The sequence below is a fragment of the Homo sapiens genome, chromosome 7, assembly GCF_000001405.40.
Source record: "Homo sapiens chromosome 7, GRCh38.p14 Primary Assembly".
NCBI classification, from domain to species: Eukaryota; Metazoa; Chordata; class Mammalia; order Primates; family Hominidae; genus Homo; species Homo sapiens.
The window spans coordinates 14099372-15108957 of record NC_000007.14 but is presented as its reverse complement, the minus strand read 5'-3'; the positions used below and the strand labels follow the sequence as shown (position 1 = coordinate 15108957).

The 1009586-nt window shown below is 35.2% G+C and overlaps 1 protein-coding gene, 1 long non-coding RNA gene and 2 pseudogenes across 28 annotated transcripts, besides 7 other annotated features; 2 read left to right on the top strand and 2 right to left on the bottom strand.

Moving 5' to 3' along the window:
- GTF3AP5 (general transcription factor IIIA pseudogene 5) lies at nucleotides 122833-123778 on the top strand (annotated as a pseudogene).
- Nucleotides 134100-963909, top strand: DGKB (diacylglycerol kinase beta). Of its 26 annotated transcripts, none has more exons than NM_001350722.2 (26): nucleotides 134100-134262; nucleotides 267508-267764; nucleotides 351227-351268; nucleotides 355010-355030; nucleotides 372764-372917; nucleotides 390273-390416; nucleotides 407228-407277; nucleotides 410789-410863; nucleotides 414764-414883; nucleotides 423596-423713; nucleotides 426117-426205; nucleotides 426289-426405; nucleotides 435931-436029; nucleotides 478687-478722; nucleotides 487464-487580; nucleotides 495545-495618; nucleotides 501450-501524; nucleotides 525821-525906; nucleotides 528007-528096; nucleotides 534586-534746; nucleotides 630733-630797; nucleotides 763567-763657; nucleotides 770248-770443; nucleotides 930807-930927; nucleotides 932059-932119; nucleotides 959720-963909. In NM_001350722.2, the coding sequence occupies exons 3-26, from the start codon at nucleotides 351248-351250 to the stop codon at nucleotides 959825-959827; spliced, it is 2289 nt and encodes a 762-aa protein (NP_001337651.1). In that variant the 5' UTR covers nucleotides 134100-134262; nucleotides 267508-267764; nucleotides 351227-351247; the 3' UTR covers nucleotides 959828-963909. The 26 variants fall into 26 exon arrangements, 25 of the variants coding, with proteins under 25 accessions (NP_001337651.1, NP_001337636.1, XP_011513456.1 ...); NM_001350707.2 differs by having other exon boundaries at nucleotides 351227-351303; nucleotides 478690-478722; XM_011515154.3 differs by having other exon boundaries at nucleotides 351227-351303.
- Nucleotides 368455-368971: an enhancer, noted in NCBI's record as "H3K4me1 hESC enhancer chr7:14779612-14780128 (GRCh37/hg19 assembly coordinates)". NCBI's record gives its function as "activates a minimal SCP1, AML or CMV promoter by ChIP-STARR-seq in primed H9 embryonic stem cells {active_cell/tissue: H9 hESC(primed)}" and the evidence as "EXISTENCE:reporter gene assay evidence [ECO:0000049][PMID:30033119]".
- Nucleotides 394448-394507: an enhancer, noted in NCBI's record as "active region_25668". NCBI's record gives its function as "activates an Ori minimal core promoter by ATAC-STARR-seq in GM12878 lymphoblastoid cells {active_cell/tissue: GM12878}" and the evidence as "EXISTENCE:reporter gene assay evidence [ECO:0000049][PMID:35858748]".
- LOC105375164 (uncharacterized) lies at nucleotides 722147-733203 on the bottom strand. Of its 2 annotated transcripts, none has more exons than XR_001745100.2 (3): nucleotides 731946-732059; nucleotides 727957-728160; nucleotides 722147-726209 (listed from the first exon to the last, which is right to left on the bottom strand). It is a non-coding gene; the product is annotated as an uncharacterized LOC105375164 (long non-coding RNA). The 2 variants fall into 2 exon arrangements; XR_927053.3 differs by lacking the exon at nucleotides 731946-732059 and adding an exon at nucleotides 733102-733203 and having other exon boundaries at nucleotides 725796-726209.
- Nucleotides 767843-768956: an enhancer, noted in NCBI's record as "VISTA enhancer hs816". NCBI's record gives its function as "enhancer in: hindbrain (rhombencephalon)[9/10]" and the evidence as "EXISTENCE:transgenic organism evidence [ECO:0001131][PMID:17130149]".
- Nucleotides 776487-776687: a silencer, noted in NCBI's record as "peak6405 fragment used in MPRA reporter construct". NCBI's record gives its function as "represses an SCP1 promoter by STARR-seq MPRAs in K562 erythroleukemia cells {active_cell/tissue: K562}" and the evidence as "EXISTENCE:reporter gene assay evidence [ECO:0000049][PMID:32103011]".
- Nucleotides 839369-839868: an enhancer, noted in NCBI's record as "H3K27ac hESC enhancer chr7:14308715-14309214 (GRCh37/hg19 assembly coordinates)". NCBI's record gives its function as "activates a minimal SCP1, AML or CMV promoter by ChIP-STARR-seq in naive H9 embryonic stem cells {active_cell/tissue: H9 hESC(naive)}" and the evidence as "EXISTENCE:reporter gene assay evidence [ECO:0000049][PMID:30033119]".
- Nucleotides 839869-840370: an enhancer, noted in NCBI's record as "H3K27ac hESC enhancer chr7:14308213-14308714 (GRCh37/hg19 assembly coordinates)". NCBI's record gives its function as "activates a minimal SCP1, AML or CMV promoter by ChIP-STARR-seq in naive H9 embryonic stem cells {active_cell/tissue: H9 hESC(naive)}" and the evidence as "EXISTENCE:reporter gene assay evidence [ECO:0000049][PMID:30033119]".
- On the bottom strand, nucleotides 916841-918223 carry EEF1A1P26 (eukaryotic translation elongation factor 1 alpha 1 pseudogene 26; annotated as a pseudogene).
- Nucleotides 997327-997527: a silencer, noted in NCBI's record as "peak6403 fragment used in MPRA reporter construct". NCBI's record gives its function as "represses an SCP1 promoter by STARR-seq MPRAs in K562 erythroleukemia cells {active_cell/tissue: K562}" and the evidence as "EXISTENCE:reporter gene assay evidence [ECO:0000049][PMID:32103011]".

Sequence of the window (1009586 nt, the reverse complement as noted above, 5' to 3'; positions counted from 1 at the left end):
TGTCTTAAAAGAATAACAAAAGTTCTATGAAGTTCCTAAAGAAAGATACATTGCATAATTGGCATGAGAACAAGAATTATAAAATGTTTGTTTGTTTGGGAGGGGCCATACAATTTGGGCACCTGACTATATTTTGATCAGTCAAGTTGATAGATGAGATTTTTGTAAGCTAAAGAAACTGAGTAAAATGGTATAGATTTAAAAAAGGTATGTTAATAAAAGTGAAGGATAAGTTTGTTCCGAAGATTACGTGTGTGTGTGTGTGTGCGTGTGTATTTGCATGCACATGAGCAATGGAAATTCAAATAGAAATGTATATTTAAGCAAATTCTAGGAAAACAAGGGAGAAATAGCCATAGGTGAGTCTGAATTTGAAAGAGTAGATGAGTTTCCCTCTGTACTTGGAAGATCAATTCAAATTTCAAAGTAATATATAGGTGTACTAGGTGAAAGAGAAAAAGAGGAATGAATACATTGAAAGTTAATGCATATTAGTTGGTGCCAGTTAGAAGAAATTGAGATGGGATGTTTGAGTCACTGAGAAAGTTAAATCTGTATGATTTTATAATAATTTCAGGTAGGTTGTTGAAGATAGTAAGATCACGGACGAAAAGGCTTTACAAAAGAAATATTGAAAAAATAATAAATAGCATTCACTTTTCATATACATATATTTTCATTTGTGAAAGACACTCTGCAGGCATTGGAGATACAGAAATATGTATAATGTGTAATCTCTGCTCTTATGAAGCATAACATCTATTTAGGAAGATGGACAAATAAGTACGAGGCAACAAGGCCTATGAAGAAGGTATGAAGAGAAGACTTTGGAAGAACAGAGGCACGTATCTAGTTAGACTAGGGGACCAGGGAGGGTTTCCCAGAGGAAATGACAGAATTATTCTCCAGGTAAAGATGAGGTTGTGACCAGACGAAATTTTGTGTCAAGCTTTCATGCAATTGTATCAAGCAATTTTGTGCATTCTGTGCCTAGTAACATCAAGCAATTACATCAAGCAGTTGTACATCTGGAAGAGCTGAAGCATTGTTTCTTAACAGATAGATTCTGTGAGATGAGTAAGGTAAGGCAAATGATAATCAAATTATCAAAACTTGTATATTTAACTAAATATATGGGCTTTGCTATATGTGGTTTTTTTTTTTTTTTTTTTTTTTTTTGAGACGGAGTCTCGCTCTGTTGCCCAGGCTGGAGTGCAGTGGCACGATCTCGGCTCACTGCAAGCTCCGCCTCCCGGGTTCACGCCATTCTCCTGCCTCAGCCTCCCGAGTAGCTGGTACTACAGGCGCCCACCACCACGCCCGGCTAATTTTTTGTGTGTGTTTTTAGTAGAGACGGGGTTTCACCGTGTTAGCCAGGATGGTCTCGATCGCTGACCTCGTGATCTGCCCGCCTCGGCCTCCCAAAGTGCTGGGATTACAGGCATGAGCCACCACGCCCAGCCTGCTATATGTGTTTTAAGCAGGAGAGGCACATGATGAGTTCTTTATTTTCAAAGACTACTCTATGGAGGTTCCTCAAAAAATTAAAAATAGAACTACCATATGATGCAGCAATTTCACTACTACATGTATATCTAAAGAAAATAAAATCAGTGTGTCTAAGAGATATCTGCACTCCCATGTTTATTTCAGCACTATTCACAATAGCCAAAATATGGAATCAACGTAAGTTTCTATCAGCAGATGAAGGAATGAAAAATGTGGCATATACACAATGGAATATTATTCAGCCATAAAAAAGAATGCAATTCTGTCATTTGTGGCAACATGATGAATCTGGAAGGCTTTATATTAAGTGAGATAAGCCAGATATAGAAAGAGAAATACCATATGACCTTACTCATGTGGAATCTAAACAGTTGATCTCATAGAAGCAGGGAACAGAACAGTGATTACCAGAAACTAGGGAGAATAGAGGGGAGGGGTAAAAGGAGGGAGAGTGGTCAATGGGTACAAAGTTAAAATTAGGAGAAATTAGTTATAGTGTCCTATTGCACATTAGGGTGACTATGTTTAATAATGTATTGAATATTTCAAAATGTCTAGAAGAGAGAATTTTGAATGTTGTTACTACAAAGATATTATAAATATTTGAGATAATATGCTAATTGTTCTGAATTGATCATTACATGATGTATATATATGTGTTGAAACATCACATTGTACCCCACAAATACATACATTAATGTGTCAATTGAAATAAAAATAAGGAGTACTTTCAAAGAGTGGTAAGCTTGGAAAGATGAAGACCAATTGGAAATGTATCATGTAAGTCAAGGGTCATGCTCTGAAGATCTGAATTGAGGCCAAAGTGTGAATAGAGATATAGGAATAGATTTGAAATGATGATTATGATAATGATGATGGTGCTAACGGGAGTGATGCTGATGTTGATGAGGATGTTGATGCTGTTGCAGTTGCTGCTGCTGCTGATTACAGGAAATATCTTTGAGCACTTACTATTTTACATGTACTGTGGAAAGTTTATTACATAGATTATATCAAATAATCCTTATGGAAGCCTTCTAAGGTTAAATTTATTTTTATCTTCATTTAAGAGAAGAGGAAATACATCCTTTAAAATTTGAGTATTTTGTTCAAGATGATAGAGACACTAAAAATTGTATGTGGATTTTAAGCCAGGCCATCTAAAGTCCCTCCTTTAGGGCCACTTTATGATTTTCCTTCTCAGCAAATATTTAGGAATGAAAATGGTCAAGTGGAAGGTAGGGAATGAGTTTGAATTAGAGAATAATCTAGAATTTCTCTCAACATTCTAACTTAGGTAATTAGAATAATAATATTCCCATTTATTGAGACTGAGAGTGCTAGTGGAGGTACTAGCACTAACATTATCAGTTGTTGCAATAGCAACAGTATGGTGAGATCTCGCCTGAAAATATATTTGAATTTATCTGCCTAGAGAGATAACCACACCAGGAAATTTTCTAAAGAAATACTGTAGGGTAAAGGAAAATATTCTGCAGATGTGCACAGCTGGACCAGGAATTGACCATTACTGTATTAACAGTGTATTTTGGCGTTCTTCCTGTTCTTCCTTTTTGTCAATGCCTCATATCTTTTTCATTATTCTGTTGGTCATTTCATACATTTTTAAAAACCTGAATAAATTTAACTCAACATTGATTTATGAGTAGCTGCAAAGTTAAAAACAAAATATTATCAGAATCACAGAAATATGTATCTTCAAAGAACACGTATTCTGAAGAAAATTATTTACAGTATGACAAAAATGTCTAGTCACACTACAGTTCCACCTGAAGAAAATAGATCCCTGTCCCTCTAATCTAATTTGGGTAGTAACCTCTGCTCTTGTACTGACACACTATGATAATTGTGCTGTCTCTAATTTTACATCTTTATTAGCTTTTGTGTGAAGCCACCTTGTCTGGTAATTACAAAAATTCTATTGCTTTTTTCATGGATATCACTTTTCACATTAAAACAACAATAAAAAATACTGAGAATGCCCCTTGAAAAGCTGCATTCCTTGTAATAAATCTTACCTATAAATAGTTACATTCCTTGTAATAAAACTAATTTATAAATTTTCATTATTTGTATTGTTAATATTTATAGTGATTAGGCTATAAAAGAAAAATATCAATACTTTCTCAGGTAATTTTTCCATCATCATGTTTAAAACTTAGGGAGACTGATAATTATAAAGATTAAAAACTTAAGGAGACTGACAATATAAGATTAGAAATTAAGGGAGACTGCTAATTATAAGATTGAAAACTTCCACAGTAAAAAAATATAAAACTTAGGGAGACTGCTAATTATAAAGATTTAAAACTTTCACTGGAAAAAATACAACTGTAATGCTTTACTTTAATGGTTTCTTTCATTGCACTGAGTTGTTCCTTTCTGAAAGTGTGGGTAAAAGTCTGTGCATCCCTGCAAGCTTGTTAATGGTATTCTGTCACCATAGAGTACATGAGGTGAATCCCCTGGGGGGAAAAACAGAATGTCTTATCCTAAATGGACAGCTAATGAGATACTTAAAAGCACAGCCAGTGAAATGTGTTACTGGAATAGGTCTGTACGAATTTGTTTGAGGCTTCCAGTTCATTGATTTGTTTATAGAGATCTCTTAGATTCATATCTCTTTCACTGCTATGGTCTTATATAGACTGAGGTCATAATGAAAATTTATTTGGTGAGAGTCCCCAGAGGGAGTACTAAAATTAGCAGCCTCCATTAATAATATTTGAGGGTCTTCTGCTTGATTAAAAAACACTAATTTAATTAGTGATTTATTTTCTTCTCTAATGCTGTTTGCATTGCATCCAATTCTGATTGTCAGTAATTTCCTGTGAAGAAACAAACAAAAACCACATGTTCTTAATATTGTCATTACTGTCCATTTCATTTGTAAGTAATTTAGCTGTGTGTAAACAAAGAAAGAAAATGAAGAATTAGGCAATTGAGGAGGGAATTTATTTTCAACTTAGCCAGACTAGATCACAGTATTTTTCTCAACTTTTCTCAATAATAGCATTGATTCTCTACTTTCATATCCTATAAGTAAAAAGGCAAACTAAAACTGAAGCATGTGTTTATACAACCTATGCGTTTAAGAAGATATCTGAATAAGATAGTATAGAGCAGGAAGTGATATCAACACTCCTAGAGGGGAATGAACCCAGTTCAGTATATCTTTTGAGTGGGAATCTGAGAAAAACTGAAGTGGGTAAATATGAAAATGTCACTCCCTGGTTTTCAAAGAGAAAAATTGACACTTAAAGAGATAGTACCAATATAAATTTTAACATAAGTACTACTAGAATGGAGATTTACCAGAATCATATTATAGAAAAACAAAGATGAGAGATGTTTAGCCAAACATAAGGAGTTCAAGAAAAGTCTCCTTCACACGCACACACACACACACACACACACACACACACAGAGAGAGAGAGAGAGAGAGAGAGATAATCTATATGTATCTATCTCCCTAGATATATATGTATATAAATGTAATTTATGTATATAATATATATTATATATACATTATACATTATATGCTTATAACAGTATATACATATATACAATATGTAATGTCAAATATTTATCATTTATTTGTCTTGGAAACATACCAAATCTATTCTTCCACTTAATTTGAAATATACAATAAATTGTTGTTGACTATATTTGCGCTATTTGCTACTGAACACTAGAGCTTATTCCATCTGTCTAATTGTATTTTTGTACCCACTAACCAACTGCACTTTATTCTCCCTCCCCACTACCATTTCTAGCCTCTGATAACCAGGATTCTATTAAAGATCTTCCATGAAATCAATTTTTTTTTGGCTCCCACATAAGTGAGAATGTGCGACATTTGCCTTTCGTTGCCTGGCTTATTTTGCTTAACTTGATGTTGAGTTACCTTAATCAGTATTTTTCCTCATGTTTAGTATTCACAGTAATTATTGTAAGTATTGTCCCGATGACATTAATTATTTCAACCATTTTTATTATCTTATTTCAAACTCATTACTTTTGTTAATAGCATTGCTTGCTTCATTTGGTTAAATTCTTCATAATTCTTTCACTACCTAATTTAAGTCTTGTTTATCTCCAGAACCAAGATTTTGTTTCAGAGGTGTGAATTGTATGTTATTACTGGTTTTCTAAGAGGCTGAGGAGGTGCATTGTGTGTATGCGTAGGTGTGGGGGAAAGGTCAGAGTGGGATAGAGTCAAAAGTGCTAAGTTAGAACGACTTATTCAGTAAGAAAACTAGCTATTTTTCTAATAGTTTGGGTATAGTACCTACACCGTCTGGTTGGAATATATATGATCACTTTTTTGGAATAATCTTCAGCTGTGAATTTTTTCCCTGGTTGTATGGGATACTTTCATTTCGTGAAAACATGACAATTCAAGTGTCCTCATGCCCTACTTTATCCGTATCTACAAAGCTGTCTATTTATACTCTTCTTATAACCATTTAAAGACTAGAAAAAATAATTAATGAATTTTAGCCATGATTTTTATTTATCTGTCAGAGCATAGGGTAGCATTTTCCCTAGGCTTTCCTTCATGTGTCTTTTCTAGAACAGTCAAATGATCCTGTCTTTTGTCTTCCAGTTTGCAAAATGTCATGAATTTATTTCTTAACTGTAAGTAGCTCTAGGAAAACAGGATCATTGTGCCTTTCCCATATAGTTTTCCTCCCACAAGAAAAACTGTAATGCTAACCTGTACTGGTGCTTCCTTTCACATTGAGGCATAAAGAGTATTTCTGTGTGGATTCTTAAGACAGCACGTACCTTTTAATTCAAATTAAAAGAAATTTCAAAATTTTGTGTGCATACTGGAATAAGAACTATGCCAATCTTTTTCTAGTAGTGCAGGTTATGAGAATCTTCTATCTCTCCCTAACTATATTCAATATTTTAAATTGTAGCACAATATTTTATTCCTTTTATGTCTATATGTGTGTGTGAAGGGGCAGGTGGGATGCTTTCTGGGTTTACCTATCTTTTGTTAATTTTTTTTAATTTTAGAGACAAAACATTCTATGGTTACCCAGTCGTTATTCTGCTGTTTTATTCAGAATGTTAGAAACTATTATAAATGTTTTAGCTTTTTCAATTCTAGAAATACTTCAAATCAGTTTGGAAGGAAGTAACATATAAATAATAAATGACAAAAGTATTAGTTCTAAATAGTTGGTGACCCCTGTAAATCTGTATCAATAGCAGGAGAATGTGGCTTCGGTTTTGTCAAAGAAAATATTTTGAATGAAATTTAAGTAGATTTCTAGCTTCATTTTTTCCTTTTATAATCAGTTTCACTGCCTAATCTGAAAGAGAAGAGAATTTTAGCTTGCAAGGTATTATATAGTTATTGTCGAAAGTTCCAAATTGAGTCAAATAGATGGGTTTGAACCCAGCCCTGGTTTTGTTACTAATTGAGTGATTCTGTGCATATCACTTTACCTCTCTCCCTTTGAGTTCCCTCTTATCTATATCTTTGGGTTTGCGAATTTAACTGTAGGTGAAGTGCCTAGTATAGTCTGGCATACAGAGTGCTCAATAAATAGGCGTTATTATCATTAGTTGATGTTTTAGTGTTTTTTTCAATTTTAATAGAAACAAAGTGACAATTACACTGTGGCTTTGTCATAAACATAAAAACAGATAAATCTATGTAAATGTTGTAGTTACATCTTAACACAATAAGATATGAAAAATTATTTTCTAAATTCCTAAGGAATTTTAGAATAAAATTCCTCAAAAACAAAACATATTTGTTGAAAGTTTTTTGTATGCTTGCTTAGTAGATCTGAGATATAATAGCTATGAGATCAAGCACATCTCATTTTACATCAGAGTCAATAATTCTTTAATTTTCAGTTATTTTTAAAGTTTTTTCCCTACTGATTGTAATTTGTCATCTTTCTGTTTCATTTGGCATAATAACTTCAGTTTAAAATCTCATAACAAATTTATATCCATTTTAATTTAGAAAGCTAAAACACTAACAAAATATGTCTTCTGGAGACCTATGTTTTCCATCTTTTCTGCTTTGGTAATCAACTTTCTCATAACTCTTTTGGGGAGAGAAATCTAAGATTGCTATTTAATAAATGAAGAGGTGGTACATGGATTGGTTAATGCAAATTAAATTAATGGATCCTATTGTCTATTGTGCTCTTTAAAACTCATTGACATCTATCAAAGAAAATTTTGAGAAGAAGCATGTTTTAATAGGCCAGTTTTGTGTCTAAAAAAGTTATGTTTAATGACATTACATTTTTTAGTGCATTTGTTAGTTTCCTACCAGCAGGATACTCAGAGAAAAAGCATATGTTGATTATGTGTGCGTCATGTTTTCTCCCTTATATTTATTTTTAACTTCTACATTTTAAAAATTAAGAGAAAATCTTTTTAAATCAAGAGCAAAATTAATTTAAAACTGGTTCTATAGGGAAAGCACTTAAAAATCAGAGAAATATCTATACAAAATTTTGGGGGCCTCAGGAAAAAAAGTTCCATAAATGAATCTCAGCTATTTTATTATTTCAATGTTCACAGCAATTATGTTTTGTACAATTTGTTCATTTGAACCACTTTTTTTGTTTTGTTTTGTTTTGTTTTGTTTTGTTTTGTTTTGTTTTGTTTTGTTTGAGACGGAGTCTCGCTCTGTCTCCCAGGCTGCAGTCCAGTGGCACGATCTCGGCCCACTGCAAGCTCCGCCTCCCGGGTTCATGCCATTCTCCTGCCTCAGCCTCCCCAGTAGCTGGGACTACAGGCACCCGCCACCAAGCCCGGCTAATTGTTTTGTATTTTTTAGTAGAGATGGGGTTTCTCCGTGTTAGCCAGGATGGTCTTGATCTTCTGACCTTGTGATCTGCCTGCCTCGGCCTCCCAAAGTGCTGGGATTACAGGCATGAATCACCACGCCCGGCCTGAACTATGTCTTCTAAGATAGCCATTATACACCAACAAATCTATTTTATATTCTTTTAGTATCATCCTGGTGATCAGCTAAATCAAATTCAGAAAGACAACTGCTGTGAAATTTTCATAAATTTTTTGAACTTGAATAGCTTTTTCAGTCTGGCTGTGGACATGTAGACCCTTAATCCATCATTTGAACATTAAAATCACTCTACATGTATATTTACATTTTTCTCAATTTTTCTGAAAATAATTTATTTTCATATAATTATGCAATAATAAAGGCTTTCTTCACTATCAAGTATTACTTTATTTAAGAATTTTTCTGAGGAAATTATTTCCAGGATTCTGATAAATGATTTGCTTATAAATAGAAAACTTTTATGGGTAGTTTTTCCATAAGTACTAATTTCACAAAACAAGACAATCTGTACTTGAACCTCTGAGAAATGATTCTACTGATCACATTTCAATATGCAAATATTTCACTCATGCTTATCATTCCACAAACGTGCAAATATTTCACTCATGGTTATCATTGCCTTCAAACACTAAGTTCTATTAAGGACGTCACTGTCTTTCGCCTGTTTAGCTTCTATAGCACAGTTAAGCTTCTTAAAAATCCAATTCCTATACATTAAGTGGTGTGTATGAAAAGAGAATGCAGGTCTACTTATTTACAGGGTCTTCAGACTTTTTTCATTACCTCCATCTTTGTCTTTTCTCCTACTTCCTATAACTGGAACATATTAAATGCATTCTGTGATGGAGAGACTGTGAGTAGCATTCTCACAACCATCATTCATTTACTTTACATCTTGACACCAGAGATGAAGCTCAATTCATTATCTGTGGAAATAGATAAAATCTCTCGTATTATTTATGTTCAACTAACTAAACCCAAAATGTCACCATGAGAAAATCCATTTTCAGATTGAAGAGCCATTCTCTTTGAAGGATCAGCTAATGACTACTTTTCCTATTCCTCGTCTCCTTCACAGGACAATTATGATGGGGCATGGGGAAAAACCAGTCCTCTCTAAAATGACATGTGGCATTTAAAAACAAAAATCTCTATTTTCAGTGCTTGCATAAATCTGATGATTTTCTCCTCTTGAGCAAAGAAACTGTAATGGCTTCCTGGTGTGTTTTGCAGAGCATGGGATCAACATCACACATGGAATATATTTGTGAAGAGACAGACAGAATTATGTCATACCCAGAGGGGAAAATAATCAGATATCAACCCTGCATTTGCTGCATTAATCATATTTTTGTGACTAAGAGAAATAAGAATAGAGCTGGTTATTAGACTCATGATGACCTTGTTCCCAGTCTCCAATTTTGGTGTGGCAAATATGCTCATCTGTCTGCACATTGGGTTATTGGTAAAGTAAGGATAATCATGCATAATACTTCCTTATTGGCTCAGAGCTTTAGAAAGTGATTTCACATTTTCCTGTGTTACTTGAAAAATTGTGTACTATTCAGGTGCTAATGGCTCTCCTTGGCAAAGAAAACTAAGACATACTCTCTTATAATTTCAAGAGAATTTTAAGTGTATAATTACATTAATATCGAAAGTAAATTGCATCTCATTTTTACATCATAGGAATTAGGATTATTAGCATTAAGTAAAATTCAAAACGTAGGAATTAAGGATATTATTACTGGGGAAAAATAACAGCATGAAATTTTAAAGGAAGGATTTGGTTTTAGGTAAGATAATGTTACTTCGTACCTGGTAAAAGATAATTCAGTAAATATTTTTGAATATAAATTAGCTTCTAATTGAAAATGGTAGTGATTTTAAGTGTTGAAGTTTACTAGAAGCCTTTGGGAGAAATTTGATGTATTGAAGAAGTTAAAATGTATACAATTTTACAACCTATAAGATGTATTGCTAATATGATAAAAGTCTATGTGACTATTTTGAACCTTAAAATATTTATATAAGAATGGTAATAAGTGAAAAGAAAAGAATTATTTCTGGAGATTAAACTGAACACTTTAAGCTGTAGAACTGTGTTTTGTGTTTTCTATGTATCAGTCTTCAGTATTGTGCAGGCAACTCAATTTTAATGTATAAAATAGTCTGGGTGATGATACTCATGCACAACAACCTATCAGTTGGATTAGAGTTAAAAGCACTGCACTAATGTTATTAATTTATATTTGTTCATTTAGAATCATGTAAATATGCTCACAGCTTTTCTGATAAAACTCTAGTTAAAAAGCCATAGATGGAGAGGAAGACAAGGCTTCCAATTGGAGAATGTCAATATTCTAAATATCTCATTGCCAACAATTTTACGTGTCTGTCTATGTCAACTTAGAGAGAATAGAATAGAACCTAGATTTCAAGTAAGGTAAGGTAGAACTGACAGCCATTTCTCCTTTTTTTGTTGCCAGAACATTAGTCCTGCTTAGGATACCCATATACTAAAGATTATATTTCAAAATTTATATACCAGAGACATAATTTTGCTCAGCTAAACCTATGATGGCAATTTCAGTCATTATGCCAATGACTGAAAGATGAGGAAAAATCTACAGGGGGATTTTGGAAAAGACTACATTATTCTCACTGATAACAAGTAAAAGATGAGGAAAAACAAAAAGTCTTCTCTTTGTTGGATTTTTTTTTTACACTTGAAATTTTGGCAGTCATTTTGGGAACATAAGTAGAGTGAGCATAAGATAATTAGCCAACACACATGTAGGCAGAGAAAATCATAGAAAGAACGTGAGTCATTGTGATGTAATTTGTACACTAAATTAATGCCTCTGATCATTTTATAAGCAATGTTAAATTTATATATTGTCTAGTCATTTTGTTTGGCTCTTCTCTTGTGTAAGGGATGATACTTGTTATTTAAGGCATGGAAGTGCCTATTTTATAAAATATTATTTCTATCTGAGATGAATTTCAGAGCATTGAGCATGTGTTAGTGGCCCAGGTACTGGTATGACTGGGTTCATCTAAATTTGTGGGATGACTTTTAGCCAACATTGTCGAAATTTAAAGCAAAAGAGGACCTCTGATAACTTTACCCCCATTTTATTTTCCCGTCAACATTTTACAAACAATACGCTGAACTCCAGAAATATTAATTAGCTTACTAAAGGCAGCCTAGATCTCTGTATTTACGAAAGCTTTATTTAGAGCTGTATTTAAAACATGTGTCTTTATTCCTAGTTCAATTTTCTTTCCATTATACTATGCTTTTCCTAAAGCCTAGAAACTAAGTCAATATCTGATTTTAATTATCACCTGAAAAGTGTTGTTATGTAGTTGACCCATCTTTATAAAACCTGTGGTGTTTATGAGCTTTCCAGATTAACTGATGAACTGGGCTTAACTATTGGGGCGGGGGGGGGCGGGGGGGGGGGGGGTTGGTGAGTCACTGTCCATGGTGCTATAATAGTGGAGGCGGGGGGCGCTTTCCAGTTACTGTTTGACCCTTACTTTTTGATAGTAGTCATAGGTGCATGATATCATCCAAATGTAAAATTTATCCTCTGATTATTGCCCATTTAAAAAGTAAGAAACATACTGTTGTCTTGGAAATTAAGAATCTCAAATTTCCCTTATATCCTCATTAATCTGGCTTTAGTTTAGATGAATATGTTCTTTTTCTTCTTCTTCCTCTTCTTCTTCTTCTTCTTCTTCTTCTTCTTCTTCTTCTTCTTCTTCTTCTTCTTTTCTTTTCTTTTTTTTGGAGGGGGTGGGGAACAGGGTCTCAATCTGTCATCCAGGTTGTAGTGCAGTGGTGCAATCTTGACTCACTGCAACCTCTGCCTTCCAGGTTCAAGTGATTCTCCCTTCTCCCATCTCAGCCTCTTGAGTAAGTGTGTTCTTAATATATTAGATACTGCACGGTCTGCAGTAAAGGAGTTTTAAAATATAACAGGATAGTATAGCAATGAAACAGTTGACTTTTCTTAGAAGACCACAGCACTGGGTTAGAACTGGTAAAGTCATTGTTTTTCTTTTTTTTTCAGATAAATATTGCCATCTCATAGTGCCATATCATAGCATTATCCAGAATAAGTTATAATGCAGACACTTTTCTCTGAGGACGGAGAATCTCAGCACAGTTGGCTGATTAGTGGGTCATCAAAGAGAACAAGAAATTCCATACAAGTGCTTTCTCTAAATGGTCTGCAATCAGGCAACAGAGATTTCACCTATAAAAATATTGACTGGTTTATATTTCCACTCGCATCTATGAAAGTTGCTCATGTGGGACTCTCACTCACTTGTGTGAATAAAGCCTTTCATAGGCCTCGGTATTTCCAGAAGAATAGGTCAAGACATGGTTTGAGCATTCACAATAAAACCACCCATCAGGCCGGGCGCGGTGGCTCACGCCTGTAATCCCAGCACTTTGGGAGGCTGAGGCGGGTGGATCGTGAGGTCAGGAGTTTGAGACCAGCACAGCCAAGATGGTGAAGCCCTGTCTCTACTAAAAATACAAAAATCAGCCGGGTGTGGTGGCAGGCGCCTGTAATCCCAGCTGCTCGGGAGGCTGAGGCAGAGACTCGCTTGAACCCGGGAGGCAGAGGTTGCAGTGAGCCAAGATCGCACCACTGCACACCAGCCTGGGCGAAAGAACGAGGCTCCTTCTCAAAAAAAAAAAAACAAAACCAACCACCCGTCTCGTGTCTTTCCCATCTCAATCAGCTGGAATCCAAAGAGCACTGTGTATTTGGAGTACGACCACCTCTCTTTTGACTTTCTCACCTTAGAGTCAAGTGATCGGCCTCATAACTTGTTCAAGTTCATGACAAATGTTTCTTCTCTTTTTCTTTCCTTCCCTCAATGCTTCCCACTTACCACCTTAATCTGCCTTCAAGCCATTATTTCTTATTTCATCATATTATTATTTCTTGTTTTTGTTAATCAGTTTCAAAAGCTCAATCTTCCAGTCCATACATCATTTCCTTGCTCCAAATCAGGAATCTGTTCATTCCTTTATCTCCCATCCATCACTAACGTCTGATAAGCTCCAACAGTTTCCTTGTGTTGGATATTACCAAAATCCTCCCTATCGGACACTTCTTATTGAGTTTTTATTTTAACTTCCTGTTTTAACTGGTATATGGCTGTCTTCCACAGCTTCCCCTGCAGCCATCCCAGTGGTATTTATCCTGTCTCATACACTCATCATAGGCCAGGGCATTCAAGTGAGGTAGTTGTTTTCCTTAATCCTCATTACCACATCCAAAATATTCTCCCTCCTTCCAACTTAGAAACCCAAACTGTGGATCTCATATATGCATACTGTAATACTCCTCATATGTGCATACTGTAATACTCCTCATATGTACATACTGTAATACTCCTCATATGTACATACTGTAATACTCCTTACTGCTGTCATTTACTTACCACACATTTACTTACATCATTTCTCTTCATTTCCTGAACATTTTGACTCCTGGATAACTTTTGTTCTTTTGCCCGCTAATCCTTTAAAATGTGGCCTCTCCTGTCTCTGATATCTTATTCTCCAGTGATCCTGTCCTCCACCTTGCCACATCATGGTGGCATTTTCTATATTTTGCCCTTAACACTAACTCCACCTCTCCACGATATCAATCGCATGCCACCAGGAATCCAAGTGCCTTGTCTTATCTTTGTAGCCCACTCACAGTTTCTTACCACTGATGATCTCACAAATATACTGAAATCTACAATTCACTGATTCTATCACTTTTTAACCATTTGTCACATCCCTTCATGTTCACATTTTTCTCTATTCAAATTACTCAGCCAATCATCATATACTCCCCCTTGCATATACCCTTAACTCATTTTGCCTACTCAAACTTTGTCCTCTTTACTTGGGACAGTCACAACCTTGGTTGCCCTTACTTGCATGTGCACTAATGAAGCTAAAATTAGATGTAGAAGCTGCAAAGTGATCATACTGTATTTTATTTGCCCGTTTACTTTCTCATCTTTAGAACAAGGGTTAACAAGGTATGTCCCATAGGCCAAATTCAGCCCGCTGCTTGCTTTTCAAAGTAAAGTTTTGTTAGAACACAATTATGTTCATTCATTTACATATTGTCTATTGCTACTTTCATGTTATAATGACAGAGTTGAGTAGTTGCACAGAGATCATATGGCTCCCAAAGTTTAACATATTTACTCTCTGGTCCTTTATAAAATAAGTTTTCTGATTGTTGTTCTAGATGACTATGCCGTTACCTTTCACCCATCCTCTTACATCTAACATGTTCTCCCCCGTCCTCACTTTTGGTTGGTGAGATTGCTTCCCACTGCAAGAAAACTGGAACAGTATATAGATACGCCTTAATGCTCACATCATATATGTAGGTAGGTAGTATGTGTGCTACCTACCTACATAAGTAAACCTAAGCTGAAAAATGTTGCCTTCTCCCTTGATACTATAGGCATTATTATATACATGCATTAGATTTTTCACATGAGAATCAGCTCTTATAACTTCTCATCTACTAAAGGACATCAATTTAACAATTCACTTCTCTCTCTTGAATCATCAATTTCCTGATTTCTCTTTTTGTTATATTGTTATCATGAAGATACAGACATGCTTTTATATCTTCTCTTTTTAAGTAAAATCTTCTCCTGATAACATCTCCCTCTCTAGCTTCTTCAGTAAAACCCAAAAGTATTTTCTACACTTACTGTTCTCAATTTATTTCCTGTCATTCTCCTTCTAATGCATTCTCATCAGTCTACAAACGACATACACATCGCAAAATCCAGTGACTGGTTCTCAGTTTTCATTTTCTTTTACCTATTAGTAACATTTTCATTAAACAATTACTTACTAAGTACTTATGTATGTGGGCACTGTTTAAAACATTAGCCAAAAATGAAAAAAGTCAGGTAGAAATCTTTGCCTTTAAAAGGTATGTATTTCACTAATTAATCATATTTAATCATGCATTCTTCCTTTCTCCCCTCCAGCCTAACCCTCCACTTTTTCTCAGTCTGCTTTCTAGTTCTTTCTATTCTCCATGACCATTTAATGTTGCAGTATTCCAAGGATATGCAATTGGATATTTTTATTTTCTACCTGCAGATACTAACTCTATGACCTCGTTCATTCCTGTGGCTTTGAATTTATACTTTTTGAAACTTTAAATGTGTATCTCTAGCCTGTATTTCTGTCCTGGACTACAGATTTATATATAATATATGCATATATGATTTATATATATATTGTCTATTTAACTTGGATGACTAATAATCATCACATACATAACATGTTTTCAGATGAACTAATGATCTTCTCCTCCAACCCTTCTGTATCTCAGTTGATGACAACCCCATCCCCAGTGACCAGCGTCCTGCAAGCAACCATCTCTTACTTGACTTGTCACTATAAACCCTTAACAGGTCTTCCTGATGTATTTTTGTCCTCCACCATCTATTTTCAACACAACAGCCAACTTGATACCTGTAAAATGTACACCAGACCATGTCACTCTTCTCCTCCAACCCCACTAGGGGATATCATCTCATTCTTAAACAGTAATGTCCTTACAAAAGCCTATGAGGCACTATATGATCGGGTCCTCCCTAGCCTCTTTCACCTTCTGCTTATCTCTTCCTCTTCCACTTGTTACAGTAGTTGCTTCCTTGATGTTCCTGAAAGAGACCCAACATGCTCTCATTTGCAGTTTTAGCTCTAATTGTTCCCCCTCCCTAAAAAGCTCTTTTCCCCATATATCCACTGGACTTACCTCCCTCCAGTGTAGGTATAAGTGGCACTTTCTCAGAATAGATGGCAAAAAAAAAAAAAGAGCAAATAAAATTGGTTAAAATACTGACAGCATGATATTACTTGCTCATATGATAAAAGGCTCAAGGAACCATATTCATAACTTCCTTAACTATTTTCATGTTTTTATAATATATGCACAAGAAGCTTTTATGACCCCAATAGCACAAAATAGCTCTCTTTGTAATTATATATGTAACGGAGGCATTAAATTTTGGTATAGTTTTTCATTTAAACAGCTTAATACAAGGACTAATAATATATTTCTCACATTCAAGATAAAAAAAATGACCAGATAAATTTTCTGAGACCAACTAACTTGAGAGTAATAAAGCTAGAAAAATACAGGTTTTTAATTAATACATTGTTCAAACATCTACAAAGCATAATATTAATTTAAGAACATTTATAAAAGTAATAGTTGAGCATTCCTTTACTTTTTGCTTTTTGTTCAAGAGCTTTCTATAGCTTTTCAAAGATAATGTACCTTATTTTTCTTTCCCTTAAATTATTTTCAAGATAAAAGAATCTTTATCCAGCCATATGAAAAATGCAGTACATCATTATTTTCCACTAAAAAGTAAGATTTTTATCATCCAGATCATAAAAATCTGTAGAATTTAAGCCAGCATTCTCGAGTCCCAAAGACTTTTTTATTTCACCCTGATCCTGGACCCTAAATTAGTTTCTGCTATGGCTCTATTCCTTTAGGATTTGAACAAAGCAATTACATAAAAGAGAGTAGACTACAAGAATCTCCAATAATCTTAGAAGAGAAATTAAGTAAACCATGAAAATCATGTCTGTCTATGACCCCAGTGGATCTAAGAAAATATTCATGGTCACATGGGAACTTTTGAGTATTTCTGTATATCATGAACAAAGTGACAGCAGCCCAGCCAGTTTAGAAACTTCAAATGCCTTGAATCAATGGATTTTATTAAAAAATGACAAGTTTGCACTGTGATAATTCAACCTGCCTATTAAAATTACTTACATTAGCCCATGATTGCATACTCTGTTTGCCCACAAATATAAATAGTTATTTGAAACACTGTAATTTACTAACCCTGAAATGAACATTTAAAAGAATAAAGAAAAAGAAATCAAAATTAAAAAGGGAGAGTGAAAGAGAATTTTAAAATTTAGAGAAGATCTGTTATCAGGACACTAGGGCAGGTACCGCAATAAGAGAGGTGGTGGGGGGGATTTTTATAGGAATTAATTACTGAGAAGCATATGCATAGATGAAAACAATACTTGTTTTCCTAAATTCCATCATCATTGACTGTGAGAGAGAGTTACCAGTAGTTTTTTCCCCATATCTGCCTACTCTTATACATCGTTTTTTGAATAAGCAGTTATGTGCAAAACAAATGGTCTTCTGACCATGAGCCTGCTAACTTGGGTATAATTGTTCTGCCGCAATTTGTTTTTACACTTCATTCTACATTATCCTTTTGCTGCTGCCTTTTAACCTTCCTGCCTCTGTTTGCTAAGGTGGTTGATGACTAAAATGTCTAGCCCTGAGGAGACAATCCTGAAATAAAATAAAGCATGATATACTCAATGCCTGCAAGTAAATCCAATTCCTAATATTTGAGCTGTTTCAGTCTAAGTGTAATAAAAATAGCAGTTGGTCTTAAAAAAGCAAAACAAACAAACAAACAAAACCTTCATTAACCTTGCCAAAAAAGAAAAATGACTTCATTATTCTGATAGAATTCTGAGATACTCCCCCAAAAAATCTCCTAAGACACTGTCTATTTGTACCATAGCAAAGTGACCTCTTTGATCTAAGATAATTAACTCCTCAGTTGAAGTTTCAATTATTTTTTCTGACATCTGCTAACATTGATGGTATTCCCAGAATCTGTCAGCATTACAACAGTGTGCATTAGTATAGGAAAACTTTTAAATGAAAAATCTATATTACATTTTAGTAAACACTTTACTAGCACTTAGGCCCAATTATAAAATATCCTATTGCTTTCTTTTCCTTTTCTTCTCCTTTTTTTCTTTATTTTATTTTTATTTCTTGCATTACTATAAGAAAAAGCTGAAATCACTTAGGCCTTTAAATACAAGAGTGTTTAAGTATTACTATTGTCAAGAAAAGTTATACAACTGAAGGGTGCATTGGAAAGGTATGAAATACAAAACTCAGGAAACCAAGTTTCCATCAAGGGGTTCGTAATTTCTGTAGTCAAGTGCATTCTAGGTAGCTGTACTTGAATTTTCCATTCTTTGTAAAGCATGTTTTCGCCATTTCCATCATCTGTCTTCCCTTGCTGCCACATATATTCTCCATGAAATATTCTACTTCCTCCATACTCTGGGTTACTAGACTCAGAACTCTACCTTTTGTAGTAGCATGGTTAGCTCCCTAAATTCAAATTTTATATTCGCTTTTGCTATACGAGGAAAAAAATCTATGGAGGCAAATTTTATTTTAAAATTTTATGCAGAAAAACAAAACTTCTGTGCAAGTTTTCAAGATCTTAATCACCCCTAAATCTCTCCCCTACTTCCCACGACTATAACATGGCACATTATGTAATGAACACATAAAATCTTTAAATTGGAAAACAGAGTGGGGTTTTTGATATTTATTAGCGTCTTTTCTTCCCTTACTTCGTCATTGTCTATGCATCCTGCTATCTCCAGTCTTTCTAGCTTTTTGGACTGTCAAAACATTTGAAATCCACATGTGAGTGATTATCATTCAGTTTACCCATGACAAGTTTGTGTCTGTTCCACTGAGCTCACTAAGCTTAGTGTTTTGCTCTCCTCGGGAACCTCAGCCCGTCACATGACTTCCATGTTTTATGTTTCCCAAGGTAGAGACATGGGTACCGCCTCTTTCTGGACATGGCTCACATGAAGGTTAATGGCTTCCAGCAGCAACTGACATACTAATAGTTGATCACTGTCTCTTTTTTGGAACACTGACTTCTCTAATTTACAAGACACAACATTTTCCTGGTTTTCTTATTTCTCTGACTTCCTTTTCAGTTTCCTTTTTGCTGATTCCTGTTTCTGATTTTACCTTCTTATCTAAACATGGAATGTGTCTGGCCGTACTTTAGATTTTTCTCTTTTTATACATGTCATAATGTGTCTATGTACATGATATATCTTCGTTCTATATATGTTCTACATATATCATCTCTCTATAGAGATCTCCTTTATATATAGTAATATATCAGTTATTAAAATACTGTTGAGAAAAGAAATATTTAATTATATTCAAAAGATTCATGGCATATTAATTATAAAAACATGGAATATAATTTGTGATCAATTAGCATGATATTAAATGGAGATATGCTCTGTATTTTTTTTTACAATCGAGAGATGTGATAACTATTTTTCCTATATAAACTGTTAATTTGATTACTATGTATGTAGTAAATATAATATAGGTGGCATAAACATATATTATAATTCATACAGGTGTGAACCATCTTGCTGCCTAAACAATGTTTGTTTGTTTATGTGATAGTGTCAATGCATAAAACAATTCTTAAGATGTGTACACATCTGGCCGGGCACGGTGGCTCACGCCTGTAATCCCAGCACTTTGGGAGGCCGAGGCCGGCGGATCACGAGGTCAGCAGATCGAGACCATCCTGGCTAACGCGGTGAAACCGTCTCTACTAAAAAAAATACAAAAATTAGCCGGGCGTGGTGGCGGGCGCCTGCAGTCCCAGCTACTCAGGAGTCTGAGGCAGGAGAATGGCGTAAACCGGGGAGGCGGAGCTTGCAGTGAGCCGAGATCTTGCCACTGCAGTCCAGCCCGGGCGAGAGCGAGACTCCGTCTCTAAAAAAAAAAAAAAAAAAGATATGTACACATCGGCCGGGCGCTGTGGCTCACGCCTGTAATCCCAGCACTTTGGGAGGCCGAGGCGGGCGGATCACGAGGTCAGGAGAAAGAGACCATCTTGGCTAACACGGTGAAACCCCGTCTCTACTAAAAATACAAAACATTAGCCGGGCGCGGTGGCGGGCGCCTGTAATCCCAGCTACTCAGGAGACTGAGGCAGGAGAATGGCGTGAACCTGGGAGGTGGAGCTTGCAGTGAGTCGAGATGTCGCCACTGCAGTCCGGCCTGGGCGAAAGAGCGAGACACCGTCTCAAAAAAAAAAAAAAAAAATATGTACACATCATTTGCTCCATTATTATTTAGTTTGTTTTTAGATACAGAATTTGCTAGGTTCAATGGATATTACTGTGACATTTATGAGGAAATAACAATGAATTAAAGTTTTTTACTATATGTATGATGTGCTAATTACATTTGGTGGTTCAAATGACCAAAATTACCAACTTGGAATTACTGTGTTGCATTAGATTTTCTAAAGAATTGTAATTGGAACCATAAATCGAAATCAGCCTACGTAACTTATTGCTGGAAGTGGTGGATTTTCTAAAGAATTGTATTTGGGTTTTCTAAGGAATTTTCTAAAGAATTGTAATTGGAACCATAAATCGGAATCAGCCTAAATAACTTATTGCTGAAAGTAGTGTATCAATTTTCTTTTGACACTGTAATGCTGCAGAACAAAACAGCTGATAGCTCAATGGCTTTAAACAATGGCCATTTATTAACACACGAGCCCTCAGTTCAGTGACTTAAACTGGGCTAGATCGTTTTGGCTGGACTCACTCACAGGGCTGAGAATCTATCAGCCAGCTGTAGGCTGATGCGGACTGGCTGTGGAAAGACTGAGGCAACTAGTTCTGCCCACATGTCTTTAATTGTTTCTGCTCCACTTGTCTTTAATTGGCTAGCCTTAGTCTATTCTCATGTCAATGACAGATACAAGGGCACAAATGAAAGCTTGAAAATATTTTTTAAGCCTCTGCTTTTGAACAGACACTCCACTGACCAAAGCAAGTCACCGAGCCAGATCCAGAGTTAGAGTGGGAGGATACCACAAGGTTTTAGGTCAAAGAGCACGAATACAGGGAGAGGAATAGATAAAGGACAATAAAGAAATCAATGTACCACATATGCTATAAACACATTGAATGTTACCATAAGGGGTCATTATCTTCTGTGGAATATTTTAACCTACACATACATTGTCTCTGCCCCTCAAACCTTCTCATTCAAGGTGCCTATATATTCAAAAATCCAGAGACTTGTAACCTGCATACTCTGGGTTACTAGACTCAGAACTCCACATTTTGTAGAAGCTCTGGATTAAAAAGAAGTGATTGAAGTGTATAACCTGATTGAGAATGATTAGGCTAAACTAATGCCAGAAGCTATGGCATGGCAATTTGATTGGCTTAAGCAGAGTATTATTCTATTTTAGGAATTGTAAATATACCAGCTTCAGGCCATCACAAAAACTCTAGGAGAAGAAAGCTATAAATACAAAGGAAACTTCCTTAGATGTTATGATTTGCCCCATTGTTCTTGCTTTTCAGTATATAAAAATCGAGCACAGAAATATGTCTAGCTTCAATAAAAAACTCTTCTTAGATTCCCTGTCTTATGTTTTCACTTGGTCTTTCTACCTACTTCATTTTCTAATCAAGTTTTTCCACTTTATCTAGATTTCCCAAAGGATCTATCTTCATCCTGTGACTCGCTCTGATTCAATGGACTATTCTAATAATAACTTAGCAATAAACTGCGACTAAATCCTGTGTCAAAAATCATTTTAGCCTTCACTCTTTTCATAACAATTAATAATATGAGAGAATTATTTCCCACTTCCTTTGTAGAACATGTTATTTTATGATAAATATCTTGATATACCATAAATCAGGTTAAAATAGAGAAAGAAGAAGAATGTAAGTGAAAATTGACTCATGACTAGACACAATACATACCAGGACTCTAAGTTTCAGTCAGACAGAAATACACACAACCTTGTTCTTTTGTTTTGTCTATTTTTTAATGTCCTTCATTGGTTGACTTTTAAAATAATTCCTCATCAAAAAATCTTCACTCTTGTGAAAAAATAAAGTTATGTTTGATGATCAAGAATATTATGGGGTTAAAAATTAGCATTTAATACCTTATTGAAGGAAGCAATTTAAATGCATGGTCTACTTCTTCATGATTTCAACCTGGGTTTCAGAAAGTTGGGCCAGAGAAACCCTCTGAAATGCTTGAGGAATGTTTCCTGGCTATGTCTTGCATCACCTTTTCTGACTTTGTAGCCAAGTCTTATAGCTTCAAGAGTTGGATGTTGATTGTCAATGTGTTACTAATAAAAAGTTAAGCTCTCAGATTTTTAAACCAGACGGATTTGCAAAAACTATTGCAATTTCTTAGTTTTCTTTCTGTATCAGCTATTCATCTCACACTCCTAAGAAGCAATACATGACTTCATTCATTATGATCTATGCTTCAGTCTGAACAATTCGGGAATATTCATCAGGATTTGCCATTAATCAGTTAAAGATGTTCGTAAACAAAGCCAATGAATAATTCATATAAAACCCAGTACATGTGCTCTAATGATGAATAATCATGAACTGATCTGGAATTTGTTAATGACTTATGAATATTTATCTCTAGATTGTACTCCTGTGCAATTCACAATTCCACAAAATCTTTCCTTTTACATTTCATCCTGTACTTTTGCTGAAGATGCCTTTGGGACCATTAAATAGTCTTCCTAGAGGGCTTTAATATGACAAAAATTGTGAATATGATGTCATCTGAAGACCTTACTAAACACACCAAAAACTGCTCCTTTTTCCATAATCTTGATCTAGCAGATTTTTCTTAGATAATATTGCGTTTCACCATATGATGTTTGTGTATATGACAGAAAGATGGCCATGCGGAGCCCACTTAACTAGTCAGATGTGAAAATGTAAAAAAATTAAATGACCTGAAAGCTGAATGCCGGAAATAACGTTTTCCTTAAGCAGCTACTAATCTTATGCCAGGTGCAGGCTGTGACACCCTTCAATGAATGTCTTCTTAGTGTGCCCTCTGGCCACTCAAAAGTTGGAAATTTCACAGCAACTTTGGGCTGAGTATTTATATGAGATGAGACACTTCAGGCTAGGATTGTCATCAGCTGGCCCTTCACAGGATGAGAATTAACAAGCAACATTTTTGGAACTCTTCAAGTGTTCTGAGTGCTTGGCAATCATTTACCAGTTAATCCTCCTTTGAGGGAGGTCAGTCCTCTGCTTGAATTTTCACATGAAGTATTTCACACAGATGTGAAGTGATCTCTAAAGGCCACAGTGCAGCAAATCTGGGGTAATAAAAATAATCAGAGACAGACTTGGACAAAATTGGAGAGTAGGAAATTGATAGTTTGGGTTGCCCAGTTGGAGCTCTTTCTGAATGCTTCTCATAATGAAAGCAAGTTATCATTTGCTATGTATCAGGAACTGTTCTAAACACTTACAAGCAGGAGTTAATTTAATCTTCGCCACAGTCATACAAGGTGGGTAGTATCATTATCTCTATCACGCAGATGAGGAACTGAGGCACAACGTGGTCAAAACAATCGTCCAGCACACAGATAGTAAGTGACTGAGCTGGGATTCAAATCTATGCATTGGGGCTCCAGGCTGGGCTTGCAACTTCTTCCCTGAGATGCCTCTGCTGCCCCATTCTTATCTTGCCAATCACAAGCATCCTACCTTAGCTTGTCCACCCCAGCAATTACCTGGATTATACATTTCTGTCAAGTCTTTGCAAAAAATAATTGTTTTATGTCCAGTCACCCTCTGTCTTTTCTCTGGTAGGGAACTACTAAATTATCTCTACAGTGGGCCTGTATTTGATCGCTGAAGTGTTTTGAAAGAAAGAAACATTCAAAAGTTCTTTTAAAATATCATTGAAGTAAATACATACTGTGTTCCTTTTACAGGACCACCTCTGCAGGAAAATGTGGTGAAATTTTATATCCTTTTTTTTCTTTTTTCAGAAGATCTTAAAAGTTACCGGGTCACTTAGTGGGATGCTCGTGCGGTTAAGCCAGGGAGGGGTTCAAAACTAACTGGTGTGCACACAGCAATGATTAGTGAGAGATTGAACCAGTAAAGTAGAATGCATCTTTGCCCAGACGTTTTATCTACTCTGCCAGAATATATTCATAAGCATAAATGGTTTTTCGGGTGTGTTCAGACAAATTACTTTGAGACTGTAAATTCCATTGATGTCACACAGTGGGTGGTTAAATTCCTCAGTTTATAAGGAAAGTTAATAGTTTCTATGAGATCAGCCTCTATTTATAAGTATTTCATTTAGGGGGAGAAAGGGGAGTCCGTGAACTACTTTGCTTTCTTTAAAGTTCAGGACTGTTTTCACACACTTTTAAGTGTTTATCTTTAGACTAAGCTTTTAGGTGTATATGTATATTTTTAAGTCACTTCTTCATGAACCCCTCCCCATTGCATCCAAGGATATTTATATTTGAATTACCGATCACTAATTACAAATATTAATGGTAAAATTAGATTCATGTCTGATTGCTTAAATAAAAGGGGCTGCGAAAAGGCAATGGTAAAGACAATGATTCAACAAAGAAAGAAATTTTGAAGTCTGTGTAAGAGGCTGAATTGAAAAAGGCATGCCTTAGGGTCAGTTTGAAAATTTCAAAAAATCCTGACGTTTGCAGCACCTCTTCCATTTATAGAACAGGTTTAACACTTTCTCCATAAGAGATGGCCAGTTGCTTTTCTAAATGTCTATAAAGTGTTATGACATTTATTTTGTTCCTCATGATATGTATTTATATCTAAATACAATTAAGCAGCATGAAAATATATCTTTATTAGAATTAATACCAATTTTCAATGGAATAATTTTATATTCAGAATTTTTCAAAACTTTTATCTCTCTCAATTTGCTAATACTTTGTACAGGTTTTATACATGATTAATATAAATTATTCATTTGTAAATGTATTATTGTCATCAAGAGATTTTCTCATTTAATATTTCATATTATAAAAATCATAATTGCCACTTTTTATAAAAGTGATATATGTATTTAAAATAAATGCCATTCATGTATTAGTTCATTTATACTTTTATGCCTGCCTTAGGTAGTTACCTTCATTATCCCTATTTTCATAAGGAAGAAAAGATTGAAACATAGAGGTTTCTTGAGTTATGCAGAGTCCCCACAGTTAGTAAGTGGCCAAATTGGGGGCTAAACGTAAGCCTTTTAAATACAAAGTATTGCTTAAGAGCAATACTCCATTTTGTTTTAAAATATCTAATAATATTCCATTTTGTTTCAAAATATCTAATAATATCTCAAAGCTGGTAATAAAATGCCCTTTCTATGCCGTCATTAATTACTACTTCCTTTATACACTCCATCGTCCTCTTTTAAAAAATACATATTTCCAAATTTCTAACTAATATAGTTTATAGAGCTATTTGTTTATTTTTCAATGTTAGACATTACTTATTGACTTACATTACAGAAGAAAAGTATTGCTCACAGAGTTCTCCCCTTTGGCACTTCTCCTACTGTCATCCTCCTGAAATACTAACATCCCACTTTCTAGTTAGGTCAAATTTCAGAATTCACATTTTATGGTTTTGCAAATACTACTGTTAGTTGTGCCATTGACCGAACTTTCTCACGGTTTTTTATTGAAGACACTTACAGTTTATTGGATACATTATTTTGTTTGTTTATCCTGGGGTTACCCATTCTCTTCAGTTGCTTTTCTTCCTATGTACCTGTCATTAACTCAGCACACAAACTCACTGACAGAATTGTAAAATTATCCTCAATACCTCTCTGTTTCTCTGTTCTCATGGGAACTTTTTATTCAAAAAGTCTATTACACATCTGGCTTTGGAAAATTACCATTTTCTTCATTATCTTGGGAATTTTCTTTCCCTCTCCTCTCTGTTGAATCCCATTTATCTTCATCTAGTATCTTCCTTTCTGGTATTTACTCTCCAGTTTTGGTGGAGTATATTCTCTAAGAGATCAAGAGTTAAGAGTTTAAAGACCTGTACTTATAAGCATGACTTTATTTCACATTGAGTATATTGAATTGTAGTAGGCTGGGTTTATTTTACCAGCTTTTAACTTTGGACTTTTTAGGCAAAGTAATTCAGATAGATTATTTGCATAAATTAAAAAAATTTAAATTCTTCCTTTTCATCTGTATAACACTCTTTTTTGGAGGAGGCAGTAGATGTTCAAAATGAAAAACTAAATAATAATATTGACAGTAGCTTTCTAATATTAATGTGAATGAATTCAGTATCCTGTTAGCCCTTAGTTTAATATTTTTTTTTATTTTCCAAGTAATTTTAACTTAAGAACAGTTTAATTGAATTCTCTAGAGATATCTGTTAATGTAATTGTGAACATTTTGTTTCCTAGTGGCCCAGGATGTGTGGAGTGATTTTATAATATAAAGTATTCTTTAAGAGAAAAATCTAAGTTCATCTTGGTGTTTGATTTCAGTTCCCTGGGCATTTATTTAGGATTTTAACATCTGTCTTTATCTTTTTGTTCCTATACAATGTTTTTGAGTCTTTTATAAATATATGTATATGGCTAAACTTTTACTACTGATTTAATCTATGCTTTGTGCATATGAGCCTATATGAGAAAACATTAATGCTATTCAATCTAAGTGAGCAATAATAGATGCTGACTTAGCAAATTAGTTATGTCCTCCTTTTTTTTTTTTTTTGCCTTCTCCCTCCATGAGGCATTGACTTTATAGCTTCCAAAAAGTGAAGAATAAGACAAAAGTAGATTTTTTAAAAAACCTAAAGTAGTTGAGTTCCTTTAGATAAGAAGTTCTAGATTACGTATCAATATATGTCTACCAGTGATGGGATAAAATTAATTGGCCAATTGAGCTAATACTAATAGTTTTATGCTGTGTATTCTTCCAGCTCTTATTCTTTCGTGAGGTTTGATTGTTCCGCTGTTTCAATTTCTTTTAGCCTCCTCAGATATCCATGTGCTAAATTCCTAAGTCCGGAATTAAACTTTAGATATCTTGGCAACCTAAGGGAAACATTGAAAGATTATACAGCATTGAGTTATCCATTCTTTGAAAGCTTGAGGGAACTCACTGGTAAGTTATATTATCCGAGAGCTTTACTTTTAAATGTAATTATTGAATTTTTATTACATTTTCTGGTAAGTTATATTATCCGAGAGCTTTACTTTTAAATGTAATTCTTGAATTTTTATTACATTTTCTGCAATTATCTATGTATTCATATTTTCCCTTTCTTGAGTCAACTTCATCTGTATATATATTTAGAAAAATATTAACTTATTATAATTTCTAGTTAATTAACTTATAAATTGACATAGTTTTGCTTTAAAATATTTTTAGTCTCCTTTACATATATTGGAAGTATTCAACCATGTAAATTCCTCAAAGCTGAAGAATTGCTATAGGAGATGGGAATAAAGAATGACAATAGTTTTTATTTGCTGTGAAAGATAAAATATTCAGTCACCTGCAAACGTTGCAAAACTTTTTGGAAGGTTACCTCATCAGATTACTTCAAACTGGAGGGTAGTTTCTCGATTGTTATTTTGCAGATAACGATAGCATTTTTGACACAAACCTAAGTCAATGTTATCTAATTGGCATAAATACAAAAGCAACTCCAGCATAAATTCACCTGGAAAATTGTCAGTGAATTATGGTGTTCCTTGAGAAACACAGTTTAGATATATTTGTTGAAGTGAGCTAAGAAAACCTTGATTTTTATTTTATTCCCTCATGTATCTATGAGTTTGAATTTTCTGCACGTATAGCTATAAAAAAGTGGTTATATAGTAACAATTACATGTGCCTTGTCATTTCTCAAACACTTCCACATTTCCAAATGCTTAAACTTCATTTTAGCATCAGGTATTTTGAAAATCACTTCTGAGAATAATTAGAGAATACTTTTGCTTTATTATACAACTTGTATTAATTTCCCCTTTTTCCTGAAATGGTAATCAACTGATAATAAGGAAGGTATATAAGGAATATATCTTTGAAGTACTGTTTCTATATTATATGACAATAATAACAAATAACTACATAAATAAATAACTAAATGAATAACTAAATTTCAAAAGGATAAACTATATTTCATGCTAAATTTTGTGACTTTGAAAATCTATCTGACATTTTTCCTCAGAGATGAATAATAATTATCAAATTCTCAAAGGATATTGACTCATGAAAAGCCTCAGAATTAATGATTTACTTTGTGAGACTAATAATTTTTACATTGCTTAAAATATGTTAGCACTTATTTTGTTCTCTAATCTATACTAGCTAACACTTTCAGGTAAACAAAAGTATTCCTAACAGAAGTTATTGTATTGTGTTCAAATTAATAGAAATGTCTCTCTTCTCATCAGCCAGAACTATTTTGTCATTTGATGCTAAATTATATTACATTAAGGAATATTGTTCTACTGATATTTTGCTAAGAATTTTGTTTGTTTGTAATCAGGAATGAATGGTGGTTATTTCTAGTTTACATATTTGATATTTATTTCTTTTTTCTGTTTTGATCTATGTAAGTAACGAATCTTCTTCATAGATTTCTAATAGATGTTCTTGAGTTTCTAGAATAAAGAACATAGAGATCATTAGAAGGTAATCATGAAAAGAAATGGAAGTGATGAGTCATCTTCATAGATTTCCAATAGATGTTCTTGAGTTTCTAGAACAAATAACACAGAAGTCATTTGAAGGTAATCACAAAAAAAGTAATTAACGAGTCATCTTCATAGATTCCTAATAGATGTTTCTGAGTTTCTGGAATAAAGAACACAGAAACCACTAGAAGGAAACCATGAAAAGAAATGTATTTACAATAGACATATGGTCTATTCCTTTAAGCAAAGGATTAGTGTTCCTGTATTTTTATATCTTTTACAGTACAAAACAAGCTAACCACTAGCTAAACTAATAAAAGAAAACAGAAGGCATAAATATTCAAAATAAGAAATAAGGACGAATAAATATTTAAACATGAGATGTTTAACAGGACTACTTGCAGACTTGTATGAAAATTAATTTGAAAACTTAGATGAACCGGTTAATTTCTTAAGGAAATACAGATTACCAAATTAACCCCACAGAGTTAGGAGGCTTCAACAGACCAATTTTCTAAGAACGAAAATTGTTAAGGAACTGCCCCAGAAGCATCAGACTCAAATGGCTTCACAGAGGAATTCTACCACATTTTCAAAAACCAGATTAATGCTCTAAAAATCATTGCAAAGCAATGAAAATGGGGGAAAGTGATCAAGTTCCTTTAAGACTGGGAGTATAAAATCAATAACTTAGGCCACTTCTTCTGGGTTCCCTGCAGTCTTTCATCATCTGCTTTTTTTCCCTATTGATGGGGAGGCAGTAGTGTGGTAGTGTGAGAGGTCACATGCTGCCATTTGATGAATTCTTTTCTTTTTTTTTTCTTAAGTTATTTTAACATCTCAGCATTCTCTGTCATCAAATTATACTGAGGGCATAGATTTATGTAGAATATAATTTTCCATTCTTGTTTGGTTGTTAGTCGATTATTACTGAATGGAATTTCCTACATTGAATCTGCACTCTTGTTCACTAGGTATACCATGCTATTGCTCCATTGTTGGTACATGCTTTTAGCCCTTATGTCTTTGTAATATACACACCTGTTTGAATTATTGTGTGACTTATTTTCCCATTTACTCATTTTTGCCTTGCATGCTACATTGTCCAATATTTATAGTTCATTGTCTTTCATTTTTCATAATTTTCTTATATATAGTTTTCTCTCCTTTTATTTTTAAACTTTCTAGGTCATAGTACCTACCTCATAGAGTTTCAAGGGGATTAAATGATCTAATATATATAAATCACTTAAAATACCCAAAACATACTAAGTATATAGTGTTTTTGTTTGTTTGTTTCAAGTAAATATACTCAGATTTTTAAATTTTTTTGTGAGACTAATTTTCTTAAGGATGAGAACTGGCTGTCTCATGCACATCCTTAGATTGCTTCAGTCTTATCTGACTCTTGGGCTTTTAGCTGCTTGCTATACTGGCTTCTACCAAGACCACCAATTCCATTTGCAATGATGTTCTTCCTACCTGAGACTGATGCTCAGAGTCTTGTGATCCTCCCACCACTTCCAGATGAAATACTGCACCACATGGCATGGAACCGACTTCCCCAATGGCTGTCAAAGGGTCAGATAATGCAGCCTAAAATTCAGGGATAGTAACAATCCATGGAATGAATTTTGACCGTTGAGGGAACGGAAATGCAGAGAAGATAAACTTCCCTCTCCGTGCTTCTCAATTCACTTTTCTGAAAGAAAGTATTTGAATATCTTCTTTAGAACAGTCATTTTCTGGAAGAGTTAATACCCATGTCTCTTGGCGGAACAGTGGCAGTTCATGAACTTTACTCATGCTGCTCGAGCTTTCGTGAGTCCTGTCCTAATTGTACAATTTCCATTTCATGATGAATTTCTGAAACATCCATGAACTCATGACTTAGTAACTCAATAATATGCAGCTCATGAACGGCCATTTAAACTCATAGTTACTTATCGTCCCATGGTCATTACCTTTCTCTAGAAAAGACCGGTAGCAGATGGAGAGATGTTTCTCAAACTAGAATTTTTTCTCTGTCATGGTGAACATGTTTTTGCTCCAGATTCCAAGGGATCTGTATTGCAACTCATTTGTTAGGTCTTATCAGAGACCCCATTCAGCATCTCCATTCACAAGGAAAACTCCAGCCCTGTCAGAAGTTTTGGATAATATAGCTCAATTGGCATGGAAACTTAAACCATAGTTTGAACTTGCTTCAGAGCCCTCTCTTCCCCTGGGACCTACTTATAACTAACAGCTTTTCACAGCTTGTGATAAATGAAGCAGAATAGTATTCCCAAGTGTACTATATGCTGCTTTTAAAAGTCCCCAAAGACCCGAAACTATTGTGCTTATTTCTGAGAAAGAATGAGGTTCAAAACTTGCTCATCATCTTAAAAAGGATGTCCCAGGCCGGGCGCAGTGGCTCACGCCTGTAATCCCAGCACTTTGGGAGGCCGAGGCGGGTGGATCACGAGGTCAGGAGATCGAGACCATCCCGGCTAAAAAACGGTGAAACCCCGTCTCTACTAAAAATACAAAAAAATTAGCCGGGCGTAGTGGTGGGCGCCTGTAGTCCCAGCTACTTGGGAGGCTGAGGCAGGAGAATGGCGTGAACCCGGGAGGCGGAGCTTGCAGTGAGCCGAGATCCCGCCACTGCACTCCAGCCTGGGCGACAGAGCGAGACTCCGTCTCAAAAAAAAAAAAAAAAAAAAAAAAAAAAAGGATGTCCCAGAACACTCCGGACTATTGGCACTTTCTACCCCTAATTTGCATTAATGCAGTAAGTTCCCCAATGTTTGTAGAATTTCTCCAGTGCTGTTCTGGTAAATTAATGTTTAACAGCCAGCTCTCCAGGTAAAAAGAAAAGGTCCTGATTTTTAGCTGTGTTATTTTTTAAAATATAAATATTCCCACCACGGCTGATTTCAAAGTATTAATTGGGCACCCCTGAATGTATCCTTGGGAAGAGATATGTACCCCCAAGACTCAGAAAATATAGTAAACCAGCCCCTAACAATGTCTTTTACACTCTGGCACATGTGAATTACTAGAGCACCTAGGATACTTGCAGCATTCTGCTCATTGGGAACAATATGGTGTTATTGATAGTCGAGCATGGATGATCATCTATAGGCCATGTATGGATCACGTTTGTTGTTTTGTAGCATATCAAGAAAAATCAAAGTCTCTATGGTTACATTAGATACATGGATACATTATGGATACAAAATCTCTATGGACAGAAAAGAGTAGAATTAATCAGAGTTCTATGTTTAAGTTGTACTGCTGGTCTTAACATATAAAGGCAAACTGTTTGACCTCCCATCTTGGGTACCAAGAAGACATACTTTCCAAATGAATTTCTGCATACTAAAAACCAGAGGCTGTATTGATTCGATTCAACCCATTCCATGTCAGACACAGCAGTTTCAATTGATATTACTCCTTTAATAACTTTACAGTAGGTCACCATTATACACCATGACCTGTATGGGTTTTATCAGAGGCCATGCAGGTGAACTGAAGGGTAAATAATGGAGCCTAGATCTCTGAATCCTTCAAATCTTTTTATGTGTGTATAGTGCTAATATCTATATTATATATTGATATATTTTATAAGTAAAACCAAATATAGGTACAATACAACTCTGATACTTACTTTAATTATGAATGGCAATTATTAGGAAAGAACCCTACGGTTCAAAAAGTTTATTATACAGATACCTTTGAAATAGTAAGAGTTATACATAAATTATTTTAAATAATTTTTGAAAGATACAGTTCTTTCCAAAATATATTATCTTTATTAATTCAAATGGAAGCATTCAGAAGATAAGGTTTCATGTTTCGACCCTTTGTTAAGTATAATATTTATCAGCAAAGAACATATCTGAAGTGTCAAACTCAATAACTATTCAAACAATTGGACACAACCACATGACTGGCACTCAATCAAGAGGCAGAGCATTATCAGAACACCAGAAAACTACCCTGTGTACCCCATTTCACTTAGCACCCCCATAAGGATGCTAAGTGACTTGAATATATAGGTTAGTTCTGTCTTTTTTGTCCTTAATATAAATGGAATTATACATTTTGTACAAGATTGTGTTTGCCTTCTTTTTCTCAATATTTTATTTGGGAAATTTATCTATGCTATTGCATGTAGTTGCATATGATTATTTTTATTGCTGAGTAATATACTATTGTTAAGAATATTACATTTTAGTCATTCTAGTGATTTAATAAGTAACATTAAAGAAGGTCAGTACTTTTTCAAATATTTATTGGCTTATTAAATAGTATCCTGTGTGAATTGTCTGTTCACATTATTTTTTCTTTTTTCTTTTTCTTTTTTTTTTTTTTTTGAGACAGAGTCTCACTCTGTCGCCCAAGTTGGAGTGCAGTGGCCCAATCTCCGCTCACTGCAAGCTCTGCCTCCCAGGTTCACGCCATTCTCCTGCCTCAGCCTCCCCAGTAGCTGGGATTACAGGTGCCCGCCACCACGCCTGGCTAATTTTTTGTATTTTTAGTAGAGACAGGGTTTCACCATGTTAGCCAGGATGGTCTTGATCTCCTGACCTCGTGATCTACCCGCCTCAGCCTCCCAAAGTGCTGGGATTACAGGCATGAGCCACCGTGCCCAGCCTGTTCAAATCTTTTGTACATTCTTCTTTTGGGTTTCTTTCTCTAATAAATAAATTTAGTTGTAAAAGTCAATTTTTGTTAGATGTATATACTGCAAATATTTTCTCCACTCTGTGGGCTGCTTTTGCACTCTTTTACTTGTGTCTTTTGACAAATATTAAGATTGTAATAAAAGCTTGGTCAAAAGAGGATCCCTTAAAAATTGTATTTATGTGTATTCCATTCTACCCTATCCATTTCTGTTTCTTTTTTTTATTTTTATTTTTTCAGACGGAGTCTTGCTCTGTCGCCCAAGTGGGAGTGCAGTGGTGCAATCTTGGCTCACTGCAACCTCTGCCTCCCAGGTTCAAATGATTCTCCTGGCTTAGCCTCCTGAGCAGCTGGGATTACAGGCGCATGCCACCATGCCCAGCTAATTTTTGTATTTTTAGTAGAGATGGGGTTTCACCGTGTTGGTCAGGCTGGTCTCGAACTCCTGACCTTGTGATCCGCCCGCCTCAGCCTCCCAAAGTGCTGGATTACAGGCATGAGCCACCGTGCCCAGCCCTATCCATTTCTTTAAAAAACTCACCCTTTGATGAATTAAAGGATAAACATTTTTTTTCAGTTTTTAAATTGAAAGGTTTTTTTTGTTACTGCCGGCTTTCCACTACCTGAATTATCAGGTTGATTTGCACAAGAAAGGCCCCTGGCATACCAAACTGTTTTGCACCAAATAGATGAAAAGTTAAGATGCATCCATATTTAGTGAACCACCATACGGTTGATATTGTAATCAGTAATTGTATCAACTTGTTTCTAAATGTCAACATTTTAAACAAATTATTTAAATATTAAATTCATTTTTTCCAGGAGATATTTTAACGGTTTCCTGACACCTTTTTATCAGTAGATGAATTGACAATTCTCTTATGTATGAATACATGCATGGATATGTGTATATCATGTAAAGATATACACGTATTATAACAGTTTATATGTAATTTAAAACAGTCGTTTATTAAAGGCAAAGAGGCAAATTATGTTTTAGGCCTGAAGAATATTTAGGTTGCAGGTAAGAGTTTGACTACACTTATTACTGTGATTTGCAACAAGTGTGCAGGATTAACTTAAAGTATAAGGATGCTGGATTTCTTCTAGGAAAAGTCAGTAAAATTAAAACTTTTGACTTCTTATATACATATACATGTAACTATTTTCTCCTTGAAAAAATAGGTTGGGAAAATGTTGGAAGGGCCAACTGGGGTTATTTCTTATTAAATACTTTAAAGCACTAATTTCTTTTAAAGTATGCTTTAAGAACAATCATTATTAAACAAAATCATTTGCCCATAAGCAGGAGTGAGAACACAATATAACAGAGAAATAATAACACTATTATTATGGAATTATGATTTTCCAGTTTTAAAATTCCTACCATCGTTCAAACTAGCCTAAGGTTTTCTGCAGATTGCATTGAAGTAATTTGCATGGTGTATTTTCTTCTTCTTTGACTTGTTTTCTATGACTGGTGATTAAAGAACAAGAAGAGAAATGTTTCTTTGTATTAATTCTCAGGTTCAATTGATTCCTTAGAAGACATCTTTTTTCGCTTTCTCTTTTGCTTGAATTGAAAAAAAAATTAATCTAACTCGAAATATGTTCTCTGGTGCATTAGAAACTTTTCCCTTTTGTTTTTGAATTTGCCTCAAGGGATAAGATAAAGTCATGAAAATTGACACATAAGCTTTCTTTTTAGCATTGTCTAACAACGCTTATTGTTAATATAAAACAGCATTGCATTTAAGCTACAGCTACTTCTTCACATTGAAGGCATCCTTCCAAATAAAATTATCTACACATACTCAGGAATATAAATCAGCTAAATAAGCCACACGAGGCAGATTTTTTACTTGAAATTTTATTTCACAAAATTAAAAAATCTGGCTAGAAATAAGTAGATTTCAGAAAATACATAGCTTATTTTTTGTCAAACTCATTCAAGCCAAATGGCTAAATGAAGCCAGCACTCATCAAGGGGAAGACAGAGAAGTAAAGAAACAGAAATATTTACGGCTCATTTGCAAACGACAGAGAAATATGATGAAAGACAAGTGAACGCGTTCTGCTGAAGGACTCCTTTTGGAGTTGAGGAGGGGCACTTGCCCCTCTATTTTATAGAAGAATATGACTGAGCTTCCAATCAGCTCCTTTGTGCTTGTTGCTCTTACGGGTGGGAGATTTCCTAATCTTGGCTATATAAAAATGTCTGTGATAGTGTCCTGCCGGGAGCAAAAGTATAAATGTCCAATGACATACTAGTCTTTAGATTTTTCACACAAAAAATATTTTTGAATATTTCATTCTGATGAGTCTGTCAGAACGAATACAGGTGTTTTTATCCGAACACCTAATGGATTATCATATTTAAGTTAATCTTCTCATAGTTTAATAGCTTTCTTCTCTAAAGTTCCAAACAAAGACTCCTAAGTATGATGATGTATTTCAGAAATGTATAGCCCTATAGAAACAGTTTAAGTTTGTAGATGACATTAATGTCTTTGAAATATCATATCAAACGTATACTTCCAAAGCATTAACAACATATTATAATCTCATTGTTCAACGCAGCCCACTTTCCCTTCCTAAGTCAATACTTCGGAGGTAGGACACACAATTATCTTGTGTTTTTCTTCAAACTTTTAAATGCTATATGAAGACAATTTCATAGAAGTTCACTGGGGCTGAAAGTACTTTTTGGGTAAATTTTTTTTTTTTTTTTTTTTTCTGAGACGGGGAGTCTTGCTCTGTCACCCAGGCTGGAGTGCAGTGGCACGATCTCGGCTCACTGCAAGCTACGCCTCCCGGGTTCACGCCATTCTCCTGCCTCAGCCTCCCGAGTAGCTGGGACTACAGGCGCCCACCACCATGCCCAGCTAATTTTGTTTTTGTATTCTTAGTAGAGACGGGGTTTCACCACATTGGGCAGGATGGTCTGGATCTCCTGACCTCGTGATCCACCATCCTTGGCCTCCCAAAGTGCTGGGATTACAGGTATGAGCCACCGCGCCCGGCCCTTTTTGGGTAAATTTTTAACATTTCTCTAATGTTTGCTACAAGTTGCACTGATAGCAAGTATCAGCAAGGAAAAAGATTACTAGCAAAAATCGTCAAAGCCCAGAAGCAACCTGAGATACACTCTGTAAAAGTTAATTATACAAAATGGGTCATTCTTGTTATACCTAGCCAAACAGAGTTGAGGGGAACGAGCCCTCAGGGCACACACACACACTGCTCCAAGAATATAACTCTTTGCAAGACTAACTGTTGAAACTGCCTGCTGTAACCCAAAACAAGTTTTATCTAATGTCTTATGAAACAACCTGCAGCAATTCTAAGACGAGTTTTACCTGCCACTGTTACTCACCAATCAGAACTTACCGGTACCTCAGAACTTTACTAGTGCCGATGAATTTTCTCAAATAGCGATACTAACATTCTCCTTTTTATAAAACCTCTAACCTCCTCTGTGCCTCACACATACAGAAGACCACCCAACGTGTGTGGTCTGTGTGTATGCCCTGAATTGCAATTCTTTCTTCCCAAATAAAATGTTAAATTTAGAGATTTGTCTGTACATATTTTATTTGAATTTGACAAGTCTCTTAGTCTAAAAACCAAATTTTCTTTATTTTAACGAATCCGATTTTAACTGACAAATTTATCGCCACAGGGAATTTAGATTAAAAAGTTTTCTGCAGTCTCCCATTCACAAATTCAATAGAAACGTAGCAAAAAATGAGATTTCTTTTTCCGTTTAGTGAATCATTACTTGATGTAAAATCCTAATACATCCTTTTTTTCTTAGAGTTTTACTTTCTTTTATAATTCACTCAAAATAACATCAAAATAAACACAGTTTTATTTTCTGGGCAAATTGTGATTGCCTTTATGTAATTCGGCTTTCATTGTGATATAATATTATGATATTATGTAGGACAAGGGTGGGTATCTAGCTCTTTCCTCCAAGGGAATTTTCAGTGTGTGACTAGAAAAGGGTGGGAGAGTGGTGCCGGGTTTCTATTTTCAGAAAGTTTAGCACATAGCATTGGCCTGTCTGTAGTTTTTCATCAGTGGCTTGCAGAGCATCATTATCTGATAGACTCAGTTCATATAACTTAGTAAAAGGGCATGGCCAATAGTGTTGGGGAGGGTAAAGGTAAAAATCCTTCTTATCAGTGCAAGTGAACAGTGGTGCCCTTGAGCATATATTGGAGGGACTGCATGCCACTGCTGAATCTTAGCTCTGTACATTATATATTTCATAGATATTTCAGGTGGACTTTGTGTTCACTGCCCTGTGGCTATTGATATTTTGGAATATGAAAGAATAAAAAAAGAATCGATTTGTCTTAAAATATTATTACATGAGATAGTTTAATAAACCCCCACAAAGTAGCTTTGCTTGATCAGACACAAAATAATCTATTTTAGTTCTTTGTCACACATTTTTTCTGATGATAAGGTAATATAAAATCAATGTAAACATGTTAAGCAATATGGAAATTAGACAGCCAAATTTGCCAGGTGCGGAGGCTCACACCTGTAATCCCAGCACTTTGGAAGGCCAAGGCAGGTGGATCACCTGAGGTTGGGAGTTCAAGACAAGCCTTACCAGCATGGAGAAGCCCCATCTCTACTGAAACTACAAAATTAGCCTGGCATGGTGGCGCATGCCTGTAATCCCAGCTACTCAGGAGGCTGAGGCAGGAGAATAGCTTGAACCAGGGAGGTGGAGGTTGTGGTGAGCCAAGATTGCGCCATTGCACCCCAGCCTGGGCAACAAGAGTGAAACTCCATCTCAAAAAAAAAAAAAAAAGAGAGAGAGAGAAGACCAAATTCCCCTTCTTAAAGTAGATTTTTCAAAAATATGAAAATTTGACTCTTATACACATATATATACATGTATAGAATGAATCTGTATCAAAGATTTAATTCATTAGTAAAGGTACTTGGAAGATGTTAAAAGTAGTTGTCAGCACACTGAGTATTAAAAGGTATTTTTTAAAAGGAAACGTTGGAATAAGTTTTCTAGTTTAGATATAAAAAATCATTAATGTCTCACAGAGCAATAAAATCAAACCCTTTGGGTTTATTTTTTCTGTCAGACAGAAATCTAAAAGTTACTATATCACTTCTTTGTTTTTTGAGCTTTAATCAAGTAGTAAAGAACAACATCAAGCACAGGTACATTATCCTAGAGGATTTAATAACCCTTAACTGGACCTGTGAAAACAGCTCCAATATAATATTGAAAGAGCGTCATGTACTTTCTTATGTCTTTCATCCTACTTTTTAATAGTTTTTCTCACCAGTTCCCCCATTTTGATATAAAATTTCCAAAGGTTATTCTTGAACACAAAGTTTGTACCGCCTATTTGTATTGTTTCAGCAAAAGGTATTGATTAACCAGATATGTTTTCTTGAGTGCTGTGCTCTGAATGTGGTATGGTTTTGCTCTGTGTCCGTACCCAAAACTCATCTGGAACTGCAATAGCCACATGTCAAGGGAGGGACCTGGTGGGAGGTGACTGGATCATGGGGGCAGATCCTCTTATGCTATTCTCATGATAGCGAGTGAGTTTTCATGAGATCTGGTAGTTTAAAAGTGTGGCACTTCCTCCTTCTCTTCCTCTCCTGAAGGCTTGTAAGACATGTCTTACTTTCCCTTCTCCTTCTGCCATGATTGTAAGTTTTCTGACGCATCCCCAGCGAAGTGGAACTGTGAATCAGTTAAACATCTTTTCTTTATAAACTCCCCAGTCTCAGGTAGTTCTTTATAGCAGAATGTTTATGTCCCCCTTGAAATTCATTTGTTGAAATCCTCACTCCTAAAGTGATGGTATTAGGAAGTGGGGCCTTTGGGAGGTGATTAGGTTATGAGGGCAGAGCCCTCAAGAACAGGATAAGTGCCCAGATAAAGGAAGCCTAAGAAAGCCCCCTCGCCCTTTCTGCCATGTAAGGTTAGAGTGAGAAGCAAGCTGTCTAAGAGGAAGCAGGTCCTCACCAGACAACAAATTTGCCAGCACCCTAATTTTGGACATCCCAGCCTCCAGACTGTGAGAAATGAGTTTTTGTTGTTTATAAGCCACCCAGTCTATGATATTTTGTTATGCTAGCCCAAAGGGACTAAGATATTAAGCAAACAGTTTTGATGAAACACTAAACATCTACTAGAAAATTAGCTTTGTCTACAAATTCTCATAAAGAACCTCAGTTTGAATTTGTATAAGTATGTATTATTTAATTTTTTATACCAAGACCAGGAAACCAAGCCCAAGAAAGTTTTTCCCTTAACATTGGGGAATTCTACTTTGCTTGTGATGTGTAAAATCTGCTAAGATCTTTGGTCTGTCAGGACGGGTATTCCTTACTGATGAAGCTAGAAATATGTAACAGGTAACGTGGCCAGTTTCGCTGAGCGTTTTCTCCGAGCATTGGCTCTCTATGCAAACGTATTTCCTAAGTGTGAGCTTGGTGTACCTTGACTAAATGAGAAGCATTCTCAATATGACACTGTAGGTATAATCTTGGATTTATGATTAATATTTCCAATTATATCTTAGTAAAAGGAAAACAGATTTTTACTTAACCTATGCAAATGACTATATTAACTTAAAAAGTACAGAAACTCAGTAGAGGTGTTTGCTTCTGAATTATGAGGAGTAAATGAGACTTGGCAAATTGAGGGTTAGCCTTAAATTAAGAAAGAAACAAGCTTCTTTTTAATATACCAGCCAGAAAATAGAACTGTAAAATTAAATCAACAATACTGTAAACAAATAACCACAATTAAATTTCCCTCATTAATTCATTCAGTCCAATGGAATTAATTCCTTTACTGAGTCATAGGTCATCTGTCTGTTATTAATGAAGTTTTCCGCTTCTAGTTTTAAAAAAGACCTAGCTGTCCTGACTCAGTCTGCTGGTATGATCTGACACTTGTTTAAATATTGTCAGCTTTAAGCTCCAAAGCCTATAACCATGAATGTATGCTGTGAAGCATCAATAGGTAAAAGTCCCAGTATATTGCTTTCCATGAGTCTGTGAGTGCAGCTTTCTTTATTGAAGACAAAAATTTACTCTGTAATTTACAACAGAGCCTTCAGGCAAGCATAAGATGACAGCAGCAAACATCTGTAGATGAGAGTCAATAGTTGTGGTTATTTTGTTATAGAAATGAATGATATTAGTTTGGAGAGGAATGAAGTTGTTGAATGGAGTACAATAGATAACACTTTCATAAGAATTGTATCAGTGTTGCCTCTGATAATATATTACAGGCAGAGAGAGAATTGACAACTCTTGAGGGCCTTCAAATCCATTTTATAAATTGTAGAATCCTGGAAATACTTATATTACTCACAATTCACTTGCATAAAATCATAATTTGGCTTGGAATCTCTTTCCATGCAGCACCTTTTTTTAAAATAGTGTGAAATAGTGTGAAGCAAATCAAGAAATGTGCAGCATTCCCAATGAATCTGGGTTTTTTTTTTTTTCATTTTTTGGGGAGTAAGGTGAAAGACCTTTGTGACTCCCCAGAAACCCTCTGAGAAACTCAGACTTTAGTTGTAAAAGACATGCGCTCTTCCTCACTAAATTTAGCATCTGATTTGGTAGAAGACAAAATTTAAAAGATTAGCTGAGGAGATTTGGTCACTTGATTAAAATAGGAATATCGATGCCTAAGAACAATTACTCAATGTGACAATATAATATCTTAAGTAAACATAGGAGAAGGAAACCCAATAGTTAGGAACCTCAGCTCCTTCAGATATGAACAATATTTCATCATCGTTTAAATCTCAAGAACATGATAAAGGCAAAACAAAGCACTGAGGATGATTCAGTTAGTCTGATGAGGAAGTTGTCCGGTCATACCATTTAAATACTCCTTGTTAGGAAAAGACTAGATACATCAATTATTACTTATGCATTAATATAATATGCATTAGTAAAAAAATTCTACTTTCATTTAAAAATACATTATTGATAAAGCCATCAAAAATAAAATTTTGCCAAAATTTTAATATATTTTGTTGCTTCTTTTCAGGCTCATTATTTGCAAGAAACCTATTTCCAAGCAAATGAAATTAACATCTGCCAAATTTTCTAAAACTTGATACACACATTTAAACATTTTCTTTTATTTCACTTTTGTGTATTCTAAAATGACCTGACAAGTTTACATTAAGACAAAACCTCTTTTTTCTCTTAAAATGAAGACCTTTTCTGTTATAGAAAAGAATTGCTTTTCTACAACATTAGCATTCCTAGTATAATCTCAAACATCATTGTTAGTTATAACTTTTAATGAATGTAACTTCTACTACACAGAGAAAACTGCAAAGTAGTAACTGATACCTGACCGTCAATAGCAAGAATGTTGGCAGACAGCAAAGGCTCATGAGAACATCACTGATCACCTACTGAGACCTACCTCCCTTTCACTCATTCTTAAAATGGCTAAATATATATGTTCATTAACTTGAGCCAAATTACAGCCATTATGTAACATACTAATTGTTAAAGAGAATATACATAAAATTACCTATATATGTAGTTAAAGCTAATTAAAGTTACAATATCCTGTCTTATTTTTCACTAGAAATCTATATATTATTTACTAATCCATGGTTAAATAATAGAAAAGTCTTTGAGTAAGGACATAGGAAATGATTTTAAGATCATGTACCCAAAACCATATAGAGTTTGGTTGTTAGTAATTATTAAAATATTAGTATATTTAAAATGTTGTTATTGCAGATGTTTTGTTTCCCTGGGAATTCTTGATTTCCCTAAAATTCAACTTATGTTACCCTTGTTGATCTCTATTAACTAATTAAACAAAGTTCCCTCAATTTAAGAGACTTTATAATCCAAGTGATTGATATACTCTGAAGGGAAGAAAGTGTTTTAAACTCACCAGAAGATGTGTAGGTATTTCCCAGTTATAAACACACAGATATAGAAAGAGCTTGCAGTTTAATTGCCACAACCTCAGTCACAAGTTAAACACAGAGGAAAAACTTTACTGTTGAAGATCTCAAAGGGCTGCTCTGCTTTCTAGTGTGCAAGAAATGTTTTCTTCATTGAGTTAAGCTCCACAATAGAAAAGCACACAAACACAATAAGGAACCAAATAACCAGATTTCTTCCATCTCTTAACTGCCAAAAACAAAGTTTTTACCATCTCAGTAGAGATCATCAAATAGTCAGATCATAAAACCAGTACCCTTCTCACTGTTATCTCCAAATGGGGAATAACTTATTGGACACATACGAAACAGAAACGGAACCAAACTTGATCAAGAAATTGAAACGAAACCAAAACAGAATTGAGAGACAGAGAGAAAGAGAGGCAGAGAAACAGAGAGATGGGGGAAATTTCTATTATCACTTGGGAATAACTCTAGGGTTCCAGAAATATATATAAGTCATCAATGAGGAAATCACTAAAATGATAAAGCTGATTTCCTGTAGCACTTGAGAAGCTGGGCATTTATGGGTATACAAAGAGAAGGAGAAGGAAGAAGAGTGAGAATAGAAGAATGATGTAAGGATAAGATTGTTAATTAGTTACAATCCTGGTTAATGTCCTACATGGTAATAAAACCATAATCTTTGGGGCTAATCTATCAGATAGAAACCTACAGATTAATATATAACATTACAGTGGGCAAAATTACATAACAAGTAAGTACGTCGAAAAGAGACACACTGCCCTAGGATCTAGAAATAATTAAGTGATCTTTTTTAAAAAGAATCGTTTAATAATATCCTTATTGATTTGCGTATGTTGAACCAGACTTGCATCCCAGGGATGAAGCCCACTTGATCATGGTGGATAAGCTTTTTGATGTGCTGCTGGATTCGGTTTGCCAGTATTTTATTGAGGATTTTTGCATTGATGTTCATCAGGGATATTGGTCTAGAATTCTCTTTTTTTATTGTGTCTCTGCCAGACTTTGGTATCAGGATGATGTTGGCCTCATAAAATGAGTTAGGGAGGATTCCTTCTTTTTCTTTTGATTGGAATACTTTCAGAAGGAATGGTACCAGCTCCTCCTTGTACCTCTGGTAGAATTCGGCTGTGAATCCATCTGGTCCTGGACTTTTTTTGAATGGTAGGCTATTAATTATTGCCTCAATTTCAGAGCCTGTTATTGGTCTATTCAGGGATTCAGCTTCTTCCTGGTTTAGTCTTGGGAGGGTGTATGTGTCCAGGAATTTATCCATTTCTTCTAGATTTTCTAGTTTATTTGAGTAGAGGTGTTTATAGTATTCTCTGATGGTAGTTTGTATTTCTGTGGGATTGGTGGTGATATCTCCTTTATCATTTTTTACTGCGTCTAATTGAGTCTTCTCTCTTTTCTTCTTTATCAATCTTGCTAGCGGTCTATCAATATTGTTGATCTTTTCAAAAAACCAGCTCCTGGATTTATCGATTTTTTGAAGGTTTTTTGTGTCTCTATCTCCTTCAGTTCTGTTCTGATCTTAGTTATTTCTTGCCTTCTGCTAGCTTTTGAATGTGTTTGCTCTTGTTTCTCTAGTTCTTTTAATTGTGATGTTAGGGTGTCAATTTTAGATCTTTCCTACTTTCTCTTGTGGGCATTTAGTGCTATAAATTTCTCTCTACACACTGCTTTAAATGTATCCCCCATGCTCATGGATAGGAAGAATCAATATCGTGAAAATGGCCACACTGCCCAAGGTAACTTATAGATTCAATGCCATCCCTATCAAGCTACCAATGACTTTCTTCACAGAATTGGAAAAGACTACTTTAAAGTTAATATGGAACCAAAAGAGCCTGCATTGCCAAGACAATCCTAAGCAAAAAGAACAAAGCTGGAGGCATCACGCTACCTGACTTCAAACTATACTACAAGTCTACAGTAACCAAAACAGCATGGTACTGGTACCAAAACAGAGATACGGACGAATGGAACAGAACAGAGCCCTCAGAAATAATACCACACATCTACAACCATCCGATCTTTGGCAAACGTGACAAAAATAAGAAATGGGGAAAGGATTCCCTATTTAATAAATGGTGCCGGGAACACTCACTATCCTTATGTAGAAAGCTGAAACTGGATCTCTTCCTTATACCTTATACAAAAATTAATTCAAGATGGATTAAAGACTTAAATGTTAGACCTAAAACCATAAAAACCCTAGAAGAAAGCCTGGGCAATACCATTCAGGACATAGGCGTGGGCAAGGACTTCATGTCTGAAACACCAAAAGCAATGGCAACAAAAGCCAAAATTGACAAATGGGATCTAATTAAACTAAAGAGCTTCTGCACAGCAAAAGAAACTACCAGCAGAGTGAACAGGCAACCTACAGAGTGGGAGCAAATTTTTGCAATCTACTCATCTGACAAAGGGCTAATATCCAGAATCTACAAAGAACTCAAACAAATTTACAAGAAAAAACAAACGACCCCATCAAAAAGTGGCCAAGGATATGAACAGACACTTCTCAAAAGAAGACATTTATGCAGCCAGCAGACACATGAAAAAATGCATCATCATCACTGGCCATCAGAGAAATGCAAATCAAAACCACCATGAGATATCATCTCACACCAGTTAGAATGGTGATCATTAAAAAGTCAGGAAACAACAGGTGCTGGAGAGGATGTGGAGAAATAGGAACACTTTTACACTGTTGGTGGCACTGTAAACTAGTTCAACCATTGTGGAAGACAGTGTGGCAATTCCTCAAGGATCCAGAACTAGAAATACCATTTGACCCAGCCATCCCATTACTGGGTATATACCCAAAGGATTATAAATCATGCTGCTATAAAGACACATGCACATGTATGTTTATTGTGGCACTATTCACAATAGCAAAGACTTGGAACCAACCCAAATGTCCATCAATGATAGACTGGATTAAGAATATGTGGCACATATACACCACGGAATACTATGCAGCCATGAAAAACGATGAGTTTATATCCTTTGTAGGGACATGGATGAAGCTGGAAACCATCATTCTCAGCAAACTATCGCAAGGACAAAAAAACCAAACACCACATGTTCTCACTCACAGGTGGAAATTGAACAGTGAGAACACTTGGACACAGGAAGGGGAACATCACACACCAGGGCCTGTCATGAGGTGGGGGGAGGGGGGAGGGATAGAATTAGGAGATATACCTAATGTAAATGACAAGTTAATGGGTGCAGCACACCAACATGGCACATGTATACATATGTAACAAACCTGCACGTTGTGCACATGTATCCTAGAACTTAAAGTATAATAAAAAAATAAAAATAAAATATCCTTAAAAGGGCATGCTTTTTATTCTGTTGGAATTTTTTTCTACTTGCAAGTTTGTATTCTATTTCCTAATACTCTGTAATTTCAGTGTTCAGAGATAACTTTCTTTCTGCACAGATTTTCTATATATATACTTATATTTGGGAACTTAACATGGGCTCTTACAGTATGAAATTTACTAGCTTCACATTTTTTTCATGGTGGAGTATAAGCTGCATAATTAATTTTAGATCTCCTAAGTAATTAAAATGGCCCAATGATATATTCTTCCCCTTTTATCCTAACATATGCCTTCATTGATTATATTAAATGATTATATCAAATTACATCGTAAATTTTAAACTCTTGGTATTTTAATCTTACATTAAAGAAAAAAACCTTTAGAACACATTTCTAAATTTATTAGTAGTAAAGTGTTTGGGAGATTTTGTGCTATTTTTAGTTCCCAATGGTCAATGAGGAAATAATTTCTTAATATATTAGCTTTGAACCAAGTTCATTTTATTTATATTTTGTATAAAATTAACGAATATTTGTGTCCCACTGGTTTCTCAATAATGTTTATCCACTTACTTTTTCTTTAGATTGCTTCCTCTACCAAGCAAGAGAGGTCATGTCTAGTGATATTTTATTATTCTCTACAAAGACTCTGTATATTCTATCTAGTTTTCCTCAGGTAAACCCTGAAGGCTACCAGTAATGCTTTGATAACTTACATTTCTTGAGATGAATGAGGATGTTTTGAACGTCAGAAAAGGATGTGGGGTACAGGAGTGGAAGGAGAATGGAAAGAGAAAACGAAGAAAAGAAATACAAAAGATACTTCAAAATGTAACACCTCATGAAGAAGTAAAACCCCATATATAACATCATACATATTTTATAAATATATTATAGGTACATTGTAGAGTTATCTTGCTTTTCAATTTCTGTAAATAATTTCAATATTGAAAAAATTCATATTGAAAATAATTATCCTTTATTGTACCCCTTTAATTTACAAATGAAAACTTTTTTTACAAATAAAACCATATTTATATTTTCAAATATTGTCCAAATTTGAATTGCCACAATTCTTTAAAATTTATAAAGGTTTATTTCCCAATATTCCCCATATTTGAAGGATACTAAATCACTGAATTTTTGTAGTCTCTTCTCCTAAATTTTGCACATTTTTTTTTCATGTTGCAGAGCTTACCAGAACAGTCTTTTCCATTCAAATGTATCATACTCTTTTTCTCCAGACATCTGTATACCCACTGAGTTACTGGGTTTGGCTGATTCTAGTTCTCAAAATCACCAATTCCATCTAAAATGTATGTTCTAATGCTAAGTTGGACTTCTGTGCCAGATATTTTTCTTTATGATGAATTCTATCAAACACCTAATTAGTTTCCTACAACTTGATTTCCATTTGGGCCTCCAAATCTGTCAAAAACATATGTATATGTCCTCATGTCAATTACAGATTTGGTTAAAAATAATTTTCCCCAAGGAGTTCCCCAGAGGTTGCCATGTAAATGAGCGCACACTACTATTCAATACTTTTAAGTTCACCTGTCAGGTTTATTCTCTTTTAACCCTCACCTAGAGTGGGCACTTTGCTACTTGTACATATAACACAATATAATTCAAGTTTTTGTGAATTTTAATATTAGTAACTTTACATGATATATTCTGAGATATTATTGTTTAATATTTTATAAGTAAAACAGAAATGTATAAAAGTTTTCATATTATTTCTTGGGAAAAATTCAACCTCCACACAATGTATTGTAAATTTATAGCTTGACACATTTCACAAAAACTGACCGAAATCATGGATGTCAGGGAGCATAGAGCTGATTACTAAATATCTGATGAATATCAATAGGCTTATTGAATGCAGAAGCAAATTAACTAAACAATTTTCCACAGAAAAATACATTAAATAAAATTATTTTTATTTGAGCAGTGTATTTTTAAACGAAGTGTCATATTATTTTTCTAAACTTTAGTGACACTACTTTCCATGTACTTTTATAATTTCAAAGTTTTATTATTATTACTGTATTTGTATATGTTTAAGTTTCAATGATAAGTAGTTTTCCAAAGACAAAAAGTATAACTGTTAGAATGTAGGCACATTGGGTTTTAGATGGTATACATTGTATAGAGATAAATAAATACCAGTACACAATTTTTCACATCTATCTAGTACCTACTGTTAATCCCTTTGGGAGTCTAAAATGAGCTTTCCAGACTTTTTTACTTCTTTCTTCATGCTATAGAGTTTGTTTTACTTTTCTGCCCCAAATTGATACTATAAATATAAAAGTGTTTAATTTTATTTAAATATATGAATATACTATTAATATGTTATCCAATTTAAGAAAAATATTTCATAAGCCTGCTATGTGCTGTCAGTGTTAGAGTTTTTAATGGGACTGAAAAAGAAAATAAAACTTTAGAAACACATAAAATGTATTAAATACAATTTCATCAATATAATTTTTAATACATAAATATTTTGAGTTCACATTTGCCAAATCAGATATACATGACTTTAGGAATGCTGAATACCATTTACAATGTCTTACATTTTTCAGCACTCAACAGATTTCAAGGAGCTTCAAAAAACATAATCTTATTTAATTATTGTAACTTTATAAAGGAAGGTAGGCAGAAAAGAAACAGATTCAGGTTCATAAAGCGACTTGTTTGAAGTAAAAAATGGAGTAACAGCTGCATATGAATATGCCTTTTAGACTTTTGATTGTAAGCTCAGGTCTTTTCTCATTATAACTTTAGCTCATTTTTCAGGTATACATTATTTATCCTAAAAATGAAACTGTTGCCTTGATGCGTGGGACTAATTTGCTTTTTCACTCTCACTGGCATCTTTTTGCTTCAGTAGAAATATCACTGACCTGCTTGAATATGTGTGGTGTACAGCACATAGATTTGTGGGTGTCCAAAATACAGATTTCATTTTTTCTCACACACTAATATTAAAAATTTGAATGAGTGTCAATTTCTCTGGTTATAGTATTCTGTGAAATGAAGAATCATATTAAATATTTGCTCAAGTCCATTCCAGCCCAACTGTTCTGTTCTACAAGCTGGTTATTACTCTACTAGAAGACCGAGCTTGGTAGCAAAATGATGTTTATTTGTCAAGAAGGAGTTTCTAATTATGGCCCAGTACAGCTAACTCTTTACTTCTATATGTTTCACTATGCAGACATATGTCTAGTGTGTACTTAATAAAATGACAAACCTTCAGTTTGGATGGAAGACCCTATTAGGAGAAAAAAAAAGTCGTTATAATCACAACACTTAAGTATACTGGATATCATCTCAAAATACATGTGTAATTAGTTAAAAAGCAATGTTAGCCTTCTCTAAGGATACTCTTTCTCACACAATAAAGAGGCAATGATTTATTACTAATACCTAATATACCACAAACATTGAGTTGTATTATTTTGTTATAAATTTGAGAATACAAATCTTATATTTTCAACTTCTAGAATTGTTGGCCTTTCGAACAAGAGTGGTTCTTTTCAAAATACTCTCAGCCTGACATTCTGTTACTGTTACATGTCAAATTGAGTTACATCATGTAATAAAACATACTCAGAAAGGTGTACAATTTTAAAGAACCCTTCCAAGGCTCAGAACAAAACATCTTGTATACATTTTTCCTATGTGCGTTTTTTTCAGCAAATAGAAAAATCAAAATGCCATAATTATAAAAGCAAATCATAAACCAATTGAGGCATCATGTTAGTATAGCTTTATCAGGCTTTTGAAAACATTACTGTAAAGTTGTCTGCATAAATATTTTTCTTTGAACATACAAGATTTTGGTAAGGAACATTTGGAAAATTCATTGCATCAAAAAAGTGTCATCAGCTTCATTCACAACGGATACTTGGTATCAACAAGAATGAGTTTTCATCCCTCTTTGACAGCCGGTTAGTCCTGTCTTCTCTACACGGTAGAACAGTTCTACATGAAGCCAATGAGGAAAGGTACAAGCTTGTATTCAGTGAGGATTTAGACACGATTTCTTGGCCCAAATTTCTAATTTATCTGACGAAGAAACTTTATCTCTGACCAGATATTTTTCACATGAGGCCAGTATGTAAAAAGATTATACACCCACTCAGTCAAATTTAAATTTCTATTACTTGGAGGTATATTTGCAATGTGTTTGCCACAGTCAGATTTTAGCTTTGTAAATACTTCTGTCAACACTTACATTTAAGGACACAAGTATAAAAATTTTGAGAACTATTGGCTGGGCATGGTGGCTCATGCCTGTAATCCTAGCACTTTTGGGGGGACGAGGCAAGTGGATCACGAGGTCAGGAGATCGAGACCATCCTGGCTAACACGGTGAAACCCCGTCTCCACTAAATATAAAAAAAATTAGCCAGGCACGGTGGCAGGCACCTATAGTCCCAGCTACTTGGGAGGCTGAAGCAGGAGAATGGTGTGAACCCGGCAGGTGGAGCTTGCAGTAAGCCAAGATGGTGCCACTGCACTCCAGCCTGGGCGACAGTGTGACTCCGTCTCAAAAAAAAACCAAACAAACTGAGAACTATTTCTAGAAATATAAAGTGTATAATATTGAAATAGTTTGGAATTATTAAATATAGAAAACACTAATAAGTAATTTTATTAATGCTGTTAAAAATTCAAAAATTATAGTGTAAGACGGAGAAGGAGAGGGTCCTTTTTATCAGTTGACTCTTTCATCTACCAGAATGTTGGCTTCTCTAGTGCTCTAGTCCTGGTCACTCTCTTATGCCTTCAAACATACAGTTTTGTTTCTCTTTTTTCAGCTTTGCTACTTGTTCTTGACAAGAAAATTGGTCTTACATATTAGCTAATCCCTCATAGAGGAAAGCATATGGAGTTTTCTGAAATGTAAAGATAAAATATTAATTATAAAATGACTTGAAAACTTGAAATATATAAATAAACATGCACAATAAAAGCTTCTAGTGTAATAATGAATGAAATTGAGTAATTCATTTAACGTGAATCAGATACATTTCTAATGCACACAGGGAAAAAAATCATATTCTCATTATTTTAAGCTACATCATATTTTCCCCTCAAGGCATTTGTGGATCATAAAAAGAATACTACATAATAATAAAATAGAATTTGTAGCCATTTTAGATATGTATGCCCAGAGCAAAATAGTCTCAAAATACATAAATATTTTCAAATGTTGAAACAAACTTGAACACCTGGAATAAATCCCACTTGACCATGCTGTATAATTATTCTTATGTATTGTTGAATGTGATTTGCTAATATTTTTTTGAGGATTTTCATGTCTATGTTAAGACAGACATTACTATGTAGTTTTTTGTTCTTCACCTAGTTTGAGTATTAGAGAAATACTTACCTTATAGAGTGGATTACAAAATGTTTCCTCTGCTTCTATTTTCTGTAAAAATTGTAGAAAATTTACACCATTTCTTCCCTAAATGCTTGCTAGAATTCACCAGCAACCCCGTCTGGGCCTGGTGATCTCTGTTTTAAAAGGCTGTTAATCATTGATTCAATGTTTTGAGCAAGTAGTACATTCTGCTTGTGTGGTGACCAGAGTAAAGTTAAAAGTTTATACACTTGCCAGCATTCCTCCCCACACAGCTCTACTGATGGTCTGTTCTGGTTACCAGATACTTGTTTTGTTTCACGGTTGGACGCTCCTAGAGTCTGGGCAGGAAGTTGTAGTCCGCAGGTTTCCACCAGAGGAAGAGCTGCAGTGGCCACTGGATCTATGGAAGGTCTACCAATGACCACAAAAGCTCTTTCCAGCTACTCGTATGGCCACTGCATGGTGTGCTGGTGGTGTCATTTGAATTACGGACACAAGGCTAAGTCTGTTTGGGATTCCCTTGAAAATTTTGGTGTGTGCTGCTTTGTTTTTATTGTGAAGAGCCAACATGACTATGAAGGGAAAGGAGGTAGCACAGAGACTTGCTGACTGAGTTAAAGAGAGAAATGTAAAGACAGCGGGAATATTAGACTCATTAATAAAGCTTTTGAGTTGGCCGGGTGCCGTGGCTCACGCCTGTAATCCCAGCACTTTGGGAGGCTGAGGTGGGCGGATCACGAGGTCAGGAGATCGAGACCATCCTGGCTAACAGGGTGAAACCCCGTCTCTACTAAAAACACAAAAATAAAATAAAAATTGGCATGGCTGCGTGCGCCTGTAGTCCCAGCTACTCGGGAGGCTGAGGCAGGAGAATCACCTGGGCCGCGGAGATGGAGCTTATAGTGAGCTGAGATCGTGCCACTGCATTCCAGCCTGGACAACAGAGGGAGACTCCTCAAAAAAAATAAAAATAAAAATAAAAAAAATAAAGCCTTTGAGTTATCTAGTCACTTGCAGTGGTGGTCAGTCCTCTGATGTTACAAACTCTGTGTTTGGCAATACCTACTAATGGTACAGACAGGTCCATCTTTTCACTGGGGGATACAGAAGAGCCTCATGACCAAGAACAGAAGAGCCAATTCCACAAAATTTTATTTCCCGGAGTGATAATGGCTCGTCGGAGTGAAAGATAGACACAGTCATTCGAAAGAGGCATCACAATCCCAACAGTGCCAAGGAACTGAGGCCAAAATATATTAATGTCATTTCAGAAGACTATAGGACAATATCAGAGAAAAGTTATTAATGGTTTTGATAAAAAATGTTCAGCTTCAAGAAGCTCTTTGTCCGAGAAGCTGCTGGAAGAAAAGAATGTGGGACCTAAAGGGACAGAAAATGTGTTAGAAAACATCAAAACACAAAGGGAAAAAGAGGCCAATTGTAAAGAGAATCAGTAAAAATCTCTAATGGACTCTGCGCTGAAGATGATAAACTTATCTTCTCCTTTTAGAGAAGATTACACAGATGATGACAAATTGACATCTCCTTTTAGAGAAGATTACACAGATGATGACAAATTGACATTAGACAAAAAGGGTTTCAGAAAATGGAAACCAAGATTATCAGTCAAATATCAATTTGAAGAAGCTCGTTAATGCTGTTAATTTAAATATTTTCTTTAAAAAAAAACTTAAAAGAGAAAAACAAGCAGTATTTTAAGAATTCCCAATTAGAGCAGTGCAGTGAGAAATGCACTATTTAAAATTGAGATTCAAAAGCTTCCTTTGAAACTCCAGACACTGCTTGAACTAAATCAAGAATGTGAAATCAAACTTTGCAGAAAATCAATGGAGGAGGAAATGTATCACTTAGAAATAGAGGAGAAACTTCCCAAATTATATGAAAGCATCATCCTTTTACATCAAAACCCTGACTCCTATGGGAAGATGTCTGAAGGCTTGGAGAAACAATTGGACAGTTTCATTTAATCAAAGGTGGATCATCTCTCATGAGAAAATAGCTCAAGAAAGCTTGTTAGCTGTTGTTATGACCAAGAGAGTGCAATGATCTAAGAAAACAAGATGGTCACAACATGCAAAAATTGTCTGAATTAGAGTTTGAAATCCAACTTTTCCCAAGTGACCTCTTTGCACCTACTGTTCCACGTGTAGCCCAGTGTGGTGGCCAGAGAGTATCAGGTCGGCTCCTGAATCTTCAGGTTCCCTGAGGAGTAGGAGGGGTGAGATGTGATAGCTCAAGGATGCAGAGTGATGTGCAGATTTGACTGAGGTTTCCAGCAGCTAAATCCTGAATATCCACATACTTAGCCAGATATCTGATATATTGTATCCATTTAAATTAATTCTGATTGACACCTTTTGATTTAACTTCTTACTTAATTGATGCTGCATTTTCTCTATTGAACTTTTATGTATTAATAATGATAAAATATTGTTTTCAGAATATAGATGGTTTCAATATAGTTCTTAAGAGCATATTATTTCATTTTATCATACTTTCTAGAATTGGATCATATAAGTATTGCACTTTAACTTACTTAAACTATAATTGAAGTTGAACCCAATCAGGAAACAATGGAAACATTAAAGATCTTTTCCATATGCTGTGAGATGTGATAACAAAAAGTAATATTTACCTCAATAACTGTTGATTGTTGTTAAACACGTCAAGAAAACAAAGAAGCTAAATTAAACACAACCAAATCCCCAGCCTAATTTGTAAATACTTGTGTTTATTTATTCCTAATTTTATAAATTAAGTTTAGGAAGTTGATAGTGTTGTAACTGAGCGAGTTAGAAAAACGCCACACTTTGAGATGAATTAAGAGTCCTTTATTAGCCGGCGACCGAGAGACGGCTAACGCTCAAAATTCTCTCAGCCCCGAGGAAGGGGCTTGATTAACTTTTATACCTTGGTTTAGGAAGGGGAGCGGGTGGGGTGGGGGGGTGGCGGTCTAGTTAAAACAATTTTACAGAAGTTAAGTAGTCAAAAAGTTAAAAGGATAAATGGTTACAGGAAAGTAAACAGTTCCAGGTGCAGGGGCTTTAAGACTATTACAAGGTGATAGACGCGGGGCTTTGGGTGTTATCAATCAGACGAATTCTTGGGGACTGCGGATATAGCTTGCCACAGTATCTTATCAGTTAATTGCATTCTTGGGTGTGCTGGGAGTCAGTTTGCACAAGTTAAGTCCTTGAGGAAGGGGCTGCCAGTGAAGGAGCCAAGATGGAGTCTGTCTGGCTCTCTTAGTTAAGGGAGAGTCAATGCAGGTGGAAACAAGGCTAGATGATTAAAGGAAAAGGGACAGTCTAAAAACAGGGTTAGTAAAAACAAGGTTGGGCATTACAATAGTTGTTGATATGGTTTGGCTCTGTGTCCCTACCCAAATTTTGTCTTGAATTGTAATCCCTGTGTGTCTGGGAGAGACTTGGTGGGAGGTAATTGGATCAAGAGTCCTGAGGCAACCCCTGCCATGAGAAACTGTGAGTCAATTAAACCTGTTTTCTTTATAAATTATGCGTCTGAGGTAGTTCTCTGCAGCAGTGTAAAAACAGACTAAAACAGAAAATTGGCACCAGGAGTGAGGTGCTGCTATAAACATAACCATAAAATGTGGAAGGGCCTTTGAAGCTGGGTAATGGGCAGAGGTTTGAACAGTTTGGAGGGCTAAGAAGAGGACAAAAAGGTGAGGGAAAGTTTGGAACTTCCTAGAGAGTTGTTAAATTGTTTTGATCAAAATGCTGATAGTGATGTAGACAATGAAGTCCTGGCTGAGGTGGTCTCAGATGGAGATGAGAAACTTATTGGGAAATGGAGCAGAGGTTACTCTTGCTATGCTTTAGCAAAGAGACAGGTGGCATTTCCCCCCTGCCCTAGACATCTGTGGAACTTTAAGCTTGAGGGAGATGATTTAGGGTATCTTGCAGAAGGAATTTCTAAGCAGCAAAGCATTCAAGGGGTGACCTGGCTTTTTCTGAAAGTGTACAGTCATATGCACTCAGAAAAAGATTATCTGAAACTGGAACCTATGTTTAAAAGGGAAGCAGAAGATAAAAGTTTGGAAAATTTGTAGCCTGACCTTGCAGTGAAAAGAAAAACCCATTTTCTGGGGAGAAGTTCAAGCCATTAGCTGTAGAAATTTACATAACTAAAGAGAATCTAAATGTCAATAGCCAAGACAATGTGGAAAATGTCTCCAGGGCATTTCAGAGATCTTCATGGCACCCCATCCCATCACAGGCCCAGAGGCCTAAAAGGGACAAATGGTTTTGTGGGCTAGGTCCAGGGCCTCACTGCTCTGTGCAGCCTCAGGACATGGCACCCTGTTTCCCAGACTCTCTAGCTCCAGCTGTGACTAAAAGGGGCCAAGGTACAGCTCAGGCCATTGCTTCAGAGGATGTAAGCTCCAAGCCTTGGCAGCTTCTGTGGGGTGTTGGCCCTGTGGATGCACAGAAGACATGAGTTGAGCTTTGGAAGCCTTCACCTAGATTTCAGAGAATGTATGGAAATGCCTGGGTGTCCAGGCAGAAGTCTGCTGCAGGAGAGAAGCCTTCATGGAGAAGTTCTACTAGGGCAATGCAGAGGGGAAAATGTAGGGTTGAAGCCCTCACACAGAGTCCCAACTGGGTCACTAACTACTGGAGTGATTAGACAAGGGCCACCATCCTCCAGACCCCAGAATGGTAGATCCACTGACAGCTTGCACCATGCACCTGTATAAGCCACAGAAATGGCCGGGCATGGTGGCTTGTGCCTGTAATCCCAGCACTTTGGGAGGCCGAGGCAGGTGGATCATCTGAGGTCAGGAATTTGAGACCAGCCTGGCCAACATGGTGAAACCCTGTCTCTACTAAAAATATAAAAAAATTAGCCAGGCATGGTGGTGAACACTTGTAATCCCAGCTACTTGGGATGCTGAGGCAGGAGAATCACTTGAACCCAGGAGGCAGAGTTTGCAGTGAGCCGAGAGTGCACCATCGCACTTCAGCCTGAGTGATACAGTAAGACTATGTCTAAAAAAAAAAAAAGAAAAGAAAGAAAAAGAAAAAAAGCTACAGAAACTCAACTCCAGCCCAAGAAAGCAGCTGTGGAGGCAGTACCCTGCAGAGCCACATGGGTGAAGCCCACCTCTTGTATTGAGCATGCCCTGGATATGAGACATGGAGTCAAAGGAGATTATTTTGGAGCCTTAAGATTCAATGACTACTCTGTTGGGATTTAGACTTGCAACAGGGCTATTGCCCATTGGTTTGGGCCAATTTCTCCCATTTGGCATGGGAGAATTTACCCAATGCCTGTACCCTGTGGACACTAATGTCCCCCAGAAGCCCTCTTTATTTTCAACCCACATGCATGCAATCAAAAGTAACTAAGTTGCTTTTGATTTTACAGGTTCATAAGCAGAAGGGACTTCTCTTGTCTCAGATGGGAATTTGGATTTGGAGTTCAGGGGACTGTTGAGAAGGAATAATTGTATTTTGCAATGTGAGAAGGACATGAGTTTTGGGAGGGGCAAGGGATGGAATGATATGGCATGGCTCTGTGTTCCTACCCGAATCATCTTGAATTGTAATCCCCCTGTGTCAAGGGAGGAACCTGGTGGGAGGTAATTTCACGTGGGGGTGGTTCCCCCATGCAGTTCTGGTGATAGTGAATGGGTTCTCAGGAGAACTGATGGTTTGAAAGTGTGGCACTTCCCTTTGCTCTTTCTCTCTCCTGCCACCATATAAGGCATAACTTGCTTCCCCTTCACCTTTGGCCATAATGGCAAGTTTGCTGAGGCCTCCACAGCCATGCAGAATAGTGAGTCAATTAAACCTCTTTTCTTTATAAATTACCCAGTCGCAAGTAGTTCATTATAGCAGTGTGAGAATAAACTAATACAGTTGGCAACCATTTGTTTCTTATTTTGTTTGTTCTTTATAAGCTTTGTTTTGCTGTTTATAATATTGTTTACTGTTTAAATATTTCTAATTTGTATGCATCCAGAATAAAAGATAATTTGATTGCATGACTCCTGCGCTTCATTTTTGACTTAGAAACAATCTTCTTAATCTTTTTTTCAAAACTTCTGTTTCTCTCTGGTATATTTATGGTACAATTTTTTACATCAAACGTTTGATCTTATTCTGCTTTGCATAAGAAAGAAATGATAAATCCAACATCATTTTTCCTGAAATCTTTATGAAGTTTTTCTGAGAAGGATAACGAGACAGTTTGTGCTCTCTAATTAGTTAACATGTCACTTTGGCCAGGTATTAAATTCCCATATGGTTTTAGATCTATTACTACTGCTTTTTAACAGTGATCATAGAGTTTTTAAAACCTCAAAAGGATAGTGAGCTCCTCATTTAATTTTTTTTTTCTTTTTACATTTCTCTTGGTTGCTTAATATTTCCTATGACTATAATAAAATTCGGTCAAGTTCTCACCTCAGTCCTCAAAACACAAAATGTATAGATTAATTTAGGAGAGTTGACATTTGTCTAATGTCTTCCTATCTAAGGACAAGCACATTTAATACTTACTCATGCTGTAATTTATATACTAGAGTTTTCCTCATCTATGAACTTCACATTTATTTTTAGGGTTGTTGGTAGGCCTTTAAACTTAATCATAAGTATTTAATATTTTGAGATGTTAATACATATTTTCTTCATTCTATATTTTCCCTTTTTCTTCTCTTTTTCATTATGCACTGAGTATAAAGCCTGAGGAAGTGGATATGATGGGAAGATAAATCCAAAATGTCCAGAATATTCTTGCCATTTATGTGGCAAATCTTAAACCCTAGGATGGAGAGAGGATTTGGAGAGTAAAGAATGTGCCTCGATAAGAAAGATGGCAATAGTAGAATGCTCCTCTTCAACTACTACTTCACAAAAACACAGAAACACATGTACATGCCCCATTCAGACTCCTCTAGAATCTGAGAAGACAGATGAAAGAGAGGCGGGGCTGGATTTTCTAATGTTCATTCTATTTCCAACCTTATTTGGGACACTTAGAAACTGTCTTCAGCAGCAGGCTGAGGGACCTAACAATCCTGATTGATTAAGACAATGTCACAGGAGATCATAGAAGCAGATTTTGCTTTCCTGACAAAACTTTGGCAATACAAGGTCACTCCCTTAATAACCACACATACTAATGTCCCCCAGAAGCCCTCTTTACTTTCAACCCACATCCATGCAAAAAATTCAATTTCTTATAATCATGGTATGTTTTTTCATTAACCCCCACCCCCTGTGATTTTGTGGAGTCCTTTGAAACCAGAAATGCTTCCACATCCCTTGATTTTGTCATTTCAGGAGAGAGGTAATGAGCCCATGCTTCAGTTGCTGCAATTTTTACAGAATTCCATAGGGTTCTCAAAATGTAGAGAAATATGTTTCTCTTGAACTCTTCCCTTAATTTAGTCTATATTGTACTAAGTTTGGGATGTAGTTTCATAGTATAAGACTTAGGATTGCAGTTGTTTCCAGGTTTGATTTTTTTTTTTTACTTTTATAAACATTTAAGGTCAAATATATCACACAATATAAAAGTTAAGAGTGAGTATACAGTCAGTAATTACAAAGTGATCTCCTCTATCACAGCATGATGGCCAAAAAAAAAGTATCTGTAGTATTCCCAAGAGCCACCTTCCATGGCTTGCAGGACCAGGTAGCTTAACGACATGACATTTTGTTTTCTTAATATGAATCATTAATAAGGCTGGTGTTTTTTAATATATATTTTATATTAACATGGAATTTACACACAAAACCTTTCACGCTTTCTGTGTATAGTTCTGTGGATGCTGAGAAACGTGTACAGTTGCGTATCCACTACCACAACCAAGATATGGAACAGTTCGTTTATATTCTAAAAATAAACCCATCTCCTTCAAAATTGTCTCTCCAGCTCGTGGTCTCTGGCATCCATACATGGGTTCCATGTTCCCACAGTATTGCTACTGTAAGAACATCATGTAAATGGAATCAAACAGCATGTAGCATTTGAGTCTGACTTCTTTTACGTGAGTTTATCCATTTGTTGCATGTGTTAGCGCTTTGTTCTTATTATGAGCAGTACTCCATTTTACAGGTGTACCACAGTTAATTTAACGCTTCATCACTTAAAAAATATTTGGCAAGTTTCCAGTTTGAGGGGATTAGAAATATAGGTACTATAAATATATGTTTATGAAGGTAATGCCAAGTAGGCTGGATCATAACATAAATAAATGTTAATTAGACATTACCAGATTGTTTTCTAAACTGGGTATTTTGCATTTCTTCTACCAATGTATGAATTGTCCAGTTTTGCATTCTTGCCAGCACTTGAGGTTTTTTCCTTTTTAAAGAAGCTATTCTAATAGGTATATGTTATATACATGTGGTTTTCACTTGCCAAGTGACTAAGAGATTGAGCATTTTTATATTCTTGTCATATATATGATGTCTTCCTTGGTGAGATGTGTTTAACTCTTTTGCCTACTTTTTCATTACTTTCTTAGGAGTGTTCGAGAGTTGTTTGTATATTCTGCACACAAGTCCTTTATCAGGCATATGATTTGAAAATATTTACTCTAATTTTTTGCATTGAGTTTTCAATATCTTAGTAATTTTCACAGAGAAAAAGTTTATTTGATAAAGTACAAATTATTCTCTCTTTCTACATATCTATATAAATATATATAGATATGTAATGTATAATGATGAAAATCAATTGAGCATATATTCGTGTGAACGTGTTTCTGGACTCACTCCTCTGTTCCATGCATCTCTCTCTCTATGTATACGTACATCCTTTTCAAAGACCACCTGATGTTGAGTACTATTATTGGTTCATGTTAAATCTGAAAATATGGCAGCAAGAATTCTCCAACTTAGTTTTCATTTTAAAAATTATTTCAACTATTAGAGTTCCTTTGTCTTTCCATATAATTTTAATAATAAATTATTAATTTGCCCACAAAATCCTGTTGGAAAATTTTTTTATAATTTTATTGACTCTACAGAAGAGTATGAACAACTGTAGGCTGTGAGAGGTAGGCTCTATAGAATCACGACAACAGAGTGACCTCTCCTCCCAGGCAGAAGATGTGATTAATTTGTTTGAATTGAGTGGGTAGCAGGTAACTAAAACCTGCTAGTCAGAGATGAGTTCATACAATAAGATATTATTTAGCCTTAACAGAGAAGCAAATCCTGTCATTGGTGACAACATGGATGAAGCTGGAAAACATTATGCTAAATGAAATAAGACAGACACATGACAACACGATTCCATTTATACGAGGTATCTACAATAGTCAAACTCAGAAGCATCAAATGGTGAATGCCAAGGACAGTGGGTAGGAGGAAATGGGGAGTTAGCCAATAAATAAAAGTTTCTGTTATGCTAGATGAGTAAGTTCTAGAGATCTGTTGTACAACATCGTGCCTATGTCTAACAATACTTTATTGCACACTTAATTTATTAAGAGAGTAGATTTCATGTCAAGTGTTCTTGTTTTAAAAAAAGGCAAAAAGAAACATTTGGAGGTGATGTATATGTCTATTTCCTTAATTTTGGTGACAGTTTCACAGGTGTGTGCATATGTCCAAGTCATGGAATTGTATACATAATTTATGTGCAGTCTCTGAGAGAGAAAGAGAGAACCCAAGCCTAAACAGGAACTGTGCCTAGTTCCTCTGAAAAGAAGGGTGGCTTGGCTGTGGACCTTATCTTTGGGAGGAGGGGTCAGAGGAGAATTTGCAGTTAGGACATCGTGGCATACCTATTTATTCTCTATTTTATATTCAGCGTTTTTTCTTAAAATTATAGGAGTTGTCATGTTTAACTTTAGTGGAATCTTCAATTATAACTATAATTTGAATCCTAGTATTAATTAAAGCTGTGAAGGTTTGTGCAAAATGCTATTAGTGCATTTTAGTAGATGGTAAAGTTAATTTGGAACCTATGTTGTAGAGGTGCAAAAGCTAATCAACTCCCTTTTATATTTTTGTTGTACAAATTATTTTAGTAAAGTTTGGATTTCCAGTTGGGTCAATGTGTGCACCTATTTTTTCTAGTTTTTTTGTTTTCTCCTTCTTTATCGAGGTTTCTTCCTCCTTTCCCCTCGTCTTTCATTCCTTCCTTTCTCTTTTTGTTGTCCATGTTTGTCACTGTATTTACACGAGTGTGTGTGGGGTGCAGGGTTCCTTTCTACTCCACTCATACTGATAAATGTATTCCTCCAGAGAGCCTCAAATCAGTATCATTGTGGTTAGAGACTTCTTTGGTGGCAGTAGTTGCTTTATAGGGATGAAGGACCTCGAGCTTAAGTCAAACTAAAATGAACTCTTATTGTGCCTCAGTGGTGTCTGGGGTGTTTTCCCTAATACCCAGAGAATCAGGATGTTTGTTGCAAGAGAGACAAAGGCAGCAGAGTGGCACAGTTAGAGTGCTGGGCTCATAAACCAGATATTGATGCACTGTAACCATCTTCTGCTATGGCCTCGCCTTTTCTGCAGTGCAGGCTTCCTTTTCTTCCTCTCTTTTCTCTCTGTACACATTCCTTCAGAGTATTTTGAATTTCTAATCACATAAATCATGACTTTTAGTTTCTATTTCTGTCTGATTATTCAGGGTGCAAAGTGCATTGTGGGTGGTTACAGGGAAAAACCCAGGAGCCCAACAGTTGCCCTCATGAGTGCCTCCCTCCTTCTCCAGGGAGTGCCAGTCAATCTTCCCAGGTAAGAGCTTCACAGTCATAATTTCATTTTGTCTTGCTGGGGGTGGCAGCCATCGAGCTTGTGACTGCAAGATTATTCCTTTGGTCTGCTGGTAAGCAGCACTACTAAGCAAAGCCTAGACACACTGGCTAGGGGTTGTGCATTCTCCTTCCCCTTTTCTCATCAGTGTCTGCGCCACAGGTTTCCATGGTTGGGCACCTCATTACCCTGGGAGGTCAGGGAACAACACAGGACAACAGCAAAAGAAGCAGAAGCACCGAAGATGAGCAAAGCCACTACCCTTGCCTGAACATCAATGGCTCACATTAGGCAATGAAGTGCCACACTTAATTCTCTCTGGAGTGGTGGTCACCTTCATTCACACAAGCCTCACAAAGGTCCATTACTGGTCCTATCCCCACCTATCCACCATCCCATTCTGTTGGGCCATTCTGTTTGTAATGCCAATTGATATGGCTGTCCCAAACTGCCACTGACCATCACCAGGACAGATGCAGTGAGCAAAGAGCTCCAGTCTGTCCTCTGTTTAGTGGGACTCAAGCACAGGTTAGTCAAGGCCCTGTGTTATCACTGCCTTTCTGACTTGCCAAACATGTGCTCAGTCTGACATTAGGCTATGTTAAGGTATAGTCAATTAATAACAATTCTGGTCTTAGGGAGAAGAGTGTTTTAGGGTGGGAATTGATGGAAAAACTCAAAAAAGGTAACAAACTGCACAGACAAAAGCATAAACCGACCAGTAATTGGCGATTCTGTCTCTAAAGGCTTCACCGTATCACAGAACAAGTTAGTTAGCAAAGAACAGTTAATTAAAGCTGACCAGGTGTCCTAGGTTATGGTTGGGCCATCCTGTTCATTATGCCAATTGTTTTAATTGCCTCAAATTCTTCCCATTGGTGCGGGATGGATTTCACCCTAGGGTTAAGCAGATGGCCAAACACATGCCACCTGACACTGGACAGATGCGATCTACAGCACTTTGTTAGTCACGTATACTCACAGCCTGTGGGAGGAGGACCTGCTTGCCACACAGGGTTTACACTTGGGAATGGAGTGAACAGGCAGGGTCTGTGGGAGGCAGGCTTTGTAGTATCAAGAAGGTGAGATGACCCCTTGTTTCCACTAAAGGATGTGATTGACCTGTTTGAATAATTCCGTGGGCTGGCAGGGAAATGAAATCCCCTATTCAGAGATAAGCAGGAATTCTGCCTGGTCCCCTAGACTAGGAAACTTATAGAAAGGGGAACTTGCAGTTAAGCCATGCAAGTCTTTATTTTACCAAAATGTTATGACGGCACATATGAATAGTTTTTTGGGTCTTATATCTGGGTCCTGCACCACATATATGTTCTGTCCATTTTTGCTGAATATATTTTGAAACTCTGTTCTTAGGTACATTAACATGCATGTCTACTTCCTCTTCTTGAATCATGGATCCATTTATCATAAATATTTGAAAATCATATATTTGATAGGGGATTTGTATCCAGAATGAATAAAGAAACAAGAAAAAGACAAATAACCAAGTTTAAAAATGAACAAAGGGTTTGAATAGACATTACTCCAAAAAGAGCCAATAAGGACATGTTCAACATTTGATTAATCACACCAATGCCAATCAGAATCACAAGGAGATATCAATTCACACACTCTCGGGTGACTATAATCAAGAAGAAAAAGTACTAAGTTTTGGAGAGGATGTGGAGAAGTCAGAACACTCATAAATTGCTGTGAGGATGTCAGACAGTGCAGCCACTTTGGAAAACACTTTGACAGTTACTCAAAAGGGTATGCTTAGTTAGCATAAAACCAAGCAGTTTTACTCCTAGGTATATACCCAAAAGCAAGGGGAAAATATATGCAAACAAGAACTTATACATGATTGTTAATAGCAGCATTATTCATATTAACCAAAAAATTGAAACAATCCAGCTATCTACCAGCTGATATATATATTAATAGTTAAATACAATTTGGTATATCCATACAATGTGATATTATTGGGTAATAAAGAGAAAATAATTAGTGATACATGCCATGACATAGATAAACCTTGAAGACATTAAAATGATAAGATTCCAGTCACAAAAGATCATAATTTGTATGATTTAAATTAGACGAAATGTCTAGAATAGGGAAGTCCACACATTTGGAAAGTAGATTCATGGTTGTTTAAGTTTGGAGGAGTTGAGGATAAATGGGGAGTGACCGCTAATGGATATGGGGTTTCTTTGTAGAATGATGAATATGTTCTGAAATTGACTGTAGTGATAATTATATCACTCTAGAAGGATACTGAAAACATTGAATTGAGTACTTTAAATGTGTGAATTGTATGGTGTGTGAGTTATGCCTCAATAAAGTTGTTATATTAAACAAACAGATGCCTGCCTCTCTACAAAGAAAACAGCAGACTAGAGGACTTCATTGGTAAGTCAAGAAGTACCAAATTTACACAAGATATTCCATGTGATAGAAAAAAAAAAGAGTACTCAAACATATTTTATGAGGCCAGCATAATATTGATATCAAAACTGACAAAGGCTGTGAAAGAAAGAAAAGTTGCAGGTGGATCTTCTCATGAACATAGATATTAAGATCCTTGCCAACAAAATCCAAAACATAAAAAAGGCATAATACATCAAAACCAAGTTGGGTTTATTTCAGGGATACAGGCAGATGCTAACAGTCAAAAATTAGTGTACTTAAAGCCCCTCCCAAGTGCTGGCAGACCACTGCACATGCGAACAGCTCACCCAAGGAAACATCCAGGGAGGAGAGACACAAATCTCCAGAACCATGCCGGGAGGAGAGACACAAATCTCTGGAACCACGCCAATATATAAAACCCCAACTAAAGGGCTGAACAGCACACTTGGATCTCTCAAGTTGCCCGATTGGCTCTCTTCCAACTGTGCTTTACTTCATTTCATTCTTGCTCTAAAACTTTTTCATAAACGTTCAGTTCTGCTCAAAAACTTGCTTCGGTCTCTCACTCTGCCTTATGCCCCTCAGACAACTTATTTCCTTTGAGGAGGCAAGAATTAAGTTGCTGCAAACCTGTGTGGGTTCACTGCTGTTAACACTAACACAGATGTTTTATTAGGATTTATTTTTGACATTTCAATAGGTTTTCTCAAAAAGATCATAGAAAATTCCAAGTATTCCATCATCCATCTTGACCTATGTATTTCATTATTATACAGTTGTTATCTAAAAATATGACTGCTGCACAAATTAATTTTAGAATCATGATAAAATTCCTGATTCTCAACTGTTGACTAATGGTCAATAGAATAACAAAAGATAGAGTGAAACTGTCTATATTCTTTAAAAACATTAATGACTTTCCCTGGTTATTGGGAGCTTTTATTAACATGAGCTTCACACTAAACATTTTTTCATGGCTAATAGAATTAAGCATCTCATATTTTATAAAACAAAACTTTCAGTATAGTATGTCTAATTTGTGTACCTATTGATTTAAGCTTTGGAATTTACTATGAATACAGCCAAATATAAGTGAGCATATCCTGAACATTATGAAGTGCATTTATGCATTTTTATGAATCGGCTGCTTTCTTAGCTGGTTGCATAACCTCCATAAAATTGAATACCTGAAGAATTTAAATAGCAAATAATTGACTTTCCACTCATTTATTGCTACTACTCCTCATTTCTGTTTTCTTGGCACTAAATAACCTAAGCTTAGAAGCATGTATCGAGTAGTTTTCACGTAAATGGAAAATTGACATTGTTTGCTAAAAGAGAGCACTAGCCAGTTATAATAAAAATATTGGACTGCCCTACTTGTTAAATATAAATGTTATATGTTCTCATTCAAACACCCTTTAATATTCTTGGTTCTCTATCTCCATTGTCACTATCCCACTTTAACTCCAGTTATTTTCTTGCTGGATCCATATACAGCCTCCTATCTGTTCTACTTACATCCACCCAACACAATTCCAATCATTTTCCATACAGTAGTCAGAGAGATCCTAATAATGGGACAAATAAATTATGTCATTTTTCTGCTTAAAACTCTTCAAAGTTTGCCCAGTGTTTCCACCCTTTTCATTATCTCTCTTCCACTCACTGTGGTTTTCTTTTAAACAGCTTCTTCATTGAGATAAGACTCTAATGTGTTTGGAGTCTTTACATGTACACTATTTCCTCTGCTTAGAAAATACTTGGTCTTTTACTTCACAACCAGATTAGTTTCACATTTATATTTTATTCTTTATTCATTCAGGAAACATATTTATCATGTACAATGTGCCAGGTAACTGTGATAATACTGGGGAGTAACTTCAGACATGCGCCCTGGCCCTCAACAATACTATAGTCCAAGGACCAAAAAAACAAACAAACAAACAAAAAGCAGCAAATTATTGCACAAATTAACTTGCAATTCTGAGAAAGTGTTCCAAAAGAAAAGCATGTGGTGGTATGAAAACATATCCTAACAGTGTAATAAAGAGATTTCATCTAACTATAGAGGACAAAGAAACTTTCCAGGGAGAAAGGATGATTAGCTGACCTGTGAATGAGTAGCAGTTGACTAGGCAAAGTGAAGGAAACTGCAGCAGGAAGGGTGAGATCAAGAGTGAAGACCTGAATTTCCCTTCCTAGTGGAAGGCCTCCCAGACACCCCAGATGACAACAAAGTGCCCTTGCAAAGTAGATCCCTTGCAATCTGCTCTCCTCTTGATCTTCTCTGTCACGTAGTTCCATTTCATTTTCTGTATTGCTCCCCATCATTGACATTCATCTACTTTGTGGCTTGTAATAATGGCTGTTCCAAGTTCCTTGTTTACAAAGATTAACATCTAGAACAGAAATATACTCCTCTTTCCTTCCCCGACCCCCAGAGGCAAATTCCAGGGAAGGGCATTGATTGACCCTGCTGGGTCACAGGCTTGGGCATTATTGTTGGCTATCCCTGGATTCTGTGATCACTACTGTACCCAGGGTCAGGGCTTTTTGTCAGAAGGTGCACAGGGGAGAATCATGCTGAACAACAAGAAACAATCACTGTGACGATTCTCAACCACACTCAAATTTTAGCCCCCTCCACTAATTTTTTTTACTCTCATTTACTTATTTGAGAGTACTTCACTTTGAAAGGTGGTTCAGTCTTCTTTAAATATTTAGAAAAATGACAAGCTTAAAGAAGTCTAAGAAACCATTTACAATGTGACTAATGTAAACTTTTTTTTTTGTATTAGTAAAGTTGTTATAGTGGAATACTTGAAAGTATATCACATGCTAGAATTCGGAAGCATTTTATAACCACAAGAGAATTAGAAAATTTTAAGCCAGTTGTTTCAGCTTTCATAAGAGCTAAACCTTTTTCTGTACTCACTCATAAGGTAAGAATTGATTGTATTAACTTTTCCATTATACTGAAAATTACGATCTCACCCATGAAAGCCCTCAACACCTGGAAAATTCCTCCAAAGAGGAAATAATGCATCTAACATGGAAATATTTCACCATCCTCGATAAAATGTAATATGGATGAAAATATAAGTGAATAAAATAAACAGTTTATAGTAAACTCACCAAGTTGGAATGTTAACTGTTATTTTAAGAGCTGCCAATCTACGTTGCATATCATAATAAATTCCAGAGTAGAGAGTGGTGTTTTGCTTTATCGTTTGGGATCCCCGGGACTCATTCAAGGGTACAAAGAAAATAAACCCATAGTCCTAAATTATCTATAGTAATATGTTTGTCTCTATGTATGCTAAAATTATATATAGCAACAATTTCATTTAATGAGAGTGAGCATTTACAAATTTATTGAATGCTTACTCTATGCATGGCACTGTTCTCAGTATTTGGGATATGTCAGTGAATAAAGTCAAGTCCTCTGAACTTAAAGAATTTATGTCCTAGAAAGTTCTAGTAATTATTTATATTAATAGTTATGTGAAAATTTCAAAGATGTCTCACAATGTAAGGAGTAAGGAATCTAGGATGGCATGCTCCTCAGACCCTACAAATAGGAATTTATCTTGGAGAAATCAGTGTGTTTCATACACTGGCTTTGATCCAGATAGATTAAGAAATCTGACATTGAGCACATCAAATGGCAGGATGTCTCTCACAGGTAGAATCAATTAGCTAAGTTTACAGACGTCAGTGACTATAACAAAAATACTAATTTATTGGCTTACATTGATAACTATGAAGGCTGTTATTCAGGGACTAAACAACTTTATGCCTTCTTTATGTCTGTAAATAGTTTCTGAGAAAAGCCAAACTGTAATAAGAAAATTGCTTGTAGAGCACGATACTAACAACATTGGAGCTGAAAATAGGTTTCAAATGTTTGCAATATCAGGCTGAACATATATGCTAATGTGAGCATTCTATGAAATATCTAGCTCCAAATTTCTGTTCAAATTATTTTGCCTTCTCTGATATTACCCTAAAATCCGCCCATAGAGAAACAGAGATGCTCATACTTCTCTGTGGCTGATTATAAAAAGAGCACTCTGATTGTCTGATTAGAAACATTATATCCCAGTCTTCCCGTTGATTTTGCCTCAAATCCACCAACTTGGGAAAATAAACGGAAAAACGTGCAGAAAACACACTTGTCTCTGCTTTTGTTAATTGCATGATCTTCCTCCTTCCCAGGTGACCTGTCTTAGCAAACATAACACTGGATTTCAATTTATAACTCCCTTTCTCTAAATAGACAATGATATTCTCAAATGACTTTTTTTTTCTACATGGTAAGCTCTCAGTCTGTGACACTCTCTGTTTCTGGAGTTACTCTCTAAAGCTGCGTTTTATGCAGTCTTAATGATATTCCTCACTTCTTCCCCACCAACCACAAGTATATTATTTTAAACTGTCCCTTGTCTGCTCGCTGTAAACATCTGTTTTTTATTTGTTTGTTTGTTTTGAGACGTATTCCTGCTCTGTCGCCCAGGCTGGAGTGCAGTGGTGTGATCTCAGCTCACTGCAACCTCCGCCTCCCAGGTTCAAGTGATTCTCCTGTGTTCAAGTGATTCAGCCTCCTGAGTAGCTGGGACTACACGTGTGCCACCGCACCTGGCTAATTTTTGTATTTTTATTAGAGAAGGGGTTTCACCATGTTGGCCAGGTTGGTCTTGAACTCCTGACCTCAAGTGATCTGCCTGCCTCAGCCTCCCAAAGTGCTGGGATTACAGGCATGAGCCGCCGCACCTGGCCTGTAAATGGCTCTTTAAAATTGTTTGGCCTTTCATGCTCCTGGTGCATCCTCTGTAGATGAGTTTATTAACTTTCTTACTCATTTCCCCAATTGCTGTGTCCTGTGTCTCCATGAGGAGTTGTAAGTCTGGTTTATATATATATAACACAAAAAGTGCTCCCCACAAAAACAGTGGCAATTGTGCAAAATGTGGTACTTTCAATGAACTGTAACATTGAAAAACAGCACTTATGATATTGAATTACATATAAATAATGTATATACAACAAGACCAATGGTGTGCCTGTTCTTAAGGATCACTCTGAAAATGGCTTCTAATTTGCCATATAACCCATGCTTCTCTAATTAACATCAGGAGATCTGCTTCTCTTCATTGCACGAAGTCGTAATGTCATGACCTATAGGATAAATCTAATTTTATCTTTGGTCATTGGTATGTCATGGAATTACCCAGGACATGTTCCTTTGCTAGTAAAATCATTGCTGCTGAAATATTCATTCGTTAATTCATTCATTCTTTAGTTGGTTAGTTAGCTATTTATGGCAGATATAGAGATTCACCACTAAGATCTTTCTTCCTTCAAGCATTAGACTCATTACCCAGCTGCAAGCACTATAGGTAGCCCTACAGCTTTAACTCGTTCATGGTTTGATGGCTGTCCTTGCCCACTCCTGCTTCTTCTTATTCCCTTTCCCAGGTGTGTTTGCCCAATATAACTTTTGTAGTCCTAATTTCAGTCAGTATCTGTTTCCAGGAGGATGCAATGATACTAGAACTGAGGTTTTTGAATTGGATCACTTAGTGCCTAACTGGGAATGAGAACCACATATCGAGTGAACTGTGAGTTATGGATAGTCCCCAGCTCAAGCTTGCAGTCCAACTGCTAACATTTCGCCATGTCACTGGTGCAATGACTCAGGTTATTAAAAATGCAGAGAAAACAATGCATACAAGGTAAAAAATGGAATTTGTTATTAAATTTCATTGCTAACCTGCAGAAAGATACTGAAAAGCTAAAAACTGTGAATACTTGAAAACTAAGTGTAAAAGCCAGGACCCCTAATATTCTGCAGGGACAGAAAATAAAAAGCTAAAGACAAACTCAGAATTTAATAGAATGGCCAAGCTTGAATGACATTTGAATATTCAGCTAAAGCAGGTCTATTATGCCAAAGCTATGGCTGTGATTGAGAAAACCTAGGTCTCTCACACATGGGATCTGGGTAAATGAACCCAAAGCTATCAACTTCCCAGATGTCTCGGAATCATCAGAGACTGTATAGGTGGCCCATCCTTCCCCACTAAGAGTTGTGATTTCCCTGTGTGGGAAGACACTGCAGAAGCCTCTCTCAAGCAAAGTAACAGGGCTAACCTTGTTAGATGGTGAGGGATCTGCCCTCACTATCTGTCCTGTCTTCAAAGCCAGTGGCTAGAAGTAAGTAGCAGCATATCTTAGCCGAGAGCCTGCTACATACCCCTACAGAGGTAGGGGACTCTGTCAGAAGAGCTATAATTAGCTGGCAAGTAGTGGCAGGAGCTGGAGGAGTATCAGTGAAACTAGATTTTGAGAAAGTTTGATAAAGAGGATATATAAAAAGATTAGATAAAGGAGGATTTATTGAATTTGGACCTCCTTGGGATACGCAATTTAATATCATAGCAAGCGCCCCAGCAAATTTCCTCCTAGAGTGGTACTAAAAGCCTGAAGAAAATGATGGTTTTGTTGAACCAAGCTGAAATGTCAGATGCCTTGGCAGAAATGGAGAAATGGATTAAAAGGCTCAGGAAGGTGAGCGAGAAGAGTGGATATATTCTATGTAAAGCCAGATGCTCCACCAAAAGATGACATTTCTGAAAAAGACAGACACACAATTCACCAAGACCACCAACAATGCAACGGTAAAAAGGACACTAATATTACTAAGAAATTCAGTGATGCCTCTCCTTTGCACTTCCAGGGCTACAAAAAAGGCTGTCACAGAGTGTGACTCATTTAATAATGATGAGGATGATGAGTTTGTGAAACGATAGAGATCCTGTTGTGGTGCTTAATAAATAAAGCTGGGTGTGAGGGGAAGCAGAGGTGTCACAATTTTATAATTATTTACAAGGTTGGAGTGCAGCCTAGGGTATCTGACATTCAGAAAGTTATGGAGACAATTAAGTTAATATGGTGCCCCTGGGGGCAAGACAGAGGGGCTATTAACAAGGTATTGCTTAATATATAGAATCTAAGTAAAGCAAGAATAAATCACAAAAGCACTGTACTGCTAAAATGTAACCATCCCTTGTCAATTTTCCTGGACTCAAACCACTTTTCAGACTTACAACCTGTTGACTGAGGAGATGAATGGTTCCCCAGGAAGAAGGACCCTCTAAAACTGTGAGTAGTATGTACTGTAATGATTCCCGTTAGTGTTTGTGTGTGTGTGTGTGTGTGTGTGTGTGTGTGTGAATGTGTGTGTTTGCTTTGTTGTTCTGGGTTTTTGTTTTCATGTTTTAAAAAAAGCTTTCTTGACCCACTTTTGAAGCTCTGGTCAGTATCCCTTCTTGAGAAGCTGATTTAAGTTCATATGCCAACCACTGTCCTTACTAGGCTCTTAAACTCTGGGCCACTATTCAGTCCCTAATTGTCCCAGAGCCAGATGACAGACAATTAGGGACAACACCTATGATCCAGAGCCTGCAAAATCATTCAAATTAGCCAATCTAGAGAGAGCCCAGAAAACCTAACTAACCCTACCACACTTGCTGTAGGTAAGCTGCCCTGTAGAGCCCGAGCTTGCTGTTACAATGTCACTGGTGCAACCCCCTGTGTGGCTCTTCCTGCAGCCTTGCTTTGTATGAAGCTGTAAGCAACAAAGAGTTCGCCTTCACCTGCAGTTTTATTTATAGTTTCATCTACAGTTTCATCAATGGCATCTGTGGTGTCATCGTGTTGTGTTCCACCATCAAAATTGTCATTAAATCTTATAAAACACCCAGATTTTTTCCAGTGAGACCTATGGAATTTACTAGGGTAACTCCACATGGGGGAACAACGAGTTAACATACATATTTAGCAATCTGAAATGTTATTCTAGTTGGGGGATGAAGGGCTTAGGTAATATGTAGAGTCTGGTTGAGGTTGAGTTTATGGTAGATCCACTGTGTCTATAGACCCAACTAGGGGCCATTTCCAAAATTCTGGAATGTAGAATTGCTACAGACACATACCACAGCTGGAGTAACCACTATATTGGTTTCTTAGCCTGTAGATTAAGGGCTATCATAGTAGCAAAAAACAAGTCGAATTATCTGAATTATACTCCAGCCATTATCTCTATGAGGATATTAGCAGAAATATTTTTAAAAATACCGTGGCAGTTGTCTCTATTATATATTTCCATTACATTAGTAAGTATGGTTTCTGCAGAAGCTAGATAGATCTTCAAGTATAACTAGACTACCAAACCCCTCCAAGAAGTAGACCTGCACCCATGCTCATGTAGTTTATTGCTAGAGCAGATTAATGTGTCTTAGGTATGTGGTACATAGCCACAGATATAGTAAATGAGTTATTTTCTATCCCAATCGGGAAAGGGGATCAGTTTACATTATTACGGAGTATACAGGGCAGCAACTGAGAAGGTATATCATCAATGGCTCAGACCACTCTACTTAACTCTTTTTTACAGGAAGATTAACTTGTGATTTATTCTGATAATTTGGTAAAGGCTTTGCTCTCTAAGCTCTCCTGTGAACTGTTCTCCTGTGAACTGTTCTGTGGTTGGTTTGTTTTGTTTTTCTAATCAATTTTAGATGACATCTAGTGCTCTATTTCTAAAACTGCTTACAGTGTTACCGGAAGTAAGTTACATCTTTTGAACAATGACTGGTCAGTAAAGGCTGATATAGTTAAAAAGAAAAAAATCTTTTAAATTAATTTGAATCAATTATATTTTTAAGAGGCAATCAGAATAATTTTATTGATTTACTAACTACAGATTTAAATTGTGAATACATTTTTTAAATTTTATTTACTTTCTGTGTTTTGTAATGTACTATATTTTTGCACAAATTTTTAATTGATTTTTTCTTAGGTTGTTAAATTTAGTGTGCTCATATTACAGACATTTTAGAATTTTATACTTATATTTAAAATTCAATGATACAGAGAAAAAATAATAATTAAGCAGTTTTTGAGGAAAAAATGATAGTTTTATAGTTTATGGTTTCCTAGTTTTAAAGAAAGAAAAACCTCAGAACCTTAAAGGGTGGAGTTTCAGAAACTGATGAGAAGTTATGAAAGACAGAAAATGTGTGAGATATACAGATGAAAGGGCTGATAAAAAAGAAAGAAGAAAAACAACTTTCTTAGAATGGAATGATGATGATATCCAGAGATTTAGAGGAGGTAAGATTAAAAGAATTTAAATTACTTGGTCTTCATCCTCTTAAATAAAGTAAAAATTGAGAAGGAAAAGTGAAGTCTATAGTGATTTCTACATATATTAATCCATCAATTTAACCTAGTAATTCTAAAATACTTCAATGTAATTTTATTTTATATTATGAAACTACCACTGTATCCTTGTATCAAATTCTATCTTTTCTAATTTTTTTTTTTGTTCTCCATTCTTCCGAATAATTTTCATCTCATGTTTTGTATTTGGGCTGCGTAGTTATACTCCTGTTTCCATTTATTCTAATCCTCATAGATGTCTCACTAACTCTTAATTTAGTTCTGTCAGCTACACATGCAGAACACTCTAGTATAATAGCAAAGACTTGCTGACGTATGTGGATATGTAAATCTGTCTTAACCCTCAACTGTTGTTATCCTGTTTGTTTCTTAGCTTGTATTGTTGAGCTCCATATAATATTCTGTAAGATCTTAATTATTTTCCCATTATTCATTTGTTTATTGTGTTTATTTTTATGTTTCCTTGGCTATGTCAGTCATGGGTAAAAATATCCAAATGATACACTTTTCTCTTTTATGTAGAAAATAACCCCCTGGGTATTCATTAGAATTTATTATTAGAGTGTTTTTCTAGATGGCATATACATCTTTTAGTTTAGGGTTCTCAATGTTACTTATATGCCAACATTATTTAAGAACCTGCAGTAACTGAAATAAGAATAAACAGTAAGCATGTAATTTCTGAATACACTACTGAATAATTCATTTCAAAATTCATTGCTTTGGAAATATGCCATCTATTTAAAAAGCTTCAGATAGAAACTAAAAAAGTGGAATATACTTTTTAAAAATGGGCTTCAAGAGATATTTGCAAGTATCTTAAAATTGTATCTTTATTTTCTTAGAGCTGTTTGATAATGAGAGATTTAATCTAGATTCAAAACTCTTTATAAAAATTCTAAGGCAATTTATGAAAGAAACATAAAGGGAAAAAGAATGATCTAGTGAGCAATCAAAATAAAAGTGAGGATATATTCAGGAAATTGTGATTACTCACACATCACTTATGACTATTTTCTTATTCCAAGTAAATGGTTATTTGGTCATTTCATTTAAAAGTTTAAAAAAATCTTGACTAGTTGTCCAAAGAGACTTAATCAATTTCCCTAGTATATTATTTTTAGAATTATTGCAACTATCTTTTAACAAGCTTTTATATATTTTAATGCAGAGTGTGAACATCAGCCTACTTCTTTATTATAGCATTATCCAGTTCTTCCAAATGTATTGATACTAAAGCAAACTTAATTATGTGATGAATATGACATTTTTTTCTCTTCTATGTTTTTCTATTTCATTTCACCCAATGAAACACTTTTGTGAACAATTTCCAAATTATCTCATCCATGTTCTTCCACCCTAGTCCCTCTTTACCTTCTTCCTTATTTCTTACCATTTTTTCTTCATATACACTACTAGTTTCTACTGGCATCTAGATACCGTGTTCATTTTAAAATGATCCAGATTTTTAGATTTGTGATTGCATTTTGTTGGCTAATTTATCAAAGTGCTTTTTCCAGTCCATGTCATCTATATCAGAAAAAGTTCTCCTGGAAGTTCAATTGCAGAATTCTCCAACATGGAATTTCAAGCAAATTAAAAGTTTTCAAAAACAAACAGAATCTCATGATCCTAGGTATGCAAATAGAGCTACACCCCTGTAGTAGGTTTCTCTAGAGGGACAGAATTGATAGGATGATGTATATACAAAGGGGAGTTTATTAAGGAGTGTTAATTCGCATTATCACAAGGTGAGGTCCCACAATAGGCTGTCTGCAAGCTGTGGAGCAAGGAAGCCAGTCTGATTCCCAAATCTGAAGAAGCTGGAGTCTGATGTTCCAGGGCAGGAAGCATCTAGCACGGGAGAAAGATGTAGGCTAAGCCAGTCTAATCTTTCCATGTTCTTCTGCCTGCTTTTATTCTGGCCTCATTGGCAGCTGATTAGATTGTGCCTACCCACCTTGAGGGTGGGTCTGCCTTTCCCAGTCCACAAAGGCAAATGTTAATCTCCTTTGGCAACACTCTTGCAGACACACCCATAAACAATACTTTGCATCTTTCAATCCAATCCAGTTGACATTCAGTATTAACCATCACAAACCCCCAGGGCCAGCTGTTAACATCTGTTATCACACTATTGAGTCTGTTAACATTACCTTCCATTTGTAACTGAACATCCCCCAAATGGTGCCTTATGTGTGCTCTCGATCCACTCATCGGTGCAAATCTCATTAAGTCTTTCATGAAGAGATAGTTCTATCAGTTTCTGGTCTTCTATCTTAAGGAAACACAGGCTGAGCATGTATACCATATCATCACTTCCGCATGCATTTATTCTCCATACCCAAAACCTGTACAAAGTAGGATAACAGAGGAGCAGGAACAAATAAAGCATTGCCCCACTGCTCCCAGAAACTGAGCTACAGCTAAACTAGATACAGATTTTTGTTGGGTCTCTGTTTCCCATGGGACTAAAAGCTTCTGCAAGAGAGCAAATGAGGAAATGTGATGCCCCACCATGAACAGCAGGGATCTGGGCCCATGTTGACCTTTCAGAAGAGCAGTTGATATTCCAAAAAAAACTTAAATGAGGAAGTATATATAAAGATATTTTTTGAAAAGTAAGCCCAAGTTTCCCATTATTATAAACACAAAGAATAATGTTAAAATGTGTAGTTGTTAGGAAGTTCTTTTACTTGTATGTAACATATAACAACTGATACATTGTTTTCAAGCAACAACGGAAAAAAATAGCAGAATTTATATGAAATATAAGAGAGAGAAGAAAAAAACACAACAGATGGCTTTTATAAAAATATTTATTTTTCCTTTCATATTAGCTGGCAGCCGGCAAAGAGGCCAGTCAGGGTGTTCTGCCTCTTGGTAGTTCAATGGGTCATCAAAGAAAACTATTTTAACTGTTTATGGATTCTCTTGACAAGCTTTGGTGCACCTATAACGGGTTGTCCCTGTATAGTATCTATCAGGGTCCTTTGTTAACACTTCCTTCTTAGAATAGTTATGCACATGGTCTTTATATCAGAATTCCTCAAACTAGAGGTGGGAATCAGGCGACATGGCTAAAATTCCTCAGTGAAAAGCTGTACCACCTCTGGAAACAACATAACCTTTCATTTATTTATTTATTCTTTGACTATATTTTTAAAAATCAGCATGTGTTTCCACTTTTATCAGCTTACTGTTATGGTATTACTATGAACTAATAAATATTTCAAACTCCCAATTGCAAAACAAAAGTTCTGAATGAAATATCCACCACCATCAACAACCTGCACATCTCTCAGTCTCCTCCATTGCAAACCTTATTTGTTCAGTTGCCTCAGAAGAAAAATTTAAATGTGAAATTCCTGGTCCTAATGGGCTCATCAGAAGCACAGCAAGTAAGCCTGGGCCTGATGGTAGTAGAAAAGCAGCAGGTGTGGCTTGTAGAGCTCTTGATCACGTGGAGTTTTGAGGCAATTATAAGGACTCCTGCTTTTACTTGGGAGGATTTGATACAGTTTACATTTTAACAGGAGCCCTCAGTGTGGGTATTGAGAAAACAACGCTTGGTAGAAATGGTGAGTACATGAACTCTTTTAGGTGGATTTATTGCAATAATCCAGGCAAGAATTGATAATGACTTGGACTAAAGTGTATCTATAGAGATGTTGAGAAGAGTTGAGATGCTGGGTAAAAGATATGTTTGTAGAAAGCATGTGGGATATGAGAGAAAGAGGGAAATCAAGATCGACTCTAATTGTGTTGAGCTTGAACATTGTACTGAGGAAGTTTTATGCCTTGAACATTCTACTGAAGTCGTTTTAATAGGGTTGTGTGTTTGTACTTGTGGAAATAACTGAAGAATTAGAACAGCTGCATTTCATAGGATTATTTTGGACATCTAGATATGGGGTAGAGTTGTGAGATATTGAAAGGATGCTCGACCCCATTCATGGCTAAATAAATGCAGTAAAAACACCAAGGAGATATTTTTCCCTTATCAGTTTGGCAAAAGCACAAAGTTTAATAGTACACAGAATAAATATGTGGGAAGGAAGGGATTTTCATACACAAAATGAAAGTGGGAAAGTAATTTGGTAGGACCATGGATGAGGGTGATATGATATCTAGATTTTAACCAGAAATTTTACTGCTCAATATTTAGCCTACGGATAGATTTGTAGATATGTTTCATACGTGAAGACATGCATGGTAGCTCTTTGTTTTTTATTTCTATTTTTTTTTGCAATAAAAATCTAAAAGCAACCTAACTGCCCATAGGTCACTGATTGAATAAATCATTTCTCTCTTCTGTGTACATTCGTTTGAAAGATTACTATGCAATAACTTTTAGAAGGTATGTAATTCACCTCTATATTCTCAAGTAAAAAGTGGAAGGTAGATAAAGGTTTATAATATATTCTTTTAATATAAAAAGGATATGTGTATGTATTGGTATATAATATCTATGTATATATGCTTTTCTATACATAGAAAATGTCTTGAGAATATAAATCATTTAAAAAAGTAGTCTTTGTGAAGAAACTGTGTTACTTACAAACAGAGCTTTATGCTGGGCCGCTTTTGCAGTGCTGGGTTTTTTTTTCATTTGCGTGTAATACATACTTAATTAATTTTTAATTGTTAAAAATATAAAATTTGACTACTGTTCTCCTCTATGTTTCCAGATGCTATCAACATTTAGCTTAAAGACACTAATGCCATAGGAATATTTAGGACACTGCTTAGCATGTTGCAAATTTGACATTATTACCTGTTTATTAATTAACTATCATTTAATAATTCTGTCTTTAGTTCATGAAAAACACCAGGACTATGTTCTATGTTTCACCTTCTGATTTGTTGCATGCCAAATTTGCCTATAATTTTAGTTTCAGAGGTTCTGAAATAAGTTAATTTCTTATTGTCATCAAAATCCTATCAAAATCTTATTAATCTAAAAAAAAAAATTGACTATCACAGTGAAGTGGTATGACCTAGTATAGACCACAGTAATGTAAAATATCCATTTTTTTACCTTTTGAATTGTTCTAATTTTAATGTATTACAAAATATCTATTAAGTCTCATGTATATCGTCAAAATTCCCTGAGTAATTACTTTACTAAATATCTCTTAAATTCTATTTTGGACTCAAAGTGAGCATTGAGTTCTTCTTGTGTACTTGTGTAGAGACTGGATCAAGGAAACACCAGTGACTTCCTGATTGATAAACTTAATATTTGCTTTTCAACCTTTATTCTATTTGATCTCCTTCAAGCATTGCATTGCATTGTCAAACACCTACTGATAGATAACTGTATTCTAACTTTACTTCAAGATATTATGTTCTCTTGAATATTTTTCTTTTCTACTATTTCTCCCCAAGTACTTTCACTGGTAGCTCCTCCTCTTGTATATCACCCTGAAGAATTCATTCTCCCCAGGGTCTGTTACTCCAAGTCAAACATTCTTAACTTGAAGGTTCATAGGCTCAAAGTTGTTCCTCGAATTCAAGGTACCTAGAAACTTGGCTAAGAAAAAAAAAAATATATATATATATGTTATATTTTTATTAACTTATAACTTAAATTTTGAATATAGACAAGAAGCCACAATAGTATTACAGTACGTATATCTGTCACTGATAGAAATTGAGTATGTTGATATCATGTGATCGTTATTATAGATACTCAGTATACCTTTTACACCCATCACTAGTTTAAAGTTATAGTAGTTTGATTTTCCACAGAGCTTGTTATTCAGGTTGTTAGTAAAGATGCAGATGTATGATCATAACTCAAATATGTTTATAAATATTTTGGTAATTATATTTTAATAAATGGTTTTCTTTCAGACCCTATATATTTAATATGACACATTTAGAAGATTTATCTAAGAAGTTTTCAGAGACTTTTTCCATTTTATCAAAGTTGCCAATAACATAGAAAAGTGAATTCTTTACTTGGGTTAGTTCACCACTTCCAAGACTTCATTAATCACTAAAATGCAAATAATCCTTTAATTTGTACCTTCAATAAAGACATTTCTCCTGAATTAGACCATACGCAAGTCTCATAAATTCAACTCTTACAGGTTGAGACTCTATTTGTCCATCACTTCTTACTTTCTCCATCTCCACCTTCAAACCTGAACCCTCCTATAATCCCTGTATTTGATCATATTGCCCACATCAATCTAGTTTTGTAAACCAAAAATCATACAATCATTCTCTCTTCCTCTGGCTTTATTAAAAAATAGAAAGATTCCATTTGATAATTTCTGTGCCAGGAGTTATTCAGGATTTGCATCTCAATTTCATTTTATCTTCCCAACAATCCTACACACAAAGACAGTTATTGATCCCTTTGTAGGCAGGAAGACTAATTAGCATAATAAACGATATTACTAACTGACAAAATTAGGATTCAAGCCCAGATTTGTCCAATTTAAAAGCCTATGCTCTCTCTATCACACAGGAGGTGAATATAGTTCATTATTGTTTTTCTTAGCCCACCAGGAACTCAAGGAAGCAGGACCCACACCTCTTCCATTTATTCATTCTTCAAACATTAATTGATCTTATTCTATGCTTTAAAGAGCCTAAGCTCTTTGTTCAGAGGAAACATAAAGTTATATGAGACAGACTCTCAATACCTTACAGTTTACTTTTTCTGCAATTTAAACATCACCTTCAGGCAAAGCGATTTCCATGAATTGGAAGACATTAAACATTGCCTTAACATTTGGATAGTTTAATAATGAGGATACCGAATATGATTGTTAATGCCAACTGAAATAATGAAAAAAAATAAGTATGGCTAAGGATAGCTTCCAAGCAGCAGTTACAGGATTTGTTCTGCTGTCTTGCATTTGTTACCCAATCACATTCTTTTTGGTGAACATATTCCATGCAAGGTTTCCAGCACTGTCACAGATAACAAATTTGCTTACAAATGTGTAGACTGCTGTGACAGAGACCATATATTATTGTCAGTGATAAAATCTGAGTTTCCACATTTTTTAATTTTCTCACTGTGACTAAAATAAATAGGTTTTGTAGGTTCTTGAGAATTTTCACCATAAGAAATATGACTATATTTAAATATTTGAATAGTGGTTTTGGAATGACTGATTTAATTTTTTGAAAAATAATAAATGGTTAATTAAAATATATATATATAAATTCAAAAGAAAAAGGTAGTAGATCATCTAATATCTTATATGCAGATAAATATGATTGATAGATTACCATCTCAGGCAACTCGATCACTTGCACAAATGGAAGAATACATAGATAGAGACGATGGAAATTTTTAAATAAAAATTTGATTATACATGCCATTTTGATGCAAAGCTTAAATAAATAGTCTTCTTTTTTTTTTTTTTTTTTTTTTTTGAGACAGGGTCCTGCTCTGCTACCCAGGCTGGAGTGCAGTGGCATGATCACGGCTCACTGCAGCCTCAACCTCCTGGGCTCAAGTTATCCTCCCACCTCAGCCTCCTGAGTGGGTAGGACAACAGACACATACCACCATGCTCAGGCTAATTTTAAAAAATTGTTTGTAGAATCAGGGTCTCACTATGTTTTCCAGGCTGGTCTCAAACTCCTGGGCTCAAGCTATTCTCCCATCAGGGCCTCCTAAAATGCTGGGATTAGAGGCATGAGCCACTGTGCCTGGCCAATAAAGTCATTTAAAAAGGAATATATGGCCAGACGCAGTGGTTCACGCTTGTAATTCCAACACTTTGGGAGGTTGAGGCGGGTGGATCACGAGATCAGGAGTTCAAGACCAGACTGGCCAATATGGTGAAACCCCATCTTTACTAAAAATACAAAAATTAACCAGGCTTGGTGGTGCACGCCTGTAGTCCCAGATACTCGGGAGGCTGAGGCAGAAGAGTTGCTTGAACCCGGGAGGCAGAGGTTGCAGTGAGCCGAGACTGTACCACTGCACTCCAGCCTGGGTGACAGAGAGAGACTCTGTCTCAAAAAAAAAAAAAAAAAAAAAAGGAATATATTTTGCCTCTCTTGGCAAATTTTAATTTCCTAAGTGTTTTCAAACAAAGGAGAAAAATCTGGTTCAGAGTCTAAAAATGTGTTTAACTTCTCAATTGAGTGAAGCAAGTCTGTTGTAATTGCTTATTTGACAGCATTAGACATTGTTTATGAGGCAACCGGTACAATTAATTAAAGAAGAAAACATTAGCATAGAGGTGGTCCTCAGTAGTTGGGAGGAAGAGAAACCTTGCCGTCAGAAACAACCTGGAGAGCTGTTCCATTGTAGTAGCTAGTAGCCGCCTTCATGTGCTTTCCACAATCACTTTGGCTTTTGAGCCTTACTTAACCTTGCTGGTTGGTCTTTCTCATTTTGTCTCCTACAATGGTTACTTTTGGACACAAGGTCATTATTCTTGGATTTATCTATTTTTATCTCTGTGCTGCCTCGCCTAATGTTCTCCTCCATTCCCAGCTTTGTGTTTTTTAGTTTATTTATTTACTAGTCTCACAAATCTTCAGAAGGAGTTAAGTTGTATCACTCTGTTTTAAAGGAAGAAAGAATTGAAAGAGTAGCAGTTTTATGATTTACCAGAAGGTATAAAATGGATTATAGCAGTTATAACTAGAGCCTGGAACCCAGTGTCCTGGTCTCTAAAACAGGACATTCTCTACTACATCAAGACATACACCTTAATTGATATTACCAGTGAAAAAGAAAATACAGTCATCACTTGGTATCCATCATTCCAGGACCCCCGTCAGATACAAAATCCAGGGATATTCCAATCCCTTAAAAGAAATGGTATAGTATTTGCATGTAACCTATGCATGTATACTTTAAATCATCTCTAGATTATTCACAATATCTAATACAATGTAAATGTTTTGTAAATAGTTATCATATATTATTCTTTAGGAAATATTAACAAGAAAAAAGTCTGTGCATGTTCAGTAGACACAATTATCTTTTTATTTTCCCTGAGGTTAGTAGAATCCATGAACATGGAACTCACAGTTACCAAGATTTAACTGTAGTAAGAAATTCACAGAAAAGTACAGTGGGAATATTGCCTATTGGATTTTAGTATATATGAGCTATTAATGTTATCACAAACTTATTCTAACTCCAACATATTATGGTTAATTTGATTCTGGAATCACATTTTACTTGATTTCTTTTAACTCATTGTAGTCATTTCCTTTGAGAAAGCTCATTAGCTGAACCAAAAATAGAAGAGTAAGTTGTTCCATGCAATTTAGAACATCTGTAACTAGGTGCAATTTGTGTGTGTGTGTTTTAGTCTTAACAAAACCAAATATAATTATGCCTGCCAGAATAAGAATTTGGGGTAGGCAAATTGGGTATCTTAAGTTTGATTGACTATATTTTTATGTAAGGTTATATTTTTCTTCCTGAGCTAAGATGTGAATTTTAGAGACTTAAAAGCTGAGCAGTTTAAGTATCAAATCATAGGTCGGTGAGCCCCGAATATCTGAGACAGGTCTTAGTTAATTTAGAAAGTTTATTTTGCCAAGGTTGAGGACGCGCACCCGTGGCACAGCTTCAGGAGGTCCTGATGACATGTGTCCAAGGTGGTCAGAGCAGTTCGGTTTTATACATTTTGGAGAGACATGAAACATCAATCAACGTATGTAAGATGAACACTGGTTCAGTTTGAAAAGGCGGGACAACTCAAAACAAAAGTGGGAAGACTCATGCAGGGAGGGGGCTGCCAGGTCATAGGTAGATAAGAGACAAATGGTTGCATTATTTTGAGTTTCTGATTAGCCCCTCCAAAGGAGGCAATCAGATAATGCATTTATCTCAGTGAGCAGAGGGGTGACTTTGAATAGAATGGGAGGCAGGTTGGCCCTAAGCGTTTCCCAGCTTGCCTTTTCCCTTTAGCTTAATGATTTGGGAACCTCAAGATTTATTTTTCTTTCACAGGTCCTTAGTGCTAACTTCCAATGATTACAAGGTATTTGTCATTCCTGCATATAATAATAAGCTCAGAAAAAAATTAATGTTGGAAAGTCATTCTAATGGAACCCCAAACTCCTCTTTCTTGGTTCCCTTCTTCAGCTCTTTGTGTCCTCCAGGGCCTCTATATTCATGGTCTGGCTTCCCTTCAAGATCCATTAAGGCCAAGCTATTGTCCTCAAAGGTGATGATGATTTATCTGACAACAGGACTGGTTGATTGACAGAATTCATTTTACTCTTGAGTTCTATTCATTGTGATTACTGTGTTGAACCAATATATGAAGGGAAAGTTGTTCCTTGTGGCTGCTAACCCTTTGGCACCTCCATACCTGGCTTGAAACACATTCAGCCAGCTGAAAGCTAGAGTTGGGTTTCACAAGCTCAAAAGGATTGTCTTGCATCATTATTTTGTTTCAGGTTTATAATCCTTGCACAGCTACATACCATTCACTATAGCAGCTGAGGGACATATCACTAAGTTTTATATATTGAATCCAGGGGACTAGAATGTCAAAGTGTGTGGCCTTGGCAACACCTGGCCCTTCCATAATGGAATGAGAATGGCTTCCGCAGGTCTGGCCCTGACTCAGCTGGGAAGCTTTTTCATTTTACTGAAGCTCAGACCCCACCGCTAGATGTTTGATTTAACTGGTCTTACATGATCCTTAAATGACTCTAATTTCCAGCCAAAGTTAAGGCCTACTGGTATTGCATTGGTAATCAGAAATGTTTACCAGCTGGGTAGGAGACTGGTTGCCAAGTGATACCTTAAGGTAGAACCCAGTTGCTTTACCTTTGCTATGATCTTGATTTCACAGCAAAGCAAACCCATGACAAGGTAGATCTCATAATCATTATATCTAAAAATATGAGAAAAATAATTGATGCCAGTTATTTGACTGAGGATTACTCCTTTGGTTTATGGTTAGCCTTAGCATAGAATATATATTCAGTCCATTTATATACCCACAATTTGGCTCGTTTTTCTATAAATAAATTTAAATTGGCTTTAGTGGCTTTGGTCTCTAGAACTCTACTACGTCAAATATTCAGTAATAGAAATACATATATAATAATTTCAACTACTCCTGTCTTTGTTTTAAGGATAGCTCTACTAACAACTAATGTGAGCTAGGGCACTTGGGGCATAATAATTATGATTTCTCAGTGGTATCTGGCTTCTGTAGCTGACAGGCAATTGGGGAGCTATGATTCCAATATCCACTGAGAGGTATTAGACTCATTGGCTGATGTCAGTAGTTTTGGGAGCATTTGCAATTTTCAACCTTCCTGGAGAATCAGAATCTTAGTGTGGAAATTATATATGGACTGCATAGTAACAAAAACATACCTTCAACAAAGGCAATTAACAGAAAAAAGCAACTATACTTATGTTGGAGTTCTATACAATGAACTCACAAACTAAGCAAACAAATCTGAGGTTTTGAGGTTGTAAGAATATTGGAAAATTAAGGAATGGAAAAGACACCAAAGAAAGGATAGGAAAGTAGTTGGAAAGTCAAAGTGTAATAAAATATCTCAGTTCCATTAGAGATGTGTGTAAATGTGTGTGTGTTTATGTGTGTATGTTAAGCAAGCTTTCGCCAAGAAGGAAAATATTTTGTTAAAAAGGTAATATTTTTAAGTATTGAGTGAAATATAATAATATAAGTAGAGCACAGCATATAAGTTGTATCAGCCCTATTTAACACAAGGGGGTTGTAAAATAGATAATTTGATAGTTAAATACAATCAATCATGAAGTCACTATAACCTCATGTGTCCTTAGAACAAAGCACTGTAATTTTTTCAAACTGAGATTATTTTTAGAGGGTATATTACTGCTAAATCTCTCCTCTTTCCTTCTCCCTTCCCTAATTGTACAGTATCTCATGCTAAGCAGATGTGGAGTTTCCTTTTGGTGCCGTAAAGGAATAATACCTACTGTTTTCAGTCATACAAAAATGCCTTTAAAACAAAAATATAAACAGTTTTCTGATGATTGTAATAGCTGTCTCTTCTTGAAATATATTTTAGGAAAGTTCAGCTAGTAGGTATAAAGTTTTCATGGAGGAATTATAAAGTTTTTATATTTAATGAATATATATGTATATTTCTGCATGATTCTTTCTTGGTGCCTTTCCTGTCTAGAAAGAAGCACAAGTTCATTGATGAATAGTATGGGTTATGCCAGGCTTTAATGCTGATGTCACTCAGCTTGTTGGGGGAAATGGTGTGAAACTGGAGGAAAGCTGTGAAATAGTTACTATTATTATTCAGTAATGACAGTATCACACAAGTCACCACTATACAAAATATTAGCAGCTGTCACTGATGACTGGGCATTTGACTATCCTCAGGGGATGGGTCTAGCTGGGGACTGCCTTTGCCTGCCCCGCTAGTATTTGAATCTCAAATAACAGGTAAACCAGTTTTCCAAGGCAGTTTTGGAATCAGATGAACTCTGCAATTTAGTACATGCTCAATGAGAAAAAGTGTAATTTGCTCTCGAAAACTGACATAGGTACAGATACCCATGTCAATATATACATGTTTATAAATCCATTTACTCTTATTATAATTTATAGCTGGTCTTATTTATAAACTTAACCCAGTTTAAATCATATTTCTTATGCCCCAAAGTCTTCTACTCCAAAGAAGAAATTGTCCTTAGTTTGCCTTCTATTTATTGTGGAAATGGATGTCACTTTAGGATTGTCCCATATTGATCACAGAAATGTTTCCTAGAAATGCTTTCTCTACAATGTAAAGTCGGATACTGTGAAAAAGGAAAGAGATACCATTAGCTGTTTTTCTCCTAGTGTGGATAGTTCCATGGTCTAATCAATGCTGAAATGAGAAAATTACTTTTTCTAGATCACAGCTGTGCATAGGCATCTGGCTTAGAATTAGAAGACCAGGTGTTATTTCTGGCACACCCATGTAGTATTCTGGGCCCGTCATTTAGCTTCTCTGATTCTCACTACTCATTTTTAAAGTGAAGGTAATACTTTTGCCTCAGAGAGGAATTTTGAGGATTCATTTTTAAAAAGTCCTTTGTAAACTTGTAGTGAGTGGATTATGCAAATAACTGCTAATTGTTTAGCATAATTTATGAAGGATATATGAGGTAGCAAACATGTAGTGTTTCATACACTTTATTTTGGTTTGTTTTCAAAACAACCCCGTTGCATAGTGTTTTGGTTATCAATTGCCACATAACAACAAACTACCCCCAAATTAGCGGCTTAAATCTTTTTGCACAATTTTGTGCATCAAGAATTTGGAAAGTCTCTGCTGGAGGGTGTGACTCAGATTACACTTGTGGTGTCAGCTAAGACAGCTGGGACCAAAGGCTCCAGCTTTAATACGCTTCTGGACTCAATGTGTGGTGTCCCAGGGCCCCTTAGGTTCTCTTTCTCTCTCTACCTGGCTTCACATCCTTTATGCCTTCTCTATGTGGCTTCTCACAGCATGGTGATCTCAGAGTAGTCACTCTTCTTATGTGGTTTCAAAAGAGAGGAGCAGTCGAGCTCAGTTAAGGGTTGTTCTTTCCAGAATTCGTAGCATCATCTCCACTGGAGTCTTTCTATTGGTCAAAAACAGTCATAAGGACTATGTGGGTTCAAGGGTCTGGAAATATCTATTCACTTGAAAATTGCACTCTTGTTACACTGAAGATTGATAGTTGTATAATTACTCTCAGATGCTGAAATTTTGTTTGTCTGATACTGAAAGATAGAATATTTACACTTTATTTTGGCCAAGTCATGAAGGCAACTACCATCTCTGCATGAGAGCAGTCATGCTGTCCATAAGTTTGAAGTGTGAAAATACATTTGAGGTATATGTGGTATATCAATGGGACTTATATCACCACTATTCCTTAGAATAGTTGATTAACTAGACCACCACATTCCTTCATGAAGTCAGAAAACAGAAGACTTGTTTTTCTAAAATTGCCGTGAGTTTAGAGCCATAATAGCATGACCTCTATAGGGAGCTTAGTTACCATGGAAAAATCCTACTGTGGTCATTCTTCAATATTGTGAACTCGATGTTGAGGGACAGTTTGCTTTCTGTGTTTGTTTGTTTTTAACCTCATTATTTTCCATCTATTCTGGAGTAATCTCAATATCACTTTTCATCCCCTATCCTTTGTATCATCTTCTTGGCATCTGTTCCTCTGACTTTCTCCTCTCATTCTCTGCTTGCTCCCTTTCTAAAAGGATTTGGCCAGGCACGGTGACTCACACCTGTATTCCGAGTACTTTGAGAGGCTGAGGTGGGAGGATTCCTTGAGGCCAGGAGTTCAAGAACAGTCTGGACAAGATAGTGAGATACCATCTCTACAAAAAATAGCAAATAAAAAAAATTAGCGGGGCATGATGGTGTGCACCTATACTCTCAGCTACTTGGGAGGTTAAGGTAGGAGGATGGCTCGAGCCCAGGAGTTCAAGGCTGCAGTGGAATATGATGCCACCACTGCACTCTAGCAAGGATAACAGAGAGAGACTCTGTAAAATACATAATACTTAAAAAAAAAAAGGATTTGGTTATTCATCACAGTGAAGTAGACCCCAGGAAGAGTCACACCATTTATAAGCATCAGGATCTTAAACTGTATTATGAGCCCTCTTCTCACTTATGTCTATGATACAGGTTGGACACAAGAGAAATTGGGCCTTCAGGCTTCATCTATTTTTCCCTATTTTTCTCCTATTTGTTTACCCTCTTGCGACATGAGTAAACAAATATTTCTCTACTATAAAAAAATTTCATCTATAGTAGCTGATACTCAGCCTCATTGTGGAGGAGACAATGAAGTGTGGTGAATACAACAAGTGCAAGGATATAAGCCCTATGGAAGAGGCACAGGCCTCACTGAGCTCCAGGTGACTTGAGGTCATGTGAAAATGCAGAGCTGCTATATTAGTATCAGATCTCATTTTAATATGAATTCTCCTGATTTATAAAAGTTGATGACTATTTAAAAATTAAAAACACAGCAACATATTATATAGCCCAGTGGGACATATCTATGAGCCAGATTTTCCCCACGGACAACTAGTTTATAAATCTGTTCATGACTCTAGACTCTTATCCTCCTCTTGAGCTCCAGATTCACATTCAACTGCTCCTAAATTTTCACCAAATATCTAAAACTGATCATGCTTAATATATCTAAATCAGAGATTTTACTATTTTCCTTAATTTTTCCTATCTCAGGAAATGGTTCCATTATCAACTTAATAATCACTTAATTGTAACTTTTTTCTATTCTTACCCATAACTCAATCCACCAACAACTTATGTCACTTCTAATACTCAAAAGATAGCTAGAATGCATCTATGTTTCCCTGTCTTCACTACCACTAATCTTTGCTATAATTTTATACTCCTAGATTAATACAATAACCTTTAGATTGGTCTCTCTGCTTTGATTCTTTCTCCTTTTTGATCTACACTCTGTCAGCAGTGGAGAAATATTTGACAATAGTAAGAAAAACAACAGCAACAACATTTTTCCTCCATATATCAGTGACTTCCATTGCTGTTGAAATAAATGCCATAATTTTCTCTATGGCCCACTTCTTAGTAACTCACTATTACCACCATTCACTATTCTTGAGCCACATAAGCCTTCCTTCTGCTATTGAAGAAGTCAAGCTGTTGTACCTCTCAGGATCATGGTGTTCGCTTCTCTCCTGGTGACTGGCTCCTGCTCTATTTCATGTCTCAGCTCAAACGTTTCCGCAGCGAGGCATTTCCTGACCATCCTATCTAAAGTAACCCCCTCCACTCCGTTTCTCTCTGTAACATCGCCCTATTTATTTCATTATTCTATTAATGAATATTGATAAAATTAATATTTACATTGTATTTATATTACAGCTTTATTTCTTTCTTTACCAGCATTAACTCTTCCCAGCCCAGCCCTTTGCAGTGTAAACTCTATGAAGGCAGAGATCTCATCTTTCTGTCTTGTTTGCTATAGTAGCCATAGTATCTAGCCTGGCACGTGGTACTTTCAGAATAAATATTTGCAAGAATAAATGGTTTGAATATCTATGGAAACACACTTAGCATGAGCACCTCACTATTTTGCAATGAGTTTTAAATTTATAGCATGTTCTATGTTATCTGGACCTGCCTACATTCATCATGTCAGTCAGCACCATCCTTCTGCTCTCTTTTGAATGAGTCATGTAACTCCCTCACTCAGTGTCTTCATAGATGTTGTTTCTTCTGCCTTTAGTGATCTCTTAACTCACGCTCCTTTTAGCTAAGTCTTCCTCATTCTGTTATCCCATCAAATCTCAACTGAAAGTTATTTTGTCAGTGAAGCTTTCCCTGCCTGACTTCCATCCCACCTCCTGAGTCTTGCGTAGGTTTCCTCCAAAATGTGTTTTTATGTACCTTAAATTTGTATCTCTATCCAATTTATAATTAACCTATCTTATTGATAGCAGCATTTGTTTACCATCCTTAAGGACCAAGTCTGTCAAATTTACTGCAACCTTATCAGCTTCTTACAAACTTTCTAGAGCAGAATTGAGACTAAATAAGTGTATTAGTCAGGTTTCTCTAAAGGGACAGAACTAATAGGATAGATCAATATATGAAGAGGAGTTTATTAGGAGAATTGACTCACACAGTCACAAGGTGAAGTACCACAATAGGCTGTCTGGACACCGAGGAGCCAGGATGCCAGTCCGACTCCCAAAACCTCAAAAGTAGGGAAGCTGACAGTGAAGTCTTAAGTCTGTGGCCTAAAGCCCGAGAGCCCCTGGCAAATCACTGGTGTAAGTCCAAGAGTCCAAAAGTTGAAGAACTTGCAGTCTGATATTTGATGGCAGGAAGCATCTAACCTGGTAGAAGATGGAGGCCAGAAGACTCATCCAGTCTACTACTTCTATATTCTTATGCCTGCTTTTATTACAGCTGCACTAGCAGCTAATCAGATTGTGCCCGCCCAGATTGAGGGTGAGTCTGCCTTTCCCAGTCCACTGACTCAAATGTTATGTCCTTTGGCAATACCCTCAGACACACCCAGGAACAATACTTTGCATCCTTTCGTCCAATCAGGTTGATACTCAATATTAACCATCACAATAAGTATCCATTATGTGTTTGCAGACAAGAGGCAAATGCAAATTTAGAACTCATGAATCTGTCATTCCTGTTCTCCCACGGTACAATTAATTAACATTAACACAAATCAATTTGTATGACACCGGCTGTTATCCTCACTTACTAATACAGGATATTCATTCTCTGAAAAGTTATCTTCCATTATTTTTTGGAGGTCTTGAGGGATTTGCATGTGTGATCATGAGCCATTTTCATCAGCCATCATGAAGTCGGCTGTTTTGTCTCCTCCTCTTTGACCCATTGCTTTCTTAATATTTGTCACCAGCAGTCATGTGTAGATACCGTGCCACTGTCTTCCAAACTCTCAACAAGACAGACTTCCATTTGTTACCCTTTAATAACATCACCAATCTCTGCCAACCTCCATGCCACTGCTGCTCTGGAAGTGTTGGGTGAAACATTTTGTGTAGACTCACTCTGTTGAGTAACATACAGAAAAAGAGGGAGGGCTCCTTCCTTTCTCCTGAATTATACCTCATGAAATAATAACACCTTGTATTCCAGTGTTCTGAAGATTTTTTAGAGAAGAGTTTGATAATTTATTCATGTTATTTAAATTCATGGCTACCTTTTTTTAAATTGAGGCATAAATCCATGAGGCCCTGAATGAGATACAAGTCTAGAGACTGTTCCATGCTTTTCTCATAATTACTCTACCCTTCTGATAATTGAGGCTTAGACGTGGTTCAAAAACAGATCTCTCTCCAAGGAGAGTCTTTTTACATCCCTTAGACACATACATATCTAGAGAACAATTCTCAACTGTTTTCTGGACTTGGAACACAACTGAGGATTCCCACACCTCCAAATTTCAGTAAGGAAACAGACATGGCAGCCAGGCAGTTTCAGATCTGTGTTCAGGTCTAATGGGAAATGTTTTGCAATTCAAGCATGATGATCCACCTGGCATTGCTGTGTGTTGTGACACTGTACAAAGGCAAAACAATTAGTGTGGTTTTTGCATCACAGATGTGGCAAGGGGCCTAGGGTACAGATATAGCAAATCCATCAAAATCATCAGGGATCCCAGCCAAAACCTCTTTCTTTCTCCTTTTTCCCATACCACCACTGATGATTCCAAGGAATTTCATATGCATATAAATGGAGAAAACACTAGTGTGAGCCTAAGGACTAGGAATGATGAGGAGTCTGTATTTCTGCAGGAAACGTTCTTTCAATGTGCACAGTGACTAAACTTTTCCATTGAAAAAATTTTCCACCCGGATAAATCTGCCACACTTTATGAGCAAATGCAAAACAGGATGATAGACACTGAACAGCCTAGAGACAGCCTGACCTGCCTTTTATTGCCTTCAAGGAGCCAATTTGAGCTCTGAGCAATGAAATGAGTCAGTGCTTGAGAAATGTAGAAACACCAGGTGAAACTTCAGAAGAGGTTTTTTGTTAAAATGCAAAAGGTTTTTTTTTTTTTTTTTTTTTTTTTGGTAAAATCAAAGTCTTATTCTTAGGAAAATTAATAGATACAGAACCACCCTGAGAGCAATTGTTTAATTCAAGGAGAATAAAAATCGTTAAGGAAAGCATAGACTGAAGAAAGACTTTACCATTTCTTAGACTTTGTTTGTAAAGAGGAACCAAAGGGAAGAATGAATATAACTGGAAACAAAAAGCATTGCTGTGAACAACTTACTTTAGCACAGAATTTCTATGTATTACTTTTAAATACTTAAAATTATAGTAAGATTTAAGAAAGTATCCACATAGCAATTACAACTACATGCGTCGCAATGTCTTTGCTGATTTTTATCACATGCAACAGTGCTGTAAGCTAATACTTCATGTCAGTGATGAGAGATTATAAGACAGCATTATTTACAGTAGGTATCATTGTATTTATTCGGATGTGCACAGAAGCTGGGACTCTTGTTGTAATTAAATAGAACTCCCACTAGGGGGGGCAAGAAAATAAAGCTCAAGGCCCTGTGTACAGGCACCTTTCCAACCAAAGGTACGCTAGATACCAGACGAAACTGCTCAGTATTTATTTATTTATTTTTCTTCCTGGTGAATCATTTGCAGCCTGCTTTTCACTGTGGGAAGTTTCTTTCAGATTTATTTTCTCTGGTTTTTCAGCAGCTTTCTTTGGTTGTAAATCCATGCTGTGGTTGAACAGCAAAGCAATATTCCAGCAAGCTCCAACAGGGATATATTTTTCTACAGGATTTTTAAAACCTCGCACACTCAGTTTCAGCACAGCCTTCCCCGGTTCCTTGCCAAAGGTAGCACTCTGGTAACTGAGCCTGAAGCTGATAGAGGGATAAAATTAGATGAGGAGGGACACACTGCTAAGGGAAGCTTTTGGAACTGCTTATTGACTCAGAAAGATAAACCGGGGAAGCAGGCAGGTCAGCACAATAGAATGTAATTAACAAATGCAATTAGCATCAGCGCATAAATCCCTCCCCCTTGACATTCTCCTTTGTATTGCCAAGGCAACCCAGGCAGCCTCCTCCTTTCCCACCTCCTCCATTCCAGCAACTCCAGGCTCCCCGCCCTTCTCACTCACTGACTTTGCCCTTGGAGTTAATTTTAAGTAGGTCGCACCTGGATTAACATGTGTGTGGGTGGAGAATGGGGAAGATGGAGGAGTGAAGGAAAGGTGAGGAGAGGGTTGACCTAGGTTTTGCAGTTGCAATTTTTATTTTTTGCTGGTTTACACTGTTTTTGGAATATAACCCATGCCAGTTTGGGAATATTTTATTACTATTTGTGACCATCAGCTGGTTTGAAAAATGCCTATCTTGTCATCTATCCAGTTTGCAAATGGATAGATGTACACTGAGGCACTTCACTCTGTGCTCTAAGTGTACATATTCTACACTTTGGTGTGTCATTTCAGCTAGTTTTTTGTCAGAGAAACAATGTTTCAAGTTAATTTTCAGAGCCACTAGTAGCCAGAAAAGAAATGAAAAGCACTAATATATATATAATTTATTATATTAATATTTAATGTTGAATATATCTATATAATATGTATATTTGTATATGGGCAGTAGTAATATCTGAGTGAGAGGTGCTGTTGAAGGCAAAAGTGGGTACTTTAATTTTTATTTAAATAGTTTTGTTTTTTATCATTTTAAACAAACACATGATGCTTTTTAAAAACACAAAACTAATCCAAAAATTAAAATAAAATGCCTTTAAAAATAAAGATATTATGATCAGTTGGGAAAAAAAGTTATAGAATATGAATGAAGCAAATAACTCCAATAACTACAGAAACCTTTATTGAATGTTTTCTGAATGCCAGGAAGTATTTAAGCACTTATTTGAGTCGCAAAAAAAAAAAAAAAAAAAGGAAATAAGTATTTTTATCCCATTTGTTTTTCCAGAGAAGGGAGCTGAAAAACAGATAATTTGTCCAATATTTCTTAGCAGTATAAACCACCATGTCATAATGCCTCTCATATTAAAAATTATATTACAATTTGCTCATGACATTATATTAGTTGTATATTCCTTTAAGAGAGAAATTACAGAGGAAAGGTAGGCAGCTTGATAACATTAAACATAATAAACCCTCATGTCAATGTGACTTTGGTGTCCTGAATAATCTTATGGATTTTGGAGTCAGCTAGAAGTGAGCTCACATCCAGGCTTGACCCCTTAGGCTTGGTAGGCTGCAATCTGAGCCTCAGTTTCCACATGTGAAAAATGATCTAGTAATAGGCATCTCTCTTCCCATGTGCCCACTTCCCTTTAGGACCTCATTTCACCCACACCCACCACCACCCTGATTTTAGATACTGTCTTCTTTTTGATGAGGAAGGAAAGACCTGATAAACTCATTCAGATAATACTTTAGTTTCATAATGCCTTCTCTAGAGTATTGGCACTAGTTAAAAAGATCCAACCAGGAGTAAAAATACTTATACCAAAGGCATGGTTTATTTATGAAATATTGTGCCTTCCCTAGAGTATTGACACTATTTAAAAAGATCCAACCAGAAGTTAAAATACTTATACCAAAGGCATGGTTTATTTATGAAATATTGTGGGGATGAGATCCTTAATGCAGCTACACCCTGATTTGTACTCTCTTAATTATTTGCATTTTCTATTTGTTCTGTGGTAAGCAGGTCCCAAAGTTAAAGGAAGCTGAGAGGCTGGAAAAAGAGAATGACAAGTCTAGTTTATGAGAAATAAACATTTAATAGAGACTTATGAATAGCAGCCATAGACTTGGGCAGCGGTGAGATACGACGATCTGCCTCACTATCCCCGAGACTCAGGGCTTATATACTATAGGGAAAGGGATATGTACAGCAATTGCTTAAGGGCTAAATTTATGGTACATACACTAACGTCAAAGTTGTTTTGACCTAAGGGCAGGAATTACAATAAGTAGTACATGCTGTTGCACGAGGAACAAGGGATAGAATAGAAATCTTAGAGGCATTCCTGGAACTGAGGTTAATCAGAAGTCAACATGGTGAGGCAGGGCAAGGTGGCTGACGCCTGTAATCCCAGCATCTTGGGAGGCCGAGGTGGGAGGATCACTTAAGCCCAGGAGTTTGAGACTAGCCTGGACAACACAGGGAGACCCAATCTCTAAAATATTAAAAAATAAGAAGAAGTCAGCATGGCAGATTAACATCCAAGATGGAGTTGCTTTAGCCTCCCCACTACCTAGGACTTAAATGTAGTTTTCCAAATTAGTCATATATGTATAGCACATGCAGAGATTTAGAAATGCTGGGAGACTTTGCAGCACACTTCACATAAACGCAAAGCCTTTCCATAAGGACAAGTTCACGTGGATGACGCAGCCACAAATCAGGCCCCTCAAATTTTTCAGCTGCTTTTTCCTCTAGAGGCTATTTTATGAGGAAAAATTATATATCGAAGACTCCTGTTTCATTTTATATGGTGCCCTTGAATGTGAGGTTTAAATGGCTTATATAACTCAAAGAAAAACCTGCTGTCCTCAATGCAGACTCTGGACTTGAGAAGTAAACAGCTATTAGTCCAAAAGGGACCCATATCGCTTTCCTGGGTAGGATACCTGCTTCCAGACTCCAGGAATCGGAAACTTTCCTTCAGCTATGTTCAGGCTACCACTTGTTAAACACCAAAAACAACGTGTTAAACACCCAGGAAAAAAAAAAAAAAAAAAGTAAGTGGGACCTTCTGTGCAGACAGGGAATTTGGTTGTATGCCCCAGCTGCTTGGTTGGTGCCACAGGGTTTGGCAACTTCCTGAGAACAGATTGTAGGAGAGGAAAGTTTGAATCTGGAAGGGACCCTCCCACACACACGCTTGGGAATCCATCTTTTTAGCTGGCATTTTCAGTGAATATTAACATGACTAAGGGAATAATATCTCGACTTATTAGAAAATGGTAGCCAAATGGGGTAGAGCTAGAGGGTTTTCTGTCCATGAGAATGATTTTGGCTTCACCTAAAAGAAAACTTCAACTCAAAATGTCTCAAATGATTAAGAAAATGTATTATTTCACATTGTAAGGAGCTTGGCAATAAGCCGATTCAAGGGTGGAATGAATGAGTGAACAACAATGTAATCAAGGACAGAGTTTCTCGCTGGCGTTCCCTTCTGCCATCCTCACAACGTTGGCTTAGATCCTTGGCTTTGTCCCCTGGCTTTGTCCCCTTATGAACACAATATGGCCTTGCACTTCCAAGAGTCGCATCCTCAAACAAAACATCCAATGTTCCAAAGCAGGAGCAGGGGGCGGTGTGTGGGGAGGAGAGTGCGACCTCCTTGTACACTTTTGAAAAGCCTGGGAACCCTCCTGGCAGCTGCTTCAATTGACTTGCCTCTCACCTCTCATGGGCCCGCATCATGTTCCTATTTCTGAATCAGTCATTGGCAAGGAGAATGCCAGTACTGTGACTGGAATAGAATAATTAAGGTCCATCCCTGCCTTATCCTGAGATAATAGCCACATCTCTGGAACCAAAGCAGTTCCATTAGCAAGGAAGTAGATGAATGTCAGCCAATGTTGTCTGGGCAAGGGCCAGTGAGCATGTTTCAGAGACAACCTAGGAAGTTAATTACAAATTATCTCCTCTGCTGTAACTCTGATCTGTTAACCTTGAACCTTGAATGATATCTGGACAACCTTTTTTCATTTAGCTGTGAGCCTTACAGGAAAGGCCTGTGGCACACCTGAGCCAGAAAGGTAAGCGGAAAGTGGCATAACCTGGAACCTTCAATGTCATGGCAGCTGTGCTTAGTAGATCCACAAGAGAAAAAAGAATCTGGGGCTAGGAGTTGGGGCTTCGAGATCCATCTGCTCTTTCTCAAGTGGATATTTCTGTCCCAATTTTCTCCTTGGAGGATCCATTTGCTCATTCAACAGATTTTATATGAACATCTAGCATATAATCAGGCTTAGTTCCAGGCACTAGGGATACATCAGCAAACAAAACAGAAGTCCATGTCCATGGTGCTTATGTTTTAGTTAGGTTAGTGGGGAAAGAAACACTGAAAAACAAAATAAACAAGGAAATCGTTTAGTACATTGAAAGGTTATAAGCCCTATGGGGAAAAAAAAAAAAAAAAGCTGAGAAAGGAGCAGAGGGGACTGGGAAGTGGGCAATTTTAAACACGGTAGTCAAAAACAATGACACTGCGAAATAGCATTTGAGAAAAGTCTTGAAAGAGGTGGGGGAGTGACCCATGCAAATGTAGTTGTGAGAAGAGCATTCCAGGGAGTAGAAACAACGCATACAGGCCCCACAGTGTGGGGATGCTGGTGCCTCCCAGTAACAGGAAAGAGACCAGTGAGGCTTGGGGGACAGACTTTGCCTATAAGAGCCACAGCAAAATGAAACAAGGTTGTCAAGAGGCCTGGCTTTTGTCAGTCTAAATTTTTAGGGCACCAGCCACTGAATCTAAGATGGGTAGAAGAAAAAGAGAAAAAAATACCCTTTTTATGGGTCATATTTCTATAGTGATTGGGTCCTCCAGGGCAAAATGGGTTGAGCACTTGCCTCCAATCCTGACTCTGTTAGTAGCTCACTTTCTCACCTTGGGCCAAGCCACGTCATCTTTCTGGATCTCATTCTGTTTCTTTTATAAAAGTAAAGTGCCTTCACCAGATTATCTGAGGTTCGTTTCAGATTCAACATTCTATGATTCTTTGTGTCTATTATCTGATAGAGCCAACAGCTCACTCTTCAAATGTAATTGAGAATAATTGTAAAAATGTCACACGAAAGATGGTCAAAACGACTTTCTAAATGTGTTTGGGAACGATTTTAATTCAGAAATGAAGGCAGAATTATTTTAAGGTATTATTAGTATATAAATCATAGATATTTCTAAAGGTCCAAATATTTGAGCATCGGAAATAATTGTTTACGAGTAAGATAATATCAAGTGAGATAGTATATTTTTGTAAGTTTGAATGAATTGCAACGTTTCCTTCCCTCAAGAGAAGAGTCTTCTATTGGTCTTTGTAGCTTGGTTATAAACCATTTAAGAAACGTCAATTAAAACCAAAGGTATGCCTCAGTAAAAGTTACAGAAAATATCATACCAAATAAGTTGATTGTTGACAGATTCCCAAGTCTGCATTATCCATCCATTTATTTCAATAACATTTATTTTTAAATTAATCCATGATTTAAATTTGTTGAGCATGAAGCCTTTATTCTATGGCCCAAATCACCCTTCAATGAGTCATTTCAAATAGTCATTCAAAATAAAGCCATTCAAATAGTCATTTCAAAAAAGTCCTCTCAAAGGGTCTTATTACAAATTTTGTGGGAAACTGAGATTCTTGTATAAATTATTCTCATAGGTTGACTGTTCAAAAGCTGTTAATTATTTCATTCACTCAGTAGACATGTAAAGAGCCTATTATGTGCTAGGCACTACTTTGCTTCTTGGAGACAGAGCTATAAAAATAGTTCCTCGGCCTATAGAACTTTACTTTTAGTTTATTCATGTTTATCTTTTACATGTGAAATGGAATAACTTAGAAGAAACTAGGGCGCAATATTGAGTATTTAGAGATATAATTCTTAAACAAACGTTGCTGCCTCATATGTTTAACTTCAATTATTAAATATTGCTTGCAATTTTTTTAGTTTTTAACTCTTAGTAGTGCTGCCTGGCACTGATAAGTAAGCTGGAATTTTTAATAGCTTTTCATAGATGAAGGATTTTTCAACTAGAACAAAAAAGCGTACTTGTTTGTTTCAATAAATACAGGTACAATGATTCGGAGTGAAGAAATTGTTTTTAGAATCAGAAGTTTAAGCTCTAGCTCTGTCACGTACTGTGGACTCAAGCAAATTGCTTAACTTGTCTGAGCTGAGGCCTCATACATGAAATGGAGCCTAGGAATGGGTGCCTCTCAAGGTTAAATCTGCAGTAATATGAAATAGCCTATTATTCTAAACTCTAAAAGCATATCATATTATGCAAAAGTGAAACACTAATTTTTATTTAAAACCATAACAACTAAATTTATTGTAGACCTATAATACACACCCATTAAAAAGAATAAAAATACAAATAGCATTTAAATAACTTAAATTTTATCACATCACTTCATTTATTGAATATACCAGATAAGTCCTAAAAATGTATCAATGCATTTCTATTTTTTTAACTTAGATCAGAATAGCACACTCAAAACAGTGTGACAGAAAATATGTTTACCTCTGCTGATCTAAAAAAAGACGAGCAAGTATAATTCATTTTAAAATGAGAGTTTTGTGCACCCAAATAGCACATACACATGACCTAAGAGAACATTTTTCTCATCTCTAGTATCATATCACCCTTCAGAGATTTACTAAAGGTGTAAAAAATATCCCACAGGTACTATTGATTAACTCTCCAGGATTTGTTAGACTCAATGAGATAATAAGATAAGGTACCCACTGAGAGAATTTAGAATCTCAGTAGAGAATGGAAAATGAACAGCACCAACCAAAAGTATATCCCTACAGATAAGTTAAAATGGTCTTTTAACCTTTCACAATCAATTTAAAGACTCCAATGAGCAAAATATAAATAATGGCAATGCCCTGTCTGGAATGAAGCATAGGTTATATACTAAGTGCCTATCACTCATCTCAAGCAGAACAAGCCATCATTTTCAGCCAAATGTCAGCCTCATATTTTACTCTCTATGTCTCCAAGAATGTCCTAGTTCTAGAGCCTTGCTAAGAAGATGTTAAATATTTTAAAATATATACCTAAATATTTGCAGGGTAACATTTTATCGTTATTCACTTAGCATTTGTCATAAATGTTGTAAGACTCCAAGATGATATCACAGAAACTAATGCTTGGAAAAAGAAAAAAAAAATCTAAGTGTGGTGATGTATATTATTAACTAGCATTTCTTACTATAAAATAATCTGGGAAACTCAGGAAGCTGAGGCAGGAGGATTGTGTGAGCCCAGAAGTTCAAAGCTACAGTGAGCTATGATCCTGCAACTGCACTGAAGCCTGGGCAACAGAGCAAGACCCTCTCATTTTGTGCCTAATCCTGTGATCCACATTTTACAAATCACTTATTTAATTTTCATGTTTGCTTGATGAAGTTCTAGACATAGTCTTTGTGGACCCAAGGACTGGAGCAGGAAATAGACTTAAAAAAATCAACATTTATGTGATATTCAGAAATTGAATAAAGAAAATTTCTTTTAAATCCTACAAACATAAATGATTGTTTTATATTATATCACCATTTAAATAAACGATTCAAGTTGTAACAGTTTCTTTTGTAAACTAAATGCACTTGCAATCATATATTAGCATGTGATTTGTGTCCCACATAAATTCCCCTGAAGCTGTTCCCTTCCTCTATGCAATAGCAATAGAATGGTCTATGGAGAAAATTTAATAGCTATGCTGCACTTGGTACACCACTTGTCTCATGCAGCTTCCCACCAATTTTGAGTAAGGAAAAGAACAAAATTAGAACTAAACTGTTATGCCATTGACAAAATAATAAGTAGGAACCCAATAAAATATAGTGAAAGAATAAAGGCATGAGGAACCCATTACTGAAGACATTGATTTCACCCCCACATAAACCTAGTTTAATATTCCAAAAAGTAAATACAGATCAGAAAAGTGAGGTAAAAACTACATGCACGAAAGGGATGAGTAATTAAAGAAAGTCTTAATATTAAGTTTAATAATACAGACTCATTCAAACTCCTTTTCTAAATAAATCTTAAATTAATATTTAACTTTGCTTACATTTTCAAAGGTCAAATAGAAGCTCAACAGATATCATGTCCTAAAAACACAACGGTAAATAAATGTGTCAATTCGCTGTAGTGAATTCGCTCCTTTAGAACCAAAGCCCTAGTTTCCCCAGGTGCTGGGAGTGATGCCTGGCTCACAGCAGCGTCCTTCCCCAATAACTGCTTTCCGCAGAAAGGAGTGATCTCTCTGCACTGGTCCAGGAGTGGAAGACTATAAAGGCTAAGCCCTCTTGACTCAATCTAGGAAAATTCTGAAGGGCCATACCAACTCCAGAGCTCCCCCTGCAGATCAGCTAAGTCCTGTTTCAACTCTATCGCTCTTCACCTTCTCTCTCTGCCCAATTCTGTATTCTTCACTCTCTTCCTGGTGTTGCTCTGAAGAGCTCCACCTGATAAAACAGATGCATGCAAATATAAAATCTCAGAGTTGGCCTCTGGACCTTGGCATTGGTCTCCTTTCTAATTAATAATATTTTGAAACTGCACACACTGTAACAGGAAATTGAAAAATCTATGCCTGTTCTCATTATTTTGCCATCATTTTATTAAAATATTTTTCCTATCTGTCTCAAAAATCCTTATAATGCTTTCCTCTTTTTCCTCTATTACATCCTTGATCAAATTCTGATCATATCAAGAATGCAGGACACTGGCTTTTTCTTTTCTAGATGATAAAAATCATAATTTAATAAGGACAAAGAAATTTGAAAGGTCTTTGAATTCAGTTTTAGTTATAGTTTTTAAAAACCAGTAGACTGAACATTTTATTTAGTCCTCCAAATTAGCATTAGTCATTGCTATTCAAAAACGCCCTTGTCTGATAGTTCAGATTTGTATTTGCAGAAATTGGGCTACTATGAAAATTAAGTTTAAAAGAAATAAACCAGAAGTTATATCCAGAACACTGCTATATTTCTATTAGGGGCAATGTATATTTTTTAAAAAACATAAATAAACCCAATGTAGTGATTCCTGAAAGACCTAAACACAGAGCTACCATTTGACCCAGAAATCTCATTACTGGGTATACACCCAAAAGAATAGAAGTCATTCTGTTATAAAGACATGGGCATGAATACGTTCATTGCAACACTATTTACAATAGCAAAGGCACGGAATCGACCTAAGTGACCATGAGTGATAGACCGGATAAAGAAAATGTGATACATGTACACCATGAAATACTATACAGCCATTAAAAAGTACAAGGTAATGTCTTTTGTGAAGACATGGATGGAGCTGGAGGCCATTAACCTTAGCAAACGATTACAGGAACAGAAAACCAAATACCACATGTTCTCACTTGCAAGTGGGAGCTAAATGATGAGAACACATGGATGCATGGAAGGGAACAACACACACTGGGGACTATCGGAGGTTAGAGGCTGGGACAGGGGGGAGGATCAGGAAAAATAGCTAATGGGGACTAGGCTTAATATCTGGGTGACGAAATAATCTGTACAACACCCCTGTGACACAAGTTTACCTGTGTAACAACCCTGCACATGTATCCCCGAACTTAAAAGTTAAAAAAAAAAGGTTTGACAGGAAAAATAAAAAAGTTAATAGCTAAATATATATAATACTTAAAAGCAGAGCAAATAAAGGTCTAGAAAATCCCTCCAAAACCCGTAAATCTATTAATTTTAAAATGATTTATTATTTACTGACAGTTTATATCTACTATGTATCATACTGGGTACTTTTTATATACCTTTGCTAGACCTCTCAACAAACTGATATATATTTATATGCTATGTATTTATCAGTATTATACAAGGAAAAATAAGTGAGGTTCATGACTATTAAGTAACAAGGCAAGACTACATGTTTAATTAGTGGTAGTCTTGAAGCTCATTGGCCAAAGGCTGCCAGGGATTCATCTGTAGTCATACAATGTCAAATTTACTGAGCTTGCTGCAGCAAGGAAGAACACTCCACAGGCAAGTTTTAGGAGCTTCTGAATCTGAGGAAGCCAGGACAGGCTTTTTAAATAGGGTCTTGGGGCTTGGCTTAAGTGGCTTTAAGAAGGGTTGTGCAAAACAGAGTGGATTAAAAATGATAAACTGAGATAAGCAAAGGATATTTGCTGATCTCAGCTTATAAGCAGAATCTATTCACCGCCTTCTGCACACTTTACCTGTAAGGGAACTGAGGATGTTTGAAAGGCTGCACTCACTAAACGTCGCCCATCCTGAACCCTTCCGGTACCTTTTGCTGAAAATATATTATTTGACCTCATCATAGAAAAATGTAGCTTGGAAACAATTTAGAGTGCTCACGTTCACCAGTTCTCAAAATAATAAACTTTAGTTATGATGTAGATAGCTGGAACTAGCAGAAACTTCTGACAAAGATATATGTTTAGACAGGACATGAGCTCTGCATTTAATTTTTCTAGGTCATATAATCAGTATATATACACCTTTTTTTAATTTAAGAAAAATTATTTGAATTTTATATACATAGCTTACACCAAACTCAAGTTTGAAAATAAGTTGGATTCTTAAATGGGACTTTGTTTTTAAAGAAGATTTTTTTTCCTTGGAATATTATTTACTTAAATAGATTTCCGAAGCAAGAATTTCATTATTATCAATTTGCACATTTAAACAAAATAATATATCTAAGATTACTAATTAAACTAATAGTGAAATACATGTGTTCTTTTTTCAATCAACAATTCATGAACAAGGGCATAAATTTCAATGTCTGACATCCTGAAAATCATAAATTAAGACCTGCTGGTTTGTAAACATGTCACCAAGTAAAATCATCATTGTAAACTGTATAATTGGCAGTGAATTACAACTAGAATAATTTTGTAAAGTTTAAATATCACCACTGGCTTTACTTTTAATAAAACTGTTTTATAAATTATCTTTATTATTTGGAAAGATTAAAATATTTAATCTAACTATACCTGAAATTATTTCCTATTTTCATAACTATTATTTTATGAGATTTATAACTTTATTCACTTGATAAGCATTAATTGCACTTCGACTCTTGTCAGACCGTTATAGGGTTATAATAATGCACGAGACCAACTCCATCCCCGTTGTTCTGAAACTTACATTTTTTTCTGAATGATGCAAACAAAAAAAAAAAGCAAAATAGCTAAATATAATATAACATAGGAATTAGTGTCATAAAAAGTTAAGTCAGAGAAAAAGACACAGAATAAAGGGTAGAGTGGGCAGGGATACTCTTTCAGGTCACTTGGTCTTTTTCTATGTAGGTGCCATTTGCAGATGGTAATAAACTGAGAGTGAAGCATGCATGACTCTGCATCAAATGATCTCTCCTTCCCTGACTAGATTGCTGAACTGTTTTATGGTACTAATTAATATCTCATTATATATGTACCTATTTTATTATCTGCTCCCTTGGAATGTGAGCTTAAGGATGACAGAAGTTAAATCAGTCTTATTCATCATTATATCTTCAAAGAGAGTACTATACATATATCTAGTTTTACAGATGAGGCAGCAAAGGCCCTTTGGCAATCAAGTGCCTTAACCAAAATATCACACAACTTAATAAATAGGATGAGAAGTTAGGAAGAAGAACAGAAAGTATGTTAAGTGCTCATATGTGCCAGATATCATGGCAAGTACTTAATATTATTAATCCTCAAAGCAAGTGTAGCAAGCTGAGTAATGACCCCCTAAATATCAACATCTCAATCCTTAGAAACTGTGACTGCCACCATATAAGTAAAATGTGTACCATATAGGTAAAATGTGCAGATGTGATTTAGCTAAGCATCTGGAGATAAGGAGACTGTTCTGGATTGCCCACGTAGGCCTGGTGTAGTCACAGCAATTTTATAAGAGGGAGGCAGGAGAGCAGAAAGGAAGTGACTTTGGAAGCAAGAAATGGGCATGATGGGAGGAAGAAGCAGGAGCCAATGAAGACAGGTGGCCTCTAGAAGCTAGAAAAGGCAAGGAGATGGATAACCGACTAGAGTCTCTAGAAGGAAAAAGCCCTGTCAACACCTTGACTGTAGCCCAGTGGAAATGATTTTTGACTTCTGGCCTGTAGAAATATAAGATGATTCATTTTAATTTTGTGTTGTCATAAGCCACCAAGTTTGTGGTAATTTGTTATAGCAGCCAAAAGAAATTAATACAGCAGCCCAGATGGGGAACTCGGGTAAAGGTTAAATAATTTGTCCAACATTACAATACCTCTGTAGCAGAAAGTTAATGTTATTTTCCTGTATTCTCAGCCAAAGACTCAAGGCTGATAATACTCGGCAGAAATTGCCCCTATATTTTAGAGTGTCAAGTAGTTACAAGTAACCCTTATAGTATTTAATCAAAGATTGCAGGGTAAGTCTTTTGACACTCATACCCACAACCCATCCAGACTAAGTAAGGCCAGGTCTAGAGGGGTTTACGTATAGAGAGAATTCATTTGGATTGTTGGCTTGTCAGACCAGAGGAGAGTAATGGGGAATGGAAGCTTTTTCTCTCCCAAGGCAATGTAACCTTAGAAAAGCATGCAGAGAGACTGGCAGTGGTTTTAAAAGATGTAGACTGTTTCTCACACCATGGTTGAATGTTTATGAGCCACAGATTCTCAGTCTCATCTTGGGGCATTTCTTAGAGGAGAACACTAGACAGTGCTTAACCGAGTCCTCTAAAGGGTGGATGCATTTATGCATATGAAAGCTTAGACCTCTTTACTGCATGGAATCTTCTATGGGTGAGAATGTGGCTTGAGCAGCCCACTACTGCACAGGAACGTGTAGGGAAAAGAATAAAGGGACTTGCACTTCCACCATTGGAGCTGGCAAAGGTGCATGGGCCAATAGAGGCAGAATAACATAGCCCAGCTTAAGTCTTTTTGAATGTACCCTAAGAAAGAGGGAAGCCTACCAAAAGGAGAGTCTCCAGGGCCTGACACCCATGTGACAATAGTGTGCATTGTAGAGGTCCCTACAAGAACTCTTTAAATATTCACATACATACCTTACCTAAGCAATCATATATGAATGCTGCCAGGCAACAAAAACAAAGGCCTAACTATAAAAATAGGGGGAAGGAAGACATTTGTATCTCTTCCACCAACTCTCCTTTCTCACCTCATTCTAGAAGGAGGTAGAAAAATAAAGAAAAGGATGATGGAAAGTGAAAAAAAATGTCAATATGCCTTTTGTCACTAGAAGCCTTTGAGCCACGGATCAATCTTGAGTTGTGCAGAAGAGAGAAACTTTGAATGGAATTAGAGTTTGGAGCTCTGATTTAGATTGGAAAGAACATCTGAATAACAGAGAGTGAGTCATAATGATTGAAAAGAAAATAGAAGTGACTTGAAAGTTATGGGATGCTCATAATGTGCTATCAGGGGGTGGAAAGATTTTGAAGAGTTCATGAAAAATAAAGGGGCTTCTTGAAAACATTTTTAAGTTTAGCTCACTCAATAACCAGTTAACCTTGTAAGGTATGGAATGGAGAAGCTGGGGCTTGAGAACAGACGTCTAATATTTTTGTCAAGTTTTCTACACCATAATTGGTTTCTACTCCTCCTAGAAATCATCTTAATATTAAAATATAATCTCTTATGGATTTTACTTCCAGTGAATGTGGCTTTCTAATACATTGTACAATGTACTGATTTTAGTAGTCATCCATCACTTCTCTTCCTGCCTTAAAGAAACCATATGAACTTTACACTTCCTCAGTAGGATGTTTCTCTTTTTCTTACTAACTTATCCTTTCATTTTCAGGTTTGCCTAACTTACCACACTTTGTTCTTCCTCGGAAATTTGCCCATTTTTTATATGGTAGCCAAGAAGGAGAGAGATAAAATTATAAGGAATTAAAAGATTTGTTTCCAGGAAAAAAAAGATTAGGTTACCTTTATTAACCTGGGGACAATTTCAGTGTAACCTTTAGGATTTATGATTAAAATGAAAAGAATGAAGAAGATAAAACAAAAATAAACAAGAAAACAAAAAACTGGGGAACATTATTTTGTCTAAGTGGTTTCTTGAATAATTCAAGGTGTCTTGAATATCAACCAATCAAGAGACTGTCAATTTGAATAACTCAATTCTGCTAGTAGAAAACAAATAAATAAAAATGAGAGAGAGAGAAAAAAAATCTGTGTTCAGTTATTAAACAGCCTAATTACATTTATGAGATAATTAATGAAGCCCCTCTTGAGACAAATTAAAGCACAAAACATTAGTAAAGCTGCCAAGCTTGTCCAACCCAGGGCCCGTGGGTCGCATGCAGCCCAGGACAGCTTTGCATGCAGCCCAACACTAATTTGTAAACTTTCTCAAAACATTATGAGATTTATGCATGGACCTTTTTCTTTTTTTAAGCTCATCAGATATTGTTAGTGTTAGTGTATTTCATATGATGTGGCCCAAGACAATTCTTCCTCCAGTGTGGCCCAAGGAAGCAAAAGATTGTACACCCCTGTCAATTATACAAATTTTCTTTGGAAGAGTGAAAGCTCTCTTCTTTGTCCCTACTGCTTGAAAATTGCTAAGACTCTACGTTTCTCAATTTTCTGTTTCATACCATGAAGCTTAACACTATGGTATTTAAACTGACATATATTAAGTATAAGCCTGGATGGCTCCTTCTATTCTACTTAAACATTGTAAAATATATGTGTCTATCAAAAATGTTTCAGCCTACTATGTATGTATTATTACAGTATTTAATGGTCGTATTCTTTCCCTTCTTACAAAACAAGCAGTTAGTTATATAGTTACAAATTGTCAAATCTAGTTGGCATATTAGCGCTTGTCTAGATTATACTCCCCTCATGGTGGAAGTCGGTTGTGCAAGATTTCTCACCTAATCACTTGTAGAACTTGAATCAGTGAGCAATTCCACTGAGTGTTAACTCCTATCCAGTTCATCCACACTCTCTGAATAGCATTTTTTCTTTCTAAGCTCCAAACAGCACATATATTTGCCATCCCCACCCAAATAATACAAGATAAATTGTGGGACAAAATATTATTTGCTATTTCCTATTTTCAAAATGCAAAACCATGTTGTTTTGTGAAGTGCCTTTTCTCCTCTTTTTTTGCCTCCTCATTTCTGTGGCTCTAATCCTTAATACTTTTAATTACTCATGCATTTGAACAACTTTGAAGTGGAAACTGCTACCTGGGACCTGGGGAATCAGTTTTAAGAGAACAGCACAAAAAGTAGGAAGATGACAAACCGGAGAACATGGATACAGTAGTTTGACCCATTTTCCAGTCACTCAATGTTACCTTATAAGGGTTTGCTCTATTTTATGCCAAATTAAGTGCGCATGACAGCATAAAAATAAAATAATTCTCATCAAGTTTCCATAATCATTTCCGAATGAAATAGGGAAGACTAAAGCTCTTTAACAATAGACTCAAAATGTAATGGCTCAGAAAAATAGACATTTGTTTCATTCTATGCCATAGTCTAAGGCAGTGCTCCCCAAAGTAGGATCCCTGTAGCCATAACCTGGGAGCTGTTAGAAATAAAAATTCTTCAGCTCCACCCTCTATCTGTTGAGTCAGAAACTGATACTGAAGGCCAACAATCTGTGTTTAAACAAACCTTCCTGGGTGATTCTGATGTAAGTCAAAGTTTGAAGTTCACAGAGCAATCAATCCAGAAAAATGTGTGTGCACAAGGATGAGAAGGAGGTTGTCTCTACTCCATAGAGTCATTCAAAGACCCAAGCTGACTGAATCTCTGTCATCTTCAACATGCCCCCATGAAAAAGGAAAGTATAAGTATATGTGGGACGTTTTCTAGGACAGTTACAGTGCTTCTTTATAAGAAATTCAGCACATGGTCACAGATCCCTGCAAGGGAGGGTGAAAAATGTAATAGAGTTTAAAAATAACATGCCCATCTACTGTAAAAGAAAGCAGAAAGGATTTTGGTAGTCAGCTGATAGTCTCTGCAATGATGACATAATTATCTGTGGATGATCAAGTCTGCTGGTCATGTGTTGTATTTCTTTGTTTTCTTACATTCTCATTGTTTTTGCTTTAATTTGGGTACTTGCTTTAATTCTGGCATTGGTCAAGTATACTGCATAAAGAGAGCTGATGAGTAAGCTGATGAGGTAACAAGGTCTATTAGTCTGTTGGTGTTGCTAAAAAGGAATACCTGAGACTGGGTCATTTTTTTTTTAAAGAAGTTTATTTGGCTCATGTTTCTACAGGCTGTACAAGAAGCATGGTGCCCGTATCTGCTTCTGGTGAGGGCTTCAGCCTTCTTCCATGCCTGGTGAAAGGTGAAAGGGAGCCAGTAGCATGTTCAGAGATCACATGGTGAGAGAGGAAGCAAGGGAGAGGGAAGCGAGGTTGCAGACATCTTTTCACAAGCAGCACAGGGGCCGTGGGGCCTGGGGGACTGAGAGAGGACTCACTCATTACCACAAGGAAGGCACCAAGCCATTCATGAGGGATCCACCCCTATGACCCAACACTTCCCTTTAGGCCCCACCTCCAACATTGGATATCAAATTTCAACATAAGGTTTAGAGGCTCAAATATCCAAAGTATAGCAGAGGGTAGTTCAAAAAAGAGGAAACACTGTCAGATGTTGCTGAGAAATCAATTAAATGGAGACTAAAAATGTGCCTTGGATTTGGCAAAATGGAGGTCATTGATGACTGTAGGAAGGAATGTTCCATAAAATAATGCTATAGAACCATGTTGGCATGGAGTGTCTTAGTAATTAGAGAACAGAGACAAAAAAGTGTAATTTTTTGTTTTTTTTTGAGATGGAGTCTCGCTGTGTCACCCACGGTGGAGTGCAGTGGCGCAATCTTGGCACACTGCAACTTCCACCTCTCCAGTTCAAGCAATTCTTCCTGCCTCAACCTCCCGAGTAGTTGGGATTACAGGCACCCACCACCACACCCAGCTAATTTTTGTTTTTTTTTGTTTTTGTTTTTTTTTAGTAGAGACAGGGTTTCACCATGTTGGCTAGGCTGGTCTTGAACTCCTGACCTAGGAGGTGTTCAAGGTCTTGAACACCTGCCTTGGTCTCCCAAAGTCCTGGGATTACAGGTGTCAGCCACCATGCCCAGCCATAAATAATTTTTAAAAGATTATCTACAGAGTGGAGGACAGATAGGGCTGTAAGTACAGGAAGATATGGGATAGGGGCCTGAAGATTAATATATTTGATGGAAAATATTAGTTGAGAAATTGTAGTTGAATACTCCAGAAAAAGAAGTTGGCTACTATTCCTGAGAAAGTATAATGGAGCACAAACATACCAATGGGAAGGATGATGGAATGTAACAGGAAGTCAGGAGACATTCACAGATGTGGAGAAAATTGAAGCAATCATTGGGAAAATTGAGACAAAGTTTATAGAGTAACACAGATGGATTGCTGAGCAGTAATAAAGAACTATTTGAAGTTACCTTGCACAAATCTACACAAAACCATTACAATTGCACATTCAAGTTCAGTGGATTGCTATATTAACTTGGATGTCAAAAAGCCCTAAAATTACATCTATTGTAGTTTCTGTTAATTTTTTTGTTTTATAAAACATTTTACTGGCCAAGATTAGAAAAACTATAATTTTATTCTGCCTAATCCTGCTTAATTAATCATTGTTAGGAATGCTTTAGTCAGTAGGTTTATGATAAATACCAAACTGTATAAATTAGTAACTCTCCCAAGGCTTCAAAATTAACACTCTTGTAAGAGGTTTTAATAACATGACATCATTTCTCTTTTATTGGAATTACAAAAAATTCTAAAAAGAAACTCATCAAATAAGCCAATGCTTCCTGTTTATTAAAAATAATTAAGAAAATTGAGTACACATATTAACATTCAGGTTTTTTTCCCAGGATGAAAAACAACATGCATTTCTCAATCATTAAACATATTATTTCAAAAATCAAGTCTCTAGGTGCTTACAGATTGTGAGCTGGGCACTTATCTAATGCTGTGCTTTCACCCTAGCAGTGGGACTTCTTTAGACTTCTGAATGTGTCATGCACTTTGCTAAAGCTCACCATGTTGCTCTGAAAAGTTGAGTCAAGCCTAGGTATTCTCTGAGAGCAGATTCAGAGATTCTAACTACTGCTTGAGACTTAAGATTCACCACTTACCTACAGGTTGAGTAATCCAGGATGCCCTACCTCTCAAAGCACAATACTCTAAAATCATATAGAGATTATCTTGATAATTCATTGTCAATACATTCACATACAGTTTCCAACATTTATTAGGAATTGAAATACTTAATTTGATCCATTAAACTGTATTTGCATGGACCATGTTGCTTATCTTTCTAAGTAGGCATATAACCTATTTTTGAAAATAATTTTATCATGGTTGGTGGTTAACAGAGGTTTTCAAATAACATGGGTCTCCTTTGAGTCATTTTTGATAAAGGCATATGTAATTATCTTTGCTACCTGAGATCTCTGTGATTTGTATCTAGTTCTTTTTCTACCTGGTTTCTACCTTTAAAGGTGGGTATCATGAGAGGACATATTTATGGTTGGCCTTTATAGGAACATTTTCCCACCTCTTCAGCAGATGTGAGAACACAAATGGGCTTTATCAAATTAGATTGTCATAATTTTTACAAATTTATATTGGATGATTTGTTTTTTGATTTATGCAAAGCAAAGCCTGGTTTCATCTGACTGTGAATGTTGAAGAACTTTGTAGAATTATCAGTGCTTTCTAGAAGTGGTATAATTTTTAAAATGTTTTTTACTGTCTCAACTACAATAAAGGAATCCAGGAAAGACCACAGAATCCGAAGAACTATCAGTTCTTTATCCATTTAGATAAATAGTTTAATTTCTATAAGTGAATAATACTTTTAAATAATTTCAACATATATAATGCTGTGGTCAACAAGTTAAATATCCCACCCTCAAAAAAACATTAAAGAAAACAAAATGAAAGAAATACAGGCGGATGGTAATTTGGCATAATTGCATTCCATTTTTGTGGAATTGCATTCCACATTAATTTCATTTTTATATTCCTCGCCATTAGTGAAGATGGATTATGTATTTATCCACGTAACCAATTATTATTTTGCAATTATATTTAAAAGTTTAGTAACAGGTTTCTCTATTGATTATATACTAAATTTTAGTTGTTGCTGCATAACAAGAGAGCAAAAATGTCTATTTTCAGGTTCACATCCTTACTGTCTTAGTTGACAATGCTAGGTTCATGAATAATTGGTATTTTTATTACTTCTCTGATCACTTACTCATTCAGCAAGTAGTTATTAAGCTTCCTATCATTTGAGAAGCATTTTATAAGGATTGTGGATACATACAGGAAAAAAATAGACAAGAGCTCTGCCTTCATGAAACTGATATTCTGGAGAAAGCCTTGAAGTAAACAAATTAATATATATTTGGTGATGAAAACTGGAAAAGAAAATAAAGCAGAACAAGAAAGCTAGAAAACACTGGGTTTATTTTATACAGGACACTCAGGGAAGATCTCTGATATGGTAACATCCGAGCAAAGACCTGAGCAGGTGACTTAATTGAGGACATTTTGAGGAAAAAGAATTACACTGGAGTGCATTCAAGGAAGTTCAGAAAGGCCAATGAGACAGAAGCAGAGTAAGTAAGAGGGTGATACAGGTATGGCCAGATGGTTAGCAGCATCAGATAGGGCAATTAGGGATTATAGGCCATGGTAAGGACTTTGACTCCTACTCTAATTAAGGTGAAGGCCCACTGTAAGAGCTGAGTGGGGAAAAGACATGCTCTGATTAAGTTATAAAAGGATCATTATTATGGCTTATCTGTGGAGTATATTCTTCAGAGGGATGAGTGAAAGCAGGGAAGCCAGTTAGGAGGATATTTTAATAATCCAAGTAAAATATATTGGTGACTTGGACAAAAAAGAGGTGGGATACTTAGAAACATAGTAGGTATATTTTGAACATGAGTCGGCAGAATTTGCTGATGGGTGGTTGTGGGTATGAGAAAAATGTATGAGAAAAGAGTCAGTGATGACTATTCCCTATCTTCCAGCTAGTGGAAATTGGAAGAATAGCATTTCGACTTATTTGTATAAGCAAGAGTGCAAAATGTGAAAGTGAGGTGGGTGGGGGCTGGAGTTTGGTTTTAGATATGGTTAGTATGACTAATGTAGACTGACATTATTTAGAATTACAAATGTAAAATAGATAATTGAATATATGAACTTGGACTTAATTGGAGAGTACCACAGTAGAGATAAATTTCAGAGTTATCAGTGAATGGATGGCTTTTTAAAGACAGATTTTATTAGCTGAGATCATCAAGGGAATGAGTGTACATTGAAAAAAAAAAATGATGTTAGGGCCAAGGACTGAGCCCTTCGACATTTAAGGATTAAAGTTGGAGAAATGAGGGAAAGCCACTTAGAGAGACTAAAAGGAAACCAGTAAGTTGATAAAGCACCCCGAAGAGAGTGATAACCTTAAAGAAAAAGGGGGGCATTATCAACCAGGTCTAATATTGATATATTAAGAAGGAGAGGGACTAAGAATGGGTCATCAAAAGTGCGACTGGTAAGTCACTGCCTCCCTTAAAAAAAATCACAAATAAATCCACATTATTTTATTTTTGTTATTAGTGTACTTGCAGTCTTGATGTATTTCACCTTAGTTTTCCCTCTAATTTAACATTCCTTATATTTTGATGCTAAATTATTTTCTATTAAAAATGCAAACAAAATATTTAATATCTCATATTTTGATGCTAAATTATTTTCTAATAAAAATGCAAATAAAATATTTAATATCTCTTTTCTTATTCCCAGATCTATTATTTGGTATTACATTTTGCTTTGGAATATAAAATCGGCAGCAACATTTTAAACATTTCATACTTGTGGTCTGTATTAAATGGAAAAGAAAGTTTTACTAGCAAGCGAAGTATCACTTATTGGAGTTTTACTCTAAAGTTAGTTGTTCATGTCAAGGAGTCATAGTCCCTGATAGATTGAGTCAGTTATCTTTATTAATTTATGGCTGAATAATGCTTGGAGTTAACTTTTGTATTAGACCATCCTCACCTTAAGTGAATGATAAATTATACACTAAAACACAATATAATAACATTTACAGTACTAGCAAGATATCTTTGAGGTAAAAACACCTAAACCATACATCTCATTACATAATACAAAACACTTTACCCAATATTGTCACATGAATTCATAAAATAATTAACATCAAGTTTTTTATTCCTTCATAAAAATACCATATACTTGTTGAATTTTTACTAGAGTACAATGTGTTTTTACAGCTATACTATATATAGTATACCCATACTGTATTATATGTATATCATGATACTGTATTTTTATTTGCAGCACTTATCAAAATTATGACTACACAAAGTTTTGTATAATTATGCAAATTCTTCATAGATCATATACTCACGCAATTCAAAACATTCATGCAGTTTAAAGTTTCCAACCTACCGTGGGTGCCTTCCAATAAAATTCACCCACCTCTATCCGTGACTTGCATTTACCATCATAGTTAATTATTAATGTCAAATTTTTAGCATATATACACACATACACGCACACACACACAAACATACTTTGCTTATCAAGCAAATACAAATAGGATTCTTATTTTCTACCTTTTTTTTACATACAGGTTGTTTTTAGATGCATTGTCCTATACTTTTTACTTAACAGTGTACTCATAAAATAATATAAAGCTTTTTGTATTACTTCATAAAATAATAGTACTATATATTTGTTGAGTTTTTACTAGAGCACAATGTACTTTTATAGCTATGCCATGTACTGTATATGGTATATTCATACACCTATGGCGTTTCAGGTGTATTAACTATTATTGAGTACCTACTGTGTTTTGGGTGTTGTTCTAATAATTGGATATACAACAGAACACTGTAGTTTAAAAACTCCTGCCTTTGTGGCATTTACCTTCTAACATGAGATAGCTTGAAGATATTGTTGTTGTTAGGGTTTTTGTTTGCAGTTTGTTTTTTCTGTACTTACCATTTCGTTGAAAAGATGGTTCATAATTTAGGTAACACTTACTGCTATTACCAATAATTAAACTGTCACATTTATAGTTTTAGCATGGCTTTAGAGATAACTGTAGAGTAAATGTTCCACAGTGGGATGCCTAGATTAGAGGTATTTGAATTATAACTTTTGTACATTTTATCAAATTGTCATCCATAGGATATATAAGATGCTTCTATCTATTCTTCATTTATGGAATATTTTTATCAAGAATGATTGCATAAATTTCCTGATGTGGAGTTCATTCTCACATTGTTATGCAGAAAATCCTATAGAATCCACAAAAAAGCTATTAGACAAATAAGTGAGGTTAGTAAGTTTTCAGGATCATATTGTCTGTGGATAAAGACAGTTTTATTTATTCTTTATCCTTCTGGATGCCTATTATGTATTGATTGCCTTATAGCACTGGAAAGAACCTGCAGTACAATTTTGATGCAAACCAAGCCCAGACAAAATCATCACAAGAAAACAATCTAACAATATCACTTCATGAATATAGATATACATATTATAAACAAATCAAATCTTACAATATAAAGAAGATCATACATCATGATCAAATAGGTTTATCCCAGGAATGCAAGGTTGGTATTTGAAACCAATTAATGTAATACACCAATATTAACTAAACACAAACTCGTATGGGAATAAAAAATTTTTTTGAAAACAATTTAAATTCCATTACTAATAAAAATCTTCTTAAAACTAGGGATACCTGTATAAGGGAAGCTCCTTAACCTAAGTAACAGCATCATTGAAAAACCTAAAGCTAACATTATGCTTAATAGCAAAAGACTAAATGCCTTTCCTTTAAGTATAGGAAAAAGACAATGCTGATTGAGACATGAAAGACTTGGAAAGAACTTCAAAATAGTTTTTTTTTGTTTGTTTCCACTTCCCAAAATTTCTCGTCTTCATTATTTGTGTCTAGAATTTCATATTTTTGATGCTACTGAAAATTTTAATTTCTAATTGTTTATTATTAGTATATAGAAATGAAATAAAATATTTGTATGCTAATGTATCCTGCAACCTAACTTATTGAATATATAGGCATATATATATTCATAATATTCTCTTATTTTTTAATTTTTCAAGAATTTTACTGATACAGCATTTCTCATTCTTGATATTGGGAATTTGTGTCTTCTGTATATTTTTTTCTTTTCAGTCTTGCTAGAGATTTACCAGTGATATTGACAATCTCACAGAACATGATTTTAGGTTTATTAATTTCGTGTATTCCTTTCTGCTTTGTACTTCATCAATTTGTGCTCTGATCTTTATTTTTTTTTCATTTACTTCGACTTTGCATCTCTTATTTTTCTAGTTTTAAAAAGTGGAATTTGAAGTCATTTATTAAAAACTTTTTTTAAAAATTTTAAGTTCAGAGGTACATGTGCAGGTTTGTTGCATAGGTTAACTTTGTCATAGGGGTTTGTTTCATCACCCAGGTTTTAGGCCTAGTACCCATTAGTTGTTTTTCTTGATTGTGTCCCTCCTCCTAGCCCACAGTGTGTGTTGTTCCCCTCTATGTGTCTATTTGTTCTCATTATTTAGCTCCCACTTATAAGTGAGCATGTGGTATTTGGTTTTCTGTTCTTGTATTAGTTTGCTAGGGATATGGCCTCCAGCTCCATCCATGCCCCTGCAAAGGACATGATCTTGTTCTTTCTTGTGGCTGCAGAGTATTCCATGGAGTATATGTACCACATTTTCTTTATCCAGTCTACCATTGATGGACATTTAGGTTAAGTCCATGTCTTTGCTATTGTAAATAGTGCTGCAATGAACATATGAATGCCTGTGTCTTTATAATATAATGATTTATATTCCTTTGAGTATATATCTAGTAATGGGATTGCTGGGTTGAATGGTATTTCTCTCTTAGGAATCACCATACTGTCTTCCACAAAGGCTGAACTAATTCATACTTCCACCAACAGGATATAAGTGTTCCTTTTCCTCCACAACCTTGCCAGCATCTTTTATTTTTTGACTTTTCTGTAGTTGCCATTCTGACTGGTGTTAGATGGTATTTCATTGTGGTTTTGATTTGCATTTCTCTAATGATCAGTGATGTTGAGCTTTTTTTATATGGTTGTTGGCCTCATGTATGTCTTCTTTTGGAAAGTGTCTGTTCATGTCATCTGCCCACATTTTTATGGGGTTGGGATTTTTCCTTATAAATTTGTTTAAGTTCCTTTTAGATCCTGTATATTAGACCTTTGTCAGATGTACAGTTTGCAAAAATGTTCCTCCATTCTGTAGGTCATCTATTTACTCCATTTATAGTTTCATTTGCTGTGCAGAAACTCTTTAGTTTAATTAGAACCCATTTGTCAATGTTTGCTTCTGTTGCCATTGCTTTTGGCTTCTTTGTCATGAAATCTTTGCCCAAGCCTGTGTCCTCAATGGTATTGCCTGTGTTGTCTTCTTCCAGGGTTTTTATAGTCATGGGTTACATTTAAGTATTGAATCCCTCTTGTGTTAATTTTTGTATGTGGAGTAAGGAAGGGGTCCAGTTTCAATCTTCTGCATATGGCTAGCCAGTTGTCCCAGCACCATTTATTGAATAGGGAATCCTTTCCCCGTTGCTTGTTTTCGTTAGGTTTGTTGAACATCAGATAGGTGTATGGTCATATTTCTAGGTTCTCTATTCTGTTCCATTGGTCTATGTGTCTGTTCTTGTATGAGTACCATGCTGTTTTGGTTACTGTAGACCTGTAGTATAGTTTGAAGTCAGGTAACGTGATGCCTCCAGCTTTGCTCTTTTTGCTTAGGATTGCCTTGGCTATTTGGGCTCTTTTTTGTTCCATATGAATTTTAAAATAGTTTTTTCTAGTTCTGTGAAAAATGTCAATATAATGGAAATAACATTGAATCTATAAGTTACTTTGGGCAGTATGGTCATTTTAACGATATGGATTCTTTTTATCCTTGAGCATGTAATATGTTTTCATTTGTTTGTGTCCTCTCTCATTTATTTGAGCAGTGGTTTGTAGTTCTCCTCGTAGAGATCTTTCACCTCCCTAGTTAGCTGTATTCCTAGGTATTTTATTCTTTTTGTGGTAATTGTGAATGTGAGTTTGTTGGTGATTTGGCCCTTAGCTTGACTGTTGGTGTATAGGAATGCTAGCAATTTTTTTACACATTGATTTTGTATCCTGAGACTTTGCTGAAGTTGCTTATCAGCTTAAGAAGATTTGGGCTAAGATGATAGGGTTTCCTGGGTGAAAGATCATGTCATCCGCAAACAGGGTCAATCGTGTGTGTGTGTGTGTGTGTGTGTGTGTGTGTGTGTGTGTGTGTGTGCTGAATTGCATCCCTCCAAAATTCATATGTTGAAGTCTTAACCCCTAGCACCACTTCAGAATGGGATGGTAATTGGAGATGGGGTCTTTAGAAATGTGATTAAATGAGTAGGCCCTAATCCCATATAACTGGTGTCCTTATAAGAAGAAGAGATTATGACTCAGTAAATACAGAGGGAAGAGCACGGGGAGAACAAGGTGGCTATTTACAACCTAAAGAGAATGTCTCAGGAGAAACCAACCCTGCTAATGCCTTAAACTTTTAACCTCTAGAATGATGAGAAAATAAATTTCTGTTGTTTAACTCAGGTTGTGGAACTTTGTTATGGCAACCCTAGCAAACTTATCTATCTATTTATCTATCTATCATCTATTTACCTACTCTATTTTTTATGTGTAACTATGTAGAGATGTATACTGATATATTTGGTTAAAAAGTATAAAATTTGTTACTTTAAATATAGACAGCTTATTTTATATCACTTGTACTTCAGTAAACCCACTTATTTTCCTTAAATTTGTGCAATATACTTGTGAAAAGGCATAGAATTTATTGTAACTGTCACTATCATTTATTCAATATAAGAGATAGAAATTATAGATAAGTATATTAATTTATCATATTTGCTATATATGCAACTTTTGAGAGTCATCAACAGAACAAAGAAAGCATAAATACCTGTTCTTTTTTCTGAGATGCTTTTTGTTTGGGCTTATGCTGTTGTTTTAGCTAGTAATTTATGTCTGTAGTTTCTTGGGAATTTAGAAATGGAAAAGACAAACACTTTTTTTCTTCCTGTCTCAGGAATGGAAATTTAAAATATGTAGGTAACTTTCCTAATTCAATCATTTTAGAATAAGACTTTTCAAAATGAATTTAAAAAATTAAAAATTATTACCACTATTAATTCATAATCCTGTTTTACCTGTGGTATAATGTAGACATATAGTTTTTGGTTTGGGATTTTTAATTTTTTAATATCTTTAGTCAATTTTGAGGTTCTGGTTAGAGACTGGTCAATTGCCCTTTCTCGGAGCCTGATTTCTTCCACACTCCAACCACTTCCTTAATCAGGTTCTCATACTGTGGGTCATTATGCACAAGCCCTAATTGCCCCAGGCCAAATCCCAGACAATTAGGCACAGCATTATAACCAACCAGAAGGCAGTCTGAGAAACCTAGCTAACCCCACCTTGCTTGCCATGGATACCCTAAATAGCTGCCTCCTACAGCTCTCTTTTGCTGCTACCCTGTCCCTGAGTGCAATTCCCTATATGGCCCTGCCTGGCAGCCTTCTCTTATTAATAGCTGAAAGTAATAAGAAATTCTGCCTTTCATGTATTTGAGTGACAGTGTGTTGTATCCTTCCATCAAAATAATCCTTAAATCTTATAAAACAATTTGCACTGTGAGCAGATAGCATGGCCGTGACTGCTGACTCTTGGATAGCTTTTCAAGAGGCTGCTCTTGGCTTACTAATTGGTTCCAGACCTCTATGAGAGTGACTTGGACAGAACTGGAGCTTGTGCTTTAGCCCTGTTGCCTGCTGCTGTGTCTGTCTGTGTTTGCCATGTATCCCCACATCGCTCAGAATATTCTAATGAACAGTGCTAACAGATTAAACTCTGGAGGCTCAATAAAAGCCTTGGTGGGGGCCCACCCCATGGATATGGGAGTGATGGGCCGCTAAAACTGCACTTTCTGGCGTTGGGCATTCTATCCTCTTTCTAGTCACTGTGTTCAACAGAGGCTGACCCCAGATGCCCTTACCTCTTTGTTTCCTTTTTTATTACATATACCAGAAATAAAATTCTAAGCCCACTAACTGACTGACAGACCATCTCCATGGCCAACAGCATTCCAAAGTTAACCTGAAACACTAGTTCAGGGCCACGATGGGAAGTAAGGGCTGGACATGCCTCATTATACTCTCCTCCCTTTGAAATTCAGGCACAACTGACCAGCATTGACATTAAAACAGAGACCCTATGACTGATAGAACAGACTCTTTCAGTCTGATCGGAAACATTTTCAATCTATTCTCTCTGAAGCCTGCTACCTGATGACTTTACCTGCGCAATAGGAACCTTGATCTCAACAAACCCTTATCTTAATGCAGTCACTTTCTTCTACTCCAGATCTTTAGATAAACTCTTTCAACCAATTGCCAATCAGAAAATCTTTGAATCTACCTATGACCTGGAAGCCCCCACCACTTCAAGTTGTCCCACCTTTCCAGACCAAACTAATGTACATCTTACATGTATTGATTGATTTCTTCTGTCTCCCTAAAATGTTTAAAACCAAGCTGTAGCACAACTGCCCTGCATATGTTGTCAGGACTTCCTGATGCTGTGTCACAGGCATGCCCTTAACCTTGGCAAAATAAACTTCTAAATTGATTGAGACTTGTTTCGGATACTTTTTATTGTATAATCATTAATTAGGGCAGAATGATGATTTGTCCATGTGTTTCAGGCAACCTTTGTGAAAAAAGATGTTGGCTGGGGTCCCCCATGGTAAAGAAATGGCACCCCTGTCTCATAGTCAGTGTTGCTCTGGTCGGGTAGCCGTCGACCTGCCTTCTTTGCTGCATATTTTGTTGCTGTTTTTAGGGAACTTCAAGTTCCCCAGATCCTCAGGAATATCATGGGCTGCCCCGTTGGATACCAGCCATTCAATGTTTAACCCAGAGAGGCTGTCTGTGGCAAGGAAACAAATATCTCACCCCAGCAACCCCCTTCTGAACACCTGCAAAAGTTACCCAGTTGCTTAAATGATGCAAGGCCCCTAGCCAGTGTGATTGGGCTTTAGTAAGTGCCCCTGCAGGTCAACATGCAAAGGGAAAAAACTTAAAGGAACTTATTGCCTGTCCCAAGGACAGGTGACTGCAGCTCTCAAGTGAAATCCCATTCTTTCACAGGTAGACTGGGAAGCCTTAGGATGAAGAATGGCTGCCTACAAGGCAGACCACTGGGCCGCTTCCCCAACTCCTTTCCTGTAACCACCCAGGTTTGAATTATGAACTATTAGATACAGATGGAAACTAAAAACCATGACTTCAGGAGGCTAGAAGCCCAAAACAGAGGAGAAATAATGGAATAAAGAGAAAACTTTGATATAGGAGAAGAAATTTAAAAATAAATAGTATGTGTATATATACACATATTTATTTACTTATATAACTCTGTATATATACGTATACACACAAAAAAATTTGTACATAAATTAACCTAATTAGAAATCCAAAAATCTGCTAAAATATTTTTTATAACACTAATATGAAATGTGTACTGATTGGGCTTTTCTGTCTGTAAAAGATAGGTTCTAACTTAACTTTAAGATCTGCTAAAATACACCAAACGACAAAGCTTTACAGACTTAATCAGACTGGGTCTCAACTTAGAGTTTTACTCAGGGATCTTGCTAAATTTAAACATAATACTTCCGATATTCTTGGGAGAGTAACTAAATATAAAATAGAGCCTGGTCCAGTAGTACATGCCTGTAGTCCCAATTAATCAGGAGGCTGAGGAGGATCACGGTTGTAGTGAGCTATGATTGCACCTGTGAATAGCCACTGCACGCCAGCCTTGGCAACATAATGAGACCGCCATCTCTTAAACAAACAAACAAACAAACAAAAACTTAAAAAAATTTTAAATAGAGAAAAAATAGGTATTCTTTACTTTACTTATAGGGTTTTCTAAATTCCATTTGGAGCATATGTGTTCTGATACAATGAGCAATGCATTAAAATTAAATAAAGTTTTTGGCACTGAAAAATAAGCCTGAGAAACAAGACCCTGTGGGCCCCCTTACTAAAACAGTTAAGATGTTCCAATGTAAATTTTAAAAGGACCTTCAGGAATTCAAACTTATTTGTATAAAATTTAACTAATATTTGCAAACCTCAAAAAAAATAAATAAAGACAGACGCCTCAGGGTGGTTTATTACAATGCTGCGGTTTCATCTGTTGTGATCCTCATGCGTAATACCTAAATTATTAAAATTACATCATTTAACTAATAACCAGTAAATACTTTGCTATTATAGATTTTGCTAATATTTAACTTTGGTGGCTATTTCAATGGCCTCTTGACTGTATTTTGCCTTTATCTCCAAGGAAAAAAGTATGCTTTTCCTAGTTCGCCTTATAGGGCACCTCAACAGTGTTGCCATTGCATGCAATCTTTGCAGACAAGAGCTTAACTGCACCCACCTTTCTCCAGCAGCACAGGTTTGATATTAAGTTGATAACATCTTCCCCTAAGGAGTTTTATTTGACATACTCATTATAAACATAAACTTTCAACATCTTTTAGTTCTTTTTTTCATTCTGGAGGCAATATATTCCCATTTACAAATTCTACTTAATGTCTCTGATACTGCTGTTTCCAAATAAGCTCACCTTAATTGGGGATCACTCAAATAAAAGGCTCTAAATTCTTTCCAACTTAAATTTAGCTGATCCTGCAGAGGCCTGTGACTATAAAGGGTGTGTCAAAGCCTTCATCAGGAGCTACCTTCTGAATCGCCACATCCTGATTCACATTGGAGAAAAGCCTTTTATTTGTGCAGCTAGTGGCTGTGATAAAAAAAAAAAAAAGAATCCCACAGAAAATCCAACTGGAAGAAACATTTTGCATGCAAACATGAAAATCTGCAAAAGCAATATGTATGCAATTTTGAAGGATGTAAGAAGACCTTTAAGAAGCATCAGCAGCTGAAAATCCATCAGTGCCAGCATGAAAATAAACCCCTATTCAAGTTTAACCTTGAAGGATGTGGAAAACACTTTGTTTCACCCTCCAGGCTGGGAGGACAGATGCAGGTTCATCAGAAAATTATATGTCAATAGGGATGTTCTTTTGTGGCAGAAACATGGACAGAGAGAAATCCATAGAAAGGAAATAACATGATGTATGCCAGAAAACATTCAAATGTGAAGATTATCTCAGATAACCTGTGAAAACTCATGCCTCAGAAAGAGATGTATGTCAACATCCAAGAGAAGACTGCAGAAGAACTGTATTTAATCTCCAGAGCTGTCTTCTTTCTTTTCATAAGGAGAAGCACCCATTTATGTGTGAACATGCTGGCTGTGGCAAAAGGTTGGCTATGAAACAAACTCTCACAAGACATGCTATTGTGTATGAGCTTGACAGGAAGAAAATAAAGATCAAAGTAAAGCTATCTTCTGAAAAATGAAATTTGGCCTCTCATCTCAGTAAAATATCCCTCGTAAGAGGAAACAAGAACGAGGTTTATCTTTGCATTGAAATGGAGAGTCATTGAATTGTATTGATCTCGACAGCTTTAATACTTACTCTCAGCTAAAAATCAAATTTCTTTGTTTGAAGGACTGCAGACCAATGAGCTCAGTTATTTTCCCTCAGAAGTATATTTTTTGTTATTAAAATCATTGATTTAGGAAAAAAAGAATGACAGACACTTGATAGATTCACTATAGAAGATTTAGCAACCTCCTTTCATGCCTCCTGAAGTCTCTGGACAACCTATGATGGCCATAGGTAGCCCATGGACTTTTAAAACAAGAAACTGACCTTCCTGACCCTGTGCTATATATAGCATTAGAGCAAAAAATGTTGGCCACATACTGGAACCTCCTGGAAATAGAGGCCCTTGCAGACCCTGAGCCTGTGATTCTCCATAACCAGTTGCCCATTATGCCTTGGATCATAAAAGCAGCATCCCAAAAACTCAGCACTGCTACTGAGGCCTCCTTAATATAATATGGAGCCGAACCTAGTCCCTCTGGATAATTAACCTGGAAGGGGTGGTCTCCACTGTCAATTCCTTGACAGATGCAATGGTGTTAAATGAAGTCACCTTTCCCTCAAACCCGTTGGCTATATGAAGAGCCCCTTGGGATTAACTGAGTGTTCAGCAATGGGAGTTTGTAGGCTGTATGGATGGCACTGTCACCATTGTAAGTGATAGAACTCACTGAAATTTTGTTGTTTTACTTCCTGACAAAAGGACAGAACCCCAGGGTCAGCATGATTGGCCGGACTTCAGGTAGTCATCTTAGCACTGGATGCCCTGGTCAGCAAATTGCCTCACAAGCAAATGTTCGCAAATTATTTGGTCATTGCCTAAGAGTTGTCCCTTCAGAATAAAGAACTCTGTGAATCCCTTGCTTCACAGATATCCAAAATATAAATAAAAATCGCACATATCTCTCTGTATACTAAGGCTGTAATATGAAGCTTTTCTAGGACACTCCTTTTTCCCCTTGGAGTTCCAGACATTAGTGGTAGTAATCAAAGCACACATTTCATTTCTCAGAATCACACCAGGCTCTCAAAGAAGGCATTCAATATAACTTTCATATCCCAAATATGTCCAAGAAAACTGGTTTAACTGTGAGGCCTAATGGGCTCCTCAAAGAACTTGTATTTAAGTTGCAAAATAACCAATTAACCCCTAAATGGATATCTCAGTCCTGCGCCAGGCATTAATATCTCTCAACTCAAGGCCCCTCAGCCAACTCACACCCACTTTAAACAAACCTTCTTTTGGTGTTTTACTCATGAAGTCTTTGCCCATGCCTATGTCCTGAATGGTATTGCCTAGGTTTTCTTCTAGGGTTTTTACGGTTTTAGGTCTTAGGTCTAAGTCTTTAATTCATCTTGAGTTAATTTTTATATAAGGTGTAAGGGAGGGGTCCAGTTTAAGTTTTCTACATATGGCTAGCCAGTTTCCCCAACACCATTTATTACATAGGGGATCCTTTCCCCATTGCTTGTTTTTGTCAGGTTTTCAAAGATCAGATGGTTGTCAATGTGTGGTGTTATTTCTGAGGTCTCTTTTCTGTTTCACTGGTCTATATATCTGTTTTGGTACCAGTACCATGCTGTTTTGGTTACGGTAGCATTGTAGTATAGTTTGAAGTCAGGTTGCACGATGCCTCCAGCTTTGTTCTTTTTGCTTAGGATTGTCTTGGCTATACAGGCTCTGTTTTGGTACCATATGAGATTTAAAGTAGTTTTTTCTAATTCTGTGAAGAAAGTCAATGATAGCTTGATGGAAATAGCATTGAATCTATATATTACTTTGGGCAGTATGGCCATTTTCATGATATTGATTCTTCCTATCCATGAGCATGGAATGTTTTTCCATTTGTTTGTGTCCTCTTTTATTTCCTTGAGCAGTGTTTTGTCGCTCTCCTTGAAGAGGTCCTTCACATCCCTTGTAAGTTGTCTTCCTAGGCATTTTATTCTCTTTGCAGCAATTGTGAATGGGAGTTCACTCATGATTTGGCTCTCTGTTTGTCTATTATTGGTGTATAGGAACCGGGATCTAATTAAACTAAAGAACTTCTGCATAGCAGAAGAAGCTATCATCAGAGTGAATAGGCAACCTATAGAATGGGAGAAAATTTTTATAATCTCTCCATCTGACAAAGGGCTAATATCCACAATCTGTAAGGAACTTAAACAAATTTATAAGAAAAAGACAAACAACCCCATCAAAAAGTGGGCAAAGGATATGAACAGACACTTCTCAAAAGGACATTTATGTGGCCAAAAACATATGAGAAAAAGTTCATCATCACTGGTCATTAGAGAAATGCAAATCAAAACCACAATGAGATACCATCTTACACCAGCTACAATGCCAATCATTAAAAAGTCAGGAAACAACAGATGTTGGAGAGGATGCAGAGAAATAGGAACGCTTTTACACTGTTGGTGGGAGTGTAAATTAGTTCAACAGTTGTGGAAGACAGTGGCCATTTGACCTAGCAATCCCATTACTGGGTATAAACCCAAAGGATTCTAAATCATTCTACTGTAAAGACACATGCACACATATGTTTATTGCAGCACTGTTCACAATAGCAAAGACTTGGAACCAACCCAAATGCCCATCAATGATAGACTGGATAAAGAAAATGTGGCACATATACACCATGGAATACTATGCAGCCATAAAAAAGGATGAGTTCATATCCTTTGCAGGGACATGGATGAAGCTGGAAACCATCATTCTCAGCAAACTAACACAGGAACAGAAAACCAAACACTGCATGTTCTCACTTATAAGTGGGAGTTGAACAATGAGAACACATGGACATAGGGAGAGAAACTACAGACTGGGGCCTGTCGGGGGATGGGGGCTAGGGGATGGATAACATTAGGAGAAATACCTAATGTAGATGACGGGTTGATGGATGCAGCAAACCACCATGGCACGTGTATACATATGTAACAAACCTGCATGTTCAGCACATGTATCCCAGAACTTAAAGTGTAATTAAAAAAATTAAAAAATAAAAAAAGCTTTCTTATCACCCTCTGCTATATTTAAAGGGAGGGAAATGTCTCATTTCCATTATTATGAAGACTCATTATATATGTGGCCCCTTATTAATGTCTCCTCCTATCTTTTTAGATTTTCTATTTTGCTTCTACCCCATAAAGGCAATACACCATATCTAATCAGAAACTCCTTTGAAACCCATTAACCATTGATTGTCCCATAGGCCAGAACACTACCCATGTGCTATGGGAAGCATCTGAGTCAAAATTTCCACCATCCAATTGACTTTCTTTAATATTTACATTGTACGAAGTGGATGATTACTTCAGGCTCTCCCTCTGATTCTCTGTAGAAAAATTAAAATTGGTTTTCCAGGGCCATTCCCATAGACAGTGTGGACTACCAAGAAAAGAGACAGAAAACCACACTTACTGAATAAAATAAAAGTAACTTTCAAAGGTAATAGTGAAATCAATGTCATATCTCACAATGACAAAAGCAGACAACACCTCACTGGCAATAATATGTCCTGGTGGAAAATCAGCATCAGATAACAAAGTCCTGTCAGGTGCAGCTACACACCATTCTGTTAACCACTGGTTTCACTACTATAGGTCTGGATACTTCCATTGGTTTGCAGCCCAGAGGCTCAAACTCTCCAAGTTAGCCATTGTTTGACCACAGCAAATGCTTAGGTCCATATTCCATTGAGTTTGGCAAGGTGAGTAGAAGCCCTACAAACAAAATACTCACCTGGTTTGCTCATCTGCAACCAAACCAGCAACTGAGGCAAAAGGCCCATTGGCTAAATTGGAGGGCTTGCCTACAGGCTAATGCTGATCCTCCAAGCTCAACCACAGGTATTTTAATAGGCAAAATTGTGACACCCTATTAACCACATGCATGCAAATCTGGCCATATCATTTAAAACCTATTTGCAGCAAAACCCTCCCCATCACCCATCCAGACAAAACCTTGGACTATTGGGGGATTTTTGGTTCAGCCACTCTTAAGGCCTTAATTGTGCCAGCCAGGTTACAGGGCTTTGGTTCAATTACAACAACATCACAAATGCCAATATCACCATTCTTAGCTATGTACTCATAAAACCTTGTCTTAAAAGATATGTATAAGTCAAATTCCCAGGTGCAAGGTTGCCTTAAAATTTCTCAAGAGGCTCAGTCTTACCATAATATGGTGAACAAGACCCACAACAACTCAAGTGGGTAACTACTTATGAAAGTACCTACTATGGAACCCTAGTTTCATAGACCAGATCACGTTGACCTGTCCTAGGAGTTCACTGTTGGGGATGACATCACCTCAGGCAATGTCAACCCAGCCTGAGACCACAGAATTGGCGATGGCTTCATCCCCTGTGCCAAAGACAACTTCATCTCAACACCAAGACCGCCACGTCAACAACACTCCCAGGATACCTCCCCTGACGTTCTTTCAAATGGAACCCTGGACATTTATTACTAATTTTTTCTTTTGATATTAGGTTTTATACTACATTTCCTGAGCTTACTGTTTGCTTAGCGCAGAATCCTGGCATGTTCCTTGCTCTTTATCTATACTCCCATTCCTAAAAGGAAACCTTGTGAAGTTGCTACTCTCTGTGCCATTCTAAAATTAATGTATGTTATTGCCTCATACTGGTCCATACTTGGACTGGACCTCTCACTCCTCAGAAAACTTCTCCTACCCTCCTGCATCCTCCAGGTTGCCACTGCAACTTCCTGCCTTGCTGATCTGACCATGACCACCACAACTACTCCTCCCCTCGGTTACAAATACTGCTAGCCTTTACATACACCTTATTAAACTTTCAGTTCATATTCTCCAACAACAAAACTGCTGTACCTGCCACCTTGATTCGAGAAATACACTGTTATTATTACCACAAAAACATAATAAAACTCATAATTCAAACATACTTTATTGGAAGTCTCTGAGCCTACTCTGGCTTAAGGGGCTTTCAATATACAATAATAGTGAAAAGAAAACACAATAACTCCAACAAGATACTGTTAGAGACCCCAAAATTTCAGACTTTTTTGCTATATACATGGGAAACTTGGTAACAGGATGGCCTGCAAGGACTCCTTATATTTCTACTTGTTTCCTTCCTTTCTACTCTTACACTAAATGTTTTTGTACACTGCTTAGGGGAGCTTATACCCTACTGTTTAAAAGTCTCCATTACTCTTTGGGCCACTGTAATACCCCTAATAATTGAGTTTGTCACTAATGTCAAGACAACAAGGGGTCCAACTAGGTATCTTAACCTAGTTTTGAGTCTCTGGCTAGAGGCCAGTCAGTTCCCCCTTCTGAGAAGTTAATGACATCCACACTCCAACCCCAACTTATCAGGCTCTTATACTCTGGGACCAATATACACCCCCTTATGCCCAGAGCCTGCAAACTTATTAGCCAGCAAATTTGCAGGGGGCCCATGTAACTAGCTAAACCCATCCTACTTGCCCCTACAGCTATAGATTGTCATTACCCTGTTCCTACATACAATTTCCTATCTGGCCCTACCTGGCATTCACATCTTGGTTCGAGCAGTAAATAGCAGAGTTCTGCCTTTATCTATCCTAGTATCAATGTGCTGTGTCCCACCATCAAAAAAGTCTTTATATCTCATAAAACATGTAACTTATCCTCTTTTACTATAAAGCAATTACAGGAATGCCCTGCCCAAATCTGAAATTTTCTAAATGCTTAGAATTGTCCTCAAATAAAAAAAAGTCATGTCATTTAAACAGAAATTGATAATATGACATTTCCACCTTAATAAGGGCATGTAACCCAAATGTCAAAGGAAGATTAAACTGATATTGACTTTTCATAAATATTCTTTTTTTGTCTCAGTGTTTATTTTTTTCCTTCTGTTCAAATCTATTGTATCTGTTTCTTCTGGCCTCATTTTTTTTTATCATTGGTATTCTAAATTGCGTTCTTCAATACAGTAGCTACTAGTCAAAATTAAATACAATTAAAACATTTAAAATTTTAAATTAACCGAAAATTAATTTGTAAATAAAATTAAAAATTAATATCCTAGTGACTAGCTGTATTTCAAAGCCTCAATAGGCACATATGACTAGTTGCTATGATATTAGCCAGTGCTGGAGAGCCTTTTTTTTCATAGCAGGAAGCACGATTGGAGATGTTTTCTCTAGAATATGTGTGCCTATTAATTCCTTCATTTACTACTGGCATTATTTGTCAGGAAGAGTTTTATGGAGTATACCAGAGATATTTTATTTGAATATATGTTAACCTAAGTGTAAGATCAGATAGTCTGGGAGAAAAAGTTATGGGAAGTAAGACACAAAACACAGCAGAAACATTTTTTTCATTTTTTTAAGCTAAAGAAAACAGAGATAAAGTGTCTGTTATGATAGACCAGAAATGACACATTATCTTAGATTTGACCTCTACTCTTCTGGGTGGTGACGGTTTTCCTTAACATGTTTGGAAAAAAGAAAAAAAAAGAAAAATCAAGCATATGCTGTTTCACAAAGCCAAGAAGGCTTCCTTGGATGGCTCTGAAAACGTGTTCATCACAAGACGGTTAGCCCTCCAGATATGGCTTGTTCATAATGTAAATAGTCCATCCTTTGGGATTAGACTTTCTGGCAAGGCCTGCTGAATTGAAGGATGGTTACTTTCCCAATTATATATGCATTGCAGCCAGACATATTCACTTTGATTCAATAAATTACATGCCCATATATGTCTTATATAACCTATAAGAAACAGTGTTCAACACTGGTACTGGTTTTGAGGTAGCCTAGTTTTCATTGTCTGAAAACTAGGATGGTGCGTCGCATGCCATGTTTAAGATTAAGCTTTGTTACATTAACATCCTTATAAGATGCAAATGATCCAATCTGCTCTTTAGAGTTAATGAATGTGGCCCTGATTATCATTCAGTTTTATGTATCCTGTATGTGTGTGTGTATGTGTGTATGTCTATAGCAGTGTTTTCCAGCTTTGGCACTGTTGATATTTGAGGCATTTGAGACAGTATAATTCCTTGTTGTCAGGGTCATAATGTCCTATGTATTGGAAGATGTTTGGCAGCAACATGGCCTCTAGCCACTAGACGCCAGCAGCACCCCTCCACCTCACCCAGTCGTGACAATGAAAAATGTCTCTGGACATTGCAAATGTCTCCAGGAGGGCAAAATAATCTGTATTTGGGAAGCACTGATCTATGGTAACCTTTTAAAAGTGAGACTGTAAAAGAAGTGATAATGACTAAACACAAATGATGCAAAAAAATTACATTTTATTAGACAGTATAAGTATGTTTATAAATACATTTCTATAAATGAAAATATAATGTGCTATTAGTAACATGTATTTAGTGCTGCTTTTCACCCTCAATACCTCCTTACTAACAATGTAGTAAAGCTACTAGGGCTGGGAGGTATTTATTTAAGGTCTGGACCTCAACTTTCCATTCTTTCATGATAATTTTTTAAATTTGCTAAAAATATTATATAAGTCACGTAATATTCTTTACTACATGGTCAAATCTCTGTATTAGATCTTTTAATAACAAGGAATAACCATTTCAATCTCACTTTAAGCATAGTTGCATGAATTTGTAGTCAGGATTCTACCTCTGTTTTTAGTTATCTGGTATGAACTTGGAAATAGTAGGAAAAAACAAAAAACACAAAACAAAAAACCCTTAATCCTTTGCTAGGCTCATAGAGGGATGTCTAGTAGGTCTTTTGGTTTGAGTAGAAGGAAAGCACACTCTGAGTTGAGAATCCTAGGTCAAGATCTCTTTTGCTATGCAAAAATCATTAACTCCTTGATGCCTCCTGTATGGCAATAGCAAATGTCTCTCTTGAGTATAGCCACACAAAGTTGTACTGTTTAAAGCAGACATGGCTGCACATTGTATGGCACAGTATTATAGGAGAGTAAAAAGTGATTTTTCTTTATGACTTCAGAGCTTTACTCATCTACTTTTTGTTTAGTTACAATAATGTACTGACTTAGACATGGTTTAATCAGCCTTCTCTAATTCTGTATGACATTGGGCTGGGCACATTGCAATTAGAACTTTGTTTTCTTGCATATAAAATAAAAATCAGATACCTGTTTCTGAGGTTGTTAGGATTTGAAAAGCTAGCCCTGGCCTAGTGGCATTCAGGGAAGGTCGGGTCCTTTTTCCTAATAAAGGACAGATAGAGAAAGTAGTTCTTATACGTTATGCTCTAGAAGTCCCTTCTTGGACTCTGATAACATAAGGAAGCAACCCTCCTGTCTGGCTGAAATAGACCTGGACTCAGATTTCATAGCAGTTGTAGGTAATAGCAGAGTAGCAATGGTTGCCAATGAACCTCATCTCTGGCTCAACTCTATTGGAAACAGTTGCAACTTTCTGCTTCAGTGGCAGCCCCAACAAACATTAAGGTAGGAGGATCAGTTCTTAGGAAATGTGAGAGACTGGCAGGGATTCAGGCTGTACTGGAGTGTCAGATCAACTAAGAAAGAGATGGTGCTTAGAAGCCAAAATAGCCACACCATCTTCTGCCTCTTTTGTCTCAAATGGCTCACACTAAAACAGTCTGGGACTGTGTGGCATAAAATACATACTCAAAACATCATATGTCAAATCTGTGGCTTGTGAAAATTTCCTGTACAAAAAGAAAATTCTTTATTAACAGTATGGAATCAAAATCAGCTCTATGAAAACCTTTCTTAATAGAGCCCTTAATAAACACATTGATTTTTTAATCATCTCAAAGATGGCCTTTTCAATGCAGACTATTATATATGATCATATCTAAGTCATTATTTTTGAAGTAAAATTACAAGGGTGACAAAGGAGCAATGCTACTTTTCAGAGTCCAACCAGTGAGAGTGATAAATGAGGCAAATAGTTCATTGAAAGTAGTCACGTTGCCATTCTCGTGGTTTGTCTTCTACAAACTGAGAGTTTTAACACAAATCAAAAAATATTTATGAAAATAATGTTACTTTGCCCAGACAGCCTCTGATACACCTTTATTTAATTATAATTAGTTAAAATTATCTTAACAGATAAGGAATTGATGTCTGGCCAGATTCACACATTCATGAACGACATAATGGTCTTCTCAAAATGAGGCTGCACAAGCCGTCAGAGATATGCCTCCAAGACTAGAACAGGGAGTAACTTTCTTCCAGATGTCATCATGGGACCAATATGACCAAAATCCATGATTGATGCAGTTTGAATATTTGTTCCCACCTGAATTTCATGTTGAATTGTAATACCTGCTGTTGGAGGTGGGGCCTGGTGGGAGGTGTTGGATCATGAGGACGAATGCCTCATGAATGGCTTGTGCCATCCCCTTGGTGATAAGGGAGCTTTTACTCTGAGTTTACATGAGATCTGGTCATTTAAAAGTGTGTGGCCCCTTCCTTCCCATACTCTCTCTCACTTGTTCCTGCTTTTGCCATGTGACGTGTCTGTACCCCCTTTACCTTCCGCCATGATTTTAAGCTTCCTGAGGCCTCCCCCAAAGCCAGGCAGATGTTGGCACCATACTTCCGGTAAAGCCTGCAGAACCATGAGCCAATTAAGCCTCTTTTATTTATAGATTACCCAGTCAGGTATTTCTTTATAGCAATGCAATAATGGCCTAGCACAATGGTTCATTATTAATTATTATTTCAAAAATCTTAAAACATTTGTCTGAAAAGCTCAATTATTTTGTATTATAGTTTAGTGTTAGAATAGTTTATAGAAAAACATTTAAATATTAAAAAAATTATAACACTTTTTTTTTAATTTTTGATATGATGGTGACCTAAAAATTGGAGCTTTCTATCTCTGAGAGGCTCTGCTAATGTCATTCTTACTGTTTATTGTAATGGCAACCTGCATAGCACCAGAGCGAGAGGTAATTGGACCACTGAATAACATCTGAAGTCTCAGTAACAGTCCTTTGTCATGAAAGATGATGACTGAAAGCATTTTGTCAATGTTCTGTAGGACAGAATCCAGAATTCTGGACTATCACCACTCTATCACTCCTGGAGTCCAAAAAACATTAAAAAGGATTTAACAAAATAATTAAATTGAGCTCATAACTTGAGGAGATTTTGTATTTGGCAAAGGCACTTGAGAGCAAAATCTTCCTTAGCAACCAGTTAATTATGATCTCTTGGCTATGTTCACCAATACCCCCATCATCCATTCAGACACTGTTTTTGTCCGCATTTCGCAGATACATATAGCCCTCAATTCATCTAAAGTCCTGGGTGCTCTACTTAAGAAACCAATTTACCTGTAGTAGATTAAATAGTATACTTGATGGCATTTTGAAATGTAAAATACACTAGAAATCGGTGCTGTTATTTTTCTCAGATAAATCGCCGCACTGATTACCATGAAGTACATTGATGTCACTATCACTATGACAACATTGTGACAAGAACTAGTCACTCTAAGCTACCTAGTAAAAGGAAATGTCATCTATATTTCTGAATAAAATGTAACACACAGAACCTCTGCTTTTGTACATAAATTAGTACCTTACTGGCTAGGGAATGTTGAATCACAGTTGGATGAAGAAACAATTCATGTTAATGTTTCTCTAAAGGTAAGATTTGAATATTTGAAAAATGTATGCTTTAACTTTTTGATCAGTTAAAAGGGAAGCATGGTTTTATCATTATAACATAAGGATCTATTTGATGGAATAAATGCCCTTCTCTTTATTTGCTTATATTTTGCACTTAAAGTACAATTCAGTTATAGGAACAAATAGTCTAGATAGGTGAGTTTTGAGATATATTTGAAGATTATTATGTGAAGTAACATTTGAATCAGTCTTTATACTTTTAGGATATTGCATAATTTTTAATTTTCAGCTTTTAAAGATAGAAGTGAGTCATCTACTTGTACTATTCCTTTTTTAATTAAGCAAAGATTTAAAATCTTTTTGTTGTTGTCAACTTTAAAAATAACTTGTCTCTCATGTGTTTTCTGCCCCCTTTCCCCAGGGGTGTCCTATAGAAAATAAACGCAGTGTGTTATAACCACAGAAAGAAAATATTAGTCATCACAAACACCACTCGTTTACAAATGCACAGCTGCCAGTATTTTTGGGTTATTTATGCTCAATTTTGTACTTGTTTTAGTTTGTACAGTATAGTGTCAGTATTCTGACATTTGGTGTTTAAAGAACTGTATTACCACATGATATGACATGGAACAGTTGACAAATGGCAATTTTCCCAGTAATGTTTGCCTTTTTATTTGATCTGAGCCAAATCTGAAACTCATAAGAGGAATTCCTTCCTGATAACACTTGTTTAATTTAAATAATATATTTTAAATAGTATGTTTTAATTTTATTTTAAATAATTTTAAATTTATATGTTTTAAATTTATTTTAAATATTTATAAATTTAAGTATCTTAAATTTATTATTATAAAATAATATATTTTAGATTTATTTTTATATGTAATTTATATATACACAACCTATCTGAAATTTAAAATTTTACTATTTATTTTGGTCAATTAAGACAATGTGACTGTTATGCGTCATATATAATATGGGCTGTAATCTCAGAGATGGTCACTTTGATGTCTTATAATTTCTTAGTTGCATAAACATGATTAAAAGGCTATTTGTTTTCTAATGCATAATTTGGTGCTAGAGACACCCAAAGAAAAACAGAAATATCTTTGGTGAAGGGTGTGTTGTTCTGAGTGTATTAACTAACACAAAAACAAAAAAGAAAAAAAAAAGAAAAAAAAAACAAAAAAACAAAAAACAAACAAAACAAAACAAAAAAACAAAACAACAACAACAAAAAGAAATAGTATGATTAACTTAATTTTCAATCCATATGTTATTGTATCAATTTCTGTTTTAGAGTCCAGATATACATATTTTGATTATATTAATTTTAACTAAACAGTATTTTCTAACTTATACTGACTGTGGCTATAATATACACAATATAGATGAGGAAGAAAATACATTTAATTTCAATTAAAAATGTTTTGAATATTCCTTAATAGTATTTTAAATAAAAATTAAATAGAGGTAAGCATAGAGATAAGTAGAGAAGAAATATATTCAGAAGTCTATTGGATATGTAGAAACTTCAAGACGGGAGGATTTCAGACTTGTATTTTTAGTGAAAAAACTTCAAAATTGATTGCCTTGTAAGAGATTTATTTTCAAGAGGCATACTTCCCCTACAAATTATAGTTTCTATTTTAAAATAAGCCTTTAGCAGAGCATATTGTATATCATGAAAAAAATCTGTTCCAAACCATCCATCTAACCTATTTTTATCATATAATACAAGCATTAGTTGGATTTCCTAGACCATATATAACGTTAACCCACTTTCTGCAAGCTCCCACCTATATGTATGTATACACACATACGCAAACACACATTCACATGCTTTGTGTTTAGAGTGGAAAGATAAGTATCTGCATATTCTTCTCTGTAATCCAAATGATATATTTCGCTATAACTACATTTTAATCTCTCTGTTAAAAATTTTGAAAGAGGCAAACAAACTTAGAATCCAATTTCCTAAGAATGATTTTTTATTTGAAGATTTAAGCAACAGCAGATTTTGTCTTTTTTTTTTTTTTCAACAATCTTTGAGAGGACATCAGCAATCATCTTCTTATAAGAGGCATTCAAATATTAAGAAATTGAATTCAGATCTAATGGAATACTAGTCATATCTTTAATTCATCACTTCAATGTGATGATTACTCCTTCATCTAATGTTTTAAATTTATTTAAGTTCAGTGATTTTATAGCAAGACAGAAAGAGAAGATAGCAAGTTATTTTTTTCTTTTCCTTTCCTGTGGATTTGAAAACAAACATTTTAGTTAACTGATCTGGAAATGAATAAAAATTGTTGCTTATAAATTTAGGATAAAAGGAGAAGCATAATCTCTGTTAGTCACAAAATTATTTAGTCCAGTTTGCCAGCAAAAGTTACATCAAATAGCTTTTAGAGTACATGAGGAATTCTAAAATTTAGAAATATATTAAATCTAAAATGGAGATTTTTACTAGTATTTATGTTATAGTATGATGATACATTAAGCTTTAGTTTATTTGCAATACATGGTGAAAATGGCACTTGTGAATAAAATAGACATTCCAGACTCTAATTTTTTTCACAACTAGAACCTAATGTAAACTGGCCTGCCATTATTTTCTGTAGCAATATAATCTTGAGTTTCTTTAAAAATGCCTTCAATAGGTCAGGCATGGCAGCTCACACCTGTAATCCCTGCACTTTGGGAGGCCTAAGTGGGCAGATCACCTGAGGTCAGGAGTTCAAGGCCAGTCTGGCCAACGTGGTGAAACCCCATCTCTACTAAAAGTACAAGAAATTAGCCGGGTAATCACAGCTACACAGGATGCTGAGTCAGGAGAATCACTTGAACCCCGGAGGCTGAGGCTGCAGTGAGCCGAGATTGTGCCACTGCAATTCAGCCTGGGCAACAAGAGTGAAACTCCACCTCAAAAAAAAAAAAAAAAATGCTTTCAATATCCTTTTGTAGGCAAGTTTAGGTATTGCTGTGACTTTTTGAAAAAAATAAAAATAAAAGATTTTCATCTATCCAGGAATTTTTCCACAGTGTTGCATTTGATACGTTTAATTTTAATGTACTTATTATTTCTTTTTTCATTCTTTTTCCTAAATAAGCCTAGTTGGTTTCAGAAATGTTGCTTTAAATTCAATTGACTGTCTTGCCGTTAGAATATGAAAAATTGGCTAGGTATTTTTACTCAGCTACAAATCTTGAACCACATAATTCTTGTAAAAGTACTGTATTTAATGTTCACACAGACAGCTATCTTGTGGCTAGAGTTTTCCGCCAAGAATACACCACAAGCTTTTTGTTAATATTATTCAGAAGTGGAAACGGAGGTAGGAAACTTGATTTCCTGCAATATGAATGAGATTTTTTCCTCTAATATCTCAGAGCTCAGTCAACACAGGGGCACTTCGAAATATATTTATTTATGACTATTGTTCCTTTCATGAGCCCAAGAATTCTCCAGCTTCTGAAATACACATCTTGTTTACTTGCTATCACCATCTGTCAGAAAATATTTTGAGTTGAAAAAAGCAGCAGCAGAATAATCCCACCTGCAGATGCTGTTCAACTGAGAAATTAATCCCAACAATTGAAGTCATCAGGAAGAGAACTCTGACTTAGTTCTGTTTTCATTGTGACACAAAAGTTTACCTTATTTGACTCCTTGGGAAAATGAAAGTAAATGCTAATTATATTTCATTCAGATTTGCGTTTGAAACTTTAGGGCTTTACAAAAAAATGGTTCAAGAATTCTGTGACACCTTCCCTGCCACTTCCTGACCTTATTTCCCTGGTATCTGTGCCATCCTAGTGTACGCTGTCCATCTGCACTCCAGCCTGCCGTTCAGAAATGGTGTCTATGGCTGGGGAAGAGTGTGGGGTTAACATTTGAAAGAGAGATTCAAAGAATACTACGCAGTGTATTCCCAGCTTCAAGATTTGCATCCCTGTTAAAGCAAGATAAAAGTATAGCCTTTGGGAGTCAGGGGGAGAATTACAGAAAGGCAATCATTCACTTTAGGGGAAGGGGTATGAAAACAAGAGGGCAATTTTACCCGCTTTCACTTTGTGATTGATGACACGGGAGCATTCTGAGGATATGCTATGTGTTTTTTTCTCCTCTGGTTTATTTATTTATTTATTCCTTCATTTTTCCTATGAGCAACTCATTTTTTTCATGTATTCAATCGACTAACATTTATTGAACATTATAGCTTTATAAATCTTTTTTTTTAATTTTTACTTTATTTGCCAAACCTGTTTCTGCCTCAAGGTTTTACAGTTTTACATTACCCTGTTTTACTTCTTTATAGCACTTGTCACTTCTGGAAACCATACTATTTGTTTGCTATATTGTCTAGTTCCCTCTTAGGAAGTGTTAAGTTTCATGAGTAAAGAAACTCTATGTTGTTCAATGCTGAATTCTCCAGATGTAGCAGGATGCCTGGCATGTGATGGTGATAGTTCATCATCATCATCGTCATTATCATCATTGGTAGCAGCCAATCTCTACAAAACTTTTAATATTTTTTCAGCAAATGAAATAATGAATGATTGAAGTCATGTCATATAATTTATTGGGATTAATTAAGCCCAACCCATGTTACTACACTTAATGATCTATTGATCCCATAAATTTTCACTTTCAAATACAGTCACATGCCACATAATGATGTTTCAGTCAAGGATGGACTGCATGTACAAGGAGGTCCCATAAAATTCTAGTGAAAATGAAAATTTTCTATAGTCTAGCAATGTCTTAGACTTCATAATGTCATAATGTGTCAGTAGAACACATTGCCTTTTCTATGTTTAGATGTGTTTCAATACACAAATACTTACCATTGTGTTATAATTGCCTACAGCATTCAGTTTAGTAATGTGTTATACAGTTTTGCAGCCTAGGAGCAATAGGCTATAACATTTAGCTTAGTCGTGTAGTAGACCAATGGTCCAAACCGTTTTGGCATGAAGGACCTGTTTCATGAAAGACAGTTTTTCCATGGGGGTTGGGGGATGCATGGTTTTGGGATCATCAGGCATTAGACTCTCATAACGAGCACACAACGTAGATCCCTCGCATGCTTAGTTTACAATAGGATTCATGCTCCTGTGAGAATCTAATGCTGCTGCTGATCTGACAGAAGGTGGAACTCAGGCAGTAATGCTCATTGGCCCACCACTCACCTTCTGCTGTGCAAACTGGTTCCTAACAAGCCACAGACTGATACTGGTCCCTGGCCTGGGGTTGGGGACCCCTGTAGTAGTCTGTGCCATCTAGGTTTGTATGAGTACAGTTACGACATTTACACAAAGAGGAAATCACCTAACAACAGGCTTCTCAGAAAGTATCCCCATTGTTCATTGAAGCCTGACTGTAACTCAGTTTCCTAAGCTGGAGGGTATCTGCAATCACCCTTCTTTAGTATCACCCAGGCATATTTGTGTTACACAGGGATTAGCATCAGTATTTTGCAAGATCTGAAAGTATGAAGTTGATATTCATTTAAATTTTTTGCGATACTAGAAATCTTAAGAAAAACTGACAGACGGTAATATCAAGATTCTACCTACCTTTGGTTGTTCTCTGATATCACCATAATCTGTTGCTGCAATTGTTATGATTGTTTTTGTTAACTCTTTTACAAATAGCATAATGCTGGTCAAGACAATAAATCATCAAAATAAATGACAGACTGGAAAACCAGTAAGATGAATTCTGCAAAAGTGAATGGACTCTCTTATATTTAGTTTTAAATATGTAGCTGATAATACATAGTAAGAAAAAGCCCAAAATAACAGTATTAGCTTTTAAACAAATACATCACATTATTTGCATGATGCAAATGTATGGTCAATATGCTAAAAACATTAAATTACCTGTGATTTAATCAATGTATATGCTCAAATAAAGAATGCCATGTACTACATTTCAAGAGAAATATCACATTTTGCTTCCATTTTGACAGGGTCTGCTTTTCCAGAGCAAAGGGCCTGAATTTAGTCACTGGGAATTTTTGGGTAAAGAATGAGTAACTCTCTCCCTGTGGCCTTGTAAGGAGAATCCAAACAATGGCTAATAGAAACAGCTGGATGACACTCAGGTTCCTTCAAAGTCTGAGATTTGGTTATTAGGTAAATTACTCAAGGCAAAAAAGGAACCCCAGGAAAGTGAATGGGAAAAGACAGTTGGGATTTTTATATTTCCAATCATCAAAGAACTTATTAAATTGTTTTTCACAAAGAGCCCTCTTGAAATCTTACAATTTTGATTCCGTCTATATTTAAAGGAGCCACAAATATGTAATTTATTACCATAGATTTTTTACTGTGAATACAATATTACATTTAGCTTGATTCAAGTAGTCATGTACACAAACACAATAGATCAAAGATTATTCAAATCAAATGTTCTAAAGCCTCAAGTTAGAAACTAATTTAAAAAATTGTTCATGTTCTAATTGTTACTTATCACCTAAAAGCTAGCTTTTTTTTTTATAATCTCCATACTTTAATGTTTTGTTGAAAAAAAAGACAAGAACAAAGATCAAACTTGTCTTGAGATAAAAAGATGTAAAGAGGATCATATAAATATTTATTACCTATTTGCAACCGGTAGCATTAAGGAGAAATGGACAAAGGTATTTCAGTTTTGAATTTCTCTACTATATGGAGTGTGGCTGAATGAGCTGTCACTCTTTTTACCTCACTATATGTTTGTCAGAAATAGAAATACTCATTAATCCTCAGTAATTATTAGAGTAGGTTATTGCTTTGCACTAACTTTAGGTTGCTTTCCCTCTCTCTCTCAATCTCTCTAATACATTTTGCTCTAATTATTTTATCTGGCTAAAATTTTCTACTGCAATTCATTAGTCTTACATAAGTTACTTACTTTTAGCATTTTAAACAATTCAGTAAAAATATTTCAAGTTTTTTAAGCTCTATAATTACATTTTTGCAGAAAAATATGTATAAAATTAGGCCAAAAAAAATAAAGTTTTGTTTTTAATTATGAAAGACTTTTTTTTTTTTTTTTTTTTTTTAATAAATCACATGCTTGTAAAGTCAGAAAACGGGCTGGGCGCGGTGGCTCGCACCTGTAATCCCAGCACTGTGGGAGGCCGAGGTGAATGAATCACTTGAGGCCGGGAGCTCAAGACCAGCCTGGCCAACATGGTGAAACCTCGTCTCTACTAAAAATACAAAAATTAGTCAGGCGTGGTGGTGCATGCCTACAATCCCAGCTACTTGGAAGGCTGAGGCAGGAGAATTGCTTGAACTCAGGAGGCAGAAGTTCCAGTGAGCTGAGATAGTGCCATTGTGCTCCAGCCTGGGCAACAGAGACTGCATCTCAAAAAAATAAAAATAAAAATAAAAATAAAAATAAATCAAGTCAGGAAACACTTGTTCTTTAGGATGTGCTGTGAATGAAATAGTTTGTTTGCATTCTTATGTAGGAGTTTTGAAATCCTCCTAGATTTTCTCCAGCACATATGGATTAAGGTTTTCATTTAAAATTTTCCGTCTTTCAAGTAAAAAATTCTGCAGCTAACCAGCTAAAGTTTCAGTCTAAAAATAAAAGTTAAAATCAATTCAGTAGTTAAAGTGAACCAATAACTACCATAAACCATTTCACTAAATTGGTTCATTTCAAATAACTGGCTTATTGCAAAGGTTTGCATTATATATAAAATGAATAAAATACATCAAAATATATTGTACAATGTACAATTCATGCATAATATTTCCTTAAGATGAAATTTGAAAGAGCTTTAGATATTAAGCATCTTGCATTATTTTATTTTTATTTAACATTCTGCAATGTAGATTTTATATGGTATGTAATGAAATATTCTCAGTAATTATATATAGCCCCTTCTCTGATTCTCAATTATTTATCTTTATAGTGTCTCTATATTTGAGCTGACAAAAAAAGGAAAGAAAATTAAAAATTAATTAGATTGCCTGAGGTTATTCCATGGAATGGGGCCAAAAATAAAAATCCAAACAAATCTCTCATCTGGTCAGTCTGTTCTAATGGAAGCAGCACAAGCTCAGGCAGTAAACAACTTTGATTGAATGTTCCCTTAAAGGCCAGGCATGGTGGCTCAAGCCTGTAATCTCAGCACGTTAGGACGCTAAAATGGGAGGATTGCTTGAGGCCAGGAGTTCGAGACCAGCAGCCTGGGCGACATGGTGAGACCCTGTCTCTATTAAAAAATAATAATGTACATATATATATATATATACACACAAATATGTGTGTATTCCCTTGAAACTTCCACCATTTCTATCTAATTAGAATTTTTCCTTGAATAAGGAAAAGGATGGGAATCCATTCTGATAGTACCAGCTTGAATCATTAAAAATTATTTAGTAAGTTTTTATTATGTCTTTCATGTTGTGCTATGTGAGGTATAAAAAAGCCTCTTAAGACTGGGTTCATCAGTGTACTATATGTCTAACTAGGGGGACAAATTTAAGAGTCAAATTGTATTTTTCTTTTTAGCCAGTAGAAAACAGGAGAAGGAAATTGTTAGCATGGACTGTTGTAATAAAATTTTTATGGATGAAAAAACTTCAACCAATATTAAGATTTTATTTCAACCATTAAACAGAAGATTTTAGACATTTTAAGTTTAAGAAATTTTGAAATTGTTTTAGAATATTTATAAAATTATTGTCAATAAACCTATTCTTAAAGAAAAAAATCTCCAACCAGGGTATCAGATTTGGGAGGATATAGTTTTTTTTGACAGAAGTATAGATTCATATCATGATGTACAAAAATGTAATGAAAAGAGCAAAATGGAAATGGCTATTTTAGAGTATGCCTATGTGTGAATTGAAAAATGGTTTTCATTATGTAGGACCAGTGCCAAATGAAAGAGAGCATTGAGGGGCCAAACATGTCATTTTTGAACTAATGAGACTTCTTTTTTAATAGTTTTATATTATTTTGATGTCAGGCCAGTGTAAGTTTAACAAGGCATGAAGGGTGGTTTTGCTATATTATAATCACTCAGTTCTATTTCATTTCTGTGTGTTAAACCAAATTATAATTTTACTTATGAATGTATATGAGATTAGTAATCATTAATTGATAACCATGAATATACACTGCTACCAATCCATAAGAAAAAAGTGTTTTATTTGTTTTGTTTAATATTCTAAAACTTGGTGTACATTTTTCTTAGAAACCATGCTATAAATGATGCTCAAGTTTCTGTTAGCAATTTTCACAAGAACTTCTTAATAAATTCCATCTACTTGAGATGAGTTATTCATATAAAAATATGCTCTGAGTTCTACTTGGGGTATTAAAAACTATTCCCCTCCTCGTACTTGCATATTAGTTCCATACTAATTTTTATAACTCCTCTCATTCTTAACTATATACTTATGGCAATATATTTATTTTCAAAGTACAGTGTACACAACCATCTCCCAAATCTATGTCTTTAAAATGACTTAACCCCATTCAAGTATAAACCAATATAACCTACTGCTTCTAGGATTTTTCTACTTGCATATCTAGGGTATATTCAATTCTACATATCAAAATAAAATGTATTCTCTTCCAACTAGCCCTGTACCTTATATTCTTCTGATCCTCCCAAATGAAATTTGTGTTAACATCATAAAACCAATCATGAAGAAGGAAATATTGTGAATCCATTCCCTCTACCTCTGCTTTTTTCACTACTCAGATCTAGTCAATCCATATCCCTTATTTATTTTATCTTCTTTATGCTATTCAAATTGTAATCATTGTTGGGTTATGATCCAGTACTATCTGTCACATAAGCCATTCTTAGTTGGGTTTCAGTCACTTGCAACTAATATAACCCTGAATACCATAAAAGCCTATAATGTAAATCTTGAGTGTCATTGATTTGGTTCAAGAAATTATCCCTTTTGCATCTTATCTCATTTAATGACCAACAGTCAATTCCTCCTCAATATTTCCTCCTCAATCTTGCCAGCAAGATCTCTTAAAAATGAGAGCTTGATCTTCTCACTTCCCCCTAACTAGCCCAACTCCTGTTTACAAACTTCCAATTATGATAGATTAAATTCTAGTGCCCTCTGCATAACCTGCAAGATCATTGATTTACTGGCCTTTACTAACCATCTAAATTCTGTCTGTAATACTCATGTGTTTTATTTTCCATTTATCTTATTTATTTATTTTTGAGACAACGTCTAGCTCTGTCACCTAGGCTGGAGTGCAATGGTGCGATCTTAGCTCACTGCAGACTCTGCCTTCTGGGCTCATGTGATTCTCCCACCTCAGCCTCCCAAGTAGCTGGGACCACAGGTGCAATCTACCCAGCTAATTTTTATATTTTTTGTAGAGATGAGGTTTTGCCATGTGGCCCAGGCTGATCTCAAACTCCTGAGCTCAAGCCATCTGCCTGTCTGGCCTCCTAAAGTGCTGGGATTACAGGTGTGAGCCACTGGGCTGGGCAATCTTAAATATTTATAACTCTTCAAAATATGATGTCATTTTGTGACTCTATGCCTTAGCACATATTATGTGACTCTATTCCTTCTTCTTACTCATAACTCAACTGATAAGGAGATTGATTGTTCCAAATGTTCACTGGGCATCACCTCCAAAGTAAAACCTCTCCCTATTCCCAAACTTCCACACTTTTTCTTATAAATAATTTTCCCACTGCAAATTTTTCTGAATATCTTTATTATAACAAATATCATACATCTGTGTATATATATATGTATGGATAATTTTATTTTTACCTTTGTGTCTTCCTAATTGTGCTATGTGCAGCTACAGAGCAAGATCTGTGCTATATTTATTCACGTTTGCCAGTGCTTGACTGTAACGTGGTCAATTTTATTAATATTGATCAAATTAGAGCAAATCTCCCACCTACTACAAGGAAGACCAAAAAATCTCAAGAAATGTTAGCTGAGAAATGGGAATTTAGCACATACTTAAAACCAGGAGCGCTACAACAAACCTATCTGGCAATCAAATCTTTCTCCATCACTCCCTAGCGTATCAAACAATTGTCCAACCATTGTCTCTGAATTTTAGTAAGTGAATTGATTCTCAACAGGCAGACGACCATTCCTCCACTCCAATGTGAATTTACTTTTAAGGAAACACCTGATTAATTATTCATAAAAGGGTTAAACACTTTTTTGAATTCTCAAATATTTGTTCATCTTACCATTTACAAACTAAATAAATTGAATTCTGACTGTTCCACTGAACTTTTATTTTGGCAAATTTGATTACTTCAATCAAATACTTAGTAGGAACTTCCACTGAAATAGATCAAAGGAACAAATGTGCACATCAACTGATTTTCCCTGGCTACCATACTTCCCATCTTTTGTTAGACAATGAAAAGTACATTTTGTGTATTTGTGTATTTATTTTGTCCTTCCAAAGCTCAGGGTTTCCAGAGCAACTATTTAGTTTTATATAAGGTTCTCCTTTTAGTAACCCCCCTCTTGGCCACAGAAGAGAGCATCCACCAAGCAAAATAACAAAACGTTTCTGCTCATGTATTTTTAAAGCTGGGGTTATGGGATAAGCATCCTTTATTTTGGAATGGAAATCTAAGAGGGGAGAGCCTGAAAACTGTCTGGTCAATGTTTCTAGCTTTATAAAGACAGTTTGAGAGAATAAGACAAGCAGGGCAAGGGAAACAAATATGAGAACGGAAGAGAGAAAATGAAAGTGCTCAACTGAGCAAGTGGCTTATAAATTTTTGGCTCTGGTTGCTTTGAGATCTGTAGTTTAATTAATGAGTCAATATAGTTTATATCTTGCCTAAGCTCATTTTTGTTGAGTTTCTGTCACTTGCAACTGGTAGAATCCTGAATCATATAATAGCTTATACATTAGTAGCTGTGACATTGTATGTTTAATGAAAATATTAAAATGGAAAAGGAAAAATTGTATCTCACTTGAAATCATTGTAAGAAACTTTATTAGCCTTGCCAATTTTACTAACATGTTTTCTGGTCATTTGCCTGTATACGTGCTTACACACACACACACACACACACACACACACACAAACACACACACACACACAGCTATAGCTATTTACAAAGCACTCCATAAATATTAATCTGTTATGTGAAAGCACAGGTAGATATTTCATTACATTTTGAATGAGTAAAAAGAAAGAGACAAAATTTGACCTATCAGGATCATGATGAAAAGCGTCTATTTATAAATATGAACACATACTCTATACCTCAGAATAAATTATTTCATTCCAAATCTAAAAATATTAATGCAATTTTGATCTTTAAAAAAGGCAACACAATGCTTATGTTGTTGCTATTACTTTAATCACTACAGTAGGAAAGGTCGGATATCTTTTAAAATTCTGTTGCTGAAGTAAAAAATGCAAATAGATACAGCCATTCTCACACTGAAAATTACCTTATTCACTTCTGAAATTGAAGAAATGGTACTCAGAATATGGATATACAAGATTTTTCTCTATTTTGAATATCTGGAAATGCCTCATAAAATATGCAAACCATTTCATACATAATGAATTAAACTGATGATTGAGAATTATACACTTGTGTCACATACTATTCAAAGTTACAATTTTTTTAAAGTTTTAGACAAACGGTTTTATGGCTGGTGATATTGTAATTTTAAAGAATTCGTAAATATATCGCCCCACTTAATATCAAGGCTGAGAGGACATGTTTTTACCCATTGGATAGATAACATGGTTAATTAGTGTGCAATACTTTGGGCTGTGTTACTAGTAGATCATTTCTGCATTGTGTGAAACTTAGATCCTCTGAGCAGCAGAGGCTGAGACTGAAGTTTAGAGGGGCTAGCAAAGTTTATTGGAGAGTAACACCTATTAAAAAAAGGGCTGTGGGTGGGGTGAGAAAGAAGCAGGATTGTGTAGGAGGAACTTTCAGACCACAGTTTGGATTTTATAAAATCTACCAGCCCAACAGGGAGGTCTGAAAGAAACATTGATGGTTAGGAGAGTTCCGTGTGAAGCAAAAATGGCCCGACATTTGTGTCATAGTTTGCTCAATTATCTCCTGTGGCCACTTCAAGAAGAGTGACCCCAGCTCAAAAGCTGTGATGAAACAGAAGGAGCTGATAGGTGGAAGCTGTTGCTCCCAACCACACTTTTCAGATCTGGGCAGGTGGTTCTCCCTTGCATCTCCATAGGCATGGCCCTGACTGCCACATGTCAGCCACATGAGGCTAATAAAATGGAGTGCACTTTAATCAACTTACTAAACACAATTCATTGAGACAGAACCCTTTAATAAAATCCTAAATTATATGTGCTTAAATTAGAAAGGTTTGGTTACTAAAGAGTCTTGGCGTTATCAGCAGGGTGTGTCTGAAGAGAAAATGGAGGAATATGGAAATAAAATCAATGTTTTGTTCAAAAAACTTTATTATGTGGAAAAAAATAAAAGCTAAGCTTCATGCACACAAGTCTTCAAAACAAATACAATAAAATGCAAATATTTTCAAAATATGTTAAAAATTCAGGAAAAAGCAGAAATAGAAAGCATTATGACTGAACATATGTCAAAGATGGATGGAATGGAAGGCTCTCCTGTATACACATTAAATAGATTTGTATGCTTTTTCTCCTTAGTCAGTCCACCTCATGTCAGTGATTTTTAGTGAGCCTTTAGGGAAAAGAGCCTATAGCCCTCACAATAACCTGTAATAAATCTTTAAATTGAGATGTCATGTTCTCTGATGTTTGTCCTAAGCCCTCCGCCCACGCCCGAGATCATGGGTAATAAAACATTTACCAATGGCTTATCTTTGGCTTAATTTGACAAGAGAAATATTTGTTAGTATAAATTATAACATCTGGGAGGAAGATAAGATAAATGTATTCACAGTACAAAGTATACAGTATTCACATTGATGTCAGAATGGGCAAAAAGATGATCTGTGATGTGACATTAGTAATAATAACACAGATTGACCTTAGTTGGTAGCAAATAAAGTTTAGGGAAACCCCTCACTTTCATTGTCAGTTTCACTGTTTGACTGGATTTTCTCTAACTTCATTATACAAAATTATATTTGTATAATAAATTTTTCTCAAATTACAATATACAGGAGCTTATATTTATATACTTCCTACTCTTATTTGCCTTTACCACAGCACTATTTCTTTATTGATGATACTTTCAAAATATATTTTATTTAAAAAAATACAGTTCTTAGGTCCATCTTGTAAAACAGTAAAAAATAAAGTCAGAGGATTGCCTGTAGTTTTAGTATATAAATGTAAGTCCTGGTAATATATTTGGTTCATTAAAAAAACTTTTTAGGTGAAAACTTCATTTCTGTAATCAAGTAGTATAAAAAATTCAGATTTTGCTTTTTTAAATAGATCACAATTTTCCAAGCTGTTATATATTCTTTAAGTACTGTTTTGAGTGGCAGCAAAATTTTCAAAGTAAACTAAACGCATTCGTCACACCTCACGCTTGATTCTTATGTTTCACAAATTGATCTTCAAAATGTATAAATACATCAAAGTTAAGAGGCTGATCTTAGTTATCATATATCTGTAACTTCGCAGTTGTCTTCCAAAAGTCACACTGAGGTACATTTCTAATTTGTATCTCATGCCTGTGTTCTTAAATGACTGACGATGAAGTTGTCTTCCCTGTAAAAATACAGCCAGTGTGACCGCTTTGTGCAAAAGTGATGAAAGAAAATGTTATGTTTTCCCTCATGATTGAATATCAGAATCATTTTGCTTAAGGAAAAGCATGAATAATTCTTATAAATAAGTATATGTGTACATATTTAGATATTTTTAGGTATATAGACATTTTCATATGAAGTGGGATAAAATCTTTTAGGTAAATGGATTTAAAGTGAAGGATAAATACTATAGAAAACTGCCTTTTTTTTTTTTAATCTCAGTGGTAAAATCTAATGTTATAGAGCTTTTCACTCACTTCTCCCCACAGATATGATTGTGGAGGAAATACATTCACCTCTCCAGAAATGAAATTCTTAAATTTACTGAGCTTTCCAGTTACTTCTTTCAGGCACACTGAAAGAGCACACTGGAGCAGTTACTTAGTAAGCATGGCAATATGTAATTTGGTGACAAACATGGTTACTAGGCTACAAATGAGTTATGTTGTCCTTAGTGAATCCTAGGGCTGTAAATACCCAAATTTAAAAATATTAAATTCAAGAAGCTGGATTATGATGTCAGATTGAAGGAACAAAGGCATATAACTCCCCTCCCATCTAAAATGCCCTGAGGATAAAACACACATTTAAAAAAAAAAAACTCTATTTCACTGAAAATTGCAGGTATAAAATTAGTCAGCTAGGTATAAAATCAGTCTGTCAAAATCAGTAGCTTTCACATAAACCAGCTATAACCCATTAGCAAATGTAACTGAAAAAAAACTATAAAGTACCTAGAAATAAACTTATCAATAAATGTACTAATTATATGATGAAATGTATAATATTTTTTTCTGAAGAATATAAAATAACTGAACAAATGGTAAAATATTCAATATTCCTAAATGAGAAGACACATTTTTAAAGATGTCACGCTTTATCCAACTGTCCTCCTGTTGATCTATACAACAATAAAATCCCAAACAAAATATCATATAAAACACCAAATCAATATCAGTCATGATTCTTCAACCAAATGACAGAGATGAATTCCAGAATAAAACTTTGGAATCATGTGGTTAGCTTTTTATTTGGATTCTGATATTCTGAATCTGGATTATTGATTCAGAAATAAACACAGTCATTTTCTCATATATAGGATTTTAATCCACCTAAAGGCTTTTGTTCTTAAGGGAGGCTCCCACGGAGGAGAGAGAGATTCCAGCACGCTATGTGGGGACAACATCCTCACAACATCCAGCTCTGTGCCCAGCAGGTGTCAGGAAACTTGCTTTATGAAAACAGTTACATTTACATCTAAGGAGGTGATAAAAACATGGCCAAGGATGTGCATAATACTCCCGCAGTCATATGCCACAAACAGGCTAGAGTTGAAAAGGCTTGAAGCAATGAAAATACTGGTTACTTTAAGAAAAGGAAATGGCATTTTTGGGACATTTGGTCATAAAGCCAATAATTAAAGGAAGAATATTGAAAGAGAAATTTCCCGAAGCTTAGGCTTCTTCTTTGTTTTTCTGACTTTATTAACATCTCCTGGACGGGGTGTGTGTGTGTGTGTGTGTGTGTGTGTGTGTGTGTGTGTGTGTGTGTGTTGGGAGAGGTATTGGTGTGGGGTTTGGGCTTAACAGGAAAACTAGTAACTGTGTAACACATTCACTGTCTGACATCTACTCCCTTTATTTGTCTAAAATAAAACCATTGCGTTGTATGCAGATTTCCCTCAAGGGATGAGCCCTTCCTCATGAGACCATTCAGGCCTCTCAGAAGTTTTCTTCATTCTATCCTGGAAAACTTTGCAGCTCTTAGAAAAACTAACCTGTTAGATGTGTGAGTTTCCTCTATACAGTAATATGGACACTAGGATTGACTGGATGTTGACTTAATTTTTATAAACCGATGCTGCCAAAATTGTTTGAATAAGAACAATCTAGAATTTGTATAAGGGTTACAAATTAATGCATTTAAATTGTACATATAAGATATAACAGATTCTACCCTAAACTGATTTTACGTAAACACAATATTTATCAAGTAGTTATTTGTTAACAAGGTTGTATTTCTATTAAAAAACATTTTAAAGAAATACTTTTAAAATTTATGATTTTATAGTGCTACGAGAGTCAACTAAATTTTGAACTTTCACTATCTTTTTATTTGTATCATTCATTTAAGACTCTATAAATGAATCCATTTACTTTATTGCCAAATTAAATAATTTCAGGTACACTATATGAAATACTTTGGGGCAAGTAAGAAAAAACCATGAAAAAAGTAATAAATACAAATGGTAATACAGAAAAGTAATTACAGAAAAAGTAATAAATAGACATAGGCATGGTTACACATTGTGGCAGTCTTATATGAAATAGAAACAGTTAACAAAGCAAGATACAGTATATAAATGGCAATATGTAACTTATAAAGAAGGAGTTTCAAGATCATTGTTAGGTGCACAAAAGCTAGCCTCAGGAAATATATTCATATATTCCTCCTGATTGTGGCACACTTCTGTAGTCTTTCTTCAACTTCTTAGTTGAAATTTTTCTCTCAGCTTCTTATATTATCATGCTCTTTTGTACCTCAGTTATCACATTCTGCTTTGTATTATAGTTGGCTACATAAGAAACTGTCTCCAATGCTAGATCACATTATTTATTGTATCACTCCCATTGGTACCACACAATAAATAACTCTTCAAATAGACCAAAGCAGCATTCTAAGTCTTTCTTCTTGGTGTATCACTAGAAAACTCCATAAGTAATGTAGTCTTTTTAAACAAATGATTGTTAGGGATGTTCAAATTCTGTCTGGGGAACCCTCTTTTTAGTCATTGAATCAGGCTAAGCATTTTAAAGATTTTTTATGCCCTTTTTTTAAAAAAACTGGGATATTCGATTTAATTAGATGCTAAACTTTGAAACAGAAAATTTTCAACCATGAAACTAGAAAGCTCAAAAGGTTGGCAAATTCCTATTTGGGCATTTGATAGCCTCTGAAAAATGTTTGTGTATGACTGACAGGCTTTAAGTGAAAATTTCAATTCCTCTGCAATGGATATGTGAAGGTTGGGTTGGAGGGAGGAAGCCGGGAGGTAGCAGACAGGAAGAAAGGCTACAAGAATGTTTAACTTCATGTTAACTGCTCATTTGCCTTAAAAAAAAAAATTGAAACGACTTTTCCCTCTAGTAGAAGTATCACACTTCAGATACAAACAAAAATTCACCTTAATGCTGACACCTACGGATCTTTACATCTGCTCCATTGCACTCATGGTTATATTATCTTCTTCTCCTCAAGTGCCTGTATATTTATATGCAACCACATTGATCTTTGATGTTACAATAATATTTCTTGTATAGACAATGAAATTTTGCTGAAAGCTAAGAGCTTCTAGAGGTTAAGAAGCTGTCTTATTCATGTAGCCTCTTTGATACTAATAGAATGTGTATGAATTCTTGGTTAAAGGAAATTAATTAGCAGTTCATTTTCACATCCCCTAAAGATATGAGCCCATTAGTAAATTACTTACTACTTTGCAAAACCTTTTGATTTTTAACAAAGGCTTCCTAAAATCCTTACCAAATATTGACCAAAACTTTAATTTATTAAATTGCAGCACATAGTTATGTGCTGGTAGTGAACTTTGCTGAGTAATAGAACTCAAACTTTTAACAAATTTATTGAGTCCTTTACTATGTGGACATAGGAGTCATTGTAGGGGCAAGATTCATTCTGGTTTGGGGAGGATTCTACTATTCAAATGCACTGCATTTGAAATTATCAAAATGTGTGAAATCTCCTTTATGCATAAATGGAAAAGGCAGTTAGTTACTTTAATTTCCTAATCTCTATTTGAAAAATTTTTACATCTATCGGTTATCATTTTTCTTAAAGTTACCCTGAGATGAGTCTTAGCATATTTTGAATTGCTGTTTATTTGTTTTATATTTTGATACACCTTGTTATCACGAGTTTTGCCAATGTTATTTGTATATCTGTCTTAGAATGATCATATTTACTCCATGACAGGTGCTACTCTCATTCAGGCTACACATACCTCATGCCTACCTCTTCAATGTCATTCTAGTAGTTCTTACAAGGTAGTTAATCTCCAATGGCCTGAAATCAAATTAGGTTATGAGGATCCTTCAAATACGCTGTCTGTTTATATTATTTGTAACAAGAATTACTTACATGGTGATTACCTATATACTTATGATTCCACATATCATCTGTGAAGTTTTCTCTAAAGAGAGCAGCTTCGTTTATCAGCAGCACCATTGTTTCAGCCAGATATTTTAACTAGGTTTATCATTGCTTTCCTGTTTCTTTTGTGTGTTCAAGTTTTCAAGCATTTCTTTCTATTCTTTCAGCTACTTCCTTCTTTCCTTCCAGCATCTTGTTGGGCAGGGAGCTTTAGGCTTTGCTTAAACTGAACGTTTACATCAATGCTGTTAGTTATTTCTCTCTGAGATGACTACATTCTTCTGAGATGCCTCTGAGATATGTTTATCCTCAGTCACTTGAGGCTTCCAGAAGGAAGTTAGTTGAATATAAATAGCTCTGAGGACAAAGTTTTGCTTAAAGGAAAGCGTATAGTTCAGATAGCTTAGGAAAAGTGTATACGATAAGAGAAAAAAGAGAGGAATCCCAACATTTTAGAAATTGAAAGAGAATGAGATTCTTATGAAGGAAATTAAGAAGCACTAATTTTGGCAAGAATTGTTCACACACATTTTATTTCTTCTCTTATTCACTGTGAAACTGGAACAATGGTAATACAAAATCTTGGTTCTGCCCTAAATTTTTCATTAGATTTGTTCTTGCAAATGATTTTTGTTAAATTAAATGTCCACATTTATCTCCTAATTTTATTCTATTTCTCAGCAATTTTTTTATAGTGTTGGTCTCACCATTATTCCAGAAACTTTATTTGCTTGCCTTTCACAACCCTACAGTCAGCTGGGAGCTCTTCCAGACTCCTTAGCTGATTCTCTTGTCTCCTCTATTGTACTCTTCCTTTTCCAAATCTCTTAATGTTGAAGTTTGTTCAGGCTCAGTTGTAGATCAGTGTATCTTTGTATGCTCTATCTATAGTTTGTCATTGATTTGGAAAAAATATATACATAAAAAGGATATGATATGTAGACTCTCAAATTTGAACTTGAACCTAAACTTCTCTTGAGCATTTCAGCTCTATGTAACCAACTATTTACTGGTTATCTCCACTTGGCTATATAGTAGGTATCTACAATTTTATATATTTTATCACACATATGTCTTATTTTCCATATCTCCTTTTCTTTCACCTTATATCCAACACATAAGTAATTATTTGTTCTTCCTGCAGAATGCATCTTAAATATGTCCACATTTGTATATCTTGCCACCATATTTGTAACCCCCTCCCCCCAAAAAAATCACACTTGCCTGGATGTCTATAATAGCCTCCTAATCTTCTAACCTTCAAATTTGGTTTCTTTCGAGTTTATTTTCAATTCAGTGGCTGGAGTAATTTTTTAAAATGCAAATCAAGTCAAATCACTATACTGCTGAAATCATTAATGATTTGCTTTAACTTAGGATAAATTAGAGGCCTTGCAAGGCTTTGCATGATTTTGCTTTTTTTCTTTTTAAAGTCTTATCCCATACCTCTCTGACACTTAATGTATTTCTCCAAGCATTTTCATCTTCAGTGCTCACCTGCCTGAAATGCTCTACATCCCCTTTACCAAGAGACTGTTCTTAACGGTCAGCACCATGGACATCAGTTGCCAGCTTGTTAGAAATGCAGAATCTCAGCACGGAATGAACCATTCAGTTTGAAGGTAGAGAAGACAGAGAGGATGTCAAGGTTATTGACTTAGGCAAACAGGCCCACACCTCCTTCCCTTTCTACACCTACTGTAAGCCTCAGAATAGGTAAAACATCTTCAAGAAAGCCTTCTTTGATCCCCTAATAAAGTGATTAGACCGGTACCAAAATCACCTGGAGGGCTTAGTAAAACACAAATTGCTGGGCCCCAGTCCCAGAATTTCTTCTTCAGTTGGGCTGGTGGGAAAGGCTCAGAATTTGCATTTCTAACAAGTTTCCAGGTGATGCTGAAAGCTGCAGGTCTGGGGGCCCATACATTAAGAACCAGTGGTGCTCTCATAAACACTTCTTAGCCTTTGCTGTGCAGTAGAGTCAACTGGGGGAGGATTTTTATTTTAACCCTAACATTTGGATTCTTTACAGTTCTTGTTTAGTATGAATAATGTTACTATGAACATTTGTGCACAAGTTTATGCATGAGCATATGTTCTCATTTTTCTTGGGTCTACACCTAAGAGCAGATTTGCTAGGTGAACTGGTAACTCAAGGTTTAACTCTGAGGATCTGCCAAAATGTTTTCCAGTGTGGCTGCACTGTTACATGTTCCCATCAGCAGTGTATGAGTTTTCTAATATCTCCATTTATGTCAACACCTGTTATTACCTGTCTTTATTATAATCATCCTCGTGTGTGGGAAGTGATATCTCATTGTGGATTTGATTTGCATTTTCCTGATGACCAGATATTTTGAGCATTGTTTTATGTGCTTATCAGCCATTTGTATATATTATTAGGAGAAATGTCTGTTAAGAGCTTTCTCCCATTTAAAAATGATCAGTCTTTTATTATTGAGTTGTAAGGGTTCTTTACATGATCTTTATAGAATTCCTTTATCAGGTAAATAATTTACAAATACTTTATCCATTCAGTAGTTTGTGCTTCAGTTTTTTTGATGATGTTCTTTGAAGCACAGAACTTTAAAATTTTGAAGTCCTGTTCACTTACATATTTTCTTTTTTTGCTTATGTTTTAGTAAAGTATCTAAGAAGCTATTGGCAAATCCAATGTCAGAAATTTTACCCTGATATTTTCTCTAATAATTTTATAGTTTTTATACTTACATGTAGGCCTATGGTGTATTTTTAGAAAATTTTTATGTTGGGTGTGAGGTAGGTAGGGGTCTAATTCCATACTTTTGCATGTTCAATTGCTAAAACACCATTTGTTGAAATGACCGTATTTCCCCCACTGAATTGTTTTTTCACTGTTGTTGAAACAAATTGTAAATGTGATGGTTTATTTCTAGATTTCCAATTATATTCCATTGATTTATATAATATCCTCATGCCAGAACCACTTTCTTAATTACTGTTGCTTTGTGGTAAGTTTTGAAATCAGGAATTATAGGTCCTCAAACTTTATTTTATTTTATTTTTGTTGATTTTGAGACAGAGTCTCGCTTTGTCACCCAGGCTGGAGTGCAGTGGCATGATCTCTGCTCACTGCTGCAACCTCTTCCTCCCAGGTTCAAGCAATTTTTGTGTCTCAGCCTCCTGAGTAGCTGGCATTAGAGACGTGCGCCACCATGCCTGGCTAATTTTTGTATTTTTAGAAGAGATGGGATTTCACCATGTTGCTCAGGCTGTATTTTTTTTTTAATTTTGAGGATTATTTCAACTCTTCCAGCTTCCTTGAATATTTATATGAATTTTAGAATCACTATATTAATTTCTTCAGAGAATCCAGCCAAACTTCTGAGTTCTTAGATGTCAGTGATTCTGTAGATCAATTTGGGAAGCATTGCTATATTAGCAATATTAAGTCATTCGATCCATGTACGTGCGATGTTATATCAGTTTGCTATGACTGTCATATCAAAGTACCATAAATTGGGTGGCTTGGGCAACAGAGATTTATAGTCTTATAATTTTGGAGGCTAGAAGTCTAAGATTAAGGTATCATCAGGGTCTTGCTCCTCTGAAGGTGCTGAGGAAGAATCTGTTCCAGGTCTCTCTCCCGGTAGTTCCTTAAATTGTACCAGTATAACTCCATTCTTCACATAGCATTCCTCTTTGTATATGTATGTGTCCAAATTTTCCTTTTTTGTAAGGATAAAGTCATACTGGATTAACTGCAAGCAATTGTCTGACCTCATCTACACCTATAATATCCTTAAAAACCCTATTTCCAAATAAGTTCACCTATTAAAAGTACTGAGAGTTAAGACTTCAGCATATCAATGGGGTAGGGGGACACTCTAACCTATAGCATATCTTTCCTTTTATTTAGATCCTCTTTAATTTGTTTTAACAATGTTTTATGGTTTTCAGGGAACAGATTTTTTTAACTTGTTTTGTTTTTATTTTTAATAGACTTTATTATTTGAGCACTTTAATGTTTATAGGAAAAATGAGTAGAAAATAGAGTTCTATATACCCCCCTCAATGCCTCTTCTCCCCAGTTTTCTCTATTATTAACATCTTGCATTAGTGTGGTAATTTTTTTATAATTGATGAGCTAATATTGATAAATTATTATTAACTAAAGCACATAGTTTACATTGGGATTTGCTCTATATTGTACATTCTTTTGGTTTTGACAAATATATAATGATATGTATTCACTATTATTGTATTATATAGAATAATTTTACTGCCCTAACAACTTCCTGTGCCTCGATTGTTCATCTCTTTTTCCTCCATCTTATCCCCAAACCTCTGCAACCCACTGATGTTTTTACTGTCTTCATAGCCTTTTCCGGGATCTTATATAATTTGAATAATATAGTATGTAGTCTTCACAGATTGGCATCTTTCACTTAACTTACATTTAATGTTCTTCCATGTCTTTATGTGGCTTTGTCCATTCCTATTGCCAGTGTGTTTATCCGTTCACCCGTTAAAGGATATCTTGGTTGCTGCTAAGTTTTGGCAATTATGAACAAAGCTGCCAGAAACATTTCTGTGAAGGATTTTGTGTGGAGTAGAAGTGGAAACAGCAGACACCCTTGTCTTGTTCCCATCTCAGGAAGGAAAAATTTAGTCTTATCACTATTAAGCAGGATGTTAGCTGTGGAATTTATAGATGCCCTTTATCAGACTGAGGAAGTTACCTTCTATTCCTAGTTTTAGTGATTTTTCCACTAATCATGAAAGCATGATTAGTAGAATTTTGTCTAATGTTTTTACTGTGTCTATTGACATGATTATATGCTTTCTGTTTTTTATTCTATTAATATGATATATTATATTAAATGATGTTTGGATGTAAACCAAGCTTACATACATGGAACAGATCCCACTTGAGCATGGTGTATAATCAACTTTCTGTTTTACTGGATTTGATTTGCTAGTATCTAGTTGAGGATATTTGTATTGATATTCATAAAATATATTGGGCTATACTACTTTTTCTTGTGGTATCTTTGTCTAGTTTTGTTATCAATGCAATCCTGTCTTAATTGAATGAGTTAGAGAGTGTTTATTTCTCTTCTATTTTTTGGAAAGGATTAATATTTATTCTTTAATATTTGGTAGAACCCACCAGTGAAGAAATGCATGCCTGGACTTTTCTTTTTAAGTAATTTTTGTACTTGATTTAACCTGTTGCCTTATTATAGGTCTATTTGGATTTTCTACTTAATTCTTGATTTTAGTAATTTGTGTCTTTTTCCTTTTTTCTTGATCAATCCAACTAAAATTTTGTTAATACCTGATCATTATAAATAAAAAAGTTTATGGATTCATTAATTTTCTCTACAGCTTTTTTGTTCTCCATTTCATCAATTTCTGCTCTAATCTTTAAAATTTCCTTTCTTCTGGCTGGTGAAGCTTTAATTTTTCTCTTCTTTTTTACTGGAGACTAAGCCGAAAATTTAGGTTATTAATTTGAGCTATTACTTCTTTTTAACGTAGGAGTTTACAGCTATAAATGTGACTTTAGACATTGTATTAGCTGCATTTCATTGGGGTTTCCTTGTAAGAGATGAGTAAGGGATGAGTCATGTTTTTCTATCTGCTTTCAAGATTCTCCTGTAATCCCAGCATGTTGGATTTTCTCTTTGTCTTGGTCTTTCCAACATTTTTTTTCTTTTTTTTTATTATTATACTTTTAAGTTCTAGGGTACATGTGCACAATGTGCAGGTTTGTTACATATGTATACGTGTGCCATGTTGGTGTGCTGCACGCATTAACTCATCATTTACATTAGGTATATCTCCTAATGCTATCCCTCCCCACTCCCCCCACCCCACAACAAGCTCCTGTGTGTGATGTTTCCCTTCCTGTGTCCAAATGTTCTCATTGTTCAATTCCAACCTATGAGTGAGAACATGCAGTGTTTGGTTTTCTGTCCTTGCAATAGTGTGCTGAGAATGATGGTTTCCAGCTTCATCCATGTCCCTATGAAGGACATGAATTCATCCTTTTATATGGCTGCATAGTATTCCATGGTGTATATGTGCCACATTTTCTTAATCCAGTCTATCATTTTTACTATGGTATGCCTGTGTTCATCTCTTTGCATTTATACTATTTGGAGTTTGTTGTACCTCTTAAATTTGTAGATCAATGTTTTTCATCAAATTTAGTAAGTGTTCAGGTATTATTACTTTGAATATTTTATTGCTTCTAAATCTCCTCCACTCTTATTACTTCTGTTATACATATATTGATTTCCTTAGTGAGATACCACATTTCTCTGAGCATGTGTTAATATTTCTTCTTTTTCCTCTTTATTTTTTGACTATAATGTTTCTGCATTATGTTTACAATTTTCTATATGATGTGTGTAATTTTTCTGTTAAAGCATCTCTAAGATAAAACTTATTAAAAATACAGTTAGAAGCGGTTTTCCAAAATACTCGTACCAATTTAATACAATCATATGCTACAATACAACCCTTTGCTATAAGTCATCTCCAACATGTGATGCTGACACTTGCTTAGGCGATGAGTGTAAATTAGCATCTTATTGCTTATGTAATTTGCATTTCCTTATTATAAATGAGATTGAATATTTCTATATAGATTTTTTTATTAATGTTTCTTTTGTAAAATACCTGTTTTTTCGTATTTGTAAAAAATGTTGTTTGGCTTGCAAAATTTCACTTTGTATACTGAATATAAATTCTGTGTTGCTCATATGAGTTGCAGATGTCTTTTCTCAATTTGTGTTTTGTTTCTTCATTATTCCTTTTTGTATCTTAAATCACTCATCTGGGTTCACTTTATTATATCTTGCAATATATCATTTAGTTGTTTCTTGTTTTCTGATTTTTTAAATGCAAATCTTTTGGCATATTTCTATTTCTTTATTTTTCTCTTTTTAAGGAGTTTGTTCTCTCTTTATTGAAGATATTACTCCCATATCTTCTAGATTCCCTTTTTGCTGTTGAGAAGTCTGATATTAACTTATTATGTTGTTAATGTTTTTGTTGATTCTCCTTCTTAGTAGTAATTTTTATTATAGCTCATATTTTACTAAATGTAATAGAGAACACCACAATCTTAAATTGGTAGTAGATTGGAAATATCTACTTCCTGACAGAATTTTAGTCTGTTTCTGATGATGACCAGAGATGCTACTGACAAGTTTTATCTTTTTCATGGTCTTTAGATTAATGTGAAAGATTTAACTTCAACTTCTTCACATTCCTGGAAGATCTATTTTTTAGTATACAGATCTCTGATTGCTTATATCTTAAGGTGGACCATTTTATGTTTTATATTTTTCTTGCCTTGTATCACTGCTCAATTCGTTGCCGTTGTTTTAAGCTTCAGAAATTTCCTTAACATTCTAATGAAACCAGTAGTGCATGACACTTACTGTATGTTGTAGTTCATGCAGAGGCTTAGTTGTGTCTGACAAAACATGATTTAAATGTCATACTTCTAAATCTGAAATTTTACAAGGAAAATTCAGTGCAAAGACAAGGGCTAAGAGTTGTTAAACATTTTTATAATAAATAAAGTTAAAATAAATTATCCCTTAGTACAGATTAGGAAAAGAAATCTGTTAAGATTTGCTATTCTATTTCAGATGCTTTGTTACATTCTTGCTCCTGAATTTCATTCTCAGTGTGCCATAAAAATTGTTTGCTTTTGTTGATACGGCCCCCTTCAGATAAGGAAAATAAAATCGCCAATATATTAACTTTAAATTTGTGAAAATATAACCATTCCCTCTGAGCAACCACGTAAACTGTTGCTTCAGGTGTGTTGGTTCAGTGAATGTCTGAAATCCATTCTCTGAAGGGAGGGATTGTTTATTTTTTTCCTTTCAATCATCACAATATTTTGGTTTGGTGTGGAAGTCAATTAATTGGAAAGAATAAGAATAAGTAAGGGGAGAAGTTCTGCAATGAAAGTAGTAGACGAATGATAACGGATATGTTGGAATTATGGAACGTGTTGCTCTGAGAAAGAATAACATGCTTGGACCAAAAAGGTTCTGGGGAACTGAGTATATACCACTCATCTAATGCAACTCTTTCCCCAACTTCTATTTGAACATACATGTTAACACATACATGATACAAATTAAGACACCTACACACAGAGACACACATAAAAACTTTCAGGTTTGTTTTTAAAGCTCTTCATATATCTATATGAGGAAGAACATTTTTCTCCTATGAGTATCATTTAATATATCCTATTGTACAACCATATAATTACATTAAATTGACTCTTTTATGACTTTGTTTTAACATAAATGCTTCAGTTAAAGATATGTATAATTTCTATGTATGTTTCAAAAAATTAAGGATTGAAGAATAAATCTTTTAAAGTAAAAGTTTACATGTCGACAATAATTCAACCAGAAACAAATGGAATGCCAGAAACATAAATTAAAAGATCCTTAACAGAACAGTTTTGTTTTTCCATTTCTATATAAAGAAGTTTGTTTTACAAGCAAAATAACAAATGGCTTAAAACAATCTTCTTGTTGCTAGGCTCTCAGATACCTAAACAGACCTTATACTTTTTAGGTTTAAACATAACAAACTGAAACATTATAAAGATACTTAGTAAAATAAGAAGGTGAATCATCTCAAAAATTAGAATTTTGCTTTCCTAGTAAATGTCCTTGATATTGTGTATAATAAATATTGATTTCTTTTTTTTATTTTCTCCCTTTTTAATTCTTATCTTAAGTAAAACAAACTCTCTATGCTAATTAATCTTTTAAAAAATACAACACTTCTTAAAATATGTTCTTAGAGTATGACTTATTTCTTAATTGTTATAAATAAACTATTTCATTTTGAAGTGTTTTAAAATTATTTATATCAGGTAATAAATGTGAGTTTGATGATTTGTTGGATTATACAATGTCAAATATAATATAAAAATAGATTGAAGAACTTGATTCAAATGTTAGAGGAATCTTACTAAGTAGTACAGATACAGTGGTAAATAATATTGAGAAATGAGCTTAAAACTACACTTTCAGAAGACCGAAGAGGCTTTCCAGTTTCTATTCTTCAATGGCTAGGATATTTGGTACAAGTCACATTCCGTTTGAAAACTTCCTTGTTTCCCACTCATATAATGACAGATTCCTTTGTGGTGCAAGACATTTGGAAACATGAGGGCCTGATATTTGTGTGTATGTGTGTAGTTTGTAAGTGGGGACAAGGATGCTGTTATTGAACTATGTTATCTTAAAAGGTAGGATTAAATATCTTATTGTAGATTTTATTTTATTCTATATGCTGTGTGTATATATGTTGGATGAGGGGATTCAGTTTGAATAAAATAGTGCCATGATTACGATGCAAAGAAATATATTAAGAAGACAGTGTAAAAACAAATGGGAGTTTGGTTTGGATAGATGTACTTAAGGAAATGGAGGGTCCATTCATTTTCTCTTCAAGCCTTGGTCTATGATTTCTTTTTTTCCTTAAAACTCTGTCAAAAGTCAAGATTAAATTCTACTGGAAATGTTAAGCAGATTGTGAAAAACCAAAAGCACAAATGCTGTAGAACCTATATGGAATAAAACTACAAAATCAACTGGGAAAATTATGGAAAACTTAGCAAGAAACCCTTAATACTAAGCAATATATATATTCTCAACAAATCAAAATGAAAGAGATCTCAAGAATACCCATATATTAATAATATTTTATCTATTAATGTCAAAATAATACATTAGATGTTTAATATATATTCATTTTGAGACATCTGAAAGGAAAATATTTAATTACGCAGCATCTCAGTAATATTAGTAATGAAATATTCTCCCCTTGAAATTCAAGATTTTCCTTTTAGATTATAGATGTAGAAAACTTCAGGAAAACGTTGTGACTTGTCTACTATAAATAAAATTTTTTAATTTACCTAATCATATGATGTTGATAAGTAATCAAAGAATAGGAATTTTACTAATTCTAAATAATAACAAAAGTACAATAAATAAACATAAATTGCTGGAATATTGATGTTTGATTCTACCTTGTTTTTTCATTTATCTTCATTTTAAAAAGTTATATTTCTATTAATAGAATATTTGTAATAACATCTGTTAGTTGCCTCTGTTTAGTGGCATGTGTTCTGATATAGTTGCTTCTGATATGTGCAGTCTTGTACTTGTGCGTGTGCCTGTGTGTGAATGTACAGGAGAACAATTACTACAGTTGCTAACATTAATGGATATTTATAAAAGATCTGATTGTGTATGTTTATTTGTAACCAGATCAGTTTTTAATATTGTAAGTACATGTTTAATTGATAAAACAAAGAAAGTGGGCAAATTGTAAGTGTACAGAGCAATACATTTTTACAAATGAAACACACCCATGTAACCAGAACCACATTCACGAACTAGAACAGGACAAATGTGCCTACTTCCTTCTGGTTACTACCGCCTCTCCAAAGACAAGCACACCTCCACCTTCTAACTCTATTGATGAGTTTTGCCTGCTTTTATGTTTCATGTAAACACAATTATATAATATATACATTATTATTATCTTTCTCAGCGTTATGCCTGTGAAGACTTATACCTGTCATTGCTTGTAGTTGTAGCTGATTGCATTTTTGTTGTGTAGTATCCATTATGTGAATTATACCGCAATTTATTTTTCCGTTCTTCTGATGTGAATATTTAGGTTATTCCCACTTTCATGTTATTATGAATATGCTGTTATAAACACATGTATATGTCCTTTAGAGAACACATGTAATTCATTCTGTTACATACATACTTCAATGCTTGTTATTTTTCTACTAGATTATTTTCAGGTGATAATCATATGATTATGGTATGATTATCGCCAGACAAAATTATTCTGATTCTAAGATTTATGCTTCTAATATTACCTTATGATATACTTATGGTATATACAAACCAAATAAAATGCAGATTTTAATTCATTTTTTTTCCATCAGTCTTAGCATTATTGACATTTTTGATAGCATATCTATTGATTGTGGGGGTCTGTCCTGTACATTGTAGGCTAGTTAGCATGGCCTCTACCTATGAGATGTCCCTATGAGTAGCAACTTCCTCACACACACAGTCATGATCAAAATTGTCTCCAGAAATGCCAAATAACCTGGTCAAGGAGGGGAGAAATCACCATCCATTAGGAGTCACTGGGATGAAATTTCCAGAAAAATTAATAAGTAATAGCGGTTTACGTATTACAGAAGAGAAATTATGTGATTTACTTCTCAAGAAAGTTCATAGAAAAGTTCTCTAAAAATTTTTTATTGTAAAGGCAAATGTGATTATGAACTTCTAATTTTCAAAAATAATTCCAAAAGAACAATGTTTAGTTACTCTAGATTTCAAAATCCTTTGTCATCAGCTGTTACTGCCTTCTATTCTCTTCACGAATATCACACATTCCTATTTCATTAGGTAATTTCAATACTGACAATTCTATTACTTGCTATTGGTGTTAAATGATACAAAATAAATTCGTATTCCTGGATCTATCGTTTACTAATTTTATGATCAAAAGTGAGCTGGTTAGTCTCTGCAGTTCTCAGTTCTTCCACCTGCAGAGCATTTTTGCCACTAGCAGGTAGAATTATGACAGCTAAGTGTAATTCTGTATGTAAGGTATTGGGATAAGCAAAACAACACTAATTAATTTATTAGGTAATAGAATGAAATATTATTATAACAATGGGATCGATGATGAGCTTTAATTCATTTATCAGCTTGCAGAAAACTCCGCTGTGTTAATAAATTGGCCTGTAATGAACACACTTTTCAAGAGGGTGAGAAATAGCCTCGTAGGGTAGTGAGTTAAGAGTGATCCATTGCTAGAGAAAACAGATGAAACCTTAAAAGAAAATAAGGAGTTGTGGGGACCAGGTAAGGAGTTAATTGACTTAATAATAGTGAAATGTAGTAAAGAATTCAGAAGTAATAGATTTTTAATATTCATTCCATTTTATTTTTAATATAACTAATATGTTATTTTAATTTTAATGATAGCTGTGTTTGACAACTGCATCACAAAATTCTTGAAAATTTAATGATCGGCTCTTGTCTCTTCTGAGTAGCTACTGTGGAAACACAGGAGATATATATATGTGTGTGTGTGTTTCACTTCAAAACTGGTTATTACAAATCAAATTTCTTTATAACAAATGTCTGGCCAAAAAATGTCTCTGGATTATCAAAACATCTAAAAACCCAAGTTTAGGACTTATATTCATTATTCTAGAACAATAAAAATAATGAGGACAATTTCTTCTCAGAATTGTCTGTTTAAGCTTATCTAGTGGAGTGGTCCATGAACACAAAATGTGTCTATTCAATAAGTGTCTGGAAGTAATCATTTTATCTATTGTACACTTCGTTTGTTTTATTATGTCAATATGACTTTTAATTATAGAGGTTTTTTTCTTATGGCATATTATGCATACTACTAGAATTCAAGAAAGAAATTAATTGATGTATATGAACATGATTTTTTTCATTATAAAACTGGGACTTCATTAACTTTAGTAATGTGTAATATTTGTATCTAGGAACAATGTTATAACACAACAGATAGACAGGTTTAAATATATCTCAAGTGAAGGAATGCAAGCATGACATTTTCAAAACATTTTTCCATATAGAATATAAAAAGAAAGAAAATAAAGCACACCATTATCAGTAAGTCAATCAGTCATACAACGAATATTTAATGAGCAATTACAACATGGTCATTTAATTATTCTACGTATGTATGAAATAGACTACATCCCTGTACTCAAAGAGATTTTATTCTAGGGATAAAAACAGACAATGAGCAAATGAAAAAAAAAATCACATATAATGCTAGATCAGGCTTTGAGACAAATTAAGTAAGTGCTATGAAAATAAAATAATTCATGATATGAAGATTGCAAGTGAAATGCAAAAGGTATTTTAGGTAAGGGGATAAGGAGAAGACTTTTGAAAAAAATATTGAATTTTTATTGAGGACTAAATTAAATAAGGAATTGAGTCATGCAAATATCTGGGGAAAGAAAATTCCAGAAGACAAAGTGGAAAAGTCAAAGAACCTGAAAGGGAAGCATGTTTGGAGAGTTCAGGGAACAGAAAGAAGTGAGCCGGAGCGCTTTAAACTGGAGGAAGAGTGGTAGATGGAAGAGATACCAGGTGCAAAATCACAGCCTGAAGCTGTAATTACTTCAGCACTGTTAGAATATATCTCACTATTAAGCCACAAATGAGGAGACTATGACCGTAATCATCCACTTGTAAAAACATAGAAACATAAAAGAACTTTAAAGTAAGGTTAAGCGATTAATATTAATAATATAAATATAATGTAATAATGTAAATGAACAGGAATGGAAATAATGTTCTTACTATTAAATTAAGATGTATCCTGTTGCTGAATATATCGTGTTTTAAACCAGCCTAAAAGAGAAGTAAATTATAATGCATGCCTTTCTCGCCCCTCTTTTTCTTTTGAAAAGGGATGAAGACTTCTCTTCATTTCCAGTGGTAAATTAGTCATTAGCAATAGTCAGATTACCATTTAGCACAAATCTGATTCAGGATCCGGAATGAGGAAGAGAGGCCACCTTAATTAAACAAATTGTTTTGCCTAATCTAAAAAAAAAAAGTTTTTTTAATCTGAGGTCTGCTAACAAGCAGGGATTGAATAAAATAGTGGTTGAGTGGACAAACAATAAATCTGCCATTTTATATTACTTAATTTACTTAAATTGACAAGACTTTCATTCGGTTGCAAAGATAGGTTTATGAACCAATAAGCAAAAATGAATGAGGCTCCAAATATATGATTACTTACTGAATTCTAAAATTAACTGTTACTAAAGGTTGAGTTGAAAAGTAATGATTTAATATTTTTTGAAATTATACCTTATTATGCCTGTTTTGCTTCTAATCATCCGTTTTATTCATCTGTATCTAAATCATTTAGCATAATCTTTCAGTCTCTTTCCATTATATTCAAACCTGAAATCTAGTACCATTAAAAAATTTTGTGTAATCTTATTGTATGATTAGGAACTGACTCCTTTTGCTACCCGGTTTCTCAAAATGAGTAGATCGATTGGTTTTTACATTTAGTACCATTCACCAATATTTAAATCACCCTCATTAATTGTTTGAGTGCCATTTCAAGAATTTTAGGTAAACTGTAAACCATCTTCACAAGTAACTATATATGTTTACAAATTATGCATACAATTTTTGGAATGAACACTGACTTTGTATGAAACCCATTTAATTATGCTGAAAGTCCATGGACCTCAGGATAACAATCTTAATGTAAATTAATATTTGAAAAACATATCTTCTTCCTATTCAATTCATTCAGCTAATTTTAATTAGCTGGATCCCAAAATGATACAGTTCTATCCAAAAATCACATATCAAATACTTCTGTGGATAAGGCTGTCAGTTTGTAAGACCAGACTCCACACAACCTCAGATTAAGATCCTGTTTCATCACATAGGCTGTTTTAATAATTTATTTTTTTTGCAAGCACTTGAAAAGTGGTCATTTTTAATGACAAAATCAGTTCTATTTATATTCATTCCTGCTATCCATGCCCTACTGAAGTTAGCTGGCTTTGTTTTCAGCAAGAATAAGTAATTCATCTCATATATTTTTATGAAAAAATATAACTCTGTCTTCCTCACATCTAGTATTTAAATGATGGTCCTTACCATAACAAGAAGTATGATCTGTACACTTTGACAATTCAATAATACATTTATATTCTCTCCTATCAAAGTCGTATTTCAGACCTAAGCTATTTGAGAGAGACAGTCTAATAAATTATTAAAAATCAGTAAATATCATGCTGTGTCTTCATAAAATAAAATACTTGGAATCTCATCTCACTGTCCAAAGCTACGTATCTAAACTGAAATAAAGTTTGTCAATGTTAATAGTTTTTATAGAATAATAACACAAAAAATAAAAAATAAATAAATAAAGGAAGAATAAAGAGGAAACAAAAGAAATTATAGTTGGTTTTGATATAAAAATACACATGTGCTAATATACACATTCTTATGCATGTAAATTATTATATTATCTGAGTATATAGTCTTTCCAATTTGGCCTTATTGATCTATTTAACTAATAGAACAAAGGTTGGCAAACTGCATATGGCCTGTGGGCCAAAACTGGATCACCAGTTGTTTTTGTGTGACCTCAAGCTGGATATGGTTATTAAAGGAAAATTTTTGCAGTCAATTTTGATGATGGGGCACATTAACTTTCAGCCCAATTAAGTGAAATGTTATCCCAGAAAAAAAGAATTCTGTTCTTCTCAGCAGAATTATAGTACAAAAAAATTGTACTCAATTATTACATTTTGAATTTTGTCAATAAAAACTTGTAGAAATTAAAAAAAAAAAAAGGCTTGAAGACTCTGGAGGTATCTGTCATCTTAAAAAGGTCTTACCTGAAAGTACATTCCCTCTTTGAGATTAAAAAACTGTCACATGCCCTATTTGTGTTCTTGTGAGAACACAGCGACTTTGGCAACTCATAATTACATATAAAGCCATTCATTAAATATTTGCTGAGTGTGTGTAAGGCACACAGTACTGAAATGAGCACATTTGAATTTTTTATTCAAATAAGACCATCATTTTTTAGCAGGTTGAGGCTTAGTGTGGAGACTGTGTATAAGAGAAAATTCAATCTAAAGGGAAATTTTACTCTGGCCTGGTGCAGAAGCCAAGTCACCACACAGTGTTTTTACATCCCTGTTCAGTAGTAAAACCATAAGAAAAAAGAAGTCAACATTCAAATTAAATAAATTTTTCAATTTTATAAATATGAATTGGCTGGGTGTGGTGGCTCACGCCTGTAATCCCAGCACTTTGGGAGGCCGAGGCGGGTGGATCACGAGGTCAGGAGATCAAGACCATGCTGGCTAACACGGTGAAATCCTGTCTCTACTAAAAATACAAAAAATTAGCTGGGCGTCGTGGTGGGTACCTGTAATCCCAGTTACTCAGGAGTCTGAGGCAGGAGAATGGCATGAAGCCGGGAGGCGCAACTTGCAGTGCCATTGCACTCCAGCCTGGGCAGAACGAGACTCCGTCTCAAAAAAAAAAAAAAAAAAAAAAAAAAGTATTATATTTTCATGATAGCAGTTTCATTTACTTTGTGCTCTATTTCCTCAAGTATGTTTTAAACTTCTAAAAATGGCAGGGAACATGCTTTCAACTTCTCTGAACCTCTATTCTACCTGTCAGAGTGCTCAATTTCCAAGAGTTAGAATGCCAGGTCAAGATGCCACCTAAGTGATGGAGTTGGAGCCATCACAACAGGAGAGGGGATTTTGTCTACTCTCTAGTTAAACTTCACTGAGAAAGGGTATTTCTATTTGATAATGCGATAAGCACTACTTTTTTCAGCACTCAACAAACATTTACTGAACATCTATTGTAGGCTTGGCATGCGCTAGACTCTGGGCACGAGATAAATTCTGTAAATCAAAATTTGAACTTATAAAACATATACAATAAGAAATTCATTTTTATGTATGTCAATAGATATTTATTGGGTACATACTATGTACAAAGTACTAATGCAAAGCCTAATTTAGGGTAATATAGGCAGAGGCACCACAGGTAACATGATATTAAAGATAAAGAGAAATAGAAAAAACAGTTTAAGAAGAGAAAAAAAATAGAGAAAGGCTTATGGTCTTTATAGGACAGCAATGTGTGTGAATCTGGTACTTAAATGCCTTGCCTCCTTTTATTCTCATAGTAATGTGTTAGGTGGTCACTGTGATTAACCTCATTTCATAGAGAATTAAAGAGGTTAGATCACATGACCAAGGTCATACAGGTATTAATTACATGGTAGGACCAGGATTTGTTTAATGCTGACACCTATGCTTTTAATTTTTATGATACTATACTGGAAATGAAGAATAATTTTTTGAAAGGAAGAAATATAAGCAAATAGTTACACATTACATTTCTCAGCAAGTACAGCACTAGTAACCTAATACATTGACTTTTAACTCACAATATGTTTTCAATTCTGTCTTTTGCGAACTATTTTTCCTTTGGAATACACCTTTACTTTTAAAATAAGAAGCAATGAGAAAACTAAAAAAAAAAAGAAAGAAAGAAAAGAATAATAATACAAGAAATGTTAGATTTTGAATAGTGATTTTGGGTTCTTGATAAAATGTGGTCCCAGACAAATGTGTCTTACAGAGAATTCCAGAAATATGTTTGTCTGTCTCTCTACAGATTTGTTTATACATTTTATCAGATAAGAAAAATAATGCAACTGAAAGTTTTCTTTATTTATTTTAGTTAAGAAGGAAACTCAGTGCCTAATTGTGTGCTTATCTGTTATCAGTCCATCTTAAACGCCTAAACATGTTTACTCTCCAGCTCTTCTTACTTGCTCTGTATTCTGTTTAATCTCTTAGATACCACCTTTAAAATTATATTCAGAGCCATTTCAGCATCAGTAGGCAACATATGCACATTTTTAAAGCACCCTGATATTTTGTGTGTTCTGAGACTAGGAGACCAGATGCAGAATATCCATAGTTTTCTAGATTCCTCTTTGCATATGGGCACACACAGAGATGTGTACCTGCTTAAATACTTGTGTATTTGTATGCACATATTCATATACAATTGACACTTAAACAATGTATGGGTTAGGGGGACCCATCCGCAGCACAACAAAATATTTAAATATAACTTGTGACTCCCCAAAACCTTAACTGTTGGCCAAAGCCTTAATAAACAGTCAACTAACACATGTTTTGTTGTATTATATACTGCATTTACGACAAAGTAAGCTAGAGAAGAGAAAATGTTATTAAGAAAATCATTAAAGAAGAGGAAGTGTATTTACTATTCATTAAGTGAAAGTGGATCATCATAAAGGTCATCATCCTGTTGTCTTCACAATGAGTAGGCTGAAGAGGAAGAGGAAGTAGAAGTATATGGTTGTTTTTGCTGTCTCAGGGGTAGCAGAGGCAGAAGAAAATTGCATATGAGTGGACCTGCAAAGTTTAAACCTGTGTTGTTCAAGGGCCAGCTGTATATTAGAGCAGGGAAGAGGGAGAAACCACAAAAACAGTAGGGAAAAGAAAAGTCAAGAAACACATACATATTTCTCATTGTGTTTCAGATGCTAAGATTACTTCCTTTAATATTAGCAATGATGCTTTAAAGCTGCTATTAATCATCTTCCTATTTTGCAAATTATACATATACACACAGACTATATATAGTAATGTTATTTAAAAAAATAAACTTGGAGTCTCCATTAATATGTACCTGTGAATGTGATTGTTCAGTGGTTGGAGCTGATTTGCCCATATTATGCTGAAAATATGCAATGTACCTGGATTCTTGTAAATATAGATATACATGATTGTCTCCTTTCTTTGAAAGGAGAGCGTCTTTTTATAGGAGAGTCTTCATATAAACTTTATATAAATCAGAATTTGAATACACTTAAAAAAACCAACCTATATTTAGAAACATGAAAACTTGTTTTTATTTAAATTCTATTAGTAATAGATTAATTGATTAATACGTTGATAGTATATACATTGTAAAAGCCATGAAGACATGTATTACATGGACAATAAAAATGAAAAAAATGTAGCAAAATTATAAATTTAACAAAAGATGTGTGTGTGTGTGTGTGTGTGTGTGTGTGTGTGTGTGTGTGTGTGTGTAGTGAATGGACATAATCACATCAATAGCTGGTTTTATAACCCTGAAGCAGAAAGTCATTACAAGGAGATATTTAATCATTTACACCATGGGAGAAACAAAGACGGGGCAGGGACCACCCTGATATAAATGAAAGCCTAGTCCCCTCCAAGTGTCACCACTGCAATGATTTAAGTATTCTCTGCCCTTTTGTAACACTGCTCAAGGTTCACATTCCTAGAAAGGCAAGTTTTATTGGCCTGGAAACTTGGAAGCCTGAGAAACAACGCAGCAGGATGACATGGGAATGGGAGAGTAATCATTTACCAAAGGAAAGTCTAAGTCTGCTGCCAAAAGAAGGCGGGGGTGGAGGATGCCGAGCCCGCAAACAGGCCTGCCCTGTGTTTCCCTGCAATCCTGAGCTATGACCACCTCCATTCCTAAGTCTTTTTCCTTCCTTTCCTGCTTCTTTTTGAAGACATGAAAAATCATTATAGACAAATCAAAGCAAGGCATTTGAGACATTTAAGGATTGGTAAAGAAATAGAAAGAGTACTTTAGAGGTATTTGTCTGCCGCTATATGAGTTCCTCCTACTGTACCCTTCAGAAGGTTCCAAGCCCTGTCTTTAATTACTCTCTAAAACTGGGGACAGTGTACAAGGAAATTATGTACCTCCCATGTTAGTTTCCAAAAAGTAATGACCTCATGCTCAATTTTAGCCTCCTTTTCATTTTGCTCCTGAAATAGGAGTTTCTCTTCATTCAAATGCAATACTTCTATGTGTGATTTTGATCCAATTTAGTCTATTTTTACAAAGACAAGTTCTTCATCACTTTTCTACGTTCTTGTTTGTACAGTCCAATCTCTATCCAGTGACCTCACTTTGCTCTGAAAATACATTAGAGTTTACCTATATAAACCATGTTAAAAACCTACAGAGGCTCCTTATTGCTCAAACTCAAGGCTCTGAAAAATCATGCATCTTAGTTTCTTCTTTCTGAGACTCATAGTCAACATCCTCTGATTAGCCACCCATTCATTACTTGCTGCCTGGATTAGCATTTCCCAAACTGAGTTCTATAGTCTTGCTACTCAAAATGTAGTTGATGGACAACCAATGTGGGCATCACCAGAGAAGTTTTTGGAAATGAAAATCCCTAAACATTTAGAATTAGAATCTACATTTCAACAAGGATCTAGGATGACTTGTTTTGAGAAGCACTTTTATACAAAATATTAGTTCCATGAGGTTTTTGGGAGGAAATGGGGAGAAAGACAGAGTGAGAAAAGAGATAAAGGGAGAGAAAAGAGAGGAGAGGAAAGGAGAGAAGAGGAGAAAGTGTTACTTGCTTCTTGGGTATCCACAATGTAATTCGTCTGTAAAGTCTTACCATACAGAAGTAGTATTCTGCATGTATATACATTGAAGATCTTGTAAAGATCATCATGTACATAGTAACTATTTTACATTCACTCGTTTCCTCATTTTCTATAAAATTACTGCTGCTATTTATGATTACTATGACCTGACTGAAAATAACTAATGAAAAGGTTTATTTGCATGCATTCAGTAGAAAATGCATGTGATAGTTTCATTTATTTTATATAAACTTCTTTTTTTGTCAAAAATTGTCTGATGGGATATTTTAATTAAAAACAAAAACCATTTTGGTTGGCATTCTAATCATTGACGCCTGTTATTAAGCCTTGGCGAAACTCTTGTAATTCAATCAAAACTCAAAGAGTTCATCTTGCTGTTGCTATAAATGTTTTTCTCCTTGATAAATAGCTCAGTGTGACACACCTACCTCTTTTACAATAAATGCTCTCTTTTTTGTTAGTTATTCCCTTTAAAAACAGCCACAATTCACAGATCGATAAGCCTGCCAAAGCCACTTTAAATTGGAAAACCATTTGCGGTCTCATTAGAACACATAAAGAGACAGGCCCCAGCACCACGATTTGTCAGCTGATATTCTCAGAAAGAAGCAGGCACTTGAATGCTTTCCTGTACAGTAATACTCAAATTAGCTCTAAGGCTTCTCTCAATGTTAGTACATAATGTGCTTTCAGAACCAGGAGCCTCTAAATGTAACATTAGGCTGTAGGTAGAATTATGGCTGCAAAGAAATTCAGTTATGTGGGTTTACTTTCATTAGTTTCAGTCACTGATAAAAATGCATTAAATTTAAAAACTTGGACAGATGTCAAAGGACAGATCAATAACCACATGGAGTTTTAAATCAAGTTAGGGGATTGATTGAAATAGACATTCTTTATTGTAAGCATTTGACTTTGTTTCTCACCTGCTTCAGTATTAATTCTTAAATATACCCTTCTTTGCATTTTAATTTTACATGATAAATTTTATTGTGTCAGGTAGAATATTATTTTAGAGTTTATAAACCAAACAAAGATTGGTAGAATGTATGTATAAAGATCACTTTTACTTGTTGAAATTAGTATCTGATGATTTCTTGTTGCTTGTCTCTTCTCTAGTTTGAAGTCTACTTTGTACATTCAGAAAGTAATAGCTTAACCCTAAAATGATTAAAAATAAATAAATGAAAACCAATTTTTAATTCAATGAGATTATAGTATGTCAAGTACTCCAGCACTCACAGAATTGATAATCTAGCATATTTTCACATAATTGCTTGCTTTTCTCTATATCACACTTGTAATTCATATTACAAAGACTTATTTAGACCATCAACACAAAAATACATAATGTTTCTGTTGAAAATTTTTAAAAAGAGATATTTCTCTCCTGTGAGCAATTTATTACATAAGTAATTTTGGATATTAGTGAAGTCAAGAGGGAAACATAATTCAAATTATTTCTCTGCTGATCAAATAAATGGAAGGTGAAATTATTCACGAGGTTTAAGCACTGAAATCTTGTTTATTGAACCCAGAGCTGACAAGTCATTCAAATGCTCAGTTTTTCCTGAGGGAATTGATCTTCTGCAGAAATAAAACAACAAAAGGGTATTCAGGCCCATAGTATTTTGCTATGCTATGGAAAAAATTTTTCACTGACAGATTGTCATTTTTCTACAGACTCAATGGGTGGATTTCAGAGAGGAACATATTGGGATATATAGTCAGGAGCACAAGCTTTCATGATTCTTGGCTTATGTGCTATAATTGATTTAAAAAAAAGCAATTTTTTGTAATTTTCAGATATCAACCAAACAGAGGAACTTCTAGGGCTGTTGAAAATTAGATATTTTTAATATCTTAAATATTAATCATAATCGAAGAGCAGCAAAACATAAAAGAGACAAACGAGGAAATTTGTATTCTGTAGAAGCTTGTTAAACTTTACAGGTTCCTAAAATTTAAATTCATGTATTAATAAGACCTTAGTTGCTTTTTTATCTTTGTATACATTAGTTTTGGAAATTGAATAAGTTAAAAAACATTTAAATTCTGAGGACTGCAGAGAGGAGTAAGACATAATTTTTATCCTGAAGGAAATTTTGGAGTGATGCAATTAGCACAACAATAATTGTTTGAAGAAAGAGGCAGAAGAGAGATACAAATGTCAATGAAAAATGCATTCTATTCATTCAATACATAGAGTACACATATATGATATGCAAAGCACTATGCTAAGAGTAAGAATTTAATTGGGGGCAAAGGGAGAATTTTTATAGGCCCATCAGATTTAAGAGAGGAACTGAAGGATTGATAGATCCAATTTGCAGTTACAGAGAAGGAATAGGACATGTCCACCAGCGATACGAAATGGTTGTGATGTAATGAGCATTATGGAAAAGTTTAAGTATGTTCTGTTGATAGAAAATAATCGAATAGAAAATAATTAGTGATGTTTTAGTAGTAGATTAACAGGGAAACAAAGATTTATTGTAAGGGAGGGAAATTCTGGTAGTTAGTGCCTCTCAATGCCAGGTTCATCATTTTTATAATATGCTCTGTGACAACAAAGGTGGGAGTTTGCAAACCCATCTCTAAGATTCCCTTACCATCCAAGAGGTAATAGTGTGAGATTGAAAGGACAGAGGAGCAGATAGGAAACTATTCTTGCCCCCAGGTTATTTCAGCTTCAGCAGACAGTAGCAGCTCCAGTGCCATTTGGTATTACTGGACCGACCAAATAGCAATTTCCAAGGTGGACGAAGACCATCCATAAAGTTCCTATCACTCACTGCCTCTTTTTTCCCCCAGCCTCCCACTAGGTACCAACACCAGTTGCCTGGAAGCCCTTTGGTGGTCAACAGATTAGCTTTGATAAACTCCTAGTTTCTGGTGACCCTTATGATACTTTGGTTCTCAAGCCTTAGGTGCTATAGCTGCTTCTTTTAGATCCTATATTGTTTTGCGTTATTAATACCTGAGGAACCAATTATTTACATTAAGTGACTTATGTTTGAAATTCCTAGCATGATGTCTATGTTTTGAATGTGCCTTACCTGATATGGAAAGCATTGAGATATTTTGCCCATAGGGGTGGCATAAAGTAATGTACTTTTAAAAGTATAATTTTATGGTTTGCAGTATTAACAGAATGTACAATAATCTGACTAATGATGTTCATTACGAAGAACTATTAGTAGTTTAGGTAAAGATAAACAGTCTTTATTTTTTCCAAAATGGCTGAGTGGAAGCATTTCCATCATGCTTCATCTACTTAAAAGAACCAAAACAGTGTGTGGTCAATCACACTTTCAATACATTATCAAAGAGCAAACATGGGAGTTCAACAGAAAAGCAAAGGGAAGATTTGAAATCTGGGATGAAGAAGGAAAATAGGTAGCCTGAGTGTCTGGGACTGGCTGGGAATCAGGAGTAAATCCCCACCACAGGAGAGAGAGAGTGAGTGCCTTTCTGCAGCCCATCTTCCCACATGGGATTTGTACAGTCCAGAACATGGGAGAGCACCTTGACCCTCCCAAGCTATAAGCCTAACTTGGGTAGCAGCTGGGAGACTGTGAAAAGAAACTTCTCCAATCTAGGCAGCTGTTCTGGAGTGTCATTTTCAATCCTAACTCTTGGCAGTCTGTCCATGGTCCTGGGAACCAGCAGCATTGATTGCAGCTGTTGGAGAAACTCAGGTAGTACTTGCAAAACCAGGGCTTGAGCAGGGAATGGACTCCTGCAGCCAGTTCTGAGAAGTGAGTGTGGAGTGGGCTCCAGAAACTGGCAATGAAACCAGGTATCCCCACCCCCCGACCCACCCCGCTCCCTGGGACCTGAACAGTTGAAGAGTTGCTCCTGAGGCTTAGTCTTGAGCCAGGTGGTGTATCTTATAATCCAGGACTTAGCTTCAGAAGATGCACAAACTGCTGGAAGTGACTGGTTGGCAGACTGTCTGCCACAGCCGTGGTCTGAGAGGAATCCATGTTGGGACTAGGTCATAAGAGGAATGCAAGTTCCACTCCCTCCAGCCAAAGCTGTGGCTATGGGGACTGTTCCACCCTCCGCATTCCAAGATCTCAGCACAGCAATGGTCACTTCACACCCAAGCATTTTCACCAAAGGTCTGAGGACTGCCCCACTCCCCCTATCTAGATACCAAAACCAGACAAGGACACAACAAAAAATAAAACCCTACAAACCAATATTTCAGATCAACATAGATACATAGATGCTTTTAAAATACTAGCAAACTGCTGGGCACGGTGGCTCACGCCTGTAATCCCAGCACTTTGGGAGGCCAAGGCAGGTGGATCACGAGGTCAGGAGTTTGAGACCAGCCTGGCCAACATGGTGAAACTCTTTCTCTACTAAAAATACAAAAATTAGCTGGGCTTGGAGGCGCACGCCTGTAATCCCAGATACTCAGGAGGCTGAGGCAGGAGAATCGCTTGAACTCAGGAGGCGGAGGTTGCAATGAGCTGAGATAGCACCACTGCACTCTAGCCTGGGCGACAGGATGAGACTCCATCTCAAAAAAAAAAAAAAAAATACTAGCAAACTGAATCTAACAGCACATCAAAACGTTAATACACTATAACCAAGTAGGTTTAATACCAGTGATGCAAGATGGTTTAACATATATACAAATTAATAAATGTGATACAACACATAAACAGAATTAAGGACAGAATCATATGATAATCTCAATAGACAAAGAAAAAGCATTCTATAAAATTCAACATACCTTCATGATAAAAATACTCAACAAACCAGACATAGAAGAAACATCCCTCAAAATACAGAACGTCATGTACAACAAACCCACAACCAACATCATACTGAACAGGGAAAAGTTGAAATCATTCCCTCTAAGAACTGGAACAAGTCAAGGATGCCCATTCTCACCACTCCTATTTAACATACTACTGGAAGTCCTAGGCAGAACAATTAGGCAAGAGAAAGAAATACAAGGCATACAAACTGGAAAAGAGGAAGAGAACCTATCCCTGTTTACTGATGACATAACATTATATCTACAAAAACCTAAACACTCCACCAAATAACTTTTATATTGATAAATGAATTCAGCAAAATTTCAAAATAAAAATCAACTTACAAAAATCAGTAGCACTTTTATATAATAATGACCCTAGCTGAAAACAAATTCAAAAAGGCAATCCCATTTACAATAGCTATAAAAAACTAAATACTTAGGAATATATTCAAACAAGGAATAAAAGGTCTGTACAAGAAAAACTACAAAACACTGATTAAAAGAATTATGGATTACACAACCAAATAGAAAAACATCCCATGCTTATGAATTGGAAGAAATACTGTCATTCAAATGACCACTCTGTCTAAAGCAGATTTAATGCAATCCCTATCAAAATGCAAATTTCATTTTTCATAGAATTAGAAAAAAATCCTAAAATTCATATGGAACCAAAAAGACCCAAAAGACCAAATCAATCCTGAGCAAAAAGAACAAAGCTGGAGGAATCACATGACCTGACCTCAAATTATGCTATAGGGCTATAGTAACAAAAACAGCATGGTACTGGTGTAAAAAATAGACACACAGATCAATGGGACAGAATAGAGAACCCAGAAATAAAGCCACATATTCTCAGCCAAGAGATCTTTGATGAAGCTGACAAGAACACATATTGGGGAAAGGACACAGTTTTCAATAAACGATGCTGGAAAAATTGGATTGCTGTAAGCAAAAGCATGAAACTGAACCCCTATCTCTCAACATATACAAAAATCAACTCAAAATGGATTAAAGACTTAAACGTAAGACCATAAACTACAATAATACTAGAAGAAAACTTAGGGAAAATTTTTCTGGACATTAGTCTAGGCAAAGAATTCATAACTAAGACCTCAAAATTATAGGCAACAACAACAAAAATAGATAAATGGGACTTAAGTAAATTAAACAGCTTCTACACAGCAAAGGAAATAATCAACAGAGTGAACAGACAGCCTGCAGAATGGAGGAAAATATGTGCTAACTGCATTCTACAAGGGTCTAATATCCAGAATATACAAAGAACTCAAATAACTCAACAACAACGAAACAAATAATCTTATTAAAAAGTAGGCAAATAAGATGAATAGACATTTTCCAAAAGAAGGCATACAAATGGCCAACAGGTATATGAAAAAATGCTCAACATCACTAACCATCAGAGAAATACAAATTAAAACCACAACCTTACTCCGATCAGAATGGCTACTATTAACACATCAAAAAATAACAGATGTTGGTGAGGATGCGGAGATAATGGAACATTTATACACTGTTGATGGGAAAGTACTTTAGTACAACCTCTATGAAAACAGTGTGGAGATTTCTCAATTAACTAAAAATTGAACTCCCAATTTATTCAACAATCCCACTATTGGTTATCTACCCAAAGGAAATAATATCGTTATACCAAAAAGATATCTGCACTCATATGTTGATGACAGCATTATTCACAAGAGCAAAGCTATGGAATCAACCTAAGTGTTTATCAATGGATGACTGTATAAAGAAATGTGATGTATATACACAATGTAGTACTAGACTGTATAAAGAAAATGTGATATGTATGTGTGTGTGTGTGTGTGTGTGTGTGTGTGTGTGTATACACAATGCAGTACTTTTCAGCCATAAAAAAGAATGGAATTATGTCTTTTGCAGGAACAAGCCATTATCTTAAGTCAGTCTCAGAAAGATAAATATTGCATGTTCTCATTTGTAAGTTAGAGCTAGATAATATGTACAGATGGATGTCAAGTGTGGAATAATAGACAATGGAGACTCAGATGGATGAGGGAGTAGGAGGGGGATGGATGATGAGAAATTACTTAATCGGTACAATATACATTATTCTGATGATGTATATCCTAAAAGCCCTAACTTCACCCCCATGCAATCTACACATGTAAAAAAGTATTGCACTTGTCCCCCATAAATTTATGCAAATAGAAATATTAAAATAAAATAAATAAAAAATGAACATACACACAAAAAGAAACTGTGTGATTCTGTTTTGACAGGAGGTCACTGATGACATTCTTAAAAGCAATTTCTCTGACAAATTGCACACAGATTGCAGATAACAGTAGGATGAGGCACTGGAGAAGTTAATATAGCATGTGTATATCACTAATTAGGGAAAAAGTATTTATTTGTGAAAGAACAGAGAAATTCTGTAACATAAAAATATGTGTGATCAGAGATTATTTTTGAGTGAACAGAGGAAACAAGATATATATTTGTTCATTATTTTGAGAAACTAAAGTGAAATTCTGAGAAAATTTTAGTAAAATCAATGTATCAGTAGGATAACTAGGTATTTAGATGGTTAAAGTTTTTTGAATATTTGAAAATTCCTTGTGTCTCCATGATTACAACTAAATAGATTTCTATAAACTCATGCACTAGGATGCAAGCTCTACAAGTTCAGGGCTGTTTGTTCACATCTGCTCATTAAATATCTGTTGAAAGAATCTATATTTTAGCATATTTATCTTAAATCATAAATAGAATTTTAAATGTATTTTGTTTTCAAGTTGAAAAGACTTATATTTAATTAGATTTTTCAAATTCACAGACTATTTCATTAGTTACACTTCTCATGTCATCTAGATGTAGCACTATGAAGGGTACATTTGTAGTAACTATCTTGCCTTTTTATAGACTTGCTCAGAATTTACTATAAATTGCATCCAAGATACTAGCCAATAATGTAATTCTTGTAAATTGAATCTTAACTGAGATCTCAAAATCAGAAATTTTAGAGCAGATTTTGCATATAAATATTTAGGAAAAAAGAAGATGCAAAATGTAAGTCAGCTGCTACTTTATGTACAACTTGTTATCATGTTTTGAAATATTCTTTTGATGATCCTGAGTTTGTTTTTCATTCTCTGATATTTTTCTATGAACATAGATATTGTAGCTTAAGGAGAAAATGAGGAAATGGTAATTGAAAAAGGTATATTTTTCTTCATAAAAAGCAGAAAACAATACACCTTTTTAAAAGTATATATAATTCAACCTTTATTTTAATATTTTTTGACCATGACTTCTGTGTTTAATACTGCCAGATTTGTGTAGGAGTTTGCTTTTTTTTGTATAGTTTTAAAATGTTTCAATTAGAGAGCTGATATAAAGCAAAGCAAAACAAAACCTACCTAGCATCCTCATAGATCAGGATGGATATTTTTTAAAAGATAAGGATAATGTGTGGTAGAACAGATGTTTTGCCATACCCACTTTCAGAAAGCAAACAAACAAAAAAGTTAAATAAAGTGTTTCAAACTTAAATCAATGAACTGGAAATAAAATTAATTCTTAGTGGTTCAAACTAAGGAAAGGGAGGAACTTCAAACTAAGGAAAAGAAGGAAGTCATAGTTAAGGAGACCATTCTAATGAACTACTGTCTCCTTATCCCTTAATAAAATCAGACCCCACAAATTCTAAATCATCATTTATATAGATAAGTAAAAGTATCTACCAGCCAACCACTCCAACAAGAAACTCCGAGAAACATGGCCTGTCTTGAAAGTTGATGCTTGGTGTAGACAAATAATCATCATCATCATCATTCCAGTGAATCTGTAAAAATAAACATGCTCCTTCAAGAGTCTGCAGCCCAAATTTTCACTAACCTGGTATTTCAAAACCGAAAGCTCAGAATTATATTCAAATGAAAGGGTCACCAGAACCCTTCCAACCAGATGGAAGCAAATACGAATCTTCTGTAGGGAACCACATTCAGCAAAGCATCAAAGGATTTCCATGGTAAATTTTAAAGGAAAATGAGCAGATTGCTGAAACTTACAAAACACAAAAAAAGAAAGCAGGCACTACCAACAAGAGCTAGAAGAAATAATTAATACCAGATTCACTTTCAGAGATATTACATGTTGGGTATATCAGAAATAAAATATAAAATACTTATGTTAAATATATTTAAAGAAATAAAAATAATTGTTGAGAATATGAGACAGCAGCACAAGACATAAAAATTGACCAATTAAATTTGTAAAAACAAACCAAAAACATAAAAAAAATCTTGAAATATGGGACTTCTGGTTCCATGACGATAGAGAAGCTTATTCTTCACAGATCCTCCCACTTACCACTAAAAAAAAAAACAAAAAACACTAAACATAATGCAAAGCAATGAGAAAAAAATAGGAAGATTCCAAAAGGTGGAAAAAAAGTAGGCTAGCTGTCTAGGAACAGCAGGACTTGAAAAATGAAACATTCGAATATTCAATCAAAAATGACTCATTATATATCAAAAGCAAGGGAAATCACAAATTAAATGAGAAAAGAAAGTCAACAGATGCCAATATGAAAATGAATCAAATGGTGTGGTTGTCTGACAAGAATTTTAAAGCAGCCATAATAATTTCCTTCAAAAAGCAGTGATAAGATCTCTTAAAACAAGTGAAAAAAATGTATGAAATGTAATCCATCACAGAAACAGTTTAAAGAAAAATCATGATTATATTAATAGATGCAAAAAAAGTGTTTGAAAAAAATCTATTCATGATAAAAACTCCCTGCAAACTAGGATTATAGGATTTTTCTTTCAATTTGGTAAAGAAAATCTACAGAAACCTACAGTTAACTTCATACTCAACGGTGAAAAACTGAATGTTCAAGATCAGGCAAGGATTTCTGTTCTCTCTACTCTTATTCAACACAATATCAGAACTTTTCTACCCACTGTGATAAACTGAAGAAAAGAAATAAAGACATGCATACTGGAAGTGGGGGGGGGACCCAATTATTCCTATTTGCAAATGACATGAAGGTCCACATAGAAAATCACATAGAAACTGAAAAACTAAACCAAACAATACCTTGGAACAATAAGTGAATTTTGCAAGGTTATAGGATGTAAGATCAAAATATAAAATAACTTGCATTTGTATATACTAATTATGAACATATGACAACTGAAATTAAAAACACAATACGATTTACAATTGCTCTAAAGAAGATGAAATATTCAGGTACAAATCTCACCAAAGACGTATAGAATATATATGCTGAAACTTAAAAATTTTTGATGCAATAAATCAAAGAAGACCTAAATAAGACATACCATATTCATGAATTAGACAACTCAACATAATAAAATCTATCAATACTCCATAAATTGACCTATAAGTTTAATCCCTTTCCTATAAAAATTCAAGCAAAGCCTTGCATCTGGAATACATTTTAAAAATCTCCAAACTCATCAGTAAAAATCAGGCAATCTGCCTAAAAATATGCGCAAAATACATGAACAGATATTCATCAAAGGAGATATACTGATGACAATTGCCATGTGACTCAATGGTTTTACTCCTCAGCATTAATCCCAGAGAAGTAAAGCACATGTTCACACAAAAACTTTTTCACTGATGGTCACAGTAGCTTTCTTTGTAATAGGCAAAAACTGGAAAAAACTTAGGTATCCTTCAGTGGACGAATAGTTGAACAGACTTTGGGGCAACCATATCATCAGATACTACTGGGCAATCAAAATGAAAACATTATTAATACATAAAAAACTTGAGTGAATCTATAGAGAATTGTAGTGAGTGAAAAAAGCCAATCATTATAAGTTACCTATTGTATGATTCTATTTATATAACAAATTTAAAAAGACAACATTTGAGAAATAGAGAAAACATCTGTGGTTGCCAGGTTGGGGACAGGGGAAGGAGAGAAGCTGTGCAGCAGGGAGGTTGATGTGATTATCAAAAGGCAACCTGAGGAATCCCCGTAAGTATATATAAATGTAATAAAATTGTAAAGTTTCCCATGAGAGGAGCTGGGTAAAGGGTACTTCAGTGTTTCTGTATTATATCTTATTACTGTTTGGGACTCTACAATAATCATAATAGAAAATTTAATTTTAAAAATATCATGCTGTGCCAAATTACACAAAATTCAATGATTACTATTGAAACAAAACAATCTAGAAATAAAAAAAAATTGGAAACCTTTGATGGATGAATTTTTATTAGATTAAACCTATCTGAAGAGGGCACTAGTGAACTATTAAGATAGATCTGACCAAGTCATCAAGAATGCAGCTCGGAGAGGAAAAATATGAGTTTCAGGATTGTAGAGTGAGAAAGAGTCTAATGGATATATCTGATTAAAACTGCAAAAGGAGAGAAGAACAAAAGTACCACAGAGGAAATCTCTGAAGATATAACACCTGAGAACTTTTTATAACTTTGGAAAGATTCAGGAACTCCATAAACTAAAAAGAGAAACCAATTTCATAGTGAAATTAGAAAATACCAAAGAAAATAGAATTTGCCTTCTAGGAAATCACAATTTGACTGACAGCTGAATCAATAGCAATATTAGAACGCGTAGGACAGTGGAATAAAAGCTTCAAACTGCCCAGAGAAAATACCTGTTTAGAACTGCATACCCAGCAAAAATATTTTTAAGAACTATAGAAAAATAAATACAATTCTATAACAAAAATAGAAATCCACAAAACCAAGAAACTAAACAGTTAGAATGAGGAGAGTGTCATTAGAGCTCAGTTACAGGTAGTTAGTAATCAAGACAGACCTGCCTTCTGCCTTCAGGTCATATTCAGAAACTTTATTGTGAGAATAGGACAAAGCTTTTTTTTTTTTTTTTTTTTTGAGATGGAGCTTCACTGTGTTGCCCAGGTTGGAGTGCAGTTGCTCACTGCAACCTCCGCCTCCCGGGTTCAAGAGATTCTCCTGCCTCAGCCTCCCAAGTAGCTGGGATTACAGGCATGCACCACCACACCCGGCTAATTTTTGTATTTTTAGTAGAAACAGGGTTTCCTCATGTTGGCCAGGCTTGTCTCAAACTCCTGACCTCAGGTGATTCGCCCGCCTTGGCCGCCAAAAGTGCTGGGATCACAGGCATGTGCCACCGTGCCCGGCCAGGACAAAGCTTTTATATAGAGGAGTTTAAAAAGATTTTGATGGTTGCTCCATGGAGAATGGATTGGAGAAATGCAAGAATGAATGCCAGATATCAAAAGGGATGAATACAATGTTTCAAGGAGGAAATAATGATGGTTTGAACTACAATACAGAAAAGGAAAAGGAGAATATATTTGAGATTATGAATTTCAAATAATTTTAGATAATTTGTCTTCTAACTTGCATATTCTACAAATAAGGAAACAGAGCTTTGAGTGGAAAAGTGACTTGTTTAAAAATCACAAAAGCATATAATCTCATTTATATGTGGAATCAACAAAAGACAATCTCATAAAAATAAATAGAAAGAGTCTCATAGATATCTGATTGGAGCTCCAAAAGGAGAAAAAGAACAAAAGTGCAATAGGGGAATAACTGAAGATATAACACCTGAGAACTTTTTATAACTTTGGAAAGATTCAGGAAGTCCATAAACTAAAAACAGAAATAAATATTATAGTGAAATTAGAAAATACCAAAGAAAATATAAATTGCCTTCTAAAAAATCACAATTTGACAGACAGCTGACTCAATAGCAATATCAGAACCCATAGGAGAGTGGAATAAAACTTCAAACTGTGTACCAAAAATACCTGTTTATAATTGGATACCCAGCAATTCTAGAAGAATGGTTACCAGAAGCTGTGGTGGAAAAGGAGGGATGGAGAAAGGGGAGATGTTAATCAAAGAATACAAAGTTTCAGTTAGACTGAAGGAATATATTTTAGTGCTCTATTGACTGCATAGTGATCACAGTAATAATATGTTGTCTATTTCAAAATTGCTGAAAGAATAGATGTTTCAATGTTCTCATCAGAAAAAAGGATGAGTTGGTGAAGTGATGGGTATGGTGTTTAGCTTGACTCAATGTATCTTCAATTTACACAGAGCTCAAAACATAACACTGTATCTCATAAATATACTCAATTATTATTGGTCAATTTCATAAGAGTTTTAAAATCACACAACTATTTAGTAGCAGAGAGAGGATAAAAATTCAGGTAACAATACTATCCTAGCTAACAACTTAGGATGTTCTTGGCTACACCATGCTGAAATGAAGCAAGTATATATGCTTCTGCCTCCTGTCTTCTAAACCCTGCTGTTATTCTATATCATTTTTGTAAAGAATTCCCCAACTTCTCTTTCTCAATCTCCATACCCACCATCTTTGAGTGACGGCACTATCTAAAGCAATGTAGTATGACAATATTTATTTTTATGAAGAGCCATACTACTCCCCTAATAAGTCTGATACACACACACACACACACACACACACACACACACACACACGATGGATACACATATATATGTAGACATATATACATACATAGTCTTCATGTTATACTAGAGACAGTGGGAGTATAGACGTACATGGCACCCCATCCCTGGAATCTATTAAATTAATCACCTACTCTCCCTTCCCTTTGTAAATGTCGTTGCTCTGGTTTAGCCTTTTTAATTATCTGCTTTGGTCATGGAAACAGTTTGTAATTGCTCTTCCATCTTGCTTTTCTTTCCATTTTTTTTCTACATCAATATTTATGAACATAATTCTACCTCTACTAAACAGCATGTTGCATAACATTAAGGAAAGACGCTCTTTGTCGAAGTCATCATTTTAGCATCTCTTCTGAAAAATGCACTTATTGTAGGGTTTTGGTAAAGATTTTTACAGTTCTGATTGAATGATAAGTAACAAATAGTTTGCAACATACCTCCTAATCAGAACACAGTGGATTGGGAAGATACTGAGGTTAAGAAAAGCTTTTCTATACTGCTACTGAAATGACTGTTTTAAAATGTAGATTTAATCACATTGTATCTTGCTAAAATTCCTTTGAAAGACATCCACAGTTTTTAGGGTAAGTTTCAAATTCCTTAGTATAGTTGTCAAAGTAATCTCTGGTTTAAGTCTTGCCTTCCACTCTTGGGCCCACAAAACACATTAGCCCAAGTTTTCTCAATTTCTGCCATGTTGACATTTTGGGTCAATTATTTTGAGGAGCTTTCCTGTGTATTATAGGATGGTTAACAGAATCCTTGGCCTTTACATATTTTATGTCACTAGCACTGCCTGTGCCCTAGTCATAACAATCAAAAACATTTGCAGACATTGCAAATTTTTCCTGGGGAGCAAAATAACCCTTGGTGGAGAACCACTGTGATACACAAACAACTTACATTTTTCACATGGGTTATGTTATTTTTCTAATGATGTTCGGTTTGGTATAGACATCACCTTTTAGGAATTAATACCTTTCAGTTTTTAGGACAATATTACCTTTGCAGAAAAATTAAGCAAGTAGTTCCGAATTTGTATATACCCTTCTCCTTCTCCATTTTGCCAGCACACATCTTGCATTCGTGTCCTACATCTCTTATAATTAATGAACGAATATTGGCACAATGTTATTTCATGCATCCACAATTACAGTTTCATGTAGAATAGTTTTGACACCCTAAAAATCTCACCTACTCACCACTTCCCCTCTCCCTCCAAAACCTCTGGAAACCACTGATTATTTTACTATCTCTCTAGTTTTGCCTTTTCGAAATGTCAGATGGGAGGAGGTGAGGATTGAAAAACTACTTATTGGGTACTATGCTCATTACCCAGGTGACAAAATAATCTGTACACCAACTCTTCACAACACACAATTTACCTATGTAACAAATCTGCACATGTGTCCCTGAACCTAGAGTGGGAATGGAAAATTTAAAGTGGGAATGAAAAAAAATTAATTTAAAAAGAAAATGTAATTTAGTATGGGAGTCTTTTCAGGCTTACTCAGAAAAATACATGTAAGTTTATTTATGTCTTTCCTTGGCTTCATAGCTCATTTCCCTTTATCACCAAATAATATTTCATTTTAGAGACGTACCCTAGTTTACTTATCTTTTCCTCTGTTGAAAAACATCTTGGTTGCTTTCAGTTTTTTGCAATTATGTATAAAGCTGCTATAAACATTCCTGTGAAGGGTTTTGTGTGGACATAAGTTTTCAACTCAGTTGGGTATATACTTAGGAGTGTGATTGCTGGATCATATGATAAGACTATGTTTAACTTTGTAAGAAACTGCCAAACTGTCTTCCAAAGTCACATTTACATTTTGTATTCCCACTAGCAATGAATGAAGTTCTGGTTGTTCTACTTCCTCACCAGCATTGCGTATTGGAGAATTTTTGGATTATAGACATTCTAATAAGCATATCATGGCACCTTATTGTTCTTATAATTTGCAGTTACCTAATAACATATGATGTTTTATATATTTTCATGTGTTTATTTGCCATCTGTATACCTTCTTTCATGAGGTGTCTTTCATATATTTTTCCCATTTTTAAATTGTTTCCTTATGATTGAGTTTCAAGAATTCGTTGTATATTTTTACTAAAAGTGCATTATCAGATATGTAATTTGCAAATACTGTCTTTGAGGCTGTAGCATATCTTTTTATTCTCTTAACAGTATCTTTTGCACATAAGTTTTAAATTTAATGTCCAAATTATCATTTTTCTTTTCTTGTATGGATTTCACTTTTGGCAGTGTATCTAAAATCTCATCAGGAAACACAAAGTTACCTAGATTTTCTATGTCATCCTCTACATGTTTGTATTCATTAGTTTGTTTTGTATTGCTATAAATGAATACCTGAGACAGGGTAATTTATATAGGAACGAGGTTTATTTTGGCTCATGGTTTGCAGACTGTACAAGAAGCATAGTGCTGGCATCTACTTCTGGCGAGGGCCTCAGGAAACTTACAATCATGGTGCAGGAGGAGAAAGCATGTCACATGGAGAGGAAAGGAGCAAGAGAGAGGGGAGGAGGTTAAACAACAAGCTCACATGTGAACTAATGGAGTGAGAACTCACTCATCATGAAGGGGATGGCACCAAGCCATTCATGAGAGATACACCCCATGACCCTAACACTTTCCACTATGCCCCACCTCCAACACTGGGGATCACGTTTAATAGCTCATTTCCCTTTATCACCAAATAATATTTCATTTTAGAGATGTACCATAGTTTACTTATCTTTTTGTCTGTTGAAAAACACCTTGGTTGCTTTCAGTTTTTTGCAATTAAAACCTTGCGATTGGAGGGGACAAATATCCAAGGGATATCAATGATTTATAGTTTTGTGTCCTACATTTATTCCTATAATCTGTTTTGAATTATTTTTTGTGAAACATGTAAGGTCTCTGTATAGGTTTCTACATGTATGTATGTATACATTTGCATATGGATATCTAATTTTTCCAGCAGCACTTGTTGAAAAGACTATTTTTTCTCCATTGAATTTCCTTCACTCTTTTCTCAAATATCATCAGTTGACTATATTTCTGTGGGTGTATTTCTTGGCTCTCTGTTGTATTCCATATCTAATTTGGCTATTCTTTGTCAATAACGTGCTGCCCTGATTACAGTAGCTGTATAGTAAATATTGAAGTTGGGTGGTGTCAGTCCTCCGACTTTGTTTTTCTTCAGTATTGAGTCACCTATTTCTGGGTCTTTTTTGTCTTTCCATATAAACTTTGTGTGTGTGTGTGTGTGTGTGTGTGTGTTTGTGTGTGTGTGTGTGTGTGTGTGTGTGTGTGCGTGTGGTGGAGTCTCACTCTGTCACCCAGGCTGGAGTGCAGTGGCATGACAGCTCACTGGAACCTCCGCCTCCTGGGTTCAAACGATTCTCCTGCCTCAGCCTCCTGAGTAGCTGGGATTACAGGCACCTGCCACCACGCCCGGCTAATTTTTTGTATTTTTAGTAGAGGCGGGGTTTCACCGTGTTGGCCAGTTGGTTTCAAACTCCCGACCTCGTGATCCGCCCCCCTCGGCCTCCCAAAGTGCTGGGATTACAGACGTGAGCCACCATGCCCAGCCCCATATAAACTTAAGAATCATTTTGTTAATATCTGAAAATAACTTGCTGAAATTTTGATTGGGATTGCATTGATTCCATAGATCAAGTTGACATATAGATCAATATTGACATCAAAACAATATTGAATATTCCTACTATGGATATGAAACATCTTTCTATTTATTTAGCTCTCCTTTGATTTTTTTAGGACTTTGTAAATTTCATCATATACATCCTGTATATATTTTGTTAAATTTATACTTAAGAATTTGACTTTACTATTTCACTGATTTTAGAGTAAATGGTATTGTGTTTTAAGATTCAAATTCCAGTTGTTCATTGTCAGTGTATAGAAAGGCAATTTAATTTTATGTATTACCTTTGTATCCTGCAACCTTGCTACATTTGTTTATTAGTTTCAGGAAGCTTTTCCTTTGTTTGTTTCATTTTTGTTGTTCTTTTTTGTACTTTTACACAAACATGTCTCCTGTAAGAGTTTTGTTTTTTACTTCCCAGTATGAATGCCTTTTATTTTCTTTTCTTATCTACGAAGTTACCTAGAACTTTTAGTACAATGTTGAGTAAGAATGGTAAGAGGAGACATGTTTTTATTGTTTTGGATTTTAGAAATAAGCACTTATTTTCTCATCACTAAGTATGATGTTACCTGTAGATTTATTGTAGATATTCTTTATCAAATAGGGGAATTTCTCTCCTGTTAGCAATTGAGATTTTTCATGAAGAATGGGTGTTGAATTTTGGCAAATGCTTTTTCGGTATCAATTAATATGATCGTATAATTTTTTCTCCTTTAGCTTGTTGATGGGATTGATTATATTATTGATTTTCAAATGTTCAACTAGCCTTGCATTCCTGGAATAAATCGCACTTGGTGGTGGTGTATAGTTCTTTCTATACGTTGTTGGATTCAATTTGCTAATATTTGGTTGAGGATCATTTATGATATATAATTGTCTATAGTTTTTCATTCTTGTAAGGGTCAGATTTAGATATGAGGGTAATGCTAGCTTCATAGAATGAGTTGGGAAGTGGTCTTTCTGCTTGTATTTTTTTGCAACAGATTTTAGAGAATTGGTATTATTTCTTCCTTAAATGTTACAATTCAGCAATGAAACTGTCTGGGAATGGTGTTTCTGCTTTAAAAGGTTAATCATTGTTCATTTAATTTCTTTAGTAAATATAAGCCTATTTGGATTGTGTGTTCCTGCTTATGTGAGTTTTTATAGATCATGTCTTTCAAGGAATCAGTCCTTTTTAACTAAATTATAAAATTTGTGAGAATAGAGTTGTGTATAGCATTTCTTTATTATCTTTTTATTATAAATGGGATCAGTGATGACCTCTATTTTGCTACAGATGTTAGTAATTTGCATCTTCTCTTTCTCTCTCTTGTTAGTGGCCTGGCTAGAAGTTCACTAATTTTATTGCTCTAAGATCTAACTTTTGCTTTCATTGATTTTTTTGCTATTGATTTCATGTTTTCCATTCTGTTTATCTCTGCTCTAACTTCTATTTTTTTATCTGATTGTTTTACATTTATATAGCTTTACTTTCTCTAGTCCTAAGATGGAAGACTTGATTGTTGATTTTTAGATCTCTCTTCTTTTATAATATATCAATCAGTGCTACAAACTTCCCCTCTCAGCCTGCTTTTGTTGTGTTCCACATATTTTGACATAAGTATTGTTTTCTTAGTCATTTAGTTTAAAATATTTTAAAATTTCTTTGGAGACATTTTATTTGACTTATGTTATTTAAAAATGCTGTTTAATTTCTAAATATTTTATTATTTTCTAGCTATCTTTCTGTTATTGATTTCTGCGTAGTTCCATTTGAGAGCATACTTTGCTTGACTTATAACCTCTTAAATTTGTTAAGGTGTGTTTTAGGGCCCAGAATGTGGTCTATCTTGGTGAGTGCCCCATGGGAATGTGAAAAGAATGTGTATTCTGCTGTCATTGGACAAAATCTTTTATAAATGTCAATTAGATATAGTTGATTGATGGTGATATTCAGTTCAATTGTATCCTTACAGATTTTCTGCCTGTTGGAGCTGTCAATAGCTGTTATAGAGGTGTTGAACTTTCCAACTATAATAATGAATTTTCTATTTCTCTTTCTATCATTTTTTGCCTCATGTTCTTTAATGCTCTGTTTTTAGGTGCACACACATAAAGAACAATTATGCCTTCTTAGGGAATTGTCAACTTCATCCTTATGTAATGCCTATTTTATCCCTTATAATTTTTATTGCTCTAAAATAGACTTTGTCTGAAATTAATACAGTTAATCCAGCTTTACTTTGATTAGCATTAGCATGGTTTATCTTTCTCCATCCCTTTAATATATTTGTTGAATCTTTTTTTACATGTCCTCTGACAAGTTTTTATTGTATGTATTTAGATCAATCATATTAAAAATGACTATTTATATAATGGGATTGGTGTCTAGCTTGATTGTAACTTCTTACACATTGCACTTGCTCTTTTTTTAAAGTCGTTCCCTCTTTCACTGCTTTCACTTCTTTTAATTAACTATTTCATATGATTATATTATTTTCTTCTATTTTATTATATTATTATACTTCTTCAAAAATGTTAGGGGTTATCTCAGAGTTTGCAATATGTATTGGCAGCTAATCTGTGTTCATTTTTCAGTATAGTATACTGTTTCAAAGATGGTACATGCATGTACCGAATAACAGCATATATCTTCTTTTTCGCTTTTATTCCATATAACATTGTTGTCATCCATCTTACTTATCCATAAACTATAAGCACTCCATACATTATTCTTATTATGTTGAATAGTTATCTATTAGATTAATTAAGAATAAGAAAAGCAAAACATTTTATTTTACCCTCATTCATGCCTTCTCTGATACTCTTTCTTTGATAAATTCAAATTTCTGAACTATATATTTTTATTCTCTCTGAGGAACTTGTTTTAACATTTCCTGCAAGACAGTATTACAGGTAACAAATTCCCTGTTTCTCTTTTGTTTGTTTGTTTGTTTGTTTTCTGAGACAGTCTTTATTTCTTCTTCCCCTTTGAAGGATAATTTTACTGGATATAGAATCCTAGGTTGGTGGGTTTTTTTCTTTCCACACTTTAAATACTTGTCTCCACTTTCTTCTTGCTTGCATTGTTTCTGATTAGAGGCACAGTGTAATTCTTATTCTTGTTCTTCTATAGGCAAAGCATTTATTTTCTCACATTTGTCAATATTTTCTCTTTGTCTTTGCTTTTCTGCAGCTTGAATATAATATGCCTGGAAATATATCCTGCTTAGTGTTCTCTGAGTTTCTTGGATCTGTGGTTTAGCGTCTGCCATTAATTTTGGAAGACAGCTGTTATAACATCAACAAATTTTTCTTGTTCTTTCTTCCTTTTCTTATGGCGTTAGGGTCACATTCGGTGATTCAGGCCAGGCTGGAGTGTGGAGGCTTGATCATAGCTCACTGAAGCCTCGAATTCCTGGGCTCAAGTGATTCTCCCATTCCAGCCTCCCAAGTAGCTGGGTGGGACTAGAGACATGTGTCACCAAGCCTAGCTAATTTTTATTTATTTTATTTTTTGTCAAGACAGGGTCTTGCTGTATTTCCCAGGCTGGTCTCAAACTCCTCAGCTCAAACAATTCTCTCAACATAGCCTCCCCAAATTGTGGAATCACAGGTGTGAGCCACCATGCCTGGCCTCTTATTCTTTCTTATTTCTTCTCTTTCAGATGATGCTTATGTTTGTAATTGTCCCATAATTCTTGGTTAGTCTGTTATACTTTTTAAATTATTTTTGCTCTTTATATTTTATTTCAGAAGACCTTATTTTCCTCCTGTGTTCAAGCTCATTGATTCTCTCCTCAGTTCTGTCCAGTCTACGGATGAGACCATCTTAAATCTTCTCCATTTCTATTACAGTGTTGGTGTTGTTTTTTTTTTCTAATTTCTAGCATTTCCTTTTGATTCTTTGTTAGAGCAGTCTTCTCTCTGTTTACATTCATTGTCTGTTCTTGAATGTTGTCTACTTTTTCCGTTAGATCCTTTAACATATTAATCCTAGTTATTTTAAATTCCCTATTTAATAATTTTAAAAATCTGTGTCATATCTGAGTCTAGTTCTGATGCTTGCTTTGTCTCTTCAGACTTTGTTTTTTTCTTGCTTCTAGTATGCTTTACAATTTTTTGTTGAAACCCAGACATGCTGTATTTGGTAACTGAGGTAACTGAGCCTTTGGTGTGATCATTTATGTCAATGTGGCTAGGAGTGAGGGTTGTACTTAATATTTGCTATATTGTATGTGCTAAAGGATTTAGTTTCTCCTAGATTCATTTTCTTTCGTTTTGTTATTGGGTTTCCCAAAGAACTTCTTCTTAGTTAGAGTCTGTATCTTGTAGCTCTTTCAGTGGTAAGCCCTGTTGATGAAGTTCTAAGTATTTGGGCGTGTAGTTTTCTATAATCTTATGATTAAATCTCAGTTTTCTTAGTGGATCTGAGTCCTTTGGCAGAGACCTCAGATGGGTATATCAGCCTTTCTTTTCCTTCCCCTTATGTGAAACAAGAAGGAATGATGGAGCTGAGCTTTTTAATTGATGCTTTTCCAGGTCAGAGAAGGCTCTGGCAAGGTATTTCTCTTGAGAGCAATTCTTCATTATAAATACTATGGACTTATTTCAAAATCATTAATTTCCCCTGTGATATTTTAAAACAATTACTTTTTCCCTTCCTCTCCCTAAAGCATGAGGGAAAGTAATTTTTCTCCAGTCTTCACCATGAGAACCTAGTAGGGCTACATTTAACTATTAATACCAGTTACTTGCTCAAGTGTTTTTTCCTAGGTAAGCTGATCTCGGCTGTGATTCTCTATGTTTGCTTGTCTCTTCGATTTTGTGGGTAGTAGTTTACTCTGTGAACTCCATTTGCTGATTAACCTAAGAAAAGTTATTGATTAGCTTGCTTAGCTTTGTCTTGATGTGTGGATGAGAGTGATGACTTCCATGCCCTTTATATGTTGGAGTGAGTTGAAACTATAAGTCAAAAGATTTTACCATTATTTTTTATCTAGCAAGTCATCCTTGAAAATTCTTCCCAAATGTCAACTACCCCAGGAAAAACTTCCGTGTCATTTTCTTCCCATTTCAATTTAGTTTGCCTCCTTCTTTGCTCTTCCAGACCTACTTTTCCTATTATCACTCTCCTCTGAAATATTAGAATTGTTTCTTGGGTTCCACCTAGTTAAAGGTCCTTAATGTCAGAGAAATATATGGCATTTGTGTTTGTATTTACAGTGATTAGCACAATATCTAGTATGCAGGACACAATTTTCTTACTCAAAGGTAATAAATATTATGATGATTAGGATACATAACCTCAAGAAGTTACATGTTTTAGTGAGAGCAACAGGAGCATTCATAGAAATTTTCTAGAAAATGTAAAAAGTGCCATAATGGTGGAAACAGAATAACTGCTCAGTATGCATGTGCAAAGGTAGTCAACAGAGGGTGAAATCGTATATTTTCCAGAGGAGAAGAGAACAGAGCGGAGTGTGAAATAAGGGTTTACTGTGTGCCAAACAAAGCAAGGAAAAGGTCACATCGCCATCAATCTTTCAGGGCAGAGAAGACATCTTGAGTACTGACAGGACAGTAGTATGAAGACTCACTGATCCACAATGCTGGAACATTGTGAGTGAGGCTGGCGAAGCTAAGAAGAGTGCTAACCAGCACCACCTTTCTTGATGAAACTGAAGGAAATGACATCTTCTATGAGAAAGAAAGTTGAACAAAGTGGGGCACTTGACGAGAACCACAAAATCGGAAAGAAATGGTGGAGAATAATTACCTTTGACAAGTGAAATAAGGAATATTCATTTAAAATAATGAGGGATAACTTAAAAGGAACAGAGAAGTGCTTTCTGTACGAGACAATATGAAAGATGGTCTATCTGTAGGTAAGAGGTAGACGTATGGGACACTCATATGTGTGGGAAACTCTGCACCCTACAAGAGAAATGGAGCCTGGAGCCACAGTTAACATCATAAAATGACATAAGCGATAAAACCTATGATGATAGATTTTCACGACAATATTTAGCCTTGACACTGGCGTCCACTTAGTCCTACTTTGTTGCAGCTAAGGAAAGAAATAATGATGAATTTTGTGGCTGAATCTACATAACACTAAATACTTTTTATTTTAACTCCATTAAAACAGTTCTGACTTCTCATGTAAGCTATTCAACAGCCTCCTGCGTGGTCCTCCAGGTGCTTGTCTCATTTTGTTCCAGCGCATTCTACCTATTACTATCAGATAAATTACCCCAACCAGTCCCCCAGTGAACTCATTCCTCTGAGGCACACTCTAAATGTTTCATTGTTGCTTGATCTAACTGTTAATGTTCTTATTGCAGGAAAATAAAATGAATTCTGCTTACCTGATGCAAAATTATAATATTCAACAAATATGAAGTAGTTGACTAACTAAAAGAAACCACTATAGGACTGGGCTTAGAAACATTAGGAAATAGGCCTATTTGGAGATCTAGATATGAAACATATGAGGATGTTTCTTGTGGAATTTATCACCTCCAACAGCTTTGCATACTTTAGAAAGCTTAAATTTCTAGAGAGAGATTCCGGTTCATCTAATATATGTCCACTTGGCCTTGGAAACAAAGTTGCCTCTATTTATATTCCAATAAAATTGTATTCAAAGAAAAATCAGAATTTGTTACCAGAAGAAGGGCGCAGGACACTGAGTAGAAGCAAACAAACTAAAACAAGTACAAAACAACCAGAACTCTGATGTGTTTTGAACATAGTCCAGACATTTTAGATATTAGCCAGACTTTCCTTTTTTCTGGCATCTGCATACTGTTTTATTGACATATAATATTCTAACATGTTATTATGTAAACAAAGTTAGAAACTCTATAACAGAGAATGGTCCATTAATTTTACTAATTGCCTTCATTTTTATTTTCACATCTTTGGTCTCCCATCTGAAGTCAAATGAAACAGCGTTGTCGCAGTTTTGCAGTTTTGGATCATAGTACCCAGATGCTTTTCCTATAGCTAAGGTACTTGTGAAAACCGCAGGTGGACACATACATCTTTCTCAGGTGATATAGATTTGAAAAAGCCAGTCTGTTTTTTAAAGGGAAACACAGAAAAAGAAGAGATTTATCAACAGTTCCTGAATTTGTTAATTCAATTTACACTTGAGTAGTTAATAAATCATTAAACTTCAGTGACAAAGCACCAGACATTGAGCTGAGTGTTGGAGCCATAGTGGGAGGAAAAAAACTCTGAGAGTCCTGGTACTTATAGAGCTTATAAGTTAATAACATTGAAAAATATTTAAAATAATAAATATACTGTATAATTAATTATCCTAAGCCCAATAAAAAAATGAAAATAGAAACACTTATACTCCAACACCAGAATATGAAATAACTTAAGATCAATTATTTAAAATATTTTCAGCATTTGGACAGGTCCTTACACAACTACACTTATTGATACAGTGATAATTTTGGTAGTGCTTCTGATTCCATTATTTTTTTCAAAGAACTAAAGATAAGCAAATAAAATATGGCCCTTCTGTCAATGAGTTCATACTGTAATTGGAAATCACTACAAAAAATTGATAACTATAATAACATGTTTTACTACATGTATACATTGTAAGGTCAATATATATATATTAAGATTAATGAGTTAATGGCTGTATACAGTTATTTCTTACTTTGGCATAAAGCATATGATACATACTATACATTGCAGTAAATATGCATGTGCTTGAGATAGATTACAACATGAAAAAATGAAAGAAAGCTTGAATTTGGAGTTTAATTAGGTTATTAAATTATCACCCCCAGGTCATTTAAAGCTAATATAAAATATCAATATTTCAAGCATTAGTGATATTCTATACTGATTAAACATAGATTAATCAACTAACTGTTGTATTGCCCTCAGCATTCAAATTTCAAATCTTAAATAATATTTGTCTCTTTAAAGTGGAGAAGCAATGTAGCAGAGGTGTTAAGAATAGGAACTTTGGAGCCAGATTAGAGAGATTCAGTGCTTTTGTCATTCCCACAGGTTGTATATCTTTGGATAAATTAGTTAAGTTCTTTGTACTTCTGATTGTTCATGTGAAAATTGAAAGTAACGAGAGTATCTTCTTCGTAGGATAGTTATAATAGTTAAATAAGGTGTTATTTGTTGATCATATATCTTAGATTAAATCCTAACATAAAAGTATTTTTTCTCACTAAAATGAACAATTTTGGTAGCCAAAAAAAGAAAACCAAAAGTTTCCATAAAGGTTTATGTCTTCCAGTCTTTTTCTTTTAATATGTTTTGGAAGAAATCTTTTCAATGCATAATAAATTACTTATCATAGGTGTGTTTTTTGTTTTGTTTTGTTTTGTTTTGTTTTTTGCCTTCTCCTAATATATAAGGTTCTTTCTTTCTTTCTTTCTTTCTTTCTTTCTTTCTTTCTTTCTTTCTTTCTTTCTTTCTTTCTTTCTTTCTTTTTTTGATGGAGTCTCGCTCTGTCACCTAGGCTGGAGTGCAATGACGCAATCTCGGATCACTGCAACCTCTGCCTCCCAGGTTCAAGCAATTCTCCTGCCTCAGCCTCCCAAGTAGCTAGGGACTACATTAGTCACTAGTCCCAATTAGTTGAGACTACAGGCATGAACCACCATGCCTGGCTAATTTTTTGTATTTTTAGTGGAGGCAAGGTTTCACCATGTTAGCCAGGCTGGTCTCGAACTCCTGACCTCAAGTGATCCACCCACCTCGGCCTCTCAAGGTGCTGGGATTACAGGTGTGAACCACTGTGCCCAGCTAATACATGATTTTGATTATTTAAAGCATCATTAAATCACAGTGTCCCAAGATTATCCCAATGGAACATAATTTTCCCCTCTTAATTTTGATGTCAGTTTCTATTGATGTAAAAGTACACATTATGTGCTAATGTTTTATAAAAAAAACTATTCCACCTCAAAAGCCATTTTTAGATAAATCACCCAAGACAAATATGGTTTCTGAATTCGGGTCATCCCAATTGAGGAATAAAGTGACTGATTTTTAAATATATATTTAATCATTGTTTTAATTATGCAATGTATTCTTATTTTGCAATCTGACATGTGATAAAGGCCATTTGCAGATTTAAATTTTTATACTAGCCAAGAAACCTCAGTTTTAAACATTGGGCTGGGTATAACTATTTTAAACATGTTAAATGAAAAACATTTTTTTTTCAATTTCTACAAATTATTAAAGTGCTTCTTAACAACACTCTACATAGACCTATGAAGCTAAATCCCAGTAATATAGTGCGTGCATAATATTGATATTCATAAGGATAAAGAGGCTATTAAAAGCATATAAGAATGATTAGTACAAGGCAACATTGCACAAAACAACCCCTCTTTCAGCATCTTTCTTTATGCTGAGTTTTTTTGAGAATCTGACATTTTAAAATATGGTTATAATATAAAGATAAGACATTATTCACCGTAGGATGAAACGAATTGGCTTTAACAGACATAGCTGTGTGAGCTGCACAGTACATACATGATGAAGTTTTTCTTCTTCAATTCTTCAAGTTGGATGCAGGAAATGTACAATAGAAAGCCATCGCTAAAAGCATAAGAGTTAAATTTTAAGGACATTTAATTGAGGCTTAGAATGAGCCTTTCTATTTTACCCACACATTTTATTATTTTAATATCCATATTTATCTTCCAGCCAGTCATAGACTGAGAAAGTTAATTGAAGAAATGCATCCTTACTTTTTCAAACTAACTTCAAGGACAAATACCACACAGATGGCTGATTTACAACAGTGAAGATAATGATAATGAGTTTTGTTATTACATTTCCACAATTATATAGCATCTGTTTTTTCAACAAAGTGCTTTGTTAAAGTCACCCCAAAACCAGTCTATATGTATATGCATTTTGATGCATACTGCATGAGGCTATCATTACTGTTACAAATTTTTCCACTCTTCCTTTCAAGTTACCTGTCTTTATAGAAGTTACAGAAAGGTAAGATTTCATTTAATAAAAAATAGCTCTAAGGTTAAGTCACATATAAGATATGATAGAAAGCTATTCAGGCCCTCCCCAACTCAGCCAAAAAAAATAAAATGCTTTATCTTAAGGCATTCTTCTCTAAATTGTAAACAATATAAACAGATTTAATCATTTAGATGGCTTAAAGCTAGTGTATTTATTTGCAGTTGATAGCATGGTGTTTTAAAGATTTAGCTATTAGATGGAGGTTTTCTGTTCTCTTTCAAAACTGACATTTAAAATGATTATTTGATACAAGTCCATATCAATACAACTGAAAATCTTTTCAGTGCCTTCTGTGTGCAGGGCTCTGTGTAAATATGAATATAATTTGGCCTCTAAGTCTAATGTAGAGACACCTAAATGGCCTCCAGCGTGTTAGAAAGAGTGATGGGATATTGCTCAAGGGTTAGAGTGGGTATAGAAGAACTAGTTAAATTGGCCTATGTAGTTTCTCAAAAAAATAAAATAAAATCACAATATGTATGCCTTCTCTTTTTTTAAACAATTGGTCTAAATAATAAAGTGAGGTCATGCAGTATAAAACGTGGACATTTTCAGGAACACTGTGTGGATGACCATTGCTAAATCAATTATAGTTTACTCCACATCCATCACTGAGACAGCCAAATAAATGGCTGGGCTATATTACAGTCTGCTAATTTTCCACATAAAACTTCAGTTGGACAACTACAATTTCTCTGTCACAGAATTTCTATGCTGTGCTTTAAATCGTGTTTTGCTGCATTTTCTGTGGTTCCTTAATTATGTGTCCAGCTTAGGACTTCACACATTGTGGGTGGCTCAGAAAGTTTGACTGAATATCTTCTCCCCTAATTAATATTACTTATCATTGCTCAGACCACTTTATAATACCAGGTACCTTCATCGAAGCAGAGGAAGAATTGCCTTTCTGATTTAAAATTGCCTACTAGGTCAACAATAAGCTTGCTGCCCCTAAGAATCATTCAGATTCTGCCATCACCATTCAGTTACATATTCATGTATAAAGAAATAAGAATAATTTGAAAGTCATATACTTAAATATTAACCTCAGAAATTATGGTTTCAATGAAGACAGGGCACACAGTTATGGAAACCATTACCCCTGTGCACATGTGTGTGTGTTCATGCACGTATACATGTAAGCGCACATGCAGAATGCTGCCAGGCACTGTGCTATGTGCTTCACACATGACACATTATTTGATTCTCTCAACCACTCTGTGGGGTAGGTGCTATGGCATCCTCATTTCATAGGTGAGAAAACTAAGGTGTAGAAAAAAATTATTTTCCCAAAATCATGGAGCCAGTAATTAACCTAGCTGGGAATTGAAGCACGTCTGTTTTGTGACAAAGCCAGGAAGTCCAGTGGAAAGGCCTGTAAATGGCCTGCCCAGAAATTAGTGATGGTGATCTATTTTGTTAGTTTCCTCTCCTGTAAAAGAGGAGAATTGGACCCAAAGAGATCTGAAGGCCTATCAAATCCCATATTTTATGATCATTATTCTTTTCAAGGGGAGTGCAATAATATCATGTCTTTTCTGAATCTCTCCTAGCCTTCCAGCTTATGTCCCACTGATTCATTGATTTAAAACCAGTGGAAAAGCTCCCGTATGGCACTTTGTTAAATTTAGGAAGTAGCTATCCTCTCATGATTAAAGCCAAAGTTGGTAAGGATTTAAATTATTGAGCAATTTATTTTTTTTGAAAGATAAAATACTTATATAAAAAATTTAAAGTGAGAATACCTTTATTTATGGGATTGTATATTCTTTAAAAGATAAAGCTATATCCTATTGAACTGTTTCTTTTCCCAATGCTTTGCAGATAATAGATGTTTAATAAATGTTTGTTGAAAAACATTAACATGACAAAGTAATTTTTAAGCACCAGTTTACATACAGTGCTGTGATTAAAGATGGATTTCTGGAGGCCGGGCACTGTGGCTCACGCCTGTAATCCCAGCACTTTGGGAGGCCAACGTGGGTGGATCACGAGGTCAGGAGTTCGAGACCAGCCTGACCAACATGGTGAAACCCTGTCTCCACTAAAATACAAAAATTAGCTGGGCATGGTGGCATGCGCCTGTAATCCCAGTTATTTGGGAGGCTGAGGCAGGAGAATCGCTAGAACCCGGGAGGCAGAGGTTGCAGTGAGCCGAGATCACATCATTGCACTCCAGCCTGGGCAATAGAGCGAGACTCCATCTCAAAAAAAAAAAAAAAAAAAAAAAAGACAGAAAAAAGAAAAAAGATAGATTTCTATCTAATGTCAATAACTTCTGATACTTCACAGTTTAAGTGCTGTCTCTCATCATTTATTTTGTTTGTTTAAGAATTAATTTATTAAGAGTGATGAAAGGTAAATGAAAGTTGTCTTGCTTGTAATCCTTGATATAAGGCCAACATTTTAGGAACAAGCACACATAAATGTGTAGCAATCTGTTTTTGTTTTTGTTTTTTTTTTAAGGCTCTAGTCCAGTAATCACAAGACTAGGTAGGGATTTAGAAGTCAAAAGGGGAGTAGAGAGAGAGCTGTGAATTTCTTAGGGATTAAATAGGACCCTGAAAGCCCCCTCAGGAAATTAGATTCTAGATAACTTTATTGATTGAGTTTGTATAGTAGAAAATTCATTTTGGAGGAATCTTAAGGACAGGCATTATTGTGCAGTTCTGTGGAGCCTGTGAGTGATAGATATGAAAGGACACTTAGAGACCCTGAGAAGTGAGTCACATCCTTAAAGTGCCAGTTATTTAGCAGCAGAAAAAAGACGAAAAGAATTCAAACACCCTTATTTCCAGCTCACTTATCTTCCCAATGCCCTGCACTCACAGATTAATTCATTCACTCACGTATTCAAACGTTATTTTACTGTGCACATACCACTTTCTAAGCACTTTGGTAGATGCTAGAGACGCATGAATGAACTAAGCAAACATGGCTTGCTTTTGCTGTTGTACAGTTTGCAAACTTTTGGGTTCTCTTCAGTAAATGACTATCATTAAATTACAAAATTTAGTTTGGGAATACTTGTTTTGATGATGAAGGAGATGTAGATGAAAATTAATATGATTCGTTTCTATATATTTTCACAAATTGATGATTATGTTGAGGAATGAGTATAGAGCAAGTTCATTTTTCTCTTATTTTTTAGATTGATGAATGATAAACAGATTCCCATGAAGTTTCTGAAAATCTAGTGATGGGAGCAGAGAAGCATCTTGGAGAAATGGGCACAGTGTTGTAAGGGAGTGATTTGTAAGTTTTACCACAAAATGGAAAATCTTGAGTTATGAGTCAGGAATAAGATTCAATCACCAATCCTTAACTGAAAATTTTCTTCCTCCATTACCAAACCTTGTAGTTTTAAGAGAGTGGTTTTTTCTTAAAGTGAATCTTAGTAATGCTATAAGCTGTTAAAAAAAAAAAAAAAAAAACTAACAAGATGGATGTTAAATACTCATTACCAATTATTTTAACATCTTGTAGTTCTTCCAGCTCTACCCAGACCAGATGTTTAGACTCCTTCTTATTTATAATGAAGATAGCTAATAAATTATGTCTCTCAATAATGTTTAGAGTGTTAGTGCTCTTCCTAAATATGATTTAATTTCAAAATGGGAGTAAAGGTAAAACAAAAAACAATAACCAAAAAGATCAAAAAGAAAACCCTGCTAAACTACAAATGGCAAGATCCTGCTAGTTATAGTAAGGGATGAATTTGTTGAGCAGGGCAAGTTTAAAATCATACCATTTGTGGATAAAGTTGGCCTTTTGTATCAAAATGTATTTCTATGTGCTAGAGACTTCTTGTGCCTACTTCCTTACACTGCAGTGTACACAAGTATAAAAAAGGTACTCTTCAGACTGTTAATAATATTAATTGTGTGATACAATAATTATTTAATGGACAGACAACAAATGAAGAGAAAAATAGCTATTTGGCATCATGTTTAATTAGAATTTTGACGTTAAAAAATTCTGGATGCTATTCGCATTTAAGGTATTATATGATTTTTAAAACAAAATATTAGCCTCTGATAAAATCTGTTAAAATTGAAGTTAGGCTGGCTTTGGCAAATTGATATTTGTTGGATAATTGATAAATGCTTTGCTCATTAACTGGTCTTTGTTTAGCTAAAGGCAGTATAAACACATCAGGGAAAGATGTATTATTTAATCCTTTTGGGTTATTTTCTTCCTTCTGGGTCTTTTCTTATATTTTCTTTCTTCCGTGTTCCCCCTCTGTTTAATTTAACCCTGATTAACCCTGATTACACAAGCCCTAACAACTGGGAAAAAATATGGCCAATATGAAAAGTACTCAGAGGCAGAAATAATTAAAGGCGTGCATTACAAATAAAATCAAAAGGAATTAAGTTTATTTTTAGCTCAGACAACTGGAGGCTGAAAGTGGATTAAAAGTACTATTCAATTAAGTGATGTGTGTGTGTGTGTGTGTATTTAGGAGGGGTTGTTCATGATTACTCAATCTACAGAACAAGAAAGTGAAGACAGACTATTACTAGAGCAAATGTTACTAGTAATTAAGAAGTATTCTATTCTTTGGGGGATTTGAGAACGTCTTCCATTTCTAAGTTCTGCCGAATGTCATATTTTTTATGAGAATATGTTGGAGATTAATGAGAGCAGCCAATAAGGAGAGCAAATGAAAGTTAATAGAAGACAGAATCAAGTTGGTTTTACCAGAGTCTGTAGCTGACAGAGAGATGTTAATGCATTGAAATCATTGAGAATATTATATAGATAAGTTAAGAGCAACCACGGGACTTCTATGTCAAGATACCCCGTGTATAAGCTGGTAAGCACACTGCTTAATAACTGTCTGGTTTTGTACACAGTCCACAAAAATCTTGATTATTGACTTACTTACATTTTTCTTACCCTAATACACTATTTTACACACGTGCCTCAAAATTGTTATTTTTATCTGTGCCCTGATTGGTTACACATACATAGAGTTTCTCCCAATATTTAACTGCCTTTCTACTTCATCCATCCTCCAGTCACCTGCTCCGAGGTTACCAAGCCGGAATGCAGCAAGAGCGTCTGCAGCTGCTACAATTGGTAGAAGTGGCTTCGGCAGATGGTTGCTGAACAATGACCCACCAAGGACTACAGTTGTAGAAGGGAGAGGGGAGACGGGTATCATATTTCCTCCCTGAGATGTATAGTGAGTGGTAGTAATTGCAGTGAATCCAGCTCACTGTCTCAACAGCCTCTCACCTGCACCGTCTCCTCCCCTGTCTTATAACTGGACCAGCAGTTAAACAGCTGTATAGCCTTGTCTCCCTGTCTCATTTTCCCCTGAGCTCCATCAGCAAGAGTAGCAATAGCAGCTGGAGAAGCGGCAGCCAGAGATAGGCAGGGCTGGTGCTTGCAGCCGCGCAAATCGCCTCCTCCTCAACACACACACACACACACACACACACACACACACACACACACTGCACAGACTTCCAATATCAACGCGTCTTGACATAAATCAAGGACTAAGAGAGACTGAAGAAGAGCGTTAGTCATGGACAACAGGTATTTCATCTCTGACAAATTGTTTCCTTCAGCTGCTTACTGGTTTGGATGATAAAATAATCATTTGTGATAGCTAGCTTGAGTGGGAGTCTGGAGGACTGGGGGTGGACGCGATAGAGGAGCGGGGATGAAGTGGGAGGAGTGAGAGGTGGGGAAGGGGGACGCCAAAGATGACTTTCAGGCTCCGGAAACCTACGTCTTTCAGCCTCCGCTGTTTTTTAGTTGCAAATGATCAGAGACGGGTGAACTGCAGGCAGCCTGTGTTGCTGCCTGGAAGTAGATTTCCATCTTTCAGACACTAGTTCCAATGGGCCGGGTGTTCTGGAAGGGGGTGGCAGTGGGGAGGAGGATGCTGTGAGCAGAGTTCTTGAAGCTCCACTCCTCTGGGGAAGCCGAGCTGTGTGGGAGCCTTCTTACTGTGCCGGGAGCGTGTGAATTGGAAAGGATCCTGAGAACTGGCTAGTCCCAGTTCCTCTCCGGAAAAGCAGTGGCTCTCGCTTCAGAGATGCGCTCAGCTTTCGCCTGCATCACACTGCAGTAAGTTAAACTGGACATGGTTGGCAAATTGAGTGGCTTCTGGGTGTGTGGTGCGGGGGAAGGGAAGCTGGGAAGAAATGGGGAGGAAAGTTAGAGAAGCATAGCTTTGAATTCTCCATGAAATGTTAAATCGGTTCGTCTCCCTGACTCCTGTCCTAGTTATGCTATAGTAGGGGTGCTCTGTGATTTGCAGGCGGATGCCGCTTGTGTATTAGCTATGCAGAAAGTGCCCTGTCCATTGTGATTTTGGGCAACATAACTGATAAATGTTTTCTAAATTTAATTCCAAGAGTGGTCTCCTGAAAGTTACCAATGAGATAGCAGCTTGTCTTTTCAAAATGTAATTCATAAAGAGGCTGGCTTGGACTTTCAAATGCCCTAGTTAATTGTTACAAGTTCCAGTCCAGATTTATTCCTAATCTGTGAACTAAACAAGCAAGCAAGCAAACAAAAGTCTTCGATTTACCTTATTAAATTAAAATAAAACGTGAAGTAGGTCTCTAGATAACTGCTAGGCAACAGCCTAGGCCACACTGATGATATGATAAACATTCAAATACTCTTCAGTGGGTGCCACATGGAGGGTCCCCTCAGTTTCTTCCTGCTGCAATAATCTCCTCCACTTGCTGAACAGTCTCTTTCTTGTGATTTTAAAGTGGCGATTTTTACATAGATGGCTCTATACTTAGAAACCAAGCAGCATTGTGTTCACTGGCAGAAAATGAAGGCTTAAAACTTTTATAAAACAACTTCAACTGGTTGCTCAAATTGCAGATAACCAACTCTTTTAAAAACAGGTCAGCAAGGACCAGTCCATTGTAAAGCAAATGACCAAATAAACATGAATGCAAGCAGAATACTGAAGGTCTTTTCTAGAAAATAAATCAGAAATAATTAATGTTAAAAATGTTGGGGTACCTAACCAGGTCCTCTTGCATTGACCAGATTTTTACAGTGGTGGTGGGGCAGTGGGGGGTGGGGGGGGGTGGAAATCCCTCAAACAGAAAGCATATATTACACAAAAATGTTAGACTTAGTTGGAGGATCATTGGAGAAAACACTGTATTAGTACATTTTTCTCCAAGAAAAATTATTGACAAAACAGAAATTACCTAAAAGAGAATGTAAGATTTTAATCTGGATACGTCCATAGGCTAGCATATATTCCATAGGAGAAGAAGCTTCAAAATTTGTGAAATAACAATTGTGAAAAACAAAGTAATTCTGAAATCCTCTGTCTTTAGAAAATGGGTAACCAAGGACTACTCTTATCCTATAATTTCAGTTTTAAATTGTGCTACTCTTTCTCTAATCCACCAAATCTTCATGCTTTTACCAAAAATAAAACACGTCAAGAATGTCATTGGAATAGTCTTGGCTAATTTTCTACTCATCACGGGGATCTCCAGGTATAAAGGCTTACTTAATATTTTTTGGCATTGTTGGAGTGCCCAATTTGTTATAGGCGATCCATGCCACACACATACATAGTATCCCTGTGCATAAAGTCTACATGTGACCTTGTGAATCACTGAGTAAAATATAATGCAGGGAATATATTTGCTACAATAGTGCATACATGAGGGTGGTTAAAAATTTTTGACAGCAATGAGAAAGAAAACGAAAAGTCTATATGAAGAATAGAAGAATATGGTTGGAGCAAATTTGCAAGCAGTTCCCTAATACTCTAGAGTCAACTATTATTACCTGAAATCTTTATGTAGCTAAAGAGGAAGAAAATTAGGTTAAGAGCACTGATAAAAATTTGACAAAATTTTTTTAAATCTAGAAACTTATGTAGTTGGAGTTGAGCGGTGGCAATGCCTTTGCTTCATACTTTCTTGTCCTACTGGTAAGCAAAGCTCAAGTTATGACTGGGAAGATTATAAAAATCATTTGTGTAATAAAACAATTATTTAAATTGTTTTAACAATTTAAAACCATTGGTAAGTTTTGCTGGGATAGTGTCTGAACTAGTATCCTATGACTGATGCTTTTTCTTGCACACTATTGAAAGAACGGAGAGTTGTAGTCAGACAAGCCAGATGAAGATAGCTGCTGATCGCGAAATCTAATTCTGCCTACTGATAACGACTATGATGTGATCTATAGGCTTGAAATGACATTTCAAGATGATCCTCTCCTGGATGTTTCTTCTGGCTGCCTTCAGGAACAGAGCTGTATTTATATATGCACAATACTGTTGCAGTATTCTCTAAAGAGTAGTACCTCTAGCCGAGGAGCACTTGCCCAGAGCAAACTCCAGGAAAAATAGTGAAGAAGCCTATTCCTGTTGCCTCTCTTCCAGCAATAGCATTCTCTTTCTCTTGTAAAACACCAACGCAAATTCTGATCAAGTGAGTCACATATGTTATGTCCCAATACCATAGTCAATATCTTGGGTATTTACTATGAAGTAGGTTCAACTACTTGATAGCCCTGGATTATTTTCTCATGTGCTTTGTTCGTCACACAACGAATGAGTAGTAGTGGGCAGTTATTTTGAGTGCAGCAGTTGCACATACTGTGTCAAGAGCTTTACATATGCTCTCTCATTTACATATGCCCCTCACAGGAGGGAGACGGCATTTTCTCCCCTTTAGAAAAAACTCAAACTCAGGGGGAATAAACAAATTTCTGAAAGCAACGTATTTAGTGAATGCTGGGTTAGAATTTACCACTCGATGTGACTAACTCTAATTCTTAACTGCTTTGCTACTTAAAAAAAATTAAAATGGTACTCTACTATGGATCAGGGTGGGGTTGAGCATATTATTTTGTGGATGCCGTGGGTGGATAGTGCTTGAGAGATCTTCCTTCTCTGATGATACCCAAAATTGGATCCACCTAAACTGGAATCCACCTGCATTGACCCCAGATCCAAAGTTGGCACACTCACGATTCCAATTTCAGGCTTTGCTTTGGCTACCCAAACTCTGAAAATGAACATGGGGACATTTCCAGGAAGGAAATGGAAGATAATGCAGTTAATATGAGAGGAGAAAAGTTGGAAGATCTAAACACAGAGAGGTATAAAAAGAAAATAAGGGAATCATATAGTGGAAGGCTGGTCCAAAAATATGTCCACACTCTTTGTCCTGAGGGACACTAAATAACAAACTCTTTGGGGTGTGTGTGTAGGGTAGAGATCTTTAGTCACAGATAAAGTGCAGACTCAAAACATCTCTTTAAATAGCTGTAAAGTCTTATTATAAAAATTAGATTATGCTAGTCATCAGATAATCTCCTTTACATACTCTTTTTAAAAGTGGAAAAACAATGATTCAAAGACAAGTGGCGGAGAAAGGCCAGATGCTGACTGAAGAGGTAAAAGAGTAGTTGGACATATCGCTGATTCTTGCACAATCACTTTCTGAAAATTTGCCAGGAAGCAAAAGCCATCTTTAACTGGTGAGGATAAAAACAAAATGGTTCATTTAGGTAAAATGTGAAGTGTTACAGAGACTAACATGATTACTGTCACTTGTCTTATCACAGAAGACAAACACTAACAAAGAATAAAGTGAAAATGTTATGGGCGTAGAGCCAAACAATATTTTAAGATTGGTCTTTCTCAGCATGCTAAATTTAAACAGCCGAAATTCTTTTTTAAGGATATTCTGAGTCAACAATTTGAAATGAAGGATTTGCCTTTTAACAGGGAATTTGTATTGCATTGTAAACTTGAAACACAATGTCCCCAACTCAGTTATTTTTGATTGGCAATATGCCGATCACTATAGATTCAAGGAGCACAAAAGCTGTTACCTTCAAAATCAGAGAATAAATGGACTCGCTCCATAAGCGAACTGGATGCTCCTGAGCTATTGTCAGATGTGTATGTGGTGACAGAGCTTTGCAAATACATTCACATTGTTGGCCCTGATTCATTCTCTTGTCATTTGTGACACTTCAGGTTGGGGTTGGGAATAGAGTTAGTTTTCAGGATTGATTTTTGAATGTGGTGCTAAAATCAGCTCTCTTGCTCATTGGCTCCCTTCCTCTTCTAGTTTAAAAATAATGATAGTAACTTTCATTGAGTGCTTACTACATGGCATTTGCCTTTATAAATATCTTGCATATTTAATCTTGATCATACCCTTATGGGATAATTATTATCCTCATTCCCGTTTTATAAAAGAGCAAACTGAAGGACAACAGGGTTAAGTGACTTGTCACAGTTACAAACTGGTAGGAATAGAGCCGGGGTTTGAACCCAGGCAGTCTAGCTCTGGAGACCACTCTTCTAACCAAAAGGATCTAAATCCACTATTAACCACAACTGGCTTATTATAACCCTCCACAGTTCGCACAATGTTGCACCTTCTTTGTCTCTGCTTACATTTGGCTCTCTGTAATTTACTTTTGGACACCCAAACTCCTCTGCCCGCTCTCCATGCTAATGTGTTTCATTTGATAATGTGTTTTTGTCCTTTAATCTCCTACTCTAGTATCATGACACTTTGAGGTATCTAGTTGGATTCTACCACGGGCCCAACAGTCTTTCTATATGGTTCCACTGAAACTTGTGCTTGCCTTTATTATTGAATATGCCACAGAGAATTGAAATAATCTGTTTTTTACATTGAGGAAGGGGTTCAACCTTATTTATCTTTGGAAGTTTAGTGCTTAACACAGTGTCTAATATAATATTGGAGCTTAATAAACACTTCTTTTAATGAACTGTATTACAGGCTCTAATTCTATCCGCTGAAGGAATAGGTAGTCCCACTTCCACAATATTTTGCCTTTGCCCCCTGCCCACCAAAGACTAGAGAACTGGCTTTCAAATAAAAACTATGATGTCTGAGAGCAAGTGTGTATTTTAATAAGTAGAAGTCATGATTAGTATAAAATTACTCAGAACACATTTATTACCTTCTGTGGTGTTACATATTTAGAATACGTGGGGCAATATTTTGGAATATGATGGATAAAATATTTATTTCCATATCACAAAATTAAAATTTTTACTGATACCTATTTTCTGGTTTCAGGTTATTAACATAGATTTAGGGAGGGAAAAAAACCCAAATAGTAGAATAAGTGGTTCATCAAAGATGTTTTGCTCTTGTGGGACAATAGTGTGAAGTTGTGAAAAGGTGATTTTTAATTGTTTCTTAAACTCTTATTTCCCTTTAGAAAAAACACACTGATTTTAATTCAATCATAGCTCATAAATAGTGAATCATATCTGCAAGCAGACATTCAAGACTTCACTACCACTAGAGAAGAGTAAAGTGATGGTTGATGGTGGGAAATTCAATCCAGAAACCCTGTCCTACAAATTATCAGGTTATGTGATAATTAAAATTCTAATTTTAAATTCTAATTTCAAATTCCATTTTTATACATTTATTTCATTTAGTATTCAAATATTGTATCTATGTGAACTGTATAACACGTAGGGCTTTCCAAATACAATTTTTTTTAAAGTACCATCTTAGGTCAAACTATCCTATTTTAGTCTTCTTTCTAATCCACATGAATCAGTTATCAAATAATCAGGGGAAGGACAGATGGGATGAGAAATGCGCAGCTATTTAAAATGTCTTTAGAGTTCCATCAATAGAGTAATCTCGGAATGAGTTTCCCCCAGTGAGGCAGCTGGGCCATGCTTTATAATACACTTTCTTTTAGAATCCCAAGTTGTGTATTTTGTTCTGATTGTTCATAATGAGATGGAATTGTGAATAAGGTTATGGAGAAGTCAACTCTATATATAATTTCTCAATATGAAAAGAAGTTTTATTGAGTTTCATCATTTTCTTAGGTTTGATGATATAGGACTTGAAACTTACTTTCTGCGTTCAAACTGTCTGGATGTAAAATCCTTACTATTTGGATGAATTTAAGCAAGTAACTTAAATTCTATGCTTTAGACTTCTCCTTGTAAAACAGGAATAATGAAAATACAAGCCATTTCATAAAATTAAATGACGTAATCATGAATGTAAGGGGCTTAAACAGAATACACATAATAAACATTAAAAAATATTAGCTATTATTTCCAACTTACTTGGAATATTGTCTCAGAGAAAAAGTATCAGTAGTAAAGAAAATGTTCTAAATGAAATCTAAATCTAAAAATATTCCTTAGTTTTATATTAATAAAATATTTATTGAGGCTACAAAATTTATTAAATATTATTATAAACACTTTGTAAGATTTCATTACTTACCGTTGTGCCCCAAATATTCTTATTAAAATATAAAAAGAGGTAACTATTAACATAGATAAGTTAAACAACACACATAAACTACCCAGAAGAACATCTGGCATGCAATTAATCCTCAGAAATTTTAACTCCCTTTCCCTTACCTAAAATGATGAGGAAAGGTCTTTCATTCTTTCTCCTCTGATCTTCTGAAAACATAGTCATAGCTATCATCCTTTAATATACAAAAGGATATTCTGTTTTGCTTTATATTGGCTACTCTGCTATTTGTACCTAAGCATGTTGGGGAAATATGATCTCTGATGTGAGGAAACCTATTAGTTTCTAGATCAAACTCCCTTTGGATTATATGAACTGGAAAGGAAGAAGAAACAGAGGTGCTATAGAAAAGCATGACAAGATCCTTGACCTGAAAACAAAACTTCACGCAGAAAAGATGAGTTTGTAGTTTATTCAGTAACTTGTTTTGCTGAGACAGAAAATATAAGGAAGTGTTTCTTGTTTGGCTCTTGACCAATGAATCTGTTTGTTGGTTCCTTAATGAAAAGAAATAAGGGCTGGAGAATTCTCACTTGTCTTGCCTTCCCTAGTGTGTATGGAGATTGTCAGTCATACTCAGCTAGTTCTGGGAAGTCTAAGATTCATATAGAGATATGAAAACTATCCCTTAGGAGACAGAAGTACTTACTTATACCACGGTCCTGTATCCTATTCATCCTTTAGTCATTGACGGGCTACTCTGTGTCAAGCATTCTGCCAGGATCGGTGAAAGAAGAGGAATGGATGGAAAAGTTCCTACAGTACTAAAGGTTGCACTTTGGTGAAAGACGGATATGAACAGACCTAAACAAGGAAACAAGTCCATGATTTGCTGTTGTAATAGTGCTGTGAAAGGAACAAAGAGCTGATGTTTAGATGAGCAGAAGATCCTATTTGCATAATAGGAATAATATAATTAATAGGAGAACAAGCTGGTTTCAGGAGGCATAAGGACCACTCCTGCCCCACCTGCAAACCTCCATTATGTTTTTTTCATTGTAGACCTGGTCTGTCTTGTTGACAGTGAGTATAACAGGTGGCAGTGAGTAGAAGAGGCTTATACACCTGAAGCAATTTTTAAGACTAAAACAGATGAACTCACAGTGAATCAGAATTTTAGAATTATTAAACAAAACATTTTCATTCAGTCAAAAACATAACTCCCACATTGCTTTTCCTGTTACCTGTATATTATAGGATTATTCTGCTTTGGACAGCTTTTAAAGATTAGAAAAATGCAAGTACTTAATGTTGCTTAGTAACTTCTCTTGCCTGTCATTTTGGGCTGCACATAAACAACCTGTAACTTCCTCACACTTGTCCCACATAGAAAAACAGCACAAAAAGCTGATGAGTCATTTTGCTATCATGTTGTTCTTCATGAGAATTCTGATCACTAGGAGGGGTGCTCTATTGTTATATAATGTTGTTTGTCATGATATATATTAGAAGTTTCTATTTGGCAAATAGAGATTTCTTCTTTGTTACACATTAAAGATAACATAGCATAAAAGCCATTTATGGGAGGACTGTTGTTTTGGGTGTCTGGCTTTGAATGTACTCTATCCAAACTACTAGACCACATATTCTGAAAGTGAAGTGATAAGGCTTTTGAGCTTCAAGTGGAAATTTTGTTTTAGAGCTATTAATGCTTTTTTTGTCCAAGGTACCTGCATAACTGCATGGTGGTACATTTGGTGCTTAGGCAACTATATTATCAAAAAGATAATATCAAAAGTGAAAGAGCACTTTCAGTAAACAAAACAAAACAATGGCTTGAATGTGGCTGTAATTATATTGCTATTCTTTATGGCTAGGCAATGTCCTGAATTAGTGACTTTGTAGAAAACAAAACACAAGAAGAATATGTTAGATTTGATGTATTTGTCAATATATAGCAATGCCATATTGATAAAAAATTTTTCTCCACTAAGAAGTTTCAAAGCTACATTAAAGAAATTAGCGCCTGTGTCTTATCACCATGGAGCATCCTGATCAAAGAGAAGGTGCCATCCTCTCTGGTTCTCTAATATGCGTTTTGCTGATCCTCATGAGTTAAAATTCAAACTATGTTAAGAGATAAAGAAAGACTGTTTGAGGAATGCTAATACGTATGTTAAAAGAGGAAAAGAGAAAGACATCTTCCTTATTTAAATATTAAATAAAGTTGAACAGTTTTTTATTTTAGGAACTTCTTATAGTCCTTCACATGAGAATCGGCATCTCTAAAACAGGATTTAGTATAAACTTCCCTGGCCTTATTTAACCACAGAATCCCTCCTTCTGGGAGCATCTATTAATATATATTTGGAAACCCTGGAGCACATTTTAGGAAGTACTGGTCTATTGGCATTTAAATGTTCACTTAAAATTTTTGAGCACCTACCATACATCAGAGTAGTAGGTTCTGGAAAAAAAAACTTATGAACAGAACCCGATTTTGACATTATGGAGATCCTATACTGGGATTTGGAGGAAGACACATGTATAAATTATAATACCATGGGCTATGTGCAGTTGTAGAAGTAGGCACATGTTGCTATAGGAGATGGGGAGAACAAGAGACTCAGGAATTAATCACAGATAATTTAGAATTTGAGTTAGATCTTGAGGGAAGAATAGAAATTTACTCAAGAGGGGAAAATAAAAGCAATTCTCAAGATATACCTAGAAATCATTATTCTTTTATCCTCCTGTGAAAACGAGTATTTCTTTCATTTATTCAAGTGTAATTCTAGAGTGAACAGTTGGCTATATGATTAAAGAGATAACGGCAACGAACTAGGAAAGAGATATAAAAATTTGGTGGCATAGATGGGGAATGAAGTCTTGGCATCGCTACAAATCCCTGGGAAGAGAACGTAGAGTGAAAAAGGAGGTAATTTTAGGAACAAATCTTGACATATCCTAATACTTTTAAAGTGCATTGGAATAGAAGAGTTTGCAAAGAATGAAAACAATTTGTTATAGAGGAAGAAAACAGCAACAGAAACCTGGAATGTTCTAAAGACCAGGAAAAAACGTCTTTTAAGGATGACAAAGTAATCATCACTGTTGGATGTTGCTGAGAGGTTAATTGAGATGAGAACTAAAACATACTCATTGGATTTGAACACTGGAAGATCACTGGTGATTATAGCTAAACATGTATTGCTGGAGTGATGAGGGGTGAAACCCAGACAAAAACTTGTTGAGTGAGTAGGAGTTCAGGAAATGGAGACAGAGTGACTCATTCAAAGAGTTAATCTATGAAGGTTTAAAGAAAGGTAGAGCTGTTTCTGGAGAATAATAGAAGTTTGAAACAGCTTTTATGTTTCTGAATTGGGAATTTTTGATTATGTTTAAATATCTACGAAAAGTGTATATACACATATATACATATATACATACATCTATATATGTATGTATATATACACACACATATGTGTGTGTATATATACACATAGATATGTATATGCGTACATATATACATATACATATGTGTATACACACACACACACACACACACATATATATATATGGTATTAGTTGACTTTGACCAGAATGTACACTGCCTATAAAGAAAAAGCAGAGAAAAGAAAGAATATAACAATTTGAACAGGTATTTAGGTTTTATAGTCATAAGTTAGGGATATTTCTGGATTTTAAATTTTCTCTGTAGAGTTTGAACAAGGTGGAGAAAATTTGAAGTTTATGGATAAAATTAGACAGGTTTTGGACCAGAGTCATGTACTATGATCTAGGTTGTATTGTGGGGGCAGGTGGAGATGGATATTTGACAAGATAATCATGAATTTATAATGATAACAATTTACCTTAATGTGTAAATTTATTCATATGTATTTATATATACACATTTATTTATATGTAAATATATATGTATATGTTTTTCATTTTGCCTTGATTACATTACCACCATCTACCCCTCAGTGTCATCTATTATCTTCCTTATTACTCTTTCTGATTTAGAGGTCTGTATGGCAATTTTCCTTTATTTATACCTCTTGTCATCGTTAGGATTGGTTAGAGTACATAGGTAAGGTAAGTCAATTATCCTTGGCAGAAATCCCTTAATCGCCTTACCTTCGCTGACATTCTACTTCTTTCCACGTTATCCACTGGGCATTGCCTCCATTCTGGATCTTGGTATTACCTGGAACTTCTCCACTTTGAAATCATGAGATACACTAAGTGATAACATTGCTCTCTCTTCCTCCCACCAATATCCAGTAGCTTGACCCACCTCATTTTCTTCCATGACTTTTTTCTCATTCTCCCTTCTCTTACTGTCCAAAGAAGACCTAGTATACAATATAAATAGCTCTATTGCACAAATCTTTATTTTCCTGTATTACTCTTTTCCTTCCTTTTTCTGTCTGGCAAAATCCTTACCCTTTCTCAATGGCTTTGCATTTTCAATTGGGGTATTGAATGCTATTGAAAATCACAAAACTATGAAAACTGGTGTCATAATAAGTCTATGATCTCTCATCTCAGTCTGACCCTGGTAATTCTTCTAAATGTCCATGTTTTATTTTTCTTTTCACTGTCCACAGCAGTTTTCTTACAGAGCCCTGCCACCCAGGTACTTCATATTTTCTTATGAAAAGAGAGATAAGTATTTTGACTTCTTCTTTGTGTCATTTATTTTTATTTTGGGTACTAGCATTGAGGCATTTGAATTAAATTTGGATTTTAATTTAAAAATCATTAATATCCTCAATGACGTTAACCCTACTTCTCTCTACTCACAACCTTCTCTGTATCCCTTGCTTTTACGCAAAGCTTCATAACATGGTCCCTCTTTATCTCTTCAGCAATACCTATTGTCACTTTGTTCTCTTCCAATCTAATGTTCCTTTGACATTAAGCTGCTTAAAGTATTCATTCTTTCAGTGCTGCTTTTCCGCTTTACTTGCACTCCTATTGTGTCTCTGGTTCTTTGTTTTTTTCCAGTGGTTTGAACATTGCCTGGCATAAAACAGGTACCTAAAAAGCACTGAATAAGTAGGTGAACTCTGATAATGCCCCTTTCTTGATTAGGGATGATGAGTTATCTCATAAAGCATCTCTCTGGGTCAACAGTGTTTTTATCGTTTTGTCTACGTTATTAAAGAGGTAAGTGACTATCTTCTTCATTCTCTGAAATGCACTATATTGTAGTATATATAGAGTTTGGTACTATTAGCGGTTTCGCGCATCTACTTGGTGCTTTGGAACGTATTCCCTGTGGATAAGGTGGGAGTACTGGTACCTCCTCTTGGTCCATTTATCAGTATGGTTTGTACTGATGCTGAACAAGTACCTGTACGTTACCATATTTTCCTCTCTTTTATGTTTAACAGTAATACTTATATTTTCTTGTTCTGGAGATAATACTCAATAATGTTATTCTATTTTGAGAGAATGAAATTATTTTTAATTCGACTAAGTGTAGTCATTGGAGCTTTCTTTAATCAATTTCAGAAGCGTAAGTTAGATTTAGGGATTTTTTTTTTTTTCATTTGTGGCATTCTGTGAATTGGTCATGGGTATTCAGATTGTGAACCTGGATATAAAGAGGAGGGATGAACGTTATTTTCGGTGTCTGACAAGAACAAGCATGGAGTCTTTGAGGTCTTATAGGAAGTAAACAGAAGTCTAAGAGGTCACACACGTGAGGAGAATAGGTGATTAGCCGGTGTATTTTCCCCAGTGCTATGTCATTTTCTCGGAGTCTCATTTAAAGGATAATATGCCCACAGTAACAGAAAGAAGATGTTTTTCTCAGACACATCCCATATTTACTATATGAAGTGTGGAGAAATGCTTATTAAAGATTTTTGTCATGATTTCCAGGTTCAGTTCAGGAGTGGGTGGTCACTTGTGCTAGGACTTCATTTCTTACAGCCCTATCCCCACATCATTTTTCCATGGAAGTAAATATTATCTAATGAGATAAGCGAAGGCATGTTAGAGGAAAAGCATGATTTATAGCAAACTGTAGCTTCAAATGGATTTATCCATAGTAGTATACTAGTCTATTTTGCAAGTGTACATTTCTCATCTATCAAAAATCATGCTATTTAGCTTCAGAAATCATAAAATGAGATTGTCCCTGGAATAACTTTTAAATATCTGGCATTTCTTTCCTATGTAATTTTACGTAAGCTATATAAATAGGGTTAGCTGTGACCTAAAAAATATACTCAGTCATTTTGTCTGGAACACAATATAGCATGTGCCCTCATTAATTTTATCTGTGGGATTTTTAATGGTATAACTTTGCAAGATAATGAAAACTGTATGGAATGAAAAGACTCTCAGACTGAGGAATATCATTAGATTTTATGATTAGGTAAATTCTGACAAGTTGATGCATTTTTTAATGCATACATGTTTTACTTTTCCTCTTTTTCATTGTTTTTATACATCACCCAAAGGGGTTAATGTATTTCTGTATTATATTTATCCCAGGCCAATCAGAAAAATAATTGAAAAACTTATTTTGACTTTGCAGAAATACTTCCTTGACAGGTCTGGGTTAAAAATTATGTCTACTTCTATCAAGTCAAAGTTGTCCCTATCTTATGCTGTTCAGATTCCAATTCCATACTTTTTGTTTTTGTCAGTTTGGAGTGGAATTTTATGTCTTTATTTTAGGACTCTTTTCCTTTCCATTTCTACTTTAGATTGCTTAGAGATTGAATATAAACTATTGATCCCTATGAAACTTTTTTTTTCTTTTACAATGAGAAAAACTTTGGTGGTCTGTTACTATTCAAGGATTATTTATTCTTTGCTAGCTGGATACACAACTTCAGTTTCCCAAACCAAGCAGTGATTTGTGAGATGAGCTTCCTCTCCCATCTCCCATCTCCTTTTCAAGTGGGTTTTTTGGTGGGCCATAACCAGGCCTACTACACTGGAAGTTTAGATGGTCTAAGAAAGCACTAAGAAATAAAATGCAGAGGTGTTTATCTGAAATGCCACAAGAAGCTCCCCTAAAGGGGCTAGCCCTTTAGTCCTGACACAACCTCCCATTCAGATGATTATAAGAGATCAAATTCCCATATTCTGCACTTTGCTGACTGAGAGGATTGCTCCCTCTACATGGAATGCTGGTAGAGCTGAACTTTGGATATGCCCTTGTGTGGAATAAAATAAAGCCTCAGGGAGCATCTATTCACTTGCATTCTTAATCTTGTGTTTATTCTTCACAAGGATAATTTGCTGATATGATAGTAAATCAAAGTGAATGCTAAACATAGCTGAGTCATGGTCCTCATTCTTGCCAATGCTGGAACCTGAACAGCCTTTTTATTCTGACCAGCGTAGAGTCTTTTGTGGACTGGCTCCTGCACTTCTAGCTGCTTTTTTAATAATGTAATTAACATTTCCTGGCTGCTACAATCCATGGTGTTACTCTTTTACCCAGAGTCAAACACCCAGATGCAAGCTACAAAGTCCAGCTAAGAGTTTTCAAAATCATTAAACTTAGAAAATTATGACAGGCCAGGAAATATTACACTTACCAAATCCTTATGTACTTATACTTCCCAATTTCAATATTTAAATAAGAAGCTTCAAACACTACCTAAATGTAGCCAACTTTGAAACTTAATTTCACAACAATGTTCTACCCTGACAATTTTCAGATATACAAAACCTTCTTTACACAAAGATGAAAGTGAAGGAATAGAACCAAGGGAAACTTTGAAGAATTAACAAATATTCTCTTTTAGATTGCTCAGTCTTTTATTGGTATTCCAGTTTCACTTTGCTTTTAAATCTACCAGTGGCATTTTATTTTCCTTACACTAACAAATAAGTAAGGGGGATATCATTTATATTTTCGCTGTAAAGTCTGAAATGCAACATGAAATGTAATGTATTCTAAGCAATGATCAATCCTCACAACTTTCCGATGTACGGCTCCTTATTCACACAAAGAGGAAAATGAAGAGGGACAATCCTTTAGGATTTAAGATGCCCAGTAAGGAAGAGGACTTTTTAAGTATGTGTGAGAGGGGTATGGCTATGTTTGTGCAGGAAATTTCAACACTGGTGTATGGAATGAAAAGAACCCGTGTGTTTAGAATAGTATCTACTGTATCATGCCTACCTTTGGAGCCTCTGTCTCTGTGCCTCCCACTACTTCCTTAGCCATTACCATCTGCTATCAGTATGCATCATACTTAAATTGGCTTTGAAATGATTTGATAACTTCCTAATTATTAAATATATTTTCCTTCTACCAGTTCTTGTCTTTCTTGCATTTCCTGTTTTTACTAGATTTACACCTTGTTGCAACTCTGTCCTCCTTTGTCATTGGTAAGATTGCACTACCCTGATATTATTTCTACTTATTCAAGCAGCCAAAAAGCATTTAATAACTCCCATTCAACAGGTATTGGGAAAACAATGGTAATTAAACACATAAGAAGTTTATGTCTCCATTGAGTTTTCAGTGTAGCGACAGTGATTGATATTATCTGTGACGTAATTTCACAAATATATTTTGAGCAGCTACTTGATGCCAGGTGCTGTTCTAGACATCGGAAATGCAGTTTTAAAGTAGCATATTTTAAAATTTTCATTTTCTTGGAGAAGATAGAGAGTAAAAATTAAATATATGATACAATTTTATATATATGTCATGAAGAAAATAAGTCAGGGCAAGAGGAACAAGAGTGATGGAGAGTGGGTGCTGTTTTAATTAATGTGCTATTTTAGATTTATTTTTAAAATGTGTTCCATTCCTCTATCGACATAATATATTTGAAATGTCTCTAAGATCTCCAAGTGATGATGTTAAGTAGACAGTGGTTATATGAGGCTGAAATTAAGGGGAGTTGTTGGAGACAAAAATCTGGGAGTTGTTTGTAGACCTGTAACCAGAAGAGACCCCTTAGGGACTGAGTGTACACAGAGAAGAAGGTCCAATGCTAAGCCTTGGAGTAAACCAATTTTTTTGCAATAGAGAAGAGGTAGAGAAATCTGCAGAGTAATTAAGAAGGAACAGGAAGAGAAAGCCAAGAGAACGCACTGCCTCTGCTGCCAAGAAAGGAAACGTTTCAAGAAGAAAGAGCTGTGTCAATTGTTGCTGAGAAGATCAGCAAGATGATTGCAGATCAACTACAGGATTGGGAAAGATGGATCTTTGCTGGCCTTTTAAAGGGGAATTTCAGTGGTGTGGTGGAGCAAAAGCCTGATTGAGGCAGGTAAAGTGTGAATTGTTGGTGTTAAAGTGGAGAGAAAACATATATAATAACCACACAAATAAACAGGAAATCACACCAGAAATCTTTTAAATATGACACTATTATCTGACCTAGTCAAGAGAATCTGAAAGGCTTTTTGAAGAAATAATTATAAATTGCGATTTGAAGGATGAGTCCGTATTAACGAGATAATAAAGAGAATGCAGAAAAGCATGTAAAAAGGCTTTATTGCAAGGCTGACTTAAGAGCTAGAAGTCCATTTTGGCTGGAGTGGGTATGATAGGAGATTAAGCAGGAGTCAGATGGCGCAAGGCTGTTTTATCTTTAACCTTAGAACATTGGAAATAATTGAGGATTTAAGGGAGGTGAGGATATGTGGACAGCATAATTTATGTTTCGATGGGATTACTCTAGCTGCAATGTGCTGGATGAACTGCAGGTGGGCCAGATGGAAGGTGGTAGCCAGCCAGCTATTGTGGTAATAAAGGTGAGTGATTATTTTAGCCCAGATTACTGCAGTAATGGTGTCAACGGTGAGAAAGAGAAATTGTAGTGATATTTATGAAGTGAAATTGACAAGACTTGTGATAGTCTGAAATTAGTATATGAGGAAATGATGTAGAAAAGTCAAGAGTGGCCTTTAGCCTTCTGGTATTTGCAACAGGGGAGCCAGTGCCTTGTACCATTTGAGAGAGAGAGTTCGAGCAGGAGTCTTTGGTTTGCTGTTATTTTTGTGTCTCATGAATTCAGTTTAAACATGTTGAATATGAAGGACTTTTGAGCCGTCCTCATCTCCTACTAGATTTTTCTGTGTATGTATCTTGCTGTCACCTCAAGAATAGTATCAAAACTGAGCTTATCTGCATCCTTCCAAACACTTCTTCCCATGTTCAGATCTCCGTCAGCTTGAAATGGTCCCTCTTTCTAGTAACCTCCCAGCTTCCATATTGGCTAATTGAAATTCTATCTTTTAATCTTTTCTGTCTCTGTTGCCTCTCACATTTGTCCTTTTCTTTCAATTTCTGCCCGTACTAGACAATTACAAACTCTTACATTTCACTCAACTGTATTCTTAACTTGCTATATGGTCTTTTCATTTTCAATCCATTCTTGCTTAATACTTGTATTCCATCCTCCTCACTATCAATTTTCTTGTATAGGGTTTTGATTTTCCCATGTTCTTGCTCAAAATAATTCAGTAGATCCTTCCTTTATTTTTTTCTAAATTAGCCGTAGATTCACCTTGGCCTGGCATTCAAGCAAAAAGAAAAAAAATTCTGTAGATTTAGCTTGCTACAATTGTTTAGCACAGTGATTAAGAACTACTTGGTTTAAATCCTGACTTTAGCACTTACTAGTTGTCTGGTTTTCATTAAATCATTTAATCACAATGTTCAGTTTTTCAAATGGGATTAATAATAGCAACTCATTTAAATGATTGTTTTAAGGCCTAAATCCATGGAATTATCTTAGCACAGTCCATGGTACAAAATTACCATCAATTGACGCAAGTCCTATTATTATTCTATTAATAATAGAATAATTTTTAACTGTGCCCCATCCATGTATGTAGGCACGTTTAATCGCTTAATGAAGCACACCTTTTATTTTATCTCTATGTGCCACTGTACACTCCTTGCATTCTCCTTCTTCTCTCATAGCAGTTGACCCTCCTCACGAGTTTCTTCCTGTCTAATTTCTTCCATCTTTCCAGGAGCAGCTCTATTCTCACTCTCTCCAAGAAACATTGCTTTCTCTCCCAACCTTTTCTTCATCCACAACTCCAGGTTCTGTTATTCCACCTTTGTATGTATTTTGATGTTAATCTTGTTTGCCTCCTATATGTCTGTAGCTTTCTTAGATCTTCTGCTACATGGTTGTCCTTGAGTGCAGGAAATTTATTTGTGTAGTGCCCATAGTTATACAATATTTGAGAATAAGTGATTGCAGTGTTAGCAATCCCTTCAGTTACATGTAGATATTCTCTCCTTTCCTTCCTACACAGACTGATTTTGGCTCTACTCATCATTCAAGGAACATCAAGTTACCTCGCTCAGATGTTTCTTAAAAATAGGAGCTTTCAAGTCAGCAATCGTCTAAACCAATCAAGGCTAATGCATTTTTCTGTGCTCCCAGGAAGTCTAAGAGCATTTCAACTAAGCCCTTCTGTCAGTGATGGGCCTGCTTTTGCGTTCTAAAGTCCTTAGTTTTTTGTTGTTTTTCATTTTCTCTGAGTTTTACGTGATTTAAGGAAAGCAGGCTTAGGAGAAATCATGAGGTTAATATTGTTTCACTCAGAGATATCTAATCATTGGCTTCTTAACAAAAAGTGGCATGAAAGAGAATATTTAGTATCTTTTCTGTTTCCTACCTAATTTCCTCTGGTCTAAATTCTGACAATGGCCTTTGGAGCATGAGTTGCCGTTTTGTAGGATGTTCTAAAACATGAATCAGGATTGATTCTTATTTTATTCATGGCTATACTTGGTGGTAATTTACAGAGCCTGAGATGAGGGTTTATTTTTCCCCTCTGAAGGTTTCAGGGATGTTTTTGTCAGGATTTGGAAAATGTGCTCAAGGAGCAGAGTGATAAATTGAGTGCTGCCTCAGAAAAAGTCAGGCTGTCAGGGAAGATATTTATCTCCATGTTTGGGAAGCAGAGCAGGAGAAGTACAGATATTTTAAAAAGCTGTGTGAAAACCTTCCAAGGTAAGGGACAAGGTCAATCTTCCATGGCTTCCTATCCATTTTATTTATAACTAAAGGCTGCCTGGAAATAAAGAATGAACTGAAATTCACAATCATTCAAGGATGGACCTTTTCTTTTTTTCCTGTAATACTGAGGGAAAATGGATAGTTAAATGGTTCCGTTTCAATAATGGATATAGTATAAGAGAAATAAATAATTATATTAAAAATTCTCTCAGTGTTGCCTAGAACAAGGGTCTGATTGTATTTGTAAATAAAGTTTTATTGGAACATGGCTGAATTCTTTCGTTTGCATATTTTTAGGGCTGCTTTTGCACTGCAACAACAGAGATCACTAGTTGCAACAGAGACCTATTGGCCCACAAACTCTAAAATATTTTCTACCTGGTACTGTAAGAAAAAGTTAATTGACCACAGGCCTAGAAGGACACCTTAAGATTCAGAGATGTTTATTCCTTTTGGCTCACTTTGTTTTCTATAATGACATTAATACAAAGTTGGCTGTCACTGTGATAAGTGACGGAATGGTGATGGAAGCACCTATTTATTAATTGGTGGTCTTATTCTACTAATCCACTTGTTTGTTGGGTATCATTGGGTTTAGAACAGGGATAAAAGTGAAAAGAAAAAAATGTATATGTGCTTCTTTCACTACAGCATTTGTTATGACCTTAGTTAAATGTGGCACATAATTAGGTATTATTTGCAGAGCTCCTGAATCCACTTATGTGTGCAAAATGCCAATTAAGCCTTTAGGTTCAGGTTTCTTCTTTTCATAAAGGTTCCGAAAAAGGGACTCTCAAATTTGTTCAAAAGTATGAATAGTCACAGTGGTTAATACAAAACCACATGGCTCTGAGTGTACACTCCAGCTTGCAGCTATCTCAATCTCCATACAACTAACTCTATCATCTCTATATCTCTATCTCTATGTATATATGTGTGTATTCTCCCACTTTAATATTTATTTTAAAAAGCTAGAAAATTTGATTTCATTCAATATATTCTAGATCTACATATTTTGTGTTACAATGTGCATTTGTTTGTGTTTCACTGGCATTCAGTGATAGTCATTTAATCAAACATTACCACTGTGCTCCATCCCAAAGGGGAGCAAAATGGCTTGCTTCCTAATTTTATTGAGGCTTCATACTTTAGGGGAAGATAGACCCTTAAAACTTTGCAAACAAATATATAGGTATATATTGTATATGTGTATACATATATGTATATATGTAAAATGTATAAGTAAATTACAAATCTAAGTTAGGCAAAGACAACAAAGGAGGAGGAGAAAATATATCCCAGAAAATATCTTTATACATTCATGATTACAACCAAGTACTCCACTGTAATAATGCTACATTTTTTCTGGAAAGCATGCTTTCATGTCATCAGAAATGACACAACTTTTCTATTCTTCTTAAATCTTCAGCCATTACCTTTTACCCTACTCTCAGATAGCCATATTCCATATTTCATATAGAAATATAAATGAATAATATGTCAAAAGATACCTGCACTCCTGTGTTTATTGCAGCACTATTTAAAATAGCAAAGATATCAACCTAAGTGTCCATCAGCAGATGAGATAAATAAGCAGATAAGATAGGGTAAGATAAGATAAGATAAGATAAAGAAAATGTGGCATATATACACAATGTAGTACCATTCAGCCACAAAAAAGAATGAAATCATGTATTCTGCAGCAACATAGATGGAACTGAAGGTTATTATCTTGAGCAAAACAAGCCAGACATGGAAAGGAAAATATTGCATACTCTTACTCATAAGTGGGTGCTAAAAACTGTGCACATGGGTATAAACAGTGGAATGATAGACAATAGAGACTCAGAAGGGAGAAGGGATGGGAAGAGGATGAAGGATGATAAATTATGAATGGGTCAATATATGTTGTTCTGGTGATTGGTACACCAAAAGCTCTGACTTGACCACTACACAATCTATGCATGTAACAAAATTGCACTTGTATTGCAAAAATTTACTTAAATAAGAAAAAGAAAGTAGAAGTTCAAACATTAAAACAAACAAACAAAAAACAATACTACCTACTAATCTATAATCCTACCTCATCCCTACTCTCTCTCCTTTTACTATTGTGAGCAAAGAAGATATGGTCCTTGTGTGAAATCCAAGACTCTGGTATAAACTCTGACTGTCAAAGACTGCCCTTTTGTGGACTACATCCTTCAGGTATTCATTCTCTCCCTCTTTCTTTTTCTCTTATCCTCGATTTCTCTTTCAGACTCCCAAATATATCCATATTTACTTTCTCACTTTTTTAACTCCAAATTTTCCTACTCTCTATTAATCTTTTTGAGACCATGAAAATCTCTTGCCTGGGAATGTTCTGTTGAAGTAGAATTTTTTTTTAAGTTAAAAATATAACTTACATAAAAAATACAAAATAAGCTTATTTCAAATATGTTATTTGGCTCATTCCTTAGTAAAGGAACTAGTAAAATAGCAGGACTGATTAAAAAAAATTAAGAGATGTGAGATTTATAGAGTTGAACAGTTAAAGGAATGCAGAAACAAATTTGCCAAAAGTTACTAGAGTGGTTAATGGTGTACAAGGCAATATATACTAACCTTTAGGTTATGGTATAAAAGTCATTTGTTTTTCTTTTGGACAAAAGTTATTTAAATTTTTCTGAAAGAAGAATCATTAGCATTTCACTCAGTCTTCTACAGGTTAACTACGGCTCTTAAAGAGTTCAACATATTCAGGTCAATAGTAAATAGGAAGTTGAAGAAAGGTACACAACCCTACAAAATCAGAAATCTGCACCACAGTGTTCCTGGTACAAAACAACTAGCATTCTACACACATAATACCTAGCAATCATTTTGCCTATTTCCTAAAGTTAATAAATGTTTATGACTTAATTGTTCTGCATACACTCTTAATTCCCAATTTACTCTTGAGAAAATGGCAAGAATGTTCTTTTGGCAATTTTGTTATATAGAAATTTAAAATATCTTGGAAAAGTTATCTTAATAAAAATCAAAAGCAAATGACTTGTTGAGAGAAAATACTTGTTGTCATAATAGGCAAAGGGTTAATTTCCCTAGTGTTCAAGGTTGTACTAAAATTGCTTCAAAAATGGTGACAGGACTATGGAAATAATTCAACAGAATAAGAGCAATCAATTTATAGAGGTGACTCTAATGGCCAAATATGTGAAAAGATGCTCAACTTCAATAATAGTCATTGAACTGAAGTAATGATCACAATACCAACAACAACATTATAAGCCAAAGTTCTCTCATCAGATTGGCAAAATTTTAAAACATTTGGTAGCATCTAGTCTGGCAATGGTGTAAGGAAATGGTTTCTTATAAATTGTCATAACTCTGTAAATTACTGTAAAATATTAGAAATATATTTTATCATAACTTATTAAAATTCAAATTTCCTATAATCTTTGGCCTAACAGCCTCATTGTTATTTATTTATTCAATAAAATAGACACTTGAATAGAAAGACATATGACAAGGAATTTTTATTGAAGCCTTGTTTACTGTAACATAAAACTGGAAACGAGCAAATAAACATAAGTAGGAATATGGTTGAATTAGTAGCAAAACATTATTCCCTATATATTATGTAGTTGTATAAGCAAATATAAATCTATACACTAAGTTTTAATGGTGATTAAATTAAAGTTACGAGCTTGGTATGAGGCTCCTAGAGACGTCGTTAGTTTTGATACTTAAGCATTTTGTTAAAAAGAGCATAAACTTCACAATTATAGCTACGAATAATTATAAGTTATTATACATTATTGTATCTCAGCTTCCCTGCTCAAAGTCTTGAGGGGCTTCTTATGGCATGAGGATGCAATCCAAACCTCTTCCATTTGTAAGTTCCTTGCAATTCAACTAGCTATTGTTCCAACTTGATCTTGAGTAACTAGCAATCCATTGCTTCATCTAGAAACAATATGCAACTTTTATTTGCTTTATTTATTTATTTATTTGAGATGGAGTCTCACTCTGTTGCCAAGGCTGGAGTGCAATGGCACGGTCTTGGCTCAGAGCAACCTACGCCTCCCAGGTTCAAGCAATTCTTCTACCTCAGCCTCCCGAGTAGCTGGGACTACAGGTGTATGCCACCATACCTGGCTAATTTTTGTATTTTTAGTAGAGACAGGGTTTCACCATGTTGTCCAGGCTGGTCCTGAACTCCTGGCTTGTGATCCGCCTGCCTTGGCCTCCCAAAATACTGATGAACTTTTATTTTATTTTGAAAGAATGCAACTCTTTCTTACCTTAGAACCTGCCCTTTCCTGACTCACTACCTCTGGCTGGATCCACTTTTTCCATATTCTGCTACTTCCCTTTAAATGTCACTTTCCTGAAATTACCACTTTGATCCTTCAACTGAAATTATTTCCCCCAGTTATGAATTCTCATAAGGATTCTTAGGGACACAGTTTTTTAAATAGAAACCAAATTGTCATCTTGTGAGGCTGAGAAATGCTAAGTAATAGGAAGATTTTGAGTATGCTGGGCATGATGAACTAGAAATTATATATAATTTTTTAAAACTAGATTCCTATTATGAGAGAAAACAAGAATCAGACATACAATTGTCATTTATTAGTCATTTTGCACAGTTTCTGGATTATTTCACTTTAAGAGAATTTTAACTTGTCATACAAAAGTCTTATAAGGAAAGATTCTTTCAGCATTGAGGTATTTTACCATGGAGAAGAATGAATGGCTTGTTGATTATTCTTCCCAACTAAAGGGACTGTTACTACGAATGTTTTTGTTGGGTCAAAGAAAAGGGTTTTACAAGTTTGTGTACTAACAGAAATATTAAAGATCACAGGGAGATACTTGGGGCTTCATAGCCTTAGGTCATTTCAGATATTTTAAAAAAGTTTCTGCCACTCAGGTTAGTACCTTTTAAAGACATAAATATTTACATAGAAAGCAAGTTTTACTTTAAGAGAGCCTGACAAGATAACGTATGAAATAGCCAAATAACCTGAAAGAAAAGCAAAGTGTTTTTTTATATTTAAAGAGCAAACTCACATCTGAAGTGATAGAAACAGTCGTTCAAATGATACAACTGATCCTGACCGCATTCATTTACTGAATGCAAAGCATGGAAGTTTACCATATTAAATATTTTTTTAGATAGACTGGGCTCCCTAACATAGACAAATCAGGAATCTAAACAGAATATTCTATACCTCAGGTCATGAATATTTTGAAATACACTAAAGTAGATTATTTTTATTTGTCATTATTTGAGAAGAACTACTTTACCTTAATCTGTGAATCATTGTCTTGATATACATTAGTTCTTTGCTAAAACAAATATATCAAGGATCTGTGTGACATTTTCCTCTGTCTAGTAACAAGACCATGAGTATTTAATTTACTATAACATAAAAGCATGTGTTTTTGAGCACCAAAATATAACAATTTATAGAGCTATAAAATTTATTTTGGTAGTGATGTTTAAATAGATATTGATGACTTTTGATATGAAGTAGAATGGCCGGCAGATCTTGTAACCTATAGCCTATATGCTAAAACATATGCAAGATTTGCAATGGATTCAATAGAAGGAAAGAAAAATTAGTTTGTGAGATGTTTTAATAAATCACATGATATAAATAATAAATATTTAAGTCTTTGGTTTTTTTTTTTTGTTTTTTTTTTTTTGTTTTTTGAGACGGAGTCTCACGCTGTTGCCCAGGCTGGAGGGCAGTGGCCCAATCTCGGCTCACTGCAAGCTCCGCCTCCCGGGTTCACGCCATTCTCCTGCCTCAGCCTCCCGAGTAGCTGGGACTACAGGCGCCCGCCACTACGCCCAGCTAATTTTGTTTTTGTATTCTTAGTAGAGACGGGGTTTCACCATGTTAGCCAGGATGGTCTCCATTTCCTGACCTTGTGATCCACCTGCCTCAGCCTCCCAAAATGCTGGGATTACAGGTGTGAGCCACGGTGCCTGGCCAACTCTTTGATATTTTTAATACCCAAATAAAATTATAGTTTATAAGTGACTCTTCACCTACTTTCGAATTATGGAGTGAAATGTATAGTCACATAAGTGCTCTGGCTGCTGACAGTCTTTTAAAGCTATGATGCAGAGACATTAGAACAATTGCAAAAGAGAAAGATAAAGCCGTCAGTAAAAATTTTACTCTACATTTCCATTTGTGAATGCAGATAAAATCAAAAGGTGGATGTAAAAACTATTGTTAACTTGTGAATTATTATTGCCATGAATATTTTCTTGCCAACTTGGTTTATAGATTTATATGTGCAAGGGTAATACACAGATAATTTTTGTGGACAGGCTCTATTTGTTTATGTACATATTTCACTGATAAAATGCTGTTGGCTTTTTTTTTTTTCTGTTTTGGGGCAATCCTAAAGTCACCATAAGATCGATGAATTAAAAGTGTCTATATTTGTCCTTCTATAAGAATTATTGTCACAAATAGAGATTCTTTATTTGAACAAATACATAAAAATTGGCACTAAAGATATAAAAAATTTATAACATGATAATCACTCCCTCAAAGCTGGGAGTTTGATTTAATTTTTCTATATACGATTTTTCCTAATAGCAAGTCAGTATATTTTCAAAAGCTTCAAGGAATTATTGTTTGTGGAACTTAGCATTGTGAAGAATTATTTATTTCTTGGTAAAAGGTTAAAATTTGAAGTCAACTTGGTAAATAAACATTCCTCAAGCATTTATCACAAGCTCAGTTTTCTGCAGAACATTTGAAAACAGAGGTTATAAGTTATAAACCATTTATTTACGCAAACCTCACAGGGTGATGGAAATGCAATGCCAGAGGGGTCACCCAAAATAAAATTTTTCTTTACTTTTCTTTCTGTTTTTTGTTTTTTGAGACAAAGTTTCGCTATTTTTCCCCGGGCTGGAGTGCAATGGCGCTATCTCAGCTCACTGCAACCTCTGCCTCCTGGGTTCAAGGGATTCTCCTGCCTCAGCTTCCTGGGTAGCTGGGATTACAGGCATGTGCCACAACACTTGGCTAATTTTTTATTTTCAGTAGAGACGGGGTTTCTCCATGTTGGTCAGGCTAGTCTCAAACTCCTGACCTCAGGTGATCCGCCAGCCTCAGCCTCCCAAAGTGCTGGGATTACAGGCATGAGCCACCACACCCGGCCATAAAATTTTTCAAAAGGATATTTAAGTAAGAATGAGACCAAAAATTTGGCCAGCTCTCAGCAATCGTATAATAGGGGGTAAACCACATGTGAATTCTGAATTCTCTGAGATTAAAAAGAGAGACAACATGTGGTATATAGTTATAAAACTTCCCTAGCATCTCAGCATTGTTATATGAGAAAAAAGTTCTCGATTAACTGTGGTTATATGAGTTCTTTTATGTATTTTCCACATATTTAGTGCTTCTTCGTAGCACTAAACACAGTTTTAGCACATAAAATGTGCAAGATATTGAAATCACAGGCATGGTCTAATTTTTCTTTTCTGTAAACAGAATTTGGAGGATATTGCTAATCTTGTTTAGTAAACAACATATAAGAAAAGTAATTTGGAATATAGGTTATTTATAATTTGATTCAACTGAATACAAATATTTACACTGAATGTATGATAATTTTGCTAGGCACAATATACTTTTAACATACTTTGCCTAGTTAGTTGAGGAGGTATATAGAATTTTGAGTCTATGTCATTGATTGACAATATGTAGCATCAGATGATTGAGTCTCAACATCAGTTGTACAGCTAACGAGTCCAGGAAAGCAACCAAGTTGCATGAGCTGAATTTGATGCTACTTGTAAAAACAACAATATAAAACTTACACCATAGAACTCATAGTAAATAAGCAACAAAATCTAAGAAACCTAAGAAGTTTAGGAAAGTTGATTGAGTGCTAGCTTGATCAGTAACCAAGTTGATGCTGCAAAGGCGAGCTCCAAAGTGAGGCTTAGCCCGCGAGTGTTGTTGGCCTTGCCCAGGAAAGAATTCAAAGGCAAGCCAGAGGCAGAAGAAAACAGCTTTACTCAACAGGCAGTGTTATGTTTGTGGCCTTGTTACGGCTCTGTGCCTGCTCCTGCAGAGCAGGGCTACCCCTTAGGCAGAGAGTAGCAGCTCACTGTAGTTTTGCAGTCATATTTATATCTCCTTTAATTACATGTAGATTAGAGGCTGTTTATGCAGAAATTTTTTTAAAAGGGGTAGTAACTTTTGGGTCGTTGTGTCACTGCCATAGAAAAAGGCAGTAACTCCCTGGTGTTGCCATGGCAATGGTAAACAGACATGGCACACTGGTGGGCATGTCTTATGGAAAGCTGCTTCCACTCCGCCCTGTTTTAGCTAGTCCTCAATTTGATACGGTGTCCAAACCCTGCCTCTGGAGTGGAGTCCTGCCTCCTACCTCAAAGGCAGAAATGTAGACAGGATAGTGATAAAGGTCTTATTTTTTACCTGAATAATGCTCAACCGTGTAAGGAGATGATTTCCTTTTATCCCAAGAGTGTCCAATCTTTTGGCTCCCCTGGGCCACATTGGAAGAAGAATTGTCTTGGGCCACACATAAAATACAACTAACACTAATGACAGCTGATGAACCACAACGACACAAAAATCACAAAAAAAAAACCTCATAATGTTTTAAGAAAGTTTACAAATTTGTGTTGGGCCACAACCAAAACTGTCCTGGGCCACATGTGGCCCAACGTGGGTTAGAAAAGCTTGTTTTATCCTAATCTGTTCACTGGGATTAAAATGTCACAGGCACACAAATACGCAAAGTGTTCAACATGTACACACTTATTAATTTTCATGAATTTCATAATGATCTTCACTGATAATTACTGAGCAAGAAGATCAACAGTAGTCCTAACAGTTTTGCGTTATCTACTTTTACCAATAAATAAACAAAGGTGAAAGCAAAAGACATTATATTATGCTTGACACAGGCATTCTTATTTCACAATGTTGCAAATTGGTATATTTCAGATTATAGTGTTTAATTACCTATGTGGCTTAATTTTTTAAAAAAGCATGGTGACTCCTGAAAAGTGAATGATTAAAGTACTCCCAGATTTTAAGTTACAAGCAGGTAGAAGCAGCAGAATTTTGTTTTTGAATTAAACAAAATAGCATTCGGCAGTCAACGAGGATGTTAGAAACAGCCAGGTGGCAAATAAATATAGAGGTATGAAACTTATTTTGTTTGTAGTTTATAGAGACAGCTTCATTTCTTCATAATCATTTATCTTACTGTGATATTGATCAAACTGATCAGTTATTGTTATTGTTATTATTATTATTATTTTGGTATTCTCCCTATGGCTTTCAGGGGAATTCATCTTAGCTCCATCACATCTATTTAGTGGTACACCAAACTTCTCCCTAAACAATGGGTATTTTTTTCTCACAGAAGAAAAACTCCTTACCATGTAAAGGCCCTTGTGGAATTATGTAAAATATCTAGCTGTTTAATTCTTTTTTACTTCCCCGTTACGCTAGCAAAATAAAAAAGAGTTTGGGAAGGGAAGATACTGTAAAGCTGTTTTTTCCTACTTCTTTTGGAAAACCAACTTGAATATTTACATGCAGGGGACTATGTGATCTAAAACTTTATATTGTATCTACTAATAAATCTGTGTGGGGGAATTGATTTGGAATAATGCCTAGAAGATCGGCATATAATTTTGTTGCAGTTCTTGCTTTTTTCAGTTGTTCCTGTAAAAAGCAGTATTTCAGATGGCTTTAATCTTTTATAGCAATATTCCCCCACTTCTTTTATTATTGTTTTTCCATACAGAGGAAACATATTAACTACCCCATTTATATATAGATATGTGTGTGTGTGTGTATATCCTTCTATATATAGAAAAAGAGAGAGAGAGAAAATTATATGATATGTGCTTTGTAAAATATTGTAGTGGACTTTCCTCACTATAATCTCGTAAGATTTTGTAGATACAAAAATTGGGATTCTCATAGATTATGTTCATCTGATAATATTAATACAAATGAATGAAAACTATACATTAATGTTAGTGGATTAATCTGAAATGTGGAAAATGCATGCTGTTTCCAATGCTAAGCTATCAACTAACTTGTCTCTCTAAAAATCGTATTTTTGTAAATGTATGTCTGCTTAAATTATCAATCAGTTCAAGTGTGGTTTAGTAACTCCTAATTAAAGAAAAGTGAGAAAGGCAGCCAAAGAGCCTGAGACTTACCAGAGAATATCAGGCTCTGAATTTGTACGTATTTTAAAACAAGTTTCTCAAGGAAATGTTTGTCCTTGTGTATGTGTAAGTGGTGCTGCTAGATAACTGAGTACATCCCTTCTTCATCTTCAACTGGAGAAACTCAACCTTTGTTTGATACATAGGTGTACTGGTAGAATTTTATTTAAAGACAGATTACTGTTACTAAAAATGTTTTAAAATTAGTACTGCATATTATTTGTTTCATTGTTAGTAATACAGCATTCTATTTTTATGTTTTGATTAATAAGATTGTTATTCCATATTTTATACCAACTGCTTATGTAATATTTTACAAAGAGGATACCAATGTAATACATACAGCCATTACTAAATTCTAACTATTATATTTATTTTTAGAAACTGAATACTTTTAAAATAATTTTCACTTAATTCAGACTTTTGGCAATCGTGAATCTATAATTTTGGAATATAAGGGCAACTTTGCTAGAAACAGTGGACTCAAAGTTAACTATAAATTGTTGTGTATGTACATATTATTGAAAAATGTGCATACATATGTATGTGTATATATATATAGTATATGTAAACTTCTATAATAAGAAGTTAATGGAGATTAGGTTGGTAATATTTATCTTTATTCTTTTGATTTGAATCTTTTTCCACCAAAATTATAGATACATTGTTCAAAATAAAAATCTAATGTTCCTGAATTTCTATAGTTTGTTATACTTGAGTAAATTTCTAAACTTATAGCAGCCTTATTATCTTCCTGCCTTATATCTTTACTCTGTGATCAGAATATAGAAAAATTAAATTCCATGTTTTAAGACGTTTTCAGTTATGGTACTATTAAACAGGCTATTATCATGATTAAGAACAAAATATGAAAATGCCTATTTGTCTTTTATACATGAACAAGTAAAAATGGGCTAAACTAAGTGAGTATTTGAATGCAAGACCACAGAAAGTGTAATAGAAAGGGATGCTAGCCCCATTGACCTTATGTCAAGAAAGTTATTACCAGACAAGAACTTCCCAAAGATAAAAAGTTATTCCTGAGAAGTTTAACGAACATTCATGAAAATTCTATTTCTCAGCCAGGATGCCTTTTGATAACAAAATATTTTAGGGTAGTTTGAATTTCCCATTACCTAAGTCAATTATTGTAGATTATTTTCGTTTCTGGTTACTTTTTAGAACTTACACTTTGGCATCGGAGGCAAGGGATTACATTTTAATGTGTTATGATTATCATTAAATATTTGTGTTCTTACTCTCTTGATTATCAAATAAAATGTTGAATTCTTAGCTCCTTTTGTATTGGCTCTGATTTTTAAATTGGAAAATCTTTTTAAATTGGAAAATATTAAAGCTTTATGAAATATATTATATACATTATAAATATAAATTATATTATATACATATATGTTACATAAACAATCAAATTTAGAATTTTAGGAAGCAGGTCCCCTTTCCCAGAATCCAAGAGTGAAGCTACAAGAGTGTCCTTGAGTAAAGAAACCTTGAGGCCGCACAGTATCTAATGTCTGTGAAACAAGCTTTGATTTCAGAATTTTTGCAACAACTTAGTTTCTTTAAACAGTGAGTATAATGGTGTCACTGTGCTTTATAAACATTCACCAAAATACTACATTATTCGTTTAACCAAAATTTATCCAGTATCTACCTTAAATAGGACCTACGTTAAGCATAGAGAGTGCATATAACATAAGGCAGAAACTTAGCTGTGAAGTTACTTTCTGTAAATTCTGCAATTCTAGAGCAGGTGTTGACAAATAGTTTTCATCACATATGCCAACATCAGTCAACCGGTAGTATTTGCCTATAGTGTGCTCTGCGGAGATCCTGAGTCTGCTGCCTCTGGAATCATCAGCAAAATGTTTTAATCATTTATTTGTGATTGTTGCTAGTGGTAGCAGGTATAGCGTATGTTTGTTATTCCTGTTCTGCCGCTCTTATTTAGAAATAACATTTCATTGGAGAAATTGGTGTCATTTATAAGTTGCATATTTACGCAATGAGAAATATGAACAGATTAATATATGACAGGTTCTTATTAAACCCTAGAGATGACTTATGATGCTTGATCCTTCATCTTTGAAAAATTCATATTTATTTTTAGATCTAGTGAATCACCACTTTGCCCTTTGCTTCACAAAGAACTTGTAGAGGTTAATGTTCCTGAGAATCCCGGTTCTGTCTTGAAGATCGCTGTATTTAGGGCAAAGTGCCGTATAAATCATAGAAGCTTTAGCAAAAAACTTCAGAGAATACTTGTATTTCAAACTTCTAAAGGTTATTTAAAATAAAAGTATGAAAACTAAATGGGTAAAATTGAAAATTCATTTTAATTATAATCCACTAATGTCTGCATGATGCCATCCATCACCACACCTCCCCATATATAGCAATCTGCCTAATAAATATGTTAACATTTTTGTAAAATATAAACAGTGCTAGGCACTTAGAAAAAGCTCACAAATGCTTATTAATGATTTGATAGATGAGTGAGCTGCGTGTTCCTAATATATTTTCTCAGCATTGTGTTACGTATGTTTTATAAGAAACAGAAGGCCTAATTCTTCTCAGTCAGTCTAAATTCCAGGTGATCATAGCATACCAAGTATCTAGGCGTATTAGCATCCCCATACCAGAGAACAGCAACAGCTTCATAAGTAAGTGATAAACTGTACGAGATTGACTCTGTGGATAGTAAATTGGAGTAGGGTGGATCATGGTAACTAAAGACAATCTTTTTCAAAGTGATTAGACTATTTACTCTTTGACCAGCATCTCCCCTTTCCCGTCACATTTTGTCAACCCCCACCAGCCTCTGATAATAGGAGGAATGAGTTCTGGTGACCTATTGCACAGCATGGTGACTATAGTTAATAAAAATGTATTATGTATTTTGAAATTGCTAAAAGAATGGATTTTAAGTGTTCTCAATACAAAGAAATGATACATATATGCGGTGATGGATATGCTAATTAGCCTGATGTGATCATTCCACAGTGTATATGTGTACCAAAACATCACATTTTACCCCATAAATATATAGTTATTATTTGTTAATTTTCTTTTTTTTTTTTTTTTTTTTTTTTTTTTTTGAGACGGAGTCTCGCTCTGTCGCCCAGGCTGGAGTGCAGTGGCGCGATCTCGGCTCACTGCAAGCTCCGCTTCCCGGGTTCACGCCATTCTCCTGCCTCAGCCTCCCGAGTAGCTGGGACTACAGGCGCTCGCTACCACGCCCGGCTAATTTTTTGTATTTTTAGTAGAGACGGGGTTTCACCGTGTTAGCCAGGATGGTCTCGATCTCCTGACCTCGTGATCCGCCCGCCTCGGCCTCCCAAAGTGCTGGGATTACAGGCGTGAGCCACCGCGCCCGGCCAATTTTCTTTTTTTTAAGACAAAGTCTCGGTCTGTCACCCAGGCTGGAGTGTAGTGGTACTATCTCGGCTCACTGCAACCTCCCCCTCCTGGGTTCAAGCGATTCTTCTGCCTCAACCTCCTGAGTAGCTCAGATTACAGGTACACGCCACCATGCCCGGGTGTTTTTGTATTTTTAGTAGAGACGGACTTTCACCATGTTGGTCAGGCTGATCTCAAACGCCTGATGTCGCGATCTGCCCTCCTCGGCCTCCTAAAGTGCTGGGATTACAGGCATGAGCCATCACACCTGGCCAATTATTTGTTAATTTAAAGTAAAATATAATGTTAACAAAAGTTCGTACTTAAGTCTTTGTCAGGATTTCCATAATTAGAGAAAACAGGAAAATAATTTTTCAGAGATGGTTGGGAAATTTTTCTGAGCCAGAAGGCAAAGGTATTTTCTACAGAATTAACTCATTAATTATGTGTTTACTCTTTTCATTTTACTCATTTATTCAATATCGTTTGAGCACATAAAATGCAGATTACAGGAAGCTACAAGGTAGAAGAAACAGGAGAGTGGAGAGGGCACTTTATCTGAGGTATCTGTAGGCTACGTAGTTAAAGATCTCCAGTGAGTATATGGCTCTGTGGGCCTGGGTGTTAGGTGAGAATGGTGGGCTGCAGTTAGGTTTAGAAAGGTTTTTCATACAGGTGGCAATGGAATCCATACATGTGAATAAGACCACTCAGGGAAGAGCATCTAGAGCCAAGACACCCAAGATGCAACTCTGGGTCTCAATATTTAACATGTTGATAGAAAAAACTGCTAAATAAAAATTTTAAAATAGAGAGGTTGGAGAAGTCAGGAGAGAGTGTAATAAAAAAATCGTGGGTTATAAAACATTATTTAAATTGTCTTCCAGATCATAAACTAGATCTGGTATAGCATGAGCATTAGCGAGTCATCTCTTGTTTGTTTATTACTGTGTCATAACCCATCAATACTGACTGGATATGTGTAAATATATGTAAATATAAACAAAATTAATTTAAATATATGAATATATATTGTGTATATAACTGTTGAAAAACATTAGTAACTTAAGTATAGAATAGAGAAGTGCCCATGCATAGTAATTATGTATAATATATTCTTCCCTATTAATGGTCTATTTTCACATAGTTCAGTGAGAATAAACTGACAGAAAAGCTTTTGTTGAAGTATGATTGATTATATTTCATTTTAAAAGTAAAGCATGTAATTGTTTGATATGAATTATTTTATTTTTTCAAGAATGAGCATTAATAAAAAATACCATGATAGCACATGAGTTTAAACACTTTTGTAAAAATACAAAGAATGTTTCTTAATTGGAGGAGTGTATATCGATTGTAAAGTTGTAATACAATGTGTCAGGAAAAAATAAAAGAAAACCTTTAAGCTTTAAAATATACAAGAAATTACGGACCCAGTTAAACCTTAAGTGTATAATCCTGTCAAAATCTGACAGGATTTCAAAGTCTCCAAGGTAAACCCCAATGTGAAGTAAAAGGCAAGGCTAAAATCTAAATTGAATTTTGTTTTCTAAGAACTGCAATAGATTATTTTTAGTTTTCATTACTCATTTTGATGAAGAACAATTTTTTTTAATGTAATATTCCCTTTGGCAAGATGCCATTCCTTATCTGTATGGGCTTGGTTATTTTATAGATTGACATGCCAGGTCAGAAATGATAACATTTAGTCATGAAGAATTCTGACAATGTTTGGATTAAAACACCTAGAAGGACTGTCCTTAGAATTTGAAAAAATGTTCTATCTTTACCTCTAAGACAAACAGTGGTGAGGATTTCTTTCTCCAAGTGTCTTCATGGAGCTGTTTTATGTCTTGATCTTCCCTGAGGAATTTAAAATTTGCATCCATGCAAGGAAGCAAAGAACTAACAGTTTACTAACACTGATTTAGTGCTTAAATATGCAACAGAATCTGCTAGATTCTGAAGTATTGCCTTTAATTTCACCTCAGCTTTGAGGTAGTCACCATTTTCCCACATTATAGTTAAGAAGGAAAATTTACCTTCTCTTCCATTTCTAAAGAGGAAGAATGGAAAGTGGAAAATTGGAGAAATTGAGGAGAAGGGCAATTTCTCATTATAGGTAAAATGATGGGGAGAGTTAAAGGGAAGAAGTGAGAAGAAATTGGGATGAGGGGCAGAGCTAGAGCTACTATTCCACATAGAAGGTCTGTGAAGTCCGAGGTTAGGAGTTCGAGACCAGCCTAGCCAACATGGTGAAACCCCATCTCTACTGAAGATACACAAAATTAGCTGGGCATTGTGGCACACGCCTGTAATCCCAGCTACTCAGGAGGCTGGGGCAGGAGAATCGCTTGAACCCAGGAGATGGACATTGCAGTGAGCCGAGATCCTCCACTGCACTCCAGCCTGGGTGACAGAGAGAGATGCCATCTTAAAAAAAAAAAAATGAAAAGGAAAGAAAAAAGAAAGTCTGTGAAGTCTGACTATAGAAAAAAGTGGCAAGAGGCAAGCATAGGGGGCAGTGACAGAAGGGGCATTTTGCTTTGAAGAATGTGTACCATAGCTGCTGCCTCTGTATTTTTCCACAAAAGCATCCACAAAATTCACATTATTGTCAGTGAAAGACTGACCCTAGGAGGGTTCTTGGTTACATCAGAGCCAGAAGAAGAAGGTCTAGTTACATGGACATATGTTGATGATGAAATGGAGACGCAGAGGTGTTAATTAGGATTAAAAATTGGGATTCAATCCACGCCGGTCTGACTTCAAATCTCAATTGTTTTGTTCCCGTATCTCTTTTCGTGCAATTTGAAATCAGCTGTAAATCCAATGGGGAGCACCTCAAGAATGCAGCAGGATTCTTCGCTGAAGCTACCTTAATTAGTGCTAATGATGTTTGACTGGGACAGCTGATTTGATTGTTTTGGCAGATACCTCAGTTAAAATTAGACATAGGTTAAGGAATCCATGCTAATTGTTTTTACATGCATATGCTAAGGAACCGTATTTTCGCTGCTCGGCTAGTATATTTATAAAGAGCGCTCTCAAAGGAGTAAACAGAAGCTTAAATTAGTTTTACGATATATTAAAATGAAAATATGATTAGGGATATTTATATGAGTTAATTACATTTATATTTTAATAATTTATACATATTTAGAGGTTTATAATTAGTTTTCACAAACAGTATGCAGCAAATGAGGTTGAAAAAAGTTGTGCTCCACTATCAGGAAACACAAAATCAGTTTTTAAATGTAAGAAGTATACATTGGAGCAAAGATAGTCTTTCAACAAATGAACATCCACATTAAAAAAATGTGGAACAAGTGAACATCCACATTTAAAAAAAAAAACAGAATCTAGACATCTAGACATAGACCTTACATTCTTCACACAAATTAACTTGAAATTAATTGTAGACCTAAATATCCAATGCAGTAGTAGCAAAATCTTAGAAGATAAGAGAATACTTAGATGACCTTGAATATGGTAATGACTTTTCAGATACAACACCAAAGGCAGAGTCCATGAAAAAAATTGATAAACTGAATTTCATTAAAATTATAAGAAAAACTTCTGTGAAAGACAATTATCAGTGATTGAGAAGACAAGGCACAGACTGAGAGAAAATATTTGCAAAACACACATCTCATAAAGGACTTTTATCCAAATTACAAAGAATTCTTAAAACTCAACAATATGGAAACGAATAACTCAATTAAAAATGGGCCAAAGACTTTAGCAGACACTTAACCAAAGAAAATATACAGATGTTAAATAAGCATGTGAAAAGATGTTCTACCTCATATGTAATCAGTGAAATGCAAATTAAACATCAGTGAGATATTACTACACACTTATTAAAATGGCCAAAGTCTGGAACACTGACAACATCAAACGCTATTAAGGATGTGGAGAAACTGGAACTCTCACTCATTGCTGGTGGGAAGCAAAATGGTGTAGTCACTTTGAAAAACAGTTTGGTGGTTTCTACGAAATGAATCATATTCTTTCTATATGATCCAATCATCAAGTGCCTTAGTATTTACCCAAAGGATATGAAAAATTATTTCCACAAAAATCTGCATATGAATGTTTATAGCAGTTTCATTAATAATTGCCAAAACTTGAAAGCCACCAAAATGTCCTTCTAGGGTGACTAGATAAATAAATGATGATATATCCAGACAATGGAATATTATTCAGTGCTAAAAAGAAATTAGCTATCAAGCCATGAAAAGACATAGAGGAAACTTAAATGCAAATTACTAAGTGAACAGCTATATACTATATGATTCTAAGTGTATATAACATTCTGAAAAAGGCAGAATTACAGAACAGTACAAAAGATTAGTGTTTGCAAAGGGTTGTGGGGAGGGAGGGATAAATAAGTAGAACAATAAGCATTTTTAAGGCAATAAAACTACTCTATAAAATGAAGAACATGTCATTATACATTTGTCCAAACCCATAGAATGCGCAAGAGAGATCCTAATGTAAACTATGGACTTTCGGTGATTATGGTGTCTCATGGTAAGCTCATCAGTTGCAACAAATGTACCACTCTGGTGGGGAATTTTAAAAAGAGTGGAAGCTAGGGATGTATATGGGCAGGGATATGAGAAAAATCGCCGTACCTTCCTCTTAGTTTTGCTATGAATCTAAAATTGCTCTTTAAGAAAAATTAAGTCTTTAAAAAACAAGTCTATGCTCCTCTTAGCCAGGACTCTTGTGTTGGAAGTAACCTTCCTCTATTACCACTTCTCATCTCCCTTCTATTATGATCTGTATTTTTGTATTCATCTCTGTGTCTTTGGTTATACAGTGAAATGCCTTATTTTCCACCTTAACTCATGAAAGTTATATTTTAAGTGGTCTCTTTAGGTTTTACTTTTTCTCAAGTACATTTCAAGTTATTCTGAGCCATACAAAGTCCTCTATCCCTCAACCTTACCTCTCTCATTTTAGCTTAACTCTATTCATGGTCTTCTTTTTACTCAGCACGTGCTTTCGGAGTAATTATCTCTCCTATGCACATGATGACTCCCAAATCTTTAAATTCGACTTCAACTCCACCCTGGATTACCACTCTGGCATTTACTCATTCTCACTGTATATGATGGCTTGAATATTCTACAGAGAATCCACCAAAGTTCAGCCAAGATACAGGAACCATTTTAGGCATTTGGTAACAAAGACAATGGAAAAAGGAAGCCAAACGGAGAATAGCAACAGCAGGAAGCCACTACTACTTTAGAATTGAAGACGGTAAAGAGAAGTTTTAACAATAATCCAAATGTTGAAGCTGTCCTGGGGGAGCTTAGTCCACATTGGGATGGCCAATAAGGTGAGGAGCTAGAATTATAAATGAGATGCAGCCAACTGCCAGAAATAGCACTATCCACATGCAGGCAGGGCAAGAGAGAAGAAATACCTTGAGTACTCCTACTTGCTTCATTCCTATGAGATAGTTTGGTAAACCCAGATGGCAAGGGCGCCCAGGAAATGTAGTAGGAGAAAAGGCAATGGAACTGAGGATAAATAAGCAAGAACTGGGATTCACAGATAGAGAAATGCAACATAATTTTTATTCAACTCATTTTTTCTTAACCCTAACACAAGTCTGTTGCTCCTCCAGAGTTCCATTAATGGAATTAACATTTACATGGGTCATCTTGATCACATTTTGTTCACCAATAGGTCATCAATTCTTTACAATTTTAACTCTGGAATTGCCTTTTCCTCTTCATCCCTCATCTCTGCTGCTGTGACTTTTGCGTCTACTCTTAATATGTCTCTTCTAGTACCCATGCAAGGCATTCTCATTAGCAGCTCCACCTCCAGTCTTTCCTTAAATGTTAGCAGAATTCTGTCTGGAAAATGAATGAAACCATGAAATTCTCCCACTTGTATTTTAAAAATAGTTACCCATCCCTAAAGGATTAAGTCTTAAGACCTGATCTGGCTTCTAGCCCCATATTTTTTTTTTTTTGTCATCATCTCTTATCCCTTTGTCCATAGCCTCTGCTCAGTCCTATTACATGGCTTGTAACACCCCGACTGTTGTACATTTCTCTGTCTTTAAGTATATTGTTCTTTCTGCCTGGCTAATCGCTGCTGCTTCTAGAGGATTCTGCTCTGATATCCTATTTTCTGCAAAACCTCTTCTCTAAAGCCCGGAATCAATTGTTTCCTATCACTCAATATACCTGGGCATAACTCTATTTGTATTTTTCTTTCTATATTCAAAATACATACATAACATTTATTTCCAATCAGACTGTATAATTTTCAAGGGCAAATATTGTGTTTCATTTACCTTTGTATCACTAGAATGTGGTAACATGCTAGGCCTATTGTGGACGCTACATAAAGACATATTGATTGAAGGATGGTGCATTTCAAGTGCTCATATGATCCACTAAGTTAGCTCTACTCTGATTACATGGGTGTGTTTGTATGTGCATGTGTATGTTTGTTTTTATTGTTTTTTGGTGAATATTTGACATAGATTCTGCTATTTAAGTGATTTAAACACAACTAGGAAAACACAGAAAGTTATCTGTACGAAACTATTATGTAAAATAAAAATCATATAATTATAAAATAACAAATACAATTGGTTATAAATTTTCCAATAATTTCAATTTTCCAGTGTCAATGTTCCCTTTTTTTTTTTTTTTTTGAAACAGAGTTTTGCTCCCGTTGCCCAGACTGGAGAGTGCAATGGCATGATCTTGGCTGATCGCAACCTCTGCCTCCTGGGTTCAAGTGATTCTCCTGCCTCAGCCTCCCTAGTAGCTGGGATTACAGGCATGTGCCACCACGCCTGGCTAATTTTGTATTTTTAGTAGAGATGGGGTTTCTCCATGTTGGTCAGGCTGGTCTCGAACTCCTGACCTCACATGATCCACCCTCCTAGGCCTCCCAAAGTGCCAGGATTAGAGACATGAGCCACCACACCCGGCCTCCATTTTTAAGTTAATTTTTTTTTAATTTAACATATACTGCCCCAGAATCATTCTTACCACAAAAAACATGAAAAGTTGATGTGGTGATGGATGCGTTAATTAGCTTAACTGAATCTTTCTATAATGTACATGTAGATCAAAACATTTCATCATATCCCATAAATATACACAATTATTATTTGTCAATTACAAATAAATTTAAAACTTTAAACTATATTTTAATTCATATTACAGCATTCTTATTTAGGTAGCACTGTAAGTATGTAGTATATGCCCATCTCTATTATGTTTACAGTGATTTTCTACTTTCTCCTATATTAAAGTGATGTGGTTTAGAATTAATATAAAGATGAAATTTTCCAAATAGTGTATTGGGAAATTTTAGTTTTATAGTTAATTTAAATTATTTAATTTTTAATATAAATATTATTACCTTCTTGACCATAGTTTAAAAATATGACTAATAATTTTTAAATCTAAATGAGAAACATATTTATAAAACATAAAAGACACAGATGGTTAGTACCTAATATAAACTATTATATTAAGAAAATTGGTAGAAAATACTCAAAATTTGAAGAGACAATTCACACACAAACTCACACACACACAATTACAAATGCTTAATAAATATGGAAAGTTTCACAACATCTCTAAAATTTAAGGGGATACAATTTAAATGGTTTGGCACTTTACCACATAAAAATAAATTAAAAATAATATTATTAAAAATGATATCAAGCATTTAATTTCAGCCCTCCACCATGACCAAATTTACATTTCCTGACTTTTTATACAAATGTTGCTATTGTGACCTCTTACAGTATCTAATATAAAATGAGTTCTGTCGAAAGGCATTTAAAATAATCATTTCAGAGGGAAAGCAGAGAAAAAAAATCAAAGGTTAGTATACTAAATTTTGTGGCTATATAATATGTTTAACACAGTAGAATTAAAGTGGCTGAAATAAAACACAAATATCCAAAATAGTGAATGTTGAATGAAGTTGTAAAGTTGCATTATATGTTAAAAAACAGTGAACAATTTGTACAGAGAAGTTATAAGCGTTCTTGATTCTTTTCTTTTGGCTTTTTTCGCTTTGAATTCTGTACTTTTAAGTACAAGCAAAAAACATTTAGTCCGTATATAAGGGAGGCAACAGAGTATAGTGTAATTACAATTGGCTAAGAGTTGAGGCTCCTTTATTGAACTCCAAGAGTTTGAATTCTGGCTTCATTGCTTATTAACGGTGTGACTTTTGGCAAATAATGTAAACTCTTCATGTCAGTTTTCTTATCTGTAAGATGAAAATAATATTATTATAATACCTCACCCAGAAAGTTGTTATAACCACTAAATAAACATAAATTCTAAAAAATGTACTTAGGTTATAGAGAACACTTAAAAATCATTAGCAGCTATTGTAGTGTACAGCATGGTAATTATAGTTAAGAACACTGGATTATTTACTTGAAATTTGATAAGAGGGTAACATTTAGTGTCCCTATCATGTACATACACATACATACACACAGTGGTAACTATGTCTGGTGATGAATGTGTTAATTAATTTGATTGTGGTCATCATTTCACTATGTGTATGCATATCAAATCATCTCCTTGTATGCCTTGAGTATACACAATTTTTATTTGTCAATTTTACCTCGGTGAAGCTGGGGGGGAAAGAAAATAAGATTCTCAAGTTCATTAATAGTTAAGGAAGCAAAAATTTAAAATCACAGTATCGTTTCATATGGATCATGTTGACTAAATATAAGAAGTCAGATATTATCAAGTATTGATGATAATGTGGATCAGTGGTAAGTGCTGGTGGTCATATAAATGAGAAACACTCTTTGGAAAACGGTGACGCATCACCTTACAGGTATAAGAATATTCCTAACAGCATTTCCATAAGAACAAATCTTGCAAGCAGCTCAAATGCCCTTCAACAGTAGAAGAGAATAATTAAGATGTATTCAGACAATGGAATTGTCACAGCAGTGAAAATGAAGGAATTCAGTTCTATGCCTCAATGTAGATGAATCTCAAAAAACATAATACTGAGGAAATGAAGCAAGCACAGACAAATAAATAGAGTATGATTTCATCACGGTAAAGTTCAAAACAGGCCAGGCCATAATAGGTGGTAAAACTATATAGATAATCATAAAAACATAATGAGAAACAGTGTGAAAGGGAGTGCTTTAAGAGACAGGCAAACAGGCATCTAATGTGCTGGTAATGTTCTATTTCATAAACTGCATAGCAGGTACAAGGGAGGGTACTTTATTATTTTTCTTTCAACTTTTTATATAATCCTATACATTTCCTATATGTACAATGTATTTCACAAGTGAAATGTTTAAATAATGAAAAAAAGATCAGCTATGTTTACTATATTTGAAAGCTTATTGCTAACAATTTTTTTGGTTTTTATTTTTAGCTATATCAGAAACTTCTTAAATATGGATTATATTGAAAGTCATATTTTAATACGTTTTTATACTCAAAAAATCTATGTAGTAACGGTATTTTCTTTTTGAACATATAACTGAGCAGAAATAGTTTTGTACATCTTATTGGATGCCTCAAGTTTAGAGAATATGAAATATAAAATATAAAATACTCAAACAGTATGAATTATATACCAAGTATGGTGGTCAGAGAATTTCAGTGGTCTAGGATTTATTACACACATATGCCAGATACCTGGAAATACAAAGAGATTGTGTGAAAATCACTTAGGTTTTGCATTCTGAGTCTGAATTCTCCCTATATTGATCTCTTACATCACTGCTAAGAAAGTGATTATTAATAGCAACTAATTGCCAGGGATATAGTGTGGCATGCAGTGTTTATGAAGGACATACATTGTGTCTTCTTTAATTCTCAGAAAAATCTATTATCTTAATATTTATAATTGTATTTTCCTAAGAAAATGTCACAAAATCTATAAATTTTCTAGGTATGCATCCATATTTATACAGTTTTGCACATAAAATCAGGTTGTTCAAAGACCCCCTGAAAATATACATGAACAACTTAATGCCCTAGGGAAAGACTCAAGCCAAGGAGGTTCTTATTACAATCCTCTAAACATAGTATAACTGTGTGCTTTGAAACTCCAAAATCAATAACTAACTAACAGTAAAAATCATCTAATTAAAATTTTTCTCTAGATAAATGTTCGGCCACTGAAATACTCGTCTCTTAGGATTTACATATTATTCATTTATAAGAGGTGACAAAAACAGAATGGAGCATATATCTTTGGGAAATTACAGTAAAATACCATTTTTAAAATCCTCTTTTCCTTACCTACTTATCTTGGGTTTTGTCTGCCCTTCATGAAATAATTTCCTGAATATTAATTTGTTAGGCATCAAGCACACATACAAAAGAAATAAACAATGGAAGACGTGAATGTATGCAATTGTCATCAAAATTCAAATTTGATCTAAGAAACACTTATGTTACAAGGCAGGTGATGAATTAGAAAGAATGAAATAAATTTTTGTAAGAAAATGCTTACTTCTTTATAGATTTGAAATCTAAAATATTTTTAAGTAAGTGATTTATGCTCTGAAATTTCACAATTTCTAAAATGGTAGATATTTTAAGTTTATATTATGCTGTCCTTTTTAGTCAAAGACAGTATTGAACAAGGAAAATACTTGGCATATTGTTGTTAGAGTGTATCATGTAAGTATGAAAATACAGAGCTGCTTTTTCCATTATTTCAGTGCTTAAAGAAACTGTTTTCTTTTTGTCGTTTTGTTTTCAACAGTGAAAAATAAGTAAGTAGGTATCATCAAATTGCTTCTTATTTCTTAAGAAGAAAACTTTCTGGGTCATATTGCCTAACTTTTTATTTCTGGGCTTTGGGTACAACTTCGGTGAAAGTTGGTGCTGTGTCCAATCAACTGCCCATGTTGTGTATTATAAAGTGACATTATAACATAGATGGGATCATTGGCTTTAACACAAGCTATTGTGAGACGCAGAGTTATGCATTTCAGATATTTGCATTTAGTCAGGGAAGGAGGTACGGGGAGATAGGAAAATATTTATTAAACAACAGGTAAGTTTCATAATTAAAGTTCCGAAGTAAATGTTGCATCAAGATAATGTAGTTACTTTCAGAGGGTTGGATAGAGAATGGAAAAGAAAATTTGTGAATTCCAACAACAAGGAAAACGAAAACCCTGAAAATGTGTATTTTCTCCCATTCTCAGCTTTTTCTTTTATGCCATTGCTTCTATATCTATTGTAACCCACTAGTTACCTCTGTCACTCTTGCACATTCTATAGAGTGCAGTGTTCCCCTGTACTTGAGCTCTCTGCTTCACCTTTTGAAGTCATTTTCTTATCTTCTTTCTGACTCACCTATATAGTCCGTTTCTGACTCTGAACAAATATATCTAATGAAGTAATAACATTTTGTGGCTTTCACATATAACTGGGAAATCAAATCTCATTACTGAGACTGACAAAGGAGCCTCAGACTTTGACTCTGCCTCCCTTTTTACCTTCCTCTTTTCTTGATATTCAGGTCTTTTGTCCAGGTACAAACTGCTTTTTTTCCCAGACCTCAGTTTCTATTTCCAACATCCACCCACACCCCATACTCTCTGCCTCGATCATTTCTTGATTACTGATCATGACATTTCTGCTGCCTGGAATTTGCCTTCTCTCCTGTTCTCTCTTTTGCTCCTGGTGAACAACACATAATCCCAGGTCAGACTTTGATTCCACTTCCTCTTTCTTGGTTTCTCTACTGACTCCAGTTAGAATCACACTTTCACCTCTATGCTTCCCAAGCATTCTGTTATTTATCAAGCTGTCTCCTATGAAGATGAATATGTTTGTCTGTTTTCCCTAATAGACTGAGATTATTGAAATCTGAGGCACTGCTTAATCATGTTTACTTTTCCCGGAACCTATGACAGTGACATGCACTTGTCACTCAATAAATGTTTGGTTAGAATATCTGTAATCTGTTTTGCTGGCTAGTCTTTATCAACTGCCTTGATGATTTACTTTGTCTCTATATTTTGGTCAATTACCTAAAGCTCCTACTCATATCTCGGCTTTCTGCTGATCTGGTTGATCTTTCTCTTTTCCTTTACTCCTTGATCTCTTGCCATTTGACACCGTGACAACTTAATATCCCTCACGGTGCTCTGCCACCTAATGATAATCCACCTTCTGCAGACCCAGTAATTACTGCATAACCCTTTGAAGCTGCCATCCCACTTAACAAATCTTGTTTGTTCCTGCTCCACAGGGCAATATCTTAATCAAATATGGAGGTTACTGTACCCTTTCACAAAAGTCTTTCATTGCTTTTTCATATATTCATATTTTTCTGTACATATTTTCTATTTTATTTTCTCAGAAGAAATACATTCATATCCTAAAATAAGTAAGAGAAAAGTATGTTCATAATTTTTCTTTGATGTGTATTACTATTTATTTTCAAAGGCCTACAGTTAAATTGTAGTCATTCTTGAACTTAGATATCTGCTGTAGACAATTTGGTTGTGGCAAGAACATAAATACGTTGAAATACTGGCTGTTTCCAGCGAAGCAGCATTGTATTGTGGCAATTTAAAGCAAAAGAGAAGCCCTAAAATTGGTTCCAGGGTATGTTTTTAAACTGCTGATTGTTAATATTGGAAAACAATTTTACCATCAAATACCCGTTCCTCACTCCTGTCATGAATATCCATTTGCATTACAATGAAAAATGCTGTTATATGTGACTGGAATATAAGCCTTAATAATGGCTGAGAACTACTATCCTTTGAGCATTAATTATAAAGGTTCACCAGTCAAATAAATAATTATCCATATGGCCAAAGATACATTCACATTGGACACATATTTTCTAGACTTCATGTTTCTTAACTGAGATAGTTAAAACTGAATGTGGTATGAAAAAAGTGTATAATAAATTATAAAATATGTATTGATACATTTAAATAAAGTAAAATTTAAAATCCTAACAAAAAAGGCACCAACTAGTACCACCAACTGAAAAATGCTTTAAACAAAGAAGCTATATATGAAAAACCCCTATATATAAAAAAGAAAAAGGAAAGCATCCCAATAGAAACATGGAAAAATGATATAAATAGGCAGTTTATTGAACAGAATATTTGATGTTTCAAAAAGCACATAAAAATATGTTTAGTGTTTTAGAATTTTAAATATGGAAAATAAAACAAAAATAAGATGCCATCTCATAAACATTCTATTACTTTATGTTTTAACAAATTACCACAAATTTTGCAGCTTCGAACATCCGCTATTTATTATTTCAGTTTCTGTAGATCAGGAATCTGAGCCTGGTGTAGGTGAATTCTCTGCTTAACGTCTCACAAGGTTGAAATCGAAGTGTCTGTGGGTTGTATTCTCATCTGAAAGTTTGACTAGAGAAAGATCCACTTTGGGGGTCCTTCAGGTTGTTGACAGAATGTATTCCCTTGAACCTGTGGAATTCATAGAAGCTTGCTCCTTCAGTGCCAGCAACACACACACACACACACACAAACACACACAGCAGGGGGTTGGGTGGAAGAGAGAGAGAGAGAGAGAGAGAGACAGAGAGAGAGAGATCTTCCTTGCTGCTTCAATTCTCTTACCTCTAGACCTTATTTTTAAAAATTCATCTACTAGATGGAGTTCACCCAGAATAAGCTTCTTTCGATGAACTTAAAGTCAACTGACTAGGAATTTTGATTGCACCTGAGGTTGGACATATAATGTCATCTAATGTAGGGAATGACATCCCATTCATGTTGCCATGTTCTATTGGTCAGGAACATGTTTCAGGTTTTACCCACATGCAAGGGGAGGGGAGCTGAGGTTAGGGGTGACTCATGGGTGCTTACCCTAAGGTGTGTTCCCCATACTCATTTATGGGCAAATACTTAAGAAGCTGACTAAAGTAAGTCCAGTTTGGGAGGAATTTGGCAGCCTATAATAAAGCATACCCTAAAACCCAGTAATACAATGCATAATAATGTGTCCAAGAGAAGTGTGGGTATGTTTTTGCATTATTGGTTTTAATAATGAAAAATTAAAAATAAAGCCTAAATCTTCATTAATAGAATACTAGATGAATAAATTTTATATATATATACACACACACAATGAATACTTTTACTCTACAGCAGTGACATCAATGAGACAGAGCCACGTGCACTAATATGAATACATCTGAAAAACTTGAGTAAAAAATGCAAGTTGCATTAAAAGGCCATCTGATACAAGTTTTATAAAAGTTCAAACATGTAAAATGGTACTATAATGTGTGGATACTATATATATTTCACATTCAGTAAAAGAATAAAAGAAGCATAGAAATAATAAACAGTGGTATTAACATCTGGAATTTAAAAGGTGAGTTTTCTGTGAATGTGGAATAAAATATAGGCTTACCAATTGAAAAAACATCAATCATAGTTGTATACTTTTATTTTTGTATTTCAATGAGAATCTTATTTCAAAGGATAGTTCAGGATCTTTGTGTTTTCTGTTCTACTGAGGTAGTTTTCAAATTTTAATCTGGAATTTTACGACTCTTAGAAATAAGCCTCAGGAGACTAATAAGGAAACATTCATAAGTTGAAAGTGATTCACTTATGGGTTCCTTATAAAAAGTATTCTTAATGCCATTAGACTTATATCTGACTTTTAGATCTGATTTTATCTGTCATTAAACTTGATAGGCATATGTGCTTCAAAATTCAAGTGCACTGTAGAGGTTTAGGAGTATGTTAATTATGTGTGTGTGTGTGTGTGTATATATATATATATACACATTATCTAAATTAGCATATTGTCACTAAATACTACTAGTATTACTAGAAAAGTAGCAATATTTTAATATAGTGTGTCCTACATACTTCATGTTAAAGTTTTATGTTTCTATTATTTATGATAAGTTAATCAGGATAAATATTTTTCAAAGATATATATGAGTTGCTCTTTACAGAAATAGAATTGAAATTATATCAAAAGTCCTATCTAATCCACATCAAATAAGGTGTTAATATTTAGGAATGAAAATGAGGACAAGAAATTAAATATGAAAAGAATCTGGGCTTTCCAAAAACATTATGATCAAAAGAATTTTTGGTAAGTAAAGCAATAACTGAGACTTTCCTTAAAGAACTTACTCACCTATAACCTAGGAAGGCAAAATGCTGAATCAGCATCTGACAAAATGTGTGCATATGCATGGGGGTATGTATGTATTGTGTGTGGGTGTGTGTTTGTGTGTGAATGCACGTGTGCTTATTTGGGTTGGAGGTCAGCTATGTCTGTTGGTCAATGCAAATACAGGTTTATGTAATCAAATTTTCAGTTCTAGATCTTTTTTCTAGTATGTCCTACTATGTTATATGTAGCACATATTTATAATAAATACCTCAAGATTAAAACTATATACCTAAGTAGAAGGGATATATATTTTGTCTCTGAAGGAACCTTGAAGAAGGAATCTGTTAGTTGAAAGTCAATGTCACTGTGTGATTTAGGCTCTCCCTGGATTTCCAAGTGTTGCTAAATTTAGTTCATTCTAACCAGGAGAGGCTGAGGCATGCTATTTCTCTGCTGATCTCCAAACAGCTGCTGCTGTTCACCAATCTTTTTTTGAGATAGACCTAATTTAAAATATTACAACCTCATTTCACACCTTGAATTTGTCTTAAAAAGGAGTAATTTATTTCTAGTAGCTTTTTTTAGAAACCTACATTAGAGCCTTTATAATATGGTTCAGTTTTTTTAGAGTTTCTGTTCATTTGAAGGGTGTCTCTTGGGTTCTCTTGAATGCATTACATCTCATCATGCAATTATTCCAGTTCAGAATTTGTTCATTTTTTTAAATCATTCTTTGGTTTTAAGAGCTATTACGTGTCTATTTCCCTTCATATAGGCCACGTAACACAGAGTAGACCAATTTTATTAATCAATCAGTTATTTTGTAATTCTGTGGATAAACTTCTATAGATTAAAAAGAAAATCATAGCTCGTACTAACAACCCCTCTTTCAGTTCAGTCATCTACTACAGGGGTCCCCAGCCCACAGGCCTCATACCAGTACTTGTCTGTGGCATGTTAGGAACCGGGCTGCACAGCAGGAGGTGAGCAGTGGGCCAGGAAGTGTTACCACCTGAGCTCCGCCTCCTGTTAGATCAGCAGCCGCATTAGATTCTCATAGGAGCACAAACCCTACTGTGAACTGTGTATGTGAAGAATCTAGGTTATGTACTCCTTATGAGAATCTAATGCCTGATGATCTGAGGTGGAACAGTTTCATCCCAAAACCATCTCCCCCACTCCATAACCACCTGCCTCCACCCCTCGTCCATGGAAAAATTGTCTTTCACGAAACCGGTCCCTGGTGCCAAAAAGGTTGGGGACTGCTGATCTACTATAATAAACGTTGTGGCAGGTATTAAGTGTCTTACACAACAGATTTAGTCCTCCTGAGATCATTTATATTATCCTTTTGCTCACCATGAGAATCAGGTATAAAGAATTTAAATATCAAAGTGACAGTTTTAGGCAGATTAAGCTCCAGAGTTACCTTACTGAAATGTCACATGCTAATCAGTTCAGAGTGTATGGCTAAATTATATACGTTTAACTTGGCAAATCGCATATAATCCTATGGGTAATATAAAATTATTAAAAGATGCCAGATGAGGAAATCATATGCAGATAGACTTTTGGAAACAGTATGTTGATCTTACCGCAGATAATGAAATAAAGGGAGCTTACTGCTAATGAGTCAGGCAAGATGTGATAAAGGTGTGAAGTAATTCAATGACCAGAGGGATAAAAGCAAAATATATTTTACTAATAGAATGTCATGTGAGGTTTCTACCAATTACCATTTTATGATAAATTTTTTTTTTTTTTTTTTTTTTTTTTGAGACGGAGTCTCGGTCTGTCGCCCAGGCTGAAGTGCAGTGGCCCAATCTCGGCTCACTGCAAGCTCCGCCTCGTGGGTTCACGCCATTCTCCTGCCTCAGCCTCCCGAGTAGCTGGGACTACAGGCGCCCACCACCACTCCCGGCTAATTTTTTGTTGTTGTTGTTGTATTTTCAGTAGAGACGTGGTTTCACCGTGTTGGCCAGGATGGTCTCGATGTCCTGACCACGTCATCCGCCCACCTCGGCCTCCCAATTACAGGCGTGAGCCACTGTGACCGGCCTGATAAATTTTAAAGAATAATTATATTTCAAAAATGTTTTAAACTCACTTCTAAAAGTGTTTGCAATTTATGGCTTAAACATTCCTAGTCATGTATAATTTTTAAACAAAGCACACTTAATATTCTATCAAGCAGAAAAAGGCAATATTATAGATTTTAGTAGTAGCAACAATACAGAAAACAAGTGAGAAAATGATATTGTAAATGTTTCTTAGTGGTATATTTGGTGAGCCAGTATGTACATGAAAGGTATAAGGCAATGCTTTCAGAAGAAAATAAAAGCATATACAGTCAAAATATGTATTTTTCTATTGGTGACATCTATGCTGTGTAAATTGAGTCCATTTCTCTGTTTTTATACTGTGAATTTACTACAAGCATTATTTGTTTCTCAGTGCAGACATCAAATATCGTTTGGTAAAAAAGTCCCTCGCGTGCTTCAATAGTGATTTTCCTTAGGCAATTTTGTACTCTGTTTTGAGGTTGAATAACAGCATTAGAGTAGATTATTTTCCAGGGATTAAAGGTTTGAAAGATATTAGTTCTTTGCCCGCAATCATCAGTTTCCAGGAAGTGCTCGTTACTGAATTTATAATTTTTTAATTAATAGAAAAAATTGTATAATTGGTTAGCACATGAATTCCTAATTCAATACAAAGTCAGAATATGTATTATATCATAGTGTCCTTGGGAAAGGAGTTTTTCACTGGAAAATTATTTTTGGTAAGTTTCTGTTTTCTTAAGCTGGGGATGGAAAATAAAGATAAATTTATCAATTTGCAATAATCAACATTCTAGGAAATATCTGTTTCTGTTGAAAAAGCCCCAGGTCAGATAGATTGAGAAAGCCATTCAACTGCATTCTTCTTTAATCGGTATTCTATCCTGGCGGGGAAGGAAAGAGTTATCCTTTATTCGTAGTCATTTTTCTCCTCTTCGTTTGGGCTCATATTTGTATTAGGAAAATTTTTATGAAAGACAAAAACAAATATAACAAAAATAACAAAACATGTCCTACAAAATGGATCTTTTCTTTTTCTGGGCTTAGAACCTTTTTCTTTTTCCAGTGTACTATGCTTGATTTCTGTTTTTTTTTTGACTTTCACTATTTTAGCTATTCCTCTTTGCAAAGTCCAAAGCAAGAAGAAAACTTGGATTAAATATTTATATTCAACTACCAAAGCCCTTCCTTATTATTCACTTCAGAGGGAGATGAGAATTGATAAACAATATGCACCTGGCTATATAATGTAAGAATGGTAAATTAAATTAAACACACACACACAAACACACACACACACACACTTCTTTCAGCATATGCTAAAATGTAAAAATGGTAACAATAATAACTTAATAAATTAAGAGTTAAACATACACACACATATACTTCTTTCAGCATATGTTAAAATATAATAATAATAACTGGAATAGTAACAGTATTTTAATTTCATTTTATATGTGTCAAATGTTACCTGAAGTAACTTGTTGTAGTTACTATTGCATAACCAACTACCAATAATTAGTGCTGTAAAATAATCGTTTTACTGTGTTTATAGATTTGGTAGGCCAGGAATTCAGAATGGGCATAGTAGAATTGGCTTGTTTCTGTTCTATGGTATCCTGGTAGCTCAGCTGAGAAAACTTCAAGGTTGGAGAATGGGGCTACTAGGCAGACAGCTTGGGCTGCAATCATCTGAAGGCGTCTTTACTCATGTTTGGGGGTGGAAGCTGGCTTGCTGACTGTGACTTCATCTGGGCTGTTTCCTGTTACACTTATACATGGCTTCTTCAAGTGATCTCTTCACATGAGCTACTTTGAGCATTCTTTGGATATGTTGGCAAGCTTCCAAGAACAAGTATCCCAAGAAAGAAAGGCTGAAGTGTGTGACAATTTATGATGTACATGCAGAGCATCACTTCTGCTATAAGGTATAGCTTCAGAAAGTCACAAAGGTATTAAGTGCAAGGGGAGAAGCCATAGACACCACCTGCTGAAGAAGTATAACAGTGTTCCTGAAGACCATGTGAGATGAAAGGTATCGTATCATCATTCTTGGAAAATAGGATCTATCATAGCATTTTACATTATTTCATATTGAGAAGATTCTATCCCTATGGATAGAATCTATCTTTATTTTCACCTAACCTGCCAGTCTCAATACTAAAAGATATTTTAAAATCATAAGTGAAAAGAAAGAGAATAGAAAATTCACTTGAAGGAACTTTCTTAACAAGAATAAGATAATAAACCAAATTCAAAATCTTAACTTTAAAAACATACACAGTACAAAGCTTGCTATATTTTCCTCTTTTGCATCACCAAAGATTTCCCTTGAATTTTTTCTTTTAGATTTTTTGTGTCAGCAGAGTCCAAAAATAACACAATTATGAATTTTATATTAAGCCACCCACATACTCCTCTAAAAGAGTTTAGATTTCCAATCTTTTCCCCCGTATATGTACTGTATATATGTCCAATTTCAATTCTACTAATAAAAGCAATTCTACTTGTAAAAGCAAAGAGAAAATAACCATTATTGAGAGTCTCTTATTTGTTATGTACTGTGCACATGCTATTTCTTTAAATGCTAATGCTCTGTGAAGTGGGAGATATTATCTACTTTTCATGAGAAAGGAAAGTGAGGCTCAGATAGATTTAATGATTCACTACACAGTGAAGACACATAGCTCAGAAACTGAATGAGGATGCAGGTCTATCTAACTCAAATGTGTAAGAATATGATTATTTGTCCTTTAGATTCCTTAGTCTATAAATTAATAATTAAGAGGAAGCTGATTGTTGTAGCTCTAAGTTAATGAATAGTAATATGCAATTGGCTTTTAACTCTGCTGTTTTTACTATGTCTTTAGTGAGATCACTTCACCACATTTTTAGGTAATTTTTTCATATATTCACACTGTTATTTCCCTCTTCCCCCATCATTTCCTCCTAACTCAACTCTCAGTTCATCACTAAGACTTATACATCATTGAGAAAACAGAAGTAATCAACCAGACATCCTCCATTTCCTAAACACTAAATCCACAAAACTACTTGCATCTGTATCCATCCTTAAGATTAATTTTGGCCCTCACAGACTTTCTGGGACTTATCTCTCCCTCTTTTCTAAGGAGTTTAAAACACTACTCAGCTTCTCTCTCCTGAAGTTTGAACCAGTCTCACTAATAAACTCTTCTCATTAACTTTAAAATCGATTCCAGTAATTTCTACAAGAAAAAAAAAGTCTCTCGATTTCATATTTTTTCTCTGGATAACTACTTCTGTCTCTCTGCTTCTCACAATCATACTCTCCAAGGGTTGATGAGTCAGTCTTCACTTCCTGTACTCAGTTTCATCATGCCACCTTTACTATCTAACTTGCCCAGCTTCAAAGAAATTGCTATTGCTAAAGTCACCAGTGGCCACCATGTTGCCAATGGATGCTTCAATTGTCATTTAATTGCTCAGAAACTTTTGAAAAGTGTCTTCTAGTCTCTCCTTGAGGGATTCTTTTCTTTCTCTTCTGTTGTCTTTTTTGACACCATATTCTTTCACTTGTTTTTAGGGGATGGGTTGAGGTAGGATAAAGTGGGGGAGGCTTTTTCCACCTCTAATCTCTAAATATAAGAACTCGTCTCCTCAGAGCTTTGTTCTGTGTCTCCTTCTTCCACTACACTCTTGCCCCATATGTGATGGATAGTGTCTATTTTTCCCCTTTAGATCCTCCCTTTATCCTTGTCTTGAGGCTCTGTGCCTCTTGAGATTGTTTGAAATTGGTGAGACTGATCAGTGGTGGTCTGTGTCCTCTGGCTTATGGTGAGGTTTGGTCAGTGTGAGGCACTGGAGGAGAATGGAGATTTGGAGGATAACATTAGGTAATTTATTACTCCACCTCATGCCCAGCTAGGTCATCCAAAAAGAAATGTGTCCTGTTATCAAAGGAAATGACTCCTGTCTCAGTCCGTTTTGTGCTGCTCTTAACAGAATTACTGATACTGGGTAATTTATAATAAAGAGAAATTTATTTTATAACAGTATTGGAGGCTGGGAAATCCAAGATCTAGGTGCCAGCATCTGGTGAGGGCCTTCTTGCTGCATTGTCACATGGTGGAAGATGGAAGGGCAAAGGGGCAAAGGAGGCTGAACTTGCCCTTTTATAAAGGCATTAATCCCATCTAGAAGGGTGAAACCGTCCTGGCCTAAATACCCCTCAAAGGTCCCACTTGATAATATTGTTACAATGGCAATTAAATTTCAGCAGCAGTGAGGGGGACAAATATTCAAATTATAGCTACTCCTATCAGATGACCCTCTATATACAGCTACTCTGGGGTTTGTTAGCTAAAACATCCTTAGTCCCTTCAGGATGTTCAATAAGTTGCCTACTATTGCTAGTTCAGGATACTGCATTAGTCTCCAATAGCTTTCCTTACCTGTCCACATTTCCTAAATAATCTTTTCATTAAACTCTTAATTATCAATTTTAAGTGTGCCATCTGTTTCCTACTGGGATCCTGACATGTGGGATTCTTCACTAGGAAACAAACACCAATATGGAGATAGGGATGCAAACACATATCAGATAATTATTCCTATGAAACACAAAAAGGGGAAAAAAGCAAGCAGAATTGGGCAAGGAAAGCTTTCAGATTGTAATACAAAACTGATGCTTTTGAAAAGAGAAGGGGATATGCAGGGTTGGTCAGAAATAGCCTCAGACCACAGTGCAGACCTGATAAATTCTCAACCAGCCCATTGGGGAGCTCTGGAACAAATATGGACCATTTAAGGGGTCTCCATTGTACAGAAATATCATGGTCCTAATACATCCATCATCTTTTTGTTATTGATTCTTGTCTGGGAAAAGTGTGACCTCAGTTCAAAACCTAAGTTGACTTCTGAAGACAAGAAGAAGTACAGGCTCTAAGAAGTACAGACTGCTAATTGCAGTCTTTGCCCTGAATGGCAAGTTCTATTTTGAAGCAGAGCTTAGGGGAATAGCTTTTTGTCACCACATCAGGCAAACAGCCATTCCCAATTCTTGAAATATCATCTATATAGAAAACTGATAATATTATACCTCTTATCTCTTATCTTAGCTCTAAGCTTAACTCAAAATCTACTAGTACATTCAATTCAGATATATGATAATCATCTCAACTTAATACATCCCAAAACAACATAGTGATTTTTCTGTTCTCATCAATCCTGGTTCTATTCTAGTATTTGGAAATTGTTTAAATTCTACCTTTCCATTTCCTGCACTCAAGCCAAAATACAGGAGTCATTCTTGATCCCCTCTTTCTGCACAGAACTTATCCTATTCATTTTCAAGTCCTACTTCAAAAATATGTCTTGAGTTCAGTTTTCAACCTTGATCTTTATTGCCATTCCCTAAAGCCACCAGCTCTCACACAATATTGGAACAGCCTCTTAATTGGTCTTCCCCCTTCCATTCTTGTCCTATTCATATCCACTGATTAAAGTGGACTTCTTAAAATATAAATCAGTCATGTTAATCTCCTGCACAAAAATATTTCAATGGTTTCATAATTTACTTATGACAAATTGTACTGTCCTTAACATGGCCTCTAATAATCTCAATTATGTAGCTCTTTTTAATTTTTCCAGTCTAATCATGTGCTCCTTTACTTCTTGCTTACCAGGATCCAGTCATAACTGACTTCTTTTGAGATTTTATAATATTTGTAGTTTTTTTCTTTACTTCTAAGTTTCTGCTCAGGATGTTTTTAATCTTCATTCAAGTTTAAAATTATTTAACTTTTGTCAGTTAGTTTAAATAAACCTGGCTTTCTGAATTGCTCTCTGAATCTCTTAAATGAAATCAGGACTTCCTGTTGTAGTTTTATAGACTTTGTTGCCTTTTTTCATATAACTTATCACAGTTTGCATTTATTTATGGGTGTAGTTGGTTTAGTTATTGTAGCTCTTTCCCCCTAAACACAATTTAATAGCTCACGTATCATATCTGTTTAGCATAACACTACATCCCCAGTGTCTGGCATGATGCCTTGCATCTCATTCATTGGGTCTCAAATTTAGACTTCTTTTTATGGTTAAATGAACAAGCAATTATAAACCAACCTATAGAATTTATATTCCATGTAATTTCATCCTACTTCTTCAGCAATTCTGTAGTTTTTATTTTGGCTCTGCATCCTTTCCCATCCCTAGGATTTTTTTCTGTTGGAAATCTTACAGTTTGGAGTTTATGACCTTTGAGACCCAGTATACGTATATTCTTCAGTATGTCTTTTTTTTTTTTTTTTTTTGAGACGGAGTCTCGCTCTGTCGCCCAGGCTGGAGTGCAGTGGCGCCATCTCGGCTCACTGCAAGCTCCGCCTCCTGGGTTCACGCCATTCTCCTGCCTCAGCCTCCCGAGTAGCTGGGACTACAGGTGCCCACCACCACGCTCTGTTAATTTTTTTGTATTTTTAGTAGAGACGGGGTTTCACCGTGTTAGCCAGGATGGTCTCGATCTCCTGACCTCGTGATCCGCCCGCCTCGGCCTCCCAAAGTCCTGGGATTACAGGCATGAGCCACCGCGCCCGGCCCAGTATGTCTTAATGTTTATTAACTTCTCTTCAATTATTGAAGTCATGAAATACTGACTTCTAATAATTACTTATAAATCTACACTTAATGTGACTCACAGATGATGCGTCCAACCCAATAGATTGACTCATCTAGATATTGCCGAATGGCGTCTTCACGAGTAGGTTGATTTCTCGCCTAATTATAGGGATTGTGCTTTAGCCCAGGTACAGTGGCCCAAAGAGCTTTCTTCAACTCTTCCAACGTAGTTATTTCCTGCTACAAACTAAGCAAAGTGGCACATCCACTGACTAGAAGAGAAAGCCAGAATTAGACTGCTTGCTAAAAGCCAGCAAAGTGGATCCCTCCTGACACTCATTTTATGTGCCTAAAGAAAGACTTCTGCAGGGGAACAGGAAACTTGTGAATGCACCGCAGGGAATCTCAGCTGAATATTGTCACATTCTTTCTACCCATTTATGAAGAGGCGGGGACTATAAGAATGTGCTGCCATCATTTTCATTACCTTCTGAGGCATGAGATATAGCTGTGCCTCTGTATTTGAAATTACACGTGAAACATTTCTTTTTTCATAGGCTTGTGTATGCCAGTTCAGCTAGTAAAAAGATTTGACTAAGAAAAAATTCCTCACTTGTAACCAACCCTTATTTTTACTATTTAGCTACATGTCATATCACGTGATGAGGGTTAGAACTATGAGAATTATGAGAAACCAATGGCTTACACTAGAAGAAAGGTGAGAAAGAGAGGATTTATTCAAAGCATTTTGGTATTGGAATAAACCAAATCCAACAGCCAAAGTAAATTTACTTTGAGCCACTCAGAGATACCATTATTTTGTAAATATCACTTGTCAAAATGCAAATAGGGGTAGATCAATCCAGAGAAGCTGTCCTTGTTATAAAAAGTGAAGACCTAAGTTGACCAGGTCATGCTAAATCAAAGAAAGTTAAGTGGTGTTTTTGTTAGATATTGATAAATAAAAATATACTTGGTGGTCATGTGTAAGTGTTGTTATGGTAAATTGGTTAGCTGACATCACAAGGCATCCCTTGGGAATGATGCTTATTTATATGGAGTTAGTTTTACTTAAAAAATTCACAAAATGTGTGAAATAATGCCACCCATTTTCAACTGTAAAAGCTTTGTACCTGAAAGTGCACTTCTTTTTTTTTTTTTAATGCCCATTCAGTTGAAGAAAATGGATGTAGTCCCTAGGAAAACTGAAACCCAGAGTGACTTCTGTTCTTGTCTCCTTTATGCACTATTTTCTCTTTCTCAACCTCAGGGCCTCCTTCTAATTAATTCTTCCACTCAACCTTTTCTTTATGAACAAAAAGGAAATAAGTGAATTCATTCAAGAAATATTCATTGACCTGAGACTATATACCAAGCACTCTTCTAAGCACTGGGAAAACAGCAGTGAACAAATGAACAAAAATTCCTGCCCTCCATGGGGCTTACATCGTGGAGTGTAGCGCAGGATGGTGATGCAGAATCTAATATATAGGTTGGATGAAAATCAAGGGCAAACCTAGTACTTTTAGGTGTTTTGTCCTTTTTGTGAAATTCCATCAGGGCTCAAAACAACTTATATTTCCCCTAATTGTAGTGTGTGGAGACAAATGTTAAATAATATAAATAAATGAAGTATTTGATGTTAAAATGTTATATTCAAAACAAATGTAAAAAATGAATGAAGGGATGGTCTGTATGAGTGTGCAATTTTAAATTCAATAACCAGGTGAGCCTTGATACATGGTTAGCATTCCTGTACAGATCTAAGGATGGCAGTTCACCAGTCATTTTAAATTTGAATTTCTCATAATGAACTGGGGGATATTTTTCTTCCTTTTTTTCTTTCTTTCTTTTTTTTTTTTTTTTTTTTTTTTTTTTTTTTTGACACAGGGCCTTGCTCTGTCACTGAGGATGGAGTACAGTGGTGCAATCAAAGCCCACTGCAACCTCTACCTCCTGGGCCCATGCAATCCTCCCACCTCAGCCTCCTGAGTAGCTGGGACTACAGGCACATGCTACCATGCCCAGCTAATTTTTGTATTTTTGGTAGAGACAGGGTTTCTCCATGTTGCCCAGGCTGGTCTAGAACTCCTGAGCTCAAGTGATCCACCCACCTTGGCCTCCCAAAGTGCTGGGATTACAGGCTTGAGCCACCGTGCCCAGCTGGGGGATTTTAATTAATTTCAGAGCAGGTAGGCAGGTGGAAAGATATAATTAAGATAATTATTACAATTATAACTTATTAATTAACTTGTTGTTGGTAATTTGTCAGACAGGCCTCAGGAATCATCCTAGTTCATGACCATCCAAGGACACCAAGGGGGTTTGGGAAATGGCCATGTTAAGAAAGGGAGAGAGCTCAGGGAGCGAGTTAAGAAGCTATCACAACAATGCAAGTGAGAGAGAAAGGAACTCAATGAAGATACTGACATTTCAGAAATGTAAGAGTGATCAGGTTTCTGGGTTTTTTTGTAGTCCTTTTGTTGTATCTTATTTCCCTGAGGATAATGCCCAAGCCTCTTTATTTAGTATTGAAATCCCTTCAAAAACAACCTATTGCTGTGTGCTCCAATCACCTATATTTACAAAAACAGGTGGTGGACCAAATTTGTTCCCTGATTAGTTATTTGCTTACCCCTGTCTAGTTTATGTGGGCTTCCTATCCCTAACACATAGCCTCCATATTAAAGTTGTCTATTTAGTACAAGAAACTTCTGGGTTTGCAGCCAACATGTCACCATTTCAGGTGGTAAGGTGGAGGAAAAGAATAAAAGGTTGAAAGGGCACTTGCCAGCAACTATTTCCTCTAATAGAACTTTTCTATATGCTTCACCAACATCTACTTACATCTCATTGGCCACTTCTTCATGTAAGAAATCTAGGGAATGCAGTCATTTAAACAGATTTATTTTCACTATCTTTCTTGTTACCAAGTAAGCAAAAGAGAATGGATACTGGGTGGGCTTGGAGCAGTCTGTGCTACACCTACCAGATTCAGTCACCAGTGTCACTTTCTCTATTTGTCAAAAGGGGAGACTATTAGCACCTACCTCACAGAGTTGCTTTCTGAAGATTGAATGACCTAATACAGTCATGTGATTAGGAGACTGCCTTTCGTGTAACTGTAAGCTCTCAATAAAGCTGACACATTGTTGGAATAGCATTATTTTCATCTTTTTATGTTTTGATCTTTGCTCTAGCTTCATTGCCTAGAAAGCTTTCTGGCAGACAGCAAGGCTCAACAAATATTTGAATAAACAAATAAACCGTTGTTATTACCAGTTAAGATTTTTGCCTTGTTGGCAATTAAAAACTTATTCTGGCTCACTTAATCCTTGACTTTAAAAAAAGTTATTGGCTGGGCGCGGTGGCTCACGCCTGTAATCCCAGCACTTTGGGAGGCCGAGGCGGGTGGATCATGAGGTCAGGAGATCGAGACCATCCTGGCTAACAAGGTGAAACCCCGTCTCTACTAAAAATACAAAAAATTAGCCGGGCGCGGTGGCGGGCGCCTGTAGTCCCAGCTACTCGGGAGGCTGAGGCAGGAGAATGGCGTGAACCCGGGAAGCGGAGCTTGCAGTGAGCCGAGATTGCGCCACTGCAGTCCGCAGTCCGGCCTGGGCGACAGAGCGAGACTCCGTCTCAAAAAAAAAAAAAAAAAAAAAAAAAAAAAAGTTATTAAAATTTAATTAACAAATAATAATTGTATGTATTTATAGGGTGCAGTGTGATGTCTTGGTATATGTATACATTTAATCCTTTTTTTTTTTTTTAAGACAGAATCTTGCTCTGTTGCCCAGGCTGGAGTACAGCAGCATAATCACAGCTCACTGCAGCCTCAGCCTCCTGGGCTCCAGTGATTCTCCCACCTCAGCTCCCCCACTATTCCCCCTGAGTAGCTGAGACCACAGATGTGCACCACTACATCCAACTAATGTTTTTTTTGTAGAGATGGGGTCTCGTTATGTTGTCCAGGCTGGTCTCAAACACCTGGGCTCATTCCATCCTCCTGCCTCAGCCTCCCAGTGTGCTGGGATTATAGGCATTAGCCACCTGCCTGGCCTTAATCCTTTATTAAAAGAATATCACAAGCTTCTGGAAGTGACAAGATAGCTGGAGAGTCAGGTTTAGACAGGAATGAGTATCCAATTATTTCTGTTATGATTTAGGTACAGCTGTTTTCACCCTGTCATTGAATCACTCCACTCAACATTTAAAGCCCTGGGAGACAGGTGTGTAATGTGCCAATGTGACAGAATCATCTGTCTCCCTTTGGTTAGAGGAGGACAGAACACATCATTTCACAGTCCCACCAAAACTGCCTGTAACCAGAGAGAGACAGACAGTTAGGATGAAATTAGTGTGAAAGATGAAATCAGCAGAAGGAAACTGGGTGGAAGATGTCCACAATTGTCATTGCATATTCCCATTCTCTTTCACTTGTGTTGCTTCCCCAAACCCATGGTTGCCCTTGGGAGAGAAAAGAGAAAAGATATCCAGCAGTTTGGTCTCTGTGAGCACATCAATATCATCATTTCCCCATTGTATATTAAACTACCATATTGTAAAACAGAGTACAGGGACGTGACCCCACGAGACCAAAAAGAACAGTTTTTAAAGACAAGGATGACAGGATTTGACAGTGAGGTCCTGGGGTTGATATTGGAAGACAGTAAAGAGATGTTGAAGAAAGGCAAGGCACTAAGACCAAATGAGTCTTGTCTGTAGAAGTAAGGTGACTTTAAGTAATGACATCTGTATAAATAAACCTTGCAATGATTACAATTTTACAAAAAAGTAACTCTTACTAAATACTTCATTTTCTGTAAAGAATACAGTGCCAATCTGGCTGATTATTGAGCAATTGATTATAGTCTCTGATAAAAATGTTGAAACCAGATGGTTTTTCATTTTGTTTGCCTTTACAGATATAGCCAGTGAATGTAGGTCCATGACAACCTAGAGATTTATTTTAAAGCGTGATTCACAATAGAATCATCTACTGTCATTACACAAGTCTTTCAGACATTTGGAATTGCTTTAATTTGGCCAATCTTTTGAATTTTTTTAAATCATAAAACTAAAACTTAATCTTTATTTGATTGCTAGAACAAATTATATGACTTCTCCAAAATTAATTCATATGATTGGAAATATATATGCTAGTGCTGATGAACATTCCAAGCAATTATTGGCAGTCTATACTGTAAACTAGCAAATCATATGTATAGGGAGCTAGAGAGCTTATTTTAGCCTCCTTGGATAATTTAGGTCTAGATTTTATATGTAATGTTTACATATTAAAAAATTGGTACAGACTGATAAAAATGATACCACTGTCTACTCGTGGAATGTGGAGTTTGTAAAACTAGACATAAAAATGTACATTTATGAAAATGTGCTTTATAAGATTCTTCTCACAATTTGTACTCTTAATTTATATGATTTAAAAAGTATTTAACATTCAACACCTTGACATTTTTTTCCTTTGTGCAATCATGTTAATCTTTTGATCTTGATCTGTTTTTTTTTTTTGCAGTTCTTTAACACATTATTGAAATTACAAGCATCCAAAGCAGTTTCATGTGGACAGATTGCATATTTTGAAAGCCTGAGGTATTTTATCATGAAACATGCCATGTGGAATCTTTGAAGCATAGACCTCTGCGCAACACCTGAATAAAGAATCTTTTACCTGGTATGTGACAGAGCTTCTCACCACCACCATGACAAACCAGGAAAAATGGGCCCACCTCAGCCCTTCGGAATTTTCCCAACTTCAGAAATATGCTGAGTGTAAGTATTCATATTGATATTATGAGATTATTTGACATTTGTGCTAGACAAAGTATCATTTATTTATAAGAATGGATCATAGATCCTGTTCTTCATGGGGATAGATCCAGCTCTGCCTTTTGTGTTTACAAGTCAGGTTGACTTGAGACTACCTTTTTGACACAAGAGAAAGGAAAAGGTAAATTAAATCAAGTATTACATCTTGAAGGAAAGGAACTAAAATGTTAGGTGCACAATTAGGCTTGGAAAACACTCTAGCTGTAATAGAAATAAAGCAGAGGATGAGACAGCCTGGCAAAATGGAGAGTGGTAATACTGTAACAGACAGGGAGAAGGACAAACGGGCGCAGAGAGTGAGAAGGAAGGAAAAAGAGGAGAAAAAAGCAATGCTGTGCTTGAGACAGTATGGTCTGACTCATAGATATCAAGAGGGAGGGAAAAGGGAGAGGTGTGTGTGTGTGTGTGTGTGTGTGTGTGTGTGTGTGTGTGTGTGTTAAAAGAGAGTAGGAAGCAGGGAGTCATAGATACATTATGGAATTAGAATCAGAGGTTGTAAAAGAAAGAGGTGTCAGGACCTCAAGTTAGGACCGCACAACTCTTTTAGTGTGTGCATTGATACAAGTGATAGGCTATGATCATTCACTTCACTGTAAGTTTTAAAAAGAAAATATTGTTTCTTTGCATATGTAGAGTAAGATTTTATTTATAAGAAATTTGTTTTTATTCTAGATTTTCAGGAATATGTCTATTTCATAAAGTGACTTTCAACTATAAATATGAACAGCAGTTGGGTCAGGTGTTGAAGAGAGAAAAAGAAACAACTAATTAATAGCAGGCACCAAAAGACTTGGAAAATGATGAGTACAGAAAAAGCAATATATAGAGAATGCAATAAGAATGATAAGAATGGAAAGAATAACATGGTGACAGGGAGAATAAAATGCAAGAAGTGGAAAGGAGAAAAAGAACCAAACAGCACGTGATAGTGAACGAGGTAAAAATTAAGGCATCTGGTCAACTTATGCAGAAAGATGTTGTGGGATATAAGAGATGTGTATCAGGAATTAGTTGGATGATATTATAAAGTAGAAGCAGAGAAAAGGGTTAAACACATATAGGGACTTAGAACATGAAGATAGATGTGATGGTAATAGCGAATACTATCACTCACATTAATTATAGAGTACATATTATGAGCCAGGAACACTAATAAATGCTTCATGTATATTATCTGAAAAGACCAGTTTCAAAGGTATTCTAGAAGCTTCCTAGTCTGTGGATTGAATGAGGGTATGAGAATGCTGCTGGGTATTTGTAAGGAAGTTCCAAATCTATAATTTCATAGGCATTTTAAAAAACTAAAAAAAGTCTATGACTATTGACTGAGTCAATAATAATAAAAATATGATTACAAAATATATGATATTTGGAAATTTTGACATAACTTATGGTTCTCACACTCAAAACTGTGTAGAGCCTCTGAATGTACAATATATGCATTTATCATATTACGAATATTTACATTTAGGTTTTGGAGGTGTAGGCAGAAGGATTGCTTGAGCCCAGCAGTTCATGACTAGACTGGGCAAAACAGTGAGACCCTGTCTCTATGGAAAAAAAAAAAATTAGCCCAGCAGGCTGGCATGCACATGTAGTCCCAGCTACTTGGCAGGCTGAGGTGAGAGGATTGCTGGAGCCCAGGAGGCTGAGGCTGCAGTGAGCCATTGTGCCACTGCACTCTACCATGGCTGACAGCCAGACCCTGTCAAAAAAAAAAAAAAAAAAAGAAGAAGAAGAGTAAAGAAAATTTAGTTCAGAATGGCCTACTTCTTCTTTATCACTTGCAGTCTTATACTCAATACTTTCTAAATTGGTTAAAAATTGATTTGCCTATGATTTCAAATTTCCATATGCTCTGCTCTTTGCTGCTGTGGTAATCCAATCATTAAGTAAATATTTCTGAGCATCTTCTTCAGAGTGAGTTTTCTGCTTGGTGCTGCAGGAGATGCAAATATGAAGAGATATGTGTCCTCCATTCAAGGAATTTATAGTTTAAAGAAGGCTAGAAACTAATAGATAAATAATTCTATGTCTAGCCAGAATATTGTATGTGATACAAGCAGACTTTAAGGTTATATGGGGTTTTACAATTCCATTGGAGATAGGAACGGAAAGGGAAGTCTTCGTACAAGAGGGAGGATTTGAAACAAATATTTAAAAATTAGGTTTAAGGTAAATGACAAAGGAAATGATATGGATAAAAAGGAAAATTTGGCATAAATTTGAGGAAGGGAGGTGAGGCACATTTAGCCCATCACAATTGAAGGGAGTGAGTGAAGTCTGTAAGAATGCAAGCATATCAAAATATGCCGTACTTGAGTCAAACAATGAAGTCATTGTACAGTTATAAGTGGTAGAGTGACAGAAGCAATGTTATGCTTCGAGAAGTTTACTTTGACGACTGAGAAGATGGTATATGGTGATGGAAAGATGCTAGAGACTAGAGACTAGTTAGTAGGGTATTGGTGTAGACTGCATAACGTAGATCATGAAAGACGACTGGAAAAGTGGGGATTCAGATTTTATAATATTGAAATTAACAGAGGATATCTTGGAAAATAATAAAATACAACAACTGACAGAGAGAGAGAGAGAGGGGAAGAGAGAGAGTGATCTGAAATTTTCCTCCAGTTTTAAAAGAAGGGATTATGGTGATATCTGTCAAGTAAAGAAAGCATTGAGTTTGGCTTAGGTTATGTTGAATTTGGCTTGTTTATTAAAATATATTTTCCAGTGTTTAAGTACTTATAAGAAAAGTTCCTGTATTATATGAAACATTACTATAAAATATATAAATTATTGCTATGATAGCTAATGTTTTATTCATAATTGCTATTGCTCAGATATAGAAATTCCATTTGAATTGATTAGAAGAAAGACATTTCTACTAAATTCTTCAGTGTATTATAGGCTGCTACTTGTATTTCATTGGCTAATGAATATGGAGGTACATTTAATTATATCATAAGAATACACAAATCAGTAATAAATTTGTGAAAATTCCTAAAACAAGTGGTAATAAAAATTATCATAAATATAAAATCCATAATATACTGAGACAAAGATCAATGGTTGTTCAGTAAATTGGTAGTATGAAATGTCACACTGAGTGTAAGAGCATTATTAAAATGGATTCTATGAGAAGACAAATTAACAGATTAGCTGTGACTTTTAAAGAAATAGTGCCAATTCCATGATTATTACGCTATTTTTAAATAACAAAGACAACATGAAAAGTGCTAGATTTCCTGCTCCAAGGACTTTCCTGAATAATTAGGAAGCAAAGAATATCATGATTAGAACCTATTCTTGTGTAATAAATTGCCAGTGCCAAAATATAACAGGAAACAAACATCATCCTGAAGATTATAGAAGTCATTCATTTTTCATGCTGTTCAATATGCATGATCAGTTTATCGGGGGCTTTAAAGATTAGATTTTTCATGTTGCAATGCAGTATTGGTAAGTGACATTCCTCCATACTCTATTAGAAAAATGATACAATGCATTCACTTTCTTGAGTTTGATTTGTATCTTTTAATAAGAATTTCTTTATGTACATTAAAGAAGTATAAAAAATCAAGTTATTGATTTAAAGTTAAATTTGCAACATGCTAAGATTATATTTGGTATATATCAAATAAGTATTTTATTTGCTTTCTTGGAATAAGGTGGGGCTGTGGAACTATTGGGCAAGATGAGTGAGCTCATGGGACACCAATTCCAGCAAAACCAAATCATTCAATGTTGGACCTAGAGAATACCATAAAGATAATTGTCTCAAGTTATCTGATTTTACATTTCCTCCACAATTGCCAGAATGCACCCTGTAACTATGATTGTTCTCCTAAATGCTAGGCTTTTCTTAAAAATAATTAAGGATAAGTAGGGTGATACTGGCACAGTATTCTTGGATAGGTATCTAGCATACCAGACAGCTTGTGTTTAAATACTGATCCTACCATACTTCAGATATCTGACTTTGGGTAACTTAATATATCTGTGTTTTATATGGAAAAAAATATGTCCAGTGCTATAAGTATTAAGTTGAATGAATCAGTATATATGAAGTATGAATTAGTATATATGAAGTAATGAGAGCCGTGCCTGGCAAATTGCTAGTGATATGACTGTTTACAATTATTATCTTACTAGAGAGGGAGTGTGTTCTTCTGGCTGTTTGAACATATTGTTGATGATCAAGTAGAAAAGAGCCACAGTTTGGAGCATGAAGAGTCAGTGTCTGTTTTTCTTCCACTAGATTAGACTCTTCTCACAAGGTAGAAGCTTCTGGTGTAATTGGCAGCCTCCGCTCTGTGTTGTCCCTACAAATGCCGAAGGCAGCTGATACGGAGCCTGCTGTGACTGCCTACAGCATGCTGTGACCGTGCTCCGGTTTAGGGTTTCAGGCTGAGTCACTCCATGGGAAGCATTTCCCTTGATATGTGGGAGAGGAGTATAATTTTCTTCCTCACTCTTGATATAAAGTCATCCAAACTGTTGTTATAGGATAGAAAGCTCTCACTCCTGCCCTTTAGAGAATTAAGCTTATCACATTATTGGTCTGTCGGTGCTTTCTGCTGTGGTTCCACGTCACAGCAAAGGGTTAAGAAACTCCTGGGCTTTTCATGGATAACAATATTTTCTATGTGAAATCTACGTGATATTTCCAAATGATTCATTATCTGCCCACGTATTGTCACTTAGGGTTAGCTTTTTATTTGCTATATATAATGTGTGTTATATAGCATGCAAATTATTTTCGAAAAATACTATGTTATTATGGTGGGAACCTTTCCAAACTTTCATAAATTTCATACAGTTTATAGCAGCTGGCATTGTGAGGAGTTGCAAAATTACAGTGAATTTGTTCTTTTCAATAAGGACGAATGTGCATAATGTTTGGACCTGGTGTGCAGTTTCTTCCATTGCAGTGAGGCATGTGGTGTGACTTAGTGGAAAGAGCTTTGGTTTTGCAGGCAAATATTTGACGGTGTGGAATCCCAGCCCTGTTTTCTACTTATTAGTGGTATGGCCTTCGTAATGTAACATAAACTACCTGAGCCTCAGCTTTCTCACTTGAAAAAGTAGAATCCCACCTCAAAATCTTGTTGTAGGATTTAATGAGACTATAATCAGCGTCATACTAAATAATGGATTTTCAGTGCCTTACTGTAAATAGTATACAAGTGTTAACTCATTTAATCCTCGCAGTAAGCCTCAGAGGGAGACAAATTATTGCTGTTTATGGCAGAGTAGCTGGACCAGAACTGTGGCACAATAAGTGATAACAAAGGTCAAAACAGGAATAATTTGTTTATGTTTTTCATGAAGATTGATATGTTAATAAACAGGTTCTTAGTCATGTTTCCAAAATAGGAAAAGCTAGAATCCAGGATTCAGATAATACGATATCTCGGTCCTGAAAGGGGAGAGAGAGAGAGACTTGACCTCCTCACAGGTGTGTAGTCAATTTATTTTTAGGCAAATTTAGATCACACGCTAGCCCTCTTGCCCGTTTGTCATGCTGAGATTAGCTTTTACTTCTGTCCTGAGCCCTGTGTTAGATTGGCTCTATTTTGGGAAGCCCAGCCACTTATTGATAATTACCCTCTTTGTATGAGACAGAAGGATAAATGGCACAGGGCCATTTCGCAGTGTCTGAGAACACATAATTTGATGTCAGACAAAACTGGGTTTGAAGGCTAGTGCTGTGATGTATACTTCAGTTTCCTCATGGAGTTGCCTTGCTGATTAAATATGGAAATGTATGTGAAGTGCTTGGAATTTAATATATTACTGTTATAATTAGGATTGTGATAGTGGTGGCTGAGGCAGTTGAATATGAAATGTGGACTTTTAAAATATTTAAGCCTTTTCAGTTAAAACACTTATCTGAAATGTTTTGACTTACCAGAAATGTCTTGACTTTACCCTGACACTTGGTCTGAAACTTGAATCTGCAACTGTTTTAGGTAGTGCATGTCTCTCATTTCTGACTCTTTCTTCTGATTCACACTGATTAACTCAGCAGTTCCTGGCTCTGACCCAGATTATATTTCTAGAATATATGTTGGCTTCATATATTCTTTTGCCTCATCTCTGGCTCTGGTTCCTATTTGTTGTACTGCTTCAGACACAATTTCCTGTTGGTGGCTTCTCTGTGTCCATATGTCTTAAATCTTTCAATACCTAAGTTTTGCAATAGTAAAAGAAAAAAGTAACTATGAACGTCTAAACTCCCATAATTTTCGTACCCTAAAGATGCAAAACTTTGGGTAAGCTCTTTTCAGACTTGACCTCCCCCCAAAAAATCCATTTGAGTCCAATTTATGGTCAAGCAAACATTGATACTGAAGTAATGGCATCTGTGGAATGTTGGTCAAAGTGAGCCAAATCATGCCATGTCTGAAAAATGTACGAAGTCTTAGTGGGCTAACACAACAGAAGTTCATTTTTTGCTCATATTACATTTCCAATCTGAGTCAGCAAGTGGTTTCATCTCACATTGTCTACAGTGAAGTCCCAGTCAGATGGAGCAGCCATGAGCTTTAAAAATTGGCAGTTGCTGTGACAGAGAGAGAAAGAGAGAGAGAGAGAGCACTCGTGACTGTGTGCTGGCTCTGATACCTTCTCCCTGCAAGTGATACGCTAATATTTCTTTGGCCTAAGCAATTCACATGACCATATTTAACTTCAAGGGAGTAGCATTTCTTCCATCTGCCCAGTGCCAGGGGAGAACTGAGCTATTTGGTGAAAACTACTAATTTGGCCATTATCACAGGAGTAAAATAGAACCTACCATTTACCTTGGGACATTAGCCAAGTCATCACAATTTCTTTATACTTTCATTTCATCCCCTCAGTTTATACTGAAGATAATAATCCCTACCTATAAAATGATAGCTCTTATTTTTGTTAGTAATATTATTATAACAATTTATAACAAAAATTATCACTAAGGCTTATGTATCTTAAGTTGATACTTTATCCTTAACTCAGTGATGGTTTACAGGTTGTGATTCACTAGAATTTTCCAAGTTTCCTTAGTTACCACTTTCCACATTATTATAGGAAGTGCCACAGTAAATAATAAATAGAGTACACAAGCTAGAGGAACTTAACTGTATTCATTATTCAGCAGCCTGTTCGGAGAGACAGATCCAGTGGCAAATGATGACAAAGCAATGAAATGCATTCTCTGAATGTTACGTATGCAAGATTCTTGGAGAGATTTTAACTCTGCGCATATGGATAGAAGTTGAGAGTGGAATGGGGTTTTAATTTGAATAGAAAGTATTGAGTAGAGGTGGGGGAAGAAAAGAAACTCCAAGCAGTTATCAGAGCATGTGGAGAAGCAGGAATGACTGTTACATATCAGGGAAGAACTTGATGTGTGTGTTGGTGTATAGACATATTTGTGTATGAGCATGCATGTCATGCATGTGTGTACATGGGCATGAGTCTAAGCACTGAAGGTAAGGCTGAAGAATTTAGCAATAGTCACAAAAAGTGGGTCTTTAGATGCCATTGATAAAATATTATCCATCAACATTGCCTAACAATGAAATGAATACACTCCTGAGAAGAAGTCAAGCCCCTCTCCCCTTTCCTTGTGGAGATGTTAAAATCCAAATCCTGGAGTCTAGCTTTTCCTATTCCTGAAACATGATTAAGAACCTATTTATTAACAAATCAATCTTCATAAAAACACAAACATAAACATAAAAACAAACATAAATCTTCATAAAGACATAAACATAAATCAATATCTTCAATATTAATTTTGGAGGTAGTAAAATATCTGAAGATATTGAAGATTTTAATTCTGGAGATAGCAAAATTGTAAGATTTAAATTTCAGAAAGAAGTAAATAAATTGTATCTTTGATGAAAAGGAGACTAAAAACCTATTAGGAGATTATTTTACTAGGGCAGCCTATTGAATATGTGGGGTTCCATGAAGGTTAAGGCATTGTTAACAGAGAGATAAGCACATGTTACAGGGAGTATCTAGAGGCAGAATGAACCGAATTCAATCACCAACTGAATATGGAGACTAAGGAAGAAGGATGGGGCATTTCAGCTTTTAGAAGTAAGTCAGTGTGGCTCACCCAATCCAGGAAAGGAAAACAAAAAGAAATAATTTAGAGGGAAAGTAGAGTGGTTTGATTTTGGACATATTGAACCTTAAGTTCACAGGTTATCAGATTGAGATATAAATTCGATACTTGGAAATACATATCTGGAGCTCAAGAAAGAAATCAGAGCCAGACATATAGAATGGGTGTGCCTTTGCATTGTGAGTAGTTATCAAATCATGGGCATAGATGAGATGTTTTAGTGGAAGCAGATTGAGCAAGGAGAGAAGGATGGAGATGAAACTCTAGAAAGATTTATTTATAAGACAGTTGGAAGATGAGATCTCCATGAAAACAACTGAGAAATTGTAACCAGAAAGAAAGAAGAGAATAAGTGATTGAAAGTATTCCACAATCCAAAGAAGAAACATGTTTTCAAAAAATGAGATTGAACTTGAGATAATAACCAAAACGCATCCCGAGTCTTTATCATTTAGAATGCCACTGGTGATTTTAATATGGATTTTTTTAAAAAACAATAATAGATGAAATGGATGGAAAACAGGAAAGACAGAGAGAACACATGTAAGCTACTCTTTATATAATTTCACCATGAAAACAAAGTGGAAGGATTATAACTAAAGTAAACAGTGTAAATAGAGGGATTTTGTTCTTCTGCATAGGAGAGAAAGACATGTTCACAGGGGACAAGTGGAAGATTTAAAACAGAAAGGAAATAATTTGTGACAAAAGATTGTGATCCTAAGGCCAAATCTTGATTTTTGTTTTTGGTTTTATTCAGTTTGCTTGAGTCTATATCAATTGTTTATTTCCTTAACTTGTTAGTTTTGGCCGTCAGCAACTTATGTAACCTTTTCTAAACTTTAATTTTCTCAACGGTGTAATTAAGAAAATAAAAAAGACTATTTCAAAGGTCGTTATAAGACCCAAATAAAATAATGTGTGGAAATGCATTGTAAACTGCAAACCACCATATGTAAGTTAATTATTGCTTTCGTTGTTATTATTAGGATGTACTGAGTTATTGTTCTACTATCTTTTCTTTTTCTATAGTTCTATATCTTGGCTTCTCCGAGATATATTCTTTATTGAATTTTGCAATTTGCTTTGGTGAGACTATGTGAGAAATGTCCTTCTGCTTATAGTGGTCTGATTTTCTTCTTTTACCTCTTGGAACGTAAATAAGCGTAGTTTATCTTCAAATCCGTTAGGAGCAATGATTATTTTCTGATACTCAAAAAGGCATTTTACAACAAAGACCATTGCCCAGACTGTGGAAGGTCTGAAATATTTCTGTAATAACTGTGTAATAAGATAGCCTGCTGCAGATCCTCGGATGCTAGGAGAAGACATGAGACTCCTGGCTCTGAGACAAAGAACTGTATTAATTATGTCATAGCAAACAGCATGTACCTCATGTTTTTTTTCTGTCCCCCTACTTTAGTTTTATTGGGAAACATGAAAAGGGCCAGGTCACATCTGCACAAGCAGAGAGTTGTGTCAGGAGGAAATCCCCAAATTTAGGGAATCTGAGTCTTTTATAAAGCACAACAAACACATCTTCTTTTTGCTCAAAGGAGAGTTATAATCTCTGTCTCCCAAGGTTGTCCACTACAAAAACATCCTTGGAATGACAGTCTGGAACATAGGCTGTAGATGCTTCTGCTTGTGAAATGTACAGAAACATGAAGGAAACATTGAGAATTATCTTTCAATAAATATTAGCATATAGTAGCCATTAGCATCATTATCAGTGTCCAGAAGGTAATCAAAATACATATTTCCCCATCAGGTTGCCTTTTGGTCCATGTAAATATATCCTCAGATTTGTGCACAGAAGTCTCCTTGTCTTGGTCTCTCACCGTTTATTTTTCTCCCTTTGCCCTATGACTAGGTTCTCAGATACATCTTATTTGTGCCCTACTTTTTCAAAGTAGGAGATTTACTCACTTTTCTATATTTATCCAGGAAGAATGAAGGGGAATTCACGTAATTGCTGTGTTTAATAGAACCTAGCCATGAAAAATAGTCTTAATTCTTCCATTTCATTTTAAAAAACTAAGTCTCTTAACACACAGATATTCACACACATACATGCACACATGCACACACATGTGCATGTGTGTGCACACAGTTTTTCTTACAAATATTAGTTATCATTAAGTTATTTTCAGTACTTTATTATAAAATGAACATAGAAAAATAAATAATTTGGGGCAAGAGGTCAAATGGCCCTAATCTAGCTGCAGTAACTTCTTTTGTAAAATGCCTTGAAAACTCTTGCAAGTGAATGAAACTCCAGCATGCCATTGATATCCCACATGGTGTCATAGTGTCTTTAGAGCAGGCTGTGTTGCTTTTTGAGTGACTGCAGCTGCCAAATGATGAAAAACTTCTAGAATATTTTTCAGGTTAGTTTCTTACTGAATCAAGGCAATCCATTGTCTCTTGAAACATACCCCAAAACTGAGGTCAGTGGAAAATGAAAGCTTTGGGGTAGGATATCAGGAAAGGAATAAAATGCTAGTAACTACAGCTTTGACTTTGAAAGGAGAGTTCCCCAGATATTTACAAAGTTCTGCTAAATATTTCTGGTTTACAGCCTCACTATGGATATTAGAGAATAGTCATGGTATTTTTTTTGAAATTTCTGCCTATTAAATTATTTCTCTAGAAATGGGCTCTTAAAAGCTCTGCCTTGGTTAGAAGGAATTCAAAGAGGAAGTCTGTAATGAACAAACTCCCACAGCATCCATGGAACAGAGAGAATAGATTCTGATTATTCATAGGATATGATTTGGTATGACTGCTGTAAAACTCTCTTACTAATATCAGATTAGCTGTTTCTAATGGGAAAAAAATCAACACATACAATTTTTTTTAAAAAGTACTGGTCAGATGCATTTTACATAAACCTTCCTGGAGGGCACATTTTACTTTCCACTCTCCTCCCCATACTCATCTTTGCAGGTGCCAGAATTAAAGATAATGGTCCTTAAACATTTTTTATTTCTGGGGCCAGAAATACTGCCCAGTGATCTCTAGAGCCTTCTCTCTTCCTAGGTATCAGATGATATCCAGTGCCTTCTCCCTCCCTTGGTTTCAAAGACATGAGGCATTGCTCTCAGCATTTCTGGGAAGTATTTCCGAAGTAGCAATAACTGTAGCCACAAGCCACTTATGAGGCACTACTCTGTGATACCCCTCAATTAATAATATGTTTTGTCTTTTCCAAAGCTGCTTTCTAGTGAAGGCATCTTGAAGGATTTTTTCTTCTCCTATTGGCTGCCATAATCATAGAGTTCTGTGTTAATTTTCCTCTTGTTACCTTATCTACAGTATGATCAAACAAGCATGGAGTTCAGAATTTAAAAATAACACCATTAACATAAGGATTGCTTCACGCAATCCCTCAAAGAATCCATCTTGGAGAAACAGACATTCCTAAAGTGTTCACTGATAAAACTCCAGGTGTCCTAGAATTGCATATTGCTCCACTGTTCCTGAGTCTACATTTCGCAAAACATGAGAGAGCTTTTCCTCCTCCCTTCTAGTTTCCCTGTCACAGATTCTTTCAAGTGCTTGGGTATCTAAAACCTTCCAGTGTCAAAGAAGCTTATACTTTGTGTGTGACTTCTTTTCCCGACAGCCTGTAGGCTGAGATATCTGAAAATTTTCTCATGGTACTTTCTGACTTTTATCTGATTATACAAGTAGGCACAAAGGCATTTAAGGGGAGCATGATAAGATGTCAGACACTTTCTTCCATAAGTGGTAATGAATAATGGGTCAATACCAAAAAGTAGTTAGAATTTGCAGACAGCACTGGTAGCAGAAGGTGGGGCGCCTTTTTGAGGAGAATGGCATGAGCTTGCCCATGATGCACCCCTACCCATGAAGGTAAAGATTGGAAATTCTCATTCCAACCATCTAACACTTCCACCCACCTGTCAGCTTTCAATAAGACACATCATCTGAGTTGATTTATGATCTTTGCCTCGTGAACCATTTCTATTTTTTTTCTAGGTTGTTGATAAACTTCTGACTTACATTCTTGCTTAGCAACATTAGTCTGGTTGCAAGTTCTGGCTCCACATGTGTCACTTCTCTGATCTCCTCTGGCAACTTCAGGGGCTCTTCAGCACAGTTTGCCCAGATGCAGATAATGTCCTACATTCAGACTACTGAGTGTTATGTCAATAATCACTGTGGGAAAATGTGGACGCTGATGCCCAGAAATGGACTAAATAATAATGGTGACTTGAGAGTCTTTGTCCAGAATTTGTCTTCATCTGTTAATGCAGAAACTTTAGACTGCTTACACTTTTCTCAGAGTATTGCAAGATAGGAGCTCTAGTAGTATGTTACTGCCAGAACCCAAGCAAATCCAATACCATGACATTTTGTCCAACTCTAGGAAGTAATTCCTTAGAAGTATAATTTACTAGTATGTACTAAATACTCTCTCAGATAGTACTGGTAGCAGGAGGTGGGGTGTCGTTTTGAGGGGAATTCATGAGCTTGCCCATGTTGTTACGCCCCTTCCCGTGAAGGTGAGGATTGGAAATTCTTATTCCAACTGTCTAAGGCATCTACCAATATGTCAGCTTTCAATAAGACACATCGTATGAGTTGATTTATGATCTTTGCCTCTTCAACTATTTCATTTTTTTTCTTGGTTGTCAGTAACCTCTGACTTCCCATCTTGCTTCTCTTTGAATTAATGGAAATCACAGGGATGCTCAGACATCTTGGAGAGATTTATGTTGTCGGGCAGAGCTTGGCACTAGGCTATATATTACTCCCACCAGCTCTTAACTGAGTCTCAATTGGTTCCATTTTCCTAAGCCTTCCTCTCTAATGTCCTTTTAAAAAACTTTCTAGTATATCACAAAATTGCATTTATTTTATCTGCTCTTGTCTAGGTTGTTAAGAACTTGCATATGTATCTTGGCATTTTCTAAACTACTGAAGATTTACTTTATAAACTACTGATCACACAGACCTCAGCAAAACATTGGTGCTGCCACCTTCCCCAAGTTTCTCCAGATTTTCCTCCATAAGCCACCTTGAAGCTGACATTCCAGCCTCCCACATTTCACATTCATTTCGGAGTTCATATTTCTGTTGTCTATCTACTGCTTGTTCAAATTTTCTTTCCCTATAACTTTCTCAATAGCCTGACAAATATTTTGAGTTTTCAGTGCCTAGTGACATGTAGCAGAAGCTATGCTACTTATGCATCATTGTCTACAACACAGGATCTGTGTGGAGATTACCCAGATATTATGTAGACCACCAAACTAAACCATACCCCCCATAAGTCTTTCTTCTCCATAAGGCGTCTCCACATTTCAAAAATAAACAATGCACAATAAATAAGGGATAAGTTATTCTGTAACAGTCTCCTTGACCCAATATTTCCTGGAAGAAATTTCTTTGAGGGATAAATCTGATAAACATACATAATATGGGTTAGTTATGACTTTGGAGTAGAAACAGCATTTTCAAAGAGTAGTTTCTTCCATCAAGTCCACTGCTAGAGGTTGAGATTTCTCCGTGTAGTTAGTCTGTCTGTCTGTCTGTCTGTGTCTGTCTCTCTCTCTCTCTCTCCCTGTCTTTCTGCCCCGCAAATGCTCTAGGCCTCTCTATTATTCAGTTTAAATGCCACAGAAGAGGCTTCTGAAACTTTCAGTGGCATACTTGGATTCAGGTGTGACCATTCCACAGGTCAAAAATTCTGGGTAATGCCTTATCTAGTTGTTCTCATGCTATTTATTAGTTCACACAATGTTTTAAAGGTAGTCCCTGTACAGTCCACATTCCACAAATAATATGATAATATGAGAAGGTAATCAAAAATACACCTAGAATACACAGGATGGGTGAAAACACTTGTTTATTGGTTGGGTGGTCTTTCTTCTGTTTCCCTTCCTTCTTTCTTCTTGTAGACCATTCTTAGTCTTTTGACTCCATTCTGCCTGAGTCCCACAATGTTAAAACTGGCAATGCCATTGTTTTAGCATCACGTACCTTCAGGGCTAGCCATTATTCATGGATGTACCCCTAAGAGCAAAAGATGGCTCACTAGGCTATTTTAGAGTATTCACAGTAGTGCATTTTTAAGACAAACAGTGTTTACATGCTGATATTTATCATCACTCAGAGCATATCTTAGATGGCAAATATAATATCTAACACTTATAAAGAGCTTATTATTATAGGTCACATTATGCCTAAATTTTAACTATGTTAACACATTTAGTCTCCATAGCAACTCTACCAAGCCAGTACTTATTATTATTATTGCCATTTTTCCGATGAGGAAATTAAAGCCCAGAGAAGTTCAATAATTTATTTGCCTAAGGTCAAAGGGATCTTAAACTACAGGGTCATGGTTCAAATCAGATGGACTGTTTCCAGAATCCATGCTCTTAGTCACTCTGCTATACTGGCTCTTGATATATTATCTTTTAGGTGATCATTATAATAAAAACAAACTACAAACTAGCAAAACTGCTTTCCAACAGGAATGCAAATAGAAAGAAAGAAAATGAATATAGGGACCAGGAAGCCCCATTCTGCTTTAAGTTCAAATTATTCATGAAAGGTGAAAATGTTTGATATGACTAAGACAAAATATAAAGTATGGTAATTCCTGGAATCAACTGGTCCAAGAAAGGATAATTTTGAAAGTGTTTCCTTTAAGAGAGGTTTAAGATAGTTCTGATTGACGGGGAATATGGACTCATTTTGAAAGCATCGAGAGTCCCACGGAATAATTAGAAGTTATAGGCAGAAGCTTCCACGAAGAAAAGGATCTATTTCTCCCAGGCCGAATCCATTTCCAGGTGTTAGTAAGAAGAAGGATGATGAGGTCAGCCAAGTTGTTTGAGTAGGCACTTAAAGGCTTGGCTCACTTTCACTGCAAGTTTAACACTGCTACTTCGTGCAAGCCCCAGAGCGATGTAGGCAAAATCAAATAGGCTGCCTCAGGCAGCAGCAGTAAGGAGAAATGCTGAAGTTATAATCCCATAAGTGGTCAAAGGGAACTTTGGAGAGTTAATGCAATTGACAAAAATGACAAGAATTAGTCAGAAAGCCCAAGGGACCTCCGTGTTTGTGTTCCTTCAATCCTCCTCCTAATAGTTTATCATTTGTTGATATAATACAGAGGTAAGAGCTCACTTGTAGTTTTGTTTTGCATAGAGAGTTAATTTTAAGGAAGGGAAAAATTGCCTGGATCATTTGCTTAAATTGTGAACTTTTTCTAACGTATTTATGGAGAGCTTAGTTGATCTAAAACAGGGGTCCTCAATACCCCTGCCACTGACCTGTACTGGTACCATGGCCTGTTAGGAACCAGGCTGCACAGCAAAAGCTGAGAGGCAGGTGAGCCAGTGAAATTTCCTCTGTATTTACAGCCACTCGCCATCGCTTGCATTACCACCTGAGCCTCGCCTCCTGTCAGAGTAGGGTGGTATTAGATGTCACGGGAGCACAAACCCTATTGTAAACTGCACATGCAAGGGACTAGGTTGTGTGCTCCTTATGAAAATATAATATCCGATATCTGTCACTGTCTCCCATCATCCCCAATGGGACCATCCAGTTGCAGGAAAACAAGCGTAGGGCTCCCACTGATTCTATATTATGGTGAGTTGTATAGTTATTTCATTACATATTACAATGAAATAATAATAGAATAAAGTGCACAATAAACGTAATGCACTTGAATTATTCCGAAACCATTTCCCCACTCCCTGGTCCATGGAAAAATTATCTTCCATGACACTGGTCCCTGGTGCCAAAAAGTCTGGGGACCAGTGATCTAGAAGACAGCCCTGCTCTGAAGGGCAGCTCCTCAATTCAAGCCAATTGCATGCCAGACATTTCACACCACTCAGGAACACATATAGAACAACAGTATTGATAAATTAATGCTCTATATATCTCTGCTTACCTAGTACATGTGATATATATATATATATATATATATATATATATATATATATACATACACATACATATATATATACACACATATATGAGATAAATATGTATATATGGATTTAGGTACATATTAGTTTGTTAGTTTGGCTTCAGTTTATGTGTCCAGCAAATCAGCTATTTTTCTTGGTACTGGTCAATATGGGATGGATTATATTATTACAATAATCAAAAAAATCTAAAATTATGTAACATTGTAATCAATAAAAATAGACCTCTAAATGACATTTTATACAACTTCATATACTATGATCTTGAAAGACAAAGACTAGATCAACTTAATAATTTTTAAAAGGGTAAATGTACATAAACAACACATTTTCTAATTTCTCATGTAACTCACCTTGGATCACAGCTCAGAAAATATGTTGTGACGTGCTGTGACAAAGCAAATCTTTACCAATATTTCTTTAAGTCTAGGCTAATGAAAACATTTTTCAGGATCTTGATTATTTTTTCAACTATATTATATAATGTAGCTTTCTGAATGCTGATTAGGAATAAAAATAACTTGGTAATTTCATTTCACAAAATATCTAAATTTGATCTATCTCCCACTCTCTCTTTTGCTTAGTCTGTCTTCTCACTTATTTCTATTTCTCTCCTACTTTTTCTCCCTTACACGTTCTAGGTCCTTACCCAATTCTAAAGCCAGACAGAACAAAACAAGTATTCTAAAAGGCAAAAACAAAATTATTATATTTTTAACGTGAAAACGTAATTTATCAATTACTGTTTAGAGAGAAAAAAAATGAGGAGAACAAGGTTATGCAGCGATATGGTTTGTCTGTGTCTCCACCCAAATCTCATCTTGAATTGTAGCTGCCGTAGTTACCATGTGTCCTGGGAGGGACCTGGTGTGAGGTAATTGAATCATGGGGGGTGGGTCTTTCCTGTGCTCTTTCCCATAATAGTGAATAAGTCTCATGAGATCTGATGGTTTTATAAAGGGGAGTTCCCCTACACAAGCTCGCTTGCCTGCTGCCATGTAAGACTTGACTTTGACCCTCATTCACCTTCTGCCATGATTGTGAGGCTTCCCCAGCCATGTGGAACTATGAGTCAATTAAACCTCTTTCTTTTATAAATGATCCAGTCTCAGGTATGTTTTTATTAGCACCGTGAGAACAGATGAATACATAGAGCTAAAAGAAAAGTCAATGGTGATACAGGTCATGTTAATATAGATTAGTAGGCAAGGGCAACTGATGAAATTACATTTTATTTTTAAAAGCTATATGAATTCCTTTTAGGTAACCTGCAGTATATGGAGAAGCAGGGAAAAATGTAATACCTTTAGCCTCACTTTCTTCTAAGATGTTTTCAATCACAGTTTCATTGCTGTGTTTTTTAATTGCTGTTATTTTGTTTGGGGTAACAAATTCTAAACATTGTTTTTTTCTTTTTCCCAGTGTCAAAAATAATGATGTCTTTAGTGCAGAGATAGATTTTAAAATCTGACATTTTAAAGCATGGATAGTCAACTCTTTCAATTAGTTCTCTCAGTTTTCCCAAACAGTTCTCTCAGTAGAAATTAGCAAAAAAAATCTGAAATTCTCTATGTCTTAGTGATTTTTACCTTGAATAATATGTTACAATAACTGTGTTTTCTCTCCAAAGGCTAATTTCTAACAGAGCAAAAACATTCTATGTTTAGTTTTACCACAGAGATCAAATTTTTAAATTGAGAAAATATTTTTAATCTGCTGGTTTTAGAAATAAAAAGTAGTAATTAAGCAGAAATAGGTCTTAAAAATCAATTAATAATTATATATTGTAGCTTATCTACATATTTCAATACTGTATCCATTAATTTGCCTAATTGTATACCCTACCTAATTTATTTTATATAGAAATCTCACTGTTTCTTTACAAATTTTGAATAGTTTTTTTAACTTAATTTTCTTTTAACATACAAAGATATCTGAGACTCTTTGTAATTGTATGAGATGAGATAATTAGACATATATGTAATTCTTAAATTTTTTTTAAAAGTACTATTTACAATAGAATAGGTAAATTGGGTTAAATGCTTGGTAAATTCAGCTGAAAATGGATTGAATTATCCAATTATAATTAAGATATTATGTAGAAAAATATATTTGAAGACATCTCTGATTTCTGAGATGAAAGAACAAGGTAAGTAGAAATAGATTGTCATAATCAGAAGTTCAAGTCTTTAATTTGCAATTTTGTGTTTGTTAGAACAATTGTGGAAGAAACTAACACTTTGATCTGTTATTTCGTAGTTAATATTTAACCTTCTATCAACTCACTAGCTCTAAAGTTGATTGATTTCAAGGATTTCCTCTATTCTGTAGACCCACACCTACAATTCTTATTTTCTCTATGATTCTATCAACCTCTAAATACACTGTAGAATAGCCTGTCATATAACAACAGCTTGACCAAACATATCTACTCCCTGTTCTACTTAGCTGTCTGGCTTCTGCTCTTAACAATCTCTAAAACTATTAAGGCTAAGGTTCTAATGGTCAATAGTTTTAACTTCATTACCTGAGCTCTTCAAATTATTTGACTTAGTAACCAATCATTTCTCCCCCAAATCCTCAACTGTCTCGCTTCTAGATCCATAATTTCTTCTTTCCTACCCTATATCTGATTATCCTTTTCATTCTCCTTTTTAAAGTCTTCCTTCTAAACCTGACCTCTAAATCTTGGCTGGTTCCTGGATTATGTTCCCTTTTAAAACTTAACTTTCATTTCCTCTGTGATCATCTGTTCCAAAGCTTTAAATATCACATGTGTGACAATGACTTCCAAATGTATATTTCTAACCCAAACCTCTCCTCTCAATTTCAGGTTTGAATAAGCAGCTGTCTAATTGACATCTTCAATTGGATGGCTCACTGGAATTACACATTTAACAGTTAAAAAATGCATTATTTAATCCCTTTCTGCCCGATTAAAGTAAACTGAAAATTAAATACATCTCTGTCTCTCCCTTAGGCTATTGCATTTTTAATTTGTGCTACCATCATTCCATAACTTTGGGGGAAAATAAAGTTATGACTCAACCTTAATGCATCCAAGATGACTTGTCCTCACTCTCAACATACCAACTACCAGCAGGTCAACTATCTAAAATAATTTCACCATTTCTCTTAATTTATGCTGTTCCCACTGTAAGCTCAGTCACCAGTCTTTCCTGAACTACCACAGGATCCTCCTTCTTGGTCTTCTTGCCTCTTCTCCATGTCTCTCTCCAACATGTCCTCCACACAGAGAGGCCAATAAATTCCTTGAAAAATATAAATCCAACTATGTCATTCCCCTGCCTAAAATCTTGATGTCCTGATGTACATAAAGCACTATTCAGAATCCCTATCATGTCCTGTAAGACGTATGTGGATGTTCTCTGGCCCACCTTTCAAACCCATCTGAAAACCACTTTCTTTTGCCTTCTACGATCAGCCACACTAGTCTTGTCGTATTCTGCTCCCTTTTTCTGAATATATTTTTATTTTTATTTTTCCCAAGCTTCCTTTTCACCTTTCAGTTTTCGGCTGAAATGCCAGCCCCTCTATGAGACCTCTCTTGGCCACTTGAAGTTCCTCCTCTCTGATATTATCTACATCAATACCCTGTTCATTTTCTTCAACACAGTTAATGTGATTGGATTTGTGTATTTCCTATTTAAATTATTTGTGTTCATCATCTTTAGTTTCTGAAGATAGTTTACTTATTCACAAATATGTATCCAATGTATAAACATGGCATTTAATATATAATAGGCACTCAATAAGTATGGGTCAAATGAATCAATGTCACCTAGGGTAAATAGAAAAAATAGCTATAGTCTTCATATATAGAAAGAAACTTGTTAGGGGATAAAAGATGCTTCGATACAAAAATAAACTCTTCTAACTTTAAGATTTTACCCTTTTTAGTCAAAGGTATGTTATTGACTTAAATGTGAATAGACCTTTTTTTATCTCTAAGTGATTAAGTGATTATGGGGTAGGAGCATAGACCTTTCTGGAATCTGGTGAAACATGTTCCTAGAGAGGACAGACAATTCAGTATATTTACTGTATATACCTAAGTTGTTTCTAAAAAGCCTGGTCTAAGATAATAACTATGAAATTTGGCCCAAAAAGTCTTCTGTGGACCCAATGCAGTTCTCTGGGTCCAGCTTGATTTAATTACCGAGCCACATTGTGCTGCAGAATTTTTCAAAGTTCTGTCTCTGAGAAAACACACTATGTTAATTTTGGGTTAACATAGTCAGAGTTTCTTGCCTTAAACCCAACAGAATGGACATGTCAAGGAAGGAGCATTATCCTCCATAGCATTTCATATATAACACGCTTACATGAAACATTCCCCAACTATCCATCCAATGACATTTAGAGCATTTGCTGTTTTCTTGTACTTTTCTTGATTTAATTTGAAATAGTTTGAAGTTTGCAATAAGCCTAGCTAATGTAAAACTTTAATTATTTGGAAACTATAAATGGTAAAACACAATTTCCTGATTATATTTGCAGTTTAAAATGATTTGAAATGCCCAACCCAAGAAAATTGTTGCATGCACTGTAATAAGAGGCACTGCAGAATACCATTGCCAGGGGTTGCATAGGATTTTAGCATTTGGCACACCATACTATAGCGTTTAAACAATACACTATGGCACAAGCAATTTGGAAAATAATGAAAAAACATTACTAAATTCCAAGTTTATTTAACACGAGATTGCCTAGATATTATTATAATAATAAAGGAGTAGTATTTTCTAAAAGGTGTTTTTAAAAAACATGAATTTAAATTTGGTTTAGAGGGTTTTTTTATTGATCTAGGATCTATATTATTTATATAAAAGGTGACCAAGTATGGCTTAAAGCCATAAAGCATCATTAGATGATTGAATGTTACTAGGTAATTCCTACTACAATGAGCTAGTCTCATGCCAGTACTAAAAAAGAGAGATAAAAAAATTGTAATTTCTACCTCTCTTTTCTTTACCTTCTCTTTTATTCAAAAATCTCTCTCCCTAAAAGAACCCAAAACACAATATGGATTGTGTGTTTGCTGGGGCGGAGGGTGGCTGTTAAAAAACCTCTCTGAATATTTATACCTATTCCAATCTTGGTCTCTGGAATTCATTGCATTTCTTGGCTATGCCATTTATTTGACCCTTCTATTAGTTTTAATATTTTACCTAGTGTGTTTACTTCATATACTTTTTTTTGACTCTTAAAGATATATGGTATAGATATTAAGAACATGGGCTTGGAATTTAACTGCCTAGATTTAAATTTTAACTCTACAAACCATACAACTTTGTTCAAGTTTCTTCATCTCTGTGTCTCAGATTTTTCATTCGTAAAATGTGGGTAATTATAGTACCATATGTGTGTCATAGGGATGTAGTACTAGCAATTATTATTATTATTTTATTTTTACATTTTTTAGACTGTGTCTCACTCTGTAACCCATGCTGGAGTGCAGTGGTGTGATCTCAGCTCACTGCAACCTCCGCCTCCCAGGCTCAAGTAATCCTTCCACCTCAGCCTCCCGAATAGCTGGGACCACAGGCATAGGCCACCATGACTGGCCAATGTTTTTTTGTATTTTTTGTAAAGACGGGGTTTCCCTTTGTTGCCCAGGCTGGTCTTGAACTTCTGGGCTCAAGCGTTCACCCGCCTCTGCCTCCCAAAGTGCTGGGATTACAGTCGTGAGCCACCACACCCAGCCAGCAATTATTATCATTACTCACTATTGTTATATACTTGGAAAGTTATTTATTTATCCAGAAAGAACACATATATCTTAAATGCAGGGACCCTATGTCCCAATTATCCAGCAGGGTTATACACACTAGGTACTCTGTATGTATTAGATGAATGGAAGAGAGTGGAAAAAATAAATAGAATATGAAAAGAGAATGAATCATTGGCATCTGGAAAGGACAGGGCGTAGACTAAGAGAAAACCAGCAGGAAGTGGAAGGTGGACACAGGAGTTGTGTAGAGGAGAGAGCAAATAGCCTAAAGATTTGATACGCTCAGTTCCATAATCAATAACTAAATATTTGCTATCATATTCATTCTTAGATTGCAGAGCTATGCCTATTTGTGTAGTAGACACTTAAATCAGACTTCAAACCTCGGTGCTTCCACATAACACCATCCTCTCTATCGTTTTTTCTCTCCTCCTCAAATCCTACCACCCCTAATATGTAGAATTTTGAGCATACAGCAGTCCAAATATAGATTCAGCTACAATTAACATATTATTGCCTTTATCCTCATTCCCTTCTCCTCACTAGAAAACTTGCATTTCACAACTAAAAGTTGAATTTAGAATCCTGACTGATAAACTAATCTGACTGGAGGTGATTGTATTCTTCAGTTCTTTTTCTTTTCCAAACAGCCATTGCTTCATTTCTGTTTCCATTATGTCGTAGCTGTTCTATAGTTCCTTTCTTCATGTCCTCTACTCAGAGTTTTACCCAATTTTTGGATACTGTGGCAATAGGGCAGGAAGCAGAAGGGAAAGGGTACCTGCAGAAGTATAGTGGGCTGTTTCTCCTTTCCGCTGGGGAACACAGTGGGCCACACAGCCTGGCTATTTATCACTCACCCTTTATGTTTGCAGGCTGCCATTCCCATCAGAGCCTGCTGGTTCAAGATTCTAGAACTGTGTGCATTAGAGGAGGCAGAGTTAAGTATCTGAATTAATAAAGAATAGAAATTCGACCTCCCTTGACTTAGCCATTTTATTTATATTTCTGGAAAATACCTTTAAACTACTTTCAATGGTCACTTGTAGGAGGATTATTCAATGGCCCTTGATGTTTTTGAAATAAATGTATCTTAGTTGTTAAGGGGACCCCTTCAGTGAGCATATACAGGTATAAGGCTCTTAAGAATTCACATTATAATCTTCTGGGATTTTGTTATTATCATGGTTTCCTAGCAAAAGTCATAATTTGTGTACCCAAGAGAAAATCTGGAGTTTTTCCCAGTTGGTATCTGGGTTGCTTTCTCTTATATTAGCACCTAGTAGAGAAAGTCAGAATTAGGCTTGGCAGATACATGAAACGCCTACTGATTTTTTTTTTTGTCACCAGAATTGATTCTTGCTGTCAGCATCATGCCATAATTTGTGTGCTTCTATATGCACATGTACATTTGCTTTAATATGTTTCAATAGGAAGCATTTAAAAATAGACTTCACTTTGCGCTATATCATTATTGTCAATATCTGTGGCAGGGATATGGAAATAGACACTAAGTAGACAATTGGTTTTGACAATATAATCTAAACATTGTGTCATTTGTGCTTATTTTAGATGAAAACATGCATTTCCCTGGCAAGAAGGAAAAATGTATGTTAATTAAAAGACCTAACTCTTATTCAAATTCTAAAAATGAGTAAATTACTGTAGAAGCATATATATGAAATGCCTCAATAAAGAGAAAAATTTTTACAACCTTACAAATCAAAACCCAATGTTTACTTCATTTTTAAATTACTTTGTTACCATTCTGATTGTTTTTATCGTCATCAATACCTTAGAAGCTTTTATGTTTTTATTTCTATTTGGTTTTGTTTGATTTTTTAAAAAATATCATAGCATCTGGCTAGATTTCATCTTTTTTGTTTGTTGTTTTCAAACTAAAACCAAATTTTGAGCCTAGACACTTGCCAATCAATTCTTATTCTGGTGTAACTATACATGTATTATGATTGACAAATTAAAACTTTACAACATTCCTCAGACAATGGGATGCACTCTCAGTGGAAGAAGTAACTAAAATATCTCAATAACATCTAGTCAGATATATGCATGTGTTAGGGGCAACCATAACGCAATATTATCAGAAGTGAAAGTCAAGATCCCCGAGGAAGATGATCTTCTAATCAAAATAACCTGGAGATGGACTTCAGGAAACTATTAGCCCTTATATAATATAGTGTAGACTATTTCCTGAAATCTCAAAAACTGGAACTGGATCTGAGCTTTAGAAGGGATTAGAAAGTAGGAAAATAAAAAGATAAAATATTAATGCATATTATGAAAAGAAACATCTTACATACAGAAAACTGTGTTAATAATCTGCAAGTTTTTATATTAGTGTGTCCAACTAGCAGCAGAGAACACAAACTCACCAGCTTATCCCTGAATAACATTACATAAATATGTTGGGTACCTGGAGAAAGTCAATGTTATTTTCAGCATATGTTGGTTCACAGGTGGTTTTATTTTTGCTATTACAAAGTGTTGACAGAATGTAGATATCATCCTATTGGAATAATTAAATTCGTGCATATGTAAAAAATCATGTTAAATCCTTTGCTCTCGTCATCTCATTTAATCGTTACATCAAATGTACGAGATAGTATTGTTTTTGCTATTTTTTTCAACCAAGAAAATTAAGATTTAGAGAGGTGGCACAGTTATAACATGCAGTCAGAAGTGTAAATCTGGTCTGATTCCATAATCCATGCTCTTTATTCACTTGCTATTCTGATGAGGAGCCGCAAATCCTTTTGCCTAACAACAACTAGAGACTAAAAGCAATGATCAAGGATTGTTTCAATAACTTCCAGGATTCAACATGGAGAAGAGTTGAGAAAAACAAACAGCAAATTGGCAGTCTGGGTGGAGAATGAAAAGGAACATGAGGTTTATTTCTTTTTTATTTTCTTTTTAGACTGAGTTTCACTCTTGTCACCCAGGCTGGAGTGCAGTGGCATGATCTCTGCTCACTGCAACCTCTGCCTCCCAGGTTCAAAGATTCAAGCGATTCTCCTGTCTCGGCCTCCAGAGTAGCTGGGACTACAGGACCATGCCACTATGTCCAGCTAATTTTTGTATTTTTATTAGTAGAGACGGGATTTCACCATGTTAGCCAGGCTGGTCTCGCCCTCCTGACCTCAAGTGATCTGCCCGCCTCGTCCTCCCAAAGTGCTGGGATTACAGACGTGAGCCACTGTGCCCACCTGAGATAATTTTTAATGAAAGAATAGGACTTTGTGGTTACTCTCTACAGAGATAAAATATAGCAATGCCTAGTATTATAACAGCTTGCAGCGTGAGCCATTTACATTTAAAAGCTGCATATTCTTCCTTCAGTTTCACCTGAGCAGTTATATTTTATCCATCCCCTGGTACCCAACAGATCTGGTCCAGGGAATGCTTTCCCCCAGTGTGTTCCCAGCAATGTGTTCTTATCACGATTGTACACAGTCTGTGACCTCCTCATGACCTCTTTTTGTGCTGCTGTTGAATAAGGAAATAATCAAAGGGAGGAAGAGGGAGTTCTGAACCCGCTTGGTGGGTGGTTCTGTGGTTTGAAGTTCTCTATCCCCAACACTAAACCCAGGGGATGGGGTCACCAAGAGAGCCACTCCTAGAGATCAGGATGGCTAGAAGAGAACAAGGCACATAACTCTTTGTCAGATCTCTGGTTAGACTTAGGTAATGTGCCATAGCACCTATGTAAGCAAGAGAAAAAAATAATCATGTGGAATGAATAGCTGCAAAAAGAGAGGGCAGAAATGGGGCAACCTGTATCTCATCTTTTGGCATGGCAAGGATGTGTGAGTTCCCCATAGGTTAAATGGATTTGCCAAAAGATATCCAGACTTGAGATATTTTGTGTGTGCCATAATCAACAGGGAGACCTGCTGTAAGGGGACCTGGGAGCAAGGACTCTACTAATTTAGGATGAGCAAGAGAGGATGAGCTGGAGACACATTTTCCGTATCAGGGTCTGTGAATGGGATGCGCTGGATGCAGACTTTACTTACAGAAGAGATTGCTGACATTTGATACCTGTCCCACAGTGAATAGTGACAGCCATCACTCACAGTTAGATAAGCAGCCACTATAAAGATGGAAACAAGGAGACTTCAATAAACATAAAAACAAAGTGGAACATGTTTTCTTACTTTCTATATCAATCCATTTCCTGTTTATACCCCTCTGTATTCATTCACAATTCGTAATATTTCATGTGTAATAATGTAGAATGACAGGAAAAGGATTAACTATTAGAAAAAAGAAGAAATATGGAGGTTAGAGAAACTATAAAATGCTGTAATTAAAATGCCAGAATAAAAGAGCAAAAGGAATAGATCACAAATATTAATTAGTTATGTATTAGAATAAAACTTTTCTGAGCTGAAGAAGAGCATAATTCTGTTGATCAAAAGGGTTAAATGAATAAAGTTACCTAGAGTATGTTCATAACATTTTAGAATTTGAAGGATAAAGAAAACATTTACAAGCACCTTAAGCAAGTAATCTAAAGGAGGAATATTTGGTCAGATTTCATAATTTACCTCTTCAGAACCAATTTTCAGAGAAAAATAACGTTTGTCAGTTGAATGTTGAGTGGGAAATGAGTCCAGAATTCTTAGCTCAATCACATTTCCATTCATAAATGAATGTAACAGATACCAATACCCAAACATTTATATAAGTCTTTCGATCTTGAAGATTACTCATTTTTAATAAAAAATTAATTTAAAAAATTCTTATTGTAGAGAATGTTTTCAGCCACAATAACAGAATTCCTGACTCAAAGTGACTACAATACATATCTCTGTGTTTTTTCATACAGCAAGAAGGGAGAGGTAATGTAGGCTTCAGGCTTGATAAAAACAGCTCAGTGTTATCATTTTAAAAATCCCATTTTTTTCCATCACTTTATTTTGCTGTTCTTGGTACTGGTTTGACCTCACTCTGGTAATAAAGTGGTTGTAATGGTCGTAGCCAATGTCCAGAGAAAGAAAAGAGCCAACTTTTCTTGTGGTTATATCTTAAGAGAGAAGACACTTTTTCTGGAAGCTCTCTGAAGGATATCCTTTTATATCCCATTAAATAGAATTGGGTCACTCACCATGCCTGAACCAGTCTCTAGTTGGCTTGGATTACCCATCTTGGGTGGAATAAATATTGAGGAATCAATTGTAATGTTCACTATGGTCTTCCAACAACTAGAAAATAAACTAAAATACAGAATTGAGAAAACGTATGGAATATAAGATTAATAGCAATTACTAAAATTGAATATAAATAGAATGCATTGTAAATATTTGTTTAAAATATGGCGATAGAATAGAAATTTTCAAAATTGTTCATCAAAAGCAAACACATAATATAAAAACACAAGCAAATAATTTCATTTCTTAGTTTTCAGATAACACCAATGAAAATGTGTAAATAATATAACAAATGGATCATAACTACTGAAGTTAATGAAGGATTTTAAAAAATCACTAGAGTAAAAGATTCAATGAAAGAAAACATTATATATCACAAAACATATAAAACAAAACAGCTTAAAAGCATAAAGCAAGATGACAGGAGTAAGTTATTACAATAAATATAAATATATGTAATTTTTCTATTAAATGGCATACAGTTTAATTTTGAGTTAAAAATAACATACAGCTATATACAGTCTACAAGAGACAAAGGTAATACAAGGTGAAGCAAAAAGGTTAGATAAGAAAGAGGAGAGAAATGTTCTCTGGGGAGAAAATATCTGGTGGCTGCTAAAGGGCTCCACAGCCATCAATTCTGGTGGCTCTCAGGCACACTCCGCTAGCCTGAGGTTGTGCTGCAGATTACTTTGTTTCCATGTTATCTCTCTCATTGGTACTCATTTATGTGGTTGCTTGACATTCCCAAGAGCAATCCTCATAGGTATACTAAATAGGAGAGTAGTTTATTTATTGAAGTTGAAGTAAAAATTAAATGTTGCATTATTTACTACTGCTTATCTATATATCTCTTCCTTTTTTTCTAAGACTTGCAAATAAAAATAGCTTAAAGCAAGGAACGCCGAGTGTTAGAAATTCAGGTGGTGAAGGTCCTTTGAATAGTTCTGGTTATTAATAAAATTACTGAATTCCTCTCACACATCTTTGAACATTCCAAATATGGCATTGAAAAAGTTAGAGAAAAGTCTACTTTTTCTCAGGATTTTAAGAGCTTTGCTCTCCTATTTTTAGATCGTATTTGTTGCTTCACTGTTTTTATTTGTTTTTCCTTGGTTTGGATCATGTGTTCTCAAAGTCATATTTACTAGAGGGGAAGGAATCACAATGGAAAGTGAGTTGTGGATTGGGAATAAAAGGGAATTGGAGATAGAGGAAGCACTTAACTGATGCTGCAAAATTGCTAAGGTGCAGTTTCATAGGGCTAAATTTACCCTAATCAAGCACACATGGTATTTTAGTTGTTGAAATTGTATTGCTTTAAAAATGAGTTTTTAATACCAAGAATAGTTCACGTGTGGGAGCTAAGAGAAGAATTAATAGAGTGAAGAGGGTTGAAAGATTGAAGCCTGGGATATTTGACAAGATAAATTCTGACAGAAAATGTGACACTGGGATAATTTATCTGGGACCCTGGGAGCTGTAGCTTAGAATATTCTAGAGACATTTTTAATTTTTGGAATTCAGTATGCTGATATTTCTACAGGTGAAGTGGTTTAATATTAAAGAAGAATGACTTTAGAAAATATGGTGGAATCAGAACTAGAAAATAAGGGGCAGAAAAAATTTAAATGTCCACGTGAGTGAATGTATCTGTTCTATTAGGAAGAAGGACTATAAATACTATCAAGACACACACACACACACAAAATGGCTTTATTTTATTTCATTCTAAAGTGAAAGAAAACTTCAATACCATTTTAATGAGACAAAAGCATGAAAAATAACTGGGCCCCAAACTAAAGACAGGTAATAAAAGTGAAAGCCCATGACTCAAACAGATATTTGGAAATTATGTTCAAAGCAGCATTATTCATAATAACTAAAAGCTCCAAAAGCAACCCACGTGTCCATAGAAGCATGATTTGATAAACAAAATGTAGCTTATACATGTAAAGAAATATTAGCCTTAAAAAAGAAGGAAATTTTGACACATACTACAACATGAATGAAGCTTGATGACCTTATGCTAAGTGAAACAAGCCAGTTCTCGAAAATACAAATGTATGATTCCACATACACGAGATACCTAGAGTCGTCAAATTCGCAGAAACACAGGTAGAATGGTGGTTGCTAGGGCTGAGAAGGAGTGGAAGAGAGGGAGTTAGTTTGATGAGTAAAGAGGTTTCAGTTGGGGAAAATAAAAAAGTTCTAAAGATACATAGTGCTGATGGTTAGACAATAATGTGAATATACTTAATATCACATAACTGTACCCTTAAAAATGGTTGTGTGTGTGTGTATATATACATATATATATTTATGTTACATATATATATTTACTTACCTCAAAATAAGGGATAGCCCAATTTTTAAAACTCTAGTGACAGGATAAATATGATCAGCTCAGGGAATTCTGACATTAGAATATTGTTTTAATTAATTACATAAGTAATTTGAATTATCACCTTCACCTGAAGTTGATATGATATACTCATTTTTCCATTTCCATGATTATGTATTTGGAATAATTACAAATCATATGAAAAGAATTTCACGTTGAATAACTTGAATAATTTCACGTTTGAATAATAAGAATTTCATGAGAAGCATGGGTTTTCATCTAGAAAAGCCAATGTTTAAAAGCATGTAATCTTTCTTATTTTGTAATTCTGAGTAAATAATTTAAAACTGAGAGCAACTTCAGTATTATTAAAACTTCCTGTTACTAGGCCAGGTGTGGTGGAGTTCTCCTGTAGTCCCGGCTACTCAGGAAACTGAAGTGGGAGGATCACTTGATCCTGGAAGTTTGAAGCTGCAGTGAGCTATAATCACACCACTGCACTCCAGCCTAGGTGACGTAGCAAGACTACATCTCTAAAATAAATAAACAGATAATTTTTTACAGGGATTATGCTCATAAATATTGAGAAATCTGGCGTATTTCAGCGAGATCTATTCTGAGCTTCCAGAATGCCACTTTTTAGTTATACCATCAAAATCAAAGAGCATTTTAATAATCTTCAAGCTCATGGTGCTCTGCTTGGACTGTTTAAAACATCTGAAACTGTAACTTCATTGTCTCAAATGGTAGCCACTAGCCACACATGGCTATAGAGGTGAAAGGTGGCTACTCCAAATTGAAATGTCCCATAAATATAAAATGAACATCACATGTCAAAGACTTTGTAAGTAGGCCGGGCGCCGTGACTCACACTTGTAATCCCACCACTTTGGGAGGCCAAGGCAGGCAGATCACTTGAGTCCAGGAGTTCGAAATCAGCCTGGCCAACATGGCGAAACAGCATCTCTACCAAAAATACAAATGGTAGCCTGGCATGGTGGCGCATGCCTGTAGTCCCAGCTACTTGAGAGGCTGGGACACACGAATCGCTTGAGCCTGGGAAATGGAGGCTGTAGTGAGCCAAGATCGTGCCAAGATTGTGCCACTGCACTTCAGCAGGCTGCATGACAGTGTGAGACTCTGTCTCAAGAAAAAAAAAGAAAGGCTTAGTAAGAAAAATTTATTCCTTAGTGTTTTAAAAATATAAATGACATTTTGAACTGTTAATATATGGGGTATATTGAATAAAATAAATTATTAAAATTAATATTATGTTTTTATGTTTCTGATATGGCTACTACAAAGCTTTAACTTGACATTTGCAGAACACATTTGTGGCTTGCATTATATTTAAATGTCAGAGAGCTATCCCATAATGTTGTAGTCTAAACATGGCTGAGAATAACAATGAGAGTCAAGTTTAAACCAAGATCCAATCAGTCTGGGTATAGATTAATTGCCATGAGTGACTAGGTTTCACTAGATTGGTAGAAACTAGACAATAGGTCACTTGTTTCCAAATCATTGTAGCATCTTGAGAATGGCACCATGGGTGCTTGTGTCATTGACCTCTGAGCCTAGTCTTTAAGGATCATATTTCCTAGTTTCAGGCCAATTCCCAAATATAAAAAGTAATTCGTGTTTGCAACGTGCACGAATTCTTTCAAGTCTCCAGGAAAAACTTAGATAAATTAAAGGACTAAATGAAGAATCTGATTTGAAGGAGTTAATGCAGAATCCGAACATGTTTAACAGTGATTTGCTTGTGCATCAGATTTAGTGGAAAACAGGGAAGTAAATGCAATCCTGAAAGTTTCAGATTGAAAATCAACAGAAATATATTTTTCTTGTTTGTGCAAACACCCTGATATTCCTAAAAATTGCTAGGGGATGCTGAATAAAGGACCTATTGCTCACTTTTATACATGTAGTTTAGAGCAACAAGACTACAATTTTCTTGAGGTAACAACTACATTCACCATTTTTAATGTTCCCCATTCCTTGCACTTTTATGGTCTAAGCCACTGCTACACCATTGGCACTGAATTATTATACACATTTGATTGAGATGTTTGTCAGGCAGAGATTCAAGTTAATTATGCCAAAGATATTAAAACTTAAGAAAAATACTTTGGCAAAAAAAAAATATTGTCCCAGTGTTATGCGTTCTTTACTCATAAAAACTTAGTAGGGGACTCCAAATTTCTTACATGTCTCTTGGAAAAGCCCTGCATTTCTTACATGGATGCTATTAAAATATGACCTCCATGTTCTTGGGGATGGTGACATCTCCTACATAATCTGTACACTCCTTGGTCCTAGCTTCACTTGAACTTGAAGTCTTTAACTTCATGACTTCCTCCCTCCTTCATGTTTCACTCCCATGTTTCATAACCTTGAAAACATGGCCTCTATTCATATTTGACCTGAAATGCTAGAGATTGAGGAGCACTAGGACTATAGCAGGAGTCCAAGTGCTACCAGGTGAGTAGTTAAAACTATCGTAAATTAAATCACAGTCTGTACATATAAAATACTATTAAGTGCCTGATATAAATAATATAGTTAGAATTCTTAAATTTCGGGATAGAATTTCTTTTGAGATATTCTGATCACATGTTGCTTTTTTAAACTTGTTTTATAATGCAGTAGCTGTAAAGATAATACTAAGAGAAAACTCAACCTACATTAAAGTTATCACTTTCTCATGATTTGTTTCTAGAGTTCTCTTTAACCTCTGTTAAAAATAAATGCTTTTATTTCTACAATATTTGCAAAATTCAAGCAGCTCCAAGTATAATGGAGGATGGCTGATGTGGCAAGGTTATTCTGGAATTAGTAGGAATTTAGAGCTGTACCTTAGTTGTCATCTATTTCATTCCTCTATTTTCAGTTGAGGAATAGACCTACTTCTTGAGTTACACAAGGTCACACAGCTGATTACAGATCTAAGATAAGGACTTGGAGTACCTATACCCTAGTGTGTTCATTCCACTGTTTCATCAAGAGCCTCTTGGCGTCTGCTGGCCAAATGACACCTATGAATTAAAAGCAAACATTCTATTCTCATCAGTTTCCACCTGGGTTACTGTAACAGCCTGTGTTTTAATTCTTTTTTTGCAATCTCTTCTGCTGCATTCATTTTTTACCCAATTATTATTTCCATCAAGTCTTTATCTTGTGCAAAACTTCTTCACTAAAGACAGATTCAAGTTCAGTGTCCTTATTCTATCCTTGAAACTCTTTACAGTGAAATCTCTCTTTTTTTCTAGTTAATCTTATCTTATTACATTTCATTTGGACTCTTCGTAGTTATAGTGAAGGATGATGAACATTTAGGAAGCATTAATGTGTGATTTTTGAATAGTTTGGGATATTTTCTACAACTACCTCAATGTGCAAGTTTGTTTACCCTTTTCATATTTCTAAGTATTTATTAGTTTTGTATAGGATTTTCTACTGTAAAAACTTATTTGCTTCATAATGCTATTTTCTGTAGAGCAAATATTGTCACCTTTGGGATTAGTATTTTGGGGAACATTCAGGAAATGATCATCTAATCTATTTGTTCATATAAACATCACTTACAAAAGACTTGTTAGTCTATAATAAAACAACAATTTGCAGTACTTCTGTCTATCTAAAAGAGGAACCTCTAAAGAGCATTCTTATGACAATTGAAGATATTAGAATATGGGTTGGATATTACATTGTAAATGGTTGACAATTATTTTAGTCATTATAATGACATCTTAGCTTTGTAAGAGAACATCTCTATTCCTAGGAGTTATGTATTAAAGAATTTATGATGAGACATCATGATATCTATTCCTGGCTTTAAAATAACACCAAAATATAAATGACCACAAATGAAATATAAACAAATATGACAAAATATTAAAATTGTTAAAGCTATTTTGAGGACATGCTTTTCATAATACACAATTTTTTAGAACAAAAACAAATTTAAAAAGCCCCAAAAGGAGATGCTTTAAAGAGCAATAATACTCAAAATTATTCTACCATAAAATGTCTGGTTGATGACATCATCATCGAAAGCAAGAGCTTCTGTGGCAGAGAAGAGAGGATGCATGTTGAGCTATTTCCAGGACTATATGTTCAAATCTATCTCTTTCTACGTCGTTTTATATCACTTGTGAAACACAACAATACTGATCTTATTTAATCAATATGATTTGACACCATAGTTAATAACTATTTTTCTAATTTGAATTCTAATTCTTCATAATGATTTCCCATGGGACAGAGTAGGAGAAAAACCATGTTTATTTTCTGCCAACTTAATATATTGAGCTGAGAATTATACAAAAAATTATCTAATGATAATTTTACTTAATAACTACAGTAATATATCTATGGAAATTTGTGTATTTATTCATTCTTTATTTATTAAAAATTTAAGTTGGTCATTAGGATAAGAACTGTGCATAAAACAGATAATAAGAAATCATCTCAGTTCTCAAGAAACCTAAAATATAGTAGGTGAAACAGAGGAAAGACCAGACAATTATATGTGTGAGGTAGAACTCCTGCAGTTAGAGAGAAACAAAACTCTAATTGACTACTATAGAAAGAGACACGGAGGGAATTTATAGACTTAACTGAAAAATACCAGAACTGTTACAGCTTCAGGCATAGTTTCATGCCCTCAGGAATTTGTCTTCATCTCTCAGCTTTTTATTTTTTTTTTCTCCAAGAACTTCCTTGTCTCTCCTTCTGACAACAGGATTACTCCAGCAGTGATAGATGAATACCCAACTAGTTTGCAAACTTGGCAGAATAGGCTATCATGTTTTTAATTTTTCAGGGAAAGTCCTGAAATTGGCATCTCAGCACACTTGCTTATCCCTACAACAAATGCCCTGGCTCTAATTTTCTGGGCCTAGGTTATATTTATCCCTGTTGCCCTGTAATAAAGGAGACTTCTGGAGCAAAATGATCTGAGAATAGCAGCATCAGGGATTCTTAAAGGAAATTTATATGTTATCAGGAAAAGGAGGGCAGCTTATGAATACCAAATAGGCAAATATAACAGATATTCATTGTCTAGAAAAAGAAGATGTGACTGTTACAAGGTACTACAGAAAAATATAAAAGACACACTATATATCCATAAAGGAGGTGCCACATGAGTTAAGAACATGAGTACAATGCCTTATTTTAAATATTTTCACGTTAAAATCTAAAACAATATCGATGCTATTCACATTTTTACAAAATAGAGAATAATTATTAATTGCCCATTTATGTTTACTATTTTCTCAATTTGAAATTACATATTTACATCACTAGCAGTAAAGAGCTAGGTATTAAATGTTATGAGCTTAACTAAATTTTAATTTATACGTATACAAGACCCAGATTATTTTTACCAATTTTATTGTAGACTCTATAGCCATATAATGTATATATAGTACAATGTGAGGTAATAATCCTAACAAATATATGAAAGTATTAATTGAAACCATTCAAATATCAATTGGATGAAGAATATATTTTGATCTTTATAAACATCACAACATAGCACTTTGAGTGAAAGTTAGGTCTTCATGAAGACTGCAAATTAAGCTAGAGTCATAACAAGAATAGAAACTAAGCTTCTCTGCAAACCTACGACGCGGGAAGCAAAGAATTTTATGCCATTTTGTAATGTAAATTTATAAAAGAAAAGATCTCAACTACTTTCTGAGTAAAATATGAGGAACTGTAATCTTAATATCCTAGAATATATATAAATATTCGTGAAATTATTACTTGAAAATTTTTAGAAAAAGAATCAAAGTTAGAATAATCTGAAACCATTTGAACTGGTCTAGGATATTTTCTAAAATATTATTATAAATATAAAATATATTTTAATTAAAGGAAATATACTTTAGACTCAAATTCTCTAAATTTTTGGTAAAATTACTCTATATGGAAGTTTTGGCTTGGAAAATTTGAGAACCAGAAAGAAGCATAAGCATAATTTCCTTGGGATTCTTGCCAAGATAGAATTGCAAGTTCATATCATTTTATTATAAACATTTACTATGTTGATAAACTAGATATTTTAAAAAGGAAAAAAAATTCTCTAAAGATTAAGATAGACTTCTCCATGGACTAAAAATTGGGAGGAATAAAAAGTAATATATGTAGCCAAATACGCACACATGTTGGACTTTGCTTTTTGTTCAAATAAAAGAGGCTGAAGCTTCAGTTGCTTTAAATCCATGGCAACTGAAAAAAACCATGAAAAGTGAGACACCAGAAGCAGGTTCAAAGGTCAGATCCAGGTACTATGATGAATTTAACCAGTTAATGAAAAGAACTTTAAAAATGAAGTGCCTGCTGCTTGGGACAGTATATACAGAGAAAAAGAAAGAAGCAGCTAGAATCTTACACTAATCCACTCACAGGTTTATTCCCACTTTCACTATTGAATGGTGTCCCCTAAGGCAGCAGCCTGCAATGTGTAGATGGCATATTGCACAATTCTCTGGGCTATCACTCACTTTGGAGTCCAATGAAATGGGTCCATTGGAGTTGTGTAGTGATAGCGCTATGCTGCACTCCTGGAAATAGCAATTCACTAACATAAATTTTGTTTTTTGGCAGTTGGATTTAGGATTGAATGGAGACAACTAAAAAATTTCTATAAAGGAAGAAGTGAGAATAATACAAGGAGAAGAACATCTTCTACTCAAAATGTGCCTAAAACATCAAAGCACAATAACTAATAAAACCAATTGAATGAAAATCAGACAATAAAAATCAGCTCTAAGACCAGAATTAATAATTATATAATGACTAAACATTATGAGAGGTAGGAAAGAAAACATATAAATAGATAACAGCAATAAGAAATAATGAATTAAACAGAAATGAAAAAAATAACAGGTGTACTTGAAAAGAGACAAATCTAAGAAAATATAGTCATTGAGGTGCTGTAACCTCATTAGATGGGAAAAATGCCTATATTGGAAACAATCAAAGAGATTAGTGGATTGAAAGAGAGTAGAGGATTATTCCCCAAAAGTAGCATAGATGAAGTTAAAGTAACAAAGGAACAGTTAACAGATACCAACAATAGTTTGAAAATAGGCAAAATAAGACTGTTAGGAGTGCCAAGTAAAGAGAATGGAGGTTGAGAGTTGATATTTGAAAGATTATTTCCATGAATTGTCTAGAATTGAAAGAGGACACACATTTTCTACCTAAAACTGAACACCTAGTGCTGACCTGGAAAGACAGACATGCATGGACAAATGATGGATGGATGAATTAACAGAAATAGGTCGAAATAATAATACATACGTACATAGGTATTTATGTTTGTGGAGAAATAGATAAAAATATAAGCATAGAAAATAAATACTTAGACTATCATGCTGAAACTGCAAAATATATAGGATAAGGAGAAAAATCTTAAAACCGACTAGAGAAAAAAAACATGTTACCTATGTTTTTTAAAGATAGAAGATATCCCATGCAATAAGAGACATCAGAAGACAATGGAAAAATAATCCAAAATTGTCAAGCAAATTAACTGTAAAATAGAATTCTATAAATTGATAATAACCAGTCCAGGAATAGAGGGAAATAAAGCATGCAGTCACAAAGTTCAGTACAAATAGGCTCTCAATGAAAAAAATTACTAAACACACACACACACACACACACACACACCCAAAAAGTGAAGTCAATGTGAAGAAATAACTCACAAATGAAATGAGTTATTGAGTGGTATAAATAATAATAATAAGTAATTTCTTTATGTTTCAAAAGAAAGTACTAAAATTCTGGATAATGATTCCACAGAAACTAAGGGAGATGTTCATTTTTGAATAAAGCATGCTAAGTATCTTTTAGAACAGTAATAAAGATATTGAGCTACGTTAGACTTCGTTGAAAATTATATTGATTATTTGTATTAAGCATATAAGGGTAAGTAACTTGAAAAATGGTATACACAGTTTTCAAAGCCCATAGTAAATACTAAGAAAATACAGAAAGCTTTATCTATCCTCAGAAGCCAGAGAGGAAAATCAAATGAACGAGGAAAGATCTTAGTAGACCAAAACGCATACACAACAGGTGGCAGAAATAAATTACATTAAAAAGCAATCATAATAAATTCAAACATACCTAACTCAGCCCGAAAGGGACAGTGTCTAACAGTGTTGAAGAAACAGAAAGCCATTTGATTCTTTAAAATCGACCAAAAATTTACAAATGAGAAACATACAATTAAAAATAAACAGGTAAAAGTAAAATAATGGTGAGAGATGTTTAGTTACATTGTAATCACTTTTTACACTTCTTACATCTTACACACAAACACACTCACATAGAATTAACTGGTATAATAATATTAGTATTAGATGCAAGGATTAAAACATAAAAGCATCACTAAGGAAAAAGAGGGTTTTATCCTTGTATCTGGAGACCCAGACCAATGTAATAATAGATGAGGAAAATAAATCACTTTCTCTCTTCTCCTTTAATTGTTTGCTCAAGACTGGTGCTGTGACTCACACTTATAAGCTCAACTGCTCCAGAGGATGAGGCAGGAGGATCGCTTGAGGCCAGGAGTTCAAGACCAGCCTAGACAACATAATAAGATCCTGTCTCTAAAATAAGTAAATGAGTAAATGGAAAAAAAAAAAAGTTTGTGCAAATGACACCAAAAGGCCTACATTGACATCTCTATTTAAACTGCAACCTACTCCCAGTTCACCTACTCCAAATTTTCCTTACGTGCTTTGTTTATTACAGCACTATCGTTTTCTAATATTTTTTAATTATTTTTAATTGTATGAGTGAGATAAGTTTTTGAAAACTTTTATAACCATTTATGTAAATATTAGAAAAATAAGCATTCTCTATGTGAACATATAAATATGCAGTAAACGTATAAAAAATTAGCAAGGCGAAGAGACACTTTACTTTCAGGAATGTAGCTATTTTCAGGGAAGGTAAGAGGAATGTAGGTGCAGATTTTAGTAAATCTGTGATTTTTATGTTGATTTTTATAAATGAACTGAAGAAAATGAAACATTTAACATTTGTTAAATCTTTGTGGTAGGTTCACAACTATTCATGGTTTTATTCTCTAAACTTTTCTGTATATTTGAAATATTTCTAATAGGATGATAATTTCATCTACCATAATTTGGTAAGACTTCAATTCAGCATTGGTTTATAAATTGAATTATATCAAGAATGTTAACAAAATTTTTAAAATCTTCAGAGACATTGCAGAAATTAAAAATAATACTTGCAAAATCTTCAAAAAATAGTCTGAGAGAAGCCAGAAAACATACTACTGACCTTATTAAGCTGAGTAGCTTTTAGTGGGCCTACTAATTTAAATGCTATAACACTCACTGTTGCCTACTGTTTGCAGTGGACATTTCCAGAAAAATGATTGCTTTTGTAAAATTAATAAGAAAAGAAAACATGAGAAAGCCAAAAGTGAATTATAGACATAACTACTACTTAAAAAATTTGATATCAGTATTAGTGGTGGCAATAATTGGAATCATTGGAAATTAAATCAAGATTAGCAATGATTAAAATTATCTTTATAGTTTGTAATAAAAGTTAAAGTAAGCCCACTCTTAATTTAAAAGGACTATAAATAAGTGGGACAATTCCCAGACTTGGACAGCAATCGTAATATTACATATTAGTCAGGGACTTCTGGAAAAACTGAGCCAGTAGCATATATTTGTGTGTTTCTCTCCAGGAAAACAAAACCAGAAACATATATACGTATGTGTGTGTATGTGTGGGGTATATGTGTGTGCGTGTGTGTGTGTGTGTGTGTGTATATGTATATATGTGTGTATATGTGTGTATATATATATACACACACACATATGTATATATATACATGTATATATAGATACACACATGCACATATACATATATCGGGGGGAGAGAGAGAAACTAATTTATTATGAGCAATAGGCTAATAAGATTATGGAGGTTGTAAAGTCCCTCAATGTGCCTTCTACAAGCTGGCGATCCAGGAAAGATGGTGGTGTAATTAATTCAGATCCAGTTCAAAATCCTGAGACGGGGGGAACTGATAGTGTAACTGTTAGTCCCAGGACTAGAGAAAATGAGAGAAGATGTCCCAGCTCAATCAGGCAGGCAGAAAAAAAAGGGACAAATTCTTCCATCCTACACCTTTTGTTCTATTAAAGCTCTGAGTAGACTGGATGATGCCCACTCACATTGGGGAGGGCAATCTATTTTACTAAGTTCACCAATTCAAATGCTAGTCTCATATGGAAACATCTTCACAGACACACTCAGAAACCATGTTTAATTTGGGAACCCCATGCCCAGTCAAATTGACACACAAAGCTAACCATCAGATGTCCACTCCTTGTCAGCTGAGCACCCATGCACACCCCTTAAACCATTCTTAATCTCCAAACAAAGACAGTAACAAGATCATAATTCTGCCTAACATGATGCAACTATCCTGCATACAACTGAAAATGCGCTGGTCTTTTCCCAGAAAAGGAAGTAAAGTTCGTGGAGTGATGTCTACTCTTCTCCTTGGTATCCTGCAACTTAAGTCCTATGATGTAGAATTAATACGTCTTATGCCACATGATAAGGGAATAAAAAAGGGAAGGAATCAAATATATATATGCACATGCACATACACTTATTCATAACAAAGTAAGGAGGAAACACTTATGACCATTACAGTCCTTTTTTCCTTGTTTCTATAGCTGATCACATGGTTTTAGGTGGTGTTTATAGCTACCTTCTTCTGCTACTCATGCTGTATTCTCTTGCTTTCAACATGTACCTCAACTGGTCATGGCTCTTTTCCTGGCGGGGTGACTCACACCTCCATTCCTGAAGGATTGGGGCCATTACTATTTCTGCCTGGTTGGGATTGTTGTAGTTTTCCATTGACGGGCCATGGTAATACTAAGCCAACATTGTAACTCAATTCTTTGCCTGTTGATTCAAAGGCATGAAAAGTCCAAGTGGCCTGGCAGTCTTAACTTCCAGTTCAGTAGAAACATTGGGTCTCCTGATAGAAGCATTTCTCCCTCTAGAACCAAACCTCTAGACAAGCATAGCATATATAAAAAGGTGAGTTTACTAAGTATTAACTTATACAATCACAGGGTCCCACAATAGGCTGTCTGCAAGCTGAGGAGCAAGGACAGCCAGCCTGAGTGCCAAATCTGAAGAACTTGGAGCCTGATGTCTGAGGGCAGAAAGCATCCAGCACGGGAGAAAGATCAAGTCTGGGAAGCTAGGCCAGTCTCTCCTTTTCTGCCTGCTTTATATTTGCTGACAGCTGATTAGATTTTACCCACCAGATTAAGGGTGGATCCACCTTCCCCAGCACACTGACTCAAATGTTAATTTCTTTTGTCAACACCCTCACAGACACACCCAGGATTAATACTTTGTACCCTTCAATCCAATCAAGTTGACACTCGGTAGTAACCATCACACTGGGGCCTAGTAGCAGGACCATAGCTGTTTTTGAAAAGGAGACTAGACCGAGCGCGGTGGCTCACGCCTGTAATTCCAGCACTTCGGGAGGCCGAGGTGGGCGGATCATGAGGTCAAGAGATTGAGACCATCCTGGCTAAAATGGTGAAACCCCATCTCTACTAAAAACACAAAAAGTTAGCCAGGCGCGGTGGTGTACACCTGTAGTCCCAGCTACTCAGAAGGCTGAGGCAGGAGAATCACTTGAACCCAGGAGGCGTAGGTCATAGTAAGCCAAGATGGCGCCACTGCACTCTGGCCTGGGCAACAGAGTGAGACTCTGTCAAAAAAAAAAAGAAAAGAAAAGGAGAATAATTATATGCAGGCCCTTGCATCAAAATACTAAAAGTCCACACTGTGCTTCACCAATAGAATTCTACCAAAGGCTCCTCACACCATCCCAATCTGCTGGTTCATATGGCCCAATTGTCATGGCAGCTCACACAGCAGCCTGTACTTGCTGCAAAGCCTTCTGTTATTCTGGGCCCCATTTAAAACTAGCAGCTTTTCAGGTCATTCATTAAATGAGCTGAGGTAACACATCCAAATGAAGACTATGTTCCTTCTAAAATCCAAATAGGCCCGTTAGAGGTACCGCTTTCTTAGTTGTAGGGAGAGCCAAATGCAACAACTTTTTCTTCACCTTAGAAGGGATATCTTGAACTTCCCCACACCACTGGAGCTCTAAAAATCCCATTGAGACAGAATGATCTTGAATTTTAGTCAGATTTACTTTTTACCCTCTGAAATACAAGTGTTTTACTAATAAATCTAGAGTAGCTGCTAATTCTTGCCTCCTACATCCAGTTAGCATGATGTCATCAATGTAATGGAATGCTGTGGTATCTTCTAGAAGGGAAAGGTGATCAAGATCCCTGTTAACTAAATTATGAGGCAGAGTGGGGAATTTATCTATCCCTGAGGTAGGACAGTGAGAATGTATTTCTGGCCTAGCCAGCTAAATGCAAACAGCTTCTGGTGGGCTTTATGGACAGGGATGGAGAAAAAGGCCTTTGTCAGATTAACAGCTCTATACCAGGTACCAGGAGATGTTTTAATTTGCTCAAGCATTAAAACCACATCTGGTACCGATGTTTCAATTGGAGTAACCACCTGATTAAGTTTATAATAATGCACTATCATTCTCCAAAGTTCATCTGTCTTCTGCATGAGCCAGATACACAAATTGAATGAGGATATGGTGGGAATTGCCACCCTTATACCTTGCAAGTTCTTGATGATGGCACTAATTTCTGTAATCCCTCAGGGACGCAGTATTGCTTTTGATTTACTATTTTCCTAGATATTGACGGTAGTATTGTCTTCCACTTGGCCTTTGCCACAATAGTAGCCCTCATTCCATAGGTCAGGGAATAAATGTGGGGAGCTGCTGACTATATCTGTTACAATTAGGCATTCTGGAACTGGGGAAATAACCACAGGATGGGTGTGGGGACCCACTGGACCTGCTGTGAGATGAACCTGAGCTAAAATTCCACTGAGAACCATAAGTCCTGTTATAACTGGTGGGCCAAAGTGATGTTTTGGGTGTCCTGGGATTAGTGTCAATTTAGAGTCAGTGTCCAGCAGTCCCCAAAAGTCTGATTATTTTCTTTTCCCCAGTGTACTGTAGGGACCAAGGGAAAACTCCCCCTTTGCTCTCTAATGATTCACTGAAAAATCAACTGAAAAAAGTCAGCTTAACAGGATGGAAAGTATACAAATTTATCAACATGTAAAGGAGGTTTACAAAATATAAGAACTCAAAAGGCCAGGTGGTGGACACTTTTATACTCATCTTGTGGTTACAGCAATAATGTGGAGCTTGAAGCATGGCAACACAGGTTATACGGGCAAAATAGCTTATGGGAGAGGGAGAAGATGCCTGACTAACAAAGGTAGTCTTATTGATAGCGATAGGAAACAGACAAATTCCTAGGCAGACAGGGACAGGTCCCTGGTAAAAACCCAGTCTTCAAGCCAAGGACAGTTTAAATCCTGAAAACACAACTGACAGTTCCGGATAGAGTCCAAGACCAGAGTGAGAACTTCCATCCCCATCGTACCCACTCTCTCTTGATTGCTCCCTTCTGAATTATGGCTTTTAACTAATCGAATGATGCTCTTTCCAAGACCACCCATGGACCAATCAGCACACATTCCCCCATTCTAAGCCCATTTAACTGTGGACTCGGCCTCACAGACAGCAACCTGATTTCGGGTCCCCTCTCCCTGCTGAGAGCTTTCTTTCTGCTGCTCAATAAAATTCCACTCTGCCTTATTCACTCTCCGGTGTCCATGTACCTTATTCCACTTGGTCATGGGACAAGAACCCAGAACTTGCCAAGCTGCGGGCAGTGGGAGTAAAATAGCTGTAACCCTCCTTCCTGCTCTGTGAAAAACAGGAGAAGGAGCCACTGAGCACCACTCCCTCCCACTCACCAAACAATGGGAGAGAAGAAGGAAAGCCACTGGATGCTACTCCCTTCCTCTCACTGAACTACAGGATAGAACAAGCTCCAACATTATTATGTAGATGAAACCTCACAGATGGCAGCCCTCAGGAAAAAAAAAAAATAAATAGATGGTAAATATTCCTTTCAGAATTTTAAAGGTTTCAGACTCTAAGTTATAACTTTCTGAGATCCAGACAAGGAGAGCCTCTGAAAAAGCCTGATTTTATCCATGCAGATTTGGATATATATTTCGTGGAAATATATTCCACGAAAGACAGCTTTTCAGTTATCCTTATATTTGTAGCCCTTCTGGATAAGCATCTTGAAATATGTCAAAGAAGTATATTTGTGAGTGAATTATTTTGGTTTCCTTGAGTATAATTATCCTGATAAAATGCCATAGGTCCTTTGGGAAAAGGCTAGAAGAAATATTAACATTATAATATTTTGGAAGTGCATTGGGGTCCTTCCTCAAGAGGACCTGGACTACCTTTCATTCAAGGAGTTCTAGGTTTGTAAACTGGCTCAAATATGGGAAATGATTGAGGGGCCATGACTCAGGTGAGACTTTTGTTCACTTGACCTAGAACTTTGCTGCTTGCACAAGAAGACTTCAAAAAGATCATGAAAAACATGAAAGTAAAAAGTAAAAAGTAAAAACATTGACTTTATTTTTCAACATAAACTCCACCAGTCAAGTTGCACTTGTAAGCAATGATACCAACCATTTAGTCCATCCTTAAAAGACTGAGGGTTTTCAGAATTTAGCCATGTCAGTATAGTCTCTTTGCATTATTAATTAAAGAAAAGTGAGTAATTTTGCCTTTAAAGATTTTTTTAAGGTTTGGAAACAAAAAGATGTCAAAGGAGCCAAATCAAGACTATAAGGTGGATGATTAATGATTTCCTATCAAAATTCTTGCAAAATTGCCTTTATTTAATAAGAGGAATGACCAGGAACATTGTCATGGTGGAGAAGGACTCTCTGGTTAAGCTTTTCTGGGAGATTTTTTGCAAAAGCTTTGGCTAACTTTCTCAAAAATTTCTCATAATAAGCAAATACTTTTTTTTTTTTTTTACTTTCTAGAAAGTTTACAAGTAAAATATCTTCAGCATTCCAAAGACTGTTACAATGATCTTTGCTTTTGAGCAGTTCACTTTTGCTTTGACTGGACCACTTCCACCTCTTGGTATTCATTGCTTTGATTATGCTTTTGTCTTCAGAATTGTGCGGGTAAAGCCATGTTTCATCTCTGATTACAATTTTTCAAAGAGATGCTTTAGTATCTCTATCCCACTTGTTTAAAATTTCCATTGAAAGCTTTGGTCTGGTCTGCAGCTGATCTGGGCACAACAGTTTTGGCACCAATCAAGTGGAAAGTGTGTTCAACTTTAATTTTTTAGGCAGAATTGTGTAAGCTGAAACAATTGAGGTGTCTATGGTGTTGGCTACTGTCTTTGCTGTTAATTATTGATCTTCTTCAAGTAGAGAATGCAAAAGATAAATTTTTCCATCAAAAATTGATGTGTATGGTCCTCTACTGTGGGCCTTGTTGTCAAAATTGTCTTGCTCCTTCTTAAAGCAAGTTATCTGTTTGTAAACTGCTGTTTTATTCTGGGAATTGCACCCATCAACTTTTTGTAAAGCATCAGTGATTTCACCATTCTTCCACCCAAGCTTTACCATAAATTTGGAGTTTGTTCTTACTTCCATTTTAGCAGAATTAATTTTGAGAGCAAAATTAATTCCTATTAGAGATAAGGGTTATTTTCAAACTGATGTCTTATCCTCCTTAGTGCCTCAAATTAGATCCTGTTAAGACATGTCATAACATTAGTACAAGTTTATTTTGGTGCAAACATTTTTGAAATTCATGCATAGTTTTTCATAATATGCTTTTAAATAAACTTTTAAAAGACCCCTTGTACAGATTAAGTAACAATTTGACAGATTTTCTATTTCACGTCTAGAAATGCCATAATCAGTAAGCCTAGTCCATAGGTCCATAGGTCAACATATCAGACTCTTCTGATTGCTGCTTTAACTCTACTGTCCATTACAGTAGCCAGGTAACCAGCTCTACCTTGTATGTGGTGACTGAGTGGCCCCTCCCACTCCAGGATCCAATTACTCCAATTGCCTTTAGGCTTCTCAATGCAGTGACTACAGTTCCCACTCTGAGGTCTGGCCTACAGACAGTGATCACAGAGATCTTTAAGGATGACAGGGCTCCACTGACAAATTTATTATTCACAGTATTGGTGAAAGGTATGCCTTCTGGACTCTCCCACTATGGGTAAGTAGGCCTTAAATGACAAATCTACCCTAACATTACAATATATCCCTAAGCCTTTGTATTTCTTCTACATTGCAATAAGGCATGCCAAGTATTTTCAACTTTCTCATGCCGGACTACCTTTTGGTCCATATCTCAGCAGTTAACCAACCAACCTGTTAGAATCAAACTCCACAAGCTGCAACATTTAATGCAGAACCTTTGCTTAATGAGTCCATGCCAAATTCAGCCTGATCCAACATTAAGTTCCTTCCACCATTATCCCACATCCTTAGTTATCAATTTCGTACATGTTCTCCAGATTTCTGTCTGTATAAATTAAAAACTCAAGTAGTTTGTTTGAGTTTAACATACCTCCTCATGGGTCACACATTGTACCTCACCTTTAGGAGACTGATGAGACTTGAGTCTAATTATAGGTCTAGAAGCAAAGAGTCGGTTCTGCAGAGAATCAGCATTGTCTTGTATGGCATCTGCCTTGGGGGAGGTCATTACAGTTTCCTTAGGCAATGTAAGGCCAATCTTTTATAACTATAGAGGCAGAGATGCCAGTACCACTATGGGTGGGAATACTGCTGTCACTGTGGGTAGAGGAGGCCAATTCTGCTGGAGGTTGGGGAGATCTCTTTTACTGGTAATGAAGACTCATCAGAACTTAGAGGCTCAATGTCCACAGCTTCATCAGGATCTATCCCACGTGTTCCCTTTCCAACTTAGAGGATCCCATTCTTTTTCAATTAAATGCCTTCATTTTAACTGTAGACCTCCTGCCAGACCGAAAGCTCAACTTGCTTTGTAATTCAGCCAGTTGCAAGATAATGCTCTGCTTTGGATTTTTGACAATTTCAGTCCTGCAGCTCTAGGAGATAAGGCTATACTTCAGGGCATACATGGAAGCTCCTAAGTCATTTATGCAGCACTTGAGCTGGGAATTCAAATCCTTAGCTTATGTTTTTCTTTTACCACTTGATCAGCAACATCAGGAACAACCAACCAGTGTCATTTTATTAGTTAGTTTTCTGAAAATCTTCAAAAGTATTTTATACAGAGGTATCTAGCTCTTTACTTCTTGTAAGTAGTTGATTAGGAGTATCCAATGCAGATATTTTCTATATCTCCATAAAAATTTTAGGCCCTAGTCTATCAGTGCTCCCTTTACTCCTGAGAATAGAGTTATTAGTGTCTTGAAATATTATCAAATACAGAATCAATTCTAGAAACTCCAGAACCAATTTTGAAAACTTATCTTTAAAATTACGTTCCTCTAGAACCACTCTTGGTTCCAAAATCTGTGTTAGTGAGGGTTCTTCAGAGAAACAGAACAGATTTATTGTGAAGAATGATTTACAAGATTGTAGAGGCTGAGAAGTCTCACAATGTGCTTTCTGCAAGCTGTTGACCCAGGAAAGCTGATGGAGTAATTCAGTCCAAGTCTGAATGTCTAAGAACTAGTGGAGTAGTTGGTGAATTCCTATCTGAGGGCTGGAGAAAATAAGATGAGCTCAGTCAGGCAGGCAGGAAGCAAAAAGAAGCAAGTTCTTTCTTCCTGTACCTTCTGTCTTACTCAGGCCCTCAGTGGATTGGGTAATGCTCACTTACAGTGGGGTGGCAATCTACTTTATTGAGTCCACAGATTTAGATGCTAATCTCATACCAAAACTCCCCCACAGAGACACCCAAAAATAACGCTTAATCTGGGTATTCCATGGCCAGCCAAGTTGACATACAAAACCAACCATCACAGATGTAATAGGATAATTTCTCATAGAGATAGTTAATTTCATCACAATTTTTCTGTCAGCTTATGCATATACTCTTCATAAACACAGAGAGGTTTATGTACATCCTTCTCCTCCTGGCAAGCATTATTGATTATCATCATAAAAACTGTTGAGTATTAATTACAGAAAATATTTGAGTGATACTTTAAAAAGTATGTAGTCATCCCTGATTTCTAACAGCTGAAGATCCTGAGGCTCAGGAGCCTAGGCATAGAATACAAAGCAGACAGAAGGCAAAGCATCTTCAATCCTTTCAGGAAATAGAAAGGAGCAATATGGCATTTAGAGTGTCCTAACTGAGATGCGTAGGGGAAAAGACAGGAATGTTTTCTTGGGGTAGCTGTGGTAGGAATGCATGACCCAATCAGGCAGGATTGGCGGGGGAGCAATTCAACCATTGTCTTTTCTGAATCTAAACAATTTTACATGACATTTCTATCTTACAGAATGCATTTCTAATAGTCTTCTATGAGAATAATGTCAGTATTTTTCTTAAGTGTCATTATAATATTTATGTAGAATTGTTATTAAACCCATTAAGCATTCTAAGAAGTCTGTGGCTCCTGTGTTTACCTTCTTTCCTCTAAAATGTGTATTACATACGCATATGTTTGGTAGGGGCAGTCTTTTTGCAAAAATCTCATTTGGTGATTTTGCCTCAGACGACTTTTTTTGTCTGTGTATATCTTCACATACCTGTGTTTTTCTTCTCTATTTAACTCAAATATTAGTCTTTCTGCCAAAAGAGCATTTTTATAGAGTTAATCTGTATGTTCATTAATTGACGAATTCAATGAATTAAAAGTAGCAGTAATTTCCTATAGAATTTCCTTTTATGGGACTAGTATTATGAGATACATTTCTTCAAGTGGATTGAAATGGAAGTATTTGAATAGAAAAAATGTCAGGGGATAATAATCATACTGTAGATATGGTGTCTTTTCCTAAAAGATTATGCAAAAAGATGAAGTGTAACTATATTAAGCAAGCAAAACATATTTTAACTTACGTTTGCAAAATAATCTTCAAACTTTGCTCAACAGATATTTTTTTGTTTGGTTTAGTGTTCCTCTTTTCACTTGATTCTCTGCCAGCTTATTTTTACTGTAGGTATGAAGATATTTCAGGGAACCAGGGTTGTCATTTACAGAAAGATTAGAAAAAAAAGATTCATTTTGCCCAAAGCAGATGAGTACCTTTTCTTACTTCTGCCTATCACTGTCCACCTACTTGAGTTGAGACTTGCCTAGTCCCAGGCCTTCCCTGAGTGGCTTCCAAGAGATATTATCTATTCCCTTTCTACTTCTATTACCTGAATTTATGAATAAAGGATAAGAGTGCTGGTGATAATAAAGGCTATTTTAAAACACGAATAAAGCACTTAATATATACCAAATACCTTACATTCATTATTATATTTAACTTTCATTACATTCTTTTGAATTCAATAGCATAATTACTGCAAATAATACAGCTGAAGCTCACAGAGATGCTGAGTAACCTGTAGATGTCATGTAGCTAGAAAACACAAAAGGTAGATTTTGAATTAAGCAAACTAAATTGATAATTTAATATCTTCCAAAAAAGAAATCCCTAGGCACACATGGTTTCACTGAGGAATTTTATCAAAAATTTACAGAAGAATTAATACCAATTCTACACAGTCTCTACCAATTAATAGAAGGGAAGGGAATACTCAGCAATTCATATTATAAAGCTTGTATTACCCTGATACCAGAACCAAAGAGTAAAAATATGGAAAACCACAGACCAGCATCCCTCATGAACACAATGAAAAAATGAAGACCAAAAAAAGGAAAGATGGATGACTTTCAAAAGGATTTTGAAAGATGTAATAAAATCCCTAGTGTAGAATTCAGGAATACATAAAATGATACGTCATGTCCAATTATGGTTTAGTGCAGGGATATGAGGTTAGTTCAATATTAGAAAATCAATCAGTGTGATCTTTCATATTAATGGGATGAAAATAAAAATTTCATAATTATATTAACAAGTACAGAAAATGTATCTGACAAAATCCAACACCCATTTGTAAAATAACAAGAAACAAAACTTCTCTGATAAAACAGAAAAAGAAGGGAATTTCCTCAACTTGACAAAGAGCATCTATACAATACCCACAGCTTAACATCTACATAATGGTAAAAGAAGGCTTTTCTGCAAACATTGGGAAGAAGAGAAAGATGTCCATTATCCCTTTTTCAATTCAACATAGTGCTTGAATTTCTAGCCAGTGCAATAAGACAAGTAAAGAAAATAAAAAAATTATATCAGAAATAAAGAAATAAAACTACCACTGTTTACAGATGACATGATTATTTTGAAAACCTCCAGCAATCTCCAAAAACAGCTTCTTAGAATTACTGAGTTTAGAAAGTTTGCAGGATAGAAGATAAACATCCCAAAGCCAATTGTATTTCTATATATTGACAATGAAATTCAAAATACAATATCATTTACAACTCCCCAAAATACTTAGATGTAAGTCTAACAAAATATGTACAAGACTTGTGTGGTGAAAACTAAAAAATTCTGCCAGGCACAGTGACTCACGCCTGTAATCCCAACATTTAAGGCGGCAGAGGTAGGAGGATCGCTTTAGCATAGGAGTTCAAGACCAGCTTGGGCAACATAGTGAGACCCCGTTCTTTACAAAAAGAAAAAAATTTTTAAAAATCTGATGAAGGAAATATAATAAAATCTAAATAAATTGATCAATATACAATTCATGGTTGGGAGTCTAAACATAGCAAAGATGGCAGTTCTCCCTAAAATAATATAAAGATTTTAATGTAACTGTAATCAAAATGCCAGGAATTTTTTTTGGCAGATATAGACAAGTTTATTTAAAGCGTATGCTAAAAAGGCAAAAGAACTAGAATGGCCAAAATTATTTAGAAAAATAAGAATAAAGTGGGAGGAATTTGTCTACCCAATTTTAAGACCTTACTATATACAAGCTACATTAATGAAGCCTGTGATATTTGCAGGATTAAAGCATAGATCAACAATGACAGAGAGAACCCTAAAATAAACCCATAAAAATATGCCTAAATAATTTCTGACAAAAGGACAAGAGCTCAATATTAGAAAGATGCCCTTTTAAACAAATGTGCTTGAGTAATTGAACATCCATTAAATAAATAAACCAGCCAACAACAACAAAAAAAATGAGCCTAAATTGTGCACCTCAGAAAAATTAAACAAAATGGATGTGGTCTTATATTTAAAACATAAAACTGAACAGTTTTTGGGTGAAAAAAATGTAACATAAAAGAAAATCTTTGGGAACTAACGCTAGGCAAACATTTCTTAGACTTGATATTGAAAGTGCAATCCATAAAAGGAAAAATAAATTGGACTTCATCAAAATAAAAAACTCGTGGTCTTCTATAGATTCTGTTAAGAGAAATGAAGAAAAAGGTAGACAGTGGGAGAACATACTTGGAAAACACATATAAATCACAGGACTAGCATGTAAAATATATAATGAACTCGCAAAATTCGAAGTAAAAACAAAACAAACAATCTAATTAGAAAATGAGCCAAAGGCATGAACAGATATTGTCCTGAAGAGAATATTCAGATGGTAAATAAGCACATGGAAAGCTATTAAACATCATTACCCATTAGGGAAATGCAATCAAAACCAAAAAGAGATATCATTATTCAGCTATTAGAATAGCTAAACAAAAATTGGTAACGACATCAACTACTGGAAAGGGTGTGGAGACACTGTATCAGTCATCCTCTGCTGGTGGGAATTCAAAATGGTTTTTCAGCACTCTGGAAAACATTTTGGCCATTTCTTAAAAAACTAAACATGGCACTACTATATAACTCAGCAAATGCATTCCTAGGCAAATGCACTCTGGGAGGAATGAAAATATGTTCATATAAAAGCCTGTATGAGACCATAACTCTGCAAAATTTTTTTTTAAATTAGCCAGATGTGGTAACATGCACCTGTAAGTCCCAGCTACTGGGAAGGCTGAGGTAGGAGCATCACTTGAGCCAGGAGGTCAAGGCTTCAGTGAGCGAAGATTGTGTCTTTTTTAATGAGACAGGATGAGACTGTCTCATAAAAAGAGAAAAAGGCCTATACACAAATCTTTAAAAGCACTTCATTCATAATAGCCCAAAACTGAAAACAACCCAGATAGTCTTCAACTGGTGAATGCTTAAGGACACTGTGGTAGCCCTATACCACAGAATAGTATTCAGTGATAAAAAATGGATGGATCAATAATAAATGCAACAACATGGATGCACATAGCATTTTTGAAAAGACACAATTATAGAAATGAAGAACAGATGAATGTTTGCCAGAGGTTGAGGAGGAAGTGAGAGACAGAGGGAATTGTGTATGATTACTAAAGGGCAGCATGAAGGACCTTTGTGGTGACAGTGTTGGTCTGTTTATTGATCATATCAATGTCAATATTCTGCTTGTAATATTGTACTGTAATTTTGCAAGACATTACCATTTAGAGAAAATGAGGAAAGGACACACGAGATCTCTATGCCTTATATCTACAAGTGAATCTGCAGTTATCTCAAATTTCAACATTTAATTAAAAAAAAAATTCCTCCAGTGGTAAGCTGCAGCTTTTTTGTGCTTAAGGTTGGGTCTGGAGTACTGAATTTTTCTGTGTTTCTGCTCCACTGTTTTCCTTCGGCACGCCTGGAGTGCCTGTGACACAGAGGGGGCTTTATCTGTGCTGCCTCCCACCTTTGGGGAGAAGACTGCTATTGTATTTTCCTGGGCATACGGTTTTTTTAAAAGCAGGTTTTATTATTTAGGCATCACAAGGCCAACAGATTAGGAACTGACTGCCATTGGGAAGGTAGTTTGTTGCACTCACGAATCCCGAGAGAAAGGAACCCACTGTACCATGGGACAGGCAGTACACAGGGAAGCATTAGGGGAGACCAGGAGGAGAGAGGGTGAGAAGAAAAGGTGGGCAAGAAACTTGATTGTGTTTTCCAGGGGAAGTAAGAGGCTCATCAGGCTTGGGATGGGCTAGTTTAAATAATTTCTGCAGGTTCTGAGTGATATGGGCTACCCATAGTTGTCTGTTACCTGGCCCTGAGGTGATTAGGGTAAGTGGATAGTGGCACAGAGTATGAAAGCTCAGTTAAAAAAGGTGTTGGAGTGTAGACTGGATTCATTGGTTTGTGTTTGATAGGAATGCTCACAGACAACTATTTTGCTGTCCCTAGGAATTAGCTAACCTGAGAGGAATACTTCCTCCAGCATTAGCAAGACCCCAAGATGTCAAAGCATGAAAACACAGAAAATAAAAGGCATAGTTAATAGACAAGGCTTTGGTGGATTTTGAGGTGGTGGTGGAAGCTTTCAGATCTTCTGCTGCATCCTCAGGCTTAGAAAGATTCTGTACACCTGAGCTTCAGGGATGGGGCTCTTTCTGTGTTCCTGATCCTTCTCCAGACGCAAACAGATCTGTTTTGTATCAGGGCAATGCCATGGGCATTAGAGCTATTTGTGCCCATCCTTCAATAGCAAGAAGGTTTTGTCTGGGATAAAGGTACCAGAGGATACCCTTTCCCAACAGCCACCTTGCTGTGGCTTGTTACTCAATGGGATGCTGCAAGGGGCCCGGGCCTTGTCTTTACTCTCCTGTCATAACCTCAGTCTTAGCCAGGCCCTTGGCCAGGCCCTATGTGCCTCTGCCTCAAAGGCAGTCAAATGCTGACCTGTAATGGTGGTGGATCTTGGGTGAGAGGGAGTTTCCTCCTCTTTGCTAGCAGCAGAAAACTGCTTTGTTTCATTGCAGGATGCAGGCAGGAGAGGTTTTCCTGTCCCTTCTCCAGCAACAGACAGCTTTGCTCTGTGTGAAGAATCTATGCAAAATTTGTATTTGATTCCCAGCAAAAGCCAATCACTGGGGGTATGCTCACGTCACCTGGAGGAGGGAGGCCTCTCAATCACTTGCCTGCCCACATTATTTCTTGTCAGCACCTTCAGAGAGGGGTGGAGAAGAGCTGGTGACTCTTAGTTCTCCAGACTAAACTGTTACCCCGACCACACTTCACCTTTAAGAATTTTAAAAATGTATCTGTTGTTTTCTTTTTATGCATCTCTACGTCTATCACCCTTTCTTCTTGGCCTCTGTCAGTGGTGAAACAATGCATGTGTCCTTCAAGGATCTTGTCACTCTCTGGAATTAATTTCACCATATTGCTTTGAAGTCTCAGCTAACTTATGGAATTAACATAAAAGATACATAGTGTTTTAGATTAAAAGGCTTTTTATTCTGTTTGATAGGGGTGACATTCTCTTGCAGATTTCTGTGTAATAAGTAGGACTCTGAACTTAGCTTTATTTCTAAATAATTGCATTGCTTGTGAAATGCTAATTAATTTTTAATAAATTGCTAATATATAAAAAATTAAAATGGTACATCTTCTGCCCCCACACTCCGCTATAAAATTGTGTCCTACTGTTGTTGCTTAAGCTGGTCCTGAGTTCTTGGCCCGTATCTGGGAAGAATGAGGTGTGCAGATAACTGGAGGGTGAGTAAGGTGAAGAGGTGCTCTATTGAGTGACAGTACAGCTCTCAGGACACCCAAACGGGGTAGCTCCTATCTACTGGCAGGTTGTCCCAAAATCTGCTCAACTCTCAGCTAAGAAGAGACTTACAGTGGATAGCTCCTCTCCACAGTCAGATCATCCTGATATTTGCAGCTCTCAGTGGAGAGGAGATCCACAGTGGGTAGTTCTTCTCCACAGGCAGTCACCCCGTCATCTGCCTGAGTCTGACTGAGTCTCGGGTTTTTAGCTGTTCATGCAAAGGGGCACCTGCGGGCCTATGCCGAGCCATCCTCAGTGGCCCCTTGGCTTCCCTGCCGTGCTCATTGGCACCCAAAATCTGGAGGGGGCTGAGGTGACAGGGGGCTGATGTGTCAGTGTCACCCCAAGTGCATGCACATCTGGCCAGGTTGTGACACAGGCTCAGCCACAACTTTGCTCGGAAATCACAGTGGGTGCCAGGAGCGAGGAGAAGCCAGGCAGTGAGAGCAGGTACTTCTGAGCACAGTGTCCGCAGCTGTGCCTGGGAGTGCAGGGCTCCTGGCCCACCAACTCTTAAGGGGACAGGCCTTCCGCCTGTTCCTGGTTCCCCCCGGCTCCAGGGAATACACAGCCCTGGCCATGCCTCCCCACTGCAGCCAGCTCTTTTGCAGCAGCCACTCCAGATGGGCCACAGCTGCCATCAATTTTACAGGAGTTGATCAGTCTGTTTTGGGAAGTAATTGACATGGTCTTTAGGTATTTTCAGTTTAAATATGGAGGAATGGCAAAAATGTTCCAAAGACATTACAACCTGATTGGTAAAATATAAACACACACACAAACATGCACACATTCAACCGATTATAACCAGTTAGGATTAGTTAGAAATTAGTTATTTGTAGATATCCAAGTTCGTAGGAAACTAGCCACTACATACTAGAATATAATATCTTAAGGCTGTGTGCGTGTGTGTGTGTGTGTGTGTGTGTACATGTTCCTGGAAATTTTTCTAATCTTTGATTCCTATGAAGTTTGTGACACAGGAAATCTCTGTACAATTGCTTGCAAATGTCATGAAGACGAAAAAAAGGAAAGATGGATGACTTTCAAAAAGGATTTTCTGCCAAGGAATATAAAAACTATTTTGTAAATAATTCTTTAAGCTTATGGAATAAAAACTTGAAAGATGACTTTCTTTATCCGTAGATCTTACAGCTCTTGCAAAAAAAAAAAAAGAAAAACTTCTTCCTTTAATGTCTGAAAATTGTACTTTCTAATAGTATTCAGATAAATTTGATGTAGTCTATATTGTGGAGTGTAAAATAAATGGTTAATTTCACGTGGTGTTTCAGAAATAATGGCTCTCATGGCTTTTGAATGTACAATGGCTGTGTATTTCAAGGTTATGTTTCAATATTTAATTTTCTATTTTAGAATTTCAGCTTGGCAGAGCAGGCTTACAGTTCTCTGTGACATGCTTTTCCAGTTATGTGCTTTCTCCCACATGTTTTTGATGCAGGTGGTCTTGAATTTTTAATTCGGTTCTAAGGAATCCTCTGTCTCTTTCAGTTCTGCAGACAAAAGTACAGCAGTGAATGGATATAATTTAATTTAATTTAATTTAGTCATGACGTTTGAGGTTTATGCCATGTGTGCACAAAATTATATACATATACATGTATATACATACATGTATACATATGATTTTGATGAACTAATCTATAAGTGAATAGATATTAAGAGCCAAAGTAAATCAAATGACAAGGCAAGAAGATTAGAAAATGACACTGAAGCTATTTTAATGAGCTAGTGAGTTTGCCTGCCGTTTTCTATACTTTTTACAAAATACTTATAATAAGATACTTGAAAAGAATTTTAAAATGCCTATTTGTTATTTATAAACCTTTAAAGTGCCATATTTTATATAACATTACTTTTTCTTTATATTTTTTCCGAGACTTTGAAAGTCATGTGATAAAATAAGTGTAAAATGTCAAGGGGAAATGAAAAATACAGATAAAATTGTTCATGATATTTAGTTGACTCTTTATTGCCCTTTCTTTATAGAAAGCACGTTGTGACCTCCATCTCACAGTTGACAGAGATAATGGACAAGTTACTGTGATACATACATAACCTTAGTTTATAATAGCTGTGCTATCATAAAAGAATGAGAGACCAGTAGTGTGGCAGACTAGACATATTGAAAAGTATTTCAGCAACAAATACACATAGAATATATTGTAGGGATCACAAGAAGTATAAAAAATTCCCAAAGGCCAAAAAAACATTAAAAAAAAAAACAGCAGTTGACACAGGAGGTAAAATAATGAAGCCAGGTTGCCCTGGGGCAAACAAAATTAAACAGATCTTAGGTGCATAAGTAATTGTAATAATTTCTAACAATGACTAAAAAATAGATAACAAAAATCCTAATCAAAAATAGCATATAAACTGGGTGCGGCAGCTCACACCTGTAATCTCAGCACTTTGGGAGGCTGAGGTGGGCAGATTGCTTGAGGCCAGGAGGTCGAGACTAATCTGGCCAACATAACAAACAAAACCACATCTCTACTAAAAATATAGAATTAACTGGGCATGGTGGTGTGCACCTATACCCAGCTACTGGGGAGGCTGAGGTGGGAGAATCGCTTGAACCTGGGAAACTGGGAGGCAGAGGCTGCATTGAGCCAAGATCGAACCACTGCCTTCCAGCCTGGGCTACAGAGTGAGACTCCAGCTCAAAAAAAAAAAAAAAAAAGCATATAATTTGGACGGATGGTGAACATGGTCAAAAAGGTGTTTATATTGTTCTGATATGATTAAAACTAGACTTTAATAACATAAGAATGTATGTTGTTCTCTCTAGTATAACCAAAGAAAAGCTTAGACGATAGAACACACAGAGCAGTAAAGTAAAAGAACAAAAAAGAGCTTCAGCTGAAAAGGATACATCAGTAGATTGTAGTAAAAAAAAAGGCAATATATATCATAATCTAATTATATTTACTTCAAGAATGCAAGAATCACAATTTACATTAAAAGATTCATGTTTAAAAAATTAAAAGCATTCAGTAAAACTCAACATTATATTTATGATTCAAAATTCAATATTGAATATTTATGATTCTTGTAATTCTTTGTAAACCAGGAAAACAAGAAAATTTCCTCAAATCAATTTTAAGTATTTAACAGAAATTTAACAAGGGATCATTTTTGTGCTTATTCTTTTATGTGTGTGAAATACTCTATAATAAAAGTAATTACTTACTATGAAAAAGATCCCATCTCTTTCATTCTCTACTTTAGAAGCCATCAGGAAAGCATTGAATCTATCAAGGCCTGTTCTCTCATCTGAAAATAAATTGCACTAAACATCCTTGGTATTTACTTTTTCCCTTTCTTTATAAATGTACAGTCTGTGGAGAAAGGTAATTGCCAAATTTAATGATGACAAAAGGAAGGCCAAAATATTTGCACTTGTCAATGTCAATAATAATTCTTGTATTGGAGTTTTATAATGAGCAGAATTTATTGAGATAGAAATGACCATACATAACCACTCCATTAATTGCCTAATGTCAAACAGCAAAATCAGGCAGCGAAAGCAGGATGAAATGGCTTCAATAAGTGAGAGGAAATTCAGGTATAAGGGCAAGTTGCAGTGGGAAGGCAAATTAACTTTATTCCACATTCATACTTGCAAGTGTTTCAAAACCTTCAAAAATCTTTGAAATATCTTGTGATCAGTAATTCAGGAGTACATATTTCTTCCTCTTTCATTTATGCGGTGTGACAAGTGAATCCGAGTTTTGAAATTCTTGCTTAATGTATTCTCTTTGGTATAAGAATGAGCCATATTTTGAATAACCATATCCTGTAGATGTGCCTAAAATTCACGTAATTTGATCAGGTTGACAATCAGCTCTTTTATTCATTATTTCAAGTAATATTTAATCTTGTTACTATATGTTTATTACTTACCAGGGATGGTGAAAAGGATTGAAATGATCGAGCCTTCAAAAAACTTATGGAAGACTTAGATAATAGCCAAATGGAAAGTTAAGAAAGGCAAAGTTCATAAACTCTTACAGAGAATAGTATAAAATAATATGTTCACATAGCCAGATATGTGAGCCAGACAGGCTCACATCTGTAATCCCAGTGACTTGGGAGGCTGAGGCTGGGGGATTTCTTGAGCCCAGAATTTCGAGGCAGAAGGGAGCTATGATCATCACTGCACTCCAGCCTGGGCCACAGAACAAGACCGCATCTGTCTTAAAAATATATATATATATATAATCATGTGAGCAAACTGAGGTACAATCACACTAGCCTCCTTACTCTTCCACTTTGCCTTTACACTAACCTCGAATAGACTTTCCCATCTTCTATGGGGCTTTCTCATCTAGATCTTTGCTGAATTGTCACTTCTTCAGAAGGACATTCTCCAACCCTCCTGTTTAATTCACTCTCTCCTTCATCACCTGTAATTCTCTATTACAATTTTATCATTATTGGTGTAATATTTGTCTTCTTTTTCCTCTGATCCCTTCGCCATGAATTTTTCCAAGAAGTTAATATTTCTTTTGGTTTCTTATGCTTTTATTCCACATGCCTAGAGCAAAGGACAGAGTAGGCACTGAATAAATATTCTTGAAAAAAATAAAATTATCACAAATGAGATATACCCAGTTAGAGGGTGAAAGTTTTTTTTCCAAGGTTGAAGAAACAAAATATTAAAGTCTAAGTATAGTGCAATCATAGTATTCATTACTTAACTCATTCATTTAAAAATTCAGGCCGGGGGCACAGTGGCTCACACCTGTAATCCCAGCACTTTGAGAGGCTGAGGAGAGCAGATCACTTGAGGCCAGGAGTTCAAGACCAGCCTGGACAACAAGGCAAAACCCATTCTGTACTGAAAATACAAAAAATTGCCTGAGTTTGGTGGCACAGGCCTATAGTCCCAGTTAGTCAGGAGACTGAGGCATGAGAATTGCTTGAGCCTGAGAGGGAGAGGTTGCAGTGAGCCGAGATCTCACCACTGCACTTCAGCCTGGGAGAGACAACAAGATTCTGTCTCAAATGAAATAAAATAATTCCATCAATTATTTTTTTTAAAAAAATGCTTTCTACTTTTGGCCAGATATTGTGCTAAATACTAGGGATTAAAGATGGCAAAACTCTGTGTCTTCCTGGAAGGAAGGAAAGAAGAAAAAGAAGGATGGAGAGAGGAAAGAAAATACCATTTTCTGATTTAGCTGGTTATGGCCTTACACAAAAACTGCATTATTCAAAAGGATTGTAAGGATATAAACTTGTGAAATATATTATCTTAGGGTACAGTAATGAGGATAAGCCCAGAGTTATATGTTATAATACAAATATTACATATAAGAATGGTGCGTAAAAATAACTACATAGTTTTCAAGTAGAATAGTTTGTTTGAATAAAGACAGACAAGCTCAAATTTCCTGATTAAGAACAAGTCTCTGAGTAATTTCTATTACAACTGCAAAGTAAATGTGACTTAATTGACAGCCCAGAGCAAAGAAAGGAAAACCAAGGAAAAATTGTGATTAAGAGAAAATGAATATAGAAACCACTGGCTTGAGACAGAATATTAGCAGGTGAGGAGAGCTGTGGGGAGGCAACCAGAATAGTTAGTAGAAGAGATAATGGTGAGTGAGTTGCAGCAGTTTCTTCTCTTCTAATATACTCAAAGATGTTGGATGTGTAGTATTTGCATTCAGCTGGTGTAAAGAATACTAATTTCTAATTGAAAATCAAAGTGTACTTATGGAGGACCCAGAATGTGAATACTGAATTGAAAGATAAGCAGAATAAAGCAAATCCCATGTAGGAGTGAAATACACAAAAGCACTTTATACCAGTATATTGCCCTCCACCCTTGTTATTTTTGAAGGCTGTGAGTTAGTCGGCCCCTTGCTCAACCACACATCTTAAGGGAAACGTTACCTTTTGATAGAACCAGGCTTTTATGGTTAAATAGACTTACAAAACTGTGAAAGAAATCAACCATAGGTACTTATTGCCATCAAGTTGGAATGTTTAATCAAGAATCACAAGATATTTGAAGAAAATGAACAGCCAGGAAGAGAAACATCAAAATAAGAAGTGACACAAATGAATCTGAACAAACACATGACAACAAGGAAAAGAAACCATTGGGAAGCAGAATGCATTTCTATGTATTATTGTTAGAGCTACATCATAAAAAAAGGCAAGTAAGTGTATGCTGAGGTGGGAACAAAGAATAGCAAGCCTTCTCAGAAACTACGTTATGATGCCAGCATAAAGAATGTTAAAAAGGCAACTTATATGGGTGAATAAGATCTTAATTATCTAAATATAAAACCCTGGATCTATTTTGCACATAGAGCAGAATATGAGAAGTATGGAAGGTCTAGTGTTCATATAGTAAGCACCTCAGTAAGAATAAAGAAAGGCACATAAGCAGTGTGAAAAAAAAATCTGTGGAACATCATGCTCAAAATGCTATGCAAACTAAAATACAGCATGGGTTGAGCTACTGATTGAATATAAGAATAAGAAAATGGAATTTACCTGATGCTTGGAACATTCTCCAAGTGGCATAGAATTAACCTAGCATCACAACTGCTCTCTCAGGGGCCAGCCACACTATTTGGTTAAGAAATAAATAACACTATTATATGCCTATTGTTGTAAATGGTGCTAAGTGGTTTTGAAACTGTAGAATAAAAAAGTAGGCAAAATACGGAAATGTGTTTTTTAGGGTGGGCGAAGATGCTAAAGCACAGAGACCAAAAATTCCTAGATTTAAAGAACAAAGACATTTATATCCTTCCTGCACAAAAGAGTCAGCTGGAGAATTTTCCAGATCTGTGGGTGGCTCTCCATCACAGGGTCATTTATAGACTCATGTTACTTTCATCATGTGCTTTAGGCTGGGTCTAGGTCCCGCTCATTTCCCAGCTGGCAAAAGCAGGGCAGAGAAAGCATGCAGAAGGCACATCACTGTTTAAGTGTCCCAACATAGAATCAGCATAGATCACTTCCATACTTTCCATGCCCCATTTCTACATCTTAACTGGCCATGCACCCAGCAACAAAATTAAATATAGAAGAAGAGGAATCTCCATGGAGGAATACAAATGTAAAAATAAAGGTATAGTTAAGAAAAGGTGGAAAAAGAGTGGTGAGAGAAAGAAAAAGCTAGGTCAAACCATTTTTTGCAGAGTTGGTAGAGAACAGACAATAGATACTCTGGAGTTGAAGAATTAACAAATAAAGTTCTTAGTAAAATATTTACAGTTATAAAGTGCCAATCAGAAGACTAAAACCAGAAATATAACCAGTAAAATTTTGAATCTCTCTGTGTATGTTGGATGTATATTTCTCACCTTTTATAGCAGGAAATAAATAGATATTGTGACAAGAAACAGATGGTTAAACAAAACAGAAGTGGATAAAATATTCAGTTCTGGAATTTGTGGGAGCCTTTACTTTTTATTTTATACCTTTTGTTATTTTTTAATATTTTGATTATTTTGCTTAAACTAGCTGAATCTTAATTGATGGTTATAATCATATTCTTTTTTTTCTGTTGCCCAGGCTAGAATACAGTAGCATGATCTTGCCTCACTGCAGCCTCAAACTCCTGGGCTCAAGCCATCCTCAGCCTCAACCTCCTGCGTAGTTGGGACTATAGGCATGTGCCACCAGACCCAGCTAATTTTTGTATTTTTTTATAGAGACCAGGTTTCACCATGTTTCCCAGACTGGTCTTGAACTCCTCGGCTCAAGCAATTTGCCAGCCTTGGCCTCCCAAAGTTCTGGGATTACAGGCATGAACCCCACCCCTCTCCACCTGCTTTTACAATTAAAAATAGAATAATGTTAAAACAGGGCAACTATGTGTCTTAAATAAAGATGACAAACTTTTCATATTTTATTTATTTATTTTTGAGATGGAGTCTCACTCTGTCTCCCAGGCTGGAGAGCAGTGGCACGATCTTGGCTCACTGCAACCTCTCCCTCCCATGTTCAAGCAATTCTCCTGACTCAACCTCCTGAGTAGCTTGGACTACAGGCATGTGCCACCACGCCTAGCTAATTTGTGTAGTTTTAGTAGAGGTGGGGTTTCACCATGTTGGCCAGGTTGATCTCGAACTCCTGACCTCAGGCTTTCTGCCCACCTCAGCCTCCCAAAATGCTGGGATTACAGGTGTGAGCCACTGTGCCTGGCACATAATTTATTTTGATTAATTTAAGCAATTGGCATAAAAATAAAAAGAAATATTTTCTCTTTCTACTATGTAACTTATACTTAAAAGTCACAAAAATGTGCTAAAAGCTACATTTAAAATGCTTGGTTATCTATAAGGGTCAAGGTTACAAGTCAACTCCCTCTTCACCTCTCCCTTCTAACTGAATAAAACCAATCGTTTCTTAGTTTAGGTATGTTTTTCTGTTAGTAAACTTTGCATGAGACCTCAATTAACTAGTTTACCTTTACCTTCTAGTTTCTCTTTACCTTCTAAAAAATCAAGCAACTGGAAGAATGATTCCATCTGCCAAGGGCTACAGAGTAATTAATACTGGAAAATCAATTATCATTTTATTTGTACAATCCTATGAAATGAAATCTGATTAATAAGCAGCCTAGCATGCTCATTTAAAAATATATTGTAATGTGGAGCGTGTAGCACATAAAAATGACTGTTTTGCAAGTTAGTTTATGCACTAGGTTCTATGAAAAAAAAACAAGAAAACAGGTCGTGGGTATTAGCTTAATGGAGACTGCAATATAGCATACAGGGAATGTTTTAGAACTGGAAAAGCCTTGAGATTGCTCAATCTGTCATCTTTATTTACAGATAAAATAACAATAAGTTCCAAGGAATGTATTTGCCCCACTTGCACAGGTCTTTTAACTCTGAATCCTGTTCTCTTTCTGCTTCAAAGCAATTTTCTTCGTCAGTCTTTTATCTTTAAGAACAGGGTGTTCAGTAATCACTCTACTACAATGCAAGTAAGTCAGAAAATTTACTAATACTGATGTCTCTTTAATTAATTCACGGTGATATGAAATCTGAATTAATGTGACATTTTTACTGAAGCATGTGATTATTGTAGCTAGATTTAAATAGATCTGCTTCACATTAGAATTATTTCCAGATTCTATACACAAGAGCCAACACTTCCCTCTAATACACTGCTATGACAAATTAAATTAGTTCAAACTTGCTCAAGGGCAAATTAAGCAGGATATTAAAAAAGAAAAAAAACACCTTAAATTCTGTGAGCCCGTTGACCCGTTCACACTACCTTTAGGAATTTATGGTAAGGTTCAGATGAAATATGTTCTAAATGTGTATGTATTAGTCCATTGTCACACTACTAATAAAGACATACCTGAGACTGTGTAATTTATAAAGGAAAGAGATTTAATGGACTCACAGTTCAGCCTGGCTAGGGAACCCTCAGGAAACTTACAATCATGGCAGAAGGAGAAGCAAACATGCCCTTCTTCACATGGCAGCAGTAAGGAGAAGTGCAGAGCAAAGAGGAAGAAAAGCCCCTTATTAAACCATCAGATCTTTTGAGAACTCACTATCATGAGAACAGCATGGAGGTACCTGCCACCATGATTCAGTTACCTCCCACCAGGTCCCTCCCATGACATGTGGGGATTATGGAAACTACAATTCAAGATGAGATTTGGGTGGTGACATAGCCAAACCATGTCATTCTGCCCCCAGCTCTCCCAAATCTCATATCCTCACATTTCAAAACACAACCATGCCTTCCCAACAGTCCCCCAAAGTCTTAACTCATTCCAGCATTAACTCAAAAGTCCAAGTCCAAAGTCTCATCTGAGACAAGGCAAGTCCCTTTTGCTTATGAGCCTATAAAATCAAAAGCAACTGAGTCACTTCCTAGATACAACGGGGGTACAGGCATTGGGTAAAAACACGTCTTCCAAATAGAAGAAATTGGCCAAAACAAAGGAGCTACAGGGCCCGTGCAAGTTTGTATCCAATAGGGCAGTCATTAAACCTCAAAATTCAAAAATGATCTCCTTTGACTCCATGTCTCACATCCAGGTCATACTGATGCAAGAGGTGGACTCACAGAGCCTTGGGAATCTCCACCCCTGTAGCTTGCAGAATACAGCTTCCCTCCTGGCTGATTTCATAGCTAGCATTGAGTGTCTGTGGCTTTTCCAGGCACATGATGCAAGCTGTTGATGGACCTACCATTCTGGGGTCTGGAGGATGGTGGCACACTTCTCGCAGCTCCACTAGGTTGTGCCACAGTAGGGACTCTGTGCTGTATAAGGGCTCTAACCCCACTTTTCCCTTCTCCACTGCCCTAGCAGAGGTTCTCCATGAGGGCTCTGGCTCTGCAGCAGACTTCTGCCTGGACATCCAGGCATTTCCATACATTCTCTGAAATTCAGGCAGAGGTTTCCAAATCTCAATTCTTGACTTCTGTGTACCCACAGGACCAACACCACATGGAAGCTAACAAGGCTTCGGGCTTGCACCCTCTGAAGCCAAGGCCCGAGTCATACCTTGGCCCCTTTTAGCCATAGCTGGAGCAGCTGGAATGCAAGGCCCCAAGTCCCTAGGCTGCACACAGCAGGTGGGCCCTGGGCCCAGTCCAGGAAACCATTTTTTCCTCCAAGGCCTCCTGGCCTGTGATGGTAGGGCCTGCTGTGAAGGTCTGTGACATACCCTGGAGTCATTTTCCCCATTGTCTTGGTGATTAACATTCAGCTCCTTGTTACTTATACAAATTTCTGCTGCTGGCTTGTATTTCTCCCCAAAAAATGGATTTTTATTTTTTTATCGCATCATCAGGCTGCAAATTTTTCAAACTTTCATTCTCTGCTTCCTCTTGAATGTTTTGCTGCTTAGAAATTTTTTCCATCAGATACATTAAATCATTTCTCTCAAGTTCAAATTTCCACAGGTATCTACAGCAGGGGCAAAATGCTGCCAGTCTCTTTGGCTAGCAAGAGTAATCTTTGCTCCAGTTCCCAACAGTTCCTCATCTCCGTCTGAGACCACCTCAGCTTGGACTTCATTGTCCATATCACTATTAGCAATTTGGTCAAAGCCATTCCACAAGTCTCTGGAAAGTTCCAAACTTTCTCACATTCTTCTGACTTCTCTGAGCCCTCCAAATTCTTCCAGCCTCTTCCTGTTACCCAGTTCCAAAGTCACTTCCACATTTTCGGATATCTTTACAGCAGCACCCCACTCCTCCCATGACCAATTTACTGTTTTAGTCCATTCTCACACTACTAATAGAAACATACCTGAAAATGGGCAAATTATAAAGGAAAGAGGTTTAACTGACTCAAAATTCAGCAGGGCTGGGGAGGCCTCAGGAAACTTACAATCATGGCAGAAAAAGAATCAAACACATCCTTCTTCACATGGTGGCAGCAAGAAATGCAGAACGAAATTGGGAAGAAGCTCCTTATAAAACCACCAGGTCTCATGAGAACTCACCCACTATCACAAAAACAGCATGGAAGTAACCATCTCGATGATTCAATTATCTCCCACTAGGTCGCTCCCACAACATGTGGAGATTATGGGAATTATTAGGTTGGTGCAAAAGTAATTGCAGTTTTGGCCTTCACTTTCAATGGCAAAAACCGCAATTACTTTTGCACCAACCTAATATAATTCAAGATGAGATTTCGGTGGGGACACAGCCAAACCATATCAACGTATGTATATCACATTTATTTTACTGTTAACATGAATACAAATTTAACAGTTATTTAAATGCTCAAAATAAGAGGCTGCTTGAAAAATGAAATTGTGGTACAGCTATAAAAGAATTACCATTCAAGCAATACTGTTGATAGTATGAATATATATATATTAACATGAAAATAAATTTAAATATATTAAATTAAAAAGTAGCTTCAAAATGCCATGTAATCCCTAATTCCATTTTCGTAATTTTGGATCCCAATTTTCTAAATATGTATTTATGCTCACGAATTCAAAATATTCTAGAAGGATATCACTGCAGTGATAATAGTAGTCATTTCCAGGTAGAAAAATCATGGAAGGTTATATATTCTTATATTTAAGTGCTTTTAGTTTTTATGAAATGGGCATTTTTAATTACACAATCATAAAAAATGCAATGATCTTGCCTGTAAACATAAAAGCCACTTCAGCTTAATAGCAAAGAAACACATGCCACTTAATATGATGTCAATCTGGACAATACAGCCAAGGCATGCAAAGAAATCTGTGATGGAAAGAAGATTTAAGACAGGGAGGAAAGAAATTAGAGAATTCTAAAACAATAACACATTGTTTTTTAAAAATCTCAAAAATTGAGATAAATTTGCTGCCAATTTCACTTAATTCACCATCTGTCTTTATTAACTTGGATTTCCTGAGAAAATCGAATAATTTGGAGAAGACTGTTGCATATGACTATATATATTCTAAGGTTGAGAAAAGAATAATTGATATTCAATTATGATCCAAGTTTTAAATAACATTTTCAAAGCACCAGTGGTTTAAGTCATCAATGAGATACCCTCATTCATAGCAACATTCAAGTAAAATCATCAGTATGCTATAGCAAAGTAATAGTGATAATAATATGTGAATAAGAGGAGACCTAAGATTTTTGACATTTTCCATTTCATACAGCCTCTATTTGGCTTTTCCGTAACTTCAGATTTCAAGTGGAACAAATATCCAATCAAGTTAGAATCTTCTTTATACTTCTGTAGTGCTTGGACAATGTGCCTTAGGCAAAGTTCTTGCAAGGTAACAATCAAAGTTTATGTAATTTCTTGAAATATTCTTTATTTAGATAGCTTTTCTCCAAATCGACTGTAACTTTGGAGGAGATACTTTCCAAGTGTTTTCTCAGGCTCTTCCCATTAGAGAAACAACAATGCCTAAGACATTTCTCTATGGCTTGAAAATCTTTTCTGCCCAGTCATTCAGACAGATTTTTAACTTGTCCTTGCACTCCTCCCAAGCCTATGAGTGAGAATAAATAACACTAATGGAGTGTCAGGGCAAAAACAAACAAACAATCAAACAAAAACCAAGGCAGCTGGCTGTCACAAATTCTAGTAATTTAAGTCCATTTGCAAAAGCCACACCCTCAGGAAAATGAGCTTATTGTGTAGGAGCCTTTTTCCCCCTTTGCCGAGAGACTACAAAACACTTAAAAGGCAATGTGGGTTCATGGAAATGTAACTGTTTAGCACTAACAACACAGGATGTAATGTAAAAGAATTTCCCACAAAATGTAGGCCAAGTATATATATATATTTATTTATGACCCATCTACATGTCCTGGTGATCTCAGCTTTTGCCCACAGCAAAAGCCATCCCATTCTTCTTTCTGGAACTTTTTCTAAGGTAGAGGGTTTTGATCATGTGTTTTTGTGCCCCTCATTGTTGATTATATTACTATATATGTGAAGATAGAACCCCTTATTTAGAGCAGCTAACAAAGGGGACTACACTGTTCCAGTTTAGTTGGACTGTCCCATCTGCTTGGTTAACTTACAATGCTATTTTTTGCTTTTCTCACTCTTGTGGTCTCTTCATTACCTTCTCTGTCATTCTTCATTTACTTTAAATTCACTGACTCTGTACCTTTTAGTTCTACATAATAAGTGTAATGCATATATCCTTCATTATCTGAATCGAACACATTATTGTAAACATGTTAAACATTGATTTTTTTAATAGTAGGGGCCTGTATGCTGTTATTTTTAGTAGGGAAAATAAGAATGCATTCTCAACCTATGAAAACACCCAACCAAATTTTCCCAAGTAATAATAAATACTGAAACATGTATATAAAACTCAACAAAGACTTTTTCGTAATATAAAGCACTAAAGTATCAATTATTTAATCATTTAACACCTAATTATTTAGCACTTTATGTGCTTATTAGTACATATCCATTCTATATACAATGATGCTGTCTTGTAAAGTATTAGATACAAATTACATTTTTCTTCTAAGCAGAAGCTTGAAGAATAAATAATATGTTAAAAACACAAGGAATAGAATTAACTCTTAACAAAGCAACATAGGAGACAAGGCATGTTTTGTTTCTTTTGAAGATTAAAGCATTGAAGATAACCCAATTGAGGTACAGCGGTGAAAAGAGAAAGCTGGAAGATGTAGTCAGTGCTGCTGCTTGCTGAAGGGGAAGGATGAGCAGGAGGGAACTGGTGAGGGGTGAGAAAGGCAGAAAGTAAATGCCTGAGGTCTGGCTATGTCCAAGTACAAGAAAACAATGGATGATTTCCTCCTGGTGGTTTTGACTCTGGAAATGGATGGCTGTCCATCCTCAACTATCAGCTGATGCCATAGACAGCAACAATGGGAGGATTAAAATTCACATTGGATATCTCTTTCCATTCACTTTCTTGGTGTCAGTGTAACAGATGATAGGAAGAGTGTGTGATGCATTCATGTCATAATCATATCCAATAGCTACATTATTTTATCTATGTGATCTAAACTTTAAAGATTTTCATCAAATATGCATGCTTTCTCTTCTAATTCATAAGAATTAAGTTTAGTAATTCTTTTCTGTAAGTGTATTTCATAAAAATTCTTCAACATTTTTACTATCCAATGTGGTAAGACAGTCCTCCACACCAGATTAACATATCTGTTTTGTGTAGTTCTCTTCAAAAAAATTTTGGAAGTTTAGCGACAAACTGTAGAACCAGTTCTTTTTTCATACTTTATTTATTGTTAGGCATGAGATTCTTTTCATAGCCCAGTTGACCAATTTGAGTACCTACTTGCTGTCAATGAAAAGAGTCAAACTCTGTAAAATGTTTTAAGAGATTTATTCTAAGCTAAATATGAATGACCATGGCCCTTGACACAGCCCTCAGGAGGTTCTGAGAACATATGCCTAAGGTGGTTGGGGTACAGCTTGGTTTTATATATTTTTAGGGAGGCATGAGACATCAATCAAATACATTTAAGAAATACATTGGTTTGGTTCAGAAAGGCGGGACAGCTCAAAGCCGGGGGCTTCTAGGCTCTAGGTAAATTTAAACATTTTCTGGTTGACAATTGGTTGAGTTTATCTGGAGACCTGGGATCAATGGAAAGGAGTGTTCAGGTTAAGATAAAGAATTGTGGAGATCAAGTATTACTGTGCAGAGAAATCTCTCAGATATCAGACTTCAGGGAGACAGCAGGTTGTAAAATGTTTCTTATCAGACCTAAAAGGGTGCCTGGCGCTTAGTTGATTATCTCCTGGATCTGGAAAGAAAGGAAGGAAAACAAAGGGGGAAGGGGATTCTCTATTGAATGTGGATTTTTCCCAAAAGAGACTTTGCAGGGCATTTTCAAGGTATGGCAGGGAAATATATTTTGGGGAAAATATATTTTGATTTTTTCCCTAGTTATGCCAGAATCAGACTGGAAAGTAAGTCACAATATACAGGGTTAAATAAAACCCATCTGATGATGAGAATTTATGATTTGTAAGGCCCAATTCCCTAGACCCCATAGAAAAGAATTTGGGCAAGAAAAAAAATCAGAGCTTTGTCCTCATTGCTATCAAGACCATTTAATTAATCCTTCATCAAAGCAAAGTCATCTATATAAGCACCCCCTTTAGATACTACATCACCAGCATTGGGTAATATTGTTCCCAGACTAAAGTGAGGGTCAGGCTGCTTATTCTTGCCGCCCAATAACGAGATGCAGACAAACTGGGAAAGAAGAGAGTTTATTTCTGTTACCGGGTACAGGGAGAATGCTGGGAAAATATCACCAGACCAACTGAAAATTACAGTTTCCCAGAGCTTGTATACCTTCTTAGCTATATGTCTACATGTAAGTTTGTATTTACCTAAAGACATATGTGATTAACCTCTAATCTATAACTAAGGTCTGAGAGTCCTGAAGACCTTCCTCTGGAGCCTCAGTAAATTTACTTTAACCAGATGGGTCCAGGTGCCAGGGGTGGCTACCCTTATTTTGCTCATGCTAAATCAAAGAGATTTGGGGAGTTCATTTAGACCCCAATAAAACTTGTTAGTGGAGGTGTGAGGAGTTCCTTCAGATACCCCCAATAAAACTTATTTAATTCTAAACATATCCTGTGAAGAATTCCTTCATTATCTTCTTACGCTTCAAGGCCCAGGAATGGTCTAGGCAAAACTCTTGGTGGGCTTTTGTTACATTCCACCCTTTGTATAAGAGCACTGGCTCTATCCGCTTTTAATATTTAAATTAACAACTCAGTCAGTGCTAAAACAGTTGTCATGGAGGCCTGTCTGTTCAGCTGTTAGTGAAAACTGGCCTGCCACAATATGCCTTCAAGGTTGCCAATACCTCTTGGCTCTAATCATAACAGTGGTGCTAGGAGGCATAAAGATCTCTTGGATATTGTCTCACAATCACCAATCCTAGAATGATGTCCTGGGATGTTCTAGAATTCCCTAGAGATATCAAAGGAACTATATTTGCAAAATTTTCCTTCTTCAATTTTTCTTGGAATTTTGATGAATGGTTACAGAAAACTTCTCTCATGAGCTTTGACTATCTATTCTTCATTTAGGCATGACACTTTAGATTTGCTACAGTTCTGACATGGAGGCATGCTCTCCCTGGACTGCTCCCAGGCAATGACCAAATGCAGTTGTGATGGTGAATCCAGGACATTTCTTTATAACAGAGAATCCCAACAATGGATGATGTTGCTGGAGAACTCCTTCCTGGCCTAGTGGAGACATTCTCAGAGCTATACCACAGTATGAAGCCTTGCAACCCGATTCTTGACCTTCTTGTCCCCTCTCGCTGCTGTTAGACCAGTGTCATAGTCTGAAGGCGCTCCTTGCCTACTCCTGCTCCTCTTTATCCTTCACAGGTGTTCCTACCAGCTTCTTGCAACTTAAGGCTTCTCAGAGGCCCTAAATGAACATACCACATAACAATTTTACAAAATTCCATTAGGATTTTAGGGCTATGCATCAGAGAAGGTTTGTTTGAACATCACCTTTAAAGTTTTGCCTACTGAGTTCAATTAGTTTCCACTTTAAAATAGATATGTCCAAATCCTAAGCCCTGGATACTGTTAAGGTGGCTTTATATTTGGGAAAAGTAATGTAAATTATTTTGTAATTACATTTGATGTGATTTGTAAGTATAATCAAATTAAATATATCACGATGAGATTATCCTGGATTTCTGATAGGCTCTAAGCCTAATGTGAAAGACAGAAAGGGAGAAGATCATGTGACGACAGGGCAGAGATTGGAGGGATGAGTTTGCAAGCCAAAGGTTGCCAGGGATTTCCAGCAGCCACCAGAAACTAGAGGAGAGGTGTGAAACTAATTCCTATGAGAGCCTTCAGAAAAAAACAACCCTGCTGACACCTTGATTTCAGACCTCTGGCCTCCAGAATTATGAAAAAGTAAATTTCTGCAGTTTTAAATCACCAGGTTTGTGGTAACTTTTTATAGCAGCCCTAGGAAACAAATAAATAGTGTTCGCTTTCCTTTGGCAGATTTTATGTTTGATGTTCTTGGCAGTTTTTTTTTTCATTACTAAATAAATTTATGAGATGGTGCTTGTTAAAAAAAAATCCCAATATCAACATGACTGAGAATGTTCTTTGTAATATAAGCACATCGGTCAAAGGAATTCTACAATTCACTTTGAAGACTGCTTTAGCCTTACACATTGCAACTGCTCTTCTTTGATTTTCAGATAGTGCAATGTTGCATGGACTATAAATCTCTAAAACCATATCAAACTGGCTTTGTAACTAAACTCCTTTACAAAATCTTTCTTTCTTTCTTTCTTTCTTTCTTTCTTTCTTTCTTTCTTTCTTTCTTTCTCTCTCTCTTTCTCTTTCTTTCCTTTCTTCCTTTCTTTCTTTCTTTCCTTTCTCTTTCCTTCCCTTCCCTCCCTCCCTCTTTCTTTCTTTCTTTCTCTCTCTCTCTTTCTTTCTTTCTTTCTTTCTTTCTTTCTTTCTTTCTTTCTTTCTTTCTTTCTTATCTTTAAAAATGTTTACACAGTGTAGGGGTAGCTTTGTTTTTACCAGATGAATGTCTGAAATACGGCTAAGATACATCATAAATCATCTCGTTTAAAATACCCTACACATTTAGCTAGTATTTGAACAGGTATTTTTTAATTTGATAGCAAATTATGACAAAGTTTGTTATAACAAATGTTCCAATGTAAGAACATAGATTGTGAAAGGTGCCATTTTGTACAAATCAAGATTATAGATTTCCCTTCTAAATACTATTTCACAGGGATTTTCAGAACTAAGAAACAATATGCATACTTGCAGTGTTTTGATTCCAGTCAGTTCTCCTCCCCTAAATTTTTTAAAAAATGTAAAGATTGATTGTCACATTGTAGGCAATGTTCACAGCTTAATACAGTCAACATAAACTTTTAGAGAGCTTGATCAAATGATTATTTTTAGAGTAATAACTGTAATTCTGAAGATATTCCTGAATTATAACACCAGTGCAAATATCACTGGAGGTACTGATACCATTGGGGAATTTGATGTGCTAGAAAATTATCTCTTTCTGAATTGGGAAGGGAATGTTTAGGAGATGTGGGGCTGCAAGTTCTAGTAAGTATGTGGAGATATGCACTATCATAGAATCAGAGAATGCTGTACCTGGAAGAGTCCTTAAGTATTGTTTCTTTGAAGTATTAGAAAGAGAAAATGAAGGTCTACTTTGTGAGAAGAATATCCTATAGATCATCTAAGAGCCAAGATCTGGAAGCAAATTCTTCAACTACATTTAATTATGTGTCCAGTTAGTTATAGCCTCCTTCTCACATTAAAGCTTCATGCCTCCGGACATACCATAAAGATGAGTGGATGCATAAAGTCACAAGGTAAATATGACACATTCCTGAGTTTTGTTCTCAATGTAAGATTTGGGAACAATATTTTGGAGTTTTATGTTCTTTAAAATATGTATGTGAGCAAATAATATTCCTTAAAATGTATATGCTCACAGGATAAATAGACTTTGGTTTCTCCACATTGCCTAATATTGTGTTTGTTGGTAAGTGTACAGAGAGCTGAATCTTTTTATGTTCAGAAACTAATTGTCAACTTTAATGATTTTGTATTGTCTTAAAACAGGATGTTATTAGTGTTGTGACTAGAGAATACAGAATTGTTGCCAGAATGTTTGGTTTGCCAGTAAGTGTTTTGCAACCCACATAAGAACTTAAAAAAAATAAAATGAAGTTGTCATCTTCTGAACTAGCGTGGGTTTAAATATTTTTAATGTACACATTCAAAAATGTAACTCATACTTGCATTTCCTTAAACATTTTGATTTACACACATAAAATGTCTGCATTTAATTCTATTGCCCACAAAAGTGAATTTTACAACACAAAAAAATATACAATTTCTATTTTACATATAACTTTAAGACATCTTATATTGTATTCAAGTTGTTGGTTAAAGAGAGGAAGTTAAAAGCATCTAGTGAAAATGTAAAAGAAAATTAAGAAAATTGTGAATAATCTGAAATTAAGGTTATAGAAAAATGAAATCCCCGGAGCTTAGCTTAAGCCTGATGGCACAGATGATGATGATAAGGGCTCACTGTCAATGAATATATACTATGCACCAGCTACTAATCCCAGCCTAAGGACAAAGAAAACATTATTATTATATCCACTTACCAATAGTAATGATGTCATGACAAATAGTGAATGGTAATTAAGCAGCACTTGTCAATCTGCCTTCCTACTTAGGTAAACTGTCCATGCCTCCACTCTAAGCCAGACCTTCTGCTATGAAGAAGATTGCATTCTCTCTTACCCACTAAAGGACAACATTCTAGTGGGTGTTTAAAAATTTTTTTTTTAATTTTTTATTTTTTTCTCTCTCGACTGAATAATTTCTATTAGAATGCTGTTTTTTTTCTCTTTTTTTAAAAAAATTTATCTTGCCTTCACTTCTTGCAGTCCAGCTACTGCCCAAATTCTTTCCTTCTATGGCAAAAAATTGTTTTTGAATGAGTTGCCTATATTTGCTGCCTCCCATTCCTCTCATCATATTTTCTCTTAAACTCACTCTGGGTTTATTTTTTTTTTCCCAGCTACTGAATTGAAACAGCCCTTGAAAGGGACACAAATGATTTCCTTCTGGCTAAACTTAAAAGTCTTGCTAAATCTGCTCCTCATTTAACTTGATATTACATGACACTTTGCTTTTGGGATACATTATTTTTCCTGGTATTCTTGCTATTTCACTAGGCATTCATTCTTAGTTTCCTAGCAGATTGCATCTCTTTTCCTGGTACTTGAACTGCAGAGTGAACTGAGACTCAAAACTCAGTCCTTGCTATCTTATCTATCTACAATCACTATACATGTGATGTCATCCAGTTAAATACTGTTTATATAGAAATTATACTCAAATTTCGTTCTTCAGCCCAGGCTTCTCTATTGGGTTCCACACTCATAAATAATTGCTTTCCTAATGGCTACACTTGGATATCTAATATATTTATGAAATATAAAATGCCTAAAACTAAAATTGAAGACTCCTCATTCCAAACATGCTTCATCTGCAGTGTTCCTCATTTTACTTATTGGCAAGTTTATCCCTCCAATTGCTCAAATCTACAACTCTGGGACTCTTGACACATTACTGTCACAACCCATATCCAATCAATAAGGAAATTCTTTTGGCTCTACTTTCAAAATAATTCATCTTTCCTACTCCACCACTAACACCTCCATGCCATCACATCTCTATACTGCATTGATATAAGATTGTCTTAATAATGTATTATGTTTGTAATCTATCTTCTTGCACTAGAATACAAACTATAGGATTAGGCATATTTTCTGTTTTGTTCAATGATATATTCCAATAGTTGGAACAGTACTTGTTCTAAACTCAATAGGTGGCTTGAGAATATTTGAAAGAATGATTAAGAAGTCATAGCTGCAGGCTTTTTATTTCCGTTCTTTATCTCCAGATTTGTCTTTAAAGACCTATTTATTGTTTCTAAAGTACAAATAATCACATATAGATTGATTCATTAATTATTGCTTATCAGAGCTGAATGTTAGCATTCTTTCCCAACTCCACATTAATGATGTCATGTGGGAGGCTTGAAATTGTCATGGTGGAAATATTTACAAGACAGCAATTGGCAAACACTACAGTAGGCACCCTTCACATCCCAAAGAGTTGTTAAACATTTACCAGCACACTATTGGTCCACACCAGTCAATTCTGTCCCTAATAGTATCTCTTAATTAGCAATTATGTTTTCAATAGAAGTTTTTAGTTATAGTATAGATGAGTGGCTCGAAGGCAAGTATACTCTTTTTCTTAATGTATTTTCTACACAATAAAATACGTATAAAGGTGGAAATTATTTCATAGGTTCCTAGTGTCTGGATAGGGTTGCTGGCTAAATTAGCAGATATTTGTCTATCAAAACAAATGACTCTTACAAATATTTTGTGCAAGGCATTGGATTAGATTCATACATCAAAACATTAGATGTAGATAGATGAAGGAGTAAAAATTACCAGCAAATACAAGAAAGAGTTAATAAAAACTGATGTTTAAGAGGATTAACAACGATAATAAATATGAAAAGGAGAAAGGAAATTTTCTTCATGTTCTCAAATCTGTAGTCATTTTGGAATTAACTAGTTTTTATTTTTGCTAAGTAGAAATACTTATTGCTATATGTGTAACAGGTTGCTCAAAGATATTATGCCCATTATCTTTTTAAGCTAACGATGATCCCAAATGCTTAGCAGGAACAAGTAGAGAGTGACTTGCACTCAGAGCAGCTTAAAGGATTTTCCCAGAATCCTGTGGTGAGCCTGGAGCAAAGACCTGAATAGAGGGTTTGGTTTTTGTACAGCTTTTCCCACTGTAGCAGTATCATTAGAATATTATTTTTAGGATTTTAAAAAATCCAAGTGTATAGATTTCAAATAGCATATAAACTGCTACAATATGGCTGTTATTATTTTTAACAATAGTTCCATATTTCTTTTTCAATCTCTTTGTACTTTTATGAAAATTCTCACACAAGTAGATAAAAACTTCTGTTTCTTATTGACTAGTTCTCTAAATCTCTTATTCTATAGTCCTGTAGGTATTTATTTTCTGCTGCTGGCTCTAAGTAGAACTTCTTTTATATCATCTGGGGAATTTCATTTAATGACAATATTATTTTCTGGATCTCTCTGCTGGATTCCAAAATGCTATTTTTGCTATTGTGACCTAAGGTGAGAGTAAATAAATCTTTAAATAAAATGTTCTCATGAGGTTTTTTTTTTCTTCCCTAAAAGAAGTTCCCCGTGTAGCAATCAGACAAAATATATATTCATACATAGGAAAATTTAGCAGGATAAAAATTGCTGATTAACTCTCACTTTCTTTATGCATGTATTTAAGGATCAGAGCAGTGATTAATTCCATCTCAGCTGCATATAAGACTCAACTGAGAGCCTTTTTTAAAGGTCCTCATGACTAGCCAGTCATGGAGATGTAGGCTAATTAAATCTGCCTCACTGTGTTTTGAGTGCAAACATCAGTGTATATTAAAAGATCCCCGGATGATCCTGATATGGATCCAGGTTTGAGTATTACTGGGTTAAATGAAGATAAAGCACTATTTCACTACTTTTAAGTACTATGTAGCTAAGGGAAACTTTATGAAATGTAACATTGGACTGAATGCTACTATGTTGTCTGCACAACAATTAATACAATTTAACTATACAATTATACAATTAAATTATATAAATTAATTATAACTTTAACATTGACATAATTGATAAAGATTTTTCTAATTTAAATACTTAGCATTAATGCGTCTGCACATTAATGCTAGCTAAGTATTTAAATTAGAAAAATCTTCTCTTTAAACAGTTGAAGTTGCAGAGCCCTCTCTACTACAGGGTTAATATAGTTCCTGAAAAAATGCTTTTTTGCTGAGCACAGGAAAAGTCTTCTATACCACGAATATCTTTTGTGATAAGAGGAAAAAGCTATGTGGGGAGGCTTAGATTTTAAAGGAAACTTTTGAAAGCACTGAATTGAGAGACCCGAAAGATGACTTTTCCATGGTCCCATTGAGCCTCTCTCACTTTGTAAAAACTATCATATTAGCCTGGAAAACCAATATCTCTACTGAACGTGGGAAACATGGCACTATTTTGGTTAAAAACAAAAACACCAGATAATGAACTTACAGTCAGTCCACTAAAAACACATTATTTACAAAAATGACAAATGCATTTTGTAAGTTGGGTCTTAGCTTTAACAGTAGAATATATGATAGTCTTCTCACAGCAGCTATGACTACTATTTAGGTGGCAAAATTATTGGCCTTGATCTTTAAAATATATTTACTGTATAGGAGTTTGAATCACTACTGTACATTCTTTTGGCTGTGTGATTTTAGCTGTTGTAATAATGAGGTTCCTAAGCCAAATTATAAACTTGTATTTGTTCTTTTTCCAAAGTGACGAGAATGGGTTTGGGTCATATACAATAGCTTGAATCATTATGTGAAACTTTTTAGCTGTGTGATCCTAAGTAGGTAATAATTTCCTTAACTTTGATTTCTTCATGTGTTAAGTGGAGTGAATATTTGTTAACATTATTGTGAATTTTAAATGAGATAATAGAACACTTTGCAAACTCTAAAATGCTCATGCATTCAAGCTATAATTAATAGTGTTACTAGTGCCCAATGCACAAATGAGATGTAGATTCTGAGAGAGTTATTATGGGGTGTCCCATGGAGGATGAGTTACAACCTACTGTGTTTGAGGAGGTCCTGAGAGATTTTGTGGATAAGTTGACAGATAAACCATGCCATACATTATGTTGAACTTCACTCAACATTGGCGGGATTCCTGAGGAAAAAAAAATCATCAGCAAAAGAAGAGCTCTAAAATCATGGGATGATGGGATGCCTTCACAATTGGATGAATGGATATTGAATAGTAAATATGGAAGATACAGAAAATAACTGTTGGAAGATAGATTTGGATCATATTTTGACACACCTATGGTGCCAAGAGGAGGAGTTTGTGCTTCAATCCAAAAGCAACAGGAAACAGTTGAAGGGTGATGATTTGTTTAAAGTCACATTTAGGATGAAATAAAGGAACAAGGATTTATTGGGCACCAGACACTTTGCTAGACACAGTATTGCCAGATCCCTATCATTATTCTAATTTTAAATATTAGAAAACTGAACCATAGAGAGGTTAAAAATATGCCCAGGGACATTCAGCCAAGCATTCTGGAGCCAAGATTCAAATCTAAATCTAGCTGGCTTTAAATCTCTCCGTTACTTCATGGGGCCTTTGAGATTAATCTGACAAGTATGTGTTGAGTTTTTTGGAATAAAGAGACAAAGAGGCAGGAAAATCACAAAGGAGACTCACTCAAGATGTAACAGATGCCTAAAGAGATGTGAGAGGAACTAAGTGTTTCATTTTTCATGTAGTACTTTTTATGATCTATTTGCATTTTCTAAACGTTACCAAATGCTATTAGTCATTTATTTATTTTCAATTCAGACTAATGTAAAGGGTCTTTAATTTTTCTTGAAAATCGTTAAAAATTCTGAACATTTTAAAAGTAAATAAAAATTTAACGTTGATCCCTAAAATGTAGTTCATTTAACTCTCATGGCATTGTTTATTACATGACTCAGCCGAAATGAGAAGATTGACAGGGTGTGTGCATTTTGGGGGGCCCCTGGAATTACTCAAGTACCAGAGCAGGTGATAGAAAGGTAAAGTATAGGAGAAAGTCAACTCATCTCCCCATAAACATTTTCTTTGTTCTTTCCCAGCTCATTCCAAGAATGTTTGCTTAATAAAACACCTCCCGCTTTCATGCTCAGTACCATTTTCAGCTCTAAGTTGATTCTGACAGTGATGAAAAAGACAGCCCATTGTCTCAGCTGTAGTTATTGGTATAGTATTAAATTACTTGCTGGGAAAATGGATATGTTAGTCAAAGGGCAGTAATTTGTATTCACTGTTGTTTTCCAAGTATCCTGCCCTGCCAGTCAAGCCAAGCATAGGAACCTCTGAAATTAGCCCCATGTTTCAGAATTTCCCCAAGTCATACCCCTCCTTTGCTTTCCAGGAGACCCAATCTTTTGTGCTGCGCATCTGTCCAGCTCCCTTATCCCAAGAACTAAACCTGCTGTTTTCAACCTGGCTGCTCAGCACTGGGCTGCCTAGCACTTCACTGGCCAATCTTCCAGGTTCTTTCTCCCATTACAGACATGTATTTACTAAACTGATCTCCAAGCTCACAGCTGCCTGCCTGGCTGGCTGCTTGCCTGGATTTCTCAGCATTGCTCAGCCTAGTATCTGTCACTGTGCTCTTTCCCGAAGCTCTATTATTAGCTGAATTATGACTGAGGCCACGTCTTACTATCTGTTCATCCAGGTATAACTTCCTCTGTTTATTTTGTCCTAGAAGGCAGGTCAGGCCTAGTTATAGATCCTTTCCCCTCTCCACTGCCCCAGTGTAGTTTTGGACAGAATGTAACTCAGAGTTGGCACAATAAAAAAGATAGGAATGTTTATGGTGATAGGCCATAGGAAGAAATTTGGACAAGCAGTTAACTTACAAATAAGATAAATGTGTGTTCCCCCCAAAAGAAGGTAAAACATAGCAGTAGGATTTTCACAACCTAGTGCAATTTGGGTGTCCAAGAAGACATGTAGATAATTCATGTAAAAACAATGCTGTTGAAAGGTTATGGATATCCTGAACTCTCTGGTGTTCCATGCGCAAATCCTTATCTTTAGAAGATTGACCGGTCAAATCAGGGCCTCAGCCTTAGAGAAACTGGGCCCAAGAAATGTTATTGAGACAGGAATACAAAAACAAGATAATGCTCCAGTTTCCAAACTAGATTGTAAAGTGGAGATCAGGTCATAGTTAAACTTCAAATATTAAGATATTAGAACTGGAACTTGAGAATTGGAGAGGCAGTGAGTTGAATTGATAGTGATTCATCTGAATATCAACTAGAGCACTTTAAATTGTCTCAGACCAAGTCATTGTTGAGCCCTAGTTCATGGAAAGGGCAGTCATATATCTAGAGGTTTTTGGCTGTTAATTTAGCTCATGATTTCTCTACTAAGAATATTCAGTATAAACTATGACCAGTACACTAATAAAATATTGTAGGAATAATTTTATGAGCTTTCCCCTTCTCTGAGTCATTTATAAATAATTACTGAATATGTTTTTTACTCTCATAGAAACCTGAAACGAAAAGGCCATCTAAGCAGTGTCTCTAAAGTTGTGGGGCAGGCCTATGTGGGAGAAACCAAAATTGTTTTCTCCGCCTTCCATTTTATCATTGGCCTAAGATATGGTTAAAATAAACATAGTCTCTCGAGATATGATATTCCAGAATGTATGCATCTGTGTATGTGTGTGTCTCTGTGGGTCTGCACAGTATGGGTTGCATCTACGATTATGGATAAAAAGAAGTAAAAGCAGTTCTGCTAACTTAGAATAGTGCCTTATTACCCACAAAGAAGAATTTGAGAATAAGGGGTCAGCTTCATGTCTCTTTTTGATATGCAGTTTGGTCTCTCTCTGCAGTGTAAGTGTCTAACAAAGTACATATAGAAGCAATTATTGTAATTTTTTGCCATTTAGGAATAGCTCTGATTAATTTAATCTCAATATTTATTGCAATGCTATTGTTTCAACTTTGTGATGAAGTTGAAAGTTGTGCTAAAATGAAAACACACATTTTCTGCCCGAGAACAACCTCCAATCTAGCAAGGGACATGACATAAAAAATTAACTCTGATCACAATATGGAAAATGCCAGCAAATTATACACCAAAAAGGAAATACATAGGAAGCTGTATAGGCATCAAGCAAATGTGCGTACACACACACCCCCCAGAGGATGTCCACAACAAAAAGACAAACCGTCCAATTAAAAAATGGTCAAAGAACTTGAATAGACATTTTGCCAAAGAATATACAAACGACCAATAGGCATATAAAAAGATGCTCAGCATTATTAGTCATTAGCGAATGACTAATCAGATGTGAGTCGAATCATTTCACATCCACTAGGATGGCTGTAACAAAAAAAGGGTTAGAAAATAACAAGTTTTGGCAAGGATATAGAGAGACTGGAATCCTTACACCTTACTGGTGGGAGTGTAAAATGGTGTAGCTGTTGTGAAAATCAATTTGGCAGTTCCTCAAAACACTAAACATAGAGTTACTGTATGATCTGGCAATTTTACTATCAGGTATATAGCCAAGAGAATTGAATTATATGTTTATACAAAAACGTGTACACTTGAATGTTCATAGCAGAATTCCTAACAGCCAAAACCTGGAAACAAGTTGAATGTACATCAGCTGATAAATAGATTTATTAAATGGAGTATATTCATTATAATGGAATATTATTCAGCTATAAAAAGGAGTGAAGTACTGATACATGTTATAACATGGAAAAACCTTGAAAACACTAAGCTAAGTGAAAGAAGCCAGACACAAAGGAAACATATTATATGATTCAATTTACATGAAATATCCAGAATAGGCAAATCCATAGACACAGAAAATAGGCTAATGATAGCCAGAGGTTAGAGGGGAGAAAATACAGGGAGTGACTGTTTAATGGGCATAAGGTTTCTTTACAGGGTGATGAAAATGTTATGGGATTAATCAGAGGTAATGATTGCACAACATCATGAATATGCTAAAAATTACTGAATTGTACACTTTGAAATTGTTAATGTCAATTTTATGTGACACGAATTTTATCTCACTTAAAAGTACTGTTTCACAGGCTGAGCACGGTGGCTCATGCCTGTAATCCCAGTTCTTTGGGTGGCTAAGGTGAGTGGATCACCTGAGGTCAGGGGTTCGACACCAGCCTGGCCAACGTGGTGAAACCCTGTCTCTACTAAAATTATAAAAATTAGCCAGGCATGGTGGTAAGCCCCTGTAATCCCAGCTACTTGGGAGGCTGAGGCAGGAGAACCGGTTGAACCCAGGAGATGGAGGTTGCAGTGAGCCAAGACTGTGCCATTGCACTCCAGCCTGGGTAACAAGAGCGAAACTCTATCTATCTATGTATCTATCTATCTATCTATCTATCTATCTATCTATCTATCTATCTATCTATTGTTTCACACACATACACAAACCCACAGAATTTACAATATAAAGAAAGGAAATGGTACATTCCAAGTAAAAGTACAATTCACAAAATATAGGCATTATATATTCAATGGGCATCTATGAGAGAGTTTTCTAGCAGGATGTTTCAAAAGCTAATTTGTGAATTAGTTTTCTGGAACTGGGAAATATTTTGTGGTAGTCCAAGTATCACTGACTCTTAGGGAAGGTCAACAAGAATTATATTCAATTGGTAGCCAATAATTTTCCATGCTCTGTTCCATAAAAGAAAACTGGGAAATCCATGTATTTCCTACATTTTAATTTTGAGGTTTTTTCATTATTATTCAAACTTGATTAAATATTTAGATGACTTACCCATATTTGTTAGCTATTATTTCCTTCTAACTTAAAAATGCGTTGTAATTCTGAGATTTCTAAATCAAAAATTATATTTCAATAAGTATAATGAGCATATTTTAGTAGACTGAATGTATATATCTATATCATATTAATGTATTTAACTTTAATTGTAATACTGATAATTCTTTTATGACATTATTTTATTAACTTAAAATTTCTTGTCACCAACTAATAAGATGAAAGGTTTAAAAATAATAGTACTTTTGAAGAAAATAATTTATAATTCTTTTGGTAATATGTCTAAGCTTTGTTTCTTCATTGAATAGGGTAAGCTTTAATTTATACATAACAAAACTAAAATGTTATTCGTAATGCATATATAGGGTAAAATATGTGACACAACTAAATTAAAGCTTACTTACTAAAACTTTAATTACTAAAGTAGGCTTTAGTTTAGTTGTGTTATGTATACAGAGAAAATTCTCCTTAAAAATATCTACAGATACTAAAATCTATAGCGTCCCTCTAAATGGATTCACCATTGAGGCTTAGCTACCCATATTTTTCTTATCCAGCTGTATTGTTTTTATTTAATGCAGTGATCTTTTTGCTCCTTTGCAATTTCTTTTCCAATTAAATAGCCTTTCAAAAATGGCAAGAGATATTTTATGTGTTGGTTTTTAAATTTAGTTTCTGCTGATGCTTATTTACATTTTAAGTGGTCTCTGTTTCTGGACTGGGCTACACAACCACAGTATGTGCATATAAACAATTTTTGTGTTTTCTGTTTTTTATAGATTCTACAAAGAAATTAAAGGATGTTCTTGAAGAATTCCATGGTAATGGTGTGCTTGCAAAGTATAATCCTGAAGGGGTAAAACTTCTTTTTCTTTATATCAGTTTCGTATATATGCTTGGAAGAGGGTATTTCTTAATAAACAATTCTTGGAAAAATGTATGTGTGTGTGTGTGTATGTATATGTACACATATACATTATATATGTATGATACAGATGTATGTATATGTGTATGTGTGTGTATATATATATATATGCACACCATAAACCATTTACCATGTATCATAACATAAACAAAATGAAGTTCATAATGCAGTGCTATTCTAGAAGATATATTAAATGTTGTACATTTTTCGTTCAAATAACTCTTCTATATTGTATGCTTGAAAGAATATGAATCATTTAAGTGTAGCGTTGGTTCTTTTCCTAGAAGTCAGGAAACAGCATTGGATAAAATAGAGAAGGAGTATGCTTGGCTCTCAGTCTATGACCCACGAATTTCAATCCAAAATGGATATTGGTGTAGGGGTAGGGAGTTACCCCTTTCAGGCAATTATTTCCTTGACCAAAGAAGGATTTTGTGTTGCTTATACCTGGTCCGTCACCTTAAGGAACCAACTTGTACAAAAAGGGAGGAATTTTTTTAATCTTCTATTTTACCTTTTACCAGTAAGCTTAAGATTTCTTTAAGATTTTCTTATGAAAACTTTGCATGTCTTGTCAATTGCTTTTGAATACCATGCTGGAATGAATGCCTTTTCCTTCCTAATTGCTTGTTAAATAACCTATTTAATATTAGTTGAGAGATGTTACATTTTAAATGTTCGATCATCATTACTGTTAGTTCATTTGCAGCTTCAGAAGGCAACATTTACGTTGCTTCATACTTCTCTTTGCAAAAGACCCTTTTGTCAGGATGTATTAACTAGATAGATTTGTTTGCTGACTAAAATGTGACTTATTTTTTGCTATTATTGTTTTTTTTTTGTATGTTTGCAAGAGCACACTTCTTAGTTATCTTTCAATATTGTACTTCCCTGGGATTTCTAGAACTTAATTTTAGTTATCATAACCCTCAAGATATTCAAATTGTTTTGAAATTTCCTATCAGTATTTCTCGTAGTTAGCTATTTTTCATGTCATATTTTCTTATTCTCTCTACATTCTGGTACATTACTGTAACTTTTAAAACTCTTTAGCCTGGAATTTATTTTCTTCTTAAAAAATAAAATTAATATTTGGTGCCTATAAATGATGGAGAAAATAAAGGCTATTTAAAGCCGTTCCCTTTTTCTGTATTAGAAAAAAAATAGATGTTTGACCTACATTTCCCTTGTATTTTTCTAGATGCCATAGAGGAGGAGGAAAAAAAAATTAGCAGCTAAACTTACAAAACTGAGAATCTCAAAGCCTAAGAAAGCAGGGTGGGAAACGTAAAGATGAATTATAGCACTGAATTGCTATAAGACACAAAAATTGTCATTAATATTTATATTCACAACAATATTTGAAAACTTACATGCTTATCTAATCTATATACAGAGATAAAACCTGTTTTTCTCCATAATGATAGCTGCTGGCTACAAACTCAGTTAAGTGATCTTGTTTGCAAAGCAGCCTTTTTGCTTCAATTATTTTTTATTTATAGGACTCTCAAGACTTAGTCTTACTGTAATTATATATTTCATGAGAATTATCAGTCACCATATGCTGCATTTTTTGAGGTAGTTATTAGATCATTATTAGACACACATATCACCCTTTTCAACAATGTAATACATTTCATAAATGTACAGATCTATTGTTGAAACATGTTATTAAAATAACGAACAGTTGAAAAACAAAAAGTTAGATCTCATTACAACCCAAGAACAATTCTAAATTAAGAGCAAAACCACTCTCTGATCTTAGTTAATTTTCATAAAATTTTTCCTTCGGAAGAAAATTTTAAGGCTTATATAACCATTTAAAAAACTAGTATGTATCTTCTAAAAGCCAATTGAAAATAATTAAGAATATCTAATGATGAGAAATAAATCTTTATGCCCTTAAAGTTCTCTTCAATACATGACCTCATCCAATTTATAAAAAATTACTCTTACAATATGGCAGAATTCCTAATGTCAATTCACATGTGAAGTTATCACTCTGCATTGGCTGGTCAAGTTGACCCCAAAGTTGTTTGCACTGATGACTAGTTAATGATGCTGAATTATACAAGAAAAAATGGACAATTGAGTAATGCAACCTGAATTTGGAATGAATAATTAATTCATCGTTTTCTAAAAGGAACATAGCTTGTATCATTTACATAAAATGTATTTGCAAAAATTAAATTGCTTATCCTCCTACAACATAAAGCTGTTTAAATCGTAGATGTACTATTTTGCTTATAATTCACTTGAATTACTGAAGTTTTAAAGTGCTGGGGATAAAAATTTAACCCAAAAAGATATGACCTGTTGAAGTCTATTTTAATAGAGAAAAAATATTAAGTATAATATGTGAATGAATCATTTACTTTTAATTCCCATCTTTTAAAGATCATTTGATAATCATTCCTTGAAGAAATGAATAAGAGAAATCTAAACAATAGCCTTAAAGATTCTGTAGGAATAAAAACCATTCAAAGGTCTTGAGATTCCCAAATTAATAAAATTACAAAGTTTTTAAATAAAGAAACTATTTTAAGAAAAGTGAAATGATTTGTCCAAGATTCACCAGCTAGCTTGTGACAGTAACCACAACAAAAACCTAATTGACTAGAATCCCAGTTTAAGGCTAATGCCCTGTGCTCTTCACTTCATTGACCAAGCCATAGGGGAGAGGAACATCCTCTTAGATAGGAAGGAGAAAGGTTAGGGGAAGGCATGGGAAGACATTGCTTTTGTAGTGAGTGTGGCACTTCCCAGTACACATACATATTAATGACTCATGCCTGACAAGGGGAGAGAGTCTTATTAGCCTCCACCTACTCTTGTGTAAATAATATAATGTTAAGAACGTTATTACAGCTAGTTTGTAGCAGAGATCCAGTTTCAGTGAGGTTATTCTCAGTAAAACATAGTCAGGCCATGTAAATAGTCTCCTGAGAGCAGTAGAATTTGGTAGTATGAGGGGAAACCAGTTTAGCATTCCACACATTTTTTTTTTCTTTTGATCTTGGACTTCAAGTTCAATTCCAAATTGTTCCACTCACAGCTGAGATATGGGAAGAAAGTGGCAGATGTGTATAGAAATATATTTTAATCTTTAAGAGTATGGAGAGATGCTAGGCGTGACGCTAATAGAAGGATATCTTAGGAATGGGAAATACATATTCAAAATCTAATATACCTTTATATAGATGGTTATATTTCTGTTAATCCTCTAAAATATTTTAATCACACTGTATGTGTTACATATTATATTTATCTAATGTCAGAACAGTTTGCTTATTATATACAAAGATTGATCTAGTCATTGATTCTGAAATTTTAGTGTACCTCAGAATCAACCGGGGGGCTTGTCAAAACATGGATTGCTGCCTGCCTCCCCCCGACCCCACGCAGTTTTAGATTCAGTGTTTCTGAGGTGGGGGTCAAGAATTTGCATTTCTATCAGTTTTCTAACTTATGCTGATGCCACTGTTTCGGAACCACCTTTTGAGGCCTATGGATCTAGGGTGTGTTTTAAAATCAACCTGTAAACTTGAACTTTTAGCTAAATAATCAGAGATATGAGATAATGAGTATAAAGTATCTTACATTAACACATGTATTCTTTCTTTCCTTGCATGCACAGAAACAAGACATTCTTAACCAAGTAAGACATTTTCTTTTCTATTAAAGTCTGTCTTTTCTTTCTTTATTCTGATATGATCTATGAATTTCTCATCCATATCACTGAACTATACTTCTGTACCAATATGATTTCTATAGTATACAAGGTTGCCTATAATACTCATAGGTTATAACTAAGCTGGATGTGACAAAATTTTTAATCCATCAAAGGATTTCGTGCCTTAATAGGAGCTGGTACCTTAATAGACAAAAAGGGTCTCAAGTGTGGCCTTCAGTTTTGTAGACTCTGGAATTTATTTTTCTAATTTCATGAAGATATATAAGGCTGTGCTATTATATTTTATTTAGTAAAAGTCTTAATTTATTAATTTACCATGGGAAATTTTAAAATTGCATTTAAAATGCAATGATAAGGCTTTGTTTTGTTTTGTTTTGTTTTGTTTTGTCTACAGTGCTGTGATAGAATATGTGGGGGAAACATAAGCAAAGAGTTGTTGATTTTGCCCTCCTGGGAAGATTATTCAATCTGTTGCTTCAACCACTCTCCCTGAAAATCTGTTTTGTAAATTAAGTTTTAGAACAGTAGTTCAGTTGGGTGCACAGAATTACAACACATTTTCAGGTGCTCTAAATGGACATTTTTAATCACACTAGAGTAGCTATATCAATTGTCTTCGCCACTGTAGAAATATTTCTTGCTAAAATGTATGAGTTATCTAAAACCGTAATATTGTCTCCTTTGGGCAATCTTGGATATGTACTAGCTTCTTCTTATTCTTAAATTGTTTGATGCTTTTAATGACAACAGCCACTGTAATTTCATGTCCAACACGTAAAGTACAATTATAACATCAGAATGATACTGGTGGACTTAGATACAGATCCTACATCTTACAATATTCTATAAAGAGACATTGGTAACATGGCAACTCATTGACTGTGGCGAGATTTACTAGCCTCCATTTCAGAGCATGGCCTTTTCCTGATTTCATCTCTGACTTTTCTGGAAACTTGTTTCCCCAAATATGGACTAAATAGGCTTTATGACACTTAAGAGGCAATCCCTTGGAGTAAATGATTTGTTTTCATTTACTCTAATGTAGTCATTCAAGAATGTCTACATTTTCAGGACTCGGCTATTAAATGACTTTTGTTGAGCACCCAACAAACACACCTTTCTCCACAACCTACATCCTTACTAGAGGCTGTCTGAAAATTCATGTCAAAATAAGCTCTAGCTTTTTGGAGAGTCAGCAGAGTGAGTTTCTTCCTTCCTTTTCCTTGCCCAGTCTTTGTTTCATGTGCAGTGGCTTAGTAGGCAAGCAATTGCAGTTACAGAATAGAAAGAATTGACAAAACTGAGGGTGTTCAAGGGGAGAAGAATGACAGCCTGCACATATTACTGCTCTATGTGTGCTCTTTGTCTATCAGTGTTCTCTGAGTGTAGGATTTCCTCCGTACATGTTTCCTGTCAGTAGATGTTCCTTGGCCTGAGGCTGAGTTACGCTTTCATAACTCCACAGGGGCTTGCTTTATTTTCGCACTTTGTACTCTGTATTGTAGTTTCTTTTAATGTGTATACCCTTTGCATTCAGACAATATGCTTTTACCCTTAATAAGGAACCTGGGGATTCAAAACCTACCTTTTGTAGTGCTGCTGCCTAAAGTAATATTTTAAATGTCTTTAACAAGGATAATGACACTGATATAATTATTAACAATGATATAAAAACCTTTTTACTGTAATCTATAATTATCCTTCTAGAACCAAATTCAACCCTTTCCATTATGGAAAGGATAAGGAAAGTATAACAGAGAAAATATGGTCTGAGGAGTCTGACTGAACCGAATTCATCTTAACGGATCTTGGACAAGTTTTCTATCTTTAGTTTGTTCACTTATAAAAGGAAGAGAGCATCAGCCTTATTGGACTGTTAAAAGGGTTAGGTTCTAAAATGTATGTATAATAAATAGCTCTGTGTCTTGCACATAAAAGGTGTTCCACTAATGTTTAGAGACAGTGGCTGTGGTCATACTTTAATGACCAATGTGATTTCATAGAAAAGTTCTAGAGAACATGCCAAAGATGAAAGTGAGAATATTGGAGATATACCACCAACAAATTCTATTTCCTTTATTTTCTCAGGACCTCATTTTCTCATTTTAAATTGAGGAACTATAACTCTGATGTCTTCTGCATTCAAAAGTAATTTCCTTCCACCATGTGGTAGGAGTGGGGAACATGACGTGTAATTTGCTTCCCCTCCCAAACCTGGCCACAATCCTGAGTGCTGTTCTGATAGCAGAGCTATTGTCTGTTGTATTGCTTCACTTCCTACAACTGCATGGTGCTAGCACAGTTAGTTAGCAAGGAACAGAAATAGTATGTTAACCAGTATTTCTGCTTCTCTTCACTATTACCATCAATATAGTTTCAGTGATGTTCCTCTTCTTATCAAATCTACCTACAATTATAAAATACAATTATACCAATTGTGATCAATTGCTTTCTTTACAAACAAGTTTTGAAATCAAGCATAAATACATTTGGGAAATAAATAAACAAGTAACTCTCCTTAGTTTAATGATAAATTCCAACTTTGAAAAGTGGTATTTAAATTCACACTGTAGAATGTTTGTTCTTTCATTTCTTTAATAACATTTATTAAACAATTGATATAGAAGTTAAAAACTAATGCTGGGGTTTTTAGGTGATCTTTTTGTACTTTTCCAAGTATAAGTTAAAACCAACATTACTCTGTCACATCTAAGTTTTATTTTTAGGGTTTATCTGTTGTTTTTACTTGTGCTTTTTCATCATTAGAAATGGCTTTTTTGGCCAGGTATGGTGGCTCACACCTGTAATCCCAGCACTTTGGGAGGCCAACGTGGGCCAGTCATTTGGGGGTCAGGAGTTTGAAACCAGCCTGCCAGCCTGGCCAACATGGTAAAATACTGACTCCACTAAAAATACAAAAATTAGCTGGGTGAGGGAGTGAGCGCCTGTAGTCTCAGATACTTGGGAGGCTGAGGCAGGAGAATCACTTGAACCCAGGAGGTGGAGGTTGCAGTGAACCGAGATCGCGCCATTGCACTCCAGCCTGGGCAACAACAGAGTGAGACTCTGTCTCAGAAAAAAAAAAAAAAAAAAAAAAAGAAATAGAAATAGCTTTTTCAAGGGAAAGAACACTGCAGGGTACTAAAGGAATATAAATCTAGACATTTTGGTAAAAAGGCTTAGAATGTCTACGAATTTTAAGTTTTATAGGTGAAAGAAATTATAAATCATATTTTTAGGTGAACAAGTTAAATTCTCTATTTAGAAAAATACCTCCAGTAGCAATGTGGGGCATGGACTTGGGTAGAAGAGAAGACTAGATATGAGTTATGGAAGCAGTCCAATCAAGTAAGAACACTAGATGACAATGGGCATCAGAATGGAGATGGAGGCGGGCAGATTTGAACACATTTCAGGTATACGACCCAAAGTAATAGGTTGTACTTTGAACATCGAAGGTTACAAAAACAGTTACAGTCAACACAACGTTTTCAAGAGTGGGAAACTGAATAATCGTACCATTACTTTTAATTGTTATACCTTATTTGTGTATATCTTTTTTTTCTCAAACGGCAGACCAATTTGACACAGCAGCAAATGCATCTAATACTGATAAACCAGTGGGAAATTACCTTATACCATGTGTTAATATTGCAAAATCTGTTTAGAAAATTATGCTTTAACTATAACATAATGTGCATTGAAGCTAGAAATATTTATGTCTTCAGTGTCAATTAGAAGCTTGTGGTGTTGGGCAATTTAAGGAACTTTTCTGAGCCTTAGTTTCTTTGTCCATAGGTTTTGTGATGACTAAATGATAGCACACATATAACATATTTAGTGCAGTTCCTAAAACATAGTAACATTTGGATAGTGTTACATAATGAGGACCTGTAAGGTAAAAGACTGTGTCATACACTTAGTGATGCAAAGTCGTGTTGGATCATATAGCCCTTCAGGAAAGAGAAGTTTTGCATGGAATCTGTCTGCTCATATGTGCATTATAAAAACCCCCTGTGGAGATTTTCTTTAAAAGTGAACATACAAGTAAGGAATAATTAAAAACTGATCTTATTAATTGAAATTATATATACAAAGGTTTCCAAGACATTTTTATTGGGTTTTATTTTTCAAGGAGAAAATGTTAGAGGATTTATGTGTGTGTTTCAGTAACACTCACTCCTGTCCTAGTGACAACACCAAAAAATGTTTGGTGTGACAAGACAGTGTCACACCAGATTAAAATAGATTTCAGCTGAAGAATAAAACAGTTAGCTATAGATCCTTGATTAAAAGACATACTGAAATCATAGTAAAAATATTCTGCTTAAACTTTTTCGAATCCATTATTTGCTTTTTGTAATTAGTAGAATGTAGTAGCATTATCTTTCGGCCATTTCCTATTTTTTACTAAAATAATATATTTCTAATTGTCTTTCTACTGAGTCTTCATAATTCTAGTCTTAGGTAAAGGTAGAGTTAATGGAGTATGTGACTCTGAAGTGCTAAAATAGTTTTCATTTGCCAAAACTAATTTAAAAATTAAAATTCAAGGTTTTCACACTTTGTACTCTTTCTCTTCAAAGGAACTATCTATATGACAGCTTTAGGGGACTATCAAGGAACTCTCTGAAATTTGAAATAATGAATAGTCAATTGCAGTGCAAGATAAGCATAAGAAATGCAATATTTAAAATATAAATTTTTCTAAGTGAATTTTAACATAAAAAATTGTATTTTGAAATCTCAGTAAGATAGCCATGCTGCATATTTAATCAATATACTTTTGCTCAGTGACCTTCATATCAATTTTTGAGTTTGATATAATTAGTTAATGATATAAATTAGAATGCGAAATAGAAATGGAACTGTAAAAAAAACTCTGATTAATTTAAATTATTATCTAGTTAATTTCATCAGAGTTCTTTGCCCAGTAAGCGCATAGTATTTTACACATATAGGTACTCAGTCAACATTGGTTGATAGATAAAGTGATTTCTTTGTGGTTTCAAACAGTTGCTTTATCTATAATAGTTGAATGATTCATTTTTGTGTTTTAGGAGTCACTTATTAATTAGTGGTGAGCTAGTTAGAAAAACATAAAAACTGATGATAGGCTATCTTTTGTCTGATACAAATAAGTGTTATAATGGTCACATGGTTCTGTTAAAATATGAGTCAGATCATGGAATTTCCTACTAAAAACTCACTCCACATTAAAGCTATAACTCTCTTTTGATGATCTAATATCCTGTATGCTCTGCCCAGTCCACACATTGCCACAGCTTGAGTCTTTGACCTTGTATTCTACTACTCTGGTCCTCCCTCACTCCTGCTCCAATTTCCTGCTCCTCCTCACTGGCTCCAGTGGAAATTTCTCTAGCACAGGGGCATCATTATACCTCAGGGCCATTGTACTAGCTGTCTTCTCTGCCTGAAATGTGCTTTCTCCAAATATGTGCAAATATGTGCCTCATCACCTTTAAATCTTTACTCAAAGAATAGCTTCTCATTTCCTGATAATTGGATTTAAAAAACTGCAAGCACATTCCCCCAAGAAATCTTTTTCTTCTTTATTTTTTTTCTATAGCATTTAATACCATTAGACATTGTAGATTGAGCACATTAATGTTGTTCTTATTCCTTTCATTAGAAGATAAGCTCCCTCATGGAAGGAATTTTGTGTGTTCTAGTAACATCTTTACCCAAACACCTAGAACAGAGCCTGGTGCAGAGTGGGTGCTCAAAGAACACTTTCTGAATATGAGAAAATCTACAACCCAAAACTACCAAAAGAAATTAAGGATAGAGTGATGACATTTATTTTCATTCACTTTGAATCTGCATGGATGAATACTAGTGTCTTCTCTTTAGTATTAACAGGGATTTAAAAACAAAGGATCCAGATGGTCAGAAATAATAATGAAAGGCATATAGAAATGTGCCTTGAATCTGTGCCAATTTGGCAGCGACATCTGAGCAGCTCCCTCAGTCAGTCTTCTTTACAAATTCTCTGTTATCTCCCTAAATAGTCTGTGGCTGTTCCTTAAGGAAAAAAATGAGAAAGCAGTTTTTAAAATTTTGAACATTTGTGTGTGTGTGTGTGTGTGTGCGTGCGCGTGGATGTGTTTGAGCCCACAGCAATTCAATTTTTGAATAGTCATTCAGTTAAGTCTGACCCAATTTGTATCATTAATGGCTTCATTGATATGCATATAAATGATCTCATTCTATTTAAAGGTCACAGTCTTCAAAAAGCAATTCTAATGCTGTTACATGACAGCAATAGAAACTCTGATGCCTAAATTTGGAAATTTTCTTGTAAGTCATGATCTAAGGAAAATGTACAGATGAAGATATCATCCATTTATCAGAAATGTCTAATAATGTGGACAACATAGAATTTTAGGAGATATTTGAAAAGATTTTACTAACAAGAGAAGAAAAGGGACGGGTTAACCAGGAAACACATTGAAGAAACATTTCTCAATGAATTGAAAACTCTGAGTTAGAAAATTAAAAAAAAAAACTATTAGCCAGGCATGGTGGCACAATCCTGTGGTCCCAGATACTGGGGAGGATGAGGTGGAAGGATTGCTTGAGTCTGGGAGATTGAGGCTGCAGTGAGCTATGATTGGGCCACAGTACTCCAATCTGAGCAACAGAGAGAGACCTTCTCTTAGGAAAAAAAAAAAAAAAAAAAGAGGTTTGTGTTTTCCCACATTGCAAGCCCTATCTAATGCCAGAAAATGTGAGATAAATTAATTTTGCTCCAAAGAACACAGTGAAGAAGTTTGAGAAACAAGCTTACATTGTCAGTAACACTTCAGCAATAAATAATGTGATGTCATCTTGTAGAAATAATTTAAGAATTGAGGAAATTTTTACTCCATTCTTATATCTGTAATAGGCTTTTATTTTTCAAAGGAAGATTTTTTTTTTAGAATTATTGCCTTATAAAAGTTGTTATTTGTCTCTGTTATCTGACACAGAAATGTTATAGCAAAGTATTTGAGACACACAAAACCTGAAGTTTTTATTCAGAAAGATGCAATGAATTTTACAGTTTTCTGTACCAATAAAAAGGCAAATTGGCTGGGCATGGTGGCTCACACCTGTAATCCCAGTATTTTGGGAGGCCGAGGCAGATGGATCACCTGAGGTTAGGAGTTCATGACCAGCCTGGCCCACATGGTGAAACCCTGTCTCTACTAAAAATACAAAAATTAGCTGGGCGTGGTTGTGAGCACCTATGATCCCAACTATTCGGGAGGCTGAGGCAGTAGAATTGCTTGAACCCAGGAGGCGGAAGTTGCAGTGAGCCAAGATCACGCCATTGCACTCCAGCATGGGGTGGGGAAGAGCAAGACTTTGTCTCAAAAAAATAAAAAAAGGAAAATTAAAGTAACTTAAAAATGTATCTAAGCTGAGGACAGTTCTTCCTTTAACCTAATCCTTTTATTTATTTTATATATTATGTGCCCAAGTGTATGCTAAGTGCTTTACATCAATTTTTATCATATTGGGACAACTCTGAATGATTGATTCCTTTTTTTTGTATATGGAGTCTCACTCTGACACCCAGGCTAGAGTGCAGTGGTGTGATCTCAGCTCACTGCAACCTCTGCCTCCAAGGTTCAAGTGATTCTCCTGTCTCAACCACCCAAGTAGCTGTGACAATAGGCACATGCCACCATGCTAATTTTTTTATTTTTAGTAGAGACGGGGTTTTGCCACATTGGCCAGGCTGGTCTTGAACTCCTGACCTCAGGTGATCTGCCTGCCTCAGCCTCCCAAAGTGCCAGGCATGAGCTAGCATGCCCAGCCTGAATGAATGATTTCATATACCACTTTATATAGAGGGAATTAAGGCTTAGAGCTGTCAGAAAATAAAACAGTATTTTGCTTGCTGAGCCAGAGAGAACTATACTTTAGAAATTTCAGAAAGTTTTCCTGCATGCTGAAAAAAGAAGAGTCAAGAAGAAATGTGTTGCTTATTAGGAGAAATGCCAGTGATGCAGGAATTTTTGCTCCTTAGTTCAGCTAAATCCAGGTTCTTGTCTCATGACCAGGAAAAATTAAGCATGCGACACATTGAAGGCTGAGGAGGGCAGAATTTATTAAGTGAAAGGAAAGTGCTCAGAAAAGAGAGGGGTCCTGCACACAGGTTTTCACCTCACAAATTGAATACCAGGCCACCACACATGAGCTGAAGAGGTCAGGCTCCTCCCCTGCATAAAGCACAAATTTTTGGTGGCTCTGCCCAATCATTCCAGTGCACATGTGGGCCCTTAGTCTGAGCCACTACACATTGATTTATTTCCCTACTGAGCATGTGTTAAGGGACAGAATTTTTCTCTGTGACCATGCTTAGGCAAGCCCCCCTGTGCTCAATAACCTGAGTGGGTCAGAGGTTCTCTGTGGACCCTCCTTTATCTGCCTAGGCATTTGCCTCCTACTTCTATTATTCTTCCCTCTAAAGTGGTACACAAGAGGTACTGCAGTTAGAATAGGGACGAAGACTGATCTTAACTGCTTCCTGCTCTTAGGGGGCACTGTTTTGGAAATATGGCAGTCATAACTCTCTCGAAAGCCTATTTAAGGGTCTCTGTTAAAAGGGGCCATTGTTTGAGACTCTGGTTGCATGATCGCTTGGAGTTTGATGGCCTGAAGGTGAGAAGAGACAAACGGAGTTATTAGAAGACATATATTAAAACCAAACAAAGAGGGATGGGTAAGGGCAGCTGAAAAATCCCAAGGCTGTCAGCATGCCCAGATAACTGGTGGCTATAATTATGCCTGCTAAGATTGGTTGCATGGGGCTTGGCTTTGGTTTGCTCCTTTGGTCTTATTTTCCCAGAGGAACCTCTGGGTTATGGGCACCCTATTTACTCCTATCAGATGTCAGGATTAGCAGGATAACTGCTCAGAATTAAAATATTGATCCAGATTATTACATTACCCATGCCTTTTGTTTCTTCTGAGTTGTAGCCAGAAATTGCTGGTTGGTTCACAGGAATAAGAGGGTTAATGTAAAATGTAGGCAAAAAAAAATTCAAAACAACTAATGAGACTAGAATTTAATGACAAATGTGTGGTAAGTTTTGAAACATAATTTTTATCTCCCCAGTCCTCATTTTTGTTAAAAACAATTCATGATAGGACTGAGTTGTTTGCAAAATAGACTTCAGTCTTATACTTGGCCTGACAGTTTGCATAAAGTGCAGCAAGAATAATTATTCTTACATACACTTTTAAAATTGCTTTTGATGGAATTCTGTTCCATAAGGAATCTCAGATAGGACTTTGGAAAGCCCAGCCCAGCCATGGGTTAGCACCCTCAAATACCTATGAATTGGGTGAATTCCTCTCTTCTTGAGGTTCCTAGAATATAGAGTTCCTGGGCCCATTAGAAAGTGACATTCTTTACTCATTACAGATTAGGAACCCTGTATGAGGACTGTGTAGACAAGGTATGAGGCCAGTTTTCCCAAGGGGCTTTTATTGACTCTGCAACTCAAGCTTGATTCCTTAAAAGGAAGTACACCTCTCCAGTCAAAGCCTTGGTAAAACAACCCATCTCTCCAACTGTGTACTGTTGCCAGAGAAAATGAATTCCTATTGCACTGATGCAAATAACCATATTGCCATAAGTTAAGAATACTCACAGATAGTTTCCAAATTCTAGAAGAACCAGGCAAAGAGAAAGAAGTATGCTCCAAATTTTGTTCACATGAGTATAGCTTACTCAATTATTAAAGACTGTAAATAGCTCAAAATAAAAGTTTTCTTGACTCTGAATAACAAAACAAGGACCAGCAATGTTTCAAGCAAAAGGTTTTAAAAAAAGATTACTTCAGTTTTCTATTAGTTCAGTCCATTCAGTTAACTCATGCTCTGCTTGATATTCGTGAATGTTTCAGCTCTTTCATGAGTCCTGTACGTTTTCCCTTTAGTCCAGTGTTAGAGTCTCCAAAGTTATCAGAAACTTGTATTGGAGAACACCCATCAAACTTTTATAGCTGATTATTAACCATCTTTTGAAGGGGATCAAAAGAAGACAATTGTTTATGAATAACAAAATGACCAGGGTAGTTACAGTCAGAAATGTGATTGACAAAATGTGGTTATCTCTGTGGCTTACAATAACTTAATATAACAACCTTAATTGTGATTGATAGCATACACTCAAACATTAGAATTTTAGAAATCCCATAAAATTCTGGAACATATGTTAGCATTATTCACTAAAATATAACCTGAAGAAAATTAAACATCATTTTGGAGATCCCATGTACCTAACCATGTTAAATTATTCTGTTTACCTCTCTTCTTCTAGATGCTCTAGGGACCCTCTGTAGCATCCAAAAGCTAGGGGTCAGGAAAGACAACCTTGAAGCTGAAATTTGATTTGGGGAAGCCTGTTAAATGTTAGAGGTTTAAAACACTTGATAATTTGAAATACAATCCCAGTTGGTTATTTTGTTAAAATGATGACTCAAAAATTTTAAAATAGGGAAAACCTTTACTCATCAAGAGGAAGGACTTAGCTTTCCAAACAGTTTGTCTCCTGTCTTCTCTTTCTTTTCCTTGGCAGTCTATTTACAAGGCACATGAAAATCTTTCATTATTCATTAATATTACATAGAAATCTTCAACAAGGGAGAGAGAGAGCCAAATTTTACCCTTACATTAGTTTACTATTAATCCCAATTTTCTAATGAAACCTTATAGACAATTCTATCCAATCTAAGCCAGTTGGACCATGAGGTAAGATTCTTAAAAACCTTTTATAACCCTTTACACATTTTGCTAAAGAACAGATTAGTACCTTAAGAAAACCTTGTTGTGCTTTTATTTCATTGCTCAGTTTACAGAAAAAAACATATAATATCCTTTGAGTTTAGTCAATGTTCATACACAGGATTTCTTTTGCAATATTAAATTTAGAAACCTTCCACAACTATTTAAACCTTTAGCTTGACCTTATCTAATTTAAAACAATCCTTTAACCCTAGGCAAAAAGTTACTTGGATTTCCATGCCTTCTTACAATCTTTTCCTGAAAACACATTTTACTCTTCTTACACACCTTGCATGTCAATCTATTTTCAGTGGTGGTCTCAATTACATGTTATAATGGTAACTCTTAGCAATTTTAAACTTTAATGTAAAATCTGATAAGTTGTTTTAATTATGTACTAGGCACCAATAAAGTTTGATTCCTTCTAGCCTGTTCAAGGGCTTGGTTAATTCAGTATGTCCTCAGGCCTTACCAAGTTGTAAAGCAGGCAAGTTGAACAGTTCTCTAAGGCCAAAGAAGCAGTTTACAACCTTAAAACATTTAGCGAACCTAGTATCTGACTTCCATAATGTAGACCACCTATTTAAATTTTAATGACATTTGAATTTTACCAATAATCTTTAAGACTTTTTATTTCTCAAAGATTAAAGCTACATGAACTAAAAGTTACTACAGCTTGTATTTTCCTTGAAAAAATATTTGATCTAATGCTTATTTTTCTTTAGGCCAATTAATTAGAGTGCTTTTATATAAAAATCACATATATAACTACATAGACAGACAGAAGAAGATCCAGTAGTTGTAAGATTTTTCATTTGCCAATCTCCTAATTGGATAATTGGCCTGAGGGTGGAGCCCTTCAAGAAACAGAGGTAACAGTACCTAATAAGCAGATACAGGTGGAAGACAAAAACAGATTTTGAAAGGGATCTATCTGCCTCTAATTACTGGGGTTCCATGAGGAAAACAGAGGTTTCTCCAAAAATGGAATACATTATATCTTTTCCATTTTTCCCAAGTAGTCTCTGTTCATCAGAAATTATCTTAGGGTCTCTCATGAGTTCATTAAGAGTGGCAAGATAAAATGGAGGAAGACAATTCAGTTGACTGGGGAAAAAACCTTTCTCAGAAAAACAAGATCCATGAAGAAAAAAACATAAAGGTCTTTTAAATATACCTATAGCTTGGATATCCACTTTTAATTAACTTGAGCGTTCTTTAAGAAAATCCTTTTAAATCCCTAGCTACCCAACTTTAGCCATGCCAGATGACTCATATTTCTGGCTTTTGAACTTTACCAACAGTAACCTTACAGGTGAAACCAACAAGCCCCAAAAAGTTATGATTTAACTGCGAGTATACAAGGTATTTTCAAAGGGGTGGTAAGCAGTTTTTACAAAAACTAGAACGTCTAAGTGTAGCTCAGAGAAAGGAAGATTCACAAAAGAAAGCTAGAAGCTGTTCATGGAGCAGGAGAGAATCAGCAAATGGTAGAAGTCACACAGGTATTTGCCAGAAACTACTCATTCCCTAAGCCAGGATTGATCCCAGGCTGCCACCGTAAAATAGCGGAGACAAAAACAACATACTAGGCAGTTTGCCAGGCTGACTTGAATAGTGGGCTATGGGGTCCTAGGTCCTTATCCCATCCTAAGGTACTCCTCTTTCTGACAGAACCATATAGAAAGACATGCAGAGCACAACAGATTGGCTACAGCTTGAGACCAACCTCATAAATACTTTTTGATTAATCAAAACTTTACGGAGAATATATCCCTACCATTCCTTTTACTGGTTTGCACAGGGAGAGGGAGGCCAAAAGTCTGACTGTTAAAAAATATTTTATCTCTTTGCCAGCATGTCAGCCTTCTGGGTTCCCCTCCCCTGAGCTCAATTCTAAGCCAACCAGTTTAAGGGTTGAGAAATAAACTTTTCACAGTTTGAAGGATGCATCCGAGAGGAGTGTCCTGTAGTATGGAGACAGGATTAACCATCTGTGAAGAGAGGACCAAGGGGGACAAAGAAGGCATTTTTTTCAAAGGAGCCCCCCAGCTCAGAATGCATCTGTAAGGTGCACAGACTGAAGACGAATGGCTACTCATCTAGAAAGAGGAGCAAGGCATCCCTGGTTCCTTTCTCTTCCTATCGAATGCCCAGGGTACATGAGAGAGAGAAGGAAAAAGCTTCCTCTTTCCTTCTTTTATCCTTATATCCCTGAGGCCTGGTGACCACAACAGGGTGCCACCCATGGGTGTCAATGCAGCTTTCACTCATGTTAACAGTTGGGCCTAGGGGGTGGGATTATCCGCACTTCCCCGTGCACTCACTGCCTTTCCCCCTGCTATAAGTAGCCTTTGAGTTCCCTACACCTAATTTATGCCATGGATACTAGTATGACCTCTATCCATGATATGGGAGGCTTGGCTTAATCAGCAGGAATTAGTCATGCTCATCTGTGGTGTTTGCCTTTTAACTTCCATTGTTGTCTGCCTCTGGATCCCTAAGATCCAGTTTTCTTTCCTAGGGCTTCAACCCAAAGCTTGGAATTGAGTTTGGGACAAAAGAATTGCCTCCTTGTCATAAGCCAAATGCTAAGGTGAAGCTCTAAAATTGGGTCCTCTCAAACAAGGGAGAGAAAAGGGTGTCCTGTGAATTGGAGTCCTGGCCTAATAAAACACTTTTCAAGAAAAATCCTCTGGCATTGAGAAGCCCCCTGTACTCACAGGGCTGTGTTACTAGGTTGGTGCAAAATCAACTGTGGTCCCTGCCAATCTAGGTAATAGCAAAAACTGTAACTACCTTCACACCAATCCATCAACTCCTGACCTTGTGGAGAAAAAAAAAAAAAAAAGGCTTAAGCGTAGGGCAGGGAAATGCCTGGGGAAGAAACCTCTTGTTCTTATGCAAACAGAGAGAAACTTAATTGTTGTCCCACTGAGCTGGACTCCTTGGCCAAGGGAGGGGAAGACTGTATGGATGCATGGCGGGGAACGCTGGCCAGCTGTCTGCACGGGGCCTCTAGCCCCCAAGATTGCCCTGGGGCCTGGGCAGCAGCTGCGGCTCAGTCCCGCCCTGCATGGCTGTTGGATGCCGAAAGTACATACAGCAGACACGCAGACACACGGCCATGTGCCCCAGCACGGCGGGAACGTGGGGGAGGGCAGGGAGCCACCACTTCCGCATCTATCCTATGTGGCAGCAGTTGGGGTTGGGGTGGAACACTCCTGATATTGTAAAAGAAAAGATAGGTGCCATTACAGTCCTGGGAAAAAAAAGAAGAAAAATGCCATAGCAAAGACTGGGTTGGACTGAGGCCGACATTCCCAAACCCAAGAGTGACGCAAGGGGTGCAGTTTCCTCTGCCTTCAGAAAAAGTCTGAGGACTGGAAGGCCCAGAAACGAAAGTGAAAGAGATTCTTGGGTTCGCATTTTACTCGCTCTTCCTCATATCCCCATATAGGCCATCAAATGATGCAGGAATTTTTGCTTCTTAATTCAGCTAAATCTGGGTGCTTGTCTCATGATCAGGAAAAATTAAACATGCGGACACATTGAAGGGTAAAGAGGGTGGAAGTTATTAAGAGAAAGGAAAGCTCTCAACAAAGAGAGGGTCCTGCATTCGGGTTTCCACCTCACAAATTGAATACCAGGCCACCACACATGAGCTGAAGAGGCCAAGATTCTCCCCTGCATAGAGCATGAATTTCTGGTAGCTCCACCCCATTTTTCCAGTGCACATGTGAGCCCTTAGTCTGAGCCACCCCACACTGATTTATTTCCCTTACTGAGCATGTGTTATGGGACAGAATTTTTCACCATGGGCGTGTTTAGACAGGCCTCCTGTGCACAGTGACCTGGGCAGGTTGGAGGTTCTCCGGGGACCTTCCCTTACCTGCCTAGACATTTGTCTGTGTCCTGCCTCTATCGTTAGATATTAAAGTTCATTTTTCCTTTTGGTTGGTTATTTTTCTGGCTTTCATCGTTAAATTACAGGCAGCGATTTTAATGAGCATCGACATGGGTTCTGAAAGGCTCTGTAAAGAGCATACACTTGGGACTTGGCATATTTTTCCTTCAAAAGAGCAGATAAATTCTTTGCCCCTTATCAGTTAGGTGGTGAGTGGAAGTATTAGAATTTGAAACACAATTGCTTTATTCTGAACTCTTTGTTTTTGTTTGTTTTGTTTGTTTGTTATGTTACCAAGTTAAAGTCTTGGCTTGAAAGAGCTGTTTTAAGGTATAATTATGGTCCAAAAGCAGATCCAGAGAAAAACTTTCACCAATTTCTAGTCCTTTACTACTTCTGGAAGTTCACATTTTATTACCAGCTTTTAAAGCAGCAACAAGGACAACAATGAACCATGCATGGTTTGTTAAATGCATATGAAAACATGTGAAGTAATGTGGCTTTGAGGCTTCTTCTTCAAATATTGTTTCAAATTATGAATTTTTAAAATGGATATTCTTTACACAAAAATTTATTTAATTACATACAATGTTTACTATGTGCCAGATGTCATTCAGATGCTTTAAAAATAGTAAATAATATGTTCCTCCTAACAAATCAAGAAGTAGGTGCTATTATTCTAATTTTATAGATGAAGAAATTGAGGCACAGAGAGCTTAAATTGTCCACAGTGACACAGCTTGTGTTGGATTCAAGAGTTGATCCAGGTAGTCTGACTTCAAAGACCATGCCCCTTATCATCTGTTATGTTGCTAAACAAAATACTGATTATGGAAGACCTAGGAACAGAAGGAAGCGCTACCATAAGTAACTTTGCTTCTAACCACAATGCTTGTGAATATTTTCATCCCACAGACTTCCTGCAACTTTGCAATAAAATCAACTCCTGGTTCCTCATGGGCCTTCATACATGTTGAAGATTAGCTATCAATTTTGGTCACTCACCCAAATGAATGTGGAATACTTCTCTTTAATAGGTCATCTCTAAGGAGCTCTCTTAGTAAGAGTAGGTGTTCCTTTTCAAGGAAACTATTTGGATCCCATGTCTGACTGTTGGCCTAATCGCCATGTTTTTAAGTGTTGGCTGAATTCATTGTAGCAAATTGCTTTTTTGGAAGTACTTCTCCTACCTGAGGCTATTCTTCACATTTTTTATATTACTCAGAGTTTTTAGTTATATAGTTCACTCTACTACTAGAATTGACAATATTCTTTTTTTTTTTTTTTTTGAGACGGAGTCTCACTCTATCGCCAGGCCGGAGTGTAGTGGCACAATCTCAGCTGACTGCAACCTCCACCTCCCGGGCTAGAATTGACAATATTCTATGGTGGTGGTAGTAATTTATGAAATATAGAAGAAAATGAAGTCTTTTTACTGCCAGCAAAATAAATATCTGAAGTGTCCTTGTGAGAATCAATAAGCAAAGTGAAACTAAATAAAAAAGTTAGATTAAGGTATAGGCAGAATCTTGGGACTATTGATAAATAAAGTGTTTGGTTTTATTGCCTGAGATTCTATTAGGTAAAAAGCAAACATCGTATGTAAACTTAATTGGCACATGATCAAATCTATAAAAATTTACTATGTCTAATGATATTCCTGAATGTCACATTTAATATTAGGTTTGTCCCAAATAATACAATAATAAATTCGGTCAATCTCCATGTCTTTCCCCCAGTATTATTACATAGGAAAAACAAACTTTCTATTCCAAAGTTAATTTTATTCTTACCTGCCAGCAATGTGAACAAAACTAAGAGCATCAGCCAGCCAAATTTCCTCTTGCATCTCAGCACATTAAACTGGGTAAAAAAAAAAAAAAAAAAAAAAAAAAAAATTGGCCTTCAAGGGCTACCTATAAAGCCCATCCCTTGCACTCTCTTGATCTGGACATATGTGGCTTTATTCCAGCCTCTTCTCTGTAGGTCTTCTAGTCCTTTCAAATGCCCTACTGGATAGAACCCAAGACCACTCCACTGGCCTTCTCCTCCATGTGGTCTACATCTGTTTCCCAGAAAATACTCATGCACCATTGTTCCTGCAGTCCAAAACGAGGAGTTTTGGCCAACTTAAAATAGTACCATTTTCTTGCCTTTGTCCCCAAAGCACCCATGTGCTTGTCCTCAATTTCCTAGGCAGAGTCAAATCCTGGTGCACTGCCTTCATCTGCAAGGAGAAACCAAGCTCTTCACTATGGCTCCTGTGAAACGCTCTCATTAAGCTTGAGGTTGGAAGTTGTCTTCCATCACCATTTCCGCTAATGGGCATGGAGAACCTTAACACCACCACAATTCTCTCCAAATAAATGTCTAATCATTTATATAGTTCTGCAATGAGTATCAGAGAGTAAGATCTTAAAATATGTTTCTTTGGAAAGTCTGCGTATGAAGTTTTAGGTTTATCAATAGAGCTTGGCATTTAGTTGAAACATTAAGGTTAACCTCTTTTTACATTGTCAAAAGCGATAATCACCATTAGTGACAAGCAAAAAATATGGAAAATTCCTTTCTCTCTGAGTGCCTGCTGTGTTTATATGACTCTGTATTGGCTTGTTCACAGTGATCGCCTGATTTAATCACTGCAACAACTATGTGGGGTGGGATTATTATTCCCAGTTTAGAGAGGAGCAAACTAAGTTTCAAACAGTACATTTTTCAAGGCATTACAGATACTGTGGAAATAGAAATATCTAACTAGAAACTTCTTCCTCTTCCTGCTATGCCATCACAGGTAAGACAAACATATCCCATTGCCAGTGTTAGCCCAGGACGGCCCACCCTATTTCTCAAATAGGCACTTTCCATTTGTTAAACTTGGATATAAAAATGGTTTGAGGTCATTTCTACTTCTAATGATTTTGAACACAGCACAGAATTTTAACATTTGGTTGGATCTTAAAATACATGTTTACATTTTTTTTTTCCAGACAATAGATTTTGAAGGTTTCAAACTATTCATGAAGACATTCCTGGAAGCCGAGCTTCCTGATGATTTCACTGCACACCTTTTCATGTCATTTAGCAACAAGTTTCCTCATTCTAGTCCAATGGTAAAAAGTAAGCCTGCTCTCCTATCAGGCGGTAAGTTTACTTACTTTAAACATTTATATAGTACAAATTTCAAAGGCTAAATAAATATCTAGTTATCATAAAAGATGAATGATGATTTGCATAAAAATTGTTTTGTTACAGGGTTTAGACTTTTACAATAAGATTGTGTGACTCATTTAAAATGTTTCCAGTAAAATTATAGCTAATTAGAGAAAATATAATTTATCCTTATCTATCACTTGCTTTAGAATTCTATGTATAGGTAATAATTTGAAGACATATTTCCATCAAATTTGGAAAACTGCTCTTGTTAAATAACTAGATACGTATAGATTGCTGAGTATTTGAAAATGTGGTCACAAAGCAACTATATCTAAAAAGGTATAATATTTAATATCTATTTTGCTAATTGCCAATATACTTTCACATGTTTAGATTTGTAAGCTCAGAACAGAGATTTGATTTTTCTTTTAGATACTGTAAATTTGTGTCACCGTAGAGATGGTGATTCTCTCATTATGGGTAGCTTTTTAGAGATGCATACTTACATTAATACCTGTTGTATCAATCTCCCTCCAGTCAAGAAAACAGAGATTTCACTGTATTACCCAATGTAAAACAGTGTAATTGGTTAAGCTGTTTCAAAGGATTGAAAAAGCAAAAAGAGAAGACAGGTGATGTAGATAGACTCAAGGAAACATGTGCTGCCCTTAGATGGCAGTAATCACCACCTAGAAGCCCTGAGGAAAGGATTCCTTGGAGCTAGGATGAAATTCTGAGGTGAGGGGTTGCCTAGCAAACCTAGCCCTTGGACTTTTGTGGAAGTGATACTTCCTGGCTGCCTCTGGTAACTGGGGAATTCAAGACTAGTCTATAGCCCAGGAACTCAGACCTCTGAGGAGGGTGCATCACCGTGGCCTGTCCCAGATTGCTTAGCAGGGAGCTCATTGTGCTTTTGTTGGTGTGGACATGAGCTAGAGACTAGAGCCTACACTGCTTTAGAGTCTGCAGGTAGAGACAACATGCTACCGCCACCGGGCTGAAACGCTGCAGAGATTCAACAGGAGCAGCAGGTTCTCTTGCTGGGTCCAGCCCCTTCTCCCGCGACTCCCCACCCCACCGCCCCAACCCCTGTGCCTTCTCGTCTCTCTCTAGCGCCCTCTATGGATAGAACAGGAATCCACTGGCAATGAAGAAATGTCTTCAGCAGTGTTTCTCACTCTTTGATCACAGGACTCTGTGAACTCTTAAAAATTGAAGACCTGAAGGAACTTATGTTTATGTGGATGATATCTATTGATATTTGCCATATTAAAGATGGGACATTCCAAAAATAACAAGAATCAAACCACTACCTGTTAACAAAAAATAACCCATTATTATGAAAAATAACTATTTTCAAAAACAAACAAAAAATAGTAAGAAGGGTAGCATTGTTTTGCATAATTGCAAATCTCTTTAATGCCTGGCTTCATGGAAGACAGCTGGGTAAATTACATCTGGTGCTATGTTTCTGTTACTGGATCATATGTCATATAGCCTCTTGAAAACTTCACTGTACATTCAAAAGAGAATAAGAGTAAGAAAAGCAAATAATATCTTAATACCGTTATGAAAATTATTTTGACCTTAAAAATCTCCTGCAAGGAGCTCAGGGATCCCAGGAGAGCCACAAGTCTAGCGAGTCCCAGCTCTAGTATCACAAAGTAGAATATAGAATTGTTGGTATAGAGGCCGGACACGGTGGATCATGCCTGTAATCCCAGCACTTTCGGAGGCTGAGGTGGACAGATCACAAGGTCAGGAGTTTGAGACCAGCCTGGCCAACATGGTGAAACCCCGTCTCTACTAAAAATACAAAAAAAAAAATTAGCCGGGCATGGTGGCAGGCGCCTGTAATCCCAGCTACTTGGGAGGCTGAAACAGGAGAATCACTTGAACCCAGGAAGCAGAGGTTGCAGTAAGCCGAGATCGCATCACTGCACTCCAGGCTGGCAACAGAGCGAGACTCCATTTCACACACCACACACACACACACACACACACACACGTGTTGGTATAGAGATAAGTTCAATAATGGACATTCTGATAAATAAAAATGCAAGAACATGTAATTAAGAAATAGATGGTTGAGCCATAAATGAAACTTAGACAATATGATGAAGAGTCCATAATATTAAGCCTTATGTTGTACTGCTTCCCTTCCTTTCTTCCTTCCTTCTTTCCTTCCTTTCTTCCTTCCCTCCTTCCTTCCTTCCCTCCTTCCCTCCCTCTCTCCCTTCTTTCTTTCTTCCTTTCTTTCTTTCTTTCTTTCTTTCTTCTTTATTTCTTTCTTCTTTATTTCTTTCTCTTTCTCTCTTTCATTCTTTCGTTCTTTTGTTCTTTCTTTCTTTCTGACACAGGGTCTCAGGCTTGAGTGCAGTGGCATGATCTTGGCTCACTGCAACCTCTGCCTTCTGGATTCAAGAGATCCTCCTGCCCCAACCTCCCAAGTAGTTGGGAACTACAGGAGCATGCCAAAATGCCCAGCCAATTTTTGTATTTTTAGTAGAGATAGGGTTTTACCATGTTGACCAGGCTGGTCTCGAATGCCTGGCCTCAAGCAATCTGCCCGCCTCAGCCTCCCGAAGTGCTGAGATTACAGGCATGAGCCATGGCGTCTGGCCTTCCCATCTATTAATGATGTAACTTATTTTTCATAAAGTAATCACATGTTGATAGAAGCTTTTTTAAAGCAAGTGTACATATTCCACATGATAGCCCTTTAAGATGTATGGTGACTAATATGTTTATCATCATTTTTCTCTTCTTAGAAAATATTTTTAGATTCTTAAATAATTCTCTTTCAATCATGAATTGAGAGGCCTCACCGCACTTGCTGTTTTTCTCGGAATGAGTTTCAGTGGATCTATTCTTAATGTGTAGTATTACAGTTTAATAGTGTTTTGGGTTGGACATTTTAAAATGATTCTAGAAATTAAAACTTCCTTGTTCTCTGCTGCATGCTATAAATGTATCACACACATACCTTAAATTGAATTAAATAAGAAAGTTGTCCTGTATTTAATTCTATAAGATACAATATTGTCCTTGAGTTTTGAGAAAGAAGAGAAAATATTTCTGGATAATGTTGTCTGTCTAAATAACTGTATCACATATGGAAGAAAGAGAACAATTCTGATAAATTAGGTGATTTTGTAAGAAATTCAAACCTAAAACTTCCTTTTCTTCTAATAGCCTATATTATCTACTGAATAGAAGATGCCAGATTTATTAGGGGTAAAAATCAAATCAGGTTTCAAAATGGAAAAAAAAAGGAAAAACAGATTGTACTTGAATTTGGGAAAATTACGCATTCTACACAGACTACATGAAAGGAATATGGGCTATGTAGTCCTCATGCAGCAATGATTAATTAAACTCTGATTCCTTTTCAAAGCTTGGCCTCCACATTTTACAACTAAGTACATAGTGTCTTGTCCAGGACTATATCTAACCCTATTTTTTTTTCAGACCCACCTTTGATAGTTATTTTTTTTTTTCCTGAGGAAGAAGGAACAATAGACAACAATAAAATTTTCAAGGCTGAAGTAGCCTTGACTCAGAAACTGACAAAAGAAATGCCTTTCCATTCATAGAATCTTGCTTTGCAATAATCTGTTATCTAATGTATAACGAGGTGTTTTTGTGGCTGAAAAATAACAGACTTTTGAACAGAGAGGGGCTACAATCTGGTTTGGTTTATGCTGTTATAGTTCACCATATTTCATTACCACAGTTCCAGCAGGAATAGAGTAGGTAGTCTTTTACTCTATACAGCAACTAAAAAATAAGGGCTTCTCAAGAAAAAACAAAACTGAAAAGGAAAAAAAATTATGCTCACTACTGAATGATAATCAATTACAGGATACATAGTAAAAGCAAAACATTTAGTTTTTATAGAATAAAAATTTAAAAATAATTATAAATAGGCATAAAGGTTGTATGTATTTATACATATGCATATGTATAGCTGGGTTTTGTTTGACTGTAATATGTAATGATCCATTTGGCATTTCATGAAGAAGATGACTTATTTTTGTAATATAATTTGTTGTAATATAAGTGCCTCTTATCACCTATTTAAAAATGATGTCACTACTACTGTTTCCATATTTGACTTTTGATTTTTGAAGATATCGCTAATGCATTATCTCTCCAGCTTTTTCATACCACTTCTGTGTCATTGCAAATGTCAGGTCTCTAATCTCTCGTCTCTGCCAGTTCAATGACCAATTTCTGATATTGCTTCCATCCTTGGGGCCCACCATTTGTTAATTTCCTTCTTTATACACTTTTAAAATCAGTTGGAATCTTTCTTTTTCTACAACATGGTTGCAGAAAGATGGTTGAGGCTCACAACCTCAACCGTCAATCAAAATTGTCATCTCCCATATCAGTCCCTACAACTTGAACACTCAACATAACCTAAGAGAAATTTAATAAATATGCAGATATCTGTCACTATAAATTCCTACTACCCGATGTTTATATGACCTTAACACTTCTTCAGTTTTTTTAAAACAATGTAAAAATTATTTATTATTGGCACTGTATCCGAGATCAATTATGTTGATTTTTTAAACTTTTTAAAGTTTATCTAAATGTCTTCTCATTTCAACACATGACTTTTTTTGCATCATATAACAAATTGGCACTGTCAGACATAACGTACCTCAATTACTCCCCACACAACCTACACAGCTCACAAATAATATTTACGTACTGTATTTTAGATGGAACACTTTGTCTGGATGTCCAAATCTTTCAAACAGTTAGATACCAAACTAACTGTGTTTGAAAGTTCATTAATTAGATTCTGCACAAACCTGCTACTATTCCTACCTTCTATTTTGGTGAATAGCATCCAAGAATCTATCCACTTCCCAGTCCTAAAATACTGGAATCCTCCCACCTTCCGCTGCGTCACTTCCCATATTTAGTTAATCACAAAATACTCTCTAGTACTCATTGTAACTGCTTCTTCCCAAACGTTCTGCCAGTGTCATAGTTTAATTCATCATAAACTATCAATTAGCAGGCTCTCAGAGCAGGCCCTGACTTCCCATCTCCAAAACGTTCTTTCAAACAGAAGCCTGATTATATTACTCCTGGGTTTCTAAATTTCAGGCCTTCACTGTCAACTGTCAGAGCATTTTTTAATTAAACTTATTTTTCAAGCAAACTTAAATCCTCAATATGTAAAGCTAGCTAAAGCAGAGTTGCTTTAGTGAAGGGCATGGGTGCTGGAGATACATGAGTACATGGAGTTGCAGTCATCCCCACCTTTTGAGACATTCATTCCCACCTGAAGTAACCTTTATGAGACTCCAGGATCCAGAGTCACAGTGAAGAAGGTGATAAAATCAGAGTTCCATGGCCATGAAGCACCATGTCACGTAGGCTATAGCATCTGCCTACAGCCCTATTCGCTCCATCTCCCTGCCCTATGCACCCCATATCCAACTATTTGCTGTGACTTAAACCTGCTTTTCTCACTCAGGACTGAGTTTTCTTACATAATGTTTCTTTGCCCTTATCGCATGAAAACCCAATGCTTCCTTAAAGCCTCAGCTAAAGTGTCAGTCTTAATTAAATAGCACGCGGTGTGTTCCATACTAGGAATTCAATGATTAATAAGATGGCACACCTGGAGTGTGCAACTGGGAAGAAACCCTGGCACTCTGGTACTTTTACAAGACACCATTTGTCCCTTGTAGCATCCCTGTCCCTTCTCCATCGCCACCCATGCCAACTCCAACCATTTAGTATTCATTAACTGAATTAACTGCCTTCAGAGAAATTACCTTTCTTTACATATAAGATAGCAATCAACAGCAATTATTAGTAACTGTTAGTTTCTTTAATAATATAGTAATTAAAATAGGACGTAATATAGTATATTAACTCATTTAAACACTCATACTGTTTGTTTCTGTTGGACTACACAATGTCCAAAATGTTGCATCTGTAATAGAAAATGTCTGGTACTTGTTGCAGGTCAGCGTAACAGTTTTTGTTGTTGTTTCTTCCTAATTGTTTTATAAGAAAGAAAGAGAAGATTTTCCTAGCCCCCTTTAAATAATAATAGGCACTCAATTGATAGGTGTGCCATTTAGTAATTTATTTTATTCATTCATTAATTCATGCATCCTATCTATTTATTTAAACTCATTATATGCTAGAACTTCCACAGGAAAGCTGAGGATCCTTTAAAGTCAAGCAAAAAGATGAACAATTATGTGTTCAGTTATATTATAATAAAATAAATATTGTAAACCACTTTTGAACTGACTATGTGGAGAAAAGAGTGAGGTGCCTACAGGAGCCCAAATAAAACTAGAGGAAAAGAGGAGGTGAACCGTTGCAGGAGTCATCCAGTGTAAATTGGAGTTATCCAGGTAAAGTTGGAGAGGGGAGTAAGTAAGGGTGGGAAAGGATGTGAAAGGAGTTCCAAGGAGAGAAATCAACATACACATTTCTATTCAAAAATTTTTTAATGTCCCATCAAAGGGCAATGTATGAACTGTAAGACATTCAGTATTCATAGATTCAAAATTCATCACTTATAAATTGATATTTACTGTTCAAGTTGTTAGGGATACATCAGTGAGCAAAATGATGGCTCGTGCCTGTAATCCCAGCACTTTGGGAGGCCAAGGTGGGCGAATCACAAGGTCAGGAGATCGAGACCATCCTGGCTAACACGGTGAAACCTGGTCTCTACTAAAAATACAAAAAATTAGCCGGATGTGGTGGCAGGCGCCTGTAGTCCCAGCTACTCGGGAGGCTGAGGCGGGAGAATGGCGTGAACCCAGGAGGCGGAGCTTGCAGTGAGCCGAGATGGCGCCACTGCACTCCAGCCTGGGCAACAGAGTGAGACTCCATCAAAAAAAAAAAAAAAAAAAGAAAGAAAATGAAACCCGTTTCCATTCTAGTGGGGAGAGGCAGACATACAGAAAAGTAAATACGTGTACCATATCAGATGGTAGTAAGTAGTATTGGCAAAAATGTATACAAAAAGAGGCTGGAGCCTTGGCACAGTGGTTCATGCTTGTAATCCTAGCACTTTGGGAGGCTGAGGTGGGGGGATCACAAGGTCAGGAGTTTGAGACCAGCCTGGCCAACATAGTGAAACCCGTCTTTACTAAAAATACAAAAATCAGCTGGGCGTGGTGGTGCACACCTGTAATCCTAGTTACTCGGGAGGCTGAGGCAGGAGAATTGCTTGAGCCTGGGAGGCAGAGTTGCAGTGAGCTGAGATGGCGCCACTGCACTCCAGCCTGCACGACAGAGCGAGACTCCATCTCAGAGAAAAAAAAAAAAAAAGGAGGCTGGAAAGTGCAGCTTGAGGCTGAAGATGACTGGGAATGTGGGATCCTCATGATTCACTTAAACTAAGATAGGAGTTCAAAAAGGTCATTTCTGTTCATCCCAGAGCAGATGATGCTCATGACCTTGTAAGTATCGGGCATGGCCTGGAGTGGAATGAGGAAAGAGGGCCTGGCAAGGTCAAAGCCCCAAGGACCTTAGGAGACTGGAGGAAGATAGACTTGTTAGGAGCACTGAGAGGTCTGGATCTGGCCTGGACTCCAGTTGTGCTTCTGCAGAAGAGGCGAGAGAGGTAGCCAAGGCCAGGTGGGGAAGAGTTTTGCCTGTCATGCTAAGTTGTGAATTTTATCCAGAAGAAATCGGAAAGCCATTATGAGATTTTAAGCCAGAAAATAATTACACTGCTAGTGAGGTGGCAGCTATCATGAAGGAGAATGAGGCTGACGGTATAAAAGGGTCCAGAAGATATTTCAGATTGAGAGTAGTAACAGCTATCTCTGAAAAAAATTAGATGCCTTATCATTGGTCCCCAACTCTCCCATTGCTTGTTTGATGAGGCAATGGTTAATTTGCACTGTGATGCTACACATATCAATAAGCTATAATATCAATAGGAGGATTATGTCATTTTATGTTTTCTGTGCATTTGAGTCACGCCCCAAGTACTTATTTTAGATAGAAAAGGAAAATGTCTGTCAGGAAGTTAATCAATTAAGAACAGAAAATTGTACAATGAGAATGAGATACTTGAACCTTGGGAGAAATGTTCTTTCACCAAATAGACTTACTGAATGTTCTTGCTGAAAGGTATACTTCATTAATTGTGCTGAGAAGATATTTCTCTTATTAGGACTGTCTTGAGGATATTAAATATATATGTGTGTATGTGTATTTTTTATTACTGTGCTGTACCTTAACAGGTCTTTTATAACTGATCAGTTATTTCAGTTTCCACAATGCAAACAAGGAAAGTCAGGGTCCCCAAAACACAAACTGAACAGACTACATAGCTTGTGTGACTATGAGATAGGGGAATTCCTGACACATAGTAGATATTTAAAATATATTGGTGTATTTCTTAATGTCGATATACTTATTACTGTTGAGGTAATAAACTTACTGACACAGAAATGCTCCAGGAATACAGATGAAATAAATTCTGTCTACTGGCCAATTCATATTTATTTATATCAACCTTTACATTTGATGTACCTCTGTAGTATTGAATTCATACTTCTAATTATTGTCATTAGAAGTAATGATCCACAGATTATTTTACTTCAAAAAATATTTTATCCTGCCAACCTCTTCCTTGCAATAATTTTGTGGTCCTGTTTTTAACATAATTACTGCCAGTAAGGGATGATTTCTCTTCAAGTCTCTCCTTTAATCATTAAATGGTTTTTAATATGTTAGACTTGAATAATCAGGTTTCTTTTTTCTTCCATCTGAATATTCCAAGTAAAATTTGGTCCTCAAATTTTCCACCTTTACTTTATTATTAGATTTATTCACCCAACACACAGGAGTTTCTGTATTTTCATTTTCATCTTAATGGTTGCATACTAAATAATAGTGTTGTCTTAACATTTTTGTACTTTCATGTTCAAAAATATTTATTTACAGTTTGTAATATTCTAGCAAAAGGAAATAAGAGATTTAATACCCTGCAGAGGCCCAAATCCATCATAACATTATTTCACTCATAAAAACACCTAGTCATAGCTAGAAAATATGCAATGGTGTTGGACACTTGCTTTGATCCCCTGGAATGAAAGCTCTGTGGAAATGGGATTTTCCTGCTTTGTTCCATGCTTTATCCTCAGTACCTGGGGTCTGGTTTTACATGACTAATCTTAAGGGTCCTGAATATTTATTGTGTTTATGATTATAAAGGGCTAGTTGTATATCTATCAAAAACACAGATGAGCAATAAGAAAAATCATACGTAAAGATTTGGCAAATATATGTGCATGTTTACACATGCAAGCACACATATAAATACATGTTCACAAACATATTATGATGGATGGCCCAAGACATGGGCCAAATGGAAGATGAAAATTTAGAGTTCTTAGCTCTGGCTATGGTTTCTAATTTTCTTTCAAATGTTTATGATTTAATCAATGTATCCACCCTTAAGAGTCTTGAAAACCAGACTCTTAAAACAAAGGTCTTTTATTGAGAGGCAGAAGACAGTTTCCTCTGATTTATTTTTCTCTGTCCAGCCTCACAGAATCATGCTTAGAGTATAAAACTCCGATTCTGGCCGGGCACGGTGGCTCACGTCTGTAATCCCAGCACTTTGGGAGGCCATGGATCACCTGAGGTCAGGAGTTAGAAACCAGCCTGGCCAACATAAAAAAACCCCGTCTCTACTAAAAATACAAAAATTAGCTGGGTGTGGTGGCAGGTGCCTATAATCCCAGCTACCTGGGAGGCTGAGGCAGGAGAATCGCTTGAACCTGGGAGGCAGAGGTTGCCATGAGCCCAGATTGCGCCACTGCACTCCAGTCTGGGCGACAGAGTGAGACTCCATCTCAAAAATAAATAAATAAATAAATAAAAATAAATAAATAATAAAACTCCAATTCAGACTGCATTTTGAGTCGTACCTGTGCAACTTGTTCTCTCCTCTGTTTTCTTAGATGTAAAATGGGGATAATATGTGTATGTATTTTATTAACTATTGTGAGACTGAAGAAAAACAGGATACATGTACTTCATTTGAAATAGTATTGTGTACATTATAAATGCTTAATAAATGCCAGTCATTACCATTATTCATTAAATAAATTATGTTTCAATGTTTTGGTGTGCATACATAGCATAAAGTTCAATTTCAACATATTGGTTGCGCGTGGTTGCTCACCCCTGTAATCCCAGCACTTTGGGAGGCTGAGGTACAGAGATCACTTGAGGTCGGGAGTTTGAGACCAGCCTGGCCAACATGGTGAAACTCCGTCTCTACCAAAAAATACAAAAATTAGCTGGATGTGGTGGCTGACACCTGTAATTCCAGCTTCTTGGAGGCTGAGGTGGGAGAATCTCTTGAACCCTGGAGGTGGAGGTTGTAGTGAACATGCCACTGCACTCCAGCCTGGGCATCAGAGAGTGAGACCCTATCTCAAAAAAAAAAAAATCAACATATCCTTTTTGTTTTAAAGATATTATACATTCTGAACAATATCTGTACAGTGAAATTTAAGGAGATTATTGGAATTTCTTTTCATGTGATAAATACAGAAAATTTGGCATCATGGGCTCTTTTAATATGTGGTGGTTTAATTATTTTTGTCCCATACTTATATATATTCAAATTACTGAGAATAATTTAAATAACTTTCAATTATCCATCTGCATACAGTATAGAGCCTGCACAACCTGATATGGTAGCCACTAGCTATCCACTGCTATTTAAATTTAAATTCATTAATAATTTTGGTCAAATAGACATAGGTAGTTAATTTTATTGTATTGAAGAGTGCAGAAAGTTTTTTTGTTTTTTGTTTTCTGTTTTTTGTTTTCAAGAGACAGAATCTTGCTCTGTTTGTTGCCCAGACTGCAGTGGTGTGATCATAGCTTACTGTAACTTTGAATTGCTGGGCTCAAGTGATCCTCTTGCTCAGCCCCCTAGGTAGCTGGGACTACAAATGCATGCCACCCCAAATGGGTAATTAAAAATTTTTTTTTATAGAGATGAAGTTTCCCTATTTTGCCCAGGTTGGGCTCAAACTCCTGGACTCAAATGATCTTTTTGCCTTGGCCTCCCAAAACACTAGGATTACAGGTGTGAACCACTGAACTCAGCCTTCAGAAAATTTTATTGGATAACACTGGTGTAGACAGATCTCATTTTTACTGCTTTTAAAAAGAGTCCAAAGTTTGGAATGAGATGATTTGTCTTCACCTTTTTGCTCCGTTGACTGACTGGTATATGATCACGAACAGTTTACTTACTGACTTTCCACTTTCTCATCTTTAAAACAGAATTGTAGGGTCAAATAAGACCACTGTACAAAAGTATTGTTTGCACACAACCAGAGCTGTTATTAATGTTGTTCCTTCACAGAGGTTACTCTGCTCTTAAAACGTTATCCCCAAAGACCTATACTTTAAGTCCTTCTCCCTGTAATTGCTTGTTTGGGGTTTTTGCCAATGTCCAAACAGATGAAAACCAGAGTATGTTCTCAGAGAGGTTTGTCTGATCCCAGTTTCATATCAGGGACTGTATCTCACAGTCTGTCTTCTCTTTATAAGGAATCACCATCTCTATTACATTTCTTATTCACTGAAAATGCCATCTACCTAATTTTGCTGCCGGTTTGGGTAAACATAAAGAATGAAAGATAATTATAATATACTACAACAAGCATAGTTGAAAGATTAAGTGTAAAAATCATGAAATATATGACAATACTAATATCAACTATTTTTATTCTGATTATCTATGCTACTCATTATGACCAATAGTATGGATGTTGGAAATATAATTATACTATGTGATAAATAAATCTGATACGTTTCTGTAAATTGAACCAATATTTTAAAAGAAAAAGCTAAATTGCCAGTGTTGTATTGCCTTATAAATTTAGAAATGTGATCCATGTTATTGTTTTTGACTATTTCATTAAGAAATAGAGAAAATGTCACTGTTTACATTATATGAAATGCAAGTGTTTGAAAATGAAACAAACTGGACCAGAGGCACTAATTTAACAGCTACCCAAAACTTATCTGCTAATAATTGAACCTGAAGCTGGAATTAAAATTATCTATTAAATACAACTTTTGAGGTTATTGTTTCAAGAAATGAAGTGTCTAGATTGGAGTATAATGAAAATCATGTGCTTAGAAATGTGATAATCATAGGCAACATTCGATATGACTAATGCTAACTACTTTTTATAACTAAAGCTTTGAAGAAAAGAATGTGTATGTGTGTATGTATGTATGTGTATATATAATGAACTTATTTTAACAGAAATAAATGCTAAGTACAAGATAATTATTCCTAAAAGACTAATACGCTCTAATTACAATGCTTACTTTTCACTTTATTTTGTACTATTGTAGTATATACATACACATATATATGTGTGTGTATGTGTATATACACACACACACACATATATATACACACACACACATTTGCTTCACTTTTGTGATGAAATATTTAAAGTAGTATAGCCTAGGGCAAGTAGAAGAATCTGCAGATTATACTACTTTAAGTGTCAATTGCAATATTTACTCTGAAGCAATATTTAGCTCTGATCACTTGAGGCCAAAAAACAAACAAACCCTTTTGTTTTGCCCAGCTTTATGTTTCATTTTAGTTGTAAAGAGAGAATTTCACTGATGACTGGGTGTGTAAAATTGGCCTTTGTTAATTAAAAATAGAATTTTGAGCTTCCTCACCAGAGGCTATTGCTGCTAGAAAGGATCTCACTTACTATTTCATGTTATCATTTTACCATCTCAGCTGTAGTCAAGAAGTCAGGCTTGCAACTTTTTGGTTGCCGTACATGTTGTCTCCTAAGCTTCTGAATAACCATTAGATTAGTGCAAACTTCTTAAAAGGAAAAAGGACTTTTTTCAGGGTAGTGAACTGCAATCGAGGAAGATAAGTAGTGAGCTTCAGCCAGATTTAGGGAAAGGGCAAAAGAAAAAAAAATGAATAAATAAATAAATAAATAAATAAAGGGTAGAGTAGGGTGTAAAAATAACTCCTGTGGAGATAGATTGAGGACCAGGGTCTGCTTTCAGAAAACTAAATGAAAATATAATATAAAGAAACATTTAAAAAAAGTGGGCTGATCTTGGGGAGGTGGTAGGAGCAGGAATAAATCTGTGAGTTTTTTTATTTTTATTTATTTATTTATTTATTTTTGAGACAGTTTCACTCTGCCGCCCAGGCTGGAGTGCAGTGGCATGATCTTGGCTCACTGCAACCTCCACCTCCTGGGTTCCAGCGATTCTCCTGCCTCAACCTCCCAAGTATCTGGGACTACAAGCATGTACCACCGCGCCCAGCTAATTTTTGTATTTTTAGTAGAGACGAGGTTTCACCATGTTGGCCAGGATGTTCTCGATCTCTTCACCTTGTGATCCTCCCACCTCGGCTTCCCAAAGTGCTGGGATTGCAGGCATGAGTTCCGGTGCCTGGCCAAGCTTTTTTATTAATTAAACACCTCAAAATTTAATCAAGTTGATGAATGCATAAACTGTAGTACATCCAGACAATGCAATGTTATTCAGTGATAAAAAGAAATGAGCTATCAGGCCATAAGAAGACATGGAGGAAATGTAAATGCATATTAATAACAGAAAAAAGCCAGTCTAAATAGCCAGTCTGTATGATTTCAGCTCTATGACACTATGGGAAAGGCAAAATCCGGGAGAAAATGAAAGGTTCAGAGATTGTTGGGAGGGCAGAGATAAATAAACAGAGTAGAAATATTTTAGGGCAGTGAAACTTCTCTGAAAGACACTATAATGGTAGACACTTCATTATACACCTGTCCAAACTCATAGAATATACAACAAAAAGAGAACCCTAATGTATATTATAGAGATTGGATAGTAATGAGGTGTCAATGTAGTTTAACCAGTTGTAACTAACGTACTACTTTGGTGGAGAATGTTGGTAGTGGGGAGGAATATGCATGTGTAGTGGGTAATAACTTTATAAACAGAAGTAGAATTAATGTGAAACACAGAGAGATATTTGAAGTAAGCAAGACTTGAGTGAAGAAAATGAAGGAAAGATATAAAGCAGTGTTCAATCTCTGTACAGTCTCAATTTTGTTGTGAGCCTCAAACTTTTTAAAAAAGAATAGTTTTAAAGAATTAAGTCCTGTTCTACAATTTTCTTTTTATCAAGTAATAATAATAAAAGGTCTTTGACATTTTATCTTCTTCTTCAGTGCACTCTATAAATCATTCCAAAAATATATATTTTACCTCTCAAATTTGGCTGCTATTGGACTTAAGGAAGAGTTGATTAGTTCTTCAATGTATAGATTGAATATATGCCCATATTTCTTTTATATAAGCTTTAAGCTATTTAAATGTAAAACTGTGACACAATTAAATATGTGATACAGCTTTAATATTCAGTTAATAATATTTCATGGAAATAAATACATGATACAGCTTTAAATATTCATTTAACCGTATTCCATGTGATAAATACATGATACAGCTTTAAGTGTTCAGTTAACAATATTTCATGAAAAGAAAATGGAAAATATTACTCATTTTTCCAAACAAAAATAATTTTAGTACAGTAGCATATTCCTTCAAAAACGTGATGCTAAATACAAATTATATGTGTACATTCATACTCGATTTATACATTACATACAGAAAAGACAAAATTATGTGATCCTTACGTTCTCAATTGTTTGTGTTCAGTATGGTGAAAGCTGATAATTAAACACCATCTACCTTAGTTGTATAAGTACAAATGGTCATGCCATGTTCTAAATAAGTGAAGATCTATAATATATTTGGCTTTCTTTCAAATAAATGTCAGAGCATATTCTTTTCTTTCTTTTTTGTTTTGTTCTGAATTTTTCTATAAAGGAGTTAAATCAAGCTGATTAAATCATTTCAGTACCACAGGGGGAAACATTGGAAAAGAGGATTAGCTCATCAGCAGGATGAGTTAGGTCATAGCTTATCCGACCATAATTCAAGTGCTGTGTTCTCCAAGTCTGAAAGTTATGGTCATGTCAAGGGTCAGCGCCAAAATGTTTTTTATCATAAGTTGGAACTGCTTATTCCTGCAGCTGGCTAAGCTTTAGTTGGCTAGTTTCAATTATTCCGGTCTTTTTTTTTTTTTTTTTAAAGCTCAGGATTGTCTTCAATTCCCTGCCTTCTTTGGTTCATAAATAACTATTAGTTTGTATTAGACATACACTGATACTTCTATTAAAAAGGAAATTCCGTTTACAATATATGTCTCTGTTGATAACTTTATAAACAGAAGTAGAATTAATGTAAAACATAAAGCCACATTTGAAATAAATAAGACTTCATTTTAAAAAGAAAGGGGCCGGGCATGGTGGCTCACGCCTGTAATCCCAGCACTTTGGGAGGCCGACGTGGATGGATCATGAGGTCAGGAATTCGAGACCAGCCTGACCAACATGGTGAAACACCATCTCTACTAAACATACACACACACACACACACACACACACACACACACACACACACACAAATCAGCCGGGCGTGGTGTCCCGCACCAGTAATCCCAGCTACTCAGGAGGCTGAGGCAGGAGAATCACTTGAACCCAGGAGGCAGAGGTTGCAGTGAGCCAAGATCGCACCATTGCACTCCAGCCCCTGGGTTACAGAGCGAGACTCCATCTCAAAAAAATAAAAAAAATTAAAAATAAAAAAGGATGGAAAGACCCAAAGCCGTGTTTTTTCAGACTGTGATTTTTGATCCATTGGTGGCTAGTAAACTCAATTTAGATGGTGTTTGAGAAAAATTTTCAGAATAGGATAGAATATGAGTAGGTTAATATAGAAAAGAAAATATTTGGGCAATTATGAATCCCACTAATGTGTGTGTGCGTGTGTGTGCGTGCGTGCGTGTGTGTGTGCTGTGTTAAGATGTAAATTATTTTTCTTACACTTTTATGATTGGCCTTGAACAAAAATAGTTTGTAAGCTACCACTGTAGAAACAGGAAGATGGATTTGTCTTGCTGGTTATGAAACTCTGGGAAGTTAAAATCTGTAAGACGGTCCCTAATCTGTAAAGTGGGGAAAATGCACTCTACCTCACAGCGTTCACGTAAGAATAATGTGAGATAATATGTGTTAAAGCTACTACCATGATTTCAGCCACATATTAGGCACTCAGTAAATAGTTCCCTTTATTAGTGACAACATCACCAATGATAAAACTAACTTGGGACATATCACAACACATTGAATTATATGCCTGGGAATCTTGAGATGGCTTGACGAGGTGATAGGTATTCATGGAAAGTTACAAATTGAAAAACTAAAGTAGAGTGAGACATACGCAGTCAGGTAGATCTGTGCTAAGAACAGGGTTCTAGAACTGTGTTTGGTTCAAATTATTCCTTACAGTAGCTCCTGGTTGATTAGGAATCTAGTAGCCACTCAACCCATTAGTTATTTCTCCCAAATACCTCTAAAAATGCCATATATCCCTCAAGGGATAATTGCGGTTTATCTTCAGGCCTTGTCAGATACACACAATCTGACTTCAGTGGCTTCTGGGTAAGACAGAACTAACAAGTTACTGTGAACATATTTCGGTTAGATTATCACCAGACAGGTAATAAGCAACCTATATCCTTGTGATAGAACAGACACAGATAATGGGTTTCAGAAATAAAGTCAGAACCATTTAAAAACCAAACCACTCATATGTTTTTACCTCTCTAATATCCATCATGTTTATCCAGAGTTTTGCTTATGTTCTCTTTATTCTTACTCCTGGGCAAGTCCCTTGATGGTAAAAAAGGATGTCTTCTTCATGGTATTGGCAAATATTTGAAACAAATATATGACTTTATGAATGGATGATTACTTATTATGAATAGAGAAATTATATTGTGAAAGACTGACATTTTTTTCTTTAGTATTTTGTGAAAAAGTCCATTTTAAATATCTTCCCAAATGATTTATAGCTGTCACTACCTAAAGCACAGAAAAGTGGAATAGGGAAGTGGGTCTTCAAGCATTCAAATGTGTACCAACTCACCTAGGGTAATATTATTCTGACCCAAATACCATCCGTGGCTGATAGGGCAGTGCCATGTCTGTGGATCCCAAAGAACTCTCCTTCATCTACAACAGTCGTAGGCTATGTCTAGCTGCTGTACCGATCTTACAGAGAATTTGGTTATTCTATGCCTAAAAAATATAAATTTCTATGTAGCCTGTGTGTTCTCTATTTTCTTAATTTGTTTTCTGTTTGAGATCACTGTAAATAATTAACAAAATATAAAGACAATTTTTTTTCCAGGTCTGAGAATGAATAAAGGTGCCATCACCCCTCCCCGGACTACTTCTCCTGCAAATACGTGTTCCCCAGAAGTAATCCATCTGAAGGACATTGTCTGTTACCTGTCTCTGCTTGAAAGAGGAAGACCTGAGGATAAGCTTGAGTGTATGTGTTTCTTCATTTTGTTTACTTATCGTGATTGGGGGCAGGAGAAAGGACTGGATATTGATTAACTTAAAATTGCATTAGTATAGTTGTATAATTTTTGTTGAATAAAGTGATCCTGCTTAATAGTAAAAATTTCCTCCTGCTGAGGATCAGACAAAAGATATTAAGATCTATTAATTTCAGGTTCTTATTTATCAAGTTCCATTTACTACTGATTATTTCCTATGTTTGTCATATGACTTTAAAAAGCTGTTCCTCAGTTCTCTGGAGTTAACAAGATGCTATTAGAAAATAGCCTTTGTGTTGTTTTCATAAAGCATGTATTTCTAGTGTGTGAAGAAACCTTCCCATTAGTGAGTAAGAAAATTGCCTGTAAATATGCAACCTGCACCTTTTCCCCAGTGGAAATCTCCCTTGCAATCTTCAGCACTAACACTCTTGTTGGCAGAGACACATTATTCCTCAAATGCTAAACCTGAAAGTGTCATTTATAGTATTTGATTCTGGATATTATAAATCATTAAACAATAGCTTTGTTTCTTAAATTTAGGACATGGCGGATAGAGAATTTCTATTCAGTTGAAAGTAAATAATTACTGTCTTTAATAAAACATAGTGACTGAGCTCTCTCTGGTGGCTAACTATACTCATTGCAATATAAGAAAATATTTTTCAAGCATTTACTCTAAACCTGATCATTTGATCATCTATTCTATCTCTGAGGTTCTTTCTAAATATAGTCCTGGCAGCTTACTCAATAACCTGATAAATTTGATTATATAAGATATGGTAAATTTAATGAAAAATGCTTGCTACTAGAATGATAGTGAAGATAACAAATCTAAACTTTAACACTTCTGAAGCAAATGTAAATAATCATGACGTCTCAGAATTATTATTGGGGGGCATTTTTAGTTAAATTTAGTAGTAACTTTTTGATAATATTTCTTCTTCCCATAAAGGATTTACTGTAATGTGATTATTTAAGAGTCACACATGCTTAGGTTATGAATAAACCATATGAATATCATCTTTAAATATATATTTATTATTCATAAATGTTCAATATTTGCATTTCAAGATTTATTTTGTATTCCTAAGAACTTACAGAAATCTGTCTCATTCCAAAGTAAATATTAATGTTCAGTGAATTTCTATTGAAGTGACAGCCAGAGAGAAAGTTTGCTCAGGTGTTATCAGGAGCACATTTGGGATGATTATAAACATATAAAGACAAACATTTTTTCCACATCTGAAAATGAATAAAGGCCCCATCCATCCTCCCCAAGATGGTATTTAGTCTTGCTGTTTAACTATTTCTAGGTCAGCTGGATGTATATTGCTTTTTAGGTGGAATTCCTAAGAAGAATGCTTTTGAGTTTTCCATGTGCATCCTTGAACCCACATAGATTTTGTCTACAGTTGCAGATAGAATGTTGACTCACCACACTATTCAAAAAGACATGATGAATCTCATCCACTGACCTGCCATTTACTTTTCTTTAGTGTTCTCAACCCCCTTCTCTCTGTTTTTTTCTTTGAGTTTCCCAGCTTTTTTTCAAGCTTACACTAGATGCATTGCCTTTTCCTTTTGTTTTAAACCATTTCTTCAGACTCTTCTTATAGGCAGTCTTGTTATGGCCCAGAATTATCACTATCATTTTCACCAAACTCTTCAAAATACATGATGCCGTAGGTCTCTTTTCTCCTATCTTCTAATCTGGTGATTCTTACCCTGGCTATACATCAGAATCATCCGAAGTTTGGTTTTCTTTCTTTTTCTTTTTTAATGCCAATGCCTGGCTCTTTCCTGTGTCAATTAAATAACAATCAATCTTCCTCATCCACTTTCTTAACAATTTACCACATATGTTTACCCTTCTAAAATTGCATATGTAAAAGTTACTAACATGTATTATTTTACAGTTACAGATTTTTAAAAACAAATTGTCAGTAAGACTTCAAAAATTTGTGTTGATTGTTAGTTTAATAAATACTCCAAAAGGATTACAATTTACTAAATACAATATAGACCAGAAGAATGAAAATAAGAAAAAGCAATTATAATTAACACAGAAACAGATGTGAACAAGTACCTAAAATTAACTTTTGCAGGTCAATGTTGAATTTGGCTCATACTTCCAGGGTAGCTAAGCAGAAAGAAATTTGATTTAGGTTAGAGGTTCTCAAACTTTATCACACATCAGAGTCACCTGCAGGACTGGTATATCTGATTCAGCTGGCCTGGGGTGGGATCTGAAAATGTGCATTTCTAACAAGTTTCCAGGTGATGCGGATGCTATTGTTCTAGGGATCACATTTTGAGAAGCACTGGCTTATGCAATTCCTTCTGTCCAGTGAAAACACATATACACAAGGAATTCACCTGACACAACAGTTGTTTTTCCTGGAGTTGATGAATAGTGGCAGTATTTGTTAGGTATTTTACCTGGGTTATTAGATAAACGAATTACACTGTTGTCAATGTTTATATAAGTAATACTTTGTTTCCCCAAATATTTTTAAAATCTATTCAGTGCCTCCCGCCACTTTCCATTGCCTGTCTTTTCTGCCAGGTATTTACACCATGTTTATTATAAAGCTTATTCCGTTAAAGAATAACAAACAAAAGTTCCCAAATGTTTTACTGATTACAGGAAGTCCTCACTTAACATCCTCAATAGGGTTTTGGAAGCTGTGACTTGAAGTTGAGAAATGTATATAACAAAACCACTTTTTGCTTATCAATGTTATAACAAAATGTCATAGAAGGAAAGGGTGTTATTCGAGAACCCTCTGTACATTGTTTTGCTTGAAGTCACAGTTTCCCAGTATCTAGCAATCATATTGAGGACTTACCATATAAGCCATGTCTTCAGCTTTATTTCCTTTATGCAATCCTAATTCTTCTCTCTGAGGACCTTCCCGTCCCAAGGCTCTATCAGGTAGAAGGTGTTTGTTACCCTTGGATGTGTGCTTTTGCATGCATGCATACGTGCATGTGTGCCTGTGTGTGTTGGGGTTGTGGGGAATTCCATTTTTATCTCTCCTTGTTGGTACCAATTACCAACAGCCTCTGTGAATGAACAAGGACATGGTCTCAGGGCTGATTTGCCCTTCTAACTTCAAGTGCTCCATAGTACTTTAGGGAAAGTCAACAACCTCTCTTTTACCCTCAAATCCTGTGGCTTTGCCTCCATTTTCTTTCAGCCATTCACTTCTGTTACAATACTCCAAGCCTTGTAACTGTCGAGAACTGCTATTATTCCAAAACTAAACTGTCAATTTTACTTTGATCCCAGCCTATGTTCACTTAACTTCTCACTTTCCTACTTTTAATTTAATTATTGCATAGTACAATAATTAAAAACCTTGACTCTTGATTTATAATGATTGAATGCAAACCCTAGGTTGAGAATTCACTGTCTCAGTGATCTGAGTTCATTTTTAAAACTTCCTCAGGACTCAGTTTTCTCAACTGTAAAATTGAGATCATTAAATAGTCTCTGTCCCATGGGATAACTATGAGGATTAGATTAAACTAGTATTTGTTCACATACATTCCTTCACACTTATTACTTCCCATAAATGCATGTTAGGTGAAATAAAAGTAAATTAAAACTGTTTTACTCTTGCCCACTTTACTCCCTCTTGAATTTGCTTGCTGACTTTTGGTTGCCCATCCTTTCAAATTTAAACTGATCTCATAATCCATGATGTCAATTAGTTTTTCACACTTAATTTCAGACATTCAACTTATTTGCTCCTATACTATACTGAGTGGCAGAGACTTAGTGAAATAAAAATATAATTCTTTGGGTTATAGCTCTACTCAAAACCTCAGCTGGCCTTCAGTGCTCAGTGTTTCTCTTGTCTAGTTTTCTAGTTAAAAATTAATCCAGATAATGTTTTTTTTTCCAAACACCTACCTATTTAATCATCATCTTACTCATTAAGTGTATGTTCTTGCAACTTCCTTTCATCTTACTTAAAACCTTATCAACTAACATACTTATTTTTTTTCTGTTTCTCTTCTGATTCAGAGTGAAAAATCCCCTTTGATAGTTCCTGATTTCATAATGCGTAAAATTGAAACCCTTAACTTGGCGTGCATACACCGATCTGACTCCACAGTTTGACCCCAACCTACTCTGCCAGGCTTGCTTTGGCTGTGACCTGCACACATATGCACAAACCATGTCCTAGTCACAAGGGTTAACTTTTCTATCATCAGACAAACCCTGAACTTTTCCACTTTGATCCCTTTGATTACAATGTGCAATTGCTGGGTTTCAACCCCCTGCCTCCCCACAGTGTATATTTGATTGAGTCTAGTCCACATTTGAGGCTTACCCTGCATCATGAATCTTCTTGCCATCTCCTAATTGGATTTATTTTGCTCTCTTTTGTACCCTTGCACCTACATCAGTGTGTGTGTGTGTGTGTGTGTGTGTGTGTGTGTTTCAACAGGTATATGCTCAATAAATGATAGTTAAATGGAAGTGTATTAAAGTCAATGGGTAAAAATAAAGTCAATGAGTGCTTGAAAATATAAAAATAACATCAACTATTTAAGATATTGAATAATACTAACTTTATATTTTTGACTTTAAAATACATGATATTCACTTTTGAATTTGTGCTTATCAAGTTATCAATTATTTAACAAGAATTTTTTATATTATCTTACATTTCCTTAAAATGTATCACTAAAGAGAAAATCAATAGGGAATCAATATTCAGAAAGTAGATAACTGACATATGGAGACTGAATAGTAAGCTACATGTTAAAAGTTACTTCCCTGTGCAGTATTAACCTTAGAAACTATGAGATTTAATAATGAAGAGACCTTAAAGACCATCTAGTCAACTTTCCTATAGTTTGACAATGAAAAAAAAAAAAAGACCAAGAGAGGGTGGTTATTAATTACACCACCAGTTTATCTAGCTATTACTAAAATCCATAATTTCTGAGCTACTTTATAGGGCTCTTTTTATTTTGAAAAGCTGTCTTTTGTTGTTCTTATTGTTGTTTCTCTTATGAATAAAAGGCGAAAATCTCTCTCCATTAAACTGGATGTCAAACACACCTAAGCAGCTGATTTTTTTCACCTCTGCTTTTAAAGTTTATTAAATCAGTATCAAAATATACAAGAGTGGAAAAAAGTGAATTAAAGAAATTCCAGCTTAAGTGCCTTTTCTAAATATATTTTACATTGTTTATATTAATAACATATATCATATAATGCTCATATCAACAACACATAATGGCAAGTGCAAAACACCAGAGTGTGTATAGTAGGATATATTCATTATGAAAACAGATAGAAACTTGCAAATCTTTTGGAAGGAAAAAAAATTTGGATATAAAAAATTATCTTGCATAATATGCCTTTGCTCTGATCTTTTAACTAAATACGTGTGTGGGCATAATTGTTTCTATATAAAGTGAAATGACATGAGCATAAAAATAGGAAAAAATGTGGGTTAAACTAGTTTATAACATTGAAGCAGGTATACCCATATTTGGAAGCTGTCGTGTTGTCAGAATAATTTTAACATTGGGCTTTTTAAATTTTTGCAGCCAAACAGCTATATATTTATTTTGTTTTTAAAAATATGATCCTTTTGTTCAGTGATTCCCTTGACCTTTGGGCCTGACTTTACTTTTGAATACTAAGAAATAGTCTTACTATATAATTTGAAAATTCAATATTAATAATGTCTATATTATTTTTAAATATAGTTTTAAAAGAGAAAGGTTTTATAGGCTCACCAGGCCAAACAACTTTTATTTTCCATGGAGTTAATAATTGCCTTTTTTCTTACTTAATTATTTTTCTTTCTATTTATTTATTTATTTATTTTGAGACACAGTCTCACTCTGTTTCCCAGGCTGGAGTGCAGTGGCACAGTCTTGGCTCCCTGCAACCTCTGCCTCCTGGGTTCAAGTGATTCTCCTGCCTCAGCCTCCCTAGTAGCTGGGATTACAGGCATGTGTCACTATGCCTGGCTAATTTTTGTATTTTAGTAGAGATGGGGTTTCACCATGTTGGTCAGGCTGCTCTTGAACTCCTGACCTCAAATATCCGCCCGCCTCATTTTCTCTATTTCTATAACTAATCAATTCCCAAATTCTCCACCATAAATTTATGTTCATAAACTTGCGTTCTTCATTTGTTCTTGAATATTTTCATTGATAATCACTTTCACCCTTTATTTTAGTTGTTCTCTTTCTAGAACCAATATTATTTGGATGCTGAACATCCAAGACAGAACTCTGAATTACTATTTTTTCTTGCTTTTTCTATTTTCCATCTTCTTTTCTTTCTTCTTATGTTTTTCACTCCATATCTGGGACATCTTTTATACCTGGTGATGAGATTTTTCCCACTTTTTCCTTACATTTAACTTCACAGAGAATCCATTTTATTCTCAGCTTGATCCTTATGTGTTCCTATTTGTATTTCATGGATTGAAACTTTCCTTTTAGTTATAAGGTTTCCCCTCCTCCCTGCTTTGTTGTTTTCTTCCAAACTACTTGTGTTGAAAGAACTTTTCTGATGGTAGTAGTTGTATAGGTGAGTATCCATACGGATGGTATTGACTTACTGGGGATAAGGAAAAGGACTTATTCTCTCAATATTCGGTATATTCGCTTTCACATAATTACCTTGTTTTGGTATTGTATCCTTATACTCAGAATTCCTGAGTACCTTTAGCCCAGAATTCCTTTCATTTCACTTTTGCAGAACTCAAAGATCTAGTCTTCTGTTGGGGAAGAGAGCTTACATACTCCCCAGAGATCATCCTGTGAAGATAATCTGTTAATTTTCCAACTCACCACCCTTTCTAAGCAAATCTATGCTTCTTCTCCTCTGCCAGCTTACATTTATATTTCTAAGACCTCTAAGTCAATATACATGTGTACATATTTTCTCCAGCTCCTGAAAATTGTGTTAGTGTTTTCTCCTCTCATATTTTATTTCTGCTTATAGATTTATACCTATTTCATCTCTTACTGTTACTATAGTGGTACTTCAATAGAAAACCAAGGTAAATATGTGTGTTCAATACTTCATGTTTTGCATTACCTAGCTACAATTTTAAATTAGAAAAGTAGACTTATCACTGAAAATTAAAGTCCTTGAATTTCTCTTTCTTCTTCTGGATGAAAGAAAAGTTCTATCCTTGACCTTGACTTGGTAATATTTAGAGTATATGGTACTTGGTACTCAATATATGTATGATATTTTTATTATTGTTATTATATTAACTAGAGCTTAAAACTCTCCAAACTTTCTTCCTTGATGAATTAGACAGGATTTATAGAGCATTAACTCTTGTTAATGTGTTTAGGAATAAATTATTTAAAATATTAGTTTCTTCAGTCACTAGTGAAGTAGGGATTTTCAGACCAACCTTCCTACTGGAATCAACTGGAAAATTTGGAACGAATGTGTATTTTAAAAACCTGTTCAAAATTTTCAGGGAAGTATCAAAGCAACTTGGATTTTTAGGGCAAATATTTGGGAGAAGGAAGCATGGCTTTTTCCATTTAATTAAAGAAATTAAAGTACAAGCCATTCATATATTTTTCCAGATAACAAGCAGAAAGGAAACAAGATATTAGCAATCAAGTACAGTTATATATGTAAAGTAGCTAAAATAACATGTCCAGGTTCAATTTGGGATTATTACAGGCATTTAAATTTGACTTAACTTTAGAAAATGAAACAATGTATTATGCCACATTAAGAGAATAAAGAAGAAAATCATAAAAGTATTTTATCACATTCCATATGCATTCTATTCATGATTAAAAACAAAACAACTGTAATAGCAAAAATTCTTAGCGAAATAAAAGTAGTATAGAACTCCATTAATCTAATAATGTGTATATATAAGAAACACCCATCAAACTTTATATTTAAGAGTGAAATATTGAAGTTTCTCTCATTGATATTGGGAACAAGACAAGAATGGCCACTACTCTAAGTATAGTTCAACTTTCTGTTGGAGATCATTGCTCATGGCAATAAGGCAAGAAAAATCCATGAAGTTTATGAGAATGGGAAAGAAGAAATTGAAATTCATTGTTTATTATAGACTACCCAGTAATCTATAGATAGATCAAGTACTTGAATTAATAAGTGTGTTTAGCAAGATCTATGCCTACAAGGTAGAAATAAAAATCACTTGTATTTCTGTATGACATCAACTAATAATAGGTAAATAAAATTTAAGAAATTTTACCATTTATCAAATCAAAATTTTTAAATACCTGGAAATAAATCTTTAAAAACTATTTGAAAGGTCTCTATACAGAACAATATGAAATATTATTGAGAGAAATTAAAGCTCTAAATAAAGAAGAATATAATATGGTTGTAGATTTCAAGACTCAGCATTTTAAAGATTCTCCCCCAAACAGATCTATAGGTTCAGTACAATCTCATTAGAAATCCAGCAGTGTTATTTTGGTTTGTTTTTCATTTTGTTTTGTAATAGGAGAAGAAAAGATTGGCAAACATTTTCTTTTTTTTTTCTTTTCTTTTCTTTTTTTTTTTTAATTATACTTTAAGTTTTAGGGTACATGTGCACATTGTGCAGGTTAGTTACATATGTATACATGTGCCATGCTGGTGCGCTGCACCCACTAACTCCTCATCTAGCATTAGGTATATCTCCCAATGCTATCCCTCTCCCCTCCCCCCACCCCACCACAGTCCCCAGAGTGTGATATTCCCCTTCCTGTGTCCATGTGATCTCATTGTTCAATTCCCACCTCTGAGTGAGAATATGCGGTGTTTGGTTTTTTGTTCTTGCGATAGTTTACTGAGAATGATGATTTCCAATTTCATCCATGTCCCTACAAAGGACATGAACTCATCATTTTTTATGGCTGCATAGTGTTCCATGGTGTATATGTGCCACATTTTCTTAATCCAGTCTATCATTGTTGGACATTTGGGTTGGTTCCAAGTCTTTGCTATTGTGAATAATGCCGCAATAAACATACGTGTGCATGTGTCTTTATAGCAGCATGATTTATAGTCATTTGGGTATATACCCAGTAATGGGATGGCTGGGTCAAATGGTATTTCCAGTTCTAGATCCCTGAGGAATCGCCACACTGACTTCCACAATGGTTGAACTAGTTCACAGTCCCACCAACAGTGTAAAAGTGTTCCTATTTCTCCACATCCTCTCCAGCACCTGTTGTTTCCTGACTTTTTAATGACTGCCATTCTAACTGGTGTGAGATGGTATCTCATAGTGGTTTTGATTTGCATTTCTCTGATGGCCAGTGATGATGAGCATTTTTTCATGTGCCTGTTGGCTGCATAAATGTCTTCTTTTGAGAAGTGTCTGTTCATGTCCTTCGCCCACTTTTTGATGGGGTTGTTTGATTTTTTCTTGTAAATTTGTTTGAGTTCATTGTAGATTCTGGATATTAGCCCTTTGTCAGATGAGTAGGTTGCGAAAATCTTCTCCCATTTTGTAGGTTGCCTGTTCACTCTGATGGTAGTTTCTTTTGCTGTGCAGAAGCTCTTTAGTTTAATTAGATCCGATTTGTCAATTTTGGCTTTTGTTGCCATTGCTTTTGGTGTTTTGGACATGAAGTCCTTGCCCATGCCTATGTCCCGAATGGTAAAGCCTAGGTTTTCTTTTAGGGTTTTTATGGTTTTAGGTCTAACGTTTAAATCTTTAATCCATCTTGAATTGATTTTTGTATAAGGTGTAAGGAAGGGATCCAGTTTCAGCTTTCTACGTATGGCTAGCCAGTTTTCCCAGCACCATTTATTAAATAGGGAATCCTTTCCCCATTTCTTGTTTTTCTCAGGTTTGTCAAAGATCAGACAGTTGTAGGTATGCGGCGTTATTTCTGAGGGCTCTGTTCTGTTCCATTGATTTATATCTCTGTTTTGGTACCAGTACCATGCTGTTTTGGTTACTGTAGCCTTGTAGTATAGTTTGAAGTCAGGTAGTGTGATGCCTCCAGCTTTGTTCTTTTGGCTTAGGATTCACTTGGCGATGCCGTCTCTCTTTTGGTTCCATATGAACTTTAAAGTAGTTTTTTCCAATTCTGTGAAGAAAGTCATTGGTAGCTTGATGGGGATGGCATTGAATCTGTAAATTACCTTGGGCAGTATGGCCATTTTCACGATATTGATTCTTCCTACCCATGAGCATGGAATGTTCTTCCATTTGTTTGTATCCTCTTTTATTTCCTTGAGCAGTGGTTTGTAGTTCTCCTTGAAGAGGTCCTTCACATCCCTTGTAAGGTGGATTCCTAGGTATTTTATTCTCTTTGAAGCAGTTGTGAATGGGAGTTCACTCATGATTTGGCTCTCTGTCTGTTGTTGGTGTATAAGAATGCTTGTGATTTTTGTACATTGATTTTGTATCCTGAGACTTTGCTGAAGTTGCTTATCAGCTTAAGGAGATTTTGGGCTGAGACAATGGGGTTTTCTAGATATACAATCATGTCGTCTGCAAACAGGGACAATTTGACTTCCTCTTTTCCTAATTGAATACCCTTTATTTCCTTCTCCTGCCTAATTGCCCTGGCCAGAACTTCCAACACTATGTTGAATAGGAGTGGTGAGAGAGGGCATCCCTGTCTTGTGCCAGTTTTCAAAGGGAATGCTTCCAGTTTTTGCCCATTCAGTATGATATTGGCTGTGGGTTTGTCATAGATAGCTCTTATTATTTTGAAATACGTCCCATCGATACCTAATTTATTGAGAGTTTTTAGCATGAAGGGTTGTTGAATTTTGTCAAAGGCTTTTTCTGCATCTATTGAGATAATCATGTGGTTTTTGTCTTTGGCTCTGTTTATATGCTGGATTACATTTATTGATTTGCGTATATTGAACCAGCCTTGCATCCCAGGGATGAAGCCCACTTGATCATGGTGGATAAGCTTTTTGATGTGCTGCTGGATTCGGTTTGCCAGTATTTTATTGAGGATTTTTGCATCAATGTTCATCAAGGATATTGGTCTAAAATTCTCTTGTTTGGTTGTGTCTCTGCCCGGCTTTGGTATCAGAATGATGCTGGCCTCATCAAATGAGTTAGGGAGGATTCCCTCTTTTTCTATTGATTGGAATAGTTTCAGAAGGAATGGTACCAGTTCCTCCTTGTACCTCTGGTAGAATTCGGCTGTGAATCCATCTGGCCCTGGACTCTTTTTGGTTGGTAAACTATTGATTATTGCCACAATTTCAGCTCCTGTTATTGGTCTATTAAGAGATTCAACTTCTTCCTGGTTTAGTCTTGGGAGAGTGTATGTGTCGAGGAATTTATCCATTTCTTCTAGATTTTCTAGTTTATTTGCATAGAGGTGTTTGTAGTATTCTCTGATGGTAGTTTGTATTTCTGTGGAATCGGTGGTGATATCCCCTTTATCATTTTTTATTGCGTCTATTTGATTCTTCTCTCTTTTTTTCTTTATTAGTCTTGCTAGCGGTCTGTCAATTTTGTTGATCCTTTCAAAAAACCAGCTCCTGGATTCATTGACTTTTTGAAGGGTTTTTTGTGTCTCTATTTCCTTCAGTTCTGCTCTGATTTTAGTTATTTCTTGCCTTCTGCTAGCTTTTGAATGTGTTTGCTCTTGCTTTTCTAGTTCTTTTAATTGTGATGTTAGGCTGTCAATTTTGGATCTTTCCTGCTTTCTCTTGTGGGCATTTAGTGCTATAAATTTCCCTCTACACACTGCTTTGAATGCGTCCCAGAGATTCTGGTATGTTGTGTCTTTGTTCTCGTTGGTTTCAAAGAACATCTTTATTTCTGCCTTCATTTCGTTATGTACCCAGTAGTCATTCAGGAGCAGGTTGTTCAGTTTCCATGTAGTTGAGCGGCTTTGAGTGAGATTCTTAATCCTGAGTTCTAGTTTGATTGCACTGTGGTCTGAGAGATAGTTTGTTATAATTTCTGTTCTTTTACATTTGCTGAGGAGAGCTTTACTTCCAAGTATGTGGTCAATTTTGGAATAGGTGTGGTGTGGTGCTGAAAAAAATGTATATTCTGTTGATTTGGGGTGGAGAGTTCTGTAGATGTGTATTAGGTCCTCTTGGTGCAGAGCTGAGTTCAATTCCTGGGTATCCTTGTTGACTTTCTGTCTCGTTGATCTGTCTAATGTTGACAGTGGGGTGTTAAAGTCTCCCATTATTATTGTGTGGGAGTCTAAGTCTCTTTGTAGGTCACTCAGGACTTGCTTTATGAATCTGGGTGCTCCTGTATTGGGTGCATGTATATTTAGGATAGTTAGCTCTTCTTGTTGAATTGATCCCTTTACCATTATGTAATGGCCTTCTTTGTCTCTTTTGATCTTTGTTGGTTTAAAGTCTGTTTTATCAGAGACTAGGATTGCAACCCCTGCCTTTTTTTGTTTTCCATTTGCTTGGTAGATCTTCCTCCATCCTTTTATTTTGAGCCTATGTGTGTCTCTGCACGTGAGATGGGTTTCCTGAATACAGCACACTGATGGGTCTTGACTCTTTATCCAATTTGCCAGTCTGTGTCTTTTAATTGGAGCATTTAGTCCGTTTACATTTAAAGTTAATATTGTTATGTGTGAATTTGATCCTGTCATCATGATGTTAGCTGGTGATTTTGCTCGTTATTTGATGCAGTTTCTTCCTAGTCTCGATGGTCTTTACATTTTGGCATGATTTTGCAGTGGCTGGTACTGGTTGTTCCTTTCCATATTTAGCGCTTCCTTCAGGAGCTCTTTTAGGGCAGGTCTGGTGGTGACAAAATCTCTTAGCATTTGCTTGTCTGTAAAGTATTTTATTTCTCCTTCACTTATGAAGCTTAGTTTGGCTGGATATGAAATTCTGGGTTGAAAATTCTTTTCTTTAAGAATGTTGAATATTGGCCCCCACTCTCTTCTGGCTTGTGGGGTTTCTGCCGAGAGATCCGCTGTTAGTCTGATGGGCTTCCCTTTGAGGGGAACCCGACCTTTCTCTCTGGCTGCCCTTAACATTTTTTCCTTCATTTCAACTTTGGTGAATCTGACAATTATGTGTCTTGGAGTTGCTCTTCTCGAGTATCTTTGTGGCGTTCTCTGTATTTCCTGAATCTGAACGTTGGCCTGCCTTGCTAGATTGGGGAAGTTCTCCTGGATAATATCCTGCAGAGTGTTTTCCAACTTGGTTCCATTCTCCCCATCACTTTCAGGTACACCAATCAGACGTAGATTTGGTCTTTTCACATAGTCCCATATTTCTTGGAGGCTTTGCTCATTTCTTTTTATTCTTTTTTCTCTAAACTTCCCTTCTCGCTTCATTTCATTCATTTCATCTTCCATTGCTGACACCCTTTTTCCAGTTGATCGCATCGGCTCCTGAGGCTTCTGCATTCTTCACGTAGCTCTCGAGCCTTGGTTTTCAGCTCCATCAGCTCCTTTAAGCACTTCTCTGTATTGGTTATTCTAGTTATACATTCTTCTAAATTTTTTTCAAAGTTTTCAACTTCTTTGCCTTTGGTTTGAATGTCCTCCCGTAGCTCAGAGTAATTTGATCGTCTGAAGCCTTCTTCTCTCAGCTCGTCAAAGTCATTCTCCATCCAGCTTTGTTCCGTTGCTGGTGAGGAGCTGCGTTCCTTTGGAGGAGGAGAGGCGCTCTGATTTTTAGAGCTTCCAGTTTTTCTGTTCTGTTTTTTCCCCATCTTTGTGGTTTTATCTACTTTTGGTGTTTGATGATGGTGATGTACAGATGGGTTTTTGGTGTGGATGTCCTTTCTGTTTGTTAGTTTTCCTTCTAACAGACAGGACCCTCAGCTGCAGGTCTATTGGAATACCCTGCCGTGTGAGGTGTCAGTGTGCCCCTGCTGGAGGGTGCCTCCCAGTTAGGCTGCTCAGGGGTCAGGGGTTAGGGACCCACTTGAAGAGGCAGTCTGCCGGTTCTCAGATCTTCAGCTGCGTGCTGGGAGAACCACTGCTCCCTTCAAAGCTCAGATGGAAATGCAGAAATCACCCGTCTTCTGCGTCGGTCTCGCTGGGAGCTGTAGACCGGAGCTGTTCCTATTCGGCCATCTTGGCTCCTCCCCCTTTTTTTCTTTTTTCTTTTTTTTTTTTTTTTTGAGATGGAGTCTCGCTCTGTCGCCCAGGCTGGAGTGCAGTGGCGTGATCTCGGCTCACTGCAAGCTCCGCCTCCCTGGTTCGCGCCATTCTCCTGCCTCAGCCTCCCGCGTAGCTGGGACTACAGGCACCTGCCACCACACCCGGCTAATTTTTTTTTTTTTTTTTTTGTATTTTTAGTAGAGACGGGGTTTCACCGTGTTAGACAGGATGGTCTCGATCTCCTGACCTCGTGATCCACCTGCCTCGGCTTCCCAAAGTGGTGGGATTACAGGCATAAGCCACCGCGCCCGGCCGGCAAACATTTTCTAAATGTTATATTCAATTCAATTCAAAAGAAAAGATGTAGAAGTCAAGATAATGGGTGTCTTTGGAGAGAGAAGAAAAAATAATGATGGGGGAGGATGAAAGGGGTTCTGATTTGTTAGTAAGAATTCTATTTTTCGATTTAGAGGTAATAGTTACATTGGTGTGTACACTTTAATAAGGTGTTAAATAATACGTTTATCTGTAAGTGTAATATTACAATAGTAAGTTCATTTTTAAAACCAACGTTAAGTACACACTATCCTTGGGAAAGACATAGAAACGGGTTTATTTCAACTGGTTGTTTTTAATAAAGCATGTTATTATTTTTAAGCGATATTTAGGAGCATGCAGAATCACTGGGAGAGGTAGAGAACAAATTCTAGAGGCTGCCTTTTCAGGAACGATGACCAAATGAAGTATTAAATTGGGCTGGGATGGTTGCCTCGAAACACCCCTGACTCATCCAGAACCCTGGATATTCTCTCTGAAATCACTGCCGCCTCCCATCACCAGAAGGGATTCTGTGCAAGCTTCTTTTGCTTAGGTCACTAGCATCTGATTGATAACCTGGGACTGTGCTTCTGTGTGGTGGAGCCTGGGCCATGCACACAGTCTAGCTTCAAGTCAGGCTAGTAAAGAAAAGGTATCTAGAGTTTTCATTTTCTAATGCTCTTCATAAAGTGTGATTTTCAGAAAATAGGAAGAAGTTTCAGACACTGTCAGTAATGAATGCCCATTATCTATATATATCCTACCCATGTGTGTTTCTTTGAGTTCATGTTCCCATTAAGGTCAACAAATCAGAACAGGGTTTCCACAAATTTGAGCGACGTGAAATGGTCATTTTGCAGTCATTTACTCCAGTAAGGGTTAACAGAGTTATAAATGTCCCTCAATCTGAAATATATTTAGGCTTTTCTAGATATTTGCCTTATTCCTGGTAGTTAATCATTTCTCTGAGTAGTCCGTCAATTCTTGCCACTTACAAAGATATTTTTCACTATTTGCTGCTGCACTACAATCTCTTGAAATGCCTAGTATCCACAATGTTGTAAGTTGCTGTTTCCTTCTGCATTTTATTTATTGACTGTATGAGAAGGAATCATTACCATGATTTACAATACAGATATTTAAGTCTTTTAGCCAGTTTAGTATTATTGCCCTTAAGTCAATAGACAGACATTTGTTTTCTTACACTTTAACATCTTTAACATTTGTTTGCCTCTTACAATAAATATAATATTATAGTGACATGGCTAACTTTTTTTCTTTTTAGCAATATATAGACTAATTATGCATCTTATTAATAATAATATGTTAGAATTGGTGAAATGCAGTAACCATTAAATACAAAAATAATCACCTACAAATAGACCATCAGGGTCATTATATAATTATGCTGCTTAGTAATCAACATCTTTATTAATATTATAGACTTCAGACATCAAGATCATTCAGGAAATTATACAAACCCAAGACAAACCCGTACTTCCATTCTTCTATTTTTACAGCTGTGTCTGTCTTCTCTATTTATCTCAAAATGGCACCTGTGGCCTCCTCCACAGCCTCCTGGGGATGTGTGAATTATACAAGGGAATCCTCAGGCCCATCAGGGACCTCTGTCATCTGCTTTCCTGAACCCCCTAACAGAGACCCAATGTTCTCCTTTCCCTTACTTGATTAGTTCAAACATCAGTTACCCTCTGAAGCTCCACCTCAGATTTAAACAAATAAACCATGAGAGCCATGATCATAATGCAGTTTTTCTGTGCTGGCTTCCTCCATCAGAAAGAACCTGTTATTTTGCACTCCGCCTTCCTCGCCCATACTGCTTGGGGATCAATCCTAACAATGGCATCTATTTGTATCATGATCTATGGCTTACATTCACTTTTGTGTCTATCACCTCCCTTAACTTTCACAGTTAATATGTGTTATGGTAGAATGATTATTCTCACTTTACAGATAAAGAAAAGTTTTTGACCAAGCTCTTATAATTGTGAATAGTGGATTTCAAATTATAGTTGATTTCTAAATTTCACATTTGTTGTTTTTCCTTATGCACTCTGCTCTTTAATACCCAGGCTTTGAATATTTCAACTTCTTCTCTTTTAGTTTTGAGTTGACATTTAATGATCTTGTAATAAAGAGTTTAAACAAATAATAGTACTTTTTAGTGTCTTCTAGAAACAAACAAAATTTGATAGACTTTATGCTATCCAGTATTTCTATTAACTAATTAATTCATTTTCAATTTAGTTTGAGAAATAATCCCACAAATTAATTGTTTGGAGCAGGAGAGGAATTTAGTATTTGTTTTCAACACAAACTAAATTTTAATGAATATACTTTAAACTAACATTGATCTTATTTGCCTATAATCTTGTTTTCAACACCTCTTTCATTCTAGTTATGTTTCGCCTTTATGACACGGATGGGAATGGCTTCCTGGACAGCTCGGTAATTTTTTTCTTCAAAGTTTCTGTGAAAACTTCAAAGATTTTCTTCTGAAGAATGCAATGAATAAATTTGTAGTTATTACCACAGAAGGCACACTTAATGTAATTTACATCCACTCATATGGCATTTTTATCTTTTTGACTTTTTGCGAGAGAGTGATCTGAGGAAACTGTTGGGATTACAATTGTTCTACTGAATAGTTTTGCATACCACAGCATGACTTTTTTAATTTTATTTTTCCTGCACTGAAGTTAGGTAAAAAAAAGAAAGGCACCAGCCTTGTCTGAATAAAACATAAGATTAAGTTGAAACCATTGATTTAGAATGAGGGAAAAACTATCTGTAACATTTGGCATTAAGGAAACTTGAGACTATAAGTAGAATTTTAAGGATGTATAAAGTCAGTTTAATTATCTCATTATTTTCCCAGTTTTACATGGTATCTTTTGTCCTATATGCGGCTGAAATAGGTAAATGTATTTACAGATTGCTTTCACAAACTTTGCTTTTAAAATATCTCATCCAGTTTAATATTCATTTTACATTGTATAGTTATAGTCATAAAAAATAAGAAAATACCATCTTTATATGATTAACTGAAGGGAATAATTAAACGTTTATTTGTAATATATGGAAATCATTGCTAGCTTTCAGAGAAATAGAAAGTAGTTCTTAGTCTTAGTGCACAGATCAGTACCATGCATGAAATTCCATCTCAGGTTCTATCCAATAATCTACCTTATGTTTGGTAACATATTTTGCATATTATATTATTTCTTGTTCTATCAAGGAAATATAAGAATATTAATAGAATAAGTGTCATTTGGAAATTTTGAAGTGTACCATTTTTAATGTATTTAATATTATTAAAAACAAATGTTTTGATATATTTAATAATGACTGAAATAGACATGATCTCTGAAAATGAGTGAGTTTTTCTCGTCATCTGATAGACCACCCTATGGCAGCTAAAATAGACTTTTAAAAGCAAAGCAATGAGGTTGGAAGCCTATTTATGTAACTTTGAGTAGGATAATGGTACATTAGCTTCTCCAGAGAGAGATTAAAATATATAACTCCTACTCTAGGAAATGACCATCACTCTGAATTGATGCTGTGATTGTGGGATTTATTATCTGTAAGTCTCAGTAATTTTTCAAATGCTGGCTGGGTGTGGTGGCTTATGCCTGTAATCCCAGCATTTTGGGATGCCAAGACGGGCAGGCGATCACCTGAAGTCAGGAGTTTGAGACCAGCTGGCCAACATGGTGAAACCCCGTCTCTACTAAAAATACAAAAATTATCGAGGCGTGGTAGTGGGCACCTGTAATCCCAGCTACTTGGGAGGCTGAGGCAGGAGAACCGCTTGAACCCGGGAGGCGGAGGTTGCAGTGAGCCGAGATCGTGCCACTGCACTCCAGCCTGGGCGAGAGAGCAAGACTCCATCTCAAAAAAAAAAAAAAAAAAATTTTTTTTCAAATGCTATTATTTTTAAGTGCCTAGTGGTCTTCAGTTTCCCATTAGAAATACCAAGCTACATAATAAATTTGCTCATTTTATGGTGCCATTTCACGACTAGAAATTTTAATTTCTTCTAGATACTTTAATATGCTTAGTATAGCACTTGTGACTACACTAATGCAAATTCTATTTTCAAGGAGAGTTGTTTTATTTAATGTTTCTTTTTTAATTAAATTAAAATGATGATTCTTTACTAGGCTTTAGCCATGGGTTGGCAGTTGATTTGAAAATTCAGTCAAATAGTCCTTTTTTTTTTTGTCTCTGCCCATTTTTTGTTAGCATATACAGTAGACTACTAGCAATATTTAGAACTATAGTCCCAATATTAAACAATGAGTTGGGGATAAATATATTTAGTTTTGATTAAACTAGTCTCTATTTTTTTGTAATTAAAGGCCTGGATTTCATTTCTAGGGTTTTCTCCACAATAGCTACTACTCCAATATTTTTCCTTCGCTGTCAGGTTTAAATTGTACCTTCTGACATCATGTGTCTTGGTACCTTTAAGGTGTAGCAGTTCACCTACTGGAGGCAAAACAGAAAGAAAATGATAATTTGAAAATTGTCCACTATTTCTAATAATAATAGTTAAGATTTGTTGATCATTTGCAATACGGCAAACAACAAAATAAATGCCTTTTGTATAATAACATGTTTAACCTTTGAAGCAATTCTATGAAGGAGGTAAAGTTAGAGTAGCTATTTTACCAACGAGAAAACTGAGTCTTAGGTGGGGTGGCTTACCTAATATCACATGCCTACGTAACAGTCCACCAAAAATAGTTTCTGTTCTTAAAAGATATCCGGGAACTTTAACACTTCCAAACCATTAAGGCATATGTAAGCAAAGATGGAGTAGGTGAGAGATTAGTAATGCATGTGTGCATACACATGCACACTTTTAACCTATAATTCAAAGGGATTTATGTTTTAAAATTTGTTAATCTGTAATAAATACATTTATCTTTGTATTACTTCTGGGGCAGCCTGTCTTACTTAAGTAACATATTCATAATTATATTTTTTTTTTCTGGAGAGAGGGAGTATAGCTTTCATTAGTTCCTCGGAGGGAAACACGGCTTCCCAAAAGAGAATCTGTTTTATCGTATTTCTTCTCTATTCCATGAACATCGACTACATATATTAGATTAGAGATTTGAGTAGAATACTCTTTGACTATTGCACTTTCAAGCTTTATTCTTTTATACTTCTTACATTTTAAATCATACGGTAAAACACCACTTTTCAAATTATGTAATGTTTTCATGTGAAATTACAAGCATTTCACAAAGCCATGTTTAATCTTTTCTGTAGGTAGAGAAAAATTAAAACATTAGATAAATAGGCAGGAAAATGTTTTAATTAATTTAGCCAGGTCATCTGTATTAACTTGCAATTCTTCAAAGAGTTGATAATTGAGCAGAATAATATGGAAATTCAAACTAAAATTTCATCCTCTCACAAAATAAATGCTGCATATACTTGTCCTGCAAACCTTGGCCCTGAACACTCTTCTTTCAAGAGCAAATTATTCAATACATGACTAAAACAGTCAATGTATATTCTCAGTGTATCAAGATAAAAATAGACTTCTCAGTTGTCCTCAAATGATTTGTCCACCCTTTCACATCTATTTTCAAGCCAAAGGTTCAGGGAATTCAGTGTCTTAAAAATCACATGTGACAGTATGTATTTGGTCCTGCTTTCTTCAGACACTCTCTTTTAGTAGAAGAAAATGTATTTTTTGTAAAGTTGTGCCCTCTCCTGGTGAAAATTTCTAGACAATGTACAAGATAAATTTATATTCAGGATTCTTTTTTCTTTATATAGTTAATTAGACCTTTAAAAAGGATTATGTACATATATATATTCCCATAGAACTCATTTAACTTTTTTAGCTACACATTGAACAAAACAATTTCTGCAAGTGAAAGATTTAAAACTCACTAAGATCTTGTATTCATATTTTTTATCTCTCTTTCTCTTCCAGGAGCTAGAAAATATCATCAGTCAGATGATGCATGTTGCAGAATACCTTGAGTGGGATGTCACTGAACTTAATCCAGTAGGTATATGAATGATTTCACTATTGGCTAAATTCTGGAAGGCCTCTTTCTTTCTTTTCTTTCTTTCTTTCTTTCTCTTTCTTTCTTTCTTTCTTTTTTTCTTTCTCTCTCTCTTTCTTTCTTTCTTTCCTTCCTTCTATCTCCCTTTCTGTTTCTCTCCCTCTTTCTTTCTCTCTCTTCCTTCCTTCTCTCTTTCTCTTTCTTTCTCCCCTCCCTCCCTCCTACCTTCCTTCCTTCCTTCTCTCTCTCCCTTCCTTCCTTCTCTCTCTCTCCTTTCCTTTCTTTCTCTTTCTTCCTTCCTTCCTTTCTTTCTTTCTCTTTGTTTCTTTCTTTCTTTCTTTCTTTCTTTCCTCCTTCTTTCTTTCCTTCCTTCCTTTTCTTTCTTTCCTTCCTTCCTTCCTTCCTTCCTTTTCTTTTCTTTCTTTTTCTTTTTTTTTCTCTTGTCTGGGACCCTGATATATTCCTGTCATTTCATTTTATCTTTTGATAACTAAGTTACTATTTCTAATCAGAAGTCAAAGTGGATTCTGAATAAGATAACAAGGTATATGTGGGGTTCTGAAGCTGTTAACAGTAACTTTTGCTTTCTTCCTCGTGGAAGTTATTTTGAATGGTGGTCTTACATACATGTGGATAAGCAGAAGGTCCTGATAGACACTGCCAAGGCCATGCCATGCCATAAAAGAAGATGGTAGTTTTCCATGCACAGTGCATCATGTTACCTTGTGTATATGTTATATATTGCTTTCAACTCTCTGAGGTAGATACACTATTTTTTTTCCCTTTTGCAGAGAAGTAAATTGAGACCCAAATATGTTAAAATTACTTGCCCAAAGCTCTTCAGCTAGTCAGGAATTTTTAATTAAATTGTTTAGAGAAAGAGTATCTAAAAATGCTTTTAAGAATATAGAATTCTTATTTTGAATAAACATCAAAATTTCAACATTATTAAAATACATATTAAAATATACTTGACTTGAAACCATAACTTTGGCCACAAAAAATATTTTGGGGAAAGTTGATAAGAGATATTGAGTTTATATTATTTTTAAAACCTTTAGCAAAGTGTATATGAATAAAGCAATGCAAATAAATTTTATTTAAATGATTTTACATTTTATGCAAATTCAAGAAGTGTATATTTAACCTCTGTTCACATCTATGCGGTAAACAACAGGATAATGGCATGAGTATATGCTGCAAGAACTCTGATAGCATTTTCCTGTCTTACTGGGATTAGGATTTTTCCAGTTTTAAAGCAGCTATTGGGAAATGCATATGCTGTGCTTCTAGTGAGTGGCAGATGTCATTAACAGGTTGTCATTTGTATGTGGAATAATAAAGTAGATGGTAACATGTATTTAATTTATTGTTTGACTCACCTTAATATTTTCACTGAAAGCCAGGAATTTCTGATTATTTCTGTTGCCCTTGTAATCGACAACAGCTTTCTCCTCTCCTACTCACCTTTCTACCTGTGCAGATTAGTCATCTGTCAATCAAGCCAGCTTGTTATTAGATGGAGAGTGGGAGGGGGATTTGTTTTTCCATTCAGGTTTCTTTTTTTTTTTTTTTTTTTTTTTTTTTTTTTTGAGACGGAGTCTCGCTCTGTCGCCCAGGCCGGACTGCGGACTGCAGTGGCGCAATCTCGGCTCACTGCAAGCTCCGCCTCCCGGGTTCACTCCATTCTCCTGCCTCAGCCTCCCGAGTAGCTGGGACTACAGGCGCCCGCCACCGCGCCCGGCTAATTTTTTTTGTATTTTTAGTAGAGACGGGGTTTCACCGTGTTAGCCAGGATGGTCTCGATCTCCTGACCTCCTGATCCACCCGCCTCGGCCTCCCAAAGTGCTGGGATTACAGGCGTGAGCCACCGCGCCCGGCCTCCATTCAGGTTTCTAAACAGCGGGCACTAACACTTCTCAACAAAAGCATTTTTGGTGTGTGTGTTGGGGGGTGTGTTTGTAGATTTGAGAAAAAGGACATCAGGATGCTAGGAGGAAGGGGAAAGCTGGTGGCTGAGTAGTCTTTCTACAACAAATACCTAGTGTATTTGTCAGATTATTGAATGGAGAATACAAGTAATAAACTATAGCATTATTTGACATGTGTGTTACTGATAAGTCTGCTACTATTCCAGGGAGCTGAAATGGTACAAAGTTGTACATTATGTCTGCTGTCATGGGAACTGCCTTGTCATCTTGCCTAAGGCTTCAGTAGTTCTCATTGTAAACAAATGTACACATCAGCAGGCTTCTCATAGGTTTGCATATATAAATAAAGAGAAATGGGCCGGGCTCGGTGGCTCAAGCCTGTAATCCGAGCACTTTGGGAGGCCGAGGCAGGTGGATCATGAGGTCAGGAGATTGAGGCCAACCTGGCTAACATGGTGAAACCCTGTGTCTACTAAAAATACACACACAAAAAAAATCAGCCGGGCGTAGTGGCGGACGCCTGTAGTCCCAGCTACTCGGGAGGCTGAGGCAGGAGAATGGCGTGAACCCAGGAGGCGGAGCTTGCTATGAGCCCAGATTGCGCCACAGCACTCCAGCCTGGGCGACAGAGTGAGACTCCATCTCAAAAAAAAAAAAAAAAAAAAAAAGAGAGAGAGAGAGAGAAATGAACATTTGAGGTTGATTACAATAGTAGTAGGGAAGACTGGAGCGTCCCTAGAAGTTTTTATCAAATTAACTCAGGCTCTACACTCAGTTCAATCTTATTTTTTTATGAGGCCCATGGGATTTGAGACACGGTCAGAGGATGGCTTTAACATGAGATTTATTAGGTACAAAAAGGAAAGCATCACCCATCTGAAACAAATGTCATTGTTTTATTTCTCTTATGATTGATACATTTCTACTAATTCATCAGCAAGCTCTTGAGAGGCAAGAGGAGAAAAATAATCTAATTTTCAAATACAATACTTCCTGAGTGAAGACACCAAGCACAAGAGTGTCTAGGCAGACAATACTTCTACCAACAAATCAAATATTTCATGCATTGCATCTTTTCCAATCTCTGTTCCAATGCTCTCTGCATTTCTCTTTTTTCCAAATTGATTAACATTTTTGTATTATATAAAGACGTGAGTTCCTTTCTTCATTAGAATTCTTACCATGTTTGCCATCTTGACGCCATTAGATGGGAAGTACTTTGCTTTCCCAGCAACCAAGGGTAATATGTTTGGAACTTATATATAATTTCCATTAATAATAGCACAAACAACACTATATGACTCTGACTCTGTATGCCAGGGGCTCGTCTGCTTATAATACGTTAGCTTATTTAATCCTCACAACAGCCCTTCTAGGTAAGTACTGATATTGCCACCATACCACAGAGAGGTAAATGTATTGCAAACAAACACTGCAGAGAACATTTTAAGACATTACGTGCAAGTCATCTTTAGAAACGAAGTTTAATTAAACTTGATTTGATCCTTTAACTTCTCGACTCTATTAAATTCTGATAGGCAATTAAAAGCAACTAAATTCCTTCGCCCCTTACTACTTAGCAAAGAATTATATGAGCTCTTTGCCATGAAGTTAATTTGTTCAGACATTTTCTGGCATATATATGAATCTAAAAAATAATATGAAGAAAGTAATTAAAGACCACTTTCACACTTATTAAAGATTCTTCTTGTTTTAGCTGTGCTGTTCATGGGAAAAATATTGAAAAGTTAAGCACTTATTTCTAAAAAGTGATCAGTGTTAAGTGGCCAGGTTTAGAAATGCTAACAAAGTCGCTCTTCATCAGTAATAGAATTAATGTTGTACTGAGTTAGCAAGACAGTTATCCCAACTCTCCACTTAGCTGTTAGTCACAATTTCATATGTTGTAGCCTATGAAATTTATTTTATTGGTTGACCACCAATTTTCCCTTATCTCCTCTACTCCAGATCCTCCATGAAATGATGGAAGAAATTGACTATGATCATGATGGAACCGTGTCTCTGGAGGAATGGATTCAAGGAGGAATGACAACGATTCCACTTCTTGTGCTCCTGGGCTTAGAAAATGTAAGCATTTCCACAGAGGAGGGTGGCCTGGTGGTGAGTCAGTGGGGCTCTCTATTACACATTTTGATTACAGATTGATGTGACCATTTTCTACCATTAAGCATGCAGTGAGTGCCTGGAACTTTTAATAAGTATGCCACGGTGCAATTTGACAGTAACTCCTTGTGTAGTAATACTTGCCACACACATATTGATTCACTCCAGGTATTACTTCAGGATTAAAAATATATTCTCTCTCTTTTGTTTTCCTCTGTTGAAGGTGCAATCTAGTGTTTTTAAGTTACTGACCTCCTCATATTATCTAAAGCAAGAGGCTCTCCAGTATTATTGTATTTTGCAGTTCTTTTGGTGCTTCATTATTTCAATGTTCCTCCTACCTATAAAGGTAATCTATTTTATTGAAAACTGATACTTGGAGGAGGCAGTTAAATATCTCCAGTGGTTTAAAGATTAGTGGTGCCAAAAGTCATTGCGTTTTCTGCCATTACCTTTAATGGCAGAAAACGCAATGACTTTTGCACCAACTTAAATAAACGTAAGTTTTTCCTGTATCAGCAGGAGCCAGGTTCTTATTCTATCGCCTGTCAAAAGTTTTCTTGGAGTAGTTCCTCTAGTTGCAATTAAATACCATTGTGAAGGAATAAAATAAATCAACCTAAGATGAGAATGTAATATAATAATGACTTTGAAAGCAAATCTTGCTGACCCAGACTTGAAGCAGATTTCAGTTATTTTTATTCTAAAAATCTGATGAAATCTATAGTGTATGCCAGATTTTTAAATTCAGCATTAATAGTTATGCAATAATTAGATATACTATGTATAGAATAACATGTCTACTTAATTTCAAAGAACATTAGGGGTGGAAAGAACAATGAAATTGTAATATTTAGAGTTTTAAGGTGTAAGACCATAGTATTCACCACTTTGCTGCCAAACCCAAAACTCTTCATACTTCTTATTACCAGCTGAAATATTTTTACAGATTCAAGACTATATCATAGTTATTCAAGACACCAAATTTTTAAAAGTCATTTCTCAAGATAACTTACTGTCTGTGTTTGTGAAACATATGAGTATATATAAAAATATGTTGGCACATATGGGTTTAGGAATATATAAATGGGCTTTAGGAATATACAAATGAGCTGAGGGTTAAGGAATATGTATAAGTTTAGGAAAAAATAATAGGTTTCAAGAGATTACTATTTGTTTTCTTTTTTACCTGGGTCTTCAAATTTCTTCTAAACTCAGTTGAAGCTTACCTTTCATGAGGCCCATGGGATCCAAGACATGGTCAGAGGATGGAAAACAATAAAATACTAATAAGTGATATATGGAAAGTTACCCTTAAACTAATTTATTTAAACAAAATATAATATATATATTATTGTTAATAAGTATGTAGTTCTACACTTAAAAATTTTGTGAAATAGTATTTTCTTGTACCTGAATTTCTTATACTACACATAACTGAGTATTTTTTTATAATACCATATTTAGCTCTATATTATCAATATTTATTTAATTGTTCATGTACCTTATGACAAAAACCATTATGTAAATCAGACTACTGGGAGAAAACAAAAGAAAAATTGACAAAATGTTGACATTTTAAGGTTTAATGTATACTTTATCCTGAAAAATTGTCAGATAACTTTAGTCAGGAAATTCCAATAATAATGATTCCCGAGAAGGACATTTTATGTTTGTAAAGCTAAACTTTGTATATTCTAAGCATCTATGTAAATTCTAGGATGAGAGAAGGAGGGAAGATGCAGGAATGAGCAAGTAAATCATCTGGTAGTCGAGGGTGAGATAGAAAAGTGCAGAAAGGGACAGTCAGTTGCCCGTATTTTAAATGTCACAAGAGATTTTTTGAAATGATGATTTTTTTTGGAAACTACTGCTGATATATTATTTATTATTTAATTTATAAATATAGATATTTGTGAAGTTATAAAAATTATCACAGGTAATAGAGTCCACAAATCTATATGATTTAACTCAAAGTATTTTAAACCAATATAATACCTCATTAGTTTCTAGTGTAGTATTATTTCAATTGTAAGGCAATTCTATGCATTTAATGTGCACTCTATTAACTGTACATAATTTACTTTTTAATAGTATTTGTAAACTTATTTTTTATGTTTTTAGTAAAAGGGAGTGTCTGGAGCTAAATAGGAGAAATCTAAGGTTTTATTATAGCTATCAGAGCTGTGTTCCAGAGTTGTGTTACCAGTGACGGCCGCTAGATGGCAGAGGCACCTTATTTAATCTCAAGAGACCACCTTAAATCTGAGACTAAATTCCGCCCCCCACCCCATCTCTGTAAAGAACAACTTTAAAAGAAGAAATTTCCCTTTTCTTTCATTTTTGTGAAAAAAGTAAGCCACCTACATTTTAAGCTGTCTTTTAATAAAATGTATAAGCCATATAATCATGTGTAATGATCACAAAATACAGCATCTATTTGTTAGAAAGAGCTGTTGAATTCTAAGGCATGGTAATTGTTTTAAAAAGCAAGAATGACACCAAGACAACTGAGTGATGAGAACCTTTTTTAGCAATTGAGATTTATTTCCTTTCTGTAGGCAGTTAATGTGTTACATTATTACCTGTAGAGAATTTGATCCATGAATCTATCCCCTCACCTTTGCTTATTTAATTGAAAATCTAGATACTGCAGTTTGAAGTTGGCCATTTGTTGTGAAGCTTGTCTTGTTAGGTTGTCCTATATGTTATTGTCTATTGTCAATTATGAGCTCGGGGAGTAGGTTCTAATTGATGGTGCATGTAAAATACCACAGTGTATTTGAAAGTGACTGTGGTGTCCTAGTCAAATTACACAGAAAAGGAAGTAGTCCTGGGAGAGTAATCTTCACTTCTAATGTAAGGCACAACATTTACGATTTCAATGCAATTTATTTTTCTCCAGCAACAGCAGTTTAAAAACTAGTCTATTTTAAAGAATATCTATTTTGGTACCAAAATCAGAAATGGAGTTGATGGGGACCAGATTCTATACCAAATAGCAGAGAGCAAGAGCCATATCTTTTCTCTTACAAGAGGCTCTACAAACTTTACAAAATACAAGATGAATGGGTCAGAAATGGTATAGAGTGTTAGTGTCTCTTAGATTTGAAGGAAAATTGAGAATTTGGATGGCTTTGTGATTCTGATTACCACAATGAAAATTTATACCTGAGACTTATTCATTCTTCCTTCAGAATTCATCTCATTGGAGAATTGTTTTTTAAAAAAATCCAATGTAATTAAAACACTTTTTTTGTTGAATAACTTTATATAGAGGTAAACTCTGTTCCAGTGATTGGAAACTGTCTGCAGAGGGAGAGATATTAAGTAATTTTGGCTATGGGGCCATAAGGTCTCCGCCTTAACTGCTAAACTCTGCTGTTCCAGCACAAATGCAATCGCAGAAATTATGTAAATGAACCACAAAAGCTATGTTTTAATAAAACTGCATGTGCAAAAACAGGTTGCTGGCCAGGTTTGACTCAGTGCCATAGTTTGCCAACCGCTGATCTGTTCTATCACTCATTTCTCAGATTAAAAAACAGAAAAAGTTTTAATTTATTTTAATTCATTTGGAAGAAAGGAATCTAATACCTTTTACTTGGCACAATCGGACAACCACAGCAAGACATGAGGACTAATAGACAGAAAGCATAGGAGCAGTGAACGTCATCAAATTGATCAGATAACAGACCTTAGCTCTGTTATTAACTAACTAGGTCATTTTTATACCAGGCAGTTGCTGTCTCCGGAAAAACGAGAAGTTAGCCAAGAAGAGAAGTTAGTGTTTCCTAATACTCTTTCAGTTTGAACATTTCCTTTTCCTGCATGAACAAGATAATTAATAAGGCTTCAATTTCTGAAATCTCTAACTTTGGATCGTCATTTAATTTTTTCAAGGAAAATTCCTGAATTTATATTATAGGGAAAAGAGAAATGTACATTTAAGCAGTAGACTAGCTTGAAATAGCGATACCTTAACTTGTTATTGTGGATTGTTGTACCCACATCTAGCCTGCATGGTTTCTGGATGGTTTATACTTTGGTCTCACTATATGTGTGCCAAAAATCCTGGTCTTCAATTCTTATAGGTCATTTAAACTTTGCCTTTGACTGAGATTGTTTAAGACACATTTTTTTCTTGACTCTCAGTAAAGTAATATGCAGTGTGTTCTCTGATGAAATTCCTGAGTGATGGAGAATAGAAGACTATGTATTATATTTTGGGAGCTGATGTTCAGCACATCGATTTTTAAAAGTTTTTAATTTGGTTAAGAGTTTTTGTTCTGCTGTCTATACTTTGCTCAATGTAGAAAGCAGTTACAAAACTAGATGAATGCAAAAATTCTTGAGATTCCAGATTGTGTCATTTAAGAAAAATGACTACGTGGTGTAACCTGCTGTTGATTTTGCATTTGAGCCTCAGGAATGACAGGTGACCTTACAATGTGTGGTCTGGAGATGAACAGTTGATGACAGCTCCACTCAGAATTTTAAAACTTTTCTCTGCATTCTCTTTGCCCAGGCCTAATAGAGCTCATCTTTTTGTCTAAAAGAGAAGTTTCGGCCGGGCGCGGTGGCTCACGCCTGTAATCCCAGCACTTTGGGAGGCCGAGGCGGGCGGATCACGAGGTCAGGTGATACCATCCTGGCTAACACGGTGAAACCCCGTCTCTACTAAAAATACAAAAAATTAGCCGGGCGCAGTGGGTGAAGGCAGGAGAATGGCACGAACCCGGGAGGCGGAGCTTGCAGTGAGCCGAGATCGCGCCACTGCCCTCCAGCCTGGGCGACAGAGCGAGACTCCTCTCAAAAAAAAAAAAAAAAAAAAAAAAATAAGAGGAGTTTCTGTCACATTGTCATAATTTTTTTTTTGGAGACCTTGGACAAAAAGTAAGGTAATTTAATGTTCTTTGTTATTTAATGAGTTGGAAGTAATTATTTGTAACATTAGCTCCTCTCTCTCTCTATATAAGTTAAGTCAGTTGAAACATAACTAGGTGTGGGGAGAGAAGCATGTGGGTTAGGACATCAATGAAATTTCTCCTTGAGGTCTTCTGAAAAAAAATTATTTATAGTAGCCCTAGTTCACTTGAACATTTTATGTGATCTTGGAAGTATTTATGGAAAAACTAAAACTTTAGAATCACTAGGATAAAGATTTTTATTTATGGAAAAACTAAAACTTTAGAATCACTAGGATAATGATTTTTATTTATGGAAAAACTAAAACTTTAGAATCACTAGGATAATAGGTTTTAAAAGTTCTGAAGAGCATTATTTCCTTTGAAACATCCCTTTGCCTTGTAGGCAACTAAGAGTTGGGGAAAATGTAAAGTTCCTTCTCAGCATGGAGTAGCCTAGGATTCATTAAGCATTTATCTGTCATAAACACGGACCTGAACAGCTTCATTACAATACACAGTGTTATGTCTGGTGATGAAAAAAGAGCACATTTTAATGAAATAAAGTGAAATTTTAGGTATCTTTCTCAATTATTTTGACTGAAAAATTGGGATGTTACACAACACAACCCAATGAGGGTGATAATATTTGCTGTTTATATAACACCCGTCTTCTGAGAAACCAAATTAACTTCACAGGTGTTGTATAATGAAACCTCACACCACGGCCTGGAAAAGGGAAGTGGGTATTTTCCTTTCATTCGAGAGGAAAATAGGAAGAAATAGGAAGAAAGGTGAAATGGCTTATTCACATTTTCATAGTAGGCTAGGAATCAAGCCTTTCTGGATGCCCTGCTTATTTTTGTTTTATAAAAAATAAATTCCCTTTTTTGACAATAAATATATATTTGCAGTGGAAGGACTAATAGGAATGTGCTCTACTGGCTGATAGAAAGAAGGGACAGATTCTTTCCCTCCCCCATTAAGTTTACGATCTAAGTAAGATAAACAAGACAAGACATGAAAATAGAGAGTTGGAGTATAATTTGCACTGCTGAGAAGTAATTGGCTCCTGGTTTCAATTTCTTCTCTTAAAGAAGTCACATACATATTTCATCCCTTGCATATTTTGGCAATGTATCCAGCTAAGAGCTATAAAGCCATTTAATTTGTTTTTTGGTAAAGCATTTTATGCCTGGGTAATGGATTTGTACATCAGTTGCAGCCTGTAACACGGCTAAGTGTTCTGATTGACAGAACACCCACGTTCAGACTTGTTTATTTTTTGATAAGGAAAATGCCAGCTAACTTACTCCATATGTGCTCTTCAAAGGATGAAGCTTATTCACATGTAATGGACAATCATTTAAAAATAAAACGACAAGAATTACAAGAACAGTAATATATACGAAAATTAGCTTTTTGTCCTTTTTATTTAAAAATGTTTTTAAGCACTTAGCTACTACTTTTAATTTTTTAAATATTAATTTAGTTTTTTAAAAATTAACAACCCCATATTTAACCTTTCCACATAAGGATGTTTAAATATTATTTGAGGGGATATAAATTTTAAAATGTAGGCAGTTTTGAAAATATAGCAAAGTTAAATATATAAAGTATTCTATTCACGTGATAAAGCTACTAGAAATCTATGACTCACCGAAACCAAAATAGGAAATTCAGAAATTAATACAAAGCCTATTTCTTAGGTTTTGAAAGAAAATTAAAACACCTGTGTTTTCTGAAGTTTTCTGTATGACACCTGCGTAGCTGTATTTGTTGAGACTTTGTTAGCCCCTTGTCAGAAAGGTAAATCTGAGCAATGTCAAGAATTGTAAAGGGTCCAAAATTTACCCTATTGGAAGTTAATGTATTAGCTTGCCACAGTTTTATGGATGCTGCCAGAGGACATGAGACTCCTGAGTCAGAGACAATAGACTTTGTTATTCACAACAAAGAGAGCAACAGGAGCTTCACGTTTGAGTTCACCTTGCCTCCAAAATCTCATGGGAACGACAGAGTGGGACCCAATTGATGATTGTGCACAGCATCACGTTTTGGAAACCCTGACTTAAGAAAACTAAATGAATTATAATGTGTAGGAAACAAGCCCATTTCACCTTTGCCTACAAGGGAGTGATTATTTTTATTATACTGTAAGTATAGTAAGCAAACTGGCCCTCTCCTCTGGAGGGAGACATGTCTCTATTGTCCAAGGCTAGGCTGTTTGTTACTCAAACATCTTTGAAAAGATAGTCTTAAGAAGAAAAAAAAGAAAGAAAGAAAAAGAAAGGACAGTGCTTCTGTTTGCAAAACATGAAGAAATTCAAGAGACCCACCAAGAATTATCGCCCAGGAAGCATTTCATTAATGTTTCATGTTGTGAGGCAAATTTGACATTTCTGGTTCTAATGTAAGAATTAGTTACTGTAGATTTTCTCTAGTATTACAAATCTGGTGGTTTATCCCTTGACTGGGAATAGGAAAGGTAGTTAGGAGCATTATTATTAATATTTTATTATCAAGAGAAACAAGATGATCTGAATATATTTATATTGCCTCACTACCACAGGAGTAACGTTAATGCCCAAGCACTTAAAACATGCTCAGAAATTATTAGGTGAATGTGTTCCAAGAAATATGACAACTTGGACAACCTGGAAAGTTATGGCAAATAATGTTTTCAATAGAATACCAATAAATGTTAATCTGTTTGATATAATTTGATGATTAGACTACAAACAGTACATGTTAATGGAGAAAATGATGGTAGCAAAAGTAATAATATATAATAATTTCATTTAATATCTTGACCTTCTTGTAAGGAGTTCAAGAAATTCCTAAGCATCATATTATTTCATTTTATTTTAATCTTGAACAATGCAGCTGTGATTAAATACCTACAGGAGTAGCTATTATGATATAGAGAGTTTTACTGAGAAGAGAAAAAAATAAAGTGTTTTGCTAAAGTGGGAATTAATTTAAACCCAAGGTTGTATTGTGGCAAATAACCATAGTGATTGTTATAAATAAAAATATTAATACAGTTTTAATATTTTTACCATCTTTCTGTGAGATTAAAACTACTTATATTTTATAAGGGGGTAAACAAAATGGTAACATAATGAAATCCTTTAAAAAGTTTGCCTTTTAAAATATACTATTTGTGGCATACTCAATGTATTAATATAAATTGGAATATAGTATAAGGACTCCTCGAATGAAGCCCTAGTATGTCACCAATAACTTACCTTTTAGTATTAGTTTTCCATCCCATCCCATTCCTCTGCCACCTTACATGACCTGATCACCATCATGAATTTTGTATATTACTACTAGTAAGCAAGGGTTAATGACGTCTTTGCAGGTTTTTCTTTGTCAGGCTGTTCCACTGAAGGGTATTTTCTCTTTCTCTTTATTTATTTATTTGTTTATGGAATTGTGCTAAGGATAAAGTATTTAAAGAAGAGGCAATCACGTCCCTGATCCATTTGGCAGGTCATGACGATGGCTTGGGGTACGCTGTTGAGCTGTTAATATTAGACAAGGATTTGTGGGTTGCTATAGCATCGGTGATTTGTTAGCACTATCTCATTTCACTGGAGCACATGTGTTTTTCTAAAGGCTCTGCGGTGATCTTGGAGAAAGTCAGGGATGAAATAACAGATTGTCTTCACATGCTTCAGTCCAGCTCTGAATTTCATTGGCACTTACATCTTTCACTGTTTATTTCATTAAGTGAAATCTGTTTCTCTTACGTCCCATGCAGAACGTGAAGGATGATGGACAGCACGTGTGGCGACTGAAGCACTTTAACAAACCTGCCTATTGCAACCTTTGCCTGAACATGCTGATTGGCGTGGGGAAGCAGGGCCTCTGCTGTTCCTGTGAGTACATTTGCTCTGCCTGGACATCATCTCCTCAAGTGAGGAAAGGTTGATTTCATGGAATAGTCTTATTTGTAAATGGAGACCTAAGATCTGATCTGGACTGTCTCTGTACATGTGATTTATATTTTCCTGTAGTGTGTTTTTGAATATTTAGGTTACTCTAATTTCTTCAGTTTTGGAAAAACCTACCGTTGGAAAAAAATGAAGGACATTTTCCAAGTCTTCAGCAATTTTCTTTCCACTGTAGTTTAATTTATTCATGTTTCCCATTTCTTCAGGGATTATTTTGAATATTTCCACTAGTTTTTCATACTTACATCTTATTCATATTCATCCCCCCCTCCCCACATGTTAGTGACTTTATTCACATGAACATCTTATAATGAGTTGATTCCTTTGGGTATTTTGTTTAAGTTACATTAATTGATTAAAAATAGATTTGCATTAAAATTAGGAAATCGCAAGATATACGAACTAATTTTACACCTCAAGCCTATTATTTTCAATGCTAACAGAAAGAAAATCTTCATATATGGTTAATAGACATTGGAATGCAGAGCATTGATGATTAATGAGTCGTGGCCATTTTAAAAATTTCAGTTCACCCATCTTTGCAATTTTCATTTTATTCTGTTAACTCAGGTCTGCCAATTAGAATGTTCTTATAGTGTATATAACAGTTAGTTTATAAAATCACCTAAGTAATTTTAAATCTACAGCATATCTACCTGAGAAAATTTTACAATCCATGATAGTCCTGATAAAAAAGGGTAGATATTATAACCCCTTCATTTAAGTTCTCCATTAATCCATCAATTTATCTCTCCCCAACCTTTTCAGCTTGTACAGAATTACTGAAACTGTCAAGTTCATTAGATACATTCCATTGTTGTGCATTTCATTAAATCTAATTTCTTACTGGCTTCCAATACCATCCATGGTTTATAGGTTTTTTGTTTGTTTGTTTGTTTGTCGTTAGCTAGCAGCTTCTTTGGTAATATGTTTGAGAATTTCCTTTCTCTCAGCTGTGTTACTTGAAATTTAATACCATGTTTTAATGCCACATATGCATATGATTTCTGAACTATTTACGAATTTTAATAAAGTTACCTGAAATTTGCCATGTGTAACATAGTCTCTGACAGCTACGTTTGAAAGTTTAGTTACATGTTAGTTACACTAGAACATTCTCCCTATACAAAGGAAGTACTTTGTTTTTAAAGTTCTATTATATTTAAGAAAAGGAATTTTTATGGTACAGTCTGTTAACAAGAACACATAAAACAAAATGATAAGTCTCAAATAAGATGAGTGATATTATATGAGGAATGAGAATTTTGCTCATAAGTTTTTACTGATTAGTGTGGTGAATGCAATATTCAATATTATTTTTAATACGGAGGAGAAGAGAAAACATGTTTTCTCCCTCAATGTTGCCAAAGAAAATCACAGATATGAATATTTTGGGAGAGTTTTACTATATAAATATTATTTAGATTTAGTGTTTTTCATTTTAATTTGAGGCAGTGGTTAGTTTTTTGCTTTTGTTTTTATTGAGGAGGCTATATGTTTATTTTTAAGTACTGTTTTATATATTTATGCATTTAGAACCCTTAATCTGGAACCAACATTTTATTAAAAGAACACATGTAGTTGACCCTAAATCATATTCAGACTCAAACCATAAAGAATTTGAAGATGCCAAAAATGTATGTCTTGGTTTTCTGACACGTATTATATATATACATAGATACATATATTTGCTTATGTGTAGGTATACATTTGCATAGTGACATAAATTTTTCCATATGTATACAATATGCCGCCCAGCAAAGGCTGTTGCTTTTGGACAAACGATGCCATGATGGCAAGTGAAGGATGAATTTTCACCAAAGGCCTGGCATGTATGATGAAATCTCTTCTCTGGAAATAGACTAATCAGCCATTTAAGATTTAGATAAGAGACAAAATAACATAAACTCATGGGCTTTTATTCCCATACCCGCCAGCTGCTCTCATGCCTATACTTTGTAAAATATAGATCTCTTCCTTCTAGCAAATGACACCAAGCCATTTGGCAGTCATCAATTTGTCTTTAATATTTTTGTCATCTGGGAATTATTGTGAAAAATTTGAGTGAGGACTGATTTAATTAAGCATTTCCTGCTATGCCATGATAGAGGAGCCTTGGTTTTTCACATGCATAATATTTCCTGTACTAATTGGCCTTTTATATTCCATGGTAAAAACAGTCGACTTGGACTTCTCCTTGATGTGGCTGATTGGATTGATTAGGGAGCAGTGGATATGAAATGAGGTTCTGTTAATGTCATTCTTTCTCTATAAAATTACAACCAGGACCAGGATTAGCTCTGAATTTGTGTACCTGTTTCCTTTCAGTCTGCAAGTACACAGTCCATGAGCGCTGTGTGGCTCGAGCACCTCCCTCTTGCATCAAGACCTATGTGAAGTCCAAAAGGAACACTGATGTAAGTTTGTGTGCATGCTTGCTTTCTGAAGGTGGCCATTATGTAGTGTGTCCTCTTATCACAATGTTGTCATTCTGTTCTAGGTCATGCACCATTACTGGGTTGAAGGTAACTGCCCAACCAAGTGTGATAAGTGCCACAAAACTGTTAAATGTTACCAGGGCCTGACAGGACTGCATTGTGTTTGGTGTCAGATCACAGTGAGTAAAAATTGGAAAACAAATCCCAGCATTCACCCACACTGAAGACGTGTATATCATACTCTCTGAAAGTCCTACCCTAGAAGGGCTTCCTGAAACTGAGTGTAAGCATAAAACCATGGAAACTTCTCATTTCAGCTTGTTTGCAAAGAGATAGGCTCAGGGTCAGATTTGTCCCCATAGAGTCCTGAATTTTAGAGCTGGTGACAATCTAAGAGATGATACCATGGTATGGTTTTTAAACTGTGTTCCATGGAGTGTTAGAGGTTCCCAGGAAGGTAATCAGAGGCCATGGCTAGGAGTAAGCAATAAGAATAGGATACTGTTTGGGTAGAACTCAGCTCTCCCTTTACTCCACAACCCTGTTTAATAAGGGTTTTCTGGTTTGCTTATTGTAAACTTATTTTAGTCATAAAATCTATGGGCTTAAAAGGGTTAGAAAAATGAACAATGAGCTTCAATGATTTAAGTACATAGTGAAGACTAAGACCAAAAAAGTTAAGCAGATTGTCCTTGACCACGTGACTAGATAGAAGGGCAAGTAGACCGTGTTTTATTCAGGTCTTGATGCATCTAAAAATTCATCTTACGCTTCTTCCAACATATTGTTGCCTTCCTCTTTCAGTTAAATCATGCATTGGGGTATAAGAGAGACTGATGTAAATGCTTGTCTTGATGGTGTTCACAATTAAGTAAGAAGAGATAAATTGGTCTTTTCTGGGACACTTGGGAATTTCACCTGGTTTGAATGACTGTCAAATCTAGCTTGAAAAAATTTTTGGAATGAATGCAGTTGTTAGATGGTACTTCTACAGTTATATGTGTAATTTCTGTAAGTTAATTAGAATCACACATTTTCAATAATAGCTATTTTTGATAATGTAGTACAAAATATTTATGGGGCTGAGGTTTTGTTTCCCAGCTTAGAGTGAGTATTCGTGTTACAGGACTAAAGTTTTTACTTTTGTCAAAATAAAACAGTAGGAGGCACTGAATCAGTTAAGTAAATAACTGTCTCCACTGTGTCCCCAAGTGCCCCACCCTCAACCCAGGGCTTAAACAATTCTCTTAAATGCTCTCTTTTTCTCTCTCTCTCACACACACACATACACACACACTCACACACACATGCACACTCATACAGAATGATGAGAAAAACAACTGACTTACTTTTCAAAAATACAATTAAGTACTTTCCTTTAAATGAATACATTTTCTGCAATCATTTTCAGCTATTAGTTAAATTATGTTTACATTTGAAATTTTCTCATTATGAAAGATAGTTTTTTAAAAGTGTTTGGTTAGTATAATAAAATGTCTAACGATGATTCAAATTTTACACATGAATTACTCAAACATTGAATTCCCAGTTTTAAGAAGATCATAACTACTTCATTTTTAAAAACATTCATGTAGATTTTTAAAAACCAGTTTTTTTTTTTGCTAAGCATTTACAAACATATGTCATTTTTGTTTCAGACCTTGCAGGGAGCTTCCTCTTATTTTTTTCATATAGTGAATATTTCACTGGTTATATCTTAACTTTAACATAAGCTGAGATTAGATAATATTAGAAATAATTTCTTCTTTGTATCTCCAATTGTTTACCTATTCTTCATAAATTACAAACTTATTGTCTTAGGTTTATTATTCATATTTTCTTTTTTAGTTCTTAAAAAATCAATGTTTTTAAGTGTGTACTCAGTTTGAACCCTCTAAAAACATGCATTGCTGCCTTTTCTAATGGAAAAGCTTTCAAAGCTGTTAGAATTTTCTGTATTTGAATCCTCTCATTCTTTCTCTATTTAATCTCCATGAAGTCTGTCTTCTACCCTTTCCAGTCATGAGAACCACTGTCCTCAAAGTTACCATTGCTAGTGGTCTCTTACTGGTACACAAAGCATCTTAAAATTCTTCCTTTCCTTGTATTATATTCCATTTTGTTTTCCTCATGGTTTTGCTTTTTGTTTTTCTCATTGTTTTCCTTTTTGTTTTAATGGTTCTTCTTATCTGGTACTTCAGAATCCACACCTAGCCCTACCATTCACAAGTTATTCATTTTTCTTTGGTCTTGATCCTGACCCTAGCCTTACAGGAAAAGAGGCAGTTTCTTTTACAGGAAAAAGGATATCACTTTTCAATAGACTGTACTTTTAAAAATCTAAATATCATATGTCTCAAATCAGATAAGACAATATACCCTTAACATTTTATTCTTACACTAAATACCATTGAATAGCTGAATGTGATTTTGTTTGTCATTATGGCAAAGCACAACATAAACAGCAAATGTCTTAAATCCCCAAGTTCAAAATTATTAATAAATAAGTCAATTAATCAATCTCAAAGCTCTATTTAGGAAACAAGGCTAACCAGGGATCTCTGGTGGAGTTAAGGCAGAGTCAGAAAGAAAAAAAAAGGCTGCCCTCTTACTAAACTCTCTAAAGTCCTGAGACTTTTATCCATCCTCAGCCTTATTTTCTATAAACAATGAGCTTTAGGGGTCTTATGGGTATTAAGTTCATAAAACACAACTTGTGCAAATTTTTAAAAAGTTATCATATATCCAGGAGACTCTATCAGTTTCTCAAAAGTCACTTCAGCCTCCATCCAGTTCCGGATTTTTAATTTTAAGCAATTTTAGGGACACATTTACTTAATTATTGATTTTGTGCCTTGGTTAAACAGGATATATTTACCTCAGAACATTTATGTATTTAGTAGTATTTATAGTTTTCTATTGAACCATTGCATGAAAATTTCAGCATAAAATTGATCTGCTCTTGACTGATGAGTATCTACTACTACTGCTTGCCTTTAAACAACTGAATGTACTTTCTTTTGCTCTTACACTTTCCAGAAAGTACTATGGACATAACAAAGAGCTAGCAGAAGTTATGGGAGTAATGGGATATGGCACTGCCAGTGCTGGCTTCAGAAAGGCCTATCTGAAATTCGGGTTCCGTGAAGAATATATTGTAGAGAGAAACAGAAAGAATGATGCTTGGCTTTCTTTCAGGGTTTGTCCAAAAGCCATTACTTCCTTTTATATATGACTTTTGGAAATGATTTGACTGTTGCAACTCAGACCAACCAGATTCTTAAGATCGTCTCCTCACTTACTAGTTGTGCCATCTTGGGCCATTTATGTAACCAGTTTAGACAAATTTCCTAATGTGTCAAATGGAGTTAATGATACCTAAGTTATTAGATTATTATGAGGATTAAAGGGGCAAAAAATTCTCTGTAGATATGTTTAGGACAAGACCTCATACATATTAAGTGCTTAGTAAGTAACAATTATATTTGTGGGTATTATGAAATACATAAATACATTTGGGTGCACATAAACCAATCCCTGGTTTTCCAGAGGGCACTCCATGAAGAACACTTACGTCATTTCTCTCTCTCCTGTAGAAGGATGGATAGTTGTCCAGTCTGAGTCAGAACAGCACCTGCATGCACTCAAAAAAACATCCAGAATCCTGTGGTCCTGAATCTCACTAAATCCTAAGCCCAACTGACTGATTTTTATTCCCAAAGACTGTTACTACAACTCTCTCATTCTATCAGACCTGGTATTGTCATGCTTCCAGTCACTGGAAAAAAAGTTTGAAGTCAATTTTTTTTACTCTTGTCTTTTACCTTTATCTCTTGTACACAACCTGTCACTGAGTCTTGTCATTTCCTACTTAAAATATCTCTCTCAGATTTGAGGTTTTGTCTCCACATTCGCAGCCCTAGTGCAAGCTCTTAGCACCTCTTGACTAGATTAGAGTCAAAATCTCTTGGCTCATCTCCCTAACAGAAGGTACTTTTCCTATAATGCAGGCTGCATACCACCTCCAGAAAGATCTTCTGAAAATACTAGTTTGTTATATGCCTTCTTTAGCAATCTATAATAGTTCTGTGATAATAAATGCAGCCCTCAACACCCCTTGCATCAAGTTGGTTTTTAGTTCTTTAGAAATCAGAATCAAACCTAAACATAACTGTATATAATATTCCTCTTCTACACACACCCTCTGCCATAGCTGTGTATTTCTGTTGGCAGTCCCTTGGGGAGGCCATGTTTCCCTCATGCCTACTATTTTGTTCATCCCGGTCCCTTGAATGCACCTGTCTTAAATTCTAATCATACCTTAGGAAACAAGTTAGGTTACCTGTCTTCCTTGAAATTTTTCTTGACGCTAATATATCTTGATTCTGAATAGTTTCTGTACTTACATTCCACATCCAAAGGAAAAACTCAAATGCTCTCCATTGGTTTCACACCATAGTCTAACATCGTTTGCACTGTTAACTGTGGCCCGCTCCTGTTGCTTGTCCATGTCACACATTTTTTCCTAATCACCTGAAGTTCTTGACAAAGTACTGAGTGTAGAAAAGTCTTCAGTAAGATCACTTTAATCTCTGATATGCTATTCTTACAGTAGAATATTAAATTTCAAACATATGTACTATTTAAGTTTTGTTTTATAATATCATCCTGTAATACTCAAATCTCCATCAGATATGCAAGTAAACTTAAACAAATACTTAAGAATCAATTTTCACACCCATTTTTCAGTTCATACTTGCAGTTTCTTGATTTACTAGTTGGCTATCTTGTAGATATAAAGTTAGGCTCTTAGAATGAAATTTTCTGTTCATTTGTAAATCTAGCCACTTCAAAATTAAAAATACGAAAAGCTTAGGAAAGATCAGTGGAAAACTGCCTTCTGATAATTAGGCAACCAGTCTCTGTGTTTTATATTTCAATCCTCTGTGACAGGCAAAATATTCACCTCAGTTCTCTTTTCTGTCTTGATTACTAACATCCTTAATATCCCACTGCTTATACCTGTTCATTTCTTCTGAAACTGTGTTTTCTTGACCTTCGTTGTATAACATGTTGTGAATCATTGCTTGTCAAGGTAAGCTCTCACTGGTCAGGCAGGACTCACCAGGATGGGAAGTTGAGGGATTTTATTTAGGCTTGAAAAAATAACACCTATTTCATAAAAATGAATTACTAACTTTTGCTATGATATAGAGATAATATTGTTTATTAAGATACTAAATTCCTAACAGTAATGTTTAAAGGTTTCCAATGCCATGGAAACATTTCTGCTTCAGTAAATGCCAGTCTTAGGAAGTACCCCAAACTGCAAAATATTAGGGGCCAGTGTAACAGGTGAACCAGTAAATATGTGCCTCCAAATCAGGTCTTCAAATTTTTCTTTAGAAAAGTAGCTTATTTCTCTTCTTATTTTCCTCTAAATTCCTATGAACACTTATTTTCCATTTTTCCTCCTTTTGACTTCTCAGATCCCATTTTCTTCTCTGACCAGCGCAGCCACTCTTCCTAACTCCATCCATAGAACTATATGCTGGCACACATGCACACAGACATCCACACACTTTCTTTTTCTTTCTATCTTGAGACAGCTTTTTCTAATAAACATAGATCTGGCTCTAAATTAGGTGCTACTGGAAGTTGTCATAAACTCTGAAATTATTTCCAAGTGTTTAATTCACTTCCAGGAAAAGCTGGTTTCTATTATATGATTTTCCTACATATGGCACTGAATCCCTTAACATGAATGGGAATTTCTGGATGTATATTTAAAAATGAGCTAAGGATTTCTATGCCTTGGCTTGAAAAAAATACAAAGATAACTGAACAAAAATGTTTTTTTAAATTTTAAATAGTAAACATTTGATTTTCTCTGGTGCGCTATTGGTTATTTTACTAAAGAGGCAGCATCTTCAATGCTGTAGTTCATTTCTATTCTTGATGAGGACCCTGGTGTTTAGGATTTTGCTGATTTGGGATATAGGTTATCTTTAAAACAATAGTCAGCCTTCAGCATCTTATTTACACTGAGAAGGACCCAGCTGTGTCTTTTTCTTATATTCTTGTCCACGAAATATGATGATAAGTTTAAGCAACTTTCTATTGTTGATGATATTCACTTATTTAATTTTTTTATTTTTAATTTTGTGGGTACTTAGTAGGTATATACATTTATGAGGCACATGAGATGTTTTGATACAGGCATGCAATGTGAAATAAGCACATCATGGAGAATGGGGTATCCATCCTTTCAAGCATTTATCCTTTGAGTTGCAAACAATCCAATTACCTTCTTTTAGTTGTTTTAAAATGTACAATTAAATTATTACTGACTGTAGTCACCCTGTTGTGCTATCACATAGTAGGTCTTATTCATTCTTTCAAACTATAAAAAGCTTTTCATTGAAGGAAAGTGTACATACAGAAAGGCATTTATATCCAAAGGGCAGAGCCCAATGAATTTTCCCCACATGAATGTTCTGTAAGCAGTACCTGATCAGGAAACAAAATATTACCAGTATCTTAAAGAAAAAAAATTTGTAGCTTTTGAATTCTATTGTATAATTTTGTTGATTTTTGCTTTTTAAAATAGACTTTATGATTTAGAGCAATTTTAAGTTCACAGCAAAGATGATATTCACTTTTACACTTTATAGGTGGTCCTGAAAATGATACACATTTTTCACATTGGCTTTCACATTGTATATTTTTTCCTCAAGTATATCTCCAAGAAATATGATGCATAAACTAAACCTGTCATACAAATTTGATTCACGACTTGTAAAATGATCCGTACTCCTAACATGATGCCCTCAGTTTTAACACTCTTGGCTACAAACAACGTCATAATGTTGATGGTTAAGAAAATGTATTTATTAGCTGCCAGATTCTAGTCTTAATACAAGCATAAGGTATTCCTGCATATTATCAAATATAGACTTCTTGGTTAGGAGAATTTTCTTGCATTGTGTGACTCTGTTTAACAGATGATAGTATGGTTACTAAACTTATAGATCCTCCTATGTCTTGGGGAGTGCCTTACGACCGCCTAGACAAAACTCAGGACCACAGCGGCAATCAAACTGGGAAATCCCATACTAGATTTATTTGGCTCTGCAAAGACCAGAATTTCATGGAATCAACTGTCAGTACCTATGCTCTGAAACTCCCAAATCCCAATATACAGAGTTGCCCCTTCACACACACTCTGGTAAGCTCATCTATTGCATGATTCTATCTGAGTCTTCGATTCTTTCCTTCCTTCTGGGAAACTAGCCTAAATGCCCCCAAACTATCATCAAATTAATTTTATTTTTGTCATCCTTTCTTACATCAGTAACCCTCAAATAACTATACAGAGAGCTTAGTCGTCCTTTACCATGTCAGTTGCAAATTGTTGGAAACACATGGATGGAGGTGTGGAGGAGGCTGAGGCCTCTGACTGCATCTGTAGTCAGCGTTGGCATAAGACTCAGTATGTCCTGCCCCTGTGGCCTTCAGAGTCACGTGTTTAGCTTTACACTGTAATCAAGAATAATATTTCAACACTTTCTTGCTGTAAACACAAATAGGTTTTTATCTCAGATCTGTTTTTTGTAGAGGGTTCTTAGCGTCTGTTTTCTCAGTTTTAAGGAAGTTGCCCAAGATTAAAGAGCCAAAGCTCTTTCTCTGTGACATCCATAGTGCAGCAGAGTCTTAAGACCCATAATCTCTCTTTGGTTTTAGTGCCGTTTTCATAGTACTGGGTTTATTAGTTTCCTAGGGCTGCTGTAACAAAATGTCATATAATAGGTGCCTAAAACAACAAGAATGTATTCACTCATAGCTCTGGAGGCTAGAATTCCAAATGTCAGCAGGTCATCCTCCCTCTGAAGGCTTTCTGGAAGAATCCTTTTCTGCTTCTTCCTAGCTTCTGGTGGTTGCCAGCAATCCCTGGAATTCTTTGTCTTGTAGTGCATCACTCAGATATCGACCTATGTTATCAGAGGGACTTCTCCTCTCTGTGCCGTTGTCTCTCTGTCCAGATTCCCCTCTTCTTATAAGGACACCAGTCATTGGATTAGGGTCCAGCTAAACCAACATCTTAGCTTAAATACATCTAGAAAGACCGTATTTCCAATTAAGTTCACATTCAAAGGTCCCAGAAGTTAGGACTTCAGCATATCTTTTGGGAGAAATTGATCCATCCCAACACTTGCTAATCTGTTAACTCTAAATCCAAACATCCATGGCCATGGCAGATTCTAAGAAAGTTAATTACTAGGTCCAATAAATTAATAATACATTTTAAACAAGTCACTAATTTTATTTTGAGGAAACTATACCTTTTAATTTGCTCTGAGTATCAGTTTATTTAGTTCTATTGTGCATTCAGCTGCTTCTCTATCTTCAACACTTCTTGCCTCTTGACAAAGACCAGTAGTGCCTAATACAATTAAATCACTTTTTTATAGAGAAGTTTATATGCCCCTGAGAAGCAGAGCTGCTAATTATGGATGAACATGGAAAGATACGTTTATTTCATGTAATGTAACCTAATGGGCATTAATTACAGTACAAGTCATCTTAACTCCAATGCAGGGAGTTAGCATGACAGCAGTGTTAGATTCTAGGACCGCAGAAATACCTCTTTGATACTGTTCTATTACTAAAAATAAATCAACTCTCATTAGACTCCTATGCTTAGTTGATAATTAACTGCTCACAAAGGTATGTATGTTGTGGAAATTAATGCAGCCAAGGCTTAAATGAGGTAGCTTTTGATTCAAAATGGAAAAATAATGTGGCTCTTTTTTGTTTTGAACATAACATGTTATCTTATTGAAATGTATATTTTTTTCTAAAGTATGAAGAGTTCATATCAAATTAATGCATAGTGCAGGAGGGAGAAATCTCTAGATGCCCTCAAGCAAGTATTATTTTACCAAATCTGTGTAATTCTTTAAAAAACTACCATCTCAGTTTTAAAACATCACTATTTAAAACACCACGTTGTAACACCTTAATGTAAACTTATGACCAGGTTAATAAAAATATTAGTTTGGGCTCATACATATTAAAAAATAAATAGGACATTGTATGATTATATACTAACTTAACGTTGAGCTGATAAATACAATATACAGATAAATTTTTATAATCATAATCATCTTCTTTTATTTATATCCTGCTCCTACTGAGATGAATCTCTGGTTACATTTACATATTGAATTACAAAGTTAAAACTAATGATGGGATCAATTATGCCCCATACTGAGCTGTGCACTTTGGAATGACTTTGAGAAAACAGGAGGGTCAAAAAAAAAAAAAAAAAGCATACACAGGCACAGTGGTTTCAAGATTATGCTAACAGATAAGCAAAGGAAGAACTGTAATGGACAATAATTTGTGTTTGTCAAAGAAATCAGGGTTCTTTGGTGTAAAACCTAAAGTACATTTTTAATATAAACATTTCTGAGAATTATAAAATGTATAGAATGGGTCACAGAAGCTGCTAGATGGTTTATTTAGGGTTCATATATAAGGACAAATGTATTATGAATTCCTTTATGACTCTGTTTATTTGTTCTTATAATTTCTTTATTGTACTTTTAATGTGTTTGCTGTATCTCGATTGAAATATAATCTCCCCCATGTTAGGCGTTGTCATGTAGAATTTGATACTATCCCCCTTTCTGTTTTTCTAGCTGCATAATAAATGTGCTTCTCATCTAAAACCTGAATGTGACTGTGGACCTTTGAAGGACCATATTTTACCACCCACAACAATCTGTCCAGTGGTACTGGTGAGTTTTTCCTTATCATTCTACTATAACTTAGGATTGCTGTGACTTATCAGTATCGTATACCATTAAAAGCTTCTAGAGATAATTTTTCATCAATCAAGGTAGAAGTATATAGATCTAAAATACGTCGTTACTCTGAAACAGAACACCTTTGTCCACTATATTTCCTTTTTCCTTCTGTCAAAATACGCTTTCTAGAACGATATGCTTGAAATGACGCTGACTCAGGTTTTATCACTTAGTCGTGCTGCTACTTACCAGGAATTGTAAAGGCAGAAGACTTCAACATTTTATATATTTTATAGATCTAGCTTCCCAGAATAATGAAGTTATTCTTATGGGCAATTTTGCTGGAGATGCACATTATATATCTGCAATGTTGAGGGCTCTCATCTAGGTTAGAGGCTACCTAAAATGATGACACATCCATGAAGAAAGTTATGCACTGCTATTAGCTGTTTTTTAAAAAAAAAATTTTATTGAACAATAAATTTAACTACCTGCAAAATAATTACTTAATTCAATAAGTATAGAAATGAAAATGCATGAGTAAAGTAACTATGAAAAGAACGAACCTTGGTAGGAAGAGAAGCAGATATTCAAACAATATTCATATTCAAAACCCAAATTACTTTGAAAATTAAAGTTATTTTAAAAAACAAACTATTTTATATCCATGATGCACTTCTCATTTTGAAAAACAACATGGAAATTAAATGGCTGGAACTTCCATTTGATATAATAAAATTATAACAACTAAGAAATGATAGAAAAATACTTTTCTAAAGGTCAACCTAGAAATTAATCATATTACTCATTTTGTACCACTTATGATTCTAATTATCTGTAAAATACTGGTTGTATTTTAAATGCCTTTATTTCACAAAATTATTAAAAATGCTTCATTTTCTCAAACTACAAAAATAGAGGAAAAGAAAATACCTCCATATTGCTGAGTATAGCAATAACTAATTCTAAATTTCCTTTCTTCATGTAAGGTTTATTAGACATCCTATGGTAAATAAGATTAATTAAATAAAATGAGAGCCATATAAAAATACTTTACATTTTAGGTTAATTTAAATGTTGTTTTTATTCATTTAAGTGTTGTCTTGAAGACTTCTAGAATTTTTGTATTATTTATATTCTTATTTTGAAATATGGCAATTTTACTGGTTTAGATGCATTTTTGATCTCAGATTTTAACTCTAAGATGAGATCTATGATTTCTTCCTACTACCCATCTGTCTGTGCAAGACCCCACTCAATTCAGTGAGCCTGGGGTCTGCCTCCTTGGCCCACTTATGTCAACCTCTAGTTATATAAATTCAAACATAAGGTGTATTCTTTTTATTATGCTATCACTTCTTTTTTTGAGAGAATCAAATGTAAAGAGCGTGTGTTACGTGAATTTTCTTGTCTTTGAACAATCTTGAAAAATCTTTCATTGCTGTTTTTAGACAGTTTTTATTCTGAAGATTCATCTCTAATCATTAAATATCCCCACAGTTTTAATAATTTATATCTCAGCATTTGTTGTTTACCATTTTTGTGGTACTATCTACTCTGAAGCGTGTGATGACTATTGAGCATTTCGTCCTTCCAAAATGTCTACCTTTCATTGACTTCCATTATACCTCACTCCTGGTCCTTTCTCTGTTTCTCTGGATACTTGCTTTCAGTATCTTTCCTGGGTTCACAATGTCGACATGCCCATGTCGGTGCATCCCTGGATTCTACCCTCCTATGTCATGGCATTCCTCTCTTAGTATTCTTCTCAATGAGATCTTGTTTATTCAGTTGATTGCATTACCATGTTAATTTATGTTCAGCTCATTATCCTAAATTCCAAACCTAGAACTGCCACCTGCAGGACCCATATTATTTTAAGTGCATATACCCGATATATTATTATTTACTACTGCAATAATTATAGCTCTTTTGATTGAGCATATATGCTATCCCAGAGACTATGCTAAAATATTATTTAATTTATTCAGTAAATATTCATTGCATGCCTAGTATGTGCCAAACAGTATTATAGGTAGGAAAGAAAACATTAAAACAAAGACAAATCTTTGCTTTTATGGAGTTTACATTCCAGCAGGGGTAATGTAGACAATAAACAATAAAACTAAATAAATTATTTAGTACCTGGTTGTACTAAAATACATAAACAGAGTAGAATGTTGATCCCTGAAGATATGAAGAGGGGAGGAGTGGGGAGATGTTGGTCAAAGAGTACAAAGTTGCAGTTACATAAGATGAATAATTGTAGAAATCCAATGTACAGTATGATGACTATAGCTAATATTGTACAACATGGCTGGGCATGGTGGCTCACGCCTGTAATCCCTGCATTTTGGGGGGTCGAGGTGGGTGGATCACTTGAGGTCAGGAGTTCAAGACCCCCCCTGGCCAACATGGTGAAACCCCATCTCAACTAAACATACAAAAATTTAGCTGTACGTGGTGGCAGGCACCTGTAATCCCAGCTACTGAGGAGGCTGAGGCAGGGGAATCGCTTGAACCCTGGAGGCGGAGGTTGCAGTGAGCCAAGATTGCATCACTGCACTCCAGACTGAGTGACAGAGTGAGACTCTGTCTCAAAAAAAAATGTGTGTGTGTATATATATATATATATAGTATAACATACTGAAAATCTGCCAAGAGACTAGGTGCTCTTAACACACATACACACACACACATGCACACACACAAGGGTAACTATATGAGGAGATGTGAGGAGATGGTTATGTTAATTTGCTTAACTATAATAATTATTTCACTATGAATATTTACACTATTGAAAACAAAATAACAACACATTTATTTATAGATCAAATAGGCCTTTATTCATGAATTAGGACAGCATCTATTCTACAGAGTAGAATGAGAGCTCCCACTAGACATAGAACAGTGGATTTTGTAAGGTGGGAACAAGAAAACACAATAATACAAAACAAAAGCTGATTGTTTAACATCATGTTACTTCAGGTTACTCTTTGGGTAAAGAGTTAAAGGAGAGGTTACATCCTTATTATCCCAAGTCAGGTAGACTTGAATTTCACATTTTTAGAAACAACTGATGTGTTCTGGGATTCAGTTTGCTTCCTTAAAATTTCAGCTTGATTATGTGACACTTTAGTACAAGTTGTTTGTACTAAAGTTTGGTTTCCATTTTGGTTTGGTCTGGTCTGGTCTGTTGGGGCCTCCTGTAGGAGCTCAGTCCAAAACAATGGACTTTGATAATTTTTGTTTAACAATATCAAAACATTAATTGTACAGTAATCATATGCCTTAAATATACACAATAAATAAGTACTGGTTTTGTTTTCAATGTCAAGGGAAAAATTAAAGCAGAGAAAGAAGAAATGTTGGGGCTGCAGTGATAAAAGAGGCTGTCAAGATGTTCACTGAAGAGACAGTTGAGTAGAGTTGAGTGATTTGAGGGAGTCACCTCTGTGGCTATCTGGGGACAGAACTTCACCAACAGATTCTGAGGCAGTAGACACTTGACAGATCTCAAAGGCACTGGGGGGATTAGTGGCTAGCCCTGAGTGTATAGGAGGAAAAATAGAAGTTCAAAGATATCATACGATTTTTATATTGGGTGGGACAATTTAGGTCGTTGTAAAATCTTTGGCCTTTACTCTGAATAAAATAGGAAGCCATTAGAGGATTCCGACCAGAACCAGAAATTATCTGACTTATATTTTAAAAGGAACAATCTGTGTAGTGTTGAGGGGCAACAATGGCAAAAAGATATAATACTTCTGTTTTCTCAAAGAAATAGAAACCTGGGTCATTAGCTAGAGTGAGGATGGTGCAAGATGTGTAAGAAGCCTGTGTCACCTAGGAAAGTGGGAACAAAATTGTTCAAAGAAACTGTGATTTTCAAGGAGAAAAGAGCAGCTACCTCTAGTTAATAATCATCCATTTAGTATATAATTCCAGTCGGCTTGGATGAATATATTTCTTTACTCACATTCAGTCATATTTATCTAGTTACATTCCAGCTTTATGAATGGAATAGGCACAGCCCAGTCTTCATGTGACCGTGTCTTTTGGCAAATGTGATGTACAGAGAGGGCAGCCAGAGAGTTGAGAATATATGCAAAGGAGTAATTGTAAGGCTTAATCGTGGAATTTGAGCTGGAAGTGAGGGAAGTAAGAACATTAAATATGAGGTACAGTAATAGATTTTAGAAATAGTACATTGTAAATTACAGTGAAGTCAAAGGTTGTTGGAATCAAGGTAAATGGTGTCAGGTTGAGAGTGAGTGAGGTAGGAATTGAGATTATGAAGGGGTATGGTTATAAGTAACACAATATATAAATTCATTTTGTTTTCAAAGTGACAACATAAGATAAATATTATAATTGTTCCCATTTTACATATGAGGAAACTGAGAAACAAAGAGGTTAAGTAAATTTCCCAGTGTCCCATGAATAGTACATGGCAATTTAGAAGTGGAGCCCGAGTGGTTATCACTCCAGAGCTGTGCTCTGAGATTTTCTCCAAATCCCAATAGAGAGATTTTATCTGTTGTATCTCAGCTACTGAAACCTTCACACCCCAACTTTCCCAAACTAGAAACCTAAGTAGCATTTTTTATTTCTCATCTGGAATATAATATTACTCAATTCTATTCTAATGTTCTTAATCCTGTCTCTTTACTTCAGCCCAACTGTGACTGTCTTGTATACCAGCCTCACAAATTTTATTCTAGGATTGTCCCAGTAGCATCCTTGTGAACTACCTCCTTTCTGTACACCCCAACCTGCTTCCTGGGTCAACTTTCAAAAAATGCAAATATTATAAGTCCCTCTCACTCTTAAAATATTTTTGGTGATTCCCTATTTGAATCCCAAACACTCTATTACAGTAAACAAGGGTCTTTAACTGGATCAACCTACTCATTCTCTCATATAGTACCTTATCCACTAGAAATCAAGGATAATTGAACTGCTTGTAATTCTTTAAGTGCACTTGTTGTGTCAAGCCCTTCGGGTCTCGTATGTGTTAATAAATCAATTTAAATCACTTTGCTTTAAAATTTTGCCCACCTAGCTAAGTCCGAATTAAAAGGTTACTTTCTTGTCACGGAATAAAAATATTGACTGTTGTACACATTAACTATTTAAGTGATCATACTTCAAACAAATTAATGAAACTGTTCTGCCCACAAAATTGCTTAATCAGCTCCAGCTGATAGGCTCTGAGCCTTTTCAGTCTGCGAACTTTCAGTAACTTTCCAGGAATAATTTCACACTGCATGACCTGTAGCCCTTCATTTAAAGCAAATCGTTAGTCCTCACATATATCATGTTGTTTTGGTTTTTATTATTTAGTACCAGTTTCCTCTTTAAGAAATTGTATGCCCCAGTTTCTTTGGCTAATCTTCTCTAAGAGGAGCAGATGAGGTTCAGACTCAGTTAATACAAAGTGGATATTGATATTATCTCTATCACATTATAAAAAATATTAGAGAACTTAAGATGTCTAGTTTTATTTTTTCCTTAGTCGTTGACTCTGTAGTTAGGAATTGGTTATTGAATGACCTCTATAAATACAGCGTGGATCCTTAATTTCTGGTTGAAGCTCACATAGCCTTGTATCTTAATGACATACCACAAGGTCAAGATCCATAGCCATTGTCTTCTCATATTTTAGAACACCTTCTCCAGGGTCATTAAAAAAAATTTGTACCACCCTTCTCAGCCTTCCCATTCCTCCCCAATCGTTGTTATAAGCTGTAGGTTAATGATTCAGTAGATATATGCTCACCATTTCCAGAGATTAGCAAGGTAAGCATCTCCTCTGCACTGATGAAATGCTTTTTATAAGCATGCATTACAAACGGCTTTCACAGATAATTGGCCTTGATAATGGCTGTTGCCATAAAAATGGGTTAAAATCAACTACTCTGAAATTAAAATTATTATCATATGGTGTTTTCATTCAAATAAAAATTAAACAATGATTCCCTACATCAGATATAATTAGTTTTCTGAGGTTGCAATTGGCATCCAGTATCTTTTGAAAGTACTATCAAAAATCTATATTACTTAAAATTTATTTAATGTGTGATTTAGTCAAGATTTTCCCATGACTGTGTTTAGGTACTTAGAATGCTTTTTTTTAAGAAAAAAAATGTTCTGGTAACAATTATAGCTATAGTTCATTTACTGCCATATTGAAGAGAGGTCAGAAACTGTTTACAAAGGTAGATTTCCTTAAATCCTCCCCTTATTTTACTTCCAAAAAAATGTAGGATGAATCCCAACTCATCGAGACTCATGATAAGCTGCTTAATTTATAAAAGGCCATTAACCCTTCCCAACTGATTGTCAAAACAGATGTTCTGCCTTTAATAGAATCTATTAAAAAATGCATTCTTGGTTCTTGCTGCAGATAACACACTGAAATCTCAGCTGGCCAATCCAAAACAAAGTGACATTGCAAATAAATTTTAATAATCTCATATGGAATATGGCCTAATGAGGCCATATGCAAGCCACTCACTCTTCTATGTTCTAATTTACCCCTAACTCAAGACAGATGTAGTCTATGTTGTTTTAGCCCTTCTCAGTTTCTCTTAAATTAAATTGGGCTTCAGCAATTATGTCATCAGCCTGCATTGAAAGGGAGTTTTAAAAATTAATCATATAAAACTCCCTATTTTAACAAAAAAAGATATGTTGGAAATGTCCTTCATTACCTGACAAAAGTTCTTCTCAGTTCTGTTTATCATGATGTTATCTCTTAGACTTCATGTGTCGTTGCCATCATGCTTTTATTTTTGGTACTTAAGAAGCTTATAATTAAATTTATACTAACATTGAACTATGATGTTGGAATATAAGTTGTTTATTTTTATGTGTTTATATATACCTTTATCACTATTCTATTCATAAATTTCTCTTCTGTTTCTCTGCAATGGCTTAAGTCCATACTTTTGAAATTATTTTGGGTAGTACATAAATTTGTGAGGTCACAGAAATCGATAAAATAGGCCTATAGAATCCCTTTGATTTTAGAGTAATCTCATATAGGAGGCTACAAATCTGATCAATTTCTCTAGAATTATATTTTAGTTTTACATTCATTCTAAGTTTTATATAATTTTTATGATGAGGTAAAGTGGCTCTTTAAGAGTGCACATATTTATGTAATTATTTTTCAGTTTTGGAGGGGCTTTTATTCAATTAATTCTGCCACCATCAACAAAAGAAGACTTGAGATATCTCATGAGAAAATCACATTTTAAACTTTGAAGAGTAAAATCAAGCAGATTATCACAAAAATCATTTCTGTTGTATTCACCTCCATGATTTAGTTTTGTTTTCTGTATGTACACATTTTGTGTTATAATTTAGAAACAATATTCCTTATTTTAATTTAACTTTTAGGTTCAAGGGTCCATGTACAGGTTTATTATATAGGTAAGCTTGTGTCACGGGGGCTTGTTGTACAGATTATTTCATCACCCAGGTACTAAGCCTACTATGCATTACTTATTTTTCCTCATCCTCTTCCTCCTCCCACCCTCCACCCTCTGTCGTTGTTGCCCTCTATCTGTCCATGTGTTCTCATCATCGAGCTCTCATTTATAAGTGAGAACATGTGGTATTTGGTTTTCTGTTCCTACATTAGTTTCCTAAGGAAAATGGCCTTTAGCTCCATCCATGCTCTTGCCAAGAACACGATCGATCTTGAAGAGCAAGGTTCTTAATTCTCTAACAAAGGGGTTAATTACCTAGCCTTTTTTTCATATCAATATCAATATTTTATATTGATAAATTGGAATTATGAATGACATAGTGTTAATATGCTGATTATTTAAAGTTGAAGTTGTATGATACATAAGTAACCATTGTTTTATATGAATTGTTATTTTTATTTCTTAAAGGTACCTTTAAGATCATTGCATTATTTTTATACACAATATCTGCAGTGCTCGCTTTCTACTGTTTATTTTTCCTCTCTTTCCTCTTTTCTTCCTGCCTTCTTTCCTTCCTTCTTTCTTTTCTTCCTTTTTCTTCCCCTTAATTTTTACTAAAGACAATGGAGCTAAAAATCCAGATAAGAGCAGTTGTCTTCTTTCCTGCAATTCAGAGTAAATTAGATGAAGCATCCAAAGAGGTTAAATATTAGGGTGTGATACATACTCACTTACAGGGGCTCTAGAGGTGGGAATCTTAATCCATCCCAAGGGAAAACAGTAAATTAAACTTTTTCTTAAAGAAATGATGTCTGAGCATAAATAGGTATTTTGAAGGAAAATGTAAAGTGATGTTTATATAAATAGTCTCAGTGACAAGAGAGTACATAGTGTGATCATGAAACTCCAAAATATTTTTTAAAGGGCATGTGTAAGGGTGAGGCTGGAGAGGGAGAAAATACAAGGTCCAAGATAATGGCTTCCTGGCCTGTCTTGTCAAGGAGATCGGCTTTATCCAATATAAATATGAGCTTAAATGATTAACTTTGTGTTGTAGAAAGACAGCTTTGCTAGCAGTGTGGTGTAAAAGAAATGTAAAGCAGGGAGCAGAAGAGATATGAGAGTATCACTAGGAGACTGCAATGTGAATAGTCAAGAGACACCAACAGAGAAAGAAAATTAGGCAACCAGGAGAGAAAACTGTAGCAGAGAGTAGAACATTAGGATTTGATGTGATTTCAAAATAGATTATTTTCAGATGATGGTAAGATCCAATATGCAGCCATGAATCTGGGTGGCTCAACTGATGTGCAGGGGAAGTTCATTAGATGTTAGAAAGTAAGGGAACTCTGAGAATGACTTATTGGATATTATCCTTAAAACCATCCAGGATAGTTGCAGAGTTTTAAAAATAGTTATTACTTGACAGTAATGAATAAGGGTAGAGGAGAACTATTAGATTTCATGAACCTCAAGTGTAAAGATTTCATGAACCTCAAGTCCAGCTTTGTAGCTGGACAAATGGTAATTTTGATGGAAGGCCAAGAGATTGCCCTTAAAACTATAGCAGTTGTAAGGATTGAGAGAGTGAGCTGCCTCTTTTCAGAAGTGTTATTAGCAAAAGTGGCAATCATTTAGAAAGGAAAAGGATAATTTGTTTTTTTTTGCACACTGGTTCCAGGGAGCCCAGTTAAAAGTTTTAGAAAAGAGGAGAAGTGTGGAAGATTTATGAGACAGAGAGAGAAAGGAAGGGAGGAAAGAAGGAAGGAAGGAAGGAAGTGAGGGAAGGGAGGGGAGTGGAGGGGAGGGGAGCGGGAAGGAGGGAAGGAGGGAAGGAAGGAAGGGAGGAAGGGAGGAAGGGAGGAAGGGAAAAGAAAAGAAAGAAGAGAAGGAAAGAAAAGGAAGAAGAGAAAGAAGGAAGAGAGAATAATGATAGCCAGAAAGTGTGGAAGACTAGAGTCCAGAGTTCTTACATGAACTCCTGATCTGTGGGCAAGTCGTTTCCATCCAGTAGTTTCAAAATGGTGGCAAATGACTTGTATGTGAAATATAAAAAGAATTGATATAGATCAATAATAAACAAACAATTCAGTTGAAAAGGGCAAGAGACCTAAACAGGCATTTGAACTAAGTCTATTGATAAACCACCTATAAACATATGAATATGCACTCACCATCATTACTTATCAAGAAAATTGATGTTAAGTATCAGGAGATAACACCAGACACTGAAGAGAATGATACAAGCACGTTAAAAAGCCTAAGCTTTGTTAAGATTCAGCCAAATTGTTCATCCATTGCAGGTGAGAGAGTAAATTGGTTCAGTTACCTTAGAACTCTGGCAGTATACCATTTGTATTTTAATCCTGGGTTTTTCACTAGTTTTGTGATATGAAGCGAGCTATTAACATTTTGTCCCTCTGTATTCCATTTGTAAATAAAATCAAATGAGTTAATTCATGAAAATTGCTTATAACTATGCATAGCTGATGGTGAGTGCTAAGATGATATCATCTAATATTACTATTATAAGTGTTATGCTGTAATTTGAAAAGTGAATTTTAACATTTTATCATACCATAACTATGTAATCATACAAAATTTTAAAATAATAAAGAAAAAGAATTTAAACATTTAAAAACCTGTGATACAGTTATATAAGAAGAATTACAATTAATATATAAATAGAAACACTATTAAAATTACCTTCCTGATTTTTAGGTTTTTTTTTCACCTTTTTAAAGTTAACCTGAATATACCATGTGGCATTATATTTTAACACTTAACTTGATATCCTTAAATTTTTATGTATTTCCATATACTATGGGACATCACTGTTAATGCCTGTGTAATCTCATTAAGTAAAGAAGTCATATTTTAGTTGAAACTGTTTTTGTCTAGCATCTTTTCAATTCCTCATTTTGTTATTATAAGTAACATGATAGTGAACATCTTTATGAAGAATGGTTTCTTCTGGCTGTTCTCTACTCAGAAGTGCAAAGGATCATTTTCCCCATACTGTGTTATTTTGTCCTACAAATGAGTCCGCTTTTATGGTTGTTTAATTCTTTCTGTACTATAAACCCATTCCTAATGAAGAAAATAATGATTAAATATTTCCTAAAACAGAACATTTGTCTTAGAATAGAAAATTATTTAAAATTTTAAAATCATTTTTAGATGATTATTTATCTCACTTTTTTTTTAAACTGGATTTCTAGCCCCTGCCAACTCTCATATCTCTTTTTTTATTTTTATTTTTATTTTTTTTAATTATTATACTTTAAGTTTTAGGGTACATGTGCACAACATGCAGGTTAGTTACATATGTATACATGTGCCATGCTGGTGCGCTGCACCCACTAACTCGTCATCTAGCATTAGGTATATCTCCCATTGATATCCCTCTCCCCTAACCCCACCCCACAACGGGCCCCAGAGTGTGATGTTCCCCTTCCTGTGTCCATGTGTTCTCATTGTTCATTTCCCACCTATGAGTGAGAATATGCGGTGTTTGGTTTTTTGTTCTTGAGATAGTTTACTGAGAATGATGCTTTCCAATTTCATCCATGTCCCTACAAAGGACGTGAACTCATCATTTTTTATGGCTGCATAGTATTCCATGGTGTATATGCGCCACATTTTCTTAATCCAGTCTATCATTGTGGGACATTTGGGTTGGTTCCAAGTCTTTGCTATTGTGAATAATGCCGCAATAAACATACGTGTGCATGTGTCTTTATAGCAGCATGATTTATAGTCCTTTGGGTATATACCCGGTAATGGGATGGCTGGGTCAAATGGTATTTCTAGTTCTAGATCCCTGAGGAATCGCCACACTGACTTCCACAATGGCTGAACTAGTTTACAGTCCTACCAGCAGTGTAAAAGTGTTCCTATTTCTCCACATCCTCTCCAGCACCTGTTGTTTCCTGACTTTTTAATGATTGCCATTCTAACTGGTGTGAGATGGTATCTCATTGTGGTTTTGATTAGCATTTCTCTGATGGCCAGTGACGGTGAGCATTTTTTCATGTGTTTTTTGGCTGCATAAATGTCTTCTTTTGAGAAGTGTCTGTTCATGTCCTTCGCCCACTTTTTGATGGGGTTGTTTGTTTTTTTCTTGTAAATTTGTTTGAGTTCATTGTAGATTCTGGATATTAGCCCTTTGTCAGATGAGTAGGTTGTGAAAATTTTCTCCCATTCTGTAGGTTGCCTGTTCACTCAGATGGTAGCTTCTTTTGCTGTGCAGAAGCTCTTTAGTTTAATTAGATCCCATTTGTCAATTTTGGCTTTTGTTGCCATTGCTTTTGGTGTTTTAGACACGAAGTCCTTGCCCATGCCTATGTCCCGAATGGTAAAGCCTAGGTTTTCTTCTAGGGTCTTTGTGGTTTTAGGTCTAACATTTAAGTCTTTAATCCATCTTGAATTGATTTTTGTATAAGGTGTAAGGAAGGGATCCAGTTTCAGCTTTCTAAATATGGCTAGCCAGTTTTCCCAGCACCATTTATTAAATAGGGAATCCTTTCCCCATTGCTTGTTTTTCTCAGGTTTGTCAAAGATCAGATAGTTGTAGATATGTGGCATTATTTCTGAGGGTTCTGTTCTGTTCCATTGATCTATATCTCTGTTTTGGTACCAGTAGCATGCTGTTTGGGTTACTGTAGCCTTGTAGTATAGTTTGAAGTCAGGTAGTGTGATGCCTCCAGCTTTGTTCTTTTGGCTCAGGATTGACTTGGCGATGCGGGCTCTTTTTTGGTTCCATATGAACTTTAAAGTAGTTTTTTCCAATTCTGTGAAGAAAGTCGTTGGTAGCTTGATGGGGATGGCATCAAAATTGATAAACCGCTAGCAAGACTAATAAAGAAAAAAAGAGAGAAGAATCAAATAGACGCAATAAAAATGATAAAGGGGATATCACCACCGATCCCACAGAAATACAAACTACCATCAGAGAATACTGCAAACACCTCTACGCAAATAAACTAGAAAATCTAGAAGAAATGGATAAATTCCTCGACACATACAGTCTCCTAAGACTAAACCAGGAAGAATAGACCAATAACAGGATCTGAAATTGTGGCAATAATCAATAGCTTACCAACCAAAAAGAGTCCAGGACCAGATGGATTCACAGCCGAATTCTACCAGAGGTACAAGGAGGAACTGGTACCATTCCTTCTGAAACTATTCCAATCAATAGAAAAAGAGGGAATCCTCCCTAACTCATTTGATGAGGCCAGCATCATCCTGATACCAAAGCCGGGCAGAGACACAACCAAAAAAGAGAATTTTAGACCAATATCCTTGAGGAACATTGATGCAAATATCCTCAATAAAATACTGGCAAAACAAATCCAGCAGCACATCAAAAAGCTTATCCACCATGATCATGTGGGCTTCATCCCTGGGATGCAAGGCTGGTTCAATACACGCAAATCAATAAATGTAATCCAGCATATAAACAGAGCCAAAGACAAAAACCACATGATTATCTCAATAGATGCAGAAAAGGCCTTTGACAAAATTCAACAACCCTTCATGCTAAAAACTCTCAATAAATTAGGTATTGATGGGACGTATTTCAAAATAGTTAGAGCTATCTATGACAAACCCACAGCCAATATCATACTGAATGGGCAAAAACTGGAAGCATTCCCTTTGAAAACTGGCACAAGACAGGGATGCCCTCTCTCACCACTCCTACTCAACATAGTGTTGGAAGTTCTGGCCAGGGCAGTTAGGCAGGAGAAGGAAATAAAGGGTATTCAATTAGGAAAAGAGGAAGTCAAATTGTCCCTGTTTGCAGACGACATGATTGTATATCTAGAAAACCCCATTGTCTCAGCCCAAAATCTCCTTAAGCTGATAAGCAACTTCAGCAAAGTCTCAGGATACAAAATCAATGTACAAAAATCACAAGCATTCTTATACACCAATAACAGACAAACAGAGAGCCAAATCATGAGTGAACTCCCATTCACAACTGCTTCAAGGAGAATAAAATACCTAGGAATCCACCTTACAAGGGATGTGAAGGACCTCTTCAAGGAGAACTACAAACTACTGCTCAAGGAAATAAAAGAGGATACAAACAAATGGAAGAACATTCCATGCTCATGGGTAGGAAGAATCAATATCGTGAAAATTGCCATACTGCCCAGGGTAATTTATCTCACTTTTGAACTTAACCATATTATTACTGTCCATTAGCAGGAAATGATAGGATGTGAAACAATGAATATGTTCAGCACCATAGCCCTTTAGACCAGTTATGGTGTGTTCTTCCTGGAATACACTCTCTTGTTATAATATCTGATGAGCCTTTAAGAATAGAGTTAATACAATGAGAACACATGGGCACAGGGAAGGGAACATCACACACCAGGGCCTGTCGAGTGGTAGGGGGTTAGGGGAGGGAGAACATTAGGACAAATACCTAATGCATGTGGGGCTTGAAACCTAGATGATGGGTTGATAGGTGCAGCAAACCACCATGGCACATGTATACCTGTGGAACAAACCTGCACATTCTGCGCATGTATCCCAGAACTTTAAAGTAAAGTTTAAAAAAGAAGAATAGAGTTAATAAAAATACCATCAAGATAAATTATGAAGCTTGTTAGTTCACAGAAAGGACAACAAAACTATTTGAAAAATGTATATTTAAAAAATATTCTTTAGTATTAAAATTAATTAATCCTGTTTTATAAACGTAATTTTTAAATCATATTTATTAAAATTATAAATATAAAATATGAATTTTATTCTGTATTGATATATAATATTTGTACATGTTTATGGGGTACATGTAATATTTTGTTACATGCATAAAATGTGTAATGATCAGGTCAGGGTATTTAGGGTATACATCACCTTGAGTATTTCATTATTTCTTTATGTTGGGAAGTCCTCTCTTCCAGCTATTTTGAAACATACAATGTGTGAAACTATCGTCATTCTACTCTACTATTGAACATTAAAATTTATTTCTTCTATCTAACCTCGTGTTTGTATCCATTAACCAACCTCTCTTTATCCCCCTACTCCACAAACATGCAAACTCTTCCCATCCTCTGATAACCATCATTCTACTCTCTACCCGCATGGAATTAACTTTTTAACTCCCACATATGAATGAGAACATGTAATATTAATCTTTCTGTGCTTGGCTTATTTCACCTATCATATTGACCTCCAGTTCCATCTATGTTGCTGAAACTTAAAATGGTCCCAGTTCTGCATCTCTTTTTTCTTCACTGTAACTCTGAAAACTTGGCTAAGTTGTGATGTTGCTGAAGCAGCAATCTACGTATCTCTACCTATAACACCCTCAGAAAACCATATGTCATATTAACTTCTCCTCTTCTTCCGATCTTGCTTGCTCTTCCACAATTTTAAGAATTCTACTAAATTATGCATTGTAAATATGGTGATTAAGTCTTAAATAGCATAGAGTATGTTAAATCTTTCCTTAGAGCATGTGTTGAACTAAGTCATTATTTCTCAGCAATGTCAGAAAGTTTGTTAGGAAGTAGAAGTATGGTGTGTGTCTCTTTCTCACAGCTCCAGTAGTATGGAAACTTTCTGTAGATTTTTTCATCTGACTTTTATCGGCAAGAGTTAATAATGACAATCCCAATGCTACACATCAGCTAATTCAAGGAGGGTGGGAGATATTCAAATCTTCTGTGATTCTGAAATTTGAATTTTGAATTCTCTGTAATATTATTCCTAGGCTAGTTATAAAACTTCCAGAAATGCAGAGTCTGGTGGGGAGGTGTGAACATATAACTAACTAAGGATGTGTCTTGCTGCACTGAGCTTCAGCTTTTATTTCACATCATTATGGCTGTTTCACCCTTCTTTTAAATTTACCTCTTTAACCTTTAAGCAAAGTTACTGAAGTCATCTATTTCCTTGAAATCCTATGTCATCTACCAAAGGTTTGTGCCTATGCAACGTTCTTTTTTGTTGAAAGAGCAGGGATAAAGCATATTGTCAGCTCTCAATAAATGTTTCATCAGTGTCATTACTTAATATTCATTTAATTAATATTCATTATAGATCAATTCATAATTGTCATCATAGTAATGATAGGCAAAAAGAAACCTCATTTTTCCATATTTTGGAAATCTAACTCAGACTCAATTTCATGGTATTATTCATAAAGGATAGCTGCCTTTTATTTATTTAATTTTTTAAATGTGTAGGATTACATTCTCACTATTCAAATTCTGATGAGGAACACATTAAGAACTAGGGTGCTATAATATTTATAAAACATGTGTACATCCATTTTGGTTTAAAATATTCTTCATGTACATGTATTTTAAAGAGTCATAGCATGTCCGTGTATTTCTTCATGTACATATATTTTAAAGAGACATAGCATAAGAAAACTGGAAGGGACCCAGCCTCACTAAGTGATTTCATAATCTTACCCTTGGGAGGTTAACCAACCATTTATCTGTTACATTGTCTCAGATTGGCTGTGTGCTGTTGCTTTCTGACAAACTGTCTTTACATTGAACTAGTTTATATTATGTAGAACGTGTATAATTATAAACAGGGTCTAGTCTAAAAGAAAAAGTTCAAGTGTTGTAGACAATTGTTTTTGTTTCTACCTAAATGCATAAGGTAGAGTTGTATACTTAAAGGGATTTTTTAAACAGGGATATGTATATATATACCATATATATAGGATATGTGTGTGTGTGTGTGTGTATATATCCTATATATATACTGTATATATATCCTATATGTATAACTGTACCCAGGGTAAGCAATAATAATTTTTTTCAAAAATCAAACTTGTGCCACATTTGGTTTGCCATGATTTATGGAAAAGCCAAACAAAAGCCCCATAAGACATGAATTGGAAGTTCAGCTAAGAAGAAATCTGATGAAAATCTTTTAGTTTAATATATGAACAATTGGGAAGTTAATATATTCAGGATGCAGTGTCCTATGGATTGACTCTTGACACACAGGAGTTCACTGTCAAGAAGATTAATTAGGCCATCATTCCTATATTAATTTAAAATGTCAATTTTCTTCGCTGACCTCAAACCTAGAAAAAAAAACCAAAATTTAAATATCCAAAAACCTATTATAGGTAGAAATCTTCTAAAACTTTAAGTTCAGATCATAGGTGTCTATATAATATCTAGAAGGTACATTGAAATTGCTGTGAAATATATAGTCCCACAAATCAAAAATAATAATGAAGTCATAAAAATTCTTTAAAAATTGTATTTACATGATTTTGGTTGGTTTTTTGCATTTTTTGTTTCCTTCACTTTATCTATAGTTACCATAATAATTTTACATATTTATAGGATGCAGAATGATATTTTGATGCCTGTATGAAATATGCAGTGATTAAATCAGAGTAATTAGTATAACCATCACCTAAAACATTTATCATTTCTTCGTATTGGAAATATTCATAATTCTCCAGTCTAGCTTTTTGAACATACACAATAAATTATTGTTAGCTCTATTCACATTATAGTGCTATAGAACATAACTTATTTATTATGTCTAGCTGTAATTTTGTATCAGTTAACCAACTTCTCTCTTTGCCTTTCTCATCCCTAACTTCTCAGCCTCTGAAAACCACAATTCTACCCTTTTATTTCATGAGCTCAATTTTTTAGATCCCATATATAAGTAAGAATGTGGTATTGATCTTTCTGTGCTTGACTAATTTAACATAATGCCCTTCAGGTTCATCCATGTTGCAAAAAATGACAACGTCCCATTTCTTTTTATGGTTGAATAGTATTCCATTGTGCATATATACCATAATTATTTTATCTACTCATCTATTGATGGACATTTAGGTTGATATCACATCTTGGCTATAGTGAATAGTGCTGTTATAAACATGGGGGTGAAGATGTCACTTTGATACACAAGTTTCCTTTCCTTTGGCTAAATACCCAATAACAGGATTGCTGGATTATATGATATTTCTATTTTTAGTTTTTTAAGGAACCTCCATACTGTTTTTCATAATAGTTGTACTAACTATAATTCCTTCCAACAATGTATGAATTCCCTTTTCTCTGCATCCTAGCCAGTATTTCTTATTTTTTGTCTTTTTGATAATAGCCATTCTAACTGGGGTGAGGTGATATCTTATGGTGGTTTTGATTTGCATTTCCCTGATGATTAGTGATGCTGAACATTTTTTATATACTTTTTGGCCATTTGTATTTCTTCTTCTGAGAAATGTCTTTCAGATTCTTTTCCACCTCTTAATGGGATTATTACCATTATTATTATTGCTGTTAAGTTGTTTGAGTTCCTTGTATATTCTAGGTAAAAGGCCCTTGTCAGGTAAATAGTTTGTAGATATTTTCTCCCAATATACAGATTGTCTGTTCACTCTGTGATTGTTTCCTTCGCTGAGCAAAAGCTCTTTAAAAGTTTCATATAGTCTTGTTTGTCCATTTTTCTTTTTGGTACCTGTGCCTTTGTAACCTTATCCATAAAAATCTTTGCTCAGACCAGAGTCCCAAAGAAATCCCCCTCTGTTTTTTTCTAGTAGTTTTATAGTTTTGGGTCTTACATTTAAGTTGTTAATATATTTTGTGTCAATTTTTGGTTCTGGTGAAAGATGGGGATCTGGTTTTATTCCTCTGCATATGAATATCCAGTTTTCTCAACACCATTTATTATAGAGGGTGTCTTTTCCCCAGTGTATGTTCTTAGAGCCTATGTCAAAAGTGAGTTGACTGTAAAATACATAGATTTGTTTCAGTGTTCTCTATACTGTTCTATTTGTCTGTGTGTCAGTTTTTATAGCAATGCTATGCTGTTTTGGTTACTATTGCTTTGTGATATACTTGGAAGTCACATAGTGTTATTCCTCCCTTTGCTCAGTATTACTTTGACTACTTGTATTTGTTTGGGTTCAATACAAATTTTAGGATTTTTCCCTATTTATTTGAAGAAAAATGTAATTGCAATTTTTAATAGGGATTACATTGAATCTATAAATTGCTTTGGGTTGTATGGTCATTTTGACAATATTAACTGTTCTAATCCATGAGCATGGCATGTCTTTTGATTTTTATGCCCTCTTCAATTTTTTTCATCAGTGTTTTGCAGTTTTAATTGTAGAGATTATTTACCTCCTTGGTTAAATTTATTCCTAAGTATTTTATTATTTTATTTAAGCTATTATAAATGGGATTTCCTTCTCCAGTTCCTTTTCAGCTAGCTTGTTTTTGGTAAATAGGAATGCTACTGATTTTTTTGTATGTTAATTTTTATATCCTGCAACTTTATTAAACTCATTTCTTAGTCATAAGAGTTTTTTGTGAAGTCTTCAGGTTTTTCTATATGTAAGATTATCTCATTTACAAGGAGGGATAAGTTGACATCCTCTTTTCCAATTTGGATGCCCTTTATTTCATCCTGTTGCCAAACTGCTCTGCCTAGGTCTGCTAGTAGTATGTTGAATAAGAGTGGTAAAAGTAGGCATACTTGTCCTATTCCAGTTCTTGTAGAAAATGCTTTAAGCTTTTCTCTGTTCAGTGTACTGTTAGTTGTGGGTTTGTCATAAATGGCCTTTATTGTGTAGGGGTATATCTAATTCTATGTCCAATTTTTGAGAGACTTTATGATGAAGAAATTTTAGGATGAAGATTTATGAATTGCTTTGTTTTGGTTTCTATTATGATGATCGTAAGACTTTTTCCTTTATTCTATTGATGTATTATATCACATTTATTGATTTGCATATATGAACCATCTTTGCAACCCTGGGATAACTCCTACTTGATCATGGTGAATTATCTTTTTTTTTTTAAATTATACTTTAAGTTTTAGAGTACATGTGCACATTGTGCAGGTTAGTTACATATGCATACATGTGCCATGCTGGTGCGCTGAACCCACTAACTCGTCATCTAGCATTAGGTATATCTCCCGATGCTATCCCTCCCCCCTACCCCCACCCCACAACAGTCCCCAGAGTGTGATATTCTCCTTCCTGTGTCCATGTGATCTCATTGTTCAATTCCCACCTATGAGTGAGAATATGCGGTGTTTGGTTTTTTGTTCTTGCAGTAGTTTACTGAGAATGATGATTTCCAATTTCATCCATGTCCCTACAAAGGACGTGAACTCATCATTTTTTATGGCTGCATAGTATTCCATGGTGTATATGCGCCACATTTTCTTAATCCAGTCTATCATTGTGGGACATTTGGGTTGGTTCCAAGTCTTTGCTGTTGTGAATAATGCCGCAATAAACATACGTGTGCATGTGTCTTTATAGCAGCATGATTTATAGTCCTTTGGGTATATACCCAGTAATGGGATGGCTGGGTCAAATGGTATTTCCAGTTCTAGATCCCTGAGGAATCGCCACACTGACTTCCACAATGGTTGAACTAGTTTACAGTCCCACCAACAGTGTAAAAGTGTTCCTATTTCTCCACATCCACTCCAGCACCTGTTGTTTCCTGACTTTTTAATGATTGCCATTCTAACTGGTGTGAGATGGTATCTCATTATGGTTTTGATTTGCATTTCTCTGATGGCCAGTGATGATGAGCATTTTTTCATGTGTTTTTTTGGCTGCATAAATGTCTTCTTTTGAGAAGTGTCTGTTCATATACTTTGCCCACTTTTTGATGGGGTTGTTTGTTTTTTTCTTGTGAATTTGTTTGAGTTCATTGTAGATTCTGGATATTATTAGCCCTTTGTCAGATGAGTAGATTGCGAAAATTTTCTCCCATTCTGTAGGTTGCCTGTTCACTCTGATGGTAGTTTCTTTTGCTGTGCAGAAGCTCTTTACTTTAATTAGATCCCATTTGTCAATTTTGGCTTTTGTTGCCATTGCTTTTGGTGTTTTAGACAGGAAGTCCTTGCCCATGCCTATGTCCCGAATGGTAAAGCCTAGGTTTTCTTCTAGGGTTTTTATGGTTTTAGGTCTAACGTTTAAGTCTTTAATCCATCTTGAATTGATTTTTGAATAAGGTGTAAGGAAGGGATCCAGTTTCAGCTTTCTACATATGGCTTGCCAGTTTTCCCAGCACCATTTATTAAACAGGGAATCCTTTCCCCATTGCTTGTTTTTCTCAAGTTTGTCAAAGATCGGATAGTTGTAGATATGCGGCGTTATTTCTGAGGGCTCTGTTCTGTTCCATTAATCTATATCTCTGTTTTGGTACCAGTACCGTGCTGTTTGGGTTACTGTAGACTTGTAGTATAGTTTGAAGTCAGGTAGTGTGATGCCTCCAGCTTTGTTCTTTTGGCTTAGGATTGACTTGGTGATGTGGGCTCTTTTTTGGTTCCATATGAACTTTAAAGTAGTTTTTTCCAATTCTGTGAAGAAAGTCATTGGTAGCTTGATGGGGATGGCATTGAATCTGTAAATTACCTTGGGCAGTATGGCCATTTTCACGATATTGATTCTTCCTACCCATGAGCATGGAATGTTCTTCCATTTGTTTGTATCCTCTTTTATTTCCTTGAGCAGTGGTTTGTAGTTCTCCTTGAAGAGGTCCTTCACATCCCTTGTAAGGTGGATTCCTAGGTATTTTATTCTCTTTGAAGCAATTGTGAATGGGAGTTCACTCATGATTTGGCTCTCTGTTTGTCTGTTATTGGTGTATAAGAATGCTTGTGATTTTTGTACATTGATTTTGTATCCTGAGACTTTGCTGAAGTTGCTTATCAGCTTAAGGAGATTTTGGGCTGAGACAATGGGGTTTTCTGGATATACAATCATGTCGTCTGCAAACAGGGACAATTTGACTTCCTCTTTTCCTAATTGAATACCCTTTATTTCCTTCTCCTGCCTAATTGCCCTGGCCAGAACTTCCAACACTATGTTGAATAGGAGTGGTGAGAGAGCGCATCCCTGTCTTGTGCCAGTTTTCAAAGGGAATGCTTCCAGTTTTTGCCCATTCAGTATGATATTGGCTGTGGGTTTGTCATAGATAGCTCTTATTATTTTGAGATACGTCCCATCAATACCTAATTTATTGAGAGTTTTTAGCATGAAGGGTTGTTGAATTTTGTCAAAGGCCTTTTCTGCATCTATTGAGATATTCATGTGGTTTTTGTCTTTGGCTCTGTTTATATGCTGGATTACATTTATTGATTTGCGTGTATTGAACCAGCCTTGCATCCCAGGGATGAAGCCCACTTGATCATGGTGGATAAGCTTTTTGATGTGCTGCTGGATTCGGTTTGCCAGTATTTTATTGAGGATTTTTTGCATCAATGTTCATCAAGGATATTGGTCTAAAATTCTCTTTTTTTGTTGTGTCTCTGCCTGGCTTTGGTATCAGAATGATGCTGGCCTCATCAAATGAGTTAGGGAGGATTCCCTCTTTTTCTATTGATTGGAATAGTTTCAGAAGGAATGGTACCAGCTCCTCCTTGTACCTCTGGTAGAATTCGGCTGTGAATCCATCTGGTGCTGGACTCTTTTTGGTTGGTAAGCTATTGATTATTGCCACAGTTTCAGCTCCTGTTATTGGTCTATTAAGAGATTCAACTTCTTCCTGGTTTAGTCTTGGGAGAGTGTATGTGTCGAGGAGTTTATCCATTTCTTCTAGATTTTCTAGTTTATTTGCGTAGAGGTGTTTGTATTATTCTCTGATGGTAGTTTGTATTTCTGTGGGATCTGTGGTGATATCCCCTTTATCATTTTTTATTGCGTCTATTTGATCCTTCTCTCTTTTTTTCTTTATTAGTCTTGCTAGCGGTCTATCAATTTTGTTGATCCTTTCAAAAAACCAGCTCTTGGATTCATTAATTTTTTGAAGGGTTTTTTGTGTCTCTATTTCCTTCAGTTCTGCTCTGATTTTAGTTATTTCTTGCCTTCTGCTAGCTTTTGAATGTGTTTGCTCTTGCTTTTCTAGTTCTTTTAATTGTGATGTTAGGCTGTCAATTTTGGATCTTTCCTGCTTTCTCTTGTGGGCATTTAGTGCTATAAATTTCCCTCTACACACTGCTTTGAATGCATCCCAGAGATTCTGGTATGTTGTGTCTTTGTTCTCGTTGGTTTCAAAGAACATCTTTATTTCTGCCTTCATTTCGTTATGTACCCAGTAGTCATTCAGGAGCAGGTTGTTCAGTTTCCATGTAGTTGAGCGGCTTTGAGTGAGATTCTTAATCCTGAGTTCTAGTTTGATTGCACTGTGGTCTGAGAGATAGTTTGTTATAATTTCTGTTCTTTTACATTTGCTGAGGAGAGCTTTACTTCCAAGTATGTGGTCAATTTTGGAATAGGTGTGGTGTGGTGCTGAAAAAAATGTATATTCTGTTGATTTGGGGTGGAGAGTTCTGTAGATGTCTATTAGGTCCACTTGGTGCAGAGCTGAGTTCAATTCCTGGGTATCCTTGTTGACTTTCTGTCTCGTTGATCTGTCCAATGTTGACAGTGGGGTGTTAAAGTCTCCCTTTATTAATGCGTGGGAGTCTAAGTCTCTTTGTAGGTCACTCAGGACTTGCTTTATGAATCTGGGTGCTCCTGTATTGGGTGCATATATATTTAGGATAGTTAGCTCTTCTAGTTGAATTGATCCCTTTACCATTATGTAATGGCCTTCTTTGTCTCTTTTGATCTTTGTTGGTTTAAAGTCTGTTTTATCAGAGACTAGGATTGCAACCCCTGCCTTTTTTTGTTTTCCATTTGCTTGGTAGATCTTCCTCCATCCTTTTATTTTGAGCCTATGTGTGTCTCTGCACATGAGATGGGTTTCCTGAATACAGCACACTGATGGGTCTTGACTCTTTATCCAATTTGCCAGTCTGTGTCTTTTAATTGGAGCATTTTGTCCATTTACATTTAAAGTTAATAGTGTTATGTGTGAATTTGATCCTGTCATTATGATGTTAGCTGGTGATTTTGCTCGTTAGTTGATGCAGTTTCTTCCTAGTGTTGATGGTCTTTACATTTTGTCATGATTTTGCAGCAACTGGTACCGGTTGTTCCTTTCCATGTTTAGTGCTTCCTTCAGGAGCTCTTGTAAGGCAGGCCTGGTGGTGACAAAATCTCTCAGCATTTGCTTGTCTGTAAAGTATTTTATTTCTCCTTCACTTATGAAGCTTAGTTTGGCTGGATATGAAATTCTGGGTTGAAAATTCTTTTCTTTAAGAATGTTGAATATTGGTCCCCACTGTCTTCTGGCTTGTGGGGTTTCTGCCGAGAGATCCGCTGTTAGTCTGATGGGCTTCCCTTTGAGGGGAACCCGACCTTTCTCTCTGGCTGCCCTTAACATTTTTTCCTTCATTTCAACTTTGGTGAATCTGACAATTATGTGTCTTACAGTTGCCCTTCTCGAGGAGTATCTTTGTGGCGTTCTCTGTATTTCCTGAATCTGAACGTTGGCCTGCCTTGCTAGATTGGGGAAGTTCTCCTGGATAATATCCTGCAGCATGTTTTCCAACTTGGTTCCATTCTCCCCATCACTTTCAGGTACACCAATGAGACGTAGATTTGGTCTTTTCACATAGTCCCATATTTCTTGGAGGCTTTGCTCATTTCTTTTTATTCTTTTTTCTCTAAACTTCCCTTCTCGCTTCATTTCATTCATTTCATCTTCCATTGCTGATACCCTTTCTTCCAGTTGATCGCATCAGCTCCTGAGGCTTCTGCATTCTTCATGTAGCTCTCGAGCCTTGGTTTTCAGCTCCATCAGCTCCTTTAAGCACTTCTCTGTATTGGTTATTCTAGTTATACATTCTTCTAAATTTTTTTCAAGGTTTTCAACTTCTTTGCCTTTGGTTAGAATGTCCTCCCGTAGCTCAGAGTAATTTGATCGACTGAAGCCTTCTTCTCTCAGCTCGTCAAAGTCATTCTCCATCCAGCTTTGTTCCGTTGCTGGTGAGGAACTGCATTCCTTTGGAGGAGGAGAGGCGCTCTGCTTTTTAGAGTTTCCAGTTTTCCTGTTCTGTTTTTTCCCCATCTTTGTGGTTTTATCTACTTTTGGTGTTTGATGATGGTGATGTACAGATGGGTTTTTGGTGTGGATGTCCTTTCTGTTTGTTAGTTTTCCGTCTAACAGAGAGGACCCTCAGCTGCAGGTCTGTTGGAGTACCCTGCCCTGTGAGGTGTGAGTGTGCCCCTGCTGGGGGGTGCCTCCCAGTTAGGCTGCTCGGGGGTCAGGGGTCAGGGACCCACTTGAGGAGGCAGTCTGCCCGTTCTCAGATCTCCAGCTGCATGCTGGGAGAACTACTGCTCTCTTCAAAGCTGTCAGACAGGGACATTTAAGTCTGCAGAGGTTACTGCTGTCTTTTTGTTTGTCTGTGCCTTGCCCCCAGAGGTGGAGCCTACAGAGGCAGGCAGGCCTCCTTGAGCTGTGGTGGGCTCCACCCAGTTCCAGCTTCCTGGCAGCTTTGTTTACCTAATCAAGCCTGGGCAATGGTGGGCGCCCCTCCCCCAGCCTCGCTGCCGCCTTGCAGTTTGATCTCAGACTGCTGTGCTAGCAATCAGCGAGACTCCGTGGGCGTAGGACCCTCTGAGCCAGGTGCAGGATATAATCTCATGGTGCGCCATTTTTTAAGCCCGTCAGAAAAGCACAGTATTCTGGTGGGAGTGACCCGATTTTCCAGGTGCTGTCCGTCACCCCTTTCTTTGACTCAGAAAGGGAACTCCCTGACCCCTTGCGCTTCCCAAGTGAGGCAATGCCTCGCCCTGCTTCGGCTCGCGCATGGTGCGCGCGACCACTGACCTGCGCCCACTGTCTGGCACTCCCTAGTGAGATGAACCCGGTACCTCAGATGGAAATGCAGAAATCACCCGTCTTCTGCGTCGTTCATGCTGGGAGCTGTAGACCCGAGCTGTTACTATTCGGCCATCTTGGCTCCTCCCCCATGAATTATCTTTTTGATGTGATGTTGAATTTGCTTTGCTATTATTTGGTAGAGGATTTTTACACCCATATTCATCAGGGATATTGGCCTGTAGTTTGTTGTTGTTTTGTGTCTGTGTTTCGTTTTGTTATCAGGGTGATGCTGTACTTATAAAGTGAATTAAGAAGTATGGTCTATTTTTTTGTTTTTGGAGTAATTTAAAAATAATTGGTTTCGTTTGTCTTTAAAAGTTTGGTTGAATTCAGCAGTAAAACTCTCTGTCCTGGGCCTTGTTGTTGTTGTTGTTGTTGTTGTTTTCTTTTTGGGAGACTTTTTATTTCTGATTCAGTCTTGTTACTTGTAATTGGTCTGTTCAGATTTTCTATTTCTTCTTGGTTCAATTTTGGCAGGTTGTAAGTTTTCCAGGAATTTATATGTTTCCTCTAGATTACCCAGTGTGGTAGTGTATAGTTGTTCATAACAGTTTCTAATGATCCTTTGTATTTATGTGGTATCAGTTGTAATGTCTCCTTTTTTGTTTCTGGTTTTATTTATTGAGGTTTTCTTTATTATTTCTTAGTCTAATTGTCGTTTTAGTTTATCTTTTCAGAAAACTAACTTTTCATTTTGTTGACTGTTTGTAATTTTTTAGTCTCTATTTTGTTTAGTTCTGCTTTGATCTTTATTATTTTTTTCTTCCATAAATTTTGAATTTAGTTTGTTCTTGCTTTTCTAGTTTCTTGAGGTGTATTGTTAGGTTGTTTATTTTAAATATTTTAATTTTTTATATAGGTGTTCATTGGTGTAATCTTCCCTCTTAGCACTTCTTTTGCTCTATCCCATAGGTATTTCTATTTTCATGTCTTCAAGAATTTTTTTTACTTTCTTCTTAATTTCCTTATTGACCTGTTTGTCATTCAGGAGCATGTTGTTTAATTTCCATGTATTTGTACAATTTCCAAAGTTCTTCTTAATATTGATTCTGATTTTATTTTATTGTGTTCTGAGAAGATGCTTGAGAGAATTTTGATGTTTTAAAATGTTTGAGATTTATATTGAGGCCTAAGATACAGTCTATCCTTGCAAATGTCCCATGTCCTGAGGAGAATAATGTGTGTTCTGCAGCTATTGGATGAAATACTCTGTAAATATCTATTGGGTTCATTTGGTCTATAGTGCAGTGTAAGTCCAATATTTTACAATTTATTATCCTTTTAGATTATCTGTCTAATACTCAATGTGGGGCATTGAAGTTCCTAGCTATTATTGTATTATGGTCTCCAATGTTGAGTGTGTATATATATGTTTATTTACTTTTCTATAATTGTTATATCCTCTTACTGAATTGACCACTTAATTTTTATCTAATGACCTTCTTTGTCTGTTTTTATGTTTTTTGACTTAAAGTCTACTTTGTCTGATACAAATATAGATAATCCTGCCTACTTTTCGTTTCAGTTTGCATTGGAATATCTTTTTCTATTCCTTTGCTTTCAGTCTATGAGTGTCTTTGCAAGTGAAGTGAGATTTTTGTAGGCAGCATATAGTTGGATCTTGTTGTTTTTTAATCCATTCAGCCAAATCTCTATCTTTTAATTGGTGAATTAAACCTCTTCATAGTTGTTGATAGGTGAAGACTAACTACCCATTGGTATTTGTTTTCTGATTGTTTTGTATTTGTTTTGTTTCTCTCTTTCTCTCTTAAGTTATTTTTTGCAGTTTGCTTGTTTTCTGTAGAAATAACATTTCATTCCTTGTCTTTCTCATTTGTTATCATAATGGCAGATATCATCCTTTTGCCTTCAGATGTTGAACTCCCTTATTTCTTGTATATCCAGTCTGGTGATGATGAATTCCCTCAGTTTTTGCTTGTCTGAGAAAACTTTACTCTTTATTTCTTTAAGATAGCTTTGCTGGGTATTGTATTCTTGGCTGACAGGTTTTTTTTTTTCTTTTAGCATTTTGAATATATCATCTCATGCTCTTCTGACCATATGGTTTCTTCTGAGAAGTGTGTTGTTAGTCTAATGGGGACTCCCTTGTATGTGACTTGATTCTTTTCTCTTGTTATCATTGACTGTTGACTGTTTGACTATAATGTGCCTCAGATAGTGTTGTGGCTTTTTCGCTTCCACAGTTCAGTGAGTGAGAGAAAGGGCACCCAGTGGCTCTTTGCTGCCATTGTTCAGCAAGCAGGAGAAGGTGGCACCCAGTGGGTTTTTCTGTCCTGTTGTTCGGCGAGCGGCAGAGAATATTACCACTCTTTTATTCTCACCACCTATAGCTCAGCAAGCAGGAACATTACAGCTCTTTTGCTCCTGCAGTTCAAGGATTTCCAGTTTCTTGTCCGTGACCAAAAGGATCAAGGTATGTGCACACCAGAAAGTGAGTAAGATATAGTAGAATTGTATTGAGTCACTGAAGGAAAGCTCTCGGCAATGAGAGAGGACCCCTAAACAGGTAGCCATTTGTGAGTCTGAGTCTGGGGTTTTTATGGGCTTAGAATCGGGGAATGCATGCTGATGGGTCCATGGTTGGTCTTGAAAAAAATATCATTTGATTAGTTAAAAGGCATCATTCAGAAGGAACCAATCAAGACTGAGTGGGTGAGATGGAGATAGAAGTTCTCATGCCAGTTGTGGAGTCTATCTGGAACTGGCAGCTTGGTTTTCAGGCTTTAAACTGTCCTTTGCTGGAAGGTTGGGTTTCACTGGAGACCCATCCCTGTCTGCCTAGGAATTTGTCTGTCCCCTGTCGCCATCGATAGGACCTTTTTAATTTAAGTCTATTTGAGGATTATTGAGTGTCCTGTATCTGGATGTCTATTTATCTCCCAAGACATAGGATATTTTCAAGTATTATTTTATTCAATAGGTTTCCATGTCTTTCCCCATCTTTTCTTTTTGGAACTCCCAGAATTTAAAAATGTGTTTGCTTAAAGTTCTCCTGTATGTACATAGAGTTTCTTCACTCTTTTTAAAAATTCTTTTTCTCTTTTTTTTGTGTGTGACTAGGATACTTCAAAAGATCTGTCTTTAAGCTCGGAAATTATTTCTTCTGTAATTGTTGAAGCTCTCAACTGTACTTTTTATATTTTCATTGAATTCTTCAGTTCTATGATTTCTGTTGGACATCTTTGTTGAATTTCTCATTCAGATCATGAATTCTTTTCTTGATATCACGGTATTGCCTATCTGTGTTCTCTTGTATTTCACTGAATTTTTGAAAGATAATTATTTTGAATTCCCTTTCAAGTAGTTTATAGATTTTCTTTTATTTGTGGTCTGTTACTGCAGAATAATTATTTTCCTTTAGAGGTGTTATGTTTTATTGGTTTGTCATGTTTCCTGCATCCCTACACTGATATCTACATCTCTGATATAGCTGTCACTTCTTTGAATTTTCTGAAGTAGCTTTCATAGGGTAACACTTTTTTTCCTGTAGATGTATCTATAGAGTCAGTTAGGTAGAGTGCTTTGGTTTTAGTTCTAGGTAGGTACAGTAATGTATTCTCCATATGATTTTTTTTTTTTTTGCCTGTAATCAAATCAGTAGCATATGTGATTTTCTCAGTAGTTTAGGCTGTAGTTGTTTGTGGAGGCTCTGTCATAACTTTCTTTGGGAGAGCCCAGGTAGGCCAGTCTTCAGGATCCTGGGGGATATTTGTAGGCATGGGTGTTGGTGGCAGTAGACCCTGGTTGGTCCACTCCTCTGGCTCCTAAATGGTGTGCAAAGGTGCGCAGCAGCCCCACTATTGGAGAGGTCAGTTTTTTGGGCTTGAAGTGGTAGCAATTCCTGAGGAGGATGGCCTCGGGCTCCTGGATGGCACACATTGGGGCACTGGCAGTGGACCCCAGTTAAACTGGTTTGCAGGTTATTGACATTGCACATGGACATGTGGTGGCCCCACTGCTAGAGGGGGAGAGGTCACTGTTGGTGACGGCAGATAAGACAGGTGGCTCTCAAGCTTTGGTGTGCACATGCTTCAGCTACCTGTGTCCTGGAGGCAGACTTCCTAAGGGTTTAGATCACCTATTTTCTGGAGTACAGGGAGCTACATGGGCTCAGATGCTGGGAACACAGTTGTACCACCAGTTCCAGTTGGTTTCATGAGACTGTAGCCTTCTCAGTGGATGTAGGGGAATATCAGTGGAATACTATGGATGTGGAGATACAGGGGCTATTTGGCCCAAGTCAGAATGTATTCTGGTGATGGTTCTTCCCTCAAAATAATGCCATGATGCATCAGCTTTGGTCCCAGGAGTGTAGGGCACCCAGTTTGATTTTCCTCTCTGGAACAATACAGTCATGTGAACTCCAGGAAACTCTCTGCACTAGGCTCGGGGTCTGTGAGGGCAGAGGGGCTTTTCTCTCCCTAGGATTCCAGACATCTCTGATGGGAATGTAGATGGCTGGGGAATCTCCCACCTACCTTTTTCCTGCAATGGAGAGTCTCTCCTGCCTCTATGCTGATCCTGGCTAGCTGCTTTGCTTTTATTTTTATTGTGCCATCAGGAGTTTCCATGTCTTAGAAGGGCTTCATCATTTTCTTGCTGAATTTGTGTTCTCCCTTAGATGCTCCATTTGATTTGTGGTTATTTATTTGCTGTTGTGGCCCTTCTTTGTTTAAGAGATGAGTGCTAGGTTCCTCTAGTCAGCCATCTTGATGGTGTCGGGAAATCTTAAACATATAGCCATACATGAGCATTATCCAAAGAGAGATTACAATGTATTAAAAGCTAAATTTTAAAAATAGACTTAAAACAAAGAGTATTATATATGTCTGATTCTAAAGTGAGGATGGGAAATTATGTATTCATGAATGATTTAAATTATTCTACAAGTTATTGCTAACAGTATTCAAAACAGCTTATGTAATATACCATATGCAGCAAAATAAAATGTAGTAAGTTTGTGCCAAAATTAAGTTAAAACTCAAATTTATTTCACAATACCATTCAAAGTTAACAGAGGTAATTTTTCAGAATTTCCCTGAGTTTCTTGGTAGCCTTAGCAAAAATAAATATTATAGGCTTGATTGTATTCAATTAGAGAAAATATTTTTTATTATTTTGTGGTTACTGAGACCTTAGATTAATTTTTCTGTGTGAAGTTGTTTCTGTATTGGACAGTACCTAAACAATATTGCAATAATCGGTGTAGTTGTATTTGTTTCCTTTGACTTTTCTATCAACTGCCAATGCAGACTGATGGTTTATGACCCAAGTGCCTTTTGGTATTAAAGAGTCTACCTGTTGCCAAATAAAATACTAATAGTTATGCAACTCAAAAATAAAGAAAAAGGATGGCAGATAAAAGTTAGATGAATGCCATACATAAAGTTTTATTGCATCAAACAGAAGAAGACATCAATAGCAATAGTTTTAGATGGTCAAGAATACTAAAGAAAACATTTACTTTATAATGCACTGACTTGAAAGAAACAAAAGAATTAAGAAAGAGTATAGAAAAAAATAATGTTTTAGCAGAAACTAACTATATCTGTATTAGAATAAGGCAAAAATCAACACTGAGGACAACAAAATAAGTAATCTGGAGAAGAGGATTACGAAAATCTCCTTTTACTACTGTAGAGAATGGCAACAAATTGAAAAGAGATCATGCTATCCCTAAGCAAAACAGACAGACAAACAAACAAAAAACTAAATTGTTCTCTTAAGTGTAAAGAAAATTAAACTGAATGAAAAAGAACCTACGTCACTTCAAATTAATTTATCTACTTGGTGCAATTTGCATGCAATTTTTTGGCTGGACAAAATGATTTCTAATTTTGTCTGGAAGAATAAATGTACATAAACATTATAAAATCTTAAAAACGAAGAGTAATAAAAAAATGCTTATTCTAACAAAAAGTCTTAAAAATATGTTTGTTAAATTTTCAGTGATCAAAATAATATGGCTCTAAAAGTTGTAAAGATGTGATAGAAAGTCTAAAGACATATTGAACTATATGTAATTATATAGTCTATAATAAAAGTCACAAATGAAATCTGGTGGAGCATCAAAGGCGTCAGGATTATTGTATAACCACGTGAAAATAAAGTAAGGTAAATTCTACATTACATCTATTACAAAAAAATCAAACATGAATTCAGGGTTTAATTTTTGCCTAGGCACAGCCTTTTTTTTTTTTCCAAAATGAGAAAGATAAAATGTTAACTGCCTTGAGCAATGAAAATTTATTTTAAAGAAAATGCTAAATCCCAAAACTTACAAATCAAGTTAAAGATAAGGATCATAATAACAGTAACAACAGCAACAACAAATCTTTGTATTGTAAAATGCAATCCCTATATTGTAAACCAAATCCCTATATTGTAAACCAAATCCCTATATTGTAAACCAAATCCCTATATTGTAAACCAAATCCCTATATTGTAAACCAAATCCCTATATTGTAAAAAGTAATGAAGAAATATAAATTAAAACAATGAGATTTAATTTTTCTATCCATTTTGGAAAATATTTTTAAAATGATAATACCCAGTGTTGGCAAGAATGTGCAAAATTTGCTATTCTCATTAAACACTGGTGAAACTAAATTGCCACAAACTATGGCATAAAAGCTCCCAAATATGTGAACTTCTATGTTGATATTTCTGCTTTCACCTTTCAAAGAAATTTGGGGTTGGGGCAAGGCATATATCTAGAGCTAATAGCATTAGAGTAGAGACAAATGCTTTATATCATTTTTATCTTTTAATTTTTACATTTTGAATGCAGTCAAAACCAGACATTCTTAACCACCACTAGACATTAAGGGATAAATTCCACCTTGCAAAGGTAATCTGTAGTTTTAATGATTCCTGCTGAAACAGTGGTGATCAGAAAGTATTTATGTACATGACTTTCTCTGTTTTACTATTAAATATGGCTTGTTTATTCTCAACTTTTACTTGAAACCTGGTGAAGAATTAAGTCACATATAACTTTTGGTCCACACATCAATTTTGTAAATACTACCATGATCTCTGTCTCATTGCCTGTCTTTGTTCCCTAGTTCAACCCATGTTCCCCTTTATGTGGAATAAGGATAGTTCTCGAGCTTTCCATGACCACTCCTTGCTGTCCAGTCCAGTTGATAAAAATCTATCAGTTGAAATTCTGTTGCTAATACTCTAAAGAGCTTTGACTTATTCAACCTCATTTGCCCAAGGAAACCCAAACCCTGGAAGATTACGGCTCTGTACCTAGTGATCTATTCTTCATTACATTACTCTCATTTTATCTTGACCACAAATATTTTTAAATTACTTCCTTTGATTATCATTTCTTCAACATCCTTGAGCCACCCAATGCGTATATTCTTTCAGATTTCTTTCATTCTAGTATTCTCTGCCTTAATTCTCCTGGAATTCCACATTTTTCTCCTTTCATGGCATTTGTCACAGATCTTTAATAAAATATCAATTTCCTAATTTACAATAGGAAAAACCCAGACAAGGTATAATCCAGCACACTTATGTAATTTAGTACTAAACAGCATCATGATTTGAGTCCAGTAGGTGAATATTGTTTTTACTATTAGTGTGTTGTAGAACTCATTCCAGTGAAAGGGCTGTTTGTCCTTCTCCTGTGCAATTCTATTTCCTGTATTTGCATGCTGACTCTTGTCTGGCTCTTCACATAACCATAAGTATGTTTGTGCAGGTGTGTAGATAACACCCACTGTGTCACATTCCTCTCTTCCTTCTCAACCCACTTTAGTGTAACTTCTGACTGTAACATGGATATGAAATTGTTCTTGCTATCCTTACTAAATCGAATTGCACTCTTTTAGGTGGGTTCCTAAGGAGTAGAGCATTAAGCCAAGATTTGGCTTTGTGTGATTTATGGAGGGAGAAAAAGTTCTTTAGAAAAAAACAAAAACAAAAACAAAACAACCTATAATGAAGGGAGGGAGGCAGAAAAAGGAAGAGGCAAGCTCTAAGCAAGAATGTTGATCATAGTGATAGTTTAGCCTTGGCCCGTACCTTTAGGGCTTTGCAGCAAAAATCCAATCATAGGATTGTTCCTAACTTAAGGCAAGAAGGCTGGCCTTTCCTCACCTATGTGTCAGTCATTATCTAGGGCCTCCTGGCACAGCCTATTTCTGTGGATAAAGGTTAATTCTTAGGGACGGCTGCAAGCTTTCAGAAGTTAACACTCATAGCAGCTGGTGATAGTTGCTCTGGCAAGGTAGCAAAGGATCTGCTTTGAGCTACCAACAGCATCTACTGGAAACCCTTTCCAAGTATAATCTGTTTTGAATGCTCTACAGTGTTTGACACTGAGATGCTTACCTTTGATAGCCTCTAACACTCATCCAGTGCATTTCCACTAGGTTTTCTTTTACCTTTTAAGCCACACTTTGTCAATATTACTAAATCCCTAGTCTTCCTTTCATTCTTTAATATGTGTAAAACTTCAGTTTTTTCTTCAATTCTCATCTTATTACACCCACACTTTATAAATTATGTTATCCAGTTCCAGAGCTACAGCTACCATGTTTGCATGTGTCTGTATGAGCCCATTCTCCCCACATACATCTAGATCGAAATGCTCACTTCGTGTTTTTTTTAATTTAATAAATAAACTTATTTATTTATTTTTGAGATGGAGTTTCACTCTTGTTGCCCAGGCTGCAGTGCAGTGGCGTGATCTCAGCTCACTGCAACCTCCACCTCCCGGGTTCAAGCGATTCTCCTGGGTCAGCCTCCTGAGTAGCCATGATTACAAGAGCAAGCCACCATGCCGGGATAATTTTTGTATTTTTTTAGTAGAGATGGGTTTCACCATATTGGCCAGGCTGGTCTCAAACTCCTCAGATGATCCACTTGCCTCAGCCTCCCAAAGTGCCAGGATTACAGGCATGAGCCACTGCACCCGGCCCTCACTTCATGTTTTAAGTTTCCTCTCAGATATATCCCACAGAAGCTTAAAGTCAACATAGCAGGAATTGAACTTGAAACATTTCTTGTGAAACTGTCCCTTATGCTCATTGACTAGCACCCCCATTATTCTTATCACTCCCAGCAAAAGGGTGTATCTCTTTATGTCTAGTGCCTAATTTGATTTGGTCATAGACTAGATGCTTAACAAATATTTGCTGAGTGAATGAATAGCATTCAGTCAGCTTTTGAAAATTCCCATCATTTATCACTCTTTTCCCTGAGTCAAGAAAAAATATATCAGACAGTAACATATATATCAAGTAAAAATTAAAACAAATATATAACAAGGAGGCTTGGTTTTAAAAAATCATTGGTAACTCATAATTAAATCATTTTGTTAGAAGCTAATAAAATTGAGTTTAAAGTGTGTGATGATGAGGAAATGTTAGTGGATACCAAAGTAGCATTGTATTTAGTTTCCGGAATGGCTCTTGCAGCTTCTTATAGTTACTACTAAATTTCGAAAAGCTGGTGAGTTTTATGTGTTGTAGTTATATAAAATATCCAATAGATGGTACTGTAAAATGCCTCACATGTAAAATGAGGAGTTACAGCAGGTAGAGAATATAAAGGGAACATTTTCAGAATTCTGAGGAGAATTGAGATGTTTTTCTCTGGATATTAAATTGTATTTAAAAATCTGATTTTTAAATATAATTTAAGCAATATAGTTTTCCATGTAAAATATAATAAATAATCATTCTTCTTTGTGTTCAGAAAATGAAAATTGATGTTTATTATAGAATGGAACTTCAAAAATATTCACATTCTCTTGTTTAGAAATTGTGGCTTTTTGGTAGTAATTACTCTTAGTTAATGTGGCATTTTAGTGAATGTTACTCCAATAGAATATTTTCAGCAGGCAACTGTAGCTACATGTATTTATTACTGAAATTCTAAAAAAATTTTAGGTTAAGAATAAAGCAAACCTTTGTGAGACAATCTTCATTTGCTTAGCAGAGTGGAACCATTATTTCTCTCACTTTTGGTCTCCACCAAGATGAGTTTAGTGTCTGAATAGAATATTATACCAGAATGTGATTACAACATGCATATATATATATGTATATATGTGTATATACACATATATAGGTATATAAAACATATTTTTGAATGTTGTAATCACAAGTATATACATGTATACACACATGTATATATATATACACACATATATATATAATCTTATAGAGTTAAACATTCTTGTAAAAAAGACTAATAATTTAAAACTGCTTGAAGTTTGCTCCTAAAGAGCATATAAAAAGTATACATTTGTAGATAGCCTAGTTTATCTTAATACTCATGCAGAATTTCCATTACAAAGTGGTGCATGTCTACTTATAAAAGTGAATGCCAAATTTTTATTACCAGAACTATGTTTTATAAAACCTTTTTCTGTATCTAAAATTTTCTGAGGAATATATAATAACACTGAAAGCTTGAAAATATGTATATATCTTAGTTTATTACATGCAGCTCTGAAATTTTTATGTTAACAGTTCATGGCATTGTTTCTGACTAATGCTGAGTATTCCTTTGTACACGGGTTATTTATTTAGCAAAGTTTTATTGAATATAACTATACACCTGGAGAAATAAAGATGAATAGCTCTTAGGTAGAATGTTACTGTTTGAATCCGCAGCTTCTTGTGCGCTATGTATCATGTGTCCCTCAGCTTCTTTGTGCATTTACTATTTTTAAATGTGTTTTATATAATCAGAATGTGTGGTATGATGTATTATTTATTCTCTTAAAAAGAAGCTATTCTTAGCTGTATTTGAATGTGCTGCTTAAAGAAAATATGCTACTGTAATAACTTGAGCTAGCTTAAGGAATTCAGGTTATTTTATAAAGACAAAAATAATTAGTGTTTTCACAAATCTGGGCTTTTCGAATTGTTGTCTCCTAAGCAATTTTGGGACAAATATTTTCAGATTTGTAATATAAGGTTGTGGGTTAAACCAATAATTGCTTAGGTAGTTTGAGTTAAAATGATTTTTGCCCGCCAGGTAGATTCTATCTGATGATGACATATTTATGGAATAATGGGGCTCTTAGATTCCTACCCAATTCTTAAAGATTCTATAGTTATCGTATCTTGTACTCTTTTCAAAAATGATGACACACACCGATGTATGTACTCAGATTTCCTAGTACACTGGATGTATATAACATTACATAGCAAAGTTTCTATTTCGGCTAAAAGGATTTAAATATAAACTGTGCATGCAGATCTCTAGTGATAGACTCTTAATAGATGTCAGATACTCTTTATCGCTACCCTCTTTTATTTCAGTAACATTTTAATTAATTCACACTGATTGAATAAGTGTACATTGAGACTTGTTTCCTAATGAGGGCGCATTTAGAGGAAAGGTTCTGCATCATTCTGATATCCTGTGGGTAATTATATTCTAATTATATGGTCGGGGGAAAAGAGTCTATAACTCAGAACTGATATTGTTCGTTGGACCCAATTAATTACATGCACATAATGAAAGTTCATGATAAGGTTGACTGGCAGTCAGTGTAAAATTTTAACTCAATTGAATCTTAGCCTAACGTGAGTACAGAATTGGACTTTAACCTGGTTAGAAAATACTTTGGCATGAGATCAATGGATATTTAAAGGAGCAAAAGACAAGAACAAATTCCATTATAACCTCTTTGTTTTTTAATTCAAGATCTTTTTCAAGGATGGTGAAAAGGAGACCTAGGCTTTAATTCTAAATATTATTATCAATATACTTTCATTACCTATAGTGCTATATTTGTATTCTGGAAAGCAGCAATACGCTAACTATACAATGATATATTTCTAGAACTGGCTCTCGTTTTTATAGGGAGATAAAATAGGCATAACAGGAAATATTATAGATTAATTTTATGAACATAAAATTTGTATGTATCAGTCTATTATACTGAGTTCTTTGAAGGGGGTGATTTTTTCAAGTTACCAACTTCCCTCAGATCCCTGTCCCAAACATACACAAACATAATCACATATACATATACACATTCATAAATAGGTATCTATTAATGAATTATATGTAAATTAAGAGTTCTGAAGAATAATCTGAAAAAATAGTCAATAGGATGTGCATGTTTCATTTTGAAATGTGTTTTGAAGATGGGTGCTCTAAATATCAGCTCCCCTCTTTCTCCTCCTCGATTTCATAGTTTTCTTTGCTCAGTCTTTGGAAAGAACAGTTTCTATAATTGAGGAAAACAACAGAGAGAGAATTTTGTTCTTTCTTTCTTCTAAGAGCTTCCTCTGTCTCCATTTTTCTCCATTGCTTTCTATCTTTGATATGTTTTCTACCCTCCTCCATAATTTCTTCTGTGTCTCTAATAGCCCCCAAATACATGTTTTTATTTTTTAAAATTCTGTTGGTTCCCTTCTTGTCAATAGCCTCCAGACAAAACTCTACAAATAGACATAAACAATCATATTTACTAAGTAAGAATGGAATATTTTGTGAGCAATTACAGTTGAAGGGTAGTGAAGTAACCACAGTTAAAAATATATTTTACCATTAAATTTCTGTTAATGCAAACTTTAAAATTTGAGTCAGGTGAGAAGTAGTCAAGGGACCCTGGATAAGATTACAATATGTGTAGCTTTTAAAATGTTTTATTTTTATAGTTACATCTTAATTAGACATATCAGAATTTTTGTGGAAAAGAAAAATAATTTATGTTTCTTTTCAGTGTCTTGCTTGTATTATGACTGAAATAATCTCTTACTAAAGGTTTTAATAAAGACAACAATAGTATTAAAATCATTTTTATCTCACGTCCTTTTTAAAACTTGCATTGTATTCATATGTGTGAGTGTACACAATTAAGGACCTCAAGAATTATAAAGTTTAAACAAATTATATGAAACTGAAATATAAAAAAAACATGGAAGCCAAAAATATATGTAATTTTTATATCCTAGAGATAATACACTTTATTATCTTGTTTGAGAGAACAACTTTACCTGTCCAGCTAAGACAAAGTGTCATTTTATGAAGACAATTTTTCTTTATCTTACCCTAGTTTTTTTTCTCTGTCTCTTACTACTTTTTTGATGCCAGAGATATCCAATTGTATATTTGGAACACTTTAACTACTACACTGGAAGTTATTGTGTTAAATTAATTCACATTATTCAAGCCAGTTTTTCAGGCAAAACAAGTGTGTGTGTGTGTGTGTGTGTGTGTGTGTGTGTGTATCACTTTGTAGATATAGTGATTTCTAAATATTTTTCATTCTTCATCAATATTTTAAAATAATTTTATTTCCAAACCACTTAAAAAATGAAGGCAAGGCTAAAAATAGTAATTTTAAAAAGTCTCCTCTTGCAACTACTGTTATTTGAATAAATAGAGCCTGGGTTAGGGAAGCAATATTCTGTCACTAACTTTGTTTTCCTGGGTTAGGCATCTAAGCTCTCTGATTTTCAGCTTCCTAACCTGAAAGATAAAGTATCTTGTTTCAGTGGGAGTATTAAATGAGGCAAGATAGCAAACATGAAAAATATATAAATGTAAAATATATATATAAAAATATAAATGTTCTTATGTAGGTATAAGGTATCATTTTTAAAGTTTTCCTTTAGCCTGAAATAACTAATGACCCTTTTAATGTGAGTACTGTGCTCTCATTATATCTTAACTAAGTCAAACCTCCAATAATCTCCACCAAAGATTTTTCTTTGTCCTATGACAATTTGGATTAAATTGTCAATTTAAAATGATTACACATTAGAAAATATGAAGACAAGAGATATCCTAATACTTAAGAATAATAGAATTTTAAAAAATTCTTTGATATTAAATTGAACTTAATGAGTGCCCTGAAGGCAAATGCATCTTTTAAACTAATTATCTGTACTGTGTATTCTATTTAATATTAAAAAGATACTGATCAAATAAAATCAATCACATTCCTCTGTAGTCACACCTCACATTGGATTAAATAAAAATATACAGTTTCTGTATTAATTCTGATTAAAAATATATTACATTTAGAATCATGCACTCATGATGATTTTCAAAAAAACCAAAACATTTACTCTGCTCATCTTTGATATTTAAAAATTAAGTACAGGAGAGTAAAAAAAGAAGTGATACGATAGCTAAATTTATTTTCTAATAAGTTTCTACTTTTCTTTTAGATCTAAGTACCATGGTTTGCTCATTGTAACAGGAATAAACTACTGATGGGCATGTACATTTAATATATAACTCTTTACACATTTTGATTGTAAATGAGGTTAGATATATGTTGGTTTTGTCACTCTTATTCTTGGAGTAAATTTCTAGTGTTGCTCTCAGAAGGCTGAGTGTTGCATAAGAAAATTCTTAGGGCTGGTGGCTTTCTCTCTTACATATTTAAAACTTCTAGCTCCAGCTGGGTCATCAGTTTTGGTTGATCCTGCTACTCATCCTTAGCAAACTGCTTTTTTATTTTCAGAAAAGAAGTGACAAACCTCTGTTTCATTACCTTTTTCATTGTACCACCTCTCTGCCAACCTCACTTGCTCTCTATCAGTAGATATCTCATACCCCTGCTGCTCTGAGAAAGAGGAAGACTTCAAGTATGTTATCCATGAATTGCCAATTAATTGCAAAGTGGTAGCTAGGTTTCAATTTCATACCACAGTGTCTTTTCTTTTTCTTTTTTGGATAACTTCAAATGGGAGGATTATTATCCAGCATGGCACAGTCTTTACCTTTGCAACATCGGACCTGTTTTACCTATTTGTATTATCTTTTGGCCGCTGTGGGTTTCTGCATTTGAGACCCAAAAGGAACACATTTGGAAAAGTGCGATGCCTGTCAATAAGGGCTTCTGCTCTAATTGAAATATTGCTTTTTTCTAAAAAGCCTTGTTTTTCATTTATCTTTAACAGTTCCCCCTCTTTCTCTGTTCCTCTTTCCCAGCAGCCTAGAAACTTACCTCTATTTACTCATCTTAAATGAGAACTCTGTTTCCATGAAAATAGTGCTCCTTATTTCTCTCCCACCCACTCCTATGACTTCTCTCCCAACCTTCTAGCAACTTCATAGTTTTCACTGAGATAATGTACATATTTTTATTTCATTGTAGAAACATTTTTACACACTTTTAGGCGTTAAAGGATATAATGAAGAGGTAGAAAGAACTTTCTTCTCTCAAATTTTATTAGAAAATATTCACTAACAATAAAAAAATCCAATATATTTTCCACATATATTCAATAATTGCTATTGTGTTGCCATAATTTCTTTATATATACTTCTTTACATATAAATATATATGTATGTGTATATATATATATAAAGCTGAAGCTTTTGAAAGTAAGCTGCACATAGCCTAACACCACATCACTAAATATTTCAGCAAGCACCTTCTAAGACTAAGGACAATTTTCTACCTAATGACATTATTATACTCTCACCTAAGAAAATTAACAATGATTCCATAATATCAGTCATTATCTTGTCCATATTCAAATGTCTACAGTTATCCCCAAAATGCCTTCTGTTGCTTTTATTTATTTACTTTTTGGGCATGGTAAAAGTGAAAGTGGACCAGGATCTATCTGAAGCTCTTGAATTGCATTTGGTTGTTATTCTGAACCATTTAGACAGCCATAATCTTTTCACTTGGCTTTCCAGTGCCTGCTCTCTGCAAATGTATGCATGGTAAGCATACACTCTTCTAAGGTAAAAGGCATCTCTGACTCAGGCTCTGGAGGCTGATTGAAGTCTCTTATTTTGGTTGCTTGAGAGTCTCTGAGAGTTTCCTGGGTCCATGGCACAGAATGGGATAAGGATCCATAGGATTACATTCCTGACCTGAATTTGAAGAACAAACTTGTATATATTATGATAAAGATGGAAGGACTATATCCATGTCTTGCAATTTTATTCAGACCTTAAGCTTCAACCCGAAGCTAAGAAAGAATGATAATAAGGTTGGCAAATATCTTTGAACTGACCCAGAGAGAAACTAGCACAAATATTCGTTGTCCCTGGTGTTATGTAGACTGATTTGGACTCAGAAGTCAAGAATGTTACTGAAATCAGGAAGTTTTCAGTAAAGGCTCTACCAAACCTACTGTCAATTCATCTTCAAAACAACAATAATTACTTCCATTAGATTCTCCTGTGGAATGGATAGTTGGCCAGAGCTCATACTCTTCCACTTCGTGGCTTCTTTTGACTAGAAATCTGCAGCTACAGTACTTTCTACTTATATTATGGAAATATCTTCCAAATAGAGCTGTATTCCTGAACACCTTAATTTTCTGTGGGGCTGTGCTAGACCTCTTCTTCTCCTTCTGTGTCACTTTTGAGTGCACTGAATGCTTTTAGTCCATCTCTATTCTGCACAGCTGTGAGGGTGTCAGGTTTTACCTATCTCAGATTCAGCTATTTTTTTCTTTTTTTTTTTTTTTTTTTGGTTCTTGCTGCCTTTCTAAAGTTCTCCTGGGTAAGGGACTATAATAATATCTGGACTATCAGATTTTTCATACCCATCTTGGTGATCTAGCACTGCCCAGACCCTCCCTCAGATAGCTCGTATCTAGGGAGGAAAAGGGAATTCTGACTACCTCCTTCTTTTCAGGGACACAAATATCTAAGAACTGGCATCCCATCCAACTTTTCTTCTCCCGTTCCAGCATGGGGAAACTTTATCTAGTATTGTGTGTGTGATTTGTCAACTAATTATCCAAATTTGTATTTTATGTTCTCATTTCCATAGAATGCAGGCTTTTGGAATTCAGTGACCTTTTATCATTTCTTGTCAAAAAAAAAAAGGCTTTCCAATATGAACTACAAAGTGGGTAGTAGTGGTAGATAATGGAAAACACAGTTGTGAAGACTAATGTCAATGTATTTAACCCCATCTTAAAAAAATTACTCTCAAGTAAAATTCTTGCTACTTATTTAATTATAGTTTTTATTCTTTTACTGGTATTAATGGAATATGTTTTCTTATTTCCAGAGTATCACAAAACAAAATGAACATCATAAGCTATGTCTGTGTTCAAAAGACACAGTATTTTTAGGAAAGAATGAGAGTTGGACTTCAAAATGAAAATTGGGATGGGTAAAGGGGCAAATTAAAAAAACTTAGTGGAAATTATTTATTAAAGAGAATGGAACTTGGAGCTAAAGCTGACCAAAGATGTTGATCAGCATGCTTTGGGTAGATGAAGTTGTGTTTTGGATAAATAATTTCACAACCTAACCCACTCTGTGTTAGATAATTTCTTATTCAATGAAAAGATATTTAATTATTTAATTCAAGGAAGCAGTAAAATTATACCAAGGAAATGTATTTTTAATTTACTCATTTATTTCACAGGCATGTAATGATATGAGAAACTTCACTGATTTGTTTTGAGTTTGACTCTTTTTCAGCTTTCATATGAACTTCTCTTTTTCAGCAGACTCTGCCCACTTCAGGAGTTTCAGTTCCTGAGGTGCGTAAGCAAAAACAGGTTTTCACACTTAAAATTATAGGTCATTATACATCTTGTATTGCTGTAAAGAACATTTTGTGCTGGCTCAGTGACATTCGAATACCAGCATGTTATATTTTATTTTTTTCATATTCTGCTAATTGGAAGTGGTGGTTTTCATATTTTCAGTGATGGGATAGACTTGAAGAATTTTCCATCTATATTTGTGATAAGCATTAAGAAAACAAGAAGTTATGTGACCTAGACTTCACAGAGAAAAATAAAGGTTACTTTACAAAGAGTTTTTACTACATAGAAAAATAGTGCCACTCCCATTTTTTCACGTTAAAATGTAGATACATTGCTGGAAATCCAAAAGAATTTATTCTTTGAGCCATCAAAATATAAGTTTCAATGGCAGTATGTTGAGAGACTCTTGCTTACTTTGAAGTGCCCATCACTTTCAAATGAATGCAGCATTAATCACCTAGCCCATGCCATTGTATAGAGAAACATCAGAATAAAATATAGTCAGAATAAATGGCTTTTGTTTTGAAAACAAATGTAAGCATTGCCACAACATTATTTTCAGTAACATTTTTGCTTTACCTTTGCATTGATGATGCAAAGCCTCCACATTGTTCTGTGACAGTATCCAATTCAATTGTTATTATCTCTATAGGAAATGCCCAAATGGTATTGTTTCCCTAAAATTGTAATTAAAATCTGCTTATTTTAGAAAGTATTGCTTATATGAATGCTACATAAGATTATGAATTTATTTAGAGGATAACATGTTTGTAAAAAAGTGTCATAACTGCTCTTTTCTCCCCACCAAAAATGGCTTTTTAATCAGTGTAGACCTCTTCGTTAAATTAAAAAAAAAGTTCTCATTTTTAACCAGAGACATACTCAAAAATACTTGGACATACACTTAAATATAATGTTTCTAATCTAAGAAAATGTTAAACTGATTTTATATTCTTTAAGTGAGTTGGTGACATTATTATCACAATTATTATTATAAAATAGAGATGCTAAATTACACACTCAAGTGACAAAAGTATTAGGACAGTTTATTATTTCATTGGGTTATTTAAGTGTGAGAGAATTAATTTTGCATCCTCAGGTTCTTGAGTTTGTTTCTGCCCCGATTACCAGCCCAATCAAGCAAATATAGGCATTGCATTTGAGATCTAAACTTTTCTCTTTAGATCTGTTAATCTCCAAAGCATCCCCATGCATTCAGTTATATAATTTGTGTCATATAGATTGAGTAAATAGATCCAAATTTTTGTTTTTATATATTTTTTTAATTTTCAGGAAAAAAGTCTTTATTTTGATATGAAGTTTTTAAAAGTCTTCCTATAGTTATTTTTTTCTGGCACTATATATTGGTTTACATTAACTTAAACTTTCCAGTATCCCTCAAAGTCATTATATAAGATTTTTCAACTTTGTTGTTCCAAAAATTTCCTTAAGCCCATGCATGGATATATGCATGGCTGAGTGTGTGAATACACATATATACACACAGAAAGACAAGAAACCTTATGTTCTGCCATCAGGAACAGTTGCTCCTTGGTTAACGGAAAATGTGGTTAAAGTATATGTGGGAGAACATATAGAAAGATATATACATACATTAAATGTTTAACTTAAAATATGTACATTTATATTCATTGGCTATATTTTTGAAGATTAAGGGCTTTTCTATGAGGACAGATCTTCTAATTGGAAATGGTATCTTGCCTTTCTTGTATATATCACAATCTTATCACTTATAATAGTTTCAATTCTTTTAAAGTATAGCAAAAACTCAAGAACATCTGTGAAGAAATCTGAGTGTAAAAATACTATTTTTATTATTAATACCCAAAGCTTGCACAGTTGTTCTCTCTAAACTTAACTTGACCACTCCTCATACACACCACACACACACACACACATAACTTGTGTTATTTTGTCTTTCTAAAGCTTGCAGGTTATTTTTTATAAAGATGACTCTTTCATTTTGTATTCAAAATTCAATGATTTGAGTAATAATTAAATTACACAGTTACAATTACAAGGTAAGTTTTACTTAGAACTGGCATAAACAGATTGAGGGCTAATAAGTCACTGTGTTGAGCATTTAGCTTAGGTGGTAGAAAGAGACAATGAGTGTGAGCATAAGAGAGCTGCCTCCTGGTACTTACTTTCAGTTTACTGTGGATGACAGTCAGTATGGTTTACAAAGGGATTGGAGAAAGAGGAATGTTGAGGTTGGTTACAAAGTCTGGTTTTTTTTGTTGTTTTTTTTTTTTGTTTTTTTGAGACAAGGTCTCACTCTGTCTCCCAGGCTGGAGTACAGTGGCATGATCTCGGCTCACTGCAGCCTCTGCCTCACGGGTTCAAGCGATTCTCCTGCTTCAGCCGCCAAAGTAGCTGGGATCATAGGCGCACGTGACCACGCCCGGCTAATTTTTTGTATTTTTAGTAGAGATGAGGTTTCACCATGTTGGCCAGGCTGGTCTCGAACTCCTGACCTCGTGATCTGCCCTCCTCAGCCTCCCAAAGTGCTGAGATTACAGGTGTGAGCCACCGCGCCTAGCCCAAAGTCTTCTTTTGTATATAAAGTATACACATACATATATGTGTATGTATACTACACACACACACACACACACAGACACAGACATACACACATTATTTTATAATGGTGCTGCCATGTACTAGCACATAGCCAAAATTGAATTATTTTGGCATAGACCCTCTTATTCCTAAATTTCATTCCCTCCAATAAGAATTTCCTTAACAGAAATCTTGTAAGTGGTTTATACCCAGGATAAAATCATCCTAGGAGAAAATATGAACTTCATGTGTAATGTGTGAAAACCGGGACTTATGGATCAAGTCACCAAGTGTACCTTCAAGTGTAGGAAGTGACTAACACCCCCAGGTACTTTAAGACCAGTTGTCATTTTGTCTGTTTTGTTGTCCCCCGTCTCCCAAAAAGACACCACCCAAATCACCACAGCAATTATTCTCAGCTATGGTGACTTAGTGGGCAAATAAAGTACAGGATGTTAAATAAATCATACTTCTTACAACACTTACCTTTTACTGCTATGACCAAGCAGTATACCTGTGATTAACTTAATAATAAAATAAATAAAATTTTTTATCTATACTTTAAAATCATTGCCATTTACTGAGTGCCTGTTTTATGTCAGTACTTTTGTCTAAATTTTCTTACTTTTTTCTAACATAAGCTTTCCAATTTATAGTTAAAATAAGTGGTAACATAGCAATGGTAAATAACTTGCCCAAGCTTACACAGAAATAAAAGACAAAGCTGCAATTTGGCTTCTAAACTCATACTTTTGCCTTTACAAAAAGTTGTTTTTGCCTTTTTTAAAAGTACTTACTTAACTAAGTTTAAAAGAAATAAAAATCTTTAGACCTTATATCGTTTATTATATTTATCTTTAAAACTTTATAATTAAAAACAATCAAAACTGTTTTTTCTAGTCAGCAAATAGTTTTGCTGCAATTTCCAAAGATTACTAATAGATTTAGAGCCTTCATCATTTTTGAAATGAATTTGTTTCCTTCAACCATTAAAATGTTCAAATCCCACGTTCAGTCCATATTGATTAAAGGTGCAGCTTTGCAGTTTGTTAGTAAGTTGGTGTCTCAGACCGAACCTTCGTAAGCCCTGCTGAATGTGGTAACATTTCTGCATCAGAGAGATCTTAACTGCTGTGAATCTATATGATACCTTGGGTTAAAAACTCTAGGGTTTCTGGAAAATTCATGTGGCCTAGCTCCAGTGGCAGAAAGGACTAAATCTCCATTCAGGCAAGTTGTGCAGTAGTAGCAGGGAAAGTAAGTTCTACGATACAAGTGATGGATGCTGTTGGCAGGAAAGCACTCGCCTTTGTAGCTTTGTACCAGTGGAGGTGCTTTGCTGCTGCCAGTTTCTCATGCTGAGATTGGACAAAAAGAAGAAAACCCTGTTCTTGAGGTAATCATCACTTGCTGCTTGCAGTTTGCCAGCGATCGATAACAGCAGGCTTAAGTATTGTGGTAAACAACCCTTTTGTGAAAGCAGTTTTCACCAGTGTACAAATACTCTACCTCTGAGAATCAGCATGATGTAGACAAAGATTTTTTTTTTAGAGCACATATTTAAAGTGAGGTCTTTTTATTTTATTCATTTCACCTTTCTATTTTCTGTGAATGGTCTTTTTGGCTTTTCTTCTCTGTTTATGATGATGATTATTCTTTTGGAATTCTAATACAATATATTCCCCAGTTAAGATCTGTTGTGCTACTTGTGGAGTCTACGGATCACAAAACACTGAATTCTATATTTAAAATGTCTACATAGCAAACACAAATGGTTGATATTTGAAAATGCTCAAATATCAATAACTGTATTTTATATTTTGTAGTTATATGTTCTATTTTCTTTCATGACTTTTTTTTAGTTAGAGTAGCTCTTTTCAGTGTTTGAATAATTTCTATTGATTAAAGCAACAATTTTCCAACTCTTTGTATATCTAGGATGATTTATCTGGCAGAAGGAAATTTGCCTTAATTACAACAATGTAATTTATTTTGTGGTTTAGAGCCCCAAAACTTAAAGAAAGAAACTGAAGGTTAAATGGCAAACTTTGTCCCCTATTATCAGAGAGCAATTTTATCCTGAATGATTGTGCAACCTAAGATTGGTGAGCTCTTTCTGAAACTTTCAATAACTTCAACATTGGTAATTAACTCTCATAAATATCATAATAGAGGTCTGCCAGTCAGGGTCAATTTACCTTCCCAAAAAAGCTAGTGAAACCTGGTGGACAGGAAATTTTTTGAGGATACAGTTGCCTCCCCCTTCCTGTCCCTCATATAAAAAGGAGAGACAATTTTCTCAATGGAAATAGAAGAAAAATTAAATAGTGATGAGGCTCTCCTGTTTTTAAGATTTTAGACTGGATTAATTGCACAAATTCCACACATTTGCATTTTTCCCCAAAGAAATCACTTGGTTTTCTTGATGCGTGTGTCTGTGTGTTTGTGTTTAAATGAATGCTTACCATTTTAGTATTAGATACTATAATAAAATACACAGACAGATGGATACACTGAGGATTTAAAAATTAACTTGTTATATACCTCTTTCTCATAATTCTGGATTTCATAAATGAAATCTCATAAGTTGAAAACTCAACTTAGGGTTTTAAAATTTGTTTTTATTTATATATTTATTTATTTATTGAGACAGAGTCTCACTCTGTCTCTCAGGATGGAGTTCAGTGGTACAATCTTGGCTCACTGCAACCTCCATCCCCAGACTCCAGTGATCCTCCCACTTCAGCTTCCAGAGTAACTGGGACCACAGGTGTCCACCACCATGCCCGACTATATTTTTGCGTTTTTAGTAGCGACAGGGGCTCACCATGTTGCCCAAGCTGGTCTTGAACTCCTGGGCTCCAGCGATCTGCCTGCTTCAGCCTCCCAAAATGCTGGGATTACAGGTGTGAGCCACCACATGCAGCCTGTTTGTATTATTTCTGATTGTTTACACTAAAGCAATTGTTTAGTCTCCTGCCCAACTTACTTAGGGGGGTGACTACTTGGAGGGACATGATGCCATTTAATCAACTGCTATCTCTGCCATTTGGAGGTTCTTAGAACACAAGAACTTCCCTAGCTATACGTGTGGCCAAAAGTAAAGTCATATTAATAGATGGTTTCATAGCTCTTTAAAAACATATACTTGCATGTCTTAAATTTCCATTAAAACATAAATATATAATCTGGTGCAAATTCCCAGTTCCATTGTAACTAATCAAATTGAATTTTATTTAATTCTTCAAGTGTAAGCATTTTATAAATTGAATGCCAAACAACAATTGTTGGATAATTAGGAAGAATAACTGTATTAAGGTATATCTTTCACATTGCAGATTTTTACAAAATATTGATGCCATGTTTTATATATATGCATGCAAGAATGCTGGAGTAAATTATTTCCACACTCACCAACAGCATTAAGTTTTTGAACAGCTAACACAAGCTATGCATTTTCAAATATAAGCGTTGAACTTTTAAATTTTAAATATGTTCCTGACGTAACCACTGAATGTTTTTTCATACACACACACATTTGGAAATATAAAAACAATGTTGATGAGTACCCAAAAAGGCAACCACAACTATTTTACATCATTCATAGTAACTGTTATATTGAATACATACTTTAATGTAGTGACAATATTACAGACTATACATTTTATATTAAACCTTACACAACTCTGAGAAATAGGTATCACTATCTCCATTTTGCCAAAGCATAAACCCTCTAGGTTACATAATACTTAGGTAGTAGAGATGAGATTCAACTCAGGCATTCTGATTCGAGACCTCATCTAATAATTCACTCCTATATACATTATGCCATTTAACTATCTATGAATAAAATTATAATTTGCAAACTTAAAAAGAAGGAACTTTCTTTTAAAAATCAATATTTTTGCCAGAAATTATGCTTATATGAAAGCACATCACTTTCCAAACGACTTGAATTTCAGGAATCCTATTATGGCATCCATTTTCAGCCACACACAAAATATATTCAGTGTTTTTGCACCATGGAATTGCAAGGTAAATGGACTATATTGATTAGCATTATTTTAGTCAGAGACGATTTCTGATCCATCTAGCCCTAATATATTTAAAAACAGCTTTACTTTCAAAGCTATTTAAAAATGTCTTTCTAGGAATAAATTCAATGCTTGATAGCAGAGAAGGGTGATTATACTTAATAAATGTATTGTACTTGGGCAATGATCACTCTAAATACCCTTTACATGTAAAACATTTCTCAGTTACCCCATACATTTGCACAAATAAAATCCGATCTTTCTAAATTATAGAAATTGAAATGGTACTCTAACAAGCAAATATAGGAACTAGGAAATATATATAGCTGAGTAAGTGATAGGAAATGTGTGGCACTAAAGCACTTAAGCACCCATGGCATGCATTGCCAATCAATTAGGACAATTTTTCACATCAAGCCTAAAATCCCTAAGAATCCTTCTCAACAGTTGCTTCAAGAACTTAGAAAACTTTTCAAAAAAGTTTTCATTTATTTCTTGATTTATCCTGACTTTTGTTAGTCACTGATTTAGGATCTGATATAGACCAGTGACACAAAGAAAGTTCTTTTGCTTATGGAACTTTGATTAAGATGAAAGAATGCAGACAATTAAACAAATCAGATAAATAATACTTTAGGTTGTAATAATTGATGTTTTAAAAGGAGGCTCAAGGGACTAGAGAAACTTCTCTGACATTTGACCACATCCTGAAGTCAGGACCAAGGCCCACAAATGTGCAGTGGCAAGTTTTCCAGCAGACTGCAGAATGATTGCAAGAGCTCTGAATTTAAAGCATGATTGTTATGATCAAGGAACAATGAGGAAGCCAGTGCAGCTGGAGTAGGGTAAAAAAAAGGGATGAGTTTGGCTTTTGTGTAGAGAACTGAGTGTAGGGAGACAAAAATGGAAGTAGAATGATTCATTAGGTGATAGTTACAATAATCCAAGCACAAAAAGATAATGGATGTTTAAGCCATGTAATGAGGCAGGTGGTGAGTTGTCATCCAGTTTGAGATTTATTTTCTAGGGACAGAGTAGGCAGGAAATTTTAAAACTAATCTTGGACATTTTACAATGTTGTGCTTTAGGCCTTCATGTGGACATACAGAAACAGCATCTGCATGTGGAAATTAAGGCTCAGGTAGAAATCAGAACAAGAATTATACATTTAGAAATCTTCATAAAAATGAAATTGAAAGTTGTGGGAATGAATGAAGTTACCTAGGGAGTGAGGGTAGATAGAGATGATGAGAGGTCCAAGGAAGAGGCTGAGTCTTACAGGTGGCAAAGCTGGAGAAGCAATGGGCAAAAGAGACTATGAGGGCGAAGTTGTGAAGGAAGAAGAGAGCTCAGAGAAAGAAGTGTCCTGGAAGCCACGTGAGGCAAGTTTTCAAAGAGTAAGAAGAGATCAATTCTGTCAGATGCTGCTGAAAGATTTGAGAAGATGAAGACTGATCATTAGATGTGAAACTGAGACGGTCATTGGTGATTTTAGTAAAAGATAGTTTGGTGGAGTAATGGTGATACAAGTTGATTGGGTTGTGTTAAGAGAGAGTGAAAAGAGAGGAAATAGAAACAGGGAGCAGGCAACTCCTAAAAGAAATTTTTTTACTATGAGGAACAAAGTAATTAGCTGGGATGGAATGTCAGTTTTAAGATATATGCTATTTTTGATATAAATAGTAGCTTAAAAGTCCATCATGCAATTAAAAATAATTTTCAATATTGCATGTATTTATAAGCTTTTCTTAGTACTCAATACCACATTCTTTAAATTATAATCCTGTACCCTTTATCTGTATCATTACATATGAAAATAATCAACTTCAGTAATCGTTAGTAACTTTTGATAAAGAGTCATAATTGGGCACATAGGGATAATACAATTTGGTATTCTTTCTCATTATTTCTTTAAATGGTGGTTCGATCATGAAGCTATCATATATATTGAGCCAGTTGAAAACAACAGCTTTCATATTATTCACTAGGAACTTCAAATTAGAAAGTTGAGCCTGTGTTTGTAACCATGAAACTCTTCTATTAGTAAAAACAACTTAACATTTTATTATGTTATTTTCCTAATTTTTATTTTTATCAAAATTTTCTTTTTTACAGGAAAGACAATCAACAGTGAAAAAGGAAAAGAGTGGTTCCCAGCAGCCAAACAAAGTGATTGACAAGAATAAAATGCAAAGAGCCAACTCTGTTACTGTAGATGGACAAGGCCTGCAGGTATGATTTTTTAAATCAAAATTTTAGTAGGTTTCATATTTGATACTTCTAGGCTCTAAAGGGGCATATGTTCAGCTATCAACACATTTGTTTAATCTGCATATTAGCTTAGTAGACTCTTTCAGAAAGATCTTTATTAATTTATCAAGATGTCAGTCTTACGGTTGATTGACAGAGTAACATTCTGGTTAAATTAATCATTTATGATTTTATCTCCATTTAAACTCAAATTGGCAAGAGATCTTTTGAAAGATTTGAAAATTATTGCTAAATATACACACTTATTAAATACATATGTGTTATTTATTTACAGGTATACTTTATATCTCTCTATATATTTATATTTAGTATGGGTATGATATGAAGAGTCACTCTGATAGCAAAAAAGACTTTAGGAAAGAAGAAAATGAACTCTGAATGCATTTTTTTCTAAATAAATATTTTTAATAATAAAGAATGTATTGTAATATATTTCTAGCTTTCAAATTTTTAAGTCAAAATTTTAAGTCAAAATTTAAACCTCAAATATATATCTAGGTTAAATAAACACAGGTAGTCATTTTTTAATACTATTATATAAAAACGTGTAAGTTATCTTTACCGCCTGTGGCATCAAGAATAGCATTTTAAGACATTGTATGGGGTGAATGTATAACATTTACTTACCTCTATTTTTTACCTGTGTTTCTTACTTCAACAGAAAAATGGTCAATAACGTTGGCTTAATTTATGAAATTGTGGATTTAAGTATGTTTTTCTACTTATGTTTTTGTGTTCCAACTGCCTATACTTCAAGTTTCACATTCTCTGGGAATATTTACCAACAATTTAACATACAAACAGTATGTCACACACTTGCATTCATTATATTTGATTTTCTATCATCTTTTTTTATTTCTTATTTTATTTCTGATACTATAGATTATGTCTTTTGTATTTTTTCAATATGAGAGCACAGTTCAGGGCACAGAGAAGATGCCTAAATGCTTGCTTCTTTATCATCTTGAATGTCATTAAAATTTAATAATAATTTATTAAATATTGATAACTAAGTTACTGTTTGTTTTTTATCTAAAAATCCATTGTGAATAGAAAATTTTTCATAAATTATTAAACTCAAATATAAAAGGAGGGAATTCTGAATAATAAAATTATTATATATTAGAGAACAGAAAATTTAATTTTAAAAAAGTAAATCAAGATGTACATTTTGGAACTCATATCCATATGTTTAGAAATTTCATAGGAGCTGTCAAATATAAAATCTATCCACAATTTTATTAGCAAAAAAATTAATTAAATTATCCTATAAAATTTTTATTGAAAAAAATCAACATTTTAATTCAATACGTGGATGCCTAATATTGATAAGTTTAAATCTTCAGCTACTCTGGGTTCCTGGAATGAAATTAATGAAAGGGAAGCCTAATTCTGAAATCTAATTGTATTTCACATGACTAGGCACATACTTCTCATCACAGATGGGAAGCATATATCATTTGTTAAATAGGATAGCTTAAGCATTATGATGGTATTTTATACATATTAGCTTGTTTAATTCTCTCAATAAACATATGAGATCAATACCATTATTATCATCATTTTCAAAATCATGTTGATGTTCAGAAGTGAGATAACTTCCCCAAGGGCACAGTCAGTGGTAAAACCAAGGTTTGAATGAAGACCATCTGACTAGAGTTTATGTGTTTCACTCCCAAGACACCCTGTCTCTTTGCTTAAAATTTTTTAACATGTATGTAACTGCTAAACTTCTGAACATCTTGTTCTTCTGTGTGCTTTTATATTGCTGCAGGCTTTGAGATACAATTTATGTATGCAACAGAATTTTAACTCCTCTAATCTCAGTTTTCCAAGATTTTCATAATCATACCTCAATTTGCCCGGACATCAAAACCAAAATTAAATAGTACATGCAGTGTTTTAAAGGTTTTAAACCTACATAGTAATATGTTTGATTTTATTTTCTATTTTAAAATAATCTGAAATATTCGACCTTATTACAGCTAAATTAGTCACATTAAAAATCTTAGATGATTAACATTCTTTGTGGAAGTGTTTCATCTCTCTAACCAGATAATAACTTTTTATAACTTTCTTTGACATATAAAAGTGTCAGCTAAAATTGTGAGTGGGACAAGTATAGAAATCAGCCCTAAAAAAACACCAGTTAAAAAAATACCATATGTGTAGTAATAATTTTTTGAATTAAAAAAAGTTGGTATATAATCATGTGCAAAAGCCTGTTGTACCTCAGCAGAAAGGACCAAAATAGAATACACATATATAGCCACATAGTTTTGGAGAAAAAAAATAAAAGAATAAAGTTCTGGATAGCTATTATATGCAAAATGAAAAAATAGTAATTTTGTGTTGTATTTATCAATTTTAAAATACCAAAATGTTTGTTTATTATCAAGAAAGGTAAAAAGATCTACCATAAAGTTAATTTTTTCCATGAGCTTTAAAAAGTATGTATCATTAAAAAGCATTGAGTTGCAGCCCAGTTTGCATATAACTTCAGTGACAGAAGAGATCTACACTGCTTAAAGAAGACTATTAATCATAGTTAAGCACATTCATCTTATTTCTTTCCAGCTAACCAGCATAATGATCAGGATTATTATTTCTAATTAGAGGAAGTAATAGATCATGTATAACCTTAGGATGAGTCTCATTAATTAACCCAAGTCCTAGGGGACTTCAAATAGAGGTGGTTAGGCACTCTGTCTTTGTCATCGCTCACACCATAGGTTTACACTTAATACATATGATCAAATGTAATTGAAACTGCGACTTCTTACCATGCAAGAGATATAAAATTACAGATGGCTCTCCCACATGTGAAGAAATAAGGAGAAAAACAGAACAATTGTTTTAAACTGTGTTTATGTTGAAGTTACCTTGTTCCTAAATATTCTTTGAGAAACATTTCCAAATAAAAGGGTCATTTAAGAAGTAACGAATCTAGTTTGTAACACTTTTAGCACGAGAAAGAAAGGGGGACCTTTATGATTAAATATCTAAAACTGAACCAGTGTCTTTCCTCACAAAACTGCCTCTTTATTTTATCTTCCTTATTTGTAATATCTTATTCTTGTAATCACCAAGACTGTAAACCATGCACCCATGCACTAAATGTAAGTGTATAGTATATATGTATATTAAATTAATTATCTCTATATAATCAATTCACTTTCTTTGATGTATGTGTGTGTACGTGTGTGTGTGTGTGTGTGTATGTCCTTTGCTCATTTTAGAATTCTTAACCCTGTTGACTGTTTCATACTTAGCACTTCATTGACATTCTAACTCTCAATGTAAACCCAGAATTGTTACTCTATAGTTTTGAGCATTATAGCAACCTTTAAACTGAGTATCTCCATATACATAAAATGGTAGATAATAAATGATGTAAAAATAGAGCTGAGTAAGATAAGAAAGATCAGGGCTAAGAGTCAGAATTGTCTATAATTTTAAGAACAATGGCTAGTTTAGGCCCCATTAATAAAGTGATATTTGGGTAAAGACTTAAAAGAGATGAAGCAGTTGGTCATTTGGATATATGGGGAATGGACAACCCTAAGGTAAGTATATGCCTAGGGTCAGTAAGAACTGTAGTTGGAGTAGGGTGGGCAAGATGGAAAGTGGTAGCAAGTAATTCAGAGAAGTAACAGGGGCTAGAATTTTTAAAGGCTTGAAGGCTTCAATAAAGACTGACTTTTGATCTGAGTGTGATGAGAAGATATTGGTGGGAAAGATAAGCAGAGGAGTGACATGATTGAATGGTATTTTAAAAGGCTTACTCTTATAAAGATTAGATTGTTGGGGAGCCAAGAGTCCAGTAGATTACTGTTGAAGTTATTCAGGGGTTATAAGACGTAGGCTTGTTAGGATGGAGCAGTGGAAGTAGAGAGATGTGATGGGATTCTACATATATTTTGAGGAATGAGCAAAAGATATGCTGATGAATTGACTACAGGGTTTATGAGAAAAGTGAGGAATCAGGAACTTCTCCAAGATATTAATAGTTTGGACCATGCAACTGAAATGATGAAATTGCCATTGACTGAGATAGGGGAGCATCTGTATGAATGTTTAGAGGGAAATTTCTGCTGCTGTTAGATATCCAAATAAAAATATCAAGTAGGTAGACCAATATGTGAACCTAGAAATTAGAAGAAAAGGCAGACATGAATTTGGGAGTGAAAGGCATTGATGGCAGCCATCAGATAAGATGAGATCATTAAAGGACAGAGTGTGTATATAGAGAGAAGTGATTGAACTGGGATCCAAAACCAGTCTAACTCTAAAATCATGCTCTTTAAATGTACTGTTTTTAACTGCCCCTTTATGTGATTAAGTAAGATTTTACATGATGAATTCTATTCAGTATGGTGGAGAATCCAGTGTGAACAGTCTCCTGGAATACCCTGCACATCAAATTTATAACCATTCTTCAAGATTTCAACTACCACAGATGCTATAAAATCTTTCCTAGACACTTTCTCTCTTCATCAGTATTTTTGTGTGTGTGAAACCGTATTACTGTATCTCAAGTATTGTTTAACTGTTTTGAAAAGACACAGGGCTCTGTAGAGAGAGCCTCAAGCACAATGGAAGAGTCATGGGAGATTGAGAGCAGGTTGAGGGTTCTTTCATCCTTTAAACAAATCAACTAGGAAGTCATCTGTTCTATATGCTGTTCTACTTCAGATGATCTCAAATGCTGTATAAATATATGTACTTCAAAGAATGAATAGTTTTCAGCTGACAGAATTTTTGACATAGTTGTGTTTTTATCTTTCACCTCCTACTCCACCAAAATCTATAACAAAAAGGACACAATATTTTAGGATTGCAGCAAATGTATTTTCAGAATAATTGAATTTTACATATTATTTCACAATTGTTTTGTGAAAGTAAAAATTCTAAATTCATAGACAGATTGGATACAATCCAAAAGAGAATTAGTAAGCTTGAATATAACGTTGGTACCTAACTACATTGGTACCTCATATCCCATTTAGGTTTCATCAGTTGTCCCAATAATAGTTTTTTTCCACAAAACTAGTCCAAAATCATATTAGTTTTCTGTTATTGATGGTTGTATTGTGTGTATATATATATATGTATATATGTATATTATATATATGTATATATATGTATATACGAGAGAATGTTTTTATATGTAGGAAATACTAATGTAAATGGGAGTGGTAGTGATGGAGTAGAATTTTGGCAACTTACTCTCAAGTGGTTGAGGGAAAAAGTTAATTGAGAGTCATTGCAACTTTTCTGTAAATTTGAGAGTTTTTCAAAAAAATAAAAATATTACTGTAAAATTTAAAAAATATTAATGTAAGATATTTCCATAAAACTTTATTCACCAAAATCAGATATACTGAGTTTCAGAAACTAAGAAAACTATTTATATTCATTTTGTCAGTAGACATGTTTTGCATTGCAATACAATGCAAAGATAGTTCTTATTTGATGGACCTCTCTGAAAACCAGAATCTGGAATCAAACAGATCAAATTAACTAATTGAAAGACTACATGTGATAATATCCACAATTTTACTTATCTCATACTTTATATGTTAGGACTGTCTGAAAATGAACTCATACTCAATAATGAGAGAAGTATTATGTAAAATAATGGTTGCTAATTGATTGATATTATTCCTGTATATCCATATTGGATATTCAACTTTTGCCACTTGTGGAATATCATCATTGCTCTAAATTCTTTAAATTCTCTGATTTTTCTAATACATTTAATCTGTTTCTCCATTTAACTACCCCTAAAAATTACATCAAGATTTTGTATTTTATTTTGAAATTCCTTACAGACTATAATCTATTCCAGTGGGATATTTATTTGTTCATAACAGTATATAACTTAAAATACAATTTTAATTCCCCTTTACTTGACAATTTATAGTGATGTCTATAAATATTCTCACAATTAAATATCTCTGAGAGACATTTCAAAACATAGTTTGAAAATAATTCCATATATTGGACTCAGCATGAATTTTTGTATAATCTCATATAGTTATAAAATGAATGTTGACTTTAGGGAGAAAAGGAAAACTCATCCTAATGAGTATTTGGGTTCAGAGTTAATACTTTGCTCATGCTTAAAAATCTGTTTACTTTGAGATTCCCATTTCTACTTAAAAACCAGTAGAAACAGTTCAAATTGACTAAAAAGTCAACTAAAATCTACATCTATTTATTATTGCTATTTGCTTATGAAAACGTTAGGAGTTTCAATTTGTAATAGGATGAGAAATAAAGAAAATCGAACACAGGTTTTTAGATATAGTTGTTTGTTTGATTTTAGTTTTTAATGGGAGGAAGGGGTACCCATTGCAATCCGCAGCCACCATGGCTTAAAGATAATAGACACTTTATGTACATTAATTGATTGCACACATTTGGTTCAGGGGAGACCTGGGAAGTTAGTGCATAAGTTTTTCCTGCTCATCCTTCTCCCAGCTGAATTGGAGACAAATTAGGAAGAAAGAAACTTTGTCCTCTTTGCAATGGAAAGTAAAATAGAAACAGACACAGTAAATTATAATGAGAGCTAGTTGGATATGAATAGAAAAATTACGAGTATCTCAGTCAATCTTCCCACTTCGGTAATGTGGAGATTTTAACATTTCCCCATTGCCTATTCTCATTAGAAAAATGCCATTTTACTAAAGAAGTGGAGGAAAATATGTTAGTAGAATATTTTAACTTATATTGTTAAACAGGAAGGAAGGGCATGATATGGTAAAATGAGTGTTTTTAATTGTCTCATTAAACATTTAAGACTACTTTCTAGGGGAGAAATAACACTGCAGTAAAGATAATTTGAATGTACTTTCAAAAAAGCAGATTGATCCAAAACTGTTCAACTTAGTATTTAGAGGACACAATTAGCTGAATACTTTTGTTATTAAATTTTTTTCATCAAACTGTATTTAGATGGGAGTTACATAGGGTTACATTGAATAGGAATACTTTTATTTTAAAAAGTCTGTTATTTAACATTGGAATCAGGTAAGAGACAACACTTGTCCTTTCCCACACTACGTAAAACAACTCTACCCACAAAAATACGTGCTATCACCTTACCTGCTTTATTTCCCATCGTGGCATGTTTCATTGCTAAATATGTATTTGTTTATTGTATATTTCTCCACTATAATATAAGCTCCATTAGGACAGAAACTTTGTCTTTCTTGTTCAACTGAGAGCTGAGTTGTGATGAAAGCAGTAGCACATGACGTATAGTCGAGTCAATTCGTGTTACCTGAAAGAGAGATCAATAGTTAATGGACTCTACTTAGCAAATATACTTGATTAACTAGCAACCTATTCAGCAAGGAGGAAAAGAAAGCACTGAACAAATTGTGTAGATAAGGACTCTTAGGCCAAAAGGGACCTCAAAGGATCTTATTGAGTTTCTTTCCAGTTCACAGGTGGTTGGGAAGATGGATTCCACACATGCCTCGAAACTCTCAATTAGGACTCCTGCGTAAAAGGAGGCCTCTCTATAAGTTGATCTCTTTCTTTGCTTCTCATCCCTTTTTCCTCAAATTCTGCTGTATTCTGGCTTGTTCACTTACTGTCTGAAAATCGTAATTTTTTTTTTTATCTTACAGGAATTACAAATGTTATTCCCTCTTCCTGACTGCCTTCCCCTCGGCCCTCTATCTAGATAGGCATGCCTTTCTTTGTGGAGGAGGTTTTCCTGTTGAACACACCACACACACATACACACGCACACACACGCACACACTCACACACACATGCACACACACACATTGTGGAAAGTAATATTATTGAAATTGCGTATTGGTATTTTATAATTTAGAAATAACAAGGAGTCTTCTTCATATATAATGGGCCTAATAATTTTTCCATGTATATAACTTTTCTTATAGGTCACTCCTGTGCCTGGTACTCACCCACTTTTAGTTTTTGTGAACCCCAAAAGTGGTGGAAAACAAGGAGAACGGTATGTTTTTTGATTGATTTTAGTGTCTATGTCATGTATATGTAAAAAAATAGACAAAACTATGATGTAAAAATGCTTAAAAACAATTATTCCTCTCTGCTAATTTTAATGCAAAATAAATGATGCTAGCATTTAATATGTTTATATGATCTTGTTTTTAGGATTGAAATTTTAATACAATGGCCTTTTGTAACTATTTTTACTATTATAGCTCAGGTGTTTGAATTCTCTCTACCCCACCTATCACCCCTATCCCCTAACAAAGAGTCTGGCTTCATAAATACTGTTGAATGAAAATTGGTTCTCTAAATGGTTAACAAGATGAATCCACATAAATCATAATTCAGTACTGAGGAACCGAATTTATACCCAACATCTAGGCAAAATATATTATAATGATTTTCTGCATGTGCATTTTGGAGAACATGATGCCATATTTCCTGGAGAAGTACAATATATTTAATCTGAATAATAATGAGCTGCATTATCAGGTATTTCAGCATTCTGGCTGATAACATTTTATTTTGTAATGAATGAATGATTAAATCATATTATTTAATACAAATATGAAAATCACTACATTGAAGAGTAAATCTTATGTCTTCCTAAAGATGACAGTCATAAACAAAAATGCATTTATACCTGCCTTAATGCTTTTTAGATAACTCTCCTAATCTCAACCAAAAATAAGCAAGCAGATGAAAGCACTCATAACAAACATGATAACAGTATAACAAATTTCCTTTGTGGCTCACCAAATAGCAAAGTTGAAATGTTTCCATGAATAAAGTAATTTTTTTCTACCATTTAACTTTCCAGCTTTCTTTCCATGAAATGAAGAATGCTTTTCATTATTGAATCAACAAAACATTTTTGCTTTAAAGAGTGTAAGATTATTATCCTAGCACTTTGGGAGGCTGAGGTGGGCAGACCATGAGGTCAGGAATTTGAGACCAGCCTGGCCAACATAGTGAAACCCCGTCTCTACTAAAATACGAAAAAATTAGCGAGGCATGGTCGTGGGCACCTGTAATCCCAGCTACTTGGGAGGCTGAGGCAAGGAGAATCACTTGAACCTGGGAGGTTGCAGTAAGCCAAGATCGTGCCACTGCACTCCAGCCCAGGTGACCGTGTGAGACTCTGTCTCAAATAAATAAAATAAAATAAAATAAAATAAAATAAAATGAGTATAAGATTTTTTCTTTTCATCAGTATATAGTTATGTTTTACTCCTCTAAACATGATAGAAATTATTTTAAATAATGTTTTAATAATTAAAAATATTCCTAATGCTTTATTAAAGGGAATAGTTTTACTCATAAAATAATCATTAAATAATAATGCTGAAATTACTTTCTTCTTTACTATTTACAGTCAGTTAGCTGTATATGTTATTGATAGTTTAACAAAAAAAGAAAACTTTCCACAAAGGATTAGATGAGACTTAAATCCACATTGGAAATTACAGAATATTGAAGTTTGAAGAGAAAAAAAATAGTATTTTCAAAGGAAAATAATTTTTCTCCAATTAAGATAATATGAATCATGTAGAATGACCCTTAGTTGAATATTTGCCTTCCCTTTCTACCAGTACATATAAATAATTTTCCCTAAATTAAAAATATACATATATATATATATAGTTACACTAAAATGTTAAGTAAATTAAATTTACTGGGGGCTTCAACTTCGAGCTCTTCTATATACACATCCACGTGTGTTTTGTTCTTTATTCATTGACTGGGACCACGCGAAGTCAAATGAAATGTAAATATGTTTTAAAGGTGATCTGTTTTCAATGCAAACATAATTTTTCTGCCTGCATAAGAGGCACCTTTCACAAGGTGATCCCGTTCAGTGTTTTCCTTTCCAAATTTTTTGGCTTTTTTGACTTTGATATGTTAGATAAGTTGCAAAAGGTCACAGAATCATAAATCCACATAAACTTTTCCATATCAATCAATAAGTCTGAAAATGTTCACATATGTGTTCAGACAGCAATGCCTAGTTGAATCCAAACTCTACTAGTGACTGGGAATAAGAGGCATAATACACAGTCGTGCAGAGAGGCAGGGACATAAATAGATCTGTTGCAATACCATATATTACAGGTTGAAGTAGAAATGTTTAAGATAAAAGTGCTATCAAAGTTCAGAGAAGGAGATAACTATCTCTGAAGACCAAGAAGTCTTTAGAGAAGAAGGAGCTTCTTTATAGGTTATTATATGGTAGATGTTTGCCCAATGAAAGAAGGAGAAAGGCAGACTTGTGAAATGGCAGGGTGTCAACCAAGAGGAATTTACCGGGATGACAATGTAAGGAAAAAGAGGGGAAAGATGAGAGAGAAACTGTGGCTGAATTGTGAAGATGTCTTAATTTTATATTGTGAATAACTGGACACTGGCATAAACTTTGCATCATGGATAAGGCATGGCTGTACTTAGACAACAGTATAGAGGAAGGCTGGATTGCCAAGAAATTTATAAAGCTGGTGAAAGAACTTGAAGACCTTAAGTAAGGCAGTGGGATAGAATAGCCAGGTTTGATAGGCATTTTTTTTAAGTTTGTTGCCAAGGACAACGTCAGATAGGGTATTTCCTAGGTTTTCTTTTAGGAAGGCACAGAGTTGTCCACTAGTAGGTTCAGGTGCCAGGGAAAAGAGGGTATTGAGAACAACTCTAGGTGATATGAGCAGATATTACATACTGAATTTGGAGAGTTTTATCAGTAAATATCATAAGAATTTGTTTATAAAATAATCATATTTTCACATGTATATAAAACCAATTTAGGTTTAAATATATCCCTTAACTTTAAAAAAATCTTTTTAATTTCAACTTTTACTTTAGATACAGGAGGTACATGTGCAGGTTTGTTACATGAGTATATTATGCTCAGGTAGCAAGCGTAGTACCCAACAGGTAGTTTTTTTCATATCTTCCTCCACTTCTTCCTTCCCCACTCTGGTAGTCCCCCATGTCTACTGTTCCCATGTTTAAGTGTGTGTGTTCTCAATGTTTAGCTGCTGCTTAACATTTCGTGCAGTACATGCAGTATTTGGTTTTCTGTTTCTGTGTTAATTCTCTTAGGGAAATGGCCTCCATCTCCATCCATATTGCTGCAAAGGACATGATTTCATTCTTTTGTAATGGCTGTGTAGTATTCCATGCTATATATGTACCGCATTTTCTTTATCCAGCCCAGCATTGATGGATACCTAGGTTGATTCCATGTCTTTGCTCTTGTGAATACAGCAGGGATGCAAATAAAAGTGCATGTATCTTTTTGGTATATGGTATGTTTTCCTTCGAGTTTACACCCACTAATGGGATTGCTGGGTTGAATGGTAGATCTGTTTGAAGTTCTTAAAAAAATATTCAAGCCATTTTCTACAATGGCTGAACTAATTTACATTCACAACAACAGCATAGAGGCATTTCCTTTTCTTTGCAGCCTTGCCAGCATCCACTGGTTTTTGACTTTTTAATAATAGCCATTCTGATTGGCGTGAGATGGTGTTTTATTGTGGTTTTAATTTGCATTTCCATGATTATTAGTGATGATAAGCATGTTTTCATATGTTTGTTTCCTGCTTGTATGACTTTCAAGAAGTGTCTGTTCATGTATTTTGCTCATGTTTAATGGGGTTATTTGTTGTTGTTTTTTTCCCATTGATTTAAGTTCTTATAGATTCTGGATATTACACCTTTGTTGGATGAATAGTTTGCAAATATTTTCTCCCATTCTGCAGATTGTCACTTTACTCTGTTGATGGTTTCTTTTGCTGTGCAGAAGCTCTGTAGCTTAATTGTCAATTTCTGTTTTTGTTGCAATTTGAGGACTTAATAAAAAATGTGTTGCCAAAGCCATTGTCACGTGGGGTATTTCCTAGGTTTTCTTTTAGAAATATAGCTTGGGATCTTACATTTAAATTTTTAATCCATGTTGAGTTAATTTTTGTATGTGGTGAAAGAAAAGAGTCCAGTTTCATTTTTCTGCATATGGCTAGCCAGCTATTCCAGTAACATGTATTGAATAGGAAGTCCTTTCGCTATTGTTTTGTATTTGTTGGCCTTGTTGAAGATCAGATGAAGGTTTGCAGCTTTATTTCTGAGTTTTCTACTCTGTTCCATTGGCCTGAGTGTCTGGTTTTATACCAGTACCATGCAGTTTTTGTTACTGTAGCCTTATGGTGTGATTCTTCCATCTTTGTTCTTTTTAGCTTAGGCTTGCTTTGGCTATCCAGGCTGTTTTTTGGTTAAACATGAATTTTAGAAGAGTTTTCTTCTAAGTCTTTGAAGAACGACATTGGTAGTTTCATAGAAATAGTGTTAAATCTATAAATTGCTTTGGGCAGAATAGCCATTTAACGATAGTGATTCTTCCATGAGCATGGATTTTTTTTCATTTGTTTGTGTCACCTCTGATTTCTTTCAGCAGTGCTTTGTGGTTCTCCTTGTAGAGCACTTTCACCTCCTTCCTTAGTTGTATTCCGAGGTATTTCATTTTTTGTGTGTGACTCTTGTAAATGATATTGTATTCTTGACTTGACTCTGGCTGGATGTTATTGAACTGCTATTGATTTTTATACATTTATTTTGTGTCCTGAAACCTTGCTAAAATTCTTCAGTTCTAACAGCCTTTTGGTGGAATTTTGACAGTTTTCTGAGTATAGAATCATTATCAATGAAGAGAGAGAGCTTGATTTATTTTCTTGTTTGGATACCTTTTATTTCTTTCTCTTGTCTAATTGCTCTGATTAGAACTTCCAGAACTATGTTGAATAGGAGTGGTGAGAGTGGGCATGTTTTGTTCCAGTTTTGAAGGGGAATTCTTCCAGCTTTTGCTCATTCAGTGTGCTGTTGGCTGTGGGTTTGTCATAGATGGCTTTTATTATTTTGAGTTATGTTCCTTTGATGTCTAGTCTGTTGAAGATTTTTTTTCATGACAGGATTTTGTATTTTATTAAATGCTTTTTCTGCATCTATTGAGATAATTATATGGATTTGGCTTTTAATTCTATTTATGTGGTGAATCACATTTATTGATTTGTGTATGTTGAACCAACTTTTTATCCCAGGAATAATGCCTAACTGATTGTGGTAAATTAACTTTTTGATGTACTATTTATCTCTTTACTTTTAGTATTTGTCTAAGAATTAAAACAGTGTGAGATATGTGCATGCATAGAAACATTTCTATTGCATTTATTTATAAAGATTGTTTTCTTTCAGAAAAAAAGAATTATTTGTCATATGCTGCTAAGACAGTTTAGCAATTTTGTGAGATGACTGGTCAAGATCTTGTTTATGTGAAATGATTAGGCCAGATGAGGCTACATTCTTTGCTTACATGTACACATATACAATGTACAGTCCCGTTTCATATAGGGGATAGATAATTTTCAGATCTATCAGAGATCTATAGAGGACAAATTATTCACAAGGATTTACTGAGAGAAGATATTTAGGCAATTTTATACTGAAATATTAAAAAAATACATTTATTTGAAATCTAGTTAGCTAAATAATGTTCAAAAGCGGGTTAGAGAATATCCTAAATGTATGTGCATATTAAGGATCCAAGCAATATTTCTAACTTATGAACTATATTGCCTTAATAGTGGCTACTAAGCCTTTTAAAAAACCATTAATTCCTATTGAGCTGTTGGACTTCTGATATTGATTCAAAATTTATTAAATTGATAGAAATTTTTTATTAAATTATATAATTAATTGCAACTATATATATTTTATAACACTGAGAGACATTACTTATTTTAAAAGTATTGAATATTATTAAATTTTTTCCCCACATTTTCACCTTTATAGAATTTACAGAAAATTCCAGTATCTATTAAATCCTCGTCAGGTTTACAGTCTTTCTGGAAATGGACCAATGCCAGGGTAAGTCCAAGGATAATATTATTACCATTAACTCAGTTAATGTTAATTAATTAAATAAGCTGCCTGACATATGTAGAAATAATGTTATTTGAACACAGCAGCATATTAGTACATAAAAATGAAATATCAACTACGTAAGAGAAATGAGTGCAAATACTGGTTTTCCAAAATAGTCCATTTCTAGCAGATTTTTCTTCTTTCTAAATATTGTGAAGTAATGCTCCTTATTGTACTAATGATGATATTAATCTCACACACACACACACACACACACACGACAAACTAGCTGAATGCCAGTTTGAACACTGCCAAACCATGTATTTGAAGAACGATTCTCTTTTATTGTACTTCTTATATTTAAAATATCTGCTAAAAGTAAAGAGAAAGCTAGTTAGTCCATTTATGCCTAGTGTTCCATTATTGGAACACTAAGCATGTAGGAGTTATTTATATTCTACAGCTTAAGGTCATTGCCAAGGTCTTATTTTTAAATTCAAGTTAAATTTTAAAAATTGCAACCTCCAGCATAAATGGGTTAATGAAAAAAATCATACGATTTCATTTACTACTTACCAAATCTAATCAATATCACTCTCTTATACTTCATTGTTAACAGGTAAGATCTAGTAAAATAAATTTTTAACATAAACTGTATACTTTTGAAGTTACTGATATGCACCTAAACAAATCACCATTAATTTGGCTTAGTTAAATAATTAATGTCATTTTATTTCATTGACCTCTTTTCTTTCTGTCAACATGAGGGTAAACATTAGACCACATGAAGTGGACAGAAGCTCTATAAGCTTTATGCATGCTTCATTTTTTTTTTTTAAAAAAAAGGCAGTTGATTTAAAATTAGTCTTACTTCTCATTCTCAGGAACCAGAAACCAAGTATTTAAATAGTACTCTTTTAAAAACTCAGAATAAAATTTGTACCATAGTGTCTTACCCAAAAAATACATTCATAAAGTATAATTAATTAGCATAGTCTTTCAGCATTATATTCAGCTCTTTCTTCTACTGCCTTGCTGCCTGCTGTCTGGGATCAGTTTCCCAATGCTGAGCAGTGATCTGCAGAACCTCCTTCCTGTGGAAGACAGGCTCATCACAGGAATTTAGTTCAGAACAATGTCTTTGTCAAGCTTCACAATCCAGAATCTAGAGGATCATGATCAGACTGTTGGCTAAGTGAGCTAGCTACATGCAGGAAGTCCCCAAGTAGATAAAGCCAAGCAAAAGTAAAGTATTGTAAACTCAAGCTCAGTCAGGATGGCTCTTTTTCTTGTCCTTTAATATTCTCTGGACTTCAAAAAAGTAGCTCTTCTTTGAATTAGGATATTGTGCATTCAAAACTGTTGCCATTCTAAGACCCCTGTAAGTTGAATCAAACCAAGTTAATCCAGGATTTTCCTGTATTTCATAGTTAAACAAGAGGTCAATTGGCTCTGCTAATTACAAGCCTTACAGTTTCACCTCTGTGTGGCTTCATTATCTTATCTGTAAAATGAGGATTTCTGCCTGCCTTATAGGATAGTTGTGAAGTTAAATGGGATAATGCCTATGAAGCAAATAACAATGTACTTACTGCATAGCATGTCCTCAGTGAATGTGGTTTATTATCCGTATTATTTGTACAAATATGAATTAATAATTAATAAAAACATGACTGTTTTGTAGCACTATGTAAATATATTGGAATAAATTTGATTTTAGCCCTGTTCTCTCATCTCACTTTTTTCCTACTACACTTTAAATATGTACTACATGTTTCCTTCTACTCTTTCAGTTCTAGGCATCCTGTTATCCTCTGCTCTATCTTAACATGTTTAAAAAATGAAAGTAATGTATGTAACTGTAAAAAGTCTACACTACAATGAATATTATTTAGAAAAAAATTTAAAGGTCCCACTTTGAGCACTACTACTCCTCAGAAATTATTATTGTGGTTGTTTGCTGTAGCTTCCCAATCTAATACACACATATAAATGAGCATATTCCCCTCTATCTATAACGTATTCATACACACACACACACACACACATATATAGGTGTATATATATATAGTATATATATATGAAATATATATATGAAATATAGGTAGATAGTTTTTTACGTAACAGAATATAGATTTTATATTATCTTGCAACTTGCTTTCTGCACTCTAAAGCAGGTGATACACATTGTTCCGTTTCAGTAGACATTGATCAGTTTCATTTTTCTAACTGCTGCATGATATTCCATAATCATGTGAGCCATCCCATTACTGATGAATATTTATATTGCCTGTGTTTTACAATTATTACCAAATATGCTACGTCAATATCTATCAATTTATCTGCATATTCTTGAAAGTGTGTTCAAATATTTTTATGGTATCAGTGGCTATGAGTAGAATTGCCTGGCTGAAAATATTCAATGTCAAAAGTTTGTTTTAAAAAATGATTAAATATAATTGTGTTGAACTTTTAGCTTCATCTTGATCAACATGAGAATGTCCTGTTTGCCTCTGATACTGATGCCCACACTGCATCCCTAGTGTCAGACTCAGACTTCTGTTAGAGAGCTAGTCTTTGTTTATCCTAAAGGCAAATGCCACAGGTAGTTGCTCAGAACGGGGACTCTGGCCAGGCTATGATGTTGCCCTTTCTCTGAACTCAATGACTGATCTGCTCACTTGTGAATCCTCCCAGCCCTGTTTTCTAGCTGTATTGCCCCTGATCATGCTAAGAGTGTCCTATTGCAGTGATTCCCTTTTAATGTATGGCGTTAGAAGTTGCTCTGTTTCATAAGGTCTCCCTATTACTCTGATACCCTTGGTGATTTATACATTTTAGTTTTATCACCATTTCTAGTTTATTACTTTTCCAATGCTAACAATAGGTTTTTGAATGCATACTCTTGAAAGTATAGTATGCATTTTTTCTGCTACTTTAAACCTGTGGTTATGCATTCTTCCAAATTCTTTTTTAAAAATATTTTCCTCTTTACCACACCAGATTGATGTATTCTTTTGGTATACAACTCTTCTTTTATCCCAACTTTATTTTTTTTCAAAAACTATGTTTATAAGAGGAAATAACTTTCTTGAACTAAAACTATTCCTAATCTAAATTATCTGGCAAATACTAAAACTCACTGGGCATTTCATTTTTTATCTTTAATTGTTTTTAAAACAGAAATGGGTGTGTATTATGTGTTTCCATTCTATCTCTTTATATAAATCATCTCTCCCTGATCCTGATTATTCTGTTTCAAGGTGTCTGAAACAATAGTCTCTTTCAAATAAGTTGTTTCTTTCCTAATGGAACATGTTGTGATATAATTGAATAAATTATTTGGAGGTATAGGTTAGTTAGAAGAGATGAAATATAAAATATAAATTACTCTTGGGCTTTATATAACAATATGTTTTCCTTCACTACATTAAAATAAGTATGTATAGCTCTAGCTGTACACCAACTTCACATGTTAATGTGACTTATGAAAAGTTCATATCAAGTTTTTTGTATACTTGTGACATTACTTTTCCCCTTCTGAATCTAATCTTCATGAAAATACAGATGGTTTATTCTCACATTATTTCTAAAATTTTAAGTGAGAAATAGGAAGCACTTAATGAATTGAAATAAAATACAAGATAACTTTAAAATATGTAAATTATTTTTCAGATTGATCAGGATAATTAAGAATAATTAATTGTGTGTGAGAAAGCTGCTCTTAGAAATCTTTGCTTCCATCTACCTGAACTAAATGCAAACGACACATAATTTTAAAAATATAATGCAACAGTCAACCTACAGATTTACATATTTCAAATATGCATATTTCATAGTGAAACTTTGGAATATATTCTCCTATTAAAATAAATGTATAATTTAGAAAATGCATAACAGATTTCACAGATTTCATTATCTTCTTAATTTAAAATATCATTTTATATAACCAAATTTCTACCATATTTTATTTAAGGAAAATCAGAGCTTATGACCTTTTACATATGCCTCTTGTTATGAAATTATGACACAGAAATGAACAGAATCCTCAAAAGGCTAAGGAAATGTTCATCAAAATTTAATTGAGCTCTGTTGCAAATTTCAAAAATAAAAAATTTTCTTTACTAATATAAAAGTGAAGCACTCAACTCTATCCTTCTCATGATTAATCATAAAATAAAATGCAGATGATTCGGCAAGCTCTCCCCCAATTAAATGTGTAAGCATAATTCTGATTCTGCCTTGGTCACTGGAGTGATGGAGTATGAAAATTGATTCATGCTTCTAAAATTAAAGATCTATGGATTAATAAAAGTAACAAAAATATGTTACCACAATGAATAAGGTCACATAATTGCTTGCCTTTCACACAAATTTCCCCCTTTGAGTCATTGTAGGCCTTTAGTCACCTTTTACATGCATCCACAAATGCACTATGATTTTAAAGATGTTGAAAAGTCTAGCTTTTATTATCTATCTCACCAACAAAGGCCAAATAGCAATTAGACTAGAGATCTGTGTGTCACTGTTTAAAGATTATTGCCTATCAAAATTGCTGAAACACTCTAAAGAAACAAACATGTTCTGAATTGGCCATTTGAAATGACCGTTTCGTATTTGTGTGTGTGCTTTAACTTGTGTTTTATTCTGTTCTGGCTGCTATAACAAAATCCCTTAGACTGGCTAATTACAAACAACATAAATTTATTTCTCACAGTTCTAGAAGCTGAGAAGTCCAAGGTCCAGGGGCCAGGAGATTTGGTATCTGCTGATGGCTCACTTTTTGTTTCCAAGGTGGTGTCTTCTTGCTGTATCCTCTGGAGAGAATGAATGCTGAGTCTCCACATGGCAGAAGAGCAGAAAAACAGCTGGCTGGTTTCCTCAAGCCCCTTTACAAATTCACTAATCCCATTCGTAAGCGTAGAGTCCTCATGACCTAATCACATCCTCAGTACCCCACCTCCCAATACTATTGCTTTGGGCACTAATTTTAAGCATTAATTTTGGAGACACATGAAAGTTCAAACCATAGCATTCTGGATTGGGTCCCCCAAAATTCGTGTTCTTCTTACATACAGATACATTACATTCATTCCATCCCAATAGTCTCAAAGTCTTAATTTGTTTTAATACCAACTCAAAAATCTAAAACCCAGAGTCTCATCTAAATATCTTCTAAATCAGATATGGATGAGACTCAAGGTATGATCCATCCTGGGCTAAATTGCTCTTCTGCTGTACCCCTGTGATATCAAAACATTTCTGTTGTTTATAAATTACCCTTTATAGACTTTTAGACTTTACAGACTAAAGTAGTTTGTTATAGCTGCTAGAATGGACTAAGACAGAATTGGTACTAAGGAGTGAGGTGCTAATGTAACAAATTCCTAAAAACGTAGAAGGTGCTATGTGGACTGGGGAGAGGCTGCAATATGGAGGATGAGGAGGAGGAGAAAGAGGAGGAGGAAGAGGAGGTAGAGGAGGAGGAGGAGAGGTGGGGGATAGAAGAAGAAAGAAAGAAGACCATAGAGAGAGGTTCAGTCTTAGAGATTATCTACATGGTTGCGAACAAAATGTTGCTAGAAATATGGATAAGAAAGGCCATTGTAATGAGGTTTCATACGAAAATGGGGAACAAGTTATTTGCAACCAGAGGAAAGGCAATCCTTGTTATGAAGTGGCAAAGAACTTTGTCGAATTGTATCCATGTCCTACTATTTTGTGGGAGGTTGAATTTTAGAGTGATGAAATACCATGGAGTGATACTTGGTAAAAGAAATCTCTAAGCAAAGTGTTGAGGGTGTGGCATGGCTTCCCTTGACTGCTTATAGTAAGATGTAATAAGAGAGAAATGAATTAGTGACAGAATTTGTCATCAAAAGGGAAGCAAAAATTAAGGATTTGACAAATTCTCAGACTGGCCAATTGGTAAAGAAAGAGAAATGTGTTTATGATAAAACACCAAGGGTGTTACCAATGAAAGTTTGGGTAGATTAGTATGTCTAGAAGGAATCTAGAATGCTATTCATCAAGACAATGGAAGAGTGGCCCTGAAAACGTTTCAGAGATCTTCAAGGCTGCCACTCCCATCACAGGCCCACAGTGTCAGGGCCTTGAGGACAGAAAGACTTCAAAGAGGGATTCAGAGCACCTGTGGGATCTCAGGGCTCACTTCCCAGAGCTGCCTCAAGTTTCTGCTCAATGCATTCTAGTGCAGCACTCCTGGGCCACTCCATCTGTGGCTCCAGTGAGCCTCAGTGCAACCAGAGCCACCCTTCAGGAGACAGAGGTGGCAAAGGTTTGCAGCATCCAGCTGGTGCTAACTCTGCAGGCACAGAGTGCAAAAGCTGTGAAGGCATGCCTACCTCTGCCTAGATTTCAAAGGATGGAGAGGTCCTTGAGATCCCCAGACCCCAGACAGAGAACTGCTACATGGTTCAGGCCCCTGCAGAGAGCCTCCACTAGGACAATGCCTAGTGGAGCTATGGGGGCTGGGCCACCTCTGAGACTCCAGGCTAGTAAAGCCAGCCTGAGAGAGCTGTTGGCATTCAACTCTAACAAGTGAGAAATGCAGTGTGGGCTGCACACAGCACAGCCATGGAAGGAATGGGGGTTTCGGAGCCTTAGGGGCTTAAACTCTGCACAGTGTGTTCAGAAGGCAGGACACATCGTCAAAGAGGGTTTTTTGGTTTTTGTTATTCCCAGCTTCAAGAGTTAATGTTGTTTGCCTTGTTGGGTGTTGGACTTACTTGGGACTTGTTACTCCTTTCTTCTTTCCTATTTATCCCTTTTCAATGGTATTGTCCATTCTATCGTACACCATTGTACTTTGGAAGGACCTAACTTGCTTGATTTCACAGGCCCACAGCTGGTGGGGAATTTTCCTCAAAATAAATTGTACCTGGAGTGGTAACTCTGTATTATTTAGATGACGGTTAGAGGAGACTCTGGACTTTAGACTTTTTAGTTGATGCTGGAAATTGTTAAAACTTTTGGGGCTCCTGGGATAGAATGGATGTATTTTACTTATCAGAAGAACATAAATTTTGGGAGAGCAGAGGCAGAATGCTATGGTTTGAATACTTGTGTCTCTCCAAAATTTATATTGAACCTTAATCACCAATGCAATCATATTAAGAGGTGGAGCAATGAGCAAATGATTAGGTTATGAGGGCTCTACCCTCATGAGTTGGATCAATGCCCTTATAAAATGGCTCAAGGGAACTAGCTCTCGCCTTTCCCCTTCTACTGCCATGTGAAGATACAGCATTCATCCCTCTGCCATGAGTGGATGCATCAAGAACGTGCCATCCTTGAAGCAGATAATAAGCCTTACCAGACAACAAATCTGTTGATGTCTTGACCTTGGACTTCCCAGCCTCCAGAAATGTGAGAAATAAATACCTGTCATTTATAAATTATCCAGTTTCAGTTATTTTCATATAGCAGCACAAATGAACTAAAGTAATCTGTTTCTGATTTTTTTTCTATAGGAGTTAAGTTTTTAATAAATAACATATTTTACTTAAATATCCTCCCATTTACTGTTATGTAAGTGTACATAGTAAAATTACTGGCTCAAATTCACCTCCAGCCCCAGGCAGTTAACTGATGATAGCTTACCAATAAGTAAAAATAAGAAAACCCATAGCAGATGAATTGGTTCAAAACATTTATTCAATGGCTACCAGATGCCAGGAACAATCTCATCACTGCCAATCCACTCTGAACAAAACGGATAATAACTCTTGCCCTCACAGCCTTATATTTTAGTGATGGAAAACATATATTAAACTAATAAACAGGTGAAATATACATATATTAGCAGGGAATGTAAACAAGGAGTGTGCATTGTTGGTGAGGGTTTCGTGGTTGTTCTTTTAAATGAGGTGGAGAAGAACTGGCTGAGTATAGATGTGAAGATGAGGAGGTAGCTCATTGTCATCTTGTACAAGAGCTTTTAAGGCAGAGAGAGCAGCAAGCATAAAAGCATAATGATTGGAAAATATTGTGTAAGTTTGGGAAACATTAGCAAGAAGCCCAGGGAGACTAGAACAGAGTGAAGGGCAGTCGGATGTCAGAAAGCTACTAAGGGCTAGTTCACAGAGGGTTTTAGGATTATTGTGACCATAATAATTAGGTTTACCTAAGATTCTTCAGGTTGTTTCTGGTGTCCTAGCATCTGGCCCAATTTAGCATTTGCCCAGGACTGTATTGTATTTTAAGTATTGCTATTAATAAGTGCATTGCAATGAAGAATGATGATGATGTGTTTGGCAGCCCTCCAATTTCTAAATCCAGCTTTTGCTGTGTTATCCTCTTGTAATGTGTAAGACACACGTCCAAGGAAGAGAGATCTGACTTTAATAGTAATCATTATACCTAAAACGTGACCAAAAATAAACTATTTTCCAATGTTCTTTAAACACAAAAACAAGTGACAACTTTTGAAGAATTGGTATCCCTTTTATGCCAGCCCATTATGCTGTGGCCTGGACCTCACAGCTCCCTGAGAGTTGCAAAGGGTCACAAATATACCAATCAGAAATGCCTGTGGAGATATTGACAAATCATAGGTTAGATGTTCATGAAATGTATGTGAGAAAAAGAGCATGAGCAGTTTTACCAAGAATGTATAGTGAATGGCTTGAATATACTTCCTCAATGTTTTATTTTTCATTAAATATATAGTTTATAAATATTTACTTTATAATAGATTTTTATTTTGCAATAACACTTTTCAGCAAAAGATAGCTTAAAAATAAAATGTCTTTTAAATAAAAATAATCTGAATTTCAAAACAAAAAATAGTTCTGAATTTCTGTTTCTTAAAGAGTTGATGAATACATAATCTGTGTGAAATATTTATGAACATTTACCATCTGCAATGAGAGCTCCAGTGATATCATTGACTATGCAGAAATCAGTAAACACAACTATGCTGAAGAAACATGAGCATCTGCTTTAAAATTAATAGTTAATTCTCTGCCCCAAAGCAATCATTTAGTATGCAGAAAGTCCCTTTGCATATCACTCTTTGAAGCATGACTTTTCGTTTAGATCAAATGACTTTTCAAAATTAGTGTTAATTTTCAATTCCAAGTTTCTTTATGTGTATTATTAATGAAGTTATAGCTGTTAATATCTTGACTCCATTAGCAGAATAACTTTTCCAAAAGATCAAGTAATGCCATTTTTATATCAGAGTGATCAGAATGTTTTAAATGAAACATCTGTTTGTTGCAAAGATGATTTGAATTCATTCAATTCATGCACTCTAAATAAAGTTTTTTGGAAGTTCATTTGGATGAAGGTGAGACATTAGATATTAGTGATAATGCTATCATAAAATCAGTATAAACGTTTAGCACTACTGATACAATAATTTCCTTCTGTGGGAATAATTTGAATGTAGATTCTGGTGAAGCATGCCATCATGGCAAAAACGTGATTTCTAATACAGTAATGAATTGATTGATAAAAAAGATTGTGCTTTAAATTGATTGCTCACATAAATTATAATCACATCCCAAGAAATTTTAATATTCTAATAATTAAAATAAAAGCCATAATTATATTGCTTGTACACATGCATGCACACACACACACATGTAAATTATTCAGTTATTCTCCTACTGATTCAGTAGTCACCCAGGAACCTTCTGGACCAAAATAATAATAATAATAAGACTCAAGTCTTAGGTGACTCAAGTAATAAAACCCTGTAAAAATCTCTCTGGACAACAGTCCTTCAGCCAGTCTTTTCCTGATTATACATACCCTCCTCTTCTATTTAAAATCTGCAACTCAAGGAGCATGAAAATTTAAGGTAATTTAATATAGAGGTTATCAGCATATAGAAATCTACAACTTGAATTATATTATTGGGTAACAGTGTTCTTCGTAATCAAGACAAGTTTAGCCTAATAAACACACTCCGAAAAGCAGATAATTGGATTTGGAATATAATACATTTGATAAAATTGATACAAATTATATTTACAACTATTAAAATCATAAATATCTTGGTGTCTAAGATACTAATCTTCAATTATGTACATATCATTTCCTGAAAATGGCAGATGTTTGTTGAATTCATAATGTTTTATTCTCCAATTACATTATTTACTTTTACTTATCTCTTCTTGATGAGTCATGTATTTTTCATTTAGTTACCTTTATGCCTATAGTTAGAATTCTGTGTAATTAAATTATTCATGGTTTTTTTTGAGACGGAGTCTTGCTCTGTCGCCCAGGCTGGAATGCAGTGGCAGGATCTCGGCTCACTGCAAGCTCCGCCTCCTGGGTTCACGCCATTCTCCTGCCTCAGCCTCCCGAGTAGCTGTCATATTTTAAATTATGGTCTCTGACCAGTATTATGCTATAGTAAGATGTGTGCCCAGAAGCAGATGCTCTTGAAGGCAATGAATCTTCAACTTCAGTGTCTCTCACTTGCAAGGACTCCTTTCAAGACTATAGGAAGGATCTTAGCAATGTGGTTGTATTGCCTTTCTCATTTGAGTTTTTGATATTTTAAAAAGAGGGTATTTTAACTACAAGAATTTTTATGAACAATGTTAGTTAAGCCAGCTCAGTAGTAATGCATAGAGAGGCAAATATATCAATGGAAGATAATTAAGAGCCCTCCCCCATGCCCTGTATATGTATTGGTATTAACCAGAAAAATTGGGCATCTATATGGAAAAATAAAACAGTAAAAAACAAAAAAGACTTTTGTCTCCATTCCAACTCCTTTTTCATCACACTTTACCTAGTGACTAGTAGCATTGGAATGAGCATGAGCATTTTAGGATCTGACTAAAAGAGGATGAGGTCCAATTACATGATTGAACCCTGAGACTTATAATATGTGGTTCATGGATATTTTTGTGTATGGTTGTTATTGCTAGTTCTCCTGGTGTAAAAATGACTTCCAGGCATATCCCCATTGCTCAGTGTGACTTTACACTGGTTTTCTGACATAAATTTAAAGAGCCAGAAGACATGTCTTGATAAAAATGGTCCAGAGCCTGCCTGGTAACAGAATATGTGTATAGTAGGGGAGAAATGAGGTTTGAAATGTACAAAGTTCAAAGCTTATCCTTGGAAAATTCTTCTAATCATCCCATTCAGTTCTCTTTAATGTGTCATCAAAACAGAAGCGTTATTCTTCCAGGAATACAGTTAACAATGCAGTATAAACAATTTTAAATTTTTATTATTGATGAAAGTTACATGATATTAAATGTATCATTATTCCTGTGCTTGTAGAGCACAGCCTATATCAGCTCTACAACAAGCAGGCATGTTTATGTGTAAAGTACATGTTTTATAAATCTCTATGAAATATCGCCATCAATGAAGATACCTAAAACTCACAATATGTCATGTTATTAACGTAACAATGGTTAATGTATATCATGAATTCAAACAGTACTTAAGGTTAGTCATTGAACAAAAAATTGAAATGCCTGCAAGTCTTACAGCTTGGCTATGACCAAAAACCCAATATTGATTTTCACGTATTTAACAATAATACTAAAAATTTACTTTATCAATGATGACTTGTGAAGCTAAGTGGAACATTCCTAATAAATCATCAATTTAAACATATCTTAATAAATCATTCTAGAGGAAAAGAAAATTATCTTTTAACCTCAGTACAAATATTATTTTAAATTACCATATAAAAATGTAAAAACGAAGCATTAAGCAGTTTACTAATTTATAAAACTATGTTATTTGAAATCCTATGATGTAATGTTTGTAAGCTATCTTAAATTTACAATCTAATGTGATTTTTTATTATAGATAAGTATTTATTTATACATATTTATATATATACATCACTTTTATAAAAGTTTGTACACATTTATTTTGCATATTTTTTCTTAAAGGGGGGCCTCAATTTTTATAAACATCAGGCCCTACATAATCAGGATTCACTCTCCTGCTCCTTATTTATCAAAGAGAGATCATAAGGAGGAAATTAACTTATTATGTTCAATAGTCCATGAACACAAGTTCCATGAGTATCTCAAATTCTACATGTCTATTACTAAACTAGTTTTCTCCCTTTTTCCCGAATTTACACACTGTTTTTATTCTCTAACTTGATGAATAAAAAGACCATTCACTAAAGAACCGCTTTCTCATTCCCACTGACAGTATGTCACTTCAGGCTTTCAAGATTTGTCATCTAACCACTCTCCTAGGATCTATATTTACCCTCCTTCTTACATAACAACCCTTCACTCAATTTCTCCTCACTTCTGTCCCCCAATTCATCAGCTAATTAACTTTACCTAAGCTTCGAGATTCAACTCATATGTCTCCAAGTTTATTAAGCCACCCCTCATCCCTACCTAGTCCACATTAACTGCCCTCAAAGAGCATCTTATAGTGACCTGAACTGTGTGTTTTCTTGTCTGCCTTCTCAGTTAAGCCAGTGAGATACTCAAAGGCAAGAATTCTACCTTGTTTTGAATCTCTGGAATCTATCTCAGTTCCTAGTACATAGTTGCAGTTACTACATTTAAATTAAATAAGTGGATAGATACAGGTGCCATTTCATTTATAAAGTATTTAGAGCTATTCTTTTGTATTTGACCCTAAGCAAAGTCTTTTTTCCCTATAGAAGTCTAGATTTATTTCCTTTCAAAATACATTCTTACTTCACACTCTAAGCTAACTCCATGGAATGATCTGATGTGTACAGAATAAAACCTCATTCTAATTATTAATATTAAAATCATTCACACGACAGAATGGATTTCAGTAAATTTGTCAAACAGTCTTCAGCAACCTAATCACTTGTGCTGCTACATTTTAGGGGTTAATTTTATAGATGATGAATTTGGACCATAAAATATATGTGCTTTCCAATTAGAAGTAATAAGAATGAATTATTCCATTTTAACTTCTTTCAAATATCAGGAAGACTGTGTAACTTCTGTTTTAATTGACACTCTTTATCGTATTTTTCCCTTCATTTTCAACTTACTACATCAGAATTGTCTGTCAATTCTCTATGTTTAGTCATGTAACTTACAAGAAATATTTTAACCTGCATTTCCAAACATATATATATGCATATCAGTACACACATAACTTATGCATATTCATTAATACCTTAAGAGATGGACTTTCATGTAGCATGACCATAAATTTTACTGCGTATTTGTAGCAGTAAATACAGTATGAAAATACTAAGTTCAATTAAATCCCTCCCTTTCTAATGTAAAAAACACACTTACAGATGAGAGAAAATGGCGTTTTAAAAGGTGTTTTGTGTTCTTCAGTGTTAAAAAACAAAATTACAACAAAGTTAGTTTAAAGATCTCATTGGCTTATATTTGCAATTCTAGAATTGGGTAACACCTAATTCTATAGAATAGTATGAGTGTTCCAATGAACTGAGCACAGGAGTTTGGCTTTATAAGCAGAAGAGGGCTGAAGAAAGCAGAAATAAGGCATGAAAGGCAGATTGGTCATTTCAAAGTTACTTTTCTTACAGGGTCAAAACCGAAAGGACTTCCTTATCATGCTAGCTCTGGTGAACTGGGCCCCTTCTGATTGGATGCTGCAAATCTCCTGTGTTGTTTTTTTCTTTTTTTAACTGGACCATTTTAAAGTTCAATTTGATTACATGGCACTTAGCACAAGTGACTCCATTCTGGTTTGTTCTGGTCTGTTGGGGCCTAGTGCAGAAGCTCAGTCTAAAATAATGACCACTCATAATTTTTGTTTAACATCGGTTACTTGGTTTTTGAATATTAATTTATGTACTTTAAAAATATCCTTCAAGGGTTATAATTTTCCATGCAATAGAAAAAATTTATATTTTAACAAATATATTTACAAAAGTGTTTTACTTATACTAATAAAATTATAAATATTTTCTATATGATGGCAAGGATATTTCAACTAAATATTAGTGTTTCTATTCACTCAGAAATGACATTAAAAATTTGATGTTTCTGCCAATATTAATTTTTAAAGAAACATGTACATTAGTGAAGAAAGGAAAAATATTTAGGCTACATCATAGAACCTGTCATTTACTGACCTTTCATTTCTAACTCACTTTATATTAGAAGGAATATTAAAGTTATTTAATGAGATAACATTATAGGTTCCCCAGGAATAAATATTCTCTCATTTTCTGTGTCTCATGCTCTCTTTTGTCATTTCAGTCTGTGTTTTTCCCTTTCTCTGTCCCTCTCTCCTTCACTTTTAACACACATAAGCATAAAAGATTTGTTTGAGATTTCCAGAAATAATGAAATAAATGTTTCAGTTATTAATGGCCCACTGGAATATGTATATTTTTCAAATACTCTAAAACTTATTTCTGGTTATTATGGTAACATAATTATTTACACTGGGTTTATAAAGATTAATTCAAATTAATTTTTTATAACTATCCCACTTAGCCACATGGAATGTCTTCCCAAAACAGTGTAAATTCAGCTTCCACACAATATCTCAAAACTCTAAACGAATTTGTTGAAACAGGTGCATTTCCTAGTTTAACTAAATTTTATAATGTATTGTTGAACTAAAGTACATAAGATATTAGATTGGAGGATATTATTATAATTAATTTTACTTTAAATTAAAATGTTGAGAGAGTCACATTAAATTGATAAAACATCGAAACCCACAGAGAAAAACATGAAATAACCTTTCCCCCATTTTGTAATATATATAATAGAGTGAAACTTTAGGGAGCATAAATAATTCATGCATGGATTTTTAAAAGATATTACACCAGCAATAATAATAATATCAATGATACCAAGGTATGTACAGATACAGTTTGGGTATTAATAAATAAGCTGAAAGTTATTAAAAATTGGTTTTCTAGACCATAAATATTGTTTCAAAAACAACGGTAACATCACAAATCAGAAAATTCAGCCAGATTTTACTAAGGCAATTTTGAATCCATCTAATCTTGTAACTTTAAGAATAATATAGTATGTAACTGTGTACATGCAAGTATAAATATGAATTGAATAGAATAATCAGAGATAAGTATGCTTCTTTCTGTCTCTAAATGCTTAAATCAAAATGCAGACCTTTCGTAAGGAAAGCTCTTGAAATTATTTTTTCTAAACAAGAACGAGGAAAAAGAGAATTGATGACATATGGTAAAGTCATTTTGGATCCTTCAGCCTTGTGTTTCTTTAATACAAAGAGATGTAAATATGTATAATTAAAGCGAGCATTCACCATGTATAGATATGCTGAAAATATTTATGACTCTCACACTGATTTCCTCTAAGTATCAAAAATATTATTTTATGATTTATAATATATATACTACTTAGAGCCATATATTTATTTATTTTATATACTTAATCTATTTCTAACCCATACAGCCACATTGTATGTAAGCGATAGTATTTTTTAATAATAAAATATAAGATTGGAATAAAAAGTAATATTTACGTATTGATGTTAAGAATTCTGATTTATGACACTTTCCAAGATTCTGGAATCAGTACTACAATTTTCTTTTCTTTTAAAAAAGGTTTTCCTGGTGTGCTTTGTACCTAATAACAATTAGGTACAAGTGAAAATTTACTGCCTTTTCTGTATCAATTTTATCTTAACACAAAGTAAGCCTCTGAATCTTAGATGAAATTTTCTGGATTTGTTTTTAGTAATATTAAGCATCACAATTTCACCACCTGCTCTTTTGTTGTGGTTGTGGTAAGAACAATTAACATTAGATCTACATTCTTAAAAACTTTTTAAATGTACAAAAAAGTGTCGTTAACTATAGGAACAGTGTTGTGCAGTGGATCTTAGAATTTATTCATCTTGCATAACTGAAACTTTATGGAATGTTATAGTGGTGATTATAGAGCAAATATGATAAAAAAAGAAGTGTCTGACAGAGGGCTGCTAAACCCAAATAATAGGCTTGCTTTCAAATATAGCTATTGGAGATACATAGGAAACTCTCTAGGTGAATCAATGCTATAAAGGCCAACATTGGAAACTCATCATCATTCATTTTCTTCATACATCATTTGAATTTTTAATTTCAAAAAAATTAATAAAATGGTGCAAATAAATTCAGGACCCAAGCATGATTTCATTGCAAAATGTTCATGCTTATTCATTCTTCACATGGAACACTGTGGAACTGATAGGTAAAAAGTACAATACGCAGTACAAAAGTTTCCCCAGAGTGAAATCCTTCCTGACACTCCCCATTTTCTCACTTCTCCCCATTGGAAGGATGACCTGTAATGTGGAAGCCTCACAGCTGCTCCTCATCACAGCCTTCCTGGGTGAAAAGTCAGTGCCATGCAGGACCCTGCATTTTGGCTCTTGCTGAGACTCTTCAGTTTACTTGTCTTCTATCACAGCTGTTTTCCTCTGTACCTTGTGTCTCCAGTGCTGTAGGCAGGTCTCCCAATTGTCCGCTAGCTACAGTTTCAGATTGCATGCAGAAAAACTCTCCTTACTGCTTGTTAGAAAATTGTGACTATTCTGCCAGAACAGTGCAGGCGGAGGAGGTGGGGAAATAGAGGAGTGGCACTCTGACCTAAAACATACCTATACTACTTTTAATAAAGAAAAAAATATAATTAAATCAGTAATAACATGTGAATAGTAAGGTGTATTTACATACACATTTTCTTTATGTGTATATAAAGAGCCCAACAAACCACGTGGTGTTAATTCTATTCTAAAGTTATGGAAACTGAGGGTCAGAATCACTAAATAAATCCCAAGGATATTAATGAATGAATGTAGTAAGGAATGAATGAGTTTCTAGGGAAAACTGCATGGATTGAATGGATCAAGAAATTGAGATAAAGAGAGGTCAAATTTTCCGATTAGCAATCAATTTACAGAGAGTAAGCTGGTCTGACAGTCACATGGGGTTTATGTTTGGGGGTAGGATGCTGCTGAAGAACCAATGATGACAATTTTTAAAGAAAACAAGAATGAATAACAGATGAAACATCATCATGGAATAGAAGAACAATGGTGAGTCAACTGGATGGTTAGGCTTTCACCAGAAACAGTTAGCTCGGTGGGAAATGTTGCAGCTACTGCCGTGTTTTACAAAGTTTTCTTAAGCTTCAGTGCCAATGTTTGAAAATCTAGGAGGGAGAATCAAATTGCTACAGAAGTATAGCTGGAAAAAAGCTGACTTAAGGAGAATTTAAAATCATAAATTTTAAGAATAGTTACTAAAGTAATTTAAACAATGATGTAAGACTTTTCTCTTTAATGTTTTTTTTTTTATTATTATACTTTAAGTTTTAGGGTACATGTGCACATTGTGCAGGTTAGTTACATATGTATACATGTGCCATGCTGGTGCGCTGCACCCACTAACGTGTCATCTAGCATTAGGTATATCTCCCAGTGCTATCCCTCCCCCCTCCCCCGACCCGACATTTAGGTTTTATATGCAAGTGCTACCAGTTTTCAAAGAACTTCAATAATTATACAAATTCTTCCACAAAAAATCGTAAAATGGGGAATACTCTGCAACATATTTTATGAGGCGGTATAATTTTAATTTTAAAAAGTAGACAAAAGTGGTATGAGGAAGAAAAATAGGTCAATTTGTTCATAAAGATTGATGCAAAATTTCTAAACAAAATATTAGCAAAGAAACTCAATTATCTTAAAAATATTAATACACAAGAATCAATTTGGGTGCCTGAAAGGATTTCAAGAATGATTAATAATGCAGAAATATATAAATGTTTATTCTCACACTAACCGATTAAAGGACAGAGACCTTGTCAAATCTCAAAAATGCAGAAAAACTTAATATTTTTATATAGTAAAAATTCTTATGATAGGAGTAGAAGAGAAACTTGTTAACCTCATAAAAAATCTCCATCAAAAAGAAGGAAAGTAAAAAGAAAGAAAAATAAAATCTCAATAACAGATATCCTAAATGGGCAGATTCCAAAAGTAATTCTTATCTTCAGGAACAAGATATGGATATTCACTATGAATACTCCTATTCAACAATATGTTGGAATTCTGTCAAGGAAAAAGACTCAGGGAAAGAAATAACAATTATAAAGACTAGAGATTACTAATAATACCATTGCTAGTAGCAAATGCCACAATTACATACATAGAAATCCAAATGTATCCACAAACAAAATGTAAGCAATAGAAAAACAGTGATAATATGATTATTTATAAAATCAATGTATAACACTCAAATATGTTTATATATGCCAGCAACAAAAATATTAATATTAATAAACATAATTTTTAAATGTTTAAAATACCAACAAAAACCACAAAACAACGAAGAATAAATCTAACAAAATATATGCAAGACCTGTTAGTAGAAAATTTATATCTTTGTTGAAGGATATTAAAGAATATGTAAATAAATCGAGCAATACTACATTCATGAATAAGGAAACTTAATTCATATTATACGTGTGTTATTTCTCCCAAAATTAATATATAGTTTTAATGCAACTTCAGTCAAAATCATGATTGGTTTTTCTTACTATTATTTTAGTTTTGGTGAAATATGATGAGTTTAAATGTACATGAAAAAAAGAAGAAATAATTGGTAAGATTCTTCATGCCCTGAGATATGGACTTACTGGAAAGCTGTAGTAATTGCGAGAGTATGGTACTAGTGCAGAGATGGACAAAGTCGTGAGTAAAACACAATAGAGAATAGAAATAGAAATGTACCCATATGTGGAAATAATACTTATCATGGACTTTGCATAGTAGAAAGTTGAATTATTCAATAAATGAAAAGATGGATAAAAAATAAATAGAAAAAAAGTGCTCCACTACAGCCAAAAGGAAGGATGAAAGGGAGTAAGAAAGGAAGAGAGGGAGGGCCGGAGGCCAGGATAAAGGGGAGATGGGAGAAAGTGGGGAGAGAAGAAAAGAAAGTACTTCACACCACAACAAACTAAGAATTTCTATGTCAAAAGTAAAACTGACATTTTAAGAGAGTGTATGTGAATTCTGAGCTCTGAGTAAGGAAGCTTGTCTTACAGAAGACTAGTTAAGGTACTGACTACTTATCAAAGGGATGATGAAATTGAATATTAAAACTAGGTTCTTATTCATTAAAATACACATTAATGAAAGTAAAAGAAAAAACTTTAAATTTGTAGAAGATATTTGAAAAAAAAGTTATTCAAAAAGGACTAAAATCAAAGACGTGTAAAATTTTTTTGCAAACCAACAAGGTGAAAAGGAATAGATAATGGAAACCAAAAGGATAAATAGGCATTTCACAAAAATAAGAAATAAAATGAAAAAGCGTGACAAGTGTTAAAGAGAATGGATTCAATAGAGCACATCCATTGTACATTGGTGCACCTTCTTTGCGAAAAACATTGATGTTATCTGGTAAAGTTGCATATTAATATGCATTACTCTAAAGTGGCCACTACCCTTAAGCACTAGGAAGTACGTACAGGCATACCTTGGAGACATTGTGGATTTGGTTCCACACCACCACAATAAAGTGAATATCACAATAAAGTGAATCACACAAATTTTTTCGTTTCCCAGTACATATAAAAGTTATGTTTATACTGTTGTCTATTAAATGTGCAATAGCATTGTGGTTTAAAAAATGTATATACCTTAATTTAAAAATAATTCATTGCGAAAAATTAGTAACAATCATGTGAGCCTCCAGGGAGTCATAATGTTTTTTCTGGTAGAGAGTTTAGCCTTGATTTTAATGGGAACCAAATGATCAGAGTGGTGGTTGCTGAAGGTGGAGGTGGCTCTAGTAGTTTCTTAAAATAAGACAACAATGAAGTTTGACCCATTGATGGACACTTACTTTTATGAAAGATTTCTCTCTAGCATGTGATGCTGTTTGCTAGCATCTTATACACAGTAGAACTTCCCTCAGAATTTGAGTCAGTCTTCTCAAATCCTGCTGCTGCCTTGTCAATTAAATTTATGTAATAATCTAAATCCTTTGTTACCATTTCGACAGTGTTCACAGCATCTTTACTAGGAGTAGATTCCATTTCAAGAAACCCTCTTTTTTTGCTTATCTCTAAAAGTCAATTCCTCATCCTTTCAAATTCAATTCTCATCAAATATGATGAGATTGCGGCAATTCAGTCACATGCAGCCTCCACTTACAATTCTACTTTTTGCTGTTTTTATGACATCTGCAGCGACTTCCTCCACTGAAGTCTTGAACCCTTTAAAGTCATCCATGAGACTTGGCATCAACTTCTTCCAAACTCTTGTTAATGCTGATATTTTGACCTCTGTCCATGAATTATGAATGTTCTTAATGACACCTAGATTATTAAATCCTTTACAGAGGTTGTCAATTAACTTTGCCCAGATCCCCAAAATGAATCACTGTCTGTGGCACCTATAGCCATATGAAATGTATTTTTTAAATAAGACTTGAAAGTTGAATTACTCCTTGATCGACGAGCTGCAGAATGTATGCTGTGTTTGCAGGCATGAAAACAACATTCATCTTTCTGCACATCTCCATCAGAATATTGGGTGACCAGGTACATTGTCAATGAAAATAATATTTTGAAAGGAATCTTTTTTTTTTTTTGAGAAATATGTCTCAGTCGTGGACTTAAAATACTCAGTAAACCATGCTGTAAAGAAATGCGATATCCCTCACGCTTTGTTCCACCATTTATAGTGCACAGGTAGAGTAAGTTTGGCATAATTCTTAGGGGCCCTAGGATTTTCATAATGGCAAATGAGCATTGGCTTCAACTTAAAGTCATCAGCCTCATTAGCCCCTAACAGGAGAGTCAGCCTGTTCTTTGAAGCTTTGAGGCCAGGCATTGACTTCTCCTTTGTAGCTATCAAAGTGCTAGATGGCATCTTCTTCCATTAGAAGGCTATGTTGTCTACATTGAAAAATTGTTGTTTAGCGTACCACCTTTATCAATAATTGTAGCTAGATCTTCTGGATAATTTGCTGCCACTTCTTCCTCAGCACTTGCTGTTTATACAGCTTCTTTCCTTAAGCTTCAAGAACCAACATCTGCTTGCATCAAACTATTTTTCAGCTTCCTCACATCTCTCAGCCTTCATACAATTGAATAGAGTTAGGGGCTTGCTCTGGACTTGGCTTTAGCTTAAGGGAATGTTGTGGCTCCTTTGATCTTCTGTCTAGACCACTAAAACATTCTCCCTATCAGCAATAAGGCTGTTTCGCCTTCTTGTTGTTTGTGTGTTCGCTGGAGTAACACTTTTAATTTCCTTCAATAACTTTGCCTTCGCTTTTACAGCTTGGCTTACTGGCACAAAATGGCTAGCTTTTGGCCTGCCTGTGCTTTTGACATGCTTTACTCACTCAGCTTAATAATTTCTAGCTTTTGATTGAAAGAGAAATGCAACTCTTCCTTTCACTTGAACACTTAGAGGACATTGTAGGGTTGTTAATTTCCCTAATTTCAATACTGTTGTGTCTAAGGGAATTAAGAGGCCTGAGGACACAAAGAGAGACAGGAGAACCGCTGGTGGGTGGAGCAGTCAGAACACACACAACATTCACAATTATGTTCTCTGTCTTACATGGGCGTGGTTCATGGCACCTCAAAGCAATTACTATAATAACTGATCAGAGATCACCATAACAGATATAATAATAATGAAAAAGCTTGAAATATTGCGATAATTACAAAAATGTGACACAGACACCAAGTGAGCATGTGCTGTTGGAAAACATGGCACTGATAGACTTGCTAGAAGCAGAGTTGCCACAGACATTCAAGTTGTAAAAAATGCAGTATCTGCTAAACTCAATAAAGAGTAATACAATGAGGTATGCCTGTACAAGAATGCACTTTTTGCAAGAATGTAAAGCAAACCAGTTGAAATGCCCATTGACATGGATTTTAAAAGACATGTAAGTGGTATTTAACACAGCAGTAGAAGTAGAAAGAACTTCAGCTACACGTGGGAAAAGCTTCAGCTACAACATGAATGAATCTGAGTACCAATGTAAGTGGGAAAAGTAGAAAGACACATGTTGATTATGTCAGACACGTGGTAACTCAGTATTCAGAGTAGTGCTCACCTTTGTAAATTAGAAAGGGCAGTGCTATAGGGAAAGAAAACAGAGAAATATGTAAGTTATTAGAAATGTTCTACTTCCTGGAATGGGCAACTGGTACATATGTGTTTATTATATTGTATATATATTAGTATAAGCAAAACAATGAGTATTAGAACCGAATAAAATATTTGCAACATGTCTCACAAAGGTTAAATATCCACAATATAATAAATGAGAAAATGCATGAAAGTTTCCTGTTCTAAATATCCATGGATATTATAATCAGATGATGGGTTTTAGTAATTTTTATACATATTTTATTATATTTATGCAGTGTTGGTATTACCTTGACAAAATTTTTTTAAATGATGCAAATTTAAATGCGAAGATTGCTGTAATATGCAAAGAGTTTTAAAGTATTATTAAAAGACATCTCGCCCGGCAAGGTGGCTCACACCTGTAATCCCAGCACTTTGGGAGGCCAAGGAGAATGGATCACCTGAGGTCAACAGTATGAGACCAGCCTGGCCAACATGGTGAAACCCTGTCTCTACTAAAAATACAAAAATTAGCCAGGCGTGGTGGCAGGCACCTGTAATCCCAGCTTACTTGGGAGGCTGAGGCAGGAGAATCCCTTGAACCCAGGAGGAGGAGGTTGCAGTGAGTCGAGATTGCACCATTGCACTCCATATTGGGCGACAAAAGTGAAACTCCATCTCAAAAAAAAAATAAAAATAAAAAATAAAAAGGCAATTCAATAGAAAGAAAGGCACATCTTTGAGTGTTCTTTTCATAGGACAGGTTACGCATCTCCAGGAAATGTATAAAAATATGCTGAACTCACTAGTAAACAGGGAAGTGTGATTTTACAACAAATAAAAAGACATTGGCTTTCACTTATTATTAAAGACATATCATAAAGTTGTTCATATGTAGTGTTTTGTGGTTGCAAGGAAATGAATCCTTGCATATTTGACAGTGGGAGCCATTCAGAGGGATATAATGATGTAATGGAATATTTTTCTCTAGAGTAGCCTTCAAAACACATGCGCACATTTACACAAATGTTCTTCAACTAATGTTAAATACAATACTTTTTTGTAGTAATGAGACACAGGAAATAGCTTAAAAATTCATAAAAAGAGATCATTCATTTTATCTTGTAGTACATGAACTTATTATAAAACATGATGCAGTGCTTAAAAATAATAATCTGACAGAATGCAACACATGACATATGCATATGTTATATACTGATACACAAAGTTCTCTTAGACATATTTGAAGTTAAAATAAAACCACACAAGTTAATGAACAGTATGTATAGCACAGTTTTATTCGTGTTGAAAATATGTGTGTAATAAAGATTTATGTACGAAAATTTGTATACGTAAGTACGTAGAAAAATTCCTTGGATAGTTGCATATTATATCACTATCAGTTGTTATGTTTGGGACAAGGGAGGTGAAGAGACACATAACATACCAAAATTTCTGTCCTGTTTCAATTTTTTTATTGCAATAAAATAGGCTATGACTGTATAGCTGGCTGCATTACCTGCCTTTGTGACTTTTCCCAAGGTAGGTTGCATTATTAAGCACCCTGCATGCAGTAACAGCAGAAGCAGTGGGTATTTATGGCAGCTGACCCAGCAATTAGGCTAGAGTGTTCCTGGGTGGAAAACACTGTCAACCAGGTCAAAATACAAGGTGAAGCCTGCCTCCTATTTGCAGATTCTCAGTCAAAAGGAAAGTTGGCTAGAACCCCAGTTGCAGTCTGATCAATTTCTCCCAGTAATGGAGAAAGTAGAACATTGTTAAAGACATATTTACTGACATAACTGTCACATTTATATATTCACTCAAAAGATAATTTTGGATTGATGAAATTTATTAAATGAAATAATGTAGTATATGTCATTCTGGGTTATGCGAACTGCAAATCACATCTGGGAGAATATCAATGAAAATTATTATAATTTACTAATTTTATCCTTAAAATTTTAGAGTTTATTAAAGAAAAAGAGTATATTCATTATGGAATCTAGAATATGTAATTACAAAATATTTTTAAATTATAGAATCTTGAATATATAATTATAAAATAGGATTAAAGGATATGTAAGTTATCACTGAGATATTTTACAGTTTTTATAAAATAAAAACGTATTTCATCGGGTAAAATGTTAATGATACAAAACTGAAAACATCTTATTTTTAAACTATTAATCATGTGCCATAACATGCTTATTTTTCAGGTTAAACTTTTTCCGTGATGTTCCTGACTTCAGAGTGTTAGCCTGTGGTGGAGATGGAACCGTGGGCTGGGTTTTGGATTGCATAGGTAATGCAGACACATACTTAATATGGCTGGGGAGAGAGCAATAGCTTTAAATCCTGTTTCATCTATGTGTCTATTGCTTGTATCATTATCTTTGGAAGCAGTGATATAATTGGACATCTGGAAGGTTGCACACTGGTTTAACTTATTATTCTGTAGTTCAAAAATTCAACTGGCAAAATAGTTTAGAAGTACATAGAAGTCCTTCCTTTCTAATCCACTTCTTACAGTGTTTACCAAATTTTCAGAGTTGTTTTCAGGGGCTCTAGGAAATCAGATTGTTTGTGTGCCCCAGACAAGGAACTGAAGGAGCAGTCTTAGTATTTGTGATAAAGTCTGTGCGAAATTGATGTGCTTACGTTTTTAAAACATGGACCCTCAAAACCTTACCCTCTGTATACATTTGTATCGTTATCATCCATCATCATCATCATCATCATAGCTAATTTTTATTCATCATGTTATCTTGTTTATTCCTCACAACTCTATGATACAGATAGTATTAATAATCCCATGTAGAGATAGGGAACCTAAAACTTGGAAAAAAGTAAATAACTACAACAAAGTCTTATAGCTGTGAACTGAGAGAGCTGAGATTAGAATGCACAGTTAAGCCTTATTCTATATTGCCTCTCTATTTAAACTGAAAACGCTCGATTTTTATGAGCAAATAATACAGGAACATCACTGAGGATATAAGGTAAGTATGCAGCACAAGAAAAAGTATAAATTCAGGAAAATTATTTGCTTTTTCAGATCTAGTCAGTTGTTGGAACTGGTTACTAGTTAGAAAAAGAGACCATGAATTGGCCTTTATGAGGAAATAAATCCAAAACAAATATTGACTCTTTTTGGTCTCATTTCAGTTACCGCATTGATCAATTCTTTGTTTAAAACAGGCCCTTTCATAAAACGAATTGATTCAAAAGAAGTTTTACCTTCTGTATAAATTGAAACAGACACCTATTTAGTCAATGCAGAAAACATTCTGTCTATGCATACACTAAAAATATTCAAAATAAGAAAAATACATGTTGGCAACACTTTTGATAAGGATCTAACAGCTTTAATCTACTAATATTTGATTTAAAAAGAAACAGTGAAAATTCTGATCTGGCCTTCCATTAAACAATGTAAATCATATTTATATGTTTTATCTGAGAAGACAACCAGAATTCAAGAATTACAAAAGTTAATGAGTTAGCTGGAAAAGTATCTGAGGACTTGTAAGGATTTTAGAGGAAAAACAGCAGGAATTCTTAGCTTGTTTTAGCCCTCAAAAATCTTATTGTCGGCTATTTCATTGTGACATTTCCCTACATTATCTATCCCCTCTATCCCTACACACATATGTACACTGATTTTGAGGGGCTAAGGAGGAAGAAACAAATAAAAGAAAGTGATATACATTTGTGAGATTAATTCAAGGCATGCAATGATTCAAACCAAAGCATATGGGATGTCAGCGGCAGAGATCTTTACTGCTCTGAACCCAAAGCATTATGTGATGTAAAGATTAATCTCATGGAAAACCTGCTGATCTCGTTGTATTCCAGCTGTTAACGTTGTGTTCCATTTGCTCTGACACAAAGCAGCACCATGGGTGGGAAAAAGTCAAGGACATTGTTAGCAATTTACTCACTTTTATAATTCAACAGTTTTCAAATATTTTATTCCTTTAAGTAAAATGTACCTAGAATTGATGTTGCAAAAGGACTTTATGTAGGAACCTACCCATCCATCCTAGTTGTGTCTCTGTATTGTAATCTTATGCTGTATATAATAATATCCCTGAGGATTGTAGTGGAGATAAGACACACCACAATTTTTAGCTGAGTTAAGATATTTAAAAAGCTTTCCTCTTGCCTGAGTTTTGAAAATTCCATCATTCCGTGAATAATAGTATTTGTGTCTTATCAATTGCTACAAATGTATACAAATTATCCATAATTCATTATTGTGTATATCTAAAACTACAATTATGTTTTGTTTATGAGTACCTATTGGAATTCCTTCATTTAATGTCATCAGGCTATCTTTTTATTTCCGTCGTTTTATCTGAACTTAAAATTTTCTTTATTTGTATTTTTTTTTATTCTGCAGAAAAGGCCAATGTAGGCAAGCATCCTCCAGTTGCGATTCTGCCTCTTGGGACTGGCAATGATCTAGCAAGATGCCTGCGATGGGGAGGAGGTAAAGCAGCTGCAACAACAAAAGCAGAAACAGTACACAACACCCCTTTCCCTTGCAAAACAAAAAGAAAAGAAAAGAAACAAAAACGATATGATTTCAGTGAAGATAACTGATGTGGTATATATAATATATGATTTTGAACAATAGTCTTGGATAGAAGAACAAATAGTGGAAAAAAGAGACCATGGGTATTGGGTTTTAATGTGATATTAAATAGAGACTTAAACTAAAGGAGGTCAAGTTTCCAAACATCTCTGGTTTTGGTTTTTGATTTTTTTGTTTAGAAAATAAGGTACACATGGATGCACTTCAAGGTAATTTTTATACTTTTCATTTATAAGTTGGGAGGTAAAATCACAAACAAAGGAAAGATGAAAGGCTAATGAATTAGTTTCCCAGGAGTGAATACGTTAAATAATACTCAGTTTTGAGACTCACTCTATGCTAGCCAGCTGTGCTCTGCACTTTGGATACAGAGTTGACAAAAGAAAAACAAAAGTACCTTGATTTCTAGTGGCACATAAAATCATATGTGAGACCTTACACTAACAAGTAAACAGATGATCATTATAGGGAAAGACCTCACTGAGGATATGACATAGAAGAAAAAACTGCTAGCTAGATAATGACACAGCCATGTAAAGCTGGGTGTGAACTTCATAGGCGGAGGGAACATTGAGTTCAAAGGCCCAGAGGTGGGAAGGCACTTGACATATTCAAGGAACTGAAACTGAAATAGTGTCGATGGAGTAGGGTAAGCAAAGAGAGAATATTTGGAGATGAGGTCTTAAAACATTTTGCAGAGTCACTAATAGGCTATATTTATCTGAAGATCACTGAACACCACTAGGTAAGATCACTAAACACCATCAGACTTTGGTAAAGAAGCAGGACTTGAATGCTAAATATTTTTAGCATCAAAGCTCACTTAGAGAAGTTTGAAAAGTGTCTACTAAGACAAGGTGAACAGAGTCCCTGGGGCACTTGTTAAAAATACAGTGGCCTGACCCCACCCCAGACATGCTGAATGGAAATATCTGGAATTGGGACCTGAGCAGATGATTTTTTTTTTTAAACAAACTCCCTAAGTAACTCTGATTTACGGCAAAGTTGGAGAATAATTCCATGAATATCTGACCAACTAGCTCTAAGCTGTATACGTGCTTGACTAAGTCAAGAGCTTAGTATGTAGTCTATTTGGGATGTTCAGTAAGAATATACTTCAGGAGTATTTTCATGAGTTGCATTAGAGTTCATGCAATCTAAAGAAATGAATAAAGACATCACCATTTCTGATAAGATACTTGTATTTGCCAGTGTTCATACAAGTGCATAGATTAAAAAGAAGGAAAATATGTGAGTCTTCTTGCCATGTTCTCCTGGAACATATATTTGATGTATATGAAAATTAATAATTTTATTTTTGCTTCCAGATTAACAAATGGCCTAAATCTCAAATTTGTTAAAGAAGTCCATATTTGGCATACTCTAATAATTCTTGTGAAACCACATACAAAGCACTAACAATGGACAAAGGCAAGGACTGTAGCATGTGTCAAAGAATCTATTAGTGATGAATTCCCTTTGAGTGTCTGATATGTGTTGGCACTGTTCTAGGTGCTAAATATACAGTGAGGAAATAAACAAATGGCTTCTATCCTTCTGGAGATTACATTTTCGTTGAGTATAATTGAAAATAAATTGAACAATAATGAAATATATAATTATAAAATATCAAAGAATCAGAAGAATGAATAATAGAGATGAACTATCTAGCTAGATGGCCAAGAAGGTCTCTCTGAGGAGGTAACATTAAAACTGGACCTAAAATATAAGAAGGAGGAGAAATAGCTCCCTGTGTTTCAAGGACTGAAGGAAGGAATGCAGGTGGGGTTGCTGAAGCAGCAGTGCATGGTGGGCAATTAGGGATAGTGAGTACTATGACTTTGGAAAGACAATTGGGAGCCAGATAATGCAGGAACCTATTTGTCATTGTGAGAGTTTTACTTGATTGAATTTGTCATGCAAAGTGAAGCTTCGAAAGTCTCAGAAGCAGAGTAACACACTGACACATTTTCAAAAACAGATTAATTTGGGGGTAGAAAATAAACTGGTCAGAAAATGTGAAAACATGCAGAACTATAGTTCTCCAAATGAGAACTTCTATTATAGTTGTCCCAATTGCATAATAAAGTGAGCAGACTAGAGCTTACATGATTTAAATCAGGCAAGTAGCCAAACTGGAGGTACATTTTCAGGCTTAGCTTAATTGTACTTACCAGTGGATTGGTTAGGAATTTTAGGGAAAGCAAGGTATCAAGATGCCCAAGTTGAGCAATTAGGGAAATGGAGAAGCCATTTGCTAGAGATTATTAACAAAGAAATATGCTTTACGGTGGGATTATTTCTTGACAGGTGTGTAACTTTGAGCAAGTTACTTAACAATTGTGTGCTGTAGATTCCTCATCAGAATTTGAAGAAAATAACAGTGCCTTGTAGGTTCTCGTGCTAAACCGATAACTTGTTTGCACAGTGTTTGTATTAGTTTGTTCTCACACTGCTATAAAGACATACCCAAGACTCGGTAATTTATAAAGAAAGGTTTAATTGACTCCCACTTCCAAATGGCTGGGGAGGCCTCAGGAAACTTACAATCGTGAAGGTGAAGGAGAAGCAAAGGCATTTTTTACATGGCAGCAGGTGAGAGAAGCAAATGAGCAAAGGGGAAATAGTCCCTGATAAAACCATCAGATCTCATGAGAACTCACTCACCACCACCAGAACTGCATGGAGGAAACAACCCTCATGATCTAATCACCTCCCACCAGGTCCCTCCCTTGACACGTGGGGATTATGGGGATTACAACTAAAAATGAGATTTGAGTGGGGACACAGAGCCAAACCATATCAATGTTTGTGTTAAGTACTTTATGCAGTTGCAGTAATTATTATTATGCTTAATATTTGTAGAAGAAAGTACTTCATTCAACCAATAATCATTTGGTTCACTTAAGATTCAGGGAATCTATTGACTTGAAGCCTCTTTTTTATAGGAATATATTTTCATATTTTGGAAAAGTTGACACTGTAAGAATGTAGGATATTCTAGCTTAATTAGCATTCTTTTTGTAAATTTCTGGCAATCATTAGTCTCTCTTAACAAAAATTTAATTGCAAGGAAAATCTTGTTTGTGTAGAATAAGGAGGCAAGTAATAGTTGTAAATTGGACACACTTTTTTTTTTTGAGACGGAGTCTCACTCTTTGGCCCAGGCTGGAGTGCAGTGGCGCAATCTCAGCTCACTGCAGGCTCCGCCCCCCGGGTTCACGCCATTCTCCTGCCTCAGCCTCCCGAGTAGCTGGTACTACGGGCGCCCGCCACCTTGCCAGGCTAATTTTTTGTACTTTTAGTAGAGACAGGGTTTCACCGTGTTAGCCAGAATGGTCTTGATCTCCTGACCTCGTGATCCACCCGCCTTGACCTCCCAAAGTGCTGGGATTATAGACATGAGCCACCGCACCTGGCCTGAACACACTTTTATACAGATTTGTTGTTGCATTTCTTTATGTGATTTTCATTTGCAAAAATTTCTATGACTTTTTAGATTCAGTCATTATAACATAATATCATTAAATATAAAATAAATATTAATCATGTTTTCATTTTGTTTCTTAGCCTGGATTGATTACAGGCTTTAAACCAAAATAATGAAAGTAAAATAGCATTATTCTTTTCTGTAAAAATCTTTTGCTGGCATATTTAGTGGATTTGATTTGTCTTTTTTAAAATCATGATCTTCTTGGGTACAGGAACCCTATTAATAGTTACTTATCATTATTTAACAATCTTGGGCATAGATACATACAAGAAGTAGGGAAAAGATATTTGTTAAATGGGGGACTACAGTTCAGAGTTTATCTATGTGAATCACTTCTGAATTGCAGATGTTGTAATTCTCAAGATTTATTTATTGCCTCTTTCTACTTTTGCTTGGCTAGAAGACAGATTTAAACCAGCCTTTTTCATGTTTAGTCATAAAAATCCCTACACACATATCCAGTGGTAAAGATTTTAAGCTGCGTGACCCTGCTACAATCTAGATGTGGTAATTGATTTTCACTACATTCATTCCTATCATGTTCTCTCCCGGTTAGGTTGCTGTTCCTACATTGTTCCAGTGTTATGTTGGACGGTGCTGCTATTAACCTGAGACATGACTGAGAAAAAATTCAACCTTTTTGAAAGCATTATTATTTACTAGTATTTCTGCTAATTGTATATATGTATACACATACACACACACGATACTCCTATATTATAATATATAATTATATGCAAATTAATTTATGCCTAGAGACTATCAAGCTTATTCTGACATGAAAGCAGAATTTGGAAAATAGATGAATATATTTAAGTGTTTTTTACTTAATTCAGTAGGTAAAATAATATATATATGTATATAATTTATTTGGGGAGCTATTACTTATACTTCTTAAAAGAAATTAACAATTAGAAATTAATTAAACATTTAAAATAAGGTAGCACTATTAAGAAACATGAAATGTTAGTAAATATAATTATTGTAATCTTGCAGTTTAAGCCATTCAGTGTTTTGCCACTGAGTACAGTTATATGCATATTATTAATACTTAACAGCTTCAAATTATACTGTAAAATATATGATAGCTTTTTAAATAGTATTTAGTCTATGGCCATACCACCCTGAATAGACCCAATCTCTTCTGAAATAATATTTAATATTTTCAATGTTTATGTAATCGTTACTTATTGTACCCTTTACTGTATGTATTAAGTAGCGAGTAATTACTTTTTAAACCTGTGTAAGGTAAGAAGTGATGATGAGCTCCAGAAGAGGTATTTCTAGTTTCTGGTGGCTTTCACCTTCTAATAGTTAATTGAACAGATACACCTTAAGTGTAACGTATTCCTCTTTAGGGAATTTTGGTATATGAGAGTGCCTGTTTTCTTTTAACCCAATGAGTTTATTCAATGATATGTATGCTAATAGCTCTAATGAGGACTCATAGCCTCTGGCATTTCCTTGTTCAACAATTAAATAATGAACAGAAAAAAATAAAAACTGAAAATGTTGTTCCGACTCAAAATAATCATTTTAGGACTATGTGTGTGCTTTTGTGTGGGTGAAAAGAGAGATGATTTAACTTAGTACAATATTTCAAATTCTGATGGTATCATCATCAGTAGTAAAATATTACTGAGAACTTTTTATTCTCTGTTTTAGGACTCATGTACTGAGAACTTTTTAGGCATTATCTTGCTTAATCTTCACAAGAACCCTAAGGTTTTTACAGGGAAGGAAACTAATGTTGAGGAAGATTCAGAAACAAAAACAGTAACTCTGTCAGGGTTAGGCTGCAGTGATAACTATAATGTTATCTACCTACAAATAAATTGAATATTGAGAATGTAATATTGACAAGACTTTTATTTTCAGGTCATGTTGACCGTCTATCATATATTCATTAAAAAATTGATTTGTTGAGCATTTACTCTATTGCAGGCTGGGTTAAGAGGGACCTGTAGTGAGAAAAACACAAGTAATGACAATGTGGTGTACTAGTTCTAAGATAGGGCTAGTTTTGAGAACTGCGTATAGCGGACTGTGAGAGGGGCATCTGAGCCATTATTTTGAAAGGGTGCTTTCCAGAAAGAAGTGTTAGCAAATTTATTAGTTTTATTTAATTTTATTGTTTTAAACAGGGAATATTACTCTGTCACCCAGGCTGGGATACAGTGGTGCAATCATAGCTCACTGCAGCCTGGAACTCCTGGCCTCAAGTAGTCCTCCCGCCTCAGCCTCCTGAGTAGCTGAGACTACAGGCATAAGCAGCAGCACTGGGAAGTAGTATTAGCAAATATAAAACAATGCCAAAGAAATAGATGCAAACCAGCCAAAAAGAAAAGGGACACCCTGAGTAGACAGAATAAGAAACGAAATTTTAAAGCTTACAAAAAGTAGGACCTTTTACTTAAATTGAAAGTTTTATATCACTAGACGGGAAAAGGTGAGGGTAAGAGAGTGATGGAAAGGGAAAAGTCTAAAATGTCATCCACGTTTCTGACTTTAGCAGCTGGGTAGAGGATGGTGTCTTTGTGAAGTCAGCTGCCCAGGAGGAAGATATGGAAGCAGAGAATTCATTCAGTTTTGAATCTATTGGTATAAAGTTTTGTGGGGAATACAGTAGAAATGTTCACTTGGCAGTTGTATATGCTGAGAATTTGCACCACAAAAAGAGAAATACAGTACATGTTACCAATTAAAGTTAAGAATTAAATGTGGGTATGAGTATAATCTTATAATTAATTCTTCATTTGGTGGCAGAATGTGCTTCAAAATCATTATTTACCTTTAGAATATTACATATGCATAAGCACACTGAAACATAAAAATACAGCTTTTTTATTTGGTTAGAGTTCTTTTCTCAAGGTATTTTTTTTTCCCACTAGGTTACGAAGGTGAGAATCTGATGAAAATTCTAAAAGACATTGAAAACAGCACAGAAATCATGTTGGACAGGTGGAAGTTTGAAGTCATACCTAATGACAAAGATGAGAAAGGAGACCCAGTGCCTTACAGTATCATCAATAATTACTTTTCCATTGGCGTGGTAAGATTCTCCACTAAATTTTACCTTTGTACCTGTACTGTATAATCACAGTGAGAAAACTTTTAAACTATGAAAATTTACTGATTATAAATAACTTATTTTACCTTTTGTGCCATCAAAACATCTCTTCTAATAGGCAATTATTATTGCTCTAATGACTATCATTATTATCATCGCTTACCAATTTGAAGTCAGAGTATCAGCAATTGACATATTTTTCATGTCTTAAGCAAAGGAAAAAAACTATATTCTTTGTAATTGGTTTATTTGTGTTACTAAAATGAAGCTTAGAATGATTTAATATACTTACAAGTTTTAGAGTATAAGCTAAAACTCCATATTATTGAAAATGTGAAAATATTGCGTTAAATTTTATCTTACTTTGAGATGCATTTTATAAAATCATTATAACTTACTAAAAATCTATGAAAAGTCTACAAAAAATCCTGCTACTATTCTCAAGTGATTAATAAGTCAGAAGGCTGGCTTTTCATTTCATTTCTTTTAGAATCTTACACAGAGTAAAATATTATATGGCAGTTGAAATAGTTATTAAAATTTTAATCCTAAAGGAATAATTTTAATAGTGATTTTATATATATTTTTAGCCAATGATTATGAAATCTAAAAATATAGAAAATAAAGCATTACATTAAATTTAATGTATGTCATCCCATGCTAATTTTATGTCATGTCACATCTCATACACACACACACACACACACACACACACACACACACACAGAGATAGATTATAAAAAGGCTAGTAGAATATAGAAAGCATTGGTTGAGTCCATGAACTTAAGAGGTAAGCTACCTGGGTAAAAGTCTTTAAGCAAATTATTTAATCTCAGTATCTATTTATTTATCTGTGCCATGCTGGTTATTATTTCCTCTCTCATAGAGTTACAAATATGATTGTACATTTAAAGAATCTCATAGAGTGGTACATGATGAAGGCTAAATATACAATGGTTACTAATACTGTAATGACTATTATTATTTGAAAGAAAAATGCAATGTGTCTTGATCCAGAGAAGCCCTCCTATTCACGTTGGTATAAAAACAGTATTTTTAACAGCTTTCTTAGTGTATCACTTACACACAACCTAATTCATTCATTGTAAGTGTACTTTTTAATGATTTTAGTAAATTAATCCAATTTTAGAACATTTTTATTACGCAAATCAGAACCCTCATGCCCATTTTTATTCAATCTTGGCTCTTTTTCCCAGTTTCAGGAAGGAATTGATTGGCTTTCTGCCTCTAAGATTTGTCTTTTATGGACATTCTATATTTAAAAATATCTAAAATCTCACAAAGGACTTACTCATGTAACCAAATACCACTGTACCCCAAAAACTTATGGGAAAATAATTTTTAAAATCACACAATATAGGAGTTTTGCATCTGGAGTCCTTCACCTAGCATGAAGTTTTTGAGTTCACTCATATGAACTGTATAAATATTGTTTCCCTTTTTGCTGTTGAATAGGATTCTGTGGCATGGAGGTATCAAATATTGGTTATCCCTTCACCAATTGGTGGACATATTGATTGTTTCCAATCTTTAGATATTAATGATGCCTGTCTCTTAAGTCTCTTAGGATTTTTTGTTTGTTTTGGTTACCAGACTTTTTAACTCCAGAATTTCTACTTGGTTCTTTTGTTTATAATTTTGTATCTTTAATTAACGTTTTCTATTTGGAGAGTCATTGTTACTATACTTTATACTTTATTCTTTTTTTTTTCTTTTTTTTTGAGATGGTGTCTCGCTCTGTCACCCAGGCTGGAGTGCAGTGGCACGATCTCGGCTCACTGCAAACTCCACCTCCTGGGTTCACGACATTCTCCTGCCTCAGCCTCCCGAGTAGCTGGGACTACAGGCACCCGCCACCATGCCCGGCTAATTTTTTTTTTTTTTTGTATTTTTAGTAGATACGGGGTTAGCCAGGATGGTCTGGATCTCCTGACCTCATGATCCGCCCACCTCGGCCTCCCAAAGTGCTGGGATTACAGGCATGAGCTACCGCGCCCGGCCTATACTTTATTCTTTAAATGGTGTTTCTTTTCATTCTTTTGACATATTTATAATATCTGTTTGGAAGTATTTGTCTGTGAAGTCAAATATCTGTGCCCCATCAGAGACCTTGTTTGTTTGCTTGTTATTTCCCTAAATGTGTGACACACTTTCCTATTCCTTTGCATATCTCCTCGTTTTTTGTTGAATACTGAAAATTGTTTATATCTTTAATTCTCTGGATTTTTATCTGCCCACAGTGGTTATCATTGTTCCTATGTTTGTCTATTTAGTGACTTACCTGTGGAGCCTTTCTTTCTTATGGTGTATACTGCTTTCCTAGAGATCACCCCTGTGTCAAAATGGTTGTCTAGAGATTGCGCTCAAACACTTTGAGCCAGTAAGTCTTCTTTTCTTTGTCATCGCATCCATATGGTCACTGAAGAATACATTCAAAGTTCAGGCAATTAGAAATCACTTCGGCTTTTAATATAATCTGGCCTTTCTTTCGTCTCTTCCGCTCATGTACAAAACCTCTCATTTAACCAAGGATGTGTAGATAACTAGGATCCTCTTTTGTCTCTTCTGAGCATTTGTGTAGCCTTGCAAATCCATACAGATTTTCAGACAGCCAGGAATATATAGAAGTTTATCACAGCCCATATGAAAGTTTGATTCCGAGATCTCTTGTTAAATCTCTGGCCAATCTGCTGGTTAGCTGCTGGCCCTAAAGTCAGTTTCACAAACTCAGGCTAGCTATGACACTGGCTCTCCCTGTTCATTTGCCACAGATATCACTACTGTAAGTGTAAGTTGTAAAACAATGTTCTAGGCCATAGAGATTTTCTGGCTTCCATTTCAAATCAAGTCAGTTCCACTGACAATGAATCTACTTGTTTTCTTAGCTTATTCCACTCTGATAGAACTACAGCACCCAGGGAGCTGAAGGCTAATGAAGCAACCCAAATCTGAAATATCACTAATTAGAGAGTTCTTATCTGAGGCTCAGTAGTTTTTCCTAAATAAACATTTCTCATTTTTTTTATATGCTTTGGTCAATTTCCAGTGGTTCTCAACAGAGGAGAATTTTGCCTCTTCCTGGAAGACATTTGGCAATGTCTGCTTGATTGTCATGACTAAAGCAGGGTTTTTTTGCTAACTAGTAGGTAAAGTTAGGAATGCTGCTAAATACGCTTACTGCATGGGACAACACCTCAAATACAAAGTAAAGAATTATACAGCTATACAGCTCAAAATGTCAATAGTGTCGAGGTTGTAAAACCCTTATATTAGGAAACAGAAATACACTTGACCTTTGAACAACACAGGTTTGAACGGCACTGGTCAACTTATCGATTTTTTTTTCAATAAAAGTTATACCCAGTGTAATTTGCCTCCCCTTTTACCTTCTCCACCTATTTTGCCTCTGCCACCTCTGGGAGAGCAAGATCAACCCCTTCTCTTCTTCCTCCCCTTTAACTTACTCAATCTGAAGATGATGAAGATAAAGACCTTTATGATGATCAACTTCCAGTTAATGAATAGTATATATATTTTCTCTTTCTTATAATTTTCTTAACATTTTCTTTTCTTTAGCTGACTTTCTGGTAAGAATACAGTATATAATATGCATAACATACAAAATATATATTAATTGGCTTTATGTTATTGGTAAGGCTTCCAGTCAACAGTAGAGTATTAGTTGTTAAGTTTCTGGGTAGTCAAATGTTATGCTCCAATTTTTTTGTCTGCAAGAGTGGTCAGCACCCCTAACTCCCATGTTGTTCAGGGGTCAATTGTATTTAAATACAAAAAGTCAAGGTGTTTGAAAAAGAGAAATGATACAAAACCAAAAAACTTGAAAAGGAAAGCTATAATAGAAATGAGACAGAAAATGGCAGAGAGTAACAACAACAACAAAAATTCGTAATGTTAGCAAAACTGAAAGCTGCATTATTGAGAAAAGTTAATCAGACCTATTGAAAAATTGACTTTGCAAAAATACTCTATAGAGAATTATAAGTAAACAACATATGGTGAAAAACAAAAAATTTAAAAAAGTAATAAAAATAATGATAAATATATATTTATATATATTCCAATTGAAAAAATATATACCTAATTGAAAATATATTATGACTAGTATGAGATTATAGCAAATTTGCCAAATATAAAATCAACTTAAATATTCACTAGTATATGCTTATATTAGCAATAATCAATGACTTTCCAGAAACAATAACAAAAAAATTGAAAGTATCTAAGAATTAATAAAAAATACACATGACCTATATAAAGAAAATGTTAAAACTCTCTGCAAAGACACACAAGATCAGAATAAATGGAGACATTTTCTATTCTTATATGAGATTTCTTGATATAATATTCAATTAATTTATACATTTAATATATAACTATGCAAGATTGGAGCTGGATTTTATAACAAACTTATTTAAAATATGTATGACAAAATAGCTAAGTCAATTTTAACAATAAGGAGAGAAATAAATTTGTTTTACTAAATTATACATGCTACAATTGAATTGGATAATTATAACAGAATGGTCCTATGAAATAATAGATGAATGAACCAATGAGGAAGTACAGAGACACATATTGGAACTTAGTATAGGGATGGCACAAAAATTCACTGAGGAAATGGCAGATTACTTAGTTGATAATGTTCAAACCTAGCTTCCTAGAAAGAAAAAACTTTTGTTAGAACTCTACCTCATATTATATAAGTACACGCCAGACTTATTAAAGATCTAAATTTAAAAGATGACATTTAGAAACTAATAAAAACTATGTGATAGAATGTTTATGATTTTAAGGCAGATCAGAACTAATTAAACAAATAAGGTGGCTTTGACTGAGTTTTCTTTTAAAGGGTCTTGTTTCCTTTGACTTGGGCCTCCTTTACCTGAGCATAATATGGGGATTAGGGGGATAAAGAGAGGAGGCATTCCTCCCTGAAAGATTTATTCCTGCCCCAGGGACACAAAATCTCAATGCTCAGGGACATAATCAGAGCAATAGATCTTCTACCTTGAATGTCATTCAACAAAGTCATCTACTCAGCAGCTTACATTCCTCTTCCTCAATCAATGAATCTAGAATATAATGAAATAAAATAAATTGTCTCAAATCATTCCTGAATATATAACAAATAGTGGAGTTGAAGGATTTAAAGCATATGGGATGCATCTCAACTTTATGCTATAACAGCATGAAAAAGCTTCAGATGAGCACGTAGTTTGTACTTGAAATTGTCTTTAGGAACCCTTCTGCTGTCTAGTTACAAAGTGATTTCCAAGTTTGATTCTAATCTCAGTATTGTTTTCATTATTTCAACTATCGTCCCTTATTTACTGACAGCTAGCGCTGTACAATATACAAAGAACCTTGCCTCCAATTTTTAGAAAGCCCGAGGTCAGAAATATGTAGCTATATCACCTTCATATTCATTGTTATAGACCCTTTGTATTATTCAGAATGGGTTGACTGCTGGTACAAATTATCCGTGGTCTGACAATGAATAAAAATCAGTTTTTCCTCACGTGACAGGTCAGGATAGGTTAAAAATTGGGGAGAGGCTCTGCTCTATGTTGTCAATCGGTGACCCAGGCTCCTTCCATCTTGACAGATAACCTTCTCTATTCAACAACTGAATGGCTAAAGAAAGTGGATTTTTTTTAGTGGGCCCATACCTGGAAGATGTAGCATCATTTCCACTCATAACTCACTGGCCAGATCTCAATCACTTGCCTGCACATAATTGTAAGAAAGCTGAGGAAATAAATTTTGTCTGCCTAGGTAGAAAGGGAAATTGATCAATAACTAGACACTATGGCAATTCCTTCTTTTTAATGCTTTTCCAATTTAGCCAGAACTATCGGAAATGATCCTGAAATCATAATTAACTCTAAAAATAGATATTCTTCCACAGTGATGGTCCATCAATAAAAGCATATTTATTTAGTACCTTCTATGTACCAGGTACTGTTTGAGGATTAGCAATGAAAATGATAGAAGTCTGTATAGTCACTAAGCTTACATGGCAGTGAGGTGAAAGAAGATTGTCATGAGATGCTAGACAGATGGACATTAGAAGCAAAAGCCAACTACAGATATCTTTAAATATCCCAGGAATAAAACTTTCTACCCCATTAGTTTAATTTCCATAGTTGTTTCTTCATTCACTTGTTTAATTAAACAAAAAAACTAAGCACTTATTTTTTTCAGGCTCTAGGGTTATGGGAGTAAATTAAAGACACAGGTCATCTGGCTGGGTGCTGTGGCTCACGCCTTTAATCCCAGCACTTTGGGAGGCCAAGGAAGGCAGATCACCTGAAGTCAGGAGTTCAAGGCCAGCCTGGTCAACATGGTAAAACCGCACCTCTACTAAAAATACAAAAATTAGCTGGGCATGGAGGCACATGCCTGTAGTCCCAGCTACTTGGGAGGCTGAGGCAGGACAAGTGCTTGAACCTGAGAGGCAGAGGTTGCAGTGAGCCGAGATCGCACCACTGCACTGCAGCCTGCACAACGGAGTGAGACTCCATCTCAATAAAAAAGATATATATATATATATATATCTTTATTTATAATTGGATAATTATATATAATTATCCAATATATAATTATATATAATTATATATAATTATAATATATAAATATATAATTATATAATTATATATAATATATAAATATATATAATATATAAATATATAATTATATATAATATATAATATAATTATATATATAATATATAAATATATAATATATATAATATAATTATATATATAATATATAAATATATAATATATATAATATAATTATATATATAATATATAAATATATAATATATATAATATAATTATATATAATATATAAATATATTATATATATAATATAATTATATATATAATATATAAATATATAATATATATAATATAATTATATATATTATATATAAATATATAATATATATAATATATAAATATATAATTATATATAATATATATAAATATAATTGTATATTATATATATAAACATATAATTATATATTTATATAATATATATAAACATATATATAAATGGATAATTTTTTATATATATATATACAGGTCATCTCATTATTAGAACTTGGAGTTTAATGATGCAAGGAGATATTTTTAAAAAGCAAAAAACCAATGCACAAATACAACATTTTTGAAAATTATGATAAATGCTGTGAAAGAAAACAAAAGCTACCATGAAGGACATCAACCGTAGATCTGAGAGTCAGGAAAGGCTTATATAAAGAGGATGCATTTAAGAAGAGATCTGAAGAATATACATAAGTGAGCTGGACACCAAAGAGATGTCATGAGCATACCAGGCAAGTATAACTGTATGTGAAAGACTTGAGGTAAGAAAGAGCTTAGTGCCTTCAAAGCTCTGCTAGGTCAATGTGCCTGGAGCATGGAGAGGGATAGGGGGAGTGAGTAACATGAAAGGCTGCTGTTAACACAGCTGCCACCATGTCTCGAAGTCTCCTGTAGGACTATGGTGTGATATTTGCCTTTTAAGTGGTAGGTCACTGAATAATTAAATAATTATCATTAGGGAATGAGGTAACCCGATCCATTTGCAGCAGAAATTCTTCTACTAAAGGTGATAGTTGGATATTAATTGAAAAATAAAACAATTGTCATAAAAATGACACAAACAACTTTAAATGTTTTCTTTCTACCTAAAATCTATAAATATAATTGAATTGGCCATCTTCCCTCATAAACCCAGCCAATGTCTTATTTTTGAATGTCAGTCACTGAGATTCTATAAACTCTGCCTTGTGTAAACCACAGTCCATAATAAACCATCTATTATTTTCAGTTTCAGTTTATTTAGAGTAAAAACTCAGAAGACACTTGTGAAGCCATATGAGTAAAATCCTTCTAGATACTTAAAATTGTTTTTAAAAATCTTTTATAATTATTACCCTTACATATAATTATACAGCAAAGTTTCAGCATTACATTTATATTACATCTTCCTAAAGCATTTGATTTAGTTTCTATAAAATGATTCTTTTTAAAATTATACTTTCCAATTATATGTGATTAAATTATATAAGTATAATGGAAAGTAAAACAGGCATAAACAGGTTTGGAAACAACACAAGCGACTCTTGGTCATCATAAACCTCAAAAACTAAAAAGAAAAATGTGCAGATTTGCTAGACAATAGTCTGTTAACAATATTCAGATTCAATATAATTTATGAAGAAAAAATATTAATCTGGCTGCTCACTTAAAGGAAGCTCAGTTTTTAAAAAAATTACTATATTAAAAATCATTCTGGTGGTCACATGGCGAATGACATGGAAGTTTTCAAGAATGGAAGCAAAGAGACCATCCTAGAATATCTTCTAGTAAAATAAGAGACAGATGAGTACACTAAGAGCCATGGATACTGAAAAAAACTGGAAAGACTTAAGAAATATTTTGAAAATAAAATCGACAGTGTCCAGGGGATGGAAGGAAATAAAATATCCTGAGGTTTTAAGTTTAACAACTAGGTGGTCTCATTTACTGAGATGGGCTTAATTATTTATGATTCAGGTTTAGTGGAGGATATAAAGACATGCTCAGTTTGAGGTGCATGTCATAGTGGAAATTTCAGGGCTATGGTTGGATATTTAAGTTGGAAGCTTAGAAGACTATCTCACTTAGGGAGAATTTGGAGTCATTGACATATTTATTTCTATATGGCTTTATGAATCACCTTCCTAAAATTCAGTGGCTTAATATGCTAACCATTTTATTATTCACAAGTCTGTGTGTCAACTGGGTGGTTGTGCCTTTAGTGGAAGATTACCTGGAGCTATTCTATGCTGGTCTCCCTCATATATCTGGCAGTTGGTTCTAGCTGTTAGTAGGCTGATGATGATAATGGGCCATATGACTCCCAGCATCCAACAGGTTAAGCCAGACTTTGTTACATAATGGTGGAAAAATTTTCAGTAGAAAAAGAGGGTAAAGCCCAATGCAAACCTCTTGATGCAAACCTCTGTTTGCATCCAGCTTGCTAATGTGTCATTAGCCAAAGAATATCACATAACTAAGCTTATATTCAAGGAGAGAAGATATAGAATCTACCTCTTGACGGAAGACAGTTACATTGCAAGGGGACATTCAGGAATGGGAGAAAGTTTATCCATTATTTTCCATCTACCTAAACATATACTTAAATCAGTGTGGACTGACGAGATTAATAGGGAGAGCTCAAAAAGAGAAGAAATGGAACTTTAGGATAAAGCCTTGAGGTTTACTAATACCTAGAGTCTACTAGAAGAAGATGGCATGGGAAATGCCCTGGAAAACAATGGCCAATGAAGCAGGAGGAAAACAAAAAGTATATAATGTTCAGGTAAGCAAAAAAGAAAAAAAAAGATTAAGAAAAGAATGGCCGACTAAATAGAAAGCTGCTAAGAAGTCTGGTAAAAACAGGACAAAACTGAAGAAATTGGGCCAGTGAAGATGCATCTATAAAGACTATATAGTAACAGAGATAAGAAATTTTCAAGAGGAATTTTTAAATTCCATTTAATATTAAAATACAAATAACCAGAGTGATATCAGCAACATGGCAGACTAGGAAGACCTACATCTTCTTCCCCTGACAAACATATAGCTTCAGAAATCTTTTACAGACTAATTCCCTTTGTGAGAAATCTGAAAATCTTTGAAATGCTACTGTACCCTGGGATAATGCAAAACCAGACTCATTTAAGTTGGTAGGGAGAATTGGGTTACCCTCTCACTGAAGACCAGGCCCAGGCACAGCATCACATGATCAGTAAGAAAACCCTCAACCCCCAGCTTTACTTAGAGGAAGGAAGAGGTTAGTTTGAATGTCCAGCACTTCCACTTTTCCAAGGTATCTCCCTGGAAGACTAGTTTCTGTCTTTCCAGGTGGAACACTAATGGCTTCAGCAAAACCAGCCACCTAGGGGAGAATACAGGCAGTGGCTTAACTAATGGATACCATTGATCCTTCCCCTTGCTCAGCACAGAGCAAGCAGACAAAAATTTTCAGCTCTCAGCTTCTGCCTGCTTAAATAAAAAGTAGCTCCATGAGTTCATCACACAAATTTCTCCAGGGCTGCCCAAAGAGCTAGCATTTGTCTTACCAGTCTTGAAACTCTGATGGGTCTAACACAGAGCTGCCTTTAGGAGAACAGAAATGGTGGCTTGTGCTAGCAGAAACCATAGCTTTTTCATTCCCCTGGCTGAGCACAGAGTGAGCAGGAAAACTACAGCAGCTTGCTTTTCTCTGAGGAAGGAAAACTTGGTGAAGACCCCAGAATATTTCACCTGGCTAGTTGTTGGGGGTCTTTTCCATACAAGGCTAGTCTGTGAAGACAGGGAGAGGTGAATGTTTTGTCTAATGTGCAGATTACATAAACATAGAGAATCAAGAAAAATGAAAAAGTAGACAAGGATATTCCCAACAGTGGACCAATTAAACCACCAAGAACCAACTTAAAAAAAAAAAAAAAACAGAGTTGTATGATTTATCTGACAGATAATTTAAAATAACTCTTATAAAGATACTCATTGAGGTCAAGAAAATAACGCATAAACAAAGTGAGAATTTCAACAAAAAGATAGAAAATATTAAAAGGTACCAAATAGAAATCATGGAATGGAAGAAAACAATAATTGAACTAAAAAATTCACTCAATTCTGTCAACTCATTAACAGACAAAATGGCACTTACCACTTTGAAGATTTCAAGAATTTTAGAAGTTTTTTGTCAAGAAACAGGGAAAACCAAATATATATTTCATTACAAGAGTTAATCTCCAAAGTATAAGTAATTTCCACAAGTAAATAGTAAAAAAATGAATAACCTAGTGAATTACTCTGTTCTCATGCCGCTAATAAAGACAGACCCAAGACTACGTAATTTATAAAGAAAAATAGGTTTAGTGGACTCACAGTTTCACATGGCTGGGGAGGCCTCCCAATCATGGCAGAAGGCAGAAGAGGAACAAAGGCGTGCCTTACATGGTGGCAGGCAAGAGAGCGTGTACAGCAGAATTCCCCTTCATAAAACCATCAGCTCTCCTGACACTTATTCACTATCACAAGAACAGCATGGGAAAGACCTGCCCCTGTGATTCAGTTACCTCTCACTGGGTCCCTCCCACAACACATGGCCATTATTACAATTTAAGGTGAGATTTGGGTGGGGACACAGCCAAACCATATCTTCCCACTATTGGTCCCTCCCAAATCTCCTATCCTCACATTTCAAAACACAATCATGCCTTTTCAACAGTCCCCCAAAGTATTAACCCATTTCAGCATTAACTCAAAAGTCCATAGTCCAAAGTCTAATCTAAAACAAGGCAAGTCCCTTCTGCCTATGAGCCTGTAAAATCAAAGGCAAGTTAATTGCTTCCTAGATACAATGGGGGTACAGACATTGGGTAAATACACTCATTCCAAATGGGAGAAATCGTCCAAAACAAAAGGGAAGTCCAAAATCAAATAGGGCAGTCATTAAACCTTCGAGTTCCAAAATGATCTCCTTTTACTCCATGTCTCACATCCAGGTCACACTGATGCAAAAGATAGGCTTCCATGGCCTTGGACAGCTCCACCTCTGTGTCTTTGCAGGGTACATCTTCCCTCCTGGCTGCTTTCACAGGCTGGCATTGAGTGTCTGCAACTTTTCCAGTGCAAGGTGCAAGCTGCCAGTGGATCTGCCATTCTGGGGTGTGGAGGATGGTGGCCCTCTTCTCACAGCTCCACTAGGCAGTGTCCCAGTGGGGACTCTGTGTAGGGGCTCCAACCCCACATTTCCCTTATGCACTTCTGCATGCTAGCAGAGGTTCTACATGAGGTCCCCACCCCTGTAGCAAACTTCTTCCTGGATATCCAGATGTTTCCATACATCCTCTGAAATCTAGGTGGAGGTTTCCAAACCTCAATTCTTGACTTCTATGTACCTGCAGGCTCAACACCATGTGGAAGCTGCCAAGGCTTAGAGCTTGCTGCCAAGGCTTGGGGCTTGCACCCTCTGGAACCACATTCTGAGCTGTACCTTGGTCCCTTTTAACCACAGCTGGAGTAGCTGAGACATGGGGTACCAAGTCTATAGGCTGCACACATGAGGGGGGCCCTGGGCCCAGCCCATAAAACCATTTTTTCCTCCAAGGCCCCCAGGCCTGTGATGAGGGGGGCTGCCACAATGTCTCTCGCATGCTCTGGAGACAGTTTCCCCATTTCTTGGTGAATAACATTGGGCTCCTTGTTACTTATGCAGATTTCTGCAGCAGGCTTGAATTTCTCCCCCGAAAATGGATTTTTATTTTCTATTGCATTGTCAGGCTGCAAATTTTCCAAACTTTTATGCTCTGCTTCCTCTTGAATGCTTTGCCACTTAGAAATTTCTTTCCTCAGATATCCTAAATCATCTCTCTCAAGTTCAAAGCCCCACAGATCTCTAGGGCAGGGGCAAAATGCCACCAATCTCTTTGTATAGCAAGAGTTACCATTGCTCCAGTTCCCAAGTTTCTCATCTCCATCTGAGACTACCTCAGCCTGGATCTTATTGTCCATATCACTATCTTCTGAGCCCTCCAAGTCTCTAGGAAGTTCCAAACTTTGCAACATTTTTCTGTCTTTTTCTGAGCCCTCCAAACTGTTCCATCTTCTGCCTGTCACTCTATTCCAAAGTCACGTCTCCATTTTGGGGTATCTTTAAAACAGCACGCCACTCTTGGTACCAATTTACTGTATTCATCTGTTTCCATGATGCTAATAAAGACATACCTGAGACTGTGTAATTTATAAAGAAAAATAGGGTTAATAAACTCACAGATTCACATGGCTGGAGAGGCCTCACTATCATGGCAGAAAGAAAAGGAGGAACAAAGCCACATCTTACATGGTGTCAGGCAAGAGAGTGTGTGCAGGGGAACTCTCCATTATACAACCATCAGCTTTCCTGAGACTTATTCACTATCATGAGAAGAGGACGGGAAAGACCTGCTCCCATAATTCAGTTACCTTCCACTGGGTCCCTCCAATGACATGTGGGGATTATTAAAATTCAAGGTGAGATTTGGATGGGGACACAGCCATACCGTATCACCTAGCTACAAAATGGGTAGAAAATTGAACAAACTTTTCTCCAAAGAAGACATTCAAATAATGAACCAGTATATATTTCTAAATGCTCAATATTATTAATCATCAGGGAAATTCACATCAAAAGCACAACGAGATATCATCTCATACCTGCTAGAATGGCTATTGTCAGAAACAACAGGTGATTGTGAAGATTTGGAGAAATTGGGACTCCTGCATAATGTTGGGATGCAAAATGGTATAGCCACTATGCAATACAATGTGGAGGTTTCTCAAAAAATGAAAAATAGAACTGTTGTATAATTCAGCAATTCCACTCCTGACTATCTAAAAGGATTGAAATCAGGATCTTGAAGAGAGATGTTCACACTGTCATGTATATTGCAGCACACTTTGCTATAGCCAAGATATAGAAGCAATATAACTGCTCAACCACAGATGAATGGATAAAGAAGATGTGGTCTATACATACAACTGAATGTTATTCAGTTTTTTAAAAAAGAAAGTTTTGCAATATGCAACTAAAAGGATGAACCTTGAGGACATTATCCTAGATGAAATAAACCCACCACAGAAAGACAACTACTTCATAATTGCATTTATATGAGGTATATAAAATGGTCAAATTCATAAAACTGAAGAGTGGAATTGTGGCTACCAGGGCTAGGAAGAGGGGGAAATGGAAAATTATTAATCAACGGACATAAATAAAGTTTCAGTAAAGCTAGAGGGATAAACTCTAGTGATATGTTGTAAAACATTGTACCTATACTCAACAATAATGTATTTTATACTTTGTTAAGAAGGTAGATCTCATGTTAAGTCCTAAGTTCTGATGTTGTGTTCTTACAACAATAAAAAAAGAGAGGAGAAAGTAAAAAAGAAAAAGAGGAGAAAGACTAAATATAAATATTTCACTACATCACAAGGGTTAATCGCCAAAATATGTAATTAGCACAATTAAACAGTAAAAAAAAAATCTAATAACCTAGTTACAAAATGGGCAGAAGATTGAATAAATGTTTCTCCACACTTAAATGAAAGAAAAAGAGAGGAAGGCAAAAAGGAAGGGAGGGAGAAAGGGAGGGAAGAAGAGAGGAAGAGAGGAAGGGAGGAAGGAAGGAAGGAGAAACAAAAGAAAAGAGAAGAGAAAAGAAAAGTAAAAAAAAGAAAAGAAAAGAAAAAAGAAATAATTTGAAGATGCTTAAGTTAGAAATAGCCCAGTGCCCAGAGGGGCCAAGTGACATCCTGGAGTTTCACTAAATAGCTGCTATCACAACTCTGTTCACAAATGTTTGAGATCCAAGGCTTTGACATCTCAGTGACTTTAGTATTGTGATTAGGCAACTGCTAAATATTTTATTTTCAATGCATCAAGTTTTTGAAATAATTTAATAAATTCATGATGTAACAAAAAATTCAATTGACAATAGTAGTTGAGTTTTCTAAAAATAAATTGTATAGTATAAACCCCATTACCTCTAAGGGGCATATGCTGTAGGTAATAGAAGGTTGCATAAGATTATTGCTTTTACCCCAGAACTAAGGCCCAACCTGAATGCATACTAAAGAGACTGCCTGTATTTTAGGTCAGCTACCTTTACAGAGGGTTTTTTGAGGGATTTCAGTTCAGAATGAGCAGACCATTACCCTCTACGCTGTGCCCCCTTCCTCCAAAATGATGTAGGAGGACTGCAGAGCAAAAAGTAACTGGGACTTTAGAGACATAACATGATATAGTGCATAGGGAGAGATTCTTCAATAAACTTGGTATATGTAATTGATAAAACTGCAAGGAAAAATAATTGATTTTATAGGTTATTCTAGCCTAAAGTACTACAGAAATTTAGAGATAGAAAAAGTCTATATGCTAAGAAAATTGATGTAATTACAGAGTATTTCTACATTTTTGAAAAAAGTCACCATTATGTTGGACATGGTGTTAGGTCATGTTGGTCACAGGGAACACATCCTAGCACATTTCACACACACCTGTGGGCTTTCCCAGGGGAATATTTGGAGGCTTCTAAGAAAATAGGGACATGCAGGTGATCTGCTTTGTTCAATTGCTTCAACTCTCCTGATTCAAATGGATGCTGGAGACCAGGGGCAGCTGGGAGCTAGTATGTTTTGGCTTTGTTAGAGCCTTAGCTGAGGTACTTCAGGCAGGGATTTCTCCCCAAGTGGGTTGAGTAAGCAAATGGAGTCCTAGGTGTAAGGACTGGAAAGCAGCAGATCTGAGGCACACAAGAGCCAAACATACTGAACCTACAGGAGTGTTCTGGTCTCCAACAGCCATAAAATTGCTGAGCAGGTGAGTAGAGTTTCTCACTTAGACATCTGGATACAGCCTCTTGGTTTTTCTTAGCGGCTTGGTGGATTTTCAAAAGATACCAAGAAATTTACATCTTTAGGGAATATGTGTGTTTTCTGGAATATCCATGAACAATTTATTAAAATCAATTACACATGTGGCCACAAGGAAAATCAGTTTTTTTTAAAAAAGCAGAAATCTTAAAGGCAAATTGATCTCATATAATTCAGTCATATTACAAGTACGCAAAAAGTTGGTCTAAAAATCTTAACATTTGAAAATTGTAAAACATTTCTGGTTAATTATTGGATCAAAGTTGAAATAAAAAGGAAAAATGGCAAACTATACAGGAAATATACAATTCTAATGTAAAATTGTGAAAGGCATCCTCAGAAGAAGATTTATAAACTTTCATTTCTAGAACAAAAAAAGAATTTAATATTTATAGCAGAAATTTAGATACAAAGATAATATAAACTAAGAGAAAATTCATTACTAACAATGCTGTAATTATGATATAGTCATCCTCTATACAGAAGGTATACATATGTATATATATCTAAATTATTTACATATTATATAGATATTTATCATAAATATATAAATGGCAATTATATATAATAACCATATAGATATATATAAAGAGACAGATAAAAATGTGGAGATGTGTTTCCCGATAAGACCAATAATGGATGCATCTAGAAAGAATTTCTTGAAAAAGAGCTATGAAAAAGAACATCTTAGAAATTTGATTACAGCAAACAAGTAAAAGAACAAAATAGTAAACATTAAGAATGATAAATGAGATAAAATAATCAACCAATGTTGCAGGAAAATAATTTTAAGAATTTTTGTATACCATAATAAATAATAAATATGTAAGGAGTCTAAATGATAATTTCCTTGATGACAATGAAATAAATTTGGAAATAAAAATAAACCAAGTAACACCAAAAAATTAAGAAATTTAAGAATTTCCATAAGCATCATTTAAATTTTTTTTTAGGTAAAATGGAAATAAAAATGGAAAAAGTATTATTTACAAGTTAACAAATATATGAAGATTTTCTATCAAAAGCCAATATGCATATGGGCAAAACTGTATATGGAGGACAAAATTATAGCCATGAAGATGTTATTTTTTTAAAAAGATAAAAATAAGCAATAGTCAAATTAAGAAAGAACTAGGAAAAAGCTACAAGACAAATAGAAAGTTAAGATGCAATTGACAAAAAGAAAACAACTTGGAAAAAAAGAGCGGAAGTATAATGACAGACAAAGCCCAAAGCTTTTTTCTCCCCTAAAAAAATGACAAATAGAATACACATAGACCGGCACAAATATTTTTTTAACAGAAAGAAATAAATACACAGCATAATAAATTTAAAGACATAGCCACAGCTATGGAAAATATTTAAATAAGTATATCATCTGTGTTTATATGGCAATAATTTTTTATATAGAAGAAATGGAACATTTTGCATCCAAATATAAATAGCTAAAATTTGCTGAAGAGCAAGCGGTAGCACATCTAAGATAGTGGTTCTTAAATTTAAGCATGAATTCGAATCACCTAAGGGGCTTGTTAAAATGCAGATTACTGGTCTCTACACCTGGGTTTTCTGTTTGGTAGGTCTGAGATTGGGGACGGGGGCTGAGAATTTGCATTTCCAACAAGCTTCCAGGTGATCCTAATGTTGCTTGTCCAGTATCCTATTTTGAGAACCACTGCTTTCAGTTAGCCAAAGGGGGAAAATGTAGAAAGGTAGTAAGAGAACTACTAAACTTGGTGGCAATTCCATTTACTCTTAAGAGCACAAGTAGTTTTTATATTTTAACAAAATTTCAGAATGCAGATTAAAAGGGAAAGTTTCTCCAATTCATTTTACATAGATTGAAAACCTCAATATCAATACCTCATAACCATAGCTTCCAAAATAAAATTTACATGTGAATATAAATGCAACAATAGCAGACAAAAATAATAGGAAATAAATTCAAGTAGTATGTCTAAGGACAAAAATCTATTGACCCAATAGGGTTTATTTCAAGAAAGCCAAAACGGGTCAATATTACTACAATTATTTGTTTTAAATAAAAACAAGAGTTGCTGTTTTTTGTGATTAAAAACTAATTGAAAAAAATTTAAGCTTTTTTAATAAATCAAAATACACGTATAGGGGCATAGGGGATGCATTCCAAATAAAATGAGGAGGAAGACCATAATTCTTCTCTCACTATGTCAGTCAACAAATTTTTAAAAGTGAACTAATTTAATAATGAAAAATTAAATGTTTATGTAGAGAAATCAGCTATTAATATTTGAAGGTGATTATATATGTAATAAATATTCATCAACTAGAAATGAAACTAGTAAAGCAATGTAATAAATACTAAATATATATTTTTTAAACCTCTAACTTTCCTTTTTAATATTACCAGTTATTATGTTAATATGAATAAAATTTTGTTAACAATACCAGCAAAACTAAAAATATGCCAAGGTTTACATTTAGTTAAAAAACCACTCAGCATATATGAGGAAATCTAAATAATTTTATGCAAAGTTATAAAATAAGGCTTGAATATTAAGAATTTGTCTTGTATTCCTGTTACCGGAAAGGAGTCCCAATCCAGACCCCAAGAGATCATTCTTGAATCTCCTGCAAGAAATAATTAATTAGAAAAATTACTAATTTCACTACAAAGTGAAAGCAAGTTTATTAAGAAAGCAAAGGAATGAAAGAATGGCTACTCCATAGACAGAGCAGCCCCAAGGGCTGCTGGTTGCCCATTTTTATGGTTATTTGTTATTGTATGCTAAACTAGGGGTGGATAATTCATGCCTCCCCTTTTTAGACCCTTCAAAGTAACTTCCTGATGTTGCCATGGCATTTGTCAACTGTAATGGTGCTGGCGGGTGTGTAGCAGTGAGGACGACCAGAGATCACTCTTGTGACCATCTTGGTTTTGGTGGGTTTTGGCCGGCTTCTTTACTACAACCTGTTTATCAGCAAGGTCTTTATGACCTGTATCTTGTACCAACCTTGTATCTCATTCTGTGACTTAGAATTTCTTAACTGTCTGAGAATGCAGCCCAGTAGGTTTCAGCCTTATTTTACCTTACTCCTATTCTAGATGGAGTTGCTCTGGTTCAAATGCCTCTGACATTCCTTCATGGACAGATTCAGTATTATTAAGAGATCAAGTCTGCCCAAATTAATTTATATATTAATTCCTTGATTCTGAGAATTCTGATAGGGTCACTGGGGATTGTTTTTGATTCAATGTAATTTGCAGTTGAACAAAAATGCCATTAAAATATTCTGAAATAATGTCCTACAATGGTCAATTTCCTTGCCGTGTACTAAATGCTACCAAATTTCTGCAACTAAAATACGGTGGCACAAAAATAGATTAATAGAATTGAATATAAAGTTAGACAAAAACAAAGTGCAGAGATACAGAATATTTAATATTTGTTAGATGTTGAAGTATCAAATCATTGGAGAGGGATAAAATGCACAATACATAATAAATGAAGTGACAGAATTGGTTATTCATTTAAATAAAAACAAATTCATATTTCTACTTCAAAGCCATGTGAAATATACATCAAATAGATTAAAAATACAAATGGAAGCAATACACTTATATTAGAAGAAAATATAGAAGTAAATTGCTATCATCCGGAACAGGAAAACTTGTCAGAGACCAGCAAGAAATCTAGAATCTAAAAGGTAATTATGGTTGTGTTTTCTTGATCTTTCATTTTAAAAATATATATTAAAACTCATTAACTTTTAAATTTCAAAAAATGTTTTCAACAAAAATAATAAAGATAGGGTGAATAAACTTAAATATTGAATTCCAGTTTAAAAAATAAGCATGTAATAGAAAAATACTGAATAGCCAGATGAAAAAAATCCCTAATATTTTTAGTTAACAATGAACGATAAAATTATGCAATAGGTTACCATATTTTGCCTTTCAAATTGTTCAAAATTACAAAGACTGATGATCTCTATCAGTCAATAAATCAGTAAGTATGATGCTGTCATACTTATTGACATGATGATGTAAATAGAAAAATCACCACATCCATATTGTGTAATGGGCTTATAAATTAAAATATTTTATTATGTGATAGTATCTATTAAAATTTAAAAATGTGCATACCCTTTGATCCATCCATCTCATTTCTAAAAATCTATTCCACAGGGAAAAGAGTACAAAAGTGTAAGCTGCACAAAGCATATTTAAAGACATAATAGTTGGGAAACCTAAAAATTTATCAATTTGAAAATAATGTACAACTAGAAAAGAGGTCCCCAAAATTTAACATTAAATTACAAAAACAAATTGTCCATAAATAACATTATTTCTCATATCCTACTTTTGTGAAGGAAGACAATACAGAAACTATCTTAAGGAGTTGTTCGGGACTTTTAAAGCTCTTACAACACTCAACAGTAGTGCTCAAGAAATGTTAGGGAACACAGTGGTGATCAAACATAAATGTCTTTACCTAGCTGTCTCCTAAAACATGTAAAGGAAGGCCGGGTGTGGTGGCTCACACCTGTAATCCCAGCACTTTGGGAGGCCGAGGTGGGCAGATCACGAGGTCAGGAGATCGAGATCATCCTGGCTAACACAGTGAAACCCCGTCTCTACTAAAAAATACAAAAATTAGCCGGGCGTGGTGACGGTTGCCTGTAGTCCCAGCTACTCGGGAGGCTGAGGCAGGAGAATGGCGTGAACCCGGGAGGCGGAGCTTGCAGTGAGCCGAGATCCCGCCACTGCACTCCAGCCTGGGCGACAGAGCGAGACTCCGTCTCAAAAAAAAAAAAAAAAAAAAAAAAAGCATGTAAAGGAGCACACAAATATATATATCAAAATATGTATATGAAAACATATAAATTAATCTGCAAATATATATACCTCCAGCATGTGAGGAGACAGAGAGAAATAAAACTTCTTAATGTAAATTTAAAATGTGGTGGGACTGTGGGTAATCTTTAAAGTTTCATAGCATTATTCAATGTATTTAAACGTTTGTAAACCCATACATACCATGATGCTAACATTCCCATTCAAATATTCACTTTCAACCTGTTCTACAGTGCTGCCTTTTATTGAATTGTTTTAATAATGATTTGCGATTGGATGTGGTTTTATTTGCTTAGATCACATTTTAACTGGATAGATATAACTATAGCTGCTGTTCTACTGATTCTTTTTCATTTCACACACTCTTGTGTCTTTTCCTTTCCTTCACTTACTTATATAGCAATTTTGTTTATTTATGTGACTAATCACTATGTGCTGGATACTCTTCAGAGCACTAGAAGATAAACGGAATTAGTATTGGAGAACACAAGAGGGAAAACCAGTTCTCATTTAGTCTACATTTTCTTAGGAATGGGACACAATAAACAAGTGAATTTCAAACAGCCCTCAGTATTTTGAAGGAAAAGATACAGGGTACTATAAAGGAAAGTGACAAAGCATGTGCATATGTTATGGGGTCTTTATTTCACTGTTAGATGGAAAATAATTTTTGCCTTGCAATACATTATTAGATTCATTTTGTAGAATGAATTCATCTGTGCTGAGCTGCTTGAGCTGACCGTGGCAAATTCTTCTGGTTCATGTATTGTTCTTCCCATTTGCTTCTTAACATTTGACTTTATCTTTGATTTCCCCTTTGGGGATTAGGCCTTAAGCATCCCAAAGATCTCAAAGCCGTCACTATCAGCCTTAAGACCACTGGCTCTTTAATTTGACTTTCTAGGTTTCTGGTTTATTGATAGCTGTGGCTTTCCCGGTCCATAACAACGCTGACCCTGCCTTATCATGTTCTTGTCCTTGTGGCTTTGAGCTACAGGATCAATTTCTGGTTAACATGTTGGTAGAAAGTCCACACATCTGAGAACTATAGAATCCATATTTTGTGATAGCTCCCTATTGGAAAACATTTAATTTTTCCTAGTGGAGAGAAAGGAAAACAGATTCCTTACTTAATGTGCTAAAAGTGTAGTCAAATTCATGGTAGCTGCCCCGGAAAACAATTATTTTAAGTCTTTTTAAACCTGATAGCTTTTCGTGTTTAAAAACATAAAAAACATGGTGACATATTCCTTATCCAAGCAACATGTGCAACAATGAAATAGGGAGAGTATCATGAGACAGGGAGGGAGGAGGGTTAGCACACAATATTATTCCCAGTGGATAATCCAGTTAAACAGATTTGCAAAATATACTCTTTATGGGTCACTTACTGGGCTTTACAAATGGCATTGTTGAATAAACATTTCTTAACTACTTCTGACAGTGTACTTACATTAGTATAAAAATCTAAAATATTGAGTTATCATGGGCATTTAGCATTTAGCTCCTTGATATTTTAATCACAGAGAAGTTCATTTATTAGTTTATTCCACAAATGCGTATTGTCTAATTGCTGACATAGACATTATAGTGGATACAAAGATGAACATGTTGCCAGAAAGAAGTGTGAATTCTAGTATATTGGAGGTAAAACATTACACACAAGCATATTCCCTTGCATGTGGCTAGAGGTGATACAAATAAGTAAGGGCTCAGGGAATTGTTTATTACCTTTTAAACTGTTAGCATATTTATCCTGTTGTTTAATATTAAATATAATATTATAAAGCATATTTAGCCCTCCAAAAAGAGATACAAAAGATTTTTAGGTCATATGTTAGTGACCACCTTATGGTTCTGTAATTAGAACATTAGGGCTTAATAAACCAAATCCACAAACATCTGTATTATCTTTCAATTTAATTTGTGAAGAAAAAAAATTTAAGACTCACTGTGAGACAGATTGCAGTAACAATAGTAATATGACTTAGTGTTTCAACCATAATAAATGTTAAAATAATGAAAGATTTAAGCAAACCCATTTCTTACTGAGTATAACAGTGATCATCTTTGCAACTGAGAATATGCATAATTATGCACAATTAAGACCTATGAATTATCTTCCCCACCTCTTATGTCTCTGAGGCCAAGTCTGAAAAGCTCTTGTATTATATCCATGGAAATGCTTCCACCAAGATAAATTGTATTTGGCTTGCTGACATCAACAGATATTCAGCCACAAAATAGTGCTCATGTAAGACTATCTTAGCCCAATTCTGTTTTCCCTACATAGAGTATTGATTTTGTAGCAGCTGTTAATCATCCCAGTAAGTTCCAATTTGGACACTCTTCAACACAGAAGTCAGCACTGCGAGAAGAAACAAGCAAGGCAATAAGAATTGTAAAGGCTTCTGGAAAGGTCCTCCAGTTTTTGTAGAACATATCCAGAAACAAATTAGTATCACATGCTGTGTAAAAAGTGAAAGCCAACATGAAAATGAAAACCTTATCCACATTAGTTCTTCTGAAATCAGAATTGGGTCTATGTTAACTGTAGAAATCTTCTAAGTCTGGAAGAAATCTGACAAAGACAAGTGGACTTTTACTACACATATATATTACCACCCAAATGTCCTATCAAATAGATATTTGCATGGTTGTGATTTAATATCCTTCAGCCTTAGTCAGTCACTAAGAGCCTCTTATTCTGCCAGTGTAGGAAAAATATGACTACTTAATTCTCATAACCATAAATTTCAAGTTAGTGGAAATAGTTAACAGAATTTCTCCAGTTTTCAGCCCTTTGTAACACATTCTCCTATATCTTTACTGAAAACACAAAGGAAATATTTTAACCAAAGAAATTTAGCAATGCTCACAGACTGATTAAAAAGGAAGAATTTTTTGTCTAGTCGTGAGATGAATATAATTGGGCTTTGAAAATGATCAAAGTCTTTTTTAAATTTCATTTTCTTTTATTTCTACATTATCTACCTCTTTAGTGAAACTGTGATATAATTTTAGAAGCTGTCATTTTTTATTAGTTTGATTTATATTTGGTTTGATAAAATTCTGTTGGTCTGCAGATAATTCCGTCATCATGTTCATGACAATCATTGTTATTTGGTTCTTAAGTGAGATTGGAGTTTACATTTGAGAAATTGACAAGTTATGGATGATCATAGCAACCAAATGAAGACTATAAAGCACATGAAAGAAAGAAAATGTCCTCAGTTGTATTTTTTATTGTTTTGTGACATAAAGAAATTTTTAATGATGTTAATGCTATACTGCTGTAATGTTTTTCTTGGAAAATCAACTTCATATCCTTTTGGAAGATGCTTTCTAATAGGACATTGGCTTCTGAAACAGGTTATTTATCTCCAGAATGACTTAGATTAGTTGAGTAAATTACCAATCACAAAAAGATTCTTAATCTCAAATATTTGATAATTTTACCTCAGAGCAATTTATTTTACTCATAAAATTTCATTGCAAATGTAATTTCAGCTATTTTCTTTCAATTACATTTTGTTTCTGTTTTATTAAGTAAGTCACACTAAACTCCTTAGTAAATAAGTATTTTAGAAAAAAATTAACCTAATCTCTAATGAATGATAAATAAGTTGTATGTTAAGCAGCAAATTGAATATAATAGGATTTTTTCAAAACAGATCCATAATATAATAACCAATAATGAATAATTTGTTTTTATCTGTAATACTTAAAACCCCAAACTAGAATTTTAAATGACAGAATAAAACAAAATTACTGTTTTAGTTTTATTAATAAATTTTCAAAAATTGCTTGTTCATTAAGCAACTAATGGCTAAAGTTTTTTGTTTTTTTTTTTTAGACAGTCTAGCTCTGTCAGCAGGCTAGAGTGCAGTGGCGTGATCTTGGCTCACTGCAACCTCCACCTCCCAGGGTTCAAGTGATTCTCCTCCCTCAGCCTCTCAACCAGCTGGGACTACAGGCACACGCCACCACGCCCAGCTAATTTTTATATTTTTTAGTAGAGACGGGGTTTCACTATGTTGGCCAGGATGGTCTCGATCTCTTGACCTTGTGATCCACCCACCTTGGCCTCCCAAAGTGCTGGGATTACAGGCGTGAGCCACCATGTCCAGCCAGCTAGAGATTTTAATCGTCTTTCCTTTCACCAGATAACTTTTCTGTGTTTTTAAATGTTCAGACTTAAATATAATTTTCAGTGTTATTGTTCCCTGCATTCTCTTTATCGCTCAACAAAGTTTAAAATGGGTTTTGAATACTGAACCAGAATTTCTGATTTCTGAAGAATAGTAAATGTTGTATTTAATATAAAGTATTCTAAAAAATACAAAGTATTAAATAGAATATTTTAAAATAACTATATAGGTTATTTGGTGAAAGAAGAAAACAGAAAATATATATCAATTTTTTAAAAAAAAATATTTATTCCTAGGTAATTTCTGGGGGTAAAACAACTTCTTTTATGTTACCACTTCACCATTTGCAGAACCAGTGCAAACTGGTTTCTCAGACTTACTTGTACCCCTATCACATGCCTAAAACTTCTTTGGCTATGGTCACCCTTGATGTCACATTAACCAGTTCAATAGTACCATCTTTCTGAGTGTTTTGCAGCACTTGACTCACTTTCTGTTTTTTGAAATGTTTTTCTTACTTCCTTGGGCATCCATGACCTTACACTCTCTCAAGTCTTATAATTCTCTGACCACCTTGCTGGTTTTATGTCACTTTCAAGAGATTTTCTAACTTTACTTTTCCTTTAATTGCTGATGATCACCAGGATTGTTTTTCTGTTCTACTCTTTCCTCTCTGCATTGCCCTGGGTTATTTCACTCCTCCTCATTGATTTCAACCACCATCTGTGCAGAAGACAGCATGCCCTAGATCACTCATCTAGAACTGATCTTAGCATTTCACAAATCCCCACTACTGACCAAGAAATCCTGTCATTTTATCATTCAATCTTCTCTAAATCTTTTCTGTTTTTATTTATATAGTCCCCTGGGTATCTGGAACTCTCATTACCTCTTACTGTTGCAATCACCGTGCCTCCTAATTGCTCTCTCTGCTTCCAGTCTTGATTTCTCAAACCCATGCTCCCCATAGCTAGTCATGGCTCCAGTGGCCCTGCTGTTGCATACAGATGAATTCCAAGCTTCCTATCATGTTCTGGGCCTGCCTCAATCTCCAATCTCATCTCCAGAAACTGCCTGTAGTTTCTAAGATGCTTTTACTTTACTCTATTCCTTTGCTCCTATCATCAATTCTGTTTGGATGAAACTGACCATTCCCATCTCCTTCCTCCAATTTCCTCTTTACATCCACCTTTTCCTCATTCAGGAGTTACAAGGCTAGCTCCTGTCCATTTTTGAATAATTAGTGGAAGCCTCTCTTCCCTCCAAAAGCCTTTTCTGACCTACCAAACTGGGCTTGCCACTCATTTGGGGCACTCCGTATTAACTGTTGCATATCTTTATGTAATCTTAATCACATTTTACACATTGTTTCTCAGTTGCACCTGTTGGTCTATTTTCCCCTATAATCTGAGCTCCTCCAGGTGAAGGAATGTAAGTTATTCAAGTGTGCCTAATCTGCACATACATTGACACGTAGTTCTCAAACAGATGTTAAATGATCACTCACATGTAAATAAATATTCTACAGTATTCAAAGCTAGACAGACTTCTTTAGCTCTTTCTCATGTTCACAATTAAGGACATGACCATCATTAGGTAAAAGCAAATGGTATAAATTTCCCATCATAATTTAAATAATACTTTCTAGGTATAGATAAAGGTAACGATGTTATTCTTTTAAATACTTCTAACAATTATAGAAAATGGGAATAGTAAAAAGCTGTGTAATGTGTGCTGAAGAATTTAGAATGTGGCAAACATTTTTCATACCCATATTTCAAAGCAAGGGATCTTCTAAAAAATGCTCCAGGATGTAGATGAAGCCTCTGTCTGACATGAATGATTTTAACAGAATTTTTATTTTCTTTCAGTCATTTAATTTCTAGGACATGAACTTTCTCAATGTTCCATAGCTAATTTAATCTTACCTGCTTTTAGCTGTCATGTGTTTTTAATGACTAAACTTGCAAAATGTATCACAGCTAAGGAATTTTTTTAACATTAAAAAAAAGTTCTACACTCTTGCTAAGAGCTATAATGCTCCAAGTGACAATGATAAATGAGAGTGTATTCCTGAAGATGTAATTAATCTGCAACAGGGTCAGAACAGCTCCTTAGGTAAATGAAACTAAATCAGCTGTGTAGTCTATAATTAACTTACAAAACCATATTAGCCCAAGTGTAATATTATTCATTATATATGTAAGGTATTATTTTCTCCATATGAAAGTTGTAATTTGCTAAGTAATGATTAACAATTCATCTTAATACTTTAGTCATATTATCATAATATAATTGTCATACATTTTCATTTTATTCCATTTACTTACTATTGGAAAGACAGAAGTAACTATATCCTTTATGTGGTATGTACAGAAATTAAAAATTTGAAAATAAAGCTGATTTCTTATTATTAGATTAGTTATCCCTGGCACAGGATGTAGCAGGTTTATTTTGTTTTCTTTGAGGATGTGGAGGTGTACGTAATCAATATTGAGCCAAAAGCAGAGGCATAGCTCTGAGTAACATTAAGTATAAAAAAACTCAAAAGAAAAGGAGAAAAGGATTTTGACCTTTAAAACACATATCAACAATTTTAATTTCATATTGCTCATTCTGTATTGAGCAGTGAATTTATGGCAAGCTTAATGATTCCTTTTAATATGAGTTAACTAAGAAAGAGCCTATTTTGTGCAAAGTATGGTGGTTTTAGGCATATTCAAGAATAGTTTTGGAAAGTTGGGAAAAATATTAGACTAAGTACAGAAAGAAAATGTGTTTTGATCAGGATTGCTTGGGATTCAAATGGCCAGAATCCCACTTATGTAACTTTAAACTGAAATGAGACTATATTCACTCATTTCACTGGTCCAGGAGTGTTTCTGGCATCAGGCTGGATTTAGAAACTTAACAACATCATTAATGCCATATCACTTGTTGCATCTTTCAGGTCAGTTGAGTCCATTCTTTTCTAGCTGGGTCCCAACAGTATGGTCTGGATTCAATTTCTCTTTCCACTTTTGGATCTGCTTGCCTCAGATGCTCCCGACCTAGTGGAAATTTGCTGCCTGAAATTCCAGATCCGTAGTGGAAAGACACAATCTTACCTTCCAGTTCCACCAGAAAAACCTAGGGGGATGTTTAAAATGCAGTAGTTGAGCATTAAATTGTGAGGAGGCCCTGCTGAAGGCTAAGACCTGCACTGCACCAGTTCCATGCCCATGAAGCCAGCCCTGCATGTACTCAAGTCTCAGTTGTTTCAGAAATGGCCTGAGTTACAGTCACGCGAAAGAAGAGGAGAGATAATGTTGATGAGGATATTTCTACTTGAGCCACAGGGAATATGTTCTGCATAGTAAAGAGAGTTCTGTGTTGCTTGACAGGCAAAGTCAAGAAGTTCTTCACTAGAACTTACTCAAAAACTTGGGCAGTCATTTGAGAAAAAAAAAATTAAAAAAGAAATTCAAATGAAATTAAATTGGGATTGGTTGGGTTCCATATTTATGCAAGGAATTTTCCTTGGTGATGTGAATCACATAAGTATCATAATAAATAATATTTCCTCCAAAGATGTTTGCAATGTAACTGAAAAGATTTGACAAATCATTAGAAGAAAAACCAGATTATTGGAGATTGGAGAACATGTCTAATGATTATCAGTCAGCTCCTTTGCTTAGAAAACATTCAGTTTAATCTCTACACGACAGCCAATACTCTCGTTCCCTTAACAAGATTGTTAACTTTAAAGTCCCTGTGAGTTCTGTGCAGACTGGTCAAAGTCCAGATGCTCTGGCCTCATGATAATTGTCTCTTCTTCAAGAGGTGATAAAAGTGGTCTACTTTAGTTCTTCATATGGCCTTTCTAGAGGTAGAGACCTAGAATCAAAAATAACAAGTTTCCTGCCCTCTTTCTCACCCAGTATACGATGTCAGATCAGGAACAAGTTAACAAAAATAAACGTTCCCAGAAAGGGAAGAGTGGGCATTGCCCAGCAGATCCCAGTGTAGCAATTCTTAAATCCTGCTGAGCAGCTATTGTGAGGATTCCAAGTGTGAGATTTGTGGCGGAAGCTGATTAAGCCTTTAGTCTGGGCTCCATGGTCACTTGTTCTTCATAGTTCCTTTGCTCTAGTCTGTTTTATTATCCTCTTTGGCCACATCTGATGTAGACATCTCGTAATACATGTCATTTTTGAGAGATGTTTTCTCAGTATGCTTTCTGCTCACAGACTGTTGAGGTTTCATGGCTTATTGCAAGTCTGAAAGAGTCCCAATCTCTTTGCGTCCATGCTTTTGGCAATATATTTCACAAACTTCATTGGATTCTTACCTGTTTGATTTCAGTCAGGAACATGGTCGAACACTCATACTCATAGTTAATTGTATCTGAGGTTACTTTCATCATATAGACTTCAGTGGGAGTCTCTCACCCTTAATCATTTTTCCCCCGAGTTGTCTTTTGCAACTGAAAAAATGTACTGTGTATCATGTTATTAGCCTAACATTTTTTTAGGGTGCCTTAATCGTTATCACAGCATAGATGCATAGAAATGAGTAGAAAAAGAAAACAAAATTTTAGAAAAAAATTGACAAAGAGATAAAACATAAAAAGGGAGGCTGAAGACAGTGATAGAAAAGAGGATATGGTAGCAAGTATAAAGAAAATGGGAATGTTTAAAATCTGTTTTTTAAAAAAAAAAACATTTTGGCATCAACGTGAAGAAGCATCTGACAGTAAAAATACAAGTGGGAGTGAGTAAAGGGGAAAATTGACATTTGGGAGAAAGCCTAGAAAGCAGAGATAGAGGAAGAACTGACTTACAGGGGAAAAACACAGTGTGATGGGCCTGGAAAGCAAAGATGGAGATCTATAAAAGAGAAAAAGACACTCCTAAGGAATTTAACACCCTGTCCTAGAAGACTTTTCCTGTCAAAAAACAACATGTCAAGTTTTTATTATCATTACTATTATCCAGACTCCAATGTTTTTGACTAGCCATGTAATTATAAATGTGACTAATATAATTGAGAATTTTTTCTTTGAAAAATAATAACCTAAATTGTTTTCCATTAGACACTGAAGTTTGACTTGTGTATCAGCAATGTTAGAAACCCTGTGAGAATAAAAGGAGATGTCATTGACATTTTTATATACAAAAATGAGTGAATTTATAAATATGTAACTTAATAAGTAATTTAAGTTAAATGAGATTTAAATTTCTATAGCACAGGTTTTTCATTATTTGAATGAAACTGTATTTTACATTTATTCACTTTGTTCTACAAGCAGTGTGTCCTTTGATTAAAACATCTTCAAGGCTAATACAAACCACTACTTTTCTACTAAGAATCTGCAAACAAAATGTCAGAGAAATTCACACTGTGTAATTCCTATTAGATGGCTTAGTCAGTTCATATTTCCAATAACTGCATCTACTTCATTTTTAAAGGCCTACAAAAGCGAGAACATTTTTCTTCCTTTATCTTATAAACAGAACAATGACAACAGCTTTATTGTGATGTTCTGCTGAGGTTTTCTAAATATATGCAATTTTTGCATATCAAATGATTGTCTTATATCTATAACTCAAGGAATATTTTCAGTTATCTCCTGATTTGGATTCTCAGAAATAATCCCTTAATTCTACGGAAATAAAAATCATATACTAATAGCAATACAATTTATTTAATAAGACATGAAAATGAAATTTTAGTGCACCTATTCATGTGTTATCACAAATTTATTCTTAAATGCACATTATATACTTCATTTTAAAAATACTCTACCTGTCCCTTGTTATATTATATTATCATTCTGCTCCTTTTGAAATCCCTGTGGTGTATGCAGGTGTCTGGAAAAGATTTTTGGAGCTTTCTCTGTAAGAATTATAACCAATCAGTACCTTCTGAGCTAGCAGTGTCTTGATTTTTAAATTTGTGGCCATAACAAAATTTCTGGCTATTATTTATTGAGTTTCTATGTGTGAGAGTAACATTGTGCTAAATTCTTTACAAATAGTTTTTAATTTAATTATCTGCACACTACTGTGAGCAAGTTACTATTATTGTCTCATTCCACTGAAGAGAAGTGAAGTTCAGGGAGATTTTCTCAAGTTCGTGCAGCTGGTATTGAGAGGGCACTATCAAAATGCAAACAGTGTTTTATTTTCATTCTTTCAGATAGAACTTCTAACTCTATTGTATTTAGGTCTTTCTTTCTTTTTTTTTGTTTTTGTTTTTTTTGAGATGGGGTGTCACTCTGTCGTCCACGCTGGAGTGCAGTGGTGCAATTATGGCTTACCACAGCCTCAACCTCCCTAAGTTCAGGTGATCCTCCCACCTTAGCCTCCTGAGTAGCTGGGACCATAGGCGCATGCCACCATGCCTGGCTAATTTTTCTATTTTTTGTAGAGATGGGGTCTTGCCATGTTGCCCAGGCTGGTCTCCAACTCCTGGCCTCAAGCGATCCTCCCACCTCCGAAAGTGTGGGGATTACAGGTGTGAGCCACTATGCCTGGCCATGGTCTTTCTTGACAAACATATCCTTTTCATATACTGTAGTATTAATAAAATGGACACTTGCTTATCATTGTGTATACATTATTTCAATTTCTAACAGTTTTCAGATAGAATGAAAAATGACATGGACAAGTAATATGTTACAACCCAGAGTGTAACACTAGCTCACACACTGACATATCCATATCTTTCCCTTTATCTCAAAATCCTTAATTGGCCTAAATGAACCCATCTCCGTTTTTCAAAATCATCACAGCAAAGTCAGCTGAAGCAACACTCCCTGGGATCTCCGTAAACACAGATTTGAGAGCAGTGTGGCTTTAGATAGAGATAGGGCATTTTATTTGAGTAACAACAGATAAAATCTCCAAAAGTCCTCTGGATGCGATTGCTAAGTGAGTGGCAATCTGCCGGGACAGGAGACACATGGTTAAAAATCTCAGGCAGATATTCCTTCTTGAAACCCTTAGCATCAGAGACCCTTGAATTCTGTGCTTGGACCCCTGGAAAGCAGAAATATTATACTTAACGTTTGAATGTCTGAATCTTTTGCCTCTGCTGGGGAGTGGCAGCTACAGGATGGTTCAGGTGACCAGGCAAAGCAGTGAAATGCAAAACTAGTGAAATTATATAGAAAATCTTCTTCTCTAGGATCATGTAAGGGAGTGTAGGGATTAAATAGGAAAATCTAATGTGTGAGAGTTTTCTGGACAAGAAGAATGTTGTGAGTAAAGCTTTAAAGTAGAGAATACGGGTAGTACAAGTCATGTTTAGGGAAGGTGACTGTTGTGGCTTAACAGAAGATAAGTAGATGCAGAGGAGAAGGAGATGATCCTAAAAGTTAGGAAAAAGCAGCAGGGAGCACCTGGCTTGCACCAGCACTTTGGAAAGACGAGACAGGATGATGTGATCACTTGAGGCCAAGAGTTTGAGACCAGCCTGGGCAACTAGCAAGACTGTGTTTCTACAAATAATAATAATAATGATAATAAATAGATATATTAATTTATTTAAAAAGAGTGTGGAGGTTAAGAATGGCCCATGAGGAACCATTGTAGAATTTTGTAAAGGCAATTGATCACTTAAAAGGAATGGTGTTTTAAGAAGAGTACTCTGACTGCAGACAAAAAATCTATTTACATTTGACAAAAATGAAGGCAGGGAGGCCAATAACAAGTATGGAGTCTAGCACAATCACAATGCTATGAGATGATATGTAAGGAAATTGGGTAGGATAACTGGGATGGAAATACTAGAAATCTAAATGTGCTGAGAACAAAAGAGACTATTGATAGCATCTGGTAATGAATTTGGCATTGAAATTGAAATCTCTATTAAAATATTATTACATTACAACATTGTCTGACTTACTGACGTCAAATTGGGAATGCAGGTCTGGAACATGGAAGAAAGGGTTTCAGCAGTAAAAATTAAGGAGTAGATTGATGTGGATGTGATTGCTCAGAAAAGCCTATAGAAGGTACAATGGCATAGCCTAGGACATAGTGAATTAGTCACAATATGCTTTGGGAAGGTTTTGGATTAGGTTGCTTCTATGTGGTTCTCTAAAAATAACTATCAATCTATTGTTTCTAAATATGACCTATGTATGTGATCCAATATAAACAGAGAAATTAACTTTTAGATGTGCTGTTCTATACAGGTGTTTGTGGTGGCATTTCAGTGATATTTTATCTGTTTATGACTTGCTTATTCTCAATAGGCTCAGTTCATTCCTGTTCCATTTGCTGTGCTACGTGAGAGCAGGCTGTATCAACTACAAAACCACTTTTTCTTTTTGGTTCTTTCGCATTGCCAAATATTTTCATGCAGTTTAGAAGCACTTCAGTGTGCTCACAAATGAAGTGATATTGATAGCTGACCTAATGTTTGTAAATGATGTTTATTTTCATTTTTATTAGTGTAGCATCATTTGTATAACCATAATACTACAGCTGCCACTTGCTTGGGCTATTCTCTGCTCCCACTAGTGAAGGAATCCCACAGATCTTTGGACATGGCATCACTTGTCATATGAATGTGTCTAGAAAAAAAAAAAAGGAGACCAACAATATTCTTAATGCAGTGTTTCTCAAGGTGTCAACTACCTGCTACTAGTGGATCATTGTGGTCTATCAAGAAGGAGTCTGGTGGCTTCAGATGCAGCCACAATGAAATAGTTGCATTCATATACATTGCATACATTTGAAAAGGAAGATTACCATTTTCATAGATATCCTACCATACTATAAATCATTGAATTCAAAAGGTTCTATCAAGGCTAAAAAGAAGACAGTGTTGATCAGTTTGTCTCAGAACATGTTCAGCTAACAGGCTACATTTCCCCTCAGCCAATATATTCATATCATTTGCCTGTTACTGCTTATGTGTTTTAAATATGTAGTTGGCATTGTTACTATTACGTTGAGTTCTTTCCACAATTTGTAGAAAATGAAACAAAACTTGAAATAAATCACTGCAATAGGAAAGTAATGAAAAAATAAAACCACTCATAAATTTGTAACTCAAATAGTAAACTAAACTATATTACCAATGTAGAAGGTAAATCTGTATATTCTCAGATAAACGAATTAGCAACTGTGATGACTTTGCACAAGCAGTCAAAACAGAAAAGTATGATAGGAATTATGAAGATAAAAGTCTTTTAAAATGAGATTTAATTGGATTGATGATTTTTTTAACTTACCCCAGAGCTTTTTAGGTTAGACATCCCTGCCAATTTGGGCCATGAACTTTTGTTTAATTTTCAAACAAAGCACAATCACCTCTCTGGTAAACCAATTGAGTTATGTCAGAACATACATAATACAATGTTTACAATATAAATTATTATTATTTTTGCCAAAGGCAAGGAAAAGACCAGCGCTTCCAAGGCATCATTAAAATTGCATCTTTATAGTAAATATGTCACATGTTTGCTGATAGTATTATAGCAACAATTGCAAAGTTAATAACAAATATTATACCTCCCAAAATGATGTATGGGAATGTTCCTTTATTAAATGATACTATTGATTCTGGCATAATATCATTAGCTTCTTCCTTGGAAGACTAAGTACAGGGTCTGTGCATGTTAATAAATATTTTACTTAAGTGAAATATTAAATAAATGATGTGATAAGTCCACAAATGAGTAGTATATAAATGAGAAAAACATGCTCAATGATGTTTTTCTGCATATCACATGAAAATTCATGCTACACGAGATTAATTAAAATTATTTTTCAAATTATTATAGAGAATAAAAAAGGTATATTGTGATCAGTAATAAAAACCTGAGTATTATACCCTGAAGTGGTTACCCCTGGAAGTCAGTCCACATACTATGAATATTTAGTTTGTGATAAAATACACACCTCTGGATTTTGATTAAGAATTAAAGCAAATCAACAATGTGAAGGTGAGCAAAGGTCATATACTAAGTGTAAGCCTTTATAGTGTGCTGTCTGAGGAACTGAATAGCCATTCTAGGACTGTGCTTTTCATTACTGAGTTAACATGGCTATCAAGAAGACTGTATGTTATGTAAGATTTGAAATTACAAATGAGATTTTTAAAAACCCTTGCTTAACTTTCATGTTTCAGCATTAAAACAGGGTTAGGAAATATAATTTGCATACCACATGATTAACCCATTCTAGGGGTGAAGTTTATTGATGTTTTTAGTAAATTTATGAAGTTATACAATCACTTTTATGAATGCTATTTTATTTTTGCCATATTGATTAAGCTTTATTCATCTTTACAATACTTCATGTATCTTATTTCATGTATTAGTGCAAGGAAAACATGACAGTGTGGGATTTGGTTCATTATTTTTCCCCAGCTTTGAGGAATAATTGGTATACAAAAATATGAAACCACACATAATTAATGAAATTTGGTGAGTTTAGACATATGTATACATTCTCACTACTATCACCATAATCAAGGTAACAAACATATACATTACATCCAAAAGTTCCCTGGTGTCCCTTTGTTTTGTTTTTGTTTTGGAGTAAGAACAATTAACAGGATATCTACTCTGATCAATTTTTAAGTGTGAGTAATTTATTATTAACTATGAGCACCATAGTGCTCAATTTTGTAATTGGTCCAATTACAAAATGATTTACTCATTTTGTATAACAAACTTTACACTCACTAAGCAACAGCTCCCCATATCCCACCTCCACCGTTGCTTGGTAACTACCATTTTACTATCTATTTCTATACATGAGACTGTTTCAGATGCATCATGTAAGAGGAATCATGCAGTGTTTGTCCTTCTGTGACTGGCTTATTTCACTTAGTATAATGTCCAGGTCCATCCGTGTTGTCACAAATGCTAGGATTTCCATCTTTTTAAAGGGTGAATAACCTTCCAATGCATAAAATGCCAAATTTTCTTTATCCATTCATCTGCTGATGAAGATTTGGGTTGTTTTCATGTCTTGGCTATTGTGAATAATGCTGCAATAAACATGGTGTTAAGATATGTCTTTGACATTCTGATTTCCATTATTTCAGATACATATTCAAAAGTGGGATCACTAGAACATATGGTAGTTCAATTTTTTTTTTGAGGAATCTCTATACTATTTTATCATAGTGGCTGCAACATTTTCATTCTTACCAAAAGTATACAAGCATTCCGATTTCTCCATAACTTTACCAACAGTTATTATCTTATGTTTTTGGGTGATAGCCATCCTGACAGGAATAAGGCGATATCTCATTGTGGCTTTGATTTGCATTTCCTTGAGGGTTAGCAATATTGAGCATCTTTTTATACAACTGTTGAGCATCATTGTATCTTTTTTGGAAAAATGTCTGTTCAAGTCCTTTCCCCATTTTGTAACTGGGTTATTTTGTTGTTTTTTGTTTATTTTGTTTTGTTTTGCTATTGAGGTGTAGGAGTTCCTTATATATTTTGGAAATTAACCACTTTTCAAATACATGGTTTGCAAATGTTTTCTCCCACTGCATAGAGTACCATTTCATTTTGTTGCTTGTTTCTTTGTTGTGCAGAAGCTTTTTGGTTTGATGTAGTCCCATTTTTTTTTTTTTTTTTTTTTTTTTTGAGACAGAGATTTGCTCTTGTTGCCCAGACTGGAGCTTCCAGCAAACGCATGATCTCAGCTCACCACAAACTCCGCCTTCTAGGTTCAAGGGATTCTCCTGCCTCAGCCTCCTGAGTAGCTGGTATTACAGGCATGCGCCGCCACGCCTGGCTAATTTTGTATTATTAGTAGAGACGGGGTTTCTCCATGTTGGTCAGCCTGGTCTCAAACTTCCAACCTCAGGTGATCCACCCGCCTTGGCCTCCCAAAGTGCTGGGATTACAGGCGTGAGCCACCGCGCCCAGCCCAGTCCCACGTATTTATTTTTGTTTTTGTTGCCTGTGCTTTTGGTGCCACATCGAAGTAATCATTGTCAAGATCAATGTTAACAAGGTTTTTACCTATGTTTTCTTCTGAAAGTTTTGTTTTGTTGTTGTTGTTTCAAATTGTGCATTTAAGTCTTTAATCCGTTTTGAGTTAATTTTTGTCTATGGGATAAGTGTCTGATTTCATTCTTTTGGAGGGGGATATCTAATTTTACAAACACCATGTATTGAAGATACTCTCTTTACTCTGTTGTGTATTCTTGGCATCTTCATCAAATATCAGTTGACTGTATATTTGTGGCTTCACTTCTGGGCTCTCTATTGTGTTCCATTGCTCTATAGATCTGTCTTTATGTCAGTACTAGACTATCGTGATTACTGTAGGAAGTGTGATTCCTTCAGCTTTGTTCAAAATTGCTCTGGCTATTTGTGGTCTTTTGTGGTTCTGTATGAATTTTAGAATTATTTTTCTATTTCTGTATAAAAATATCTTTGATATTTTGATAGGGATTGCACTGAATATATAGATGAATTTTAGCTAGAATGAATATTTTAATAATATTAAATTTTCCAATCCATACTCAAGGATCACTATCCATTTGTTTGTGTCTTGTTTTATTTCTTTTATGAGGGTTTTAAATTTTTCAACTTACTAGTCTTTCACCTTCTTGGTTATATTTATTCTTGGGTGTATTTTTCTTTTTGGTGATATTGTAAATGGGACGGTATTTCTGATTTCATTTTGGGATAGTTCATAGTTTGTGGATAGAAATGCAACTGCTTTTTCTGTGTTTACTACCTATCTTGTAACTTGATTCATTTTGATTTTTAATTCCCTCAGTTTTGAGGTTTTTACAGTTTTCTTATATAATGCCACCAGCAAACAGATATTATTTTATTTCTTCTTATCTAATTTGGATGCCTTGTTGTTGTTTTTTTCCTTTCTTAATTGCTCTTGCTGGCACTTCCAGGACTATGCTGAATAGAAGTGGTGAGAATGAGCATCCTTGCCTTCTTTCACATCTTAGAGGAAAAGCTTTCAGCATTTCTCTGTTGAGTATGATTTTAGTTGTAGGATATTCATATGTGACCATTATTGTGTTGAGACAGCTTCCTTCTATATCTAATATATAACTAATTTGTTGAGTGGTTTAGCATGAGAGAGTGTTGAATTTTATCAAATGCTTTTCCAACATCTTTTGAGATTGTTTTGTGGTTATTCTCCTTCTTTTGTTTGCTAAGGTCATGTATCCCATTAATTGATTTGCATGTGTTAAATTGTCCTTGCATCCCAGAGATAAATATCACTTGGTCATGGTACAAAATTGTTTTAATATGCTGTTGAACTTGATTTGCTAAATATTTTATTGATGATTTTTGCATCCAGGTTAATTAGGGATATTGCATTCATGTTCATCAGGGATATGATTTTCTTTTCTTGTAGTGTCATTACTTTGTTATCAAGGTGATGCTGACCTCATATGAGTTTGGAAGTATTCCTTATCCCTTCTATATTTTTGGAAGACTTTTAAAAGGATTGGTATTAATTCTTTTTTAAATGTTTGGTAAAATTCACCTGTGAAGCCATCTGGTCCTGAGATTTTCTTTATTGATAGGTTTTTATTGCTAATTGGAACTCTTTATTCATTACCGATCTTTAAAGTGTTTCTATTTCTTCTTTCTGTCTTAGTAGCTTGTATATTCCTATGGATTTATTCATTTCTTGATTGTCCAATTTGTTAGCATATAATTGTTCATAACAGTCCTTTTTGTTATTTTTATTTCTGTGGCGTTGGTTGTATTCACTCCTGTTTCATTATTTGGGTCTTCTCTCTTTTTTTCTTAGTACGTCTATCGATAAGAATTCATCAATTTTGTTTATCTTAAAAAAAACAGGCCAGGTGCAGTGGCTCATGCCTATAATCCCAGTACGATGGGAGGCTGAGGGGGGTGGATCACGAGGGCAAGAGTTCGAGACCATCCTGCCAACATGGTGAAACCCCGTCTCTACTAAAAATATTAAAATCAGCTGGGCGTGGTGGCGGGTGCCTGTAATCCCAGTTACTCAGGAGGCTGAGGCAGGAGAATTGCTTGAACATGGGAGGCGGAGGTTGCAGTAAGCTGAGATCACACCATTGCACGCCAGCCTGGGTGACAGAGCAAGACTCCGTCTCCAAATGAATTTTAAAAAATAAATAAAAAGCAACTCTTAGTTTTGTTGATCATTTTCTATTCTTTATTTCATTTTTTTCTGTTCTAATCTTCAGCATTTTCTTTCTTCTGCTAACTATGGCTTTAGCGTGTTCTTTTTGTAGTTACTTGAGGTATAAAGTTAGGTTGTTGATTTGAGATACTTCTTCTTTTTAATTTTTCTTTCTTTCTTTCTTTTTTTTTTTTTTTTCTTTTTTTAAGAGACAGGGCCTTACTCTGTCACCCAGGCCAGAGTTTTATGGCACATTCATAGCTTGCTACTGCCTTGAACTCCTAGGCTCAAGCAATCCTGCTGCCTCAGCCTCCTGAGTAGCTGGAACTACAGACTCACACGATCATGCCTGGCTAATTATTTTGTTTTTTTGTTGAGACAGTTCTCACTGTGTTGACAAGGCTAATCTTGAACTCCTTGTCTTAACAATCCTGCTACTTTGGCCTTCCAAAATTTTGGGATTACAAGTGTGAGCCACTGTGCCTTGCCATTTATTCTTTTTAAAAGAGATATTTATTGCCATAAACTTCCCTCTTCATACTGCTTTTGCTGTATCCCATAAGCTTTGATATGTTGTTTTCATTTTTGTCTCATGATATTCTCTAATTTCCTTTTTGATTTCTTTTCTCACCCAGTGACTTTTCGAGAGTTTATTTTATTCACATGCATTTGTGATTGTTCAGTTTTCTTTCTGCAATTGATTTCTATATTTGTTCCTTTATGGTCAGGAAACATACTTGAAATAATCAATCTTCTTAAATTTTCAGATTTGTTTCGTGACTAATATGTGCTTTATCCCAGAGAATATTCTGTGTGTGCTTTAAAAGAAAATGTATTCTACTTTTTGTCTCTTGTATTTTTTCTTTTTTTTACTTTGTCTATTTTTGTCTAAGTATAGTCATCCCAACTCTTTTGGTTTCCATTTCCAAGATTATCTTTCTTCTATTGATTCACTTTCAGCCTATGTGTGTCTTCAAATCTAAGGTGAGTCTCTTATAGAGAGAATCTAGTTGGGTCCTGTTTTGGGAGAAAGCATCTAGTTGGTTCTTTGTTTTTGTCCATTCATCTACTCTATGTCTTTTGATTAAACCGTTTAATTCATTTACATTTAAAGTGAATATTGTTGGCTAAGGTTTTACTGTTCCCACTTTGTCCATTGTTTTTTGTCTGTTTTGTAGTTATATTGTTCCCCTCCTCTTCTCCTGGCTTTCTTTGTGGTTTGGTAATTTTATTGTAGTGGTATGCTTTGATTTTTTCCTCTTTGTCTTTTGCATATCTACTACCTTTGTTTATTTTATAGTTACCATAAGCCTGGACTAACCTCTTGTAATTATAACAGTCTACTTTTAGCTGATAACAACTTTTCTTTAACTGTATATGAGCCCTCTATACTTTTATTCTCCTCCACGTGTAGTTTGTTATTGTTATCAGAGTTTACTTATTATTTTTCTATTGTTTATTTATTAAACAAAATTTGTGGTGATAGTTATAAGTAATAATTTTGTCTCTTAATTTTTTACTAGTATTTAAAATGATTTATATAACATTTCAGTATTAGAACATTGTATATTTGCCTACATATTTACCTTTACAAGTGAGATTTGTACTATCATAGGCTTTCATGTTGCTGAATAGCATGTATTCATTTGAACTTGAAGAACTTCCTTAGTACTTCTTGCAGGATATATCTAGTGATAAGGATTTCCCTTAGTTATTGTTTATCTGGGAAATTATCTATCTTTGATTTTTGAAGGACAGTTTTGCTGAGTACTTTTGGTTGACAATTTTTTGCTTTCAGTACTTTGAATGTATCACTCCACCCGCTCCTGGACTGAAACATTTCTGCTGAGAAATCTGCTGATAGTTTATAGGTGTTGCCTTTTTTCTGTGATGAGTTATTGCTTTCAAAATTCTCTCTTTGTCTTTGCCTTTTCACAATTTAATTATAATGTTTCTCATTGTAGACTTCTTTAGGTTTAAAACTATTTCGGTTACTTGTGGATCATGAATCTGGATGTCCATTTCCATTCCCAGAATTAGAAAGTTTTTAGCTATTATTTTTTTAAATAATAACTTTTAAAAATAATAACTTTTAAATAAGTTTTCTTCCCTTTTCTTATCTCTTCTCATTTTGAAACTTATATAATGCATATATTGTTTCACACGGTGGTATCTCAAAAGTCTTGTAAGCTTTATTCAGTCTATTTATTCTTGTTCTTTTTGCTTTTATGATCGGAGAATTTCAAATGACCTGTTTTCAAGTTCATTCATTCACCTGATTAATTGAATCTACTGTTCTTTGTTCTGATTGAATCTACTATTGACTGAGTCTACTATAGAGGCTGTCTGTTGAAAGTTTTAGTTGACTTATTGTCTTCTTCAGCTGTAGGATTTCTATATTTTATGGTTTATGTTTATTTGCTGAACTTTCTGTTTATAGTCAGTTGTTTAGTTGTCTATCTGTGTTCTCTTTTAGTTCACTGAGTTTATTAAAGATAATTAGTTTGAATTCTTTGACAGGTACTTTGTAGACTTTCATTTCGTTAGAGTTGGTTATGGGAATTTTATTAGTTTCCTTTAGTAGTGTCATGTAACCCTTATTCTTTGTGATCCTTTTATTCTTGCAATGGTGTCTGCCCATTTGCAGAATAGTTTACAGACTGACTTTGTCAAGGAAAGACTTTCACTTATAATTTTAATTGCCTAATATATTTTATTTCCTTGGTAATATTCTATGGACACTCTAAAACAGCATGTAGCTCCTGTTGGTAGGTGGGGTGTTCTATGTCAGTTCTAGTGTATATGCTTGATAATGTTTAGGACTCCATGTCTTTACCGATTTTCTAACGGTCTTATCAAATATTAAGAGAATGGCATTTATACATCTGCATATGTGTTAAATTGTCTATTTTTCATTTCAATTTTGTCACTTTTCACTTCATGCATTTTGGTGATTTATTGCTATATGTATATACATTTATTATTATTATGTATTTCTTATATATTCACTGTTTTATCAATATGAAACATAACTGTGCATCTCTAACACTATTTTTACTTAAAGTTTATTTTCTCATATATTAATAAATCCACTCCAGCTCTCTTAGTTTTACTATTTATGTGGAATAGCTGTTTTCCAGTCTTTCACACTTAATCCATATATATATTTGGTTCTAAAGCATAATTCTTGTAGACAGTATGTATAGTTAGATCTTGTTTTGTATCCTAGCTGACAATCTCTGACATTTGATTCATGTGTTAGTCCATTCATATTTATGAAATTATTGATATGGTTGGTTTTCCATCTACCATTTTGTCTTTTTTTTTTTGTAGGTCTCATGACATTTTAGGTTTCTTGTTGTTCCTTGTGAAGTTTAATTTATTTTTCTGAGCTATTCTTTTGGTGTTATATCTGGGAACATTTTCCCTAACCCAAAGGTCGTGAAGAATTTCTCCTATATTTTATTCTAAAAGTACTACAGTGTTCTGAGTTATGAGAACGATATGGATATAGTTCTGAGAACATGATCCATTTATTTGGATGTAGGATTCATTGCAATTTTTGTATATGGTTTAAAGGGAAGGCCTAACTTCATTTTTTTTTTGCATATTGGTATCTAATTATCTCACTAGCATGATAAAAGTTCTATTATTTTCTCTATTGAATTGTTTGATGCCCTTCTCAAAAATCTATTGACCATAAATATTGAGTATTTTTTCTTTAATTTTTCATTTATTTATATGCCTATTCTTATACCAATACCACAATCCTGATTTCTATAGCTTCTGTAGAAAGTTTCTAAATCAGATAGTGTAACTTTTCCAATTTTCTTCTTCCTTTTCAAAATCTTTTGGCTTTTCTGGGTTCTTTCTCTCCACATAGAATCATCTTGTTGATTTCTCAAAAAAAAAATCTGCTGTCATTTTGATAAGGATTTTATTACATTTATTTTTCACAATTACTATCTTGGCATTTTTATTTTCCAATCTATGAACATAAACTGTCTCTTACTTCATTTAGTCCTTCTTCAATACTCGCAGCAACGTTTCTTAGTTCTTATAATGCAAGTTTCCATTCTTTGGTTAAATGCATTTCTAAATATTTTAGTCTTAGAAACTACCATACGTGGAATAATTTTTTGACTTTACTGTATGATTATTACTTGCTAGTATATAGAAATAGTTAATTTTTCTGTATTGATTTTGAATCTTGTGCCCTTGCCAAACTTATTTATAAATTCCAGTGATGTTTTTGTTGGGCTCTAAAATTGGAATATTCTACACACAAGATCATTTTTGTCTTCAAAGAAAACATTGTTTTTTTTCTTCTCTTTCAATTTAGATACTTTCAGTTTATTTCTCTTTTTCTTTATTGCTTTAGTTATAGCGTCCAATGAAATAGCCTCTACTGAAAGACTGATTATATGTGGTAAAAGTCAGCATTCCCTTTGGTGTACCAGATTTTTAAGGAATAGATAAGTGTATTTGGAGAAACAAGCTGCACTTTATGTGTATTTTCTAATATAGAAATGTAGAAGTAATTATAACATGTCTGTGACAATATTTGGAGATGATATTAAATGGTCTAAAGTTATCATGGTATTTCATATTTTATAGATTTTTTTGGTTTAAATTTAAGTTATTTGATTACATTGTATATATTCTGAAGTTATTTTGTAAAGAAAATAGCCTAGATAAAATGAACCGGGAAATAAAGTTTGTATTCATTCATGACATTTTCTGCTAGCATCTTTGTCTTATAGAAAATGACATTCTATACAAGAACAACGAATTAGTGGGAGAAATGAGAGACAAAGGAAAGATTTAGTCTAATTGTAAGTTACATGAATTATTCTTTGTGAGATTGGCAAGAAGTCAGTTTGAACTACCTTGCTATATCTTGTATATGGCACATATCTCCTCAGGAATTCGATATAATGGGTAGCTTTATCTCATCTGTATTTTCATGGAAATCCCAATATCGTATGGTAAACTCAATTAAAACATTGTTTCATGTTTAATATATGTGATCCAATTTTCAAGCCTCACCTCTTTATAAAGGAGGTATAAATTTTAAATTGAAGGTTATATAAGTTAAGAAGAAATCAAGGGAGGCATGTAAAACTATTTATAGGTCAATCATACTTCCATACAGGGTTTTTTTCTGAAAAGGGATCAAGGGAGAAGGCAATTTGAGATGAGTTATTGTATATACAGAATGACAAGCCTTGTTAATTACTTATTAACTCCTTTTCTCAGGATGACCAAAGGCATAACTCAGAACATGATAGTTTTTCATTATTTTCTCTTTTTGTATGCTTCGTAAAACAGTGTATATAATTTTTTTAAAAAAATTAGGACTGTAAATTTTATTTTTTGAAAAGCAATTGTAAATAATTTTAAGTTATTACTTTAAAAAACACAGCCTTAATAAAATGGCATTTCCATTTTAGAAGCATTATTGACATTTTGATGTAAAGCAGACACCTTTAATGAGCTCTCAATCAAAGGAAATACTTCAGTAATGATACATGAATTAATCGATCCTGATCAAATAAATCTACTCCAGTCCATTTTGATTTCACTTTATGAGTAGCTGCTCAGGTCAAAAGAGTAACAACTTTATAAGTTACTACTTATAGCATTTCACTTGACTAAGTATTTGTATCTAACTAATTGGACAAGAGAATATTTGAGAAGATTTCATACTTTATTATAGTGTAGAATTCCAAAGAGAAGGAACATACCAGGCAAACAATGTAAATTGACAATCCAAAATAAGCCATGCAACAATACTCAAAAGTGTATTTTGTTTCATGGACCTGTTGGAGAAAGTAGAAAATCACTAAAAAATTATGATATTAACACTATGTCAAATAATCAGAATTTGAAAGTAATCAAGTTTAGTTTTGAGAGCATTATCATTTCTTTAGATGTGGTCAAATTATTCATATTCCTTAGGTAAGGGATTTATAACTATTGCTCCAATACATTTTTCATGTAGAGTGATATATTTTTCATGTAGAATCCATTTTTCATTTTAGAGTTCCATACCTTTATTATGTACAAAATATTATTATAATTACTTCATGATGGAATCAACATGATCTTTATTTCAGGGCTCATATTAATGTTTTTAATCATATTACCAAGAAAAAAGTAGTTATTTATTTAAATAGACTTTAAAGATTAAAGGTTACTCATTTTTAGCATCACTGCTCAACAAAATAGTTGATTTTCAACTTTTATAACAAACACATGTTAAGCCATAGTTTCTCCAAACCCTTCTCTTCTTGCCCATCTTCAAAACTCCACCATTTCTGTATTTCTTCAGGAAATTTCTACATTCAGCCTACATCAAATGAATTCTTAGGGGAAACTTCTTTATTATCTCCTTTTCTAATTTAAAGTAGAAGCTTTTAAAATATTTTAGGTAAATATTTTTAGTGTGTTTCAGAATCATTGTAAATACTTACCCATATACTTCTCATGTTACTTCATTATTTTAGGAAGAAAATGTTGAGGGTTTGTAAACGACTCCAACTTGGGTCCCAGTAATTGCTAATGAAGTTAAACTACCCCCTTGATTGGGTTTAGCCACTGAATCCCAGTGCAGTAGACCAAATTCTGAACTCCATCTTTTTTGACCTTCCTTTTATCTGTCCGTGCCCAAGTTATTTGTCATATCACAGCAATTTTTTAAAGAAATATGCAACGGAATTTTATAAGAACTATTAAAAGGCACAGTGGCACTTCTGTATTTTATAGAGAAACCATAGAAATTCTAATTTAAGGTACCAATTACCTGTCTTGCGAAAGATATATCCCATTCATATATTGCTCTAATGAATCATGTAATATTTTGGTTAACATATTTATGCTCTATTAGCATAATGTCTTGATAGTTTTTTTTCTGTTTTCACTCCATAGAATGTGTATTACCATATAACTACTCTTCAATTACTGTCCAGGAGTACGACAATACAAATACATTTTCTACAGATTACTTCATAATTCTGCTGCAAGTTACTATGTAGTTCAATGACTAATCACCATGTTACTTGCAATTTTTATATCTTATAAGCCCACAGTTTAAAAGACAGAAATAATCAGATAATTAGTCTTTGATTACATAGTCACCCTGTTCTTAAATGTACTTAAATGGTCAATAATTACCATGTAATTACAGAGCAATTATTGTAGACATTCACACCACCATATGTAAGGCATCGTGGGTGATTTCGTCTCTGTGTTTAGGGATTCATGACTCAGTTATAGAAAGGTCACTGCAGTCTGCATCAGGGCAAAAACTCCATGAGAGAATGGGCTATTTTATAAAGGTGAGAGCAGCTGTCAGTGCAGTGGAAAGACCTGTTAGATGGAGGTTGTGGTGACTGGCTTTTAAGATTTTTGACTTGGCAAATGAATACAAAATATGTATAAAAACAGAAGATCCAGAGCTTACATTGACTGTTGAAATTTTATGAAATTCATCAACTTGTACTTTTCAGCAAGTTATTTTTCTCTAAGGTATTTATTTCACTTTACCCAAAGATGCTTTTTTGGGTACTAACAAACCATTTAAAATTACATGGTATAGGGTTCACACACTAAAAATTTCCATCTTACTTCCATATAGCAGAAGTTTTTAGTGCCAGTACTCGGCACCTCCACAAAAGATCATAGTTAGCGCGTTTTCTTTTTATTGAGTTGTTGCATGGCAAGAATTGATAGTTTTTTACTCTGGGAGTTAAATAAAAGTTGCTGCTTTAGAAATCATTTTTCTGTGATTCTATTTTCCTACTAAAATATGTAATTTCATTCTACAATGTTGTATTTTATAAACATTATAATTCTATTTCATTAAAAAATTGGAAGTATTCATGTTAACAGGGAAAAATAGATCTTAAACCCGACAAAAATTATAGCTCTTCAGGATAATCTTATCCTACACTTCTTTTGAACCTTCCAAAAATGATTTATATAGAGTCAAGTATGCATAAGGATCTGGAGAATATTTTCAGTTGAAATCCATTCTAACTCTAATGTTCTTGGTGTGTTCTTCAGTATAATAATTGCAGAATTGCTATTATGCCAGAAATTTGGATGTTTATTCTATTTTTCTCCTTTTTTCACCAGTGAATGAGAAAAATAATACCCACAGCTTTTGATAGAGCTACCAAAATGACCACAAAACAGAGGAAAGCTCAATATAAGTTTTCAAATATTTATCTAGGTTTACTAAACAAATTACTAAATAAATTCCCAATTCTGTTCTGTATACAGTGGATAATGCCAACCCATGAACTGTTTCCAATAAAAGATTATCTGTCATTGGACTAATGATTGGATACATATCCTTGGCAAATCATTTAAGTAACTTGCTTTAATGACTTTTCAATTATAGGCATAACACTTAATAGTAGGCAAGACCTGGTGACCCAACTGGACTAACTATGCAGTTGCAGAGATGAAAGAAAGCAACCAGAAATCGATGCTGAAATATGACAGTAAATTCAAAGTAGTGTTACACCACCATTGAATATAAATGCTGAGGATATTTAGCATAAAATAGAGGTTCCTGAAAGCTAAATAAATGAATTAAACATATTACTAGTAGGATTTGTAAGCATATAGGTGTAAACCCAATTAGATCTTCACACAACCAGATTTAACATGAAGATTTGATGGAAAATGGTGGCCGAAATAGGTGAACTGCTAAGTTCACACACTCACATCAATGTGTGTGTGTCTGTGTGTGGCGTGTGTGTAATTTTGGTTTGTATGTATGGAGGTTTAGAATTCATTCTTTCTCTATTACGAACTGCATTAGATGCACAGATCAAAATCAGTCTGATGAAAATGCATTGTTTGATATCCTATCATGTCCACGATTTTGTAAGCAACTTGAGTTTTTAAATATCAGTTCACTATGGCACTCTCTTACATATCTTTACATTAACCACATATTATTTTTTAAAATATTTACTCTTAAAGGTGTTTTTATTTGGAAAAGCTATCTCTTATCACAATGCCTTTCTCAAAATCTTTTATTTCTTTTTATTTGTTGACTCTTCCCATTGTTTGAGCTGTAATCTTTTGGAAAGTAATTAAAATTTAGGCAGATGTAATACAGAACTCATTGCTTTGAAACACAGGTTCTCAGTGGAGTTGATTTCGCCCCCAGGGAGATCTCTGGCAATGTTCAGAGACATTTTTTATTGTCACAACTTGAGGGTGGGAGTGCTACTGGTATCTTATGAGTACAGACCAGGGATATTGCCAAACATCTTGTAATGTGCAATACTGTATAGCCCCCCACAACAACGAAGAATCCGGCTCAGACTGTCCATTGCAGTGAGGTTTTAAAAAACCTGATTTAAATGAATGAGTGCACACTGAATTGACCTTGATAGTATATAATTAATCACATGGAATTCCAGTAGAATGTTCATTTTTTTCCTTGAAATTATTTAAACCACAGACAAGTGAAGAAAATACTCTTTTGGGAAAATATTTACATGTGATTGAATTTGAAAAACTAATGTTACATAAAATATAATATAGAAATTAGTTTGTTTAGCTTTTTGAGAATGTGCACATATTTTTCAGCATATGTAAAATGTCATACTAAATCATTACTGACTTAAAAATTTTAAGCCTTCCATTTCCAATGCTATATTTCTTCAAATATTGTTCCTTTACTTCACAATTTAACTTTGTGGGTCCAATGTAATGATGACAACGCATTAATAAGTACTGGAAAATATTTTGAATTTCTAGTTACCCGAACAAATAATAAAAAAGACCAAAACAAAATTTTTCTATTACACAAATAAAACTTTTACTTTTTCTACTTTTTTTTTATTGTCAATGTAACTGGCATCATATCTTGACTACTTGTCAAGTATTTAATTGTCAGTAACTGGATCATCATATCTTGACTACTGTCAACAGTGTTATGTCTCTAATTTAAAGGTCATTAGAGCAAGTTACTTAAGTGACCTGCTAAGGACATGTACCCAATCATTAGTCTAACAAGAGAGAATCCCTTGTTGGGCAGAATGATTCTTTCCTTGCTGCTTAGTGGGGACAACTTGATAACACTCTTTTCAAGATGGTATAAATATGACAAAAGAGTATAATTTCCAGAACAGTCATTCTTGTTTCCAGAAAAGTCTAACTCAAACTAAGAATATTTCATTTTTAATCTGCAACTAAGGTCACATATGCATCTTTCAGCTTCCCTGGGACAAATGAAGATGAAGTTTGGGATCATGCACAAAGAAGTTTTCAACTGGAATAGGGAGAGCATTGTTCAGATCAGGGCTACAGAATGGATAAAAGAGAAAACAGTGACTTACTTATCGTAGAAATGGTTGTTCCATTTGGGTTCATGACAGGGTTACCAAACCAGAGATCATAATTAAAAATAATTTATCAAAGGGGTTCAAAGTACCAATAGTTCAAAAAAAAATCCCAAACTTTTTATTATGGAAGCCTTCAATGATGCCACAAGATGGAGAGAAATCTAGGATGACTACATGTACTCATCACACAGCTTCAATCATGATCAACAGTGTGTCAATTTTATTCTTCCCACCCCAAGTTTTTATATATATTGCAGAAATTAGGCCATTTTTCCTACAAATATTTTAGTGTGTATGTATTTCAGTGATGGGGCTTTTTATTCATTATACATGATATATGACCATCTTTCATCATATCTCACAAAATTAACAGTAATTTTTTAGTATTTTCGTGGTCTTATCAGGAAAGAGATGGCACATTTAAATTAGAATCTTTTTTTTTTTTTTTTTGAGACAGAGTCTTCACTCTGTCATCCATGCTGGAGTGCAGTGGTGCGATCTCCACTCACTGCAACTTCTGCCTCCCAGGCTCAAGAGATTCTACCACCTCAGCCTCCCGAATGGCTGGGACTACAGGCACATACCACCATGCCCAGCTGACTTTTCTATTTTTAGTAGGGACAGGGTTTTGTCATATTGTTCAGGCTGGTCTCAAACTCCTGACCTCAGGTGCTCCACCCGCCTTGGCCTCCCAAAGTCCTGGGATTACAGGCATGAGCCACTGCGCCTGGCCTGAATTAGGATTATTTAAAGAATAGTTTAATGAACAGACTATGTCTCAAGGTGTAAGCAGGGTTTGAAGATAGCCCAAGAGACGGGGGATAGTTCAGTAGCCTGGCAAGTATCTAGGAAAAGGTATTCTTCTACCACTCTATTGATCTGAAGCAAGGAATGGTAGCAGTTACCTAATCCCGGAGAGAGAAAGAAGCTGAAACCAATTCCTTATGAATACTCTTTTCCAGGAGCAGTAGATTTTTTTTTCAAATTTAAACTCTTGGTGTATCATCTAAGAAATTTTTAGAATATGAAATATGTCTTATATTCTGAATATAACACAATAAATATAAAATACAAACATTAGACAATGAGTTTCTCAGTATTCGTTAAATATATGTTAAACAAACATTTCTAAAACATCAGTTGGAGAAGATCCAAAATTATCAGCTGATTTGATATGCCCGTGTGTCTCGATCCAGAGCTGGGAAATGCACAGCAATGAGCAGTATTAGCACTGGTCTATAGGTCAGATTGGTGTTCTCTATATAGTATAACCATTTAGTCATTGCAGAAACATAACACTGTAACCCCTCAATAAGATGACTAGGGTTTAGCAAAGAGAGAGTAAATAACATTAAATCACATAGCTATTAAGTAATAGAGTTAGGATTCAAACACTGATATGTCTGACTCTAAAACTTAAGCTCTTTCTACTACAACACACAATGTTCCCCATGAAACATATTCAGCAGCAATTTGATTCCATATACCTCATTATTGTTTACAGATAATATTATATTTATAATAGAATACATTGTATTATATACGTTTGTATTATATAACAATTTCCAAACAAGATAATATATGACTATTTTATTGATATTATTCAGATTATGTTACAATATAAAAGCATTTATGTTTTATGTGTGGCCTTGATTGGAGTATAATTTTAGCACAAATATCCTGAGATCCTGAGCTTACTGTATGGAAGACTATACTGTAGGCTGTTGACTGAACTATAAGAAGGAAACAGTTCTTCAATGTAGAGCACTGACCTATTTTTCAGCCAGTTAAGAAGGCTGCACCTGAGGGAGCATGCATGGCTATGGCTCATACCAGCTATTGGAAATAATGTAGTCATTTCATTTTGAAACAGCTTTCATGAACAAGGAAAAGGTAGTCTCTTTTCATAGGTGGTCTCCATGATGCCTTCTTCAAAGGAGATGGTGTCAAAATAAAGTGGTTTTTAGATAAATTATGACTGCCGAGAAAAGTTTTCACTTTTAAATATGCTTTCAAAGAGAAGTTATTATTTAGGAAGGAAATCTACTTAAAACCATAGTTTAAAAATATATCTAACATCCATTTAATCTTGGTTCACAGCTTCCTGTTATTAATATTTACCTTTTATTTTATAACCAACAGCTATGAACTGTGAAGTATACTTTTGAATCCTCTGGCCTCAGAAAATATCAGGCCATAGATAATATGGGACTGTTAATCAAAAAGTTGGGTTTACATTCAACTTGGTCATTAACTTTTAGTGAAAAACTAGGCCAATTCCGTATGCTTTCTTGTCTCAGTTCTTTTATCTGTATAAGAATACCATATATTTCTCTATCTAAACTTTTGTTATTTTTAAATAATTTTGTATAAATCAAGCAGTCGAAAGTCAATGGAAGGCATGACAAAGTGAGAAGCTGACAAATTCTTTCCCCAAAAAACTGTAAAGCTGGACAAACTTGTCAAAAACAAGTAATTCTTTGCTCCAGAATTCAACCAAAGGCATAAAACCAACTAAGTGTTTATGAATAAAATGCATGAACTTCAGTTGTAAGACCATGGCATTTTTTCCTGGGCATGCTCCCATCCACCCCCTTTCCAGTTGTGTCAATATGGTAGTTCAACCAGGACAGGGCAGGGCTTGCTGCCACTGCCGAAAGGGCTCGTTTGATTTGGAGTATCACCAGTTTAAGTGGCCATCTCAGTTGCAAGAGAACAGGAAGGGTGGCAATTTCGTTAGTATGAGTGTGCACATTTATATGGTGCATTCAGTGCATCAGTGGACTAGCCAAGGATTTGACAGACATTTTTGGGAGGTTGGACAGTCAAAGATGGCTTGATAAACGCCGCATATATCTCAGGTTGACTGGAGTTTATGTGCATGAACAACAGAGAACACAACAGGCCCAAGCTACCCACACCTCCTGGGCCTTTAAAGCCTATCTATGCATGTGCGACAAAGATGTCAGAAAGCCTTATGTAAAGTAAAAGCCTGGAAAAACTTCAAATGTAATCTAAAATGTAAATGTTCTGTTTAGGCCACATATATATCTATCAGCAAAAAATGAAACACTTAATAACCAAGGTGGTAAGCACAACTCTGACCAATCTTTGGGTGAACGCTAAGCTATGTGTAACAGCAACACACTACCACACCCTTAGGACGCAAAGCTTAAAAATAAAGAATAAGAAAAAGCAAAAGTAGAAGAGGTCTGCATTGCAGGTCATACACAGTGAAAAGGCAGACTTCACAGATTTAGTCCAGGCAAAATTACAAAATAAATAACAAGCCAAAAAAAATATACATCTTAAGAAGAGAAAGTAAAAATCAAGAGTTGTTATGTTGCATAAAAAGTTCAATATTCAACAGAAAATTATGAGATATGCAAAGAAATAAGAACGTGTGACTCATACTGAGGAACAAAAGCAGTCAGTATAAATAGTTTCTGAATTTTCCCAGATGTTAAAACATAGATGTTGTTATCAAAACAGTCATTATAAATGTGTTTTAAAAATAAAAATTGTTCAAAGAATTAAAGGGATCCATGAAAATAACTCACTGAAGAGATAATTTCAAAAAAGATATAACAATTACTTTAAATTAAACAACTGGGAATTATGGAAATGAAAAAGTACAATAACGGAAAAATATAAAAATTCACTAGAGTGGCTCAACAGCAGGTCTGCGGTGTCAGAAAAAAAGAATATAATGTTTGAAAGTTTCTCAAACTTGATGTAATACATTAATCTACAGCACTCTAAAATCAACCAACCACAAATAAGATAAATATCAAGTGATCTGCACCAGGATACGCTGAGTCAAACTGTGGAAAGACAAAGAGAAAGTGAAAATGGCTAGCCAGTTATTCCAGCACCATTTTTTGAATAGTGAGTTGTTTCTCTATTGCTTGTTTTTGTCAATTTTTGTAAAGGTCAAATGGTTGTAGGTGTGCAGCCTTACTTCTGGGCTCTCTATTCTGTTCCATTGGTCTATGCTTCTATTTTTGTACCAGTACATTGTTTTAATGTGCATTTGGCAAATGTTGTTAAACGAAAATATTACATACAACACACAGAGTTTGAAGGCAGCAACATAAAAATAACTCTTTACATACAGGTAAAGGACAATACAAAAAAATTCCTGACATCTAATCAGAAACAACAAAGGCCAAAAGATAGTGGAATAACATATTCAAAGGGCTGAAAGAAAAAACCCCTCTCATATAGGAATAGTATGTTCAGCAATATTATGGTCTAATGATGATGAAATTGGATGAACATAATAGTGTGGTCATCAATAGAATCATTTAATAATGAAGATCTCTGAGGACAGACCTTCCCAGATTAAAAAATGACAAATATTCCATTGCTGGCATTTATCGACTTCTATTAAACACCCTACCAAATGAATGCAGAACGCACATTCTGTTCAAGCACTTGTGGAACATTTTCTATTAGAAACCATTTACTGTTTCACAAAACAAGTCTCAATGAATATAAAAAGACTGACATCATACTAGGTGTTGCTCTGACCATGACAAAATTTTATTAAAAATTCACAACAGAAAAAAATCTGGGAAAACAACAAAGAGTAAAAATTAAATAAATATACTTTGAATCTCTCATGGATCAAAAAAAACCACAAAGAAGAATAAAACATATTTTTACCTGAATGAAAATTTAACTCTAACATACAAAACTTTATGCAAGGTAGCTAAAGCAGGGTTTAGAGGAACATTTATAGATGTAAATGCCTGTAGTAGAAGAGAAAAAAAGGCCTTAGTAACCTAAGTTTATACCTTAAAAATCATAAAAAGAAAAGCAAACTAAATCTAAAGCAGAAGGAAGAAAATAATAAACATTAGAACACAAATCAATGAAATATAAAGTTGAAAAATAGTAGAGAAAATGAATGAAACCAAAGACTAGTTTTTTTATAAGATAAGAAAACCGACAAAATCCAGTTAGGCTGCCTCCTGCAAAAAAAAAAAAAAAATAGGAAAAAAGATAAAAGTCAATAATACTAATAAGTTCTAAAACTATAACACTTCTGGAAAAAATATGAGGAAATCTTTTGTGTCTTTGGGTTAGGCGGGGTGTCTTTAGACATTATATTGAAAGACCCATAAATAAAAAATAAGATAAATTGGAATCTGATAAAATTAAAACTATTTGTTCTTTAAAAGATACCATTAAGAAAATGGAAAGATAAGCCAGAGTGGAAAAGTATTTGTAAATCATATATCTGATAAAGGACTTGAACCCAGATTATATAAATATCTCTCTCCAATAATAATAATGAGAAACAATCCAATTTAAAAAGTAGACTAATTACTTAAACAGACATTTCACAAAAGATTTTTTATAAATGCTAATAAGAAAATGAAGATGTGATCAACATTATTAATAATTAAAGAAATGCAAATTAAAATTACAAAGATATATCACTACATGCCCACTGAGAAGGCTGTAATCAAAAAACCATACAGTACCCAGTGTTGGTGAGTATGTCCAATACCTGGAACCTCCACTAGTTTCCAGTAGATAAAATGAAACAACTACTTTAGCAGTTTGGAAGTTTCTTAAGAAGTTAATTCTACACCTAGAAATATACCTCCCAAAAATGAAAATTTATGCTCATTGAAATAGTTGTATGTAATATTCATATCGACATTATTCTTTATAGCCAAAAACTGGGAAAATTCATAAGCCCATAAACTGGTGAATGGACAAACAAAATGCAGTTTACCTGTAAAATTTAGTTTGCAGTTAAAAGAAACAAAATATTGCTATGTGCTATAACATGGTAGAACCTCACAAGCATCATAGTAAGTGAAGGAAGCTGGATGGAAAGATTGCATGTATGTTCCATTTATGTAAAACAAAGCAGAACAAACCCATTTATACAGAAAAAAATTTATATCAGAGGTTGCCTGAGGCTGGTGGTCAGAGGAGAGATTGATTGCAAACAGATTTGGAAAAAAAATTGTAGCTCTGAATTTTAGCTCTAAAATGGAATTTTGGTATAGTTACACAACTCTATAAAATATTTACCAAAAAATATTGAATTGTGTATTTTCAATGAGTGAATTTTATGATACATACATTAACATCAATAAAATTGTTTAAAAAGTTAATAGTGGCTCATAATTTATTCCTTTTATTTAAATGAAAAAACTCCGTGTGTAGGGTTTTTCAAATTATGACCAAAGTGGGTCAGTGATTCTCAAAGTATGGCCCCTGGAACAGCAGCATCACAATCACCTGGGAACTTGGAAATGCAAATTCTCTGACCCTATCCCATACCTACTGAATCCAAATGTCAAGGAAAGGACCCAAAGAATCTGTATTTTAACAAGCTCTGGGTGATTGTGGTATGTGCTAAAATTGAAGAGCCACATTCCTATAAATTCCTATAGTAATAGAATTCTCTCTGTTCTTGGGAACAATTCTTATCTCCTGAGTCCCCAGGAGCCAAATGCCCTGGGTGATGGAGGTATATGCTAAAATTTAAGAGCCACATTCCTATAAATTCCTATAGTAGTAGAATTCTCTCTTTTCTGGGGAACAACTCTTATCTCCTGAGTCCTCAGAAGCCAAAAACTTATTTTTTAATGTGAGATTGGCAAATATTTTTAAATAGAAGTATTATATATTACACACAAAGTTTTAAAGTTCACGTATCTCTTAAAGAATCACAAGATGTGGCAGTACTCCTCTCATCTTTTTTTTTTAACTTTTAGGTTCAGGGGTACATGGGCAGGTTTGCTATATAGGTAAATTATGTGTTGTGTGTCATGGGGGTTTGATATACAGATTATTTTGCTACCCAGGTAATAAGCACAGTACCCAATAGGTAGTTTTGCGATCCTTACCCTCCTCTTAATCTTCACCCTCAAAGAGTTCCCAGTGTCTGTTATTCTTTTCTCTGTGTTCATACGTACTTGATGTTTAGTCCCACTTATAAGTGAAAACAAGCATTATTTTGTTTTCTGGTCATGTGTTAGTTTGCTGAGGATAATGGCCTCTAGTTCCATCCATGCTGCTGCAAAGGACATAATCCCATTCTTTTTTATGGCTGCATAGTATTCCATAGTGTATATGTACCACATTTTGTTTACCCAGACTACCACTGATAGGCATTTAGGTTGATTCCATGTCTTTGCTATTGTGAATAGTGCTGTAATGAACATATGCGTGCATGTGTCTTTATGGCAGAATTATTAATATCCCTTTGGGCGTATACCCCAGAATGGGATTGCTGGGTCAAGTGATAATTCTGCTTTAAGTTCTTTTAGAAATTGCCAAACTGCTTTCCACAATGGCTGAACTCATTTACATTCCCACCTGCAGTGTATAAGTGTTCCCTTTTCTCCACAACCTCGCCAGCATCTGTTACTTTTTTTTACTTTTTAATGATAGCCATTCTGACTGGTATGGGATGGTATCTCATTGTGATTTTGATTTTCATTTCTTTAATGATTATTGATTTTGGGCCTTTTTTATATGCTTGTTGGCTGTGTGTATGTCTTCTTTTGCAGTGTCCATTCATGTTTTTTGCCCACTTTTTAATGAGGTGTTTTGTTTTTTCCTTGTAAATTTGTTTAAATTTCTGGTAGATTCTGGAAATTAGACTTTTTTCAGATGCATAGTTTACAAAAGCTTTTTCCAATCTGTAGGTTGTTACTCTATTGATAGTTTCTTTTGCTGTGCAGAAGCTCTTTAGTTTGATTAGGTCCCATTTGTTAATTTTTGGGTTTTTTTTTTCTTTTTGCAATTGCTTGTGGTGTCTTCGTTGTGAAATCTTTGCCAAATCTTATGTCCAGAATGGTATTCCCTAGGCTGTCTTCCATGGTTTTTATAGTTTTAGGTTTTGCATTTAAGTCTTTAATCTATCTTGAGTTGATTTTTGTATGTGGTATAAGGAAAGGGTCCAGTTTCGATCTTCTGCATATGGCTAGTCAGTTATTCCAGCACCATTTATTGAATGGGGAATTCTTTCCCTATCGCTTGTTTTTGTCAGCTTTGTTGAAGATCAGACGGTTGTAGGTGCATGGCCTTATTTCTGAGATCTCTATTTTCATTCCATTTCTATATGTGTTCGTTTTTGTAGCAGTACCATGCGGATTGGGTTACTGTGGCTTTGTAGAATAGTTTAAAGTTGGGTAATGTGACACCTCCAGCTTTGTTCCTTTTGCTTAGGATCAACTTGACTATTAAGGTTCTTTTTTGGTTCTGTATGAATTTAAAATTTTTTTTTTCTAATTCCATGAAGAATTCATAGTTAGTTTGATAGGAATAGTATTGAATCTGTAAGTTGCTTTGGGCAGTATGGCCATCTGAACAATATTGTCTCTTCCTGTCCATGAGCATGGATGTGTTATCTCTGATTTCTTTGAGCAGTATTGTGTGATTTCCATTGCATAGTCTCTGCCTAAAAGCTCCTTGATCTGATATACTACTTCGGCTAAGTTTCAGGATACAAAATCAATGTATAAAAATTAGTAGCATTCCCATACACCAACAACGTTCAAGCTGAAGCCAAATCAAGAATGCAATCCCATTCATAATGGCCACAAAAAGAATAAAATGCCTAGAAATATAACTTCCCTCACATCTTTCTTGCATGGCAGTGTTGAACTGAAGCAGGGCACCAGATTTCCCTTGAGAGAGGATGGGCTCTTCTTCAGTGTGCCTCTGAACCACACAGCTTTCTTCACTCATCTTTACTATGTGAATGGCTTATTCCAGATCAGATCTTCAACTTAATTCCAAATTATGAATGCAAATTACAGATTTTGGAAAGTACATTGAACCCTTCAACTAGGCAAGAAAGTATTAACAGTATTGTTACAAATGGCACTGGGAGAGAGTGGATATTTGATTTTTATAGACATATTTTTTGTCTTTGTTCAATGACTTTGTTTAAATATGTACTTCTTTAAAGTTTACTTTTTTGTTTCATTTGCTGAGAATTCCAACAACATATTACTCATAACTAGAGTAATACATTGTTTAGTTTACTTGAGATATGAAAAATTGTTTTTCTTTAAAAATATGGCTGAGCACAGTGGCTCATGCCTGTAATCCTAGCACTTTGGGAGGCCAAGGTGGGCAGATTGCTTGAGCTCAGGAGTATGAGACCAGCCTGGGCAACATGGCAAAACCCCATCCCCCCAAAAATAAACAAATTAGCCAGGTGGTGGTGGTGGTACATACCTGTAGTTCCAGCTACTGAAGAGGCTGAGGCAGGAGGATCGCTTGAGCTTAGGAGGTCAAGGCTGCAGAGAGTCATGAGCTTGCCACTGCACTCCAGCCTAGGCAACAGAGCAAGACCTTTCTCTCAAAAAATAAATAAAATCTAACTCTTCTAAAGTAGCAATTTGGAATGAGAAGTCCTCTTATAGTTCTGTAATAACTACATTATTTACGTATAATCCAAGTAGTTTTAAGAAAAATAGTCAAGGTGATTATTCAAATAATTTAGTGATGAAGGTTCTATTTCTAGATGACAAAGACAGAAGGTTGAGTTTGTCAGATTACAACAGTGCTGAATAAATACTTTGGTATTGAACACTTAAAATGTGAAATTTATTGATTTTTTCTTTTCCTTGATTTATACATTTTTGGATGAGGTGCCTAAATCTCTTTTTGAAATCTGTTGATATCCAACTTTAGTAGGCAAATGAAAACGTAGTTTAATATATTTTAATTATTAAACATGTTAGATTGTTTGATTCAGTTTCTGACTTATTTGTAACAGCAGGGAAAAAGTGTTTGGTCTGCCAGTCAAGGACATCAGAGATACAATCCATCTCAATGCAAACAACTTTTTTCCTTATTATGAGATCTCAAATACAGTTATCACTGATTTCATGTTTTCCTGGCAAATAATCACAGAATCTGCCATAATCCATTTCCTCAGAGATATTGTGTAATTTTTCTACAATTGCTAATTTAGGAAAAATAATGAAATAATATATTGATGTCATAATGTGTTTCTACTTTTTATTTTTATTTGATTTTGATATTTGTTAATCAACTCTTTCTAACCCTCTAAACCTAACAATTGTTAGTTAAGAAATATGCATTATTCAGAGAACGTCTCAGCTCTGAGTTGGAGATCTTGAGGCCACTAACCCTTAGTTTCCTTTTCTTTTATTTGTTATTTGTTTTTGTTTTTGTTTTGAGACAGGTTCTCACTCTGTCATGCAGGCTCACTATAGCCTTGACCTCCTGGGTTCAAGTGATCCTCCCACCTCAGGCTCCTGAGTAACTAGGACTGCGGACTACCACTGGCCAATTTCTTTTTTTCCCTAGAGTTGTGGTCTCCCTATGTTGCTCAGGCTGATCTTAAACTCCTGGGCTCAAGCAGTCCTCCTGTCTCAGCCTCCCAATGTGTTGAGATTACAGGTGTGAGCCACTGTACCTGGCCTCCTTTTTTTAAAATGGGACACTAATGGCATCTTTCTCATAAGGTTGTTGAAACAATTAATTGAGAACATTCATTTTATTACTATATTTGATACAAGATAAAAATAAAAATATCTGTATTTGATACAAATAAGATCTCAATATATGTGATTCTGATGAGCATCTGTCTTAATAACAGAAATATTTAATTCCATGCTGGTTTTATAATTAAGTTACCCATCCATATTAAATTATATATTCAAATCTGTCAATAAACAATTATTTGCAGTTACAATAAAATTCTATTGGGTGCAAGTAAAAGTAAAAGCTGAAAATATCTACATATTGTCCAAATAATGCAACTGATTATTCTAGAGTTCTACTTGTAAGTAGCTTTGAGGAAAGTCAAGTTAATATCCTATTTTTCAAAAGATTATTTCAAGGTGGAAAAATGATCCTCATATATATGCTTTCATTGTCAATTCTGAACTAAATGTTTAATTTTGAAGACAGCAGTCTATTCAACTTTTTATGTATTTTGGGGGGAAATGTATCATCATGGTTCAACAAGAAAATCAAATATTTTTAAAAATGTATATCACAATTTAGAAAGAGATTATAAAAATAATTTCATTGGATAGAACTATAAAAGCCTTGTGATTTAAGTGGTACCCAAAATCAAATCAGTTCTCAAGTTAATTAGTAGGGTTTCCATTGGCATTTTATAGATGTTTAACATTTATCATTTATCTTATGGATTTTAAGATTTTAATTTACATTGATAAAAAAAGTAACATGTTAAAAAAGAATCAGATTGCTTTTGTGGTAATTAAATGCTAGAAATGTCAGTAGACCAAAAGCAATACCAGCAAATTTTGGTATAAAATAAAAGGTAGAACATTTTAACTAGTTAGTAACTAGTAGAACATTACAACTAGATAAAACATTTTTATATTTAGAAAACAATCCATATGCTCATTATTTTAATTTAATTCTACACTTTTTAACTTTCTGCTTTAACTAAACATTATTCTACATCCTAGGGAGTATACAAAGATGAACAACATATAGTTCCTACATATAAAGACATTCACAATCTAGTAATAAAATATTGTTTTATTTATATTTTAGTGTAAAATTTGACACTGCTCTTGTTTAAAAATGACCTTCAACTATAGTGCCCAAAATGCAATAGATGTATTAAAAAATTTTGTTTTAATAAAATCATTCTGTTGACATAGTATGAAAATATAGGTAATAATTATCTGAGTGCTAATTGCTCCCAGAATGAGACTGTTTGACTGTCTTAAAGTTGAATGAATAAACTCTCAAAGGTATTATGTGATTGAGCTCACATAACTAAGTCATTTTAATTTGATGAGAAAGTGCAAAATACACAACAAATTTACACTCAGAAAAGGCAAGTTAAGCTGTTTACATAAATATGATAGCTTAAAATAGGCACAGCCATCTACTGTGTCCCATATGGATTAAAAAAAGAGAACTTTTAGCTTTATTCTTAATTATATGTAATACACCTGAATATGGTCAAACCTACTTAATACATGTAGAAGATAGAATAATAAAGTATGGGTTCTGTCTTAATCACTCTTCTCTTTTAAATATTAAAAGGCTGTTATTAATAGCACTTTTATAATGGATGTCATTTTCTACCTTGAATGAAAACCTCATCTCCTTTCACGTATTCATTACAGAAATTATATAATCTTTTCAATTCTGAACCTTGTACCAAGGAGGAATTTTCTTTTGGCTACATGCCATATCTTCTTTGTATCTGCCCCAGTTCTTGACATGTAGTAAATTTTCAACAATTACTTGGTGAATGAATAAATGACCACATGATTGAAGGAAGGAAGGAATATAGAAGAGAGTAAAATGAATGATCATAAAGCAAAACCTCCTCGTTTAGTTCAAATAAGCTCTTTCAGGTTTTGGTGTGTAAACTTTGTCTGAGGGAGATTTTATAATTTCTGGTGTTTCAAAACCTGTATAATAATAAGCTGTGTTATAATTGAGTTCTATAATATATAAGGGACAGGGAGCCTTCTAATCACATTTAGTAGAGAAAAAAAGGTGTTAAAATTTTTATATGTACACCTTAATTATAATTTGAGAAAACCATACACTACCATACTAGTTTCTTTGTTTTCTCAATGGCTGGAAGTCAGATTCTAAAACCTGAGACGTCTATAGGAATGATTTAAGAAAAATTAAAAAAGAAAATAAAAGACTGAGTTGTCAGGAAGAGATTATAGAAAGAGCATTCCAGCAAGCTAATGACATTTTAATCTATCTGATGTACAAGTTGAACTTTAAGAGTAAGGCTATCTCTTAACATGTTAATATACTACAAGAAAAACATAGTTCTGATAGAGAAAATTCTACTCTTTGGATAGTCATTGATTATGTATAACTTATTAAAATCCTTCTTGGTAATCAAATGAAACCCAATAATTCCATCTTGTAAAGAAGGTAAAAATAACGTGGATTTCTCAAACATCAGCTTCTATGATTGTGTTTCATGTTTTGCAAACATAAGTATGCTGGTGTTGTTCTGAAGTACAAGCATACCTCATTTTATTGTGCTCTGCTTTATTGCACTTTACAGACACTGTGCTTTTTATAAATTGAAGGTCTATGGCAACCCTATTTTGAGCAAATCTATCAGCACCATTTTTTTAAATGCATGTGATCACTTTATGTTTCTGTCACTTTTTGGTAATTCTTGCAATATTTCAAATATTTTCATTATTATATCTGCTTTGGTGATTTGTGATAAGTAATCTTTGATGTTACTGTTGTCATTGTTTGGGAATACCACAAATGCACCCATAAAAGAGAGTGAACCTCATCAATTCTGCATTCTGACTTCTTCGCTGACTGCTGATGGAGAAGCTGCAGCCATTCCTCTGTTTCGCCTTCTTCTCGGGCCTCCCTGTTCCCTGAGACACAATATTGAAATTAGGCTATTAATAACCCTACCGTGGCCTCTAAGTATTCAAGTGAAAGGAAGAGTTGCATATCTGTCACTTTCTATCAAAAGCTAAAAATGATTAAGCTGAGTGAGGAAGGCATTTTGAAAGCCAAGAGATACTGAAAGCTAAGCCGCTTGAGCCAAACAGTTATTCAAGTTGTGAATGAAAAGGAAATGTTCTTGAAAGGAATTAAAAGGGTTACTCCCATGAACTATGAAGTGAAAGTGAAACAGCCTTATTACTGATATGGAGCAAGTTTTAGTGGTCTGGACAGAAGATCAAACTAGCTACATTTCCTTAAGTCAAATCCTAATTCAGAGCAAGACCCTAACTCTCTTCAGTTCTATGAAGGCTAAGAGAGGTGAGGAAGCTGCAGAAGAAAAGTTGGAAGCTAGCATAGGTTGGTTCTTGAGTTTTAAGGAAAGAAGCCATCTCCAGAGCTTTAAAGTACAAGGTGACACAGCAAGCAAGTGCTGACAGAGAAGCTGCAGCAAGTTATCCAGAAGATTTGGCGATTTAGCTAAATTGATGAAGGTGTACACTAAGCAACAGATTTTCAATGTAGACAAAACAGACTTTTACTGAAGAAGATGCTATCTAGGACTTTCATGGCTAGAGAAAAGAGGCCAGTACATGGCTTCAAAGCTTCAAAGGACTGGCTGACTTTTGTTAGGAGCTAATGCAGTTGGTGACTTTAAGATGAAGCCAGTGCTCATTGACCATTCTGAAGATCCTAGGACCCTTAATAATCATCTCAAAATCTACTCTAACTGTGCAATATAAATGGAATAACAAAGCCAGAATAGAAGCACGTTTGTTTACAGCATTGTTTACTGAATATTTTCATCCTACTGTTGAGACCTACTGCTCAGAAAATAAGATTCCTTTCAAAATATTATGATTCATTTGCAATGTACCTAGTTACCCAAGAGCTCTGATGGAGGTATACAAGGAGATTAATGTTTTTATGCCTGCTAACACAACATTCATTCTGCAAGCCATGGATCAAGGAGTAATTTTACTTTCACATCTTATTATTTAAGAAATACATTTTGTAAGGCTATAGCTGTCATAGATAGTGATTCATCAAATGGACCTGGGAAAAGTACACCTTTCTGGAAAGGATTTGCCATTCTAGATGCTATTAAGGACATTTATGATTCTTGGGAGGAGGTCAAAATACTGACAGTAACAGGAGTTTGTAAGAAGTTGATGCCAACCCTCATGTATGACTCTGAGGGGCTCAAGACTTCAGTGGAGGAAGTAACTGCATACGTGGTAGAAATAGCAAGAATAAGAAATGGAGCCTGAAGATGTGACTGAATAACTGCAATGTCATGAAAAAATGAATGAATGGGGAGTTGGTTCTTATGGATGAGCCAAAAAAAGTGGTTTCTTGGGATGGAATGCACTCCTAGTAAAGATACTGTGAACATTGTTGAAATGCCAACAAAGGATGTAGACTATTACGAAAACTTAGTTGGTAAAGCAGCAGCAAGATTTAAGAAGACTGACCCCAGTTTTGAAAGATCTCCTGTGGATAAAATGCTATCACACAGCATCAAATGCTGCAGAGAAATCATTTTTGAAAGGAGGTGGCAATGGATGTGGCAAACTTGATTGTTGTCTTACTTTAAGAAATTGCCACAGCCACCCCAGCCTTCAGCAACCACCACCCTGATTGGTCAACAGCCTCAGCATTGAGACAAGATCCCCGCCTCAGCCTCCCGAGTAGCTGGGACTACAGGCGCCCGCCGCCACGCCGGGCTAATTTTTTCTATTTTTTAGTAGAGACGGGGTTTCACCGTGTCAGCCAGGATGGTCTCCATCTCCTGACCTCATGACCAGCCCGCCTCGGCCTCCCAATGTGCGGGGATTATAGGCGAGCCACCATGCCTGGCCAAGTGATTATAACTTTTATTTGCAGTGGGAAATAGAAAATTTTGTGTGACTCACTTTCCTACTGGATTTGTTGGGGAAACCAGCCCCACACCACCCAGCAGGTACCCCGAGTCTGGCGGAGACAAAGGAGTTAGAAAGAGACAGAATAAGCTTTTAAAAGGCGGGTCCAGGGGACCAGAGCGTCGGAGGCTTGCTCACGGCCCAGAGCTCTCGGGCTCTGCCCGATTTATTGGTTTATAAGCCCTTTGTTCTTAGGGCAGATGAGAGGGGGAGGAACCGATGAGGAAAAGGATTAATATGTGAAGGAGAACTCGTGAGTCATTCAATAAGATGTATAGCAGTGGCGGTTTCTGTGAATTTCCTTGAGCAAAGGCATGTGTCTAAACTACTTAAGATCTTTAACTTATCAGGACTGAAATGGGTGGGAGTGGGTTTCAGGAGGAGCCAAGATGTTTGATTATACTCCACTGCTTCAAGGGAGTGTTATCTCCCTGAGCAACCTGTGGCATGCCGCTGAGTGGTTATTCTCTCCGGGCATAAAGACATGAAGGCAATAGGGAGACTTTTCTCTTCAGAGGCCACCCATGGCTCCCCATGGGTGTCTCACACAGGGGAGACCAACTCAACTGGCACCCCAGAAACTCTCTTTCCCACAGTATTAGCTTTATTGTGGTGTTCTAGAACTGAACCCTCAATATCTCTGAGGTATTCCTATATGCCTTCAGTGTTTGGTATACAAGCTATACCTGTAGGCAATAGACATAAATTGACCAGGAATCAAAACATAAATGGCAGTATGGTGTCCAATCAAAAGAGAGACCAAATGTCATGTGTACTAAATGCTGGAATTTAAGTAATTTCTGGAAATGTGGCAGGATGTAAAGACTCACTTTTGAAAGGGCAAATTGTTTTCTTCATGCTAGATTAAAATTCTAAATTTATATGACATTGTTCATAAAATACTCACTTGAAGAATGAATGTGATGTTCCTACATATACCTTAAACTGAAAATGCTTATATAAATGAACCAATTCAATTCTGTAAAACGTCAGAATGATAGTATAGTAACAAAAACACTAGATCTGGGGTCAAGAGACATGACTAAATTATATGACTCATTGAGAAACATATTAAATAGGTCATCTATACCACAAATTAATTTTCAAAGTATTTTCAACCTTACCTCTAGAAGTTCAGTATCAACTTATCTAACAGATGCTCTCCCTAAAACTGATTTAATAGGAATTGTCCTTATTAAAGCTCAAAAGTAAGGTGTAGAGATTCTGGGAGCCTTTTACAGTAGTTGCTAAGGAGCATTTACTGCAATGATTAAACTTCATCCTACCTATATATTCAAAACCTAATTTTATTCTTTTCTCAATAAAATGTTTTCCTTCTAAAATCAACACCTTCAGGAGATACAATAGCTTAACCTAAGTGGCAATAATTTGAGACATTTCAGGCAAACTGCCAAAACAGCAGAAAATGGGTTATTTAAATGAATGAGCCTTTTAAAGATCTTCAAATCAGGTACTATTCATTTTATGCGTTCACAGATCCAGTCCTGATAATGAAGTTTACTAGTTTATAAAACACAATAAATTTTTTTGATCAAGCAGGCAGAAGAGGTCAAGGAAGAATATTTAATAGAGCCACAATTTGAGCCCTACTGTGCTAACAGTATTTAGTCTCAGTGTATAGTGTCTTAATATTTTTCTTGTGTTTTAATTATATAGTTTATATAAATAAAGACAAGATGCACGTTTCTCCTTTATTCATAACTAATATAGGTAGAAATAATTGTTTAAATATGCCGCCTGATTGTCTATTGAGAAGTCATCTGGGTAAAGACGAAAGACTAAACACCAACCTTTGTTGAATCATTGCCTTGTTGTTACCCACAGTAGCCAAAAGTAGATTTAAAATATTTTAAATAATTGATCTAACTCAGTGCTAGATTATTGTTGACAAATCTGTGTCTCTGTAAGTATGTACTATAAGCTTAGGATGGACAAGTGTTTGGACCTGCATTTCTGGGAATTTTGCCATCAGTACCCACAGTTGACTCACGTGTTTTTTTGGCTCTTTCCCCTCCTGCCATCTGCATGTTTGGCATTGTGCCTACTTGCAAGTTGGTCAGACCTGTGCCAACATAGTGGAATTTCGATAGATAGTACATAGAATGCTGCAAGACGTAGCATACTAATGAGGAAAGCCTGCTTCAGGGGGTATCACATTGGTTCAACATATGGCCCTCCCTGGATACCTGAAAAGAAAGGGTGAAAGAAGAAATGGAAATCACAGATACCTCCTAACAGCAGTAAAAAATGAGAACACTGTGAAATTTTCTGTGCAAAGTGTAATACAAAATGAAAATATCTTCATATACTTTATGGTTTGACATATTTAATTATTAACTAGTATGTGTATTTTCCATTATAATGTTGATTAGTAAGAGACCATTGAGACTTTCACACGGCACATTAAAGAATTTTTGGAGCATTTCTGACAGTATGCTCAGGGGAGTTAAGTATTTCATTAAAACTGGCAATATGCCCTATAGAAAATATCAGAATCTAAATACTAATTTTAATTTATGATGCCCAGTGAATAAGATACTAGATTCTGAATTGCCATAAAAAGCATCAAAAAATACATTGCTCTTAATTTTAGATGTCATTGAGTGAGGTTTATAATAATATATAGTTGTTTGAGTTAAGCACACTAGGCTAGGTTATGCTGCAACAACAAGCAGGCCTTCAAATCTCTATGGCTTAACACAATAGAAGTTATTGTGTTATATCTTGTCTATCAGTCAGGCTGCTCTCTTTTAAATAACCCAGACATCAGGCACTTGCAGCTAGTGCCTCTGCCATATTTGTCCTCACAATGTGAATACAAATTTGTATGTCACCTTGGCATCATCCAGCCTGCACATGGAATAGAAAAGAGGGCAAAAAATGGAACTCTTGATACATAACTACTGTGGGCCAGAATTGATATATATGACTTCTACTTACAATCCACTGGCCAGAGCTAATCAATGGTCAACTTGCTGGAAAAGACAGCAAATTACAGGGTATCAAGGAGTACCAGCAGCCTTAGCCATAGCAGAGAATATCAGCAGTCATTGTTCTTTTTTGTGTGGAAAATTCCAAGGAATGATATCTCTATTCACCCACTTATAGTATCCTGGACTGGCAGGGACTCTAGGGATTCCAGGTATGCTGCCCTCAGAGGTTAGTGCGTGGCTCTCCAATTTTCCAGTGCCTTGCTGAATCTATGGCACATCTTTGTTTTGTGAATGAATGAATGAATTCATGAAATCAAAACTCTTATTTTGCTTATCAAATCAAGAGAGATTAAATGACTTGCTTGAGTTCCCAGAGTTAGCCAGGCCGTCTAAATCCTGGTACAGTTCTCTGCCAGTGTACAGAAACTTTATTTGCATATTGTCTACCTTTTTTTAATAAATGTTTTATAGCTACATAGTCTATTTTTTTCTCTTTAAGAAGTTTAAAACATGATTAAGCAAAAGTTTTTAACTGTAGGAATTTTCCATTTTGCCTTACAAAAACTTTTACATCATATGAAGGTCTGGACTTGCACTAAGCTTGCTCTGTTGAGTCAAGACAACATCCTTTATGTGGGTGAGTTTACATCTATTGATTTGTGGGAGGCATGAAATTTTATACTCTAATCAGAAAATTTTGCCAAAATCTTTATTCTGAGTTACCAGGAAGAGTGGTTAGTCATCGTGTCTAGTGAAGTGTTTTGTTGTAGTCTTTGGCCATTTGCACTAGAAACAGCTGGAATCCACAACTGGATTATTTTTTGTGGTTCACATTGTGAGCTAGAGAGTATACATTTAACAATGAATGCCATAGGCCTGCTTTGTATTACTTACACTTGACGATATTAGGCAGAATTATAAAAAAAAATCTGGGTATGAATAAAAATGAGAACATTTTTTATTACACTACTGACAATGGAAGAATGTTGCCCTGCCTTTGGAATCCACAGGAAAGAGACCTGGAAAGTAAGCAAGTGTCCTGTAGATCAAGGAAAGGGAAAGAGAATTTACACATGAGGACATGGTAAAGAAGCAAATTACTGGCGTTTGAGCGTCATTCACATTTTGTATTGCTCTAGCATTTTCTACTTCCATATCTTCTTGAGGAAGGTCTGCTAACTTTTTATTTTTCTAGTTCACAAAGAGCCTAAAGGTGTCATCATAGTCTAAGGCAGATAATTATACACACACACAGTCAGGAGGCAATTTTACATTGGTCTTTGGAGGCAAAACATGGGTAGCATGGATCCAGTGTTTTCAAAACCTTCACAAGGCAGCAAAGTTGTGAAAGGTAGAAGTGAGTCTGTAATGACAATGAGTGGGGAAGTAAGTTTGAATTTATTTTTTCTTTTTCTTTTTTTTTTTTTCGAGACGGAGTCTCACTCTGTCTCCCAGACTGGGCTGCAGTGGCACAATCTCTGCTCACTGCAACCTCTGCCTCCTGGGCTCAACCAATTCTCTGGCCTCAGCCTCCTGAGTAGCTGGGATTAGCATGTGTGCCAACACGCCCAGCTAATTTTTGTATTTTTAGTAGAGATGGGGTTTCACTGTGTTGGCCAGGCTAGTCTCAAACTCCTGATTTCAGTTGATCTGCCAGCCTTGGCCTACCAAAGTGGTAGGATTACAGGTGTAAGCCACTGCAGCTGGCCAAGTTTAGTCTATTCTTGAAACAAGACAAAACATGTTCTTAAGAACACAAACTGCATAGGATATGAGGACAAGGAATGGAACATTATATCTAAGCTCTATGCCTTCAGTGAGGCCAGGGGTTAAGAGATAGCACCGTAGAGCTTTATCAACATGAAGGCTTATTCTTCACTTCTGACCCAACAGGTGTTGATTTCTGGCTCTTGTTCCTTTGAGGATTTGGAAAAGTGTTAGCATGTTCAAGAGATGACTATCGAATTAACAAAATTACCAGTGACTATTCTTATCTATCCAATTTGCTTGGTTAAAAGAAATCATCTAGTATTTAGTGGCATGTTGACTAGTGTAGATGCAGTCAACTCTTAGAAATTATCCAGTAAAATACCTATAAGAATATTTAAAATAAAAATCAACCTCAAGTTATAAACTTTTTGTGCAAATCATACCTTCTTTTTATTTGTTTTAAAGAAAAATAGTACTTTCTGATTGTTCTTTGTGTTTTCATATACTGACAACTTATTGATGCCTGTGACTACTTGCTTCAGAACATTCATTCACTTTGAAAATTATAAGCAGAAGAGTGCTTAAAATTTTACAGTGCATTAGTAATCATGCATCTCAAGCAGATGAATGACATTCTGTGAATCACAAAGCAAAAGCTATAGGGAAAAAATAGTCAACAAGTTCATTTCTACATGCCTCTTAGTTGTAAACCTCCAGCCACTATTTGTCAATACTAAACTTTAATGAGTCCGGATAAGAAGCTAGTCAATGGATATCCATTTAGCTAGTGACAATCTGAACTCCAGCTGATTGTCCTAGCAGCTGTGTGACTTCATTACCATTAGAAAGGCGCACAGCCAAGCCAGCTGGTATCCAAACCAGCTACTCCATACACAGAGCCTCTCTGTTTGTTGGTTTACACATCAGAATTACACAAGGCTCCATGAAAAGTTTGGAGTATAAAATAGAATCTGCATAAAGATTTAATTTAAAGGGCTTATCATTACTATGCCAAGTACAGCTAGTCTGTTTTGTTTCTACTATGATATAGTGTATTGTGGTTGTTTTCAGTTCTTCCATAAATGCAGCCTACATGCAAAATTTGCATTTAGATACCAAACATAACTGCACATCATAATTTCCCAGTTAAGAAAACATCTTTTTGGTTGTGTTTGTTTTAGTGCTTACACAGTACATTTTCATTTTCTAAGGCAGCTTTAATAGAAAACAGTTTCAGGAACTTGTTAATAGCTAGTTTAGCTTCCATCTGTCCCCTCCTTTCTATTGCTAATGCTTCTGTGTAGATCAGCCCTCTCCTGATATCTTCTCTGGACTTCTGCAAAGGTTTTCTAACTGGACTCTGCCCTTTAGTCACTCGCTGCCTTACATTACTATAGGAAATTGTCTTAAATCACATCCCTATTGTCTAAAGCAGCATTTTGTTGTATAGTCTTTGGCCATCTGCACCAGAAACAATTGGAATCCTAAAGTAAGTGAAATGCAGATTCTTAGCCTCATCTCAGACCCATAGAATAAATCTCGGAGTTAATCTTATTTATACTATTTGTTGAAAACCACCTTTTTATTTCTACAATTTTTTAAAACCACTTCCATAAAAAGATAAGAATCTATTATTGCCTCAAGGGTACTCCCAATATAATTAAATGATTAACATTTTATATTAAGTAAAGATGAGTCAAAATATAGATCATGATATAAATTTAAAATAGGTAAAAAATAAGGTAATAGAAGTAATTCATGCAGTGTTATAGAAGAGAGAAAGCAGTCTGTTCAAATGACCATCTCCTCTTTGGGAAAATGTGATAGGCAGGGATTGACTAGTCTTGGAGATGACAGACACACAAATGTGGAGTTAGTTTTTCAAAAGAGTTTTAAGAATAACGTCTTACCAAACTGTCTAAAAACTTACAAACTTAAAGCTTTATTGTCTCTGTAAGAAAAATTAATATCAGGTAGATTCAGCAGTAGATCTTACACACATGTTGAAATAGGTAAGAAACATATTTTTTGAGCAATTGAGCAACAAAAAATGGTAGAAGCACAAGCACGCAGATATTTTACAGAAATTAGATTCTGGAGAGGCATAAATCACAAGGGAGAAAAACAGTTACTGGAGTGAAGGCAGAAAGTCAAAGAAAGAGCTAGTCCTCTCAAATGTTAAGCTGTCTAGTGGTTCTTTTGTTGATTCCAGTTTTCTGTAAGTAAACTGATCCTTTAGGGGAAGATTGGAAAGTGTTGAAGATGAGAGGAGTAGGTGAATGGGAAAGGAATGTTGAAAGCCAGAATCCTAGCTATGTTTATTTCAAAGGAGATAGAAATTGTGATGGGATTTGAATGATCAGTGCATACAGCAAGAGTGCTTTTGCAGTTGGGGTGCTCTGTGAAGAGAATAGTGTTATATAGATTACATCATATTTTTAAGGATTATGCATATAGATACTTTATGTATAATCTAAATCAGGCCTCAATTTAAGTTTCCAATCTAATGTCAAAATTTGCGATCTCTATATTTCTATCAACTACATTTAAGACTCCAACTTGTAAACATAATATTTTCCCACCAGAAAACTAATTATTGCCAAAAGTACTTCAGAATTATAAATGAATCCTGAAATGATAGTATAGTTGTGTTTGGTTTACTTAAGAGTTGTATATTGTGTAACATGTGACTTCAAAGTGTAATGGCTTTAAACAGCCATTTTATTTTACTCACAATTTTGTAGGGGGAGAATTTGGAAAGTGCATAGCTGGATGTTTTTTTCTTTGATTCATGGGCATTAGCTCTGGCAGCTGGGGTTGGGGATAAAATTCTAAAATATTTTCTTAACTCACATGCCTAGTACCTTGGTTCTACCTGACTTCTCTCTCTCCAGGAGAAGGCTTCTTTCTCATCTCAAAACATGAAGGTAACAGATTAGTTGGACTTCTTATGTGAAAGCTGGTTTTTTCCAAAACAAGCTTTCCAAGAGAAACAGGTGAAAGCTTCAATGCCTAGAATGTCACTTTCATCACATTCTGTTAGTCAAGCCCACATCCAAGACATTAAGATAAATAGACTTCCTCTTTCACTGGGGTATGACATGTGTGAACAAGTAGGGAAAAAAATAATGGCAGCTACTATTGAGACAAGCTACAATGTCCACCCTCTTAACCCAAAAATATATTGCAATCCCACATGCAAAATATACTCACCATCTTCCAAGACCCTCAAAAACCTCATCCCATTATGGTATTTGTTCGAAGTCCAGACCCCATTATTTAAATCGGGTCAGGATATAGATGGGGTTCCTGAGTGTACTTCCTCAGGTACAGCTCCTTGAATATAGTTCATCTTGAAATAAAAACCTATTAACTAAAGAAACAAATTATCTGCACCCCATATATACATCCAACATAAAATGACATAGGATAATGGCAATAGACACTCCCATTCGAAAAGTAAGGAAACACAAAATACACAGCAGTCATTTGTTCATAGCAATTATGAAATCCAGCAGAACACGTATTGCCAGTTTCTTGTTTTTAACTCAGTTCAGCTTCCTGGAGATGATTCTCTGAGCTCTTGATTCTTCTGTTTGAGTCATTACCTCTTTTCCAGAGACACATATTTGTGTTTTTCATTAAGCAAGTTTCTCCACCTGCTGCCTTCTCACAGTAGGTTGGAGGTTCAACAACCTCTTTTCATTTTGTACTGTTTCTATCACTTTTAGCCAAACTATAAGCATTCCTTTAAAAACTTTGTATGTTTCTTATGTATTAAATTATAAGTTGCTCAATCAGACAAAAGCCATAACCATATACCTCCTCCTGATGATATTTCTTTAACTTGAGATGCTACTTTGGGACACTGTCCTTAAGAAGATCCCTATTAATTGAATCCGTCTATAAAGCATTCTCTTAAGAGTTCTAGAAGCCTTCCTGGGCAGGCCCTTAAATATTTTTAAGGTTTTAACAAAAATCATACAGTCACAACCTTGTGATTCCTATAACCCTAGATCCCACCATGTTATTGGTAGTACACTGGATTTGATTTTTTCCCTGAAGCCAATTCTTATCTTGAGAATATTTTTTCTGGGAGTATCTCAGGATGAGAAATAGTTTTATCCTCAAACTCATCAAGCTTATTAATATTTTCTGTAAATTTTGCCTTAAAACTTTAAATTCCTTTATTCTTGTCCCGTTTATTATTATATGCAGCTAGAATATGTCTGAACACTTTTCTACATTTTGCCTAGAAATGTTTACAGCCGTTGTCATATTTATAGATATCTTTTATATTTTTCATGTAAAAAGAAGCAAGAATGTTGCTAAATATTTCACCGCTATACAACAGTTGTCCTGTTTCTTCTAGCCCTCGATAACACTTTTCTCACTGTCCTTCAAATCTTCACCAGTAGACTCCATAAGGTCCTTTGAGCTTCTATCAATCACCTAGTACCGAATCCAATTTCACACCCAACTACCAGGCACCATGCTTAAAACACCACGAGACTGCTTACCTGTAGGAGTAATACCTGTAGGTATTATTTACTTTTTATTTTTTATGGTTAATAATAATAGTGAAATTAAAAACATGGAGGTAGAAAGATTTTTACCAAATATATGGAAATGCTACTTGAAATAAACTTGTACTCTTGATTGTACTATTTTAGGAAAGATGATAGCAAAAAAAAAAATAAAGAAACTTTTTAGTTTGGTTCATTTTCTTATCTTAAACCCTTACTCCAGTACTAAACATAGAATAAGGGTTCAATGAATAAACAAATTCATAATAAAAAATACCTATTTTTAAATGCTGATAAAGGTAAAATAATTTTATTTAAAAGGCTGATCAATAAAAATAATTTGAAAACACTTTGTTCTTTTATCAAAAAGGTGAAGTTTAAGAAAACTTATAGTCTGGATCAATACAGTTAAAGGGCAAAGATGTTAATAAAATTTAGACTACGAGAAAAGGAGGATATTGTTTTATTTTTAAAAGTTAGCATGGATTTACAGCAAATAAAATATTTAAAAGTTTTAAAATGTTATGGAGCATATAAAATTAGGGAACATAAAAATATGTAAAGTATTGAAAAAGGCCAGAACGAATTTGTGAATATTAACTCCACAAGGGAAAATAACCTGTTTAGGTTATAGTAGTCCTGGTTCAACTTATTTGAATTTCTAACATTTGAAGTTGACCTGTGGGAAAAGAAATGTATTCTCTTCTCAAAGCCAATGCCTAAAAGAAAACGCTGGGATGAGCCACGGGTCTGATTCACTATGACAGTTCTTATGTTTTTTGTTTCCACATTTGGAAAATATTTAATCATTCTTTCCTTTATCTTACTACACTAGGCTATGCTTTGAGCAATTTCTGTCATTTACGTTTCAGAAGAATATTTGATTTCTCCACTACTTGATATTAACGTTAGTTTATGTAGTATAAAGGTTATGTACTAGGAATCATGAGCCATAGCTCTGCCACCAGCTCATTATTTGTAAATCATTCCATTTAAGGTGTTGCCTCAGTTTCCTTGCTTGTAAAAAGAATTTTCAAACAAGATGATCTGTGAGGCTCCACCTTTGTGATTTTATGATTATGATAATCTATCACTGATCTGCCATGTCTTCCTTCTAACTTTTGGTATTCAAGAAGACTTAAGCCAGAAGGGAGAGAAATCAAACCAAAACTAATCTTTCGGGGGTGATAGCCAATAATGTTTTTGTGGATCATGCTAGCAAATACTCACCCATATTTCTTTTGAAGAATTATTCTGAATGAGCAAAACATACTGCAAAATTAACCATATTTTTCAAATCAAATGAAGACTTGCTTCCTGCCAAAGTTGTTAAGTCTCAGCCTCAAGCAATAATAATAAATGATATTAACTCCTAGATACCAGCCCAGAACAAACTTAGTTATCTTTCTGGGCAAAAAGCAGTAAAAGGGGCAGAAAATAATTTTAAACATATAGAAGTTTGGGACTATTTGCTACATTTTACTACTCAAGCAACCAGTGCAAAATTTATCATTTATAAAATAATAATAATAACTCAAAAACCGAACCACAGAGTTATCTTTTTAGAATGATGCCCATCTCTAAGAAACACCTTTTCTCTACCTCTGTTCAAGAATTTTTAATTCAGAGGACTAAACTTCCCAATGAAATGAAATTAAAACTCTTTACCTTCATACTTTCAAAATCCTTCATGTTTACACACAATGTCTTTTCTTCATCCTCAAAACCCAGTTTCCAGCCCATCTCCAAGTGATTCCTCTCTCTTGACCTTCCTTACCAAATATAATCTATTTCCCTTATGTGAGCAATTGGTAAACTTACCGCAAGTAAATAAACTATATTGCTGTATAAGGTAATTGGTAATTTTGACATTGTTATTCTGTTGGAATTAATATTTACTCATTGCAAAATACAAATTAGTTGGATTCTCTTTTCCTTCCTAACAAAAAGTGTACTACTACTACTGGATACATTATAGCATGCTTTGACAGAATGCTGTAAACTTCAAGGCAAAAAAATCAACTAAATTAGCAATTCCCCAAAATTACCTTCAATTGACTTTAATTCTGATGATTAATCATAAAATCGAAAAGGATGCCTGCATTTTAATTCAGAACACTTTAGTTCTACTCCTGTTCAGCATTAACATTTAGACAGGTTATTTTATTCTCTGAATCTCTGGTCTTGACTTTCTACAGATCACTCAAGTTTTTAAAATTTGATGACTTTTTACCTATTCCATTTTCCTTTTAAATTTGTATCATTATGATTGTATAATACTTTGTGTTAATTAAGTTGACTGTATTAATGTATCCTTAGCAGAGCAATTTTAAAAATGGAGCACTTGTTTGTGAATATATTTTAATGAGATTTAAACAGATTTGAGCAAGGTAAGCATCTTCAACAAATCAACAAATGCTATTAAGGAGAATGTGTAAGGTGGCAAATTTGCTTCACTAGGACAATTATTGTTTGCTTTAAAAGATTGTTTTCACAAATTAAGCAGAAATAGATATAAATTACATACCTTTTTAAGTGAAAAATATTTCTATACTTAAAACTCTCAGATACAATAAAGCATGGATATTCCCCATGTATTATAACAGTTAAGAATCTAACTCAAAAATGGAACATAATCCATAAATAAGAATATATTAAATGCATCTTTGTGTCAATAAAGTTAAATGTACAACAAAACGTATGCTTTGAGTGCTAGAAAATGAGCTGTCCTTCCATGAGTGTCACTTGGTTATATAAAGGAATTTTTTTCAATATTCAGTGGGTATTGTGGAAATAAGATAACAAGCCATCTCCTAGAACAGAAGGAAGCAATTGAGCTGTGTTCAAATACCAGCTGAACCCACCTATTGGTTTTGCAGTATTGCACAAATTATCTAGCATTGCTGAATGTCAGTTTGTTCACTCTCTGCATAATAACATACAACATTCAATAACTTAGTGAATTATTGTTATTTGGGGTGATGCAGCAAAGTTCGAATTCTTGTCTGCTAGCTCCAGGCCATTTGGTGCTCTGGATTATGCAGCAGAGGCTATTTATGGTCATTTATGCCTGGCTGAAAGCACACTGAGGAATATAGGGACATGATTGTTTAATACCATTAGGAGAGCCTAGGAACATAGAGCTAAGGAAGGCATCTTATGATATGGGGGGATGGACTTCATAGTTCTTTGTAAAGTCATCCCAAAAGTATAACACAGTCTCAATATAGAGGGCTACTGTAGAAACCAAAGATGTTCACTTTTCTTTTTTTAAAACATTTCTTATGTTTTATTTTAAAATTTTTATTTTAATCTCTTTAGAAGTACAAGTAGTTTTTCGTTATGTGGGTGAATTGTACAGTGGTGAAGTCTAGGATTTTAGTGCACCCATCACCCTAATAGTTTACATCATATGCAATAGGCATTTTTTCATTCCTTTTCCCCCTTTCTTTCTCCCCGCTTCTGAGTCTCCAATGTCCAATATACTACTCTGTATGCCTTTGTGTACCCATAGCTTACCTCCCACTTATAAATAAGAACATGCGTATTTGGTTTTTGATTTCTGAGTTACTTCACTTAGAATAGTGGCCTGCAGTTCCATCCAAGTTGCTGCAAAAGACATTATTTCATTTGTTTATGGCTGAGTAGTATTCCATTGTATATATTATACCACATTTTAAAGATGTGCACTTTTCTTACCACTTCCCCACCTCCTTCAATATAGACCTTGAAGCACCCTCACATAATTTTTAGAAATATATCCTTATTAGCTGTAGTGACTTTGGATACCTTACCTAGAAATAGGACTACATAATCACTGACATAATTTTTTAGTCATCAAATTATTATAAATATCTGAAGCAGCTTTATTTATCCTCTGTTTTCATCTTTGTAGCAAAAGTTATTGCTTCTGTTTTCAAAAACTTTAGAATAATGTTTCTGCCTCTTTGTCACTGATGCATTTCCAATAAGTTTCAAAGAAAAATGAGTAGTTAAGGGAAGAAGAGATTTACAAATATTATTTGCCTAACAGAAGTTCTATGTTTTATTTAATTTTTGTCTTTTCAGAACCTAGCACAGTGTTTGGCATACAATAGGTGCTCAATAAATATTCTGAAAATGACTTTGCAGGTTATTTTGATGAAAATGTTGCTTTTGTGCAAAATATTATATTGTACCCTTATACCACTCATTTTTGCTTGATCATTCTGATATGAATAAAAGAACCCAAAAGGCACCATTTTTGTAAAGCATAGCCATTTGTAACTGAGAAACAAATACCCATCCATCTATCTTACCACCTTTTAAACTTTTATATTTTTAATATGCCACTGAGGTTTATCTTCATAAAAACCCAAGAACAAATTGCTTCAGGCAATTATTATAAGTTTGACCATATGGGCATTACTTCTACAATCTACATTTGAAATTCAAAAACAAATCTTATGCACATGTTTGATGAAACATGAACTATTTATTTGTTAAAGGTAAGGCAAAAGAAAAAGCTACTTCCGTAAATTTTTTAAAAATGCAAGTCAGTATGTTAATTATTAATTTGAATGTCTACAATAATGGGTACCTCTGATATTTAAGGAAGTCATTATTCCACTGTGTAGTCAAAAAGTATATTGATTAGAATTAATTCACTACAAGAAGCCTCCAATAATTTTTAACATAAGTTTTTCCTCTTTAACAGTAGCCTGAAGCTTGTCTCTTTTTTTTGTGTGGTCAATTTAGCAACAAATTTGCAATTAATCATTTACTGATTGCAATGAATGTTCTGTCAATAATACGCAACTCACATTGCTAAAAGGGTTATACTAAGCTTTATTGTTTTCGTTTTGTCTTGGGAATCTTTGTCTAGCTAGGCTTCCTAGAATGGATTTTGAATAGTTGTTTTGAAGTAAACCATGCCAGTTTTAAAGAGACACTACAGGCAGCTCTGAGGGTATTAATCAAGATATGCCCTAACTTTCTTTTGGCATTACAATATTTGGACATCTGTTCTGACTCCTTATATGTGAAATAAAACTCATACCAGATAGTAGAATAAATGAAGGGTTTCATTATCTTAAATGTCATAACATTTGTTTGAATTATCATGTGTAGATTTTAAATGCTGAAATTGTCATCTTGGTTTTGTTTCGTCTATTTTGCTGTCCTTTCAAAAGACTATAAGCCTGAAAACTTCTTTTTTCAATTGCATTAATAATTTAAAAAGAAATAATTTACAATTTTGTGTAATAACAGTGAAATTGTTGTGCAGGGGCTATATAGTCTGGTAATTTCTAAAAGCATAAATATTTTACTGAGAAACATACCCTTTTAAAGCACAAAAGGTTTCTTGTTATAATGGCAGTGTATTTAGTGACAAATAATGCATTTTAAAAGAGCCATTTGTTGACCATTATTCTCTTTGTGCAATAGTATTATAGATTCTTATGTGTTCACTTATTAAAGTATTTTCCATTGTGTGTATCAGGAAGGATTTGTCTCTGAATTCAGTGGTGCCACTGATTAGTGGGGACTACATCTAGAGAATCATGGGTCAACTTGAAATACAATAGGAATATATTTGTACTTTTCATTTAAGCAACAGAAAATAAATAATTTGATTCTGCTGGATATCAACAATACTATCAAATTTAGCCTATTAAACCTTTGTCTTTCTTGAAGACATTTAAAAAATAGTATTACTAATCTTGTGAAGATAGTTTACTGTTTTATCATGAAGCCATATAACATGCAGATCCACGTGGATTGTATATATTAGTAGGACTAGATACTGGTCAAGTGTATGTATTTTTTTAAATTTCACGTTAGAGTGAAACAAAGACATACAATTTGAAATACATAAAATGATTTAACTAAATCATGGAAGCAAAGCAGTGTTTTACAAATGTGTAATTTTGAATACCTTTAAAAAGTCATAGGCGCTTTCAACCTTCTATTCACTTTGCATATTTGATGTCAGAGAATGAGTGATGTTTTTGCCTGGCAAAACATTGCAATACAAGGTGTCCCATAATATTTTGTTTGTGAGACTAATTTAAGGTGGTTATCATTCTTAATAAGTGAATGCCATATTAAGCCATAAGTGTGGTTAACCCATAAATACTGCTTATTTGAAAAGATGAAAAATGGTAGGCTAAATTTGTATTCTTATATTTGCAAAGACTGCTTTTTATTTCTTTTGGTGGGTAGGGTCACAAATTAAGATTAGCACAATACAGAAAAAAGTGTCCCGTTTGAATCACTAAGTGTAGATTGTCTCAAGATGCTTATACATTTTGTTAGGCATCTAAAATCTCATTTTATAAAATTCTAAAATTAAAATACTATATGAATATAAAAGATAAAATGCTAGATAAGAAATGAACTAATACTAATACTTGACTACTAAGTTAATATCATAGAAAATATACTCTTTTAAGGAATACTTCCATAAGACAATATATTTTGATTATGTACTTTCCTGAACAAGGGGGCCTTTAAAAGAATTTAATATGCAGAGCATTTTCATATATTTTAAACCTTCAAAGAGCTTGAAACATTGAAGCTAATACATCGGTGCCAAAATAACGTGGAGCATTTTGGCCATACATGTAATTATAGATTTTATATTGGATATGGCATATGATTAACATCACATTTCAGTTTAATTGCTATGATGTGTACATAGATGTGTGTGTGTGTGTGTGTGTGTGTGTGTGTGTGTGTATGATACCATGATAGCCATGGTATTTTATGATGACTTTTTTATATGTGAGAAGTTTACATGCTGGATAAGTCCAGAAATGTAGAATGCTTAATATTACAGTAGTCCCCTTTATCTGTGGTTGTGCTTTCCACGGTTTCAGTTACTGCAGTCAACCATAGTCTGAAATATTAATCAAATATTCCAGAAATAAACAATTTATATGTTTTAAATTGCACACTGTTCTAGTAGCATGATGAAATCTTGGACCGTCCCTGGACCTCCCCACCCAGGTCTTGAATCATCCCTTTGTCCAGGGAATCCACGTTGAATATGCTACCTGCCACTTAGGTCACTCGTAGCCTAATGCTACATTCACAGTGCCTATTCACTTCACTTTGTCTCATCCTGTAAGCTTCATATCATCTTGTTTCATCCCAAGAAGTAGGGTGACTACAGTACAAGAAAATATTTTGGGAGAGATAAACACCACATTCACGTAACTTTTATTACAGTATATGTGATAATTGTTCTATTTTATTATTAGTTATTGTTATTATTTACTGTACCTAATTTCTAATTTAAACTTTATCATAGGTATGTACATATGTAAGGGAAAACCATATATATACTTATATACACGGTTCTGTACTATCTGCAGTTTCAGGCATCTACTGAGAGTCTTAGAATGTATACCCTGTAGATAAGGGGAAAACATGGTATTAGCATCCATTGTTTCATCAAGCATCACCATCTCTTCCTTTTAGTCTTCAAATAGCAGAGTAGAACATAAAACTCCATTTTCAATCCATAGTTTATTCAAATAAACATAATTGACCACATATACTTGCCTAATTAGAGAACCATTTTGCTGGAAACTAACATAAAACTATTTTATCAGAAATACTAACACTAGGCAAATATGCCTCTGAAAGTTTGCATAGATTAAGCATTCAAAGTAGATGTATTGAAAAATGGTTATGTCTATGTAAGCATACAGGGATAGTTCCATGTTTGCAAAATTTGACTATGGCTATTACTATTTATGACAGCCTACAAACAGTATAATTAAAATATTTCTTTCAATCCATTAAAGTTTAACCCTTTTTTGTCATGTACTTTAAATGTGTAATTGTATTGAGTTGTTATTGCTATTGAATGTAAGCTATCAAAAGGATTTAAATTTCTTGGCCCTTATTATTTTTGAGGTGAACCATGTCTTTTATTTTTAGAGGTGTTTGTTAAATTACTTTATGGTGGCATAAAGGTCAGACCTAGAAATACATCAGGTCTAGAACTGTAGAAACCCATCATGGCGGGGGTTCATGATTTGCAGAAAACAGAGATTAAAGTATTACATCTAATACCCATTAATTCTGTGAATCCCTGTAAGCTGTACCTCACTAACAAATGTGTCAATTGTATTTTCTTTTCTTCAAACAATCCAAAATATGGATAATTTTCCTTGCATGAAGACTAGACCTTTGTTTTTAGGTTGGAAAAACATGAGCAAATATTTTAAGTGCCACCAATGCAATATCTTATATATGTTCTTTTATTGGTATTTTTAAATTTTCCCTCAGGGCTTTCAACTCCAGCCATCACCCCCCACCCTAGACAATAGCTACCTCCTCACTCCCTCAACAAGATTTGATCCTTCTGCAGTACATAAAACCTGTTCACATTATTGTTCCTTTCTCTACTGCCCATAGGAAAGTCCTCAATAGACTAGTTATAGCCCTGTTTTGGGGTAATAAAAGCAAAGATTAACAGGAGCAATTTCCCCTTATAGGTTTTATGTCTAGAATTTTTTTCTAGATACACAATAGATTTTAATTTTTATATTACATTATAAACAAAACACTTTTATCTCTGTAAACTTTTATGAATTAAAAATTAATCATTTATAAGGATAATGTAATAGGCCTATATTCTCTTTCAAATACTAGTTTAGTGTTATGGGAGTTCTGCAGTCACTTTTTACAATGTTCTTTGTAGCACTGAGGTATGAGATATTTTTGCTGAGGGATGTTGGACTCAATTTTTCTAACAAGTTAGATAAATTATGAGTCTCTCATGGTTTTAAGCTATTAATTTACTGATTTGATTCTCTTTAATTACTATGATTACAATAAAGGACAGTTAAAATAATATTATTCTTGAGAACAAAGAATGAGGACAAATGTTATTTATCATTTAAAAAGAATCAATCAACGATATTTTGTTTTTTAACATCCTCCAGGAACTAAATCGTTAATTAAATAAAACCTACCATTATGTTAAGAATAGAATTATGGACACAAGCAGCCTCTAAATTTCTGAATAATATGTGTTCTTTTAGGAAATATTGGATGCTAATGGCATTAGCAACAATAAATGATGAAATACCTTAGAGAAAAGCAGAAGTGGTTCTTCATGAAAATTAACATCAAGTGAATTATCCAGTAATCCATATTGCTTGACAAGATGGGTATTAGTCCATTTCCATGCTGCAAATAAAGACATACCTGAGACTGGGTAATTTATAAAGAAAAAGAGATTTAATGGATTCACAGTTCCACGTGCCTGGGAAGATCTCACAATCATGACAGAAGGTAAAAGGCACATCTTACATGGCAGCAGACAAGAGAGAGAATATGAGAGCCAAGTGAAAGGAGTTTCCCCTTAAAAAACCATCAGATCTCATGAGATTTATTCACTACATGAGGACAATATAGGGGAAAAAGCCCCCATGATTAAATTATCTCCCATCTGCTCCCTCTCATAACACATGGGAATTATGGGAACTAAAATTCAGGATGAGATTTGGGTGGGGACACAGCCAAACCATATCAATATGGAAGTAGCACCATGAGTCATGGATTGAGAGTTTAAAGACTAAACTCATTCTCACTTCTAGGGAGCTGCATAATCTCTAGAAAGCCCCTTAAACTCAGATCTATTCTTTCTAAAGGGCAAACATTAGCATCTCTCCTGTTTCTGCATTAAAAAAAAAAAATTACCACAATTAATCAGGTCAAAATGAATAATTTACCAGAAAATCCTTTGGAAATCACACAGCTCTATATAAATACAAAGTTTTGTCATTTTGTCTCTAAAGAAAAATAATTGAGTGAAATATTTTGTAGAAATCGCCATTACAGAATTCACTGACTCCCTAATTTTATGTTCTCACAGGAATGAAGCGCTGAATAAATGATTACCTTTGTTTCAATTAGGATCGTAATTGGCTTTATGGAACAATAACAAAGTTCTAAGTCATAGGCTTCTTTTCCCAGGACAACTGGAAGAAGTTAGTTCAAAGCCAGTAGGACAGCTTCAAGTTGTTTTAAAGGACTGGACTCCTTTTTGTCCCCCTTTTCAACTTTCAGGAATTAAATCCACATTTCTGTGAGTAAGGTGGTGGTAATGAAGGGTGGAATGGACCTCTGTCTAGATAACCATTTCTAGTTACAAAGGTACCCAGGAAAATCAGAATGTATTTGTTTATTAGCTGGGCACGTGGCTGCCTAGATGAAATGAGATGCAAATAAATAAACTATGCTGTCACTTTGAGATATCTAATTGAAATTAACCAAATTATTAAGATAATTGTCTTTCAGGTATAAAGAAAATAATTATATTTTGGAAATTATTCTTATAATAAAGCTTGATTCTCTTTGGAATTCATAAGCTAAAGCCTTTTGAGATAGTAGACTATGTAACTATGTGCTATTTACATATAGTTACATATATTCTGGTTTAAGTTTTGGCTACCTTAACTTGATTTTTGCTGAGTTATGTAAACCAATTAAGTTTCAGCTTTTTCTCTAGAACAATATTTACCTCATTGACTCACTAAGGAAATTAAATGGGATTAAAAACTATATAATTGTACTTTGCACTCTGTTCTTGGTGCAGCATCGATACTGTTGGCGTTCTTGAGTTAATGAATGTTATAGAGAACCTTACTTTCAGACTTTTGCCGTGAAAGTTATATTATTTCTAGTTCTGGTTCCACCACACTATCCAGCTCCCTTCTCTCTGTCCCAGTATAATTCTCAAGGGACCCCTTAGCCTCAATTGCAGGCTTATATCCTCCCGCGCCTTTGAGATCTATTCTCATTCCTACTTGTAGATAGTAAACATGATTTTTCTTCTATCTCATTTCCCCTCCTCCTTTGTGTCCACTTCAGGCTCCACTGCTGCCTGTATCCCTACCTCTTACTCTCCCATCTCATCCCAAGTTACTGGTGACCACTCATACCGCTTTGGTCATTCCCCACTTCAGTTTAATGATTGCAAACGCACATGAGGTTTTGACTTGGATTTATTTTGCAAAATTAAGTATTATGCTGTCACATTTCAAACCCTTGGGTATTCAAAGATGATAAGTCTTTCTTTGCAGATTTTCGGAAATTATATCAAATCACTGAACACATTTGCAGCTTTTATCAGATTGAATGAATACTGTAATGACCAATCAACCTGAGACATATAAATGTAATTGATGGATACAACCTTTGTGCCTTAACTGAGAAAGATATCTTGATTATTGAAAATAATATATATCAGCAAAAACACTTAGGGTTTCCAGAAACTAAAACAGAGTTAAATATCTAATTTACTGTGAAATGAACAGTTTTAAATATATTACATTGACTTGATTTCTCAATTCAAAATCTCAATCAAATGATTATAGTAAATATCTTAGCTATATAAGTTTATATACCTGTCATTGTTTTCTAATTGGGAAAGAGGAATGGAAACTATGAAATAAGGATTCTATTAGAGGGAGACCAAAACACACTGGAACCCTACATTATTCAATAGATACAGGCAGAGTTTGTGAAATATTCTAGGCCTATGATCATCTTAGTAAAGATTTTTGTTAAGTATTTTCTTGTCAGGTGACACTTAGGGAAGTAGATTAATTCTATGTTAAGACACAGATGATTTGTTTCTTCAGTGACATGTTGGATTACACTTTTAATTCAGTTGCTGATTGTATGCTCTTTACAATTTTCTTCATTTTAGATTTCTAGACCTAATTTTTGTTGTTTAGATTTCTAGAAAATAATTTTTGTTGTTGTTGTTGTTGTTGTTGGGTTTTTTTTGTTTTTTTTTGTTTTTTTTTGGAGACGGAGTCTTGCTCTGTCACCCCGTTTGGATGGAGTGCAGTGGCGCAGTCTCGGCTCACTGCAATCTCCTCCTCCTGAGTTCAAGCGATTCTCCTGCCTCAGCCTCCCGAGTAGCTGGGACTACAGGTGCGTGCCACCACACCGAGCTAATTTTATATATATACTTTTTTTTTTTTTTTTAGTGGAAATGGGGCTTCACCATGTTGGTCTCGAACTCCTGACCTCAGGTGATCTGCCCACCTCAGCCTCCCAAAGTGCTGGGATAACAGGCGTGAGCCACTGCACCTGGCCTAAATCTAGAGATTTAAAATAAACGCCTTGAGAGAAATTCCATCTCTTTAATCCATTAAAAATGAGTCTGGAATTTGCTTGGTAGAAGAAACTTTGTATTTAAGGGAGCATTTTAATCACAGAAATGATATATCTGTGGTTATAGTAAGTGTATAGTAAGTTTATTCTTTCTACAAGTTTGTTTCTGAAGCTTACAGTTAATTATGTGAAAAGACCATTACAGACGTTTTCTGGCATTGCTAATGCTACATATTGTACGCAGGAAAGAGCAAGAGTGGGATTTATAATTTATATTCTCTTCTTGGAAGTTGTCTCTAGATTCTCTGAGGTCAATTTTTTTCATATTTTGAATTAGTCTGCCCAATTTCATGAACTCTTCTGTATGAAATATTTGTAACCTAGAGAAATTCTCAGTAAGATTATTAAAACTTAATTAAAATCTCTTCATCTGGTTCCCTAGCTGTAGTCATGGGTTTCTGTTTTGGAATTGAGACTCATAGTAATCATTTGTACATTTGCTTTCAATCCTGTCATATTCCATTACAATGTTCATAAGTTTTTATTTACAGCAGATGAGAAATATATTTTATTTCCAATAATAATTGATTTGTCAAAGGTCATTTTTGCCAGGCACATTGCCTCACACCTGTTAATTCCAACACTTTTGGAGGCTGAAGTAGGAGAATCACTTGAGGCCAGGAGTTGGAGAGTAGCCTGGACAACATAGCTTGACCTCATCTCTCATCTCTAAAGAAAAAAAAAAAAAAGTTAGTCAGGCATGATAGCTAATGCCTGTAATCCCAGCTTACTCGAGGGGTCAAGGCAAGAGGATCACTGGAGCCCAGGAGTTCAAGGCTGCAGTGAGCTATTGCACTGCACTGCAGCCAATGTCACCACTGCACTCCAGCCTTGGTGACAGGGAGAGATTCTGTCTCCAAAAAAAAAAAAAAAAAAGGAATTTTCTTAAGAACTTTGACTTTTTGGAGTAAAATGGAAATCTAGGCAGTAGGCATAATTAAATATTTAGAAATAGTTACAATGATTAACTTAAAGTTCACATAGAAAATTACTAACATTCACTTATGGTAGAAGTCCACAGAGATTTAATCCAGCTCCTTTTATGCTTATTGGTCCTATTCTAGATTCATCTTGGCTTTTTTAAAACCACTTTACTAGTCTAACCTATGAGCATTATTTAAGGTCAATTCTAAATTTAAAATTCTAAGGTTTCATTTCTTTTCAACACATGAAAATTAAAATCAAGCAAACCGGAGGAAACTGCTAGGGACAGGCGTGTTGTTTGCAGCATGTTAGAATTTAACATATTAGAATGTTAACAGTCTAATGTGGTGGAAGAGGAAATAAGTTAAAAATCCAGAAACGATTACAAGGCACAACTACCACTCGGCAGTCTGGAGTCATTTCATGGAAAGTGAATAGCCCTACACACTCTGCCCACCACGGTACGTGGCATGTGTTACTTAACAAGATGACTCTTGCCATTATGAAAAGGTTAAAGGTGATGCTACGTATCAATTTTAATAAGACAAAAGATTAATCTTTTACTTCAGTTAAATTAAATCTATAGATTTAATGAAATATTTTTAATCTAAATTGTTGAAGTTTAAATGTAAATGTTTAATGCATAATGTATAGTGGAAAATATAAAACAATTTATACTGATACTCCGGTGGTCACCTTAATTAATAATTGTCAATACTTTACCATAGATTTGGTACTGGTGCTTTTTAGACTTCTGTGCACACACAGCTCTCCATTCTACCATAAGCATTGAATCTCAAGGACTGTGGTCCCTGTGTTCTGGGTGCTTCTGTTTGCCTCTCTAGATATTCTCTCTGCCCTTGTTCGTTCTGCTGTCTGCCTGAGAAATGTCCTGTATAGAAGACAGCAAAGTTCCCTTGCCCTCTTTCTTCTAGTGGAGTTGGCCAGTTGAGATCCCCACAGTAGATGAGAGGATATAAAGCAGGGTTCAGGTTCTTACGTTCCTGGATACCTCGGTGAAAATGTCACCTGGGGCTGGATGTCTTTTCCTCCCAAGGCCGTTTTCTCTATATAACTCTTTCCCTCTGGGTCTGGTAACTAGCTCCTCACATTGTCCCTTTGGACATACGAGTGTTTTACCTACCCCAGTATTCTGCATGATCCTATGTGGTTTCCCACAGACTTTTTGGTAGTCATTTAAAAAGAGTAAACTTTCCTCCAATTACAATAGGGCACTTCTTCAGATTAGAGGCCACCATCTGTTTTTGATGGAACAATGATGCTGCCCCTTCTCCCAGTGTATAGCTACTACTTTCCCAAGGGGCCCTTCCTGAATGGGAGGGACAATGGGAAAATGCTGAAGTAAGGCAGGCCTTATCTCACAGATAACCCAGGTATCACTGCCCTCTGCAACATAATCACAAGAGTGATATGACCATGTCCAACTTTATGGAATAATTATTTTTTAAAAAAAAGAATGAAGTGGATTGTAAAGTTTGAGATTAATAACTTGAACTGGATTCTAATTATAAATTTTGCCATCACCTAATATCAAATACCCAAGAAATTAAATAATTCACTTGGAACCTGCTCACGGGTGCAGCCACCTTCATACAAAGGTGTCCCTATTTTTTTTTTTTTTTTGAGATGGAGTTTTATTCTTGTTACCCAGGCCAGAGTGCAATGGCGCAGTCTTAGCCCACTGCAACCTCCGCCTCCTGGGTTCAAATGATTCTCCTGCCTCAGCCTCCCAGTAGCTGGGATTACAGGTGCCCACTACCATGCCCGGGTATTTTTTTTTTTCTGTATTTTTAGTAGAGATGGGGTTTCACCATGTTGGCCAGGCTGGTCTCAAGTGATCTGCCTGTCTCAGTCTCCCAAAGTGCTGGGATTACAGGCGTGAGCCACCGCACCCGGCCAGGTGTCCCTATTTAAAATCTGCTTTTGAATTTTCATGTACCATTCAGCAAATCCTATATCCTACTCTAGGGATTTGCTTTATTCTAAATCCCATTAACTTGCTCTCAATCATGTATTTCTCCAAGTCTCTAAGTTATTTCATTCTAGAAAAATGCCCTGGTTGTTCCAGCAGTGTAATCCAAAACTAAGTAACAGAAATCTACAATGGGTTCCATCTGAAGTATTCACAGCAGGCAAAATTGCAGATGTGCATCATAATGCATCTGAGTTCCTGTCGAATCACACACACACACACACACACACACACACACACACCTCATGAGCATTAGTTCTAAAAGACAAAAAATGCAATCTAGCAGAGTAAAGTCCAGGTGCTGCTACCTGTGCTCGCATTTAGAAGAGCTTGTATCATTCCTCAGACACTGTAACATCAACTCCCTAAATCTTTGTAACTCAGGATAGTGTGTATCTCCACTGATTGTGTGTGTGTGTGTGTGTGTGTGTGTGTGTGTGTGTGTGGTGTGTGTGTGTCTTTCAGTAATTATCATTTTTCCCCATAGGACTCAGATTAACAGACTTTTTACCTATATATTTATAATTACTTTTGCCATTGTAAATGGTATTATTTTTCTGTTACTTTGTTTTAATGTTGTCAATTCCACTAATTGTTATATACTACTCCTATATCTGGGAAACTTTAAACTCTTCTCCCAATTTATGTGGATTTCAGTTTATTTCTTTGAATTTGCTGTATATAACATTATATCATGTATAAATAATGATAGCCTTTCTTTTTCTTTATGATACATGTAACTTTTATTGTCTAATTCTTGATGTGTTATATTTCTAAAGATCGCACATACAATCTTAAATAGATACTCAGCAGTGCTATCTGGGGTGTGTTAGGCCATTCTTGCTTGCTGTAAAGAAACACCTGAGGCTGGGTAATTTCTAAGAAAAGAGATTTAATTGGCTCAAGGTTCTGCAGACTGTACAGCAAGCATAGCACCAGCTTAAGCTTCTGTTGAAGCCTGAGGAAGCTTACAATCATGGCGGAAAGCAAAGGGGCAACAGGTGCCTCACATGGCAATAGCAGGAGCAAGAGGTGGGGGGAGATGCCACACACTTTAGGAAGCCAGATCTCATGAGAACTCACCCATTGTGGCAACACCAAGGAGACGGTGCTGAAGCACTCATAAGAAATCTGCCCCCATGATCTAATTTCCTCCCACGAGGCCCCACCTCCAACACTGGGTACCACAATTCAACATGATGTTCAGAGGGGAAAACATCTACACTATATTGTCGCGTTAAAATAAATCCTTCTTTTCAAAACAACAATTTTTACCTCTAGAGTTTTACTGTTTGGTTGTTGTGTGTCAACTTTGTGGAGTTGACATATATATAGGCTTTGCTATGCCTATTCTAATGTGCTCTTATGCCTTTTTGCTAAGTTATAGATTCTAAACTGTGTGTTAAATACAAAAATAATGCAAATTCAAATTAAGAGGATCAAAATAACCATGGATTCAAGAAAGAATTAAAATATTATAGAATAATGTTTTTCTCAAAAAAAAAAAAACCCTACATGAACAGATGAAGTATAAGTTTCCCATGCCTGCTGTAACAAATTACCACAAACCTGTTGACTTATAACAACAGAAATGTATTGTCTCACAGTTCAAGAGATGATAAATCCAAATTTAATATCCTTGGACTAAAATCGAGGTGCTCCTAGGTTTATGCTCCCTCCAGAGGTGATGGAGAACAAAACATTTCTTGTGGCTCTTGGCTTCTGGTGGCTTTCAGCATTCTTTAAGTTGTGGCTGCACCACTCCAATGTCTGCCTTTGTAGTCGCATCGTCTCCTCCTGTCTAATCTCTGTCTCTCTCTCATAAGGAAATTGTGAAGGGAATTACGTCCCACCTGGATAATCTTCTCATCACCAAATTATTAATCATATTTTCAAAAACCTTTACCATCAAAGGTAACATTTCAAGGTTCTAGAGATTAGGACCTGATATGTTTAGGGATCACAGTCATCCCACTGCTAACTGTCCTCTGGCCCCCAAAGATTCATGTCTGTGTGCAAAATACATTTACCTCTTCTTGATATCCCCAAATGGCTCAGTCCTTTACGTCATCAACTTAAGTAGAAAATCTGATCTAAATATCTTCAGCTCCAAGTCTCAAAGCTCATCATGTAAATAACCTAAATCAGATACAGATGACACTTAGTATCATCCATCTTCAGGTAAAATATCTCTCCATTTGTGGACATGTTAAAGTAGAAAACAAGTTATGTGCTTTCAAAATACAGTGGCAAAAAAGCATAGTATCACAGTTGTACGCATTCCTATTCCCGCAAAAAGAAAGTGCAATGTAGAGAGGGGTCACTGGTTCCAATCGATATCAATCATCAACTTGGTCACTTCTGTAAAAAAAGTTACCAGGTTCCAGTTATTAGGATCTGATATCTTTTTGGGGGGCACCATTGAGCCCACTACAGATGATGTAATAAAAAACATAATTTATGAAGAGATAGAAAAACTAATATAGCAGAGAAATTAAGAAAACCAAAACGTTAACTTCTCCAAAAAAAAAAATGCCAGGCCAACATTTCACAGATGATTAAAGAACAAATAATTCCCATGCATTATTAACTATTCTGCAGCATAAAGAAGAAAACCTTCTGGCTCTATTTAATCAACCCAGCACTACAGATATCAATATCTGATACAGTCTGCCTGGGAAATAATCCCACTTGTGGCTATTATTGTAATTTTCTTTAAAAATATTAACAGGTGAAAATAGTGCCTTATATACATAGTATATTCAGGTAATGATTGTCAGGAGAGCATAGTACATTCAGGTAAACACTATCAGGAGAGCAAACATTGTTTTATTCCAGATGGGAAATACAGAACCACAATCTCTTACCTAAAAGCTCAATCTAACAAAGCTTTGAAAACCCAGATTTTTATAGTTTCTTAGTGAGAACTATAACCTGAACTAAGCTGCTCTTTGTGGTATTACAAAGTGTAGTGTTTCTAGTATAACTGTAATTACAGTTAGCTCTATCTCACATTGTTAATTTATCTTTCCTTGAGTTAATATTCATATGTACTAGTGCAGAAATATTTATGTGAAGTTTAAGTATAGTGTGATATTCCTCACCCTTTTGAGTTTGTTAGATAATTTATCATATATGAATGCATAACCCAAAAAATTCTGAATACCAAAGCAAAAATTTCCTCATATACTTCATCTTAAAGATTATGCAATTTATTTAATTAACCATCTCAATAAACCAAAGGAGAAGGTATTATGAATCTCAAAATCATGAATATTTTTCAGTAATAGTAATAGTTAACATTTATTTTCTTGCTTTCTATACACCAGGCACAATTCTAGTTATCTTCCAGGTATTAGAACACCAGATCTTCAAAGCAAGGCAGGTATTATTAAAATTATTCTTATTTTAATATAGGAAAATGACAATAATGAAAATCTAAGCAAACTTTTCAAAGTAAAATATTCAGTAAAATTTAGAGCTGGGTCTTGAACCCAGTCAATTTAATATACAGAGATAAATGGACACAGACTTCAATATGTAGTCCACATAAGAAGAAATATGAATGAACAAAAGCATAGGAAAAGATTGTTGTTATTGTGTACCTTTGACAAAACTTTTTGAAGTATACACTTAAAATTGGCAATTTTCTTGTTTGCAGTAACACTCCAAAAATATTACTGGAAATCTTTAACAAAATATTCAACAAATACAGCACCGAAAACCAGCTTTTGAAACTTTTTAGTAAATTACAATTTTTGAGAAAAAGAAAAGTTTGCACACAGGGAGAGATTGGAATTCATTCCTCCAAAAACAAGGAAGAACTAAATTATTTCAACAATAAAAACCCATATAGTATGCAAGATTACTTTTAATTCTAAAATTAGATTTTGGAATAACTCTTGATGACACTCATTTCTAATTGGCTAAATTTATATTCTATTCTAAAATGGAAAAAAATTGAAAAGATATTTAATGTGGTGCAATGGTCAAATCATCAAAAATGAACAATTTACTCGACAAATTTTAGAAACTATTTGTGAGAGAAAGATTATTTAAACAGAATAAAAGATAATATTGATGACAATATTTGGGTACCTCTATTTTACATTTTATAAAGACAATATTCTCCTCAGCAGAATTTGCTATAGGCTCTGGGATCTCAATACATATAGAACATTCTCTCAATTGAAAATGTTATGATCCATAGAAAATATTCAGCTTTTCAAATTAATATCATAAAATGCAAATTTGGAGATTTAGGGCAATTTTACTTAAAACATAAATAAGCCTATACAGAAAAAGGAAAAATACATTTCAGAAAAATACTAGTGATCAAGTATTTGAGACACATATGGCTAATAAGCTGATTATTCTATATACATATATTTGCATATACTTATATATGTACACGTAGCAAGAAAAGTTGCTAATTACATTTTTACTGTTTGAATAACACAATGAGGTTTAAATTTGTTTTGCTTTAATAAGATTGACTTATTTTCATTTCTTAGATTTTTTTAATTAATTAAAAATAAAGCTATATAGGTTAAGGAAATAATAAAAAGCAATGTAAGTCTTTAAAAATATATTTCAAAAATATGTCATTTAACCATATTTAGCATTCTCATTTAACTTTAAGAAAATACTGGTTTGTATATAAGATGTATGAAAATATGAGCTATATAGAATACTGTTCCAATTGCTATAGAGAATGATATTAAATCTCCACCAAGGTACTTTGAAGGGATGTCAGTATCCTCTTTTAAAGATAAGGAAGTTGTGGTTCTCAATGAATAAATAATTTGTTTGAAGTCACAAGGCTTGGAAGTAGAAAGTCTGAATTCAGAGTTTGTGCCTTCTAGGAAGCGGAAGTAATGCTGATTTATTTCTGTTGTCTAAAAACTGTAATGCATTCAGACAGAAATGGTAAAATTTATTTTAAAATGGCATTTTAGCTTTTTCTTATTTGGCTGTCTTTAGAGAACCTTTGGTGTCTCTTGAAAAATGGCTGCTGGATAGTGTTGCAGATTTTGGCAGTACTCTATCAAGCCCTTTGGGGTTATGCCAAAGGGACAGGGTCCCATGTGAATTGGATCTGAATTCTCATCCAAATGAACACCTGCTGTCATTGTTCCTTATCAATCCTGTAGTTGGCAATGCCAGTTCTCTTTTTATGGTGGAACCTATTCAACACAAGGAAAAGACCTGCTAGTGTTTGACACTAAGTTTTATTTTTTCCCCTCTTAACTAAATGATCCATTGCCCAAGTATCTTGAAGATAAATAAGCTAATATTAGTTCTATCTTTGGCTATGTAGTCCTGTGTTTCTAGGAGTTTACCCAATTATAGTCTAGTCTACTTAAATGGTCTTTTGCTGTCTCTCCCCTCTCTTCTCCCTCCTGTCTTCTTGCCTCTCTCCCTTTCTCTATTCTGTTTATGTTGCTTTGTAAAGGAAGAAATTTGTCATTACAAAAATATACACCTGTAAAAAAAATTGTACTACACAATCTATTTTTAAAAGTCTCAGTCTCCCCAACTTAGCAGAAACAATTCAAGCAGAAGTAAATTCAATGATACTCTCCCTATGGGAAGCAATATTGATTATTCATTCTTAGTGTTTGATTCATATTCCTTTGCTTTGTTTAACTAGTCTGCTGAATGTATGCCTTTAATTGGAAGGTATTCCAAGTTGATTTTGTACCAGATTAGGGATAAAGTAAAAGTAAGTGCATTTCAAAATTAATTAATTGATCATGCTACATATACCATAAATAGCCCAGTTCAGGTGTTTTTCCTGTAATCTCATACCACAGTAAGACAACTTCATATTATAAAGTATAATATGTTTATGACTTAATAGAATTAAATTTATAAAAAGGAACTCTGTGACTAGATTAGAGAGTTATCGTTGGACGAATAAAAGTGAACCATCTTGATATTTGTACTTCCTAGCAAACCAGGAAGTTGGCCATGTATATATAACAAAATAACGTCTTAAATATTAAACCGTAGAGGGGGATTTTTGTAACCTTTATTATAAGCATTGTTTCTATACACCTCTATCTATATGTCTGGGTGATTTTCATTCATGGATTCATTCAATTACTTGACAAATTTTAGGGTATCAAATGTTTATACAGAAAAAAAATTACAGTTAGCTGTATCCTGCAACTCTCTGCCATCTGCAGTGGGCATTGGTCCCTCTCTTTTTGTGCTTCATGCTTTGTTATGCATGAGTAAGCACATTAGCCTTTCATTTCATTCATTAGACTTTTAATCCTTGATTAGTGTTTTCAAGATTCTCTCAAATACACAACTTCTTTATTTCCTTGAGTTTGGTTTTCTTTTTCTTTTATCTCCACTTTGAAACAAAATTAACAGTGAATGTCAACAATAGCCCTTTTCTGTTGAGATGACTGGTAAATATATTAGTTCCTCATTTGAGTGATTAATCATGTGTGGTTGAAGAATGGGAAAATATCTCCACACTTGGAATAACAGAGATAATTGTTTAGAGTCAGTTGGAGCAGTCCGTGCTTGAAAAGCTTGGATAGCAGTATTTCAGCAGTCTCACACATTGAGTATGATTTCTATCTCATGGAAAAATTCTGTATTTGCTAAAAGTAAGAAACATCCATTAGGGTCAGAACCGATGCACTTGGGGTCTCAGAAACAAATTGTATTTGTCACCAATTCCCCAAAAATAAATGTTTCTCTTTGTTGTTGTTTTTTTTTTCTATTCAACGAGCTATGCCAGAAAGTTGCTTGTGGTCCAAACTGTTATTAATTACACATCAAGACAACCTGAGCAAATTCTGAAGTCAAGTATTGCACTTATCTTTACTAGACATGCACACTCACACCATCCTTTTACTCATAATTATCTCAAATAATTAGGAGCCTCTGTACTGATCATTTCTCCACTTAGGGCATCCTTCTAACTCTTGTTTAACAGTATTTTCCATTACTATTTGACATTTACACTCATATGTGCTATCTTCAACATACGTTGAACATGAGGCCAAAGCCAGTCATTAAAGGAGATATAGAAATTAAATAGCAATAAAGTCTTAGATGTAAATGTAACAAATAATCAATTGTGAAATTATTACGTAAATCACTTCTGCATAGAATTACATAAATCACTTCTGCATATGGATCACACATTTTTGCCTAATTTTACATAACCTTCTTGGCAATAATATTGTAAATAAAAGTTCATTTTGAAATGTTATTTTTTTATTTAGTCTACATTTTCATAAAATAATAGGATCATAAACCATCCTGTTTTTGTTTTCTATTTTCTCCCCTTAGGATGCCTCCATTGCACACAGATTCCACATCATGAGAGAAAAACACCCAGAGAAATTCAACAGTAGGTAAGGTGACAAAAGAGATGAAATTATAGATATAGTTGCTGAATTTTGCCATAAAAAGATCACTAGATGGTACAGAATATTTTATAATCTACTGGCTTTATGAGGCTTTGTGTGCGTGTGTGTGTGTGTGTGTGTAAATATTAAGATGGTAGGATAAATGAATTAAATTTTTCTTAGGTTGTGATGAAACTATAATGAGGAATGCAATGGGTCATCTCTATTTCATTCTCATGTATTATAAAGAAAGATTTCAAGTAAAACATGAAATTAATAGTTTTAAGACACACTGGAAGTTTTCATGACGTATATGAACAGCAATCAACCTTGATCCCAAGGAAAAACACAGGGTTCTGATTTGATAATGCTAAGTGTATATTACATAGGGATTATATATCTTTGGACTATCAGCTTCAAATTGGCCTAAACTAAATCAAAAGAAATTATAGTAATATCAATACCAATATAAATTATTTTTAGAGACATTTCTTCAAGGAGAAAAGACTTGACGAACAAAATTTCTTTCCTCATAAGAGCAATAGGCAAACATTTTTTCTTCAAAAATGTAGACATTGACCTTCACAGTTACTCAGGGAAACAGGAAAGCCTTGGTTCCGTATCTTCCCCATTTCTAGAAGGAAATATGGCTCTCTCCACCTCACTCCCCTAGAAAAGTGGGGCAGAAGAAGTGAATTATCTTTTGCTTCAATTATACTCATTTCCACTCTATTCAGCTCACAAAGCTACAAAACCATAACTAGCATTTCTGTATAGATATTTAAGTGACTTTATCTATTAATATTCAAAGCCAAGGGCTTTATTGTCGCTGCATTTGGCTGACATCTTGCCATAAATGTTATAGACCATTTATTAGATACCTGCACCTGGACATTCTTAAATTTATTTCAGTTTTGTCACTCATGAGTACATTGATGTAATCTTCTCCCATGTAGGTTCACAATAAATAAAATGCTGTTAAAAACTATTTCAAAATTGTTTTATAGTTTTCTAAATATTAAAATTGCACTACTTTATGCATAAATCATCACAGCAAATGTTTCATGAGTTTGTATCTAATTTTTCCTTAAATTTACCTATTGAGATCTTTTTAGTAGGCCGGGCACGGTGGCTCACGCCTGTAATCCCAGCACTTTGGGAGGCCAAGGCGGGCAGATCATGAGGTCGGGAGTTCGAGACCAGCCTGACCAACATGAGGAAACCATGTCTCTACTAAAAATACAAAAATGAGGGCGTGGTGGTGGGTGCCTGTAACCCAAGCTACTCAAGAGGCTGAGGCAGGAGAATCGTTTGAACCCTGGAGGCGGAGGTTGCAGTGAGCTGAGATTGCACCATTGCACTCCAGCCTGGGCAACAGAGTGAGATTCCGTCTCAAAAAAAAAAAAAAAAATGTTTTTAGTAACTAAAAACATAATCTAATACCTATGTTGGGTATTTCCTTGATTTGTTTTTTACCCTACAAATAAATCATGACCTTATGATTTGCTTTTTTCTTATAGTTCAGAAAACTATACTTTTTATCGTAAAGAAAATGAAATAAATGCATATATGGATATATATGTGTACATATATTTTCAGAATAATTCACACAAATTTTATAACTCTGGTTGCTTCTGGAGATGGGAACAAAGTGGTTGTGGTGACAACTGTATTTTTCTTTATTGTACTGTTTGAATTTTTCTCCAGGTGCATTTCAAAATTAAATCAAAGTAATCTAATTAAAATTTTGCACTATAAGTTGCCTTTGTACCTAGAATAGACATTTTTATTTTACAAGATTTAGTTTCAGTTCATGAAACACATGTAAAAATAAATTGACATAACAGTGAAAGTATATGTACTGTATAGATTTCAGCACTTGATTATACACCTCAAATATCCTGGAAATGAATATAGCTATTAATGTGTACAAAACATATTATAAGATAGAGTAGTCTATGCTTTCCCACATGTCATTCTATGAAGCATTCATATTTATATTCATATATATTATTTAAGTTATATTCATAAAGAAGTTTATATTCATATATTAAAATAGGTTTCAAGCAAAAAACGAAAGTGTGTTTGGATAATACCTTTTGGAGTGTACCTCTTAGAGAGTTTAACATAAAAAAGTTCATTAAAGGCTTTATAGAGAGATATATCAATATATTTATGTGCTAATCATATTTGACAACCTATGTGTAAGAATGCCAATATTTATTACCCTCTCTCAAGCATCAGAGGCTAATGAATTTCTTTCTGCAGAATAATTTTTAAGTCTTCTTACTCATAAAGACTCCTATTATTCACATATCTATTTAATCTTTTATTACTAATAGCTCTACTAATTTGTGACATTCCTCACTGCTCAGTATGTGATTAGATGCCATTTATAACAATGTGTTTGTAAACTTCAATGTTTTTTATAAGATGTAAAACTAACTGTATTAAAACTTCTTTGCAAATTTGAGTCATGAATGAACCTCGCTTATAAATAGCTTATAGGGAGTCTTTGCTAGAGATAATAACATAGAAAATGCTCTCTAAAATGACACAAAGTCACAGGTTTCTATTGCGAGTTCAAGAACCAGGTATAGAGTAGATGTTCAATGTATTATTGGCCAAATATTTTTTAAGATAATGATCAGCCACAGAATTCCATATATTACCACGTCAATTAGGCATGTATGTTTCAATCTATACATTTGCAGATTAAGTCTACAGTTATCATTTCAAGCATTTAGGCAATTCCCTAAACCATAATGTGATATATTCAGGATATGAACATTTTCTGATGAATTTCTGTGAGGAAGACATATTGTACCCAAGCAATTTCATACTTACAATGGCAGATAGTTCAGATTTCAACATTGCGACAGGCTCAGCCATAGCACACTTTCATATTTTCAGGAATTTGCAAATGGATTTTTTTAAGTACTCCTAATAATGGTATTTCAGATCAGATCTCTTGTCACAATAAATCACATGCCATTAATATTATCCTCTAGCATGCTCACCTTGAAATTCATTTATATTTTAAAGAACATGATGTTTCTAACATTATCTTAAGGAAATTAATTACCACAATATATAGTTCTGTTCTCTATGCTTCTTATGACAGAAATTGAAAGAACAGGGAAAGGTAATGATTTTTCCGTTGCTTAAGAGAGTGCTAGTTGAAAGGTTTATATCATATTCTTTCCAAATTTCTATATAAATCTAAGTTAACTGTTAAAAGAAAGCATGCTGTTTAACTTTCTAAACTTTAAGATATTCTTCCAACAAACGGAATTTGAATAAAAACTTCCAGTCCTTTAGACTCAAGAAAAAAAAAAACTAAATATTTATGCTACTAGAATTTTAAACTATTTATTACATAATATTGGTATTTAAAATATTTATATAAATTGTCAATTAGTATTCATAAACATATTTACATTCATAATTCACATACATAATACTTCTCATGGTGCTATTTAGAGAGATGACTTTAAATACTTCCTTTTTTGAAAAAAAGGATATTAATAATTATTTATTACCATACTAAAATAAGCAACATTAAAAAGGGCAATTATAAAGGCGTATAATGATTTTAGAAAAACATGCAAAGCAGTGTGGAATTCCTTGTGTAAAACTATGTAACATTGAAAAGGACTTCCAAGTAACTTGCAAAATGGAACCAGTTATAGGAAAAGTATTGGCAGTGTATTACTCTGTTTTCACGCTGCTGATAAAGACATATCTGAGACTGGACAATTTACAAAAGAAAGGTTTATTGGACTTACAGTTCCACATGGCTGAGAAGGCCTCACAATCATGGCAGAAGGCAAGGAGGAGCAAGTCACATCTTATGTGGATGGCAGCAGGCAAAGAGAGAGAGAGCTTGTGCAGGGAAACTCCCCCGTGTAGAACCATCAGATCTCATGAGACTTACTCACTATCATAAGAACAGCATGGGAAAAACTTACCCCCATGATCCAATTACCACCCACCAGGTCCTTCCCACAACAAATGGAAATTCAAGATGATATTTGAGTGGGAATATGGCCAAACCATATCATTCTGCCCATGGCCCCTCCCAAATCTCATGTCCTCATATTTCAAAACCAATCATGCCTTCCCAATAGTCCCCCAAAGTCTTAATTCATTTCAGCATTAACTCAAAAGTCCACAGTCCAAAGTCTCATTTGAGACAAGGCAAGTCCCTTTTGCCTATGAGCCTACAAAATCAAAAGCAAGTTAGTTACTTCCTAGATACAATGGGAGTACAGACATTGAGTAAATACAGCCATTCCAAATGGGAGACATTGGCCAAAACAAAGGGGCTACATGCCCCCACACAACTGCAAAATCCAGTGGGGCAGTAAAATCTTAAAGCCCCAAAATGATCTCCTTTTGACTCTATGTCTCACATCCAGGTCAAGCTGATGCAAGAAGTAGGCTTCCATGACCTTGAGCAGCTCTGCCCCTGTGGCTTTGCAGGGTATAGTCCCCCATCCTGGCTGCTTTCACGGGCTGGCATTGAGTGTCTGGGGCTTCTCCAGGTACATGGTGCAAGCTGTCGGTGGATCTATCATTCTGGGGTCTGGAGGATGGTGGCCCTCTTCTCACAGCTCCACTAGGTGGTGCCCCAGTAGGGATGCATTGTGGGGGTTCTGACCCCACATTTCCCTTCCTCATTGCCCTAGCAGAGGTTCTCTGTGAGAGTCCTGCCCCTGCAGCAAACTGCTTCCTGGGCATCCAGGCGTTTCCATACATACTTTGAAATCCAGGCAGAGGTTCTCAAACCCCAGTTCTTTACTGCTATGCACTCTCAGGCTCAACACCATGTGGGAGCTGCTGAGGCTTGAGCCTTGCACCCTCTGAAGCTATGGTTTGAGCTCTATGTTGGCCCCTTTCAGCCATGGATGGTGCAGCTGGGACACAGGACACCAAGTCCCTTGGCTTCACGCAGCATGGGCACCCTGGGCTTGGCTCACAAAACCATTTTTTCCTCTTATGCCTCTGGGCCTATCATGGGAGGGCCTACTGCAAAGGTCTCTGACATGCCCTGGAGACATTTTCCCCCATTGTCTTGGGGATTAACGTTTGACTCCTCATTACTTATGCAAACTTCTGCAGCCTGCTTGAATTTCTCCTCAGAAAATGGGATTTTCTTTTCTATAGCATTGCCAGGCTGCAAATTTTCCGAACTTTTATGTTCTACTTCCCTTATAAAACTGAATGCCTTTAACAGCACCCAAGTCACCTCTTGAATGGTTTGCTGTTTAGAAATTTCTTCCTCCAGATACCCTAAATCATCTCTCTTGAGTTCCACAAATCTCTAGGGCAGGGACAAAGTGCCACCAGTCTCTTTGCTAAAACATAACAAGTCATCTTTGCTCCAGTTCCCAACCAGTTCCTCATCTCCACCTGAGACCACCTCAGCCTGGATATCATTGTCCGTATCAATATCAGCATTTTGGTCAAAGCCATTCAACAAGTCTCTAGATAGCTCCAAACTTTCCCTCATTTTCCTGCCTTCTTTTGAGTCCTCCAAAGTGTTCCAACCTCTGCCTGTTACCCAGTTCCAAAGTTGCTCTCACATTTTTGGGTATCTTTTCAGCAGTGCCCCATTCTACTGGTACCAATTTATTGCATTAGTCCGTTTTCATGCTGCTGATAGACATTAATTAGAGATTGGACAATTTACAAAAGAAAGGTTTATTGGACTTACAGTTCCACATGGCTGGGAAAGCCTCACAATCATGGTGGAAGGCAAGGAGGAACAAGTCACATTGTACGTGGATGGTGGCAGGCAATGAGAGAGCTAGCTTGTGCAGGGAAACTCCTCCTTACAGAACTATCCGATCTTGTGAGGCTTATTCATTATCATGAGAACAGCATGGGAAAGACCTGCCTCCATGATTCAGTTACTTCCCACTGGGTACCTCACACAACATGTGGAAATTCAAGATGAGATTTGGTGGGGAAACAGCCAAACCGTATCAGGTGGTCTTACAAAGATTTCTTAAAAATCTAGTCATAGCATGATTTCAGTGATTCAATTCAAATTCTTAATGTGTAACACCTAAAACCATTTTACTAGAATAAACTAAAAGAAGTTAGCTAGTAAGCACTTATGGCCAGCGATCACAATAATACTGTTTAAATCCACGCAGCTTATTTCAAAGTATCTGGTCTCTAATTTTTGGAATGAAACAAAGATAGGTTCTCAGCCCCCTGGTCAGAAGTATGTGATTTATTTCTGTACTACTTTCTGCTTTTTCTTTCTTGGGCTTTAGTAACTACACAGTTTGTGGAACATACTGTGTACTCAATAGGTATTTATTCTGTAAGTTATTTACTATTTCATGGTATATTTATCTTCTCTATATTTTTCTATATATCTTACTACCTTTATAGTTTATGCTTTTATAGTGCAAAAAATGCAATAAAGATTGAACTGTGATATGTAGAGTGAGTCTTCATTCTACATAACTATTATTTGAGGTATTAATACCTTTTAGTTTTCTCAGCCTTTACGTACATAACCTTCAAGAACCAGCAATGCAAAACAAACAAAAATTCTTTAACATAAATCCCTGAGCACTGTGTCCTACAAATAAATAATATGAGATTACTTATAGATTAGTTTGTGCTTCTTCTTATCAATTTATATGTCAGCAGTATACAATTTTCAAATTATTATTCTTTATGTGTTGATGGTATTGAACTGAAGACTAAATATAAAATATCACTCTCCTTATACATATATGTATGCTTATACATATATGTGTGTGTATATATGTATGTATACACATATATTCCATACATATATGTATGTATACACATATATTCCATACATATATGTATGTATACACATATATTCCATACATATATGTATGTATACACATATATTCCATACACATATATGTATGTATACATATATTCCATACATATATATGTATATATACATATATTCCATACATATATGTATATATACATATATTCCATATATATGGAAAATTATCATTTCTAAGAATAGAAAAATCAAACCTGTGTATTTTTTTTCTATTTTGCTATAGAGACAAAGAAAAGCCCACAGACTAGAGTAATAGAACACAAAATTGCCATTTGTTATCTAGAGATAAAAATTCCATTAAAGTTCTAGAATATAATGAGAAGTTAAAAATATAATATTTCAGTAGTGACAGAAAAATGCTATATCAAAGCCAAATATTTTTACTTACCATATAAAGTACCATTGAGAAATTATTTCTGTGAATTCAACAAAATGCTTTTGAAGTTCCAGAGCAATTCAAATTGTCTTACATCATGATGATATATTCTGTTGATGTATTCATATTTATAATTTTCTTGATCTTCTGTAAGAATCTTTAATGTACAAATGAAAAAAGCCAATTGAAAATTGGCATCCAATCAATTTCATGAGATATTCTCTTAAATGTGTATCTTACATATATTTTTGAGTCAGGTATGACATAGCAAATAGAATATAGGAGATATTTGTATTTATTTTCCTCTGAAGGCTTTTAACATGTATCTTTGTAGAATCACATTTGTAGGAATTCATGTTTTCTTTCACTTTAAACTTTTAGGAATTAAACTGTTATTTCAGGAGTACAATTGATTTTTAAATTACTGACATTCACAATCTATTAAAAACAGTGAAAGTAAAGAAAGGATGAAGTATATCACAATGTCATCATTCAGGTATTTGACCTCACTTTTGCCTCAGTCAAGACAAGTTCATTATTGTAGACTGAATTTTTTTCATTTAAAAATGTAAATTATTATCATGTTTTAAGGCACACTTCTACCTTGTGTATATGTCACTATCTTTTATTAGCCAACTAGGTAAACAGGACTACTGAAATTAAAAGTTAAATGTTTGTCATTTTTAGTGTTTTGAATAAAATCAGTTTTATTAGAAATAGTGGTGTTGTGCAGGGACCTTTTGAAGAGAATCATATCTTCATGAGAGTTTCATGTCCTAAAGCACTTTTATGTCTTTAGTTTCTGTGTACTAGAATGAATTGATGTGTTTTTAAAGAAGAAACATACTCATTTTTCATTCTAACTTAGAATACTTTGCTATATCATTTAAATGAAATTTTTGAAATTTGTGTGTGTAAGCATTATCATGAGGCCAGTTTTTCCATATGACTAAATTACGGTTTGCCTATAAACCATATAGTGTACAGATAAATAGGTAAATATATAGATGTATATATGTGTATACATATATGTATTTGTGATGCATCGATTTATATATTTGTATACATATATATTTGCTAAGAGTTTTCATTTTATCATATTTATATAAATCTCTTACAATTATATGTGCTCTTCTATGTGTGTATTCCTAATGTAAAGCTTTTAAAATAATTTACTATGCTCCTCGATTCATATATTTTTATTTGTATGTTGAGACTTGCTTAAATACTTTGTTGGATCTGAGCAGGTAGAAATGAGAATGGTTAAATGAGTCAGGACTGTGTGTGTTCTCATGCAGGGGGTTTCAATTCACCTGAAGCTTCCTGCATCATTTCTTGGCACCATTAATAAAACCAGAACACTTACTTCTGTATCCAGGCTGTTTAAAATCATGTTTGTAAGATGGCTCTTTGGAATAGAGTGAGTGAGGACTGGAGGATGAATAAAGAAGGGAATAACTTTTCTCCCTTCCTTTTTTGCCCCTCACTCTCTTTCTTCTTTCACACCACATTTTTTATTCTCCTGTTCATTTTTTATTTTTGCCACTGCAGTGAAGTAACAAAAAATATTAATAAAGTTTCTGAAGCTTGGATAAAATACTGCTTATCTGCTATTGATTTGGTTGTTTCCTTTGTCTGCAAACATTTACTAAGGAGCCCTGTTTGTTTGATGGGCATTCAGCTAAGGCCTAGATTTTTAGAATCTAAGATAAATGAAGAAATGGAACTTGGGATCAGAGAGAGCTTAGATAATCGTAAATTCCACAGAAGAATATAAACCAGAGAAAAATTCTACTTTGTAACTTTACAGAGGGAAGATATTTCCTGGGGCTCCCAAATTAAGGTGACCATTGAGCTCTAACAGATACATGCTGAAGTAAGGCTTGATTGTATATGCTCTAATTTAAATAAAACAGAAATATTTATTTCTAGTTTCTGTTTGCAAGACACTTACATTTTATTATTATCATTTCCATGCAAATATTTTAAATATTTTCCCCTTGATTTTGCCTTTCGATTCCTAGGGTTTGTATTATTACTTTACATGAATTTGCATGTGGTCTATGCAAAAATTTTATATACACACACATACAAATACTTCTAGGATAACAAATAAAGAAACAAGATTTGTAAAGTAACAGTAATTAATTCAGAGATGTCCACAAGATTACAAGAATAATTCAAGTTTAAGTATTTTCTTATAGGGAAGAGTATTAAACAGTAAAAAACCACTTTTAGAAAAAATTTCTACTCATTGTTGTAGCTTGTATGCCTACACGCAAACTTTCAGGAAGTATTTGTTAAATTAAAACACAAAGAAAATTATTTATTGTTCCTTATAAGCTGACAACAATATATATATGTAACAGATATATTACATAGATAATATTATATATAATAATTTTAATTAGTCCATAATAAGTAAACTATCAATTTAGTTTAAAGGGAAGAAACTGCAGATAAGCTTGGACAACAGTTAAATCTATTATTTCCAAAATCCCTATCCTCAATTTATCTCGTGTTTTATGGTGAAAACACTGAAGCTTCTGTTCCCTTGTGTTCAGCCCTGCCACCTAGGTTAGCATCAGCCTCTCCAACTGCAACAAAATTCAATTGTGTGCTGGAGACAGAAGAGACCCTCTAAACTAATTAGACAATGGACAGTCTACTTTTGGAAATAAGCCTGTGACGTTAACCAATATCAATGATAGAATTTTCTTCCCCTTTGATGTTCATAGATAGCCGATAGATCTGTATTTGGAATTGACTAGAGTTCAATTGCTGTTTTGTTAGTATAAATAAAATCCGTGCCATATAATTTAGTTAATTTGATATGAAATTTAAATACTTAATTTCTAATATATAGATGTGTTAGGATTCATTCTATCAATAATATAATAAGAATGCTTTTTGATTCTTCTGGAATAGAATCAATTGATTCTTGGTGGCAATTATCCCAGGGAACAATTGTGAGGACCCTCGTTGTAACACTTCTTTACAGGACATATTAAGTAGAAGGTAAGCCTGGCTTGAACTTTTTCCAAAGAGGTTAATCACCTCATTATAGGTAATCTTACCTAGAAAGTAATCCCCTGGCATGGCTAATTGGAACTAATTATATCCTCTGCGTTGCTTCTCCCTCCACATAAGCATTAGTTACTCATGCATTTCTTTTGGAATACATGTAGTTATGTGAAAATGTTCAACATTATTTTCTGACTGAACAAAGTTAATTCTAAAATATTACCCTTGAATGATTTATTTTTTAAAAAATGGTTCACTCATAAACATTGCTCTTTGAAGAGAAAAATAATATTCTCACATATGCAGCATTTTGAAATTTGTATTTTCTGCATTAACAGTGTTTTCATATTGGGATATGTAATGCCATGGTTCCCAAACTTCAGTCAGCATAATAATTACATCATACAGAATTAAAAATGTGTGTTATGTTTTATATAAGTATATATATAATATGCGTACATATATTTGTCTGTTACTTATATTTTATATTTTATTTTTATTAAAAACATAAGTTGTATTTAGTTATGATGTTCAATAGGATTCTTTGATGTTTGTATACATTGTGGAATGGCTAAATCAAGATATTTCACACATGCATTAACTCATATACTTTTGTGGAATTAACATTTAAAATTTCTTTTAGAAAATTTCTAGCAATTTTATATAAATAATATAGTTAATAGTTATATAAATAAGTATGTAATAAAATATTTAAAAACAGTAAGTAATAAAATAATTATATAAATAAATATATTTATGACAATTAGCTTATATAAACATATAATAGTTATATACATAACATACAAAAACTCATTAAGCATAAATATGGTACATGTATATACAACTTTCTGTCCTTTTATGCTTTGATTTAATTGGTTCAAGGCATAGTCCAGAAATTTTCATTTTTGACCATGTCCTCCAGAAACTCTGATGGACATAGTCCAAGAAATGTGCTTTGACAAGCACAGCTCCACATCACTCCCTAGATAGGAACTTTAGTAGCTTGACTGGTCAAAATAAGAGACTGACAAAGTCATCAGGCTGAATCCATCTAGCCTCTCTATATAAACGCCATCGTTATTAATGTTGCTATTTATTTATTTTGAGACGAGTCTTGCTCTGTCGCCAGGCTGCAGTGCAGTGGCGCGATCTCAGCTCACTGCAACCTCCGCCTCCCAGGTTCAAGCGATTCTATTGCCTCAGCCTCCTAAGTAGCTGGGACTACAGATGTGCACCACCATGCCCAGCTAATTTTTGTGTTTTTTTTTTTTTTTGGTTTATTCATTCAACAAAGATTTATTGAATGTATTTATGGAACACTGAGGATACAGTAGTAAACAAGAAACCCTCCTTGTGATTAGTAAATTACACTCTAGTGAATCTTGGTCCAAGGTTCTTGCCCCTATTTTGCAGTGTTGACTGGCTGCAACTGTTTAGGCCTGTCACTGTGTTTAAAAAACATTTCTAAGGTGTTAACTGGTCTTGCTGGTACTAAAATCGACTTTAACTTTCTTTGGTACATTTTTAACAGGACAGGGTTTCACCATGTTAGCCAGGATTGTCTCGATCTCTTGACCTCGTGATCCACCTGCCTTGGCCTCCCAAAGTGCTGGGATTACAGGCATGAGCCACCACACCTGGCCTTAATGTTGCTATTTTAAGTATGGTCCAAAGCTCTGTTGATCAAAGCTTGTTGAGTGCTCCTAGGCACTCAATGAGCGCTTGTTCGTATTTTTCAATGAAAGATAAGACCAGTTTGATTACCTCATTCCTGTTTCATAGTCACCAAACCACTGACAACTCCTGCCTTATTTAACCTTTTTATGTTTATGATCCCTGGAAGTAGATGTACACTTGAAATGTTTAGGATTTATATGATAATTCCCCCTCCCTGTTGATGGCTCATTTCTGTTCTTAGGCCAGCTTGTGTGCACATGCAAACGTCTACTTCCAACTCATGCAAATCCGATGGATAATGCATCACAGAAAGTCTCAATAATTGTGTACACCAGCAGCTAGGAGTAAGGCTCACACTACATATATCACATGTGAGCAAGTGTGACCTATGGGCCATACTTCACTATGAAGAATTAAGACAACGCTAATAAGCAGGGGATGTTATTGCGGAGTCATGCTTGGGTCTCCTCAATTTACCTCTTCTTTCCCCCAGATATTTATAATGTGCTAGTTAGGGCTCCCTGGCTTCAAATAGTGGCTCTTCCACCTCCTAACTGTGTGACTTTAGGAAAATTTCTCCTCTCTCCATGCCCCAATTTTCTAATCAGTGTAATGAGGATTGATACTAATGGCATCAACCTGGGGGCTGTGTTGCAAAACTAAATTAACACTGGATGAAGAACATTTTAACAGTGTCTAGCAAATATTGTGTTCCCCCAAATACTAGCAATTATGATTGATCATCTTATCACTTATTGCCTCCAAGTCTCACCATCTGGCATTTCCTTGGATTCATTCTATACCTATTCCCAGGACATTCTGACTCTCTTCCAAGCTTTCCTCATTTTGCCTTGATTGTTCTTTCAAAGTCAGAATTCATCATCAGGATCATACCTGCAGACTCTTATGTTTTCTTTTCGTTATTTTGTATAGCTTGAGAAATATTTATTATAGTTCTATAATGTGAAAGTACTTGGAGAATGAGTAATGTTAATATGAAATATCCTCTCTGCTCTTGTAAAGCCTTTGGGCCTACAGGGAAGACAAAAGCCAAACATGGAATCACAGTAACATGTGGTAAAGACTATCAGTGAGGTAAATGCAAAATGGAGTACGATATGCTACCAGGAGGAGGTGCCTCTTTCTGTCTGAGGACTGGAGAAGACATCCCCAAAAAGTATTCTTCTCATACCCATGTCCAATGCCCACAGCATCTTCACCAAGTTTTTCCACTGAGAGTCGCCCCTGTCGCTGCTACTCATATCACAACTTAGTGACCTAGCCACCCTTAAAGGCAAGAGCTCAGGAAAATGTGATCTCTGGCAGGGGCATGGTGGTGTCATGTGCTCACATAAAGTCTGAGAGGTTCTTGTGTACACAGGAAGAAAGAAAAATGAATAACGGGTCAAAAAGCATTCTCTGCCAAAACCTTCATATATTTTAAAAATGAGTTGGGCTTTGCAAAGACTTTGGGTTTGGCAGTTCATTTCTCAGCTTTAAGGAGGTCACTTAAATCTGAATTTCTATGATCCTCATCTTCTACTGAAACTTTTTAATGATGTGATAAAAATACTAACAAGTACACGGAGAAATCCTGATGTAACAAAACCATTTGCTGTGCAAGCAAGCATCTCTACATTTATATGCTTTTAAAGAATAAATCTTTACATGTACATTTATGTCTATGCAGAGCACATGCCACTATGCACTCTTCTTACTTACTGATGTTTAGTAGTCACTGTGATGTCATAATTTGTTTGGTTTTTAATATGTAGACACAGTTTGTTCTTTATACATATTCTTTTAATATTTTGTTTACTTACTTTTCATCTTACTTTTACTAACTTTGTCTTATTTAATTCATTTTGCTTTAATCTTTAAGGCATATTTAAATTACAAAAGTCATTTGGAATTTTGGCAATAACTTCTAAAATACCAGAAAGTTTCATGTACTGTGATTCATGTAGTTTGCAAATTTATGAATATAAAATTCATTTATGTTCAAATTCAATTACTTTAATTATTTTGGCTGTTTTACATTTCAACCTGGATGCTTTAGCCTGTTTTCTACTCACCTAATGATAAAAATTATTTTCAAATATAACTAAAGTAATTTAAAGTATCATATGACATACAGAAAAGAACACAAAGTTACAAAAAAATTCTATTGCTTTTTCTAGATCTATACATCTTACTAGGGGAAAAAAAAAAAAGCTTGGTTACCATGAAAACTTAAGCTAATATCACTAATCGTTAGTCCCAATCTTATTTTTATTCTCAGTTATTATAGCCTAATAAACAGTTGTAAACCTAACGTGTAAGTTGTGTGTCCTTGTGGCAATAGACTACAATAAAACTCATCATTTATATTTCTTAAAGGCTGGGGTATGTTCCAGATACTCTACTAAATGATTTTTCTGGATTATTTTATTTAATCCACACACAATCTTAGGAGATAGTTACAATTATTATTTTTACTTCACATATTAGAAAACAAATTCAGAAGTATAACTTGCTCTAGTTTACATATGTAGCAATTTACTAAACATTCTGTCTAGATAAATACTCATTTGATGCAAGGCTAATATGTTCCAGAAAAGACTTCTTTTGCTCAGGGTAGAAGATGAGTTTAACACCATTCCAACCACTTAGAGTTTATAGCTTAGTGGGGAAAAGATACATGCAAACACATATATAATACTGTAAGATGAGTGCAGTGGTTGGAGTATCATACACAGAGGATGCAAAGGAGAAAATACTTCTTATGCAGTGATGGGATAGTGCTGATTAGGAAGGTTTTGCATAAAACCTGATACATTATTTTAAAAGATAAAGAGAAGTTTTACAAATGACTTTGGAGCCAATCTGGGGTACATGTGCAGAACATGTAGTTTTGTTACATAGGTATACATGTGCCACGGTAGTTTGCTGCACCCATCGATCCGTCACCTACATTAGGTATTATGCCCAGTGCTATCCCTTCCCTAGGCCCCCCACCCCCTGACAGGCCCCAATATGTGATGTTCCCCTCCCTGTTTCCATGTCTTCTCATTGTTCAACTCCCACTTATGAGTGAGAACATGCGGTGTTTGGTTTTCTGTTCTTGTATTAGTTTGCTGAGAATGATGGTTTCCAGCTTTAATCCATCCTGAGTTAATTTTTGTATAAAGTGTAAGGTAGGGGTCCAGTTTCAGTTTCCTGCATATGGCTGGCCAGTTTTCCCAACACCTTTTTTTAAATAGGGAATCCTTTCCCCATTGCTTGTTTTTGTCAAGTTTGTCAAAGATCAGATGGTTGTAAATGTGTGGCATTATTCCTGAGGCCTATGTTCTGTTCCATTGGTTTATATATCTGTTTTGGTACCAGTACCATGCTGTTTTGGTTACTGTAGCCTTGTCATATAGTTTGCAGTCAGGTAGCATGATGCCTCCAGCTTTGTTCTTTTGGCTTAGGATTGTCTTGGCTATACAGCCTCCTTTTTGGCTCCATATGAAATTTAAAGTAGTTTTTTCTAATTCTGTGAGAAAAGTCAATGGTTGCTTGATGGGGATAGCATTGAATCTCTAAATTACTTTGGGCAGTATGGCCATTTTCATGATATTGATTCTTCCTGTCCAAGAGCATGGAATGTTTTTCCATTTGTTGGTGTCCTCTCCTATTTCCCTGAGCAGTTCTCCTTGAAGAGGTCCTTCACATCCCTTGTAAGTTGTATTCCTAGGTATTTTATTCTTTTTGTAGCAGTTGTGAATGGGAGTTCACTCATGACTTGGCTCTTGGTCTATTATTGGTGTATAGGAATGCTTGTGATTTTTGCACATTGATTTTTTTCTCCTGAGACTGCTGAAGTTGCTTATCAGCTTAAGGAGATTTGGGGCTGAGATGATGGGGTTTTCTAAATATACAGTCATGTCATCTGCAAACAGAGACAATTTGACTTCCTCTCTTCCTATTTGAATACCCTTTATTTCTTTCTCTTGCCTGATTGCCCTGGCCAGAACTTCCAATACTATATTGAATAGGAGTGGTGAGAGAGGGCATCCTTGTCTTGTGCCAGTTTTCAAAGGGAATAGTTCCAGCTTTTGCCCATTCAGTAGGATATTGGCTGTGGGTTTGTCATAAATAGCTCTTATTATTTTGAGATACATTCCATCAATACCCAGTTTATTGAGAGTTTTTAGCGTGAAGGGCTGTTGAATTTTATCAAAGGCCTTTTCTGCATCTATTGAGATAATCATGTGGGTTTTGTCCTTGGTTCTGTTTATGTGATGGATTACAGTTACTGATTTGCATATGTTGAACCAGCCTTGCATCCCAGGGATGAGGTCAAGGTGATCGTTGCAGATAAGCTTTTTGACGTCCTGCTGGATTTGCTTTGCCAGTATTTTACTGAGGATTTTTTCATCAGTGTTCATCAGGGATATTGGCCTGAAATTTTCTTTTTTTGTTGTGTCTCTGCCAGGTTTTGGTATCAGGATGATGCTGGCCTCATAAAATGAGTTAGGGAGGAGTCCCTTTTTTTCTATCACCTGGAATAGTTTCAGAAGGCATGATACCAACTCCTCTTCATACCTCTGGTAGAATTCGGCTGTGAATCTGTCTGGTCCTAGGCTTTTTTTTGGTTTGTAGGCTATTAATTACAGCCTCAGTTACAGAACTTGTTATTGGTCTATTCAGGGATTCGACTTCTTCCTGGTTTAGTCTTGGGAGGGTGTATGTGTCCAGGAATTTATCCGTTTCTTCTAGATTTTCTAGTTTATTTACATAGTGGTATTTATAGTATTCTCTGATGGTAGTTTGTATTTCTGTGAGATCAGTGCTGATATCCCCTTTACCATTTTTTACTCTGTCTATTTGATTCTTCTCTCTTTTCTTTATTCATCTGGCTAGTGGTCTATTTTGTTTATCTTTAAAAAAAAAAAACAGCTCCTGGATTCATTGATTTTTTGAAGGGTTTTTGTGTATGTGTGTCTCTATCTCCTTCAGTTCTGCTCTCATCTTAGCTATTTCTTGTCTTCTGCTAGCTTTTGAATGTGTTTGCTCTTGCTGCTCCAGTGCTTTTAATTGTGATGTTAGGGTGTTGATTTTAGACCTTTCCTGCTCTTTCCTGTGGGCATTCAGTGCTATAAGTTTCCCTGTAAACAATGCTTTAGCTGAGTCCCAGAAATTCTGGTACATTGTGTCTTTGTTCTAATTGATTTCAAAGAAATTATTTATTTCTGCCTTAATTTGCTTTTTTACCCCGTACTCATTCAGGATCTGGTTGTTCAATTTCCCTGTAGTTGTGTAGTTTTGGGTGAGTTTCTTAATCATGAGTTTTAATTTGATTGCACTGTGGTCTGAGAGACTGTTATGATTTCCGTTCTTTTGCATGTGCTGAGGAATGTTTTACTTCCAATTATGTGGTCAGTTTTAGAATAAGTGTGATGTGGTGCTGAGAAGAATGTATTTCTGTTGATTTGGGGTGGAGAATTCTGTAGATGTCTATTAGGTCCACTTGGTCTGGAGCTGAGTTCAAGTCCTGAATACTCTTGTTAATTTCCTGTCTTGTTGATCTGTCTGATATTGACAGTGGGGTGTTCAAGTCTCCCATTATTATTGTGTGGGAGTCTAAGTCTCTTTGTAGGTCTCTAAGAGCTTGCTTTATGAATCTGCGTCCCCCTGTATTGGATGCATATATATTTAGGAGAGTTAGCTCTTCTTGGTGGATTGATTCCTTTACCATTATGTCATGCCCTTCTTTGTCTTTTTTTATCTTTGTTGATTTAAAGTCTGTTTTATCAGAGACTAGGATTGCAATCCCTGGTTTTTTTTTTCTTTGCTTTCCATTTGCTTGGTAAATCTTCCTCCATCCCTTTATTTTGAGCCTATGTGTGTCTTTGCATGTGAGGTGGGTCTCCTGAATACAGCACACCAATGGGTCTTGACTCTTTATCCAATTTGCCAGCCTGTGTCTTTTGATTAGGGCATTTCCCCCATTTACATTTAAGGTTAATATTGTTATGTGTGAATTTGATCCTGTCATGATAATGCTAGCTTGATATTTTGCCTGTTAGTTGATGCAGTTTCTTCATAGCATTGATGGTCTTTACAATTTGGTATGCTTTTGCATTGGCTGGTACCAGTTTTTCCTTTCCATATTTAGTGCTTTCTTCAGGAGCTCTTATAAGGCAGGCCTGGTGGTGACAAAATCTCTCAGCATTTGCTTGCCTGTAAAGTATTTTATTTCTCCTTCCCTTACGAAGCTTAGTTTGCCTGGATATGGAATTCTGGGTTGAAAATTCATTTCTTTAAGAATGTTGATTATTGGCCCCCCTCTCTCTTCTGGCTTGTAGGGTTTCTGCAGAGAGATCTGCTGTTAGTCTGATAGGGTTCCCTTTGTGGGTAACCTCACCTGTCTCTCTGGCTGCCCTTAACATTTTTTCCTTCATTTCAACCTTGGTGAATCTGAAGATTATGTGTCTTGGGGTTGCTCTTCTCAACGAGTATCTTTGTGGTGTTCTCCGTATTTCCTGAATTTGAATGTTGGCCTGTCTTGCTAGGTTGGTGAAGTTCTTCTGGATAATATCCTGAAGAGTGTTTTTCAACTTGGTCTCCCTGTCACTTTCATGTACACCATTCAAACGTAGGTTTGGTCTTTTTACATAGTCCCGCATTTCTTGGAGGCTTTGTTCATTCCTTTTCATTCTTTTTTCTCTAATCTTGTCTTCATGCTTTCTTTTGTTAAGTTGATCTTCAGTCTCTGATATCCTTTCTTCCACTTGATCAGTTCAACTACTGATACTTGCGTATGCTTCACGAAGTTCTTGTGCTGTGTTTTTCAGCTCCATCAGGTCATTTATGTTCTTCTCTAAACTGGTTATTTTAGTTAGCAATTCATCTAACCTTTTTTCAAGGTTCTTTGCTTCCTTGCATTGGGTTAGAACATGCTCTTCAGAGCCAGCAAGCAGGAAGGTTTAAGTTGCTGAAGCTGCACCCACAGCTACCCCTTCCCCCGGGTGCTCTGCTCCAGGGAGATTGGAGTTTTATCTACAAGCCTCTGACTAGGGCTGCTGCCTTTCTTTCAGAGATGCCTTGCCCAGAGAGGAGGAATTGAGAGAGGCAGTCTGGCTACAGCGGCTTTGCCAAGCTGCGGTGGGCTCTGTCCAGTTTGAACTTCCCAGTGGCTTTGTTTACACTGTGAGGGTAAAACCGCCTACTCAAGCTTCAGTAATGGCGGACGCCCCTCCCCCCACCAAGCTGGAGCATCCCAGGTTGACTTCAGACTGCTGTGCTGACAGCGAGAATTTCAAGCCAGTGGATCTTAGCTTGCTGGGCTCTGTGGGGATGGGATCCCCTGAGCTAAACCACTTGGCTCCCTGGCTTCAGCTCCCTTTCCAGGAGAGTGAACGGTTCTGTCTTGCTGGTATTCCAGGCGCCACCAGGGTATGAAAACAAATCCTGCAGCTAGCTCGTTGTCTGCCCAAACAAATGGCAGCCCAATTTTGTACTTGAAACCCATGGCCCTGGTGGTGTAGGCACTGGAGTGAATATCCTGGTGTGCAGGTTGCAAAGACTGTGGGAAAAGCTTAGTATCTGGGCCGGGATGCACCATCCCTCATGGCACAGTCCCTCAGGGCTTCCCTTGGCTATGGGAGGGAGTTCTCTGACCCCTTGTGCTTCCTGGGTGAGGCAACGCCCTACCCTGCTTCGGCTCACCCTCTGTGGGCTGCACCCACTGTCTAACCAGTCCAAATGAGAGGAGCTGGGTGCCTCAGTTGGAAATGCAGAAATCACCCACCTTCTGCATTGATTTCGCTGGGAGCTGCAGACAGGAGCTGTTCCTACTCAGCCATCTTGCCAGCCACCGCTGGGCACACTATATTATTAACGATTAGTTTTATCAGAGGTATTTATTCAGAATTTATTTAAATTTAAATTATTTAACTTATTTTATTTATTGTTACACTATTTTATCAGATGGTTCACTTATTATGTAGTCATAAGAATTTATTAAATTTTTAATTTAAATTTTAAAAGAAATTTGGGGATCTAATTTTATTGTGATCCTCACATAAATATTCAGGTGGTTAGAATACCTGAAATCGAATTAAAATTTAAATTTTTAGAAGGCTTCCCATAGATTCCTAATTCCAGAAAGAGAAAGAATCTTTAGAGCATCGTTTTTTTTAATCAAGGCTTGAAGATTCTTGATTTAAAGACGTTGAAGAATCTAACCAGCAGAGGGCGCTAGCCCACATGCACTCAGCCTTGCCGCACTTCCCGCAATCCAGAGAACACTGGATGAGTCCTTCCCTATTAAGCATACTGGCAAAGTCATTGTTTTGATTTGTGTTGCGTTGCCGGGACTTAGATTTTTTACACCAGTAGTCCTTCTCATGTAGATGTATACAATTCTTTTAACCAAGTGTAATTTGAGTTATATTTGAATGTCAGCCGGCATACTTGAGAGTCTGTTGTAAATGCTAAAATGTTAGCAATCTGTCATAGGAGGTCAAAGGGCATCTGTGTACCTTAGTCCAGCCTACTAATTAAGGAGCTTTTGATCCCATTTGATGAACAAGACAAGTTTTAATCTCACGTGGAAGGGACTTTGCTTCAGACCAACTAAAAGTCAAAGTGTTGATGTTCTTTCTTAATTGCAGCATTGGAAATTAAATAAATGCAAAATGTCTGAAATAATTTGCTAGTTGGAACTGAGATCAGTCTTTAAAAAAATCTTTTTTATTTATAAGTAATTCAGTTTAGAAATAATAGCTTTAATATAGCAATTAATAGCAAGAATATTATTTTTTAAAGTTTCCAAAATGCAAGCAATACTATATTTACTTTAAGAGCATTTTAACAAATCTTGTGTATTTTAGGTGCCTTTATTACCGTAATTTTAATAACTTTACCCAGTTAGATAAGAAAATAAGGAAACCAGTTTTAGCATGTGCCAGCTCTTTATTGTACAGAAATTAATGGCAGGTGTCCATTTTAGGTAATTACTTAATAATATCAACTAATTGTTAATAACGCAGTCCTTTTTACATACCCTCTTTACTAGTGCACTATGATATCATATTATTTTAACATGCGGCATACTTTTTAACTTGTGTACAATTAAATATATGATGTATCTGTGTGGTGACTGAAGACTTTATTTGACAAAGCTGATATGAAATATATTTGCTTCTTATCTCTTGAAAAGCAGTTAATGCTGTCATTTCTACTTTATGATTCAGCACAGTGAAAGTGTAGGAAACTGTTGAAAAACCTGTGGGAAGTTAATTTTAATGTGTAATAGTATGAGAGGGGTCCTATCTCTTTTCTTCATTCTGTAAAGCTTATAACAAAGATGATGATTATTTAAGCAAGTGACAAACTGTCCCACTGATAGGATACATTAATTTGCCTGCAAAGCTGTTCCTTGTCCTCTATAAGAAGGTGATAATTAGGTTTTCAGGTTAGAAAAAAATCATGTCAATTATGTAGATGCTTGTTAAAATATATTTAATTCTTTATATAAACTTGAAACAATTACAAATGGTAAAATATTTTTGTGTAAACTTTTAAGTGAATACAGCTAATATATCAAATTAATATTAAGTTAGCACAACTCTTGGGAAGACAAACAATTGGAAAAATAATGTAAGAAGTGATTAACTTCTCAGGTAAAGCATTAGGTTTTGCTAGAACATCTACCTAATAAAACATCACTTATTCATAGCATGATTTAATTTCTTCATTTGACCACACTGAGTGCAATTTCATCTTTGAAAAGTCACATAGGATTGTTTTGTGCAGGTATATTAACATCCTCAAATTCTAATGATGTTGAAAGCTTGAGTTACCACTAGGTACTGCCAATGATTATGTTTTTTAGCTTATATTATACAGAATTAACTTCACTCTACATCTGAGTGCCTAAAAGAGTACTACAGGTTCAGCAGCTCTTATGTGAAATGCTTGGGATCCTAACTATTTCAGATTTCAGACTTTTTTATATTTTGGGATATTTCCATATACATAATGAGGTATTTTGGTGATATGACCCAAGTCTATCACAAAACACAAAACTCACTTATGTTTCATATATACCTTATACACATAACCTGAAAATAATTTCATGCAATATTCTTAATAATATTGTGCATGGAACAGAGTTTGAGTTAAGTACTTACGTGTTGAATTTTCCACATGTGGCATCCCGTTGGCCCTCAAAAATTTTAGATTTTGTAACATTTCGGATTTTGGATTTTTGGATTAGAAATGCTAAACCTGTATACGGTGTATACATTTTAAATAGTGAAGGCACAAATTCAACAGTGAAGGCACAAATTTATAAACACAAAACACTAGTGACTTTTTAAAGGAAGACGCTTTCATTGCCTTGGAGTTGATTTTAGCCCGTTGTCTTAAAGTTCTTAAACCCAATCTTTTCTAGCTTTAAATAACCAAAGGTAATTTCCTCTTCTTAAAAATTTCAGGGTATTAAAAACTTTCTTATATCTATTTCCTGAACCAAGTTGAAGAATGTTCAGTGCACATTCATTTAAAATACCTTTAAATGTTCCGACTCAATTACTTTTAATAGAGTGGAGAATGTTTGCTGTTTCTCAGAGTGCACAGCCAGAAAGGTTGGGTTTTAGTTAGAAAACATAGAAAATTACTTCCTGTGCAAAGGTACTCTCTAGAGAAATATAAGTAACCAGAAAACCCTACTGAAGACCAGTATATGTACTGGAAATGTCATGTAATTTCTTTGCACTTGTTGTGAACAGAATAATGGCATAAATAATGTTATGGTAAGACATTGACAAGATAAAATAAAAAGAGATTTTTGTTGATAATATGCAAAAATGCCACATCTGTTTTTATTCATTCTGCACTTATTTCTTTGAGGGAGCATTTCTACAGCTGTGAAAACCTAGGGAGTTTTTTACAAAACAATTTTAACAAATGTTCATGATTCCACACCAATGAAATGCATTTTAATTCCATTCAGAATGTTCCAAGCTCTCTAGCAGATAACCAGTAATAAAATTCATATTGAAGTTATGTCTGTGATTTTTAACTTCACTGCTCAAATGGTATAAGCAAGTTTTCCTGGTTGTCATAAAGAAATACAGAGAATTCTAAACAGAGTTTATAGAAAATTAAAAAGTATATTGATGGTTGGGAAGTTCAAACGTGATATTGGGTTCCATAGATAACCAGGAGACACTTCTGATGTCATATGAAAAAGACAAACCTTCGGTTCTATCTGTGTCTGAATTCTACTTCTGCCTCTTACCAGTTCTGAAGCCTAGGGTAAATTATTTAGAATTTAGTAGCATCCATTTCATCACCTATGAGAGTAGAATAGTGATTCTTAGTTCTCAGGATTGTTATACTATTAAATTAAATTGAATAATACATGTCATGTTAGCTAGAGTAATACCATTTCTTTTGTTTTTATTCCCATCAGAATTTACTATCAAAACTATCATGTGACTCAAGTGTATGCAGGATATTGATGCTATAATGCAGGGGTCCAGTAACTCTCTGGGATTTACAAAGATGTGTCAGAAATATTAGGTGATTCTTAGAAAGTGAAAAATGGAGTTGAAAGTTCATTGAAAGCTTTATTATTTAAAAGTTAACGTGCATCTGATAGCAATCATATATGATTTCTATATAATGCAAAGATCGTGTCACATAATCACAAGAGCACAAAATTTAGATTTAAAAGCCATATTATAATTCCTGAACGTGGAAGCTACCTTTGTAAATTGGAATGGTTTTCTTAAGACAATCTCACAGAGTTACTGCAACTATTGAACATGAATGTTTGTAAAAACATAGGCTACTAAATAATTGCCTTAAAATGTGTTTGCAGTCAAAATCCTAGTCAATAAAAGAACATAGGTCTGCTAGAGACATACAGGAAATACCATAGAATTAAGTGATTTTTTAAAATAGGGAAGTATTTTCAAATTAGAAGTGGATCAATGGGTACAAAAATATACTTAGATAGATGGAATAAGTTGTAGTATTCAATACTACAGTAGGAAAAGTATAGTTAACAATAATGTGTGGTATATTTCAAAACAGGTAGAAGAGAAGAAGTGTAATGTTCTAACACTAGAAAAGTTGAATGTTTGAGGTGATGGATATTCCAATTAGGCTGACTTGATCATTACACATTATATACATGTCTCAAAATAGCACATGTATCTGCAATGTGTGTAACTATGATATATCAATAAGATATAATACAAAAATAATATTAATGAAACACTTCCAAGAAAACCCTTAATTGTACTCCCTTCAAAAAAGACAAAGCAAGATATACATACTTCCCACTGATAAGTAATAAGACAGATCAGGGGTCAGCAAACTATGGCCCATATGCCAGTTCTGGCCCTCTGCTTACTTTATAAAAGGAATGTTTTGTGGAACACAACCAAGGTCACTTGTTTTTCTGCTATCTTTGGCTGCATTTGAACTACAAGGGCAGAGCTGAGTTGTGACAGAGACCATATGATCCATATAGCCTAAATTATTTACTATCTGGGCCTTTACAAAGAAAGTTTACTACTCCTGTGATAGATGAAAAACTGTAGCTCTGAGAGAAAGTGTTCGAAAAATTACAGATAAATTTCAGAACAGATAAAAGGAGTAAAAACTTCATGTTCTGTCATACAGAGAACGATACAATGGAGATGGTTAGAAATGCAGTGAATGGGGAACTTAAGGAGACTTATTTTAAGTAGCATGGGAATTTTGAGCCTTGGTGGAGAAACTGAGATTCTCTGCAAAGTGTAATGCTTTCTAGTCCAGAACCATATGTGCTACACAAAATGCATGGAATAGAGACTCTGGAGCAAACTAGTCCCTTATCTGTGTCGATTTTGCTTATTTCTTTATTAGAAAAGGCAATATCTACCAGAACCACGTAACCGGATGCTTGAAATGGCTGTGGTGGTGACAAGAAATGACTGTGGTGGCTCTGGAACCTGACAACCCATGTCCAAATCCAGGCTCCTCCACTTAGTAACTGGGTGACCCTGAACAAGCAGCTTAACCCTTTCTGTGCCTCACTTTCCTCCTCTGTAAAATGACCCAATAATGGTTCTTACTCCATAGAGTACAAAAGAGTAAATGAGTTAATGCATCTAAAGCACTAAGAACAGTGCCTGGAGCGTAGTAATCACTATATGTGTAAGCCATTGCTATTTCCATTTCCATGCACACGCATGCAGTCATGGACCACGTTACAATGTTTAAGCCAGTGATGGAACACATACGTTCTGTAAGATTTAATGGAGCCTTTATAGAAACTTAATATAGGGCATGTGATATTGGTTTTGCAAATCAAGTAGAGGAAATGATTGATATTCAGTAATGGTGCTGGGACACTTGGTTTTCCATATAATATATATAAATAAAAATATCTAGGTTTGTGTAAGTACACTCTATGATATTTGCACAATAACAAAATTTCCAAACAATGCATTTCTCAGAAGGTATTTCTGTAAAGTGACACATGATTGTAAATTAGCTTATATTAGTTGTTTCCTTTTTGCATTCTACCTATGATTTTTATTATATAATATAAATTCAGTCAGTTTCACTTGACCCATTTTTGTCTTTATAGTCTTCTGAGTTAAATTCACATTCAGGTGACTCTTATTAAAAATTTCAGTAAGAAATGCCCTTATCAAGTTACACTATGAAATGATTTGCCAGGAGTAGTTATCCAAATGTTAGCTGCTATCCACATATTTTTTCAGAGACTTAATAGATGAAATGAAGCATAAATATTTCATTCTAAATGATACAATTTGCAATTCTAGGATCTCAGGTATTTTTCTCAATTGCAAAGTAAATATTATTTTAAAATATATTTTCAAATAATTTGGAATTTATATGAGAATAAGGTTGTTAATAGATTCTAGGTAATTACCCTGGTTGTTTTACATTCTGAGAAACCTATTGATCCGTATTATTATTGCTTCAGTAATAAAATAACATATGCTTACTGATTTATAGTTTTAAATAATTGCTTTTGTATAAATTATTTTATTTGCTCTTGAGATATTTAAGCCCACATATGTATGTCATGCATGTTCTTTTCTATTGGGCAGGAAATATTGCAAGCATATCGATGGTGATAATTAATATTTTCTAAACAGTCAAAAACAGGTGTACCTTTCCAAATAAATCTAAATAAAATTCAAAACAAACTTGTTGAATGACTTCAGAAAAGAGTCAAAAATTCTCTTGATGGGCTTCAGATTAGGAATATGTTAGCAATAACAACTTTAATACAAGCAGTAAAATATTAAACAATCATAAGTCTGACTGTGCAAAAGAGTGAGTTTCATTAATTTCTTTAATTGATCCCATTTTGTTTTTGAGTGGCCACTCTTACTGGTGAAGTAAGAGTTTGGGGCATCTCACTGATTAAGTAAATAGCTGATCTTGTTCATTAAAAGCAGTTCAGTCTTCTCTGGTTTAACACATTTTCTCATTGATGTAACTACCCAGTTGTTCTGGGTATCTTTCTCAACTCACTGGCTTTGACTTTACTTTCCTCTTTCTCAGAACAATGTTTAAGTACAAAGGGCATAGCACAGTTTCTTATAACATAGGAGTATTTTAGCGTATTCCAGAGAAACAGAACTAATTGGAGATTAGATGGAGAGAGAGAGAGAGAGAGAGAGAGAGAGACAGATAGAGAGATTTATTATAAGGAATTGGCTCACATGATTGTGGAGGCTAAGAAGCTGCAAGATCCACAGTCAGTAAGCTGGAGATCAAGGAGAGCTGATGCTATAGTTCCAGTCTGAGTCCAATAGCCTGAGAAGTAGGACAGGGTAACGGTTTTAGTGGAGTCCAAACCTGAAGGCAGAAAACCAATCTCCCAGCTTAAATGTATCAGTCAGAGAGAAAAAATTCTCCTTTACCCAGCCTTTTTGCTCTATTTAGACATTCAACACATTAGATGAGTCCTACCCATATTGTGAAGGGCAATCTGCTTTACTCTGTCTACCAATTCAAATGGTGATCTCATTCATAGACACCTTCACAGGCACACACAGAGTAATGTTTAACCAAATATCTGGGTACCTCATGGCTCAGCCAAGTTGACATATAATATTAATAGTCACAATAGGGGAAGATTCTGTCTCCCAGATGGCAGATGGTCTCTACTTCTGCTGAAAGGTAGCAGAAGCCACCTGGTCTCTGGGCATCTTACACTGGTATCCGCTGTGGAGACCCATCTGATATTTTGGGCATCTGACTGATAGCTATTCCTGATGGTTGTAGACTGTGTAATTACCTTCATTCTCAACATCCCACCAACTACTTGTCCTGACCTCTGTTTCCTCCTAGTTCATTCTCTCAGCATTTTTGAGTCCACATTGTTCAAGAGTCTTGTCATTCTAAGGTGCTTTTTTCCTCCAACCTAATAAGGTCTATGTGACTTGGCGAGGACTTTCCTCAGATCCACTTGATAGGACACCTCCTTCTGCTCTTTGCTACTTTCTACTTCCATGCAGTCCATGGCACAGAATGATGAAAATGGGCATCATTCTTCTCAGTCACAGAAGGATCTCCCAAGATTACCCCTAGGATTCTTTGATTGCCATATTTTACTTAGGAATTTTTTTTCTACTCTTAGGTGTTGACCTGAAGAATAAGGGGACCAATCCTGATATCCAATCTCTTGTCTCTCTAATCCCATGATTTGGGCTTTGCCACCCACCTCCTCCACTCAGCCACTGTAGGGCTTTGCCCTCTTAGTTTGGCAGAAATCTCCCACTGTGCCTTCTTATTATATAACTTTGGCATATTAATTATTTTGTCCTCAGTCCTCTGGGACTTGTCTGTTGATCTGAAATCTCTGCTGTGGAAATACAAAGAAAAACGCTTTATCATTTAGCAAGGCCTAACACTTGCAAGAGTAAAAGATACATGTCTTTAGATTATTACCTGGACAGTGGCATCCCTATGAAGATATTCATGTTGTTGACATAATTGGTAGGAGATTCACAGGCATTCAGGAATTTGGTGTTAACCAGCATGGCAATATATGGACTTACAATTTCAAAAATTAAAAAGAAATTGTCTTGGTTTCATCTATTTTGCATATTGATAAATTGTGTTCTTGTCATAGCTTATTTTTTTTTAATCCCAGGGAACAATTTATCCAAAATATCATAAAATCAAAATTAGTTCCTGTCGCCTAGCAAGTAATACATAATGAACTTTGAGAAGCAAAGTACACTAATTTAAAAACAATTCACTACTTTGTTTACTTTCCACACTATCATATGTTCATAAAGAACTAATTAGATAGTGTCACTCAACATTCTCCGTGAGAGTTTGGCATTAAATCCTAATCAGAATACCTAACTGGGTTGGCTGAACATTTTGATACAAGAGACAATGTTAATGCTCTTATTCTTTTAAAGCTGATATTTCTTTAATCTGTCATGGCAGAAATCTTTGCAAGAATATACTACTACTCTAAAGGAATGTAGATGTTGGAGAGGAGGTTACATATCTCTGCAAGATATTTAGAAATTATCTTGTCTTATGGATTTTATAATGGTAAAAGATGTAAGCAGTGTTCAGGAAAGTGAATGCAGATATTATAGGCAATTGAAAGTAGTAGGTGGTTATTGTAGCTGGAATGCCTCCCAGAGCAGATGGTTTTTTAGGAGTTTTTGAAGGAGAAGAGCAAGGTGGCCTGCATGGCGTATATTAATTGGGTGCCTGTTCCAAGTGTAGGGGGTGTTTGGAAGAATGTGTGATGTCTTGAGTGGGCGAATGATACAAACAGGCATAACTTCAAAATAACCTGGAATTTATATCCCAGAAGGCTTACAGACAATTCTCAAAGACACAGTTTCGTCTGTAGGGAATCAGTAAAATGCAAAGGTACACAAACAGAAAGTTAACACCACGTAAAACAGAACATGACAAACCATAGTCAATGTTTTCCACATTTAACACTCGGCTATTGCTCATCAACAAAAAATAATAATTCCCTAATTAGGAAAAATTACTTACTAAAATTACTTGCTGAGTTTGTATGTAAAAAGAACAGATCTTATCAAGCATTTAAAATATGTGATTATTAAGTTCTAATATTTTCTATGTATATTTGGTAGACATAGATTCTTTGAGAAATGACATGGTTTAACTTACTCTGTAGTTTTTATATGTAGTTGTGAGTTCCTAAGGACACTTGTATCTATTGCACCCATCCGTTTCCTACAGCCACCACTCTGGTTTAAATAACATTATCTCATGCTCATACTGCTGAAAATTCTTCTTATTGAATTCTGTTCTTAGTCTTTCCAGTTCTTTGAACACACCCATATTTGCACTCAAATTAATCTTAAAATCTGACTCGGTTCCCTCACTTTGATAGTGTAATAGTTAATAACACAGAATTTGAAACAGACTTGTCTGGATTTGAATCCCAGCTCTACCACTTCCTAATTGTGACCTTAAGCAACTTACTTAACGTATCCGTTTTTTAGTTCTCCAAGTATGAAATACCTGGATAATAAAACTAAGCATCTTAGAAAGTTGTTATGAAAAGTAAATTACTTGTTTTTTGCAAAAGTATTTTAAACAGTGTACATCACAAGTGCATTTGTAAGTGTTTAACTTACAATGTCATGGTCATACTCAGGAATATTTAGGATTCCCTGTTGCATAACACAGCATTCAGAATTCTTAGCCAGACATTCAAGGTCTTTACTACCATCTGCCTTCCACTTTCCAGTCTTATCAAAACTACAGGCAGACATTCTAATCAGTGTTCAGTGCATGTTGTGTTTTCTTGCTTGTATCTTTTAACCTGTAGTTTTCCTCAAACTAGGATGCTGATTATCTTCCCAACACCACACCCATCTCTACCCCCAAATTACACATGAGATCAACCACAACTTTCAGCATCCTTCTTTAATTCCACTTTCTGCATAATGCTTTCTTTCTCCACCCCATTTTCCTAAGTATCTTTCTCTTCCAAATGTTCCCAGTACTCATAGAGGAGGCTGTAACAGCATTATGTGGCTCTTCTATTATTTTTGTAATTCATAATCTCTCTCCCACTATATTGTTAAATTCCTGGAAAACATCACACCAGCACTCAGCATACTGTCTTGCACACAAAACTGCTCAATAAATTTATGGAGAATGAGAAAACTAATGAGCAGATTAGTGAATGCATGCATAAACTGGAGTATTCAACAAAGAGATTTATTGTGTTTTAAAGAGATTGAAATGTCTAAGTTTCTTGGCATTTAAATGTCACTCTGTGAGTTTTTAGATAGTTTTATTTTGACCAAGCACCGTCTAAAAATCAGATTAAATCATCTAAAATTCCCAGTGAACTGCGGAAATTAGGATTTCCCGACACCGTCAAAGTCAAGAAAAAGCTTCTGATACACAAAAGGAGCTTAGAAAAAGTCAGTGGTTATAACCAGTAAGTGTGCTGTGACAACTTGGCTGTGATACACTGTATGATTATTATCACAGGTATTTTGGTATCTAGAAGTGTTTTGAACATTTTCATCTGTGAGATCCGGACATGTTCCTAGCTCTACTTTTAGGATGCAATGATGGAGAAAATTTAAAAAATGATAAAACGATGCAAACTAAACATGAATATACCATGCTTTAAATTAAATTTATCTTATAATCTAACTTAAAAATAAATATCTTCACAAATTATCAGTGTATATCAACACAAAGCTATTTCTATACATAAGTAACTCTGCATATGTGAATTTTCAGACCCATATCAATAAATTAATGTACCCTATTCCTGATCCACATGTGGAAGCTATTGTTGCTGTCTCCTTATTCTTTAGTTTAGTGAGGTCCAAGTTATTGTCCTATGACCAAGAAGAATAAGGCACACAGACACCAGAAAATGAGTAAGACAGAGTAGGATTTATTAAGCAACAGAAAAGCTCTCAGCAGTAGAGGGGCCCCAAAAGAGGGCTGCCAGTAAGGGGCTGAGTTCTATTTCTTTCATGTGGCAAAAACAAGGAAGTCTTCTGTGGGTTCCACCCTGATGGGGGAGCTAAAGTTCCCCCTAGGGGTGATGCATCCGTGCATACCTGGGGTTGGCCATAGTGACTCCACCTTGGTTACTACCCTAAGTGAAACCCACAGGGTTTGCCAAAACTACAATGATAATGATATTACAATTAGCAGTGGGTCAAGTTAAGGAAACATAGTTAATTTATTGTGCCTGTGCCTAAGTTGGGACAGTCCCTTCTGAGCAGACATCCTGGTATAAGAGGAAGTTCTTAACCACATTTCCACCTGCTAGTTACACCACAGGGGCGATACAGGTGCATTCCCATAGGCACCGTCTCTCTCTTGAAACTCTCCCTCTCTATCTGCCTAGCCAGCCTCTAACTGCCTCCTCTCTCACTATTGGATTAGAGCATGGCATTAATGAGGCCAAGTTTATGAATTTGTTTTTATATGAGCCTCTATGTGTCCCTGGACAAAAGTCTTTTTGACAGAACCCTGTACCAGGTACTTTAAACACTTCTTTTCATACAAATTGAGCAAATATTGAGCTAAGTAAGAGGAAAACTTAGAGAAAGCTCAGAAAACATGGCTTATAAAGTTGAGTTTTATTGTATTTTGTTGAGTACATTACCATTCAAAAATGTGATCATAAGTCAAGGTTTAGTTGAATTGTTTTTTAAGTTGCCATTAATGATCCCACTGAGTGTCTGTCTGTATGTCATGTGCCTAAGTAATATATGAAAGGTGGTAAAAATTAACAAGGTGAATTTCTGTTTAACTGCTCTTTGCCCTATTGTATCACTCCTAAAGAGTAAACAGAGCAATTGATGAAAGACTAAGTAAATCAATTTACCTAAATTCTCAGGAAGCTTTGATGAGGATCTCAGAAGAGATTTTAAGGATGTGCACATAACTATCCAAGAAAAGAACCACTTTCGATTGAATGAAACATTGGTTAAGTAGCTGCTTTTTAAAACACAGTAAGTTTGTCTGGCTCTTGGGTCTACTATCGCCCGGATTTTCTCTTAAGTCTTTTAGAGGACAAATTGACTTCAAAGGGAATTGCCTTCATGAAGTACCTAATACATTGACTAAACAAGAGATTGCAAGAAGTATTTGGAGAAAGTTTTAGTTGGGATATGTGTGAAAGGGGAACTAGATATTCAATTAAGTCAAGAAAGCACGGGTTTTCCTTATGTTATAAATTATAGTTAGTGAAATTTAATTTAAAAGTAAAAAATATCTGTGAGCCCTTCAGTGTAGATATTCACTTTTGGTAGAACTTCTAGTTATTTCCTACAGCATAAACAAGTAGACTTTCATGGAAGGCAACTTTACGTCTATGTTTCAGAATATCAAAATTATTAAAGAAGGATATAGCATTTTCATAAGATGCTGATGGCTTATAAAAAACATGAAACTTATACCCGTGTTTAATGGATATAAGTTATTAGGGACACTATTTTTTGATATACAGATTTTACTTTATGATCCTTGGGAAAAATTTCTACCTGTTAAGATCAGAAACTGTAATCATTATTGAGCAGTTCCTTCAATTTATCTTATAATCACTGTTGATTAAATGCAAATTGTGACCATGTACACAGAACTTCAGATTATGCATTTTACCTTCGTGTTATTACCTCTTCATTATCTCCTTTCTGCTGTTTCTTCTTCTTTAAATACATTTCTGAATTTTATATCCTGGTAAAACATTTTGAAATAATTTAGGCAAATAAAAAGAAACATGGCTGACAAATAAAGAAAGGGGCTATTGCAAAGTTTGGGGGATAGTTCTATTTGGATTTTTTCCTCAATATCAATTGACTTTTGCTTGGTAATAATTACAAGTTTCCTCTTCCACATAATAAATCAAAGCAATGTAGCAGCTCTTGGATTATATATTTAAAATATATAGTGGGAAAAGGGAAATCAAGAAATTAGAAACTTCACTCTTCCATTTCCTTCAGGGTTTGTCATCCTAGAAGACTTGAAAGTTTTTACTCTATACATTATGGTGAGGAGCTACAAAGAAAAGAAAGAGCAAGAATAAAGGAACAAGAGAGAGAAAAGATGAAAGTCTTTACAACTATTTTCTCAAAGAAAGAATGAGAATATATAAGTGACCGAGGTGGGAACAATAGTGGTACAGGTAGAGAATCTGAAATACTTTAAGAATTAATGCCATATTTCTATTACTTAGCAACTGAAAAAATGGCACTTTGAACTAGTAACTAAATAGTTATAATATTTCTCAAATATACTTACTGCAAGGAATTAACAGAAATACTTATTAGTGGCCCAGTGAATCTTGGTTTTGACAGTATATTATTTATATTTTATGCTCTTTTATACCACTCTTAATAATACAATATTCATGAGTTCAGAAATTGAAGGGTTGTAAACATAATAATAACCATTATTTGTCGGAGAATTTATAATGTAATAGGCAATATGCTAAAAGCTTTACATGCATTACATATATTTGTAAAGTGGGGATAGTAATAGGACTACCATCATATTCTCCTTTGAGGATAAAAATGTCTGACTGATATCAAAGGCTTAGTGTAATTTTCAATAAACATCAGATGTTATTTATATTGTTACTATTTTATATTTTAGCATTTAATGCTACCAATTTACTATCCAAATATTCTAGATTAGGAAACTGAAGTTTAGAGAAATCAAATAAGTTACAAAACTTGTAACTGTTGGAGACCGCATATGAATTCTTATTCATCCACCTGAAAAGTCTGTACACTTGTCAACTATTATATAATGTTTCTAATGAACACATAGTTTATCATTTTGTCATACAGGATATTGCTATAATATTAAGTGAAAATTTACTAAGAAAAAAACTCATATATACAATTATCAATAAGATAAAATAATGCATGTAGGTACCAACTGAATAAAACTAAGATAATAACTATCATATACAATGTCAAAATTGTACACAAAAATGTTAGAATTTTTAGGGAAGGAAAATAAAAATGTTGCAGTTGTAGATATAAAGAGGATTTATAAAACTCAGGTGATATTATACCAATATTTTTGACAAGGTCTCACTATTGTTTACAAAACCAATTTATTTGAAAAACAAGCCAAATTCAATGTATATAAATGTAAAATATGAATATTTAAATTAGAAAAAATCCACAATAGAGGACTGATAAATATTAAACACAGCTAAAAGGAGTATTAATGAAACAGAAGATAGAGTAAAACATGAGGGAAAGAGCTTTAAAAAATGAAAAGAAATTAAATATTAAGTAGAGAAGCATGCGATTAGAATCCAGAAGTAAATGATAAATAGAAGGTGAGAGAGCTAATATTTAAAGTAACAGTGCATAAAAAATGTTGCTGAATTTACAAAGAACACAAATTTTGAATCCAGGGATCATAATAAATCCTATGCAGAATCACACCACCTCAAAAACTACAACAACAACAAACACTCAAACAAGCCAACAAAATTTTCAAATTTGTCTTAGTAAAGCTACAAAGTGGAGAGAAAAAGAGAGAATGAGAGAACCTTTAAAGTTCCAGAGGGAAAGGACAAATTATCTTCCAAGGAACACAACTAAAGTGACAACTGATTATTCAACATCGACAATAGAAGTCAGAGTACAGGAGAATAATATTTTTAAAGTTCTGAAACAAATAATTGTCAACCCATGATTTGAAAATAAGCTAACCTATCATTTGGAGGCCAAATAGGAAATGAAAATATGTTTCTACACAAAGCAAGAGAGCTTATTTCTAATTAATTTTCACTTAAGGAAGTGCTAAAATTTATTTTTGCCCAGAATAAAAGGTTTTGCTTACGAGAAGAAAAGCAGCTTGTATAAAAGTAGGTAAATCAAAATAAATTGGCTGAATAAATTAATGGTGTCTGATTGAGAGGTCAACAACAAAGTAAAATTCGAACGTGTAACTTTGGAGAGAAGTGATGGGATCTGATGGTTCTAAGGTTACTCTATTCTTCCAAACCGGTAAAAGGAAAACATGAGGAAGCAAATCTCAAGTAATGCAAAAGAAATAAGAAAATATTTGTAAAAATGCTTAGAAAAGGCAATAAAAATAGAGAAGACAAAATAAGTACACATCCAACATATTATTATGCAGTAAACTAGACAGTTATAAAACAATTATAAAACAAGATTGGCAGTTTGGATTTATAAAATTTATGTAAGTGATGCTATGTTTCAAGAATTATCAGGTAAACCACATTTTTGCATGAAAGGTAATGTTAAGGTGAATTTTTAGCAACTACAGAAAGAAAATATGTAAAAAGATGTTTACTTAGACATTCAAAATCATATGTACATTATAGATTTAAAAAATCATATGGCATAGAGTGGGGCACAGTGGCACATACCTGAAATCCCAGACACATGGGAGGCAGAGGCAGGAGGATGGCTTCAGCCAGGGAGTTTGAGTCCAGCCTGGGCACCATAGCATGATCTTATCCCAAAAAAGAAAGAATCATATTGGACATTAGAAAAAAGTTAGAAATAATATGTGGTAAAATATTACATATTAAAACTCTTACAACAGAATTATTATAGAAATTTACAGGAAATTTATATCTGCAAACAATTTATTTTGTGGGAGGAAGACCAAAAAATTAATGACCAAATTATCAACTTTAAAGCCAGGATGAACTCCAAAAATTTGAGGAGAGTTAAACACATTTGTAAGAGATGATATTAAAGTTATAGAATAAAAACCTAGAGAGAGTAAACAAAATTAGATATTTGTTTACTGAAAGACAAATATTCTACCAATACAGGTTGAAACAACAAAAGTGATCATGAAGAATTTTAAGAATCAATATTAAGAATATCAAGAATTAAAATATAGAAACCCAAGTAACAAAAAAAGAATATTATAAAGAAATTTATTTCAGTGTACTTGAAAACTAGAACAAATAGAGAAATGCTATTTACAAAACTGATAACAAAAGAAATGAAAACCTTAAAAGAAAAAACCCATGAAGGAAATTCAGTCAGTAATTAAGAATCAGTTCACCCCTTCATTCATTGATATTTTCAAAAGCAATTTTAGCAAATATTCTGAAGCATACTTACAAATTTAAATTTGTTACAAAGTAAAGAAGTTACAAAGAAAGGAACTGTTTCCCACTCATTTTATGACATTTGAATCTAAGACAGAATGAGGAAGGAAATTAAAAGCTAATATCAAGTACTAGCATAGATGTAAAATTATAAGCAAATACTAGGAAATCATATCCTGATATGTATGTATATCTACTGCATTATGACAAAGTTGTATGATATCTCAAATATACAAGGATGACTCAATATCAGGATATTTATAATAGAATAAATCTATCAAAGGAGAACATATATAAAAATAATTTGTTAAATGTGTCATTAAAAGCAAAAAATAAAGGCAGTTGATAAGAGAGCAAAAAACATATAACAGTACAAAAAAACTTTAGCAAACCAGACACATAATGATGAAAATTAGAACCATTCCTTTGATTCAGGAATGATCCAAAATGCTCACAATTATTATTTCTGTAAATTACACAAAATAATTTGTACTGCATTCAAGATCTAAATGTAATAAACAAAATTTTAACACTTTTACAAAAATATATAGGAGAACAATTTATGAGTCCAGAGTAAAAAATAATGTCTTAAGCAAGACAAAATCATAAATATTTTCATAGTTAAAAAATTTTTTGACTTTATCAAAATTGATAATTGTGCATCAAACAAACACAAAATGAAAGACTAAAGATAAACTTTATTGAGAAAGTTCAAGGTCTATAATTGACAAATGATTATTATTTGGAATATGAAAAGAACTTCTGTGAATATGAAGAGGAAGACAAGCCAATCTGCAGTCTGATAGGCAAAAGATATGGGTCGGGCGTGGTGGCTCATGCCTGTAATCCCAGCACTTCGGGAGGCTGAGATGGGCAGATCAGTTGAGTTCAGTTCAAGACCAGCCTAGCCAACATGGTGAAACCCCGCCTCTACTAAAAATACAAAAAATTAGCTGGGTGTGTTTGTGCACACCTGTAATCCCAGCCGCTAGAGAGTCTGAGGTAGGAGAATCACTTGAACTCTGGAGGTGGAGGTTGCAGGATCATGCCGCTGTACTCCAGCCTGGGCGACAGAGCAAGACTCTGTCAAAAGAAAAAAAAGAATTCTAAAAGAAGAAAAATGAATGCTCAATAAACAGAAGGAAAACTATTCAACTGGTTTCAATTAGGAAAAATCATATAAAAATAAGAGCTGATACTTCACAGCTATCAGAATACTAAAAATGGTATCTTACCATACCAAGTGTTGGCATGAATCAGGTAGCAAAAGCAAATGTTAAACAATGCCCATTTGTATATACATTGATGTAAACACTTTGAAGAGCAACTTGTCAGTAGACATAAATTTAAAGACATGCTCATGCCAACACTCAGCAATTTCCTTCGTAGGTATGTATAAGGATACTTGTTTAAGAGTGTTAAACATTATTTGCATTACTTATATAAAATTTATTGGAGCCACCTACTGTACTATCAACAGTGGATGAGTAAGTAGACTGTGTTAGCAAATTCAAGCAATAGAATATCAGTCAGCAGTGACAATGAAGGAATTTGAGTTACCTTTATCAATCTGAATGTATCTCACAGACCCACATTTTGGCTTTTAAAAGAACAGACTACAAAATAAATACATACCTTTATTTATTGAAGGCCGAAAGAATGAGGGTCATGATCAACTCAGTATATCACTGGAGGCTACATGAGTGAGTCGTGATCAACTCAGTATATCACTGGAGGCTACATGAGTGAGGGTCCTGATCAACTCAGTAAATCACTGGAGGCTACATTAGTAAACAGCAAACTGTTCTCATGAAAGCAGGATGTTGGCAAATTGACAAACTGCATCTGCTGCCAAGAAGGAATGCTGAGGGCAGTCAGAACCCAGGCACAAGTGTTTCTTGTGATTAGGCAAATCTGAAGCCTGTTAGTGATAATGTTAACCTGTGATCAATCAAGCAGCTGACCAATCGTTACCTCCTCCTCCCTGCTCTTTCTACCCAACAAATATGAAGGGCTGTAGAAGCTCAGGGCTGCTGCCTTTGCTCACTAGAAGCAGGGAGCTATCTTCTTCTTCCCTGGACCCTTTTTTGAAAACAGTTTCTTTTGTTTTTTGTTAGCATCTCTGCATTCCTCCTCCTTCATTCAGTCTTGTAATGATGGTCTCAAGTAGTAACAGTAGTAACTGTTGTAGTGACAATCTCAAGTAGTAACTGTGGCAGTCTGCCACATTTATTCATTACTTTTTTTTTTTTTTTTTTTGGAAACAGAGTCTCACTCTGTCGTCCAGGCTGGAGTGCAGTGGCATGATCTCAGGCTCACTGAAACTTCTGTCTCCCAGGCTCAAGCAATTCTCCTGCCTCAGCTTCCCAAGTAGCTGGGATTACAGGCACCTGCCACCATGCCTGGCTATTTTTTGCACTTTTAGTAGAGATGGGGTTTCATCATGTTGGCAAGGCTGGTCTCAAACTCCTGACCTCAAATGATCCATCCACTTCGGCCTCCCAAAGTGCTGGAATTACAGGCATGAGCCACTGTGCCTCTAATGTTTATGTTTTAGAGACCTATACATACATAAAGAAAGCATAAATTCATGGACATGATGAATGCCAGACTGAAGAAAGTGGTTATCTATGAGGAGAGAGGATGGGAGAGGAAGTAAGGAGGCCAATACAGGGAGCTTCACTTGTTATTTGTGGCATTTCATTTCATCAAGGGGTGAAGAGAACACAGGTCTTTTTGTGTATTATTTCTATTCATCGTTATTCAAGCAAAGACTTTAGATACTTTAGAAATATTTCTATTTGTATTTCCTTTACTGTATATTGAGAATTTGCCTAAACAAAGATTTAAAAGTATCTTGAGAAGATACATTTTCTTCTCTACTGAAATAGAAGTTAACACTGATGACATTAGCTAATACCAGGAATGAGGCCACTGTCAAATGTAAAGGGGAGAGTTTGGGGATTAGTACGTGTAATGAAAGTAACTCCTCCTTTAAAAATCCAAACCCCCTTAATGTACTTTTGTTTGTCTGTTTTGTAAAGACACTTTAGTTGGAGATATTTCATCTGGCTATGTTGTTTCCAGTGAAATACAAGAAACTTGGAAAAAACTTGAACTAAAAGAAAAAAAAAAGGAGGCTTCCCCCATTATAATATAATTTTCCCACATATAGGATTTGAAATGTTAAAAAAAAAAAGTCTTAGAAATTTAAAGGTTAGGGAGTATATTCAGGTCACTACATTTTTTCCCCTTATTACTTTGATTTTAAAACATGAAAGTGTTAACCTTTCAAAAGATATAGGGAAGATAATTAGGTGATACTTAATTATCTGCTTCTTTTAGAAATGTATTGTTGGATTGAAACCTATTCTTGCTGCCAACACTTACTAAGATTGCTAGAAGGACATCTTGCTTCACAATGTCTGGGTCTAATTTGAGATAAAATATTGCATCTAACTATGCTGTTATCTATAGTTCCTGGCCACTCATAAATGTAGTTCATTGAAATCTCACCCACGCTCCAACCTCTGTCACTCCAGGAAGCAAGATTCATAGCACTTTTCTTTCTGTTTGTATCTAAATTATTGTGTTAACTGTATAGGGGCTTTGGGCAGTAAATTGTTCTCAGTTAACACATAATCAAACTCAGGCTTGACAATATCTCTTTAATGAGAGAGTCTGTGTTTGATCCTTTTTAAATAATGTTTAGAACATGAGTACAAAATTAACAAAATGTTTTCGGTGGATTCTGTGCTGAGTCCTCCAAATGTGACGTGCTTGGTAGCACTGTTAAAAAACTGACTAGCTTTGCTCTCTTGACCTACTAATTCGACTCCATCAGCCTCACTAAGAAGCAGTAACAATATAGAACCTGATAACGAGGCAGAGAGCTTGAGCCCCATTTTCTTAATCCTAACTATTCTAGTGTTACACTAACAACTGGGGTCAGAAATCTGTCAAGTTTGAATTAATTTCTCCTAGTATCCCTGAGTTTTTATTTGATTTAGATAGATACTTGTTCTGGGGGTTGTGGTGTGGGGAGACTTGCTTGGAAACTTCAGAATTTCTCAAACTTCAGTATAGCAGTGTAGATAATAAGGCTTTGTCATTTATGTACTATAACATTATTCTTGTCATTCTGTAACGCAGCAATGAAAGAATTTTTGTAATTTTATCTATCCTATGCTAAAGAAAAAATATTGAACTCTGAGCTTCTATTTCTTTGACGTGTTTTTCAGTTATGTAAAGACCAATAAGTCCTGTCTTTAAAAAGCTTTCTCTAGAATTCTCTAAGGCACAATCTTATAGTCATTTCCTAAGAAGGGCTTACGAGATAACCCTAGGGAGAACTTCGGGGGTTATAGAGTAAGTAGGGAATTAATGTTTAAAAATTATATCATAAATTGTTGAAAAAATATATTTTTAATTCACCAGAGATTACCTTGAAGACAATTCTCTGTCTTGAAAGATTCCCTTTCAAGATGCAAATTAACACAATTATCTTAGTTGAAAACATATTTAGGAGGTATGCAATCAAAATATTAAATCAGTTAAATAAAGCCGACATGTGCAATCACATTTGGTAAGTAAATAATTTTTAATTAGAAACTTTAAAAAATATATTTAGCATACTTTTAAGAGTGGAGCATATTTTCCGCACAGTCAGTACTGCTCCTCAATTTGTGTTTAACTTTATTTTTCTAATCCAGAAACCAATGAGCTGGTAAGTGTGTAGAAAACTAAAATACAAAAGCACGGATAGTTTTAGAATTATCAAAGAGATTTAATGTTAATTCTGCATTACTGAATAAAGAAAAAGTTGTTCTCTATTCTTATGGACTTGGTTACTAAATTAATAAACTCTACCTTAATTTTTAATTAGAACCACTTTTTCTGGGACTGATATAAAGTTTTTTCTTATTGTTGTTGTTCTTGCAGATCCTCTATATATTTAAAAATAAAATACCTCTCCATAAATCGTTAAGTCGTGGCTCCCAGGAAAATATTTTGTGTTCCAAAAATAAAATTTATAGTTTGCTGAGGTTGCAGTTCTTTACTGCTAAAACACATAAATAAGCAGAAAGAAACCCAAGAAAGAGGAAAAAATGCCAAATGCCAATGGAGTTATGTTCATTAAGAAAGGTGAAATTAATTGTGTTAATTAATGGATACTAGGAAAGCATTTTAACTATAATATAGTTTTTAATAATTCACCTAGCTAATTTTACTCTGGGGTTCATTAAAATATTTTTGAGGATGATTCTCACTTTTTTTGGTTCCAGTACTTTTAATAATTTAATATTGCCACTTCATTAATTAAAACAAAGGTCAAACTCTTAAAATTTGAGCTAAGGCTAGACTATCTGTAATGAGTTTTGTGGTAGAAACATGTGTACCTCTTGCAAATGAACCACTGGAAAATCACTAAGAGTGAAATAAAAAATCAAAGCAATTTACTTACATCTAATAGCATTTAAATATCTAATTACTGAATTTAGGTTAAAAACAAAATGCTGCATTTTGGAAAGAAGGGTGTTGATCTGCTTTTTCTAGGGAAAGAGGCCAGAGAGTGGTCACAACTATAGCAACTTGTCCCCAAGTGGACAGCATACCAAAATAAATGTCCAGGGGGTCAGAAATGCTTACGAAGAGAGAGGGCAGGAATTCTCAGTCTCAGCCATGGCCCAGAGGAAAAACAACACCCATAGTGTTGGCAAGTCAATCAAAGTCTTGTTAAATATGACTTTGATGAAGTTAGTATTTGCCTGTATTTATTTAATAATGCTATTTGGTCAAAGAGCTAAACATTCAATACTATTAAAAATAAATAGACAATAATCTTTGGTATGGGAAATTAATTTTTAAAGTTCTCTGATTTATTTTCTTTTACTGTAGTATAACACTTAACATGAGATCCAGTGTATTAACAACATTTTAAATGTACACTACAGTATTTTTAATTACAGAGACAATGTTATGCAGCAGATCTCTCAAATTTTTTTATCTGGCATAATCAAGACTTTATGCCAATTGTAAAAGTCTATAGTATCTAAGTTAATATGCCAACACATACAATGGGAAAAATTAGGCATTAGATTCCATTTGAAATATTTTGTGCCAAAAAGACTGATAATTTCTATTGAATTTCCCTTTGATATTATTCTAAGTCATAGTCTATTAGAATATCTACGTGCCATAGACATCCAGGAAAGAATATTACAATAATAGGTGCCAAAATTCAAGTTATAGACAGTTGTTGGAAGCTCAGAACATATTTCCAAAAATAGTTTTGTAAATAATAAACTTGCTTTCTAACATAATTTATAATAGAAATTTAAATATAATTTTCAAAAACAAAGTTTCAAGTTGATAAAACCAACTATTCAATTTCACTTTTTTCTTGATTATTGTTGCATGAAGAACAGACTATAAATTAGAAGAGTATGTGGACATGGGCACAAAAGCCATCAAAGATAACATGGCATTGAATATAATGTTGGGAGCTTTTTCAGGACAATATTTATTAATGTCAATGGTTCTTGTAGTAAAAATAATAACATTTATTTGAAGTTTATTATCTGTTATCTTGCTAGAGTACTTTATGATCATTTACTATACTCACATAACTCTGTTGGGTCAGTATAGCCCATCTTTCATAGGGGATAAAGTGTGATTTAGACATTTAAATAATTTCCTTGACATGAGATACTGACCAATTGGAGGAGCAGGAACTGAACTGGAGCCTGTGTGATTTTAATTAGTCCTCTACATACTGCGTTCTTCTCCTGAACTCTGTATTTTGTTCAAATCACATAAAAACTCAGGGATTCCCTTTCTTCTATTTTGATGAATCAATGGATGTTTAGTTGTGATTATAGTCTTTCCTTGTGATACAAATAAACTATGACAACAAAACAAGTGAGAGCAATGCTTATTTCTGGAGAAATAGTAGGAAAAAAGTTAATTTAGGTAGAGGTTGAGAGATAAAAATCCAGATCAAGAGCTAGTTTGAATTAACAGAGTGTTAATATTAAGCAAAATAAGGTGAGCAGTAGGCAAAAATAAGGAAAGAAAGTTTTCAGCTATTTCTCAATGTGATGGGAAATATAACTTTTCTGGTTATGGATGCAATTGAAAGGAAATGGGGAAGAGAAGGTGCATCTTAGAAGGTCAAGAGATGGTACTGGCAAAACAAGCTTAGTGTGAAAGAAACATATTGTAAACATACGATCAACCATTGGTATATGCCAAATATATTTTATTCCAATGATTAACGTCATACTCTTACTGGTTTCCCATCTTGTTCCCTTTCTTTCCACGTGGTTGAGGCTCTTTGGTCGCTAGACACGGCCTACTGGTTGATAACTTTTCCATGAGTTATGAAAAGTGTACTCATTTTATATTTCTGCTGTAATAAATCAATTAAAATTTAGTAACTTAAAACAACATACACATTTGTTAAATGTATTATCTTATGGTTCTATAGGTCAGATATTCAACACAGGTCTCACTGAACAAGAATCAAAGTGTCCAATGAGCTGCTTTCCTTTCTGGGGCTCTATGGGAGGAGCTACTTTTGTATGTTTTCCAGCATGGCTCCTTTTCTTCTATCTGCAAAGCCAGCAACGCCAGGCTGAACTCATCTCACATTGCATAACTCTAACCTCTTTTGTAGTCATCTCTCTCTCTAATTCTCTTCTGCCTCTCATTTTTGAGGACCCTTGTGATTACATTTGGCTCACCTGGAAAATTCAGAATAATCCCTCCCCAAATCCTAAAATTTAATCGCATCTTCAAAGCCCACTTTACTATATAGGGAAACATATTTATAGGTTGTAGAGATTGAGACGTGGACATAGTTGGGACAGAGAAGGACTTTCTGCCTAACACAAAGGGTTTAATAGGTTCAAGTCAAAATAAAGATAACTCAGCAGTGGCAAACAGTTTGCTTGTCCATCTTAATTTGTCTTCATCCCATTAAAGTAACTGAAAAATCTCTTTGATTCTAAGATAACTATCTTATACTCCAAAAATGAAAGAGATTGACCATCACTAATCTTAAACTCTGAAGTGCTAAATGTTCCAAAATCCAAAATTTTCTGAGCACTGATGTAACTCCACAAGTGGAAATTTTCACACCTAACCTCATGTGACAAGTCATAGTAAAAATACAGTCAAGACTTTGTTGCATGCACAAAATCATTAAAATATTTTATAAAATTATCTTTGGGCTATGAGTGTAAGGTGTATATAAGACATAAATTCATTTCATGTTTAGACTTGGGTCCCATCCCCAAGATATCTCATTGTATATATGCAAATATTACAAAGGCAGAAAAAAATGTGAAATCCAAAACACTTCCAGTCCCAAACGTTTTAGATAAGGAATACTCTACCCTTAATTAGATCCTTAATTGACTATTTTGCTTGGTTTCCTTCTTGTTTTCCTCAATCTGTCCAAAGTTAAAAGGGGGGAACAAAAAATGTATTAAGTGTCTACTCTGCAAAACAGTAACTGCTTTAAATATATGATTTAATCTTTCACTTATGTAGTGGTTTTTTTCAGGGAATTATGTTGTACAACTTCAAGGATGTCACCACCGTAGAATACTTCCGCTTTCTTATTACCCATTTTTGCCTATAGAGAAAATAAACCCCAAAGTAACACAGCTAGCAAGTAAAAGTGCAGTTGAATTCAAACCCAGATCTCTCTGACCCCCAAAGCCTATTATTTCTGGTCAAGTTTATTAGATAAAAGATTCTGATATGGAAATTTGCATGCAAGAATTTTGTTGAGATCAATACCTGCAAAGCAGTGGAGGAAATTGGATTGAGAAGAGTTGAACTGCAATGAAGTCTCAAAAAAAGGCATCAGCTAATCTCATGGGGAGCTCTAGAATTGGAATGACTCTTGACAGTAATCCCTGAAGCAAAGGAACCAAGTCTTTTATCTTCCTGCTAGCCAGTCAATAGATACGACGTGCTCCCAGGGAGAGTGTGTGACCTCAGACAAGGAGGCTCCCCTTGCCCAGCTGTTGTCTGTTGTCAGCATTTACAGCAGCTGGGAAGAATGAATACTTTAGTCTTTAAGGGAGGGGATCTGGGAATATCACCAAAGCATCCACTCCACCATGCTCTTACCATGTGTGTTTATTACAATTCCTTCCATTCATTGCATTTGATTTTCTTCCCTAGGTTTCTAGGCCTTCATATTTCCTCATTCCTCCCAGGTGATACCTTTGGAGCGTGTTACTTGACATTAAAATAAAAAGGTTCTGGAGCATTTAAATAGCGGAAAGAAAGACAAGGGAAAGAGAGAGAAGCATGAAATGAGGGAAATAGAGGAGATAAAATAAAAACTGAAATAAAGCTAAAGAAATCTAAACTAAGGCACAGGATGAAGGCCAACATGGAAACCACATCTCAAATTGTTCTCCTTTTGGGATTATGGTTGATGGATCCACTCTTAGAGATCAATTCCTGTCTATAAATTTTAAAAAGTAGTTGCAAGCCAGAAAACCTTGTGGATACAATTCAAGCCAGAGGCCATGAAGACTAACTGACAGTCACTATTTAGAGAGGGGAGAACTAAATCTGAGGAAGTAGAAGTAGGATAATAAATGAGAAACAGAGTGAAGAGCTAAAAGTAGTTTGAGCTGGAATTAATTTAGGAGTATATCCTGAAAGAATAAAGACATGTGGAAAAGTGCTACAGACATGGATGGTGTTTACAGCCTATTGTTTTGCACGGAGGGAGTGATGATGGGGCTTGAGTACATAGCTCTTAGAAGGGTTATGTCTACTCCTCATTTTTGCCTGTTTTGCAAATTGCTCAATTCTTACTCAAGGTAAAAAATCCCTTTATAGCGATGATAGGGCAACAGCAAGTACAGACAGTTACAAAGGGAAATATTTCTGATTTGACAGTAGCAACTTCTATACTTTGCAGTGAGAAACCAATAATTGTTTGCAGAAGATTTTGTAAATCAGGAATTTATTCTGTATAGATGCTGTTACACTGAAGTCTATTTTATCAACAGAAATAAAAATGTAAATATTAGGAGACGAGACAACATTGTTTTTATATTTCTGGGCAAGCACTTTCATTTTCCCCTGAAACATACCTGGCATAGTCTTTCACAGCTAACAAATGTCAAGACATTGCAAAATGTACATTTATAAATAACATATGTAAACATAGATGTGAAGATTATAATAAGGACATGATCTCTTATACCATAGCTACAATATAAATCCATGTGGCTTTCCCATTATTGCATATGAGGGGCTATTTTTCTTTAATATATTTTTTATGAAAAATCTCATATGAATCAATATATACATCTTTCTCAAGAATGTATCAGTTCTATAATAACATAGATAAAACTTAATTTGATTATTGGATTAAGTGCAAAACTAGTTAAAATATTGTCAGAAAATTTGCTCCTTAATGACTTACCACAATAAAATATAATTTTAAAAGTACTTTTTATAGATAAAATTTATTCATTAAGGCACCTAGAGTATTGCCTTTAGAAAGTAAACAGTGTTGTTTGATGATACTTAGTCTATTATGTAAGAGCTACTAAATTGTTTCTTTGGTTCGTGACATGGTGTCAGAGCTTTGAAGTAGAGGAGTTTGAATTTCTGAACATTTTCAGCAGCACAGTTTATGTTTACACTTAATATTAGGTTGATCCAATTAAATTGCTAATATTCAACTTTTCACTTAAAAAAGCAGAAAAAATGTCTGTTGTAAATGAATATTACAAGTTTTAATATTACTGCTTAAAGTTATATCACAGTCTCAGTAGATAAAAATGTGAGGTTTAAGGAACCCTAAAAGGTGTTAAAAGTTACACTGCAGAATGGCTGATGGTTCAGCGGTCAGGTAAGTGGTCATGATGATCCAGCTTCCAAAACAGGAGATCAGGGAAGAAAGTCAATCAGTCATGCAGAAGGAAGGCTTACACACATAACAATGAAAGAGAAAACCCGGAGGCAACACAAGGGAGAAGAGGCCTTTTTATGTTGGGAGGTCAGAGACTCAGGAGAGCAACTATAGCCAGGAAAGTCACATCGCCTGAAAGATCAAAACAAGAAGGCAAGAAAACAGGCCACAGGAAAATGATACTTCAGAGGGAAATTCCTCTCTGAGGTAGGCTCTTCTAGGTAGATATGTCTATGCAGAATAGAACAAATCTAGAGGTAGAATTGTTGGCAGGATGGTTATAATTAGATAATAAAGGTAGATTCTTAGATAGCTATGGTACGATATGAAAATCAAAGTAAATATTATTTTCACCAAATCATAAAGTACTTCTGTAACACATAAAAATGTGCCAATGAAATTACTCAGAAATGTGAAAGTAGTTATATATAAAATGTGGATATCTGAATAAATTCACTTGGACAGTTGGCCCAAATATACAACAAATATTCAACTAATAAATCAATTTATATTGTATTCATCTAAAATGAAACTTTATTGGCATCTTAGCACTGAACATAATTTAAGAAACATTTACGGAATCAATGTGTTAGAGATGTGGCATGAGGGATTCTGTAGTTTATTAGTCATAGAAATTTGAAATTTTAAATCTTAAAACTATGTATGTAGCTTCCAATAACTTTTTCCTGGATAAAATTAATGGACCAACTTCACATGTTAACCAATCATGATTTTGGATCCAGATGTCATTGAAAAGAATGACAAATTGGCAGATTGTGACTTATATCTCAACAGCCAGTGAAATATTTTAATGATATGAAAATATAGATATAAGTCACATGGATCTCAAAAATTAACAATCTAACAAGCATTGTTAGTCTTTCAAGACAAAGAACTTTGATGAAATATTTTTAAAAGACCATCTCATAGCATCATCTAAAGGCGTATATCTTGGTCCAAGTCTGACTTCATTTTCTTTTGAATGTTGCCACGAGTGTGTGAAAGTGCAAGGAAGCCATCAGCCACTTGCTAGGACCCAAAACGGGCCACAGAGAAACACTATGTACTTTAATAACAACAAGTCAAACATATTTCCTGTGAAAGAATGTAACTAAAAAGTCTAGAAAGAGCAAACAATCAGTAAAAAGCAATCATTTCCCAAGTGAAGCCACACCAATACTTGCTAAGACTAGTATGCTTGCAGGAATTTCCCCGAAATACATTTTGCCTTTTTTTTGGGGGGGGGGACAGAGTCTCACTCTGTAGCCCAGGCTGGAGTCCAGTGGCCTGATCTCAGCTCACTACAACCTCCGCCTTCCGGGTCCTGGTTCAAGCAATTCTCCTGCCTCAGGCTTCCGAGTAGCTGGGATTACAGGCACACACCACCATGCCCAGCTAATTTTTGTATTTTTAGTAGAGACAGGGTTTTGCCATGTTGGCCAGGCTGGTCTTGAACTCCTGACCTCGTGATCTGCCCACCTTGGCCTCTCAAAGTGCTGGGATTACAGGCATGAACCACCGTGCCTGGCCCCCAAAATACATTTTCATGTGCATCCACTATAAAGTGGAAAGGGCGCAGAGTGAAGAGGAGATCAGACTCTTCAGATATATCTTCCATGTGACTACCAGAACTAAAGGCACCTAAAAGTGATCATGAATGTCTTAGCTCAGAGTGCTGTATTAAATTTCCATAGGTTGAGTGGCTTAAACAACAAACATTTATTACTCACAGTTCTGGAGGCTTGGAAGTCCAAGATCATGATGTCTGCACATTTGGTTCTGGTGAGGACCCTTTTTCTAATTCACAGATGTACATCTTCTCCTTGTATCCTCACAAGGTAGAAAAAAAGAGAAAGAGAGAGCAAGTTATCTCCTCTCTTCTTATGGCACCACTAATCCCATCATGAGGGCTCCATCCTCAAGACCTAATTATCTCCTAAAGGCCACATTTCCTAACACCATCACACGGGAGATTAGGATTTTAACATTTTGGGGGGACTCAAACATTCAGTCTATGAAAATAAATAGTATTTTCTCAGTAACAAAAATATGTCTAATCCTTCTGTCAAAATAGAATCTTCTGTTTTCAATATGCCTTCTGTGTTTAGTAATCTCTGAGGGCCTTTGGCTACAGAGTTTAATTTCTATGAAAATTAAAAATCTACATTATTCTAGTCCTGTATTATTAAACCACCAACTTTTATATAGAAATATAAAATGGTCATTTGTTCAGATAAAAAATTTATATTTTTTATATTACAAAGAGTCCTTAGTAAAATAGGGGCTTGGGGAATGTTCTCTGCTCTTTTCAGCCTGTTTTCCTAGCATCTGAATGAGCATGGGTTTTTTTGTTCTCAGATCTTGCCATTAGCTGAATCAGTGAGTGGCAAAATTAAAGGGAGAGGGGTATACAATGTAATGCAAAAACATACACACTTACACAATCACATGTGCACCTATTTTTAATCCTAAGAAACTTCCCATTAATTAGAGGAAACCTCTGATACTCTGCACTTAACAGTCCCAATTTTTGTTGTACTCACTTCATTTAAGAGCAATAATGAAGAAAATGAACAAGTATAGGCTCTATACAATAATGTGGGAAAACAAAAAGAGAAAAAGAAAGGGAGGAAGGAGCAGGCTGAGAAAAGCAACAAGAAAAATATTGGTATGAGCAGAAGGAAATCACACTGTTTTATTTTATGAACCTCTCACTTCCTCATACCCCCAAACAACCTCGATGCAAAACAACAAATCAGTATTTCAATACCTCAGAATGTATAGTGACACAAAGATAAAACCCAAACCAGGAGAGACTAAGGAAGATGTTAAAGGTAAATATAAAGCAGTTACAGAAGTGAAAGTCAAAATAGAAGCAGTAAAAAGTCACTGATGAGAGTAATAAGGGGCTCAGAGAACAGAACTGATAAAGTAAGCAAAATGAGTCAAAATGAAAGAATATTGGAAGATGATTGTAAAGAAAATTATATATATATATCACAGAAAAAGTTATGAAACAAAGTATAGAACACTGTCTAGCATACAATAGGCATTAAATAATTGCCTATTATTTCTGATTGCCAGAATCAGAATATTTTTTATTGAATATTCAATAAAATTTTCAATATTGAAAATATTGAAAAATAAATGAACCATCAATAGAAAATTGATGTGCTGGTAGAAACAAACTGTATAAACAGGAAAATTTAAAACATAGAGAAAGATATAATTTAAGAAAACTTTTGAGAAATTATTGTAGACTTGAATCTACAGTTTTATAGGGCCAAATGTATTCTAAAACATTGTGGTATGGTTGTGTCCCCACCCAAATCTCACCTTGAATTCCCACATGTTGTGGGAGAGACCTGGTGGGAGGTAACTGAATCATGGGGGCAGTTCTTTCCTGTGCTGTTCTCATGATAGTGAATAAGTCTCACAAGATCTGATGGTTTTAAAAACGGGAATTTCCCCGCACAAGCTCTCTTCTCTTGTCTGCCACCATGTGAGATGTGCCTTTCACCTTCTGCCATGATTGTGAGTCCTCCCCAGCCATGTGGAACTGTAAAGAAAACTCTTTCTTTTGTAAATCACCCTGTCTCAGATATGTCTCTATCAGCAGCGTGAAAATGGACTAATACAGTAAATTAGTACCAGTAGAGTGGGTCACTGCTGAAAAGATACCCAAAAATGTGGAAGCAACTTTGGAACTGGGTAACTGGGCAGAGGTTGGAACGGTTTGGAGGGCTCAGAAGAAGACAGGAAAATGTGAGACAATTTGGAACTCCCTAGAGACTTGTTGAATGGCTTTGACCAAACTGCTGATAGTGATATGGGCAATGAAATTGAGGCTGAGGCTGATGGAGATGAAGAACTTGTTGGGAAGTGAAGCATAGGTGACTCTTGTTGCATTTTAGCAAAATGACTGGTGGCATTTTGCCCCTGTTCAGGACGTACAGGTTTGTTACATACGTAAACATGTGCCATGGTGGTTTGCTGCTCCTATCAACCTATTACCTAGGTATTAAGCCCCATATGCATTAGCTATTTATCCTGATGCTCTCCCACCCCCCACTCCCTGACAGGCCCCAGTGTGTGTTCCCCCTTGTATTTTTTGAGAGTGTTTCACTCTGTCACCCAGGCTGGAGTGCAGTGACACTATCTTGGCTCACTGTAACCTCCGTCTCCTGGGTTCAGGTGATTTTCATGCCTCAGCCTCTTAAGTAGCTGGGATTACAGGCACACTCCACCGTGCCTGGCTAATGTTTGTATTTTTTTTTTAGTAGAGATGGGGTTTCCTCATGTTGGCCAGGCTGGTCTCAAACCCCTGACCTCAAGTGATCCACCTGCCTTGGCCTCCCAAAGTGCTTGGATTACAGGCATGAGCTGCCACGCTTGGCCCATAGTGGAATTTCTTAATAATACAGAGTCAGTGGAACTAAGTACACAAATTCAACAAATTTTAAATTGAAGGCCCCACAATAGCTTCCATCAGTATGTCTAGCCTGTTAAATAGTTCGCCTTTTCTGAACTCATAATTTTAGCATGGTTGCCTAGGATACTTCATTCTCAACAAATCACTCAGATCCCAGTAGGCAAATAGGTAGCAGTGGGACAGCATTAAAGCTGTTTTAGTCTGGTCACTTTATAAAGACTTGTTATTTCCAGCTGTACCCCCTAACTATTGTGGTACATGACTTTATTGTGCTATGAAGCCACTCCATCCATTCATGCATCCATTCAGCAAACATTTGCTGATCCCCCTTGGTAGGCTAAGCACACATGAATGCTACTTCCTCACAAATAAAGCTTAAGGGTTTGATTCTTGTGTCTCACATGTACGCTGCATGGCTTTAAATCACTTAGCTTAATTTACAGATTTCTAAGTCCAATCTTATCCTTTATACATAAATAGCAAATTTTCAGTGCAATGAGCCAGCATCTCCAATAGTAGACAGAGCCACTGTCTTCCAGGCCTGTAGGTAATCTGAGTCCAATAATTCATAAAACTTTGAATTGACTACACATGAAACTAGCTTGTGTTATGTTTCTCTTAGAAGTAAATCTTTCATTTTCTGTTAATTCATATATAGCTATTAGCGGTAGCCACAATAGTGGTTTAAATCTGGATTCAAAAAATACAGGAGTTTCAGGTTAATTAGATAAAATTTGAATTTCAACACTCTAAATACTTGTGGCATTTTCTTTCAAACTGTTACCAACAAAAATTGAATGAAAATATTGTTATTTTGTTTGAGATGGCTTTGAGGGAAAAGGAACATAACGATTTTACTGCTGTAATACTGACTTAAAGTGATCTAAAATACTCATTTTTGTATATGCTATGAGACTGCACTGATTAGGCACCAAAGAAGATACTATTAATCATCTTTAATGCAAGTCTAATTATAAGATAATGTCAATGACATACTGCAGGATGTTGTCACAAGATAACTTGTCTTCTCTCTCCTGCTGTTACATAAATGCTGAGACAAAACTGAAATGTTTATTCTCAAAGCAGGAGACATTGCTCTTGTAATCAAGCTCTATTTCAGTCACTTTATGTCTAATACTGACTATCAGATTAATGCTTGTATTGATTCTTTCTGTATGTTGGATATAGGTGTTCCAGTAGTAGCTTGAGGTATCTTTGCATAAATTTTTAAATTTATGACCTTTATGTCAGGATTATATTTGATTTCAGTATGAAAATGGCATTTTTTTTCACCTGTGACAATTAGTAAATTCAATTAGATATGTACAGGCTGATTTCTATATAAAGCAACTATATGGTTCAGTTGATCTTATTCTTTCACCAAGTATACAGACAAGTGAGAATTTTTATTATGGCCTTAGTATAATGGTACATTGCAAAGATTCTAAATGAATATGTTTTATATTATGGATACATATATTTGAGATATGTCCTACTTATTATTTTAGAGGGATTTTAATTCAATGATCAAGCATGGACATTGAACAAAGCAAAGTTTAGCAGTATGTTGTTGAGAGGATAGAATATTAGCAAATAAAAGAAGAAAAAAATCAATGAAAATCATATAAATTTCAATTCTTAATTATATAATTTCTGGGATAATGTCAATATTGTTAATGTTCTATATCATATGTGCACTTTTCTTATATTTCTACATCAACCAAGTTATAGATCTAAGATGAATATGTATTTATGTGAGACTTGAGTAAGTAAGCAAAAATAAAGCCCAGAAGAATGGAGAGTGAACTCATCTTATCTATCTTTGGCTGGCAATTGGCAATAAGGATATGACCTTGTCCACAGGAAGGCAGTGTGGTGCAGGGGAGTAAACATCAGATTTGATCAACCTACATTTGAATTCCTGTTCTACTACTTACTTGCTGTGTGATCTGGGCAATTATTTCAAACCCTTGAGCCTCACATTCCCTATTTGTTAAATTGGGAGAGTTTTGAAGCATAAATGGGATTATGCAGTTCATGGAGAACAAGGACTGAGGAATCCGGAGACCCGGTTTGAAGCTTAACCATACCTTTAGTGTTTTATTTAAATTTTATTCAGTTATTTAAGAGAAATAATAAAACCTACCTCTCAGTAGTGTCTTGAAGATTATGAAATAGCAGATATAATACATTTAGCAGAATGCCTAGAATATAAGGGATGGTTATTATTAATATAAAAAAGCTTCCAGAGAGTGATAGACCTAACTCTTTTATATAGGGTGGTCAGAGAAGGCTTTTTGCTAAATGGTATTTGAGCACAGACTTAAAAAAAAAAGATGAAGAAAATGGGACAGGTGGAAATCTGGAGGAAGAATATTTTGAACAGGGAGGAAAATAGTCACGAAGCATCAAGGACAGATCCACATTAGGTGTACTCAAGGAAAGACCAATGTAGCAAGAGCTGAGTGATTGAAACAAATAAATAAACAAACAAAACTGGGCAGGGAGAATGAGGACAGAAAAAGAGCAGAGGTTCAGGCCACACATGACCCCAGAGATAGTGATGATGATTTGGTTTTACTGAATGGTAGGATTTGGCTAGATGAACAGTGACCAATCCTGGTTTTTGCATGGAAGACGTAGAGAGTAAGGATTTAAATGGTGAAACCAGTTAGGAACCTATTGCCCAAGACCAGGTAGGGAGTAATACTGGTTGAACTAAGGTGATGGTGTTGAAAGTGATGAAATATGGCTGCATTCTGGATATATTTTGAAGTTGACATTAATGAGTTTTACTGGTTGATTTAAATGACATGTAGAAGACAACTAAATGATAAAGATTTGGGCCTGAGCAACTACAAGAATAGAGTTACCATTTACAAAGAGGAAAAGACCAGGGGAGAAATAGATTGATGAGAAAGCAATTAAGAGTTTTAGATTCAATATATTGCCATATACCAAATTCAAGGGTTAGAGCAGTTATGAATGTTAAATGTGTGTCAATGATTTTAATGCAGTCATCATTGAGTGAAATATCAATTATCTCTGTTAACTTCGTAAAAGAAGTTCTGTTCTGAATTTTAGTCCAACTTTATACTGAATCACTTTTGCATGAGTTAAAAGTTGCAAAGTTATTGTAAAGGCTCTCAAAATATATCAAAACCAATTTTATGAACTACTAATCAGTAATTACACAGTTAAATAAAAATGTACGTGCACTTAGATTCACTGGCTTTTATGTATTAATTATAAACCAGATGATATTTGAACACTCATTTTGTAAAATCTAAAAGTATAATAGTTAGGAGACCGTTTAAAACCTCTTAAACGTCAGACAATTTTACTAATTTTCAAGTAATTAATATTGCTAACTTCAAAGATAAATAACACCATTCTTTTTGACATTTATTTTAAAGAAGAGCCATTTTTTAAATCTTACATTTTGCAATTGAATAGCAAGGTATGTAGTAAGTTTAAAGACTAGTTCCTAGGATGGCAAAAATATTTATGAATTTTTAATAATAGTGATATTATGCTGACTATTGTCTAGCAATCCAGCTATCTTACCGTATAGTTTTCCATCTATAATTTGGGTCAGCTATTTCCTTCTTGTTAGAGCATCTAATTTAACCAAATCATACTGATTTTCTTCTAAAGTAGAAAGAGTGGTAGAACTTGATTATTAAACACAGGCTTCATCTTCAGAATGTAATTTGAGTCCCAGCACTGCCAATAGTTAGCTATATAATATTGCGTTAGTGATTTCATTCCTTACAGCCTAGTTTCCCTAGCAAAACAGGCGCTGATCTCGTAGATTTAATTGGGGAATAATGTATGTAAAGAACTTAACCGCATACCAGTGAGGTGGAAAGTACTCAAAAAGAATGTTTGCTGTTAGTATTCTTTGTATTGTTGTTATTTCTTATTACTACTACTATTATTATTATCATGCTCATTATATTGTGAAAAATCTATTCACTATTCTACCTTCCACCTTGTTAATGAACCAGTCTCATGCATGACAACCATAGGATTAAGTACTAAAATGTTTTAATTGGGAAACTTTTTAGCTAACTGCTAAAACAAACAAAAAACCTATGAGAGAAATAGAACTTTAAGACTTCACTATCAAATAAAATAATATAAAGGTATTTTCTTCTCAAGACAGTTTTGGGTATTTGAAATTAATAAAGCCTGGAATGATTTTGTGTCCTCTGCTGCGGTATGTGAGTAATTGTGGAAAAATTACATGATCTTCTGCCAAAATAAAATGTACATGGGTTTAAGTCTTTCTGATTCTAAAGAAATAATCAAAAAGTACACATGTATTTATAAGTGTCTCTGTTTCTTTATTCGCAGAGTTTTTGACTGTACACAATGTTTGCAACAGAAAAATCTCAACAATAACAACAAAAAAGTTAACTTCAGAAAAATAAACAAGTATTTACTCCATTAAAAGTTATTACCCCTTCCTTGGCTTTTTAGAGGCCAGCAGGCAAATTCTGAAGTACAGCGATACTTTGTTGACACCAGATTAATCATATTTAGAAACAATTGAAAGGAGACTAAATTTAATTGTATTTTTCCTTTTAGGTTAATGGAACTGAAGAAGGTAATATGATTCAGCAAATTGATAAAGGAGATTAGTTGTCACAAGTGCATTTTTAAAAATAGGTAAACATATCAATATTTTTATATATACCTTCTATAAATATGCTTATTATTTTCCCAGAAGGCTGTAATAGCTTTTTTGGATACTAAGGAGTGCCTGAAGTGAATTTTTATGGCCCAGTTATAAACTCCTAAAAGAAGGGTTTATAATGGAAACATGGTGAGATATTTAATATTGGCACTTAAATAGATACTTCTGAGCCCCATATTTGTTTGAAAATAGTAACAGCAGTTACATTTTCTCCCAGAGGTATATTTTCTTTAGCTACATGTCTAAGTATCTCTAATTACATCAGTGCTCTTTGTGCCTATTCAAAGTTGATACTAAATATTGCTTTCCATTATCATCACTTTCTTATTTTAGAGCTTTTTAAAAGTACTCTACCCAATAAAATATCTGTGGAAATTGCATTTTGAGACTGAGTGAAATGTTTTCCATTGATAAAGATTGAAAGGCAAAACATTTCCTTTTCTTAAAATCAAAACTTCTAGAGGCAATTGACATTTGAATAAGACAAAGGGCAAAAGACATTTGAATAACTTGTTTTAGAATAGATATTATCTACTTTGATTAGAAAAAGATAAGGATGACAACAATAACTCATTTATTACATATTAGTTTACAGTTTACTATGCACTTTATAAACATACATTATTTTATTCAAAAAGTTATTTTAAAAATTAAAATGAGCATATATGTTTGTAAAGTGTTACTAGATAAAGGGTTCTGATCGTGAGTCATCTAGGCTCTTGATGTATTGAACAAGGATTTGAACAGCATGCATGAACAAGCAACAAAAGCATAGATTTATTGACACAAAAGGCAACAGAAACATAGATTTATTAAGGTGAAAATACCCTCTACAGAATTGGAGCGGGCTCAAGCAAGCAGCTCAGGAGCCCTGGTTACAAAATATTCTGGGGTTTAAGTACCCTTTAAAGATTTCCCATTGCTTATACGCTATGTAATAAAGGATGGAAGTGGAGGTTTGACTCTGGCCAATCAGAGGCTGAAATGGATTGGCACCTTATGCAAATGAAGGATTGGCCCACGCTTGGCCCACGTCCAATCAGAGGTACTTTCCATTTTCCATCTGTGACGCAGTGGAAGGGGGTGGGGGTTGTGGAAGGAGTAGCATTTGATCCTTTGTCACTTGGGCATGGAGAGGTGGGGTTTTCCTTTTGATCCAGTTCTAGGACGTCAGCATGAATTGACCTTAGCTTCCCTGCCTCCAGACCCTATTCTCCTGCTTCATGTGGGCTACTCTTTCTTTCTCATCAGCCAGATAAGGATTTAGTTAGTTAATATTTGAATTGAACTGAATCAGCATCTCAGCCACATATAGGTGAAACTTCAATTAGAAGTTTAAGGTAAATGAAACTTCATGCAGTAGTCCGTGTCTATAATAATTTCCAAAGAAACTGAAGCTTCTGAGTTCATATCACAAATGGGATAGATTTAGGACAATAGCAGCCACTTTCACTTTTAAGTCTACTCTGATGATTTATTTTTCACTTCAGAAGTACAGAGAAAAAATAGATTCTGAAATATATTTATTAATATAAATAGGATAGATACTGCTCCCCACCCAAATCTGCTCAGTTTGTAATAAGGTAGATATTTTACCAAAACTTACTCTAAATGTGATTTTCTAGCAGTTATATTGGCAAATGAATTAAAATTGAAATCTGAAAACCCTCTTGCAGATTAGCTTTAGGAGCCTAAGGATCAATGAGACAAGAGAACTTCACAAAATGTAAACATATTTTTGAGCCATATCACAATGAAAATATTACCACTTGAATTCATCTTTAATACAGAGTAAATGTATTATAATACAAAATATAAACAGAATACATATATAAACAAAAAATTTTGTTTATATAAAATATAAACAATGTATATATATTGTTTAGAATAAGACTATTTCTTTTAAACACCAGTTTTCTATGCCCAGGGCTGCATTTTAGTTAGAACTTCTAAAAAAAGTTAAAATAATCAATAATATTGATGTTTGTTCTTGAAGTTTCAGTTTGGATGTATTCAAAGCCTCACACATATCTGTCCAATAAAAGCACAGCAGTATAAGTTGACATTATTTAAGAAATTAGATGTCGCTCTTCCATGTCCCAAATACCAGCCAGACACAATGTCTATTTTGCTTTTTGATCTGTTCAAGCATATTCCTCTTTGGAAATCCATGGACCATATGGAACACAAGGACTTTGAGACTGTTCTTATCTTCATGAAACAAGCCAGTGCTTTGGTATTTTACACTCATTTGTCACATAGTTTATATCTTGATTGTAAAGGCCATTCAGAGCTAACTGAGAGCCTGTATGTCTCTATGTCTCGTAAGATTGTTCACTGTTTCCTGCTCATGATTTCTTTCAACTTTCCTGGAACACTATCAGTTCCAGTCCAACATTTTTTTTTTTTTCAAATTAAGTGCATTTATCTTCAATCATTTCAACACAACTTTAAGGATAATGTGGAAGCTGGTAACGATCACCAAACCCTCACTAAGTAACATTTTTCATATTGTCTTTTGCCACACAGCAAATATAAACAAATAGATAATCATAATTTCCTTAATTGTAACTAAAAGCCCAAAAGGAGTAATGATCTGAGTTTTGCAAAGTTTATATCTCCAAAACTCAGCAGTTTTACAGTTGACTGAGAATTGGACAAAGAAATATTCAGAAGTATCTTTACATGTGTATTTCCTAGTACAATTTTGATTACAGCATAGCTTTATTTATAGTTTCTACTCTAAATTTAAAAATGTGTTATATATCATATTAACAGTTGAATTCACTCAATTACTTTCTCACTCCTTTTCTTTTTCCCATAGTATAGATAATTTTGCAGAGGTTTATTTTCTTCATACGTAATTACAGTGAATTTATTTTTTGAATAAAATAAATTATAATTGTGTAAAGAATTTTTTTAATAGGACAAACATTCCGCTGTCCCAGAGTAAGGATTCTATTATTCTCCTTTCTCTGCTCTCTCAATCACAATAATCATATTCAATGACAGGTTTCTTAATAGTGAGTCTTGTCTCCCTAATGTGCTATGCAGAACCTATGGCCTGGAATATTGTGAATGTTTATAAATGTTTATATTTTAGAAGCAACCTTATTTCCTGATTTCAGATTCAGTTAACCCTTACTGAATGCCTTCTGTGTGACAGTTTTGTGATAATGAATTTCTCACCTTTTTGTCACATCTATTTTTAAACTGCTACTCATAACGAATCTGCAAGATAACCATTATTGTCCTGCTTTTAAAATCTAAGACAACAAGCTTAAGGGTAACAATGCTAATGAAATTAACCTAGCTATGAAGCAACATATCCAGGATTAAACCTAGATGTTTTGACTGCAAGCCTAACCCATTTTTCAACATAGTCCAAGATTGTTTGTTATTTATGTTTGCATCAGAATGATAGCCTGTTAAAAAGAAATAAATGGACTGATACAAACCATCAGGGTTTCAATAGCTATTTAATAGTACTAATGACAGCTAACATTTGTAGGATAGTTACTTTGTAGGAGACACTATGGTTCACTTTGTATTGTATGCTGTATTATTATAATTAGAAGGAATTGCTATTTTACACTCTGCCATAAAGGAAATATGTATACTCACATGAATATATGTGTGTGTGTATATATATATATATATATATACACACACACATATATATGTGAATATATGTGTGTGTATATATATACATATATACATACATATATACATACATATATGTATATATACACACATATATAAAATATATATACATATATAATATATACACACATATATAAAATATATGTACATATATAATATATACATTTATAAATATAAAATTTTTTATATTTATATTTATAAAATATAAAATATAAAAATATAAATTTATATATAAAATATATATTTTTAAAAACTCTAACTCTAGAAGCATTATAATCAGAGGCTGTGTAATGCAGCAATATAGAGATGTACAGAGTCCTACAAACACCAGTGAGATACAGAAAGCTGCATTTATTAATAAGCAAATGATGACCAGGCATCAGCAAACTCAAGTTTACTTATGTTTATAACTCTGACATTTTTTGAAAGAAGCAAATTAGTGTATAATGAATTCTAGAAGGTTTCCATCCAAACTAGGTAAAAGTTTTTTGTTTTATTTTCTCTCCTTTTTTACTGCAAGGTATAAACCCTCAAATATCCTGAAGACCTTGCTGTTTAAACTATCCTTCTCATCCAAAATATTACAGCAGAAAGCTTTACAGAGGTTTATATTTAATTATTTACTAGCAGTCATAGTTAAATAAATGTATACTGTACAAGTTAAAAAAAAAAGTAAAAAATCACCAGAAGCAATTTATTTTACTTTCCAATTTTCACATGTCCATGCAAAAACTTAACCAAAATTGAGCTGCAGATTATTATTTAGGGAGTTTCTTAAATTGGGTGAATGATTTTTAATCATTTTAAATGTCATTTATCAAACTTCTCTGTTGAGGTTCAAGAATAATTTTTCCCAGTTGAGATAAAAAAGAAAATTATTCATAAAGTATATCTCAAATTTAATATTCTGAATTAGTGGATACCTCATAATTCTAACAGCTCTTACCATTCAAAAATTTTATAGCTTAGTTCACTGAGCCAGGATAACTCCACTTTTTGTTATATTTCTTGAAGTCTTATATGTGAACATTAAAGTTGCTAGTTATTTCACAGTTTTTATTTTGTTCTAATACAGCATCTGCATATAACAATCTCAGAACAAGTTTACACTAAATCTTTGAAATTGTGAAATTAATCATAATTATAATATATTTAAAAATGTAGAAGCCTAAAACTTTAGAGGAAATGTAATCTTGGAAAACACCTAATCATTATGGAAACCAGCAGGGTGCAGAGAACTTAAGTGTCGTTCTGAAGGTCACAAGTTAATTTATTAGAAACAATAAAATACCAAATCTGTTCCTATGGTCCTAGTTCTTTCCATTAAATATGTGTATCTTTATAATCAAGAACATGTACAGTAACTGTGAGAATATTTCATTGTTGGATTGCTTACACTAAGGAAGAAATTGCCCGGTCAGTGATGCCTGGGGAGCAGACGACAATCTTGTTCATTGAAGGCAATGGTTACAATTCGAAAAAGTTTTCGAATGGATTGCCAGACAAAGGGAGCGTTGAGTAAAATTACCTGTGCATGTAGAAACTAACTAATTTAAACCCAGTAAAAAGGGACTTGTATTAGTCCGTTTTCACACTGCTGATAAAGACATACCCGAGACTTGGTAATTTATAAAGAAAAAGAGGTTTAATGGACTCACAGTTCCACGGGGCTGGGAAGGCCTTACGTGGCAGCACACAAGAAAGAATGAGAGCCAAGTGAAAGGTGTTTCCCCTTAAAAAACAATCAGATCTCGTGAGACTTATTTACTACCATGAGAACAGTATGGGGGAAACCACCCCCATGATTCAATTACCTCCCACTGGGTCCCTCCCACACCACGTGGGAATTATGGGAGCTACAATTCAAGATGAGATTTGGGTGGGGATGCAGCCAAACCGTACCAGGACTTGAGGCCAAAGGTAAGATTTTGGTCATAACCCATAATATAAATCAATTTGAAGGGTATATATGTTTTTAAACAGCATACATTTTACAAAGTTCTTAGCAATGAGTAAGAGTGGGAGGGACATCCTCTTACCTTCCAAAATTTCAGAAGTTATCCTGATTCTATGAAACATAACTGAAAAAAACATAGAAATTTTTCTTAAATATATTGACATCAAAAGCTAAACCCTATATAAAAATATATGCAACCTACAGAATGGGAGAAAATGTTTGCCACCTACTCATCTGACAAAGGGCTAATATCCAGAATCTACAATGAACTCAAACAAATTTACAAGAAAAAAACAAACAACCCCATCAAAAAGTGGGCGAAGTATATGAACAGACACTTCTCAAAAGAAGACATTTATGCAGCCAAAAAACACATGAAAAAATGCTCATCATCACTGGCCATCAGAGAAATGCAAATCAAAACCACAATGAGATACCATCTCACACCAGTTAGAATGACAATCATTAAAAAGTCAGGAAACAACAGGTGCTGGAGAGGATGTGGAGAAATAGGAACACTTTTACACTGTAGGTGGGACTGTAAACTAGTTCAACCATTGTGGAAGTCAGTGTGGCGATTCCTCAGGGATCTAGAACTAGAAATATCATTTGACCCAGCCATCCCATTACTGGGTATATACCCAAAGGATTATAAATCATGCTGCTATAAAGACACATGCACATGTAGGTTTATTGCAGCACCATTCACCATAGCAAAGACTTGGAACCAACCCAAATGTCCAATAATGATAGACTGGATTAAGAAAATGTGGCACATATACACCATGGAATACTATGCAGCCATAAAAAAGGATGAGTTCATGTCCTTTGTAGGGACATGGATGAAGCTGGAAACCATCATTCTCAGCAAACTATCGCAAGAACAAAAAACCAAACACCGCATGTTCTCACTCATAGGTGGGAATTGAACAATGAGAACACATGGACACAGGAAGGGGAACATCACACACTGGGGCCTGTTGTGGGGTGGGGGGAGTGGGGAGGGATAGCATTAGGAGATATACCTAATGCTAAATGACGAGTTAATGGGTGCAGCACACCAACATGGCACATGTATACATATGTAACAAACCTGCACGTTGTGCACATGTACACTAAAGCTTTTAAAGTATAATAATACTAAAATTTAAAAATATGTATATATATGAATGTCATTTGACTCAATGTTAATCATTAATTTGATACATAAAACTAAGCTAATCTTAATATTCACCAGAAAATAGTCAAATTCCAAAAAGGAATAGAAATATATTTATATGTAATCACTTTATATAATATGTATTATATATTCATTATTTCATATGCTTATATAATGTATTTACTTTTAGAAATACATATTTTAACTTTTAAACCTGTACTCTGGTGAGACTCTATAGGAGGGTTTTTTTTTATTTTTTGTTTGTTTGTTTCAACATAGATCACATCAGAAAGTCTTGAAATGACTAGGTGCTTTCTTCAGAGTATTTAAATTTTATGTAGTTGTTAAAAATTATGTTCACAACAGATAAAATTTTAATGGATAAGTTACACAGGGAATAATGTCAAATGACTCAGCTTGTCAGAAATGTTAAGTGCCCTTCACACATCCCTAAGACTGGAGAATGTCATTTCACACCCGTGTCAACCTATTTAGAATGAAGTCAAGGACTGTGTGGAGCTTTTATTCTCACTTACACAGGACCTACAAAAAAAGTTTGATAATGTTATGCTCTAGAGACACTTAAGTTTACCTCAATGTATATATTTTTTTCTTACAGCATACCTATTCTGTTAGTTACAGAGACAAAGAATTTTAATGTTGTAAGAAACTTACAGAAAATGTAGGGAAACTCTTTAAATACACAGGTTAAGAAACTAAAGCTCTGATTAATTAAATGACTTCTCCAAGCTACTGCCTTTTATTATTGACACAGACAAAACCAAACCCGGTGCCTGGCTTCTAGGGAAGGGCTGTTCTGCAGCTGTACCACACTATGCCATCTCCAAAACAATTTGTATGTCATATAATATTGAAATAACCTTCTTACTATCACAGGAGTCTTTTCAACTCTCATTTTTAGTTGCTCGAGCAAGTTTTAAAATCTTCCCAGAGCCTGCTCTGTTTTACTTTTGGAGGGTAAATTTTCCTGACCCCCTCTAGATTCTTTATACTCACTTATCTCGAACTTGTTCTATCCCAGTCTCTCACACTGATTGTTCACCTTCTAAGCTCCAGACATTTGTAAAGGGTATATAGATCCCTCTAATTCATCTACTTTATATTTTTATTGATATATTTTGAAACTTTACATCTTTTGCTGTAATCTATTTAATATTTCTTTTCTTGAATTATCTGTATAATATCACAACTTGTAAACTTAAAAAATGTACAACAATTTGTTAAAACCGCATAAATATTGAATAAAAGGACTTAGTGTGGATTTAGCCTTTAACTTCCAAGAGCAAATCTCTACTCTTAATGTGCTCAAATCTCTCCCATTAAGAAGCAAATTCTATACTAATTTGCCTTGCACATGTCTTTCTGGTGAATATCCTTTGTTGTTCCTCCTCTTTATAGCCAAAATACTGAAGATGTTTTTCATATTTTCTATTTTCACAGCTCAAGTCTGATCCAATACTGTCTACACATTCATCACTCTTGCCCTGGGTGCCAATGACTTCCATCTCTCTTTCTTCAGGGAGATTTCTGTTATCTGCATCTTAAATGAGTTCTTAGCAAGATGTATTACAGTTAGATACCTGAAACCCCCTTTTTCCCTTGGTTTCTGTGACATTATATCTCCTACTCTATCCCGCTTCAGGCTTCTTCTCCTTTACCTGGAATACCTCAAGACTTGTTACTAGGCCCTTTCACCTTTAGCTTTATTGACCACATATGTAACCTCGTAACTTTTATATACAACCCAGACCTCTCCTCTGAGATCCAGGCTCATTTTCCCAACTACCACATTGGCATCTCCTCTTGAATATTTTGAAAATAATTTAAATTTTTACATGTAAAACTGAATTTATGACTGTCCCCCTCAAAATTAATAGTGTTCCCTATCTCCCATCTCCATGAATGGCAATGCTATCCATTTTGTTATGCAAGTAAAAGTTCTATGTCATCTTCATCAGCTGCTTCTCACTCAACATCAGTCTGTTTCTGTGCCTGGCCCCATCTGGGATGCTGAAATGGCGTATTGTTTTTTTCATTCTCATGTCCTTGTGTGGTTGATATTATTATTTTCTCCATGTTGCACTCTCCATATCCAATCCATTGCTATATCACTTTAGTTTTGCCCTGTAAGTAGCTCCTAAATCCATCACTTCATTCCATTTCACTCCATCCTAGTCCAGGCTGCTGTCATCTCTCACTTGAATTACTCAAATGACTTCACGGTACTCCTCATCTCACTGACTTTTTTTTTTTTTTGAGCTGGAGTCTTGCTCTGTCACCTGGGCTGCAGTGCAATGGCATGATCTCAGTTCACTGCAACCTCTGCCTCCTGGGTTCAAGCGATTCTCCTGTCTCAGCCTCCTGAGTAGCTGGGATTACAGGCACGCACCATCACGCCTTCTAATTTTTGTACTTTTAGTAGAGATGGGGTTTTGCTGTGTTGGCCAGGCTGGTCTCGAACTCCTGACCTCAGGTGATCCACTTCCCTCAGCTTCTCAAAGTTCTGGGATTACAGGCGTGAGCCACCGTGCCTGGCCTTCCTCGCTGACTTTTGCTCTCCCTCAGTCTATAGTTAAAGTGATGTTTTCCTAACAGATCTCTGATCATTTTTCTTATACGATCACCTCCTCAACTCTCCTTAACAGTGTATTTTAAACCTGGTTTGATCTGTCACCTGCCTTTCCAGACTCCCTGAGCCTCAGGCTCATCTATTAAAGCCACACCAAATTCCTTTGCTCCTTTCCCCGGGCTCTCTTTCCTCCCCTTTTTGCTATGTATGTCTTGCACTTTTTGCAGATTTCAGTTCAACTGGGTCTTGAGCAGGGAATTCTGACCTGCTTTCAAAAGTCAATGTGCCTGTTACATTCTTCCACATCACATTGTCCCTTTGTAGCATTATCCCAATCAGAATTTGAAATCTATTTTAGAGATTATTCTAACAACATCTAGCTTCCCAATATATTGTTTGCTGTACAAATTTGTGTTTGTCTTCTCTTACTTTTTATCACCAGAAGTTAGTATGGTATCTGCTTTATAGCAGCAATTCAGCAAATTTTTTCTGAATAGGTGAATGTTTATAGACTTCTGGTCTTTCTCTGTGCCTATGCATACACATACACAATCACACATGCATATACATCATATCATGCTCATGCATGACCCATACACAGAAATACCTGCCCTTTATAAGGGCATAACCACACAAGTAAACAAAATTGTGATAATAAAACACTTATTACTTATACAACTTGATTTTCTGGTATATCAATATCACTTAAGCATTTTACTAAACAATCTCATTAATTTTTCTATAACATGGTTTAAATGGTCACATATTATTCTACTATATTAATATGACATAATGTATTAAACCAATGCCCCTATATTTTACTGTTAGAGATGATACTTTGGTTAACATCTTTGTATACAGAGCTTTCTTTGTATCTATAATTATTTCCAGAAAAAAAAGAAAGAGGTAGGGGAGAAAGATGAGAAACTATTAGGATAGAAGTTTTTGTCTGAAGAACAGTTATCATTGTCAGAAAATGTGTTAAGATGTGTGTATTATACTGTTTATCTTACAGCCACCTTGAAAGATGGTTGTTATGATCCTATTATGCAGGAATTTAAGCTAAAACTCATGGAGTAAAATAAATTACTGAGATTACATAGCAACCAAGTGGTAGACCAACAATTTGAACCCAGAACTCTGATTACCATAAGACTTGTTAAATAATACACTTTAAATATTTTGATGTTTGTTGTCAGACATTCTCCAGAGATTTTATATTAATTTATAGTTCTTTACTCCCGTATCTGGGCCATTACCAACTTATTAAAGAAAAATATTTTGGCCATTAGAAGATACAAATGCTCCTTGACTTACAATGGGTTTACGTCCTGACAAATCCATTGTAACTTGAAAACTACAACAAAATGTCAAATAAATAAACAGTGCACTTAATACATCGAACTGACCAAACATTATAGGTTAGTCTAGCCTAACTTAGACGCACTCAGAACACTTACATTAACAGTTGGGAAAATCATCGAACACAAAGCTTATTTTATAACGGTGTTGAATATCTCATGCAATATATTGAATACCATACACTGTAGACTACAGTACTGGTTGTTTACCCTCCCGATGGTGTGGCTGACTGGGAGCTGCAGAAACCTGCCACTGCGCAGCATCTCAGGGGTATTGCATATCACTAACCCGGGAGAAGAGCAAAATTCAAGACTTCAAGTAAGGTTTCTATTGAATGTGTATCACCTTCACACCATTGTAAAGTCAAAACAATCATTTTAAGTCAAACGAGCATAGGTTGGGACCATCTGTAGAGGCATTCACTTTAATAAAATTGTATATATTTATATTTCAATAGAAATTCAACACATTTTCATTTTTCTGTGGGTTATCTAGTCTTATCTTTTATCATTTTGATTTGATACAATTTTTAAAATATCATTGATTCCTCAGAGCTCTTTTTATCTTAAAGATATTTATGTAGCTCAGATGTGGTAACTATTTACTCATTTTGTCAAATTTCTTTTAATTTTATTTGTGGGATACGTATGTGCACATATATGTGTACTTTTAGTGTTACAGTCATTTTAACGTTTTTATGTAGCCAGATTTATTCAGTCATACCTTTTGTCATATACAAGATTTGACATTTGAAAACATATTAACAATGGATAAATGTTAAATAATTCTTGAAAGAAATGTGCTTGGAAATATAAATACGTTTGGTTATATAAGTGAATGCAGATAAAATCTATTTTAGATGTGTCTTGCTGAATAAAAATGTCTTAGAGATAGGAATAGCAAAAGGTTTAGAAATAGAATGAATATACACATGAGATGAATTTGGAGAAAAATGAATAGAAAGTTACACAGAACCAGACTTTATAAAAATATACAACTATATTAAAATTTTAAAATGTGTTAAGCTTATCTGAAGGAAGATTATAAAAAGAGTATATATATACATGTGTGCATGTATATGTATATATATGTGTATATATATATATTTAGTGTAATTAAAAGGTCAGAAAAATTGATGGAAGAATACCTGAGACATTTGAGTGTGAATACAGATTTTGTTAGTTGTGGTATCAGAGTGTTTTGGCTTATAGTTGACCCTTCAACATTGCAAGAGTTAGGGATACCAACTTCCTACACAGTCAAAAATCTATCTTTAACTTTTGAATCCCTCCCAAATTTAACTGTTAATAGCCTGTTGTTAAGTAGAAGCCTTACTGATAACATAAACAGTTGATTTACACATATTTTGTATGTTGTGTGTACTACTACACTGTTTTCTTACAACAAGGTAAGCTAGAGAAAAGATAGTGTTATTAAGAAAATCATAAGGAGGAGAAAATACATTTACAGTACTTGTCTGTTTATAAGATGAATCGTTTTTGTCTGAAATGGGGACAAACACAACTGCAGACTTCAATCTACGGTACATATCAAACAATTCAACTTTTTTTTTTTTTTTTTTTTTTTTTTTTGAGACGGAGTCTCGCTCTGTCGCCCAGGCCAGACTGCGGACTGCAGTGGCGCAATCTCGGCTCACTGCAAGCTCCGCTTCCCGGGTTCACGCCATTCTCCTGCCTCAGCCTCCCGAGTAGCTGGGACTACAGGCGCCCGCCACAGCGCCCGGCTAATTTTTTGTATTTTTAGTAGAGACGGGGTTTCACCTTGTTAGCCAGGATGGTCTCGATCTCCTGACCTCATGATCCACCCGCCTCGGCCTCCCAAAGTGCTGGGATTACAGGCGTGAGCCACCGCGCCCGGCCTCAACTTTTTCTTTAATGTCGTGACATTTTTCTGCTTCTCAGGAACACATCAAGCATCCTTAGTAGCATTTCATGTGGGTCTCATGATATTATTCAAGGTTTATGGTATTGCGCTAAACACGATGAAAAGTACACAAGGACTGAGAATGATGGCTTTTTACTGTGCTACGGAATTTACTAGAGAAAGGAACTGCTCCCTCGGGATGATTAGCATCACGTGGAGTTTTAAGCAGATACTCACAACACTTGAGCCCACCACAATGGCAATAAGAGATAGTGACAAAATTATTTCAGTAGTACCTTATGTACTACAGTTAATTTTATGCAAGTCCGATTTGCTACTGGATCTTTATGTTTGTTTACATTTCTCTCAGCTGCAAATGGTGCCATGTATTGTTTGCAAGTGTTCGTGTGTGTATGTTTCAATACATTTTCACTTTTAATAATAAATGTATGTATACTTTATGGTAGTAAATGATAAACTAAACTAGCATCTACATATCTTTTATGCGCTCATGACATATCTAACTTTTTCTTCATGTTTTTCCATATTTCTAGGTTATAGGGCTCATCTGTGAGTTTTTTCAAATTGTCCCAAATCTTCAATAAGTTTTACAATATATTTGTTGAAAAAAAATCCACGTACAAGTAGACCCATGCAGTTCAACCTCATGTTGTTCAAGGGCCAACTGTATTTACTCATTTTTTAGCTTGTTTTTAAAGCTTGGATTCATTATCAAGTAAAGAACCAAAAATATGAAATTTAAAATACTATATTTGAAATTTAGAAGAATCAGTGAGCTAGAAGAATAGGATTATAACATAACTTAGAAATGGCAATTGTTCTATGTATTTGGAAGGTTGTTAAATGTATCCTCCAATGGCATTTTGCCTGCACCTCAATATATAAATTATTCAGACTTTTCCAGTTCAGCCTACAATCAGGTAGCATTAATATTGTGGTTAATTTTACCCTGTGAAAATGATTGCTTTGTCTTACAAGCCTTCTGTATTCCCCATATTGCTAGAACCATACCGGTCACATAAACAATTGCTTATTGATTTCAGAAATGTCCTTATTCTGTTCTTACTCCCTCCAAGACAAAAATCCGAAGTACTTCCATGATAATTAACCAGGCTATGGGCGTTTTTCCTGCCTCCAACACCTAGGGTTTATTAATGACAAGTTCTATAAAATCCCAATCAATCACACTTACTCTGATATCCTCAGAGACCAAAACTTCAACTGAGTAATTGATCATTAAACCGTGAAAGAGGGATGTGCCTACTTTGTCAGGAGCCACCATGTTTTTTCTTCATAACTGTGTTTGATAAAATATGTTTTGTCTTCTTACAGTGTGTGTTCCACAGTTAGCTTCTAATGACTAGTAATTATCAGTATGCCCCCACAACCTGCTATTTATGGTTTGTGAGGATTGGGGGAGGGTAGTTTCTGTTTTTCACTGCCTTATGCCCTATCCAGACTGTTATTCTTCTAAGGTCTTCTGTGTAGGGGCATGGAGAGGATCATGGTTTTTTTTGAACATTAGTCCCTAGTTCTGTCTATTCTATCTCTCTTGTTGCTGATCTCTGTTGACTTCCATTCACTTGCCAAGAGTCTCAAAGTCCACTGAAGCACATGATTTACAGCATTTGTCTTCATTCTTATTGCATCTTCATTTGAAATATTTACTCTGTCTTAACCAAAGATTTTGCCGTATGATTTTATAATACAACTCATTAGAAAAGAAAAACCTCTTATTAATTTCAGTTTTCAGTTTATTTTAATAAAACATGAATTGTTTTGGCCAACGAAATTTTAGCAGCTATGAAGTGAGTTGAGGTTTTAATTTGCTTGTGTGGTTAGGCTTTTGCCTCCTGTACTGTCACTCTCAATAAGAAGAGCATACCCAGGTAGCTTCTTCTCCATCAGCCTGCCCTCTAAAATAAACACACATAGAAAAGACTGAAATCCTGGAGCAAAGTTCTCCAGTCTCACACCGTGGAGCAACATGGTCCAGCCTAGATCAACTGAAAATAGTCAAACCACAGTCTGATAAGCACGAGACACAATGTTATTGGAAGCCGATAGGATTTTTGAGGTTGTTTGTTACTCAGCAACGTTGAACAATAGACATAATAGCACTAACTACATTTGATGAATAAATTAAGGACAAATTTCAAATCCATGTGGGCAACTTTCTAACTCCCTAACATGGCAGTTCCTGGAACCGTTGAACTAGAACTATCACTTCCATTCTCTTCAGCTGCTCCCTGTCACATTCATGCACTAGAATGCCTCATTGCCCTCACTTTCTGACTTCTACTTTACATCCTTTAGCTCTCACACTTCTTCACTCCTTCTTAACTACTGTTTGACCTTCTATAGACCTCATGTACTTGATCCTGAATTTTCTTTCATAACTATAAGCATCTTCTTGGACTAAATTATCTGCTCAATACAGAACCCATAATCACTTGATTATATTCTCAACCAATCTGTTCTTCTTTCATTTCTATGTCTTCTCTGAAAACCCCAAACATAGATCAAGCCCTCAATTTATTCTCTTCACTCCTACATCCAGACTAGCAATAGCACTTGAGAAAATTGTATATAACTTGAGTAATTCCATAAGATGAGATGCAATATGGTCATATCTCATATTGTACAAATAAATTGTTCAACATGCTAGTTAGCTTAAAAGCGGAGAGTTTAGCATCTTCTAAAGGTTTTTCTCATTCTCTGCATTTTACAAGATCCCTAGGGATAGATAGTCCTAAAGTGGGTCAGTCTACTTGAACCTAAGAGCATGTTTTTTTAAATAGAAACAAGGATCACCAATGATTGTTTTATGGTTTTCCATATAACAGCCACTTTTCAGGAAGTTAACCATTTAGAGCCTGTAAGTGCTGTCGTGATCAGTAGTACCTGGACATGTAGAGCCAACACTTTTTTCTAATATCTTCATTTCTTTATATCAGGGTCAGGCAGGATTTTTCTTTATATACCTAAAATATGACATTTTAAAATTCATCCTCTTTCCCTGCATAGTGGGATTATTTTCCCAAAGTATTAAAGTAGTTGACCCTTAATGAATTTAAGGGTCTACTGTTCTGAGCCAACTTGCTCTCAAGTCAATTTCTTACCCTTTGCTCTTTCTACTGGGTGTGTTGGAGATTGAATTCTTAGACTGCATTTGCTAGGCTATTGTGTCATCTGGCATCTGATTTGGTTCAGTCACTGGAAGTCATTGGTGATATAACGAATGGAGGGATTAAGGGAAATTTTCAAGGTATCTCTCCTTCTCCCTCTGGGGCAGCATCTCTAATAATGGCTGTATCTCTTCTTTGGATCCAACTTCTCTTGAATATACCAACTAAGATTCTATGTTATGCTGGGTCACTCCACCCCTGGGCTCTGGTAATACAACCTCCTCCTTTTTCTCCTTCAAGCTAAAGATAGTAGCAACTCCCTGCTGTTGCGAATCTTGTGTTGCTTCATTAGCCCAAGATTGGATTCTCATCTATTCCTAAAAGACACCAAACTCTTTCCTGCCTCGGTTCCTTTGTCCTTCCTGATGTCTCTCGCTTAGAATGGGCTTTTCTTATATTTTTGCATGGAGAGCTCCTTCTTCTTTAGGTCCCATTCTAGACATCATCTCTTAAAAGCTGTGCCTGGTTTCCATTACTCTCTCACATACAAAGTCCTTTTGTTTCATGAGGCACAACCTATATAGCTTGAATGATTATTGTTTACTTGCATGCTGACTTTTTTCTCCAACTTGGTTATAGCTCAAGGGTGGCTAGAACCTTGTCTGTCTTGATTGTTTCTGCATCCTCAACACCTAGAATGAAACATGTTAGATTCATTATACAGATTTCTTAAATGAGTAAAAGAAAAAATGAATGCATAAAATCTGATTATATCCTTTAAGAAGCCTATCTCATTTAATTCTTACTACAAGCTGATTTCATAATGGCTATTATTATCCAAATTTAACAGTTGAGGGAACTGACATTTATAGAGATTAAGTAGCTTGTCATGAATTATTTCAGAAGTCATAAGATTAAGTAACTTATTAAAAAGCTAATAACATGGTAGATTCTGTATTTAAAAAGCAGGTTCTTGTGATTCCCCAGCTGATACTCTTTACTGTAATTTATTTTTTTAAAAAATCATGAGAATGATACTGACAAGGTTATGTAGAAGAATATTACCCATTCTTCTGTTGACTAGATTATGTCTCAGTTATCCACATATGCAACACTGTACACAATTTCTAGTCTTGAGAAACTTGAGGCAGAATAATTTGAAATGTGGAAATCAAGAATTTCAATTTAGATATATTAAATATGAGCTCTAAATGGTGGAATCTAGTATCCTATTGGAGTTTGAAATTTTAGATATAAATCTGGAAATGATCAAGTTCTATGTGATGCTTTCAGCAGTAGCACTATATGAGATTACCCAGAGATTAACCAGGGAGAGGATGGGGACACAGCACTGGTCTGAAGCTTGGGTTTCATTAGTGTTTAATGGCTGAGGTGAGAAGTGGGAGTGACTAAGGAAGTAGAAGAAGAGCAGCCAACGAAAGACAAGGAAAAGCAGAGAGTGTAGGTTCCCAGACATGAGCAGGAGGAGCAATTCAAGAAGACACAGTGGTGAAGGCCCAGTAAGACAAGCAGAGCAGAAAAGAACACTTCTGGTATAGAGGAGGGGACTGAAGGGAGGGATTGAGTGAGAAGCAAGATGAGGTGATGCAGAAAGTGACTAGAGACCATGGCCTTGGGAAGTTTTGTTTCAAAACGAGGCTGCAGCTCTATTTCCATAATTAGGCTTAGATTCTGGCACAGAGTGGCTACTCGGTAAATGTTAATTTCATGCAACTGGATTAAATGGGATGCTGAGTTATAATTTGTTTTAAGGAACAGTGTATAGCAGGGTAGGCAGTTGAGTGTGCATCTAATTTGCTGTTGGGTAGAATGGACAATGAGAGAAAGTCCACTTGTAGATTTGTTCTTCTAAGCATTTGACTCCCACGAGAGTTGGAAAGGTGTGTATGTAACAGCATAATATTCAATAAAAAAAAGGTCATGATAACATTTCTTGTTTCAGAGGTTGAAAGAAATAAAAGGGCATTGCATCTAAATTGAATAGGAGGTTAAATGGGGATATCCGAGACATATGTATGATTCATCTCAAAATATCAGCATCCAACAGTTTCTCACATTCTGTTACTTTTCATCTAGTATCCATCTATGTTTGATTATTAGAAGAAAGTAGATATCCAACCTCACTAAATAAGTAAGCTTAATTTTGCACCTTACACTAAGCATGCCTTTGGCCTGAAAGTGACCCACTTCTCTTTGATGTGATAAAATGCCTTGACTTTTTGAAGACTACTTTCCTCAAAGAACTTTTTACTTCTGTTTTGCTAAGAGGTTTTATTCTGGTGCCTAAGGAATTATAATAATTATTTAAGTGGGGTATCATTATAATCTTACTTTTACATAAGAGAAAAGTGAGGGACATCATCCTTAGGTGAATTAACAAAGCTTAGATGAGTATCACAGGTTCTGATTTTAGGTGTCTTTGTCTAGCCAGATTCCATGACTCATGTAGGGTTTAGTGGTTTCAATAACAGTCCTCATCAAAGGATTTTTGAAAAAAGCAAGCTAGTGTGGTGGTTGATAAATGGCAAAGCAGTCACATGTAAATAGTTTCCGAGGTTTTTACATAAGAAGTTTACTTCCTTATTGAAAACTAATGGATACAATGGGACACTAATTAGGGTTCCCTAAGAGTTCTCCAACAGGAGTTGCATTGGAGTTGATGCGAATTGGCAGAAAGCAGCATGAATTGATTTGATCACTAAAAGGCCTTGCATTTGGGGTTTTTTTTAAAATGGAAAATGGTTCCCCAAAGAAAACATATATCATAGGAGAATGAGAGGAAGAGAAGATAAAGAAAATTGAATGTTCGTTGCTGATCAATTATTCAGAATCAATTATGGTTTGCTAGGGAAAGCATACTGTGCCAAAGCCAAACTAAACTCCAATAAGCATGAGGATTAATTACTCTCATGCCTGTATAAGCTAGAGGAAGGAGGGGCTGGTATCTACTGGCAGAACTTGACTGCTGTCTAGGAGCAGAAACTGATTCTGATACAGAGAGAACATCCTGTTCCAGAATATCAGGCTTTTTTTTTTAAATTAAAAGAGAGAGTCTGTGTTCAATTTATGGGAGGGGTATGTATATATATGTAATTTCTTCTAACAAACACTGTATTAGTATTCTCCAGAGAAGCAGAACCAATAGAATGTGTGTGTATCTATGTATGTATATACATATACAGATAGATGGGGTTGAGAATGATACACAGAGAGAGAAAGAAGGCAAGGTTTATTTTAAGGAATTGGATCATGCTATTGTGGAGCTGAAATGTCCGAAAACTGCAGGGCAAGACAGCTGGCTAGAAATTCCTCTAAGAATTGATGTTGCAGTGCATAGTCCAAAGGCTAGGAACTCAGACAGAATTTTCAGGTTACAGTCTGGAGCCTTTGATCTCTTTTCTTAAGGCTTTCACCTGATTAGATGAAGGCCCGCCTATGTTAGGGAGGATTATCTGCTTTATTCAAAATCTACTGATTTACATGTTAATCATATCTATAAAACATCTTCACAGCAACATCTAGACTGGTATGTGGCCAAACTGGGTATCATACCCTTACCAAATTGACACATAAAATTAATGATCACTCTTATAGTACCTACTTATGGTTCAGGTCAGTGCTATAGATAATAACTTTTCACATTTTGATAGCTATTTTTACATACTGTCATACTCATAAATTTCATATTGTCATAACAGTATTGCAGGTTAAACAGAGTAGCAAATTTGACTCTAATGACATAAGTGAGGAAACTGAGTCATTTTTAAAATATGCAATTCCTAAATTGTAGACTAGAGCGCACACCCAGTGTCATAAAGAATTGTATTAGCAGTCAATAAGGAAAAAAAAGCAAAAGCAATGTTAGTAAGAAACTATGTTCCTGGAATTAAAATTAGGCATTGATATGGGTAGGAGTATCATCTTTATCATTAAATTAGAATTATTCTGTGAATTTGAAATTGCAGGGAACTTTCATTTAGCTTGAAATATTTTCACTTACAGAAATAGCTAAGCTGTGATAAGACAGTTTAATGGTAAGAATGATGCAATCTTCCTTCTTTCTTTTAAAAAATAAGGATTGAGTGTCATATATGAAATGAAATAGATCTATCTCATATAATCTATTTCTATATATAGAAATAAATAATTAAAAAGAGAATGGTAATTATTAGCCCCTGCCCAAGAATCTGTAGTACCCCACAGCCCTCTCATTGAGCAAGATTTAAAAGGGAGAGGGCAATGATTCATCATAGCTGAATAGCGGGTGTGTGTGTGTGTGTGTGTGTGTACAAATTATTGTGTTTTATTTTTTTCTTGAGATAGATTTCCTCCTCTATGGAGGCTTTCTTTATTCACAGGTATCATACATAAAGGAATAAAACATCCTATCCGTATTAAAAAGTCTTCCCCAGTGAGACAGTATTTTCCTTTCATATTTGACTGCCATTGAGTGGTCTTTTGAGTTGAGAGAGATTGAGGGATGTCTCTCATTTTTAGAGGGTGAATTGGTTAACTATAATGCTGGAAAGGGACTATTATATCAATTATTTGAAACATTTAAAAACTGGGCCTATTGCAAGCGATTATGTTTAGAGTTAATGAAGCACTGATACCCCTAACATAGTAAAGGGAAGAAAGATCTTTTGCCAATAAAATCTCATCAGGTGATGGCCTTGACAGAACATCCCACTATTCCTGTCAGCCAGAGCTGTCATAAACAAAACATTGATGAGACAATGACAATAATTAACACAGTGTTAATGGGATATAGAGCCTCACAGTTATTTTTTCAGCTACAGTGAACTTAATGCATGCCAAGCAGTGCACTGGCTTAACATCATAACATGTTTCTCTTTTATTTACTGTGGTTATGTTGGCTCTCTTGTGTTACAAATCACAGATATGCTTTCTCAGGCTTATGAGATGGTAGATAAGGGAACAAGGTGCTAGAAATCCAACAGCTATGTTCACATTACTATTAAAGGTTGAGAGTTAAGAAATTGGCTTGATCTGAACTGTTTAGATAAGACTATGGCAATTTGGCCATGCACAATGGAAGACATTTTGGATTATGATTGAAAATCTAGTAGGTAATATTCTTTTAAAAGTGGAAACCTTGAGCCAAAAGTTAAAATAATCAGAGACATTGGATTTTATTAGAGATGTTGTCACTGGCAGAATCAGGTTAATAAAGTCATGCAAGGTGTTGGCTGCTGCTACTATAAGCAGACATATTTGGTGGTGATTTTGTAGTCAACAAGACAACATATCTAGTACAGGACAGCAAATTGAGTGGGGAGGCAGTCAAGGATAGCTCGGTAGATTCCCTGAATATAAATCTCTGGACCCCCCACTGAATGTGACCTGCTTAAACTTGACTATGTTTTCAAGGGTATATCTAAGAGGTCTCTCCCTCTTGGCATTTCTGTTTTTCAATAAGATACTTATAACACATATAAATATGTCCTTAAGCCACATTTCAGGATTAATAAATTTCATCTCACACAAGAAACAAACATGATACGTCTAGACAGAATTTTTTTTTTCATTTTAGCCTTTCTGCTTGAACTCAAATCAAAGGAAATAGCTGCATTACATAAAACGCATTCACTTGTGGAAATGGTAATGTTTTGATCTCCATTAAATACTGGAAATAAAAAAAAGTTTGAATGTACGCTGAAAAGCAGGATTATTTTTACCATCCTGAATGACAAATCTTTCTGAACAGGCTTTCCAGCAATTAGTCTTGCTCTAATGCTATTTCTACACTGGCAAGATGAAGTCTGTTACTTGCCAGATCTCTGGAGAATATGGTGCTTTCTGTAGAGGCACAAGTATATGTCCAAATGCCAGAGTATATACTTGTACTTGGCTAGTGTAGAAACAGCAGAAGAGACCTGAAATACTCGAATTTTTATTGGATTAGCTCAGTGATTTCTCTGAGGAATCACTGCTTAACTTCTCTAGGAGTCACAAATTATTAAACATAATGTAAGGAAGTCTGTGGGTTATTCTGACTATTTACTGAACATGCATTATGTTTGGCATTACTGAGAGTCACAAGGAAATGAAATCATGGTCCTTACTCTAAAGGAGACCATAAAGGGTGTTTTCCTCTTTGATTTGCAATTTAATTGAAGAGATTTATATGATGCTTCAAAATGGATTTTTAGTAACTATTTTTACACGCACTTCAGCATACAAATGCTTTTTTATGGATAGTCTGTTAAATACTTTAGAACTTCTTTTAAAATAATTTGAAAATATTCTTATCGTCAAAATTTATGGTGTTTTTTGTAATATTCTAAATTTCTTGTTAATATTGTCCTTCGTGTATCTCTTCTATCAAAAGAGAAAAATCTGGCAGTCTATGAAGACTGTTTAAAAAAAACTTTCATTTTGTCATTTTGTTAGATTCAAAGGCTTCAGAATAGTCTGTTCCCTATTCTGTCTCTTTTTGAGAACTTCAAGAGGAATGACTTTTTCAAAGAACACCCTGTTGAAGTAGATTTTCATTGCCATTCTAGAAACACATAATTTGGATGTCATCCCATAGTCTTTCTCAATTAAAGTACTATCAACTCTAAGTTTTCTTTTATCTCAGGCTAAAATCAAAACTTGCTTTTTTATACAAGTAAATATATAGGACAGTCACTATACATAGTAATCAATTCACATTTTTTTCCTTTAATCTTAGCACTTAGTTATAAAATTAGTTAAGGGTTATTTGTATTATAGGTACTATTGTTTCAGGATGAATGGCTTTGTAAGTATTGTTATTAATAAAATATAATTTTTCTAAATTTAACTAATATCAAACAAGTTACATACTTCTGTCTCACTAATATTTAGGTTTTAGGGCATTAACTGGAGCTATTGATTATAAAATAACTGAAAACTCAAATATGGTAAGTTATTTTTCTCACATAAATAGCTCCATATACAAAAAGTTGTGGCTATTTAACCATTATTATATATTTATAATAATGAATACTAACATTTTGTTTTCTGTACCAAATGCTTTCAAATATATTTTTGATATATTCTCAATAGCTTTAGACCACTTTTATTCTAGTAGTAGTAATGATGGTGGTAATAGTGGTATTGCCATTTTGCCAATCAGAAAATGAGCGTTGGAGAAGTTAAAAATTCAACTCGGATACATATGTTTTCTAAGTCGCCGAGGAAACTCCTGAACTCATATCTCTTGAGTCCAAATCTCTTACTAATTTCACTATACTTTCTCTTCACGTCTGCGGGTTGTAAATGTGAGATATTCAGATCTGCAAATTTTACAGGCACATAACTTGTTGGGGTTGCATTCGAGCAGCCCCTAGATCTTTCCTAAGCATTAGTCTGGGCCCACAACCAACCTGAAAACCTTAATGAATTTCAAAATCATAACCTTCTGCAAGTCAATATCTTGCCTCCCTCTTGTTTCTGCAACTTTTTTTTTTTAGTCATAGACCATGTGTTAGCATCCTGAGCTCATATTACTTCATAGATGACTCCAGATAACAAATGCCAACAACTGTTCACTCTGATTCCATCCCCTTGATGAGCTTCTAATCTCTATTCTGGCTCTACTCTCATTCTAGCTCATCAGAATAAAGTTACTACTAAATCTTTTACTTCTGTAGATGATTTGCTCATTTTGGAAGAGCAAAATGATAATAAAAACAGAGTCCAAGATTTTGCCTTCACACATCCCAGTAAGTTTTCTTTTTTATAAAAGAATTTTATAGCTTTGCCTCGCTATTTCTTTTGAAAATGATAGTGTGAATTTGTCAAAATCATAATGTGAATTTGTGCTCAAAGCATTGATTGTCAGTTGCTCAGCCTTTTGAATGAATTATGCCTTTAGTACCATATACAGATCCTACTGATGTTCATTATAAAGTGTCTGTTTTTCTAATTTTCATTTTGTATTCACAAGGACAGTCTCAAGGCCTCAGCTCAAGGAAACATAGAAGACCATTTATTTATTGGTAAATGTGGTTTAACATAATGTTTCACAATGGCTACTGTAAAACTTGGCATTTCTTCATTTTTCCTATCTTTATTCTCTTCACCCAGTCATTACCATTGATCGAAATCATTCAAGAGGATGAGATCAAAGTAGATATTTAGATAGTTGCAATAGGTGAGCATTTATCTATCTTGCATTTCTCCAATGCGTAAAACATCCTTTGAAGTGATTCCAATGTTTATATTGATGCTGAGTGTTCAGATATTTCAGTAAAATTGTGGCCATCTGAAATCAGATTTTTTGCAACACTATTTTTTGCACCACTGTTTTGTACCACTATTCATTTTGAAATAACAAACAAAAGAGAAGACTCCCAGTTCCTTGAAAATAAAGCCGAATTGTTGAGCACCCGGGAACAATTAATTTATCTAAAAGGAGAAAACCCAAATACTATACTTGACATAAGAAAGCATTCATAATGAAAAATGCTTAAATTACCTAACAAGCACAATCCACTTTTTTTTGCATGAAAGCTAAGAAGTACAAGAGAAGCAACATGAAACAAAACGTAACCAAACAAAAGTGAAAAATAAGTAATCAAAAGGAGAAATATATGACAAAGAAGTGTCCACTGGACCCTGGTGGTGAACATGCAGGTCACACATAGTGATAGAAGTGGTAAAGAGACTCTGTAAGGCTAAAGAAAATGAGCAATGAAGAAACGCAATGAACAAAGCAACTTTTTGACTAGAAGGACACAGCAGTTCTAGACTCTCAGAGAGGTGATCTTTACTATCTTAAAAGGAGTAAAGAAGAAAAGAACTCACTTTCCACAGTAGAACCTGAGAATATACTTACAGAATATTTCTAACAACTGGACTATGGAAAAAGGGAAAGGTGCAAATATGCACTAGTACTTCTATTCTCCTAAAATAGTCCACATGTTAACAGTAGGCCAACCACTACGCTTAAACAGAGAACGGCAAACTCCCACAGGTCAGCGCACTCACAATTCTTATCCCCTGCCCGGTCTTGTACTAGTGAAACTGGTATTTGTAACTTTAGCTCTTCATATAGTACAACACAATTATTCATACTAATAATCTAATTTTCTATCTTCAAGAACATTTAGATCATGTCCTGTCTACCTATGTAAAATTGCGAGAAAACATGTAACCCTTAGCAGATTTTCATGCCCCGCAATTTCTTCTGTATGTAAATTTCTCTCTCTCTCTCTCTCCCAGAAAGCTTGAAAAACTTATTGACCGGAATAATTTAATCTCTTCAATATTTCCATATAACATAATTTTTGTAATAAAAACCATGGAAATGAAATCGTAGCCATCTTCTCAACCTTATTCAAAGTTAGAAATTCGTCTTCCTCTGAATTAGTAAGATACAGAGACTACAGCAACTATTCTGCCTCTTTTATTCAGAGATCTGGCTTCAGTCTTCAGAGTTTTATTACTCTATAAACTCAGTAGATAGTCACATAGCATGGCAGCTTTAGCTAAAAGAGAGCTTGGTGTGGATTGAAGCATATTGTCACCCTGGTGTGAAATGTGTCCAGAGCACTTTAAAACATACTGCTTATAGCAATTTTAAAAATAAATACTGGTTCTGTTTAAATATGCCATCTGCTTTAACCTACATGTCATTAAGGTTGTTGAATATCATGCTTTTTGAAGAAGCCCATCAACAAATCCAAGCTCAAAACAGCCTTTTGGTCCATGGCCACACAGATGTGGAGTTTTCAGCTTTGAGGTGAACTTGAGTATCATCTTTGCATTAAATCTCAGTATGTAAGGTCTAACAAAGACTGATATGAATCTAAAATTAATGGAGTCCCTGATGGTAAGCCAACACAGCTTTCTTTTTGTAGAAAATATAATCTGTTAGTAATTAAATGAATGGCCCAAACTATTTGTTCCATGTAAGTTTTGATAATTTAGTCACTATGCAAGGCTAGGCTACTGTGCCTCTTGTTTCTTACAAGATATGCTACTTTATTTCACCTTGAAATTAATTGTTGTATCAAATAAACAAATCTTCAGTAAAATTTAGAAAAAAATGTGAAATTTTTCAGGTAACAGACTTTGCATCTATTCACAGTTAATATATTTAAAATATATTAATTCCTAACCTATAAATATACCCTTTCATAACAGAAGGAAATCTCATCCTAACCAACATGTAAGGTTAACCTGCCCTACCATTCTCCAGTGATATAGTCATATAATTACAGTCTAGAAGACTAAACAATTCATATATTGATGACTCATAATGAGGAAAGTTATATTGAAAGCAGTCCTTCAAATGTATAATTTATAACCAATAAATTTTACCTTATTGAAGTGAGACATAAAATAACTTGCAATGCATATAATTAGATCATTTTAGGGAAATAAAGCATTAACCCTTTTTCTTAGAGAAACTAGTAATCCAATAGGTTATATATAGATGTTCAAGAATTTTTTCTTAAATTCACTGTTTTTTATTATTGTGAAATAATGTATATCTTAATTTCTTTCAGATAAAATAATGTGAATAATAAATTAATGGAACCTAAAAATGGCTTTAACAGATTTAATATGTCAGAATACAGAATATTACATGTTTGGTATTTGCACATATTTTTACATATAGTAATATATCATTTAAACATGGTAGTTCTCTGAAATTTTTTACTTATCTGGATTTTAGAATGCTAAAATTCTTGTTTAAATCTCATCACTATATGGTGTTTGAACATCAACTTATAATAAGCAACTATAAATGTTTACCCATATCTTTAAACATAAAATGAAATTTTTCCTTTTTGTTACATTTCTTCTGGAAATAATATCAAAATATTGTGTAACAGGTTTATCTATTTAAAAAGTATATTTACTAAATTATAAAAATTATTTTGTTCCAAAAATGGCTTGGAAGAGATTATTTTAAGTATTTCTAATGTGTGAGCAAGAAAAACAGCAAAAGGTAGGGTGAGAGTAAGAGATACTAGTCAAAATATTTCATCATTGTATTCATTACCATAAATCAAAGGCACTATAAGATTTGCCTTTATGTTTGGAAGAACAAGCTTTTTATTGACTGTCTTTCATAATTAATAGCATTTACTCTTTAAATCAAATTAGTCTACTTTTCCTATTAAAGCCTTGCTGTAGGATCATTTTTTAAAGCACAAAATAACCTTGACAAAAATGAAGGATCGATAATATGTTGATTAGGAGTCTATTTGCTCTAATAGCAAAAGTTTCCTTGTTGTTAGTTCCTGTTGCAACACTCTCAGAGGTCGTAGTTCATTACTATCTCCTGGCAGTGGTATTTTCTACATACAGAAAAGTTGACCCTACTGAGCAAAACACTGATGGATTGACTTAGTCATATATATGGATTTTCTTAATACTTCTTTAATCAGCTCATTTTTGGATTCAAGATTGTGTTACAGGATATCCATCAATTGGGCAGGAAGAAGAGAACAATATGCTGTTGAACCTAGCATCCTTAGAATATCTTGAGTTAGACTTAATCAATGAGGGGTATGGGAGCCATGTTTTATGGCAGAAAAAAGAAAAGCTTAATGTGATTGAAGTTTCAGAAAATAAAAAAAAAATGGTCATTGATGGGGAAATGAATAGCAGGAAGAAAGGTGAAGATATAACAACAACTTACATGGCATTCATGTTCGATGGGTTGAAGCTAGAAAAGGTTATGCACAGCCACTGGATCCCTTGATGAATTTAAGAGAATTTCCTATGAAATATTGTTATTTTTAATACAAAGTGGCCTCCTTTCCACTGTGGTTTCTGAGCAAAAGAACAAAAATATTTAAGCAACAATTCATGTAATGAACAGAAACAATTAATGATATATTCTTTGTCAATAATATATGAGGATGAGCTGGTCTAAAATAAATCTATTCAAAGAAAAACAAAGTTTGCTTTGAGTAGCCAAGAGGAATGAAGGAAAAATGAGATGCAATTAAGCAGAGAACAATTTAGTATAACTCTAATAGCAAAGTCTTTAACGATGCTTTGGTACAGATAAATTTGATTTAGAAATATCTCCCAAGTAAGTTGTGGAAACCCATCTCTTTAGTCACTTAAATTTGGACAGGCAAAAGTTAATATGCTGAAAGAGAAAATTGGAACCTTGGAAAGGAGCTAAATGACCTAATTGATCTTTTCCATCACTGATTTCTAGATACCACTGTGAATTAAATGACAAAAGGATAATTTTGTGCTATTTAAGATAAAAAGAAATGAACTGAACTAAGTGCTTACTTTTTTTTTTTCTTTTTAAAAATTCACCATACAGCCATGTCCAGCTAGCTCCCCTCAGATTGGATCTGTGTCACCAGACTCATGTTGTTCTTAGTTGCATGGCTCTAAGGTGATATACACAATCTTCATGTTATATGTAACATCAGTTCAGAGAGGTTGCTTATGGTTTTTCTAGACCAAATAGTAGACACAGAGTTTCTCGTTCAGATTTAGAACAAAGAAATCGTTAGACACTATAAAAACATTATCCTTGAGGGTTCTCTAACCAAGGTGGATTAATAAGATAGTTAAATAGATGGTGAGATGAAGGAAGAGAAGATAAAGGCCTAAAGATGTTGTATCAGCTAAATTAGCAATGTAAATATTTCATGATCCTTCGAGAGCAGTGTGATACACTGGCACTGGGATTGGCAAACTTTTCCTGTAAAGGCCAGATAATGAATTCTCATACTTTGCAGTCCAAGATGCAAAATTAAAGATATTTATGTAGATTATTACATCAAAAGAAAGAATAAATTTCTACATAGTATGCATTAATAACATTAAAAATATAATATTGAGTGCTTTTTTAAATCATATGGTATACTAATGAGAAAGATGGTTATTTGTTTTGGGGAAGTAACATTTTGCTTAATAGTGGTTCAAAATTGGTGTTCGTTGTCATCAAATCAGTTACACATACACAAGCTGTATAAAAACAGGTCTGTTGACCGGGCGCGGTGGCTCACGCCTGTAATCCCAGCACTTTGGGAGGCCGAGGCGGGCGGATCACGAGGTCAGGAGATCGAGACCATCCTGGCTTACACGGTGAAACCCCGTCTCTACTAAAAATACAAAAAATTAGCCTGGCAAGGTGGCGGGCGCCTGTAGTCCCAGCTACGCGGGAGGCTGAGGCAGGAGAATGGCGTGAACCCCAGGGGGCAGAGCTTGCAGTGAGCCGAGATCGTGCCACTGCACTCCAGCCTGGGCGATAGCGAGACTCCGTCTCAAAAAAAAAAAAACAAAAACAAAAAACAGGTCTGTTTTGGCCCTCAGGTTATAATTGGCTGAGCCCTTCCCTGAAATGCTTTTGATGTAGCACAGAGCTATTTCTGTAGAAGTTTTATCTCCTATGTGAAAGGATGTTAGAGAAATTCTTATTCCAAAGCTATCTTGGTATATAGAATAAATGTCTTCTAGTCAGTCGAATGTGACTGATCAAATTCTTATTTTATTCATTGTAATTGTTTGTTATAGCCACTTTTTGCGAATGGGATTTGGAATTTCCAATAGGATTTGACCAAACTCTTTTGTTGTCAACTACTCTCCACTTTCTGAGTTTAGACAACAGCACCAAAACAGCTTCACTCAGTTAATTCATTCTGTCAATGCCACTGCATGCCCTGGTAAGACCCCAGGGACACACATTAATAAATTGTCTAAGCTTCTGCTGCAGAAACAAAATAGTAGTCTTAATTTATAGTCATATATATTCATTTACATATTCATTTATTTATATGTTCTTTTAACAATCATGTGTTGAATAAATAGTACGTTCCATTCACTGATAATTATGAGGATGCAGAAATAACTTATGTTTCTCAGAAAAGTGATTATATCATGTTAACGCAATACAAAACAAAATAAACAACTAGATTCTCACTACCTTTTTGTGTTGGCAACCTCATCCAGTACTGACAACTCCCAGATAAAGGCTATAACCTTATAATCTTGAAAGGTTTTGACTGGCAAATTAAACCTTATTGATATAATAATATTTCTCTATATATGTTAGTGTTTCTCAAACATCAGAATAAAAATGAAGCTAATACAGAGAAAATTTACATGCATTCATACCTCCAAGTCAGTTGGTAAGAAATGTTTCCTGACAAGTAAGAGATAGATACATTTTGGTATTGTCAGGTTATGCAGACATAACCTGATTTCCAAATTGTTTTGGAAAACACATGAAATGTATATTATAAATGTACTAAGAGTTATAGTTCTTATGTAAATTTTCACACCATTTAAGTAAAACTTTAATAGGGATGTTGAAGTATAATCAAACATGAAAAATCAACTCAATTTTGCAAATAAATTCTATCATTTCTATCTGATTCTCATTTCATATGATTAGTAAAGTCTCTCAATATTATATCATTCCAACGCAATTTTAGAATGAGAATACAGTGAGCATTTTGCATTTATTTTAACTTTAAGCATGTGAACACTACTGAAGAATTAAAAGTATGAAAATCAAGTGTCAATATATCTAAAAGACGGAGAAGAGCCCTTTGTCTTTACCATTCTTTCTTTTATTTTTCCTGACACAGGGTCTCATTCTGTTGCCCAGGCCAGAGTTCAGTGGTGTGATTACTGCAGCCTCAACCTGCCAGGCTCAAGTGATCCTCTCACCTCAGCTTCCTGAGTAGCTGGGACTATGGGACTATAGGCATCTGCCACCACACCGGGCTAATTTTTCCTTTTTTTTTTTTTATTTTTTTTTCTTTTGTAGACCGGCCATGTTGCTTAGGCTGGTCTTGCCTGGGCTCAAGCGATCCACCTGCCTCAGCCTCTCAAAATCTGGGATTACAGGCATAAGCCACCATGTCTGGCCTCCCTTATCATTCAAGTCACCTTTTTATCTCCTCCTGGGAAGAACATCAGCCATCAAATAAGTTGGAGAATATGAAAGGTGATAGTGAGAAAGTTGACTTGGCTTATGAGGAGCAAAATCTGTCACAGTCAGATTCTCAGCATAGACTTCTTCAAAATACAGCAAAAACCAAAATAGATAAAATTCTACATTTCCATGCAAAAATAGTTGTTAACTGAATTCTTAAAAGTGAATTTAATGTGGCATTAATAATCGGTAAAGTTATTATTTAATCACAAAATACCTCTAGCAAGTGTAGTTAACAAACGTATCAAATTGAATACAAACTTTTAGGTTGATTTTTACTGAATTTAATTTTTCCCCATAAAAGATTTCCAAATAATTAAGTATTCTCTCTAAAACAAACTTTCTGGCAATTGAAGAGGTGAGTCCTTGAAGAAGGCAGCAGTAAAAATCTCTACAGAACAAGTCAGCTTCATAGGCTAGCTCAATATTAGGCATTAATATAATAACTTTCATTCCTAAATGAGTATATGTTGCATACATATTCTACCTTCTAAATTCTATTGTGACTATTTTATCTAAATAATTATATTTCCCTTTATTAATTCTGTTGTGATAATTTTACTTTAAAAAATTATGAAAACAATCTCTAAATGAAATACATGCCAAGACTTAATAAGAGACACCTGGGACCTTTGGAAACACTATTGTTTTTGTTTTGTTAAAGAAATGTCTTGGATACCATAAATACCTACATTTGAAAGTTTCAAGTAATCATAATTCATTTTTGTCTTTGTGGCTCTTGTTAAGAAATCAACAAAATAATATAAAAATTAAGTGTATAAAATAGCTCAAAATAAATTATTCCTACATTATCACTTCTTCATATGAAGCCAGAATACATGGATGGAATTTAAAGGAGAATTTTAGTTTATCAAGTTGAAAGGCAAGGGGAAATTAATTTCTTCAAGGAATGGTCTTTTATCCAGGATTCTTATCTTCTAAAACCCTCAAAAACTGCATTGCCAAGCTGTTAGTACAGTCATTTTTAAATTATTAAAGTAAAATTAGTAGAAGTATGAGATTCTCCATTTGCTGACAAGGAGAGGTGGAAGCATGTTGGTTTGCTACATCAGGAAAGTTCTGATAGCTTTTACTGTTCAGAATCACAGGAGTATTTAAATAAAAACATTCAAGAAGGACTAGTAGGAATAATGAGAGACTCTCTAGCAAATACCCTTATGTATGTATCATAGTATACTCAGAAATGGGCAAGTAGCATTTCCTAGCTTGAAACAGCAGTATGATATGCCTCCTCATACTCAAATTACTGCCTCACCCTTACTTAGGGTTTTTAGGCCATTTGCCAACCAGTAGAACTTTGAATTATAATTTCCCCCTCACTGTGTTGGAAGTGTCTCACTCTAAAGGGGGTTGAATGGGATGCCCTCACCCTTTAACTTTAACAAGGGCTGCTGATGGATGTAGTCCATTTAAATGTACAACAGAGAGCTGAACTAGATAACGAACTTATTATTCCTCTCAGAGGATTATAGGCTAGTCCCAAAGGAGTTCAGTAAGCCAGAGAAATCCATATCTACTGGCTAAACAATAGCCAGAAGGCTGACTAGAAATATTGATTTACTTTCTAGGCCATTTAGGCCTTAATGGCGGAGAAAAGCTGAAGTGCTGTTTACTTTTCTGCCAGAATCGACCAAACAACCAGTCCATTTTTTACAGGTTTTTGATTGATTTCGCTTAGAGGAATTAGAGGTGATTTATTTTTAAGCTGAAAGCAACTTGTAAATATCTTCAACGGCACAGGTTCCCTGAGAGGAAATGTTAAGTGGAAATACTTATTGAGAAAGACTTTGTTGCAAATCAATGGGAACAGGTACCATGGCTCGCTGTGAGCCGTCAGGTGTCAGACACCCTTTCCAGAGCCCTGTCAGGACTATAATCTCATCCCTTCAGCTACTCTTCTTTTGAAAGCTCTCAAGTTCACCAAGCTTGAATAAATTTAATCGCCTGACTGAATTTCAGCCAGATGCACCCTGCTGACTTTCAAAGGGTCCTAGATGGGACAACATAATGGTGTGCAAGGCTCACATGGAGCATTTTCTATGTTTGATGGGTGAAAACAGTAATTTATCACACAAGTGGCAATTTTCCATGATTCCTCGGTCCCACACAAAGAAAATGTGGAACTCCAACAAAGGAATAAAGCAGACACACAAAAGAGGCCTCATCCGAAATGCTGCCATATTAGTCTGACTTTTCAAAATACATCAACTCTTAAATCAGTGATAATATTGAAAGCTATACCTCAGCAATAGCAGCAAAAAAATGATTTGTAATTTATTGTTCAAGCTGGCAAGGTCTGAGGAGGCTATCATGAAAGGGCAGTGACTGTTTTAAATGATCATTCCAAGAGTGCTTGTCTTCATGCTTAGAATGAGTTAACAAAGGGGTAAAGGACAGCACTTGAAATTCTATATAAAAGCCCTCTGTTCCAGGTTGGTAGGAGAGAGAGAAGGAGTTCAACAAGCTTCTGATTTTGTCTCTGTGCTCTTTCCTCAGTTGTCACCACCACATCCACTATCTTGTAAATGTTTTTGGAAATGGTGCTGCTTGGGAGAGTTGTCAGTCTTCTTTTTTCTCCATCTTCCTGAAAGAATTTTTAAAACTCTATTATCAATAGAAGTTAATGTTTGAACTTTGGAATTTACTAATTTACTTATTCTTACAATTTTAAAAGATATAATATCAATCATTTTTCATAAGAATTTCTCTTCCTGCCAATAAAAGTATAGTTACCTACTGCAGAAAATTTCGACAATACATAAAATTTTAAGTGTTGAAATGATGACTTATTATCTCCTCAGACTAGAATCAGCACTGTTGTCTTTTTAGTATTTTTAATTTGTCTTTTTTACTTAGATATATATATTTTATATATAATATATATACACATATACAAACACACATCTACATACATATATATTTAAGTATGTATATACACTTAAATATATGTATATATTAAAATATGTATATATATTTAAATGAATATATGTATATATTTGCTTAATAGTTTTAAACATAGAACAACTGCATATCCACTTTTTTTTTTTGGCTTCACATTATTTCAGGATCATTTTACCAAATCTGCAGAAGATTTTTTTTTTTTTCCAAATTATGGCACCACCATTTTCTAGCAGTGAGAGTGAAAAGGACATCTCACGTCTGTAATCCTAGCACTTTGGGAGGCCAAGGCGAGTGGATCACAAGGTCAGGAGTTCAAGACCAGCCTGGCCAAGAAGGTGAAACCCGTCTCTACTAAAAATACAAAAATTAGCCGGGCGCAGTGGCAGGCGCCTGTAATCCCAGCTACTTGGGAGGCTGAGGCAGGAGAATCACTTTAACCCGGGGGGTGGAGGTTGCAGTGAACCAAGATGGCACCACTGTACTCTAGCCTGGGTGACAGAGTGAAACTGTGTCAAAAAAAAAAAAAAAAAAGAAAAGGACACTTCAACTGATGATACCTGTACTAACCTATAAAATGGGAATAATAGTAGATTCCACACCTTATAAGATTATTGAGATAATAAAAATGTTGAAAAGGAAAAAAAGTAATATGACTGATGACCCATCATTTAAGTTTATAGCTCTAAACTTACATGAGGCTAGGCATGGTGGCTCACAACTGTAATCTCAGCACTTTAGGAGGCTGAGTCAGGAAGATCACTTAAGCCCAGTAGTTCAAGACCAGGATGGGCAACATAGTGAGACCCCGTCTCTACAGAAAACAAACAAAACAATTAGCTGAGCATGTTGGCACAGACCTATAGTCCCAGCTACTCTGAAGGCTTAGGTGGGAGGATTGCTTTAGCCCAGGAAATTGAGGCTTCAGTGAACCCAGATTATGCCACTGCACTCCAGCCTGGGCAACAGAATGAGACCCTGTCTTTTTTTTTTTTTTTTTTTTTGAGATGGAGTCTCACTCTGTCACAAGGCTGGAGTGCAATGGTGCCGTCTCAGCTGACTGCAGCCTCCGACTCCCTGATTCAAGCAATTCTCCTGCCTCAGCCTCCTGAGTAGGTGGGATTACAGGCACATGCTACCTCGCCCAGCTAATTTTAGTAGAGACGGAGTTTCACCATGTTGGCCAGGCTTGTCTCGATCTCCTGACCTCGTGATCCACGCAACTTGGCCTCCCAAAGTGCTGGGATTACAGGCGTGAGCCACCGCGCCCAGCCAAGACACTGTCTTTAAATAAATAAATAAATAAATAAATAAATAATCAAAAGAAACAAACAAAACTGTTTTACATGAGCCTCATATATATTTTTACTTTCACAATATAATAATTAGCTCCCTGACTGCTTTCGGCATCCATTAATAAAAATAGCAAGTACCATTTAGTACTTAATATTTTAATGACTATTTTAATAGTCATTAAAATAGCAAGTGTCATTTAAAGGAATCATAAGTGAGAAAGAAGGCTTCTACTAGATAATTTTAAAAGAATAAACTTAAAAATTACTTTAATTGATGTAAATAATGTTTCTCTTTCCTTTTTCCTCATCTTTTGTCCTTCTGCCACCCACCCTCAGAATATTTGATCATTTAGAAGAGGCCAAGCCTCCTGAGAGAGTTGTACCTGAATATGCTGATAAACTTAAAAGACCATTTTGCTAGAGTTCATCAGAGGGACAGTTATCTACAGCTTTGCTGTAATTACTGTAGACTGAGGGCAGCAGTAATTTATGGGCTGACAATTTTCACTTTCTTACTCACTTATCTCTTGCATTTCACTAAAATCTGTGCAACTATTTCAGCAACTGGCACATGGTAGTGTCACATTCCTGTGGCAAAAATTACCTTATCGCTGCAGGGCTTTCTTGATGAATGAGGTTGCTTAATTAGAAGGGAGTTATACATACATGATACAGGAGTCACGTGTTAGGGCAAAGGGCCACAGGCAGCCTAGATTTTCTAAGTGTAGAGGTGTGAGACAACTCATTTTTATTTTCATTCTGAGAATTTAAATGGAGATATTTGCTAAGAAAAGTATGAAGTTCAAAGAAATTTTTAAAAAATCATATCTGAAAGTGAAATACATCGGTAAAGAAAACAACAGCTGTTATCATGGAGCTGAACTGGATTTGAAAACGCTAGCTTAAAACAATGATTATAAATGCAATACTGCATCATTACATTAGAAGCTTTCAGGCGTACAGCACTAGCTCAAGGCAACATTTCCCACATGGCATGTGAAATTATCTTTTCAAAATATATTAAAGTTTCTATGTTCAAATAAGTTCAAACAAGTCCCACAACCATTACTTCTGGAAACTCACAAGTAACATAACATTTTAAAGGCTCTACGATGGTTTAAACCTTAGTTTTCACTTCACTGAAATTTAGCATTTTCTTCCGTTTGAATGAAGACAACAAGCTGTAGTAATATTGGCAGTACTTGTGACTTTGTCCCCAACAAAAATGACAGATGTTTTCATATCACATCACCGTTATTGCAGCTGTCTTGAAATATTATTTGTACTCACTACTACTTTAAAAGTATGGTAGTTAGTAGACCTACTGCTAGATCTTATTATTTAATGTGATAATAAAGAGATGCTTACATTCATATATCACCAGTTTATTTTTGTTTTGTTAATTACACTTCAATGCAATTTATTTGATACCCTATACATTTTGCTTTATGCATTTGATCACATTAATTTGAGAAGAGATCTGCGACTGCCAATGGGATTTATCACACACAGAAAAAGAGGGTTAAAAGCCTTTGCTATAATTGAACTTGTTAAACTCTGTAAAAGGTAGTAATCTCCAAATTCATTTACTTAGGAATTCTTTTATTTTTCACTCTGAGGACCATGTCTGAGGACCATGTATGAATAAGTCATCCATGAAAAACTGTTTAGAAGATTCTGCCATGATATCTTCTCCTCTGACCTAGTACATCTTCCCTGGACCTAGTCTACAAATAGCAGCCTCATCAGGTTTTACATTTCTACAGTTCCTAGGTTTCTTCACCACCAGTCTTCTGAGTGCCATTAATATCCTGGAGGTAAACAGTGAACCTCCCAGATGATGATATGATGAGTGTTCTTCCTCTAGTACTTTTGGCCATGGAATTCATTTTTCTCCCTCAGAACAAAACTCAGGAGTTAGCATACAGCATGCGTGACATTGTGTGTGAAACACTGTGTCAGTCCGTTTGAGGTGATTAATGGAAAACTTTGAGCTACTAATTCAGATAAAAATGGTGTTTTCATTCGGAGAATAAAAACAAGGAAGGAGTACAGCAAAACCTCCACCACCAAGAAAGAATGCCACAATTATTTTTACCGAATGCCACAATTATTTTTACCTTTAAGGAAAGTAATTCCTCCTTTTTGTTATTGACAACTACCTATTCGGTCCTAGGGAGTTCTCACTTACCATGGAGTTTCTCAGTCTTAGCACTAGTGACTTTTGTGCCAGATAGTTCCTTGTGTTGAGTGGCGGTCCTGTGCATTGTAGGACGTTTGGCAGCACCCCTGGCCTCTGCCTATCAAATGCCAGTGGCAGCCACCTCCCAACCCCAACTTGTGACAACTAAAAAGGTCTCTACATATTACCAGATGTCTCTGGCAGACACAATTGACCCCAGTTGAGAACCACGGAGGTAAAGGTTTAGTTTGTGTTAGGAAGGAATTTGCCATTCTTTAGGAACGTCAGAATCAAGTTAAAAACTGATTAATCTGCTATATAATTAAGTAACTATTAAGCAACTTTTCAGGTGAGTTCTGTGGGCCCTAACTTCTAAGTATGAGGGAAATTCATTGTGTCATGTATTTTGCTTTGCCTATGCCAGGGGTCAGCAAACATTGTCTGTATGAATCCAGATAGTAAACACATTGGGTTTAGTGGTGGGGGTATCTAATACAATTACTCGGTTCTGCCGATATAGAGTGAAAGCAGCCACTGACAATATGTAACCATATGAGAGTAACTGTGTTTCAAAAAAACTTTATTTACAAAAAAGGAAGTCAAGACAAACTTGGCCTGTAAGCTGTATTTTGCTAATCCTTGCCCTAAATAGAATGTAATAATTTTAGGTCCAGAATTTTAAAAATGCTAAGGTAGAAAAAGTTATTTATTTGATATATTTTTAACTAACCAATCATTAAACCAAACTGATTTTCAAATTTATCATTGTCTTATCTAAAAATGTACTTACGTAAATTAAATTAGCTTGGACTGTTTCTCAAATATGTTAACATTTTGGTATCATGCACCTAAAATTAAGGTAGGAATGACTAAGTGGGTTGTTACTGAATGCTAGGCGGTACATACCTCATGTTTAAAAGCCTTTCAGTCCATGATTGATGATGACCAAAGTATGGTCAATCTTGGTCCTCATAAGCACACTACATGCTTTATTAAAACATCAGTATGAATGCCAATTAACATGTCCTCTGTTGACAGGCTGTGCCAAATGACACCACTTAATAACCACGCTCTCTTTCTCGCTTACTATTAGAACCCAGATTTGAATTCCAGGATGATAATGCATTCAGCTAAAAGACAACACCTTCCAGCCTCTTCTGAAATTTTGTGTGGACACATAACTAAGTTTTGACCTGTGAGACGTATGCAAAAATATTGTGTGAGACCTTCAGGACAAATGCTTAAAGAAAGTTGACTCAGTTAGGAAGGAGCCTCCTTTTGCTCTCCTTAGTTTCTTCATTCTACTGGCCTGGTACATTGATACGCGGGCTGGAGCAAAAGAACCCACTTTGGATCATGAGGTTAGAAACCACACATTGGAGATGGCAGAGCAGAAAGACAGGAATCTGGGCCCCTGATGACACTGGAAAGCCAACACATAAGACTACACACTTCCTGACTTACTCTAAGTGAAAAAATAATAGACGTCTGTTTTCTTTAAGCTAAAATGATTTGGACTTCATGATATATGCTGCAAAATATGATCATAATTGATTGCAATACTCTACAAGTTTAAAACTGATTCTAAATATCATTTGATGAAAGTCAAGTTTATCTAGGAAACATTGACTTTCTTAGGTATTGCTTTAGGAACTGGTGTACCGCAGATATAACCAGGCATCAGTCCCCCCTAAAAAAGGTGTGCAGAGACAAGAACTGGTATTTAGAGACCCGGTGATCTCCTCAGATGTTCTTCCCTGAGATTAAAACAATCCATTATAAACAGGAGATACTATTGAAAATAGAAAAACAAAAAGCAGTATTCCAGTTGTACCTTGTTTTTTACCATAGGTCTTTCACTATGGTGTACTCCAAAAGAAAAGGAGAAGGAAGTTCTTGTTCAAAACTGTCAAAATATTACCAAATTGTTAGTCAGAACAGGGATGAGGTTATTCCGTTTCTCGCCTGGACACCACATTTTTATCATATTTTTATCCTTTTCTTAATTTCCTAAAGGATTCCTTCTGGCCCCTTCCTCACCTTCTGTTCCACTGTTGCTGCCCACTGGGCACCATTGCTGCTGCACAGTTCACTCTGGCTGGGGGTCACCACCATGGGCCATTCAGAGATTCAGAGATATTGTCCTAGCCACATCTATTCTTCAAGCACTCTCTGTTATTTCTTCCCAATCTAGAATTACAGAAGAAAACCAAAGGGAGTAAAAACAAAACTTTTATGTTCCTTCATATCATAAATACTTCTCTCTTAAAAGTTACCTATTGGGTTCTCCAAATGTTCAATTTCCTGTGAGTTGCTATTCTGACCCTTAATACAGCAGTAAATTTTCTAAGCTGGTTATACCTATGAATAGAGATGTCTAAAAATTACCCCTGTGAATAGGATCAAGTGTTTTCCTTCCATAAGGCAAACTATAGTTTCACAAACTTTAGGATATATGTGTGTATGTGTCTGTGTGTGTGTGTGTGTACAGGCATGCACATATGTAAGCACTGAAAAGATTATTAGCAATAGATAATTGGAAATGCAAAAAAAAAAAAACTATGTATTTGAGTGAATAGAGAGGCATCTTCCTCTCTATAGGTTGTATGTGCCTTGTTGAATAATCCTTTGGTGGACAAAAAAAAAAATTGCCACTGTTTGTATATCTGTGCACAAGGGCTGGGCTCTACTGATTACGGATAAGAAATTCATGGTAGGCATATCCCCAGTCTCCTCTTCTAATTGTGCTCTTTCTTACTGCATCTACATGCAGCTACTCGATCCTTCTTGGCGGGACTATCCAGACAGCTGCTACCAGCCTATCAGAGGTGAACCTGAGACAAAAACTATTTGCAGTTTAGACTTAATTGATTTGTGTAAATACAAAGGAGATGAATGATAACTGAACTTGAATTCATGTCAAATGCATAACTCAGACTCCAAAAAGAAGTCATACTGACAAAACAAAAGATTTTACTATAACAAAAACTTTGCAGAATCAAGAACTAGAGCTCTGGGTTGCTTGCTGAGTTTGGGTGCTATTCCTCCTTAAGTACAGATGGAAACTGAAACTGTAGCAAATATCATTACTATTCCTCTGGGACCAATATAATTTAAGAAAACTTTTGTGATTTGTGATTACAGTGTGGCTAGAGACAGGAGGAAGCTGGGCACAGTGGCCTGCACCTGTAGTTCCAGCTACTGGAGAAGCTGAGGCAGGTAGATGCACTTGAGCCCACGAGTGCAAGGCTGCAGTTCAATATGATCACGCCTGTGGATAGCCACTGCACTCCAGCCTGGGCATCTCTAAAGAAAATAGACAAAGCAAGAGGAAACTGGGGAAGACAACTATTTCTACCCTCCCTTTAGTCACACAGATTTCACAGGAATGCTTTTCTTTGGTAAGATTCATTAGTTAGATCACTCTACTCCTGTAATGTCATTTACTCATCTCTAAAATATGTACACACATTATTCCTACCTCAAAGAATTGTTATCTGAACTTAAAAAAATAGTACATGCCAAGCAGTCTGCATGATATCCAACACACAGAGGACATTCACTAAGCCTTCAATAAGTCCGTTATTCAAATTATTATCTCAGGCCTATGACTGAAATTGTCAGGACCTGGAGCAAAAGTACAAATGGAGACCCACATAGCACATTCCTATGTATTTTAAAAAGTTTTAAATCACCCTGACCTACTTGCTTATTGGCATTAAATAAAAGAGGCTCTACCTTATTGATTACCTTGGCATGACAACATTGAAGGCCAGGTTCCAACACTGGAGTTTCTCACCTAGAGATGGCAGCACAGAGAGAACGAGCCCCTGAGCTCTCAGCCAATGGCCTTCTCTCTTGTTTTCCCGCCCACAGCTCCATCATGCACTGTGAGGAGCCTTCCTTCCAACTACGAGGTGCCCCAGGCAGCACATACCTTCTGCATGTAGTAGTTCTTTACTTTGAAGAACTCCTTGGATTTAATCTTCCTATTTTAAAGTTCTTAACCTTAATTACATCTGCATAGTTCCTTTTGCCATGTATCAAAACATAATCACAAATTTCAGGGATTGGGTGTTGGTAGCTGTTCTGCCTAACGCAATGTCTGTAGAATTAAAATATAGTCCATATGCTTTGATTGCTAAGGAAATAAGAAATCAACAGTTAGAAAGAAAAATTGGAAAAAATATATACTATTACAGCACAATTCTTTGCACTCAACAGACCCTCAGAAAAACATATTTAATCAATGTGTGATGAAAGCAATGAATACTCCTTATTATTAAATTTGTTTTCTAATAATCACAAAATATTTAAAGTTAATAAGAATAACACTATGTTGTGATAATTAACCACATAATTATATATTTGGATGATGTGTAGAGCTGGTATATATCCTATTTGAACACATAAAGCAAAATGAAAACAATATGAGTGATATTTATTTTCTATGCTAAATGGAACTTTTGCCAAAACAGTAAAACAATGTGATTATTTAACTGTATTTTTAAAGCACTCTGGTATGTTTATATGATTTACATTGAGAAGAATTTTATTTTCTTTAGAATAACCACTGATTATCAGACTTTTCATCCTCTTTTCTTCACCTAACTTCCAAATGATTTTATTCCTTTTTCAATTAGGCATAATTAAAAACATGCTGCCATTGTTTATTTTTATTTTTATTATTTATTTATTTATATATTTATTTTTAGATTGAAAAGGGGTTTCTAAATGTATACAGTGTTTATAAATCTTTTAGGGCTGGGCAGTGATAACTGTTTTAATCACTGAAGACAAATTTCTGCCAGTTTTGGATATAGCGAAGTACGCAACATGTATTGGATCACTTCAATGGGGACATAACTATAATTGCCAAGCACTTATTAGTATAGAGTTTCCACCAGCACTTCAGCTGGACTTTACAATTACCAAAACCAATTCCTGACTGCAGCCTCACAGTGAATTTAGAAGAGGAATTATTGTATTAAAAGCAACTGCTTAAGGCCGGGCCCGCTCGCTCACGCCTGTAATCCCAACACTTTGGGAGAGGAATTATTGTATTAAAAGCAACTGCTTAAGGCCGGGCCCGCTCGCTCACGCCTGTAATCCCAACACTTTGGGAGGCCGAGGCGGGCAGATCACGAGGTCAGGAGATCAAGACCATCCTCGCTAACACGGTGAAACCCCGTCACTACTAAAAATACAAAAAATTAGCTGGCGTGGTGGCACGTGCCTGTAATCCCAGCTACTCAGGAGGCTGAGAGAGGAGAATTGCTTGAACCTGGGAGGCGGAGGTTGCAGTGAGCCGAGATCGTGCCACTGCACTCCAGCCTGGGCCGCAGAGTAAGACTCCATCTCAAAAAACAATAAAAAATAAAATAAAAAAAGCAATTGCTTAAAGCCAGCTGAAGTCATCCACTAAGGGGTTACTAGACACTAGTCAGAGCGCTCCCCACTCTCTTTCCTTATTCTCTGAATCACCAAATTTCTCAATAACTAGCAAGAAACAGAAAGTGGAAAAAAAAAAAAAAAAAAACTCCATAATTTCTTTGAGTCGCCTAATGATGGATTTCATCCTAGAATTTCTAGTAGCAGTGGTGCGTGAACTGGAAAGTTGGTTCAACAAAAATGATTTTGTACATGGTTAAGAACTTACAGATGATGAAAAGAAATGGGAGCTCTTATTTAAAGAGGGTTTCAAAACAAACACTCGCTGAATTCAGCATAATGAGACAAGAAAATGAAGCCAGAGAAATGAATTCCATTTACAAATAACAAATTTAGAAAATGAAGAAGTCTAGTGTAATGGGAAAAAGTCTTAAAAATGTGTATGTGACATAATTGTCTGCAGTACTCTCAAAAAAGGATGTTGGTAAAAACTGAAAAAAAAAATGAGATTTTTTTCCTCAGATGACATTTTCCCCAATCTCATTATGCTTTACTTTATTTTTAATCAAAATTTCCTCCTATCCATCCAAATCAGTTTTGCTAACAACCACTTTCCTGCTTCACCAAAATGCGTAAATATTTATAATGGACAAGAGCAAAAACATAGATTGTTTTTTCCCTTTTAAATTCTATTTGCATAATCATCTAGTATAAAGGAAGCCTGAAGAAAATGAGTAGGTAAATATTTTTAAGTACACTGTTGATTTAAAATAAGGGACTTTCTGCACATTTTGAATTTTAAGTTTTCAGTATATGTCCTGCTGCAGACCTCCTTCTAATTCTGAGTGTTTTACACAGAAACATATATAGGCTGAGGCATTTGATGTCAGTCTCTAATGCAAATTAATTATCAATGTAGCTAGGAGAGGTGTTGGATCATTTTCTATCCTCTACAAATATTGATTGTATCATTCTCTGGGATTTAAGTGACTTTTTGAATCACTGAGGTCCCCTTCTATCATCCACAAATTTTTTAAATAAATTTTTTATTTTGGAATAACTTTAGATTTACAGAAAGTTTACAAAGATGTTCCATAGATAAACTGAATCCATTTTATCTACTTTTCCCTAAAGTTAGCATCTTACATAATCATGATACACTTTTCAAACTAAAAATGAATATTCAAAACCAAGAAATTAATATTATCGTGCTTTTTGACTCTGTTTATGTGGGCAAATGGATTAGAATATCATCTTCTCTTCCCCTTGAAATGACTGGATCTCAAAAGAGAATCAATGTTCGTAAAGAGGTCAACTTCAAAATTAGTAGCAGAAAAAAGGGACCCCATGAGCCTAGAATCAAATGCATTTGTCTTCCAATATGTCCTGCTTTCAGTGGAAGTCTTTCATTTTCATGGTTACGAAATGTAACAATTTTGGCTCAGTCACCCCTGGTAAAGTCTAATCTATTTCAAGAATGTCTGACTAAGTAACTCTGATGTTTCTACTATACTCCAGAATCACAGGGGGATTTTAGTAGGCTAGCAGATCCAGAAAATTCTGAACCTAGGAAAAATCCTTTGTGGATTAGAAAGACAGAAGTTTTAGGACATTATCAAAGGAGCTCTCTGAGAAAGGGAGAGTATTATATTGTCCACAAAGAGTCTTTGATGGGACAATCCCAAACCACGGCTGTGAAGAACTGTGCAAAAGGAGTATAACCTACCCTGGGAACTGGAAACTGGATTTGGCAAGAATCCCAGGAAGATCCCAGGGACCCAGGAAAGTGATCTAGCCAAAGTAAGCTACATGGTGAGCAATGGGGATCAGTCAGGGTATTTCATTGTTCCCACAGGCATCTTGGGGGCCAAGCTAGGTATACGGTTTGGATATACACTGTTTCAATATGCAACCTTTTTGGCTGCGTTTGTTACCAAGTTACAAGTACACAGTATATGTTTTTATTAAAATCACTTATCAAGTGTTTTCATACCTGTCCTAGAAGATAAGAATGATTATTTAGAAGTTTTAAAATAGAAGACAGAAGCATGGCCCTCAAGAAAAGAAAGTCCATACTTTAAATCATAAAGCAAATCAAAAAAAGTTTAACAAGACTACCATCAATGCAATTTTTCATTTTAAATTAAATCACGGGAATAAAACAATTTTCTTTTTTCTTTCTCTCTTAAGAGCTTAGTACATTATAATAGATATGACATTGAGTGATTGTTAAATTAATGAAACCATTGTTAGAGTTCTCTACAAGTTTAGAGATAGATTTATAAAAGGTACATTTGGCTGGCTGGCTGCTCAGCCCTATTTTTGTCCCTTTTAGCTTTGAAACAGCCTAATCAGGAAACAATTCTGCACTGTGGGTCAGAGGAAAAAATCCCTTGAGACAGAGCTCAGAATATCCTGACACAAAACGGTCTCAAATTTAGGGGTTCTCATGGTTCAGAACCCCCCATCCTATAACCCAGATGCTGTCACATCATATCACTTAAATATGTAAAATGCAGAGACAATTATACTCACATTTCCAAGAAATTAGCTGAAGTTACATAGTCCACAATGTGGCCTTGCAGTATGGGTCTCTTGAAAAACTTGCCCCTGGCTTTAGGGACTGAAACTCAAACTCTCACTGTCAGCAAAATTTCCCTTTCAAGTTGGGTCCTTTATAGAAAAGCTTACTTCTGCTTCGAGGAACAAGATTACAATTTGAATGTCACTAATCTGCCTCTGTGGAAATATCTAGGCACCCTTATTCATCCTAGAAAAGTTATTTAGTGCAAAGTGTTCATAAAATGGCTTCTCACACGTTTAGTATTCAAACAGGCAACACATGTGCTACTGAAGGGGCTGGGGGGAGTCATGGTTTTATAAGGTTTTTATAATTCTAGTTCCTAAAATTTAAAGCACTGTAACAATGGTTTCATTAATTTGTGAATCATTCAATGTCATCTCTGCTATAAAGTACTGGACTTTTAATGGGTTTAGGGAGATAGGAAAATTATTCGTATGATTTAATATAAAATGAAAAATTGCATAGTTAGTAACTTTGTTAATTTTGGGGGCATGACCTAGTAAAATTTTCATCTGATGTAAGGTTATTTTTGTGATGAGAGTATACATCTGTTTCTATAATTTCTGAGACAAGAAGGATAGAAAATGTATTTTAAAAACAGCATGATGGATTTAGGTTACTTATATAAATTAAGGCGAATTTTCAGAAATATAAAATGTTACCAGGGTAGATTATCACAGCAGGTGATCTTGGTGAACCATGAAAAATTCTCTTGGCCCAGTCTGATTTTGGCCACAGCTGCTGTGGGTGCCTCGGGCCAGGTCAAACTCAACCCTGGCTGACAGGCCACCAACACAAGTGCAAGCTGGTTGTCTACCTGCTTTCTGCCTCAGGGCCTTCCTCTCTAGAAATTAACTATGGAGGCAGGAGAGAGTCACTTCTAGTCTCTTTTACCCTGGATTATCTGTATGTACCCTGGATTACCTGTATACAATTTGCATGGTCAGTATTCTTGTTTCTAGAAAACTAAAATGAAAGCATTCTTGAAACAAGTTTGAACCAACATTTCACCCCAAGACTGTATGCCTAGTTCAAATACTAAGACCTTCATGTAGAGGATTGAAATTTACTCATCCTTTATTCAACAAATGTTTATGGTGAACTCACCAAGTGTGAAGCATGTTTCAGGTACTGAGGATTTAGCCTTGCAAGAAAATCACTGCCCTCGAAGAACTTCCAGTCTTTCAGAGGAGAGAGGCAATCAAAGTAAAACAGCAGCATTTCAGATGGCAGGAAGTGCTATCGAAGAAAGCAAAGCAGGAAATGCCAGCGTGAGGCATCTATTTATAATTTTAAATAGAGCACTCAAGAAATCCTACCTGAGAAGGTGACATTCGAAGAGAGACCTGGAAGGTGAGGAGGAAAGGCATGTGGTTAATAGGGGGAAGAAACTTCCCAGCAGAGGGAACAGCAGTTATGAAGAATCAAGGCAGATCTATGAAGCCAATACCTGATCTGAAATGAATACTTTATTCTCTCTGAATTGTGATTTTGTCTTTTGTCAGATGAAGCTAGCTAGTGCTAATTCATTGTGAGGACTGAATGTATTATTTTATGTAAAGCACATAGTACATGTTCATTACCTCTTAGCTCTTATTATTATCTCTCACTCAGTTTCATCCATTCTACTCACAAAAGAAACATCAGCAAAGGCTTTTGATTCAGCCAATGACATATCTAAAAGAGAAAAGAGAAAATTAAAACTGTTACACTGCCTGGAAGCTTCTCCAACGAGGTCTGGGTGTTTCCTCAGCCTTCAGTTGCATTATAAAGGCCTCATCCTGTTGTAGTGGCCTGGGTATGTGGCATATGCCATAAACCAATGCTCCAAAAGTATCTCTGTGGGAGGCGGAGAGAGGGAGGTTGTAAACCACCTGTGTAGCTACAAAGGAAAAGTAATGTTGAGATGCTTTATCACCAGAAGAACTGACTTAGTTTTGGAAACTCATTCAGGGATAAAGATGAGTAGGAAATTTTTAGGTAGAGAATGAGCAAGATAGACTTTGAGACAGAGGGAATATCACATATGAAGTTTCTAAGGCAACAGACGGACAATCTGTGCCCTCCTCAGGAGACATTCGGCAATATCTGGAGGCATTTTTGATTGTCACGACAAGGTTGGGGGTAGTAATCACATATAGTTGATAGAGGCCAGGGATACTGCTAAACATCCTACAATGCACAGGACAGTGCCTTATAACAAAGAGGTATCTGCCCAATCAATGTAAATAGTATTGAGATTGAGAAACCCTGCTGTACGGCAAGAGAGTTCTTTCATAAGAGAAACAGGAGACTCATGCGACTAGCTCTTATTATCATACCAAAGGGTTGTTAAGACAGGCAGAATTTAGATCATGTAGGATTTAATTAGATTTTAATCCTAAATTCAAATGAAGTCTCTGAAGGCTTTTTATCAGAATGTGTGCGGGGGCTGGTGGTGAGGGTATAGGAGACAGGTGGAGTTGGCAAGACTTGATTTCTGTTTGCAAATGATTCTAATGGAAGTTTCAGCTGAGGCACATTGCAAAGAGAGATGCTAATGCAGAACCAGTTTGAGGACTGTTAAAGCACTCTATCAAACCAAAAATATGGAAGAGCGCCCATGGGGAGAGGGGAAAGGTTTTTAAGAGGTGTCTCTGGAGGGAGATATGCTGTCAGGTCCACTTCATCGCTCCCAGTGGGGTAACCCCTCCTAAACCAAAGTCAAAAGAGGAGGTTTAATGTCTCGCTTGGAGGTCTTAGTATCCACTGCTTTGTAGGTCATCAAGTATGAGTCACATATGAGCAAGTAAAGGTTGGGGAGCTATTGATAGTAGAGTAGGGGATTGCAGTTCGGGAAGTGTTGTGGACCCTGAGTTTGCCAGGGTGAAATTCAGCATGTGGGCTAGAGAGAGAGATTGGAAGAGGAGAAGAGAAGAGGAGAGCATGAGCTGCTCTGTGACTGTCTTAGATCTTTCAGGAAGGGCAAGGGGACCTCAGCAGAGGAAATGAGAATTAAATTGGCAGATGCCTAGGGGATAAGGATAAACTCAAAACATGCACTTGACTATGTCAGCGGACTGGTTGGGTGTAAAGGATAGGGAGAAATCTCAGAAAAATGAAAAAATGAAAAATGAAAAAATGAAAGCACGGGCCCATCAGAAAATGAATTTTAAAATATGGAAAAAGTAGAAAATACTAGTGGGAGTCATCTACCATGGTACCACTCAAGGAAGAACTATCCCTTCTCTCCTTACCTCTTCTACTGCTTGTTCTGAATTGGAGGAGTCAGAGAATATGGATAGCCAAGATAGAGCAGGAGAAAAGAAGTCCTAGGTGAGAAATGAGTGAAGAAGTTGTCCCTTCCCTTTCTTTTTCATGGGCTTTATTCTTGCATCAGCCAATAGCTAAGGCAGGGAAGTAATCTCAACTTTAAATTAGATTCAGAGCTTTGATGAGACTAGCATTTTAATTACTGAACTCAGATTTTATTTTTGGCAAAGAACTCACTGTACGGAATAAATGTAAGACAAATTTTAAAATTTTATTTACTTTATGATGGCATCTTTCTGTCATTTTTATGCAATACAACAGTTACTGTTTCACAAATAGAAACAAACAAAAATGTGGTTCCTTTCTGAAGAATAATTTGGAAGTGGAACAACTGTATTTGAAAAGACACATTAGTGAATGTTTTAAACATGTTAGGAAGCGTTACACCAAGGTAACAAACAGCCCCAAAATAACAATGACTTAAATCCACAAAGAATTATTCTCTGTCATGTTCCAAATTATTTGCAGGGGTTGCAGAGCTCTGTTTCTGTATTTATTCAAGGGTCCAAGATGACACAGTGGCCGTTAACTCGAATTTTGTCATTCAATGTGCAAGAAGGAAAGAGAATTCCAGTGAATCTCATGTGGGCAATTAACTATTCCAGACTTGAAATTACCCACATCATGTTTCCTAACACCTTATGGATCAAACGTAGAGTTGTGGCCTTATCCCCTCCATAAAATGGCCAGGAGATATACTCCCACCTTGCTCCCAGAAGGGGAAAATGGAAATATTTGTCAGATTGCATTGATTCAATAATCAAGGTAATAATAAACTGGATAATTAGTAGGACTAAAGAAGTAAAACAGATATGGATGGGCAGATTCAATGGATAAACTTGAATAAATCCTTCTAGAGCTAAAATGTTTGAAAAAATAGCCATTTATACTATTTATATATAGTTTTCCAGGAAAGTATATGAGCCCCTAAAACAAGGTGAGTAGATAAGAGTATAGATTAATAAATATAAATATAATTTATATTTAGTAACTAATCACTTTAAGAAATCATCATCTGTAATTCTTTCTGTTATACACATCTCTCATAATGATAAAGATATCAAAAAGCAAGTAGCAGCCAAGTCAAAGGATGTAAAGATATTTATCAAGGTGGTACTTTGCCATGTGTTTCTTTCACTTGTCAGCTACTTGTTGTCACAAGTGATGTACATGTGCTCCTCAACTTATGATGAGGTTAAGTTCACCATAAACCCACCATAAATTAAAAATATAGTTCCCCCCACTACGCACTCCCAAGATGGCAGATTAGAGGTAGCTTGCCTCAGCCACTTGGAGGTAGCAGGATAGTACATAAAGATCAACTATGTGAGCTTTAATTCAAGAAGGAAAAAAGGAATCAACCAGAACCATGAAGGACACCCCAGTTCCCGGGGTTGTTGGCAGACAGCTCCCGTGGTAGCATCTGGCTGATAAACGTGATTGAAGCCCGGGTAGGTGAGAGGGACAGAGAGTCTCCCTCTGTGACTCACATTTCCACTGAAGATCTGAGCAACCTAGACCAAGGAAGAGCATTTTGTTTCTCCTGAGCACTGGAACTGCCTTGGAGAGAGGCTTGGAGGCGCTGAAAGAGAAAGGCACTTGGAAAAGCTGCAGACATTTTCCCAGACTTGGGACCAAGAGCAGGAGGCCATTTTTAATCCAGGTGCATACAAAGTCAGTCATTCTTTGGAGACCCAGCAGCATGGCCATGGAGGCATTTTAGTCTCATGCCAGAGATTGGCATGCCTGCTCTGGAGTGAAGTAGGAGCCTCCACAGCCAGAACTGTGGAAAATACCTCAGCAGTAGGTGCTGGAATTGTGCTCTCCCTCATTGCTAAGTAATGTCAATGTAAAATTTCAAACTATAAGAATCCTAGAAGGAAATCTAGGAAACATCGGCCTTGGGAAAGAATTTATGACTCAGTCCTCAAAGGTGATGGCAACAAAAGCAAAAATTATCAAGTGGGACCTAATTAAACTAAAGAGCTTCTGCCTAGCAAAAGAAACTATCAACCTACAGGATGGGAGTAAATAGACAACATACAGGATGGGAGAAAATATTTACAAACTATGCATCTGACAAAGGTCTAATATTTTGAACACATAAGGAAACAAAACAATTTAACAAGTAAAAAACAAAACTATTTAACAAGCAAAAGACATGAACAAACACTTCTCAAAAGAAACCATATAAGCTGCCAACAAACATGAAAAATTACTCAACATCACTAATCATCAGAGAAATGCAAATCAAAACCACAGTGAGATACTATTTCACACCAATCAGAATGGCTATAATTAAAAAGTCAAAAAGCAACAGATGCTGGTGAGGCTGCAGAGAAAAGGGAATGCTTGCTTATACACTGCTGGTGGGAATGTAAATTAGTTCATCCACTGTGGAAAGCAGCTTGGAGATTTCTCAAAGAACTTAAAACAGAATACCATTCAACCCAGCAATCTCATTACTGGGTATATATCCAAAAGAAAATAAATGATTCTACCAAAAAGACACCTGCACTCATATGTTCGTTGTAGCACTATTCACACTAGCCAAGACATGGAATCAACCTAGGTGCCCATCTGTGGTGGATTGGATCAAGAAAATGTGTTATATATATATATGCCAAGGAATACTATGCAGTGATAAAAAGAATGAAATCATGTCATTTGCAGCAATATATATGTAGCTGGAGGTCATTGTCCTAACTAAATTAACTGAGGAACAGAAAACCAAATACCACATGTTCTCACTTATAAGTAAGAGCTAAACATTGGGTACCCATGGACAAACATGGCAACAATAGACATTGGAGACTACTAGAACATGGAGAGAAGATCAGGGACAAGAGTTGAAAAACTATTGAGTACTATGCTCACTACCTGGGTGACAGGATCATTTTTATCTCAAACTTCAGCTTCATGCAATATACCCATGTAACAGACATCCACGTGCCCTCCCTGAATCTAAAATAAAAGTTGAAATTATCTTTTAAAACTCACTTACAAGGGAAGTGAAGGACCTCTTCAAGGATAATTACAAACTACTGCTCAAGAAAATAAGAGAAGACACAAACAAATGGAAAAACATTCCATGCTCACGGATAGGAAGAATCAATATCATGAAAATGGCCATACTGCCCAAAGTAATTTATAGATTCAGTGTTATCTCCATCAAGCTACCGCTGACTTTCTTCACAGAATTAGAAAAAAACACTTTAAATTTCATATGGAACCAAAAAGAGCCCCTATAGCCCAGACAATTCTAAGCAAAAATAACAAAGCTAGAGGCATCACACTACCTGACTTCAAACTATACTACAAGGCTACAGTAACCAAAACAGCATATATAGACCAATGGAACACAACAGAGGCCTCGGAAATAATGCCACACATCTACAACCATCTGATCTTTGACAAACCTGACAAAAACAAGGAATGGGGAAAGGATTCCCTATTTAATATATGGTGTTGGGAAAGCTGGCTGGTCATATGCAGAAAACTGAAACTGGACCCCTTCCTTACACCTTATACAAAAATTAACTCAAGATGGATTAAAGACTTAAACATAAGACCTAAAACCATAAAAGCCCTAGAAGAAAACCTAGGCAATACCATTCAGAACATAGGCATGGACAAAGCCTTCACGACTAAAACACCAAAAGCAATGGCAACAGAAGCCAAAATTGACAAATGGGATCTAATGAAATGAAACAGCTTCTGCACAGCAAAAGAAACTATAATCAGATAGTTCTTTTCAGATAGATATGTGTGCATTTACATAATTTTACAGAATGGGATAAAATTTCTGCAGTCTATCCATCTGACAAATGGCTGATATCCAGAATCTACAAGGAACTTAAACGAATTTACTAGAAAAAAACAAACAACCACATCAAAAAGTGGATGAAGGATATGAACAGACACTTCTCAAAAGAGGACATTTATGTGGCCAACAAACATATAAAAAAAGATAATCATCACTGGTCATTACAGAAATGCAAATCAAAACCACAATGGGATACCATCTCATGCCAGTTAGAATGGCGATCATTAAATAGTCAGGAAGCAACAGATGCTGGAGAGGATGTGGAGAAATAGGAACACTTTTACAATATTGGTGGGAGTGTAAATTAGTTCAACCACTGTGGAAGACAATGTGGCAATTCCTCAACGATCTAGAACCAGAAATACCATTTGACCCAGTAATCCCACTACTAGGTATATACTCAAAGGATTATAAATCATTCTACTATAAACACACATGCACACATATGTTTATTGCAGCACTGTTCACAATAGCAAAGACTTGAAACCAACCCAAATGCCCATCAATGATAGACTGGATAAAGAAAATATGGCCCATATACACCATGGAATACTATGCAGCCACGAAAAAGGATGAGTTTATGTCCTTTGCAGGGACATGGATGAAGCTGGAAATCATCATTCTCAGAAAACTAACACAGGAACAGAAAATCAAACACCGCATGTTCTCACTCATAATTGGGAGTTAAACAATGAGAATACATGGACACAGGGAGGGAAACATCACACACTGGGGTCTGTCGGGGGTGGGGTGCTAGGGGAGGGATAGCATTAGGAGAAATACCAAATGTAGATGGGGGGTTGATGAGTGCAGCAAACCACCATGGCACATGTATACCTATGTAACAAACCTGCACCTTCTGCACATGTATCCCAGAAATTGAAAAACAAAAACAACAACAAAACACAGCACCACTGTCCAGAACTTCTTTCTCTTTCTCTTTCACAGAAATCGGATCTGCATGATGGTCTGAGGGCTCTCCCGGGCTCTTCCTGTGCCTACCTACTTTTCCCTCACAAGCGTTTTCCCTAATAAATTATCTTGCGTATCTAATCACATTTGGGTTGCATCTCATTGAGTAAAAACTAACATACAAGGCTTGATTCTTTGCACTTAGCTTTTTTTCTCTCTCTCCCACATGTATTCAGTAACTTTGTCGTAGTGTTTTCTGTGTTACCTCTTTTTCTTTATATCTGTTTGTGTATTTACATACACTACCTTTTTCATACACACACACACACACACACACACAGAGAAAATACCGTTTGCATCTGTTTCTTCATTTCTGTTGCAACCATTTACTTTTAGCTCTTACCAGTCAACTCAAGCTGATGATTAATGCTAATGTTGGCTATTGTTAGTGGGCACTTTCTGTGTGCCACGCCTAGTGCTAAATACTTTACCTATATCTCATTTGATTCATAAAATCACCCTAAAAAAATCTGGATGAGTTGGTGGAACACAGAGGATTTTTAAAGCAGTGAAATTATTCTGTGTGATACTATAAAGGTGAATACCTGTCATTATACAGTTATCAAAACCCACAGAATGTATAACACCAAGAGTGAACTCTAATGAAAACTCTGGATTTGGGGTGATAATTATGTGTCAGTGTAGGTCCATCAATTATAATAAACGTACCACTCTGGTATAAGGTTTTGATGGTGGGGGGACTGTGCATATGTGGGGGTAGGGAGTATATGGGAACTCTATATATGTTCTGCACAATTTTGCTGTGAACCTAGAACTGCTCCAAATAAAATGAATTCTATTTAAAAATTAAAATTAAAAAAAGAAAATATCATGTCAAAAATGCATTTAATATATGATATGGTTTTGCTCTGTGTCCCCACCCAAATCTCATCTCAAATTGTAATCCCCATAATCCCCACGTATCAAGTAGGAACCTGGTGGGCGGTGAATGGATCATGCTGGTGGTTTCTCCCATGCTGTTCTGGTGATAGTGAGTCCTCACGAGATCTGAAGTTTTAACAGTGTTTGGCAGTTTCCCCTGTTCTGTCTCTCCTGCCACCCTGTGACAAAGGTGCTTGCTTCCCTTTCACCTTTCCACCATGATTATAAGTTTCTTCCAAGCCATGTGGAACTGTGAGTCCATTAAACCTCTTTCCTTTATAAATTACCCAGTCTTGGGTATTTCTTAAGAGCAGTGTGAAAACAGACTAATATAATATACCTAACATCATATAAGCATCGTAGCTTAGCCTAGTGTATTAGTCCATTCTCATACTGCTAATAAAGACATACCTGAGACTGGGTAATTTACAAAGGAAAGAGGTTTAATGGACTCACAGTTCCATGTGGCTGGGGAGGCCTCACGACCGTGGCGGAAAGTGAAGGAAGAGCAAAGGAACATCTTACATGGCATCAGGCAAGAGTGTGTGCAGGGGATCTCCCCTTTATGAAACCATCAGATCTCGTGAGACTTATTCATTAACAGGAGAACAGCATGGGAAAAAACCCGCCCTCATGATTCAATTGCCTGTCACTGGATCCCTCTCACCACACATGGGAATTACGGGAGCTACAATTCAAGATGAGATTTGGGTGAGGACACAGCCAAACCATATCACCTAGCCTGCCTTAAACATGCTCAGAACACTTACATTAGCCTACAGTTGGGCAAGATTATCTGGAAACACAGTACACTATAGACTATCATTTGTTTACCCTCAAGATAGCGTGGCTGGGAGCTGAGGTTCACTGCTACTGCCTGGCATCGCAAGAGAGTATTGCACCGCATGTCTCTAGCCTGGGAAAGGATCAAAATTCAAAACCTGAAGTGTAGTGTTTGTTGAATGTGCACTGCTTTCACACCATTGTAGACTATGAAAATCACAAGTTGAGCCATGTAAATTGGAGACCATTGTCCTTACACTACAGGCTATAACGCAAGTTATAGGTTTCTTCGTATTTTGTTATTAATTAATTTTCTACAATTTTGACACAATAAAGTATATAATTAAGAACGTATGTTCCTTTGCAGAGAAAATCTTTGAAGAAAATTGAAGCTCAAATCTGATACTTAGCTTTTACTAGCATCTATATTTAATATTAATTTTTCTTTAAAAACATGCCTAATTATAATATTAGATGCCATAAAATCCCTTCTCAGTTCATCTTATGTGTTGAATTGAGAATCGATTGGATTTGGCTTCAGGTGCAATAATTTGCATTACGAAACAAAGATTTGTCAATTTTTTTGTCATGTATTAAGATAAATGAAAGAGAAGAAAGCAGTAAATGTGAAAGTAATGTGTTGTAGGATGCGCATACACATGTTCCTCTCACTAACAGCATGTTAGCTTCCCATAGGTCAAATGCCAACACATTCAGGATACAGCAATGTCAGTTTGCCTGGGGCAGGAGTATGCATTAACTAGCTTCTGAGGGTTAAAACCCACTCATCAGATGTAAGCAACTCTAATTTTGTGAATTCTGATTAGTACTGCATAACATTACCTGAATACAACTCTATATATCATGTCCAGAAATATACACTGAATGGTAAAATTTGTCTGTCTTCTCAGTTTTAAATGAAAAGATTCATTATTTTGTTTTATGTGGATTTCATGTGGATATATGAAAACACAGTTTAAAATTGTAATCTAGCATGATAAACTCTGGTATTGATTAACTTTTTGGATAAGAAATAAAAAACAGTCTACATCTAAAGTCTGTTATGTATGATGAATTCCACCTAAGATCTTTGTTAATTTCTCAGTTTGCAAATACAACTATAGTCAGAAATTCTGACCTGGATTTACACAGTCCTGGGTACTATTAATGGATTTCAAGACTGTAAAACTCCTGAAATTTTAGCCATATTTCTGCACATATATATCATGTGTTTATATCAGGGCAGACGGTTCACACCTGTCATCAAATTCTTCAAGTATCTGTGATCCACAGAAAATTAAAAACTGCTGCTCTAAGTATTAATATTTACCTAATACAATTTATAAAGCTATTTACAGACTAATTGGCTCTAGCAACCAGATTTCTTTTTTGTGCTAATTATATTTTTTTACAGAAAACAAATGAAAATAAAAGGCTTATTAACACTTGACTAAGATTTCTGCATTCATGGAAACAAGTAGAGAATAATGAGGCTAAGTGAAGTGTGGCATGGTATAGAACTTAGGTTGGTTCAAGAGTTAATAGAGATATCATACCTCTTCTTTACCAGGTCTTTGCTTTGATATGATTTGCCAGTGGCTAAAAATATAATGATTAATAATTACGAGATAGATATGATCTATGTATTATACTAGCGTATAGAAAAAGGAAATTATTTTGTCAAGTCCTTAGACTTGCATCATTTTGTGACAGGATTTGAATTTATACTGTCGGTTCTGGGCTGTCCCTTCTCCTTCTAACTCTGTTCTGATTCTTTTACATATATCACTCCAACAATGAGTGAGCAAGACGTGAAGTTAAGGATTATAATTACTGAGAGACAAAAACTCTTAGAAGATATAGGTACATTTATTGACTCTCAGAAGACAAATTCTGGTACAAATTCTACTGCATTAAGACTTGGCTTCCTCCTCCACTGGAGAAAAAAATTCTGCAAAACTTTTCTGCCCTAAAAGTAGGATTCCACAATTAATAAATTTATTCTCATTATTCATTCTCCAAATATCAAGTACTTATAAGGACAAACCACTGTGGAGGCGATAAAAATTAAACTGGAATGAAGAGCCCCTACCCCCAAGATGTTGACTATCTAGGAGGACGTAAAAAACCATAAGTGATCATAATATTTGAAAGTGGTAAGTTTCAAAAGAAAAGTAGAGATTTGATGTTTACAGCCAGTGTCATAATGTGGTATTAGGCCTACCAAATATATTCACTTATGTGACACGTTTGCAGATGGTGACCTTCTATATGATAATTTTGGTGCATTTCCTTAGAAAATTCTGTTTTTCTGAGGTCTGTTGCTCCACGACTTTTGGTTCTTGAGATTTATGCTCCTGTGCAGTCTGGGCCTGAGCTTCATTAGCACCTGATTTACCATGAGTGCAGATGGTTATTGGAAATAAAAAGTCAGCCATTTCCTATGATTAAATCTCTCATGGGCGGCATCTCCCTCTTAGCTATTTCCTTACTATTGCATATGATTCATTTGCAAGCAGAACAGTGATTATTATATGATTGTTAAATCTAAAGTGGAAAGGAAAGTAGAATATTAGAAAAAGTCTAGTAGCTTATTAATATATATTATGTGCTACAATGAAAATGATTTTACCTAAGTATTAGCAAGATGATAGATTTATGGATGATGAGAGAAAATTACTCTATTGTGACGATTGAATGTAACAAAAAGAATACAGATTTTCTCTTCTTTTCCCTCCCTTCCTTCGTTCCTTCCTTCCTTCCTTCCTTTCTTCCTTCTTTCTTTTTTTTTCCTTTGCTTTCCCTGTTTGAAGGAGTTATTGTTTAAGCCAGTAATCCCCAAAAATGCCTCCTCATTTTGGTCACTTGCCAGCACTTCTGGGCAATAATTTTATTGTGAGTCTTGCAGGCAAAGGAAGGGAATTTCAGGGTTGTTCATTGCTATGTCTGTATTTTTGGAGCTTAGAGGAAAGCAAATCTTGTTTTTAACAGAACTATGCATTAGTTGTTTTTTTTATTGGAAATAATTGTTATTTTTTCACTTGGCACATTTATGAGAATAATAGTAGTGTCAGAAAAATTTCGTCACTTTCAAAATTTTGCATATTCTTTGTATTGTACTGAGTCAATAAAGTCGGTGGCCACACAGTACCGAGCTGACCTGTACTATAGAAACTTGTTGATTTGCCTGGTTATATACAGTGTTTAATTGACCTATCATATTTCTTTTCTTCTATGTTAAAGTCTAATTGTTCAATTGAAAGACAGTCACAATTACCAAAGCTCATTTCTCTCTAATTCATTTTCATTATTAGATTTATTTAGGTTACTTAGTTTCCACTCTAAGAGTGTAGATATGAAAGAAGCCTTAGTAATGAAATTTAAGCACTGCCTCTGCTGATATTTTGGAGCATGTTTTGCTTCTATTTCCTGAATGCTCTTGTAGCAAATAATTGCTCAAAAAGATAAAATGCACATACACAAAGAAACCCAAATTTTCTTTTTCTTTTTTTAATATAAGAGCTGCTACTAACTGTATCCTCCATATATCAAATATGCTACACAGCTAAATACCTAACCGTAACCCACTAGCACAATCTTATCTCTTCATAAGCTAACCCTCTATCGCAGGCTCAAATGCCTTCTTTCTATTGGTTTCTGGTATCTGCTGCTTTCTCCGACAGGGACTTTGCACTTAAAGTCACCTGTACCAGAAATGTGCTTCCCTCTAGGAATCACAATCTCTCATAAAATATTTTTACTTTTCTTTCTTTTATTTGCTACCATAGCAATTTCACAATATTTGTGTGAATACTTGAACAGTTCGTGTCTTTTCTGCTATACAATATGATAGAGACTATAGGCAAAGATTATGAAAGCTTTTGCTGAATTTTGCATAGGTGGTATTTAGCACAGTGTCTGGTATATACGTTTATGTGTCTTTTATCTATTTGTTCTTAGCACACCAGACTAACACTTAGTGGCTTTAATCAGCAATAAGTTACTGTTTCTCATATTTCTGTCAATTAGTCTGGCAGTTTTTTAGCAACAGTAATCTGGTGGATGAGCTGGAGGCGAAGCCCAGCCAGGATACTGTGTCTCCCTCTCCTAGTGGTTTTCCATCCTGGGCTTATTAACATGGAGGTCTCATGACAATGCTCCAAGAGGGGGAAGGTGGCATTTATGAACCCCATGAAGCCTAGGATCCAGAGCTTATGCATCACTTCTGTAATGTTCCATGAGTCAAAATAAGTCACAAGGTTGGTCCTGATTCAAGAGGGCCTAGAAAGAGATTCATGTCTAGAAGGGAGAAGCAGCAGCACAGTCTCACTGCATAGAAGGAAGCTTACAGGAATGGGAAGAACTCGTGCCCGTTAAACAGTCTACCACTGTATTAAACAGTACATTGTAATACATTAATATGCATGTAATACAATACAAAATAATATAATAATATCAATGTAATTGTCATTTAATTATAAAACTTAGTCCAGAAATTGACTAGATTAACTGTTCCATGTTTTGTTGCATTTTTTTTGGGTTTTTATTGTATATACACTCTAAGAATGAGAAGAGGTGGAGAGAGTGGTATATTAATTCTAAGTTATATAAGCAATCTAATCTCACATTTAGATAAATAAAAATTATAAGCAATATGAGGGCAGAAACTTTATATATTTCAATTATTGATGAATTTCTGGCAACTAGAATAGTGCTTCATGCATAACAGGTATTCATTAAATACTTGTTGAATGAATGAATTAATGAGCAAAAATAATAGGCATTATTTTCTGTGGTCTTCCCTTTTATGTTCATTGGGAAGTTGTCATTTGTTCTCATCTGTCTCAAATGATTAAATTCCAAATTTTTAGAGAAATGGCTAAATAAGAAATAGAGGTCCTGCTCGCATATGTTGTTCAATGAATTCTTGATAATCAACTGCCATAATGTAAGGACACTAAAACTTATAGGTAAGAACAGTCTTTATGATTTATTTTATGAACATTTGATCACCCACTAAACGGAGCCTCCAGGAGATTTTGCTTTCTTATTGATTGGTACAAAACGACAGTAATATATTTTCCCTAATCTCTGTAATCTGTTCAGTATAGAAAGCGTATCTAAATGAGTCACTAACCTAAATGAGTGACCGTAAATATCCAATAATATTCAGAATTTGATTTCAATACTGTATCTAGATTCAGACTGCAGTACTATTTCTCTGGACAAGAGTCTCACTTTGTTCTGACTCATGTAAAAATACAGGTCTTTTTAAAATTTAAATCTGGTAAATGAATGCTACATGTTGCTAGTATTTTAATATAGGAAAAAAGGGTGATTTGGCTATTTGTTGATGGTAATGCAAATTGAAACAAGTTTTATCTTGTAAAAATATTCCCAATTGGAATTCGTCTCCATTTATTATCTGTTTATATGGACATAATTTTAAATAGGAGAAAATGGTATAAAGGTAGGCACATTTTAAAAATAGTAGATAATATTGGAGAGAAAAAGAGAGGGGATGTTTCCTTTACGTACATCTTAGAATTATCTAACATGTACTTGAATGTACTGGCAAAATGATTAATCCCCAAATGACAATTCCTACATCTGTCAATTAGTTTATGTACAAGTCAGCTTGAATATTTTATATAAATTATAGCATCATGACTGGCAACAAAAACAGATCATGATATTTCAGGGAGTCATCTGAGTCCCTCAAGATGTAAATCCATGACAAAAATGCAATCTAAATAATAATTGATTTACTGATTTATGTGTTAAACTATAGAATTATTCAATTTGATTAAAAATATCAATATTTTCAATATAATTCAAGTAGCCCGATTCTTATTTCTTATCATTTTTATACAAGATAATTAATGTGTATGTAAAACCACTCTTCCATAGCATTAGAAAAAGGAGAACTGTTCTGTTTTTTCTGTTTCTAGCATGAGAGAAGTTTTAAGGTGATTGGCATTTTCAAAATGCAAAGTTATGCTTCTTGTTACAGAATTGGAAAAAGACTGCTGATGTGTGAAGAAAAACAAAAGGTAAAAAACACTTAACTAATTTTCAGAGAATAGAAACAAGTTTTATTAGAAGTATTTTTTTTAAGTTGTGAAGCTGTGGTAGTCTTCACAGAATATAGGTAAGGGAAATAATGTGTGAAGGAACTAGAGAGGTGTAATTTTTTTCTCGATTTTTGCAAGTTTTACAAAATATAGCATCTAAAAATTGGTTAGGAAAAACATATGTAATATGTTCTAATGTTACATAATTACTGATTTAAAATTCTTCTATACCACTGAAGATAATTGAAAAGTATTAACTGGCCTTTCAGTGATGAAAGCAAATGTGTTTTTCCAAAATATATGTATACTCCTTTTTTCTCACATGTTGAACTCCCTATGTTGCATTTTGAGATTGCTTTGCCTAGTGATTTGGGGTGTCATTCATATTTGAATATGCCAAGCAAATATTATTAAACAGGGTTATCTAGTTTAATAATCTGAGTCCACTTCAGATATTTGTTAGATGCCCAAAGTTACCAATTAATGTCTATTCTAGTTGTAAAAAGTTGCCCATCATTCAGGATGGGAAATCTGAGCTGTCTTTGAAGTCTACTGCAACACCTACATTAAATTAACTTCCCTGAAACTTAGTAGGTGCTCCTTAAATATATGTTGAACTCTATTAAAACTAATGAGCTTTATATTCTTTATATATATATATATATACTTTAAGTTCTAGGGTACATGTGCACAACGTATTACATAGGTATACATGTGCCATGTTAGCTTGCTGCACCCATTAACTCGTCACTTACATTCGGTATTTCTCCTAAAGCTATCTCTCCCCCAGCCCCCAACCCCACGACAGGCCCCAGTGTGTGATATTCCTCTCCCTGTGTCCAAGTGTTCTCATTGTTCAATTCCCACCTGTGAGTGAGAACATGTGGTGTTTGGTTTTCTGTCCTTGTGATAGTTTACTGAGAATGATGGTTTCCAGCTTCATCCATGACCCTGCAAAGGACATGAACTCATCCTTTTTTATGGCTGTATAGTATTCCATGGTGTATATGTGCCACATTTTCTTAATCCAGTCTATCACTGAAGGACATTTGGGTTGGTTCCAAGTCTTTGTATTGTGAATAGTGCCGCAATAAACATACCTGTGCATGTGTCTTTATCGTAGCATGATTTATAATCCTTTGGGTATATATCTAGTAATGGGATCGCTGCATCAAACGGTATTTCTAGTGCTAGATCCTTGAGGAATTGCCACACTGTCTTCCACAAGAGTTGAACTAATTTACACTCCCACCACCAGTGTAAAAGCATTCCTGTTTCTCCACGTCCTCTCCAGCATCTGTTGTTTCCTGACTTTTTAATGATCACTATTCTAACAGTGTGAGATGGTATCTCATTGTGGTTTTGATTTGCATTTCTCTGATGACCAGTGATGAGCATTTTTTCATGTGTCTGTTGGCTGTATAAATGTCTTCTTTTTAGAAGTGTCTGTTCATATCCTTTGCCCACTTTTTGATGGGGTTGTTTGCTTTTTATCTTGAAAATTTCTTTAAGTTCTTTGTAGATTCTGAATATTAGCCCTTTGTCAGATGGGTAGATTGCAAAACTTTTCTCCCATTCTGTAGGTTGCCTGTTCACTCTGATGGTAGTTTCTTTTGCTGTGCAGAAGCTCTTTAGTTTAATTAGATCCCACTTTCAATTTTGGCTTTTGTTGCCATTGCTTTGGTGGTTTAGTCATGAAGTCCTTGCCCATGCCTATGTCCAGAATGGTATTGCCTAGGTTTTCTTCTAGGGTTTTTATGGTTTCAGGTCTAACATTTAAGTCTTTAATCCATCTTGAATTAATTTTTGTATAAGGTGTAAGGAAGGGATCCAGTTTCCGCTTTCTCCATATGGCTAGCCAGTTTTCCCAGCGCCGTTTATTAAATAAGGAATCCTTTCACCATTGCTTGTTTTTGTCAGGTTTGTCAAAGATCAGTTGGTTGTAGATGTGTGGCATTATTTCTCAGGCCTCTGTTCTGTTCCGTTGTTCTATATACATATATATATATATATCTGTTTTGGTACCAGTACCATGCTGTTTTGGTTACTGTGGCCTTGTAGTATAGTTTGAAGTCAGGTAGCCTGATGCTTCCAGCTTTGTTCTTTTTGCTTAGGATGGATTGTCTTTGCAAGGCAGGCTCTTTTTTGGTCCCATATGAACTTTAAGGTAGTTTTTTTCCAATTCTGTGAAGAAAGTCATTGGTAGCTTGATGGGGATGGCATTGAATCTATAAATTACCTTGGGCAGTGTGGTCATTTTCACGATTCTTCTTATCCATGAGCATGGAATGTTCTTCCATTTGTTTGTGACCTCTTTTATTTCATTGAACAGCGGTTTGTAGTTCTCCTTGAAGAGGTCCTTCCCATCCCTTGTAAGTTGGATTCCTAGGCATTTTATTCTCTTTGTAGCAATTGTTAATGGGAGTTCACTCATGATTTGGCTCTGTTTGTCTGTTATTGGTGTATAGGAATGCTTGTGATTTTTGTGCATTGATTTTGTATCATGAGACTTTGCTGAAGTTGCTTATCAGCTTAAGAAGATTTTGGGCTGAGACGATGGGGTTTTCTAAATATACAATCATGTCATCCGCAAACAGGGAAAATTTGACTTCTTATTTTCCTTATTGAATATGGCTAACTAGAATAAGCAATGCAGAGAAGACTTTAAATGACCTGATGGAGCTGAAAACCATGGCACGAGAACTACGTGAGGCATGCACAAGCTTCAATAGCCGATTCGATCAAGTGGAAGAAAGGGTATCGGTGATTGAAGATCAAATTACTGAAATAAAGCAGGAAGTTTAGACAAAAAAGGAGTAAAAAGAAATGAACAAAGCCTCCAAGAAATATGGGACTATGTGAAAAGACCAAATCTACATTTGACTGGTGTACCTGAAAGTGACGGGGAGAATGAAACCAAGTTGGAAAACATTCTTCAGGATATTATCCAGGAGAAGTTCCCCAAACTAGCAAGGCAGGCCAACATTCAAATTCAGGAAATACAGAGACCACCACAAAGATACTCCTTGAGAAGAGCAACCCCAAGACACATAATTGTCAGATTCACCAAGGTTGAAATGAAGGAAAAAATGTAAAGGGCAGCCAGAGAGAAAGGTCGGGTTACCCACAAAGGGAAGCCCATCAGACTAACAGCAGATCTCTCTGCAGAAACTCTACAAGCCAGAGTAGGGGCCAATATTCAATATTCTTAAGGAAAAGAATTTTCAACCCAGAATTTCATATCCAGCCAAACTAAGCTTCATAAGTGAAGGAGAAATAAAATCCTTTACACACAAGCAAATGCTGAGAGATTTTGCCACCACCAAGCCTGCCTTACAAGAGTTCCTGAAGGAAGCACTAAACACGGAAAGGAACAACCGGTATCAGCCACTGCAAAAACATGTCAAATTATAAAGACCATCAATGCTATGAAGAAACTGCATCAACTAACGGGCAAAATAACCAGCTAACATCATAATGACAGGATCAAATTCACACATAACAATATTAACCTTAAATGTAAATGGTTTAAATGCCCCAATTAAAAGACACAGACTGGAAAATCGGATAAAGAGTCAAGACCCATTGGTATGCTGTATTCAGGAGACCCATCTCACGTGCAAAGATATACATAGGCTCAAAATAAAGGGATGGAGGAAGATCTACCAAGCAAATGGAAAGCAAAGTAAAGCAGGGGTTGCAATCCTAGTCTCTGATAAAACAGACTTTAAACCAACAAAGATCAAAAGAGACAAAGAAGGCCATTACGTAATGGTAAAGGGATCAATTCAACAAGAAGAGCTAACTATCCTAAATATATATGCACCCAATACAGGAGCACCCAGATTCATAAAGCAAGTCCTTAGAGACCCACAAAGGGACTTAGACTCCCACACAATAATAATGGGAGACATTAACACCCCACTGTCAATATTAGACAGATCAGTGAGACAGAAGGTTAACAAGGATATCCAGGACATGAACTCAGTTCTGCACCAAGCAGACCTAATAGACATCCACAGAACTCTGCACCCCAAATCAACAGAATATACATTCTTCTCAGCACCATATTGCACTTATTCCAAAATTGACCACATAGTTGGAAGTAAAGCACTCCTCAGCAAATGTAAAAGAACAGAAATAACAAACTGTCTTTCAGACCACAGTGCAATGAAATTAGAACTCAGGATTAAGAAACTCACTCAAAACTGCACAACTACAGGGAAACTGAACAACCTGCTCCTGAATGGCTACTGGGTAAATAATAAAATGAAGGCAGAAATAAAGATGTTCTTTGAAACCAATGAGAACAAAGACACAACATACCAGAATCTCTGGGACACATTTAAAGCAGTGTGTAGACGGAAATTTATAGCACTAAATTCCCACAAGAGAAAGCAGGAAAGATCTAAAATCCACACCCTAACATCATAATTAAAAGAACTAGAGAAGCAAGCCCGGGCGTGGTGGCTCACGCCTGTAATCCCAGCACTTTGGGAGGCTGAGGTGGGCTGATCACGAGGTCAGGAGATTGAGACCATCCTGGCTAACACAATGAAACCCATCTCTACTAAAAATACAAAAAATTAGCTGGGCGTGGTTGCAGGCACCTGTAGTCCCAGCTACTCGGGAGGCTGAGGCAAGAGAATGGCATAAACCCGGAAGGCGGAGCTTGCAGTGAGCCGAGATCGTGCCACTGCACTCCAGCCTGGGCAATAGAGCGAGACTCCGTCTCAAAAAAAAAAAAAAAAAAAAAAAAAAAGAACTAGAGAAGCAAGAGCAAACAAATTGGAAAGCTAACAGAAGGCAAGAAACAACTAAGATCAGGGCAGAACTGAAGGAGATAGAGAGTCAAAAAACCCCTCAAAAAATAAATGAATCCAGGAACTGGATTTTGAAAAGATCAACAAAATTGATAGACCGCTAGAAAGACTAATAAAGAAGAAAAGAGGAAAGAATCAAATAGATGCAATAAAAAATGATAAAGAGGATATCACCACTGATCCCACAGAAATACAAACTACCATCAGAGAATACTATAAATACCTCTATGCAAATAAACTAGAAAATCTAGAAGAAATGGATAAATTCCTGGACACATGCACCCTCCCAAGACTAAACCAGGAATAAGTCAAATCCGTGAATAGACAAATAGCAAGTTCTGAAATTGAGGCAGTAATTAATAGCCTACCAACCAAAAAAAGTCCAGGACCAGCTGGATTCACAGCCGAATTCTACCAGAGGTACGAGGAGGAGCTGGTACCATTCCTTCTGAAACTATTCCAATCAACAGAGAAAGAGGGAGTCTTCCCTAACTCATTTTATGAGGCCAGCATCATCCTGATACCGAAGCCTGGCAGAGACACAACAAAAAAAAAGAATTTTAGACCAATATCCCTGATGAAGATCGATGCAAAAGTCCTCAATAAAATACTGGCAAACCAAATCCAGCAGCACATCAAAAAGCTTATCCACCATGATCAAGTTGGCTTCATCCCTGGGATGCAAGGCTGGTTCAACATACACAAATCAATAAATTAATCCATCACATAAACAGAACCAACGACAAAAACCACATGATTATCTCAGTAGATGCAGAAAAGGCCTTTAACAAAATTCAACAGCCCTTCATGCTAAAAACTCTCAATAAACTAGGTATTGATGGAACATATCTCAAAATAGTAGGAGCAATTTATGACACATCCACAGCCAATATCATACTGAATGAGCAAAAACTGGAAGCATTCCCTTTGAAAACCAGCACAAGACAGGGATGCCTTCTCTCACCACTCCTATTCAACATAGTGTTGGAAGTTCTGGCCAGGGCAATCAGGCAAGAGAAAGAAATGAACTTTATATTCTTATATTCTCACACCTGTGCTTAAACAATTGATTGACTTAATGGATTCAATAAAGACCACTAAATAGGATGGGGGGTTGGTGGAGAAAGAGAGAGAGGGAGGGAGGGGGAGAGAGGGAGAGAGCCAAGAAAGTCAACTGGTGAATGGCAGAAAGAGGATGGGGGAACAAGCAATTCTTCTGCTATTTGCTGTCTAGCTCAACATAGTCAACTAGTATAATCCAGCTAGTTGTTTCTGCTGCCTAGGAAGGTTATTCGGGTTTTCCAGTGGGCACTACCTTGATTATGTGATCATCCATAGTCCAGAGTCTCACTCTCATCTTGGCAAATGGGGAAACATAATTGAATCATGACACCCAGAAATGGTCAGGCTCTTATTCACTTGCTCAACTTTATCTACTATAAAATTTATATACCACTTAATATATAGGGGAGGTGATGATAATTCCTTTCCAGGGATTCAGATACACAATTCCATAATTTAAGACATCCTATTAATTATATCAAAATCCATAGAAAGCCAAATTAACTTCCAGATTGCTTGGTAACTATGGAATTTCAGCAAAAGAACCTTTGGAAGGCCTGGTCAATTTCTTTTTAAAGAAGGCTCTCAATTTGCTTTTATTGTATACACACATACCATCTTGTGTATCTTCTTTATAGCACTTGATCTCAATTTATATTAAATAATTTAATGTATTTTTTCTAATACAAAGTAAGTGTTATGTAGAGATCTCTTCTTTTCTTGTATAAACATAATTCCAATTCTTATAACAGTACTGGACCTATAGTAAATGCTCAGATTGTTGAATAAATGAATTTCTATTCTACCAGAAAGAGGGTTATGCTAACCTCCCCTGATACCCAAAGTCAGGAGTGGAAACATGCTAATATCTGCATTTGTAGTGCCCTCTTATTTTTTAAAACTTATTGAAAACAATTTTTGTTTGTTGGACACTTTTTATTTATGAATATAATTCAATTAAATAAACTACAGCTTTTTGTGTATACAAGAACACATACCTTATTACATTTTGCTATCAATTTTCACTAGGCTGTACATGTTCCTATTTATATTATAGAGAAATACCATATCTTAAATATTTTTGCAGATAATCTCAGACATCAGGGTATATTTTATTAATTCAAACACCACAAGGTGACTGTATTTTTAAGTTATTGGATGTGGGATGGGGGAAGAAGAAAAGTGTCAACTTACCACTCACTGGTCTATACAGACTTCATTGACAGTGATAAAATATCTGATGCAAATTGGGAGCACTCCAAAAAAGCAGTGTTTCATGTTTTTTAAAAAAATTATTTCATGCATGTAAGTGTGAAAATGACTCTTAGAAAATTTAGGGGGACAGCAAGTCAGATGAGGAAAGCATATTCAGTGATATCTGCATATCTTGGCACAAGATAAAAACAAGCAATTATGGTGAACAGAAATTCTCTACTTTACCTCCTTTATTTCAGCCACTACCAAGTTTCACATTTAGAAAAATAGTATTGTATGAAAAATATTCATTTAGGTTTTCTAATATCTCAATAATATATGTGAAAATTCTTTTATAAAACATAGTGAGTTATGTTTTGAGTGTGCTTTGGCTGCAAGTGACAGAATATGCAAAATAAATAATGATTCTATTTATGTATCTCTCACGAGTAAAAATTCAGAGACTATTTCAAGGTTGCTGATGAGCCAGTTCAGCTCTGTCCAGAATCTGGGTCATCTCTGGGTTTCCCTTGTCTTTTCCTTCATAGGGGCAAGAAGGCTGCTTCATCTCCAGTTATTTTTCCTTGAGAACATGCAAAAATAGGAAAAGAGGGGCAAAGCTTTTACTTTGTATGTGTCTTGATCAGAGAAAAAAATCTTTCCTAGATGCCCACGGTATACTTCCCTCAGGTTCCATTAGTCAGCTCTAGGTTACATTGTCTTCTTTAGTTGGCTTATTTCAGAAGAGGGAAATAAAAGCACTTAAACAGAAATATGAACAAAGGTGTCATCTAATGATGACCTTTCTGGCCTATAACATTTTCCTTATGGCTCAGGAAAAAAAGGTTCAAGTGATGCTGCATTCATTATTGTATATAATGAGAGACATTTGGGAAAAAAGCTAGGGTTTCTTGAGTTAGATTTTGCTACTTCCCATGAAATGTTGGAAGCATCACTTCTAAGCTCATTTGAGACAGTGCTATGATCCGTAACAACAGCAATTATTACTATCATACATTTCATTAAATCTTTCTAATAAATTTCTTAGGGACACTTTTATTATTATGAAACATTTATTTTTTTTATTTGTTTGGTTTTTTTTGTTTGTTTTTGAGACAGAGTTTCGCTCTTGTTGCCCAGGCTGAAGTGCAATGGCACGATCTCAGCTCACTGCAGCCTCCGCCTCCCGGGTTCAGACGATTCTCCTGCCTCAGCCTCCCGAGTAGCTGGGATTATAGGCACGCGCCACCACGCTGGGCTAATTTTTGTATTTTTAGTAGAGACAGGGTTTCACCATGTTGGTCAGGCTGCTCTCAAACTCCTGACCTCGTGATCCGCCTACCTCTGCCTCCCAAAGTGCTGGGATTACAGGTTGTGAGCCAATAATAGTAAAGATTTAATTATTATTGAAATGTATTCAATTCTTAACATGATTGGTTATTGTTTAAACATTTTACATGTTTCATTTTACGTTTCAAATAATTATGAATTTATCACTGCTCTTAGGGACTTACTTTGTGTACGTTTTTGTATGACTCTGCAATGTGGGATCACTACTGCTTATATACTTTTTCCATTTTTGCTCTGTAATTAGTTCTAATGTACAATACAAATAGAGAACTAGAGAACATTTAGGTAAGAAATAATTAGTATTATGATAGAAAATTCTTATACATCAAAATACTTAAATAACCACTTTTTTTTTCCATAGGGAATTGTTGAAATGATTAAAAACTAAAATATTTGATCTTTGGGTGCATCCTTTTCTTACACTTACATATAAAAAAAGTTTCTTTAGTCCTGTAAAAGTAATTCAGGTTAAAAATTACGGTTTTAGAATATCCATCTTTTCTTTTATAAACTAAGATGGAGTAGCATATGATTCTGTCTGAAGTTTCTGTAGCTTATTTCATTGTCTCCCTGGGACTTAACAAGCACGTCTTATGAATGAGCATTAGATACAAGCATTTTTATCTGTCATTTGAATAAATTTATATCTCTACCTGTTGTCTAGAAATATGAAAAATGTTTGCCTTCTTCGGTGTGAATATTAAATGTCTCCACTGCAGTGATTATAGCTGTGTTTCTTCCTTATAAAATAATGTTGTCAACATTATTCTCTTACTCCAAAAAAAAGTACACATTTCTGTGAACAAAAAAGCCTGAGTTTAGCGGTTTAAATAAAATGGAGTTCTTTCTATAACATGTGTAGAATTTCGGGTCACTTCCACCACTAATGTGTTCATCTGAATAGTAATTGCCACAAAATTGTAGTTTCAAGTTTCTACAAGCAAATACCTAACTTTTTATACACTTAAATTTGATACCATAATTTTTACAAATTTGAGTAAAAGTTCCCATTCATGCCACTATTACATACTTTGAGCAACCTTTTTCATAACTCTTTATTGGTGAATTTATAGTTGCCAATCAAAAAAAAATAAATTGCTGATTTTATTCAACTGGGCCAGGACTTAGTTCCTAACAAATACCTGTGGCCATAGTTCATACAGATGACATTTAATTTCCCAGGGGACTTCAAGAAGTGATGAAAAACAAACTACAAATGTATCCTCCCTTTCCCTCTGCACTGACCTAGGGCTCGTTTGCCGACCAGGCTCCCTGTGCCCTGCCAACATTCTGTCTGCTGCAGCTACTCTGGGAGTGCTTTTCTCTCCCTGAACTGCAGCTTTCAGACGCTCCTCATTCACTGGTGAATCAGGTCCCACCAGGGCCCTTCCATTTGACTTGTGGTGTATTTTTTAAAGTAATACCTCACTACGTTTAGGAATAAATGAGTAACCCTATAACCCATGTTTAGTGTAATGTTTCTTGGCAATGAAAAAGTGAATAAAACTGAATTGATTCTATGACATAAATGTACCCACTTTAAACACTTACTCTGCAGTATTACTATAAGTCAACCTTTCCCATTAACCAGCATAGTTAAGCAAGTCCAAATTCCGGCTATGCCATAGAATTATGAGACTGTTTTAGTATTAAAATAAAGTTACTGAATAACATAGTTAAAAACTATGTTCTCCATGAGAAAATTATTTTAAAACCAGATTTGAAATGACACATAAAATATTTTAATAACAGGACAAAAGTGAAAACAACTAATAAAAAAGATAGGATTTCTGAAACATCCTTAGTAATTAAATATTTAATTTCATTTTAACTAAGCTACTTAAAATATTATGATTTTGTTTTTATTTGAAAAGCAAAGATCAAAAGAGATTTATTTTCTCCTCTGTTGAGCATGTTATCCATACAATATAGGTCAAATCGCTTAGTTAACGATGCTTGAAAATGGGTTCAGTATCTAGTAGAAGTCTTTCTGTTTTCTACATAATAAATTATCTTCCTGTGCCACCTAAATCCCCACTAAATACATGAAAAATAATAAAACAAATGCACCTGTAAAATAAAAATATGACCTCTCAGAGTAGTTTCACTAAGTCAAAACTTTTTTGTTGCTTATGACTTTTGAGTCTTCCACAGTAAGACAAATGAGATAATTTCATCGCCCTCTGTATGTTGCATCTTTGTTAGAAATGAGTTTCATGTCTAATTAGGTTACTTTTTATTCTTTTCGGAAAATGCACTGGTACTTTACTGTTTCGTTTGTTTGTTTTGTTTTATGTTTACTTCGTTAATGTTACTAAGCCGATGAAAGCCAAAATAAAAGACATGTAAGGCAGGAAGAAAAATTCCAAGGAAAATATATTGCTGGAAATTAAATTACCCATTTGAAAGTTAAAAACTTGAAGAACTGAATATTAACTAAATTTCATAGCAACAAGAAGGATTTTGCTTGAACAAAGTCTCTGATAGTTCACATTACTCAGGATACGTAAAAGAAGCAAAATTACAGTTCGTATGAAAATTCCAGGTAAATGGGAGCCAATTTCTTCGTCTTTACCTGGCTATCTGGTAGCCAAGCACTTTGAGCATTAAATAGAAACTTGTAGATTTACAATTACATTCATTGGCATAGGGTTTACTACGTTAATTCAAATAATAATTACATGAATAACTTTTGTGAGGTTTACAGAACCTTTGTTACTTTCCTTGGAGTCACAAAATCTGTCCAGGAATACGATAAATTTGACTTTGCTGTGACCATTTCACAATAGGTTAAATGTCGAGTTACCATATTCTTAAAGTCCAAAGCTATGTTTTCACTGACAAATTTGAGTTTGAATTATTTGGATCATTTTCTAATGTGAATCATAAAAGTAGATAGCATAAATGCTTAAATGTGCTTTTTTGCATTTCTACAACCTAAAACCAGTTTGGTTGAAAAAAATAAAATTTAACAGCCTTCAATTTGTCATGTGGAATCTGATACCATGTGCATTTTATTACCTCCATATATTTATCTAAGTGAAACATAAAATGGTTGTAATAATGGAGAATTTAAAGTAGCTTTTGCACATGAGCAGTAATGCTAACTAATATGGTGAATAAGGGCTGAATGTAAATTCTCAGAATTTCTGTTTCTTGTGATATGTTTGCTAAAGTGAGCATATCTTGGATAACTGATAGAAACACACATAATGCTAATTACGCTGTGAGGAACTTTGATGGACATAATGGAAATACAGGGAATAATCATTTCTATACAAGCCAAAACCTCGTATATATATTTTTTAAATTTTCAAACTATGATACAGTGTACATTAGATCACAGAACCTGCCAAAATATAAACCCATATCTCTTTTTAGGCTGGATTTAGACTCTGGTATTCTCGTCTATGCATTCAGAGATAATCTAGGTATGGCATAAATCAGTAAAATCAAATATCACCAGTTCCTATTGATTCTACCTCATTTATAGCTCTTGAATTGAGCCCCTCTTTTCCATTTCTGTTGCCATTTGGTTAGGCCTTCAATTATATTTTATATGAATTATTGCAATAACTACAGTTCTCTTAATGACACCAGCATTTCAACACTCCAGCCCATTTTTATGTTTCTGCCAGATTTGTTTGCCCATAAAACAAAGTTCACGATGTCACCCCTCTGCTAATAAACTTCTGTCAGCTTCTTCTTAATCATAAGATCAAGTCTAAAACCATTAACTTTGTTTACATGTTCTGAAACAGACCCTACCACACTTGTTAGTCGGTATTTAGCCTACTCTAAAATCATACAGCACTCCCAAAGGTGCACAGAACTTGTCTCTTCTTCCTTCTCTGCTTGCCTTCTACTACTTATCCATTCACATGCTACCTTTTATTCTAAAGCTTGCAGGACTCTTGAGATAAAATTAGCTGAATCATTGAAGTATGTTCCTACAATACTTGGCTCATATTTCATTTAGAAACTCAATTTATTATTTTTCATAATAGACCAGTGTTTTTATGTTCAGCTTCATTGAGGTACAAATCACATGAAAATTATATATATTCAAGATTTTTTTTACTTTTTTTAATTTTAGTCATTCTGTTAAGTGTGGGGTGATATCTCATTGTGGTTTTAACTTGTATTTCTCTAAACGCTAATGTCGTTGAGCATCTTTACATTTTTTTTTCCATCTGTATATCTATTTTGGTGAAATGTCTGTTTATGTCTTTTCTTGCTTTCTAATTAAATTGTTTGGGTTGCTTTTACTGCCGAATCATCAGAGTTCTTTATATATTCTAAATACTAGTCCTTTGCTATGATGCATTCATACCATGTACTACTACTCAGTGATAAAAGGAAGAAACTGTTGATATGTGAAACAACCTGGATGAATCTAAGTGAGAAATTCAAATGCCAAAATTTGCTTATTATATGAGTCCATTTGTATCCATTCTTGAAATAACAAAATTATAGAACTAGAGAACAGATTAGTGGTTGTCGAAGGAAAGGAGGGAGTGGGGGCAGGTAGAAGTGGGGGTGGTTATAAAAGAGCAACATGAGGGAACCTTGTGGTGACGGGACTGTTCTGCATCTTAACTGTATCAATGTCAGCATTGTGGTTGTCCTGTTGTACTACAGTTTGCAAGATATTTTCATTGGGGGAAACTGTAATGGGCACATTGGACTCCTCTGTGTTACTTTTTACAACTGCATGTGAATCTAAATTTATCGCAAAATAATGTCTATTTATTATTCCCCAGCTTTATTAAGGTATAATTTACAAATTTTTAAAAATTATACATATATTCAAGATGTGCAACATTATGTTTTCATATATTGTGAAATAATTATCACAATGAAGCTAATTACATATCCATGACTTCACATAGAAACTTACAATCTACTACTCTAGTTAATTTCAAATATATAATACATTATTTTCCCCCTTGCTACCATACATTATTATTAACTATAGCCACCATACTGTACATTAGGTCTCCAAAACTTACTTATCTTATAACTGTAAGTTTGCATCCTTTGACCAACATTTCCTTATTTCCCCCAATTCTTGACCCCTGATAACCACAGTTGTACTCTTTGCTTCTATGTATTTGACTTTTTTTGATTCTGCATATAAGTGAGATCATGCAAGATTTGTCTTTCTGTTCTGGCTTCCTTCACTTAGCATAAGGTCCAACAATACCTCTTTGAGGTATTGATTTCATTTCTTTGGGGTATATATACAGAAGAGAGATTGCTGGATCACATGGTTGTTCTATTTTTTAATTTTTTGAGGAAACTTAGTACTGTTTTCCATAACGGCTGTACAAATTTATTTTCTCACTAACAGTATACAAATGTTCCCTTTTGTCCACACCCTTGCCAGTGCTTGTTATCTGAGGTATTTTGAAAATAGCCATCCTAACAAAAAGGAGGTGATATCTAATTGTGGTTTTGAGACAGTGTAGGGAAGAGACTCAGTCCTGGCAGATAAGGGCCATAATAACCAAGATCCCAGTGGGCCTCACATGTCCAGGCATACTCCCTCCATTACCTTCCTGCCTCCCTTAACAAACTGATATGCCCATAAGTTTATAACATTCTGAGCTTCTTGGGGACAAAGGTAATTGCATTTATATTTGTGTCTATAGTACTTAACAGAGAGAGTGTTCTCATTAAACTTTTGTTGAATGAATGAATCAATCCTGGAAGGTCTGGAGAAAAGAATAACACAAAAATGTTATTAGAAAGTTGCTGAATATAGAAAGACTATTCCAATAGTCATAAAATATTCATTAAGAATGTCTTCAGACCTCTTTGTATAAACCAATATTTTTCTCTCCATCTGTAGAATGATATGTTTTTCATCAGAATGATAAATCTCAATAGCAAAATATTTTAATTTTACATGACTTCAGTGTGTAAATTTATAAAAGCCTAACCATTCTATAAAATAGACATTTACATTAATTTAATATAGACACATCTGTAGATACAGGCCCACAAATCTTGTCATTAAATGTTTACCTCTAACCTACTTCACTATCATCTGTTTATATCTGCTCACATATATGAAATCAGGCCATAAACTAAGTCAAATATTCTCTGGAAAAGAATAAAGATTCATGGTGCTAGAATCCTATGAAACTTATACTGACCTTCAGATTACTGGCCTGAATATGACTGATTCATGAAGGGATTGTGAATTTTTTAAGCAAATAAAACCTTGTGAGAGCCTAAACATTATTGACTATGTTTAGATAGATAATATAACATTGCTTTGTATTTTATAATTTTATATCAGAGAACTCTGCATAATAATAAGCACTCTATTGGATTTAACATAGCATAATAATAAGCACTCTATTAGGTTTAATGTCATTTTCCAAACCAATAATAGGCTTGAATTAAGTAGTAAGGCCTTTGCCAAATGTCTTTTTAATTGTCAAAATGTTTTACATTCTAATGTAAGAAGCAGATATCAATATTTATAAGTCAAACAGAATACTTTAATTTGATATGAGAGACATACTCGAATACCATAACAAAAACTTCTTTGTTTCATTTCTATGTGTGAAAATGTCTGTCACTTACATGTATTGTCTTCTAATTGAGGGCATGATCACTATTAGAATTATGCATAATCAAATACTGCATTTTTTTCACAAGAATAAAATTTCAAATCCAATACTAGATAATATAAAAATCTATTTGACCTTTGTAAAGTTACATTAAGTGATAATAAATTTAATTACCTGGTACAAAAAGCCAAAAATATCAAGTCATAGAAGAAAATAAATTTTGAGTCTTTTACTTTAAGATTAAATACTGAAATTATTTTAATTATATTTCTTTGCAACTTTTATTGATATAATATTGTTATTACTTTCTTAGTTATTTTATTCTATATTATTAGTTAATTCTTGAAAGAACTAAAAAACTTTATGCTGTATCATAATTTCCCACTATTGTACATTCTTCACTTTTTGCCTAAGAACAAGCTAAGAATCATGAGCATTAAAACCGTTTTTTAAAATGTGATGAACCCACAAAAAACTAAAGGTGTACTTGAGTCTGCTAGATCAACACATTCTTATAATTCCCTCAAGGCCATCATACAGTTTGGCACCCACATTTAAGCTTTGAAAATTATATGACCATCTATTACATTTTAGATGTCACATGTCCTCAGACCTTTTCTATTATAACACAAGACAGAGTTAGACCATTTTTTAAAAGATCCCTCTGTTATTGATAATTGCCTAAGGTGCTTCTTCCTTTTCTTTTTCAGAATGAAGAACAAATTTTGGTATTTTGAGTTTGGCACATCTGAAACTTTCTCAGCCACCTGCAAGAAGCTACATGAATCTGTAGAAATAGAAGTAAGAAAAAAATGAATTCTCTTTTGTAATATGATGAAATGGCTTGAGCTTTGTTGTTAGTATATTTGCATTGGAGCCCATGGAATGAAATATATATTAGCAATCCACAGAGACTTACTCAAGATTTTAAATTGTCATTCCTTTCACTCATTTGGAATACAGCACTATCTGACATACTAAAGTTAAGTGTAGATATGGGTTATTTTATTATAGTATAAAAGAATGAGAAGTGGAACACAACTTTGGAAATTGATGCAGTTGTTACTGGGCATAGTGCAGATAGAAAGGTAAGATAAAAGTAGTTGGGAAGAAAAAAGTTGCAGAATACATAAAAAATATTATTTTCGGGTCTCAATATCTTGTAACCTTTAAAACACACTTTGCTAAAATTGTACTTACTTTTATGAATAAAGGTTAAAAAGTATACTTTTCCATTCCATTCCCATTCATTAACTAGGTTTTCTCAGTTCCCAAGGTTGCCATTTCCCCATTACATTTATAGAAAGTGGAAATGCCAAGAAAGAGAGCAAAGATAGCAAGAAAAGACACATTTTAAAAAGACTTGGAGCAAATAGGTCTGTAAAAAAAAAAGACACTGTAGGACTCAAAATTTTGGAGAAATATTATAAAAGAAAATGACTTCGTTATATTGAGAGATTTTTAGGGGTTAAAGAAAAAAGAAAAGTTATATTTTGACAAATGATAAAGACAAAACCAGAGGAACAGAATTATGAAACATGAACACTTAATGACTAGTTGATATGAATTAAGAAACATTGGCTTCAACACTTTTCATTTTAAAAATAAATGCAAAAATTTGCTACTGATACCTAAATCATTAGTTCCTTATATTCAGGTAATAAGTTTGGTAAACAGAAGTAGTTATGGACCACACAATGGCCTGGCTAAGTTCTTCATTATCCTAAATTTCTAATTTGCTGTTATTAATAATACCAAAAAATGATACTACTCTCAGTGTAACCTTTTAGCACTTTTATCTCATCATGATTGGTAAATATAATTAAGTATTAGAATTGATGGTCATGGAATGGGAAAAAACCCTTCATAACAGGATCAGATCATAACCTTTGAAAGGAACATAATTACAGAGGTGAAGGATTTGGGTTCAACGTGGACTTTCTGTTATTACTATTTAGGATGATATATCTGTGTATATGTATGATATATGCACACAAATAACTGTATATAAAATGATATATATAACACATATATAACTATATGCATGTATATCTATATAATAATTGTATATGTACTACAGTTATATATTTAGTTATATATTATTGTATATAATAATATATGACATCTGTAACTACATTTAGTTATATATTTAGTTATATATATTATATATAATAATATATGACATATATAACTACATATATAGTTAAATATATAGTATATATGGTTATATATGTGTCATATGTATTGTTATATACATATACATATTTATGTGCATATATATTCAATAAAACATATACATACCCCTTTACTCTTAGAATCATTATTTTTTTAAAAAAACTGCTTTATATACTAGATTTTGAATATTTCTTATCCTCAAAAATTATGCTCAAATACAATTTGCAGCAGAAGCTGAAAAGTTTTAGAAAAATTAGAAGTATGGCTTTGGTTGAATGTAGGTGGAGATCCTGAATCCTCCTGCACCTCCCTTTACTTTATCCTACCCTTGAGCACAGATTTAAAAGCTGTTGATCTATAAAATAAGATTCTATGTGTCACAAAGTACAAAAAAAAAATCTTTAAGAAAAGTGTTGTGTTTACAGCAAAAGATTTTGAATGAAAATATATTTGAAAACGGTGATTTGTAATATGCTAAATAATGATAAAATTAAGTGGTTTTGATCCACAGAGCTTGAGATCTGACAGAAAAACTATTTAGAATGTTCTCCAAGAAATCTGGGCTACTAGAACTAAGTTATGTTTCTTGGAGTGCTGTTTCTGCTTACTCTCTCAGCCTGACCTTCTAGCTCTGCATCCCTGGCTTATTTTGGGAGCTATTAAAATAATATTTATAAATCACAGCCAGCACTGTGTGCATGCCCCCTTGTATTTTTGCATATCTTGTTGTGTGTGTGTGTGTGTGTGTGTGTGTGTGTGTGTGTGTGTGGATAGCTAGGCAAAATCTGCTTCTCTGCTCACTTTTTAATGAATCCTGTCTATCATATTAGCAGAATATGCCTTTCTACCCTCAAGGTTATTTTATAATTAAATATAACAAAAACAGAAATTCGAAAATTTGATTCTGTTTGTTGTTGCTTCCTATTTGTCCTAAAATTATACCTACTATGGTTTGAAAAATATATAACAGAATAAACTACTTCAGTAAAAACAGAACCTCCAGCAATAGATACATGTTTTATTGGCAGCTTTTTCAAAATCAAACTATCTTTTGTGTGTCTTTTTATTTAATATTTCTCTTTCACATAGTGAGCACCTTCAAAAGAGGGCAAATATTTGGGTTGATATGAATATCATGGAATAATAGTTAAGATTTACCTATTATTAACTGTCTCACAGGTGATGCTAAACAATGCACATATATTATTTGATTTAGTCTTTATCAAAACCTTATGATACTGTTATATCTCCATTGCAGAGATAAACATTTTCTTCAGTAATTTAAGAGAAATAAGAATTATGTTGCTGCCACAATGTTTAAATCTAATGAGCAAATTGATTGAAAAATATATGTATTTACACATACATGTAAAGATTTAATGATACACGAAGTAGAATTTTTTAAAGATATTCATTTATCTTCTAACTTTATTACAAAAGATAAAAATAAATTCTTTAAAATTACAAGAAAATATTTTAAAACCAATGTTTATATTAAAGTATTTGGAGGGGTGAAATGTGTGCCTAAGAAACTCAGGTCAGCATTTGGAATTGAAGATACAGAGTTCATGAATGTTCAGTTTGCTCAGAGTACCAGGCAAAGTTAATGAGAGAATAAGAAAGCCTATTCTATAGATATTTCAGTCTTTTGGTTGACAGGGATACTGGGAAAGATGGTAAATTTTAAAGCCAAGAATTTCCATCCCAAAGTACTGATTTATTGTAATGATTAAATACCCCTAGAAACCTAAATGATCTCAAGAATTAATGAATGGCATGACTAGCATCAAAAACACAAAATAAATTAGCAGGATTCAAAAGACAATATTCTTATTGCTCAGTAACCTGGAAAACAGAGTTCTTAGAGGCAATAGCCAGAGTTCCCAAGCATAGTCTCTGCCCCATGTGTCCTAATACTGAAATTACCTATAAAGTAATGTTTTACGTTTCATTGAGTAAAAATAGAAATAATTCTTATCTGATATAGACATAGAATCAGACCTACTATGGAAAAAAATTACAGTTTATCATTAATTGTATCTCATCACATTTACCATCCACACTTAGAGCTCTCCAAAGTTCTTCACATGTTTTGAATAGTCCTATCAACTGACATGTTAAGTGGATCTGAAACACTAAAGTCACATATAAAGCTTGTTTTTAACACCTCTGTACGGTGTGACCCAGGACTCATTTATTTATGAAGGTTAAAACACATTGGCAGAAAAATTGAAACCGTCTTCTTTTCTTTTAATTATATTTGTCTCTGGAATAAGATCCTCTATTTTAAAACTGAAAAGAGCAGACAATGGCATCACAGCCTTGCACTCTATAAATAGCTCCCATAGTACTATATGTTAACGACCTTTTTTCTACCTAATAAAAATATTCAGGATTTATTGACTAACTGAGGCTGTTAGCTTTTAAGCTTTTATATTCTTTTCCTCTGTAGCTACCTTTTTAAAAGTCATAAATCTCAAAGGGAATGAAAATATTATCTGACACAGTACTATAACTTGTTTATATTTCATAGCCTTCACCTCAGCTTTTACTTTCATGCACTCAACTGGTGTGCTACAATTACTGGTCTCCATCAGAACCAGCACTGAAATTTTCCAGACTAATGAACATAACGTTAAAGCAAACAGAGGAAGGTAGCCTAGGGTCAAGAACAAGTGGAAACAAATCATTAATAAATAGCAATTTATTTAAGTACATTGTCCTGCTCTCAAAGGAACATCAATGTTCTTCATCAGTCCTTGTTCTTTGCGACTGTTTGAGAATTTTTTTTCACTTCTCAGAGAGCTACTTACTCTGTTTCCCTAAAACTACACATGACAAAACTCTGAAGAGTGAAAACATGAATAATAGCATACACTCATGTTTTTCAATTGTCACATGTAACTCAGCTGGTTCAATTCTTTTTTTTAAAAAAAAAAGAAGCCTCTTTGCAACATGCTCTCCTTTTCTGCAGATGAACAAAGGAATCCTCCTTCACTAATTCTGAAAGTAACTTGTCACAGTGGGGTTCTAAGGCCTAGTCAAATAATTGTCTTAGTGTACTACCTGCTGTGTTCAATATTGAGTGAAAATGGAAGCCAGGCCCTGACTCCAGCTTATTTCATGATTCTTCTGTTATTTAAATGATTTTAGTCAGTTTGGGGGAAGCCAGACCTTTATAAATTAACAGCAGGGAAATACCAAAGGTGTCAGATTGCATATTTATCATCTTTTTCGTGTAATACTTAAATATGTATTAAGAAGTGACTGACATAAATTAGGCAGATTTCAGAAGCCACAGGCCGTGGCTTGTAGAGGACCCCCTTCTGCTTGACATTTCATCCTTGTCAAAGATCAAATTATTTTAATTTAGGCTGCAAATTATAAGGAATGAAGACTTCTTTGTGGGAATTCCCTGTGGTAATCTGACTTTTGTTGTTACTGCTGCTTGTCAGTGTGCAAAAGATATAATATGCATGCAAATAAGGTTAAAAAATATGTACTATCTAATTATCCAGCCAGTACATTCCACTTGAAGACAGTGGGAGGCCTGACACACAGTATGTGTTTGATTCATTGAGGCCTGCAGGGTATTTACACAAGATTACTTTTAATTATGAAATTAATATCTGTTTATCTAGAATATATAGCGGTAAGTGAGTATACACATGACCAGAATTCTTTAGTAAAAAGAAATCATCTTAATTTAGTACCAGAAAAGGAGGAAAAAAGCACTGCTTTCTGGAAAAAAAAAAAAAAAAAAAAAAGCATCATCCAGATCTTGGTTTCGCCCTCATTGAAACAAATTAAATGAAAACTTGGCACTTTCTCTAGAATTTGTTTCTACCCCTGCCAAGTAGTCTCAAGATGTGTTTCTTTATTTCACAGTTTTTATTTTTCAGTGAACAAGATGCAATCCTAGCTTCAGTATGATGAGGCGAATGTGGAAAAAGAGAGGGCTTTTTTTTGTTTTGTTTTGTTTGTTTTTCATCATTTTCATGGAACACTGTGTCTTCTGAGTTCAAAAATCATGACTGCCATGAGAAATGATGAAGTTAGTGTCAATAATTTTTTCTGTACTAAGACATGGCAAATGAAACAACGCCACTGTAAATATATTTCAATTTAGGAAATGCATATCCCTCACAAAGTTCTTTTAAAAACAAAGCGCTTATATCTCTTTTCATATTCACTTATAATTGAAAATGGGATAATAATTTCTAGAATGTATAATAATAACTAGCATTTTAAAGAAGTCAAGGCAAATGAATAAATAAATAGTAATTTTAAAAATACAGAATAGTCTTGTCACTGTCCACATATGTCCAGTAGTGGAAATGAATGGAAAATTCAAAAAACTAAGAAGTGACCACTCTGAATATAACAAAACATTGTTTGTTAGTGAATTTTATATTTTTCATAATCACCAGGGTGTTTTGTCACCAGGAAAATAAGAAAAATTGGGCTGATTAACCTTGGTTTTTTTTTAACCATTTTTGCAGCAGCTATAAAGTCATGCTGGATTGAAGGTCTTTTGACTGCTACTATTTCCCTCAATCAATCTACCCGGCCCTCCATATTCATTTGGACAACTGTGCCTCTCATGGCCTTTGACATCTCCTTAGGACTTCATCTAGTCCAAGAAACCACCCTTGGTAAATTCAGTGTGATTGAAATCTCTTAGAATCTCTGCTTTGAATTTTACTTTTTTTTTTTTTAGCAAAAGTCTTTTAAGCTACTTCTTTCTCTGCCCCAAAGGTGTGAGACCATGAGGCATCAATCTGCTTTCTGTACTTTCCCCCAATAGTACCTTGCAGTGTGTTCTAAACAGGGGCAATCATCACAATTTCTTCCTAAAATTTGACCATAGTTTCCAGAATTAACCTTTTTGTAACACATTGGAAATTTGCAGCTGGTTAAATATATATGCAGATGCTAACGAGTCTCTCCCAAAGGTTTTCTACAAACAAAGATATACTGGTGATTTAATTTGATCATTTTTAAGGACTTCTAGAGATAACTGGTTAATGTTAGGGGCTGCTTTATCTTTTATATTGACTCAGGGTAAGTGTTTAAGTGTTCTTGAAAGGCTTGTTTGGAAATGACAACATTATGGATTTCAACGCACTTATTAAAAGATGAGGAAATGAAAAACAAGAAATCAGGGAAATAAAGATAAAATATTCCGTTTCTGTTTCTTTCTTTTTACCGATCAGTGTGATGGAGTACAGATAGATTTAATAAACATCTCTCTGGAAGGAATTGCTATTTTGAATATACCAAGCATGCATGGAGGATCCAATCTTTGGGGAGAGTCTAAGAAAAGACGAAGCCATCGACGAATAGAGAAAAAAGGGTCTGACAAAAGGACCACCGTCACAGATGCCAAAGAGTTGAAGTTTGCAAGTCAAGGTCAGTTTTCTAACAATTAGTTGTTAAATTGCTTGTTAACCTGTTTTCAAAGGCTTCTTTAAAAGTAAAGAGTCTTCCGTTGCACTATAATAATTTATATATTTTTACAGTTGTATTTTTCATATTATGGGATACCCATGTGTGATTAACTTATATCACAATAGATTCTAACTCAAGTATAAATTGGCTACATTTTTCGTTATTCTTCTTCGTATATAGCTCTTCCCACAGAAAATAAAATACATTTGGGGTATTTCATGGATAATAAAATAGAAGATATTGTATATTAAGCTCTTCTGAAACGTGATTGTCTTAAATAGGACATTTGAGTTGCTGGAATAAGGACGTAGTTAAGGCTTTTCTAAGGTTGTGTTATAAGAGATTTTGTTCTTTTTCTGCTTTGGTCAGGCTATGAGATTGAAGCTATTTTACAGAGCTGTTGTTCTAAGTACCATATATAACAGAATGTTTAAATATCCCATGATAAATTTTGGTTGTCTGCTGAATTTTTCCAGAAAGTTAGTAACAACAAGTAGGAGACCTGGGAAACAGAAAGCAAAGACCTAAAAAAAGTAGACTAGACTAACTATGGGTCAGAATTTTCAACTCTATTGTAATATAGTTCTCATTGGGACATGATACCTAATTCTTAGAGATTTTATAAACTAGAGATATCAATGTGATATTCTGATAACTAATCATGTCCCAATAGTTTATGTATGTAATTCTATAATATCATTTTTACCTTCTAGAATTTACCTAATACTACTGATGACATTGAGAAATCAAAACATGTTGTCTCAGCTCAGTGTAGCAAGGACAAAATATGAAGAGATTTCAGTGTTAATGGACTAATATAAATAAATTACTAAAAAATGAAATAGAATAAAGTGAGAAGATGGTTGGTGGGCTTTATGGTGGTGGGCAATAGCTTTATGTTTTGGTGTCTTTGAGTACCTGGTTCAAGTTTCAGTAACAAGCAGTGACTTCTTTTATATAAAATTTGGTACCATGAAAGTGGAAAAGATTGATGGAGAAAGTGTTAGGTATTCTCTTGAAAGAAATGCTTATCACAACCTGCCAATGACAGGTGGTTTTGATGCCCTTAAAATGTGTAAGTAATCTTGGAGAATTGTATTAGTACAAGCATGTTTATAACAAATCAATTAAAAAATTACATACTCAAAATATAACTGTATGAAAATATGGAGGAAAATAATATTTTGAAGGAGAAATATATAGAAAAAATGAGGTTCGTGCTATATGAATTAGAGGAGGAAAATAAATATAATTATTAGTTTCTAGAAGTTATTGAAATTAATTTATATTTGTATTTAAATATTCATTTAAATGTAAAATTAGTAGATTTCTAAAAAGGGTAGTGAAAAATTCTAAGTATTGCAATTAGCTTAAGGACCATACTAAAACCAAGCTTAAAAAACCCTTTTGTAATTGTATAGCCTGTATTATTAGGTACTACGTATGTACTCCTTGCTTCCTTCCTTAAAAATATTTTCACTAAATAATATATACAAAATAATTTCCAGGTTAAGTTTTCTGTTTGGTCACTACATCTCAATACTTGATATGTCTTTTGCATCTACACATTCCCGATACTTATACAAATTGATTCTCAATGGCTCAGCTGCCAACTACATTCACCCACTGGGTTGTTGAACATCTCTTAGATACAGCACTGTGCTCCACCCAAACACATGTCTGTACACTCGCTCTGGAGCTGCTGCATACATGTCATTTACCTGGGCTCACTCACCCTCCTTCGTATGATTTTTTTTCAGGAACACACATTTGGAAGAAACTACAAACAAACCAGACTCAAATATTGTCATAGGCTGTCAGTGCCTGTAACTGTTGGAAAAGCGCTCTCTTTCCTTTCTGTCTTCTTGCTTTCTACTGTGGAACTATTAGAACCAATTTCCCATAAATTCTGGGAAATGAGGAAGTGGGAATATATAGGCCTTGTGACTTAGTAATACATTTTTCTCTGTACACAGATGGGAAATAGTTAAAAAACAGCAGAGCTCAGAGAGGTTTCAAAGGTCATTCTATGAGCAAAAACAGAAGTATGTTAGGCTCAATTCTGTTCCCTGACTTAACTGACTAGCTTATAGTTTTGATTTAGTATTATTTCAGGATAAATATAATCTCAGAACCAAGAATGACCTTTTGAGCTGAATATTTTTTAAAAACCTGTTATATATTAGTCTTTTCTTTTTAGTGATGATTTCACTATTGTTTTCACTTTGAGATACTTTGCAACAGAATACCAAAAGTATCTCAAAATGCTTCTAAGTTTTGATTTCATATTTATTCTGCTAATTCTTCAATGTTATACTTAATAGCCAAAAACAAAATTTACTACTGAGATAGTTACATTTATCCCTTTCCTAAATAGTAATATTTCTATTACTTGATTTTGTTTTCAATTTCTTGACATAAAAACAGCAATAGGGCAGGCATGGTGGCTCACACATGCAATCCTCACACTTTGGGAGGCCAAGGCAGGAGGATCACTTGAAGCAGGGAGTTCAAGCCCAGCCTAGGCAACATACTGGGAAAGGAGGAAGTGGGAATAGCACCTGGTGGGTGGCACAGGCCTACAGTCCCAACTACTCAGAAGGCTGAGGAGGGACAATCCCTTGACCTCAGGAGTTCAAGACTACAGTGAGCTATGATTGCGCCACTGCACCTCAGCCTGGACAATGGAGCAAGGACTCTGTCTCTTAAAAAAAACAAAACAAAACAAAACAAAAACACAACAAAGCAGCAATAGTATTAAATGTGAGTATTTCAAATTTATATATATTTCAAATTCACACAAAATCATTATAAGCACTGACTTTAGAATGAATATGGCCAATATGGCTCTAGTCCAACACGTTTTTAACCTACAGTCAAATTAATAACTTTCACTGTTAGAAAATACATGAAATGAAATGAAAAACTTAACGTAATTTTCTTCTTGTTCTTTCTTAAAATATTAACTAACACTGTTTCTCATATGCCTCTGTAAAAAATTATCAGAAGTTTCAACTAAATTTTTACACTGTTGAAATAGATACTTGCTTTCATAAACTTTAGATAGTTTCTTTTGGAGGGGGAGAAAATGGGGGACACATGTAACTAAATTCATGTAATAAAGGTAATTATTTTATTTAATAAAAGGATTTAATTTGTTTTAAGTTTACCCTTTTATTTTAATTTAAAGTTTACTCTTTTATTTTAATTTAAAGAAATATCATAGTCCAAAGGTATGAGATCAGGTTTGGAGCATTAAGTCCTTATTTATATTAAGCTGTACATAATCTGGGACTTCTGCATAATTTATTTGCTTGCAATCTTTGAAGACACTCACATAATAAAATCAGAATATCTTCAATAAGTTCATTGGTTGGAAATTTTACTGTTGACTTACTTTAGAGTTGACAAAATTGTGAGTAATTCATGTAATTACATTATTCCAGCAAAATATTCTAAAATAGTTGGATGCAATTCTGAAACATAATCACACTCACACTCAACTAATGCAGTAGACATTTTCTTTGTGTGCATATGTGTTTATAAATACAAATAAATGTATTATATATAGATGGCATAGTCTTGAAGCAAAACTGTAAACTAGGCCAAATTAGTCTTCAGTTCTCCTAGCGTTAATATTCGACCTTTCCCATGTCTTTCAGTAGCTGAGTTCATCTTTTCCTCCCCCTCTTCTGAATTAAACTCAGAAAGATGTCTAATAAATTCATTCACATTAATGTACAAATGACTGATTGCAGATGAAAGTAGAGGTTTTTGCATTTTAAAAGATATAAAGACCTTCAGCTAAAATGTTATTTTTCAAACTGTGTTCCATTGAGTTATAACTGCAATTCCTCTGCAGTTCTGTAATAAATGTAAAAAAAAAAAATTCATTGCCAGATTTGCGGACAATAAAAAAACTATAATAAAAATATATTTGTCATATTAACAGTTCTCAAATCATTAACTTGTGTTACCAGACAAAAACAACTTCTCCTCCTTCTCTTCCTCCTCTTTTTTCTTTCTATATAGGTAGATGCATATATAGATAGTTATACATACCCACATACACGCGCGCGCACACACACACACACACACACACACACACACACATATGTATATACATATAAAGAAATAAATAACTGTGGCATTGACTGGAAAGTCTATAGATCTGCAATGGACATTTAAAAATATGTCTTTGCATATCTCATGAGAAATATTGTGCAAATGGGCCACAATATTGTGCAAATACCACCACAGTGCATGGGAACCACATGCAATTAAAAGGCCAGCAAATTCAGGTACTTTTGCATGGCACAAGCACCAAACAACATATGGCAATCAGTGGACATGAAAACAAAGTGATGATACCTAAATGAAAATGCAGACCACCATAAGATGTATTTTTCCTCATAAAGAAATTGTATCAGTTAATTAACTCCCCCAAATATTAATAATAATTTTGTACTGGCTTATATATCAAGCACACTTTTATCAGAGAAGATTTTAAACATGCTCACAACTGCGTGTAAGCAGCCAGCAATGAAATTGGAGCTTTTCAGGTATGTACACAGAATAAAATATATTTGACTAATTGAAGCTTTGCAATTCAATTCAATTCAATGATACAGCAAGTATCATTATGTCATGAATTTGTTTTGTTGAAAGTGAAAAATTCTGTTAAAAAGACACTTTTGAAAGGTATTTTTTAACCAAGAGTGAGGACCTCTCAAGGAATATGAACCATTTTAGTTACTCTAATTGATTTAGCTTTGAAGATCCAAGTCTATTCCAGTTTTTGGTAGTGGAGACAGAATGGTTCAACATGGCTGAGAAGCAACACATTCATACTATTTGATTATATATATATGTCTGTATCAGGATATTGCCAATACCACAAAACCAAAACAAAATGCAGAAATCTATGAAAAATAAGATACTATCGCATTGCAATTGTCTTCCTCAAAATAGATCCATTATTCTCACAGATTGATTTTTTTTTTTTTTTTTTTTTTAAGACGGAGTCTCACTCTGTTGCCCAGGCTGGATTGCAGTGGTGGGATCTCGGCTCACTGCAAGCTCCACCTCCCGGGTTCACGCCATTCTCCTGCCTCAGCCTCCAGAGTAGCTGGGACTGCAGGCACCCGCCACCATGTCCGGCTAATTTTGTTTTTGTATTTTTAGTAGAGGGGTATTTCACCGTGTTAGCCAGGATGGTCTCTATCTCCTGACCGCATCATTCACCATCCTCGGCCTCCCAAAGTGCTGAGATTACAGGTGTGAGCCACTGCCCCCGGCCTCTCACTGATTGATTGTGTTGAGAGTGTTAGCAATTAGAACTTCTAAAATGGATTTGCACAAATAAAATTTCAATTTTCTCTTTTACTTACTGGTTTATAAAATGTTGCTTTGTTTAAAATGAAGTTGTTGACTGCTTTAAAAAGTTTGATAACCACTGAGCGAAAGTAATTATATTCAAATTATGGAGTTTCAAACATTTGCCAGAAGCTAAGGGAGCAGCTGGACTTTCTGCTTGAAACCTCATTAATAGGTGACTGTCTACCCTGCATATGGATACAACTGTCCAGGTACCCATCATGCAAAAGTTTATTTAAAAACTAATTAACATATTATATTGTCCAGACAGTTTTCAGTGATTTCATTCACATTTAACAATGATACTCTTTTCTTCGGGCAGAATTTCCCAAAACCCAGCAAGGACTCCACTGATGGAAAATGAGATGGGTTAGTGGGTACATGGATGAATGTTTTAAAAGTTTAATGGTTTTATATTTACTATTACAGTTGTCTTCTCTTTGTGGTAAGAAATGCTGAATTTTTTACTATCATTTATAATGTTAATCAAAATTTTCTTTTAAAAATTAATTCAAGTAAAAATAGAGTAAAACATCCTACCTAAGTGATAATTTAGAAGATACTTAGATGTTGCCAAAATTGTGAAGGTGAAGCCAGAAAGACTAAAGTTTAGAAAACTACACTCAGCTGCTGCAGTTTTCACCACCTTGATAGTGTTTGCATAGCCCCATGTGGAAATACTTAAGCTTAATCACTCCTACACATTCCACGAAGGCGGCATAGTGTTCGTGGTTCTTGGTGCAGGCACCAGATTCCAGCTGGCTCAAACCCCAACTCTGCTGCTTATCTGGACAACTTTGGGCAAGTAACTTCATGTCCTTGTACTTTAATCTCCTTATCTCTAAAATGGGCACAAAGAATGGCGCCTTCCTCATATGGTGACTGTGAGAATGAGAAAAGCCCAGATTAGAAGCTTAGAATAGGGGCCAGTACGTAGCAAATGCCTAGTTAATGCTAGCTACTATCTTTCATGGAAAAATTCAGGCCAAAAAAACAAAAAACAAACAAACAAACTCAGATAAGTAGCCCCATGTGGAAATACTTTACTGTAAACATTGTTTTTATTCTTCATCATCTTGGATAAAATTTACTATGTATTATTTCCCCCAGAATAAGCTTTTCCATATACTTTGCACCAAACATATCCTCATCTCACCCTATTTGATCTCTCTATGCACTGTTGGGAGAGACTGTGTATCTGATTGGCTGTCAAGGAGTATCTCTACTCAAGTGACTTTATTACTATTAATTTTTTAACTCCCAGAAATTATGAAGAAAAGCAAAACAAAGCAATACAAACCAAATTGATCAAAGAGAATAAATGAGCTGACGTCTGTGAAAGCTTGGCAAAACTTAAATTTCTTTTGCCTCTGAAGATAAATATGATTTCTAGCTCCCATGTCTTCATCTTTAAAGATGAGTTTTGGAAGAGCTCACTGGTGGTGAGTGCTGGAAGAAGTAAGATTAATCTATGTGTGCTTTACATTATATTTCCCAGATAATTGTACACTTTGTATACCTTGTAAAAGTTATTCTTATTTGAAGGTTGATGGCAATGGACATTTGTCATCCACTATTATGAATTTTTCTAGACATTTCTATGGGTTATTTAGGGTAATTTAGAAAGCAGTGTTTTAAGTTGTCTAAATATAAATGCAATATTCATTTTAGAACTGTAGATGATGTATTTGGCGTTCAAACACCGGCAAGCAGAAGAATTTCCAAGCATTTAATTTCAGTGATTAAATCAATTAAATTTGGAAACAAGAAAAGGATTTCATGCAGCATTATTACACCTGGTTGTTAAAACTGTTGAAAAATAGTATGGCGTTTGAGATGTTGCATTTCACAAAAATATATGCATACACTAATACCATGATATTTTCATTGGTTGAAAATAGATAGATCCAAACATTTGCTATCTAGTAACCTTTAAGTAGATGTCTCCCAACTATGTTTTTAAACTGCCTCCTTTGAAATTTTTTAGCAATGGTAATGCAAATAATAGCATATGCTTAATAAGACTAAATATCAAAATTGCTGTTAAATTTAAGATTACATCATATACCTGGGTATCTTAATGTGATGGCACTAAGATTTTTTTTAAGTTATAATTTTGAAGTTTGTAAAAAGTAATAAAAAGTTAGAGAATATAAGGCATATTTCTAAAATGTAAAAATAAAAAAATTTTCAATATATAAGACCAGGTACTCTTATCCTTTGTTTGGCTATCCTATAAAAGCACATGCATTATCGAGAAGCATTAATGAAATTTCTATTTGTCATAGTACTGTAGAAACTGCAGACACTGGTAGCTCCTAGAAATTTAAAAAGCACAAACTAGAAATATGAATAATATTTTGGAGGAACTGAGCCACTAGATGACAATATTTAGAATATTCTCATATGTCTTCTGAAGGTATACAAATTACCTTTTCATGACCATCATTATTGCCACCTTTCCCCTTGTTCAACAGTAAAATTTAAAAAATCTGGTGTGCAGTATAATTTTAAAAACAAAATCTGACAAGAAGTATAATGCTATAACTTTTTATGGTAGAATTGGTAAGACTGCAAAGCCATTTTAAATTGAATATAACAGGTAAGTAATCATTTAAACAGAAAAGTGGTATTTTCTAATATATAAATGAAATCATCACCATTGATCATCAATTTGTTCATTCCTGAAAAGAAATTGAAATTAGGAAAATGGGCAAAATCCAAAAAGGTACACAGGGATGGCAGAATAATGAGCAACTCTCTATCACCTAATGAATGTAGGGAAACAAGAAAAATGAGTTTTTAGTACCAGTCGCATTTTGAAAAATATATGGTTTATTGATCAATTTAATAGTTGCAAGGGAAAAAGGAAATGAATGTGTTTACTCAGGATTTTTAATTAAGGCTCAGATTGTTAATCTTATATGACTTCTGAGGAAGAATACATTGTTTATTTTCAAAATTCTACATGCTATTCTAAAACCCTTCTATATTTCTAGCTATTGATTTTTGCAATTGCAGAGAAGATTAGAAAATACAAATGCTTTAATGGGTATGTTCTGTAGACCTTGATATCTGATATCAGTGGTAAAATTATCATCTTATTTGTTTCTGTGGCACAGTTGTCCAGTCCTCTGTCTATTGAAAATAGTGGCAGATCACCTACCTAGAGTAAAGCTGCATCTTAACTTTAAGTCAATTTAACGTACCCAGTGGTAGACATATAAAACAGATTTCCAAACTAAATAAATATTGCCTGATAATATAACGCTCAAGTGATTAAATAACACATGTAGAGTATACCTTCTAATAGTAGACACATAAAGTTTCCAGATATGAGGCTATCCATACAAATTTCCTAAATATAAAGCCTGATAGCGATCTTGCCCTTTGAGGGTAATGATTTGAAGCTAAGGTGGTAGATAGCTCCCCAGGAAATTACAATAATTTCTTTCTATCATCAGGATATCTGACAATCAGTTGGGGAGGATTTTAAAAAATTATAAGCATGAAAGAACTATTAAAAAGACATGAAATCAGCTACAGAAAGTATGAAACAGAAGTCACAGTTACTTATTTATTGATATTAAAAACCATTTTCCTTGTTCCTCCAGATAGAGAATAATAACTGAGAAAAACTACAACCTAATTGAGAATAAAACTTCAATTGTACCATTTCGTGAAATGATATCTCACTAGCAATTTAAAGTTATACCAGAAGAGATATCAGACTTTTATTTTACCTTCTTTATTTATATTTTGTTTTCTAATAACTTTAATGGATGTGATATAATGGCCACACTCTAGCACTTGATTCTGCTTGCACACTTTTTCTAAGAAGGGTGCTAGGAGGGTCCAGTGAACTGCAAAGGAACTTGTTTCTTGAAAAATCAGATCTCATCATCTACTTGTATTTGAGCTGTATGAATTTGAATTAAACAAAGCAACTAGCCATTGGAGTTCCATTGCCATGAGTTTAGTTTCCATGAATATACTCTTTTATTATATAGAGCTAATTATCATGTGAATAGTAGCTCCTTGGAAGTGTGCGGCCACTCTGTTTTGTGGAAATACATAGAATCTCATGTAGTTCATGAGTCCCACCACACTGAGAGTAATCATTCTCCTGGCTTAATGAAAATAGTTCTATTGTTCTTCTTTTAATAAATTCGAGTTTGTCAACTCAGGTTATTATTTTAATGTCTGCTTTCGGCAAGGTTTGTTAGCTGTTGTACAGTATCAGATATTAATCAGATTAAGTATTGAGGTCTGAATATTATAAGGTGACAGACATTTGCAGTAAGATTACAAATCTACATGGATAAACATGACTAATTTAAAAGAGCCCTGGGGAGCATTTTTTAGAAAGTTCAAATACCTGCTGAATGCTGCACTGTTATTTTAATTATCCCATAATATGGCACAAAATAACAATCTCATTTCATCCTTTTATTTACAAAGCTGTTCCCATTATCATTATATTTTACCTGCTCAAGCTCTGAAAGATTGCTCCTCGTTGAGAGATTCATTAAAAGAGAATAATTATATTATATTTCACAGATTGGCAGAAAGAAAATGTATCTTTGAACAATTCCATTTCCCTGAGCAGCTGTTCATTTCAGAGTTGAAGACAGGTCTATTACGTACTTTCTACCCTTTTTAAACATGTCAAAGCTAACTATTAATACTGAAATTAGTAATTTGGCTCTGGTTTAATAAAAAATCAGCTGCTATTTGTAAAACTGAATTTCTGTGAATAAAACACAAACATAACAATATTTTCAAAAATATTGAATAACGAAGAACATTAAATAATTTTATTTTACCGAATATATAAATGTATGTCTCTTCGGATAATTAAAGCCCTTAGCACACTGACTTGTTTTCCTACTAATGCTTCTTAACCCAAAAAGCTACATAAAACATATTTTCTTACTAAGTCTATGATATTCAAATTTTCAGAGTATCCTGTTAGAAGAATAGTAAGAGATGGAAAGTCAACTAGTATCATAGAACATTCCATTTTTAGATTTACTGAAAGAAAGTTTCATGGAATTTGTGATAAAACGTCTTTTCAAAATTAAAAAGTCATGTGCACAAAAATGTGACTTCCATATAAAATAGGTTTGAGAAGTCATTTCATATTTTAACATGTTTTTGCCATGAAATAAGCTAACCATGGTCTCTTGCAAGGAACTGAAAATGCTACTTATACATTTCTCTAGTAAGTAATTGAGCAAAAATGAAATAATGTATTAATCAGTGATGGCTTTACAAAAATTTTTATACTTGGTGATAAATACTTTTTTGCCCAAATGTCCTCGGTATTGTTGTCTTTTTTTCACAACCTCACTCTGGCCAGCTCACCACGAGTGCAGTATCAGAATGTCTAGTGAGTCTAGTGGGAAGCAAGGAGTCAATGCATCTTTTACTCAGTCTAAAAGTAGGAAAATGCTCTTTTGATTTTAAAAAGACAGTAATTGTATCAAATTTAACAATTTAAAATGTGTGTAGGATTTGAGGAGCTCTCAGAGATATGCAATGAAGTAATCTGTGTGTCTCATTTTAAAAGTATGTTAACTAAAATATACTGACATATTAACAGTGCTATTTTGAGTTAGATATTTTATACATTTGTGCAGTTAGATATTATTTTCAATTATTTGTTAATATATTTTCTGTTTATTTTTAAATTACTGGAAACAGTTTCTTCCAAAGGTTTTTAATAAATTCTTTATTGTAATTGTTTTGTTAAGACAAACTATTTTAAATTTCTGTTTGCTTTTTTTTGTTTCTCATTTCTGCTGTTTGTCTTCTGAATATTTTATATATGTTATCTTTGTAAACATTACTTTTCATCCAAATGTTCATTTAAAAGTCAGCAATCAAAAAGGAACTATAACAGGTGTTTTCATTCTTGAGGAATGAAATGAATGTGCTGTTTATGGTAGATACTGAAATTTAACTTCCGTTGCAATTCAAGAGCCATTCTGTTATCCAAAACATTTAAAATAATCAAAAATGAAATAAATGAATTACTATAGGTATAAAAGTTGAATTAAACTAAAAAACACAACTGACATTTGAAACCCCTGTGGTAGACTTTAGTACACATGAGTATTTACTAGTGAGTACTCAGATATGTCTTGTGTATATGTGTTGTAATAGAGAGTGTATGTGTGTGTGCATGTGTGTGTTTGCATGTGTACTTAATTGGTTAATGGGGACAGGCTAATAATGGACATGTAGATATCAAAATGAAGCCTGGAATAAAAACATACTTGAACACAAATTATTTTGAAAGCCCTAATCAGAAAATCAGGGAACCAAAGTATTACTTCAAGAGGAAGGCGGGTTCAGGGGTGTTTTTGTTTTGCAGAGGAAGCTGATAGGAAACAACAAAACAAGGTTCTCTAAGAAACAAATCATTATGCCATTCCCGCAAAGGAAAGGAGGTTGAAAATGTATAGACAGGAGAAGGGAATTCCTTCTTCTCTGTCTTAATTTTCTTTCCTTCCACTACATATTATCTCTTGAGAATAATGTTTTCTTCAGATTTCATTACAAGTCCTCCTCCAGGTGAGAATGTCCATTCTATGGTGATTCCTGCCACAGTAGTTGAACAACCCACTCTCTTGGTTGACCTTGTAGCACCGCTCCACCTGACTCATGCACCAGAACACAGTAGCTTGGGTGGGAAGACATTAGTTCTAATACTGTACTGACTTTTCTTTCATTTTTTTGGTTTTCAATCTTCCCAAAGGTGCATGATAAAAATGAGTTATCATATTCCATGGGCAAGGAAAAAAAAAGAGCAAATTAGTATCATACCAATTGGTTTATTAGAATTCTCAACTTACCCAGGCTGCTTTCCTTCAGCTTTCTTTTCCACTTAGCAGCTGCTAATAGGGGAGACTTTTGACATAGACATTGAAGGCTACTGAGTTTCTTACACACAGGTTTTAGTTTTTAGTTTCCTAGACTATAAGCACATGAATACAATAAGTTGTATGGTTAAAAAAAAAAAAAAAAGAAATCTGTGACCTAATTATCTTTGCCAGGTCTGTCTCATAACCTATATAAGTAGACATAAACATTTCTGACTTTTCTACCTCCTTGTGTGATTTTTACAGCTCAATACATTTTAAACAATGATTAAATAGAAATGTAAGATTGTATTATTTTTCTATAAAATTTAAAATATGCACAAAGCTACCCATCTAGAATATTTGAAGCACATCCAAACATATAGCCCACATTTACCACAGAGGTGAAGGGGCCATTTTCTAACCGTGGACCAGTAGCCCTTCTAGAAATGAGTCCTGGCCCCACAGAAGAATAAAAATAAATGTGATCCATATTTTAGTTTATGGAAATTTTTAATTTTTGTAAAAAAACCATATTATGATTAAAGTAGTAGAGTCCTCATGACTGGACATCTTTAAACCTGTTCTAATGAAGAATTAGGTTCTGATTGCTTTTCTGGTCCAGCTTTGATTGATGATGTTTTTTAATCATCCTTTCTGAAGAAAGGGGCAATTCCTATTAGAATATTTATCCCAACGAAAGTTGACTAGAGTACAGTTCACTCTTTTCAGGTATTGGGATGATTAGAATGCCTTCTTTATGCAGGTAATTTCTTGCTGTCTTGTCTACTCATTTGTTGCTTTCTTCTTCATGGTGAATCGTGGAATATCGTATTTTCTTGCTGCTTTCCCTTCAGTTGCACATCTACCATCGCTCACTTTCTTAAGATTGTGTTGGCCAACAGCACTGATTCCCTCGGAACCATATAACCAAATCACCATGATGACCCCCCACTGATCTAGCAACAGAGACCACATCACCTCAGCAACCAGTTCACGTTGTACCTGCTGCTCTTAAATTTCTGATTTCCTTCTAGAGGTGCAATGCATTTCTGGTGATGCACAGAGCTGTTTATAAGAGCACTCTCTAAGTGGCTGTAAGGGAAAGTACAGGCTGACTAAGAAATTAATGACATTGTGAGGTGCTGCCTGCTGGGGTGAAAATAAATACTAAGAGAAGACAGAGAACAGGTAATGGGCCCTACCTATGCTGCAAAACTCTTTTCAAACAGATGCTGACTGTGTGCCAATAGATGTGGCAGTAACTGTCAACAAGATTTATGGCACTTTAACGTAGACTCAATACGAGAAGAAAGGTTGAAAGAGTTCTATGATTTTGTTTAAAGTTTAGTGTCTCCTGCTTCTGCAGCAACTCTTTCTAGGCAGAAGCGTCCATTGTCTCATTGCAGGACACTTGCAACTCTCAGGGAAACTGTGAGGTCTCAGGACTTTGAATATGTATCTTGTTCTCGCGTGTGTTATTGTTTTATTCTTGGTGGTGATTGCTGATGCTGCTATTTTTAAATTAAAAAGGAAAACATCACAGGGTTAAAATGTAGTATGTCTAGGTTCTTATAAAATGTAGAAAGTATAATTATTGTTTTTTTGCCACCTGGTAATGAGCTTCCATCACCGCAAATGACATTGCTCATTCTTCATGGACAATCCTAGGTAATTATATCTTTAAGAGAAATAAGTCCTTGAAAGAATGATTTTCTATTGTTCGGTTTCCATTGCTGCTGGTGTCGGGTCTTAAATCTGACATTCTTTCTTTTTTTTTTTTTTTTGAGACAGAGTCTCACTCTGTCACCCAGGCTGGAGTGCGGTGGTGCAATCTTGGCTCAGTACAAACTCTGCCTCCTGGGGTCAAGCAATTCTCCTGCCTCAGCCTCCCAAGTAGCCAGGATTATAGGCGCATGCCACCATGCCTAGCTAATTTTTGTATTTTTAGTAGAGACAATTTCACCATGTTGGCCAGACTGGTCTTAAACTCCTGACCTCAAGTGATCTGTCGGCCTTGACCTCCCAAAGTGCTGGGATTACAGGCATGAGCCACTGTGCCCGCCAAAACTTTCATATGCATATATAAAATTTGCGTATAGCTCTTTTCCCATAAATGATCAGTAAATGAAGAGATTATGCTTTTATCAACATATTTTTCCCTCAACTTAACTAATGTCTTGATTAACTGCTGGTTTCTGTCTTTTTCCTTCATTAGGAATTGTGTAGGATGGACAAAACATTTTCTCTAGACTTTGAAAATTTAGTGAAATGGAATTCAGTTCTTGAACTAAGTAAAGTGATTACCCTGGTATTAAATCTGTTGTTTTCTAAGGCTAATAGACAGGTTTTTTGAAAACCATTTTACAATGTTTCATGTATATTTAATGGACAGATAACAAGAAATAATCATGCCAAGACCAGAAATGTGAATCTTCATATAAGTCATTCACTCAATAGTTTAATATGTGTCAGCCAATCTAATTTATGACAACTCTTCTCACTCTACTCAAGCCCAAGTAGGCTTTCGGATACTCATCAAACACATCAAGCATGACATCATCTCAAAGCCTTTGCATTGATATTCTCTCTGCCTGGAATATTCTTATCTCAGATCTTAATATGACTTTCCATGGCTTCGCATGGCTTCTCACTTGCTTCTTTCAGGTCACTGAAAACAGGTCATTGTTAAAATATGCTCTCTTAAGAGAAGCTTTCTCTGATTCCCTGTCTAAAATATCACCCCATCTCCTCCGATTCCCTACTCCCTCTCTATGTGTTATCCTTTTAATGAAACTGAACGCTGTCATAAACTACAACATATGTGCAGAAAAGTGTACATGTCTTATATGTACCGTCAATGAATTTTGATAGTCAATACACCTATGTAACCACTCTCTCTGATCAATAAATAGAACACGGCCAACACCACAGAAACCCCTAGTTCACTTGCCCTACTCAATATGCTGACCTTTTTCACCATGAATAAATGTTTCTGGTTTTTATATTTTATAGTAGAATTATATGGCATATATTGATTTGCATCTGGCCTTTTAAATTCCATATTTTCATTATTTTATAGTATTAATTTTATGAGTACGCAGCTTTTTCCAGTGGGAAGCTATTACTAATTGTACTTCTATGAACATTATCATTGAAGATTATATATTTTTCTGGGTATAAATTGAGTAATAAAAATTGCTGGGTCATAAGGTATGTGCATGTTCAGCTATAGTAGACGCTACTAAAAGTGATTGTACTGATTTGCGCTATGATCAGCAGTGCACAAGGGCTATCACTGCTCTACATCTTCTCCAACACTTTGAATGATGAGTCTTTTTAATTTAGGCATCCTAATTTATTGTTCTGTAAATATGCATTTTAATGATGACTAATGATGTGAAACATCATTTTATGTGACCAGATCATTTGGACATTTTCTTTTGTGAAATATCTGCCCAAGTCTTTTGCCTATTTTTTAACTGGTATTATATATAATTTATATTTGAAGGAACTAGAATCTTTTGTTCTCTATGGGTTGCAAATATATTCTTTCACTGTGTGCCTTGCCTATAGTTTACAAAGTCTTAAACATCAGAATGTCTTAATTTTATTAAAGTCCAATGTATCCATTTATTACTTTTTTCTTATTGCTTTTTATCTGTAGTTTTTAAAAATAATTTTGAACATCTGCTATATTATTTTTGAGAAGCTTTATTGGCTTAACTTTAACATTAAGATGGAATTGATTTTTGTGCATGGTTTAAATTTAGATCAAGAATAATTTCTTTTTTCATATCATTATCCAACTGACCCAGCAGTATTTATTGAAAAGACTCCTACACCCACTACTCAGTGGTAACATAATCTTAATCCCAAGTTTCTGTTTATGAGTTTATTTATTTCTGAACACTGTATTCCACAGTAGGGGTCAGAAGGCTTTTTCTGTAGTGTCAGATAGTAGATATTTTAAGCTTTGGGTCATATACTCTCTGTCATACCTACTCATCCCTGCCACTGTACCACAGAAACAGCCAAAAACAATACCTAAATAAATGGGCATGGCTCTGCTCCAACAAAAACAGGCAGCAGGCCAGATCTGGCACAAAGCCACAGTTTGCTGACACCTGTTCTACCCTATGGGTCGATTCATCAGTCCTTACGCCAGTACTACAGTTTCCTAATTAATGTTTTGTTAATCAGTTTGTTAATGTCTCCCCTCTAAAATAAATAAATAAATAAATACCACAGGGATTTTGAATAAAATTACATTGATCAGTTTAGGGACAATTGGCATTTTTACAGTCTGAGTCTTCTAAATGGTGAACATGGTATAGCTTTCCATTTTTTTCATTTTAGTTTCTTATAATGGTTTATAACTTTCTATGTAGCTGTCTTATGCCTAGATATTTGGTGTTTAACAGTGCTATTCTAAAAAATATATTTTCTAACTTTTACTCTCTAATTGTTTTTGTTGTACCAAAATACACAGCTTTCTAAAATCACTTATCAATTCTAATACTGTATCTATAGACTGTTGGACTTTAAATAAATATCATGCCATCAATAAATGATGATGGTTCATTCCTTCTTTTTTTACCCTTAATCCTTTTCTTTTTTTTTTTTTTTTCTTATTTCTCTGTTTAAAGTCTCCAGTGCAAGGCTGAATACATGGGGTGAAAATGGACGTTGGTGTCTTGTTCTTGATATTGGAGGCTGTGGGGGAGATTTCAATAGTTCACCATTTCTCTAATGTTCCTTGTATACTTTTATGGATACACCTTTTCAGGTTAAAGATTTCTTCTTTATTTCAAATTTACTATGTTTTGTTATAAATACATGTTGATTTTTATAAAATTATTGTTTTTCATCTATTGAGAGAATCATACTTTTTATTCTTTATCCTGTGAATGTGGAGAATTACATTGCTTAATTTTTTTTCTGAGACAGGGTATCACTCTGTTGCCCAGGCTGAAGTGCAGTGATGTGATACTGGCTTACTGCAGCCTCTGCCTCCTGGGCTCAAGAGATTCTCCCACCTCAGCTTCCCAAGCGGCTGGGACCACTGGCATGTGCCATCATGTCTGGCTAAGTTTTGTATTTTTTGTAGGGACAGGGATTTGCCATGTTTTCCAGAATGGTCTCAAACTCCTGGGCTCAAGTCATCCGCCCGCCTCATCCTCCCAAAGTGCTGTGATTACTGGCATGAGCCACCTTTCCTGGCTGCTGAATTTTTAAATTTTAAAGCAACCGTGTATTCCTTAAATAAATCTAACTTGGAATGTTGTATTATCTTGTTATACAACACTGGATTTTATTTATTAATATTACATTTAAAATTTTGCATCTATGTTCATGAGAATGGTCATGAATTATTTTTCCTATCATGTCATCATTAGGTTTATTTAATAAGGTTATGCAAACAGAAAGGGCAAAGTTGGTAGGCAGTATGACCTGCACTTGTGAGTATGGCTCTAACTACTTTATCTAATAACAGAGGCTTATAGCTTTGTGTCAGATGCAGACCATAAAATGATTCTATTATAGGTCAATCTGAAATGCAAGCAGCCCTGTAACTTAAGTTATAGGACAGACCCTACAGGACTATATATATATATGTACCACATATATGTACTATATATATGTACTATATATGTACACATATATATATGTACTATATAGTACATATATGTACCGCATATGCGGTACATATATATATGTGGAAAAGATGCTTTGTGGAGTTGATGACACACTTCAATAAGAGAATCACAATGTAGTCTAAGGCTGTGGAGCAAGGCTATGGCATTGGCAGCAGAAAACTATATGTCAACTGAGAACAAGCTCTGGACGTGCTACTTGGACTCTATAAATATGGATCATCTGACCATAGCAAGTGACCATAATGAAATCACAGGGCCCACCATATGCTGAGTTTTGTTAGACCAACCAAGTCATAAGCTCAGAATTCATTGTAAGATAGAAGTAGATAGAACACCTGGATCAGACATGTAGGGCCAGAGAGCGAGGAAAGCTGCATGAGTGTCTGTTGTTCCCACCACTGCTGGACCCCCGCCTCCCCCTCAGCTCCCACCTATGACTCTTAGGACCAAATGTCAGAGAAGGAAAAGCTTTAATGAGAGTTCTTGAATAGTTTATCTTGCTTTGTTAGTGTGCTTCTAAAAAAGGGCTGCTATTCCAGCAGTGCTGCTTTTGGGGTAGTGGAAAGGAGAAATTCCCAATGAGCAGAGCTCTGGGAGCCTGCCCAGTTATCCTTTGTATAGAGAGTAGCCCAAGGTGAGAATACAAATGGACCTGTAGATCTTAACAAAGTGTTCCAAAGAAGATGCTTGTGGATGAACTTATAGGAATGGGGACAAGGTACCAACATTGCACTTTTTCTTAGTGCTGTAAGTATAAAATACAATACTTTATCTTTTATTTTGGAGAACATGTCCTGACATACTATAGACCACTGGATGCATAATACAAAGATGAATTGACTCTTTAGAGGATTTATCTTTCACACCCTGGCAAGTCATTATCTTATAAGATCTACAGCCTACATATCATTTATTGCTCATCTAGCCCAATTAGCCAAAGAGTACACTGGTTCTCAAACTTTTAGTCTCAGGATCCCTTCATACTCTTAAAAATTATTGAAAATCCTAAAGAACTTTTGCTTATGTGAGGTACATCTATTGTTACCATATAAAACATTAAGGCTGAGAAATTATTAAAATATGTATTCATTTAAAAGTCTTAATAAACCTATTACATGTTACTATAAATATATTTTTAAATAACTATATTTAAAAAACAAAAATTTAGTAAGAAGAGTGGCACTGTATTGCTTTTTATAAATCTCTGTAATGTCTGGTCTAATAGAAGACAGCTGGATTCTCATATCTGCTTCTACATTCCATTTATTGCAATATTTTTTTTTATTATTATACTTTAAGTTTTAGGGTACATGTGCACATTGTGCAGGTTAGTTACATACGTATACATGTGCCACGCTGGTGTGCTGCACCCACTAACTCGTCATCTAGCATTAGGTATATCTCCTAATGCTATCCCTCCCCCCTCCCCTCACCCCACAACAGTCCCCAGAGTGTGATGTTCCCCTTCCTGTGTCCATGTGATCTCATTGTTCAATTCCCACCTATGAGTGAGCATATGCAGTGTTTGGTTTTTTGTTCTTGCGACAGTTTACTGAGAATGATGGTTTCCAATTTCATCCAAGTCCCTACAAAGGACATGAACGCATCATTTTTTATGGCTGCATAGTATTCCATGGTGTATATGTGCCACATTTTCTTAATCCAGTCTATCATTGTGGGACATTTGGGTTGGTTCCAAGTCTTTGCTATTGTGAATAATGCCGCAATAAACATACGTGTGCATGTGCTTTATTAGCAGCATGATTTATAGTCCTTTGGGTATATACCCAGTAATGGGATGGCTGGGTCAAATGGTATTTCTAGTTCTAGATCCCTGAGGAATCGCCACACTGACTTCCACAATGGGTGAACTAGTTTACAGTCCCACCAACAGTGTAAAAGTGTTCCTATTTCTCCACATCCTCTCCAGCACCTGTTGTTTCCTGACTTTTTAATGATTGCCATTCTAACTGGTGTGAGATGGTATCTCATTGTGGTTTTGATTAGCATTTCTCTGATGGCCAGTGATGGTGAGCATTTTTTCATGTGTCTTTTGGCTGCATAAATGTCTTCTTTTGAGAAGTGTCTGTTGATGTCCTTCGCCCACTTTTCGATGGGGTTGTTTGTTTTTTTCTTGTAAATTTGTTTGAGTTCATTGTAAATTCTGGATATTAGCCCTTTGTCAGATGAGTAGGTTGCGAAAATTTTCTCCCATTCTATAGGTTGCCTGTTCACTCTGATGGTAGTTTCTTTTGCTGTGCAGAAGCTCTTTAGTTTAATTAGATCCCATTTGTCAATTTTGGCTTTTGTTGCCATTGCTTTTGGTGTTTTAGACATGAAGTCCTTGCCCATGCCTATGTCCTGAATGGTAATGCCTAGGTTTTCTTCTAGAGTTTTTATGGTTTTAGGTCTAACATTTAAGTCTTTAATCCATCTTGAATTGATTTTTGTATAAGGTGTAAGGAAGGGATCCAGTTTCAGCTTTCTACATATGGCTAGCCAGTTTTCCCAGCACCATTTATTAAATAGGGAATCCTTTCCCCATTGCTTGTTTTTCTCAGGTTTGTCAAAGATCAGATAGTTGTAGATATGCGGCATTATTTCTGAGGGCTCTGTTCTGTTCCATTGATCTATATCTCTGTTTTGGTACCAGTACCATGCTGTTTTGGTTACTGTAGCCTTGTAGTATAGTTTGAAGTCAGGTAGTGTGATGCCTCCAGCTTTGTTCTTTTGGCTTAGGATTGACTTGGCGATGCGGGCTCTTTTTTGGTTCCATATGAACTTTAAAGTAGTTTTTTCCAATTCTGTGAAGAAAGGCATTGGTAGCTTGATGGGGATGGCATTGAATCTGTAAATTACCTTGGGCAGTATGGCCATTTTCACAATATTGATTCTTCCTACCCATGAGCATGGAATGTTCTTCCATTTGTGTGTATCCTCTTTTATTTCCTTGAGCAGTGGTTTGTAGTTGTCCTTGAAGAGGTCCTTCACATCCCTTGTAAGTTGGATTCCTAGGTCTTTTATTCTCTTTGAAGCAATTGTGAATGGGAGTTCACTCATGATTTGGCTCTCTGTTTGTCTGTGGTTGGTGTATAGGAATGCTTGTGATTTTTGCACATTGATTTTGTATCCTGAGACTTTGCTGAAGTTGCTTATCAGCTTAAGGAGATTTTGGGCTGAGACAGTGGGGTTTTCTAGATATACAATCATGTCGTCTGCAAACGGGGACAATTTGACTTCCTCTTTTCCTAATTGAATACCCCTTATTTCCTTCTCCTGCCTAATTGCCCTGGCCAGAACTTCCAACACTATGTTGAATAGGAGTGGTGAGAGAGGGCATCCCTGTCTTGTGCCAGTTTTCAAAGGGAATGCTTCCAGTTTTTGCCCATTCAGTATGATATTGGCTGTGGGTTTGTCATAGATAGCTCTTATTATTTTGAAATATGTCCCATCAATACCTAATTTATTGAGAGTTTTTAGCATGAAGGGTTGTTGAATTTTGTCAAAGGCCTTTTCTGCATCTATTGAGATAATCATGTGGTTTTTGTCTTTGGCTCTGTTTATATGCTGGATTACATTTATTGATTTGCATATATTGAACCTGCCTTCCATCCCAGGGATGAAGCCCACTTGATCATGGTGGATAAGCTTTTTGATGTGCTGCTGGATTCGGTTTGCCAGTATTTTATTGAGGATTTTTGCATCAATGTTCATCAAGGATATTGGTCTAAAATTCTCTTTTTTGGTTGTGTCTCTGCCCGGCTTTGATATCAGAATGATGCTGGCCTCATCAAATGAGTTAGGGAGGATTCCCTCTTTTTCTATTGATTGGAATAGTTTCAGAAGGAATGGTACCAATTCCTCCTTGTACCTCTGGTAGAATTCGGCTGTGAATCCATCTGGTCCTGGACTCTTTTTGGTTGGTAAGCTATTGATTATTGCCACAATTTCAGATCCTGTTATTGGTCTATTCAGAGATTCAACTTCTTCCTGGTTTAGTCTTGGGAGAGTGTATGTGTCAAGGAATTTATCCATTTCTTCTAGATTTTCTAGTTTATTTGCGTAGAGGTGTTTGTAGTATTCTCTGATGGTAGTTTGTATTTCTGTGGGATCGGTGGTGATATCCCCTTTATCATTTTTTATTGCGTCTATTTGATTCTTCTCTCTTTTTTTCTTTATTAGTCTTGCTAGCGGTCTATCAATTTTGTTGATCCTTTCAAAAAACCAGCTCCTGGATTCATTAATTTTTTGAAGGGTTTTTTGTGTCTCTATTTCCTTCAGTTCTGCTCTGATTTTAGTTATTTCTTGCCTTCTGCTAGCTTTGGAATGTGTTTGCTCTTGCTTTTCTAGTTCTTTTAATTGTGATGTTAGGGTGTCAGTTTTGGATCTTTCCTGCTTTCTCTTGTGGGTATTTAGTGCTATAAATTTCCCTCTACACACTGCTTTGAATGCATCCCAGAGATTCTGGTATGTTGTGTCTTTGTTCTCGTTGGTTTCAAAGAACATCTTTATTTCTGCCTTCATTTCGTTATGTACCCAACAGTCATTCAGGAGCAGGTTGTTCAGTTTCCATGTAGTTGAGCGGTTTTGAGTGAAATTCTTAATCCTGAGTTCTAGTTTGATTGCACTGTGGTCTGAGAGACAGTTTGTTATAATTTCTGTTCTTTTACATTTGCTGAGGAGAGCTTTACTTCCAAGTATGTGGTCAATTTTGGAATAGGTGTGGTGTGGTGCTGAAAAAAATGTATATTCTGTTGATTTGGGGTGGAGACTTCTGTAGATGTCTATTAGGTCCGCTTGGTGCAGAGCTGAGTTCAATTCCTGGGTATCCTTGTTGACTTTCTGTCCCGTTGATCTGTCTAATGTTGACAGTGGGGTGTTAAAGTCTCCCATTATTAATGTGTGGGAGTCTAAGTCTCTTTGTAGGTCACTCAGGACTTGCTTTATGAATCTGGGTGCTCCTGTATTGGGTGCATATATATTTAGGATAGTTAGCTCTTCTTGTTGAATTGATCCCTTTACCATTATGTAATGGCCTTCTTTGTGTCTTTTGATCTTTGTTGGTTTCAAGTCTGTTTTATCAGAGACTAGGATTGCAACCCCTGCCTTTTTTTGTTTTCCATTTGCTTGGTAGATCTTCCTCCATCCTTTTATTTTGAGCCCATGTGTGTCTCTGCACGTGAGATGGGTTTCCTGAATACAGCACACTGATGGGTCTTGACTCTTTATCCAATTTGCCAGTCTGTGTCTTTTAATTGGAGCATTTAGTCCATTTACATTTAAAGTTAATAGTGTTATGTGTGAATTTGATGCTGTCATTATGATGTTAGCTGGTGATTTTGCTCGTTAGTTGATGCAGTTTCTTCCTAGTCTCGACGGTCTTTACATTTTGGCATGATTTTGCAGCGGCTGGTACCGGTTGTTCCTTTCCATGTTTAGCGCTTCCTTCAGGAGCTCTTTTAGGGCAGGCCTGGTGGTGACAAAATCTCTCAGCATTTGCTTGTCTGTAAAGTATTTTATTTCTCCTTCACTTTTGAAGCTTAGTTTGGCTGCATATGAAATTCTGGGTTGAAAATTCTTTTCTTTAAGAATGTTGAATATTGGCCCCCACTCTCTTCTGGCTTGTAGGGTTTCTGCCGAGAGATCCGCTGTTAGTCTGATGGGCTTCCCTTTGAGGGGAACCCGACCTTTCTCTCTGGCTGCCCTTAACATTTTTTCCTTCATTTCATCTTTGGTGAATCTGACAATTATGTGTCTTGGAGTTGCTCTTCTCGAGGAGTATCTTTGTGGCGTTCTCTGTATTTCCTGAATCTGAACGTTGGCCTGCCTTGCTAGATTGGGGAAATTCTCCTGGATAATATCCTGCAGAGTGTTTTCCAACTTGGTTCCATTCTCCCCATCACTTTCAGGTACACCAGTCAGACGTAGATTTGGTCTTTTCACATAGTCCCGTAGTTCTTGGAGGCTTTGCTCATTTCTTTTTATTCTTTTTTCTCTAAACTTTCCTTCTCCCTTCATTTCATTCATTTCATCTTCCATTGCTGATACCCTTTCTTCCAGTTGATCACATCGGCTCCTGAGCCTTCTGCATTCTTCACGTAGTTCTCGAGCCTTGGTTTTCAGCTCCATCAGCTCCTTTAAGCACTTCTCTGTATTGGTTATTCTAGTTATACATTCTTCTAAATTTTTTTCAAAGTTTTCAACTTCTTTGCCTTTGGTTTGAATGTCCTCCCGTAGCTCAGAGTAATTTGATCATCTGAAGCCTTCTTCTCTCAGCTCGTCAAAGTCATTCTCTGTCCAGCTTTGTTCCGTTGCTGGTGAGGAGCTGCGTTCCTTTGGAGGAGGAGAGGCGCTCTGATTTTTAGAGTTTCCAGTTTTTCTGTTCTGTTTTTTCCCCATCTTTGTGGTTTTATCTACTTTTGGTCTTTGATGATGGTGATGTACAGATGAGTTTTTGGTGTGGATGTCCTTTCTGTTTGTTAGTTTTCCTTCTAACAGACAGGACCCTCAGCTGCAGGTCTGTTGGAGTACCCTGCAGTGTGAGGTGTCAGTGTGCCCCTGCTGGAGGGTGCCTCGCAGTTAAACTGCTCGGGGGTCAGGGGTGAGGGACCCACTTGAGGAGGCAGTCTGCCCGTTCTCAGATCTCTGGCTGCGCACTGGGAGAACCACTGCTCTCTTCAAAGCTGTCAGACAGGGGCATTTAAGTCTGCAGAGGTTACTGCTGTCTTTTTGTTTGTCTGTGCCCTGCCCCCAGAGGTGGAGCCTACAGAGGCAGGCAGGCCTCCTTGAGCTGTGGTGGGCTCCACCCAGTTGGAGCTTCCAGGCTGCTTTGTTTACCTAAGCAAGCCTGGGCAATGGCGGGCGCCCCTCCCCCAGCCTCGCTGCCGCCTTGCAGTTTGATCTCAGACTGCTGTGCTAGCAATCAGCGAGACTCCGTGGGCGTAGGACCCTCCGAGCCAGGTGCGGATATAATCTCGTGGTGCGCTGTTTTTTAAGCCCGTCGGAAAAGCGCAGTATTCGGGTGGGAGTGACCCGATTTTCCCGATTTTCCAGGTGCCGTCCGTCACCCCTTTCTTTGATTAGGAAAGGGAACTCCCTGACCCCTTGCGCTTCCCGAGTGAGGCAATGCCTCGCCCTGCTTCGGCTCGCGCACTGTGCGCACACCCACTGACCTGCGCCCACTGTCTGGCGCTCCCTAGTGAGATGAACCCGGTACCTCAGATGGAATTGCAGAAATCACCCGTCTTCTGCGTCGCTCAGGCTGGGAGCTGTAGACCGGAGCTGTTCCTATTCGGCCATCTTGGCTCCTCCCCGCAATATGTTGTTTTAATTGAAGTCTATGAAGAAAATCAAGCCTCACACAGATATGTAGTTGGGAAAAAGAGTGATATGTTAATAATCTGTTCAAATACTTTTGGATATTATTCTTTGGCATTATATCAAAATTCAACAAGTAGTAGTTTCTTAAAGGTTACTTGCAATGTGAAATATAGAAACATCAATCAATTTTTTGTACTCTTTTGCATTAAAATCTACAGGTATGTCTTGAACTTTGAATGGATTTCTTAACTATGAGTGATTTTTAATACCATGAATTAATCATTTGAAAATAATATCAGTTCTGTTATGCAGGCTTTCAAATATTGACACAGATTATTATACAATATCAAAAATCATACTTGTTGATTTCAAGCTAAGACTAGTAAATACAAAAAGTTTCTAAATTCCTAATTTTCACTTGGAACATTGAATTTTATCATTGGGAACAAATACTGTCAGTTGTTTTCCATCAAACTGAAAAACTCCTTCCATTTTTAAGAAAATATCTGCCAACTACCCCAAGATACCCAAGTCTGAATAACCATAATTTTACCATCAGTACCTTTGAAGGTGTTCCATGAACAAAGTGGCTGATTTTGTTCTCAATCACACAAGTGTTTTTCTTTAAACAAGTATCACAGTTTGTTATGCAGCACAATTGCTTTATGCATATTCCCCATTTCACCACAAACAATACTAAAAAATTGTACTCAAGAGTAAATATTTAATAAAATTTTTACTGCTTCATCAAGGACATTTTAAAGCTTTGTTTAAAAACTGTAATTCATAGCAACGAACAAGGCATTAATAACAAGTATAGTTAGGTGCTACTTGTTTCATGCTAAAGATCCAGCAATTTTATACAACATTGTTTTGCTTCATCAGTGCAAATGTTAACACAATGCGTATAAAAATAATTTTGACCTCATTAATCTCTTGAAAGTGTTTCAGGGACCTTCAAGATTCAAAGACCACATTTGCAGAACTGCTGATATAATGGACCAGTGTGGCGTTCCACATACTGTGTCAATGTTTCAGGTCTCTATACTGCATTATAATAGGGGTCAAGAGAGTTAACAGAACTCAAGTTAAAACTCTATAAGTGTATTCTTTTTGTTCCATGTGGATCTAAACTGATTCTGATTTTTCTTTTTGAAATGGCTGGAAATAAATGCATTTTCATTTTGATGGCTTTATATCTCACACTGAAGGCTGTGTTAATCTGCTTCAGAAAAAAAAAATAACATAGCTGGTGCAGCAACAGCAATTGGTGTTACTGTCTGGATAAGTTTACAGTTATCCACTGTCATATACCATTATCTATCCATATTTTTATAGTTGCTAGACTAGTGTCATAAATAGGAATATTCCAGAGACCACCTCCCCCGCCTTCTTTAAGAAGAAAATGGCTTAACCCAAATGATTTACTATAGAAGTATTTTGATATTACACCAAAAATACGGAAACATTGTAAAAAATTGTTTCTGACAATATAAATGTTAGGAAAATCAATAAAGATTAAAAAAATGACCAGGCATGGAGGCTCATGACTTTAATTCTACAACTTTAGAAGGCCAAGGTGGGCACATCACTTGAGCCCGGGAGTTTGAAACCAGCCTGGGCAATGTGGCAAAACTCTGTCTCTACAAAAAACACAAAAGAAGTTCGCCAGGCATGGTGGCATGCACCGGTCATCCCAGCTATTCAGGAGACTGAGGTGGGAGGATCACCTGAGCCCAGGGAGGTGGAGGCTGCAGTGGGCCATGAACATGTCATTGTACTCCAACCTGGGAGACAGAGTGAAACCTTGTCTAAAAAAAAAAATGATGAAAAATGAATAAAGTTGTGGGTGAAGCGACAGTTGATGGCTGTTACATATAGAACAAAAAACCAGTGTGGGGGATCTGCCAACTACCAAGGATGTATAATCCAGTAATACCTTGGAAGATCTTGGAAAACACCATCTGGTTGGTCTGTGGACCCAGTGATTACACCGTGAGCCAAATGCCAGCCAAAACTCTACTTACTATCTGGCTCCCATATGCCTTCATTCTATTAGGAGTATGGAATCAGTTTGGATATCAAAGGATGAATTTCAGTATTTTTGTTTTGTTTCATTCTGTTTGGAGATAGGGTCTTGCTCTGTTCCCCAGGCTGGAGTGCAGTGGCGTGACCTTGGCTCATTGTAGCCTCAACCTCCTGGGCTTAAGTGATCCTCCCACCTTAACCTCCTAAGTAGCTGGAACTGCAGGCGCACACCACCACATCTGGCTAATTTTTGTATTTTTGTGGAGACGAGGTCTCACTGTGTTCCCCAGGCTAGTCTCAAACTCTTGGTCTCAAAGCATCCTCCCACCTTCCCCAAAGTGCTGGGATTACAGGCGTCAGCCACCGTACCTGGCCTAATTTGAGTTTGGATTCTGAATCAAGCAAACCTCAGAAGTTCTGGATGTTCCTCTTACCTAGTACATAGTCACTTGAGTAAAGAGTCTCAGGTCCTGTTGGAAAAGGACTGGGAAAATTACAACTTCATATGTTCCTGGTATTATTAGGTTCTTTCCCTGAAAGATCTGTTATCTACTTTATCAGTCATCTTCAATTAAAAGTCTGAGAATCAATGCAGGTCTAGAAACTGGGCAAAAGATAGAGAGTTGTGGAGGAAGAAGAAGGGTGCCTGGCCTTAACCTCCTGATTATCCATTCTTGATTGGTTTTGGTTGTATAAATTAATCAAAATCCTTGGTAGCTGTCCATCTGTCTTGCCTATAGGAACTCCATACTCTATTTATTATTCTACTGTTTTCTAAATTTTAGACTCCATGTTTGCCACTCCTGTCTTCCTTCTCATTGCGAAATCTACATCTATGTTTCTTCTGTCAATGAAATATCACCTCTTGGTATCTATTATTTAGAGATTCTATCGTTCCCATTTTTATTCAAGAATCCCTGTTCTGTAATGTGATCTCCTACCAGCTGGCCTTCAGAAGACAGTTACCACTGAGCTTCTCAACAATACTGATGTCCTTCTCCACAACACACTCTTTATATTTTGGTAAATGGAGTGTCCAGTGGTCCATCCTTTGGATTATATTTATCTTGCGGGATTTCTAGCTTTCCATATATATTTTCTCAGGCATGCTCAATACACTGAGTCCTTTGTTCCCTTCTTCCTTCATCTTCCGTGGCAGTTCTGGAATTTCTACCTCACTCAATGTGAGCCATAAATTTTCCAGGTACCATCCTAGCAGCTGTTAACATCATCTAGGGTATGTGCCAGGATTTTAAATCTTAATATCATAGTAGAGTGCTTCCATATCCATTAGCTACTGTATCCAAATGTATATTCTTTCACCCTTTGTCAGAGCCCCTTAGGCTACATACTCTGTGTACTCTTCCTGCACCTGCAGATCCTTCAGTAACTTCAATGATAGCCCTTCTTCTCTCTTAGAAATCCCATAGCATCTTTGTCCCAGTTGTGCTGGTATTTGACATTCAGTATTTGTCTGGTTGTCAGAGGGAGTGATGAGAGTAATCCCTGAAGAACAAGAATTATCCTATAAGAAATCTACCCTTTGTCAGCCTCTGTATGACTTCAAGTGGGTAGAAGATACTATCTTGTGAAAAGAGGAAGTGAACAACTTCTGCAGGCCCAGAGAAAATCTAGAAATCTAGAAGTTCAAACTTTTAAATTGCATTGCTCCAGATATTCATGTATCATTATAACAACTATCAGGGTTCTGATCATGGAATAAACCAGAATTCTTTGAAATCTGCTGCTTTTATGATTAGATTCTGAGCCTGGTCCTCTGCTGTCCTTGCTCTTTGGCTGCAGAATCTTGTATAAGAGGACTTTTGGCTTTTGCTTTTTGCTTTTTGCTTTTAATTAGTGATTAATCAGTGTGGTGTTTGCTTTTACATAGAACCATTCACATAAATGTATTGGAGATCTACTATGTGCTAACCACTGCTGATACATGGTGACAAAGACAGACAGGGCTCTGATTGCAAACAAAACAGTATTTTACTTTTTTTTTCTTTTGAGACAGGGTCTCACTCTGTCACCCAGACTGGAGTGCAGTGGCACAATAATGGCTCACTGCAACCTGGACCTCCTGGGATCAAGCAATTCTCCCACCTCAGCCTCTCAAGTAGCTGGGACTACAGGCAAGCACCATGACACTGGCTAAATTTTTTGTATTTTTTGTAAGATGAGGCCTTACCATGTTGCCGAGGCTGGTCTGGAACTCCTGGGCTCAAGCGATCCTCCTTCCTCAGCCTTCCAAAGTGCTGGGATTACAGGCGTGAGCCACCATGCACAGCCTATTTTAACATTTTCGAAGCTGAAGAAACTCAGACTATTTAACTCAAAGGCTGTAACAAAAGAACATCGAGATTGTTAGAAACCTACTTGTGGAACTGAAAAAAATGTGTCCCATTGTTTCACTTATTTTACAAAGGAGACCTCATTCTATCCTGGCATAATCTCTAAGGGCTTTCTTCACTTAAGCTTCCCATCAGGTTTAATAGTGCCTAGTCCCTCTTTCAGGTCCTCAATATAGCCCACACATTTCCCTTTTATCTACCTTCATATTGACAAATTCACACTTGTTTTTAGGTTTAGCTGATAACTTTCTGTTGTTTAATGTTTGTGGTCTTGTAACTAATTGCATATCCCCATTCACTCATATAATATTAAAGAAGATAATTATGCCTCAATATTACTTTCTCTATTATAAAATTTGGCAAAGATATTTCTGATAAAAGAAAAATTTCATTTGTAATTTGAATATTCTTTTAAACATGTTTTTATACCATTTAATAGTATCTAAATAGTAGAAATATCCTATTAGAGGTGTATGTGTTTTAATTTCATAATCATTATAGAAAACACCTATTACAAATTGCTAAGTACAGAAAACAAATTATATACAAATATCTTCATTGCATAAGGATAAATAATGAAAATGTCCAAATTTAGGGGTATTATTAAATTACTCATGGCATAGCCATTAAAAATCTGAGGTTAAATAATTTTAATATCATTTGAAAATGTTTATGACATGAAATTACATGAGGAAATCCTGCTATAAAACTATACGGGTTATCTTTATGATTTTCTTTTAAAATATATACATTCTTGAAGTACATAAAAAGAAAAGCAATTATCTCTAAAACAGGATAATATAATTTTTACATTATTTTAATTTTCTCAGATTTTCTGAAATTAGTTTGCATTACTTTTAAAATCAGGAAAATGTGTTATTTCAAAACTTTTTATTTAAAAAGGTTCTTACTGATATTTGTTCTTGAAGTCCTAAGCCAGTAAGATCTTTAGATAAATTCATTGACACATGTGAGCTGGGGAGAAGGAAACTTCCACATAATTTAAGGGAGTCAATGTGGGAATATTTGAATGACAGAAAAAGCTAGAGCTTATATGAGATTTTGACTAAGACATTATGATTCTAAAAGAAAAAGAAAAACTCTATGTGATATAATTCTGTGTTCAGGGAAAATCACACTATATACTTAGCAATGTATAAGTGAAACAAATTACCTGCTTTAAATTGTCTAACATTACTTTTATTCATATTAACTACAAATGTTATATTTCTCCACAGATTAGTCCATTTGTAAATTGACATTCAATACAATATGTGGTAAAGATCTGCATTTTATTTGTACAGTTTTGAGCATATTTCTTTATCCTAAGAGAAGTCCCAGCTGTTCTTTGCCTATATGCATATACAGCAGCGAACTGCTCATCTTTCATTTAGAACATCCTCTAATCTTTAACCTTTACTGTTATTTAACGCTATTCAATTAATATGCTTAGTCATACATTAGAAATATGTTAAAACTTGAATTAAATGTCTTGGATGAAAGCTTATAACACCACATCCTTTTCTATGAAAGACTTTAATTAATTGAAGTCGGAAAATATTAAATGACTATCAGCATTTTCTATACTATTAAAATTCTTTTGTTTTAGAAATTAGAAAGAGGTATAGTTTGAGATAGTGATCACAGTTATTAGGCATTGGATTCTTACTATAGTCCAGACACAATTAAATGTAACCCTCAATTATTTATCCATTGTCTACTAATATTATTGTGCTAGTATTATATGCCAAGAAATGTGGTAGATTCAAATAGAAATAAGGTGGAAAAGAAAATTAAGTTGGTAATTATAATAAAGTATGATAAGTGCTATAATGAGAAAGTACTGATGATAAAGGCACACTAAGGGCACCAAATCTGTTGAAAAGATTAGGGAAGTAAGAGAATACATGATATTAAACTGAGACCTGAAGAACAGGAACAAATTAGGTAAGCTAAGGGGAAGAGGAATGCTCATGTTATTCCAGGTTCCTGGTGGGGCAAGAGGACACATTTGAAGAGCCAAAAGCATCGTAGCATGAAATCACAATGAAATTAGCTAATTATTGGCCCCTGAAGCTTTTGTTTCTTTCTTTCCTAATAAACTTTAAGCACCATGAGGGCTCATAAAGTTGGTGTATAGTGAAGTGAAAATAAGAACTCAATTGTCAAAGCTGATGTGGTTTCCAGCACAACATTACGCCTCTTAAAAGAAAACCCATGGCCCAGTTCTGAAGCGCAGAGCCAAAGGATGCAGGGAACACTTTATTTCAATTATCTACTGTACCGACTGGACTATCCACAGATTCTCAGAAAAAAAGAAAAAAAACTTCAGTGACTTTGTGAAAGCCCAAATATGAACGTGGAATAACCATTTAATGGCTAATATCATATTAGGCATTGATTTTATTGTTATTAATATTGACCAGAAAAAAAGAGTGAGCATTTAAAACCCCAGCTGGCTCTTGTGAAATCAATTAGCTCCTCCTTAACAAGGAAATGTAGAATCATGTATCCCTCTCCTAACTTACCTGCTTTTCCCCTAATGTTTTTTTATTTTGTTCCTTTCTTACTTTCTTTCGGTGTTATGCATTATTAAGCTGATTGATTCCAGTCTATTTAACTTCTAAAATGTTGCTTTATTGAAAATATTAATTCATATATTTAAGTATATGTGTATCTGTGTATATATTTAATATCACTGGGATAAAATTAAATTAGTCCAAATAAGTAGATAGCTACTCAAGAATTTTAGCTGCTTTAGAATGAACTTAAAAATCTTATTTGGGAATATTATCTCTGAGGAAAAAAAGAAAAAAAATCACTTAGATTTCAGACCAACTAGATGAATAAATCTAATCTTCAAAGTTCTAGAATTAACCTAGGTCTCATGAATTCTTTTTATTCCTTGAAAGTTCATCTGCTTTCACTGTCTTCTATTCTCATGCTAACCAACATTAATCTTTTGGAAAAAAGCTTAAATATAGACCTCTGAAAAAACAAATTCAAGTAGACTGGTAGTTTAGTCATCCTGTCTGTTAAGACCTGGTCAAGCTATGATGTTAATATGAACCTGCTTTCTAATGTCAGTCTTATAAAATGAGAAAGCTAAAGAGAATATAGGGATCATTACAATGATAAGATCATTGGCAAATCAAGGCCTTGAAATTACACTGGTGCAATCTGTGGGACCACTGCCAGGAAGACCGTCAACCCTGAGGCCAGTAGCAATTGTGCCATTTGATGGATCGCAAGCCACTAGAACTATAAATAAATGCTGTTGTTAACATGTTTAGAATGCTTTGAATTCCAGCCCTGAATAGGAATCCCAAATGTATATCCATGTACATTAGAGAGTTCATTGTCTTTAAAATCATTTCAGCCTAAATATGACTGTCTTATTCTCCTCCATGTCAACCTCAAACTTGACCACTAGGTGTTAGACCTTTATTTAATATTATCAAAAATGAAGCAAGAAGGCACGGAAAGACGTATATCACATGTTCCCACTCACATGTAGAAGCAAAAAAATTGATCTCATGGAGGTAGTAAGTAGCATGGTGTTTACCAAAGGCTGAGAAGTATATCAGAGAGAAGGGGTCAAAAAGAGGTTGGTTAATGGGTACAAAAATACAGTTAGAAGGAATACGTTCTAGTGTTCAATAGCACAGTAGGGTGACTAGAGTTAACAATAATTTATCATATATTTCAAAATCACTAGGAGAGAAGATTTTTAATGTTCCCCACACAAAGGAACAATAAATGTTTGAGGTGACAGATATCCCAATTACCCTGATTGGATCATTACACATTGTATGCATATGTGAAAATATCATATGTACCTCATAAATGTGAACAACTATTATTTATTAATTTTTTAAATGGTGGCAATCTCAAATGGTGTCTTTATGAGATATGTATGTACTTTGAGTGAATGAAAGTCATAGATAATACAGTAATAATCTGTGTAAACTCCAAAGCTAAAACTGCTTCTGTCGAAATGGTTTTGTAATACTATATTGTCAAAAATAGTCAATATCAAGAATATAAACTCCTTAATAGTTTTCATTAGGATTAAAACAGGCATGCTGAACAAATTTTTGCTTCACTGAACAACTGAGAAATTCCACAAAATTTCCATTAAAATTTACAGAATATTGAAAGAAACATTGTATTTCTCAGGTTAAAAATTGAAAATCAGATGACATTTATGAACTGTAAACATGCTACTGGACACTAAATCGGCAATGCTTACCTACCAGGGGAAATATCTGTGAACTGAGCATTGGCTAGTTATCGAAAAGAAAACAATCTGTTTGGGCTGTAATGCAAAAAAACTAAACCAGCAATTTCTTTTTCTGAAGCTCAGCTCATTACCTAGCCTTCTGAGGCAGAAAAGTAGATGTAAGTGAATGCTATGAGATTTGGCACAAAGTGGGACTGTGGGATGTTGTGTATTATGACAAGAAAATCTGGGAATATTGCAGAAAACAAAATGCTCTTAATGGTGCAATAAAAAAATCTATAAAACACCGCAATATAAAAATAAGCTGTCTTACATTAACTGGGTGTAATGATGCCAAATGTGGAACTCTGACAGCCTAGGTGGATCTCAAAAAAAATAAAAAATAAAAATAAAAAGATAATCCATCTGAAAGGTAGTAATTTTAACTTGAAGCAAACACATAAACCTTACCGTTAGTGTGAAGAATTACAGGTTGATTTGTTATTTTTGAGAAAAAGTGTTGCAACCTCCTTTGCTTGAGGTAGGGGTGAGAGAGAGAGAGTGTGTGTGTGTGTGTGTGTGTGTGTGTGTGTGTGTGTGTGTTCTATAAGAACAAATGGTGTATAATAGCAGACAGGTAACATTAAAAAATTAAATAAAAGAGAGAAGTGCATTATCTAATCCAGGGTTTCATTAAAACACTAAATTATCTGCATCTGTGAACCTGTTAGCTTTCTCTCCTCTATACTTGATAGACTTTTCAATCCTTGGGTAATTTTCATGGTGGCGATAAATGCAAGCAAAGTGCATGAAAACTCAGCAGCAAGTGCTGGGCCACCTTCGGTGAAAGGCTCCTGGGCCACATCACTGTTCACAACTAAAGAGATGACTAAGTGTTTACTTGGAGTGAATGTTGCAGCACAGGTGGCAGGGACCTTTGGAATTTCTATCCCTGTTCTGGCTGATTTACTTTGATGCCTGTAAGGTGATAGAGAGTACTGCCATGATTCATTAGATGCATTTGAACTTCAAAGAAAGCACAGTGCAACTAGATCAAGACTAGGTTTGGTCTGAGCAAAGAAACACCAAAGAGTAAAGAAAAAAATTAAATGGGAAAATAAATTAGTATTCAGATAATAAATATGGCAGGTAAGTTATTTAATTTTAATGAAATGGAAAGAGATACAGTATCAAAAGGACCAATAATAACAAAAACATAGTTTATTAATTTAAGGCTAAATATTGATTTTTTACTCTGGAAAGGTGAATATGGCTTTAGGTGAAACATTCTTTCTTAAAAACTAACTACGGCGGGAAATACAGTCATACACATCCAAGTAAAGTTTCTAAAATGGCATATGTAATTCCTCAAGTAAAAATGAAACGCAATAACTTTAGCATTACAAATAACTTGTATCATTACGAAAACTTTGTCATTACCACCTGAACTAAAACATTTACTTTCCTTTGTGTATAATGTCCCTGAAAGAAATACTTCACTTAGGTGTTGCCATAAAAAGACGTCATTTTGAAAACTGGCACTGGACACATATGAAAATTTGTCTAAGATAATTCTACATATCTGGGCTAAATAAATATTTGTTTTGCTTAGCAGCATAGCTAGGATAACCAAATTATATGATGAGATCCTAAGCTTCTCCTACCACCCATGGTATAATAGACTAATTTTTAGGAATTGCACAAAGTCTTTTCTCAAAATAATTTTCGTTGGCCTATGATTCATTTAGTGCTGAGAATAAAAACCAAAAGTATACCTCCCATCATAGATCTTACATTACAGCAAATATTTTACCTTGGATAAAAGATATATTAATTACAAATCAAATGTCATCATCTGCTTTCCAATATGAAGGAAATAAACAAGGCGATATGGAGCATTTGTTGGGTTTTCAGTTGTCAATTTAGAATGACTGGTCAAGAAATACGTCTCTAAGAAGGCTACAATTAATAGGGGGCTGAAGGATTGGGAAACAATTATGGATCAAGTCAATAAAAGTGTATTGCAGGAAGAGAAGAAAGTTCAAGTCCAAAGACTAAAATGGGCAAGATTTTTGTCCTTTTGAACAAGAGCAAGGAATTCCATGTACCTAGAGTAAAACGAGCAATGGGGCCGGGGGCAGGCTGTTTCCAGATGAGAACAGGGAGGTAGACAATCACAGGTAACTGGAATATTTTCAATACAGAGTAATATGATCTAACTTACAATTTAACATTCTTAGTATAAATACAGCACACAGGTACACAAATTTCAAAATAAAATATACACTTGCTGATTTATCACAAAGTGATCATATGTGTACACATCACTCCAAAATAGAGGAAGATTGGCAGTAACACAGAAGATTTTCTTATGTTCTCTCTCCTCTGTACACCAGAGGAACCATTATCTTGCCTTTTATTATAAATACTTTCTTGATTTTTCATATGACCTTAACACCTAAGAATACATTCCTAAACATTATATATTGTGTGTTGAAATAAATAAAATAACTTAGTATCTATTCTTTTGTGTCTAGGTACATTTATTCCATGCTATGTTTGTGGAATTTGCTTTTTGTTGGCTTTGGCTTTGGTTTGTTCATCGTCCTTGCTCTGTAGGATTACAGAGATGGAGAGAATCAAAGCAAAGCTGTGGTCCTTGTGAGAGTGCCTGATTCTGATTTTCTTTTATTGCTAAAGCACTGCCATTTGGGGTCCCAACCCAAGACCAGGGACATTTGCCAAGCCCCATACTTTGGTAGACCCTGGACTCAGTCCCATGAGTCTGACAAAAGCACTGTACACTTGATCAACCAACCCTCCTGAAATGAGTGAAAACCCATAAGGCAAGAGTAGCCCACCTCTCCAGATCTCCATCTTTAGCCAGATGGTAACACCATTTTTTTACTCTCTTATTAGTCTTCTAAGCCTTCAAATGTGTGTGTATGTGTGTGTGTGTACACACCTATTCATGTATATATACACAAAGATGCATCTGGAGATGTATATGTATACAGCAGCACAAGTTGTCCACATTGGTAGGATTGGCCCAAATTACCAAGTTCTTATTACAATAAGTAACATTCCCTAATCTATCTTTTTAAAAGATTACTGACTGCTCTTATGAGGATTAATTTAAACAGTAAGATTTGAAGATGGAATGCAAATTAGATCAGTATTGCTGTTGTCTCTGCAGTACATGAAGATGTCTTGACTGGGTATGGTATTTGTGAAAATAGAATGGTTTTTCTTCTAAGTAGAAATCTCATGACTTGCCAATTGTTAGGGTGTGTAGGATATAGAAAATAGAAAAGATAGAGACACCAATGCCCAAGAAAAGTTGCACTGTGGATCAACTATTCTATCCCACTGTTACTATGTAGCCTAGTCAAATGAGATTTTCTTCTTTGGTGTTATTGTTTAACATTTTAATTTAAAAATATATCCCAAGATTTTAGGCTTTGGAAATATATTTATAAGATGATGCATGTTTTAAAACCCATAAAATATCAAAGACTGCAAACAGATAAACTTCAGAAAAAGTGTAATCTTTTATTATTAAAACCATGGCTATTAAAATCCTGTCAAATATATACAAATATATTACAGGCTGTGTGTGCCATATGAAACAGTGATGTTTAATAGTGTAGGAAAGCTAAAATCCAATCTAATCTGCATCCAGTTAGAGGATTTCCTCAAGAAAACCCATCTGGCTCAAAACAAATGTCATCTTTGACTGATAAACCAATGTCTAATGAATTTCTATGCTGAGTGAGTCATTGAATTCAACAGCCATTTGCTCTAGTTGAAATGAGGTACCTTAAAGTTCATTGTTGATGACAGAAATAAGACTATTCAAAACCAGGAAATGGAAAAAGAGTACAGCCATATAGGAGACATTTTTGTGAACGATACACTTGTTAAAACTGGATTCTTCATGTCCTTAAGTAAATCAATATGCTTAATATTAAGATCAAAAGTGGCATGTCTTTAAAAAACCAACAAAAAGATCTAATGTAGAGAGGAAATATAAAACTAAGAGAATATTTAAATTTGACTGCAGGTATTCAGAGATTTATAAGAATACATAACTCCATTAAATGGCTTTATAATGATTAATTACTAATAAAAATAAGCAGTCATTTTCACACAGGGCTTTTAAATGTAGAGTAAGTGATACACTGGGTGATTTTAACAATATCATTGTATGTATCAATGTATGAGTCATATCATTAACCATTTAAGAAAAGTCTGGTTGTTCCAGTTGCACAGTTGATTAGTACACGGTATTTATGATGCCAAGGCTGTAAGTTCATGCCTCACCTAGAGCACTCCCTACAAAAACAAAGTCAGATTGATGAGGGAAAAAAATGAAATAGGAAAAATGAGGTGCACTTTGCTATTGTATGTTAACATTTAAAATCATAGTGACATCTAAAATAGGAAACATTCCTCGAGTCAATTTTTAAAGAAACTCTTTATGTAACGTAGGATTTGAAAATATTGGTGGACTTTGGAAACTACACGGGAGCTCTTTTATAGTATTTTATACTATTTTTTGGTAGATATCTTTCAGAAATCATTAAAGTATGATAACATATTCTTCCGTGTATGTCTGGAAGTAGTTGCTATACAAATATAGTGGCCATCTATCCCGTGTTATAGAGGATCATGCCATTTTAAAATATTTTTATATGGTGCTACATACAAGGTTTTTGCTTTTTTGTATTTTTTTTGTGTTTTGCTTTACTTTAAAGGTTTTTTTTTGCTGAATAACTTTCAGAGAAATAATACCTTGATTAATATAGCTCACTGGCTAGTGCTTCTCAGAAATGAGGAGTGAAGGGCACGCCTTACAGGGATGTGTAACAAAGTGGGAGGGAAGCGGCAGGTGTGAAAGCATTCCTCATGAGTTGATGCACTGTGGCTTCTTTCCCTTTCTTCCAAAACCTCTTCCCCTCATACCCTTTCCTTTTCATTCAGTCAAATGATGTGATTCAGTTTTTTATTAAGAAAATGTTATCACTATGGGTATACATTGTGGGTGAGGGGCGGCTAAAACACAGAAACAGGTTTTCAACTGTTAACTATTGTTCTTGTTGGTCTGCATGAAGCATCTTTGTAGTGTTAAGTTAATTTAGCTTTCTGTATTGCAACAAAACTGCCTTTTCTTCAAAACCTCTCACTAATATATTCTGTAATTTATCTATCCATTCATTTGATATTGAGTCTTTAAAATTTATCAAAAGCTGTTCTAGAAGATTGTGATACATTGGGGAAGGGATTCTTGTTACAGAAATGTAATTCTACATATTAAACAGGCTTTTCTATCTAGGCATTTTTATGTTTACTTTTCCTCTGAAAACTATACATTATAGACAACCTGAAATGATTATGAAATGCCTCTTTTTCTATCTGCTTCTACTTACCTTTCCTCCAATACTCTCCTTCTACTGCCATGCCTCACTATAATTTGATAGATTTGGAATAGAGTTATGAGGATTGGTTACTATTATATAAAATAACATTAAAGTATTGGAACAAATTTACACTCCCACCAACAGTGTAAAGGCATTCCTATTTCTCGACATCCTCTTCAGCATCTGTTGTTTTCTGACTTTTTAATGACACCATTCTAACTGGTATGAGATGGTATCTCATTGTGGTTTTTGAGTTGCATTTCTCTAATGACCAGTGATGATGAGCTTTTTTTCATATGTTTGCTGGTTGCATAAATGTCTTCTTTTGAGAATTGTCTGTTCATATCCTTCACCCACTTTTTGATGGAGTTGTCTGTTTCTTTCTTGTAAATTTGTTTAAGTTCTTTGTAGATGCTGGATATTAGCCCTTTGTCAGATGGATAGATTGCAAAAGTTTTCTGCCATTCTGTAGGTTGCCTGTTTACTCTGATGGTAGTTTCTTTTGCTGTGCAGAAGCTCTTTAGTTTAATTAGATCCCATTTGTTAATTTTGGCTTTTGTTGCCATTGCTTTTGGTGTTTTAGTCATGCAGTCTTTGCCCATGCCTATGCCCTGAGTGGTATTGCCTGGGTTTTATGGCTTTAGGTCTTACATATAATGCTTTAATCCATCTTGAGTTAGTTTTTGTATAATGTGTAAAGAAGGGGTCCAGTTTCAGTTTTCTGCGTATGGTTAGCCAGTTTTCCCAACATCATATATTAAATAGGAAATCCTTTCCCCATTGCTTGTTTTTGTCAGGTTTGTCAAACATCAGATGGTTATAGATATGTGGTGTTATTTCTGAGGCCTCTGTTCTGTTCCATTGGTCTATATATCTGTTTTGGTACCAGTACCATGCTGTTTTGGTTAATGTAGCCTTGTAGTATAGTTTGAAGTCAGGTAGCGTGATGCCTCCAGCTTTGTTCTTTTTGCTAAGGACTGTCTTGGCTATACAGGCTCTTTTTTGGTTCTATATGAAATTTGAAGTAGTTTTTTCTAATTATGTGAAGAAAGTCAATGGTAGCTTGGTGGGAATCACACTGAATCCATAAATTACTTTGGGCAGTATGGCCATTTTCACAATATTGATTCTTCCTATCCATGAGCATGGAATGTTTTTCCATTTGTTTGTATTCTTTCTTCTTTCCTTGAGCAGTTGTTTGCAGTTCTCCTTGAAGAGTTCCTTCAAATCCCTTGTAAGTTGTATTCCTAGGTATTTTATTCCCTTTGTAGCAATTGTGAATGGGAGTTAACTCATGATTTGGCTCTCTGTTTGTCTATTATTGGTGTATAGGAAAGCTTGTGATTTTTGCACATTGATTTTGTATCCTGAGACTTTGCTGAAGTTGTTTTTCAGCTTAAGGAGATTTGGGGCTGAGATGATGGGGTTTTCTAAATAAACAATCATGTCGTCTGCAGCCAGAGACAATTTGATTTCCTCTCTTCCTATCTGAATACCCTTTATTTCTTCCTCTTGCCTGATTGCCCTGGCCAGAGCTTCCAATACTATGTTGACTAGGAGTGGTGAGAGAGGGCATCCTTGTCTTGCACCAGTTTTCAAAGAGAATGCTTCCAGATTTTGCCCATTCAGTATGATATTGGCTGTGGGTTTATCATAAACAGCTCTTATTATTTTGAGATACGTTTCATCAATATCTACTTTATTGAGTGTCTTTAGCATGAAGTGGAGTTGAATTTTATTGAAGGCCTTTTCTGCATCTATTGAGATAATCATGTGGTTTTTGTCATTGGTTCTGTTTATGTGATGGTTTACGTTTATTGATTTGTGTATGTTGAACCAGCCTTGCATCCCAGGGATGCAACTGACTTGACTGTGGTGAATACGCTTTTTGAAGTGCTGCTGGATTTGGTTTGCCAGTATTTTACTGAGAATTTTGGCATCCATATTCATCAGAGATACTGGCCTGAAATTTTCCTTTTTGTTGTGTCTCTGCCAGGTTTTGGTATCAGGATGATGATGGCCTCACAAAATGAGCTAGGGAGGAGTCCCTCTTTTGCTATTGTTAGGAATAGCTTCAGAAGGAATGGTACCAGATCTCTTTGTACCTCTGGTAGAATTCAGCTGTGAATCTGTCTGGTCCTGGGCTTTTTTTGGTTTGTAGGTTATTAATTACTGTCTCAATTTCAGAACTTGTTATTGATCTATTCAGGGATTCGACTTCTTCCTGGTTTAGTCTTGGGAGGGTGTATGTGTCCAGGAATTTATCCATTTCTTCTAGTTTTTCTAGTTTATTTGCGTAGATGTGTTTATAGTATTTTCCGATGGTAGTTTGTATTTCTGTGGGATCAGTAATGATATCCCCTTTATCATTTTCTATTGTGTCTATTTGACTCTTCTCTCTTTTCTTCTTTATTAGCCTGGCTAGTGGTCTATCTTGTTAATCTTTAAAAAAAAAAAAAAAAAAAAAAACAGTCCCTGGATTCACTGATTTTTTTAAAGGTTTTTTGTGTCTCTATCTCCTTCAGTTCTGCTCTGATCTTAGTTACTTCTTGTCTTCTGCTAGCTTTTGAATTTGTTTGCTCTTGCTTCTGTAGTTCTTTTAATTGTGAAGTTAGGGTGTCCATTTTAGATTTTTCCTGCTTTCTCATGTTTGGCAATTCCTCAGGGATCTAGAGCCAGAAATACAATTTGACCCAGCAATCCCATTAGTGGCTATATACCCAAAGGATTATAAATCGTTCTACTATAAAGACAGATGCACACATATGTTTATTGCAGCACTATTCACAATAGCAAAGATTTGGAACCAACCCAAATGCCCATCAATGATAGATTGGATAAAGATAATGTGGCACAAATATACCATGGAATACTATGCAGCCATAAAAAAGAATGAGTTTGGCTGGGCATGGTGGCTCACGCCTGTAATACCAGCACTTTGGGAGGCTGAGGTGGGTGGGCCACAAGGTCAGGAGATTGAGACCATCCTGGCCAACATGGTGAAACCCCGTCTCTATTAAAAATACAAAAATTAGCTGGGCATGGTGGCACACACCTGTAGTCCCAGCTACTCAGGAGTCTGAGGCAGGATAATTGCTTGAACCTGGGAGGTGGAGGTTGCAGTGTGCCGAGATTGTGCCTCTGCACTCAAGCCTGGTGACAGAGATTCTTGTCTGAAAAAAAAAAAAAAATGAGTTCATGACCTTTGCAGGGACATGAATGAAGCTGGAAACCATCATTCTCAGTAAACTAACACAGGAATAGAAAACCAAACACTGCATGTTCTCACTCATAAGTAGGAGTTGAACAATAAGAACATATGGTCACAGGGAGGGGAATATCACACACACTGGGGCCTGTCTGGGTTGGGGGGCTAGGGTAGGGATAGCATCAGAAGAAATACTTAATGTAGATGATGGGTTAATGGGTGCAGCAAACCACCATGGCACATGTATACCTATGTAGCAAACCTGCATGTTCTGCACATGTATCCGAGAACTTAGAACATAATAATAATAATTTTTTAAAAAGTCTTGGAACCAGGTGGATGGAGGTTTGAAGGTTGGCATATTTATTTACTGGAAAGCAAGAGTATGCTCAAAATTTTGAGATAGTTGTATTGAAAATAAACTATCACAGAAAACCTATCTATTAAAAAAAAAATAGGTGAGTCTCCAGGATCCATAGCTCCAAGCTCAGGCAGGAAACAGATATAAGGAAAGATTTAAAGTACAAAGGACTTTGAATAGACTCTTGTTAAACAAATGCAGATTTTAGGCTTTGGAGAATTATAATTCAAACACACTTTTGGCCCCCGAAGCTCCTTTAAGAACTAAAGGAAACAATGTTTATTCTTCCATAATTATAAATAAAGAAATCTAACATAGAAAGCTCTGATTGAATAAACATTTATTTGAGATTGAATTTCTGTCAAAATGGTTATCAGACAATGATGGTTACATATTGCTAACTAAAAGCAAACATGTTACCAAATAGGCCATTTTGTATGATTTCCTTTCTATAAAGTAAAATTGCATATTTTGTATACATATATTATTCTCATATTCAGTAGATATCGATAGAGAACCTACTATGTGCCAGAAACCAGTCTACATGCTGGGGAAACAGTGATGAGGTGAGAGAAGTAAGAGCCTTTCATAAAGCTGCTTCTAGGGGAAGGAAAAATACAACAAAGGAAGAAGTTTGATACCTGTTGATGGATGCCCTTCCTCAATTGTTGGTTCATCTCCATTTGGAAAAATTTCGGGAACCTTTCTAATTTAGACTGCATTAGGTCACTCTTTCTGCTTAGCCTCTTTTGAACTCCAACAAGACTCTCCAAAACCCAGGCTAAATCCTATGTAGTCTGTATTTTAAATGGTCACTTATCTGATTATCTCATTAAACTAGTGAGTCACTTGAAAGGCAGTTCTAGTCTCATTCAAAACTATATCCCCAGGGCCATCCCATATAATATATTCAATAATCTTTGAGTGGTCAGATAATAGGTTGCAACAAAATGTATTAACTGTTTTTGAGGAAGTTCTATAAAAAGAAAAGAAAGCTAAAGTCTATATTTGGTTAATTACAATAAACTGATGTCAGGACAATGAAACAAGTATTTTTATTAGCCCTATAAACTTTAGCTGAATAAACTTGCACTTCCTCCGAATGTTTCTCTCACCTTATACTGTTTGCAATATTCCAACAGTTCTGACTTCTCAATTTATTCATTTGGCCAAGTATGGTAATCTTTATATCATAGTGGCTATCACTGGGCCAATGCAGGGTCTCCATGCTTGGTGAAGTTAGGGATAGTGGATAGTCATCTTTGACTCTCTAAGGAATGCTTCAGAATGTGATAGAATATGGCCCCTCTCCAAAGATGACTGCATCCTAATCTTCAGAATCTATGAATACATTATGTTACATAGTAAGGGAGAATTGAGGTTGCAGATGGATAAGGTGGCTAACCAAAAGATTATCCTGGAATATCTGGGTGGGCCCAATATAATCCTAAGGGTCTTTATAAGTGGAAGACACTCAGAAGGAGGACCAGACAGATGACAGGGTGACACTGAGCCAAACATTGCTGCCTTTGAAGGGGGCCATGAGCCATGCAATACAGATGGTTACTAGAAGCTGGAAAAGGCAAAGGAATGGATTATTCCATTGAGCCTCCAGAAAGAAATGGAGCTTGCCAACACTTTGATTTTAGCCGAGAGAGACCTCTTGTTGACTTTTGAACTCCAGAACAAAAAGATAAGAAATCTGTGTTGCTTTAAGCCACTAAATTAGTAGCAATTTATTTCAGCAATAGAAAGCAAACAAAAATGAGGAGGGCAAGAAAATCAGACTGTACAAAGTCAGAGAGGAAGGTTGTAAAAGACTCAGCAAGAAGAACATAAGGACTTTGAAATGTATTCCAAGTGCAGCAGGAAGCCATTGGAGGGTTTCAAACTGGAGAGTTTTTAAAAGTAAACTCCATCTAGCCTGTGAAGGATGGATTATAGGCATGCCTAGAGGATATCACCTAGAAAAAGAATGCGGATAGAAAAGAGAAGGCAGCCAAGGAAGAGATGAGGCACAGACACAGAAAAATTACCGGAAGGGCAAACCATATGTTACCATTAGTTATTTTTGGTGATGACATGACAGATGATTTATGTGTTTTTTATTTATTTCTTTCTGTCTTACAAGTTTCTTTATTGAGTACATTTTACATTGTGGTTTTTTTTAAATAACAATAAATGGCATAACATATGGAGAATAAATCAGACACAGGTATGTTAGTTCCTATTTTGTAAAGAAAGAAGACAAAGAATAACCCAGCAATGCAATAGAAAACAGAAGTCATTGGAAGATCTTAGTTGCATTTGTTTACCTTCATCTAGGCAGGTACAAATAGAAGCTGGGCACTGGGATATTTTTATCATGCACCTGCAAATTCAGGTAAACTGTTCTTCTTGACATGATTTCTGCAGAGCTTTCCTGCTTTTATGTGAGTGAATTTATAAAAGAAACTTTATTCCCAAATTATTCAATAATTGAAATTTTGTTAACATAATGCATGTATTAAACTGACCATGTTCATATTTAACAAATAGCAATATCTGTAAGTAAAATATAAAGAATATAATTTTTATACATGTACTCAAAGGATATGTCAATATGTATCCAGTGAATCTTTCTTTTCCCTCTTTCTCTCTCTCATCCTAAGAATGATTTACAGGCAGTAATTTTAGTTTCCTCAGTCTCTGAATTGGCCATCCAGAGAAGCCCAGAATACTGAATGACTCATTTATGACCTGGCATTTTGCATCATGTAGAAATGGCCAATATGAAACAGGTAGTGGTCAAACCTCTGTTTATTTGTCTTGTTCTTTCTTTAATAAAGAGTAGCCACTGTCAAAGCCAGCACCTCTGAAAAACTGATTTCAAAAACAGAAGCCTCTCATTTCATGGCTTCAAATCAGACAGCAGCAGGTACACAGAGGCACTCTGTAAGTGCAGATAGGTTAAATGGTTTTCTTGGGGTAGCAGCACAATTCATCCATAAGTAAGACCACCCCAGGATCTGAATTAGAATGAGCCATTTAATAAAATGTGGTCTCACCTGCTGGTTTAAGGATTGATACTCCCAAAGACGGAATGGTATAGATTTCTATAAAAATTAGTTTCCTATTTGGGGGCTCAAAAACACTGCTAAAATATGCCTTTTATTTTGTGACAATTGATAAAGAAACAAATAACCAGGTTTGAATTGTAGTCAATCCGAGATGTGAATATGAGCAGATACAGTTCAGCTGACACAGAATGGGAGTATTGCTGTGACACTTTTCACAGCTTGAATACACATAAAATACTGTGAGAAAGGCAGCCTCACCTTGTTCCACATTCTGAGTCAGTGCTGACCATGCAGCGCCATTTTGCAAGAGAAGACCCCGTAGGAAGGAGAAAAGATGACATAAATAATCATGTCATATCCACCATAGATGAAAACGCGTAAATGAGAAAAGTTCTTACAGAAAGGGACACTTGAATTTAAACCTTAAAATTTGTATTTTCCCAAAAGACATTCACAATTATTTCTTTAAACCCAAAAATAAAATCACTTTTCATGAACAGAGCAAATAAATTGTTGTATTTTCTGCTGCTTTCCATACCAGTGCTAAAAATAACATTCACACTTTAAAAGGAAGCATGTGTCCTTCAGATATTGTGCCTTTTTTGTGAAAAAAAAATTGAAAAGGAGGTAAACAGTAGAAGCTACTAACAGCTTCCAGAAGTTACCCCATCTGAAACTCCTGATATTACCTCCTGCTTCTCTATGCCAATGTTTGCCTTGTTGTCTAAAATGACAACTAGAGCTGATGATTAAAGAAGCAAAATGTTCAGGGCAACAAGATCTTTGCCGCATAGGGTTCATGATATCTCACTCATAATGGTGGTATTTTCTGCTTTCATTGAATAATTCTGTTGGATGCATTCCTGGTATTCACTGTAAAAATCTATAAAAATTTTCTGAGAATAAAATTTTAAATTTGGGACTTTTGTCTGGGTCCTGTAAAAGTGATTACATTGAAAAATTTTCCCATCAAAACAAAAATGTCAGAAAGAGTTCAAGCTTCTATTAGAGATCAGGTCCTCAGAACCTCAAAAACTGTAGATTCCCTATAATAAAGATAGGAGAATTCACTGATTTCTGAACGAAACCAATTTTGGGATTACCAAGGAAAGAGCCAAAATCTGAGAAGATATTTTAGACCTCATTTTACTTCAAGCAGTGCAGTCTCATGGCTACTTAAAGCATAAATAAAATTCTTTCCTATATCTGGGTCAAAAATGAAGAAATCCCTTGAATTTGCAAGAAAGGAAGTTGCTTAATATTTCATCTCCCTATACTTAACTTTGAATAGCATCTGCCTGTTTTTAGATAGCATGATACTTTGCCAATTCCTCCCTAATACTTTAATGGTAGCACCATGGATCTGCTGTTCATGGCCATTGTACTTGGCCTTACTTACGTCATAGCTCATCCAAGTATCTATCAGTCTAACATTCTCTTTTTTTTTTTTTTTTTTTTTGAGACGGAGTTTTGCTTTTGTTGCATAGGCTGGAGTGCAGTAGCATGACCTCGGCTCACTGCAACCTCTGCCTCTTGGGATCAAGTGATTCTCCTGCCTCAGCCTCCCAAGTAGCTGGGATTACAGGCGTGTGCCACCACACCTGGCTAATTTTTGTATTTTTAGTAGAGATGGGGTTTCACCAGGTTGGCCAGGCTTGTCTCGAACTCCTGAGCTCAGGTGATACACCCACCTCAACCTCCCAAGTGCTGGGACTACAGGCGTGTGCCACCATGCCTGGCCAACATTCTCTACTTAAGTCCGTAATAGCAGGCCATTCCTCTACCTAACTCTCAGAATATATGGTGCCTGTTGCTACCTGTGGTAAACTATATTATTGTCCACAGAGATGTTTTCTTGACAGGAGACAGTTATCTTTGCTTGTATGACCTGTTGACATTCATCATGGCATGAGACTCTTCACCTAATAGCATGTGAAGAGTAGTTAGTGTCTCCTCTGGGAAGAAGCTTTAAGAGCTAACATGTGGTTGGTATGTCATTTCCTTCCACATCACAACCACCAACAATAATCAGGTAGAGGGTACCGAGGCAGCCTGAGTCTGAGGGAAGGAAAGATGAAGCCAATTGACAACTCAGCTTTGATGGACGTGAGCATCAGTGAAAAATAAAACTCCATGGTTGTAAACCACAAACACATTGGGGTTCTTTGTGTGCAGGATAACCTAGCTTTTTGTGAGTGGTATTGTATCTCTCTCTCTCATAATTTATAGGCTTTCAGGCTATAAGTGAAGTCTACACTAGATAAGCAAATTGGAAAAAAAACAAATAAAAATTTCAATCAGTCATTCTCTGGAATTCAATTATATGTCTTTCATCAAGAGGGATAAGAAATGTTATTTTTACTCTTTTGTTTTCCAGATCTCTTTCTAGGTCTTAAATCCATTGAAACTCTGAAGTTGCTTGGAATGAGGCACACAGCTTTTCCTCCAGAGCCTGGTTGGGCTTTGAGGTCAGGTTCCTGCAGTTTGTCTGTGAACATAGACAAGAAGTTGGTTGCAACCCTTTAAACTGGTGGTTGCATGTTGCCCATGTTGTATGACAAATCTGTAGACTTGCTACATATATTTTGGGTTGGAATATAGCATTTGATTTTGCCTACATCTTGAGTGTCAAGTAATGAGTTTGTAGTTCAGGTTAACCACCTGAAGTAACAAGCATGAAAGGCAGAAATATGCTACTGTTTTTTCCTCTTACTAATGATGATATTTGATTTGCAAAGTTCCGTTTGCCTTTACCAAGGTGTTTGTTTAGAATAGGCTAAGGACATGTTTCTCAAACCACATTTACCCCCATAGAATTGCTTTCATTAGGGTTTTGTGTTTTTTTTTTTTTTTTTTTGGTCCATGTCTGATTTATGTTTGCCTTATTTATTTTAAAACAATAGTGATAAGTAAAGAAAGGGACTTTTAAAAAATGAAACCAAGATGGTTATTTTTTAATAGTATTATTCTTCTTTATTATGGCATAGTGCTATGAATTAGGTAGAAATTTATAACACATTATTCTTTCAAATCACTGATGACAAAAATATGTACTGATTTAATGTGTGTTATTAGACAATATACATCATCTTCTAAATAGAATGTGTAAATGTTATGCTTATTTTTTAAACAAGATTTTAGTGTAGTGTATAACATGAATGTATACTCAGCAAATATGTTATTATTGTTCAGAAACTGCCAATATTATATTTGTGAAATGTCTTTAAATATATTTGCTTTAGGTTTTAAGCATTTTACTTTTATTGATAAATTTTCACTGTATTTCTCTAATTAGAGTCAAGGATCACTCTATTTGTCTCATTACTAATGTTGCCCTTTTCACACCCTGGAGAAATATTTAAAATTAGGTGGTTTTTTTCAAGCACGAGTCACCAATGCAACATTTCAAAATAAATTTCCAAGATATGTACACTAAATATTGAGTTTAATATTAAGTCGATCAATTGCCTTCAAATCTATAGTCATTTTTAAAGCCTCATTCTATAATAAACAATATGTCTTGGGAAAATTAGGAGAAATCTGTTCTTACATTCTGAAAAAGTATGCCAAAGAACAGCATGCTACAAACAGTATTCCAAAACTCTGTCGTTGTCACATCATTCTGTATTGCTGTATGTGCTAAAGGCTAAGTTTTGGCTGAGGCCCAGTCCATGTGGATGCTATCACAAGCCTTCCACTCAAGAGCAACAGTGCATATGGGTGTGGGCTGTTCTTTCTGATAGCAGAACCAGACTGACCCACCACAACACGTCAAGGAACCTCCTGTTTGGATGCGTCTGTCTGTGGGGAGGTTTCCAGCTGGTCTATTTGCTATACATTTGGATGCTTTCATGTAAACAATGAAAACATTGAGGGAATTGCCCATGGAGTCTGACTAACAATCAAAGGCTGACTTGAGCTACTCTACAAGGACAAAATGATGAAGGCAAAGAGTAGGAATAAGGGGTGTAAGGTGGATGGCCAAGGGGAAAACAAAGAAAATCAGGAAAAACTTTGCAAGGGAGGAAAAGGAGAGAGTAATGAATGATTAAAAGTGAAAGAAGCACTTTATTCCTGGGACTCTTAAGTTGGCCAGAAGTAAATGACAGCAATTGTCAATTAGGCATAACTACTAGAAATATATCTTTGCAATCAATACCTGAGTGAGTTCTTTTTAAATTGAGGAATTTGAATTCAGTATATGAAATATAACACAGAAATGACACTAAAATTTATTTAAAAATAAACACTGTGATCCTTTTCTCCCAGGTTGCAGCAGTATAGAGCTATATCAGTAAAAAAAAAAAAAAAAAACTCAGGGTAGTTTGTTTCTTTTTTTTTTTTTTTCTTTTAACAAAAAAAAAAAATTAAAAAAAAAAAAACAGATTATCAAGAATTCTAGAAACCCTGAAATTCTGCCTGATCAGTTCAGGTAGTTCAAAGTATAATTTCTTATATACAAGAAAACATGGTCTTTCTGGCTCCAATAAGATACTACTTGCCATTGCTTCTAGTTCTAATTTTAACAATATAAGAACCATAAGCATCTCAAGAAGCTATTTGCAGAGAAACCTTGCACTATTCCTGAAGCATCATAGCCTTGGCTGGTTCTGTCATTCCTCTCCATTATATGGTCCAGTGTATTCCAACAGGACTAATGTGGAAATGAGGCAGTATCAAGGGAATAATTATGTTTAAAAATCTCACCTTTTAGATAAACTTCACAATGACTTCTGTGAGGGCAGGCTGTCCTTCTATTAATTAAAATTGTTAAAATGTCTTAGATCTAAACATGTTCATGAAATATTAAATGGTAATTGGACACCAACTTCTGGAAAGCTCCATTTCAGGACCCATGTGTTCAGAGATACTTTTCTATTTTCCATCTTCATGACTCCTCACCTAGTTTAAGAACATGCTTAACTTTAAAGCTTTGATTGAAGTCTATCAGTTGTCTGTGTATTCCTGTTGAGGGTCTAATATCACATTAACCACAGATACTACTCTTGTATTTATAGTGACACAGTTTCATTATCAGTCATGTAGACCGTGCGGTAGAAATAAGTAAAAGACAACTATAGGAAAATAAGTTCATATTAATTCAACAAATCTTCATTGTGCATTTACCAAATGCCAACCATGATGAAAATCATTTAGAACAACTTAGAAATTCCTAGAAATTTTCTATTAAAAATTCTAGATATAAGAAAAAGTAGCATCACAAACCCGATTTCATTGAGATAAAGCTAATCTTAACAGAAGAGATACACTGAAATGTAGAACCCGAGAACCCATTAAAATGTTTTAAAAGGACAGATGGTAGAGGGATCAATAAAATCTTAAACCCTCTAGTTTCAATTTTTAAAATCAGATATATTCAACATGCTCAAAACCTAAATTTTATTCTGTTATGTTGGAATTCTAGAGTCTTTAGGGTCTGATTAATAATTCTGTAATAATAAGTTCACAAATCTGCTTTTCTAATGGACAAAAATACTGTAGTTTACATCACAGTCACAGAATTTTAATGCTGAAAGAAATGGTAGAGATCACATGGGCCTGCTTTTCCCCCACCCCCACATACACCAAAAATAACACGTTTTGTTGTAAAAGTTAATATGTGTATATATATCACCTTATATAGGAAGATGTGACCAATAGGAAAGGTAATGTAAGTGGCGAATGTGTTGGTTGCAGGTGAAAAAATGTCATATTGTTCATGCCTTTTTGTCCATTGAAACATTTTTCTAAAACCATCTTAGGTTGTTGGCACATATTTTATAATTCTAATAATAACCAAAATATGTTAAGTTATAATATGCTTATGTATTTATAACTACAGTTATTGAAACACAGTCTGGAATCTCAGAAATTATCCAGACATTTAATGTTCCATAAATTTAGGAAAGTTTCCTATCCAGAAAGACTTGAAAAACATGTATTTTATAGCATATTTAAAGGACTGCAAAAATGAGAATTTAGGGCAAAGAAAAGTACTGAGTATAAGTAACAAAGTCAGATATAAGTTCACAAGCAAACTTTTCCATTATGTGACTATTTACCCAATTCCTAATTCAGACATATTTCCCATTTTAAAATAGCGATAGTTAACCATAAGAGATTCTAACATCCAATTCCAAATCTTGATTTATCTTACATCCTTTAGAGCAGACTTTAGTACCCAAGTAATACATTCTCTGTATTCTTTCACTATTCAAAGTTTAGATGCCAAAAAATTGATATCGTCACCATGCTAACATGTGAAGCTATATGGCGTGTCTTCAGTTATAAATACTCTGCCCTTCCAAAGTATTATGCCCTCTCAGTGAGGCACATTTTTCAGACGGATAGGAAGTGAAATGACATAGCCCTGGGCAAGGCTGACTCACAGGTGTTGTGTGAAATCTATAAGATAGATTTCATGTAGGGCTTCCCTAAAATTTCTTTATGGTTACAGACAGCCGCTGGTTGAGGAGAATGCTTGGTTGTACACTGGCATTAATTATAAATAATGATTTCTGACATTGCAAACTTTGTGAGTCAATAGGCAAGGAGATCTCCAGCCTTTAATTTCTGTCACCTTCTAAAGGGAGTTAGAAAACAACTACAACAAAAACCTATACTGATCTATTGATGCATACAATTTCTAGTAATAGAGAAAAGGTAGATCCAAACACAGGGTTTTCTTTGTATTTTTTTAAGCACAAAGAAGATGTGATATTTAAGTATTTGAACCTACTCCAAAAATGCTGACTGCCATTAGGGATTTTAAGGCCAAGGATTTCTCAAATATGCTAAATATGGATTTGTCTCATAACTGTGTTCTTTGTTTCTCTAAATCATTTATATAACATCTTCCTACATACATAGATGTACCTTCCAAAAATATATTTCATAATTGTTTTCAAATATAAAAAGCATTTCATATCTATCCTTTGGCACATATTAGTGTCCAATTAATATACAATGTGAATTATCAGGTGCAGTTTAGTACAACCTTCAGTGAGCCCAGCCCAACTGATACTTCATCCATGAAGTAGTCTGTGAGACTTTCAGCTGAAAATAATATTTTATTGGCTTTTGCTAAATCAGTGTATATTTAATTTTAGGCTTTTTTGTCTTCACTCAGACTTCTGCACTTGTAATGCCTTGAGAAAGATGAACAGGATGAGCAGCTGAAACACCAGTGAAAAGGGCATTTCTGTATGAGACATTTACTTACTACATCCTCCCACCTCTTTGCTCCAATAGTAATTTGTAGCCCCTCTATTAGAGCAGTAATTGTGGCAGACTCAATCAGTGACTTGCCTCTGCACAAGCTAGTAAGTTGCACGTCTTTTTCAACTTTGTAGCACCCACCTAATGGCAGTATATTTTAGGAGCCCTGCTAGGGCAGAGTATACCTATATGGTCAAATCAATGAGATGCATATATTAGGAAATAGGAGTAAATCATGTTATTTTTGATTCAATGTAAAGAAATAATGGTCTCTAAGGATGCAGAGTGAGAAAATATCACTCACTAAGTAAGGTTTAGCAGTATAATTTTCCAATACATTTCTTTTTTTTATTATTTTTTTATTTTTTTATTATTATACTTTAAGTTTTAGGGTACATGTGCACATTGTGCAGGTTAGTTACATACATATACATGTGCCATGCTGGTGTGCTTCACCCACTAACTCGTCATCTAGCATTAGGTATATCTCCCAATGCTATCCCTCCCCCCTCCCCCCACCCCAAAACAGTCCCCAGAGTGTGATGTTCCCCTTCCTGTGTCCATGCAATCTCATTGTTCAATTCCCACCTATGAGTGAGATTATGCAGTGTTTGGTTTTTTGTTCTTGTGATAGTTTACTGAGAATGATGGTTTCCAATTTCATCCATGTCCCTACAAAGGACATGAACTCATCATTTTTTATGGCTGCATAGTATTCCATGATGTATATGTGCCACATTTTCTTAATCCAGTCTATCATTGTTGGACATTTGGGTTGGTTCCAAGTCTTTGCTATTGTGAATAATGCCACAATAAACATACGTGTGCATGTGTCTTTATAGCAGCATGATTTATAGTCCTTTGGGTATATACCCAGTAATAGGATGGCTGGGTCAAATGGTATTTCTAGTTCTAGATCCCTGAGGAATCACCACACTGACTTCCACAGTGGTTGAACTAGTTTACAGTCCCACCAACAGTGTAAAAGTGTTCCTATTTCTCCACATCCTCTCCAGCACCTGTTGTTTCCTGACTTTTTAATGATTGCCATTCTAACTGGTGTGAGATGGTATCTCATTGTGGTTTTGATTTGCATTTCTCTGATGGCCAGTGATGGTGAGCATTTTTTCATGTGTTTTTTGGCTGCATAAGTGTCTTCTTTTGAGAAGTGTCTGTTCATGTCCTTCGCCCACTTTTTGATGAGGTTGTTTTTTTCTTGTAAATTTGTTTGAGTTCATTGTAGATTCTGGATATTAGCCCTTTGTCAGATGAGCAGGTTGCAAAAATTTTCTCCCATTTTGTAGGTTGCCTGTTCACTCTGATGGTAGTTTCTTTTGCTGTGCAGAAGCTCTTTAATTTAATTAGACCCCATTTGTCAATTTTGTCTTTTGTTGCCATTGCTTTTGGTGTTTTAGACATGAAGTCCTTGCCCATGCCTATGTCCTGAATGGTAATGCCTAGGTTTTCTTCTATGGTTTTTATGGTTTTAGGTCTAACGTTTAAGTCTTTAATCCATCTTGAATTGATTTTTGTATAAGGTGTAAGGAAGGGATCCAGTTTCAGCTTTCTGCATATGGCTAGCCAGTTTTCCCAGCACCATTTATTAAATAGGGAATCCTTTCCCCATTGCTTGTTTTTGTCAGGTTTGTCAAACATCAGATAGTTGTAGATATGCAGCGTTATTTCTCAGGGCTCTGTTCTTTTCCATTGATCTATATCTCTGTTTTGGTACCAGTACCATGCTGTTTTGGTTACTGTAGCCTTGTAGTATAGTTTGAAGCCAGGTAGTGTGATGCCTCCAGCTTTGTTCTTTTGGCTTAGGATTGACTTGGCGATGCGGGCTCTTTTTTGGTTCCATATGAACTTTAAAGTAGTTTTTTCCAATTCTGTGAAGAAAGGCATTGGTAGCTTGATGGGGATGGCATTGAATCTGTAAATTACCTTGGGCAGTATGGCCATTTTCACAATATTGATTCTTCCTACCCATGAGCATGGAATGTTCTTCCATTTGTGTGTATCCTCTTTTAGTTCCTTGAGCAGTGGTTTGTAGTTCTCCTTGAAGAGGTCCTTCACATCCCTTGTAAGTTGGATTCCTAGGTATTTTATTCTCTTTAAAGCAATTGTGAATGGGAGTTCACTCATGATTTGGCTCTCTGTTTGTCTGTGGTTGGTGTATAGGAATGCTTGTGATTTTTGCACATTGATTTTGTATGCTGAGACTTTGCTGAAGTTGCTTATCAGCTTAAGGAGATTTTGGGCTGAGACAGTGGGTTTTTCTAGATATATAATCATGTCATCTGCAAACAGGGACAATTTAACTTCCTCTTTTCCTAATTGAATACCCCTTATTTCCTTCTCCTGACTAATTGCCCTGGCCAGAACTTCCAACACTATGTTGAATAGGAGTGGTGAGAGAGGGCATCCCTGTCTTGTGCCAGTTTTCAAAGGGAATGCTTCCAGTTTTTGCCCATTCAGTATGATATTGGCTGTGGGTCTGTCATAGATAGCTCTTATTATTTTGAAATATGTCCCATCAATACCTAATTTATTGAGCGTTTTTAGCATGAAAGGTTGTTGAATTTTGTCAAAGGCCTTTTCTGCATCTATTGAGATAATCATGTGGTTTTTGTCTTTGGCTCTGTTTATATGCTGGATTACATTTATTGATTTGCGTATATTGAACCTGCCTTGCATCCCAGGGATGAAGCCCACTTGATCATGGTGGATAAGCTTTTTGATGTGCTGCTGGATTCGGTTTGCCAGTATTTTATTGAGGATTTTTGCATCAATGTTCATCAAGGATATTGGTCTAAAATTCTCTTTTTTGGTTGTGTCTCTGCCCGGCTTTGGTATCAGAATGATGCTGGCCTCATCAAATGAGTGAGGGAGGATTCCCTCTTTTTCTATTGATTGGAATAGTTTCAGAAGGAATGGTACCAGTTCCTCCTTGTACCTCTGGTAGAATTCGGCTGTGAATCCATCTGGTCCTGGACTCTTTTTGGTTGGTAAGCTATTGATTATTGCCACAATTTCAGATCCTGTTATTGGTCTATTCAGAGATTCAACTTCTTCCTGGTTTAGTCTTGGGAGAGTGTATGTGTCAAGGAATTTATCCATTTCTTCTAGATTTTCTAGTTTATTTGCATAGAGGTGTTTGTAGTATTCTCTGATGGTAGTTTGTATTTCTGTGGGATCGGTGGTGATATCCCCTTTATCATTTTTTATTGCGTCTATTTGATTCTTCTCTCTTTTTTTCTTTATTAGTCTTGCTAGCGGTCTATCAATTTTGTTGATCCTTTCAAAAAACCAGCTCCTGGATTCATTAATTTTTTGAAGGGTTTTTTGTGTCTCTATTTCCTTCAGTTCTGCTCTGATTTTAGTTATTTCTTGCCTTCTGCTAGCTTTTGAATGTGTTTGCTCTTGCTTTTCTAGTTCTTTTAATTGTGATGTTAGGCTGTCAATTTTGGATCTTTCCTGCTTTCTCTTGTGGGCATTTAGTGCTATAAATTTCCCTCTACACACTGCTTTGAATGCGTCCCAGAGATTCTGGTATGTTGTGTCTTTGTTCTCGTTGGTTTCAAAGAACATCTTTATTTCTGCCTTCATTTCGTTATGTACCCAACAGTCATTCAGGAGCAGGTTGTTTAGTTTCCATGTAGTTGAGCGGTTTTGAGTGAGATTCTTAATCCTGAGTTCTAGTTTGATTGCACTGTGGTCTGAGAGATAGTTTGTTATAATTTCTGTTCTTTTACATTAGCTGAGGAGAGCTTTACTTCCAAGTATGTGGTCAATTTTGGAATAGGTGTGGTGTGGTGCTGAAAAAAATGTATATTCTGTTGATTTGGGGTGGAGACTTCTGTAGATGTCTATTAGGTCCGCTTGGTGCAGAGCTGAGTTCAATTCCTGGGTATCCTTGTTGACTTTCTGTCTCATTGATCTGTCTAATGTTGACAGTGGGGTGTTAAAGTCTCCCATTATTAATGTGTGGGAGTCTAAGTCTCTTTGTAGGTCACTCAGGACTCGCTTTATGAATCTGGGTGCTCCTGTATTGGGTGCATATATATTTAGGATAGTTAGCTCTTCTTGTTGAATTGATCCCTTTACCATTATGTAATGGTCTTTTTTGTCTCTTTTGATCTTTGTTGGTTTAAAGTCTGTTTTATCAGAGACTAGGATTGCAACCCCTGCCTGTTTTTGTTCTCCATTTGCTTGGTAGATCTTCCTCCATCCTTTTATTTTGAGCCTATGTGTGTCTCTGCACATGAGATGGGTTTCCTGAATACAGCACACTGATGGGTCTTGACTCTTTATCCAATTTGCCAGTCTGTGTCTTTTAATTGGAGCATTTAGTCCATTTACATTTAAAGTTAATAGTGTTATGTGTGAATTTGATGCTGTCATTATGATGTTAGCTGGTGATTTTGCTCGTTAGTTGATGCAGTTTCTTCCTAGTCTCGATGGTCTTTCTATTTTGGCATGATTTTGCAGTGGCTGGTACTGGTTGTTCCTTTCCATGTTTAGCCCTTCCTTCAGGAGCTCTTTTAGGGCAGGCCTGGTGGTGACAAAATCTCTCAGCATTTGCTTGTCTGTAAAGTATTTTATTTCTCCTTCACTTATGAAGCTTAGTTTGGCTGGATATGAAATTCTGGGTTGAAAATTCTTTTCTTTAAGAATGTTGAATATTGGCCCCCACTCTCTTCTGGCTTGTAGGGTTTCTGCCGAGAGATCCGCTGTTAGTCTGATGGGCTTCCCTTTGAGGGGAACCCGACCTTTCTCTCTGGCTGCCCTTAACATTTTTTCCTTCATTTCAACTTTGGTGAATCTGACAATTATGTGTCTTGGAGTTGCTCTTCTCGAGGAGTATCTTTGTGGCGTTCTCTGTATTTCCTGAATCTGAATGTTGGCCTGCCTTGCTAGATTGGGGAAATTCTCCTGGATAACATCCTGCAGAGTGTTTTCCAACTCGGTTCCATTCTCCCCATCACTTTCAGGTACACCAATCAGACGTAGATTTGGTCTTTTCACATAGTCCCATATTTCTTGGAGGCTTTGCTCGTTTCTTTTTATTCTTTTCTCTCTAAACTTTCCTTCTCGCTTCATTTCATTCATTTCATCTTCCATTGCTGATACCCTTTCTTCCAGTTGATCGCATCAGCTCCTGAGGCTTCTGCATTCCTCACGTAGTTCTCGAGCCTTGGTTTTCAGCTCCATCAGCTCCTTTAAGCACTTCTCTGTATTGGTTATTCTAGTTATACATTCTTCTAAATTTTTTTCAAAGTTTTCAACTTCTTTGCCTTTGGTTTGAATGTCCTCCCATAGCTCAGAGTAATTTGATCGTCTGAAGCCTTCTTCTCTCAGCTTGTCAAAGTCATTCTCCGTCCAGCTTTGTTCCGTTACTGGTGAGGAGCTGCGTTCCTTTGGAGGAGGAGAGTCGCTCTGATTTTTAGAGTTTCCAGTTTTTCTGTTCTGTTTTTTTCCCCATCTTTGTGGTTTTATCTACTTTTGGTGTTTGATGATGGTGATGTACAGATGGGTTTTTGTTGTGGATGTCCTTTCTGTTTGTTAGTTTTCCTTCTGACAGACAGTACCCTCAGCTGCAGGTCTGTTGGAGTACCCTGCAGTGTGAGGTGTCAGTGTGCCCCTGCTGGAGGGTGCCTCCCAGTTAGGCTGCTCGGGGGTCAGGGGTGAGGGACCCACTTGAGGAGGCAGTCTGCCTTTGAGGTCGGGTTACCCTCAAAGGGAAGCCCATCAGACTAACAGCGGATCTCTCAGCAGAAACCCTACAAGCCAGAAGAGAGTGGGGGCCAATATTCAACATTCTTAAAGAAAAGAATTTTCAACCCAGAATTTCATCTCCAGCTGCGTACTGGGAGAACCACCGCTCTCTCCAAAGCTGTCAGACAGGGACATTTAAGTCTGCAGAGGTTACTGCTGTCTTTTTGTTTGTCTGTGCCCTGCCCCCAGAGGTGGAGCCTACAGAGGCAGGCAGGCCTCCTTGAGCTGTGGTGGGCTCCACCCAGTTGGAGCTTCCCAGTTGCTTTGTTTACCTAATCAAGCCTGGGCAATGGTGGGCGCCCCTCCCCCCGCCTGGCTGCCGCCTTGCAGTTTGATCTCAGACTGCTGTGCTAGCAATCAGCGAGACTCCGTGGGGGTAGGACCCTCCGAGCCACGTGCGGGATATAATCTCGTGGTGCGCCATTTTTTAAGCCCATCGGAAAAGCGCAGTATTCGGGTGGGAGTGACCCGATTTTCCAGGTGCCGTCCATCACCCCTTTCTTTGATTAGGAAAGGGAACTCCCTGACCCCTTGCGCTTCCTGAGTGAGGCAATGCCTCGCCCTGCTTCGGCTCGCTCACGGTGCGTGCACCCACTGACCTGCGCCCACTGTCTGGCACTCCCTAGTGAGATGAACCCCGTATCTCAGATGGAAATGCAGAAATCCCCCGTCTTCTGCGTTGCTCAGGCTGGGAGCTGTAGACCTGAGCTGTTCCTATTCGGCCGTCTTGGCTCCTCCTTTCCAATTCATTTCTTAAAATAATAAACATTTTACCCACTGTTAATTGGGTTATTTATTTTCTTCCTATTGAGTTGTTTGTGTTCCTTATATTATTATTCTCATTATTATTATTTTGCTTATTAACTCCCTATCAGATGTATAATTTGCAGGTATTTTCTTCCATTGTGTAGGCTGTCCTTTCCCTCTGTTATTTCATTTCCCATGCAGAACATTTTTAGTTTGATGCAATCCCATTTGTCTACTTTTTGTTGACTGTGCTTTGGGGGTCATATCCCCAAAAATCATTGCCAGACCAATGTCATGAACATTTTCCCCATGTTTTATTCTAGTAGTCGTATAGTTTTAGGTCTTGTGTTTAAGTGTTTAGTCCATTTGAGTTGGTTTTTGAACATGGTATGAGATAGGGATCAAGTTTCATTCCTCTGCACGTGGATATCCGGGTTTCCCAATACCATGTATTAAAGATACTGTCCTTTCCCCATTGTGTGTTTTTGGCATCTTTGCCTAAAATCAATTGACCATAAATATATGGGTTTATTTCTAGTTTTTCTATCCCATTCCATTGGTCTGTATGCCTGTTTTTATGCCAGTGCTATGCTATTTTTGATAGCAATTGCTTCATAATATTTTTTAACTCAGGGCATGTGATGCCCCAGTTTTGTTCTTTTTACTCAAGATTGATGTGGTTATTCAGGGTCTTTTGTGGGTCCATGAGAATTTAAAGAGTGTTTTTTCTGTTTCCAAAATGGCATTGGGATTTTCATAGGAATTGCACTGAATCTGTAGACATTTCTGAAAAGAAGACATACAAATGACCAACAAATTCACAAAGAACATTCTCAGCATTACCTATCATTAGGGAAATGCAAATTAAGACCACTGTGAGATACCTCATGTCTGTTAAAATGGTGTTTATAAAAAAGATGAAAGATAACAAAGGTTAGTGTGGATGTGGAGAAAACGGAACCCATGTATACTGTTGGTGGGAAATGAAAATTAGTGCAGCCTTTATGGAAAAATGGTATAGAGATTCCTCAAAAAAATAAAAATAGAACTACTATATGATCCAGCAATCCTACCTCGGGTATATATCCAAAGAAATTGAAAACTGAAATCAATATGTCAAAAGGATATCTGCATCCTCATGTTCATTGTAGCACTATACACAGTGGTTAAGATATGGAATCAGCCTAAATGTTCAACAGATGAATGGATAAAGAAAATGTTGTAAATGTATACAATAAAATACTATTCAGCCTTAAAGAGGGAAACGCTGACATTAGTAACAACATGAATGAAGCTGGAAGACATTATGATAAGTGAAATAAGCCAGACAAAGAAAGACAAATACTGCATTATTTCACATGTATGTGGAATCTAAAAAAGTTGAACTCTTGCCAGGCACAGTGATTCACGCCTGTAATCCCAGCACTTTGGGAGGCCAAGGTGGGTGGATGGCTTGTGGCCAGGCGTTCGAGACCAGCCTGGCCAATATGGCAAAGACTGTCTCTACAAAAAAAGAAAAAAAAATTACCTGGGCATGGTGGCATGCACCTGTAATTCCAGCTACTTGGGAGGCTGAGGTGCAAGAATCGCTTGAACCTGGGAGGTGGAGGTTGCAGTGAGCCGAGATCACATCACTGCACTCTAGCCCAGGCAACAGAGTGAGACTCTGTCTCAAAAAAAATAAAATAAACTAAGAAAATTTAAAAGTTGAACTCATGGAAGTATAGGAAAGGAATAACGAGTTGTTGGTCAAAGGGTATAAAATTTCAATTAGATATTTTTTAGAAATGAATTTTGAGATCTATTGCACAGTAGAGTGACTATAGTCAATAATAATATATCTTATATTTTAAAATAAGCAAATTTCAAACATCTCACCACAAAAAAGATATGTTAACTAGCTTGATTTAATCATTCCACATTGTAGACATATGTCAAATCATCACATTGTACCCATATATACGTATACAATTATAATTTTTCTTTAAAAAGAATATTAAAAGATGTAAAATTATAAAGCAATAATAATAATTTTAAAAATATAAATGTTTTCTTCCTTTATCTGTAAATTAAAGGTCATGATAGTATCTACATCATGTGGTTATTGTGTTAAGTGAGATAATCCATATAAAATATCTTAGCAAAGTAGCTCACATATTTGCTAAATATCAATAACTACTATTTTTATAATACTTAAAAGCACCAAAAAATTAGAAACCATTCATAGTAATGCAATTTAGGCATGATTGCTCTAATAATTTACTATATATATTCCAGTAATTTTTCTAACATGCATATGATGTATAGTCTACAAAAATGTAGAATAGTGATGTATATATAATATTGCAGAACAAAAATTTTCTCTTATGTACTCTGGGTATTTCCTTTATGTCGGAAATGTTTTTAAAAATATGATGGCAATGGCATTACAGTATTCTATCATGTAGACATACTGTAATTGATTTAATTCATATTTTATCATGTCTTTATTGGTTGAGAAAATACTTTTTGAAAGAAGTACAATAGCAAGAAATATTAAACTATTAAAAGATGTTGGCTTGCGTGGTGTCGATACAATGTAAGAAAATATATAGTTCTGCAATGAGAATGATGCATAGATTTACTTGCCTTTTTTTAGGGAATGGAGAGCTGTGTGGTATCATTGGAAATTTTTCTGTTACCAAATACTGAGGCTGAATTCTTAGCAGAGCAGATTACATGGAACTGTGCTAAGTTGAGAATAAAGCTTCAGTGATTTGCCTCATAGTGATATGAACTTTGTACCATCTAATTTTTGAATATTAAAAGCCCCCAAATATTCCCTGTATACGAATAGGTCTATCACTATAGTATGTGAGGCTAGCAACTAAAAGCAAGAAGAGGATTTCAGAAATCTGTCTTTATGTTAGTAAAGAGTAATTTCTTTACTCTATGAATTAGATAAGAATTAATTAAACGCTCACCTACTGTACAAAGTCAGGACTAAATGACAGCTTATTCTGTTATTTAAAATTTGCATTGTGCCAAAATTTGGCCTCATCATCATATCATGGCAATTATGAATTAGTTTTAGAGATGTTTCCAAACTTGGAATTCTTCTAATCTGTTACTGGTGGGACATCACTGACATTATGTAATTGTTAAACCTACCACTATTAAGAATTGCTAGTTGATTTGTTTAAAGACAGTATTTGTTTCAGCTGTTGCTTGTCTTCTGTCAAATATCTGAGGCAGAGGAAGCATGGCCTTTCTAGCGAGCAGAGACCCTATGTGAATTGGCGCTATTAAAAGTTCCACACATGACCACTATTTGACTCATTCCCACATGTTGCAATTAAGTGCTTGTTAAATGTTGCTTTCCTCTGTCTGCATGAAAAGCTATTAGAAGGAAAAAAAATGTGGAAAGATTTAAATGTAAGCCTGGATTAGTTGAAGAAGTAGGCTCATGTCAAATTGTGACCAAGGACTTTGTGTTTCATTCTTGGTGAAAAGAATGCTCATAATCCAATATTATTTCAAGAAATATTCATACAAAAACTTTTTATTGTGTGTCAACCCTATACCAGGGCCTGTATTAGGAGTTGGGACTATAAAGATGTATGAAATATGGTAACTGCCTTAAGATGAGAAGATATGCACATTTAAAAACAAAACAATACAAAGCAAAACAAATCTATAATGTCATGAGAATAAACATAGAACTTAAGTATATTCAAGGCAATGGTAACATAAAAACTGTGAATTATTTCTGCCCAGAGGTGACAGAGAGATGCTTCAGAGAAAGTGATGTTTAATCTGTATTTTAAAGAAGGAAAATACTTTCATCTAGGACAACAGAGAAGGCCATTTCAAACAGAAGAAATCACATTTATAACACGCACACACAAACACACACACACACACACACACACACACACACTGCTATGGACTGAAGTGCACCCCCCAAAAAATGCATATTTGACCTTCTAATCCTCAATGTGATAGGATTTAGAGGTGAGGCCTTTTAGAGGTAATGAAGTGTAGATGAGGTAATGAAGGTGGAGCCTCTATGACGGGATTAGTGCCTTTATAAGAAAAAAAAAGCAGACCAGAGCCCTCTCCCTCTTTCTGCCATTTGAGAACACAACAAGAAGAAAGTGTACGCAAACCAACAAGAGAGCCCTCACCAGATACCAAATACCAGATACCAAATTCACTGTCACCTTGATCTTGGACTTCCCAGCCTTCTAAACTGTAAGAGATGAATATTTTATTGTTATGTCATTCAGTCTATGACATTTTTTAATAGCAGCACAAACTAAGACACACATAAAGTTAGAAACAATACAGAGTGAGAAACTATAAGTCTGATGTTAATGCGGAAAGGTATCAAGTGATAAAGATAATATAAAAGCAAGCAGGGAGGGCCTTTTATGCCATGCCAACAATTTTGAGTTTGGGGTAACTAGGATTCATTGAAGAGTTTAGTAGAAAGTGACTTGAGGAGGTCTGCATTTTAGTAAGAAAACTCCAGCCAGGTGGATTAAGGTAGGATTAGTCGTTGCCGAGAGAAAAAATAAAATAAAATTTGGAGGCTGTTTCCAAACACTGAAACTATCACTGCGTATCACCTTCAAGGAATCTCCTGAGTACAGTGCCAAGAGCAGAGGAACATGTGGATCATGGGGCTGTCACATTCTTTTGAGGAGCTATTCAGGAGCTAACAGCCATTCATTGACCAAACTGGCAATCACCTGCTACTGTAAATCCTGGAACCGTCTTGCAGTTGAGCAAAGCAACTTATGAACTCCTATTAGCCAAAGCCCCTCAAGTGTATCAAAAAGGGACATTTGTCATGAGGTCTAGAATAATCTCCCACAAAACAATGAAATACAAATATGTTTCTAATAATTTAAAATCCTCAAAAGAGTAATTCCTGAAGTAAAGTTTGTAAATAAACTTAGGTATTGTCATCTTGATTATCTGTTAGTACAATGAGAAATTACTGATATTCAGACATCTTTTTTGCACACATATATACATACTCACCTCAATATGAACTAAATTTTAAAAAAGTAAATTACACAAAGAATGAACTTAAAGCTACTTACTAGTAACAACTGAGTGGTATCATGTCTGTATAGTTTTAGAAGACACCTTTTCAAAAGAAAAATGAGCTTAGCCAGTGGAGATACAGCCAGTATTTGTATGTAGAGTTGTCATTCAGTTAAAATCTATTTTCTGAACCTTATCACGTGAAAATTTACCATTCAACTAATATCCCAAATTATTCTCAAAACTAGCACTTCTGCCTTGTGTCAATACAACAATGTAATAAATCAGAAAGCCCACAGTACTTGATATAAATATCTTGGCTCTGACTATAGAACAATGACCCTGAATCCATAAACTACATATGTACATCATTTCATATCTTTACTGTTACATCTGAAATGAGATTGCCAAACATATTATCATGTATCCTGTTTCAGACCTTTCTTTTCTTTCTTTCTTTTTATGTATTTTTTATTTTTTATAAGATAGGGTCTAGCTCTGTCACCCAAGCTGCAGTGCAGTGGTACGATCATGGCTCACTACAACCTCCACCTCCTGGGCTTAAGCAATCCTCCCACCTCAGCCTCCTGAGTAGCTGGGACTACGGGATTGCCCCACCATGCCCAGCTAATTTTTTGTATTTTTTGTAGAGTTGGGGTTTCACCATATTGCCCACGCTGGTTTCAAACTCCTGAACTCAAGCCATCCACCTGCCTCCACCTCCCAAAGTGCTGGAATTACAGGCATGAGTCACCATGCTAGACCCCACTGTGATCTTTCTAATGAATTCAGAACTAATAGTGTAACAAACACATTTGGTCACATTGTCTTCATTTCCTGGTCCGGGTATATCAGATATTATTAGGTGCATCCTTTCACTCAACTATTCCATGTATTCCCCCAAATAGATTCTCTAGTCTCAACATGCAAACCTACACATTTTATATCTTTTTTTTCCTTTCAAACTCATTATTCAGAAAGAATTTGCAATTGAAACTTATCTTTCACTTAAGGATGGTAGGGCAACAGCCATTTCTGCAAGATAAGTGAAATTGCTAAATAGTTAAAAACCAACAATATGCATTAAGATCATCTCCTAGTTCTTACGGGATTCACTTTTTTATGTATGTCTCATAGACACTAATGGGTCTATGAGAAAATGTTTTCAGTCATGTAGGACATCTGCTTTAAGCAAAAAAAGTAGAGTGACCATAGATACAGTTAAGGAGGTGCTAACAGTATGGCAGATAAAGATAACTACTGTGCAATGAATCTTGAAGTCATTATGTGCATAGCTTCTTCAAAGATATAAATCTCAATAGAAAAATGGTTGGAAAATAGGTTTTTCTGAACTAAATCTTCAATTTTTTATAGTTTATGCCACCTATAAAGATTTATAAAATGCATTTCTTTTTTATCATATGAGATTTTTCTTCAAACCTATAATTTTACGTATATGTATTGCTAATAATGATGCCTGGCATTTGTGTAGAATTTTTCAAAAAGAGTGTTAGTACCAAGAATCTATGAACAAACACCTTGCCTACCTGACTGGGGATGCTAAAAGATTTTACATGTTTTATATTGTCTTAAATTGACACACCATTAACTTACCTAGTTCTTCAAATAAATACACTGTCATCTTGCATTGTTTATGAAAAATAGCATATAAATAACAGTTGGTTAGCATGAAGTGTTCAGTTTTTAATCTCATTTTGCCTTGCACATCAGATTATTAAGTTGTATATGCATATATGGTACTGTATGGTTATCTACTGGTTTTAAATCAAAATATCAAGGAAAGGAGACAATAGAAGATATGCAAATATAGTGCTAACATGGTACAATTATTGTGTGAATGATCTTTCAATACCCAAGTTAGTAATAGCACAGGAATATCAGTTTTACTGTCTTTATCCTCATTAGCAAAATGTTGGGTTTTGTTCTAAAGAAGAAACATAATTCAGCTAGGTTTTGGAAAATCACGCTTTGCCTGTACCCTCGCCCCCTTGGCACCAGCACACACAAAAGGATACTGGTAAAACCAATTTATTGGGAGCTATTTTCTTTTTCCCGTCTAAGTCCCAACTAAAAGCTTTTGTGTTTGGGGCATTTAAGCTGAGAATACCTTTTTTGTAGTGCTCTCTTTCAGAGCACTCAGTTCATGTGCTTTGCCATTATTTTAGAATGGTAATGCTTTCCTTTTAAATGATGCTTCCCTTGCCCCTCAAAGGCTCCATTGTCTGCCTGGGATCCTAAGTTTGGTTGCTTTCAGCCCCTGATAAATTAGTAATGGAACAGAATCAGGAGGCTTTGCGGCCTCTGTGCCCTGTTATTAAATTGTGTTTGGTGCTAAAATGTATGTGTACACCACAGCCTGTGTAATGACAGGTAACTGTTTGACTAATTGGCTCAGGCTCAATAGAATCACAGGGCCACAGGGACCTTTAAGATGCTTTGGTCTAATCATCTCATATTTTTAAGGAAGACTGAGGCCTTGGATGTTCAAAGACACGTACATGATCATAAAAATAGTGAGCAACACAGTTTGGACCACTATATATTCTGCTTCTCATGTTATCTCTCTTTGAATGGAAGTTCAGATTTCTGTTAAAATACAAGGGAAAGTGAACTTAAATTTGGCCACATTTTATTGAAAAAGATATGAGTCTTATAAAAATATGTGATTCAAGTCAGTTTAAAAAAATTGCCCTGTAAACGATTTCTGTTATTATTTACTCATAAGACAGCTTGTATTTCTGTAGAACTCTGTTCTCCCCAAAATCATCCTTCTAGGCTTGTACCTGTATTGTAACAGTTAACACGTTAGTAGTTCTGTAAGATGGGAAAGAAGATATTATTATCTGTGATTTACTTAGTTTTAATCTGGACTCCAGTAACCATATGTTTAAGTTTTCTCTCTTCTTGAAAAATCACTTTCTACATCATATTTTACTTGTTTGCTTGAATACCTAACCCTTCTACCCCACCCCCCTACAGAAAGCTTTCGAAGGCAGGAAATCTCCTTAAGCAACTTTCAAGACCCGCAAATTCCAGCACAGGGCTTCACAGGCAATAGGCCTTCAGGACATCTATTTAGTAAATGAGCAAATGAGTTTCTGTTTGACAGATGAGAAAATATTTCTTATGTATATGTTTTCTTAAGATCATCAATTAGAAAAGAGAACCAAAATATAGTTTTTAACTTATGCACCTATTTATTTATCATTGCACCACATGGACAAAGACTCAGATTGCCTGTACTACCAATAACTGACATTTGAAAGGAATGAATGTGACCACAGCCCTTCCTGAAAAGGAAGTGCTTTGTAAACCCCGTGCCCCTGTCTACCCCATCTAGAGCTGATTGGTTGATAGGATAAGAGGGACCCTGACCCACATTACACACTACAGACCATAGGCTGACCAGTGACTTAGAAGCTAACAACAAGGTATAAAGAGAGGCAAGAGAGGCTAAGAAGGTTCATATGCCAGCTAACATTGTGACAGAGCAGAAACTATGAGTAAGCAGAGGAAATTGGTTAGGAGAAAGAAGAGAACGCAGCATATGTGCACTAAAAATGGAGATGCCTCGAGAAACGGAGAGCATAGCCTATGAGAGAGAAACTGAGTAACCTAAGGCTAGAACTGCATCACTTTTGACAATTTTACTTTTCTGTTTCTACTACCATCTTACATGCACATTATATATAAAACTCCCTTATCGTGAAGTGCATTCAGGAATCTCTCTCTTTTTTTTTTTTTTTTTTTTTTTTTTTGCAAAAAAAGCCTTATAATAAACTTAGTGAATGGCACAGGAATCAATGACCCTCAATTGAGAAAGGTCAGTACATTTTAATCTTGCCAAGGTACCTACTTATTAATTCCTTGTCTTAATTTTATGAAGTGTTACAGGCTTTTAATACAGATAATTGAATATTTGCCACATATTTAAAGAAACTGTGTTATAAAGTCTTCTCTGTGTAGTTGATTTTAAGATTTATTTTGGACTAAAATCATATTACAATATTCCTCAGGAGTGAAAATAAAATTTCCCTAACAAATAAAATAAAGAAGATATACAGATTGAATTGAAATAGGAAGTTTCTAAATCCATGAACTGCAATTCCATTCTGGTTGTTTTCAGCCTTGCACTATTTCTCCTGATCTAGCTATCGTCTTGACCTATAATGGTCCCGCTCTGCCAGAATATAAGGTTGCATTCTGAGAAGATATATTTGATTCTTGTAAGACTCAGAGGTGGAGTCAGGGAAATAGTGAATTCAGATAAATGTAAGAATATAGCCTTCAAAATATATACTAACCGTGGCTCATAGCAGCAAAATGTTCACTAGTTACACTGTCACCTCTAATTCAGAACCAAACAGACCATTTAAGTTGATTCTTGGCAAGTCTTTAAACCTACTTGTGGTGGTTCTAAAATTTGTCCAGAGATTCTTTGATGCTGCTTCCATTAAGTGGTGGAGCTTAATTTCCCTCTCCTGGAGTGTGGGGTGGACGCAGTGGCTCACTGCTAATGAACAGAATAAAGCACAAGTGTTAGTGTGTGATTGCAGAAACTAGGTCGTAAAAATCACTGCAGCTTCCTCCTTTCTTCCTAACTGTGCACTCTGGGTAAAGCCAGCTGCCATGTCATAAGGAGATCAAGCAGCTCCACAGAAAAGTCAGCATGGCAAGGAGCTAAGGCTTTCTGCCGATAGCCTCTGAGGGACTGAGGCCTCCAGCCAACAGCCACGCAAATGAGCCATCATGGAATCAGATCAGCCCAAGTTAAACCTTCAGCTTCTTGGTGATGGCTTACCTGAATCATCATGACAGACTCAGTCAGAGTCACCTGGCCCTGAATCCTTGACCCACAGAAACTGTGAGCTAATAAATGTGTGTTGTTTTGAGCTGCTAAACAAAAAGGTAACTTATTATTCACAATAGATAACCAATACACTGCTCTTACATATTACAGAGACACTATCAAAGCCAAAATTAATGTTTTGCTATTCACATTATTTTTAATAACTCTTAATCAGAAGTGATACATAAAATGTCCAGTATATGTTCTAAATAAGTTATGCTTTGTAGGAGTTAAATAGATTAAATTGCTAAGCCAACATAAGATATACCTGCTTCCTTAAAGGAAAGGCAAAATTTCCCCGAAACTGAATGCTAGGAATCCCCAAAGAATCTACATCTTCTAACATATTTCTTTTATTCATTTCTTAAATTGCACTAATCTCATTTTTAAATCTTAGAAAAAAACAAATGAAAGAAGAATTTCTCATGTGCTTTTACATTGTTATTCTGAGAACTCTTTGGGTACCTCTTCCTGCTGAATTCTAAATCAATAACCTTGCATATGCTTGAAGTATCTCCATGTATTTATATAGGTATATCTGGATACTAAAATACGTATGTTGTTTTTCATTCCATGTTTTATTTATTTATTTATTGCTGTTGTAGATTAATTCCTCTTCAGAGCAGCTGCCTGTGGGTGGTGGGTGAATCTCACAGCATCCTTATAAAATGTCTTATAATCTGGTGATGTGAGAGAAATATTTGAAGAGAGGCAGTGTGTGTGTGTGGTGTGTGTGTGTGTGTGTGGTACAGTGACTATGGGTGTGTGTGATTTTAATGTTTAAGATAAAGGTTTTTAAATCTAGAGGTCATGTAGTTCTATATAGTGGTTAGATCAGTGAGCTAGATAGTAAGCTAGCAGACTTGACTCATCTCCAAAACGAATATAGAAACTGGATAATACTTGGCTGGCAAAATCCTGATTTTTTCATTAACCATGGAATTATAGACTTAATAGTTTCAATATTTCTTTGTACCCTTGTGAGTAATTTTATGGTATTTGGATATTTATCTTGTTGTAACCTAGTTAGTAGAATTGTTCTAAAATAGTTTGATGAAAAAGAATCATAAAATGGGGTGTCACCTCAGATATTCATGCCATTTACCCTATGTTCTAGTTATCTATATTTATATAACAAATCCCTTGAAATTTAGTGACTTAAAACAATAGGCCGGGAACGGTGGCTCACGCCTGTAATCCCAGCACTTTGGGAGGCCGAGGTGGGTGGATCACGAGGTCAGGAGATCGAGACCATCCTGGCTAACACGGTAAAACCCCGTCTCTGCTAAAAAATACAAAAAATTAGCTGGGCATGGTGGCACATGCCTGTAGTCCCAGCTACTCGGGAGGCTGAGGCAGGAGAATGTCATGAACCCAGGAGGTGGAGCTTGCAGTGAGCCGAGATGGCACCACTGCACTCCAGCCTGGGCAACAGAGCCAGACTCCGTCTCAAAAAAAATAAATAATAAAAAAAAAAAGAAAAAAAAAATAAGCACTTATTACAACTCATGGTTTTCTGGGCCAGCAATTGGGCTAGTCATCTTTCTGCTCTACGTGGCATGACAAGATCACTTGGCATCTTAGCACAGGTCTGAAAGGCTGAGTTCACCTAGGTCCACCTTCTTCTTCATGTAGATTCAGGGCCTCTTCACATGATTTTTGTAGCTGAATAGCTAGTTGAATTTCTTACACAGTTTCTCAGGGCTCCAAGACCAAGTGTTGAGATAGGAGGTGGAGGCCGCCACTCTCCTAAGATCTGGCCCAGAAATTGGCATTTGTCTTCTGTTTTTTTCTTTTGGTCAAAGCAGTCATAGAATCTTCTAAGACTTGATAGAAAAAACATCAAAAAACTTGTGGCATTTTTAATCTGTCACACCATAGAATACACACAAAGACATGTATTCATTCACAAACATCTTTCACGTATCATAGACATCTCTAGGGGGAAACCAACTTGTTCATTATCTATATTACAAAACAAATTGGCTTTAAAATATAAGGTAATGTTTAGATGACAAAGAAATTAAAACAAAAAACCTGTTACAGTTATGTACATCAGTCTGCTTAAGTATTAACGTATTTTAACATAGTGATGATCATTAATATCAAAGAAATTGGTTACAGAATGATCACCTTATAAGGTTATATTAAAATAAACAGTATTGTCTATTTAGTTAAACAATTGTATATTCCTTTGTGTATTAAAAGCAACTGAACCATTAAAGCAATCAAAGGGTTAAAGAGACATAAATTGATAGAGTGGAATGACAAAATGTTGTCATTTTATTTTGAGTGTTGTTGGATAAATAATGGTAGGTGTATTTTGGTACGTTGGTATTTAGAATCTCAATAGAAATACTTAAAAGGTCAAAAACACAGATGCCTCTTTACCTGTAACAGCAAAAATGACATCATCTCTAGCCTTTATAACTATAAACATTTTTCAGAGACAGCAATTTATGGATGCTCTTCTAAGAATTAGTCAATATATTAGCTTTCTTTAAAACATACAGCTGCAGCAGTAAGCCACATATATTTTATTTGGCCTTGCAAATTTTCTGTTGAGTTCTAGGAGCTGTGGATTTTTGAGATATTTGGCTCAAACTCAAAATGAAAAAATCATTTTAAAAAATAGAAATGCATTTCATTCTTTAAAAATGCTAAAAATATATGATGCAAAATGTCATAGTTTGGCTGTAATAGCAAAATTCTTAGAATCAATCAGTCAAAAATAACTGTGTTATTTAGGCGCAATTTGAAGGCATACAAACTAAAAACAGTATTTTAAAACCAGCTATAAGAGCTTGATGGCTTCTCTACACACTGATAGCTATTTGCCTTATAAAAATAACAATTGAACGAGCACAGGGAACAGGCCGCCACAGAAAAGGTTGCCTTTTATGTAGCACTAACATGCACTCAGTAGCATTTACCGACTTAGTCTGGGGCAGGGGCAAGAGGATGCTTCAAAAACAAAATAGGCTACCCTCTTTCGCCACTGTTCTTACTATATAACCCCCTTGCAGTAAAGATAAGAAACAAACTAAAATTCACATAAACACCCCAATTTGGAAATTGTTTTATATATGTTTACTTTGCCAGAATAAGCATGGTATTTGGAAAAAAGTACACAAGTACTTGGCCCAATCATCTATTCATTTTTAATTCATTCATTTAAAATATATTGATAAAGAACCTCCTATGTGCCAGATACTGTTGTCAACCATGAGGGTATATTGAAAAACAGACACAGTTCTTGCCTTCAATATTCTGAGAATCTAAGGGAAAGGCAGATATGAACAGGTAGTTATACCATAGCTTAAAAAAATGTAATTATTAGAGCAAGGATGAGATACTATGGAATATATGAAGAAGTCATCTAACTCGGTCTTAGAGAAGTGGGTAAAGGTTTTCCAAAAGAAGTACCAGAAGGGCATGTGGGAATTAGCCTGGCCAAGGAAGGGATGTAGAAGACACAATAGAAAGAAGATAATATGAAACTGTCACAGGATTAGGGGGAAATGTGCTAGCTGGAGCAATTAGCACAGTACGGGAGAGTAGCAGAAAAGCATGGCTAGTTAATGTTAAGATGGGTAATATCTGAATGAGACTACTAAGCAAAAAAAAAAAAAAAAAAAAGAATGCAAGAGAAAAGACAGCAGTCCAAATTGAGAAAGTGTATGCTAACCAGTAGGATCAGAGAAGTAAGCCCGAGCCAAACCCTGAAGCCCTCTGTATGAAACTGAAAAATATTGTTTAGTGTTTAGTGAGTGTCTCTGAATGTTTTAGACTTGTTTTTAGGTGAAAAAAAAAAAAATGATCTCCGGATTGGAGACAGGAAGATTAAGATGCTGTTGCATAAATTTGGGTGGGGCGGGGACAGAAACCTGAAAAAAGAAGTCCCTCCAGCTTTTACTGACAGTCTACTTAAAGTCCTTACAGATTCTGCCAGTGTCCATCACAAAGCAAATGCCATATATTTTTTATTTATGTTACAGCAAAGCCCTACTTCTGGTAAAGTCTTTGTTTCAGTTATTTATTACTGTATGACAACCCTTCACACATTTTAGTAGTTTAAAACAACAACCCCCATTTTTCTCATGATTTTGTGCATTTATTGGGCCAAATTTGGCAGCTTTTCTGCTTCTAGTGATGTTGGCTGTGGCTGTGGTTATCTGGGTGCACAAATGGGCTGAAATATCCAAGATGTCTCATCTACATAGCTGCCACCTATACTGGGATGCTTGCACACCTTGACCTCTCTTTCTTTCTGTGTTGTCTCAGGGACTATCATTCTCCACATGACTTCTCTAAAAGGCACTGTGTAGAACAGCCAGACTTCTTATATGGCAACTCATAGATCTAAAAATTGCAAAAATAGAAGTTGCTTGACTTTCTTAAGGTTTAGGCCCTGTTCATTAATAATCTCTAGTACTCATGAGTGGAGCCTCTACTGTGGGTGAGATATTTAATTATGGTCAGGACTTAACAATATTCTCTTAGGACCTCTGCCTAAAAAAACAAAGCAACAGAGGCATGCCTATGTGTGTCACAATCAGGCTACTGAGGTCCCCAGAAGCGGTTGTTTTCATTTGTCTTTAGGGCCTATTTAATATAGAAATCAGGGCCAACCTGAAAGCGTGTGGTTTGGCTATTTCAGATAAATTTCTGATAAAAATGCATTAATCCTAAGAAGAGCTGTGAATTATCTTTTCCTGTTTCTCTGCTTCACCTGGATATGTCATCATACAATAAAGAACAGAACATATAACAGTCAATCCACTGTCATCTACCAATGTCTATTTCATACCATTAAGTCCCTCATCTTACTACTGGCAATTCATGATGAATCTGATTTGATCACATGGAGCTCTGTGACTCTACCTGTTGGAAGTCCTGGATACATTTCAAAAATAGAACTGCACTCCCTCTACAAACTTCAAACCACAGAGGCTCTCCCTATTACAAAAATCTTGATATTTCCGCAAAAGATTTTTTTCTAAATGCCAGGACTCTGCTCATACAGAAGCCTTGCTATACATTAAGAATAAATAATCAGCATTACTTGGAGACTTAACTCTCATGTTTCAGTGTAAACCTCCAGTGTGTGAAGTGGCATATAACATAAAGGATTCCTTTAGCCAAAGAGACAAATACAATAAAAAATGATTTGCCTAAGGGATAAAGAAACCTCAAGTAGCAATTCTTAGGACAGTGGAGTTCTCAGATTAGGAAGATCTTGCCTTTAACTTTATGAATCTACAATGTTCTCAAAAATGATCATTTCTCAACCTTGGTTCTGAGGAGTCCTCAAGAGCAAGAAAGAATGTTGCTCTTCTGAAGGTGGCCACCATAAATTAGGGAGATTTTTGGAAAAGGTAATATCTGAACTGATTCCTAACAGATATGCAGGATTTAGCCATGCATAGCATGTAAGGAGAGCATGTCATGTACAGAAACCCAGAGGCAAAAGAGAAAATGGCATACTTCAGGAATAGCAATCTAAAAGTTGGCTGGAAAATGAGTTGTGGGTTGGGGCAAAATTGCAATAGATGAGCTTAGGGAGATAAATAGGTTTTAAAAAGCAAAGGTTCATCTCATCATTATGTATCCACCAAAATATTTTAAAGAGAGCTATAGCTATAGTGTATTAGAAATACTAGCCTGAAAGGAAACTGTAAGACAATACAATGAAAAAGGTGATGACAATCGTAGTAATACTACCTGCTGTTGTAGGGTTGCAAACTCACAGTTTACTCGGGCACATAGAAAACGGTTTATGTTATCAATAATTAATCTAGTTGAATTTACCTCCATTTGCTGAGTAGTGGGGAAGAAAAACAAGATATAGTCCTACCTACTTTAAAACATGTTTATTCCAATTCTTAATGAATCCCTTTACATAATGCATAGTATTTCTAAGATAGAATGTGCAGCCCTTCAGGATGTTAACTACCCATCTTAGTCCTCAGATTCCTTCCAAGGAAGGAAGGAATCTTCCTTGATGTGTAATGGGAGAATTGTGGCCCAAGCTACCTCTTGGTGGGAATGATTTGTTTAATAAAACGTCTTCTGATTTTCTTGGTTCCCTGGGCAATGACCCTTGTTCAGTTTACTGCTGCTGGCCCAGTTAGTGTTCTAAGCTGCAGTCTGATTCTACTTTAAAGTGGTCTGATTAGTTGGAGCTGGTTTGGCCCTAATTCTGAGTTTATCATTCCACATGCACTCCCTATCTTGCCCCTTCATCCTCTTGGACTGGCCTTTGCAATAGCCCTGAGAAAGATGCCTGGCTCTGAGCTCAGAAATCTTCCAAGCTATTCTTCTAGGAACAGTAACTACATTTGGGTCCCATCTGTGTCAGTTTGTTTAGGCTGCTGTAACAAAATATCACATACTGGGTGGCTTTTAAACAGCATAATTTATTTCTCACAGTTCTGGAGGCTGGAAAGTCTGAGAACAAGGCCCAGGCAGATTCAATGTCTGAAGAGGACCTGTGCTCTCACTCTCACTCAGACACAGCTTCTTTTCATTGTGTCCTCACAAAGTAGAAGGGGCAAGCAAGGTCCCCTGGGTGTCTCTTATAAAAAAATTAATCTCTTTTATGGAAGTCCTACCCTCATGACCTAATTACCTCCTAAAGGCACCACCTCTTAATGCTATCACATTTAACATATGAATTTTGAGGGGACATAAACATTCAAACCACAGTACCATCCATTCTACAACGTAAATTCTACGTGGGCTCAATTATGCTAAACTCTTTCTACCCAAGACCATTGGACTACTGGGTTTCCTTTTTTAGGCTGCAAATTCAACTGATACGTCATTATCTTGGAAGCTCCTATATTCCAGAGGACCCCTCTGCCTTACTTATACTTTCTCCTAACCTAAGACAAGATAGGATAAATACATCTTCTTGATTATTCACCACACAACCCAGGATTCATTCAAAGTCTTCTGCAGTGCGTATAGCACATTTCACTATGCATAATCGTATTATCATGACTTGCTGTTAAGGTATTTAATTGAGGAGTTGTACATGGAAGAATTTATTTCTGCTTTGTGTTCTTAATGACATTTAATGCCAATTGCTTTCCAAGAAAAATATGGAATGTAAGCTTTTGGAATATTGTGTCTAGTCGTAAAAGAATCAGGCTGACAGATTAAAATATTGAATTCTACCATATAAAATTCAAAAATATCACCAGATTATTTTACCTCTGTTAAAACGTCACAAATTATATCTATATAAACTATGTTTTTGTTTCTTTCCTATATCCATTTTAAGCAAGAAAGTGCTGCTCAATCTTATTTTATATTTAGTCATGTATAGACTATATATTGAATGGATTATGGATTAATTGAATCCAAATATAATATCTAGTTTTTCCCCTAATTGAGGATATCAAGTCAATCACTGGAAAGGCAAAAATATCAACTTTAGGTGTTTTTGTTGAATAAATGTGTCTAAAAGTTCTGTTCCTCACTCATCCTTCACTGTACAGTATATGATATCTAAAGTTTACAGACGGAGAATATTGTATTTGCTTGGAATGATCTATGCCAACACTTAGGTATTTCTGCATAAAAATATGAAGAGGCCACCTATACATTATTAAAATCATTGATTTAAAAACAACAAATTCAGCCTAAAACACTAGTTATTTTATTTCTATGATACAAAACATTTATAGTTTGGCTTTTTTTTTTTCACTGAAATGACAGATTTTTCCCACCGTAATATTTGTCTAAATTATTTTGGTAGTGGGCAACCCAACATGTTGAAAAAGAGACTGAAAACAATTGCCTGCATAATTTAGACCGGTTAAAATATCATTAAGAAAATCTAGCAATTGCCCAATTAATTTTTTTATGTTTTCTTATATTCTCCATATTGTAAATACTACCATTCTGGATAGGGTTTGTCATTTATTCAGCTAATTTGATCAAGTGAGCTACTAGACACACTTAGTGAATAAAATCTCAGGCGTGTTTTGGTTTTAAGTGATTTTCATGACTCTTTGATTTCGTTAAATGTATAACCAATCATAATCCACTTTACTTTGTACTGTGTAGACAAAATCTTCATGAGCAATGAATTAGCTTTTTGTAGATGTAAAACAAGTTTTAATTATAACCTTACCTGATATAAATGTTAACATTTTGGTGAGCAGCAACATTTACTAAAAATAAAATGTTACTATTATCCCACGGTATTAAGTAGCTCTACTTAAACCAAAAGGGTTGCTAAAATTAACTAAAAGTGCCTTGTTGCCTGAACTTTAATAAGCTGAGGTCTCACCCCTAATTATACCGATAGAAAGTTCCTAACCTAACTGATGTAATAGGAAGTGAAAGCTAAAGAAACTGCCTTATTTTATTAGTTGCAATAATGCCTATTATTTAAAGGATTAAAAATGCCCAAGACTTCTTATAAAATGATGATCATCATGAGAACAACAGCCTTATTGAGGTCTGAGTTTATTGGCATGTGCTGCTGGATGATCAGCAGCAGGGTTTGATTTCAAACATGCTAACACAAGATAGTAACTGGAAAGTAATTTGTTTCACTTTTTCTTAGTAAAATTATGATGGAAAACTCTTCACCTGGGAAAATCCAAATTCATACCATAATCATAATGCTGCTTATAAGGAGTCCTAATGATATACTTTATGAATTTTCATTTCTGTTTGGAAGTCAGCAAGTGTGCATTCTATAAATGTAAACCATCTGTTGGCACCTCCTAAAAGACTAGATTTCAGTCCATCCCAACATGAATTATTTATTTTGATGGATTTCTTTCCTAAGCAAATTCAACTGTGTGTGTGTGTGTGTGTGTGTGTGTGTTCATGTGTGTGTGTGTGTGTGTACACATATGTAGGGATGTATATGTGTTTTAATTTGTTTTTAATCTGCAATAAAGTTTCAAAGTCAGGACATGAATAATTTCAAACCCAGAAGATAAAAGTGCTCAACAATTTGAAATGTATTTATTTTACATAACATGCTTGTGAAATTGAGGAACACCATTTAATATTGGATCAGAGGTAAAAAGAGAAATGGTAGCAAACAATAAAACATTCCTATAATTTTAATGTTTCAATGACAATGTCAGACATTCCTATTACGAACCAGAAAAGAGAACCCCATAGCTACCCACTGGGCACCACCCGTGATCTATAGTTACAAGGCAAACGCAATGACAATGAACATTTGAAATACATTGACTTTGGCTGGGCACGGTGGCTCACGCCTGTAATCTCAGCACCTTGGGAGGCTGAGGTGGGTGGATCACCTGAGGCCAGGAGTTCAAGACCATCCTGGCCAACATGGCAAAACCCGTCTCTACTAAAAATACAAAAATTAGCCGGATGTGGTGGCTCACGCCTATAATCCCAGCTACATGGGAGGCTGAGGCAGGAGAATGACTTGAAGCCGGGATGCAGAAGTTGCAGTGAGCCGAGATCACGCCACCGCACTCCAGCCTGCGTGACAGAGCAAGACTCCGTCTTATAACAAAACAAAACCATATATATATATATATATATAGAGAGAGAGAGAGAGAGAGAGAGAGAGAAACTTTACTAGATGAGAATTTACTATATTTTGAATGAACACGAAAGATTTAATTGAGGTTAACTTAATAGACCTTGTTAATTTGCCAGTATTGCATTTTTACATAATTTTTGCTCATAAATATATAAAATAGGCTTTTTTATGTCAACAATTTCTACACATAATTGCACTATCGTCTTTGTGTTGTATTCACCTTTTGCCTTTCTATGAAGAAACTCATTAAGTAGGACAGAGACAGTCAATGCCCATTTGTGAATCTGTTCTCTATACTAGGAGAGACAGAGATGAGTGTTCAAGGCTTTTTTTTAAACCATGTTCAACAAGGAAAGTTACACTGTATAGAATGGTTGCTTTGAATCTATTGAACAAATTTCATAGACAAAGCCATCTGAAATCTACATTACAAATTAGAGCAGGACTTAAATCAGGCTTTAAGAGTCAAAATTTTCCTGTTTTGAAAAAAAGTGCCCCCCAATAATAATTCAAAAGCTGCAGATTTTCCTAGGAAGAATTACATGTTTTTGAGGGATAGGCACAGTTGAAGCAACACACGTACCCTAGGGCTATGGATTCTTTTTTATTCCTTTATATGATTACTATTCCATTTATAACATAGACAAATTAAATCAACTGTGAAAAGTCTGTTCCTTTTTGCACCAAAGACCAAGTTCCTGCTGTACATAGACTTGATTGTGCTTATGCGTATTTCCATAACACTTGTTGCCATTGGAGAGCTGCAGCTGCATTTGCTGTCTCTGGGGTTGTTCCCTCCCATTCCTTTCACCCTCTAGCAATTCTTGTTCTCTTCCATTCAGGCAAATTTGAACTGATTAAATGTTCTTGGATTATGCAAGGAAGCTATAGGACAAAGTGGCAGAGAATATCCTGTTGCATTTCCCCCTAATTTCAGCTGTTTATAAATTTCATCTGTAGTCTTTGAAAACATGTCTTTAATTATTCTCCTAGTCAACAAATCTAAAAAGTGTTTAATCCAGACTATTTACTGGCTCTTAACTTTAAAAAGTTATAATGTACAAACAAAACTAATCTATATTCTTCTCATCCAAAATACCTTCTCCAAGCATGATTACCTCTATTCTTAACACACAGTCTTCTTATTCTGGTAATCCTTTAAAAATTAAATTCAACCATACTTGAATACATGGTATCACAAAGTCGTACTGTTCTACAAAAATGTGAATGTTGAATAAAACTTATATTAATCCCTTTCACAGTTAGAAGAAATTTTTCTGTTAAATATGTCAACTTTTACTCATTTTATTAGTCCATTCTCACACTGCTATGAAGAAATACCTGAGACTGGGTAACTTATAAAGAAAAAGGGTTTAGGCCAGACACATTGATTGGCTCACGCCTGCAATCCCAGCACTTTGGGAGGCCGAGGCAAGTGGATTACCTGAGGTCAGGAGTTCAGGACCAGCCTAGCCAACATGGTGAAACCCCATCTCTGTTAAAAAATACAAAAATTAGCCGAGCATGGTGGTGGGCACCTGTAATCCCAGCTACTTGGGAGGCTGAGACAGGAGAATTGCTTGAACCCGGGAGGCGGAGGTTGCAGTCAGCTGAAATCGTGCCATTGCACTCCAGCCTGGGCAACAAGAGCCAAACTCCATCTCAAAAAAATAAGTAAATAAAAGGTTTAATAGACTCATAGTTCCACGTGGCTGTGGAGGCCTCAGGAAAATTATAATCATGATGGAAGACACCTCTTCACAGGGGTGCAGGAAAGAGAACTGCCAAGCAAAGGGGAAAAAGCCCAGTATGAAGCCATCAGATCTCATGAGAACTCACTATCACGAGAACAGCATGGGGGTAACAGCCTCTATGATTCAATTACCTCCCACCATGTGCCTCCCAGGATACATGGGGATTATGGGAACTACAATTCAAGATGAGATTTGAGTGGGGACACAGCCAAACCATATCACACATCATAGTCCGTTGGTTTATTTGGTTATGCTACTCAGAGACTCTTCCAAATAAAGAATGGCATTCTTTTGTATTGACACCACTTACAGTCTGTTTTCCAAGCTAATAAAAATGTCTGTGTTTTGTTGAGGGTAGAAATCGTAAATGCATTTCGTGTTCAGGTAACAGAAAGCCTAGAACTAATATGAGTTATTCTAATTTTTTAAAAAAATTAGAATAAAATTCTATTCTAGTAACAGAATAAATTTTTTTATTTTATTCTAATAAATGACAGAATAAAAAATCTGTCACCCAGGCTAGAGTCCATTGGCAAGATCATAGCTCACTGTAACCTTGAATTCCTGTGTTCAATTAATCCTCCCACCTCAGCCACCCCAATAGCTAGAACTTCAAGAGTATGCCACCATTCCTGGTGATTTTGTTTGTTTTTAGAGATAGGATCTCACTATGATGCCCATGCTGGTCTCAAACTTCTGGGCTCCAGCAATTCTCCCACCTCAACCTCCCAAAGTACCAGGATTACAGATGTAAACCACCGTGCCCAGCTGAGTTATTCTCATAATTTAATTAGAAGAGATACATATAGAAAAACCAAGGAGAAGCTTATTGGCCCTGGCCCTTGCTCACCCTTTCCTCACTTTTCTCTTTAATGTTATTCTTGATGCTACTATTTATTTTGTCCATTATACCTTCAATGCATATTTGAATCTGTCTACATCTCTTCTGCCTTTACTGAGTATCCTAATCTCTCAAACTATGCAATAACCTCCAATTTATTTTCAAAATATCCACTCTGGCTATATTCCATTAACTATCATAACAACCTGAGTAATCTTTTAAAACATGTAAAACAGATCATTTCATTTTCCCACTTAAAATATTTTTTATAAAATACAAAAAATAGCACTTCAAGTATTCATACATTTGGAAATTCTAAACTATCAAAATGAAATAAATAAATAAAATATTTATTTTAGAATGGAAATAAAAATAAAATACTGTAGATTAACTTTAAGAGAGGCTTTCAAGTGGTATTTAAAGGGAAAATTATAAAAGTACTACAAAAAAGATTAAAAATTAATGAGCTGAGAAATCAATATGACTATAATACAAGTACTAGAAAAGAAGAAAGTACTAAGAAAGAAGTCCCAGGAAAGAAGAAAGCATAAAAATAAATGAGCTAAGAGATCAACTCAGAAATTTAGGAAAATGGCAGTAATGCAGAGTATGTGGAAGAGGAAGATAATATGAGAGATAAAAGTAAAAACTGATTCAGTAAAAAGCAAAGATTCAATAGATAAGCAAATAAAACAAACAAGCTAGTTCTTTCAAAGTCTAATGAAATAGACAAAACTTGGCCAGTATTTAGACAGAATGATTAATAAAGAATGAGGAGAATCATAAGAGAACACTACCTTAAAAAGCTAGAAATAAGGGTTTCTGGCACATAGAATTATTTCATGAGCTTCAGAAAGGTCAAGAATATAGGACAGAAATATGTGCACTGTGTCTCACACTTAATAGGACCTCAGTGATCTTTGCTGCGACAGGTTTGTTGGGGTTGGAGCACATGCTCAAAGCCTGATTGCAGTTTACAGAACAGTGAAATGGAAGGTGAGAAAGTGAAGAAAAAAGTGCAAATAACCATACTAAAAGCTTAGCTGCACGGAGAAGAGGAGAAAAAAAAAAAAGAGATGAGAAGACAGTGTAATAAAGATGAAGGGCTTTTTTACAAACTCTGGTGAATGAATCAATAGAGAGAATTAACATTAAGTTCAGGATCTAGGAGTAGGTATGCATTATATTATTTTTTACACGTGAAAGTCTTTAGCAAGGGCATTATTTTAACCTTGTTATTTATTCTTACTTTTGCAACAACATACAGGTGACCAAGTAATCTCTGGATGTGCTTCGTGTTTCACAGTGCTCTGAAAAGATTTCAAGAATTCTTATTCTTTTTTTCTTTCTTCCCACTTAATTAGGGGCCAAGGGAGATGCTGCAAGTAGAGTGAAATGTCTTTAATTGAATTCTATGTCTTGATCTTTATCATCATAAGAGTATACACATATTGACTCTGCTGATTGCATTATGTGTAGTAGCAATAGGAGGGTGATTAATATTAAAATATTTAATCACTAAAACACCTCTAACTAAATTATTTTATTTTTTCCAAGGCTTAAATGGGAATGTTTTCATTTTTGTTTCAAGTTTACATCTTCTTTCAAGAGGAGTTTTCAAGCTGGTTGATTACAAATACTTCTTACCCAGGCAATGGAGAACAGTTTTAAGAAAGTTGCTTTGTTCTGACAACAGATTCAGACTTCTTCACATTGTCGTGCCCATTTGTCTTTTTTTCATAACTTATTATTTACTTTAAAATTTTGTGAATTTTTTATATCGTTACTATAATGAATTGAATGTGGGACTTCCTCCAACTTCTACTGGTGCCTTGCCACGTTTAAAAGAAAAACCCAGTTGTTTACACTACCCAGTGCTAGGGACATTGTTAACTCTAGGGAATGAATCCGAATTTGTGAATACTCATGGTAAGAAAATTCCTTACAAGGTATTATGGAAGGGCTGAAGATGGGGTAAAGAGGAAAAATCTCAGATGGGTTCTATTTTTTATTTCTTATTTTACTTTTAGAATATACTTGATCACACACTGCTGCATTTGCTATGGAGGAAAACAAACAGAGACACAATTTTGCACAGAAAGAAAGATTTTTAGGTAACTAGAAGTGGCTAGAAATAATAATTGAAATATATAAAGTACTCTATGTATGTATATGTAGGGTTGATAAAATATATAGAGAAGTACTTTCCAATATATATTACAACAGTTTAAAATAGATCAATGCTAATTAACATGCATATGGTTAAACTGAGTAAGATTCAGGGTTGCTGGGTGATGTAACTAACATTTTATCTAGTGTATATCTGAGTTGAAACTCAAATGCAATCATCTGATTCTATATTCTGTGGTCCATTTTAAATAGCACCCTTCCTCATTAATGAGGATAAATTCTATGTTCTATCATGTGATATCAAGATCAGAGAAATAGATTCATTTTGTCCAGTAATTCACTAGCTGTGTATATCTTCCTGCACCCTCAACAAATGGCTGAATACTTTCATTGAGGTTGGATTGAGGATGTGAAGAAAGCATGATAAAAATAATCTGAAATCTCTTCCGGATGTAGCAAGAGAGTATAAGGCAGGTACAATGCTTTCAACTCAAATCTTGGTCCTTTCTCTTGGTTCTGTAGCCTCAGAAAAGCTACTTGTTCCTCTAGATCGAAAATTTTCATCTATAGAATATAGTCCCCTCCTACTTCTTCTTTTGTACCTCTCACTCCTTCTTTCTCTTCGTCTTCACAAGTTTGTATCAGCAAAAGTGAGACCCACATAATATTGAGTCTAAACAGCTTAATGTCAGGGAAATGTTTATTAGTTGCATTGGACAGTTATAAATAACACATAACCTTTATAACCTAGGCATACTTTGTTTTCTGAGCATAAACTATCATTCATTTTAATATGATCTTATTAACCTAGTCATAACTGATACTGGCAAGTAGTACCTAAACCAAAGGCACATACTGTATATTTGGGAGACAAATGGACACATACAAGAGAAGCCCCATAGATGCAGTCTGACAGAAGTCTAACACAGAGGAGATGCATATTTCTGAGAGGATAATAAAAAGTAAAGAGGTCATTTTAGTTTTCAACTTCAAGTATAACAATATTTTAATTGAATGTATTTTAAAATTTCATTTACATCGCAGTATTCAAAAATCTAATCCCCCTGAGGGTAAGATAAACTTAATGCCAGAGAGATTTCAGACATAATAGCAATAAGGATAGAGGGATAGGAAGCTGTAGTTATTTCAGATGTTAATATTCAATTATTAAGATTAGGCAATAGGGCCCTTAACGAATTGTTAGACAATATAGTGCTAATAGCCTGGGCCAGACAGCTGGAGATGTAGAGGAGATCACATATAGGGAAATCAGGGGACTCCTCAAGTGACAGCAAGACGGCAGAATAGGAGTTGGCAGCACTCTTGCCCTCACATACAAATCAATTTAAGTGGCCGAGTTTGGTGGCTCATGCCTATAATCCCAGCATTTAGGAGGCTGAGGCGGGCGGATCACGAGGTCAGGAGTTCGAGACCAGCCTGGCCAATATGGTGAAACCCCGTCTCTACTAAAAATACAAAAATCAGTGCAGCATGGTGGCACACACTTGTAGTCGCAGCTACTTGGGAGGCTGAGACAGGAGAATCGCTTGAACCCGGGAGGCGGAGGTTGCAGTGAGCCAAGATTGCACCACTGCACTCCAGCCTGGGTGACACAGCGAGACTCCCCCTCTAAAAAAAAAAAAATGAATTTAAACAATCATTTACATGCAAAGATATCTTCACAAGAGCTAAGGAATCTGGATGACAGATTATAGCACCTGAGTGGAACACAGAAATAAGAGAACAAACATACATTAAAGAGGGCAGAAAGAACATTTTCCCCTTACACGCAACACTAGTTTGTCCAAGCCCATATAGCACAACATGGAGAGAGATATCCTCCACATGGGAAAGAAGAGTGAAACGAGTACTCCACTTTCTGTCAACCACAGAACCATGCCAATGCCAGTGGACTCTGGCCCCAGACTTGCTCCTGTGTACCCAAGCTCCAGTTAAACCCCATGGACCTAAGTTCTAAGCCCATTCCAGAGGCATACCTGCCCCACGGTCCAAGGCTTCAGGCCTTGAGACAAGGCCTAGGGACAAGGCCTGTTTCTGTGGAGCCTGGCGCCTGGTTGAGCCCTGTGGGCCCAGGTGCCAGCAATGTTTACCCACTGACCCAGGCACCAAGCCAGCCTGTTGGAGTATTCTAACATCCAGCCTGCCCCTGAACCTCATCCAGAATCTCTGGATAGGCTGACTTGTGAAGAGTTTTCCCTTCCTGAGTAGTCTATGAGGACTGAAAGAGCTGCCATTTCTTTAAATAAGCAGACATCAAGCAAAGCCATAAAATCACGAATAATCAGGAAAACATGATAGTATCAAAGTATCAAAGTAAAGCACCAGTAACCAACCCTAAGGAAATTGGTAACTACAAGCTGCCTGACAAAAGAATTTTAAATATTCATCTTAAAGAAACTCAATGAGCCACAAGGGTTCAACAGCAGACTTGATCTGGGTAAAATTTCAACAGCAGACTTGATCTGGGTAAGAAGAATAAAAAACCTGAAAGAAGCCTACAGGACTTATGGGACACCATCAAGAAAGCCAAATATGCATTATACAAGATTCAGAATGAGTAGAGCAAGAGAAAGGGCAAAAAGCTTATTTAAAGAAATAATGACAGAAAACTTCCCAACCTGGAGAGGAAAATGAACATCCCAATCCATGAAGCCCAAATAATCCAAATAGATTAAACATAAAGATCTTCATGGAGATACATTATAATCAAGTTTTCAAAAGTCAAAGACAATTAATTGTGAAAGTGACAAGAGAAGAGTGAATTGTTACACAAAGGAAATCTCTGTAAGACATTCAGTGCATTTTTCAACAGAAACCTTGCAGGCCAGGAAAGGAGATGTGACATATCAAATGAGATAAAAACAAAAGATAAAAGAAAGCAGACCAACTAGAAGTATAATACCTAACAAGGCTGTTCTTCAGTAATAAAGGAAAAATACTTCCCCAGACAAACGAAAGCTAGGAAATTGATCACTATCAGACCTAACTTAAAAGAAAAGCTAGAGTTCTTAAGTTGAAACAAAAGAAGGCTAATTAACATAAAAGCATACGAAAGTAAAAAATAAAACTCCCTATAAAGGTAAAAATATCATCAAATTCAGCAGACTCTAATACTGTAGTGATAGTATATAAATTATTTTTAATCTGGTCTAAAAGTTAATAGACAAACAAAACTTTAAAAACCCATAGCTACAGTAATTTGTGAATGGATACATAATATAAAAAATGTAAATAGTGACATCAATAACATAAAATGTGGGAGAAGTAAAAGTGTAGAATTATTATCTATAGTCAAAGTTATCAGCTTTAAAAAAGACTATTCTAATTATAAGATATTTTAAATCATCCCCAGATAACCAAAAAGAAAATCTGTAGTAGATACACAAAAGAGAAATGAATCACAGTATAGCAGCACAAAAAGCCATCAATTCAGAAGTAATACAGTCAGAGGAAAAAAAGAAAGAAAGAAATGCAAAGCAGTCAGAAAACAACAAAATAACAGTGGGAAGTCCTGTCCTAGTAACAATTACATTAAATTTGAGTAGATTAAAGTTTCCAGTCAAAAGACCTAGAGGGGCTGAATGGATAAAAATACAGTATCCAGCTATACACCTCCTAAAAGAGACTCACTTTAGCTTGAAGGACACACATAGATTGAAAGTTTACAGAAATCAAGAGATATTTCCTGCAAATAATAATAAAAAAGAGCAGGGTGGCTCTGCTTACATAAGATGAAATAGATTTTAAGTCCAAACCTGTCACAATAGACAAAGAAGGTTATTACATTATGATAATGGAGTCAATTCATCAAGAGGATATAAAAACTGTATGCATATACGCACCAAATATTGGCACACCTAAATATATAAAGCAAATATTTACTGAACTGAAAGGAGAAATAAACCACAATGCAATAACGGTAGGGGACTTCAATACCCCATTATCTTCACACAGACAGAAAATCAATAAGGAAACAGTGGGCTTCTACAACACTACTGACCAAATGAACACAAGAAACATATAAAGAACATTCCATCCAACACAGCAGAATGCACATTCTGTTCAAGGGCACACAGAATATTCTCCAGAATATATATGTTAGTTCACACATTTTAACACATTTAAGAAGATTGACATAATATTAGATATATTTTCTGACCGAAATGGCATGAAACTAGAAGTCAATAACAGGAAGAATATTGGAAAATTAAAAATATGAGGAAACTAAACAACATACTCCTGAACAACCATTGGATAAAAGCCAAAATTAAAATGTAAATTAAAGAATATATTGAGACAAATAAAAATGGAAACAAAACCTACTGAAACCCATGTGATACGGCAAAAGCAGTTCTAAGATGGAAATTTAATAAATCCTTACATTAAGAAAAGAAACCAGGCATGGTGGCTCATGTCTGTAATCCCAGCACTTTGGGAGGCTAAGGCAGGCAGATTGCTTGAGCCCAGGAATTCAAGACCAGCCTAGGCAACATGGTGAAACCGCATTTCTACCAAAAAAAAAAAAAAAATATATATATATATAGCCAAGTGTGGTAGCCCACACCTGTAGTCCCAGCTACTTGGGAGGCTGAGGCAGGAGGATCCATTGAATGCAGGAGGTTGAGGCTGTAGTGACCCATGATTGCACGACTGCACTCCAGCCTGGGTAATGTAACAAGACTCTCTCAACAAAATAAAATAGAAAAAGAAAAGAAAGGAAAAAGATTTTGAATAAACAACCTGATGTTCTACTTCAAGAAGCTAAAAAATGAGGAGCAAATTAAACCCAAAATTAGCAGAAGGAGGGAAATAATAAATGTCAGAGCAAAAATAAATGAAATAAACATGAGAAAATGATTTTAAAAAGTGATGAAATTATGAGTTGGTGTTTTGGAAAGATAAAAAAAATTACAAACCTTTAATTAGACTAGGATAAAAAAGAGAAGATCCAATTAAAACCAGAAATGAAAGCAAAGACAGTACAACTGTTACCACAGAAATTCAAAGGATCATAAGAGGCTATAATGAACAATTATATGTTGACAAATTAGATAACCTTGAAAAAATGGTTAAATTTCTAGGAACACACACTCTACCAAAACTAAATGATAAAGTAATAGAAAATTCGAACAGACCAATAATGAGTAAGGAGATTGAATCAGTAATCAAAACCTCCCAACAAAGAAAAGTCTAGGAACTGATGGCTTCACTGGTGAATTCTACTAAACATTTAAAAAGAATGCCAGTGCTTCCTAAACTCTTCAAAAAATGGAAGAAGAAGAAGGAATACCTCCCGACTAATTTTGCAAGGCCAGGATTACACTGACAACAAAGCCAGATAAAAACACTACAAGAAAAGAAAATTAGAGGCCCATATTCCTGATGAACATAGATGCAAAAACTCCACAATATACTAGCAAACCAAATTCAGCAGCACATTAAAAGGGTCATACACTATGATTAAGTGGGATTTATTCCAAGGATGTAAGGATGCTTCATCATACACAAATCAATAAGTGTGATATACCACATTTCCAGAATGATGTACAAAAACCATGTGATCCCCTAAATAGATGCTGAAAAAACATGTGAAAAAGAATTAACATATTTTTGTAATAAAGACGCTCACCAAATTAGGTATAGAAGGAATGTACATTCATTAACGTAATAAACGCCATACAAGAGAGACCCAAAGCCAACACACTCAACAGTGAAAAGTTGAAAGCTTTTCTCCTAAAATCAGGAATGAGTCAAGACTGCTCTCTCTCAACACTTGTTTTCAATATGGTACATATAGGAACTCCTAATCAGAGCAATTAGCTAAGAACAAAATAAAAGTCATTCACATTGAAAAGAAAGAAGTAAAATGGTATCTTTGCAGACGACATAATCTTATATACAGAAAACTCCAGACTATACCAAAAACTGTTAGAATTAAAAATGAATTGAATAGTATTGCAGTATACATAATGAACACACAAAAGTTAGTTGCACTTCTATAAACTGAAAAGGAACTACAGAAAAAGAATTTTAAAAAACAATTCCATTTAAAATAGCATCAAAAAATAAAATATTTAGGAACAAAGTCAAAAGTGGTAAAATATTTATACACTGAAAACTACAAAGCAGTGATAAAAGAAATTCAAGAAGACATGAATAAATGGAAAAATATCCATGTTCTTGAATCGTAAGAATTAATATTGTTAAAATGTCCATACTACATACAAAGCTATCTACAGATTCAATGTAATTCCTACCAAAATTCCAATGGCATTTTTCACAGAAATAGAAAACACAATCCTAAAACTTATATGGAACAACAAAAGACCCCAAATAGCCAAAGCAATCTTGTACAAGTAGAATATTGAGGCATTGATGTATCACACTACTTGATTTCAAAATATACTACAAAGGTATAGTAATCAAAACAGTATAGTACTGGCATAAAAACAGACATGTCAACCAATGAAACAAAATAGCCCAGAAATAAATCCACTCATTTGTGGTCAATTGATCTTTCACATAGGTGCCAAGAACACATAATCAGGAAATCATAGTCTCCTCAACAAATGGTGTTGGGAAACCTGGACATCCACATCCTGAAGAATAGAATCGAACTCCTATTTCACAACATATAAAAAAAATCAACCTAAAATGGATTAAAATTTTAAACATAAAACCTTTAACTAGAAACTGCTAGAAGAAAACATCAGGAAAAGCTACTCGTCATTAGTCTATGCAATGATTTGTTTTTTGGCTATAATCCCAAAAGTACGGGCGACAAAAACAAAAATAGACAAGTGATATTGCATCAAACTAAAAATCTCTGCACAGCAAAAGAAATAATCAAAGGCATAAAGAGACAACCTACAAAATGGAAGAAAATATTTGTAAATTATGCGTCTGATAAAGAGTTAATAGTAAAAATATATAAGGAACCTAACAACTAAGTAGCAAGAAAAAAAATAACCAGATTAAAAAATTTGCAAAGACCTGAATAGACATTTTGCAAAAGGAGACATACAAATGGCCAAAAGATATGCGAAGAAATGCTCAACATCACTTATTATCAGGAAAATGCAAATCAAAATCACAATGAGATATCACCTCACACCTTTTAGAATGGCTATGATCAAAAAGACTAAAGATAAATGTTGGAGAAGATATGGAGAAAGGGGAACACTTGTACCCTGCTCCTGGGAATGTAAATTGGCACAGCCATTATGGAAAAATGTATGGAAGTTTCTCACAAAATTAAAAACAGAACTGCCTATGATCCAGCAATCTAAATGCTGGGTACATATAAGAAAATGAGCTCAATGTGTTGAAGAAATATCTGTACTCTCATGTTCATTGCCGCATTATTCAGAATAGCCAAAATATGAAACCAACCTTAGTATTTGTGTTCATGGATAGATAAAGAAATGTGCTACATGCACACATTAACACACATATACACACACAGTGGAATATTTTTCAGCCTTAAAAAGAAGGAAATTTTGTCATTTGTGACAATACACATGTACCTAGAGGACATTGTGCTAAGTTAATAAGCTAGACACAGAAAGACAAATACTGCATGATCTCACTTATATGTGCAATCTTAAAAAACAACAACAGCAGACTTCTAGAAATAGGAAATAGAAAGATCATTGCCAGTGACTAGCAGTTGGGGAAATTAGGATATTATGTTTTAAAAAGGGTACAAAGCTTTAGTTTTGCAGGATGAATATATTCTGAAGATCTAATATAAAGTATGTATTGCAGTGTCATTAATAATATACAGCAGTATAGTTAATAATAGTGTTTTGTAAACTTCAAATTTGCTGAGAATAGATCTTGCAACACACACACACACAAAAGGTAACAATGTGAGATGATATGTTAATTAGATTGTGGTAATCATTTCACAATTTGCATGTACATCAAAACATCATGTTGTACACCTCCAATATATACAATATTTATACCTCAATAAAGCTGGAGGGGTGATAAATAAATCAGGGGACTAATCTCTGAGCCACATTTGCTAAAGTTACCCAAAGTTTCTTAGCCAACAACAACAACAAAATTGAGTATGATTTCCAAACTTACAGAGTATATTCTTTATAATTTGTTACTTAGTTTATAGCAAATCATATATGGTATTCTCAGCACGGAAGATGGATTTAAGTATTGTCAGCCCAATCTGACAAGCCGTTTGCCACAGGGGTTAAGAATGTGGGTTCAGAAGCTAGATTATCTTCTTTTGAATTTGGGCTCCTTCACTTACCAGCTGTGTGATATTAGGCAAAGTACTTAACATTTCTATTCCTCAGTCCCTTTGGCTATAAAATTACATTCATTTTAAAACAGATAACATAAAGTCCTGTTACAGATTAGATGTGAAGCATGTCAAGCAACATCTGTCAAACAATCACCACTCAAAAGTTATTAGCCAATATATGTAGATTTTATTTTATATAATATACTGATAAAGAAAACCCATTCAAGCAGTAATATATAGAGAAACCTAGGCTAAATGAAGCTTTCATGAACATTGCAGACAAACCAGTACAGAAATGTCCCCTATTAAGGCTCCTTTCCATATAGAAAGCTAATTTGTAACCAGAATGCCAATTCCTATGTGCAACTTGAAATAACTGTCAAATAATTCTATTTTCAGTCCAATCTAGCCAGCACATTCTCGTCATGAAAGCATGTTTTCTGTTCTTTTGTTTTTGTTTTTGTTTTTTGAGACAGGATCTCACTTTTTGCCCAGGCTGGCGTGTAGTGGCATGATCTTGGCTCACTGCAACCTCCACCTCATGGGTTCAAGCAATTCTCCTGCCTCAACCTCTCGAGTAGCTGGGACTACAGGCGCACACCACCATGCCCAGCTAATTTTTGTATTTTTAGTAGAGACGGGGTTTCACCATGTTGGCCAGGCTGATCTCGCACTCCTCACCTCAGGTGATCCACTCACCTCGGCCTCCCAAAGTGCTAGGATTACAGGCGTCAGCCGTCTCGCCTGGCAGAAATCATGTTAAATGGAGGAAAAAAAATTATTATAATTTTTCTTGGTAAACTTGTCCTTTAATTAAAATAGCCTGAAGCACTCTTACCCATTATACCATTAGTCTTGCCAAGGAACCCACAATATTTGAATGTTGGAGGCTGCTTGGAGACAGGCTCCATACCTCTTGGCTAGAATCTACCTCTGTGATATCCCTTTTCCGATGCTTACCTGGCTTATTCAGCTCCATTCTTTTAGTTTTTGAGTACTTTTCCCAATAGGGTATATTTAATTAAAAATGCTTTCTGTATTTTTGTTTAATCAATTACATTCAAATGTACATCATCCTTACCTGATATCACTGTTAAATAATCATAATTAAATATGGGATTTTAGTACACTTTTCAGTAGGACATTTATTTTTAGCCAGTAGTCTTTTCTCTTATTATTCTTAAAGTTTAGCACAGTGTGTGTTTTGTGCGTGTGTGTGTGTGTGTGTATGTGTACATATGCACATTTCCCTAATATACAGTAAATCTGGAGGCTAAATTAGTTTCAGATTTGGGGAGATTTACTCATGACATCTTCATGAATCTCAATTTTCCTTCCATTCAAAAAGTACTGCATACATGACTCTCCCGCATATGTGATATGAAGAACAGAAGTAATGAGAGCCATGGGGTAAGAAGAGTTGCCTGAACTTCATTACTGTCTTAGTCTATTTGGGCTGTTATAACAAAAATAGTATAGACTGGGTGGCTTACAGATAACAGAAATTTACTTCTCACAGTTCTGGAGGCTAGAAAGTCCAATATATTTGGTGTCTAGTGAGGGACCACTTTTCATAGAGAAGAGAGCTGTCTTTTCTCTGTGCCCTCACATGTGAGAGGGCCAAGGAAACTCTCTGGAAAGGGACCAGTCACCCTCATGAGGGCTCTACCCTCATGACCTAATCAACTCCCAAAGGCACCCCTTTTTTTTTTTTTTTTTTTTTTTTGAGACAGAGTCTCACTCTGTCACCCAGGCTGGATTGCAGTGGCGTGATCTCAGCTCACTGCAACCCGCGCCTCCCAGATTCAAGCGATTCCCCTGCCTCAGCCTCCCCAGTAGCTGAGATTACAGGCACATGCCACCACGCCCTGCTGTTTTTCTTTTTTTTTCTTTTTGTACTTTTAGTAGAGACGGGGTTTCACCGTGTTAGCCAGGATGATCTTGATCTCCTGACCTTGTGATCCGCCCACCTCAGCCTCCCAAAGTGCTGGGATTACAGGCGTGAGCCACCGCGCCCGGCCAGCACCCTCTTCTAATATCACGTTGAGGATCAGGTTTAACAGATGAATTTGGGAAGAACGCAAGCATTCAGTCTATAACAGTGTCATTGAGCTAAAGGCTCTTATGAAAGAATAAATTTTGAGAAAACATTTGACAAGAGCAACGGTGGTTTAATCTTACTGCCCTTTCCTCTGACTTGTTAATATTCTGCACTTTATTCAAGGCCTAGTCCACTTTCGATCTCCTTTTTATGTCTTCCCTAATCACTCTGTCAGAAGCCGCCTTATTCCCCTTATGTGATAATAAGCACCTGGAAGGTAAATTGATCTCTCTCTCTCTCCCTCTCTCTCTCTCTCTGTCTCTCTCTCTCAGAATCTCTCATAACACTGTATTTCATAGAAGGAAAATATCAATAAGAGAAATTTAGATTTAGATTTAGAGGTCTTCCACTCCTTCATTTTACTCAAGTTAGGTGATTTGACCAACATCAAATAGCAAAGATGGTACAATAAATCAGTTATCATGGATCCCAATTTAGTTTCAAGTTACGACAATGGCTGTAGAAATAGAAAAAACAAAGCTGGGGTCATTTTGAAGCAAGATCTGACAATATTGTAGATGAATTGGAAAGAGAGATTACAGTCAAAGAAGATTGAATTATCATCAGTCTTACTGAGAGAATAGAGGTAATATTAAGAGGAGAGATTTTTATTTATTGGATGCAGTGGGTTAAGGAGATAATCCAAACATCATATTTTATCCCTGAATGAAACATTTAAAAAGAGACAGTCTCACATATTTGCTTTGGAAAGTGAAATGCCATGCCAAGGTATAAAAGTATAGCTCCTATATTTCTAATAGTGTCTTAGGTGGATGCAACACATTACTTTGATTTTTAAAAAGAATCAGGATATTTGAATTAGTTATTCATTATCAAAATCTAATATGTTAGCATCTATATGGTTCTAGGAATTTTTTAATGTCTCCGCATTGCTTGATTCTCACCACAAGTTTTTATCACTTACTCACTGTCTTTGGCCTTTCCCTTAAAGGAAATGAGTTCAGTTCCATTCACACTAGCAACAGGCTTCTAGACTCCAGAGTCACCACTGCACAATTCTTTAAGTGTCAACTCTGTTTCCCACACTTAAGTAGGCATTGGGCATAGTTTTGGCAACATTTATACAACCTCAAAGCAATAAGCAAGTGTTCACTTCAGTCTCCCCTTTTCTATTTTTTTTTCTTTTCCTACCTCTCTTTTTGTATAGGAAAGGTAAATTACCTAAAAATAGGCTTACAGCATTTCCTCATAGACTTTTCCATTTATTTACATTTAATGTCTGAACTTGCTTTCTTAAAAGATTATTCTCTCCCTCTATCTTACCCTTTTCCAATCTCCAATCTTCATACTGTCACCTCTGTTAACAAATGTGCATATGCTTCCTATTTATATAAAGTCCAAATTCCAAACATTTACAGTATTTCAGAGACACTCAGAAAGCGTCACATACTTTAAAAAAAAAAAAAACAGCCTTCATATATTTGGATGGGTTTCTTGTACATTAACTGCTGCCGACACTTTCATCAAATTTAGTGGCACTAACATTATCTTCAGTTATTATTATTGACTTGGAGGTTATGAAGGGTATAGGTGAATTTAAGAACTATGACCTTGCTCTGAGGACACCAATTAAATTTTATGACTTATCTTATAAGAAGCTGGAGTCAAAAAAGGGACAGAATAACTTTTTCTCCCTTCAGGTTGTAATATAATTTATGAACAACCGTCAGGATTTGCTCAAAGCATTTCTACAATGTAAGATATTGCTTTGAAGGGCCTGGGTGGCATTACTGAATGAATTCTGACCTAGATTCCTAAGAGAAGCAGGTCTCACAGCTCTCCGCTCCTTCTCAGACACGCAGTAATCTGAGTCTCAAGCACCGAAAGCTGTCAGGATTTGTGACCTTTACTGTGAGTGACATAAGCTAAGCCAAAGTAGAGGCAGAATGACCTCTTACCTCACAGAAAGTCACACAGGAGGTCACTTTCAGGACAATGTAAGGACAGGTGCCCTACTGCTTCTTTGCCCTGCAGGGCCTTTCGGTTTGGCTGATTTATCCAACCTCGCATACACCCTGCTCCAGTAATTCAAAGAGAACTCAGTCTACACTGGAAGATCAAGATTGGTAACCACTGGAGACTGGTCTCTGTGAAGGAAAATTATGTCAGCCTGTAGGCAGGTCAGGGACTGAAAGAATCAAATCAAAATGGCTAAGGTTTCTGCATTCTTCAGGCATCATCTGCCTAATAAATATAAATTAAATAAAGTTGATTTGCTCCATATTGACCTTTCAATATAAATGTGTTGAAATGTATAAATTAGGTCACTTTTGTGTATATATATATGTGTGTGTGTGTGTGTGTGTGTGTGTGTGTATATGTGTGTGTGTATATATCTATATGTGTGTGTGTGTATATATCTTGATGCAATTTGTCTTGTTATCCCAATTAATTGTCTCTGCTTCTAAAAATAATTTATTGTGAGATATTTTCTTATTTAATCATTAATTTTCAGTCATGTTATAATGTTAGTAAAACTGTTTTTCTTAATATTTTCTCCCATAATTTGCATATTGTATCTCTAATGTTCTCCTTTTCTGTTATTGTGTCTACATAAATGTTCTCATGATGTATTTATAAACTCCCTGGGGTTTAGGGAAATAAATTTTACTTGTTCATTTTACTTTGCTTTCCTACTTTCAGGTAAAATCAAACCAGTTACAAAAAAAATTTCCAATTCAACTTAAAAAAGCTTTTCATTTGCAATATATTTTTATTTAGTATTTATAAGCTACTTAAAGTCAGCTGATTTCTTAAGGACAATTTCCTGACGTATGTATGCTATAGGTTATTACTTATATGTCGTTTTTTATATTAAGCTGTATAACTTGGGTTTAGGAACATAACATTTATATATTTAATTATAGTATATTAGGATTTATGTTTAACCCTTCTTTGCCTGGTCAAAACAGCTCAGTATTTTGCTGACCTTTATAGAATTACAGATAGCCATGAAAGAAAATTCCAAGGTAAAAATTTTAGGTGGGAGAAATTGTATGTTTGGACTACTCAATGTAAATTAGGCTGCTGGTTGTTTTTTCTATTGTGATTTTGTCTTATATACAGTATATATTATAATTCATAACAATAACAATAATGAGCACTTACTTTCATTAAATGCCCATGGGGCTAGGTTAGATGAAAGCGCCGTACATTTATAGTTGCTCTGAAAGGCTTAATCTAGGCCAGAACACAATTTAAGTCACTTTCAGACCATTTCTTAATGATGCTTGAGTTTCCAACCTCTAGCTGGCATTTATGACTGAGAGTCAACAAAAGGACAGAGCTGACTTGATATTAAAGTCATATCTATTGAAGGAAACCTGGAGAGATTCTGTCTAAAGGCTTAGTGATTACCTAAACAGATTCTACAAATTCAATAAGGAGAATATATAAACATTTTCAGATACCTCTGTGCTTATTAAATATATATATTTTAATAGCAACTTTTATTAATCCTCCTAAACTGTAACCATTTACTGTCACTCAGCTTATTAAGAGTTGATTACTCAACAACTGAAAGACAGCAACAGAGAGCAAGATGTCAGAGTAGAAAGGTAGCTTCTCACCACTATAAGTAAATAAGGAGACCCACATGGCAGAAACTAAGTTTTTTCACCAAAGATCTTTCTCTTGGGGAGGGAAGAAAAGGTAAGGGAGCACTTTCTGATGTTTTTGGTTGAGGAGATAGAGAGACATAGTTCATTTTTCCTTAGGAGTCATCTTACACCATGGTCACAGGGACAGCTCTGATAATGATCTGGAAGTATGAACTAAGGTTTCTTAGGTGAGTCCAGGATGGCACAGGCCAAAATAAAATTATGTTGTTATTTATCACTTAATGATAGCTTTAGCACTCCAAAGATGATAACTTTAAAAATAATTATGCAATTATTGAAACATTGACACTTCTTGGTTGTTTTGGGTGCAAATCAAATGCTTTTTAAAATTCTATGACTTTTCACAAGTACTACATAATGATCGTACAAAATTTATTTTACATGGAACCTAGGCTTTGAGGGATTACTGGGTTGTTCTTTTACAACAGTGGGACGTAGAATGTAGAAATTATTTAACAGAGACATAAAAGTGAAATCTCTTTGGCAGAAAAGTTTTCTGCTTATTGGGCATATATATATTGGTAATATGTAATTGATAAGGGAAGATACAGAACATATATGTGCCTCTATGGTGTTATCTTCTCCACTTTGTCACATGTTTCTTTCCATTATTTTCTAAACAAAACGTATACGCAGTGGCTGGTAAGGTAGCAGGATCAAATTATTTTTAATTTTTTCTTCATGTCAAAAATAAGACCTAAAGTATATTCCTTTAAGGATTTATAAAGGTAATATGGTAAAATAGATACGTATTAGTCCCCTTTCCCAGCTAAACTTCAATCCCTTGATAATAGATAGATAGAGTCTTAATAAGTTTGGAGACACAATAATGATTTAAAATCACACATAAAACTATGCTAACATAATCTAAAATCCCCAAACCTTATTTTACCACTTAGGCTTGCAGGAAGTCTGGAGCAACTTTATATTGTGAGGATTCTCCTGACCCACACCAGGTATCAAGTTAGTGTAGATTCCAGGCTCAGAGATCCATTGATCTTTTGATCTTAGCATGTCATTTAACAAAGTTATTACTCTCTTTTTTCCTATCCTAAAATGAAGATGCTAATTATCTACCTAGAAAGATTAGAGGACATAATGAATGAGTAATCACACAATAAAATTATGAAGTGCTATACAAATGTAAGGAATTACTATGACTTCATTGCTTGAAACTTAGGTATTAAAATGTACAGTAAACAGAGAATTGCACAAGGCAGACTGCCATGTGAAGATCAAACAGTAGCGAGCTGTTTTGGAAACACTTTTTAAATTTCATTTTCTCAAATTTTCAAATTTATCATACCTATGAGCTTTAAACTTTGCTGAATACATTTTAACATTTAAAAAAACTTTTTGAAATCAGCAATAATGTTCTTAGAGCTGTAAAAACATGATGTTCCAACTGCACTTTTTTATAAGCTTTGTACCCTTTTCTTGGTTTTATTGCCAAAACAACCCATGGAAACAAAAGATGCAGAAAAGATATGAAAGGAAGTAACGACTGCTGAGCAGTTATCCTGTAGATGAATAATAGACAAGTAACATAAACAGATGCAAGCCTAACACGAATGCAAAATGAATGAGAGGAAACAAACAGCAAAAGCAGTTACAAAGTTAGGCAGTGGGAGTGGGCATTCATCTATCTCCCTTGGAAAATGCTCCATTGCTGACAAAACAAAGTCCTTCTTCACTGTAACATAATCATTGTTTTAGATGTTTCTATCCTTTTTTGACCTAGTAAAAACAACAAATAAAAAAATTATTTTTTAAAAATGTAAGACCCCATATAAAGCATGCTAACATCCTTAGTTTGTATTCATGATATTTCAATAAGCATCTAAAAATTAATTACTAGGTACTCATAGATATAATATGAAATTCCACCATTTGTAACCATTCAGCAATTCAACCACCCAGACATCCCACATAGAGAGGATTGCCTGTAACTACCCTGCCTAGATTCAACTTCACGTCCACCTCTCTTCTCTCTACAGAAGACAACAACTTTAACCCTCTGTCCTGTACCATTTTCAGAATGATTTGCTACGATCATTGCTGTTTTATTTTTATTAAATCAGAAAATGTACTCTAAGAAAAGTTATTCTTGTTAAGCCCAAAATGTAGCCTGGAAATTCCTGGAAACTAAGTAAAAAAATCAAAAGTATTAGTCTGTTTTTGCACGGCTATAAAGAACTACCCGAGACTGGATAATTTATAAAGAAAAGAAAGTTAATTAACTCACCATTCCACATGGCTGGGGAGGCCTCAGGAAACTTATAGTTAGGGCAGAAGAAGAAGCAAGGCACAGTCTTCACATGTCAGAGCAAGAAAGAGAGAGAATGAAGGGGGAAACTGCCAAGCACTATTAAACCGTCAGATCTTATGAAAACTCACTATCATGAGAAAGCATGGGGGAAATCCTCCCCGTGATCCAATCACCTTCCACCAGGTCCCTCCCTCAATACATGGGAATTACAATTCAACATGAAATTTGGGTGGGGACACAGAGCCAAACCATATCAAACAGTTTTCATTAATTCTTATTTCTGATAAAAGGGTTATGAGTTTCAGAGAAATTTTCCTTTCACCAACCCGAGAGATATTTGTCATATGGGTGTATATATAGGAAACACCAATCTAATAGACATATTCAAAATGTGTTAATACAAAAATAATATTGTGAAGTTTTAGTGACATATGTAGTAATATAAATGGCCTTTAATAATTATCACCTCTACTAGGGACAAGATTATTGATTACTTTTTGTGTTTACATTAATATTGAATGAATGAATGATTAACATTCCTTAAACACTGCAAAGATTATCAAGAAAAATAAAAAACAAACGTCTTGTTTTTTATGTTATCTTAAACAGGCAAATTAAAAAAGATGATCTATTTTTCGGTGCCAAGATAACAATGCATTTTAGCATCTTGTTGCATATCTTAGGTAATCATATTATTGATTCTACTACATAAACTATTTTGTTGCTCTCAGGCCTGTTTCTGATTCATATTCAAAATAAAAGCATGAATTATATATGAATGAAAATTCAAATGGCATTTTTAAAATTACCTTGAGTAACTGTAAAATATTATAATAAAATATATATTATCTATACTTACTCAAGACTGTGCTCTCACATTAATGCCTATTTGGTGGCCTAGGCAAGGACGTTAGTGGATTGAACACACTACATTAAAGAATAAATTCCTCATATATTAGCGCTTTCACAGCCTGTCTCTTGAAGGAATAAAGGACAATACACAAACCAGAAGGAAGTCAAAAGTAATAGAAGGAAGGAAAGAGGGAGAAAGGGAGGAATGGAGGAAGGGAAGAATGAAACATGAATACATTGAGCATACCATTTATAGCCCATGTTGCTTGTTTCAGTGGAGTCAATTTCACCTTCACATTTATACATAAATAATATATATGCATATAAATACTTACATTTGTGGGTGTATATATTTTAAACAAAGTAGTAGCATATCACAAATGATTCATGTAGAAATGTGCTAGGCAAGTGTAACGCTGGACTATGGAACTTTACCTGTGGTTTATAAAATGAACCTCATTTACAGGAAGAGCACAAATTTAAGCAATAACAGAAAGAAGTTTATCCACATTCCAAAATGATTGCTAGGGTTAATATGCCAGATTGATTTATTGATCCACTACCACATTGCCAAGAAATTAAGTGGAGGATAAACATCACATTACAACTTAGGAAAGGGAAAAAGAAAAGTCACCACGAGAAAAAAAAAAGTGCTTAATGTTAAATTCTGAAAATGTTTAGGGGTCTACACGACTGTTTTCACCACATATTTTTCTATTTATTTTCAATTCTTGTGAGATGTGTGCTGGTGTGAGAATTAAAATGGCTTTCATGTGTTAAGTTGTTGGTTTATAAGCTTTTTCACTATCACAGGAAAGAGAAAGTTGGAATTGAATTACTTGTTTCTAATATATAATTCATAGGGGGAAAAAATTTCACGACTTTGATTTTTAGAAAATTTTATGAACTTTTCTTTGTTTCCTTCAGCTGAGATTTCCCAGCAGTTCTAAAATTATTTCACGAAAATTACAGAACTATATTACATCGATCAGCTGTAAAAAATTTGATTCTCGTTGAACAGAAAAATTGTTCTTTTCTCAATGTATATGTTGTTTCAAGTTTTTTTTCTTCTTTAGTGTTATTATAATAACTTTATGTTCTAGAAGACAATATTGAAAGGGTCTCTGGTTCATCCTACCTTTGCTATTAATTTTCCTTTTTTTTGGCAGAAATAATAGCTTTTTTTTTATTAATTGGAATGAATACTCTCCATTTTTCTATGAAAATTGTTCTGCCTTCCATGCTTATTTCAAAAGTGATAAGCTGTCTTTCATGTTGGGAGTTTACCTCTTCTGAAGCTTGGTTAATTTGTAATAATTATAATTTTTTAAAATAATGATTTTGAGGTATTATTGGTTCTTTCAAATACTATCTGTAATTTGAAAAGCCTGTAACTGCAAGACAGGTACATCACTCTCAATTTTTTTCTTAATTTGCAATAAAATACATATTTTACAGTAATTTTTGACAGAAAGGAAAATAAGTGAACCAGCTTATTTCTTATTTATTTCAAAACTCTGAATTATTAGTAGCATAAATTGTTTTTGTGTATCTGCGTGTATGTCTTGTGCATCCATGTGTGTGTTTTTTGCAGTGTGTGCGTCCATATATGTGCACACGTGCACTAGGTAAGCATACCAGAAAGGTGGTCCATTATTTATGCCTATCACATATGTTGCCACTAAGTTTTATAGCTTCACATAACAGCTAAATTAGTTTCAAGGAGCTAAACATCAATACATTGTCTTTTAAGTATGCAAGGATAGATTAGCTTTTTAGGAGAGAAGTTGAAGCAGAATTCAAGAAAGAAAAACAATTAAGGGTATTGGGAAAAGTTGCCATTTTCCAATGCCCTTAACTGTTTAGTGGTGCTTTACTTCAGGTTTCCACATTACACTCTAAGCAAATATTATAAACAATATGCTGCAATAACTTTGAGTTGCACATTTTTATTTACAAAACTACATGAGCCACTGATTTTCAAAACAGTAATGGTCAAATACTGGCATTCTACTTCACAGATGAAACCTCTGATAAAATTGATATCCACTCTTGTATTCTGAAATAAAGTCTCATTTCTGAAGCCCTTCTCTGTTGTACAGAATGAATTTTGTTTCTTAATATCAAATTCTTTTGCCTGTTCCAAGCAAAACAGATGGTTAAGATAATTATAATAGAAATGGCATGCTGAGAAAACTGTAGAGAGACCATTCCATTCTTGTATTTTTCCTTTTCCTCTTTCTAAATGCAGTGTAGAACAGTGCGGGACAATGAACAAAACATGCAAGTTAAATAAAAGTGATTTCTAGTCTTGGCTCCGCAGATGTGACCTGTGGTACTCAGATCAAGTCAGCTAACCTCTGTGGTCTCAGCTTCTTCTGTAAGATCAAGAGGAGGGGTTTGTTTACCAGGTGACCCTGTTAGTACTCAGGTCTAATACCTGAGAAAGGCTTCCTGAAAGAAGAGAAGTCAGTCTGAGAGGGAGAAGAAGAGAAGGTTCCTGCAAAATTAAATCCAAGTTACTTTTTTGTTGACCAAAAGAATTTTTATGCAAAAGGCATTTAAAATGAGTTTCAAACAGAGAGCAGAAATGAATCTGAAATGCCTACCGTATGCTTTTTCAGCACTTTCTAGCAATTATGACAATTTAGGTGGTTATGTAAATTACACAATTCTTGTAAAATGATATAATTATGAAATGTTGGGGTAGAAACAGAAAAGGACTACATTGCTTTAAAGTGAATACTGCAATGATATAAGATGGAGAATACTCCCCCTACATCACCTTTTCTAAGTTCCATGAGATTTTACTGCTGCCAATAGAAAAGCATCGAAATAAAGTAACTTTCTGAGGGCATAAAGGTTAGTAAAAACTGGATAGGGTGATAAAATATTTTGGAATGATTTTTTGTTATTTGGATTCAGATTATTAAATCTATGTTTGCATAAACAATTCATTCACATAAAACTATTTTCAAAAATATTATTCATTCCTTGCAATTTATTTGGCATTTGGAGTGTTTAAACCACTGGAAAAATATTTGTAACAAATATTTCACTTAGCATTGCGTGGTTCATGTTTTCAAGAAGGAGAGGAATATTTTATTGGGGGATATTTTACTGCTAAGATACATTCAAGTAGTTTAAGAACCATAAATATACACGTAGTATATGTGTTTGTAATTTTCAGAAATCTTACACTTACTTTTGGAGAAGAGTGTATGAATTTTTTTTTCTTTTAAATCTGTAGTTACTATCTTATACTTCATTCCTTGGTCAATTAGCACGGACAAGGGTTCATGCAACTGTGTTTGTGAGACGGAGGAGAGGATTCTTTTATCTTTACTACTTAGGTATTATGTTGAATTTCAAAGTCCATCACAAGGTTCCTTACTTTTTCTCCATAGCTGACAGTTTCATCCCAAGGAGGCAAAGAAGAAAGAACTCATAGCCAGAGGTTTGTAGCTCAGAAGGGCCTGTACTTGCCAGGCAAGGGGGACCACAAAGATACCATGCCTTCCAGGCATTTGGGACTATTTTGTTGAATCTAAAACAGGTGCACTTCTCACTCTGAGCTTTAGGGTTAAAACTGCCTTTGCCAGGCCTTTGTTTAGTTAAGTGGAATTGTGATGTGAGGAGTGACAAACAGAAGCTTTATTTCCGGCTTTCTCTCACTCTCTGGGGAGTAGGTGTGGAGTGGGAGGGGGGTTGAGAAGTGTGTGGCTCTTCTCTTCTTCGACCTGTGGTTGCACCCCCCACACACTCCCTGGACTCTGGTTTCTCTGCTTTGACAGTTGGTTCTCAATGATGCAGATAATTTCCCTCTTGGACTACCTGTCCGCCCTTTCTCCCCTCCTCCACGCAGCTATACTTCATATTCTCAGATGATAATGATCATCTTTAGGCAATTTATAGAAGTGTGTAGAAAAATCATTTGAAAACATTCCTGCTTTATCAACCTTCCTTCAATGATTCACTTCACAGCACGTCTGACTAAGGGAAGAGTCATTAGTGTGGAGCGTGGACTGCCAGTGGGGGACATTATCCCCAATCACACCCACTTTACGCTTGCAAGATAGCAAAAAGGAAATTCTGGGACTCAATTTATAGGCAAGAACAAAGGACACTGGCATGAAATATTGCTTTACAAAGTAGCAAATACGAACATCCTCCCCTGGCAAAGAAAAAGAGAGACAGAGAGACTTTGACATTGCTCTTCAGTCAGAGTTGCTTCAGACAGTCCCATTTGTCATTGGATCACCAGACTAGGGTGGGGAATTGTCTGAAAATTGTTTCCCCACCACTTCCTTTCTATGTCCCTTTTTTCTTTCTTTGCCTGTGCATAGCTTAAGGCAAGTCCCTTCTTATACATAGGCTTGCATTGTCTTGAGGGATCTTCAGTGTGTTCCCCTCTGTCTTCCAACTCAAGCCAAGACACCTCAAGAAATTACTCTCTTTTTGCAACCATTCAGGCAAAATAACAAGCATGAATAATAAGCTTGAATAGTCTTTGTGTAGCAAAAACAAAATGCTATTTCAGAGTGACCAGCAGATTCTTCCTGATGCTCTGGATGTAGTCAAGAACTTAAAATTGTTGGAGATTGGAAATTGACACATTAGAGCTTGTAAAGAAGTTTTGCTTGTAGAATAGAGCCTAGAATTTGTCACTAAAACAGACAGATTCATCATTCTGGGAGTTGCTACTTTAGTGAGCACTTTTTTGTCTTACAAGTACCTCTTCATTATTTTGAGAGCAATGAAACCCTAAGCTAGTAAAATGATAAAACACTTTACACTAAATATTGTTTTCTAATTAGTAACACATTTGGGGTGTTTCTAATCAGACTGTGCCCTTTAAAAAGTTAGTTTTTTTGCTTTCTGAATTAGGGATTTGAGTTAGTCCTGAGTGCATGCTATACGCTAGGTAGTTTAAGATGGAATCACACAAATTTTGAGATGCATTTGGTTCACTCTTATGATTCTCTTGCTTTTGTCTCCAGGGTCTGGATATAGTGCCATGAGATTCTTCCCTAAAGCAAATGCATGGTCATATGGCCAATCATCCTAAGTTCAAAACAAATAATAATAATAATAGTAATAATAATAATAATAAGCCAACCTTTAACCCCTGAAGAGATTAAATTCTTTTTTTTTTTTTTCACTAACTTACTCTAGATTTTGTGGGCAAGGAATTTCGAGCAGGGCAGCCTTTTGCCTAAAAAGACATATGGATTCTAAAACACCAAAATATTGAAGGATTGAGTACAAAATGGGCCAGTATGTAGGGGTCTCTGAGAAGATAAGACAGATGGATTCTAGGGAGCGTGAATGTCTAATCTCCTTTAGCCTTTTACAATTCTTCATTTAATCCTCTTATATTACTCTTAGATCTTCACTTCATTTTATCCCATATAGGAGAGGAAAAGAGGGAGGCAAAAGGATATGAGAGGATAAAAGCAACCGGAAGTGGTCCTTAGCAAACCGGGATGGGCCAACCATCTTTGGGTCTTGAAAGCATTCCTAAGAATTCTCAGAAAGACTAAGAGGAAAATCCAATAAACACATCAACTTCTCTCAAACCCACCGAATGAGGCTTTAGCTAAGTTAAACATTACATAGAAGACTTGATTACTTTGGGATATTTGAATACTGTTACTGACATACTTCAATCACAAGGTATTTTTTCCTTAGAAATGTCAAAACTTCACATCAATTCAACTTACTTTTCCTCGAAAATCAATAAAGATGACCATCTTTAATCAGAATCACATTAAAGTGAACCTTCAGACACTATTAGGGAATAGAACACAGTATGAGTTTTATTTTTTTTTCTGTATAGCAGAAAATTACCATCCATTTCATACCAAAAGACTATATATAAATATATGTACACACACACATTCACACACACATATGTGCAATTACACTCATACATATGCATAATAATAAACATATACACACATAAAATATGCATAATTTTATAATATGGAAATTATTTTCCTGCAGAAATCTTTTCATGATTTTCTGATATATCTCTTTCAAATGCTAATAAATTATTTTTATTAAATAGTTTTTTGTAGAATGTTATCAGAAAATATAACGTGAACTGGACAGTCATTAAAAAGCATATTTTGGGGGAGGCCAAGGCAGGTGGATGGCTTGAGGCCACAAGTTCCAGACCAGCCTGGGCAACATAGTAAGACCTTGTCTCTACAAAAGATTTTAAAAATTGGCTGAGCATGGTGGTGATGCAGGCCTATAGTCCCAGCTACTCTAGGGGCACAGGTGAGAAGATTGCTTAAGCCCAGAAGTTCAAGGCTGTAGTGAGCTATGATTTTACTCCAGTCTGAGCAACACAGTGAGACCTTACCAAGAGAAAGAAAGAAAAAGAAAGAAAGAAAGAAAGAAAGAAAGAAAGAAAGAAAGAAAGAAAGAAAGAAAGAAAGAAAGGGAAAGAAGAAAGAATTTTTAACCTTGCTTAATACAATTCGTCAGCCAACAATGAACAACAGAGACTTAGGGACTTAGCCCTTGTCCTCCTGGAAGATCACAGCATAATAGTAGTCAAGACACAAATTATAACATAGTAATTATTTAATTGTTGTGAAAATATTTATAATAGTCTTACATGTTAAGAACACATCTCATCCGGTAGGAGAGGAAGAAAGACTTCCCTGAGGTACTTTGACTTAGTAGTAAATATGGAGAGGGTAGCTTTCCAGACAGAGGTAGTAATGTGTATAAAGATTACTCTGAATAGAGAATGGTTCTTTATAGAAAGTGAAATGAGCAAAGTAAACAAGGAGAATGAAAAGAGATAAGACTAGTAAGAAAGATCGGTTGATCTCAGAAGCTTATTCTAAAGTTTAAACTAAGGTTTTAAAGTATGTTTGAATCTATAGAGTCATAATAAAATGTGGCAATGTTACAATAATTCTCTTATTATATGCGTTTTTCACTTGAAAGAGTTTAGTTATTGCTCTATCTTATTTGATGGCATTGATTTCTACTCCTGTTTTTTAATTTGTGGAGTATTTTTGACTTTACAGTTTACCTCACATAATAACTCTTTAATTAATGAAATTTTACCATAACAGCTTTTGAAAACATACACCATTTTTCAGGTAAGAGAAATTTTTCCTTCAGTATAATGGCATTTACCCCAAAAATACACTAAGTGACTAGGCCATGCTAAGTATTATTTTGACATCATGGTTTCAGGCAAAAAAAGCATTCATCAATTTATGTGAAGTCACATTTTCTAGAAAGAGAAATCATATGGAATAAATTTGAATTGTGTGTATTTGCCAAGTAAAAGAATGAAGACAAAGTACTTCAGTTTATTGCACATGAACTCTACTTTTGTTGTTTTGAGGCACTCTTTTGTTAAATATTTGTTTTGCCCTAAAAATGTTAAGTTCAGGTTTAGTACAAGGTAAGTATGAGCCCATAGGAAGTAACAACAGTAGAAAAAAAGGATGCAACAAGACTTTTCCAAAGACCAACTCTTTTTCGCACCTCCTCCACCACAAATCTTTCACTATAAAGCAGTTTTACCTTTTGGCAAAGATAGGAAAATTTCATTACATTGCATTTATGTACAAACTACATTGACTTTTGCATTATTGTTATTAATACATATAAAATTTGTCTAATATTTATTTTTACATGTTTTTCTATCAGTTAAAACTATTTGGTTATCTTGGCATGGACGGAATATATCATAATTTATCCTGTTACACTTAACAAAATATTTTATTTAACAACTTTATGCTTAGAGACAGATTTCTTGGGAATGAAGGATGGTCATTGATCATAAGTGTATTTTGTAATTGTTGAAAAAACAATATCCCTAAAGATTAACCCCAGTAATTTTCTCCCCAGATAGCTTAATTTTCTGGCATTTCTATAGTGGTATAAATTTCATAGAAACAAATAAATAATGCTACAGACATAAATATAGATACACGTGTTCATATATATCCATATCTATTCACGTATGCAGTGCATAATGACATTTCAGTCAATGACAACTGCATATACAACTCTAGACCCATATGATTATAATACCGTATTCTTACTGTACTTTTTCTATGTTTAGTTATGTTTAGATACACAAATAATTACCATTAAGTTACCATTGCCTACAGTATTCAGTAAAGTAACATGCTATACAGGTTTGTAGTAAACTATACCATCTATATTTGTGTAAGTACACTCTTTGATGCTCTCACAATGACAAAATCATCTCACAACACACTTATCAGAATGTATCCCTGTTGTTGAGCAATGCATTACTGTATATGAGTGTATGTATGTATGAGTAATACTGACCACATATTATAAACACAATATAGAATGTTTAAAATTGGAAAACTTCTCTAACAAAGAAATAATCAGATCTGCTGGATTTTATATATAAGTAAATTAATTTGGGCTAATGCAAAATTTGTTCTGCCCTTCTTTTGTAGAATAGATTTTCTCATACATATACATTGGTTTTGTGTATAATTTCAGCACAGCCTGCTCATTTTCTTAATGAAATTTATATGTTCAAATTTACTGTGAGTACTTCTAAATGCTATTCTTAATTCATTATCACCATTCACAGCAAATTATTTTTGAACACACACACACACACACACACAGAAAAAAAACTGATGCTAGGTAGTTGAAGCTTTACTCTTCTTTGGTGATGACAGAACTAATGAGTTTTGAGACAGAAAAGAATACATTTTTTGAAAGTGTTTTAATATGTCCAGAGCAATGGTAGAGGTTGAGTATTTATTTGGCCCTGAAAATCTTAGTGTTAATTTCTCTCATGATTGATTTTACTGATCGCTACAAAATTCAAAATCATCTACCAGCTTCACTTTTGCTCACATCCATTAGTTTTGGGCAAAGCCAGTGTGCTTTGTGGGTAGTCCTGTCTGAGTGGCATTATGAAGCAGCCAGTGTAGCGCTGTACTGTGTGTGTGAGTGTGTGTGCGGGTGCGAGTGTGTGTGTACTATAAACAGCTCTAAAATTGTTTTCAGATTACTCATATTAAATTTAGTGTCTCTTCAAGTTAGAGTCTTAGGTTTTACAAAACAATAATGAGTTGAAACTCCCATTCACAATAGATAGGACACTTCAGAAAGTTACAGCAACTAAAATAACAATAAATAATTAATTTAGAACTGGTTGCAGTGGGAGGTGGCCTATGTGCCAGAGCATGTCCAGCAACAACTTTGTCTTTGTCCTTCACTGTTGTCAGCCTCTTATTTCCTTCAAAGTGAAAAATAATAACACTAACTCCAGCTGTTTCTACCCTGTGTTCTACAAACCTAACACGCACCAGTTGTAAAAATAAAATAAAAATAAATGATGAAAAATCTTGTCATCACTGGAATTAGTGAGACACAGAAGCTGATGATATAATAACCCTCATCGTCAAAGCCAGAAATTCTCCATGATTCTGGAATTGAGTTCTCTGAGCCTATAGGATAAGATGGGTTAAACTACTCTATACTGTAGCTAGTTCAGCATAGACAAGGGCTTAACAAATGCCATCTTAATTGATATTCTTGTCAGACACAGCTGACAACAATAACAAAAATCTTGCTAAACTATTTTATTTTATATTTTCTTGTGGCATACATAGTCATTCAGAATTCTGAACATAGATATGATCTTATATGCAAGAGATAAAAGAGAATAGATAAAATTTTAATAAAATTCCACATCTTAAGTGCCCTCTCATTTTGCCTGCTGCTTTTTGTTTTAATGAAATTATGGGTAAATGTTATCACATAGGTATGTGTGAAATATATATGCCATTATGTGCCCTTGTTCCATGCTTTTAGTATTTGCATTTTTAATATACTCCAGCACAAAGGACTAGGCCAATAAACAAGATTGCTGCCTCCTTCTCCTTTCTGCCTCCCTCCTTCCTTCTTCTATTTTCTGTGTAATTTTGTCAAGATAAAGCCATATAAGTTTTAGTTATACCATATATAAAATAGAAATTTAGATCACTTGTATGCCTGGTAGATTGACTTTAGCAGATCCTTTTTGGATACTTTCATTATGATCTATTCTTTTCATTTGCATTGGCTAGTTTGTTTGGCTGTTTCTCATAGATTTATCTGGTAGTTTGCATATTTAGGAAATGTTTTGCAATTCAAACATTAGCCACTATAGTCATTTGAGTAAGAATGTAGGAAAAGATTACTTTCCAAAGTGTGAATCTAGTTCAATTTACAGTGTGGTGTGCATGAAGTTTGGGCAACTATATATATTCTCAGACCCTCCAAAGTGAAATTTTTTGAACAAAAGTTCATCAGGATTGTGAAGGAAACACAGTAGTGTCCAAGGTAGAATGAACCAAGGCTTGGACCACCTGTATTCTAACCCTGGACTTCTCATCAAATAGCTGTGGGCCTTGAGATAAGTCACATATCCTTTCTGGATGGCAGCTTTCTCTTAAAACAAACAGACAAAAAAATGAGATTCTTGCCTGGTGCGGTGCGGGCACCTGTAGTCCCAGTTACTTAGAAGGTGGAGGTGAGAAGATCGCTTGAGCCCAGAAGTTTGAGTGCAGCCTGGGCAACACAGTGAGACCCCCATTAAATAGATAAATGAGATTCTTTTTTAACCACATGACTTGTAAACTACTAGCTTTAAAATTATGTAATTTAAAGTAAATGTTAAAAACAGCAGAAATTCTTCATTTTGAAAAGTAACCACAAACATGAATTGCAATCTTATATGTGTTATATAATTGATTCATTTCATGTATTATAAGTTAAATGAAACTGGATATTGATAAATATTTGATAATTATCTGAAAAATTTGGCCAACATAGATTTAGTGAGCTATGAGATACAGTTTGATATGTGTATGAATCATAAGATAATTATGAAAATCTTTATCATTTCCTCTAGGGAATCTTAATTTATAATCCTCAAGGAAAATAGTCATGATGTTAAAATTTAAAAGAGATATTGCAGAATGCCAATTAAAATACTTCATTGTTAAAGCAATGTATAATTGCTTTAATTTTAAAGAATATATTACTAGAAACTGTCTTTTCTCTTTACCAGTTTAATTTTCACATTTCAAACCTAAATAATCTACACGCCTTTAAAAAGTCTTAGAGTCAGAAGGAGAAAAAACATATCTATTTTGCTTACATATAATCCTCTTAGCACGCACATGCCAGATGGTGTTTCATATCAGGTCAGAAATAATGAAGGAATCTGGCTTTAAATCTAAGAATCAAGAAAAAAAATGAGTAACTAGGGATTATATGTTTGTAATAGCATTTTTCCCTGAAATTCAACCATTTATAATAATTTCTGATAGGCTTCTGTCTCTGTGTGTGGATTTATTTTTACTTATTTCATTTCTATTATACCTTCTTGGGATTCTGACAGGTTATTTATTATGTGATTGGACATTTTCTCAATCCTTGGATATCTATAGCTAAATAATAATTTGACCTTCAGATATTTCAAATGGAAACTTACTAACTAGTTTGGAAACTAGGAGATTGGTGACTTATGGGGAGGCAAAAATAAATAGAAATTCTACCAAGCATAGAGGACAGTAATATTTTTAAATTCATTTTAGAGAAATTAATTATAAAATTAAATGGTCTAAATTTTTAAGTAGTAAATAAATAATTCCCTTTATATAATAATAGCACATTTTATTATCATAAATTTGACTGACTATATTTAAAGACTAAATTTAGGCCTTTGTGTGGTAGACAAAGTAGAAAATGATACTCTTAATTAATCCACTAATTGTTATTTTTTTTAAATCTCTATCACTTTTTAAAAATATATCCTGTGATTGTCTATATCATTAACCTGATCAAAATAACCCATCACAATATTCCGATCACTCTTGTTAATATCTATATATAAGAATTATTTGCTTATGTGGCCTTAGCCACATTCAAGCTATAAAAAAAGGACAAACATTTCATTAATACAAGTAGCTAGATTTTTTAAAAAGTAAAAGTTTCTCTTTCAACATAAGGAGCTCTGTGGACCCACTCCTTGGTGAAACTGATAAAAACCGCTTTAAGAAAGTGTTTAAGTCTCTCTACATGGTCTTATGGTCTTAGGGGCAACAAATCTCTGGAAATGTTCCTTAAAAAGGCACACATGGATCATGTAATGAATAAATAAATAAATATGTAGTCAAGAAAATCTATTAAAACTCTTGAGTCTCCCATACTCAGCAACTAAAGTTAGAGTGTCAGGCAGAAAGACTGTACTATTGTCCCCATGCCAGTTTGAAGGCTGTCAGAGGTTTTGCGAAGGGAAGAAACAGACTGCAAAACAGAAAGCTCCATATCTCTTCCCACAGGAACTGACTTAATTTGTCATAGAGTGTGAATAAGTTCAAACCTAAGGGTGCTTTCAAAAACAGTGAAGGTAATGATGAAAGGCAATTGGGGGGAGATTGGTGGATTCTTTGGAAATGCAGGCTGCACTGTAGGCTGGCTACTTTGCTGGAGTGAACCACGAATAGAGGCAACTAGGAAGTGTCCTCCTAACTTCAAAACATATCTCAAACACCGACCTCAGGAACTATCTCTTCAAATAATCCTGAATTTGATTGGATCTGTTGGTCAAGCAATCTATGCACCAGGGCATTGTTAAAAACAAGAGCATAAGAGGCTGGTAATTAGTGAAATTGAATATGGTCAAAGAAAGAGATAGTCAAAGAGTGTCCTGAAAAAGTCACTATCATTGCAGGGCATATAGCCAAGGTTGTATTCCCTTAGGAGCATTATTAGAAACTTCACACCACAAGAGGGAAAAATGGGGCATTTGGTGGTGGTGGTGGACTAGAATTCACAAAGATAAGCCAGACAGTCACAAAACAAACAAGCAAACAAGTCCCAATGTGAGTACCCAGAATAGCTAAAATGCTTTACCTAAAGTGTCAAGTTTCTAATACAAAAGTATGGTACCTGAAGAGAAAGGAAAATCTGACCCATACACAAGGGAGAAAAAACAGGCAACAGAAACTACCTGTGATTGCAAGCAGATATTGAGTTAAACAGACAAAGCCTTCAAATTAGCCATTATAAGTACACAGAAGTAAGAAATCATGATTAAAGTAAAGAAGAGAATGATAACAATAACACAGCAAATAAATGCTATCAATACATTATACATAAAAATAGAAACTATTTCAAAGGAAACATTTAAATTCAAGGGTTGAAAAATAACTGAAGTGAAAATTTCCCTGGATTGAAGTGGCAAAGAAATAATTAATGACTTGAAAATTGATCAGTAAAGATTATATAATCCAAACAATTTTTAACAATGAAGAAAAATGCTACTCAGAGAAATATTAACATATTGCAAGATGGAGTACTAGAAGGGAAATAAAGATAGGAGGAAGCAGGAGAAATATTTTTTAAAAAGGCTAAAAACTACCCAGCTTTATTGAAAAATATTAATATACATATCTAGTAAGGCTAACAAACTCCAAATAGGATAAACGTGAAGAAATCCACACATACACACATAGTAAAAATGTTGGAGACATTGGAAAAAAATGTCCTGGAAAAAAGGACCTGGAAAAAGACCTGGAAAAAAATTTAGAAACAGCAAGAAGTAACCCCCACTCCATAAATTCCAAGTGAATTTAAAGAAAACTAACAGATGGCTTCCCACCTAAAACAATGGAGGTCAGTATGCAATGAGATGCTGTATTTAAAGGGCTGAAAGAAAAAAAAATCAACCATGAATTCTGTATTGATCAAAAGTCTCTCATAAATGAAAGCAAAATAAACATAATCCCAAATAAACCAAAACTGAGAAAATTTGTTGCTAACTCACTCACGTTGAGTAATAAAGGCAAGTGTGCAGGTTGAAAGCAACTGACCCCAGATATTATAATAACTTGAATCCACATTATAATACAAAAGGCACTGATATAGTTATTGAATTATAAAAGATAGTATAAATACATATTCATTGCCCTTTTTTATATATATTATTCTTTGAGCTTCAGTAAAAGATACAAAATTATATAATGTAATAATGTAGGAAAGTAACGTGTTTGTAACATTTATAGATGTAATAGGTATAAAAATATAAAAATTCAGAAAGGAAGTTGCATTATGTAGGAGTAGCAGTTCTATATCTCACTGGAATTATGTTAGTATAAATATGAAGCTGATTCTGATAAGATGTAGATGGTAAGCCCTAGAGCCACCACTAAGGTTGCTTAAGAAGAGATAGTAAAAAGATCATTAAAGTAAGATAAATTCTGCATTTGAAAATACTAAATGCAAAAGAAAGCAATAGATTTACAACAAAGACATCAGACTTATAGAAAACAAAAATTAAGATGGCAGACATGAATCCAGCCATATCAACAATGGTAGTAAGTGTGAATGGATTAAATAACCTAATCAAAGGCAGAGATTGTCAGAATGGGGAGGAAAAACAAGATCTATTTATATGCTCTCTTCAGGGGACACACTTTAGATTACAAGATAAAAAATAGATTGAAAGTAAATGACTGGGAAAGACAGATCATGCAAACAGCAATCACAAGAAAGTTGGAGTGGTTATACTGATAGAGTTTAAAACAAAGAATGATACCAGAGATAAAGAAGGACATTTAATAATGATCGTCAATCCTTCAGTAGGATATAAGAATTGTAAACATATATACCCTAACAACAGAAAATCAAAATAAAGCAAAAAATGACAGAAGTGGAAGGAGAAATAGACAATTCAGTAATAACTGGAGACTTCTATATCCCACTTTCAAAGTGGTAGAATAATTAGGTAGAAATAACAAGGAAATAGAACATTGGAACTCTGTGAACCACTGTATGTGTATCAGCATCTGTACAAACACCAATATAATAAATATCTATATAACATTTATATAAAACTCCAGCCAACAACTGTAGACTATGCTTTTCTTTTCAAGTGTACATCAAACATTCTCCAGGATAGACCGAATGCTAGCCCATAAAGTAAAGCTCAAAGATGAAAAATAATACAAAACATGTTTGGCAACAATGGAATAAAATTAGAAATCAATAACAAAAGAAATATGGGAAATTTACTAACATTGAAAATTCAAAAACATACTCTAAAATAACCAATGAATCAATGAAGAAATCAAAAAGGAAATTAGAAAGCACCTTAAGATGAATGAAGACGTAACATACCAAATTTTGGGGATGCAGTGTTTAGAGAGAAATTTGAAGCACTAAATGTAAGCATTAAGAAAAAAACAGCTTAAATAAATAGCCTATACTTCAATCTTCAGACACTGCAAAACAAAAAAAGAAGAGCACACTAAGCCTGAAGCAAGCAGAAGGAAGGAAAAAACAAAGATTAAGGCAGAAATTAGTGAAATAGGAAAGTGAAAAAAATATAAAAAGTCAGTGAAGCCAAAAACAAGTTTTTTTAAAAGATCAACGAAATTAACAAACCTTTAGCTAGATTGACCAAGAAAAAGAGAAGATTCAAACTAGTAGAATCAGAAATGAAAGAGAAAGTATTACTATCAGCCTTTAAAAAAGAAAAGACTATAACAATACTATAAAAAATTTAATGCCACTACATCAGATAACTTACATAAAATGAACATACTCTTAGAAAGACACAAACTACTGAAACTGACTCAAGAAGAAATGGACTCAATCTGAATTGATAAGTGTAGAATTCAGAGTAGTAATCAAAATCTACCCACAAAGAAAAGCAAAGACCCAGATGGCTTCACTGGCAAATTCTACCAAATGTGTAAGACAAAAAATTAATATCCACTATTCACAAACCCTTCCAAAAAATGAGGAGAAATACTCCCTAATTCTATGAGGCCAGTATTATCATGACACTGAAATCACATAAAGATATAACAAGAAAAGAATATAACAGACCAATATTTTTATGAATATAGATGCAAAAATTCTTAGCAAAATACTAACAAACTGAATTCACAACATATAAAATGAATTATACAACATGAACAAATGATATTTATCCCAGGAATGAGAGTTGGTTTAACACCTGGAAATCAATCAATGTAATGCACTATAGCAATAGAATAAAAACCAAAAATCACATGATCAACTCAGTACACACAGATAAAGTACTCAACAAAACTTAACAATTTTTATAATAAAAAACATTCAACAAACTAGAAATAGAGAGTACTCAACCTGATAAAGGGCTTCTATGTAAAACCCACAACTAATATCATACTTAATGGTGAAATACTAGATGCTTTATTCAGAAATAAGTCATGGATATCCATTTACATCACTTTTATTCAACATTGTGCTGGAAGTTCCAGCTAGGGCAATTAGGCAAGAAAAATAAATAAAAGGCAAAAAAATAAATAAAAGGCATCAGATTGAAAAGGAAGAATTAAAACTATTTCTATTTGCACATAACATGTTCTTATATATAGGAGATCTTAAGGAATTCACCAAAATAATATTAGAACTAATCAATGAGTTTGGCATGCTTATAAGTCACAAGATCAATAGGTAGGAATCAATTGTATTTCTAGACCCTTGCAACACAACAAAAAATGAAATTAAAAAAAAATTTTATTATAGCCTCAGAAAAGAATAAAATGCTAAAAATAAATTTAGCAAATGAAATTCAAAACTGCAAAACATCATTGAAAGAAATTTTTAAAAATTTTAAAAAATTAAAAGAAAGAAAACATTTGAAAATTGCAAAACATTGTCAAAAGAGATTAAAGAAGATGTAAATAAACAGATAAACATCTTGTGTTCATGGATTGGGAGACTTAATATTGTTAACATGGCAATGCTCACCAACTTGATCTACAGATTCAATGCAATCACTATCAGAATCCTAGCTGGCTTCTTTACAGAAATCAACAAGGTGATTCTAAAATTCATTTGGAATTGCAAGAGATTCAGGCCAAAATAATATTTCAAAAAGATTAACAAAGTTGGAGTATCCACATTTTCTGATTTCGAAAAAGGAGTACAAACCATGAGTAATCAAGACAGTGTGGTAGTAACATAAGGATAGACATATATATATATATAGCATAGAATTGGGAGTCCATAAATAAATGCATGTATCTGTGGTCAACTAATTTTAGATAAGAGTGCCAAGACCATTTAATGGAGACAATAGTCTTCAACAAAAAATGCTGAGACAACTGGATATCTACATACAAAGAATGCAGTTGGACTCTTATTTCGTGCTATACAGTCGTTCCCCACATTAACAATGCTTTAGTCAATGATGGACTGCATATATAATGGTGGTCCCATAAGATAATAATAACTTAATTTTACTGTACCTCTTCTATGTTTTGACATGCTTACATACAGAGATACCTACAATTGTGTTACAGTTAGTTGTCTACAGTATTCAGTACAGTAAACATGCTGTACAGTTTTGTAGCCGGGGAGCAATAGACTATCCCATTTAGCCTAGACGTGTAGTAGACTATATCATCTATATTTGTGTAAGTGCACTCTATAATGTTCTCATAATGACAAAATCACCTAATGATGCATTTCTCAGAAAGTAGTCCACTCATTAAGTGACACATGACTGTATAGAAAAATTAACTAAAAAATAATCAAGGATGTAAGTGTAAGATCTAAAACTATAAAACTTTTAGACGAAAACAAGGGTAAATCTTCATAAACTTGATTCAGCAATGGATTCTCATATATGATGCCAACAGCATGAACAACAAAAGAAAAAATATGTAAATTGGACTTCATCAAAATTTAAAACTTGCATTTCAAAGGACTCTATCAAGAAAGTGAAAAGACAACACAAGTGAGAGAAAATAATTGGAATCATATATCTCATAGAGACTTATTTCTATAATATGTAATGATACAACTCAATAACAAAAAATAAATAGCCCAATTACAGCATGGCAGATGTCCTTAATAGACATTTATCCAAAGAACACATAGAAATGGTATATATACGTATAGAAGAGATACTAATCAGCACATGCAAAGGTGCTCAACATCCTTAGTCATTAGGAAAATGCAAATCAAAACCCTAAAGAAATACCACTGCCCACCCATTAGAATAAAAATGTCAGATAACACTAAGTGTTGCCAAGAATGTGGAGAAATCATAACCCTTATACCCTGTTGGTCACATTGTAAAATAGTGCTGCCAATTTAGAGAACATTCTTTCAAGTTTATCAAATGGCTAAACATAGATTTAGAACATTGACTCAGCAATTCCAATCTTAGGTCAGAGTCCATGAAAACTGAAAGCTTATGTCTACAGAAAGCCTGTACATTAATGTTTAAAGCAACATTATTCATAATAGCCAAAGGTCAAAACAATCAAAATGCCAATCAGGGGATGAATGGATAAAGAAAATATGGTATATTCATACAAATAAATGTTATTCACTTATAAAAATGAATTGAGTACTGATGCAAACTAGAACATGGAGTAACCTTAAAAACATGCTAAGTGAAAGAAGGAAATCACAAAATACTACATATTCTATGATTCCATTTGTATGAAATATTCAGAATAGGAAAATCTACAGAGGCAGAAAGTAGATCATTAGTTGCTGGGAGAATAGTGGACTGAGGGTGAGAGGTGGGGGATTGGAGAATACAGCAGCAATATCTAAAAGATACAGGGTTTCTTCCTGAAGTGATGAAAATGTTCTAAAATTTACTGTGATGATGGTTGCACATAACTTTGAATATACTAAAAAAAACTGAATTTCACACTTTAAATGGGTGAATGATATGTGGATTACATTTCAATAAAGCTATAAAAAAAAACTCTGTCCCGGGAATGGTGGTTCAGCTTCTTTCTCAAAGGATATAATGTAATATTTTAGTTTAGAAAGTCCATAAATGGACAAAAGTATGATCAGCTTCCCCTTATCTTCCTTCAAGCCATCTCTTATTCATTGTAGGCAGGATTCACTTTCAAAGCAGATCAGGTATTCATTTCCATTAGCATTTGGCCTTTGGTCAATTCAAAGCACAAAAAGAGCTTTTGTTGGCAGACATCTTAGACCACCAACAAATTCACCTATGAGGTTAAGCAAATATCATTGTGGTTTTCACTAGTTTTTCATTAGAAAGATATTTTTATTTAACTATTGAATGCTTTTGCAAGATGGTTTCAGTGTAGAGACAAATAGAGTAATCTTGATCAAGATGTATCTCCTTTTAAAACTATGACCTTGTAAATATGACTTCAAGTATCATAGCTAAGTTAAGCTAGAGGTCAAGTGTATGATCTGTTTGGAAAATATTTCAAATTCCTTCTCCATTTCTTTTCCTCTTCTCTATTTTGAACACATGAATACTGGAATACCTCGTATTGAAACTGATTATTCTTTTCTCTCAAATTTTACATAATCTGAACACTTTGAAGGCTTAAGTGTTATGAACACGAAGTTTCATCTGGGACATGTGTCTTGTTTTCATATGAATCTACCCTTCCAAATAAAGCTTATTTTATTTTAAAGCCAAATGAAAGCTAATATTTGCATATTAGTAATGAACCTACTAGGAAACAAACAAGTTAGGATGTCCTCAGAAGGGTTTATTTACAAAGGTATTTATTATTACAAAAGTATGGACAGGACCATGGATTCAGACGCAATAGAGGGACACCATCTAGACTTCAATGGACAAAGAAAGAAAAGATAAAAAGTGAGAAAGATGGAGAGTCACCTGTCTTGAGGAGAGCCTAACTTTCTATCAAGCACCGGTACATTCATTAAGCCCATGGTGACCTCACAGGGAAAGCGTAAGGGACTAGATAGTTTGAGCTCCATGTGGAAAATATTCATACAGGTCTATATGTGGACGTATGATTTTTTTTTTCACTTGCATCTCACTTTTAGCTTGTTTTGAGGCCTGTTCTTCTCCTTCTCATGTACGTTCTAGTTTTTTTTTTAATTTCCCGTGTAACTGGTCAGCATATGACTTTTATATAAACCTGGTATAATTACTCATTTCAAAAGTTTACAGTGGTCTTAGAGCTTTGGAATAGTTGAGAACACTTGTCCAGATAAACAACCAAGAATGATTTGTGATGATTTTTTTCTTTAATGTTACTAAAAATGGAAAAAGTGAAATTATACAGATTGCAACTGGAATAAGGTACTGGCTTCAGAGATTTGAAGTCTAGGAAAAAAACCCACGTCCCAAGGAAGCAAACAAAAATCCAAACATTAAATTCAAATAAAGGTAGAGGAAAGTAGTGAACAATTGTTCACAATTATAAAAAGTATTACTGAAAAAATATTACTTATAGATAAAACTGAATTATTCTCACTTTAAAATTTTAATAAATAAATAGGACTTTAGAATACTTAGGCATCTGCTTTAGATACACTCTGGATCTCTAGGAGTTCCTTAGAGACTAGACTGTCTGGCCCTTTCTCTTGTCATTTGATGTGAAGGCCAGGGAATGAAGTGGCTTTCTCAATTCATAAAGTTTCATTCAGTGTGTGAGATGAAACAAGATCCTAGCTTAGAGGTTCAGAAAAACTTTTAAAACTATATATTTGTACATTTTTCTTGTTCAGTGTACTACATAAAAACTGATAAACTGTATAGAAAATAAATTGTTGGAAAGAAACAAAAAATCATTCATAATTCTATCTACTGAAGACAGTGATTACCAACACATTGGTGTAAGTCCTTTAAAAGACCTTTAAGTTATTTTAAGAACACACACACCTCCCTCCCCACCCACACATACACATACACGTTGACAAAAGAGGGAACTTGCTATATGGTTCTTTTTTTTTTTTTTTTTTTTTTTGAGACGGAGTCTTGCTCTGTCACCCAGGTTGGAGTGTAATGTTTCAATCTCGGTTCACTGCAACCTCCACCTCCCGGGTTCAAGTGATTCTCCTGCTTCAGCCTCCCGGGTAGCTGGGATTACAGGCACCCACCACTATGCCTGGCTAATTTTTGTATTTTTGTTGGAGATGGGGTTTCACCATGTTGGCCAGGCTGGTTTCGAACTCCTGACCTCAGGTGATCCACCCACCTCGGCCTCCCAAAGTGCTGGGATTACAGGCGTGAGCCACTGTGCCCGGCCTGCTATATGCATTTTCATAGTCACCTTTTTATTCTATAATTTGGGTTCATAATAATATTTAAACCAAATTTATTACTCATGACATATAACAGTACACTAGTGTGACCTTGAAAGTCCAAAAAAACTTAGACATGGCTGAGAGTTGAGTAATAGTTACTGATATTTACCAGTGTCATTTTATTTCTTCTCTAACCACATTCCTTATCTCCACTTCTGTCCAGATTAAAAAGTTAAAGTAGAAAAAATTTAAATTATTTCTTCTTCTTGTTCTATTTCATAACGTGTTCATATTATTTCCTTAATGGCATTTGTTATATTTTACAATCGTATATCTTCATTTTTGTTTTAAATTTGTTATACTCATTAGGCCATAAACTCCAGGAAGGCAAGAATGTTATCTGCTTGTTTTCAACTCTTTAAAGTTCTAACATAAAACTTGGTATATAGTAAGAGGTTTGTAACTGTTTGTGAATGAATCTGAAAATTAATCTGCTTAAAGAAATAATATCCAGGCCATATATACAAAGTGGCAAACATACAGAGAGAAACATGCTTAACATTGTATAAATAAATTTTTTTAATGTTTGACTTTTGTGAATAAAATGCATACCTTTCAAATCTTGTCTTTTTCCATTTGCATATAATTTCATTGCACAGAGAAATAACACTGGTTACTAATTACACTTCTAGTTACTGTTATTATCTTGGAGCTCCAATCCTAAATCAGAATGGCTGATGGCAAATCCTACCTCAACCATGAATTAATTTAATTAGGCCAGTTACTTAACTCTGTGTCTCGGTTTCCTCATCGGCAAAATGAAGGTAATACCAGTAGCCACCTTATGAGAGTAATTGAAGATTGAATGAGATAAAACGTGTAAAACATTTGTATGCTAATTGTACTTATTATAGATTAGTGGTTATTTTTACTATTATTACCATCTTTATTATTATTTGGAATACATCTACATGACATAGACTTTTATGAAATTTGAAAGGGAGTGTACGTGCAAGAGATGGGAGAGGAAGAATGAATAATATTTATGCTTACTATGGGGCCCTGCATTTTGTGGGGCACTTTATAAATACATTGCCTCTTTTTTACCCTTGAGACTAATGTGGCTCGAAAACCTTAATTTTCTCCCAGGTTCATCATTAATCACCTTGACTCACATGCATGCCTATACTACAGGTTCCTTTCTTATGGGATTGTTTATATTTGCCCTAGATTGCCATATTCTTCCTGTTTATTCTGTATGAGAAATCTCACTACATCTCTCAGCCACCAGGCAAGAGTCCATGCTTTTCTCAAGACCACTCAACTGCTGCCTCCGGTCATAATCATTGCGTTCATGCTTTTGTCTGTTCATTTGCCATCAGGATGAGTGTAGGTACTTACAGATCAGCTCCTCTATTTCAGCATGAACTTCTTGGACTTTCACTTCACTGCACATAGACAGTGCTTACTAAATGTTGAGTGGGAGGAGAAGCAATGGAGTGGGAGAAGGAGGGAGGAGCGAATGGAAGTCAGGACAGTACTGTGTGACTCTGACTCTAAAACTGGTGAGGCAGGCATTGGCCTTCTCAATTCAGTACTGTATTCCCTTAGTCTTATTCATTTGAAATTAGCTTAGGTGATGACAAAGAAGCTGTTTGGGCATTTAGTTTTCATTTGGTATTTTTGAAATTGTGCTACATTTTGTGGGTGAAATTATATATTTTCTTCCTAAACTTTTCCTTTTGAAACTTCATTACTTGCTTTGTTGTAATTATGTAATAGGAGAGAGCAGGATAGAGGCCAAAAAAGCAGTTTTTTAAGATTATTTTTTCTAATTAATAGAGCAAAATATGTTTGTTGGAGAAAGAAAGAATAGAGAAAATTAAAATAACTAAAATAAGAAAATGCATTTATCCCCTTATCCAGAAATAAGTACCATATAATATTTACATATATTTTCTGCCTAAACTTTTTCTTTTCTTTTCATTGCAGTTTACAACCAAAGCAGATTTTTTCTCCTTATTTCCTAAACATTAAATTTTTCTTTGTTAAAAAACATTAATTTGAAATAGCACATGGAATTTTTTTTCTAAATGAATGAAATCCCCAAAAGAAGAAAGAGCGTGCCATATCCAAGAAAGTTAAAAGCTAAATGTAAGTTGAAAATGAAGACAAGAGTGTCAACAAATAGAGCTAGAGACAAGATTATCCCGAGCATGTAGGCCCTGTCAAGGGTTTCAAGTTTTATCCTAAAGACAATTGGAAAGACCAAGTGTTTTTAAGGAAGGAAGCCATGTGATCAGATCTGTGTTTGAGGGAGGCTGAGTAGACTTGGGGAGACCAGTTAGGAAATAATTGCAGCTACTTTGAACTAGGATGGTGGCATCAGAGATGAACAAAAGTGAAAGTATAAGGAGTACTTGGGAAGAGATAAATGGCAAGAGAGAAAAAGAGGAAGAAGGAAAGAGAGAGAACGCAACATGTAAAACCTCACTATACTAATAACTAGGGAAATGCAAACTGAAATAAGATACCTTTTTTCTTTTATTTTATTTGGAAAAAAAGAAACATTTATTACTATCACTTATTGGCTGTAATGTGAAGAAGCTGATATTGTTCAGACTTGTATGATGAGAGGGTAAACTGTATCACCGTCACCACAGTTCTGTGAAAGCTGGTGGAAGGCATGAGAATCCTGGGCCAGAGATAAATTTAGTTTATTACTCAGAGCAATAACAGCAACCAGAATAATCAGCATTTTTGCACTAGTTCCTGAAGTCCCAGTTCCCACAGGATGACACTAAGGGGGCCAGGTAACACCTGCTTCTGCAATGGTTTGCATCATAGGAGAAGAACTCCAAGCTTAGGGGAAATGCTATTATACTGAAGAGTTAGCATACCTTCCCCTTGCTCCAGAGGGAGACATGTTGTTTTCCAAGGCTGTTCACTCTACATCTTTTTAAAAGATATTATGGAATAAATGACAGACGATGCTTTGCTTCCCAGACATACAGAAAAGTGACAAATCCATGGAGAATTTTCTCCCAGTACCACTTGGGAATGTAATATGTCAATATCTTTTCAATCTCTATTTCTCTATCTTGAGAATCATTCATATAAGGAGCCATGCTTGAATATATTCATTGCAGCATTGTTAACAGAAAAAATGAGAAAGCGCAACTTTAAATAGAAGAAACTCTAACAGAGGGATATATATACTGTGGTATTTTGGGCATTAATTAAAATGAATCAAATTGATATATATACGAAAATAGCTTTCCAGGACATGTTTTTGTCTGAATAAATCAAATTTTAGAATGTGTTACCATTTTTTTATAAAAATTGATATACAAAACTGATATATTTCAAATTGAACTGGTACATATATGAGTATAAGAATAGACAAAAATTTGAATGAATATATTTCATAATTAGTATTACCTCTGTGTAAAGAAAGATGCCCAAGGATTAGGAGTGATGATGAAAGGACAATTATTGCCATTTTTTATAAAGTACATAGTCATGTATAATGTTTACGTTTTTAAAAGTTAATTGGCAATACTTACTAATTGATCGATTTGGAAAAGGAACAAGACAGAGATGTCAAAAATGGTGAATTATCTAGCTTAATCAGTTAGATGGATGGTGGTGAAATTTGGAAGGACTAGGTACTTTAGAAAAAAAAGTATTTTGGTGGCAAAGAGAACGATGAGTTAGATTCAGAAGTATTAGATTCAGATGTTGAATGAATGATTTGATGCTAGGGCTTGAAGTTTAGGAAACTGATTTACTCTAAGCTGGGGATTAAAATGTGTAGCTCATCTGCAAGATGATGGCAATTGAAGCCGTATTGGTGAATGAGAATTTCTAAGGAAAAAGTATAGTGAAGAGATGACTCAGGACAAATCCCTGCATAATTCCATCCTTGAATTGTTGAATATGGTGGAAAGGGAGGCCAAAGAAGGCTAGGAATAAGTGTCCAGAGATGTAGAGGAACACAAAACATGAGAGTAAATATCACAAAACACGAGAGTAAAATCACAAAACATGAGAGTAAATATCACAAAACACGAGAGTAAAATCACAAAACATGAGAGTAAATATCACAAAACATGAGAGTAAAATCACAAAACATGAGAGTAAAATCACAAAACATGAGAGTAAAATCACAAAACATGAGAGTAAAATCACAAAACATGAGAGTAAAATCACAAAACATGAGAGTAAAATCACAAAACACGAGAGTAAAATCACAAAACATGAGAGTAAATATCACAAAACATGAGAGTAAAATCACAAAACACGAGAGTAAAATCACAAAACATGAGAGTAAAATCACAAAACATGAGAGTAAAATCACAAAACATGAGAGTAAAATCACAAAACATGAGAGTAAATATCACAAAACATGAGAGTAAATATCACAAAACATGAGAGTAAATATCACAAAACATGAGAGTAAATATCACAAAACATGAGAGTAAAATCACAAAACACGAGAGTAAAATCACAAAACATGAGAGTAAATATCACAAAACATGAGAGTAAAATCACAAAACACGAGAGTAAAATCACAAAACATGAGAGTAAAATCACAAAACATGAGAGTAAAATCACAAAACATGAGAGTAAAATCACAAAACATGAGAGTAAATATCACAAAACATGAGAGTAAAATCACAAAACATGAGAGTAAATATCACAAAACATGAGAGTAAATATCACAAAACATGAGAGTAAAATCACAAAACATGAGAGTAAAATCACAAAACATGAGAGTAAATATCACAAAACATGAGAGTAAATATCACAAAACATGAGAGTAAAATCACAAAACATGAGAGTAAAATCACAAAACATGAGAGTAAATATCACAAAACATGAGAGTAAATATCACAAAACATGAGAGTAAAATCACAAAACATGAGAGTAAAATCACAAAACATGAGAGTAAATATCACAAAACATGAGAGTAAAATCACAAAACATGAGAGTAAATATCACAAAACACGAGAGTAAAATCACAAAACATGAGAGTAAATATCACAAAACATGAGAGTAAAATCACAAAACACGAGAGTAAATATCACAAAACATGAGAGTAAAATCACAAAACATGAGAGTAAATATCACAAAACATGAGAGTAAATATCACATAGTAGAGGCTAAGGAAAGAGACTTCATGAGGAAGTAATGGTCACACGTTTCAAATACTGCAGGAATAGCTATTAGGATGATGAAGCCCTTTGATTTTAGCAGCGTGAAGATATGGGACCTATACAATTTATATGATACAGTCTCATGAAATGTTGAGGAAAGGAGCCAGATTTGAACAGTTTGAGAGGTGAGTAGGAGAACACAGTGAAGAAACCTATAAAGATGTTTGATTGTGAAAGAACACCTTCACCCTGGGGAAGGTGATAGCTGTAGGGGAACATAACATCTACAGAGGTTTTCTTTGAAGAGGATTGCAAGTGGATCAATATATTCAGATGGCAAGGATACAGTGGAGAGGGGGAGTGCATGCAAAAATCAGGGAAATGTGGGTGTATAAAGCAGGAAGAGATGGGTTTGCTTTATAAAGTCAAAGACAGAGGTGTCACACATCTATGGTAACAGGAAGCAGAGAGGAAAGGTAGGTGCTGGTTTATGTAGATTCTTAGATGGCAGACTGCTAAAGCAATCCCACTGATTTTCTCTGCATTAGGTGACACAGTCATCTCTTGAGGTGAGAAAGATTTGAAGACTTGAAGAGAGGGACATAATCTTTGTGTTGTTGGACATGTGAGATTTGATGTTGCGGAGACTAATGGACTGATGATCTCCACCATTCTCACCCGACCACATTGATTCATTCTGAAAATCAGGTGCATGTTGAGACTTTGGATTGAGCCAAGTCACATTAAAGCTCTGTTGTGATTCTGGCAACATATTAAAACCCTGTTATTTTCCTGGAAATGATATTTAGAAATAGGATTTTAAAATGAAAAGTTAAATGTCTGCAGATTGTGCACATGGATATGTAAGTAACTAAACTGAAAGGACAAAGCAGCCATCACACTGGAGTGCTATCTTCTAATTAGTCTTGAAGAGTTGGCTGGCTGCCTGTGGGCCTGAAATGAATTCCTGTTTGCCTTTGTATTGAGTTAAAGAGTCAGGCATTTGCCCCCAGTAACGGAGGCATTGCTGCTTCTTGCTTGGCCATTGCACCACCAGATGTATCATATAAATACTCTAATGGATAGTGGTGGACTAGGAACATAGGAGATAATCTGATGCAGGCAGATGCTAGCAGTCAAGATTACTCAAGCTGTATTGAAATTTCCTTTGCACCTGGCACTGGAGGTGTTAGCCATGCCAGTTCAATCCCCCCAACACAGATGTTCTTGTTGTACCACTTTGTATGTATAACATTTAGGTTTCTGTTCAGCTTTGCCACAGTACACATAAATACTGTAATCCAAAGACCACCCATTTATTAGTGCACCTGCATATTCAACCAGATTTCTTTCATTCTTTTCAATGAATGCTCAACATTAAAAAAAAAAAGACAGCCATAGGGTGAATAACCTTTTCAATTTGCCAGATAGCTTAACAAAATGATAATATAATGATAAAATAACAATACCAGAGCCCCCCCATGCAAATCCACTAAAACAGTGTTGCCAAAACATGAAAATAAAGTGAACTCTGTTTAATCAAAAGGATATTTTATTAACTTATGTCTGAAGTTTTTCTTTATTTCTTGTTAGGGAAGATAGACTATTTAAGTAGGTTATTTTTTCCAAAGATAAACGCTTCTTTTTTTCTTCAAATGGGAGATTGGTAAAGCTTACCTCTTAAGGGGCAGATTTTGCTGAATGTGAACCTCTGGAGCCCCCATTTTAAATTAATAGGAGTGGAGCTCTGTGCAGCTGAAGACTGCATATGACCTCCTGAATATAGGATAAAAAAACCTTTGGAAGGAGACAAGATCATTACTCCAGAGAATAGCCTTGTGTAGTTGCTGTCCTACTGAAGTGGAGAAAGGGCATCCAAATGTTTTGATCTTGTTTTTATAGTTGCAAGCAGTGTCTGTATCTTTCCAAATACCCAATCTTGTCGTATATATCTCTCTATGAAAAGGAATTTCAATGCTACTTAATTTTGGTTTAGGGGGAGATGGGACTGACTTTAATTATTCATTTGAAGCAAATAAATGTTTAAACATGAGATACAATTTAAAAATTGATGAATGGTGATGGTTTTTTAAATTTGGCGTTTTTTTTTTTTCTATCAGTAGTAATAGTTACTCAGGCTTATACTCATGTCCTCAATATATAAGGACTGCTTGTTTCCCACTCAGCATCTAGCTATAATTATATTCTGTTTGAGACATGTGCCCTACAGGAAAAAAGAGAAACGATGTATGCAAGTATGTCGATATTACTCCAGTAATTTAGTAAGTCATTGTATAGAATATATAGGCTACCAAGAAGCAAGCCAATTAAGAGATGGAGTGGAAAGAAGAGGAGAATCCAAAAGGAAGAAAGTAAAAAGGATAAATGAAAAAAAAAAAAACTAGCTATTTCCAGGAGGCTATGAATATTCTTTTGTTTATTTCTAACAACTCTTGGAGCACTCATATAGGACTGAAAAAACACTAGCTGTGTTTTCAGTGAATAAAGAATCAAGCTAGATACAGAGGCTACCTAGTACTTCTATATTTCAAAACCAAAGCGAGAAGGCTAGAATGCAGAAAAATGAAGAATGGAACCAATAAAGCCGGTTCCTTTAACTGTCGTAAAATTAATGCAACTATTCTCGTTTTGAATTATTTTACTCAATACAGAAATACTAGTATATGTGTACACACAAACATAAAGAAATATCAATGCATAACACAGAAGAAAGAGGGAAGAAGATGTATAAAGAGGGAGAAATTGAGGCTGTTTACAATCCCTTGCAACCCAGCAAAAGGGAGGGAAACTGTTTGAAGTAGAAGTTGAACCCCCATTAATCCTTCCTGCCTCCTACTTCAAACATGAAGATTAAGTAGAATATACTTCTTTATCCTAGACTGGTCTTTGTTTTCTTCAAGTTTTTAAGGCCTTCTAATACTGCACTTCCACCAGCAGTTTAAAAACCCGAATACTAGTCCCCACTATTCCTGTTCCATCCCTGAAATATTTTTTCAAGCTCAAGTAAATGTTTTATTTTAATTGTTAGCAGTACTAGCAACTATTAAAGGTCTGTCTTGGGCCAAGCATAGCACTAAATGTGTTGAATATACTCTCTCACTGGATATTTTGTTTTATTTTACTGGAGAGACAGGTGCTTATACAGATTAAATACTTTTTTCAAAGTCACACAATTAATAACTTAAGGAGCAACAATCTGGACCCAGAACTCATATAAAAGCTTGCATATTTAATCACTGTAAAACTTTACTGAGAATATCATAGAGTAGAGCTTTACAAACAAACTTCTATAGAAGTTCATCTACAAAGTTCTGTAGATGCTGGTTCAAGGTTCAAATGAGAAATTGTGCTGACAAGTCATATATAATTTTGGGGATTATTCATTTTACATTTTTTTAGTTCACTTTGAAGATAGAGTATTGGAATCCATTTCCTTCCCCTCTTTTGTTCCACATTTATATACTCATCCTCATGGTTTGTGTGCCCTGGTTCCCAAGTACAATAAAGGAGTAAAAAAAGGTTGCCACCTTAAGATGAAAAAACAGTTTTATTTTGACACATTTATCAGTCAGGATTTTTACTTGTAAACCACAGAATCCACTCTCATTTGTGGGAGGAGAAAAGGAACATGTTTACTGATATTAGTTACCCCCAAAATCTCTCCAAAGGACAGATAATTAGGCTTAAAAGCCATACAGCCAGGAACCACTCACCAAGTACATTGCCTGGCATTCCCACAGGTAACCTTAATGTCTCTGCTTCTGTGCATGAGTCCAACACCTCACCACAGAGAAGCTGGGCACAGGATGCTACCCCTAGGACTTCGGACTCCATGCCCTCAGAGAACAGAATGTCTCCATGCCATCCTGGCCAGAACTGTTTCTGCCTGTTATCTCCCTCTTCAAGCCACTGCATTCCAAACATCTCACACCAATGCACCCGACTGGCAAAGCTTAGGTCATATGTTGGCAGATTACACTTTGAAAGATCCCACACACGATGACTCACACTCTGATAGATTACAGTCTGAGGGATCAGGTGCTATCGGATCATATGTTGATGGATCACATACTGATGGATCACATGTTGACCTCAAAGGAGGCAGAGGGAGAGAGCTTCTGTAGCCCTCTAAAGGCAGGGTTCCTATTCCTGAAACATAGAAGTTGCTTAAAAAGTGTTGGGCAGCAAGAAAACATGATCAACCTCTTCAACTCCCAGTAAGAGAAACAGTATAATAAAAGATTAATTAAAAGTTATTGCCAACATTTATAAATTCCATCTCATACATTTTTACCCTAATACTTAGGTTTTCTTCACATTTCTTAATAGAATGTTTGCTAATAACTGATATGAGTTGTGCTTTACTACTCATTGTCATGTAGTACAATCTATTAGCCTATCAGAGATTGGCTCACACACTTTCTACAAAAAATAGTTGCAACAATAAATAAACTTTATGCATTATAATATTACTTGCATATTAGAATTTGCTGAATTTTAGCATATATTATTTGATTTGATCTTTGCAGCAATCCAATGAGGCAACCAGGATATACGACACTATTCCTATTTTATGGGTATAGAAACTACATTTCAGCAGGTTCATGTGATTTCTCAACATCAAAAATCTGATTATGTTGTTTACTGTAAAAAATATCTCAGTGGGGACCCACAGTCCCTTATGTAAGTTCAAACTCTTTAACATGATTTATAAGGTCATATGCCCAGGTATTGCTTGCCTTATTAAGCCTAATATGCCTTTTCTCCCACATGCCCTGAAATTCTGTGCTGCAACCATACTGAACGGTTTCTAGGTAGATTTAAGCACTAGATTTCATCTCACCTTTTGCTGTACTTTTGCACTTGCTGTTTCTCCTCCTGAAACCACCATCACCTCCTTGTTCACCTGGATATGAGTCTCACATGCTTCCAGTTGTTGCTTACACATGAATTCCTCAGGCAAATCTTCCCTTAAGGTTGGTTAATTTTTCTTCCTACAAACTATCTATCACCTTGGACTTAGCCCTGTCATAACCCCTATCATGTTTTTCAACTGGTGTTTTAATTACACATTTTCCTATGTGGATTCCACATCTCTTTACAGTCTTTCTTAGTATAGACTGTAGTCTCTATAAGGACACATATTATGTCTGTATAGCTCATTTCAGTAAAGCCAAGTTTTAAGAGAATTTACATTTTGTAGTTAATATGCAAGTTTTTATTTTGAATATGTGCATTATTAAATTAATTATCAACTAGTTGGTATTGTATACCAGAAATGATCTTACCCAAAGTCTATAGTTTTTCTTGCTTCTATCTACCTGTCAATCAATTGATCTATCTTCTATAACATACATATATATATCATATTATTTGGCCTATCTGCCTGTATTTTGCCACCCTATTTTAGTAAGCTATAGTAAGATTCTACTTCCCATACGTAGTAAGGTTCATTCCCTCATTCTGGCCGTGTGATTTTTTGCAGAGTACAACATAGAAGCAGTTGAGAATGAGAGATCAGAAGACAAATCACAAATGCCTTGTGGGGCCAGAAATGAAGCACACTGGGCAGGGACTTGGGTGATTGGAAAGAGCATGTCCTGTCTAAAGGTGAAAAGGTTTATAAGGAGGATAAGTTGGCCCAATGTTGTCTGATCCTCCAATCTTTGAAGATAGTCTCAGAATCACATGTTTATGTAGAATCCACTTATTTTTTAAAACCTTTAACAAATGTTGAAAAATTTAGAACATAATATGTTATGAGCCAAACAATTCTGTGAACCAGATTCAACCCTCTGGCCAACAATGTATAACTTCTGCTCCCAGAAGAGATGATATGAGGTGTCCCCAAGAAAGAGAAGCTTTAAAACATAAGAAAAGAGATAGGAAAGATTCTGATGGTCCAAGCAGAGAAGATGGTTACTGTGGGTGGGTCTCAAGAACAATGTAGAACCATAGCTGCTCCCTGGAAGAGTTTTGAGGAGGTGGAAAGACATTATCAGTTGAAAGAGATGTGAATGCATCCGGGGAGGCAGATATCAGGATGAATCTCCACAAGTTTCCTCAGCCCCACATGGACATGGCATCAGAATGCAAGCTTGTGTCACATGAATACACAGTGACAGTATGACACACTAAGATGAGAGGCTATTTTCACATTTTCCTAGCTGTTATACAATCTTTAGAGAGGAAATAAGCCTGTAAGATATCTGAGAGTAGATTTACTGATAGGTTGGAGCAATGGGAACATGAAGGAAGAATGAAGTTGATTAAGAGGATAAAAACATAGGATATTTCTTGAATAGCTACAGTTGTGGACACATACACACACAATGAAAGCTTATACAAGTGCTTAAAGTGTTTCCAAATAAAAATACATTCCCTGATATCAAAGAATTGCTAGAAAATAACTACCAACAATTTATAGTAATACATTTCTTTTTCCCCTAGAATTGATCTACATGAACGTACGTTCTCTTCCCATACTCGTGGCCCTGTTTTTAACATCCCTTTTTCAATGTGGAGAATATTTGCTGCCCTGTTGTGACAACACAGGTCTTGGCTATTTTGTAATTTCCAGAAACATGCTAAACTTCCTTTTAGCCAGTTGACTAGGCACTTGAACCTTTTAGTTCTCATGGGCAAAGGGCCAATGAAGAGTTTACCAAGACAATTTAGGCTATATTAGCTCATCAAAAAGCATAAGCCCTATGTTTTCTCAGCCGTTGTATGTTTCCCAATTTAAAATGTAAGTAGAGAGGTGGTCTCATCTAATGGATTAAAGTATGGTTAGTGATTTAGCCAGAGACTTCAGGCTAATCATTTTCTTGCTCAGATTAACCCACATAGACACAGAAATGTGTCAGCTCACCAAGCTACTTGTAGAACTGTGTAGAAGAGCTGCAATAAATTAGAACAGTTGAAGCCTTGGGCCACATCAGGATTAAACATGGGTACATATATAAGGCCCCTCAAGTTTTCATGTATTCAGATTTCATCTAGGATAGCAAAGCATGTTGAAATTTGTAAACAAAAGCACAGTCCTCATTTTAAAGTACAGTATGTAATTTACTATAATATAGATCAATGTTTTCATAAATGTTAATCATGTTGAAAAACATTAATGGAGAATATTTTTAAGTAAAATTATACCAATTCATTTTCTCCCTGTCTAAGAATGTGCTTGTCAGTGAGTGCCATTTCCACTTCTTATTTTCTCAAATAGATGTCACTGGGAAGCTCAGTTAAAATAATAAAGGAAGAAATATCCTGCAATTAATTCGCTGGGGGAGGAGAGAATAGGGATGAGATTTGAGTAGTTTTTATCCATGTTATCAGACCAGAAGCTTTAGATTGTCTAAATATTACAGACTGTCAATTGGCATCAAGGTTTTCTTTGCCCCACATCTGCTACTGAAGTAGGTGAAAACTGGACATCCTTCCAATGGTCACCAAAATATATCTCATGGAACAGAGATGAGGTTTTAAGAAGCACTTTGATCTCAGTTATCCTATCTGAACAAACTCTTTACATTTCCATCATACTCATGATGTTTTCCATGGCCCCAGTACATTATAATTGTGCAGGATGTGCTCTATAAAATTCAAGAAGATGCCATTCATTTAGACCACAATGTGAATGGTGACCCCTTCAGTTATGCATTATACAACCTGCAAAACTGCATGCATGCACTGGCTTGCAGATTTATTCACCTCTAGGATCAGAAGCTCTTTCTGCTTTTGTTATTATATCCTAGCTGGCTATCTTTTAAAAATACATTAGTGCTAAATATTCTGGTTTTACATGTGTACTCTTCTCTGAACAGAGGTGAATCATTGCTGCTTTGGAATATATTCATCATCAGAATAGAAGAGTATAAGAATCAGAAGAAAACAAAATATATATCCATCTTTAAGTTCTACTGTGAATACTGTAGTTTATTGTTTGTTCCTCAACCCAATTTATTATTGACTAATCCAATTATCATCATAAGGAAATGTCTTATGACTGTTTTATGTGTGTGTCCTTTAACTTAGGTATAGAAAACCTTAGAGGATAGACGAAAAATAAGTGCTGAAACTTTTAACTTTTTTTTTTTTTTTTGGCTACTGCTCTTTTTGATACTGGCCCCGAAGTAGAGATTATTCGCACATCTGTTGATTTTTTTTCACGTTGCACACATTTGCACCTTTTTTTAAAATGTTGACTGAATCGCTTAATTGTAGACGAGCATTCATTTTAATGTAAATCTTACAGTATTACATGAGTGAATGTATGAAAATAGCTTGGAACAGTTTAAATTGGGCAGAATTCTGCTTTGATCATAATGTGCCTCTTCAGCATTAAAATAAACTTGCAACATATGCTGAAAAACATGTGTAATAAGTGCCTCTTGCATGGTGACTTATCTGGAAAAAAATAAATCACCATTTAATAGAATTCAAAATTCATAAAATACTTCAGCAACTAGAAATGTGATAATATGATTGGCATCTTACAGTAACAGATCAGTACCTGACAACTTCTGTTTCAAAGACGGAATTTTAAATTTTAATAATAGTATCAAATTGTAATCATTTTTAGAAATATTTGAAAACACAAAACATTTAATAGGCAGTTCTATATAATATTTTTTTATATTGTTACAGATTTGGTTCTAATTTATTTATACTATTTAAAAGATACCAAAAATGTAGCAAATTGATTTCAATCTTTAGCAAAGTCAGTATAAAAATAATGAAATTAACAGTTTTCTTGAATCACTGTCAGGATTGACAAGAGTTAGTCACGGCAAAGGAGTTTTCAACAGTGTGGCTAAGTAACAACAGCTTTTGCCCCTGAAAAATACCTTGTTATTAGTAATTAATGACAGATACCTAAAGGCACTTTCCATCAGTAGCCTCATGATGTTGAGAGGAATTATGATATCATGGGAAGAACTCTAGACACTGCTGAATTACTGTGAGCAAACCATTCATCTTCTCTGACTTCTTTCCTCCATCTGTAAAATTGTATCAGTAAGAAATGCTATTGGTTACCAGAAAAAAAATCCAGTTAACAATGGTTTAAGCATATAAATACTATGAGTACATTAAATCATAAAAAAGAATGGGAAACTAAACAGAGCTAGATAAATATAAGAAGCAATTATCACATTATAGATAATCCATTAATGGTTACCTTTATCAAAAGAAATATATTTGTCACTTCAAGAAGTGTTCTCTGAAATCATGAGCAATTATTTTGTTCCTAGCTAGTACTCATTGTAAGCCAAATTTAAAGGTGAGTCTACCCTTTATTGGAGCCTCTTATAGAAGACTATCAGGAAAGCTTCAAGTGTACTTAATATAATACATTATTACTAATTCAACGTATGCTTATTGATTGTCTGCTCTGTGCCAGGTTATGCATTTGGACATCTAAAAACAAAACAACAAACTCCAAAGCAACATGATATATGATTCTTATTTTTTTAATTTGTAATTAATTTGGAAATAATGTTCACATCTACAGATATATATTCACCAGGCCGTCCTCTCTATAGAGAGCTCCATGTGGATGTCCCACAGAGTCCACAATACCAGCACATGCAAAATCAAACTTACCATGTTTCCTACTTTCCTACTTGCTTTTCCCCCAGGATTTTGCATCTTAGTTGGTGACATCATCATCAGCTTGTCTACCAACCCTGAACCCCGGTGGCCACTGCAATGCCTTCCGACACTCCCCAGGTGGCTATTCATAATGCTGTCAGTTCTACCTCCTAAGCAACTTTCACTCTCATGCACCTGGTCACAGCTTACTTTAACTCCCTATCATCTCTCATCAGCATTATTTCAATGCTTCTCTAATTGATCACCCTGCTGTTTCTTACCTCATTGCCTTTGAATCCATCTGCAATGGTCTGAATGTTTGTGTCTGCCCAAAATTCATATATTGAAATTCTAACCCCTAGGTGATGTTACTAGGAGTGAGACCTTTGGGAGTTGATTAAGTTATGAGGGTGGTGCCATCATAATTGGGATTAATGCCTGTATAAAAAGGGACCACACAAGGATCCCTCAAGCCTTCCATCCTGTAAGGTTACAGTGAAAAGACAGCTATCTAGGAAACAGGCCCTCACCAGACGCTGCTAGTGCCTTGATGTTGGATTTCCAGCCTCCAGAACTGTGAGAAATACATTGTTGTTTATATGCGATCCAGTTTATGGTATTTTTGTGTAGCAGCCTAAATGAATGAAGAAACCATCTTCCACAACTCCCTAAATGTCCTTTATAAAATGTGATCTAACTGCCTCTCTACTTAGCTTAGAATTTTTAACTACACCCTAGTCAAATGTAAGGAAAACCCAAGCTCTCAGGCCCTTCATGACTGAATCTTCATTACCTAATTTCTCACAACTTTTTAGGCTTTTCCTAAGCTTCTACAATCCCAACTCTCTCCCCACCACCAACCATCCTCCATAGAGTTAAACACTCTCCCTTTTTGACAATGCTACATTACGTTTTTTTTACATGTTAGTGCTCTTAAGGAGACTAATAGCTTTTTACATCTATCTCAGTCACATTCCAGAGTACCTGGCATACATTGATCTACTAAGCATCTGTTGGTGCTCAATGTAACTTTGTTGGATGAGGTAAATGGATAAATGGGCAAAGAAATCATATGTAGTATTATGAAACAATATGTATAAGAAAATAAACATTGAGATAAAATGTAAGCCAGGAAAATAAAAATTCTTGCCAAATTCCTAATCAAGAAGAAACAAAAAGAGACAATTAGAAATTCATAACACCTGTGTAAAAATGAGGACGGCTTTTGTGGGTAATGTGGGGAATACATGAGTTGCACTAAAATATTCCTAGTGATTATGCTCAACAATGAGGAGTTGTCTCACTAGGTAATGAGGTAGCCAAAGTGCACAGTGATAGGTATCATTTTTTAACTGCTAGGTCTTGCACTCTGGGGGCCACACCATGTAATTTTTTGATTCTCTCATTGCTGCCTCATAGTATAGGTTGAGTACAAAAGAGTCATAAACATATTGTGTTTTTATAACATTTAGCAGAGGACTGGCAACATAAGAGAAAGTATTAAAGGAGAATTGTTACTAAACAACTTTAAAGAACTAGATTCAGGAATGGGTGAATCCTTGTGCTCAATTTATTAACCAGAATGACCTCTATGCAGTGGCATGTTGGCCTCCAGAAGTTCTAGACTTAAAGGCCAGCTCTGAACCTGGAGTGAAATCTGAACATCTCCTTGTCAATTATTGTAGTAAAGGTCTCTTTTTGTGCCCTGTACACCACTATATACTCAGGAGCTAGATTTTGTTTTTGTTTGTTTGTTTGTTTTGATCCTTGTTTTCATAATTTCTGACATTGTAGTAAGTATTTGCTAAATAACAAATATCTTGCTTTGCAATATTGTTATCCAGAAAGCTAAGAAATTGTATACTTCGTTGTCACTACTCCTTTTATTTCAGAAATCTTAAAGCAATAACATAGTAACATACTTATATTAAATTATTAGCCTAATTAAGAGCTTCATTATAGTGCACTGCCACTTGCCCAGTTATAGTGAAGCTTTGTTCTACTTACTAATTGAATCCCACTGAACTTTTTGCTCTACAATGCCTTATGCCTAGAACACCTGGGCATCATCTATTTGTTCCATTCCTTGTGGAAATGTGACCATGTGGATTTTATTTCTGCTTCTAAGTTCACAGTGAGCCCAGTCCTGTCCCAGGCCGCCTGCAGAGTGCTGACCTAGTTACTCTATCTTACTTTGATTTCATGGTGGAAATGCTCATATTTTTGCCCTTTCCGGAGGTGTCCAGCCTAATTACATTTCCCATTCATCTGATCCAAATGCTTTCTTAGATCAGACATTTTTATTTGCTGTTCTTTTGTTTTTCTATTCCTTTTTCCTATTCATTCTGTATTCCCCCCACCACTTTAATATTTGTAGCCAAATGTCTTTCATCTGAGACCCATCACGCTCAATTACTTCACTTCCAATATTTTTCAAGCTATTCTCGTGGAAATTTTTGTCTATCAAAAGTGGAATAGCCACAGAATTTATAATTTTATTACTTATACATAAAGTTTATTTAGTGTAGGGGAGAAAGAGAATGAGCAAAAAAATTACTATGTAACTGATTGGAACAATATATTTAATCACAATCTAAGGTCAGTACCATTTCTCTTTTAGAGATAGGGTAACTGGGTCCCAGAAACATTAAATGACTTACCTGAAGTTGCCCTTTAGCTAAATCAAAATTTAGGACTAGGAATCAGAACTTCTGAGACATATTTCAGTTTAGTACCTTCCACTGGGACCTTCAGCATAGCTGTACCAAATGTTAAATTATTTAAATATTTCTGCACAGTTCGCCCTGTCCTTCCAGGTTCCCCCTATCCCTCCTCATGACCTCCCAGACTTTTCCAAATCCAACATTTAAAGTATCAATGCCAGGTACCTTAGAGACCTCTGGGACCCTATTTTCTTACAATATCTAGGATACACTGTGGCCAGTACTCTTGCTGATTGTGAAATATTTTGATATCTCTTCTATTTTAATACCATCATGGTAGCAATTCACATATAACCATAAAAATGTCAATAAGAGCTTCATTTTTTAGCCAGTTTGGCAGCTGGGAAGAGATCAGGCAGGCTTATTTTCTATTATGAAAGATCAAGGTATTGTAAGCCATGGGTTTCTCTTCTATAATGCAGCCCATTATGTGTGCAGGTATCTCCCAGACCTCTTTGTTTCACCCTATGGAAGTTGGGGTTTGGGGGACTGATTTAGATGTTAAGACTGGTGACTGCTGTTGCTGTGGATAGTAACGTCTTGGGTCTCTGATGCAGGGAACTCATGTCTTCTGCCAGCCTCAACAAAGCTGTGGCAGGCTAACATGTTAGCTTTCAAGAAAGGTGAAATCTTAGATGTTCCCATACCTTGACAACTGCTGTATATTTCCCTAATGAAATTTTTTCTTCTCACCTTAGTTTTCCCTAGACCTCTGCTTTCTAATTTTTTCTTACTATTTTCAATACCTGGAATCAAAATTCCTTTTTATTGATGATTTATGCGAAGCAGATCCTTTTTACTTACAACTCAAATTAGGACTCCTACAGGAATCTGTTTAGTCCCAAATGCTAATTTCAATCCTTTGCTGAGGCAAAGGAAAGAACTGAAGAGATGTGAAGGTCAACTCTGAAACATCACTGAATAACTCAATTCTTTCACCCTTTCCCCACACACTTTAAGTCCAAAATGAGTCCCCAGACTCATTTCCCTTGGGCAGATCAATCTATTTCACACCTCGTGACCTTACTTAGGAGGACTGTGTCAGAAAGAAGTTATGATTCCATTTGTAGCATTTGCTCAATATTACCTACCTTTTCACTCGATGAATGCCTGTGAGCTTGTCAAACAGAAACCACTAGTAGGTATTCTTTGAAATGTGTATCTCAGCTGTACAATTGTTATTTGAGAAACAGACCTTTCTAATAATATTTGTCCAATGAAGTTCATACGCATTTTGCATTTTTACCTAAAAGAAAAAATAATAGGATGGTTCTATATGGAAGCTTTAAACTATCTGGTAAAAGTGGCAATCAGTCCAAACACATTAAAATTCGATTTTCCTTTACAAGTGTTTGCTGCAGATGACCCCCACTGATCTTAAATATATTTCTGTATCTGTAACTGAATAGAGGTTTTCCGTACAGCATGTTCTAATGGCACTCTGGCCTTTAGCCAACAAGGCACTGAATAAGGCTATTTTTAAAATACAGAAACTGGGAACAGCTGCAGCAATCAAATTTGATAAAAACAGAGAGGAACTTTGCTTTTTTTTTTTACGGTTTGTTCAAGTTTAGTCTTCTTTCATAGAACTGCTTTTGTTCTGTTGTATGAAGGGCTGCAAGACCAATACAGTGAAGCCCTTTTAAACAAATAACTTTTAAAAGAATACGACTAAATAGAATAATTTTCCTTTGTACCAAGAGTTTCACTGCAATAGTATTTTTAAACTATTAAAAAGGGGGTATATCTCTTCTAAGAGGAGGTAGAAAAAGAATCAGATATATTGGCAAAGTTTGTACTACAAAAGAGGTTTTGGTTTCCCCCGCCCCACAAAGCAACTCCTTGAAAGGGAAGATAAAGTCCTTGGTTTTTCAGTGTTGAAAATCTGAAAGTTTGCATTTGAACCTCTCTTAGGGTTTCAAGTGTTGCTAGAGGTGATGATACTTTTCATGTCCATTTCTACTTTTCACACTACGATTAGTCATGAATGTTGCTGTATTTTCCAAAAGCTAGATTAGTGTTAGTGCAGTTCCTTTGTAAAGATAAAATAACACGCTTTTTAAAACATCAATGAAAACTTTTTCACAGAGATTTTTTGTACTTATCTAAGTCCTTCAACATGTCTATATACAAGGGCTTATTTTTTTTTTAATTCAAGCTCTTTGGAAACTTGTCAGTACATGATTAATATGAGTCATAAGGTGACTAGATACTGAAAATCTCTTATACTGTAGTAAGTTGCAAGTTCTCTCTTCTAAGTGATTTTATGTGTGGAATAGATTTCTCTGCTACTTTGTGATCGAAATGACAAAGGAGATTGTATTTCTTATGGTTATTTACAAATGGAATTAATTTTAAAATTCCATCCAAATAAAACTATTTATGTCAACATTAATTCAATTTAGTAATCCAAGACAGTAATATAATTCTTTTTCTGTAGACATAAGGTCATGAAATAAAATTACTTCAAAAGAAAGGGAGTGTGGGGGGAGGAGAAAAATATAGAAAATAGAAGTATTCAGGTGTATACTAAACTGTACTAACTTGTTAACAGTTAGCTTATTAGATATGATGGTCAATCTGCCCGCAGTCTGTTTATAAGCTTTAAAAAAGAAAACTTTAGCAGGCTTTTATGACTAGAATAATTCTTTCTTTGAGGCATGAGTCAAAAACTGCTCATCTTTAAATGGTGAGGCAATGAGGAAAGTGTGTTTAGTGCTTTCGACAATAACAGTCCCTGTCTCAGTTCATGAGTGAGGGGTCCTTAGTCCTGCATTAACAGCAAAACTCCTTAAATACACACACTGTTCTAAGCAGAAACTATGACATTCCTGTTGTGCAGAGCCTTGAACTCAGCAGGGTTTCAAGGGTTCTCTGGCAAGTCACCAGACGTCATGATATAATCCTATATTTTTCGGCAACAAACAGTTCTACATGAAGGTTGCTGAGATTTAATTCTATTTAGACATGTCGCCTATTCTCTGAAGACAAACTGCCAAGACAGTAAGATTTACTTCTGACCAGCAATGGTTTTATGCACAATAACCTCAAATATTATAAAGTCTTTCAATCTCTTGCTAAGCACGTAAGACTTACATGCAACCAGGGTAAATTGGATACCAGAAACAGTTCTGTTTTACAAGGAAATGTTTACTGTAAATCACTTTTCCTCATCATCATGTTCTGTCCTTATTTTAATGTTCAGCATTATTAAGTTTATAAGTGAGTTCAAATGTACTACCATGTTTCTAAAATTTTATTTTTATGTGTTTTTCATGTTTCACTGAAACTAAAATAAAGGGACCATAGAAACATCTCATTATAGTTTATAATATATCTCAAGAAAATAACTGATTTTCACAGTACTTCTGGATATTTAGTGTAAAGACCGTGTAGTCATATGTAAAGTAATGTTGGCACTGCCCTGTATTACATTGCATTTTAATCTGAATATTTGTTTGTTTGCTTTGTATTGCTTTTCATTGCTGGAACTGCTCAGTTCTTAGGAGAATAAGAGTGGGTGATCTCCCTGGTGACTTCATCCCCTTAGCTGGCATCAGTGTTAGGGTGCAGGATGCCCCTCCAGAAGCTATTCAGAATTTGCTGACATCAGCCTTCATTCATGAGCGCTTGCTTTGTTTAGTGATGGCACTAATATGAGGAGACACGTGAAGTAGCTCAGTTTATAGAAAAGGGCAGAAGAGGCATGGTGCTGTGAAAACATTCCCACACACACTAACGGCTCATTCACACAGAAAACAAGTGAAAGCCTTCAGTCCCTTCACAAAGCTTAACGAGAACAAACTGCTTCAAGAACCCAGAAGCAGCAGTGTTCATATTCACCACTAGTTTACACCATTTACATTTACTGATAATACACATGGCTAGTGGCAGCAATGGATTGCTGTGGGAAGTCTTTAAACTCTTTCTCTATGGGTTTTGTCGGTGAAATACTTATTTATTTGGTTGCGTTCCTGTGGTGTAGATGACTTTTCAAGTACACTATAACACAGTGACTTGCAGGCCCTGAACTCCTTTGGTCGCTATAGAGAGGTTGTTGACAATATGCTGTACTGTGATTTCTGGTCTTTCCTTATTTTAGACTCGTTTAAAGGAGTTCAGAATTTTAGCATAAAAACAAAGTTATAGTCAGCTCCGGCTGGTTGTTTTCAAAAACTAGATGGCTTTAAAAGAGATGATCAAATCCATTCTTGAAAAGTTCTTTTTAAAGTCAGGCTTCCACTATGAATATATATGTATTTCTGTGTACATATATAACAGAATATATGTATTTCTGCATACATATATAACATAATATAACATATATTAACCCCTCATTTTTAGATTTCAACAGGGAATGCAACATTTCACACTGCTAGATTTTTTAAATGACTCTTGTTAATCCATTTATGTACCAGATTCTTATCTTCTTGTTATATTTAAAAATTATTTTTACTATTCCACATCTAAAAATGAGTGAGATAATGTGGTATTTATCATTCTGTGTCTGGCTTATTTCGGTTAACACGGTGTCCTCCAGGTTCATCCATGTTGTCACAAATGACAGGATTTTATTCTTTTTATGGCTGAATAATATTCTACGGTGTATATTTGCCACATTTTTTATCCATTCATCCACTGTTGGACACTTAGGTCGATTCAATATATTAGCTATTATAAATAGTGCTACAGAAGTTGAGAGTACAGATATCTCTTTTGACGTGCTGATTCCATTTCCTTTGGCTATACATCCAGTAGTGGAATTGCTAGATCACATGTTAATTCTATTTTGACTATTTTTGGGGAACCTCCATACTGTTTTCCATAATGGTTGTACTAGTATATATTGCTACCAACAGCATATAAGTGTTCCCATTTCTCCACAACCTTACCAGCACTTGATTTCTTTTGTCTTTCTGATAACCACCAGTCTAATTGGAATGAAGTAACATCTCGTTGTGGTTTTCATTTACATTTCCTTTATGATTAGTGGTATTGAGCATTTTTTTCATATAACTAATGGCCATTTGTATGTCTTCTTTTGAGAATGTCTATTAAAGTCTTTTGCCCATTTTTAAAATGAGGTATTTGGGGGTTTTTTTCCCATTGAGTTGTTTGTGTTCCTTTATATATTCTATATATTAACTCCTTGTTAGAAGTATAGTCTACATATATTTTCTCCCATTTGCTAGGTTATCTCTTTACTCTGTGAATAGTTTCCTCTTCAAAAGCTTTTTAGTTCAATGAAACTCCATTTGTCTCTTTTTGCTTTCGTTGTCTGTGCTTTTGAGATCTTATTTAAAAAGTCCTTGCCCACCCTAACGTCATAAAGCATTTTCTCTGTGATTTCTTCTAGTTGTTTCATAGTTTCAAACTTTACATTTAAATCTTTAATTCATTTTGAGTTGATTTTTGTACATAACATGAGTCAGGGTCTAGTCTCATTCTTTTGCATGTGATTATTGAATTTTCCTAGCACCATTTATTGAAGAGACTACTTTTTCCCCAATGTGTGTTTTTGGCATCTTTGTCAAAAATCAGTTGGCTGTAGGTGTTGAATGTATTTCTGGTCTCTCCATTCTATTCTATTAGTCTATGTGTCTGTTTCTGTGCCAGCGCCATGTTGTTTTGGTTACTATATCTTTGTATAATAGTGTATTTTGAAGTCAGGTGGTGTGATCCCTTCCACTTTGTTCTTTTTGCTCAGTATGTCTTTGGCTATTTAGGGTATTTTGTAGTTCTACAGAATTTTATAGTTGTTTTTTTTTTTTTCTATTTCTCTGAAGCAGGGGTCCCTAACCCCCAGGCCACAAACAGGCGTATGGGTCTGTGGCCTATTAGGAACTGGGTCGCGTAGCAGGAGGTGAGCAGCAGGTGAGAGTGAAGCTTCATCTGTATTTTATAGCTGCTCCCCATCACTCGCATTACCGCCTGAGCTCAGACTCCTGTCAAATCAGCATCTGCATTAGATTCTCATAGGAGTGCAAACCCTATTGTGAACTGCGCATGCAAGGGACCTAGGTTGAGCACTCTGTATGTGAATCTAACACCTGATGATCTGTCAGTGTTTCCCATCACCCCTAGATGGTATCATCTAGTTGCAGGAAAACAAGCTTAGGGGTCCCACTGACTCAACATTATAGTGAGTTGTATTATTACATTGTAATACATAATGAAATAATATATAACTATATATTACAATGTAATAATATAAATAAAGTGCTAATAATATAAAGTGCACAATAAATGTAATGCACTTGGATCATCTCAAAACCACCTCCCAACCCTGTGGCTGGTCTGTGGAAAAACTGTCATCCATGAACCAGTCCCTGGTGCCAAAAACATTGAGGACCGCTGCTCTGAAGAATATTATAGTTATTTTGACAGGAATTGCATTAAATCTGCAGATCACTTTGGGTACTATGACCATTTAAAAAAAATTCTTCCAATTCATGAATATAATATGTCTTTCCATTTATTTGTGTCCTCTTCCATTTATTTTTCATCAAAGTTTTACAGTTTTATTGTAGAGATCTTTCACCTCCTTGGTTAAATATATTCCTAGGTATCTAGTTTTTTTGTAGCTATGGTAAAAGAAAGTTTTAAAAATTCTTTTTCAGCGAGTTCACTATTATCCTATGGACATGCTACTGATTTGTGTATGTTGATTTTGTATCCTGCAATTTTAGTGAATTTGTTTTTCAGTTTGACTAGTTTTTGGTGGAGTCTTTAGAGTTTTCTTTATGTAAAATATTATAACATCTACAAATAGGGACAATTTGACTACCTTCTTCCCAGTTTGGATGCCTTTTATTTCTTCCTCACCAACTCTGGTGACCTTTCCACCATCAGCAGCCTTCCTGTCCACTGCTTTGATGACACCCACAGCGACTATCTGTCTCATAGAACAAATAGCAAAATGACTCAGAGGATAGTCAGAAAAGCTCTCAACACAGGAGCTTGCCAGGAACCATATCGACAATGGTAGCATCACCAGACTTCAAGTATTTAGGGCCATCTTCCAGCTTTTTACCAGACTGGCAATCAATCTTTTCCTTCAGCTCAGCAAACTGGCAAGCAATGTGAACTGTGTGACAATCCAGTACAGGGACATAGCCGTCACTGATTTAGCCTGTTTGGTGCAGAATAGTCACCTGAGTAGGAAAGCCATTTGTTTCCATTGGTGGGTCATTTTTGCTGTCATCAGCAATGTTGGCACAGTGAACATCTTTGACGTGCACATCCTTGACATTGAAGCCCCCTTTGTCCCCCAGAAGAGTTTCGCTCAAAGCCTCATGGTGCATTTCAACAGACTTTTCTTCAGTTGTAACATTGACTGGAGCAAAGGTAACCCAGTCACCACTCAGAACACAGTAACAGTATCAAAATCACCAATTCTGTAGAAATCCTGGAGAGGCAGACCACAAATAAGGGCTTGTCAGTTGGATGAGTTGGTGATAGGATGCATTGCAGAGTTTCAAGCAACATAGTTCCACTGGCATTGCCATCTTTACAGGTGATTTTCCATCCCTTGAACCAATGCATGTTAGCACATGGCTCTAGCATATTGTCACAATTCCAACCAGAAATTGGCACAGATGTTACTGTGTTGGCATTGTAGCCAATTTTCTTAAGTTTCAGCTTTCTCAATGATTCTTTGTACCTTTTCTGGCTATAGAGTGGCTAAGTGGAATCCATTTTGTTAACAATAACTGTTTCACACCCAGTGTGTAAACCAGAAATGCATGCTCATACGTCTGTTCATTCCTGGAGACACCAGTTCAAATTCACCAGCACCAGCAGCAACAATCAGGACATCACAGTCAGCCTGAAATGTGGCTGTATTCACGTTTTTCGCAAAGCATCTGTGTCCCAGACTATCAATAATAATCAAGTAGTAACTGCTGGTCTCAAATTTCCACAGGGTATCAATGGTGATACCATGTTCAGGTTCGGCTTTCAGTTTATCTAAGACCCAGGCATACTTGAAGTAACTCTTTCTTATCTCAACAGCCTCTTCCTCAAAATTTTCGATGGTTCTTTGGTCAATCCCACCACATCTGTAGATCAAATGGCCAGTAGTGGTGGACTTGCCTGAATCAATGTGTCCAATTTTGACAATGTTGATGGGAGTCTTTTTCTTTTCTTTCCCATTTGACTTTAGGGATGGTTTTCATGACACTGGTGTTCTAGCTGCAAACGTATTGCAAAAAAAAGTTGGTATCAGCTTTAATATCTCCTACTTCATCCTTGATTTTATTTTTTTGAGTCTTCTTTCTTTTTTTTAGTTAGCCTAGCTTGTGGTTTATTGATTTTCCTTTATCATTTCAAAAAAACAAATTCTTCATTTTGTTGATCTTTTGAATTTTTGTTCTTAGCATCAATTTTGTTTATTTCTGCTCTGAGTTTTATTATTTCCTTCCTTCTGCTAATTTTGGCTTTAGTTTATTATTAAATTAATAACAAATCCTAGGCCTTTGAGATGCATTGTTGGATTGTTTCATAGAAATCTTCTTTTGTGATGTAGACAATTATTACTATAAATTTCCCTTTTAGTACTGGTTTTATTGTGTCCCATGGGTTTTGGTAAGATGTGTCCCATTCTCATTTGTCTCAAGAAAATTTTAATTTTCTTTTAACTTACTCACTGACCCATTGGTTATCTAAAAGGATGTTGTTTAACTTCCATCTATTTGTAACATTTCCAAAATTTTATTTTGTTAATTTCTAGTTTAGACCATAATGGCCCGAAAAGATAGCTGATCATCTCTTCTTACATTTGTTGAGATTTATTTTGTGGCCTAATATGTGATTCATCCTGGAGAACGTTCCATGTGCAACCGAAAAGAATATGTATTCTAAAGCTGTTGGATGAAATGTTCTGTAAATGTCTGTTAGGTCCATTTGGTCTATGGTGCAGTGTAAGTCCAATGTTTCTTTGTTGATTTTTTGTCATTAGCTTACCCTTGTTGAAAGTGGGTGTAATCCCCTACTATTTTGTATTGTGTTCTATCTCTCCCTTTAGATCTAATAACGGTTGCTCTATATATTTGAGTGCTTTTGTGTTGGTTGCATATATATTTACAATTGTTATATCCTCTTGTTGAATTGATCCCTTTCTCATTATATATAATAACATTCTCTGCCTCTTTTAACAGTTTTTGACTTAAAATATCTTTTATCTGATATCAATATGGCTTATTCTGTTCAATTTTTGTTTTTGTTTGCACGGAATATCTTTTTCTATCCCTTTGCTTTCAGCCTGCCTTTTTTGAGGTGAATCTTTTTTAGGTAGTATATAGTTGGGTCTTATTTTATTTTATTTTGCCTATTCAGCCATTCTGTCTCTTAATGGGAAAATTTAATCCATTTACATTCAAGGTTATTATTGTTAGATAAGTACTTCTGCCATTTTGTTCATTATTTTTTCCTTATCTTGTAGATTCCTTATTTCTTTCTTCTTCTCTTGCTATTTACCTCTGTGGTTTGGTGGTTTTCTGTGGTGCTAAGCTTTATTTTCTCATTCTCATTTGATTGTCTGCAGTACATTATTTGTTTGTGATTACCACAGGCTAACATAAAGAGTCTTGTAGTTAGAATTGACTATTTTAAGATGATGGCAACTTAACTTTGGTTGCATAAAATTACTCTAGACAGTTTTCCTTCCCCCTAAAATTTATACTTTTGTTCACTTAATTTACTTCTTTATCTGTGGTGTGTTCCTTTGCCATTAATTGTAATTCTTGGTTTTGACCATTTGACATTAAACGTTCATACTAGAGGATTGAAAGACGTATCATATCACTGGAAATATTAGGAATTTGATTAATTAACTTACTCTACGGTGAGTTTTATACTTTCACTTGTTTTCCTGTTAGTAATTATGGTCCTTTTGTTTCCATTTGTAGCACTCTCAAGTGTTTCTTGTAACACCAACTTTATGGTAATGAATTCCCTTAGCTTTTTCTTATCTGCAAAAATTTTTATTTCTTCTTCATTTCTGGAAAAATATCTTTGCTTTATATAATATTCTCAACTGACAGCTTTTTTTTCTTTCAGCACTTTGAATATATCATCCCATTCTCTACCAGCTTTAAGGTTTCTGCTGAGAAATCTGCTAATAGTGTGATGCAGATTCCCTTATAAGAGACTTGATACTTTTCTTTTGTAGATTTTAGAATTATTTCATTGTCTTTGACTTTTGACGGTTTGATTATAATATGCCTCAGAGAGAATTTTTTGGATTGAATGTAATTGGGGATCTTTTTTTTTTTTTTTTTTTTTTTTTTGAGACGGAGTCTCGCTTTGTCGCCCAGGCTGGAGTGCAGTGGCGGGATCTAGGCTCACTGCAAGCTCCGCCTCCCGGGTTCACGCCATTCTCCTGCCTCAGCCTCCCAAGTAGCTGGGACTACAGGCGCCCGCCACCACGCCCGGCTAATTTTTTGTATTTTTAGTAGAGACGGGGTTTCACCGTTTTAGCCGGGATGGTCTCGATCTCCTGACCTCGTGATCCGCCCGCCTCGGCCTCCCAAAGTGCTGGGATTACAGGCGTGAGCCACCGCGCCCGGCCAATTGGGGATCTTTTAACTTCCTCAATCTGGATGTTCATAACTCTACCAATACTTGGGAATTTTTCAGCTATTATTTCGTTAAATAAATTTTCTGTGCTTTTCTCCGTCTCTTTCCCTCTGACACTCCTATTATGAGAAAATTTATTCACTTGATGGTGTCCCATAAGTCCTGTAGGCTTTCTTCATTCTCTATTTTTCTTATTTCTACTTTCTTTTCCCCTCCTCTGGCTGGGCTATTTCAAAAGATCTGTCTTCAAGTTCATAAATTCTTTCTTCTCCTTCATCTTGTCTGTTGTTGAAGCTGTCAGTTATGTATTTTTTTCATTTCATTCATTGAATATTTCTGCTCCAATTCCGCTTGGTTCTTTTTTTATTTTATATACATCTTTGTTGAATTTCTCATTCGGATCATGAATTGTTTTCCTGATTTTATTGAATTGTTTCTCTGTGTTCTCTTATATCTTGCTCAGTTTCCTTAAAATCATAATTTTGAATTTATTTTTCAGATATTATATGAATGTCCTTTTTGGGAGTCTGTTACTGGAGACATTTTGTGGGTGCCATGTTAATTTGCTTTTTTATGTTTCTTGTGTCCCTACATTTATATCTGTGAATCTAATTGTGTAGTCAATTTTTTCCAACATTATGGAGTAGCTTTTGTAGGGATAAATGTTTTCCTGTAAACAAGTCCTAGTGTTAAATGTGGTGCATTGGCTTTAGCTCTAGGTCGACTCAGTACTGTAGTCTTCATGCAGTTTCTTCAGCTGTAATCCTCATCAGTGATATATATTGCCTCAGTGCTCTAGGCTGCAGGCGTTTGTGATGGCAGCAGTGTAGTTTTGCTGAGGACAGGAGCGCTAGGCTGGTTGTTGGACTCTGTGGCAATCTGTCTAGGAAAGCAGAATTATCACTGGACCAGCTGTTGGACCAAGCATGAGAGCAATGGTGCCAGGCATTCCTGCAATGGTATTTGCAGGGAAATGGGACCACCCAGACTGGCTGTCAGGCTGGGCTCAGGTGTGTGCAGGTGTGGTGATGCCAAGCAGGCCTGTGGCTATCTGTCCAGGGAGGTTTGTCTGCTGCTGAACCAGATGTTGGGCCAGGCAGAGGTGCATGTGAGTACAGCAGGGCCAGGCTCTTAGCTTTCTTACTGAGCTTCTCCAGAGTATTCTTCATACATTACCCCACATGGTATTATAAATGGGAGCTTTGTACTTCATTTTAATTTTGTGATTACATTTGAAATGATTTATTGGTAGGACTGTTTGCTGGACTATTTTAAGGTGTTATGTATGTATTCCTTTGTAGCACTTTTTTCTCTTCCATCACTGATAACATTTATTTATTTATTTATTTATTTTTCCATAAGTTATTGGGATACAGGTGATATTTGGTTACATGAGTAAGTTTTTTAGTGGTTATTTGTGACATTTTGGTGCACCCATCACCTGAGCAGTATACACTCACTATATTTGTAGTCTTTTATCCCTCGCCCCTCTCCAACTCTTCCCCCCAAGTCCCCAAAGTCTACTGTATCATCCTTATGCCTTTGCTTCCTCATAGCTTATCTCCCACATATCCATGAGAACATACGACGTTTGGTTTTCCATTCCTGAGTTATTTCACTTAGAATAATAGTCTCCAGTCTCATCCAGGGCACTGCAAATGCTGTTAATTCATTCTTTTTTATGTCTGTGTAGTATTACATTGAATATATATACCACAGTTTCTTTATCCACTCTTTGATTGATGGGCATTTGGGTTGGTTCCACAATTTTGCAATTGTGAATTGTGCTGCTATAAACATGCATGTGCAAGTATCTTTTCTGAATAATGACTTCTTTTCCTTTGTGTAGACACCCAGTAGAGGGACTGCTAGATCAAATGGTAGTTCTACTTTTAGTTCTTTAAGGAATCTCCACACTGTTTTTTTATAGTGGCTGTGCTAGTTTACATTCCCACCCACAGTGTAGAATTGTTCTCTATTCACCACATACACACCAACATCTACTGTTTTTTGATTATTTTTTTGATTATGGTCATTCTTGCAGGAATAAGGTGGTATAGCAGTGTAGTTTTGATTTGCATTTCCTGATCATTAGTAATGATGAGCATTTTTCATATGTTTGTTGGCCATTTGTATATCTTCTTTTGAGGATTGTCTATTCATGTCCTTAGCCCACTTTTTGATGGGATTGATTTTTTCTTACCAATTTGTTTGAGTTTCTTGTAGATTCTGGTTATTAGTCCTTTGTCAGATGTATGGATTGTGAAGATTATCTCCCACTTTGTGGGTTGTCTGTTTACTCTGCTGACTGTTCCTTTTGCCATGCAAAAGCTCTTTAGTTTAATTAGGTCCCAGCTACTTATCTTTGTTTTTATTGCATTTGCTTTTGGGTTCTTGGTCATGAAATCCTTGCCTAAGCCAATGTCTAGGAGAGTTTTTCCAATGTTATCTTCTAGAATTTTTATAGTTTCAGGTCTTAGGTTTAAGTCCTTAATCCATCTTGAATTGATTTTTGTATAAGGTGAGAGATAAGGATCCAGTTTTATTCTTCTAGATGTGGCTAGCCAATTATCCCAGCACCATTTGTTAAAAAGGGTGTCCTTTCCCCCACTTTATGTTTTTGTTTGTTTTGTCAAAGATCAGTTGGCTGTAGTATTTGGGTTTATTTCTGGGTTCTCTATTCTGTTCCATTGGTCTATGTGCCTGTTTTTGTACCAGTACCATTCTGTTTTGGTGACTATGGCCTTACAGTATAGTTTAAAATCAGGTAATGTGATGCTTCCAGATTTGTTCTTTTTGCTTAGTCTTGCTTTGTCTATGTGGGCTCTTTTTTGGTTCTATATGATTTTTAGAATTTTTTTTTCTAATTCTGTGAAGAATGATGGTGTGGTATTTTGATGGGAATTGCATTGAATTGTAGATTGCTTTTGGCAGTATGGTCATTTTCACAATATTGATTCTACCCATCCATGAGCATGGAATGTGTTTCCATTTGTTCATGTCATCTATGATTTTTTTCAATAGCGTTTTGCAGTTTTCCTTGTAGAGGTCTTTCGACTCCTTGGTTAGGTATATTCCTAAGATGTTTGTTTTGCAGCTATTGTAAAAGTGGTTGAGTTCTTTATTTGATTCTCCACTTGGTCGCCATTATTGTGTACAAGAGCTACTGATTTGTGTACATTAATCCTGCATCTGGAAACTGAATTCTTTTATCAATTCTAGGAGCTTTCTGGAGGAGTCCTTAGGGTTTTCAAAGTAAAAGATTATATCATCAGCAAACAGTGACAGTTTTACTTCCTCTTTACCGATTTGGATGCCCTTTACTTCTTTCTCTAGTCTGATTGTTCTAACTAGGACTTCCAGTACTATGTTGAAGAGTAGTGGTGAGAGTGGGCATCCTTGTCTTGTTCCAGTTCTCAGAGGGAATGCTTTCAACTTCTCCCCATTCAGTATTATGTTGGCTGTGAGTTTGTAATAGATGGCTTTTATTACATTAAGGTATGTCCCTTGCATACCGATTTTGCTGAGAGCTTTAATCATAAAGAGACGCTGGATTTAATCCAATGCTTTTTTTGCACCTCCTGCCAGGAGGTGGTGCTTTCCAGAGAGGAACTGGCAGTGGGCGAGGCCCTAGAACTCCCAAGATTATATGCCCTTTGTCTTCCACTACCAGGGTGAGTAGGGAAAGACAATCAGGAGGAGGGCAGGGTTAGGCATTTCTGAGCTCAGACTCTCCTTGGGTGGGTCTTGCTGCAGCTGCAGCATGGGGGATGGGGATGAGATTTGCAGGTCCCTGGACTTGTATACCTAGGAGGATTATGGCTGCCTCTGCTGAGTCATGCAGGTTGTCAGGGAAGTGGGGGAAAGCCCACAGTCACAGGCCTCACACAGCTCCCATGCAAACTGAAGGCCCGTTCTAACTCTCACCGTGCCCCCACGAACAGACCCGAGTTAGTTTCCAGGCAGAAGGTGAGACCGGCCTGAAAACTCACCTCCCAACTGCGAAAGAAAAGGTCTTGGTTCTTCCCCTGCCTGTGGAGTTTGCACACCAGATTTGCGCCCTCTCCTGAGTTCTAGCCAGGTGGCTTCCCACCCCGTTCAAATTGTTACAAAGTTTAGCTAGAGATTTCCTTCTCCCTGTGGAGTTTTACCCCCTGCTCCTCTGGTCACCCTCCCGTTGGATCCCTGTGGTATGGTGCCAGGCAGGAACGGCCAGTTAGGGGACTCCAGGAGCTCCCAGGGCCTTTCTGCTGCTTCCTCTACCCCTGTACTTGGCTTAGCTTTCCAAATTGACTCAGCTCCAAGTAAAGCCGGAAACTTCTCCTGCAAATGGACTGTCAGCTTCTCTAGTGGGGGCATGTGATGGGGAGAGGAGGGTCTCCCTTTTCCACTTCCTCAGTTGGGCACTCAGTATTTGGGGGGTCTCCCAGGCTCCGCAGGAGCAGTCCACTTCCGTCAGAGCGTCTGTGTGTCCTCTCGAGATTGCTGGTTTGTTCTTGCAATCTATTGAGCTAAAATTTACAATGCGAGCTGCTCTGTCTGGAGCTGCAATCTAGTCCTGCCTCCTGTCCGCCATGATGATCCAAGAGAACTGTTAACATTTAATTGGTTAGTTCTTACTGTTGTCACAGTAACATGGAATTTAGAGTCAAGCATACCTATTTAGAAAACCAGATTTTCAATTCTATGTAAAGACTTGAACAAGTGACATAGTTTCCCTGTCAATAAAATGAGGAGAATAATACCTATCTCAAAGGACTGTTGAGAGTCTTAAATGGAAAAATGCCTATAAATCCCTTAGCAGGGAGCCTGCTCATAGCAGGCATATAGTAGATATATTAGCCTTCCCCATACAGTTTCTCCTTTATTAATAGACCTACAATTGGATTGTATGTTCCTTCAGGTGCAAAAAGCCTGCCTTTATGTTTTACATACTTGTACTCTGAAACACAGTTTATATTAATAAATTTTTGCTAAAACTCTTCCTACCCACCCCCTTTTAAAATTTATGTCTTCTGGGTTATGTAGGTCAGGAAAAACAGGCATTTATGCTTGTGAGAAGTATATCTAAATTAAGAATCAATTAGAAGTAGATGGACATTTTGAAGACGAATCATTGAATTATTCACTCTAGTGAATGGATTTCATATGTTCCTTGGCCTTTTAAAAGTTTATTCTTGGTCCTCAGACATGTTTCATAATGTTGCTAGATAAATGAAACATCACTGGAAGGCATACAATCTACAAACACTCAAAAGGTACAACTCCATAGCTAGCCTGGTCTTACTATGGCCAAATAATGGCTCAATAAGTGTCATTATAATTAGCAATTTATGTTGATTTCAAAATGCTCCTGCTGAGTCAATGAGTACCTCCACATGGCCTCTGACAGTGGTGCAGAATGTTGCTGGACACTCTGCACAAAGGGGTTTATACTACTCTGCTCCAGCCTTTCTCCCCCTTTCTTCAGTACCCACTATATTCTGCGAAATGCTACAACCCACATTCATTCTGTGTTTGTAATGCATTCTCTTCTGTTTCTTCACATATGGCAGTCTGAAACAATTACATAATGAGACATATTATCAGGGCATAACTGTCAAAAATGAAGACTAAGCTATGAATAAATATTACCCACTTATTAGCTGAGCTGCTCGTGTGTCCTCTAATCTATATGTGCCCCTGACTTTCAAATTTACATTCATATCCCTGATTACCTGTGTAACAGATGAATGCAGCACTAATTATTTTCACAGATTTATAAAGTTTATAAAGATTTATAAACTTTAAAATGACAAATTCCATTCTAAAGTAGGGTTCCTTACCATTTTTGTGCTATAGTCTTTTTGCCTGTCTGGTGAAATCTACTGACTCTTCTCAGACATAATGTTTTAAAATTTATAAGATAAAATACGTAGGCTAAAAAAGGGAGTCAGTTATATTAAAATACTGTTAAAATTTTGATTTAGAGATATATATGCTTTTCTATGAAAAATTAGATTAAAATGCTGTTAGAAATTTTGATTTAGAGATATATATGCTTTCTTATTAACAAATTAAAATCTAGAAGTTCAATAATTATTAAAATTTGACATAATGAATATAAATAACATTTTGAAAAATTACATAAGATAAAAATAAAAAAAATAAAATTTAATGTGTTATTTTATTTTATAGAGACTTGTAGATATTTTGGTATTGTGGATAATTAAAACGTATTATCTTTTCTTAAAGTAGGAAATATTGTAACAACTATAACGTGATATTTATCAGTGACAAAGTCACAGGTATTCCTGACTACATTTATATTTGAAAGAAATGCTTAATTTCAATTACATGTTAGTGAAAATAAAGTTGCATTTTTCCTATTCAGATTCACAGACCATGTGTTAAGAATCTTGATCCAATATGACCCAATTTTGATGATTTTATTAAGTTTCTTCCCTCTGAAATACCTTTTATAGATGTTCTGTTTTAAATGTGAAAATACCTAATATGAAAGCTTGTCTCTGTTTACTCCCATGGAGGTATTTAAAAAGACATATAAATGCTTTCAGAAACGTACTTTGTTTTCCTTCAAAAGTATACTTTATAACATTAAACTGAACAAAAGCAACGTCTTCCTCTAGATAGACACAAATGGATTTCAGTATCATGGTGTCAGGATTTCACAGTTCTTGACACTTAACTTTTGAAGGTAGAGCTGTTTCCCACCTGAATCTCCAGGTCTGGTTGCAACTTCTGCCTTCCTATCTATGATTCTTCTTTTTCTCACACTCAAGGAAGCCAACCAGAGGCAATGATTGAGCACACTAATGAATGTTAAACTGTTCTACTTTCTTTTGTAATAAAATTATTTGGAAACTTTTGGTGTTCCGTGATAAATAACCAATGGATTGTGGCAATGCTCATAGTACACAAGTGTGGTGAGACTCCCTGGTGGAGAACAGCTGTTCTATGCATGGTTACATACACTGTGGAATTAATGCTGGAACATTATGTCTTTCAGGCACTAAAAAATAAATTGCCATTTAGCATTTATAGCTGCAGTACTAAAGTGACAACCTTAGTGACCTGAAAGTGTTCATGTTTCTCTAAAGCATAGGTGGGCAAACTTATCTAAAGGTCCACATAGTAAATATTTTCAGCTTTGTCGACCATATGGTCTCTACTGTGCCTCTGTAGTACAAAAAGAGACATAGACAAGACCTAAACCAGTGAATGTGGCTGTGTTCCAATGAAGACTAATTGATGGGCACTGAAATTTGAATTTTATATAATTTTCAGATGTTATAGTACTTTATTTTTTTATATTTTTAAATATATAAAACCATTCTTAATTGTTGTGAGCCATACAAAAAGGGCTAGGGGCCAGATTTGGTCCATAGGCCATCTTTTGCTGCTCACACTCTTAAATATGAAGCCAGCAGCCAGGTAGCAAACCAATTAAATAGGTTGATCTAGCTGGTTAGGCCATCCCAAGGAGAACTGTTCTTAAAATAACTCTTAGCTAGAATGTGAGGTGAGGAAGTCTGATGTTCCAAAGGATACCACATATAGAAACAGAATTCAAAATTGCATAGATAGAAACTCTCTCTGTCTGAAATCAATCAGGACCCTGATCTCAAAGATTAACAGGTAGGGGGCATCAATTGTATACAGACAGATTGCAGATTGTGCTGTATCAAAAAATGTGGAAGTGTTATGGGGGCAAATTCGTGCAACACAAATTTAGAGTTTCATTTTGTTTTTGTTTTCTCTCCCTGAATGCCTAATTAAAAGGAGTATGGTATTTATTTGCCTTTGCTAGAGTTAGTAAAGATGGCACTATTCCTATAAAATTATTTGTGTTAGCAAGAACATGAAAGTTTAAAAGCCTGGGTGTTCTAAGTCTATGAGAAATATCTTCATTACTGATTATTAACAGCAGAATTGATTTTCAAGGCATTTTTGCATGCAGAAAAACAAAGACAAATTAAAAGAAAGAAAAAAATCAGAAGGAGGGTGGTAGACAGTAGCAATATGGTGTGGGTGTAGACAGATCCCTGTGATTCATGAAAAAGTTAGGGCTCACAGATTAACTCTGTCTTGAGAAAGTGTTTCATTTCTTATAGAATGGTTCCCATCAACCAGTTTCAGATCATTGCAGAAATTAACACAGAATTCTACCTATTTAGGAATCAGGCCGTGCAAAATCTACAATACTAAATGCGAACTCCAGTCCTGTGGTGGTGGTGATCATCGTGGTGGTAGTTGTTGTTTTATAAATATCAGCAGGCACACATCTGGGGCTTCAGTGCTTGCCACAATGTCGTTTTCTGGTTGACATATATCTAAGAAATGCGTATATTAACACCCAGGCTATAGAGCCAAGCACATTTTAGTGCCGGCTACAGCTGAAAGAATATGTTTCCATTCCTTGTCCATCTGTTCTTGGCAACATGAATTTAAACTAGAAACACAGAATAAGTTTCATGAGAAATAAGTCTAAATGGGGTTTAGAACAGCAAGGTGGAAGCTCTAAGTTAACATTTGATTTTGTAGCTAAAATATTGTTTTTACTTGGAGTAATCCGGTGCTACAGCTACAGCTTAAAGTTAAAAATAATAGATTTTTATTATTCACTTAAAAGTTTGGTGGCTTGGTTGCATATTCTTTTTAAAGTGCTTTTATTAAATTTACCTACGATCCTGGGCTTAACGAACTTGGAGATTGCAAAGCACTATTTGCTGCCACACAGTTGAACTACACTGAAAATAAATCATTAGCATCTCTAAACTCTATGCTAAAATGGAGTCATTAGTGAGGAGTGAGCACTTTCTGTACAAAGTGGATTCCCTACAAAACACATTTGCTTGTTTTTCTATGAGTCCGACCTCAAATATGACCAACTATTACATGGCTTTCTTGTATAATAATCATGCCTCCCACCGTATTCCACTCCTCTAGTTTTTCTGCTACTAAACAATGTACAATTGTGTATTTATATTTGAAAATACACAAAAACACATAAGAATATTACAATGGAAAAGAACCATATATATGCACCTAGACTTTGGCCTCCAAATCAAGGGTCTCAGCACTCTGAGTTAAATAGGTGAGCAGATGGGCTGTCACTGAGTCTTGGGACAGGACTGTGTGGGATTCTATTGATGTGAGTTCAACTTCTGCTTTCTGGCTGAATGCAAATATTCAGATTGGAAAGGAACCTTGAAGCTCACGCAGTCCAACCTCCACCTTTATGTTAAGATGATTTCTAAAACGTTGTAAATTCTGTCCTTTTCATATGATTGATTTATCAAATGTAGCATAGTGCATCAAAGCAATTAGGTTCACTTTTTGGCTCTGTCACTTTCTAGGTATGTGAATATGAATAATTATTAACATCTCCAATGTTTAGCTTCTCTATCTGTAAATGAGGAGAATCACATTTATCTTAAATTGGTCTGGAGCAGGAGCAAATGAGATAATATAAAGTAATTAGTCCTAGTAAATACTCAACAAGCGACAACTCTTAACTATTAGCCCCTTTTTAATGTCTTCTGCTAAAAAAAAATTTAATAATAATGATTGCATGGGACTAATTATCTAGTATACTACCAAACAGTATTTTGTAGAATATTCCTTAACATCGGAAAAACATTTCACAAAATTACTATTGTTTCTTGAACTTCTGTACAGTTACCTATTACTACAGACAAGTTACTCAAAGATTTAGGGACTCCCATCTTCTAATGTATAAAATGAGAAGCTCCAACTCCATGATCTCCAAGGTCTCTTGTTCAAGTAATTTAACAAAATCATGTTTGACAGCATATCCTCATATTTTATTTATAGTGTTGAAATGTGTATTTGCTGCCAAATGTCTGATGTGGGATGTATAAATGGTCCTTATATACATGTGGAATAACATTAAGTTTGTTGATGTTAAAAACTACTGGGTTTTTTTTTTTTTTTTTTGGTATTATTTGGCTCAGAATCTGTGCTTCCCATTTTGTTTTAGAATAAGCTGACAGCAAATCATTTTCCACAGAACCTCAAGGTTTAGTTAAACTGAGAGTTATAAAAGTAGGCCATCTTTTTATTACTTTAAGTTTCTAAGACAAGCTTTCTTTGTGAAGTGGCTGTTATTTTTTTTAATCTCCATAATATCAAATGGCATTAAATTGTGGACATATGTATACACATTGCAACTTAAAAGGCATCTACTTTCTTTCAGATCTCAGTGACCAGCTGCTGGAGGTGGTCGGCTTGGAAGGAGCCATGGAGATGGGGCAAATATACACAGGCCTGAAAAGTGCTGGCCGGCGGCTGGCTCAGTGCTCCTGCGTGGTCATCAGGTAGTTCCCTTTCTGTAACTGACAAAGGCGTTTGATATGGCATAGCCTCAAACTAATTAAAAGTATGCAGAACTCTGATAGTAACATTGTCTTCTTTGGGCTCCAAATAATCAGTTATTAATACTAATATATTTCAAAATAATGGACATTGGCAGATTGTCTAAAATATTGGTTAGCTATTACTGATATGGTTTGTTGGAATCTGATTCTCTCTTGTTGACTACCATGGACATATTGATGCACGAATTCAAACATACAAATTTTATGATTTATACTCATATTAGTCTACTGAAGCACCAAAGTATTTACTGGGCAAATTATCTATGAAAACAATGATGAGACACCATTGACTTAAATCATTTCATGGACTAAAGTGCCACAGTAAGATTTTATATATGTTTTAAATTTTAACTTTTTCAAGCATTTTTTTTGCCCAAAATTTCCCCCCAATTTTTTTTTTTTTTTTTTTTTTTTTTGAGACGGAGTTTCACTCTTGTTGCCCAGGCTGGAGTGCAGTGGCACGATCTTGGCTCACTGCAACCCCACCTTCCAGTTTCAAGGATTCTTCTGCCTCATCCTCCCGAGTATCTGGGATTACAGGCACCCGCCAACACATCCTGGCTAATTTTTGTATTTTTAGTACAGATGGGGTTTCACCATGTTGGTCAGGCTGGTTTCAAACTACTGACCTCGTGATCTGCCCAGGTGAAGCCACGGATTGTAGCACAGGAATAATTGATGTTATTTATCTGGAAGTGTTGGTGCTAGAAGAACTGGGAGAAACACCTTTCTCCCAGTTTGCAATGTAGGGTTATAAAAACAAGGAATCTCTTTTGGCTGTAGAAATTCTGATCGTGTCATTAAACATAAACCCTGAAATTTTTCTTTTGGCATCCAGAATTTTTTTAAATGTCACTACACTTACCAGGAAGCTCATAATATTCCTGTGACTAAGGTACTTTTCAGGGTATTTATTAATAGTGGAGAGTTGAAGCTCCTTTCATTGGAGATAAATTTAGAGCCCAACTATTACCATATTGCCTTCCCTGGTCTCATCATCTTATATCTCACATATAGTCTGTAATATAAAGTATTTCCTTGCAATACTTACAATGAAATATTTTCCCCCAGGACGAGCAAGTCTCTGCCAATGCAAATTGATGGGGAGCCATGGATGCAGACCCCATGCACAGTGAGTACAGAGTAGTTGATATGCTATGTCAATCTCAGTTTTGCTTTCCTCTTTGACTAAATAACCACAATAACTGATTTTTTTCTTTATTTCTTTTCAACCTATCAGCAAATAGTCTTTTTGTTGTTGTTGTTATGTGTGTGTCAGAGCCACTACATTTAGGTTGTAGACATTATATACCCTTGGCAATGATTTAGCTCTTGAATGTTTGTGTTAGCCTAAGTATAAATAGATCTTTTAAATAGATCAATTATAAACCATAGATCAATTATAAACTATGGAGCTAAACAAAATATTAATAAAAGTTTATCTGAAACTTTTTTGTTTATTTCAGAGCACATTATTAGAATATTATTTGCAAGAAATGCAGACCTAAGCTTATATGTGAACTTATTTCTCAGCTTTTCTATGCCTCCATTTGGGGATTTGAGGGCTTTCTTCTCCATAAGAAAAAAATTTCTCTCCAGTTTCTACCATAATTAATTGTGTTTTCCAGAATGAGGTATTATTTAAGGCAGACACTGCCCCTCTCAAAAAAAAATCAGTTTTCATTTGCATAGTGAATATTTTATTGCATTTCAAAAACATGCTAGGAACTGCTTTTGGCACTGGGAGTAGACACATGAACAAGACCAACAGTGTAATTTCCTTCAAGTTACTTACATTCCTATAATAGAGGACCGAATAAATAAACAACTACATGATAAATATAACTTCAGACTGTGAGAGTTATTAAAAAATAAGGTGAAATGATGATAAGAAGCTGGATTAGGTGTGGAGAATAAATACTACTTGAGATAAGGGAGACCTCTTTGAAAGGACATAGCCAAAAGCTTAGTATAAAATTAAAAAAAATAAAAAAAAAACTTAGCTGGGCTTGGTGACACGCACCTGTAGTCCCAGCTACTCAGGAGGCTGAGGCAGGAGAATCACTTGAACCCGGGAGGCGGAGGTTGCAGTGAGCTGAGATTGTGCCACCGCACTTCAGCCCGGGTGACAGAGTGAAATTCCATCCCCCCCAAAAAAAAGACACTAAGGAGGGTGGTGTGACCAAAGCTTCTAGAATTAGGGGAGAATGGTAAGAGTTTAAGTAGAAAAGGTAGACAGAGAACAAATCATGTAGAAAAAAAATTGACGGTAAAGAGCTAAATTTTGATTCTAAGTACAATAGGAAACTACTGAAAACTTTAAGCATCATCTGATTTACATTTTTTTAAGTTCACATTGGCTGCTCTGTGGAGGATTGATTGTATTGAGCAGCAACTGAGAGATTGGTCTATCCTAGTACTCTGGGCTTGGGCAAAGATGGCAGCAGGGAAGTAAAATCAAAGTGGATGAATGTAAGCTATATTCCAGAGGTAGAACAGGAAAAATTTATTAATGAGTTCCTGGGGGTGCAGGAGGTGGAGGAGAGAAAGGGCTGAATTGAAGTCAACTCTTACCTAAGAATGATAGTGTGATTTACTGAGTAGTTAAAATTTGGAGAGAAACTGATTAGAGGGCAACAGGGGAAGGTCTTAATCTTGCACAAGCATTGTGCTGAATGCTTATGTTATATGTGAGTATGTATTAAATATTCACACAAATTCTAAATAATGGAACCACCATTTTTTAGATGGAGAAAATACAAGTTCTGGGAGGTTAAATAGCATACTCAAGGGCAGGTATGAAGTAGATATGGAACTAAAATCCAAGACTCTTTAATTAAAGCCCATTCTCTCAACCACTACTGTAAACAACCTTAGTTACAGATTTCAAACAGCACAGATTAGCATGTAAGAAGGAATTTTTCATTTTACCTTTGTAATGGTTTTACTCTGAAACTACTGGCTCAAACGTTGTGTATAACACATAAACATTACTTCATCTTTGTTTCTGGTGTATTCCTTTAGCTGCCTGAACACTAAATCTTTTTCCTCCCTTCACCAGTATGTGTACACATACATCTTTTCTGTGATCCTTCACTCTCCAAATGACACTTCTAAATTCACATTATTCTATTCACATGGATGTTAAAAATGTTGTTTTTAATGATGGTGATGGTGATAGTGATGATAATGGTGATAGTGATGGTGGTGATGCTATTGCAGAGGTGGTGATGGTTATGATGGTGGTGGGGGTAATAGCTGCTACCGTGATGGTGGAAATAGTGGTAAAACTCGTGGTAATGGTGGTGATGGTAGTTGCAATGGTGGTGGTTGTGATGCAAGACAGTAGTGGTTGGTAGCGGTGTTTTTAATGAAAAGTCACTTTTCATCAGCCTTGGTAACAAAAGAATAAGTAAATCAAAGAAATAAAACCAACTAGCGTCCATGAATACTCTTTGTATTATTTTGGACTCTTCTCAGGAGAAGAGGCATTTAGCCCTTATTCCATGTTTTGAGTCGAGAAGCGGTCACAGCTATGGTAATATCCTAAAAAAAGTTCTTAGAATGTCCTGTACATCCAGTTGGAGACACTTGACCCATGTTGATGCATTTAATTCTCACAAAAATTATATGGTTAGCCTTATTTTATGAAGGAAATAACTGAGGAAGACAAAGGTTAAATAGTTCATCTAATTCTACACAGCTAATAAATAGCAAAGTAGAAATGGAAACCCAGGTAGTCTGACTCCAGCATCTGCACGCTTCATCTCTGCTCCTTACTGTGAAGCTCAACACAAAATGGCCCCGGTGCATGCTGGAAATCTCCCTCCAGAGTGTGTGACCTTTGGTAAATGACGGACTACCTTTCTCCCTGACTACCTTTCAAGCTTCTCCAGCTTGAAAATGTCTGCCTATTGAAATTTAATTAATGTGTTAGAATAATTTAAGCTTGTTTAACACAAGCACTTTTAACTACTTTTGTTAATTTTTATTTCAATAAGTAATAAGACATTCATTTCACCTGTTAACTATCATGACTTACAATTGTTAAATTAATAAAAATTTTATGTAACTTATATTAATTTTCTTCCCTTGTAAACTCACTTATTCATTTAAAACATTTATTGCAGCTTACAGTAGGCCAAGAATCATAGTAGACTATGGCTCATTATTGTGATTTTACATTCTGGCATACTCTACTTTTCCCACAGCCGCATGGGGTTCTGAACTTTAAATTTCACTGTAATTGAAGAGAATATTTAGTATTCATAGCATTGGTATGGTTAACTATGGAGCGTTTTTTGCTTCAGTTGAATAACCCAATATTTTTCTTACAGAAAATAAGAATGCTACAATGTTTAAATTCTCTGCTGAATTTAAATATCTGTAAGCTGATATTCAATTTATGAAAGAATTGCTCTAGACATAATTTTAGAGGAGAGCAGAAGTTCTGTTTTTTCTATTAGTAGAATATATAAAACAGAAATATCAATTAATGCTTAAATATCAAGATAATACAAGTTTTGGAGTTGGTGGGTAGTGATGGTGACACAACAATGTGATTGCACTTGGTGCCATTGAACTGCACACTTAAAAATGTAAGTTAACGTGGTGAATTTTATGTTATGTATATTTTACCACAATAAAAAAGTCACTAATAGAAAAATTAATGTAAGATACATTTATAAATTTCACCAATATTGAGTTCAAAGATCAGGAAAAGAAAAAACCAAAGAGCTTAGTACTCATTCTTCAAATATGCACTTGGTAATTATTTTTAGGACCATCTAGATTCTGTCACTGTAAAGCCATCAACATAAATTTTTAAGTGCTCCTGTATTCATTGTTTTGTAATAGTCACTGAGTTAACACAATTATTTTAGCCATATAACTATTGCTTGTGATAATAAGCATATCAAACTAAAGACAATATTAATTCTAGAAGAGAGTATATATTGAAAATTGTCTTAGAAGAGCTGTCTTTAGGCCAGACTCCAGAGTCTATTTTATTCTTTCTTCTTCCTCCCCCATCCTTCCTCCTGAGCATGTAGAACATATGATTCTGTAGTCAATATGTTCTTATAATGGGAAGAAGAAAGAGCAGCTTGGGGTGGAGGGTAGAGGGAATAGAGTGGTAGGATAGGAGAGGACATAGACTAGGTAAGATTTTATTTTGTATCTGTACAACCAGCACCCCTTTACTACCCATTTATTTTAAGTGACACATGACCAGTAAAGTTTAAGTGAGAAGTGACTATTCAAAGCCTCAGGAACCTCAAATTTATTACAACTAAAATGGACTCATCATTTGCCTCCCCATATCTCTCCTTCCCCAGATGAGGTCTTCTCACATCCTAGATCTGCGATTCTTCCCTCTATCATACTGAGATAGTGAAACCATTGAAACACCTGGTGTTTCCTAAGCTAGAAATCTGAAAGTCATCCTGTACTTCTCTATATACCCTCAAATCCAATTTACGTGTCCATATAATGATATGACCTATTTCTGGAATCTTTTCCTTTCTTTCTCTCCCTATTAACCACTGTTTTAGATTTGGCCCAATTCATTTCTCTCTCATTCCTGGCAAAACCACATCAATATTTCCCCATCTCAATTTTTGTTCCAATTAAGTCCATGCTTCACATTTCTATCAGAATAGTCACTATAAAATATGAATCTCACCATGGCACTCTTCTACTTAAAATATTGTTTAGTTACTCTCTGTCTGATAAAATGTGGTTTGAGTGAGGCTTCCTGTTTTACCAACATAATCTCTTACTTTTTAAAAAGTCTTTTCATGCGCTTCCCTCTTGTCCAAACAAATTTTTCCTCTTCTTTAGTTTGGTAACACAACACATCTTTTGAGGCTCATTCCTTGCTGTCCCTCCTCCATAAATGCTTCCCTGAGCACAACCCCTCCTTCCACTTCTCCACTCCTTTTTCTCCAAATAGCCTAAAAGCTCAGCCTCAGTGTTTCAGTTTTATCAAAACAATAACAACATTACGTTGGAATTCTCAGTTATATGTCCAGCTCCTTTTAGACACAGGCTTACTGAGGTCATGGACCATGATTTGGATCATCTTGGTAGCCCCAGAGCGTAGCACTGTACCTCACACATAATTAGATTGCCAATACCAAATGCACTTTGAATTTGCAAATTTCTGAAATACTTCTTAGGGTAGTATAACATTTTTAAAAAGTGTTTTTCTACTAAATCTTCTTTCACTGAACATAATGTAGGTTGGCTAGCAATTCATTCACATATTTTTATATATAAATACATGTAAAAGTTATTTTGAGTTATCTTTATTCATTATATTCTCAAAGCAAAGAATTTGAATGTATCAGAGAAGAAATTCTTTCTCAATCTCAAAAGATTTAATCCTTCTATTTCCTGTATGGTATGATTAAACTTCTTTGGGCCACTTCCCTCTGGATTATCAATTATACATTGCTTTTGCACATTCAAAAAGCTGCATTCTGTTAATTATTTGAAATATTAATAGGCATGTATTATTACTCATGACACATTTATGAAAAGTAGTGCCAACAAGATTTTAATGCAAAATTACTCTGGGTATTTTGTTTATGATGAAGACAGAAAAAAACTCCTGAAACTTCCTTCCATGTGGTAGAGAACGGAAAGGAAATCATGAACAGATTATACATTAAATAGTGAAATGATCACAGGTAGACTAAGAAGACTCTACAAAGTGATAGCTGAGGCCACGGCAACTTCTAGAAAACATTTATGTATGTTTTAACCCCTCTTTGCCTTTTTTCTGTACCTTCCCTGGCATAATACCTCTTAAGATCTTAAACCTGTTTGCCCAGTCTTAGCTTACAACTACCTTCATTGTGCAATTGAGCCCTGACCTGGTGCGGGACCAATCCCCACCAAGCCTGCTAGTCTTGCTGTCTTAGGTATGATCCTTTCAAATCCTGGGTACCCTATGAGCACCTGTCTCCTACTGCCCAGACTTCTACTGTGTGACCCATTCCATGAGATGCTATTTTCTGACTTGACTGCCAGTTCCCCTCCCTGACACTAGCACCTCCTTGACTTGGACACTGACTGCTTGCTTTGCCTTTGTTTGTGTCCTCTACTAGGAAGACTTGGTCTTTTCTCTGTTGCTCTAGCTACTGCAGTTATCTAGAGTTCATTTTGACACTTCTTTTCACACATCCCACCATAACTTTAAAATACAGACTATTCAAAAAGAAAAACAGTATTCTGGAGCTTATTACATTTTTTGTTTATGTGTTTGTTTTTTCAAATCATTAAAATGATCATAACATTAAAGTGTTAGTTACTCTTTAATCGCTTGCTAAATACACAATAATCTCAGGCCATTAAGATATAAAGGAAAAGGTTGTATAAATTTAAGTTTTTCAAGACCCAGCAAGTTAATATCAACTAGACAAAGGTTGCTGGATTTTTCAAGACATAAGAACAGCCTGGAGATATTTGGAGGAAACCCTGGTGACAATACCTAGATATAAAATTTACCTTGCTTACCATGTACCAGTTTCTGTTGTATGTGTACATGTTTATTACTTATTTAATTTCCACAGCAACCCTAAGATGTCAGTAAAGTTATTATAATCCCCATATTATAAATTTAAGAAAAAACCTGAAGCCAGAGAAGTCAAGTAACTTGCCCAAGGCCACACAGCAAAAGGCAGAAATAGGCCATTGGGTTTTAATCTCTTAATTATGATGCTTTGCTGCCTCACTCAGTCACTCTTCAGAGGCTTAATGTATTTCTTTCTTTCTTTCTTTCTTTCTTTCTTTCTTTCTTTCTTTCTTTCTTTCTTTCTTTTTTTTTTTTTTGAGATGGAGTTTCTCTCTTGTTGCCCAGGCTGGAGTGCAATGGTGTGATCTCGGCTCACCGCAACATCCACCTCCTGGGTTCAAGCGATTCTCCTGCCTCAGCCTCCCAAGTAGCTGGGATTACAGGCATGTGCCACCACACCTGGCTAATTTTGTATTTTTAGTAGAGATGGGGTTTCTCCATGTTGGTCAGGCTGGTCTTGAACTCCCAACCTCAGGTGATCCACCCACCTTGGCTGCCCAAAGTGCTGGGATTACAGGTGTGAGCCATGGCACCTGGCTGCCTTAATGTATTTCTAATACTAATAATTAATTACAACTCTATCATTTAAAACAGAAAATCCCTTTTCATCTTATTTATATTATTTATTTTTATGTAATACATATTTTGCTTCCCACTGCAGCCAAAGCTATCCATCATATTGTTGCCAGAATTACTACTGACCAACACAGCTATGATGATCTTACTCCCTTGATCTCAAAGTTCAATGCCTCCTCATTTTACACAGAAAAAAGTTCAGAATCTTTGTCATGACATTAAATTATTCTCCCAAGGCCGGGACCAGACTGCTATGCCTCATAGGAACCACTTCCCAGAGGATTACCATGCATAGTACTTCGTTTTTTGCCTCAAATCCTTACCCTCTATTTTGTGCTTTAGAAATAGATTCATTCTTCTGGTCTCCAGGCAGGCTACCTCCAAATCTGTGGCTTCTTCCAGTAGTTATCTAGGACTCATGGTTTGCATTTCTTTTTTTTTTTTTTTTTTTGAGACGGAGTCTCGCTCTGTTGCCCAGGCTGGAGTGCAATGGTGCCATCTCGGCTCACTGCAATCTCCACCTCCCGGGTTCACGCCATTCTCCTGCCTCAGCCTCCCGAGTAGCTGGGACTACAGGCGCCCGCCACCACACCTGGCTAATTTTTTTTTTTTTAATTTTTAGTAGAGACTGGGTTTCACCGTGTTAGCCAGGGTGGTCTTGATCTCCTGACCTTGTGATCCACAAGCCTCGGCCTCCCAAAGTGCTGGGATTACAGGCGTGAGCCACTGCACCCGGCCCATGGTTTGCATTTCTTTCATCTAGTCTTACCTATGGTTTATTAATTTCATACACATAATTTTCCCCTTTTAGTCAGATTGCCTGAATTAATTATTCTGTCCTATTGGGATATATGTATTTTTATAAGTTACTTCAAAATCTTTCTGGAAGGCAATGAGATATAAATACATACATACTAAAAATAAAATAAAATCTCTTCCTTCAATGCCAAGCTTAGAAGCAATTTCCTCATGAAGCCTTTTTAACTTCCCATCTGTCAGAAATATTTGCCTGATCCTTTGTACTCCTGTGACTCTGTTGATATCTTCTTAACAGCATTCCAATTCACAGACTTGTATTTCGGCTACGCATGCCTGCATCCAGCTCTTCTGACTTAATTGTAAGCATTTTTAAATTTCATCTTTAATTCCCCTTCATACTTTGCAAATGTCTTCTTACATAGTGCAATTTCTGATAAGAAATTCATAGTCGTTTGAATCATTGCTTTGCAATATGTAATACGTCATTTTTCTTAGGCTGCTTTCAAGATTTTTTTCTTTGTCTTTAGTTTTCAGCAGTTGGACTTTGATGAGTCTGGGCATGGGTTTCTTTGAGCCTATCTTGTTTTAGTTTCACTGAGCTTCACGAATCTGTAGCTGTATGTTTTGCCACATCGGCACATCTCCAGCTATTATTTCTTCAAATATTGACTTCTACGCCACACACTCTCTCCTCTCCTTCTAAAACTCTGATGACGTGTGTTAAGCACTTTATGTATTGTCTCATAGATCTTTGAGTCTGTTCACTTTTTATTTCCTTCTATATTTTCTATTGTTTACATTGGATATCTATTCACCTGTGTTTGAATTCACTGACATTTTTCTCTTTTATCTCCATTCTGTTGTTGAGTCCTTTCAGTTATTTTTTATGTTGTTCATTGTATTTTTCAGTTTTAAAATTTCCAGTGATTCATTTTTTAACTATCTTCTATTTCTCAGTTCAGGCTCTCTGTCTTTCATTTCATTTCAAGAGTATCTGCCATTACTTCTTAGAGCATGGTTATAATACCTCTTAAGTCTTTGTTAATTCCAACAATTGTATCATCTCAGGGTTTGCATCATTGGCTATATTTCCCCTTGTGTGTTTTTGAGATTTTTCTGTGATTCATATCTTGAGAAACTTTTTATTATATTCTGAACAGTTTTAATATTGTGTTATAAGACTCTAGGTATTTTCAATTCTCACAGGAAATGTTAATTTATTGTTGTTGCTGTTACTATTTTAGCAGGTAGTTGACTCTGTTAGGTTCAGGTTACAAAAGCTGCTCTATCTTCTGTGAGTTGTGGTTCCAGTATGTTTGTTTGGTTTTCAAAGTGTTTGCAATGTTATTCAGATGTATCTTACTTGTAAAAGATCCATATGCCTGTCTGAAAACTTGGTGATGATATACCCCCAAATGCAGCTCTCAAAGTCATCAGTATGTTTGTTAAGGTCAAATCTATGCATACACAGCTAAGGGATAAACTCAGGTGATCAAATGCAACTTCATAGGATAGCTTTCTCAAGCCACCTCCTCTCCATGATCTCTCTGATATTTTTTTTTTACTCCCAGGGCTCTCATATTGTTTCTCTGACCAATAATCCAAGGCTTTTGTTTCCTCACTTTGTCATATATTTCTCGAAGTAGCATCTGCCTCCAGGGTTCTGTGATAAAGGAATAGAGAGAGAAAAAAGGAGTAGGACTCCCCCCATGCTTTGGGAACATACTTTCTCTAGTCAGAGAAAAGATGTCTCCTCCATTGGAGTTTTAATTACCTTCCACTGCCATGGAATTGCCAGAGGACTGGGATGGAAATGATTAACAGAATTTTTTTTTTTTTTTTTTTTGAGATGGAGTCTCATTCTGTTACCCAGGCTGGAGTGCAGTGGCATGAAGTTGGCTCACTGCAACCTCCGCCTCCCGGGTTCAAGCAATTCTCATGCCTCAGCCTCCCTAGTAGCTGGGACTACAGGCACACACTACTACGCTCAGGTAATTTTTTGTATTTTTAGTACAGATGGGTTTTCACCCTATTAGCCAGGATGGTCTTAGACTTCTGAGCTCAGGCAATCCGCCTGCCTTGGCCTCCCAAAGTGGTAGGATTACCTGCATGAGCCACCCACTGTGTCTGGCCTGATTAACGAATATTTTTCCCATTCACTCTGATCTGTAGGGCCCTTCTTTCCTATTTTTGTACCAGTAGGACAGGGTTTTTCTTGGCACTTTCTATCTGTACCTGGTATACAATTCCAGTTTTTGTTCTGCTTTTAAGTCCAGGCCAGGAGGTGCAAGAGTAGAGAAAAAAACTAAAAACTAAAAACTCATCACTGGTTTGATGGCACTTCATGTTCTGGTCTTCTTCCCCAATTTGCCTTTTATTATTTTCTTTTCAGCAACTTCAGATATCTGCTTCATGTGTTCTGCCCAGGGTTTATAGTGCATTCAGTGGGAGAGATAGAGTGAAGAGTGCTTATTCCTTCTTAACTGAAATTGGAACCCACACCCCCACACCATTAGATTTTCTTGTTTATGACTATTTTGAGATCTGGCTAAATTCTCTCCATCAGATTGGCATATTATTAGCTAGAACTACCTGCGTGCTGACTTGGAGATTTCATAGATTATTCCCCATTTTCATATTCCTTCCAAAAATACTAAATAAGTCTAATAAATGCCCTAAACCTTGAATCTTAAAACATACCCAATTTGAGAAAACATCACTGATATTTTTTCTACTCTTGTGCCCCAGATTTAAGCAGTTTGAGACAGCATTTACCACATTGAGAGAAAATAATTGACCAAAAAAGTTTAGTTGTTTTTACCCACTTATAAGATTAAGGTTTTAGGTATTTCTATAGGCGAGTAATGATGTGGATGACCACATGAGATTTTCTTTTTTAAATTACATTGTAGGCGAACACATTTTAGGACTATTCCAAGTAAGTTATCTGTTAGTATAAGACACTTTTAGACTATACGGATGAGGTTAGGTGAATGTCCAAGGTCATGAAACAAAGAGTTATAGAACCGGGACTGTTCCTACCTTTTATTATTGCTGAAATTGTCAGCAGTTCGTTAAGCTTGTTTGCCTAAGGATAAAAGGTTCAGAAAGGAAGAAATACCATGCTTCTGAGGCTTTCTGAAATGTGCAGTGATGAATAAAGGAGCACAGGTGTAAAACAGACAGTAGTCCAATGAGACTCCTTTATATTTTGGCTTTCTTTAGCAGTTCCACACTTAGCAAACACAGCCTAGGGCATCTACGTGAAGAAGCAACATAAACCATTGTAAGAAGAGATTGTTTTAATGGTCCTTTCAAAGGCCCATTCGAAGTTGAATATCATGAAAATCCTTTCTATTTCAAATACCATTTAAATGAGCACTTCACATAATATATATTGGAAAATATAATGGAATCCGTTGATCACTTTTTTCCCATAGTCTATGTGCTTATATCTTAATTTTTAGTTCAAGAAACAATAGGTATTTTTTAATTTAACTTGGGGATAGAACTATGTTTCTTGACTAGAAGCTACTAAAGCCTAAATATAAACAGTACATGAGAAAGGATTTATAGCAGGAATAGGGCAAATTTGAGAAATTAAAAAATAGCTAGAATTCGCATTTTTTTGTGATAGGTGGATCTCCTTTTACCTCCTATGTAAATTAACTAATCACAGAACAGAGGACTGGAAACAAATTAGTAAGTTGTACAACCTTACCACTCTTTTATTACAGAATCTCAGCCATTTTATTAAAACTTCTGTTTACCAGATTTTTATTTAAAACCTATTCTAGGTTCTACTATTTTAAAAGTTATTTTGAGAAAGTTGGCATCTGCAACTGAAATAGTCAACTTTCCTAGCACTTTAACAGAAATTCAATGTAGTCTGAGGTTAAAAATATTTTTCACTCCTTGAAAATAATGTTTTCTGGGATATCTGTAAGGAAGGAGGGGAAAAACTGCTTAGGAAGATTACTATCCAAAGGGGCAGAAAATAGAAATGAGGGCTGGAATCCACGGTCTTGTCTTTGCTTTTTTAGTGACTTCTGGACTTTGGAGAGTTATTTAATATTTTTCTTGGAATTATTTTCCTAGTCCTAAAACCTGCTACCTACGAGTCACAAAGAAATATTGAATGGTTGTTGAAAATTACCATATATCACATTTAGTGATATTAAGAAAGCATTAATTAATTTCTGGTATATATTAAGTATTGTTATATTTAATAATACATCTGAATTTTCTTCTTTTTCATAATTTAGACTAAATTCCCTGTAATCCCCAATTATACCCCCCCAAAAAGTTAAACCCATGTTATTCTACAGTGGGACAGTATTTGACATCTTTGAAATTCGGCCAAAGTGTTACAGAAAATGTAGCAACATCATTATTGTTTCCTCATTATCATTTACAGTTAAACTGATATTAAAGAAGGACATTGTTTTATCATAATGTTTAACTTTCATAATTACATAAAAAGAAAATTATGTTAAAACTCATCTAGAATAGATGCACTGAAAACAGTGCTCTGAAATAGTGCGATGAAGTTTATCCGCATAGTTACATAACTCTTGAATCTCCCAAGACCGTTGCATTAAATTCTTTAACTTTAAATATCATTAAATAATTCTTAATGTACCAGTTTCATTATCTGGATAGTAGCCTTGTTTTGAAAATGTGAAAATAATATTATTTTCTAGTTAAAAGTTGCACAGCGATTGTAGCAACACTTGCTGACTTGGTAGACACACCGTTTTTAAAGAATCTTAAGTTGCTCTAATGGCTTATTTTACCAGAGTGGGAGAAAAAATCAACAGAAGAACGTGTATTTTTAGTGATGAAAGAAAAAGACTAACCCATATGTAAACAGTAAGAAAATGCTTTAACAGGTAGGTGTAGATAATTAGTATTTTCCTGATGTGCCTAGAAATTGCATTTTGCCTAATATTTAAATACTATAGATATCTGTTAAAGAAATAAATACTACAGTATTTTTTGTTGTTGTTGTGGTGGTGAGGTTTTTTATTTTGTTTTTTTTTTTGTTTGTTTTTTGTTTTTGAGATGGAGTTTCTCTGCTGTTGCCCAGGCAGGTGTGCAATGGCATGATCTCGGCTCACTGCAACCTCTGCCTCCCAGGTTCAAGCGATTCTCCTGCCTCAGCCTCCCGGGTAGCTGAGATTACAGGCACCTGCCGCCGCACCCAGCTAATCTTTGTATTTTTAGTAGAGACAGGGCTTCACCATATTGGTCAGGCTGGTCTCGAATTCCTGACCTCAGGTGATCTGCCTGCCTCGGCCTCCCACAAAGTGCTGGGATTACAGGGGTGAGTCACTGTGCCTGGCCAGTTTGTTATTTAATAAGCCTAAATGTTGATAATTTGAAGAGAGAAAATTAATAGTCTTCTGCCCCCTTGAAACATACTGGCATGAGCAGACTGCTGTTCTTGTGAGTATATGTTTTAAGGTGTGAGTGGTAGTGAGACTCCAAAAGCAATTAAATAAAACATAAACTAAAAGCACCTTTTTACCTAAATCTTCATTAGTAAATGCTTTTGCATAAATTTACAATTTTAAACATTTATTTTTCCAAAGACTGGCACATCAGTGTTTAGTTGGACATTATTTTGTGTGTTCCCCTGTTACTTATGCATTAATTAGTTTGGTTTACCTGTGCATAATTTTTCCTAATTTCATAACAATTGTTGTTTTTTGTAATTGACAACACAATTTACTGCTTGTATGCTTTCTGGCCCTCAAGCAACAATGTTAAGATGTAAAGCACCAAGCTTTTCATTTCAGATTGGTTAAAAAAAAAGGATTGATTGTGACTAATTTCCAATTAATTTGCAGTAGTTACAGGGGAACAAAACCATTGCACCTACTAATTAAAATTTAAAATATTCCAAGGTGTCATCTTTAGGTGTCTCTGGAATATATAATTTCCATTTTGGTTCATTGCTGGATCTGTAACACCCGTGAGCTTGACAGCTCTATTAATTTAAAGGCTCAGTAATACCTATTAGTACAAAACATGAAAAAAAAATACCATTAATCATTTATTTTAATTTTGCAGCTCTGTCATTTTCTCAGTATGTTTTAAAATTATGATGACACCATAATGTGCACAAATCGACCTGGATAAAGGGGAAATGGATCATACTACTTTGGAAAGATACTGAAGTACATTATTAGAGCTTAATTAATGCCAAGCTGATTAGATATGATTGCTTTTTGTATAAAAATATTTTAAAGATTTTTTTCTTGTCATAGCATATTTTAAATGTTTTCCATCCCAAATGTTATGTTTACAATTAAACTTACATTTTTGTCACTCTTCACTTTAATGCATTCAATTTAAATATTGTTCAATGAATTTAAGTTTTTCTTTTATTCTTTATTTTGAAACCTGAATTAATCTAGTCATTAGTTTCCAATTCAAAAAATTAATTTCATTTTGGCTAGCAGATAGTAATATCTCTCATAATCATATTCTCATGTAGGAACTCCAAATCTATGTTGGACACAATATCTAAAAACATGAAAGGTTAAAAATTAAATGAGAAATATGCCAGATATGTAATACCTTATGTATTTATATTGATGTGACCCAAGCCTGTAAATATGATAAAAATGATAAAACTGTATGTACTTATCAGAATTTTGTCATTAGTTTGCAAGAGGACCAATATTCACATCCAGTTCGAAACTGAATATCTTCCTCTGGAATGTGCAAAATTGGAAATAATCTCCCAGTTGATGGTTATCATCAGAATAATAATGCACAGGTTTGATTGCTTTTAGCAGTTAGAAATCTTTCTGCTGGTGGATACAGACTATAGACTCACAAGGTCTGGGCCTGACTATCCTCTCACATTTGCCTTCTGACCTTGCCTTTTCTAACTATTAATTTTCTGTGATCTCCGATTTTGTGTATTAAAATTAGAAAACAAGGCTACCACATTCTAAGCTCTTCATTAAAAGGCAATAATCTGTATTGTTGAAAATTTTAAAGAGTGAGCCTGCTTATCACTAATACAGAACTAGTCCACTGTTTCACAGGGATCTTCCTGGGATAGAATACTAATTTTAAATAAAAATTTGAACTTAAAGTGCTTAATAAAAATGAACTGACTAGAATATCATAGTTTATTATTTTTATTTCCTCGAATATTCAGAAGACAGTTGCATATATTTCTTTGGAGGAGACTTAAAAAACTCAAAGACTTTTTTTTTCTTTTAATTATACTTTAAGTTCCAGGATCCATGTGCAGAATGTGCAGGTTTGTTACATAGGTATACATGTGTCATGGTGGTTTGCTACACCCATCAACCCGTCATCTACCTTAGGTATTTCTCCTAATGCTATCCCTCCCCTTGCCCCCCACCCCCCAACAGGCCCTGGTGTGTGATATTCCACTCCCTGTGTCTATGTATTCTCATTGTTCAATTCTGAATTATGAGTGAGAACATGTGCTGTTTGATTTTCTGTTCCTGTGTTAGTTTGCTGATAATGATAGTTTCCAGCTTCATCCATGTCCCTGCAAAGACATGAACTCATTCATCCTTTTTTATGGCTGCATAGTATTCCATGGTGTATATGTGCCACATTTTCTTTATCCAGTCTATCATTGACGGGCATGTGTGTTGGTTCCAAGTCTTTGCTATTATGAATAGTGCTGCAGTAAACATACAGGTGCATCTGTCTTTATAGTAGAATGATTTATAATCCTTTGGGTATATACCCAGTAATGGGACTGCTGGGCCAAATGGTATTTCTGGTTCTAGATCCTTGAGAAATCGCCACACTGTCTTCCACAATGGTTGAACTAATTTACACTCCCACCAGCAGTGTAAAAGTGTTCCTATTTCTCCATATCCTCTCCAGCATCTGTTGTTTCCTGACTTTTTAATGATCGCCATTCTAACTGGCGTGAGATGTTATCTCACTGTGGTTTTTGATTTGCATTTCTCTAATGACCAGTGATGATGAGCTTTTTCTCATATGTGTGTTGGCTGCATAAATGTCTTCTTTTGAGAAGTGTCTGTTCATATCCTTTGCCCACTTTTTGATGGGGTTGTTTGTTTTTTTCTTGTAGATTTGTTTAAGTTCCTTGTTCCATTGGTCTATATATCTGTTTTGGTACCAGTACCATGCTGTTTGTTTTGGTTACTGTAGCCTTGTAGTATTGTTTGAAGTCAGGTAGCGTGATGCCTCCAGCTTTGTTCTTTTTGCTTAGGATTGTCTTGGCTATACGGGCTCTTTTTTGGTTCCATATGAAATTTAAAGTAGTTTTTTCTAATTCTGTGAAGAAAGTCCATGGTAGCTTGATGGGACTAGCATTGAATCTATAAATTACTTTAGGCAGTATGGCCATTTTCATATTAATTCTTCCTATCCATGAGCATGGAATGTTTTTCCATTTGTATCCTCTCTTATTTCCTTGAGCAGTTGAGCAGTGGTTTGTAGTTCTCCTTGAAGAGGCCCTTCACATCCCTTGTAAGTAAGTCGTATTCCTAGGTATTTTATTCTCTTTGTAGCAATTGCCAATAGGAGTTGGCTCTCTGTTTGTCTGTTATTGGTGTATAGGAATGCTTGTGATTCTTGCACATTGATTTTGTATGCTGAGACTTTGCTGAAGTTGTTTATCAGCTTAAGGAGTTTTGGGGCTGAGACAATGGGGTTTTCTAAATATACAATCATGTCATCTGCAAACAGAGACAATTTGACTTCCTCTCTTCCTATTTGAATACCTTTTATTTCTTTCTCTTGCCTGATTCTCCTGGCTAGAACTTCCAATACTATGTTGAATAAAAGTGGTGAGAGAGGATATCTTTGACTTGTGCCAGTTTTCAAAGGGAATGCTTCCAGCTTTTGCCCATTCAGTATGATATTGGCTGTGGGTTTGTCATAAATAGCTATTATTATTTTGAAAAACTCAAAGACTTTTGATAGATTATATCATATCATTCTCATGACAAATCTGTGAGGTGAACAAAATAGCTATTATTAAACATGATTTTTAAATCCATAAATATAATTTACAACTCTTTTATCCAAGCCAAGTCAAGAATATCAATGATTGGCCAGGCACAGTGGCTCCTGCGTGTAATTCCAGCACTCTAAGAGGCCGAGGGCAGGCAGATCACCCAAGATCAGGAGTTTGAGAATGGCCTGGCCAACATGTGAAACCCCATCTCTACTAAAAATACAAAAATTAGCTGGGCGTGGTGGTGGACGCCTATAATTCCAGCTACTCAGGAAGCTAAGGCAGAAGAATCACTTGAACCCAGGAGACGGGGGTGGTTGCAATGAGCCAAGATGGCGCCACTGCACTCCATCCTGGGTGGCAAGAGCAAGACTCCATCTCAAAAAAAGAATATCAGTGATTCATTTATTCATTCTTTCAGCAAACATTTATTGAATTCCATCTCTATGAAGCTGCTGACATTTTGTCCTAGTGTTACAATGAATGGAGAGAAAACAATACAAAGTGAACCAAAAAAAGATATGATCTCTGAACTCAGTGCAGGTACACATAACTCAAATAGTCCCACAAATATAAAATTTCAATAATGATATAAGGTCTGTGAAGGAAAGTTCATGATCCTTTGAACTGTGATACTACGGTACTGTGGTACTATTATACTGTGACAGGGTATAATAGAGGTGTTTGATCTTGTTGTAGAAGGTCCAGGAAGGCTTTCAAAGAAACTCAAAATTGACCTGAAAACTAAAAGAGGAGAAGGATATAACTAGGCCCCAAAGAGAGGGAAGAGTGTCTTATGCAGAGAAAACAGTACAGTGTGGGAAGGAACCTGGTGTGTACAGGGTTCAGAAGGAAGACATGAAAGAAGAGAGGCAGCGTGGGGTGAGGCATACGGTCCAGTGGGAGCAGAACAGCAGGACCTGGGAGCCCTCATGAGAAATGTTTAGCTTTAATTTAAGGGTAACATGGAAGTAAAGAGAGGTTTCAACAGGAAAGTGATGTGAGTAGATGTGCACGGTGACAAGATCATTCTAGGTGGGGAATTAATTGGCGGGAGAGGTAATGACCATTTAGAAGAATTCTATAATTGTTCAGGCCTTAGAACATGGTAGTAAAAAGGAAAAAAATTTCAAGATATACAAAAAATATTTGGGGGATGAAAATGATTAGAGTCAATAATAGATTATTGGTTATAAGAGGTAAGGAAAAGAAGGTGTCAAGGATGATCTGGGTTTCTGGATCATTTTGAACAACTGAATAAATGATGAAACAATACCTTGAAACAGGAGGACCTGAAAAAACAATCAGTTTCCTCTCTAATCCAGTACTATTTCAACTGAATTATTCTCCCTATTCAATGCCTTAAGCACATTGTTAGAAATATCAATTATCATAACACCAAGCAATGGCAATTTTTTTGTGGATAAGTTATCAAAATTGAACATCTGTATCCAATTGTATTACCATGATGTAGTTTAACGTTGAGGAGAAAGTCTTTCAGATCAGTGCTATGATGCTCCAAATAGCCAAGGTTATGGCTGAGTCTAGAAATTGGGCCATTAAAGAAGTTTCTTCTTCTAATAAGACAGTGTGAGCTTATTGGACTCCCTTGATTAAACAAACAAACAAACAGAAATAATTATGCTCTCTGATGGTTAGTAAATGCCCCACATTAATTTTTTTCTAACCTTTCTTTTGGGTAAAATTGGTGTCTGGCATGTGGCGGGAATGCTGCCAGGTGCCACAGGGAGAAGGCAGATGGCCATAATATGCCATTTCCCAATGCCACCCAAGGAACACAGAAAGCTGTGTTGTCTCAGATAGAAGAGGGGTTAGCAAAATGTGTTTCCACGGGACTAAATATAGTAACACTAAAAATAATAACATTTATTAAGCATGTATATGACATGCATAGCCTTATTTGGTATTTGTAGTGGTCTTTCAAAGTAGGTGCTATTGTTATATTACTTTAGCAAACAGAGACCGAAGGTCAAAACTGAGATTCTTTGGTCAGGGTTTTATAGCTGCCAGTGACTAATCTGGGAAACAAATCCTTGCCTCATGTCCTGGGTCTATGTCCTTAACACCATTACTACGTGAAAAAGGCCATATAGAAAATTTTAGTTGAAATATTACTCAGTAAGAAAAGTCAAGTCACAAGTTGTAAATATTCTCTAGTTAAGAAAAGAAGTGTTTTTGTATTGTTTTGTTATGTTTTTGACTTCTATTTTCCATGTGACCACAGATTTGGAGATACTCTAAGAAAAGATGAACAGTTACTGGTTTAAAATTGTGAGGATCATTTCTCTGTAGAGACATGGAAATAATAAAAATGCTTTTAAAATGTCTTTGACCTTCCCTGACAACTAACTTAGAGCCACAAAAATATTTTGGAATGAAGAACACAATTTATATGTTAAAAGAGATTTCAAATCCAGGTATGAATATTTCCCATGCAATGTGGCCAAATAGTCCATCACTTTCAGGAATAAGTGTTCTCTTTTCCATACATATTTAAACTTCCTGTGAATTTAATTGGCAAGTAAACCTCCCAACTCCATTTTTTAAGGATTTTATTTTAAGTCTTCACAATGATTTCTCTGAATTTGATGTTAGATCGAAGACTTTAACATTAAACTTGGAAATTATCATTCCAGAAAATAATGGCTAGAATCATAAAAAAAAAAAAAAACTGGCAAAAGGATTTTAGAAAATTGTTATGTTTCATTGCTTTGCTTTTTTGGCAGTTATGGACCTGAAAAATTTAGCATGTACTTTATTCCCGCTGTCATATGGCTCAGCTACACACATGAATTCAAAATGGTTTCCATTATTAGAAGGAGACAATCTTATTCCAGAATCAAGCTAAGTAACTTTTAGTGTTCCAGATAATTGCTAAATTAAGCTCTACTCACAGATATTTTATGGTATTTATTTTGCTCTGAAAACCCCATTCATTTTTAAGGTAGCTGAATAAATTCAGTGATAATAAACTCTTAAAGAGATGAAGCAGGGAGAAAATTTTTGGCTAGATACAGGGTGAATATTTAATAGGAAAAAATGCTACCTGCTGAGGTATGTTTGAAGAACCATAATATTATTAAGCCCACTCTGGTGCAAAGCAATGAGAATTAATTAAAAAGAGAATGCATTTAAGCCAAATTTGATCAGTTGGTACATTATCAAAATTGAGGAATGTTAGTATACATTCTAATTCAGAATTTCCACAGAATGATTTCTGAATGGTGGCACTTAGTATAATAAAGATACGCCAAAGAAAATTATTTCCACTTTTATCCATCTTTTAGCCATTGACCCAATAAATCATGATTTTAAATTAAAATTATTTCTACCACCTTATGCCTCATAATTCTGAATTTAATTTTCAGTGTTTGACTTAATTATATCAAGGGTCAGCAAATTATGGCCTGTGAGCCAAATCTGACCAGCTGCCTGTTTTTGTGTAGCCAAAGAGTTAAGAAGAGTTTTCATATTTTTAAATGGCTGAAAAAATCCAGAGAGGAATAATATTTCCTAATGTGAAAATTATATGGAATTAAAATTACAGTTTTTAGACATAGAGTTTATTGGAACATGGCAACATTAATTTATTTACATATAGCCCAAAACTGCCTTTGCTGTATAAGGGCAGTGTTGAGTAGTTCAGAGACCACAAAGCCGAAATCATTTATTATCTAATCCTTTACAGAACATGTTTGCCAACCCCTGAAGCAATATGAATGACTACTTAAATATCATTCAGTAGATCACTCTCTAATATAATAATTCTATATTTAGAATTAAGTTAAATAATTTAACAGTTTATATCACGGACATACAGACCATTGTACCAAACCGAGGCATGCCTCACCTTATTTCATGTAGTTTGAAGGTTTCACCCTAATTAATGGAAGACTGCCTAATTAATAGGCACTCTGAGGACTGATTGGAAATGTTTATATGATAGCACTTCTTTCAGTTTTTCTCCTACCTCTCTGACTGTTTGTATTCTCCTGCTGCACTCTTAAATGGCAGCATTCCCCAGTTACAAAGTCTAACATCTGCTATTCATATATGCCCCACTGGTCTTCAGTAATTTCGTCTCAATTGCTGACATTGTTATAAGATGATCAAACCCAAATCTATCTCAAGACCTGTTCTCCCTTCCGAACACCACATGCACAGACCCAAAAGATACTGAGCATCTCCTTCAGAACGTCACCCTCAACAGTAGGTTCACCAACTTCCTGGTTTTCACCCCTACCAAAAACGCTTCTCTTTCTATAAAAAGCATCACTACACACATTACGAAGACCACAAGCATGGAAATTGCAGTAAAATCTTCCTCTTTTTCCAGTGCCCCACACATCCACTCACCCATCGTATCCTGTACTTCTGCCTCCTCAATCTCTCTTAAATCTGCCTCCACTCTGTTCCCATTGGCACTGCCCTGACTAAAGTCTATTTCACTTCTCTTCTGGATCAAATTAACCTTCCATTTGATCTCCATGCCTCTGGTATGGCACCAGCCCCTAATCTCTGCTGTCAGAGAGATGATGTAACTAAAACTCAGTTTTAATTCTGCCACTGTCCCTCCACCATGATCTAAATGGCATATTTTTTCAATCTTATTGTACCCTGAAAATATCCCTAGCTCAAAGCATATTACAACCTACCATCACATATCTTCTATCATCATTATACTACAAGCACCTCAGTTAGGTTTAAAAATACATATGTATCTATTCAACTTGCAATCCTCCACACTAAAATAAGGTAGGCTGGTACCTAGTACATTAACAATAAAGGTAATTAAAGTTGAGTAAGTTAGGATATTTGTTTTCATGTGTTTTGGGGGCCTAGAAAAAGGGACTTTCATTCATTCATTTATTCAGTTGGTCAGTCAGTCAACAGATTCTTATTGGTCTTGCCACTTAGGAAGAGAAGTAAAATGACAAATAGGCTAGGGCTTCTCAAATTTAAAAGCACAGAGGAATCATCTGGCGTTCTTGTTCGAAAGCAGAATCTGAATCAGAAGATCTGGGGTGGGACCGGGGAGTCTGCATTTCTAACAATGATGTCAGTGTTCCTAGCCTGTGGATCACATTTGGAGAACTAAAACACTAGAGTGCAGGAGAATCACCTGCAGAGGGATTTTTAAAAAGTATTTAGAAGTTGGTACCAAAATAGTATATGCACGTGTAACGAAAAAAAAAAAAAGCAGAATGTATAGACTTGCAAGAAAAATAGCCATCCTGTGTCCTTTTTTCTGTGTCAACAGATCTTCTCATTAGATGCTACCACTTTGATTCTTGGACTATTTCTTCTGATTATTTACTCCATATCTGGAAATACGCTTTGTTGTTTGTTTGTTTTTTTTTTATGGATTAGTTTTAGGTATACTCTACTTACTTAGTGCTATAGAAAGGTGGTTTCTAACACTCTTACATTACTGTATTTACCTCTATTACTCTATTACTAATAGTTAACATTTACTGAGTGCTTTTTTTGTACCAGGTAACAGTCTAAGCATTTCGTGCACATTGATTCATTTAGTCCTTACAAGAAACCAGTGAGACACTATATGAAAAGCTCTACAGTATTGATGAGGGAAATGAATCGTAGTAACTTGCTCAAAGTCCCTAGATAGGAAATGGTGGGCCTAGGCAGCCATTAAGCTGTTCTGCTTCTGAGAAGTATATAATAATTTTGTTTAAATCAATAAAAAATATATAATCATTCAGACTATAAAAATATTGTCAACTGCAGAACCAAGTACTAACCCACGATCACATTTTCTTTCCTGTAAAGCTTCAGAATTTCTTTCTTCTCTCTGCAAAGTGATCCTTACAATAGATCTCATTTTTCTTAAAAAAAAAAAAAAAAAAAAGACAAAACTCTACCATATCAATTTATCTATTATCCACACTCCTTTTGTTTATATGCCAGAAGCCCTTCTCTTTAGGTTTCTGTCTAGCTCTCTTGCAAATCTGTCATCCTGGATCTGAGTTGAATCCTTTGTTTTTTTGACTCGTCTCCTTAGCTCACTCATTTACTTTGCTAGAAAACACCCCAAATACGTTTTAAAGGGTACATAAGAGGCAAATTCTCTAGATACTTTTGTGACTGAAAATGTCTTCATTCTACCCTTGAAGTTAATCAATACATTGACTAAGTATAGAGTTCTCAGATAAAATTAACTTTTCCTCTGGGGTTTGAAGGTGTTTCTTCATTGTCTTCTAGCGCTAATGTTTTTGAAAAGCCTGATGCCATGCTGATTTTTATTTTTCTGTAAGTGACCTATTTTTTTTTCTCTCTGAGGACATTTAGAATCTTCTTTTTATCCCTTCACTTTGAAATTTTACAATAATGTGTGATTTAAGCTAGGCAGGACAGGGATAGAAATTTGATTGGCAAAAAAGAGAGGGAATGCTCTCTAGGGCAATAACTAGCACAAAGGTGCAGAGGTAGGAATTAGCAAGGAGGGCCCAGGAGATTTGAGAGTCAACTATCAAACCCAGCTCTTGCATTTACCCACTTGACTGATGTTATGCAGGTAGCAGAACCCTTTTAAGTCTCTTTGTCCTTCAGTGTAAAATAAGGGTGTTGACAGCTACCTCCCAGAGTTGTTAGGAGGCCAAAATTAGACATTATAAAAGTAAAATTATTTTTAAAATAATTTCAATAGCAGGTACAAGAATTCCTGAAAGAAAATAGATCCACCTCTGTTCTAAACTTAACAGAATGCTTCAATAAATGCTTATGGAAAGGATGTCGAGCGGTTGTTCAGATAACAAAAGAAAGGGAAATGCTACTTTTCATAATAAAGGGTTTGGAAATATTTGATGCTGGAAGACAGGGAAGCAAGAAAGAAATCACCAACGAGCTGAACCAAATACTGTCTGGAAAACTAATCAGGGAAGACCCATCTCTCTTCCCTCTGATTTTAGTTGGGCTGAACAAAGTCTTTGAAGAGAACACAAATATCTGGGGAATAAACATTATTTGCTATGTGCTGTGAGATACAAATACCCTCTTCTATCCCTTTTATGAAATTCTACTTCAGTTTTGCACTCTTCTCTGATAATATGTTTTATGGGAGTGGACTTTGAGGGCAGCTCAAAGAGGTGGATGAAATAGGGGGCACCTGAATAACGTGTGTAAAACACTTAGCAAAATGCTCAGCACACAGTAAGAGCCAGATCAACGTTATTTTTTATTCTGGCTGTTATTCTTAACATTACAACTATGAGGTGGAACTATCACAACTATCAAACTATGCAACCTTAAAAATGTAATAGAAATAAGAAGATGAAGACTATGCTTTGTAATCTTTGATTCTGTTACTGGTTTCTATATGTGCATCCTTATTTCATATTGAATAATTATAAAAGTGAAACTGAACCCACATTTTTCGTATTTATAGTTTTTGAAGTGGCCAGTCTTAATTTGAAACAGGAAGACAGAAGTAGAAATAGTCATGGGCAGTGGAAGAACCTTTCTCTGCCACTGTTGCTTTTCTAGAAGGGTACATGATAAGGAGAAGGAAGAGTTTTATAGGAGGACACCATTCTGTATCTGATAGAATTTACCTTGCATGTTGTAAGCAATGCTCTTCTACCGTCATGGAACCATTGCAGTTTCTAGGAGCCCCGTCACCACTGTTTATGAGTGCCCAGTATCCTCTTTCAAATAATAATGTCAGAGTCTCTTAGAAACTAAACAACCAAAATCATGTTGCAAAATGCCTTGTTCACAGCCAGTGCCCCCAAAATATTTGATGTATCAAGGAATAACTGAGAAGTAATTACCTGACGCTTAATAGAAGGAGGCACTCAAAGGCCATTTGGTTCATGTCCTCAGATTGCTGAAACTTAATATATTCTAAATTCTTTGGGGATAAAATTTTTACTCATTGTTATTTCTCTAGTGGATAGAAAATTAAGAGTAATAAAAAAAGCAAGAATGTTCAATGTATACAAAACAGGCATCAGAGTCATAATTACAGGCCCTGTTAACCCCCCGTAACCAGGATTTTCCCACATGAGCAACCTGAGTCTGAGGGTTCACTTGAGTCTCTGCAGCTTCCTAGAGCCTACACCTGGAATTTCTGTAACTGTGACACCGACAATCCATGTGGCTTGGAATTACTCTCGTAGGATTTTGCTTCTGCCCAAATATACCAAGACATGTAAATATCCAATGAAATAAGGCATGTGAAGAGACAGCATTCATAATAGGCATTTACTGAATGCTAGTTTCCTCCATGTGGTCTCCCCTAACAAAGAAGAAAATACAACCAATTGGTTCTCGTTTCCATAAACAACAGACAAAAAGGATGTGGATTTCATTTTTTGCAGAAATAAAGTTAGAGTAAAGAAACAGTTGTGTACTTTGACTGTAGAAATGATTAAACAAGCAAGAAGACAGGTTACATATAATTTTTAAAATAGTACTGGCCATTATTCTGATTAGTGACTGCAAACTAGAACTTGTGTTTTACTTAGTCACATAGATTAAAGGTCCCATTGTGTCAAGAGCACTGAATGAGATACTGTGCTATTTTTTCAAAGGCATAAAATCATGTAATTTTTTTTTTTAAAAAGTTTTTAATATAAGAATAGTCATAAACAAAATTTATATGCCCCCGCCAAAAAAAAACACAGAGAAGAAGCTAAGTCTTATAGATAATAATTATGTGACATTTTGGTTATGCTTTGTCATAAATTGATACTAACATATATATATAAATGGCTAGGAAGATATATTTCTTTCATAGTCTTAACAACTATTTGGAAATAATGATCTAATTTCCCAAAATGCCCTAATGCTATTATACCGTGTAAAGCATTTAGTCCAGAAATTATGAACCCGAAATCTCAACCTTCTTACTTTAGCTCTTAATGTTCTGTTTGAATCTAAGGTTATCATGTAAGTAATATGTGATAACTGCTTTCCCAGTACTCATTTAAAAATGACATTTGTGCGTAAAATGATTCATTTTCATTTTCAATGTTCAAAAATAGTGCCTTTCTGCTTAGCCTCCCATTTCAGCATCTGTAACACCATTCAATGTGCTTGTTCAATTTATCTTTCCTGCTAGATTATAATTTCTTGGGGGCAGAGCTTGTATATTGTCTATTTATTCAAAGTTCCTGATACAGTATCTGAAGCATAGTAGGGGCTGAACAAATTTTGTGAAATGAATAAATGATGAATGATGCAGTATTAGACCCTGTCTACAGCTAGAATTTCAGAGGAGTTTAAATCTCAATGACATAAGGTACAGTATACTCTAATGCTGACTTATTGAGAGAAAATCTGATATAGATCATTTTCAATCTACATAGTTAAGTGCATTCTGGTGTCTTAACTATCCAACTATCAATTCCCTAGTTCATAAGATAACAAAAATAAGATGAAGTCAGATATCCATAGAGTTTGAGGCTGGGTTAGCCTTAGTGGCCTTTTACAGGTGCAATTTATTTTTGCAGGAAAGAGAACACTGAATCCTTCCAGAATAACCTGATTCCAGCAGACTTAAATAAAGTTGTTCATTCTTTCAAGGTTTTTCACATACTTCTGTCTTTCTAGACTGTGAAGTAAATTTCCATTTCCCAAAAGCCCCACTGCAGATTTTAATGATCCTGTCCACGTGATGTACATTTTTTTGTTTCATTGCTATTAGTGAATGACAAGTGAAGGATATTCATTTTAACTTGAAAATGTCAGGTATGCACTTTAAGAGATATATTTTTTGCAGCTTTTAATGAGGTGGTGCTTCTTTTTGAAAGAAATACTCATCTCTGATGCGAATGCTGTGCAGGTGACAACTGATATTTAATAAGCGATGGTTCTTGTATTAGTCGCAGTTCGCTAAAGAAAATGTCTCAGATTGCTTTTGAAAAACTCTTAGCGTCACTAGCCCAAAGGCAAGATGTGACCTTTTTATTACATAATGAGAATCATTTATTATCTTACAATGTATCTTAAAGTCACAGACAAAATGCCACTTTGATAATTGCTTTCAATTAGCTTTGAGCATAGCATATATTCATAAAATGTCTTCTCTAATTTAGAGTCGAATTAGAGAAAATTGCAGACGTAATCTACTTTAAGGTTGTCTCATTTAAGGTGATTCGTAGTTTTATATCAAAGAAATCAAAACGAGTAGCTTTAGAACAGTCTCTCAAAGTGTTTTAAGCAGGCTTTTCAATATTTGATTCTATTATATTACCAATTAATTAACAAATTAGAAAGCTAGTTCATCATTTCTGACCTTTTATGCATGTTAACTTTTAACTTTCATTTCTAATGACTGTTTGGAAATTAAGCCTTGCAGTTCATGTTGAAAGAGAGAAACAATCTGATTAGCAAGATAAATAAGGCTTGCCTTGATACCAAGTACATCTTGATATTGGGCTGTAACTAGGACTCTGGAAACTATAATGGTGCCTTCTTTCCTGACTTCAATAAATGATACGTAACTAATGGTCAAGAAATAATACTGGATAATCATGTAACCTAAGCAAGCAGTTCTGGAATATTGCTACAAGTGAGGTTAGAGGTAACATACTATTTAAAATGCAACTTCAGATAATTTTTAAAATTATTATCCTGAGCACTGGGATATTATTTAAGTACATATCCCTATCTCCCTTAAAAATATTTTTGAAATAATAGAAACTCTGAAATTACATTTTACACTTGCGGTGTTTCAGTCACTCATGAAATATTATTAACCTTAACAGAGAGTCTCACAAATTGGTATTGTATCTATCTGGAGATTACTCTATTCTTTCTCTCTCTCTCTCTCTCTTTTTTTCTAGATAAAAATTACACACAAGAACCAAGCCCCAATGCTGATGGGCCCGCCTCCAAAAACCGGTTTATTCTGCTCCCTCGTCAAAAGGACAAGAAACCGAAGCAAGGAATAATCCTGTGTTGTTTCACTCTTAGAAATTGAATTAGCATAATTGGGCCATGGAACACATATGCTGGAAATCTTTGAACCATTTCAAGTCTCCTGCTCATGCAAAATCATGGAAGTGGTTTAACAGTTTTTGTTACTAAGCTAATGTAAAATTCAGCTATTAGAAAATTTATTGTCTCAGTTTTTATAGGCATCTTTGCATGAAGAAAGCAGAAGTTTACCTGAAGTGATACTGCATATTTTTGGTGCATGCATTCCCATAGATTTTTACATCTCCCACCCAACTCTTCCCCAATTTCCTTTTACTAACCTGTGAGAAAAACCCGTGAAACATGAAAAAGGAAATACCATGGGAAACGTGATTCTCAGTGTGATTCCAATTATTACGAAGCACTAATCAGTAACGCTACAATGATCATAATTGCAGATTGCTATACGTTTCCCTTTTAGAATCAGTGTATCAGTGACCTATGACTTGAGGAGAAACTTTTAATTCGAAGATTTTATTAAATAGTTGACTACAATACCTTGCTATATATACATAGTTTTTCTTCAACATCTTAACTCTTCTGAGTGGAAATAAAAATATCAGGCATAAGGTTTTCTCATGCTGAAAAATAGAACGCGGTTTTTATTTTGCTTAGTTTTCTTTTTAATTCCAGAAATAAGTGAAAACATGTTACTTGACAGTCAAGTGTGGTAATATGGCAAGCCTTGTTCCTTTCTGCATGAGAATCTAGGAGAGAATTCATAACCACACCAATAACGAAATAGAAGTTTTAAACTATGTGCCTAATCAATGTGTTTCCCACCAAAGATTCAGAAAACAATGCTTGAGAGAAATGGGTTAATGCATAATTAATTAAGCATTGTGGAGCAAATTTAGGGTTCCTGTGATTAATTTTGTGATGACTAAAATGCTGGAAAGCGAGTGAGTTGCCCATTAATTATGATTAAAATTCTCACCTTTCACAGACAGACAATAAGCCAGACAACACAATCAAAGCTCAATAGATGATTTCTTGCTTTTTTCAGTCATTTATAAATATAGGTGTAATTTTTCATGGATCAGTTAAGTACACTTGAAGGAAGTAAATGATTGTATCAGTTTATTTCTAGTATAAATGGGTACCTGTAATAATACTGAGCTCTTGGAAGCGAATCATGCATGCAATTAGCTCCCTCCTCCTCACCTACTCCACTCCCATCTTTATGACATTTCAAATGTTTATTTGGAAACAACAGCCTAGATCACTGTTGAAGGTGTTCATGGCATAGTTGGAGTCTCTGACTGTTTAAAGAAATCACAGAACAGTACTTTTCTTTTAGTGTTTCATTAAGCCTATGATGTAAAATGAAATGCTTCTGAGCAGTCTTGTAATATTGTTCATTCATATTGACCTGCATCTCATCATTGCATGTTTTATGTTTTCAAACATGCCATAAGGAAAACGAGTGCCTGAACTGCATGATTTATTAGTTTCTCTCCACTCTGCATTAAAGTGCTAATGATTTATCGGTTCTATTTTGTTATTGATTCATTCATCTTTCTTTGAATAACAAATAGCATTTAGTGATTCTGTTGAACACAATCCTGTGCATGGATTTATGGATTTCAAGTGAAATTGCTATAATTTTAGTTCTTTGGTTTGAAAACTCAACTGAATGCTGTTATATCAAATAGCTGCTCTCAAGCAATGTGCTATAATGGAAGATTACGTACAAAGTGTATTCTTTTAGTGTTCCTGGAACATTGGACGGTAAATATCAATCAACAATAAGCTTAATTACTTTAAAAATAAAAGCTTTTGAATAAAATTAAGACATAATTTAGCATTCCCAGGAAAATTATGATTACAATTGCAAATTTAGTACAGCAATCACTTGCGCTGGTATAAAATAAAAAAGTTGTTTGGCAGAAGAGTAATCCAGACCAAAAGAAAGAAAGAAATCTCAAAACAGTAACAAGTACATTACTGACATAATGTTACGTAACACACACATTGATTTTTTGTATCTATGGTTGCAGGTAATAAATATTTTCACATGAATTGACAAAATTTTCTACAATGGGCAGGCAGGCTTTGTGTCAAAAACATATTTTGAAGCCACAAATTATTTTATGTTCGCTACAACATACAATTATGTCTTGGCTACCTTTTATAGTATATAGTTTGAAGGCAGCAACAGTTTGTGAATCATTCTTAACAATCTGTACAGTAGAAAGCTGTTGGATAGACAGTGGGATGAGACAAATTAAACAACCTGCTTATAAGATTTCAATGATTGAAATAATGGGATGCAGCTTCACTTCAGTGTAGCTGTATAACTACAATTAGTGCTAATAGTGGTTACATTTTCAGTCAGATGGATTCTTTGGTACCCATAATAAATGTTCAAATAGGAATCCAATTTGACTTTTCTCAACTCATTTTCTAAATACACTGATGTACTTGCCCCTTCAAGTATACTGCCCCTGGGGTTTGGAAAGTAGTTTTTAAAAACGTAACTTGATGGGTTTGAAATCAGAGAAGATATTCTCATCAGTTTTATGACAGCTTCATATGAAAAATATATAGTTTAAGGAAAATTCTATAGTATATTAAAATATTGAATGATGAATGTTGTTAGCTTTACAAGATGGAAACTTCTCTTCTATGTGTGCAGATAAATTTTCAGCTATTGAGTCGCCCTCTTTTAATATAGGAGACATAAAGTTTTAAGTGGCTGAAACTCTTAAATGTAAATTAATGCTGGACTTAACAGCAGTCAGAAACAAAGAGGGAAAAGAGACATGCACTCTGCTAAACATTGCTAGGCACTGAGTTGATGAGATTCCAGAGAGACATTTCAGAGTAAACCTTGATATCCACGCTTCTAAGAGATAGGAAGGGAGGTATCTACATAGAACCAGAAAGTTTAAAAGACGTAAATTTATTTTTTCCACTTCCTTGTGTACACCATGTATTTCATGTGAAAATGCTGATCAATTTATTGTGGTGGAAGGAGATATCTTGCAGGAAGTTTAAAAATTAACATTTTAAAACAGTTTTTATTTTATTTAAAACAGGTTCATGTGATCATAGCCAGAATAAAACAAAAGGCTCAGATGTTTAGCCTAGTCTACTGCAGACAGAAATTTAAATCCAGTGAGGGCTAATGAATCACATACGTGTTTCCACATTTTATTTTGTTTTCGTTTTTTAGGCATATGGGAAGTAGTTGCAATTTTTCAGGGAAGAATATGTTTTGAATCTCACACTGTATTCTCCTTGAATCTCACACTGTATTCTTGAATGAGACAAGATTTTGAGATCATTCTTTTCCTTTTTGTGTCAACGTTAGTTTGTTGTTCATTGGTTATAAAAAGGAAAATGTGGCCAGGCGCAATGGCTTACGCCTGTAATCCCAGCACTTTGGGAGACAGAGGCAGGCAGATCACAAGGTCAGGAGTTCAAGACCAGCCTGGCCAATATGGTGAAACCTCGTCTCTACTAAAAATACAAAAATTAGCCAGGCATGGTGGCACATGCCTGTAATCCCAGCTACTCGGGAGGCTGAGGCAGAAGAATTGCTTGAACTCGGGAGGCTGCGGTTGCAGTGAGCCAAGATCACACCACTGCACTCCAGCCTGGGTGACAGAGCCAGACTCTGTCTCAAAAAAAAAAAGGAAAATGTACTTTTCATGGCACGTATAACCCCCAAAGGATTATTCAATACTGAACAATTAAATAATAATTGAATAATATTGAATCATGTTCTCCGTTATTTTTCAAATAACTGAATAATATCTCTATTAAAAGATTAAACCCTTGTAACATATATTAAAGCTGTAAACTTTAAGAAAATAAATAAATAAAACCCTGTAAAAGAGCTTTTATTTTGTGAGAGGCAGAAATCACCACTTAAAACTCCCAATTAAATTCTGCTATATTTAAATAAAGTTTGAGTAAACTCACATTTGAGAGATTCTGTATAACCTTATTGTGTTTAAAAACATGGAACTTAATTATAGTACCTTAATTATTTTCTCAGAAATGATATATACAATATCCTGTTTTTTGAAATAAAAACGTTAACCACTCAGTTCAGTGTCATTTCTTACTGCCATTTTGGACAGATTTTGTCTCTTAAATGAACTCCTCCAGCAGCTCAACAATCCATCTACCCCACTGAATATATCCACTAGGGATATGAGGCCAGACACCCTACCTTTTGTCAGGGAGTAATTAGGGACTGAATTATAGGCAATTAAGAACCAAATTATTCCAATTTGTGGTGCTTTGGGCCCCAGGTTGCTGCTGTGCATATTATTCCAGCAATTTTAGATTCCAAGTAAGCCAGCAACCTGAATGATGTAACTGTGGGAAAGCGAGTTGAATTTTCTGGATGAAACCAATTTCTTATTTTATTTTGTGTGACAGACTTCAACAAATATCTCTTGGGCACTGACTAGGTTAAACATATTATGCAAAGGGGCTGCAGCAATTAAAAGATGTTTAAGGAAACAATTTCTTCTCTAAACACCTTTGAATCTTTTAGAAGAATTAAGTAAACGGATGACCATATTACACAATTGGATAAGGGAAGAATGAAGGTAAGTAAAATATGATACGACATAGTCAAAGGAGGAAAAGATGATTTGGTGAATAAATTTGAAAAGGCCTTTAGAGAAAGTAAATCTGCAAGTGACTTTTTGAAAAGCTAAAACTTTACATGAGGAAAGAAGTCAAATTAAGGAAACTCATAATAAGAGAAGGCGAATGGGAGCAGGGAAACAGAAAACAAGTCCTAAATTCCTCACTGACTCATCTCATAAAAAAGGGAATTTACAGATGAATGATTTGGATAATGCTTATACTTAAAATTATTAGCTAAACAAACAAGGAACAAGAGAAGAAGAAAGTACAGGAAAGAGGCAAGGGAGCAAGTAAGAGAGGGAAGGAGAAAGAATAACACAAACCCCCCAGATTAGAAAACTAATTTTACATTCTGAAAGAGAAAAAAAATGAAAAAAAAAAATTCCCAGGTATTTTGGCTTGAAAACTCTGAAAGCAATATCTGCCCATTCTACATTTCCAGGGAGTTTGATTAGATTATATTCTGTGAATGTAAGTGACTTCATAAACTCTCTGAAGCTCATGAAACTAACTAGAGAACACTAACTGTAAAATGTTGATGCTAAGTTTTTAAAAAAATTAAGTATGAAAAATACATATAAAATAATATGTTAAAAAATTATAATAGAATATTAAATCTTTCCAACAAATTACAACTGGTGGCACAGTCACTAGCAGGTCCAAAAAGCTCTCTCTCTTTTACTCCATATTTGTATCCAAACATTCATTCCTTGAAGTCAGTTGATCTCAGAAAAACATTTCTGTTTAAAATAGTATTGGTAATAATAATCCTTAAATTACCAAGGACTTGATAATATATTGGTTGAAAAATTAGAAACCATGTTTGAGCTGAAAGACTGCCCACTGTTGGCCAGGCGCGGTGGCTCACGCCTGTAATCCCAGCACTTTGAGAGGCCGAGGCAGGCGGATCACAAGGTCAGGAGTTTGAGACCAGCCTGGCCAACATGGTGAAACCCTGTCTCTACTAAAAATACGAAAAATCAGCCAGGTGTGGTGGCACGTGCCTATAGTCCCAGCTACTCAAGAGGCTGAGGCACAAGAATCGTCTGAACCTGGGAGGCAGAGGTTGCAGTGAGCCGAGATCATACCACTGCACTACTCCAGCCTGAGTGACAGAGTGAGACTCTGACTCAAAAAAAAAAAAAAAAAAAAAAAAAAAAGAAGATTGCCTAGTATGTATATTTTTTCTACTGTAGCTGCATTTTTAAGATCTTCCACCTTCAAGTAGCACGTAGTGCTTCTACATCTTTTTTGCCACTCAACTCAAAAAGAGATGGGACTTTACAGTCTCACAAAACTTTCTTTCAACATTGTGTGAAAAGGTCGAAGACCACCCCATGGTGCATCTCCCAATGCCTTCTGAGCTTCGCAGTTGAGGGCAGCATACTGACATGTTTCAGCATGAGGGCTCTGGTGCCAGACCTGAGTACAACTCTTGGATCTGCTGCTCACTTCCTGTGTGACCTCAGGCAAGTCATTTAAGATCCCTGAGCCTCAGTTTTCTCAACTGTGAAGTTGAAATATGTATTGAAAATTAAATAAATTAATACATCAAATAATTTAGAGCAGTTCTGGCATGTAGACGTTAATATGCCAGGCCTGAGCGTGTGGTATAGCAGGACAATAAAAATCCATAGTGCAGAAGATCTTATTCTGTTCTGTAAAAACAGTTGACAAATGGTTGGTGTTTATCTGTTAGAAAACTAGTAGTCAACTTCAGGTTCAAAATAATTTGTCATTGTATGTTCAGGTTATGTATGTAGCATTAGACTCTCCCTAAACTAATTCCCTCACAAAATGATCTGGACATAGGCATATATGTCACAATAACCTCCTACAATCTCTAAATCTGAGCAAATGTTATTAGACCACCAAGAGAATTCTACAGTTGTACAACTTCATAGCATTTTGAGAATTAAAATAATATATCATCATCATGAGACACACCACCAGAATCCATGGCCACTGTCCAAAGGCATGCCTTTCTTGAAGTCTCCATTAAATTTGTATTCATATTCTTCTCTGTGCTTCTCCCTCCACCCCACACATCATCCTTCAAACCCAAATTAGTTTTATCCAAATTTCATTGTCAACACTCAAAATCTGCAATGAGTGCGCATCTTACCTCTGACATTCCTTAGACTCACCTCTCTTTGGAAAACACCAGGACCTATAATAGTTGATTGGTGCTCAGGCCTGTCAGATCCCAAAAGCCCCACATCATTGGTATTGCTTTTGCCAGTCTTTCCTCCCACTAACCCACCCAGCAGGGATCCAGAAAGCTCCCCTTGTTCCTGCTATACCACACACCCAGGCCTGGAAGGCCCTGTCTATAGCCAATTACACCTCCATGGCTCCCACACACTGGTGTCTTTCTTATTTGCCCCTGGTCAGACACCAGCAAGGGCATCAGCAGGCTTCACCCTGCCAGCCAGCATTTCTCCATAGTTGCCCTCTGAAGTGCTCTGGTAGAAACTGCAGAATCCATGGACTTCATGGACTTTAGGCTGTGCGAAACCAGAGGAGAGGCTGGAAAAGTAGGAGGGCAGGCAGTAAGGAGAGGCCACTGTGGCATAAGCAGGGCCACCGAGCTACAAAAAGGAGGCCGCGGTGGATAGAGAAGGCCAGTGGAGCAGTATGGAATCAGGGGTGGCCCCTCACAGGTATCCTATATTGTACTATCCTGACGAATTACCCCTCCACTTCAGTGGACAAGTTTGTTGAAACCCACCAAAACCTCACTCATCACAGGCATTGACAATGTTAATTTTAGTAATAAAAGCAGAAGCCGATGTTTATATAGTGCTTGCTTTGTTCCAGGCATGATGCTACACATAAATGAACTCACTCGAGTTCTATAATTATCAACTCCATTTGCATTTCACACATGAGAAAACTGAGGTCCACAGATATCATTTGGAACTTCTAGTTAATCTCATGGAAGTAAAAAGTAGAACAGAGGATACTAGATGCTGGGAAGGGAGAGATAGAGGGAGAGGTTTGTTAAAGGATACAAAATTACAGCTAGATAAAGGGAATAAGTTCCAGTGTTCCATACCACTGTAGGATGACTATAGCTAACAATGATATATTATGCACATTCAGATAGCTCAAAAGAGGATATTAAATATTTCCTACACAAATAAATAAATGTTTGAGATGATGGATATGCTAATTACACTGATCTGATCACTATACATTATATGTATCAAAACATCACTATGTACCCCATGAATATGTACAATTATTCTTGGTCAATTAAAAAATTAAAACTAAAAAAAGAAAAACCCTTCTCTGACAGAGTCAGTAATGGAGCCCGGAAAAGCAACAACAGATCGTCTTTTCATAATCACCACGATACACCCATCTTTCACCTGGCCTGAAAGATTAGGTTAAATGTAACATGATAATAAACTATATTTATTACTTAACTTGTAACAGAAATATTAAACAATAAAATTCTCATCTCACAGTATGAGTAGAAAAAATTGATTCAATTGTTACTAATACAGCAATTGCCACAAGAAGATTCAAGGCCATGAACAATATCACTGATGTTAAACGGACATTATTGAAACTCAGAATAACCTAATGACTATCAATGTAATAGAGAAGTTGTTGGTGATGTTTCTTAATGTCAAAACACAGCTCAGAGGCAAGTGGTACTCATCTGGCAATAACCACATCAAATAAAAGATCACATCAGCAACTTTTGTATTGTAACAAGTACTTTTAAAATCATTACAATGATTTGATGGATTACTTGCACTCAAATGATAAAATGTATATCATTTGAGAAACAGATAGATCAATGGATAGAAGGATAGATGAATAGATAATTTTCTTTTGAGAATTAAAAAAAATAAAAACACTTTTGATTCATAAATTCATTTATATTGTTATGTAGGCCAGGGGTCCCCAACCCTGGGGCCATGGATCGGTATCAGTCCACGGCCTATTAGGATCCAAGCTGAACAGCAGGAGGTGAGCAGCAGACAAGCAAGCATTACTGCCTGAGCTCCACCTCCTGTCAGATCAGTGGCGGCATTAGATTCTCACAGGAGTGCAAACCCTGTTGTGAGCTGCACATGGGAGGGATGTAGGTTGCACATTCCTTATGAGAATCTAATGTCTGATGATCTGAGGCAGAATAGTTTCATTCGGAAACTACACACTGCTCCCACCCTACCCTCCCCCATCCCCCATTCATGGAAAAAATTGTCTTCCACAAAAGCTGTCCCTGGTGCTAAAAAGATTGGGGACTACTGACGTAAGCTATTGAATACTTCAGATTTTAGCCCTGGCTCATTGACCTATCACTTTAATAATCCTTTTTTCAACCCTCTCTCTGTTTTCAAAATTATATATACATTTCCTTATCCATGGATTTGAATATACCTATATGCCTAGGACTTCCAAATTTATATCTCCAATCCAACATTTTCTGAACTCAGCTGATAATTTTACTGGCTATTCCTACAGCTTTACTTAAATATCTCACAGGCATATTAAATCAAAATCTTCCAAATGAAATTCATCTCACCTCCCAACATTAACCTGTCCTACCACCTGTGTAACTTTCCCAGTGAATTTCACCAGTCAGTACCTACCTAGTTTTTTAAGTTAGAATCCCAGGAAAATCCTCAACCACTCGTTCTTCTAGATTGCCATTCCTGTGAGTCTCATCCACTCTACCTATCACCCTAATATTTGTCAAGTCCATTCCTTTTCACCACCTCCATTGGTGGAGGCCTTTGTTCAGACCTTCATCATTTCCTGTAATAAATTATAGCTGTAGGCAGGGGTGGATCCAATTTGTGTGGGTCCGGAAGCTCCCACATTTAGTGAGATCTCACTAAGAAAAGGAATATAAAATTACAAGGCAAAATAGATATTTAGAAAAAAAACTAACGCCTGACCCATTTCCCTATTTTTTCCTGCATTTTTGGCTGCATCCCCTTTGATCCTCTCTTTGTAGACAACAATTTTATAATATTCATCTACTGAGAAGATGTAAATATAACTCAATCTTTTCTCTAGAATGGCTAAAAAGATTTTAAATTGATAGTTTAGAAATTTATTTTGGCTTCCTAATTTCTGTTGCTAATGTCACAACAGTAATTCCTTTACAGCGTCTTGCCCAGGTGGTGCCTATGAGAATTCGGGACCTTTGACCTTGCTGGTCATGGTCCAGCTCATTCAGGTTTTCACAGGGCCAGGAGAATAGGTGGCTGGGGTCAAAATGCCCAGTGAGCACAGGTTACAGTACTATCTCTTTGTGATCTTCCTTCTTGGAGTCAAGACTGGTGGAGATGCTCATCTAGGCTATTCAGAGTATTGTCTGGTGGATATAGTGGCTGGTGGATATGGTGGCCCCCATAGTGGGGCAGCAGTCTGTGACTCTGCCATGTGACTGACTGAGTTCTTGCTCCCTACTTGAATTCATCAAGTTTGGGAAAGGACCTATGCAAATGAGGGAACTGGTAGCTTCAGCTTGAGGACTTCAAGGTAAGTCAGCGTGTGGGGGTAAGAGGGTCCTGGGGACAGCCGTGTAAACCTGTACCCCAGCTGCTCATTTTTACAGAATGTGTGTCCAGGGAAAGTTACTAAATCTCTCTCAACTATAGTTTTCTCATCTGTTCAAATAAGGGTAAGTACAGCACCTGTTTGAGAGTTGTTGTGAGGATTAAATGGATATAATTTTCACAATTATTTTCTACTGGCAAGCATTCAAGTCATATCTTTAGTGACAGTCGTCATAGTCATAGTCATAATAGTTCTATCAGCAGCATAAAGTCTTCTTTATCCCTACTATCATTCTTCTTCTAAAATGCCAATTGTATTTTTTTACAAATAGGTGATCTCCCTTATGAGATCACCATTTTTTATATGAGAAAAGTCCAGCATCCTCAAGTAAGCAAGGACGTCATGAGCTGGACCTTGTCAACCTTTCCTGTGCCTGCTCCCCTTTTATCCCCATGTACTTAGCTACAGTGATGCTGTTTCACTTGCATTTCACCCATGTTCTTTCATGATTGTGCACTTTCACAAGTTTTATACTCACTGCCACATCCCCTTCCTCAAAGACTGCTTCACTTTCTTTGGAAGAGTGTCTGGAACCACTGTGACCCAGCAGAGATTATGTTGACTGTTTCTAGTGAGTCTCTTTTGCACTCCCTTAAGACCTCCAGATACCCATACTAAAGTTCTTCTTATTCTGTATTTTAAATGATCACTTGTTTTATTCTTTTATTGAACTGGTGAGTCACTTGAAAGCCAGCCCTGGGTCCTATTCACTATTATTCCCCTCAGGCCATCTCATATTACATATCCAATCATTTTTTAATGAATAACTGACAGCTGCCAAAAAGAACTTCTGGGTTGCAATAAAATATGTTACTTGTTTCAGATATAAAAAGAAAAAACATAAACCATCTATACTGGGGAAAGCATAACAAATTTATGTCAGCATTATAAAAGAAGTATTTTTATTATTCTTTATAAACTTTGGCCAAAGAAACTTACACTTCATCCTGATGTCCTTTTTACCTCGTGCCACTTTCCTGATGCAACAGCCAAACATTTCTAACTTTTCAGCTGATTCAATAACCAATTACTCACTGTAACTCACAGTGGCAATCACTGGGCCAGTTTAGGATCTGCATGCTAGTGGGGTGGAGAGTCATGGATAGCTGTCTTTGATTCTCCAAGCAATGCTGAAAGGTGGTAGGCAGAATAATGGACCCCAAAAGATGTCCACATCCCAATCTTCAGAATCTGTGAATATGCCATAGTACATGGCAATAGGTAATTTACGTTGCAATGGATTAAGGATGCAAATCATATGACTTCAAAATAAAGAGATTATCCTGGATTATCCAGGTGGGCCTACTGTAATGCCAAGGATCCTTTAAAGTGAAAGAGGGAAGCAGAAGGGGAGCTCAGTGTCGGAGAGAGATTTGAAGATGCTACACTGCTGGCTTTGAAGATGGTGAAAGAGACCACAAACCAAGGAATGCAGTAGGCCTTTAGAAGCTGCAAATGATAAAGAATCAGATTTTCTCCTAGAACCTAAAAAAGAAATGCTGCCTTGTCAACACTTTGATTTTAACTCAATGACACCCATTTTGGACTTCTGACCAGAAATGCTATAAAATAATAAATTTGTATTATTTAAGCTATAAAATTAGTGGTAATTTGTTACAGTAGCAATTAGAAACTATGTTAGGGAGATATTAAAGTAGGAGCTCCTGTTCAGAACTGCTGCTCTAGGCAAGCAGACTACACACTGATGCTCTTTAAAATAAATATCATCTCACTTAATCCTTAAAATGTTTGGATAGTTTAATCCTCACTTACTGCATTTGGATTGCTAGAACCCAGTACATATATGTTCTTACCTTTGATTCTAATATAGATAAATTGGTGAGAGAGAAAGATTTATTTTATTGTTTGGTTCATAGCTTTTTATTGATGTCATTCTAACAGGGAAAAAATGAAAAAGTAAAAGCATCTGTTGTAATGACACCTACTTCACTGAAGACAGCTATCTCAATTTATTTTTCCAGGTGATTTATTTAATTCTGGGTTTAAGTATTGGGAAATTTGCAATATAATGTGTATTCCCCCATTCTCTGGACAATTAAGGCACTTTCTTTTGTCTGTATAGTATAGCATAGATGGCTGCAAAGGAGAGGGTTAAAGTGCTCCTCTTACGTTAAATTGTTTATGTTATGTCTGCTCCACATTTTCTGGTACACTCATTTCACAAGTTCAGCTTCAGCGGGAGCAATAACTGAACAGAGCTGCTAATGAAGGCGCCCTTGCAAGCTGGGTCAGAGTCCTACTTTTGCATTTGGATTGATATTCCAGTTTGAAGCTTCAGAAGAAAAGTGTACTGACAAACGCTAATGAATGTAAACTAGTTTATGTGTAAATTACTAGGTGTTTAGAGGAAAAAATTAAAGTTCTTTGCAAAGATTTTACAGTACAAAAACTTTCTAGATTTCTTGTCTTGTTCATACATCAGAATAGGTTGCCAGCGAAATGAAAGCTTGGCATGTTCTTGAGATTTTTCCTATTCCAGGACCTTCACTCTTGTAACTGAGTTAGTTCTAACTATTAGAGATTCTATTGCTATCCATATATATGGAAGAAATTAATTGATCTATTCAATGGTCTTTTGAGTACAGCTTTTGCTTTGGTACAATGGAAGATTGGCATAAAGTTTGTATATTATCAGACCCTAAGGAATGTTCCAGAATTGCAGTTATGTAAAATAATGTTCCCAGGCTGGGCACGGTGGCTCATACCTGTAATCCCAGCACTTTGGGAGGCCTAGGTGGGTGGATCACTTGACGTCAGGAAGGCTGAGGAGCAAGAATCATTTGAACCCAGGAGGCGGAGATTGCCATGAGCCAAGATCGCACCACAGCACTCCAGCCTGGGCAACAGAGTGAGACTCTGCCTCAATAAATAAATTCATTAATTAGTTAACATTCCCTTAATGGCATTATTCACCCTACATTCCAATTCAAGTAGATTTACAATAATCGAAAAACTAAATTTTAAATTAGAAGGTAGAGATAATTGTTTTTGCCCATGCAAAGCTTTAAAAAATTGATGATTTGCAATTCCATGACATGAACAGTTGTCAGAGGGCCATAACTCTCAGACCCCAGCTGAGTTTACCTGCAGCTGTGGAAAGTTCCCTACTCACTGACCACTCCTGTGCCTGAGAACACTCTCCTACAAGGAAGCAAGCAGGCTAAGGCATACCTAGGCTCAACGCAGAACTGCAGCAGAGTGATATCCCCTGGCTCAACCCCCAACCAACTGGAGATGGGAATCCACTGAGAAATGTCCCAGCCTCCCTATTCTTTTAGGTCTGACAATTCAAAGGTATGATCCACCCAGTGAGACTGAGCCCAAATTGTCCACATTAGTAACCCACTCATTAATGTACCCTTTATTGACTTGTTTTTCCTCTCTGTCTCACTTTTCTCTATTTCTCATATTAGCTTCCTAGTTTTATCTTCCAAATAAATTAGCAATTCCCAAGTCCTTGTCTCAGGCTCTACTTTTGAGGTAACACAGACAAAGACAGTATAAATGTCTGGCCTAAGCTTGTTGTTCTTTTAAGGAGACCTAAATATCAAAGTTTAAAGGAAAAGTTGCAAATCAAATGCCTCAAGAGGCCAAAAGAGTAACATAAGGAGTGAAATCCACTGGGTAAAACTGCATAAGCGGGCACTGGATGATAGTGAGGACTGTATTGCAATTGGAGAACGCATACTTTGTTTATAGCTGGCCATAGGTACTCAGGATAAGCAAATTGTTGCTATATGAAAAAGTTTGACTGCCACTGCCATTTATCCTATTATTCAAGGAAAGTGACAAATTAATATTTTTACACAACATCTCTTAATTTTAAAATGCTGTGACAAATAGACAAAAATACCTCTGTAAATTTCATTTAACCCATGAAATCTAAGTTCTCATCACCTTTTATTTGAAAACATTTTTCCTTGGAAAATATCAGATCTAAAGTCAGGAGTTGAACTATGTGTTTACCTGACAATGGTAAGACTCACTACTGTCCTACCAGCTCCAATTTATTTGCAAAATTGGATCATATTCAGAATCACAATTGCCATGACTTGTTTCAACTGAAATACTGAAATTAAATGTGCTGAAACACTGATGTACCAAAAGTGTGTATCTCTTGAATCCTTCAATAAATTTACGGCATGTTTATTGAATGCCTATGAGCTAAACAAGCATCCAAGAATAAAACAGCCAAAGTCCACTGGCCTCATGTGGATTATATTCTAACTGGCATGACTATTGGGCCATTTCTGTAAACCATTGTCTAATCTAAGATTTATAATTTATAACTTTCATAACCTGTACTAATACTTGGGAAGCTTACATGCAAGTATTTTTATACCAGAAGCAATGGCTTTCATGTTACATTTTTTGTTTATTAGGTTTGCAGTGTTTGTTTCATCCTTTGCTCTTTCCTTATTTTACTCAGGTTTTCTAATCGATTTAATTGACTCTTATTTTACTCAGGGCTTTTACCACTACTCCCACATAATAAAATGAAAGGGATTAAAAAGTCAGTGTGGTAGGTGATTTATTTACATTATATAATGTTGCTATTTTTTATTATTGGAGCTAATGATAATCTTCTCATGATCACACAGCTCAAAGTAGGAAGTGAATACAGCCCTGACTCCCTCGAATACTTTTCACTACCCTGCATCAGGGTAGGGTAGGTAACAATATGCCAGAAGGGAAAGTTAATTTCTTCTGGAATCTAAGATTTACCTAACATTTGGGAAAAAAATAATTTTATGCAAAAACTAACACAAGTCCATACACATGTAAGATGGAAAAAATAAAGTAAAACAAACTAAAGCAAAACTTCATGTTTATAGTAGGCCACTTAACTTATTCCCCCAAGCTCCCTAGTTTATGCAGTCAGAACTTTGGAAGGCGCTTTGGGAAACCACTGACCCACACTCAAATCTTTATCAAGAGCTGGGATCTCATTTGTAAGTTACAGACCAGTAACCTACTTGTATTTCTACTTGGATGTTCCAGAGGCATCACAGACTCAACATCTTCAAAATGTGACTCAACCACATTCTCACATGACAATTTGCTTTCCTCTTTGTATTTGATTTTCTACCTCAGCAGAAGCATGACCCACTCCTTTATATCTAGTCATCAAGTCTTTCCATTCAATTTATTTCATACCTTTTCATTCATCTTCTACTTCTATTCCTACTGCTATTGTCTAATTTCTGGTTCTTATCTTTCATTGGAACTTTTTAAAAAATTACCTAGCCTCCTTGCAATAATCTCTGCTTTCAATTGATTCTACCACATGACACAATAAATTTTTCTGAAAAATATTTTCATGCCATTTACCTGTTCAAAACCTTTCACTGGTTCCCATAAGCTACTATAAAATCTAAACATATTAACCCAGTGAACAAGGCCTTTAATGATCAACTCTATGGCTTCCTATGCAGTTTGATCTCCTGCTACTCCAACCTTCTAATATTCTATACTCAAACTATTCTCTAATATAATTCTCAAGAGACTTCATCTTACAAGACACTTCTATCTTTGCTAGTTAACCATACTGATCACCGTGCAAATTTCCATTTCTCTTTTACTGATCAGCTCAATGATCATGCTGAAGCCCTTTCCCCATCTAGAATCTATTAATTTCACCATGTAAACTCTCTGCTTTATTGCAGTACTGCAATAATTTATGTAGCTATCTAATTCTTAAATAGATTTGAACTTTCTCAAGGGTAACAACAGATCCTTGTTCATCTTTACATTCCCAGCATTTAGAATATTAGGTACACACACAAGCACACCAGCCTTCTCCTCAAAAGAATCTCCCTTGTTTCCAATGTCAACTCCCTATTTATTCATCTCAGATACTAATATTCCAATATCTCCTTATTGTCCCCTAAATCTGAGGAGTCTTTAAGCAGCTGCAATTTCCCCCTTGTTTCTTCCTCTGAATTAAATGTGGATGGAAACTCACGTTGGTAAGTTAATAAGATAAAGGTCTGTACTTCCAGAGTTTGAAGCTATGATCACCAAAGTGTGATTTTAGATATGATTCAGGGCAAAATTATACCATGGGAAGCTAAAGATAGCATAGTAGAAATTAATATACTATTAACAATAAGTAGACCTCTCAGGCCACTGAAATAGCAGGAACTCTTCTGAAATAAAGGCGAAAACAGAAGAGATCTTGCAAGTGCAGTAGGGGCCAGGATCCAGTTTTACAGCCTCAACCACAGAGTGATTCTAGAACAGAGTACCAGCAGTTGTACTTAGAATGGACCTTCCCAAAGAAGGTGGGGAACACTCTAAATCAACCACAGCTGGCCTGTCTTCTAGTGGCCAAGGTAGTTAACATTAGGTCATATGTTTAAAAAAACAAATCTCAGTGGCAACACGAACAAAAAAGAAAAGTCTATTTCTCACTCACATTATAATTTCTCATGAATTGGATGATATGATGCTGTTAAATTAAGCATAAGGCCTCTGAGGTGACTACAGAAAAAAAGGAGAGTGGGGATAAACATAGAGATCCTTTACCAACAGGCATGTAAGTGGCTTGCATCGTATCTGCTCACATTCTATTAGCAGAACAAGTCACACCAGACCCCATCCACATGGCCCTAACCTAACTGCAAGGAAGTGAAAAAGCTAGATTTTCTGTGTGCCAAAATTAAGGAAATTAAAAGAGAATTTGGTTAGTATGGCATTGTAGCCATCACAGTAACCTTATGTGTATCATACTTTTAGTTGTGCAAAGACAATGCCCCCTCTTTTTTAATCCACTTATCCCACATTTAACCAGGTATACAGATGAAATTCAGGATTAAATATCTTGAAAACATTATATAACTGAGAGAGGAAAAAGAAAAATTTATTTTTAGTCAAAATATCAACGACGAGAAACATATTTGTTCCTCTTTTTTAAGAAGGTAGTTAGAAAGCAGAAAAGCACAAGGCTAAAATTATAGGGAATGGGACAGTATTATACCATATTAGCAATTTGACTTCTTGAGAGTTACTTGAAACACTAAAGTTCAGCTTCTTCATTTATAAAGTGAAAACAAATTAGACTTTTCCGCCAAGGTTAATTCTGTTAGAATTATCACGTGCATGTTAAATGCTTATAACAGTATCTGCTACAGAGAAAGTGCTCAAAAACAGGGGCTATTATGCACAGTATTATGACCATTGTTTCTGTTACTATCATGGTTATTATTACGTAGATCCACTGGACAAACAAAATCCTGTTATGTCCCAAAGAATGAGAACTCCATTTCAAGTAATCTGGAACAAAACTTCCCATATATTATGTGGCAATCTTTTAATGGCAAAGTTCAAAGTTAACATTTTGAAATGAAAAACGGAAAATATGTATGTATCAAATCCTTTTCTGGCTTCTCTGTGCTATCAGAAGGTACTTAGAATTCTCTGCATATTCATTCACCTACCTTCTTCTCCAGCCTTTTCTCTTACTACTCCTTCCCCTTGCTTTCTGGTCTTCAGCCATATAGATGTTCATTTAGTCCCTAAAATATACCTCCACAGAGGGCTTCTTTGCATAGCCTATCTGCTTTGATAACAAGGGAAGAAAACAGTGTCTTGCAGGCAGAGCAAGTAGCCTGTACTTTCTGATAGCTAAAACAGCCCTTTCTAATAAAAGCTTTCCCTGGGCTTGCTGTTGTTCAACTAACTGTGAGAGGTGCCACCAGTGCAACTGCAGCTGTGGGAATCACAATGTCACCAGTTAGCAGAAACTTAGGAGCCCAGATTTTCACTGGTGTTAAATCTCTCCTGATGCTGCTGGGACGAACCTGGAGTCTCATATAGTCACCATGTCTGCTGATATTACTACACCGGCAGCCACAAACTGGCAGCAGGAAAAACAAAGTCTTAATGCCTTCTTTTTTGCTTTGAGCCTCCTGAGAGTACCTCCTATTAGTAAAGAAGCCAAATGGCAAAGTTTTCTAAGAAATGTAGTTTGCAGGTTTCCAACCCTGGAGGTACAAAAGACAACATGTTTGGAGTTATAACCAACAGAAAACCTGCAAAAAATCCTACTATATATTCTCATAGTATTATATATCACAACTTCAAAAAATCCTGCTATATATTCTCATAGTATTGTATATCCCAACTTCATGGCATCTAGCACTTTTCCAACTCACTTATGTATTTTTTAAATTAATCTCTCTCTCAGAGAAAAGTAATCTTCATAAACATAGTGAAAACTGTCTTATATTTACATTTTATTTTACTCAATATGTTAGCATAAAACCTGGTTCACAGAGGGCATGCAACAAAATTAAGGAAATGAATAAATGATATGACAATTAATTTTAAGTTATCACAAATCATTTGATAAAAGAATTACTAATATTCTACCGAAATGTACTGAAGAATTACTATTTTTTATTCATTACTGAATAAAGTGAATTTTTTATTTTTCACATATTTGTGAATTAGCTTCAAAGTTCATATATGATAATGTGTCTTTAACCCTTTGTATTAGTATAATCTACTTTGAATGAGTTAGGAAAGGACAAGAGTATTAGAAACACATACCAGCAACATCTTATCAAAATCATAGTCCAGAGTTCAGTTAGGTGGGTGGTGGTGAAGAATGGACCACACATTGGTAGAAAACGTTGTTGGATAATAGCTGACCTAGAAGACCCTTCTAGCACAACTCAGAATTCTCCAAGGAATTCCAAGGCTTCTGCCCTCATATTTTCTTTACTACCCTCTTCTATCCTTACTATGTTAGAAAATGCATGTCTTTTAATGTGTACTTGTTCACTAGAGAACTTGTTAATGCATTCAAAGCTTGTTTCACTGTATCCAGCCATAAAACAAATTTGTGACTTATAATGGATTGGTGTAAGGAATAACAGATAAAATAGGAGTTTAAAGCACTTAGAATCTATAAAAAGCTGCAGATGGGCTAAATAATATTTTCAAAATGTTTATATATATTTGCAACTTTTTCTGTGCTCTCTAGAAACTACGTGCCATGAGCTCTATTTGCATATCCATGAAGAATTAGTTGGGTTTTGGCTTGTAATATTTTGGATCACCTTAACAGATGTAGTTCTAAATATCTGGGATTTCTTTTAACGTTGTTATATCATAGATATGGTTTTTTTCTCTTGTTCTCAATCTGTGGTGTCTACCTTTTAGAGGCTTTTTTAGAGCAAGACAAGTTTTGTCTAACACTCATTTCTTCACACACATACGCAGGCCACCACACACAATTTGGCAAAGTAAACTTAATTGAGAAATGGAAGAGATTGCAGTCAGGTGTAACATATTTTAATTATAAGGCATTAAAATTTATATTGATGAATGGAATTTAAAAGTATTATTGATAAATGTTCATTTGGTTGTTACTTTATATCTTTTGTCTTTTTATAGAATAAGAAAATACATTGGCCAAAAGAGATGTTCCCTTTTGTTCATGCAACTAAAAGATCAGTGGTGACCCTTTGATCAAGATGGTTTGTTGCTTAATAAAGGAATAAATGAAGCTTTCTAAATAATCCATTGATTTCAAATTACTTATTTTTGCTGCCACATACATACTATTAACATTTTAGAACAATAAAATGTATACATTTAAGAACAGTTATTTTTATCTTATCCTGAGTGTTAGTTATTCTCCTCATTTATCAATGCTCTTAAATTTAAAACTCCTGTCAAGAGAAATGAAAATAAAATTTAAAAATAGAAAACAATAACATCAAATCTATACTTCTTTCTAGACCTCAGTCTTCTACTGGCTTCTAGTTAACGTATTTTTTGCAAAGCATAACAGCATCTAATTTTGTAGCTATAGTGAAATTCCTGGGAATTTGTTTTACTTTAGAATTATGTTGGAATTTTATTTTTCAAATTTGAAAATATTTTAAATATATTAACATTTTAAAGTATGTAACTTCATTTTAATTTTTTAAATTATTATTTTTCTAAATCTTGAAGGATGTGTATTTCAAATACGAATAGCATGCTCACTCTCTGGTATCTTAATCTGAACAAACGTATTACTTATTTTTCTATTATATGTTTAATTTATATCATAATTCTAATTTGCACATTTTAGAATCAAAAAACATTTAGAGCTGGAAGAACTCATTTCTACATACTTTTTAAAATTATGCCTGTATCAACTGAAGTCTTTGGCCACATTCTTAGAGTTAACTAATGGTAAAGCTAGAAATACAGTACCCATTTACTCCAGAACTACTCCTATCTCCAAAAATCGCTCAAATTGGCAAAGAAAAAGAAAAAAACAAAAACCCTGAGACTTTTTAAACAAAAGAAGTATAGTCAAATCTGAGTGAGAGAATGGTTATTTCCAAAATATTTGGTTTTAGATAACAGTATGAATAATTTTAGAGGCAATTTACATAATTATGTTTTATTAGGCAAATATTAGAATTACTTTGCTTCCCCTGAATAAACAATGTCTGATGATAATGAGGATAATTGAGGAGTGGGGTTGACAGTAGTTGGCAATTTTTTAAGATAATTTTAATATATGTCTTAGGTAAAATGCAAAACCCCAAATCATTTTAGTTAATTGGAAGCTATAATTGAAATAACTGAAAAATAGCAGTAACACCAGAAGAAAACGTAATCTTGTGAGAACACACAGACACATGATGGGGAACAGCACACACTATGGTCTGTCGGGGGTGAGCAGGGGAAGAGAGAGTATCAGGCAAAGAAGCTAATGGATGCTGGGTGATGGGTTGGAACCTAGGTGATGGGTTGATCTGTGCAGCAGCTCACCATGGCACATGTTTACCTGTGTCACAAACCTCCCCATCCTGCACATGACCCCGGAGCTTAAAATAAAAGTTGGAGGAAAAAAAAACCAAAACATTAAAAGAAAAATAGACTACCTCTCTCTATACATACTTAGAAAACAGGAAATCTGAACAATGCATTTTGTGCTGGATTAGCTAAGTAGCCTAATGGAGCCTTTCATGAGCAACATTATACTTTAACCTAAAAAGTTAATATGACACTTGGATATTTTAAAGTTATTGGGTTATTTGCAAGAGCCGAGGAATGCTGCTTCCAATTAATTCACTATTAGGCCCTTATTAACATATGGTGACCAATTTTAACTTTTATATTTTCAGGGTAATTTCTTTTACCCAGAGAATTTAAGGAAGAGCAGTAGAATTGATTAAAGTGATATTAATTGGAAGATTAAATATGATTGAGTTATTTATCCTGAGGAGAAATTAAGATGGTTACTTATTACTTCTTTAGGTGTATTAGCTATTATAGTGGCCAATAAGAGTAATTTCCATTAGTCACCTCAATTTTATTTAGAACAGAGGTTCTCAAAACATGGGCCCCATACTAGCAGCATTAGCATCACCTGGGAATTTGCAAGAAATGCATATTCTTAGGGCCCATGGCCAACCTACACATCAGATCATATTTGCAGATAGGGCCCAGCACTTACTTTTAACAAGCCATACTGATGATTGTGATTAATAATAATAATAATAATTGAGAACTAATATTTTAGAAGTCGGCTGGGGAAAAGAACCTAGTAGTGATACTAGGCCAGGCGCCGTGCCTCATGCCTGTAATCCCAGCACATTGCGATGCAGACGCAGGCGGATCACGAGGCCAGAAGATTGAGACTATCCTGGCCAAAACGATGAAACCCTGTCTCTACTAAAATACAAAAAATTAGCCAGGCGTGGTGGCACGCGCCTGTAGTCCCAGCTACTCAGGAGGCTGAGGCAGGGGAATCGCTTGAACCCAGGAGGCGGAGGTTGTAGCGAGCCGAGATCGCACTGCTGCACTCCAGCCTGGTGACAGAGCAAGACTGCGTCTCAAAAAAACAAAAACAAACAAACAAACAAAAAAAACAAAGGACAAGTGATACTAAGATATATTTTGTTAAGAGGAAAGAAAAAAGAAAACTTAATCATGCACACACATATATTAACTATTAAGATATTATTTGTTAATGTAAAAGTTAGGCTCCTGATTCTTTCAAGATTTTTTGGTTTAGAAACACCACGGCCAGGTAACAAAAGTGTTGTCTAGCCACAATCATCTGAAAAAGTAAGATTAGTATTATAATATCACTTGATTTTAGATAGAGAAGGGCATACTTTTCTTACTTTATGGTAACAAAAAATGTATTTATTAAAAGCTGATTTGAAGCCATTTTACCAATAAAATAGAGATGCTTAGTTCAACACTTAAAAGAGTAAATACCTTATGTATATTTTGTAATATGCTAACTCACTTTTAGCTTTTCTTTACCAACTTAATATGGATTTTAAACTACAGTCAAAAGCCACCTCCAAGGCCTTTGACCTTCTCCACCAACCCAGAATTTAAATATAATCACATATTTTTTTGTTACCATTGATGGCTCCCTTTATCACATTTGCTATCAGCACAGAAACCAATCAATATCTCCTTTTGGTGGGGGAATCACCAGGACCCTGTAATATGTGAGGGAAGGTAGGATGACACAGAGTGAGGCCAAGATGAGTTGTGAAATACAATTGTGTTGTTGCACCCACTAGGTGACAGGGTTGAAGATTGTCTTGCAAGCTTGACAATCTGCTTGTGCTGATGTCTGTGCTGGTGTAAGTGCTTGACAGTCCTGCAGGAGCCACAACACCCCAAGTGGAAGCTCTGAAGCTGCATTTCTCTCCCTTACTCATGCCTGACCATTACTACCCGCAAATATGACACCATGCAATGTTTGCTCTGCGGAATTTGGCTTTCTCCTTCACGTAAACATTGCACACATACCAGCTCTCCTTCATTACCACTAGACTTGTCACAAACAAAAACATCAGCTTAAATTCTACTTTTCTTCAATATTTTATTTTAGGAGATTGTTTCTTTTTCCTACTAGTAGGCCTTTTGGGAAATATCCTGTTTCACTCTTGCTTCCTTATCTTTAAATTTCAGGGAGGAGCAAAGGGGTGAGATTTCTGTCCAATGTCTCACAATCATCTCATTATTTCCTTCTCGTTTCCTGTAACCAGTGAGGAAAAGCAAGAACCTCAAGAACTCATAGTCGTGATGGATTCACAGGAAGTTTTATTATATCCTTTTATAGGTCTCTCAACTTCCTCAGCTCCTCTCCTTCACAATCCGTAATTGAGATGTCTACTTACCTGCGGCTTCTCCTGGGGGACATAAGTAACTCAATTCTGCCTGCTCAAGCGCCCTGTTTTATACCAGTGCGTGTACCCTCATCTGGCCTAGGTAAAAACTGTTCGTTTAGCAAAGCTTACCCTCCTTCAGTGTTTCTTCCCCTCCTTCAGAATCCCCTTGCCAGTGCCAACTGTAGATTATTGCATTCTATCAAAATTGATTAATATTTCCCACTGAAACTGATATTACTGATTCAGTGATCAAGCAATTGATCATGTTACCCACATTAGTGCAGAATATTTATTACCAGGTCTTTGATATGTAGGGGTTTAGTTTTTACATAATCTTTCCTTTAAGAAACAACCTAGAATAGCAGAAAGCTCACTGGATTTGCAGTCAGCCAGATATAATTCCAAAATCCTGAAAAAATGAAAATAAAAAGAGAAGGAAAAGAAGGCACAGAAGAAATATGCGGCGATAAATGAGAAAAGAAGTAAAAGCTGCCCTTGCACTAATCGTTATTATTGCATTTGAACTGTGCCACTAGGAAACAGAAATGAATGATGCAGTGTTTATATTTCAAGGGAGTTTGCCATGAACTTGAGAAGTATAAATAATGAATACTGAATTTTTTAAAAAGGTATGCAGAGTGAAACTTAAAAGGAAATTCCAGGGGGAAAAAAATAGTACTCTGATTTCAGCCATTATAAAAAGCAAATCTGTTCATAACAAAAAATTCAGATGTCATCAGAAGCAGATGGCAATGAAAGATTTTACTACTGAATTCAATAGAAAGAAGCATCGTCTATGACCATTTCCTTCTGTAAAAAAGGAGGCCAGCCAGATCCTTGGGCTACAAGCCCATGGTGTCTGAAGTGAAATTCACTAGTAAAACCAATTCAAATGAAGAATAAAGAAACTCTTGAGAAGTTCTAAAAGAAAACGCTTTAAAAGTACAGGATAGTTATTTGCATATCACAGAGGAGACTGAAATGCATTAAATGAAAGAGAATTCATGAGTTCAACATTTTTGTAACTCTAATTTGGTTTAGAATAGGTAGACTTTAATTCATGGTATTTTCCACAGTTTTTTTCTGATTTCGTTTTTTAAGAGTCAGTAGCTCTCTCAAACCTTTGATATATATGCATACATATACATATATATTTATTTACTTACACATATGTAACAATTTATACATACACCTAGCTTTCAACTTTCCTATCTTTGCTTATTTAATACCCTAGCAGTGACGTATTACATTTCATAGATAGATGTTGTCATTAATTTATACCGAAATAAGACTAGCTATTTATAAAATACACATCAGTTCTAAGAAAAAATATTTTCAGATTCATTGTAGCTTTATAAAAATTTGCTTTAACATCAAATAAAAATTATTATTTTCTTTTTCCAAATTATGTTTTCTTAGTCATTTGCTAATGGTCTAATTTATTTTTTCATTCAGAAGTAAAGCTATTCTTTGGTAAGTAATTCAGGGAGAATAAATTATCACCAGACTTGGGTTTTGGTAACTTAAGTGTTAAAGTTAGCAAATACCACAATCTGCATTTGATTTCTGTGCTTTTCCTGTTATTTACCAAGTGTCTCCTTCTGTGCCATAAATAATTTAGAGTTCAAAGTGAACCATGCCTCTAAGTGCTAGAAAGCCCCAAATCACGTTTATTTTATTTGCTAATGTTTCCCTCATATAACCAGAATCTGAAACCACTCCACTTGCCCCTAATTTTAAATAAAAGTCTTTTATAATGCCAACTTTAAGAATTCTTCTGGAAAATGGTAGAAGAGAAAATTTAATATGCAATATTAATTGATTATAGAAAACTTTTTATATGTTTTATTACTAGTGGCACTATAATTTTACATGCCATTCACATAGGAAAATATACAGTTAATATAACCAAAAGATCAGAATATGAAAGCAATTAATATGGATAGATTTGGAAGGGTTTTATTGATATCTGTTATTCAACGATGGCATTTACAATGTAAGATAATTTAAATATAGATGTAATTTGAGTCAACATATACATAACCAAACTGCAACCCTTGAAAGAATAAAATTACAAATCTAATTGAATATTTCTTATGAGAATGTCTCGTGAATAATTTCAAATATTCACTTCACCACGTTGTGAAAATGAGACAGCTGATTCTTCCCAGTACAAAGAAGGAAACATTTTGCTACTTTACTGTGGTGACGTCCTTACACTGAAAAGCAGTCACTCCAAATGCTATTTGTTCGTTTTTTTATGTGACCTTGAAACAATCATTAGAATGAGAAAAGACATAACAGAAAATCTAGCCCATACTCTCATTTTCATGATTGAGAAAAGACAGGTCCAAAAAGTTTTACTTTCTCAAAGTTACAAAGTTAGATTGCAGTAGGTTTGGAATTAAAACCCCAGGATCCTTGTGAAAGGTTAGTGAAATTCTAAAACTCTCAAAAATATATACCACAGGCAAGTTCAAGGTATCATTATTATAGTGTCATTATTAAAAACAAACAGTACTTCAAAACAGTATCTAACTTCCTGCCAGTAATTTAAATGTCTTACTTGAAACCAAAATATGGAACATTCTTACGTTCCTCTTCTGTCTTAGGTCAAATTAGAAAATAAGAGTTTTAAGAAAATGAGCCAGAACTTGCCTACCTATTTATGTACATGGGTTGCATGTGCTTTTTCTTTATCTTATATATGTAATGAGAGCAATATTTAGCATTAACCAAAAAGAAGAGCATAGCGCTAAATCTCTCCAGGCTTGTTTGCTCATTTTTAAAATGTGAGTAATCACTGTCACAGGGCTTTTGTGAGGACTGGCTGTGATGATGTATGTAAAGAACTTAAAACAGTGTCAGGCACATAATAAGAGTTCAATAAACTAGTTTTCAATTACTAAGTGTTTGGCTTTACTTAATTATTTTCTCCTAATACCATCTGATTCAATTACTATATTTTATATAAAACATCTTTTCCTATTTATATTCATTAACTTTTTAGCTACCTCGTCCCCCTCTTGTTATTAAATGGAAAGAGATTAACATAGGATGTCTCAAGCACCTACAATAAGGCACACGCCTAGGTATTTCATACATCACTCAATTTGATTTTCACGATAGTCATATAAGGTAAGTATTAAAATCCATCATTGTCTCAACATGGACATTCAGTTCCAAGAAATTGACTTGACTAAAAACTCCCTAGCCATATGAGATGCTGAATTCAAACCTAACTGTGACAGCTTTGAAAGTCCATCAATTATCTAGTCTATCAGGAGACCTCAGAATCTGACAGACGTGCAACTTTAAAAATTCAAAAATATGTATGTTCTGTTTTACCTGCTCTTCTGGTACAAAAACAAATTTTGTTTAACTCATATACAGTTCCATCCTTCTATGTCATCCAACACCAATGAAAAATAAAGGGTGACAAATAAGGATACTTCCAAATTCTACCTTATAATGCTTACATTGGAGAAGCAAATTCCTGAGTTGGTCAGACTTCAGCTTAAGATCATCGCCTTGAAGAATCTCCACGAGAAACAAAGAAAATATTTCCTCCAAGCTTTTCAAACAAGAAAATAGGGAATCAGGTATCTAAAACTGCGTGCATTGAAAATAATAGCCTGTGACAGGATATGATCATCTCCGTAAGAATATTAAGTTAAGACAGTCTTACTAGCCAACATCTCTCTAAGCGGTACAGATACTTTGGTTCATGAAAGTGACTCTGTTGTTTTCCTTCTCATTTATTAAATGTGCTCTCTTCTGAAACCATAGTGTTTATGTAAAACAAACAAAAAAAGATCTCCACAAAGTTTGCACTCTAAAATTTACTATGCATGCTGTCAGAAACTTACCAACTTATGATATAAAAACCTTTTGAAAGTTTAGTTATGACGCATGTTGTTTACGAAATTTTGGACTTGTTCTCTTAGTGCTCAGATGGCTGTAATAAAGACAGCTGCTGGGGAGATTTGGCAGGTGTACAAATGAAGTTAGAAACGTACATGTTTATCACTTAGAAGCTGCATACACCTACTGTTCTTCTTCGCCAAAAGATAACAATTCCACATTTTATAGGCAATTGTCTTTCCTTTTTTGTCCCAGAGGCTCACCAAAATTCAATAAGTTTATTTTAGTGAAAAGCACCTTGCTGCACTCAGCACCTTGCCTAAGCAAAATTCCTGAAAATAAAATGAGCAGGAGCCATTACTGCAAAGTGAACAAAGCCAAAATGATCACGATCCCATTTCTTTCTAAATGAGCTCATTACTATTAATTTCTCCTGTCCTTAGAGAATATTTGAAAAGCAAGTTCATCAGGAGAGTAAAATAAATGTTAAAAATGGAGTTGGTAAAAAATATCTCTTCCTCTCTAAACTGCATCCTAAGTAAGGACATCCCTTAGGACACTAACTTTCAATGGCACAGGCTCTGAATAGATAATTTTAGATTAGCTATGCACGATTCTGCGAGCACGCATGGATGTTTTGACACTGGTATTAAACAGAAGCTAAATGTTTGTAGAACCACCTCTGTAAATGCATATAATTCGACAGATTCCATTCTCGAGAAACCTATGACTTTCCCTCCTTGGAAGTCTATGGAAGTCTGTAATAGGAAAGAATGTAATAATAGAGGCAAAAAAGTTTAAAATAAATAGTAACATTTAAACACCTTCTCTGCGGACCAAATTCTCTGACTGTCCCTGCAATACCCTAAATAGGAGGACTTTGGTGTGCATGATGGAGCCATATGGCTAGAGAGCAAGGCTTTAGGTGGGAAGAGTGAGGTGAATAAAGCATTTCATTTTTGTGACACTGTCCCAAAATTCCCCATTGAACCGCGGCTCCTCCACTAGCTTTTTGACATTGGCCTTCTACTAAACTCTTAATTACCCCCCGTTTTTAATCTACACCATGGCATAAGTAATAGTTCTTACATTCTATGAAATAAAATAAGATGCTATATATAAAGAGCTTACATGTACTCTGGCACAGAAGAAAAGCCAAAAAAATTGCATATTATATTAATGAATTTGGACAGCATTTTCAGTCTTCTGTATGTTCCCTCCCAAATGGAGAATGTAAAGAGACAAGCATAGACCTGCTTCTCCTCCTTTGAAAAGACTAGCAGGTCCAGCTGAGGTTTGAGACCATGGAGAACACTTTTATGGAGATAGGCATTCTTTTTCTGTGAGTTACACTACCTATGCTTCCTAAACATATGAGGGTAGTAAATCTTCAGGTCTAAGACCAGGAAAAAGAGCAAGGTATACTATTTGGCTGGACTTAGTCTCAGCCTTAAGTTAAAGAAGCAAAAGGAATCTTGACTCACACAAGGTCCAGCCTATTTTGGTATGATGAAAGAGTAAACAGGGATTTGGGGTTATTGGCACCATCCTATATTGTAACTTTTCTTGTAAGCCTGCAATACCAGGCCATCAAAAATTGATAATTTGAGATTCTTGTAATTGCCATCAGATAACACCTCAATTCTCTCTTTCCCTCTCTCTCAGTCTATCAGTCTAAGTATCCATCTATCTATATTCAAATGATTTTTTTCTAGGAGAGATCATTTTCATCATTATCCAAACTTCTTCTGGTCCCTTTCCCAGGTGAGTTCATTTAATGATATCTGAGTTCAAAAAACCATACATAAAAGCTAAAATGCTACTGATTAGCCTGCAAATCTTTATCAGGATTCAAGCTTCTAAAGGTAATAAAAAATGGAAAGGAAGAAAGTATTATCTCATTTAAAAGCTAGAAATGCCCAAGTATTAAATAAGAAAGTGTCACAGTGATGACAAATGAGTGTCCAAATCCGAAGCTGAAAAATCAACAATTTATTATTTGACTTCTGTTGCTTACAATTATATTTCAAATGCTTATAAACCTATCTATCACTAATAAAATATTTTCAAAGCAAAGCAAATGTTCTAAGCCAAACAAAGGTGGATTGATCCTTGAAATGTATATACATTTTTATTTTAACAATGTATAACATTGAAAAATGTTAAAATCACAATCTTTCCTTAGTCTATCTGAAAGTGTTTACATTACTAATACTACCAAATAAGTTAAACATGAAATAAAACCTTCCATGCTATGCTACTCACACCTTCCAGGCCATGCTAACCTCTGCAACATTTCCCTGAAGAAAGTCAGGTGGAACATCTTGGAGAAAAAGGCTTTGCCCCTGATCAACCAAAATATATAGAGGGCTTTGAATAATTTATCTAAAGCTGTCAATTCATATGCCCTAATGTACTCTTTCAACATGAATGCCATAGAAGGTGAAAGATCCAACTCATTGTTTTTCCTTCAGGCTCTAACGTTTTACCACTGTTTGTAAAATATCCCAACGGTAGCTAAAAAACACTTGTATAAAGAAGGAAATCAGAAAAGATCATCAAATAATCAAAACTCAGAAGTTGTGAAAAGGAGGTTGTACCTTATCGGCAGGCCTTTGAATATTATTTTGTATGTTTTTCTTCTTGGGCATCAAGCAAGTGATTAAGATGGGATTTAGTTTATAATAATGGCATTCAAACTCCAGCAGCTTCCTTCTTTTTTGATTCTATTCATTGCCCACATTTTTTGTTTGATTTTCTCGAAGGTGTATTCTGAGTTATGTGAACAAAGTATAATGTAGAGCTTTTGCCTAACTTTCTGGGTAAACCACACTCCAGCCCAAATGCTATTTGTACTTGGTTCAAAATAGTCAAACTACAAAGATATAAATTGTAAAAGAAAGATGAACAATGTTGAGGAACTGCTTTTCATTATTCTGTTTATTTGAGAGGGTTCAAGATAAAATTATCACAGAGAAACTAAAAAAAAAAAAAAAAGCCAATCTGGATTATAGAGACAAAAATTAAGGTAGAGTCATTATGTGCAAGAGTTGAAGAGCATGGCACAAGTGCCTTTCAAACTTTTACACACAGAATAGAGCAAGAAATATGTCCAACTTCATCATCCAGTAACATATACACATATGCCCACACACCATCACAAACACACATACACACACGGGAAGAGAAAGAGCCAAAATACAATTTTCATGAAATAGCACTTATCATTACGTGGGACATATTCTAGTATTTTCCAACCTATACATCTCATTGTCTTAGTCCATTTTCATGATGCTATGAAGAAATACCTGCTACCGGGTAATTTGTAAAGGAAAGAGGTTTAATTGACTCACAGTTCCACATTGCTAGGGAGACCTCAAGAAACTTAAACTCATGATGTAAGGGGAAGCAAACATGTCCTTCCTCACATGGCAACAGGAGAGTGAAGTGCAGGGCAAAGTGGGGAACAGCCCCTTATAAAATCACCAGATCTCATGAGAACTCACTCACTATCAAGAGAACAGAATGTGGGAATTGCCGCCTGATCCAACCACCTCCCACGAGATCCCTCCAATGACACATGAAGATTATGAAAACTACAATTTCCATGTTATCTCATCTCATCCCATCCTATTCTCTTCTGTTTCACCTGTGTTGGGGCAACTTTTGTGCTCCAGATATTTGCTATTGCCGTTACACATCTAGATGGTACATATGCCCCAGCTGCTTTACGTATTTCTTGCTTTCTGCCCTGAGGCTTCTTAACCACTCCTGCTCAGGACTAGATAAGAATGCCATCAACCATTCTGATAGATGCATAAAACTAAAAGTGTGAGATAAATAATACATTTTGGAATAATCCTTGATTGTTAGGGGACTGGAGTCAGTGAAAAAAATATTCTGCTCTTCCCTTCTTCTGAAGCACATGAATGACAATTTTTCAGTTACGGCAGTGGGGTTTCATGCACATAATGATAGAATAACACACCTGTGGATTGTCTCTTCCTTCTTGCCAGCTTCACTACTCTCAGTCCCCAGCTGCAATTCCTTAGGATCAAATTCCATATAAACGATTTGAACAGATACTCTAGTCTCAATAACTCCTTTTGGGAGAAACCCAGACTAAGATATCGCTTGATTTTTTTTTATGTTGATTGAGAATTGATTTCATGATCCATTAATTTTAACTTGCACTAGGCCTTGGGAAGAAAAAAAACTCATAAAAAAACAAGACACCGGGTGATGGTAGAGATTAAGAATATTCATACCAATTCTCATACCAATTGGCTTGTAAACTACCCATTGATGAGTGTTACTTAAGATGCCTAGTGTAGCATGGCTATAAGGAAAGTGTTCTTTATCAACCCCTCACTCCTGGCTGCTTTGATGATTTCATGTAAAGACAAAAATGCAAATTCTGCATTTCAATTCAATCTAACAAATATTTATTGAGTTTCTACAATGCTGAAGGCTAGAATGTTTCTAGAAGAGAACTGAAACATATCTTACATCTTTTTGTGATAAGAAATTGGAAGTCATGTGGGTACCATTGATGGTTTCAAACTCTTCGTTACAGCAAATTGGGAGTTTGGAAGGGAAATTAAAAATATAGAAATGACAAAGTTTCTGTATCTATTTATCTATCTATTGGATTAAAGAAGAGATTTAAATGAAATTTGAAGGCTGGAGCTTAAAAATCTCAGAAAAAGAAATCCATAGAAAAAAGAATTTTAAAAAATAACAATTAGAGTAACCAGTATAACTGAAAATAGTGTCAGGAACACAATTTTGGCATCACATTCTTATATGTGAATACCCAGGGAATGATAAGATAAACATGAAATTTTATCATAAGTAGCTACATATGTCCACATAATTATTACAGGGCTTCCCTGATTACTAAGGAGGTTTATTGGTTGTGCAAATTTCCTCTTCTGTGTATTTGTAGTCTTATCTTTGCCCATCAATCTGCTGGTTAGTTCTTTTCCATGGATCTCCAGAAACTTTTTTTTTTTTTTTTACATATTCTGAATAGTAATCTTCTGTCAGTTATATGTGTTACAGATGAAGGAGTCTTACTTCATTAGTATTCCAAAAGAGTCCCAGTAGCATCTGACAAACTCTTCACTTGCCAGGCTGAATTTAGTCAAAAATAGATGAGGACTCTGAAAGAGGGCACTGACTGGTTTAAGAAGTTTTATCTGTAGTCCAGAAACATGATATCCCAGGATTCTAAAGAGTCCCTATCATTATATTTGAAGCTCTACGAAGATCAATGGAGAGGTCAAAAGGTGAGAATTGTGCAGAGACAGTCCTGGTAGATCAAAGGCTTAACAGCCATTCCTACCTAAATTTCAGAATATTTAAAATGATCTGTAAACACTTTTAAGGGAAAAGAAAAGAAAAAGTGCCACCTGTACTTGTGCTGTTAAGCACAGGGCTGACTAGGGTCTTGCCCAGTGCAGTGACATGCAGTAAGTGCTAAATAAATATTTACTAAACAATATGGTGGTACTGTGGGCATTGCATCTTAAGAGGGATGTCAACAACTGGGAGCACATCTAGTAATGGATGCTGAAGGTAACAAGCAGTCTGTTAACAGAAAAAAAAAAACAATCTCTGTAAAGAATTTTAAAGAGATTTATTCTAAATAGCTAGTATGAGTGACCATAGCCCCGGGAAGCAGTCTCAAGAGGTCCCAAGTAAGTGTGCCTGAGGCAGTTGAATTAGTTTGGTTTCATACATTTTAGGAAGCCAAGAGTTACAGGCAAAGATATAAATCAACGTATGGAAGGTAGACATTGGTTTGGCCCAAAAAGGTGAGGTATCTTGAAGCAGGGGTTCACAGGTAATAAGTGGATTCAGAGATTCTTTAATTGGTAATTGGTTAAAGGAGTAAGGCTCTGTCTAAAAGTTGGAGTCAGAGGAAAGGAATGTTTTAAGTTAAGATATGGATGCTATGAAGCAAGACTGATGGCGTGCTGGCATAACTTAACACTTGCCTGGCATAGCCTTATGTCTTGTTTATAATTTGATATCTTATTGCCACAAAGAGTCTGTTTTGTTAGTTTTCTAATGTCTATTTTAACATCAGTGCTGATCAGTTGTGCCTAAACTCCAAAAGGAAAGGGGTGTAATGAGGCATACCTGAACTCCCTTCCCATCTAGGACAAGAACTCAGATTTTCAGGCTTTTCTGGGGGTCAGTCCCCTTGACCAAGAGGGGTTCTGTTCAGTTAGTTGGATGGATTAGGATTTTATTTTTAGTTTACAAATCTAAGGACCATGTCAGGTGAGAATCATTGAAAGAACTGAATTTATTAAGCCTGAGGGAAAAGATGAATTTAGTGGCATGACACCTTTCTGTAAAAATTCATGTGACTTTGATATGGAAGTGATATTAGAATCAGTCTCCCCATGGCAGGACAGGCCCATGGAAGGAAGTTTAAGAGGGAAAGATAAGGAATCTTCTCATTTAATCCAGCAAAACAAAAAACATTTCTTAAGCATATGTTCTATGTTGCAACACTGCGCTAGATGCTAGGGTACAAAAATACACAGGACATGATAACAGTTCTCAAGGTGTTTTAAATGAGACAGAATAGAAGAGGCCAATAGCTACAAAATTAAAAGCGATAAAGTGTGATAAAGTAATGTAAATAGCGTGCTAAGGGAAGACAGAGATGTGGTGATTAGTACATTTAAATGTGGTTAATCAGTTCATGGGTTACCTGAAAAGCTACTGCAATCCCCAACACAGGTATTGAAGTCAAATCTCAATTGGACCCAAGTGCATTTGGAAGTGTACAATAAACACACTTGGGTAAAAGCTGATTGCATTTTGAAAAAACAGGAAGTAAGATGACGTATTTCCAAGAATGTTTTTGCTTAATGTGCTTCATTCTAAAAGAACGTGGAATCAATAAACAATAAACAAAACTAATACCCTGACCATATATAAAGTATGGGTTGTCAGTGTATGATCCATGATGTAGATTGGAGGTTGACAAACAATGGCCCATGGGTCAAATCCAGCTTCCTCCCTGTTTTTGTAAGTAAAGTTCTGTGTGACACAGCCATGTTCATTAGCTTATGAATTACTTGACGATTTTCACACAACAAGTACAAATTTCAGTAGTTTGCAGAAGACCTTGTAGTCTGAAAATCCAAAATATTCACTATCTAGTCGTTCACAGAAAAAGTAAGCCGACTGCTGGTCAAGATGCTCACCTGTTAGCCACGTTGAAAAAGGGGTTATTGGGTTAACTATTGGATGAGATTATTTTAAATTTTATGTGACACTTTAAAATTATAATTACTGTGTATTTTTATTGTTTGATTTGGAGCAAATTGTTTTGCTAATGTAGATAGCATGTTTTTATCTTTTAACAAATAAAGAACAATACTAACTTCCTAAGAGTGATTAAATTCTCAGTGCAATCAATCCCATTCAATTGGATCATGTTTATTTTTACTTCCAATCTAAAAATTACATTGTAAATCTACAGATTACTTGGGTTTCACCACCATCTCCACTAAAAGGTACACTGAAATTGATTAGAAAATAGTTGAAATGATGATAGTGCTGTATCAACAGGACCTATATGATGAGATAATGCTTGCTGGATATTTAATGTTAAATTAATGAGGATTATGCAACCATTACTACTCTTAGAGTGCCAGTAATAGATGTTTTATTATTATGTGAGAAGAGAGATTCCGTCTTGTCACTATTTTGCTTGTACACTAATTGGTGTGGCAAAGCTTCCTGAAGAAGTGAATGCTGAGGTGTATTTTGAATGCAGGCAAGGAAGTATGAATTGGAAACTACATTTCTGAGTTAAAGTAACTAATATTATAACATTAGAAAAGTTCATTCATCTATGTCTCATCATTCATAGCCATCCTCTCATAAATATAATGCTCTTCATAGAAATGTGGGAACAAGTTCTCTTGTAGGCAGCTGTGGCAGTCAGCCTTCAAAATGACCCCGATGATGCTCACCTCCTGGTATTCATACCCTTGTGTTGTGTCTTCTCATATCAAATAGAGCTGTCTTGTATGATCAACAGAATACTGCAAAAATGATGACATGTGATGTCTTCGGCTAGTTCATAAAAGACATTGAGACCTCCACTTTGCTATCTTGGATCACTTATCACAGGGAAGCCAGCTGTTATTACATAAGGATAGTCAAGAAGCCTTAGGGCAAAGTGTTATGTCAAGGAAATGAAGCCTTTTGCCAAGAGCCAACATCAACACTCCAGATACACAAGTGAGCAACCTTAAAAGTAGATTCTCTAGTCCCAATCAAGCTTTCAGGTGATTGCAGATAGCTTAACTATAACCTCATGACAGACCCTAAGCCAGAATCGAATAATTATTCTACTCACAAATCCATAATCCACAGAAGCTGAAAGATGATAAATGTTTATTATTGTTTTAAGCCACTAAGTTTTGGGATAAATTGTTATGCATATTAGGTGACTAATATAGCAGCAGCACCCCTTGTTGAATAATTATGTAGCCCTGCTTCACTGAAGGGATTTGTCCACATGAAATAGCCCATGGCATCTTGGAACAGAAGGCCCCAGCCCAAAAGCCATATAGCAACTTCATGCAAAATAGATGCAGGCCATCTCTCTGTGTACATTCAAGCCTATCAGGGTTCCCGGATTAATGTCTGAATGTTGCAAAGGGAAATGCTTGGACTAAGAGACTGGCAAATACACTAGCTCTACTCATTTGAAGACATGTGACATGGAGCATGGCACATAACTTCTAAACATCATTTCAGTAAAACTGAAATTAGTCTTCTCCTTGTTCCAAGTGTTATGATCAAATAAGTGAATTCATGCAAAAACATCTTTGAAATCAGTAAAGAGTAAGAGAGTAAGAGTCCATATTAATAATTGGTACTCCTCAGCACCTAGTTTAAAAGGCGTAAGCTGGCTCCTGCTTGTGTATTTTTATCTGCCTATAAGACTGTCCATTTTTGTTGGTCTGAATTATTGGACATATGTGGAGCTCATAAAATTGTCTTCCATGCCTTGATGTTTGCATATGTACTATATTTATTTGCTCTGTTTTAGCTCTGAACCCACAGAAAAAAAACAGGCCTTCCTTACCTATACTAATTGTCCTCATGTTTCCCCCTTAACCATGTTCAAGCCGGCTTGCCATATCTATCCAATATAAGAAGAATCCTGATCTTCCACTCTTGTTCATCTCTGGACCTGTGCTAGGAACCACCCGATGTTAAATTAAATAAAGAATTAAAAGCAACACACTTTCTAGTACATGTTGTTCATATCATCATGGATGTAAAAGAAATACAACATTTTATAAAGGTAATTCAGCCCATATTTATTACTCAATTTATTCCTTTGTGTAATATCACTAATAATATAAATCCCACTAATATTTGTACTCTGTATCAGGGACGATTCTAGGTGCTAGAAATAGAGTAGTGAAAAGAGCAAAAGCTCTATCTTCACAAGACTTTTAGTTTAGTGAGTGGGTACAGGCAATAGATAAACTGCATCAAACACACAGCATAATAGACAGTGTTATCAAGAAAACAGAAGAAGGGAATGATTGCAGGGAGTACATGGAAGTGCAATTTTAAATAGAGTTGACAAAAAGTCTTCATGGAGAAAGTGACATTCAAGCAAAGATCTGGTGGAAGTAAAAAATGCCACATGAATATCAACGGAAATGCAAGTGTCAGGAGAGGAAACATCCAATGCAAAGGCTCTGATGTGGGAGCATGTCCGATTTGTTTAAAGAAGAGTAAGGAAGCCAATGTGGTTGAAACAAAGTGAGCAAGGTGGAATTGTAGCAGATGAGGCCAGAGGTTTTAACAGGAGTCTAGATCGTTTCCGATAACTTGGCTTTTTTTTTTTTTTTTTTTTTTTTTTTTTTTTGAGACGGAGTCTCGCTCTGTCGCCCAGGCTGGAGTGCAGTGGAGTCTCAGCTCACTGCAAGCTCCACCTCCCGGGTTCACGCCATTCTCCTGCCTCAGCCTCCCGAGTAGCTGAGACCACAGGTGCCTGCCACCACGCCCAGCTAACTTTTTGTATTTTTAGTAGAGACAGGGTTTCACCGTGTTAACCAGGATAGTCTTGATCTCCTGACCTCGTGATCCACCTGCCTCAGCCTCCCAAAGTGCTGGGATTACAGGCGTGAGCCACCGCGCCCGGCCATAACTTGGCTTTTACTTGAGATGACATGGAAAGCCTTTGAAGAATGATGAGCAGAGAGTTGATCTGATCCAATTTATGTTTATAAAAAGCTATGGACAGTTGTGATAAGAACAAACTGAAGGGGTTCATGGCAGATGCTGGCGGACTGGTGGAGAGGCTTGAGAATGATAGTAGTGGATTGGACAGGGGTGGTAGAAGAAGATATGGTGAGAAATGATGATATTCTGGATATATTTTGCAGACAGAGCCATAACAATTCGCTGACAGACTGATTTATGGTATTAGAGAAAGAGGATGATTCAAGGAATTTTGGCATGAGCAACTGGAAGGATGGAATTGTCTCTAAGTGATGAGAAAGACTGAAGAAAAATCAGCTTTTAGAATGAAGAATATAAGGAATTTATTTCTGAATATGTTAATATTGAGATGTCCATTAGACCATTAGACGTCCAGGTGAAAATGTCAAATAGGCAGTTAATTATGCAAGTTGGAAATTCAAGGATGAGTTCTCGGTTCATTTAGGATTAGTCAAGATTTGATTATCTTAAAGTTGATATTTTATTAAACCTAAAGCTCAAGTGTGAATTAAAAACAAAAGACGGAACCCTGGAACACTTTAATTTTAGATAGGCACACAGAGGAGATATCAGCAAAAGAGCTTGAGAATGAGCAACCTGTAACTCAGGAGGAAAACCATGACAGTGGAGTATCTTGAAAGCCAAGTGAAGACAGCATTTTCAGGACAAGAGGCCCTTCAACTCTGTCCAATGCTGTTGATAGACCAAAGATGGTACTAAGAATAGGCACAATGCAGAGGTATTGGTAACTTTGACAAGAGTGATTTCAATGGAGTTGTAAGCATGAAAGCCTGACTATGGTGAATTCAAGGAAAATAAAGGCAAGGAAATTAGAGAGTGCTGGTGAAAACTGTTTTGAGAAGTTTTCTTTTAAGTAATGGAAAAATCTAGTGTGGTAACCAGGGAGAGGTGAAAGATCTAAGGAGAATTATTTTAAGGTGGGAGATACATAGAAAATTTGATTTATGAGAACAATTTCAATAGAGAGAAAAGAAACAATGACACAGCAAAGAGAGATTTTCTTAAGCAATATACTTGAGTGGGCACACAGAAACTGGCACATAGATGGAAGAATTGGCCAGTGCTTACAGTAGAGATAGGCTTCAGGAACAGACACAGTTCACAGGCTCTGGTAATGATGGACAAATGTGCTTGCTGAGGCTTTCTGTAATTCTCTTTTGAGTGCTTCAATATTCTCAGAAAAATAGCATGTTGGGTCATGGACTGAGAATAAGCAGAAAGGAGTAGGTGTTGAAGATTTGAAGAGAGGAAAGACAATTTGAAATAGTCATCAAGGAAAATGGGAGAGTGACTAGATTAGGAAACCACAACGTGAATTCTAGGCATCATTAAAAGCTCACTTTAAATTTGTGGTCATGTTTAAAGTGATGTGGTGTGCTTTTCTCCAGCCAGCTTTCTACTGGGCAGAAGTAGAAGGGAGACAAGTTAGATGTATATGTGACACACACTGGCTTTGCCGAGAGAGTACAACAAAGACAAAAGCTTATGTTCCAAAGTCTAGTCAGATGGGAAGGAAAACAATGGTACACAATTTTGACAATAAGATAGTGACTCTGGTAACAAATGTAAACTTGTCAAGCTGACAAAAATATTTTCAAAATAAGAAGCAACATAATAAAGTGGAATGGACACTCTACTAGACTTGCATTCTAGTATTATTCCCCCGACTGTTTGCTCAACTTATTTGGGCTTTAATTTTTCATTGATATAAACTGAGAAGGTCATACCAGATAAATTTGAAGGCCCTGACTCCAAAATTCCAATATACTAGCCTACTGACAAGGTAAATAATCAAATGATTTTGTATACATTAACTTTCTTTTCTACTTACTCTATTTCTGGGTATTTGAAAATTATATTTCTTTATGTAATTACAAATTGGAGCTCTAAATAAATAATATAAATAAACATTGCTTTTATATGAGAATGCATTTGAAAGAATGAAACAAAATAAATGCTTATCCCTGTTGCGGGAAGTCAGGGACCCCGAACGGAGGGACTGGCTGAAGCCATGGCAGAAGAATGTGGATTGTGAAGATTTCATGGACATTTATTAGTTCCCCAAATTAATACTTTTATAATTTCTTACGCCTGTCTTTACTGCAATCTCTAAACATAAATTGTGAAGATTTCATGGACACTTATCGCTTCCCCAATCGATACCCTTGTGATTTCCTACACCTCTCTTTACTTTAAACTCTTAATCCTGTCATCTCGTAAGCTGAGGAGGATGTATGTCGCCTCAGGACCCTGTGATAATTGCATTAACTGCACAAATTGTACAGCATGTGTGCTTGAACAATATGAAATCTGGGCACCTTGAAATAAGAACAGGATAACAGCAATGTTCAGGGAACAAGAGAGATAACCTTAAACTCTGACCGCCAGTGAGCTGGGCGGAACAGAGCCATATTTCTCTTCCTTCAAAAGCAAATGGGAGAAATATCACTGTATTATTTTTCTCAGCAAGGAACATCCCTGAGAAAGAGAATGCGTCCCTGAGGGTGGGCCTCTAAAATGGCCCCCTTGGCTGTGGCCGTCTTTTATGGTTGAGCTGTAGGGATGAAATAAGCCCCAGTCTCCCATAGCGCTTCTAGGCTTATGAGGACGAGGAAATTCCCACATAATAAATTTTTGGTTAGACCGGTTGTCTGCTCTCAAACCCTGTCTCCTGATAAGATGTTATCAATGACAATGCATGCCCGAAACTTCATTAGCAATTTTAATTTCACCCCGTCCTATGGTCCTGTGATCTCGCCCTGCCTCCATTTGCCTTGTGATATTCTATTACCTTGTGAAGCATGTGATCTCTGTGACCCACACCCTATCTGTACACTCCCTCCCCTTTGAAAATCACTAATAAAAACTTGCTGGTTTTGAGGCTTGTGGGGCATCACGGAACCTACCGACATGTGATGTCTCCCCCGGATGCCCAGCTTTAAAATTTCTCTCTTTTGTACTCTGTCCCTTTATTTCTCAACCCGGCCGACGCTTAGGGAAAATAGAAAAGAACCTACGTGACCATCGGGGGCATGTTCCCCGATATATACCAAACAAAAAGGATAGAAAATATATATATTCCCCCATTCCAAAAGAACAGCATTTTCCTATCTTTCAACCATTACTGAGAAATTTACTGGTCAGCATTATAACTGATTTCTTATTAATATATAATTAATATAGACCATAGAAAAGAATAATGAAAGGAAAAATGCATAGTATACAGAAAAGGTGGTATAACATTAAATAAAATGAAAAAACAATGTCAACCATTTCTGGAAAAACTTTGGTTGTAAGATTTTATCCTCTATCCATCAAAAGTGTCAGTTCTGAAATAAGTGCTGTTCTTGAGAGTGCTTACAGCATCATAGCTAAAAACTCATCTTTAATACTAACCTTTATGTTTGTTTCCATTAAACATTTTTTAGTTTTGCAATTGAAGTGGAGAAATATAAGAACCAAGTTGGTCGTAGATGATGTATAAAATAATAGACATTTCTCTTCATCTGTAATTCAAAGAGTAGATAGTAAATATTAATATTGTGACTAAATATTAATTATCCATTGCTATGTAGCTATTGCTATTACCCCACAGCTTTAATATCTAAAAACAGCTTTACGCATTTGTTATTTCTCAGTTTCCATGGGTCGTAAATTCAGGAGTAGTTTGGATGAGCAGTTCTGGCTTTGGATTTCCTGTGATGTTACAGCCAGATGTGGGTTAAGCCTGCAGTCAAGTGAATACCTGACTAAGGAAGAAGTATCCAGTTCCATGTTGGCTCACTTTTATGACTGGTAAATCGACACTGGCTGTTGTAAGGCCTTGCTTCTTCTCCATATAAACCCTTTTCAAGGAAGTTGAGTGTCCTCACAGTATGGCAACTGGTCTCCTTCAAAAGTGATACAATAGAACTAGAGCCAAGCAAAAGCTATCCTTTTTATAACCTATTATGCCTTTTATAATCACATAGCAAGATTTCCAGCATATTCTAGCTGTTAAAAGTGGGTCACAAGTCCAGCCCACATTCAAGAGTAGAGAAATTACGCTTCCTTTTTTAAAGGAAGGAATAGTAGTGAGTTTGCAGAAATATTTTCAAATTATCAAGAGTACATGGTAGATTGATTTCCCCATTTTTTAAATTGAGTGATAATTCTTTTAGTCTTATGTCTAAGAAATTCTTTTAAAAATATTTGATATTTTCAGAAAATTGATTTTCCTTCCATTTTTCTTTCTCATTTTTCTCTTTATCTTCCTCCTCCTCCTTCTTCTAAAATCGGTTACTCAATTGATCACCTCAGCTCTCTGTTTTGGAATCTAGTAGATATAGCCTAACTGTTTCTTCCAAGGTCACCAAACCACATGTGGGACCCAGTTTAAGTTTTCCAAGTGACAGATTTGCTCATATTATTTTTAGTTATTTTGAAATAACCTATTGATGACAGCAGCTTGGCTTTCATTCCTAGGCTCTGTGATTGTAAATGTAAGATTCAGGGAAGTGAGTTTCTTGTGAATATGAGATAGATACTCGGGTGAGGGGGAGAATTTATGAAAACTTAAAGTGACAAGGTCATAGAGAGAATTTTGGCACCCACATAGTATAAACACGGTGCATGATGTGGTGAAAGAAACTGAATTGATGACTAGATAATGCACTACAGACCTTTCAAATAGCAACAGCAAAAGTCATTTTTTCTTTTATTTCTTATTTATTTTAATTAATAATGTATGATGGTGATCTCAGCAGTTTAGCACAGCAAGTTCCCATTCTCTCATTTTATGTCTGCAGTACAGAGATGTGACTCTGCTGTCAATATAGGTTGTGGCATTTGTTATATAAGAAAAACCAAAACCATATTTAGTGTGGCTAACTTTTTGAATCTCTCTACATCAAAAGGATAAATTGTTGTCTGTGCTAAGAGATGATGTCACCCCATGGCTTGTTTAAAATAAGAGGCAAAGTTGTATAGTGAGCACAGGCAAGGAGTAAAAGAGTCATTCTCTGCATATAACAAAACATAGAAAGCAAAGAAAAAATATTTCAGATTTTCATGTATATCATATATGTAAAATAGCCTATTGAAGAAGTATAAAATATATTCAGCCCTGCATAACTACAACGTGTACTATTACTATATTTCACATTTAACTTCCAGTAAATTATTTTTTGAAAGCTTAAATGTTTAGCCAAGACCAGCAAACTTTTTCAAATATTTAAATATCTTTGCTACTCTCAAGCTAGATTTATGCTATACTTTCCATCTGAATTACAATGCACATGGATCAAAGACTGGCATCAAAAGAACTTTCACTGGCAGTGAAGGTCAGAAACTTCAAAAATAGCACTAATAGAATAAGAAAGTAACAGAAAAGTGCTATCCAAGGATGGCTGTGTTTAGTGTACATCCAGGCAGCTGAGGAATTTTTCTGTAGTTTAGTTATGAAGTACATATTCTTACTCCAACTTGTATTTGAAGAATTTTTAAGTGATTTTTTTCAGAAAAAAACTCCAATCCCAATTATTAAAAAGTAATATGATTCTCAGTGTTTATTCTGTTATTTACAAAAATAGTAATGCCCTGTGAACATAAAAGCAATAACTTTTTATTTTAGAAAAGTACATTTTAATGTAAGAACTTAATGTAATTGACTTTGTGACTTATGGAAAATAAATTACCAACTGATTATTGATTTTTAGGCTCATCTTCCTGTATAAGGCTCTGGATGTTAAGAGAATTCTGGAAATTGAAAGGATTCATTTAAGTATTTCTAAATAAAACAATAGTAACCTTTTTTAGCAGAGGGCTAAACCAGACCAGTATTTCCCAGAAGGTGGGTTTTAGATACTGCAACATTTTGTGGAAGAAGAAAATACCTGAATTAAATGAAAATTTTATCAGCCAGAAAATTGTTCTAGAACAAAAATGAAAATTTCAAAGTTTTAGATTGTTCCCAAAACCCCAGAGGGTAAATCTCATTGCCTTTTTCCCCCCTCAATCTTTTCTAACATGAAACAATGAAAGAGCTAAGATGTTTAAGAGAGACAATAGAAGCGAAGCCCCATCTGAGTTTTGTCAGACTAGGTAAGAGCTGAGTCAGTTGCTACAAGACGACACTGCCAAACAAAGCCAGCCGATAAAAGGAAAGCTTTCCTTTTTGAGTGTGAGTTTCTAAATAAAATCTTTTCACGATTTGGCTGAGTATGGAAGTTCGCTAGAATCTCTGTAGCCCACAGGGAACTGGACAGGAAACAGTTACCTTGTGAAGTTTTGTATCATTGCAAGTGGATTGGAGAATGGAGGTGCTATTTTAGACTGCAATTCAAGAAGTATCATAGAAGGTATAGGGTCAAAATCAACCTAAAATTTTTCTTTCAGAGAAGGGGTTTTTGAGGAAATCAGTGTAGCTCTTCAGTAATGACATACTGAATGGTGACATATACAGCCACTCTTTGTCTTCAGCAGGCCTGAGGCGAAGTGGAAAAAGGACACCTGTCAAGCCTGGCTCTGAAACACAGCACGTGAGAGCAAGAGCAAGTTTCTCTGTGGCTAAGTCTGCTCTGAGTGACATTCAATAGGAGGAGGTTGTCATTGGTTGTGCAGCGGAAGTGCAGCAGGAGAATAGGATCTGGAGGCAGGGAACCTAAGGCCAGTTCAAGCTGACTTCCTAGAACTGGATCAAATGGAAAACCCCACCTCTCCATGCCTAAGTAACAAAAGGATCAGAGGCCACTTCTTTTGCAACCCCTCACCTTTATGCATCACAGATGAAAAATGGAAAGTACCTCTGATTGGTACCCTCCTGCAACCAATCAGATTGGTCACGAGCCAACTCTATAGGGGTGGTACCTTTGTAATTTCACTTCAGCCTCTGATTGGTTGCCTCCCACAACCAATCAGACTGGCCACGTGCCAGGTCTTCATTTACATAGAATGTAACCAAGGAACCAATGGGAAACCTCTAGAGGGTATTTAAACCCCAGAAAATTCTATAGCCAGGGCTGGTAAGCCACTTGCTGAAGCTGGCTCCCACTCTATAGAGTGTACTTTTGTTTTAATAAATCTATGCTTTTGTTGATTCATTCTTTTATTGCTTTGTTAGTGCATTTTGTCCAATTCTTTGTTCAAAATGCCAAGAACCTGGAGGACTCATCGTCAAGGCCCTCCTTCACCAGTAACAGAAGGAGAAAAAACAACAATGGAATTTACCACAGCTTAAGGACCAAATCTTCACCTGAGTTTCAAGAACCTTGTAAGCCTCAAAGATTCTCATTATTGGAAATCAGAGTAAAACTCGTTTTCAAATAATAATAATATGGTACTTCTTGCTCCCAAGGTTTAGGGAGCAAAAACTTGTTCATTAAATACATAAATTATTCTTAGTACACTGTAAAAGGCTTTCTGTCTGAGTATGGCGTGGGTTTTATCTGTACATGAAAACAACCTTACAACTTCAGAGATTTGAAATGGACAAACTGAAGTGTTTTCTCTTGTGATCAAAAAAAAAAAAAGAGTAAAATGGCAACATTATGGTGTATATCAGAAATAAAAAAGATTTCTGTCAACTTGTATAGAATAAATTATATAATAAAATAAAGAAATGGCAGTCTGTGATTCTCTGCCCCTCAGATCTCTGAGAAGAAAGCAAAGACAATGAAGTTCTTAGTAGAAGACAATATACCCAAGGAAGTTGGACAGCCCTCAGCAACCTTCGTGTGATGCACCTTCCTTGTCTCTTTCTAATGTTTTTTGCTTTTTTTCTTTTTTTTCCTTCTCTTCTGTCAACCCTTAATTTCATTTCTTTAAAATGTTTGTTAAGTCTTTATCTTTTAGGTATTAGATTTATTGTAACGTTATCACTTTTTAAAAAATCTCCCTAACTTTTGCTTTTTTTCTTAAGTATTACTTCATTCTAAAATATTAAATCTTTAGCCTTATAATTTTCCATATTTTAGCCTCTTGTTTTAATTTTAATTTTCTCTTTCTCACTTAAACCAATTGTTTGGTTTACAATGTTGCTTCTATTTTGATTTACAACTGTCCCTTTTTTTTGTAACCATATTTCTCTCCTCATAAATTTATCTGCTCTTTATTTTTATGATTTCTTTTGATGATGACTGAACAGTGAAGCGAGTGGCTACCATGTATAAGAGGATAGCAAGTCTTCCTGTTCTGATGTGTGCCACCTTTATTTTCAAAGCCTTGTTGTTTATTTGTTTTTGTTTAAAGGGTGTTTTTGTATGAATGGTGTGATATAGACATACAATTTAATTTTGTTCCATACACAGAATTAATTATCCCAGTGCTATTTACGCAATAGTTTTGCCCCAACGATGTCTAGTACCACCTCTGTTATATGTCATATTTTCATATCAATGTCAGTTTCAGGACTCACTATATTTTTATTGATTAATTTTTCTGAAATTAGAAATATATGTATTTCTATATATGTTCTATCTATATCTATATGTCTACATATATATGGGGAGAGTCATATAAAGTTATATTTAGCTACCTGCCTACAGATACACACACGCAGCTATATAGATATCTACATATATATGGAAAAACTATAAGGAAAATCAAGAGAAGTCAAGATTGTGATTCAAGGAGGGAGTTGGGAAAGGGACACATCTCAGGGGAGCACACAGGGGATCTCAAAGGCCACTAATATTGGGCCTATTTCTTAAGCTCAGTAGGAAGCACAGGTTGAGCATCCCTAATCTGGAAATCTAAAATCCAAAATGCTCCAAAATCTGACACTTTTTGAGCACCAACATGGCACCATAAGTGGAAAATTTCACACCTGACCTCATGTGATGGGTCTCAGCCAAAAGGCAGTCAAAATTTTATTTCATGCACAAAATCATTAAAAATGTTATATAAAATTACCTTCAGGCTATGTGTGTAAAGTGTATATAAAACATAAATAAATTTGTGTTTAGACTTGGTTTCATCCTCAAGATATCTCATTATGTATATGAGAATATTCTAAAGTCTGAAAAAGTTCAAAATCCAAAACACTTCTTGTTCCAAGCATTTCGAATAAGGGATACTCAACCTGTATTAATAACCATTACATTGTACATGTATACTATATATACATACCTTTCATACATATGCTTTATTTGTCAACAGTAAATACATGAGCACAAATATAATGTATTATTCATATTTACTAAAGTGAAGAATTCATGTGGAATCCAAGGTAGAGTTTAAGAGGGGAAAGTAAAATCCTACTGTGTTCAGGTAAGTTTCAGCTGGTTGTGAAGTATCTAAGTTGAGATAGGTATTCATTCCTGGAGCTCAAAGGAGCAGTCTGCTGTAAACATGAGTTTGGGAATCTTTAGCTTGCAATCGGTATTTAGCCAATGAATAAGTGTGGAGAAAAAGAAGATGGCTTAAGGTTGAACTGTGAAGAAAACTTTTCTTCAGAATTAAGAAAGAAAACTCTAACCAAGAGACAGCAAAAATTTCTGCCAATGAAGTAGGAGAAGGCTGTTTCAGGGAAGCTCGAGGGGCAGGGGGGTCATCTTTCAAAAGAAAGCCAATGAACAATTGTGGTAAACTGTGTTGAGATATCTAGGAAGACAGTTTCAAAGAAAGGGGTCACTGCACCTTTGAAAGGAGCAGAGAAGGTGCTGGGCTTCTCTAAGAAATTCTTCACAAAATGTACGTCTTCTTTCCTCAAATACAATAAAACCTAGGATAAAATTTAAAAATAGTGGCCAAACAAGTGGTAATAACAACCTAAATCAGTAAAGGTGGAAAAGAAGTCTGAGATTTTATAGAGAGTGAGAAAAGAGAGCATGGAATAGATCCTATCCCCCAGGTCCCAAAATCACAAGACTTTGAGCAATATCTCAAAGTCTTAAATGAAACAACCAAAGGTAGTACATTCATTTTCTCTTCTTCTCACCATGAAGCAAAAGAAACAACATCTGGAAAGATTGCTGTAAAGTAGAAACAGAGGATGACCTCTTCAGAAGAAAAGACTTCTGGACTACACATTCCGTAAGAAAAGTAATCTAAAGTCACATGGGTACAGAGTGGACCCAGTTACGGAAGATTTACCGAAGGCTGAGGAAGCTTAAGCTTCAGGCTTCCCGTACTGACATGAGTCTCTTCTAAGACTTTAAACCTAATTTTATATTCAGAATTTTGCATTATTTTCCTTAATGAAGGCACTTACATTTTTATAAACTCACTAAACCTCAATTCACCATTGTCTCTAACTAGGAAAAGTAAACTTTTGTATGGTACACGCGCACACACACACACACACACACGCAAAATTCATAAAGGGAAAAGCAGAGATCCTGCTGCAAATGACATTGCCACCACCTTCACTCCCATTTTGTTCTCTATCCCACAAAAATTGGATAAAGACAATATCTCCAGACTTTACACCACGTATCTTAGAGAAAATAAAACAATGCTGGCCTCAATACTGTGGGAAGAGAGCCTAATTACTAACCCAATTATCGAAACAAATAGAGTGTTTAGGCAGAGACAACAGGGTATAAATGAGACAGATACAAGGAACTGGCATGACAATTAAGCAAGCATACTAAGGCAAAACTATTTAAGAAAGAAAGTATGGAAACGAAAGAAAAAGAGCACATCCAATAAGGAAACATAGCTTGAGATACAGAAGGAAATTCTTTAGAATTGCTTCACATAGCAGAACAAATTAGGAAAAATATGATTTCTATAAAATAGAAGCTCCAAGGTAAAACAATATAAGAAAAAACAATTTGACTATAATTGCAAATGTAAGGGAAAAATGAAGATTAAATTGTTGTGATAGAATTAATACATTAGAAAACACAAAAAACAAAAATTACTCAGCTAAAAATAAAATTGCTAACATGGTGGAAGCGTTTGAGATCATCACAGTATACACAAAAAAGATTAAAGAAATTAGAAACAGACAAATTGGACACAAAGGATAGAGCAAGATAAGCCAACATAAGTATCAATTTGTGTTCTTAAAGTAAAAAGCAAAGCAAAACAAAAGATCGAATAGAAGATTATTGTAAAATTTAATGCAAGAGAATTTCTCTGATAAACAAATAACTGAATCTGCAGTTTGAAGGAAAACACTGCTCCAGGGTAATTTGATATAGAAATCTCAATATCAAGCTATAAGCTAAGTTAGATATTTAAGTATTATTTCTTAAAAGGCTTTTTTGGGCATCTTAAATTAAAAAACAAATCACGTATAATAGGAGAAAATCAGTGACCTGCCAAAGTTCTCTTCAGCAACCTTCAAAGCCAGAATACAATGAAGTGATTTCTACAGAGTTCTTAGAATAGTGTGTGACCCAAAAGATTACACCCAGCCAAAGTATCAGTCATAGTATAATGGCCATAGACATATCAGATTTGAAAAATATCAAAGAATATACAACCTACAAACCCTTCTCGACAAAAATTTGGACAAAGCAATTTAGCAAATTAAGAGAAAGCTCAAATAGAAAACTCAACATAAGCACAAAGTGATTGATGGTAAACATTAACCAAATAAAATAGAAAAACAAATCAGAACAATGTTAAAAGTCATCATTTCTATAGAAGAAATAAGTAATAAATATACAGTGTATATAACAATATAGACACACAAATTAAAGGTAACAAAATTCAAGTAAAATAAAACTATTTTATATAAAAGAACTCAGACAGTATAATTTTATTTTAAAAAATAATTTATCAGTCATTTGTTTATGTACAGAATGACATATATGTTTGCTTTGTGTACATGAAGGTAATTTTTGAGGAGTGTTATTCAGATTTTTTTAAACTTTCATTTTTATAATTTCTGTGCATAATCTGAAAACGTTATAATTAGCATTTATCACTTTTGCAGAAACAAAGTGATTTGTAAAAAATAAAAAATAATAATGAAACACAAAAGCAAAAACCTCACAATGTTAAATATCATTAATTACAAATGGTAGAAATGTAAATTATTATTTTCTTCTTTGTGTTTTTCTACAATGTTCTGGTTCCCTCACCCCATCCTACTGTCAAAACATTATACAACCAATGCATGGAAGTAAGGTGAGTAAATGTAAGAAAGAGGATAAATGTAGAAAATTATTTGAAAAGGTTTGGTGATGAATAAGACAGAGAAAAGGCCATAATGGAAAGGACATGTGGACTTAAAATAGGGTTTTTATTAAAATAGAGGAAACTAGAGAAT

Coding starts and splice junctions, on each gene's coding strand:
- DGKB (XM_011515154.3), top strand. CDS start 267,695: ATGACAAACCAGGAAAAATGGGCCCACCTCAGCCCTTCGGAATTTTCC. Junction 372,918..390,272: donor GCCTGCTCTCCTATCAGGCG/GTAAGTTTACTT, acceptor TTTTTTTTCCAG/GTCTGAGAATGAATAAAGGT. Junction 436,030..478,686: donor CAATCTGTCCAGTGGTACTG/GTGAGTTTTTCC, acceptor TCTCTTTTTCAG/CAGACTCTGCCCACTTCAGG.